This window comes from Aedes albopictus, chromosome 1 (genome assembly GCF_035046485.1).
Source record: "Aedes albopictus strain Foshan chromosome 1, AalbF5, whole genome shotgun sequence".
NCBI classification, from domain to species: Eukaryota; Metazoa; Arthropoda; class Insecta; order Diptera; family Culicidae; genus Aedes; species Aedes albopictus.
The window spans coordinates 30,751,811-31,832,356 of record NC_085136.1 but is presented as its reverse complement, the minus strand read 5'-3'; the positions used below and the strand labels follow the sequence as shown (position 1 = coordinate 31,832,356).

Sequence of the window (1,080,546 nt, the reverse complement as noted above, 5' to 3'; positions counted from 1 at the left end):
TCTCAGAGTTACTTTTGTTTGCACAGTGTCTTGCCCCTAGGTAAAGAGTATTTACTCGTGGAACTCCAGCAAATCGTTCAAATCGGTTGATCCGTGCCTTTCCAGCTTTGCTAGTTGCTGATTTTGCAACTCACCTACACACGTCAAGCTGCTCCAAATCCTTCCTAATTCGAGATCCAGACCTTCAGACGACCTGCAGGCTTTGTCCCAGTGAGGACTTTACGCCAAGAAGAGAGAAAGAGGAGGACCTTCAGACGACGCACGTTTCCAATTCCCCTTCCAGCGAAACCACCTTGTTGTTCAAAACGATATACGTTGGCTCACTACCGCCATCTACTCAACTGATTGCGACATTACATATAACTTGAATGCAAAAATAGTTCAAAGTTCCACTTTCGTTCAAGATCGAATACAATCTTGAATGTAAAATTGCGTAGTGCATGCAATCTTGAAAGCGATCACTGACTATCGATCACTGCGCCATCTCTAAATGATTGCCACATGAGTTTCAGCTGCTCGTTACATACAAAGTGACTGTTGAGCATTTTTACACACATTGCCAATATAAGCATAAACGTCTGTTATCTGTGCCATAACCTATTGAGAATAGGATTTAGAACGACGGATATTGGAGGAAAAGACTTAAAAAAGACAATTACACCGTCTTCGACCTTGCGGCCACTACAGACTGAACATTACAAACATACGACAACGGACAACACCATATAACACCCAGTGGCCCAATGGAGAATTTTCCGTTCGACGAAAAGTTTTCCCCGACTGGAGGCGGGAATCGAACCCACACTCCGAGGCTTACGAGACACCTAAACGACTGCTGCCGCTAACCGCTCGGCCACGAAGCCCACACTTGTTTGCAATAAACGTTTATTGATTACGTCCAAACAGCTTGAGCTCATGAAAAGAACTGGCTAGGAAATTTTCCTAACAAACTATGTAACCAAGGGCGTTGCTAAGGGTTGCAACCGTTACCGATTGCCTACTTCAACAGAATTACATTAGATTTTCCGGTAACATTAAATTCTATTGTTTCTCGTATGTTTTAGCATACGCATTTCCAATTTTTTTGTGTTTTTATCTCCACATTATAGAATTTTTTACCGTGCATGTTTTAACTTGTGTTTTAATGTCAATTGTCTGTGCAAAAAAAAAAACAAAAAGTTTTGCGGTGGTGTTTTCCGAGGTGTTTTCCTCAGTACGTATTCCAGTTGATCCGGCCAGAACTGGTAAAAAAATCCTCCGGAGCGCGCTTGGCTCAGTGCTAGGTGTTTACCAAAGTAAGAAGGTCTGCTCCCAGCCGACAGTACGATACAGTTCGAGGTGGCATTTCGGTGGGCATGTTCACAAATGTCATAACGCTGGAGGGGGTGGGTGGGTGTCCTTCATGGTGTTACAGCTCGAACAAAAAAAAAATTCCATACAAACAGTGTAACGAGGAGGTGGGTGGGTATCAAAAAAGGCCAATTTTGGCGTTATGACATTTGTGAATGAACCCTGTTCGACTGCGTGAGCTCCAAGTGCAGATAAATCGATCCAACTGTCGACGGTATACCGACGGTATACACAGAACTAGCTTAAAGCGTATTCAATTACTTTACTTACGAGAAAATCATTCCAGCGATGGAAGTGGAGAATCTTTTTTTAAAGATGGCACCCGGCAACGCGTTTGACAGATGCGCTTTACCGAAATTCAGCAACATGATTAGATTGCCGATTGCCGTGGCAAAATAGTTTGCCGATAATCAGTAATGAACGTAAATTACCGAATTTCGTTATTTTTGACAAGTTATTTTCGTCGAACTGTCAAATTTTAACGATATTTCAGCTAAAATAACCTTTACCGATTGAGTTCGTTATTCGCTTTTACCGAGATCAAATTTGGAGATTCAGGGTGTATAACACCGTGCATCAAACCGTTTACCGTCTACCCCCGTTGGTTTGAACGACACCTCATGCAAACCAACGGGGTTCATTTTTTAATTTGAACTTCTAGTAACCCTGTGGGCATCGAACAACACACTGATGGTAACCCTTTTCGCTGTTTTGTTTTGATTCTGCGTTCCGTTTCACCCCGTTCCATGAGCAGAATGACGCTTGAACCATTTTTAGTTTGAACGATGTGCAGATTAGAGGGGGTCAAATTAAAAAGTGTTCAGATTAGATGAGGTCAAACCAACGGGGGTAGACGGTATAATTAGATTTTGTTTTAGATTTTGTAGAGGCATTTTAAAATCTTCCTCTGTGTTATACTTATGACACACATGTGATACAAGAATCACTGTACAATTACGCTTGAAATGAGTGCCATACTGAAAATTCTCTCAGTTCAAGTCAGTCTTGTTAGGATTTTCTTGGCACTGCGTACCGTTGTACAGGAATCACACTCGTATCACATGTCTGTCTGGGGTATTATAGGGATAGGGATTTTTGAAAACATTATCACTCTTCTTCTTCTTCACATAAAATAAAAGTTTGCAGTTTTTGCAGTGTAGAAAACGACTACAGATGGAATTCTTTCTATTTCTATTCCTTGATTATATTGTAAAATGTTCATTTACTATACATTTTGTGGTGCATGTATATCCATACGTTCTATTGTTTTTGTATTGTAATGTAACAATACAATATTGACCATCAAACGCAAAGCTAAATTGCGCAGGTGGCGCTTTTCTAAAACAGTAAATTACGAACCCTAGATTGAATTACTAATGCTACAATTGGAAGAAAAGTGAAATTATTGCAGAATCTCCTAACTTTTATGCAATGTATTGGCCAGAAATATATTATTTTTGCTTCCAGAGTTGAAAATTTTGCGTTACTTAACCTCACATTTGATCGCCAATATTATTTGAATTGGACATTTTTACGAAGGGGATTGCGTCATAACAACTTGTATTTTGGGTTTTTGTAGTTTCGTGCCCCTCGGACGCTTGATTCGATAGTGTTTATTTTTCCGTGTGCCCAAAACTTAACGAATAGCTACTGAGTTCAGCTGCGAACTGAGTTCCACGTTCAAAACAAAAGTCACTCACCCGGATCTGTCAGTTAGTTCAGCCGCGTACGCTACACTCCCGCTGCCAAATCACTTGTTTTCTGACAGCTGCCCTGCGTGTTGTGGTGGTCGCGTATCAATGTTCTAAATTTCACCAGGTTAGGCCCATCGGGCAAAGTGGTGTTTGTGATATGATAATTTTGAAGTAGTAGTCGTGTCATGTCAACTTCGGCAAGCCGAAATCGCACGAAGTTGCCGAAGGTGACGTCACGTTCCAGAAGCTGCGAACAAATTTTCTGGCGAACGTGACGTCGCGATCAGCTGATCGGTTTGTTTACATATTTTTATCGACAAATACAGGCAAACATATACGTTCACCCGGACCTGTGAATAATTGACATCGGTCGCGTATACTAATTTCGTTTTCTGGTCCGTGTCGTGCAAGCAAAATCGCAATTTCAACACAATTTTCCCGTGAAAATCATCGGAATTTTCTTGCTGGGTCGTGGTGGAAAACTGAGTCGTGGGCGGAAGAGTTTAGTTTCGTGCCTGGGAAGGGGAAATGTGCGTTTGGAAATCGACTCAGGGCTGCAGTATCGAAAGGATAGTTTGAGCAGGAGGAACGAGAGAGAGAGGGGAACAGGACATCCCGGAGTTGCATTGGATTGAATTATCCCTGGGGGAATCGAAGAGTGAATCAAGTAGTCCATCACAATGGTTTTAGCGGATCTCGGTCGGAAGATTACGAATGCGTTGCATTCGCTCAGCAAGGCCACCATCATCAATGAGGAGGTAAGTCGAGTGGGACTGATTGGGGGAGCAGCGCGGGAAAGGTTGATAACTTCCGGAATATACGTTTCAGGTGCTGGATTCTATGCTGAAGGAGATCTGTACGGCTCTGCTGGAGGCGGATGTGAACATTCGGCTGGTGAAGAAGCTGCGGGAGAATGTCAAGTCGGTGATCGATTTCGACGAGATGGCCGGAGGGTTGAACAAACGGCGGATGATCCAGTCGGCGGTGTTCAAGGAGCTGGTCAAGCTGGTCGATCCAGGAGTGAAGCCCTTCCAGCCGGTCAAGGGACGGCCTAATGTGATTATGTTCGTCGGTTTGCAGGTGGGCGATTGAGAAGATTATCTAATGCGGGAATTGCTAATGAGATTGAATGCTTCTCCTTCTAGGGATCCGGAAAGACCACGACCTGTACCAAGTTGGCCTATCACTATCAGAAGAAGAACTGGAAGTCGTGTCTGGTTTGTGCGGATACGTTCCGTGCCGGTGCGTACGATCAGATCAAGCAGAACGCCACCAAGGCTCGAATTCCGTTCTACGGAAGCTACACGGAGGTGGATCCGGTGGTCATCGCCCAGGATGGCGTGGACATGTTTAAGAAAGAGGGATTCGAGTTTATTATTGTCGATACCAGTGGACGGCACAAGCAGGAGGAATCGCTGTTCGAGGAGATGTTGGCGGTGGCCACGGCTGTGAAGCCGGATAACATTATCTTCGTGATGGATGCCACTATTGGACAGGCTTGCGAGGCGCAAGCCAAAGCTTTCAAGGAAAAGGTCGACATCGGTTCGGTCATTATCACCAAGCTGGATGGTCATGCCAAGGGAGGCGGTGCTCTGTCAGCGTAAGTATTATTTATAATGTTAAGTTTTCATTCAGCTTCAATTATGCTTTCATTATATTTTGCAGCGTGGCGGCAACGAATTCCCCGATCATCTTCATCGGAACGGGCGAACACATTGACGACCTGGAGCCATTCAAGACAAAGCCATTTATCAGCAAGCTGCTCGGAATGGGCGACATCGAAGGTCTGATCGACAAGGTCAACGAGCTGAATCTGGACGACAACGAAGAGTTGATCGACAAGATTAAGCATGGTCAGTTCACCATCCGAGACATGTACGAGCAGTTCCAGAACATCATGAAGATGGGACCGTTTTCGCAGATTATGGTGAGTCTTTCGTAACTCTCCAAAATAATCCAAACATAACAACTAACATTCCTCCATCTCTGCAGGGCATGATCCCCGGTTTTTCCCAAGACTTCATGACCAAGGGCGGCGAGCAGGAATCGATGGCCCGCATCAAACGCCTCATGACCATGATGGATTCGATGTCCGACGGCGAGCTGGACAACAAGGACGGTGCCAAGCTGTTCAGCAAGCAGCCGACGCGGGTGATTCGGGTGGCGCAGGGATCGGGCGTGACGGAACGGGAGGTCCGGGACCTCATTTCGCAGTACACGAAGTTTGCCGCCGTCATCAAGAAGATGGGCGGCATCAAGGGTCTGTTCAAGAGCGGAGATATGACCAAGAACGTCAACCCGACGCAGATGGCCAAGCTGAACCAGCAGATGGCGAAGATGATCGACCCGAGGATGTTCCAGCAGATGGGCGGCATGAGCGGACTGCAGAACATGATGAGGCAGCTGCAGCAGGGCGCCGGCGGGCTGGGGAACCTGATGGGCGGATTCGGTAAGTCCTGAAGCTGCGGTATTTGATAAATAAGATCGTTTTCTTTCCATCAGCTCCTTGATTAGGTTTTGAGTTTATTATTCCGGATCATTGCGATAGTTTATGTTTGTTGTAAGATGATGAATTCTTGAGTTTTTTTTATGTACTTCTTATGTTTTAGAAGAACGGTGAGTACGAAACGGACGTGTGTTTTCGTTGTATTCTAGGGAAATAAAAGTATCTAGGTCTACCCACCACCTACATCTAGAAACGAATGTTTTCAAGTTTGTATCGTAAGTTTTGAAGACGCCTAACGTGCTCAATATTATTCGTGTCAATGAAACGAGTCAGCTTTCAATTATCACTGCAACTGGGTACAAGTTATGGGTCCAGAACGCTGCATCCAAACAAGGATCACTAAGTGATCCTTCGAATCGAAGTCTTCGATTATTTCTCTCTGGAGTCCTCCTTGAGAGCTTTAGAAGATTCGTCCAGGAGTTTATCAGGAAATTCTTACGAGGATTCACTAGCGTGCGCAGGGTTCTTGGTAAGGGGGGGGGGGGACTACAATGATGGTGCTATATATGGTGATGGTGCAAAAGAATCATGGTGTTACACGAAATATAAATTCCTAAGAAGGGGTTTCAACATGCTGTGGTGGTAACATCGCCAAGTACTTCATATTGGGATTCTGGAGAAGGCTTCGGATGGTGATGATTTCAAGACAATGCGAAACTTCAATATGAAGTCATTACCTCGACTCTAATAAAATTTTATAAACGATAGAAGATATCGAGAAAATTATCAGTTAATTCAAAAAAATAATGTCGCTGTAAAAGAATTTCAATCTTGGACAATTTGCTTTTTTAACGGTGTTGAGATAATGCGATAGTCTGAATCTGCATGTCAAACTGAGCCGAAATACAAATTTTCATGAATTTTGGAGTCCGGGAACCTATTTAAAAATCAATTTGAAGTTTGCATGGGAGCGATTTGTCGAATCGCTGTCGGAGCTGTCAAACAGTTGCCCACCTGTCAAAAGGTGATTTCAAAAAATCTCTTTGAAATTGATTTTAGGTACCAAAGCAAAGTTCTAAAAATCTGAAAAAAGTCATAGTGACTCAGAAAAAGGTGCTCTTTTGTTTAAAATAAAAAAATCAATACATTTTTCAAAATTTAAAAACCCCATTAGTGATGCTAGAATTGGAGAAGACTCCATATATGGAGTCAAAATTCCTAGATAGAAAATTTCGAGCGGAATCATTGTTCCAGAGCTTCCTCCAAGGATTCTTGCATGATTTCCTCCAGAAATACCTCAAAAAATTATTCCAGGAATTCCTCCAGAAAATCCTAAAGGAATTTCTCCCGGAACTCTTCCAAGAATTCCTGCAGGAATAAGTCGAGGAATTCCGCGAGGGATTCCTCCAGGAAATTCTCCACGGATTCGTCCAGGAATTTCTCCAGGATTTTTCCAGGAATTTCTGCAGGAACTCCTCCAAGGATTCATTTATGATTTTTTTTTTCAGAAATTCCTAAACCAATTCCACAAAAAATTCCTCCAGAAATCCCTACAGGAATACCTTTAGAAATTCCTCGAGGAGTTCCTTCAGACATTCCTTCCGGAAATTTCTCCGGGAAGCCTCATATATTCCTCCAGAAATTCCTCCAGGAATTCTTTCAGAATTACCTCCACGAATTCATTCTGAAATTTCTTCTGGGAAAAATCCTCTAGGAATGTCTGCCGGAATTCCTAAATATTTCATCCAGGAATTGCTCCACGGATTCCTCCTGAAAATCCTAAAAGAATTTTCACGGATGTCTTCCAGAAATTCCTCCAGAAACTTATCCAAGAAATTCTCAAGGAATTTCTTCAGGAATTCCTCCAGGGATTACATCAGATATTTCTTCAGGAATTTTCCAGAGCTGCCTATAGCGTTTCTGTTAAGGATTTCTTAATGAATACCTCCAGGTATTCTTCCTGGAACTCCTGCTGGGGATTCCTTCAATAATTATCCAGCAATTCCTGTAGTTGTTTCTTCCTGGAAATTCTACATGAATTTCCCTAGACTTCTCCAGCAGTTTTTGAGAACTTATTCCTTCAAGAATTCTTTCAAGCTTACCTACCTTACCGATCAGGCTAAGGCCGGGGTGGCCTCTGCTGTACATAGTAGCCGTCTACAATCCACTCGGTCCATGGCTGTTTGTCTCCAGTTCCGTAGGGGAGACTGAGGAGACTTGATCCCTGGGGAGAACTGTTCCCCACATATTTTCTCGGAATCAAAAACAATTTTCTTCTAACATATTTTTTTCCAGAACTACTCCTGGACAAACGACATGGTTTCGGCTTCAAGTGATTTATATTGTACATTGCATTATTTTTTAACGGCTGAAGGTTTGTTTTCAGTCCTTCAGAAGTCTTTTAGGAGATTCGGAAAAATCTCAATAACTTTGTGAAAATTGAACCAAATCGTGTCAAAATTTGAGATCGCATAGTTTAAATAAAATACTATCAAACGTATTTATCCAAATAAGGCTGTTATAAACATATTTTAATTAATGCAGCTTAGTATACACAACAGTGACACAGGGGAGACTTGATCCCCCGAGGATTACATACACATTATATATGTGAAAAATAAAATTCTATTCGGAAGCCTTGGAATTCTAGTATGTATATACTAGATCGATAAAATGTGTCGGATAATTATTATTTTAGTACAAACCATGAAAAGGGGGATCAAGTCTCCCCATTTTAAAAATACGGCATATCCTAAAAATTTAGGGAAATCTTAGAATTTCAAATACACCATATTCATCGAAAATACAAGAAAACTTGAAAGGAAAACGAAAAGGAAGCCTCTGGAGTTATTTTCCCTTTAAATAAACCGTGTGCTCAAGTATCACCCAATTTTGAAAAAATACATCATGAGACATGCCTCCATAAAAACACAGTTTTGAAAACATAAACAATAATTAAAAGACCTTCTGCTGTGTATAAACTTGCAATAGATGTTTACCTGCCATTCTGTACGGAAATCGGATCTAGTGTTGTGGTTTCCTTAAAGTTACAGGTAAATTAAGAAAAAGGGATCAAGTCTACCCAGTCTCCCCTACTCTGCGCAGGGTCCGCAGATCGTCCTCCAGTTGGTCGACCCACTTAGCTCGCTGCTTTCAAGCACTCCTTTAGTAATTGCTCCAGAGACTCCTCCAGAAGGTCCTTCAAGGATTCCTCCTGAAATTCCACTAGGGATTTCCTCCAAGAATTTCTCGAGGTGGTAGAGTAATTCTCAAAATGATCCATGGAATGCTATTTTGATGCGCGAACTACAAAAATGGTATACAAAATTCAATTGTGGCGTATAATACCCCGGACAGACATGTGATACGAGTGTGATTCCTGTACAACGGTACGCAGTGTCAAGAAAATTCTGACAAGGCTGACTTAAACTGAGAGAATTTTCAGTATGGCACTCATTTCAAGCGCAATTGTACAGTGATTCTTGTATCACATGTGTGTCATAAGTATAAGATGCCTCAATGAACACCAAGAGGGTGCAGAGAATTTTATGTATCAAAGAACGTCAAGATAGTGCATGTGTGGCAAGTACCGTCTACCCCCGTTGGTTTGAACGACACTTCACGCAAACTAACGGGATTCATTTTTAGTTTGAACTTCTAGCAACCCTGCGGGCGACGGAAAAACACACTGCTGGCAGCCTTATTTGATGTTTTGTTTTGATTCTGCGTTCCGTTTCACTTCGTTCCATTAGCAGAATGACGTTTGAACCCATAGTGGTTTCGCAGCACGGTGTCACAAACACTAATGCAAATCTACTGGTTGAAAATATGCCCATTTGATTTTGCTGGGAACAGCTGATCTTTGTTTACTATTTTCAACCAGTAACTCAAGTGGTGTTCGTGTAATGCAGCGTGTACGTACACGCAACACTACTAAAAGCAGAAACCACTATTTGAGCCATTTTTATTTTAAACGATGTGCAGATTATGGGGTCAAATTAAAAAGTGTTCAGATTAGATGCGGTCAAACCAACGGGGGTAGACGGTAATTGCAATTTGATATATACAATACTTACACGGAGAAACTGAAAAACTCAAAATTAGGTACTTTTAAACTCAATTTTGAGTTCTTTTTCATCTCCCTTTTCATGCGCTCTTTCTGTTGTTGTCAGAGAGTGAAGAGAGAAACAGCCCAACTTTTGCAGTTCCGTGCGTCAAGCCAACGCTGAGTTTCTAGCACAGTACTCAAATTTGAGTGAATACAACCTAGTCAAAATTTCGGTTGGGTGGAAAAAACTTAAAATTAGGTATTTTTTTCACATGGAAGCAAGCGGGAACAACCCAACAAAAACATCGATTCCATCAACTCAAAATTGGCTTGACGCACGCAACCCCGAAGTTGGGTGGAAAGAACTCACTTTTGGGTAGTTTCGTCTCTCCGTGTAGATGAAGCATGAGATTTGGAGATGGTGTAAACATTAGTTGCTGAAAAAAATCAAATTGCGTGTAGCAATAAAGGTGCATGATGTCACCATGGTGTATAAGATCCCTAGAAAACACTGGTATCATTGGGATGGTGCATGGAATGCTGTTATGGAGCATGGCATTCAAAGATGGTGCTTGATGTCAATTAAAGTGTCTCGAGTATACCAAAGTGGAGAATCCTTGTCGTTTTGACAGGTCTCCTGCTCGATTGGAACTATGGGGATGACACTAGATCCAGGGTTGTTACGAGAAGCGTGGAAAAAAATCCGCGCCCAATCCGCGCGATTGTGAAATTAAATTCGCGCAAAACCCGCGACAGTGTGGAAGTAAAGTTTTATTTTTCTACATTACGTATACCGTCTACCCCCGTTGGTTTGAACGACACCTCATGCAAACCAACGGGGTTTATTTTTTAATTTGAACTTATAGTAACCCTGTGAGCATCGAAAAACACACTGATGGTAATTCTTTTTGCTGTTTTGTTTTGATTCTGCGTTCCATTTCACCCCGTTCCATGATCAGAATGACGTTTGAACCATTTTTAGTTTGAACGATGTGCAGATTAGAGGGGGTCAAATTAAAAAGTGTTCAGATTAGATGAGGTCAAACCAACGGGGGTAGACGGTATATTAAACATAAAATTTGAACAATCTACAATAGTGTATAAAGAAAAGGCACTTTCACCTGGAATGGACAAATTGCCGGGTGGGAGCTGAATTGTTGATTCGTAAATTAACGCAGTTCATCTTAAATGTTCTAAGCTTTCTGCAATTTGAAGACGTTTTATCACAACTCTATCTCATGTTTTTTTTTTCAACAATATTCCTTCAAGAATTTTTAGTGTTCTTGAAGATGCCAGAGCCCGTCATTCAAGAGAATATACTAAAATAATTATGAAGTAATTTCTAGCAAAGAAAATATTGAAAAAAAAAATCATGGAGCTATCTATTAAAAAAAACTTGAAAAAACCTGAATGAAAAGGAAATAATTTCTGAAGTTTTTATAGGCAGTACCTCATATAAACTTTTTCGAGGAATTCTTAAAATAATGAGCATGAATTTGTATAGGACATTGTGAGGGTAATTCTTAAAAATTTGAAAAAAAAAATATTTGTAAAGTCTGGAGAATCCCAGTGAGACATTATAGAAAGAAACTTAATCTTTAGATAAGTATTACCCAGGGAGAATACATTAGGGCTCGTCTACGAATTATGTAGACTGTTAGGGGGCGGGGATGGCCTGGTCAAAGCCTAAGCTTCATACTTATTTCGAAAATTTTATATGGACAAAGTCTATGAGGGTGGTTCTGAATGGTCAAAAATGAGTCTACGTAGTTTATTGACAGCGTCTTGAGGAAATACTGAAGAAATTCCAAGAGAAACCCATGGGGAGATGAATGTACAAACAGAAAATACCTTCCTCCGCAGTGAAAATACTAAAAAATTCCAACAGCAATCATTGGAATAAACTATGGGAAAATTCCTGAAAGACAATGTTGCATTTTTTTAAAGACTTTCTTGCTGGTTTAACCTTCCTTTTGCATCACGTTGGCAGCAGCTCGCTGACGTAGTGTACGATTTGGGTCAAAAATGACCCTAATGCCAAAGGAGGGTTAAAATTCCTCAGGATTTTTTCTAGAATTTCTCTAGGTAATTGTCCAGTTACTTATCCAAGAGTTTCTTCAAAGATTCCTCAGGGGTTTTCTTCAAAGTTTTCACCATTAATTCTCATAGGGATTTATATCCCTTTTTTTAAATAAATTTCCATTTTTGAAAAACTTGTATTCAAAAGATCAATCGTACTATATCCATGCGCGTAGCGAATTTCTCCCCTCAGTTCTAATGCGCGCATGTTATACACTACAGCCAGCGTACACGACTTTGGAACTAAAATTTATTATAGTTTTGTCAGAAACTCTTTCGAGATTTTTCTTTTTCTTGCGATATTTTTACAAGTTTTTTTTACAGAAAAAAATCAGGTACCTATTACGAAAAAAGTCACTCGAAAATTTTATAGATGAAAGCATTAACCCAAAAAAAGAAAAAAGTTCATTCAAAAAGATATTAAGAACAATATCAGGAAAGATCCTTAGTGGAATTCCGGGAATACACCCTGAAGAAGACCCTTGTTGATTACTTAGATTTTGTTTTAGAATTTCTAAAAAGTATTCGGAGTAGAGCTCGAAGTTTAGTTCATTCCACCACAGATAACAGACGTTTATGCTTATATTGGCAATGTGTGTAAAAATGCTCAACAGCCATTTTGTATGTAACAAGCAGCTGAGACTCATGTGGCAATCATTTAGAGATGGCGCAGTGATCGAAAGGCAGCGATCGCTTTCAAGATTGCATGCACTACGCAGTTGTATACTCAAGATTGCATTCGGTCTCGTATGAAACTGGAACTTTGAACTATTCTTGCATTCAAGTTCGATGAAATGCCGCAATCAGTTGAGTAGATGGCGGTAGTGAGCCAACGTATATCGTTTTGAATATTTACACAGGATTCTGCGAAAAATTTGTACTAGCATAAACATCTGTTATCTGTGATTCCACTAAATCCAATAGATAATATGTTATGTCGGATGATCATTTATAAAGGCGAGAGAGTGCTAGCATGTTTTACTTAAGGTTGAAGAATTGATATCATCGTCATCATTGAAATTTCGAAAGCAGTTTTCTCTTTTGAAACATAAATGTTTATCCTGAAAATGTATTCACTGTATTCCATTCTCAATCTGGAATACTGTGAATACATTTTTTAAACGAGCATTTCCCGGGTAGAGCGAAATGGTTATTATTATTAAAGCGAAATGGCAAATGAAGGGCAAATTTTAACATTAAAATAGAATGTTTGAATGGCAGAATTTGCTATCAGTTTGTTTGAAATAAGAGTTGAAATAACAAAAATAATAATTTCTAATAAATTCTGAATTTCTATGGCATAACAACTAAAGAATAACTGATTTTGCCATTGTAATAACAAAATAATAGCAAAAAGAATGTCAAAATAATAACATAATTTAATATGATGGTAAATTATGTTATTTTTTTTTATATTAAGGCTGTGTAGTATGATAGTCATATTTGTTATTATTATGTTATTAAACTATTCAATAATATCTCGCCAATTATAAGTTTTTCAATGATAGCAGGTTTTGATATTTATGTGTCATCCTGAGCTATTAATTAAAAACTAAAGAATTGCAAATTTAGATATGATGACAAAATATGTTATTCTTTAGTTATTGGTTTGTTATGTACCTCGCAACCCGGGTGCGTTTGGAACGAGAAAACTATTTTAACAGTTTCAATGATGACGATGATATCAATGATGAATTCTTCAACCTTAAATACCTATGTTGTAAAAACTAATTATGTAAAATGAAGTTTAGGGGCTGTCCATAAACCACGTGGCCATTTTTTTTGGGACTTACCACCCCCCCCCCCCCGCGTGGTCATTAGTCCATACTAAATTTTTTATTCGTCCATACAAAATGCTCATTGGCCGAACCCCCCCCCCCCTCATGACCACGTGGTTTATGGACAGCCCCTTATTGCTACGACAATAAATTACATAGATAACTAACCTGGTTTATTTAAAAGCTTTCTAGATCAATTTCGTATTGAGTTATTACTAAAACATATTGCCCAAGATTAACTGTCAGTGTTTTCATATACAAGATTCACAGACAAAGTTGGTCGAAGGGATTCGTCATGTGCTGATTGGTAGATCAAAAGAAGGCAGTCTCACACAAAAAACTATCATGCAAATCAGAGTAAAATCATGTACAAAATTTGCATGACGGAACAGCAAAGCCAATTCCGCGCTGAATCCGCGCGAGGGCCGAATTCCAGGGGCAAATCCGCGCCAAATCCGCGAAAATCGCGAAATCCGCGAAATTCGCGAAATCCGCGCTGTTGTAACAATCCTGTAGATCGACTGTTCCAATTTTGACGTTTCTCCTCTTTGTTTTATCCAGGCTCGTTAATGTCAATATGATGCATTAGAGTTGACATGGTACATGAAATGTTATTGTGATGTACGAAACTTCATATAATAATAATGGTGCAATAGATGCCAAGATGATATAGTGAATGCCACGATTACGCTTCAAGCATGGTGCGTGAGATGGGGCCTAAATGATTCTGTGAACATCATGGTGGTGCATGGAATGCAAAGAAGCTGCAAGATATCAGTATGGTGCATTATCATTGGGGGTACTCACTAAACAGATTAAATTGCTGCGTAAGCCATGATTTTCTGCTTATTTGAAATGTTTCATGATTTTGCGAATGAAATAATCAAAGATTGCCTTGGTGGTTGCGACGTTTAATCAGTTTACGCCGTTAAGTGAATCCCCCTATTATTATATTTAGGGATAATCATTATTTTGTATGGCTAGGTGCACGAATTGCAAAAATGGTGCATAGAATTCAATGTGGTGCCAAAGTCAACCATGGTTCACGTACATGGAATACAGTTTTGGAATACAAAATGTCAAAATGGTGCATGTTATGCAAATGTGGTACTGACATCACTAATTAGTTAAAAGATGGTGCCTGAGATCAGCCTAGATGATTCTGAGAACAGCATGGTTGTGCATGGGATACTATGAAATTGTATGTGTCAGTGGTGCATTAGTTGCCACCATGATTCAGTGATCCTCAACATTGCGTGATTGCAAAATGGTGTATAGAATTTAATGTGGTACGGAAGCCAGCATGGATCAGATACATGGAATACAATTTGGTGTAAGATATACCAAAATGAAGCCTGTAAAATTCAAATGTGAATTAAATGCTTAGATTATATATGAGATGCTAAGATGGTGCATGGAACTTGAAGAAGCTGCATGATGTCAGTATACTTGCATTTGATGGCAATATAATTCAATTAATCTCGATATGGTGCATGAGACGTATTTTTTTTAATGACCACACCCCCCCCCCCTGTGCACGCTAGTGCGAGGATTCCTCCAAGAGTTTATCTAACGCTTTCTCTAAGAATCTCTCTAATCTAAGCATTATTCAAATATGTCCTTCAGGGATCCATTGATTCTTCATTTGTTTTTTTTTTTATTAATTATAAGCGAGATAGATCTTGAGCTCGCTTGTCGGAAGAGGAATGGGATCACAGATTATCGGTGCGAAATTCTCGTGATTTAACCATTACTCTAGGTCCGCAGTACTTCAAGGATTCTTGCAGGAATTTGTCCATCAATTTTCCCAAGAATTCTTTAAAAAAAATACTTAATGGTACACTACAAACATTATTCAAAGATTCAATGTCTCTAGCAACTCATTCATATGCTTAGCGCTTAACGTAATATAAAAAAAAATCCAAAAATGCATTGGGGAATTTTTTTCTTTTCCGAAGTTCTTAAGTAGATTCCTCCAGAAACTGAAAAGATTCCTCCAAGAATTCCTGCCGGAAATTCTTCCCAGGCATGCTCCAGGAATTTTTCCAGAGCTTCCTAAAACAGTGCTCTCATAGTTTTGTTTTGAAAAATCTTTCCTCCATTATTTTTCCCAACATGATTTCGAATTTTTTTCCGAAATGATCTAAAGAATTCTTCAAGAATTCCTCTGAGTGTTCCTCCAGGCTCCAAGCTGTCTTTTAGGGACTTCTTCAAGAATACTTCCAAGTGTTCTTGAACATAAATACCTTCTAGGATTGCCTCAATAATTATTCCAATGGAGGTGTCGGACTTATCGATGAATTATTTCAGCAATCCTTCAAAGTACGTGGAGAAGAAGAATTTCTCCAAGGAACAGAAATTCCTTCATGAAACTAACTAAAAACCTTTTCACGGTCATTTTAAGGAAAGTTCAAGCATATGAGCAGTTAGATGATGCGGGGAGAAGCATCTTGCGGGGACGGTAGAGGTGGTAGCTGGCGAGTTCATTTACATTGGCTCTTCCCTTAGATTGCAGTTTCTATGGGGACATTTAGGTTGTTTGTATCCGAGTGAACATTTTCTTCCACAAATAACTTTTACAAGTTCTCCTACATAAAATTTTCCAAGGATAGTTTTAGAAATTCTTTGTAGAATGTCGCCAGGATTTCAAAAGAACCCCTACAAGGACTATTATTTCTTTTAGAAATTACCAGGGACACCTCTAAGAAATCTACTGAAATTCTTCCAAACTTTCTTCATAAAATCATCCAAGCATATTTCACGAATTTCTCCAGGAATACCTTTAGGAATTTTTAAAGAACTTTTTAAAGACTTACATGCATTTTTTTTACCAAATAAGTATGGAATCCCTTCATGAATTCTTTCAAGTATTTTTCTCTATGTCTTTCAAGATCTAGTCCATAAATTAATAACAATAACATTTTTTATTCATTATTCATAATCACTAATCACAGTTAAAAGCAAATTTAATTATTAATCATATTCATTAATCATCGTTAGAACAAATTAAATATTATTCTCAATCATTTTTTTTTTTTTTGTAAAAGTTGGTTTATTTATCAATTTATTAGGATTAGTTTACAGTATTCAAAAGTTTACAATTCTAAGTGAAAATTCAAAGCATTTACATCAATTACATTGTAACAGTCATTTACAAAGCTTATGCATTTTATAAATATTCTAAGAATCGCCACTCGTTGTGTTCTGTTCATTCCTGCCAGAGCAGGCTGCACGAGATCCTCGAACGTGAGTCGTCTCCACCCATCCATTGTGCCTGTCAATGATTCACAAAAAATAAATTTTTAATCATCAATGATTAATCATGATTTTTTTTGTTAATCATGAACGCTCTGGTAAGAATAGCTGAAAAAATCATTGAAAGGGTTCCAGGATGAATAATGGCAGATTTTTACGGGATTCATGAAGTAATTCCTGGCTGGAATCCTGGAGCATTCCCTGGGAGAATTCCTAGAACTCCGTAACAAGTCCTTGTAAAAATTTCTAGAAGAATCCTTGAAAGTATTGCTGAGGAAATCATTGAAAAGAATTCTGCAAGAAGTCCTGAAGGAATCCTTAGGTTAATCATAGGAGGAATCCTAGGAAGAATTTCTAGAGAAATATTGGAAGGAATTCCTCGAGGAATCCACGTTGGATTCATAGAGGAATCCTTGGAGAAATTCCTGAAAAAAAACCCTGAAAGTATTGTTGAAAAAATCCTTAAAGGAATGTTTAGAGTAATTCCTAGAGGAATCCTTTGGAAGAATTTCTGGACGAATCCTTGCAAGAATTCTTAGAGGAATCTTTGGAAGAATTCCTGGTGGAATTTTTGGAGGAATTCCTGAAGAAATCCTTGCAAAAATACCTGGAGGAATCCTTGAAAGTATTGCTGGTGGAGTCATTGACGGAGTTCTTGGAGGAATTCCTGAGGGAATCCTTGGAGGAATAGCTGGATGAATCCTTAGAACAATTCCTGGCGAAATCCTTGGAGGAGTCTTTGAAAGAATCCCAGGCGGAATCGTTGGGGGAATTTCTGAAATGAGGAATCTCCACAGGAGTCTTTGGCAGAATTCCTGTAGAAGTTTGTGGAACAAATACTGAAGAATCCTTGGAAAAATCTCGAAATGAATTCTTGTAAAAAATCTTGGAGCAATCCTTGTATGGATTACGTGAGGTGATCGAAAGGTGGAAGCAGCACTTCGATCAGCACCTGAATGGCGTGGAGAACGTAGGCACGTGAGACCACGGCAACGGAGGAAACGACGACGCCAGTGCAGCGGAGGACGGGAACGAACCAACTCCCACGCTGAGGGAAGTTAAGGATGCCATTCACCAGCTCAAAACCAACAAAGCAGCTGGTAAGGATGGTATCGCAGCTGAACTCATCAAGATGGGCCCAGAAAAGTTGGCCACCTGCCTGCACCGGTTGATAGTCAGGATCTGGGAAACCATACAGCTACCGGAGGAGTGGAAGGAAGGGGTAATCTGCCCCATACACAAGAAAGGCGACCATTTGGAATGTGAGAACTTCAGGACGATCACTATTTTGAATGCTGCCTACAAAGTGCTATCCCAGATCATCTTCCGTCGTCTGTCACCTAAAACGAATGAGTTCGTGTGAAATTATCAAGCCGGCTTCATCGACGGCCGCTCGACAACGGACCAGATCTTTACCGTACGGCAAATCCTCCAGAAATGCCGTGAATACCAGGTCCCAACGCATCACCTGTTCATCGACTTCAAAGCGGCATACGGCAGTATCGACCGCGCAGAGCTATGGAGAATCATGGACGAAAACGGCTTTCTTGCGAAACTGACTAGACTGATTAAAGCAACGAAGGACGGTGTGCAAAACTGCGTAAGGGTTTCGGGTGAACTATCCAGTTCATTAAGTTACCACGACAAGGAATCCCGTGATCATTCGCTCTGATTAAGGGAGCGAGTACAAGGCGAAGCGCTTGGCCAGTTCTACAGGGAATGGAATCGTCCCACAATACACTGCAAGCTACACACCGCAGCAGAATGGAGTTGCGGAACGCAAAAACCGGACGATGGTGGAAATGGCACGCTGCATGCTACTCGATGCGAAAATGGACTATCGTTTCTGGGCAGCGGCAGTCAACACGGCGGTACATTTGCAGAACATGCTGCCGTCTCGATCGGTAGAGAAGACTCCTCATGAACTCTGGTTCGGCAAGAAACCAGACTACGGAAATCTCCGGAGGTTCTTCTTCTTCTTCTTCTTCTTTCTGGCCAACTAGCACCGTTCGGCGCCAGTTGTGTTTTACGTCGGCTGGGTCTAGGAGCTAAGCCTTAAATAGGAGGCAATCAGTGAAGTACTAGATTGAAAGTAGTGAGCTGGATTTTTGTATGGTGAGATGATCAATTCTCCATTTCTGCAATGAAATGGTGCAAACAGCGTAGGTTATATGATTTATTTGCTAATTTGATGCTATTTGAGCAAAAGTTTGAATAACTGTGTTGTTGTATTATTTTTTCCTGCAACTTCAACAACATAGTTATCCAAACTTTTGCTCAAACAGCATCAAATTAGTCAATAAACCATATAACCCACGCTGTTTGCACCATTTCATTGCAGAAATGGAGAGTTGATCATCTCGCCATACAAAAATCCAGCTCACTACTTTCAATCTAGTACTTCACTGATTGCCTCCTATTCCGACGCCTCAAGGAGACAGCCACCACACCTGAGGACCCTACATATCGAACCCATCAACACATGGGCCGGGACCTACGGCTTTACTTCCTATCCGAGGGAAGGCGTGATCACGGATTTTATGTCTAAGAAAATCCCATCGGCGTCGGAATTGCTTGTAGCAGTTTGGGGAGATCGCAGTAGGCGTGGACGAGGACGGTCGCGTTTTGTTTTGCTCGTCGCAAAATTTTCCGAGTTCCCGTTTTTCGTGATTTGGCTAATGGTTTGACTGGTGCTTCGCCACCCGGACTTCCGTCGCGAGTGAATTGTTGTTGCATCGAATGCAAGCCGCCGGAAAGCGAATTATCCGTGTCATAAGAAAGAATTATGCATCAGCCTGATACAAGTTTACGTGTGGTTTCAATTTTGGTGTGATGAAGTGCGATGCGTGGGGGCCATATGATGACGGGTGCTGAAAATGTGAATTCTTTGTGTAGTTCCTCAGATGCGCAACTAGCCGCAGTTCTGCAGATGTGAAACTAGCCGCGTCATCCGGTGTTCGGTTTGGAAAAAATCACTTCTCCCGCGTTGTCTGTGTCGTACATGCTCTGCCACCGGGGTCGTGCAGAAACTGGCCTCCCTTGTCCGAAGCAATTTCGGTAATTGATGCGAAGCTGCCACCGGATATTCAAGGATAGATCGTGACGTGAATATACATCGATAAACTTGGTGAGAATGTTTCATGCTTCTTATTATATTATAACATACATTATTCAACTATATTTTTCACAAATCTCGGAGCGTTTGGTACGGTATGTCCACGCATCCTTCCTCCCCTGTAGGTTCGTGAAATGAATCGATGTTAAACGAAAGTTTATGGAAGTCGAATCATTTCAAAGAATCATCTCTACGGTAAACGCTACGCAGTAGGCCTGGCCGCTTTGACGCTTGTGTCATATCTTTGATATGCTGCCAGCATCAATATTGACAAGAAAAATGATTGGGCGTAATCTAACCCGATTATTTTACAGGATGCTTTCTTGTACTGGCTGCGTATGTGTTAGATTAGATTAGATTAAATTTGTTGAACAACAACAACCACAACTAGTTTTCCGGCAGAATGCAACAGGGATTTCAGCGTAGCGATAATAGTCAGAAAGAAATACAATACGGATCTGAACAAAAACTATAAAACCTTATTTATTTACTGTTATCATTTAACTAGCATTCTCTTCACTTTCTCACACAACAATAACAATCCACGACAACGGCGCCAACTCATGTCATCTCCAGCTCAAGGGGTGGGACATTTCCTAATGCTATAAGTCAAACTTGTCAGGGGTCGGACACTATTCCTCCAACAAGATTAAGAAATACCCATCGTCGTCGACGGGAATTGAACCCCGATCGACTGGGGTGAGAGGCAACCACGCTTACCACTACACCACCGACGCCGACCTCCGGAGGTTCGGATGTGCAGCGTTTGTTCATGTGCCCAAAGTCAAGCGGACGAAGCTGGAATCGAAAGCAATCAAGCTATCGTTTGTCGGTTACTCGGATCATCACAAAGCCTTCCGATTCATCGATCAAGCTACAAACGACGTCGTCATTAGCCGAGATGCACTTTTCGTCGAAGAAGAAGAAGCAGCTACAAAGGGAGGTCAACCATCTCCGACATCCGTGGAGTACGAGTCTATGATACCGCAAGAGACACTCGATGAAGCCGAAGAACTTGAAGATGAAAGCGATGATGAAGGCACATTTGAGGATGATTCTACGACAGCGATTCCGGAGCCGAGAACCTACAGAGAAGCCATCGAGAGCCCTGAAGCAGGCCTGGTAGCGAGTCACTTTTTAGTGATTTGGTCACTATTTTCGAGTCGGTCACTAAAAAGTCACTATTTGCATGAAAAAGTCACTAAAGTCACTTTTTTCAGTAAATTGGTCACTAAAGTCACTATTTTCGTGAATCTGACTACATTGAAAAACATTTATTGCCAATATTGATGAACAAATTTTGCTCAGAAACCTTATCCTTAAAAAAAATTTCGGCTGCGCCGCTTATTACATTATTATTATCACGGAGAGAAATCACACTAGTTTGATACAACCAAAATTTTGGTTGACATTCAAAGTCTGAATTTGGTTGTTCAGAGGTAAACAATTATTTGTTTCTATGTCGAGGTTTCGATCGGAACAAATTATTTTTTCAAGTACTTTTTACCCACATCATTTGGTTCTTCCAAAGTAATACATACTTAGATACAAACCATGATTACAATTTAAATCAATCGTTGCCTTGTTTATTTTTACCAAATATTAGGTTGATGAAAATAATTCATGACTGAGAAATACAAAGTAGAGCTTAGATTGGATGGATCTAATAAAAGCAATAAAAATAAACTAAAAATTTGGTTGGACGAATTCCAATCTAAAATCAAATTCGAAGCAAACTATAATATTAGTTTGTCCACACCACCATTAGCTGCGTCGCGTCAGCCGCACTCTTTGCCATTTCATTGTTGTCATTGTGTCTACGTAATTTCGATTGGCGGCGAGCTGGTCGAGTGTGGGCGGCTATTTCAGGATTACTAAACGGCCTCAGACTCATCATCAGCGTACAGGTATTTAAGTTTTATTTATTAGTTCACCTGTTTCTCTAATTTACAATGTACTTTCTCCAGATTGGTGTGCGTTGCGACAAGGAAGACGCAAGCAACCCATGACCGAAAAAAAATCATGGCTTCGGGCAGCAGTAGGCCAATGTTCCGACCGGCTTACTTCGTTACTATTAGGGAAATCCGAGGGTTCCATCGGGTGAAGGCTATGATCCTCCCTGACGAATGTTTCCGAAGTGGAAGTGAAAATGCAAGGTGAAATATGAACCAAATGGGATGAATAATACTTTATATTCTCCTGAAAATAAAGAAAAAGTTGGCTCAAATTCATTGTTTTATTTTTACATTATTTCCAAAAACACGGATAAGATGGAGGGGGGGGGGGCTAAGGAAGTGTAAACAAAGTAATGTCAACAATGTTTTTGTTCAATTTGAGGTGCAGTGTTTGCTTGTTTCAATTTGATTCTTGGTAGGTTGAAAGTAAATAATTTGGCTGAAACAACAAATGTTCTAGTTTGTTTCGGGAGCTGTCAAAATATAACTACCAATGTAATGGTAAATTTGAACAAAATTTAGTTGAATTAAGGTATTGAACCCTCAAAACAGTTACCTAATAATATAGTTTGCTTTGACCAACGTCGTTAGTTGAAGGGAGCAAGATTTTGTTTGTGCAAATATCAACCTTGAAATTTGGTTGAATCTTGCTAAATTTTAGTTGCATTTACCAAATATTTTTCTCCGTGAGGCTCCGCGGCGCCGCTCAAGAATGATCAGTCTTCTATACACACTCGAGCTATCCACACGCGGTTACCACAAGTGGCGACGAGGATAAAAAAAAAGCGCGCGGCTAATCAAGCAATGAAATGAATCAAATAAAATGTTTTGTGAATTCATAATACACATAATAAGTGGTTTTGTTCTCGCGGTTGCAATAGGGGAAAATTGAAAAAGTGGAAGACGATGAGTGGGTGACGCCAATCTTGTCGCAACATGTCGGTGAGCAGTGAAAGTGGAATGTGAAAGAAAAGATAAATTTTGTCTATTCTGCAGCGATTGGGGTGTGGGGTACAAGTGATTAAATTAAATGATTGGCATCTCGTGTTGTTTTCTCATGTTTGCCGGTGCCGTTGAGGTATTGTGCCTTGCAAGATAAATCCGCGAAACGCGTTTGTCTTCCCGCATAGAGAAATACAACTTGTCATACATTCCAAACAGTAAGTTTCTTTTAACTGATGATGTGACATTACCGCAGACATTTGTTTTCATGTTGAACAATATGGAATTTAGTGCTATACACAATAAAAAACGTTTTCAACAGTTCATATCAATCAGTAACAGTATGTTAAAGTGTTCACACACTGTCAAACGATATGGATACAAAACTTGAGTTGAATGGTGGCAATATAGGATCACCTCATGCCAAACAGTTCACGCTCCCACAACACACAACACACTAACTCATACGCATTTCACTGTATAAAACTAACGCTTAACAATTCGTCAGATGGTGGCGCACATTAGTATTTGTAACCGATATTTTTGTGCGCTCCTGCTGCGTTGTCTGTCAGAGTATGCAAAATAAAAAAATAAAATAAATCGGTTTCGCAAGTTTGTACTGGTTTTGTTCGTCATACTTGCCTGTTTTTTTTCATTATTATGTGATTGAGCCTGTTTAATTGTTCGGTATCTTCAAAACAATTATTATCCGGAGTGGATACTATCGACTGAGATCAGCGCATACAACGCCCGAGGAGAATGCGGAATTGAATCCGCAGCGGCTAGCTGACTGCATCCACAAGCAACAACATATAGGTAAGCTGCGATATACCTTACAAACAGGAAGAGTTTGATTTAGGCGTTATTTATTTCAGTTCTTTTTGTATTCCATGCATTCGAATGGTCCATCCGGAAGAATCGCAGTTGCAGGATAAGTTAATCTGGAGATCATCATGGAAGCCGCGAAGCCGCCGGATTTAAACCGACCCCTTTCAAGGTTAGACTTCCTTTCGGCGAGAGATTGGCTTCGAAAGTGTAAAGATGAATGGATCATAGATTTGCGACTTTAAATGCGGAAAAGAGTTTTGAATATATTCCATTGCATATAGTGCACAGTGGCATGAAATGAAAAAGGTGTTAAGAATATGTTAGGCGGAAGAAGTAATTACAGAACATTGTAAACCTTGTTGTAAACATTCAATTTTATATTTCAGTGTGATTTCGAAATTATAGTGTAAAAGACAAGAACCAGCGTTGTGGAAACAAAATGACTAAATAAAAGTTATGTTATAGAAAATACAACTCTTTTATTACAATTATATGAGAACTACATTCTATGGAACCTTAATACACTATAAAGCAACTATTACACATACATTGCGTATTTTCATTCCGATTTATAGGTTAACCGTTCTTTAACTGTTTGCTAAATAGTGAACTGAGCAAAAAATGGATAGTATGTTGACCTTTTGTCAAACTGTAAACGAAAAATTTTGTTCGAGAAAATCGGCATTTTTTTATGGTAACATAACTTAACCGCCTATTCCCCATATTGTAATTTGCTCGATAACCGTCTGTCACACTGTTGAATCCATTCCTGGTACTGTTGGTTTATTGTTGCTCCGGATGTTATACCACACTCTTAAGATACTGTAATTTACAGTAGCGAACAGTATGGTGAACAGTAGTGATATGGTTCATGATTATGCGGGTTCTTCTTTTCCATCAAGTTGCAAAAATATGACCGCAGCACTATGAGCGACCTGATGGTCAGAAAATCTGCATGCGGCGCTTATATCAAATCCACATGAGGCTGCGGCGATATAGCCGCGAGGAGATGCACGCGATACAGACGCGATGTGGAAATGGAAAAGATGAAGCCGCATCCCCCTGCAGCATCACTAAATAACATCCCGATTATTAAACACAAAGCCGACGAGGTGATGCGTATGCGTATAGTGAATCAATGTCGCGATAAATATGATTACGATTTCTGGCCACCTGAGTTGCCATTGTGTTAACTTTTGTTTTGATATGAACGGCCTGAAGGCTGCTGCGATGCTGCTGGGTGGGTGACAGTGTCTGTTCGATTTTGACATTGCGTCTGTATCGCGGGAATCTCCTCGCGGGTATATCGCCGCCGCCCGATGTGGATTTATTATGAGCGCCGCAATAGCATACAGAAGATATTTACTATAGAAAAGAGCCGAGTGATAAGTGCGCTTTTGTAAAAGTGATGATCCGGGGGGAACGAATTGTGCCGTAAACGTGTGATGAGGTGGAGGTTTGTATCAGATCCACATCTAAAAGGTATGTTGTTATTGACAATTTGTTTAGCATTCAGGCTGTCACTTCCGTGTACATCGAGTAATTTTCTTCGAATATGTGATGAAAATTACAACAGCGCTCAATTCGAAGCGTCCCCTTGAAATTATTGCCAGTGAGAGAGACGATATGATGCGCTTGGACCTTGGTGTTTTATATTGAATTATGTAGCATCAATCATGTGTTCATTCGGTGAACCATGAAAACACTCAACTTTTAATAGTACAAATTTATTAATGAAATCGGCGATTGAACGAAGAGGTGACAATCAGAAGAAATTGAGCTTTGTTGAAAAATGTTTATGCCTTTGGTACTGGTCAAGGAAATTCGTAGCCGATCGGTGGTTGAACCCGCGGTTCACTATACAATTACAATTTAGGTATTTAAAATTAAATTGTTCCAATAGCAGAGTAAGTGTTAACAATGTCGTTGTAAAAGATTGTAAATGTTTTGGTATTTGCATGACTTCGTAAATGGTTGCAACAAAGTTTAGAGGAAAGCGGAACAGTAAAAAAAAATCGATAATGGTGCCTGCAGGGTGCCAGTCAAAACGGTGAGAAAGAGTTTTATTAAAACAATCAATTTTTTTTTTTTTTTTTTACAAGACCAGCGCGCCCAATAACATTTCGGGCTCTACTATTTGTTTATTTATTTATTTCAATTCATAGTACATATTTAACAGTTGGTAATTAAGTATGATCCCTATTGAACTATTGTTCTTTGAAAGGGTCATCAGATCTTATTGAACTAGCTTAGTAAATTATTCATTACAATTAAAAAAGAAAGATAATGAAATAACAATGATTATAACTAGAAAAAAAGTTGTTCACAGGAACTCAACGAACAATGAAGGTTTCAATATTACTTTTTATATGAGCTATAAAACGACGTTTAAACTGAGCTATGGATTGAGCGTTCTTGATGTCCTCTGGCAGTCGATTAAATATGTCTGGTCCTATATTCTGGAATCGTTTCCTTCCTACCTCAGATCTGAAACCAGGTCTCTGCAAGAGATGAGCGTACCGCGTGCGATAGTGATGGGATGCGGAGTTGAACGACCAATTGTGGTGCATGTTGAGGCTATTCGTGGTTTTGTACATGATCATACAGACTCTGAGAGTGTAGAGTCCTTGAATTGGTAGAATATTATGTTCTGTCGTACTGTACAGATCGTTCGTTGGATGTAGGAAAGGTAGCTTGAATATTACTTTTATACATCGGTTTTGCTGAATTTGGATGTCCTTGAGATAGGTGTTATAAGACGATCCCCAAGCAGAGATACCGTACTGGTACCGGCTATGGATGTACGCGAAATACACTTCACACTTAAATTAAATCGCCGACCTCAGCAAACGGATTGCCGAGAATCCAACAGCCGAGAATCCGGTAATATTTTTTACTGAATCTCGGTATAAGTTTTACCGAGATGTCGTCAAAACTGCCGAGATCTCGGTAATCCAACTTTTTACCGAGATCTCGGCAAAGTTCACCGAGACTCGGTAATGGTTTGCCGAAATCTCGGTAAAATTTTTACCGAGAATCAGTAAATATTTTACCGAGATATCAGCTGTTGGATTCTCGGTAAACCGTTTACCGAGATCAATTTCTGAATTTAAGTGTGTTTGAGCAGTACATGTTGAGGCACATATCTCGCGAGTTTACGCAGAATCCCACACAGAGATGCACAGTTTGCAACAGTTTTCCGTATATGAACGTCCCATCGTAGTTGATCATCTATGTGAACACCTAAGTATTTGTAGTACGACACCCTTTCGAGAATCTCTCCTTTGATAGTCAGAGTAGGAAACAATGAAGTTTCATCCTCTTTGGCACCAAAAACCATCAATTTTGTTTTGCTCAGGTTCAGCGCAAGAAGGTTATTCTCTAGGTAAGCTGTAACAAGATGTAGATCGTTGCACATATGTTGATACAGTTCAGCCACAGAGTTGGTTTCGTACGTAAGCGCTGTATCGTCTGCAAATAATCTAGGTTGTCCTTCCAACGGGAGCTTTGCAATATCGTTTATATAAAGCAAAAACAGCATTTCCACGGTTGTCTTGGAAATAAGTGTTGTTAGTAGAGTAGAATAAGATGTGAATCCCACTTATGGCTGGTAATTGGAGCCTTGTGGAATACTGTGATTAAATTCACTATTGTGAAAGGCTGTGTCGTTGTGAATAGTATATTAAATTGCGATTTCTTATTTATTCTTCATCAAGACTACTGTTTTAATATTAAAAAAAAAAATAACGCCGAATCAACAATTGTGCGTAACAACACTTCGTTCGCGGTTCATCTTTTTTAGCATGAAAAATGCTCGTTTTCACTATGCTTTTTCGGAACAATTTGCCACCTCTTTTGTACCTCTTTTGTAAAGGGCAGTTATTATCATATGTATTTGCCAGTGTAGCCTTCTAGTCAGTTTCGACTCAAAAATGCTTGGAATTTTCGCCAGTGTATGCAATTTAGTTGATGTTCTTCGTTAGAAAAGTGATTGACTGATAATTCAACATCGACTGTTAAACTGGTATGTAAGTCCATAATCATGTAATGAAATTTATTGGTAGAGCATAGATATTGTGATTGAATTAACTGAGATGAATGTAGATAATGTGATTTAATTCACTTACACGAAGCGAAATGAGCAGCCGTAGAAACGCATTTGAGTATATTCATTGATAGCAGAAGAAGCTGTGATTAAATTCACTCAGAGCGTAATGAAGGCTGTGATTAAATTCACTGACATGGAGAAAAAAATGAAAAACTAAGCAGAGGGCAAAACCATCTCGCACATATAACCGAAGTGGTAAACGCATGGATAATAAAGCCATGCTTAGGATGATGGGTTGGACTCCCGGTCGGTTCAGAAAGAATTCCGTGACTTTCATGAACATGGAGATTCTTCGTGCCTACCACATGGTGTACTCATTCGCAGGCCCGGATTTAAGGGGGGGCAAAGGGGGCAAGTGCCCCGGGCCCCTCGATCAGGGGGGGGGCCCCAAGAATCCTGAAGCACTATATATTTTCTTCATCAAAACATAAAATTCCCTTCAAGAGACGATTTATTTTATACTTGTCCTAGTGTAGTTATAATTGAGTTCTTTAAGGGTATCCAGATTATTTCATATCTGAATTTTCACTTAAAAATTCAAAGTTTCATAATTTTTGATATCTTTACATCAAAATCTTTAGTTTCGTATTTTTGGTGCCAAATTATGTTGCTCTTTTGTTTAAGTTAAAAAAAAACAGTATTTTAATTGCTAAGCAATTCAACCGTAGAATTGAAGTGTATTTCCCAGAATGACTTATTTGAGGGATCGGTTTTAATGCTTGGTTGCAGCAAACTCATATCTAGATAGGTATAACAGTATTCAATAATCAGGTAAAATGAAGTTTTTTTTTTTAATTTTGTTTTCATAAAACCCCATGGAGTTCTTGTTGAATTCAATTGAAAAACTGTGGGACTTAACATTACAACAAAAAAGCGTCTCTATCAAATAACTGCTTAAAACCCATCTGCAACAGTTCGTTGAGGACAGATGTTATCATGGGAAAGAGTAGATAACGATTACTGGAGATGTTCGAGAAATTCGGGGCAGTTTTGGAAACTTAGTTTTTTAAATCATCTCGGAACAATGTTTTTACAGTGTTATTGCTACAGTTACCCCCTACAATCCTGACTTTGTTCACTCGTAGAATTTTGCAATTCGAACTGAACGCCAATTTGTAAAATTTTCATAAATCTTTTAAGGACAAACGTCTTGAAATGCCGCTTCAACAGTGCTTCAAAACTTCAGACGCACAAATCTCAAGAAGCAAGCTTCAAACGGCAATGCATTTTATTATTCTGTCCTTGCTCACTTGCAATAAGCTTAAAATGAGAATCTCAGGTGCGCTGGTTCTGTTTACGAAGAGATTTGTGCCTTCGAAATCGTTAGTAGGTATCAAAGTCGGCCATTTTGGGATTCCAACAAGTCTGTCCTTAAATTCGGATGAAAGTTTAAAATATATGTATGATCTGAATAAGATTACATTTACGCTGTAAACCTGTATGCGGAATCTTGACATTTTAGCATAAATACATATTAGAATGCTTGTTCGTAACATTTTTTTTTTCATTTATTTATATTTAGGATATTTTGGAGAATTGCAATTGAAGGTTTTTAATATTTCATCATAAGAAATAAAAAAAAATGAAACATTCATCATTCGAATGAACAAAACAGTTGAGTGACATAGTTTCCTTTTAAACCGCAAAAATCAGCAAAAAAACGAATAATAAACAATATTGAAAAGAAAAAGTTAATGTACAGTTTAGATATTCAAAATCTTGTTTTTGGGGGCCCACTTTATACGGTTTGCCCCGGGCCCCCCGAAGCCTAAATCCGGCACTGCTCATTCGAAGTGGCTATTGGCAGAGGGGACTCCCAGTTGGTGGCTGTAGAGGCGCTCATTGATCACTAACTGAGAAGTGGGATTTGCTCAGTTGGAACGTTATCTTCTAAACGAAACTCGTCCATTTCATTTATTTAGTTCAACATCAAGTTCACAGTAACATTGAGACAACAATTTGTCGCCATAATACTCGATTTGCAGCTGTAGCTCTCCAACGTCGGTCACGCTCCACGCTCACCAGATAACGCTCCATCTGGTCCGCTCATCTTGCTCTCTGCGCTTCATGACTTCTTCTACCAACCAGATGATTAGTAAGCAGCAGCTTTGCATAACCCTCCCCATGTCCGACTTTCTTGCAATATGCCCTGACCACCGTATCCGTCCAGCTTTGGCATCTGCCGGAATGTAGGGTTCACCGTAGAGTACAGTGGGCTCGTAGTTCATTCCTTTACTGCCACACATCGTTCTTCTACACGACACCAAAGACCGTCCTTAGCACACGTCGCTCGAAAAATCTGAGTGTTTGCATGTCCTCCTCCATCACGGTCCATGTCTCGTGCCCGTAGAGAACCACCGGTCTTATAAGGGTCTTGTACATGGTTGTCAGCCGTTGACAAAGGACCAGAGCAGAATTCTTCTATCATCTCGAAAGTATCCCGTCTATCTTAGCATTGCTTCCGAGGGATGTCCTGTCTCGCTCAGTTCCACCTACCAGCATGTGATTTGTTTTAGCCACGCTCACCATCAGACTTTTGATGATGATTAACCTGGGCTTGTTAGGGGAATATCTGTAAATAAAAAGAAAATCGGGTTAAGTACGGTTCCTTTGAATTCCACTAAGAATTTGCATCCTTTGACAGATACGTTTCGACCTCAACTGTAAGGTCGTCTTCAGTGTCTTGTACTTGACTTGAGTCGAGTCAAGTACAATACACTGAAGACGACCTTACAGTTGAGGTCGAAACGTATCTGTCAAAGGATGCAAATTCTTAGTGGAATTCAAAGGAACCGTACTTAACCCGATTTTCTTTTTATCAGACTTTTGCTGCTTTACGTTTCAGGTGGGTGTACAGTTCCAAATGTTTTAACAATAGTATCCATATCATACGCAATACAGCCAAATTGGTCGAATTTCGTAAAGAGCGTACCCCGGCTGTTGAGCATGGCTCGATGCATTACACCTTCCAGGACGATGTCGCAGTTCCCGTCGAGATTCGATGAGCTGGATAGTTTACCCGAAATTGATAACGAAACTCATTGAAAGTGAATAGAGTTGTGATTAAATTCACTAAGAATGGAGGAAAGGTTGTGATTAAATTCACTGACATCAAGAACAAGAATGGAACTCGATGACAAATAAATGGTTAAACTCGCTGGATGATTTGTGATTAAATTCACTGAGGGTTTATAGAAGGTTGAGATTAAAATTCTCTGGCATGGTGAAAACAGGAAGACGAAACATTTTAAGAAAGATAAGAGCTGACGTAATGGTGGCCATTGAGAACTAAAATGTCAAATAGAGCAATAACACAGGAAAGAGGTCACGTTGAGAAGGCGTTCGATGACTCCTTGAACGTCCACTTGCCCATTTGCGACAGTTGTGTGAAAATTGAAAAAAAAACAAGAGAAATAAAAACATCATCTCTTCCAAAAGAAAAAAAAAACTCCAAAGCAGTTCTTCAGTAGAAATCCAACCGAAGTGAATGCAAATATAACGCTTATCACTACGTAGCTTATGGATAACGATAAAACTGTTTTTAATAACGTCTATATGATTTTAAACAGGAAAACTGCGTTTGAATAGTTGATGATTGCTTTTACCATCAGTTAGGGTTTTGAGCTATATAGCGAAAGAGTTATTAGAAAAAAGTTTGAAGAGTTCGAGAATTCTGAAGCAGAAAAAGTTCTGGGAGTTTAAGTAGTGAAAAAAACTACAGAATGCTACCTTTTCGTGAACAAGGTAAACCGAGTTGTTGCATCGATTCCTTGTCCGTTCTGAGTAAATTTCAGAACAAAACCTACCGAATGTAAAATCTTCACCGTATCGGTAGTACCAAGACACGAAAGAGGTTCAGAAAACTACATAGTCCATCCTTATACCACTTCGAACTGTAGGAAGTCGTCATTAATAAGGGATCCAGAGGCGGTGAAAAGTCCCATGTAGTATCCATTACGTATGCCAGCAAGAGAAGGCAATTAAGGACAGTAATGGTGGTGTACGACAAGACGAAAGAATTCCTAACGACAATGTCAGAATAGATTGAAGAGGTGAGAAATAAGTGAGAAATGCTAGCCGTAGAAAGAGCTGTTTTTGTAGTCCGGGAAGTGTTGTGCATTCCTTCTTACATAGCACGAAAACTAAGCGAGTTCAGAATTCAGATTAAGGACATATGGGAAGGAGTCCCTGTCATGGCAGCACGAATGGCTACCCCACACATACCATCCCATTTGCCACTGTTTCACCAAATTTGCTCAAATAATTCCACTTACCTTCAATTAAGCCCCTCTGCAATGATATCAGAAACTCCAGACACTATCAATTTCACACTTCAGTGATTTTTTTTTGGCCGAAAAAGGTCAAAATATCCCAATCCGTGCTAATTTTGTTCACCCTCCCCGAAACCATCAGTGGCTGTTTACGTTTTGCAGCCCGGAAACCACCGACACATTTCACTAAAATGTTTCTATTTCCACTTCACCTAGCCTCTCCAGGGCGATTTACTTTCAAGCTTTCAACAATTATCACTTCGTACTAGTAGGTATTTCACGAAGAATAACTAAAACTTTTGAAAACGGTGCTATTAAAAAACTCCCGAGCGTAAGGTATCACGTTTTTTATTTTTCTAATTTTCTATCAGCTGCGCCGTGTACGGCGCATCTGTGTTGCTTTGTTTATGCTGTGCAGTGATGTCAGCGTCGTCATTGGAAGCGCATCAAACGGTCGAAGTAAAAATGTTTCGTCTATCAAAAAGGTGAAAAGCAGCGATTTCACGCGAATGGGCTAAAAGTTTGGAGCAAAATTTAGTCGGTCCTCCTGCGCGGACTTTTGAGATTCCGTGAAGTGGTGGTTTTTATTCAAAGAAGTGTGCAGATTTGGATGACTCTGAATCTGAATACGGCCCATGTTCGGGATAAGAAGCGAGTGAATTTTCAGGGCAATCACGTCACTTATTTGTTAAGGAAGAAAGATCGATTCCTGTGGATTTTTGCTGATTAGGTAAGCAATATATTGAAATGATTAGGACAAAAATTACCCACAGACAAATGGATCAGTATTTATGGCAGAGATATTGACTTTTGCGTGAAAAAGATATTTAAAATACTGGCAACAATGTCCAATGTTATGTGCATCACCAATACAATTATAAAGGTGAGTTTACCAATACATATAAACACTGATTTGTGGACTCCAAGGAGTTTCACCTTAATTGTGTCAGGTATGTGTATGGGTATGTGTGCCATCAGTAATCTCACGCACTCATATTCATCCTATTTGGAAACAAGCGATTACGCACTGATTGATTTCATTCTTTTTGTTTTCCTGGGTGCTCACTTCTAATAAAAAAAATACAAAAAATAGAAACAAAACATATAGCGCTTTAATCCTTTGTTATTTGTAGGATGAAAATGGGAGCCACTTGCTTAATAAGGGAACCAATACCCTAAATTAGTTGTTGCCAAAACAGTGTTACGTTTGTAAATTGTTGTGAACATTTTGTCAGTTTATTTTGTATGTTATACTAAGGTTTGTACATCTGTCCCTGAATTTTAATGTGCATTTGTAGTGCTCCAAACATTTTAGGAGTGATCCAGTACAAAACACGCAAGCCGTCCCCTAACACGGACATCAAATTGTAGACGGTCTTGTGTTGTTGCTCGAATTGAGAGGCCCCTTTAGGATTAGAAATTCCTAGACCAAAACAAACTATGAATGCCGCAACAGATGCTGCGAACTAAAAGGCGAACTGCCAGAAAAAAATACGATTACAGAATTGACTGATGGACCAAGAACAAAAATGAAACCTCGTCATCCTGGGTTCGGACTAAGTTATCTATTTGGATAACTGGGCACAATTTATGTTTTGTGTTGCATGTTTGTGTTTTGTGCATTTGTAATATTCCATTTTATTTGTCATATCAAGTTCCCAAACGAGGGGCCTGATACGGAAAATAATATGTACATTTATAAGGTTCCAATGTTTTCATTACATTGGCGCCCAACGTGGGGCTATTATTATATTTTTTTTTTGTTACAACAGGACAGGATAGAGCCGTAAATGATGTTGTGGTGATTGAAAAAATCAAGTGATATAAGTTTTGGGTAGAGAATCAATCCTTCGAGTGTTTAAATCTGTTCAGCGTTTTGAGAATTTGAATTAACTTGTAACGTACATAATACGCTGTTCGTGCATTTACAATGAAATGAAAGAAAATGTTGGAATCAGGTTGATCGTAAAAGAACAGCGAACCTTGCGAAAAGAATAACACTCAAGAAGTAAAAAGCGTAAATTGACTTTCTGGGAATCATGCTACAGAAACCAACAATACTGTGCATATCATAAAATTGATATGATATCCGTTGTATATGCAAGTCTTCCTTTGTTGTTCATCAAGTCACCATCTCGCGGTATTAATCAAGTCTATAGACACAGAGCCCACTCAAGCATGGCTTACAAAAAATGCTCATATTAAGTGTGTAAAAGAGAAAAAAATCGAAAATAGCTGATAATTGAACTTGTAATTTTTAGGCTGAATGGTTTTCTGGAGACGGAGTACTAACCCCAAAGAGATAGTTAATCTATGAATTTAGCCATAGTTACGAATTCATCCTGATTGTAGAAAAGGTGAGAGGAAGCTAATTCTTTGACGTTTATCGCAATTCGAAAATAAAAGCAAGACTACACTATTGTTGTGTAAGCGTACCACAACATTAGATTACTAAAAACATTAGGTATACCATCTGACTGCGTCTGATAGGTTGTGTAAGGTCACCACAAAAGTATTACAGTTCGATGTTCAGTTGTAGATTAAAGAAAGGGGGATGTGCTACCTTATCAATAACGATTACACTAGTTTACAGCATTTTTGAACTCGGTAAGCTGATGATCATTTTTGGTGTAGAATCATGCCCTGAGTTTGAAAACGCGAAAGAAAAAAATTACAGTAGAGCGGTTTTTTTTCGACTTTCCATACAAGGTTGATGATTTGAAATCGAATTTTGTTCTATTTTTAAGCAAAGTCGCTCACTTCAAACAACTCATTCTCCGTAATCAATGCTCCGATTGATCTGAAATTTTTACTGTAACTCGCCTACATATGATATGTCAAATAAAAGTCGACAGAGAATTTTTAAGTTGGTTTTTTCTTATTGAAAAAAATACATTTCTTCAAAAATTTTTGGGAATTTTGCTAAAATTTAAGAAGATCGTCCCTAAAACTCGCCAATATCTTGAATTTCATCAATCTGACGCAAAACCTGTATTCAGATGATCGAATGGTATTGTATTCAGCTTTTAATTTATGGAAAAAGATTTAAAATTCGTTGAACAAAACGCAATATATTTGAATTTTAGTAAATTACATATTTTGAAAAGTTGCAAAACTCGATATTGAGCTAAAACTCAAAAGCTGTTCTACTTAAAAATTGTTGAAGGTCGGTTTCGGAATCAGCACTAAATTGTGCTTCAAAAATTTTGGTCGTTGACAGAAGTTCACGACTTTCGTTTTATTTTGTAAACTTGTGTTATACGAAACACACCGATGCATGCGCGGTGGACCGACAACAACAATAGGCTCCGCGGCGCCGCTCAAGAATGATCAGTCTTCTATACACACTCGAGCTATCCACACGCGGTTACCACAGTAATCAAATGTAATCAACAAGGTAACACCAGTTTACAGCATTTTTGAACTCAGTAAGCTGATGATCATTTTTGGTGTAGAATCATGCCCTGAGTTTGAAAACGCGAAAGAAAAAAATTACAGTAGAGCGGTTTTTTTTCGACTTTCCATACAAGGTTGATGATTTGAAATCGAATTTTGTTCTATTTTTAAGCAAAGTCGCTCACTTCAAACATATCATTCTCCGTAATCAATGCTCCGATTGAGCTGAAATTTTTACTGTAACTCGCCTACATATGATATGTCAAATAAACGTCGAGAAAGAATTTTTAAGTTAGTTTTTTCTAAATGAAAAAAATACATTTCTTCAAAAAATTTTGGGAATTTTGCTAAAATTTAAGAAGATCGTCCCTAAAACTAGCCAATATCTTGAATTTCATCAATCTGACGCAAAACCTGTATTCACATGATCGAATGGTATTGTATTCAGCTTTTAATTTATGGAAAAAGATTTAAAATTGGTTGAACAAAACGTTATATATTTGAATTTTAGTAAATTACATATTTTGAAAAGTTGCAAAACTCGATATTGAGCAAAAACTCAAAAACTGTTCTACTTAAAATTTTTTGAAGGTCGGTTCCGAAATCAGCACTAAATTGTGCTTCAAAAATGTTGGTCGTTGACAGAAGTTCACGACTTTCGTTTTATTTTGTAAACTTGTGTAATCAACGGTGTAGGAAGTAATATAAATAAATTAAATTGTTCGATATTTAATAAGAAATTCTGATAAGTCATTTATTTGGAAGTTCCTTGTTTGAATATATAAATGAATTAAGTGAAGAATTTGATCCAGTGTTCACCATTATAACAAATAACGCGAGAGTGGAGTCGGACATATGCCTACAACCCTGACTTTCATTGAAGCCGAAGACAGGAAGACACGAGCTTTATGCGTGGTGCTGTAGACGTGATGGTGTGCGTGATGTTCGAGCGCATGAACGAACGGAACGAAGGGGACAGATAGATAATCAGAGATTTCAATGATTCAGTTTTGTGAGTGATGTTGTTGAGACTAGATGTGTGGTTGACTTCAATAAAAAAAAAATCAGAATGGAACATGAAAAAAAGTGTGTTTTTAATTAAAACGAAGAATTCCTACAAACGGTACAACCAAACAAAGTAATCATGAGTAATCATATGATAATCATGGGTAATCTGTGTAATCAGTAGTAATCTTGAGTAATCAATGATAATCTTGGTAATCAATAAGTAATCATAGTAATCACAGTAATCAATGAGTAATCAGAGTAACTTTTTCAGTAGTGACAGGTAATCAATTTAGTTGGGATCCCCTTGGCCGGGGAGTTAACTTTGCTCCAATCTTATGCAAGAATACCAAAAACACAAATGTCATTATTCCCGGCCACGCTTATCTTTATCGTAACTTAGGGGTAGGAAATGTTGATGTAGCAAGTTGATGAACAAAATAGGGTAGGTTTCCTTCGAAATCTTCAAAGAATGGTAAAAAGTGCTGATTTTTCGGTTGTTTTTTTTGTCAATAACTCGGAAACGAGTAGAGATATCGCAAATCTTAGCACAATTTTGGTCTAAATCAGGGTCCTACAATCATCGGTTTTAGTAGAATAAAAAATCATGTTTTTTTTGGTCCCATACCATTTTTGACAACTTTAGGCCTCTTGTTGAGGGACCACTTAGCCTTGAGATACGGACCTAAAATTTTGACACGATCATTTCTTAGTTAAATCGATCATTTTCCACCAACGAACATATAGAAAGAAACATCTAATCCGATTTTGAACGGACCTTCTAGCAGTTAGTTCATTCGGTGAGCAAAATACTTTAGTGATTATAGATTTTCGGATAATCAAACAACTTGCCATTTCATCTTTTCAAAAGTTTATTGATATATTTCAATCATAGATCATGTTTTATTCATATATATAATATATAAGTAACTATGCTTTCTATAAGTTAAGTTTAGGGTTTCTGAATCGTAGATTTTTCGTATTTATCCGACTTTATATCAAGTAGCTGTTGTTGTTGTTGTGTTGTTCTTGGCTATAATATGTATATTGTTCACCAATTCAATTGTCCATCATCAAAAAAAGTAGATAGATAGATAGCAAATCGTTTAGGCACTAAACCGTGTTGTGTGTGTTTGTCCTGTGTGTGTGTGTGTCGTGTATGTAATGTTGCTTCGTTTAAGAAATAAGTTAAGTAGGTATGCTTTCGCTTGTCTTCTAATGTCGAATCACGTTCCGTTTCCATATTATTTGCTAACGTGTGATTGGTTTCCGGTCGTCCCGCCAATAGCTTTGTCGGGGCAATTTGATTTTTCTTCCAGTACTGTACAATGAACTTTGTCCATCTCGCATCAATATTTTTCGAAGGAAATCTACGCAAAGACTAACGCAGAACTCTGAGATAAGACGACCTGGTTGACGACTTGTGGTTTACGTACTGTACGAACCTAGAAGTGAGCAATCGTGTTCTCAACGTTTCTCTGCTGGCGAGTCTTCACGCGCGCACGCACTATGTCTTCTGATGGCACTTGAAGTTGTATTTGTTTGTTTTAAGGTTAGGGTTTTTTTCGTTTGTGTGTGAACATAAGGAGTTCACACGTTGACTTGCGTTGTTCTGGTATGCTTCGTTTCTTGTTTCTCTAGTTTATTAGATTATGCTCGTAAAATTAAAGTTCTTTTCATCTTTGGATTTTCCATAAATTTGTTTTTATTAAGTTAAAAAAGTGAAAAAGTCGTTCTCTTTGCCCTATGAATTGCACTCAAAAAATGTTCTCCCGTCGTTCGGGTGAGGCGCCAGCGATTTCGGCAATCGGGCGCCAAACGCACCCAGAGCGACGGGCTACCGCGGTTTTCGTCTTTCGCAACTTTGGTTATCTGCTGTATATTGTTTCGGTTAAGTCTTTTCACACGCGAATCAATTATTTAAAAAGAAAACTGAAAACATAAAATTAAATTAAAAAAAAAAACGCTAAAAATGGGATTTAAGTATCTCTGTATGTACAACTACTACTCTCGTTTTTTTTATAGGAGGGGAAGATAGGGACAAACAAACGTTGCTGGAGAATCGCTGCACGAAGGCTCAGAGCCTTTTCATTTTGTGGGGAAATTTGGAAATATCCTTACTCGCTAGGTTTGTCTATATAAAGAGGAATGATTAAAAATCCTGTTTTCTACAAGAGGCACATCCGTTTCGTCCACGTGTCGCTAAATTATAAACTAGTATGCACGCACACACTTTGTGTATTTTGTATAAAATAATTGTAATGGTGGTAAGAGCGATGGGAAACCTATGAAGTTGTTTATTAAAAATTAAGCAGTTTGGTTTGTTTGTAAAAATAATCTATTCGTACTACGAGCTAAAATTTAAGTCATATCAAGCATTTGTTTTGCGTAAAAAAGAGAATGTATAAAAATAATAAAACAGTCTTTTAAAAAAACATTGACTTCTACGATCGGATTGAGGTAAACATAAAACAGCTAAAACAAACTCCTCTAGAGAGAACATCTAACTAAGCTAATGAAACAAGCATGGTGTTTTCGTTCAGTGCAACAAACGTGCTCAACGAAGGCCCAACGTTAAAAAGATGGTCGCTCAGTTTTGAACCGCTGGGAAACTCGAAGAGCACTTCTATACAACAAATTTTGATTCTCTGGCATGTACTGCTCTCGTTTTTACCGTAAAACACCGGTCATGAGCCTGTTTAAGTACACTTTCTGCTCTACTCGCCTACTAACTGTTATAAGCCACTTCGGTTCATGCGTAAAAGGCTGCTTCCTAATTATAAATTACATCGCTTGCAAACGACAATCCGCATTTGATCGGCTCTTTCTCTCTCTCTGTTATCTAATAGTTGTTGAAATAAATACCTACCAAACTACACAACCCTTACTCGCTACAGTTGTTTCTTTTGATTTTCGATGTCGTTTAAGGCATTATATACTTTACGTTTGAATTAGAATTACAGTTTGTGGAATTTGGCGATCCAACTGGCGCGTACCGCTGTAACTAAACCAAATTCGGCACACGCCTACTATTCGAGGACTCAATCGTCAAGGCTATTCGAGCCGCCGATGTCGGCGGCTCGCTATAGAAATCTATTTACACGCGCAAGATCAATCGTTACAGGTGTGTATGTGTGTGTGTATGTGGAATGTGTGGGAAATCATGTCACAAAAAAAAATCCAAAATGACTAGAATCGCTGCTTTCGCCTTTCGCTCGGTAAATTTGCCTACTTTTCGACGCCGAGCAGTTTGGCCGCCTCCGAAGCGGATCCGAGCAGCATCCGGTTCAGGATGCCCTGATCGTTGATGCCGAGCAGGTTGCTGATCAGATCCGACTGGCTGAGGAGCGACTTGGTCCGGGCCGTGACCAGGGCTGCCGCCGGCGAATGATGATGATGATGATGCTCATGCTCGTCATCGCTCAGGTCCGAACTGTTGCCACCGGAGGCGTCGGCGTCGGCGGCGGCGTCGCTGACAATCTTTGACAGTACGCCGCTGAGGCGGCCGCACTTGTGCTTCCGCTGGTGACGCAGCATGCTGTGCTTGAGGGTGAACCGCCGCTGGCATACGTCGCACTTGAAAGGCCGCTCGCCCGAGTGCGTACGCATGTGGCGCCTCAGATCTTCCGTCGACCAGAAGCGACGCAGACAAAAGGCGCAAATTACCTGTAAAGATTGGAGAAAAGAGAAAATCCAGACGTCAGTATGGCCACGTTCATCCGTGAGGGCACTACCGCCGGCGTCGTCGTTTAAAACTGACCTGCGACCTACCTTCCGATTGGCGTAGTCGGGGTACTTTCCACCCCGGCCACCTTCGCCATTGTTACCGCTCTCGTCATCATCCGGCGAGGCAGACGGTGCTTCGCTTTCCGTCTCCAGGGTGACCTTGTTCATCAGGAGGGCAAAGTCGTGGGCGTGGGCCTGCTTGATGTGGTCCAGGCACGAAACCCGGTCGACGAACGAGCTGTCGCACAGGTGGCACTTGAACGGGAGATCTGAGTTGACCGGAGGAATGTTAGGGTCCTCAAGTGACATTTGGGGTTCCGAGAGTTGCTCTTCGGCGTCGGCAGCGGATGGTTCTTCTTTGATTTTCTGCGGACAGGGCTGCGTTGGGATTGGTTCAGGTTCTTCCGGTTCCGGTTCCTTGGCATGCTTCTTGGGTTCTTCTGTGGGTTGAGCAGGTTGCGGCTTGGGGCTGACTGGGCGGGAAGTTGGCGGTGTGGCTTTGGATTTGGCAATGGCTTCGGCGACGGCAACCGGAATGGGTTCCGGTTTCGGATCCAGCAGGTCATCGATCGGCACCGGAATCGACATAGCCGATTCAACGTCACCGTGCTTTCGCAACAGGTGCCGATCGCAGTTGGACTTTGTAGTGAACAGCAGCGTGCACTGAGAACATTTGAACGGTTTTTGGCCAGTGTGCGTCAGGATGTGGCGCCGCAGCGAACTGGACCACGGGAACATCCGCTGACAGTACGGGCAGCTGACCCGATTCGGAGCCAAACTGTAGGCGGATTTCTTCTTCTGCTGGATCGAAGATGGATTGGGATCGTCCGTGCCGGAGTTGTTGCTCTCCGAAGCCGACCCAGACGCCACCAAGCCCTCCTCATCGCTCTGGTCCTGCGACAGCGGAACCTCAGGTCTGCTGTAAGAAAAACCTTTCATTAATAATATTCCAAAGATCTTAGATGCTAACTACTCATGAAAAGTCGAAATTTACCTAAAATAGTTCTCGAACGCGACGTTCGTTGCATTGTCCACCAGTTTGGAAACCGGCACCAGATCGCCTTCCTCTTTGCCACTGTCCGTATCCTTCGCCGCTTCTTTCTCCTTCTCCTTCTCCCGCTCTAGCTCCTTGCGCTGGCGCATCGCTTGCTCCAAAATTCCCTCGGCCACGGCCTTGGCCGCTTGCTGTCTCTGCTCCTTACTCTCCTCCAGCTTCTGCTTCAGAATCTGATGCTGAAACACCGGACTTTCCTTCTTGATCGGCCTCTCGTCTTCCGATTCGTTCCCCTTGCTCAAGTCCTCCGGTTGGAACTCCTCGTCAATAACCAGCTCTCGTTCATCTTCCTCTTCCTCATCGTCGGCTCCGTGTCCGTTGTTGTTGTTGTTGCTAGTGCTGCTGTTATGGTTGGCACTTGGTCTTTCCAGTTGCTGCTGTAGAGCTTGCTGATGCTGCTGCTGTTGCAAGAACTGCTGCCACTTCTGCATGTCCATTGGCATTCGCCGCTGATGCTCCTCTTGCTGCTGTTGCTCCATCATTGACGGCGGCGCGTTTGGACGCTGTCCTTGAGCAATTATGTTCTGAAGCATGCTGCTCATCCCGCTGCCTTCGCCGGTGCGCCCTGCCTTGCCCGACTGTTGCGCCAAGATGGCGTATTTGACCTGCTCGGAGATGCTGCCGAAAGGAGAGGCAGCAGCAGCGGCGGCGGCCGATGCAGTCGGTGCCATAGATGGATGGTGATGGCCACCGGTCATCCCCGCGTGATGGCTTGCTCCGCGACCTCGCATCATGTGGTGGCCGCCGCGCTGCCGCTGCGACCAGTACTGCGGATGCTGCTGCTTGATGTGCCGCTCCATGTTCGAACGCAGTGTGAACCGGGCTGAACAGTGCTCGCAGGCGAAGGGCCGCTCGGTACGGTAGCGGCGTTGCTTCTGCTTTGGCATCAGGACTCCGTTCTTGATGACCATTTTGACGGGTCCGTTTCCGAGGGGAATCGTTGGCATTGATGGGGGCGGTGGTGGTGGCGGTGCTTGCGGCGGTTGAGCCTTGAGAAGGTGATTTGGCAACCCTGGTGGCGATGGTTGAGCATGCTTGGACGGTGGGATCGGAGACGCAGCGTGATTGGAGTGCACAGACAGTGGCGAATGCTGGGACTGCGAAAGATCCTGTTGTTTGGGCGATTCAGATGGCGAAAGGAATGGGTTTCCGATGAGACTCCCGCCGGACATCTGGGGTAGCATGGCGGGGAAGTCTTTGGGGAAGAAGTTTTTCATGTCCCCGAGGGCACCCGGTGCGCACAGGAGCGGATTGTTTAGGAACAGTGGAAGCGGGAAAGGCATCGCTGGGAAACCGCAGCGACTGTACAGTTGACTGAGTTGGAAGTAACGAGTGGGATCGGTGAGTGCTTCGCTGAACAGCTTCTGTTGCATCAGTTGCAGCTGCTGTTGATTCTTCTCCAGCTGAGACAGATCCAGCTTGGGTATTTTGCTGGCCGGCTGTTGCTGTTCTTCCTCATCCTCGTCTTCGGCATCATCGTCCCTGCGAGCATCTTCGTCTTCGTCATCCCCGTCATCTTCTTCATCCTCCGGCTCTGATTGTGGATGATCGGAATCGGCATCGGGTTCCTGTCGGGTGACGACAGGTTTAGGTTCTGGCTTTTTGCTGAGATCCAGTATATCGCAACGTCTCGGCGAATAAGGCGGCCTCGACACTACCTTGTCAAAGTCCTGCTCTTGAGGTGGAGTCAGCTGGTTGAGCTTCTCCAAACTCTTGACCTGAATCTTGGCCGGCGTCGTCGGCATCGGGTTGTTATCGATTTTGGTGACTAGGTTCATCGGACTTGGCATGAGCATATCCTGGAGATGCGAGACCGGAGTGCTCCGATCCGAAGGATGGTCCACATCGAGATCCCGATCGAAGTCGCCCGGCGGAGTGTTGAACATTTGCATCTTCTTGAGCGGATCCTCGCAGGACGAGTCCTCCGAGGGGTGGTAGATGATGGCGCGCTTGACTTCATCTCGGCTGGCCCGTCCGTGGCGGTTCCGCAGGTGGCGCTCGCAGTTGGCCTTGGTTGTGAAGGCGTAGTTGCAGAGGGCGCACTCGTACGGTCGATCGCCGTTGTGGGTGCGCATGTGACGGATCAGGGTGGCTTTGTCGTTGATCATGTACGGGCACATGTTACAGCGGTACGGTCCAGGGCCGGCGGCTGACACGTGAATGCGATTGTGTCCCTTGAGGGCACGAAGGTTCGGGAAAACGGCCGTGCACAGCCGGCACGGGAACTCGCCGCGGAGTTTCATCTTACGGAACTCGGCGGTGAAGGCATCCTGAGCTTCCTCTTCGTCCTTGAGCGGCGGGTATGGGTCTTTGTCCAGCTGGCGGAAGAAACTTCCCGAGGAGGTCACATTGATGATCGACTGAATGTCGGCGAGATCTTTGGTGTCCTGTTGAGCGGGAAAGTTGGCTCCGCTGTGGTGGTAGTAGGTTGTCGGTTCTTGTTTGATCTCCCGGGACATGACGGGGGATGTGAAGGATTTGTCCAACGATGAAGGCGTAGTTGGTGCTTCCGATACGTTCGACGACATGTTAGTGGACATGGACTTGTTCTGGAGGTCCAGATTGGCAAAGAAGTCGTCCCGCTTGACGTCTTCTTCTGATGATCCTTCGCTGATCTTCCATTTGCGTTTCTCGCCACCGGTGTTGTTGTCCGACACGCCACATTCCTTCATGTGCATGTCGAGAGTCTTCGAGCAGGGAAACGCCCGATAGCATTTGTCGCATTCGAACTTCTGACTGGTGACCGGAGTTCGGATGCTCTGCTCGCAGACATTTTTGGCGATGATTGGGAATTTCTCACTCGAGAAGTCCACGAACGTCAAGTCCTTGAAGCCAGGCATGATGTTCTGGTAGTTGTTGTTTCCGCACCGATGGGCATTCAAGGCCTTGTAGCTTTTGAACACCACTTCGCAGTGTCTGCATTTGGCCGGAATCTGCGGATGCTCCCGGTCCATGTGGTTCTCCAAACTGACCATGCTGGAGAAATCGTTCCGGATGCAAACCGGGCAGCAGAACTTCTGGACGCCTTCGGTGACGGCGCCGTCCAGGATGTTGTTGTTGATCGTCCGGATCTTGCGCTTGTAGTGCACGTTCTCATCGGAGTTCTTCCGCTTGCCCTCGCCATCGTAGTTGCTGCTGTAGATGTTGTTATTATTGTTTGCTAGGCCACTGCTTCCTCCGCTACTCCCTCCGCTATCCGTCGACCCGTCGCTTTCGTAACTCTCCCGTTCCGATTGCTTGTGAGTTCGCATATGTCGGTGCATGTTACCGTTGGTGGTGAAGGTCAGGTTGCAGTACTTGCAGTTGAACGGACGCTCTCCGGTGTGGACGAGGACGTGCCGATCCAGCGAGGACGCCGAAGAGAGCACCTTGGAGCAGATCTTGCACACAAACTGACCCTCGCCGTTGTCTCCGGTGACGCCGGCTTTGTTGTTGTTGTGCGACCGGATGTGCTCCGTGAAGTCATGCTTAGTCATGGTGATGGTGTCACAGATGGGGCACACGTACTGCTTGGTCACGTGGTCGCCCTCTGCCGTTGCCGTCGGTTCGTGGTTGTTGTTTTCCACGTTGGCCGCCACTGCAGCAGCCGCCGCCGCTGCCGCCAGGTGCTGCTGTAAGAGCGTGGTGCCGCTGCCATAGTTGTTGTTGTTCAAGCTGTGCACCTTCCGCCGCAGCATGGTTTCCATCAGGGCGTGCAGGTTTTCGCTGCGGGCGCTGTGGCGGGCTTGCTGCAGCATCGCCGAGTGACGCGATTGCTGCTGTCGGGGATCCTCATCCGAGTCGACAGCGTCGGAATTGTCCGCACTGGTTCGGCTCGGATGACTGTTGTTGTTGTTGTGGTGGTGGTGGTGGTGGTGGTGGTGGTGCTGGTTGTTGAGGGCTTTGCTGAGCAGATGATGGTTGTTGTTCAGCGAGGAGTTGTTGGCATCGCTGACACTGCTGCTGCTGTTGACCGTCCGATTGCCGGAGGAGCTGATGTCCATCGGTTCCTGCGAGGAGTCCGAGTGGGATGACAACCGGCGAAGATCCATGGCGGGTTGTGATCTGGAAGGAGGTTGATGAGAAGAAAATGAAGGTCGATTAGAGGATGATTATTTGGAATGCCGGGCGGTAGCTGGTAGAGATAAGAGTTTAATTGGGCTCGTAAAAGTTTAAACGCGACCTGGCTCAATTCGGAATGGGGGTCGATTGCGGTAGATAAGCCGTTTGGGTGCGTTCGATGCTAGGTCCGGCTTTCGCGACTAGGACACACATAGTTTAGAAGAGAAGTTATGAGACAGCCTCAAGAAGCTTTACAAAGTCAAAATAACGGCTTTAAGTTGTTGCAGCTTTTGACTTATTTCAAGTCTAAAACCCAAGCTCAAAGGTTTATCATTTTTTCTAATACACCATGATGAGAAACGCCATTTGTTTGTAGTCAGTTCATACACAATCACACCTCGCCAAGTACAAAAGTAATCCCATCAATCAATAAATGAACGAATCGCAAAAGAGCGCGACATCCGTCAGTTCGCTGTGGCACGGAGAAACCATTATCATTCTCACCCGTTTGTGATTATCATCACCGTCATCATCATCACATCACATCACAGCAGGCACAGCCATCAATCGCAAGAGGACGGCAGTCGAGAGCAAGAAAACGAAGTAGGCCGCACTCTTGGGCACGTCTTCAATCTTCTCCCGTCGTCGCCATCATCGTCGAGGTGTGATCAATCACTTATCAGTCACATAATTTCGCTTTAACCCAGGTGAGCTTAGGACTGGCCTCTCGTTCCAAAAACTCTGATAAGAGAGCAAACCCGTCCCGGCGCTGTCTGTCTGCGCTGGGTCATCTTTGTTCCGCACGTCATCCGGAAGAGTAGTTTTGCAATCTGCGCTCGCGAGCACACGCGTCATCACAGCAAGCGCAGAGATCAAAGGAACCGTAGCGGCCACGTCAGTCAGTCCGGATAGAGGAACAAGCGGTAAAAAAAATCTAGATCACCTTCCAGTTCGGAGGAAAAGAGCGCATCCACGCCTTTATTTGAATGCCCCGAAAGATAAGCAGCCGTCGGCTCGGGCGGACGGGAGATAGATGGCACTGATTCATCATCTGGCTACAATGCGCGGTCGGTAACGCAGCAGGCGGGCGTCGTCAATCAGCGCGGAGTCCGGAGTAAACATTCGATCTGTCACAACGCTCGCTAAAAAATAAAAAATCCCCCATCATTGCAAGGTGGGAATCGAACGGGAAGATAAGGAACAGCCAGGGAGACCGGAGTCCAACCAAACCGGAGAAGTCATCGTTGCTCGTCACCGTGTGATTGATCGGTTCGGGGTGACCAACATCCGGAGCAGTTCGAGGAAGAGGCATCGTAAAAGCCAAATTGCCGCCGACGCATCGCGCATGCTTGATCGAGAAGATCCAGACCAGAAGAAGACTCTCTTCCCAGAAGAGAGATTTACACGCCACTCGAAGGGGCGTCATCACGCGTGTGATTTATGGTTCCTCTAGTCCTCTGTCCCCGCAAGTCCCCTGTCACCAGCAGTGGAAGGCGTTAATTTTAATCGACGCCCCATCGCGGCTTGAATTCTTAATCAGGGGCTCGTCCGCACGGAGACACCGGAAGCTGCGCGGTCTGTCGCTTGCGTTTTTTATTGAAGACCACAAATTGCATAATCGGACATGTGCGAGCGGCGTGACAGGAGCGGAGGCAGAGGCGTTTAGGCGGGCAATTGGCGGCGGTCGCCATTAAGCAAATTACACGTAAAGAGGCGACGCTGCGCTGCGCGTCTCGCGGGCGGCTGGGAAACTCTTTGTTTGCTCTCGTCGTCTTTCTCTGATTTGTGCGGATCGTAGTAGTCGTTGAAGTTGAACGAATCGCATGGAGACCAAAAGTGAAGTTCAAGGTTGAAAACGGTGACACCGCGCCGCCGGCCCCCAAAGGTAAAGAGAAGAAAAATTGCCAACGCGAGGACAATGGCCGAAAACGTCTTCTTCTGACGGCGGCAGCGATTACGTTGAGATTTTCTCGCATTTGGCGCGATGAATTCAGTAACAAATTTTGAAAACGACGTACAATCAATGGTGAAGCATTGATTATACGTCGTTTTCAAAATTTGTTACTGAATTTATGTTATTTTATTTGAATTTCAGGGGGATGAGAGGTAAAACACTCTCTCTGGTGGAAGGAGAGAAGTCGACGGCGTTCATTGGACATGCGAGAGAATATCTGCCAGTGGAATCCTGCGTGTTACAATTAACTCAATTTGTCTGTTTCCATTACTGCGTGTACTTTGATTAGTTTGTGTCTATTCCTTTGTTGATACTCAGAGTAATGTTTTTGTTTTGATTGAGCAACACCACTGACTGCTGTGATGTACAATTCATTTGATACGTTTATTTCGTGATTAATCTTATTTGTTGTTAAATTTTTTCATTTCAGGTTCATTTTCCTCCCGTTGCAAGAAAAGCGGCACAACATAAAAGCATAAAAAAGTCGAGCATCAGCAGTGGAAGAAGATGGCGAGGAGGTGATGTGCGTTTTTGGACAGGGGAAGACATCTTGGAAAAAGATAAAGTAAACAGTGATCAAAGCAACGATAAGACTCCGCCAATCAATGCGAATCGTTTCTATGACGTAGGAGTGTGTCACACCGAAGGTTGTCTCCAGGTCGTGAGAGTGACAAGTGCCAGAAAGTTCTCCGGAAAGTGTAAGTATATAAGTACAGTGAAAAAGGGGTTTTGGATCGCCTCCATTGACTTACTGTGGGGGCTCAGCCAATAGAGTTCCTCGAGCTTGAAGATAACCACCAAAAAGGACGAAGTCAGAAGTGTACAAAGGGGCGTTATTCCCTGCGTAGCATACTGCAGGACCACTGGGATCAGCTACGGTGAGTATTTGGTTCAGTGTTAAACACCAGTGTCGTTAGGGGGGATCCGACAAAGGAATTTACCTTGTACCCTAGCTAATTGCAAAGGACCGCTGCTTCGGCGACGAATTAACTCGCTGAAGAGGAGTAGGACGTGAAAAAGAAGAACGAGAAGTCAGTGGAATAAGCAGAAGAAGGAAAAGAAAACTCCGTATATCCCGTGTGAGTTGATGACAACTCTAAACCGTAGCTTGCGCGCCATCGCCTTGGCATCCAAGTCCGATGTAGCGAGAAGAAGTTTTCCATCAATCAACGGTTCTACATCCAAAAGTTGTCGGAGCGTTCTGGGTAAATCGAAGCGATGTCGTCGAACGTTCCTTTGAACCCTGGTCAAGAAACCGCCGAACGATTACCAATATTCAAGTCAAAGCTCCACAAAGTATCACAATGACAACCTCGACATCTCACTGATGCTTAGCTAGGGGAAGCACACACAAGGGGAATGTCATTAACCCACAAACAGATAGTTATTTGACCTTCGAATGCACTACAACAGACGAGGAGGAGAAATGAAATCATCACTGTAAGCCTCAGCAATGAACAACAAGGATGCAGAACAAGTCATCCTAACCTCCTAACCGAGAACTTTTTAGCGTTCTGCAGCAGCTAGTTTTCGCGCAATCAGCAAACGATCCGTGTTTGTACGATCGAAGACGAGACAATCTGATTTGAGTGATATGGTCATCGCTTGATGACGACTCTAAGTCGCAACTTGCACGCCATCTACTGGGCATCCAAGCCCGATGCAGCGAGAAGCAGTTTTCCATCAATCAACGATTTTACATCCAGAAGTTCCAACAGCGTTCTGGGTTAACCGAAGCGAAGTCTTCGGGCATTCCTTTGGACCCAGGCCACCCGCATCAAAAGGAGAGCAAGAAACCGCCCAACGATTACCAGTATTCAAGTCAAAGCTCCGCAAAGCATCACAATGACAACCTCGACATGTCACTGATGCTAGGCTAGGGGAAGGACACCCAAGGGGAATGTCACTAACCCACGAACAGATAGTTGTTTGACCTTCGAGTGCACTACAACAGACGTGGAGGAGAAATGAAATCGTCTCTCTAAGCCACAGCAATGAAGATTCTGGACAACATCAGCCTTAGTTCCTCGACGATGGAGAAGACACTTCAACTAACAAGGATGTAGAACAAATTATCCTAACCTCCTTACCGAGAACTTTTTAGCGTTCTGCAGCAGCTTGTTTTCGCGCAATCAGCAAACGATCCGTGTTTGTACGATCGAAGACGAGACAATCTGATTTGAATGATACGGTCATCGCTTGATGACGACTCTAAGTCGCAACTTGCACGCCATCTATATCAATCATCGATTCTACATCCAGAAGCTCCGCCAGCGTTATGGGTTAACCGAAGCGAAGTCTTCGGACATTCCTTTGGACCCAGGCCACCAGCATCAAAAGGAGAGCAAGAAACCGCCCAACGATTACCATTATTCAAGTCAAAGCTCCGCAAAGCATCACAATGACAACCTCTACATGTCACTGATGCTTGGCTAGGGGATGGACACCCAAGGGGAATGTCACTAACCCACAAAGAGATAGTTATTTGACCTTCAAGGGCACTACAACAGACGTGGAGGAGAAATGAAATCGTCGCTGTAAGCCTCAGCAATGAACAACGTTCTGGACAACGTCAGCCTGAGTTCCTCGACGATGGAGAAGACACTTCAACTAACAAGGATGTAGAACAAGTCATCCTAACCTCCTAACCGAGAACTTTTTAACGTCCTGCAGCAGCTAGTTTTCACGCAATCAGCAAACGATCCGTGTTTGTACGATCGAAGACGAGACAATCTGATTTGAGTGATATGGTCATTGCTTGAAGACAACTTTAAACCGCAGCTTGCACGCCATCTCCTGGATCCAAATCCGACGCAGCAAGAAGCAGTTTTCCATCAATAATCGGATCTACATCCAGAACCTGTTGGGGCGTTCTGGGTTAACCGAAGCGAAGTCGTCGAACATTCCTCTGTATCCTGACCACCCGCATCAGAAGGAGGAGAGCAAGAAACTGCCGATCGATTACCTGTATTCAAGCCAAAGCCCGACAAATCATCACAATAACAACCTCGACATCTCACTGATGCTTGGCTAGGGGAAGGACATCCAAGGGGAATGTCACTAACCGACAAACAGATAGATATTTGACCTTCGAGTGCACTTAAGTAGACGAGGAGATGAAATGAAATCGTCGCTGTAAGCCTCAGCAATGAACAACGTTTTGGACAACGTCAGCCCAAGTTCCCCGGCGATGCAGAAGACACTTCACTAACAAGGATGTAGGACAAGTCAACCTAACCTCCTAACCGAGAACTTTCTGGCTGTGTCATGCATCAGATAACCTTGAGCGTGAGACTAGGTCTCTGCCTTCCTCTTAGTTACGTAGGACGCTTCCAGCATAACCCGACACCTGGAAGCTCCTGGACATCGTTTAGGAGAAATATATACTTTGAATGGTCATACGCGATGGGACTGGCTTTCAAGAGAACTGAAGGAAGTGAACCGTGCGATCGCTTCATTCAGAAGCTGATTGGTCAACAGATCTGGAGAAGCGGAAATCAGCGGCAGGCTACCTATACGCGTTTTTATAGGTGTCCTGTTTCCTGCTTTGTAGTCGTAAACAAGCCACAGTATCTACACCTTCCAATGAAGTCAAATGTGTTACACTGAGAACGGCGGTATCCGAGGACATATGGTTTGCTGGAAACTTAGGAGACTTGGGATGCAAGAAGTCACAAGAATGTTCCTGCATGAAGACAACACAGGTTTTACAGCACTCACTGAGAATCCCTATTCTAAACGAGTCAAAGAATTGACGTTTACCACCACTTGGTAGCGGCTGGAAGAATCAAGTTCGATCCAATACCAGCAATCCATCAAGTCTTATGAAGGTGAGATCGTTTTATATAACCATCAAACAAGTATTCACTACACAGGCACATTTACGGTCAAAGCTCCAATCGACAGAGAAAGAAGATAAAACATTGATTTTAGAAGATGACCATTTCCGTTCCCTAGGGGTCGTTACGCCCCTCCATCCTCCCAATCTGGGAAAGAACAGCCAACGCAGATTCGTTCTGGGGACGACGCCAGCGAAACAGCGAAGCGAAGGAGCCAGCAACGACGCGAATGGAAAATGATTGAAGTGGCATAGAAAATTAATAGCAGTCACGCAATCGAAAATTTCGTTCTATCGTCCGGTGCCGTCGCCTACTACGGACAGGGGGCGCAACGCCCCATCTTCCTAGCTAGGGCTAGGTGGATGGGGGGACGCACGGCAAAGTAGCAAGCAAATTAAACTAATCAGAAAACCATGCTCGCGGCGCGGCGCGGCACGGCAGATCCGCAGAAGATGCTATCTGACTGTTTGATTCGTCTTCGGCTATTTTCTTCGCAAACTTTTCTCACAGCGCTTACCTCGATGAGCTGGATCGGAGACGGCTTTGTTTGTCTGTCGTTGCTATGGTAGCGCCACCCTTTGGACGGCTACCAGCGGGAGTGCTGCGCCTACTGGATCTTCTCGACATTGGACGACGACGTGCAGATAACGCGCAGAATGTCATCCATAAAAAATGAAACGGAACCGCACAACACTCTTCTCTTCTCTTCGCACACACACACACGAGATACTGAACGAAACCGAGACGTACCGAACCGCACAGGTGAAACACGTTTGATCCTGACGGAGAGATCTCCGCGACTGACCTCATCTCTCGCTGTGAGCTCGTTTCGAACCCTCCGTCCGTCCGATCCGAGCAGAGAGCGCAGCCAGCAGCAGCTTGCCTTCCTCTCGAGCTGCCTCCTACTCTTCCGCTGTGTATGGGTGAGGCTCCAACCGCCTCGCCTGACTCACACACATACAGACCGCGGCGCGGCTCGAGCCAGCAGGAAAGGAAGCAGAAAACTGGGAAAAAGATACACCTGCTACCGTCCGTCTCCGTCTGCCCGTCCGTCCGTTCGCCCGTGTTACCTCATCCCGGCGCTCGGAGCCTAGCTGCCTGCCTGCCTGCCTGAACTGAGACTGCTTCTGCTTCAAAGGGGGAGAGGTACCAACAACGCGCGCTCAACGGCTACATAACGCAAAAACACCTTTCCGCTGCTGGTGCCAGCCTGTGCTCCAACCCTGCACATGACCTCGGATGTATCTCCCGCACGGCGTCCCCTGCGCACTTCCCAGGAAGAAGACAGCGGAAAGAGAAAACGACGTCCCCTCTGCTGGCGTTCTTTCTCTGCGGTGGCGAGGGAGTCGTGTCGGATGGATCGTCGATCCAAGCTGGCTGTGGGAGCCACGCACACTACGTTCTACACGTCGCAAGCGACGATCAACCAACCGTCAGTCGACAGACCAGGACCAGGAACAGCTCCGACTCGGAGGCGCAATAAATCTCTCCCTCCGCATATCGCACGGTTCTGTTGTTCCGTTCCGTTGTCCTCCCGTACGAGGGTGGCACAAAGAAGGGGGCGAATTCTGTTCGTTTTTTTCGCCAGAGCAAGGACACCTCGCAGGGGGAAGAAAATCTATTGATCCGTTGCCATGGCGATCGCTCGGGTCACCACATAAAATCGCCCTCCACAACGGGGCCTACGCCGAGAGAGAGACAGGAACAGAGTAGGCGGCTGTGGCTGCTGGCTTTGTCCCGTGCGGCGGACAGGTAGATTTTTCTCTCAGGCATAGGGGTGAATTGGGCAACCGTCAAAGGCGGGAGGGGGGACAGCGGCAGGTGAGAGGGCGCGGAAGAAGTCCTGAAAATGTACATAGACTGGCATTCCAGAAAGCAGCCATCCGTGAAGAGGATGTGAATAGGGTAGGGAGAGGACAGGACGGGACGGTAACGAGTCGCGAGGGTGCTGTTGGAAAACAGAAAACTACCATCGGTAATCGGATTAGTTGGGAGGTAGGAGGGAGCGAGCGTGGGGTAGATCACGTGAAACGTCGACGGGTATAATAATAGATGCTGGCGGGTTTTGTTTGCGTAGTTTTTTCTGCTTTTGGAAAATGCTTTCGGTGGCGGAAATCTGAATGATTTCTGCGGGAGAATGGGCGTGCCGCTGTAACTAAATGAAATAGTCATTTCTTCCAAAATCAAACATCTGTCACCAATGGAATAATGAACGTGTTCACTCGATAAACTTTTGAAAAACGTTTAACTTGTTGAAAATCGATTGTTTATGCATCTTTTGAACAGAGACTTAAACTTGAAACGTCAAAAAACGCAGTAGGCAAGGCAAAGTTTGCCGGGAACAGCTACACGGAAAAACGAAAGTACCCAAAAGTGAGTTCATTCCACCCAACTTCGAGGTTGCGTGCGGGAAGCCAATTTTGAGTTGCTGGAGTCGATGTTTAGGTAGGTAGTTTGCATTTAGGCGTTTACGGCCAAAGTACCTAAAGTCAAGGTTCTTTTTACTCAACCGTCAGTTAAAATTACTCAACTTTCGGTACTGTGCCACTTACTCAATTTTGGCTTCCCGCATCGAACTCTCAAAGTTGGGTTGTTTTGCTATTCACTCTCTGACAACAATAAAGAGAGCGAATGAAACAGGATGCAAAAAAGAACTCAAAAGTGAGTTTAAAAATACTCAAATTTGGGTTCTCTTGTTTTTCAGTGTAGAACACACTAGATTTGTGGACTCGTCCACTTGTTATTTTGGCGTCTGAGCGGTGCCGCCCGTATGACTTTTGAGCGGAGCCATGTTATGACACCCATAGAAACAAAACATGGATCAAAATGCATGTGTTTACTTCTTCGAGTTTTGAGCGATGCCGTGTCCTTGGCCGTGTCATCTAGGTGGGCATGGAAGCGAATTAATTTTCAGTAAACACACCATCGATGAACACCAAATTAATGAACTTGTTCAAAGATCGAAGGAGCTGTGCTAAGTTTCACGGTGTACAACATTTAGAAGGTGATCCATTCCGGAAATGTGACAGTTTTTTGAAGACGTAATTCAAATCGCTCAAAGGCGTGAGCAAAATGATCTAGTACTCCACACCCATTGGATCACGTGAAAAGACGATAAGAACGACGTCACATGTTTACGTCCAAAATTAATGTTTACATAGGTAACTAGCCTACCTTGTGATATTGAATGCCGTGCTAGATGCTTTGAAGAAGATTTCAGATTTGTATACCCTTAGGAACAGCACCTTTGGAAAAAGATCAATGCTACGTTTCTGCCTGTTGTTTGTTATTGACAAAAGCCATTCAGTACTAGCTTGGCGTTACGCCTACTGAGCGTTCAGTACCTGCCACTCCCGTTCATTCATAAAATATTAAATTTCGATTTAAAAGTTGCTCATAGGCTACTTAGACCTGCCCGCCGCTCTGTTGCGGTAAACAAACAAAAGCAATAAGGGGTTGGCGCACGATCCTTTCACCAAATTCAATGCTCAATCATTAACGAACGACAGGTACGCACATTAGTATGGGACAAATATCAAATCCTCGCTCCAGTCGACTTTTTAGATGCCATTTAGGTCCCATATGAACTGTGCAAAATTTCAGCGCAGTCGGTGAAACTATAATTTAGCGCAAGCGGTTCAAAGTTTTCATAGGATTTACTATGGGAAAAGTTACACTTTCAGATACAAAATCCCAGAGGTCGTCCCTTGTCCCCTTAATTCAAATCGATCAATACTTCTTGTAGAAGAATCAATTATGAAACTTTCCTTCGAAGACCGCAAAACAATTGGATGTTTGTGGAAAAAGTTATTGATTTATTACTGATTAGTGATCCAACGAACGGCTTTTTGTTTTGTTTTATTAGCAGCACTGTAGCTGTTGCCTTGGCTGCTGCTGTTCCTGGGGGTGGTGATGCCTCCCGCCACCCCATGCAACAACGGCAGCAGCAGTGCTGCTGATAAAACAAAACAAAAAGCCGTTCGTTGGATCACTAATCAGTAATAAATCAATAACTTTTTCCACAAACATCCAATTGTTTTGCGGTCTTCGAAGGAAAGTTTCATAATTGATTCTTCTACAAGAAATATTGATCGATTTGAATTAAGGAGACAAGGGACGACCTCTGGGATTTTTTATCTGAAAGTGTAACTTTTCCCATAGTAAATCCTATGAAAACTTTGAACCGTTTGCGCTAAATTATAGTTTTACCGATTCCGCTGAAATTTTGTACAGTTCATATGGGACCTAAATGGGATCTAAAAAGTCAACTGGAGCGAGGATTTATTTTTTCCATACAAGCGTGTACCATACTAACGCACATTCGCTTCATTGCTTGTCAATGAAAACGAGCGCCACCAGAATTCTCAGTGCCAACTGCGATTCTACTTCTGCCGTATTCGACCCGCTGACGTCTGCCTGTCTGTCTTCCGGGTCCAATCTCTCCGGTCGGGTCGCCGCCTACTGCGCCCAGCCCATCATAAACGTATTAGTTTTTACGACTTTATGGCGTTTGTTTTGCTGATGGACCCTTTCTCTGCTGAAGCGCACTGCAATTCAGCTCAGACAGAGCTTGTCACACTACCTCTGATGATGGCTTCGGTCGGTCATTCAGCAAACAGACAAGTCAAAATCAATATTTTCCCATGATTTGTTGTTTGCTTTGCGCTTAGTAGCTGGTGCTACTGCATCTAGTACCTGCGCGCCGAGCCGAGAAGAGATCGCTCGAAGACATCTTCGTTACGAATGCTAATTAGCGGCGCCTAACGGGGCTTTCTTACCGCTTGCTTTGCGCGCAGTTATTCGGGATTAGTCTATTTCGGCGAAGAAAACGTCATTGCTTCGTTCGATCGCAGTAGCCGCCACCGCTTCTTCGTCGACAGTAGTTTCGGTGGCAGGGAAAATTTGATCAATATTATCATTTTCCATTATCTGAAGGTTTTCCCTGACTCTCCTTCGTCCTCCTTCCTCTGTACACCCGTCGCCAGTCAGTTGATTGCTCTAATCGCCTCCATCTGATCAGGGTTGCTGCTTGTTCTTTCCTTCCCTCTGTGGCGTGGCGATGGCGAAGACTACGACGGCAGGGCTGTGTAAGCCACTTCTTCGCCTCCTCCATCCGCGCTTCGGTTTTTAGAGCCATTTCAATTTCGCTGATGGGGTGGACGACTTGCGTTGCGAGCCCCAAAATTTACATAGAAAGACGTCCCGAAAATAAGAATACAAGAAACGAGAACGAAGCCTTCTTTGTTGTATACCTTCGGCACCGGCCGCAGCGTCGATGGCGATGCTTAGATAACTTCTGGGCCGCTGCCGGAAATGAGCAGGGGAAAAATCCTTCAACTGCTGCGCGTTTACCCCTCTTCCCCGCTCATCCTTCCCCACACTCTTCCCTTGGATTCCGATCCACGGTGCAGACTCTACCTACAGTTCACGGCGAAGCTGTCACTCTGCCGGAGCCGAATTTCTTGCGGCTTGCTTTCCACGTCCACGGGAGTGAAAAATGGATCGCTTCCTTCTCCTGCCGCCCGTAGCAGTAGGCGGTGGCGGTGGCGGTGGAGGCGGTAAACAGCCGGTGTAGCTGTCATCATTCTTCACCCTGCTGCGAAAAAGTTCCTTCTTGGTTTCTTTTTGTGACTTTTCGGCTGCGCTGAAAGGTCGCTTCACCTTGTGAAACACATTCTTGGTGGACAGCTTGCAGAATTGTTTGTGCGTATTTGCCAAATTTTGACTTCAAAGATTCCAGCAGCTTCGAAAGCTGGTAGGTGGATAACTCGGTGCTTTCTGGTTGGACTCCGACCTCTCGCCTCCATCTTCCCAGGTGGAAATACACAACCAGGAATGTACGTACATAAGGGAAAGTCATTTATCTCGCCCGGGAGGAACCCGGTACCGCACCAGAAGAAATCTACATTTTGTTTTCGTCCTCTCGTTCTCGCTTGCGACACCGCCCGCAGCAGCTCGAGCCGTCGCCGTCATCGGCCTTGATTGGCTGTCTCTGCTCCGCACGCTGCTGCGGAATACACTCAAAGCCAGTCAGCCGTCAGTGTAGTGCTCTGTGCTGTGTGTGGTGCCTCTTCTCCCATCCCATGTAGTCATAAATAAGAAGCGCTCTCGCTGCTGTGCTGTGCTGCTGCTACTGCTGGCTAGAATCTCGCTCCCTAATCCTCTTACTGCCGCTGCCGCCACCGCCTCCGCCGCACCTTGCTTTTCTCTCGTTCACGTTTTCCCAGTCTCGAAAACCAGACTCACTGCCCCAGCAAAGCAAGCCGTTTACATGGTGTAGCGATGACGACGGCGACGACGACAACGACTACTACGATTTGGTTTTTGTTCTCCCTCCGCATTGCCTTCTGAAACATGTTTTTCTCGTATTTACTCCTCCTCAACTGGGCACCAAACGGCATCGGCAGCAGCAGCAGCAGCAGCCCTACCAACACACGCAACCCAACCCTGCAGCGTGCTCTGAAACCCTGCGACTGCTGCGAGCTCCATCCGCATACACACTCGCTGGTTGGTCGCCGTGCTGCCGCATATACAGATTTCACATGTGTCATGTCGCCAAACGACTGTACGGCGACCGACCAACCAAGGACCAGCACACCCAGCCCTTTCGCCACAGCCTGCTATGTGCTGCAGAAAGCTGTGCTCAACTTTTACGACCTGAATTTTTCATCTTGTTCCCCGCCCTTCCCCGGGACCAAACTCCCCATTTCGCTTGCGGTTCTCGAGGGACGGACAAACGGACGGCAGATTGCTTTCCGGAGAAAAGCACATAACCTCGTAACTTGTTTTTTGCCCGCCTTGCTTCACCTTCTCGGTCACAGCCTACGGTGCACTGCGGTCACCCTCCCTCTGCTGCTGTCCGAACTGACTGCCCGCAATTTATGCTCCACTCGGATTTTCTCTTCTCGGAAAAACCTGTACGGCAGCAGCAGCTGCTGCTGCTGCACTGAGCGACACTGGCACTCCGGTGAAAATTTTGCATCCCTCCCCGTGCGGTGACGTGGGTCCTCCATTGGGACGGAAAAACCCTCGGATCAATCCACCTAGTGGAGGCGATGTAACTTGTCTTGCGGTTCGCCGAAGCGGAAACCGCTGTAACCAGTCCACGAACTAGACAATGTTCTTCGTCAGATCGGTCATAGTTTGTAACTTCTTCATGTTCTTGTAGTTCTACAAGAAACGCTAAACATCCTTCTTTCCCGAAAATAAATCAGACTCCCTCGCCTACTCCTCCTCCTCCTCCTCCTACGTTGTGATGCTCCAGAAAAGGGCGGCATTTCTTTCCGCCTGTCACGTGTGCTGGCTCCAACCAAACACAGCGACGTGTACGGAGTTCCGAACCGGCGCGGTCTGGTGATGAACGAGTAGTGGGAGGGATTCAGGAATTTTCCACCCACGACGTTCATCATCAGAGGAGGAGGAGGAGGAGGAGGCGAAGAAGCCTTACACAACCGCCGCCTACTCTGCTGGCTGTGACTGGCGATGATGGTGGTACGGGAAAATCCTCGAAAAAGAGGAACCCTCATTGCCCAGCTTGCCATGCCACACTGACAGTCTATGTGGAGGTACATACCTAACTGACTGGTCCGCACGGCCTACTGCTGCGCTGTGAAAGTGGTGGAATGGGGGGTGGACGAGAAGCATTCCGAGAAAATGTGTTTTCCCATTCGCCAGAGCGGGGCCTATGGGGAAGGCACACGAGCATCACCAGAGTGGTGAATCATGGAAAAAATCAATAAGCCCCAGGAAAAACGAGACGCGATTCCCGTGGGGCTTCTGCTTTTCTCCGGTTGTATACGGTGCACGGTGGTGAGGGGAGGGGCGGGAAGGTTCAGCACTAGGGCGCTAGTGGGAGGGGCGTTCGTAGTGAGGGTGGTATAGCATTACACAGGATATTGATCAACGCCGGGACGATTGGTATTTCCCAGAACACAAGATATGGGGAAACAGGAGGGCAGAACTTTACTTTGTTTGAGAAGTACAATGTTTAAATACAGCGGTACAGTACTTAGTTTTTGCTTCAGCAGAACATCCTCCATAAAATCTTTTCTAGAAGTTTTTCCACAAACGCTACAGATATTCCTCTCGGAATTTCTCTCTTTTCTAGGACTTATTTAGAGGTTTTCTCGAGAAGTTCTCCGGGATTTTCCATAAGATTTCCAGAAGATTTCTGCATGAGTTATCTCAACGATTTTTCCTGAATTTTTTCCCGGGATCTATGCATACATTTCTTCTACAGTTTCTCGCGGCATTCATTCTGAATCTTTTCTTAGTACTTTTTTCTAAATTTTTCGTACGAAATTTCTTCTGAAGTTCCTCGTGAGATCTCTTCCGGAGTTTTATCCGGACTATCCAGAATTCCTCCCTGAATTTCTACCTGGATTTAAACCAAATATTTCTATCAAAGCTCCTCCCTAGAGGTATTTTTCCCAGAATTTCGCTCAGATTTTTTTTATTCTGGACAATTTGCTAGAAGCTAGAGTATGTTTCCAATAATCTCTCATGGAATTTCTTTCGACGAAGTTCGATCCAGAGGATCTTCGATTGTTTCGATTCAGCGTTCCGTTTCTGTTTTCGATGACCGTTCGAGCCCGTCTGAAGTTGATCATCAATTTTAACTAGAAATCGTCTACATATGTGGGATTACATACTTTCTTGAGGAATCGACTGTTGATATTATGTTTTGAGGTTATGGCTTTCAGTTTTGGAAGAAGTTTTCATGAAAACTTAACAATCCGTTTTTGAGTTTTTCTTCCAAGACTGAAAGCCATAACCTCAAAACATATGTAGGATTACTAATATTAACTTGTTTTCCCGATGAGCTTGAAAAACTGTGTAGCAATTTCTGCGAACAAGCGTTCAATTGGCTAAAATTGTTTCAGTGATGAGAGTCTACTAATCTGGTGACCCGGAATTCATAGCCTTATGCTGGTATATGCTTACCGTGTTTAGAAATGAATGGTTAGGCAAACGGAGCCTGTGGAATAGTAGGGCGCTCTCCATAGTATTTTACTCTTACTGCTCCAATGATGCAGCCCCTGTAGGTCCCTTTCTGTAGTCTCAAACTAAATAAGGGCGAGATTATGAAAATGTCATTTATTGTTCAAATTTTCGCCATTATGCAACTAACATAGTGATAGTGTATGCTGTGTAACATCGCCTTTGGCGTTTTCCAATCATGATCAGGTTTATTGTCACTGATCTTTTGATGCTGAGATGGTAATGAGTTCAGTTTCGCCTAGCTCAGATCCATTTTCAGCAAAAAGATCAATCTTTGCCAATTTATTGTGAGGTTAAAGTACCTTAAGTTCATGAACTTTACTTTTGAAAGGGAAACTTCTATCTTGATAACCTATTGTGAATCTAATTTTTGCTACTTTCTGTAGAAAAAAAAAGCAAGCTCGCGTGTTGTGCCTCGGGAATATATGCTTTTCAATAACGCAATTGACGCCAATGCTCATCAGTATCAGAAAGTGGCAGATTTTCAACGCTGATCGGTGCGCCACCTTGCGGTTGAAATCACGCTTTTTACACGGACAATTTTAAATTTTTATACACTTTTTTAGACCAGCTGGTATACATTAACCCTCTAATACCCAATCCCGCCTCTAGACGGGGCCGGGGTATAGTTTGAGCATTTTTGTAATTTTTGTTTCGTGGAAAATTATTTTTTTTATATTTTTGGCTGATATTGAGGACCGTTCTGTATATCTCAAAATGGTTTTTGGTGTATTTTAAAGCGTTTTTACATTTTTTAAAAATCATTGAAAAAATGATGTTTTAGTCACCTTTTAGAAGTCATTGTTTATTTTGTATTGAATCGCTACAATTAACATATTTTAAATTTTTCCCAAATCATTCTATCCTTGTTTAATAGTTTAAGGGAATCGAATAAACTCTAAAATTATTTTCCTTAAAATTACACGGAAAATAACTTGGAAAATAAAATTTTCTGTGAAAAAATTTAAAATAATAATATTTCAACAATAATCATAAAATCACAAAATGTTTTCATTTCAAAAAATCCGTTCCCCAAATTGGCTCCCAGGAAAAATATAAAAGTGTGGGGATGTTCAAAAATAAAAATTAGAAAAATCAAAAACTGAAATTCACGAAATCGAGAATTGAAAAGAATCATCTTTCAAAACATGTTTAAATTGATTTTAGATGACGAAAAATGATATTTAGATCAAAATCAAAAATTTGGGTATTAGAGGGTTAACAAGGTATCAACATAAAGGTGCGCAGTGATAAATATTTTCGTATTTTGATTTGCGAGATAAAAAAAATACGTAAGTTTTGGCGAAAGGAAACGTCCATAAATTACGTCACGATATGAGGGGGAAGGGGTTCAACAAAGTGTGACGACCCATACAAAAAATCAGAGGTCTCATATAAAAAAGTGTCACATATGGGGGAGGGGGGTTGAAAATGGACATTTTTTGTGTGACGTAATTTATGGATGCTCCTAAAACTAAAAGGATACCGCAAGAAGATGTTACGAAGCCGTGCACTGACAGTTCAGCGAACTTGTTTACATGGACTTAGTCTCTGGCGGAAATCCGGCAAAACTGTTTTTCGATACAATTTTAGTAAAACGGTAATTAGACGATTGGTTTAGTACTAGTAGAGTTAAATATAATCGATATTTCCGTATCATAATGGTTTCGGGACGGAAAACGTACCGCGCGGCCCTTGTAAAGATTCCAAACCGCTTCTAACGAAAGTACACGTGATAAACCCACTTGAAAAGGAATATCCACCTTGAGGAAACTCTGCAATGTTATCTCCCATTAATGCGCTAGTACACAGAGATAGTTGACCCTGACGAAATGTTAAATTACCAAAAAACAAATCAATGCTTTGTTAAAACATATGTTTTGGCACGATCAGATTTTCATTAGTGTCAGACAAATGTTGGCCCTTCAGTTAATTCTTTGTTAAATATTTGACCCCGTGTACTCGGCGGCTAAGAATGAAGTAAAATACTACACTGAGGCAAAAATACTTAGGAATTTAATAAGTCGCAACTTATGAAAGGAAGATTTTTCTGTTTCATTTCTCGCTTATTGATTTCATAGCTTTCGCGAACGCGTTTCATATTTACAACTTAAGATTGACATAAGCGACATGGTTGTGAAAAAGCCATAATTGAAATTTATGAAAATCTTTACAATGAGGGTATGGATTCCAGCTAGCTGCATCGTAGACAAAGAAGCAGTACTCACAGATTAGTTTCCGGAGCTATCGGACACTCAAAATCAAATTGATTTTCTTGAAGTTCCCATAAATTCTCTCAAATCAACAACCACGCAATTATACGTAAATAAAATGATCGACTTCTCTTAATTGATTCCAGAGTTTTTCGTAAAAGTGATAAAAAGCAAGTTTGACTGCATTGTGTTGTGAAAACAAACCGCATGCAAACTTGCATTCTTAAATAAAAGTACAGTCGAATACGCTTCTTTTCACTTTATGCCTTGAGATCGTTGAAGAGAAATCGATCATTTTACTTACACGGTAATTCAATACACATGACATGAGTTAAAGCAGAATTATTTCATAAAAAATCCACAACAAATGAATACAAATATCATTTTGCTTGCGACATGACATTCATAATTGCCAATATTGATTTCTATAAGTTTCAGTAGTTGATTTCAGTAAGAGCAAACATACGATAGTTATAGTTTTGATCCAATGATATTCCTAAGCAAAACTTATGATTTTGATAAGTGACTGGAAATAAAATTTTTCCTCTCTTAATCATAAGTGAAATTTATGGCTTTTAACGATAATCGTAGTGTCACCAAATCTTAAGGGGATCTTATGCTCTTCCTAAGTTTTTTTTGCCTCAGTGTATTTATAAATTACGGCTGAAGACACGACATAGGATTTGAATCGCAATTGGAAAACAAACATGAAACATTCGGTCACAATAAACAAAAAATGATGGTTTAACAGATAATGTTTTCCACCAATACAATCATATTACTCCTATTTGTCTACCTTGCTGATGTTTTCATTGGCGGTCGTAGTTGTTGACGTTTTGAAAGTGGTATAGCTATGAGCAAAGAGCAATAACAGGCCATCCCCAATAATGCGGGCCGAAACTGAGAAAACCGTTTGCAATGCAGACTGATTTTGTAAACATATGTTTGAACATGATCAAATTTAATTTTCACGGATAAGGGTGCATTCAAACATTACGTAACGCAAAGATGGAGAGAGGGGGTCTAGCGCTTCGTTACGCTTCATACAAAATATCAAAATTTCTCATACAAAAGTTGTTACGTTGGGGAGGAAGGGGGTCTAAGATTGTCAAATAATTCTGCAATACGTAATATTTGAATGAACCCTAAACTGTTCGTTTGCTTTGTTCTAGGTTTTCCTGAATATATGGTCGATTTGCATCTGAGCAGAGTCATGAACTTAAATTTTCTTTTTATATGCAGTTAAATGGGATTATAATTTCAGCAGTAGTTTGTGAAAATCAAACGCATTGTTATGCACTTGCCCTTAAATAAGGGTGACTTTGACCTTTCTGTTCGTAAGTTACAGTGCTGATTCACTGGTTGGGAGCTCGTTAGATGAGCTGATGATTGGGTGTTCACTGGTTGGGGCAAAATTAAACTAAAATAAAACTGTCAAAATCAAAATTGATGTCGAAACGAATTCGACATCTGCGCGGCGAGGAATCTGAAATTCTTTCAGGATTTCCTTCTGGGATTTCTCCAGAAGTTCTTTCTGAAGTTACTTCAAGAGTTCTGGGGTTCATTTAGGAGTTCTTTTTGTGATTCCTCCGGAAACCTTCATTTTGTGTGGTGCGAATAATGATTAACTTGAAACAAATTATGATGCACTCCTGGCAGGATCGCCAATGTGAATATTACGCAACTCACTATAACAATCCGTTTCCGACATTCTTAGCAAACTGCAGTAGAATCACTTGGCATGATACGGGACCTCGCAATACAGGCGACTGGCTCCGCCAAAGCTCCACTCCTCAAAGAGGCAGCAACACACTCACTGTCTTGTCATGATGATTGCTGTCACCGATGCTTACTGGGGGAAGGACACGCAAGGGGAATATCACTAATCATTATTCACACCCCACAAATTTGAAATTACAACAAAAACTCCTTGGAATTCTAGGAACCTTCTTGTTTTTTGGCAAAGTGTTCTAACCATCACACAGGTCCACTCCACTTCGTCTGTTTTTCTGTGCTTTTACAGTTGACTATAGATAGAGTTATAGTTGAGATAGAGAAAGATCGAAAGTAGAACCATTTCAAAATGCAATCTAGTGCAATGAAGCCCCTTTCTTGGCAAAAAAAATCCGTCAAGCAGCCTAGCCTTTTATAAAAATGAACTAATCGACATATGGAGAGAAAATTTAGAACAAAATCGAACGAGATCGCATCGAAATAGAAAGATATCGACATACAGAGAGAAAACATATATGCAGATTGAAGGAACCGACCGAACTATCGAGATAGGAGATATCGAGATGAAGAACATCGACATGCGGATAGTCCAGGGGGAATGACACTTCCTTTGCCATCCGGAAAAATCCGCATTTATCCGTTGCTAACCGTCGTTAACCGTGTTTAACTGCTGCTCAGTTAGCGACGGTGAGGAACGGAAAAAATGCGGATTCCCCGGTTAGGAAAGGATATGTCATTCCCCTTGGGATAGTCGACTTTATAGTATAACAATTATAACATTGAATTGAAAAATGGTCCCATAAACTCTTAAATATGTATTCAATGGATGATTTCAAAAATACTACATCGTTTATCACAGAAGGATTTCAACAAAGTTACTGAAAATGTACCATGCATTCATTCAACAAATAAAAAATCACGAATTTCGCATTAAGAATAATTGACTGTGACCAACGGACATTTCAAAACATTTATACCGGTTATCTAGTCGTCTAATTACACGATCAAAATTTAATGCGCAAGAACGAAGAAAATATTAAGGAGACCTCAAGGATGAAATTTGCCACTTTTTGAATGTGCGATTTGCACTAAGTTGCTCTTCCGTTCCGTCAGAGAAGAGAAGGGCATCTCAGAACAAACCGAACACACGAAAAGTGATAAATTTTAGGCGTGAAAAATCGACTCGATTTATTTTGTTTCTACCCATTTCGTTTCCATCGTGTATAAACGTCAAAACAACTGCATGGCTCAAAGTATATTGATTATTTCAGGTATAATCAAAATTAATGAACAGATGACGTCATATCGATGATTAATTATCTTATTCTTCGAAATTTTGTTTCATTGAGAGCATATCAATTGTTGTTTCGACCACTATTGCAATAATATGGTGCACGTACCAAAGATGTTTTTTGCAATTGCAGGCTGTTATAAAGCATAATAATGGTGTTTTAACATTTTTTCTTTATTATCATAACGGTTTTATACATATTCCCATCACTATTGTATCGCGTACCCTATTTACGGTTTTAAGAGATAAGCAACTTTGACTGTGTCCCCGAAATACATTCTAGTTAATCACATTTCTTTGCGAATCAGTTTTTGAGTTGGTGTACCTGCCTCCGAAATACTTTGCTTTTTCGTGTCAACACGGTTGAAATTTTCCGTGTAAAAAGTGTGGCTTCAACCGCTAGGTGTCGCGACCAACAGCATGAAATATTTATCAATTTCTGACTCGGGAGATGGCCTTCTCTTCTCTGGTTCCGTGTTATTACCATTCGATCTGTCAAGCCGGAGAGTACCACATTGACGACGAGAAGAACCCATTTTCTGAACATCCCTGAAGAAGCGGAACTTCGGAGAATCGAGAAGAAGATCATCTTGTAGAAGCAGAAGAATTAAATCAGCGGATATTCAGCTATCTTTTCGGCTACACACCTCGTGATAATCATCAAAACCAAGGATGGAAATTACTTGGGAAACGAGGAGGGAAACGGCTGGTTGAAACTGGGTGAGCCAGTTGAAGCTTAAGGTAATTATTATAAATAGTCTGTTTTCCGACGGATAGCATCTGATCGAATCAGACATGAGGGAACTCGTAAAATCTCGCCTCGAAAGAGGGAGATGTCGAAAAGGCGGATGAAAATCCGACCGTAGACGGCAATAATGTCTCGCCTCCAAGGAGGGAGACGCCACAGCGGCAAATGAAAATCTGGCCGGGGCTGGCAATGATGTCTCGCCTCCAAGGAGGGCGAAACGTCAGTTGACAATTTTACCGGCTAGTCCGGGAGACACTCGAAGAAAGAATGAAAATCCGGGTATAAAATAATGTTAAACTAGAAGGGAGACTATCTAACAAAAAGTCTAATAAGAAATATGTTCACTTGTATGGTAAAGCAATAGAAATGCTTCACAAATAGTAAAGAGAAATGAACTATTTATATCTTGATCATGATCGACAAATGTAGTTTTCTAAAACAAGTTATGATAGGGTATTGTACCATTTGGGCAGGTGTACCTATTTTGGGCACTTGCTGCTATAACTAAGTCAATTTCAAACCGATTGATTTGAATTTTTGTACAGAGTTAGGTACTGTACGTGCCTGACTCTATACAAAATTTCAAATCAATCGGTTTGAAATTGACTTAGTAATAGCGGCAAGTGTCCAAAATAGGTGCACCTGCCCAAATGGTACAAGACCCTAAATATTGCAGATAACATAAAATCCTTAATTGTCAGATGCAGTGCAAAATAGAGGATAGGGAACGTCCATAAATTACGTCACGCTAAAATCGGCCATTTTCAACCCCCCTCCCCCCTATGTAACACATTTTGTATGGGGCCTCAGAAATTTTTGTATGAATGACGTTTATGTCATTTTTGGTTTTGCCAGTTTAGCGGTGGCCAGATGGTTCAGCCAACACCATTATTGTATGCCATCCGCCCATAGTGCGGTTTGCCCGCACGAGTGAACGCCACCTATACGAGCGTTAACATTCTCGAGGGCTGCTGCTGCCGATCCATAAATGAAAAACGAAAAAAATACATATAACAGATACCTACCATCAGAGAACAAAGCAGAAACGTCCCGAAACAACCCCCTTGGAGAGCGTGTTGGTCGCTAGCCCAACAGTCAGTGGAGGGAAGGGGATAGGGCGGCTTAAGAACGACAACACAACAGTCACTGCACTGCGCCCAAAGCCTGCTTAGATAGGTTGTAGTGGGTGACACATCGGTGGAGCCCTCTCGCGCGCGCGAAGCTGTACATGTGCGCCTCGTTCCACCTCCGACCGTTCAACCGGGGAGGAGAGGAAGCAGATACCTACGGAATACCTGGCACACAGCGCTCAGCTCAGCCGAGGGGGACCAATTTTTTTTCCCTATGCCATGCCAACAGGATAACTCCGAATAATAATCACTCGGAAGTGGCCTGAATATGCGAGAATCGAACGAATGTCATGCATGCAATGTATGTGTGTTGTTATCACATCATGTACACTGAAAAACAAGAGAACCCAAATTTGAGTATTTTTAAACTCACTTTTGAGTTCTTTTTTGCATCCTGTTTCATTCGCTCTCTTTGTTGTTGTCAGAGAGTGAATAGCAAAACAACCCAACTTTGAGAGTTCGATGCGGGAAGCCAAAATTGAGTAAGTGGCACAGTACCGAAAGTTGAGTAATTTTAACTGACGGTTGCGTAAAAAGAACCTTGACTTTAGGTACTTTGGCCGTATACGCCTAAATGCAAACTACCTACCTAAACATCGACTCCAGCAACTCAAAATTGGCTTCCCGCACGCAACCTCGAAGTTGGGTGGAATGAACTCACTTTTGGGTACTTTCGTTTTTCCGTGTAGGTTCGACGCTCGCTCGCTAGAGCTGGGAGCTGGGTCGAGTTGGCAGGGGGGTGGGGGTGATATTTTTTCAGCACAAGAAAGAAACGACAGCTCTCTAAAATAGATAACAGATAGCGTTTTTTTTCCCTCTGTGCTCTGCTAGTTATTCTGGTGAACTTTGTCGTGGGGGGCGAACGCGCGGGGTAAAATCTGCTTTCGCGTGATTCTTCACCGCCTGCTTCGAGCAGCGCAAACAATCGTGACGGTGTTTCGAAATCCTATTATCGGAAATGGGGTGGAAAAACGGGCAGGATATTGAAGGGAGGGGGGTGGAACAACGGCAGAGTCGTCGCCATCATTGCCATCACCTGAAACTGAAAGAGCCTCACATACGACCGATGATGGCGGGTGACGACGGCTGCTCGCTGTCCTCGTGCAACCGTCGTCGTCGTGATATCATGGTATGTCAATATATCTTCCGTTGTCAGCTCAGCAGCAGAGTACTCTGGAGGATGAGAGGGCGGAGGGAAGAACGACAGAAGCACACAGGCACCGCCGCAGCCCCGTTCCATTTTGGTCGGATTTTGAGCTCCGGTATGGGGGGAAGCCCCATTTTCTCCTATGCGAACGAGATCGAATCACCCGGCCTTCTCATTTTCCCGCGTGGGACCTTGGACGACGGGCGACGCCTAATCAAATTAAGCGATTACAAACTACCGAGAAGCGGATCTCGCCGCCTACTCTGCTGTTGTTGGTTGGATCCCCATCAGAGTATTGATTTTTCTCTTCCCTGATGCGAGGGAACAGAACACGGGGCAAAAATCACCCGCTTCTTTTGTGTGGCTGCATTGCATCCCCCCGTTCTGTGTGGGCTGTATCCAGTAGTGAGGCCCCACAAGTTTCTCGGAACGGGTCAGTCAGCTCACCTCCTCCACATTATAGGGCACTTCAACACACGTGTGGGAGTAACGTTTTTCACCGGAATCTCCTCAAATAGAAGGAAAAGAGGATTAGAGCACCAGCTCTTGTTTTGGATTCTAGGGGAAGTAGGTGTAAATAGGGCATTTGTATGGGGGAGTCTGGTTAAAGTCTACGCTCCCTACATTTTTTTTGTATGGACCAAAGTCTACGACGGGGGAGGGAGGGTCTGAGATTACCCAAATTTGGTCTACGTGGTTCATGAACGGCCCCTTACGACAATAGGCTCCTAAAGCCCTATTACTAGATGTTTGGTTTAAGCTACAAAATATGGTTCAAGAGTACATATTTACTTATTTTTTGACGCTTTTGTTGACCGTGGTTGAAAATATATAATTTTTATGTTTAAATCTTTGACGGCTTTTCGGGCCCGTATGAAGTTGATCATTAATATTAACTTCTTTTCCCGATCAGCCTAGATAGCTGTGTAGTGTCGGTAGCGGTTAGTTCAACTGGCTAAGAATAGCACTACGGACCGCCTGTTCCAGTGGTAGGAATCCAGTAATCAGGTGACCCCTAATTCAAGGTGTTATGCGGCTTTACGCTTACCGTGCCTAGGAATGAATGGTTAGGGGAGTCTTATAAAAACCTAATCGCAAACGGAGCCTGTGGAGTACCAGGGCACCCTCCACAGTATTTTGCCCTTACTGCACTAACCGGAGCAATAGTGCGGTGGACCTTGTGTTTCTCCGAGACAATCAGCTGCCCTTCTTCAATCTCATACTTGAGGCTGAATAAGGGCGGGATTATGAAGATGTTATTAATTAGTTTAAATTTTCACCTATATGGTTTCGCATTATGCGTTTTACACAGTGTATTCTGTGCATCCTCGCCTTTGGCGCACTCAAATCGATACCGATCTGGCTTTATTGTTGCTGTTCTTTTTTGTGCTGTGATTGTTAAGAGTTTCATCTTGCCTAGTTTGGGTAGTGGCTACGGTTAGGATAGCTAAGATCAATCTTCAGCACAAAAGAACAGCAACGATCAATCTTTGTAGACTTATGCAAAATGGTACAGCCCAAGTGGCGTTAGTCCAAGAACCTTACTTTCGTAAGGGGAATTTCTATCTAGGAAACCTTGTGAATCCGGTGTTTGCTACTTTCAGTAAAATTGAAATGGCAAACTCACGTGTCATGCCTCGAGCATGTGTGCTTGTCAACAACGCAATCGTTGCTACATTCATCTCTGAGCTAACTACTAGAGATGTATGTGCTATCACAATTGATGTATCTGTTGGAAACCTCAACAGGAAATACGTTTATTGTTCGGTTTATTTACCGCATAATGAACCATCCCCTACGGATGCTTTCAAGCAAGTCATTGCATACTGCACTTCAAAAGGCCTTCCGCTAATTGTTGGTAGTGATGCTAATGCTCACCATATAATCTGGGGCAGCTCAGACATCAATTTGAGAGGCTCTAGTTTAATGGAATACTTAAGTAGTACAGATCTTGGATTACTTAACATAGGCAACCGCCCAACCTTCTTGGTATCTGCTAGAGAGGAAGTGTTAGACATAACTCTTTGCTCTAGCAGGATTAGTCACGAGCTGACCAATTGGCATGTGTCAGATGAAGAATCTTTATCTGACCATCGCTACATCTTGTTTGAACATGTGAATGTTACTTCGCAAACTTTGCGTTTCAGGAACCCCCGGTCAACCAACTGGGATCTCTTCACCGATTTGGTTGCAGCCAAATTTCATGGATACTCACCATCAATTGACACTCCAAGTGATTTAGATGAAGCCGTTGATACTACAACGGCCTTCATCATGGAAGCTTTTGAAGAAGCTTGCCCTCTGCGGTCTGTGAAGACCACAAGAGGAACCCCTTGGTGGAACTCTGATCTGGCCAAGCTCAGGAAACAATGTAGAAAGAGTTGGAACAGACGACGTTCGGCTGGATCGGAGGCTTTCAGGTCGGCTCGCAAGGCCTACCAAAAAGCTCTTCGGTCTGCTGAACGATCCGGCTGGAAAAACCTTTGTACAAATGTTTCCAGTCTGAGTGAAGCCAGTCGATTGAACAAAATCCTTGCAAAATCTAAGGATTTTCAAGTGAACGAACTTCGTTTGCCAAATGGTGATTTCACTTCCTCTGATGAGGTAGTTTTGGAATGTTTATTCAGTACACACTTCCCCGGATGTGTGGATATTACATCTTCGGATGAACCTGATGTCTTTTCTTGTAGTTATGATTCTTTAGCTTCGGCTCGGAGTATCATAACTTTAGAATCGATTGAATGGGCACTTAATAGATTTGCTTCAAACATGATTTGAAACAACTACTTGTTTGCAGTTTTGCTACAGTGTATATTCCCAATTCCTGGCGGGATATTACTGTAAAGTTTATTCCGAAAGTGGGTCGTGCGTCGTATGAAGAAGCAAAGAGTTTCAGACCTATCAGTTTGACCTCTTTTCTTCTGAAATGCCTAGAACGCATTGTCGATCATCACATCCGTGATGTTTATCTGGCCAATGTGCCTCTTCATGTGAACCAACATGCTTACCAATCTGGAAAGTCCACTGTGACTCTTTTACACAAAGTTGTTTACGATATCGAGAAGGCATTCGCTCAAAAGCAATCCTGCTTGGGTGTTTTCTTAGATATCGAGGGTGCCTTTGACAACGCGCCTTTCGATGCCATATTGGAAGCCGCACGGGGTCATGGTATATCTCCAATGATTTCCAATTGGATTCATCAAATGCTCAAAAACCGACATCTCTTCGCGACATTGCGTCAAGCGGCGATTAGGAAATTGAGTGTTTGTGGATGCCCCCAAGGGGGAGTCTTATCACCACTTTTGTGGAATCTCGTAGCAGATACGCTATTGAGGCAACTCAATAATAGCGGTTTCCCTACTTATGGTTTTGCCGACGACTACCTAACATTGTTAGTTGGTATGTGCATCAGCACCCTTTTCGACCTGATGCAAAACGCTCTTCAGGTAGTTGAGGGTTGGTGTCGCCAATATGGCCTTTCGGTAAATCCGAGTAAAACATCTATTGTTCTTTTCACGGAAAAGCGAAACCGTAATGGTGTTCGACCTTTACGTCTCTTTGATTCTGATATCAATGTGACTGAACAGGTAAAGTACGTTGGAGTCATTCTTGATTCCAAGCTTTCCTGGACACCTCATGTTGAGTTCAGAATCAAGAAAGCTTGTATGGCCTTCGGGCAATGCCGGCGAACCTTTGGTACAACTTGGGGTCTTAAACCCAAGTATATCAAATGGATTTACACAACTGTTGTTCGTCCAATATTGGCGTATGGATGTCTTGTGTGGTGGCAAAAGGGCGAAGTGAGAAGGGTCCAATCAAAATTAGGCCATCTCCAAAGGATGTGCCTAATGGCGATGTCTGGAGCGTTCTCTTCAACTCCTACGGCAGCGCTCGAAGTTCTCTTTGACGTTGCCCCACTACACATTCATCTCAAACAAGAAGCACTTTCTTGCACTTACCGTCTATGGGTACTCGGTTTACTAGAGGAAACTCCTGTGAACCGCAGTTCAACACACATCTCGTTGTTTCCACTTTTGGTGAATTGGGACAAAGTTGTCCTTGCTCCAAGTGATCTTACAATTGCTTGTAATTTTCCATATAGGACATTTTCCACGAAATTCCCTTCCCGGGAAGAGTGGACATCTGGTTATCTGGAGAGAAGTATTTCAGACGGCATCGTATGTTACACTGATGGCTCCCTTCTCGAAGGTCGAGCAGGTGCTGGTGTTTACTCTCGTGAGCTAAGGCTGTATCAGTCTTATTCACTTGGTAGACACTGCACCGTTTTTTCAGGCCGAAATCTTTGCTCTTATGTGCGGAGTGCAATCAGCACTTCAGCAGCACGTAATGGGCAAAGTAATATACTTCTGTTCAGATAGCCAGGCTGCTATTAAAGCACTTGCTTCGGCCAACTCCAGGTCGAAGATAGTTATCGCTTGTCGAGGAGCTGAATTCAGCAAACGCTGTTCACCTTGTATGGGTACCTGGCCATTCTTCCATCGCTGGAAATGAATTGGCTGATGAGTTAGCTCGCACTGGAGCATCACATGACTTCATTGGCCCTGAGCCAGCTATTCCGATATCGAAGTGTTGGGTAAAGCTTCAGATTCACACCTGGGCTGCTACTCAACACAGACAATACTGGAATAGTTTGGAGTCATGTCGTCAAACCAAATTGTATTGTACTGAGCCATCTCCAAAGGTGGCGAGGTATCTTACAAATCTGTCAAAGCAGAATTTCAGCATGCTGGTCAAAGCATTGACTGGCCACTGCCGACTCAGTTATCACATGGCGAATATTCAGCAAGCTGATTCATTTGCCTGTGATAGCTGTGAATCCGATTATGGAACTTCGTATCATTTAATATGTAACTGTCCAGTTTTTGTGCAATTGCGTTTCCGAGTACTCGGTAAACACTTATTAAGTGAAACTAACTTTAGAAACCTGAATCTGCAGGACATTCTGCTGTTCTTGACCCGCTGTGGTAAAGAGCTATAGGCTTTCTTTACGCTTTATGCGATATCACAGTGCCCTTTTCAGGGCGCTGTTTGAACCCATTGTGGTACGCTTATGCGATATTACACTGTCCTTTTCAGGACGCCATGTGAACCCATTGTGGTACGCTTATGCGTGTATGAAGACCCTATTCCGTTACCTGTCCTTTTCCCTGTCCCATTCTTTTTTCCTTCCCTTCTCCCTCAGGTAAATGATGAATAGGCTCGTGTTTATGGCGATGGCACAAATTTCCCAAATGGAAGAGAACGTGCCTTAAGCGAGAGAGCGAGAGAGCGAGAGAGAACGTGGTTTAAGCTACAAAATATGGTTCAAGAGTACATATTTACTTATTTTTTGACGCTTTTGTTGACCGTGGTTGAAAATATATAATTTTTATGTTTAAATCTTTTGTCCCATCCCTAGCTTATAACACATACTTTGAGCGTTTTTTTCACCGTGTATATCAGACACTTTTAAATCCCCAGTGCGAAAACTGTCGAGCTCCACCACGTCAAGGTCGACCTCAAATGTCAAACTGGAACTATTAGCAATTTCAAGCTTTTGTTACACATTTTACAAAGAAGTCGTGTATGGGAAACTTGTAGGTATGATAAAAATCCACATTTTTTCGCAGACAGTTTGACCACAGACAAATAGACACATTACTCAAATCGCAATCATCGCACGATTTAACAGTCATTTTGAAAATAAAGTGTGGTCGCATGTGTCATGGTGGCGCTGCTGTGCCAACATGACATCTCAATTTTGGAGAGAAATGAACGCGACGCCGATCAATGTTTACATAAAATGACTCAACGATGAACCTTTATTCATTTTTTATGAATGGATGACGTCACGGGGGAGTCGTCACCTGCTAAATTGTTACATCGAGCCGAGGGAAACAACACCTGCAAATGAATGCTTCGGATTGAGTATTACAGAGGGTGCTAGTGAGATGCCAAACGATGTTTTTGAAACCATTTCTTCTGAGTAATATGTCTGTCTGTGGTTTGACTCTGTCTTTAAAATTGTATGATTTTTATGTAGTTTTTCGATTTTTCAAGGGGATATTTGGAGTCGATTTTTTCCAATTTAAAAAATAACGTTCTCGTAACGTTATGTGACCTCCCAAATGCTGCTTAAAAATCTTCGTGGAGCGGACCTGGTGTGGTGGTTATGTTAGAACACAAGACTACCACGTCGAGGACCTGGGATCGAATCCCACTCCCGACATACTCACAAAATGTGACCTAGCAATATGCAATGTTTAGAACAAATATGCGTCATTACTTGCTCCGAAGGTCACATCTCCGATAAAAAATCAAATAAAAAAGTTATTGCGAAAAAAAAACGTTTTTGGGGGGATCACACTAAATCAAAACTTAAAATTGACCTACTATGTTCAAATTAAAAGCTAGATGAAAGGTGTTTTCGGTTTGCTGAAGAATTCGGACCATTGTGCAGTTGTGTGCTGAAGCAAAGTCTTAGGAGAAAGTTCAGGATACAAATTCAGAAAAAAAAATCTGAGATACATCGCAGGACCAGAACCAGAAACTCAGAGAATAATCTCAGGCGAAACTTCAAAAACAAATCCCGGCTGTAATCCTGCAGAAATCCAGGGATAAACTCTAGAAGAAAGCTCACGGAAGTTTCTTGAAAAAAAAAACAGAAAAAAATTCGCAAGAAATCTTGAGAGGAATTCTGGAAAACTTGCAAAAAACGTCTGAGGAAATCCTTGTAGAAATCCTACTGGAAATCCCAGCAATAACTTCTGTTGAAAATCTGAAAGAAATCCCGGAAAGATCTCCTGGAGAAGTCCATAGTAGCATACTAGAAGAAATCGTCGAAAATCTTTAAGAGGAAACCGGAGAGAAACTTTAGGCTAAGAGATTCCACGACATCATCTGAGAGAAGCTCTTGTGGAGATGAACAAAACGCAATAGGACTCCGGAATCCCACGAGGGACTCCCCGAACGATGCCGGATAAACCTCTGGAAGCGAAACAAATATTTTTGCTGTATAAGAGTGGAACAAATCACTCTTAAGCAAACTTCAGCTTAAGAAACCGACATTCAGCTAGTTATGTTACTTGGGAAGAAATTATGTGGGAATCCTCGAGATTCTTAAGGAAGAACCCCAGAAAACTTAAATCCTAGAAAAAAGCCGTTAAACTTAGTTGCTACTTCTTCACAAATCCAGGAAATCCTTTGAAGAGCTCTCTTAGATATTCCCACGGGAGCTTAGTCTGGATGGGATCCCTGTATTCCTGAAGAACTCTCAGAAGGAACTTCTGGAGGGTTTCCAGAAGATGCTCCCGAAGGAGTCCTTCAAGATTTCCAGGAAGAACTCCAGCATTATTCTCTGAAAATTTGGACAGGTTCCAACATTTTCAGAAGGAACTTTCGGAGAACTCCCAGAAACAATTTCTGGGAGATTTTCATAAGTAATGCCAGGAGGGCTCCCAAAAAAACCATCTGGAGGATTTTCAGTAGAAACTGCTAAAGGGCTTGTACAAGGTACTCCTGGAGGATTTCCAGAAGGAGCCCTTGAAGGAAATGCAGTAAGAAATCCTCGAGAAAAAGAGAAAATCCAGCAAAAACCACTTGAAAAAAATAATCAAGATCTGAGTTCTAAAAAGAACTCCTGCATGAATAGCTTCAGTAGGAATCCCAGAAGAAACTAGTTGAAAAATTCCTGTTCGAGGAACAAACTCACCAAACTATACGAATTCCAGTACTCTCGAGATAAATTTGTTGACTTGAGGACATTCATCAGCAGCAATATCACCAAAAGTTACGCGAAAATGAAGACGAATTCTGGCATCCCGATGGAAATAAGCTAAACTCTCACAACAATCGCGAATTATCCTACACCAGTCTACGTGATCCGCAAAATCGCCGGGTAGTTCTATTGAACACCGACGATCAATTCTCAAGCACTTTTTGATGTAAAATTTCCGGTAGGCATAGCACCACCAGTTGGCATTAGTCAAAACAACGCGGAGCAAAGAAAATGCGTGACAGTTTTCAAAGCGCAGCCGCTCGCGCGCACAGCCTGCTACGAATCATGCCTCAACACTCTTTTATCTGGAGAACACTAACGCAGACGCAGTGACTCAAACGGTTTATGGTGGGCGAGTGATTGCATCACCATTTTTGGCCCTTTCCTGTCGTTGATCAGCACTCTTGCCCGTTAGTTCCAAGCAGTGATTTTATTGGTTTCTTGTGTAATTGAAGGATCTGACCATATTAGAATAGCAATTCTGGGCGCGCTAAAGTTGAAGGGAGCCTTCGTTACCTTTCCTGGTTTAAACTTGGCTTCTGTAGACATATAGTATTTTGACCACAAGCTATTCCACAGTGCAGCAGTGCTGCTGCTGCGGCCTACCATATACGAAAAATGAACATTTCTACTCATACGGGGTTGAACGGTTGGTTATATAATGTAGGGGGAACCCTCCCGAATGATATTGATGCTCCAGTCCCTCTGGCTCTGATGATCCGGGAAGAGAATTTGGTGTTTTCACCTGTACACGTATAGGCCCGATACATGTCGCTGTTTTCCTCGCAATAATGTGAGGAGCAGCAACCAACGTCAACGACGCGTTTTTGTGTTTAGTCAGCATAACTCGTCTGCGGTCGTCGTCGTCAGTCGCACAGTTGTGCATAGTCATCGTATGTACGTACATCGTGCCAGCAGTCAGTGGGGTGAATGTATGTAGCTCTCGACGAAACTGTCGTCACCCCCGTTTGCTAGTGCGGGAGCTCTAGATAGAATGACGGGGCGACTTTAGGGCATTGGTTTAATGGTGGGTGATGGGGGACGGTGTCGTAACAGCCACCGTGTAGGCAAATGAGATTTGGAGCTAGAAATTGGAGCAAATTCTGGAAAAAATCTAGTTGAATGCATAGAAAAGACTAAATGAGAACCTATTCCCTTGACAACAGTGGAGCTACAAAGGTTAAGGACCTAAGGAAGCCAAAGCAATGTTTTTTTGTGTTGAAACTGTTAGGACGTGGCCGGTGTTTGATTTCGATTCGATGTTGAATCGATGTCGATTCGATTTCGATTCAATTTCGATTCGATTTCGATTCGGTTTCGATTTCGATTCAATTTTGTTTCGATTCGATTTTGATTCGATTTCGATTCGATTTCGATTCGATTCAATTTCGATTCGATTTCGATTTCGATTCGATTTCGATTCAATTTCGATTCGATTTCGATTCGATTTCGATTAGATTTCGATTCGATTTCGATTCGATTTCGATTTCGATTCGATTTTGATTTCGATTTCAATTTGATTTGGAATCGATTTCGATTCGATTTCGATTCGATTTGATTTGGTTTCGATTCGATTTCGATTCGATTTGATTTCGATTCGATTTCGATTCGATTTCGATTCGATTTCGATTCGATTTCGATTCGATTCCGATTCGATTTCGTTTTCAATTCGATTCGATTTCGATTCGATTTCGATTCAATTTCGATTCGATTTCGATTCGATTTCGATTTGATTTCGATTCGATTTCGATTCGATTTCAATTCGATTTCGATTCGATTTCGATTCGATTTCAATTCGATTTCGATTCGATTTCGATTCGATTTCGATTCGGTTTCGATTCGATTTCAATTCGATTTCAATTCGATTTCGATTCGATTTCGATTCGATTTCGATTCGATTTCGATTCGATTTCGATTCGATTTCGATTCGATTTCGATTCGATTTCGATTCGATTTCGATTCGATTTCGATTCGATTTCGATTCGATTTCGATTCGATTTCGATTTCGATTCGATTTCGATTCGATTTCGATTCGATTTCGATTCGATTTCGATTCGATTTCGATTTCGATTTCGATTCGATTTCGATTCGATTTCGATTCGATTTCGATTCGATTTCGATTTCGATTCGATTTCGATTCGATTTCGATTTGACTTCGATTCGATTTCGATGCGATTTTGATTCGATTTCGATTCGATTCGTTTTCGATTCGATTTCGATTCGATTTCGATTCGATTTCGATTCGATTTCGATTCGATTTCGATTCGATTTCGATTCGATTTCGATTCGATTTCGATTCGATTTCGATTCGATTTCGATTCGATTTCGATTCGATTTCGATTCGATTTCGATTCGATTTCGATTCGATTTCGATTCGATTTCAATTCGATTTCGATTCGATTTCGATTCGATTTCGATTCGATTTCGATCCGATTTCGATTCCAGTTCGATTCTATTTCGATTCGATTTCGATTTGATTTCGATTTGATTTCGATTCGATTTCGATTCAATTTCGATTCAATTTCGATTCGATTTCGATTCGATTTCGATTCGATTTCGATTCGATTTCGATTCGATTTCGATTCGATTTCGATTCGATTTCGATTCGATTTCGATTCGATTTCGATTCGATTTCGATTCGATTTCGATTCGATTTCGATTCGATTTCGATTCGATTTCGATTCGATTTCGATTCGATTTCGATTCGATTTTGATTCGATTTCGATTCGATTTCGATTCGATTTCGATTTCTTGTCGATTTCGATTTGATTTCGATTTTGATTCAATTTCGATTCGATTTCGATTTCGATTCAATTTCGATTCGATTCCGGTTCGATTTCGATTCGATTACGATTTCAAATTGACTTCAATTCAATTTCGATTTGAATTTCAGATCGATTTCGATTCGACTTCGATCCCATTCTTCTCCAGTAAAATCGTCCGGCTCAGCACCCACCGCACAGAGAAGCCGAGTCTCGACTCGGTCGGAAAAAGTTTTCTGTTTTTCCAACCTCCTTCGGAAAATTTATGTGTATGCAGACAAAAGTTTTTCGAATTTTTCATTTAGCCTACTTCGATCACCCTTTCCCCTCCGGGCGTCGTACCCTCAGTCGCCATCGCTTTTGTGCGTCGTCCGTCCGCATTGTTGGACGCGGAATTTTCCAACTCAGGAGGCGGACAAAACTCGGGGAAAGAAAGCACCATCATTTTCATCACCAGACGCCTGGTGGACGTAGCAGCAGCAAGCCTTGACTCGCAGGCAGCCTGACACATCAAAGCAAGCAAGCGGCGACTGGATGGAGGATGGGGACTGGAGTAGTGAAATAAAGCAACTTGGATCGGAGTGGGTTCGTGGGGAAAGAAGAAAGAGGAGTTTTTCCGGGAAAATATTTATAATTCTGCGGAGGTTGTCACTGTGCTGTGGGCACTTGTACCGCACGGCACGGCCAACCAAACGCGGAACGGGGGCGAATTCTTTATTGTTATGGCAACGGGGAAACAGTTTTTCCGTGGTTGTTTGGGGGGTCGATTTTGGGTGGTGACAATGCGTCATCTAGGGCGGAAGGAGGTTACAGATGCGAAAGTTTTGGAACTCGGAACGGTGCCGCTGCAAATAAACGATTTCGAATGTAACTCATTTGACATTTTCGATTTTAACTGTCAAAGTGACCGGGGACAGATTGTTTATCTGTTGTCTCGAGGAGTCTGACGGAGTTACTTGGATCAGAATTCGTCTGTATTGATCCAAACAAAGCCGTTGAAAACAAGTTTTCAGAAACAGTTCGTATCGAGTTTAATAAACTCAGAATCTTCTCACCTGAGAAAATGACGCCCTCCGGGGACGATACTAGATTAGAAGTTCGAAAATCAATGTCAGTCAAAGGCGATAGCGTTTTCGTGAGAATACGCGTCGCGTCATCGTGAGTGTGTGTGTGTAGCCGTTGAGGTGATGAGACCTGTCAGATGGAATCGCGGAGCTGTCGAAAACCAGTCAAACCTGGCTCAATCATTATCATCATCGCAGTAGCCGTCAGTATGATCATTGGGTTCGCATTGATTCGAAATTTGAAAGGGTGGAGCTATTCTTAGACACGAATCGACGAATTTACCAGGAATTTGACCACCACCATCAGTGTGAGCCATCCTATTCAGCTGCGGTTTTAGACGAGCGGCGGCGGGAGCGGCTCGTGAGGTACGCGAGGAATGCTAAACGCTCGCGATAACAGCGAACGAGGGGTACATTTCTCGGAGATTGCGATAGCGTGCGAGGCAAAATTAAGCGGCGACGCGCGGCACGGCACGATAAGAAGATGACGATGATGAGGGAAAAAATGTCGAATCAGATGAACGCACCCGCTCGCCGCCGTTGCTGCCACCGTCGCCATTGCTGCTCATCAATAACGTCGATAAATCACCTTGCCAACCGAAAACGAAAATAATCGAATTTCGAAACATTTATGGTTCCAACTCAACTCATGGCCACCTCTGACTGTCAAAGAGCGCTCGCAGCAGGTAGGCAGGGGTGAGACGAACTTTACGAGATTCAATCGACCAATAAAAATCGAACGAAATCACGACTGCCGAGCCGACGAATCGAATCGAGCGAGATGCGATGCGAAGGAAGGTAAAGCAGCAAAAGGCAAACAAGAAGAATCTCCAATAATGGGCGCGCATGCATGATCACCGTCATCGCCGTCATGATCATGATACGATGATCATCATTACGAAGCGGCGGTGATCGACGAATGGTCATCACGACCCTGCGCTGCGATGGATCACGATGTTGCGGGAAGGGGGGCAAGAGAGCGGGTGCGCGGTCGCTCCATCCGCCATCATCATCGAAGTTGGCGGCGGTGACGACCGGTCGTCGGCTGCTTCAACGAGTCACGACACAGGGACAGGCGCTGCGCGCGCGGGAGAAGAAGATGGTCCGGCTTACTGCGATCGGTCGTGATTTGCTCTCGAGACCCAGCCAGAAGACAGAAAAAGTGGAATAAATTTTGAAATAAAATCACGTTTGATGGCGTTATCGGCGGAGGCAGGCGGGCGTCTGCCGAGCGAAAGGGCGGGATGAAGAGCGGGCAAAACCTGAAAAAGAACATAATTCAATCTGGTTGCTTGGATTGGTCGATCGTTACCTGCTGAAAGGACGACGACTTCGGCGCAGCAAGCGGACGAACGGACGGATGCGAAGATTCCAGAGGTTTGATTTCTTGGCCGAGCGGCCATTACTCCTGGGGGCCATTGCTGGGCGCTTTGTTTTCGACTTTTCGAGGCAGATTTATGATCTGCAGAGTCACGATTTCGCTGTTTTCGCGTTTCGCCATTGAATTCTTTTTTCGGGTGATGACGAGCGCCGTCCCAAAAGTAACAAGACGAAGCAGGATTAGTTGTCGAGCATGCTGCGGTAGAAGGAGACAAAGACCCCAACAAAACAGTGAAGTCACAGCGCACAAAGGAACTCCACCAGCGCGCGCGCGCGAATGCCAGAACTTGATCCTCTCTGAAGCGTGACGCGAAGGAACAACAATAAAAGAAGGAAATTTATTTTCTTCTCGTCTCCGGGCTTCCTCTCCGTTGTGTGATCTTCCTCAGCAGACGCAGACACCGCTGATGGAACTTCTTCACGGGCCTTTTATCTCCAAGCCAAGGGGTCGGTTCCCAATTTTTGACTACATGACGCCTCGTCTTCTCTCGGTGAATGTGGCGCACGGAGAGGGGACAGGCCGAGCGAAGCAGCGGAGAGGATGATGACGATGATGAAGCTTGGTAGACCGGAAAGAACACTCGTCGTAAAGTCGGAAAGCGCCCGTGTCGGGTCATCGCTTGACTGGGTTTGCGCGCGTTCGTCGAGATCCCCCTGTCTTTCGTCTCGGGACAAGGGTTCTGCGCGCTTTCGATAAGACCCAGCTCCGTCCCGGGTCGTCGGACGATCGTCCGTCGCATCACTACATCATCGCGATACGGTTCGCTGACGGCGGGAGATTAAATTCAAAATGGTTACCCTCTACCGTCTTGGTCGCCTTTCCTTGGATGGACCCCTCGGATCCGGACGCGCAGTCGCTAATTGGAGTGGCTTGCTTGGACCTTGGATGTCTCGAAATCTTCTCTTCTTGTACCGCAGTAGTCGGTCGGCATGCGTATTTGCGCCGAGACCTCGAGGTAGAAGATTGCTGCACAGGAAGAGTGCACGAAAGCGGAAAGATATACTTCTTGAGCTGCTGCTGCTGCTGCTCCGGGGGATCCGCTGCAGTCACGGTCGAGCAAAGCAAATGGTTCAGCGAGTTTCCATCTTTCGACGGACGGAAGGTTGTCTGATGATCAGTGATCGTGATGGTGTGCGATCACTTCAGCTGGTAAACGTGGAGAGGAAATGAATCTTCCCGCTTAACTGCCCCGGGCACGTTAAGAGCAGTCACAAGGTGTTCCACGCCTGTTGGCTGTATCATTCGGATCGAGAGCTGTGGAGAGTCTTCGTCGGTTCTCTAGAGTGATTCTGCTTGAAGTTCTGATGGATCATGCTAGAGAGGCTTTTCAATATGCATCAAGGAATGAAAAGGTATGCTTCGAACTTAGTAGGCTGTTTTGATGGAACACAGGCACTTGATCAATCGTTTTTTAATCCTCTGCCTTTGAAAAGTAACAGGGGCATATAGTCATGGTTACCGGGCTCGTATCTGTCAACGGGCAGTTTCATTTGACGTTTTAAATCAGCAGATTCCTCGGGCCTTTGACAGTTTTCCTATGAAAATTACAGTTTAGCGTTTGCGCCTTTGTTCGGCAGCTGTAAACAGTGGCATACACGGACCTGTCAGCTGAAAAGGCCTACTGTGTTGCGATACTTGCGTTTCCGTACTCTAACTAACCCCAAGTCTCCCCTAGACAGAAATACTCCATTGCACGGCGGCGCCATTAAGAAATCGCTCTCTTTTCCTCCTACGGGAAATTAGAAAACAACAGGGCTAACACCTGTCAAATTTAACAGGTACTGGTCCTGTTGTTTACAAATTCTCTGAAAGATCGAAAGAGATAGAATTTCGCCGTGAGGTGGTCTATGTCTTGCCATTTTACTGCCAGAAAGAGAAAACGTAACAGAAGTGATCAACGTTAACGAGCCTGGATAAAACAAAGAGGAGAAACGTCAAAATTGGAATGCATCGACTGTCATCCCCATAGTTCCAATCGAGCAGCAGACCTGTCAAAACGACAAGGATTCTCCACTTTGGTATACTCGAGACACTGTCATCAACACCGCTGCTCTTCATGCAAACGGCGAGAGAACATTGCTGTCATGCATGACACATCCGTCCAGAAAAAAAAGACATGACATTTCTGTCTAGTGGAGACGTCGGGTAAGACAGACGTCATTTGACATCATAAGAGACTGGTGCATGCACTTCATATTTGTTCAGGAATTGTAAACAAATGCATACACTGATCTGCGTGAAGGTGAAAATCAATAGACGTAGGGTCCTAAAATTAAACACGAAATCTCGCTTATATTGAATAATACGATCAAGCATGGTATTCTAATCGGAATTGTACTTTACTCGAACTTGAAAAACAATGAGAAAATTCGAAATAAGTAAAACGGTAAATAGTTCTACTTTGACATTTGAAGTCAACCTTGTGTGACTGAGTCGACATTTTTCGCACTGGGATTTCAAAAATGTTCCTATCTGACATACACGGTGAAAAAAATCACTCAAAGTATGTGTTATAAGCTAGGGACGAGACAAAATGCTAAAAAAAATTAAAATAATATATTTTCAACTACGGTTAATAAAAACGTCAAAAAATGAGTAAATATGTACTCTTGAACCATATATTGTGGTTTAAAACAAGAATCCCGATAGGACTTTAGGAGCCTATTCAAAGTTCATTTGCCTGAGAAATTGGGACGCTACTCATTACAATCCGTACTTAGCGATGGATGACCGCCTCTTGAATGGACAAATGCACGTGTTTACTCGTTTGACTTTTGGGGGCAGTGTCAGGTTATGGGCCTTTTCATTTGACGTCTAAAATCAGCTGATTTTGGGGTCTTTGACAGTTCTCCTATGAAACTGACAATTCAGCGTTTGCGCCTTTGTTCGGTAGTTGTAAACAGTGGCATACACGGACCTGTCACCTAAAAAGGCCTATCTAGGTGGCCATGAAAACGAGTTCATTTTCTGTAAACACGGCGCCGCTAAAACGTCAAACTAGTTAGCGAACACGTGCATTGGACCATTCTGATGTGTCAAAAACACAGCTAAACTTTCATTTTCATTCAAATCCAGCAACCATCAAAAGTCCCAGTAGGAAAATTGAGTCATTTCGAAACGAAGCATCCACCTACATACCTACCACGTAACGTGATCATCGTTGCTGTTGTTGTCGTCGCCTTGGTAGACAGCCGCCGCCAGCGGGTGCTGGCTGGCTGGCCGAACGGCGCCGCGTCTGTGTTGTGATCAATTTGTCTAAACAAAAGCAGATAAAAACGACACCTTTTTGCGCGCGCCGCCCTCCCACTTTTACCGCCGCCCGCGATCAGTGAACCAGTCTACCGCGCCGCGCCGCACCGTCACTGCCGTCAGTGCAGTGATTTATCTGAAACAATAACATAATCGCAATTGCTCTGGTCTAGTCTAGTCTAAAGCGTGCGTGTTAAGTTGCTCGTTTGTTCAGGAGGCGTTCGGCGAGTGCGCGAGAGCGGCTGAGCAAAAACAATCGAATCCAAGTAGGCGGGCGGCGAAAGAGGGACGGCAGCGGCTTGCTGCGATCTACTCGACGTGAAGAAAACGAATCTGCTGATGGCGGTCGTGCAGTTTTCTTCGATGCCTGACGAACTGCTTTTTCACTATGTTTACGGGCTTGCTTCTAATTACAGTTTGTCAGAGAGGCGGCGGCTGATGGCGGCTGCTGCCGCCCGGCAAAGATCGCTTCTAATCGCGGCAATGGTGTAGTGATGGATGGAGTCAACAGCAGGAAGATGATGGCGTATTGTTTCGCGGCGACGCGCGCGCGGCACCAGGCACTAATTTTTAAACGATGAAAAGCAATTGAAGTTACGCCGATTTGGATTTTTGGTGGAGCGGCGGGTTATGGGGCGGGCGGGCGGCTGGCTGCCTGTGATTTAATGGCCGCGCGCTGATGTGCCATCACCAGATGAACTTGTGCGATCACCGACGAGCTCTAATGTGTTATAACAATAGCAATTATCAATTTACGAGGGCGGCGGGTTGCGGGTGGCGGGCGGCGAGCAGCGGCTGGTTCGGCTGAAGGCGGGCGGCTGCTGGAGCTAAACGATGCGCGCATTTGGAAATAGGCACATTGTCACCTCCCGGCTTATTCTGTCGCTCGCCGGCTCAGCAAATGGGATGGATGATTATTATTTTGAATATATTTATGTGATGAACGTGGAAGCAGATGAGGGCGAATCAGCACTTTTGATCTCGTTCGTTGAGGTGAGCGCGACCCTGCAGAGCACCCAAAAAAAAAAAGATGATGGCGGCGACGGCGATGGTTGGCGAGCAACACAACAATGCGTGTACGTGACAGTACATTTCGGCAACGGGGGGCCATTAATCAGACTGAAAATCCATTCATCATCATTAGTAATCATCATCACTAGTGGTGCTGGTGAGCCTTATGTACCTTCTGCCTCGTCTGATATGTGCTGCTGCCATCATCACCTTAACAACGAGCACCTCGAAGTTTACTCCTCTTCTTTGTGCCTTTATGTAGTGGAGGACGAAGTAGGCACAGCGCTTCCGAGAATCTCGCGTCTCCCGCCTTTTCGCTCGCGGAAGACCCCTCGTCGAGCATCGTAGCAGGCCATCACCACCAGAACAGAGCAGAGCAGAGCCCATCCGGAGAGATGGGGACGCGACGCCATCTTTGTTTTGTGCGAAATCCCAGTTTTCCGATGCGCGCGCGCAAGATTCGACGTTTTTATCTCATTATACACGTTGCCGCAGAACCACCACCGCCATCATCATCATCACCAGCATGAACTCGGGCATCCAATGGCATAGCATGTGGAAAATCGTGCGAGAAAGAAAGGAAGAGTGACGCGGAGCAAGCAAGAAAGCAGCGAAGGTAGAGGAAAGCCGAGGGAAAGCGGGGGAATTCTTCTGGGAATAATGGATTTTCCCGTGTTCCACGACTGAGGAGGGGGAGACTTTCGTGTCCGATGATGGTTTGGGGTGAACGTCACGCGATGTTCGCCGGAGGTTGGGGCTGGCTGCCGGCATCAGCCATCAGCCACCACCAACACCACGTTGAGGGAGGTTGGACGAAGGATAATGATGATTCTGCGATGGAGAGTTTTCACCTTGCGATTTTGCTATGGAAGAGAATATTTTGGACGAACTTTCTACGCATTCAATACATCTCAAAACATTTGTTGGAGTCTTCTAGCTATAAACTCATCCAATTTCCTACCAATAGGGTCTTGAAATTTATGACAAAACTCCGTTTTTATTAAACCATACGATCAAGAATCAAGAAAAGCCCTTCAATTAATAACTGTGGAAGTGCTCAAAGAATACTAAGTTGAAGCGAGGCAGGCCAAGTCCCAGTGGGGACGTAAAGCCATAAAAAAGAAGAATAAGATCAAAGATGATATTCTGATCGCAACAATACTTTTCCCGAACTCGATAAACGAAAGAATAATGAAAGACTCGAAATAAGTAAAATGGTAAACAGTTCTAGTTAGACATTTGAGGTGATGGAATTCGACATTTTTCACACTGGGGATTTGAAAATGTTCCTGTCTGACATGCACGATAACAAAAATGTACTCAAATCAAGAGTTTAAGAGTAGGAGTGTGACACAACATCAAAAAAAAATAAAAATATATATTTTCTACCAAATTTAATAAAAACATCGAAAAATGGGTAGAAATGTATTTCTGGACCATCGTTTGTGGTTCAAACTGAGAATCTGGGTAGGGCTTTAGGACCCTATTGACTTGCAAGAGAGTATAACTCTTTGCAAGTGAGTATTCCCAACACTGGTAGCTGCCGTCCTTAAAGATATATTTTATGCTTCCAGAATCTCCAGAGCAGCTACAGTTGCTATCCACTGACCTCCACTGAGCCTCGTGCGATGCTTGGGTTGTTTTTTTTTTACGTGATGACAAACAATCTTAGGATAAGCTAGAGTTGGTACCAGGCCCCTGGCATCAATGAAATTTATCGTAGCCAACATCTAACTGCCTTTTACTCATATTCGTGCAAATTGAAACGAGCGTGTAATCAACAAACGCAGCTTTTGTTTGATGTTGTGAGCCACACACGAAATGCACATTCACAATGCGTGTTTGTTGGGTTGCTTTATTCAACTAATCGCATGGTCCTCTTACCGTACATAAATGTTAAATCGAGTTTGAAGTTTTTTGTGATCATAAGAGGTGGAAAAAATGATTCCAAAAATTGATCAACAAACCAAAATAAACGTTAAACAAAAAAATGTTGATGTTTTCGCATTTGACAGTGGGCGCTATTTATTAGCGCCCAGGACATCCTGTCTACCATGAGTCCAATTCATTGATATCCAGCTTTTTACGTTGGCTTTCCATAAATTTTGAATCACCCCTCCCTGACTTGTCTTGCCGACACTATAATTTTATTATGGGTAGATCAAAGCAAGCTCTTTGGCGTTGAAAGTGTTTGTTGTTGACAATAAAACGACAAAAAAATTTCTTCTCTTCAGAAAATGGAAAATGAAAATGAATATAATATATCGTAACATATATATTTGATATTTTATCATTAATAATACTTTTAGGTTAATAAGGTCGTGATGCCACCAACCATGAGGTGCAAAATGGAAACCAAATAATTTATCCGATAATCAACTTCCTGGAGCTCAAAATTCCACGATGTGCCGACCAGTGATGTGGACTGAAAACTTGAAAATTTCTTCCCTTGGCCGCAGGTCAGATAGTGCCCGAGTTGCGGAATCCTGGTACCGATTTTTATGGTTTATCGCCAGGTTATATAATTGTAATTCACACACAACAGAGTTCTCACCAAGCTCTGGCTCGTCCGGGATATTTAGTACCACATCGAGCCTGGTGTGAACGACATGATAGGTATAGTTGACTGAGAAGGGTAATTGTCACCCGAAAGGGGTTCTTAACGGTATCTCTGTGTATTCCCACGAGTACCTTGTAAGGTACATTACGTTGAAATCAAATCTGGGGTTGACTAAACAATAAAATTATGAAATAAAATGTTCACGAGGTGAAATAATTGATCTCTGTTCTTTAATGAAGTAATAGTAATAGTTTTGGAATTTCATTCTGTTCATACCATCAACTCAAGGACACACGTCGGTGCGTTTTATGCCATTATAATCATCTCTAAAGTTCTGTCCTGGACGATTTCGCGTATTGACAGAGCTCGTACTATGTCGGGTTGGGGTAGACAAGAGGTCCAACAAGTTCACATAGGTACAATTCTTCCGGAGATTTTCAAGCAGGTACTTCCTCGATGGAAATGAAATTTGTACGCAGGTCCGATTGGGTTTTGCAGGATTTTGGTAGTGATCTGTACTTGTAATCGTCCTCAAGTTCATCAATCGATTAAGAATTTGCCAGGAATTTAACAACAGCTTCCGATATAAATAATAATCCTGTAAACTGTGTGCCTTAAATTATAAAAAAAATATAATTACAAATCGAAAATGTTAAAAAATTATTATGCAGATCTGCTGCAAACATTGGTGAAAATTTTTGACAGTTGAATCAACAACCTAGATTTTCAGCCTACTCAGATCTTACTATAAAATCTGTCGGCAAGAAATGTCAAAATCGATTCACCCCTCGTTGTTTTATGGCCAGCGTAAAAAGCTGGATAGGTCGTGTCAGGGGCCTGGTTGGTACACTTGGACTAATGCAGGCCGTTTGAAGTTTCCTCGATCAATGACAGCCGATACTTCAAGAGTTTCATCGACGATGCGACAACAAGATTGGTGATCTACACGTTGGAGACGATAGTCAAACCACAAACAGACGTATCACTTGGAAAAAAGTGCAGTCAAAATCATCGTCACATAAGCATAATCGCCCAATGCTAATTTCACTGTGTTTCGCAAACCAACTGAGTAGATGGCGGTAGTGAGCAAATGTCAAACAGGAGTAAAAACGACGCGAGCGCCATGAACGAGATATTTGCGAGTCAAACATACCCAAGAGGCATATGAAAAGTTCAAAGCTATGACGGAACGTCAAACGAACAAGAAGTTGAGAATTCTTCGCAGCGGACGTTAGCATGTCAATTCCAGGTTCAAGGCGAGCATGGCTTGGGATTGGAGTGAGACATCAGAAGACGTGACGTGTTCATACTGTTCATACACTCCCGACCAAATGGGATTGCGAAAAGGGATAAACGGAAGCATATTACATAGAGTACGAAGCATGCTGAAGGACGCGAATCTCCCAAAGAGATTTTGGATCGAGGCTTTCAACACGGTGGTTTACCGTACTTGCGTCATTTGAAAATATTCGGAGCATCGTCAACAGCAATCGAAGCAGAAGCGACGGAAGTTAGATGTGAAGTCGATCAAGTGCGTTTTCAGTATTATCGATTTAGTGCGTTACGCTGAAAATACACGAAGGGTTTCCGGGTGTACGACACGGAAAGAGACAAGATCATCGTGAGCCGTGACGTCGTCATTGTCTACGAAGAAGGCAGCGATTTCGGACCCCAGGTAGATGTAGTAGAAGTTTTTGAGATTAAATTTCCAAAAGAGGCAAATCAATCCCGTCGAGCCGGAGGAGATGATGACCGAGAAAGCGAATCTGGAAGGAGCGAATACGTTGACAGCTGGATATGTGAACTGCTCAGCCGACTAGTTCGTTAGCGCGGACGAAGATCTCCTGCCGCAATCTGTAGACCCGTAGTGGCCGGGAGCAAACATTCGCCAAAACGTTTCCAAACAGACCAACCTGATCCATAACATGAACGATCTAACTTCGTATGATGAGATATTGAAGCGACCTATGAATGGAAGCGATGCGACTGGAGATCGAAGCTCACGACCCTTGGAGCTTCAAGAACTACCGAAGGGAATGAAGGGCCATCCGGAAAAAGTGGGTGTGTATCATCAAACGAGATGTTTATAGACAGATCGAGCGGTACAATGCTTCTCGTGAAGGGTAGTCAAGGGATGTTCGAAGAAGCCGGGCATGGATTTCGAGGCCGTACGTTTACGTATCAGTGGAGAGGTATAGTCAACAATTCGTTACCTGATGGCGATGACGGCCAAGCATGATCGCCAGGAATGGACGTTGTAGCTGCCTTCCTACAAGGCACACTGGGTGAAGAAGACATATACATGGAGCAACCAAAGGAATTCACTGCATATCGAAGTGTGCCTTGCTCGCGACCGGTTGAATTTTTCAGTTTTACTGTTTCGGATAATTTTCGGCGTGTGATACTGAACCATCGAAACTTTTAAGTGTTATTGTAAATGTTTGATCGATTGTAACCTGAATTGTGAAAACTTCAGTGAAATGGTAATGGTCTGTCAGAACTTCAAGAGATTACTAAAGTGTTGCTGGCACAATTCTGGACATACTTTTCACTAGTTTTCATCTCCAGTGCGTGCAATGGTAGAGATGTACATATTTGGTTTCGGCCGAAGAAAATATGAAGAAATAGCTGAGTCAGACCACCGCACCTCGTTGCTGATGACCTAGTACCGAGAGATTTGGTGAGTATGTTCTTTTTTATCTTCTACTGGCTGTCTCGGCAACCGTCGTACTGCCTGCCTACTATGTTTTTTTTATATACAGCCCAGAGGAAGCACAGCATTAATGGAGTGACATTAGCTTTCTTAGCAACGTCACTCCCAACGTTTTTGCTCATCTCATCTATATCATATATTACACGGAGCGGTTGAAGAGACGTCGCCGTTCTATGATTTTGATTTCAATGACGCGGCACAGTAGGCTTGGCCGCTTAATGCTTGCCAACACTGATTCCTTGCAGAGCTTTTTTGATCCCATTTCAGGATCCAAGTAAATGTGCAAAATTTGAACACGATCGGTTATGTCTACGTTTTGCGTGCGTATCGCGTTTGAAGTTTGTATGGGATTTTACATGGGAAAACACACTTTTTTGCGTTTCTTTCATAACAAGCTCGAATTTTCTAAAACCAGGTAACTGATAAAGTGAAACCATAACCTAGGGTGTCCTGAAAAACTTTGTCGAAGACCACGAAGTGATCTGATGCTTATGAAAAAAAGTTATAGCGTTTACATTGCTTGGCGAAACAGCATGATTTTGTTGCTTTTGTTATTCCTTTACATGTTAAAACATAAACACATGCATGCGGTTCGTTTGTTATAACTATTTTCACAAGCATCGCATCGCTTTGCGGTCTTCAACAAAGTTTTTCAGAACATCCTAGACTATCATTATAAAGTATCGGTTAAAAAGTTTTAGACAAACTTTTTCAATTTATGACAAAAATGCAATAAAGTTTCATATAAAATCCCATAAAAATTTCAATTGCAATGCGCAAAGTGTAGACACAACCGATCGTGCTCAGATTTTTCACAGATACTCAGGACCCGAAACGGAACCAAAAAAGCTTTGATCTGAGAAAACGATTCCGATGGCCCACACTACTGCAGGTATTGATAATGACAAGAAATATGATGAAAGTAGTCGATTTTATTATTTTACAGGATTCTTCCAAGAGATGGCTGTGTATGTGTAGACTAGACTAGACTAGATGGAGCAGCCCAAGGAATTCTCCGTGGACCTTGGGAGGGTCTGCAGACAGAAGTAGGCCATGTACGGGTTAAAACAATCCAGCTGGAAGCGATCGTACGAGAATTTGAACTGCAGCTATCAAAAGTGGATGCGTGGAAGGGTTCAAAATAGGATTCGTTACTGTATACGAGGACGAGTTTTTGCTGTTATGATGATCCACAGCGCAGGTGATATTTAAACTCACGACCCTTGTTCGCGCTAGACAAGTGCTTTACTAACTAAGCTACTGAACCAATCGATGATACGACATATGGGGTCTGTGTCATTTGGCATAAAGCCATTTGGCATAAGGTCACTTGGCATAAAGACATTTGGCATAACGGTCATTTGGCATAATAAAGAAGGGTGCATTTCGATTATGCATGTCCATTATGCCAAATGACCGTTATGCCAAATGTCTTTATGCCAAGTGACCTTATGCCAAACGACCTTATGCCAAATGACTTTATGCCAAATGTCCCGCTTCCCGACATATGATACCATTTAGCTGAAGTACACCAACACCAAGCAACGAGCTGCTGCCTGATGGTTTTACGAAACCTTTAGCGCACCAAAACTTGAAGGCGATGAAGCTACAATTAGGTATTGAGTCTTTTGTCCAACAAGTTCCGTAAACCAAAACCGCGCTGCTTCCGAATGGCGTAGCACGAGGGAGTCCCTGTAGAAACTCCAGAACCATTGTTGGAAGAACCCCTAGAGAAATCTTTGGAGAAATCCCAGCAGGAATCGCTGAAAAACCCCCAAAAGGAATTCTAGGGGAATTACTAGAACAATGCATGAAGAAATTTTTGGAGGGATCCATGCCATGCAGGTATGCTTGGGAAGTGCATTTCTTTGATGCGTCTTAGGAGGAATTTCCGTAGATATCCTAGATAGAGCTGCTTGCGGAATTTTGGCAGACATCCCTGGAGAACATTTCTGGAGTAATTCCATGGAGAAATTTTTGCAGGAATTCTTGGAGGACTCCCAAAAAGAGTTTCCAGGAAGGCCCAGTAAGACTTCTTGGAAGGAATCGCGGGAGGCATCGTTGAAGAAATTTATGTAGTGAATGGTTCCTTGAAGAATTTCAGGAGGAATTCCAGCAGGAATTGCTTGAAAAGTCTCAGCAGGAATGGAAAATGTCAGAAATCTTTGCAGGTATACCTAGAAAAACTCCAGGAATACTAATAAAAAATCCTTGAAGAATAGGCTTCTTAAGCCCCACCAAGATTCTTGGTTCAAACAACAAACAATTGTATATAAGAATACATATTTACTCATTTTTCGATGTTTTTTGATTGTTTTTTGAACTATCATTGTTTTTGAGGGGACAACCCCTAGCTTTAAACTCATAATTTGAGTATTTTTTTTGTTAACGTGTATGTCAAATTAGCCTGTGTATGCTGGCAAAATTCTTTGACTTTTACCGCGAGCTCTGTTTTGGTGCTGTCCTGCTCACTCTCACAGGAACTTTGAACACAGTGCTCGCAGTAAAAATCAAAATCTCACAGCATGCATAGGCTAATAGGAACATTTTTGAAACCCAAGTGCGAAAGTTGTCGAATTCCATCACGTTAAGGATGTCTAAAATGTCAAACTTGAATTGTTTACCTTTTTAATTTTTTTCATTATTCTTCCGTTTGTTGAGATGGGGAAAAGTACAGTTGTGATCACAATGCCATGCTTGATCCTATTATTCAATAAAAACAAGATTTTGTCATTAATTTTAGAACCCTATTGTTAGACGGATCCTTGGTGACATAACTGCAAGAAGAAGAATCTATGAAGAAATCCATGCAGAAATTTCTGGAGGAAACCCTGAAAAAATATGTGATTTAATCTCTGGAGGATTTTATTTTGAGAACTCTACAGAGGAATTCCTCAAGAATCTCGGGAAAATTCCTAGAACGGTTTCTGGAAGAATTTCTAATGGCTTCACAGGAGGAATGTCTAGAGGTATCCCAGCATCAATTCTTAGAGGAATCTCATGAGGAACTGCTGGAGTAACCCTAGCATAAATTGCTTGGAATTCCAGCAGGAATTGATGCAGAAATCTTAGCGGAAATTCTTTGAGTAATACCAGCAAGAATCCGCGGAAGAATCCCAAAGGAAATCCCTAGAAGAATCTTGTGAGGAATTTCTTGACAAGTCCCTGGAGGAACCATGGTAGCAACTTCTCGAAGAATTTCAGCAGCAACTGCTCGAATGATTCCAGCATAAGTTCCTGCAGCAATACCAGCAGTAATGCCCAGAGGAATCTCTGGATGGAAGACGGTATCTGATACACGATATTGATTCAAAAGATTGGGAAGGGTTACTTCATAACACTAAACTCATAGGCAGGCTTTTTTCCAGCAGGGACAACTTGTTGTTTGAATTTTATCGACATTTATTTAATTGATTGAACAGATTTTGCTGCATTTTGTAGCAGTGAAGTCCAACTTTGAGGTGCCACAGAGCTTTTGTGGTGTGTGAATTGAAGGTTGGTTCAACAAGTGAATCTGTTGAAGAGAAAATTGAATGGTGATGATGAACTTCGGCTAGCTGCAGCTTTGGTGCGGTTGCCTTCGTCGTCCAAAAATCGAGAAAAATTGTCCACTCGTAAGTGGAGTGAGATTGAAATGCGAAATTTCGCGTAATTATTAGATTTCAAGTGCTATAGGGGCTGGTTATTGAAAGTCTTTTCATCTGATAAGTCATTGGCAAAGGTAAGCTGGAATATCCAGAATTATCGACTATTTCCCTTTTGATATGACGGGGATTAGCGCATTAGGCGAAGTAGATTTCTCTCCTATGCATTCATGATTCATTCTCCGTCGTTTGCACCGAGAATTGAAACAGGGTTTTAGGACCTTATTGAATGCTGACCCTCGTGAATGTCATGACAGCAGGAAGGCCTAGAGCAGTTTTCAATGGGCATAGCAATCAACGACTTTCAAGGGGATTAAATAGGGTTAAAAAGCAATCAGTTTTGTTATTTGGACAGTGCTCGCCGCGGGCGAAGCTTGCTGCGATTAATTAGACATGTCGGTTGTCAGTACCGATCAACTTTGTGACAGCCAAAACAAGCCAATAGTCAACCGATTTGCATCTTATCAGAAGCGGAACCTGATTATGACAGTAATTGTAATGCTGAATTGTGGACGATTGCGCGTACCGCTGTAAATGAACAAGTGGTGCAATTTTCACTAACGAGAATGAAATCACCTTCCGCATCGAAGTTAACCAGGTCAAACCCTTACTTCGCGATCCATCTCGAACGGAACGTGACAATCATCAGGTCTGTCCAACTTGACTGACAGCATCTAGGTATATCAAAGTAAGCTAAGCAAGCTGATGGCGGTCGAAGGAATCGATACATCACCGTGCGACGTCGTCGTCTCGTCGCATCACCTTCCACAGAAGGGAGAGAGCGAGACTTTATCGCACGGCGCAACCGAACTAAAACCCAACCCAAACTGATAAAGAATCCATCACCCATTATCGTCACCATCACCATCACCATCATCAGGCGGATGGATGGATGGACGACAGATCACCGCAAACGTCGATTTGAGTCAAGTCGGTTTCTCGACTCGCCTCTTTATCTGAAAGCAAACATCCATCGCGATGCGATGCGATGGGAAGGTCTTATCTCGCGGGAACAAAACTTAAAAATCCCCTTCGCTCCCAATAAAGCCGCGTGCGCGCGCGGGTGCGCATGATCGAACCGGAGAAACGATTTCGAAATCTCGATTTATAGGTAGAGGCAGTTCCGAGAACATTACACGTTTTTAGGGTCTTACCTCATCACCTGCGCTCGCTCACTCGCCTACTTCGATGCGCGATGGTGTGTTTACAATATGTTGGTTGGTGCTCTGCTTGTGACTGGTTGTGTATATTTTCGATCAAAGCAAGCCAGCAAACAGAATTATTGCGGTTGGTTGATGATGATAAGACGCGAGATCGAAGTTGGCTTTGTTTGCTCCGGGCGCGAGATAACACCCATCAGGCCAGGTTGGGTCAGGCTGGGCGGGCAGGCAAGCAGGCAGGGCTTACCTACTGCGACGCGAACGACGACTCTGTCAAACAACCATCAGAAAGAAACCCGATCAGCGGGATGTGTCAACACTTCACTGATGAAATATTGTTATGACATCAATCGTTTATTGACATTTGTAGAAAAGAATCAAACGAAATTCAATATTTGTTGAATTATTTATTGCAAAGATTTGGAACACAATTTCTCCAGGAGTTCCTCCACAAATATCTCCTATGAATTCAGGAATTTCTCCAACGATTTCTTGGGTAATTTTTTCTATGGATGCCTTTTATGATTCCTCCAGAAATCCCTGCTGGGATTCTTCCATTTATTCCTTCTAGAATTCCTTCAAAACTGCATGTTGAAATTTCTCCAGAAATTCCTGCGAGGATTCGCCCAGGAATTCTTACTGGGGTTTACCCAGTAATTTCTGTTGGGATTCCTCCAGGAATTTCCCCTGGAAATCATTAAGAAACTTTCTCTGTGACTTCACCAAGAATTCCTTGAAACATTTTTCCGTAATAGGGTCCTAAAATTGAAGACGAAATCTCGCTTATATTGAATAATAAGATCAAGTATGGTATTCTAATCGGAATTGTATTTTACTCGAACTTAAAAAACAAAGGAATAATGAGAAAATTCGAAATAAGTAAAATGGTAAATAGTTATACTTTGACACTTGAGGTCAACCTTGTGTGACGGAGCTCGACATTTTTCGCACTGGGAAAACAAAAATGCTCCTATCTGACATACACGGTGAAAAAAAAATCACTCAAAGTATGTGTTATAAGCTAGGTACGAGACAAAAGACTAAAAAATAAAAATTATACATTTTCAACTACGGTTAATAAAAACGTCAAAAAACGAGTAAATATGTACTCTTGTACCGTATATTGTGGTTTAAAACAAGAATCCAGATAGGACTTTAGGAGCCTATTACTGCTAGTATTCATCCGAAAAACTCCAACCATGCTTATTTACCGGATTTTTTTCCAAGAATTTCTTCTGAAATTCCTCCTGAGACTCTAGACCTAGGATTCTTAGAGGATTTTTCCATGCGATTCCTGCAGGAAGTGCCTCAGATATTCCGTCAGGAATATTCCAGTGATTCCGGCTCAAATTCCTTCCACAATTGCTCTGGGGATTTCTTCGGCAAAAAATCATGGAAGGAAATTCAAGCTCAGTAAATTAGGATGCTTTCAACGTTTTCGGGGATTCATATTTGGAGGGTCAGATTCTAATTTACTTTTAAATCTGTGGTCCGCGGGCCGCAGATTGGTGATCACTGCTCTAAGATGTTCTCGTAGGATTGCACCAGAAATTCCTGCTGAAATTGCTCCAGAAATTCCTTCAAGGATTCCATAGCAACAATAAATGCTGAACAGTGAGAGTATTAGCTGAGCAATAGCTGGTTATTAGTGTCGATAGCTGAACACAATGACAGCTGAATATTGGTCTGAAGTATGGCTTCCCAACTAACAATCGCAAACAGCAAACAAGCATGCATGCTGAATTGTTGCTTTATAATAGTAATGATAGCTGAACTAAAATTATGATGTACACATTATTGTACAAATGCTTTTTCAATTGAAAAAGTAGCCAATGTTCAACCTTTCGTATCGCTATTAACAATGATAATTTAAGCGTTTAATAAGATTTTTATTCAACTTGCAGTAATTACTTTACAATATAGTTTAACAAGACTTTTTTCTGGTTCTGAATGGCTGAATGAATGTGTTGTTCAGTTGTTAACCATATACAGAACATTATTCACCACTGCTGAATAGGGATCGAAGTGTGATCATTATTAAACCACGGGAAGTTTATGTTTAGATTTGAGCGAATCAATTCATCATTTCTAGGATGGCGCAGATAGAAAGGCATGCGGCTGACAATCGACGGGTCTCGAGTTCGAAACTTGATTTAGGTAAATATCTGTGCAGCTATTATTTCACAATAGTTGTTCACAGCATAAGTGCAAATCATAAACTCTCGTGGAAATTGAAAAATTTTGCATTTTATTTATTTTTAATCATTTTTGTTAAAGCTGAATAACAGCTTTACTATATAGTTGATAAGCGATTTAACAACAAACAGTTCAGTTGGTACATAACACTATGCTTTATAGTTTCTCCAAATTTGTGTGAATGAAACCCGAACTAAGGTTGTGCCTGAAAATTATCCAAATGTTATTCAGCATCGTGCTGAATAAGTTCGTCGTAAAGGTGCTTGTAAAATGAGTGATTGTTAGTTGGGTTTTTCAACCTCTTTAATTGACAAAAACATACACCAACATGCAGAATTATTCATCTGTTGTTCAACCTTTAATCAAATATTTTTTGACAGCTGACCCAAGCATGGCTTCCGTGAAGTCCACATCGCTTCTTCAGCCTCAATGCAGACTTAGTTCACCTTATGTTCTGGACTATTCAGACATAACTAGTAATGCTCTTGTTTTCCAGGATATGTATACAATTGTGTGTGGTGTAGGTGCTAAGGTGAGCGAATATAAATCAGGAGGTCCGAGTTCAATTCCCAGTTTTCCCACAGACTATACATTTATACATTCCTAAACATCTCTTCTGGAAATAGACGCAGCTAATGGTAAAAATAGGCTCGCGAAAGTGTTTTCATTGTATTTTTCCACAATTAATAACTTTAATTGATTACTGATTAAGCGCATATTAAGCCTTAAATCAGCTTTCCAATGAAATTCAAATCAGCTAAAGGTTGAATAAAATCAATCACCAAAATTGGATGTTTAGGAGCTGAATAAGGGATTGTACCTCTTGTGCTCAGCTTATGTTCAAATGAAGGCTGATTTAAAATAGTTGGAGAAACGTTTGTACAGCATCAAATTGTTACATGGGTTCCTCAAAAAAAAAAGTATTTCAGGAGTTTTTCGTCGATGAGTTTCTGGAAGAATGTTGGTGGGAGCTCCCGGAAGAACTCTATGATATTTGCGAATTATTTCGTGGAGGAATCCTAGGAGGAATTCCTGAAGCAATTCAAGAAGTGATTCCTGGAGAAATCTTAGTAGGAATTTCTGAGAGAATCTCTCTAGGAGTTTCTGAAGGATTTTTTAAAAGGGATTTCCAAAACACTTCCTGGAGAAATCATAGATGAATCTTCTGCAGGATTTTCTGAAGGAATAGAAGTTACTGGAGGCATCCCTGAAGGGATTTCTGGAGGAATCCCTGGAGAAATTTCTGAAAAAGAAATGCATGCTGGAACTCTCTGAGGAATTCTAGAAGGGTTTTTAATTATTCCCTTAGACATTTTAGTAGGTATTCCTGGATGAATGCCAGCTAGTATTCCTAGAGGAATCTCACTTGGAATATGTTGTGAAATCTGCGCAAGAAATTCTGAAAGAATTATTGGAGAAATACCAGATGAAATTCCCGGAGAAATCTCAGATGGAAGCCATCCCAAGTAACATTTTATAGTCAAATAGACTAGACGAGGTTTTTAGAACCACCATGAAACCTAAATAAAAGGTATTAGGTTTTATGACGGTCCTAAAAACCTCTTCACGACTAATTAGTAATCATAATGTTACTTGGGATGGAGCAATCTTAGAAGATTCAGTAATTCAGTAGAAACTTCTGGAACAATTGCCAATAGATCTTCAGAATGAATTTTTGCAGAAGCTTCTTGAGGAATTCCTGGACGAATCTTCAAGTGATATTCTGGAGGTATACCCGAAGGGGAACTATCGGATGAACCTTGGAAGAGTTTTCTGGAGGAATCTGAAGGAGGCATTCCAAGGAGCTTCTAGAAAGAAAAAAACAATAGTATATTTGCAGGAATAGGCGAAGGAATTCCTAAAAGAGTTCCCGAATGAGTTCCCAAAGAAATTCTCGATAGAGTTAATACCAGATGAAATTCCCGGAGAATGCTCAGAAAGAAGGTCTGGAGCAATTTCAGAAGATTCAGTAATGGGAGCTTCTGGAACAATTCCGGAAACTGCTGGTACAATTGCCGATAGATCTTCGGAATTAGTTTTTACAGAAACTACATGGGGAAATCCTGGACGAATCTTCAAATGATATCCTGGAGATATACCCGAAGGAACTTTTGGATTGGTCCCGGAAGGGTTTTTTTGGAGTGATATGAATGAATTTCAAGAGGAATTTCAGGGAGCATACAGAAGAAATTCCTATCCAGCAATTTCCGAGCGCTGATGGCCGCCACAAGCATGCTCACTTTCTGGTAGGGATAAGACGATCTGACGTTTGGCTTGTTTGTGCTGTCAAACGACACAAGTCAAACGTCAGATCGTATTATCCCTGCCAGAAAGTGAGCATGATTGTGGCGGCCATTAGCGTTCGCAAATTGCTGGATGGGATATTCGCTGGAATAGGTAAAGAAATTTCCAAATGAATTTCCGAAGGAGTTTTCAAGGGTATTTTCGAAAGATGTGTTTCACAAAAAAATCAAAGAAATTTCCGAAGAAATTCCTGAAAACATTGTTAAAAGAATTCTTCAAGGATTTTCCAAAAGAATTCTCTAAAAAAATTGTTGAATCTCCTGAGAATAGCCGAATGAATTCAAGAGGAATAATCAGAGGAATTAAAAAAAAACAAAATATTCCCCACAAAAACAAAACCACTTGTCAAACAAATTTCAAAAAAAAAAACAAGCTGAAAGTTCTTTCAGCATTTTTTTTTTGGGAATTTCTTCAACAACCTATTCAGAATCTCTCCGTGTTTTTTTTTAGAAATTCCTTTGCCATTTCCTGCGAATATCCTGTAGAAATTCCCAAAGGAGTTCATTATTATATCACTCAAGGAATGAATTTCTGCTCGAAGGCACTCGTCCAGGAATACCTCCGGGAGAATTTCTTCAGGAATTCCACGAAGGTTTGATCCAGGTGTTCCTCTAGGGATTCTTCCAGGTATTTTTCATGAGATTTCTTCGGAAAAAACTCTAGTGATTCCTCATGGAATTCCACCAGGGATTTATCAAGAAATTTATTCAGGGATTTCTCCAAGAATTCCTCAAGAGGTTTCTCTGGAGGTTTTTCTTGGTATTCTCCAGTGATTTTGTAATCAATCCCTCCAGAGGCTTTCTTGTTATATCTCTAGGAATGTTTTCAGGGATTGCTTCACGGATGTTTCTCGGAATGCTCCAGGAATTTCTACAAGATTGCAAGGAATTCAGAAGTTTTTCAAGAGATTTTTCCAGAGATTATTCTAGGGATGATTCCATGGATTCATCCAGTTATTTCTCAAAAAGCTCTATCGGAGATTTATCTAGGAGTTCATCTGGGGTTTCTTCCAAGAATGCATATTCTTGGGTTTCAGGGAATTTCTCTGGAGATGGCACAATGGATTCTTCTAGAGATTTTTCTAGGGGTTCTTCAGGAATTCTTACAAAAATGTTTCTAGGGATCCCTCAACGGATTTCTCTAAGCATTATTCCAGGGATTTTTCTAGGAATTATTCAGGTATTTCTCAAGAAACTCTTTCCGGGATTTATCTAGCTCATGTTCAAAAGGAGGAGCAACCTTTAATGAAAAGTCAGCATACTCTAACAACGCCAACGAAAACTACACCTAGGAAACAACGAACATTCGACCAAATGCCGTATAATTCATTACCGCATAAGGGGAACATTGAACCAAGTGTCGTAAAGCTTTAAATTTCGAAAAGTTTTGTGAATGTATTAGTTGACTGTTGTATCGAGCCCCGAAGAAGTTCCCATAACTGGACCGAGATGTCGGCGATGATCTGTGGTCAACCAGCCAACGCAGTCAAACTCAGTTCGATCGCATTTTGGTCGAATGGCGTTCGGTCAAATATCCAAATGCCTTTCAGCCATCACTTTGATGACGCCTAAATTGGTTTTAGGAATGTGATTTCACGATTGATATGGTTTCCAGGTGTTTGTCATTCTGGCGTTTGTGGAATTCGGATGAATGTAACAGTAAAAGTCCATGCTGAGTCATTAGGCCGAATGGACTTTAGGCCGAATGATCATTAGGCGGAATCGATATTAGACGTAGAAGCGGTATCCGAAGATCTGCCCATTATTATTAGAAGGAAAGCATCTCTGAAGAATGAGTAAACAGTTCCCAAGTAACATTTCGATGACCAATTAGTCTTGTAGAGGTTTTGAGATCTGTCATAAAACCTACAACATTTTATTCTGGTTTTATGTTGGTTCAAAGAATCTCTTCTAGTCTAACAGACAAAAAGAGGTTACTTGAGTTGTGTCACCATAACACCCATGTTAGTGGGACGCCTATTTTCGGAAGAAGGAGGAATCTCAGATGAAGTTAGGCGTGTAAATCTCCTATAGAGTTAACAGTTTGATCGCCACAAACTACGGAACAGTTCCACTCTAGAACGAACAGCCTTTGAAGTAGAAGAAGGAAAGCTGTTGATCAGGTCACAGGAACTCAGCAAGTGTCAAGTACGTGATTTAGTACCCGTTTGCTCCAATAGGTGGCACTAGTTAGGTGTTTTCGTTCTAAACTACTGTCATTAGCATATTGCGCTCGCATTGAAAACAAGCGTGGTTTTGCAATGCTAATGTACCTAGTACAAGATAAAACCATTATTGGATTGAGACAGAGTTTTCGGCAACGTTAGTCAGAACATCAAGAGCTATCCCATGATGAACTATGTGATTGATTCTAGCTTTCTCCGCTAGGTCTTCGACAAAGCTGATCCTTGACGACAACAAGGGTTATCCAATGAGGACTCAATAAGGCTATCCATGAGACAGATGCGATCAGCTGATTTCTTTTGTTTACCATGTATTTTTGACATCCGATTATAAGGGGTGACAGTTGAACACAAAGGAATTAGTTAAGCACCGACGATACTTGACGAAACTTTGTTAAGTCGTACTTACACTATGCTTACACTTTTGACTGTCACCTCCATCGCGAAAAGTCGTTATGGATTGCCTTATTGATGCCGATTATATCTGCTAGGTTAGTATTAAGCTTAGTTTTTTTCTTCTTCTTCTGTATGGCTCTACGTTCCCACTGGAACTTGGCTTGCCTCTCTCTAACTTAGTGTGCTTTGAGCACTTCAACAGTTAATGCCAGTCTGCCAGTCAATGCACAAATTAGTATATTGTGAGGCAAGCTCAATAATACACCACAGACAAAAAGACGTCTCACTCTACCAACTTCCCATCGTTTCCCTTTTTAACGGACTTTTCAAATATTCTGTAGTTCGCAAATCTCTCGCTCATGGCGCTCGAATCGTTTTTGCTCCTATTTGACGTTTGCTCACTACCACTATCTACTCAGTGGGTTTGCGAAACACAGCGTTGTTAGCATTGGGCGATTATGCTTTTGTAACGATGATTTTAATCGCACTTTGTTCCAAGTGATACGTCTGTTTGTCTGTGGATACACTATGCCCAGGGAGTCGAGCAAATATTCCCGACCCCGCCTCCCGTTCCGGGTTCGATTCCCGGATTGGCAGTCCATAGCCTTAACTACTTGGCTAACTGAAGACCACCGCATTAAGGACAAACGTCTTGAAATCCCGGTTCAACAGTGCATCAAAACTTCAGAAGCACAAATCTCAAGAAGCAAGCTTCAAACAACAATAAAATGCATTATTCTGCTCTTGCTCACTTGTAATAAGCTTAAAATAAGAAGCTCAGGTGCGCTGGTTTTGTTTACGAAGAGATTTGTGCCCTCAAAATCGTGAGTAGGTGCCAAAGTCGGCCATTGTGGCGGCCATATTGGGATTCTAACAAGTCTGTCCTTAAGCAAGTCGCACAAATTCGTAGGTGGTACAGTCCCAGACTGCTGTTAAGAGAATTGCCTCCTTCCCGTATGTTATCAAAGAACACAGATTTGGGGCTCATCACTGACTGACTCTAAGACAAGATTTATGCAATCCTCCAACGGCTGAAAGTTGTCCTGGCCACGTCCTTGCGACTACAGATGAGGGATGGGAAAGCAAAAACAACGCATGACAGTTTCGAAAACGCAGCCACTCGCGCGCACAACCTGCTATGATCTATAAGTTGATCAGAACACCAAGAGCCATCCGTTGATAAACTAATTGATTCTAGGTTTATTCGTTAGATGGCGGTATTCCATGTACGATCTAGTTGAAGTTGAGTTTGTCTGCTAGGTAAAACTTAGGTGATTCATAGAAATTCTAAGCTTCTGTATTTCGAGAATCAGACCATTAAGTATGCAGCAATGTGTTCATCAAGACATCACGGGTCAACCAGTCACTGATGAACTAGTTGGTTCTCGGTCTCTCCGCTTAGGTGACACTAGTGAGTTTTGGAAATTTAGAAACTTTTGTCCCCCAAGAATCATTCTTCCTACATAGAAGAGTTTCGTGTGAGGCAGATTTTATCAGGACATGAGGAGAGCTATTCGATGATGAACTAGTTTATTTTGGTTTTAGTGGCGCTAGTCAATCTCATATTTTTTAAAATTTTGGTATTTTGAGAATCAGACTACTACATAGAAAATTCATATTCAGTCAGATTTATCAGGGCACCTAAGGCTTTCCGATGATGATCTACTAAATTCTGTGATAGTGCTGGTGCTAGTGAGTCTAAGAAATAGAAAAATTCTGCAATTTTCTAGATTTTCTGTGTATGTTTAGGTTACTTCTTCAGTAATTCATGCTGGAGATTCGCCCTGGAATTCCTAATGGGGATGTCTGCAGGAACTACATCTGTAGATACTACCAGGAATGCCAGAAGGAGCTCCTGAAGGAATCTCAGAAGGAACTATTGGAAGAAATAGAAACTTCTGGATCTGGAAGATTCCCAAGCCACTACTGGTGGATTCGCCGAAGGAGCTCCAAAAGGATTTTTAAAAGGAATTCCTGAAGCACTCCCAGAATGAACTGTTGGTAAAAGCCTAGGGGATAATCATGGAGAATTCTCAAAGATGCAGAGAGGGATTTCAGCAAAAACTCTTGGTGGAATACAAGAGTGACATTTTGGATGAACTCCTTGACAGGATTCCAATAGAAACTCCTGCTGGAAACCCAAAGGAACTCCTGGAGGAATATCTGGACGAGTCCCAAAATGATTTTCTAGAAGAATCCAAAAAGAAGCTACTGGTGGGAATCCCAAATTGCTCTGTCCTATCAAAAATTCTATCAATGTTTTTATCACCTCTCACGTCAACTGTTGCGATAGCCTCGTTGGTAAAGGCGCCAGAACTTTTGTTCAATGGTAGGTGGTTCAAATCCCGTTCGTGTCCGAGTTTTTTTAGAACGTTCATGTTAATAGACAAAGTCTGTATAACATCACAACAAAAGTTGACATATTTTTGTTACTTTCCTCTACTCGGGAACGGGTCGAACAGGGATGTTTACCAATCGACTGTGTGTAGCAGCTTAAGGCGTCGAGGAGGAGACCTCTCGATTGGATCGGGAAGAGTTGTGGGGATGAAGGGCATTGGGAAGGGCAGGAAGGTGATTTCATCAGCCTCTCACCTGAATTTCTGGCGACGACCACGACGACGACGTCGGAATATGCGCAGAAACGGGTGGGATTTTTTCTTGTGTGCTCAAGCATACCAAGGCCCGTTCCTGCTCCGTCGCTCCTCTTGCGAGGAGGAGGCGGGCGCGGAAGCGGATTCGTCTAGAGTTAGATAAGAGATATATCTCGTCCTTCGACGATGGAGACGAAGAAGACGACGACGGGAGGCAAGAAAAAAATCGATAGGAAACTTTTCAGCTTCAGGGTGTGGCGATCCGTCGTAGATATTGGAACGACTAACTGGCGGAACTCGCTTCTTCAAAGAGTAGCGCTAGCTACACACGGTAGCAGCTACAATCACTTTTGATGAAACATCGAGACCGAGAGCGCCTTCTAATGAGGCTGGCTGACCCTGGATGGATTTCTCTTCCTCTGCGCTTCGAGCTCGGAAGCTCTTCATGCGGGTCGTCGTCATCGCGCGAATGTGATGGGTGTCTAGATATTGGAAACACTTACCTTGAGCGCCTCGAGTGCGGTTTCCTCGCTGCTCCACACGGTCCACGGTTGAGCTAATCGTTCAGCTTGATGGTTGGTAGTAGCTCCTTCGAACGTGATTCAGTTCTTTAGTATCTTCACACGTTTTGCTCGATCTTCAATTGCACTTTATTCACTTGTGGATGGAATCTTCCAAAGGCACTCTACCTTTCACCTTTTCTAGATTAGGTCACATAATCCGTCAAATCATCTCTTCACTTTACATCAAGGCACTTCACAATTGATTCGTCTCATATGATTGCTTCGATTGTATCACACTTCTGCATGGCTCGTCTCAATTTTGCTCCACGTTCTTCGCTTTTTTAACAAGTCTTCGTTGTGTTATACTGTTTGCACTAGTTTCCTTGTAATTACTACGTAAATATTCACAAATCTTCGAAATCTCGAACCAAGATTCAATCAGGCGTAAAATCTTCTCAAAAAATCTCGTTCAACACTTAACACAAAATCAACCAAGTCCTCGGATGTTCAAAACCACGATCTCGCGCGCACATTCCCCAGGTTACTTCGTTCCGATTTCAAAGTGTCTGCGCAAAGATCCCTCACAGTCCTGACTTTGACTAAGCAAACTCCTTCAGAAAACCCAGCTTGCTGCGTGATCGTCGGCGCACGGCGGACGAACGACCGAAGAAGAGATGTTTCTTCCACGACAGTCTTGGCAGATATGACTATGAGAAATTGAGAAAGAAGTTTCTCATGCTGTTGCTGCTGCTGCTGCTGCGCGCGCGATATCGTCGCCCCTTGTCCCGCTCGCTCGCTCGCTACAACACCCCTTGCTCGAGCGAACTCTGGCTGCTGCGACTGTGTGGTGTGGACTCCTTCGATATCTTTCCGCCGCGTACCTACGTACGGACACTCACACGTACGCACGCAACCTCCTCTCCGGGGTGGCTCTCGCTCGGTCGACTCTGGCTCTTTTCTCGAGTGAGAAACAGAACCGAGACCGATGAGGGCTTTCGCTTTTCCCGTCTCCTCAACACCTGAACGCTGAACCCGTGCCGTTCCGTGTTCCGTGCAACGGTGGTGCGGTGATGTGATAATGATGAATCCGAAACGAACCCGTCTGGCTCCGCGCTGCGTGCGCTCCTCTGCGCTCGCTCGCAGTTATCCTCTCTCGCGCACTGGCGATATAATTGATTCTCTCTCACCAGGTGCGAAACCTCCCGACTCGACTCGGGTGAGGTGAGTTTCCTGCGACAATGGGGTGGTGTGGTGAATTTGCTGCCTTCGCTCTCTCGCTGTGAAGCACTCTCTTCTTCCGTTTCGCGTTTGTGGGTAGATGAACCACCTTCTTCCTCCCCCTTTCGCAGCGTTGCTGCTGGTGTTGCGTTGCGTTGCGACTGGTTTGGGTGGTTGGCCGGAGCTGTTGAGGATGGAAACTTTTCTACCTACCTACCTACATCCGATCCGAATCGTTGAGGAATCCGCGCGCGAACGTTCGGTTCTTCTTGGGGAAGACGAAGACTTTAAAAAATGACGTTCAGCAACGGCGGGTCGCCTCGTTGGTGTTGTTTACCTTTTTCCGCCTGCTTGGATCCTATCCTGCTACGACGAAGGTAGGCGAAGTCGTTGGTCGCACCGTGCGATGCTCAGCTCATGCTGATCATAGCAGGCGATGAGTTGTTCTCGTCGTCTTTTGCTTATGCTGGCCGTTTTTCTACACACAGGGCCTAGCCAAATGTATGCAATGAAACTGTGTAGATGTGTGGGTTCGCATGGATCGAAGAAAACTAAAATGTGATAATTGCAAAGACATTACGCCAAGACGAAAACGGTGCTGATGATAGTTGTTCTCTTTTGCAATTCTTTTGGGCGCTGGCTTTCCAACAAGGGGTTCGTACCTACCTGCCTATAATGCCTGGTTTACACTGTTCAATTGAAACGAGCATGTGAGTTGCAAACTTCTCAAACATGTTCAATCCGATGGAATGACGTGTTTAGACTGAGCAAAGGGAAGATTCAAATATTACATCCATCGTTTTTTGGGATTTCTAGACCCCCCCTCCCCCCTCTGTCACGCACTTTTCCTATACCCAATACACGTACTGTCATACTTTTCTAGACCCCCCCCCCCTCCCCCAAATGTTGGACGTAATTTTTGAACGTTCCCAAATGACTTGGGTGTCCACTTGCATGCTCTTGAATGCATCTCAATAGAAGCAAGTGTTTACATTGTTCAACTCGTGTGGTGCGTAAGCAAACTGAATTGAATTCAGCTCATTTGACAGATGATTGAATTCAACTCACATGAATCGAGTGTTCAGACGGGGCAAGTGAAATGATTTCGTTGGACTTGAACAAAAAAGTTGAACATGTTCAACTTTCGTTCAAGTCAAGTCAGTTGCTCAACTGAGATGAACGGTGGTGTCTACACGTTCAATTCGCATTCAATTGGGCATTTTCCATTGACTTGAATCAAGTCACTTGCTCCATGTAAACCAGGCATAAGTGTCGAATGGATTCAACTGTATCTCCCCTTTTGGGTGTACTGTAATGTTCGTGGAAGTACTACTTGATCAAACATGGGTACATGAAACAATGATTTGCTAGTTGTTTGTTGATACGGTCATCAGTAAATGTGCAGAATCCTGCATAATTTTTTTGTACGATTGGCGCTACTGTCGATACACAGTATATAAAATCTTGACATTTGATGTATTCTCTTAAAAAATGAGTAAAACTCATCGTATTTCTCTAAAATGTGTTCAAAATCAAGATATGTCCTGCTAAATCAGGACGGATGGCATCCCTATGCACAATTGGCTTCAAATTTTTCAAATTTTTCATTTGTAAATTTTGTTTTTTTTTGTACAGTGGGCACCTTGTTTTGAATCGCATTGTTTTCCAGATTTTTCGAATGCTAGTTTAATACCAAACACCAATTTCCATTATATTTTTTTGATTTCTTTTTGACAGCTGCTTTTAACCAACTGATCAGTTAAGCTCCAGACAGATCGGTCCATGGATCAATGCACGTGTTCCCTCATTTGATTTCGAGCGAGATTTTCACTTATCTCGGTGCCCATGGAAACGAGTTCGTTTTCTGTAAACACGGCACCTTTCAAACGTCAAATTAATGAACTCGTACATCGGTCCATGGACTTATCCATGGTCTTCTTTTTCCTCTGGATTGTTTCTTTTTTTCTTCTCTAACTGCGGGCACTGTTTACAAAAAATGACATATTCATGAACATCAAGCGACTTCAAAGCTCACTGGATGTTCACCGGATCTCGCCGGATGCAAGATGTGAGCAGTGATTTTAGTAAACAAGACCCGCAGTTACCGTTTCACAGCATGCTGTCAGTAGGCGTGTGACGTCATCGTGGATAAGTACATAGGGCACTGCAACCCGCGATTGCTAAGATAAATTCTTAAGACTCTTCGTGGCCTTGGTTAACGGTTTAAACTTAACGAAATTTCACCAGCATTCCGCAGGCAGTTGATTGGATTCAATATGTGGGTACGCGTGCGTTGAGAAGTGCCTGGAGAGATTCCATCCAGGATTCCTCCAGAAGTTTTTCCTGGATGCCTCCAGGTATTCCTTCAAATTTTACCTGGGATTCCTTCTAGGATTCGTCCCGAGTCAGAGATTCTTCCAGAGATTCCTCCAGCATCTCCTTCTAAGATTCCTCCAGAAGTTCCAGGATTCCTACAGAAATTCTTACCGAGTATCCCCCAGGAATCTTCCTGGGATTTTTCCAGAAATGCCTCTCGTGTTATCTCATAATTTTTTTTCAGGTTTCCTTCGGGAGTTCTGGAATTTTTCAAAGAGCTTCTTCTGAGATTCTTTCAGAAGGTTATCCCTTTCAGATTCCATCCAAAGTTACTTTCAGGAATTTTTTTTTCTGGAAATCCTCCAGGAACTCAATATGGGATTCCTTTTGAGATTCCCCGAGGAAATCCATCCGAGACTCCTCCATGAGTTTCTTTTGAGATACCTTTTGAAGTTCCGCCAGGGGTTTCGTAAAGAATCAGAGATTCCTCCAGTTCCTTTTTTAAAGTGTTCAAAAGTTTTTTTTTTTTTTGAAGGAGTTCCTGTACAAATTTAGGGAAACTGTTGGAGGTAACACAAAAGAACTGGATGAATTTTCTAAACAAAAACAGCTGGAGGAATTCCTTAAGAAAATTATGGAGAAATTCCTCAGGGGAGCCCTGAAACTTATGAAACAGTTTCTTTCCCGAATAAATAGCCGGAAGGACCTGTTGGAATTCCAAAAAGAAATCCTGGAGGAATCTCCATCGGCGTAGCTAGATTTTTTTCTTACTCTCATAAACACGAGATTGAGAAGGATCCCGAGTAACACACATGTTATATAAAAGTTACGAAAGCGCAAGTTTAGGTTGTATAGAAGTTTATTTTACGTTATTTCAGCACAATGTTAGAATTACGTAAAATAAACTTCTATACAACCAAAACTTGCGCTGTCGTAACTCCATTATAACATGTGTGTTGCTTGGGATGCAAGAGCGGGTCTGGGCCCCCTCTTTTATCACCCTTTGGATTATCAAGGAAAATTAGTGAGAAGAAAGAAAAAGGTAGCTACGCCAATGGAAATCTCCAAAGAGAATTTCTGTCGGAATTCAGGAAAGAGTTCCTGAAGGATTTTCGGAATATGTCCCTAGAGGAATCCGGGAAGGAATCCCTGCAGATGTTTCTGGAAGATTTCGCAAAGAGAAAATCCGTAGGAAGTTTTTAGAGGAAGAATTTTCAGAATGAATCCCAGAGACAATTTCTGGAAATTCCAGTAGAAACTTCTGGAATCGCTGATGGAACTTTTGAATGCCGGAAAAGGTTTCTGAAGGTGTAAAATCATAAGAAAATCCTGGAGGAATCCCAGAAGAAACTATGTGAGGAACTAATGTTTTTTTTTGGAAAAAATCCAGAAAAACTCCTGATGGAATAATAGAGAAAGAAATACTCAAAGAAAGAAATAACAAAAGGAACTCTCGTCGAGAATTCCTCTAGAACTTTTTCCTACATTTCCAGCAGACCCTTCGGGAAGTTTGTTTTGGAATTTTCTCAGCTGTTTCTAATGGAAACCTTCTAGGAGTTTGTCATGAAATTCCTATATGAGTTTTTAGTAAAATCCCTTACGAAATTATTTCCATTTTTCCGCATGGAATTCTTATATAATCCCTAGAAAAAATTTTGAGGAATTTAACCAGCAAGTCATACATTTGAAAACTTGTCAACGTGCGTGAACACACATTTTGAATGTCTTCTAGAGTGCCTTTAGAAGCGCTTCCAGACATTCTTCCATAAGTTTGAAAAATAATTCCTCCATAAATCCTTCAGGAATTTCCCTTGAAGTTTCTTCATAAACTATTTCCCAAGTTCCTTTAGGAGGCACTTTGGAGTCTTCTCTAGGTGTTCTTTAAAGAAAATTTCTAGATGTTCCTCTCTTAGAGTTACTTGGAGTATTTTTGGATTTATTTGTAAAAGCAGCTCATCTAGGAGTTTCTACAGTAAGTCATTCTTGAAGTACTCCCGATTCTTTTTTTTTGCACGGGTCTGGTTTTTGCTATAGGGGATTTTTTTTATTACCGAACAGGTTTGGGCCGAAGGGTCTCCGATTTCAATGAAAATTTTACCAGAGCTAGAGGTCGTGGATATATGATCATATTTGGAATTCAAAAAAATCATAGTGAACTATTTTGCCGAAAAACGCTAGATGACATTTCACAATTTTCGAAAATTTTCCTAAATACCCCAAACTTCAAAAAATCATATCTCAAAAACTATGCATCGTAGAACAAACTTTTTTTAGTGAAATCGACGCCAAATTACCTCAGCAATCCGATAAAAATACACTGAGAAAAAAGTTTCTCAGAAAATTTTTCACCATAGAGAAAAAACGGCTAAAAATACTGATAAAAGTACCGTCTGTATCATAGATTATTTCCAACAAAATTTTTCCTAGCGCAAAAACTAATGTTCTTCCTTTTGTTCTTTGACGCCAAAATGGAATCTCTTACCGTTTTAGAGATATAGCCAAAAAACCAACGGCCAGTCGCTATATTTTCATAGGAAATCATCTACAACAGCGGCCGTTCACCTGTTACAACATATTTGCTTTGCAACGAGCAAATGACATACGCTAATTGCAACGTAATTTTGACACTAGCGTGATTCGGAGTGCACTGACAGCTCATATATGGAACTTGAGTGCCCTTTAACGTTGAACTTTTCGTCATTGAAATCATCGTCATCATCAAACATTTGAGAGCAGTTTTTTCGTTCAAAACAAAAGTTTTTGCTATGAAAATATATTCACTGTACTCCACATGAGGAATATAATGCAGTGAATATATTTTCATGATCCTTGTTTTGATTTGCAACGAGAAAACTGCTTTTTATTTTGCGAAAAATGATGACGAATGCTTGAGCCTTAAATGCAACAACTTATCAAATTTTGAAATTATTGGATTTGTAACTAGAAAGCGTTGCAAATAACGAGCAAACGCATATTTCAACGTATTTTTTTTTTCAATCAAAGCAATCATATGCAAACCGTTAGAGATGAGTGGATATCAGGTAACTATTTATAAGGTCTCTTTACACATGTAAAGCTTTGTTTTATTTTTACAGTGTTTTGTTGCTTAAATGTTCATTGGTATGTGGATTCTTCTATACACCATAAAGAGACCCTTTTCCACTCAATATTTAATAAATAGCATGGTCTGTGCATAATGTGTTTGTATAATGTGCTTTAGAAAAAACACTTATTTAAAACTTAACGGAACTTCAAAAGATATGGAAACATGTACTCTTTGGAGCTGATCTGGTGTGATGGTTAAAGCTCGTGACTGTCACGCCGAGGACCTGGGATCGAATCCCATTCTCGACATACTCACAATATATTTTAAAATGTGAGTTCTTCCTTCGGAAGGGAAGTAAAGTGTGGGTCCCGAGATGAACTAGCCTAAGACTAAAAATCTCGTAAATACAGATAAAAAAAACATGTACTTAATTAGTATGGGCAACAAACCAAGAGTTTACCATGCCTTCTTAACGCGCTGATAAAACATTGTTGCTGCAAACCAAGCTTTTCCTGTCCTAAGAAGCGACACAATTCCAACAGTGACGATAATAATGTTTAGCAATGGTTTGCAAATATTACCCAAGCAACACACATGTTATAATAGAGTTACGACAGCGCAAGTTTTGGTTGTATAGAAGTTTATTTTACGTTATTCTAACATTGTGTTGAAATGACGTAAAATAAACTTCTATACAACCAAAACTTGCGCTGTCGTAACTTTTATATAACATGTGTGTTGCTTGGGTAATACCGAGCTCGGTATTACCGTTAAAGTAAGTTTTGATATTAATTAATAAAAAAAACACTGAAATGCAAGATCAATTCATCACTTTTTTCTAACTAACGGTTTGTTGTCAAAAAGACTTCATCAGTTTTGAGAACTAGCATGACAAACCCATACTACTACCCATCATATATTCGAATCAACCAATAAATCGGTGCACGGTTCGAATGATTAACATATAGTCTAAAATTATTTAATGCTCTAAGATGTCGAGTAAATGTTTAATTTCAAGACATCCTCTAACGTCCTCATTTTCATTCACATCCTGTGCATTTACGAAGCTTCATGGTCAATATTGAATCCTTAACTATATCTTTTGAAAATTTCTAGAATGCTTTCGTTATTTCTGAACGAAGCAAAAGAATTATAATCAAAAAATACTACACAACTATGCATTTTTGTTACTTACACAGTTAAAAATGTTATATCATTTAACCTGTAACAAAAGGACCTCGTTGTATCGCACACATTTTTCCATCAGTATATAATTTTTACAGCTTGCTCTCAGTATGAAGCTTGTGTTCAACATTCCATACAAGAAATTGTTTGATGTAAAATTAAGTTAAATAAGATAGAAATTCGTATGCATTTTTTTTTCGTCGGGTATAATTTCAAATATTTTGCTGAGTAGTAATCATTCTCCGTTAATAGTTTTCATTGTTTTCTCAAATTGAAATGGAAAACATATAGGGTATGAGTGCCACAAGTAATTTTACGCTCACCGGTGACATTAGCTCGTTGTTAACCCGTAATTTGAAACACAGTTTAGTTAGAAACCCGATCATTGCAAAACATGACTATTTAATGCATTTAAAAGGCACTCAAGTGCTATATATGTGCTGTCAGTGCACTCCGATGCACGTTAGTGTCAAAGTAACGTTACATTTAGCGTATGTCATTTGCTCGTTGCAAAGCAAATATGTTGCAACAAGTGAACGGCCGCTGTTGTAGATGGCTTCCTATGAAAATATAGCGACTGGCCGTTGGTTTTTTGGCTATATCTCTAAAACGGTAAGAGATTCCATTTTGACGTCAAAGAACAAAAGGAAGAACATTAGTTTTTGCGCTAGGAAAAATTTTGTTGGAAATAATCTATGATACAGACGGTACTTTTATCAGCATTTTTAGCCGTTTTTTCTCTATGGTGAAAAATTTTCTGAGAAACTTTTTTCTCAGTGTATTTTTATCGGATTGCTGAGGTAATTTGGCGTCGATTTCACTAAAAAAAGTTTGTTCTACGATGCATAGTTTTTGAGATATGATTTTTTGAAGTTTGAGGTATTTTACAAAATTTTGAAAAATCGTGAAATTTCATCTAGCGTTTTCCGGAAAAATAGTCCACTATGATTTTTTTGAATTCCAAATATGATCATATATCCACGACCTCTAGCTCTGGTAAAATTTTCATTGAAATCGGAGACCCTTCGGCCCAAAGTGTTCGATAATAAAAAAAAATCCCCTATAGCTCAGTCAATTTTATTTTATATTAACAGTTGAAAAGTTTCAGACAATTTTTTTCAACTTATAAAAAAAATGCAAAAAAGATTTTTTTCTCATGCAAAATCCCATACATATTTCAATTGCAATGCGCAAAGTGTGGACACAACCGATCGTGCTCAAATTTTGCACAGATACTCAGAACCCAAAATGGAACCAAAAAAGTTTTGATCTGATAAAACGGTTCCGATGACCCTCGCTACTGTCTATCTGTAATGCATGCATGCAAGTTGTCAAAATTTATAGTGGGGTATTGGCATGATCACCAAAGGTAGGGTAGAATAGCGGGTTAGAGAGTGAAGAATAGGGTAGAGGGTTAGGTAGAGCGTTACGGTAGACGGTAGGGTTGAAAGTAGAGTAGATGGTTAGGATAGATGGTAGGATATACCGTAGGGTAGAGGGAAGAGTAGACGGTAGGCTAGACGGTTAGGAAGATGGACAGGGAGGGTACGTAAGCAGAGGGTAGCGAAAAGATAACTGGTAGGGTAGAGTGTTAGGATAGAGGGTATGGTAGATGGTAGGATGGAGGATATTGTGGAGGGTAGACTAAAGAGTTAGGTTAGAGAGTGCGGAAGAGGATAGGGTAGAGGCATATAACATAAGTGAAACTCTGGTTCAAAAAAAAGGAGCCTTTTCGATTGCGTTTGCTGGTATAGAGGGTACTGAAATGTCGAATGCGTTATACTATTATCATCGTACCGTTTTCAAACATGTCATCTTTCATTTCTGTGAAGTAAACAAAGACTTCAAGATCTAGACTGGCAGTACAGGGACTTAAAAAAAAAATATATCTAGAATACGTTTTTCTAGCCACAATTAAAAACGAAGATCGATATGTGTCATGTCGTGGGGTTTTCCCGTAGATTTCATTCATTTTATGAATAAATAAGTAAGTGGGCTATCAGCAGCACATACTAAGCATGTCTCAGATGCCAATCTTCGTATCTGTGGTCTTTGCTTAAACTGGACTACCGCTTGGATCATGTGTTTTTGTTTACCAATATCAACGACAGTTCGATGCCTTCTGTACTACACAGAAATAAATTGCCTGGTAAATATGCCTACAATGTTATGTTCAAAGTTACTATGCCCCAAAATATTCAAAAGAAGAACAAATATGGTCATACGAGCCGAAATGTAGTTAAATATACCACGTCTTTCTTCAAATTGTAATGGTAACGTTGACAAAATTTCATAGTAAAATGAACTACGCGTTTCTACCATGAAAATATCGAGTTTGCGGTCACATTTACCATGACTTGTAGTAAGAGCTTTTGCATAACCACGTTCATGGTTATTTTAAGCGTGTTGCACCGGCAAATTTCAGCAGACTATGCGTTGCTTTCGAATTTACTACAAGCCTGGTCAATTTTAGTAGTAGTTTTTCGACGTTCGTGCCATCTTGAAAAGTTACAAATAAACGAGCAGCGGTAGTGTAGTCTTGTTTATTTTCAGTGAGTATTCCATTATTTCTCTAAAATTATTATGTGATTAAATTATTGAAATTGCGAAGATCTGCATGAACAATATTACAGGTAAGGCAACAGTGCATATTTAACGTCAGTAATAGCAATACTTAGTACTGTATTATTGCATCTCTTGCAGAGGAAAATGTCAACCCGAACCTGGAGGAGGGAATCACGGTCATTTTCGAAGTGCAGTCCAAGCCCATACGTGCAATTTTTGTTCAAGAAGTAAGAATTCAAAACAACTTACATGAAGCAAATATTCCGAAGATAACTTTAAAGTTAAAAACCAACAGGCCAACAAACCGTAGCTGTTGCAACCAAGCCAACTCCGATGCATGCCGGTTGATTCCTTCGTCATGATGGATAGTGTACGTCGTACGAAATGTTTAGAGCTCTCGAATAATGATTATCAAATTGTTTTGAGGAAACCTACTACTAAGAGGTCAATTACCATGTATTATGCTTCTATTTTAGATAAATAAATTATTAGTTGATACAAATAAGTTTTTGTTGACTCAATATTACTATTCAGCTTACTGAACGTCACTGTTATATAGACAACAAAAGTAGTAAAAATTACTATGAGCAAAGAACATAATGCTTGTTGAATTGACTACGATTGCAGTAAAATGTTTTACTATGAACATGGTAAAATTCACTGAAAGGTATCCAAATTGTGATGTGGTACAAATGGTTAGGACAATAACAACATATAGTCTGCTGAAAATTGTGGGTACATTGTAGTTAATTTAACTCCCTATAATGCTTTACTATTACTTTAGAGCTTTTAGTAGAACTTGTTACTTCAGACTCTAGTTTAATTTAAAAACACTTCACTAATACTTTACTTTTGCAAAAGAAAATAAAAAATGAATAACTCTTTTAAAGAAAAACTAGAAAGGACGAGCAAATTCCTTTTAATTCTACTACTGTGCTTATCTTCGGACAGATAGGCCTATTTCGTCTGTGACTTACAGACTTCTTCAGTGTCAAGTGCTCGACTATAATGGTATTTTCAACTGCAACATTTTTTTGCGTGTAGATATACCAGTGTCACGTGCTGGAAAAAGGGTGCTATATTTTCTTCCACTTTACCTATGGAGTTCTACTTATGTTATGTGGTAGAGGGTAGGTCAGACGGTTAGTTGAAGGTTAGGATAGAATACAGCATATGATAGAGGTTTGGGATAGAGGGCAGAAAAGCCGGTTTTAGGTGCATGGAAAGACGGTAAGGATTGGATAAGATGAAAATTTCTCGAGATACCTTCAGGATTCTTTACGGGATTTCTTTAGACTGCCTCTCGAGGATTTCTTCCGGGATTCCTTCAGATGTTCCTTCCGGAATTGCTGTAAGAATTGCTCCTGAAATCACTTCAGGGATTTCTGCAGAGATTGCTTTAGAAAATCCTGAAAGGGTTCTCTTAGTTATTTTATTGGACATTCCTTCAAAGATTCGTGCCGGAATTTATGATGGAATTCCTTCAAACATTCTTTACGAGTTTTTTTTGGGGATTTCTTCTACAACTCCTAACTGGATTTCTTGTATGGTTCTTTCAGGGATTCCTGCTGAGCTTTTATCCGGGATTCATGCCGTTCTTCCTCTGAGGATTCCATCAAATATTTTCTACGGTATTCCTCAAAGAATAACTATCCCTCCTTAGAACATCTTGAAAGTATTCTTTCAGAAATTCTAGCCGGCTTTCCTGCAGGGTATCCTGTTGGAATTACTTCACAGATTCATCCTGATATGATTTTAAAGGGTATCTATTATATTCAGAGAAAGCAAGCGTAATTCTTTCGGGATTCCTGCTGGTATTCCTTGAAAGATTCTTCTCGGATTTTTGTTTTTCAGAGAAAACTCTCGGGATTTCTCCCGGGCTTTCTACAGTATTTTCTCCCGGGATTTCTTCTGTGATTCTTTCAGGGATTCTTGTCGGACTTCCAGCTGAGATTCCTCTCAGGATTCTACCGAGGATGTGCCTCCCAGAATTCCTTTAAGAAATCCTTCCAGGATTCCCTCTAGGATTCCTGCCGGGATTGGTTTAGAAAATCTTGAAATGACAAGTGCTCTAGTCAGAATTCCTTCAGGGATTACTGCTGGAATTCTATCGAAGATCCCTTCCGGGATTTTGTAAAGGATTCATTTAGGGGTTTCTGCTTCAGGGATTTCTCCTTGTATTCCTTCAAACATTCCTTCAAGAGTCTTTCAGGTATTCATGCCAGGACTCCTGCTTGAATCCCTTCAAAGATTCTTTTCGTTTTTTTGACATTCCTCAAGGGATTACGGCTTTGATTCCTTCAGGGATTTCTTCAACTATTCTTTCAAAGAGTCCTGCCGGGCATCTAGCCGAAATTTCTTCCGTGATGTCTTCGAGGATCCCATCAGGGATTTTGTGCGGGGTTTCTTTTGTGACTTCCTGGGACTTCTCCCGGGATTATACAGGAAAACTTCCTCCAGCGTGAGGTACAACTAATGAAAGTGGGAGAATATGAGAAAAATAAAGCACCAATGAAAATATAACTCTGTGGAAAAAATCCTTGAGAAACTCCTGAAGATTTTCTACTTCCGCTTGGCATAACCTCTCAGCTGGGGTTCAAAACCGGCTTAAGTGTTTTATGAGCACTTCCACAGTAATCAACCGAGAGCTTGCATGTGTACCTCGTATTGCAGGCACAACGATACTGTGTAATCAATGATGTCAAAGAAATTTTTATAACGAAATGATACTGGACCGACTGGAAATCGAACCCGGCATCCTCAGCATGGTCTTGTTGAATACCCGCTCGCCTACCGCTTTGGCTATATGGGCCACTAGTGGTAGTTCTCTCGGGAATCACACTAACTTTGCCAGAATTTCCTCAAGAAAGTACTCCAAAAATTCCTACAGAAACCCGCTGAAAAGCTTAAATGGAATTCCAATAGAACATTTTCTCAAAGATTTGGATGTGAATATTTTTGGAAATAGGGGAACTTACGTATTTTCGGCAAATTTGTTCTCTTTTTTGTTAACCTTTTGAACTCTGAGTTGGCCTCAAATCATTCCCTGCAAGCTGAATTATATGGTTTCTAGTTCAGGCAATTTGGCTGACAAAAAAGTCCTATGACCAAGAGAATATACCTGCCGATGAAACTCAAAATGTCACTATATCAAGAGATTCTTTTAGGAGGAGTTCCTGGAAAACTCTCAGATTGATTCCTGAAGAAGCTCGAGGAGATATATATGCAATAAACCTGTTCACTTTAAATTTTTTTTCTCCGATTCTCTGGATACATAAAATTATCAATCCACATGCAAAAACAAGTCTTTAATCCAAAAACGAGCCAAATTGATGAAGATTCAAAGCTGTATCAAATCGATTTTATGTGTTTTTTTAACCTTTCTCAGAAATTTACTCTGAAATCCTCAAAATTGCACCGAAAAGGTAACGGAAATACCATTAGGATATAGTTAGAACAATACTCTACAATTTGCCGAAGATACTACGGTGTTTATATTGCGTATTTCAAAGTTATTCAACAACTTTCGTTGAAAAATCACGAAAAAACACATTATTTTTACGATTTTACATGTAAAAGTCATGTAATTTTACATTATTTTACGTGGCTAACTTAATAAGCTATTACTCCTATGTGTTACGAACATTTCGTCCATAAAATGTTTTTGTGTAGGAATTCGTTTTCATTGACTAATTATCAAAAGTATGCCACGTTGATACTAAAAATCGAACAGAGTTGCCAGCACGAATAAAAACAAAGTTACCCATGATTAAGACGTCATGCCGTCGTATTCTAATGTCTTTTGATTCATGTATCAGAAATGGTGCAGATGATAAGGTTCGAGCCTGCGGATCAGAAGGTCCCAGGTTCAAGCACAAATATATGATAAACTTTTTTTTTTCTTTCTTTGAATCTGCCATGTTTTACACGAAATCTCTTAAATAATAATGATCGGGACCTGCCAATTAAGCCCATTCCAGAACTAGCTAGATATTTAATTTACTTGTTGATAAGAAGTCGTGTGGACGAGATCAGCTGGGCGACATATTGATCATCTGATTAACCTTCCGTAACTCGTGCGGTTGGGCCCATATAGCCGAGGCGGTAAACGCACGGGTATTCAGCATGACCATGCTGAGGGTGACGGGTTCGATTCCCGGTCGGTCCAGGACCTTTTCGTAAAGGAAATTTCCTTGACTTCCTTGGGCATAGAGTATCTTCGTGCCTGCCACACGATATACGCATGCAAAATGGTCATTGGCAGAGGAAGCTCTCAGTTAAAAACTGTGGAAGTGCTCATAGAACACTAAGCTGAGAAGCAGGCTTTGTCCCAGTGAGGACGTTACGCCAAGAAGAGGAGGAGGAACTCGTGCGGTTGGCCACCAATACTTCCAATTTTACAACTTATAGCTGGATCGAGACGCAAAAAAAATCCTATTCCAGGGCTCGAACCTTCAATGTTCGGATCGACAGTCTCATGCTCAACCATCTGCACCTATCTGCACCCATTTGAAAGTGATGCAAATAAGACAAAGAAGTGTAATGACGTTTTTATCATGGGTAACTTTGTTTTAGTTAGTTGCCAGCACGAACTCTACGCAATTTTTAGTATTAACATGACAAACTTTTGATAATTTTGATAATTAGTCAATGAAAACGAATTCCTACACTAAAATGATGTAGGGTCTTGTACCATTTGGGGAGGTGTACCTATTTTGGGCACTTGCCGCTATAACTAAGTCAATTTCAAACCAATTGATTTGAATTTTTGTATAGAGTTTGTCACGTACAGTATCTAACTCAATACAAAATATCAAATTAATCGGTTTGAAATTGACTTAGTTATTGCGGCACCTGCCCAAATGGTACCAGACCCTATGGATGAAATGTTCGTTACACCCAGGAGCAATAGCCAATTAAATTAGTCATGTAAAATAATGTAAATTTACATGACTTTTACATGAAAAATCGTAAATTCGTTGTATTTTTGTGATTTTTTAACAAAAATTGTTGAATAACTTTGAAATACGGAATTTAAACACCATAGTGCCTTCGGCAAAGTTGTGGAGTTTTGTTCTAACTATATCCTAACGGTATTTTCGGTATCTTTTCTGAATATTGGAGTACATTTTCGTGAAAATGTTCAAAAAACAAAAAAAATCGATTTGATACACCTCTAAACCTTTATCAATTTGGCTCATTTTTGGACTGAAGATTTGTTTTTGCATGTGGATTGATGATTTGAAGTGACACGGCAAAAAAAAAGTGAACAGGTCTAATATGTAAGAATTCTTAGACGCATTTATACCTTAATTAGTTTCTTCAGGAACTTTTGGAAGATTTCGTTCCATGATTTTGTGTGGATTTTCTGATAAAAAAAAAATTGGAAAATAAATGTAGAGGAACTACCTGGGCCCTGTAGCATAATCGGGCTAATAATATTAGCTACAAGTTACAAGTTACAAGTACTAATATTACAAGTGCTAATAATTTGTGTTGCATAAAGGCTCAACTTTCCACTAATATTATTAGCACTTGTAATATTAGTGACCATGAAAATACAAGTTGTTTTGGTTCATTTACCTGTCAAAATTCATCCGACAGTTCACTATTAATTTGAAATGGCAGTTAATGCACACTTAATTTGGAATACCGTGTTCGGTTAATTTTTGACGAAAATAGAACAGCTGAATACAGCTATACTGCATTGTTTACCTTTTGCACCCGGTTTTGACACTTGGTGTACTGAGCCTCAGTGAAATCGATTACCGAAGCTACCGAAATAGTTCTGCTGTTCTATTTTCGTCAAAAAAGTGCTGAACAGGCAATTCAGGATTCAGTTTGTGTTTTTTTTTTTATATTCTGCATTTTCCGCGTAACATCCGGAAATAACTTCATTTATTCCGAAGTTTTGCATTCTTTATACGATAGATGAAAAAAAGCATGTGCTGTTTGGATAATTTTCGGCCGCTCTGACGAAATATTTTTTTACAAAGTATGGCACTGCAAGTACCTAGATTTTTAGTAAAATGTCCCAAAGATTTAATAGTACTGGTTGAAAAAACAATGTATAAAGATTTAGCTTCTTGTTAAAATCCTAAGTGATCTGGGATGCAAAAATTGAGCTTTTACCTACTTTTGTATGTCGCAACTCGATTCGAGTTAGTGTATGTATATTGTAGCTCTTGATTAGCTTAATGATGCGCAATACAAGCAATTGATTCAAATTTATTTCGCATCTGCAACTTTACCTGTGCTTATGCAGTGACCATTATATATAACTTTAGCAAGAACCTCCAATCAAAGATGGGTATTGTAGAAACTTTGGAGAACTTGAGAGACTCAGCAGAAATTATATTTTGGATACAAAGTGTACATCAACGCAATTTTCTCTTCAATGAGTTTCGAATACATACTGCCAAATTTAATCGTCGAAAACTGGAATTAAGGTTGACATGTTAGATAAATAATATCTTTTGAGTTCATCAAAATGGTAAATCGATATATTCAAAACTAAATATGACTTCTGCAATACTTTAAATCTAACTGGTAATAGTAGTTTACGCAACAAGGTGCAGAATGACGATTTTTACAGCACGAGTCGTACATTTATCCAACGAGGCTTGCCGAGTTGGATAATTACGACGAGTGCTGTAAAAATCGAGTTCTGCACCGAGTTGCGTACAACGTTTTTTGCAATTTCATAAATTAGCCTTGAGGATAGTTTTTAACAAAACTTTTTCATCAAACTGCACACTGATGTTCATAGCCATGTTTAAGAAAATGAGAACATAACAGGTTATACTGTGCAGTTGTCCTAATTTTTCAAAACTGCGTCCAGAAAGCATCAAGAAGTTGACCAAAACTGAAAACAGTGCTGTAATGGTTCATTACGCAACGCAAATCAGTGCTGTAATGAACCATTACAGCACTGTTAATTTGGTGTGGGAAAGTAGGCCTTTTCCTGTCAGATTTGCGTGACGTAAAACAGCCTATTACGATGAGAAATTGCAAAAATTATTTTACAAGACCTTTGAGACTTGTAATCAAAAGTACAAGTCATAGCTAATATTTTATACTTGTAGCTTGTTTATGCAACATACACTTGTAAAGTCTACTAATAATATTAGTCCAACCGACTTGTAGTGTTGGACTTGTAACTTGTACTTGTAGTATTTTTATGCAACAGAAAATTATAAGTTACAAGCTACAATACTAATATTATTAGTAAAATTTTCATTATGCTACAGGCCCCTGAATGATTCAAGGGTTCCTTCATGGACCTAACGGATGGTTCATGGAAACACCGAAAAATAACTGAAGGACAGTAGTCCTGTAGCAATTCCCAAAGTAGAATTTCTGAAGAGGGATTACAAGGGTTTCTGCAGAAATTTCCGAAGAATTTTTGGATTATTTTCAAAGGCACTCCTTGGGTAGTTCCTATAGGGTAAATCGCCAATTATTGCACATCTTAAAAACTCGCAAATTTTTGCACATTCCATAGTTTTCTTATGAACTAGTAAGTCTAAATCCTACCTGTACTTTCTGAACGAATTTCTAGAGGAACTCATAGGGACACTCTTCCAGGAATTCCTGGAGGTATTGATCATGTTTGAGAAACCTACAGAATAACCTTCCTAAGGCATCACGTTGGCAGCAGCTGGCACGCTGACTGGTACATAGTTCGGGGCACTAGAAGGGTAAAGGTGCCATACTACATCACTGAACTTTCACCAGGACCCAATTAACATTTTGATGTCCAATTAGTCTTGTAGAGGTTTTTAAAACCCGTCATAAAACCTATCAACTTTTGTTCTGGTTTAATGATAGAGTTAGGAACTTCTTTTGGTATATTTTACTAAAACATGTTATTGAGCTCTCCAAAAAGTTTCCCTGGAATTTCTTGAAGAATTTCTCCATAAGCTTCCCCGGATGTTTCTATTCCTCTAAGGCAAGTCAAATGGTTCCCTATAAATTTATGTGGAGATTATACATATTTTTCGCAGAGCTGTTTGCAACTGAAGATTCTGCAACTGGAAGAGATTCATCTGAAAGCTCCCTGTCGGGTTTCGGGGCGTGAATTAAAGCCAAATCGGTTTTGATAGCAAAAAGTGTATTCAGGTGCTTCAAACTATAAGAAGTTAAGGTTTGGTAAGTATAAATTCTCATCTATATATATAAAAATGCAGTGGCATACGTGGGACCGCGCATAACTTGCGAACGGAAGGTCCGATTTTGGTCGTCTAAGTTTTGTTCTGTTAGTTCTCACTCAAGGAAGGTTTATGAGGCAAAAATCATGGAAAAAATGAGAGTTTTTGAAATTTGATATTCCATAGATTTTACCGGGGGACTTGGTCTTGGTTAAACACTTGAAACGTCAAAAAACGCAGTAGGCAAGACAGAGTTTGCCGGGTACAGCTAGTCTATATATATAAAAATGAGTTTGAAGTTCTTTTGAGGCAACAAAACTCAAGAACGGGTGGACCGATTAGCATGAGTCTTGCATGGTTCGATTCGTATTCGTGGTGGCTGTGTTTATATGTACAAAAAGTAACGAAAATCAACTAGAAAAGTAAAAAAAATTATAAAGTACTGATTTTTCATGAGCTGGGAAGGAAATCAACACGATCGAAATGAAACCAATCTAGAGTGCGGTGACGTTATGAGCTCAACAGTTGTCAAACCACCACAGTTTGGCAAGACAACGTTTGCCGGGACAGCTAGTATTTTATATATTCTACTTACAATTCGGTAAGCTTTTGTTGCTCACACGCCCTTATGGCAATCTAACCTCAATCGATCTTCGAATCGATCAATCGATCTTCAAACGGATCTTCGACCTATGGTAAGTATTTTGTTACATTTTCAGCTTTTGTATACTATTTCCTAATCAACTTACTTTTCTCTTTACAGGATCTTGCCATAACAGGATCAGCGGACTACGGACACGGATTTCATCGACGCGGATACTGACTTTCTTGGAATCTGAAATCGGGCAATCTGCAATCTGAGTTTATCGGATAATTGGGCAAACTGAGCTAACTAACCACAGGCTTTGTACGGAAATTCACTGAACTAATATTCACTGTAGTAATTCTATTAACTAGTTTTTTTATAATCACTGCACAAAATGCCGTCTTAAACTTCTATCTTCTCTCTGAAACGTGTGATAACTGTGAGGAGCGAATAACCGGAAATGATCATTTGACAGGTAGACCCATTCGCGTGATGGGTGTCATTCGCATTGCCGCGGCGCTTTGAAAGCATAACGCGGCGCCTCCGAAACCGTTGGCGGCAGGGTTGCCAGCTGGTCACTTTCTGCGTCGACAGTCTCCCCCGGGTGTAGTCCGGATTCCTCTGGGACTTCACGTACCTTTTGTATATCCAGCAGCGCCAACCGTGACATGGGTCTTAACAGAGTCTTGTTCTCAATTTTCACGACGGCCTGGCGATGCCTGCCATCGGGGTTCGGAATCGTGCGGACGATTCGTCCTCGTTCCCATCCGTTGCGCGTCGTTGGCTCCGCGACCATTACCAGGTCCCCTACTGTAAGTGGTCGGGATTCATCAAACCATTTCGGTTGCCGACGGATTACCGGCAGGTATTCTGTCAACCAGCGCTTCCAAAAAACGTCCAGTTGGCGCTGGATTAGCTCCCAGGATCTTCCCAGGATTTCTCGGCGGATCAGAACACTGGATTGACTGTGCACTGCAGATGCAACTCCTCTGCCGTATTGTTTTACCCCGGACGAGCTCAACAACAAAAAATGGTTGGGCGTAAGTGCCTCTGCCTCTACGGTCTCGAGTGGCAAATACGTCAGAGGCCTTGAGTTCACCATATGTTCCGCCTCCACGACCAGTGTTTGCAGCCCCTCATCGTCCAGCTTTCCTTCAGAGTACGCTTCAGCGATTGCGACTTTCACTGACTGTACCAAGCGTTCCCATGCTCCGCCCATATGCGGTGCTCCCGGTGGAATGAAGTTCCACTTCGTGTTGGTGTTGGTGAACGTTGAGGACAGTCCCTGGCTTATCTGATGCCGCAGTACTCGTTCGGCTCCTTGAAAATTTGTGCCGTTGTCGCTGAAGAATTCGGCGGGTGATCCCCGGCGACCCACAAATCGCCGAACACAAGAAATGCACGACTCCGTAGACAGCGTATATGCGACTTCGAGATGGACGGCACGCACCGTTAGGCACGTGAACAGTGCGATCCATCGTTTAACGTTGGATCTTCCAAGTTTCACCAACAGCGGTCCGAAGTAGTCCACCCCTGTGTAGGTGAAGGCTCGTTCATGATGAGCTAGGCGCGCAGCTGGAAGGGGCGCCATCGGTGGAATCGCTGGTCTTGCTCGACGTATCTTACAGAATGGGCAGTCACGGCTTACTTTCTTCACTACCAAACGCAGTCTTGGGATGTTGTACATCTGGCGGATCTCGTTAACAACGGTTTCCGCATTGCCGTGACGATATTGCTGATGGTATCGGTAAACCAGAAGCTCCGTGACCTGGTGCTTTCTCGGAAGGATAATTGGATGACGCACGCTATAACAGATGTCTCCAGCCGCCCCGATCCGTCCGCGCTCGCGCAACAAGCCGTTCTCGTCCAGAATCGGCATTAGCCGGTAGATGGAGCTCTGCTTCCCAATGGCCTCCTGTCCGGTTTCATTCGACGCCTTGGTGGAGAGTGCAGCGATCTCGTCGGGATAGGATTCGCGTTATACAAGCTTGAAAATCGTAATCTCTGCTGCTCGAAGTTCAGCTTGCTGTAGTTGTCCTGCATATTTCGTCTGCGTTTTGTCTGTGTTGTTTACGAATCGGAGAGCGAAAGCTGTTGCTCGTAGTAGTCGGTTCCAGGAGGAAAACCGGACTAAGTCAATCACCGGCTCGATCGAACAATGGTGCAGGATTGATGCACGTATTTCCTCTGAAGTAGCGGTCACTGGCTCTTTGGGACGAGGCCACTCAGTCTCCGGTAGACGTAAGAGCTCGGGGCCCTGGAACCACTTACTGTTGGGGTTGAAGTACGGGCCGCTTCCCCATTTAGTAGCTTCATCTGCTGGGTTGGATTTTGATGGCGCCCATCTCCAATCGCTTGCCGTGGTGTGCTCCAGAATCTCGGCTACTCTATAGGACACGAACTGTCGGTAGTTCCTAGGGTCGGCCATGATCCAGGCCAAAGCTGTTCTGGAATCTGTCCAAAACACCATCTTGGAAACAGGAACTCCGTGGTTTTCCCGAACGAACTTCGACCAACGTACGCCCAAGACGGTGTCAGGCCATTCGGTCGAAGGTCATTAGGCCGAAGGCCATTCGGCCGAAGGTCATTAGGCCGAATGGTCATTAGGCCGAATGGTCATTAGGCCGAATGGTCATTAGGCCGAATGGTCATCAGGCCGAATGGTCATTGGGTCTTCTTCTTGCCGTTACGGCCCCACTGAGACAAAGCCTGCTTCTCAGCTTATTATCTGAGAGCTTCCTCTGCAAATGACCATTTTGCATGTGTGTATCGTGTGACAGGCACGAAGATACTTTATTGATGCTGAATCTACTGATATTTTACCCATGAATTTTTCCTTCTTTTAAATATAGGCTGTTCTTTCTAGTATCATTGCTGAAATAGTTTTTGGCGCTGAAACTGCTGATATTCAATTCATAAATTTTTCCTTCTTTAAAACATAGGCTATTCTTTCTAGTTCCATTGTTAAACTAGTTTTTGTCAAAAATTGTTGGAAAAGGTAAAAACAACGGCTCTGATGACCATTCGGCCTAATGACCATTCGGCCTAATGACCATTCGGCCTAATGACCTTCGGCCTAATGGCCTTCGGCCTAATGACCCAGCATCGCCCAAGACGCATCCTTGTAGTTCCAGCCTGGGAATCGACCATGGCTTTAGCGGAGCCACTTTCGATTTTGCGGCAATCAAACAACACTGTGGTTTAGCTTCTGTATCGAGCGTGCGCAGATAGATTGCGCAAGAGTACGCCAACTCACTCGCATCGACAAACACGTGGAGTTCGCAGTTAAGGTATGTCTTCTGATTCGCGAGCCGGAAGTAACATCTTGAGATGCGCACCCCGGAAATGTACTCAATCATCTGCACCCACCGCCGCCATTTCGCAAAGACGTCTGCGCTGACTTGCTCGTCCCATTCAGTGCCTTCTCTCCAGATGTCCTGGATCAGGACTTTGCCATGGATGAGGAACGGTGAGAGCAACCCTAATGGATCAAACAGCGTCATCACGCACCGTAGTACCTGCCTCTTTGTCGGTCGCGTGGACGTTTTAATCAGCGCCTGGACTTCCTCACTCATCTGGGTGGAAAAACTCAGCTCATCCGTGGAAGGACACCATAACATTCCGAGCACTCTTTCCGTCGCCACGCCGTCGACGAGTTTCAGCTGCTTTTCCTCTGCCAGTGGAACTTCACCCGGCCGTTCTAGCACTGTGCAGCTATTGGACCGCCAATTGTGCAGCTTAAAACCTCCGTTACCGTGTACGTGTCGTACATCGCGTGCCACCTTTGTTGCTTCTTCTTCCGTGCCGAAACTAGCCAGGTAATCGTCCACGTAGTGGTCGTCGATAATCGCTTTCACCGCTTCTGGATACAGCTCTCGGTGTTGTTCGGCGTTCCGATTTTTAACGAACTGCGCCGACGCCGGCGAGCAAGTGCTACCAAATGTGGCAACGTCCATCAGGTATACCGTCGGCTTTTCAGATGGGTTATTGCGCCACAAGAAACGCTGGGAATTCTTGTCGGCTTCTCGGATTTGTATCTGGTGGAACATTTCCTGTATATCCGAGCTGACCGCCACCTGGTACAATCGGAAACGAAAGAGAATCGCAGGAAGGGAAGAAAGTTGATCCGGGCCTTTGAGGAGTGCACTGTTGAGCGATACGCCGTCCACCTTGGCCGCAGCGTCCCAGATGACGCGGACTTTCCCCGGTTTCTTGGGGTTGATGACCGCTCCGACCGGGAGGTGCCACACTCTCCTTGGATCCGCTGCTTCCATTTCCGCTGCTGTAGCCTTGTGTGCATATCCTTTCGCTTCGTACTCCTGTATTTGCCTGTGTAGATTCTCCTTCAGACCCGGGTCACGCTCCATCCTGCGTTCAAGGCATTCCAACCGACGCACTGCCATGGAATAGCTGTTCGGGAACTCTACATGGTCTTCCTTCCAAATAAGTCCCGTTTCGAAGCGATTCCCAACCCGGTGAGTTGTCGCTTCCATTATGGTTAGCGACCGTTCATCTTCCTTCTTCATCGAGGTTGCTGTCGGACCCGCTCCAGCTCCTTCGATAGCAAAGAAGTCTTTCACCGCCTCGTGAAGTGTTTCGTCACAAGAGCACTCACATATATGGAAGCTGTGAGATTCAAGGCTACTGCTCCCCCGGGGACTGTATACGCACCAGCCAAGTCTGGTTTTTACCGCCACCGGTGCTGGCCCATCCCCTTCTCGCACTTTCAGAGGCAGTGCCAGCCGCAAGTTGTCTACACCAATGAGGATCTTGGGCACTGCATCGCGGTAGCTGGAGAGCGGAATACCTTGCAGATGTTTGTGCTTCTTAACCGCATCTTCAACCTCGAAGGTTTGGCGTGGTAGTCCGAGGCTATTGACGGTTCTCACGTTCAGAAGTTTGTGCCGCTTGCCTTGTCCAATTTCGGCGATTTCGATTGTAATTTGCTGTGACTCCTTTTCCACACGTGATGTATTCCCTGTTAACCGTAGGCAAAGCGGTAGTTGAGTGCCTTTCACCCCAAGCGAAACAACCAAATCACTCTCTATCAGTGTCAGGTCGGACCCTTCGTCAAGAAATGCGAAGGTGTCGATCGAGCCTTTAGTCCCATGCAGGGTTACTGGAATGATTCGGAAGAGGGTCGGAGAAGTTAAGCGGCGTAGGTGTGATTTTCCGCCACCTGCATCGTGTGCTCCAATGATTTTGGAGGGCCTCTAGGGGAGTGAAGGAGCGGATGGTGTCGAAACTGGCAGCCTTCGATATCACACGTTTTTCGACCTCGACACGCACGCCGTCCGTGGCTGAACAAACAGTTCTGACACAAGCCCAACGATCGAACTCGTCTCCAGCGGTCGTCAACGTTTAACTGCTTGAAAGCACTGCAATCGCGAACTCGATGTCCGCATTTGTTGCAGTGAGTGCAATCGAACTGTTTCGGTGTCTCCTTCGGCTCACGCGATGAATCTCCTGATCTGCTGGATGACTCCGTCGCGTGGGAGTTGATGAATCCCTTTTGCCTCGGACGGTCTCGAGCGCCGCTCCGTTTCGTGTCCGGCTCAAAGGTGACTACGCTAGTTGCGTCTCGCACCACTGATGACATATAGTCCCCGAAGGTTTTCAAATCTGCGTGAGGAAATCCTCGCTTATATCCGGCCCACATCATCCGTTGATCAGCGGGAAGCTTCGCCACGAGCTCCTGCAAAAGCGACGGATTCGATAGATGAGCGCGTTCGTTCGCCGCTTCAATATGGTCGCACAAAGCCTGCACCGCCATTCCGAAATCGATAAGGCCTTCGAGCCGATCGGGCCTTGGAGCAGGAATCTCCCGCACCTTACGTAGCAGGGCGTTGATCAGCAATTCCGGTCGCCCAAACCGCATGCGAAGTGTCTCGATCACTTGAGGTACCGCTGCTGGTAACACCAACCGACTGCGCACTGTTTCGAGCGCAGATCCAGTCAAGCACCGTTGTAGACGAAGCATGTTTTCTCCATCCGAAAAGCCACAAGCTTCCGTCGTGTAGTGGTAGTTCGAGATGAAGATCGGCCATTCAGCTGGGTCTCCGCTGAATCGAGGAAGATCCTTAGCCAGGGACTGTCTTGCTGCAAGCTGCTGTTGTGTGCGGCGGAATGGGTCTGGTTGGGAAATCACTTGGTTTGGTTCGGAGCTATCTGACTGACGAGGGGGCGGAGTGGATTCAACCACGCGCGAGGGGCAATTACGCGTTTGCATACCGGTTGAATTGCGTTCGGGTTGTCTGTAGGGCAAAGTCGTATAGCCCGAGTGCGCGAGTGTATCTCGCAGCTGCTCATGGGAATGTGTAGGAGGCAGACAACTTTCTCCCGGGCGCTGGTCAACACGCTGCTGCTCTCGGGTTGTTGGAAACTTGGTCGTGGGGTAATCGCCAGAGGCGAATAGGGTGGTATTTTCAAACATATTACTCAAGGCTTGACGCTTACCTGGGGGTTCCAAGAGATTCGCACGCATTTTCGATGACTCGAATGCTCGACTTACCGATGGTCTGCCAGATTGGCTTACCGGCAGCTTCAGAGGCCAAATATCGCTCGGTCGGTTGGCTCCTCCTACTGCCCCTTCTTGAGAAGGACTGTTAGGCTGCATCCGATCTTCCTGGGGAACCGTAAGCAGTGACCGATTTGTTTTCGGAATTGCACCGATCTGCTTCACCATGCGCGACGTGCTTGCCGCTGGCTTTGGTGGCTGCAACTTCATCGTGCTGCTCGCGTCCGGCCGTTGAACCGATTCGTTGGTCGATGTACTGGTCTGGATCCCTTCCAGAATTTTCCGGCACAGTTCCAGTTGAGCTTGTAGGTCTACCAGGTCGTCGGGCGTAGGATTGGCGCGCTTCTCGCACAGCTCAACCCTAGCTCTGAGTTCCCGCCGGGCAACTTGGGGGTCTTTCATGCCTTGCAGAAGCTTCACTGAGTTCGGCTCCAGCGCCGTAAGTGGAATCGATACCACAACTGGAGCAGCCGACTTGGGAGTGTCGGATAGCGCCTTTGATCGACGATCGGACGATGCTAGCGGTGCACCGGGTGGGGACGGCGTCGCAAGGCGCTTGCTGGGAGCTGGTGGAGTCACTTCGTTGGTGGTACCACCGGATAAACCGTCACCGTGATGGTTTTCTTCTTCCTCATCGCCAAAAGCTTTGTCAATCAGCTTCTGTTGTTCATCTAGAAGGCGCCGTTGCAGCTCGAGTTCCATACGGGCACGCTCCATTTGCTGTCTTTCCACCAGCTGGCTCAGGCAGACGGAAAAAAACCGACGTTGAACTGGCGCGGCTGGATTCGCTTTGCACCGTAATTGCGTCATCGGTGTGCTGAGCGGAAAAGTCGCCACACACAAATGCTCGGCCGGCGACGCTTGCATTTACTCCGGCGCAAGTGAAGTGCTTCCAAACGTCGCAATGGTCGCACTGGACCATATCCTCCGCGCTATCTGGTCGTTGGCAATCGGGACAACTGGATTGCTCGCCATTTCGTCCTTTCAATCCTTCCTTGTCCTGACTTCCATCCATGTTGCCACGAATTTTTGAAGTTTGTCGGGTTTCGGGGCGTGAATTAAAGCCAAATCGGTTTTGATAGCAAAAAGTGTATTCAGGTGCTTCAAACTATAAGAAGTTAAGGTTTGGTAAGTATAAATTCTCATATTTTATATATTCTACTTACAATTCGGTAAGCTTTTGTTGCTCACACGCCCTTATGGCAATCTAACCTCAATCGATCTTCGAATCGATCAATCGATCTTCAAACGGATCTTCGACCTATGGTAAGTATTTTGTTACATTTTCAGCTTTTGTATACTATTTCCTAATCAACTTACTTTTCTCTTTACAGGATCTTGCCATAACAGGATCAGCGGACTACGGACACGGATTTCATCGACGCGGATACTGACTTTCTTGGAATCTGAAATCGGGCAATCTGCAATCTGAGTTTATCGGATAATTGGGCAAACTGAGCTAACTAACCACAGGCTTTGTACGGAAATTCACTGAACTAATATTCACTGTAGTAATTCTATTAACTAGTTTTTTTATAATCACTGCACAAAATGCCGTCTTAAACTTCTATCTTCTCTCTGAAACGTGTGATAACTGTGAGGAGCGAATAACCGGAAATGATCATTTGACAGGTAGACCCATTCGCGTGACGGCTGTCATTCGCATTGCCGCGGCGCTTTGAAAGCATAACGCGGCGCCTCCGAAACGGTTGGCGGCAGAATTGCCAGCTGGTCACTTTCTGCGTCGACACTCCCCAATGAACTGCTTCTCTTTCTCCGAAGTGTTCTACAGGAATTCTTCCAAGTATATCTTTAAAAAAAATCTTCAGGAATTAGCCTATGAGCTCCTGTTATAATTCCTTTAAGAACGCTTTCACAAAGTAGAGAAATTCCTGAAGGTACTTTTAGAAGAATTCTCGAAGAAACTCTTAGAAGAACTCCTGAATGTACTCATACAGAAATTCAAGAAGGAAGTCCAGAAAAACAAAAAAAAATTTTGGAGAAATTCTTATTAGAGTTTCTGAAAGAAATCCTTCAGATAATTTTTGATTTTTTGGAGGAATTCACGATAGCATTTAAAGGGGAATTTGTGGAGGGGAAAAATAAGGAAAACAACCCCTGAATTGCCTGGAAATATTTTTGAAGGAACTTCAAAAGAGGGAGTGCTAAAGGAAATTCTAAAGGAGCAAATTGAAGTTTTATTGTTGAAAGTACTTAGAGGGGCATTGGAAGAGCTCCTAAGTATAAGAAATACATTAAAAGTTTAAGTGTAAAACGTTGAACTATGACTGTTTCTCATGGCTACTATTCAACATCGTTCTAGAAGGTGTAATGCAACGAGCCGTGATCTGGCGTGCATTGAGTGCTGTCAAATGCTAGAAATACAAACGCATAATCGTCGGTTGGTAAAAAAAATACTCAGTTACTAACTGTGAAACTGCTTGTAGAGCACCGAGTAGCAGGCTCTGTCCCTATTACGATGTAGCTGCAACCAGTAGTAGTAGAAAAATAAGATGTCAAATCGAAGCTCACACATCAAATATGATGTGACCCTTATTCTTCACCGTTCCCAACCGACCCCACCCACCCAAAACTAGTTAATCCGGTCGCGCATCTAGTCACGCACATACCGATATCCAAAATTCCAATAGCGAACGCATCGCTTTCACCCTGATCCCCCAAATTGAGCCATCTCCTCCTCGTCGTCGTCATCACATCAATAACCGGTGGTGGTAGCCCAGCCAGGTAAAGCAGGCGTCGACTTCAACGCACGCTCATCATGGTGGCCATCATCATATTCATCATCAACATCACGCGCACGAGTGAAATCCACGCCTTTCTCCAAAAATTGAAAAGTGCCATTCACGGGGTATAGGCATCAGCTCAGCCTGTACCTAGTGGGAGTATGCAAACGGCAACCCATAATTCGATGCTCACGCGCGCCCGTTTAGCCGAATGATCGCGCACTTTATAAAGCCCAAAAATCACAATCAAGGAGGGGGCCACACGCGCTCTCCCCGCACAGCACGGTGGGATGAAGAAGTGGACAAAAGAGCAAACTGCATTCGAAAATTCGGCTTCTACTCTGCTCCTGCTGTGCTGCTGCTCTGCGCCTGCTCTGCTCCTATTCTGCTCCTGCTCTACTCCTGCTCAGAATGTTTCAGAGGTGTTTTAAGGATTGTCATGGAGTTTCAAGTGAGTTTCTGAGGGGTCCCTGAAACACCATGGAAAACCTCTGAAACCCTTTTTAATCCTCTGGAACACCCCGAAACTTTCTAGAACGTACCTGAAACTACTTCAACTCCTGGAATGTCCCTGAAAACTCGTGAAACCCGCTGGAATATCCTGGAACGTCTCTGAAACCGCCTAAAATTTCCTGAAACCCTCTTGAACACCCCTGAATCCCATTTAATCACCATAAACGCACTGGAAACCCCTGAAACTCCCTGGAACACCCGTCATACTCCCTGGAACGCTTCTGAAATCATCTTTTCTCCTAGAACTTTCCTGAAACACCTTGAAGACTTTTGAAATACCCATAAATCCTCCTAAAACTTAGTGAAAAACCCTAAAACGTCCCTGAAACGCCCTGGAACACACCTGGATCGCCCCTGTGACCCCTTGAACACCCCCGAAACTCCCTGAAATCCTTGAAACGCTCCTGAAACCCTATGAAATCCGCTGAAACACCCTGACACCCCTTGGGACGAAACCGCATAAAACCGCCTACAAAATCCTATGGAACGTCCTATGAGGTGTCCCTGGGACACCTCAGAAACCCCCAGAAACCCCCTGAATACCTCTGAAACCATTTGAAACCTTCCGAAACACCCTTGGAAAGTCTCTGCTTACTTCTCACCAGCTCCTCCTCATTCATCACTCTTCACTGCTCACTCTCCATTCCCCACTTCTCACTCTGAGTCCTCACACTTCTCACTACATCACAGTCCTCATATGCTTGATTATTCACTGCTCACCCCTCACGAATCACAGTTCACTCTTCACTTAGCATGTCAAACTATTCACCTATCACTCACCCTGCTCAATTGTCACTCCTCACTGTCCCGTACGCGACACTCTTTACAGATAACTCCTCACAGTTAACTCAAATTTCTCATTGAACTTTGTATATTATGCTCACTTCTCACTTGTCGTCATTTGTGGTACTGATTTCTATGCGTATACACTGAACATAGTATAACGTTTGAGGAAAAAAAATGAAAATGGGACATCCTTATGCCGAAAAAAAACAAATGCGATATTTTCAAAAGTTTTGCTCAGAAATGTTTTCTTTTTTCAAAGATCAAATTATTAAAAATGCTCCAGTACTGTACGTTTTTGTTCTATACTATCAAAAACACAAAAATAATTAGGTTGTCTTATAACATTACCATCTAACCCCGTTGGTTCGAACGACACCTCATGCAAACCAACGGGGTTCATTTTTTAATTTGAACTTCAAGTAACCCTGTGGACATCGAAAAACACACTGATGGTAACCCTTTTTGCAGTTTTGTTTTGATTCTGCGTTCCGTTTCACCCCGTTCCATGAGCAGAATGACATTTGAACCATTTTCAGTACGAACGGTGTGCAGATTAGCGGGGATCAAATTAAAAAGTTTTCAGATTACCGTCTACCCCCGTTGGTTTGACCTCAGCTAATCTGAACACTTTTTAATTTGACCCCCTCTAATCTGCACATCGTTCAAACTAAAAATGGTTCAAACGTCATTCTGCTCATGGGACGGGGTGACGCGGAACGCAGAATCAAAACAAAACAGCAAAAAAGGTTACCATCAGTGTGTTTTTCGATGCTCACAGGGTAACTAGAAGTTCAAATTAAAAAATGAACCCCGTTGGTTTGCATGAGGTATCGTTCAAACCAACGGGGGTAGACGGTAGATGCGATCAAACCAACGAGGGTAGACGGTAAATGACTTCTATAGATACGGCTTAAAAATGTTGAGGCAAAACGGAGCCGAAAGACATCATTAAGGAATGTTTCACTCTTCAACACATTCTTAATAATTGGACAAGCACAAACTAGATCAGTGAATGTGTTGGTGAATTAGAAAGAATATTAGTGAATTGGTAGGAGAGTAAGTGTGTGCTGCCCCAAGAATGATCAAAAAGTTATAGATAGAGCTTAGGGTAGATGGCTGTTCCGTGTATTTGAGTGTGTGAGTTACAAGGGATAGACAAAATGATCGGGACAGGCAAAATTTTCACTTTTCAAAAAATGGTCAAATAGCTGTAACTTTTTGAAAAGTGCATCAACAAATCTAAAAATTTTACTGTAAGTTTATCAAGTAGTTGTGTATTACTGGTCAAAATTTGGGAAAGATCGGGCCATTCTATTGCTGTGTGCATTCGAAATGCAAATATCAAATGCGGGAGCACCAAATGCGGTAAGATTTTCTAACAAGTAACCCGATGTCAGTGGGAGCTTTTGAGTCCTAGGTTGGCGGTGGTTTTGACTATGGTTGCTAAGTTGCCTTTGGTAACACTGTGTTGCCGCGTTTGGAGCGCATTTGGGCACCGTTTGCATCTTGAACGCACACAGCAATACATGAAGCAAGAAATATTCTAGAAAAAGTCATAATTATCCGATAGCCAACTTTGAGTTGTTATATCTCCGGATTCAATGAATCGAATGCAATAAAATTTTGAGCGTTTACGACTCATATAATGATCTTCGAAAAAAGTTTGTCAAAACTTAAAATTATTAATAAGAATAAAAGTTACAGCAATTTCATTTATTTTGTGATGTTTTAGTAAATTGGTCTAATTTTAATATGCCTTCCATTCCTTTGCCGTTTATTTTGTTACTTCCTTTCAAAACATATTCATATTGAAGTCAATTAGAGGGAATCCAAATAAATTATAATTACCATCTCGAATTTTGAAGTAATGTTGAAATTTACGACAATTTGGTGTTATATCAGAAAAATAATCTAATCGCTATAATTTTCTTTCGTGTTAACAATTTTAGGTTATGTCAAAAGTTTTTCAAAGATAATCATATAAGTCTTGAACGCTCAAAATTTCATTGAATTTGGTTCATTGAATCCGGAGATATAACAGCTCAAAGTTGGCTATCGGATAATTATGACTTTTTCTAGAATATTTCTTGCTTCATGTAGAATAGCCCGATTTTTCCCAAATTTTGACCAGTGATACACAACTACTTGATAAACTTACAGTAAAAATTTTAGATTTTTTGATGCACTTTTCAAAAAGTTACAGCTATTTGACCATTTTTTGAAAAGTGAAAGTTTTGCCTGTCCCGATCATTTTGTCTATCCCCTGTATATAATTAGTGAGTAAGTGTGTAAAATGAGATTTTGTGAGTCAGTGAGTGGGGTAGTGAGAGCAAGTGTAGTAGTGAGTTGTTAAAAAAGGAAGTTAATAAGTGAATACGTTGGAAAATGAGTTAGTTACAAGTTAGTTAAGGATTTAGTGAGTGAGTGGGTTGATAAATGAATGATTTAATGACCTAGCGAGTGAGTGAGTGAGCGGAAGAAAATGAGCGAGTTAGCATATTTGAGAGTAAGTAAGTTAATAGGCGAGTTTGTGAGATAGTGAGATTGAGAGTTAGTGAGTAAGATAGTTGATAAGTTAGTAGAACCGATCTTCTGAAGTTAGTGAGTTAATAACCAAGTAAGTGATTTCGTGAGTGAATGAGTGAAGTAGTGAAATGCCTATAACTGCCTAGACTAATTGCCGGAAACCAGACCCGACCTAAGTATGATTGATGACACGCCTAAAAACCAGTATATTTTCACAGTGTGACTCTTATGCGATTACATTTTCAATAAGACAAAATGACTTGGTGTTTGTTTCATAAAACCAAGAACAAACTTAAACATTGTATTCAGTTAATCGAAAATACATGATGATCCTCGATATTAAAAGATGCAGTTATGGGCAGTTAACTAATACGTATATAAGTGATAGAGCGATAGAGCTATTGAGTTAGTGAATAAGTGAATCAATGAGCTTGATAAAGAGTGGATATGTGAGTTAATGCGTGAATTTGTGAGTAATTGAATCAGGGGGTGAGCCTGTTAATGAGTCAGTGAGGGATATAGTGAATTAGTGAGTAATGTAGTGAATTGACAAGTAAATAAGTGAGTGAGGAAGTGAGCTAGTGGATTAATGAGTAAGGGAGTCTGTTAATGAGTGAATGTGTGAGTTTTTAATACAAAGAGTAAATGAGTGAGTTAATGAGTGATTTAGTGAGTTGGTTATTTAATGAATGGGTGAATTGGTAAGTGCGTGAGTTAAAGAATGAACTTGTTAGTGAATTATTAAGTGACTTATCAGATAGCGAGTGAGTGAGTGTATAAGCGAGCAAGTTAGTGAATAAGCGACTTAGTAAGCTTTACTATTACTTTAGAGCTTTTAGTAGAACTTGTTACTTCAGACTCTAGTTTAATTTAAAAACACTTCACTAATACTTTACTTTTGCAAAAGAAAATAAAAAATGAATAACTCTTTTAAAGAAAAACTAGAAAGGACGAGCAAATTCCTTTTAATTCTACTACTGTGCTTATCTTCGGACAGATAGGCCTATTTCGTCTGTGACTTACAGACTTCTTCAGTGTCAAGTGCTCGACTGAAGAAAACCTCGCATTCGTTGTGGTATTTATACTAGGAGTGTATGTGTAGGTACGTGTGTGGGTAAAAGTGTAGGTATAAAAATGTAGGTACAAAATTGTAGGTACATATTTGTAAAAAAGGGGGTGTATCTGCCTGTTAGAAAACAGGGTGTCAATAAGATACCTAAAGCTAGGAAAATTCCTACCGATTTGGTAGGTAGTCAATTGGTGTTTGTTGTGTTATTTTTTCCTGCCGATTTGGTAGGTAGTCAATTTGTGGTTTGTGTATTGTGTAATGTTTTGTGTGTGTTAGGTAAAAATTTAAACAGCCACGTGTACCCATTGCCCTGATCCTTGTTAAGTAGTTTTTTATTGTTTTGTTTGTAAATTTCTAAACTTTCTGCAACATCAAGTTTCCATGGGTTTGTAATGTGTCGTAAGAGTTTAATATTTGAAGTATTCATAAAATGTCCTTCATTGAAAATATGTTCAGCAACTTTAGATTTAAAATGATGAATGAGTCCCTTGTCTGTGTCTTTGTGTGCTTTTGATACTTCCGTTATGTGTTCTTTGAATCGTGTGTTGAGTGTGCGTTTTGTTTGTCCTATGTATATTTTGTCACAGTGATTACATGTTACTTTGTAAACACCAGATTTTGTTAAGTTGTCCAACGGGTCTTTCGTAGATCCTAAGAGAGTTTGAAGTTGGTTAGCTTTGCTTGTGAAAACTAATTCAAAACCAAACTTTCTGAGAATTGGTCGGAGTTTTTTGGTGTCATTGTTGTAGTTCACAGTTATCCGTTTAAGTGTAGGTTCTGTCCGTGTCAGTGTAGTCAAAGAACGTCTGTATTGTTGTTGTGTCTTTTTGTTGATGATCTGTTGTATTGTTTGTTTTGTGTAACCGTTCAACTGTGCTGTTTCGAAAATGTAATTAAGTTCTTTCGTTTTTCCTGTTTCACTGAGTGGAAGTGTCTGCATTCGGTGTATCATGTGATTGAAGGATGCAATTTTGTGTTGATGTGAGTGATTTGATGAATTTGGAATAGTGCGTTGAGTGTGTGTCGGTTTTCTGTAAATTTCGAAGGAAAGTGTTGATTCTTGTTTTACGATGAGTATGTCCAAAAATGGTAGTTGGTTGTTCTGTTCAATTTCACAAGTGAATTCGATGTTTTTGTGTGCATTATTGATATTGTTCAAGATTTCAGGTAAAAGATGTTTCTTAACAATGCTAAACACGTCGTCAACGTATCTCCACCAGACTTCAGGAAGCTGTTTGTTGTTTTCTAAGCGTTTTTCCAAATTTGCCATAAAAATTTCACTTAAAAATGGAGAAAGTGGATTGCCCATGGGGGCACCATTAAGTTGTTTGTAGGTTTCATTTCTGAACGAAAAATAATTTTCTTCCATACAAAGTTTGGTTAATTTGATGTATGTACGAACTTTCTTAATCCAATCTGAATTTGAATCTTCATATTGGTTCAGAAGCCAATCTTCTAGTAGGTTAATGGCCTCTTTAACTGGAATGCTTGGAAATAGTGATTTAACGTCGAATGAAACTAAAATTTCATCGTCGTTAACGGATAAATTCTGTACTAGTTCTGTGAATTGTTCGGAATTCTTGACAGATCTACTGTGAAATTTTTTAGGCATGTTTTGGAATTCTTGTACTAAATATTTGGCAATTTTGTGTGTAGGTGAACCAATGGTTGAAACAATCTCACGCATTTCATTTCCAGGTTTATGAACCAATATGAAGATTCAAATTCAGATTGGATTAAGAAAGTTCGTACATACATCAAATTAACCAAACTTTGTATGGAAGAAAATTATTTTTCGTTCAGAAATGAAACCTACAAACAACTTAATGGTGCCCCCATGGGCAATCCACTTTCTCCATTTTTAAGTGAAATTTTTATGGCAAATTTGGAAAAACGCTTAGAAAACAACAAACAGCTTCCTGAAGTCTGGTGGAGATACGTTGACGACGTGTTTAGCATTGTTAAGAAACATCTTTTACCTGAAATCTTGAACAATATCAATAATGCACACAAAAACATCGAATTCACTTGTGAAATTGAACAGAACAACCAACTACCATTTTTGGACATACTCATCGTAAAACAAGAATCAACACTTTCCTTCGAAATTTACAGAAAACCGACACACACTCAACGCACTATTCCAAATTCATCAAATCACTCACATCAACACAAAATTGCATCCTTCAATCACATGATACACCGAATGCAGACACTTCCACTCAGTGAAACAGGAAAAACGAAAGAACTTAATTACATTTTCGAAACAGCACAGTTGAACGGTTACACAAAACAAACAATACAACAGATCATCAACAAAAAGACACAACAACAATACAGACGTTCTTTGACTACACTGACACGGACAGAACCTACACTTAAACGGATAACTGTGAACTACAACAATGACACCAAAAAACTCCGACCAATTCTCAGAAAGTTTGGTTTTGAATTAGTTTTCACAAGCAAAGCTAACCAACTTCAAACTCTCTTAGGATCTACGAAAGACCCGTTGGACAACTTAACAAAATCTGGTGTTTACAAAGTAACATGTAATCACTGTGACAAAATATACATAGGACAAACAAAACGCACACTCAACACACGATTCAAAGAACACATAACGGAAGTATCAAAAGCACACAAAGACACAGACAAGGGACTCATTCATCATTTTAAATCTAAAGTTGCTGAACATATTTTCAATGAAGGACATTTTATGAATACTTCAAATATTAAACTCTTACGACACATTACAAACCCATGGAAACTTGATGTTGCAGAAAGTTTAGAAATTTACAAACAAAACAATAAAAAACTACTTAACAAGGATCAGGGCAATGGGTACACGTGGCTGTTTAAATTTTTACCTAACACACACAAAACATTACACAATACACAAACCACAAATTGACTACCTACCAAATCGGCAGGAAAAAATAACACAACAAACACCAATTGACTACCTACCAAATCGGTAGGAATTTTCCTAGCTTTAGGTATCTTATTGACACCCTGTTTTCTAACAGGCAGATACACCCCCTTTTTTACAAATATGTACCTACAATTTTGTACCTACATTTTTATACCTACACTTTTACCCACACACGTACCTACACATACACTCCTAGTATAAATACCACAACGAATGCGAGGTTTTCTTCAGTCGAGCACTTGACACTGAAGAAGTCTGTAAGTCACAGACGAAATAGGCCTATCTGTCCGAAGATAAGCACAGTAGTAGAATTAAAAGGAATTTGCTCGTCCTTTCTAGTTTTTCTTTAAAAGAGTTATTCATTTTTTATTTTCTTTTGCAAAAGTAAAGTATTAGTGAAGTGTTTTTAAATTAAACTAGAGTCTGAAGACTTAGTAAGCCTATTTATGAATCAATGTGTGATTAAATAAGTGAGTTAGTGACACGGGAGTGAGTTAGTGAGTAATATAGTAAGTTAATGATTCAATGAATGAATGTGTGAGTTTGTAAGTGAGTGAACTGGAGAGCAAGTGAGCTGGTGTGTGAGTGAATGGGTGAGTAAATGAGTCAGTTAGTGAATGAATTAGTTTGTAAGCGTATGCGTGTAAGCGATAATGATGAGCACGAAATAATGAGGATGGCATTTGTTGTCAAGCACACTTGAGAAAATTCACTCATTTACTCATCAAATCCCATGATGTCTAATTCAGTAATTCTTTAGCTAACTCACGAACTCACTAACACACTCATTCAAAAGCTCAGTCACCAACTCAATTATCAATTAACCTGTTCACAAACCAACTCGATTTTCTTTGAACTCACTACTTACCAATTCTCACTAACATACAACTTTGTAACACGCCAGCCTGCGAGTTTGTCGGGTTTAAAGTAAGGTGGCTTATGCGCCACTCCTTTCGGAGACCACCTACCAGTTTATGGATTGCCCGGCCGTTGAGACCCCCAGGGAATGGGTCTAATTACTCCCGATCAAAGATACAAACGAGTCGGCTGACGTCAGACTTCGGGAGACAATTCAAGGAAAAAGGAAAAGATCTTATTTCTTTGAGACGAGGAAACGAGACGGTAATAATATAGTAAGATCGCTAAGTTTTCATCACTGGCTGACTTAACCAACCCTCGAACTATCCAACAGAAAATTAGAGAGTTATCTCGGTTATTTCGGGGAACCGCCCCAGTAAAATAAATAACAGAAAATAATTAAACAACGACCGATATTAACATGCTAAACCTTCATGGAACTTTATTGACGACTGTCCTCTATCATCAGAATAGTTTTATCCACCCGCAACGCCTAAAAGTATTCCCACACTCAATACATTAGAACGGCATAGACACAAAACATTCATTTAACATTTTTATTCTCTCTCCATGGACTCTCTTCTGTTCTCTAGCCTAGGCCTGCCTTTTGCTTTCCCTTCTACCTACTTTCTTCCTAGCCTGTCGTCGTGTCGAGTACTCTTACGTGCAAGTGTTCATCCGGGACGGTGTGCGTGTGTGTGCGTGCTCAGTGTGTGGCTACCGGCGCGAAAGCGGGTACTACGGTGAGCCACGTGATTCGAAAATTACGCTATCTACTTTAGTAGCTTCGATAGCGGGAAAAACGAGCCATGCGCATGGACTTATTCTATATCATGCATGATTTACTCACGGTTTGACTTTCTTTGCGTACGCTTGGAGGTCTGCTTCCGAGATCTACCCACGGCGGTCACTCATCGAGCATGAACTCGCCGCTGGGGATCGCACGTCGAGGGGTGTTGAGATGGACGCTGCTGCAAAAAACCTCCGGTCTGTGTGTTGAACGACGGGGGCGGCCGTCGCGGCGCCGCCGATGAACGTTTCGACGGTTGGCGCAATTTGACGGTGAACTTGGGTGTCTTCTACCTAAGCCTAGGGCGCGATTGACGGACGCAGGCCCTCTTCCGGTTTCCGCACCTCCGGGAAAAACCTTGTAGCTGACGGTGGGGTCAGAAGCGATCCTAGCTTGGGGTGTGACGTGTTCGGTCTTGAAGACGGCCACAAACCTAGTTGGGGAGCACGTGGTGTCATACGACGACCAAATTAACACACATAAAATACACGCAAATTTCACACACGGTTTACCTGCACAAAACTAATCCAACGCACAATCTCCTTCTTCTCGACAACTTTGCACAAACTAAACTGCACTACTAGCTAAAGGGGAAGACTTAATTAGTTACAATGAAGACAAAGCATGTTCACAAGAAAGACCTTCAAATACACGTCACGCCGCGACACTTAAAAACGATCACTCCTGCCTCTTCCACTAGCCAGAACGAAGTGGTTGATCAAAGTCCTAGATGCCTCAGATAAGTCGCGAAATGCAATTACCACCATCAGGTCTGAAATATTTCCCGAGAGAATACCGCAGATTTTCGTTTCCACGCTCGCGAAATATTCAAGGTCAGGGGGAGGAGGGTGGTCTGCATCGAAAGTCTTTCGTCATACGACTCGTCTATCTCTCCGACCCAAGAGAGAGTCAACTTATTCGGCAAAGTTCAACATCCTTTGAATGCAACTTTAGGGGGGTCAATGCACAGCGCCGAGCGCGCAATTTCGCAAAAAGTGTTAGCACTATGCCTTTTGGACTGCAGGTCACATGTGCGTGTTGGCTGTAGTGGGAACTCATTTAACTTGTCCATCTTAAGAGGTGCTACTCGTGAACTCGGAAGAATGTTCATGCGGAAAGGTTACTAATGTCTTTTAGACTGGTTCAATATTTAGTCTATGGGAATAATTTAATTGAAGATTACGAAAACATTTAAAAAACAAAAACTACATAAGTATACCCGTTACATCATTCCCCACTAAAAGTACGAAAATTTGATTGGCATTGGAATGGAGATTACAATCACCAATCAAATTTTCGTAGGCAAAACAATGAACACAAAATCTAATTACATATTTACAAATTGCAAGAGCTTAAGAAACATTGAATTAAATTTTCGGGGTCATATAGATTCATCATCAACCGAAGTTGACTCCATCTCTGCTTACAGCACAGATTCTATTACGGAACCTGCCTGCTACTGACTATCAACGACAATTTTGTCTCCAGTCTCCAGCGAAAACAAATTCAAATAATCCATCACTACTTACAATAATTTAAACTAACAGAAAACCTCGAAATGGCAAGAAAACGGCAATAAGGAAAAGTTTGAGGAAATTTTGTTTATTGTTGTTGCTGCTGCTGATGACTCCAAGCACGCAAAATCGGAAAAATACATGAAAACTGAAACAACATTTAAAAGGCATCTGCTCAATGTGGTCGACGAACATTGAGAGAGCTCACGCGGAAAACTGACACGAAACGATACATCATCTTCTACACCAGGACAACGCCGATTAACGAAGACAATGTACACGAAAATCTCCACCGAAATGGACGTAAACCGATGGGTCTGAATTGCAATCTCTAGCCCAACCCGAAGCGAGCACGCGAGATTCAACTCTTTCCCACCATAAATGACTGCTTCAACTCACGATTTGCTTCCACGGATAACGATCCGCCATAATCGCTTATCGTAACATTGAAACGCAAAGTATCTTCTTAAAAGAATTTTTAAACGCCGAGCTTTACTCGACAACAAAATTCTTAAAGAAATTAAACATTAAAACATTGACAAGAAAAATTTCCATTCACACACCCCTCGCATTCAAACTCAAAATGAACGAAGTTCATCGTTTCATTCATCACTCACTCATACACACGTAGCAGTTTATCACACATACCAAGTCATCAACAACGGGAGAGAAACGTCAAAACAGACCGACGGCATAGAAGGTAGCTCGCGATCGAAAAAAGTGCGTAAATTTCGTGAAATCGGGAAGAAAAATGAAAAGTTTTGGTGTTTCGGGTGCATTACGGTCGAAAGTGAAGTGTTTTGGAGTTTGCAGAAGGCATCCCATCCCCGCTGGCAGAATTATTAGGAGAGTAAAGCGATAATGATCGTTCCAAACATTGGATGTAAGTTGTTTGTTTATGTTTCTATTTCGCAGTTTGGACCGACCCCAGCAGGACACTGAAGGACGAGAATGGTAAACGGAACGATAGGACAGAGAAAACAGTTAACTGAGGATGGAAGGACGTGAGCTGGACACATTAACGGGATCTGAAAGGACGGAAAATACGGAATGGCAAAATTTGAGAACGATTGAGGTCTACTGCATAGCAACAAGGAACTGACTACAAAACGGTAAGAAATCGTACTAATCTACAGAAATAACAATTTATTGCAACAAATTCATGCTATACTTCACTTTTAGGCACAATATCAAACGACGAATAAATAAATAAATAACGAAAATGGAAACGCGATGGATATAAATAACAATCAACGGAAAAATTGGAAAATCCTAGCTAAATCTACTATTTACAAGGACGACGTATCGCCAAAAAAACAACAACGATATTGTGAGTGATTTTATGATTTACTAATAACAAATAGGCTAATTACTAATATTACATCTAAGGGTTAGGGAACTAGGCATACTAACTACTAACTTTTTACATATTTACAATGCTTACGCCACGTAAGTCGGGTCGTAAGACTTGAAACATTACCCTGTCGGTGTTTTCGTAAACGCGTCGTTTTGTAGTCACTTCAGAAAGTTGTTCATAGCTGATGTTGACAAATTCGGTACCCTCAAGTGTTCGGTTCGTTCGAAAACTCCCCTCCCACGAGTCCGTCGAATGTTGCCTGAAGATGTTGTTAACCCGAAGGTGTTTTTGCTCATCGTAATCTGTGGTTGCTTCTAGGAGGTTCGGTGCTTTGACAGCTCTCACTAGAAGGGACATAGCTTGAAAATCATACCACTTATCGGTTTGGACGAGTTGACATCTTCTTCAGCTTATTTGCGAAGTAGACCCCTAAGCGCTTGCCATTCAAGTCCTCCAGTTCATAGGTGTTGGTTCCCAAAACCTTACGAACAACTGCCGGTTCGTATTTTGGAGCCAACTTCCTGCAAAAGCCCTGCCCCTTATTAGATAGGTCAAAAGTCTGCTTCAGAACGTTTTCGCCCACTGTGTAGGTAGGGCAGTTAGGGTTCGACCTCAGGTTGTACGTCTTGGAGTGCTTGATGTAGGCGGCCGATAAGTTTTGCTTCACTTGATCAAAAAGTTTTCGTCTACGATCGGTTATAGTTTTGTCATTGTCGGTTGCCGTCGTGTGGTTGTCTCTGATTCGCGCATATTCGGACCCATCTGATACTTTGTTCCGGCCGAATACTACGAAGTAGGGACTGTGCTTGGTTGAGTCATGAACCGCGTTTCTGATCGCGTCTGCGATCTCCTGCAGATTATCCGCCCAATGGTTGTGTTCCCCTTTCAGAGTCGCGCGAATGGCTGTTGTTATAACCCGGTTAACCCTCTCGGTATTATTAACCTGCGGGTGGTAAGCCGGCGTTAGCCAGTGGGAAACATTGTAAGTCCTGAGCAGCTCTTTAAATTGTTTTGACACAAATTGCGTGCCGTTGTCCGTCAACACAATTTCTGGGACTCCAAACAGACGAAATACCATGTTCTCCAGGAACTCCACTAACGAATGCGCTTTCGCTTCCCTGAATGGTTGTACGAGAATGAATTTACTAAACACATCGGTTGCAACCAACAGACAGGTGTGTCTGCCTTTCCCGGACGGTGGCAAAGGTCCGACGTAGTCGAGTGTCACGAATTGCCAGGGATACTCACACTTATCAGCTCACTCGCTTATGAACTTACTCACTTACTCATCAACCTACTCACTCAAAAAATTTCACTCATCAAGTCACTCAATCTTTAATTCACTCACTCGAATGCTCAATTTATTGACTCTTTATCTCATTCATTAATTACCAAATTCACTTCTCAAATAACTGATTCATCAATTCACTTACATGCCAATCCAATCACATACTCGTCAGTCAACTCACACATGTTTCAACTAAATAACTTACGAACTCACTAACTCATCAACTTAATAACTCATCCCACTCACAGAAAAAACTCATCCTCCAACTCACTAACTTATTCATCATCTAGCTTTCTCACAAACTAGGCTTTATAGGAAAGCTCATTGTGCTTTGTGCAATTTAAAGAAACATTTGTTTTTTTTTTGTTCCATTCTATCGTGAGACAAGTGAGCTTATCGATAAGTAAGAATCCTTCCACTCACTCACAAACTCACGGCATTCTTGATTTTGTGATTTCTATTCGGCTCCGTCAATGCGACCAGTGACTACAACTATTGTGGCATTACCCGTATCCATAGTGCAGTGCATGTTGCTTTACTCCAATGCAAATGAAGGGTAAATATCGACTTTGCTACAGTTGTTGTTTTCTTAGAACCTTCAGAAGCTATCAAATTTGATAATAAGGTTGCACTGTTTACACTAAGGAATCCCCGAATGATGCCAGGGAGGAATCTCAGAAAGAATTCCAGGAGGAGCCTTAAAAAACTCCTGCAGGAATCCATGAAGAAACTTCTGGACTAATCTCTGCAGGAACTGCTGTATGAAACCCTGAAGAAACTTCTGCAGGAATCTATGGTTGTTCAAGTTTCTCTCTTAGCGATTTCTCTGCAGAAACTTCTGAAGAAATCTCTTGTTGGAATTTTAGAGGAATTTCAGAAGAACATCCAGGAAGAATCGCTCGAAGGAATTCCAGGAGGATTCTTCAAATTAATTCAAGCAGGAATCCCAAGGAAATTACAGCAGGAATCCCTAAAGAAATTCCAGAAGGAATACCCCAAGGAATTCCAGCGGGAAATTCTTAACGAATTTGAGAAGACATCCTGTAAGGATTTCTAGGAGGAATCAACGAAACATATCCAGAAGAAATCTCTTAAGGAAAAATCCCTGAGAGAATTCTAGAAGGGATTGCCAAAAGAATTGCACGAGGACTCCTGGAAGGAATTTTAGCAGGAGTTCCCAGAAGGACTTCTAGGAAGGATCCCCGAAGCAATTCCAGCAGGAACCTCCGAAGAAATTCGAAGAGGAATCACCAAAGGAATTCCATGGCGGAATCCCGAAGGAGTTCTAGAGGAATCCCCGACGGAATATCAGAAGAAATCCCCTAAGGAATTTAAGGTGAAATCTTCGAAGGAAGAACCCCCAGGGGAAACCCGAAAAGGAATCCTAGAAGGAATCCCCGAATGAACTCTAGGAGGAATTTCTGAAGGAATTCCAAGAGGATAGAATCCCAGGACAAATTCTCGAGGGAAGTTTTGGAAGAATCACCGAAGAAATTCCAGGAGGAAACCTCGAAGGAATTCTTGGAGGAGTCGCCGGAGAAATTTCATGAAGGAATCCCCGGAGGAATTCGGTGAGGTATCCCGAAGGAATCACCAAAGGATTTCAAAGGTGAAATCCCGAAGGAATTCCAGAAGTTATCTCCGACGGAATGTCAGGAGGAATCCCCAAGGGAATTTAAGGAGTAATCCTCGGAGGAAGTCCAGAAAGAATCCCAGAAGAGATTCCAGGAGGAATCTCCTAAGAAAGTCTAAGAGGAATCTCCGAACAAAATAACACGTGAAATCCCAGGGGGAAACACCGGAGGAATTCCGGGAGGAACCTCCGAAGAATTTCCAAGTGGAATCCTCAAAAGTTTTTCGAGAGGAAACCCCGAAGGAATCCCCATAGGATGTCCAGAAAGAATCCCCGAAGAAAGTCAAGAAGAAATCCCCGAAGGAACTCTAGGAAGAATCTCCGAATTTCAGGAGAAATTTCCGAAAGAATTCTAGGAAAAATCACCGAAGAAATTCAAGAAAGAAATCCCAAAGGAATTCCAGGAGGAATCCTGGATGAATTCAGCAAGGAATACCAGAAGGAATTCCAGGGGGAATCCACGACGAAATATCAACAGGAATCTCCGAAAGAATTTCAGGAGGAATCCATGAAGGAAGTCCAGCAGGAATCCCAATAGGAAATCCAGAAAGAATTTTCAAAGGAAATCAAGAAGGAATTCCCAAATGATTTCTAGGAGGACCCATCGAAAAATATCCAGGAGGAATCCTCAAAGGAACTTCAGGTGAAACCCTCGTAGGAATGCCATGAGGAACTCATGAGATAACTCTAGGAGGAATCCCTTCAGGAATTCCAAGAAGAAATTTCCGAAAGAATTCCAGCACGAATTCCAAAGGAATATCCAGAGGAATCACCGAAGGAATCCCAAGAGAAAACTCAGAAGGATATCCAGGAGGAATCTCCGAAGAAATTTCAGGAGGAATCCTCGAAAAAAATCCAGAAGGAATCCCTGATAGAATTTTAGGAGGAATCCCCGAAGTAACTATAGGAGAAATCCCCGAAGAAATTTCAAAAAGGAATCCCTAAAAGAATTCAAGGAGGAACAACAGAATTCCAGAAGGAATCCTCGAAGGTATTCCAGGAGGAATCTCCTTAGAAAGTCTATGAGGAATCTCTGAAAAAAAAAAATAACAAGAGAAATCATAGGGGGAAACACCGAAGGAATTCTGGGAGGAATCTCCGAAGAAATTCCAAGCGGAATCCTCAAAAGTTTTGCGAGAGGAAACCCCGAAGGAATGCCAAGAGGAATCCTCATAGGAAGTCCAGAAAGAATCCCCGAAGAAACTCAAGAAGAATTCCTTGAAGGAACTCTAGGAAGAATCTCCGAATTCCAGGAGGAATTTCCGATAGAATTCTAGAAAAAATCACCGAAGAAATTCAAGAAGGAAATCCCGAAGGAATTCCAGGAGGAATCCTGGATGAATTCAGCAAGGGATTTCAGAAGGAATTCCAGAAGGAATCCACGACGAAATATCAACAGGAATCTCCGAAAGAATTTCAGCAGGATTCCCAATAGGAATTCCAGAAAGAATTTTCAAAGGAAATCAAGAAGGAATCCCCAAGGGATTTCTAGGAGGACCCATCGAAAAATATCCAGGAGGAATCCTTGAAGGAACTTCAGGTGAAATCCTCGTAGGAATGCCAAGAGAAATTCCTGAAATAATTCTAGCAGGAATCCCCGCAAGAATTTCAAGAAGAAATCCGAAAGAATTCCAGCACGAATTCCAAAGGAATATCCATGGGAATCACCCAAGGAATTCAAAGAAGAATCCTCGAAAGAATTCAAGAAGAAACTCCCGAAGGAATTCTTGGAGGAGCCTCTTGAGGAATTCCCGGAGAAACTCCATGATAAACCCCCAGAGGAGTTCCAGATGGAATCTCCGAAGAAATTAGAAGAGGAATCATCTAAGGAATTCCAAGAGAAAACTCAGAAGGAAATCCAGGAGAAATCCCCGAAGCAATTCCAGCACAAATCCCCGAAGTAACTGTAGGAGAAATATCCAAAGAAATTTCAAAAGGAATCCCTGAAAGAATTCAAGGAGGAATCACAGAATTCCTGATCGAATCCCCGAAGGAAGTCCGGGAGGAATCCCGAAATGAAGTCCAGAAGGAATCCCCGGAGGAATTTCATGAAGAAGCCTCGAAGTAATTCCAGGAGGACAGGCCCGTGCACAGAAATGGTGCCAAGGGAGGGGTTTTTCCTAATATCTGCAAAAGGTAGAGGGGCGCCTTTAATATGGAAAATCGGTAATGAAGTGAGGGGGGAAGGGGGGTGTGTTTCCAGAAGAAAATCCTGGTGGAATACTTGTAAGAACTCCATGAAAGATCCCTCAAGAATATTCTGAAGATATTTACCAGATTAAAATTCTAAGGAATTTGCTGAATGAGCTTCTGGAGAAATCTCTGATCTCAATCTCAATCTTCAATATGAAGAACCCCAGGAGCGATCACTGGTAAAATTTCTGAAAGAATCCCTAAAGGAACTTCTAATAGAAATACACTAGAACTCCAATGGCGCTGTAGTCACTTTTCGTATTTAATTAAATTTATAACTTTAATTGTAATAATTGATTGTTTTTAACTGTCCAGCTGATAGAGGATCTTTTGTTTTGGTAAATAAAATTTATTTGACACTTCTAGTACCGCTACTGACGCTGTAAGGGCGTGGCAAACTAGATGTTAGTCACACGAATAGTCGCGACATTGGACTTCTGTGGCTAGTTATTCTACTGAACTTCTCGAGGAATCCCCTGAAGATATTCTTAAGGGTTCTTAGAAGGAACTCTTATATCTTAAGGAACTTCTGTAGGGATCCCTGATGAAATTCAGGAGGAATCTCTGAACATCTGCAACAATCGCTGAAACTCTTGCACTAATTTCTGTAAGAACTGCTCTATTAATTTCTAAATAAACTTCAGGAACCCTGCAGGAAATCCTGGACTAATTTCCAAAGATCTCTTGCAGGAATTCCTGAAGAAACTTCTTATGGAATTCTTGGTGGATCTCCTTGAGGTATCTCCACGAATCCTCCTCAAAGAATCTCTGAAGGGACTACTGGAAAGATACCTGAGCGAACTCCTGTTGAAATAGATTGTGGAACTTCTGAAGGAATATCTAATAAACACCTGAAGGCAGCCCTGAATCCTCCTGGAGCTATTAGGGAGATCCCTAAACGAACTCCTGGAGAGATAACCGAAGAAACATCTGGAGAAATCCTTAAAAGAACTCCTAAAAGAATCTCCGAAAAAGTTTCTCAAAAGGATTCTTGAAGAGATTCCAGGAGGGGTGCTAGAAAGAATGCATGTAGGAACCCTCGATCCCACTCACAGGGTATTCCTTGAAGGATCTCCTTGAGCGATCCCTACTGAACGTCAGGAGAATTCTAGACGAATTTCTGAAGGATCTCCTAGAGGAATCTCTGAGGAAACTCCCGGACTAGTTTCTTAAGAAGCTCCTGTAGGAATTCCTGAAGGAACTTCAGAAGGAACCCTGAAGGAACTCTCAGACTAATCTCTGAAGGACTCCTATGGGAATCCCTGAAGGATCTTCTGTATGAATCTCTGATGTATCTGTAGATGGCATCCCTCAATCGTTCTGGAAGATTCTCTGAAGAAGTTTCTGTAAATTATGAATAATAATTTAAATCTAATGAAAACGTTAAAAAAAATTCTGAAACTTCCGTATTTGAATGGACATCCTGAAATTGATTGATACCAAAAACCGATTAATCACACATTTTCCCATAGTGCACAGCAGACTCTTTCCACCGCAACTAAGTAAACACCCATGGCACACACCAATGGTAGTAGGCTGGCAGGCAATGAAGCACAAGAAAGATACCTGCCCACTGAGCTGTTGCTGCTGTATATTTTCGGTCATCTCCAAACCCATCAATAATGAGTGAGTGCGGCCGGTCACCAACTCTCGGATATTTGTTTTTCGTTCCAATCCAATCCAACAACGGGGTTGAGGTATGGAATATGAAATTACCGTGGTGACGGCGACGATAAACGTCTATTGTTGTCATAACTACTATGTGTGTACCTGTGTTCAATCCTACCGGGAGCGCCGCTTCGCACTCGCCTACTTCGTCTCCAAAACTAATCTCGCCCGGTTTCCTTCTTCTCGGACGCCTACTTTGATGACTCCGTCGGCCCACGCCGGAGTAACTCCGGTAGCAGCTAATTAATATTTCGTGGATGGCGAAGAAGCGATTCCAAAAACTGACCACATTTATACGATTAGATGCGCCTCTGCTGCAAGCATGCACGGGGATACGGGGAATGAGGACGGGGCAACTGATTTTGGGTGCATTTTCTAAAGATTTCTCCACGAGCTGGAATTGTGTACATGGTCATTATATTCATATCTCGTCACCTCACCACAGACCGTCCGTCACTTAACAGGGCAGGTTTACTCAAACCAAAGCGATGGAAACACGCGGTGTCTTTCTCATTAGAGCCCGGCGATCGGTCGACAGTAGTGTCGGTATTGCCAATGATGGCGGCGGCGACAAACGGCCAGCATGCGCAAAAGGTTAATGATATTTCAATTTCCAATCCAATAGCCTGTTGACAGTCCGGTTAGGTCGCCACACGTGGTGCTACTTAGGCAACCGATGAAGACGACGATGACGACGAAGGCAATGGCTACTGCGATGACCGAGACAACGACAATGGCGGCGACGACGATGAAGCAAGAAGAATCAATCCGAAGACCTCGGCGGTTGAGCTCGATGAGCTTCTACTAGTAGAGGTGCTAGGAGCTCATTGGCCGATCGTATAAATGTATGCAGATTTCGACCTCATTGAACTTTAATAGCAAAGCAGCTTGCGACGGAGGCTCTCGCTTTTGAAAACTGAGTAAGGGCAGGCAGGCAGACGATGGTGGCGGCGGCGCAAGTCACGACAAATGAAGACGATTAGGAAGAAAGACGAGTCCAAGGTAAGGCGGCAGGGCTGGCGGTAGAGGAGGTCCACTGGAGAAGTACGAAAGGCACAAAAGTCACCTTTTTGTGAAGGAAGTACCTACAGAGAGGAAAGAAGATGACACAGGCAGACGCACACACCCCGCCCGGGCCTGGGCCCAAAATTGTTGACTCGGGAGGGAAGTCTCATATCACTTCCGGATGTCATAACTTTCCTTGGGGTTTGACTTGGGTTTACGGTTGGCGATATCGTTTCGTCGATGCGAGACGAACGTTCAAGAACCTCGAATTGGAACGACACGTACGAGAGACGTACGAGGTGCAATCTGCGTGCAGACAGACTAGACCTGTTTGCGAAACGAAAATTAGAAAACAAAGGTGAGTTTTGGCACATTTTAACCAGTTTTGAAGCAACTATACTGGACTGGATGCAGTTGTGTCGGAAAGCTGATGCAACTGCGTGTCCAATGCATGCTTGAGCGCATGATATGCGAGACAGTTTGAACACAACATTCAGAGTTGAACATTTTTGAGGAGTTTTCTAGTCAGATGCTCATTTCACGATATAAATCAGGCATTAGCAATGACGCAAACGGACATTCCAATCCTCGGACGACGTCAGAGGAAAACCCATCCACTGCTCGGCGAAAATCTTCCCACGATACATCATCGCCTCACAAGATGCTGCTAGAGGAGGTTGATGGCCGTTGGAATGTCGCCGGAGTGACCACACTTGACCAGCCGTTAAACTAGTTCTCCGCAGTGAGGTAATTAAACGCATCACACATCATCATCAGTTGCTCATTTGGCTACTTGGATCAGTGAAACGAAACAAGCCCAACTCAGCTCAGCTTCTCAGCTTTTCCCAGAATATCATGGGCTCATAGTAGGCTCTGATGTTCGTCCGTCTCCATGCCATTACCGTCCGATGATAATAATGTGCAATGTAAACAACTGTCCCCCGAACATGAACGCCGTCGCTAGGAGGCTTGCTTGGATTACAAGATGATAAACGCTCGTAAAAGATGCGCTACTGTCCGTGCTGTGCTAAGCTGTGCCGAGTGCTGATCCACAAGATTCGAGTCGGCAAACGGAAAGCGCAAAGATCAGCCGAAACTCGAGCATGAGAATGGAACCAGTTTTCCGGTAAAAACAGCCCGAAACGCGGAATGCGATGTGGTGATGATGCCTGACCCGGCTGTTGTTGTCCGCACCGCGTCCACATGTCACCGCTGGCTAGCTGGCTGGACGGTTTGGCAAACAAGAGGTGACCGAGACAGAGACTGCTCTCATTCTGTGGTCGTCCCAACGGTGAGAGATATGAGACGATTGATTCACCCAACAGGGTGATGATGATTCCCGTACAAAGTTCGACTACAGATGCGCATTTCTGGAATTCCAGTAGAATTCCGCACAATCATCCGACTTGAAATCCGCTTTGAAATACAAGTCAGATTCTGGAATTTGAGTAGAATCCCTCTTCGGAATTCGTGTGAAATCTCACTTTCAAATTGAAGTAGAATTTTCCTTCGGAATTCGAGCAGAATAACGGCTTCGGAGATTGAGTTTGGAAGTTTCTCTTTGGAATTCGAGTACCATTTCACCTTGACATTCAAGCACTATTTCACATCGAAACTTGAGTAGAATCCATTTTCGGGATTGGAGAACATTTCCACGTCGAAATTCAACTGAAATCCCACTAAGAAATTCAAGTAGAATTTCACTTTGTAATTCGAGCAGAATGCCTTTTCGGAGTTTGAATAGAATTTCGATCTGCAATTAGAATACAAATTTGAGATGATTTTACTTAGCAATCGCCTTTAAAATTGAAGTAGAATTGTCTTAGATGTTAATGAAAATTTTGTTTAAATTATTGTAGCATTTCATTTGAATTTTCAATATAATTTTCCTATAAATTCCTAGAAATTCATTGAATTCAAATTATCTTATTGATTGATATTTCGTTAGAAACTCCAGTGGAATTTCCATTGAGTTTGTGAAAACTTTCCAGGAAATTCAAGTGAAATATACTCAACTCTCGTCTAGCTGCGTCTATCGTGGAAGCAAAAGTGCGAACGTTAGAAGAGTAGCAGAAGCGACAGTACGGGGCGATGCAGCTTGCGTTCGGGCAGCGAAAGATGGAGTTGGAGGAGCTACAGATGTGCGCTAAAGAAGAAGTGAAAAAGCATGGCAAGCGGAGATGCTTCAAAAGAGGAAGGAGCAGACAGCGGCTGAAGGTGATCAGGGAGTTGACCTTCGAGATGCAAATGGCGGCCATGGATGACGAGCTAGCGGATCTTTCAGGTCGAAGGTCGAAGCCGGCACCGAAAGTAGTCACGGACGTTTCGCGAGCGGGTCCTTCTGGCAAAATCAACCCGAGCGTGTTGAAGCTGAGCACGGATAAGGTGAGAAAGCTAATGCGAGGCTACGATAGCACCGACGATGGAGACGAGACCGACGGATGCTCCGACGATTTCGATCTGTCAAGCCAGAGTTCGGATTCATCCATGGAAGCGAGGGCGAGGAAAAGTGTTCCAAGGAAAACGTCCAAGGAAATGGCAAGTATCAGTCAATACGAGCTGGGGCAACAGCAGACCGGAGCAACGTAAGCTCAGTTGGCCGCGAGGAAGGGAGCAATCTATAAACTCCCAAAATTCTTCGGCAAACCAGAACAGTGTCCATTGTTCTACGCGGCCCACAAAGCGTCCAACGATGCCTGTGGCTATATGAGCCACGAGAATTTGATGCAATTTCAGGACGCGCTGGAAGGTGACGCACTCGAGCTGGTGTTCAGGCAGCTACTACCATCCCGTGAGTCATCGAAAAGCTGCGCCGGCACTTCGGCCGCCCGGATCAACCGCTTCAAAGCCTGCTGGACAAGGTGAACCGATTGGAAACCCCGAGGTCGGACAATCTGAGGAGTTTTGTTACATTCGGAAACACGGTGGAGCAAGTCAACGGTCATTTGTAGACAACGGATCTTCGGCAACACATCGTCAAACCGCTGCTGATGAAGTCGTTGATCGCCAAGCTGCCGGATCGGGAAAAGCGTGGTGAGTCTATTACCGGCGAGGTCGAGCCGGATCAACGTTGCGGACGCTGACGGATTTCCTGATGGACATCGTGGCGAACGCCTGCGAAGCCAACGTTGACGTAGATTTCGTGGAGTTCAATCCGCCGCAGTTTCGTCCGAAGCAGTCGAATGAGACTGGATTGTATTGCCACTGCGAAGCCAGCAGTTCGTCCGACAACGCAAGCGAAGAGAAGAAGCTGAAACCGTGCAAGATGGGTCAATCCACGGACCATCGTTTGACGCATTGCGCGGATTTCAAAACCTTGCGACGGTTTCAGTGGTGGCGATCCAACAGTGAAGGATTTCCAAAGAATGAGTCTTTAGGCACCGGGAACAGGCTTACGGTCAGATCTGTCAGATCGGTGTAACACGGTAAATATAATTTACACAAAAGGCAATTTACACGGAAAAAAAATACACGGTAATGAATAGTTATTGGGTACCGGACTGAACACAGAAAATTTAATGGTTTTCTTTGGTACATCGAGGTCTTGAAGTTAGTCTATGGAGTACTACAGGATATAGACACTATCGATTGCATAGACTCGCGGAGGCGAAGACAACTGTAGCCAAACGGACTGTCCGTTCGTGTAGCCAAACGAGCATGACGTCACGAGTTCAATAGCGACAATGGATTGTGTGACGTCATATTCACTCTAAATTCACGACAAAACACACTAAAATTCGTATTGCTCAACCATGTCTCCGCGAGTCTCTATGGTATTGTATGTGTATGTGTATGTATTTTATTATAGACACCCTTTTCCCATACCAGCCGCAATATACAGCCGCTATATTAAACTTTTATCCACCATCTTGGATTTAGGACCGCCATCTTGAATTTTCTGGTCATTATTTTTGGACTTCGAACATCTACCCCACACCAAATATTCACATATTGCATAGTTTTAGATCTCAAAACTCCACAAAACAGCCAGCATCTTGAATTTGTGTCCGCCATTTTAGATTTTGAACCGCCATATTGGTTTCTCTAGTCACAATTTTTGAACTCTGAGCATCTTTCCTATACCAAATATAACCATATTGTATGGTTTTATAGCTGAAAACTCCACAAAACAGCCGCCATCTTGAATTGTTGTCCACTATCTTGAATTTTAGATCGCCATCTTGAGTTTTGTGGTCACCATATTTGGACTGAGAACAAAATTCGTCAACTATGAGCAAAATTAGCCAATTTGGCGTGATTTTATATGTCACATGATAGGGTTTTGTGCAGAGTGTCCGGATCACTCAAATGGCCATAACTCCGAAACGCCTGCACCGATTCGAACCATTTTCAATAGCAGACAATGCGACAAAGTTCCAGTTCGATTCGTTCCAAAATCCAAAAATCGGCCATCGGGAAGTGCCTTAAAACTGAGTGACCTTCATTGTACACATACATCATCACAATTTGTCGAACTGAGTTGATTGGTGTATGTGACTTCCCAACTAACATTTATTGTGAATGTAAACGTCAACAAAGCGTCCTCAATACGACTTGATGCTGAGTAACTGTGTTGTACATATGGACGGAAGCTTCTTCTGCCAGCCCTATACCAATGAATCTGGCGAACTTAATCCACATGTATATGTTGTGTGAGCAGCTTCTATGCCACCAAGTCAAAGCTCTTTTCTCGGCTCCTATGTAACCACTAACTGAATAACATTTGAGACGGCGCTTTTCAGACTTTTCACAGTTGTTGAATAATAGTTATACGGCATCCCCAAATTAATCGATTAAATATAATTAGGTTACGGATACCGTGACGCAATACATGTGGAACTAGAATCATCGCTTTTAAAATTGAATAATTAAAGTACTTGCCGCTACTTGGAATTGAACTCCCGATCTACGTATCCACTGGTCCGGATGATGTCCTCGCTGCCACACTGCTATATATAAATAGCATAGAAAATAGCCCGTTATGATTACTCCAGACAAGGTTTCATAATTGTACCACAAGAAACCAAGCAACAACTTATACCACAAGACTATTGGCGGAGCCAGCATTTTCTTTTTTCTTACTCACTCTCCTAAACATACACGAGAAAGAGCGGGATGAAAGAGGAGGCAAGCTGCCCCCCCCTCTTCTATCTTTCTCTTTCTCGTGCATGTTTAGGAGAGTGAGTAAGAGAAAAGAAAATGCTGGCTCCGCCAATGCACAAGACCCAACTTCATCTTGTTGCAAAAGCTTGTGAAACGTCAAACGCAATATTGTTTACATTGAACAAGCTGTGTGGTTGCGCCAACAGGTTCTTCGTCACAGCTTCTAGCTGAAAGAGTGTTGTTTAAACAGCTACAAAGTGTTTGGCAACATTACAAAACGCACTGTATAAAAGCAGCTGTTTTATTGGCTGGGACTCTTATTCGATTTGCACATCTTCCGGCAAATCTTCCGGAGTTGGATTATAGTGCAATAAAAGCAACAAAAATAATTTCACAGCACAAAGATGAATAGCTGTGAAGTCTTTGTGTAGTAGCTATATATCCCGCTTAAAGTTTGATTTGGCAATAATGTTTACATCCGACAAGCCATGTTGGTGTACCAAAAGTTTCTTTATTACAGCTTCTAGCTGTAACGATATCGCATAACGGCCTTCAAAGCGCTGCTGATTTGTGGATTTGTCCATATTATGAATTGTACTGTATAGTAGCAGCTGTTTTGTTAGTGGGGACTCCTATTCGATTTGTTCAAGTTTTCAAATCTTCCGGGAAATCTCCCGGAGTTGGAATAGAGTGCATTGAAGGCAGCCCAAGTGACAAGTGACTGATTTCTGACAGCCGAGTTTGGTAGCTGCATGGTGCTTGTTTTGCAGCCGTGTACTAGCTTATGGTTTATATTTGACTAGCTTCCTTTTTATTCAGCGTTCACTGCTTCAATTCGATGGTTACTCAACAGAAAGCAAATGACTGAAGCTTATAGCGCTGAAAATACTAGTTGGATTGACCCTCGTGAGCCTTCCATCGAAAATTCGATTTTTAAGTGGACATATAGCCTTTTAGTACACTTTGTTTTGCAACATTTTTGAAATTTATAAAATTTTCTTTTGTTAGAAATTTAAGTACAACTTTCTCAGAAATTTGATCAGAAATTACATAGAACTCCTTCAAAATTTGTTTTGCTTTTTCAGTTGTTTATTCAGAAATTAGAGAAGACTTTCCTTAGAAATTTAATTGGAAGATATTTTCTTTGAATTACGAGTAGTTCTCCTGAAAATTTGAATAGAATTTCTTTAGAAGTTCAAGTAAAATTTGTTTGGAAATTAAAGTAAACATTCCTAGAAATTTCTTTACAAATTCAAGTAAAATTATCCTAGGAATTCAAGTAGATTTTTTGGTAAAAATTTGAAAAGTTTTTTTCCAGAAGCATTACTTTAGAAATTCCTGAAGACTTTCCTTAGACATTTCTGATTTATTTTAATTTCCAGAAAATTTCACTACAACTGTGGAAACAATTGTCATAGACATTTCACATGAGTTTTCTTAGAAATTCTGAATAAAACATTAGAACTTCTAAGAAATTTAAACAGTTTTCCTGGTGATACGAGTAGTTTTTTTAGAATTTATAGAAGAACTTCCCTAGAAATTCGACTGGGAAAAACAAGTAGTATTTCCTTTGAAATTCGAATAGAATTTCCAGGAATTTCCTTAGAAGCTCAAGTACAATTTCTTTAGAAATTCAAGTGAAAATTCTTATACATTTCTTTAGAAATTCGTGTTGAACTTTAATAGAAATTCGAGTAGGTTGTTTCTCAGAAACTTGTGATTACTTTTCTTAGAAGTTCCTGAAAATTCGAAAATAATTACTATAAACATTCCAGAAGAGTTTTCTTAGAAATTCTAGAAAAAAAAATACATTGGAACTCCTTAGAAATTTGTGTAGAATTTTCCTAGAAATTCTAGAAGAAGAAGAAATTGGAGAAGAATTTCCTTAGAAACTCAATTGAAAGATAGTTCCATGGAAATATGAGTACAATTTCAGTAGAAATCAGAATAGAATTTCCTGAGAAGTCTTTAGAACTCAAAGTAAAATTTCCTAGGTATTTCTTTTGAAATTCGTATGAATTCGAGTAGATTTTTCGTGGAAGTTCGAGTAGATTTAGGAATGTTAATAGAATAGAAATTCTACTTTGAAATTTCCTTGGAAATTCGAAAAAAAGTTATTTTTCATACAAATTCGAGTAAAATTTCCGTAGAATAACGAGTAAACTTATCTTAAAAATTCAAATAGATTTGAATAGATTCAGGAATTAAAGTGGAGTTTATTTGAAATATGACAAGAATATTTTTAGTAGTTTGTGGGCCAATATTCGAGTGTATTTTTTATAAATGTCCTAGAAAGTTGAATTTTCTTAGTAGTTCGAGCAGAATCCCATTAGAAATTTGAGAAATATTTTATAAGAATAGTGTTTGTTCTTCAATTTGGATAAAATTAACTTCTAGCAGAAAATCCCTACACAACAAACGAAGCAACCATTGCAATTTTCATACACCGAAACAAATCGTTATACTTTTCTTCACCAGCGTGAAGAACAATCATTTTGGATTCGGTAGCCGAGCATAATCTGTTGTTTTCGACGACATCGTGCAGCTTTCGGCCGGTAATGCGTTACCGTGGTATACCAGCGTCTAGCCTCTGGTCTGGGTATCTGATATAGAAACTGTACCCATTTCATCGTGCTGTTGCTGGTCGGTTGGAGCATTATGAGAGATGTTTCCAGCCGTTTAATGATCCACATCGTGTACACGACGCCACGCGGTAATCCGTGAGCCCCAGACCAGGGCGATGGACCGGTTGGTGTCAAAGTGTCGTGTAACACTTTTCTCGCTACATTTTATTGGAAGTTGGTTTATCTTTGGTGTACGGTTGTTTTCGGTAAAACATTCGGTGGGAAAAAAGTTTGTTTCAGTGCGTTTTTGTTGTTGCCGTGGACACCCGTAGCCTGCTTCGATTGGAATGCTACGAATCGAAACTTATCTAAAGTATCGAGGAAGTCATTGACCTCGAACCGCTTTCCTGCATTCTCCGATGTGAGGATGCACCTACTTCCACGTACGTATGTAGTTGCCTCGGTCTCAAGTCATCCGCCTATCCGTCTCCTGTCTGTTCCCTTGTTCGTCGTTCTTCTACCTGTGTCCGTTCACCCAATCCACCGGCGTCGTCCGACCGTCGTTAAAAGTTTGTTTATTTTCCATATTCAATTACGTAAAACCGACAACCGACTGCGTCTCAACCCAACAACCCCGACCATTGTCCTCCCCGTTCGTGGTTATGCTGTTCCTATAGCCTTGTTTCCAGTAGCAGGTAACAACAACACCGAGACCGAGGAGATGCGTGCATTCTTGCCCGGCGTGTATCCTTTTTCCCAATCCCAATGAACTGAAACCGAACACCGAACTCCACTGCAGCGCAGTCGCCGGGTCCAAGCAAGCGACGATGACGACGACTCGGAAGCAAGAAGCCTTTCCAGTGTGACGAACGGACATAGTAGCCTATGCTAAACCCAGCCAGTACGGTTGTTGGTATTGTGCGTTTAGCACTAAATTGAATTCCGAAAAAACTTCATTGACTTCCGCTGCCTTTCCAATGCGTTAAACATAACGTCGGAAGTAGTGCGCTGTACAGTAAATCTGGTTTTCTATACAGCGCACTACTTCCGACGTAATGTTTAACGCATAGGAAAGGCAGCGGAAGTCAATGAAGTTTTTTCGGAAACCAATTTAGTGCTAACGCCACAATATATCTCAGCAAGCGGCGAGTCTCGCTTGGACCATTTCTTCCACCGGCCTACTGAGACGAAGTCGTAATCGAACCTCGTCACGAAGCGCCGTCGCCAGATCGCCTTCTTCCCTCACAGCAGGTATTAATTACAGACGGAGTGTCTCTCCTCTTTCTTCAAGGGCTAATAATATCTTGCCGGCCGAGACAAAACGGATGATGAGCACACGGGACACGGGACGGGATGGACGCAAGACGGACGTTCGGTTCCGATTTCGGGCGCAAGATAAGGAACACTCTCCTCTGTCTCCTTTGTGAGTCCTTTCTTCGTTGCTTGCGCTTGCTTCGATCCGTTTCTGTCTCTCGGAGAGTTTCCTCCATACAAAAAGGGGTAACAAATAGCTGTGCGCACATTTCATGAATACCTAATGAATGCACATTATGATAGCGGTTGGCTGTCGTCGGAGGAAGAGTAGTGACTGCACTACTGTGAGCAGGATGCTCTCGGAAGGAGACCCAAAGGTGACTTCACTTCCTGCCCAGGGGTCGATAGACGCGAGTAATTTATGAGATAGCTAGGACCCCTGCGTGCCGACATTCTCAAATGCCGGGAAGCTGCAACAATGTCGAATGCAAATGTTTTGGGGGATGGGATTCTGGCATCCGGAGATTGATCTCCAGGAAAGATCAGAAAGGAGTGATGGCTATGATAAGCTACATATTGTACTGCTTACAAAAAAATCTTCTCTACCACCTCGTCATTTATCTTATTTGCTAACATTTGACTTGCCAATTCCATTCACTGCTGTTCATACCTCCAACATTTTTCATTAATGAACGTGTCCTGCTCAATTCTGTTGTTGGAAATTTCTTTCACTTCCTCTAAATAGAGTGGAATATACGATCATACCGCATCACCACTGTTGTATCGGCGGAAAATTCTTCATTACACCAACAAAGTTAGCCATGAACATGTTTGACACTTCGCACACGGAGAGACGAAACTACCCAAAAGTGAGTTCTTTCCACCCAACTTCGGGGTTGCGTGCGTCAAGCCAATTTTGAGTTAATGGAATCGATGTTTATGTTGGGTTGTTCCCGCTTGCTTCCATGTGAAAAAAAATACATAATTTCAAATTTTTTTCACCCAACTGAAATTTCGACTAGGTTGTATTCACTCAAATTTGAGTACTGTGCTAGAAACTCAGTGTTGGGTTGTAAAAGTTGGGTTGTTTCTCCCTTTTAAGAAAAGGAAGATGAAAAAGAACTCAAAATTTAGATTAACTTTGGGGTTTCAGTTTCTCCGTGCAGGTCATTTTGAAAGACACACACCCATGCACGAAAAAGACAGATCATTTATTCTACTTTATCGATCTTGTTGCCGTCCTTTTCATGCTCATGTTATTTCTATCAAATTTACCTGAGAATTGTCAGTCATTTTGAGGTTAGATTCGTTGGTGTAATAAAGAATATGCGTTCGGACTCGGTACAAATACGTTCAATAGGGCACTGCACACGGCGGTTGCTATGATTAGAGTGGCTGGAAGAGAGAGAGAGTGGTGTTATGTTCCGATTTTGACAGATCTCCTGCTCGTTTGGAACGGCAATTTGTATGGAGTTGACAGATCATCGCTGTTCCAATTTTGACATTGACGCCACTCTTTCTTTTAGTCACTTCTAGCTATGATAAATTGTCTCTGACGTGGCCTTGTTGTTTACGATCGGTCAGCTTTCGAACTTAGAAGAATTTTGCCAGCTTTTCATGGGTTTAATCGTGGGTTTAATTCAAAATTTGGGATTTGCGTGGCTGGAAAAGTTTGCTGATTTATGACTTGATGCCGGCTCGGTGCCTCCTCTCCAGCTGGTCCTTCTGAGATTTCACATGAATCCCAGGAATCCTTCTCGGTTCCTGCACAAATTTGTTCCAGCAGTCCTCCATAAGTTTCTTGACGAATCTCTGGGACTTGTTGATGAGATTCTTCCGGGGATTTATAAAGGTTTCCTTCAGATGTTCCCTTTGGGGTTCTTCCAGGAGTTTCTTCTGAGATTCCTAAAAAGGCTCCGTCTGGGATTTCTTCAAGTCCTCTTACCAGGATTCCTCCGGGAAGTATTAACCGGATTCTTCCAGAGATTCTTTCCTGGTTTGCTTGAGGAATACTTTCTGTGATTACTTCAGAAACTCTAGGATTTTTGAAAACTCCTGATTTTTTTTCTAGAAACTACAGATCTAGGATTACTCCTTCCAAGATTACCCCAGCAATTTTTTCCTGAGATTTTTTTCTTCTGTCTTTTTTTGAGTTCCTTCTGAAGTTCACTCTGAGAACCTGGAGTTTTTTCTGGGATTCCTAACAGATTTCATCTTAAGGATTTCTTCTGGGACTTCAAGGTATTTCTTCCGGGATTTGGCATGGAGTTCCGGGAATCCTCAAATTCTCGTAATAGATTCTGAGGAGATTTTTTCGGCTTTCTGTCTTGAGAGCGGTCCAAACTAAAGCATGTTTTCTACGCAAAATTTCCAATGGAAACGTGCAAATGGCAATCCGCAAGCCCCGAGTGGAATAAAAAATAGGTGACTTTCAATTAATAAAAGCGTCAGCTAATTTACTGACTGCATGGCTCCAATCAACACTCGTTCGCTAACAAGAATTCCTTGGCGAATTTCTCCAGGTGTTCCTTGAGGTTCCTTGAGATTCTTCCACCAATTTCTTCAGGGTATCTTTTAGGAGTTCATTCTTGGATTACAATGGGAGTTTCTTCCGAGAATTCTTCAGGAGTTCCCTCTGAAATTTCCTAGTAATTTCACCAGGAAAGCTTTATCCGTCCGTTTATATCCGTCCGTCAGAAGTTCTATCTGGGGTTCCTCCTGAAGATTTTTCAAGGATTTTTCTAGAAATTTCGTCAGGAACACCTTCGGAGCATCTTCTAGTATTTATTTTTCGGAAAATCCTCAAGGAATTCGTTGCAAGAATCCTCCAGGAATTTCCCCGGGGAGTCTTCTAGGAATCTAGCAGAACTCCTGGAATTCCCTCAGGGATTCCTCCGAGAATGTCCTCGGGGATTCATCTAGGAGTTTCTTCCGGGATTCCCCTTAGATTTCCTACCGGGATTTCTCCGGGAATTTCTGCCGAGATTCCCACGGTAATTCTTTCCGGGATTGCTCCGGGATTGCTCCGCTCAATCAGCAATTTCGTTACAATTATCGATCGAGCAAGACGTGAGCTAGCTAAGTAGAATATAAAAGTTGAAATCGTTCTTGGACAAGTTTGAGAAAGTGACTTTGTCACATAAGTCGAAAGAAAGTGCGAAGTGGAAGGAGCGATTGAGAAACAGCATTCAGGTAATCCAGAACCTACCATAATTCCGACCAACCCCATCATTAACCGCCAAAAGCTACTCAATAGGACCCCTGTGCTATAGTTTAAAATAGCCTGTGTTTACCTGTGCTTGTCGGTACTTACCTGTACTACCCTGAAAAGGGCCTGGAGCATTCCTCCAAGTTCATCGAGCTCTGTGAGAGGCAATCAAGGTCCGGAGTTGGCCCCACCGTCAAGTGCGCCGCTCCGTCGACCGGATAGACCACCGTTGACCAGTTACACGGCAGACAATAGAGGCGCGGCCATTTTGGAAACGTGTCCTAGAGTTCACGCGCCACGCCAAAAGTCGCGACTCGGACTGCACTGATCGGCCGCCCAACACAACGAAAGGCGACAGCAAAGGAAGACACCGAAGGAAGGACGAAGGAGAAGGTGTAGTAGCGGAGCCAGAAGAAGGGGCCCCGCCGACTGCATAGAAGAAGAAGGAAAAGTGAGGTAGGAGCTAGACAGTAAGAAAGTGGGTGAAAAGTAGTCAATAAAGGTACCTTGTTTGTGTCAAGAAGTTGAATAAAGTGGGTTTTGTGTCACGTGAAGTGTTTAAGTGTTTTCCTTGGTCGCGATAGTCAAGCGCGTACGCCGACCCTGAGGCAGTTGAAGGAGGGGGGTCTCACCAGTGCTGGGCAGGGATCGCCCACTAGTTACAATTCCTTCCGAGATTCCCCGGGAATTCCTTCCGAGATTCCCCGGGAATTCCTTCCGAGATTCCCCGGGAATTCCTTCCGAGATTCCCCGGGAATTCCTTCCGAGATTCCCCGGGAATTCCTTCCGAGATTCCCCGGGAATTCCTTCCGAGATTCCCCGGGAATTCCTTCCGAGATTCCCCGGGAATTCCTTCCGAGATTCCCCGGGAATTCCTTCCGAGATTCCCCGGGAATTCCTTCCGAGTTTCCCCGGGAATTCCTTCCGAGATTCCCCGGGAATTCCTTCCGAGATTCCCCGGGAATTCCTTCCGAGATTCCCCGGGAATTCCTTCCGAGATTCCCCGGGAATTCCTTCCGAGATTCCCCGGGAATTCCTTCCGAGATTCCCCGGGAATTCCTTCCGAGATTCCCCGGGAATTCCTTCCGAGATTCCCCGGGAATTCCTTCCGAGATTCCCCGGGAATTCCTTCCGAGATTCCCCGGGAATTCCTTCTGAGATTCCCCGGGAATTCCTTCCGAGATTCCTCGGGAATTCCTTCCGAGTTTCTGGGATTTACCCGGGCATTTCTTTTGGGATTTCTCCGGAAATTTCTTTCGGGATTTTCCCGGGAATTCATTGAGGGATTGTCCCGGGAATTTCTTCCCGGATTGCGACGGCAATTTCTTCCAGAATTCCCCCGGCATTCCTCCCGGCAATTCTCCCGGGAATTCCTTCTGGGATTTCCCGGAAATTTCTTCCGGGATTGCCATGGAAATACTTTCTGGGACTTCCCCGGCAGTTTCTTCAGAGATATCTTCTGGAAATGCACTCAGGGATTTCTCCAGATTTTCTTTCAAGGATTCATCAATGACTTCATTCAAGGATTTATCTAGAAGTTCCTTTAAGAAGTTATTTCATGAATTCTTCCTAGCGTTTCTTCAGCAATTCCTTCAAAGATCCCTTCTGGAACCATCACCATCAGAGATTCCTCAAAGAATTTCTTCAGGGATTACTCTTGAAATTTCTCCAAGGGTTTAAAATATTGAACGAAAGACTTGAGGAATTAATTATCCACATTCTAGAACTTTCGTACAATCGAATATGATAATACCTATGAAGAACAAAAAATGATGTTGTCATTTATTTGCTTATCTGTACTTTGTTTACGATATGAAGTTCTACTACCTACCAACGGTGGGGAGATGAGGAAGTATTTTACCAACGATGATGTGAACGCACGGTGCGAAAACGGGTGGGTATCAGAAATAGAACCGATTTGCACACCTCTACTACTCACCGACTTACTACGCACTGGTGGGGATAGTCTTACTGAAGACTTTATTTGTAAACTGTTAAATTGTTTTTGCCTTTCTTGTACACCAAGTGTTCTGGAAAGACTATTTGGTCACTCCAAAAATTAATTTTTGATAGAAGGCCCGAGGGTCGACTCAGCTCGACAAATTGAGGTGATGTCTATGTGTGCATGTGTGTGTACAAAATAAACTCACGTCATTTTTTGGCAATAAACCTCCATTGATTTTAATGGCTGACGTTTCATTCGACGCGGAATCTGGTCCCATTGTTTCCTTTTGGAAAAAAGTTGGGATCCGTCCAGCCGTTCCGGAGTTATTGCCATGAAGGTGTTGGGAACCGGCACCCCAAGAAGGGGTCAAATATGAAAATGCTATAAACCCATGCATGCGACACATAAAACCGAGGCATTTTAGATAACCTGATAAACGGTAAGCTTAAAGGTGGTCTCAGGCCATATCTGAATCCAGAGGTGTCCCGCCGGAAGTGGCCAAATGTGAACATGCGTCACATCAAATCGCGGCTTTTCCGATACCCTGATGAACAGTAAGAAGGAAAATAGTCTCAGACCATATTTGAACCAGCAGTGTTCCGGAACCGGTTCCGGGTGTTCAGAAAATTGTGCTGAAATTCGGCAATTTGTACTGCTGAATGCATTCAGCATGAAAAAAAACAACAAAATGCTGGTTAGCTGTCAAAAATGTTCAGGGTGGGAGCCTTACCACATTGAATGTCTCGCAAATTCGAGTAAAATGATATTCTTCAAACGTTCTTCCTTTTAAATGATGAACATCATTGAACACGAAGAAAGTTTTAGGGTTGGCATCTTATCCTACTTTACTCTACTTACTACTTAAGTGCCCCACACAATGCATACGTTTGCGTGTGCGTGACAGTAGTTTGACACATTTCCTATGGGAAAACTGTCAAAAAAACGCAAACCTCGACGGAACGGACGCTATGTGCTCCAGGCTTTACTCTACAAAGCAATCAACGTGGTGTGCAAAGTGGCGTTACCATGGCTGCAAATTAAAGGTTAGATTCATAGCTTACTTTGTTCGGAGGACACCATGGATATCATCAGTATCAGTGACATTAAATGTCAAAACATGGCTACCGCATTACGGACGCAGGCAGGAAACGCACCCAAGAGTTATCTTAATTTTTGCGATTTGATGTGGTCCTCTCACATCAAGTTTATCTAACACAATGGCATTGTGATTCGTTCTGCTTCTTGAATGGGATCATCCAAACATATCCGAAATGGATATGTTGTTCTGTTCACCACTCGCCGTCGATCTTCCGACTCTATGTTGTCGTCATCCCTATGATTGCTCTTATCGCGCAGGCATAAGTTCTTTTGTGCTTTCGATTTTTATGTTTGTTCTCCATTACGAAAGACCGGACATTCACCATCTCTCCCTGTCCTCTCTCGTGTCTCGTCGGTCGGATCGGATGCGATTGTCGTGTCCCAGATGATGCGTACCTACATCCCGAATGCAATGTCTCACGCAGTGCAACGATCTATGCCTACGGAAAAGGTGATTTATTGTTTGCTCTTTAGATTCTTGGCATAGCATTGGGGTCGTTGGCACAGTTTGAAACAGTTTTGGAGTGGAGGAAGTAGGCTCTTTTTTTCTGTGGTTGGATAGTGACTCATTCTTCAGTATAACTGTTGAGAACCGCGTGGTATCCTGAGATGCTTCTTCTGTATGATTTTGAAATTTTAACTAGTTTTGAAACCAGTAGCCCAGTATTACGCATGCAATTCTGAACTCAATAGTTGGATTTGAACACATAATAAAAGAGTAAGGTCTCAAAGTAAAAACAAAAATCAGGCAAATAGACAAAGATTGCTCCTATCCAGCATTTTACATGCGGAAATGGCAGCCAGAATTTTGCTCACTTTCTGGCAGGGAGCACCCGTTTTGACGTTTGGTTTGTGTCGTCTGACAGCTTGATCGATAAGATCGATCTGCTTTCATTCTGGCCTTCTGGCGGTCATTAACGTTCGTAAAATGCAGGATTGGTCCAGTAATATAGGGTGAACCACATCTACGTCCTGCATACTGCACAGTACACCTTGCAGTTCAACCTCAAAAAGCAATCAGAATGATATGTTTGTACTCATTTGCAACTGCACAGAAGCCATTCTCGTTTGCAATGTACATAAGTACGTACATACCTCTGCAAAAATTCCGATGTCAACTCGTCTCTCCTTCCCTCTGCAGGACAGAAGAGCTGTGTGTTCTTATATTTTTCTGCTGAAATCAGCTCCCATTTCCAAGTGACGAAGACGATGGCGATTGATACCCTTGTTTGTCATACTTTTTTTTTTCAATTCGCGCGCTTCATTCCACACTCGAGTGTTTTACTGGAACAGAGAATAACAGAGCACAAATAAGCATAACATCCACTGCGGATTCGTTCATATGGTGCACTGTGTACCTACAGGTGACAAAGAGACGGTGATTTCAACACCTCCAGAACCCCGCGCATCACCCGATGGCAACCGATCTATAGTTCGTTAGGGTGGGTCATGAAAACGGTTTTGCCAGTACTCTCGAGACGAAATCCATTTCGAGGTAAAATTTGCGCAAATCATAACCCCTGCAGCCGTTTCTCAATTCGACCGGCCACATTTACAACAACGTGGAACAAAGCAAGCATGTGACAGTTTTGAACACGCAGCCGCTCGCGCGCACAGCCTGCCATCTCAGTGATCCGAAATCCTTACGCAGTTTCTTACGCCGTCCATCGTCGCTTTGATCAGTCTAGTGAACTTCCCGGAGAAACCGCTCACGTCCTCCATGATTTATCGTAGTTTTGTGCGGTCGATACTGTTGTACGCCGCCTTGAAGTCGATGAGCAAGTGATGCGTTGAGACCTGGTACTACAAACTCCTGTTCAATTTAGCAACAGCTAACTATCATCATTTTCATTTTGTTTTGTTGTTGTCTTGATAATTTAAAACGGTCTGTTCAGTTGAACGTTTTATGTTCGTCCTAGGGTTGTAGGATCCATTCCTTGCTATGCTGATTGCAGACTTATTATCGCATTAGATGGGCATCGCTTAAACTTTCGTGAACTCCGATCGCAGGTTCCTCCACCACTTCGCCTCTTGAATTGCCCGCGAGAGCGACATGTATTCCACCTCGCACGACAAAAGAGCTGCTTCTTGACGCTCCAGACGTAGATTTCGATCACCAGGGTCTCCTCCCCAATCAGCATCAATGTATCTTTGCAATCTTCCACATTCGTCCTTCGTATATACCAGCTACTTCTTGGACGTCCCTATTTCATATCGGATGATACGCTTGACTGCATACCAGGTGTAGTTTGCGCCACGAAAGACAAACAGCCGACTGCTTCCTTGAAAGGTAGGTACTTTCCGCATCTCCATAGCCTCTGCAACGGTTTTGGAAGCCATTGGATTCTCGAGCTTGATGCATAAATCGGCCGGGCGGTCTAGCGTTCGTCATCCCAAAGCGCTGAATTATCTTCTCAATACATATAGGCTTCTTGATCCAATTTCCTTCTGTCCGATCTCTGGCGATCCGGATTCCCAGGCAGTGCATGGCTTCTCCAATATCCTTCATATCGAACTTCTTCACCAGATATTTCTTCAGATTCATCTTGAAAGCACGATTGTTCATGAAAATTAGTAGGTCGTCTACATAAATCGTCACAAACAGAATCTTGTCTCCATTGATGATCCAATACAGGTAGGTGTCTACCAATGATCGTTGCAGCCGAAATCCTCGTAACACGGCGTACAGATTCTCGTTCAATACACGGCGCTCTAAGAAGCCTGCACACCTTCCCATTTGTCTGGTCGAATTCTTTCGGTTGAACCCACGGTGTACAACATTTAGAAGGTGATATCTTACGAAAAACTGACAGCTTTTTGATGACGTAATTCAAATCGTTCGGAGGCGATCTAGTACTCCACATCAAGCTCCACATCAATTTGATCATGTGAAGAACGATTAGAATGACGCCATATGTTTACATCCAAAAATTTTTTTACATAGGTTACTAGCCTGCCTTGTGATATTTATGCCGTGGGTTGAACCATGTACAATTCTTCATTGCACCAACAAAGCTAGCCATGAAAATGTTTGACAATTCACAGGTCATTTTGACAGACCACACACATGCACGAAAAAGACGGATAACATAATCTACTTTATCGATCGCGTTGCCGACCTTTTCATGCTCATGTTACATCTGTCAAAATGACCTGAGATTTGTCAGTCATTTTGAGGTTAGGTTCGTTGGTGTAATGAAGAATTGCTTATCGCACAGTTCGCTTTGCAAGAAGGCAATTACCACGCCCATCTGGTTCACGTCTAGGTCAATCTTCACGGCCAACGCAATGAGATAACGAATCGTTGCGTATCGTACCATCGGAGAAAACAATAGAGTGAATAAACTATAGAGGACGAATGTCGCTGCAGTTCCCTTGTTCTCGTTCACAAACATGCCGGGTATCTATCTATTTGTCAAACTGCATACTTTTCGCTTTGACACTTATATCCCTCCCTATCTTCGCTAGCAAGATATGTCGCGGCGACGACGCCATCGACATTCTATTAGAATAAGCAATCAAAGTAGTCGGTGATAATCCGTGCCTTTACTGACAGAAATAAAATTTTCATTCTTGTGTAACCTTTAACTAAACCACACGCGTTTCACTCTGCAATAGGTTATGGAGCCCAATTTTATCCGGCAGATTTCAAGATTTTTTTTTAACAGAAGAAAAGGAAGTTGTTCACGAGTAGGAGTTCCGGTCAGCGAGAAGATGGAGTGTCCGCCGGCGGACGAGGCGTGACTGAAGCTGGAAGCGTTCGAAACAGCAGGAGTTCCGTGGCGCTGCCAGCCATTGAGAAGCTACGAGGACGGGAAAAATACACCACGTGGGCGTTTGCGATGCGGATGATCCTGATCCACGAGGGTAGCTGGCTGGTGAGCCGTGGACGGAAACGGTGAAGGCGTTCCTGAGCTGCAGGCTCTGGCAACGATCTGCCTTAGTCTGGAGAGCTACAACTACAGCCTGGTGCTAGATGCGGCCACGGCGGAAGAAGCGTGGGAGAAGTTATAGTCCGCATTCCAGGGCAGCGGATTGACGCGAAAGATCGAACTCGAAAAATCCGTGGGTTTCAAGGTGGACGATTCGTGGCTCGCGGCGATTTTGCTGATGGATCTTCCAGAGCAGTACGAACCCATGATCATGGGACTAGAAGCTTCCGGGACAGCTTTGACAGCGGACGCGGTTAAGGCGAAAACTTTACAGGACGTAAAACTTGGTCGTGGTCCGGTCAGCAGCAGCACGGGCGGTGCGCTGTACAGCCAAACGAGCCGGAAAAAGTTCAACGAGCTTCGAGAGGGTAGCAAACTGCGAGAAGCTGGGACATTTTGCGGCCAAGTGTCCGCCTGTCAAAAAGTTATCGAAGGTAAGCAAGCAGAAGGGACTATGCAGCGTTTTCGGCATTGGCGATGTGAAGACCGACGAATGGTATTTCGATTCCGGTGCCACCTGTCACATGGCACGTGCGGATCAACCATTTGTTAGTCCGGTTGCCATGGACCACGACATCGGTACGGCGAACAACAGCAACATGAAGGCGGTTGCTAAGGGAACGGTTTCGATGGATACCAAACACGGACGAGTGGATGTTTTCAACGTTCTGAAAGTTCCTGACATGGCCACTCACCTGCTATCGGTGAGTACCTTGCAAGCGAGGGCATAAGGTGGTGTAAACGGCGAAGAAATGCGAAGTCTGGAATGAAAGTGGTGAGCTTGTCGTCGCCGGTGTGGAAGAAGGTGGATTATACCGTGTCAACCGACCGGAGAAAGTTTTTCTCGCGAATGACATCGGCTTATGGCACAAAGGTGAAGCGGAAGAAGTTTGACCCCAAATCAAAGAAGGGTTTTTCGTTGGATACTGCGAGGACACCAAAGGATACCGAGTCTTCGAACCGACTAGTGGTGAGTTTCGAGTGAGCAGAGACCAAGCGTCAGGACAGTACAGACCATTTCTTCTGTGAACAGCTCCAGGAATTCAACTTAACCAGTTTCTTGAACGCACGCGACAGTGCTATCGCCAATACCTTCGTTGATCACAACTACGTCTCTGCTTATCAGGAAACACTTCTGGTCCAGATCATACACATGGTAGCCCTCGCTATCTTCACAGTATCCAACAAATATACCTTTGACGACCCTCGAATCGAACTTCCTACGCTTGACCTTCGGGACATGGACCATCGCATTCGATCCAAAAATCCTCAAATGCTTCAAGCTTGGTTTCCTTCCCGTCCACATATTTTCTAGGGTTTTTCCTCCAATAGAGCTGGTTGGAGATCGGTTCACCAGGTACTCTGCCATCGACACCACTTTTGTCCAAAAGTCTTTATTCAAATACGCTTCATTCAATAGACATCGAGTTTTCTCCACCAAGGTGCGATTCATCCTTACCGCGGTTCCATTTTGTTCTGGTGTTCACGGACTTTCCCTTTGATGACGGATTCCATCTTTCTCCAAAACCTTGCGAAACCTTCTTCATTGACATATTCTAGCCCATTGTCGGTTCGAATAATCTTCATTTTCTTACCGGTTTGACGCGCCTTCGCTCGAAAAAATTTGAACGCTTCAAACGCCTGGTTTTTCGTCCGCAGAAAATACACGACGACACGCTTGCTGGCTTTATCCACGAATATGGCAAAGTCACGGCTGCCAACCCAACGACGGCACTTCTATCGGTCCTCACAGGTCGGAGTGCCCCAGATCCAGTACTTCCGATGTCCTGGTTTCACTTGACTGGCATGGTAGACGAGTTTGCTTGCCTTTGGAACACGTCACGCAGTCCGCCAACCACTCGTTTGGAAACTCGACACCTTCAGAAGACTTCCTCAATCCTCAGTTGCTTCAAACTCACCTCGTTCAGGTGACCCAACCGGCGATACCACAGCTTGATTCCGTTGGCCAGAAACGTCCTTTCCAGCTGGACCAGGCGGTATAGTCCACCTTCCTCAACTCCAGAAACTTCCTGATGGCCATCCTCGTCTAGAACTGCGCACTTATCTGCCAAGAAAACAACGGTGCAAATTCGTTTGCACATGGTAGGTCTGGGATCTTCAACACGCCGTGGACATTAATCAAACCATCAACGATTCAACTGCGCAGGTCAACTGTACCTCTTGCCACTGCATTCATGCTACCGTTGTTGGCTGTTCCTACGTTGTGCTCCAGAATCTTCTCTGCGGTGAATCCTTGATTTGCTCGCGCCATGTGGCACGTTTCCCCCGAGTCGAAATACGTAGTTTTTAACGAAGCTTCACAGCCTTTTCGATTTCGACTTGACACGCTCCGGGGATTTGGCAGCGAAATACCCTTGCTTTTCGTAGTCAAAACACGCCCTCGCTGCCTTCGGCTTCTTCTCTGGCCTATTAGATTTACACGGATACGTGCTTCGCTTCGTCCCGCGTGTATAGAGAGCCTCGTCGCCGTCATCGCTACATGTCTTCGGACCTCTTTCCATCTTGACATCTTGTAGGATCTTCGCTTTGACCGCTTCCGACGTTGATTTCGCTCCAGAAGCCTCCAAGACCATGATCATGTGTGTCATACCCAAGTAACCAAAAGTTCAGATAAAAGGGTACTTTATAAGCTAAGCAGCTTGTTCGAGGTTGCTCATTAGCCTTCTAAGCAGCTTCATTTTTAAGTAATTTTGGAACTTGAAGGTTCACATAAGCACGCTGGATAGCCTTCTAAGCAGCTTCTGGCTGAACTTTGACAAAATTCATGCAGAAACAAAAATGTGAAATTGCTTCTGATAATTATATTTTCATACATGTCGCTGCTATGTAGATTTGAACTGGATTCTCCTGCGTAATAGCCTGCCGACTTACCGCTGCGCTGCTAAAGACACTTGACAAAGTCAAGCTAACTTCACTGCTGTACAAATGTGCAAAACTAGCTGCCGACAGAAAATCGATTCAAGTCAGACTTTACCAGCTGTTCACTCAATCGCAGCTGTAGTACTGTGGTAGAGCGTAGGGTTTTCACGCAGTGACATAGGTTCGAATCCGATGGGCGGCATTTTTTTGGCTCAAGCCTAGTACTCATTGATTTGATAAATTCATATTTGTCTTTCATTCGTGTATGCTTAAACAGTTGTTTTCTGTAAAAGAAATAGATTTAATCTTCATTAAAACGCAATGCTACTGAATTGAACATCTATGAACTTGAAAGTTCCGACAAAGTTCCAAGTAGCATCTTAAGCAGCTTTAAAGTTCCACGAAGTTCAGATAAAGTTCCGAATGGAACTTTCTGGCTGCTTAAGAGGGTACCAATGAGCCTTGCCGGAACTTAAAACCGAAGTTCCCGCAAGGCCCATCGATAGCCTCTTAAGCAGCCAGAAAGTTCCAGTTGGAACTTTATCTGAACTTCGCGGAACTTGAAAGTGCATTTTGTCATGGGAAGCGGAACCTTTGGTTACTTGGGTAGTGTCAATAACCAGGAGCCAAGGCCCATCGATAGCCTCTTAAGCAGCCAGAAAGTTCCAGTTGGAACTTTATCTGAACTTCGCGGAACTTGAAAGTGCATTTTGTCATGGGAAGCGGAACCTTTGGTTACTTGGGTAGTGTCAATAACCAGGAGCCATCCACCTTGAATCCAATCGTCGATAGCTTGTGGCTGGTACTCATCGCTTGAACAGTTCACGGGCCGGATCGAAGCGAGTTTCTTCCGGGTCAATCCAGAGTCTTGAAAAACTTCGGCCAACTCCTTCCAAGTTTCAACTGCATCGGCCGCATCTTGAACCAGGCTGTAGTTATAACTTTCCAAGATGAGGCAAATTGTCGTCAGCGCTAGCATCTTGAGATTGGCTGCAACGATTTCTTCTTCAGCAGATTCCACGGCAATCCAGCTGCCTTCACGGATCAGTATCATCCGCATCGCGAATGGATCCCATTCGCAACACGAATGCTTCCTGCTTCGGTTCGACTTCCATTTCTGCCGCCGTTTCTTTCGAATTCATCTTTATTCTTCTACTTCTTCCCGGTTACGGACTGTTACGGACTGGGCCAATAACCTTTTGTCTTGACAGTGAAAAACGGTCTGTTCAGTTCAGCGTATTACAGTATATTTGACAGCTGTAAACAATTGTTGGTTGCTAAGGCTAAGGTGAGTCGCGGACTACTATACATATTCAATGGTGTTGAAATTTAAAATAATGAAAATCATCGGTTGGTCAGTAGCTGCTACTCAACTGCTACTTCAGTATCGTCAAACCAGTTACCTCACCCAAGCAACCAATGGCAAAGCTGCTTGGAACTAATGACATCTTCAGTGTGTGAGTGTTGATGATCTTCTATTTTTAGACGAGAATGGCGCCTGCTACGCCAGGTTTCAGGTGAATGTTGTGTTGGCGAGGGAAGTGATGTTTGCAACAAGGCAATCCACGAGACAGATGCGATCAGCTGATTTTTAAAGTTTACCATGGATTTTTGACATCCGATGATCGGGGTGACAGTTGAACACAAAGGAATTTGTTAAGCACCGACGACACTTGACGAAAGTTTGTTAGACTGTACTCACACTGTGTTTACACTTTTGGTTGTCACCCCGATTGCGAAAAGTCGTCGTGGATTGCCTTATCGCTTGTTGTAAACCGACCGTGGAGTGCGACACAGTTCGCTTGGTTGCATAACTTGTAGGCGTTACATGATTGATTGATTTACACACTATGCTAGAAGTTGCAAGGAAGAACGTTTTCCGCCTATTCAATCCCTTTCTGGTTCTAGCGATGGCTATGAACATGTGACTATAGGTATATGAGTTCTAGGTATATCTAGGGAGGAGGAAGAAGGCAAATAGAAAGATACAAAGTAAGAAGAAAGGATTGGACCAGGAATTGAACCCAGTAACTTCTGCATTTGAATCAGAAGCGGTAGCCATTAGACCATCAAATAGTTAAAAAAAAACATGCTTAATCAATAATTAACATAAATAAAAATGTGAGTAAACAAATTCAAATTTTGACTCATGATCACAACACACCGAAGCAGCAATGAGGAGCGAAGTCTATTTTTGGACTACCCTAGTATCACCCCGCGCATCAGAGCGTCATGACCAATACTGAACAATAATATTGTTCTGCTTATCGTTTCATTTTTCTGCGCGCAAAATGAGCGCACTCTCGCCGTTGTTGCCGATGTTGGGCGGTGTCATCATTTGTGATGCCGGTGACCGGTGAAGAACTTTTGACTCATCAAAATCGTGCTCGAAACGGGCGTCGTCTCTCTTGATTCGCATGGATTGAAGCTGAACTCGGAAACCGATCAGATCGAGGAAAATTTCATTCATTTTTTTTGTTATTGTTCGATTGAATTGGGTAGAATGGTAGAATAATGCGAGATCGTTTAACGTCGATTTCAGCCTAAAGATCGTAGCAGCCGAAGAAAAAGTGATATCGATACGTAGTTCCAGGCGCAGGCTACTGCGATGGACGCTAGAAAGATGAGCTTTTATTCCATCCAGTTCTGTTAAGTATTTACCCTCAGCTTAGCGTTTTTCACCTTCAGCTAGCAGCTCCCTCCGTGATAACTTGCCGATAACGAAACGCTCTTTCTCCCTGGATCCCGCATAACAGAGTCGATGGTGATGATACTGAGCTGAGACGATGCCTAAGTAAACAACCGCTTGTTGATAAACCGTTCGACCCTAGTCCTGCAGACGCAGTCTCACACCCGCAGAATGTGCCTCGCGCTGATCATTGCCCCTCTCGTCCAGGTCTTTTCATCGAATCGAAGGCAGCTGAAAGACACTTTTAAGAACGTAGGCTCGCTTCAGTTTCTTCCCGCGAACACTCTTTTGCCAGTATGCCTGCTTTTATCTTCTTTCTGGTGGCAGAGGACTTCACGACACGCGGGGAAGCGGGGTCGAGAGGAAAATCGAACGCGCTCCGGAAAAGAACACACCTTCACGACTGGCTGCCCCTTGTTGTTGGTCGTTATATTTTTTAGCGTTCCTCGCGCGCGTTTCATCAACTGCCTCTAGAGGTATATCTTCCCCGCTCTCGGGGCCGAGGCGGCAGACGTCGGATGGAGAACAGAGATGATGATAACGGCCTTCGTTCTTCGATGTTTACACTTTCAACGAGAGCGAGAGCTTAAACCTGGCTCTTATCGGGTTCATGAAAAGGGGAACAGTGAAAATAGCTTGATTTTATTACAACGCACGGTGACTGATTGATTTACCGAGAAAAAACTGTGACAACAAAATCAATTTGGCAGCTACACAGTGGTCGAATAGCATTTCTATCACATACACTGTAGTCGTAGTAGGCTCGCATTGAGTAATCATTAATCTAGCAACTCAAAGTCAACTCCGATCCCATAAGTGAAAACGACACATTTTGTGATCAGAGCTAGCCATAACTAACGAGTCTGGAATAACAAAGAGGAGAAACGTCAAAATTGGAATAGCCGATTTGCTGTCATCCCCATAGTTCCAATCGAGCAGGAGACCTGTCAAAACGACCAGGATTCGCCACTTTGGTATACTCGAGACACTTTAGCCACAGACAAACAGACGTAACACTCTGATAATTCACATCGTACACCGATTTAACGGTCTTTTTCAAAATTTGATAGTTGGCCAACTGCCCAACCGTGGCGCACGCATCGCTTTTGTTCGAGTTTGACGTTTGCTCACTACCGCCACCTAGTTGGTGGTCGGCCAAACATAGGCCTTTTAGCATTGGGCGAATATGTTTTCGTGACTATGATTTGAATCGAAAAATGTTCGAAGTGTTACGTCTGTTTGTCTGTGCTTTAGCCATAACCATAACCGGCACCAAAATCAAAATGAAGTTAGCGTAGTAAACGCGTTAGCGTTAGCATTGACGTAGTTACGGGAACTTCGAAGATTGGATATTCATATTGTTGCGGAATGGCGATATGCAATCGAAGCAACATATGCATATAGTAGCATAAGCCTAGTAACATAAGCATAGCAACAGATGATATTAGGTAGTAATAAATTGATCATTAGTTTTTCAACCCCCATTACGTACAGACGTGTATTATTCCAAGAGGTTATTGGTCCAGCAAAGTTAAAGATGGATCGCCTCGGTGTTGAGCAGCATTTTTATGAAATGGAGCGCTTGTTCGAGAAACTTTCCAAGGCTGGCACGAATCTCAGCCGTGAACTGGAGGTGATGATCGTTCTACGAAGCTTACCGAAGTCATTCAGCACGCAGACCACCGCACTCGACTGTCGCAGAGAAGATGAAGTTACGCTGGAGGAGCTTGTGAAGCAAAAAGTTATCGATGAAGTTCTGAAGCGCGGACGCGAAGGTTCATCCGATCAAGCTTTGAAGGTGGAGGACCGGATGCAGAAGAAGGTTAGTTCAATTGTATGCCACTGTTACGACGACTTGCGATTCAAGGGCGCACACCGGGGCTCACCTGCTGCTTTGGCTGCTGCTATTGCTGCTGCTGCCGAGAGAGAACGGACTGTTGCCTTTGCTTAAATTCTTGTAGGAATTTCTTCGGGGGAGGGGGGGGGGGTGGTTGCACTCGGAATTGACTCGGAATGAAAATTCGGCGAAAAACCAGATTTACAAAACGAATTCACAGCTTGTATTTAACACGTGTTTTCTCTACTACTTCGCGTTACAGAATACCGTTTTTTTCTTCAGCGAAATTCAAACCCCTTCTGGTTGCCTAGCAACTGACTAACCTACCCTAACATGTGATTGCTTGGATCGAATTCAAATATAAATCGGTGTTTCCAACAGCCTCAACTGCAAAAGAACTGGACACAAGAAGAAGGATTACAACGTGAAGGCTAAAAGGGAAAACAGGGACGAAGGAAGGCAACACCGATCAGCACAAGCCAAGGTAACAACTCCAGAAGCAGGAGGATTCGCGTTCACTGTTACGAATTCCGTTCGAGAATGGATCGTGGACTCGGGTGCATCATGGCACATTTGCGCAAACCGGAATTTCTTCGTGGAGCTGGGAGAGCGGAAGGCAGGAACACCAAGTGAAGTGGTGGTTGCTGATGGCCGAACATGCCCGGTGGAAGGAGAAGGTACATGCAAGCTGAGTTGTTTCGTGAAGAACGGCATCGTGAAGGAAGTTACCCTGAGTCAAGTGTTGTACATCCCGGAGGTAGAAGCTAATCTGTTGTCCGTCGGATGTTTGATAAAGAAAGGTGCTGACGTCAGTTTCAACGAGTCCGGCTGTGCTGTGTCAAGCGGAGGAGTAGTAGCGATGGAAGCTGTGCTCAAAAACGGTTTGTACGAGTTGAAGCTAGAAAGGAGCCCTGTTGTAGCGGCAGTGGAGAGCCACAACTCGATGTGCATGCATGAATGGCAAAGACGACTGCGGAATCAAAGCGGTTTGCGAGTGCTGCGTTCAGAGAAAGATGACCCGAAATCCTTTTCCCAAGAAGGCCAAACAAAAATCGAAAGCTATCATGGATCTGGTGCATAGCGACTTATGCGGACCGATGAGCACGAAGACCCCAGGCGGTTGCAGGTATTTTCTAACGTTCATTGACGACTACAACCGTTATTCGTGGATTTATTTCCTGCGGAACAAATCGGAAGCTGTCGATTGTTTTGGCCAGTTTGTTCGGATGATGAGGACACAGCATGGAAAACCCCCGAAGATATTGCGATCGGATCAAGGTGGCGAATACTGCAACAAGAGTATCGAGAATACGTGCAAGAGTTTCGGTATACTGTAGCAGTTTACTACAGCCTACACTCCCGAACAAAATGGTGTGGCCGACCGAAGGAACAGATACCTGGTAGAGATGGCACGCTGCATGTTATTGGACGCCAAGCTGGGATATCAGTATTGGGCAGAAGCGGTGTGTACAGCAAATTTCCTACATAACGTTTTACCGACGAGGGCCAAGGAGATCACACCACACGCAACTGTATACGAGCTCAAACCGGACTTGTCGGAGATGCATGTGTTCGGTGTCAAGGCTTACGTGCACATTCTAAAGGAGCAACGAACAAAGTTGAAGACGAAAGCGAAGAAGATGACGTTTGTCGGATACTCACAACAGCACAAAGGATACCGAATGATGGATTTGAAGACCAACAAGATTGTGATAAGCCGAGATGTGAGGTTCCTATCGGAAGATGAGCCGGAAATGTTTGTTGCATCGGAGGAAGCTACAGTCGGGTATGAGTTCCGAAACAGCGATGTGCAGGATGTAACAGAACAACAGTTGTCAAATCCAGTTGACGATAATGAAGAACCAGAGGTCGATGGAAACGTAACACTATTCGAAGACGCTAACGAGTTCGAAGATGACGATGAAAGCGAAGACTCCAATGTTTCCATTCAGGAGGAGCCCGAGGTCAGACGCTCAGGACGGAGCACCAAAGGAGTTGCACTGCAGCGGTTACACGTGGAACGGCTGAATGATTATTCCTTGTTCGAACAATCAGGAGAACCTGGATCGTACCAAGATGCTGTCAGCGGTCGGGAGCGTGAGCAGTGGAAGGCTGTTATCAAGGAGGAACTAGACTTTCACGAGGAAAACGGGACCTGGGAGTTAGTCGATCTGCCACCGGGAGTTAAACCAGTTGGTTGCCGGTGGATTTTCAAGAAGAAACGGGACGCAAAAGGAAAGGTTACGCGATACAAGGCTCGTCTTGTTGCACAAGGTTTCACGCAAGTATACGAACAGGATTTCGATGAAGTTTTTGCGCCGGTGGCTAAGCAGATAACGCTCCGTGTTCTTTTGACGATTGCTGCAAGAAAGAATCTCGTTTTGAAACACATCGACATCAAGACTGCCTATTTGTACGGTACGCTTGACGAGCAGATTTTTATGCGACTTCCGCCGGGAGTCGAAGCTTCTGGGAAGAAAACCGGGTGCCTGCTGAAGAAAATTATTTAAGGCTTGAAACAATCGCCGCGCATGTGGAATCAACGGATAGACAGCACTCTGAAAAAGATGGGCTTCAAGTCGTCAGATGCAGATCTTTGTTTATACAGTTGACTCTCTACATCTCGATATTGAAGGGACCATCGAGATAAGGAGAGATCGAACTCAAGAACCAATTTGTAATGCACACTAGATTGAAAAATCGTCCGTAACTAGGAAAAATCGTCAGCAATCAGATGTCATTTCGCTTTCCCAGAATGTTTTGCACCTAAGAAACGAGATCTAGCAACCTGTAAAAACGGACATATAGACATGTGGAGAGAAAATCTAGAACAAAAACGAACAAGATCGCATCGAGATAGAGAGATATCGAGATAAGGAGATAACGACATGTAAATAGGTAAAATGTGTGCAGATTGAAGGGACCGACTAAACCATCGAGATAGGGAGAGATATCGAGATGTAGAACATCGACATGTGGAGAGTCGACTGTATGTCCGAACAAGACGAGGCAAGATTTCTTTCATTGTTCTTTACGTGTGGATGATATGCTGGTGGCGTGCTCAAACCAGGAGGAGAATGAAGAAATTTCGACGTTGTTAGGAAGAGAATTCAACCTGACGGAACTGGGCGAAGTTCATAGCTACCTCGAAATAGAAATAAAGAAGCGTAGAGACAAGTACATACTACCTGATCCAAACTGCATACATCCGGCAACTGCCTGAACGGTTTAGAATGCAAGAAGCGAAATCTTAAAGAGTTCCAATGGATCCAGGCTATATCCAACAAAAGAAGGAGGGAGACAGGCTGCCGAACAACGAGATGTATCAGAGCCTCATCAGTGGTTTATTGTATTTAGCCGTGACAACTAGACCGGATATTGCGGTAAGCACATCAATACTCGGACGTCGAGTCAGCAAACCTACATATGCGGACTGGACGGAGGCGAAACGTGTTCTTCGATATTTGATCGGAACTAGCGATTTGATGTTGTGCCTTGGAGGAGGAGAGCAAAGTGTAGAAGGATTCTCAGATGCGGATTGGGCTGGTGGATAAAAGGATCCAAAATCTAGGTCTGGCTATTTATTTCGATTGGATGGTGGACTTGTTCTCTGGGGTGCCAAAAGCAGACATGCGTAGCATTATCTTCAACTGAAGCCGAATATGTATCGTTGTCAATTGCTGCCAAGAATTGGAGTGGTTTCTGCGACTGCTTGAGAGCTTTGGAGAAAGACCTTACCGGTGAAAATTTGGGATGACAATCAAAGCAGCATAAAACTGTTACAGCAAGATGACTATACCAAACGTTCAAAGCACGTGGACACCCAATATCATTATACTCGAGATTTGATGAAGAAAGGAAAGATTGATGTCCAGTATTGCCCAACGACAGAGATGCTTGCTGACATGCTGACCAAGCCGCTCAACCGGATCAAGCTGGAGAACTTTCGCTCAAGAATTGGCCTGATTCCATATTGAGGAGGAGTGTTGCGGAATGGCAATACGCAATCGAAGCAACATAAGCATAGTAACATAAGCATAGCAACAGATGTTATTTGGTAGTAATAAATTGATCATTAGTTTTTCAACCCCCATTACGTACAGACGTGTACTATTCCAAGACATATTCCTTTTGCTATCCACCTAATCCCAGCTTACACGTTGCCCTCCAGATCTTCCTGTACCGTCCAGATCGCTTGCGAACACTAGTTTTGCAGGGTTGTTGTCCGGCAATCTCACAACATGCCCTGCACAGCTGCACATCGTGTCCTTCCAGCTTTTATCACCTTCCGGATGCTAGGCTTCGCCGTAGATTGCAGCGAGCTCGTTGTTCATCCTTCGTCGCCACGCACCGTTCTCCTGCACACCGCAAAAGATGGTCCTAAGCACTTGTGGAGCTTGGAAGAGCTTGAAATTATTTTGGACAAGCGAGTGCCCCCAGGAAGTAACTTGTGTTTACACTTTGACGTTCGCGTAGTAGTGACGCGACGACCGTTTTGCGCGCCTACTAGATTGCTTGATGTGCATTAGGCAGACCATGTTCTACCAGCGTTCGTTGGAAGGCTAATCGAATAGCAATACAGATTCTATACCACACAACATCCGACGCTAGAACACTTCGAGTGCTTGGATGTTATCCTTATTGAAATGCATTAGAAATTCCTCGGTACATGTTCTATAATTAAAAAAAAAAGTCAACGGTGAATTTTGGAGAATTTTTCGGAACGAGACTACATTCAAAATAATAAATATCGCCAAGTTGAATTCCATGAAATTTCGTGGTGAAATCATTCGATATATCATATAAATACCTCTGCTTTAGTCATCGCCGTTTACGTTTACTCTCCAGTGATCTGTAGTGATAACAACGCCGCCACGACAGTGGCGTCAGAGTCCAAGGGAGTGGAGAGGATATTGCATTGCACGTCAAACCATTAACCGGATCCATGGATGATACATGTAGGTATGTACGCTACGAAGCTCTCTCAGCTATAGCTGAAGTGTGGCGCATGTGCGAGACTAAACAGAACTCGCCCCATCATCGGATCCGGAGTCACTCGGAAGACGAGACACAGAGATAAAATAACCGCGCGTCGATCCGGACCGGGACAGCCGGCCGTTGCGTACTCTTACTGCTGCTAGACATCATAAAAATTTTGTTTTACATTCGCCAGCAAAAGGAATATTTCTGCACCCTGCGCGCTAAATGTGGTTCTCCGCTTCGGAAAGCTATTCATCATTTTTTGAAATCCCATCAATTTCCCATAAAAGCTAAATGCGCTCTCGTCTCTTCTCTGGAGCAATCCGATTCCAACGTACATATACACACATACACGTATATACACACATAAGTGGAACTTAAACGGGTAAAGTGATGAAATTCCCGGTAGCCGCTCGTCGCTGCTGTAGAACACATTTGCTTATCTAATCAATAAAATTGGATCGCTTCGAGATACTTTTGCTGAGTGTAGATCTTACAGACTGTGAATCGCTCATCCGGCGAATTCGTCTGTGGTAATCTTTCCGTCGTAGTGGATTGATAATCTTTCTCGGTGTGGACGGATGTTTTGACGCATCACAGCAGGCCGTGCTGAAGTGCCATCGGACACTGGGCAGAAGCTGTCGTTGTTTTGTTTACGATTCGCCATGGAGATATTCCATGCAAATGGCCAAATATTGACATAAGAGACCCGAAGCTGAGCTACCACGTGACACTTCTGAGGTCGTTCGGTGTTACGTTCTGAAGTGTACGGGTTACGCAAGACGATGCGCGCGTCGTTAAACATTACGAGTTCGACGTAGGACGTGTGCAACTGGCATGGAAACAACACTGTTTGGGATAAGGTCACGCCCTATCTCGTGTATGCCCTTTTTTCGCCAAATGTGACGCAATGGAAGGGAGAAGAACGGCATAACAGTAGGCTAAGCGATTTTCGTCAATGTGTTGCTATGCTATAGGGGACTGCACTGTTTTGATTTTGTATGGGATTTTGACGTTTCGTGGCCTTGTTGTTTACAAAATTTCTGTAAGAGTGAAAGAGAAGGAAAGATTTTCATGCAGTGCCCTATGTTAGGAATGTTTGCATGACAGTCTTTGATATTTTTCGTGTCGATGGAACGACAAAAAAAAACTATGAGAACCCTTCCCGTCACCTACACTTGACGACGGACACAGTGGTCGTCCGTGTTGATAGGTAATCGAAACCGAAACCGATCCTCGATATCCGTTTTCCTCTGTCTGGGTCATTCTTCCTGTGTCGTCTCGTCAGCGTCAGCGCAGTACCGTGTGTCCGTTTCTCATCTCAGCAGAGCATCAGCTGTGTGACTTTTTTCTCCCTTATTTTCTCAGTTCACAGTGTCTGCCTACTTTGATGCTCTATAATCGACCATGATCGAGAAGCCTCCAAAAGTAGCAGACATCCGAGAAACCACATGTGACCGTCAAAGCGAACAGCCTTCCTACGGTGATAGAGGAAGAAGAACCGATCTCCTCCCCCACCGACCTCTTCCGTCGAGTTGATCAGGCCATTCGGTTTCGTCTCACATCGTTTGCGCGCTATAGAGAGAGAGGCTGTGAAGTCATCCGTTTCCACCTATGGACGGACATTATTCATACAAAACGTACACAGCCCGCTGAGTGGTACTGCTATGCTGGTAAAGGATGAAGGAAGTGAGCCGTTCGCTGCTCTCGAACCAAGCGATGGTCCAATTTGTCGATAACCTCGACTTGTCCTCTCTGAACACTGCTGGCTGGCTGCTTCCTCTTGATTGACCTCTTCTTTAATTAATACGATCAGCACCTTCGTCTGCTCTCGTCCGATATCACACAAACTCAGTAGGCCACCACGATAACGTCCGTTCTCTCTGAAGTGGCCGGGTTAAAAGTACATTGACGAATGTGTGTATTTATATCCGATAATTTGGCAGCGTGCTAAGGTACTGGTCGGCGGATGCAGAGAAGTCATAGAAATATAAAATGCGGATCAACGTGGCTAAGCATCAGCAAGTGGCTCCATTAATAGCATTTATGGTTCGAAATGGTATGTTTTGGTCATGGATAGATTTGGTAGATATATGTATGACATTGATATCTTGCTTACTTGGATGAACTTCCTTAACTAAACGATTATATCGTTGGAGACACAAGGTGGAAATATATGTTTAATTTTAATTGGTTAGAGCAGGATAAGATATCAAAGTGTGCTTTACATTACAATATTTTTATGAGGAACTTCGCACAGTGAATAGGACAATACACGAAGTTTTCTTCTTCTGTTTCATTCTTACAAAACTTCGTAAACAACAAGGCCAAGAAACGTCAAAATCCCATACAAAATCAAAACAGTGCAGTGACCTATAGCCCATTTTTCGAGCCGGTTTATTAATAAACATCTGGCAGGAGCTGGCGTCCCAACATGTAAATATCAATATCATTACCAACTCTGTTTTGTCGTTTCGTAAAACGATATAGCAAATAATTGACCAAACAAGCCTACATTTGTTCAGCACAAAGTGAATCATGGCAATCTTGTGTTGATGTTGATCTGCAATTGCAAACATTCGTCCAATCTTCATAGGATACTGCAAGATGACGTCACGAAGCCGTGCACTGACAGTTCAGCGATCTTGTTTACATGGACTTAGTCTCTGGCGGAGATCCGGCAAAACTGGTTTTTGATACTATTTCAGTAAAGCGGTAATTAGACGATTGCTTTTGTACTAGTAGAGATGAATATAATCGATATTTTCGTATCATAATGGTTTCGGGACGGAAAACGTAAATTTAATTTTCGCCACTCGTTAAAATTTCTAACACCTTGTAAACAAGCTCGCTGAACTGTCAGACAAAGTGAGGTTAGATCAGGTGCTTGCAGTACCCTTTAGGTCACTCAGGTAACTTTGTCAGAAAACTCAGGAGCGACAAAAGGACAAAAACCAAGGCCGTCTTTGTCTTACTCGTGTAGAGCTGTCATTGTCAGCTGCTTGGTCATGGTTACCTGAGAATTGTAAAATCGTTTAATGAAAAATGTGTAAGCCATCATACGAAACGACAACAGCGTTGATATTGTTATTGATGTTCACGAGCTGGGACGCCACCTCCTGTCAAATTTTCGTTCATAAAATCGGCTCGTAAAACGGACTATGGCCAACTTGAGATAACTTTTTGTAGCTTAGTTGATTGCGACATACAAACAAACGCAGTCGGCAGTACGATGTTTACCGAATGAAGTCTGCGTCCGTAATAATTTGAACACGCTAAAACATCAGCAACTTTGCAAAGGATAAAGTAAAATTGCTCAAATTTGGCCTGGGAATTTCCAAGTATGCGTGTTTATTTTACCTAAAAAATTCATGGAAATGAGTGCAGTACTTTTTGTTGTGTGTAGCACTGAAATAGAAGGACATGCGAAAATGATTTTTTTACAACACCTGTCTCAGCTTTATCACGCAGTAACTTTTGAAAGGCGTCAAACCATTCAGCCGCAGGTCGTTAGGCTGAATGGTGTGTATACATCGTATCCGGATGACCGCTCCCTGATCCACAGTGCGTTCGGATGACCACATTTTAGCCCACAGTGTGTCTGGATGACCGCACCCTGATCCACAGCGCGTCCGGATGACCGCATCTTTGTTCACAGCACGTTCCAATGACCGCTTCTAAGGTCCACAGCTTGTCCAAATGACAATATCTTAGAATGCCTGGATGACCGCACCCTGGTCCACTGCGCGTCCGGTTGATCGCATCTTAGCCTACATTGTGTCTGAATGACCACAAAGTAGTCCACAGTGTGTCCGAATAACCACACCTTATTATACAGCGTATCTGGCAGATCGCACCCTAGTCCACATCATGTCTGGATAACCACAGTTTAGCCTACTTAGTCTACAGTAATTCGTCCATCGTGCAACAATAATGACAAAGTCGCAACCTGATTTTTTTTGCGACAATCCACCCAATGCAACACTGGTTTGTCCCAACTTGAACAGGATAGGACAAAGATCGTACACCACGAGTTTAATTTTTGAGCCTTGCATTGCGATTTTCGTGAAGGAACTTCGAGTCGGTAAACATCGCAACGCTGTGGAATACTTACCATCAAACAGTTTCGATTTTGTCTATAATAATCAACTATTCACGAGTTGAAAATTACGCAACAAATTCAGCTTCTGTTTTGTCTCCATCAAAAAAAGTTGGGATTTTGTCATTTATCTGCTACCAGTTGGGATAAAGAGTAATCGCCGCTCCTCCTTTATTGCTTGTTTTATGTCTCTTTTGTCCGACAATTCTCATCACTGAACCCTAGTCCACAGCTTGTCCGATTGACCGTCTCACATTGGAGTAAATCACATCAAAACCTGATCATAAGTGGAAAAACTCAAAATGAAGTAATTGGGTTTTCCGTTGTGTTCTTGCCAAGTGTTGTTATCGTGTAATCGTTTGACAGCTAAGCAGTGTACAAATGTTTTGTTTACGCTTATCAGAAGAGGTTAAGTGAAGCTGAAGTTTAGTCGTTTTCTTTGATATAACTCACAGCACGTGCTAGTTTTGACCGTACAAAGTGAATGAAATTGATAGTCAATCAATTCAACAATGCAGTTTGTTAAAGAAGGTTAATGTTGTTATTCTGTTAATTTGATACCCAAACAAATTGACGTTGAACTTACATACAATAAATGAAAATATTGAAAAAAATATTTGATGGAATCCTTTACCGTACATTCAAAATGAAATAAGTTGATTTTCCGGCTGTTTCCGAAAAATCTGCGTTTAGTGTATGATAAAACTATTGTTCCTCTTTCAAATGCAGAAAGAAAACCTTCCGGATGTTTCCGATTTCAAAAGTTGCAACACTTTGAAAAAATCGTGATAATTATATTATTATATGATATTATTTGCCTCAAAACACTATTTGGCCCTCTGAACGTATTTTTGCTGAAAACTAGAACTTAGCAGCTTTCAAGCAAAAAAAGAAGTTTAAAATCGGTCAACTGGTTCAGAAGTTGTGATTTTTTGAAAAATTTTAGTTTTGAAAAATCTTGACTTTTACAATCATAAAATTGGTCACCCTAATGACGAAATAAAAAAAATACAAAAACTATGAAATACGTTTCATTACTAATTTGGGTTGCATTTGGGTTGTGAAAATGCGTCAAGATAATTTTGATCAGTTTTGATGTACTAGGTGCTCCACTGTGCGTCTCTTAGTTCAATTCGTGTATGGATGATCGCATCTTAGTCTGGATGACCACACCCCCAGTGAATTTGTGAGTAAATGAGTGAAATAATGAGTAAGTGAGTGAGTCTGTTGATGAGTGAACCTGTTTGTGAGAAAATGAGCGAGTTAGTGGGCCTGTTAGTGAGTAAACGAATGAGTTAGTGAGTAAGTGAGAAATACAGTGAGTCAATGCGTAATGTAGTGAGCTGACAAGTAAGTGAGTGAGTGAGGAATATGTAAGTTAGTGGATAAGTGAGTGAGTGAGTCTGTTAGTGATTGAATGTGTGAGTAAAAACGAGTAAATGAGCGAGCTAGTGAGAGATGTAGTAAGTTTATAATTTAAAGAGTGAGTGAGTTGCCAAGTGCGTGAGTTAGTAAGTAAGTTAGCCTGTGCTGAGTAATGTAATTGAGTAAGTGAGTGATGTAGTGAGTTAGTGAGTGGAGTTGTGAAATGAAATACTGATTAGTGACTGCGATGATAAGTGATTGAGCAGATGAGCTAGTGAGTCCGTGTAATAGTGACTGAGTGAGTCTGTTAAGAATGAATGTGTGTAAAAATGAGTGAATGGGTGAGTTGGTTAGTGATGTTGTGTGAGTTAGAACACGCATGTTTCCAATGAATCAATATAACTCTTATATGACCAAATTTAGTCAAATGGAAGACCTCGGGAAGTGAGTGAACGGGTGAGCGAGTGAGTTAGTGAGCCCATTACTGGGTAAGTGAGTTAACACGCTAAGTACCGACAGGCAAAAAAACGTGGAACCTAATAAAGCAGTAGTGAACCGAATTCCAATCTTTTTGCGCTGACGGAATCCTACACTATCCTAGAGAGGTGTAGTGAAAGCCGATTGGAATTTCAGGCAGCTTCCGGTGAGAACCAGGCGAAAACATCAGTTCCACATTTTTAACTTCTTCCGGTTCGGTTTTGTTCCCAGATTGGTCGTGAGTACCATGTCTGCGTAGCGAGTTCTTTCGGAACCTCGACAAGATAGCAATATTCTCTTCTACCGGCAAAGTTGTTCAGAACAACAACCACCGACTCCATAGTTCCGAATTTTCCCACCACGTGGCGCTAGTGTGCATAGTGACTTCCGGTACGACTTTGGTGGGATATAGCACGAGATTGAAGCCAGATAGGGAGGTACGATCTTCGGCAAAGTTGTTCAGGACTACGAGTACTTCCACCCCATGAAGAGCATAGTTCCGAATTTCACCACCACATGACGCTAGTGTACATAGTGACTTCCGGTACGACTTTTGTGAGATATAGCACGAGATTGAAGCCTGATAGGAAGGTACGATCTTCGGCAAAGTTGTTCAGAACTATGAGCACTTCTAGGTGATGAAGAACTTGTTTCGGAATTTCACCACCACGTGGTGCTAGTGTACATGTTCACTTCCGGTACGACTTTGGTGAGATATATCACAGGGTTGAAGCCAGATAGGAAGGTACGATCTTCGGGAAAGTTGTTCAGGACTACGAGTATTTCTAGGTCATGAAGAGCATAGTTTCGAATATCATCACCACGTGGCGCTAGTGTACATAGCTACTTTCGGAACGATTTTGGTGGGATATAGCACGAGACTGAAGCCAGATAGGAAGTTGCGATCTTCAGCAAAGTTGTTCAGAACTATGAGTACTTCTAGGTGATGAAGAACATAGTTCGGAATTTCACCACCACATGGCGCTAGTGTACACAGCTACTTCCGGTACGACTTTGGTGGGATATAGCACGAGATTGAAGCCTGATAGAGGGTACGATCTTCGGCAAAGTTGATCAGGTCTACAAGTACTTCCAGTTCCAAACGTCACCACCACGTGGCGGGAGTGTACATGATTACCGTAGGTACGAATTTGATGAGGTATCGTACGATCTTCAAGTCTGATAGTAAGGCAAAATTGTTCATAAGACACTGATCCTTCCGGTAGCCCGGTCACGAGAAATGCACGTTAAAGGAGGTAGACCGAAAAGCTTTCGGAGTTTTTAATCGCAAAGTGCTGCGTACAATTCTCGGTGCGAAACGAGAAAATGGTGTGTGGCGTAGACGCATGAATCTCGAGTTGTACCAAGCTATGTTTAGTACGGAGATCGCAAGAAATTTTTTAGCCAATCTCACTGCGTGGAAAATTCAGGCAAGGAATCGCTCAAGAAATGAGAAAGCGTTGCTTTATTCCGGATCCTAATACGGAGCTGAAACGAAACGTCAAATGAAATGGGGCTTGCTGTGTTAAATCTCTTGACCATTCTGGTCACGGAAAAATAATGCACTGAACGAAAATTACTTGAGCCATTCCGTTTGAAGTGCATACCTAGCATTAAAAGGTAGCGAATATTGTAATACGTATGAAATACGGCAGACTTCAGTGGGTTAGACACGTAGTTCGAATATCGGAAGAAAGAATAACGAGAAAAAAAACCTGCAACAGCCTACTAGGTGGAGGTCGACGACTTCGTGGGCGATCGCAAACGCGCCTACTGCGGTTGAAGAAGATCTGGGAACCCTAAATACACGTACGTTACTTTGTAGCCAAAACAGAATTAGAGTAAGATAGGTATGGTAAACAGTACAGAATAAGGTTAACAGAGCCTTAAGGTTATCCAGGGTAGGAGAATGCTTTCAGAATTTTTACTGAGAAGTTCCTAGAGTCTACAACATTTTTGATTGAGATTAAAAACTGAAAAGTTCTTACGTTGCCGTGATCAACAAGTAACCGGTCTAAGACAACAACTCGAAATGCACATGTTCCAAATCCCGTTCATTGCATCCCGCATCCATGCAACGGAAACACCATACAGTGAAAAAAAAAAACAACCGAAAGCGATCAACATCAAATTTAAGATCAGACGAAGTCAAGGATCACAATAAAACAGGCAGAGAAATGTGGCACAAAGCTGCGTTCCTTATGTAGTAAAAAATACTACAACTTTGAACGCGTGCCACGACGATCCTCACATCAGCTGATGATCGTCGGACAAAGAAGGCTTGAAAAAATAACAACTGATCGCCCGGAAAGGTGAAGATCGCGACGATCAAACAGGCTGCAGACGTAAGAGAAGAGAACCAAAAAAAAAGTGAAAAGAACCTTAACCGAAGCAGGTGGTTTTCCCTCGCGCAGCAGTCAATAAAAGCCTGATCAGAAGCTGCATCAGACGGCGAGTTGTTGGGCGCGTGCTCGCGCGCGGTCTGGCGGTTTCTGACGGCGACATATGTGATTTCGGGAGTGGTGAACAGGCGGAGGTTGGACGAGATAACTCCGAATGAGTTACTGATCGTGGAAAACGCAGAAATCAGCGGTAACTAGATGCACGATCGGACAGTAACGTAAAGTCGCAAACTCACCACTAGCGTGCACAGGGGGGGGGGGCAAGGGGGGGGGGCACTTGCCCCCCCTTCTATAAAAAAATCTATGCACCATTTTTGCAATTCTTGCACCTTGCATCTTACCACGCAATGTTGAGAATCACTGAGCTATGGTGCACCATTGACACATACAATTTCTTAGTATCTCATGCCCAACCATGATGTTCTCAGAATCATTTAGGTAAATCTCACGCACCATCTTCTTGCTAATCAGTGATGCAGCTCCACATTTGAAAAACATGCACCATTTTGGCATTTCATATTGCAAAACTGAATTCCATGAACGTGAACCATGGTGACTTCGGCACCACATTGAAATCAAAGCACCATTTTTGCAATTCGTGCACCTAGCAATACAAAATAACGAGTATCACTGAATAACAGTGACGACTAATACAGCACACTAACATCATGCACCTTCTTCAAAGCTTTCAATGCACCATCATGATGTCCATTAGGATGATCGCACGACATGTCTTTTTATCAATTAAGTATCTAATACCTCATACTGATATGCACCATCACGAAATTTCATGCACCATCACAGCTCTTCAAGCACCATTTCAGCGTTTATCATATCATCTAGGCATCTAAAGCACCGTAATGCCGTGAGAATCACATAAAATACATTTTTGTATGATATGCACCATTTTTGCAATTCGTGCACCTAACCATGCAACATGTTAATAAGCTTTGAAAAACGCTGACAACTAATGCATCATCTAGTATCATGCACCTTCTTCAAAGCTTTGCAACCACCATTTTGGCATTCATCTAAGCATCTTATGCACCATTATGATGTGGTTCACAAGTGAATTTGATGCACCATTTTGGCATTCCTTGTACCTGGACTATGTTGATTTCTGTGCCGCATTGAGCTTCCTGCACCATTTTTGCAATTCGTGGAATTTGTTGAGTATAACAGAATCATGGTAAAGCTAATGCACCATACAGACATCATGTAGCTTCTTTGCATTCCATGCACCACCATAATGATCACATAAATATCTAAGCACCATCTCACGCGTCATCTAAGCATTTAATTCACATTTGAATTTCATAAGCTCCATTTTTCCATATCGTACACCCAATTGTATTAAATGTACCTGATCCATGTTGACTTCCGCACCACATTAAATTCTATGCGTTATTTTTGCAATTCTTGCATTTTGGATCTAACCCCCCAATGTTGAGAATCACTGAATCATGGTGGCAACAAATGCACCACTGATACATACAATTTCTTAGTATCTCATGCACAACCATGATGTTCTCAGAATCATTTAGGCTAATCTCACGCACCATCTTTTAACTAATCAGTGATATCAGCACCATATTCGAATAACATGCACCATTTTGGCATTTCGTATTCCAAAACTGTAATCCATGTACGTGAACCATGGTGACTTCGGCACCACATTGAATTCCAAGCACCATTTTTGCAATTCATGCACCTAGCCATACACAATTTCGAGTGGCGCTGAATAACGGTGACAACTGATACAGCACACTAACATCATGTACCTTCTTCAAAACGTCCACAGAATGATCTAGGTATCCACGCATTATGCTTATCTCATGCACCATCTTTTAATCAACTAGGAATCTGACGCATCATACTGATACGCACGATCATGAAATTTCATGCACCATCAAAGCTTTCCAAGCATCATTTCAGCGTTTATTATATCATTTAGGCATCTGATGCACCATTATGTTGTGAGCATGACATAAAAACTAATGCAGCACACTAGCATCATGCGCCTTCCATGCACCATTTTGTCATTCACTATATCATCTAGGCATCTTATGCACCATTATGATGTGGTTTACATTTGAATTTGATGTACCATTTTGGCATTTCGCATACAAAATAGTATTCTACGAACCTAGAACATGTTGATTTCTGTGCCACTGACATCATTCATTCCGTGCACCACCATGATGTTCGCAGAATCATCTAGGCACCATCTCACGCACCATCTTTGAATCAAATATGTGTCTAATTGCGAAATCATGCACCATCGTTAAATTTCATGCATTACTAAAGCTTTTAATGTGTAATCGTGGCGTTCACTATATCATCTAGGCATCTATTGCATCATTATTATTGTATGAAGTTTCGTACATCTAAATAGCATTTCTTGTACGATGTCAACTCTAATGCATCATATTGACATCAAGCAACATCTTTGAATGACATGCTCCATATCAGCATTCATTGCACCATATCAATGAACTCAGTGTTATCAGAAGATCCTATACACCACGGTGACATCATGTACCTTTATTGCCGCACGCAATTTGATTTTTACGCAGCACCAACATTGTTATGTTTACACCATCTCCAAATCTCATGTTTTATCTTAGCATTCTATAAATTAAATTGCAATTACTTGCCACGCATGCACTATCTCGACGTTCCCTTGATCATTTAGGTATATAATGTACCATACTCACATCACTCTCTCTCTCTCTTCTTGGCGTAACGTCCTCACTGGGACAAAGCCTGCTTCTCAGCTTAGTGTTCTATGAGCACTTCCACAGTTATTAACTGAGAGCTTCCTCTGCCAATGACCATTTTGCATGTGTATATCGTGTGGCAGGCACGAAGATACTCTATGCCCAAGGAAGTCAAGGAAATTTCCTTTACGAAAAGATCCTGGACCGAGCGGGAATCGAACCCGTCACCCTCAGCATGGTCATGCTGAATACCCGTGCGTTTACCGCCTCGGCTGTATGGGCCCTCACATCACACACCTTTTTAAAATTCTAGGCACCTTCTTGGTGTTCATTGTATCATCCACAATTGAATTTTATATACCATTTTGTCATTCGCGCATCAAAACAGCATTCCGTGGATCATTTTGAGAATCACTTTACCAGCTCGAGAAATATCTGGAGGAATCCATGAAGGCATTCCAGAAGAAATCCCTGGAGGAATTTCAGGAGGAATCCTTGAAGGACTATCTGCAGGAATCCCTGAAGGCATCACTAAAGAAGTGCTTGAAAGAATTCTTGAACGAAGTTCTCAAAAACTGGAAGAGGAGTCTAGAGAAATTCCTGTAGAATTTGCAGGAGAAACTACTAAAGAAATTGCTGGAAATTTTTTTTAAGGAATTCTCTGGAGGCATTCCTAAAGGAATCCTTGAAGAATTTCCTGGGGGAATCCCTAGAGGAATTCGTGAATGAATTCATGGAGGAATTTCTGGAGAAATATTTCAAAAAATTCCTGGACAAATTTCAGGAAGAGTTCCAGCAGGGGCTCATTGACGAACCCCTGGAGGATTTCCTGGAGTAAACTCTGGAGGCATTCCTGGAAGAAACCCTTGAGAAATTCCTGGAAGAATTTCTGGAGGAATCCCTGAAGGCATTCCTGAAGGAATCCTTGTAAGAATTCCTGGAGGAACTTCTGGAAGAATGTCCGGAGGAATTTCTGCAGGAATCCCTGAGGAAATGGACATTTGGAGGAGTTTCTAGAAGAATTTCTGGAGAAAGCTATGAGAAATGCCTGGAGAAATCCCTGATGTAATCCCTGGAGGAATTCCTGAAGGAATCCGTGAAGGAATTACAGAATGAAACACTGGAGGGGTAACAGAAGGAATCCATGAAATAATTCATGGAGGAATTCCAGGATAAATTGCTGGAGGAATTCTAGAAGGATTTTTAGGAAAAATCCTGCATGAATTTGTGGAAGAATTACTCGAGGAATTCAATGACGAATCCTTGCAGAAATTACTGGAGGAATTTGTGGAGCAATATCTGGAGGAATCAGTGGAGGCATTCCTGAAGGAATTTTTGGAAGAATCCGTGAGGAATTTCTGGAGGCATTCTCTCAAGAATCATTGTAAGAATTTCTGGAGGATTTTCAGGAGGAATACTTGGAGGAATCCCTGGAGACATTCATAGAGGAAATCCTAGAGGAAACTTTGGAAAATTCCTGGAGAAATCTCTGCTGTAGTCCTAGCAGGAATACCTGAAGGAATCCGTAAAGGAATTCCAGGATGAATCCCTGGAGAATTACTAGAGAAACTTCTGGAAGAATCCCTAGAGGTTTTTCTGGAGAAATTCCTAAAAAAATGTAGGAATTCCTGGAAGAATTTCTGGAGGATTTCCTGAAGGAATTCTTTGAAAAAATTCTGGAAAAATATTTGCGGCATCCTGGAGGAATGATTAAAGGAACTCCTCGAGCAAAAGAATTCCTAGAGGGATTTTTGAGGAATATCTGAAGAAATTCATTGGTGGAATTCCTGGCGAAATCCATGGAGGAGTCCCTGGAGAAATTTTTCGAGGAATTCTTAGAGGAATTCCTGAAACAGTTCTGGGTGAAGCTTTTTTCTGGAGAAATCCGTGGATGAATTCTTGGAGGAATACCTAGAGGAATTCTTGGGGGTGTCCGTGAAGAATTTTTTAGAGAATTTTCTGGAGCAAAAACTAGAGAAATTTTTAAAGTTGTCCCAGGAGAAATTTCTGGAGCGATTCCTTGAAAAATTCCAGAAAAAAAATCCTGAAAAAAATTCTGCAGAAATCCCTGGGAAAATTTCTCGAGGAATTCCTGTAAGCGTTTCGGGAGAAATTTCTTCAGGATTTTCTGGAGAAATCCGAGCAGGAATTCCTTAAGGTATCCTTGTAGAAATTCCTGGAAGAATCCCTGTAAAAATTCAAGATGGAATTGCTGAAGAAATTTTTGAACGAATAAATGGAGGAATTCCTGGAGGAATTCCAGAAAGAATTCGTTGAGGTATTTTTTGCGAAACATCCCTGGAGGAATTCCTGGACGATTTTCTTGAGGAATCTCTGGAGAAATTTCTGGAAGAATGTTTGCATTCCGGGAGGTATTTCTGGATAAATTCCTCTAGAATTTTTTGAAGAAATTCATTTATGAATTCTTAGAGGAATAACTAGAGAAATTCCTGGATGAATTCTCTAAGGAATTTCTGGACAAATAATTAAAGCTTCCTGGAGGAATGTCTGGAGGAACTCATCGAGAAATTAATTAAGGATTTTTTTGAACAATTTCTGAAGAAACTCAGGGATGAATTACCGAAGAAATTTGGGAGGAATCCATGAAGAAATCTCTGGAGGAATTCCTAGATTAATTCCCGGAAAAGATCCGGGAAAAATTGTTTTAGGATTTTCTGGAGGAATTAGTCGAGGGATTTCTGGAAGAATCCCTGGAGACAATATTGGAGGAATTCTGGCAGAAATTCTTAAAGAATTTTCTGTAGGAATTCCGGCAGCAATCCCTGGAGGTATTTCATGAGGATTCCATGGGAGTATCCCTGGAGGAATTCCTAGAAGAGTTCTGGGAGAAATTGATTTAGGATTATGTGGATGATTCCGTGGAGGATTTCCTGGAAAAATCCCTGGATGAATGCCTTGAGAAATTTCTGGTGGAATCCATAGAGGGAGGAATTTCTAAAGGAATTCCTGAAAAAAATTTTGGAGAAATTCCTGGAGGAATCCATGGATGTATTTCTGAAGGAATTCTTGGAAGGGTTCCGGGAGACATTTCTTTAAGATTCTCTGGATGAATTCTGACAGAAATTCCTAGAGGATTTTCTGGAGTAATTCCTGGAGGTACTTCTGGATGAATTTTTGAAGAAATTCTTGAATAAATTGTTGAAGGAATGAATCCCTGAAGAAGTCCTTAAGAATTTCCTGTAGAATTTCCTGGAGGAATCCATGGAAGAATTGTTCGAGAAATTCCAGGAGGAATTACTGGAAGAGTTCCGGGAGAAATTACTTTATTTGAAGAATCCCTGGAGGAAATATTAAAGAAATTCTGGCAGACATTCTCAGAGGATTTTTTCTAGAAGAAATTTCATGAGGAATATCTGGAGGAATTCCTGGGGGTAATTCTGGAGGAATTCCTGGAGGTAATTCTGAAGAAATTTCAGGAGTATTTACTGGAGGAATTATTTGGGGAAATTCTGGAGAAATATATGAGGCTTCATCGAGGAATTTCTGCAGGATTTTTTTTTAAGAATTTCTGAAGAAATTTTTGACCGAATCCCTGCAGGAACTCCTTGAGAAACTCCTAGAAAAAGTTTTGAGGAATGCAAGGAGAAATCCCTGTAGTTGTGGCGAAAATTCCCAGAGGATTTTTTAGAGGAATCCCTGGAGGAGTTCCTGGTAGAATTTCTGGCGCTCTTCCTTAAGAAATTTCTGAGATAATTCCCGGAGAATTTTTTGCGGAATTTCTGAAAAAAACTCATGAATGAATCCTCGGAGGAATTCCTGGAAGAATCCATTAGGGAATTTTTCAAGGAATTCCAGGAGGAATTCTTGGAAGAGTTCCGTTAAAAATTCATTTAGGATTATCTGGAGGAATCCGAAGATCAATTCTTGGAGGAATCCCTGGAAGAAATATTGTAGGAATTCTGAAAGTCATTTCTAAAAGAAAATTTCAGGAGGAATCTCTGGAGGAATTATTGGAGTATTTACCAGAGGAATTATTTGGGGAATTTCTGGAGAAATATATTATGTTTCCTGGAAAAATAATGGAGGAATGTCTGAAGGAACTTCTCGAGGAATTTCTGAAGAAATATCTGGAGGAATTTCTGAAGATATTCATTAATGCATCCCTGGAGGAATTCCTGAAGAAATTTCAGGAAAAAATCTTGGAGAAATTCCTAGGGGATTCCGTGGAAGATTTCCTGGTGGAATTTCTCGTGGATATATTCGAGGAACTCCTGGAGGAATTCCTGGAAGGAACTACTCGAGCAAATTCTGAAGGAATCCCTGGAGGAATTTTTTGAGGACTTTCTGAAGATATTCCTGCAGGAATTCTTGGATAAATTGCTGTAAAAAATCCTGAAGAAATTCCTGGAGGAATCCTTGGAGGATTTCCTGGACAAAGTCATTGCGGAATTCGTCGAGGAATTCTTGGAAGGGTTCCGGAAGACATTCTTGGGGAACTCAGACAGAAATTCCTAGAGGATTTTCTGGAGGAATGCCTGGAGGGATTTCAGGAGTTCTCCCTCGACAAATTTCTGGAAGAATTCCTGGTGGAATTTCTGGAGGATTTTTTGTGGAATTTCTGAAGAAATCCATGGATGGGTCCCTGGAGAAATTTCTGATGAAATTGTTTGAGATTTTCCTGGAGGAATCCATGGAAGAATCCTTGGAGAAATTTCTCGAGGAATACCTGGAAGAATTCCGTGAGAAATTCCTTTAGCATGTTATGGAGGCATCCGTGGAGGAAGTATTGGGGGAATTCTGACAGACATTCAGGATTTTTCCTAGAAAAATGTCAGGAGGGATCTCTGGAGGAATTTTAGGAGTATTTACTGGAGGAATTCCTGGAGGATTTATTTGAGGAATTTCTGGAGAAATTTTTGAAAGAACTCCTCGAGGAATTTCTGAAGGAATTCCTAGAGGAATTTCTGAAAGAAGTTTCTGAGGAATTACAGAAGAAATTCAGTAATGAACTCCTGGAGAAATTCCTGAAGAAATTTCTGAAAAAAAAAATCCTAAATAAATTCTTGGAGGATTCCCTGGAGGTATTCCTGGAAGAGTTTTGGAAGAAATTCCTTTAGGATTTTCTGCAGGAATCCGTGGAGAAATTCCTGAAGGAAATCACTGGTTGCATATTGGGGGTGATACACAAATTATGTCACGCAAAAATCGACCTTTTTCAACCCCCCCTTCCCCCCAATGTCACACTTTTTGTATGGGACCTCAATATTATTTGTATGGGTCGTCACGCTCAGCAAAACTCCCCCTCCCCCCTAAAAACGTGACGTAATTGGAGGAATTTCTAAAGAAATGTCTGAAGGAACCCCTCGAGGAATTTCTAAAGGAATATCTGGAGGAATTTCTGAAGAAATTCATTACTGAATCCCTGGAGGGATTCAAAAAAAAATCTAGGAAAAAATCCTGGAGAAATTACTGGATGAATCTGTGTAAAATTTCCTGTACAGATTCCTCGCGAAATTTTTGGAAGAGTTCCGGGAGACATTCTTTCAGGATTCTCTGGAGAAATTCTGGCAGAAATTCCTAGAGGATTTTCTGAAGAAATCCCTGGAGAAATTTCATGAGGAATTCTTGGAGGATTTTTTTTTTTTGAGGAATTCCTGTAGGAATCTCTGGTATTATTTTTCGAGCAATTTCTGAAGGAATTTCTGGAGGAATTTGTTGTGGAATTTTAAAAGGATTTTTAGAAATAATTTATGGATGAATCACTGAAGAAATTCGTTGAGAATTTCCTGGATAATTTTCTGAAGGAACTTCTGGAGGAATTTCTCAAGAAATTCCAAGAAGATATTCTTCGGAAATTCCGTTAGGATTTTCTGGGGGATTCCGTGGAGCAATTCCTAGAGGAATCCCTGGAGGAAATATTGAGAGGATTCTGGCAGACATTCCTAGAGAATTTTTCCTAGAAGAAATTTCAGGAGGAATTCCTGAAGGTAATTTTGGAAGAATTCCTGGAGTATTTACTGGAGGAACTCCTGGAGGAATTATTTGAGAAATTTCTGGAGAAATATATAGGAGGAATTTCTGAAAATAATATTGGAAGATTTTTTGGGGGAATTGCTGGAGGAACTCATGCACGAATCTTTGGGGAAATCCTGGAGGAATCTCTGTAGATTGCAACAAGGATTCCGATCAAAATGTTCTATCTAGGAATTCTGACATTCTCCAATACTAGCATCACTAATTGTCCAGGATCAAAATTCTTTCACAACGACAATTTTTTTTTTCTATAATTGATATTTTTTCCGATATTCTCCATTGTATTTGTTACCTTTATAACATTTTATAAGAGTCGAGATAATGACTTCATATTAAAGTTTCGCATTGCCTTGAAATCATCACCATCCGAAGCCTTCTCCAGAATCCCAATATGAAGAACCTGGCGATGTTAGCACCACAACATGTTGAAGCCCCTACTTGGGAATTCATATTGCGTGTAACACCATAATTCTATTTTGCACCATGATCATACATATATTGCACCATTATAATAGTGCCCCCCCTAAGCAAGAACCCTGCGCACGCTAGTGAAACTCACCGTATCCTTCTGGGCAATTTGTCTTCGTCTACGTTGATGATCGCATTTCACGAAGAGAAATAAGCACGTCAATCGAACAGCTGATCGACTTATAGAGTTTGTTTGCTTTGAAATTTCATGGATGTTAGTCCTGTTGATTGAGTTTGGTAACCAACCCTATTCCAACAAATATACAACATTCTCTTCTTCATAACAAAAGGAGAATGACCGCACAGTTCTGCCGTTTGAACGAAAGCATGGCCTACTGCTGCCGTCAGATCGAGTATCCTTGAAGCTACGTGTATACGATCGCTCTCCCTCCTCTTGCATCGCATCCCGTCGAACCGAAACGGCGCGAGGAGAGCTCATTTATAAGCGCAGCCGGCTGCTGTCGCTGATGGATCTGTTCCTGATGATCCCGACCCCCTCGTTGCCCGTCCATCCGAGAGTAAAAAAAAAAACGACGCTCGTCTCTGAATGAGAACACCAAATTAAAGATGAATAAATTTTGTTACAAAATATAATCATTAGCTATTATCGCGGGCAGTCAACCAAACGAAGAAGAACGATCGTCCACCACGAGGAGACTGGACCCTCGAGAAAACGAGAAGATGAATCGTAAACGTTTGCTGCTCGGATGGACTGCGCAGCACCTGACGACGGACGGTCTCGAGAGGGGAACGCGCGATCAATTAGACGGTTTATGTGCGGTTTCTCGATCAACCTGCCGTCGATCGCTTTTGTACTCTCCGTTTGACGCAGTCATTTTCAGTTGGTTCTCGTTCTATCGCGTTGTCATCGTTTTTCTGAGTGTGACAAAATTAATAAAACATGACATTCCACATTGGCGATCACTTTTAAGGTTTTTTTTTTCTGCGAAAGGTTGTTGTTTGATCAACTGTAATTTTATGCAGATTGGAAAATTGACCGTTTTGGCGCGTGCACATTTTCATCACCGAGGATAATTAACGTCTTCAACTTTGTCAGCTGCAAAGTTTTTTTTCCTGCTTCATTGTTGAGACTCATCAAATGTTTGAAATAAAATTTATATTTTCCAAGATTTTCTAATAAAATTTCACGTTAAAGAAAAACTCGTATCTCCTAGGTGCCGGCCAGAGTGGACGCGGAACGCGGCGCGGCGCGGAAATTCGCAGGCAAAGGAATAACAATCTATAATAAGGAGTTGCCAAATTGTATGGGAAATCCACGTCGCGTCGCGTGACGCGTCCACTCTGGCCGTACCCTTAGAGGGTTTCTACGTTCGTTTTTGTTCGTTTCGCCGCTAGGTGACCCTGGTTGTCAAGTAAAGTCTCAAACTTCTCTATCTAGAGATCCAGAGCAGATAAAAGAGGGTCGTCTTCGGCAAAGTTCTTCAGAAAGTCAAGAGCTAGCTGGTGATTCAACATTTAGTTAGTGATTACGCCGCTAGGTGGCGCTAGCTATCAAGTAAGATTTTAAACTTCCATAGCTCGCGATCCAGAGCAGATAGGAAAGAGTCGTCTTCGGCAAAGTTCTTCAAGAAGTCAAAAGCTATCTAATCAATCAGTAATGCGTTTGTGGTTTCGCCGCTAGGTGGCGCTAGTTGTCAAGTAAAGTTTCAAACCTATCTAACTCGCGATCCAGAGCAGATAGAAAAGTGTCGTCTTCGGCAAAGTTCTTCAGGAACTCAAGAGCTATCCAGTGAATTGACAATTAGTTTGTGATTTCACCGCTATGTGGCGCTAGTTGCCAAGTAAAATTTTAAACTTCTCTGTCTCGGGAACCGCAGCAGATAGAAAAGTGTCGTCTTCGGCAAAGTTCTTCAGGAAGTTAAGAGCCATTTGCTGTTTAAAAAAGTAGTTTGTGATTTCGCCGTTAGGTGGCGCTATTTATCATGAAAAGTTTTTAAATTCTCTATCTCGGGATCTACAGCAGATAGAATAGTACTGTCTTCGGCAGAGTTCTTCAGAAAGTCAAAAGTATGCTGGTGCTAGTTGGCAAAGTTTTAAACGTTTCCATCTGAATCCATAGCAGATAGCAAAGTGTTATCTTTGACGAACCTCTTCAGAAAGTACAGACTATAGAACAACCTGGCGCGATTCAACAATTAGTAAGTAGTTTGCCGCTACGTGGCGGCAGTCCTGCAAAATATCAGTCTCAGTGCCTGTTTTTTAGCCGAAAATGAATGACTGCGGCGGTCGTTTTCAGTTCCTCGATGTGAGAACTGACAGAGTCCGAGAGCTCCATTCGTGAGCGACCCAACAAGATCAATTCCCAATCATCCACACACTACTCATGCTGAAAGGCCATTCTTCTCAAGCGGTGGCTTGTGAGAGTGAGTGCCCTATACGCTACCACGGGTGAAAACACTCAACTACAGAGAATTGAATGGAAATTTAGCCCTGTCAGCTCTCGCTTTCAGCACGCTGCGTGCGAGTGTGAGTACCTATTTCATTTCGCTCCCGTGTTGCTGATCGGAAAACAACAATGACAGGAAAACCAAAACGGAGAAAATGAAAAAAGCAAAATATCGCTATCATAAAGGCCTGTCGGAAAATTGCAGCACTGGCTCTGGATCTCTAGATAGAGTAGTTTGAAACTTTGCTTGACAACCAGCGTCACCTAGCGGCGAAATCACAAACTACACACTAAGATGAGCTCGGCAAACGCCGGCACCGCCGTGTCTCAGAAAATATTTATACTGAATCTCGGTAAAGATTGACGTTTGTTAGCGGAATTTCGGCAAAACATTTCCTGATCCTCAGCAAACAAACAACACGATTGCTGAGATCTCGCTGAAAAACGAGTTTGCTGAGTGCTCGGCGGTGCCAATCTCAGTAAAAAGCAACAAAAATTGCCGAGATTCAGTGAAAAAAAATTAAGTTTGTATATATTAATTCATTTGATAGCTCTTGACATGCTGAAGAACTTTGCCGAGGACGACACTTTTCTATCTACTCTGGATCGCAAGCTAGAGAAGTTTGAAACTTTACTTGACAACTAGCGCCCCCTAGCGGCATAATCACCAACTAAACGTCGAATCACCAGATAGGTTTTGACTTCCTGAAGAACTTTGCCGAAGTCGACCCTCTTCTATCTGCTCTGGATCCCGCGATGAAGAAGTTTGAAACTTTACTTGACAACTAGCGCCACCTAACGGCGAATTCACAAACTAATTGCTGATTCACTAGATAGCTCTTGACTTCCTGACGAACTTTGCCGAAGATGACACTTTTTTATCTGCTTTGGATCGCAAGCTAGAGAAGTTTGAAATTTTACTTGACAACTAGTATCATCTAGCGGCGAAATCACAAACTATATGTTAATTCATTAGATAGCTCTTGACTTCCTGAAGAACTTTGGCACTTTTCTGTCTGCTCTGGATCGCGAGCTAGAGAAGTCTTGCCAACTAGCGCCACCTAGTGGCGAAATCACAAACTCATCGTTGAATCACTAGAAAGCTCTTGACTTCGTGAAGAATTTTGTCGAAGACGGACCTTTTCTATCTGCTTTGGATCCCGAGATAGTGGAGTTTGAAGCTTAACTTGACAACTAGTATCGCCTAGCGGCGAAATCACCAGCTGATTGTTGAATCACCAGATAGGTTTTGACTTCCTGAAGAACTTTGCCGACGACGACCCACTTCTATCTGCCCTGGATCCCGAGATGAAGCAGTTTGAAACATAACTTGCACAGATCGAAAAAAGAGTGTAAAATTGTGTGACATATGATGCACATATTTGGAGCGTGTGATATCACAGAAGCTTACATTACATATCATGTAAAAGTTATAAAATATCATGTAAACTTCCATTATATGTCATGTATTTCAGCATGACTCTGTGTGTATACATGACATATAACACAAATTTACATGATATATCATGTAAACCATCATAACACTAAGTTTACATGACTAAACTGAAGTTTACATGACGTGTAAATCTCATTATTTTTATCTGTGTGACTACTAGTGCCACCTAACGGACAAATCGCAAACTAATTGTTAATTCTCTAGATAGCTCTTGACTTCCTGAAGAACTTTGCCGAAGACGACACTTTTCTATCTGCTCTGGATCGCGAGCTAGAGCAGTTTGAAACTTTACTTGACAACTAGCGCATCCTAGCGGCGAAACAACCAATCAAATGTTGAATCATCAGATAGGTCTTGACTTCCTGAAGAACTTTGCCAAAGACAACCCTCTTTTATCTGCTCTGGATCTGTAGATAGAGAAGTTTGATACTTAACTTGACAACTAGTGTCACCCAGTGGCGAATTCACAAACTATATGTTAATCCATTAGATAGCTCTTGACATCCTGAAGAACTTTGCCGAGGACGACACTTTTCTATCTGCTCTGGATCGCGAGCTAAAGAAGTTTGAAACTTTACTTGACAACTAGCGCTGCCTAGCGGCGTAATCACCAACTAAACGTCAAATCACCAGCTAGCTCTTGACTTTCTAAAGAACTTAGCCGAAGACGAACCTCTTCTATCTGCTTAGGATAGCGAGCTAGAGAAATTTCAAATTTCACTTGATAGATAGCGCCACATAGTGGTGAAATCACCAACTTAATGTCGAATCACCAATCGACACTTGAAGTATTTTTCGGATCGTATTAAAGAAATTAAACGGGAATTTTAGCGAAACGCGCACTTCACTGCTTGATAGTTTTTATTGAACTCATTTGTGTTATGCTGTGTTGTTGCTCTTCATGTACGTTGTATGTTTATCGCTTATGTATGTATGTGTGAGAGAGTGTGCTACAATTCAGTGTTTCTCAAATGTGTTTTGGCTGGTGATTGTGGCAGTCCTGAACATTGTTCTTAACCTACTGAGGGGCCGTTCATAAACCACGTAGACTTTTTGGAGAGAGGGGGGGGCTGTCTGGCCAAAGTCTACGCTCCATACAAATTTGAAAATTTTTGTATGGACAGAAGTCTACGAGGAGAGAGAGAGGGGGGGGGGTCTGAGATGGCCAAATTCTGGTCTACGTGGTTTATGAACAGCCCCTGAACAACTTTGCCGAAGACAGCATTGTTCCAAATCAAGTAGTTTTTGAGATATCGCTGTAAATTTCCGCACTACAGTTTCGGCCGATTGCTGCAAAATTGCCTCCAGCCTGTTTTGGATGACACGTGCTTGCCACCCGGTTGCTGCGATGCGAAAGAGGGCGATCGTCGGCCGCGCGGTTTCTCCTGTCCGACCGGCTCGAGTCTTCGTGTCGCTGACGACCGACGACGTGCGCGTCGCGATGTCTGATGGAGCGCGAATACACTATGTTTCATAACTAAAGATCCAAACAATATGATTGAATATTCGGATATGTAGAATGAATTCGATCCATGTTGTTTTCTTGTTTAATTCGTTATTAAGAGTAGACATGAGAAAAATAATAATATCGATATTACATGTGTTCTCTGAATCTGATTTATAATATAATAGAAACTCCCTTGTTTCATAACAATAGATCCAAGCGAGAATTCATTCCAGTTAATTAAAGTTACATAAAATATTCAACATATCAATAATGAGTAGTCTCTCTTTTGTTCTCAATAAGCTCAAACAGCCTATCCAGGGTACTTTTAAACGACTTTTTATGAGTAGATGCTTGGATTTTATTCTACGTTCAAAAAACGTCACAATTTAGATCTGGAATGACTCCGTACGGCTTATTTTATTCATACAATGCTTTTAAAATCAGCCCTACATATTCTCAATTGGGTTCTGCCCAGGATAAGAAGCCGACCATTCCTTAATCCGAATGTGCTTTCAATGGAACCCTCTCCATACCATTAAGCAACCCCCGAGAAATTCCTTGAGAAGTAACGTGGTTCTTTTTGTAAATCTCTCCAGTACAAAAAAGTCATTCGGTCGATTCTACCTGAACATTTTTTCGTCCAGAAAGATCACCTAAAGCCAATTAAATAAATATTTGAACAAATAGCAGTTGATTCTCCGCATCTTGAAGGTCATCCCCTATATCGATGGTTTCTTTAAATATCGAGATGCACAGAATGCACTGTAATTTGTTAAAGCATTTCGAGATCGAAATGATGAACCAATTTTTAATTCTCTGTAACTAGAAAACTTTTATAAAACAGATATGACTTCATCTTTCCTTCCACACTTCAGTTTGCACCTTGGAAACCAGGTACAGTAATTTGTAAAAAAAAAACAGTTTATCGACAAATGTAGAGAAAATCTAGAACAAAAACCATCGAGATCGCATAAAGAAAGGAAGATGTCAGGATAAAGTGATATCAACCTGTAGAACATCAAGATGTAGAGTCAACTGTAGTACCTTGTGTGTGTAGTACCTACTTTACTCTAATCTCGACGGATGTTATCGCAATACTTATGATGACTCAAAAGTTGAGGAGCTCGTTCCGATTTTTCACGTTGTTTGTGTGGACATTCTTTCAGGACTCGATAAATTGTCAAACGCGAGACGTCTAGTGCCAGTTCTTTCTTTATCTGGTTCAAACTTTTTAGCGAGTTGATCCCTAATAATTGTTCTCTTTGTGCGATTAGACAGCTTGTTCGTGTTTTATATGATTTTTTTTTCGTGCTTACACGTCGAGAAATTTTACAAACTGTTGAACTCCTGTCTTGATGCGTCAAAATCTTTCTTATTTCTTATTTCAATGTTGCATGCGGCATATTATAAGTTGAAGCTTACACGTAACAATACGTCAATCGCCGAAATAAAATTGATGTAGTGCATGAAATAATCAGTTGCACTTTGAATAAATAGCAAATAAATTTAGGATGGATCTATAGTTATGGAACTCTGCTAAACTCTGTATACTTCAACTCTGCACCGGGTGCTAAACTGGTATGCCACAATCGCCTGTTATAACTTAAGTCATAATTATGAGTGTTTCTACTGGCGAGAGAGCATAAGCAATCACTTCTACATAGCGCCTCTATCGGCCAAATTGCCGACTAATTGGATGTTAGTTCACGTTGTGTTGTAGATCTATTCTAGTACTACAACTTTGCCAAAGAAAGTATGGTGCTATCTTGTAATACTCCAGATATATTCGCTCACACCCCCAACTAGGCGAAATCCCATAAGCTCTGGGATTCCTACAACACGGATTCCTACTGCACCCCTGAACTAACCGTGTAGTAGGAGTCTAGATTGTATTGCGTTCGTCACTGGATAGCCCGTAGCCCAGCCAACAAACTTGTATACGTTTATACTTTTGCATGCAGTTTGTATGCACACTAGCGCCGCCCAGCGATGGATTTGCCAATGATTTAGTTCATCACTGGACAGCTGTTGACCCTGCCAACAACTTTGCCGACGATGCCAAGTTGTGCTAAAGTTATAATATTTACAATCCCAACTATTGCTAACTTAGAGAAAACTTTCCGTTTTACAGTAGAACAAAAAACTACCGAAGATGTCAGACTACTGATTTTCAATGAGGTATCATCGATCTACCCAAGCAATACCTTGGATATATCCTGTAGCCTTGGATACGACGCTGATGATGATTGTTTGTTGTTGTTATTCAAAGCAGTCCACCTTGCAAGCATACTTTGATTGGGTCTTTTGTTTCAATGATAAGATGATGCGGTAGGACTTTGACAGCTGCGGTAGGACTCGGCGGCTACCGCAAAGTGGAAATTTTTCTAAAAATCCGCAATATCCCATTTTTATAAGGCACTTGCGGCTCCATCCAGCGGCGGGTGGTGACGCAGCAGATGGCTGTTACCACCCTCTTCAACACGCAAAACGTGCAGTGATGCCAATTAAATAAGTTAGAAATCATGCGAATTAAATGTCCATTGTTTCGAAATTTAATAACGCCCTTATCTGAAGTGCAACTAAAAAGTTGTCTTCAAACGAAATGTTCACTAATATATGCACTTCAACTTTAGGGGGGAGCAGATTTTTAGAGTTTCTTTAAAATGCCCTTTTCTTCAAAAGTTTGAAAAGTTGGATTTCCCCATACTGAAAAATTAAAATTCCCATATAAAACTTCAAGTCAATTGCGGACTAGCTTACCGATTTTTTGGATTTTTTTTTATTTTGCAGGGCTTCATGTGGGTCCATTTGCAACCATTTGTGACTCCCGAGCAGAGGAGAATAACAAATTGATAACAACAGAATCACATAGCCTGTTTTTATATCATGATTTGTTATTGTTAACGTATCAAAATATATCTTTTTGATAACATGTTTTGTTGGGCAATCTTATTTTATTATGTTCAAGTTTGGGATATATTCACAAGATAACATTTCAATAATATATTTTGTTGTAGAACAAGTTTAGTTATTATTCTACTATAGAGAATATACAAATATGTGATGAACAATAACACAACAATATCAAGTTCACAAATTTCCTGTTACTAAGTTGTAATTGGTCTAACAAAACATGTTATTGAATTAGTCTTTCAGGAACTTTTTTTTTGTTATGATATTTGTTATTTTGCTGCTTATGACAGACAAGTGTACAACATAATATGTTATCCTAATAACATAAAAATTACTGATTTCATTATACAGTTATTAAGCCAAAATAACATATTTTATTATGCTGTTGTTATTTTCTTCTGCTCGGGTACTCGGGATTGTGTATTCGCTATTTTGCAAAAATCGACACTGGATTACTGTTCCAACCTCCGAAGTAAATAGACCTAAACTACAACTACAGGGGATACTCAAAATAACTGGGACAGGTAAAATTTTCACTTTTAAAAAAATGTTCAAGTAGCTGTAACTTTTCGAAAAGAGCATCAATTATTCTCAAATTTTCACTGTAAGTTGATCAACTAGTTGTATATCAGTGGTCAAAATTTGGAATAGATCGGGCTATTCTACATGAAGTAATAAAGGTTACAGGAAAAGGAATAATTATTCGATAGCCAACTTTGAGCTGATATATCTCCGGATTCAATGAGCCGAATGCAATGAAATTTGGATCATTTATTACTTATATAATAAGCTATTAAAAACTTTTGACTAAACTTAAAATTCTTAACACGAAAGAAATTTAGAACGATTAGATTATTTTTCTAATATAACACCAATTTATCCAAAACTTTATCATGGTTTCAAAATTCGAGAAAGTAATTATAGTTCATTTAAGTTCCCTCTAATTGACTTGAATATATTTATGTTTCAAAGAAAAGCAACCAAATAGCCGGCATTAAATTGAAAAAGTAATGGGATACATATGAAAAATAGATATATTTACTAAAAAAAAACATAGAATAAATGAAATTGAATAACTTTTTTTCTTATTAACAATTTCAAATTAAGTCAACTGTTTTTCAAAGTTCATTATATTAGTCATAAATGATCAAAATTTCATTGCATTCGGATCATTGAATCCCGAGATATAACAGCTCAAAGTTGGCTATCGGATAATTATACCTTTTTCTAGAATCTCCATAACTTCGTGTAGAATGGCCCGATCTTTTCCACATTTGAACCACTGATACAGAACTAGTTGATGGACTTACAGTCAAAATTTGAGAATATTTGATGCCCTTTTCGAAAAGTTACAGCGAGTTGAATATTTCTTGAAAAGTGAAAATTTTACCTGTCCCAGTTATTTTGAGTATCCCCTGTAGTCTCCAATGAATTGAGTTGTGACACATGTAAACAATATTGTTAAAAAATTTTAGACAATTACATTGTAAAATGGTCATTATGAATCATTCAAAATAATCTTGTTTCTGGTTTAAAAAATAAAGTTACATAGGAAATGACTTTAAATTGGGTTCTTTAGAGGTATCCGGATTATTTTATAATCGGATTCTCCACCCAAAAATTAGTCGAAATCCAATATTTAATAATTTTTGGAGTGCGGGAACTATTTTTAAAATGCATTTAAAGTTTGTATGGGAAATATTTTTTGTTCGGGTCGAACCGCCATTCTGTCGATTGAACTGTCATTCTATCCACGAAAATTAAAACTGTTTGGCTATTTTAACCATCAAGACAAAGCTAATGGAATCCAATAAAATCACGTTATACTCAGAAAATTGAGCTCTATCGATTAGCATTAGGCTATAGAAAATATCGGTATTGTTAGCATAGTAAGCCTTGCTTTTTATATGTAAAAATAAATCATTCTTTGTTTGCTCCTCTAACCGACCAGTCGAGTTTACTCTGCTATCAGGTTATGGGCCGTAGTACGAGTAACCATAGAAACGGCCAATCAACAAGCCGAAGAAAATTTTTTTCGCTTCAAGATTTTTTCACGCTCGAGATATAGAAGATGTTTCAAGACGGAAGAAATAAAACCAGGCGTTCCGGAGGCGGCGGTAACCAAAACGGAAGCGGGAACCAAGCCAGAAGCGGACACGATGGTAACGGAAGACGAAGTGAAGAAGCTCGCGGAAGCGGTGGACACCAACCCGGCGGAGGACAAGCGGATGTTGCTCCGAGGCTTCCAGGCGGTGGTATGTCTCTCATACCGGTGGAAAAATTGAAAGGACGCGAAAACTACGTTTCGTGGGCGTTTGCCATGAGGGCGTTTGCCATGGTAATGATCCGCGAAGGAACGTGGCGAACGGTGGACCGAGGTGAATGCGGATCTGTCGGAGCGAGCTCTCGCGACTATTTGCCTCAGCATCGAACCGTATAATTACAGCCTGGTTCAGAAGGCAAAGACGGCGCAGGAAGCATGGACAAGTTTGAAGACGGCATTCCAGGAGTGCGGCAGGACACGGAAGATCAATCTGCTACGCAAACTGACACGATTGGAACTGGAAGATTGTTCGTCGGTGGAAGAGTACGTGGACGAGATAATGTCCACAAGCCACAAGCTCGAAGAAATCGGGTTCAAGTTGGACGACGAGTGGCTTTCGCTGATCCTGCTGATGGGTTTACCGAGGCGGTATGAACCCATGATCATGGGGCTTGACGCGTCTGGAGTCCAATTAACGGCGGATGTAGTCAAGTCGAAGATCCTGCAAGACGTGACGTGTGAAAGAGACGAAAGATCAGGACATTCTGCCGGAGCGTTGCTGGCACGCAACAAGAAAAACAAGAAGGAGAAGTCAAACCTACGCTGCTTCAAGTGCGAGAAGGTAGGTCATTTCGCATCCGATTGTCCACAGAAGTCGAAGGCCGTCGGAGGCTCTGGTCGTCACAAGCAGGCGGCGTTACTGGCACTGCATAAGCCGGTGCAGCAGACGAAGAGCTGGATCCTAGATTCTGGAGCAGGACGTCACATGTGCCGATCACAGTCGGCCCTCACCGAGGTCAAGAAGTCATCCGAATCCATTTACGTGGCCAATGCAGCGGAGATCCCAGTGGCGGCAGTTGGAAGCGTGAAGCTTACCGCCAGTGTAGAAGGTACGTACACCGATCTCGATATCGCTAACGTTTTATGTGTTCCAGATCTCGCACTGAACCTCTTGTCTCTGAGCGAGATTTGCAAGAAAGGGTATCGGGTCACGTTTACCTCCAAAGCGTGTGAAGTTGAACACGAGTCAACAGGCGACGTCATTGCCACAGCGAAACAGATGGATGGTCTGTACAAGCTGGATCTTGTTGAGCGGAATGAATCGTTTGTTGCACAACCGTGTGGCAACCTGGAACTGTGGCATCGGCGGTTGGCGCATCTCAACATCGACAGCGTCAAGCGGTTGACCACGATGGCCAGTGGTATCGAAGTCCACGGATCGACGATGCCGAGCTGTGTGCCATGTGCCGAAGGGAAGCATCGAAAGCAACCATTCAAATCGAGTGGAGCTCGGGCGAAGGATGTGCTGGAGTTAATCCACTCAGACCTGTGTAGACCGATGGAGATGTCGTCGCACGGCGGCAGCAAGTACTGGATCACCTTCATCGACGATGCTACCAAGATGACGTTTGCGTACTATCTGAAATCAAAGGCCGATGCGTTCAGTGCATTTCAAGAATTTATGGCCCACGTCGAAAATCAATCTGGAAAGAAAATCAAATGCTTGAGAACTGATAATGGATTGGAATATCTAGGCCAGCAGTTTCAAGATTTCCTGAAGAAGAGCGGGATACGGCACGAGCGGACAGTACCGTACAACCCGCAGCAAAATGGTTCGTCAGAGCGGATGAATCGTACGATTGAGGAGAAGGCACGATGTTTGCTGGCGGACTCGGGGCTCGATAAACGTTTTTGGGCAGAGGCTGCATCCACGGCAGTGTACCTTGCCAATCGATCTCCGACCAAGGGCAGCCCGGCAACACCATTGGCAATGTTTTTCGGTAAGCGACCGAATCTATCCCATCTTCGAGTTTTTGGGTCTAAAGTGATGGCATACGTACCCAAGGAGAAGAGGAAGAAGTGGGACGCAAAATCCATTCCCTGCGTTCTGGTTGGCTACGCGGAATATACCAAGGGGTACAGAGTGTTTAATCCGGTGACAAAACAAGTTTTCGTTAGCCGGGACATCATTATACTATCGGAGGCCTGCCAAGCCGGCCATGCTGAAGCGGAAGTGGCACCCTATTGTGAAGATACCGGTGCGATCGTCCAGAGTGATGAAGCGAACGATTCGGTTCAGACCGAACCAGCTGAGGTCGTCGAAGACACGGATACGGAACTGGAGCCGGAAGCAGTTGAAGATTTGGAAGCAAGTTGTTTGGGGAAAGAAGCAGTTCAACCGTCTGTGCTCCCTCCGCATCCAACTCGAGACAGTGTTCATCCTACTCCGAGGCGCAGCGAGAGGGAGCGCCATCGACCAGGCAAGAATTCTGATTGTAAGGTCACATACAGTGTCCTGCCTCAGAAACTTGTCTCTTCACAGGATTGTGGCAGCCAAGCGGGACGATGCCAGCGGCTTTCAAGAAGCATCGCGCTCCCGTCACATCCCAAAGAAGAAGATGTTGGTCTGCAACAAATTTCTGAGCACAGTGACTGGGAGCGCTCAGTCACAGGCAAGTATCCTTTCGCATCCGTAACAAACAGCAAACTTTCCGAGGCATGTTGTCCACAGAGTCGAGATGAGCCAGAAACCGTTGAAGAAGCGTTGGACCGACCTGACGGTGATCAATGGGTTAATGCGATGGAGAGCGGGATCCGTGCGTTGAGCGACAACGAAACATGGCGTCTGGTCAATCTATCTCCAGGACGGAAGGCGTTGAAGAACAAGTGGGTCTTCAAAATCAAGACGAACGCAGATGGCCCCATCGAACGATATAAGGCGCGACTGGTGATCAAGGGCTATTCGCAGGTCAAGGGCGTGGACTACCAGGACACATACTGCCCCGTCGTCCGTTATGCAACAGTGCGTTACCTCCTTGCATTGGCGGCGAAGCTGGACCTCGGAGTGCACCAAATGGACGCGGTGACTGCATTCCTGCAGGGCGACTTAGATGACGAGGAGATATTCATGGAGCAGCCAGAAGGGTTCCGTGATGACAGGGCACCAACGAAAGTCTGCAAGCTGCAGAAAGCTCTGTACGGCCTGAAGCAAGCCAGCAGAGTATGGAACCGGAAGTTGGACACGAAACTCAAGCAGATGGGGCTCAAGCGGTCAAAGTTCGGTAGCTGCGTCTACCATCGGATCGTTGCAGGAAAGCTTGTCATTATTGCAATATACGTGGACGATTTCCTCATTCTTTCGAACGATCAGCGGTTAGTGGCCAGTATCAAGCAGCAGCTAAGCGCCGAATTCGAGATGAAGGACTTGGGACCAGTTAAACAGGTGTTAGGGCTGCGGGTGACCAGATCGGACGGCGCCGTGGCAATCGACCAGGAACACTATATCGACCAGCTGTTGAAGAAGTTCAACATGATCGACTGTAATAATGCTCCTACTCCTCTGGATGTGAACCAGCGGCTCACGAAGGAAATGTGTCCTGCAAATGAAGAAGAAAAGGAGAAGATGAAAGATGTACCATTCCGAGAGTTAGTCGGTGGACTTCAATTCGTTGCGCAGTGTTCAAGACCGGACATTAGCCATGCGGTAAGTTTGGTCAGCAGTTATTGCAGTAATCCTGGTTCCGCACACTGGACGGCAGCTAAGCGGATACTGCGCTACCTGAGGGGTACGAAGCACGAAAAGCTTACGTACACACGAGCCGGAGACACGAGACTCTACGGCTACAGCGACGCAGATTGGGGAAACGATCCCGATACACGACGGTCGGTCAGCGGATATGTTTTCCTACAGAACGGTGGAGCTGTTAGCTGGAACTCGAAGCGACAATCTACCGTTGCACTATCGACCACCGAGGCAGAATACATGGCTCTGTCAACTGCAACGCAAGAGGCCATGTGGTGGAAAGGTTTCTTATTCGATCTCCATGGAACGAACGATGCTTTGGTGATTCATTGTGACAACAAGAGCGCTATCAACTTGGCGGAGCGTGAAGTTGGCTACTCAGCACGTAGCAAGCACATCGATATCAGGCACCACTATGTTCGGGAACAGGTCGAAGCTAAAACCATCAAGTTGGAATACGTGGCGTCAGATCTTCAGGCGGCGGACATCCTAACAAAACCATTAGCGGGTCCGAAGCATATTGAAGATAGGACGAAACTTGGGGTTTACAAATTTAGGCTTAAGGGGGGATGTTAGCATAGTAAGCCTTGCTTTTTATATGTAAAAATAAATCATTCTTTGTTTGCTCCTCTAACCGACCAGTCGAGTTTACTCTGCTATCAAATATTGTATTCACTAAACAACCCAATTGTTGGGTTCAGTATATGAAACAGTACTATTGTATGGTTCATGGTCATGCGAAATTTTAAATGTACGCCAAACTACGGTAAAAAGAAACCCAAACAGGGAAAGCGAAAATCTGGAGCTCGATTTGAATAGGTCGTATGTGCTTTTGTCGATTAAAAATTCGATCAGATGGATACACGGAAATTATCGAAAACCGTTGAAATTGAGAAAAGTTGATACATACAGCAGAATCTTCACAAAACAGGCTTTCTGTTCCATCATTAAAAGTTTGCAAAATATCTGCCATATTGCTACAATGACTAAAATAAACTGATCGAATTTTATATCGACAAAAGCACATACGACCTATTCAAATCGAGCTCCAGAAATGTTTACAGTAAGGATGCGTGTATAATCTCACTCCGCCGCTTCCCTCCTCAAATAGCAAAGGGAAGATGAGGCCGCACGTATAGCTCTCCGAGCCGGGGGAAAACACATCTCCGGTAGATTTTCCTATACGTAGGTGTGGCCGGGTGTGGTTTAGCTACGGCTCTACTACTTAGGAGTGGGTGATGATTACGAACGACGACGATGATGATGCGAATAAAATGCGAGTGACTTTTCAAAAGAACATCACCACATCAGAGCAAGCGTCGAACCCCGGGGAGAGGAAAATTTGATCACACGCTTGCTTTGTTTGTACAAGGCGGGAGGAAAATGCCAAGTTGATGATGATAGCAACAATAACAACAACCGGCAACAACAGAGGTGCGGGATGCTTAGCAACGGCCTACTATGTACGTAAACGCCACGTGGATTGTTGAGGTTGAGAGGGGTGAGAGATTAGTCTATTATTAAATGCTAAACGGATGATAAATTTCGGGAAGAGCGCAATTAGGAACCGGCAAATGTCAGTTTATTAATTTGATCAGGCTCCGCGTTTGGCGATCGATTTTCCCGCGCAGCATGCATCTGACTCTCTGCGCGATGCGATGCGATATTCAAACGCGACGTCGGCCACGACGAGATCAATGAACGAGCGCGCGGACCCTCGAAATGTTACATTGAACCGGAAATTAAGATAGACAGGTGTAATTTATGTGTAGTAGGTAGGTATAGGGCCTCTCCTGCCGCGCCACGCCGGTCGGCTTGTATCAAACTTTTATTGTGTCTGTTTCCACCTCGCAACGAATCGATAAAACGAGCATGATCTGCCTGTTCTCGCTGCCTTTGCGTAGCACAGCGTTCGTGTGTTTGTGGCCGGTTTCCAGGAGCAAGCAGATCGATGCCTAAGCCCAGCCGAGTCGAGAAGAAGAGGGTACCTGTCAGGACGAAAACGAGGGCCCTGCGAAGGAAAAAAAACCGACGAAATGCGGAACATATGTGTTCATATTAGATGTTTTATGCTTGGCGCGTTGAACGGTCGTCCCCCTCTTGGTTGAATCATTCTTTTGTTTCAACCTGACGAGCTTGGTCATGGCTGGACCGGACCGGACAGTAGTGCAGTGACTCCCCCGTCCGGGACCGACCTGGGACTGGCTGGAAGTTGCTTTTCCTGTGCATTTCGTCCTGTTCCTCCTGGCTTGCTTCCCTCGTGAGGAAATTGTACGCAAATTCTACACATAACCAAAGGGGAAGTCGAGGGAGAACCGAATGCACCCAGCCAGCCAGGCCGAGCTGCAGCGGAAGAGGTGAACGGTAACATATGCTCTTTTGCGGGATGTCCGGAAACGACCCGAGACGATGACGACGGCGACGACCGCGAGGACAACGTGCCAGGAGTGGAAAGAAGGGGTGAGATTGCTCTCCCCCGCATGCATTTGGTCCTTGGTTTTGGATTGATGTACCTTTCCCTTCCTGATAAATATAACTACTACCTATACCTATACCGTCTACCCCCGTTGGTTTGACCTCATCTAATCTGAACGCTTTTTAGTTTGACCCTCTCTAATCTGGACATCGTTCAAACTAAAAAAGGTTTAAACGTCATTCTGCTAATGGAACGGGGTGAAACGGAACGCAGAATCAAAACAAAACGCCAAAAAGGGTTACCATCGGTGTGTTTTTCGATGCTCACAGGGTTACTAGAAGTTCAAATTAAAAATGAACCCCGTTGGTTTGCATGAGTTGTCGTTCAAACCAACGGGGGTAGACGGTAGTTGAAGCCAGACGCCCGACAAACCAAGGCAGTAAGCACGTGACCAATTTTCCTCATTTCCGCACGTCTACCTATCTTTCCCTCCGCAATTCAAGCGGCAATCAATCCATCCAGGTGAGCGTTTTGACGAACGAGGGAGAGATTGTGAAAGAAGCCCTAAATGAGATTGGGAGTTCTAGTGATTCATCGATTGGAGAAGGATGCAATATCGCCCACATAATGAAATTTACAGTACTACAGTTGTTCTTCAGCGCAAGCAGTAAGCATAAGCTTTTTTTTTACACTGGGTCAAATATTTGTCCAAAATGAAACCAATGGTCAAACATCTTGTTTGACTCGATCGATTTTTCATTAGTGTCAAACAGATGTTGTTTCTTGAGTCATTTCTTTGTCAAATATTTGACTCTGGTGTACTTCAGGCCATATCTAGATACCCTATGAGGGCTTCGTGGTCGCCAAAGTAAACGGGGTCTTCTTCTGAAGCTGTTATGCGCCTCCGCAGTGGCCGATCGAGCGGTTCACGCAAATGCTGGACCGCTTAACGACCGTGCTAACAGGGCGAAAGCCGGTGGTAATAGCGGATGACTTCAATGCCTGGGCCGTGGAATGGGGAAGCCGTTTCACGAACCAGCGAGGTCAGATCCTGCTAGAGACACTGGTCATATTGAATGTCGACTTGGCTAATGTCGGTACCATGAGTACCTTTAGTCGAAACGGTGCGAAGTCGATTATTGACGTGATCTTTTGTAGTCCTGACCTAACAAGTAGTTCGACCTGGAGAGTGCTACAATCACAGCGATCACCTGGCGGTTCGCTGCATTATCGACTGCAACAACAACAGGCAGCAGGTAGAGAAAGAGGCTATTGGCCAAGGCCAAGCCCTCGCAGATAAAAGACGTATCGACTACAGGATCGTGATGGCCAAGACGAGAGGTGTAATGGCTCCTACAGAGCAACCTCCAAAGATGTTGGAGGGGATCATCGAGGGGCTTTTTCCGCGTTATGGTCCTAGTCCTTGACCTTCTTTCGTAGGACAGCTGGGGACTGGGGCTGGCGATGAGGAGAGGGTCACCGATGTGGAACTTGTGGGGATAGCGAAGTCCCTTAGCGAAGGTATGGCCCCGGGTTCGACCCATGCCGAGGAATGAGTGATCGAGGGGGTGAAAAAGATGCTCGATCTTTAACGGAGCCTGCGGAGTACCTGGGCATCCCCCACAGTAAGCTGTCCCTCACCGCGTTAATGCAGGGCTCTGCAGTCATGAATAATGAAACCAACAGAAACCAGAATCAAGGTGAAAGCAGTGGTGCGATCAACCCCTTCACAAGGAGCGGGTTGATGAGGTCTCCGACAAAGAGAAGTGAGGAGTTAGGTGGTGGGTACTGCGTACGCAGCTCAAACGTGGGAGCTCCAGTCCACTTCCCGGCAAGCCAGCCGGTGGAGATTATGGACGGAGCGTGGCTGCTGAGGGCCGTCAGCCAAGAAAACAAAGGACGGTCCGCAATAGAGGTGGCTGAACAGCAGCTTGGAAAGATCATCGACTTTGCATCCACTTAGTCGAATATAAGCAAGGACCTGAAAACGGCCTCGCTTCGACTTAGGGTGTCGATCGACGAGGCCAAGCAGGAGCACGCGGTACTCGCGTTGCTGACTGCTGCAGCAGCGGAGCCTGCAAAGGAGAAAGTGCCGAAGTTTACTCAACCGGAGGCCTTCTCCTTCGCAGGAAGTCCGAAACAGCCGTCAGGCGAGGAGCTGTCTGGCGGTGTCCGCAAAGCCTGGCGAATAATTACCCCGAAAGTCGATAATAATGCCGGAAGGTCGGACCCCAGCCAAGGTTCCCGGAAAGCTGGGAAGGGTGGGCCTGAAAAGGCTGGCCCGTCCCGAAACGATGGGAACAAGGAGTTGCGACCGCTGGTGGGCCCTCAGCAGCCACAGAGCAGGGCAATCCAAAAGGAGGACCACCACCAGAGGTTTGCTTCAGGTGTCTGGAACCAGGACACAAGTCGTGGGACTGCAAAGGCCCCGACAGGCGCAAACTGTGTAGGCGATGCGGCGCTGAAGGTCATAAGGCCCAAAGCTGCACGAGTCCGCCCATCTGCATGATCTGTACTGGGAAATCCTCGAAAAACAGACATCCGATGGGTGGTCCAGGGTGCCCGGCCTCCAAGAAAGCCGCAGTGAACAACAAATCACAGTGCAGGTAACGCAGCTGAACCTGAACCACTGTAATGCGGCTCAGCAACTGCTTTGTCAGGCGGTTTCTGAGTGGCAGACGGATATCGCCATCATAGCGAACCCATACCGGGTACCCGCCGGCAACGGCAACTGGGTCGCGGATGGGTCCAGAAAAATGGCGGCGATATGGACAACGGGTAAATACCCCGTCCAGGAGTTGGTGTCTACTACCTATGAGGGCTTCGTGGTCGCCAAAGTGAAGGGGGTCTTCTTCTGTAGCTATTATGCGGCTTCGCAGTGGCCGATCGACAGTTCACGCAAATGCTGGACCGCATAACGACCGTGCTAACAGGGCAAAGGCCGGTGGTAATAGCGGGCGACTTTAATGCCTGGACCGTGGAATGGGGAAGCCGTTTCACGAACCAGCGGGGTCAGACCTTGCTAGAAACACTGGCCATCTTAGATGTCGACTTGGCCAATGTCGGTACCAAGGGTACCTATAGTCGAAACGGAGCGGAGTCAATTATTGACGTGTGACCTTTTGTAGTCCTGGCCTAACAAGTAGTCCGAACTGGAGAGTAGATGATGGCTACACTCACAGCGACCACTTGGCGGTTCGCTACAGTATCGACTACAACAACAGCAGACAGCGGATAGAAGAAGAGGCGGCTAGGCCAAGGCCAAGCCCTCGCAGGTGGAAGACATCATACTTCGACGAAGGGGTATTTAGGGAGGCGCTCCGCCGTGAGCGAAACTTAATCGGTTTAGATGCGACCATGCCTAGGCGAGTCCACCCTAGAAATGGGAGGCCACCGGCTTACTGGTGGACCGACGCGATTGCGGACCTGCGCCGCGCCTGCCTACGGGCTGGTTGGTAGTCAACTTTACCTCCTCGATCGTTTCACCGTAGACTTGGAGCGTAATGTCGTCGGCAAATCCGACAATCACCACTCCCACTGGATACTCTAACCTCAACACCTCGTCGTACATGACATTCCATAACACCGGACCCAGGATGGAACCTTGCGGGACTCCTGAGGTTATGTGAAAGCACTTCCGACCCACCTCCGTGTCGTAGACTAGTACACGATTCTGAAAGTAACTTCCGAGAATCTTGTACAGGTACTCCGGTATCCCCAGACGCAAGAGCGCATCGGCAATAGCAGACCAGCTGGCGCTATTAAACGCATTCCTTGCATCCAGAGTCACTACCGCGCAAAAGCGAATTCCCCTCCTCTTAGGCTCGAGTGCTTTCTCGGCGGTTTTTGTAACCGACAAGATAGCGTCTACGGTGGACCTCCCCTTCCGGAAGCCGTACTGGTTACTCGAAAGACCATTTTCGCCCTCGGTGAACCGCAACATTCTATTGAGGATGATCTTTTCGAGCACCTTTCCCGCCGTGTCAATCAAGCATATTGGTCTATATGCCGACGGGTCTCCGGGTGGTTTCCCCGCCTTTGGAAATAGTACCAGGCTCTGCCTCTTCCAAGCTTCTGGGAAAACTCCCTCGTCCAGGCATTTCTGCAGAGCAGACCTGAACATCTCGGGAGCCTCTGCAATGGCTACTTTTAAGGCCAGGTTCGGAACTCCGTCCGGACCTGGGGCCTTACCTACGCTAAGGGACTTAGCTATCCCCGCAAGTTCCACATCAGTGACCCTCTCCTCATCGCCAGCCCCAGTCCCCGGCTGTCCTACGAAAGGAGGCCAAGGATTAGGATCATGACGCGGAAAAAGTCCTCCAATGATCCCCTTCAACATCTCTGGAGATTGCTCTGTAGGAGCCATCACACCTCTCGTCTTGGCCATAACGATCCTGTAGGCGTCACCCCACGGGTTCGCATTGGCACTCTGACAGAGACCCTCAAAGCCCGTAGACAGGTCCGCAATCGCGTCGGTCCACCAGTAAGCCGGTGGCCTCCCATTTCTAGGGTGGACTCGCCTAGGCATGGTCGCATCACACGCACGTGAGAGCACCGCTACCAGCTCGTCGCCGTCTAAACCGATTAAGTTTCGCTCACGGCGGAGCGCTTCCCTAAATACCTCTTCGTCGAAGTATGATGTCTTCCACCTACGAGGGCTTGGCCTTGGCCTAGCCGCCTCTTCTTCTATCCGCTGTCTGCTGTTGTTGTAGTCGATACTGTAGCGAACCGCCAGGTGGTCGCTGTGAGTGTAGCCATCATCTACTCTCCAGTTCGGACTACTTGTTAGGCCAGGACTACAAAAGGTCACGTCAATAATTGACTTCGCTCCGTTTCAACTATAGGTACTCTTAGTGCCGACGTTAGCCAAGTCGACATCTAAGATGACCAGTGTTTCTAGCTGGATCTGACCCCGCTGGTTCGTGAAACGGCTTCCCCATTCCACGGCCCAGGCATTAAAGTCGCCCGCTATTACCACCGGCCTTCGCCCTGTTAGCACGGTCGTTAATCGGTCCAGCATTTGCGTGAACTGCTCGATCGGCCACCGCGGAGGCGCATAACAGCTGCAGAAGAAGACCTCGTTTACTTTGGCGACCACGAAGCCCTCATAGGTAGTAGACACCAACTTTTGAACGGGGTATTTACCCGTCGTCCATATCGCCGCCATTTTTCTGGTCCCATCCGCGACCCAGTTGCCATTGCCGGCGGGTACTCGGTATGGGTCCGATATGATGGCGATGTCCGTCTCCCACTCAGAAACCGCCTGACAAAGCAGTTGCTGAGCCGCATCACAGTGGTTCAGGTTCAGCTGCGTTACCTGCACTGTGATTTGTTGTTCACTGCGGCTTTCTTAAAGGCCGGGCACCCTGGACCACCCATCGGATGTCTGTTTTTCGAGGATTTCCCGGTACAGATCATGCAGATGGGGGGAATCGTGCAGATTTGGGCCTTATGACCTTCAGCGTGGCATCGCCTACACAGTTTGCGCCTTTTGAGGCCTTTGCAGTCCCACGACTTGTGTCCTGGTTCCAGACACCTAAAACAAACCTCTGGTGGCTCGTGGAATGTCAGGTGACATACACACCAACCCACCTTTATGCTCCCTACTTTAACGGACTTTTTAACAACCGCCACAGGTAGCTGAACCAAAGCTATCTGTGTCCCTGCTGGCCCTTTCCGTAGCTTAATGGCTGCGGCGGCCACCTACACATCGCACTGTTGCCGCAGTGCCGTGACGAGCTCTTCCACTTCGGTGATCTCATCAATGTCTTTGACCTTCAGAGTCACCTCATGTGTCAAAGCCCTCACCTGCACACCCTCACCAAGGACCTCTTCTGCCAGCCTCTTATAGGCGGCGCCCTTTTGCTCCTTCTGGCGCTTCAGCTCCAGGATCATCTCGCCCGTACGAGTACGTCTAATACTGCGTACATCGGCTCTAAGACCCTCAAGCTTGGCGTGCTTCGCATCGTCTTCGAGACGTCCGAGTACTTGAACTGTTGCGTCTTGATGACGATCGCGTCGCCTTTCTCGCGCCTTGCACCTGCTTTCCTACGCCTTGGCTTGGCGTCCTGCACTACTACTTGCGCCTTCTTCTTCCTCTTCCGCTCTACCTTCGTCCAAGGGGGGTCCTCCCCTTGGATCGCCCTACTCTGTGGCTGTTGAGGGCCCACCAGCGGTCGCAACCCCTTGTTCCCATCGTTCCGGGACGGGCCAGTCTTTTCAGGCCCACCCTTCCCAGCTTTCCGGGAACCCTGGCTGGGGTCCGACCTTCTGGCATTATTACCGACTTTCGGGGTAATGATTCGCCTGGCCTTGCGGGAACCGCCAGACAGCTCTTCGCCTGACGGTTGCCTCGCCCGCTTTTGCGATTGCTTGCCCCGTTTGTCGCGAATAGTCGCTTCCGCCTCATCCGGACTTCCTGCGAAGGAGAAGGCCTCCGTTTGGGTGAACTTCGGCACTTTCTCAATTGCAGACTCCGCTGCTGCCGCAGTCAGCAACGCGAGTGCCGCGTGCTCCTGCTTGGCATCGACACCCTAAGTCGAAGCAAGGCCGTTCAGGTCCTTGCTTATGTTCGACTTAATGGACGCAAAGTCGATGATTTTGCCCAGGACTTCGTCCCTGCTGCCCCAAGCAGTCGAGTTATGTCAAACACAAATGGTTAGGGTGGCGCTATCTGTTGATTTCGTAGCGTCCGTTTTAGTTATTTTAATGATCCATTGGGATTAACTTCTCACACAAATTGGGAAAAAGCACTTTGAGTTCAAGAGGTTCAATGGGGGCTTAGCCGGAATTCAGGTTTAGATCACAGGACTTTAGTGAGATTCCAGGGGGACTACGAAGTGTTCCCAGGTAGTTCTCATGGAAATTTAAAGGAGTGTATTGGTGTTTAAGGGGTGAAATGGGGGGTCCATAGCAAGAAAATGTGTTTCATCGGCAGAAAGGATTCAATAGGCATCAGGAGAGTGCAAAAGAGATTTCAGGGGATGGAAAAGGGGGAGATAACCCAAGTAACATTTTTAAATCAAATATACTAGAAGAGATTTTAAGAACAATCATAAAATCAAAATAAAAGGCGTTAGGTTTTATGATGGTTTTCAAAGCCTTTTCAAGACTTATTGGTCATAAAAATGTTACTTGGGAAGGAATTAGTGCACTTGTTTGGCTCTCAATCCCATAGGAGTTTCAGGTAAGCTTCAAGGTAAGAGGTTTCAAGAGTGTTCTAGGAAGTTTCTTAGGGAATTTTATGTTAAATGGGGGTCAACACAATGGGAGTGTAAGAAGTTTTATATCCCATTACTAGCGTACGCAGCCTTTATGTTTTTTTTTTTCTTAGAGTAAGATGCCATTTCCAGGAATCGAAGTAGGCTTCGCCGCGACCGCACGCGTCTTGCTTTACTTTTCACGTTTTTTACCGCGTTCCCATTTTATGTGATTTGGAAGAAAAAGTTTGACTGGTGCTACGCCATCCGGAAGCAGAACGCGAGTGATTCACGGAGTTCGCTGGATGTAACCTCCGTAATTTATCGTCACTAACTTTACAATTACAATTTGCGATTTCGTGTTCCTCTTTTCCGCGGATTCGATGGTGATTATGCTTGCGCTACGCCACCCAGATTACGTGTTTTTCACGGATGGCAAACGTAAAAAGTGAAAAAGCAAAAACTGAGTGTGTAAACCGACCGAAAAGTATAGAAAAATAAGTGTCACCGCAGCGATACCAAGTGAAATTTACAAGGAAAAAGTTGAATCCGCGCCGGGAAGCGCATTTTTCAACTCAAGAACACGGCGACGATTCACGAGTGAGTGATGAAGCGGCGTATTGTTCCAATGATGACTGACTGCGTGCGCGACAGTGTGAAACCAGGAGAAAACCTGACTACGCTGTAATGACGTCCCCCTTAACACCGAGCAACAGCAGTTTCCAGATAAATCGGTGAGACCGTTTCAAACTACATCTTCTTTTTTCCTTTAATGGGAGGTATGCACTTCAAACGGAATCGCTCAAGTAATTTTCGTTCAGTGCATTATTGTTCGTCGTAGTTTGAAATTCTCTTGTAATTTTTTTTTCGGGTAATCGTGTTGTTCTGGTAATTTTCATTTCTCACAACATTTTTAGCGATTCATTAAATATCTTACGTCAGAAGACATCATGGCTGTAAAGGTATTCTTAGCGTATCTGAAATTTCATCCAAGAAACCTAGCACATCATTCAATCAAAATTCAAATTAATTGCCAGTGACTCACGAACGGGTGAACCGATCAGGATGACTCTTGCGGGTTTAGATCCGTATTCATGGTGGCTGTGATTATATGCAGAAAAAGTTACGGAAATCTTTTAAAAAGGTATGAAAATTGTAAAAATACTGTTTTTTATGAGCCGGGAACAAATTCAGCATGATCAAAATTAAATCAATCTAGAGTGCGGTGACGTTATGAGCTCAACAGTTGTCAATACACCACAGCTTGGCAAGACAAAGTTTGCCGGGACAGCTAGTTGATCGTAAAAAAGTTTGAGTGTTGGCGAAAATCACTGAAATATCACATCAGTTGCAATGATTGGGATCTAGAGTGCGGGTCAATTTCAAGTCGTTGTCTGTCATTGTCGTTTTGATATTGAACGGTGTGGCATTAGCAAAGCTGTACGAGTTGGATGTTTGGTGTGAACGCAGGCTACGTGATGCGGATGCGGCCATAGTGAGCGTGAAGGATGCGGAGAACCCGAAGATGGCGCTGAACGGGAGGAATGTGATGAAGTCGCGAGAATTAGAAGAAAATGAAGTGCAGAGCAAGGCAGGAAAGCGGTTAAGAACGAAAAGAAGAAGTAGAAGTAGTATTAACCCTCGAACGATCGCGCTGTTGTATTTTGTACAACACGTTGAAAAAATCTCGCTTTTTGTACTCAGCATTAGCGTGGTGCTGACGCAGGTAGTCAACCGCGCGAGTTACGGAAGGTTAAGAAAGTATCGTGGACGATATAGAGCGTATAGGTAACGGGGTTGCCTAGTAAGACAAATCTGTTTTTAAGTGTTTGACCTTGTTTTTGACGATTGTTGTTTGAGAAGTTTTGGACTGTTTTGACGTTTATTGTTGTGTAAGAGAGAATTGATGTTGTGTATCAGTGTGATGAATTTCGAAGAGCCGAATGTCGGCGATCTGACCTATAGAAAGTCAAGGAGAAAGTATTGTTTGATTGTTTGTGATGATTTGGACTATTGACATAGGATCTGTGATATTTGTTAGAAAAGTTACTCGGGTTGTCAACCTGAGAGGGGGTGTTGGGAATATGTATTTTGTGCATTCGAGCACCCCTCGTAATCGAGACAACCGACGTGTAAAGATACACCGTGAACATGTTTTATGTTGTCGAACATTGTTATTGTTTATAATTGTAAAATGTAAATAGTCAATAAATCAGTCGTTCGTGATCGTCAAAACCGTACGCAAGTGTTTTACTTTTGCTCCGGTCCGGAAAGCTTCGCTACTCGTCCCGCTGTTGTGTTGTTCCGCTGTGTGATATCTCCAACAAGAACTACTGCTGCCGTAATTTAAGAAATTCTTGTATATGTTTTAAATTTCTTATGGTGTTCTGATATTGTTTTTTTTTTTTTGTAAATTTCTGTAGATTCAAATTTCATCCAAGTAACCTAGCACATCATTCAATCAAAATTCAAATTAATTGCCAGTGACCGGCCGTACGTCCCCTCCCCTCGGTCCGAGCTGCCGCTGACCGTAACGAAGCAACTTCCCTTCTATAATCCCAAGCGTGAAACGAACACCCCTTGAACCTCTCCGGAGATCGTCCGCGGACTCGTGGAAAGGGTTCTTTCTGATTTCTCCGCTGACCTCCGGCGATGACCTCCAGGTAACCAAGTCGTAGTCTTACGACAGCAGGCTGCGACCGGACATCCATCAGGGGTCAGTTTATCCCTCTTTATGGGAAATCGGGATCCAGTTTCATGAGAATGACCGACCACTGCGTCGTTGACCAGCGCGTGTTCCCCCTGTACGTAACAAAGTATAATTGTTTATTACGCTCGCCGGGAGTAGTGGACAACAGTGCGTCAAGGGTCTGATCCTTGTTTGTACCTGCTGCTGCTGATCCGTTCATGTTGGCCGATGTGCGTGCAGTACATAAGACATCGGAGGGCGCAACCAGGGGTAAGTGTAATTTAAATTAGGTCTTTTTGATTAGCATATTTTCGGGGTGAGTGTGAGTTGATGCCCCTATATAAAGCGATGGATTTGGCCCGAGGAGATTTCAGAGCCACTTCCGATGTGCGATGGAACACACAGATCTAGGCAAGCGGTGAACGAACGGCTCGAATGTTTGGTCATCGGTTAGAAATCGAACCGAAGTAGGCGTTTGTAGCGGTCCCAAGTGGCAGTGATTGGATCATCTTTTCCCGTGTCTCCGTCCATTTCTCGCCACCACCACCACAGCTCGCAGCCATCATATTATGAGAGGGTGCGGACAATTCATGCCCCGTCGTATGATTGATGTCCGTCACATCAATCGATCGATGATGCCATGGAGAGTGTGGCCGCGTTCCGTCCGCGCAGAGGGGATACAGCAAATAATTCAACTGTAAAAATTCAGAGACCGCGTCTTTGGCAGATGGGTTGAATGGTTGCGGCGGCGGTGGTACCTACACCCCTAACCTCTATCCACTGCGACCGCATTGATGTATAGGAAGCGAAGAAAACGTGTAATTTTGAATTCCATCACATAGTAGGCCACCAGTAGCAACCAGCACCACTACTAGGCACTAGACAAGCGCGGAGGAGAGACCATCAAAGAGCTCCATGCCAATGCTGCGGGGTACCTCCGATTGGCGGTTGTTGATGATGGCAATCAGGTTTCTATGGCTACTTGTCTGCCTCGGTAAGGAAAGGTGCTGCTGTGGTGACCATATTGGATTGCATGGTGGGATGGGTTAATAGTTTCTGGAGAAAACCATTAAATCTTGAATGGAGCTTGTGGATCTTATAGAAAATTGAAACGTGATTGAGTTTATCAAAGATCGATTTTTGGGTTTCAATGAGCTATGCTTACCCAGGTAACCAATAAACATTTAAATAAGCTGTATTTCAGCTATAAAACTGCATTATATCTGCTTGCTGCTGTATCATAGCAGTTCAACTGCTGAATTGCTCTGAATAAGCAATTCAAATGCTGCTTAAAATCTGACAGCTGTTGTGTAGCATTTCAAATGCACAATATTTTTTGGTTAACAAGCATCCTAACTGCTACTTTATTGCCATAAAACTGCTAAGAGAGATGAGCGATGCTAAAACTGTTACACATTTCAACTTTTCAATTCATGTACCACGACTATAGGATCCATTACATTCAGATGTCCTATCATTTACTGGTAGCAACAAAGTAAATCAATGGGAGAACAAATATTTTCCAAATAAATCGCATGGAATAAGAAACCAATTATGCCATCGTGTATTATGTGGGGTTTAATTATCAGCACTTGTCCGAGCTGTTGTCCGGGCACAGCAAAATAACTGCCGGTGTGGTACTCAAGCCTTTAATAGATCAAAAAATCAACGCACATTATCTGATCGTTTATAGCTCATCCTGTAGCACGGCTCAGCATCATCATCTGCCAGAGGAATGTGGGATCGAATCCCAATTTCAGCGGGAACAGCAAAAAAAAAAAACAACTGCAAAAATAAACAACAACCCCAAAGTCGCACAGGAGAGTGTGAGTAAAAATAGAAAGGGAAGAATATGAAGCGACTGAAATGCGCAGGGGAAAATATTTTTGTTCATGTTCGATTTTTTGGGGATAGGAAAGATAAGCATTTAATCAGCCGTATATTGGGCCAAAACCTGCATTAATTTAGCACTTATGGCGCATATACGACATATGAGCATTTAATAACCAGCAGTAAAGGCGCATATAGTGCTAAATAAATGCAATTTTAACTGCTTATTGGTTACCTGGGTAGCCTTAGCAATATTTCAAGTGCTGACAACTATGAGGAAGCTGACAACTTGTGTTTCAGTTTATACACTAAAACCCCAATTTACGCTCACTTCTTTTGCGCCAAACTCAATTTACGCCCCCCGATTTACGCACTAATTCCCAAATAACGCTCCCCCCATTTACGCACTAATTCCCAAATAGCGCTCCCCCAATTTACGCTCCTTAGGCGTAAATTGGGGTTTTAGGTATTCGGGAACAAGTAACATGTGATACATATGATACATTGAGGGTTAGGGTAGAGGGTAATGTTAGATGGTAGGGTAGAGGGTTAGGGTAGAGGGTTCGGGTAGAGAGTAGGGTAGAAGGTAGGGTTGAAAGTAAGGTAAAGGGTTAGGGTAGAGGGTAATGTTAGATGGTAGGGTAGAGGGTAGGGTAGAGGGTTAGGGTAGATGATTAGCATAGAGGGTAGGGTAGAGGGTTAGGGTAGAGGGTAGGGTAGAGGCTATAATAGAGGGTTAGGGTAGAGGGTAGGGTAGAGACTATGATAGAGGGTTAGGGTAGAGGGTAGGGTAGATGGTTAGGGTAGAGGGTAATGTAAGATGGTAGGGTTGAAGGTAGGGTAGAGGGTAGGGTAAAGGTAGAGTAGAGGGTAGGGTAGAGGGTTAGGGTAGAGGGTTGGCTAGAGGGTTCGGGTAGAGAGTAGGGTAGAAGGTAGGGTTGAAAGTAAGGTAAAGGGTTAGGGTAGAGGGTTAGGTTAGAGGGTAGAGTAGAGGGTTTGGGTATAGTGTAGGGCAGAGACTATGATAGAGGGTTAGGGTAGAGGGTAGGGTAGATGGTTAGGGTAGAGGGTAATGTAAGATGGTAGGGTAGAGGGTAGGGTAAAAGGTAGAGTAGAGGGTAGGGTAGATGGTTAGGGTAGAAGGTAGGGTAAAGGGTTGGCTAGAGGGTTCGGGTAGAGAGTAGGGTAGAAGGTAGGGTTGAAAGTAAGGTAAAGGGTTAGGGTAGAGGGTTAGGTTAGAGGGTAGAGTAGAGGGTTAGGGTATAGAGTAGGGCAGAGACTATGATAGAGGGTTAGGGTAGAGGGTTAGAGTAGAGGGTAGGGTAGAGACTATGATAAAGAGTTAGGGTAGAGGGTAGGGTAGATGATTAGAGTAGAGGGTAATGTTAGATGGTATCGTAAAAGGTAGGGTAGAGAGTAGGGTAAAAGATAGGGAAGAGGATCGGGCATCGGGTTAGGGTTGAAGGTAGGTGTTCCGACAGGATCACACTTCGAACGGATTTCGGATACGGTACTGAACTCGACCCGCGATTAAGGTATTAAAAACACTTTTTATTGCGGTAAAGAAAAACTGATTTGATACAACCGTAATTTATACGCCTTTCTTCAAAACACGGTCGCGGTAGAACCCGACGACGGTCTGCGCGCACGGTCGATTGCGAGATAACTAACTCCTAATGGTTTGTACTCTATAGCGTGTACCTACAGCTGATGAGATTCGGGTTGATCGGGAGTAATGAAAGTAAAGAGAGATTCTCTTGTGGAACATATGCTAGGGTGTTAGGGTGTGACAAATTCAAATGTGTATAAACATACCGCCCACCTTGGAATCTCGGCGATTTCAACTACTCTACATCTACACTAAACCTTACTGCTACACTGACTTCTGCTACTGTGCTACACGATGACGCCGGCGGTGCGAAACCGACGACTGCTATTCTTCTGTTGAAGCTAACTGCCAACGACTGTCGACTCGATGACGATGGATTCGGATGTTCGACGACTGCTCTACTGCTGAATACTGCTGCTGTTCCTTCGACGGTTCTGCCAACACGGATGCACTTGAGGGACGGGATGACTGACTACCACGGTTGTGGTAACTTCACTCGGATGACCGAACACGAATCCGCTGGACGGTTGTCCCACAGACGGATCGCCGGCAATCCCACGGACGGAAATTCGATTGTCCCACGGCCGGATGCCGCGGATCTACGATGGGAAGGCTATCCTGAAAGATGAGAGGGTGCTTTTTCATCTATATAACCCAAACCTAAATAGACTTCCCTGGAAGCGGAGGCCTCCTGGCCTCCGCGGGCGCCGAAGCACCAACGATGTCCCGGATGAACGATCGAACGTCGGTACGCCGATGATGTCCAGGTTGACAGACTAAACGGGTGATGGAGTCCACGGTCCACAGGCAAGCAAACGGAAAAACTATCTGGAAAATGAGAGGGTGCTTTTTCACCTATATAACCCAAGCATAGAATGACTTGCCTGGAGCGGAGGCCTCCTGGCCTCCGCGGGTGCGAAAGCACCGACGATGTCCCGGTCGCACAATGGTGAAGCTTCAGTAGGGCGGACGATGCAGACGCATTCTACGATGACGAGCCGATGATGCGGTCGCCGGCGGATCGAGAGGTGCCATGGATACTCCTTCACCACGAACGCATGGATGCAACGCCTCTTCTACCTTGGCAAATGGAAATGGCGACATAATCGAGAACGCTTCAAAATGACGGATAGGACGGCACCGTGGACTTCACACATGCAGAACGATACGATTGTGGCTGGCCACTGAATGACCAACAGGTGACGTATGGAATACTGATACTGTAGACCTCAAGTGGTTCCGGTAGGCAGGAATTTGGAACGAGTTGGCAGTTCAAAAAAACAGTAGAATTGACGAACAGAATGCAGATTAGATCTGCTCAGACTCCAGGTTGTCGCGGATCGGAAGGATGCAAATTTTCGAAATGGCTCTCTGATACTCGCCGTCCTGGGCCTTCACAGTAACAACGCGTATGTTGCCATCTGATCCGGGGTGGATCTGAATGACGCGGCCCAATTTCCACCTTAGTGGCGGAAGCTTGTCTTCCTTGAGTAGGACTAGCGTCCCAACAGAGATATTGTCCCGTTTCCGGGTCCATTTAGTCCGGTTATGGAGATCGGAAAGGTACTGAGTGGACCACTTGGTCCAGATTTGCTGAACGTAGTCTTGCGCTTGCTGCCACATTGACAGCCGATTCCGCTGCAGATCTTCTAGAGATGGCTCTGGAACTGCTGTCAACGGTCGCTGAACCAGGAAGTGACCTGGCGTCAACGCTTCGAAGTCCAACGGATCGTTACTGACCGGCGTGAGGGGCCGGGAGTTGAGGATCGCTTCAACTTGTGGCAACACGGTGATCATCTCGTCGTACTGCAGCACACGGTCACCGATGGTACGCTTGAAATGACCCTTGAAAGACTTCACGGCGGCCTCCCAAAGACCACCGAAGTTGGGGGATCTTGCTGGAATGAAGCGGAATTCTATGCCGTCCTCGATCGCTCCACGGACGATGGACTCCTGGAACGTTTGGTCGATGAACAGCTGCCGTAATTCATCCAGTTGGCGCTTGGCTCCCACGAAGTTTGTGGCGTTGTCGCACATGACCAGGATCGGTTTTCCTCTGCGAGCCACGAACCTTTTGAAGGCGGCAAGGAAGGCTTCGCTAGTGAGATCGCTGGCCAACTCGAGATGAACTGCCTTCGTAACGAGGCAGATGAAAATGGCGACGTAATGTTTCGTGGGAGTCGCGCGGCGAACAGGGTATTTGATCAGGAACGGTCCGCAATAATCCACGCCTACTCTAAGGAATGGAGGTGCCGGAGAGACTCGTTCCGACGGAAGATCGGCCATAAGCTGGTCTAGCACCTTCGGCCTGGTTCGGAAACAACGAACGCATTCGTGTAACACAGAGTTGGCAAGACTCCTGATGCGCGTGATCCAGAAACGCTCACGAACAGTGGACACGAGAAGCTGCAATCCGGAATGGAAGTGCTTGCAATGGTAGTAGTGCAGAACCAACCTTGCCAGTGGATGATGGTGACTCAAAATCATCGGATGTTTCCGACTCGCTGACACTGGCGCCTTGGCTAGTCGGCCTCCCACACAGAGGATTCCACTGACAAGAACTGGATTCAACCTGCTTATCGAAGACGATGGACTGACTGGATTGTTCTTGTTCAACGCTGCTACCTCAGCTGGAAAGGCTTCTTGTTGCGCCAGCTGAACCAGGAATGTCAAGGCCTGCTCGTGTTCGGGGAACGTCAGAAACCCTGTGCGTCTGTCCTGTCTGTGCTGTGTGTTGTGCACGAACCGGCGGATGCCAGCGACCAACCTGACTAAACTGAACAGCGATGAACGGAGACTGAATATTTCGCTAACGGATTCAGCCGTCGCTGGGAGCGCAAGGACCTTCTTCTCTTCCAGTATGGCAGGATCGATTTCCTCTTCTGGAGCCTTGGACGGCCAGATGCTCGCGTCCTGACGAAGCCACAGCGGTCCCTCGAACCACAGCCTTTCGTATTGCAGCTGAGCTGGTGTCATTCCCCGAGAGATGATGTCGGCGGGATTTTCTTCACCAGCTACGTGGTTCCACGGGCATCCTTTCGTGGCGTGTTGGATCTCCGACACACGATTCGCAACAAACATCTGCCACCGTGACGGTAGCGACGAGAGCCAGTGCATCACGATCGTCGAATCGGTCCAAAAGAAGGCGGTGTGCTGAATTGCTGTGCTGGCGACGAACTTTTCGTATAGGTGACTGAGCAGCAATGCTCCGGAGAGTTCCAGCCGGGGAGTGGTCTGAACCCTTTTCTTCCGCTTCAGATCTTCAAGTGGTGCGACCTTGGACTTGGCTGTGATGAGACGCACTTCTACGGAACCGCCGAAGGTAGTACTGCGGAGGTAGAGGCATGCTCCATACGCCTTGTTAGAAGCATCGCAGAAGCCATGAACCTGAACGGAAGCCAGATCCGTACTGAACGCCACCCACCGAGGAATCGATAACGACGAAAGGGCGGATAGATTTCTCCTATACTCGATCCAAAAATTCTGGAATGCTTCGGGTAACGGTTCGTCCCAGTCGCACTTCTGCTTCCACAGGTCTTGAACGAATATCTTCGCTGCGACGATGACAGGTCCCACCAGGCCGATGGAATCGAATAAACGAGCTGTGTCCGCAAGCACAATTCGCTTGGTGATAGGTGCCTCTGAGTTCCACACAGGTGAACGGAAGAGAAAACTGTCTGAAGTGGTGTCCCAGAGCAGCCCAAGTGTCTTCACTGGAGTGTTCGTAGTATCCAGCTCAAGCTCCGGCCGGCGGTCGACGAGATTCTCTGGTAACTGATCCAGGAGTGCGCTAGAATTGGAGTTCCATTTTCGCAAAGTGAAACCACCGGAGGAAGCAAGCTCGAGCATTTCGCTGGTTAGCTGCGTTGCGGCTTCAAGGTTATCGGCTCCGCTCAGCATATCGTCGACATAGTAATCCTCCTTCATTGTCTTCGCCGCCACAGGATATCTCTCGGCCTCAAGTTCTGCCAGCCGTTGCAGACACTTGGTCGCCAAGTACGGAGCACATGCTGTCCCATACGTTACTGTAGCTAACTGATACGTGCGGATAGGTTCGTTCGGAGTATCCCTCCACAGAATGCACTGGAGCCGTTGATCTGACGGATAGACGAGGATCATCCGATACATTTTCTCCACGTCTGCGACGACGGCTATTCGGTGGAGACGGAAACGCAGTTGAATCGCCAGCAGGTCATCCTGAACGACGGGTCCGACCATCAGGGCATCGTTTAACGAGACTCCTGTGGACGTTTTGCAGGATGCGTCGAATACTACTCGCAGCTTCGTCGTGGTACTGTCTGGCTTTAACACTGCGTGATGCGGAAGGAAGTAGATGGGAAAGTCTGGATCTTCGCTGTCCACCTGCTTCATATGGCCAAGCTGCTCATATTCACGTATGAACTGATGGTACTGAGTCTTCAGCTCGGGGTTGGCTTCTAGTCGTCGTTCCAAGGCTAAGAAACGTTTAGTGGCAATCGTTTCACATTCGCCAAGCTGCTGCATGACGAACTCCTTCTTCGGCAACGACACCATGAATCTGCCACTGCTATCCCGAGTTGTTGTCTCGTCGAAGATGGTCTCGCACGTTGATTCTTCTACCGACTGGATGCTACTGGACTTGCAGGACTCCAACTCCCAGAAGCGTGGTAGCTGGTCCTGGATGTCCGCTAGCGTGCACGAAAACGAAACTGATTGCGTTGGACTCACTGGTTGATCAGGAATGCGTCCTGAAACAATCCAACCGAAGACAGTATTCTGCAGAGTTGGTCCCTCCTCGCTAATCTTGCTTCGTCCTTCGGTGAGAAGATCGTAGAAATACTCGGCACCGATGATGATGTCGATCTGCTCGGGCTCACAGAACTGTGGATCGGCCAACACGATGCTGGATAGCGGCTTCCATTGACCGACGCTGACCCTTTGGACTGGCAGAGTGGTTGTCAACTCCGGTAGAATGTAGAACGACATGTCCTCGTTGTAGGACGAAATATCACCGGACCGGGGAAGGATCCGAGCGTTCACTCGTCTACGGGATACTGAATTGGAACCCCCGATTCCTTGAACTGTCAAGTGATCGGGAAATCCACGGAGTTTCAGTTTTTGACTGAAATTGGTGGTCATGAAACAGAACTGCGAGCACGAATCTAGCAAAGCTCTGGCTAGTCGTGTCGCACCGTACTGGTCCTTGACAGAGACTACCGCAGTGGAGAGAAGGACATCTCCGGTACGGTTGCTCACTGAGAGGGAAACGGAGTTCTGGCTTGTGCATGTCTGATTTGTGGTGTGCAGTGGTTGAGTGTTTGGCGAGTGAGTAACAGGGAGAGCGCTTGTGGAAGGTGTAATGGTCTGGGTTGGTGTGGAATGGCTACTGGTGTGTGGTTGTGTTTGGTGTTGCTGCTGGTTTGACGATGGAGGTTTCTTCTGCGACGGGACGGAGGATTTGACAAGTGGGGGTGACTGCTGGCTTGAATCAGTGTGCAACAGGGAATGATGTTTCTGCTGGCAGTGATGACAGCAGCCCTTCGTGCACGACTTCGCATAATGTCCAGCAGTTAGACAGTTCAGGCAAACTTTACTCCGCCGAGCCACGTCGAGACGTTCTGGAACCTTCATCTTCAGGAACTTGAAGCAACGGAACGCTGAATGGAACGATTCTCCACAGAAGAGACACTTGTTCCACGACTGAACTGCAGCATTGCTCACGCCAACCTTCGATCGCTTTTCTTGGACAGGAATGGAATTACTCGGCGCAATTGACTGGAGTACAGAACAGTGCTCACGAAGGAACTGGATCAAATTCGCGTACGTCGGAACCGCATTTGATTTGTGGTGTGCCTCCCATTGTCTGAGAGTGGCCGGATCTAATCGCGAGCAGATCATGTACACCAGGATGGTGCTCCAATTCGCCGTGTTCTCTCCTATCTTGTCCAGCATCAACAGGTTCTTCTCAAAGTCGCCGATCAGCTTGCTCAGCGACTCGTAGCTCTCCTTCTTCATCACCTCGACCGAGAACAGCGAATCCAAATGGGCTTTCACGATGAGCTTCTTGTTCTCGTACCTGCGCTTCAATGCTACCCAGGCTACGTCGTAGTTCGCTTCGGTCATCTCCACTGAGTTGATTTCCTGGAGAGCCTCTCCGGTTAACGACGATCGCAGATACGTAAACTTGTCCATAGCTGACAACTGTTGGTTGTTGTGTATCAGGCTACGGAACGAGTCACGGAAGGTGACCCACTCTCTCAGCTGTCCACCGAAGCTCGACAGTCGAATTTCTGGTAGCTTCACTCTCGAAACAGCTGGAGCGGCTGCTGGTGGGGGTTGAACACCGGATATAGCAGCAACGGGGGTCGATTTGGGTAGCAATCGGGTGAGGGCAGCCTTGATTTTGTAGTACACATTCTCGATCTTCATCATAATCTTCACGTTCTCTTCTTCCCTCGCTTGGATCACGCCGGCAATACGAGCCTTCCGCTGTTCCTTGGTTTCCTTCTGGTCCACTTCTTCTTCGTCTTCGGAGAACACATCTTCTGTTAACAGCTCTATCTTTCGACGAACCGCATGGAACTCCTGAAAAACTTCCTCCAATCGCTGAAGACGAATCGCCACTTGGTCGACTAGGTCAGGACTGTAATGTTCGACGAAGTACTGCATCCCTTCCAACGTCTTCCGGATGTTGCGATCCTGCTTTTCCAGCTCACGAAGATCGTTCGTCATGGTCACTGATCACTGATTCACCACTGCACTGAATAATAAAGTATCGCACACTGCACTGCCACCGGTAATTAATCACTTCCACTGTGCACTGATTTTACAAAAAAACACCCACAATCGACTCGACGTCCCGCGCGACCTCGCGAAATAACAGACTGACGACGATCGCTTATTGACAGCAAGAGAGGACAAACCAAAGCAGACAACAACCAATGAACGAAAATGCCAACAATTCCAAGACCAACCGACCCACCCGGAGGATAATTGCATCAATTGCAGGGCTCGATCCCAAAGAAATCTATCTCGCATTTACTCTTATCAACTTTATTGCCACTCAATCATCACATGCAAATAGTTGGTAGCGTATCATGCAAGCCACCACAATGAGACAGAACATGCAAATCTACTTCCCCGGTTTTAGCAGTCTCGATGCTATTGTCGCCGTCGTCGTCGTCGTCGTCGTCCTCTCGATCGAACTGCCGCCTGCGTCGTCGCAGCCAAACGGGAATAATTGCTCGGCTGGGTCTTCCAAATTGCCAACAGCTATCACCGTCGCACTTAACTCTGGATCGTTAGGGTTCACTGCTCTTCGCTTGCAGGTCACTGAACCTCGTTCACACGCACTGGACCCTCTTCACCAGGTCAACGTTCAGTCCATATGGGTTTTTATTGTTCACAGTCCATAGGTCACTGGGTTTTCGGCACTTCTTTACGGTACTAAGTCCCCGAAATCCGGTTCGAAGGACCAAAAAATGTTCCGACAGGATCACACTTCGAACGGATTTCGGATACGGTACTGAACTCGACCCGCGATTAAGGTATTAAAAACACTTTTTATTGCGGTAAAGAAAAACTGATTTGATACAACCGTAATTTATACGCCTTTCTTCAAAACACGGTCGCGGTAGAACCCGACGACGGTCTGCGCGCACGGTCGATTGCGAGATAACTAACTCCTAATGGTTTGTACTCTATAGCGTGTACCTACAGCTGATGAGATTCGGGTTGATCGGGAGTAATGAAAGTAAAGAGAGATTCTCTTGTGGAACATATGCTAGGGTGTTAGGGTGTGACAAATTCAAATGTGTATAAACAGTAGGATAGAGGGTTGGGTAGAGGGTTAAGGTAGAGGGTGGGGTAGAGGGTTCGAGTAGAGATTAGGGTAGAAGGTAGGGTAAGTAGAAGGTTGGGTTGAGGGTAGGGTAGAGGGTTAGAGTAGAGGGTAGGGTAGAAGATAGGGTAGAGGCTAGGGTAGAGGGGAGTGTAGAGGATAGGATGGAGGGTTAGGGAAGGATGACATGAGATGATATGAAAGATGAGATGATAGATGAGATGAGAGATGAGATGAGAGATGAGATGAGAGATGAGATGATAGATGAGATGAGAGATGAGATGAGAGATGAGATGAGAGATGAGATGTGAGATGAGATGAGAGATGAGAGATGAGAGATGAGAGATGAGAGCTGAGAGATGAGAGATGAGAGATGAGAGATGAGAGATGAGAGATGCGAGATGAGAGATGAGAGATGAGAGATGAGAGATGAGAGATGAGAGATGAGAGATGAGAGATGAGAGATGAGAGATGAGAGATGAGAGATGAGAGATGAGAGATGAGAGATGAGAGATGAGAGATGAGAGATGAGAGATGAGAGATGAGAGATGAGAGATGAGAGATGAGAGATGAGAGATGAGAGATGAGAGATGAGAGATGAGAGATGAGAGATGAGAGATGAGAGATGAGAGATGAGAGATGAGAGATGAGAGATGAGAGATGAGAGATGAGAGATGAGAGATGAGAGATGAGAGATGAGAGATGAGAGATGAAAGATGAGAGATGAGAGATGAGAGATGAGAGATGAGAGATGAGAGATGAGAGATGAGAGATGAGATGAGAGATGAGATGAGAGATGAGATGAGAGATGAAATGAGAGATGAGATGAGAGATGAGGTGAGAGATAAGACGAGAGATGAGAAACAGTGGTTCTCAAGCTGGGGTTACGGGCCATGCTGTATTCGCAAGAACCTAAAGAGCGAGGAGAAAGAGTGAATACGAATTCCATGCGAATTCCTCAAGAATCCTAAGGGCTTGAACTTGAGCTTGATTGACCGCCCGCAGTTGCTACTCCAGTATCGCCAAATCAGCTACACTCACACAAGGAACCAATGAGATAGCTGCTTGGGACTAACAGGCATCTTCAGTGTGTAGGCGTTGGCGGTCTTGTATTTTTAGGCGACAATGGCACCTGCTGCGTCAGGTTGCAGTCAATGGGGAAGGAGAGGGAAGTGATGATTGCAATCGCTTGCCCACATCAGGCCGTTGAATCCTCTGCGCCTGCACAAGGTCATGCGGATGTTGGTGTGTTGGTGGGTAATGTTTATTTTTGGCACATGGATCATGCATTGGTACAAGGGTGCCAGGCGTAAAGCGATAGATTGTGTGAAGGTTACTGTGAAGCGGCACAGTCCTCTTGGTTGCATAACATGTAGGCGTTTGACACTGTGTTGTGATGAAAATTATAAGGAATGGAAACGGCTTTTTATTAATCCGTTTCTGGTTCTAGCGATCGCTACGAACATACGAATATACATGAGATGTATATGTAGGAGAGAGAGAGAGTGAGAGAGAAAGTAGATAGAAAGATACAAAATAGGAGGAAAGAGACGAGCCAGGGATTGAACCCAGGACCTTCTGCATATGAATCAGAAGCGGTAGCCACTAGACCACCAAGCTCGTTCCTCAAGAATCCCAAAGGCGATGAGAAAGTGAAATCGGCTTTTCAAATTATGCATCTCAAGCAGCATTATACAATAGGGTTCCGGGTCATTTTGCCGAATGCCGTTTGGTCGAACTCCATTTGGCCGAAAAGGTCATTTGGCCGAATGCCGTTTGGCGGAAAAATCAATGATGAAATAAAGTGACCATGGCATTGTTTCCCGTTACAGAATATCTCAAAAGAACAGTCCATGATTCAAAGAAGGAAAAAGCTTTGATAAAATATCGACAGTTTCAACGCCAACTAATCAATGAAAATCAAAACTAGAAAGAATAGCCTATGATTGAAAGAAGGAAATACTTCTGATGGTCATATTGGCAGTTAGAATGTCAAAAACTTCCTCTGAATTCTTTTGATCATGATTCGGCTGAACGGCATTCGAAAAAAAGACCCTATCGGCCAGATGGCATTCGGCCAAACGACATTCGGCCAAACGAACTTAAACTTAAACTTTGCTCTTCTTCCTAGCACTTTCGCTTCTTGAGATATTCACATGGGCCGTGACCATAGATTAGAAATAACTGATGTTTCAACATATCTTTATTAGGGATACTGATCCTTAGAATGATCAATCCGTAAAACATTGGCTTTTCATCCTAGTTCTTTCGAAAGCCCGTGATCATAGATTGGAAACCACTAATTTTTCAACATATCTATATTAGAGATACTGATCCTTACGATGATCAATCCGTAAAACATTTGCTCTTCTTCCTAGCACTTTCGGTTCTTGAAATATTCACGAGGCCCGTGATCATAGATTGGAAACCACTAATTTTCAACATATCAATATTAGAGATACTGATCCTTACGATGACCAATTCGTAAAACATTTGCTCTTCTGCCTAGCACTTTCGGTTCTTGAGATTTTCACGTGGCCCGTGATCATAGATTGGAAACCACTAATTTTCAACATATCAATATTAGAGATACTGATCCTTAAGATGGCCAATCCGTAAAACATTTGCTCTTCTTCCTAGCACTTTTAGTTCTTGAGATATTCACGTGGCCCGTGAGCATAGATTGGAAACCACTGATTTTTCATCATATCTGTATCAGAGATACTGATCCTTGAGATAATCAATCCGAAAAACATTTGCTCTTCTTCCTTGCACTTTCGGTTCTTGAGATATTCACGTGGCCCGTGAACATAGATTGGAAACCACTGATTTTTCAACATATCTATATCAGAGATACTGATTCTTGAGATGATCAATCCGAAATACATTTGCTCTTCTTCCTAGCACTTTCGGTTCTTGAGATATTCACGTGGCCCGTGAGCATAGATTGGAAACCACTGATTTTTTTTTCATATCTGTATCAGAGAAACTGATCCTTGAGATGATCAATCCGAAAAACATTTGCTCTTCTTTCTAGCACTTTCGGTTCTTGAGATATTCACGTGGCCCGTGAGCATAGATTGGTAACCACTGATTTTTCAACATATCTATATCAGAGATACTGATTTTTGAGATGATCAATCCGAAAAACATTTGCTCTTCTTCCTAGCACTTTCGGTTCTTGAGATATTCACGTGGCCCGTGAGCATAGATTGGAAACTACTGATTTTTCTACATATCTGTATCAGAGATACTGATCCTTAAGATGGCCAATCCGTAAAACATTTGCTCTTCTTCCTAGCACTTTTAGTTCTTGAGATATTCACGTGGCCCGTGAGCATAGATTGGAAAACACTGATTTTTCAACATATCTGTATCAGAGATACTGATCCTTGAGATGATCAATCCGAAAAACATTTGGTCTTCTTCCTAGCATTTTCGGTTATTGAGATATTCACGTGGCCCGTGAGCATAGATTGGATACCACTGATCTTTCAACATATCTGTATCAGAGATACTGATCCTTGAGATGATCATTCCGAAAAACATTTGCTCTTCTTCCTAGCACTTTCGGTTCTTGAGATATTCACGTGGCCCGCGACCATAGGTTGGAAACCACTGATTGTTGCAATACAACTACATTGTGGTAAGTTCATACTCCCTGAAGTGCAGAATTTGGAAAACCTTTTCACCTTATCTTCACATCTCTGATTCTTGAGAAATTCGCTTGGCCCATGACCGTAGTTTGGGAACCACTGAACTTAGCAAAAATGCTAAATTATTAATTGTAATTGAATAACTTATAAGCTTTTAATAGGTTAGGAACTTTGTGATTTCTATCTTCACAAACTAATTATAAAACTGAAAAAAAAACACTCCCCCGATTTACGCACTAATTCCCAAATAGCGCTCCCCCCAAGTTACGCTCCCCCAATTTACGCTCCCCCCGTTTTGAGCGTAAATTGGGGTTTTAGTGTACCAGTGAATCAAAATGCAACCATCGCGCAACAATAACGACAATGTCGCAACCTGAATTTGTTGCGACATTCTACCCAATACGACATACACACAAAAATTTTTGAAATGCTTCAGCACGCCAAAAATCAGCAAAAGAAATTGCTGAATTTCAGCAACATTTTTGCTGAATTTCAGCACAACTTTGCTGATCAACTGTCAAAATTGCTGGATGGTTCAGCAAGTTGAAAAATAATTGCTGATAATCAGTAATTTGTATTGCTGAATGCAATCAGCACGCCAAAAATCAGCAAAGTTTGCTGATTACCAGCAAAAATATTTTGCAGTGTACGCTTGTTTCAACTTGAACAGAATAGGACAAAGATCGTGCATCACGAGTTTTGCAACGCTGCTGAAGATGTATCATCAAAAAGTTTCGATTTTGGGTTGGTAATAATTGATTATTCACAAGTTGAAAAGTACGCAACAAATTCAGGCTCCGTTTTGTCTGCAACAAAAATTTTCGAGATCATGTCATTATCTGTTACAAGTTGGGATAAAGAGTAATCGTCGCGTCTTCTTTGTTGCTAGTTTTGTGCCTCTTTTGTCTGACTATTTTCTTCACTGGTTTATACTCTTTAAAATTTCGGAATTTTCACATATGAATAGCTAATTTGGTTATATGCGTCCAAGTTATTTTTTGTTTAAACTTATATTTGTTGCGATTTATAAGAAAAAAAACAGAATAATCCACCTAGTGGTGATAGTGCCTTTCTCGTCGAATATGTACTCATGAGCTTTTCGTCGACGTTAGCCAAAATGTTCCTGAATCCTGAAAACACTTTACATAGATAAGCAACAATTTTAACAAAGCCATAATCGATTTTCGAAACTTATTGATGATACATAGGGGAACTTACGTATTTTCGACAGTTTTGTTCTCTTCGTCATGGAAGGTTTTTTGATACCTGATGAACTCAGAGTAGGTCTCAAATCCTTCTCAACCAAGCTGAGTTATATGCCCAAATTTCAGAGAATTTGGCCCACAAAAACCCCCCATGACGAAGAGAACAAACCTGCCGATAATACCCTTCGTCACCCTATTCCGATGTTATGTTCAACAGCAAAACAGAGCAGAAAAATATCAGACCTCTCAGTTGACTGCTTGACCACCTTAACCCCAGTCGTGTATTGGGGTCATTATGACCCCATTCCATCCACTACGGCAGCGGGGTGAGCGTCAGCTAATGCATGAAGAAGGTTAACTTTATTCACAATCACAGATCACTTTGTGATCTTCCCCAATTTTTTTTCAGCACTTAGTCTATATTTTATTATCATTGGTAACACGATTCATGTAAAATTTGACCTTCCTGCGAAAAAAAATGCAGAAAATGTAAATTTTCCATTCAAATTTCAATCGCAATGAGAAGAGTGAGGGCTCAACCAGCCGCACCCAAATTGTGAGCTTTAATTTTAGAAGCATAAGGAGATTGAAGATGGAAAAACTGTATAAGGTGTTGATGCGATTAAACTATATATTTTTCCATAAAACGTTGATCCATCCTACAGTATAGTAAGTATACAAGCGTGGTTCTAAAAATCGTTTTCGCTCCACACCGCTTATTTGATTTGTAACCAGATTCTAAGCCTTCTCCCAAAAGTTGAGCTGATTTGGTTGAAAATTGAGACTGCACAAGCCCTTCAAAGTTTGTATGGGAATTACTATGGGAAAACGATGTTTTTCATTCAATTGACCGTTGCATTTCCCCAAGTGCCATAGAGTGTTAGTTGACCCTTGGCATTCCTAGGCTACTCTATCAGCTATAACTTTGCCGAAGATCACATTCAAATCGAACGACTCATTAATTAGTTATTCTTTTTTATTCAGAATGAAAATCTTTGATCATGATGGTTACACTATTCGATGGGCATCACTGCAATTTGCCTTGAAACATAGTAGCCATGATTTCTGTGTGCTATCTTGGGCGCCATGTGCAGCAATGTTGCCTGCTGGGAAGCTGAACGATCACTGTTGAAGTTTCTCCAGATGGATAAAAATCGATAACTAATTAATGCGACGTCCGATTTGAATGTGGTCTTCGTCAAAGTTGTAGCTGATAGAGTATCCTAGGAGTACCAAGGGTCAACTAACACTCTATTGCACTTGGGGAAATCCTACGGTCAATTGAATGAAAAACATCGTTTTCCCATAGTAATTCCCATACAAACTTTGAAGGGCTTGTGCAGTCTCAATTTTCAACCAAATCAGCTCAACTTTTGGGAGAAGGCTTAGAATCTGGTTACAAATCAAATAAGCAGTGTGGAGCGAAAACGATTTTTAAAACCACGCGTGTATACTTACTATACTGTAGGGTGCTTACTATACTTATGCTTACTATACTACTATATGCTTACTATACTGCTAGCGGTGTGGAGCAAAACCGATTTTTTGAACCACCTTAGTATACATTTACACCGCAGGAATCTGAAATGGTGTGATTTGAAGAGATCGCTTTGATCACGATTTTGTTCTTTTGCATATATGAAGACTATGACTTATAATCTTCACATGCTATCAAAAAAGCCACAATTTGATTTATCGCCTTGACATTTATTTTGTTCACTTTTATAATTCCGCTATTTGATGTGCAGCTTGCATGGGTTTTGTTAAATTTTACGTTTGACCACTTTCGGTGGGACGCCTGGAACCGATTCCGGTTGTCGCAAATAAGGTCTTAGAGTATGTTCTTGTCAACTGTTCATCGGGTTATCTAAAAAGCTGAAAATTAATGTGATCTGGGGCTATTTTCTTGTTAACCGTTCAGCAAAAAGCCACGATTATATGTACCGCATGCATGGTTTTGGTTTGCTTCTATTAAATCATTTCCGATGGAACACCCGCAACCGATTCCGAAATATTATTACCAGTTCTAGATGTGGCCTGAGACTATATTCTTGTTGACCGTTCATCAGATTATCAAAAACGCCGCTATGGTTCAGTTCCCTGCTGTATTTTACCACTTCCGATGCGTTACTCGTCTTGTCACCAGTTCTGGAACACTACCGGTTCTCCCAAATATGGTCTAAGATTATTTATTGATTCACCGTTTATCTTGTTACTGATTGATATGTCGCATGTATTGGTTCTCTTTTACATTTGACCATTTCTGGCGGGACACCCGTAATCGGTTCCATAACACACTGATATGGCTATTTTCATGCAACTATTCACCATGTTACCTAAAAAGCCGTGATTTGAGGTATCGCATGCATGGGTTTGGTATCACTTCCGGCCCGGAACCGGTTGGGGAACACTACCGATAGTCTCTTAAATAGTCTTAGCCTATTTGCTTGCTAAAGTTTATTGGGTTATCAAAAATGCCATTGGTTTGGTTCAATTTTATATTTAGCCGCTTTCGGAGGAAAACCCGGAACTTGTTTCGGCACGACTGACAGTCCATAATGTGGTCTTAGCCTACTTCCTCAATAACCGGTCATCAAGTAGTCGAAAAAGCCGTGATTTGATGTGCCGCATGCAAAAGTTTTGTCAACTTTTATAAACGGCCACTTCCGGCGGAACACCCGGAACCGGTTCCGATACACTACCGGTTCAGATATGGTCTGATACTGTTTTCTTGCTAACCGCTCATCAGGTTTTCAAAAATGCCGCAGTTTGATGTGTCGCATGCATGGGTTTGGATCACTTTTATTTTTGACCACATCCAGCAGGACATCCGGAACCGGTTCCGATACACTACCGGTTCAGATATGGTCCGAGTCGTTCTTTATGCCAACCTTTCATTGGGTTATCAAAAAAAGTCGCGCTTTGATATATCGCATGCATGGATTTGGTTCACTTTTATATTTGGTCACTTCTGGCGGTACATCCGGAACCGGTTCCGGAACACAACCGGTTCAGATATGGTCTGAGACTGTTTTCTTGCTAACTGTCCATCAGGTTATCGAAATCGCCGCAATTTGATGTGTCGCATGCATGGATTTGGTTCACTTTTATATTTGGCCACTTCCGGCGGGACACCCGGAACCGGTTCCGGAACACTACCGGGTCAGATATGGTCTGAGACTGTTTTCTTGCTAACTGTTCATCAGGTTATCCAAAATGCCGCAGTTTGATGTGTCGCATGTATGTGTTTGTTACATTTTTATGTATGGCCCCTTCCAAGGATACTGGTCCGGAACACGTAAATGGCCATAACTCCGGAACGGCTGGACCGATCCGAACTATTTTCAATAGGATACAATGGGACCACATTCCGCGTCGAATGAACCATTGGTCATTAAAATCGGTTAAGGTTTACCGCCAAAAAGTGATGAGTTTTTTTTGTACACACACACACACACACACACACACTGACATCACCTCAATTCGTCGAGCTGAGTTGACTGGTATATGTGATTTGACCCTCCGGACCTTCTATCAAAAAGTCGTTTTTGGAGTGATCGTATAGCCTTTCATGTACACTTAGTGTACGAGAAAGGCAAAAACGCACAATAAAATGTACATAATTTCTCTGACGCAGAGTTTTTGTGCGGGTGATTAGAGTGCTGCGTAAGAGCAATGCGAGCCCGCAAATCATAATCCCAGTGCGCAATTTCTGCGCACACGCAGAAAAAATAGAACTCAGTGCACACGCAGTGTGTTTGAATGGGTATGTGTTGTTTGAGCATTTGGTGAACCAAAAGCATGCCAGTGAGTCCTAAACCCACTACGGGGTATCAAATCCTGTGCTATCAGAGACAAGCAGACGTCTTAAGCTGGTCAAATACTTACAGTTGATTGATATTTTGGTTCCAAATTCCACCAATAGGCGGTGCTAGTGAGCTAACAAATTTTGTTTTTCATATATATCAGGAAAATTTGCAAAAAAATTGCAACTAGCGCCGCCTAGCTGCAGAAACTCGAACCAAACGATAGTTATTCTGAAATCCCTTGATCTACCAAACAATTTTGCCGAAGACACCATCTTTCTAAAGAATCAGAATGCTGAGATATGAAAAATGTAAAATTTGTGCGCACTCTAGCGCCGCCTAGCTGTGAAATCACGAATCATACGACCCATATTCTGGAAGCCCTTGACCAGCTGAACAACTTTGCCGAAGAAACCAGCTCTCCTAAGTAATCAGGATCCTGAGATATATGGGATGGACATTTTGGCAGTGTTGCATCTGCTTGCCTAAGAAATCACATAAATCACAGATAAATGGATGTGACACTTACGAAATTTCAATCTCATATATCTCATAATCCTGATTACTTACAGAGTTGGTCTCTTCGACAAAGTTGTTTGGATGGTCAAGGACTAACCGATAATAGGACTAAGGCGGCGCTAGAGAGCGAACAAATTTTAAATTTTGCATATCTCAGCATCCTGATTTTGTAGAAAGATGGTGTCTTCGGCAATATTGTTTGGTAGATCAAGGGCTTTCAGAATAATTAGTTTGGTTCAAGTTTCTGCAGCTAGGCGGCGCTAGTTGCATTTTATTTTACCAAATTTTCCTGATATATATGAAAAACAAAATAGGTTAGTCCTTGACCAGCCAAACAACTTTGCCGAAGACACCAAGTCTCTAAGTAATCAGGATCATGAGATATATGAAATTGAAATTTCGTTAGTGTCACATCTATTTGTCTGTGATTTATGTGATATCTTAGACAAGCAGATGCAACACTGACAAAATTTCCATCCCATATATCTCAGGATCCTGATTACTTAGAGAAGTGGTTTCTTAATAATCTTGAAAATTTTCAATTACCTAGTTGTAATTTTTTATAACGTTCACCTAAAATCCTTAAATTTTGAATGCTAGTGAATACTAGTAGTTCTCAGTTAGTTAGCTATAAGTGGTACAAATTTGGGCTTGATTGGTTAACTCTACACAAAGTTAGAGCGTTTCTAGTAAAACATTTCTAATTTTACTGTCATTTATATGCTTTCAATATTCTGTAACTAGCGTCACCCCGTGGCAGAATTTTACAATAAACTTCCCATCACATGTAAGCCCTTGACCTACCAAACAACTTTGCCGAAGAAACCATCTAAGTACTTTCATACTCTTGTGGTACACACAGTATTACACTGGAAGCACACGTCTGAGTGCGCTCTCAACACGAATTTTCGTGTGCACATTTTCTGCGCGTACAAAATGTACACGCAGAAACTGAAAAAACATACTGTTGAAAATGCTTTGACATCCATGTGCACAACAGAACATGTGCTCGATGAACAAATTGAGATTTGAAATTATGAAAAGAAATCCACGTACTCCGGTGAGACTCGAACTCACGACTCCCAATTCGCTAGACGGGCGCTTCTATTCCTTCAAGCTACGGAGTCACTCGACTATCTCCGTCGCCAGTAGGCATAGAACTGAACTCGATTCCACAATTTCACATGGTTATCTTCTTTTCACAAATTAAATCCCCTTCTCTTCTCACGTTTCGCACTGAGGAGCATGCCATCTCTGTCGACACCTACTCTTTCCAATCCAAACTATCGTAACTAACTACACTTTTAATTTACACATCGTCACTTTCTCATTGAGGTAATGAGTATCACCAGCACTTCAGAAGACATAGAGCATCTAAATATCGAACCTATCCGTTGATAATTGTAAAAAATATCAATCCATCGCTTTTTTATCATTTTTCTGCTGAATTTCAGCTACCTTCAACTTTCCTAGGATAGGATGTGACAACAGAAATTCGCCTGCCTTGTTATTTTTCTGCTCGATTTCGTCGACGATGAAAATCCAGTGCTGCCACTTTTCTTTATTTCAAATCTTTTAAACAATTTGAATTTATTGATTGAAATTTTGGTGCATATTTCGTACCTCATAGCATTATTTGCAATTTGCACAGCATAACTGGCAATTGAAATGGTTAACAAAGCCAAGGTTCTTTAATTTATAGTGAAATATATCAAAAAATCAATTGACTTCGGATCAAATCAATGATTTTTATCCATGTTCAGGCATGGGAGTCACTTTAGGTAGATTTACATTTGATTGCTGGCAAAATTGAGGCGTATGAACATGAATAATATAATACACCGATTTTGAATATTGGTATCAAATGCCAAACCTACAAACTAGCAACACGGCCAAGACAACAACAAAGCGATCTGATCGCAGCAAACGGATATCAATTTCGACCAATCAGCGACTGGTCTCCGTTTGACAGCAAATTGATTTCAAATTGGCTGACTACGTGTCGCATCCTATCCTAGCAACTTTCATCAGTTTTTGGTCAGTCAAACGTACCGTAAAAGTCAAAAACATATCACGCGCACGCATCGATTGCTGCGATCTCCTTTAGGATCTTATTGGGATCAGGGACAGAAAAAGACTTTCCACTCCTGTACACTTTTTGAGTTCCATTTTGGCCCCATATCAACTGCGCAGCTCGATCGGAGAAACTATATTTTAGCGCCAGCCGTTTTCAGTTTTCATACGAGGAAAAACTCTTTTTCTAAGAAAAATCGCTGCACATTGCCCCTAAACCATCAAAAATAAATCAATGCATGATTTTTGTTGGAAATTTGAAGAGGAACCAACCCTCTGCGATCTGAGGCATGTGGAAAAAAATATTTACTGAAAACCGAATAGGATGGCAACGCTGTTTAACATGTAAGGAATAACAATGAATAATAAATTCTCGTCATTTTATCGACCGGGTAAGGCTTAATAACTTTTTCCTCGAACGTCGGAGGAGGTGAGGTCCTCAGAGGTCTGATTCCTCGTGAAGTTTCCTATAGAAATCAATCGTCGACTTACTTTTAGGGGTTGAAGTGTGACTCAAAGCGTTTTCCCTTTGAAGAAGTAAACTTTCCCCATAGTAAATCGTATGAAAAACTGAGAATGGTGGGCGCTAAAATATAGTTTTTGTGATCGAGCTGAAATTTTGCACAAATTATGTGGGACTAAAGTAGAACTCAAAAAGTATTCTGGTGCTAAAGTTTTTTTTCCATTTTTTATATTCTCCCATATAAACCGTGTCCCAGGCTTATACTTTTAACGTTGCCGTGCCAATAGCCTATAGATACGGACATAAAATTTTGACTTCGCAATATTGGAGCGAATGTTCAGAAAATTGTCCACTTTGCGGTAGTCGCCAAGTTCTACCGCAGCTGTCAAAGTCCTACAGCAGCAATGAAAATCATCCTATCATTGAAAGAGGTGACCAAATCAAGGTATGCTTGCCAGGTGAATTGCTCAGAAAAGGAACAACAAATAGAGAAATTGCAAGTGTCGGGGCTGGGATCGAACCCATGACCATCCCCTTATGAAGTGAATGTGTGACCACTACGCCACGGGCCCCGGCAATATTGAACTTTTACCGTTTCCATTTTTGCAAAAATATGTAGGAACGGCTTATTGTTCATACTGAATACCGTGACCCTCACTGTTCTAATCTCACTTACGATCAGAGTACGATCGGCAGCCCTTGTCAAGAGAGAATGAACAATAGTCAACCTAGTTCTAGCAGCTCAAAGTAGCTTGCGGTTGAGACAATTGGCACATGGACGGCACAAGAAAACAAAGATCATTTCTTAAGTGAGTTTTTTTGTAAACGTTCATCGAAATATGATGAAAACTTATTGTCTGTCAAACGATAAACTTGCAGCGATCGGCTCGCCACCATCTTTCGAGTAGTGAAGGGTGTAGGTACCTTCTTCGCGGTGTTGCGAGCGTGTTAGAGATTGTCATCTAAGCCGAAAGAGAGATAAAGTTTTTAAAGACGGTCCCAATTAGGGTGGTGCTTCGAATCCAGTTTGACTTTATATTTTGCGAAATCGTTGCTTGTTCTGTGGCTTAGTTGGTTAAAGCACCGGACTAGCAATACAGAGTCGTGGGTTCGATTCCCTAAAAAAAATTTTTTTTTCACAAATTCATCTCTCAATTTGTTAATCAAACACACACTGTCTTCGAATAAAAAAAAATCGTCAAGTTGCAGCAGCCTCGAACTAGTTCGAGTCAAGTCATTGAACACAGCTTGTGCTAAATTGATGTGTAATAAATGGTTTTCCAACGAAACAAATTAGGCAGTATTGTTATGCATGCTTTCATCAAATTTCTTCAGTAAAAACTATTTAATACCGTATCTTTGAAACTGCACGGCAATTTGTTTGAGAAAATACGATCGTTACATTGCTGCTTGACTGAACATTGTGCATTTCCCGTCCCGAATGTGTTTGCAGTTATCTTAAATGTGGGACCGCAAAAAAAAACATAATGCAATTCAAAGTCTTGGGGTGATAAATGCACAATGATTAGTAGATTGTTAACCGACATGAATCCGAAGATTACCTCCTGGTCCCGACTTCAGGTTGCATGTGCGCATAGATAATCCCCAGAGCACTCAAGTCCAAAACGGAAGCGGAAACTAATGCGCGCACAAGACAAGCATAGCAAAAACAACATTCACAAAACACGGCAATTTTCCACACACACCGACCGTTTGGCGCGAGCGCGATCGCGTGGCGTGGGTGGCATTTCGTCCTCTACCTGCGCCACCACCGGTACATTTCCGTCGTCTTCCAACCAACAAACCATCGAACGAACACGGTTTTCCATCCCGCTGGCGACGAAATGAAAAGTGTTAATAAAGTTATGATGGAAGGCACCTACGAAAGGAAAGGAAAAAAAAAACAACAAAACAGCAGCGGATCTAGTAGGCATAGGCAATGAATGGGTTGGGTAGGGTATGCATTCGGGTTCGGATTGCATGCACCAACGAACGAACAATGATGACGACGACGCTCATCGCATCGCATCGTAGTAGGCGATGCTTGTTGGTTGCTCGACAGGCGGCGATGGGTGGTGGGTATTGTTGCTTTTGTTCCAAAGAGGTTCAAGTGCGCCCAAGTGGATTAGGCGCACAGGGCGGTGGGTGGTGGTGCAAAGGAACGATTTGTTGCCAAAGCGAGTGTGTTTAGCACGTGGTGCGAAGCGCTGATTTTAATTGTTTTCACTTTTTTCTGACTTCTCTGTGCGCTCCGGCAGGTGCCTACCTACTAAGTTCGCGTTTAGCTCGAGCCCAATTAATTAATTGAAATGTTTATGTTTCATTCGAGGTGAGAAGTGGTGAGTAGTTAGATGGGGAGAAGAGAGGAAGGTGCGGTGGTTCGAATGGATGAAGAAGTGTAGTCGCGCCAAAAAGGCTGAGCATTCGACAGTTGGTAGCTTGTCTGCTGGACACGATCTGGTTTTAAAAGGACATCGTCAACGGTCACTGCGATTGTGTTTTCTTTACCTTCTTCAAGAATCTAGACTGATCTATATAAATCGAATGCATCCTTTTTCAACGGTCAAAATTTCCACTCGTCTCGTCGCCTACTGCGGTCAGTCCAACGCAACGGCCATTTCGCAAATTAACTCCTTTCCAGGTAGCTGGCTGACAACCGTCACAAAGTAGTCCAGTTCCTTGGACGAAGTATGACCAGTAACCGTTTTCCAACGGTCACTTTGGGCCTTCGACCCAAATTCGGACACAACCGAATCAAATGTAGTCCAATACATGTATGAACATTCGGCGATTTTTCCTATGTACTCCAGAAAATCGTCCTTATGTACAACCGGCGACCGGCGCCGGACCTCAGATTCCCGAATCCGGATGAAATTGCGTCGCAGCCACAGCCGACTGACCAAACCTTCCTGAATCAAACTGACCATCGGACAGCTACGACGCCTCGGAAATCATCTTCTCATTACCGGGGTTGATTTATATCGTCGCGCCAAGGAAGCTTCTTTTTCCCATGGTCCCACGGGGACAGACGGGAAAACGGGCGCAGGTCAGTTTTCCCGCGGTCCATTTTTCAGGTAGCGGGACTCCTATGGGACGCTGGACGTTTTTTTGTTCGGTGTAATGGTCAGTTTGCGCTTCATTTACATAGGACCGACCGAAGCGAACAAAGACCTCGATGAAGGTTCACTTTTTTACACGGTAAAGATACATTTCCCCGAAGAAATTGGTTCCTTGGAGGAACCCATATTTGCATAAAGGCCTACTCGGATGGGTTCAGGTAGAGGAGCAGTAGTACCTTCAAGACATCAAAACCGAGCATCATTTTTAATCTCAATAAAAATTTGTACGCGACCACGCGAGGCGGCTGGTGTTGTGTATGGAAATGGGAAAGGGTTTGGGTTCTACCTGGGTTGACAGGTAGACTTTTATTTCCAGGGAAAATTATTCAGCGGAGTGATGCAAATTGGACAATAGGTTACCTGCAATAAATCAACTGGTAAAGAGACTTTTTCTGTGTGTTTAGGGATGTAAGACTTTTTTGAAGCAGATTCGCCTGACAAACAGAAAATAATATAAGCATTCTCTACAGTAGTGTATACACATGAAATCTGACAAACAGATGAAAAACATGTGCATATATTTCAAAATGCTCAAATTAAAACTATAAACAACCCAAAGTTAATTCTTCACTAATGCTAGATTAGTTATAGTATCACAGGGAATCAAAAGTTTGCTTGGAATTTTGTTAGAAAGGATTATATGATCTGGATTTTTGTTTTCTGTTTCTGAAGATGACAGTTCTTTTCTTCTTTGTTCTGTCATAACTAGCCACAGAAGTCCAATAGGATACTGCAAGATGACGTCACGAAGCCGTTAACTGACAGTTCAGCGAGCTTGTTTACATGGACTTAGTCTCTGACGAAGATCCGGCAAAACTGTTTTTCGATACAAATCCAGTAAAACGGTAGTTAGACGCTGAGGATTGCGGACTGAAATTTGACAGCAGCCAGGCTGCTGCCAAAACTTCAAATTGATCAGAGTGTGCCTGGATACAAGTTGTGTTTGCTTAGTCACGCTAAAATAAGTGAAATGTATAATGACACACAAACTTTGTCATCAAATACAAAAACGTTTTTCCAAAGTTTTCCTGTGTGAAAATTATGCGTGAAACTTGCGCAAAGTTTGTAAATTATTCTTCCAAGCCCCATTTAGGAACAAATCAGCTGAATATATACGATTTATTGCAATGTTTGCTGTAACCAATTTGTTTAAACTTTGTGTGGATAAGTTTGTGCGTGCGCATTGAATTTGATCTCCATAGAGATATGCAACTCAACAACGGCGAGCACTGGAGGAAAAATAACGTGCTCAAATTGAATGATCAAAAAAGTTGAGTCCGCATCCCTCAGGTTAGACGAATGATTTTGTACTAGTAGAGTAGAATATAACCGATATTTCCGTATCACAATGGTTTCGGGACGCAAACCTTGAATTTTATTTTCGCCACTCGCTAAAAATTCTAACACCTTGTAAACAGCTCTCTGAACTGTCAAACAAAGTGAGGTTAGATCAAGTGCTTGCAGTACCCTATGTCGCGACTGTTCGTGTGACTAACATTAGTTTGCCACGCCCTTACAGCGTCAGTAGCGGTACTAGAAGTGTTAAATAAATTTTGTTTACCGAAACAAAATGTCCCAAGAAATGTCCTCTACAAGATGGAGACATGAAAATAATCAATAATTGTAATTAAAGTTATTAACATAATTGTGGCAAGCTCGGGTTCTTCGGGATGGCTGTGCATGGCATTGGATTTTAACACGCGAGTTTACACAAAACGAGCTAAAATATTTTATTTGAAACTCTACATTTTTTACATATTAAAACGCACTGTCTTGCGCACAGACAGGCTGACTATTGACTAGTGTCTGAACAATATTGCTTCTTTTGCACCGTATTCGACCCCCTGCAGAAATTTTTTGTCCCACCACAATATGTTCCCACCAGTTTTGGCATACATTGGTTCGTTTCGCTGCTAGAATTTTTCAGCGTCGGTTACACTTTTTGGGTGGTGCATGGAATAATCGGTTTGTTTATTGCTACTTCCTGTGGCGTTTGACGTGTGAACGAATATTTCAAACGATTGAACATTTGCACGGTAATCTAAGAAGCAAAGCAAGATGCAATATTTACAACAATTAATTACTGATCTTATCGTGACACACAAACACATAAATATGCGCCTTCCACCATCGTCGCAGTGACAGGCGAATTGTTACTCGAGAGCACGGCGTCTGAGCATAAATTATTTGAGGCAGTGCTGCCAGATTTCCAGTCGCAACAATAATTAAATGGGAAAAGTGACGACAGCGCCATTGGAGTTCTAGTGTATTTCTACTGTTCTGTCCAAATAGCTTTTGGCCATATCACCATCATTATCATTAACATCATCATCTATAAAAACGAAAACTATTGGAAAACTATGTGGAAACTATGCTTCCACAAACTTCGTACCCATGGATCATTAAATTAATTAAAACAGCCGCTATACAATAGACAGATAGCGCCACCGTAGCCTTGTGTGACGGCTGTCGATAAACGGTGGCTCCTTTGTTTTGGTGCGCCTACTGCTGAAAAAGTTGACTTAAATGATTCATTACTTCGATTGCATTGATTGTTTGTCTCCAATGCACTACAATGATTGATAATGTCAAGAAAAAATATAAAAGTAGTCGATATTCTCATTTTTCAGGATTCTTCCCAGAGATGGCTGAGCATGTGTAGACTAGACTAGACTAGACTAAAGGTATCACTAATCGGGTGTTTCACTAGTTATCAGCCATCATATTACAGCACGACTTTACAGGATGCTTTGGGTGCTTGGAAGCAGGCAAAACAACGAGCAAGCTAAATTTCCATTTAACGAGACGTGTCATAAACTACTTTTTGTAATTACGTTGCGAAAGTATTCATTTTTCCGTCTGTGTAAAGGTATTGAAATGGCCTACATTTCCAAACTTCCAAACTAACAAGTGTGCAGAAAAGAACTATGCACTCTTAAGAGTAGTTCTTTTCGGCCCTGTTGTTAGACTGGCCAGTTTTACACTAGTGTTGGACGGTTTTCCATCGTCAACAAAGCTAATCTGCCGGAAGTCTATCAATTTCATGTCCAGACACATGCCGCAGGTCACTTTCGGTATTTTTTCTTCTAAAACATCTCCTTTGTGAAGGAAAGGTGCCAGACTGAACAGGACGGAAACTTGTTCAATTTGTGACAGTCAGTTGGCATATTGAACGGCCTACTTGATCGGAAAATAAGCTAATGTACGCAGACGCCCGCTTACTTTTTTATCGGAGTGCACGTGTGTAGCTAGAAAAGATTGTACTCGATGAATGCTTCCTGTAATTACAAAAAATGTTGTATGCAACTCGTTGCAAAACTCGTTTTTTTTTCACCACATGAGGTTGCTGAGTTGTATAATTACGATGAGTGCTATAGAAATCGAGTTCTGTACCGAGTTGCGTACAACGTTTTTTGCAATTTCATAAATTACCACTTGAAGATAGTTTCAAACAAAACTTTTTTATCAAACTGCACACTCATGTTCATAGCCATGTTTAAGAAAGTCTGATCTTAGCAGGTTATACTGTGCAGTTGTCGCAAATTTTCCAACCTGCGTCCAGAAAGCATCAAGAAGTTGATCAAAACTGAAAACAGTGTTGACATGGTTCATTACGCAACGCAAATCAGTGCGTACCAGTAGGCTTTTTCCTGACAGGTTTGCGTGAGGTAAAACAGCCTATTACGATGAGAAATTGCAAAACGTATTTGAAGGAGTGCCTGAAGAAATCACTGACGGAATTTCAGGAGAAACCACATGAGGAACTCCTGGAGGAACCACAAGAGGTAATTTTGCAGTGTTTCTGCACATTTTGCAAAGAATGTGCATCGTTCAAAAGTCGAATGCTACAGGCAAGCTGGGCTAACATAGAGAAATCCCAAAGGATCTGAAGGAATCCTTGAAGAAGTTCGCGGGGGAAATCCTGGAAAAACTCAAGGACGAGTCTCCGAAGGAACTTAAGGAGAACCCACTTTAGGATTCCTGGATGAATTACAGTAGGAACTCCTGGAGGAACCCTGATAGAACTTCTAGAGAAACCACAGAAGAAATTTAGGATGGAATCGCTGGATGCATTTCATGAGGAACTGCTGGAAGAATTCCTGAAGGGGTTCTTGGAATGTGTTCTTTGAGGAATTCCTGAATGAGCTTCTGGAGGAAATACTTTCCTGAAGAAAGATCTAAAGAAACTATTAATGAGTTTCAAGTAGAAATTTATGACCCCTAGACGTGCATTTGGTCAGCTAGGTGAGCGCAAGCGTACGCACGAAGATGATTAAAACGATTTCTCCAGCAGTTTCCGGAGAAATTCCTCAAAGAATACCAGAGAAAATCCCAGAGGATATTCATGGAGAAACTCCTAAAAACAAAATTAGAGGAATCTTTGAATGAAGTCCTGACCTCAGGCGGATTTTCTAGGGGGATTTCAGAAGAACTTCCTGAAAGATTTCAAGAAGAAATTCCTGGTGAAATCCCTGAAGAAATTTCTTGAGAAAGCCATGAAAAACTTCCTGGATGAATCAATGAAAAAACTCCTGGAGAAATCCCTGAAAAAGTTTTTAGAGGAATCCTTCAAGGAATTGCAGGAGAAACTTCTAGAGAAATCCCTCAAAGAGTGCCAGTAGGGATCCCTCAACAAAAGTCTGGAGAAATTCCTGAAGAAATTTCTAGAGGTATTCAAGAAGACATTCCTAGAGAAACCCCTGAAATAATTTCTGGATAAATCACAGAAGGAGCTCCTGGAGGTATCCCTGGAGGAGTTCATGAAGAAATCGCTCAAGAAATTCCAGGAAATCATACAAAGTATTTTAGGATAAATTCCCGAAGGAATTTCTGCAGGAATCTCTGCCGGAATTCCTTGTGAAATCCTTCAAGGAATTCCCGAAGAAATCCATCAATGAAGTCAAGGAAAAATCCATAAATAAATTCCTGGTGGAGTCCTTGAAGGAATCCCTGAAGGAATCCTTGAAGGCATCCCTGGAGAAATGCCTCAAGGAATGCCAGAAGAAATCCCTCAAACAACTTCAAGAGAAATTCATCAAAGAATTCCAGGAAAAGTCCCTTGAGAAATTGCTACAAAAAATCCTGGACGAATCCGTATAATAATTGCTGGAGGAATCAATGATGAAATTCATGGGAGAATCTCATATGAAATTCCTGGATCAAACTATGTAGAATTGTATGAATAAATTCCTCACGGAATTCCTCCAGTAATTAAAGAAGAAATTTCTAGAGGAATCTCTGAAGGGACTTCTAGAAGAGTCCTAGAATTAATGCCAGGAGAAACCTTCAACAGAACTTCAAGGGAAATGTTCGAAGGAACTCCTGAGTGAATCCCTGAAGAACTTCCTGAATTGAACCCTGATGGAGCTCCTGAAGGAATCATTGAAGAACTTTTTGGAGGAATTTCTGAATGAACCCCAGAAGTCCTGGAAGAATCTAGCACCAACCAATGAACTAGTTCGCCTATGAATAAAAAAGCTATGTCCAATCACATTGGTCCAGGAGAGTGTCATTTTGGTAAAAAATCGATAACTTTTTTTCGAGACGAGATATCAATGGGGTGTCTTCGGCAACTTTTTTATGCATTTTAAGCTGCATCTTATGTAGGGGTCGTCCATATTTTAAACTCATTTTTGCGAAATTTACGACATAAAACTTTTTTCTGGTGCATTTTTTAGGTCAAAATAATCTACAAAAATATAGCCCAAAGTATACCAAAAAACTTTGCTGAACAAACTTATATTTAATTTTTTCATTTTCATTGAGTTTGGAAGCGGTTTTCATGGCCGACCCCTAAAAACCAGTTTTTGGCTCATAACTTTTTTGTGTGCGATTTTCTAAGCCTACTATGTTCTAGACAAATGTTCATGGGATGATTTTGCAACTTTTTCTCGAGGACGACCACAAGCTATTTCGTCACTACTAAGAGTTATGCACTTTTTAAGCTTGAAAATATGCTATTTTGTGATGCGTGTTTCTCAAAATGGCGCAAACATTTTTCAAATCCGTAAAGGTGACACAATTCTACTAGTATTCAACTACATTTTAACGGGTTAAAACATTGGGGATAATCTTATTTATCCATAATTTATTTATTTATTTATTCACCGTCTTCGACATACATCGTACAGACTGAACTTATAAGCTAACACAATTCAATTATCTTAAAATCTAAACAATTCTCTTTAGTCGGGTTTTAAAAACAGATTTTGACATATTAAAATCGAACACATCACAAACATTATTAAACAAGCGAATGCAAGAGTCAAGTGGGTTATTATATCCGTAGTTTGTTCGGTGATAAGGGACAGCCAAAAGAGAAGAGTACCGGAACCATCGAGGTGGAATATTTAGCGGTATCTGCTCAAGAAGCGAGGAGCAGTCGATTGCTCCCGTGATAATGTCGAAGACAAATAAACGCTGCATGTTCTCTCGTCTGGTCGATAGTGGCTCCAACCCTATCAGTTTACATCTTGCCGAATAAGGAGGGAGATTGACTGGATCGTTCCACGGTAGTAGCCGCAGTGCAAAACGGAGAAACTTTTTCTGCACACGCTCTACGCTGGCAATATGATGCACATAGTATGGAGACCAAACCTGTGATGCGTACTCGAGTATGTTCCGCACTAACGAACAATAAAGTGTTTTTAGGACATACACGTCGGTGAATTCCGAACCATGCCGACGTATGAATCCTAACACAGAATACGCTTTCGTTGTCACAATTCCCACATGTTCATTGAAGTTCAGCTTTTCGTCCACGATGACTCCAAGGTCGCAGATCGACTTTACGCGTTCCAATTGTTCTCCATTCATATTGTAACGATAGTGATGGGGATTGTAAGAGCGAGTAAAAGATATGATTTTACATTTTTGACTATTTACACGCATGCCGTTATCGCTACACCAAACCAACACGGTGTTGATGTCCTCTTGGAGGTCGGTAGAGTCGAGCGGTGAACGCACCACACGAAAGAATTTAAGGTCGTCAGCAAACGAAAGTTTGAAAGACGAAAGCAGCAAGCACAAATCGTTAACAAAAATGTTAAAAATCAGCGGTCCAAGCACACTACCCTGTGGGACTCCAGATGTAATGGAAAACATGCGAGATACGGCCGAGTTAACCACTACATACGCGGTACGGTCAGATAGGTATGACAAAACCCACTCGGTAATCCAATTTGGAAAGCCGATATGTTTGAGTTTTTCAACTGCTAAGAAGTGAGGTACGGTATCGAATGCTTTAGCAAAATCGATATACACTGCATCGACTTGCCGCCTCATTTCAATTTTCCGGGAGAGCAGGGAAACATAGCACATGAGATTTGTCGCTGTCGAACGGTGTCTCATAAACCCATGCTGACAGTCAGATATTAACGGCGATGCGACAGTGTATAACACGTTATGCATGAGTTTCTCGAAGACTTTGCTCAGGCTACACAGTATGGAGACACCGCGGTAATTTGTTACCCGGTTAACGTTGCCAGATTTATGGATGGGAACAATGGATGCAACTTTCCATGTCAACGGAAACGTTCTATCACGGAGCGAGCGGTTGAACAAATTTGAAACCGGAGCCGCGAGTTCAGCCGCGCATTATTTTAGGAGGAGTGAAGGAATGCCGTCCGATCCTGATGCTTTCTTAATGTCGAGGTCTCTCATTGCTTCCAAAACTTCCTCAGCAGAAAATTGGATGACAGGAAGATTGATATCGTGAGTAGGAATGTGAGAAAAGCAGTCACGACGTGCTACAGGCGAAACCTTGCTGTATACACCCTCGAAGAACCGCGCGAAAAGGTCAGCGGCTTCCTCGTTTGATCCAGCTTGAACATTGTCGTAGCTAATGTTGGAAGGGATACGAGCAGACGATTTCCGCTTCTTTACGAAATCCCAGAAACGTGAGGGATTCTGCTTGATGTCTTCCTGGATCTTCAACAAGTAGTTTTCGTAGGTTGATAGCATGACTGTTTTGTAGGTTGACTCCAACTCACGAAGGCTAGTTCTATCATTTTCAGATTTAGAGAGGAAGTAGCGGCAACGCGCTTTTCTGAGTAGGTTCCGGAGATGACGAAGTTCAGAAGTCCACCACGGCTTGTTGAAGAGTGAACTGGAGGCTCGCCGTCTACGAGGCACGAGATCGTTGCAAACAGCATGTATTCTTTCGTAGAATGCTGAAGCAGTTCCGTCCACTGTTGCGTTGTTCAGCACTGCATCCCACTCAGTTGCGGCAAAAGCTTCCCGCAGTGCGGTGAAATCACACCGGTTGAAGTCGTAGTTGATGTTGTCGAATCCTTCATCTGGCCGGGTGGAGTGGTCGCTACTTACTTCCAAAAGCAAAACTAAGGGAGGGTGATGTTCATCTATCGATAGCAGCGGAATGGGAGGTTCTACCAGATCCAAGTATTCTGGTAGGTTAGCAAACACGAGATCTAGAAGCCTACCGTTACCGTTCAAAATGCCATTCACCTGTCTCAACCCGATGCAGAGCAAATTTTCGATGAGAGTTTTTTCCTGGTCGGAAGAAATGTTCGAGGGAATGTAGCCGTTTATCTCGTCGTCTAAATGCCATTGCAAATTTCCGAGGTTGAAGTCACCCAATGACAGGATAACATCATCTTCGCCGGCCCGATCAATTACGTACTGCACAGCATCTGTGTGAACCGAATACAGATCCACTTGCGTGCTGGGAGGAAGGTAAAGGGCAACGATATATAGCGACCGAAACTGTAGTTTCACTCGAACCGCGATTTGCTCCAGTCGTTCACAGTTCGGTAATGAAATAATCTCACAGCAAAGGTTACGTTTCACAGCGATCAAAACGCCTCCGCCACGAGAATGCTGGCTGGTTGTTGCGTTGCGATCGCAACGGAAGATCGCGAAATCTGATGATATTTCCTCGTTTACGATGTCATCATGCAACCATGTTTCCGTGAGCACCAGCACATCGTAGTCGCAACTGGATAACATCAAACGCAGTGGAACGATCTTGGTACGCAATCCTCTTACGTTTTGGTAGTAAATCGTCAGATTCGATGCCGGTGTGCTGGACCTCGGGCTGCTGGAAGTGGCGGACCTTATTGGCAGTGAGTTGTTCGTATTGGAATCATACTTGCCTGTTAGGACGGCTTGGAAGATGCTAATAAGATGCACTTGGAAACTGTGATTTATTGATATTTGCAAGTGAAATTTCCTTGTCACCATGTAAGGCAACATTACATGGCATGCTTTGAAGACATTTAGGGGGCCGATAATATTAAGCACATTGCAACAACATGAAAATGCTTTATTATGGAGTTCAAAAATCAATTTTTCTTCATTATTCACAAATTACAGGAGTGAGGAACCTTAAAATCATTATGGTGAAGGTCCACTGCGTCCCCCATTTTAAATGTTGGATTTTGCCTCGCATTTTCTCAATAATGAATCTGGAGTTTGGAGTTTAGTCAAACTTACATGCTTGAACTTGTTTCATTGATGCACTGCAAATAGTTGCGTTCAATCTACGTCAAATCGTTCTCCTCTGGGCCCGGGCCAATCGCTCAATTCCTCTGGACGTTTAGTGCTTTTTGGTACTCATCCTCAACTGCAAACATTGCGCGGCCTAGCACGGAGCCGAAGACTTTCGTCTGCTGTTTTTCCGACATCCGTGTAACTTGAACAGCCCAATGCAGTCTGCCGTAGACTAGAGAGTTTATAAATTAACGCATATTCTACTCTACAAATGCGACCGATTTCTCCCAAACGGTTTAAATCGTGATCAAAACAGGGCGGTCCATGGGCCTCACATTATGTGTGGAAGTTTTGTTTCCTATTCGGGTTTGTCACTGCAACCAGTTTTTAGATCTATTGTGGCATTACCCGTATCCTTAGTGTAGTACATGTGACATTACTCAATTGCCATTGAGGGGCAATAAAGTATCGATTGTGATACAGTTTTTGTTTTGTTTGTAGATGTCTAAGCTCCGACCAGTTTCACAAGATAATGTTTGCTAAGCGTGTTCTACTCCATATGGTATCAGAAATGACAGGAAGCATGATTAACAGATTATTGATTCACAATTCAATTCAAAAGACATGGAGTTCTTACGCCTTTTTGAGGAAGCCCAATAGAATATTTCTGGTTCGTTCAAGGAGGCTTTTCTCCATCATAATGCATTAAGACAAGATGTCAGATGATGCAAATAAATAAATAATAATAATGAATAATGATCCATCAAACCTATACCCTTATTACCTACACCTTGTTGTCCGTTGTCTCGTGTTAGTAATGTTAAACCTGTGCAGCCTTTGGCTGAAGAAGGTGTTTTGCTTTTTGTAATCAGATTGCCGAGATCGACTGTGTAATTCATTCGCTGAATTCTTGGTTAAATACACAACGTTTGAAGTTTGCTGCCAGCGGCACCCATATGTGCTGCATTGAATAAATTTGATTGTTTTGCTGATGTTTCGGTTGCAGAGCACTCGGATGTGCAGATCTGGGTGAAAGAATGAAAACAGCCAAGCTCAACTAAGTGTATACGCTACTCTAACATTCCTTAGCCCGTTACCTTTGACGGATACAATACTTGACGGTAAAGAGGAACACGGCATATGAATCAAGTTTTTTATAGGTATGTTCAAACGGTTGGCATTGTTAAATTAATAAAATAAGGCAGACTGTGTTGGGCTGGTCACGTCACATGAGCGTCGGAAGAACGACAAGTGATGCTAATATTCAGTAGAAATGTCCAAGTATGTAAGTTTGACGAAACTCCAAACTCCTGATTCATTATTGAGAAAACGCGAGGCAAAATCCAACAATTAAAATGGGGGACGCAATGAACCTTCACCATGATGATTTTAAGGTTCCTCATTTCTGTAATTTGTGAATATTGAAGTAAAATTGATTTTTGAACTCCATAATGAAGCATTTTCATATTGTTGCAATGTGCTTGTTAGTATCGGCCCCCTAAATGGCATCAAAGCATGCCATGCAATGTTGCCTTACATGGTGACAAGGAAATTTCACTTGCAAATATCAATAAATCACAGTTTCCAAGTGCATCTTATTATGGGTAAATAAGATTATCCCCAATGTTTTAACCCGTTAAAATGTAGTTGAATACTAGTAGAATTGTGTCACCTTTACAGATTTGAAAAATGTTTGCGCCATTTTGAGATACACGCATCACAAAATAGCATATTTTCAAGCTAAAAAAGTGCATAACTCTTAATAGTAACGAAATAGCTTATGGTCGTCTTTGAGAAAAAGTTGCAAAATCATCCCATGAACATTTGTCTAGAACACAGTAGGCTTTGAAAATCGCAAACAAAAAAGTTATGGGCCAAAAACTAGTTTTTAGGGGTCGGCCATGAAAACCGCTTCCAAACTCAATGAAAATGAAAAAATTAAATAAAAGTTTGTTCAGCAAAGTTTTTTGGTATACTTTGGGCTATATTTTTGTAGAATATTTTGACCTCAAAAAATGCACCAGAAAAAAGTTTTATGTCGTAAATTTCGCAAAAATGAATTTAAAATATGGACGACTCCTACATAAGATGCAGCTTAAAATGCATAAAAAAGTTGCCGAAGACACCCCATTGATATCTCGTCTCGAAAAAAAGTTATTGATTTTTTACCAAAATGACACTCTCCTGGACCAATGTGAATGGTTATATTGGCAGCTAGTACGTCAAAACGTTCCGCAGAATTCTTCTGATCATAATGGATCAATGAAGCAAACTTTTCTCGCGTTCATCGTATGCGAACAGTAACATTGTGACAGCAATCGAGTCAAATCCAAACATACAAGGCTACGGTGGCGCTATCTGTTCATTTCATAGCGGCCGTTTTATTTATTTGCGATCCATTCCGCCAAACGACATTCGGCTAAACGACCCATTCCGTCAAATGGCTTGACACTAGTATGGGACCGAAAAAGACATTTCACTCCTGTACACTTTTTGAGTTCCATCTTGGCCCCATATCAACTGTGCAAAATTTCAGCTCGATTGAAGAAACTACAATTACAGCATCATCCACGTCCACTGCCCACACGAAGGGAGGCCTGATGACGAGAGAGAACTGCGCGTTCTACGCGCAGTTAGAGCAAATATACGATGATTGCTCACCGCGTGACGTGAAAATCGTTGTCAGTGACATGAACGCGCAGGTAGGAAGGGAGGAAATGTGCAGACCGGTAAATCGGGCGAAACAGCGAATGATAATTGCATGCGTAAACTTTGCAGCCTCTCGTGGTCCGAAGCATCTTCTTCCCTCGCAAAGATATCCACAAAGCCACCTGGAGATCACCCGACCATCAAACAGAAAACCAAATCGACCACGTTCTATTCAACGGTAAATTCTTCTCAGATATAATCAATGTCCGTACATATCGCAGTGCGAATATAGATTCGGATCACTACTTAGTAGCTGTATGCATATGCTCAAAACTTTCGACGGTTATTACCACGCGTCGAAGTCGAACATCGCGGCTCAACATCGAGCAGTTGCGTAACGTAGAAGTGGCTCAAGACTACGCGCAGCTGTTAGCAGTGGCCCTACCAACAGAAGAGCAGCTTGGCGCAGCTTCACTTGAAGATGGCTGGAGGGACATCCGATCCGCCATGGGTAGTACACCGGCTACAGCATGGGCGAGAATGCTGCAACACCTTACGAGAGCGAAGGAGGCACGTTACAGACAGGCGCGGAACAGGCAGAACTCAGTCTTCCGGATGAAGAAGCGCCAGCAGGAAGAACGAGATCGCGAAGCGATGAAAAAGCTGTACTGCGCTAGGGACACACCAAAGTTCTACAAGAAGCTGAACCGCTCGCGCAGAGGCTTTGTGCAACAAGCCGACATGTGCCGAGATATTCACGGGAATATTCTCACGAACGAGCGTGAGGTGGTAGAGAGGTGGCGGCAGCATTACGATGAGAACCTCAATGGCGACGTTGCAAGTACCGAAGGTGGCGTTGGAGTAACAGATCTAGGAGTATGTGCATATGACGAAAGACTTCCGGCCCCTAAACTCCAAGAGATTGAGGAGGAGGTTGGCCGGTTGAAAAACAACAAAGCCGCTGGATCAGATCAACTACCAAGCGAGCTTCAAAAATACGGTGGAGAAGCACTGGTGAGAGCACTACACTGGGTCATTACTAAGATTTGGGAGGAGGAAGTATTACCGGAGGAATGGATGGAAGGTATCGTGTGTCCCATCTACAAAAAGGGCGACAAGTTGGATTGCGGGAACTACCGCGCGATCACACTACTGAGCGCTGCCTACAAGATACTCTTTCAAATTTTATGCCGCCGTCTATCACCGATTGCAAGAGAGTTCGTGGGGCAATGTCAGGATTTATGGGTGAACGCGCTACAACGGACCAGATGTTCGCCATCCGCCAGGTGTTGCAGAAATGCCGCGAATACAACGTGCCCACACATCACTTGTTCATCGATTTCAAATCGGCGTAATGATTCAATCGATCGAGAACAGCTATGGCAGATAATGCACGAATACGGATTCCCGGATAAACTGATACGATTGATCAAGGCGACGATGGATCGAGTGATGTGCGTCGTTCGAGTATCAGGGACACTCTCGAGTCCCTTCGAATCTCGCAGAGGGTTACGGCAAGGTGATGGTCTTTCGTGCTTGCTCTTCAACATTGCTTTAGAGGTTGTAATTAGGAGAGCGGGGATAAACACGAGTGGGACGATTTTCACGAAGTCCGTTTAGCTGCTTGGTTTTGCTAATGGTATTGATATTATTGCTCGTAAATTTGAGACGATGGCGGAAACGTACATCCGACTAAAGAGTGAAGCCAGGCGAATCGGATTAGTCATTAATGTGTCGAAGACAAAGTACATGATGGCAAAGGGCTCTAGGGAAGAATCACCGCGCCCGCCACCCCGAAGTTATATCGATGGTGATGAAATCGAGGCGGTTGAAGAATTCGTGTACTTCGGCTCACTGGTGACCGCCGACAACGACACCAGCAGTGGAATGCAGAGGCGCATTGTGGCAGGAAATCGTGCTTACTTTGGACTCCGTAGAATTCTACGATCGAATAAAGTTCGCCGTAACACGAAGTTAACCATCTACAAAACGCTGATTAGACCGGTCGTCCTCTATGGGCACGAAACATGGACCCTACGTGCAGAGGACCAACGCGCCCTTGGAGTTTTCGAACGGAAAGTGTTGCGTACCATCTACGGCGGAGTGCAGATGGAAGACGGGACTTGGAGAAGGCGAATGAACCACGAGCTGCATCAGCTGCTGGGAGAACCAACCATCGTCCATACCGCGAAAATCGGGAGGCTACGGTGGGCGGGTCACGTCATCAGGATGTCGGATAGTAACTGACCGGTAAGGTAAGGTATCCAAATATTCAAATCTCAAAGTTATTCCAAAATCAATATTTTGCAATTTTGTTTCCAAATAAGAGATTTGCGATGATTTTAAAAATTCTGTCCAATACAGTATGGACAAATATTTGCAAATCATCAAACCAAGACATTTGCCCATGTCTTCATTAATCCAAGGCTGCCATGATTTTCATTGTGTTGAGTTAATGTGTGGCTTGCTGGGCCAAATATCTGTCATGAGTCACGTATCCCTGCAGCCGATTACCGACACAGTAGTTAACAATTCACGTATCAATCCCACATGTTCCCCTGGAGAAAACCGTAATTCCGCGCCAAAATGCGACCCCTCTTAGAAACTCCCGTAATGTAAAGAAAGGCAAGAAAAAATCGTTATCTGTTACAGTTTTTCCTTCACGGTCCGTTGGTTTCTTCTGCTATAAGGACTGCCATCTCGATCTGTGTGATCCTTTGCTCGAAGGAGAAAGCTCTAAATGCCAGCGTAGGTAGGATATGTACATAACAACATATGCTCCATTCCATTCTGAGGCTCGTGCTCAGCACCGTAAATGCACGGGAACAGAAAAAAAAGACCAAAAGACGTCGTTTTTTAAATGTTCCACATTTCTCGGCGGCACGGCAACGAAGAAGCGACAGATGAATGCTGTCTCTTCCTCGGCTGTTGTTGGTGTTTGGACTGTAATTATTGGGATTCCTTTAAATGTTCTTCAGCACGTATTCCCGCCAATCCTAACGGTTTCCCGATGACGACGTCTTCAAATTTCTTCATATGTTTGAATAAAACGAAAAAAAAACGAGATCAAAATGGAATATTTTCGGAATCTTAATTAGATCAACAACGGTGGCAACCCTACGGGATTTCTTCCCCTTCCAAACAGATACCCAGAAGGTAGAAGTAATATATGCAACCAGAGCAGTTTTTTTTTTCAACTGTTCTTAATCCCATTCAACCTATGTCAAACTGACCATTGGTCAAGCGGCAGAGAGCATACGGTCGTCCACGGACCCTGAGGGCAGTTTGATTTCCCGCCTTTACTTGCGCTTATTTTCTAGGAAAAGGGATCGTTTTCTTCGCTTTATGTACTACGTACATTGCTCTACTTTAAAGGGATATGGAGACACATAAGAACGGCGAAAAGATTCCGTTCATCGACATTTCAACGAAAACTATGACGTCACCACTGAACTTTGTGTTGGAAACAGTAGGCGGTGCATTTGCATTCAAAATTGATAAGCTGCGTTACTGTTCTTCAGTTAATTACACATGCAAGTAGGTTATGGGAAACGTTCTGGCGGAACCAGTTTCCAGTAATTGTTACACTGATTAAAAACGCAAGACCTCCTGCGTTTTTACGTCACACCATTTGTCACTCCCCAGTAAATACCCATCCTAGCAGACAATCGCTATTCCACGGATTCCGATAAAAACGAAAAAAAAAAATCTAGGCCAACTACGACTCCTAATCACAAGTGTAGAGCTCACCACACCTTTGAAGAAGACGTGCGATTGCTGTGCGATCGGCGCAATACAATGTCCCGAAACGGAACCCCAAAAACGAACGACTTTTTGCGCAAACAGCACTTTTTAATTACCCCAAGTCGAGCAACTGTCTACTAGAGCAATGCGCGCACACCTTGTTTTTCGCTGTATGTGGTTAATTATAAACGAGACAATTTGACGAATTTGACGAAGAAAGTGCCATGATTGTGGTGGGGTGGTACCACCCTGTTGGTATGAAATGTCAGACACCAAATACAGATGACGATGTTCAAATACCTTCATAAAAGTTGGCGCGCAAACATTCGATGGTATTTTTTTGGTTTTCGCGCATTTTATTGATACTCGAGTGGCGGCGACGACGCGACACGGTAAAGACGTAATAATTAGCGGGAATGTTGGTTGCGCTAGTTTGACCCCGATTGATTGCAGGCAACCGAGGCCACTAACCCATTACCTACTGCGCACTGCGTTCTCGAAGTGGGGAAATAGAACACTGGAACCGGGTGACTCAGTTTTATGAACCAGAACATGGAGTTTGTTGTTAGACGGAATTTTGGAAGATTTTTGAAGCTCATTTCCACAGGTTACTAGACCTCGTTTCCTAGGTGCAAATCATTCTGGGAAGGCGAAGTGACATCTGTTTGTTGTCGTTTTTTTTCCAATCTAGTGTGCATTACAAATTGGTTCTTCAATTCGATCTCTGTCTATCTGGATGGTCCCTTCAATATCGAGACATGGAGAATCGACTTAATGTATTAATTCGATGGACATGGGGTCTGGGACCAATTGGGTAGGGGGACCTATTTTGGGAACTTGCTGCCATAACTCAGCTACTTTTGAACCGATTGACTTGATTTTTTGGACACGATCAGATACCTACCCCGAGCAGAGGAGAAAAACAAATTGATAACAACAGAATCACATAGCCTTTTTATATCATAATTTTTTATTGTTAACTTATCATAATATATCTTTTTAATTCAAGTTATTGGGATCTGAGACGAGACTCGCGAAGACGGTCTTCTTTTTCTCCACTTTGTTATTTTCTTCTTCTTCCTATCTGTGTTGACATTATGTTTTGGGCTGGTGGTTCAAACACGTACGTGACCGCATCAACTCACATTCAGTGTGACTGAATCCCATTCACGCACAAAATCATTTTGAGGTGAAATTTTGCATCGCCAACAATCGCCAAGCAAAGCAATCATTGGAATATTTTGTTTTCAATTTATTTTTGACAGTTCGGGAGAAGAAAATGCTGCTCGGAGTGAATTTTGGCTTCAGAATTTATCTCGGATAGCAATACTTTCCTCGTTTTAGTTAACGTAATCAAACGGGCTACAACTGACAGCTCAGTTGGGCTGCACTTGACGTTGCTTTTTTTTCCTCTTCGCGAGTCTCGTCTCAGATTGGGATATATCTTGGATATATCCACAAGATAACATTTCAATAATTAATTGTGTTGTAGAACAAGTTTAGTTATTATTCTACAATGTACAAATGTTGAATGTTCAAATATGTGATGAACACAACAATAACAAGTTCACAAATTTCCTGTTATTAAGTTGTAATTTATGTAACAAAACATTTTATTGAATTAGTCTTCCAGGAACATTTTTTTGTTATGATATTTGTTATTTTGCCGCTTATGACAGGCTAGTGTATAACACAATATTGAGATAAATAATATCATGTTATTTCATTTCCAAATATGCAACACATTTTTACCACAAACAAACAGACGTAACACCTTGAACGATTTTCATGGAAATCCATCGCCCAGTTCACACTACCATCACTTGGTGGAAAAGTTGCACGAATCACTGTGTTGTGCAATATCGTCAACAGAAGGCGCTAGTGTGAATCGTCAAACACATAGAAAAACGATGCGCGCGCCTCTGGTTGTGAAAGCCACAACTATGCAAATTTAGAATGATCGTTTCCAAAATAAGCACTAGCAACACACGAGCCACACACCCGAAAATCAGGAGCAAGTTAGGGTAAACCGACCAGAAAGTGGGTACCAAAACGCGGCTTACCAAAAACTATGATGGTTAGAGCGGCGATGTACCGAGTTTGACAGCTGTGTCACCCCACTGGTGAAGACAAGCAGGCTGTTCTGGTACAAGAACGGTAAGTATAAAATAAAATTAATATGTAGTGCCAAATTACAAAAACATTGTTTTGCATATTGCTGAAGTGTTCTACGGTAGCTGCTTACTACCGTCTACCCCCGTTGGTTTGACCGCATCTAATCTGAACAGTGTTCAACAGTGCACACTTTTTAATTTGACCCCCGCTGCTCTGCACATCGTTCAAACTAAAAATGGTTAAGGACAGACTTGTTAGAATCCCAATATGGCCGCCACAATGGCCGACTTTGGCACCTACTCACGATTTTGAGGGTACAAATCTCTTCGTAAACAAAACCAGCGCACCTGAGCTTCTTATTTTAAGCGTATTACAAGTGAGCAAGAACAGAATAATAAAATGCATTGTTGTTTGAAGCTTGCTTCTTGAGATTAGTGCGTCTGAAGTTTTGATGCACTGTTGAACCGGGATTTCAAGACGTTTGTCCTTAAACGTCATTCTGGTCTTGGGACGGGGTGAAACGGAACGCAGAATCAAAACAAAATAGCAAAAACGTTATCATCAGTGTGTTTCTTGATGCCCACAGGGTTACTAGAAGTTTAAATAAAAAAATGAACCCCGTTGGTTTGCACGAGGTGTCGTTCAAACTAACGGGGGTACACTGTTGAAATTGCTTTGACATCCATGTGCACAACAGAACATGTGCTCGATGAACAAATTGAGATTTGAATTATGAAAAGAAATCCACGTACTCCGGTGAGACTCGAACTCACGACTCCCAATTCGCTAGACGGGCGCTTCTATTCCTTCAAGCTCTCTCGAAAAATAAAAATAACTTCCTCTCCCGCTTTGACATACATGTGCACAACAGTGTATGTATTAGATGTTCATCTAATCCCATCCGAAGGAGGTTTGGATTGTGAAAAGAAGATAACCATGTGCGAATGTGGAATCGAGTTCAGTTCTAGGCCTGCTGGCGACGGAGATAGTCGAGTGACTCCGTAGCTTGAAGGAATAGAAGCGCCCGTCTAGCGAATTGGGAGTCGTTAGTTCGAGTCTCACCGGAGTACGTGGATTTCTTTTCATAATTCAAATCTCAATTTGTTCATCGAGCACATGTTCTGTTGTGCACATGGATGTCAAAGCAATTTCAACAGTGTAATTTCCCACATGGCTTGGTTAGCCAAAGCAAAATCAAGAAATTGACAACGGGGGTAGACGTAGATTGCGATGAGGAACAGTAGCAGTGGTAGGATGCAACCTTGCCCTACTCCAGCAACGACCCGGATGGGATCGGACAAAACACCGTTGTGCAGTACCCTGCATGAAAATGCCATGTACTGTGCTTCAATGAGGCCGATGATTTTCTCAGGGAGACCCTTACGCCTGAGGGCTTCCCACATGTTTCCGTGATTGAGACAGTCGAAAGCTTTTTCATAATCAATGAACACCAGGTAGAGAGACTCTTGGAAATCATTCCCAAGTAACCATTAAGCCGTAAAAATGGCATTAAGTCGACTCTATAGTCGAATGTAGAACCTGGCTAACAGAGCTAATTGGTTCTATATCCTCTTATAGAGCTGCTCAAAAGCCACTTTTGGCGAATTATTCGACTGATATACGGCCAACTTTGAAATATCGTACCAAGTCTCTGGAGCGAAAGTTGTCAAAAGTGAGACAAAGAAAAAAGAAAAAAAATATTTTGTTTCTCTCCTGTTCTTTTCTAACTTCCTTCGCTTCCCTTGAAGTTGCTTTTTTGCTACTTCATCCAGATTCTAGTTGTTGTCCTCCGGGTGCCTGATCAAGTCCAAGTCCGTTGCCTTTCTCATCTGCTCCACCAATGCACCATGGGAATGGTGTGATCAAACTATAGTATTTAAACCATGAAAAACAAAATAGTTTGGGCATTTCGAAGGTTGAAAATGATATGGGATGAGGATGATTCAGTGGTAATCTTGGGGCTGATGAACGTAGGAATTGATACAGGAGAAGCAATGTTTATATAAATGGTCGGGAAACGTTTCAGAAGAAGAGGGAAACGAGCTGGAGTTTGTCTTGATTAAAAAAAAAAAAATGGAATAATCAACATAACCAGATTCCATTATCTATTTAACAACACCATTGCGATAAACACTCCAACAACAAAAATAATCCCGTTCCGCCAATCCCGTCCGACATGGATGTTTAAAATGTATTGATCATGACCGACTCGAGTCTGTTTTGGTCGAAATCTATTTTGATTGATATAAACGTCATGTTTTCCAAGCCCTGTGACAGCACTGACAAACTTCTTTACAGCTTGTAGGCTTTATATAGGCTTACAGGGCTTATTTTAGTTCTTACTGGTTATAGTGCCTATAAGCATTAGGTATGCTTATATAGAGCTATTTAGCATTGAAAAGCTGTTTAATGGCCGTTATAATGCTCAGAACAGTGCTTAGTGGTTACCTGGGTTGATTTGCTCCAGAATGATACGGAGCGTGACAATAGGGTCAACACAGGATCGTCCGGCACGGAATCCTACTTGCTGCAGTCGGAGAGTTGCGTCAATCTTCTCCTGTATCCGGCAAAGGATCACTTTACAAAGGACTTTGAGAACGATACACAGTAACATGATGTCCCGCCAATTATCGCATACAGTCAGGTCACCCTTTTTTTGGACACTTTGAATAAGACGCTTTGCATCCAATCGATTGGAAATGTCGCGGTTTTCCATATGTTGCAGAATAATTGATGCAGTAGTTGTCAGCTTTGAGCGTCTCAGCTGATATGCGATCGCAAGGATGGAAATCTAGTGATCATGATAAGATCCTGAATGTGTCGCGTTTGAAGCGTATCGCGCGAACATAGCAACAACGATAGAACCTTGTCGTCAAGCATTATAACAAACCACGCTCCGCGAAAATTGAATCGCGAGGCATGTGCGGCTATGATGCGATCGTTATCATGAAGTCGAAATGATGAATACCGAAAATCATTCACTTTTTGTGCATTCTTGTTACTCTAATATCAAGATATGCCAATGAATGTATTGTTTTCAATCATGAATTCTGTTTATTGGAACGTAAATGGTTTGAATTAAGGTTTAAATCGTGTTGAATAAAATTTATCGCGACTTGTAACATGATCTGATAACGTGTGATCCCATGATAAAGGGCTGTTTGCAGTTCAGAAGGAATTTCTCAGCCTATCATGATGCATGGGGAATTCCTTGCCTGAATCGCTCCAGAAACCACTTTTTCTTCGATCGTAGTACGCAGTTGCGAAGAAATGACAATTCAAATTGCAGTCTCTTAAGAAAGTTTCTGGCAGGAATCGCTCAAGAAGTTTCGTGAGCGATTCCTTTCGAACACGAAACTGGGCTTAAAGCGTGCATCGAAAGCTTTGATTGCTTGTGATCCCATGATACAAGCACGGGGCGAGGGTGTCGGCATCATGCTACTGCAAGAGCAAAGGCAATCTTGGATTGTTCGTATCCTGTATCATTTGTCACTAGAAGTGATTTTCTTCCATCCTTGTGCGATCGACCCCTGGGGCCCTGTTCGATTTTATGCTACGGATGGCTGTTTCTATCTCCTGCACTGATGGAGCTTCGGTGTTGACATGGGTAATACGTCGAACCCTTGGCGGATCATGCTGAGGTGTTGATGGCGTGGCCGACACTTGAAAAAGGTTTCCAAAGTGCTCGAACCAGCGTTTCAGCTGGTCAGCCGGGTCGGTCAGTAACTGTCCAGACGTGTCTTTCACGGGCATCGTAGCATTCATCTTGGTCCCACTGTTATACTTCTTTATTGAAGGAAACTTAAGAACTAGAGAAAATTCTGACAATGCTAGATATTTATAACCCGAGTTTGTTTACCCGTTGTTAAGGGTTACTATAGGTTGCTACCCAACATCAAATGTAATTAAAATTAATTCAATGATTGCTTTGATACTCTCCAATATTTCTCCCTTCTTATTTCCAGAACAGGTACGGCTCGAATCTTGAAGGCATACGGATCGTCCTCTGAGGCTGACCCGAAGGAGGCTCTGGAACGGAACCGGATGGTTGCTGGTCATCTTCATCCTGCGGCGAGTTGGATTGACTTGCTTCTACATCGGAATCAGCTTGCTCGGAATGAGCCGAAACTACTTCATCTTCTTCAGATTCCTCATCGGGTGCCGGGTTGGCAGCTGCTGGCAATTCTTCAAGTACTACTTCGGATTGAACTCGGTCGAACTTGACGAATTGGTGGTCCAGTCATTGGTGGTCTTGTGGATTGCAGACCAAACATGTCCACAAGAATTCCTAGCGGTGCCGAATCTTCTTCAATGGAAGCCTCTTCACTGGAACGGAATTGGAGTTGGTTGGAGTGACTTTTGGATGAGCTTCTTCCGTCCGTGCTAGTCGTCCAAGAGCACATTATGATTGACACGTCCGATGACTTAGATGATTACGCCGGAAGCCCACTACCACTTCGTGTTGCTCGTGTAAACCTTGGCGTAGACCTCGTCACCTATCTTGAGTTCACGTGGAACCGCACCATGTTTGCGATTGAGCTGCTCGTCCTGGCGATGATTGGGGACCACGGGCTTCGGTTGATCGTAGTGCAGGAGAACCAGAATTGTCTTGATGTTCCGACCAAGCATCTGCTGCGAAGATGTCCTTCCGTTTAGGACACGACTGGGGGTAATCCTGTATGCCTGGAGGAAAGTCTGGAGCGTTTTGGAGATGCTCTCCTCCTGGTTGATTTTGCGTAACGACCTCTTGAAGGTGTCCACAAACCTTTCCGCCTGGCCATTGGACTGCGGGTGGTACGGCGAGATACGGAAATGCTGAACGCCGTTCTTCCTGCAGAAAGTAGCAACTGGCTCCGACGTGAATTGGGAGCCGTTGTCGGAAACGATAACGTTTGGAATACCAAAACGTGCGAACAGTTCATTCAGGAACTCGGTGACTGCTGATGTCGTCGGATTCCTCACGATGCAGATTTCTGGCCACTTGGAGAAAGCGTTCACAACTACCAGGAAGTGTAGACCGTTGAGCGGTCCAGCGAAGTCAATGTGGATTCGCTCCCAGGGAGATTGTGCGAGTGGTCACGATTGTAGTGGAACCTTGGGCGGCGTCTTGGAGTGGATGAAGCAGCTTTCACACCTCTTGACATAGTCAGCAATATCGTCGTCTATCCTTGGCCAGTACACATGGCTACGTGCAACAGCCTTAATACGCTCCATTCCCGGATGTCCTCTGTGGAGTTACTTCAGAATTCGTTGGTAGAAGCTTTGCCGGAATCACCAGACGGTTGGACTTCATGATGCAGCCCTTCACCACCGAAAGGGCGTCTCAGTGGACGAAGAATGGCCGAACTGCTGTGCTGGTGATACTGTCCACGTTAGAGCGCCATCCACGCTGAATGTACAGGATCACTTGCTTAAGAAACGGGCACCGGGACGTAGCTTCTTGCACCGACTTGAATGTTACCGGTAGCAAGCTGATGGCTTCTTGAAGCTGTACCTCGACGTCATCTTCGAGTTGAATATGGAAGCGATGATGAAATCCTCGTCGGGTTTGACGTGGCTGTCGATCAGACGAGAGAGTACGCCGGCGTATCCAAATTTCGTTGTGCAGGCACACTCGATTTCAAAGTTGTAGCACAGAAGCGTCAGTGCCCATCGTTGGAGGCGGTTTGCCGTATGGTCCGGAATTTCCTTTTTGTCATCGAAAATCCGCATAAGTGGCTGGGTGGTCTGTCTGGAGGGTGAACTTTCGTCCGAGCAGCATGCGATGGAATTTTGTCACGGCGAACACCAACGCAAGACCTTCCTTTTCGATCTGTCCATAATTTGCCTCTGCGGGGGTGAGAGAGCGGGATGCGTGGGCGACAGCTTTGAGCGAGCCGTCGGGACATCTGTAGAAGGCACGCACCTATTCCATATTGCGACGCGTCGGCCGCAACGATGATTTCCAATGCCGGATCGTAGTGCGTGAGTAGCAGATCCGACTGTAGCACTTCCTTGAATCGCTCGAATGACTTGGCACTCGGGGGACCACGTGAACTTGGCATCCTTCTTTAGAAGCGCTTCGAGTGGCCACCCACTAAGGCGACGTGAAACATCGTAGAGGAGCCGGATGTCGCCTGTGTTAGCAGCTTTCTCGCCTTCGTCTGCTAGGGAGTCCGTCCACGCTCTTTTGTCCCGTCTACATGAGCGTTACACTTTCTTCTCGAGAGCCGAATAGCGCTGACGGGCTACGGCGTTGGCTCCTCGTGTTTGCGCTCGCTCAATCGCGGCTTTGGCATTCCTTCGCTCCTTTATCTTCCTCCAGGTATCATCTGTGATCCACTGTATTCTCCGGGTGCGTAGCTCATCCGAATTATCCTCGCCGGTGGTGATGAAAGCGTTCTTGATGACGCTCCATTGATCTTCTACACTTCCACCTGCTGGAATATCCTCAGCACGGTTCTCTAGCTCCTCGACGAAGGACCTTTTCAACGCAGCGTCTTCCAGTAGGCGTGTGTTGAACCGGCTCCCGATGGTTCAAAACAATCGTTTCCGTTCCACAGCGGTGTAGTATCTAGAGTAAGCAAATAGACCATTCCCGTCTGACCTAACCCCCCTTTTTCGTATTTTTTTTCGAAAGACAATTGTTTTTGATGATTATTGCCGCTTTCAGATTTTTTTTATATGCAAACCTGATTCCCATACAAATTTTCAAAAACAGAGAAACTCACCACATTTTGAAATAAGAATCATCATGCGAAGTAGTTTTTGGTAGCCCTAGACATGGTGAACTTTTTATTCACCTCAACCCTATTTCAAACTGCTTGTAAACATTATGAACTGTCAAAGTACAGCCAAAAAAGGAAAAAAAAACTCCCAGGATCTGGTGATTTGCGATTTCTGTTTGAATTTAAAAAGAAACCGGAGAATTTTCGTCAGAGCGGGTGAATAATATGAAAAAAACAACTGCAGATCATTCCGGAGTGCCAGCACGCTGCGTCAGGAAACAGCCTCAGTGCGAATTACGGAGCAAAAGTGATTTTATGCGGCAAGCTAGGCGGCAAGTACGACGTCCGGATGTTTCAATGAAATTCCATAGAGCGGGTTGCTACTTCAAGTTCGTGCTGTTGCTGTTTGCGATGGAAAATCCAGCTTCATTTCATTCGGCAGGGCTTGCTGAACGTACCGAAACTTTTTTTAGTCGGATACAGCGGATCTGGTGCAGATTTATACGGTGGGAACCAGAGGTATCCAATGGGGAGGTGGAATCGTCCTGTGAGCAGTGCGATTTACAAGAGCGGGCAAAGTATGAAGGGAATCCCCTACAGGCGTGGCTTTGCGGACAGTGTGGTATTCTTGGTAGAATGAAATCGGTTCGTGAAAGTGTTCTCGTGCAAGGGAATGCTCTGAATTGCACGATCGCCTCCCAGCAGATGCCGAAGAAGATTACCAGTGCCTGTTTAGACGCTGCAGAAGACAAAGATGAAGATGGGAGTGCAGGTAAGGAGAAAGATTTATTTTTATTGAATATGTCTCCGTTCCACTTCATATTTAAAACGAAAATGTCAATGTAAAACACAAAAACTCAATATAGGTATTTGTTTATTTTTTTTTTTTCAGGTGTTGATCACCAATCCCGAGAAGCTGGAGGGTATCCTCTAGCGTAAACTTAACATCACCAAGGAAAAGAATATCCTGACTACTGGTGTGAATGTCGTCCTGTGCAGTGGAGAGATTGACGATCTCTGCCCTCAATGTTTCGTCGAGGCAGGAGCCATGGCCGTCTGACGGGGGAAAAAGTTGGACTTGAAGCGTATTACTAAGGCCACCGGTGCAGAGTTTCTGACCTCGAATACTAACATGGATGGGGAAGAGAGCATCGAAGCAAGCTATGTCGTGTCGGCAAAGCACCCGAAGTTGTGCTGGAGTTCATCTGTAACGATGAGCTGATCATGATTCGTGGCCCTACAATCGTTTTGCGAGATCCCAACGTTTTCTACTGCGACTAAATGGAACGTTCGATTCACGATGCACTGTGTGTGACGAATCGAGTCGAAGGAAAGAAAGTCGTAGCCAGCGGTTGCGTCGAGGCAGCACTATCCACCTATTTGGAGCACTTTGTCACCTCACTGAGTTCTCGGAAGCAGCTGGTGATCGCCGAATTTGTGGAGTCCCTTTTTGGTTATTTCAAAAATGTTGACCGTGAATGCCGCCAAGGATGCCATTGATGCTGGTAACCTAGCTCCGAGCCTATCACAATTCATGTTAGACCAAGGTCGATCACGCGCACGCCCACCTGAGATGGTGCGGTCTGGATACTCTCGAGGGAGTGGTCAAGGACAACAAGAAGGCTGGAGGGCTAAAACTGGCCATGTCGAAAGTCATATCCCTCAAATTTGCAACGGAAGCCGCATCCTGCGTATCGATGACATGTTCAAGCTGAACAAAGAGGAAGAGCAAGAGCTACGCTGCCGTGTGCAGCATAGTTGTCCCATGTTAATAGGGATTCCCAAAGAACATGGGACAACTATGCCACACACGGCAGTACGGAGGTGCGTGTGTCGCTAGAGGGTTGAACGGCTAGGAACATCGTCTTTTTAGTGTACTCAACCCAATTTTTATAATTAGATTGGCGCTGAATACCCACGCCTTTACAGCTGTTTCTATAGGGGCCTTAAATCAAAATATTTGACGTGAAGCTATGACAATGACAGAGGCAATTTTTATAATACATATTTAAAATGCATTTCTGATGGCTGAGTGTAGAATTAGTATCTAAGTTAAAATACACAAAAATAAAAACTAAAAAAAAAGTTTCTGATGGCTGAGAGTTTCTTTGAGACCGAGTTTGAGACTTTCAGAGCTTACAAAAATTATTAAAATATTCGGGAGCGGGACATTTGGCATAAAATCATTTGGTATACGGTCGTTTGGCATAAGGTCACTTGGCATAAAGACATTTGGCATAATGGACATTTGGCATAACCGAAATGCACCCTTCTTTATTATGCCAAGTGTCCATTATGCCAAATGACCGTTATGCCAAGTGACCTTATGCCAAACGGTCTTATGCCAAATGACACAGACCCAAAATATTCCATGTTAAGCTGACTGAAAAAAAAAATGTTATAATAGACGAATTGAACGCCAAACTCGTCTTCGGGGTTGGATTGGAAGCACTCTCTCAGAATTCAATGAAAGTTAGTGAGTATGAAGACTTCGTATTTTCAAGCAACTTTGCATGCTTGGTTTCTTTTTCAAAATTTGCGTAGACTAACATTATAAAAGGGTTTACCTCTTTGAAGCCGGATTTTTTCCAAGCGTTATTATGGAGTTTTTCTACGTTTTTCTGTAGTTTTGGTAGTCAATAGTATAAAAACGGTAGAATATTATGCAGAATATTTTTTTCTGGATATTCTAGGTCATCCAAACTGTTCTTGAGTTTTGATTCTAAAGTCTGCGGGTGTAACGGTAACTTTTTTTTTATTATACAAAGCTACGATTTGTAACCTATCATATCCAGAAATTCTTCTGAAAGGTTAATACACAATATCAGATCAGTCGAATATTCTATAGGTCATCCAAAATGTTCTTGCGATTAGATCCTAAAGTCTACGGGTGCAACGGTAACCTCTTTCATTATGCAAAGCTACGATTTGCAATCTATCATGTCCAGTAAGTCTTCTGAAAGTTCAATAGACAGTATCAGATCAGTCGGGATGTCCTAGGTCATCCAAACTGTTCTTGAGTTTAGGTCTTAAAGTCTGCGGGTGTAACGGCAACTTCTTTCATTAAACAAACTCAAGTAACATTTTGATGATCAATTAGTCTTGTAAAGGTTTTGACAACCGTCATAAAATCCTATACCGTCTACCCTCGTTGGTTTGACCGCATCTAATCTGAACACTTTTTAATTTGACCCCCGCTAATCTGCATATCGTTCAAACTAAAAATGGTTCAGACGTCATTCTGCCCATGGAACGGGGTGAAACGGAACGCAGTATCAAAACAAAACAGCAAAAAGGGTTACCATCAGTGTGTTTTTAGATGCCCACAGGGTTACTAGAAGTTCAAATTAAAAATTAACCCCGTTGGTTTGCATGAGGTGTCGTTCAAACCAACGGGGGTAGACGGTATCTTTTATTTTGAGTTTATGATAGTTTTAAGAATCTCTTCTTGTCTATTTAACTAAAAAATGTTACTAGGGAAAGCTACGATTTGTAATCTATCATGTCCAATAAGTCTTCTGAAAGGTTAATAGACAATATCAGAACAATCGGGATATCCTAGGTCATCCAAAATGGTCTTGAGTAGGATGCAACGGTAACCTCTTTAAAAGCTACGATTTGTAATCTGGTATGTCCAGTAAGTATTCTGAAAGTGAAATAGACAATATCAGATCATTCGGGATATCCTAGGTCATCCAAAATTTCTTGAGTTTAGATCCTAAAGTCTACGTGTGTAACGGTAACTTCTTTCATTAAAAGCTACGATTTGTAATCTCTCATGTCCAGTTACGCTTCTGAAAATAACGGTGGTTGTTTTCATCAATTAAGCTTCATAACGTAAGGAAGCCCATATTATCCCAAAAATATAAAAACAACGCTCATTGTTCCTTTAACTACTTTGGTAAGTACAGTGGATTATGTAACACTTCCTAACATAGTGGCAAAAGCTATTCACCCTCATTCTTGTTTTCGATCGAATCCACTTTCGAACGAAAATCGTTCGCATTCCCGTTTGCGCCAGCAAAATCAAATGGCCTACTGATTCAATCGAACCAAAAACGTTCGAAAGTGGATACGTCCGTAAACAAGAATGAGGGTGATAATCAAGTGTGGCCCTGAAGCGATGATCTCCGGAGTAGTTTTGTTGATCTGGAATAGCTCAACACTATCTTGAAATGACTCATGATATGCCAGGGGAATAACAGATTACAGTTTAAAGTTCATTGTGAGAATAACAACTCTTATTATCAAGAGCTAAACTTCAGGATAGTTTGGACGATCCTCAATGTTCCAAAGGTTCATAATAATACATAGTGGTCTAGCACCGCGATTGATTATGAAACGTTACTCAGTATATCAGATACATAGCTAATGTTACGAGTGTAGACCTGAAGTCCTGAACTCAAAGATAGTTTGGCTGACCTGGAACATTCGCATAATGTCTCTAAATATGCAACGTTACTCAGTACAGCAGATATGGCTATTGTTACGAGTGTAGACCTGAAGTCCTGAAGCCCAGGGTAGTTTGACTGACCTGGAATATCCCTGTAGTATTTCTAAATGATATTGTAGATGTCAAGAGCTTCAAATGTTCTTGTAGATTTGAAGGACTTCACTATAGGACAGTTTGGAACACCTAGAACATCCCAGAATATAAAACACCTTTTGATACTCTTGACGAAGGCTAAATGAAAACATATAACCCACATCCAAGTTCGGCTTTTAGAACAACTGCCCGAATAAAATGGTATGATACATAAATTCAGATCTTAAATCGGTTAACAAATATATGAGAAATACATTCAGATACCCTAACTGATTTATCTCTTAGTCATATAATATTGCTCCGAAATACCTACTATTTGAATGATATTTCGACAATGAAACGTCCAATCAGAATAGAATTCAATAGCGTTCTACTACGATATTGTAGCTTCCATTTGATGCTAAGGGACTACGTCCATTAATTACGTAAGGGTTTATATGGAGAGCAAGGGTTTGAAAAATCTTTCGAGCCAGACAACAATTTGTTGGGCTCTCATACAAAAAAAAAAAAATAACAGTCAAAAATTGTTAAATTTTCCTTGCGAAATAAATAGACAGCCTCTGAGTGCCCTGTGCGTCACATGATGCAATCACCTAACAAAAAGCGTTTTTGATTTGAAGTTTCTTCATCATCGTTTTTAAAGAACAGCATTTGTTCAAAATAAAAAAAAAAAAAACTCATTAATTTATCAATTATAGTATTTGAGCCATCATTTAATTTTAACAGATACAGTAGACTAGCACCTAAAACAGGTTTCACTTACAAATAGCTATAGCTTTTTTAAGTTTTAGTATAAAATTGGAATCAAATTGTATGACTCGCGTTTTAAATCTCTCAAACATAATATATTATACCGTTATATCACGTAATTACAATGCTTTTCTTGATTCCCAAATTCATTCATGCCATTTGTTTTGCATGGTGTGAACGGAATTAGGAACCGAAAAAAAAAGTGATAGGAATTAGGTGATGACTAGATACATGTTTGGAAATTTTCAAAGTGAGATTCCGGATAATCAAGTCCGACCCGAGTTCCGACATGTATATTTGTGAAATGATGTGGTTTAATAGGCTGTTGTAGGGTTAGTAGCCATTCGGGGCAATGACAATTTGTGGTGTCAGAAGCTTTTCAGAATATAGATACTGCTGCTAGAGTGAGGTCGCTGGAATGATCCTGGGTCATCATATCCACCAAAAGTTACAGTCAAATATGAATTTGATGACAAATCACCCGGTCCTTGAATTATGTAGTACCTAATCGACAAAAAAAAACGAGGTGCGGAGTGTTGGGGATAATGGCCATCTTCCGGATACCGGTTGTTGTTTGCACGACCAATACCATTCGGCCCCAAATGGAATGTCTGTCGATGCGCGTCCCAGTTATTGTCAATGGAATTGTTGAACGAATGTCCAACGCGGCGAATCCTTTTGTTAAAAAATGATCCGGATGTCATACTGGTCGCAAGAGTAATATCAGACCAGAGGAATGGAACAAATAATTCAAATTACTGTTGCTTCTCTAGCTATCACTCGTCATCTGATTGTGGAAATTGGTGGCCTATGCTGTGTCATTTTCGGAATCCTGTCACTATATCTGTCCTTCTTGTTGTGAAGACCAACTTTCACCCGCATGGGTTCCTTCTCAATGACGGTGCTACGCCGGTGATGCTGGTCACTATCCGAATGGTAACTTTGCCCTGGTAGATGCTAACTACGTAGTCTGAACTGTTGCCCGGAGAATCTATTTTCATGATTTCATGTCTGTGGCTCCTGAACCACGTTTGGAACCTATCGTCCGCTGCCAGCAGGCGTCGGGATGAAAACGATGATTTTATATATAGAATAGAAAAAATTGTAATACCCACCTAGTACAACAGTGTTTTCGATAAAAAATGTTTGCAGTCAGCAGTTTGATATATTTACAACAAATCCCCCAACCTCTTTTCTGATTTTTTTTTCTCGAACCAAAAACAGAAACAAAGTTGACAGCCATCAGCTGATGCGAATTCACCTCATATGTGAAACGTCAGAGGGGGGAGGATGGGATCAAACGCATTTTCACCAAAGCAAAATAAAAGGGGGCCAGGGGTGTAAAATAGAGCTTCGCACATTTTTTGCTGTTTTTCAATAGTTAGAGGGTTCTAAACATATGGGTTCTTTGGGAAAGTTTGTTCTATAAATTAGCGGAAAGCCGTAGAGCACATAAAAAATTTTCACGGGAATGGTCTATTAAAATAAATGTAATGTTGTAACGTATACACTGAGTGCTTTGATTTGATCGTGGATGCTGACTGCTGTGGTTCGAGCCAGTGATGTCAGATTTTTTCGCAAGTGATTCCGTAGATGAAAAGTGATGAGCGGGGGGGAGGATTTCAGAATTTTTGTTCCGTAGATTCAGATGAAAAATCCGTAGATTTTCCGTAATATTCCGTAGGTTTCCGTAGAAAAACCGGGTTTTCCGTGGATTTTATCTACGGATCCGTAAATCCGTAGAGAAGGCTCAATTCCGTAATTTCCGTAGATCTGGTAACGCTGGTTCGAGCGTGCTTGACAGTTAGGAGCAAGATGTTTATAAGGAAGGTGTTAGCGTATAAGTAGTAAGTGGATGCGGGGAGTGCGGCACACTGCGGGGGGATGGAGAAGACAGCCGGCCAGTTTGTTTATGCTGCAGAACGCTACAGAAGCGTTGCTGCGCCGCATCGGCAACTTGATCGGCAACAACATTCTCAACACGGATAACTAATGTTGACATATATCCATGGCACTCATAAAATGAGTAATATTCCCCCAGGTTTAAAATTTGCTTGTGCCCCCGCATTTTTGTTAATTATGAATATAATGGTGATTTCTTAACCAAAAAAGATTTCTATGCCGAAAATATGGCAACATATTTGCTTAAGTGGGTTTACGAGCTAATTTGCAATCCGTGTAAGTAGGAAACACTCGATGAGTGTCATGGAGTTTGTCCGATTTTAGTGCTGAGAAAGTTAAGCGTGAATGGTTTCTGTGGGGTTGCTACGTTGCTAGGGCTGAAAGTTTTTGTTTGTCATCTCACTAGTGAAAAAAATTGAACACAATCTTGCCAGCTGTCGTTAGGTTTTCCAATATGGCGGATGGTGCAATCTGACATATTGGATTACCTTCCTTTTACTTACCTTGGTTAGGAGCAAGATAATCAGTTTTGTGACTGTGTTGTGACGGACGGTTACGTGTTAAAATCCATCCAAAGTGCTTTGGCTATTCCAGATCAGCCGATCTGAAAAAGTTTCCGCAGATGGCGGAATAAGTGACAATAATGGTTTCGGTGATTGCTTGGACACAACTGCTTATTCGATTCGTAACCAGATTATATGTCTTTTCCCAAAATTTGAGCTCATTTGGTGGAAAATTGAGACTTCAAAGTTTGATTTTTCTATTTGTATTGTTTGTGTTGTGTTTTTTTTTTGTCTGTATTAACGAGATTTTTAACCCTAGGCTAGTTCATCTCGGGACCCACGCTTTACTTCCCTTCCGTAGGAAGAACCCACATTTTGTGAGTATATCGGGAGTGGGATTCGATCCCAGGTCCTCGGCGTGATAGTCTTGTGTTCTAACCACCACACCAGGTCCACTCCACTATTGTGTTGTGTTGTGTTAATACAAAAAACAACAAACATTTCATAATTTTAACTAACAATTATTAAAAGCACTTTCTGTTATAACAGATCCTGAAAATAGCAAACCAAAAACTCCTCAAACTACGGTAGGTGACCGCCCTGCCGCTCCCACCACTTTCACTAATGACACTTCGACTTTTTAATCCCGAGATGCTCGGTTTCACGCAAACAAAAAGTCAGCCGGTTGGCTTCCCCGTTGTTGTTGGTTAAAAACTATAGCCTACTGCTACTACTGTGTGGCATCCCTCGGTCCTCGTCAATGCTGCAATGATGAATATGCGCGTGCAAGAGGAGGGTGTGTAAAGCACCGAATCCAATCTGAACAAAATGTGAAGCCATAACGCATCACGTGGTAATGAACTCGATTTAGAACATCATCGACGCCTGCTACGCCCGCCCGTTTCCTGGCTGTTCGTCACTTTTAAAAGGTTAATTGAGAGGAACCCACAGGGGATTGTACGCGGCTGATGAATGGAACCACGTAATTTGGTCTGCTTCATCTCGCCCCCGCTCCATCCCGACCACAAGATGATGAACCTTAAACACGGGCACGTGACCTGAGTGCAGCATGGACGGACATTCTGTGCGACGGTGACCTCGCACGTCCACTACGAAATCGCATCAACCAACGGGCTTCTGCTGACTAATCGTCGCAAATTATGCAAAACAGTAGCAGTGAACAGCGCGATGACCATCTCTCGAAATTGTCTCAATGCGAGGTTGTCGTTTTGCCGCAGTCTGTCAATCGGATTATTTCATCGAAATCCCCTCGTCGTCGTCGTGTCGCTGCCGCCTGGTGACCGCGATCCGGCAAGATCGCAGCAGCATTGGGGAACATTATTTGCATGGTCGCCATTAGCGATTCCCGGCACGATCCGAGTGTGTGCGATTTAAAGCATCCAAGCAACGGTTGCCCCGCGAGACCGTTTGTTGTGTTATGAGGAGCATCTTTTGTCTTTCCTGTGTGTGACAGTTCCCTGGTCACCTGCCTGCATGACACGTCGAATCGAATCAAAAGCAGTAGGCTACGAGTTCGCCGGAGATGTTCTTCGTGTTGACAGACGGTGTCAGACGACGCGCGGTGATCGATTTTGCTCAGGACAGGAGAAGTTGCATCACAACAACCGCCGCGCCGCACAGACAGCAGAGGAGTCAGCCGCCGCCGGACGAACAGGCTATTAATCTGCTTCGGCCGTCATGCGTCGTGTCGTTGCAACATAACCTCAAACGAGCGCAAACTGTGATGATCGCATGTGTCCGTCCGTAGACATTCGCCACCGCCGACGAGGATGATTAGCATGCGTTGGGCGTTCGCGTCTACGGCGAACTTACGTCAAAAGCGTAACTCTAAAAACAAAACTCGTGCAAACGGTTACACTAGTATATAGGCAAAACATTACCCCAAAATAATCGCGCAGTAGTAAACACAGTTTGCGCGGCACGAGGAGTTTCATCTTTCTCCTTCCTCCCGAAATCAGAAGACGCAGAAGGCCATGCTGGAGCTTACGTGAGCTTATCACCATGCCGCCGACGAGACAACAAGCGCACTCAAGGCATCCATCCAAGCAGTCTCGTTGCTTTTTTGACAGTTTCAAGCATACCCATGTAGAAGTTACGCAACGCATCTTGCCATGATCTGGAACTTGCGCGGAGTTGACGATTGCGTTGCACCAGTTTATCATCCAGCCACGCCAATTTCCATATGAGTCGCCGGCAGACTCATGAGTCGCACGTTCAATCCAAGCAGGCGGTCGACACATTTCCGAGAAGAGACGCAGATTTTCGTAAATATTTACCCGGGGAGTTTGAGGTTGGAGACACGCGCGCGCCTACTTCGCTGGTCCGCGAGTTGTAAGGGTTTTCGAGGAGAAATTTGTTCCCAGTTGCCCCATGGCCCTACCGCGACGCCCCCTTTCCAGAGATGTAGGTATACATATGAGCACACGGTGGTGGCGCGGCTACCGAATTGAGGATCACGTCTGCGCGTTTTATGAATGCGATTAGCGCGCAAATGTTTTCATTTCGGGGGCTGTGCGCGTTATTGTTTGGACTTTTGATGGAATCTGGACGGATGGAGGTTGGTAGCAGCGTTTTTTTTTTTCGGGGGGTCTCGTCGTTGTTGGTGGATTAAATGCATGGATGAGTTGCGGTTTGTGACACATTTAGCTCGCTTTGAATGTGCTCATGAATTGGTCGATATTTTTGACAGTTTGACACTTGAATGAGGTGATAATTGAAGCGGTTTTAGTGGATGTCGGTGGCATATGAATGCATCTTCGAAAGTACGAAACTGTGGGAAATACAGTTTCTTACCGATTTTGGCAACACCCGTTTTTGGCAACATTTCCCTCCCGATTTTGGCAACACCCGTTTTTGGCAACAATTTCTTACCGATTTTGGCAATACCCGATTTTGGCAACAATTTTTTACCGATTTTGGCAACAAAAAATTTTGTCCAACAATTTTTACAGAAAAATCGTTTGTGTTTGTAAATGTATTGTTATTTTAGCCTTAATTTTCTTTAAAAAATCAAAATTCATTAAATTTTCATAAATCGACAATTTTACAAATCTTGACGTAATTTATGAACGTCACCTACAGGAATCGTTTTATAGCTTGTGAATAGTCCATATTTATAATATAAGCCAAATTGACGCATAAAAGTTAAAAATAATCCACAAAAAAGTTTTACCGATTTTGGCAACACCCCATTTTGGCAACATAAGATTCAGCTCGTGTTGCCAAAATCGGTAATAAACTGTAATATCAAACTTTACTGGCGAAGCGTACGTTTAACCAAAGCATAAACTTTCAATTTCTTGTACAAAAAGGACTCGCAACAATATGAAGTTCAACTTTTTATCGTACTCATGAAGAAGTCCGCAAAGAACTTGGTTGGTATTTGACGTTGAATGGGGTGAACTGATGTGACGATTGAGAAGAATCGCAATTCCCTACAAAACCTAATAGGGTAAGAAATCAAACTTTGAACTAGTCAAATTGTAATCTTAATTTGAGCCATTTCAAAATTCATTAAAACGACGTAAATAAAAAGAAAATCGCGTTATACCCCAGACAGACATGTGATACGAGTGTGATTCCTGTACAACGGTACGCAGTGTCATGAAAATTCTAACAAGACTGACTTGAACTGAGAGAATTTTCACTATGGCACTCATTTCAAGCGCAATTGTACAGTGATTCTTGTATCACATGTGTGTCATAAGTATTAAGTACTGTTCCTTTGAATTCAAAAGATGCAAATTTTTAGTGGAATTCAAAGGAACAGTACTTAACGCAATTTTCTTTTTATTTACAGATATTCCCCTAACAAGCCCAGGTTAATCATCATAAAACGACGTACTTTTCAGGCAAATATTGTCCCGAAAAAGATGTTAAACAGCTTTCCGTAATAACACCTGATAACATGGACTTTAAAAGCATTGAAAAAAGCGTTTTTGTCATGGAAAACAGGCAATTGGGTTTTTAAATTTTGAAAAATGTATTGATTTTTTGATTTCATACGAAAGAGTACCTTTTTCTGAGCCACTATGATTTTTTTCAGATTTTTAGAACTTTGTTTTGGTACCTTAAATCAATTTCAAAGATATTTTTTGAAATCACCTTTTGACAGCTGGGCAACTGCTTGGCAGCTCCGTCCAATACAAACTGCGACGAGGGGTGATGCGAGAAATCGCTCCCATACAAACTTCAAACTGATTTTTGAATAGGTTCCCGGGCTCCAAAATTCATGAAAATTTGGATTTCGACTCATTTTGACATGCAGATTTAGAATATTAAAGTATCTCAACACCGTTAAAGAAGCGAATTGAAAAATCACTGTGATTTCACCCATTTCCCCCAGAGAAAGCACATTTTCGGTGCACTCGTACAGCTCATGCAATGTATCACACGCAATATGTGAACACGTCAAATGAAAGCTTATCTATCGTAGAATCGACCAACCGAATAATATTCCGCATTGTTTGTCATAAAATTATCAAATTTAGGTGATTCTTACTTGGAGAATGTTATCTTAAGTTGAACCATTAGTAATCTAAATTTAAACTAGTAAACGGGGGTGAGCTTCTAGTGTTGGCATGTAGATTGCGCTAGTGGTTGCTTTGTTTACTCTTGGGGGATGAAAAAATCCAAATTTAGTTTCCAAGTTCCTAAAGAATTTCGTACATTCTGAGTTGAGATTCCACTGCCTAATGAAAAATAGGTATGAGAATTAGCAGATACATGTGATTTTTCATTGTTTAGTATGTAATTGGCTGTTTTGTGAGTTGCTCGAGCTGCTGCCGCCAGTAGTTCAAATTAAGATTAAAATTGGTTCAAATTATGATTACGATGGTTCAAATTAAGATTAAAATCATTGTTGATGAAAAATCAAATATTTCAATGAAATTCGGTGCAAATACAAATTTTTTACCATTTAACAGAAAGCTTATACTCGTGGCTTTCATGTGCATACGATTTTGCCGTAGCAAATTATTTCCATGTGGGAGAAAAAATCACTTAAAATTTGCACTGCTTCAGAAAGCCGCAATTTGGTTCAAATTTTGATTACCTACCCTACCACGGGGATAAATCTTCGTTACGAAAAGCACTGCTCGTTTGATAGCTGAACGCTAGCGAACCTGGTGGTGGAAGTCAAGTTTTAGTCTACAGCGAGCATGGGGAGGCGGCGTAGCTCGCTATGATAGTTTTTTATTTGCCCATGGAAATGCAATTCTCTAGTTCTCCAAGTGACAATATCGTGATTTCCACCTCGAAACTTTAAATTTGTTCGAAGATACCAAGGAAGATACACATCTGTTCTGTGCTAATACCTAAATGTGCTATTAGACATTCATCCAAGGTTGCCATGATTCACGATGTGTTGGCCTTTTGTCGGGCTTGTTTGGCTAAATATTTGTCATGTGTAATGGGACTTTAATAATAGTGTGAAAGTACAAGGTAGCAGGCTATGTTTTCTCTTGCATCCGTAAAAAGTGTCGCAGAAACTAAGCTTTTATTATTATAAGAATCAAAATAAAATCTACTATAGCGACTACTTTTACCCGCAGTAAAAGATACGCGCGAGATAGTCGCCACAAACCTGTTTTTGAATTTTCAATCATAGCGCTCTTTGATAATTCTTGAAAAAAGGTCGCCACATGGCCGGGTGATGTGAATTTAGTCCATCATTGAAGGCCTTGAAAAGTAGTCGCCATAATTGTGCTTTTCATGCAACGCACAATACTTGCTAGATTCCAGGAATCACTGAGCAAACAACTGAGTAGGATTGAGTCACATGGCCCAAACTTGAGCAGTCGAATGAGATGAACACTTGACCAACACAGGAGGCTAAGTTCTGCTGGTATCTACAAATGTCTAGGCTGAACGTGGATGTCGCGGACGTAGGCAACAAATAATACATTTAGTACATGTACAGTAGGAACGGTAAAGATTCCATCATCGATGTAGTCTTTTGGAGTCCAGGTCCAAACCAGACTGGACAGTCGACGATGGGCACACTCAGAGTGATCATCTGGCGCATGATCTGGCGATTCGGCAGAGGGTTGATCACGGAGTAAGATAGCCACAGCCGAGTGTCATCGATAGCCGTCGCGGATAAGAGCCATTGCTCATAGAAAGAAACACAGAGGACCAGCCTAGCACCGATCTAGTCGAAATCCTAAGTCGCGTGTACGACGCCACAATGTCAAGACGATCTCTATTCAGGAATGCTCGCAGACCAGTATACTGGTGGCGCTCAGAAGTTGCAGGTCTTCGCTGATTCTGCCTTAAAGCAAGGAGAAGGATACCTGTGAGGGTAAAATGGATTGAAGTGAGGCCTACATGGCTGCTAAACTAGCACTAAACAAGGAGATTAAGGCACGTAAGCGAACGTGCTTCGGTAATCTCTGCCAGGCAGTTAACACAAACCTTTGGGATGATACCAAGAAGGGCCATGCGAAGAGAATGTCAGCATCCCCAGAACGCTCCCCCGAGATGTTGCAGAAGATCGCGAAAACGTTGTTCTCGCGCTAAGACACAAGATCATGTTGGTGGCAAACGGCAAGTGCATCGAAACAACGAAGCCACTCAAGTTGAGCAAGGCTCCGGAACCGGTTGGTATCCCGACAGTAGCCATTAGAACGGCCATCGAAGATAGCCCTGACATGATCAGAATGGCTGTGCAGCCCTACAGCGACAGAAACAATGTTTGTTTACAAAACGAATTAGACCCTTTAGACATATTAATGCAGAATTCTTTGTTACACCAACGAACTTAACCTCAAAATGACTGACAACTCTCCTGGTAATTTTGACAGATGTAACTTGAGCATGAAAAGGACGGCAACAAGATCGATAAGGTAGAATATATGATCCATCTTATTCGTGATCAAAATGACCTGAGAAGTGTCCAACATTTTCATGGCTAGCTTTGTTGGTGTAATGGTTACAAACACGGGAAGCCACCCAGTGACCCGTCGGTATAAAGACCTAGCTGTCTACCAAACTGGGGTCTCCAGTTAGCCTGGTGGTTAAGGCTATGAATTGCCAATCCGGAAACGGCGGGTTCGATTCCCGTTCCGGTCGGGAGCTTTTCTCGACTTCCCTGGGCATAGTGTATAATTGTACTTGCCTCACAATATACAAATTTATGCAATGGCAGGCAAAGAAGCCCTTCAATTAATAATTGTGGAAGTGCTCAGGCAGAACTCAGTCTTCCGGATGAAGAAGCGCCAGCAGGAAGAACGAGATCGCAAAGCGATGGAATAGCTGTATCGCGCTAAGGACACACGAAAGTTCTACGAGAAGCTGAACCGCTCGCGCAGAGGCTTTGTGCCACAAGCCGACATATGCCGAGATAATCACGGGAATATTCTCACGAGCAAACGTGAGGTGGTCGAGAGGTGGCGGCAGCATTACGATGAGCACCTCAATGGCGACGTTGCAAGTACCGATGGTGGCGTGGTAACAGATCTAGGAGTATGTGCACAGGACGAAAGACTTCCGGCCCCTGACCTTCAAGAGATTGAGGAGGAGGTTGGCCGGTTGAAAAACAACAAAGCCGCTGGAGCAGATCAACTACCAAGCGAGCTTCTAAAATACGGTGGAGAAGCACTGGTGAGAGCACTATACTGGGTCATTGCCAAGATTTGGGAGGAGGAAGAATTACCGGAGGAATGGATGGAAGGTATCGTGTGTCCCATCTACAAAAAGGGCGACAAGTTGGATTGCGGGAACTATCGCGCGATCACACTACTGAGCGCTGCCTACAAGATACTCTCTCAAATTTTATGCCGCCGTCTATCACCGATTGCAAGAGAGTTCGTGGGGCAATATCAGGCTGGATTTATGGGTGAACGCGCTACAACGGACCAGATGTTCGCCATCCGCCAGGTGTTGCAGAAATGCCGCGAATACAGCGTGCCCACACATCACTTGTTCATCGATTTCAAATCGGCGTATGATACAATCGATCGAGAACAGCTATGGCAGGTTTTGCACGAATACGGATTCCCGGATAAACTGCTACGATTGATCAAGGCGACGATGGCGCGAAAGATGTGCGTAGTTCGAGTATCAGGGACACTCTCGAGTCCCTTCGAATCTTGCAGAGGGTTACGGCAAGGTAATAGGGAACTGCATGAAATTCTCTCCTTCTCTTTCACTCTAACAGAAATCTTGTAAACAACAAGGCCACGAAACTTCAAAATCCCATACAAAATCAAAACAGTGCGGTGCCCTATGGTCTTTCCTGCTTGCTGTTCAACATTGCTTTCTCTCTCTCTCTTCTTGGCGTAACGTCCTCACTGGGACAAAGCCTGCTTCTCAGCTTAGTGTTCTATGAGCACTTCCACAGTTATTAACTGAGAGCTTCCTCTGCCAATGACCATTTTGCATGTGTATATCGTGTGGCAGGCACGAAGATACTCTATGCCCAAGGAAGTCAAGGAAATTTCCTTTACGAAAAGATCCTGGACCGACCGGGAATCGAACCCGTCACCCTCAGCATGGTCATGCTGAATACCCGTGCGTTTACCGCCTCGGCTATATGGGCCCCAACATTGCTTTAGAGGGTGTAATTAGGAGAGCGGGGATAAACACGAGTGGGACGATTTTCACAAAGTCCGTTCAGCTGCTTGGTTTCGCTGATGATATTGATATTACAGCTCGTAAATTTGAGACGATGGCGGAAACGTACATCCGACTAAAGAGTGAAGCCAGACGAATCGGATTAGTCGTTAATGTGTCGAAGACAAAGTACATGATGGCAAAGAGCTCCAGGGAGGAATCAACGCGCCCGCCACCCCGAATTTATAGCGACGTTGATGAAATCGTGTACTTGGGCTCACTGGTGACCGCTGACAACGACACCAGCAGAGAAATTCAGAGGCGCATTGTGGCAGGAAATCGTTCTTACTTTGGACTCCGCAGAACTCTACGATCGAATAAAGTTCGCCGAAAACACGAAGTTAACTATCTACAAAACGCTGATTAGACCGGTCGTCCAACGCGCCCTTGGAGTTTTCGAACGGAAGGCGTTGCGTACCATCTACGGCGGAGTGCACATGGAAGACGGGACTTGGAGAAGGCGAATGAACCACGAGCTGCATCAGCTGCTAAGAGAACCAACCGTCGTCCATACCGCGAAAATCGGGAGGCTACGGTGGGCGGGTCACGTCATCAGGATGTCGGATAGCAACCCGACTAAAATGATTCTCGAGATTCATCCGACCGGTACAAGAAGACGTGGAGTGCAGCGAGCTAGGTGGGTCGACCAACTGGAGGACGATCTGCGGACGCTACGCAGAGTGCGGAACTGGAGACAAACAGCCATGGACCGAGTGGAATGGAGGCGGCTACTATGTACAGCAGAGGCCACCCCGGCCTTAGCCTGACCGGTAAGGTAAGGTATCCATCAACAAAACAATGTTCATTAAGCTAAAGGCTTGCTGGGAATAGTTTCTCAAAATTTCAAAGTTCGGTGCGTGGGGTATAAGCATTGACAACATTTTAAGGACAAACGTCTTGACAACCCGCTTCAACAGTGCGTGAAAACTTCAAACGCACAAATCTCAAGATTTACACAACAGTGTGCTCTACTATTCTGTTCTTGCTCACTTGTAATAAGCTAAAAATAAGAAGATTAGGTGCACTGGTTTTGTGCCCTCAAAATCGTGAGTTGGTGCTAAAGTGGGCCATTGTGGCGGCCATTTTGGGATTCTAACAAATCTGTCCTTAAGAGCATCCACCATTATGGCAAGCGTGGGAAGCTGTATCGAAGATCCTAAAAGGGTGTTCGTGGTTCTTATGAGGATTCCGCAGTTGGGGGCTATGTCTAGCAGTTTCATCTGATATTCCTCCAGGATATTCATCAAGGTAAACTTTTCAGGACTCCTCCAGGACCGAGAGTTTGTTTTAGAATTCCTACTGAAATTACTTCCTGCATTCCTCTCAGCGTTGCTTCTGCGGTTATTCCAGGAGTTTCTCTTGGAAATCCAAAAGCATTTCCATCTGGGCCGGAAATTTTCCAAGCGTTGTTAAGGAGTTTTTCTGTAGTTTTGGTAGTCAATAGCGTAAAAACGGTAGAATATTGTGCAGAATTTTTTTCTGGATATTTTAGGTCCTCCAAACTGTTCTAGAGTTTAGATCCTATAGTCTACGGGTGTAACGGTAAATTCTTTCGCTTTACAAAGCTACGATTTGTAATTTATCATATCCAGCAAGTCTTCTGAAAGGTAAATGGACAATATAAGAACAGTTGGAATATCCTAGGTCATCCAAACTGTTTTTGAGTTCAGAACCTCAAGTCTACGAATGTAATGGTAACTTCTTTCATTAAACAAAGCTACGATTTGTAATATATCATGTCCAATTAGTCTTCTGAAAGGTTATTAGACACTATCAGTTCAGTCGGGATATCCTAGGACATCCAAACTGTTCTTGAGTTTTGATCTTAAAGTCTACCGTTACTTCTTTCATTAAAAGCTACGTTTTGTAATCTATCGTGTCTTGTAAGTCTTCTGAAAGTTACAGTGGTTGTTTTTATCAACTAAGCTTCATAACAGTAAGGAAGCCCATAATATCCTAAAAATATATAACAACGCTTATTGTTTCTCTAACTACTTTGGTAAGTATAGTGGATTATGTAACACTACTTAACGTAGTGGCAAAAGCTATTATCACAAGTGTAGACCTGAAGCTATGGTCTCCGGAGTAGTGTTGTAGATCAGGAATATCTCAAAACTATCTTCCTAAAACTCATGAAAAGCCTGGGGGATTACAGATTACAGTTTAAAGATCATTGTAAGAATAACAACTGTTACTATCAAGAGAATACAGTCAGGTCTTTTTTTACGTGGTCGCGTAAATGAAAACTCCATAAAAAAAAATCATCGTCTTATTTTTGCATGATTCGTCGAGAAATGGTGAGACTTTTTTTTTCGCGGGATTTGAATTTTGAACTGAGTTTTTTTACGCGGTACGTATCCCCCGCGTAAGAAAACCTAACTGTCGTTTGGACGACCCGCAATATCCCAAAGGTTCATAATAATATATGGTAGACTTCAGGTTGGTTCAATCACCGTGACTGATTATGAATCGTTACTCAGTATGTCAGATATAGCTGATGTTACGAGAGTAGACCCGAAGTTCTGAACTCAAAGATAGTTTGGTTGACCTGGAACATTCCCATAGTGTCTCTAAATGACATTTGAGATTCGCAGATCCCAGCAGATTATGCCATGTTATTATTTATGGTGACAACACGAAAAGTTTTTCTTATAGATTTGTAGGACTTCATTATAGAACAATTTGGACGAACCTAAATATCCAAAAGTTTTATAATAAAAAAGAAGACTTCAGATTCGGCCAGTAACCACGGATAAATAATGAACGTTGCTCAGTATAGCAGATATGCCTATTGTTACGAGTGTAGACCTGAAGTCCTGAACTCCAAGGTAGTTTGACTGACCTGGAATATCCATGTGGTGTCACTAAATGACATCTGAGATTTCAAGAGCCTCGCGGATCCCAGCAGATTATGAAATATTATTATTTAAGGCGAAAACACAGTTTTTCTTTTAGATTTGAAGGACTTCATTATAGAACAGTTTGAACGACCCTGAATGTCCCAAATGTTTACATATAATTAGCTAGTAGACTTCAGGTTGCTCCTGTAACTGCGGTTGATTATGCAACGTTACTCAGTATAACAGATATGGCTACTGTTACGAGTGTAGACCTGAAGTTCTGAACTCCAAGGTAGTTTGGCTGACCTGGAATATCCCTGTAGTGTCTAGAAATAATATTGTAGATGGCAAGAGCTTCACGGATTCCAGTAGGTTATGCAATGCTATTATTTGTGACGAAAATACATAAAATTATTCTTGTAGATTTGAATGGTTCACTATAGGACAGTTTCGAACACCTAGAACATCCCAGAATATAAAACACCTTTTGATATTCTTGAAGGAGGCTGAATAAATACATATAAACGTAACCCACATCCACGTTCAGGTTTTAGAACAAATGGTATGTCAATTATTTCGTTTTTCCAAATTTCATGATGTGTTCAGGATGTTCTAGGTTATCAATGAATTCCCAAATACAAATAATCCCATTATTCCCTAATAGAGGACTCAATTTGCAGCAACTTTGCCAAAGACGGTATTCTGTCCTATCGGATGGTTAATTTATACAGATGTTTCTATGTTGGAGTCATATATGACCTCTCCGGTTCCAAAGGGTTAAACATTCCTTCTTCTGAGCTTTTGAGGCTTCCTCGAAGTGTGCCTTCACGAATTCCTCGCAGAGTGGCTTCTATGATTTATCAAAGAGGTCCTTAAGCAATTGCTCCAGGAGTTTCTTCTGAGATGCCTCCTTTTGAGGATTTCTTCTTCTTAGACCCTCTTTGGAGCTCTTTTTGGGATTTCTAAAGAAGCTCTCTGAAGCCATCCATACAGAACGTCACGCTTAGAGAGGGAAGTGCGGTACGTGAAAGTGTAATAAGTTTTGTAAGTATATGAGAAAGATATACAAAAGGGGTAAGGGAAGAGGGACCCAACTAACAATCGCCAGCCGCAAACAAGCATGCATGCTGGGTTGTTGCTTTATAATAGTAATGGTAACTGAACTAAAATTATGCTGTACACATTACTGTACAAATGCTATTTCAATTGAAAAGGTAGCCAATGTTCAACTTTTCGTATTAGTAATAACAATGATAATTTAAAACACTTTTTAAACGTTTAATAAGATTTTTATTCGACTTGCAGCAATTCCTTTACAACTTAGTTTAATAAGACTTTTTTATGCTTCTTGTTAAGTTCATGTAAAAATTAGCACATGTATCTGTATAATGTGTTTTTCACAAGTCAAATAAGCGCTTTCGTATCATCATACTTCGACTCAGAACACATTATGAAGAACAGGTGTTTTTTTACTAAACAACAGCTGAATTAATTTGTTGTTCAGTCGTTAACCATAATGTATGTGCTAATTCACCACTGCTGAATAGGAGTCGAAGTCTGATCATTATTGAACCAATGGAAATTTATGTTTTGATTTGAGCGCTGCAATTCATCATCTGTAGGATGGCGCAGATAGGAAGGCATGCGGCTGGCAATCGACGGGTCTCGAGTTCGAATCTGGATTTAGGTAAATTTATGTGTAGTTAATATTTCACAATATTTGTTCACAGCATTAAGTTCCAATCATACACTCTCGTGGAATTTGAAAAAAATTGCATTTTTATTCTTAATTTTTGTTAAAGCTGAATAACAGCTTTACTATATAGTTGTAAGACGATTTAACAACAAACAGTTCAATTGGTACACAACACTATGCTTTATAGTTTCTCCAAATTTGTGTGAACAAAACCCGAACAAAGGTTGTGCCTGAAAATTATTCAAATGTTATTCAGCATCATTCTGAATCAATTCGTCGTAAAGGTGCTTGTAAAATGAGTGATTGTTAGTTGGGGAGTGCATTAAATGTTTCCTCCAGTAGTTCCTTCTGTTGGCAAAAGTGCAACGGGAGCCCTAAATTCGACCTTTTGGTCGAACCCTCTTTAGTCGACCTAATCGCCGATCGATACCATAAGGCTATCTGACGTTTGATCACCTTTCTCTGTTTCGCACCCGAGGAGGATAGGTTTGTTTTCATACGGAAACGTTTCCGTATGAAAATATTAAACGAAAAATTGCTATCTTCTGTGAATGCTTGAGAGAGAAGGGTGATGAGCGCTAGATTGCCTTATTGGGCGCATGTATTTGACGTTTCCTTTTCCGCACGTCTTAAGCCCGGACGGGACGGTGGTTGAATCGTCCGCCATTGCTCTGTTGCTAGTAAGATGCAAATCTCAACTTCTACTTCATATTATTGACTAGAAATTTGATCGTTCATTTGCTCACTTGTGGTGCACAATCGACTAAAGTTTCAGCTACGTCAGTGCAGTGGAAATTGATATTTGCTTCTTCAAAATCGCGAGGCAAATTGTAAGAAAGAGAGGGAAGATAGGAAAAATTACACGTCGTCCCGTGCGGCCTTAACAACAATATTTTTACCATTCAATAGTGTAGTAATATGACCAAAGTTTATTTACATTCATTATACGTTTTACTCTTGTGTACGGCACATTCGAGTTGTTTTCTCCGGTGATATAGTTCCTAAATTCCCGTAAGTTCTTACGTGTTTTCATACGCGATGACGCTGTGGCTCTGGCTAACACCTCTTACGATTCATCCAGAAGGTAGCTTCCTGGATTTCTATACAGGTATTCCTTCTTCAATTACTCCAGGAGTTACTTCTGAGATTTGTCAAAAAAAAAAATCCTTCTGGAATTTCTCCAGGAAACATTTTCAAGACTCCTCCGTTAACTCTTTCCGGTATTTCTTCAGGATCTTCGTCTGGGATTCCTCTAGGAGATTCACAGGTTCCTACCATAGTTCCTTCTGGGATTCCATCCCATCATAATTCATTTCTGAGATGAGATTACACTAGGAGCTTATTCTCGGGTCCCCTCAGGAATTTCATTAGGGATTCAGGAGTTCGTCTCCAGATAGCTTCAGGAGTTCAATCTGAGTTGCCTTCAGGACTTGCCAGGATTCCTTCAGGACTCCTTCACGTATTCCACCCGAGATTCCTCAGGAAGTTTCTTCTGGGGTCCTTCCATTAACTTCACCCGGGATTTCTATCTGTGGTCGAGTCGAGTCTAGTACGAGACACTAAATGACGACCTTACGGTTAAGGTCGAAATACATATCTGTCAAAGGATGCAAATTCATAGTGGAATTAAAAGGAACAGTACTTAACTCGATTTTCTATTTACTCAAGCTAAAACTGTTTTTCAATCCTGTTGATACAAGTTGAAGCAAATTGTGAATGATTCAATCCACGATGCATCTGCTTCTACTCAAGAAACCTTATCCAAGACGCTCGTAACAGCAGCTACTTTCTTCCAAGATCCATCTTTGGCCAGTAAAAAGCACACCGCGACAGAGAGGAGAGCCCTTTTTCGGCGACTGCAATGCAATGTCTGCACTGTTCCGATGAGGACCATCATGGAATATTAAATCATTCGCCATATCCATGCCATTATTGCAAGGGATGGGCAACTCGGAAGACGCGATCGTCAATGCATTCATTGATCATTTGGTGGTCGATCGAATCTGCCCTGCCCGCCCAGTGCCCAGGCAATACAATCCGTCCGTCTGCGTCTGTTCGATCGATAAGGAAGTGAATGCAAATTTCTCCATTCAATCCATTCATCGCATCGTAGCAAGCGAGCGGATTTTGGATCGACGCACGATCACATCACGGCGTGGTCGTGGTCAGCGTTGATTCCGTGCCGAGATTCCGCTACACCTGCTTCTCGAATGAGTAATCATCGTGATCGACCACCGACCGAACATCTGCCTTTCAGTAGGATTCATACGTGAATGGAGTGGTGCCTTCTCTAACACCACCTTTGAGTTTCGACTTTCTCACGCATTGGTCGTCACCAGGACGACGAACGTGACCTTCACCAGAGATAAAAAAAAATCTACCCTTTCGTACCTTCTTCTAGTGGCAATCAAAGTAATCCGATGATCTGCAATGAGAGGAACACCAACGGTTTCACTTCCTCAACATCATCGTCATCACCATCCAAGCAGGCCTTTCGACGCGTCGTCGCGTCGGCAAACTGCGGAAAGTTCGGACGCCTCATTACCCATGGACTACTGCGATGCCGCATTCGGACCCAGTCCCTTTACGGGTAGGTAATTGATGATGTTGGTGTGTGACCCCTTCTATCACAACCGAACAATACAGCATCCTATTTCAGGAACCAAGTGTCCGGACGTCGCGTCGCACCCTTTCGAGCAACGTCATTAGCTAAGAGCTTCCTCTTCTGCTGGCTAGATTTATGGGTCGCGTTTTTTGTTTGTTTTGTTTCGTTAGGTATTTATCATGGCACACCTGGACCTGGTCCTCGCGCGCCACACTCTCCCTCGATAGTCGAGGCAATGGACCATCCCGGTTTACTGCGATCACGCTCAACGATTCGACTTCAACTGGTCGACCGCGAGCGAGGGCAATCATCAGTCATATGTTGCTACGTTTTTTGAATGTTTCCGTCTTGACGGAGAATGAAGCATCTTTACACTGCGCCGACAAAACAGCAGACGCTTATCTCAAACAACTGATCGGGTAGACATTAATTAAAACACCCTCTTTCGGTGAACGTCTTGAATTAAAGAAAGAAAAAAAAACAGTGAGGTGAAACAGTTAGCACCGAGTCGTGGGCCATCCAGCCCTCTCCTTCCGATTCATACGGAGGAGACGGAGGATGATGCCAAACAAAACAATATAAAAGGGGGAACGATTCCTTGCAAAGGTGAAACATCTGGTCGCCTTGAGGTACCACCACCACCACCACACCACGTTCAGTTGGCAGAAGTCAATTATCGATTGGATGAGGGTGATCCGTTGACTTGCTACCACGTCATCAGTTAGTTACTACGTCTATATCGCAGGACTCTACATACGAAATTGCCCCCTTCGAAGTGGTTTCATCACTGACAAACAGACGTAACACTCTTCAAAACAGCTTGGCACATGCATTTAACGATCAATTCAAATTTCATTTGATTTGCGCGATCGTTCCACCAGATGCGCTAGTGTGCGATCGCTTTAACGTTTGCCAGTGTACACGTTGCTGAATGATGCAAATGAAAATGACAGGCAATTTGTGTAGTAGTATGCGTGTCAGCAAAACGTCAAATCGAAATCCATCATGGCCGACAGTGTCGCGCGGTTCTACCAACAGGTAGCAGTGTGCTCATGAAAATGACACCGGGCAAAAGTTTTTGAAGAATTTCCTCTAAGAGTTACGTCTGTTTGTCTGTGGTATTATGATTCTACAAAGGCATCTCAACGGAAACTCTGATGCTAGAGAAAATGTTCGGAAGTTTTTGAAAAGTTTTCATAATGTCTCGAACAGAGACAGTTTTGAGTAGATTCTACCACATATTGAAGACAACCTTCCGCTGACAAAAACCTTGCGCCGATTTCTTGGTGGGCTTGGCATGCTTAGATTTCGGACTTCCTAGTTCTATTTACACTATGATTGCCGTCTGTGCGACCGTATCTATATCTGTTTCCAATGTTTGAATTGGCACTTTTCTCCATCCCTGTCGCATCGCGTTGAGACGCTATGAGACGAATGTAGGCATACCTATGTATATGCTGATGAAGCTGATATTTGGTCTGGTCCAGTTCGACGAACCGGATCATCTTTCGCGTCTCGGGTCGTCGTGTGGCATACAGCAAATAAAAAAAAACGATCCCTAAAGTGATGATGTTTACACACAAGAAAAGAGAATCGTTCGCTGATAGCAGAGCCAGCAGCCAGCAAGCCAGCCAGCCAAACCCATCTGCTGTCTCTGAACTTAGGGGGAAGGGGCTCAAAATGCCTTTCGGGGTTATTTCCCGTTCATTCCCACAACTTCAAACATTTTATCCTACACAGCAAATGGCCAGTTTAATATTTAACTAACCATAGCTGAGAGATAAAGGTATATCTCTCAATCATCGTGGATACCTATTGTAAGCTTATCATTCATAGGGTCCTCAAATTAACAACAAAATCCCGTTTTAATTTGATAATACGATCAAACATGGTATCCTGATCGCGACAGTACTTTTCCCAAATTCGAAGAACGAAAGAAAATTGAAAAAATAGGGAAGAAATTTACTTCGTCATATGCGCTAATTCCCGTCATATTAGACGGTAATAATTACAGATATTCCTGTTGGAGTAATGTACCAAAGATGGTTAGAAGGTTCCTTTTAACCATCTTTGAATGTAGTGTCAGCTCCCTGTAATGATGATCACAACTGAATGAGGGTTTGTATGTCTTTGTATTGTAGAAAGCTGACGAAGCATAATTGCTAATGTGTTGAATATTTACTTGTCCTTGTATGTTTGAAATTTAGTCCGTATTAGTCTGTTGACCCGAATAGATAAAAAAAGCGCCAGAACATGTTAATATTTATCACCATATCACGAAAATCCCGGGACGTGTAATTCTCAGGCGGTAATTCAGTTTGTTCACCGTGTCCACAGGGCCTCTAAATCCCATCAATTCCAACATAACTTTGACAATGGCTCATCAGCACTGGAAATCAAAAAACTACCCAAAATTTCACGATGAATTGGTTATTTCGAAATTTCCCCACTAGATGGCGCTATTTGGTATGAACAATTTAATAACATAATGTCTTCAAACGAAATTATCGGAAGATCTAGAGCTTGTAGAAGCAAGCGTCACGTCTTCGAGAAAGTTGCTCCGTAAGTCCAGCGCTTACAGATAATGGACCGATTGATTTGAAATTCCACCACTAGGTGGTGCTAGTGAGCATGCAAATTTTGTATCTCATATATCAGTGGATCCCAGTGGCGTAACTAGAAATTGTCTTTGGGAGGGGTTTTCAACGGTCAATGATACCTTGTTTTGATTTGACACTCATATTTTGTAAACAGTAATGAGCAATTGTATTCGTAGTTTGAAATTAGCGGCGCAGCCGAAAAAATTTTTGGTGCAAAGCGCTTTATACTACGCTAGTGGTGCATCCTTATCACTTAGAGAGATGACGAGAGAGAATGTTGTTGTGTTTGTCAATTACTCCCAGATGATGGGCCGTTTGATTTGAAACTCCACACTTAGGTGGCGCTAGTGAGCATGCAAATTTTATGCTTCACATATCCCAGGGTCCTGATAACTTTCTTGCCGTCTCTAAACTATCTTCTGCAAAGATGTTTGGTAAGTCAAGAATTAACAGATAATGAACCGTTGGATTCGAACCTCTGTCACTAGATCACGCTAGTGAGCATACAAATTTTCAATCATTTATACATCAGGATTCAGATTATGTAGCAAAATTGAAGATTCTGCAAATAAGTTGCAAGAACTTATAAATTATTATTATTATTATTATTTATTAGAGACACTTTACACCAAAAGGTGCATTCGTGTCTGATTATTTAAAATACAAATACAGCTATGTTATAGTTTTTTTCTTCGATCTCGTGATCACTTTCCAAGTAGAATCAGAATTCTGAGCATTCTCGTTGCACGATCGCTTGGCTAAATTTTCGTCTCGCGTTATACTGTGAATTTTGCTCATAGGTGGCGTCTGTGGGCCTGCAAGTCATAATCCCAGTGCACAATTTCTGCGCGCACTCAGTTAAAAAAAAACACCACTCAGTGAACACGCAGAGTGTCCACAGGGGGCTGTTCAAATATTTTGACGAACCAAACGCATACCAGTGGATCCCAAAAAAAAGCTTAGTGACATCACATCTTGTGATATCAGAGACAAACAGACACTAAAATGACACCATTTATCTCCATATATCTCAGGGTTTTATTTAATAGGAGTATTGGTGTGCTCGGTAATACTGTTAAGCTTGTCGAGGACTTACAGTTGATGGGCCGTTTGAGTCGAAATTTCACCAGTAGGTGGCGCTAAATAGCCTATATTTTTTCTTTAATATCAGTACGCTGGTTACTTAGAAAGATGGTTTCCATGGCAAAACTGTTTAGTAAGTTAAGGGCTTACAGTTCGATGATGCAAAATTTCATCTCTAGGCGGTGCTAGTTACAAATTTAGTTACAAATAGGTTACAAATTGGTTGCAAATGATTAGAATTTCTAAAAATGTATTCAACAAGCTGTAACTTTTTTCTCTTCAGACCAATTTGAGTCAAGTCAGATGGTCATCAAAGAACAATTTATTAGTCATACATTTTCAAAATTTCATTAAACTTTGGTTAAATTGACTGATACCTGAAGTGAAATTAGGAGAATTTTACTAGAAACTTTTCAACTTCACATAGAGTTAACCAATCAAGCCCAAATTTGTACCAATTATTGCTAACTAGCTGGGGATCTTGCAGTCAAAATTTAAAGATAAGAAGGTTAATAAGAAGTTATAGCTTGTTTAAAATGTTCTGGCTAATAATTAAAATCTCTATGTTTTTGTAAGTTTGCTAGTAGCGCCACCTGATGACAGAGATTCGAACCAAATAATAATTCAACTGAAAGTGCTTGATCTTCTTAACAGCTTTGCCGAAGATACCATATTTGAAAATAATCAGGATCCAGAGATTTGTGAAATTTAAAATTTGTTTCACTCTAGCTACGCCTAGTGGTAGAATTTCCAATAATACGGCTCATCATCGAAAAGTTCTTGAGCAGCTGAATAACTTTGCCGTAACACTATTTTTTTAATATTTGGGATAGAAATTTTGTTTGTGTTACGTCTACTTGTCATTGACATCACAGAAATCACATACAAGCAGATGTAATAGTAACGAAATTTTAATCTCTTATGTCTCAGGTCCCTGACTACATGGAGCTTTGGTGTCTTCGGCAAAGTTGTTTGGTTGGTAAAGGATTTACAAATGATGCTACGCATGATTCGGAATTCCACCGCTAGACGGCACTAGAGTACAAACAAATTTCAAACTGTATATATCTCAGGATCCTAATGATTTGGAAATATGGTGTGTTCGGCAATATTGTGTGGTAGATCAAGGGCATTCATTTAAATTATTGTTTGATTCGAGTATCTGCCACTAGGCGGAGCTAGTTGTAAATTTACATGAGCATGAGCATTTTTCAAATTTTTATTATGGGCTAGAAAAAATTCAACAAGCTGTAACTTATTGAATGCACCAAAAACTCTCAAATTTTGACTACTGGTTTCCCAACTGGTTAGCTATAATTGGTACATTTTTTAGGCTTGATTGGTCGACTCAACCCAAAGTCCACACACACATGCCACCCTACATTTCAAACCCATCAAAACATGGGCCGGGACCAACGGCTGTACATCCAAAGGAAGGCGTGAACAGATATTTTTGACTCACAAATTACGGAAGAACCTAGACCATGTGGGGTGCGAGATAATCACGCTTACCACTACGACTGTAGCGCTGCTCTCTCTGTTGCTCAATCAGTATTGCTAGTAGTACACAGGGTCAAATATTTGTCATGGAAAGAACTGAAGAAACAACACCAGTTTGACACTAATAAAAATTCGATCGAGTCTAACAAGTTGTTTGAGCATTGGTTTCTTTTTGGACAAATATTTGACCCTGTGTACTTACAGCTTATGTCGAATATGTTTGACGAAGCTATCCGCATGGTCACAAGTTTGCCATGTAAGTAGAACAAACATATACCCCACACATAATTTGTACTCATTGTCACTATGTTGTACAGCGTAAGCCACGACGCAAAAAGTAACTTGTTCAACAAATTGGGTAAACCTGAAATGTATGAATAGGAATCCTGAGATATATGATTACTCCATCTTTCTAAGCGATCAGAATCCCGCGATATCTGAGATATATGAAATATGCTTGCCCAGTAACGCCACCTATACTTGGAGTTCCAAATCAAACGGTACACCACCTGTAATTCCTTGACGAACCCAACAACTTTGCTAGAGATATCATCTTTCCAGGTGCTCAAGATCCTGATATATGAAATATAAAATTTGCACGATTAGTTGCGCCGTCTATGTGTGAAATTTTCAAACAAACGGGCCATCATTACTAAACACTTGACCCTATAAACTACTTTGCCAAAGTCACCAAATTTCTGTTTGGTCAGGATCTTGATATAAATGTGATCATATACTTAATACTTACATGATCACTAACGCCACCTACATGTGAAGTTCCGAATCAAACGAACCAGCATCTGTCAGTTCTTGAGCAACTCAACAACTTTGCCGAAGATACCATCTTTCTAAATCATCAGGATCCTGAGATATATTAATATTAAATTTGCACGCTCAGTAGTGCCATCTACGTGTGAAATTTTCAAACAAATGGTCCATCATTAGTAAACACTTTAGCTAATAAACAACCTTGCTGAAGACACCAACATTCTATGTGGTCAGGATCATGATATATATCTGCTCAAATACCGAATATTTACATGCTCACTAGCGCCACCTATTTATAAAATTCCGAATTAAACGGTCCAGCATCTGTAAGTCCTTGACCAACCCAACAACTTTACTCAAGACACCGATATTGTAATAAGTCAGGATCATGCGATACAGAAGAACGAATTTGGGGTCCAAATGGACCATCATTTAAGATTTCCTGTAGAGGGTCAATCAAACCAATCGCTTTTTCCCTTTGGTAAATTGTTTGTTTACAGTTGGCTTCGTCTAGGGAGGATGCAAGCAAATATGTGCGTGGATTTCCTGTATACAAAATATCATATTTCACAACCACAGAGAAAGATTTCTTCGTTGCACTGACTGTGAAGACGTATTCTGATCTGGTGAGATGATAAATATTAATTGAAATTGTATTGCGGCGCTTATAATAAATCCACATTAGGCGGCGGCGTTATGGCCGCTAGGAGATTCGCGCGATACAGACGCAATGTCAAAATCGAACAGATACTGTCACCCACGCAGCAGCATTGCAGCAGCCTTCAGGCCGTTCATATCAAAACAAAAGTTAGCACAATGGCATCTCAAATGGCCAGAAATCGTAATAATATTTATCACGACATTGCTTCACTATACGCATACGCATCACCTCGTCGGCTTTGTATTTAATAATCGGGATGTTGTTAAGTGATGCTGCAGGAGGATGCGGCTTCAATTTTTCCATTTCCACATTGCGTCTGTCTCGCGTGCATCTCCTCGCGGCCATATCGCCACAGCCTCATGTGGATTTGATATGAGCGCCGCATGCAGAATTTCTGACCATCAGGTCGCTCATAGTGGTGCGGGCATATTTTGGCAACTTGATGGAAAAGAAGAAGACAAACGCGTTTCGCGGATTTATCTTGCAAGGCACAATATGGTCGTTATTTGAGAGCTACATCCATCTCATCCAGCTCGTACTTTAAACACATGATTTGGATTGCGAAGATTTTGATCGAACTTTCGAATAAACAGTAACAGCCAACTGGTAATTTTTGACCATACTATATACTAGGCTGCGGCTTATTTTTCAAAAGTTGTTGAAATCAAATGACACAAAAAGGGAAACCTCTGAGTTTAAGCCAAAAATATTGAGATTTAGAGGTCGCGCAATCGCTTCAAAGTCGAATTTTCGAGTAATAAAAAGGTGTTTTCACTTCAAGTGCCAGAAGTTTCTCAATTTTCAATCGATTTTCTATCTTTTTTTTATGAATTTCTCACAAATTAAATTTCGAATAAACTCGTAGAACATCATTTTTTTCAAAGTCACGCAAAATATGAGCTTTTGAAGATTTAATTCATTTTTTTCTTCTTTTTACAAAAAAAAAAAATAACTTTAGAGTCCTATAACTTTTCAACCGTTTGACCAATTTTAAATTTTTTAGCTTGCTTTTGTAGATATTTTTGTTACCTAAGAATGCTGTGAATAAACTATACCTTTAAAACAACGTTTCAAAATAGATAAATACCAAAAACCGTTCAGAAACACGTATTTTATTGGAAAAAATCAGAATTTTGACAAAATTTTAATAGTTTTCATGCTTAGTTTCGAGCTCAAAGTGAAAAATGTATACTAAATAATCATTAGGAAGCCTTAAAATCCAGTTTTTGGAGTGTTTTGAATCAAAAAATATTTTCATTTTCGAAATGCGAGAAAAAAAATTGAAAAAAAAAATCCTCCAATGTGTTCCATATCCCTAAATATGATGCTAAGTATCTGGTTTGGAGTAAAAAATTGCAAATAATCGTCCAAAACTCCAATTATGCATGAAAAAGTCAAGTTAAGGCATGTTTTGGTAGTTTTTGGTGAAAAGTATCATAAAAATGACTACTTTGATGAAAAGTTTGTTTAGGACAAAGATAGGCAACAAAAATATCCACAAAAGCAAGCTAAAAAATTTAAAATTGGTCAAACGGTTACAAAGTTATAGGACTCTAAAGTTAAAAAAATTTGTAAAAAGAAGAAAAAAATGAATTAAATCTTCAAAAACTCATATTTTGCGTGACTTTGGAAAAAATGATGTTCTACGAGTTTATTCGAAATTTAGTTTGGGAAAAATTCATAAAAAAAGATTGAAAATCGGTTGAAAATTGAGAAAGTTATGGCACTTGAAGTGAAAATACCTTTTTATTACTCGAAAATTCGACTTTGAAGCGATTGCGCGACCTCTAAATCTCAATATTTTTGGGTTAAACTCAGAGGTTTCTCTTTTTGTGTCATTTGAATCCAAAAGAGCTTACGAATTCCAGGTTTCAACAACTTTTGACAAATAAGCCGCAGCCTACTATATACCATAGTGTCACGTAGCAGGTGTGCCGGGAATTGAATTCAGATTGTGCCCGAAATTGACGTAGACTAGACGGAAACAGAATTCGAGGGATAATTATTCAATATTATTATTTTTGGAAATTGTAGTTCTTTTACAATATTGTTTACATGTCATGGAAGCTCATTTATAAATTAGTGATGAATACCAAATTGGCCATGAGGCGTTAGGCAAGGCGCAAGAATAAATTCGATCATTATTGATCGGTGCTTGGATAGACGGGAATAGGGTAAAAAACCCTAAGTAAAATGGTAAACGATTCTAGTTTGACATATGAGGTCGACCTTAACGTAATGGAATTCGACATTTTTCATACGGCGGACTCAAAAATGTTCCTACCTGATGTACACGGTAGCTAAAGTAGTTCATTCAAATCATGAGTTTAAAGCTAGGGGCGGGACACAAGATCAAAAAAATGAAAAACCCAGATTAATCCACAAAGAAGACAATTACAAGCTAGGACTTACCTTTTTTCACAGATACACCTCAAGGTCTTCAACAAAGTTTTTTCTGCACAATTTGTGCTATATTTTATTATCATTGATTACAAGATTCATGTAAAATTTGCCAATTCTAAATCTCATTCCATGCATGAGTTTGGTATACTTTACATTTGGCCACTTTCGACGGGACACCTGGAACCGATTCCGGAACACTACCAGTAGTTTCTAATGTGGGCTTAGCCTATTTTCTTGCTAACCGTACAATTAGGTATCGAAAAGGCCACGATTTGATGTGTCACATGTATGAGTTTGGTTTACTTTTATATTTGGCCGCTTTCGGCGGGACACCCGGAACCGATTCCGGTATGCTATTGGTTCAGATATGGTCTGAAACTATTTTCCTGTTTACAGTTTATCAGGTAAAAGAAAAAGCTGCGATTTGATGTGTCGTATGCATGGGTTTGGTTCGCTTTCATATTTGGTCACTTCCGGCGGAACACCCAAAACCGGTTCCGGTATGCCACCGGTTCAGTTATGGTTTGATACTATTTTCCTGTTTGCCGTTCATCAGGCTAAAGAAAAAGCTGCGATTTGATGTGTCGCATACATGGCTTTTGTTCACTTTTATATTTGGTCACTTCCGGTGGGGCATCCGGAACTGGTTCCGGAATACTACCGGGTCAGATATGGTCTGAGTCTATTTTCCTGTTTACCGTTCAACAGGTTATATAAAAAAGCTGCGATTAGATATGTCGCATGCATGGCTTTGATCCACTTCCGGCGGGACACCCGGAACAGGTTCCGGAACATTACCGGTTCAGTTAAAGTCTGCGAATATTTTCCAGCTTACCGTTCATCAGACAATCTAAAATGCCGTGGTTTGATGGGTCGCATGCATTGGTTTGTTGCATTTTCATATCTGGCCCCTTCCTGGGGTGCCGGCCCGGAACACATAAATGATCATAGCACCGGAACGGCTGGACCGATCTGAACCATTTTCAAATGGAAACAATGGGACAATATACCCCCTCGAATGAACCATCAGTCGTTGATCGACGTCAACTCGTCGAGCTGAGTCGATGGGTATATAAGACTTGACCCCTCCGGGGGCTCTAACCAATTTTCGTTTTTGGCGTGAATATATAGCCTTTCGGTACACCTTGGTGCACGAGAAAGACAAAAACATATATTTTCAACCAAAATCAAAAAATGAATCGAAAAATTAGTAAATATGTGTTCTTGGACCATTTTTTGCGATTTAAACCAAGAATCTAGGTAGGGCTTTTGTACCCTATGGGAACATCCATAAATTACTTCACGCTTTGAGGGGGGAGGGGGGTTCTGCAAAGTGTGACGACCCAAGCAAAAATTTCAGAGGTCACTTACAAAAAGAGTGACATAGAGGAGGGGGGGGGGGTGATGAAAGTGGTCGATTTTTGCGTTACGTAAATTATGGACGTCCCCTATTATTACCTCCAAGTATTTGACGGAATTCCTCTGAGGGGATATTGCCACCGCCTCCAACTGAAAATCTGTGTCAGTTGTTCACAACAGCTACCTGTGAAGCAGGAGAGTTTGACGGAGGTTTCATGAGGGGTTCCGTTTCAAAGCGTTTCAGAGCGTTTCAAGAGGTTTCAGAGGGGTTTTAGGGGGCTTCATAGGCTCTCAGGTCAATTTCACGGAGGGTTCATGGGGGTTTAAGAGGCGTCTCAAAGCGTTTCAGGACGTTTCAAGAGGTTTCAGAGGCTCTTAGGTGAATTTCACGGAGGCTTAGGAAGCGTTTCATTTTTCACTTGATTCAACCATATATGCTTGAGGCTGTGTGAATATGAACCTCATTCATAATGCTTTTGAATTCAACTAGTAGCTCTTGGAGGTTTGATGACTCTTACTCAAGAAAGATCTTAGAGACCCTAAAAGAATCATTGAACTCACCACCTGATAGACCATAGTTCCCTTCGACGGTGTGAGTATGAACCTCAGACATAAAACTCTTGGAGACAACCAAATACCTTAGTAGATCAGATGACCTATACTGAAAGGAGTTTTCGGAGATCCTCAAACAGACCAAGACCTCAACACTTAACAGCACATAGTTGCAAGAAGCTGTGAAACCATAAATTTCATTCATAATGCTTCAATAGATCACTGATTACGCTTGTATATCCGTTGACCTACACCGAAGGGAGTTCTCGTATACTTATATACAATCATAGAACCCACCACTCAATACTCAAGGAAGTTCTTGGAGTTCTTCAAACTGACAATGAACTCACCTCTTGACAACACATAGTTACGTGAGGCTGTGTAAGCCCGAGATCCCGAGATGACCTATACTCAAGGGAGTTCTTGGAGATCCTCAAACAGAAATAAACTGGCCACTTGACAACACAAGGTTGCATGGGACTGTGCAAGCATGAATTGTCCCTCGATGATATTGTTCAGCATCTCTCTCACTCTCTCTGGGGGCTGCTCAAGTGGGTGCCATTACACTTTGGTAGCCGCGAACGCCATCCGTTCTTTATCCCGCTTCTCATTAGTATGGTTTCACGATAGTTTGAGTCCACCAGTACGCCGGTGATCCCATACACAGGGTGGACTTTCCTACTTCACCAATTTATGGATTCGACTGCGATAGAATTTAGCTTGAAAATCGCTTTTCCAGCCTTGACAAATTTCAAATACAGCTATTTAATCTTGTCCGACGTTTCGGTCACATTTTGGACCTTCCTCAGGGACTCTTAAGTTGGTTATTTATCTAATAAACAGTAAAAACGTTTATTAAATAAATAACAAATTTTAGAGTCCCTGAGGAAGGTCCAAAATGAGACCGAAACGTCGGACAAGATGAAATAGCTGTATTTGAATATTGTCAAAACTGGAAAAGCCATTTTCAAGCTAATTTCCTACTTGACTTCCAACTGGTCACTGCTTATACCGAGTGAGATTCGTTCACGGCGGAGCGTCTCCCTAAGTACACTGGAACCTCCATTAAGGTCATGAGTCTGCCTAAATTGCGTTTTTAGCAGTATATTAATGGATGCAGTTTATTACCTAGGTGGATTTAAAGGTTGCAAATAAGTTTCATGCGGGGTTTCAGAGGGCTTTTAAGGGAGTTTTCAGGAGAGGCTGGGAGTGTTTAGAGGCGCTTCAAGACGCTACAATGCGTTTCAATGTGTTTGTTTTGGGAGGTTTCATGGAAGTTTTATGGGGCTGCACAAGCTCTCAGGTAAGCGTCACGGGGGTTTCAGAGAGGTTTCAAGGTCTGTTAATGCGTTTCTGGGCATTTCAGGGGATCACAGAGAAATTTAGGGGGCTTCACAGGCTCTCAGGTGAACTCCACGGTGTTTCAAAGGGCTTTTAAGGTGCCTCAGGAGGGTTCAGAGGGGTTTTATGGAGCTTCACAGGGTCTAAGGTGAGCAACACGGGGCTTCCGAGGGCATTCAGAATATATTATTGAGATTTCAGAGGGGTTCTAGGTGGCCTCAAGGCTCTCAGGTTAGCTTTACAGGGATTCAGAAACATTGCAAACCGTTTGAGGACATTTCTGGGGGTTTTAAGGGATTTAAGGGGTTTTAAGATGTGTCGTGAATGTCCGTTCCGCCTGGAAGCCAAATGTCTGCGAATGAAGGCAGTATTTCCAGCACAAAGCGCGACACGGACACGTCCGTTCGTCTCCAAATCCGCTAAAAGAAGGACGACCAAGCCAAAGCCGAGCATGTCTGAAGCTACGCCTGCTTTGTCGAGTTATCATTCAACACATCTGTCAATCCAGTAAAATTGTTATGTCGGCTGTCAGTGCTAGTAAATGCACTGGAATAAAACAGCAAATCTAATCCATGTCTTTGTCATATGTTTTCTACGCATATTTTTATAATTACTCTACTATAATATTCTACGTACTGCAGGATGCTTCATAGGATCTCAGCTGAGCCCCTGTGATTTCATGAGCATTTCAAAACGTTTAGACACAGCATTTCAAGTTGTTTTAAAAGGCTTTCTAAATTGATGTTGCTCTTGTAATTCTGATGACCTGCAAGAATGAATTTCATGCAAACACACATGTAGCGCATGTAGAACCGATGACTTATGCTGGAGAAAGTGTTTAAGAAATCCTAATTTGTGCCAACTTCCCTTCATCTCTTACCCCTGAACACGCTCTAAGTTCCCTTTAACTCCTCTGTCACTGCTTCTCCACCTAATTTGGACACAACCTTATTTCATTTTGGCAACGTTAACGGCAAATAATTTAACTAAATGGGATTCATTACATAAATGGTTTCAGTTTGTTACCTAAATAGATTACAAGGTTTAAGGGGGAAGGGGTCATGCAGAGTTTCTGAGGGCTTTCAAGGGAGTTTCAGGAAGGATCTAGGGTTCACAGGTGTTAAAGGGGCGTTTTTTACGGTTTTCAGATGGTCTCAGGGTATGCGATACGAGGGTCCGAGAGGGCTTCATGAGATTTTTGGAGGCATTTCAGGAAGTTTCAGTGGATTTTAAGGGGGTTCCGGAGACGTTACTGGGGTGTTTTCAGGGGTTTTGGAGGGAGAGCTTCAGGCGGTCTCGGAAAGAATTCAAGGCATTCCAGGCTGATACCGCTTGAAGGTCCGATGATCTATAGTTATGGGAGCTCTTGAAGATATTTGAATAAACATTCAACTTACCACTTGTAGTTGTTGGTTTTTAGGGAACCACTAATAGTCCCAAATGTTGAACTTGATGACCACGAAGCCCTCGTAAGAACTAGACACCAACTCATGAACTGTGCATTTACCCGTTGTCCATACCGCCGCCACTTTGAAACCATAGTGGCTTCACAGTGGTTCAGGTTCAGCTACGTTACCGTTACATTGTCAGCTGAGACTCTCTTGAAGACCAGACAACTTAAGCCTCCCGTAGTGTGCTTACTGTTTGCGGAGAGCCCTCTCGTCACCACCTCTAACAAGGACCTGTTGCACAAGACCATTGTGGGAAACGCCTTTGTGGGCTTTGCCCTGCTTGAGCTCGAAGACCATTTCGCCGGTACGTCGAATACAGCGTACGTCGGATCCAAGATCCGTCAGCTTGATGTCGCTCCTCATCGCCTTCAATGCCTCTGAGTACATAGACTCATCCGTCATAATGACGAGGGCGTCTCCTTTTTCGTGCTCGGCTTTTTGATCCACTTTTTTGTTCCTCATATTTTTGTTTGCCCAACCACTGGGGTCCAGGGGGCGTCCTCCCCATAATCCGCCATAACCTGTGGTGAATGAGGACCTCCGTGTGGTCGCAACCCCCTACTCGGGGCAGGCGGGCCTTATCAGGCCCAGCTGTCCGGGACGCCTGGCCGAGGTCAGACGGGCAATAATGCCAGCCCATGACTTTCGGGGTAAGTAATAACCTGGTCTGCAAACGTCGCTTGGTATCTCCCTCCTTGATGACTGCCTCGGACGACTCTGCGATTGCTTTCGGGCTATCCGCGTCCGCGAAGGTTTTCATCTGGGTAGACTTCGGCATCTTCAGCTTCACGGGCTACTGCTACTGCCGCAGTTGCCATGAGTTTACCATGGTACTGCTTGGCCCCTTACGAAGTATCAACCTTGGTCTCAATAAGTCGCGCTTGAGGTCTTTGTTGATATTCGACTTCGAGGACGCAATGCCAGTGATGGAGTCAAGCTGCTGTGCAGCAGGGTGCATGTTTAGGGTCAAGGGTTCGATTCCCGGTCGATCCAGAAACTTTTCTTAATGGCAATTTCCAGCATAGGGTATGTTCGTGCGTAGCACACGATATACACATGCAAAATGGCCATTGTCAGAGGAAGCTCTCAGCTAGTAACTGTGGAAATTCTCATAGAACATTGCCGAGAAGCAGGTCATGTGCCAATTGGGATGATTCACCAATTGGAAGAAATCTTTAGCATGCTTAACCTTCATCCAGCCAACGTACATTTTCCACCTTCGGAAAAGCACAAAAAATGGTCATAACTTTTTTTGTTTTTCGATGGATTTTGATGAAATTTTCACAACTTCCCGAAAAACTCTTCTAGTTTATAATGCCGGGGACATGCGTGCCTAGTCCACATGGTTCCGGAGTTATTCCGGATTGTCTTGGGGTACCAAAATCGGCCACATACTTTGCGCAACGTATATCTCAAGATCCCGTTGAGGTAGAAGTATAGTGTCTTCGGCGAATTTGTTCAGCAGGCCAAGAACTAACTGGCAACGGCGACTTTGGTTCGCGATTCGGCCGCTAGGCGGCGCCAGTGTCAAAAATGTTCAAACCCTCATATTTTACAAACCTGATAAGATAGAATGATGCTATCTTCGGCAAAATTCTTCAGCAAGCACAGATCTATCTGATAGTAAAGTCTTTGGTTTGGGATTTATCCGCTAGGTGGCGCATTGTGTCTGAAAAATTCAAACACGTTTATCTCGATACCCTAATGAGGTACAAACATGCCGTTTTCAGCAAAGTTGTTCAGCAGGCTAAGAGCTATCTGGCAATGGCATCTTTGGTTCGAGAATCGTCCGCTAGGTGGCGCCAGGGTAAAAAATCTTCAAATTTCTATATCTCAGAATCCTGATAAGATAGAATGATGCCGTCTTCAACAAAGTTGTTCAGCAAGCTAAAAACTGTCTGATAGTTGAGTCTTTGATTCGTGATTTATTCGCTAGGTTATGCGCTACACCGTCTTTGACCCCCTGCAGACAAATTCTGTCACCCCACAATATTGCTCCGTTTTTTCTTCCGGGAATTTCTACACGAACTCTTCCGGAAATTTCTCCAGGAATTTCTCCGGGAATTTCTCTAGGAACTCCTCTGGAAATGTCTCCGGGAATTCTTCCGGAAAATTTTCCAGGATTTCCTCTAGGACCCACTTCGGTAATTTCCCCAGGAATTCTTGTGGGAATTTCTTTTTCAGGTATTCCTCCGGATTTCCTCAGAGAATTTTCCCAGGAATTTTTCCGGGAATTATTCCATGAATTGCTCCGGGATTTTCCTCAGGAATTCTTTCAAGAATTTCTCCAGGCTGGATTTCTCCGAGAAAGTTCCTCCAGGAATATCTCCGAGAATGTCTCCGGGAATTCCTTTGGGAATTTCTTCAGGAAATCCACCAGGAATTGCTTCGGAAATTTCTTCAAGAATTTGTCCGGGGAATCCTCCACAAATTTTTCCAGGAATTTCTCCGGGAATTTCTTCAGGAAAACTACCGGGTTTTTTTTTTTTCAAAAAAAAATCCACTCGAAGTCTTCCTTCAGGAAGTCTTCCGTGACTTTTTTTTTAAAACCCTCTGGGAATTTCTCCAGGAATTCCTCTGGGAATTTCTCTAGGAATTCCTCCTTTGTTTTCTCCAGGAATTCCACCGAGAATTTCTTCGGGAATTCCTCCGGGAATGTCTCTGGTAATTCTCCTTGGAGTTTCTCCAGAAATTCCACTCGGAAGTTCTTCAGGAAATCCTTCCAAAACTTTTCCTAGAATTCCACTAGTAATTTCTTTACGATTCCCTCCAGGAATTTATTCGGGAATTCTTCTAAGACTCCCATCAGCAGTTCCTCCGGTGATTCCTTCAGTAATTTCTCCAGGACTTTTTCCGGGATTATTTACAGGAATTCTTTCGGGTATTTCTCCAGGAATTCTCCTGGGGATTCCTCTAGGAATTCCTTCAGGGGATTCCTCCAGAGATTCTTCCAGGAATTTCCTTTGGGGGATCCCCCCGTAAGGAGGATACCCTGAAGAATTTTCCAGAGGAATTGCTGGAGAAATTACCGAAAGAATTCCTAGAAAAATTTCCTGAGGAATTCCTAGAGGAAATCCTAGAGGAATACTTGGTGAAATTCCCAGAGGATTTCCTAAGAAAATCCCGAAGATTTCCTTTAAAAATTCCCAGAGGAATTTCAGAAGAGTTCTTGGAGGATTTTCTGGACGATTTCCAGAAAAAATTCCCAAAACTATTCCTGGAGGATTTCTTGGAGAAATTCCCGGAGACATTCTCGGAGGAATTCCTAGAGAAATTCCAGGAGAAATTACAGGATAAATTCCCGGAGGTATTCGTAAAGGGAGCCCTAGAGAAATTCCGGGAAAAATTTGAGAAAAAAAAATCACGGAAGACTTCCTGGAGGAGTTCCCAGAGGATTTTCTTAAAAAAAACGACAGTTTTCCTGGAGAAATTCCTGGAAAAATTCCCGGAGAAATTTCTAGAGAAGTTCTTGGAGGAATTCCTACAGAACATCCCGGAGGAATTCCTGAAGAAATTCCCGGAGGAGTTCATGGAGGAATTCAAGGAGGCACTTATGGAAGAATTCTTGGGAAAATTCTCAGAAAGATTTCCGAAGAAAATCTTGGAAAAAAAGTCTGGAGGAATTTTTGGAAAAAATCCTAGAAGAATTCCTCCAGAAATTGCCGAAGGAATTCCTGAAGGAGTTCCTGATGGGAGTCCTAGATGAAATTCTGGGGCAATTTCTGGAGGAATCCCATTGGCGTAGCTAGCTATTCTTTTTTCTCACTCACTCTCCTAAATAAACTGTGCCCCCTCTTTCATCCCACTCTTTTTCGTGTTTGTTTATGAGAGTGAGTGAGAAAAAAGAAAAAGCTAGCTACGCCTACGAGGAATCCCCGGAGGATTTCCTAGAGGATTTCCCGTAGAAACTTCTGGAGGATGTCCTAGTAGAATTCCCGGAAGATTTTCTGAAGAAATTCCTGGAGAAAGTATGTGGCCAATTTTGGCACCCCAAGACAATCCGGAATAATTCCAGAACCATGTGGACCAGGCACGCATGTCCCCGGCATCATAAACTAGAAGCGTTTTTCGGGAAGTTGTGAAAATTTCATCAAAATCCATCGAAAAACAAAAAAGTTATGACCATTTATGTGCTTTTCCGAAGGTGGAAAATGTACGTTGGCTGGATGAAGGTTAACTACAAGAGAGCATCTTTTTCGTTCTGGGTGCACTTCAGTCCACTCTCTCCTGATATCGTAAATTCGGAGATATACGGTGAGACACCGCGTGCCTGCTGTGAGGAGCGACGTAAACCGACGAAGGACGCGCCGCCGCGTTGTTGTTTGCACTCTGCGACCATAAAGTCATAAAAAAAACGCGGCGACCGTAAAAGTGATACCCGAGCAGAGCGTGCAAAGACGAGACGACCGAAGCCTGCGCGAGAGACGCGGCAGAGACAGGAAGAAGGAAGTTGTCAGCAGAAAACCGGAGCATCCGATTTCGTCGGATGCGCTTGGTCCGTCCCGGCCCCGGGAAATGGATGTTATTCCGTCTGATGAGCGCAGTGTGATCATCGAATTTTCGAAGGTCCGCGAGCGAGCACTCAGTAGGCTTTTTTTGGCACCAAGGTGCGCGTTCAATTCAAGGCCCACTGCACTGACTGTGCTGAAGGATACGTTGTTGGCCAGCATCTGAAGAGAAATCGGAGAAGGCCGCGACGACGCGGTCGTGGTGAACGCGGACTCGCCTTTGTTTACCCTCATCTAGGAGGACGCGTTGTCATGACACTTGGGTGGAAGAGGTGAGGGTTCTCGTCGCGAGATGTAAGCATGACGATGCGATGATGGTTTACCTGGAAAAGGGTCAACGAATGTATGAATGAATTGGATGTGCGGGCATTCTAGGATGGTAGTTTAGTCTGGCTGCATGGAGATCCGTTGGATAGGACACGAGAACTGCATACCTCATGAGAGAGCATGAGAGGATGGTAAAATTATGCAAATTGAGGTAATATATTTTACTTAGGTGGATACTGTTTCAGCAGCCGGGCATCGAAGCTACGGGCCTGCGCTAGGAAAAAAGACCCCGCGCTGGAATGGCTGACAAGGTGCAACAGAAGATTATGATGATGATGATGATGGCTCGGCTATTGTGGGAAAAAGGTGGTGAATATTTTATTTCAACTTCAGCACACTGCGGTGGCTATCATCAGCATTCTGGAATTGGAACGTTTGGTGTTCTGCTTGTCACTGATGTCTACTTTAGATCACTACCAGCGATGCACTTCATTATCTGTGCGATTTGTTTTTTTATAATTCGTGAATTTAACTAATGCTAATTCTTTAGAAATGAGCTTTGGCCGATAATGTCAGAACATGGTTTTCCGGCGAAACTAATTAGGCTGATACGCGCAACGCTGGATGGATCTCAATCAAGTACTCGGATCGCGGACGAAGTGTTTTCGTCGTTTGTGACCTTGGCAGGCGGATGCTCTTTCAAATTTATTGTTCAACATTGCACTCGAAGGAGCGATTAGGAGGTCAGACGTGCAGAGGAATGTCACTATCATCACACGGTCGCACATGCTCCTCGGTTTTGCGGACGATATTGATATCATCGGTATCGATCGTAGGGCAGTGGAGGAAGCTTATGCTCCTCTGAAGAGAGAGACAGCGAGGATAGTGAACGAAGATGCGAATATTGTGAAGCGTATAAAATACGGCAGACTTCAGTGGGCTGGGCACGTAGTGTGAATGTCGGAAGAAAGAATAGCGAAAACAATATTCAGCAGAGAACCCGGTAGAGGTAGACGACTTCATGGGCGGCCGCGAACTCGCTGGCTGCATGCGCTTGGAGGAGATCTACGATCCCTACACGTTCTGGGAAACTGGAGGAACATCGCCCAAGACCGACGAAGATGGTGTTCTACTATATGCTCGGCGTTGGAGTAAAGTTACTTTGTAGCCAACAAGGTATCAAGGTAGGTAATTTTTCACAACATGGTATCAAGGTAGGTAATTTTTGAACCTAACACAATTCAAACATTTTCAAAATATTACGTCATCACTAAACAATGAAATGTAACACATGACTAAATTTAAGGATATTTCTCAATCATGTGCAATGGACGCATTATTATTCTTTTGGCGTAACGTCCCAAAAATAAAAACAACTTTCAGATGAGACTTGTCACTTTGTTAACAATGTCAAACATTACAAAATTCAATCAATATTTAGAAAATTCTGCCAATACACTAAGGTCTTTTTTGCAATTTCTCATCGTAATAGGCTGTTTTACCTCACGCAAATCTGACAGGAAAAGGCCTACTTTCCCACATCAAATAAACAGTGCTGTAATGGTTCATTACAACACTGATTTGCGTTGCGTAATGAACCATTACAGCACTGTTTTCAGTTTTGACCAACTTCTTGATGCTTTCTGGACGCCGTTTTGAAAAATTTTGACAACTGCACAGTATAACCTGCTACGATCAGATTTTCTTAAACATGGCTATGAGCATCAGTGTGCAGTTTGTTGAAAAATTTGGTTGAAAACTATCCTCAAGCGGTAGTTTCTGAACTTGCAAAAAATGATGTACGCAACTCAGTGCAGAACTCGATTTTTACAGCACTCGTCGTAATTATCCAACTCGGTAAGCCTCGTTGGATAAATGTACGACTCGTGCTGTAAAAATCGTCATTCTACACCTTGTTGCGTAAACTACTATTTCTACACGGGGGATACGTCCCGTGTAAAAAAAACGTGTTAATTTGAGAAACCGTGTAAAAAAACTGGGGGAAATCTGAAATGTCCTTACCTTCAGATATCCGAGGTTTGTTTTAGAGAGTTTATAAGGAAAGGGGGGGGGGGTAGGGGTAAGGGTTGAATCTAGGGATTAGTGGAGAAGGGGACAAGGGATGGGTTATGGGGAGCAGAGTGCATACTGTTTCCAAGGTAGATCATAGAGGATATTTTGGGGTGTTAAGGACTGTATAGACGGGCGAAACGAAGGATCAAGGGGACGGTCAACACCCTACAGGTCAACGGAGCAAGGTAGTGTAGAGAAAGATGTTCCAGGACACCGAGGAACTTTCGCGAGTAAAGGCATTACTATCTACGAGCGTAATCGATTGATTATTGTTACATCACTGATACTGTTCAACATTCTACAGGTCTACGGAGCATTGTTCTGTAAATAAATAATTTTCAAACATGACCTCCAATTTTGATCTCCAAGAACTTAAAGGCCAGAAGTTCTACAAACATAGCCAATGGTTTTTTGCTACATTACCGATACGTTGTAACATCCCAGAGGTCCATTGAGCATTGTACTGAAGAGTATTCATTCCTAAAGATATGCTAGGTCTTCCATGAACTTCCGCAAGTTAAGGCCTTAAGATCTACAAACGTTATCAATGGTGTGTTGTCACATTACTGATATAGTGTAGCGTGTTACAGGTCCAGGGAGCATAGTTCTGTAGAGAAATAATTCCCAAAGATGATCTAGGAGCTCCAAGAGCTTCCGCGAGTAAAAGCCTTAAGATCTACAAGCGGGTCTCCAGCTAGTCTAGTGGTTAAGGCAACGGATCGCCAATCCGGAGACGGCGGGTTCGATTCCCGTTCCGGTCGGGAAAATTTCCTCTACTCCCTGGGCATAGTGTATCATTGTACTTGCCTCACAATGTACAAATACATGCAATGGCAGCAGAGAAAGCCCTTCAAATAATAACTGTGGAAGTGCTCAAAGAACACTAAGTTGACGCGAGGCAGGCCAAGTCTCAGTGGGGACGTAGAGCCATAAAGAGGAAGAAGAAGAAGTGTTCCAACAAGTTTCACGTGGTTTCAGGCGCGTTTTAGTAGTTTTCAAGGGGTTTCAGAGGTGTTTTAGCGATTTCAGGGGTGTACCAGGGATTTTTAGGCGCTTTCAATGGGATTTCAGGGATATTCCAGGGTATTTAAGTGGGAGTCAGGAACTTTCAGGAGCGCTTCAATGGCATTCTGTGGGTTTCAGGGGCATTCCCGGGAGCTTCAGGGGTGTTCCAGAGGTTTTCAATGGGGTTTCAGGGACGTTCCATTAGACTGGGTCAACAAAGTCGAATTTTCGGAACAAAGCTTTTTCGATTCATTTCAGCGTTAAGTATGGCAAACGTACTTTTTTTCCTTTTTCACATAAATTGGAATTTTTCATCTACAACGATCTAACTAATGACGTTAAAATATAGCCTAGGATATGACGAAAAACTTTGCCGAATACCGCAAAGTGATCCGACACTTGTGAAAAAAGTTATAACGTATAGATTGCCCGGTGGTGCTTAACATTTAACATGTAAAGGAATAACATCAATAATAAAATCTCAACTTTTGGCCTAAGTTACCAGGCGAATATTTTTTTTTCACAAGCGTCGGATCACTTTGCGGTCTTCGGCAAAATTTTTCGGTATAACCTAGGCTAAACTTGAACGTCATTAGTTCCATGGAATTAGGAAAAAAGAATTTAACTTGTGAGTAAAATGCAAAAAAGTACGTTTTCCCATACTAACTTCCATACAAATTTCAATCGCAATGCGGAATACGGGGACGTAACCAATCACTCCCAAATTTTGCACAGTTGTTTTGGACGCTATTATAGATCGAAAAAGCTTTGTTCCGGGTTGATACAATCAAATTCAAAGTTTCTCCATACAACGTTTACCCACTCTAACGTTTCATGGTTCATTAGTGGGTTTAAGTATGTTCCAAGAGTTTTCAAGGGGTTCCAGGAGTACCCAAGAGTGTTTCAGGGGTGCTCCATGGGATTTCAGGGACGTCCCAGGCTATATCAGTGGGTTTCAGGGGGTATTAGTGATGGGATCTAGAGGTAAAGTGGACACGGTGGACAAACCGAATAACCTATTGAGCATTACATGTCGTAGGATTTGTGTGATATGGCGAAAAGATAAGCACTGATTGCGCTGCTCTCAACATCTATTCGAGTCAAGGGTGGCCCACACTTGTATGAAAAACAAAAATTTCGAAAAATGCCACCTCCTAAATCAGATATTTTGGACCCCCAGAAGCTACGTTCAAAATTTGAGCAAAATCGGTTAAGCCTAAGGGGGCACTCAAAACGCTTGAAGTTTGTATGGGAAAACTTGGGCAAATGTACGCAGAAAATTTAAGTTTTCGAATTTAGCCGCTAGGTGGCGCTGTAAGCGTTCAATAATCAAACCCATTGGTATTATTGTAGGGTGACTATATGCTAAACAACTTTGCCGAAGACCGCAAAGAGATCCAACGTCTGTGAAAAAAGTTATACCCTACACACTACGAAAAAATCAAAATTACTCGTAACGTAAATTTACTGCACAAAACGTAAACAGTTTAATGACGTAAATTTACAGGTCTTTTGACTTAATTATACGTCATTCTTGTAAAATTGAGTTCAAGGTGACGTAAACAATTTGGGAATCGTGAGTCATTACTTTTCATATGACGAAAAATCCAGTTTAATGTGACTGAAAATTACGTCACTTGGGCGTTTAAATTTACGTCATATGTGTCGCTTTCATATGTGCATCCAAAGTGACGCAAATTTACATGAAATCAAATAGACGATAACTGGGTATTTTTCTTCTACCGTGGAATTACCCTGGAACCGTTCAACAATCAGCGCATTACCCTTGATTTTCAATTCGAGGCTGGTTCATCTCTGTACGGTAGGGAAGAAATCTACTTCGTCATATGCGCTAATTTCCGTCACATCAAATGGAAAATAGCCAATTAATACAGCTATTCTAGCTTATCTATTCCAATGCCTCATTAGATGGAAGCAAAAAGTTGAAGACTAACAATAACCAGCACAAATTGCTCTAAATTTCCCGTTTCAATTTCACTCCACTAACGAGTTGACAACTTTTTTTATTTTGCGTATGACGCAGGAAAACACACCAAAGTCGAGATATTTTTTATTATCGTTCCATTTTTATTTCGCAAGATTGACTTATCACACTGATCTGATAGTCAAGTCGCTCTCCCCAAAAGCTCTGTGACACTCCAGAGATAGATTTAACTGCTGCAGAATGCAACAAAAGCTGGTCAAACAATCAAATCAATCGCGTTTTTCCGTCGATAAAATGTAAACAAACTAGATTTCTTCCTCCAATGGGGGCCCAAGAGTGTGCGTGGATTTTATACATACGAAACATCGTATTTCACAACTACAGAGAGAGATTACTTCGTTGCACTGTCTTGGCGTATTATGATCCGGTGGGCTACATCTATCTTAATTGAAAAGCTTTTGCTCAATAGTCAGGGCCGGATGTAGGGGGGGGGGGGGCGGTGGGGCCGGGCCCCCACATTTTAGGGGCCCCCACAAAGACCTTTCTTGATTATTACACACCAACTTTTTGTTTCATATTGCTCAAGTACTGTTTGAAAACAATGAAATTTGTTTTATGTCCATCCCCTCGGGCCCCGGGCCCCCACAATCCTTAATCCGGGCCTGTCAATAGTGATACGAAAACATAATTTGATTTAGATTGCAAAGAATTTGACCGATTTCTCAAATTCACAACTTTGGTAGAATTATGTTTTTTCTCACATACCTTATATATCTTGCATATCTTACGCACCATAGTGTCGTAGAAGGCGTGACGGGAGTTGAATTGATATTGTGACTAAAATAGACATGGAGTAGATGGAAATAGAATTCGAGGGACAATTTTTGACTCACGATTTTGAGGAAATGCTACAACATTTTTACGTGATATGAAAGGTAATTTATGAATTGGTAATTTGGCATCAAATTTGTCATGAGGCGGTGGGTCATCATGTGAGGCACAAGAATAAAATAAACTAGATTATTATTGATCGATGCTTAGTATCATGGGAATTAAAATAAAAACCCCTATTTAAATCTGATTAGCACACGCATTTTACACATTTTTTTACTAAAGTTCAAAGCCCTTCGGTATATCATGATTAAACGCAACTATTACTGACGGTTCCAGTACATACACGAATTAGAGTTATCTGCATGGTGTGGTAATCCTAGGCATTTTATGAGTTTGAATATTTCTCTGGTAACGGATGGCTCATCAGTCGGTTAATCACCAACAGTGAAAGTGATTTGACTGGACTGACTATCCCACAGTGCAGTGGAGAGCTTTACTCGCAGCAAGCCATTGCAAGCTGCAATTCGATTTCATACGTTACCATATCAACGGACCGCCACCGACCCAGTCGAATACACCACCACCCACACAACTGCACAACTCAGAAACGTGAAATTTGTATTGCATGCTTGGAAGCATCTTGAATCACGTAGACCCCCTCCACGACCAAATTGTTATGTTCCTTGCGAATATATGCATGCATATGAGATTAACAACAACATAAAGGTATAGCCACTTGCGTGCGCGTTAGGGTGACTCGAAAAATTAGACTTGTTTCGCATTTGCACGTATTCGATTCTCAAAGATTATGGCCTTAAATTAGCACCGGTAGAGTTTTAATGCGAAAATTCGGGAGAACTTAACTGACGTTTGTCTCATTAGTAGAATTTTGGCACTTTTACACGATACATATTTCGCCTTTTCAGCCATTAAAGAATTCCATTAAATTCGTATATATTGATTCGAACCGAAAATTACTGACTTGAAATTTTTGTACTACCCACAAAGGTTAACGTTTATCGCATTGTTTTGATCAAGTTGTTTGAAATTATATTTGTCATGTAAAAGTGTTGGCAACACTGTGTTACTTATTGTGGTTAATGACTGAAGCATCGGTGTGGAGAATCTTCGATTTTTGGGCCACCCAAGTGCACTAGGATAGTAATGAATCGGATGCATCAGCTGAAATGTGTTGCATAGTTAGTTGCATTGAATTTACTCTCCCTTTCAGGCTCAAACGATCGGGAGAAGAGCTCATACGAGGGGTAGGTAATTGTACAGAAATTGAAAACTACATTACATATATGTATACCAAAAACAAAAACCGACAGACGGATAGCCGGGCGTTGAACCACCGCCGTCGGATTGTTTACTAAAAACACCGCACATACAAATAAAAATTGAAAATACTTTTTCCGAGGCACGCGTTTCGGTTCGCGCGAATGTTTGAACACGCATGCCGATGGCAATGTAAACAAATGCCCAAGGTGCGTTCACTTTTATCTTCATCGACAGCAAACGCGGGTATGTATAACAAACGATCCGAGATCGATAGCTATGTGTTGTTTTGTGGGGGCTCAGAAACAGGAAGTACATTGCGCGGAAGATTGAAGTTGTCGGAAGAAGGATTTGATATCTTGAACACGAGAAAACCGTTGCTGGTGAAAGGATTCCCCGTCGATCATCAACCTTTGAGGTGTTTCTGAATCATAGCAGGCATATTGATTGCAACGTCCGCTGCGATTAAGATTTGCTCAAGTTTTATGACAATGGTAAATGTCAACGAATTCCTTTGATTCTAATCGTAGCAACCCGCATAGTTCAAGCTAGCCTCGGTGCCACGCCGTCTGCGATAGAAAATTCCCACAATCACTGAACTCACTTTCCCGACCCCGAGTGTTTGCCACCGGTAAACATTTATCCAAAGAGACCTTTATAACAACACCAGAACGCTGCTTTTTATCATCCAGCTCGATTCATTACGGGACGTGCGGCACCCACTATAAAACGCGAAAAGACACACACGGCAAGACAAATGTTATCGCGCCGTGTAGAACCGGTCGTCCTCTTGGATTGTAGTAGGTGGAACCTAACAAGGCTAATTAAGTCATAAGTCACCTTCTTTCGCTCCACAAGGCACAATAAAAACCGGGTGGAGGCGCTTATCAAACATGAAACTGGGTTCTTTGCAACCGCGGGAGGACCATGGGGCTCCCATCAACCAGCACCGTGGGATTCTACTCTGCTGAACGGTTCGGTTCGATGGCCTCTTTGGGAACAGCAACTCTTCTGCAAGGCACACATCACCGACCCGATAAGACCCAATTGTGTTTGAATTTCTTTTGACATTTGACTACGCACGGTGCGTGCAACCATGCAACTATCACCGGACCGAGCTCGTCACTCGAAGAGTGATAGTTCTGGAGAGGTGAACACTTCTCGCGATGTCAAAGTAGGCATCGGGAAATGTTCCCGTGAGAAATTTACTGATATGAAGAGCTGTAGAAGTGTGACTGCCTGATGAATCAGAGTGTATCTATGGTTCCTTGAATTTGCGAGGCACATTTACCATATATGTACCAAGTCATGCATAAAGGTTTGAGTTCTTGGTAAATTTCCATGCTGGCTTTCACATGTTCAATTTTTAACCTATCGCAGAGCACTAGATCGCACTCGTCCGACTTTGCTCAACAACGACCGGCCGTCTTCGATCGAACTCATCGCCTCGTTTGCATTTTGGATCCAAGCAATCGCGCCACTTGAACTCAATTTAAATTTAAAACCAATCCCCAGCAAGCGTCTTATTCCACTCGGGGAATTGTCACCGCAGCTCATCGATCCTCCCCGATTGCTGCTCGAGCTCGATTGATATATTAATGCAGTGCGAGCCGAGTCTGAGGAGCGCTGTGCGATCACCCATGATCGGTGAGGATCGCAGAGGTGATTCGAAATCGTCGACACTGACTCGACTGGACTGGACTGGACTGGAGCAAATTGAATATGCATTAAGGATGTGTTTGCTTGCGCCAATGAATGCCCATCCATCGCCGCCGCCTGACTGATGGCCTCCGCTCCGCTCTAGTCAATGATGGCGACAGAGACGAGCTACTCACCATAAACCCCCTATGCCTATATAATGCTCTGACTTTTGACATCCAAGTAAGCCGGTCGCATGGCGAGAAAAACAAAGTCGAATTAATTTTCCTTTCCTCCGACGTGGAAGAATCGACATCGAAGCAGGCCTCTGCCAAGAGGATGAACGAAGAAATGAAAAGGAAAAAAATGAGGAAAAGTCGTTAGCAAGCGCCAATTCGGGCGGGGGTCGTAAAATGTACGGACGATGTTTAAGCCAGCACAGAGTATGTTGGGACCGCAGACGGTGACAGTAAGGCACCGGGTTCCTAATTTACAACCGCCATCGTCGGCTTGGCGGCGCGCAAACTGACCGAAATAATCATCTGCCCAAGGCTAGCTCTACGTGGGCCAGAGGTTTCCAAACTGTTTTTTATTTCACTCAAAGCAAGCAATTAAACTGGAAGCATCTTCTTGGCGTAACGTCCCAATTGGGACAAAACCTGCTTTTCAGCTTCATCCTATGAGCACTTCCACAGTTATTAGCTGAGAGCTTCCACTGCCAATGACCATTTCGCATGTGTGTATACAGTGTGGCAGGCACGAAGATACTCTATGTCCAATGATATCAAGGAAATTTCCATTACAAAAAGTTCCTGAACCGACCGGGGAACGAACTCGTTACCCTCGAGGGTAATGCTGATCATCTTGGCCATGCTGAATTAATCCCAGGAGACCTTGATCTCAGGAAACTTAAAAGGGCGTTTACTACGAGTTTCAGGGGAGTTTCAAGGCATTTCAGGAACGTGTCGAGGGCGTTCCGAGAGGTTTTAGAGACGTTTGATAGCATTTCATGGGCAGTTCAAGGGGCTTTCTGGAGCCTTTCAATGCATTCCAAGGGGCTTCAAGGGTATTTTAAATTGAATACGAGGATCTCAAGGCCGTTTCATGGAATTATGGAGATGTCAGGGACGTTTCGAAGTAATTCAGGAGCGCTTCAAAGGTTTTTCTAGAGTCGTTCCATAGGGTTTCAGGAACCTTTTGGGGGTGTTCCAAGGGAGCCCGGATAAAAACTAACCATAGGGTGTATGGTGAAAACCATTCCCGCACCATACAGTGTACCAGCTACAATAAAGTGTATTGTAATGAAATGGTTCGCTATACTATACATTTACATTGGATTTTTATGTAACAATATATTATACTGTTTTTCTTACGTTTGAACCATTCACTTTTCCAAAACATTATTTTTCCGTGAATTTTTAATTATTTCTGGTGTTCGATTTGAATAGGTCGTATGTTTGCTGTGATTCCTATGCAGATTCGACCTATTCAAATCGAACACCAGATTTATTCAGTTTAAGATTTTTTCCGTGGTTTGTTTTGTTGATGTTTGTGACTTTTTTGATGCAAAGGAAAGGAAAGAGAAAAAAGTGAATAAGTTGAAACATCAATTTAACCTTTAGGAATCGATTTTTTCGCCGCTGTCGACGCAACCTCACTGGTGTCGAACACGTTTGTTATGCTCGGTTTCATCGCCGGGGTCATATATGACCCCTCCGGCTCCAAAGGGTTAATGCCAATAACATGTTTAAATCAGTGGTAAACCAGATGTCCTAAGAACTGCAGGTCCAAGCAGGGGTCCAAGAGATATGGCGGGCTCGAGGGCGGGCTAGGTGTGTAGAGTGCGATGAGAGAAATACGAATGCAATGTATGCCAACCCGGAAAGATGCAGGTCAGATTACCGTGAATCAGTAGATGAGTTCAACACAGCCTCCTGTCACCGCAATACTGCCCCACAGGAAAATAACGAGCCAACATCTCTGGTTCCCACTTCCAGCCGTCTCGTTGAACACAATAGCGGCGGCTCGGCGGCTTGGTTCCTCATGATAGCGCAGCAACATAATTCCAGGAGCAAAAATCAAAAGCGGTGAAACTTTTTTTCACAACCATTTTTTTTTACCTTTTAAAATCGTTAGTTTAAGCGAAACATGATTTTTAATTTCGCAATTATTTATTTAAAAATGAAGTCGTAATAGTATCAGCTCATCTTCGTCACGGGAATAAAGTTTCCATAAAATTTAGAATTGTTTTTGACATGATGCAGCCACAGTCAATAACCGATCCTGGATTTTGATGCTGACCTCATAAACATGGCCGCGTGACAGGAGGCTGGTTCAACACTATTCTTTCTGTATTTGCATTTAGGGGAGTTTTCTCCTCTTCTCTCATGTGAACTTGCCTTCGACCACAATCGAATCAAATGCGGTTGACAAACTTTATCTTTGACGTAGAGCCATCTTTAACATATGGACTGGACTGAACACTGAAATGACTTTTAATATAGGTTCGTCTGCGGGTTCGCTTTTTAACCTAACTTATATTTGAATCGAACTTGACAGTTATCTCATGAGTTGTTATGTATTTCAAACTTTTGTCAAACTGGTGCCTCAATATTGCAATAACGGTTAAGCACGCTGTAATGATACTTATGTACCTCGTCACCCACTTCATGCAACTACATTAGTGGTCTAATAACACTTAGCGCGCTCGGCATAGTTCCATCATGCCGCTCAAAGTGTTGCCACAAATAATGCTAAGTTTGCAAAACCCGGTTATCTGGCTGGTGGGGCCTCGGGTGGGGCATGGGAGCCTAAGCTTCAACTGTTAATGCAATCAGAGACTACTCCGACTTAGACGTGGGCGATCCTATATATGTAGGGTTTTATCCAAAACGCTCTGGAGAATTCCCAAAGCGCATTCTAATAAATCTAATAAGCCTAATAAGATGCCATTAACAGGAGGAAAATGGCAAGATAATATAACAATATATGGTTTATGTAATGTAAAACAATTCAACATAACAAAAGAGAACCATTCCAAAACCATTTGATTAAATGTATAACCAGTAGTGAAATTACAATTAAAAACAATTTATTTACAGTACATTTTATTGTTTGAAACCATTCATGAACCATACAATGTACGGTATATTTAAACCCACGTATCAGTATTTAGAACAATTCATTAACAATAGAATGTATGGTTTTGCAAAAAATATATATGGAGAAAAATAATTTTTTATATTGTTACGATACTTAACAACCTGTATAATATATTGTAAAAATCTTATTTACAATTCACGGTATGGTGTCCTACATTACATCTTATTGTTTTTGTATTTTTATTTTTACAGTGGTGTCTATTGTAAAAAGATGGTTCTAAATAGTACTGTTACAATATAACGTTCGGTTTTTATACTGTATTTTTTATTCGGGAGCTTAGGGGCAAATGCATTACGGTGATCTCAAGTGTGTTTCAATGGGATTATGGAGGTTACGGTGGCATTTCAAGGGCATTCCAAGGGGTTGCAAGAAGTTGAATTATTTAATTTATCTTTGTCTACAGGTGAAAACCCCATCTCAATGACAACTAAAATAAATTAACACAAAACTCGTTTAAAATTGCACTTATTTTAGCTCGAGACCCGAGGTTTTTTTCCGAAGAGATCTCAGGATCTTAAGGGCGTTCAGAGGCAAAGGTATTACGGGGATGTCAAGACCGTTTTATTGGTATGAACCGCCCCAGAGACCTCCAGGTACACCTCTGGAATCTCCTGGAACCCACTGGAATACCCCTGTACTCTGAAACTGTTAGTAGAACTTTTTCACTTAAAATCCTAGTTAAAATAAAAGCACTTCACTATTACGTCACTTTTGCAAAAGAAAAATAGTAATGAAACTAAAAAAAAACTAGAAAGGACGAGCAAATTCTTTTTAATTACACTATTGTGCTTTTCTTCGAACAGATATTTCGTCTGAGACATACAGAATTTTTCAGTGTCGAATGCTCGACTCCCTAAAATACTTATGAGGTTCCCTGAAACATCCCTGACACCATCGGAAACGCCTCTTACTCCCATGAAGCCCTCTGGGACTCCCTGAAACGATCCGGAAACCCCGTGAAACCCTATGGGACCCTCTGAAGCGCCCTTGAGACCTCCTGGTATCCTCTTAATCCGCCCCTTTCACCCTTTGGAACGCTTCTGAGACCGCTTGATCCCCAACGAAACCACATAAAACGCGTTGAAACCCCCTGAGACCCACTGGAACGCCTCTGAGACCTCTAGAACCCCCTTGAAGAACCCGTTAGACCCCTTGAAGTGCCCTGAAATCTTTTGGTATCGCCGTGAAGCCCCACTTGGACCCCTAAAATGCCCCTCACACCCTCCAAAGTAACCCAGAGACACATGGAACCCTTGAAACCCCCTGTGACCTCCTGAGATCTAATGAGATCTACAAGAACCTCCTTGAAGAACCCTTGAAACACTCCCGAGACCTGCAGGCTTGCCTCCGAAACTTCCCTGGAACGCTTCTGAAACCTGCTTGATGTGCCCCCGAAGTCCCTGATACCCTCTAGATCACTCCTGGAGCGCTCCTGAGACGCCCCGGAGCAGTCAACCATCACGCTCGCGCCCAACTGTTTTGCAATCACCAAGAACTGGTGCTTGCGTACAACGCGATTTGACCTGCTGCAGGCTCAGGACCTATCAGCCAGCACCAGAAGGAGGGGCCTCCACCTGTTCCGGCCTTATCGGGACCCCTTTCCAACCGCGTGCTCGGATTCAACCCAGTAGACCAACGCTACGACAGCAACGCTTCTAGGACGTTCTCCCAGCGGCAATTTAATCGCTGTAAGGGACCGCGGGCACCGGTATAACCTACGTAGCCGACTCCAAACCCTTGGATCACCTCTTGTATCGCGTTTGCACTGAGAACTGTTTAATCGACCACCGCGGGGACGCATAACAACTACAGAGGAAGCCCCGTTTACTTTTGCCACCACGAAGTCCTCGTAGGTAATAGACACCAACTCCTAAGCCGGGTATTTTTCCGTCGTCCATATCGCCGCCATTTTTCCAGACCCATCCGCGATCCAATTGCCATTGCCGGCGGGTACACGGTATGGGTCCCACTCTCAGAAACTGCCTGACAAAGCAGTTGCTTAGCTGCGTCACAGTTGTTCAGGTTCAGCTGCGTTATTTGTACTGTGATCTGTCGGCTAGGCCGACCACCTTGGATCTTTCGTTGGGTGCTTGCTGTTCGCGGATATCCCGGAACAAATCAAACACGTGGGAGGACTCGTGCAGCCTTGTGCCTTATGGCCATCGCCACCACATCAGTGATACAGCTTTTTTTTGTCAGGGCCTTTGAAGTCCAATGACTTGTGTCCTGGTTCCAGACACCCGAAGCAAGCTTCCGGTGGTTCGTGTAAGATCCGTTGGAATACTGACCAGCCCCTAGTTTAGCGGACTTATTTGCGTCCGCCACAGGTAGCTGTACCAAGGCTACCTGTGTTCATACCGGACCCTTTCGTAGCCGATCGGCTGCGGTGGCCACCTGCAGCTCGCAACTGTTGCCCTCATCTCGACTTTTGTAGGCGGCGCTCTTGCGCTCCTTGTCGCCCTGAGTTGTAGAATCATTTCACGCGTACGAGTACGTCTAATACTGCGCACGTCGGCTCCCAGATCCACGAGGTTGGCGTCGCTTCGCATCGCCTTCAAGACATCCGAGTACTTAGACTGTTCGGTCTTGACGACGAGCGCTTGGCACCTGCCCTCTTACACCGTCTTGATTTGACTAACTTCCTCAACTAGCGGATTTTCTTCTTCCTCTTCCGCTCAACTTTCGTCCAAGGGGGGTCCTTGCCTTGGTTCACTCTACTCTGTGGTTGATGAGGGCCTAACAACGGTTGAAACTCCCTGTACCCTTCCAACCGGAATGGGCCAGCCTTTTCAGGCCCACCCTTCCCAGCTTTCCGGAACGCTTTGCTGAGGTCCGACATTACTGCCGACCTTCGGGGTTGGTATCCGCCTAGCCTTGCGGGCACCGCCCAACAGCTCCTCACCTGAGGGTTGCCTCACACGCTTCTGCGATTGCTTGGCTTATGCTATGGCATCCGCTACACTTTTGGGACTACCGACGAAAGCGAAGGCCTTCGTTTGGGTAGACTTCGAAACCTTTAGCTTAACGAATTCTGGCGCTGCCGCAGTTGCAACGAGTTTCTTGAGGTCCTTGCTAATATTAGACTCCGCAGACGCAAAGTCAATGATGGAGTTAAGCTGCTGCTCAGCCACCTCCTTTGCTGAGAGCCTATCGCTATTCTTATTGATGGCCCCCATTAACCACTCTCCGTTCAATACCTCACCCGACAAACTAGCCGTGAAGGAAATGGGATTACCGACGCTGAAACAGCGTGTGTAGCTCCCTGCTCCTCCTTCTGCGCTCCTCACCCGAGCAGGAGAAAATAGCTGAAGAATACCTAATTCAGGTATGGAAAACCGAATACCTACAACCTGAATGAGGTATTAAGTAGCCCTGCATAAGAGGTAAAATACCTAAAATAATAACTGGTATGCATTCTGTGAATAACGCGTGAATAATGACTTCAGGTATGGCAATACCTTAATAACAATCGGCGATTTTTCCATATAAATAGCTATTTTTCCATAATTGAATAACACCTCAAGCAGTCCTCAACACTAAGCCAATACCTCGTTGAGGTATTTTATCAATACCTACAAAATACCAAAATAAGATATTTTCAATACCTGGATAACCGATCAATACCTTGTCTTAATATGATACCTGACTTTGGTATGCTCCAGTTATGTGTCAGTTATTCATTCCTGCTCGGGCAACGGAGACCTATGAACCCGCTTTCTGAAACCCTAAAAAACGCCTCTTTGGCGCCCCTGAGACGTTCCGAAGTTCCCTGTAACCCCTCGAGACCCCCTGAGATGCCTCTGAGACTTTCTTAAACGCCCCAGAGATCTCCCGACAAACTCCTTGGACTCCCTTGAAATGACCCTGAGATCCCCTGTACTTCCTGAAACGCCACTGAAACGCCCCTGAAACCCTCGGAAACTCTCCAAAAAACCCATGATACCACTTGAAAGGCCTCTCAACCGACCGGATATCGAATCCGTCACCTCCAGCATGCTTGATATTCACGCCTTTACATCTGTGGTTGTATGTTTCCTCCAGTAGGACATTTTTGATGTTTTTTTTATCTTTATAAACTCTTCGCTCTATATGTTTTGCTAAAAAATACACACAGCTCTTCACACTTTCTCTCGTTTAATGTGTAACTGTAATTGTACATGGCATTATTTTAAAATCGAAAAGTTCAACGAAGTCAAATTAAAAATTAAAAAAAGTGAAAGAAGGATGTCCATCGGTCGAGGTTGCCCTAGCCATGTCCTTACTGTTTTGCTATGATTCAAATCACGTGCAACGAAGTAACCTACAAATAATTTGAAATTAATCAAAGCAATCATGTTATCATGTCAAATAAATTTTCTTTAGTCTCTGTTCATTTTCCAATCAAACCAGACGGTTTTTAATCCCACTGCAACCTACAACTGGTTATGGGCCTGCGATTAGATTTGTTTTTCAATTGTAGAAGCAAAATGGAAGGAAGCCGATTCAGCCTGAAAAAGCTAAACAACGCCAATTATTCAAGCTGGTGCTTCAAGGTGGAACTTTTACTGGTACGTGAGGAGCTGTGGCGTTACGTAACACCGGGTGAAAAACCAGCAACGGGATCGGGTGCAGTTTGGTCCGCTGGAGACGCCAAGGCCAGGGCAACCATCGGGTTACTGATCGACGACAATCAACACCCGTTGATCCGGTCATCGACAACCGCAAAGGAAGCATGGACGACCCTCCAGACCACCACCAATCAAAGGTCTCGCTGTTGAAGCGAATCTGCGACAAACGTTTTTCGGAAGGCGAGGATATGGTGGAGCACATCTTTGGCATGGAGCTGTTAAGTAGCCTGACGAATGCCGGACAGCAGCTGGAGGAAAATCTCATGGTTGCGATGATCCTGAGAAGCCTGCCAAGTTCGTACGACACGCTGACTACTGCCCTCGAAAGCCGTTCGGACGACGGACTAACCCTGGAGCTTGTCAAGCGGAAACTTCTGGACGAAGCAAGGTTGCTGTTCGGATTCCGCAATGAAAGTTCGACCAGGGAAGAAGAAGAAGCCGCTGGCCTGTCACTACTGCAAGAAGGTGGGCCACATTCAGAAGGAATGCCGCCAATACCAACGGAACAACGAGCAGGAAGCGAAGTCAGGTAAGCCGGGGAATCCTACACCGAGACTGGACAGCACCGTGTCGATTGCGTTTCTGGCCTGCGGAAACGAAACTGAAGACGGAACCAAGCCTTGGATCTTGGACTCGGGCGCGACAAGCCACACCGTCGTCAAGCCTAGTTTGCTGTTTGAAAGGAATCGCTCAAGGAACTTCTTGACCGGTTCCTGGCAGAAACTTTCCACGGTGACTGCCATTTGAACTGTCATTTCTTCGCAACTGCGTACTGTGATCGAAGAAAAACGGTTTCTTGGGCGATTCAGGCAAGGAATTTCCCATGCATCAAGATAGGCCGAAAAATTCCTTCTGAACTGCAAACAGCGCTTGAAGCGAGATTTCTTCCTGGAGTTGCACGAGAGCGAAGTCAAGCACGTGACGTTGGCCGACGAAAAGAAAGTGAGTGTGGAAGCTTCCAGAAGGACCAGCTCCTAGGAGAAGGTCCCGGCGTGATCCAGTGCTACGATGACACGGGTAAGCAAACCGAGATGAGGCTGTCCAAAGCGTTGTACACACCCACGTTGGCGATGAACCTTTTCTCTGTTCCGTCACTGGCGCAGAAAAATGCAACTATTATTTTTGACATCAACGGTTGCCGGGTGATGCATGGTAACCAAACCGCAGCCATGGCAACGCTCAAACAAGGTCTGTACTACCTGAAGCAACCAAGCAAAGTCATCCTCCTGACTGACGGAAAACATCCGAAGGACTGCAAACGTGAGTGGCATCGGAAGCTTGGGCACCGTGATGCTGCTGCAAGGCGAAAAGCACCCGCACGCCTTTCCCGAAGGAATCGAAATCTCGTTCGAAGGCGCCCCTGGATCTCGTGCACACGGACGTGCGCGGTCCGGTGGAAGTCCCGTCGGTAAGTGGAAAACGATATTTTCTAACCATTATCGATGATTTTTCGAGGTTCTGCGTGCTGTACCTGCTAAGGGCCTGTCCATAAACTACGTAGACTCTGAAGGGTGGAGGGGGCTTCAGGCCAAAGTCTAAGGTCCATACAAATTTCCAAATTTTTGTATGGACAAAAGTCTACGGAGGGGGAGGGAGGGTCTAAAATGGCCAAAAAAGAGCCTATGTAGTTTATGGACAGCGCCTAAAGGAGAAGTCGGAAGTACCGGAAGTACGGAAGTCGATGATCTTGTCGAGTTCGTGGAGGCGGCCAAAACCCAATTCGGTCGTAAACCGAAAGTGGTGCGCTCCGATCAAGGAGGAGAGTACACCAGCGAGCGACACCGTTCATTCTACTGACAAGAAGGCATCAAGGCACAATTCACGGCGGTCTACAGTCCGCAACAAAACGGTGTAGCAGAGCGACGGAACCGTTACCTCGTCGAGATAAGCAGGTGTCTGCTATTCGATGCCGGACTGGAACAATGCTACTGGGCGGAAGCGGTGAGCACTGCGGTATACCTGCAGAACATTTCCGTTACTGCCACGCCGCGCCGTACCAGAAGCCGGATGTAAGCCATCTCCAAGTATTCGGATCCCGTGCATGGGTGCACATTCCGAAGCAGAAGAGGAAGAAGTTCCACCCGACGGCTCAGAAGCTGATATTCTTCGGATATTCCCAAGAGCACAAGGGCTACCGGATCCTGGACAAGACAACGCGGATGGTGTACATCAGCCAGGATGCAAGGTTTGTCGGGAGCGAACAAGAAGAGCCCGCCGAAAACGTTCAGGAGGAGAATACGGTTGAGTTCCAATCAACATTGGAACCCAACGCCAACGTAGTGAATACACCAGCGAAGGAGATCACTGGTCCCGATCAAAGTGAAGACGACGACGGCGACGGCTACGATACTGCTGCTGGCGGTAGATCCACTAGAACCACGAAGGGAATACTGCCGGAGCGTTACCGAGAAGTCACCAGCGTGACGAGTAAATCCGTAGCTGAACCCCGAAGCTACACCGAAGCGATCCAATGTCCGGAGAAGCAAGCATGGCAGGAAGCGATAAAGGAAGAAATCCAATCGTTAGAGGAGCACCAAACGTGGGAGCTGGTTCCACTGCCACCCGGAAAGAAGACCGTTGGATGCAAGTTGACGTTCAAAAAGAAACAGGACGAAAGCGCAAACACGGTGCGGTACAAGGCCAGGTTAGTCGCACAAGGTTTCTCCCAACAGTACGGCACGGACTACGATGAGGTGTTTGCGCCAGTCGCGCGGCAAACCACCCTTCGCACGCTGCTGACCGTCGCCAGGCGAGACGACATGTTGGTACAGCACTTGAACATCAAAACCGCCTATCTGTACGCCGATCTGAAGGAAGAATTGTATATGCGACCACCACCAGGACTCAAAACGGGCGAGAAGGTATGCCGGTTGAAACGCAGCATTTACGGGCTGAAGCAGTCGGCTCGTATCTGGAACCGGAAAATAGACGACACGTTCAAGAGAATGGGGTTCCATCCTTCGTCGTCCGACCCCTGCCTGTAAGTGAAGGAGAACAACGGCAAGCGAAGCTTCATTTCAATGTACGTCGACGACATGTTGGTATGCTGCCATTCGGAGCGAGAATTTGAAGCGATTAAATACCAAGGCACTGGCGAAGCAGTTCAAGTTTTAGAGTCTGGGAGAACTACGGCTGTTTCTTGCAAAATCAAGCCGGGTACATTGACAGAATCGTGACAGAACGGTTTGGACACGAAAACGCAAAACCGTCAAATATTCCACTCGATCCGGCTTACGTAAAGCAAAAGGAGGAGGAAGAGCTGCCTACCAACGAATCGTGTACCGCAGCTTGGTGGGCAGTTTGCTCTACGTTGCGGTCAACTCCCGACCGGACATCTGCCTCAGCACATCGCTACTCGGCAGAAAGGTATCCAAGCCAACCAATCGGGACTGGACCGAGGCGAAGCGGGTATTGAGGTACCTCAAATCGACGAAAGACTTGTGTCTTCACTTGGGATCCGGAAACGAAGATCTGGAGTGTTTCGTCGATGCTGATTGGGCCGGCGATGAAGCGGACCGAAAATCCAACTCCAGATTCCTAATCAAGTTCGGTGGCGGGCACTCGTAAGCAAACCTGCGTTTCGCTTTCTTCCATAGAAGCCGAGTTCGTGGCTCTCGCCGAGGGATGCCAGGAATTGCTGTGGATGCGGAAGCTTCTGGACAAACTCAACGAGAAACCAGCTTCTTCGACCGTTGTATGGGAGGACAACCAATCCTGCATCAAGTTGGTCGAATCGGATCGGTTGCAGAAAAGGTCCATGCACATCGACACCAAACATGCCTTCACCCGGGATCTCCAGCAGCAAGGTATCATCGGCCTTCAGTATCTATCGACCGACAAGATGTGTTGCCAACAGTAGCTGCAACTAGATGTTTTGCTCGGGTATCTTGGCCGGGCGACGTCGTCCACGGTTACCATGCCAACGTGCGACTCGCGATCAAAGCATGCGAGCAGAAATTCAAATAGAAGAAAATTTTCAACCGAACCAGACGCGTGCTTTCAGCTAGTGCTTATTGTAAAAACTAAATTATAGAGTTAAATTGTTAGATTAAATAAATTAATATTAGAAATTATTATAGAAAAAGTGTTTAATTGGTAGTTTTACTACTGGAAATTTCGTGGTATCATCTTGAGCAGTTCAGGTGAGTGCTGACCGAGGCCCTCGTATAGTGGCCTTTCGGGATTGCCAGCTGAATTTTATAAGATGGAAGCTGATCTGATGACCAAGCCGTTGGAACGCGTGAAGTTGGAGCGACACCGTGACGCAATTGGAATCCGTGGCAACCTGGGCGCCGAGCGTTAACCGTTCGCTTCGTTGAGGAGGAGTGTTGTGCTATGATTCAAATCACGTGCAACGTGCAACCTACAGATAATTTGAAATTAATCAAAGCAATCATTTTATCTTAGTCAAATAAATTTTCTTCATTCTCTGTTCATTTTCCAATCCAACCAGACGGTTTTTAATCCCACTGCAACCTACAACACTTACGACAGCTAAGCGATAGGAAAGGAACGGGTTGGTACTAACGTTGCCATTCGACTGTTGACCGTAAAAAATCGAAAAATCCGTTGAGAAGGTTGAGAACCTCTGACCCACGCCAATCGGACGGAATCGCATGGTCTGTCGCATCACCTCTATACCCAAAGACGTCGTCCGGCGGAACAGAACCGAGCCCCTTCCATGCCATATGCGCAGATGCCTCCTCAACCGTGAAACGATGATCTTGAGCGACCGAGAAGAGAAAAGGTGCTCGCTTCCATGGCCTGCTGCTGTATGCGTCGTCGTCACAGTCGCCGTCGCCGTCATGAGAGTAACAAATTAAATGGGCATAAGAGGCATTCGCTGCTGCTGCTGTCCGGAGTGAACGATGATGGTTTTTTCTCGTTCTTTCCCGGATGACTGCCCCCAGTTGGTCTTTATCTCAACGGACACACAAAATGACGGTCGGTCGGGAAGAATTTTATACGAATGGGGGACGTGGTTGACTGCCCTCCGGATGAATTCCTGCGCTGAGCTGACGGTTGCGCTCTCAAGCTTATGAACGAGGCGAACCCGGAGCAGGCCGGGAGATGTTGCAAGAAGATGACGGCGACGACGAGGGACGGTGGACCGAGACCGCATCATCACGATTCCAGGCAAGCAGAGAGGTCCAATGTGGGTTTCTTTCTTCGCGCGCTGCTGATGTGGCACAGCTCCAGTTCTTACCGGTTCTGTCACGGTTCTGTGACTATGCACATGAGCGATTTCTGGAGAAGACCGCATCCAACGCACCCGCTGGAGGAGATCAGGAGGATCTGAATTTGTGATGGAAACAAAGACCTCCATCCAAGACGGGCTTTCTCGGATGGGTGATGGTCTCCCAGGGTCACCGCCACACGATCAACGCCTTCTAGATGGGTCGGATCGCGTGAGCGAGTGAGAAAAAGCCGGCGCAACTGCCTTCAACCACCACGGTGGCGGTGGCGGGCAGAAGATGCCGTCGACATCGTTGCGCGCTTCGAAATCAATGAAGCGTGATTGGTCGAACCGCGCGCGGTGAGCGTCCATCTCATAAGCAAAAAAAATGCGCAAAGTCGGCATCTACCTATGCCGGCTGACCACCAACCAACATTATGAAATAAATCTTCGCTCTAGATACAAATCAGTGCTCCCGCTCGCTGCTCTGCGCCTGCTTTGTCCGATTACGAGCGAGCGCTTCTCTAAGCAAAAAAAAACTCCGGGCGTCTCTCGTCCGCCGCGCACCCGTTCGGTGCGAATGTAGCAATATTTTTGCCCAAGCATACCAAATGCGGGGATTGACCACACCGCACCGATTCAAACAGTTCGGCGGAAGGAGGAGAGCTTGGATGGGGGCCACACCAAGCAATTATCGACCAAGACGGAAAAGCTCCGGCGAACGAGCAACAATTGATACAAAAAAACAGCGTATGATGGTAGAAACTCGCACCTGAGCTCAAGAAGCGCGCTATATTGATTTATTAATTTATTCATGAATGGCGAAAAGCGCGCGCAAATTGCTATCTACGCTTAGGTGCGGGTTGAGAAAACTCTTTTTGGAAGGGTCGGCTTAAGGAAACTTTTTGGAATAGGATTTGGAAACTAGTTGTTACTTCATGGTTTTATTTTTCTTTCTAGAAAATACTAATCAACTGCCTTATGATGGTCACAGATTAAGATACCGGGTTGATAGCAAAATGACGATCGTTTTGGTTGGTTTATTGGAGCTCAGTATGTATACACTGAAACCTGTATTAAGGTATAATCCATTAAGGATCCTCCATTCAGGTAACGTTACCTAAATGGAATTTAATTGTATTCATAACAGTTGGTGTACTTACGATAAGGCCGTATCCATTTATTACATAACGCTAAAATCGTCGTTTTTTTCAGTTTCGATTTTTCATCAAAGTCGCCCTCTAATTTTTTGATATGTTTTATAACAACATTTCTTCTTTTGAATGCGGACAAAACATATTTCTTATGTTTACCCCAACCCGTCATAACACCTTTTTAAAAACCCAGATTAATCCACCTAGTGGTGATAGTGCCTTTCTCGAATATGTACTCATAAACTTTTCTTCGACGTTAGCCAAAATGTTCCTGAATCCTGAAAACACTTTACACTAGCAACAATTTTAACAAAGCCATCATCGATTTTCGAAACTTATTGATGATACATATTCCGATGTTATGTTCAACAACAAGACAGAGCAGAAAAAGATCAGACCTCTCAGTTGACTGCTTGACCACCTTAACCCTAGTCGTGTATTGGGGTCATTGTGACCCCATTCCATCCACTACGGCAGCGGGGTGAGCGTCAGCTAATGCTTGAAGAAGGTTAACTTTATTCACAATCACAGATCACTTTGTGATCTTCGCCAATGTTTATTTCAGCACACTTTAGGCTATATTTTATTATCATTGGTAACACGATTCATGTAAAATTTGACCTTCCTACGAGGAAAATGCAGAAAATGTAAATTTTCCATTCAAATTTCAATCGCAATGAGAAGAGTGAGGGCTCAACCAGCCGCACCCAAATTGTGAGCAGTAATTTTAGAAGCATAAGGAGATTGGAGATTGAAAAACTGTATAAGGTTGACGCGATTAAATTATATTTTTATATAAAACGTTGATCCATCCTACTATACATTTACACCGCAGGAATCTGAAATGGTGTGATTTGAAGAGATCGCTTTGGTCACGATTTTGTTCTCTCGCATATATGAAGACTTTGATCATTTCTTCATTTATAATCTTACCCAACGTTTACATGCTATCAAAAAAGCCACAATTTGATTTATCGCTTTGACATTTATTTTGTTAACCTTTATAATTCCGCTATTTGATTTGATGTGCAGCTTGCATGGGTTTGGTTAAATTTTACGTTTGACTACTTCCGGCGGGACACCTGGAACTGATTCCGGTTGTCTCAAATATGGTCTTAGACTATGTTTTTGCCAACTGTTCATCACGTGACCTGAAAAGCCGGAAATTGATGTGATTTGAGGCTATTTTCTTGCTAACCGTTCGGCAAATTTTTGAAAATGCCTTGATTTTATGTATCGCATGCATGGTTTTGGTTCACTTCTATCAAATCACACCCGCAACCGATTCCGAACTACTGTGGCCTGTGACTATTTTCTTGTTGACTGTTCCTCAGATTATCAAAAACGCCGCTATGGTTTAGTTCCTTTCAATATTTTACCACTTTCGACGTGTTACTCGTCTTGTCACCAGTTCTGGAACACTACCGGTTCTCCCAAATATGGTCTGAGATTATTTGTTGGTTAACCGTTTATCTTGTTACTGAATAAGTCATCGATATGTCGCATGTATTGGTTCTCTTTTACATTTGATTATTTCTGGCGGGACACCCGTAATCAGTTCCGTAACACACTGATAGGGCTTGCGTCTATTTTCTTGCAACTGTTCATCATGTTACCTAAAAAGCCATGATTTGATTTGCCGCATGCAAGAGTTTTGTCAACTTTTATATACGGCCACTTCCGGCGGAACACCCGGAACCGGTTCTGAAACACTACTGGTTCATATAAGGTCTGAGACTGTTTTCTTGCTAACTGGTCATCAGGTTATCGAAAATGCCGTAGTTTGATGTGCCGCATGCATGGGTTTGGATCACTTTTATATATGAACTTCCAACCGGAACCGGTTTCGATACACTGCCGGTTCAGATATGGTCTGAGTCTTTTTTTTATGCCAACCTTTCATTGGGTTATCGAAAAAGTCGCGCTTTGATATATCGCATGCATGGATTTGGTTCACTTTCGTATTTGGCCACTTCCGGTGGGACTCCCGGAACCGGTTCCGGAACACTACCGGTTCAGATATGGTCTGAGACTGTTTTCTTGCTGACTGTTCATCAGGTTATCAAAAATGCCGCAGTTTGATGTGTCGCATGTATGTGTTTGTTACATTTTTATGTATGGCCCCTTCCAAGGGTACTGGTCCAGAACACGTAAATGGCCATAACTCCGGAACGGCTGCACCGATCCGAACCATTTTCAATAGGAAACAATGGGACCAGATTCCGCGTCGAATGAACCGTCGGTCATTAAAATCGGTTGAGGTTTACTGCCAAAAAGTGATGTGAGTTTATTTGTACACACACACACACACACACACACACACACACACACACACACACACACACACACACACACACACACACACACACACACACACACACACACACACACACACACAGACATCACCTCAATTCGTCGAGCTGAGTTGATTGGTATATGTGACTTGACCCTCCGAGCCTTCTATCAAAAAGTCGTTTTTGGAGTGAACATATAGCCTTTCCAGTACACTTAGTGTACGAGAAAGGCAAAAAAAACTATGATTTTTTAAGAAAAATGCCTGTAACTTTTGATCCAATAGAGATAACGACCATCTCAGCGCACGAAACGACGCGTCTTCAAATACTCTGTTTCTTCGGCAACTTTGATGAAAAATCGAAACTGAAAAAGTTAACGCCAGAAAACCGGTTTTTCTTGAACCACCCTAAGCTTATTCAGAAAAATACCTCTAGATCGGTCAATTTTAAAGCTACATAAAAAGTGTCTTCAGCGAACTTGCTCAAAATTGATAGATCTACAACTTTTCCGAAGAATGTGAACAGTTATTCTTGCAAATAAAAAAGTTTGGTTAGCAATTTCTTCGAAAATATGGACCACTTTAATTTTCATGCACATTTTAAAGAGGGCCTTATTATTAGGGACAACTTTATAGAAGACCATTTTTCCCTTAAACTCATTTGAAGGCGTTGAATGCATCTTTCATCGTGAATCTGGTTCGTTGACCACTGTGCAATGTGCAATGGCAACGACTACAGCGACGAAAAGGGACTTGCAATTGACAGCTCGGCACGTGGAACTGCAGATCTCTCAACTTCATCGGAAGCACCCGCATACTCGCCGATATAATGAAGGACCGCGGGTTCGGAATCGTAGTGCTGCAGGAGTTGTGTGGGACAGGATTTATGGTGCGAACGTTTAGACACTCTAATCATATTGTAGATTTAGCACGAAATTGGTGTCGGAAGTAACTTCATTGACTTTCGCTGCCTTTTCTATGCGTTAAACATTACGTCGGAAGTAGTGCGCTGTATAGTAAATCTGATGCTCTATTCAGTGCACTGCTTTCGACGTAATGTTCAACAGCCCTCACACTGGAAGTACTGGAAATGATAAAGATGCATTTCAAACGCAGTGCAAACGCGAGTACTATCGCTGCCCAAGTCAGGAGGTCAAGATCATCATAGGAGTCCTCTGATCAACTATGTACCTACGATACCGGCGACCGCTTGGTACGATCTATCTAGAGCGACTGAAGCAACCAGATGTCGCCACCGCATACGCGCAGAATTTAGAGGAAGCGTTGCCGGACAAAGGTGTGACAGTCAAAGCAGCCATCGACAACGCAGCCGAGAGCACTATCGGGTACGAAGAACGAAATCGATGGAACGATTGGTTCGACGAGAAGTACAGAGCGGTTTTGGAGGAGAACAACGCAGCGTGGGCGGCAATGCTGCAGCAAGGAACCCGGTAGAACGTAGAACGTTACAAACAGAAGCGGAAACAGAAGACCAGCCTCTTCCGGGAGAAGAAGCGCCGCCTGGAAGAAGTGGAGTGCGAGGAATTGGAATTGCTGTGCCGTTTTCAAGTTCTACCAGAAGCTCAACCGCATCCCGCAAATGCTACGTGCCGCAAACCAAAATCTGCTGGAATAAGAACGGCGCTAAGAATGTTAGCACAATCCCAAGCAGTGGCAACGGAAAAGGTTCTTAGCATAGTGTGAGACCCCTCCCCCCACTGTTAAGGGAGGGTCCCATACAAATGAAGTTACGGGGCACTTCTCTATAGAGCTGCAAGGCAAAAAACACAGTAGGCAGGCAGTACGACGTTTGGCGAGACAGCTAGTGACTGATATAAATCAGCTGTATAAATGTTACTTCAGGGTTAATGTACTGTCAACTAGGTATTTCTTCCAGAGGTGTTAATGAAAAGTTGGTCACTGGGAGCTTTTGGTTCAGATATTGTTATAAGTATCTAGCAAACAAATTGTTATGATTGTATACCATTTTGCCGAAAATCATTTCACGGAATATACTGTTTAGCGAAATTTAATATTTTTCAAATAGTTAATAATGGAATAAAAAATAATTTTCTCTGCTAAACTTTACTGGCTCAATCACAAATTCATGTGTAATCATAATCACCTTATCTCTGCGATTGTACTAATTGATGTTAAATCTGATACTTTTCTGAACAAAAATTTGTCTTCTTCGATTTGTGGGCTGTTCTTAAGAATTCTGAACTTCAGGCCGCACAGTGTTCGAATCTATCTATGTATACACTCATTGCACAATTATGGGTCACACACAATTATTAGTCACTTTCCACTTTAATAGATAAATACTAATTAATTACAAGCTTTTGTTAGCCATTATCATTTTTCGTTGATGAGTTGATTTCTTTTGTGTCACTATACGTATCGCACACGGGCTTACACGTCGAAACATACATATTTTCAATAATTTTTTGTTCGACATAAAACCATCTGTCAAAGTAACGCTTCGATTGTGAACATCAGAAAGTGCGTGCGCTGATTTCGTAAGCTCTGTAAAGGCGTGCTCTAGTGATTTTCAAGTGCGAAATGGTATCGTCACCAGAACAAAAGTATAATTTACGTTCTAAATGTAAAAATTCATGTGACTGCAGCTAATTAAAGCTTATTTCAGGCAAAATTTAAATGACTCATTATTGTGACAAGGAACACCGAAAATCACACAATTATGGGTCACTTTTTGTGCAGCATAATATTGACAGTTCAGCGTACATGGGTATTGCATACTTTTAGGCGTTTATCAGTGGTTGTGTTGGAGATTTTGTCTCAATTTTGAAAAATTGATTCCAAATCGTGAAAACACGCTTCGTTAAGAGGTTTGAGACCAGTTTTAGATTCTACTATAGTTGATCCATCTAGAATAAGTGACCATTCACTGAAAAAATAGACAAAACATTAATGTTCAGCCGATTCCTCTTTAGTGACCCATAATAGGCAACAAATTGACCCATAATTGTTACACAGCCAATTTTGACCCATAATTGTGGTTTTCATTATTCACCAACATTTCAGTAATTTTCACCGCCTAAAGTGAATTTTACAAGCAGATTTTTATATAAAACAATAAAAAGGAGTTTCAATGAAGAGAGTATAAAATAAAAATAATGAAAGTGTTATTTTTGTATGAAAAACGATTCATATTATGAAATGATTGTTCCTTGAGTGACCCATAATTGTGCAATGAGTGTACATATATTGTGGGGTTAGGGTGCACCAACTCTTGATATCAAACTCAGGTTTACGTGTGATGTTAGCTTCAAGCTAAATAGGTGAATTTTATTTATGTTGTGAGTGTTAGACACGTGAAATGTGGTAAGAAACTTACAAATTTGGCCACCGCTACTCGTAGACTAACAAGAATGGGTCGAGTTTCCCTTGCCTGGTATATACAGTATCGATAACTCTATCCTAAATTGAACAAATCTGGCTTATAATAAATCATCGGAATGTTCAAACACGTTAACTCATAGTTGTTATGCTCTGGTAACGCTCGACTTTAAGAAAAGGTACTAATAATCGATTTAGAGTTAAACTATATATATATATAAATTCTAAATCTAGAAATATCTTCATACGGAATTATGTATTTTGCACAAACTACCGATGACAAAGCAGTTTTTCTTTTTACGTACTAAGACCAAGCCCACTCGTGGGCTTAATACTACACACGCAACAGCACGTCGTTAACGATTTTTAATTTCGTTATCCACCCATTTTCGCACCGGTCGTTCGTTTCCATGTGAGTAAAATAATGATCAGTCGTCTTTGCGCACCGGTGGTCTCTATTCTATCCGTACCATCGGGTTTTTGCACTTCTGTAAATCATTGCAATATTTTGTGGATTTCTATGGTGTTAGTGCAAACCTCATTCAGTATAATAATCTGTGCTCGTATTTTGAAAGAAGGGGTTTTGAATAAGACTGAAAACTGTTAGGAAAAATTGAACTCAAATAAATAATTCCCTTGGTGATTTGTACCAGTTTTGGTGCGTTTAAAGATATTATTTTCTCAATAATGTATGATTGTATTTAATCTCGGAATTCAAGCAATCTTTTTTTAAATTATGTGTTTGTTGCTTACTGTATGACTTGTAGGTTGAATTTTTATCTAAAATAATATCCATCTCTTCGATATCCATGTTGCCTTTCTCGCAAGAAATTTATCTGAATTTGAGATTTTGAGCATCTTTTTAATAATTAGGTTTATTGAATAATTACATCCCTTGCATTTCCAACACATTTATAACGTAGTTGTCGCCTTTTACAACTTCGCGTAGGTCAAGATTTTTGAATCCTGGTCATAGTAGAAGCTGTCTTCTAACAGTCTGCGATAAGTTTGCGCAACCTTTTTTCATTAACGTGTATTTTAACTTCAGCTTATTCTATACTCAGTCACAACCTTTTAGCTACAAAGCATCAATCGGAAATCTTAATATATATATTGCGATCCTTTGGATGCTGGTATATGAATATTTTGTTGGAAGCAGATTCTATGCGCTTGAAGTAGACTGCGTATTTGTCAAAGTACATAATGAGCCCACTCTCCTTGTTGGCACTTCATACAACAATTGATGTATTTTAACATCCAACACCTTGCTTTTTCTATAACGAGGAACCTACAATATGGCAGTCCTGCACACCGCCTATTTTAATTGATGAAACTTGGCAGCTCGACTACATTTTTTTTAGATTATTATCGGTATTATTAAAGTGTGTTTTTACAAAAAAAATACTGAAGTGTTTCTATGATATCTGAATTGAGTTAGGTACAGTTAAAGCATCTTTGAAAAATCGTAACTACTCTTATCTAATCTTATACATACGCAGCCAGTACGGAATCACCCTGGAAAGCAATCGTGTTAGTCAATATTGATGCTTGCAGCATATCATAGATATGACACATGCATCAAAGCGGCCAGGTCTACTGCGTTGTATTTACGCGCAAAGATGATTCTTCGAAATAGGGTAAAAGCCCCCTTCTTCGGCCTAGTACCTATATTCATCTCATTTTGTCTCAAAAACTAGAGATGTGCGCCGTCGAGATTTATTACTTCACGCCGCCGGATGTTTTGATTTTCTAGCACGCCGCCAGCTTAAAACTCATCACGCCGCCGAACTTAGAATTTCCCCAATAATCTTCAGAAAATAATCGATTTAAGTTTAAATGCTCCCAAAATGAATGCATGTCATTCATTGCCGAATAAACAAAATATTTCGTTCAATGATCCTGTTGAAATTTTAGTTAAATGGGGTAACTTGCAATACTTTTCGACTTTGAAGCAATATCATTGAAAATCTAAACATTTGAAACATCCTGTAAAGCATCCTGTACGCTAAATACCCCGAGTAGAATACTATGCAGCACTTGACTTACCAAAATTCGTTGCCACCTAATCACGAGGTGCGAAATACATGCGTGTTGCAAGTTTCCCCATCTGTGGGGTAACTTGCAACACAGAACATTAAGCTAAGTCTCCCTATTATTATACAGCACTAACATTCTAGTGCTTAGTCGTATTGTAAATTTTTTATGTAATGCATGAAAAATGCATTGAAAAGATGTACACTAACCAATTGACATATAATTTTTCATGAAAGAGTTGGCCGTAACGCTTGGCCATACCCCCCTCCCCCAAGAGCGCTACGTAATTTGTGGACTGCGCCTTATGGATTTTTTTATTTATTATGGAACGTTTAATTGTCTGCCGCACTATATACGAGTGCGCAATTACAAGTTACTACACTAAAACCTCAATTTATGCACATGGCTGGGGGTGCATGAATTAAAAAAGGCTTAAAATGAGGGAAATTTGTGAATAAAAAAAACTCCTCCATAACGCCTCTGAATCCCGCCGAAAATGCTCTGAAACTTCCTGAAATTCCTCTAAAATCCCCCTAAAACCCCCTCGGACCCCATGTAACGCACCTGCGACGCTCCAAAACCCCCGAAATCTCCTCCGTAACGCTTCCGTAACGCCTCTGAATCCCAAACCCCAAAATTCCTCTTAATAAGACGCTCCGAAACCTCCGAAAACGCCTCCGTAAGGCCTCTGAATCCCGCCAAAAATGCTCTGAAACTTCCTGAAATGCCTCCAAAATCCCTATAAAATCCCCTCGGACCCAATGTAACGCATCTGAACCCCCAAAAAGCCTGCCTAACGCCTCCGAATCCATCTAAGACCCACTTGCACCCGTTTAACGCACGTGAGATCCTCGGAAACCCCCGAAAACGTACCTGTAACGCCTCCAAACCCCGTCGAAAATCCTCTGAAAATCTCTGCAATGCTTTCGAAAACCCCCCGGAGATCTCCTGGTACCTCGCGGAAACCCCTGGGAACCCCCTGAAACTCCCCTGTGACTTCCATTTGCTCATCCTTATAACACCCTTTAGCCGCCGTTGCAATAGTTACCGTCATTATTAAATATTCTTATGCACAATATTGGTTCTGAGTAGCTTTTCCTTAATTTATGCAGGTCATAAAAAAGGTGCATAAATTAAAAAGTGCATAAAAATAACGTGCATAAATTGAGGTTTTAGTGTAGTGCGAAATATTGAAATCTCATTTTTAACGCCGCCGCCGCCGACGACCAAAAATGATGTTTTAACCGCGGCGCACACCTCTGCCGAAGCACCAAAGCAAGCATCACAGCGGTGCCAGACATCAAGAAACAAGTAGTTAATTGAATGAGATTTGGTCACTACAAATACGATGTTTTTTCAATCAGAATATGGTCGTTTCTTGGTTTAACATCTTGGTAATCGAACTTCTACGCAAACCGATCAATAATTTCATTTTCCAACGCCATTTCTTTTAAAATATTTGGTTTGGTTTTCATTTAAACATGCTGCTACCGCTCAAGCTTTACGAACTATCATCCAGTTCGGCAGCACTGATTTGCCAATCAGCTGTGAATGTATGCGAGTGCAAAACGTGGGGAGCGAGCATAGACGATTCGTCGCGCCGCACATTGTTGTGACTTCTCCTTTGCGAGAGAGAAAAACAATCACAATGAAACTGTCGCCTGCTAGGGAAAGGGAGTGCGTTAGTGGGTGAGTGCAGAATGCTCTACGATGAGAAAATGTGAGAGTGGTTGTGGAGTTGCTGTAAATACTGTTGAGATGAAAAAGGGGCCACCCGGTGGACCGCGATGAGATGAAAATTTTACGGTGTGCTGAAGATAGGTGCGAGTGGCTCGCGATTTGTGATCGCAATTAAATCAAATATTGAAGATAAATCCCACTCTAGTGCATCGTAGGATCAACAGTGGAAGTGAGCACGTGTGTTAAAGGTTTGTATCATTAAGTTTGAAGCGTATACATTGCGCTGTGAGTGATTTTTCATGTTGCACATCCTTAATGAGACTAAGATAGGCACAAATACCCTACTTGGGGTACAGAATATTTTCTTTCGGCAAGGTACTTCTCTAATTTACAGGGGAGGAAGGATGCGTGGACATATTGTACCAAACGATCCAGATAACATGTTGATGAATATATTTTAAATATATGAAAATGTGGATAAAAGAGCTGTGAATAAATGTGTAATATTGGAAAGATCTCCCCAATTGTTGGGTTGTTTTTATAGATCTAATGTCGAACCTCCTATTCTGGGGGGTCCGTGGCGTAGTTGGCTACACGTTCGCTTGATAAGCGGATGGTCATGGGAGATTCCCAGCCCCCTCAACAAAAAACTCGTCAGCCGCTTGAAGAGACACATGAGCCCACCCGTCCAACACTATGGCCGTATGGAAGCGGACTGACAACTGACCCTCATCTGAGCAAACTCGCTCTAATGCTCCACACCCGGATTACGGCAACCGAACAACGGCGATGAACAATGGACCCCACTTTGGACTGATGAAGCAGTATCACGTGCTCTTCGATCTACTGTCAAAGTAGAGAGTGCAAAAGAGGCAACGTCGCAGCAGATCCAAAAATAGAATTAAGTAGATAAAGTAGTTACACCGCCACTGTTCAAATGGACAGTTGGCAATTGATGTCGCTCTCGTGATGCCCAAGTTGGCGAATAGAGCTTGTAGTGTAAGGAAGGAGATATCACAGAGAACAGACATCCAGGTTAGAACAAATTTCATTCGGAAAGTTGTGTAAGGATTTGAATCTTTACTTGAGTAAGGTTGCAAACCAATACACGATGACAACACTAACGCCACCAAACACCATATTGCCACAGTCAGTGGTGAATTGAAACATTTCAAGTGGTGAATTAAATTAGTATGGGAAATTAACCGATTGCAGCGCCACGCTATTGCCACTTTTGTTGCCGATTTCAAATGGCCGTTAAATTCCTTACACAGTTTCGGAACTGAACTTGGATGTCTGTTCTCTGTGGAGATATGTAGAATAAAAAAAAACCTCCTATTCTGTATGATCAGTGTTATTCGCATGGGGTCTTCGCAGATTTTTTTTTCTGCTTTGCCTTATTGTTTCTACAAGGGTGAAGTTACCCATTTCGTACACTTTCTTCCTAATGTCTCGTTTATTTAATTTATATTTTTAAATTTATATTTAATAAACCACCCACTGACGACCACCATTTTCAAAAACAGCAATCAAACCAAAACTCCTTTGCCTTTTTCGAAATATTCACGACAAAACGAAAGGCGAGGCACAGCTCTTTCAAAGCGGGGGATCTCAGCCCGGAAAGTGAAGAAAGAAAACCTTGTGGTCACTTATTACCGTCAAATGGTATCTTTCCGGGTTAGAAAATACGCACATCTTCTCACCGAAATCTGCGACGGATGACGATAATGTTGGAACTTGTCGGAACGAACTTCGCGAGTTATTTATTTGGACATTTTTTTCTAAATGTGCGAAACCAAACTTTACTTGCTGCGTAGCAACCCCGGCTCAAACATGTACGTGTTAAAATAGCAAAACTCACTGAATCACTATACATTTCTTCAAATATTAGTTTCAAAACGATCGGCCGAATCAAAAACTAAATGTGTGATTATGAACAATCGTAACTATTTTAATAAGAAAATCAATACATTTTCGTTATGCAGGATCCTAAAATTGGCGAAGAAAGGAAAACTTTATTCATAACATACTTAAGCAAAGCTTGTCAATTTAAACCAATTATTTTTCTGCGTTTGTATTGTCACTCTATCACAATTGTACGTCAGACAATTTGTTGTATTATTCGTGTAACGATCTATGATCTATGATATTGTTTGGTTGAAAATTTCAAAGCAAGTAAAAGTAAAATTTTTAAATATTTGATGCAAACTAAAATAAATTCCTACCTATACAAAACAAGAAAATCATTCTCTAGAAACTATATACCTGGCAACAAATCCATACTCATGTTCTTTCGTCTCCTCTTTACACTACCCAGAGAGCTAAACGCGAGAGAGCGCACGAGCCTACGGATAGAGACCGTACTTTGCGTGTCTCTATATTCTAAGCCCTGCTACGAACCGTACGTAAACTTTTCGCTTTCGAGCCCTACTTAGCAGCGACCGGTGCGGTTCGCTTCTTTGTTCGGGGCTCTACTTAACGTTAAAACGCTTGATTGAGCCCATGAGTGGGCTTGGTCTAATAACCTGACGTTTTTCAAAAGATCGCAGCAAGCCGTGCGTGCGAACGGTTGATTCAAAGTTTTTGTCACGCGTTTTCTCGTTTCCGCGTATTTTTCGGCTGGAGTAAAATGGCTTGGTACTATGCCATTCGGTTAGTTTTACAAAAGTGTTGAGGAAATGAAAATTAGGGTTTTCCTGTCGTGTATTCGCGGATCTTTTATTTCGGCGGTCGTAATTTGAATTTAGTTGCGGTGCGGTTGGGGCTACACCTTCCAAGGCAATAAATCGCAAATGATGTTTTTTCAACACTAAAACTAAGTAATATTGTTGGTTTTGCAATCAAAACAACCCAAACTTGAGACTAGGGATCATATTTCGGAACGACTCGACATTCCTTATGCAGAACTGAGAAGTTGTTTTTTTTTTCTTTTTGTCTTATAATCCTGTGCGAGAAATGTAATTTAAATTTCTTGGTACCGTCGATGGGGGTGACAATGGGTCTGGGGGGTGAGATTGGGTCAAAACGGAGAAACATAAAATTTGAAATAGCTCATCAACTATCGCTAATTTATGTTTTTCTTATAAGTGGTTAGCTGTAGGTATAACCTGGTTGATGCAATGAAAAACACGGGCTGTCATTGCTCTTTTTATTTAAAAATTCAATATTTTTGACCCAATGTCTAAATAACACTGTTCGACAAAAAAAAACTTTTGCCGTGATCAGAGACCCCATTGGTAGGGCATGAAAGCGCATGGAAAATGTAGAAAAATGCCATTTTCAAATCTGTTGGAGCACCCCTAGAAACTTTTTGAGATAAGTTTGAATTTTATTCATTTTTGAAGGTTCGACAAGAGCTTTAGAAATCACCATAAACACATTTGAAATACAATATCTTTGAAATGCAGTTTTGTGCACCGCTGAAATTTTCACAGATCTGAGAAGCAACTTTGATAAATAACTAGTCTAAATGTCTACCTATTACGACATTCCGTTTCATTGATACATATTCGCGAAGGCTTAACTGTGACTTATATAGTGAAAATCTTTTAGGTTTTTTAAAATCTAATCCCATAAAGCACGCCCATATTCATATCCATTTAAAAAACTTCTATGCGTTAATGCCGTGCAGCGTCAGTCTTTCGAATACTTCGGACGCCTCGGAATATTGGAAGGATTTCCGCTCCAGTAGGAGAAAACGTTTCTTTACAAGTTCTCCACTAGGTCACTAGATGTGACGTCCGTTTTCTAGTGTTAATGTATTTTTCAGTCTCTGACTGAAGAAGATGAAAATTGTGTTTCAAACATCTGGTTTAACTAAGTATGATTCTGGAAAGCTATACGAGAAATTTTAGGATATGATTACAAAGGATCCACAGGAAGAAAGTTAGAATAATTCATTGAGGTCAGCATGAGTGTTTTAGGGAAAAACTTTTCCAAATAAATTTAATGTTCTAATGGCAGTTTTCAAAAACTTTTTTGCCGCTCATGAAAATGAACAAAGTTTATTGTAACATTTGACATCAAATGTTACTTTCATAATCATGTTTAAATACCAATAAACTGCGATTTTGAATGCGATAGATTAGGATCACAATTCAGGCAAAATACACTTCGTCCACCTAATTCAAGGAAGTATTTTGTTTTGATCGAATTTCGAGTCGTGCCCAAATTTAAATATCCATATATCGCATATGGATGAGAATACTTTTCAATGATTTGGCGTGTACCTAAGTAACCGTTTCAGATTGCTTGACCTGGTAGATATCAAGCAGTTCCATGCTCTTAAAAAAATAAATGCGATGCGGAAAATATATTCAAATTCTAACGACCTCTGCATTGAAACAAATTTGGACTTGTCCTGAAGGTATTTGAACTAAATAAATTATATTAACTCGCCTTAGTGCTTCTGGTTAGATGGCATTTAACACTATATTAACAAATAGGGTCTAGGATCATTTAGGCAGGAGCACCTATTTTGAGCATTTGCTGCTATAACTCAGTCAATTCCAAACCGATTGACTTGAATTGTTGCTATGTGTATACTATGCGTATCTGATCGTGTCTCAAAAATCAAGTCAATCGGTTCTAAATTGACTGAGTCATAGACACAAGTGCCCAAAATAGGTGATCCTGCCCAAACGGTTCCAGACCCTATGCCGCTGGAACTTATAAAGCAATTTTACAATCGTGGAGGACATTATTTAGCTTGAAATTAAGATTGGAAATATTTTACTACATGACAAATTCAATTAATTTCATAAAAGTGTCTTCAATGGTAATGTCCAACATACACATTCTGTATTGTGAAACTAACTAAAATGTGATGAAAACAACGATTACTAACAGTAAATGGAGAATGTTCTCATTTTTAGCTTGCATTTTTTAGGGTTGTATTGTGTTGAACAGTCGTGAACTTAAACCATGTTTTCTGCGCAATGCCAGCTTCAATTCATTGTATTGAAATAGGTTTGTTCAATTCAATAAAGTTATCAATATTACCACCTTGGTATGGCTAGGAGGTTCTTCGAAACATTAAGTGAATACAGACAACCCACGAAAACATTGTACTTACACTTGTACTGATCGCAAAACATAAATGTATTAGATTTTATTTTTATTTTTACACAGGCTTACCACGTTAGTAATTTGAAAAATCGACCGGATTTTCTTCTGGAAAATTTGAATTCAAATATTTAGATCATAAGTGTAGCATTTCGTAGTCAAATCAAAGTAAAATAGTTATTTTGTTATGATTAGATAACGATAGGGGCTTGCTTTTTGTGATTGAATTAAGAGAAAACATAAAGGATTTGTATTATACAAGTCATGTTTGATTCTTCCCGGATATGTTTCAATGAAATGGAATGTCGTAATAGGCTGAAATTTTGTCTAGTTATTTATCAAAGTTGCTTCTCAGATCTATGGAAATTTCAGCAATGCACAAAACTGCATTTCAAAGATATTGTATTTCAAATGTGTTTATGATGATTTCTAAAGCTCTTGTCGAACCTTCAAAAATGAATAAAATTCAAACTCATCTCCAAAAGTTTCTAGGGGTGCTCCAACAGATTTGAAAATGGCATTTTTCTACATTTTCCATGCGCTTTCATGCCCTACTAATGGGGTCTCTGATCACGGCAAAAGTTTTTTTTTGTCGAACAGTGTAATAAGAATGGGGGTGAGATTGAGTCAAGCAAGTTATCGAGTACACATAACCTTAACTAAAAATTCAACTTGTTATCCAGTCCCCATTTGACGTTAGAGTGGTGCCATGATTACCGTATCTTCATAAAAGCACGCTTTTCTTCGAAAATATGTCGAAGAAGTGCCAAGTGGGAGTGTTCATACGTTTAGTGCCTGAAATCATTTATAACAATAAACACATGCGTTTGGACAGAAAAATTAGTCTACAAGAACTCATAAAAAAATTATTAAAAAATCCGTTTAAATGTTATTGCGGGAAAGGGTCTAATAATGTGAAATGTTGTGTAACATAATATTTAAACGACCCTCTATCTTGAGATGGAGTGATTTGCTTTGGCAGTATAGAGGCCAATGATCATAAGAGTTTATAGCGGAGGGTTTGGTTAAACATTTCTTATGCAGTACACTAAAAATATCATGTTTTTTATCAATCAATCTTTCAATGCGCCCCCCCTCATTGTAATCCCCCCCCTCGGTTGAAACATCGGATAAGGATAGTGGCTAAAAATGGCGATACAACATACAATCGTTATTTTATCAAATTTCAACAATTTTTTCGGTTTTATTGGCCCTTTTAGGTGGATTAATCATCTTTTAAAATTACCTAAGTTTTTATACGTCATGGTTACATTGTATTTTAAGAATGTTTGCTAGATATGATCAATAAAATTAACTTATATTCTTAGATAGGCGATTTCGAATACTTTGACCCATTCTCACCCCCTCTAAGGGGGTCAAGTTTCAATCATTTGTAGTTTAGTAAGCAATTCATATAATGTGATAATTTCTTGCTAAACTGTCATTGCCACATAGAAGAGTATGTATAATTAATAAAAAGTTATTCCGACTTCAATTGATTTTATTATTTAACAAACATTCTTTGAGTATCATTTTTTGACCCATTCTCACCCCCAACGACGGTAATACTTTTTAGTTTCACACATATTGATTTATTTTTATGTTATCAGTAACGCGCAATTTCAAAGGGTCTAGGAAGCTGCATTTGGTCTATTTCGTTTCAGAGAGCGAGTAATGGCGCTTAAGCCTAGGCTTTAAGGCCAGGACACATGGACAAATGCCTGTGCCCCATCCCAGGATAACAGACGCCATCTATAACGGAGTGTGCATTAGCCTTCTTAGCAGCGCCACTCCCAACGATTTTATGTTCAAACCCCATTCCCCTAAAACGAAACGGTTGGTACGGTTGTCCCCGTTTCTTCCTTCAATAAATTCAAAAATGATTGTCAATCATGTTATTCATAAAAGTGGATAACCTGACTGCCTCATTCATCTTTTTTGAATTATCTCCCCCAACCCATTAGTCTGCACAGTGGGCCTGGCCATTTTAGTGTTTGTCCCAAGCAACACACATGTTATAATAGAGTTACGACAGCGCAAGTTTTGGTTGTATAGCAGTTTATTTTCCGTAATTCCAACATTGTGTTGAAATAACGTGAAATAAACTTCTATACAACCAAAACTTGCGCTGTCGTAACTTTTATGTAACATGTGTGTTGCTTGGGGTATCACATCACATCTCTGATATGCTGCAAATACTAATAATGACAAGAAAATATCAGAAGAAATTTTGATATTTCCAGGATGCTTTTCAATACTGGCTGTGCAAGCACTAGAATAGAATAGAAAAGTACGTACTAATAACCTGACGTTTCTTCCGTAATGTCATTAATCATCCACTCCGTCAACGAGCAGCATAGATCTGTGTCGTGTAGTGTTGCCAGAGTCAGGAGTCTTGTCGGAACATATATAAAAAAATGAGTTTGAAGTTCCATTGAGGCAACAAAACTCACGAACGAATGAACTGATCAGGATGACTCTTGCACGATTCGGTTCGTATTTATGGTGACTGTGTTTATATGTAAAAAAGTTAGGAAAATGAACTAAGAATGTAAGAAAATAGACAAAATGCTGCATTTTTATGACCTGGGAAGAAAATCAACACTATCGAAATGAAACCAATCTAGAATGCCATGTTGCAATAGATTGATTGATTTATCTTTATTATAGAGACTTTCAGCCCTTGGCTGGTTCGTCTCTCCATGCTGCAATGACCTTAACAATTGCCAAACCACTTCAACTTGGTAAGACAAAGTTTGCCGGGACAGCTAGTAATAAATAAAATTGATAAAATTACATAACTTTTTTGTAGGTTTTAAAGGTTTGATGTGTTTTACAAAAATTTTCAGCATGTTAAAAGTCGTCTTTTGATAAAATATAATTGACGATTAATCCCCCAATCCAAGTAAGATAAAACTTTTTTTTTAATTTTTTCAGAGGTCAGACGTCTTTGGCAAAGTTGTAGCCGATAATAAGTGAAAATTTCTCACGGTTTCCGAAGTACCCCTAAAACTAGTTTTTTTAGTGCAGATTCATAAGATAAATTCCTTCAGCTTCGTGACCTTCTACAAACTTGTCAATTTCTTGATTTTGTTTTGGCTGACCAAGCCATGTAGAAATTACACTTTTGCGCTCTTCGTATTTATTCAACTCGGCAAGCCTCGTTGGATAAATGTACGACTCGTGCTAAAAAATCAACTTTTTGCAACTCGTTACATAAATAACTATTATTCAATCAAACTGAAATTTGCACAGTTATGGGGGTCAAACGAAACTCAAAAACTATAAAGAAACAAGAATTTTCTCTTTTTTTTTTCTCCCATATAAGGGGCCGTCCATATACCACGTGGACAGCTTGGAGGGGGGAGGGGGTTAGCGAAAAGTCCACGCTTGTCCACGGAGAGGGGGGGGGGGGGTTCGTCAAATGTCCACGTGGACAACATTGACATATAAATTAAGAAACAAGAATCTACAAACGAAAAAAAATATGTCGCATAATTGTTGATATGCTCTTCAACAGTTCTTTCATACATTTTATTTAATTATACATTATCTTTTAGTTGTAAGTTACTTCTTCAAGGAAAAAGAATCATGGTATTGATTCACAGACTAATTTGTTTTAAATTATCAGAATTTCTAATTACTTAGTTTTCTTCATCGAGGAATATTCTGGAGATTTAAAATGGAGTGTAGACCATGAAAATGTTGGTGTTTCAGTCAAAAAATTTTCATCGGAGTCATGTATGGGTTTTTCGAAGTTTCATATCAAATTTTTAAACTACTTAAAAGTTTCAATATACATGTAGGGGTTTGCAGGCTTATCTTAAAAACTTTTTGTTGTAGTTTCCTTTAAAATTTAAGATGTTTCTAATGAATATTGAAGTCTAAACCTCAGCAATACAATTTAGTTGCTGTAAATCTTGTTTTTTGTAAGAATCTAAGCAACATAATCTAATCTCAACAAAAATCTAAGATTTAAAATTACTTTATCTCAACAAAACAATCAGACAATTATATATTGAACAAACATTCTAAAAAACACCGTCTTCAACCAGAAGCTTTACAGACTAAACATTGAACAATCACTAAGGGGCTGTCCATAAACTACGTAGACTCATTTTTGGCTTTCTCTGACCCCCCTCCCCCCTCGGAGACTTTTGTCCATACACAAATTTGTAAATTTGTATGGAGCGTAGACTTTGGTCAGACCCCCCCCCCCCCCGTTTCCCCCTCAGAGTCTACGTAGTTTATGGAGAGCCCTAAAATTAGGCGATAGACATCACACGAAAATCACCAATGAAGAATTTTCCGTTTGACGAAAACTTTTCACCCGCTGGAGCAAGAATCGAACCCACACTTTCACAAACAATGAGCTGAATTAAAAACAATGTTGAAATCTTGTGGGTAAGCTGGCTACTAGGTTTGTGCTACTTGTTTGTTTTATATGTAAAGCTATAGAACATTTGTATTTTATAAAGTTTTCAATAATAATATTATCTAAGACATTTTTACGAAGAAAAAAAAAACAATAAAAAAAATACTTTTTCAAAATCCATTTATTTCAGAAATATGAAAAAAAACTTTTTTTCGGATGTCCACGTGGACATTGGGGGAGGGGGGTAGGGGTCAATGAAAAGTCCACGCTTGTCCACGGGGAGGGGGGAGGGGGTCAAAAACCATGAATTTTCTGTCCACGTGGTATATGGACGGCCCCTAACCATGTCTCAGGCTACTGTATGTGTTGTGTAGTTTGTGACTATTGAATTGATAACCCTATAGACGATTTGACCTTCACACTTAATTCAGATTGCCGGGATATCAGCATTTATCCATTCTTTTGCCGAGATTTGCACAGCCGAGTAATCAGCAAACAACAATTTTGCTGAGATCTCAGCAATTTTGACAGTCCATTGCTGAGCTTCAGCAATCGTTTTGCTGAGAGTCAGCTAACAAATGTCACTTTTTGCTGGGATATCAGCTGATAGTTTTACTGAGCAGACGGCTGTGCGCGTTTTTGCCGAGCCCGCAAATCTGTTTTGAGTGTGTTCTTTTGATAGCAGACTGTTCATCCAAGTTACACTGTTACACAAAAGTGTTTTGGTGGTCATGCTGCTGACCCAACCGTTAGAGATTTAGCCTTCTCTAAATCAAGGACTATTTTTTGACTTGAACTGTTATGTTGTTTATTGTTGGTCTTACTGCTAACTCCGTAAGAGATTTGTCCTTTTTTTTTCAAATGGGCTATCCTCTCAAATAACACTTGCTGGAGACCAAACTGACATCTACTTATGATATTTTACCTTCTTTTTAAGAAAAGATTCTTCGTTTATAAGTTGCTGTGCTACAGTGTTATTTGGCGATCCAGCAATTAACTCATTCTTATGAGATTTTTTCTTCTCATAATAATAGGCAATTGATCTAATATCTATTCAGCTCAATGATTATTCGGTCTCGTATCATGTCAGAACAGTAGACGTTCGCTCGGTGCAAACGGTTTAACTGCAATGCTTTTTAACTGCAAGTCCGCTAAGTGCAACAATTTTGCAGTTATCGCACCGCTATCTGTCAAAAACGAAACGTCAACAGAGTTGCGATGTTTTTCAGATGCACTACAGCTGCATTGCGATGTTTTTGAGTGCATTCTGGCTGCATCCAACAGCAATTGACAACTGTTTGACGGCTGTCAGTCGTTGCAGTTAGCGAATTTCATTCGGTAACTGAAACGTAAACATGTTGCACTTATCGAACGTCTACTGTATCATAATTTTGGAATTGAAAACATTATATGATAAAATTTTGCTATTTGTAAAACTTGTAACCGCATAACCCTTTAACCAAGTAACACTCCTTGGTGATAACTTTATCAGTTTTCTCTATGTTTAACGAGCTTATACTGTTCAAACAAATATAAACACAATTCTTATTTTTGTATCACAGGTTTTTTCATTTATCAAACATATACTGCTTTTACAGATACGCTGATATTTAATCAGACATTTTTCCTTCTTCTCATCAATAGATGTTCTTTCATAAATATTATGCAATATACTTATTCTAGAATAACAACTGCTAAATTTAAATTATCATAGAATTTTCATTCTTTCTTACATTAGTTGTTCTTTCAAAGTATACCCTTACAAAAATTGAATTGTTGATATGAAAAATTCCATATTTTATTCGCTGTTTTTAATCTTGAATCTAATTATGCTGTAGTCTATCGATCAGTTTATTTTTTCTCTCTTATTGACGATTTTTGCGAAACGATTCATTTCGCCAAATGTCATACAACGAAATGTTACATGTTATACAATCTATTTTTATCATTTAGTTTGAGGTCAAACATTGTTTCACTATATATATTTTATTCATTACAGTGAACTTTGCTGGAACACGTTTCTTGTTAAACTTTTGTTTTTGTTGTGCTCTGAAAACAGAAAGAACTGAAATTTCAATTCAGCATCTCTGTGGGCTTCGTAGCCGTGCGGTTAGCGGCGGCAGTCGTCTAGGCGTATCGTAAGCCTCGGAGTGTGGGTTCGATTCCCGCTGCATTCGGTGGAAACTTTTCGTCAAACGAAAAATTTATCACTGGGCCACTGGGTGTTCTGTGTGTTGTCCGTTGTCTAGTGTAAGTAATGTGTTCAGTCTGTGCAGCCTCTGGCTGAAGACGGTGTGAATTGTCTTAAAAAAACCCAAATTAATCCACCTAGCGGTGATGGCGCCTTTCTCGTGCCTTTGAAAACACATTTCAACACAACTCAAGTGACATGTTGATGAATATCGCACTTTCATACGTTTAACAGAAATCCATTTCATGGCATCAGAGATCATATCGTTTATCTGGTTTTTGAGCCGCCATTTTGAATTTTGAGCCACCGCTTAGAATTAAAGTCCGGCTGCTTGGAAATTCTGGTCGCTATTTTTGGACTCAAGACTTCTTCTCCATACCAGATACACCCATATTGAATGGTTTTAGAGTTCAAAACTCCATTAAACAACCGCCCTTTTGAATGTTAAGACGCCTTCTTCTGGTAGTATTTTTGAACTCCGGTTGTCTTTCCCATACCAAACATGCCCATATTGAACGGTTTTAGAGCCTAAAACTCCATTAAATAGTTTTGAGTTTTGTGCTGCCATCTTGGATTTTAGACCACCATCTTGGATACTATGTTTGCCATTTTTGGAGTCCAGATTTCTTCCCCATTTTAAATATACCCATATTGCATGGTTTCAAGTACTAAAACTCCAATAAACAGTCGCTATCTTGAATTTTGAGACGCGATCTCGGATATTTTAGTCCCCATCTTGGATATTTTAATCAACTTTGGACTCCAAACATCTTTCCAATACCAAAAATTGCATGGTTTTAGAGCCCGAAACTCCATTAAACAGCCGCCATCTTGAAAATTAGGCTACCCATCTTGAATTGAATTTACCCATGCATGACCTAACACCCTGTATAAGGAGTGTATCGGAAATTAACTATAAACATTCAGGATGCTCTATCTCGAAGCATGTTTGGTCTTATCATTTCGGTTCTTCTATCAAATCTTCACAATATAGTCAAGTTTAGAACAGCCTGAAAAAATTTGAAAAATGTTTAGCATTATTGAAAATATTGTAGAATGAATACATCTCACAAATTAAAGTTTTGGACAAATTGTTGTTTTTTAAAGATTTTTCAGCGTTTCATTAACCTGTAGCGAATAAAACTTGTACGGCGAAAAATCCAAAAAATATTATTTATTGTTAGCAGTTATGTACACATAACATATCATTGAACACCAACTTAAAAACAAATATTTATGATCGAAAAACCCTCAACATTTAAAAAATGGCCTATCCTAAAAAAACACTAATTTTTTGTCGAACTTTGACAGTCTGTTTTAAATATCTTCAAAGGTTATACAATTCCGTTCTCTACTAAAGCTACCTCGTCGTTAAGTTTAAAAACATTTCCAATTAAAAAAAATTGAATTATCAATTTGATCTATTTTTTATTTGCATAATCGTGCTTTGAGTGAGCATCAAAAAATGGGGTCCCTGAAAAATGACCTTTTTTCATTTTTAAGAATTGCGCTAAAATGGACTCGAATTTTTTCTTGAAAATAATTTTTTACCGATATTATGAGCAATCTGGGAAAGAATATATTTGCGCTAAAATATTTTAAAAAATAAAAAAAAAATCCATTTTTTCCGCAATTTCAAATTTTTAAGAGGTGTCCAAAATTTCATGATCATGCGTTTAAACTTTGAGATTGATGTCCATGTAAAATAATTATTTTTACAAAAGCAAAAGTGCCATTCCTTTTTCTGAGGATTTATATAGTACCTCCAAAAATAAAATTCTTTATAACTCGAATAAATTATTTTTTAGGATGTTTTGAACATATATAGTTAATTTACGATACACTCCTTAGTCTGAACCTATTTACTTGCTAACGTTCAAAAGGATATCAAAAAAGCCGCGCTTTGGTGTGTCGCATGCATGGGTTTGGTTCACTTTTATATTTGGCCACTTCCGTTGGGACTCCCCGGAACCGGTTCCGGAACACTACCAGTTCAGATATGGTCTGATATTGTTTTCCTGCTAACCGTTCATCAGGTTATCGGAAATGCCGCTGTTTGATGTGTCGCATGCATGGGTTTGGTTCTCTTTTATATTTGGCCACTTCCGGCGGGACATCCGGAACCTGTTCCGGAACACTACCGGTTAAGATATGGTCTGCTACTATTTCCCGGCTAACCGTTCATCAGGTTACCGAAAACCGTATGAATGAGTTATGTTCCATTTTATATTTGGCCGCTTCTGGCGGGACACCCAGAACCGGTTCCGGAACACTACCACTTCAGATATGGTCCGATGCTGTTTTCCTGCTAACCGTTGATCAGGTTATCGAAAATGCCGCTGTTTGATGTGTCGCATGCATGGGTTTGGTTCTCTTTTATATTTGACCACTTCCGGCGGGACATCCGGAACCGGTTCCGGAACACTACTAGTTCAGATATGGTCTGATACTGTTTTCCTGCTAACCGTTCATCAGGTTACCGGAAATGCTGTGGTTTGATGTGTCGCATGCATGGGTTTGGTTCACTATTATATTTGGCCACATCCGGCGGGACATCCAGAACCGGTTCCGGAATACTATCGGTTCAGATGTGGTCTGAGGCTATTTTCTTGTTAATCATTCATTAGGTTATCAAAAATGCCGCGCTTTGATGTGTCGCATGCATGGGTTTGGCTCATAATTATATTTGGCCACATCCGGCGGGACACCCGGAACCGGTTCCGGAACACTACCGGTTTAGATATGGTCTGAGACTATTTTCTTGCTAACCATTCATCAAGTTATCGAAAATGCCACAGTTTGATGTGCAGCATGTATGGGTTTGTTGCAATTTCATGTCTGGCCACTTCTAGGGGTACCGGTCCTGAACACCTAAATGGCCATAACTCAGGAACGGTTGGACCGATCCGAACCATTTTCAATAGGAAACAATGGGACCAGATTCCGCGTCGAATGAACCGTCGGTCATTAAAATCGGTTGATGTTTACTATCTAAAAGTTAGGTGACCTTTTTTGTACACACACACACACACATACGCACACACATACATACACACACACACACATACACACACACAAACATCATCACAACTCGTCGAGCTGAGTCGATTGGTAATTAACACTTGCCCCCTCCGGGGGCTCTATCAAAATTTCGTTTTTGGAGTGAACATATAGCCTTTCGGTACACCTTGGTGTACGAGAAAGGCAAAAAAAACTCAGCACTGTGCATTACAACGCAGTGTTATAAGCCTTACCTCTTCTTCTTCTTCTTCATCTTCTTTATGGCTCTACGTTCCCACTGGAACTTGGCCTGCCTCACTTCAACTTAGTGTTCTTTTGAGCACTTCCACAGTTATTAATTGAAGGGCTTCCTTTGCCTGCCATTGCTAGAATTTGTATATTGTGAGGCAAGTACAATGATACACTATACCCAGGGAGTCGAGAAAACTTTCCCGACCGGAACGGGAATCGAACCCGCCGTCTCCGGATTGGCGATCCATAGCCTTAACCACTAGGCTAACTGGAGACCCCTTAAGCCTTACCTCAAGAACCTCCAAAAAGGAAACAGTTCTTCTCAAACTACGGAAGAGCTGCATAGCACATGTTCCTATACAGGTACTTAACCTCGAATTTCTTCCTTCCCATCATCTTCCCGGGCCAATTGTCATTCAAGTACCGTCCGGAACTTCCTCTCTCTCACCAGCCCATAAACAGCGGCCAATTTCTCCCCGACAAATCTCGCGCGTCCGATCATCCAACTCCAAAACCGTTCGATTCATAAAACCATAGACACTAGCCGGCCGCACCTACTTGTTCCAAGCTCCAAATGCTCAACGCAACACCGGATATGTGCCATGTCTCTCTGTGTCCCGTGCGTCCGTGCTGGCTCCCACTCCCGTCATCTCGACACGAAGATGTCAATGGCCACATCACCGTCGCCGTCGCTGTCGGTCGGTTGACGGTTTGTCATCATCGCGCAATACCTACTAGTTGGCTTCCCGCATCCCGCCTGCTTGGATCCCGCGAGTTGATCGTCATGCTCGACGGGATCACCATACACCACCGCTTGAACACGGCGGCCAACTGCGATGCGACGGGATGGGTGCTTTCTTATGCTCTTTCTCCTCGCGTGATCGATCCGAAACGCGGCGGCCTGGCGACCCACGACGATCCAAACGGTTCGACGACGACGGCGACGTGAGAGAAAGAGGAAGAGAAAAGTCGTCGTAAAAGTCGATGTTGCTGCTGCTGCTGCGGTTGCTCCCGGTGGTGGTGCGGTGGCTTCTCTGTCCCCGCGGGCAAATGGTGGAACGTGATCGGATTGGCTAATCGGATCAGTCCGGGTGGGGACTCGGGAGATGTTCGGGGAACTATTCTCCACTGCGCGCGCAGTGGCCATAAAATCGACAGGAGAAAGATTGTTTCAAGCAATGGTTAACGACACCCACCACTGCTGCTGCCGCTACCTTTGCCATGGGTGATCACCTCTGGTCGCCGTCAGTATCCCACATTGGATTGCTTCGCGGTAGCTCGAAAGAGGTTCGTCGCTTGGTCTCGTACCCAAAGACCCACAGGCAGCGATCTCCCATCGCAGCTGGCTGATGACCCTTAATAGAAAAAAGCGCGGCCTGCTGCTCTCGAACAGAAAAGCCACAATAAAACCACGACTACGATAAAGCGAAAGACTTAGTAAGCGAGAAGCAGCGAGATTTGCCGCCTCACCTCATGCGTAATCCTCATATTCTCTAATGTCGTTACCAAGACGATCACAGTAGTCGGGGAGGAAGATGATGCGAGCGGTCCCGGTCATAGCCTCCTCCTCCGATGATGAGGCATGGGGATGACCGTTTAAATTGGCGGGGCGGCTGTCGAGCGCGGCTTATGAACAATCACGACGAGAGAACGACCAAACCGGACGCCGAATTTGATGAGACTCATTTGTTTCGTTAAACTTCTTTATTTATGCTCGTACGTGGCTACCGGGCATTCTCATCCGCGGCTTTCCTTCCCCGCGGGACAATGACGACGACGACGGTGGACATTGATGATGGTGGTGATGCCGTTCCGATAATCTGTTGCGCTTCACTTCTTCGGTGGATTGTGTTCTGCGGTGATCGCGCGCGGTGACATACAAAGACCCGTCGTCGTCAGGCGGCGAAATAGCGGTACTTTCGACGGAAGCCATCTCTTGATCGGGCTGTGAATAAGTGCCTTATGCGGAATTAAGCTACACTGCTTCCTATTGGTTGCAATCCAGTGTTTGAACAGCTGATTATTCAAAAGCCACATGCCGTCTATCAACATGTTCAAAGGTTTTCGTTGAGGCTGAACGTCCAAAGTTATGGCTGCTTCTAAAAATTCCGAATGCTCACGAATTGAACAAAATATCAGTAGCATTACGGGGGTTTCAGGGACGTTTCAAGGGGCGTTAAGAACGATTCAGAGGGGGGATATCAGGAGCCGTTAAAAGGTGGAACAAGGGGTTTCAGAGGCGTTTCAAAGCATTTCAGATAGTTTCAGGGATACCAGGAATGTTTTAAGGGCGATCCGAGAGGTTTTTTGGGCATTTGGTTGCATTTCAGGGGCGTTGAATGGGTTTTCAGTTGCGTTTCAGAGGGTTTCTGAAGCATTTTAAAGGCGTTTCAAGGGGTTTCAGAGGCATTTCAAATTGAAGGGCGTTTCAATGAGATTATGGAGCTTTGAGGGGCATTTCAAGAGGTACCAATGGTTTTTCTAGAGGAGTCTCAGGAGCGTTTTGATATCGTTTCACGGAGTTTCTGGGGCGTTCCAAGGCATTTCAGTCGGTCTCAGAAGTCTTTTAATGCCGTTCGGGGGTATTTCAAAATGATTTTAGGGCTTCAGGAGCGTTTCAGGAGTGTGAAACGCCTCATAGACCTATTGGAACCCCCTGGAACTCCCTTGAAACCCCGTCAGACCCTCTAAATTCCCCTGGAACGTCCCTTAGACCTCCAGGTACCTCTTGAGGTCCCCTGAAACGCTTTTGAGACCTTCGGGTACCCCGTAAAACCCGTTAGGATCCCTTGGAACACCCCTAAGACCTTCTGAAGCGCCTGAAACCGCCTGGATCCTCCTAATGTTCTTCTGACATATTCCCGAACTCCACTCAAACGCCCTAGAGATCCCATAAAACCCTCGTGAAACCCCCGGAAATCAGTGATACCCCCTGAAGCATCCATGCGATCTCCTGAAGCGCTCCTGAGCCTCCCTGAAGCACCCCAATGCCTACTGGGATCCTCTTGCAATCCCTCGAAGCACCCCTGGGAACCCCTGGAAACCCTCTGAAATCTCCTGGGACTTCCTGAAACGCCCCTGAGACCCCAGGCCTTATGATCAAACCACTTCCCCAAATGATCATTCGGTGACAGCGATGCCTTGGTTGGAATGACGACCTTGAACAGCCAGAGGAAAAGGGAATACAACTTCGAATGTCCCACCTGCCCACCGACCTCATGGTAATTCATGTACTTCCATCGCAGATACTCGGCCCGGTTGATGATCTGGCCGCTGCCACTGCCCAAGCAACACACATGTTATAATAGAGTTACGACAGCGCAGGTTTTGGTTGTATAGAAGTTTATTTTACGTAATTCTAACATTTTGTTGAAATAACGTAAAATAAACTTCTATACAACCAAAATTTGCGCTGTTGTAACTTTTATATAACATGTGTGTTACTTGGGTGTTGTACATAGATACCCCGAACTGTTCGCGAATCTACCGTTCGACAGCTTTCATTGAAAGACATCGATTAGATCCATTCCACGTGTAACAAAAAACAACTTTTGGTCTGTCTCAAGAGCAAACTTATGTGTCTCTAACAGATTTTGGGCCGCTGAATCCGAATCCGGGCTCAGATTTGCTCCAGCACGTCACAATTTTGTGCTATACCTCAATTTATAGGGCAAAATATGCGATTTTGGGCTTTTTTGACTGCAAGCCATTAAGCATGGAAACATTTTTTCTAAGCAATCAGTAAATTGGTACATTACCATCTATATTAACGACTCATGCAAAATATTTCGTTTTATCAAATCAAATTTTATAGATTTAAGCATTTTATGTGAGTAAGTAAACTTGCATGCAACTTTTGGAAGGTGATCTGTATGGGAAATATCGTACCTAACATTAATCGCTTTAAACTATCAAATTCGATTTGGTAAAACGAAATATTTTGCATGAGTCGTAAATTTAGATGGTAATTGACCAATTTATCTTTTGAATGCCTAAAAAAATATTTCCATCCTTAATGGCTGGCAGTCAAAAAAAAAAGCCCAAAATCACATATTTTACCCTATAAATTGAGGTATAGCACAAAATTGTGACGTGCTGGAACAAATCTGAGCCCAGATTCGGCTTCAGCGGCCCAAAATCTGTCGGAGACTCACCAATTGGCTCTTGAGACAAAAAAATGTTGCGCTGTGAATTGGCCATATTGTACAGCCTGACACTGGTTGGAGGCACTGGCCTACTACGAAATAACTTAGTTCAGTGTACCACCACCTTGAGGGACCTTCCGCCCTTTGCGGCACATCTGTTGCCAATCGAACTGGACCATCTTGTCGAGCTTGGAAAGATACTAGCTCCGGGTCTACGATAAAAGAGTGAACTCCGGCAAGTTGTAGCTCTTCGTAGCGGGAGAACTACACTTACTGCCCATATTTGCATAGTCGATGTAAGCGCCAGTGTACTTTTCAACATACTTTTGGAATCTAAACAATAAATAAATATAAAGTTCAAGATTTTTTTCGCATTGACATCTAACTAACGGTTAGATCTTGTGATCTTTTTAATAAAACTGGTCACAAATATGCACACGCGTTAGATATTAGCTTTTGTACGGTGGCATTGCCAATGGTGGTTACATCGACTATGCAAATATAGGCAGACTAGACGAACTACTAAACGAACCACACTGAAAAATCGAATTCGGATCAACAACGCTAGAGTGCTCCTGAGATCCCTTGAAACTCACGTGAAACCCCCAGCGAACACCTGACACGTTCCTGAGATTTCCTGTTAGTCCCCTGAGACCTTATGAAATACCCTGAAACCCCATGGGACCTCCTGAAACGCCCCTAACACTCCCTAAAACGCCCCTGACACCCCTAGAGCATCCTGAAAGTCTCTGAAACCCCTGAGACCCCTCCGAATCGTCCCTGAGATCCCTTAAAGCAACCCTTAGACTCCACGAAACCCCCTTCAGACTCTTTAAAGCACTCCTGAGACTCTCTGGAACCCTCGAAGACTCCCTTAAATAACCCTGACGCCCCCGAAGACTCCCTTGAAATGCTCATGAGATCTCCTGGTACCACCCTGAACTCCTTGGAACCCTCCTTTCGCTCTCCAATATAAGCGTCCCCAGGCCGCCATTATCATAGCTACCGCCATTATTACACTTTCTCAATCACAACATTGGTTCTCAATAGCTCTATCTCTTTTAATGCAGCGCATAAAAAAGGTACATAAATTAAAAGCACAGACGAATAGACATGTTACTTAGAAAAAATATGTTGCAAAAACATCGTTTTAGGCGTCACACTAGCACCCTCTAAAACGCTCAACCTAAGGCTAAGCGTCAGCATGCTACCTTGGTGGACTCCCCAAAACGAGTCATTGATGTTCGTTGCTGCAGGCTACGCAGCTTACCTCGAGGGTGCGATGTGCACTAGCCCCTCTCTGAAGCAACGCCTTCTTAGTGATTCCGGAGAAACGAAGGGTATGGCGACCAGGGGAATGTTGTTTAGTGGGTCGTGGAAACAGTCGTCCTGGCCTTCATTTTTTTTTTACTTTTTTGGTAAAAGATGGTCCTTAACCCCAAACTATTTGGAACTTCTGTCTGGATATCTGTTGAGCAAATTATCCCCCATGGTTTAGAAGGAAAAAAGAGTCCCCGCTTTGCCCAACCTGTCCACGGCTAAGGACTGTTCAATTTATAAAACGGACAACTGGCTTGTGCGATATCTTTTTTATTTTTCAGTATAATCATTATCAGTTTTTTTGCATAACTTTCTATTGCTATTCTCGAATGTAGAAAAAATATAACATTAAGCAAAAAGTTCTTTATTGTGTAACTGAAGCGGTTTTCGTAAAGCGTAAATAAAAACCTATTTCTCAAAATTCGACATAACTTTCCACATACTTAACATGCACATTTTCAAGAAGTTTTCAATGTATTGGAATCTTATACTATTCTACCAAAGGTAAAGCTCAATAGTTGGTCAGTAATAATACACCAATAATTCTCCAGCTTGATATAGTAAGTTGCCTTGTTTTCATAGAAATTATTAAAAAATGTTCATTTAAGTCTTGTGTTGCAATAGCATCACGGATTCGGCTGAAAATTTGTCCAGAGTAGTAGAATATTGCTCTCTGAATGATACGGAAGAAAAATTTACTTTGAATTGCATTTTTCATCAAAAATTTAACTCATAAAGATGGTCATATTAAAAAATTTCATATATTTTGCTCCATTGATGCAGATTTTCGACTCTAGCGAATCTTGTTTTTATTTATTTTCAACAAAGTTGGTCCTATGTTATTGTACACCTTATTTAATAATAATCGGATCCATTTTTTTTTTATTTCCAACATCATTGTTATGCAATATTTGCATTAGGTTGCATTGTTATTTGGAAGAACCTTCCAAAAACGAAACTGTTTTGATTACTGTGTCTGTAATGACTTACAGTAACCAAACCAGCAATGCTATTAAGAAGCAGTTTTCTGCATTTAAAACCACATTATTCCTACTTTCGACTGAATGCATGAAAAAAATGTTTATTCAATATTTTCATACCCTTTTTGCTTTACCATTGAATTTTATTCAAAAAATTGAAAATCACTTGAGACTTTAATATCTCAACAACTAATTTTCCAATTCAGTTTAAATTTCGTCAGAATGTTTATTACTCATGCTGCTGCAGCATGGCACATACTTTTCTGATATTAAAAACGATATACTGTATGTGAACAGTAATGTTATATATATTTTCAATTTTCAGCAATCGAAAAATTGACCTCATTTAACACCTGACCGATTTTCTATAAAATAAACTATTTTTATTCGATACAAAAATTATTACCATAATGAGAGATGATGTACTACACAACGAAGCAAGGGTGGTTAAATTTGAACTACGCGTCTTCTTTTTATAGCCTTGTAAAGTTGTCCGTTTTATAAATTGAACAGTCCTTAAGGGAAATACCGTGTACCCCCGTTGGTTTGACCTCATCTTATCTGAACACTTTTTAATTTGACCCCCTCTAATCTGCACATCGCTCAAACTAAAAATGGTTCAAACGTCATTCTGCTCATGGAACAGGATGAAACGGAACGCAGAATCAAAACAAAACAGCAAAAAGGGTTACCATCAGTGTGTTTATCGATGCCCATAGGGTTACTAGAAGTTCAAATTAAAAAATGAACCCCGTTGGTTTGCATGAGGTGTCGTTCAAACCAACGGGGGTAGACGGTAGGTAGTGAGATGCTAGTGGGCGATGCTGGTAATTTCGGACCGGATAACATCGTAGGCCCATATAGCCGAGGCGGTAAACGCACGGGTATTCAGCATGACCATGCTAAGGGTGACGGGTTCTATTCCCGGTTGGTCCAGGATCTTTTCGTAAAGGAAATTTCCTTGACATCCGTGGGCATAGAGTATCTTCGTGCCTGCCACACGATATACGCATGCAAAATGGTCATTGGCAGAGGAAGCTCTCAGTTAAAAACTGTGGAAGTGCTCATAGAACACTAAGCTGAGAAGCAGGCTTTGTCCCAGTGAGGACGTTACGCCAAGAAGAGGAACATCGTAGATCAGTGAAGAGAATTGTCAGACAAAAGAGGCACAAAACAAGCAACAAAGAGGGCGCGACGATTACTCTTTATCCCTACTGATAACAGACAATGATATGATCTCGAAAATTTTTGTTGCAGACGAAACGGAAGCTGAATTTGTTGCGTCCTTTTGAACTCGTGAATATTCAATTATTTCCAACCCAAAATCAAAACTGTTTGATGATAGATCTTCAGCAGAGTTGCAGTGTTTACCAACTCGAAGGTACCGTCGAAAATCGCAATGCAAGGCTTAAAAATCTCTAAACTCGTGGTGTACGATGTTTATCCCATTATTTCCAAGTTGGGACAAACTTATGTCACATTGTGTGGATTGTCGCAACAAATACAGGTTGCGACATTGTCATTATTGTTGCGCGATGGTTGGATTTTGATTCACTGTCATAGATAGAATGATCCAGAATGAGAATGTATGGAATGCGGTGAACAGAGCCATTACCCAGATCTGCAGCGGATGTGGTGTGATGATTAGAGGGTAAGAGTGTAGGCCTATAACATCGTCGGGGACAAAGTTGCAAAGAGCATGACTGCGAACATGGTAGCAGTGTGTTCCAGAGTCAGCAGCTGCACGGTGTCAAAATTTCGATTATTATTGATTATCGTGATTATTATCATCGGATTTTTCTTCGAAAATGATTAGTATTTGGGCTATATATATTCATAATCGGAAAACTAGAAAATATTTCATCGGCGAAAATTTTCCCATACATTTTGTATGGGACGTTTTTTGGGCTAAAATGATAATTATTGATTTTTAGTATGGAAAATAGCTAAAAACTCATCTAACTCAAATTTTCCCCGATAGAATATTTTCAAATTTTGCATTTATAAATTAAAGTCGAAATTCTAACATTCTATGAAGAAAAATCCGAGGTACATGAAAGTTCGATAATAATCAAAATTTTGACACCGTGAGCTGATGCATTAGCCCTGTCGAGCCACCCCGAAGTACATAGGTAGTCGCACCTTTGCTCTCGGGGATGACCAACAAAAGTTCACGAGGAAGCGTAGCAGGCTGCCTAATTGTAGCAATTTGCTTTAAGCATGTAGCGGGGTTAACGAGTCGGACAGGAGTACATCCCCGAACAAAGTCTATCGCGCAAATTTGCTTTACAACTCTCTATTGTACAAATGGGAGTTTCAAGGCAGTTCCTGTAGGTCTCAGAGAGTATCAGGGGGTCTCAAGCGTTCCAAGAGTCCTCAGGAGCGCTACAAGTGGTTTCAGGGGGTATCAGGAGATCTCAGGAGGTTTTCAGGAGTTTCAGGAGGTCCCAGGAAGCTCCAAAGGATACCTGGATATCTCAGAGACGTTAAAGGGGGTCTTAGGGAGCTCCAGGTAGTCACAGTGAAAGCCTTGACAGAAACTCCCTCGCGAGGAAACTCCTCTACACCCTTAAATGAAACAACACAGCGAACGAGTAACTTTCACGCAGGAACAAAAAGGAAAAGGATTTTTCACTCACATTTGTGTACGACTGGATCAACACAAAAAAATGTGCTGATCCGGTGTTACACAAATTTGCGTGAAATTTGTTTTGTCTTTTCGGTTGCTGCGTGAAAGTTACTCGTTGCGCTGTGTATATAGAATTTTGCGTGTACACGAAATCATCATCGTTTGTGTTTTAGTTCCCCTCCCCCTCGCTGGGTTTTTATTTCTTCTCTGTTCGGGATTCGTTCGCTCTATCGCAACGAGACAGAAGCAACACACCACTCTAGAGAATGTTGCAAAATTCTTTTGCTTTTGAAGAGCATTATCGAGCCTGTCCCGGGGTTTCAAAGGGCTTCAGAGAGTTCCAGAGTGTCTCAGGGAGTTCCTGGGGGTTACAGGGGTCAAAGGGGCTTTTAAGCGGATATCAGGTGCATTCCAGGTCTCTCAGGGATTATCAGAGCGCTTCAGGGGGTTCAAAAGGGTGTCAGGGACGCTTTAGAGGGTCTCGTTGGCTTTTCAGGGGTCTCAATGGCGACTTAGAAGAGTGCCTGGAGGTCACAAGAGCTTATTTAGTTGCTGGGGGTGATACCAGGAGGTCTCAAGGGTTCCAGGGGACTGCAGGGAGTCTCCGGGGTATTTCAGAAGTCCCAAAGGGTTCCATGGGTTTCAAGGGATTTCGCGGAGGGGTTGCAGAAGGTCTCAAGGGTTTTTTTTTAGTTTCAGGGGGCTTCAGGAGAAGGCATGGGAGATCCAGAGGTCCCAGGAGCGTTTTAAGGGGGTCTCAAAGGCGTCATTAGGGCGAAGATATGACGAAGTCTCACATCGAATTTTCAGGAGCACAAATCTGAAGAATCAAATGACATATTACTCTGAAAAGTTGATCGATAGGTTACCGGCTGAACGCCATTTGGCCGAATGTCGTTTGGCCGAACACCATTTGGCCGAAATCAAGCCGAAATAATCATTTGGTCGAATGCCATTTGGCCAAATGCCGTTTGGCCGAAAAAGGATGATGTACTCAAGTGACCATATCACTGTTCCCAGCCTCAGTATAACTTGAAAGAACAGCCTATGAGTCAAAGAAGGAAAAATCTGTGATAAAATATAGGCAGTTTCAACGCCAACTAATCTCTGAATGTCAAAACTAGAAAGAATAGCCTATGATTGAAAGAAGGCAATATTTCTGATGATCATATTGACAGTAAAAATGTCAAACACATCTTCTGAATTCTTTTAATCACGATTCGGCCAAACGACATTCGGCCAAATGACCCTTTCGGCCAGATGGCATTCGGCCAAATGGCGTTCGGCCAAATGACCGGACACCCCTGGAGGGTTGGGGGGCGTCTAAGAAGGTATTAGCAGGTTTTAGATGGGCTCCAGGGGGTCTCCAGGTTTTACAGGGGTGCTGCAGTGGGTCTCAAGGACTTTCGGAGGAGCTCCAGGGGCGTTTTACGAGTCTCAGAGCGCTTCACGGAGACTCAGGGCATTCCAGTAAAGTTCCAGAATTTCTCTTAAAATCACAGGCGGTTTCAGGAGATCACAAAGGGTCACTGAGGGTTCCAGGGAGGTTTCAGGAGTTCTCATGGGTGCTTCAAGAGGTCCTGGAGCTACATGAGTCCCTTAAACCTCTTAAAATGCCCCTGAAAGGGCATTAATCCCTCTAAAATAAATCTCCACTGGCGGGGTTCCTACTCCAAAAATCCGACGTGTTTGCCTGTAGTACATAAAAATAGGTTGCGAAACAAACTAATTTCAGAACCCTTTTTTAGTAAATCGTTATTAGCTTTGAAATTTTAAGTTCTACCTTAATTTCGTCATAAAGCCCTTAAATTTTTCGATTTTTGGGACACCCCAATTCACATCCTAGGGGCATTGAATGTCATCATCAGTTCCAGTTCGTCAATAACAGTGTGCCATGAACAGCAGCCTTCCGTAATCGATCAAACTTGTCAAACGAGTTCAATCATCATTAGATGTACTGTGATGAGAAGCACCTACCGCAGATGTGGACAGCGCCTGCTTTGTGAGTGTTGTGTGCTTCTTATCAATATCTCCAGATAGCAATGCAGCTTCGCCTTGTAAGAAGTCATCTCGTCTCGTATCAGAATGCGATGAAACAGCGCGCAAGTGGATCCATCAAAACGAACGATAACTAATGGAACAAAGATCCCCCTTCACAGCCTGCTTCTCCAGGCTAGGCTGCGAGAAGAAATAATCGAATCGACTAACGAAGAACCGAAAAGATACAGGTGTTTATTGAATTATACAAAACCACCGGAGGGGGACTCGGGGGAAAGAACGCATCTCCTCCGCTGATGTCCGCACCAGCTTGGCGCGGAACGGAAGAAAATCTGCCGCGCACGCGGCTATTGACCAGCAGCACGCGCTCGTTCGCTCGTTCCTGTGTTCGCTCGTTCCTGTTCCGATCACAATGTAGTAGATGTATTTATAATGCCGAGCAGCCGAACCGATCTCTAACGTCTTTTTTTTCGTCCACGTCTCTGCATGCAAGGACTTAGCAGGCGGACCAGGATGGAAACGGTGTAACAACCTGTTGCTCGAACGCAGTAGCCTTAAAATGTGCACCGTTCTTCGCGGGGAAGATGATTTTGGAAGCCGGAGAAAAGCAAGCTGCGCTGCTGCTGTTGCTGCGGCAATGAGAGAAGACTGGCCGTTGTTGCATCGCATCGTGTCGAGATCGAGGAGGCAGGCAGAAAGTCCCTCAGAGCAGAGAGGTGAGGTAAGTCGCGATGCAACGGCAGCAGGTGTTTCTCCTTCGACGGACGATCCGATCTCATCGGTGTCTTCGCCCCGTCCGTCGCCGTGTGCCAGAACTGTCAAGAATTATGTATGATCTGCTTGTTTTGCCAAAGGGGAATCTTCCTTCGGACGGACGAGTCGATTGGGATGGTTTCTTTTTTGTTCGAGAGTACAATTTGGCTCGTGCCATGTGATGCGCAGTAGTTTTTGAGGTCAGTTACATTTCATTGAAGTTTATTTGCCATAATGGAGCACATGCAGTGTAACCGCACTACAAAGTAGGCATTGAGAGAGTGAAGGGATAACGATAAGGCTTTGCACGAATTTTCCTCTATCTTTTTCTCTTTTACATCCAAACCATGCGACTGCCTAAATAGAATTTGCACCTAAATGGATTTTTTTCCTAATTACTGAATTGGATACAAAGAACTTTGAGTAGATGCGTCAAGGCTTACAGATGTAAAGGGGGAGGGTCAGAAGGATTTCAAGGGAGTTTTAAGGGAGTGGAGTCAGCGGCGTTTTCATGCGTTTCAGGGTGTTTTAGTCAGTTCCAGAGGGCTTTTAGTGGGCTTCATTAGCTCTTAGGTGAACTTCACGGGGTTTTCAGAGGCCTGTTCAGACGCTTCAATGCGTTTCAAGATATTTCAAGAGGATTCAAAGGCGATTTAGGGGGGTATATATCTGAGGTGAGCTTCACGATGATTTCAGTGGGATTTCAGAGACGTTCTAAAGAATTTCATTACTTTTCAGGGCGATTCAGGACGTATAGGAGGTGTATTATGGGGCTTTGGAGGTTCTCAGAGTTCCAAAGGCGTTCCAAAACGTTTTAGAACGTTTCAAACCGTTTCAGGAGGTTTCAGTTGGATATTAGAGAGCTTCAGAGGCTCTCAAGTGAGCTTTACAAAGGATTTTTGGGAGATTTCTGAGGCGTTTCAAGGCATTTCGAGACGTTTCGATACATTTTAGGGCGTTTCTGATGCATTCTAGGGGACTACTGACCCTCTCAAGTTAGTTTCACGGAGGTTTCGAGGCGTTTCATAGCGTTTCAAAGCGTTTTAATACATTTCAGGATGATTGAGGAGGTTCCAGAGCGATTTTAGGGGGCTTCAGAGACTTTCAGGTGGGGGTTTCCGAAACGTTTCAAAGCACGTAAAGGCGTTTCAAAACGTTTCAATGCGTTTCAGGGTGTTTCCGGAGGTTCAAGGCGTTTAATTGCGTTTCAGGACTTTCCAGAGCTTTCTGGGGGTGTTAAGGGGGACTTCAGTGGCACGCAAGTGAATTTCAGGGAGGTTTCATGGGGTTTCAGAGGCGTTCCAAAGCGTTTCAAGACGTTTAAATGCATTTCAATGCATTTCAGGGCGTTTCTGGGCATTTCAGGATGTCTCAGGAGGTTTCAGGGAGGTTTAGGGGACTTCAGAGGCTCGTAGGTGACTTCCATGGAGGTTACTTGGGGTTTTCAAAGTCGTTCAACAAGAAAGTCTCGGAAAAACTGCTCTTTCTGGAATATTTAACGTAAATGTCACAGACTATCTTCGAAAAGTGACCATATCCTCAGGTTCAGCTTCTAAAATGATCTGTAAGTACAGTCGAACCGCCATGAGTCGATGTTCCTTGACTCGATATCGACTCATGGAGGTAATTTTTTCCATACTGAAAAATAATTTCTGGGTTACTATGATGGTCCCACTAAAAAGCTTCCCAAACGATTTTTGTTCCACTACTCGATATTTCCTTATGTCGATGGTCCCTTCAATATCGACTCATGGAGGTTTTACTGTAGTTGTATTAAGATATGTTGAAATGACATTTTCAGCACTGTCAGGATGCTTCAAATGGGTATTAAGGAGAGTCAGAGGCTCTCAGATCTGTCTGCTCTGTCTGCTCTGTCTACTCTCTGTACTCTCTCTGTTCTGTTCTGTCTGCTCTGTCTATTCTCTCTGTTCTATCTGTTCTCTCTGTTCTCTCTGTTTTCTCTGTTTTCTCTGTTCTCTCAGTTCTCTCTGTTCCCTCTGTTCTCTCTGCTCTCTCTGTTCTCTCTGTTCTCTCTGTTCTCTCTGTTCTCTCTGTTCTCTCTGTTCTCTCTGTTCGCTCTGTTCTCTCTGTTCTCTCTGTTCTCTCTGTTCTCTCTGTTCTCTCTGTTCTCTCTGTTCTCTCTGTTCTCTCTGTTCTCTCTGTTCTCTCTGTTCTCTCTGTTCTCTCTGTTCTCTCTATTCTCTCTGTTCTCTCTATTCTCTCTGTTCTCTCTGTTCTCTCTGTGCTCTCTGTGTTCTCTGTTCTCTCTGTTCTCTCTGTTCTTTCTGTTGTCTCTGTTGTCTCTGTTCCCTCTGTTCTCTCTGTTCTCTCTGTTCTCTCTGTTCTCTCTGTTCTCGCTGTTCTCTCTGTTCTCTCTGTTCTCTCTGTTTTGTCTGTTCTCTCTGTTTTATCTGTTCTCTCTGTTCTCTCTGTTCTCTCTGTTTTTTCTGTTCTCTCTGTTTTGTCTGTTCTCCCTGTTCTCTCTGTTCTGTTTGTTCTCTCTGTTCTGTCTGTTCTGTCTGTTCTGTCTGTTCTGTCTGTTCTGTCTGTTCTGTCTGTTCTGTCTGTTCTGTCTGTTCTGTCTGTTCTGTCTGTTCTGTCTGTTCTGTCTGTTCTGTCTGTTCTGTCTGTTCTGTCTGTTCTGTCTGTTCTGTCTGTTCTGTCTGTTCTGTCTGTTCTGTCTGTTCTGTCTGTTCTGTCTGTTCTGTCTGTTCTGTCTGTTCTGTCTGTTCTGTCTGTTCTGTCTGTTCTGTCTGTTCTGTCTGTTCTGTCTGTTCTGTCTGTTCTGTCTGTTCTGTCTGTTCTGTCTGTTCTGTCTGTTCTGTCTGTTCTGTCTGTTCTGTCTGTTCTGTCTGTTCTGTCTGTTGTCTGTTCTGTCTGTTCTGTCTGTTCTGTCTGTTCTGTCTGTTCTGTCTGTTCTGTCTGTTCTGTCTGTTCTGTCTGTTCTGTCTGTTCTGTCTGTTCTGTCTGTTCTGTCTGTTCTGTCTGTTCTGTCTGTTCTGTCTGTTCTGTCTGTTCTGTCTGTTCTGTCTGTTCTGTCTGTTCTGTCTGTTCTGTCTGTTCTGTCTGTTCTGTCTGTTCTGTCTGTTCTGTCTGTTCTGTCTGTTCTGTCTGTTCTGTCTGTTCTGTCTGTTCTGTCTGTTCTGTCTGTTCTGTCTGTTCTGTCTGTTCTGTCTGTTCTGTCTGTTCTGTCTGTTCTGTCTGTTCTGTCTGTTCTGTCTGTTCTGTCTGTTCTGTCTGTTCTGTCTGTTCTGTCTGTTCTGTCTGTTCTGTCTGTTCTGTCTGTTCTGTCTGTTCTGTCTGTTCTGTCTGTTCTGTCTGTTCTGTCTGTTCTGTCTGTTCTGTCTGTTCTGTCTGTTCTGTCTGTTCTGTCTGTTCTGTCTGTTCTGTCTGTTCTGTCTGTTCTGTCTGTTCTGTCTGTTCTGTCTGTTGTCTGTTCTGTCTGTTCTGTCTGTTCTGTCTGTTCTGTCTGTTCTGTCTGTTCTGTCTGTTCTGTCTGTTCTGTCTGTTCTGTCTGTTCTGTCTGTTCTGTCTGTTCTGTCTGTTCTGTCTGTTCTGTCTGTTCTGTCTGTTCTGTCTGTTCTGTCTGTTGTCTGTTCTGTCTGTTCTGTCTGTTCTGTCTGTTCTGTCTGTTCTGTCTGTTCTGTCTGTTCTGTCTGTTCTGTCTGTTCTGTCTGTTCTGTCTGTTCTGTCTGTTCTGTCTGTTCTGTCTGTTCTGTCTGTTCTGTCTGTTCTGTCTGTTCTGTCTGTTCTGTCTGTTCTGTCTGTTCTGTCTGTTCTGTCTGTTCTGTCTGTTCTGTCTGTTCTGTCTGTTCTGTCTGTTCTGTCTGTTCTGTCTGTTCTGTCTGTTCTGTCTGTTCTGTCTGTTCTGTCTGTTCTGTCTGTTCTGTCTGTTCTGTCTGTTCTGTCTGTTCTGTCTGTTCTGTCTGTTCTGTCTGTTCTGTCTGTTCTGTCTGTTCTGTCTGTTCTGTCTGTTCTGTCTGTTCTGTCTGTTCTGTCTGTTCTGTCTGTTCTGTCTGTTCTGTCTGTTCTGTCTGTTCTGTCTGTTCTGTCTGTTCTGTCTGTTCTGTCTGTTCTGTCTGTTCTGTCTGTTCTGTCTGTTCTGTCTGTTCTGTCTGTTCTGTCTGTTCTGTCTGTTCTGTCTGTTCTGTCTGTTCTGTCTGTTCTGTCTGTTCTGTCTGTTCTGTCTGTTCTGTCTGTTCTGTCTGTTCTGTCTGTTCTGTCTGTTCTGTCTGTTCTGTCTGTTCTGTCTGTTCTGTCTGTTCTGTCTGTTCTGTCTGTTCTGTCTGTTCTGTCTGTTCTGTCTGTTCTGTCTGTTCTGTCTGTTCTGTCTGTTCTGTCTGTTCTGTCTGTTCTGTCTGTTCTGTCTGTTCTGTCTGTTCTGTCTGTTCTGTCTGTTCTGTCTGTTCTGTCTGTTCTGTCTGTTCTGTCTGTTCTGTCTGTTCTGTCTGTTCTGTCTGTTCTGTCTGTTCTGTCTGTTCTGTCTGTTCTGTCTGTTCTGTCTGTTCTGTCTGTTCTGTCTGTTCTGTCTGTTCTGTCTGTTCTGTCTGTTCTGTCTGTTCTGTCTGTTCTGTCTGTTCTGTCTGTTCTGTCTGTTCTGTCTGTTCTGTCTGTTCTGTCTGTTCTGTCTGTTCTGTCTGTTCTGTCTGTTCTGTCTGTTCTGTCTGTTCTGTCTGTTCTGTCTGTTCTGTCTGTTCTGTCTGTTCTGTCTGTTCTGTCTGTTCTGTCTGTTCTGTCTGTTCTGTCTGTTCTGTCTGTTCTGTCTGTTCTGTCTGTTCTGTCTGTTCTGTCTGTTCTGTCTGTTCTGTCTGTTCTGTCTGTTCTGTCTGTTCTGTCTGTTCTGTCTGTTCTGTCTGTTCTGTCTGTTCTGTCTGTTCTGTCTGTTCTGTCTGTTCTGTCTGTTCTGTCTGTTCTGTCTGTTCTGTCTGTTCTGTCTGTTCTGTCTGTTCTGTCTGTTCTGTCTGTTCTGTCTGTTCTGTCTGTTCTGTCTGTTCTGTCTGTTCTGTCTGTTCTGTCTGTTCTGTCTGTTCTGTCTGTTCTGTCTGTTCTGTCTGTTCTGTCTGTTCTGTCTGTTCTGTCTGTTCTGTCTGTTCTGTCTGTTCTGTCTGTTCTGTCTGTTCTGTCTGTTCTGTCTGTTCTGTCTGTTCTGTCTGTTCTGTCTGTTCTGTCTGTTCTGTCTGTTCTGTCTGTTCTGTCTGTTCTGTCTGTTCTGTCTGTTCTGTCTGTTCTGTCTGTTCTGTCTGTTCTGTCTGTTCTGTCTGTTCTGTCTGTTCTGTCTGTTCTGTCTGTTCTGTCTGTTCTGTCTGTTCTGTCTGTTCTGTCTGTTCTGTCTGTTCTGTCTGTTCTGTCTGTTCTGTCTGTTCTGTCTGTTCTGTCTGTTCTGTCTGTTCTGTCTGTTCTGTCTGTTCTGTCTGTTCTGTCTGTTCTGTCTGTTCTGTCTGTTCTGTCTGTTCTGTCTGTTCTGTCTGTTCTGTCTGTTCTGTCTGTTCTGTCTGTTCTGTCTGTTCTGTCTGTTCTGTCTGTTCTGTCTGTTCTGTCTGTTCTGTCTGTTCTGTCTGTTCTGTCTGTTCTGTCTGTTCTGTCTGTTCTGTCTGTTCTGTCTGTTCTGTCTGTTCTGTCTGTTCTGTCTGTTCTGTCTGTTCTGTCTGTTCTGTCTGTTCTGTCTGTTCTGTCTGTTCTGTCTGTTCTGTCTGTTCTGTCTGTTCTGTCTGTTCTGTCTGTTCTGTCTGTTCTGTCTGTTCTGTCTGTTCTGTCTGTTGTCTGTTCTGTCTGTTCTGTCTGTTCTGTCTGTTCTGTCTGTTCTGTCTGTTCTGTCTGTTCTGTCTGTTCTGTCTGTTCTGTCTGTTCTGTCTGTTCTGTCTGTTCTGTCTGTTCTGTCTGTTCTGTCTGTTCTGTCTGTTCTGTCTGTTCTGTCTGTTCTGTCTGTTCTGTCTGTTCTGTCTGTTCTGTCTGTTCTGTCTGTTCTGTCTGTTCTGTCTGTTCTGTCTGTTCTGTCTGTTCTGTCTGTTCTGTCTGTTCTGTCTGTTCTGTCTGTTCTGTCTGTTCTGTCTGTTCTGTCTGTTCTGTCTGTTCTGTCTGTTCTGTCTGTTCTGTCTGTTCTGTCTGTTCTGTCTGTTCTGTCTGTTCTGTCTGTTCTGTCTGTTCTGTCTGTTCTGTCTGTTCTGTCTGTTCTGTCTGTTCTGTCTGTTCTGTCTGTTCTGTCTGTTCTGTCTGTTCTGTCTGTTCTGTCTGTTCTGTCTGTTCTGTCTGTTCTGTCTGTTCTGTCTGTTCCGTCTGTTTTGTCTGTTTTGTCTGTTCTCTCTGTTCTCTCTGTTCTCTCTGTTCTCTCTGTTCTCTCTATTCTCTCTGTTATCTCTGTTGTCTCTGTTCTGTCTATTCTGTCTGTTCTGTCTGTTCTGTCTGTTTTGTCTATTCTGTCTGTTCTCTCTGTTCTGTCTATTCTGTCTGTTCTGTCTATTCTGTCTGTTCTGTCCTTTCTGCCTTTTCTGTCTTTTCTGTCTGTTCTGTCTGTTCTGTCTGTTCTCTCTGTTCTGTCTATTCTGTCTGATCTGTCTGTTCTGTCTGTTCTGTCTGTTCTGTCTGTTCTGTCTGTTCTGTCTGTTCTGTCTGTTCTGTCTGTTCTGTCTGTTCTGTCTGTTCTGTCTGTTCTCTTTGTTCTGTCTGTTCTCTCTGTTCTGTATATTCTGTCTGTTCTGTCTATTCTGTCTGTTCTGTCCTTTCTACCTTTTCTGTCTTTTCTGTCTGTTCTGTCTGTTCTGTCTGTTCTCTTTGTTCTGTCTTTTCTGTCTGTTCTGTCTGTTCTCTCTGTTCTCTCTGTTCTCTCTGTTCTCACTATTCCAACTGTTCTCTCTGAACTCCATGTTCTCTCTATTCTCTCTGTTCTCTTTATTCTCTCTGTTCTTTCTGTTATGTCTGTCCTGTCTGTTCTGTATGATCTGTTTTTCAGTCTTTGCTGTATGTGTTGTCTGCTCTATCTGTCCGGTCTGTTCTCTCTGTTTTGTTTGTTCTGACTGTTCTGTCTTTTTTGTCTTATTTGTCTATTCTATTTACTGTTCTCTCTACTCTGTCTGTTCTCTCTGTTTCCTATTCTTTCTGTTCTCACTGTTCTCTCTTTTCTCTGTGTTCTCTTTGTTCTCTTTGTTATCTCTGTTCTTTCTGTTCTCTCTGTTATGCCTGCTCTGTCTGCTTTGTCTGCTATACTCTGTTGGTTCTATCTGCTCGGTCTGTTCTGTCTATTCTGAACGTTATGTCTATTCAGTCTGTTCAGTCGGTTCTGTCTGCTCTTTCTGCCTGTCTGCTCTGTTCTGCTTGTTCTGTCTGTTTTGTTTGTTCTGTCTGTTCTGTATGTTCTGTTTGCTCTGTCTGCGCTGTCTGTTCTCTCTATTGCCTCTGTTGTCTCTGTTCTCTCTGTTTTCTCCGTCCTTTCTGTTCTCTTTGTTTTCTCTATTCTGTCTGTTCTGTCTGTTCTGTCTGTTCTGTCTGTTCTGTCTGTTCTGTCTGTTCTGTCTGTTCTGTCTGTTCTGTCTGTTCTGTCTGTTCTGTCTGTTCTGTCTGTTCTGTCTGTTCTGTCTGTTATGTCTGTTCTGTCTGTTAGGTCTGTTCTGTCTGTTCTGTCTGTTCTGTCTGTTCCGTCTGCTCTGTCTGCTCTGTCTGCTCTGTCTGTTCTGTCTGTTCTGTCTGTTCTGTCTGTTCTGTCTGTTCTGTCTGTTCTGTCTGTTCTGTCTGTTCTGTCTGTTCTGTCTGTTCTGTCTGTTCTGTCTGTTCTGTCTGTTCTGTCTGTTCTGTCTGTTCTGTCTGTTCTGTCTGTTCTGTCTGTTCTGTCTGTTCTGTCTGTTCTGTCTGTTCTGTCTGTTCTGTCTGTTCTGTCTGTTCTGTCTGTTCTGTCTGTTCTGTCTGTTCTGTCTGTTCTGTCTGTTCTGTCTGTTCTGTCTGTTCTGTCTGTTCTGTCTGTTCTGTCTGTTCTGTCTGTTCTGTCTGTTTTGTCTGTTCTGTCTGTTCTGTCTGTTCTGTCTGTTCTGTCTGTTCTGTCTGTTCTGTCTGTTCTGTCTGTTCTGTCTGTTCTGTCTGTTCTGTCTGTTCTGTCTGTTCTGTCTGTTCTGTCTGTTCTGTCTGTTCTGTCTGTTCTGTCTGTTCTGTCTGTTCTGTCTGTTCTGTCTGTTCTGTCTGTTCTGTCTGTTCTGTCTGTTCTGTCTGTTCTGTCTGTTCTGTCTGTTCTGTCTGTTCTGTCTGTTCTGTCTGTTCTGTCTGTTCTGTTTGTTCTGTCTGTTCTCTTTGTTCTGTCTGTTCTCTCTGTTCAGTCTGTTCTCTCTGTTCTCTCTGTTCTCACTATTCCCTCTGTTCTCTCTGAACTCCATGTTCTCTCTATTCTCTCTGTTCTCTTTATTCTCTCTGTTATGTCTGTTCTGTCTGTTCTGTATGATCTGTTTTTTGTTCAGTCTTTGCTGTCTGTGTTGTCTGCTCTGTCTGCTCTATCTGTTTGGTCTGTTCTCTCTGTTTTGTTTGTTCTGACTGTTCTGTCTTTTTTATCTTACTTGTCTGTTCTCTCTGTTCTCTCTACTCTGTCTGTTCTCTCTGTTTCCTATTCTTTCTGTTCTCACTGTTCTCTCTTTTCTCTGTGTTCTCTTTGTTCTCTTTGTTATCTCTGTTCTTTCTGTTCTCTCTGTTATGCCTGCTCTGTCTGCTTTGTCTGCTATACTCTGTTGGTTCTATCTGCTCGGTCTGTTCTGTCTATTCTGAACGTTATGTCTATTCAGTCTGTTCAGTCGGTTCTGTCTGCTCTTTCTGCCTGTCTGCTCTGTTCTGCTTGTTCTGTCTGTTTTGTTTGTTCTGTCTGTTCTGTATGTTCTGTTTGCTCTGTCTGCGCTGTCTGTTCTCTCTATTGCCTCTGTTGTCTCTGTTCTCTCTGTTTTCTCCGTCCTTTCTGTTCTCTTTGTTTTCTCTATTCTGTCTGTTCTGTCTGTTCTGTCTGTTCTGTCTGTTCTGTCTGTTCTGTCTGTTCTGTCTGTTCTGTCTGTTCTGTCTGTTCTGTCTGTTCTGTCTGTTCTGTCTGTTCTGTCTGTTCTGTCTGTTCTGTCTGTTATGTCTGTTCTGTCTGTTAGGTCTGTTCTGTCTGTTCTGTCTGTTCTGTCTGTTCCGTCTGCTCTGTCTGCTCTGTCTGCTCTGTCTGTTCTGTCTGTTCTGTCTGTTCTGTCTGTTCTGTCTGTTCTGTCTGTTCTGTCTGTTCTGTCTGTTCTGTCTGTTCTGTCTGTTCTGTCTGTTCTGTCTGTTCTGTCTGTTCTGTCTGTTCTGTCTGTTCTGTCTGTTCTGTCTGTTCTGTCTGTTCTGTCTGTTCTGTCTGTTCTGTCTGTTCTGTCTGTTCTGTCTGTTCTGTCTGTTCTGTCTGTTCTGTCTGTTCTGTCTGTTCTGTCTGTTCTGTCTGTTTTGTCTGTTCTGTCTGTTCTGTCTGTTCTGTCTGTTCTGTCTGTTCTGTCTGTTCTGTCTGTTCTGTCTGTTCTGTCTGTTCTGTCTGTTCTGTCTGTTCTGTCTGTTCTGTCTGTTCTGTCTGTTCTGTCTGTTCTGTCTGTTCTGTCTGTTCTGTCTGTTCTGTCTGTTCTGTCTGTTCTGTCTGTTCTGTCTGTTCTGTCTGTTCTGTCTGTTCTGTCTGTTCTGTCTGTTCTGTCTGTTCTGTCTGTTCTGTCTGTTCTGTCTGTTCTGTCTGTTCTGTTTGTTCTGTCTGTTCTCTTTGTTCTGTCTGTTCTCTCTGTTCAGTCTGTTCTCTCTGTTCTCTCTGTTCTCACTATTCCCTCTGTTCTCTCTGAACTCCATGTTCTCTCTATTCTCTCTGTTCTCTTTATTCTCTCTGTTATGTCTGTTCTGTCTGTTCTGTATGATCTGTTTTTTGTTCAGTCTTTGCTGTCTGTGTTGTCTGCTCTGTCTGCTCTATCTGTTTGGTCTGTTCTCTCTGTTTTGTTTGTTCTGACTGTTCTGTCTTTTTTATCTTACTTGTCTGTTCTCTCTGTTCTCTCTACTCTGTCTGTTCTCTCTGTTTCCTATTCTTTCTGTACTCACTGTTCGCTCTTTTCTCTGTGTTCTCTTTGTTCTCTTTGTTATCTCTGTTCTTTCTGTTCTCTCTGTTATGCCTGCTCTGTCTGCTTTGTCTGCTATGCTCTGTTGGTTCTATCTGCTCTGTCTGTTCTGTCTATTCTGAACGTTATGTCTATTCAGTCTGTTCAGTCGGTTCTGTCTGCTCTTTCTGCCTGTCTGCTCTGTTCTGTTTGTTCTATCTGTTTTGTTTGTTCTGTCTGTTCTGTATGTTCTGTTTGCTCTGTCTGCTCTGTCTGCGCTGTCTGTTCTCTCTATTGCCTCTGTTGTCTCTGTTCTCTCTGTTTTCTCCGTTCTTTCTGTTCTCTTTGTTTTCTCTGTTCCCTCTGTTTTCTCCATTCTCTCTGTTTTCTCTATTCTGTCTGTTCTCTCTGATTTCTTTGTTCTCTCTGTTCTGTCTGTTCTCTCTGTTGTATCTGTTATGCTGTTCTGTCTATTCTATCTGTTCTATCTATTCTGTCTGTGCAGTCTTCTCTGTTTGCTCTGTCTAATCCTTGGTCTAATATGCGTGTTCCGCCTGATGTGTCACAGTCTATTCTCTCTTCTGATCATTTGAAAAAGCATTTTGTCTGCGTTAGAAATATAAATTAATATGTGAAAATCATCATCAACCAACCAGCATCACGTTCCACTCTCCCTAAATCTCACTAAGCGTAAATAGAGTCAACCTATAAAAACCAGAAGCTCCCATGCACCTTCCAAACGGCGATGAACGCACGGACGTGACTTAGATCGTGATCGAAATTAATTCTAAAAGAGACGTTTATCTGTTCGAGTTTGATCTCCGCTCGAAACCAAGCCGGTTTTGACCCATAGAGCATGCCAACCGATCGGATCCATGGAAGTTGGGTGAGCTTCCACCGCTACGATGCCGGGAGTCTCAATTCGGACAAGATCAAAAGCTCTCGGTTGTGTGTCTCCAAACGGTCATAAACATAAAAACAATCATCTCCTTCTCTTCTCTCCGCTGGTTTCGAAAAACTGTGATCGCCTACCGTGATGTGGTGATTGCTTCTCGGAGTTTTGTGGTTATGTTATTTTGAAACCCGAATAATCAAAGCAGTCGACGACACCTCTCGATCGCAGTGCGGACAACAACAGGTACCTCGCATCTTAATCGCAGCAACCCATCCGCCGCAGCAATGGATTCCCAAGAAGAGTCTTGGCTGCTCGTTCTTCTCCGCCAGAGTCAATTGTTTCTGGCGGAGTGGTTTTTGAATTTTAAATCGAGGAAACCGACCGATTCGAATCAATTAACGATTCAGCTCAGGGTCCGAAAAAAATCCGACGAGCGTGATGTACTCCCGCGTCTTATTGAGGGACCAACTCCAACATCACCACCAGTTACCGAGAAGAGAAGCTCGGTTCTCACAGATCTCCTGCACTGCACCACCGGTCTTCTCCTCACTCGAATGGACATGATCGTCGTTCTCGTAACGGATTGCGGTCTCCGATGACCAACCAGACAGCCATCGCGGGAGATGGTCGACGATTTTGTGGCAGGTTTTTGCGATTTATGCTCCTCCGCTGTTCCCAGTTTCGCAGATCCAGAAGAATGTCATCGGACGCAAATGAACGAGGCATGCATAATTCCCTCGCGCGATCACATACAAAATGGGATGATCAGTCGTCCGTGTCAGCGTCTGTTTCGCCAATCAATGAGTCCATCGCGCGATCCGTCGTGGGATTCGATCTGATGCGGTTATATTTTTTTTCTGTTTTCGATTGGACAGTGGGTGCTCTCGATGATTTACGATTGTTTCGCCTCTCATGCAGATATGTCAGGAAATGCATCGAAATCGCTGCCGTTGTTTTAGTTCGCGATGCGATATGGTGCAACGAACTCTTGGTTTGCAAGAACTGCACGCAATCCTCTGCGCTCGGTGCCTCCGCATGCTCCGCTCACTGCAAGCCAATCGATCACTCATCGAAGCAACCCACCGTCCCCGCCATAGTCTACTATGATGGACGAGTGCTCCGCCGCAGCACAACAGGTGGACGGACGACTAGGAGTTTTCACTTTCCATTTTTCATCTCTACACCAAGCAACCATGAAGCGGTTCAAAGCCCTTGATGGAGTCTCTGCTGGAGTCGAGTTTGTGTAGGACAGCGCTTCCTTGCCGTCGTTCAGTGGTCGCGGTGCTTCATTTCGCGTTATTTTCGAAAAAAAAAACTTCGATAAAGTTTGGCGATTTGACGAGTTGCTGGCTACTACAGTCACTACTGCATTCTGGAACTGTTCCACTCGGGACAGACGATGCAATTTTCTAATTTCTTGACGTGCTCCTACGAAATTCGTTGCGTTATCGCAAAAGATCACTTCTGGCTTCCCTGTCCGCGACACTAATCGTCTCAGCGCCGTCATGAACGCTTCCGTAGTGAGATCGACTACCATCTCTATGTGAATCGCCTTCACTACTAGACAGACGAACACACACAAGTAGCGTTTAACTGGTATTGCCTTGACGAACATTGACCGAACCACAGTAGTCAACTCCGACGCAAAGAAAACCAGGAAGAAGCAGGAGTCACTCATTCCAATGGCAGGTCTCCCATCAACTCTTCGAGCGCTCTGAAGCTTCCATGCTAGGTTCCTTCCGGATAGCGGCCAGAACCTCCCCTTCATACAGGACAGCATCAGCTGTGCTCCTCCATGGAACAATCTGTGATGGTAGCTAACCATGATCAGCTTCGTCAACGGATGATTACTGTCCAGTACAATCGGATGCTTTCGGCTGAACGACACTGGAGCATGGCGAAGTCTTCCGCCAACACGTATTAGTCCATGTCGCAGACACGAATCCTTCGTGTGCAATCTCGAACTACAGGGAAGTACTCCGATTGCGCCAGCTAGTGCGTTCAGAGCTTCTTCATGTGCTTTCGCGTACAGGACTCCACTTCTTCAGCAGGCTCAATTTATAGTTCTGCAGTTGTTGGTAACACGAAGCATCCAGGCAGTTGATCGAACCAGCTTCAGCAATGACGAACAGCGGAACCTTCTACGTTACTGAATCATGCTGTTGATCTGAACTGCTACTCATCTTCGGCCAAGCACTCGGGTCTTCTTGGAACCAGGTCGGCCCAGACTGAACATTCGACAAGCTGCAGCGGTCCAACACCTCGAGATATTACGTCTGCTGCGTTGCTCTCAACACCAGGCGCATGATTCCAACCGCCTTCTCGAGTGATGTTCTGGATCTCGGACACTCTGTTGGAGACGAACGCTTCAATACTTCATGATAGTCGAGTCGGTCCAGCAGAACGTCTTCCCTGGGATCTGATTACTCTCTGCTAATGTCTTGTACAAGTATGCAAATATCAGTGCTGAAGACAACTCCAGTCGGGGTGTCGACTGCCTTTTCCCCTTTATGCTCAAGTCTTCCAATGGAGCTACCTTGAACTTGGCCATCACCAGTCGAACTGTAACCTTTCCGTCTTGTGCTACGCAACGTAGGTACATATATCGCTGCTCCGGACGCCTTTTCCGAGACGTCTCAGAATCCGTGTTGTTCGATATCACATGTTCGCTGAATGTGATCCAGTGAGAAACGGAAACTGCATCGATTTGATCAAAGTTCGTTGTGAACTCGAGCCACTACGATTGCAGAGCTGTGCTCAATGGTTCGTCCCAAGAATACTTCCCTTTGCAAACATCTCCGCCTGCACGATCACTGGCCCTACTAAACCCTACGGATCGAATAAACGTGCGGAAGTCAACATCCAGCAGCTTTCGCTTGTCACGCGCAGGTGACGTAGAATACTCTTCAGAATTCCCGGTTGGTTGGAACGCCACTTTTGGAGGTTGAAACCAGAAGCACCAAGCAGTGACAGGATTTCCTTGCACTTCCTTGCACAGCCGTGCTCCATCTTTCACAGTCTTCGCTCCAGTTAGCATGTCTTCAGCGTAGAAATCCTTCTTGATGACGTTGGTTGCAGGTACATTCGTCTTCTCTTCCTCTTCTGTGCACATCTTCGAGCTCCGTGTTGCCACAGATAGAGTACCGCAAAAGTCCGTAGGTGCCGGTCATCAACTGTAACGTTCGGAATGGCGCATCTACGAACTCTCGCCAAAGATCCGGTTCTACTACGTTGATGGTGGGGTACATCTTTTCCACATAAGTGTGACGATTGCGTACTGTTGTAGTCAGACCACCATCCCTACCATCAGGGTGTCGTTCAGCGAAACTCCGGTGTCTGTTGCACACGACGCATCGATCACTACTCAGAACTACGTCGTGGTGCTGTCAGGTTCCAGGACTGCATGTTCCGGCGAATAGTTGCTGGAATAGTAGGAACAGTAGCTGTGTTTCGGATCTTCCTCGTAGTCACAGGTAGTCACGACTTACCTTACTGTACCGGTCAGCCTAATGCCTGAATGTCCTCTGCTGTACGTAGGAGTCGTCTCCATTCTACACGGTTCATGGCTGTGTGTCTCCAGTTCCGCACTCTGCGAAGGGTCTGCAAATCGTCCTCCATTTGATCGACCCACCTAGCTCGCTGCGTACCATGTCTTTCTGTATCGGTCGGATGACTCTCGAGAACCATTTTAGTCGGGATGCTATCCGACATCCTGATGGCGTGACCAGCCCACTGTAGCCTCCCGATTTTCGCGGTGTGGACGATGGTTGGTTCTCTCAGCAGCTGATGCAGTTCGTGGTTCATTCGCCTTCTCCAAGTCCCGTCTTCCATCTGCACTCCGCCGTAGATGGTACGCAACACCTTCCGTTCGAAAACTTAAAGGGAACGTGGGTCCTCTGCACGTGATTCGTGCCTATAGAGGACTCCTCGATGGAAAGACAGCTCCTCGTTCTGCAGGTTTCCAGCTCCCAAAAGCATGTTAGCTGCTCGTGGATCACTTCCGTATTGTGTTACACAATAACGGAACAGACTCCGGAAGCCTCCTCTGCTCTCGCATCAGTAATTCGTAGAAGACGGAAACTCCAATGATTGCATCTGGGTAACTCTCGCTGAGACCGTCCCACTATTTACACCATGTCTTCAAAAATGTTTAAGGTGGCGATTTTCTGAAAGTCCTCCCCAAAAAAGTAAGGAAAATGCATTTGGTTAATCAAATTGGTGGACCCCCCGTTAGTTAGAGCCACAAGCATTTTGGCGGACCCCTCGATTTTTGTCAATTGTTGGTTCATTTAAACCGTTATAACTTGAAAGTTTCGCCAGAAACCACCTAAAAACTATAGGTTGTTGAAAAGAGAGAAGATAGGGCTAATATTAACAGTTATAAAAAGTTGGTTCGGCCATATTGATTTTGGCCACCATCTTGGATTTTTATACCCAAACTGTTTTTTCACCATGTTGGCAACCACCGATTTTCAAATTTTTTGCGTCAATCGAAAGAGGGGACATTTTTACACAACATATCAAAAATTTAGAGATGTATCTTTTTCCTATCAAAAGTTATCTGCACTTTTGTGAATCATGCCACTTTTGCGCACTGGGCCAGGTGCCGATTGTTTACATAAATGCAGCGTTATTTCACATTGTTTACGAACATTTATTTTAAATCTGAATCCACTAATGAAAAGTTGAAAGTTTCAGCTTTTCAAAACACCAAAAAAGTTTAAAAATCAATGTCCGCATCGTTGAGAAACAGTTAAAAATGAGAACGAACCTCCGATTTGCCCTAATTTTGCTGCAGGTGCGTTTGTGTATATAAGCAGGCGCCAACTTTGATGCCGTTGCGTGTCATTGCCGGTGCGCATGGAAATGTATGGAGAAAACGTGTTATGATTTACAAAAGTGCAGATAACTTTTGATAGGAAAAAGATACATTTCTAAATTTTCGATATGTTGTGTAAAAATGTCCCAGCTTTCGATTGACGCAAGAAATTTTAAAATCGGTGGTTGCCAACATGGTGAAAAAAATGTTTTTGTAGATAAATTCAAGATGGCGGCCGAAACCAATATGGCCGACCAAACTTTTTATAACTGCAAAGAGTACCTCTATCTTTTCTCTTTCCAACAACCTATAGTTTTTAAGTGGTTTCTGGCGAAACTTTCGAGTTATAACGGTTTAAATGAGCCAACAATTGACAACAATCGAGGGGTCCGCCAAAATGCTTGTGGCTCTAACTAACGGGGGGTCCACCAATGTGATTAACCAAATGCATTTTCCTTACTTTTTTGGGGAGGACTTTCAGAAAATCGCCACCTCAAACATTTTTGAAGACATGGTGTAAATAGTGGGACGGTCTCAGCGAGAGTTACCCATCTACGGAACTGGACTGATGGAATCCATGATCAGCGTAACAGATGTCGGGAGCCAGCACCCAAGGAAGCTCTGCTAAGGCAGGTTCAAAGTTGTCCGAAGCAGCACGTAGAGTTTCTCTTTGAATTTTCGGAGTTTCGAATGACGAGCAACGTGACAGGATCTTCGTCAACACTGACTGTTTGGACACCGTTGTAGCACCACTAACACCATTCAGCGCCCGGTTAGTTTTCATGGAATTGCTTAAAGTTCAACCACTGAGACAGATTCTTAGTGATCATACATATCTGCGAACCGTTATCCAGCAGCACACGACAATTGTGGGGAATACGGATACAACAGGTGATGATGACGTTGACGTCATTTAAAATACATTCGTCTGGAACAATCTACCCCGAAGTGTCCGGACGACAGGCAATTCAAACAGAGTCCAAGCCTTCGAGTCGACAGTTTTCTGTCTATCACTTGCATCTTGCTGAACTAACGACACTGTTCAACGCTATGCTGTCCACTTTTGCAGATCTGACAACTGTTGGTAGCTGATGGAACTAGAGTGTGAACAGCTGAGCTCTTGCACTGACGTTTTTTCTCGAATCCACTCCGTGTTGAAGTAGACTTCAGATACGCGCAATGCTTATTCAGGAAGTCTAGCAGGGCATCAAATAGAGGGATATCTTTGAACCCATGATGAGCCTCCCATTGTCGATTTTCGAGAAGCTGCGGGAATTTCCCGGCGGCTGGATCACAGTACCGGACGGCAAGAAGGTAGAAATCCAAGGTGAAGGAAGCTGAGTGCTGATGGGCGTCGATGCCGACAACAAGACGGTGCGGATCACCATGTGGGACGTCAAGTACGTGCCAGGGCTCCAGTCCACTTCCCGGCAAGCCAGCCGGTGGAGGTTATGGATGGAGCGTGGTTGTTGAGGGCCGTCAACCGAGACTCCAAAGGACGGTCCGCAATAGAGGTGGCTGAGCAGCAGCTTGGCAAAATCACCGACTTTGCGTCCACCAAGTCGAACATAAGCAAGGACCTGAAAATGGCCTTGCTTCGACTTAGGGTGTCGATCGACGAGGCCAAACAGGAGCACGCGGTACTCTCGTTGCTAACTGCTGCAGCTGCGGAGCCTGCAAATGAGAAAGTGCCGAAGTTTACCCAAATGGAGGCCCTCTCCTTCGCAGGAAGTCCGAAACAGGCGGAAGCGACTGCTCGCGACAAACGTGACAAGCATTCGCAGAAGCGGGCGAGGCAGCCGTCAGGTGAGGAGCTGTCTGGCGGCGCCCGCAAGGCCAGGCGTATAATAACCCCGAAAGTCGGTAATAATGCCGGAAAGTCGGATCCCAGCCAGGGTTCCCGGAAACCTGGGAAGGGTGGGCCTGAAAAGGCTGGCCCATCCCGGAACGATGGGAACAAGGGGTTGCAACCATTGGTGGGCCCTCAGCAGCCACAGAGCAGGGCGATCCAAGGAGAGGACCCTCCTTGGACAAAGGTAGAGCGGAAGAAGAAGAAGAGGAAGAATCCGTCGGTAGAAGAGCAGGACGCCAAGCCAAGGCGCAGGAAGGTACGTGCCAAGCGCGAGAAAGGTGACGCGCTCGTCATCAAGACTGAACAGTCGAAATACTCGGACGTCTTGAAGGCGATGAGGTGCGACGCCAAGCTTGAGGGTCTTGGAGCTGACGTACGCAGTATCAGACGTACTCGTACGGGCGAAATGATCTTGGAGCTTAAGCGCGAGAAGGTTTCCCAGAACCGGAAGCTATTGAAGACCTGGATAGTCGATTCCGGTGCCACCTCGCATATGTGTTGCGACCGAACATTCTTCGATGAAATGAAGCAAACGATGGGCGTGACAATTACTCTGGCTGACGGCAACGAGACAGATGTCAAGGGTGTCGGTTCCGGTCACTTGTTCTGTTACGATGAGAACGGAGATCAACAAGAGATCATCCTCAGCGATGTCTACTACGTACAAGATTACGTACCGAATTTGGAATCCAATTTGATATCCGTTGGGAGCCTCGTCAACAAGGGAACCGAAGTTACGTTTGAGAAAACCCGAGGTTCCGTGATTCGATGCGGAGGCGTGATAGCAGCAGTTGCGAAGAAAAAGGTGGACTGTATCAACTGGAGACTAGCACAGAGCGAAGCATGAAGGCTGTGCACCACACGAAAGACTGCATCCATTCTTGGCATCGCAAGCTAGGACACCGTGATCCGGATACTATTCTGCGGATTGCTCGTGAAGGATTGGCAAAAAGTGTGGCTATCAAGAAATGTGACGTTTTCTGTTCTTCTACATCAGCCGGTACCGTTGCAGCGATTGGAATGTGTACTTCATCGGGCAAGACTTCCCACAGTGCTGCGTCGTTGGTTCTGGAACGACGGTATCGTAGCGAGAGCGCATTTGATTGACATGCGCTCTAACCAGCTTCGGTGTTCCGTTGTTTTCCAGTGACACAATGCAATGAACAGAACCTTTCCGTTCGATGACTCGACCTGGCATCCATGACTTGGTATTCCGGAAATGTTGTTCAACGCACACCAGGTCATCTTCTTCAAAGTCGCGCTTGTTTGCTCCATGCCGGCGATTGAACTGCTCATTCTGCTTGAGGTTCTTGGCACCTGGGGCTTCAGGAGCAGGCTTCTTCAAGAGGTCCAAAGTGGTGCGTACTGGTCTTCCGAGGAACGCTTCTGCAGGAGACGTCGATTGCGGTGTGTTTCGATTTGCAGCAGAGCGATACACCGAAAGGAATGTCTGCAGGTGCTCCAATGTGGGTGAGCCTTCTGCCTTGCTCAGCTTCTTGAGACCGCGCATGAGGGAGTCAACGAATCGTTCCGCTTTGATCGTTGGACTGCGGATGGTAGGGAGCAGTCCGGAGATGTGTGATATCATTTTCACGGCAATACTGCTGAAACTGCACGCTGGTGAATTGCGTGCCGTTGTCCGAGACCAGAGTGTCCGGGTTGCCGAAACGGGAAAACGTCTCACGAAGCAGATCCAGGGTTGCAGTTGTGGTGATGGAACGGGTGTGAAAAATTTCGGGCCACTTCGAGTAGGCATCCACGATGACGAAATAGTAATATCCATCAATTGGGCCAGAGAAATCAATGTGAACACGTTGCCATGGCTTGACTGCAAGAGGCCACGACTTCAGGCTTGCTTTGGCTTTGTAGACTTTGCTGCTTGAGCGCACACTGTGCACTCTCGAACGAACTGCGTCACGTCGTCATCCACATTCGGCCAGTAGATGTAGCTTCGGACCAGAGACTTCATCCGGTCCATTCGTGGGTGTCCACGATGCAATTGTCGAACAATCCACTTGCGAAACTTGAGGGGAACGACGGTTCGATCGCCGAACATGATGCAGTCGTCGACAACTTGAAGTCCATCTCGTCTTGAGAAGTACTTCTTGACATCTGGATCTGGATCTGCGATTTGCTTCGGTTGAGCCGGCCAGCTCTCCTTGAGGAAGTTCACCACTTGCTGGAGAACTGGGTCCTTTCGTGTTTCAGCCACAATCATCTGGCGCGTGACTGGGAGGTTGCTGATGGTGTCTTCGAGTATCGCTTTCGCTTCGGATTCGACGTATACGGCGGCTATCACGTAATCTTCATCCAGCCTTCGATGCGTTGACATCAGTCGCGAGAGGAAATCAGCATAGCCGAAGTTTGTCATTGAAACGTGCTTGATGTCGAAAGAAATCATAAAGCAGGAGTGTCAAGGCCCAACGCTGCAATCGGTTCGCGGTGTAAACAGGAATCCCTTTTTGGAACCGAAAACCTTGAGGAGCGGTTGGATATCGGTCTGCAGGAGAAAGTTGCGTCCGTACAGCATCTTATGGAAGCCAGTGACAGAGAAAATCAGGGCCAATGCTTCCTTCTCCACTTGTTCGTAGTTCATCTCTGCCGGGGTCAGTGAGCGAGAGGCATGAGCGATTGCCTTCACTTCACCGGTCGGGAACCGATGCATGATGACTGCGCCAAGGCCGTACTTCGATGCATCTGCTGCGACGATGATCTCCTTGGATTGGTCATAGTGGGTGAGCAGCAGATCGGAGAGTAGAATGACCATGAACTGCTCGAAGGATTGTTGGCATTCGTCGGTCCATTTCCAGCGGGCATCTTTCTTGAGCAAGTTGTCCAGGGTGGCCCGAAGTTTCTTCATCTACTTCACGAATCGACCATAGTAGGTACGAACGGAGCTGCTGAACGTCCTTCGGAGGTTGCATCTTCGAAATCGCATCGGTTTTGGAAGGGTCCGGACGGATGCTACCTTTGTCCACGATAAGTCCGAGGAACTCGATCTGGGAGAGTGCGAAACGACACTTTTCGAGACGTAAGTGGAAACCATACTCACGTATACGGTTGAGAACGGTGTAGAGATTGCGGTCGTGTTCCTGCTTGGTACGACCAGCGATAAGGATGTCGTTCAGATACGGCTTGACTCCAGGGATGCCGGCCACCATGCTGTCGATGATGTGCTGGAAAGCGCCGGGTACCGACTTGACTCCAGGGGGTAATCAGTTGTACTGGAATAGGCCACGGTGGGTGTTGACCGTGAGTAGCTTCCGCGATTCCTCCTCGACCTCAACCTGCAGGTAAGCGTCAGACAAGTCGAGGTGTGTGAAGCAACGTGCTCCAGCCAGTTCCGCAAAGAGGTCGGCAGGATGCGGCAGTGGGTGGCGGTCACATTCCATCGCGTCGTTCAAGTCCGTCGAATAATCACCACACACACGGACCGAAACGTTGTCCGCTTTGCGTACGACGACTGTTGGAGCTACCCAGTCCGAGAATCGAACCGGAGAAATGATACCGTTGTTCTGGAGCCTGTTCAAGATCTTCATCAACCTTGGGTCACTTCGGGCAATAGGAAGGACGTGCATCAGGCTTCAGGTACAGCTTCACTTGCGCTTTAGTGCACCTACCCAGCGTGATTCAGAAAACCTCCAGGAAGTGTTGCTTGAGTTGATTCACGTATTCATGGGGTTGTTGGTCAGGTCGTTGGTGTACGACGTTGACCAAGCTGCTGATCGGCAGAGACCACAGATTGAATAGATCCGTAGTCTCGATTCCAAGAACGTTGAGTTCAGCGTTATCCGAGATGAAGATGCGACCGGTTTTGGTCACGTTCCAGATGGTGATCTCGGTTTGGAACTCGGCGGAAGGTTGAGGTTTCCACCAGAAGCTGCTACTGCAGATTCCTTCGTCGGTTGAGTGGGTGGCTGTCCGATGGTGTTCCAAGTATCTTCGGAGATAATGGTGATAAGGGACGCCGAGTCATGCTGGAGCTTGACTGTTGTACCGTTGAGCTCGACCGAGATGAATTTCCGCTTGCTTCCGACGTTCCGAACGGTGTGGATACTCCTCGTCTTCACGTTCTCTCTGGATTTCGTCTGTTTGAATGGCTTCGAGGGTGTAGGCTTGTTGCTTGAACAGTACCCCTCCTTGTGTCCTTGTCTTGCTGCTTGCATCTGGAACAGGTGTGCGAAGCGAATGGACACTCGCATACGTAGTGCTGGTTACCACACTTCCAGCAAGGCGTTTTTGGTTTTTTCGAATTTTTCACAGGATTCTTCGGCTTGCGGGAGACAATGTTGACGTTGCGTGCTTCTTTGTTCTCCACCATCAGTGTGTCCTGGCTTGAGGTTGGCCAAGCGATGGCATTCTTCCACGAGGTTCTCCAGGGTAACCTTGTTGGCCGCTTCTCCTTATTCGTTGGCTTCCAGCTTCGAGATCAATCTTGTGCGGATGTCCGCATCCCGTGGCGATTGGAGTCCACAGACGAAACGGAGCGCCTTGAATTGATCTGGGGTGAGCTTGGAGAGATGAAACGCTTCACAGTGTTTGTTCACCATGGCAGCCTACGAGGTGAAGTCATCCGCGTCACATTTTGCGTACTGCAGGCATTGGTAACGGGAATGAAAGATCGATTTCTACCGACCGAACAGTTTCTTCAGCTTCGTGACGGTCTCGTCCAGGGCGAAGTCCTGGAGGTGGTTGGGAAGAATGGTATTCACGTACTTTTCGCGCAAAGGTGTGCTTAGCTTGCGTAGAAGCAACCTCACACGGGCAGCGTCGTCCAGGGATTGGCCGCCCTTCGTGATGACTGTAGTATCCGAGCTTTTCGGCTGGTCTGCCATCAGCCGATTTGTTTTCCCGCACTCAACTGACGATACGTCCATCTGCCACAAAATTGTTCACTAAATTGAAGTCCATCTAAATTTCCGTCCAGCACATGCTTACGCATTAGGGTGGCCCACACTTATATGAAAAACAAAAATTTCGAAAAATACCAAGTCTTACCTCCTAAATCAGTTGTTTTGGACTCCCAGAAGCTACGTTCAAAATTTGAGCAAAATCGGTTGAGCCTAAAGGGGCGCTCAAAACGCTTGAAGTTTGTATGGGAAAACTTGGCCAAATGTATGCAGAAATTTTAAGTTTTCGAATTTTGCCGCTAGGTGGCGCTGTAAGCGTTCAATAATCAAACCCTTTGGTATTACTGTAGGTGACTATATGCCAGAGAACTTTGTCGAAGACCGCAAAGTGATCCGACGGCTGTGAAAAAAGTTATACCCTAGGCAAAGTGAGGAACAGTATTGAGATTTCATTATTGATATTATTCCTTTACATGTATTGGAAAAATAACAATAAAGTTTATCCTCACTTTTCCTAGGGTATAACTTTTTTCACAGACGTTGGATCACTTTGCGGTCTTGGACAAAGTTGTTTGGCATATAGTCACCTACAATAATACCAATGGGTTTGATTATTGAACGCTTACAGCGCCACCTAGCGGCAAAATTCGAAAACTTAAAATTTCTGCATACATTTGGCCAAGTTTTCCCATACAAACTTCAAGCGTTTTGAGCGCCCCTTTAGGCTCAACCGATTTTGCTCAAATTTTGAACGTAACTTCTGGGAGTCCAAAACAACTGATTTAGGAGGTAAGACTTGGTATTTTTCGAAATTTTTGTTTTTCATATAAGTGTGGGCCACCTTATTACGCATGATTGACGTTTCTGGTACATCTCGCACGCAAGGTGTCAAGTTAGCGTTAGCGTCTTGAGAGCACGTTCACAAGCATTCATTCGTGCACGCTAAAATAAAGATAATCGCACACGGTATGATATGACTTTCAAATTGTCCAAACTTTCAAAAAAAAAACAATTCATAAGCTGACACCTCTGGCTACTACAATGACGTCCTCGTACCTCGCGTACCAGCCATCAAAGAAAACTCCGCCGTCCGGATCGTACTGGAAATCTTGAATTCCGCTTGCCAAAGACTCGGTGACCTTCTCGTTGCCGGAGCCACGGATTCCCAGATTTTCGATTTGCTGCTGCTGCGCTTCAATCTGGTGCTGCTGTCACGCGATGAGATTGGTGAGCTGCAGGATGACGTTCTTCAGACCCGCGTCGGGCATTTTCTTGATGTTTTCGAGTTGCTTCAAACTTTTCCTTTTCGTCGCCAGCTGTTATAGCCGTAACCAAGGACGTAACCAAGGGAATACAACAGGTCGCTAGGAGCTAGAGTTTATTACTTCTGACTTTGTTGATGGTTGGCAAACTAATGACAATTTGTTTCTATTCTAGAATCAAGGCCTACTACTATTATTAATATCAGGCGAGGCCTGCTGCAAAAGAAAATAAATTAGATCATACCTTTGTCAACTACCAATCAGTTAAGTTGTCTCAAGTTTTTACTCTGTTAAAAGGTTGTGGGCCCAGTAATTACAAACCAAGAAGATTCTGGAAGCCAATTGAAAAAAAATCGGCACGATAGGAGTCGACGAGAAGTTCCTCAAGATCAAGAAAAGGAAGCGGAAGAGGAAATGTTGTGAGAAATCCTGGAAACGTATTCGGTGGCTGTCAAGAAAGAAAAAGAGGAGAAGGAAGCGTGCCGGGAGATCCCAAGTATTACAGTTTAGGTTTTAAATACAATTTAAAATGCAAAGCGACTACAGCGCCACAGGAGATCTATTGACAAACTCTCTAGATAAATGGTGTATGGTTTTTAGTATTTTACGATCACATCGAAATTTGAAGCACCGCGCCTGTAATAAGAAGCTGCCAGAGGTACATATGCATTTTTTTTTCTAGTAGTAGGTACTTTTAGTGCAGTCATGTATCGATTGAGGAAAACTGCATGCGCGCGGGTCTCTCATCCGTGGCCATCAAACACGCGTCATAATCACAAACATCGCAGCTCAGCTGGGCGCGTCTCAGCTCTGAAACTTATTAGATGCACTTTGGAAGACGACTTCCATACCCCGCACCAGAGAGACGACCAAGACCATACCGATCGGTCGGTGGTGCGGTGCTGCAGTTTTGAAAGTGAAGTGAGCTGCATGCAGCCAGCCGCGCACGGATTGCACTGATTAGCCCGGCTCAGCGATTACAAAACATCTCCTCCGGCCGTTGTTCGTCCGTGTGGTGGGTATGCTTTGCGAGTACGTTCCCTTTCAACCAACCTCTACAAGGCGATGATTAAATCTAGCAGGTATGCCCATCATGATCATATATTGGCGTTCGCCATCTTGGTCCCCGTCCGTTCGTTGATGTTGGTCGGTTTTATGACTTGGGTTTTGCGGTCGCGAACGCGCTACAATCTTGGATGCACCATCGCGAAAAGATTCCGACCAACCAACCTACCAACAACAACGGTTGCTTTGATGATCGAAGTGGGCTGCAATTTCTGCGAAACAACTGATCAGCATGCGATTGGGATGCGATTGCTGCGATCATTGCGCTGGGCGCGGTGGCACATTGTTTTGGACGGTAGAATATTACCAATATTTTGAGCTTGATTGAGCATAGGGCTCGATGCTTGTCCGATTCAGGCGAGAAAATTCACTTGGCTTCCGGTAAGAGTTCCATGGTCCTCATCCATTTCCTCCATTTAGGTAATGTTACCTAAATGGAATTTGATTGCGTTGAGAGCAGTTGGAGTACTCAAGATTACAGATAAAGTTAGTTTACAGGAAAAAAGCAGTATTAAGAGTTAAGGGACGTTTACGGAGTGTTTAAGGGTTAAAAGTTAAAGGGTATCCGAGATCTCCTTGGAGTTAAGGCCCTCTGATCTACAAGCGTAACAGTGATCTATTGGAGCACTATGAATCAAATGTATGCTTATACAGCCTCATGTAGCTATATGCTATCAAGTGATAAGTTCATTGACAGTTAGAGGATGTCCAAAACCTTCCTTGCATTGCATATAGGTCATCGAATCTACCAATGATTCTTTAAGGTTCTCCAAGAACTCCCTTGAGTATAGGTCATCGAATCTACGTGGGCTACTAGTTGTATCTAAGAGTATTAAGAATGAGGTTTATACTCACACAACCCCAGGCATGTATGTTCTATCCAGTGGTGGGTTCTTTAATTGTATAGGAGTATCCGAGAACTCCCTGAAGTTAAGGCCATCTGATCTACAAGTGTAAACAGTGATGTATTGGAGCATTATGAATCAAATTTATGCTCACACAGCCTCATGTAGCTATGGGCTATCAGGTGGTGAGTTTATTCTCCAAGAACTTTCTTGAGTATAGGTCATCGGGTCTACTAACGTATTTGGAGGTCTCTAAGAGATTTACGCAATAGAGGAAAAGTTAGATGGGCTTCTGCATTCCCCTGAAACCGCTCTGAAGACCATTGAGATGCCTTGAAACGCTTTAAAACGCCTCTAGAATCCCCATGAAATTTACCTGAGAGCCTCTGAAACCTCCTGAAACGCCTTGAAGCGCTTTGAAACGCCTCAATAACCCCCATGAAACCTCATGATCCTATGAGGCTCCCTTAACCCTCTTGAAACGCTTTGAAATGCTTTGAACGCCTGTGAAACCCCAATGAAACCCGCGAGCCTCTGAAGCCCCCTAAAACCCTCTGTCGGGGAACGCTGTCTCTAGTTCGACGAAACACATATCGATAACAGTGTGTACTTCACATCAGTTTCAATGCTGTAGTATGTTTGAACAATAATATAATATGCACTTAAGGTGAATATATGACGAAGCCACAGCTCAAATTTTCAAGAGCACAAATCTGAAGAACCAAATGTCGTATTGCTCTGAAAAGTTGATCGATTGGTCTCCACCAGCGGGTAACCAATCGGTCAACTTTTCAGCGCAATCCGACGTTCGGTTCTTTAGATTTGTGCTCTTGAAAATTTGAGCTGTGGCTTCGTCATATCTTCACCTTAAACATAACAATAAATACCTTACTTGACAGTTTCACAACGATTCTACTAGAGACACAACCTATCCAACACTACTGCTAGATCTTTGTAGGTTATTCGATTGTTCAGATAACACTTATCTCTAAGGCAGTGTTGCCAGTTTCACTCAAACACTTGCCAACTCGCGGCAACACCCTCCTTAAATCTCCAGGGACGCCCTGCAATGCATTGAAAACTCTTAAAACGTCTTGAAACGTCTTGAAACACTTTGAAACGCCTCTAAAACTCATACAAATTCACCTCCATGAAATTCACCTGAGAGCCTCTGCTGAAGCCCCCTAAAACCCCTGTGAAGTCTCCTGAAACGCATTAAAACGCCTTGAAACGCTCTGAAACGCTCTTAAACGCCTCTAAAATCCCTATAGAACCTCCGTAATATTCACCTGCGAGCCTCTGAAGCTTCCTTAAAGCCCCCTAAACCTCCTGAAACGCCCTGAAACGCATCGGAACGCCCTGAAACACTAGAAATACTTTGAAACGCCTCTAAACCCCCTTGAAACCTGCGTAAAACTCACCTGAGAGCCTCTGAAGCCCCCTAAAACCCCTGTAAAATCTTCTGAAACGCCTTGAAACTCTTTGAAACGCATTGAAACGCTTTGAAACGCCTCTTGAACCCCTATAAAACCTCTGTAAATTCACCTGAGAGCCTCTGAAGCCCCCTAAACCATCTGAAACGCCCTGAACCGCCTTGAAACGCTTTGAAATACCTCTAGGGGTTTTAAAACTTCCGTGAAATTCACCTGAAAGCCTCCGAAGCCTCCTAAAACCTCTGTGAAATGCTTGAAATGCCCCTTGAAATGCTTTAATCGCCTCTGAAATCCCTATAAAACCTCCGTGAAATTAACCTGAGTTCCTCTGAAACCTAAAACCCCTGTGAAACCTCCTGAAACGCATTGAAACGCCTCTGAAACGCATCTGAAACGCCTCTGAAACCCTCATGAAACCTCCGTGAAATTCTCCTGCGAGCTTCTTATGCGCCTCAAATTCATCGGAAACCTTCAGAAATGCCCTTAAACGCACTGAAATGCTTTAAAACGCCCCTGAAACTCCTATGAAACCTCCTTGAAAGTCACCAGCGAGCATCTTAATCCCCCTTAAGCCCCCTCAAACCTCCTGAAACGCCCTGAAACGCATTAAAACGCCATGAAACGCCTTGAAACGCTTTGAAGGCCCCCGAAACCCCTATTAAACCTCCGGCAACTTTGAGATCCATTTAGATAATGAATCCATTTAGATAACAATTATATTTAGGCAGTCCTGACTCGTTACCTGAATGGAGGATTGGGTGTAAACGCATTAATCCTCAAGATAAAAGCTAGGGGCAAGAGGATTACACTCCGTGAGATCTTCCCCTAAAACCTCTGTGAATCTTCCTAAAATGCCTTTAAACGCCCTGAAACGCCTTGAAACGCTTTGAAACGCATCGTAAACCCCTATAAAACCTCTGTGAAATTCACCTGAGAGCCTCTGAAGCCTCCTAAGCCCCCAGAAACGCACTAAAACGCCCTGATACGCCTTGAAACGCTTTGAAATGCTTCTAAAACCCCTTTGAAACCTCCGTGAAATTCACCTGAGAGAAACTGAAGCCTCCTAAAACCTCTGTGAAACCTTCTGAAACGCCTAAAACTTATTGAAATGCCTTGAAACGCTTTGAAACGCCTCTGAAATCCTTGTTAAACCTCCGTGAAATTCACCTGAGAGCCTCTGCGGCCCAGTAAACTTCCTGAAACGCCCTGAAACGCATTAAAACGCCCTAAAATGTCTTGAAACGCTTTGAAACGCCTCAAAACCCCCATTAAAACCTCCGTGAAACCTCCCTCAAACGCTCTGAAACGTCTTGAAACGCTTTGAAACGCATCCTAAACCCCTAGAAAACCTCTGTGAAATTCACTTAAGTTCCTCTGAAGCCCCCTAAAAGCCCTGTGAAACTTTCTTAAACACCCTGAAACGCTCTGAAACGCCTCTGAAACTCCTATAAAACCTCCGTGAAATTTACCTGAGATCTTTGAAGCACCCAAGACCCCTGTGAAACCTCCTGAAACGCCTTGAAATGCTTTGAAACGCCTCTGAAACCATTGTAAAATTCACCTGCGGGTCTCTTAAGACCCCTGAAATTCATCGGAAACCTTCTGAAATGCCCTGAAATTCATTGAAACGCCTCTGAAATCCCCATGAAACCTCCGTGAAATTCACCTTCGAGCCTCTGAGTCCCCTTAAGCCCCCCTCAAATCTCCTGAAATGTCCTGAAACGCATTAAAACGCATTGAAATGCCTTGAAACGCTTTGAAACGCCTCTAAAACCCCTATTAAACCTCCGTCAAGTTCATTTGCGACCCTCTGAAGACATCCTTAAACCTCCTAAACCTCCTGAAACGCCTTGAAACGCCTTGAAACACATTGGAACGATTTGGAACGCATCTGAAACCCCCATGAAACCTCCGTGAAACTCACTTGAGTGTTTCTCAAACCCCACAAAACCTCTCTGAAACCTTCTGAAACGCCTTGAAACACCTCTGAAACACAAATGAAATCCATATGAAACACACCAGAAAGCCTCTGAAGCCCCCTAATATTCCTGTGAAACCTCCTGAAACACCTTTCAGGGCGCCTTGAAACGCTTTGGAACGCCTCTGAAACTCCCGTGAAGTTCACCTGAAAGCACATGAAGTCCTCCAAACAGTCCTGATAACAACCCCCCCCCCCCTTTAAAAACTCCCTTACAATCCCTCTGACCATCCCTCCTTTTACATCTGACAGCCTTGACCTCCTCCCCTTTGCATCAGCAAGCCACTTACCCTTCTCAAACTTCTTTGCAATCTTGAGATCCATTTAGGTAGTGAACTGAATCCATTTAGGTAAAAGTTCTATTTAGGCAGTCCTGACTCGTTAGCTAAATGGAGGATTGGGTGTAAACGCATAAATCCTCAAAATAAAAGCTAGGGGCAAGAGGATTGCACTCAAAAATCCTCTGAGATCTTCCCCTAAAACCTCTGTGAAACCTTCTAAAATGTTCTCAAACGCCCTGCAACGCCTTGAAACTCTTTGAAACGCATCTTAAACCCCTATAAAACCTCTGTAAAATTCACATGAGAGCCTATGAAGCCTCCTAAACCCCTGAAACGCCCTGAAACGCATTAAAACGCCCTGAACGCCTTGAAACGCTTTGAAATGCTTCTAAACCCCTTTAGAACCTCCGTGAAATTCACTTGAGAGCCTCTGAAGCCTCCTAAAACCTCTGTGAAACCTCCTGAAACGCATTGAAATGCCTTAAAACGCTTTGAAACGCCTCTGAAATCCCTATAAAAACTCCGTGAAATTCGTCTGAGAGCCTCTGCGGCCCAGTAAACTTCCTGAAACGCCCTGAAACGCATTAAAACGCTTTGAAATGCCTTGTAACGCGTTGAAATGCTTTGAAACGCCTCAGAAACCCCTTTAAAACCTCCGTAAAACCTCCCTCTAACGCCCTGAAACGCCTGAAACGCTTTGAAACGCAACCCCTATAACCCCTATTACCCCGCTTTGAAACCTAAACCCCTATAAAACCTCTGTGAAATTCACCTGAGAGCCTCTGAAGCCCCCTAAAAGCCCTGTGAAACTTCCTTAAACGCTTTGAAACGCATTAAAACGCCCTGAAATTCCTATAAAACCACCGTGTAATTTACCTGAGATTCTCTGAAGCCCCCAAGACCCCTGTGAAACCACCTGAAACGTCTTGAAACGCCTTGAAACGCTTTGAAACGCCTCTGAAACCCTCATGAAATCTCCGTAAAATTTACCTACGTGCCTCTGAGTCCCCTTAAGCCCCCCTCAAATCTCCTGAAATGTCCTGAAACGCATTAAAACGCCATGAAACGCATTGAAATACTTCTGAAACCCCTATTAAACCTCCGTCAAATTCATGTGTGACCCTATGAAGGCACTCTTAAACCTTCTAAACCTTCTGGAAGGCCATGAAACGGCCTAAAACGCCTTGAAACACCTTGAAACGATTTGAAACGCCGCCCCAGGAAACCTCCGAGAAACTCACTTGAGAGTTTCTGAAACCTCCTGAAACGCCTTGAAACACCTCTGAAACACAAATGAAATTCGTGTGAAACGAACCAGAAAGCCTCTGAAGTCTCCTAAACTACCTCTGAAACCTTCTAAAACGCTTTGAAACGCTTTGGAACGCCTCTGAAACTGCCGTGAAGTTCACCTGAGAGCATATGAAGCCCACTAAAAGCCATCTGAAACGCCCTGTAACGCCTGGAAACGCCTCTGATCCCCCCCCTAGAAACTCCCTTGAAATCCCTTTGACCATCTCCGCTTTACTTACATCCGATAGCCTTGACCTCCTCCTCTTTGCATGTGCAAGCCACTTGTCCTTCTCAAACTTCTTTGCAACCTTACGAAGAATGACGCCTCAGGGGGGTTTGAGAGAAGGTTTCAGGGGGAATTCGTGGGGGGATTTCAGGAGGCTTCAGCAAGGATTAAGAGTGGTTTCAGAAGAGTTTTAGACAGCATTCAGAGGGGTTTCAGGGGGCACGGGTTCAGGATGTTTAAGGGAAGTTTCAGGACCGGTACCAAAGAGTGTTAGGCTGGCGTTGAAAGGGTTTCCGATAGTTTTAGATTTGAGAGGAGTCTTGCGGAGGTTTCAGCAGATTTAAGGGTGTTGGCTTTTCAGAGGCGTTTCACTGAACATCAGTAGGGCTTCAAGATGGTTCCAGGAGGGTTACAGGTGTAATTTTGGGGGGTTTCAAGGAGTCGTAGAAGAGTTACATGGCGACTTCAGGGGGTATTAGGAGGGTTTGATGGGGGTCTCAGGAGAGCTTTAGAAGAGTCCCGACATGCACGTAACTATAGCGTATTCGATCCCTCTGTTCCAATGTCGTGCTCGCTTGTTATGCACTACAGCCAGCGTGCATGACATCGGAGCCGAGGGGCCAAATGCGCTGTAGTTACGTGCATGAGGATTTCAGCGGGGTCTCAGAGATTTTCAAGAGGTTTTCAAGGAAATTTTAAAGGGTTTCAGTGGATTTTAAGGAACATCAGGAAGGTTTCAGACGATTTCAGAGTTAATGGTAGTTTTAAGACGTCTTCCGCAAATGTTTCAGGTGGTTTTTATGAGGAATTCATTAAGTTTTGATTTTAAAAGGATTTCCAAGAATCGAGGAGTTTCAGGGGCTTTTATGTGTGGTTTCAGAAGGATCACATGGGCGTTTCAGAAAGTCCCAACAAATTTCAAAGAGGCTTCAAAAGGGTTTCAAAAGGGTTTGGGTGGTGCGATCACTTTTTATCGGGTTTTAAGAAGGTTTAAGATGGTTTTCGAATGATACGAAGGGAATTTCAAAGATTTTTCCGAGTGGTCTCTGCAGGGTATCAAAGATGGTTTAGGTGGGTTTCATTGAATTTCCTAGTATTTGCGGTATTTTTGGAGAATTGGGTTGTTTAGTGAATAAAATGTTACTATTTTCTATAGTCTAATCGATAGAGCTCATTTTTCTGAGTATAACGTGATTTTATTGGATTCCAATAGCTCTGTTTTGATGGTTAAAATAACAAAACAGTAGGCAGCGCCCTTGCACTCCTTGTCGTCCTTGAGTTCGAGGATCATTTCACCCATACGAGTACTAATACAGCGCTCGTCGGCTCCCAGATCCACGATCTCCACATCGCCATTCAGAACTTCCGAGTACTTGAGCTGTTCAATTTCGATGACGAGTTGGTCGGCCTCCTCACGCTTGGTACCTGCCCTTCAACGTTTCTAAGGCCTGGTGCCCCAACGCTCCTGCTCACCCTTTACTCCCTTCTTTCTCTTCTTCCACTAAACAATGGTCCCGGGGCATCCTGCCACCACCCACCCTAACTTTTGGTTGCTGAGGGCCTATCAATGGTCGAAACCCCCTGTTCCCTTCGTTCCGGTACGCCTGACTGGGGCCCAACTCACCGGTATTACTGCAGACCGCCAAGCCTTGCGGGCGCCACCTGATAGCTCCACACCTGACAACGGCCTCAGACGCTTCTGCGAATGCTTTTCAAAAGCAGTAGCTTCCACTGCACTTTTGGAGCTTTCCACGAAAGCGAAAGCCTAGGTCTGGGTAGACTTCGGAACCTTCAACTTCACGGATTCTGCCGCTGGCTCTGTTGCCAAGATTTTCCCGTGGTCTTGCCTGGCCGCCATCATTGACTTACTAAGTCTAATCAGGGCATCCTTGAGGTCATCGCTAATATTGGACTTCGAGGACGGAAAGTCAATGATGTCAACTCCGGGTCCTGCAGTTTCCTAAGAATAGCAGCGTAAGTCGTCTTGTCCTTCGCCTCGACGATCAATGCATCGCCCTAGGAGGCAGGAGGCCGGTGGGTTTCTTTCTTCTTCTGTTCCTTCTTCTTTTCTTCTTTCTCCTTTCGCTTCTTCTTCGCCTGCTGGTTCTCCACAGTGAGCCATCCATCATCACTCCAATTGCTGGCATGCTCCTGTTCGCTTCTCAGTTTCTTCGGAACTTCCTCTTCTCCTGGCGGGTCCCTGCCTCGTTTCTCTGAGCGAGTACTCCGTTGGCTCCTCGGCGTCTCCATGTTTTCAGCCGTAGCTCGATCCGTGGCTTCCGCCAGAGACTTCTCGGCTGTTTCCGCTCTCAGTTTGAGCGCCTTCTGATCGCGTTTCGCTACTGTAACGGCAGACTTGATGCTCGTCACTAGTTGCTTGATCTTCAGATGAACGTTGTGCTGGTCTTTGAAAAAGTCGTACAATTCGTTCACCTTACTCCTCACTTCAAACAAGCTCGACTCTTGAGCTGTGCTGCTGTTCGAGTTCGATGTGAGCACTCGCTGATTAAGAAATGCCAGCTTCCGTTGGCTTCCTTGGGGCTCGCTCCGTATCGCGCTACTACTCGTTCTCGAAGCTGTTTCCATCATTCCACTTCTTCTGAACGCGTCCGCGTTCTCTCCAACTACTTCGGTATAATTTTATGTCTCCATTCTATTGGGTCCCCCCTCCGCACCGCTATCACCATCCGTTGTATCCAGTCGCTTTCGTGATCACTTGGTTGTCTATGAAACAGGGAGGGCAAGCGAGGATTGAACACATTCCTTCATGGGGTCCGTGTCCAGAGCCAGATCAGCATAAGAGTTTGGGTGTTTGGTCTAAGGCACATTGGATGCGGTACCAGATCGCTTGTACGGAGTTGCTTGCAGATGTGTGGCTTTTTATAGGGAACCAACAGAGCCCACTGTTGGAACCCCGCCATATCCTAGGCATGCTCTGCTTGAGCTGTCTGGAAACCAGAAGGCCGGGTCACTTCCCAAAGGATGAGCCAAATGTGGTAATCCACACGGATGTGTGAACGGTTTTCGCTTAGGAAAGATTTCCAAGCTTCCACCCGACTCGCAGAAGGGGGGTTCGTCAAGCCCCTGGACTCCTGTCCCTGCTGCCCTTATGTATGTATGTGTTTGTGTATGTGTGTCTGTGAGCTAAACAAGTTCACTCACTTTTAAAGCACTTCCCATTGGCCGATTTTCCGGATTATTGCTTGAATTGAACCGGATTTTTACCGCATTGTTTGCTATATGAAATGATCCGGATCGGTCAAGGCGTTCCGGAGTTATGGCCATTTAAGGGATATGGACCAGCACCGGTAGAACTGGTAGTATATAAAACTGAACGAAGCCTCATCTTGGGACACATCAAACTGCGGCGATTTTTTGTAGTCTTTTGGCCCTTGCTTATCCTGAAGGATGTAAAGAGTGCTTCGAAATATACCAACTTAAGTCTATGATAAGACTGCCACACTGGCGTAGTTCAAGAAGAAATAGTCTATTTTATCCTTCTTTACCCTATATTTATAATTAAAATGAAAATATTCCCCTAATTCCGATTCTGATGGTTTTTTCGCGAAGTGAAGTACAAAATTGATGTTTTTATCTTTACAGAATTGGAAGGTGGTGATGGAATGCGGTGCTGAGTTTAAAAAGAGCCCCATTTTACCCTATTCCACCCTCAATTTACAATTTTAGTGAAAATGTCGCTCTAAATCAGATTCTGATACTTTTTATATAGTGTTGACGTAATGCTCTGCAGAATAGCTGCCAGGGTTTTGTAAAGAATCCTGATATTATTATGTTTACAGAATAGACTGATGAAGAGTTCAGGCAGTGCTGAGCCTTATATGTGACCCATGTTGCCCTATTTCACCCTATATTTTTTTGTTTTGATGAACATATGTCTGTAACTACAGTTCATTCAGTTGTTCTTGTACATGAATGAAGAAATTTAATGTTACTATATCTTTAAAATTGAATGGCAATGACATCATGCTATGCCTTAATGGAGTATATTACCCCATTTCACCCTATATTAGTAATACTAGTGTATATAACGTATATAGCTTCCATTACTGCAATAATTTAAGTTTATTATTGGACAAGTAATATGTAATCAGCTCTACAGCATTGAATAATGATGGAGCCATGCTGTCACATGTCTTAGTAATGGCCCATTTCACCCCATTCCACCTTATCTTATTTATTTCGCAAACAGACCTCTATAAATTAGTTCTATAGAATTTTTACAAAGTAATCGACAAAGCAATCGACAATTTGATGATATCTGAATTGGATGGCAGTGATGTGATGGGGAGCTAATAGGGCAAGAAATAGTACATTTTACCCTACTTTACTCTATATTTAAAATTTTAATGAAAATATCCCCCTAAATCCCATGCAGATGTTTTTTTATTGAATGGTAATGTCACAGACAAACAGACGTAACACTTTTCAAAACGGCTTGGCACATGCATTTAACGGTCAATTCAAATTTCATTTGATTTCCGCGTTTCTTCCACCAGAGGCGCTAGTGTTGAATCGCTTTGACGTTTGCCAGTGTACACGTTGCTGAATGATGCAAACGAAAATTACAGGCGATTAGTGTAGTAGTGTGCGTGTTAGCAAACGTCAAATCGAAATCCATCATGGCCGACAGTGTCTCGCGCGGTTCTACCAACAGGTGTTAGTGTACTCATGAAAAAGACAGCGGGCAAAAGTCCTTGATGAATTCCCTCTAAGAGTTACGTCTGTTTGTCTGTGGTAATGTACAAACTGGATGCTTTTATCTTTTTATCCGTGGGAATGCTAACAGGAATTCCGAAGGAAACCTGACAATAATCCTGACAACACTATATAAAAAGTATCAGAATCTGAGCGATGTTTTCACCTTCCAATTCTGTAAAGATAATACATCAATTTTGTACTTCTCTTTACAAAAAAAAACATCAGAATCGGATTAAGGGGAATGTTTTCATTTTAATTATAAATATAGGGTGAAGAAGGGTAAAATAGACTATTACTTGAACTCAGCACCGCATGCCATCACTATAGTTAAATTCAGAATAGATGATAAAAAAATATCGATTAGTTAGTAAAATATTCTGCAGCAAACCTAATTATAAAGATCTGTTTGCGATATAACTTATATAGGGTGAAATGAGGTAAAGTGGACCATTACTCAGACTTGTCACAGCAAGACCCCATCATCATTCAATACTGTAGAGCTGATTGCATCTTAAGTGTCCAATTATAGGCTTAAATTGTTGCAGCAATTAAAGATATAGACGTTATATTCATCAATATTACTGATATAGGGTGAAATGGGGAAATACGCCATTTCTTGGACTGAGCATACCATGATGCCATCGTCATTCAGTATTGTAGATAAAATAGCATGAAATTTCTTCATTCATGTACATAAAATCCGATTGAATTGAAGTTACAGGCATATATTTATTAAAACAATAAATATAGGGTGAAATAGGGCAAAATGGGTCACTTATAAGGCTCAGCACTGCAGAAACTCTTCATAAGTCTATTCTGTAAACATAATAATACCATATTCGTCAATTTATATACAAAAAAATCTGCGGCGTGTAGAGTTATGGAAGTATACCCGTTGAAAACGGCTGATTTAGGGTAAAATGGGGAAAAAAGTTCCTCTTCCCGAGGTCTGCACAGGATGAAACCATCAGCATTCGATTTATCGCCCCATTTTCCATTGAAAATGCATCAGTTCAGCTTCAAAACCAGCGGCTTCTGAATAAGTCCGATTACGGGCCCGTTTCTGCCCATTGTGTGTTGGCTTATCCCTTTTACTCTGTTCACTGAGACAGATTGAACTTCCCAACTAACAACCACTCCTTTTATCAGCACCTTTACGATGAATTGATTCAGCATGATGCTGAATAACATGTGGATAATTTTCAGGCACAACCTTTGTTCGGGTTCTGTTCACACAAATTTGGAGAAACTATAAAGCATAGTGTTGTGTACTAGCTGAACTGTTTGTTGTTAAATCGTTTTACAACTATGTAGTAAAGCTGTTACTATCTGCGCCATCCTAGAGATGATGAATTGCAGCGCTTAAATCAAAACATAAACTTCCCGTGGTTTAATAATGATCAGACTTCGACTCCTATTCAGCAGTGGTGAATTAGCACAGACATTATGGTTAACGACTGAACAACAGATTATTTCAGCTGTTGTTCAGTAAAAAGCACGTGTGTTTTGCATCATGTACTCTGAGTCGAAGTATGATTAAACGAAAGCGCTTATTTGACATGTGAAAAGCACATTATACAGATACATGTGCTAATTTTTACATGAACTTAACAAGAAGCAGAGAAAAGTCTTGTTAAACAATGTTACTGCGAGTCGAATAAAAATCTTATTAAACGCTTGAAAAGTGTTTTAAATTAGCATTGTTAATACCAATACGAAAAGTTGAGCATTGCCTACTTTTTCAATTGTAATAGCATTTGTACAGTAAAGTGTACAGCATAATTTTAGTTCATCTATAATTACTATTATAAAGCAACAATTCAGCATGCATGCTTGTTTGCGGCTGGCGATTGTTAGTTGGGTTGTTCGAAGCTGCTACATCCTGCTTTTACGGGTAGGATGCACCAACTTCAAGTGACCTTAACCTGTCTCACTGAACAGGACCATAGAGGGATGAATGACCTTCGGGTTGAAGTCCCTCGACAACAATAGAAGAAGAAGAAAAAGAAGAACAGGACCATTGAATAAGCAAAAGTTGAGAACAAGAAAAATCAGTTGAGTTAACGGTTGAGACGACCAACCACCACCGTACCGCTAGCAATTCGCGAGAGAGAAAAGTAGGGGAATGCCAAATGGCCATACGATGCCAAATCGCTCACAGCATCCAATGAGAGGAATCCGCTAGAAATTCACCACACTTTGAATGCCCAACCAATGCAGCCACTGCAGTGGCTGGAGGAGAGAGCGCGTGCTCGCTGTGGAGCAAAAGATCTCGTTCAACAAGTGGAAGGAGTAGAAAAAGGCGGTTCCTCGCCTACTTCGACTCGACTCGAAAGGGCATCACCCCACTTGAGTTTGTTATGCGGGAGAGGTGAATGACGAACGAAGACGAAGACTGATCATGTGTGACTTCGTCTTCTTTTGGCATGGTATGCGGGGAAGCTGACGCAAATCGCGCTGGCAAAGCAAGCGACGAACGAAGAGAGAGAAGGAAACCAAATTATAATGATAGTTTTTATTGATTTATGCATTGGTGTCATCATCGTCGTTTCTGTGTTTCAACATGCGTGTGGTGAATTTCTCGTCTTGGTAAGCATGGCTTTTGGCTCATCAAAACAGAAAGGAAACGTATTTTTGAATAATAACTATCGAACAGGTGAGGACGGGGTGGCAGAGTGTTCGGAAAATTGAAACACGACACTCATTAATCAACTGAAACACGTTGCCCGGGGTGATAAACGGTTCGTTTAGGCATTTAGCCGTGCGATGCGCGCCATGTTTACCGCCGTCGTCATAGTGACAATGTAAAGCAGCTGTAATGATAGAGGTGAGAAGATAAATCTTTTCAGCACTAAATGAGCATTTCAACCAATCTGGGTTGTTTGAGCACATTGTACAACAATAACTCTCTTTTAAACTAAATTAGTCTTCCTTGAGATTGCTCACGCTTGTGGGATAGGAGCAAAATCCGTATTTACATACTATCCAAACAAAATCACATATTGTGGGGCCAATAATCGATCCTGAATGGATTGCTAAAAGTCGAGCGAAAGCTCGTCGCGATCGCGATCCGTGATGATCGTGTCGTGTGTGCGTGTAGGCCACGGTGATCAAATATGATGAATGGATAATGAACCCGAAAAATATTGATTCGAACGGCAGCTGCGTGCGCTGCCCAAAAGCCAATCCGACTTCTACTTAATATAATTCACGGTAATGTTTCCACCTCCCTCAAAGTAGGCGGATGGAGAAATTTTAATATCTCATTTCGCGGGAGGGAGCAAGGGTGGCATAACGGTGTTCGGCACGTTGCCTGCCGCGGGACCGAAAATGGTCTTGTGCGCGATGGGTGGATGGATTGGTTTGGGTAGGTACGTGGCGTGGATGGTTATTTATCGATTGTCTGGGACTCTGCTTTGCGTGCAGACAGAGTGACAGATGTCCAACGAGATGCGATTTATTTGCGGTGATTGGTATTCCGATGAGAAGCGGGTGTCTCTGAAGGATCACAGAACACGAATCTTTGGGGAGGAGTGCGTTGCATGAGACCTTGACACCGAGATGATGCAAATACATGGTCGCATATGTAAAGACCATGTTTTTATCTATTATTTTATCTATTATATATCGATGGCCACTCTCAATAGCAAAACAAAAATGTATGTTAGCAAAAACTTAGTTGAATACTCGTTTTCAGAGTGGAAAATAACTCAGTTACTAAGTAGAAGGAATGCTGGGAATAACCGATTTTGAAAACCCAAACATTTAGCACTTAGGGTCTGTGTCAATTTACGAATTAAAATTAATTTTTACTTAAATTTGACAGTTCAACACTTAAACTTGACAGTTTTCTTAAGGCAATAATTATCGAACTGTCAAGTTTAAGTGAAAATTAAATTTAATTCGCCAATTGACACAGACCCTTAGAGACTTAAGGATTCAACCATTCCTGGAAAGTCGTTACCTCGTGTATAGTTTTAGCTTGCATTCAGTTTGTTCACAAATTGTGTGCAACATATTCAGTGCTTATTAAGCAGCTTTTCGCCCTAGTGCGTGCTTTTCCATAAGGAAAGCTTAAAGGCAGCGGCACCTAAACTTTCACTGCCGCTTTTTCAAGCTCTAATGGCTGCGTGCTTGTACACACTAAAAACAAACTACTGCAGCATCCATAATACCTCAGCAGGCCTGTTAGCGAGTCCACTATTTAGTATTTAAACAGTGACTTGGATACTAGTTTTGGGTCAGTCACTATAATGTTCATTACTTTATTGTCCGAAACTTCTAGGGTTTTTATACTTATTTATTTATTTAATTTTTTTGTTTATTTATTTCGTCAAACATTGTAGCACAGACAACTTCCCATCGCCATCGTTTCCTTTTTTAACGGACTATTCAAACTTTCCATAGTTCGCAAATAGCTCGCTCATGGCGCTCGCATCGCTTTTGCTCCTGTTTGACGTTTGCTCACTACCGCCATCTACTCAATGGGTTTGCGTACCACAGCAAAATTAGCATTGGGCGACTATGTCTGCATGACGATGATTTTTATCACATTTTGTTCCAAGTGATACGTCTGTTTGTCTGTGATTGTAGACTACATACCTAATATACACTAAAATAAATTTTGTTGTCGTTTCCACCGAATCCATGGTAGAATTAAGAACTGTACCAACAATTTTCAACCGAATGCAAAATTCTGTTAATTGTACTGAAACATTGTCAATATTACCATGCGTGTATTACTGTTGACTAAAAACATTCTTGGTTCTACTATTTGGGCATTGTAATTTCGACCATGTAGACTTGAATGTTGCGCGTCTTAGATAAACATGGTCAAAAATACAATGTCAAAATAGTAACATCAAGAATGTTTTTAGTCAATGGTACTTCACGCATGGTAATATTGACAATGTTTCAGTACAATTAACAGAATTTTGCATTCGGTTGAAAATTGTTGGTACAGTTCTTAATTTTACCATGGATTCGGTGGAAACAACAACAAAATTTATTTCAGTGTATAGATACTTATATATGAGTGTTATTCTAGGTGTCGTTAGGTCTACCATTTAGAATCTTTCTTAATAATGGTCTTGCCGTAGTTAAATCAATTATTTCGCAGTATTTGTTATAAACATTCATTAATGAGATCATTGGACCGTTTATAATATATGAAATTCGTAGCGGTTTGAGCTGAAATATGTTTCGTGATCTTAAAGAGCGAATAGGAGCATAAAATTTAAGCTTGCTAATATATTTTCCAATTGAGGGCGCTGTGAGGTAAGATCGTTAATAAAAGCTATAGGGTATGGGACCAATGGGACACGTTCAGTGTAGTACTAGATTTGTAGTAATGAGCTGAATTTAAGTATGGTGAGAAGGCCATTCTCCGTTTCTCTAATAAAATGGTGCAAAAAGCGTATGATTCCTTGCCTAATTTGATGCTGTTTGAGCAAAACTTTGAGCAACAGTGTTGTTGTTTTCTTCATTTCTTGCAATATAAACAACATAGTTATCCAAAGTTTTGCTCAAACAGCATCAAATTAGGCAAGAAATCATAATACACACGCTTTTTGCACCATTTTATTGCAGAAACGGAGAATGGCCTTCTCACCATACTAAAATTCAGCTCATTACTACAAATCTAGTACTACACCGAACGTGCCCCATTAGACTAAATAATAGCAGCAAGTGCCCAAAATAGGTGCTCCTGCCCAAATGGTCCCAGACTCTACATGCAATCACAGAGAACAGACATCCAGGCTAGAACAAATTTCATTCGGAAAGTTGTGTAAGGATTTGAATCTTTACTTGAGTGAGGTTGCAAACCAATACACGATGACAACACTAACGCCACCAAACACCATATTGCCACAGTCAGTGGTGAATTGAAACATTTCAAGTGGTGAATTAAATTAGTATGGGAAATTAACCGATTGCAGCGCCACGCTATTGCCACTTGTGTTGCCGATTTCAAATGGCCGTTAAATTCCTTACACAGTTTCGGAACTGGACTTGGATGTCTGTTCTCTGTGATATAAGTTGACAAATAACTTGTTAGAAAGATAATATCCAAACGAGTTAATTAGTGACCGAATAATGCACAGGTAGAACACATATAGCCGAAGCGCTAAACGCGCGAGTATGTAGCAAAACCATACTAAGAGTGTTGGGTTCGATTTTTTGTCGGTCCGGGGTTTGGCATTTTTGAAATTCCCTTGACATAATGTCAAATGAACGACAGCATTTCCTCAGAATTGATATGTGTATCAACATATTGACTTGATTTTTCGTATACGGATAGTACTGACCGTCAATTTTAATGTGGATTGATTAAAAATTGATTGAGTTGTGTCGAAAATCAACCCGTGCAAAGAAAGAATTGAGTGTATGTAATGTAGGGTACACGATTTTTTGGACAGGGTGTCCGATTTTGCACAGTACGTACAGCAAAGTATCTAGCCGAATACAAAAAATCAAGTCAATACCAACATCTTGAGGAATTTATATCTAACCTGAAGAGTTTTGTTTTTTGTGCAATTGAACTTGATTAATTACTAAACTTTTCTTTTGCATTGACCATATCCACCACTGATCTTCGTTGGCGAACAAGCAGGCGAAAGACTGCATATACGACATAAGTTTGTTCGAGAACATCTGGCGAAGAAATCATCCCAAGAGCAAAATTCGTCAAATATAATGGCAGTATGTATTTATAAAAACGATGAAATTGTACTACCGCCTCAAACGGGAAGATTCTGCTTCAATGAACGCAACGCCAGATGAAGGCGACTTCAAGTATGATCAGATGTGCAAAGAAATGTGCTTAGGAAGTCTAGTATCTATTACTAAAAGACATACACTATCCGTCATAAGTAGAGACTCACAAAAAGTATTGCAATAATACTGAATCACCCTAACTCACCTCGATATCTCTAAAACCAGAACACCTACAAAAATGCCACTTTCAGAAAAGTTGTTGCTTTTGGGCTTCTGAATAACATTGATGAAGACAGCATCTTTGTAAGGTATTGGAGATATCAATATTGTTGCAATACATTTTTTGAGTATATACTTATGACGGGTAATAAGACTGTCATATTATTAGTGTATAACAAAACAAAATAAATACCTATTGGATGTTTAAGTTGCTATTTCGTTAACAAAAATATAACGAATGAATTTTGGAGACTTTTTACTACAATGTGTTACTACAACCCCCATTAAGTCTATCGGCAAGCAGCAGTTTGGATATTCTCATATTCACGCTACAGCTCTTCATCATGAAATGCTTGAAATGGTGAATAATGGAAGTGTGCGACATGGATTTTAAATATTATTTCACGTATTGATTATAAATTTCTTCATCTTCAATACCAACATTCCGAGAAATAAGCAGCAGCATAACATCTTTCATGTATACTGATTAGAATCAGAATGTTATAATATGAATGATCACGCAGAAAAATAGCGCTTGTTTAAAACAATAAAACGCATGGTTGATTTTCAAACTGAGAATTTACCTATTCCAAAGTTATATTTGATTGTTTTCATTTAGAGTTTTTCGATAAAAACAACCGATTACCATCATTTCATATAATATCAAAAATTTCATTTGTTTCAACAAAATAAAAACCATAAACATGTTCCGAAAGCACTCACACATCTATTAAATGCTTACCCCAACATCGTCGCAACGAAAACGCCAACTTCCAAGTGCAGCTTTGGCCGTAATGGATAACGCGCAAGTACCATGAATTATACGTGTCTGACCAACCAGATGTTGGTAGCAAATACCGATGGGGTCATGTTTTAAGATTTTAATAGAACTCACCAGCAGCTGATTTGGTTTGCCTTAACAAATTTCGGTCCTGCTTCGGGTAAACTTCTTTCGTTGCTAACAAAAAAATTCTCTCGCAGACCGAAGCATTATCGTACATCCCCCCCTGGTCTATGCTGCCAGCTGATGAAGCAGCATAGTGGAGGGGTGCTCCGATGCATATGAGGAAAAGTTCGGCGAGATAAGTTGTTTTCGTTGTAAGAATTTTGGGAAATTGTGATTTAATAATCCAGCATTGAGCTTTCCGATGCTTCATATGAATTTTTACAGAAAATATTTTTTAAATCTTGTTTAAAGTAATAAACGCATTAGCTTAGATGATTTTACTAGAACTTCTTGGAACAAGGGGTTGGCCAACCAGCACACTTCGTTTGTGCCATTATTTTTGAGCGTGTGCCAATGTGTGCCAAAACTGTGCCGGATAATTTTCAGTGTGTGCCAAAGTGTGGCGCACGTGCCCAGTGGGGTTTTTTCTTTGAATGTTTTTGCGCAAATAGAGAACCCTGCCAATTTTTGGCGAATGTTGTTGATCTGATTGGTGTTTACAAACAAAATCCGACCCAGCATACTTGATAAAAATGTAAATAAACGGATTTTTTCAATCGTGAGTATTTTGACAGGTTGATTCTATAGAGCAGCGTTGGATTTTATTGTTGTGTCCATGTGTGCCGAGATGTGTCGGCATGTGTGCCGGGCACAATGTGCCGAGCACAATGTGCCGAGTGACCAACCCCTTGCCTTGGAATTAATTTTCGAAGTAAACCCACAATATAAAGCAGTGCTTCCCAAACTGTGCGCCGCGGCGCCCTGGTGCGCCACGAACCTTTCCCAGGTGCGCCGCAGGATTTTGGCTTTTGTGACGAAACAAAAAAAACTAACTCTTTATTTATATTGCGGAACACCTTTATTTTTTGTTAGTAAAACTAGGTCGCTCACATTTTTTTTTAATCTTTCCTGATTCTTCGATTGTTCCATAGGATTTCTGGTATTCTTTTTAAACGTATCAATTGAAACCACATTTTCACATTTCAAGTTTTTGAAATTGTTTTTGGAATTCTTAAGCTTCAGCTTAGCTTTTGATTTTACTATAACTTGTCCAAAGTTTTTAATTTCTAGAACATTATTTACGTTCTTTTCAGAATAATTACAAGGTCTTCGGAGCAGCTTAGCGGCATGCAGGTTTGCCGATCTGATAGCGTGAAGAGCTAGCTTTGACCTTTTTGAACCGGACTGTTTCATCAGTACTGCCGCAACCTCGCTGAACTCGAATAAATTTGTTATGCTTGGTTTCATCAATGGGATTATATATGGCCAATCCAGGCCCAAAGGGTTAAGTTAAAATTTATGAAAATAAGTTCAATTAAAGCCCACCTGGCAGATCTTTACAATCTCTTCATGTGTCCCAGTTTGCCGAAATTTTCCAAAATAAATAAAAGTGTTGCTTCGCAAATTCCGCAAATTGTTGAAGCTTTGGTCAAGTTCTGTGTAGTCATTTTCATTCAATAAAAAATCTTCAATTATTGTAAACGCTTTAGAATTTGTGGCGGAATTGTTGAAATTCAGCAGCTTGTTTTACCTTTACATCTGAGTTTCTTCTTTTTTGAAAACTTCTATGATGCAGTCAACATGATTTATGAAATCTTACAAATATTTAAACTATCTTTGAGAAATTAATATAAAAAATAGTTAGTTTTCCAAATATGTATTGAATTCTGAAAACATGATATTAGAGAAGTGGTTCACAATTTTGTCTTGCACACTTTAAATTGAAAGTGAAATTAAAAAAAAACTTTGGTGTGCCGCGACATTTTTGGAAATGTCAAAGGGCGCCGCGATAGGAAAAAGTTTGGGAACCTCTGATATAAAGTATACTATAGCGACAAACTGTTTTCTATTTTAAACTGAACTGTTCCATTGTTTGATAACCCAAATTTTTGACAGTCAGTTAAAAGAAACAGAGATTTGGTAGTTTCAATATAAAATAATGAATTGTTGTAAACGACTGCACTTTTGCCACTAACAAAACCGAAATGAGCTTGTGTTGATGAAGGCAGCTTCTGCGGCAGCTCGAGAATCTATTTTTGGACACTCGGCAAGTGGATAGGAACGAGAACAAAAAGACAAAACTCTAATAAATACATCTAGCGGTGATGGCGCCTTTCTCGTGCCTTCGAAAACTGATTTCGACAAAACTCAAGTAGCATGTTGATGAATATCGCACTTTCATACGTTTAACAAAAATCTATTTCATGACACCAGAAATCATATCGTTTATCTTTAATTTTCAGCCGCCATATTGGATATAAGTCCGTCATCATGGATATTCTGGTTGTTATTTTGGACTCCAGGCTTCTTCCCCATACCAGATATACCCATATTGAAAGGTTCTAGAGCCTAAAGCTCCATTAAATATCCACCATTTTGGATATTCCGGTCGTCATTTTTGAACTCATGACATTTTCTACAAATCAAATATATCCAGATTTCATGATTTTAGGTCCTAAACCTCCATTAAACAGCCGCCATCTTGAACTGGGTTCTTTAGAGGTATCCGGATTATTTCATAATCGGATTCTCCGCCCAAAAACTAGTCGAAATCCAAAATTTCATATTTTTTGGAGTCCGGGAACTATTTTTAAAATGCATTTAAAGTTTGTATGGGGATTTTTTTTGTTCGGGTCGAACTGTCACTTTATCGATTGAACTGTCATTCTATCCACGAAAATTAAAACGGTTTTGTTGATTTAACAATCAAAACAAAGGTGTTGGAATCCAATAAAATCACGTTATACTCAGAAAAATGAGCTCTTTCCATTAGGCTATAGAAAATTGCAATATTTTATTCACTAAATAACCCAATTATGAGACTCCACCTTGGGCATTCTGATCGACAGTACTCCGGGCATACCAAATATAGCCATATTGTATGGTTTTAGAGACTAAAACACCGTTAAACAGCCGCCATTTTAAATTTGTTGCAGCCACCTTGGATTTAGACCGCCATCTTGGATATTCTGGTCACAATTTTTTGGACTACAGACATCTTTCTCATACCACATATACTAATATTGCATGGTTTTGGAGCCTAGAACACCATTAAACAGCCGCAATCTTAAATTTGGAGCCGCCATCTTAAATATTCGGCTGCCATCTAAAATTTTGGGCCGACATCGTGGAATTTGTGGTCTACAGTGTTGATTTTCACACAAAATTCGTCAACCATGCTAAAGCCTTAAAAAATCTCCACAGTTTGATGTGTCCCAAGATGTGTCCCATGCTGGCGCTTGGCTCAGTTTAATATACGGCCAGTTCTACCGGTGCTGGTCCAGATCACTGAAATGGCCATAACTCCGGAACGACTTGACCGATCCGGACCATTTTTAATGACAAACAATGCGGTAAAATTCCGGTTCGATTCGAGCTATAATCCAAAAAATCGGCCAATGGGAACTGCCTCAAAAGTGAGTGACCTTTTTTTGCGCACAGGCATACATACATACATACATACATACATACATACATACATACATACATACATACATACATACATACATACATACATACATACATACATACATACATACATACATACATACATACATACATACATACATACATACATACATACATACATACATACATACTCCCACTAGTGCATGTCTACATTGGTGACAGTGAATCATAAATCTTATTGCACCTAATAGTTAGCTGCTAAATCGTGATCTGACATAAGAAATAACACTTTATGCGCTCTTTTCCTGGGCTACGACGAGTACTGTGTGAGTTAGTAAGAAAATAGAAGTAGATGGTAAGTTTTCATGTAACGTACTTCATCAATGTTCCAGAATACACCACAAACCTTTCTATACATTCACACACACTAAAAACAATAAAAATGCAAGCTGACATGAACTGTCAAAAGAATATAAAGAATCTATCTATATATATAAAAATGAGTTCGAAGTTTCTTTGAGGCAACAAAACTCACGAGCTGGTGAACCGATTAGCATGACTCTTGCACGGTTCGATTCGTATTCATGGTGGCTGTGTTTATATGTATAAAAAGTTACAAAAATCAAATGAGAAAGTAAAATAAATCGAAACAGTGTTGATTTTTCATGAGCTGGGAAGAAAATCAACACGATCGAAATGAAACCAATCTAGAGTGCGGTGAAAGAATGACTTCAACAGTTGTCAAACAATCGGCAAGACAAAGTTTGCCGGGACAGCTAGTTGATGATATAAATAAATCCCATATATGAGTAACACAAACGGTTGTATGATTCTATACAAAAACCATCTTACCGTCTCTAACAGTTTGATGATTTAGGCTTTCTAAAAGAAACCATTGCTTGTTCTTTAACATGTGTAAAAGAAAATTTGCATATAATTGCCAATAGTGGTTTCGCAGTGCGGTGTCACGAATGCTCTAGAAAACGTGAGTAGGGGTTCAAGTCGGCCATTGTGGCAGCCATATTTGTATCCTCTGATGTTTCTCCTTAAACGTGGGCTCGATTTTGCTGTTGTCCGTAACTCGGTCTGTAAAAACTTTCTTCTGGAAGGAGATTTTCTTTCCCTCGCTTTTTCCTAGCCACGGTTTTCGTTCAAGTGGCTCTACTTGCGGGTTCGTAAATTCTCTTTGGCCCTTCATGTAGGAGAATATCTCTTCATTGTCATTTGTTTGACGTTTGATTACACATTTTCCACCAATCCAGATCCAACCCAGGTTCAAAAACAAAAACGGCATAAACCAAAATAAACACGAAACGATAACAGCGTTTTAATTGATATTAACACCCATGCAAGAACTCTAGTCAAATTTTCATTTTTGAAATGAGCGATAAGCGGATCCTAATCAGCTCGTAAAATAGTTTTATGCAGTATAATACAGTAAAAAGTTTTATAAAATGGTTTTAAAATTGTGCTCATAATTTTCATTTAATCACGACTACACCGATCCGAACTAACCATGCTCCCGCGAGCACTTCCTCAACAAAACATTTCTCACTCTCACTCGGCAAAGTTTCTCACCGCGTGCGATGCGAGTAAGTGAGCTCTGGGTGAGAAACTCTCGGATTGGTCACTCCAAAGCTGCTGTCAAACACGCCAGAGCCAATCGAATTGTGGCTGCTTTGTTACTATTGGTAAAAAATTCCGGTCAATCAGCGTCCAGAGAAATTCAGCCTCCTCCGATTGGAGCGTGCTCCACGCGTATTGTGCGTGTAATCGAAAGTGATTGAAGTGCGGACGTGCAGCTAATTGTGCGGAAGTGATTTGATTGTTTTTTGTTCGGTGACGCGTCAAAAGATAATCGGTGCTCCAGAATCGTTCGCTGGTTGTGATTGTAAATTTACGCGTAGTTCTCGACATTCCACAAAAGGTAAGTGAGCATTTGCACCTGTGGCTTTTCGTCGCTTCGATTTGCATTCATTAATCCCAGCAAGCCTATTTGCTGCGGGTGGAGGGCGCTTGATTGGCCAATCGGGTGCCTGGTTAGGGGGATTTTGTGCTTTTTTCTCGAAAATCACTCATCAAGCAGGCACAGGACCGCACTCGGGTGAGCAGTGATCGTATCGCGCGGTGTTCGATTCGCCTCCGGCTGACCCTGCGCTCGGCGTTCGCTTAGTTCAGCTGCCGGAGCCAATGCGACGCAAGCAGGCGGTGGCGGTCGGTGACTGGTGATGAGCTTTTTCTCCGTCGTCGTCGTCCGTCGCTCGCACTTCACTTCGTTCGCTGCCTGCTTCGATTCGACCAAATTTGAAACGAGGGAGCCAATGGCAACGCCGGTGCTACTACGATTGGTGCAAATATTCGCCGCTGCTCTACTAATGATTGGTGGAGGTCTGTTTGTTATTGTCGCGTTCAGTGCGCGATGGTCCCGATGATAGGCGATTGGTTTGATGTGATAGGCCGTTGCAACGAGTGACCGATTGAAATCATTGGTTCGAATCGCAGATAGGTACATGCGGAGTGTGAATGATTGGTTGATTGATACCGGTGATCCGATTCGCGAAAACTACACATAAAATTTATGTGTAAGCGACAAATGCAGTCCGTTTGATAACCCATTTGCGTAAAATGAACAGATGTCCCGGATTGTTGAGAATATACCCGGATTCATGCAACCTGTCCCGAATCACAAAGCATCCCGAAAAACCTCCCGTATTCCCGCTGCTTGTACTACCGCTGTCATCTCTTTTTCCCACTCTCCTTTTTAAAAAAATGAATTTTAGTATGGTGAGAAGGTCAATTCTCCATTTCTGCAATGAAGGGATGCCAGGTGAAATTTCCGAACGTCTTCACAAGGCACGCCAAAATGTCTTCACATGTCTTCACACACCATATTGTGAGTTTGGTACAAAATTTATGTTAAAAATCCAAATTTATGCTATGTTCTCACTACGCTTTAGGTATGTCAAGTAATATAGCGTGATGTTGATATCCTATATCAAGAGAGGCGTTCACACTACACCGACATGATGTACCTTAATGTTTATGTTGTCGAACTTTAAAAAATAATAACGTTGCGCGTAAACTTACAGAAAATGTTTATTTATGTCGATCTGTATTTTTTTATCAAATTCCTGAATAAACTGTAAACAGATTTCGGAGATATTGTAGATACAAAACTCAAGTGAATGTTGGAGGTAATCTCGAAGAAACTCTGACGACTTGCGAGAATTTTCGGTGAACATTCCGTATTAGGAATATCCAGGAATGTAACAGGTTTTATTCCTGGAAATTCCTGCAATGATTCCCAGAAAAAGTTTAATGGATCCTTTGCAAGAACAATAATTTTTGTTTTCAGAAATGATTTATGCATTGTTTAATTCGAATGTTAGTGGGATTTTAGGTAAATTTCGGTAGAAATGCCTTAACATTTTAATATTATCGTCATTCCTGTTTGGATTCAAAGAGGCTTCTTTTGTAAATCCTCCAGGAGTTTCATCTAGGACTTTCTTTTACAATTCCTGCAGGAGTCTGGAATCCCTTCAATAGTTTCTTCTGGACTTTCTCCAGTTTTTTTTTTCTGATTTCTCATGAAGTGCCTTCTGGAAATCCTCCAGAAGCGTCCCGAGAATTTACTCAGTCCACCGGGAAGTCCTCCTAGAGCTTCCCAAGAATTAGTCTAAGTGATCTTCAGGCATTTTTCTAGAAGTATCCCGGAGTTTTCTTTATGAGATTCCAGGCAATATCTACAGAAGCCCCCGAGAGTTTATCTTGGAGTTCTCAGAGATTTTCTCCAGAATTTCCCTGGAATTTCTTTTGGCGTTTCACGAAAATTTCTCCAGACCCCTCCGAAAATTTCTCCAGGAATTTCCCGGGAATCCCTCCATGTCTTCCCCACAAATACCACGGGAATTCCTTTAGAAGCTTCCGATTAATTCCTGCAACATTTGTGGTACAACTACTCCAGAATTTCTCTGGAAATTTCTTCATGATTTGACTGGGAATAATTAAAAAAAATTATCCAAACTCCCTCCAGAACTTCTATGAAATTTACTTCAGGAGTTTTCCAAGAAGTCCTCCTAAAGTAATGCATGGTTCTTTCAGGATTTCCCTGAAGTTTTTCCCGGTATTTCCCTAAATTTCTAAAGAAGCTCCTCCGATTTATTTCCAAGAATTCCCCAAAACATTTCGGATTTTTTTTAGAAGTTAGTCGGGAACTCCTATTGGATGGTTTCGGAAATTTCTCCAGCAGTACCTCAGCAATTCCTCTAGGAGTTCCTCTGGAATCCTTCCAGGAAATCCTCTGCAGAGATATCCAGGCAATTTCGACAGAAGTACCCGAGAGTTTATCAACTCTCAAGGAATTCTTTTAGCACTTTCATAGAAATTTCTCCACCAGTACCCAAGATTTTTCTCAGCAATTGCTCGGAAATCCCTCCACGGGAATTCCTATGGAAGTTTCCAAAAATTCTTGCAGCATTTGTGGTAGAATTCCTCCAGTTTTTCCCAGGGAATTTTTCAATGGTTTTCCGGGAAATAACTACATAAATTATACGAAAGTTCTCTCCAGAATTTCCACGAAACTTACTATAGAAGATCACCAAGTAGTCCTCCAGTAATAATGCATGCTTCTCTCCAAGATTTTCTCAACATTTTCATCCTCAGGAATTCTTCCAAGAGATCCTCGGGCATTCCTTCAGAAGATCCTTGGGAATCCCTCCTGGAGATCGTCGGGAAAATTTCTCAAGGAGTTTCTTATGATTTCCACCAGAAGTCCTTCGGGTACTCCACCAGAAATTCTACGGGAATTCCTCCATAAGTTTCCTGAGAATTCTTCCAGGAGTTCCTCAGACATTCCTCCATGAGTTCCTCGAAAATTCCTTCAGGAGTGCATCCAGGAATTCCTCGACAATTTCTCCGCGAGTTCTTCGGGAACTCGTTAAGAAGATCTTTGGGAACCCTTGCAGAACATCCTCGAAAAATCTTCCAGGAGATTCTTGTTGATCCTCCAAGAATTCCACGAGGATTCCCCCAGGAGATCCTTGGCAATTTCTCCAGGAGTGCTTCAGAATTTCTCCAGCAGATCTTCGAGAGTTCCTCAAGGAGTTCATCGGAAATTCCTCCAGGAGTTTATCGGGAATTCCTCTAGGAATTTCTTTAAGAGTTTTTCGTGAATACCTCCAGGAGTTTTCGACAATTCTCCCAGCAGTTCTTCGGCAATTCTCTCTGAGATTTATCGGGAACTCCTCCAGAAGTTCAGTGTTTCTCGGAAATCCCTCCAAGAGAATTGTCTCGGAGTTTCTGAAGTTTTCTTTGCAGTCCCTCGAGAATTTCTCTAGATTCCCCGGATACCTACTGCAGGATCTTCTCGTGATTTCCTGAGAATTTCCTGGAGTTATTCATAGGAACATCCAGTTGATGTTCTGATAAACTCCTAAAATAATTCTTGATAATCTCCTGGAAGTATTCCAGAGAAAATTCTAGAGGGCTTCACGAGAGACTCCTGGAGGAACTCCCATGGATTTCCTAAAGAAATTTCCCACGAACTTCTTTAAGAATTCTAGAGAAACTCCTGGAGGTATACCCGATAATCTCCAGAAGAAATTCCAGAGGAATTTCCCTAGAACTCATGTATGAGTTCCTTTTGCTGGAGGTATTCCCGAGAAACCCCTTTAGAAATTGCCGATGAATTCCCTAAGAACTCCTGAAGAAACTCTTGGCAAACTCCTGGAGGGATTTCCAAGGAACTCTTGGAGAATTTCCCGAAAAACCCTGAAAGAGCTCCTAAGGAACTCCTGAAGGAATTCCGAGGAACCACTGAAGGAATTCCCGGGGAACTGCAGGAGGAATTCTCGCAGAATTCCCGAGGAACTCTTAGAGGTATACCCGAGAATCTCTTGAAGAGATTTCCGAATGACTCCTGGAAGAATCTTAGAAGAACTCGTAGAAAAAATCCCGAGGAACTCCTGGAAAAATATCCGAGGAAGTTCTGAAGGAATTCACAAATAATTTCGGGAGAAATTCCCGAGGAATTCCAGGAGGAATTTCTGAGGAACTCCTGGAGGCATTCTCGAGGAAATTCTAGAGGAATTCCGAGGAATACATGGAGAAATTTTCTAGGAACTTCTGGAGGAATTCCAGAGGATCTCCTAGAGGAATTCCCTAGCAAATCTTGAAGGAATTCCCGAGGAACTCCTGAATAAATTCTCAGCAAACTCCTGAAGTAATTCCCGAAAAACTCCTGGGTGAATTCCCTAAGAACCCTCAAAGAAATTCTGGAGGAATTCCTAAAAGAAATTCCATGGAACGCATGGAAGAATTTCCGAGGAGCTTCTGAAGAAACTCAAGAGGAACTCCTGAAGAAACTCCCGGAAAACTTCTGGAGGAAATCCCGAGGAACACCTGGAAGCATTCCCGAGAAACTTTTGATGAAGTTTCTGGAGGAATTCGTGAAATCGTGAAGAAGTTCCGGTAAAACTCCCGAAGGGATTCCGGAAAAATTACTGAAGGAATATTAACAAATCTTCAAACAAATCTGCGGGAAATTCTGGAAGTAGCTTTGTTTAAAATTCAAACAAAGTTCTGGTGAGAATCTACGAATAAAAAAAATCATCGGTAATACTTTTAGAAAGAGCCTCTGTTTTAAGAGATTTTTGAAAAACTAGAAAAAAATTTTAGATAAATTCCTAGATGAAACCCAAAAAATAAAAAAAAGAATCTTTGATGGCGTGAATGAAATAAAAAATTATATTGTAAGGAATCTTGAAGAATTTATTAAATTAAATGTTTTGTTTTCGATAAATAATCGTTTATCTCAAATTAATTCAATACTTCAGCAAATATCCTAAAATTCAGTAGTTATGGTGGTTATCATATCTGAATAGAATAAAAACTGCTCCAAAATTTCCACCAATAGAAAAAAAGGAATTAGTAAGTTCTTATCAACAAAAAATGAAACGCATTTCATCTGAAATTGCTCCAAGATTTGGATTTTTGGTTTGGATCGACAACATAAATATTATTTTTAGCTTTCAAATGTCTTCAAAAATCTTCACATAATTTGAAAAGTCTTCACTTTGTCTTCACAAAAATAAATGTCTTCACAGAAGTTCAAATGTCTTCAATTTGAAGACATGTCTTCACATCTGGCATCAATGAATGAAATGGTGCAAAAAGCGTGGGTATTATGATTCCTTGCCTAATTTGATGCTGTTTGAGCAAAACTTTGAGCAACAGTGTTGTTGCTTTCTTAATAGTCCATTTTACGAGCCGATTTTATGAATGAATTTTGACAGAAGGTAGCGTCCAATAACCCGTGAAAATCAATATCATCATCAACATTGTTGTCACTTCGTAAAATGGCTCATTTCTTGCAACATAAACAACATAGTTATCCAAAGTTTAGGATGACTTTGGGTGTTATCGGCAGCTTTTTTGTCTTCGTCTTGAAGGTTTTGTAGGCCAAATTATGCCTGAAACTTGCTCACGCTCAAAAATAACTTGACTTTAAAATAATAAAATGCATGGCTGATTTTCGAACTGAGAATTCACTTATTCCGTCAATGGTCCATTTCGTGATGTTCTAGGAGCCGCTAAATCAGCGCACTTCTTTTTAGCCGCCCGAGACAAAATTAGTAGTTTTGGTCCTATCTCCGTAATACCGATCTTTGTTAGTTCAGCATCCGTTAGGTATTGTAGCGAATCATTGGTAAATTTGTTTACTACGAATAAATATGATTTGAAAAATGAATATTCTGTCAACTCGAGACTGTAAATTGTTTATATTGACGTTTTCGAAAATGACCGACAGTGATACACCACAGACTAACATATATACAACGGAAGCATAATGTATAACATCCGTCCCATTTCGTTCCAGTTCCAATGTAATATAAATGATATAAATTGTGCTCACAGATAAGGGGTGATACTTAAACTATGTCACGCAGAAATAAACTTTTTTCAAACCCCCCTCTCCTCTATGTCGCACTTTCTTCAAAACTGTTTGTATGGATCGTCACGTTCTGCAAAGCCCCTTCCCCCCTTAAAAGTGTGACGTAATTTGTGCGAGGTCCCTAAGCAGACATAACCATCTCACTTTTGATTAACTAGCTGCCACCTATTATCTAATAATATACCTTAGATAACGTAAAATAATTGAGGGGCCCAGAATCAAAAGGGTGTAAGTGACCATTTTGTCGATTTTGAGCTGAGGATATCATAAAATTCTTCATATTTCAAGCGTTCAGGAACTTTTTTAAAATTGTTTCTACGATGATTGGAAAAATTACAATAAATAAGAGAAAATTGGGTTGATTTTGAAACTCCATACATTTTGCATGGGATGAAAAATTGGTCAAAAACTTTAAACCTCATTTACTCGAAAGTGGGTTTTTGTCACTTACACCCCTTTGCTTCTAACCCCCTCAATTATTTTTTCACTACTGAAATCATATATTGCAGGAAGCATTAATTTGAGGCTATAAAACACAGACAATGGGACTTAGTTTAATCAAAGTACCTTTTCAAATTATGTTAAATAATAATGTTGAATAATAAGGACTATATATATATATGTGAGAAGTGAAAATAAGGAACGATGAAGTAGAAGAAAATATCAATTTCGAGATGGATAACAGTTTAATTTTTGTGTTTTGAAACGAATCCTGATTGTTCTCTTCTAATCTTTATATTTTAAACTTATATACAAATAATTCGCATCTTGCTCTGGTTGTTGTAGATTCCACAGTCTATAAACTTTCTTACTATGCACACTTTCAATAGATACTCGAGTAGTCTTCTGCGTGAATGAAACTACGTAGCTATTTAAATGTTTAACAAATTTGATTATATGTAACACCTGAACGATGCACAAATAGGATTTACCAATTTGCAAGTCAATTTTGATTATAGCATCTAAAACACCGTAATTTTCTCCTGCATAGGTATCAATTTTGACGACTACACCTGGTTTAACCCTCTAATACCCAAATTTTTGATTTTGATCTAAACATCATTTTTCGTCATCTAAAATCGATTTAAACATGTTTTGGAAGATGATTCTTTTTAATTCTCGATTTCGTGAATTTCAGTTTTTGATTTTTCTAATTTTTATTTTTGAACAGCCCCAAACTTTAATATTTTTCCTGGAAGCCAATTTGGGGAACGGATTTTTTGAGATGAAAACATTTTGAGATTTTATGATTATTGTTGAAATACAGGGTGTTAGGTTCATGAGTGCAAACTTTTTAAAGGGTGATAGAGGACCATAAATGGTGAAAAAAATTGTTCTACGCATATGGTCAAATCTCAACCGTTACGTAGTTATTGAACTTCCCATGTTTTTGACTCTTATTGCCTTAACTGGCTATAACTTTAAAATGGTCAAACTTATCGCTGTTTTTTTACCCTTATTCGAAAGATTATTGAATTTTCTATCAAATGACATCTTTCAACCGATTGGTTAAGTTAAACAACTAAGTTTTCTAGAGCAAAATAGCTAAAAATAGCGTGTTTTAATTTGTTTTTGTCAATTATCTTTGAAACATGCGTAATAAATTAAAATTCTTTCTTAGGCAAAGTTGTGGCCTCTGTTACACTCTACAATTTGTTCTTTGACACCAACCTTCTAGCTCTTATCGTTTTCTTGCAATTTTGATTGAAATGTGCGGCACAGTGCGCAAAAAAGTGCTTTCCATGACAGTTGCAAATTTATGATCTGAAATGCGATGTTAAAATCGAAATTGCAAGAAAACGATAAGAGATAGAAGTTTGATGTCAAAGAACGAATTGTAGAGTGGAATAGGGGCCACAACTTTGCCAAAGAAAGAATTTTAGTTTATTACGCATTTTACAAAGATAATTATTTAAAACAAATTAAAACACACAACTTTAAGGCTATTTGCTCTAGAAAACTTAGTTATTTAACTTAACCAATCGGTTGAAAGATGACATTTGATAGAAAATTCAATAATCTTTCGAATAAGGGTAAAAAAACAGCGATAAGTTTGACCATTTTAAAGTTATAGCCAGTTAAGGCAATAAGAGTCAAAAACATGGGGAGTTCAAAAACTACGTAACGGTTGAGATTTGACCATATGCGTAGAACATTTTTTTTTTCACCATTTATGGTCCTCTATCGCCCTTTAAAAAGTTTGCACTCAGGAACCTAACACCCTGTATAATTATTTTAAATTTTTTCCACAGAAAATTTTATTTTCCGTGTAATTTTAAAGAAAATAATTTTAGAGTGTATTCGATTTCCTTAAACTATTAAACAAGGATAGAATGATTTGGGAAAAAATTAAAATATGTTAATTGTAGCGATTCAATACAAAATAAACAATGACTTCTAAAAGGTGACTAATACATAAATTTTTCAATGATTTTTTAAAAATGTAAATACGCTTTAAAATACACCAAAAACAATTTTGAGATATACAGAACAGTCCTAAATATCAGACAAAAATATAAAAAAAAAGATTTTCCACGAAACAAAAATTACAAAAATGATCAAACTATACCCCGTCTAAAGGCGGGATTGGGTATTAGAGGGTTAAAGCTGGTTCCGTTAATAGTTAAATGTTCGACAAATGTTAAATGCTCAGGGAGGTCAAATAATAACATTGCGTAACCCAAATGCTTCTTTTCGATTTTTGTAGTTGATTTCACTAATACTTGATCGATTACATATTCTTGATTGATAATGGAATTGATTTGGTTGAGGTTCATCCGTTTTGCCATGCTGAATGTAAGGTTTCGAAAATTTCTACATGTTTTCGACTGAGACTTAGAGACCTTGAACTTAGTTTCAAACTGCAAACAGCTCATTTTTGCAATTGGACCACTTTGTTTCATTATTTCTATATAATGTGAGATGTGGTGAACTTTGTTTATAGGATTTTTGTTTGGAAATGAGAGCAGAAAGTTTCGAATAGAGTTATTGAAATCACTCAGCATTTCATTTGTAAGGCAAGTAGAAAATGAATAGAAAGTAATTAATGGTAAATCTGTGAGCAAATTGGTAAAATTCAAAAAAATGGAAGAATGTCAGAAGCAGGGTTGGTAACCATCTGTTTGGTCACCGACCAACGACGAAAAATTAAAAAAAATCGTCAGCAAATAAAACTCCGTCACTTGCATCATCATTGACGACCGGCAAAGAAACCACGACGAGGATGAACCGACAATAAAACAGGGAGCTATAGTTTTCGTCATTCTCTTTTGTCTCCTTTTGCAGACGAAAGGCGAACCAATAAAGCTTTTATTGACGATTTAGCCTCGGTAATCCGGAGCTGTTGAATTAGCTCTGATGGTATGCTTGTTGTGCTGCCAATCCGAAGGTTTTTGGGTCGATTCCGAATGAAGGCGTGTTTCATTATTGCATTTTTTTTTCTGATCAGCCATTCCCGTGAGGCTGATTATTCGTTCGCCTGCCCTGTTCAGTGCAAGCCACTCAACGAAAATGCCAATAAAGAGAAACGGCAAAACTTTTTCGTCGCGACCAGCACACTGACTGACGGTGTTTGAAGGAAAATATTCAAGAGCTGCTGTCTCAGTGACGCAAACTTTTTATTACCCGTTGTCGTCAGTGATTATGCTTCAGCTACGATGACTATTAACAACCCTGGTCAGAAGTAATAAATGGAAGAATTCTTAACAGTAACCAGCTTTGTGATGTCGACTGATTTATCAAATTGCCTTTAACTTTCAAAGTTTTTGAACAAAAATTGTCCGATGGTTTATCATTCGATTCTGCAATTCCGTAAACAAAATTAGTAATTCTTCTGTTAATCTCTGTATCTGTTACGACCTTGGCAACATTGATCAAATGATTTAGTATGCTTTTTATAACCACTCCTACCAGACCTTCTAATATGTCATGCATCGGATCAAAAGACAGATTTTCAGTGAAGTGAAAATACTCCAAACAATCTAAGGCCGACCTACGTAGAATACCACACTTGGACGATGTTGTAGTATTGTTTTCAATCGCATCGATGGCCGAGTTCACAGTCGCTCGAGTTTTCGAAGAGTAGTGTGCTCCGAAACGACCGCTGTGTAGACATCCCCTTGTAATATCGCAAGCTAGATTGTGGAGGCATGAGTTCAAAAAGCTCGTGCACGGCAGCTGTGTCTCCTAGAACATGAACCACTGTAGCACGCAGAATGAAGTCACTAGTTTCATTGACTGGTTTCAACGGAATACCCACTTCCGATTGGAGCTTTAGTAAATCTGTTATCAATGGCTGTAGTATTGTAACGAATCCGTACTTTTTCACCAGGTGAGATCGAACCATGAGTAACGTGTATACGCGGTCTAAGCCACAATTGATCTTGTCGTCAAAATTTTGAATTTTAAACGATATAACGGTGAGTTTTTGTTTGCCTCGGCGAGATCCGAGAGGATTACAATCAAATATACTATATTAACAATATAGATACTATATTAACAATATAGGTCACTTCGCGTTTTCACATACAACGACATGGGGACACAGTTGGTGGATGATAACAGCACCATCTGTTGTCAGAAAATGTCAATAATTGTATTTTGATCAATTTCAGTTTACCGTGCAATGCGACATTTCTCGAAAATGATGTTAGGGGTGTCCAAGTTTTTTTGTTCCCAAATAATCGATTAATAAATAATCGATTTGCAATATACGCAAACAAAATAACATTTCAGTAGATGTCATCTACGAATACATCTATAGAAGATTTTGAATGCTTCCTCATTGTGACGTCACCGAAATCGTTTAACATCAAGATTTTACTTTTTCACCCTCAAAACTAACTATTTTCCTTCGACAATGGCTTTTAATATCATCATTCTTGATGCCCATAGCAAAAGCTCCTCAATTTAATCGTATAATTTGTTCTAGACGCATCTGGAAGAGAATTAACTTTTCTGTACAGAAATAGCTCGTTTGTATTTCTATGGAGCAGAACTCGATAAAAAGTGAGACAAGTTCACTTTACCTATGCTGCGCCTTGACGGAGTCGTACTTTTGTTAGGGTTTCTATACCCTATTGTTGTTGTTGTTCTTACTGCTGTACTATTCTCAGTCATACTACAAAAATAAGAATAAAAAATCGACCAGAGAAGTATACAAGAAAACCCTGACAACATTGAGTTTTTAAATTATGTTTTAAAGAAGTGCATATAAAAACGTGGGTACGATGTTAGCCAGTGTGGTAGCCGCGTCCGGCAAGCACGAGAGTGTATATAAGACTAACTGTTCTTTTGTTACGCTGCGTGGAGTGAGTCGGCTGTCGCGCCTGCACGCAAGTGCCTGTATGCGAGCGAGTGTACTGTTCAAAGGTGAACGGGTAAGACACTCGTCACCACATCCCCTTTTCTATAATCTAAGTTCGTGCATTGGCTTCAACTTTTCTTAAGTTCGACTAACGCTTGTATTAATCTAGTGTCTAAACATCATATCCGATAGTCACCACTTCAATGCCATGATTTGATGTTGCATTCCACGAATTAACAATACATATTTACTGCTACTCCATGAACATCTAATGATGTTCCTGATTGCTGCTTTATACCATCCTTTATACATGATGTTGTTATGAGAACTACACTTACTCCTGTATCTCAGCTGACATCTCCTATCACTCCTTCCTTGAAATACCGTATCTGTTTATTAGGGATTCAGTTGATGTGCCTTTTTTTTTGTACTACTTGTCAGACAAAACGTGATTTTCTTATGATTAAACACTAATCACCATTTGACCAAAGGTTACAACAAACAACTATAACCGTAAAGAGATCTCAGTGCAAACATTCTGAAGGTATTCTTGTATACCTATTTCAACACGATTTCCTAACTTGTCGTTCATCTTGGTTTTCCTAATGAATCAGCCTTTTCAAAGTAAAGACATCTGCATTCATAGAACAGATAGTTTTGCTGGTGTGACTGTACCTGACTGTTGATTGGAGTGGACGTTACACTACTAACAAAAGTAGCTGCATAACGCCTTTGGAAGAAAGTCCACTTTTAAACTCTCATACAGCAAAAATATTAGTTGGGTAGTATCTGATCATCACATTTTTTCTACACTTGTTGCTCCCTTTACTTCCCATTGGCTTACTGTACATTATTACACTATTTATCCTAAAGTCACGAACTCACTAGTTCCTTGTGGACTTGACACTCAATGACCTATACTTCGTTATCGCTCTTTATAGATTTTGATTTTCCTTTGTCCTAGTCAAATGCGAGGTCAAATGCTTTCTGTTGCACTGATTGTTAAATACACTTACATAAACAAAATATCAACATGTTCCATGCTTCCTGTATGTTTTTTTTTTTCTTTCGTGTGAGCACAATTCCAGACGACGGACTAGATGGAATGCTCAGTTGGAAAACTAACCAGATGGTTACACATACAGTCAAATCATTAACCATTTTAACAACACGGGTCCACGAGTCCACAAAGCCACGTATCCTTTAAAACTGCATAAGCATGTCATGTGAGCGGCCTGTCATGACGCAAATGACATATTGGGTTCTGGATATTTCTTCCGCTTGAGATATGTTTTATGTAAACAGAACATCCAGTGCAACCTGCGTGGTGCTTTCTAAAGTATGCAACTTGAGATTTTAGAACCATTCATATTTTAGCTTAATTTCGTAGCTGCATCGACATATGTAATCTGTGGCCAATACAATACAATTACTCTCAGCAGTTCCAGTTTAATTACGGACTTCACCTCAGGCGAATTTGATCACCACGCTTACCTACAATGGATCAATCAGCGCTTCCTGACAGTACAGTCTCAGTGAATTCAATCACATGATTTTCTCTATGATTCCAGTGAATTTAATCACAACTCCTCATTAAAATCCACTGACATACACTTGGTGGTCAGATTCTCTCTTCTTCTGCTAAGTAAGCACCTTCATAAATAATAACTATGAGCTTACTCTGCCAATATCCTTTTTCCATTATTATATCGCCGTGTATATGTAAATTTTTAATATGAAAAGTATCTGGACTGACCATGAATCGAACCTGTCATTCTGAGCTTGGTCTAGCTGAATACCCGCGCATTCATCGTTTTGGCTGTATGAGCGAATATAACTACTTTGAATCATTGCAGAACTCTGCTTTAACACACTTTTGTACAATCGTTCCGATCAACTTTTTCTTTTTTTTTCTGTATCAATGCGATTTTAATCCCATGCTAGTTCTTCACGGAAAACAACAATATGTATGTTGAAATTCTGTTCTTTTCAATTGAATTACTCTTTGTATTCAAATTTTCAATATGTACGCAATTAACTAGATGGACATTCATTCCATGCCTAAACGGGCATCTCCTAGTGGCAAACTTCACTAAACGTACTGTACTAGATGTAACTGTTGCAGTTCATTTTGGAATCACTGAATTTTTATTGTTTTTACGCATAAACCGTTGAATTCTATATGACGGATTTTACAGTTGGCGTCATAAAGGTCTGCTGACCCAGAGCTGCCATTCACTCTGTGTTCCATTCAGTCGATCCATTGCAATTCACCGATTCTCAAATAAATTTATGTAGTTGTAAAACAGAAGCCCTAACTCAAATAACGAAGTTTTGTATTTTTGATATCACGTTTTAACATATGGTAGTTCTAACATACATATATATAGATAACGATATAGATGATGATATAGATAATGTGTTCATACTGGATCAATAATAAAATATCGACTGTGTTACATTTCTGGATCAATCATATTTATAGTTGCCTCTATGGATCCATTAACTGAAACAACAAAGTAGGTAATGGTTCGAAACATTGTATACAAAATACAAATGTATGCCTGATAAAAATGATTCTAACGTAGCAAGGGAACAAAAACAAGTCTTGTATGCGTTTGTTTTATTGTAAGAGGTTGACCATCCTAATAACATTTTCTAGCACAAACGCATTACAATAAACCCAATATAAGATATTATAGGTAAGTCAATTTTGTCTGTTCCTTCACGCAAGTTAGTTCAACCAGAATCCTTATTGCTTATTTTTTTCTACTTCTTCTCTATGATCTTTGGTTACCTAATGGGACGGAGCATGCTTATAAACCATTTTTTTTTCTATGAGCTCTTCTGGATTTTAGCAACTGAGATCTTATGTACCGATAGATCTGGTTTTCTCTTAGAGTCGTGTAGCAGATGTAATGAAACACTGTATAACTTAAGGGAGCGAACATAAATTAAAATTTAAAAATTTTCTTTACCGGACCGGGAATCTATCCATGTCACTCTCACCATAACTCTGCAGAAAAGTTGTTCATTGGTTTCATCGCATCCGCTATATATACTTCTTTTATGCACTCTTGATGAATGCAAGCTCCTCTTATTTCTTTTATGCAATATACTTCTTTTTCTGTATATAAGTGAATTCAATCACAACTTTCTATGTTTTCAGACGGTCACTAAGTGAATTCAATCACAGTTTATCATATGAACTTTCTAGTGAATTGAATCACATGCCTTTTCGTGGTTTTCAAGTGAATTTAATCACAATATCCTGTTTTTTTTTCTCACAGTGAATTCAATCACAGACTCTGTATTCTCAGTGACTTATTCATTTCTTTCTCATTAGCTCATTAGTGAATTTAATCACGTACCATCCTATGATTTCCAAGTGAATTTAATCACAATACCATCGCAATAGTGTTCAATGAACTTAATCACAACCCTTCATACACTTCCAGTGAATTTAATCACAAACCAATCACAGCCTGTGCGACATCAGTTTTATTGAAACGCTTAGCTTAAAAAAATGCGTGGATTTGGTCTGACTCTGAAATGCACGACAACTTCATCAGAAATTCTGCAATTGTTTGACGTGTGATGGTTGATGCAACTATCTACCCCATGAGATATCACAAGATTGCTTTAAGCAACTGTGAACAAATTGCATGAGAACTGATCGATACTTCTTCGAGAAGAATGACTTGTTGAGACTTTTGCTGAATTTAATTAAAACCCAAAAGTACCTGTATCGTTTCAAGTTCATGAGACTGGGTACGATTGCCACAAAGTCTTGACATTTTCTTTTTTATTTTTTTTTACGAAATACTAAATGACAATTGTCAACCTAAAGGTCCCATTAGACGTGATAAATATTTGGCCAAACAAGTCCAACAAATGACCAACACAGCCTGAATCATAGCAACCTTGGATAAATGTCGGACTTCAATGGCAAATATTTGTCATGATGTCAAACAGTCTAATGGCCCCTTAGTGATCGATGACTTGACTGCACTTTCTGAAACAAGATGAAAGCGTTAAACCCAAATGCAAACATCCGAATAAGTTTCCTTTTTTTGACTATCATCAGCTCATGCATATTCACAAAAAAATCGCTTACATCATATGTGCCACGTATAAGAAAGCTTCTCAAATCGCTGTTTGCCACAACCACATGACTAACACCAAGAGCCTCCACAGAAAAAACGAGAAAGTTTCGTTGCCACTGACTTGTACGATGAGCACACGATTCAATAGGTGATAGAAGCTTGTAGAAGCTGATAGACATGTTGTAATAACACAGCAACAATCCTAATGAATGCATTCATTCAATCAAAGATTTTATAATATCAAGAGTGAATTTAATCACAATTTTTCACAGTATTTTTTTTTCATTATTAGTGAATTCAATCACAATGACACCTTAGTTTTTTTTCTGGCAATTATTTGTGTTCACTCAACTAGACCTCGTGCAGTTCCGTTTTTTTTTACTTTAAAAACAAGGTCACTGTGTTGCTAGATGCATCATATCACATTCTATTTGGCATAAAATACAACAAATCCTAGATAAAGATTAATCAATCAACCAACGTCTCAACGGCACTCAATATGTTTATCCTTTAAAACATTTGAATCCTCCTTCCATTTCCATACGCAATAATAATAAAGTACATACCCGTCAGTACAAATCCTTCATCACGCCAACGCATCTGATGCAGCCGAGGCCACAATCATATACAATGTTCTCGTTCACCGCGTCCCCCAATAATATAATGATACACACCTTCAAACTACAGCAGCATAGACAAACAGCAGCACGATCTACGTTCCCTTGCTCACCTGCTATCGATCAAAAGCACATTCATTGAAAACCACACTTCTTGCATGTTGCGCGCAGGGAACAATGGTACAAGGTCACCATTTATTTTCCTGCACAAAGAACCCACGCTTCAACCGGCGTCACATCGTTGCTTTCTTCTTTCTTTTGTTCACTGCTAATTTCACATTCTTGCTGACGACCGAATCGAAGCACAAATTACATTATTTGGTTTTATTTCAATTAGTCAATCACATTCACGATCAAATTGTCAATTTACTTTCTTTCACGCTATATTCCCATTTTCTACCATGAAAATGTATTACTTTTTCCCCGCATGAACGAAAATCACATGTTTTTTTTTTTCTTTTTCACTGCACCGCACGGCAACTTAAACTCTTCAAAGAATTCACGATATGAAAACACAGAATACAAACGAAATTTAATTCAATTGAAAATATTTCACTTCACAACGCAAAACTAGCTTTTTTTATCCTCGTCGCCACTTGTGGTAGCCGCGTCCGGCAAGCACGAGAGTGTATATAAGACTAACTGTTCTTCTGTTACGCTGCGTGGAGTGAGTCGGCTGTCGCGCCTGCACGCAAGTGCCTGTATGCGAGCGAGTGTACTGTTCAAAGGTGAACGGGTAAGACACTCGTCACCACAGCCAGGACATCTACCTATAATTTAATAATCCTTTTTCGGTTGGAGTTAAAAAAAAGTGAACATATTTTGTTCTTTGACAAAGTGTTTTTTCGTCGTTCACGAGCGTATCTTTGAATAGAAACGTTTTATATAATTTGGAAGTAACTCGTAGACTTCGTAGCCTTGGAGAATTTCGGGTTTTTATATCAAAACATTTCATGAGATCAAACACACAAAATCTATGTTGAAGTCAAACTTGATTTAATTAGACTTTATACACGATTACAAAAACGGCAACTACGTCAAAAAGCCCTTACTTAAAATCTGCCAAAATTCTTGTTCAACAGTAATCTGAAGACACCCCGTGTAGGTGCTATGCACTATACTAATATTTTGAAGAAGGGAAAAATAATTGGAACATGGATAATTATCCATTATAATTAATTAGCCTGTGCACCATTTTGCGCTGTTTACCTCACTCCTGCGGGAAATTTGAAAACGGAGGACACAATGAACGTCAAAATTTTGAAAACATAGGGGATGATAATATTGATAGTCACGTGTTAGGACGTCTGCTCCTGTCAAAATTTTATTCAAAAATTCGATTTCATGTTCCATTTCTTATAACATCCGATATTCTTCTAGCAGGGGCGATTTGCACTCCAGTCGGAAAAATTTTCTTGGAGTTGTCCGGAATAATACGATCAGTATTCGAATAAACTCACAGTTCACTTCGGAAGAACAACGAAATTAATCAAAATTAAATTTCCAGTTGAATTACAGTGACGATTCGTTCGTTGAGAGCTCGTTAGATGGGCTGTCTCGATGGTTGAATGTTCACTGGTTGGGGCAAAACCCAACTAAAAAGCACTGTCAATGTCAAAATAGATGTCAAAACAAGTTTGACGTCTGACCGCCGTCTCATCACAGCTCCTGTATACAGAACGTTTACGCAAGTATGTGAGTGTTCCGTGACGTATTTTTCGTCACTTGCGTGTGTCTAGAGCATTTTGATCAGTTGTCAGTTGCCCCAACGAACGAACACTATTCGCTAATCGGGGCGCAGTCGTGACCCAACGAGCGAATCCGGACTGTATTGTATTTTTCACGAATAATCAGACTTTGGCGACGAAATTTAACTCGCCCTAATATGGTACTAACGTAACATTTATGTCACCTTTTCGCTTTTTTTACCCGATTCAGGCAGAAGCAGCTGATTTTGTCATGATAACATAATCAGCTGGTAGCTGAGAATAATGAGGATGAACGTTAACATCGTTGAACCAGCTGGTTTTGTTGTGTAAACATGACCATCACGCCAGAAAATGTTGAAGAAGAAAGAATAAAATATGTTCTAATTTGAGTAGTTGAAAAAAAAATCGATGATTGATTAATCGATTATTTAAAAAGAAGTGGACATCCCCACCATGCAATCACTGCTCGACGAATAAACGTCATTCGGATAGCGCATGCGTTTAGTGTGTAGTAGTACCTCTTCTGACGCTTGGTGGCGACACATTCACTAAAAAGGAGTCGCCAAAAATTCGTAAGAGTGACCTATATTGTTAATATAGTATATTTGGCTACAGTCAGCCCGACCGTGAAGGTTTGGCCATCGTCTTCGCCGTTACGAAGTTCCATAAGATGATCTTCGGCCGGCATTTCCGGCTGCAAACCGACCATCAGCCTCTGCTCCGGATCTTCGGGTCCAAGAAAGGTATACCAGTCTACACTGCCAACCGCCTTCAACGCTTCGCCCTCCATCTGCTGCTGTACGACTTCGATATCGAATACGTGCCCACCCACAAGTTCGGCAACGCGGACCTGCTCTCCCGGTTGATCAACCAGCACGTGAAGCCCGACGAGGATTACGTTATCGCTAGCGTCAACCTAGAAGAGGATCTAAGGTCAGTTATTTCTAGTTCTTGTAAAATGTTGCCTCTCCATTTCAGAGCCGTCGCGCAAAGCACCCAAGCAGACCCACTGCTCCGCCAAGTCTACCACTACGTCCAAAACGGTTGGCCCCAGTCAAAACTAGCCGGGCCCGATCTCCAACGGTTCCAATCCAGGCAGGAATCGCTCTCCGTGGTAGATGGGTGTCTCTTGTTTGCGAAACGGCTCGTCATCCCGTCGCTGCATCGTAAGCGCTGCTTGGAACAGTTCCATCGCGGCCATCCCGGAATGCAGCGAATGAAGGCCCTCGCTCGAAGCTACGCCTACTGGCCCAGCATGGACACCGACATCACTGACTTCGTCCGAGCATGCCAGCAGTGTGCGTCCGTAGCTAGATCGCCTCCTCACTCTCCACCGATGCCGTGGCCCAAACCGACCGCTCCGTGGCAACGCGTCCACGTCGACTATGCCGGTCCGATCGAAGGCGAGTACTACCTCCTTGCAGTCGACTCGTTCTCCAAATGGCCGGAAATCGTCCAGACAAACCGTATCACCTCAGCGGTGACAGTTTCTATTCTCCGTGGGTTGTTCGCTCGGCTGGGTATGCCCGCTACGTTGGTCAGCGACAACGGTACCCAATTCACCAGCGCTGAATTCGACGAGTTCTGCACCTCCAACGGCATCGAACATCTCACGACGGCCCCGTTCCATCCGCAATCGAACGGCCAGGCGGAACGTTTCGTGGACACTTTTAAGTGGGCCGTGAAGAAAATTCGAGAGGGGAGAGGATCGATGCAAGAGGCCCTGGATATTTTCCTCCTGACGTACCGAAGCACGCCCAACCGGGCTCTTCTAGACCAGAAGTCGCCATCCGAGGTCATGTTCGGGCGCAAAATCCGCACGTGCCTCGAACTTTTGCGTCCTCCGCCGGTACGGACACCGGTGCCCACATCGAACTACAGCAAGCAACCGAGATCCTTCCACCGAGACGACCCCGTTTACGCCAAACTCCACATTCGTAACGGTTGGAAGTGGGTTCCCGGTAAAATCATCGAGAAGATTGGAGACGTGATGTACAACGTGTGGGTCGAGAACCGCCGAATGTTGCGCTCGCACATCAACCAGCTCCGGAGTCGTATGGCCACTGACACGACGCTGAGGCAATCCGCTGGTCAGGTCACCTCTCGCCAGCATTCGCTACCACTCGACATCCTGTTGGGTGCCTGGAACTTGCCAAGCCATTCGTCAAGCACGCCGACGTCAGCCACACCGCCGATCGCGCCAAGATCTGTGTCAGTCTCCAGTCCCGAGCCTACCCTGATAGGTTCCGAGCCGGCTTGTGCCTCGTCAACTCCACGGCACGAGCTCCCGGCACTCCCGTCAACGTCTTTGTCATCGTCAACGTCAACATCGACCGATTTCGAATCCGCTATTGAAGTGGAACCGATGGTAGACCTACCTAGGCGTTCTTCGCGTACCAGAAGGCCGCCAGTCAGGTTCGACCCCTACCAGCTCTATTAAGAGGGGAGATGTTGTGGACAACCCGATTGCGGTGTACCGCGCCGCTGAGCTCGCCAAGACAGAGCACTACTGTCGTGCGCGATGCAATGGAAGCGCATCAATGTATTTTAATTTGGTTGTCGTTTGTGCTCTGTGTCTGTGTATTGTTGTCCATAGTAGTTTAGTTTTGTTTACGTCTCGCGAATAAATATGTTGTACCCCTTTTAACGTGTCGCGAATAAAGTTGTTTTAATTAGTTAAATCGTGCACGTTATCATTCCCTGATGTAGGGACACCGGTTCGAACACTGTCCGGTTACCGCGGTACAAAACTTACACTCCTCCGGTAGCTGTTCGGTTTCCCAGATCTTGACTACTAACTGGTGCAGACAGGTGGCCAACTTTTCCGGGCCCATCTTGATGCGATACCATCCTTACCAACTGGCTTGTTGGTTTTGAGCTAACGAATGGCATCCTTAACTTCCATCAGCGTGGGAGTTGGTTCATTTCCGTCCTCCACTACACTGGCGTTGTCGTATCATCCGTTGCCGTGGGTGCTGTTCGAAGTGCTGCTTCCACCTTTCGATCACCTCACGTCCGCCTGTCAAGAGGCCTCCATCCTTATCCCTGCATATTTCGGCTCTCGGCTCAAAGCCGTTGCGGAATGCATGGTAGAACTTCCATGTTTCTTGGGAACGGCGCAGCAGTTCCATTTCCTCGCACTCCGCTTCTTCCAGGTGGCGCTTTTTCTCCCGAAAGAGGCGGGTCTGCTGTTTCCGTTTCTGTTTGTAACGTTCCACGTTCTGTCGGGTCCCTTGATGCAGCATTACCGCCTGCGCTGCGTTCTTCTCCTCCAAAACCGTTCCGAACTCTTCGTCGAACTATTCGTTCCGTCGATTCCGTTCCACGTACCCGATGGTGCTCCTGGCTGCGTCGTTGATGGCTGCTTTCACTGTACTTCAGCAGTCCTCTAGAGGGGCCTCATCAAGCTCGACCTCATCTGGCAACGCGGCTCCGAGATTCTGCGCGTATGCAAACAGTGCTTCAATCTTTTGTTTTTCGTAGGATGAAAATGGGATCCACATGTTAAATAAAGGAACCAATACGCTATTTAGTAGTTTTCCCTCATCTCATTTCAGATGACCGACCAAAGTGCGGGAAGCCACTCCGGCGAGAAAATGACCGATGCCCAGCGTGTCCTCGAAGACTTTTGGCCAGAGGTGATGGACGATATGCAGCGGATAAAGCATGTCGAACCTGGCAACCAAGTGCTTCCCCTAGCTCGCATCAAAAAGATCATGAAACTGGACGAGGATGTTAAGATGATTTCCGCCGAGGCGCCACTGCTGTTCGCCAAGGCAGCCGAAATCTTCATCCAAGAGCTGACCTTGCGGGCTTGGTTACACACGGAGGATAACAAGAGACGTACCCTGCAGCGGAGTGACATCGCCATGGCCATTGCTAAATACGATCAGTTCGATTTCCTGATCGACATCGTTCCGAGGGATGAGATCAAACCGGTTCGCAGAGATTACGAAACCAAGCCGGCGACCGACGATGTGCAGTACTATCTACAGCTGGCCCAGCAACACCAGCAGGCACTGCAGAGCAGTAGTGGAACGACGCCGGCTACGGCTACAACGACGAGTGCGGCCGGGCCAAGTACCAGTGCTGCTGCCAATATCGTACAGGTGCAGACGGCTCCCGCCGTGGTGACACAGCAAATTGCTCAGCCCGTCGTCCAGCAGACTCAACCGGTGCAAGCGCCAGCTCCTCAGGTATCCAGTGGAAGGTAATGCTTTAGAATTGCATAGTTTAACCGATCATTTTCTTATTTCAGATCGCCACCATAACGACTCCTACGCCGAACATAATCCTCACGAATCCGGTAGCGGCAACGACCACCATGCAAACGCCGACGGTCAGCTCAATCGCACCCACTCAGATAGCTACGACAGGGCAACCGTTCCAACTGGTTCAGCAGGTCCTTACCCCAAGCGGAGAAGTGACGCACATTCCCGTGAGTTGTGAAGCAAATGGAATCTCGCCACGTCGTCGTCTTGATATTCAACGGCCTTATCTTTTCGCAGATCCCCCTCACCCAAAGCCAGCTGAACTTCATACGGTCGCAGATGCAGATCCAGGGCGCAACGAATGTCGCGACTACATCAACGGCAGCAACGCCACAACCTATCATCATACAGACACCCCAAATCCAAACCGCTCCAACCATCATTCCGGCCGGAGTTTTTCTCAACGCAGCGCATCTACATCAGATGCAACAGCAGCAGCAGCCGCAACAACAGCAACAACTTCATCATCCGCAGCAAACCCACATCATTCAGCAGTCACCGCAGGTGGTGCAGCAGCAGCAACATCATCATCAGGTGCATATGCAGCAACAACACCAGCAAATCCAGCACCATCAACCGTCTCATCAACAGCACCAACCGCCTCCGCACGAGTGACATAGAGTTTAAGAATATTTAAGAATTATAGATACTAAGTCATATGTGTTTGTAAATAGTTTGTGCATTCTGTAAGGATCTATATATCTACTCTTGTCACAGGCCATGCGAAGTTACGAGTGATTAAATGAACGTACCTACATAAACTATAGTTGATGAAATACAGAATCAATTATTCCGAGTGAGCATCACAGCATTGAGTCCCTGTGAAGGCTGAACGCGTAATCAGACTCCATTGAGGTCATTAACTTCTTCCTAGCAACTTCCTGAACGTCTGTTTTCCAGGTTATGTAACTGACAGGTTTACAAATTACAAAATTATCGCAACCAATCATAGCTGAACTCTTTTTAGGACTAACCCAGAATTTTCTTCATGATTTCCTTCAGAATTTTCTCCAGTGGAACACAAATGGAAACCCGTCCGAAGATTTTTTGAAAATGTGTACATAATTAACTGGAGTTTCCAGTAAATAATCATCCAATTTATTTTACCTTATTAGTAGGAACAATGAAAATTCGCGGCAAAGTTTCTTAAATTTCGCGGGCCAACATTGTGAATTTCGCGGCAATTTCTCGGCTTCATTTGTTTGACCGTATCATTGAAGAAACCACCAAATTTGCATGCGAAACGAATAATTTATTTGCATTTTGTAAGGCGTGATCATAAATTCTTAGAAAAAGTAACAAGTTTAATGAAATATCAGAAAAAAGCAGATATTGAAAAGCACTAAAGTCTAATTTTTCCGGATTCAGAATCGTAAATTACTTTACACTGTTCAAAATTATCATCTAATTTACGTTTTAAAATTGGTTGTATTTTGAGGATATTTCCTCAATTTTGTCAAATTTCGCGGGATTTCTTAAATTTCGCGACCATGTTCCAATTTCGGGGATTTCGCGAATTTGCGTTGTCCCTACTTATTAGCAATCTTGAAATAGCCTGGATCACTATTCCTCTAAGAATAAACCTTCAGTTGTATTGTTCCGAGTACATCCTTGCCGGAGTTTCTTTAAAAACTGTTTACCTATCTCACAGAACATATTCTTACACATGTCAATTGACGTATTCCCGGAAGGATCCTTGGAAAATTTTTTGAAGGTATTCTCGTAAAAGCATAGACACTATCACTGGAGGAAACCCTCGAGGTGTCCTTGTAAGAATTTCCGCAGGAAATCCATGCAGAATTATTTTCTTTAAGAATTATTTTCGTAGTATTTTCGAAAAATTCTCAAATGATGGAATTCTTGGAAAAATCCTGGAATTCACCTGAAGGATATCTGGAATCTATTAAAATATCTGGAATCTATTAAAAAAAAATGTCTGTGGGAATTTAAAAAGCAATTCCTAGAGGACCCTGGGAGAATTCCGAAAGAGTCTTCTCTATGTGAATTCCTGGAAAAATGTCTGAAAGTGCTTCTAGCATGTAAGTACTGATATGTTTGAAGTAAGTCACAATGACTGCAGGAATTGCAGGACGAATTTGTGTAGCAACTTTTTGGATTCCAGAATAAATCTGTGGATGAACTTCTTAAACATTTCTCAGAGATAATTGAGAATGAATTCGTGGAGGACTTCTCCAAATTTAACTTAAGGTATTCCAATACAAATCGCTGGAGGAATTCCTACATAAATCCTTTGAGTAATTCAAAAAATCTTCAGATACTTCTGGAAAAATGGTGAATCCATGGAAAAAATGATGAACGGATTTCCGAAATTTCTGACCGAGCCCCAGCATCATTTTTTGAAAATATCAAGGATTTCTGAGAATATAACTACAGCTATTTCTGGAGCAATTCCTGGAAAAACTTCTGAAGCTATCGTTGAAAGAGTTCCTGGAGAAATTCATGGAAGAATTGCTGCAGGAATGCAGGGAGTAAACCATGTAAGAATCCCTGGAAGAATGTCTGAAAGTATACCTGAAGGAATCCATGAATGAATTCCTGGAGGAATCCTTAGAGCAAACAAAAGGAATCCTCAGAAAAAATTCTGAAGAAATCGCTTGATGAATCCTGGGAGGAATTCCTAGACAAACTTCTGGAGGAATCCTTGGAGGAATTTTTGGACGAATTCCTGGAGGAATTTCTAGAGGATTTTTTGGAGGAATTCTTGAAAAAATCCCTGAAATCTCTGAAATCCTGGAAGAACTTCTGGACAAATTCTTGGTGGAATCCTTGGAGGAATACCTGGAGGAATTCTGGGAGCAATACCTGGACGAAACCCTGGAGGAATTCCAGGAGAAATTCCTGGATGACTTACTGCAGAATTTTCTGGATGCGTTCCTGAAGCAAACCCTGGGAGACATCCTGAAGGAATCCCTGGATGAATTCCTGGAGGATTCTTTAGAAGAATTTCGGGAGGAATCCCTGAAGAAAGTTATGAAGAAACCTATTGGGAAATTCCGAGAGGAATCCTTAAAGAAATTTCCGAAGAAATTCTTGGAAGAATCCCAAGGGATTTCTGGGAAAAATCCCTGAAGGAATTTATGAAGGAATCCCTGAAGCAACTTCTGGAGGAGCTTCAGGAGGAATGTCTAGAGAAACTTTTGGACAAATCCCTGGCGGAATTCCAAGAGGAATTCCTGGAGAAATATCTAGAGGAATTCTTGGAATACTTCCGAGGAATTATCCCTAGTAGAATTCCTGGAGGATTCCCTAAATGAAATTCTGGAGGAATCTCTAGATGAGTTCTGGGAGAGTCCCTGAAGAGTTATTTGAAGAAATTCCTAGAGAAATTTCTAGAAGAAGTCCTGCAAGTATGCCTGAGTAAACCCTGTAGGAATCTCTGGAGGAATTTCTGAAACTATACCTGGTGGAATCCCTGGATGAACTCCTGGAGAAATCCTAAGAACAAATATGGGAGGAATCTTTGGAGAAATTGCTGAAGAAATCACATGAAGAATCCCGTTAGGAATTCCTAGACAAATTTCTGGAGGCATCTTTGGATGAATTTTTGGACGAATTCCTGGATAAATTTCTAGAGGAATTCTTGGAGAAATCCTTGCAAGAATTCCTGTGAAAATCCCTGAAGCAATTTCCAGAGCAATTTCTGGCGGAAATCCTAGAAGAATTTCTGGAAAAAAATCCTGGCGGAATCCCTGGAGGAATTATTGGAGAATCGCTAGAGGAATTCTTGGAGAAATCTCTGAAGGAATTGGTGAGGGAATTATTGTAGGATTTCCTGGAGGCATCCCTGGAGAAATTCCTGTACGAATGCCTGGGGTATTCCCTTGATAAATTTCTGAAGAAATCCCTGGATAAATCCGCGGGGGAAACCCGAGAAGAATTCTTGGAGGAATTCCCGGAGGACTTACTGCAGAAATCCCTGGATGAATTCCTGTAGTAAACCCTGGGAGAAATTTTGATGAATACCTGGAGGATTTCCCAGAGGAATTCTGGGAGGAATCCCTGGAGAAGTTTGTGAAGAAGCCTTTTGAGAAATTTCGGGAAGAGTCTTTAGAGACATTTCTGGAGAAATTCTTTGGAAAATCTCTGGGGAATTCTTAGAAAAATCGCTGGAGGAATTTCTGGAGGAATGCCTGAATCAATTTTTAGAGGAACCTCAGGAGGAATGTCTAGAGGAACTTCAGGACAAACTCCTGGCGGAATTCCAAGAGGAATTCCTGGAGAAATCACTAGAGGAATTCTTGTGGTACTTCCGAATCCTTTGAAGAACTCCTAGAGGATCCCTGAATGAAATTCTGGAACAATCTCTGGTAGAATTTTGAAAAGAACCCCTGTAGAAATTCAGAAGAATTGCCTAGAAAAATTCCTAGAAGAATTCCCAGAGAAATTACTGGTAGAATTATCGGAGGAATTCCTGGAGGAATTTCTGGAATAATGTTTATGGGAATCCCTGAAGAAATTCCTGTTCAATTCTTGGAGAAATTCCTGGTGGAATTTCTGGAGGAATTCATGAAATAATTCCTGCAGGAATCTGTGGAGTAATATTTGGAGGAATCCATAGAGGAGTAATTCCTCGATAAATAACTGGAGAAAGCCCTTAAAAAATTTCCGGCGGAACCCCTGTAAAAATTCCTCCAGGAATTACGGAGGAAAATCTTGACAGAATTTCTGGAGGAATCCCTGGAGGATTTCTTGGAAAAATTCTGAACAAATTCATGGGATAATTCCTGAAGGTATTGCCCTGGAATTCTTGGTAATATTCCTTGAGGAGTCCCTGGAGGAATGGCTCGATGAAATCCTGGGGGAATACCTGAAAAAAAAATCTGGATAAATACCGGGAGCAATCCCTGGAGGATTTCCTGGGAGATGCATGACGAAATTCTTGAATGTATATTCCTAGAGGAATCTCAGGAGGAATTCATGCAGGAGTATCTGGAGAAGTTCTTGAAATAATGCCTGTATAAACTCCGGGAGCAGGATTTCCTGGTGGAATTCATAAAGGTATTCCTGGAGAAGTCCCTGAATAAATGACTGGATGAATCCCTGGAACAATCTCTGTAGGAACTCCTAGAGAAATAACTGGAGACATGACTGTAAGAAATCCTGGAGGATTCTCTAGAGCAATTCCTTGAGAAATCTCCAGAGGAACTCCTGGAGTTATCCATGGAGGAATCCGTAGAGAAATCCTTGGTGGAATTTCTGGAGGATTATCTTGAAGAATTATTGGAAAACTCTCAGGTAGAATCCCTGGTGGAATCTCAAGAGAAATCCTTGAGAAATCTCCACTCCTGGTGGAATCCCTGCATAAATTTCATGAGGAATGAATTCCTGGACGAATTCCTGTAGGAATTTTTAGACGAATCAAACAATTCCAGAAGGAATTTCTAGAGACATCATTTGAGGTATTCTTTGAGGAATCCCAGGGAGAATTTCCCTGGGCTTTCCTGAAGAAAGCCCAGGAGGATTTTCGCAAGGAATGCCAAAAGGAATTGCTAAGAAAATCTGTAAACAGGAGAGTTTTCCTAGCGAATTTCTGGAAGAATTTCTCTAGGAATCCATGGATAAAAAATCTGAAGAAATCCATGTCTGTAGTAATTTCAAAACGTATTATTGAAGAAACCATTGTTGTGTATAAAATTCTTAAGGAATTCCTGGATTAATTTTTGGATAATCTCTAATAACATTTTCTGAAAGGATTCCGGGAAGACATTCCTGCAGAAATACTTCGAACGATTCCAGATGAAATTATGGAGCAATCTCTAGTGGAATTCTGGCAAGAATTCCTGAAGAAATCTCTGAAGGTATACCTGTAGAAATACCTTAAAGGATCTCTGGAGAAATTCCCGAAGAAAACCATGAAAACAGCACTGGAACAATCACTAGAGGAACCTCTCAAGATATCCCAGGACATATCCCCAAAGAAATGTCTGGTGGAATCCCTCAATGCATTCTTGAATTAATCTCTGAAGAAATCCATGATGGAAGCACTGCGGCAAGCTTTGGAAAAAATCTGGAGGAATTGGTCATACTTAGGCGCTGTCCATAAACTACGGAGACTCAATTTTGGCAAGCTCTAACCCTCTGACGTTAATCGCCCACTGTAGTCTCTCGATTTTTACGGTGTGTACGATGGTTGGTTCTCTCAGTAGCTGATGTAGCTCGTGGTTCATGCGCCTACTTCAAGTCCCGTCTTCCATCCAGAGATGGAATTGTTCTCATCGTGAAGCAATTTACGAGTGAAAAGCCTACACAAGGCTTAAGCTGCTAGTACACAGGGTCAAATATTTGTCCGAAAAGAAATCAATGCTCAAACATCTTGTTTGACTCGATCAAATTTTCATTAGTGTCAAACTGATGTTGTTTCTTGAGTTCTTTCCTTGTCAAATATTTGACCCTGTGTACTACTGGCCTTACTCATGTTTCCGAGAGTAAACAGTGTGTGAGTTTTTTTCGCACCCGCCTTCTTCGTGAGTAAGAAGCAAAACGAAAACCAAAACACTCATGAGTTTTAATTCGTGAAGAACTAGTGAAGGTGCGGGAAGTGCATTTTAGTGTGGTTATAATAACAAATCCAGTGATTATTCGATAAACGATCAACGATCAATTCTGACTATACATGTCAATGTTAGCCCCTCCGTGATTGAATAGCATCTCTCCCGTTGATGCTTTACTACGGACTTGTCATCAAAATTTAGTCCGCACTCCACTGTGTCTAGATTAGGAATCCATGATTTATTTTCTCTTCAGCTTACATTTTATTTCCTACAACTAGAGTTACCTAGAATTATGCTACCTCGCACAGACAGTTTATTGACAATATTTGGAATAACCCGGCTGAGACAACATAAACATAGCTCGGGTGACGCCCTTGCAAAGGTTGCAATTCGGCCTAACCATGAGACATGCTTAACGGTCTCGCTATGTGTAATAAACAATAATAATTCAGCGTCTGCAGGTAAAGGTCGCAAGCGCATCAAATTCAAAACAATATAGCGCATTTAGTTCACCACTGGACTATCGCACTAGTTTTCATGAGTGCGAAAACGCTAATAAAAGTGCGCAATTGCATCAAATCAACTCGGTGTCTTCAGAGCACTTGTTCTCCATAGATTGAAGAAATAGTGCGCCGAAGACATCAACCTGATTTGATGCAATCGCGCACTTTTATTTACATTTTCGCACTTATAATGTCGCAGTTCGCAGTCCAGTAGTGAACTAAATGCGGTATAACCAACGTTACTGTTTTATGACCGTGATAATGAGCGTACACATCTTGTAAGCAGATTGTGCGAAATTGCTAATTCAGGAGGCGGGGGGGGGGGGGGGTAATCACGCCTAAAAATCGATTTGGAAAAATCCTATGACTGATGCGTAGCAGGAATGCTACAATTGATCTGAACTGGTACCAATTGCACTGAGATCCAACTGAATAACAGGCTGGGACATTCCACTTATCAAGTGCAATTTCAAGCAGCTCATACATTTTTGATCAATTACGGCGTCGCCCAAATCCTTATAGTCAGCTGGGAAGGGAAAGGAATGTTAGAGTGTACTGGTTGTTGCTACTAGAGACCGAGAGCACTCTGTGTCCCCACAACCCGCACGGACTAGGGTATGTGTTAGGCGGAAAGGATGGGAGATCTGGGAGTCACCGTTGGGTCGGTGATGCGATCCATGGATAGAGGCTATTTATCGTGTTCGGAAGGTGATAAGATTGTGTGGTGAATACTATGAAGGTCAAGCGGCACAGTTCGCTTTGGTTGCATAGCTTGTAGGCGTTATATACACTGTGCTGTGAAGTTGGAAGGAAGGGAAACGACGTTATTTCAATTCGTTTCTGGTTCTAGCGATGGCTATGAACATATGAATATACATGAGTTGTATATGAAGAGAAGAGAGAGAGCCACAACAATGGTAGTGTCGTTAATAAATAGTAATAATAATAACGAAGCCCATCTCCATATAATAACAAATCCAGTGATTATCAATCATAAACTAATGCTTTATGCTTCATTGTTCCTGAAAAGCAGCACTGCCAGTGGCGAAAATGCGTTTTTTTAAAGCAAAAAGCTCAGAGAAGCTTCGCGTATCACACGCGAGTGCTTGTCAGCTTCGTTTACTCACGAATAAAGAAGCACGAGTATTCTCGGGCCCCTGTTGTTCCCGAGTAGGTTTGTTTTGGTTTGTGTCTGCTCAGCTGCAATCTTCATCATTTTCCATCCCTGCTTCTAGCTTCAGATTCGCCAATCCTTTCGTGAAACCATCCGCAGATTGCTGTTTGGTGCTCACGTATCCCAGCTCGATTATACCTAGATGTGGCACATTCCGGATGAAGAGATACCGGATGTCTAGGTGCTTCGTCCGTGGATTGCATCCTTGATTCCTAGCGATACAGATAGCCGATTGATTATCCGGATGGGGATCTTCTACACGCCAAACATCTGCGACTGAAAGTGATGCTACCAAAGTGCTTCCTGGATTGTGCGGGAAAGCGCAATGTATTCCGCTTAGCACGAGGACAACGCAACTGTTGGTTGCCGCTTCACATTCCACGACACAGCTCCTCCCATGAAGGTGTTATACCCAGCAGTGGATTTCCTGGAGTCCGGTTCTCCTCCCCAATCGGCATCTGTATAGCCAACCAGATTCGATGCCCAATCCTTCGAGTACATCAGTCGGTTTGATTTCGTACCTCGCAGGTACCGCATAATCCGCTTCACTGCATTCCAGCGACTACGTCCAGGATTCGCATTGAATTGGCTGATTTGGTTGACCGCAAAACTGATATCCGGCTGCGTCGCTCGCGCCAGATAGGTGAGACAGCCCACTGCCTCCTGGTATGGAACCTATGTATTTCATATCGCGGGTCTCGTCCGGCGTCGCCGGTGACATCGATTTATCTAGCTTGATGCTTGTTCCCGCCGGTGTGGAGACTGGGTTGCAGTTCGCTAAGTTGGACCGTCGCCACCCGTTCTCGATGTAGTGTTCCTGATCTACCCACAGCACGCCATTCTTCCGGTCCCGCGTGATCCTCAATTTCAGAGCAAAGGTCGCTTTACCGAGGTCCTTCATTTTAAAGCGATTGTGGAGGAACGATTTCAATCTCCGCTTCAAATTCGCTTCGTTGGTGAAGATCAAGAAATCATCCACGTAAATAATTGCGAATATCATTTTTTCATCGTCGACTCGGAAGTACATACATGGATCCACTTTCGGCTGTTCCAGACCGAACTCCTTCAGTGCTTTGTCTAGCTTGCTGTTCTACACACGGCTCGCCTGTTTGAACCCTTGTTTGAGCCCGTACATTACCTTCCGCAAACGACAGACAGGTGCCAGAAAATCCTCGTGGAAACTCCATGTAGATGACCAGATGACCTCCTTCGCTCGCCTTGAAGAAAAGCAGTGACAGCGTTCATCTGCTCTATATCGAGATCGTGCTTTACCGGCAGCGCTAGGAGCAAGCCGATAGTGGAATACCATACCACCGGGGAGTACACTTCGTCATAGTCGATTCCTGGGCACTGCGAGCTCTCTTTCACGACCAAGCGGGCCTTGTAACGCTCGATATCACCAGTTGGTCCTTGTTTCGTCCTGAAGATCCATTTGTTTCGGATTGCCTTCCGGTCGCTTGGAAGACTGGTTAGTTCCCACGTTTGATTCTCCTCCAGAGCCTTGATTTCGTCACGCATGGCCACGATCCACTGTTCGCGATCCGGCTCGTTGAGCGCCTCCTCGTAGCTTTGAGGGTCATCGATCGTCGTGTTGGGAGACATCGATGTGGAATGAGGGGAAACAACTTTGCCAGAAAAGGAGCTATAGGTAACGAAATCAGAATACTTGGCTGGAATTCAGCGCTTCCGGCGATCCAAAAATCCTCAAATGCCGCAAATCCGGCTTCCTACCGGTCTACGCCTACCGGTTAAACCGCCTCAGCCCAAAATTGCTCCTGCAGGCGCGAATCATTCACCATGCTTCGAGCCTTCTCGATGTGTGTCCGGTTCATTCTCTCTGCCACACCATTTTGATCGGGGGTGTACGGACAAGGTTTCTCGTGGTGTACTCCATCCTTAGCCATGCTGCGTCTAAACGATGCATTCACATACTCGGTTCCGTTATCCGTCCTCAGAACCTTCAGCTTCCGACGCTCGGCCATCGACTTGAATGGTTCATACGCCGCTTCACTTTTTCGTTCTAGGAAATAGAGGAACACCTTCCGGCTCGCATCATCCATGAACGTCATCACGTAACGGCTGCCACCGAGAGATGGAACTTCGATAGGTCCAACCAGGTCCGAGTATACCAAATCCAATAGCCCTTCGGCTCGCGAAACACTGGAAGGAAAAGGATTACGTACATGCTTAGCCTAAATACAAGCGATGCACTCCGGAAAAGAGTCGTCCCGCAATTCGAAGCCGTCCGCCATCGTCATCAACTACCGCAGCTTTGGCGATTCAGATGACCTAGTCGCGCTCGGTGCAATTAGCGCCTGCTCGTTGTTCCGGTTGAACTTGTACAGGCCATCCACGTGTGTGCCGGATGCGATCACGTTCCCATCGATCTCGCGGACTACGCCGTCAGTCCCTTCTGGCAAATTTTGTTATTCGAAAGGAGATTGGTGGCCAGTTCCGGAATTTGCAGCACTTCCTGCACTTCGATGGGGCCTTCTTCGAGATCCAGCTTGACCAGACCAAGGACCAGACCAAGGACCAGACCCTTCGCGACAGACATCATATTGCCGTTGTTTAACCTAGGAAAGTCATGTAGAGACCTCTGCGTCTTCTCAGGCTTAGGTGTCACGGGAATGTGGGTGTTATTAGTGGAAGGGTTAAGTCCAAAGGATACGTTTGGTCGACGTTTAGGCACCAAAACAATATAACATAAAACTCACCAAATTATACGAGTTCCTCTCGAGACGAAATTGTTGATTTCCATTTGCGTCTGTCGGGCATCCAGCCTCAAAATCACCAAAAAATACACCGAAATCAAACGAATATGAAAACGAATTCCGGCACCCCGATGGGACTAAGACAAACTCTCACAACCATCGCGAAATACCCTACTGAACACTACGCAATCCGCTAAATAGACGGGTAACAGAAATATGTTGAAAACCGAATATTAATTAGCAAGCACTTTCCGAGTTGAAATTTGCATCACGTTTCTCAATTCGGCCGTTTATTCAGTATTCAAAACAACGCGGAGCAAAGAAAACACGTGACAGTAACTGTCAGGCTGTACGCGTGAGCAGCAGCGGTTTCAAAACTGTTTTGAAAACGCAGTCGCTCGCGCGTACAGCCTGCTACAATTCTCTGGATGACAAAACCAACAACAGAGGCGTGCAGCAAAAACCTAACCTTATCAAATTCTCATACGATTTGTAAACATTGCCCTCAATTTTTCTTAGGGCAAGGACGGCCTTATGGACCGACGCCGAAGGAAAGAAAGAGAAGGAGACAATGCTGACGTCACTGTGCAAGCGCTCATGTTCAGAAAAAATATGCATCATTAAAGGGGAGGAAAAACACCTAAAATTAACGTAAACAAAAATAAGATGTTTTCCTGCTAAATCGATGTTTCGGAACATTGTACATTTGTACAATGATTCCAGCCATGCGCACTAGAACCCATGCCGTCACTTACCATGCCAACGAATTTCCCCCCAGTCCGTCGAATGCCGTTGTTGATCCGGATTCGATTTTTCAGTCTGGTTACGTTCGTCTAGTCAAATGGTAGTCCCGCTACGATTCGCTACAACTTGCCGGAGTTCAGTGCTTTGTCGTAGATCCGATAGCCCGGCAGCATGGTTCAGTTCGACTGGCGGCGGATGTGCCGCAAAAAGCGGAAGGTTCCTCAGGGCGGTGCTATCCTGGATCAAGTGATTTCCCAGTCGGCCAACGCGTCCAACCAGTGCCTGCTGTACAAGATGGCCAACTACAAGCGCGGAGGGGATCTGATCGATGCCTTCCAGGTCGGCGGGCAGAAGGCTGTGGAGCAGCTGATTCGCGAACAGTTCGGGGTGTTCATGTACAACAGTGGCCGCGGACAGATCATCAACCGGGCCGAGTATCTGCGGTGGAAGTACATGGATAACCACGAGGTCGGTGGGCTGTTACGTAAGGCGGGAAATTCTGGAACTGTATTGATTTTCCGTTCTGTCTGTTCAAGGTCGTCATTCCGATCGAGGCATCGCTGTCTCCGCATGATCCTTTGGGGAAATGGGTCGATCATAAGGCCTGCTGGCAGATGCAATACCGTGGATTGCTGGGAGAGAGTCTGCTGCACGTGTTGATCATCTGCGATACGAAGATTCACACCAAGTAAGAGACATCGATCGCTAATCGGATCATTTGAAGACTTCTTCTATCCTCTAGGTTAGCCCGTATTCTGCTGCGCGTGTTCCCCGAGCTGTCGATCGACGTGATGGAAGGCGAGGAGTACCTGGGCGCTAGCGCACTCCACCTGGCGATCGCGTACAGCAACAACGAGTTGGTGGGCGATCTGATCGATGCCGGAGCGGACGTGTCCCAGCGCGCCATCGGACGGTTCTTCCTTCCACGGGATCAGCAGGGTCTGAAACCGGCCAAGAACACCGACTACGAAGGGCTAGCCTACTTGGGCGAGTACCCGCTAGCTTGGGCCGCCTGCTGCGCCAATGAATCCGTGTACAATCTCCTGCTGGAGTGCGGAGCGGATCCAAACGCTCAGGACAGCTTCGGGAACATGATTCTGCACATGGTGGTCGTGTGCGATAAGCTGGATATGTTCGGGTATGCCCTACGGCATCCAAAACTTCCCTGTAAGAACGGAATCGTCAACGAGTCTGGTCTGACGCCGTTAACCCTAGCCTGTCGACTGGGTCGTGACGAAGTGTTTCGTGAGATGTTGGAACTGTCGGCGAGAGAGTTCTGGCGATACAGTAACATCACCTGCTCCGGGTATCCTTTGAACGCTCTGGATACCTTGATGCCGGATGGAACTACCAATTGGAATTCGGCACTGTTCATCATTCTCAACGGAACCAAGGAAGAGCATCTGAACATGCTGGACGGTGGCATCGTGGAACGTCTGCTGGACGAGAAGTGGAAAACGTTCGCTCGGAACCAGTTCATCAAGCGACTGCTGATCCTCGCTCTGCATCTGTTCTGCTTGTCCTGTTCGGTTTATTTGCGACCGGCGCGAGTTTACAAGGAAGAGAGCGGAGACGGTAGCGATGGAGGAGATGGAACAGCTGCTCCGGATGGGGCCGATGGAGAAGACGAAGAAATAGACCTAACGACTTGGTTCCGGTATGGATTTGAGATCGCTACCGTGATGGGAGTACTGAGCTACGTAGTTCTTCAGCAGGGCGACGAGATCAAGAATCAGGGATTGATCTCGTTCATAAAGTCACTTGTAAAGTCCTAGAAGTCGTAAGTAGAGTCCTCGAATTGTTAAGTTTTGTTTTTGTAGGGAAATGCACCGGCGAAAGCGATCTTCCTGATCTCCAACCTGATGATCTTGGCTTGCATCCCGTTCCGTATGATGGGCGATGTCGAACACGAGGAAGCTATTCTGCTGTTCGCAGTGCCTGGTTCCTGGTTCTTGTTGATGTTCTTTGCTGGGTAAGGAACTCCTCATCTTCTTTAACGATCCCCACTAATTCTTCCAATCTACCGCAGTGCCATCGGATTGACAGGTCCCTTCGTAACCATGATCTTCTCCATGATCACCGGTGACATGTTCACCTTCGGGATCATCTACATGATCGTGCTGTTTGGATTTTCCCAGGCGTTCTACTTCCTGTACAAAGGTCATCCGGAGGCGGAAGAGTCCCCATTTGGAAGCTACTTCGGCACCTGGATGGGCCTGTTTCAAACGACCCTCGGTGATTACGACGTAAGTGCTAAGATCCACTTGTTGAACCCCGTGAGTAACCCCTCTCAATCCCGCAGTACGCCGACCTAAATCTGACGACCTACCCAAATCTGGCGAAAACCGTGTTCATCATCTTCATGATCTTCGTGCCGATCCTGTTGCTCAACATGTTGATCGCTATGATGGGCAACACCTACGCGTACGTTATCGAGCAAGCCGAAAAGGAAGGCATGAAGCAGTGGGCCAAGATCGTAGTCAACCTGGAACGGGCGGTCAAACAGGAGGACGCCAAGAAGTATCTGGAGGAGTACTCGATCGGATTGGGACCTTCGGACGATCCGCGTTATGAGATCCGTGGCGTCATGGTCATCAAGAGCAAGAGTAAGACCCGTGCCAGACAGCGCAAGGGAGCGGTAAGTAACTGGAAGAGCGTTCTGCGTGTCACGCTGAACGAGCTGAAGAAGCGAAGCATGACCGGTGAGGAGCTGCGACGGATCATGTGGGGACGATCGTCGATCACTTCCCCGGCAAAGATCTCCAAGAAGTAGGTGAATGGCGATCGTATGATCGAGTAGCTCTACAGTGTTTCTTCTCTTTCAGGAAGAAGATCTACGAGGACGAGGATCCATTCGCAATTACCAACGCCATCGATGTGATGTCCTTCACGCAAGACATCGTCATGGTGAGTAGCGAACCGACAACCGGGCCCCCAACGATCGACCCAACCAAACCGACCACCATCGCCGTCAAGCCCCAAACCGCGCCCGCTGCGCAGCCGCCGATCCCGGAGATTCCTCCTCAGCCGCCGCTGGTCAAACGGCAATCCGTGGTCAGTGCTCCGCCGGCCTACGACGATTTCCCGCCGATGAAGGACTACAAGGATCCCCTGCGGGAGCTGGTCATCATCTCGGAGTCGCCCTCGGTGGACGATCAGTACGCGCAGAACTGCAAGGCCCTGGCGAACGATGCGTCCACCCTGGATCACGTGCACGAGATCAACCTGGCCAAGCAGACCCAGCTCCGGCAGGAGGAACAGAAGCAACAGCAACAGCAGACCTTGGGTCAGTTGAATCCCTTCCTGGAAGCGAAGGACGTTGTCGATCCGGTGAAGGAACGCGAGTTTCTGAAAACACTGGAAGCTCTGGAGGACACCGACAGCGAAGCGGCCGAGAAGCCAGTCCTGGGCAAGATCTCCTTGATCCGACGCGCCAAGTCGGCCGTCTCGAGGACAACTTCCAGGAAGAAGAAAACCGACCAGCATCCGCTGTTTACGATCGCTTGGGACGACAAGAACCTGGCCCGGACCCATCCGGAGGATTTTGGAGCGCTGAACACGGCCTACGAGTACTGTGCCGAAGATTTGAAGCACGACGTGGACGAGGAAGCGAAGGAGGAGGAAGACGAGGGCGTGACGGTGGAGGAGGTGCATCGCCGGATGGAACAATTGCACCATCGGGGCCGAGCTTCTTTGGAGCGGGACAGCAACTCGACCGAGAGCAGCAAGAAGCATCCGCACCGGAAGCGACAGGGCATGGGTCGCGGACGGAACAACAAGGTCTCACCGGACACGTCCAACGAGAGCGTTTCCGGCAAGAAGGACAAACGGATGAAGTCGGCACCGACGGGAAGCGGAGTTCGGCATCGGCAGCTGATGGGACAGGAAGAGGGCGGCGCATCGCCGCCGGATCCGCTGGAACCGTGGAGTACACGGGACATTTGCAATATCAATAAGCTGTTGGACACCGATACGCAGGATGAGTAAATCCGGAAGTTGGTGGATGAATTTTGTAGTAACGTTTTGTAGATTCAAGTTCTTTAAACTTTGTACATGCACCGTTTGCAAATAATTCTAAAATGTTACTTAGCACATTGAAAAGTGTAAGACTTTCACTTACTGAAACTACCGAAACTCCCTAAGAATTCAGAAAATACTGCTCAGGTGATCAATTTTATTGTAGATTGTATTACTACAGGTTATGGGCCCAAAACTGTTTTATTATAAGGGGACGGATTACTCACACGAGCTCTAAGTGCACAATCTTGGCCAGATTTTGGCAGAATCTTGGCCAGATTTTTGCAGAATCTTGGCCAGATTCTTGCAGAATCTTGGCCAGATTCTTGCAGAATCTTGGCCAGATTCTTGCAGAATCTTGGCCAGATTCTTGCAGAATCTTGGCCAGATTCTTGCAGAATCTTGGCCAGATTCTTGCAGAATCTTGGCCAGATTCTTGCAGAATCTTGGCCAGATTCTTGCAGAATCTTGGCTAGATTCTTGCAGAATCTTGGCCAGATTCTTGCAGAATCTTGGCCAGATTCTTGCAGAATCTTGGCCAGATTCTTGCAGAATCTTGGCCAGATTCTTGGCCAGATTCTTGCAGAATCTTGGCCAGATTCTTGCAGAATCTTGGCCAGATTCTTGCAGAATCTTGGCCAGATTCTTGCAGAATCTTGGCCAGATTCTTGCAGAATCTTGGCCAGATTCTTGCAGAATCTTGGCCAGATTCTTGCAGAATCTTGTTTTAGCTTCTAAAAGCATGCAATATGAGTATATTTGGTATTGTGAAGATGTCTGGAGTCCAAAAATGGCAACCAGAATATCCAAGATGGCTGTCTAAAATCCAAGATGGCGACTCTAAATTCAAGATGGTGACTGTTTAATAGTGTTCCAGGCCCTAATAATGTAATATTGATATGTTTGGAATGGAGAAGATGTTTGGAGCCCAAAAATGGTAACCAGAATATCTAAGAGGGCGGCCTAAAATCCAATATGGCGACTACCATTGTGCAATGCTTTCTTTTCCGTTCTAAACCGACGCAATTGTCTAGTTGCTTTTGTTTTTTTTTTATGAAATTATTCCTTCATATCGTTCGTTTTTATTTCCTGTTTCCGGTTTCTATCTTCTCCTCCTAATGCTGTCCATTAGCCGCGCTCATCAAACTTTTTTCGCTCATCGAAATATTCCTACAACTTGCAATTGATTACTTCTCCTTAATTTTATGAATTACGTTTTAACACAGTGTATGTGTTGTTGTTGTTGTTCTTGTAGTTATTGTAGCAGCTTCCGATTTTTTTTTTCTTGCAGTTGCCGTGCAACGTATTCGCTAACTTATAACCTTTTCGACACAATAAACCACTTAAACCTCGCTAAATTGTTTGCTTATGGATGCGCTGCGCAGACGCGCGTGCGCGATGAAATGAATATATACACTGAAACAAATAGATAGGCTGCAGTAATTCACAAACAGAATGACGAACGATTGTTGTTCAAGCTTAATTTACGCGCACGCGGGGAGCACATGGAAAAGGGGGGTTTTTGTTTTTAGCTTCTAGCTTTCATCTCGAGGACACCAATCACAAACACACCTTATTAAACTAAGCGGTCAAACACGGGTTCTGCGGGATTGGGGTTTTGAGAGAATAGGGAATTCGCACACACACACGCACACGCTTAACGTAACGCACACACACAAAAATAAACAGTTGAAATCGATGATTTTTGTATGTCCGAGTCGTCGTACGACAAACTCGCTTTTAAATGTAGTAGATATATTAACAGCTTGTTCGCACGCACGCACACACTTCAATGCTCGCGTAAAGCCGTAACGGCGTAACGGCCTCCATTTTATGAAGTTGTCTACCGTTGAAACGCCGCCACGCTGGAAAGATGCTCGACGTAGAAATAATAAAAGAGCTAAGCCTTCACACACTACCTATATGTAAAAAAAACTGGTTTTCGTCGAGTTAGGTGCGAGAAACAGAGATTGGGAAACAAAATAAAGAGTAACGCAGAACAACTAACTTACACCGAGACGATCTAGTACAATTTTTGTAACAAAATAACGTACATACGTAACAACTTAAACGCGGAAGGGGAGGGGGAAACATATAGATTAAGGTAGCTTTCCAACCAAAGGGTGGAAATCAAGCGGGGGCGATACAATAAAATCACATTTGTCTTTTTCTTTTTTAGCGTGTGTTTGTTTGTTTGTAGTTGTTCTTATTGGGTGAGAGCTGCGCTAATTTTCGTTTCGAATATTCGATAAAGCAATCGCCGATTGGGATGAACTGATTATGTTCAGTGTATTTTTCGATTTGTTTTGTTTACGTTTTCTTGTTATAAGAGAGAAAATGGTTTCCGACGGCCTTGACAGATGCTGCGCCGCGCACTATAGGCCTACTTGATCCGTCGTCGAAACGTGTCAAAACACGGAAAATAACGTGTCCATGTTTTCACAGTCATAAAAGTTTAGAATGGTATTTTAGGCTACTTTGATTTCGTATGCATTCGTATTGGTTGGGTTGTGGTTATGTTTATAATATTTTCGTGTTTTTAAGGTTATGTTCGTATGACAGATGTGGAAATAGCAGGCATGATAAATGTAAGTCAGAATTTTTCCGTGCTCCGTGTTTGGAACGTGGTTCGGTTCAATACGATTATGTATAGCTTACACACAGTAAAAAAGGACGCGGTATAAATACTGTATAAATGTGTGATATTGTTTGTTTGTTTGTTGTTGTGTTTCAGTTTCGGCCATTATTTTCTTGGACTGCGTATACAAATGTTTGACGCTTTTTGCCGCCAAAATATAGATCTCACTCGTAGATGGGAATGAACTAGGGGAACTCATTTCCGCCATTTCCCGTTTATGTTTTTGGTACGATTCGGTTATTCTAAAGTGTGTACTCCGTTAGGTTGTTTATTGATTATGAATTTCAGTTCTTTTCGTCTTGCATGTTTTGATTCGACTTTTGATTTGTTTGGTCTTGCCTAGCAGGACAGGCGCGCTTTGTTGGTTGGATTCGCTTGAGAAGGGGAAATTTGTTCGTGCACTGAATATGTTTTACAGATATGACGATTAAAGGATAAGATTTCACCGTTAGATGGCATGATGAATGATAATCTTATAGGAATTGTACTGTTCAAAAACTTTGTTGAACACAGGATGTAGATGGGAGTTCATCTGAAAGGGAAATAATTGTTTTATTGCAGTTTTCTTGCAGTTCAAGAAACTGTTTCATTCTTTCCTGCATCAACTTGAAATGCTTTTCACTACTCAGCAAAGTTGTTGAGTGACAAAATTCCAATAAGAATCTACTATTTCCCCATCGATGAGTCACTTCATTCGATTCGAGAAACAGCTCGATGCGAGCGAAGTGAGAAATCTCAACAAGAATGAAGAGACTTGCTTTAAAATGAAAATACCTTACTCCAATCAATATATCACGTCTCTTCACTGATTAAAGAAGCCTCCGGTTACGTACTGACAATGGTTTTCTACTAATTGCGTCAAGAGGTATGAGCTGGTTAAGATGAGCAAGGTTAACTCACTCTCAGTTGTTGTACATTTAGATTTATTATGCAAGTGGAGTAAGGCAAGTCTTCTTGATGTCTCAGAAGAAGTGGTAAAATCTCGATTAATGAGTTTCTCTTTGCATGCAAATGGCGATTAACTCAATGTGAGTCGAGATATCTCACGAGTGAAGCAAGATGAGACAGCAGAAGTGAAGTGGCTTACTTCAGTTCACTCTCCACTTGTTTCACACGAGAGTGAGATGAGCTGTCTCGATCACACCAGAAGTGACTTGCTCATTTGGTTCAAGGAATTACGTGTTTCCTCATTTTGTGCTCCCTTCACGAATGAGAAGTGAGAAGCGTCAACTGAGATGATTCTCTTATTTGCTTCTCATTTAACGTTGTTCTGCCGTGCGTGAGAGGTGAGACGTCTCTGTTTCTGATGAGAAGTACATGGCAGTGCCGTCAAACGACGATTCATTCTTTTTGATTAGTTTTTTTATATCGCCAAATGAGATCGAGCTATCTCATCCTACTCCACTCCTATTAACAATGAACCCAATTAGAGCAATTCATGTGTAGGATTCTTTTATGACTCGACTGCGAAAAGAGTAGTGAAGTGAGCAATTCCTAATCGAATTGAATGACGTGTACAGTCGAAAGAACAAGTGAAGTAAGTCGAAGTGAGACACCTCGAATCGAATCCAATGAAGTTTTACTACGAGTAGAATGAGGTGGTACGGCTCGACTCTCACGTCTAGAGGAAAAACCTCAGCTTGAATGAGATTACTCTCCCTTTGGTTTACATGGCAAGTCACCTCATTCAAGTCGAGGTTTCTCACTTCAATGTGCGAGTCTTGCTGTGTATCGCCTCACTTTACTCGTAGAATAAGTACGTTTTAACTGTAGAAGTTACCGAATTCAGTTCGAAATTTCTCATTACACACCTCATTTCGACATGGAGCTGTGTTGCCTCACTTCAGTAGATAAATAAGTATACATATACACGCATGAATCGCTCTAATTGAGCTCATACGAGTGGAGTGAGATGAGATATCTCGAATTAAACGAAATGAGTTGTCGCCTGACTCGACTCTCTATCGTATTTCTCATGTGTGACAGGGACATCTCACCTCTCACTCACTGTAGAACAACATCAAATGTGAAACAAAACAAAATCATCTTCACAAGCAATAGAGCGACTAGTACCTAGATTTGGTGTTCATTCTAGGAGTGGAGGGATGTGACGCCTTTTGACTCAGTTTTCGGGTTGAGGAATCTCGACTTGAATGAGGAGACTCTCCACTTGATTTACAGCTCATTCGAGGTGAGATTTCTCAACTCGATATACGAGTTGAAATGCGTCACGTCACTCAGCTGGTACAATGAGCGATGAAGCGTGGTGACACAGCTCGACTTTTAAGTGAGAAGCCTCGAATCAAATGACTTATCGCACGGATCAAATGGAGTTTTTCCACGAGCAAAATGAGAAAACGACACCTCAATTTACCTCATTCGAGTAGAAGTTTCTCACTTCGGTGTGCGAATCTGGCTGTGTCGCCTTACTCCACGCGCAGAATAAGTCCGTTTTAACTATACAAGTCACCGATTTCGATTCACTCTTTTCACTACTCATTTCGACTCGGTCGACTTATGTTTCCTCACTTCAGTCATAAGATATACATACGAATGAGACGCTTCAATTAGCTTTTCATCGTAAATACGAGTGGAGTGAGGTGAGATATTTCGAATCAAACGGAATGAGTTGTCGTCTGACTCAACTGCATCTTAGTGATAGGGACATTTCATCTCTCACTCGCAGTAGAAAAACGTCAAATGTAAAAGAAATAAGAATCATCTCAGTTGGCTCTTCTCACTCCCCTCTCGTAGTATGAGCTCAAAATGAGAAATCACTTCAAGTTCAATTGTGTCACAGCCTGCACTACACTGCCCTCGTAGAATGAGCACAAAAAGCAAGCTAATTGTGTTCAGCGTACAAGTGGAGTGACATGACTCAGCTCAAATCGTAAATCGAGGTGAGAAACCTGGACATGAATGAGGTGACTCGCCGCGAGTGTAAATCAAATGTAGAGTCATTTCATTCGAATAGAGATTTCAGCGCCAAGTGTGTTGTTTATTCTACGAGTGTACATAAACCTGCTGCAATTCCTAGGAAACATTATGATAACCTCTAAGAAACAACAGGGAGCCCCAAAAAGCATCGATGGTGGTCCCTATGGTTCTCTAGCGTGGCCTCCAAAATGCCTTACGTTGGCCACATTAGAACAGTAGGGTGTACCTACAAAGGATTATGCCTACGAGCATTAGGATGACTCCCAAAGGGTCAATAACGAGGTTCTTAACGAACCATGTAAGGGATACCTCTAAGGGACACTAGAGTGACTTCCAATGGACGCTAGAATTTCTCCTGAGAGGCATTGAAATGGCTTCTATGTAACGCCTAAGATGACTCCAGAGAGATATTAGGGACTAGGGTGGTACCTACAAGTAGCAACATGGAGGAAGCCCCTAAGGGTCAAAACATGTCTTCTGAGAAACAATAAATCAGACCTTAGAGCAGCATTAAGAAGACCTCTCTGAACCATTGGGATGGTCCTCAAAACACACAAGAGTGGCTTCCAAGGGTGGACTATGGTGGACCTTAAGAAATGATATGGTGACGCGAGAGTGACACTAAGATGGCCCCTGGATACTCCGTAAGCGACGGCCTTCAAAGCCATATTCAGGAGGCTTCTAAGGAGAAACAACAAAGCATGTTAGAGTACCTTCCTAGTGGCATTCGAGTATTTAGGACCCCAAAGAAAAATTGAGATGTTGTACGGATCCTACGATACATTAGGACGGTCCAAAAGTCGATTTTGAAGAGGCCTACAAGTGACATATGCTTGGTCTTTGAGGTACAATAGAGTGTGAATTTCGACGGACATTCATGGATGCCCTGAAAGACATTATGATGACTCCTAAGAGGAATGATGCATCTTAGAGAAATTACGACGTCCTTAGGAAAGCTTCTTTGAGGACATTTGTATGGCTTTTCAATCACATCGGAATGACATTTAATCGATAAGGTAGCTTCTCTTAGGAGCCACCTTAGATATGAAGATGGCTCCAGAGAGACAGAGTATACTTCGAGATGTACAAATGTCCCTTCTGGAGCCATCCTAATATCTAAGGTGGCTCCGAAGAGGATAGCCTCAGAAAGTCATATTGAAGAAGCCTTAAGATACATTAGAAGACCCTTGACGCCCATAAGAATGATCCAAGAAATTTCAGAGCACATTACAGTCCTTAAAGCCATATCTTAGGGACATTAGGATGACCCTTACAGCATATTTCAGTAGCTGCTTCCAAGAGGCATTGGAGTAATTAGGGGTTCAACGAGTTATTATGGGGATCCCTAAGGGACAATGGTTGTGTGAAGAACTAACATTTTAAAAGGGACAATGGTGTGGATCCTAAGATACATTAGGACGGCCCAAAAACTTATATTGATGAGGCCTCCTAGGGACATTACTTGGCCTATGAGGTACAATAGAATGACTTTCTTCGAACCGTGAAAGATGGAGACTTCTAAGATGAAGGGTGCTTCTTAGATGAATTACGGCGGCCCATAATACTACGATGGCCTCACCGGGGACATCGCCATGGCCTTTAAATCACATCGGAATGGCATCCAATCAGTCGACATTTGGATGGTTCCTGTGGGACATCTGGAAACCTCTAAATAATATCTAAGGACGCTCCATGAAGTCTCAGAGGCCTCTAAGGGACCACAGGATGGCCCTTGACACACATTAGAATGACTTCCAAGCTACATCAGAGCGACTTTCACACACACATTGCATCTCTGAATGTCTAATTGAGGAAGTCTCTGAGGAAAGTTAAGATGACCCTCCAAAAGGCATTAGAGTAGTTAGGACTCCAAAGAAACATGGGAGTGGCTGTTAAGGAACAAAAATATTATTCCAAAGATACATTGGGACAGCCTGAACAGCCCAAAATCCATATTGCGTAATGAGGAAGGCTAAGATACATTAAGACGGCCCTTATAGCCAAAGTGAGAAGACCTCTAAGAAACATTGGGATGGCCCTCATTGGAATGATTTCATAAGGTTCTAAAGGGCTGTCCAATCTGCATGAAGACGGCTCCTGAGAGACATTTGGAAACCTCTAAGTAATGTGTAATGTAACTCTTTTATGGGCATCAGCATGGGCTTTAAATCGTATAAGAATTACATCCAAGCTACATTAAGGTGGCGCCTGACAGACATTTGGAAACCCTTTAAGTAATATCTAAGGTGACTCCTAAGAGGACGCCCCATGAAGTCAATATGACCCTTTATTACCTTAGTAGCGCCCACATTAGAATGATTGCCAAGATACTTTAGAGCGGCTTTCACATATATTGCGGGGCCCTAAAAACCTCTAAGGGACATTAAGATGATCCTCAAAGCAAATCGGAGTGGCTTCCCAAGGACATTAAAGTAATTAGGACCCTGGTCTATGAGGAACAAAATATCGATCCAAAGATGCATTAGGATTGCCCACAAATACAGCTTGCAAAGGACATTTCCTTGGCCTTCGAGAAACAATAGTGACTTTCAATGGACAATAGAGTGCCCTGGGAACAATTACGGTGACGACCTAACAGAAAGGATGCCGCAGTCTTTAAAGTAATATTGTGTAGGCCACTTTAAGAACATTTGTCTGGCCTTCAAATCGCATTGGAATGACATCCAATTGACGTACTACTATAGTAATATCTAGGGTGGCTCCTCAGAGGTGGCATCATAAAGTCATATTGAAGAGCTCTCTAAGAGACAAAATGATGATTTCCAAAGGTTCTAGAGTGTCATCCATTCGACATTAAGATGGCTCCTGAGGAACATTTGGAAACCTGATAAGTAATATCTATGGTGGCTCCTAAGAGGACTCCCCATGAAATCATATTGAAAAGGTCTATAAAACACCTTTAGGAGCATTCTAAGGGACATGATGTGTTTTAGAGAGGCTTCCACACACATTACGGCGCTGAAAGCCAATTTGAGGAGACCTTTAACCTTTTGGAGCCGATTTGTTTGCCGCTGTTGACGCAACCTCGCTGGTATCGAACACGTTTGTTATGCTCGGTTTCATCGCCGGGGTCATATATGACCCCTCCGGCTCCAAAGGGTTAAGGGACATTAAGATGACCCTCAAAGCATTTTGGAATGGTTTCCAAAGGCCACTCAAAATGATATTGGGGAGGCATCTTTAGGGACATTTGCATGGCCTGTAAATTGGCATTGGAATGACATCCAATCGACGTTGAGGTGGCTACTGAGGGGCATTTGATAAGCCCTTAGTAATATCTAGAGTGGCTCCAAAGAGGAAGTCCCATAATGTCATATTGAAGAGCCCTCTAAGAGACATTTCCAAGACACTTTAGAGCACCGTCGAGACGCATTACGGTGACCTCAACGAGATAGGTAGTTCCTGTAAGAGACATTAAGACGTACCTCATGGAGGTCTCTAAGAGACAATACGGTGGCCTTTGCGAGACAACCAGGTGACCCCTTGGAGATTTTAGTGTAGTCCTCAAGAATTCTTGAGGGTGGCTCCAAAGCGTTATGTGGTTTGTCCCTAAGGAGCAAAAGAATGAATTCTAAGATTAATTAGGACGGCCCTTGAACCCGAATTGAAGAGACCTTTTCAAAAAGATATAATGGTGGCTCCAAAAAGGAAATAATAGGTGACTCCCAAGAAACACTTAAAAACGAAGTCATTGAAATGCTCAAGAATGACATTCAAAAGAAATCGAACTAACGTTTATTGAAAGAACTATAAATCGTGTGACAAGGTTCCAAATCGACGTTCTGTAATGTAACTACTACTAATAAATATGAATGATATAATATGTTGTACCACGAAAGAATTGAATAAACAACGCCAACCCACAGTTTTCTCGATACAACTGACAAAAATTACAAACAATTTAAGGTACTAACAGTAGACCTTCGAATAAACTTTGAAATCGACAAACCTTGTAGGAATATCATATCTTCTTCCTACCCAAAAAAAACGTTCATCTAAGTGCACAAAAAATACAAATCCTTTTCAAAGAAAACCAATCGAACGTCGCCGGTTCCGTCGGTAGAGATGTCACGCAGTTAATCGACTTATCCAACCACCGTGACATCCCTAGCTCCGTCCCGCTCAGTCACATCGAGTCTCCTTCTCGTCACCTCCACAAACCCCCTGCTGCGGCACAACCGGCCCCACCCCACAAGCCCCTATCACTCTGGCCGCCATCCCTTGATGCTGATGCTGGTGCTGCTGCGGACACCCATTATGCCCAACCGCGCCATGTTTGCTGACCACCGTCGTCGCCCCATAATCGTGCGTTCCCCCGACGGTGTGTCTCCTCCGGATCGACCGGTTCCCCATCTGCCTCCGGGTTCGACCACCCGTCGGAGGATTCACCGCCGCCGACGGAGTCAGGATAATCTGCGGTCCGGTAGTCGCCGCCCCACAGCACGTTCCGGCGGCGGCCTCACCGCCCATCGGCACCGTTTGACTCACGTCGTGAATCTGCCTCCGCCGGTTGATGTTCTTGTCCGTCTTCTCGTCCTTGGTCAGCATGAGGCGCGACCGCAGGTTCAGACCGCCGTTCATGCTCATCACGCTGCCGCCACCACTGCTGATGCTGTTGTTGTTCTGGTTCTGGTGGCCGTGCAGGTTGTTGTTGTTGTGACAGCACGGGATCACGGCTCCGGGCGCCGCCGGAACCGCGTGCCCACAACAGCACTCCAGATTCTTGTGGTTCTTGTAGTTGAGGGATAGCGACCGGTTCAGGTTGAACTTCCGCTCCAGATTGTTGGCCTTCCGTTCCAGGTTGGTCAGAATGCGGTTCATCTTTTTCAGCACCTCGGTATCGATCCGGTAGGTGGACGTTAGTTTTTCTCGGGGGTTGCTTGTTGTGGACGTGTCCGTATCATCGGAACTGATCGAGATGTTGTTCACCTTGTCATCTTCGTCATCGTCCTCGTTGACCAACGTGACGCAGCTGTCGTTCGAATTTGTGGTCGTCCCGCCACTGTCGATGGACTTTTGAGATTGGGCCGACTTGACGGAATCGTCCGCGTTGCCAGCACTGCCGTAGCTGGTGTTGTTGTTGTTGTTGACCAGATTGCTGTTGCTCGAACTGTCCACCGCCGCCTTCGGGAAGTTTCCTGTAATGAGAGATGATTTTTAAGAATAAAATTGACTGCGGCTCCGTTATGCTTGATGACGCTTGAGCCTTACATCAGATTTAGACCTGAATGAATCTAATCGTTATTACATATAAATTTTGAAGTATTCCGATTGTTTTAGGGCACGGTGACATGAAAATGGCTAATCTTTGCTGATTGAAAATCAGCATCTTCCGTAGGTCATATATGACCCCAAGAACCTAAAAGCGATGAACTAAAAAGTAAAACCTCTCACCATTATTATTGTTGTTGTTATGCTGCTGCCGCAGCGGCTTGGCCCGCGTCTGAATCAACGGCCGTTCCGGTGATTCGTCCGCATATGGAATGTTTTCACCGAGCGTGAGAGGGCGCGAATGGTGCACCGAACGGCGCGTAGGTGTCGAATTGGTTCCTCCTCCGAGAGGGCCTGCACCGCCGGTACCACCACTGGCACTGTAGCAGCTGCTACTGTTGTCACTTTCCAGCATCGTATCCACCACGTCCCGATCGGAGTCGTCGATGGAGGAATTGCGCAACGAACGGAGCTTGTTGTCCAGCGTGATCGTGATCGTCTTCAGGGACATCGAACCTGCAAGTGGGGAGTTGGGAGGAATCATCGGTTAGCAACGTTCCGGTAGCTGTAGATTGATCTAACTCAAATGCTGGGGTCGCTGTTATCTGGCAGATTGTTAGACAAGCTGCGACAATTCAACGAAAACCGTTAGTAGTTTTATTCAAACTGATTGCAGTATCATTACAAAAATCTTCGGTAAAATAGGATGTGTAGACTTCTTCAAACAACATGAACCTGTACGGTTATCTGGTCATTTCTTTCGAGAGGGGATCAATCAATGACAAACAGGAAAATGTGCAGATGATTCTGGGAAAATCCGAAAGAAAATAGACCGATGTAAACGCTAATCCAAATTCCCAGTTAAGAGAAACGACTGAGGCGAATATTTAGCATGAACATGCTTTTCTGGCGAAACTGATTAGGTTGATAGGGGTGATGTGTATAATTGACAGAGTGTACTCAAATACAATAACTAAAAATCATATGCGGTAACTTGTACTGTAGTTAGGGCAAAACGCAAACTTTTATTCAGTTGAATACACCGTCTACCCCCCTTGGTTTCATGTAAAACAAAAGGGTTTGTTTTTATTTTGAACTTCTAGCAACCCTATGGGCATCGAGAACCTTATATGTTGTTTTGTCTTGATTCTGCGATTCGTTTCATCCCGTTCCAAGAAGCAGATTGACGTTGGAACCATTTCTAATTCAAACGATGTGCAGATTAGAAGCGGTCAGACCAACGGAGGTACCTTTTTTTTTTAGTTTTTTTTTGTGTATTTTAACTTAGATGCTAATTCTACCACTCTACCAACGGAGGTACCGTAGTACCCCGCTAATACGACACCGACTGTTGTCGAATAACCGGGGTAAACTTTTAATTCGACAAACTGGTCACCCTACACGACCATTCTCAGTGAAATTTGGCAACTCTGTTTTTGTTTTTGTTTTGATTTACTTATTTGTTATGGAACATAATTTCAACAGTTATTGTGGTGGTGCGAATGAAAAGCTCGTTCTTTTTACGATTGTTACCATCCTCAGTTCATTCCGGTTGGTCTACAGGCGGTTTGGGTGTCGAATAGCAACAACTCAGAACTTCCGGAATTAGCTTCTGCTAGAGGAGTTGCTACGGGTGCGAGTATAAGCGCAATATTAAACTGTTTTGCATTTACAGTGTACATCGCTGTGACATTTGAACACTTCTTAATTCGACATGTGTCGAATAAGCGGGGTACGAATTAAAAAGTGTCGTATTAAAACGTGTCGAACCAGCGGGGTAAGACGGTATACGGTACTTTTCTTGTGAATATGCGTAGCTTGTGTGAAATGCGTTGATTTTATCAGATTTTCAGTGAATTGGAGAGGCCTCGCCCTTCTACCCCTTTTCCACGAGATTCTTTTAATTCGGGGTTTCTTCACGAAAATCCTTCAAAAATTCCATCGAAAATTTATCTTTGGTTTCCTCCAGAAATTCCATCAAACGTTCATATAGGTTAGCTAACAATGATTCAATCGAATTTATCAGCGTTTGCTCCAGGTATTGTTTCAGAAATTATTCTAGAGCCAGAAATTTCTCGACAGGATTCCTTTTGAAAACCTTTCTTTAGAAAACATTCATGAATTCCATTGGGAAATTCTTCACTTCTATTTCTACAGAGAAGTTTTTGGAAAGTTTTCCAAGGATTCTTTCAGAAATTAGTATAATGACTTCTACAGATGAGTTACCTACTTCAGAGATTCCTACAAAGTAAGTCTCTAGGAATTCTTATGAAAAATTCCCAAGCATTCCTTCGGATTTTTTTTTTTTTTTCAAGGTGTCCTTCAGGAATTCCCAACGACATTCCTTCAAAAATCCTACAAAGGTTACACAGAAATATCTCATGCAATTCCTCCAGAGATTCCAGGAATTTTCAAGCTATTTTTCTACGGATTTTTTTGAAGTTCTTCCGGTGCATTATTTTTATTAGAAACTGTTTCTCTTTTGGTGAAGAACAGAGAAATCTGTCACAAAATGTTTGGATTGTGATGAGTGCGTTTGTTTTGATGACAAATTGTCACAATATCTCAGAGTTATGATACGCCTAAGTTTTTCATGAGAGGTGGTTAAGGCTAGTTCAGAGGAAATTCTTTAATGTACTGCTATAACAATTTCTATTAAAATTGCTGAAGATACTGCTGAAAAAAAAAACACTTTTTCTAACTTCGAAAGAGTCACTAAATCTAGCATAACATGAAAAAAGGGCCTAATGAGATAAGACAATATCCTTCATCGTTTTTCATCGTTTCGCGATTAATTATTAAAGTTTGCATTGGCGTAGCTGCAAGGGGAATTTGGAATAATCCATGTAAGTTTTTTTATGAGATTTCACATAGCCTTGAAGATTCTTCACTAATTTAGGAGGTTAACTAGAAATTTCCCCAGAAACCACTTCAAAACGAAATGTTGATGAATATAGAAAAGATAGAGGTACTTTTTTGCAGTTATAAAAAGTTTGGTCGGCCATATTGATTTCGGCCGCCATCTTGAATTGAATTTTGTATCAAAACTTTTTTTTCACCATGTTGGCAACCACCGATTTTCAAAATTTTTGCGTCAATCGGAAGCTGGGACATTTATACACAACTCATCAAAAAATTAGAAATGTTTTTTTTTTTCTATCAAAATTTATCTGCTTTTTTGTAAAACATGACTTACGCGTGATTTTAAAAAAACGTGGATTTTTACGACGTTTTTTTGAAATAACGCGGTTTTTTTAGGACGGACTGCGTAAAAAAACTTCATTGTAATCTTCGAATGAGTGTAATCAGTTTCGTACCTTTTAATTCCGCCGTATGTTGCTTATCCTTTGACAGATACGCGTATTTCGACTACCACTTGTAATCTTCCTCAGTGTCAGTTATCCACTTAGGAAGATTACAAGTGGTAGTCGAAATACGTGTATCTGTCAAAGGATAAGCAACATAGGGCGGAATTAAAAGGTACGAAACTGATTACACTTATTCGAAGAGGGTATTCTGCTTAGAGGGTTCGAAAAGTCGGTACAAGTTCAGTGTAATATTAAAATTTTGTTACATATGGTATGGTAAAGTAATGCTTGATTTAGAGTTAGGCAACTCATATATTGAGGAGAAGCTATCAAAGTGAATTCTTCAAGTTAAGTTTCAAATAATACAAACATTCTTCATTTTTAACCAGGTTAGAATTTTGCCAAAAAGAGATGAATCCATTTGATATGATTTTTTTCGAAATTCTGTCTGAAGTGGACAAAGCAAATCTCTAACAATGTTTACAGACATCAAAAACAAGTGTTTGTGGAAAATCCTTCTAAAAATCGCATAAAAGATTTAACCAGAAATTCTCTTGAAAAATTAGAATATTTATTTTTCTTTCTTATCCTTAGTCGTGCATTAGGGTCATTTTATGACAAAAACTGGCATGCTGAGCGTGCATAACGTCAGCGCGGTGAGCGTCAGCTAATGCACGAAGAAGCTTAAAAAAGCAAATAAACTACAACCATAAGCGCAAATGTGTTGAAAATTTAACAAACTGAAATGGAAAATTGCTGAAAAAAATTCACATATGTTCTGGTGGGATTTGAACCCACATCTCCCCTATTCTCGGAACAGGGTGCTTTTCCAACTTCGCCACAGAACAGGGACTAACGGCCGAAGGAGATGAAGAATTGCAAAAAAGAGCGTGGGATGAGATGGATATTTGATTCAGGTTGGCTTTCGACTTGTCGCAGAATCGTTACCTGTGCTGTAGCGAAATTGGTTAACGCATCCTGTCTAGCGAATTGGGGAGACATGGATTTAAATCCCACCAGGCACGTACTCCACATCTGCATCGCATGTTGCAGAGGTTCCCAAACTTGTTGCTATCGCGGCGCCCTTTGAAAATTCCAAAAATATCGCGGCGCACCAAGTTTTTTTTTTAAATTTTAAACAACTTTCACTTTAAAATGTCAAAGAGAAAATCGTGCAACACTTCTTTGCATGTTTCCATGTTTTCTTAGAATTCAGAGAAAATTTGTAAAACTATTTTTAATAAATTTCTTAAAGATCAATAAAATATTTGTAAGATTTCAAAATTTATGTTGATTTCATCATAGAAGCTTTATAAATAAGAAAAGAAAACTCAGTCGTACAGGTAAAAAAGCTGCTGATTTTAAATAATTTAACCAAAAATTCTAAAGCGCTTGCAATATTTAAGGAATTCTAAATGACTTAAAATAACTTCACAGAACTAGACCAAAATTTCGTTTTTTTTTTTTTTTGCAGAAACACACTTTCAAACACTTTTATTTATTTTGGAAAATTTTGGCAAATTAAGACACATGAAGATATTGTAAAGGACTTGCCAGGTGGGCTTTGATTGAACTTTTTATTTTCAGAAATTTCAACTTAACCCTTTGGGGCTGGAGTGGCCATATAAAACCCCGGATTATGAAACCAAGCATACAAACTTGTTCGAGTTCAGCGAGGTTGCGGCAGTACTAATGAAACAGTCCGGTTCAAAAAGGTTAAAGCAAGGTCTGCACACTACAGTCCCGATTCGTTCGTTGGCGGCTCGTTAGATGGGCTGTCTCGATGGTTGAATGTTCGCTGGTTGGGGCAAAACCCAACTAAAAAGCACTGTCAATGTCAAAATCGATGTCAAAACGAGTTTGACATCTGACCGCCGTCGCATCGCAGCTCCTATATACAGAAGGTTTGTGCAAGTATGTGAGTGTTTCGTGACGTATTTCTCGTCACTTGCGTGTGTCTAGAGTATTTTGATCAGTTGTCAGTTGTCCCAACGAACGAACACAATTCGCTAATCGTGGCGCAGTCGTGACCCTACGAGCGAATCCTCACTGTATCAGAACGGCAAATCTGCATGCCGCTAAGCTGTTCCAAAGACCTTGTAATTTTTCTGAAAAGAACGTAAACGAGATTCTTGAAATAAAAACTTTAGCCAAGTCATAGTAAAATCAAAAGCTAAGCCGAAGCTTAAGAGGTCCAAAAAACAATTTCAAAAACCTAAAATTTAAAAATTTGGTTTCAATTGATATATATAAAGGATATCAGAAATCCTATGGAACAATCGAAGACTGAGGGAAAAATTAAAAACAAAATGTGATGCGACACTAGTTTAACTAAACAAAAAAAAATAAAAGTGTTTCGAAATACAAATAAAGAGTTTGTTCTTTTTGTTTCGACACAACACATAAGCCTGCGGCGCACCTGGGAAAGGTTCGTGGCGTACAATTTGGGAAGCACTGGCATGTTGCATTAGCCTGATGGTGTTAACGTCTACCATGTACAACTACAGTATCTCGAGAAGGTACGAGTGATTGCATCTATGATGATCTGATCCTTGCAGCCTAGTGTGTTTTTGCGACATAGGGTATTGGTTCCCTTATTAAGCATGCGGCTCCCATTTTCATTGCAAAAAAATAACAAAAGGATTGAAGCGCTGTTTGTTTTGTTTCTTATTTTTGTATTTTTTGTTAGAAGTGAACACCCAGGAAAGTAAAAAGAACGGAGTCAATCGGTGCCGTAATCGCTTGTTTTCAAATAGGATGAAAATGTAAGCATGAGATTACTGATGGCACACATACCCTATTTTTTTCAACGGTCATCGCTCGTTGTTGACATCGCAATAGTCTTGTAAGCTTGAGCTTGGTTGCCTGCCCGTGGATGCTACTCCAGTACCGCCAGACCAGCTACACTCACACAAGAAACCAATGAGATATCTGCCGGAGATTAGCAGGCATCTACAGTGTTCAAGTAGGTTCACTGGCAATCGAAAACCGTCAGAGGGCTCACCTGCGGGACCGTTGTTGGGGGAGAAGCACCAGTTCCAGCTTCTCTCGGGTACCTCACCGCGTAACACCACAGTCGCGCACTGAAGACAAACCCACGTTCCGACAAACGACCGTACCGAAACTTACTCTTCCGTCACCAAAGCCACTTTAGAGTTTTACAAACCACGCGTTTGGATTTAAACTAATTTAATTTATTAAAAGCCTAATCACAGAAAATGTCTTTACAATTTAATTTCGTTATTCTAATCATCGACAATGTGCGTCGTGCGTCCTGTCCGCACGAGAAAATGTTCACTTCTACTCCAACATTCAAATTTGAACCCGCTTGCTGCGATTGCGGCTCGCGCGGTTCGTTAGTCGCCACGGTAACCCGTTGACGTGGTCGCGAAGGTAGGTCGACGTCGGGCGTCGGCAGTGCCCGAGCAAAAATGTTCCCGCTGCTTATTATGAATTCGGTAGGAAATCAAAAAACTTTTTTTGAGAAAAATATTTTTGTTTTTGTTGGTTCGTTCACAACAAACATCGGAAGTGACGTATATGATAGTGCATCATTGAACGCACACAGCGCACTACACCCGGTACTGAAAAAAAGTGTCGCTAGTCGAAAAGTGTCGCTTGTCAAAACGTCGCTAATCGGTTTGGTGCTGGCACCATAATATATTGCTTATGGCTAGTTTCCAAATTTAAACCACAGTGCAACAATAATGACAATGTCGTAACCTGTATTTGTTGCGACATACGTTTGTCCCAACTTGAACAGAATAGGATTGCATTAGAGTTGGTAAACATTGGATCCCTAGGAAAAGCTATCGTCGAATAGTTTTAATTTTGGGTAAATAGTAATTGATTATAAACGAGATTATCTGTTACAAGTTAGGATACAGACTACCGTGTAGCAGGCCCGGATTAAGGATTGTGGGGGCCCGGGGCCCGAGGGGATGTGGAGGCCCCTCGGAGGGATGACCAACAATGGTTTTCTTTATTTTCAGTACAGTACTTGAGTAATATGAAAAAAAAGCTAATGTTAGCAACCAAAAAAGGTTTTTGTGGGGGCCCCTAGAATGTGGGGGCCCGGGGACCGCCCCCCCCCGGCCCCCCCTTAGATCCGGCCCTGCGTGTAGGCACCAAACTTTGCGCAGTGCTAAACATTGCGTATTTGGGTGATAACCACTCATTTGAAGCTATTTTTTTCTATATTTACAGTATATCAAACAATTGTCCGTACAGCAATCTTTTGGTCAAAATAATTTTTCATTCGAATGTTTATAACTTTTTTATACGTCAATCAAAAACGCTGAAATTTTGACCAATCATAAACCATATATTGCAGCTCCATTGGTAAAATTTTGAGCGAGATCGAATAAGTTTTCTGAAAGTTATAGAACCTTCAGTAAAATTTTTAGTATTTTTGAACACATTTCCAAAACATTATATCTCAATATGTAGTCGATGAAACTTTTTCAATCTTTTTTGTGTTACAGCTTATACCTAAGGCTTTCATATGCAGCTTCGTTTGAGGTTTTATATTCACTACAAAAAATATGAAAAAACTGTATATATTCAGAGTATTATTTGGAAATTTATCATATTTTGATCAATAAAAGTGCCAAGTGTTTTCAACTTTTTTAAACTCTCTTAATGTAATATTTTTATACAGGACCTACTAAACAACAAATGAAGAGTAGGTCCTATGCATTTTTCTTTCAGTTAATGCACTTTTATTGGTAGAAAACGTTTGGCAGATTATATGTTCAAAATATGGTAATTTTTTAAATACCGTCAACTACATAGGCAAATTTTTCATATTTTTTGTAGTGAATATGAAACCTCAAACGAAGCTGCATATGAAAGCCTTAGGTATCAACTGTAACACAAAAAAGATTGAAAAAGTTTCATCGACTACATATTGAGATATAATGTTTTAAAAATGTGTTCAAAAATCTTATAAGTTTTACTAAAAGTTCTATAACTTTCAGAAAACTTATTCGATCTCGCTCAAAATTTTACCAATAGAGCAGTAATATATGATTAATGATTGGTCAAAACTTCAGCGGTTTTGATTGACGTATAAAAAAAATATAAACATTTGATGGGAAAATTATTTCGACAAAAAATTTGCTGTACGGACAATTGTTTGATACACTGTATATGTTTTCCACATGCCCACAATCACTAGCTAGTATTTCGTGAAAAAAAGTTTGCATTATGAATCAGCAATACACATTGTTTAAGGACAAACATCTTGAAATCCCGCTTCAACAGTGCATCAGAACTTCAGACGCACAAATCTCAAGAAGCAAGCTTTAAACAACAGTGCATTTTATTATTCTGTTCTTGCTCACTTGTAATAAACATAAAATAAGAAGATCAGGTGCGCTGGTTATGTTTACTAAGAGATTTGTGCCCTCGAAATCGTGAGTAGGTACCAAAGTCGGCCATTGTGGCGGCCATTTTGGGATTCTAACAAGTCTGTCCTTAACGAAGTTAAGCCCTCAGTGCGCAAAGTATGGTGCGATTATGGTAATTGCCACGCCTTCTTTGTTACTTGTTTTGTGTCTCTTTTGTCAAACAATTCTCTTCTCTGACCTTAATGCTTAGCCCTTATGTGGCCGACAGGGTACCCGGGTATCCAGCGCCCATTTGAAAAGCACGGTGTAGAAAAAAGCATAAAATTTGTCGGACACACAACGGTTAAGGAAGGTTAAAAAAAAACGCTTGTGTTTACATTCTAGCAGACACGAAGATACTCTATGCCCAAGAAGGTCAAGGAAATTTCCTTTACGAAAAGTCGAACCCGTCAACCTCAGTATGATCATGATGAACACCACCGCCTAGCAGAGGTCCTATAATCAACGACCTGGCCTTGTTGGTCGATTCGCCTGCATTTACTGTCCTATTCGACCAAATTTGGTCTACAATGTGGCGATCCGGTTCTCAAAACGTTGCATTGACGACGGTTTTCTTGTGCTGGGGCTTGTATGCTCCTCACCATCTCTTTGCGTCCGCAAATACTCCATTGCACGGTGACGTCATCAAGAAATCGCTCTCTTTCTCTCCTACGGGAAATTAGAAAACATCAGGACCAACACCTGTCAAATTTGACAGGAACTGGTCCTGTTGTTTTCAAACTCTCTGAAAGAGCGAAAGAGATATAATTTCGCCGTGAGGTGGTCTATACTGTGTTGCTGTGTGTTGTTACTGTAGATCTGTGTACCGCCTCCAAGTACTGTGGTAAAATATCATGTTTTAGAATGTTTACTGCACTCGGTGCTGGGACATACGGAACTGAGTGACTGATGTGGTCATGTCGAGCACTTGCTCGTCTCGTAGTTGTCGTCGTTGCATTTTGTTTTAACAACACCTATCACAGTTCCTTTCTGTTCTCAGCGTTTTTGGAGTTAAGAAGTTAAAGTCTCAAGTAATAACTGAATGGTACAAAACAATAAAATGGAAAGGTCTCACCCTTGACACTTTTCTTGGCATTGAGAAACATACGCTTGTCAGTTCACGTTCCAGCGCAAAACACTAAGCTATTAGTAACCAAGTCAGAGTAATTCAGGAAACACACTATTAGAGAACAGCAGTTGATTGATTAGCGCCGGAAACAGGATTTTTTTTTCTAAACAATACACTCTGGGTACCTTTAGGGTAGAGGTCGTCAGACGGGAACCACTGTTGTGGCATCCCATTCCGCACGATCACACGCGCATCATCACTGAGAGAGTTTGCGAGAGAGCGAGAGAGTTGAGTTCAAACGGGAAAAACGGGTTCAAATTCCATCAAACCATCTTCCCATCGATTGGGAGAAGACAGCTGAGAAATGTCTAGGGAGATTTGGATTAATGTTCTAGAAGAGCTAGGAAATACTGACAAGGTCGACTCTCTGTGTCTCATTCTCTCTCACGAGTAATACCATGGGTAGTATTTTCGATACACTGTAACGAATGTTCAGGTAGATCTTAGATGATAGATATGTTGATAAGTCCAACTCACCATTATCGGCAAATGCGCTGTCGTTCGAGTCGTCCTCGGACGATCGGTTTAATACTGATGAGTTGTCGTCGTTGCTCTGGCTGGTGGTGCTGTGGTGCCGATTCCCGCCTCCTACGACTCCACCGGGTTCTCCGCGAAGATTGTGATAGAAATGGTGCTGTTGCTGCTGCTGTTGTTGTTGATGACGATGATGATAGTAGTGCTGCTGCTGCTGATGAACCAGCAGTTGATTCTCCTTTTGACTGTCGTCGGAGTGTACGCCCGGGCTGGCCGCCGGATCCGGCGGCGAAGACAAACGGTTGTCGCCCGCGGCACCGGAAACGAGACCAGCTGCGCTGCTCGGATGGAGATACCGATGGTGGTGGTGCTGCTGGGATGATGATCGAGAGGATTGTTCCTTCGATTCCGCTGACTGTGGAATGGAAAGGTGAAAGGGTAAAAAGCGCGACTCATCAAACATTGTGAAATTAGATTTGCTCTTGGTGGAAGCTATGATAAAACCTATTAAAATTTGAAAAGAAGAATTGGCCACAAAACATTCACAACGCCAGATACAATCCAAAGTAACATTTTTTAGTCAAATAGACTATAAGAGCCGGAGTAGGAGTCGTGAGTTCGAGTCTCACCGAGAGGACGAGTAACTTTTTCGCAAATTTCACCTCAATTTGTCCATTTCTCACTCACGCCAGTATATGTAAAGTCTAGCTTTTGGAATAGACTATAAGAGGTTCTTACAACCATTATAAAACTAAATCAAAAGATATTAGGTTTTATGGCGGTTATCAAACCCTCTTCAAGACTAATTGGTCATCAAAATACGTGACATCAAATTAGTTGTTCGAGTCAATGAGTTCCTATTATGAAATTCAGATTCTTCATAGTTTTGTTTTGTTATTATTCTTATGACTTTTATGGTAGTCCTCGCCGAGTGTAAGTACTCTCTTACGCTGTATGATTTTAAATCCCTTTCCAGGAATTCTTTGGGAAACAAAATGGGCGAGCATAATCAGGATAACATTCAGTGCAGATGATTTTATAGATAACCGAGTGCTCAAAATAATCTAGAGTCAATCGGTTGTATCCTGATCTTAACGAAAATGACGATGACCAATTCTTCAAAACCATTGTAAAGCTAGAGTAGGGTTGTTACTTGTAGAAACAGAAGAAGCAAAAAAGCAGGAAACTTACCGTTGTACTGTCTAGTGAGAGGGTGTCCGGTGTCGTCGAGGACATGGTGCTCTTGCGCTGTGCCGTTCTTCGAATCTTTCTATTGGCCGCCTGTACGATCTGAGCCACAAAGTGGGAGCTACTCTCCTTGGATGATTCTTTGAAGGCTGTGAAGGTGAGGGGAGAAGAAGAAACAAAGATGATAGGTGGTTAGAGATAGATTCAGACTGTGGATTTTGACCTGTAAGTAACTAACGTAGTCTAAACTAGTGCTTCAAGATATTCCACGGATTCATTATTCCAGGATAATTTGGAAAGCCTATTATATTTGTTAAGTGTTAATCAGTTCATGGGTCTCTGGATGCTTTGTAGATCGCTAAAGATCAATGAGCCTCTATAACATTTGAAGTAAGACTTAAGGAGAATTTGGAGAGCTTTCGCCAACTTGTTCATATTACAAATCTGCATTTTAGATTAGGTAGTGGTTCGTAGGGATCTCGGAGATCCATAGATTGAACAAAACCAACTTCTGGATTTTCAGTAATCATAATTCGAAGAAAAGCTGAGGTTCTATTGTGATTAGTGTTCCAGAACTTCCTCAGTAACTCGTAACATAGACCTTATAATCAAAGTCAGCCTGTGCAAGACTTGGCTCATGAAATGTTCAGCAGATTAATAAAGGCCCGTAGATATGTCAGCATCGTTTGTAATACTTCAATATCTGATCTGGTTAGAGCCATACATATACAACAAAACTACAAGTATTTCTGAGATTCGTCCAGCAGTTTCTCCAGAAGCTTCTTTTGGGATTTCTCCAAAAGTTTCCACTAGATTGCATCCAACAATTTGTTCATGGATTCCTTCAAGAACTTCTGCAGGTTTCCCTCTCAAATCGCCTTGTATAAAGTCCACAAAATTTCCTACTTTCAAGAGTTCTATCAAATAATCCTCCAGGAGTTCACTCTGGGAATGTTTGAATAATTCCTTATGCGAATTTGTTTTGGAAACGTTCCAGTAGTTTGTACTATGAATCGTTTAGGACTTTCTTCAGAGTATTCTCCAGGGCTTCCTTCAGTGGATCCTTGAAAGATCTCTCCAGAGAATCCTCCAATGTTTTCTGAAATTCCTCCAGAAACTCCTTTTGAGATTTCCTCAGAAACTCCTCCTGGAGTTCTCCTGGAAGTTATTCGTGATTTTTCTCCAAAAGTTTCTCTGGGATTCCATCAGAACTTCCTTGAAAGAGTTCTCTTTGGCATTTCTTTATATGGAATCTACGGAAACCCTCTACGACTTTCTTCTGAAATTTCCTCCAGAAGTTCCAGGAATTCGACTTGGGGGTTTCTCAAGGAACTTTTGAAAAACTCCCAGAATGAACACATGGGAGAACTACCTGGAGGATTCAAAGAAGAAACTCCTGGAAGATTCACGGAAAGAATTCCTGGGAAATTCTTTCTGGGAACTCTACTGTAGTTAATTCTTTGTTCTTTGTGCGAAACCTCCTGAAGTTCCTTTCAGAAATTTCCCAGAAGTTCTTCCTATGAATCTTCCAGGAGTTCCTTTTTTAATCCTCCAGGAGTTCTTTTGAAAAGAATTAATTGTCGAAGGAGTATCAGACTGTTATAGGCAACTCTAGACGAACTTCTGGAAGAATTCCTGGAATAATCCCCAGAACCAATCTATAAAAGTACATGAAAGAATCCATAGCAGGCATTCTGAGAGAATCTTCAGTAGAATTTCCTGGAGTAACCGACAGATGGAGATACTGGAGTTGTCCCCAGGAGAAGCTCCGGAGTTGGAGTTGGAATCCCTGAAGGAATTCCCAAATGGCAATCCTGAAGTGGTTAACAGAGGGAGTTCCTGGAAGAATCCTCAGATGAAATTTCTGGAAGCCTTGGAAGAAATTTCTGAAGGAATCGTCAGCTGCAATTTCTTGAAAAGTCCCTACAAGAAGTTTCTGCGGGAATCTTTAAAACGAATTCCGAGAATTCTTCCCATGTAAGCCGAAGGATTCTGAAGCAGAATCCCGAGAATTCCGGTGAGTTTTGACCGAGAATTCCGGTGAGTTTTGAAGCAGAATCCCGAAGGATTCTGAAGCACAATCACGAAGGTATCTGAAGCACAATCACGAAGGTATCTAAAGCAGAATCCCGAAGGATTCTGAAGCAGAATCCCGGAGGATTCTGAAGCAGAATCCCGGAGGATTCTGAAGCAGAATCCCAGAGGATTCTGAAGCAGAATTCCAGAGGATTCTGAAGCAGAATCCCAGAGGATTCTGAAGCTGAATCCCAGAGGATTCTGAAGCTGAATCCCAGAGGATTCTGAAGCAGAATCCCAGAGGATTCTGAAGCAGAATCCCAGAGGATTCTGAAGCAGAATCCCAGAGGATTCTGAAGCAGAATCCCAGAGGATTCTGAAGCAGAATCCCGAGAATTCCGGTGAGTTTTGACCGAGAATTCCGGTGAGTTTTGAAGCAGAATCCCGGAGGATTCTGAAGCAGAATCCCAGAGGATTCTGAAGCAGAATCCCAGAGGATTCTGAAGCAGAATCCCAGAGGATTCTGAAGCAGAATCCCAGAGGATTCTGAAGCAGAATCCCAGAGGATTCTGAAGCTGAATCCCAGAGGATTCTGAAGCTGAATCCCAGAGGATTCTGAAGCAGAATCCCAGAGGATTCTGAAGCAGAATCCCAGAGGATTCTGAAGCAGAATCCCAGAGGATTCTGAAGCAGAATCCCAGAGGATTCTGAAGCAGAATCCCAGAGGATTCTGAAGCAGAATCCCAGAGGATTCTGAAGCAGAATCCCAGAGGATTCTGAAGCAGAATCCCAGAGGATTCTGAAGCAGAATCCCAGAGGATTCTGAAGCAGAATCCCAGAGGATTCTGAAGCAGAATCCCAGAGGATTCTGAAGCAGAATCCCAGAGGATTCTGAAGCAGAATCCCAGAGGATTCTGAAGCAGAATCCCGAAGGATTCTGAAGCAGAATCCCGGAGGATTCTGAAGCAGAATCCCAGAGGATTCTGAAGCAGAATCCCAGAGGATTCTGAAGCAGAATCCCAGAGGATTCTGAAGCAGAATCCCAGAGGATTCTGAAGCAGAATCCCAGAGGATTCTGAAGCAGAATCCCAGAGGATTCTGAAGCAGAATCCCAGAGAATTCTGAAGCAGAATCCCAGAGGATTCTGAAGCAGAATCCCAGAGGATTCTGAAGCAGAATCCCAAAGGATTCTGAAGCAGAATCCCAAAGGATTCTGAAGCAGAATTCCAGAGGATTCTGAAGCAGAATCCCGAAGGATTCTCAAGCAGAATCCCGAAGGATTCTCAAGCAGAATCCCGAAGGATTCTCAAGCAGAATCCCGAAGGATTCTGAAGCAGAATCCCGAAGGATTCTGAAGCAGAATCCCGAAGGATTCTGAAGCAGAATCCCGAAGGATTCTGAAGCAGAATCCCGAAGGATTCTGAAGCAGAATCCCGAAGGATTCTGAAGCAGAATCCCGAAGGATTCTGAAGCAGAATCTCGAAGGATTCTGAAGCAGAATCCCGAAGGATTCTGAAGCAGAATCCCGAAGGATTCTGAAGCAGAATCCCGAAGGATTCTGAAGCAGAATCCCGAAGGATTCTGAAGCAGAATCCCGAAGGATTCTGAAGCAGAATCTCGAAGGATTCTGAAGCAGAATCCCGAAGGATTCTGAAGCAGAATCCTGAAAGATTCTGAAGCAGAATCCCGAAAGATTCTGAAGCAGAATCCCGAAAGATTCTGAAGCAGAATTCCGGTGGATCCTGAAGCAGAATTCCGGTGGATCCTGAAGCAGAATTCCGGTGGATCCTGAAGCATAATTCCGGTGGATTCTAAAGCAGAGTTCCGGTGGATTCTGAAGCAGAATTCCGGTGGATTATGAAGCAGAATTCCGGTGGAATCTGAAGCAGAATTCCGGTGGAATCTGAAGCATAATCCCGAAGGATTCTGAAGCAGAATCCCGAAGGATTCTGAAGCAGAATCCCGAAGGATTCTGAAGTAGAATCCTGATGGATTCTGAAGCAGAATCCCGAAGGATTTTGAAGCAGAATCCCGAAGGATTCCGTAGCAGAATCCCGAAGGATTCTGAAGCAGAATCCCGAAGGATTCTGAAGCAGAATCCCGAAGGATTCTGAAGCAGAATCCCGAAGGATTCTGAAGCAGAATCCTGATGGATTCTGAAGCAGAATCCTGATGGATTCTGAAGCAGAATCCCGAAGGATTTTGAAGCAGAATGCCGAAGGATTCCGAAGCAGAATCCCGAAGGATTCTGAAGCAGAATCCCGAAGGATTCTGAAGCAGAATCCCGAAGCGTTCTGAAGCAGAATCCAGAAGGGTTCTGAAGCAGAATCCAAAAGGATTCTGAAGAAGAACCCCGACGGATTCTGAAACAGTAACCCGAAGGATTCTGAAGCAGAATCCCGAAGGATTCTGAAGCAGAATCCCGAAGGGTTCTGAAGCCGAATCCCGAAGGGTTCTGAAGCCGAATCCCGAAGGGTTCTGAAGCAGAATCCTGATGGATTCTGAAGCAGAATCCCGAAGGATTTTGAAGCAGAATCCCGAAGGATTCCGAAGCAGAATCCCGAAGGATTCTGAAGCAGAATCCCGAAGGATTCTGAAGCAGAATCCCGAAGCGTTCTGAAGCAGAATCCAGAAGGGTTCTGAAGCAGAATCCAAAAGGATTCTGAAGAAGAACCCCGACGGATTCTGAAACAGTAACCCGAAGGATTCTGAAGCAGAATCCCGAAGGATTCTGAAGCAGAATCCCGAAGGGTTCTGAAGCCGAATCCCGAAGGGTTCTGAAGCCGAATCCCGAAGGGTTCTGAAGCAGAATCCCGAAGGGTTTCAGAAGCAGAATCCCTGTTAAGGTCGATACTAACTCTAGAAATTTACTTACGTTCAATTTTAGAAACATTATCCAACAACAGCGACGCTGACGGCACGTCCAAGCCGCAATCGACGGTGGTCGTCGACGGTTTCTCCACCACACTCGGCAATAGATCGTCTTCGAAGAAGTAGGAATACTGTAACCGATGAAAGAAATGAAAAATTAGTCTTGAGCGTTCCCGCTTAAAACCCCCGAGAAAACTCACATGATTGATGAGCACCTCGACGATCTGGCACTGGTGTTTCATGTCCTTGACGGCCGTCTCGAGCGACTCGTTCGCCGAGCGGACCACCGATGGCCCGAACACGATCGCCAGGTTCCGGGGGTCCATCAGGTTGACCTGGGCGTTCGTCGACACGACGTTCAGGTGGCGCATCAGGTGCTTCAGCGTTTCGTAGTTGTACGCCGGGATCCGATGGAGGAGCTGCCTCAGCTCGATCAGTCTTTGCTGGCCGGTCAGTTTGTCGGCGTTGATAAAGCTATGGTACATTTCGTTCGGGAGCAACGGTTCCGGGAGATTTCGGATAAAGGATTTGAGCAGCGAGGACACCACGTTGACGTCGTCCCACTTGGGATCACGGAGGGTCACTTCGTCCATACCCCGGTTAACCTGTTCGGTGAGTTGGGTTATGGCCGCCGTGTTGCCCGGTATCCGGTAGATTCCGATCACCCCGAGACCCTTGGATTCGACAATGTTGGTGCACTTGGCTAGCAGTAGTGGGACGTACGGGTTCTCGTCCGACGGAGGACACAACTGTAGGGGAACGTTGATGGATGCTCCATCCGGTAGGAGCATCTCCGCGTTTTGAGCACCCGGAGATCCAGGTTGTCCCTGCATCTTCCGGAACTGGCGAGCCACGATGCCCTTCCAGGTTTTGGACTTGGGCGAACCGGTTTCCTTGTCGGAACTCTCCTTTCCGCTGTGAGATTGATTGCTGCTGGACACGGCCGCCGGAGTTAGGACGGCCACCGAACTCTGCTGCGGCGTCTTCCGGCTCTTGGTGACCGGCGACTGACCCGACGGTGACCTCGACCCCAAAGCATACTTACGGTGCGATTTCGCCGAAAGAACCGGAGAAAATTCGTCGTTACTCGTCGATTGCACACTGGTTAGGGCGGCCACCCGTTGCGGTTCCGCCTGCTGACCTCCCAGGTTGTTGATGTAGTCCTGCAAGAAAAAAACGAGAACAAATCGATCAGCTATTAGGACAACACCCACAACTTCCACACAAACAATGGTCTTCTGCACTGGTCCCACCACAATCCGTCCCATTTCCCGTTGGATCCGCCGCTGCTGCTGACCAGCATCGACGAAATCCCTCGGACTACCGAAGGCGCCATCCCACTGGTAGTAGTCCTCGATGATCGGTGCCGTGAGGATCAAATCCATCCAAGTAGCCTGTGCGCATTGCACTTGCACAATTTTTCGCGTTTCGCGATTTTCGCGTAGCCAACTTTGATTACGATGAGCGCCGAGGCGCGAGGTGCTATTGACGTCGTGGTCGTCGTCGGCTTGGTAATCTGCGGGGTGGGATTTAGGGGAAGCCTACTAGAGCGATGATAACGAGCGCCTCACACTCACATCCAACCATCCAAAGAAGCGCTCCGCGGACGGACAACTTGTGTGGAGATTCAGATTGTTTTATTTTGATTGCTATTTTCGGCACTTGATGTTCGTTATCAGATACGAGAAGCGTGTGTGTCTCCAAGAATTCAGCTAGCAGTGATAAACCACTGGACTGGATACACTGAAAACTGTCCGATATCACCTACTTAGTTGTTAATCTTCGCTTACAATACTGGTCGCTTCTTCGGAATTCTTTCAACAAAGCAAGCGTGGAAAAGTTGTTTATTTCACCTTCTAAGTGGCGGATGTGCGATGCTTAGCTTACTACCGCTAGTACCGAATCGGGTGCGGTGAGTGAATGGGACCTTTCTACGCGACAGGTATTTCTTGAAACAGGTAGGTAAACAGTCATCGTCATCGTCAGCGCCAGCGCCTAGTCGCGGCGACGGTGGCGTAGGTGTGAATTTTGAATGGAAACAAATCGGGCCGAGAAACGTGATTGATAGATTCGGAAGTTTCGCGGGCGTATCTAGGGTTGATAGCGCAGAAGGATCTTTATTTCCTTAGCATTTGGAGTACTAGATTTGTAAAGGGTGTCCCGCATCAAATTGTATATAACTTTTGATTACATGCATCAAAATGGCTGATTTTTCAACAAGCAACAGTTAATTATGTAAAGATGATGTCATCAAAATTTCATCATTTCTCCTCTGCAGATCGGAGAGCTCCTCTGGAGATCGGAGAGCTACTCTGGAGATCAGAAAGCTCCTCTGGAGATCGGAGAGCTTCTCTGGAGATCGGAGAGCTCCTCTGGAGATCGGAGAGCTCCTCTGGAGATCGGAGAGCTCCTCTGGAGATCGGAGAGCTCCTCTGGAGATCGGAGAGCTCCTCTGGAGATCGGGGAGCTCCTCTGGAGACCGGAGAGCTCCTCTGGAGATCGGGGAGCTCCTCTGGAGACCGGAGATCTCCTCTGGAGATCGGAGAGCTCTTCTGGAGATCGGAGAGCTCCTCTGGAGATCGGAGAGCTCCTCTGGAGATCGGAGAGCTCCTCTGGAGATCGGAGAGCTCCTCTGGAGATCGGAGAGCTCCTCTGGAGATCGGAGAGCTCCTCTGGAGATCGGAGAGCTCCTCTGAAGATCGGAGAGCTCCTCTGAAGATCGGAGAGCTCCTCTGAAGATCGGAGAGCTCCTCTGGAGATCGGAGAGCTCCTCTGGAGATCGGAGAGCTCCTCTGGAGATTAGAAAGCTCCTGGAGGGTCCAATATTAAAGTACTTGCCTGAAGATCAGAGAGCTTTTCTGGAGACCGTAGAGCTTCTCTAGAGACCAGAGTGCTTCTTTGGGGACCAGAGAGATTCTTTGGAGACCAGAGAGCTTCTCTTGAGACCAGTGAGTTTCTCTGGATACTCCTCACGATAGCTCCTCTGGAGATCGGAGAGCTCCTCTGGATATTAGAAAGCTTCTCTGGAGACCCTCACAATATCAAAGTACTAGCTTGGTGCCCAGAGAGCTTCTCTGGAGATCAAAGAGCTTCTTTGGAGCCCAGAGAGTTTCTCCGCAGAGCATCTACCACAGCGGCAACGATAAGGCAGAACATGAGGTAGGATTCATAGTGAGTTGAAGTGAGTTATGAAGAGGAGTACCGGAGTATCGGACGAGAAGAATGTTACAAAAAGCCGGAAGAGCGAAAACAGAGAGTGATATAGGGAAGCAAGAGAAGACGAAACCTCACCGAAAATCCAGAGCAAAAAGAATAGAAAGCATGAGGAAAATGTGATTGCTCAGGTGTAAGAGAATATGGAACAGAATGATATACGGAGGTTTTACGAATCTGTGAATGGCGTGCGGAGAAAAACCGCACCTTCTCCCATTTCATTTATTTAGTATTACATCAAATTCAAGATAAAACTGAATCGGTTCGTGGCTGTCGTTCTCCATCCTTGGTCACGCCTGATGCTCGCCAAGTCACGCTCTACCTGATCCGTCCATCGTGCTCTCTGCGCTCCACGCCTTTTCTTGTGCCTACCGGATCTGTCGCGAACACCAACTTTGCAGAGTTGTTAACCGGCATTCTTGCAACATGCCCTGCCCACCGTATCCTTCCGGATTTGGCCACCTTCTGGATGCTGGGTTCTCCGTAAAGTGCAGCGAGCTCGTGGTTCATCCTTCTCCGCCACAATCCGTTCTCCTGCACACCACCAAAGATAGTCCTTAGCACGCGTCGCTCGAAAAACTCCGAGTGCTTGCAGGTCCTCCTCAAGGAATGTCTCAACCAATTTAAACCAAATACGGCATACACATTCCTTTGGCTAAGGAGAGATGGTCAGGCCCGGATTAAGGATTGTCGGGGCCCGGGGCGGTAGCCATGGATTTGTTGAGTTTGATGCTTGAATCGGCCGGAGTTACTTCGGGTCTAGCGTCCGTCGTCCCATCGCCATGAAGTATCCAGTTGTGACGTATCGTACCACCGGAGAATATACCTCTTCATAATCAACGCCGGTTTTCTGCAAGCAGCCTTTAATCACAAGTCTTGCTTTGTATCGTTGTATGCTTCCGTCAGCACCTCGTTTAATCGTGTAGACCCACTTGTTTCGAATAGCTTTCCATCCTTCGAGAAGGCAGGTCAACGTCCATGTTCGATTCTACAAGAAGCACACAACGACACGCTTACTAGCTTCGTCCACGAATGTAGCGAAATAACGACTGCCACCCAACGACAACACTTCTATCGGTCCGCACATCGGTCGGAGTGCATGAGCTCAAGTACTTCTTTTCACTTGAAGGGCTTGTTTGCTTTCCAAACACATCACGCAATCCACCATGCTTTCGTTCGAGAATTCGACACTTTCGGAAGACTGCCAAAGTTGCTTCAAACTTGCCTCGTTCAGATGACCAAATCGGCGAAGCCACAGCTCGATTCCATAGGCCAGAAATGTCTTTTCCAGCTGGCTCAGACGATATAGTCCTCTTTCTGAAAATTCAGACTCAACCAGCTGGTCATCCTCGTCGAGAGCTTTGCACTTATCTGCTGAGAAAACAACTGTAAGTCCCCGTTTACACATTGTACTCATCGATAACTACACTCAGGCAAATAAACCTAAGATTATCATAAGGCCTAACTTATGAAATGGCCTTTAAACAATTCATAACGGCTAGAACGATTTTCATAAGGTCGGTCTATGACGCAGAATCGACTCAGAGTTTGGCTTTTATACACATTTAGCAACACGATTTTCTCAAGCGTCGATAGCCGTGTGGGTTGAGCACGGGCTCAGTGATCTCGACGGTCATGGATCGATTACAGTCTGCATCATTTTGTGATTTTTCTGCTCTTTTCATAAGTTTATCTTATGTAATTGAGTCATAATAATAATGTTCAATTTTCATAAGGTATTCTTATGGCATCCATACTTTACTGTTATGGCTAAATTTCATAAGGTATTTTGATGAATTTCGGTAGTTTACTTCGCTGAGTGTATGGTCTTCAATACGCCCGTGAGCATTGATTAACACATCCGCGTCCGCGTTACGCAGGTCGATGGTACCTCTGGTTACAGCTTTCATGTTACCGTTACCGTAAGTTTGCTGAACCTACATTGTGCTTCCAAGTCGTCTCGTTGGTGAATTTTTGATTTGTTTGAGTCATGTGGTACGTCGCTCTCGTGTCGAAGTACCACGCCTTGTCTTTAATGTTGAAGGATTCGTCATTTACATAATCGTCATTATTGAAAATTCGAAAGCAGTTTTCTCGTTCAGGGCTGAAATTTCCGAAATGAAAATGTATTCACTGTATTACGGACGTAGAAAGGATTACAATGAATACATTTTCAAGACAAATATTCAAGTTTTGAGCGAGAAAACTGCTCTAGAATTTCCGATGATGACGGTTAAGTCGATGGTGAATCCATCAACCTTAAGCTCTTCAACCGCAAAGATGCTACACAACCCTTTTGGTTTCGACTTGATGCGGTCTGGGCGCTTAGCAGCAAAATGCCCTTGCTTTCCGAAGTTGAAACACACCTTCTCTGTCTTGGGTTTCTTGTTTGGTTTTTCCGACTAACCCGTCCCGCGAATGTACAACGCCTTGTCATCGCTGTCTTTGGTCCTGTAGGATCTTCGCCTTGACCGAATCCGTCGTTAACCTGGTACCAGAAGCCTCTGAACCATGAACGTAGACTCGTAATAATCTCAGCAAAAACACCACCAACCAGAAATCATCCCCTTAGGATCCCATCGTCGAGAGCTTATGACTGGTGTTCATGAGGTCGTTCACGCAATCTCCAACGCCTGAACAATTCACTAGCCGGATTAAAGTAAGTTTGGGAATTTTCCGGGACAAACCAGAATGTTAAAAAACTTCAGCCAGCTTCTTCCAAGCTTCAGCTGTATTCTCCGCATCCTGAACCAGGCTACAGTTATACCACTCCAAAGTGAGGCACATTCACGCCCTTCAACTTTTCAATGACCGGCTTCCTGCTTCAACTCAATTTCCATTTCCGCCGCCGTGATGAACTCCGGAGCTTCCTCCATTTGATGGCATCTTGATTCTGCTTCTTTCCTCCGAATACAAACTAAGTTCTGGGCCAATAACCTTTTGAAATGCACCAGTGAAAAACGTATTTAGTAATTTCTATAGAAACTTCCAAAAGAATTCCCGCATAAATCCTTGAGTTATTTGTGAAAGAATCTCTATTACAATCTCCGAAGAAATCCCCAGAGTAGGGTCTTGTACCATTTGGGCAGGTGTACCTATTTTGGGCACTTGTCGCTATAACTAAGTCAATTTCAAACCGATTGATTCGAATTTTTGTTTAATATTGGGCACGTACAGAATCTAACTCTATACAAAAATTCAAATCAATTGGTTTGGAATTGAGTTATAGCGGCAAGTGCCCAAAATAGGTACACCTGCGCAAATGGTACAAGACCCTAATTCCTAGTATAATCATTGGTAGATTGTCTATTGAAACCGAAGAAATCTCTGTTAGGGCTCCAGATGAAATTCGTGAAATACTGAAGGAATATTTGGAGCTATTCCTGGAGGAATCCCAACGGAAATTGCTTGAGAAATTCTAGTATAAATTCTAGGTGTAGGTATTTCCAAACAAACCAAACAAAATTTAGGAGAATGTAAAGTAAATTATGAATGTGCAGGAATTCTAGAAGAAATCACGTAATCAATTTCTCAAACATTAACAAGAGATTTCCCCGTAGGAAATCCTAGAGAAATACTCTGAGGAATTCCTGGACAAATCGTTTGAGTGATTTTTTGGAGAAATTACTAAAAGCATCCATAGATTTTTTTAAAGAAATCCCTAGAGGAAGATCCGCAAAAACTCCTGGATGAATTTCTGGAAAAATCCCAAGAGGAATTCCTGAAGAAACCCTTAAAGGTGTCAAAGGGTCCCAAAAGAGTTCCATCAGAGGTACTTCAGGGGGTTTCAGGAGCGGTCCAGGGGATTATGTGGTGTTCTAGGGAGTTTCATTAGCGTTCCATAGAGCGTTCCATGGGCTTTTGGAAGCGTACCAGAGGCGTTTCAGAGGCGTTTCAGAGGGTTTTAGAGAGTTCCATTGATGCTCCAGGAGGTTGCAGGGAGTCCCAGATGTGCTCCAGAAGTATTCAAGGTATTTCAAGGGAGCTACAGGGGGTATCAGGTGTGTTCCATTGATTCTCGTTCCAGAAGTGTTCCATGGGATTTTAGGAGGGTTTCATGGGTGTTCCAGGGAGTTCCAGAGGCTCCCGAGAGTTGTTCCAGTGGTTTTCATGGGGCTTTAGAAACTTTCTATGCGGTTTTAGGGATGTCCCAGAGTGTTCCAACGGGTTTTGGAAAGTTTTAGGGGTTAACCTGGGGGTTTCAAGGGATCCCAAGGAAGTTCCAGGGAGCTTCAGGAGCATTCCATAAGGTTTCAGGGTCGTTCTATCGGGTTTCAGGAGGCGTTCCAGGAGATTTCCAGAGTTTCAGGGGTTTACCATCAGGGTGTTCAAGGGGCTTCAGTGGCGTTCCAGAGGTTGTCAGAGATATTTGGGGGTCCCAGGGCCGACTCAGGTGTTTTCCAGGGGTTTCCGTGGGTTTTAGAAGCGTTCCAGGGGTTTTTAGAGGGTTTCCGTGGGTTTTTAAGAACACAGTATTTGGAGTGCATATACTGTTGAGCATAATTCATCGGACAAAAGCCGATTTCCATAAAAAATGGCCTAGTTTGAAATGCTGTAACTATGGTTTGTTTGGATCTATTGAGCATTATTTGTGAAACGGATCTACCAATATGCTGAATTTGACGTATACAAACTACGTTTTCGTGCACAGGTCTAGGCACGTGACAAGACGTTCAAAATGTGCATAAGTGATCGGACAGCGGCACACGTGTTAATCAAAGAGGTATTGATGTCCGATCCGGATTTTGCACATTTTGAACGCCTTGTCACGCCCATACCTGGGAACGAAGACATTTTGTACTTGGTATAGGGAAAATTGTGTATTTTCGGCAGTTTTGATCTCTTCGTCTGGGGTTTTTTTTTTAAAGCTGTTGAACTCAGACTTGGCCTCCAATCCTTCCCAATCAAGCTGAATTACGAGCAAGGAAAATTTGTCAACAAAAACCCCTCATGACGAAGAAAGCAAACCTGCCGATAATATCCAACGTCACCCTTAGGGTGGCCCAAATTTATATTAAAAACCAATATTTTGAAAAATGGCAAGTCTTACATGCTGAATCGGTTGTTTTGAACTCCCAGAAGCTATGATCAAAATTTAAGCAAAATCGATTAAGCCTAAGGGGGCGCTCAAACTGCTTGAAGTTTGTATGGCCAAATGTATGCAGAAATATTGAGTTTTCGATTTTTTGCCGCTAAGTGGCGCTGTAAGCCTTCAACAATAAAACCCTTTGGCATTATTGTAGGTGACTATATGCCAAACAACTTTGTTGAAGACTACAAAGTGATCGGACGCCTGTGAGAAAAGTTATACCCTAGGCAAAGTAAATTATAAGTGACTGGATCTAGATTTTCACTTGGGTAGCGTGAAAATTGACTGCATTGACTGAACTCACCGCATTGACCAATGCACAGTGGTTCGCTGTGGAACAAAAGTCAGTCAAAACCTATTACTCAAAACTTTCAAAAACATATGAAAATCACGAAATCTATCGCAAGCTTCCACAAAATTAATCATACACCACTAAAGGTGTTATGTTGTCTTAGACATCAAAAAACATAAGACACAAGCATAGCCTTAAAAAACACGACAGTTTTTATATGGAAACCATTAACCTCGCTATGTTTAACCCTCTAATACACAAATTTTGGATTTTGGTCTAAATATCATTTTTTGTCATTTAAAATCGATTTAACCCTAGTATGATGTTGGAGCCAATATGACCCAGATAGGCTCGCTGAACGTGCACCACGTCATCGTGGTGCGCCTAGCTTAACATCTTAGAAGGGTTAAGTTAAACATGTTTTGGAAGATGATTCTTTTTAATTCTCGATTTTGGGAATTTAGGTTTTTGATTTTTCTATTTTTTATTTATGAACATCCGTACATTTTTATATTTTTCCTGAAACCCTATTTGTTATACCGATTTTTTAAGACGAAAACATTTTGAGATTTTATAATTATTGTTAAATTATGTTTTTTTATATTTTTTTCATGGAAAATTTTACTTTCCGTGTATCTTTTTTAGAAAAATAATTTCAGTGTGTTTTCAACTCCCTTAAACCTTTTTACTATAATATAATGATTGAGGTTCCCTGAGACCCCCTAGGGGTGGCCATTTTACAAATTTGGTGAATTCATGCCATGCGACATATCAAAAGTTGCAGATTTTTTTAGAGAATACATCAGTGACCATTTCAGACGCCAAAGGCAAGATTAGCCACTTGAAGGTCCCGGAATCGATTCCCGAGGCCCCGGAAATGTGGCCAATTCTCGCATTTCGCATGACCTTGCCATCCGGCACATCAAATTTCTCAGAATTTTATAGAGAATTCATCAGTTCTCAAGCCTGGTTCTTGAAACAACTGGTGGTCGCGGAACTGGCTTCCGCAACTGGTTCCCGGGACCGGTTCCTAGGACCCTGGAAATGAGATCAATTCTCACATTGTCGTTGATCATGCCGTGCGACATATCGAAATTTGCAGAATCTTGCGACAAATACATCAGTGGTCATGTCAAATGCCAAAAACAGGATTGACTACTAGACGGTTCCAGAACTGGTTCCCTGGACCCCTGAAATTTGGCCAATTCTCACATTTTGTAGAACCATGCCAAAACTGGTTCCTGAGACTGGTTCGGAATGTGGTCAATTCACCCATTTTCTATGATCGTGCCGTCCAATAAATCGAGATTGACCTGGAAATGTGGCTAATGCTCGCATTTTGCATGACTGTATGGCACATCCAAATTTGCAGTATTCCATAGAGAATTCATCTGTTTTACAAGCCTGGTACTGGATACAGTATTGTCCACATGGTGGTCCCCGAACCGGTTCCCAGGATCCTGGAAATACCAACAAAATTTCCTGGGAAATTTCCACATAATTTCCCTGGAAGTTCCCACATAATTTACCTGGAAATACCGACAGAATTTCCTGGGGAATTTCCACAGAATTTCCCTGGGAATTCACACATAATTGTCCTGGAAATTCCCTAAAAATTTCCCTGGAACGCCCCAAAGAATTTCCCTGGAAATTTCCAAAGAATTACCTGGAACTTCCCAACGAAATTCCATACCAATTCCCACATAATTTCCTTAGAAATTCCCACAGAATTTCCCTCAAAATTCCCACAAACTTTCCCTGGAAATTCCCACACAATTTCACTGGAAATTCCAACAAAACTTCATGGGAAATTTCCACAGAATTTCCCTGGAATTTGCCACATAATTTCTCTGGAAATTCCGACAGAATTTCCCTGCGAATTCCGACAGAGTTTCCCTGCAATTTCTCACAGAATTTTCCTGGGAATTTTTATAAAATTTGCCTGGAAATTCCAACACAATTTCCCTGCATTTTTGACAGATTTCCCTGAAAATTCTCACCGAATATTTCTGAAATTTTTTAAAGAATTTCTATCGAGATTCTCACAGAATTTCCCTAGAAATTCCGACTTAATTTCCCTTTGAATTCCGATACAATTTCCCTTCAAATTGCGACGGTATCCACAGAACTTTCCTGGAAATTCTCACACAATTTCCCTTAAAACCTTACATAATTTCCCTCAAAATTTGTCAGAATTTCCCCGGAATTTCTCGCAGAATTTCCCTGGATATTCTCACCGAATTTCCTTGCAAATTCTCACAGAATTTCCCTGGAAATTCCCAAAAAAATTCCTTGGAAATTCTCACAGCATTTCCCTGGAAATGATCACAGATTTTCCCTGGAAATTCCCGCAGAATTTCCTGAAAATTCTTGCAGAATTTCGATGGAAATTCTCGCAGAATCTCCCAGGAAATTCTCACAGAATTTCCCTAGATATTCTCGAAGAATTTCCCTGGAAATTCTCACACAATTTCCCTGGAAATTCTCACACAATTTCCCTGGATATTCTCACCGAATTTCCTTGCAAATTCTCACAGAATTTCCCTGGAAATTCCCAAAAAAAATTTCTTGTAAATTCTCACAGCATTTCCCTGGAAATGCTCACAGATTTTCCCTGGAGATTCTCGAAGAATTTCCCTGGTAATTCACGCAGAATTTCCCTGGAAATCCCCAAAAAAATCCTTGGAAATTCTCACAGCATTTCCCTGGAAATGTTCACAGAGTTTCCCTGGAAATTCTCGCAGAATTTCAAAATTCTTGCAGAATCTCCCAGGAATTTCTCACAGAATTTCCCTAGATATTCTCAGAGAATTTCCCTGGAAATTCTCACAGAATTTCCCAGGAAATTCCCAAAAAAATTCCTTGTAAATTCTCACAGCATTTCCCTGGAAATACACACAGAATTTCCCTGGAGATTCTCGCAGAATTTCCCTCAAAATTCTCGCAGAATTTCCCTGGAAATTCCCAAAAAAAATCCTTGGAAATTCTCACAGCATTTCCCTGGATATGTTCACAGAGTTTCCCTGGAAATTCTCGCAGAATTCCCTGGATATTCTCGCAGAATTTCCCTGGAAATTCTCGCAGAATTTCCCTGGAAATTCTCGCAGAATTTCCCTGGAAATTCTCCCAGAATTTCAAAATTCTTGCAGAATCTCCCAGGAATTTCTCACAGAATTTCCCTAGATATTCACAGAGAATTTCCCTGGAAATTCTCACAGAATTTCCCAGGAAATTCCCAAAAAAATTCCTTGTAAATTCTCACAGCATTTCCCTGGAAATACACACAGAATTTCCCTCAAAATTCTCGCAGAATTTCCCTGGAAATTCCCAAAAAAAATCCTTGGAAATTCTCACAGCATTTCCCTGGATATGTTCACAGAGTTTCCCTGGAAATTCTCGCAGAATTCCCTGGATATTCTCGCAGAATTTCCCTGGAAATTCTCACAGAATTCCCTGGAAATTCTCACAGAATTTCCTAGCAAATTCTCACAGAATTTCCTTGCAAATTCTCACAGAATTTCCCTGGAAATTCCCAAAAAAAATCCTTAGAAATTCTCACAGCATTTCCCTGAAAATGCTCACAGAATTTCCCTGGAAATTCCCAAAAAAAAATCCTTGGAAATTCTCACAGCAGTGCCCTGGAAATGCTCGCAGAATTTCCCTGAAAATTCCCAAAAATTTCCTTGAAAATGCTCACAGAATTTCCCTGGAAATTCTGGCAGTTTCCCTGGAGATTCTCGCAGAATTTTCCTGGAAATTTTTGCAGAATTTCCTGAAAATTCTTGCAGAATTTCGATGGAAATTCTCGCAGAATATCCCAGGAAATTCTCACAGATTTTCCCTAGATATTCTCAAAGAATTTCCCTGAAAATTCTCACAGAATTTCCCTGGATATTCTCACAGAATTTCCATGCAAATTCTCACAGAATTTCCCTGCAAACTCCCAAAAAAATTCCTTGGAAATTCTCACAGAATTTCCCTGGAAATGCTCACAGAATTTCCCTGGAGATTCTCGCAGAATTTCCGTGGTAATTCTCGCAGAATTTCCCTAGAAATTATCGCAGAATTTCCCTGGAAATTCCCAAAAATTTCCTTGAAAATGCTCACAGAATTTCCCTGGAAATTCTCGCAGTTTCCCTGGAGATTCTCTCAGAATTTCCCTGGTAATTCTCGCAGAATCTCCCAGGAAATTCTCACAGCATTTCCCTAGATATTCTCAAAGAATTTCACTGGAAATTCTCACACAATTTCCCTCGAAATTCTCACAGAATTTTCCTGGATATTCTCACAGAATTTCCTTGCGAATTCTCACAGAATTTCCTTGGAAATTCTCACAGAATTTCCAGAAAATATCAGTCGGAATTTTTAAGGAAATTCTGTGAGTATTTCCAGGGAAATTCTATTAGAATTTCTAAGGCAATCTTTTGGGAATTTCTAGGGCAATTATGTGAGAAGTTTTAGAGAAATTTTGTTGCAATTCCCAGGGAAATTTGGTGAGAATTTCCAGGTAAATTCTGTTAGAATAGTCAGAAAAAAAACCGAAATTTTCAAGGAAATTCTGTGAAAATTTCTGGTGAATTTCTGTGAGAATTTCTGGTGAATTTCTGTGAGAATTTCCAGGGAAATTCTGCGAGACTTTACAGGGAAATACTGTGAGACTTTCCATGGAAATTCTATGAGAATTTCTAGGGAAATTCTATAAGAATTTCTAGGAAAATTCTATACGAATTTCTAGGCAAATTCTATAAGAATTTCTAGGGAAGTTCAATGAGAATTTCCAGGGAAATTCTGTGGCAGTTCAATAAGAATTTCCAGGGCTGTTTTATGAGAATTTCCAAGGAAGTTCTGCCGGAATTCCCAGTGAAATACCGTCGGAATTTCCAGGTAAATTCTGTCGGAATTTTGAGAGAAATTCTATGAGAATTTCCAGGGAAATTCTATGAGAATTTCTAAGGAAATCTTTTGGGATTTTCTAGGGCAATTCTGTAAGAAGTTTTTGAGACATTTTTTGCAATTTCCAGTGAAATTTGGTGAGAATTATCAGAAAAAATAACCGAAATTTTCAAGGAAATTCTGTGAGAATTTCCGGTGAATTTCAGTGAGAATTTCCATGCAAATTCTACGAGGCTTTCCATGGAAATTTCATGAGAATTTCTAGGGAAATTCTATGAGAATTTCTAGGGAAATTCTATGAGAATTTACAAAATAAAATTGCGTAATAAAGAACTTAGTGTAATGTGTAATTATCATTTCCCTAGACACGCCTATGCCGCATCAACCTTCCCTTATCTTTCAATCAAACGTCTCTACAAACACATCACCTGTCCGTGCAATTGACGGAAGAAATCATATCGCCACCGCGCTGTTCAGCGAAGCTACATCTGCCCGTCGCCCTCCAGTAGATTACATCATCAACGTGTGGACCCTCGCACGTCACCGAAATTCCCCTCACACAGCACAGCTGATAACAGAGATATAAAAGCCCAGCAAATCATACATATACTCACACTACTATTCAGGTACTGACTGCTCCGGCAGACGGTCCGCAGCGAGTCCATCCACAGGCGCATATCGTTGTGCGAGTCCGCTTGCAGCAGCAGTTCCCGCTCGTAGCCCTTGTACAACGAGGAGGACCCCGAAGATGGTCCCATCGAACCCAGCCCTCCTCCGGCCGACTGCGTATGGTGCAGCGCCAGATGCTGGTGCGATTGGGCCGATGTTGGTCCGGTGCCCATCAGGCCGAACGGATAGTGCTGCTGATGCTGGCCGTGCTGCTGTTGTTGGTGCGGATTCGGGTAGTTGACTGTGGTCAGCTTGAAAACGTTCTTCCGCTTGGTGTAGTTGCCCTCGGCCACGTGAAAGTTGGTGAGATCGATTATCCCGGACGGTTCGGGGCTCTATTGGACGGGAAAAAAGTTTGATTCGTTAGTGAAGCAAATAGAACATTAGGAGTGTGGCCGCTGAGATATGATAATAACCCAAGATCCGGTGGAGTTCCATCGTCGGAGGCGAAACTTTTTGAACCCATGTGACACCTTGACCCAGTTGAAGAGGCGGCCGCTCTGGGCGTGCCGTACAGCGGCGTACTCCGGGTCGTTGTAGTAGGAGAGCTTGCGCTCCAGACTTTGGTGGGCCATTTGGTTGATCGTAATTTGAAATCACTTGGAGTTCATAGGGTTTGCGGTAACTTATACCACACACTTAACTATACAGATTAGCGAGCACTTATTTCGAATATTTGGTTTTGGAGAGAGATCTCTGTTGCTTCGCAGAGATTACCTCTGGATTCTGTCCATTGTTGTTGGGACGGTGTAAACGGAATTTGCCTTGGATGTAGATTTTCTCGGCGGTAGCTTGACGTTGGGCATTTTCGATGAGTCTAAGGGTTCTAACAGAGGTTTTGTGTCATTTGGCCGAAAAATGTATGATGAATTTAAGTGATCATGCCCCTGTTCTCCTCGTCCTATGATTTAAAGAATTAAACTTTCGACCAAACAGCATTCGACCAAAAGGCCGGGCACCCTAACAGAAGGCTTAAAACGCTAGGACCACCAAATCTAAGGGATACAGTGGTGACTCAATTTTACCAAACCCTGGTTGCACAAATATGTTGAATGTACGAATTGAAAAAGAAAAAAAATACAAAGAAAAATCCAAGTAGCCTAGGCGGGATTTGAACTCACTACTTCCCAATTCACTAGACAGGGCACGTTAACCAACTACAGTAGACGTTCGCTCAGTGCAAACGGTTTGACTGCAATGCTTTTTAACTGCAAGTCCACTAAGTGCAACAGTTTTGGAGTTATCGCACCGCTATCTGTCAAAAACAAAATGTCAACAGAGTTGCGATGTTTTTCGGATGCACTACAGCTGCATTGCGATGTTTTTTAGTGCATTCAGGCTGCGTCCAACAGCAATTGACAACTGTTTGACGGCTGTCAGTCGTTACAGTTGGCGAATTTCATTCGGTAACTGAAACGTAAACATGTTGCACTTATCGAACGTTTACTGTACACCACAGAACAGGTAACGATTTTGCGGAATTCAATATTCACCAAACCCTGCGCTCTTCTTCGCAACTGTCCGTCTCCATTGGATGTCCATCCACTTTCAACACTCTTTGAGCGTGCTTACGAAAAACAGTGAGAGCGAAATGGTAGGGCACTCTTACCCCACGTCTCCACTAGACAGAAATGTCTTGCCATTTTGCTGGACAGATGTGTCATGACAGAAATGTTCTCTCGCTGTTTGCATGGAAAGCAGCGGTGTTGATCATTTCTGTTACGTTTTCTCTTTCTGGCAGCAAGACATTTCTGTCTAGTGGAGACGTGGGGTTACCGCTTCATGATATTATGACTACAAGCAGAGATGGCATGCTCCTCAGTGCGAAACGTGAGAAGAGAAAACATAAACTCTACACACGACTTCCAACGAGAGCATGAGCCGCTCACTCTCTGGCATCCATCAGCGGCACACTCAAAATGAGTGCTCAAACAAATGTTAGAACAAACATGTTTTTCTCAGTTTTTGCGTGCACATTTTGTGTGCGCAGAAAATGTGCACACAAAAATTCGTGTTGAGCGCGCACTCAGTCGTGCTTCCAGTGCAATACTGTGTTTATTCGTAGGCAAGAATGGGAACACTCACTTAGCAAGAGTTACTCTCACTTGCAGTTTTCTCACTTCAGAAGCGTGCACTCAAGAAACAATGTATGGACAACTTTTGCCTTGTGATTTCGTCTAAAACTTTGCCGAATAGAGTAGGGGTCGCACACGCATACCAAAGTCGTGAGGGAGCTGCGAAGGCAACTCTCCACGAGGTGAATGTAAATTACACTCACCTCGTGGAGAGTCGCTTTCACAGCTCTGTCACGACCTTGAGAATCCTGTGCGACCCCTACTTTATTCGGCAAAGTTTTAGACGGAATCACAAGGCATAAGTCGCCCATGCATCGCTTCTTGATTTCACCCTTCTAAGCTGAGAAAATAGCAAGTGAATGTAACTCGTTGCAAGTGAGTGTTCCCATCCCAACTTTGTGTAGAGTTAACCAATGAAGCCCAAATGTGTACCACATATAGATAACTAATTGAGAACAACTAGTATTCACTAGCATTCACAATTTGAGGATTTTTGGTGCACTTTATAAAAAATTCTAACTTATTGAGAATGTTTAAGCTAATTACTGAAGTTTACATTCTTTCGAAAATTTTCAACTAGCGCCGCCTAGCTGCAGAAACTCGAACTAAACGATAATTATTCTGACAGTCCTTGATCTACCAAACAATATTACCAAAGACACCATCTTTCTAAAAGATCAAAATCAAGATGTTGAGATATGTGATATTTAAAATTTGTTTGCTCTCTAGCGCCGCCTAGCAGTGAAATCACGAATCATATGGCCATAATCATAATCTGAAAGCCCTTGACCAGCTGAACAACTTTGCCGAAGAAACCAACTCTCTAGGTAATCAGAATCCTGAGATATATGAGATTGAAATTTCAATAGTGTCACATCTATTTGTCTGTGATTTGTGTGATATACGTATGATTCGTGATTTCACTGCTAGGCGGCGCTAGAGAGCAAACAAATGTGAAATTTCACATATCTCAGCATTCGGGTTCGTTAGAAAGATGGTGTCTTCGGAAAAATTGTTTGGTAGATCAAGGGCTTTTAAAATAATTACCGTCTGGTTCGAGTTTCTGCAGCTAGGCGGCGCTAGTTGCACATTTTTGAAAGCATACACATTTTAACAATTAGCTGAAAAAAAATCACAAGCAGTAACTTTTCATAAAGTGCACCGCAATTCTCAAATTTCGACTGCTATTTCCTCTACTAGTTGATTACAAGAGGTAGAAATTTGGTCTTGATATGTTAACTCTAGTGAAATACTTTAAACTTCACAGCCGTTCATTAAACTACTATATCTTAGGGTTAAGTGAACCAAATTAAATAAAATTTTGTACACGTGTGACGCATATATTGGTCTTTGATTACTATTTGACTTGATCAAAATAAGTCCAAAGGAAAAAAATGTTAGCTCACTAGCGCCGTCTGTTGGTGGAATTTCGAATAAAACTATCCATAAACTGTAATTCCTTGACCGGCTTAAGAATATTACCAAGCACACCAACTCTGTAAGTAATAAGGACCCTGAGATATATGGGATGGATATTTTATCAGTGTTACGTCTGCTTGTCTCTGACATCACAGGATTTGATGCCCCTTAGCGGGGTTCGGACCCACTGACATGCGTTTGGTTCACCAAATGCTCAAACAACACTGACCCCTTTGAACACTCTGCGTGTGCACTGAGTTCTGTTTTTTTTTCTGCGTGCGCACATAAATTGCGCACTGGGGTTATGACTTGCGGGCTCTCACTGCTCTCACGCAGCACTTTTGTCACCCGCACAAAAACTCTGCGTGAGAGCAATTATGTACATTTTAGTGTGCGTTTTTTTCTCTTTCTCTTTTGTAAGGTACATGAAACTGAGAAGTTCAGTGAAAGATGAACCTAAATGGGCGCAGTTTCTGCGTGGCATGCTATCCCTGACTACACGTAATGATATCATGACTAACGGATGGTTATCATGAAAAATTACAACCTTTTCCATGACCACAAGTTATGATTACGACAAGCGTTATGCGAAGATTTTCGCTTTCAGAAATAATAATATATCATGACGCTAAGTCATGAAATCATGACTCTGATTGCTTTAAACATGACCTCGAATCATAAAACAATGACTCAAAACAACGGATTTTATACACCGCTAAACGTTAGGCAATGCGTCAGTCATCTTTTTAATCAGTCAAAGCGTCTACCGTGCAAACGACGTTCGGTGAGAGATAAAAATGTTGTTTGTTTTTGCATTTTCTGAGTTGAAAGAGCGGATAGTTACTTGACAAGTGAGAAGTCATTTGTTTTTTTTTATGCCCAAGATTGATGTCTAACCGAAGCCCTACTCATCCACAACCACTAAATTCCCAGCGTTCAATTTATAGGACACTTTTGTGGACTTTTGATATGAATATCTTGAAATTGCACAATATTTTAGCAAACTGTCTTCGGAGAAGTTGTTCATACAGATGTCATCCTTTAATTCAAATGATCTTCAGTTAGAAATTTTCTTTCTTAGTTTTTCCCCGGGATTCCTTCATCTATTTTTCACGAGTGTTACGGTTTTTAATTTGTTTATTTAAGTTTATGTAATAAAGAAGATAAAGGTACGAAAACATCTTGTTTTATATGTTCTAGTAAATGTAGCTCCAATTTAATCGCCTATTTTCTTGCCGTTTTAGGCAATGATCAACTAAAAGTCAAGCAAACTGTTCCCTAACAGGAACTTTAAAATGCAGACGGCTCATATGAGATCTCGAGTCAGGGCCCAAGCAATTAGGATTAGTATTCCTAGACAAAATCGAGTTATGAATGCAGCAACAGATGCTGCGAACTAATAGGCTCACTGCCAAACAAAACACAATTCCAGGATGACTGATGAACCGAAAACATGATTTCCCGGGATCATTTCAGGGATTCCATTAGGATATTCATAAGGACGCCTTATGAGATTCTTTCATGGATTGTTCCAAGACTTTTGAGGATTCTTCTCGAGATTTTTTTTAGGAATTCTTTCCAGGATTCCTTCAATGAGACCTCCCGGGATTCTTTCACTGATTCTTCTCAGGTTTTCTTAAAAAATGTCTCCCGAGATCCCTTCAGAAATTCTTTCAAGAATTCTTTAGGTTTCTCTTGGATTCCAGGGTTCTTTTAGGCATTCCTCCAGGATTTTTTCATAAACTGCTCCCGGGATTCCTCTCTGGATTCCTTCCTCCTAGAATTTCTTCCTGAATTCCTGAGAAAATTTTTCTCGGGGTCATTCTGCCGAAAAATGAATGATGAACTTAAATTATCAGGCTAAAGTTCTGACTACAACACGGGTAACCAATGATTTGAAGAAGGAAAAATCTGATAAAATAAACAGTTTTAACGCCAACTAATCCCTGAATAACAAAACTAGATAGAAGAGCCTATGATTTAAACAAGAAAATACTGTACTTCTGATGATCACATTGGCAGCCGGAACGTCAAATACTTCTTTTGAATTCTTTTGATCATGATTCGTTCAAACGACATTCAGCCAAATGACCGGGCACTTTTACCGCTTCATGATATCATGATTACAAGTAATGATATCATAACCTAACGAATGGTTATCATGAACAATTAGATCCTTTTTCATGACCAGAAGTCAGGATTGCGAGAAGCGTTATGCGTTTTCAGAAACAATATATCGTGACGCATAGTCATGCAATCATGACTTAGATTGCTCTAAACATGGCTCCGAATCATTACTTGAACCAACGGATTTTGTCGCCGCAAAACGTTACACAATGCAGACCTGTCACTCATCTTTTCACTCAATCAAGGCGACCCATGCGATCGACGGTGTTTTTCGATGAGAGAGATAAAAATGTTGTTCATTCTGAGTTGAAAAAAGCGGTCAATTAGTGAGAAATCACTTGTTCTAAACTTCAGAAAAGCAAGTTAAAAAAGTGCTAAAGCATTTTTTTCTTGTGCAGGAGCGAGCGAAGGAGGTAAGTTAGCATTTTATAATTTTCTAAGCCGTAAAAACAAAATGATCCAGCTGCATTGAAAGTTTTCAATTCTAAAAACAATGTAAAGATGCAGGATACCGAAGCCGGAGACCGTCCAGTACACTACATCATCGCCAGTGGCGATTCCCTAACCTTAAATTTACCTTTTCAACGAATGTAAATTTTTTAATTTTCTCAAAAACCTGGTTAGTAATTTGTAGAAAATGACTTCCGTCTATTTTTTAATTTGATCCGGATCCTGTGTTCTCCGCAATTGCAAGGGTCGTAGAACAGGTAAAACGTGAGGTTACCAGACGCCACTGGTCATCGCCATACCGATTTCCGACTAACCGCGGGTCTATAAGCCACTTGAAAACCGTGAAGGTCTCGAACTGGCGTTGAATGTGATACTGCTGAAGGCTGGCCGAAATACTCGACTCAAATAATGATTTTATATTATTTTATTAATTTACTTTAATGATATATGAATCTCCAGAATCTCCAGAATAATGAATCATTCTTGTTTTCGTGAGTTTTGTTCGTGGTTACAGAGTGTACGCATCATGATTTTATGACTCTGCTCACTGTTTTGGGTCAACAAAATATGAATCATTTATAACAAATACCACGCTCATGTTCCTATGAACGAAGTTCATAGTTCCAGAGTACATGTTTCATGATTCCATGATCTAATTTGTCATGTTTCCTCAAACAATATTTATGACGTAACGCTACAACAAAATGAGTCATGAAATCATGACATTTTTAATGGTGTATTTCCATAACATAATAAAACATTTTTCTCGAAATTCTGGCTCATTTTGCCAGGTTTTCCCGTGCATTAGAACTTTGAACGAATTTTGTAGAAATAATATTCATTCAGGTTCAGTAAATTTGTTTACATCGGCAGAGGTGAACCTATTTTTTTTTTCTGATAAATAATTTTGTCAGAGTTTTCAACAAACATTTTTCGATTCGACAGGAGTTGCACTCAAAACATGAATGACATCGAGGAAATCTTCAGGAAGATGTATCTGTAGTTTTTTTTGGCTATTTTCAAAAGTTTGGGAGATGATCCTAGGATTTTGGCCGCAATTTCACCCACTGTGCGCCGTCGCCACCTTGGGGATCGGCATCGTTTTTACGCTCCATCAATAATGCTGTGTCCTCGCTTACCTAGTAGTAGGCATGTACACTGGTTCTTGTGCATGTTTTTATCAATAACGGATAATTATTTCGAAGCGATCGATGTGCTGGTGGTTCGCAATACCGCCCACCAATCAATTGCTTTTTTGTTATGTTAAATCGACAAGTCGTTTAATAACTCGATCGGCTCATCGCATATGGTGCTCAGAAGGCTCCGATATTGCCGAAGTTCGCTGCCTTCGATCGGCCTCGTTGAAGTCACGCGCATTTGCGCTCGATCGATGGCGATGCGACTCAATTTTTATGCTCACACAATACAATTGGCAGACGAAAATAAAAAAAATCCACCATTCGATTGCGTGATTGCTTATTTTTTTCCTCTCTTAGATCTGAGTACGCATTCGTTGGTTCGGCTGGTCGGTTTGTTCGGTTGTTATCTAAGGACGATTCATATAATAATCACCGTCGAGCAGCAAAGTTGGCCGACCGAAACAGACGAAGACGTATTCCTCGCGGTTGATCTCATTTGCAGCGCCTACTTTGCGCCGCATTTTCGTTAGTTTTGTTTTCGAGTCGCAGCACTCCGAAAGATTCGTCACTGCCATCCTAGTCCCAAAGTCAACGGCTACTAAGATCACCATTCCCAGCGCTGCGCGCTGTAATGGTAATGATAATGTCGGCTCACCAGTCGACCATCATAAAGATGATGATGATGATGATGATGATGATCATGATGACGGGGAAGATGATGAGCGAGGCCATACTGCTAGCTACCACAACATGTTGTGCTTCTGCTTGCCATCCCTCCGTGCCATTATTATTAAATTGAACGGTTTGATTCGATAATAGGTGAAAATCGTAACAAGTTAGTCGGGGCCTTTTTACTTCCGAAACAGTGCGCAAAATTGCATGCCGCATGCCGGTGAAGATGTGCAGCAATAACACAGCCACAGCAGTGTGGCAACCAGCCAGCGGATGTGGAACAAGTGGCCACCTAGTGTGCCGAATGGATGGTGGTGAACTTTTATTAGGGGGTTTCAATAGATGTGTAATTTGCGCACTGTATTTTGCAGCGTTTCTACAAATGAAAGTTTTGATTACAAGTTAACTAATATATCGACAATACGTAAAAACTCCAATCAAAACGTGTGAACAACAGCGTAGTTTACACTCTACCTTTCAACAACAATAATGTCTGAAGACCGTAAAAAGATCAGCTTGTTGCATTGCGAAGCACTATGGATAACAAGAAAGCTAAGCAGCAAGCGTAGATTCAATGGTGATTGAGATAGATTCTGTAGAAATTGAAAGTCCTAAACTCCAGGAGTTTTTGCATACCTTACAATGTCGACCTGATAACCTCAAAAAGATTTTGTCGCAGCATTGCGGAGTACCATGGATAACAATGACCGTAAACTGCACGGATAGATTGAACGGGGATTGTGGTAGACATTGTAGAACTTGAAAGTCCCGAACTTCAGGACATTTTGTAACCCTTGTTATGTCGGGAAAACCGTAAAAACGTATTCTCGTTCAGTTGTGGATCATCATGGATATCAGAGGACAATAACTACCAACGTAGATTGAATGACAGTTGAGGTAGATTCTTTAGAACTTCAAAGTCCTGAACTCCAGAACATGTGGCATACCTTACAATGTCGTACAACCTCAAAAAGATTTCCTCGCAGCATGGATAACAAAGACTGAAAACGCAAGCGTAGATTGAACGGTGATTGCAGTAGATTATGTAGAAATTGAAAGTTCTGAATCTCACGACATCTTGTAAACCTTGTAATGTCCGACAGCCATAGAAAGGCCTTCTCGTTGGGTTTTGGAGCATGGATATCAAATGGCTATTACTACCAACGTAGATTGAATGGCGACTGTGGTAGTTTCTGTAGACTTTGAAAGTTCTGAACTCCAGAACATTATCCATATCTTCCTTATAATGTCGTACAATCTCAAAAAGGTTTTCTCGTAGCACTGCGGAATACCATGGATAACAATGACCCTAAACCGCAAAAGTTGATTGTGGCAGATTTAATCGAACTTGAAAGTCCTGGACTTCAGGACATTTTGTAAACCTTGTAATGTTCAACAATCGCGGAAAGGCCTGCTCGTTGGGTTGTGGAGCATCATGGATATCAAAGGACAATAAGTGCAAACGTAGATTGAATGGCGAATGTGGTAGATTCTGTAGAGCTAGAAAGTTCTGAACATCAGAACATTTTGCATACCGTACAATATCCTACAATCTCAAAGCAGATTTTCTCATAAAGTTGCGGAGATAATGCATAACAATAACCGTAAGCTGCAAGCGTAGATTGAACGGTGATTGTGGTAGTTCCGTAGAACATGAAAGTTCTGAACCTCAGGACATTTTGTAAACCTTGTGATGTCCAACAACCGTAAAAAGGTCTTCCCGTGGGGTAGTGGAGAATCATGGATATTCCAGCCTTCTAATCATGGATATCAGAGGACAATAACTACAAATGTGAAATGAATGGCGATTGAGATAGAATCTGTGGACATTGAAAGTCCTGAACTCCAGAATATTTAGCATACCATACAATATCGTACAACCTCAAAGGAAATTTTTTTGAAGCATTGCGGAGTACCATGGATAACAATGACCGTGAACCGCAAGCGTAGATTGAACGGTGATAGTGGTAGATTTAGTGTAGAACTTGATAGTCCTGAACTTCAAGAAATTTTGTAAACCTTATATTGTCTGACAACCGTAGAAAGGACAATAACTACCAGCGTAGATTCAATGGCGATTATTGTAGATTCTGTGCAGCTAGAAAGTCCTGAACATCAGAATATTTTGTATACCTTACAATGTCGTACAATCTTTAAGAAGATTTTCTCGAAGTATTGTGGAGTACCATGGATAACTATGACCGTAAACCACAAGCGTAGATTGAGTGGCGATTGAGGTAGATTCTGTAGACCACGAAAGTCCACAACTCCAGAGTATTTTGCATACCTTACAATTTCGTACCATACAATCCCTAAAAGATTTTCTCGTAGCATTGCGGAGTACCCTGGATAACTATGTCCGTAAACCGCAAGCGTAGATTGAGTGGTGATTCAGGTAGATTCTGTAGACCTTAATAGTCCTGATCTTCAGGACATTTTGTAAACCTCACAATGTCCGACAACCGTAAAAAGACCTTCTCGTTGAGTTGTGGAGCATCATGGATATCAGAGGACAATACCTGCAAATGTGGATTGAATGGCGATTGAGGTAGATTCTTTAGAACTTGAAAGTCCTGAACTTCAGGACATTTTGTAATTCTTACAACGTCGTATTACCCCAAAAAAATTTTCTAGTAGCATTGCGGAGTACCATGGATAACTATGACCGTAAACCACCGTATCCAATCATGGATATCAGAGGACAACAATTGCAAACGTAGATTGAATGGCGATTGTGGTAGATTCTGTAGAACTTGAAAGTCCTGAAATTCAGAACATTATACCAATGTCGTACAACCCCAAAAAGATTTTCTCGCAACATTGCGGAGTAACATGGATAACAATGTCCGTAAACCGCAAGGGTAGATTGGGTGGTGATTGAGGTAGATTCTGTAGAACTTGAAAGTTCTGAACTTCAAGGCATTTTGTAAACAGTAGAAAGAATTTCTCGTTCAATTACAAAGCAACTCGGATAATAACGGTCAAAAGCCACAAAGTGACATTGAATTGCTACTGCGATATATCCATGTAAGTCTTAACTGCAAGATTGTTTGGATATCCCAGAACATCAAAACAAAATGAAAACTACCTAACCGCGTACGAAGCCAAAAGGTCGAGTGGTCAATTGGTTTGAAATTGACTGAATTACAGCGAAAAAGTACCCAAAAAGAAGCCCTGCCGAGATGGTTTTACTTCCTTATAATAAATTCAAGGAAATTTCAGAGGAGCCCATAAAGAGGAGGGATTCAGAAACATTTAGAGTCATTCAAGGGAGTTGCAGAGATTTTAGAGAGTTTCAGGTTTCAGTTTGCGGGGCGTTTTTGGTGCATTCCAAAGAGGGCTACAGAGTAGTTTCAGGGGGTTTATAGTGGTTTCAGAGGCGTTTCAAGTGGAATCGAAATTTCAGAGCTTATAGGAATCATAACCCCTTGAACAATGGGCTTCCTAGGGAGATCCAGAAGAGTTTCAGACTAGTTTCAGGAGATGTTCAGGCCTGTAGTATGTGTTTTAGAGCAATTTAGAGGGCAGCGGATGATTCCAGAGTGTTCCATGAGGTCTCATGAGCATTTGAAAGGATTGAGGGAGGTTCCTGAAGAGTGAAAATGGCTTTAAGATGCCGTTTAAGGATTTTCAAGACCGTTTCATGAGTTTCAGGACAGTCCTCGTTATCCCTGGCCTTGGATCCCCTTGCAATCCTTCTGAAACACACTGGAACCCCCTGAAAACCCCAGCATACCCACGGAATTTTCTTAAAACTCTCTGAAACCTTTTGAAACGCTTTCAAAGGTCCCCACAACCGTCCATAAGCTTCCTGAACCCCCCTGGAACTTCCTTGAAATCCCATGACACCCCTGCAGATCTTCCTGAAATAATTTTTGACCTGTGGAACCTCGTAGCCGTGCGGTTAGGGTCCCAAACTTCTAATCGCACCATGCTGTGGGGTGGGGGTTCCATTCCCGCTCCGGACGATGAAACTTTTCGTGAGAATGGTTTGCTTTCCGTATCTACTGGTGCATGCTTCGTGTGTCCCTTGTCTAGTGTTAAGTTTTATTTAGTCTGTACGGGCTTTGGCTGAAGACGGTTTCCGAGTCTTTTTTTATAATTGTCCATTCCAAGGAGTTTCAGGGGCGTTCCAGGAACGCTCCAAGGATTTTCAAGGGCATGTTCAAGGGGTTCCAGAGACGTTCCAGAGAGATTCAGAGGGTAAAGGGGTCCCAGGGGTGTTTCAAGGCATTCCAGACGGATTCAGGAGCAACCCAGGGATTTGAAGGGGTTCCAGAGGCGATCCAGGGGTGTTGCAGGGGTTTCCAGGAATGTTCCAAGAATATTCCAAGTGCTCTCACAAGCGTTCCAGCGTTCTAGGGGTTTTCAATGAGCTTCAGGGGCTTTTAGGGGGTCCTAGGAGCATTCCAGGGCTCTTTCAGGGCGTCCACAAAGCTTCAGGGGGTCCTAGGCAAGGATGGCATGCTCCTCAGTGTGTGTGCAAGTGTGCGCGGTTGTAATATGAAAATGAGCTGCACTGTGCACATTTTCAGTGCGGAATGCAAATCCTAGGGACATCTCAGGTTGTTTAACCCTTTGGAGCCGGAGGGGTCATATATGACCCCAACATAGAAACGGCTGTATACATTCAACCATTCGATAAAACAGAATACTGTCTTCGGCAAAGTTGTTGCAAATTGAGTCTTCTATTAGAGAAAATGGGAAAATTTGTATTTGGAACTTCATTGATAACCTAGAACATCCTGAACACCATGAAATTTGGAAAAACGAAATAACTGACATACCAGTTATTCTAACAGCTGAACTTGGATGTGGGTTACGTTTATATGTATTCTTTTAGCCTTCGTCAAGAATATCAAAAGGTGTTTGATATTCTGGGATGTTCTAGGTGTTCCAAACTGTCCTATAGAGAAGTCTTTCAAATCTACAAGAAAAAATATGTGTGTTTCGCCCCAAATAATAGCATTGCATAACCAACTGGGATCTGTGATTCTCTTGAAATATACAATATCAATCATAGACACTATAGAGGAATTCCAGATCAGCCAAACTACCTTGAAGTTCAGAACTTCAGGTCTACACTCGTAACTGTAGTCGTATCTGTTATACTGTGTAACGTTACATAATCAACCGCGGTTACTGGACCAATCTGAAGTCTACTTGATGTTATTATAAACCTTTGAGACATTCAGAGTCGTCCAAACTGTCCTATAATGAAGTCCTTCAAACCTACAAGAATATTTTTATGTGTTTTCACCATATATAATAGCATTGCATAATTCTGTGTGGAGCGGACCTGGTGTGATGGTTAGAATACATGACTATCACGCCGAGGACCTGGGATCGAATCCCACTCCCGACAAACTCACAAAATGTGAGTACTTCCTTCGGAAGGGAAGTAAAGCGTGGGTCCCGAGATGAACTAGCCTAGGGCTAAAAATCTCGTTAATACAGATAGAAAAAAAGCATTGCATAATATGCTGAGATCCGTGAAGCTCCTGAGATCTCAAATGTCTTTGAATCTTTGAGCCGAACTATCTTTGAGTTCAGAACATCAGGTAACAGCAGCCATATCTGATATACTGAATAACTTTGCATACTCAATCGCGGTTACTGGACCAACCTGAAGACTACTATATATTATTATGAACCTTTGAGATATGATGGGTCGTCTATAACTGTCCTGCAGTTTAGCTCTTGACAGTAACACTGTAATATGTAATCCCCCAGGCATTTCATGAGTCATTCCAAGATAATTTCGAGATATTCCACATCAACCAAACTACCTCGGATACCAAAATGGCTTCAGGTCTACACTTGTAATAATAGCTTTTGCCAGTACGCTAAATAGTGTTACATCCACTGTGTTTACCAAAGTAATTCGAGGAACAATAAGCGTTGTTATATATTTTTGGGATGTTATGGGCCATCCTTACTGTTATAGATCTTAGTTGATAAAAACAACTACTGTAACATGAGGTGATTTCGTTTTATATACATAGTAACGTTACACAACCAAATAGGATTCATGAACCTCTAAACTCTCAAGGGACACTGATAGATTTGTGATCATGATAGATTTGTGATAATTGAAAGACTTCAAGGAGGTTTCAGAGGACTGACAATGGGTTTCGAAGGCGCTTCAAGGGATTTCAGGACCGTTTCATGAGTTTCAGGACAGTTTTGGTGACGCCTGGTCTTTAAGCCCTTTGAAATCCTTCTGATCCCCTCTGGAGCCCCTGAAAACCCTAGTATGCCTACGGAATGCTATTGAAACTCTCTGAAACCTCATGAAACGTTCCGAAAGGTTTTGGAAAAACCCTCTGGATCTTCCTTGAAATCCCGTGACACCCTGAAGATCTTCCAGAAATCATTTTTGTTCACCTAATCGTGCATTTTAAGGAGTTTCAGGGGCGTTCCAGGGATTTTCAACGGCGTTCCAGGGATTTTCAAAGGGTTTGAAAGGCGTTCCAGAGATGTTCCAGAGAGATTCAGAGGGTAAAGTGATCCCAGGGGTGTGTGAGCTGTAGTTAAAATTCACGGAAAATAAATTTGTTTCAGAGCATACCAGGGGGTTTCAGGAGCGATCCAGGAGTGTTCCAGGAATGTTCCAAGGGCTCTCAAAAGCGGTCCATGGTGTTTCAAGGTGTGTAATGAGCGTTCTAGAGGATTCCAATTAGCTTAAGGAGGTCCCAGGGGCATTCCAGGGCTATTTCAGGGGTATTCCACGGAGCCTCAGGGGGTTTCAGAGGCTCTTAGGCAAGGGTGGTATGCTCCTCAGTGTGTCTGTGCAATTGTGCGCGGTTATAATATAGGGACGTCTCAGGTTGTTTCAGGGGCAACTCATGGGGTTTCATGGGATCTTAGAAGCATTGCTCAGGTATTTTGTGGGTTTCAGGGGCGTTCAGGGGGTTTCAGGAACGTTCCAAGGAGTCACATGGGGTTGCATAGTGGTTCTATGTGACTTAAGGGTGTTTCAAAAGTGTTCCAGCAGTCCGTGGGGTGTTTTAGGTTACAGGAGTGTTGCAGAGGTTTCCAGAAATGTTTCAAGGGCAATCAAAAGCGTTCCTAAGCAGGGATGGCATGCTCCTCAGTGTGTGTGCCAGTGTGCGCGGTTGTGATATGAAAGAAGCATTCCAAAGGTGTTCTGTGTGATTCCAGGGGCGTTCCATAGGGCATCATGAGTTTTCATGGGGTCGCAGGGGTGTTCTAGGGAATGTCAGGGGGTTTCATGGGCTTCTATGGGACTTAAGGGCGTTTCAGCGTTCGAGGGGTGTTCCGAGGAGTTTCAGGAGCGTTCCAGGGTTTTCAATGGGTTTCAGGGGGCGTTAAATGGTGTTTCGAGTGATTTCAGAATGTTCCAGGGAGTCTCGAGACAAACTGATTGGGTGTTCCATGGGGTTTCAGGGGTTTTAAGAGGCATTTGAGCGATCTTCCAAGGTATACAAGGGGTTTCAGGAAAGTTCCATGTGTTTTCAAGCGGTTTCAGGGGCGTTAAATGGCTGTTATAAAGGCCTTAGGGAGATTGAAGGTCGTTTCAGGGAGTCTCGAGGACGTTCCAGGGGCGATCCAGTGGATGTATCCCTGATACCACCTGAAACCCTCCAACAGGTTCAAACCCTAAAAGTGTGGATTTAACTTTAAGTTAAAATATCTTCTTTGCTTCTAGTCATGATAAAACAATTTCAATCAACCAGAGCTCACTTCAAATGAGATGCGATTCCTTGTCATTTGAATGGATTGTCATTCAAATGACTAGCTGAGCACAAAACACGGAAAACTCACCAAACTGGTGACCAAAATAAAAAACAGATCAATGATAGCTTGATATCGGGTTATACGTCAACTATCTCGAACAAAGTTGTCCAGGAATTCTATCACAGATTTTTTGAGGAATTTCTTTAGGGATTTTCTGAGGATTTCTCCAGTGGTTCCTCAAGAAATTCTTCCAGGGATTTATCCAGTAATTCATCTAGGAACTTCTCCAGGGATGCCACTAGAGTAGGGGTTTTCACATCTATTACCTCGCGGTGCAATATTTCCCAAAAGACCTATTCAAAAAACTTCCAAGAGACTCGCCTTGTTTACTTTTTTCGAAGACTTTTTAATACAATAACACATTAGGTATAATTTCAACACTAGTATACATTACAGTCACTTATCATGTTACGGGTATAAATTTTTGTTACAATTATAAGACAGAATCATTAATTCTTGTGGTATTAGTTTATTATTCGAGCGTTCTTTGTGTTGTATGTTTTTTTTTTCAACTTGCATATATTCCCATAAATTTAATGCACATTTATAGGGTTCTGCAGAATAGAGGTCCATGAAATGCAATCCCACTTTAATTGCCAACTTTCAGGCCATTTCGGACAGCGGTCAAGTACTAGAGATGTAAACCTTTCCCTGTCACGGACTTCAAGTTATTGATCTTAACTATTTACATTTGTAAGGTTCCATGTTTGGGATGTGTTGATACTTTGTAATAATTTATTTTATTTTATTTCGTAACAAGCAGTTGTTAATTTTGAGACTTTAATTTTGTTTAATATCTTCATCAAATGTAGTAACATCCATAACTTTATCCCTTCACCCCTTTCTTATTTCAAAGTAGAGGTAGAATTTTGGAAATAGCCTAGTGGTGCAAGGCCTGGTGTACCAAGTGCACCGTAGTGCACGATCTGAACACCCCAGCACTAGAAATTTCGTTAGGGATACTCCAGGGATTCCCCAGAGAATTCATCCAGAAATTTATACTAAGTCATCTATGCATGGTACAATTTCTTTACCGATAACTGGAACTTCTTGGTAGTTCTAAAAGGTGTTTTGTATAATTTAGCAACAAATTTTGTAGAATTCATTGCCAGAAGCTTTGGAAAAGCTGGATAGATGATTAATCATGAAAGGTTTCCAGCAGTTACTTAAAAAAACCTGCCGGATTTTCTTGTTTCATTATGCAAAAAAAAAAACTTCAGAATGACGGAATTGATGTTTCGTTCCATGACCTTACTCTTGACATTTACGGCTCTGGAAATTTTCCCCAGGATTACGAAAATGTTGCTATGTTGCTCGGTCGTGGACAATAAGTTTTACCTTATCCAAACATTTTCAATTATTTATATTTCTTTATCATTGCCAATAAGGATCGAAATAGAAACAATAAGTAGAAACTTGTTTGGAGCAGTACTGCATAGCGCAACTGATTTTCATGCGATATCATAGCATGCTAAAATTGGCTCCTTTTGCCCACTGTGCGGCGCGTAGTAGCCGATGCCGCCAGCCGCCGGCAGACAAGTGCATCGAAATCGATTTTTTCCACTGTCTCGGAAATTGGTCAAAGACGGCGGCGCGCTTCGCCTCTAAACGTTCATAGGTACATTCGTGCGTGTATGCACGTGGCGTGCATAAACTGTGGCACTGGGTCGCGCTGTACTTAAACCACTTAGCCTCTTTGGGTTCGAGAATCACTTTCTACTGTCAGTCCGCGCGGTACAACAGTCGATCATCCAAAGGGAAAAAGTAAAATTCTTGTCCAATTAAAGGGCCAGCCGTCAATCATTTTCCTCCTTTCCGATGGTCACCGTCAATCAATCACACATCACCTCATCAGCGACAATCGCACGCGTTACATTTTTGATTGGAATTCCTAACAACAGTCCTAACAAAAGCGGTCGCGATTGCGATCGCGATCACGTTCTACCTCACGGTGATGATGACGACGATACGCGAGCGAGGGTAATTAATATTCCTCCGACAATCGAAATGAAAATTAAAATTACGATCTCGCACCCCTTCCGATCCGATGATCGGGCTGGCGGCGGAATGTTCTTCCAAAACAAGAGTGTTGGTTGGGGTGGGATCCATGTTTGGACGATGACGATCGTCCAAAAGCAGTAGTAGCAGGCGTTGTGGACGCGGCTTTTAGGGCGCGCAACCAGCCAAATCCAAGGAGGCTTCCGACCGACGACAGTTTATCGCCGCAACCGAAGTGTGTGACATACCACCCGTGTCAAATCGAAGACGGCGACGATTACGACGCTTATTTACTCGGGTAAACCGATCGCACCCTTCTGAGCCAGCGGGTAAATAGTTTGTATTGCTGTGTGCGTTCAAGATGCAAACGGTGCCCAAATGCGCTTCAAACGCGGTAACACATGTTACCAAAGGCAACGTAGCAACCATAGCCAATATCACCGCCAACCTAGGATTCGAAAGCTCCCACTGACATCGGGTTACTTGTTAGAAAATCTTACCGCATTTGGTGCTCCCGCATTTGATATTTGCATTTTGAATGCACACAGCAATATTTTTTATCGCCCGCGATGATTATGGCGATTGGAATTTCGATATTTCACAAACAAATAGTACGACATGTTTGTCAAGTACCTCGAGTAGATTAGCTACCATCAAGGCAATGACAATGAAGGGTTTTATAGCGAGCTTTGATTTAAATGAGGATAATACTGATTTGCATTTTGAATCAGTGTGATTGAAGTTTAGTTTGGAATGACGGTGGAAATAATGGAAGTCAGAGATGATCAAAAATGAATCTAAGTATAGCAACATTATTTTCTAATACAGTTGACTCTCTACATCTCGATCGAGATAGGGAGAGATCGAACTCAAGAGCCAATTTGTAATGCACACTAGATTGAAAAATTGTCCGTAACTAGGAAAAACTGTCAACAAACAGATGTCACTTCACCTTCCCAGAAAGTTTTGCACCTATGAAACGAGATCTAGCAACCTGTAAAAACAAGCATATCGATGAATGGAGAGAAAATCTAGAACAAAAACGAACGAGATCGCATCGAGATAGAGAGATATCGACATGTAGGAAGGTAAAATGTATGCAGATTGAAGGGACCGACCAAACCATCGAGATAGGGAGAGATATCGAGATGTAGAACATCGACATGTGGAGAGTCGACAGTATTAATGAAAAGTTCTTCAACCGTTGACTTTTAAAACAATATAGGGTAATTCTCCATTTGTTCAACGGTTAATTCTGATTTTTTTTGTTTTTTGTTTATTTTCCATTGAGTTTCAATGGGAGACAATCGGTGAAGTACTAGATTTGTAAAAAATAGTTGAATTTTTATATGGTGAGAAGGTTAGTTCTCCGTTTCTGCAATGAAATGATGCAAAAAAACGTGAGTAGTATGATTACATGTTTAATTTGATGCTGTTTAAGCAAAACTTCGGGTAACTTTGTTCTTTAAGTTGCAAGAAATGGAGCTCCAGACAATTTTTATGTAGCTTTAAAATTGACCGATCTAGAGATATTTTTCTGAATTAGCTTAGGGTGGTTCAAGAAAAACCGGTTTTCTAGCATTAACTTTTCAGTTTCGATTTTTCATCAAAGCCGCCCAAGAAACACTTGTAGAGCATTTGAAGACGCGTCGTTTCGTGCACTGAGAGTTATCTCTTTTGGTTCAATAGTTACAGGTGTTTTTGTTATAAAATCATAGTTTTTTTTTAATGTGATATTACGGCTTGGGAAAAGCATTAAAAATATCTTTTGTCCGCATTCAAAAAAAGAACTGTTATTATAAAACATATCAAAAAATTAGAAGGGTGTTATTTTTGTAACTCAAGTAAAAAATACTTGAAAAGTGCCCATCTTTCCTAAAAAAAATCATCAATATCTTTTGAACGGAATGTCGTAGCAACATTCTCTAACATTTTGGATAAGTGGTTCTTAGACTACTTTGACGAGTAACTGTTAAGAAAAACGCCTGTGACTATTGCACCAAAAGAGATAACGACTGTCTGGGCGACTTTGACGAAAAATCGAAACTGAAAAAAATAATGCCAGAAAACCGGTTTTTCTTCAACCACCCTAAGCTAATTCAGAAAAATATCTGTAGATCTGTCAAATTTGAACCTACATAAAAATCACATTTGTTTGACTGGGTTTGATCACCGCCAAAATTTATATGCTTAGTTAGATTAGCTTTTTTTTGGTGAAACGATTATCAATCAGCATTATTTGTGTGTCACATTTCGGTCTACTTTTCTTCGGCCACATTTGTCTAAAAAATCATTTGAAAGCACTGAATATATCTCGTATTCTCGTAAATCTGGCTCGTGGACCATTGTGCATGGTTTATGTAAAAAAAATCATCTTATGAGAAAAATGCAAAAAAGTACGTTTTTCATGCTAAATCCCATACAAATTTCAATCGCAATGCGGAATACGGTGAGGCAATCAATCTCTCCCAAATTTTGTACAGTTATTTTGGACGCTAAAAGGAGTCGGAAAAGCTTTAAAAAACGAACTTGTTGACCCAGTCTTATACGTATCTACATCACCCCCGTACTCGTGACTCGTAGGCTTTTTTCAATACAAAAATTTTGAAATGTGTATGGAGCGTAGACATGAAGAAGCTCCAATGAAAATGGAATGAGGTCATCTCTTATGACGACATTTGTTGGTTTTCCCGTTAACAACCATTGACTGGTCAATTGCAAAGGATGAAAACTTTCCATACTTGTGCTTTTTGGACACAGCTTTACTCCTAAATACAACTCGTATTGGTGCATGCCTACCAACGATAGAACTAACAAGAGACACTCGAGAGACAGATACGAGGGCTTCAGTAGGAATTTCGGCACCGATACAGTCAGCCACTTTAGCAATAATGTATGTGACTTCTTCATTAGACTGAATCGGCACTCGGTGTATCATAGCATTATTCAAGAGAGACTGTTCATTGGTATTATCAACACTATGCTCCAAATTATGAGTATTCCGATTCGATCTTGCTCGGGCTTCTGACCGAATGCTGTTTAGGGGTCTGAGCAAATACTGAACTAATCCTATTCAATGTTTCTAGCCAGGATCCCGCTCAGTATTCTGAATCGATCCAGCTAAGGGATCCCACTCAGAACCTTGAGCAATCACTGCTCAACCTACTTTATCTTTTGTAGGATTATAATCCGTTCAGGAACTTCAGTCAAGTTTTGGCAATAGTAGTTTACGCAACAAGGTGCAGAATGAAGATTTTTACAGCACGAGTCGTACATTTATTCAACGAGGCTTGCCGAGTTGGATAATTACGACGAGTGCTGTAAAAATCGAGTTCTGCACCGAGTTGCGTACAACGTTTTTTGCAATTTCATAAATTACCGCTTAAGGGTTGTTTTTAACAAAACTTATTCATCAAACTGCACACTGATGTTCATAGTCATGTTTAAGAAAGTCTGATCATAGCAGGTTATACTGTGCAGTTGTCACAATTTTTCAAAAAAGCGTCCAGAAAAGTTCACGAAATTGATCCAAACATAAAACAGTGCTGTAATGGTTCATTACGCAACGCAAATCAATAATTTGGTGTGGGAAAGTAGGCCTTTTCCTGACGGATTTGCGTAAGGTAAAACAGCCTATTACGATGAGAAATTGCAAAAAATTCTTTTCAGAACTCCCAACAAATTTGGCTTAGGATTCCGAATCTTATCTTGTCGGAATTCTAAACCAATCGTGTTCATGACTGTGAGCACATTATGCTCAGGATGCTGTGAATTCCAACCGACCTTGGAAAGGATTTTGAGTCAGACCCTGCTGAGAACTTTTAAGAATTGAGGAAAAGCACATGCAAGATTAGCGAGAGCAAATTTCCATCATAACTGTGCGGAGGATTCTGAGCCGATCTTGTTCAAGATTTCTGAGCAAGCCATACTCAAAACTCTGAGCTTATCCTGTTCAAGATCCTGAACGGATCGTGATCAGTATTAGTAAGCCGATCAAGGGAAACCTCACTCAAGATTCTGAACAAATCCGGCCCTCAGTATGAGCCACTCACTTATACTGTCTGCAAACAGTGTATGGAAGATTTTACTTTGTAGTTTTATCTAAAAGTTCAACGAAAAGAGTAAGGGTCGCGAACGCACATTGAAGCCGTAAGAGAGCAATTGTAAAATAACCACAGGGCAGCGCTTTCAGTAACGTCATGGTGAGTTCCGTATCACCCATGGACGACTGATTGACGGAGTACAGAGCGTAAATGCAAAAAGGTTTTACATTGAAAAGAGGAGAAAGCAAAAATGCTATGTAATGGTAAACATACTTGGAATCTAAAAAGAATTTTCTTTAGTGGATATACTGATTGATATCAATTGTTTAAATATCAGTTTTTTTGCGATCGGGTAAATTTGTTATTTTATACATTAAGTTAAAATTACCTAATCTTATACTTTACACCTTAACAGTATCATATTTCTAATAGTACGGCATCATTAAGAGTGGATTATCGCAGTTGATTGTAATCTTAAACATCTATCGTAAGTCATGCAATCACATTGAATTTATTAATTTTAACTATTGAATTAAATCTTGACGATAGGTAGTGTTCATGCATTACGAGTCTATGTAGCTGAAGAGTTTCGGTTGAGGAAAGAAGTACACGAAAATTTGAGTACATTGATTTATAACTTGTATAGCACTGAACTGAAACAACAATATAATTACTGCTTTGAAGCTGCAGTAGCTGCTAATAAGACGTGTAGCGATTCTCTTCACCCTATCCGAAACAGTTATGAAGGTAACTGCGACTCTCCACACGATGAATACAAATTATGCTCACTCCGTAGAGAGTCGCATTCATGGCTTTGCCACGATTTTGGTATACGTATGCGACCCTTACTTTGTTCGACAAACTTTTTGATAAAACTACAAAGTAAAGCTAATGAAGCAGGCTTCTGAGCTGAGAGAATAGCAAATGAGTGTATCTGAGCACAACCCAGTCAACCAGTGATCGTATAAGATGTTGAATAAGATGTTAAAGTGGAGGCGATATACGTACATTTTACATGCGCCTAAATGGAGGCCTCCACTTTATCATCTTATGCAACATCTTATACGATTACTGGTTGTCTGGGAAGTGAGTGTTTCTATCCCTGGTATGGGCAAATCCTATTCTGCTCAGGAATTTGAGTAAATCCTGCTAAGGGTTGTGGGTAAATCTTGATTAGGATTCTGATCGTATTCTGCTCAAAATTTTGAGCGGCTCCTGCTCAGGACTTTGAGCAAATTATGAGCAAAATCTGCAACGCATTCTGAGCCAATCGATCTTCGAAATTCTGGGCAAACCATTGTCAGGATTCTAATTAAATTTAATTATTTAAATGCTTAAAACTTGTTCCGGGTATAGTTACATTAATAACGCAGTTTTATTGTTGAACGTTTTAAAAGTTTAATATTCATGCGTTCTTTGTGTTATATGTTTTATTTTAACTTGTAAATTTTCCCCTATTATTAGTGTACAGGGGATAGACAAAATGATCGGGACAGGCAAATTTTTCACTTTTCAAGAAATGTCCAATTAGCTGTAACTTTTCGTAAAGTGCATCAAATATTATCAAATTTTCACTGTAAGTTGATCAACTAGTTGTGTATCAGTGGACAAAATTTGAAAAAGATCGGGCTATTCTGCACGAAGTTATAAGCATTTTAGAAAAAGGTAGAATTTTCCGATAGCCAACTTTGAGCTGTTATCTCTCTGGATTCAATGAACCGAATGCAATGAAATTTTGTCCATTTATGACTTATATAATGAGCTCTGAAAAACGTTTGACTAAACTTGAAATTAATAACAAGAGAAAAAGTTATAGCGATTTCATAAATTCTATGGTTTTTTAGTAAATTGGTATATTTTTAATATGCATCCCATTACTTTTTCAATGAACTGCCGCCTATGTTGTTACTTTCTTTCAAAACATATCTGTATTCAAGACAATCGGAGGGAATTTAAATGAACTATAATTAGCATCTTGAATTTTGAAACGTTGTTGAATTTTAAGAAAATTTTATGTTTTATTAGAAAATTATTCTAATCGTTATAACTTTCTTTCGTGTAAAAATTTTTTAGTTATGTCAAAAGTTTTTCAAAGATCATTATATAAGTCATAAATGGTCAAAATTTCATTGCATTCGGTTCATTGAATCCGGAGATATAACAGCTTAAAGTTGGCTATCGGAAAATTCTACCTTTTTTTAGAATCTTTATAACATTGTGCAGAATAGTTCGATCTTTTTCAAATTTTGTCCACTGATACACAAATAGTTGATGAACTTACAGTGAAAATTTGAGAATATTTGATACACTTTTCGAAAAGTTACAACTCTTTGAAAGTATTTTGAGAAGCGAAATTTTTGCCTGTCCCGATCATTTTGTCTATCCCCTGTACATTTATAAGGTTCTGGCAGAATGGAGGGTTATGAAACGCAATCCTACTCGATTGCCAACTTTCAGGCCATTTCGGGCAGCGGTCAAGAACTAGAGATATAAATCTTTCCCTGGCACGGACTTCAAGTTATAGAGCTCTGTTAATAAAACTCGAATCGGGGTGCCCGATTAGGATAAGTTTTTCTAGACAAAAAGTAGCTATGAAAGCAGCAGCAATGACTGTCAACTAAAAGGCGAATTGCCAAATAAAATACAATTCCAAGATTTGCTGAACCCAAACCAATAAATGAAACCTCGTCATCCTGTGATCGGAAGAAGTTATCCATCTGGATAACAGGGCACATATATGTTTTATGTCGTGTTGCGTCAATTTGTGATGTCTGTATATTGTGGATTTGTGAGGTTCTATGTGTATCGTGATACATATCCTGATGATCCTTTGTAATAATTAATTTTCTTTTATTTTTGTAACAAAATCCTTCGAAGATTCAGAGCCTAAATGCTCAGGACTGTCAGGACTACTTTTCGGAATTCTAGGTAAAATATCGCTTAGGATCCGGGACCGACCATGTTTATCAATCTCAGGCGATTACACTCATAGCTCTGACTCGATCCCTCTCAACATTTCTAGCCAGGATCCTGCACTGCACAGTATACTGAGTAAGTGCTGCTCAGAGTTTCCACTCAGAAGAATAAGCGAACATTTTTCCGCATTGTAAACTATTTCGTAGGATTATGAGCCGTCCCTGGTTAGAAATTTCAGCCAAACATCCTCATGATTCTGAGCCGGCTTTATTCAATATTTTAAACATATTCCACTTAAAATTTTGAGCCGATGCGGCTCAGGGATCTGAGCCGACCCTGCTAAATCAATCATGCTCTGTATTTTGAACCGATATCTACTAGTGTGGATTGTGTGTCAGAACCTGATTGAAACTTTAATAAATTGAGGAAAAGCACATGCGAAATTATAAGCGAATTCCCATTCTGAGCCAATCCTGTTCAAGCAATTCATGTTCAGAGTTTTGAGTTTATCCTGTTAAAGATCCTGAAGAAATCTTGGTCAGAATTCTGATTTAATCAATGCAAATCTCATTAAGAAAACTGACCAAGCTCTGCTCACAGCTAGGGAAAGGTCAATCCAATATTTTAAGGGAATTCTGCATTCTTATGTGGACTTAGTTTTTAAGTATTATTATTTTATTATTTTTTTAGTGTTTTAGTATTATTTAGTATTAAGCAAATCCTGGTTTGAATTCTAAGCGAGTCATGCTCGCGATTCGAAGCGGATTCTGCTCAATATTCCCAAAATTTGCACGAAACTTGCTCAGGAATCTAATAACATCCTGCTTAGAGTAGTTAGAATTCTGATCGTGTCCTGCTCACAATTTTGAGCGGCTCCTGCTCAGGATTCTCAGCAAATTATAAGTGAAATCTACAACGGATTCTGAGCCAATCCTTCTCTAAAATTCTGCGCGAACCATTGTCAGGATTGTAATAGAATTCTTTCCAAAAATATTAATTCAATTGTGTTCAAGGTTCATCACAAGATTCCAAAAACTTTGCTCGTGATTTTAAACGAATCCTGTAGATGTTTTTGAGAAAATCCTGTTTATCATTCGGGGCCGTATCGGGTTCAAAATTGTGAGCGAAGCGTGCTCTGAATTCTGTTCGAATGCTGCTCACAATCCTAAGTGAGTTCTGCTTAGAGTTGTTAGCAAATCATGCTAAGGTTTGTGAGCAAATCAGCTCAGCAATTTGAGAGAATTCTGCTCAGGATTCTGGATGAATCCTGCTACGGAATCTAAGCGAACCCTGTTAAGATTTCTAATAGTATCCTGCTCTGATCGAATGCTCTGATCGAATGCTGATCAGGATTCTGAAGGAGTTCTTCTTAGTATTCTGAGCAAATCGTGCTCATAATACCGAGTAAGTGTTGCTCAGAACTCTATATGATTCTGCAGGAATAGCAGGAATCTAAGTGAATCCTGAAAAGGGTTATAAGCAAATCCTGTTTATGATTTGGATCGTATCCTATTCCAAATTGTGAGGAAATACTGGTAAGGAGTGTGAGCAAAATCAGCTCAGAATTTTGCTCTGTATTATGAGCGCGAATCTCGAATGAAATATTTTCAAGTTTTTTTTAACGTATTCAGCTCAAAATTCTGAGCAAATTGTGCTCAGGGTTTTGATTCGATTATGCGCAGGATTCTGAACAAATAGTGCTCAGAATTCTAAAGGAATTCCACTCAGAAAATTCAGCGAATCCTATTCCGGATTCTGGGCCAATCTTGCTCTAGATTCTGAGTTATTTGTGCCGAGCATCGTGAGCAAGTCGTGCTCTTGGTCGTTCTCAACATCAAGGTCAAATACCGCTTAGGATTTTAAGCATCATATCCGTCTCAAAGTATGTGCTGATCCTGTTCAGGATTATGAGCAATCGTGATCAGGAACCTGAGCAACTTCTGCTCAAGATTCTGAGGAAACTTTGCTCAGGATTTTGAGTAACCTATGCTCAGGATTCTAAGCGAATCTCAGCATAGATGCTCAGAAATCTAATTGAATCCTGCTGAAGGGTCTTAGCAAAGGTTTTTGACTGTATTCTGCTCAAAATTGCTCAGGATTCCGATCGAAATATAGTCAGTACTCTGAGCAAATTCAGCTCAGAATTCTTTGCAAATTCTGCTCAGAAAATTGTTCAGAATCCAGTTAATGATTCTTGATGAATCCTGCATAGAAGTCTAAGCGAGTACTGTTAAGGATTCTGGTCGTATCCAGCTCATATATCTAGGCGAATCATGATCAGGATTTCTAGCAGATTCCGAGCTATTCCTGTTCCAAATGAAGAGCCTATCAATCATTGTCAAAAATACTTGTCCAATCATGCTTAGGATTTTAATCGAATTATTCTAATTATTCTCAGCGGATTATGGTGAAGATTCTGAGTTCATGTTGCTCCGGAAATTGAGCAGATCATGCTCAAAATTCTGAGTAGATTAAGATTGAGAATATACCCTGAATAGGAATCTGAGTGAATCCTGTTGATGATTTGGATCCGGATTGAGGTTCAAAATTCCAATCGAGTCCAACTCGAGACTTATGACCAAATCCCGCTCCGTATACTGAGGCAATCCTTCTAAACCATTCTGGGATTATCATGCTAATCAATAGTGTATTCATGCTAAAACTATCATCATCAGGATTCTGGGCGATATGCTCAATTGCTCAGGGCTCAGAGCTAATTACGCTTCGAATTCTTAGCCAATTCTACTCGAAATACTTTGCACTTTGCTCTGGATTCTATGCCAATCCTGTTGTTAATTTTGAACGAATTTTGCTCAAGAATACTAATGAATCCAGCTAAGAATTATGAACCAATTGAGCTAAGGAATCTGGACGAAACTTGCAAAGGGTTCTGAGCAAATCCGATTCACATGTATAATCATACAGGGGATAGACAACATGATCGGGACAGGCAAAATTTTCCCTTCTCAAAAAATATTCAAATAGTTGTAACTTTTCGAAAAGTGCATCAAATATTCTCAAATTTTCATTGTAAGTGGATCAACTAGTTATGTATCAGTGGACAAAATTTGGAAAAGATCGGGCTATTCTGCACGAAGTTATAAAGATTTTAGAAAAAGGTATATTTATTCGATAGCCAACTTTGAGCTGTTATATCTCCGGATTCAATGAACCGAATGCAATGAAATTTTGGATACTGAACTAATTCTGCTCAGGATTTGGAGCGAATTATGTTCTCGGCTCTGAGCGAAGTCTGCTCAGCGGTGAATTTTGCATGGAATTCTTAGGTGGCTCTGCACGGAATTCTGAGCTATGTTGCTAAAACTGAACAAACCTTGCCCGGGGTTCTGAGCGAATCTTGCTGATGACTCTGAACGAATTTGATTTAGGATACTGAGCAATTGCTGCTCAAGATTTGGAGCAAATCTGGCTAAGGATTCTGAGCCAATCTAGCTCAGAATTTTGAGAGAATCTTTCTCGGGATGCTAAACGAATATCAGTCAGGAATCGGATCGAATCTAGCTCATCATGTTGTGCGAATCCTTCCTACTCAAGTTTTTCCATATGTTCTAAGTGAATCCAGCTCACAATACAGAGCACATTTTGCTCAGAGTAATGTACTAATAATGAGCAGATTTGGAGCGAATTATGCTCTCGACTCTGAGCAAATATTGTTCAGGTTTCTTGTCTGAGAAGTTGGCTTTTACGATTCTGAACAAACCCTCTGAGAAGTGAATTTTGCGTAGAATTCTTGGAAAATCCTGCACTGTATTTTGAGCTAATACTACTCAGGATTACGAAAGAATCCCAAGTAGGATTTTCAGAAAAACCTGCTCAGGTGTCTGAACGAAAACTGTTCAGGATTGGGATTCTGAACAGTGACGATGTTCAGGGCTCTGAGCCGACCATACTCATAATTTTGAGCCGAACTTACTCATGATTCAGAACAGATCTATTCCAGAATTCTGAACAAATCCAAAACAAATCATACTCATAAGTTAGAGCCAGTAGTTTTTTTATTAAGGCCGCACGGGACGACGTGTAATTTTTCCTATCTTCCTTCTCTTTCTAACAATTTGTCTCACGATTTTGAAGATGCAAATATCAATTTCCACTGCACTGACGTAGCTGAAACTTTAGTCGATTGTGCACCGCAATTGCTCACTGAACGATCAAATTTCTAGTCAATAATATGAAGCAGAAGTTGAGATTTGCATCTTACTAATAACAGAGCAATGGCGGACGATTCAACCACCGTCCCGTCCGACGTTAAGTGATGCTTATGATAGTATTATGCTAAGGGCTCTGATCGAATAATGTTCGGGAGTCAATTTTTGAGGAGCTGGCCGTTCTTTAGTCTGGGATTATTAGTTGACTCTGTTCAAGATCCTGATCAAGCTCAGAATTCTTGACCGATAGGGTAAGAAATCAAACTTTGAACTTGTCAAATTGTAATCTTAATTTGAACCATTTCAAAATTCATTAATACGACGTACTTTTTAGGCAAATATTGTCCCGAAAAAGATGTTAAACAGCTTTCCGTAATATAACCTGATAACATAGGCTTTAAAAGCATTGAAAAAAGCGTTTTTGTCATGAAAAAAGGGAAATGAAAAATCACTGTGATTTCACCCATTTCCCCTCAGAGAAAGCACATTTTCGATGCACTCGTACAGCTCATGCATCGTATCACACGCAATATGTAAACACGTCAAATGAAAGCTTATTTATCGTAGAATCGATCAACCGAATAATATTCTGCATTATTTGTTACAAAATTAACAAATTTAAGCAATTCTTACTTGGAGAATGTTATCTTAAGTTGAACCATTTGTAATCTAAATTTGAACTAGCAAACGGGGGCGAGTTTCCAGTGTTGGCCTGCAGATTGCGCTAGTGGTTGTTTTGTTTATTCTTGGGGGATGAAAAATTCCAAATTTAGTTTCCAAGTTCCTGAAGAGTTTAGAACATTCTTAGTTAAAATTCCACTGCCTAATGAAAAATAGTTATGGGAATTAGCAGATCCATGTGTTTTTTATTGTTCAGCACGAAATTGGCTGTTATGGGAGATGCTCGAGCTGCTGCCGCAAGTAGTTCAAATTAAGATTAAAATTGGTTCAAATTATGATTACGATGGTTCAAATTAAGATTAAAATCATTGTTGACGAATAATCGAATTGAAATGAAATTCGGTGCAAATACAAACTTTTTACCACTTAACAGAAAGCTTATACCCGTAGCTTTCATGTACATAAGATTTTGCAGTTGTAAATTATTTCCATGTGGGAGAAAAAATCACTCAAAATTTGCGCTACTTTGGAAAGCAGCAATTTGGTTCAACTTTTGATTACCTACCCTACTTCTGAGATGTCTGAGTCAATTTTGTTCAGAATGATCAGAAAGTACTTTTTTGAAATGTTTTTGTAACGAATTTTGATGAAATTGTATTCAGAGTTGCGCTCTTTCACTTTCGTTGATAATCAAAACAACATTCCAGTGATGAGTGCGTGACTGTCATCTTGATATGATATCATGATACAATATCGGTAGTCAGCTGACAGAACTGATATTCTACAACTCTGATTGTATTCTAATTACAAAACGATTCATTCTTGGAATAACAGAATCTCTTCAAAATCCCACCGAAATGCAAACCACTCTTAAGATTTGGTATTAATCCTTCCCAAAATTTTGAGCAAATTTCATCATTCGAATAAGAACGAAGCTTTTCTTAAAACATGTCTAGTCTACACATACATATACAGCCAATCATTGAAAGAATCCTGGAAAATGATAGAAACGACTACATCCATAATTTTTCTTGTCATTTTTTATGATTGCAGTACATCGGAGATGCATTTCAAGCATTAAAGTGGCCAGGCCTACTGTGAGAAGCTTTTCCTAAGACATGTTGCGCAAACCCCCCTTTCGAAAACATCCACCAACGTCAAGAACCGCCAAGAACGTGCTAAAATGGGTGCAAATGTATGCCCGGCACTTCGGGCGGTAGCTCCTCGTCTCGTCGTCATCACTTCTAATCAGTATTCCTTCCTTGACGACGACTAATAGCTCGTCGTCGTCGTCGGTACGTTGTATATTGCGGGCGATTTCGAATTCACCGCAGCATATCGCACCGCGCCGCGCTGGTTGTTTTTCCGTGTTTCGTCCGCAGAAGCACCACATTCCATCACTTTTTTTTCTGCTTGCTTGTTATCTATATCGCTCAAGAACTTTTATTTTCGTTTTCTCGCCAGCCGCGCACATCAATTATTCAGGAAATACCGAAATCAAAACAGACACGAAACGAGCGCAACAGTTGTTACGCGTTGCGACACTCATCAACGCGGATAAAACTGAAACCACCCCCTTCGGTTGGTTCGCGGCGACGCAGCAATAATGCGGCGCCCATGGCACACTTGGATTTTCCACGCATCACGTACGCCCTGAACCTTCTACAAACGGTTGCTGGTGCTGCCGCTCGGAGTTACTTTGCGCCGCTTGCTTAGATCGACGACGGTGTGCGACCTCGCCGCACCGCGCGCTGATCGATGATGGACGACGACGATGGCCACGGAACGGAACGGAGCCCCAACCCGAAGGCGCACGAGCAAGCAAGCACGGCGCGGGTGAAGAAACGTTACGTTCACTTGCCACTTGCCACCGCGAGCACCGGCAGCACCGTTTTCAAGGTTTTTCTTCAAGCCAAACTGTCAGGCAGGAAAAGGCTTCCATGTGCACATACATACACACATACACACACGCGCGCACACATACTGACCGATGGATGGAAGCTTTTCACTTTCGAAACCACGATAATTGTCGAAATCGATCACTCACAAATTGCACCTTCTTGATTGATCGAACCCCGGACGAATCAATCCCACAATCACTCCGCGCTCGCGCATCCGCCGCGATCGCAATCGATCTTTTTTTCGCTTTGCTTCGCTTCTGGTTTGGTAATTTTTCCTCAGCTGTGTGTGCACTGTGCAACATATTTAAAATTCACAATTATGCAATTTCGTTTCCTCCTCACTCTCGCGCTGTCGCGGATTTTCCGACCCCCTCGGGGGAACCCCTTTGGATCACCTTTTAAGGCATTTCGCCCGTTTTCTTCTCTCTTCGGACCCCCCCTTCCCGTAAGTGTTACGTCGTTTATCTCCCTCACGTGTGAGTATGTTTACTTGCACTTGGTTCGATCGATCAATCAAATCGATCGCATTTCGAAACGATTCTGATTTTCACAAAAACCCACGCACAGAATACGGGGGTTCGTCGCCTACTCAATTTCACGCGAAAGTGTCACAGCATCCTTTGATCACTCTTCCGCGACGCAACGTGGCGCGACTATTCCGCGACAACGGACACACAAACAATGGGATCTCGACCGATCGATCGAGCAGCGATCGATCGAACTCTCTGCCGCGTGTGGATCGTCGATCTTACCGCGTGGAACTACGATTTGCCACTGGCAGACGGACGACTTCGGCGACCAAGGTGAGGCCCCCTCGGGCCAACAAAGCCACTACTGGCTGGCTGTCTGTCAGTATGTCTGTGTGTCTGTGTGTGTGTATGTGCGTGCGTGCTCACGGTAGCAGAACCAATAGTTCACCAGCGGTAGCAGCGTCGTGGTCGACCAAAACAACAACAAAACCTCTCTTGATCTTGGGGCCCGTGAAAATCGTAGCAGGCTTTGCGACGGGCGGCGTGCCACCTATAAGCAGCAACCAGCAAGAGAGCGAGAGCGTGAGTCTCCCAAATCGGTGCAAGGGGTTGGTACGCACGAACGTAGCCCACGGTAAAGGGTCAATTACGACGATGATGATTGACTGACGACGAGACGTTTTGTTGCTACCATTATTATACACGACAGTGGTAGCGGCGGTATTAGGCCTAGAGCGCACGATAGATTAGTTTGTTTTACCGGTGCTTTGAGAAAGATGTTCAATGTCACCCGGATAAAAATGCTCTGAGAATTTCCATGGAATTTCCAGGGAAGTTCTTTTGGAATTTCCAGAGAAAGTTTGTTGAAATTTCCAGGGAAATTCTGTCGGAATTTCCAGGAAAATTCTGTCGGAATTTCCAGGGAAATTCTGTCGGAATTTCCGGGGAAATTCTGTCAGAATTACCGAGGAAGGAATTTCCGGGGAAATTCTGTCGGAATTTCCAGAGAAATTCTGTCGGAATTTCCAGAGATAGATTTCCGATAGAATCTCACTGGATATTCCGACAATCCAGGGAGATTCTATCGGAGTTTCCAGGGAAATTCTGTTGGAATTTCAAGGGAAATTCTGTTTGAATTTCCTGGGAAATTCTATGAGAATTTCCTGAGAAATTCTTTGAAAATGTCCAGAGAAATTTCGTGAGAATTTCCAGGGAAATTCTGTGGGAATTTCCAAGGAAATTCCGTCAAAATTTCCAGGGAAACTCGGTGGGAATTTCCAGGGAAATCCGGTGAAGATTTTTAGGGCAATTATGTGAAAATTTCCAGGGAAATTCTGTAAGAATTCCCAGGGAAATTCTGTGAGAATTCCCAGGGAAATCCTTTGAGAATTTCTAGGGGAATTCGGTGAGAATTTCCAGGGAAATTCGGTGAGAATTTCCAGGAAAATTTAGTGGGAATTTCCAGGTAAACTCGGCGAGAATTTCCTGGGAAATTTAGTGGGAATTACCAAGGAAACACTATAGGAATTTCCAGGGAAATTCTGTGGGAATTTCCAGGGAAATTCTGTGGGAATTTCCAGGGAAATTCTGTGGGAATTTCCAGGAAAATTCGGTGGGAATTTCCAGGAACATTCGGTGGGAAATTTCAGGAAAATTCGGTGATAATTTCCAGGAAAATTCGGTGGGAATTTCCAGGATATTCGGTGGGAATTTCCAGGAAAATTCGGTGGAAATTTTCAGGAAAATTCGGAGGGAATTTCCAGAAAAATTCGGTGGGAATTCCTAGGAAAATTCGGTGGGAATTTCCAGAAAAATTCGGTGGGAATTTCCAGGGAAATTGTGTGGAAATTCCCAGGGAAATTCGGTGGAAATTTCCAGGGAAATTCGGTGGAAATTTTCAGGGAAACTCGGTGGAAATTTCCAGGGAAATTCGATGAGAATTTCCAGGAAAGTTCGATGAGAATTTCCAGGGAAATTCGATGAGAATTTCCTGGTAAATTCGATGAGAATTCCCAGGGAAATTCGATGAGAATTCCCAGGGAAATTCGGTGGGATTTTCCAGCGGCATTCGGTGAGGATTTTAGGGGCAATTCTGTTAGAATTTCCAGGGCAATTCTGTGAGAACTCGGTGAGAATTTCCAGGGAAAATCTGTCGGAATTTCCAGGGAAATTCTGTCGGAATTTCCAGGGAAATTCTATCGGAATTTCCAGGGAAATTCTGTCGGAATTTCCAGGGAAATTCTGTCGGAATTTCCAGGGAAATTCTGTCGGAATTTCCAGGGAAATTCTGTCGGAATTTCCAGGGAAATTCTGTCGGAATTTCCAGGGAAATTCTGTCGGAATTTCCAAGGAAATTCTGTCGGAATTTCCAGGGAAACTCTGTCGGAATTTCCAGGGAAATTCTGTCGGAATTTCCAGGGAAATTCTATCGGAATTTCCAGGGAAATTCTATCGGAATTTCCAGGGAAATTCTGTCGGAATTTCCAGGGAAATTCTGTCGGAATTTCCAGGGAAATTCTGTCGGAATTTCCAGGGAAATTCTGTCGGAATTTCCAGGGAAATTCTGTCGGAATTTCCAGGGAAATTCTGTCGGAATTTCCAGGGAAATTCTGTCGGAATTTCCAGGGAAATTCTGTCGGAATTTCCAGGGAAATTCTGTCGTTTGATGGAAAACTCCACGCATAAGTGGCGCTAGTGAGCATGCAAATGTTTCATCTCCTATATCTCAGGATCCTGATCACATAGAAATATTGTGTGTTCGGAAAAGTTGTTTGATAGGCCAAGGATATATCGATGATGTATGATTTAATTCGGGACTCCACACATAGGTGGCGCTACTGAGTACTGAGGCGCTACAGTGGCGCTACTGAGCACATCATATGCTTCACACACATTTCAGAATTCTGGTAACTTTGGGACGGTGTCTTCAACAAAATTGTTTGATAAGTCAAGAATATACAAATGATGGACCGTTTGATTCGTACCTATGCCACTAAGTGGCGCACGCGTAAAAATTTGAAACCATTTTTACGTCGAGATTCTGATTAATTGAAAAAAAAAGATTCAGTAAAAATGCTCGGTAGGTGTCTCTTTTGTAAGGTGAATGATACTGAGAAGTTCAGTGAGAAATGGGCATAAATGGTCGAAGTTTTTGTGCGACATACCATCCCTGACATTTGATTCACAAATCCACAATTACAAATGCTTATGCTCACTAGTACCACCTATGTGCGGAGTTCAGGACTGAACAACACATCATCTGTAAGTCCTCGAACAACCTAATAATGTTTCCCAAGACTCAATATATCTTAAATAGAATCCTGATATATGACATATAAAATTTGAATGATCACTAGCGTTTATGTGTGGAGTTCCGAAACGAACGACACACCATCTGAAAGTCCTTGACCTACCCAACAACTTTGTTGAAAGATACCATCTTTCTAGGTAAATATAAAATTTGCACGCTCAGTAGGCCATCTGTGTTTAGAATTTTCAATCAAACGGTCCATCAGTAGTAAACACTTAACCCAATAAACAACTTTGCCGAAAACACCATATTTCTATGTATTCTGAATCTTGATGTATATGTGATCGAATGCTTAACACTTACTTGCTCACTAGCACCACCTATGTGTGAAGTTCGCAATTAAACGGTCCATCATCAGGAAGTCTTTGAACTTCCCAACAACTTTGCTGAAGACCTCGATCTCCAAACAAGTCAGGAGCATGAGGTTTGCAGTTTATTTTATAAGTCTTGATCATGAGATACAGAAAAGTCAAATTAGGGGTCCACATGGACCCCAGTTGTCCGAAATGGATCATCATTTAAGGTTGCCTGTATTAATGGGTTTACGTTACAATGTTTCTTTTTTACAGCAACAATAACAGCAATGTAGTGATCAATTAATCCAACGACCATTCGTCCTTATGACCATTTGGCCTAAGCCAGAAGGACCCTTAGCTTGCGGTCTCTGTCATCTGTCGACCCGTGGAAACATGAGATAGGAACTTGTTTGTTAGGTCCCGAGTTATTTTGCAGCCCGATATACTAAACAACTAAACTAATGTTTTCGATATCGACAGTACCAGTTATGCCCTATTGAATAATCATGTCATGAATGTTTCAGCTACATTAACAAACTCAAGACATTTGCAATCAACGAGTCTCTGACATCTTTTCTTAAAACTGTGGAGCGGACCTGGTGTGATGGTTAGAACACTTGACTATCACGCCGAGGACCTGGGATCGAATCCCACTCCCGACAAACTCGCAAAATGTGGGTTCTTCCTTCGGAAGGAAAGTAAAGCGTGGGTCCCGAGATGAACTAGCCTAGGGCTAAAAATCTCGTTAATACAGATATAAAAAAAAAATTCTTAAAACTGGACCTCAGTGTGGAGATAGATTGAGATGTACTTTCACCTTCAAACTAGTTTGCATCAATCTAGCTTTACGCCACCGGTGTACTGCCTCATCTCTAACGATAGAAAATGCACCCCGAAGGTCACCCTCTAATGCAAAGGACCCCCCGCATAGATTCAATCCATCAGCCAGCGCCACTCATTAGATTCTCATTTGGACACTACCGTGCGGCGGCGGCAGCGACAGCGCCGGCTGCGATAGGTCACCTCACTCTTGAGACCCTTTTAGAACCGTGAAGGTCCGTCCATCAGCTGCTGAATCCATCGTCATCATCATCATCATCATCATGATCACCGAACCAGCCTGCATCCATTTGTCAGTTTCGTCACCTGTGTGCGCATTGAGGTCTTTTTGTGCCGCTCGGCTCCGATTTCAATGCTTACTTCGATTGGGTGAAAAGTTTTCTTGCTGAAAACAACAGCTTTGAACTTCCATTTCGGAGCGACAGATTCAGCCATGGCGGTGCGATGCCATGGCTGGCGGTCAATCCAAGTTACCTTGATTCGGATCGCAGGAGGTTACTCTCTGATGGTTTGATCACAGTTCACTGCGATTCATGTCGTGGATTGAAGGAGGCATCGCCAATTGGAAAAACGTAGTCGAATTTGTCGATTCGCTTCAGTTCGCCTCTAAGTAGGTTTAATTGAGCCAAAACCGTGCACTCACCGCAAGAGCAATTGGTCGGGTCTGCTGCCGCCGCCGCCGTATGTACAACTGTACAATGTGTAGCAATCCGAGTAGGCGTAGGGGGTGATTGGTGGATGAGCGGCATGCGTGCCATTTCATTTGTTCACGTTGAACTTTTCGTCATTGAAATCATCGTCATCATCAAACATTTGAAAGCAGTTTTTTCGTTCAAAACAAAAGCTTTTGCTATGAAAATATATTCACTGTACTCCACATGAGGAATATAATGCAGTGAATATATTTTCATGATCCTTGTTTTGGTTTACAGCGAGAAAACTGCTTTTTATTTTTCGAAAAATGATGACGGATGCTTGAGCCTTCAGCTTCGAAGACGATGATGACCACGGTGGCGCTCTGGTTGCTCCGTGGCGCAGCGCATAGTGGACCAAAAACAGTTTATCTCATGGATAAATGACAAAATAGTAGTAAAGGATGTCGAGTATTCGGCAGACTATAGTATTGTCATTTATCCCATTTTCCAGTGGGCGAGCGATTGCATCAACATTCCCCTCATTGATACGTTATTCTCCAGGCGTAGACGCGATCCTTTTCACTTTAAAAGAAATCTTGCTTATCCGAAAATGCTTCTCATTTGTTTTGCAATGTTCTTCACCGAACTTTTGAAAAGGGCATATTAAAAAAACTTAATTTCAACTTCTAAAAATTGTAACTCAAAAACAGTTTGTTAGATTGAAATGATGTTTTTGAAGATATTTCAGGATATTTGAAAGTTTTTAAGAAAAAAAAACAAAAGATGTCATATAAATTCAATTCTTCAATAACCTTACCCTTCAGTGTTTTTTAATTACTTTCTGTAGAAAGCTGACTTCCAGCCTCAAAATTTATCAAAAAGCATGAGATTATCAAATGCACTTAACTATTTTTTTTCTATTTTTTTATGTTTTATAAGATTTCAAAATTTATTTGATTTTGCTTTGATTTGCTATAATTTTTAGAAATGTCAATTCTAGAAATCAATGAAAAACAATAATTCATGATAAAAGTTCAAATGCATTTGACCATCATAAGCTACTAGGAACACTTTGAGACTAAAAGTCAGATGTCTACAAAAAAAAACTCAAACTCTTAAGGCACTATCTTGTATTTTGAGCCGCCATTTTGATTTATGGTCGCCATCTTGAATATTCTGGTCGCCATTTTTGGACTCTTGACTTATTCTCCGTACAAATATACTCATATTGCTTGGTTTTAGAGCCTAAAACTCCATTAAACAACCGCCATCTTGAATTTGGAGCCGCCATCTTGGATTTCAGACCGCCATCTTGGATTTCAGACCGCCCTCTTGGATATTCTGGTCGCCATTTTTGGACTTCAGAAATCAGACGCCTTCCGCATACTAAATATACCCATATTGCATGGTTTTAGAACCTAAAATACCATTAAACAGCCGCCATCTTAAATTTGGAGCCGCCATGTTAGATATTAGGGTGCCATCTTGAATTTTGGGCCGACATCTTGGAATTTCTGATCTCCAGTGAACGAGAAAGGCAAAGATATTCAATAAACAAAATCGAAAGGGTTATGCTTTTCGGATAATTTTGATTTTAGGACATTTAGGGTAATTTGCCAATTGCTAAACACTATCTAAATGTTCAATTCTCAAAAATAAATTTAAGAAATTCCTTTGACGAAATTAGGTTTGCTGGCACATCAATAATAAATATCAACGTCGCACCATAGTTTCAAGAACTGGGAGAATACCCTAGAGGGTTATTGCGATGTTTAAAATTATCTTCTGATCGGGATTTCACTTTTTTTTCATCACACTTTCATTATGCCTCCATGATCCAATTGTTGAACATTGGCAAGTGGCAATGCTTAAGGCGAAACTGGAAGCATTTTCCCATTTTTTCGGTTTTTGATTTTTTGTTAAATAACGAAGCAATATTTTCAAAACCGGTTTTCGTGCACATGTAGAGTGTGGATCAAGGTATCTCCTGATTTTTTTTTTGAGGTGGAAAATGTTTTCCATTTTTGCAAAAACCATTTTTTCGTGAAATTTTGTTCAAAAATGGTTTCTGCAAAAACGAAAAACATTTTCAACTACATAAAAATTCAGAAGATACCTTGATCCATACTCTACATGTGCACGAAAACCGATTTTGAAAATATTGCTTCGTTATTTAATAAAAAATCAAAAACCAAAAAGTGAGGAAATGCTTCCAGTTTCGCCTTAAACTGCTACCTGGAGTATTTTAGATGGTCTCAGGGAGTTTCAAGAGGTGTCGAAAGCGTTCCAGGGGTTTTTACGGTATCTATTAGGCGTTTTAGGGCTATTTCAAGGGGTTGTACTATGTGGTTTTCAAGGAGTTTTAGGAGTACTCAAGGGGATTTTAGAAGCGTTCCAGGGGATTTCAAGGGGCTGCAGGAGGAGTCAGAAGCGTTACAGGGGTGTTCCGGAAGTTTCAGGTGCATCCCAGGTGGTTTCAGGGGCGTTACAGGGGTGTTCCAGGGAGTTCTAGGGGCGCTCCAGCGGTTTCAAGGGATTCCAAGGGCGTTTTACAGAATTTCTGGAGCGTAGCATGGTTGATCGCTTAACCCGAGGCGCGAGCAGCTGACGAAAGTGCCGGGGCTGGGAATCAAACCCATGACCATCCGCTTATGAAGCAAACCTGTGCCCAATTCCGCCACGGGCCCCGGGCACGTTAAAAAAAGCGGCATTCCAGATACTTTGAAGGGTGATTCAGGGGTTTTCAAGGGGTTTCAGGAATATTCCATGGCAGTTTAGGGAAATTACAACGAGTTTCATAGGCATTTCAGAGGGTTCCATTGGCCTTCAGGGGTGTTCCAGGGCTTTTCAAGACTTTTCATGGGGATTCAAGATCGTTCCAGGTGATTTCAGTAACGTTCCAGGGGTTACAGGGGTGTTCCAGGAGGTTTCAAGAATGTCCCAGGAGGTTTCAGGGCTTTTCAGGACTGTTCCAGGAGATCTCAGAAAGTTTCAGACAAGTCCAGGACGTTCCAAAGGGGTTTCAAGCGCTGTCAGAAGAGTTCCAGGGACGTTTCAGGGTGTTTAGGGTGAGAGGTTTCAGGGGCATTCCAAGGGTTTTCAAAAAGTTTCAATGGCAATTCAGGGGGTTTAGGGGTGTTCCAGAGAGTTTCAATGGTGCTTCAAGGAGTTTCAAGGGCGTTCCAGAGGCTTCCAGGGAATTTCCATTGGTTAGAAGAGGTTTTAAGAGTGCTCCAGGGGATTTCGTGAGCGTTTTAGAGCTGTTCATGTTGATTTCAGTATGTTTCAGGAGCTTTCAAGGGCGTTTCAGTAATGTTCCGGGGGTTCTAGGGCATTCCATGACTGTTTCAGGAGATCTCAGAAAGTTACAGACGAATCAAGGACGTTCCAAAGGGTTTCAAGCGCTTTCAGAAGAGTTTCAGGGTGTTACGGAGGTTTCAGGGGCGTTCCAGGGATGTTCTTGGAGTCTCAGGGGATTGCAGAGGATTTCAGGGGCGTTCACTCACCAACTCCCTACTGTAAGCTCTCTGAAACCCCTTTGAAACTTTTCTGAAACTCTCATAAAACCTTAAAATGAAAATCTGACATATTTGTAAAAAATAAAAATAAATTTCAACTACCAGTGCAGTGTGAACCGTTCAATAATTACCGAGAATCGGTCAACATTAGGATGAGCCAACATGCGTCCAACAACATTTGAGATACCAACTTCCGAGACAAATGTTCTATTTTTTCTTAAAAAATTGAATTTAGGGGTATTTGAATTCCATAGAATGTGTAAGAAATGACTGAATCTAGACAATCACTGGATACTTTTCTACAACTATGCACAGTGAAACAAATAGTTTCTTCGGAGAATCCTGTAGAGATTTGTCCCAGGATTTCTCTTTGCATTACTTTGAACTACTTTGTATGTTTCACTCAGGATCCTTCAGCAAGGATCTCTTCAAATAATCTTCTAAGATTCCTCCCGGTATTTTCGAAAAGATTCTTCCCGGGATTTTTTTTTTCAGAAATTCCTTCAGAGTTTTGTCTTACAATATCTTCCGACCGAGATTCTCCATTGATTTTTCATAGAATACCTATAGAGATTTCTTCCGGGATTCTACAAAGAAAAATCCGTCCTCCCGGGATTTCTTCATTGATTTCTCCCGGGATTATACCAGCAATTTCTCCGGCATTTTTCCTGAAATTTCTTTCATTTAGGAATTCCCCAGGGATTTCTTTACAAATATTTCATCAGAAATTTCGTCCTGGAACCTTTCAAAGATTCCTTCCAGGATCCGTTGATTTCTTCTGAATGTATTTTATGGAATTCTTCCGGCATTTTTTTTTTTCAAAATTTCTTCTGTGATTTTCCCCGGGAATTCTTTTAAGATTCTTTCCGAGATTCCTTTATTGATCTTTTCCTGTTCAGTTTTTCGGAATTTCGCCTGGGATTCCTTCAAGGATTTTTCCAGGGTTCTGACAAGGATTCCTTCCTGGATTCCAAAATTGAGTCGTCCCGGGATTTCTTCAGGAATTTTTCCCGGGGTTTTTTCACGAATTATTTTCAAGGTTCTTTTAGGGATTTCCCCCGGGCTGCCTTTAATGATTTCTTCAGGAATTCCTCCCAAGATTCCTTCATTGATTCCAGGTTTTCATAACTGATTTTCAAAGTTTTACCTCAGAGATACTCCTGTGATGTATTCTAGGACTCTTTCATTGTGTTTTTTTGAATACCTTTAGGTATTTCTCCCAAGATTCTTTCATTGATTTCTCCCAAAATCTCCCGGAATTCTTTCTGGTATTCCTCCTAAGTTTCATTTAGGGATTTCTCCATCAGGATTCCATCAGGAAATCTTCCCGAGATCCTTTTAATCATTCCACCAGGAATCCTTTCGGGTATTGTTGTGGGGCTCCTTTGGAGATTTTTTCACTAGATTCACGAGATTGTCAAGGATTCTACCAGGATTATGTCAGGGATTCCTTCAGGATCTTTTTTCTGAAATTCCGTTAAGAATTTTTATCGGAATTCCTTCACTAATCATTTCCAGAGTTCTTTTAAGAGTTTGGGGACTTCTCATGGGATTCCTTCCGAGATGTTTTCACGAATTATAACATTTAAACGCAAAGTGCGTTTAATGGACAAATTGAGAGATAAATTTGGGAACAAACTACAACTTGTTTTGGTGGGATTCGAACCTACGGCTCCGCACCGCTAGTAATTCAGTTTTTTTTTCTGTAGCTTAGTTGGTTAAAACGCCGGACTTGCTATACGGAGTTGTGGGTTCGAATCCCACCAAAACGAGTGTTTTTTTTTTTGCTAATTTATCTCTCAAACTGTGAATTAAACGTCATTTGTGCTTATTCTGTGAATGGAGTGACGTGAGAAAAGTCGGAGTCGTATATCGAGGTGAGAAATCTCGACTCGAATGAGGTGGCTCTCCATTTGATTTACACGGCGAGTCACTTCATTCGAGATGGAATTCCTTATTTCGATATACGACTTCGGCTTTTCTCATGTCACTCCATTCACAGAATGAAAACAATTGTCATTCTTCCGCGATTCCTTCAGAAATTCCTCCGAGGATTCCTTCATTGATTCTGAGTTTTCGTAATTGGGTTTCCCCAGGTTTCCTTTAGGTTCCTCCAGAAACTTATTCAGATATTATTTCAAAGATTCTTCACGGAATTTCTCTAGAGATTACTGCCGGGATTTCTTCTAGAATATTTTCAGGTATTTCTCCCGAGATTCATTTAGGGATTTCATTAGGAAACTTCCCAGGGATTCTTTCAAAAATTCCTTCAGAGATTTCTCCCGATATTCTATTAGGGTATAGTAAATTTTGATCTCCTTTGGAACCATTTTGGTCAACTGTGCCACAATTGTTGGCAACCAATTAGAAGAGACATTGCTGCTGCTGCTGCCGAGGGTTCATCTTTCGCTAGATATGTACAGCGTGCTGCTGCTGCAGTAGAGTGGCTAATGTAGAGTGCGCTGCGGCGCGGTGCCAGTTGTTGATGCGGTCATCATTTACCATCAATAATGCACTTTCGTCGACCACCAGCCAGTCAGTCAGTCTGCAGTCAGTGGCAGCGACCATTTTTCCTCATTTTATTGGCCCCGCTCTTCAAGATTGCCGCACACATGCGCGAGAGTTACGCGCGTTACGTAGCAGTCCGGTGTCGTCGTTGGTTTTTTGTTTCTGAGCTTTTTAATAATTACATATATTTCGGATTGACTGGGTGGTGCCCGGCCCCCCCAATGGGAGCCTCGGCACAATATGGCTAGAAAGCGTGAACGGAGTTTAGTTTTTTTGTTGATGTTTCGTTGATTTGACGAGGAATAATTATTCTGGGTTCGCGCAAAAAAGGTGCGAATAAATCTGAATTTGATGGCGCAGTTGCAGCTGGAGCAAAAAGAAAGGGGAAAGGCTTTCAATCACAAAAAAACGTCCTTTCACTTTTCTTATTTGGACAATTATGGCTCAAATTAGCACATTATTTTGTTGCAATTTTATGCCGATATTAGATTGATAAGCTTGAGGTGTTTTCCTCGTCATCCGGAGTAACTTGGTTTCTTTTTACGGTGACCACCGTCCAAGCAAATGTAGCTGACCAATTAGTCTTATAGAGGTTTTGAAAACCGTAATAAAACCTGATACCTTTTATTTTGTTTTATGATGGTTGTAACAATATTTTCTAGTATGTAACCTGGGCGATTATTTCACTAGCAGTTTTAGAAGTTACACCGGAAATTCCTCTGGTAATTCTACCACGGATTCCTGCAGGAATTCTACAAGGTGTTCTTCTAGTATTTCCACTACGAATTTCTCACAGAGTTACATCGGGAATCCTTGCAGAAGTACTACCACACGAGTCCCACGGGAATTGCTGTAGGAGTTCCTCTGCAAATTCTCGTAGGAGTTTCACTAGGAATTCCACTAGTAGCTCCAACAAGATTTTCTCTAGCAGATCCACCTATAGTTCTTGTAGAAATTCCAGTTCTTTAGGAGTTCCGACCAGGAATCCCACAGGAGTTCCAACAAAAATTTCCATAAGAGTCCCACCGAGAACTTCTCTAGGAGTTGTGCCGGAAATTCCTCTAGAAACTTCACTACGAATCGCAGCTAAAGTTCCACTGGAAATTCTTTTAGGGTTTCCACTGGGAATTCCGTTAAGAGTTCCATCGCGAATTTTATTAGGAAATCCATCGGGAAAACTTTACCTAGACAACCAGGAGTCACATAAGGATGCACACGGTACATCGTATAAAGTGCTATTTTAAGGACAGACTTGTTAGCACCTACTCACGATTTCGAAAGCACAAATCTTTTCGTAAACAAAACCAGCGCACCTGAGCTTCTTATTTTAGCTTATTACCAGTGAGCAAGAACAGAATAATGAAATGCACTATTGTTTGAAGCTTACTTCTTGAGATTTGTGCGTCTGAAGTTCTGATGCACTATTGAAGCGGGATTTTAAGACGTTTGTCCTTAATGAGTGTAATCAGTTTTGTACCTTTTAATTTCGCCCTATGTTGCTTATCCTACCACGTGTGATCTTCCACAGTGACAATTGCCCGCTCGAAAGGACGATTTTCACCACCTATGATGTTATTTTTTGAACTTATTGCGATGTAATCTGTATGTTCATAAGGTATGACTACATCGTAGTAAACAATATTCTAATGTTTTTATTGCGATGAATTTAACTTATTCGCGGAAGCGCGTGAGTAAACTCACAGTGTCAAATTAATTCGCATAATTGCGTACTGCGATGATTATACGACTTCGCTTGGTACTTTTGTTATTATGCCAGTTTAACTCGCGTTGGTGTATGAATAAAATCGCATAAATGTAAGAACCAACTCGTTAAAGTATACATACAAACTCACATAAGCTAGAAGCGTTCATGTTGACATAATGCGAATTCATATGTAGTATGGGGAGAAAGATCTGCTGTTTGACTGCGAATGCAGTACCAAAAAGCTACAAGAAAGTGAACAGCTATCCTTACGGTTGCATAGTCTTCATTTTTGTTCTGTGGCCCTGACAATCAACAATGGGTGGAAAACACGCTTCGTCGCTTTTATCTCAAGGTAGTCTGCCAAACACGAACAGCGTAGGTAAACCAAGTGCATGTCAACAAACTCTGAAATTAGTTAGAATGTCAGCTCTTTTCATAAGTAGTGTGTGATCACGGTGCTTCATTTACCGTTATTATCAAAAAAAATATACCATCAAAACCTGAAACGCCATTCTCTTTCTTCATCATTCCTACAGCTCTGGACAAATTTTTAAAAAAATCGTTAGACGAAATTTTGAGTTACGCCCTTTTAAAGGGCCTAACCCCTAAAAAATCAGGGTTTCTATAGAAAAACATCATATTTCATAACAGAAGCATGTTTCTGCCATCAAAATTTGAAACGCCATTCTCTTTCTTTATCATTTCTACACCTCTGGACAAATTTTGAAAATAAACGTTAGACGAATTTTTGAGTTACGCCCTTTTAAAGTGCCTAACCCCTAAAAAATGGGGATTTCTATAGAAAAACATCCTATTTCATAACAGAAGCATGCTTCTGCCAACAATATTTGAAACGCCATTCTCTTTCTTTATCATTCCTACACTTCTGGATAAATTTTTAAAATAATCGTTAGACGAAATTTTGAGTTACGCCCTTTTAAAGGGCCTTACCCCTAAAAAATAGGGGTTTTTATAGAATACCATCATATTTCATAACAGAAGCATGCTTCTGCCATCAAAACCTGAAACGCCATGCTCCTTCTTTATCTTTCCTACACTTTTGAACAAATTTTTAAAATATTCGTTAGACGAAATTCTGAGTTACGCCCTTTTAAAGGGCCAAACCTCTAAAAAATCAGGGTTTCTATAGAAAATCATCATATTTCATAACAAAAGCATGCCTTGAAGTCCCAAATAATAAAACGTATTATTAATAATGCTACAATTTGATACTATGCGCTAATATTGGCTATTTGTATTGATGTTTGTATACAAATTGGCCATTACGCTAATATAAGGGAAGTATTTTCAAACATGTAGGAAGTAATCATGTTAGTATCAATTGCCATTCATAGCGTGGGACGTAAGTTTTTTGTATTGCTTTTTTAAAGACAAAACAAGCGATGGCATGTGCCTATCTCATTCGTTAGATTTATTGGTGAATGCTGTTTTCAATTAATAAACATACAAAACTAAGGATTGAGATGATCAATTGTAATGATAGTTCTATATTTAACTGCTAAACTACGTTACCGAAGAATAAACGTGATTAAATGAAACTAAGTTTTATAATAATTCTACTATAAGTACTTATGACCTTCAAATGGGCGTAACTGGAGAATTTGACCAACATTATTTTTGAAATTCAGTTTATGGGTGTGCATTAACATTAACTGTCGTTTATGTTTTTCATTGTATATTGTTCTGGCTATAGAAGTAAATGAAGCCAACAACGTCCGTATCCGACAGGTTAAAGAATACTTCCCTTGTACTGGCGTTATGGCTAATTTTTTTACACAATGCATTCAATATTAGTGCATAGTATCAAATTGTAGCATTATTAATGATACTGTTCATTATTTTGGCTCTACCCCATTTGGCATAATGCCATTTGGCATAACGCCGTTTGGCATAATGCCATTTGGCATAATGGTCATTTGGTATAATGCCGTTTGGTATAACACAAATAACAGCCTTCTTGATAAGAATGTGCATAATATTTGTTATGCCAAATGGCCATTATGCCAAATGGCCGTTATGCCAAATGGCTTTTATGCCAAATGGCATTATGCCAAACGGCGTTATGCCAAATGGGGTAGAGCCCATTATTTTGGACTTTCAAGCATACTTTTGTTATAAAATATGATGGTATTCTATAGAAACCCCTATTTTTTTAGGGGTTAGGCCATTTAAAAGGGCGTAATTCAAAATTTCGTCCAACGAATATTTTCAAAATTTATCCAGAGGTGTAGGAATGATAAAGAAAGAGAATGGCGTTTCAAATTTTGTTGGCAGAAGCATGCTTCTGTTATGAAATATGATGTTTTTCTATAGAAATCCCCATTTTTTAGGGGTTAGGCCCTTTAAAAGGGCGTAACTCAAAAATTCGCCTAACGATTATTTTCAAAATTTGTCCAGAGGTGTAGAAATGATAAAGAAAGAGAATGGCGTTTCAAATTTTGATGGCAGAAACATGCTTCTGTTATGAAATATGATGTTTTTCTATAGAAAACCTGATTTTTTAGGGGTTAGGCCCTTTAACCCTCTCTTTCCCATGGTAGCACAGGTAATCCACTACTTTGCACTGTTCATACAAATACAGGATAAGTTAGATCATTCCCATTTTTTCGTCAGATGTTTGTATATGTTTGATGAACTATTATGCCAGATTTGGTCAAAAATTCTCTGCTCGTTTTTGTTTTAGAGTTAAATGAACAGTGCAAAGTAGTGGATCACCTGTGCTACCATGGGTAAGAGAGGGTTAAAAGGGCGTAACTCAAAATTTCGTCTAACGATTTTTTTAAAAATTTGTCCAGAGGTGTAGGAATGATGAAGAAAGAGAATGGCGTTTCAGGTTTTGATGGTATATTTTTTTTGATAATAACGGTAAATGAAGCACCGTGCGTGATGTTAAGGGGTCTCCAGTTAGCCTAGTGGTTAAGGCTATGGATCGCCAATCCGGAGACGGCGAGTTCGATTGCCGTTCCAGTCGGGAAAATTTTCTCGACTCCCTGGGGCATAGTGTATCATTGTTCTTGCCTCACAATATACGAATTCATGCAATGAAAGGCAAAGAAAGCCCTTCAATTAATAACTGTGGAAGTGCTCAAAGCACACTAAGTTGAAGCGAGGCAGGCCAATTCCCAGTTGGGACGTCGAGCCATAAAGAAGAACAAGAAGAAGTGTGATGTTAAGTCTAAGGTGTGGTTCGATAATTGAAGGTCATTAGTTCAACACTGAGGTAACAAGGATTGTTTCTTTTCGAATATTATCAAGTCGCATAAGATGCCATATTTTATCGCAATAGTGCAAACCGTAACTCGCATAAGATATCACTTCAAATCCTATAGCGTTATTACCGTCCCACCAATGCACGTATATCGCCTCCACGTTTGTACGCATACGGAACTTTCACGGCATCTTATGCGATGTAAATTAACCGCATAAGAGAACGTATAATGAGGTCAAAAACATCATAATACGTACAACTTGGTTGTGGAGACTTCCTTGAAAGTTCCACCGGAAATTCATCTAGTCGTATCGCTGGGAGCTTTGCTTGAAGTTCCTCCACGACTTTCTATAGGATTTTACCAGGATGTGGTGTTCCTATAGTCAATCGGGGAATCCTATAATAGTTCCACCGTAAATTCTTCTTGGAGTTACACCGGGAATTCTCCTAGGAGTACCAACGGAAATCCTTGTAGAAATTCTACCGAGAGCTGCCACTGAAGTTCCATCAGGAACAGGAGATCCACCGGGTATACCTTTCGCAAAACTCCCTGGAAGTTTCGGTCGGAATTCCTGCAGGAATTTTACCAGGAATTCCTCCAGCGTGAACTCCCGCCGAAGTTACATCTGATTTCCTAAGAATAGAACTAGACATTCCTCCAGGGTTTTTAACTTCGGTGTTTTTTTTTTCTAGAAGTTCTACCGTGAATCCGTGTAGGAGTTTGACCTAAGTTTCTCTAGCAGTTGCACTGGAAATTCCTCTTGTGTTGCACCAAGAATTTTTCCACAGAGAATGACTTTAGAAGTTTCAACGGGAATTCCTCTAGAAGTTGCAGATGAAATTTCTTTGTGTTTCACTGGGAATTTATGGAGAAGTTCTGTTGGGAATTCCTCCTAGAGTAACATCGAAAATGACACTAGAAGTTCCACCAGGGATTCTCGGAAAATCTTCTAAGAATACCATAGAGAGTACCTCTTGCCACAGGAAATCTTCCAATAACTCATGTAAGGGTTCAATCGCGTATTCTTACAGAAGTATCACCAAAAATTCCTGTAAGAGTTCCACCGAGAATTTCTGTACACCCAAACCTCCATTTAGGTAATGATTTGGGACTGCCTTAATGCTGTTTACCTAAATGGATTTGAAGATGGCAAAGAAGTGTAATAAAGGTGAGTGGCCTGGAGGTTTGAAATGGGTCATGCGGGGTTTCAGAGGGCTTTCAAGGGAGTTTCAGGAGGGGGGGGGGGGTCAGAGGCGTTACATGGGGATTGAGGGGAATTACGAAGGCATTTCAGAAAGCTTCTGAGGATTTTTGGCAGATTTCAGAGGCGTAACGTTGGAGTTTTCGGGGGTTTCGAAGGGTCTCAGATGCATTACATGGGGACCGAGGGGGATTTAGGGGGATTTTGAAGGCATTTCGGGAAGTTTCAGAGGTTTTTTGGCAGATTTTAGAGGCGTTATGTAGACGTTTTCAAGGGTTTTTGAGGATCTCAGGTGCGTCACATGGGATCCGAGGGGGTTTTAGAGTGATTTCGAAGGCGTTTCAAGAATCTTGGGAAGGTTGTATGATGTATCCAACCTTTTGGACGATACTTTGCATGAAGAACGGGACATTATGGTCCCACAAAGTTATGACCTAGCCCTCTTCTATGGTTTCTACCGGGTACCTTTCTCAGTAGTTTTTCGTCCGTTAATTCGTCTAGGAGCTCCACCATATTTTTAGGAGTTCCTACGGGAATCTCTTGAAGATCCTTATGAAGTTCCACCGGAAATTTCTAGCTTATTTTCTACGAGAAACCCAAGAGTAATTCCTGGTTTAACTTTTTCGGGACGACTTTTTTCGCCAACCTCGCCGCCGTAGAACGCGTCAGCGAGGTGCCAATGACCCAACTGTACTGAAAGGGTTAAGGCATGTGGGAATTCACACTGGAACTCCTCCGGAACTCCTAAGAGAACTTCTCGGTAAAATTTATACAGATGTTCCTGATAGAATACCTAGCAGATTTTCTGGTGCAACGCCTAGATAAAGGAAGAAATTCTTTGCGTTGTTGAGAATTATTGGTGATGATGCAATCGCTCGACAACGGCAATTCTATCATACGATTACGTCTGCGTGAAGTTGGTGCGTAGAATTGCCGTTCGGTAGGCGCCAGGATAGAGTGTGTGTTAAGAGTGCTGCGAAGATGATGTGGCACAGTTCGCAGGTTGACAATTTGTAAGCGTAATAGACTGATTGATGGGTCGCTGACATTTCAGGACTTTCTGTATAAGAATCAGTTGCGATAGCCATTAGACATCCAAGTGCGTCTTTCACGTTCAATTCTCAGTACACCAATCCACAAACCGATCCACGAAAATGCAAGAACTGATCATCTCGGTCTATCGGACATAAGTACAGGGTGCCTAAAAGGTATGCAATTATCGAATAATTTGTACGAGAGCACGAGCTTTCCACTCGCCGCTGCTGCTGCAGTAGCACGCTGTGCATAGTAGTGGCAGTAGGCTGCTAGGCAGGCACGCGTGTTGCTCGTGCATTCGCTTGCTACCGCCACCACCGACCGCCTACTGATGTTACCCACTGGAGACCTCCAGACCCAGAGGCCTTAGGAAAATTCGAACACGCCAAACTGCAACAGCCAGCAAACCCCAGTAGGCAGGCATGTAGCACCGCGGTTTGGAGAATTTGTGATCACGAGGTCGTAAATTTCGTCGCTGATTTGGGGTGTGTTTTTTGCGAAAAATTTCTTTCTTCCGACTGTCCTAGGAACAGTAGGTTGTGTGTGCGCGCTTCTGAGTGTGCACGGTAATATTGCAGACAATTAACTCGGTGAGTTATGGGTCTAAAATCATGAGTTTGAGACGCACCACCGACCGTATAGTTGCACCACGACCAACGACGGTTGGACGCCGGATATTGGTTATTATTACAATTACAAATTACTATACAATGAAGCAATGAAAATGCAGTGGTCGGTTGCGGCTCGGGGCGTTTTGTGGCCGCGCCGCCGCGCCGCGCAGTCAGTGGTCGTGACTTATGAATGATGATGGTACCTGAACTTAGTTCAACTAAAAGCGAATAAAGCGAGAAAACGAGTACGATGAAGTTGTGTATACTTTCGCTTTCGATTTAGTGCGGTGGCGATTACCAAAAATGAAGCCTAGGTGCACACGTAATGTATTTGCAAAAGATTCGATTCAGTCAAGTCGCGGGTATTCCGCAAATCCACGCGGGGGTGCCCGGGTTCGAATCCCGGTCGGTCCATAGTCTTTTCAGAATGAATATTTCCCTTACTTCTTTAGACACGGAGTGTCCGTGAAAGAATTACACAGATAGAGTAAACAGAAACAAGAGTAGAGCTTGTAGACCTTGAAGGTCTCAATTCCAGAATAGTTTGGATGACCTAGATCACCAAGTAAAGTTGCAACGTTATCAGAATTGCACTGTGAGGCTCTAAGAGTAGCGTAAATTACATTTGCTACAATTAAAATATCTTAAGATTTTCAGACATTGCGACCCATACTTCAAAATACATTTGGGCACCATCTGTATGCCAGTAGACAACCGAAGAGCAGTACATAAAGAAACTCATACTGCTATGAGGTACAACAGACATAATCGTGGGATAATTGTGCCGGTGGAGTGAAGAGAAACAAGAGTGAAGCCTGTAGACCTCGAAGGACCTAATTCCAGAATAATTTGGATAGCCTGCTATGCACTGAGGTTCATCAGAAGCCTGGACTACATTCCACGTACATTCATTACAATTGAAGCATGAAACAATACGCAGATATTGTGTACCAAACTTCAAAGTGTATTGGAGGCCATTTGTGCTTCACGAAATGTCCAACTACCACAGTAGTGAATTGCTCGTAATTATTGCGAAGTCTAATCGGTCATCAACGTGACTACATTTCTTGAACAGAGTGAACAATAATGATAGTAGATCCTTTAGATCTTGAGACAAATCAATTCCAGAGTAGTTTGGATGACCATGATTACCCAATTCATGTACCTTGTACTTTCTAGAAATGCCTCAAGGCTTTTTGAGTACCGTAGCCTATGTTATGCGATCATTCAACGGGTATAAAATAAAAAAGGTTCTTTTTGAGGTTCCAACAGAAGTTATCTTTGGGATTCTTCCAGGATTCCTGTTGAGATTTCTTACGGGACTTCAAAGGATTCCTTCCGAGAATTCACCAGAAGTTTCGGGAATCCTCTAGGAATTGTTTCCGATATTCCTTCCAAGATTCTGCTAATAGTTTGTTGTGGAATGTATGCAGTTTTTCAAAGATTTGTAGAAGGAATTGCTGGACGAATGGGATCCCAGAAGGAGCTTTTCGAGGAAACCCTGAATGAAATCCAGGAATTCCTTTCCATACGAAGCTGATGGAGGAATTCCATAAAAAATGTTAGAGAAATTCCTCAAGGAACTTCATTAGGCATTCCTTGAGTAAGTTCATAATGAATGCCACGAAAAAATACTGGAGGAATTCCGTAATGAACTCCTAGAGGATTCCCAAGTAGCACACAAATCACAAAGGAGTGTCGACAGCGCAGAATTTTTGGTTGTACAGAAGTTACATTTAGGTAATTCTAACTCGAAGGCAGAATAACTTGAAAATGACTCGTGTCCAACCAAAAACCTGCGCTGTGTACACTTCTTTGTGACATTTGTGCTGCTTGGGTTTCCCTCCCAGCAACATTTGGGAGAACTTCAAAATGAACTTCCGGGGATCTGCAGGAATTCCAGAAGAAACTCCTGGAGAAATCTAGAAAATAATTCATAGAGGAATCCTGGATGGGGCTCCTGAAAAAAAAAATCAGGAAAGTTTCCGAAAGAAACCCGGAAGCAGTTTCCGAAGCAATCTCAAAAGAATTTCCCGAAAGAATTCCGTAAGAAGTTCCTGGAGAATTTCCGGAAAAAGTTCTTGATTGAATCCAAGAAGGAATTCCGGAGGAGTTATCGTAAGAATCCTGGAAGAAGTTCCTACAGAAATCCAGGAAGAGATTCTTGGAGGAATCTCGGAAGGAGATCCCAGATAACCAGAGGAGTCCCACACTCTTGCAGCAATCCCGGAATGAGTTTTTGAAACAATCCCGGAAAAAGTTCCTGGGGGATTCCCAGAAGAAGTTCTAGGAAAAATACCGGGAGATGTTTCTGGAGGGTTCCGAGCGGAGTTCCTAAAGAAATCCCGGAAGGAGGTTTCCAAGGAATCTCGGAAGGAGTTCCTAGTGGAACACTGGAAGGTGTTCATGAATAAGTAGAAATCCAGGAAGCAGGACAGAATTCCGGAAGAAGTTCCCCGAAGAATTTTGAAAGCAGTTCCCTGAGGAATCCCGGAAAGAGTTCCTGGAGGATTTTCGGAAGGAGTTTCTTCAGAAGTTCCCTCTGGAATTCTTCCAGGATTCCTTTTGAGATTCCAAGGGATTTCTTCCGATGATTCACCAGAAGTTTCGGGAATCTTCCAGGAATTGTTTCCGAGATTCCTTCCAAGATTTTGCTAATAGTTTCTTTTGAAATGTCTCCAGTTTTTCAAAGATTTTTTAGAGGGATTTCCTGAAGAATGGGATCCCGGAAGGAACTTTTCGAGAAAACCCAGATGAAAGTCCAGGGGGAATTCCATACAGAAGAATTTCCCTAAAAAAATGACAACGAAATTCCCCAAGCAACTTTATAAGGCACTCCTTTAGAAATTTCATCAGGAATGCCACGAAAAACTGCTGGAGGAATTCCATAATACACTCCTATAGGGTTTCCATTTTAGTGGAATCTTGGAGGGACCTCCTGAAAAAAAAATCCGGAAACAGTTTCCGAAGAATCCCGGAAGTTGTTTCCGAAATAATCTTAGAGGGATTTTCCGAAAGAATCCTATAAGAAGTTCCTGGAGGATTTCCGAAAAAAGCTCTTGGTGGAATCTAGGAAGAAATCCCGGAGAAATACCGGAGAAATCCCGGAAGAAGTTCCCGGAAGAATCCTGGAAGAGATTCTTGGAGGAATCTCGAAACTTTTTCCGGAGGAATACCTGCAGGAATTCCTGCAGGAATTCCCAGAGGAGTCCCGGACTCTTGCAGCAATCCCGGAAATTGTTCTTAAAAGAATAAGTTCTTGGAAAAAAAACACCGGGAGAATTTTTTGTAGGATTCCGAATGGAGTTCCAAGAGAAATCCCGGAAAGAGTTTCCAAAGGAATTCCGGAAGGAATTCCTAGAGAAATATTGGAAGGGTTTCATGAACAAATAGGAATCCAGGAAGTAGAAAAGAATTCCGGAAGAAGTTTCCCGAGGAATTTCGAAAGAAGTTCCCTGAGGAATTCCGAAAAGAGTTCCCGAATAAATCCTGGAAGAACTTCCAGGAGGAATTCCGAAAGTAGTTGCTAAAAGAATCCCGACAGAAGTCCTTGGAAGAATACCGGAAGAAGTTTAAAAGTTTTAAAAATACCGGAAGGAATTTCTGCTGGAATATTATGAGGAGTTTCTGAAGGAATCCTGGATTAAACTCCTGAAACATTCCAGGAAAAAACTTGTGTAGGAATTCCGAAAATATTCTCGGATGAAACTCCAATAATCTCTGGAGGAATCCCGGTAGGACTTCCTGGAAGAATCCCAGGCGGAACTTATTAAAAAATCGAAGAAGAAATTCCTGAAGGAGTTTGTGGAGAAACCACGAAGGAATTCCGGATGAAATTCCCATGGATTTCCAGAACTATCTCTTGAAGTGGTACCACCAGCAAGCCATAAACCAATACAGTAAGATATTCCGGAAAAATTCCGGGAAATTATTATCGAAATAATCTCGGGAATAATTGCTAGACCAATCCAGAAAAGAACTTCTGAAAGAATCGTGAAAGAAATCTCAGGTAATCTCAAGAGAAAATACCAGAAGGAAGTATGAGAGGAATACATGAAGGAACTCCCTGAATCCTAGGAAATCCTAGAAAGAGATCCTGGAAAATTCCCAGCAGTAAATGGAGAAATCCCGAAAGAAGTACCAGGAGAAGTTTCGAAAAGATTTTCTGAAGAAATCCTAGAGAAGCCAGGGGAAATAAGGATAAATCACAAAAAAGATTACAGAAAGAAATCCCAAAAAAGAACTGATGCAGGAATCCCAGAGGCAGCTCCTGGATGAGTCTCAAGGGGAACTTCTCGAGGGATCATTGAATGAACTTTAGGGTGAATCTTAGACAGAGTTCATGAAGAAATCTTTTGGCTAACCTTCGAAGAATCCCAGAAGCAATTCCGGATGAAACAGATGAAGGAACTTGTGGAGGAACCTTAGCAAGAGTTTCTAGAGGAATCCCGGAGTCCTCTGAATAAAAAAAACAAAGAATTCCTTGAGGAATTCCAGAAGGAGCTCCTGGACAAATACCAAAAGGAAATCTTGATTAATCTCAGAAGAAAATCATCCTGAGGAATCCCAAGCAGAATTCCGAAATAACCTGTAAAGGAATTCCAGGAGGAATTCTAAGAATCCTGAAAGAATAATGAAGAAAAGAAAAAGAAGAACTCTATCAGGAATCCCAGAAAGGACTTCTGAAATAGTATTACAGTAAGGACCCGATTTTGTCAGCTCCATTTTGCGACCAACTTTGTGCCCTCGTTATGTAACGGTTAAACACTAACCAATTCCTTTAAGATCATCATTAAACTACTGCTGAAAGGCAAAAAATAGAGGGAAAAATAGTGTGAATATCTGTTTAGATTTTTGAGGGGAGAAAAATGTCTTCCGGAAAGGGGCTGATAAAATCGGGTCACTTATGTAGAAGGAACTCCAGGAAGAAATTCTCCGGGGAATTTTAAAAAAGTCTTCTGGAGTAATTACTGGAAGAATATCTGAAAGAATCCCCTAGGGATTTCCTGGATGAATCATACAAAGAATTACTGGAGAAATCCCTGAAGAAACTCCTGGAGAAATGGTTGATCATTCCGCGGAAGAAATCACTAACGGAATCGCGGAAGAAAATCTTGTAGGAAACCAGGGATTCCTCAAAAACAGAATGCGTTCTGGGGTTAATCTTAGAGTTTTTTACGAATTCCCTAATTTAAAAATTCCGCCGAGAGATCCTTCTGTGATTCCTCTTGGAGTTTCTTCTGAAATTCCACGAGCAGTTTCATCGAAGATTTCTCAAGGATCTTTTCCTAATCTGGGACTCCTTTTGTTTTTTTTTTAACCCTCGAGCGATCGCACTGTTGTATTTTGTACAACACGTTGAAAAAATCTCGCTTTTTGTACTCAGCATTAGCGTGGTGCGGACGCAGATAGTCAACCGCGCGAGTTACGGAAAGTTAAGATTCTTGCTTTTACGATTACTAATGGAGTTCCTAGAATCCAACCAGGAGTTCCATCTTGGATTCCTAAAAGAGTTGTTAAGAAGTTCTTTTTCCTTCTTCTGAGATTCCTTTAAGAGCTCTTTCTGTGATTTCTTCAGAAGTTCGGAAATTCTTGGAAGTATCCCGGAAATACTAGAGAAATCTCGAAAGAACTTCTAAAGGAATCTCAAAAGGAATTCCGGAAGGAAGTTCGGGACAAATTGCTGGAGAAATTCCGGAATGAAATCTTGGAGGAATTCCGGAAAGAATTCTTGGTAAAAGCTCAGAATGAACTCTAAGAGGAATCCTGGAATTTCCAGAAGAATCTCAGGAAGAATTATTGGAGAGATTTCGGAAGGAATTTGCGGAGAAATATCTAAAGGAGTGCCTGCAGGAATGATTGATGGGACCTCTTAAGGAGTATTAGAAGAATCCCAGAAATATGTCCATGGGGAATGCCAGAAAGAGAAGAGAAGAATACCAGGAAGAATTTTCTGAAAGAATCTTGAAATAAATTGCTGTAAGGTTCTCGGAAGGAATTTGTGAAGGAATCTCAGAAGAAACCTCAACAGCAGTCCCGGAAGAAGCTCCAAGAAGAATTCCGAAGATAACTCCTGAAGAAAATCACAGATGAAACCTTTTAAGAAATCTCAGTGGAAATTCTTGGAAGAATCCCAAAGTGAACTTCTAAAGGAATCGTAAATAAACCTCTCGAAGAATCCCATAAAGAGCTTCCTGAGGAATCCTGGAAGAAATTGCTGAAGAAACCGAGGAAGAAATTCCTGGAAAAATCCATGATGCAATGCTGATTAGTTATGGAAACATTTCTTAGTAGTTTGAGGTAGTCAAATTAGCTACTAATAATACGTGTTCAATGCTCACAACTTGTTTCCCATGCATGCCTCCAAGAACTCCTGAATTTTCCGCAACCTTTCAACGCGACACTCTTCTTCACCGTCTTCCCAAACTGGAAAGTGAGTGGGATGACCCTTTCGAATGAAAAGGAAAATCACAAACTCGCCGAACGCGTCAAGAGAAATTGTCCAAAACGGCGTGAAAAAAATATTCAACCACGCGACGGTAATTACCTACCCTGCTGGCTTCCGATTCATTGACCAGATTTTCCCTCCCGCCGCAGTAGCTCATCGATCACCAGCGAGAATCTGTACCTAGTAGGCGTTGCTGACGTAGCAATCTGTCACCATGGTGACAATTACGCACAGAGTGCCGCACGCAGATAGAAGTAAGTTCGCAAATAAGGGGTGCGCGATCGCGTCGATCGCTTAAAGCGATATACCTAGACAGACCTGTCATCATCATTCATGATTGATTACCATAATGAATTGGAACGATTGGCTCTTCTTTTGGACAATGATAGGAAAAAAAATGGAATCCATATTTGACCGACGGCTATTAATGTGTAATTGAACTGCGGCGAGTGGATTGCAGTAGGTACTAATTCGGAATCTAAGTAACTCACCAAGCAGTATCGATTACTGATCACTTGACTTTTTCAAGTGAGTTGGGCGATGCAAGAAGTGACGAACCTCTTCATGTGCTACTCATTAAGGGGAGTCCAATTTTTTTCAAATTCTTTATTACACCAATCAACTTAGCCTTGCAAATGTATAACAGTTCTTAGGTCACTTGACAGATCACACACAAGCAAGATAAAGACAAGCATATATTCTACTTTACCGACCTTTGCCGACTTTGCCGTCCTCTTTTAGCTCATGTTGCAACTGTCAAGTGACCTGTCAACTGTCAAACATTTTGGAGGTTATGTATCGAGGTGAAATAAAAAAATAGGACGTGTTTTCGCCTTCTGAAATATTTATTTAGAATCTAGATTGAAACCGACAAAATAATTCCAAATCGATTCACCTGAACTAGAAAAACTGAACACCCCCAAATCGTTGATCATCGCCAGCCAATATGGCGACGCGGTTGGTCATGATTGTGAGGTTATTAGTGGTTCGTATTACACCGACGATCAGCTCTAAGGATTTCCAAAAGAATGCCTCCTTCGTTGGTCACATGCCGCATGTATTCAGTTGCAAAATTATTTAAAAAAAAAAAAGAACTGACAAGAACGCGTGGCACAGGTGGCCGCCATGCCATGTCAGTCTCGATGGCAACGCGATGACGCTCGGTGTCGCCGGTCTGCACCAAGCATGGCATGCTTGGATCTCTAGGTGCAAATAAGTGTGTTTCTCATTCAGGAATGATTTTATGTGTTGGGCCATTTTACTACACCAGTGCATTTTGTATCATGTTCCCCTACTGATTCGGAATAAGAAACTCACCAGGCAGTATCGATTACGGTTTTCGACTGCTACAAGTGACTTGGACGATGCAAGAAGCGAGCAACCTCATTATGTGCTGGTCATTAATCCTTTGGATACGGATGGGTCACATTAGCCTAGTCGAGAAAACTGACCATTACAAACTTGAACACGACCAGCAAGATTGCATGAAAGACGAAAATACCGTATCCAAAGGGTTAAGGAGTGTTCGATTCTTTTCTGATGACGAATTTTAGTCGTTTGATTAGTTTATCTAGACCAAGATCTAGACTAAATCATCAGACTGATACTTGTTTCCTCTAACATTTCATAAAGGATATGAACTAAACAGCGTAAATTGCTGCGTTGGCCATGGTTTTCTGCATTTTGAACACCTGGCATAAATATCCCAAATGGAGGTAAACGTGCCTCTGGAGCCGACCCAATGATGGTTCGTATTACACAGACGATCAGCTTCACATGTTACTAAATATTGCCTTATTAGTTGGCCATATGCCGCTAGCTGGTAATCTAGTCTAAACATACATACCTATTCAGTTGCATGCAAATTTATCGGACCGAACCACTGACACCAGAACGCGTGGCGCAGGTGGCCATGGCAACCCGATGATACTTGGTCGGTACAAAGCATGGCACGCTTTGATCTCTAGGGGCCTTTTTCTCAGTACAAAGATAAATATTTTAATGTTGAACAGTGTGTAAGATGACCCGCAACCTTGACTGTTATAAGGGGAGGAGTGACATGAAGGGAAATACCACCCCAAAAAGACCCGTGAATGTTTGTGCGGTAAATTATGCCGGAACATTAAACGAGTATCAAGGGAGATAAGTTGACCCTGAAGTTGGAAGAAGCTGAGAGAATACTAAATCACTTCTACGTGTGACAAATATGTTACTTCATAATTTATGCAACAAGAAGCCCATGTGATTTGACACCAACATAAGGAGTGAATGCCGAAAAACGTGATCCTATAATCTTCGGCGACTGCATCTTCATTCAGGGGACATTAGTGTTGAAATTACTACTGTTACAATAACAAACAGGGAGTTTTTTTCTGCTTTCCGTAAACCACCAGCTCTGTGCCTCCCCGACTAGAAAATTATATCAAGTTTGTATCATATTGTGTTATGATGTTATAATATTTTACTCTAACTTATGTTATAAACTAGCTGCAGGATGATGTTAAAATAACTAAAATTGTAACAAAAAGTAGACTGGTCTAATCAAGATTATATCTTATTTTGTTATAATCATATCAAAATTATAACAAAATGTGATACGAATTTTAGCCTCTGGATTACTGGTTTCTATCATAATTTGATATAATTATGTTACATTTTTTCCCAAATATCGAAAATTTAAAACGTAATTATAATACAATGAGTTATGAAACAACATTTATAACATGATGTGATATAATTTAGTTATAGTATTTTGAAAACACCAAGGATGTTGAACATGATTATATCAAAATTAGTTATAAATATCATGATTTGTTAGGATTATGATATTTTTTTGTTACAATTATCTAGTCGGGATGTTTCAATAACAAACAGAGAGGCTTGCTGTTCATATCGCAGGCAGTGACTGATGTCGCTACCGGCGCAGTGTCCCCTCCTTTAGTTAGTCTAGGTACAAATTTCATTCGTCTACCGACATTTGTACTCACCGACGCTCCTCGTACCTGGATGTAACCCGAGCGTTCAACGTTTTGTAGGACATTTTATAGGAGGGTTTCATAGGAGTCCCAGGAGGATTTCCGGGGATGGGGTTCTCACGAAGGTTTCAGGAAGATCTCAGAGGATTTTAAAGGAATTTCAGTGAGGTTTCAGAGGGTCTCAGCTCCGTGGGCTTCAAAGGGGCTTCAGAGATGTTTCAGAGGATATTCAGGGGTTATTTCAGAGAGCTTCAGCCAGGATTCAGAGGGGTGGTTTCAGGAGGGTAACAGGGGATTTCAAAGCGGTTTCAATGGAGTTTTAGGAAGGTTAGAGGGATGTGTCAGAAGGCTTTTAGGGCCATGGGTTTATGAGGATTCTCAGGGTTTCAAAAAAGTTTCAGAGGGATTGCACGATAGTTTTAGGGTGGTTTCAGGACCATTCAAGATGGGCTTCAGAGGAGTTTCAGTACGGCTTCCCTCATAACCTGAGAGATTTCGGGGTTTGGCAGTTTCAGAAGAGGATCAGTGAGGTTACAGTAGAGGTTCACGGTAGTTTTAGAAAAGAAATTCAGGGCAGTTTTAAATGGGTTTAGGTGTCAAGGAAATTTCAGAGGATGTTTAAAGAGGTACATCAGGAAGGTCTCAGACACATTTAGGAAGGTTTTTGGGTGTTTTTAGAGACATCTCAGCAGGGTTTAGGGAGTTTCAGAAAGTTTCAAGAAGGGTTTACGGAACTTTACAGTGGCTTTCGTTGAAGTTTCAGGGGATTTTGGGAAGGCTTCAAGAGATTTCCAGAAACATTTCAAGGGGATTTCAGGGAGATTTCAGAGATACTTCTGTGGAAATTTAGGGTAGTTTCAGGACGGTTTAGGGAGGATTTCAGAGGAATTTCCGAGAGTTTCAGGAAGTTTGACGGGAGATCTTAAATGAATTCCAGGAGGATCTCAGAAGGTTTCAAAGGGGCTTCAATGATATTTAGGAGTGTTTTTTAAAGGGTTTCAGAATGTTTTTAAAGAGATCTCAGCAGGATTTTGGAAGGCCGCAGATGGTTTTGACGGGTTTAAAGCTTTCATTGCAGCGCAGGATGGTCTCAGAAGATTTCGAGGGCTTGGTTCAGAGGGTCTAAGTGGAGTTTCTGGAGGTTTTAGTACAGTTTCAAATGATTTCAGGAATGTTACCGGAGAATTCCAACATGATTTTGGTGATTTCAGGGGTTTCGAGGTTGGTTTAGATGGGTTTCAGGGGGTTTTAGGAATATGAAAGGGGTATCTCAGGGATTCAAAGGGCCTTTAAGAACAAATCAGGGGGTTTACAGTGTTTTCAGGAGTATCTCAAATGGTTTTAACAGATTTTAGAGAGATTTTATGGAACTTTTTATGGGGTTTCAGTTGAGTTTCAGGGGATTTCGGGAAGGTTTCAAGAACATTGTAGTGATGTTTCACGAAATTTTGAAAGGGGGGAGGGCTTCAGGAAAGTTTTATAGTGTTCTCAGGAGGGTTTCAAGAGGCGGGGTCTCAGGTTTTTTTCGAACCTATACTTAAGGGAGTTTTGAGACCCTTACAAAGTCATTGAAACATCGAGGTTTGGTTTATGAGAGCAGTAGGGCGGGGCTTATTTTGCGAAAATTCGTGAAAGTTGGAACTTATATGCTTGTGCCTTTCTCGTACATCAAAGTATACTGAAAGGCTATATATTCACTAAAAAAAGAATTTTCGATAGAAAGCTCGGAAAGTTGAGTCACATATACCAATCAACTCAGTTCGACAAATAGAGATGATGTCTGTATGTGTGTATATATGTTTGTCCGTACGCAAAAAAAAAGTTCACTCACTTTTAAGGCACTTCCCATTGGCCGATTTTTCAGATTTTGTCTGTATGTGTGTATATATGTTTGTCCGTACGCAAAAAAAAAGTTCACTCACTTTTAAGGCACTTCCCATTGGCCGATTTTTCAGATTTTAGCATGAATCGACCCGGAATTTTACCATATTGTTTGCTATTAAAAACAGTTCGGATCGATCAAGGCGTTCCGGAGCTATGGCCATTTCAGTAATCCGGGCCAGCACCGATAAAACACGTCGTATATAAAACTGAACCAAGCTCCATCATGATGCGACACACAAACTGCGCCGATTTTTTTTTTTAACCTTTAGCATGGTTGACAAGTTTTGTGCGGAAATCAACACTGCAGACCAGAAATTCCATGATTTGGGCCAAAATTTCAAAATGGCGACCTAATTCAAGGTGCCAGCCCAAGTAACATTTTGATAGCCAATTAGTCTTGTAGAGGTTTTGACAACCGTCATAAAATCTTATACCTTTTATTTTGATTTTATGATGGTTCTAAGTACCTCTAGAGACTAGACTTTGACTAAAAAGTGTTACTTGGGAGCTGTTTAATAGAGTTTTAGGCTTTAAAACCATGGAATATAAGTATATTTGATATATAGAAGACGTCCGGAGCAGGGATGCCATATATACAGATTTTTGAGCTTCCATAAAGATTTCGTTTTATATGAAATCAGGCCAAACATGTCTAAAGGTCCTATCTGCAGAAGAGAGGCTCTCTTTGGTTTCCCTCTCTTTCGTTAATATCTCAGCTGTTTATTTGTATTATAATTGCCTCGTTTCATTGAACGAAAGTCAAAACAATCGTCTTTTGATTTGTACTGCAAAAATAGTTGAAAAGTGTACCATTACATTGCAATAATTGAAAGAGAAAGTGAACAAAGAGAGCCTCTCAAATGCAGATAAGACATGGCCTGAAATACAGATTTTTCAAAAAATCATCCGGAGTCCAAAGGGGCCGTTCATAAACCACGTAGACTTTTAGGCGAAGGGGGGGGGGGGGGGGGGGGTGTCTGACCAAAATCTACGCTCCATACAAATTTTCAAATTTTTGTATGGACAAAAGTCCACGAGGGGGGGGGGGGTCCGAGATGGCCAAAATTTGGTCTACGTGGTTTATGAACAGAACAGCCCCAAAAGTGGTGACCAGAATATCCAAGATGGCGGCTCAAAATTCAAGAAGGCGGCTGATTATTGGAGTTAGAGGCTCTGAAACCATTCAATATAGGTGAATTTGTTATGATGAAGATGTCCGGAGTCCGAAAATGGCGACCAAAATAACCAAGATGGCTTTGTATCTAATATCCAAGATGGCGGCTTCAAATTCAAGATGGCAGCTGTTTGATGGAGTTTTAGGCTCTAAAATAGTTCAATATGGGTATCTATGATATGGACAAGATGTCCGGAGTCCAAAAATGGCGACCAGAATATCGATATAAAATCTAAGATGGCATCCCAAAATGCAAGATGGCGGCTGTTTAACGGAGTTTGAGGCTTTGGAACCATTCGATATGGGTATATCTGGAATGGGGACGAAGCCTGGAGACAATCGTGCAACTATGAAAAATATTGAGAACTATAAGCAATACAGTCATACCTCGATATAACGTAACCTCGATATAACGTAACCTCGATATAACGTAACTTTTTTTTGGGTTCCAACTTTTCATTATTTAAATAATTAGAGTGATTTACAAAATTTTCTATATGATATTACACCCCTCCTGGAACTAAGCCTGCTATCCAGTTATAGGTTATACGACCAATTTCAAAGTTTTATAATAGTTTTCGGTGTCACAGTTGATGAGAAATGCTATATAGCTCTTCACAGAACAAACATTACATCTTCTACTCATTATTGACATTACATCCCTACTGGAACATAGCCTTTAAACTCCAAACGAGATGACAGTAGACAGCATTGGAAGTGAACTCGATTTCGTGTGATACCGGGTGTAAGAACACCAGTAACGGTCCGCTTTGTCTTAGAGTAAATTTTGCAAAAAAAAAATCACTGGAGAAATTCTCTGATAAATCCCTGGAGGAACTTCTTGAGAAATCACTGGAGAAATTTGCGAAGAAATTCTCAGAAGAACTCTTGAAGGAATTCCTAAAGACATTCCTGAATAAATAGCGGTACTCCTGGAGGAATGCCTGGAAAAAAATCGTGCTTTATCCTCGGAGGAATTTCTACCGCGATAAAAACAGTTATTCCTGGCAACATTCAGGGGCAGTCTTTAACCCTAAACGGGATACCTGGGGTCCATTGGACCCCAGGCGCCTTTCAGAGCTCGTCTTTGATGGAACACACTCAGCGAAGTGACGAAACTGAGGCCATGAAGGTATCCCTTTTAGGGTTAATTACATAGGGAACTTCTGTATAAATCTCAGCAGGAACTTCTGGAGAAATTCGTGCACTGGTGGAATCCTAGTTGGATTGTCAAGAAGGTTCACAGTGAGAATCCATGGAATAAAACTCAGGCTGAATTCCTGAAGTAATTTAAAAAAATCTTGGATGCATTCCAGGAAGAATTCCTGGAAAAATCGAATAAGGAATATCTGGAGGAATCTTTGATGAAATTTCTAGTGGAATTCTATCTGTTATTCTTGGAGAAATCCTTACAATGCCAGGGCCTGTGGCGTAGTGGCTACACGTTTGCTTCATAAGCAAATGGTCATAGGTTCGATCCCAGCCCCGGAACTTTCGTCAGCTGCTTTTTCCCCCTGAGAGCGGCTGACACTGACCCTCTTCTGAGCCCATGGCTCAAATAAACCCGGATACCTGGACATCGGCGAACGGCAACTCATAATGGACCCCCAATCGAACTGGAAACAGGAATAACCAACAGCCACACATCAACTTCCTCGTGTTCATCATTCTACCATGATAGGGTAGAAAGTGAAAGCAGCGCAACGGCAACCAGTTGGATATAGTAGAATTAGAATAGAATACATTTAGGCGCTGTACAAATTGTAAATACAGCTTCCAATTGGAATCGCTCACGCAGTGCCCTAGTGAACGAAAGAGCTGTAAAATAGGTTAAAAAATAAAAAAAAAATTCTTACAATATTTTTTTAAAGAATTACTTCTGTATCTCAGAAGGATATTTCCAAGGAATCTCTGGAGAAATCACAGAAGTTTTTCTAGCGGAATCTGAAGAGGAAATCTTTTGGAAACTCCGTTAAATTGTGCTGGATGAGTTGCAGCAAGAATACCTGGGTGAATCTTGGCAAATATCTCAAGTAGCACACTTGTCATAGAAGAGTCGCAGCGGCGCAGGTTTTCATGACGCAGAAGTCACTGCGATTTACTTCTAGCAAGTAAGAATTCATTTGTTAGAAGTAAGTCACAGTGACTCCTGCGCAACAAAACCTACGCCGACGTGAGTCTTCTGCAAAGAATTTGTTACAGTAAGGACCCGATATTGTCAGCCCCCTTTTTCGACAAACTTTTTGCTCTCGTTATCTCACGGTCAAACTTTAACCAATTAATTCTTGTTTATCGACAAACTACAGCTTAGATGCAGAACATAGAGGGATAAAAAGTATGAAAAACTGAACAGGTTTTTCAGGGAAAGCAAAAAGTGTGCTCTGAAAAGCGGCTGACAAAATCGGGTCACTAATGTACTTGGGACTCATCGAACAGGAATAGTTGAAATATTGGAACTTTTTGGATGATCCTTGCAGGAGTGACTGGAGAAATCCTAGTAGAAATTTTAGGAGGAACGACAGAATTAATCCTTGGAAATATCTTGGACAGAATAAATCTTGAAAAGCAATTCTCTTTGGGGAATCCTACAGAAATCCCTTGAGAAACCACAGGGAAAGTTCGTGGAGGAATCATATCAAGAACATCTGGAGCAATTAAGACAGGCGTTCCTAAAGGTATCATAGCAGATATAAAACTCAGTAAGAATTTATGGAGGAATCATAGAAGATTGAAGGATCCTTGGATAAATATCCTTAGAGAACTTAAAGATGAATCACGTGAGGTATTTCATGAGGCACTCAACCAGGAACTCCTGGATGAATTCCCAAATTATTTCTATAGGAATTCCTGGAGGCATCATCGGATTATAATTTTGCCTGCATCACATAGATTTCTTACTTATAATCACGCCAATAGATAACGCTTGACGTTTGACCAGTTCTAGATGCAAAAAAGGAGAAGAATCTTGATTTATGTGACATTGGCTTAAATTGTAAAGCAGAGATGAACCAGCCTAGGGCTGAAAATCTCTTTAATCTAATCTAATCTAATCTAATCTAATCTAACACAAACGTAGCCAGTACTAGAAAGCATCCTGGAAAATAATCGGGTTAGATTACGCCCAATTATTTTTCTTGTCAATATTGATGATTGTGGCATATCATAGATATGACACAAGCATCAAAGCGGCCAGGCCTACTACGTTGCGTTAACCGCAAAGATGATTCTTCGAAATGCTTCGATGTCATGTGATATCCGGATTGTAAAACATCGAAACACTTCTCGAATCTACAAGGGAGGAAGGAAGCGTGGACATACCGTACCAAACGCTCCGAGTTACATGAGGTAAATGGTTATTTTGGTGTGTTAAAATAATACAGTTAAAATGTAATCAAATAAAGAACAATCTCACCAAATGTGGCCGACCAGGTCCAGGTCCAAACTTTGCCGTCTTCTCTGGCCCAGGGGTTTTTGTCTCGTAATGTAATCCTCGTTCATAAATATAGGTAATTTAACGTATATGCAGCTACTTCCAAGTTGAATCCTCTTTCTTCGGCACAGGGAGAGAGTTTCAGAAGCCCAACACTTTTTATAATATAAAAAAATCAATTCAGCACCAGTGGAATCTCTTAAATGGTCGTACGAACATTTGCTTCAGTAGTCGACGTGAAAATGCCACTCATCCCACCGTTAACTGTCCACCATTTGATAAAAACTTCTTTCACATTTTAGAATATTTTTTCCACTTCAACAAACCAATAGTATCAACACTAGAAAATAAGCACCATGGGTGAACACAATCACATAAAACATCTTCGTTTTTTTGATGGAATTAGTTTTTTTTTCTATCGGCGGAACTGAAGGTAACGCGGTGTGGATAAAAACGTGACAGCAAACGTGGAAAACAACCACTCGCGCGCACGGATTGCTGTGATCTCCTAGGGCTGAAAATCTCTTTAATAAAGAAAAATAAATAAATAAATAAATAGTAAAATATAAAGAGACATGCTGCCGGGGCCCGTAGCGTAGTGGCTACACGTTCACTTCATAAGTGGATGGTCATGGGTTCGATCCCATCCCCGGCACTTGCAATTTTTCGTCAGTTGCAGTCCCCCCGAGAGCGGCTGACACCTGACCCTCTTCTGAGCAAATGCTCTAACGGACCCGGAAACTTCGATATCGGCTAACGGCAACTCATAATGGACCCCCAATCGGACTAGAAATGCAACAAGAGCCACACAGCAATATCGTGCTCATCATTCTACCATTGACAGGGTAGAAAAGTGACAGCAGCGCAAAGGCTACCAGTTCGAATTAGAATTAGAATAGAATACATTTAGCCCGAACAGAAGAAAATATCAACAGCATAATAATATGTTTTTTTGGCTTAATATCTTTATAATGAAATCATTAATTTTTATGTTATTAGCATAGCATATTATGTTATAAACTTGTCTGTCATAAGCGGCAAAATAACAAATATCATAACAAAAAAATGTTCCTGGAAGACTAATTAAATAACATGTTTTGTTACATCTTATCATCTGATCTTACAAACTTTTAAAAATATATAAAATTCAATGATGAAAAATATATATAAGAAAGGCTAGAAATCACTGTTGGGTGATTAACATAATCTTTTTGGTAATTTTCTTTTCAAAATATGTATTTAAAACGAAATTAGTGAAAACAAATTTTTGCTTCGATATAACGTAACTTCGATATAACGTAACGAAAAAAAAATTGCAGTTACGTTATATCGAGGTATGACTGTATAACGGTTTTGCAAAATTCAGTGGTTTCCAATCCGCACAAATGGGCCATCTTAATTTCTTAAAAGCCAAAAATACTCGGAAGCAGTTCAAGAGTTGATCGGATTGGTCATTTTTAAGAGTTAACACCAATGTAGCAGTTTTCATAGCTCAGGGGTTCCCAATCCCAAAAAGAGGGCCCATATAGCCGAGGCGGTAAACGCACGGGTATTCAGCATGACCATGCTGAGGGTGACGGGTTCGATTCCCGGTCGGTCCAGGATCTTTTCGTAAAGGAAATTTCCTTGACTTCCTTGGGCATAGAGTATCTTCGTGCCTGCCACACGATATACATATGCAAAATGGTCATTGGCAGAGGAAGCTCTCAGTTAAAAATAAAAACTGTGGAAGTGCTCATAGAACACTAAGCTGAGAAGCAGGCTTTGTCCCAGTGAGGACGTTACGCCAAGAAGAGGAGAGGAGGGTTCCCAATCACTGGTCACGTTAATTTCTGAAGAACAAGTGTGAGTCAAACAATGCGAATGTCATCAAATGGGACTATTCCATCCGGCTGTAAATATTACGTTTCTACCGAATTTCAAAACTCTCTGAACTCGCAAACGCTAAAAAAAAAAGCTTGATTTAGGTAAGACTAACCATTTATTTACCGTAAACAGAAAGAGAAGTATAGGAACCGGTTGCCTACCTGTCATCCTACTTCTCAGAGTAATTGTTACTGATTTTCCAGAAGTTTGTCATGTTATTTGCACTTTTTAACGCTAGACAATTGGGAAAATACCGGCACGCTACTTAACTAAGCCATTTCGCAGCCTCAACCCAAGAGGAGCTGTGCCAATTATCGACGAAGTTACAAAGGAACTATTGGTCTCAGTAATCTTAATAGCATAGCATAGCATAGCATGAATACTTGCACAAATCTTGGATGGAGTTGCAAAGTTGAATATATCCATTGACATTGCTGATGTCGCTACTATCTACAATGTCATAGATTCACTCAGTTCCACACACCTGGTCAAGTCCTTGCAAGCATTTATAAATCCCTTCATCAACTTAGAAAGAGCCCAGAACTGAAGCAGCTTCCAATAGATGAAAGGATGTTGAAAATAGCGAATTTTCAACTTATATGCAGTTATATAGCAAATATATACTGAAGTAGAATTATTTATAAATAATATTGGAAAGATCTCACCAATTGTTGTGTGGTTTTGGTGGTTCAATGCCGATCATCTAATTGTCTTGATTAATGTTCTTCTCTGCAGCGAACAACACAGTACTCAGCAAAGAACAACACAATATCGGTCTCAGTAATCTTAATGGGCTGAAAACATAACTCAAAGCTGGAAGGCTTCCGATAAACGACCGTTTTTTCTAAATCGCAAACGAATCGAATCCGAATCTTGCACCCAAAACCCGCATCACCATGGTTATTAACTCAGTTGGCCGATCACGCGGTTTGCTCTCTAAACCGTTCCTAACGAGAAGGCTTTCAGAAGCAGTACGAATACCTTCCAATTACGCTCTCGATTGTCCGACAGACTGACTGAAGACCTTCATTAGCTCGTGAATTTGAATGTGCCCACTACCGCCATCGCGCACCTTCCTAGCATCGGTGATGATGACGGTCAAGGTTGCCATGCCATACAAAACACGATTGGATTCGTTTTTACGACGCGATCGACGTCGAACTCCACCGAGGATCTCTTGGGCATAGTAGTACATAGAAGTGGAAATCATAGTAATCGGGAGAAACTCACCTGACTGGACGCCTTGCCGGTGTCCCGTAGCAACGTCAACCGCAACCGGTTGCCGCGCAACTCGGCGTGCACCGTCCGCCAGCTGCGATCCTGTGAGCGCTTCCCGTCGATCAGCGTCACCTTGATGTTGAGTTCGCCCTCGCGCAGCACCGGCACCGAGGGGTCCGCCGGCGAGTCCCGGAAGTGTGCCAGCGCTTTCGATTTGGCACTGTGGCTGTGGGGCGGGGGAAGAAGGGGGAGATCTATTAGTTTGTGGATCGGATTTTTTTTTTGGCTAAAAGCTGCTAGTGTTTGTAACGCTGCGTTACATAAGTTAAATTGGTGCGAACATCAACAACACACAGCAACAACAACAACAACAATGAGTTGTTAAGTGCTTCGGCGAGCAGTTGGGTGAGCGAGCGATGATAGTGATTGCAAATGATGATTGTACGACTGACTCGACTCTCAAGATGCGATACGGATCAGTTCAGAAACAATAACAGCCTGTATTGGTAACGCTGCGTTACGCATCATGATTTTATGACTGAAGGGTAGTGTCACGTCACGCACGGTTGCCAGCATGACAAGGGAAGGTGAAGCGTCGCCGCCGTCGTCATGGTGATGGACGACGAAGCTTCGCTTCGTGTCAGTGATTTTCTTTCCAACAAACAGCTGGCGAAATGCGCGATGCTACATAATACTTATGACACACATGTGATACAAGAATCACTGTACAATTGCGCTTGAAATGAGTGCCATACTGAAAATTCTCTCAGTTCAAGTCAGTCTTGTTAGAATTTTCTTGACACTGCGTACCGTTGTACAGGAATCACACTCGTATCACATGTCTGTCCGGGGTATAACACACCGAAAAAAAAATGTTTATGGAACGAGATGCGAAAAATCGGTGGCACTGCTGCTGCAAATAAACAAAACATTCAAAACAAACGTGTGGCGATGAGGTGGTGAGCTAATTCCGACACATGTTCGGTTCATGTTTTTCGGTTTTTATGATGGATGGATGATGATGATGATGATGATGGTCCACGAGGAGACGAGGCGACGGGCGAGTGCAAGTGAAAGCCGATTGCGTCACACTCTCGAGTCTCGGACTCGGAGTCGCGCGGAGTGATTCGGTTTCGGGAGGATGATTTAATTTTCAGTTTTCTTCTGACTAGAGGTCGCGGTCGGTCGAAAATTTGTCGATGATGGCGGCGGTGCGATGATTATCATTAGCGCGTGAAGAAGAGAGATGTGTATCATCTTCATCGAAGGAGTGCCGTAGGCGGGTGCACAGTAGGCTGATGAGCGTGGTGGAAGCGAAATATGGTTCAGGTGAATGAATGAGCTTGAGCTGTGGACCGTGCCTACTGCGATGCGATGTGATGTGAAGAAATGTCGAGAGAAGCGATTGAATAGGTGAAAACGATCGAAAATTGCACTTAAATTATTGTGATGATTGTTGACGAAAAAAGCAGTGCATCTTTTTTATTGTTTCAACACCAAGCCGATGATGATAGTTAGATTTATTGGAGGACAATTTCTAGCAGAAAGTTTGGAGCTGTACTAAAAAACAATTAAAGAGAATTAGTTGCACGGCTTATTGCAAGAAACGTAGCGAAAAATCAAACAAAACAGAGCGGAACAACACTGTCGAGAAAAAACAAAGGCGGCGCTTCGCTAGAGGAGAAAAACTAGATGCGATTGATGCTGACCAATACAATTTTTCAGCAATTGGGAATATCTTCGGCAATTCCTCGGGAATTTCTTCGGAAATTCCTCGGGAATTTCTTCGGAAATTCCTCGGGAATTTCTTCGGAAATTCCTCGGGAATTTCTTCGGAAATTCCTCGGGAATTTCTTCGGAAATTCCTGGGGATTTTTTTTCGAAAATTCCTTGGGAAATTCTTCGGAAATTCCTCGGGAATTTCTTCGGAAATTCCTCGGGAATTTCTTCGGAAATTCCTCGGGAATTTCTTCGGAAATTCCTCGGGAATTTCTTCGGAAATTCCTCGGGAATTTCTTCGGAAATTCCTCGGGAATTTCTTCGGAAATTCCTCGGGAATTTCTTCGGAAATTCCTCGGGAATTTCTTCGGAAATTCCTCGGGAATTTCTTCGGAAATTCCTCGAGAATTTCTTCGGAAATTCCTCGGGAATTTCTTAGGAAATTCCTCGGGAATTTCTTAGGAAATTCCTCGGGAATTTCTTCGGAAATTCCTCGGGAATTTCTTCGGAAATTCCTCGAGAATTTCTTCGGAAATTCCTCGGGAATTTCTTCGGAAATTCCTCGGGAATTTCTTCGGAAATTCCTCGGGAATTTCTTAGGAAATTCCTCGGGAATTTCTCGGAAATTTCTTCGGAAATTCCTCGGGAATTTCTTCGGAAATTCCTCGGGAATTTCTTCGGAAATTCCTCGGGAATTTCTTCGGAAATTCCTCGGGAATTTCTTCGGAAATTCCTCGGGAATTTCTTCGGAAATTCCTCGGGAATTTCTTCGGAAATTCCTCGGGAATTTCTTCGGAAATTCCTCGGGAATTTCTTCGGAAATTCCTCGGGAATTTCTTCGGAAATTCCTCGGGAATTTCTTCGGAAATTCCTCGGGAATTTCTTCGGAAATTCCTCGGGAATTTCTTCGGAAATTCCTCGGGAATTTCTTCGGAAATTCCTCGGGAATTTCTTCGGAAATTCCTCGGGAATTTCTTCGGAAATTCCTCTGGAATTTCTTCGGAAATTCCTCGGGAATTTCTTCGGAAATTCCTCGGGAATTTCTTCGGAAATTCCTCGGGAATTTCTTCGGAAATTCCTCGGGAATTTCTTCGGAAATTCCTCGGGAATTTCTTCGGAAATTCCTCGGGAATTTCTTCGGAAATTCCTCGGGAATTTCTTCGGAAATTCCTCGGGAATTTCTACGGAAATTCCTCGGGAATTTCTTCGGAAATTCCTCGGGTATTTCTTCGGCAATTCCTCGGGAATTTCTTCGGAAATTCCTCGGGAATATCTTCGGAAATTCCTCGGGAATTTCTTCGGAAATTCCTCGGGAATTTCTTCGGAAATTCCTCGGGAATTTCTTCGGAAATTCCTCGGGAATTTCTTCGGAAATTCCTCGGGAATTTCTTCGGAAATTCCTCGGGAATTTCTTCGGAAATTCCTCGGGAATTTCTTCGGAAATTCCTCGGGAATTTCTTCGGAAATTCCTCGGGAATTTCTTCGGAAATTCCTCGGGAATTTCTTCGGAAATTCCTCGGGAATTTCTTCGGAAATTCCTCGGGAATTTCTTCGGAAATTCGTCGGGTATTTCTTCGGAAATTCCTGGGGAATTTCTTCGGAAATTCCTCGGGAATTTCTTCGGAACTTCCTCGGGAATTTCTTCGGAACTTCCTCGGGAATTTCTTCGGAACTTCCTCGGGAATTTCTTCGGACATTCCTCGGGAATTTCTTCGGAAATTCCTCGGGAATTTCTTCGGAAATTCCTCGGGAATTTCTTTGGAAATTCCTCGGAAATTTCTTCGGAAATTCCTCGGGATCGTCTTCGGAAATTTATCGGGAATTTCTTCGGAAATTCCTCGGGAGTTTCTTCGGAAATTCCTCGGGAATTTCTTCGGAAATTCCTCGGGAATTTCTTCGGAAATTCCTCGGGAATTTCTTCGGAAATTCCCCGGGAATTTCTTCGGAAATTCCTCGGGAATTTCTTCGGAAATTCCTCGGGAATTTCTTCGGAAATTCCTCGGGAATTTCTTCGGAAATTCCTCGGGAATTTCTTCGGAAATTCCTCGGGAATTTCTTCGGAAATTGCTCGGGAATTTCTTCGGAAATTCCTCGGGAATTTCTTCGGAAATTCCTCGGGAATTTCTTCGGAAATTCCTCGGGAATTTCTTCGGAAATTCCTCGGGAATTTCTTCGGAAATTCCTCGGGAATTTCTTCGGAAATTCCTCGGGAATTTCTTCGGAAATTCCTCGGGAATTTCTTCGGAAATTCCTCGGGAATTTCTTCGGAAATTCCTCGGGAATTTCTTCGGAAATTCCTCGGGAATTTCTTCGGAAATTCCTCGGGAATTTCTTCGGAAATTCCTCGGGAATTTCTTCGGAAATTCCTCGGGAATTTCTTCGGAAATTCCTCGGGAATTTCTTCGGAAATTCCTCGGGAATTTCTTCGGAAATTCCTCGGAAATTTCTTCGGAAATTCTTCGAAAATTTCTTAGGAAATTCCCCGGGAATTTCTTCGGAAATTCCTGGGGAATTTCTTCGAAAATTCCCCGGGAATTTCTTCGCAAATTCCCCGGGAATTTCTTCGGAAATTCCTGGGGAATTTCTTCGGAAATTCCCCGGAAATTTCTTCGGAAATTCCTGGGGAATTTCTTCGGAAATTCCCCGGGAATTTCCTGGGAAATACCTTGGGAATTTGTTCGGGAATTCCTCGGGAATTTGTTCGGGAATTCCTCGGGAATTTCTTCGGAAATTCGTCGGGAATTTCTTCGGAAATTCGTCGGGAATTTCTTCGGAAATTCCTGGGGAATTTCTTCGGAAATTCGTCGGGAATTTCTTCGGAAATTCCTGGGGAATTTCTTCGGAAATTCGTCGGGAATTTCTTCGGAAATTCCTGGGGAATTTCTTCGGAAATTCCTGGGGAATTTCTTCGGAAATTCCTGGGGAATTTCTTCGGAAATTCCTGGGGAATTTCTTCGGAAATTCCTGGGGAATTTCTTCGGAAATTCCTGGGGAATTTCTTCGGAAATTCCTGGGGAATTTCTTCGGAAATTCCTGGGGAATTTCTTCGGAAATTCCTGGGGAATTTCTTCGGAAATTCCTGGGGAATTTCTTCGGAAATTCCTGGGGAATTTCTTCGGAAATTCCTGGGGAATTTCTTCGGAAATTCCTGGGGAATTTCTTCGGAAATTCCTGGGGAATTTCTTCGGAAATTCCTGGGAAATTTCTTCGGGAATTCCTGGGGAATTTCTTCGGAAATTCCTGGGGAATTTCTTCGGAAATTCCTGGGGAATTTCTTCGGAAATTCCTGGGGAATTTCTTCGGAAATTCCTGGGGAATTTCTTCGGAAATTCCTGGGGAATTTCTTCGGAAATTCCTGGGGAATTTCTTCGGAAATTCCTGGGGAATTTCTTCGGAAATTCCTGGGGAATTTCTTCGGAAATTCCTGGGGAATTTCTTCGGAAATTCCTGGGGAATTTCTTCGGAAATTCCTGGGAAATTTCTTCGGAAATTCCTGGGGAATTTCTTCGGAAATTCCTAGGGAATTTCTTCGGAAATTCCTGGGGAATTTCTTCGGAAATTCCTGGGGAATTTCTTCGGAAATTCCTGGGGAATTTCTTCGGAAATTCCTGGGGAATTTCTTCGGAAATTCCTGGGGAATTTCTTCGGAAATTCCTGGGGAATTTCTTCGGAAATTCCTGGGGAATTTCTTCGGAAATTCCTGGGGAATTTCTTCGGAAATTCCTGGGGAATTTCTTCGGAAATTCCTGGGGAATTTCTTCGGAAATTCCTGGGGAATTTCTTCGGAAATTCCTGGGGAATTTCTTCGGAAATTCCTGGGGAATTTCTTCGGAAATTCCTGGGGAATTTCTTCGGAAATTCCTGGGGAATTTCTTCGGAAATTCCTGGGGAATTTCTTCGGAAATTCCTGGGGAATTTCTTCGGAAATTCCTGGGGAATTTCTTCGGAAATTCCTGGGGAATTTCTTCGGAAATTCCTGGGGAATTTCTTCGGAAATTCCTGGGGAATTTCTTCGGAAATTCCTGGGGAATTTCTTCGGAAATTCCTGGGGAATTTCTTCGGAAATTCCTGGGGAATTTCTTCGGAAATTCCTGGGGAATTTCTTCGGAAATTCCTGGGGAATTTCTTCGGAAATTCCTGGGGAATTTCTTCGGAAATTCCAGGGGAATTTCTTCGGAAATTCCTGGGGAATTTCTTCGGAAATTCCTGGGGAATTTCTTCGGGAATTCCTGGGGAATTTCTTCGGAAATTCCTGGGGAATTTCTTCGGAAATTCCTGGGGAATTTCTTCGGAAATTCCTGGGGAATTTCTTCGGAAATTCCTGGGGAATTTCTTCGGGAATTCCTGGGGAATTTCTTCGGAAATTCCTGGGGAATTTCTTCGGAAATTCCTGGGGAATTTCTTCGGAAATTCCTGGGGAATTTCTTCGGAAATTCCTGGGGAATTTCTTCGGAAATTCCTGGGGAATTTCTTCGGAAATTCCTGGGGAATTTCTTCGGAAATTCCAGGGGAATTTCTTCGGAAATTCCTGGGGAATTTCTTCGGAAATTCCTGGGGAATTTCTTCGGAAATTCCTGGGGAATTTCTTCGGAAATTCCTGGGGAATTTCTTCGGGAATTCCTGGGGAATTTCTTCGGAAATTCCTGGGGAATTTCTTCGGAAATTCCTGGGGAATTTCTTCGGAAATTCCTGGGGAATTTCTTCGGAAATTACTCGGGAATTTCTTCGGAAATTTCTGGGGAATTTCTTCGGAAATTTCTGGGGAATTTCTTCGGAAATTTCTGGGGAATTTCTTCGGAAACTTCTGGGGAATTGCTTCGGAAATTTCTGGGGAATTTCTTCGGAAATTCCTGGGGAATTTCTTCGGAAAATCCTGAGGAATTTCTTCGGAAATTCCTGGGGAATTTCTTCGGAAATTCCTGGGGAATTTCTTCGGAAATTCCTCGGGAATTTCTTCGGAAATTCCTCGGGAATTTCTTCGGAAATTCCTTGGGAATTTCTCCAGAAACTCCAGAAATTCCTTGGGAATTTCTCCAGAAATTCCTTGGGAATTGCTCCAGAAATTCCTTGGGAATTTCTCCAGAAATTCCTTGGGAATTTCTCCAGAAATTCCTTGGGAATTTCTCCAGAAATTCCTTGGGAATTTCTCCAGAAATTCCTTGGGAATTTCTCCAGAAATTCCTTGGGAATTTCTCCAGAAATTCCTTGGGAATTTCTCCAGAAATTCCTTGGGAATTTCTCCAGAAATTCCTTGGGAATTTCTCCAGAAATTCCTTGGGAATTTCTCCAGAAATTCCTTGGGAATTTCTCCAGAAATTCCTTGGGAATTTCTCCAGAAATTCCTTAGGAATTTCTCCATAAATTCCTTGGGAATTGCTCCAGAAATTACTTGGGAATTTCTCCAGAAATTCCTTGGAAATTTCTCCAGAAATTCCTTGGAAATTTCTCCAGAAATTCCTTGGAAATTTCTCCAGAAACTCCATGGGGATTTTCCCGGAAATTTCTTGGAGGTTTCTCCAGAAATTGCTTGGGAACTGCTCCAAAAATTCCTTGGGAATTTCTCCAGAAATTTCTTGCGAATTTCTCCAGAAATTTCTTGGGATTTTCTACAGAAATTTCTTGCGAATTTCTCTGAATTTTCAATAATCAGCATCAATCTCATCCATTCTCTGTCCTAGCAAAGCATCAACTGAAGTCACGAAAACAGCAACGAAACACACTGTGAAATCTGGGTCTCAGGCCCCATTCGAACCTCTGAGCAAAGAAGTAACTTCTGGTGACGACCCCTGAAGCCGACGTCGTTGTAATCACGTGCAAATTGCCCATGCTGCTCCCGCCCAGCTGACTGCTAAGCATCGCCGTCGTCAGCGAAGAAGATCGCTTCTGCTTCTGAAGTCCGAGGAGCCGCGGTGGAGGTGACATCCCTCCATCCTCCCCATCGCTACTTCCGGCCCCAAGCTTGGACAAATCCAGCACCGATCCCGCTTCAGTGTTGGTCGGCGTTGTGGGGGTCGTCGGTTCCGATGACGGCTGGGGTTGTTGCTGCTGTTCGAGAATCGGTGGTAAATTTATCACCGGGGCTGACTCATCGAACAATCTCCGCAGCGGTTGGATGTCGGTGGTCAGTCGCGGACGTCGCCAGGGACGATACGCGCTGGTGGGTTTAACGAGCAACGAGAACAGAAACGCGGAAGGGACATCAAACATACAATCATCAATCATTAGAATGGGATCGACCGTTGGGAAAAACTGAAGCTTTTGTAATCAAGGGCGTCACGTTTGAAAATTTACGACTCTACGTATAGTTAATCGTCGAACAAGGAAACGTTCCAAGTGGTAAGCACGGTGAGCAAAAACCGAATTCAAAACCTTTTAGAAGCCGCTGTAACTCAAGAATATTACTTCGATACCTACCAATAATGCCCATATTTTGTCAATGATATCTAGCTTTATTCGGCTCCACCATCGTAGTCATGACCTGGTGATGTTCCAGGCAACTTAAAATAGCTCTGGAGTTCTGATTGTAAGGCCTTTACCTGTAATAGTATATGCATGTACATAAGTGACCCGATTTTGTCAGCCCCTTTTCGGAACACATTTTTTGCTCTCTTCAAAAACTTGAACAGTTTTTCAAACTTTTTATCCCTCTATGTCCTGCATCTCAGCTGTAGTTTGATCATCAATATTAAGAAGTTACTTAAAATGTGACCGTAAGATAATGAGAGCAAAAAGTTTTTCGCAAAATGGGGCTGACAAAATCGGGTCCTTACTGTATGTATGCATGTCAGAACTAATTTCATTAGATCCATACGTGTAAATCAGAGTGACCAACTGCACACATCAACGGCGATACCTTATGCCATCCAAATCGTTCTGGAGTCAAGGCCTTTATACCTACACTCGTAATAACACATCGGGTGCGTTTCAAACTTGGTATAGTGCGTTTTAGAAGTCATAGAAGATCAGTTGAATATACGGTTTTCATTTGTTCGGGGAACTCTCGGAGAAATGGCCGTGGAATTCCTGGAGGAATTCTCGAGGAACTCCTGTAGGGTTTTTGGAAAGGTCCGTGAAGCAATTTCCGAGGAACTCCTGTAGGTATTCCAGAATAGCTCCTGAAGGAAAGCATAGTGCAGATAGATCATTACAAATGAAAACCATATATTTTAGCTTCAGAATGGCTTGGGTAGGGGCCGGATCACAACGTCCGAGGCCATACTGTCCCGGACGTTAAGTCGCGTTTTTTTGCGACATTATGGCCTCGGACATTATGATACTGCGCCGCTTGGTAGATCACCCAAACAGCTTTAAGTTATATGATATTTGGTTGAACATATCACATATGCCTACTAAAACACACTACACCAAGTTTTGAACGTGCAGGATACTTTGTTACGAGTGTAGATCTGAAGGCCTTAACCACATAATACTGAAAGGTGACCTCAGATATCTCTGATGCTCTGGAAACTTCTCTCCCATGGCTTGTACTACATATGTGTATGAATCAAATGGGCAAATTATGATGTTTGTGCACTTCTGTTGATATACCATTTAAAATTCAAACCACATTTCTTAACTTCAGAATAGTTCGTATAATCCAGGATGCCTCTATGATGTGTATGCAAGTATCATATGATTCAACTGATCTTCTATGACTTCCAAAACGCTCTATACCAAGTAAGAAATGCACCCGATGCGTTATTACGAGTGTAGATATGAAGGCCTTGACTCCAGAACGATTTGGATGGTCTAAGGTATCGCCATTGATGTGCAGTTGGTCTTTCATACTCGGATTTACATGTATGAATCTAATGATATCAGTTCTGACATGCATACATTAGTTTGATATACTATTACAGGTTAAGGCCTTACAATAAGAACTCCAGAGGTATTTCAAGTTGCCTAGAACATCACCAGGTCATGACTACGATCATTTCATGTTTCAAAATATATATTTAAATGTAATTCATCAAGTTCAAGTGGTTTAACAAGTAAACACAACTATTTGTATTCAGTAGACAAAGTTCAAAACTTCTGGACGTTTTGGATAACCTGGAGATCTATGTTACAGCTGTAAAAGGCCATAAGACATTTCTATCTAGCTGTTCTAACCCAAACAAAGAATATTGTGTCATTTTCATTGAAATATATCATGTGTACATAGAAATAAAACGCGGTATCGAGTGAAGAACAAGTGGTGTACACTACATTTGCAGCTATATCTCCGAAATGTTGTAGCATAACATAATCTCCATATATGCATATGATAGCACAACTAATCCTTGATAGAAACATTTTGGTTTTGAAAGTCCACCCACTGGGTCAAAAGCTATTTGTAAAACTATGCAAAAAAGTTGTTCACATCCTTTAACCTTCATCCAGCCAACGTACATTTTCCACCTTCGAAAAAGCACAAAAATGGCCATAACTTTTTTGTTTTTCGATGGATTTTGATGAAATTTTCACAACTTTCCGAAAAACTCTTCTAATTTATGATGCCGGGACATGGGACATGCTGGTCGACATGGTTCCGGAGTTATTCCGGATTGTCTTGAGGTACCAAAATTGGCCACATACTTTGCGCAACGTATATCTCAAGATCCCGATGAGGTAGAAGTATAGTGCCTTCGGCGAATTTGTTCAGCAGGTTAAGAACTAACTGGCAACGGCGACTTTGGTTCGCGATTCGGCCGCTAGGCGGCGCCAGTGTCAAACATGTTCAAACCCTCATATCTCAGAAACCTGATAAGATAGAATGATGCTGTCTTCGGCAAAATTCTTCAGCAAGCTCAGAACTATCTGATAGTAAAGTTTTTGGTTTGAGATTCATCCGCTAGGTGACGCATTGTGTCTGAAAAAATCAAAAACTTTTGTCTCGATACCCTAAGGAGGTACAAGCATGCCGTTTTCAGCAAAGTTGTTCAGCAGGCTAAGAACTATCTGGCAATGGCATCTTTGGTTCGAGAATCGTCCGCTAGGTGGCGCCAGGATCAAAAATCGTCAAACTTCTATATCTCAGAATCCTGATAAGATAGAATGATGCCGTCTTCAACAAAGTTCTTCAGCAAGCTAAAAACTGTCTGATAGTTGAGTCTTTGATTCGTGATTTACTCGCTAAGTGGCACCTTGTGTATAATATTAAAACACGTGTATCTCGTTACTGCAACAAGCTAAAAGCATGGCGTTTTCTGTAAAATTGCTCGGCAGAATGAGATCTATCCGGCAATGGCGACGCAAGGTGACACCAGCAATCAAAACATTCAAACAATTTTATCTCAAAAATCGGAAAACGTCCAGGAAATTGTTTCCGAAAGCTAAGAGGAAATAAGACGTAATCTGGTATCCTTGGTTCTGATATTATTCGATAGGTTCCGTCTAGTATTAAGACAATATTTGTATGAACACCTCAATGAACAAGAAGTATTCCATTTGTTCAGCAAGCTAAGAGCCATTTTGCAGGATAGTAGACGGTCGAGTACGGTGGTACAAGAGGCAATACTTATGGCTGATGTGTCTTGAATTTGCACAGTATTTTATGAAAGTTTAGTGAAATTTGAACCAACTGTCCATTTTACCCCCAAGGTCCGATATATTGACCCATATTTGCCCAGCGTCCTAATTATAGGACAGATGCCCCGAACGCCCAGCATTCTATAAATACCCAGCCAACACACGATCGCATATGATGTTGAATAGGATGTAAAAGTGGAGGATCGCCTTTTACTTTACACGCGGTTAAATGGAAGCATGTATGTATATGGACTCCACTTTAGCATTCTATTCTACATCATATGCGACTTACTTCGTGTTGGCTGGGTAGTTCTTCTGACGTGAATATCTTCAGAATTAGGCAAAATTTTAGAATACTTTCTTTAGAGAAGATGTTTTTCCCCTACAATCAATTTGCACATATAATGAAGTTTATGTTCATGTTATACGTACTTTTATGCGGAAAAGTTACATCGTATAAGATGCAGTAAAAGTGCCTTATGCGTACAAAAGTGGAGGCGCTATACGTGCATTGCCGGAAAAACAATGACGCTATAAGACTTGAAGCGAGATCTTATGCGATGCACGGTATGCACTATTGCGACGTAATATAGCATCCTATGCGACTTAAAAATATTCGAAATAAAAAACATCTCGTCACCTAAGTATCGAACGAACCTATGGATTTTCGAGCCGTACTTCACACTTAACATCAAACACTACTTATGAAACACACTGATTAATTGCCATGGCATTCTAACTCACCTCAGTGCTTGTTGGAATGCACTTGGTTTCCGTGCGCTGAACGTGTTCGGCAGGCTATCTGGGGATCAAACTGATGTAACACTACTCCTCTCTTGCTAGCACCACCCATTGTTAATTACCAGGTCAACAAAACAAAAATGATGACCTTGTAACTTGTTTTGTAACCACAATGATGATTTTTCACTTTCACTGTAGCTTTTTGGCACTCCAACAGCACCTCTTCCATTGTTATCACATATCACATCGCAATATGCCAACGTTAACGATTCTAGCTTATGCGAGTTTGTATGTACATTTGAACGAGTTGATTTTCACTGTTATGCGATTTAATTTGTACACTAATGCGGGTTGAACTGACATAATTAGAAAACTACCAAGCGAGTTCACTCGAACACTTTTGCGAATAAGCAAAGTTCGTCGCAACAAAACATCGGAATATTGTCTTTACGACTACATCGTACATTATACAAGTTAATTTTCAATCTTATATGATTTTACTAGATACATCGCAGTAAGTTCAAAAAATAACATCAAAATTGTCCCTCAGCCGTACATATATGCGATAGTGACTTAAAATAGTACTTTATACGATGTACAGCGTGTATCCTTATGCGATTCCTGGTTTTCGAGGTCCACATTCATACCTTGTTCATGGTGGACAATATAATTTGTGACTGGTTCACTAGGTGGCGTAAACGATGCTGCATAGATTACATATTGCCACGAGCTATGAGCTTCATTTCCAAAAGCGAAAGAAATATATTTCCCAGGAATCTTGACAATAGATAATAATTTATAGCTCATGTCTTCGGCAGAGTTGTTGATCAATACATACAAAGGAAATTGATGTATAATTGTAAGTTGCTTGTATGTAATGCTATGTTCCGGCATAGCTCTGGAATGCGTCAAGCAATTTCAATCAAATTTACCGTACACATTTCTTAGGATGTGGAAGTGGTTGTAGGGGAACTGGAATTCAAGATAGCGGCTTAGGTTCCAAAATGGCTGCCAAAACTCTTGATTGTATGTTATTTAAAGGCAATGCTGCTTCGAATACTATGCAATATGGGTATCAATCGGTCGGGCTTCACGAGTAGAACTCAAAAAAGAATATTCGACGCCATTTTGAAATCCAAGATGGCGAAAGGTAGTTTGAGCTATAATACCATGCAATATGAGTATCTATCGATCGGGCTTAACGAGTAAAAGGGCAGAGGGTTAGGTAGTGGGCTAGGGTAGATGGTGGTAGGGTAAACGGTAGGGTAAACGGTGGTATAGACGGTCGGGTAGAGGGTTTGGGTAAAGGTTAGGGTAGAGAAGGTGGGGTAGAAGGATAGGGTAAATGGTAGGGAAGAAGGTAGGATGGTGAGTAGGGTAGAAGGTACGATACTATATACGAAGGCACAGTATAGAGAGTATGGTGAAGGGACGGAGTAGAGGATACGGTAGAAGGTAGGGTAAAGGATTTTTTTTGCGTTTATTATAGAGGTTTTTAACCAGAAGGGTTCATTCGCCTCTTATAGGGTAAAGCATAAAGCAGTGGTTATGGTAGAGGATATGGTAGAGGGTAGGGCAGATGGTAGGGTTGAGGGTTATGATATAGTGTAGGATAGAGGCTTGGAATAAAGGGCAGAGAAGACAGTAAGGTAGAGGATAGAGAGTAGGGTGAAGAAGTGAGATGGGATTAGATGAGATGGGATTTTCTCGAGATACCTTCAGGAATTCTTTCCGGGATTTCTTCAGGCATTAATCTCGAGAATCTTCCCAGGATTCCTTCCGGGATTCCTACAGATATTGTTAATATCTGCAGGGATTGCTCCTGGATTCTCTCCCGGGATTTTCGCAAGGATTGATTTGGAAGTCCTGAAAGGATTCTTTTACTTATTTTTTCTGCATTCATTCAGAGATTCGAGCTGGAATTCCTTAAGGGATTCTTTCCGAAAACAAAATATGAAAAGAATATAAATATCTGCCGAGATTTTCTTCAGGCTAACCTAGATTTTTTAGGTACTCGTGCCGGAACTTCAGGGTTTTCTGCCGGGATTGCTTTGGAAAGCCTGAAATGATTGTCTCAGAAAATTCTAGCCAGCATCCCGAGCAAAGTCCAACAACAAAATAACAGCAAATCGAAAACATGATTTGTATTCAGCAACAAATTGATATCACTTTTTGATATCAGTTTATCTTTACCTAATTCGATTTCAAATTATGTTTTTGGTTTGCTGTCATTTTAAATTAATGTAAATATTTAGTGTTAGAATAGTTTTAAATCTTTTAGTAAACTATGTAAAGTAAGTCTAGGGATATATTATTAGTGCAATTGTATTATTGCATTTATGATTTTATATCAGCCGAAAAACTCTATATTTAACGATTTTTCATTTTTCTTGCGCTGATAACAAAAACAGTTATCAATTTGCTATCATCGATAGCAGAAATTGTTTTCAATTTGCTGTCACAGGAACATTTTTCGTTCGTTAGAACGACCAAAAACGACAACAACCTGAGTTATCAAAATTTGCAATATCACAACATCAAAATTAGTTTTCAATTTGCTATCAGACTTTGCTCGGGATTCCTTCACGGATTTCTGCTGGAATTACTTCACAGATTTATCCTAGTATACTTTTAAACAGTTCTGTCGAAATATATCCAGAGAATCGTCGTGGAATTCGTTCAGGTATAAGTACCGGAGTCGCTGCAGGCTTTTCGGGAGTTCTTCTGACATTCGTCTCGGGATTTCTTCTATGTTTCTTTCAGGGATTTCTACCAAGACTCCTACCGCTTTCAGCGAAGATTCCTCTCAGGATTCTACAAGATATGCCTCCCGGGATTCCATCAGGAATTTCTACAGAAACTCTTTGCTCCGGGGATTCCAACTTATATGCTTTCAAAGATTCCTGTGAATCTTGAGAACCTTGCGGGATTCTTTTAGGTATTCGCGCCAGGATTCCTGCCGGGGCCGCCCCTTAACAGATTCTTCCCGATTTTTTTACACTCCTCCCGGGATTTCTTCAATTATTCTTTCAGCGAGTCATGCCGAGCTTCCAGCCAGGATTCCTTCCATGATTTCTTCGAGGATCCTATCAGGAACTTGTCGAAAGGTTGCTGGAATTCAGAGTCCCAGTTCCTCCAGTTGTCTCATTGTTTTAAAAGCTTGTCCATTGGAAGCCGTAGGTTGTACATGTTTCGAACGAATCTTCCGTAGAAATTCAGCGCTCCAAGAAAAGGTCGAAGCTCGGAAATGTTCGACGATGGTGGAATTGATGCGATGCACTTGTCAACTTCTCAATGCAAGATATCCGATTTCCGCTTGGAAGAATCTGATTTTTTGTAAATTTCACGTGAAAACGATATTCTTGCAAACGGCTGAGCAGCATCCTGACAGATGCTGCATGTGATTTCAGTCCTTTCCGAAAACAATAAGGTCATCTATGAACGAACGTATTTATGTATTCTTCATTACACCACAAAACCTAACCTCAAAAATGTTTGACAGTTCTCACGTCACTGGACAGATGTAACATGAGCTAAAAAAGAAAGGCAACGAGGTTGATAAAGTAGTAGTTAAATTTTGTCTCTACCTTGCTTGTGTGTGACCTATCAAGTGACCTAAGAAATGTCAAACATTTTGAAGGTTATGTTTCGTGGTGTAATAAAGAATACCAGGGATACCTATGACCACAGACAAACATACGTAACACTTGCAAAATTTCCATCTACCACTCTTTTAACGATAATTTTGAATCTTAATAGCTGTATGTTTCACAACCAGAGGCGCGTGCATCGCTTTTCTTTGCGTTTGACATTTCACACTAGCGCCTTCTGTTGACGATATGTATTGCACAACTCAGGTGATGGTAGTGTGAGCTGGGCGATGGATATTCACGAAAATTAATCTAGGCGTTACGTCTGTTTGTCTGTGCCATGACCATGCTGTCCATCAATCGTTGAAAATTTCCTGGAGCTGACTTCTGTTCCGATGTATGTCTGTTGAAACGGAAAAATCCTCCATGGGTGTTGATAGTAAACAGCTTCTTGGATTCATCATCTCAAATGCTTCGGATGAATCTGTGATGCTAAATACCGTGCATCCCTAGAGTTGCGCAAAAATCTCTTCTGGTGTTGGTAGTAAATAGTGTTTTCCACCCAGTGAATCGTTCAGGCACATTGATTAGTCCGTACAAATCCGTAATTCTTCAATACACTGCGAAACCTAACATTCAGTCATTTGACAGTTCTAACATGAGCAAAAATAGGAAGGCGAAAGGTCGATAAAGTAGAATATATTTTTTGTCTTTATCTTGCATGTGTGAGATCTGTCAAATGATCTGAGAATTGTCAAACATTTTGAATGTTAGGTTAGCTTTCGACGTTTTTTCATTCGACCATTTGGCATTCTACGTTTTGTCTTTCGACTTTTTGTCCCTAAGCCTTCTATTTGGGAAGAAGGCGCTTACCATGGGTTCAATTACTCTGGTGCAAATATGAAAAAAATCAAAGACGCTGAATTTACCCTTCCTACAATGCCAATCCAAACATTGAAGTAATTCCAGTTGAAAAAAATAATAATTAAACTCCAGGATATTTTTTTTTTTTTCTGAAACTTGGGATCCCTTCAGGAGATCCTTCTAGAATTCCTCCCAGAGTTCCTCCTGGGATATCTCCGAGATATTCATCTGAGATTTTCCCAGAAGTTTCACGGCTTTTTTCTAGGAGTTCATTCATGGTATACTCCAGCGGGGTTTCTTCTGAAATTACACCAGAAGTGCCTTCTGATTCTCGCTAGGAATTTGAACCGGAGTTTCTACCGGATTTCTCCAAAACTTCGGTTCTGCATTCCGAGATTCATTCAGGAATTCCTTCCAAGAACTCCATACAAAAATTCTCCAGGAGTTCCTTGTGAGACTTCTCCTGGAATTCCTTCTAAGATTCGTCCAGGAGTTCCTTCTGAGATTCATTCAGTAGTTCCTTCTGTGATAGTTCAGGTAAAGTTTCAGGGGTTTCTCCAGGAACTCCTTCTAGGATTGTTCCAAAAATACTCTCAATAGTTTCTCCCGTAGTTCACTCTAGGATTCATTCAGTATTATCTTTTGACAGTACATCAGGAGTTTCCTGTGGGTTTGCTCCAAGAATATCGCCCTGGATTCCTCCAGAAGTTCCTTCCGGAATTCATCCAGAGAAGTTCTTTCCGAGTTTTCTACAGCAGTTCCTTCTGGTCGTCCTACAGGAATTTCTTCTAGGCTTTTCCCAGGAATTTCTTTCGGCATTCATCCGGGAATTCCTTCTGAAATTACTTCGAGAAAATTTTTTAGGAATTTGCTCATTCCCAAAGGAAATCCACCAGGATATTTTTATGGACTTCCCTGTGAATTTAGTACAGGAGTGTTGTGCGGAATTATCAAGCACAAACGCGAGTGTGTTGTGGATTGGCATCTAAGCCGAAAGAGAGATGGATTCGTGAAAAAAGAAATGTTCATGGTGTGGCTTCGGAGTCAGTTTGGCTTAGTGGCTTAGTTGGTTAAAGCGCCGGTCTAGCGCATACGGAGTCGTGGGTTTGAATCCCACCAGAACGCGATTTTTGTTTTCACAAAGCTCATCTATCACTTTGTCAATGAGCAACATTTCGTGCCTTATAATTGCAGCTTGTTAAGCAATTTCTTCTGGAGTTTCTTATGGGATGACGTTTCTCTAGGTCTAGGAATTCTTTTTGGAAATTCCAGAATCAAAATTCTGATAACGTTCCTAAGGGAACTGAAGGAACCTCAGAAGAAACTCCGTAAGGAACTTGCGAAGGAAAATCTAGCGCAATCTCAAAATCAACTGCAAGAATCTCAGAAGGAATTTCCGTAGGAATCGGGGATAGATTTATTTGATAAAACTCAGAAGAAATCTCTGAAGGAATCGCAGATGGGACCTGTTTAAAATAAACTGCTGTAAAAATCCCAGGAGGAACTTTTGAAGGAATGCTGAATAAACCACTATTGGAAGATTCTCAGAAGAAGCTCCCCAAGCTAGAGGAAGCCTAGAATCTCAAGCAAGCCGTGCTATAACCGTCACAATTTTGCCAGTTCTTACCGGGGAAACTTTGGTTGTTGATCAAACAATCGAATTATAATTCATAATGCAACTGAAATGAGTTGCATTATGAACCATAATGCAATTGTTTGGTATAGTACGGTAAAGTATGCCGTTTCGTTCCTGTAACGACTAGTATAAATACAGAATTTATAGTGTTGAGTTGCAAAAAATGAAATAACAACTTAAATAACTGTTACAATAGGTTTTGAATTCGGTTTTCCACATTCCAATATTGTTCATAACAAACATCCTAGTAGGCTTCGACAAATACGTACCTTTTCAGCTGCTGCGGTTGCGAAGCAACGGAACTCAACGCCGGTTGCTGCGTCTGCAGATTCGATAACTGGAGTTGCTGATGCTGTTGTGGCTGCTGGGCGAGCACTCCGCCAACATCCCCGACATTCGCCTCCGGTTCCGTATCGGGCGTATCCGGCGGCAGCGACATCGGACTACTATCCGACGGATCGCTTCCGTCCATCATCATCTGGAACAGGTTTTCGTGGGCCGTCGCCCGCAGGTACGATATCCGGCGGGTTTTCCGCTCGTCCTCCTCGATGGTCAGGGCCGACGAATTGAGCGGTTGATGGTGGTGGTGATGATGGTTCTTCTGGCGCAGAACGACCTGGCCGGAGTCTGCACGTGGGAAATTTTGAGTATCGAAGGGGGAAAACGGTAGATTCATCATTAGTAAAAGAGGAGACTTTCATCGGGGGTTTCGCATTAAGAAAGAAAAGCATCGAGAGTGAGTCAAGTGGGTGAGTCTTGCGGAGTAATTAAAAGGCGAGCTGTTTGGTTGGTTGGTTGGTTAGTGCGGGCCTTAATTTCTTATCGCGATCGTAGCAGGCGCGTGGAAGCGAGAAAAATTAAGCGATCCGCCACCGCGCCGCATCTCAAGGCTGAGTGGTTGGTTGCCGTGGTTACGTCGACGGCGATTGTTATGGTAAGGTGCGGTGGTTGCTTCGATCAAGAGTTAGTGGTCAAATGCGAGGGGATGAGTTTAAGTGCTTTTATCGCGGGTGTAAGATAGATTGGGAGAAATTGGACAGAAAAGTGATCACAAAAGAGCATTAAAATTATAGCAAACGTAAGAAAACGATAAAATCACAACCAAACAGATAACGAAATTGATGGAAAATAGAAAATTATATAATTACTAAGAGATAAGTATGGAGTAATAGAGCGTGTCGATAAGAAGCAATTAAAAAGTAAATCATGTAAAAAAAAAACAAATTAAAAACACACTTAACAGACAAACATGCGTCGTTGTGTGTGTGATTGGAATTAATTTTAAACACAACGAAATTCTCCACAGGATCGAACGGGATTATCCACAGAATTCTTCAAACAATTCTGATATCGAAATTCATCGAATCCAAACAGGATTCCCTTCAGAATTCTGACAGGATTCTCCACAAAATCCAGAATGGTTTCCCTACAAAATCTAGTAAGGATTCTCCAACAGAATTCAAAGAAAATTCTCCACAAAATCCGGACAGTATTCTTCACATAAAACAGACAGGACTCTCCACATATATAAGACAGAATACTTCACAGAATCTAGACAGGATTCATAACAAAATCGAGTCAGGATTCTCCACAAAATCCAGACAGGATTCTCCACAGAATCTAGACAAGATTTTCTAAAGAATCTAGATAAGTTTCCCCACAGAGTCCTGACAGGAATCCAGAAATGGATTCTCGAGAAGTGCTGCAAACAGCACCCTCCACGGAATCCGGACAGAAAGCTCCACAGAATCATGACAAGATTCTCCAGAAAATCCAGATTGGAATTCTTACAAAATCCAGAGATTCTCTACAAAATTCTGAGCACATATTCCACAGCATCCAGACAGGATTCTTCACAAATTTCAGACAGGATTCTTCCAAGGATTCTTCACATAATCCAGACAGGATACTCCACAGAATCCAGACAGGATTATCTGCAGAGTCCAGACAGGATTCTCCACAGAATCCAGAATGGAATGAAATGGAAAAACCAAAATGAATTCTCCTCAAAACCAAGAATGGATTCTCCACAGAATCCAGAATGGATTCTCCACAGAATCCAGAATGGATTCTCCACAGAATCCAGAATGGATTCTCCACAGAATCCAGAATGGATTCTCCACAGAATCCAGAATGGATTCTCCACAGAATCCAGAATGGATTCTCCACAGAATCCAGAATGGATTCTCCACAAATCCAGAATGGATTCTCCACAGAATCCAGAATGGATTCTCCACAGAATCCAGAATGGATTCTCCACAGAATCCAGAATGGATTCTCCACAGAATCCAGAAAGGATTCTCCACAGAATCCAGAATGGATTCTCCACAGAATCCAGAATGGATTCTCCACAGAATCCAGAATGGATTCTCCACAGAATCCAGAATGGATTCTCCACAGAATCCAGAATGGATTCTCCACAGAATCCAGAATGGATTCTCCACAGAATCCAGAATGGATTCTCCACAGAATCCAGAATGGATTCTCCACAGAATCCAGAATGGATTCTCCACAGAATCCAGAATGGATTCTCCACAGAATCCAGAATGGATTCTCCACAGAATCCAAAATGGATTCTCCACAGAATCCAAAATGGATTCTCCACAGAATCCAGAATGGATTCTCCACAGAATCCAGAATGGATTCTCCACAGAATCCAGAATGGATTCTCCACAGAATCCAGAATGGATTCTCCACAGAATCCAGAATGGATTCTCCACAGAATCCAGAATGGATTCTCCACAGAATCCAGAATGGATTCTCCACAGAATCCAGAATGGATTCTCCACAGAATCCAGAATGGATTCTCCACAGAATCCAGAATGGATTCTCCACAGAATCCAGAATGGATTCTCCACAGAATCCAGAATGGATTCTCCACAGAATCCAGAATGGATTCTCCACAGAATCCAGAATGGATTCTCCACAGAATCCAGAATGGATTCTCCACAGAATCCAGAATGGATTCTCCACAGAATCCAGAATAGATTTTCCACAGAATCCAGAATGGATTCTCCACAGATTTCAGAATGGATTCTCCACAGAATCCAGAATGGATTCTCCACAGAATCCAGAATGGATTCTCCACAGAATCCAGAATGGATTCTCCACAGAATTTAGAATGGATTCTCCACAGAATCCAGAATGGATTCTCCACAAAATCCAGAATGGATTCTCCACAGAGCCCAGAATGGATTCTCCACAGAATCTTATCAGGATTCTTCACAGAAGCTAGAACGGATTCTCCAGATAATCCGAATAGGATTCTGCACAGAATTCAGACGGAATTCTCCACAGAAATCCTGTTTTGATTCTACAAAATCCAGCAAGATTATTCACAGAATTAAAACGAGATTCGTTACAGCATCCAGACGGGACTCTCCACAGAGTCCGGTCAGAATTCTCCACTGGGATTTTGCTCCACAATCCACTCAGATTCCGCGTGAGAATCCACTGGAATTCTCCTTCAGAATCCAACAGAATTCAGCTACAGAATCCACTGAGATCCTGCTTCAGAATCCACAGGGATTCTTCATAAGAATCTACAGGGATTCTGTCTCAGAATCCACAGGGATTCTGTCTCAGAATCCACAGGGATTCTGCCTCAGAATCCACAGGGATTCTGTCTCAGAATCCACAGGGATTCTGTCTCAGAATCCACAAGGATTCTGCCTCAGAATCCACAAGGATTCTGCCTCAGAATCCACAGGGATTCTGGTTCAGATTCCACAGGGTTTCTGGCTCCGAATCCACAGGGATTCTGTCTCCGAATCCACAGGGATTCTGTCTCAGAATCCTCAGGGATTCTGTCTCAGAATCCTCAGGGATTGTGTCTCAGAACCCTCAGGGATGCTGTCTCAGAACCCTCAGGGATGCTGTCTCAGAATCCTCAGGGATTCTGTCTCAGAATCCTCAGGGATTCTGTCTCAGAATCCTCAGGGATTCTGTCTCAGAATCCTCAGTGATTCTGTCTCAGAATCCTCAGGGATTCTGTCTCAGAATCCTCAGGGATTCTGTCTCAGAATCCTTAGGGATTCTGTCTCAGAATCCTCAGGGATTCTGTCTCAGAATCCTCAGGGATTCTGTCTCAGAATCCTCAGGGATTCTGTCTCAGAATCCTCAGGGATTCTGTCTCAGAATCCTCAGGGATTGTGTCTCAGAACCCTCAGGGATGCTGTCTCAGAACCCTCAGGGATGCTGTCTCAGAATCCTCAGGGATTCTGTCTCAGAATCCTCAGGGATTCTGTCTCAGAATTCTCAGGGATTCTGTCTCAGAATCCTCAGTGATTCTGTCTCAGAATCCTCAGGGATTCTGTCTCAGAATCCTCAGGGATTCAGTCTCAGAATCCATAGGGATTCTGTCTCAGAATCCACAGGGATTCAGTCCCATAATCCACATGAATTCAGTCCCAGAATCCACAGGGATTCTGTCTCAGAATCCACAGGGATTCTGTCTCAGAATCCACAGGGATTCAGTCTCAGAATCCATAGGGATTCTGTTTCAGAATCCTCAGAGATTCTGTCTCGGAATCCACAGGGATTCTGTCTCAGAATCCACAGGGATTCAGTCTCAGAATCCACAGGGATTCTGTCTCAGAATCCACAGGGATTCTGTCTCAGAATCCACAGGGATTCTGTCTCAGAATCCACAGGGATTCTGTCTCAGAATCCACAGGGATTCTGTCTCAGAATCCACAGGGATTCTGTCTCAGAATCAACAGGGATTCTGTCTCAGAATCCACAGGGATTCTGTCTCAGAATCCACAGGGATTCTGTCTCAGAATCCACAGGGATTCTGTCTCAGAATCCACAGGGATTCTCCAGAATCCAGAATGGATTCTCCACGGAATCCAGAATGGATTCTCCACGGAATCCAGAAAGAATTCTTCATACAATCCAGAAGGGATTTTCCACAAAATAAAGAATAAATTCTCAACAAAATCCAGAATATATTTTCCACTCAATCCATACAATCCACAGAATCTAGAACAGATCCTTCACAGAATCCAGAATGGCTTCTCCACAGAATCCAGAATGGATGTTCCACAGAATCCAGAATGGATGTTCCACAGAATCCAGAATGGATTCTCCACAGAATCGAGAATGGATTCTCCACAGAATCCAGAATGGATTCTCCACAGAATCCAGAATGGATTCTCCACAGAATCCAGAATGGACTCTCCACAGAATCCAGAATGGATTCTCCACAGAATCCAGAATGGATTCTCCACAGAATCCAGAATGGATTCTCCACAGAATCCAAAATGGATTCCCCACAGAATCCAGAATGGATTCTCCACAGAATCCAGAATGGATTCTCCACAGAATCCAGAATGGATTTTCCACAGAATCTAGAATGGATTCTCCACAGAATCCAGAATGAATTCTCCACAGAATCCAGAATGGATTCTCCACAGAATCCAGAATGGATTCTCCACAGAATCCAGAATGGATTCTCCACAGAATCCAGAATGGATTCTCCACAGAATCCAGAATGGATTCTCCACAGAATCCAGAATGGATTCTCCACAGAATCCAGAATGGATTCTCCACAGAATCCAGAATGGATTCTCCACAGAATCCAGAATGGATTCTCCACAGAATCCAGAATGGATTCTCCACAGAATCCAGAATGGATTCTCCACAGAATCCAGAATGGATGCTCCACAGAATCCAGAATGGATTCTCCACAGAATCCAGAATGGATTCTCCACAGAATCCAGAATGGATTCTCCACAGAATCCAGAATGGATTCTCCACAGAATCCAGATGGATTCTCCACAGAATCCAGATGGATTCTCCACAGAATCCAGATGGATTCTCCACAGAATCCAGATGGATTCTCCACAGAATCCAGATGTATTCTCCACAGAATCCAGATGGATTCTCCACAGAATCCAGATGGATTCTCCACAGAATCCAGATGGATTCTCCACAGAATCCAGATGGATTCTCCACAGAATCCAGATGGATTCTCCACAGAATCCAGAATGGATTCTCCACAGAATCCAGAATGGATTCTCCACAGAATCCAGAATGGATTCTCCACAGAATCCAGAATGGATTCTCCACAGAATCCAAAATGGATTCTCCACAGAATTCGAATGAACTCTCCACAGAATCCAGAATGGATTCTCCACAGAATCCAGAATGGATTCTCCACAGAATCCAGAAAGGGTTCTCCACAGAATCCAGAATGGATTTTCCACAGAATCTAGAATGGATTCTCCACAGAATCCAGAATGGATTCTCTACAGAATTCAGAATGGATTCTCCACAGAATCCAGAATGGGTTCTCCACAGAATCCAGAATGGATTCTCCACAGAATCCAGAAAGGATTCTTCACATATTCCAGAATGGATTCTACACAGAAGCCAGAATGGATTCTCCACGGAAGCCAGAATGGATTGTCCACAGAATCCAGAATTAATTCTTCACAGAATCCAGAAAGAATTCTTCATACAATCCAGAAGGGATTTTCCACAAAATAAAGAATAAATTCTCAACAAAATCCAGAATATATTTTCCACTCAATCCATACAATCCACAGAATCTAGAACAGATCCTTCACAGAATCCAGAATGGCTTCTCCACAGAATCCAGAATGGATGTTCCACAGAATCCAGAATGGATGTTCCACAGAATCCAGAATGGATTCTCCACAGAATCGAGAATGGATTCTCCACAGAATCCAGAATGGATTCTCCTCAGAATCCAGAATGGATTCTCCACAGAATCCAGAATGGATTCTCCACAGAATCCAGAATGGATTCTCCACAGAATCCAGAATGGATTCTCCACAGAATCCAGAATGGATTCTCCACAGAATCCAGAATGGATTCTCCACAGAATCCAAAATGGATTCCCCACAGAATCCAGAATGGATTCTCCACAGAATCCAGAATGGATTCTCCACAGAATCCAGAATGGATTCTCCACAGAATCCAGAATGGATTCTCCACAGAATCCAGAATGGATTTTCCACAGAATCTAGAATGGATTCTCCACAGAATCCAGAATGAATTCTCCACAGAATCCAGAATGGATTCTCCACAGAATCCAGAATGGATTCTCCACAGAATCCAGAATGGATTCTCCACAGAATCCAGAATGGATTCTCCACAGAATCCAGAATGGATTCTCCACAGAATCCAGAATGGATTCTCCACAGAATCCAGAATGGATTCTCCACAGAATCCAGAATGGATTCTCCACAGAATCCAGAATGGATTCTCCACAGAATCCAGAATGGATTCTCCACAGAATCCAGAATGGATTCTCCACAGAATCCAGAATGGATTCTCCACAGAATCCAGAATGGATTCTCCACAGAATCCAGAATGGATTCTCCACAGAATCCAGAATGGATTCTCCACAGAATCCAGAATGGACTCTCCACAGAATCCAGAATGGATTCTCCACAGAATCCAGAATGGATTCTCCACAGAATCCAGAATGGATTCTCCACAGAATCCAGAATGGATTCTCCACAGAATCCAGAATGGATGCTCCACAGAATCCAGAATGGATTCTCCACAGAATCCAGAATGGATTCTCCACAGAATCCAGAATGGATTCTCCACAGAATCCAGAATGGATTCTCCACAGAATCCAGAATGGATTCTCCACAGAATCCAGAATGGATTCTCCACAGAATCCAGAATGGATTCTCCACAGAATCCAGATGGATTCTCCACAGAATCCAGATGGATTCTCCACAGAATCCAGATGGATTCTCCACAGAATCCAGATGGATTCTCCACAGAATCCAGATGGATTCTCCACAGAATCCAGATGGATTCTCCACAGAATCCAGATGGATTCTCCACAGAATCCAGATGGATTCTCCACAGAATCCAGATGGATTCTCCACAGAATCCAGATGGATTCTCCACAGAATCCAGAATGGATTCTCCACAGAATCCAGAATGGATTCTCCACAGAATCCAGAATGGATTCTCCACAGAATCCAGAATGGATTCTCCACAGAATCCAAAATGGATTCTCCACAGAATTCGAATGAACTCTCCACAGAATCCAGAATGGATTCTCCACAGAATCCAGAATGGATTCTCCACAGAATCCAGAAAGGGTTCTCCACAGAATCCAGAATGGATTTTCCACAGAATCTAGAATGGATTCTCCACAGAATCCAGAATGGATTCTCCACAGAATTCAGAATGGATTCTCCACAGAATCCAGAATGGGTTCTCCACAGAATCCAGAATGGATTCTCCACAGAATCCAGATAGGATTCTTCACATATTCCAGAATGGATTCTACACAGAAGCCAGAATGGATTCTCCACGGAAGCCAGAATGGATTGTCCACAGAATCCAGAATTAATTCTTCACAGAATTTCGTCAGAATTTTCCACGGAATCCAGACAGGATCCTCCACAAAATCGATTCAGGATTCTCCGCTGAATCTAGACAAGATTATCCACAGAATTTATACATGATTTTTAACAAAATCCAGTCAGGACTCTCCACAGAATTCAGACAGGATTCTTCACAGAATCCAGACTAGATTCTCTAGAAAAGAGATTCTTCAGGATTTTGCTTCAGAATCCGCAGGGATTCTTCTTCAGAATCTGCAGGGATTCTGCTTCAGAATCCGCTGGGATTATGCTTCAGAATCCGCTGGGATTCTGCTTCAGAATCTGCTGGGATTCTGCTTCAGAATCCGCTGGGTTTCTGCTTCAGAATCCGCTGGGATTTTGCATCAGAATCCACTGGAATTTTGCACCAGAATTCATCGGGACTCTGTTTCAGACTCCACTGGGATTCTGCTTTAGAATCCGCTGGGATTCTGCTTTAGAATCCGCTGGGATTCTGCTTTAGAATCCGCTGGGATTCTACTTCAGAATCTGCTGGGATTCAGCTTCACAATCCGCTGGGGTTCTACACCAGAATCCACTGGGATTTTGCACCAGAATCCGCTGGGATTCTGCACCAGGGTCTGCTGGGATTCAGCTTCACATTCCGCTGGGATTCTGCACCAGAATCCGCTGGGATTCTGCACCAGGATCCACTAGGTTTCGTCACCAGAATACACTGCGATTCTGCACTAGAATCCACTGGGATTCCTCACCAGAATCCGCTGGGATTCTGCATCAGAATCCGCTGGGATTCCGCACCAGAATCCACAGGGATTCTGCACCAGAATCCGCTGGGATTCTGCATCAGAATCGGCTGGGATTCTGCATCAGAATCCGCTGGGATAGTGCATCAGAATCCGCTGGGATTCTGCATCAGACTCCGCTGGGATTCTGCACCAGAATCCGCTGGGATTCTGCACCAGAATCCACAGGGATTCTGCACCAGAATCCACAGGGATTCTGCACCAGAATCCACTGCGATTCTGCATCAGAACCTACTGGGATCTTTCACCAGAATCCGCTGGGATTCTGCACCAGAATCCGCTGGGATTCTGCACCAGAATCCGCTGGGATTCTGCACCAGACTCCGCTATGATTCTGCACCAGAATCCACTGAGATTCTGCACCATAATCCACTGGGATTCTGCCTCAATATCCACTGGGATTCTGCCTCAGAATTCACTGAGATTCTGTCTCAGAATCCACTGGGAATCTGCCTCAGAATCCACTGGGATTCTGCCTCAGAATCCACTGGGATTCTGCCTCAGAATCCACTGGGATTCTGCCTCAGAATCCACTGGGATTCTGCCCCAGAATCCACTGGGATTCTGCCCCAGAATCCACTGGGATTCTGTCTCAGAATCTACAGGGATTCTGTCTTAGAATCCACAGGGATTCTGTCTCAGAATCCACAGGGATTCTGTCTCAGAATCCACAGGGATTCTGTCTCAGAATCCACAGGGATTCTGTCTCAGAATCCACAGGGATTCTGTCTCAGAATGCACAGGGATTCTGTCTCAGAATCCACAGGGATTCTGTCTCAGAATCCACAGGGATTCTGTCTCAGAATCCACAGGGATTCTGTCTCAGAATCCACAGGGATTCTGTCTCAGAATCCACAGGGATTCTGTCTCAGAATCCACAGGGATTCTGTCTCAGAATCCACAGGGATTCTGTCTCAGAATCCACAGAGATTCTGTCTCAGAATCCACAGGGATTCTGTCTCAGAATCCACAGGGATTCTGTCTCAGAATCCACAGGGATTCTGTCTCAGAATCCACAGGGATTCTGTCTCAGAATCCACTGGGATTCTGCCCCAGAATCCACTGGGATTCTGCCCCAGAATCCACTGGGATTCTGCCCCAGAATCCACTGGGATTCTGTCTCAGAATCTAAAGGGATTCTGTCTTAGAATCCACAGGGATTCTGTCTCAGAATCCACAGGGATTCTGTCTCAGAATCCACAGGGATTCTGTCTCAGAATCCACAGGGATTCTGTCTCAGAATCCACAGGGATTCTGTCTCAGAATCCACAGGGATTCTGTCTCAGAATCCACAGGGATTCTGTCTCAGAATCCACAGGGATTCTGTCTCAGAATCCACAGGGATTCTGTCTCAGAATCCACAGGGATTCTGTCTCAGAATCCACAGGGATTCTGTCTCAGAATCCACAGGGATTCTGTCTCAGAATCCACAGGGATTCTGTCTCAGAATCCACAGGGATTCTGTCTCAGAATCCACAGGGATTCTGTCTCAGAATCCACAGGGATTCTGTCTCAGAATCCACAGGGATTCTGTCTCAGAATCCACAGGGATTCTGTCTCAGAATCCACAGGGATTCTGTCTCAGAATCCACAGGGATTCTGTCTCAGAATCCACAGGGATTCTGTCTCAGAATCCACAGGGATTCTGTCTCAGAATCCACAGGGATTCTGTCTCAGAATCCACAGGGATTCTGTCTCAGAATCCACAGGGATTCTGTCTCAGAATCCACAGAGATTCTGTCTCAGAATCCACAGAGATTCTGTCTCAGAATCCACAGAGATTCTGTCTCAGAATCCACAGGGATTCTGTCTCAGAATCCACAGGGATTCTGTCTCAGAATCCACAGGGATTCTGTCTCAGAATCCACAGGGATTCTGTCTCAAAATCCACAGGGATTCTGTCTCAGAATCCACAGGGATTCTGTCTCAGAATCCACAGGGATTCTGTCTCAGAATCCACAGGGATTCTGTCTCAGAATCCACAGGGATTCTGTCTCAGAATCCACAGGGATTCTGTCTCAGAATCCACAGGGATTCTGTCTCAGAATCCACAGGGATTCTGTCTCAAAATCCACAGGGATTCTGTCTCAGAATCCATTAAGATTCTGTCTTAAAATTCAAAGGAATTCTGCCTCAGAATCCAGAGGAATTCTGTCTCAGAATTCACGGGGATTCTGCTTCAGAATTCACTGGGATTCTGCTTTAGAATCCACTGAGATTCTGCTTCAGAATCCACAGCGATTCTGCTTCAGAATCCACAGCGATTCTGCTTCAGAATCCACTGGGATTTTGCTTCAGAATCCACTGGGATTCTGCTTCAGAATCCACTGGGATTTTGCCTCAGAATCCACTGGGATTTCGCTTCAGAATCCACTGGTATTTTGCTTCAGAATCCACTGGGAGTCCGCCTCAGAATGCACGGGTATTTTGCCTCAGAATCCACTGGTATTCTGCTTCAGAATCCACAAAGATTCTGCCTCAGAATTCACAGGGATTCTGCCTCAGAATCCACTGGAATTCTGCTTCAGAATCCACTGGGATTCTGCTTCAGAATCCACTGGGATTCTACCTGAGAATCCACTGGGATTCTGATAATTTACTGGGAATCTGTTTCAGAGTTCACCAGGACTCTGTTACAGAACCCATCAGGCTTCTGTTTTAAAATCCACCCAGATTTTTTTTAGAATTCGTCAGCATGCCGTTTTAGCATCCAACAGGATTCTGTTTCAGTAATGCCTCATAGGAATCAAACAGGTTCCGATAGAGCATATTTGGCTTTGGCATCTAACGCTTAAGTCTTTTTGCACTTGACTGAAGACACTATTAAAGCTGATCGGTCAGATAAAGCTTATACTTCTATTATTCCTACTTTTATTTTAGTATATGGAAAAACGAAGACACATTAATTAGGAGCCAACAGGCTCCGGCAAAAAAATGACTCGTTACTTAAAAACAATGTATTAAACGCCATGTCGAGAGGCGTTTTATACTTAACACAAGCTGTAATAAAACCTAATACAGTTTAAATGCTCTCGAGAAGCCGAACTGTTCAAGTGAAGAGCCTCACTGGTTAAGAAACGAAACAACTCTAACAGAGCTAATTCGGCGCAAGCATGGAAAACAATCATATTTCATATGAGTATATTCAATGCTTCAGTCATCTAAAGCTTCTTCCACTAAAGAAAAGCTAAAATACATCATATTAAACTTACTCATGACGCCGACTGCTTTTCGAAGAATAAGGTACCAAAATCTATCAACCCAAATCACATTTCAATGACGTAATAGTTTGGAGAAGTTTTGAGAAGGTTTCAAGAACTATTCTAAAGCCTAAACGATTTTTGACTGTGCTGATCTGGAGCATCTGGCTCTTCGAATAGAGAATAAAACTGTCGACTGTTCATATAACTGTCGGTAGAAATATTAAGTGCCAGGGTAATATGGTAAGGATGGTAAGCAACAATTTGATAATCCGTTTGCTTTCAAGAAGTCTTAAGAACCGTTATAAAACCACGATGGTTTTATTTTGGACTTTGAATAGTGATTATAACCTCCTCGAATATACTTGAATGAATAATGTTACTAGGGATTATCTTAAAACCAAACTCCCTTCCACACAGCCTCAAAGACTTAAGGTAATTGCAAAACATTAGTTCATGGTTTAAAATTTCGAAGGTTTCTTGCGCTTGACAAAAGGGTGTGATATATCCTTTTTTTGCTAAATCGGCTGTGAAAGGATAAAGTGCCATTACTTAGGAGCCAAACTGGCTTCAAAAAAACAAGCCATCAGCATTTTTATGTAACAAAAGCTACAATAAAACCTGTAGGAAATTACCATGCTATCAAAAAACCCTCATACATCTCGATAAAACCTGATTGGCTTGAAAGACATCGTTGAATTCCTAGATCTGTACAAATTTTATCCTAAATCATTTTGTAAGTTTTAACCGAGTTGCATTATTTTTGGTTTTAATATGGTTTTATGCAAGAAAACATCTTAAAAAACGTAAATACTTGTTAGTTGAACATCACACAGGTTAGACCCGGAAAACTGTTGTAAGTAAGGTAAAGAAAAGAAACAAAACTCAACCAAAATGCAGAAAAAACAAGAAACAAGAAACAAAAACAGAACAGAACATAACCTGAACACAAATTCAACGTAGTTGGTCGAACAGCCGCTGTCGTCGTCGGTGTTGCCACCGCCGCGGAAGGAGCACCGGAGGAAGTGGGCGGAGGTGACTTCACTGCGGTCTGGATCTTCGCGAAGGAAATCGGCTTCATGTCCACGTCGCTGTCGGCACCGGCACCACCGGCGGCCGCTACTCGTCCAACCACCACCATTCCTCCGCCACCCTCGTCGGAACTGCTGGTGCTGATGGCACCGGAGTCATCCGTCTGCAGCTGTGCCGCCGCTGGTGGTTGGCTGTGAACCTCGACGATGGTCTGGTTGCGGTGGAGCATGCGCAGCTTGAACTGCTCCTCGGAGAGCGGATGCAGCCGGTGGTGCGCGGCCGCGTAGGTACGAGCGGGAGGAATCGGCGTCAGGGACGGGGGTTGCAGGGAGGATGGGGAGAAGGGGAACGAGGCGTGGGATTGGATGGGAGGTGCCGAGGACGGGGGACTGACCAGTAGTGCTGATGGTGGCGGTACGAATGCTCCGGATGTGGCCGGTCCTTGTAACCAAAATGCTGTTTTAGACCCGTGTGATGAGGTGTGCCGAGGACAGAACGGGGAGATAAAGAGATCAGAACACAATACGATGGGTGAGGGTGAGAGGGGGTGCACGGTGCGGGATGAACGGAAACCGGAAAGAGAAGGAGTGGTGCCGTGTGTTTGTGTGTGGAAGGGTGACGGAAGATACCATGTGTATAGGCAAGGAGGAACTGGGAGGGGTACATACCTGTCGAGTTACGGACTGCATTGCGGTAGGAGTTCTCGCGAACCGGTCGCTGTCGGAGTAGGGTACAAACTCCCGGACTTGGTCCAGATGCCGGATCCTTGGTGATGGTGAGCTGCTGATCGTCACTGCTGCCACTTGTGGTCGCTGCCGCTGCCGCAGCAGCCGCCGTGGAGAGATCCTTGGTGTGGGTTGATTCGACAGAGAGGGATCGCACCCGGATCGGTGTCCGACGGGAGTCGGAATCCGAGCTAACCGAGCGAGGTTTTTCTTCTGGAATTCAGAGGAAATCGTTCAGAATTGAGATCGAAGTCAGAGACAGAGTACGCGTCGATGTCAGAGACAGATTCAGAATCTGAGTCCAAGTACGAGTCCGAAATAAAGTCGAAGTCAGTCAGAATGAGTTAGAGAACGAGTCATAATCAAATATAGAGCTATAGAATCCAAAATCCCAATTCAGAGACAGATACGGAATCCAAACAGAATCAGAGTTAAAGATGTGATAATATTCAGAGACGGGGTTAGAGTTTGAGCCTGAATCAATTCACAATAAAAGCCCATGCTGTAGTCTAATTCAGTATCAAAATCAGAGAACAAGCGGTAGTATCGAAGTCAGAGACAGAACCCGCGTTTTAATGCACAGACAATTTCAAAATCAGAGTCCAAGCCCGAATCGAAGAATCAAATAATCAGTATGAATTAAAGAGCAGCTAAAAAATTGGGGAAATACTTGTTGATTCAGAGCAGAGCAAGAGGAAGAGCAGAGCAAGAGTAGAGCAGGAGCAGAGCAAAGGATTCTCAACAGAATCCAGTCGCGATCCTCCACAGAATCCAGAATTCTTCACAGAATTTTGTCAGAGCAAGAGCAGAGCAAGAGCAGAGCAAGAGCAGAGCAAGAGCAGAGCAAGAGCAGAGCAAGAGCAGAGCAAGAGCAGAGCAAGAGCAGAGCAAGAGCAGAGCAAGAGCAGAGCAAGAGCAGAGCAAGAGCAGAGCAAGAGCAGAGCAAGAGCAGAGCAAGAGCAGAGCAAGAGCAGAGCAAGAGCAGAGCAAGAGCAGAGCAAGAGCAGAGCAAGAGCAGAGCAAGAGCAGAGCAAGAGCAGAGCAAGAGCAGAGCAAGAGCAGAGCAAGAGCAGAGCAAGAGCAGAGCAAGAGCAGAGCAAGAGCAGAGCAAGAGCAGAGCAAGAGCAGAGCAAGAGCACAGCAAGAGCAGAGCAAGAGCAGAGCAAGAGCAGAGCAAGAGCAGAGCAAGAGCAGAGCAAGAGCAGAGTAAGAGCAGAGCAAGAGCAGAGATAGAGCAGAGATAGAGCAGAGCTAGAGCAGAGCTAGAGCAGAGCTAGAGCAGAGCTAGAGCAGAGCTAGAGCAGAGCTAGACCAGAGCTAGAGCAGAGATAGAGCAGAGCTAGAGCAGAGCTAGAGCAGATACATAGATTCTCTACAGAATCCGGACAGGATTCTCTACAGAATCCGGACAAGATTCTCCTCAGAATCCGGCCAGGATTCGCCACAGATTCAAGTCAAGATTCTCAACAAAATCTTGTAATGATTCTCCACACAATCCGGACAGGATTTTCCAATAATTCCAAATAGGATTTTTTGCAGGACAGAACTCTCCACAGAATCCAGTCACGATAATGCGGAAAAGGTTTCCACAGAATCCGAACAGAATTCTCCACAGATTTCGAACAGGATTCTCCACAGAATCCGGACAGGATTCTCCACAGAATCCGGACAGGATTCTCCACAGAATCCGGACAGGATTCTCCACAGAATCCGGACAGGATTCTCCACAGAATTCGGACACGATTCTCCACAGAATCCGGACAGGAATATCCACAGAATCCGGACAGGAATCTCTACAGAATCCGGACAGGATTCTCCACAGAATTTAGGCAAGATTATCCACAGAATCCGAACAAGACTCTCCACAGAATCCGGACGGGATTCTCCACAGAATCCGGACAGGATTCTCCACAGAATCCGGACAGGATTCTCCACAGAATCCGGAATGGATTCTCCACAGAATCCGGACAGGATTTTCCACAGAATCCGGACAGGATTCTCCACAGAATCCGGACAGGATTCTCCACAGAATCCGGACAGGATTCTCCACAGAATCCGGACAGGATTCTCCACAGAATCCGGACAGGATTCTCCACAGAATCCGGACAAGATTCTCCACAGAATCCGGACAGGATTCTCCACAGAATCCGGACAGGATTCTCCACAGAATCCGGACAGGATTCTCCACAGAATCCGGACAGGATTCTCCACAGAATCCGGACAGGATTCTCCACAGAATCCGGAGAGGATTCTCCACAGAATCCGGACAGGATTCTCCACAGAATCCGGACAGGATTCTCCCAGAATCCGGACAGGATTCTCCACAGAATCCGGACAGGATTCTCCACAGAATCCGGACAGGATTCTCCACAGAATCCGGACAGGATTCTCCACAGAATCCGGACAGGATTCTCCACAGAATCCGGACAGGATTCTCCTCAGAATCCGGACAGGATTCTCCACAGAATCCGGACAGGATTCTCCACAGAATCCGGACAGGATTCTCCACAGAATCCGGACAGGATTCTCCACAGAATCCGGACAGGATTCTCCACAGAATCCGGACAGGATTCTCCACAGAATCCGGACAGGATTCTCCACAGAATCCGGACAGGATTCTCCACAGAATCCGGACAGGATTCTCCACAGAATCCGGACAGGATTCTCCACAGAATCCGGACAGGATTCTCCTCAGAATCCGGACAGGATTCTCCACAGAATCCGGACAGGATTCTCCACAGAATCCGGACAGGATTCTCCACAGAATCCGGACAGGATTCTCCACAGAATCCGGACAGGATTCTCCACAGAATCCGGACAGGATTCTCCACAGAATCCGGACAGGATTCTCCACAGAATCCGGACAGGATTCTCCACAGAATCCGGACAGGATTCTCCACAGAATCCGGACAGGATTCTCCACAGAATCCGGACAGGATTTTCCACAGAATCCGGAGAGGATTCTCCACAGAATCCGGACAGGATTCTCCACAGAATCCGGACAGGATTCTCCACAGAATCCGGACAGGATTCTCCACAGAATCCGGATAGGACTCTACAGAATCCGGACAGGATTCTCTACAGAATCCAGACAGGATTCTCTACAGAATCCGGACAGGATTCTCCACAGAATTTGGACAAGATTATCCACAGAATTCGAACAAGATTCTCCACAGAATCCGGACAGGATTCTCCACAGAATCCGGACAGAAGTCTTCACAGAATCCGGACAGGATTCTCCACAGAATCCGGACAGGATTCTCCACAGAATCTGGACAGGATGCTCCACAGAATTCAGACAGGTTTCTCCACAGATTCCGGACAGGATTCTCCACAGAATCCAGACAGGATTCTCCACAGAATTCGGACAGGATTTTCCACAGAATCCGGACAGGATTCTCCACAGAATCCGAACAGGATTCTCCACAGCATCCGGACAGGATTCTCCACAGAATCCGAACAGGATTCTCCACAGAATCCGAACAGGATTCTCCACAGAATCCGAACAGGATTCTCCACAGAATCCGAACAGGATTCTCCACAGCATCCGGACAGGATTCTCCACAGCATCCGGACAGGATTCTCCACAGAATCCGAACAGGATTCTCCACAGAATCCGAACAGGATTCTCCACAGAATCCGAACAGGATTCTCCACAGAATCCGAACAGGATTCTCCACAGAATCCGAACAGGATTCTCCACAGAATCCGAACAGGATTCTCCACAGAATCCGAACAGGATTCTCCACAGAATCCGAACAGGATTCTCCACAGAATCCGAACAGGATTCTCCACAGAATCCGAACAGGATTCTCCACAGAATCCGAACAGGATTCTCCACAGAATCCGAACAGGATTCTCCACAGAATCCGAACAGGATTCTCCACAGAATCCGAACAGGATTCTCCACAGAATCCGAACAGGATTCTCCACAGAATCCGAACAGGATTCTCCACAGAATCCGAACAGGATTCTCCACAGAATCCGAACAGGATTCTCCACAGAATCCGAACAGGATTCTCCACAGAATCCGAACAGGATTCTCCACAGCATCCGGACAGGATTCTCCACAGCATCCGGACAGGATTCTCCACAGCATCCGGACAGGATTCTCCACAGCATCCGGACAGGATTCTCCACAGAATCCGAACAGGATTCTCCACAGAATCCGAACAGGATTCTCCACAGAATCCGAACAGGATTCTCCACAGAATCCGAACAGGATTCTCCACAGAATCCGAACAGGATTCTCCACAGCATCCGAACAGGATTCTCCACAGAATCCGAACAGGATTCTCCACAGAATCCGAACAGGATTCTCCACAGAATCCGAACAGGATTCTCCACAGAATCCGAACAGGATTCTCCACAGAATCCGAACAGGATTCTCCACAGAATCCGAACAGGATTCTCCACAGAATCCGAACAGGATTCTCCACAGAATCCGAACAGGATTCTCCACAGAATCCGAACAGGATTCTCCACAGCATCCGGACAGGATTCTCCACAGCATCCGGACAGGATTCTCCACAGCATCCGAACAGGATTCTCCACAGAATCCGAACAGGATTTTCCACAGAATCCGAACAGGATTCTCCACAGAATCCGAACAGGATTCTCCACAGAATCCGAACGGGATTCTCCACAGAATCCGAACAGGATTCTCCACAGAATCCGAACAGGATTCTCCACAGAATCCGAACAGGATTCTCCACAGAATCCGAACAGGATTCTCCACAGAATCCGAACAGGATTCTCCACAGAATCCGAACAGGATTCTCCACAACATCCGAATAGGATTCTCCACAGAATCAGGACAGGATTCTTTACAGAATCCGTACAGGATTCTCTACAGAATGCAGTCAGGATTCTCCACAAAATCCAGTCAGGATTCTCACAGAATCCAGAGTGGATTCTCCACAGAATCCGGAATGGATTCTCCACAAAATCCGGAATGGATTCTCCACAAAATCCGGAATGGATTCTCCACAAAATCCGGAATGGATTCTCCACAGAATCCGGACAGAATTCTCCACAGAACCCGGACAGGATTCTCCACAGAATCCGGACAGGATTCTCCACAGAATCCGGACAGGATTCTTCACAGTATCCGGACAGGATTCTTCACAGAATCCTAACAGGATTCTCCACAGAATCCGAACAGGATTCTTCACAGAATCCGAACAGGATTCTTCACAGAATCCGAACAGGATTCTCCACAGCATCCGGACAGGATTCTCCACAGCATCCGGACAGGATTCTCTACAGAATCCGAACAGGATTCTCCACAGAATCCGGACAGGATTCTCCACAGAATCCGGACAGGATTCTCCATAGAATCCGGACAGGATTCTCCACAGAATCCGGACAGGATTCTCCACAGAATCCGGACAGGATTCTCCACAGAATCCGGACAGGATTCTCCACAGAATCCGGACAGGATTCTCCACAGAACCCGGACAGGATTCTCCACAGAACCCGGACAGGATTCTCCACAGAATCCGGACAGGATTCTCCACAGAATCCGGACAGGATTCTCCACAGAATCCGGACAGGATTCTCTACAGAATGCAGTCAGGATTCTCCACAGAATGCAGTCAGGATTCTCCACAGAATCCAGTCAAGATTCTCCACAGAATCCAGTCAGGATTCTCCACAGAATCCAGTCAGGATTCGCCACAAAATCCATTTAAGTTTCTCTACAGAATCTTGTCAGAATTCTCCACAGAACCCAGACAAGATTTTCCATAGAACCCAGTCAGAATTCTCTACAGAATCCAGACAGAATTCTCCACAGAATCCAGTCCGGATTTTTCACAGAATCCAGTCCGGATTTTCACAGAATTCAGTCAGGATTCTCCACAGAATCCAGTCAGAATTTTCCACAGAATGCAGTCAGGATTCTCCACAGAATCGAGTCGGGATTCTCCACAGAATCCAGTCAGGATTCTCCACAGAATCTAGTCAGGATTCTCCACATAATTCAGTCAGGATTCTCCGCCGAATCCAATTAGGATTCGCCACAAAATCCATTTAAGATTCTCTACAGGATCTAGTCAGAATTCTCCACAGAACCCAGTCAAGATCTTCCGCAGAATCGAGTCAGGATTCTCCACAGAATCGAGTCAGGATTCTTCACAAAATCCAGTCAGAATTCTCCACAGAAGTTAAAAAACAAGTCATATTCCTAATACAGAGTTTTAGAATCCGTAACAAAGTCAGAGACCGAGTCCAAATAAAATCAGAGCCAAAGACGGAACTACAAACAGTGACAGGCTACGATTTTGAGAAAAAATCAAAACATGATCAGAGTCCAGAGTCAGAGTCGGAATCAGTGTCTGAGTCAGTGACCAAGTCGTAGTCCAGAGTCAAGTCAGAGACCGTGTTCGAATATGTATATACAAAACTCACCTGTCGACCGTCGCCAGCCGGTGCTCTCCGCCTTCAGTTCGAACTCTTTCCGCCGGACGGCCACGTTGGCCACCACCTGTTTGGTGTTGATCCGGCTCAGTTCGCTCTTATACAGCTCGGCGCGATCGACGCCATCCGGAGAGAGGGGCCGTCCCAGCTCGAACAGTTTGGCTTTTTCCGATACGACGTGCATACTGTGCGGCGACAGCGGAAGGGCCGATTGCGATCCGCTCAGCTGCTGCTGTTGTTCCCGCTGAAGGGCCAGCGAAGGAGGAGCGGACTTGGGAGGTCCGTCCGCGAAGGCTAGGCCGTTGATTCCGCTGAAGAACTGCTCCCGGATGGCCGATAGGTGGGACGAATGTTGCTCGCGGACCGTCGCCAAATTGGTGCCGGTGGCCGTCGGAACCGGCTTCGAGGGCACCGCCGTTTGCGTCCCGGAGGACATTTTCGATGGTTTGGTGGCTAAGGAATCTTGAAGGTGGTGGTGGTCGTTATTGGAGGTTATCACAGGCATGGTAGTTATGGAGGGGGGAGGTTGCTGCTGCTGTACAGGAGGCGGTGGCCACACGGATTTCTGTAACCGATTGGGCCGACCGTAGAACTCCCGCTGCTGGACGTCGAACGGAGCAGCCACGACGCCGGATTGAGAAGGCACGGGCACTGAACTTGGGGCCGGTGCCGGTCGCCTCAGGAATTCCTCCTTCTGTTCGAAGCTCTTCCGCAGCCGGGACATTATTGCACTGTCGCCGCCACCCATCAGTTGGACATCGTTGGCCGAAAGGGTGGCGGCGGATTTTACCGAATCGTACGAACTTATGGAATCGCTGTCCTTACTGTGTTGCAGGAACTTCTGCTGCTGCTGCTGCTGCGCCAGGAAGTGCTGCTGCTTGACGGGATCGAAGTCGAACACCAGCGGCTTGGCGGCGGCAGAACGCGCAGGTTGCTGCGGAACTTGCTGGGGCGCTTCGGCCGCCATCGGAGGCGACCGGATCTTCGGGACCTCGGCGTAGATCGCTTTGTTGGCGGCGGCATTCTCGACAATCTCCTGCAGCGTGCTGTAGAGTGATTCCTGCTTCTCCTGGTCCGTTAGTGCTCGCTTCACGCCGACGTTGGGGACACCGGGGCCACCGCTGCCTCCTCCGCTTGCGATGCTGGACCGCGAGTTGGGCGTCGAGGACGCCTTTGGAATGAACAGCTGCTGCGGTTGGGGTCGTTGGTTCGTTTCCGGGTTGTAGGCCGTTTCGCTGAAGTACTGTAATTGGAAGATAGCAAAGAGAGATTGAGAAGGGTGAATGGTTCAATTCAGAGAGAATGCGGAGAGGATTCTTCACATAACCCAGATAAGATTCTCCACAGAATCCGGAGAGGATTCTCCACAGAATCCGGAGAGGATTCTCCACAGAATCCGGAGAGGATTCTCCACAGAATCCGGAGAGGATTCTCCACAGAATCCGGAGAAAATTCTCCACAGATTCCGGAGAAGACTCTCCACAGAATCCGGAGAGGATTCTCCACAGAATCCGGAGAGGATTCTCCACAGAATCCGGAGAGGATTCTCCACAGAATCCGGAGAGGATTCTCCACAGAATCCGGAGAGGATTCTCCACAGAATCCGGAGAGGATTCTCCACAGAATCCGGAGAGGATTCTCCACAGAACCCGGAGAGGATTCTCCACAGAACCCGGAGAGGATTCTCCACAGAATCCGGAGAGGATTCTCCACAGAATCCAAAGAGGATTCTCCACAGAATCCGGAGAGGATTCTCCACAGAATCCGGAGAGGATTCTCCACAGAACCCGGAGAGGATTCTCCACAGAATCCGGAGAGGATTCTCCACAGAATCCGGAGAGGATTCTCCACAGAATCCGGAGAGGATTCTCCACAGAATCCGGAGAGGATTCTCCACAGAATCCGGACAGGATTGAAAACAGTATCGGGACGGTAGTCTCCACAGATCCTGGACAAGATTCTTCACAGAATCAAGACATAAAATTTAGACAAGATAAGAATCCGGACAGGATTCTCTACAAGATCCAGACAGGATTCTCCACCGAATCCTGACAAGATTCTCCAAAGAATCCGGACAGGATTTTTCACAGAATCCGGACCGGATTCTCCACAGAATCCGGACCGAATTTTCCACAGAATCCGGACAGAATTCTCCATAGAATCCGGAGAGGATTTTCCACAGAATGCGGACAGGATTCTCCACAGAATCCGGGCAGGATTTTCCACAGAATCCGGACCGGATTCTCCACAGAATCCGGACCGGATTCTCCACAGAATCCGGATAGCATTCTCCACAGAATCCGGAGATTTCTACACAGAATCCGGACAGGATTCTCCACAGGATCCGGACAGGATTCTCCACAGAATCCGGACAGGATTCTCCACAGAATCCGGAAAGGATTCTCTACAGATTCCGGACAGGATTCTCCACAGAATCCGGACAGGATTCTCCGCAGAATCCGGACAGGATTCTCCACAGAATCCGGACAGGATTTACCACAGAATCTGGAAAAGATTCTCCACAGAATCAGGGGAGGATTCTCCACAGAATCCGGAGAGGATTCCCCACAGAATCCGGAGAGGATTCTCCACAGAATACGGAGGGGATTCTCCACAGAATCCGGAAAGGATTCCCCACAGAATCCGGAGAGAATTCTCCACAGAATCCGGAGAGGATTCTCCACAGAATCCGGAGAGGATTCTCCACAGAATCCGGAGAGGATTCTCCACAGAATCCGGAGAGGATTCTCCACAGAATCCGGAGAGGATTCTCCACAGAATCCGGAGAGGATTCTCCACAGAAACCGGAGAGGATTCTCCACAGAATCCAGTAAGGATTCTCCACAGAATCCGGAGAGGATTCTCTACAGAATCCGGACAAGATTCTTCTCAGAATCCGAACAGGACTCTTTATGGATTCTGGACAGGAATGTTTACAAATTCCTGGCAGGATGTTTCTCAGAACCAGTACAGGATTCTCCACATAATCCGGACCAGATTCTCCACAGAATCCAGACAGAATTCTTCACAGAATCCAAACTGGAATCCGGACAAGATTCTCCACAGATTCCAGACAGAATTTCCTGGGGACTATTGGAAAAAAGTCCTTGGGACTTTCAGAACAAAGTTTTGAGGTCTTTAAGGACATAGTCCTGGGGACTTCCAGGACAAAATCCAGGGGGACCTTCAATACAAAGTCCTGGGGACTTTCAAGACATGGGGACTTTGAGGATATAGTCCTGGGGACTTTTAGGACAAAATCCTGGAGACTTTCAGGACAAAATCCTGAGGACTTTTACGACAAACCCATGAAGACTGTCAGGACAAAGTCCTTGGGAATTTTCAGAAAAAAAACAGAAAAAAAAATTCGGAGGACTTTCAAGACAAAATCCTGGGACCTTCCAGAACAAAGTCCTGAGGACTTTGTAAACATAGTCCTGGAGACTAAGTCCTGAAGACTTTCAGGAAAAAATCCTGAGTCTTTCAGAACAATATCCTGGACTTTGTGCACATAGTTCTGGGAACTTTCAGGACAAAATCCTGGGAACTTTCAGGAGAAAACCCTGGGGACTTTCAGGAGAAACTCTTGGGGACTTTCGGCACAAAATCCTGGGGACTTTCAAGGCAAAGGGGACTTTGAGGATATAGTCATAGGAACTTTCAAGACAAAATCTTGTGGACTTTCAGTAGAAAGTCCTGGTGACGTTCAGGACAAAATCCTGGAGACTTTTAGGTCAAAATCCTAGGGACTTTCACAACTAAGTCCTGAGGACTTTCCGGACAAAGCCATGGAGACTTTCAGGACAATGTCAGGAGGGTTTCCAGGACAAAGTTCGGTGGACACAGGACTTTCAAGGCAAAACTTTGGGAAGTTTCAGAAAAAAAAATTGGGAGGACTTTCAGGACAAAATCCTGGGAACTTTTAGGACAAAGTCCTGAGGACTTTGTGAACATAGTCCTGGAGATTTTCAGGACAAAGTCCGGAAGACTTTCAGGAAAACATCCTGAGACTTTAAATAAAATCCTGTGGGCTTTGTGCACATAGTTCTGGGACTTTCAGGAGAAACTCTTGGGGACTTTCAGCACAAAATCCTGGGGACTTTTCAGACAAATTCCTGGGGATTTTCAGAACAAAGTCCTGAGGACTTTCAAGACAAGAGGACTGTGAGGATATAGTTCTGGGAACTTTCAGGACAAAATCCTGGAGACTTTCAGAGCAAAAACCATTGGGACTTTCACGACAAAGTCCTGGGGACTTTCAGGGCAAAACCATGGAGACTGTGAGGACAAAGTCTGGAGGGTTTCCAGGACAAAGTTCGAAGGACTTTCAGGGCAAACACTTGGGATTTTTCAGAAAAAAAAAAACCTGGAAGACTTGGAGCAAAACATCCGGAGGACTTTCAGGACCAAATCCTGGGAACTTTCAGGACAATGTCCTGAGGACTTTGTAAACATAGTCCTGGAGACTTTCGGACAAAGTCCGAAAGACTTTCAGGAAAAAATCCTGACACTTCCAGAACAAAATCCTGGGGACTTTGTGCACATAGTTCTGGGAACTTTCAGGACAAATTCCTGGGGACTTTCAGGACAAAGTCCTGGGGACTTTGTGCACATAGTTCTGGGAACTTTCAGGACAAAGTCCTGGGGACTTTCAGGACAAAGTCCTGGGGACTTTCAGGACAAAGTCCTGGGGACTTTCAGGACAAAGTCCTGGGGTCTTTCAGGGCAAAATTCTGGGGTATTTTAAGACAAAGTCCGGGAGACTTTCAGGCAAAGTCCTGGGGATTTTCAGTACAAAGTCTGGAGGATGTTCAGGACAAAGTCCGGAGGACTTTCAGGATAAAGTCCGAAGGACTTTCAGGATAAAGTCCGAAGGACTTTCAGGACATAGTCCAAAGGACTTTCAGGACAAAGTCCGGAGGACTTTCAGGACAAAGTCCGGAGGACTTCCTGGACAAAGTCCGGAGGACTTTCTGGACAAAGTCCGGAGGGCTTTCTGGACAAAGTCCGGAGGGCTTTCTGGACAAAGTCCGGAGGACTTTCTGGACAAAATCCGAGGGACTTCCAGGACGAAGTTCCGGGGACTTTGAGGACAAAGTCCGAGGGATTTTCAAGACGAAGTTCGGGGGAATTTTAGGACAAAGTCCGGGGGATTTTGAGGAGTCCGGGACACTTGGAATTTTCAAAACAAAGTCTGTAGGACTTTTATGATAAAGTTCTGAGAACTTTCGGGGCAATTTAATAGATTTCGGGACCACAACCTCCCACGCACACTCACCGTCTGCAGCAGATCGTAATTTTTCGGCACCACCTGCAGCGTCAACGTCTTCGGCGTCTGCTGAATGGTGGCGACCACCTGGGCATAGGGTAGCCGAGCCACCGACAGCCCATTAACCTCCAGCAGCCGGTCCCCTTCCTGCAGACCGGCCAGGAAAGCCGGCGAGTTCGGGTGCACCTTTTTCACGAACACCGTATCCATCGGTTGGGCAAAGTTGGGCATCCCGGCTGCGGCCGCTAGGCGATCGGTATTGGGGTCCTAAAAACGAAGAAGAGGTTCCGTTAATCTAGGTTTTTGAACGATTAAGGTAGATACAAACCGAAGTTGCTTCCGGCGGTGGATAGACGATAAAGTGCCGCAGCGTGAAACCAAAGTCGCCATTGTGCCGATGAAGAACGACAATCCGCGGTCCGCTCAGTAGGCCAGTCGGAACGGCTGCGTTGCCTGGGAGATTCACGCCTGTCGCTGTCGGGTTGGAGGGATTGAAGATCTGAAAGAAAGGAAGAAGGAGAGAAAGCACGGATTAGTGTACCTGCTGGACGAAGTAGGCGAGATCGATGAAACGGCTTTTATTGCGATCTCGTAACATTTTTCAGGAGCGGAAATTTCGATGATGGTCTATCCAATTAAAGTTGGATTGGTTTACATTGTAAAGCGTAGCGATCGATGCGATGCGATGGAAGGAGAGGTTATGTGTGCTCCGCACGGATGGATGCACCCGGGGTCGAAAAGTTATGATTTATAGGCGCTGATTAACATTTTAATTTGATCTGATCGTTTGGGGTGATCGGATGGAGATCGTTCGACCACTCGCTCGCAGCAAAACCCCATATAGGGTTGATGTAATTTATCACGCCAGTCAAAGCGAACAAGAAAGCTCGATCGCGTCGAGAGATGGATACGCCCCAACTTCGTGAAGTTGTTGGCCGGACGTGATTTAATCGGTATCATCGGACGAGATCGTTCAGGTCGTTCAAGCGGCTAGTGGCGATCGTTGTTGCATAATTGAGTGGTGCATATTTATGATGTTTAAATAGGATCCGGACTAAAGCTAATAAGGGATGAAAAGTGGTCGGCTAAAGCTGGGTTTGTTGGTTATGAGATGATGGACAAAACCTAAATTGCGAGGCGGAGGAGTGGTCGAAACGTAATTTGATTTGGATGTGTAGTAAGCCGGGATTCATGGCAGTTATAGCTGAAGAAAACTGAGCTGGTTTGATGTGAGAAATTACGAAACTCAGATTCAGTGTTCCAGTTACCCCGAGAGGTACATATGTACATACCTGAATGCAGTCAGGATTCTCCACAGAATCCAGTCAGGATTCTCCACAGAATCTAGTCAGGATTCTCCACAGAAACCCGTCAGGAATCTCCACAGAATCCCGTCAGGATTCTCCACAGAATCCCGTCAGGATTCTCCACAGAATCCCGTTAGGATTCTCCACAGAATCCCGTCAGGATTCTCCACAGAATCCCGTCAGGATTCTCCACAGAATCCCGTCAGGATTCTCCACAGAATCCCGTCAGGATTCTCCACAGAATCCCGTCAGGATTCTCCACAGAATCCCGTCAGGATTCTCCACAGAATCCCGTCAGGATTCTCCACAGAATCCCGTCAGGATTCTCCACAGAATCCCGTCAGGATTCTCCACAGAATCCCGTCAGGATTCTCCACAGAATCCCGTCAGGATTCTCCACAGAATCCCGTCAGGATTCTCAACAGAATCTCGTCAGGAATCTCCACAGAATCCCGTCAGGAATCTCCACATAATCCCGTCAGGATTCTCCACAGAATCCCGTCAGGATTCTCCACAGAATCCCGTCAGGATTCTCCACAGAATCCCGTCAGGATTCTCCACAGAATCCCGTCAGGATTCTCCACAGAATCCCGTCAGGATTCTCCACAGAATCCCGTCAGGATTCTCCACAGAATCCCGTCAGGATTCTCCACAGAATCCCGTCAGGATTCTCCACAGAATCCCGTCAGGATTCTCCACAGAATCCCGTCAGGATTCTCCACAGAATCCCGTCAGGATTCTCCACAGAATCCCGTCAGGATTCTCCACAGAATCCCGTCAGGATTCTCTACAGAATCCCGTCAGGATTCTCCACAGAATCCCGTCAGGATTCTCCACAGAATCCCGTCAGGATTCTCCACAGAATCCCGTCAGGATTCTCCACAGAATCCCGTCAGGATTCTCCACAGAATCCCGTCAGGATTCTCCACAGAATCCCGTCAGGATTCTCCACAGAATCCCGTCAGGATTCTCCACAGAATCCCGTCAGGATTCTCCACAGAATCCCGTCAGGATTCTCAACAGAATCTCGTCAGGAATCTCCACATAATCCCGTCAGGATTCTCCACAGAATCCCGTCAGGATTCTCCACAGAATCCCGTCAGGATTCTCCACAGAATCCCGTCAGGATTCTCCACAGAATCCCGTCAGGATTCTCAACAGAATCTCGTCAGGAATCTCCACAGAATCCCGTCAGGAATCTCCACATAATCCCGTCAGGATTCTCCACAGAATCCCGTCAGGATTCTCCACAGAATCCCGTCAGGATTCTCCACAGAATCCCGTCAGGATTCTCCACAGAATCCCGTCAGGATTCTCCACAGAATCCAGTCAGGATTCTCCACAGAATCCAGTGAAGATTCTCCACAGAATCCATTCAGGATTCTCCACAGAATCCAGTCAGGATTCTCCACAGAATCCAGTCAGGATTCTCCACAGAATCCAGTCAGGATTTCTACAGAATCCAGTCAGGATTCTCCACAGAATCCAGTCAAGATTCTCCACAGAATCCATTAAGGATTCTCCACAGAATCTATTCAGGATTCTCCACAGAATCCTTTCAGGATTCTCCACAGAAGCCAGTCAGGATTCTCCACAGAATACAGTCAGGATTCTTCACAGAATCCTGTCAATATTCTTCAAAGAATCCAGTCCAAATTCTCCATAGAATCCAGTCCGGATTCTCCACAGAATCCAGTCAGGATTCTCCACAGAATCTAGTCAGGATTCTCCACAGAATCCAGTCAGGATTCTCCACAGAATCCAGTCAGGATTCTCCACAGAATCCAGTCAGGATTCTCCACAGAATCCAGTCAGGATTCTCCACAGAATCCAGTCAGGATTCTCCACACAATCCAGTCAGGATTCTCCACACAATCCAGTCAGGATTCTCCACAGAATCCAGTCAGGATTCTCCACATAATCCAGTCAGGATTCTCCACATAATCCAGTCAGGATTCTCCACAGAATCCGGAGAGGATTCTCCACAGAATCCAGACGGGATTCTCCACAGAATCCATACGGGATTCTCCGCAGAATCCAGACGGAATTCTCCACAGAATGCAGACGGAATTCTCCACAGAATCCAGAGAGGATTCTCCACAGAATCCAGTCAGGATTCTCCACATAATCTTGTCAGGATTCTCCACAGAATCCAGTCAGGATTCTCCACAGAATCCAGTCAGGATTCTCCACACAATCCAGTCAGGATTCTCCACAGAATCCAGTCAGGATTCTCCACAGAATCCAGTCAGGATTCTCCACATAATCCAGTCAGGATTCTCCACATAATCCAGTCAGGATTCTCCACAGAATCCGGAGAGGATTCTCCACAGAATCCAGACGGGATTCTCCACAGAATCCATACGGGATTCTCCGCAGAATCCAGACGGAATTCTCCACAGAATGCAGACGGAATTCTCCACAGAATCCAGAGAGGATTCTCCACAGAATCCAGTCAGGATTCTCCACATAATCTTGTCAGGATTCTCCACAGAATCCAGTCAGAATTCTCCACAGAATCCAGTCAGGATTCTCCACAGAATCCAGTCAGGATTCTCCACAGAATCCAGTCAGGATTCTCCACAGAATCCAGTCAGGATTCTCCACAGAATCCAGTCAGGGTTCTCCACAGAATCCAGTCAGGATTCTCCACAGAATCCAGTCAGGATTCTCCACAGAATCCAGTCAGGATTCTCCACAGAATCCAGTCAAGATTCTCCACAGAATCCAGTCAAGATTCTACACAGAATCCAGTCAGGATTCTCCACAGAATCCAGTCAGGATTCTCCACAGAATCCAGTCAGGATTCTCCACAGAATCCAGTCAGGATTCTCCACAGAATCCAGTCAAGATTCTCCACAGAATCTAGTCAGGACTGTCCACATAATCCAGTCAGGATTCTCCACAGAATCCAGTCAGGATTTTCCACAGAATCCAGTCAGGATTGTCCACAGAATCCAGGCAGGATTCTCCACAGAATCCCGTCAGGATTCTCCACAGATTCCAGTCAGGATTCATCGCAGAATCCAGTCAGGATTCTCCACGAAATTCAGTCAGGATTCTCCACAGAATCCAGTCAGGATTCTCCACAGAATCCAGTCAGGATTCTCCTCAGAATCCAGTCAGGATTCTCCACAGAATCCAGTCAGGATTTTCCACCGAATTCAGTCAGGATTCTCCACAGAATCCAGTCAGGATTCTCCACAGAATCCAGTCAAGATTCTCCACAGAATCCAGTCAGGATTCTCCACAGAATCCAGTCAGGATTCTCCACAGAATCCAGTCAGGATTCTCCACAGAATCTTGTCAGGATTCTCCACAGAATCCAATCAGGATTCTTCACAGAATCCAATCAGGATTCTTCACAGAATCCAGCCAGGATTCTCCACAGAATCCAGTCAGGATTCTCCACAGAATCCGGTCAGGATTCTCCACAGAATCCAGTCAGGATTCTCCACAGAATCCGGTCAGGATTCTTCACAGAATCCTGTCAGGATTCTTCATGGAAACCGGTCAGGATTCTCCACAGAATCTGGTCAGAATTCTCTACAGAATCCGGTCAGGATTCTTCACAGAATCCGGTCAGGATTCTTCACAGAATCCGGTCAGGATTCTTCACAGAATCCGGTCAGGATTCTTCACAGAATCCGGTCAGGATTCTTCACAGAATCTGGTCAGGATTCTCCACAGAATCCAGCCAGGATTCTCCACAGAATCCGGTCAGGATTCTCCACAGAATCCAGTCAGGATTCTCCACAGTATCCAGTCAGGATTCTCCACAGCATCCATTCTGGATTCTCCACAGAATCCAGTCAGGATTCTTCACAGAATCCAGTCAGGATTCTCCACAGATTCCCGTCAGGATTCTCCAAAAAATTGGTAAATTCAGTCCAGTTCAAACTCATACCCCATAGAAACAAACAGGATTTCCTAGAACAGCGTTAAAAGCGCCATTCGCATCGCATCATCCCGTGAAATACGCACGCAATGAGTTGACCTCATAAAATCCATCCTCTTTTTACATAACCACACTCTACTGTGCTAGCCCGCTTCTTGACCCACGACGAGATTCATCCACCAGAGAAGGCTGGTGCACCAACGGAAAAGAACAATGAAAATGATAATAAAGAAATTACCATATCTATACGAACGAATGAAGCTGGCTGAAAACAGACAAAACAAAGACTTCAGCTCATCAATGGTCGGTGAATTTCGCTTTTTTTTGCTAAATTGCAATTACCTCCAATCACACGGCGTATACGACGAACTTAGCCGCAGGGCTACGACAGTTTAGAGAATAACTTTTTATAACGGCGTATCCGATAACAGTAATTTAATGAGAAAAATGAACATTGTCAAAAAATAAATAAAATAAAAAAATAATGGTAATTATTTAAAATTTTCAAAAAAAAGGTTTAAATATGCCTTTTTTAATTTTGTAAAAAAAAACAAATGTTTTTGTTTGTAAATTTGATTTTACACCAATATGTAAAGTACTGAAGTCTTACAAAAACAAATCAGAATAAAAATTAAAAATAAAAAAAAAACTTATCAGATCAGCGAAAACACAACATATGCCATTCTGTAAAATTACACTCGACTTGATTCAACATTTTCGGCGAATCGTGACTTTTCTTATTTTCTTCTCAATTCGCACATAAATTATGCATAGACTGTGAGTATGAACACCGCTTTCTCGGACCGCAATGCGGTGTCCCAAGGATTTTGATTTATCGAATCGAGGTGTGATTTATAGACAGTGAACTGGCTAGCTGTCTCTTCGACTCCCACTACCAAATGCTGCTGGTGGTTCGCTGATCTATCACCAGCATCAGCATCCAGTTGTATGGTATTTATGCTAGTCTAAGCAGCTACTGGCAGAGTCAGAGTCACTGGTGTGTGTAAGAGAGAATAACAGAAAGGTGCTAATTGCCCACACATTTCTAGGTGGAATTTTCTTTTTCATATTTTATGATTAATGGTTATTTATAAAAAAAAAAAGTGCCAATCGTTGTCTAATGGTGGCGGAGAGTTGAACAGTGCTTTGGATTGACCTTATTGAGCGACATAACTTTTGACGTTTTCGCATTTCATCAGAAATTCTCTAGCTTCAGTTCTTTGAAATTTTAGAAACAGCTTCATATTCAAATTCCTACACTCTTTAATACAGTTCTTCGATTTTTCAGTACTATTTTCAGTTCCTTCTCAATTCTAACTTCAATTTTCAATTATTTCTGTTAACTAGTGTATTTTTATTTTATTTTTATTTTTTCATTTGTTAGGCATATTGAAGAAATCTCTTAAGATATTTCCGAAAGTATCGTTGAAAAAATATAAAAAAATATTTGAAATAAAATCTGAAGAAAATTCTAAATGAATTCCCGAAAAATTTTTTGAAAAAACAGGCATATTTTAAGAATCCATAGATGGATTTTCCTAAGAAGTTCCAGAAGGAATACTGAAAGAAACACCCGGAATCTGCTGATGAAATACCCAACAAAACGTCTTGAGATATGTTTGCAAAAAAATCCCGGAGATAAACCCTAATAAAAATCCTAAACATTTTTTTCATGAATTCCTGAAATCCATAAATAAATTTAAAGAGGTATGCTAGGAGGAAATCCTGGAGGAATTTCGGAGAAAATACATCAAGATGCTCCACAGAAGCCAGTCTGGTTTCTCCACTAAATTCCTATCACGATTCTTCACAGAACCAATTCAAGATTCTTCACAGGATTCACCAGGATTCCACAGCATCGAGTCAGGTTTCTCCATAGAATTAAGTCAGAATTCCTCAACGAATATAGTAAGAATTCTCCACAATATCAAGTCAGGATTCTCCACAGAATCCAGTCAGCATTGTTCACAGAATCCAGTCAGGATTCTCTACAGAATTCAGTCTAGATTCTCCACAGAATTCAGTCTGGATTCTCCACAAATTCCAGACGGGATTCTCCACAGATTTCAGTCAGGATTCTTCACAGAAACCCGTCAGGATTCTACACATAATCCATTCAGGATTCTTCACAGAATTTAGTCCAGATTCTCTACAGATTCCGGTCAGGATTCTCTACAGAATCCAGTCAGCATTGATCACAGAATCCAGGTAGGATTCTCCACAGAATTCAGTCTGGAATTTCCACAGATTTCAGTCGGGATTCTCCACAGATTTCAGTAAGGATTCTATACAGAATTCATTCAGGTTTCTCCACAGATTGCAATTAGGATTCTCCACAGAATTCAGTCTAGATTCTCCACAGATTCCAGACAGGTTTCTCCACAGAATGCAGTTAGGATTATCCACAGTATCCAGTCAGGATTCTCCAGAGAAACCCGCTAGGATTCTACACATAATCCATGCAGGATTCTCCACAGAATTCAGTCTAGATTCTCCACAGAATCCAGCCAGGATTCTCCACAGAATCCAGTCAGCATTGTTCACAGTAGCCAGTCAGAATTCTCCACAGAATTCAGTCTGGATTCTCCACAGATTCCAGTCGGGATTCTCCACAGAAACCCGTCAGGATTCTACACAGAATTCAGTCGGGATTCTCCACAGAATGCAGTTGGGATTCTTCACAGAATTCAGTCTAGATTCTCCACATAATCCAGTCAGGATTCTACACAGAATTCAGTCAGGTTTCTCTACAGAATGCAGTGAGGATTCTCCATAGAATCCCGTCAGGATACTCCACAGTATCCAGTCAGGATTCTCCACAGAAACTCGTCAGGATTCTCCACAGAAACTCGTCAGGATTCTACACTAATCCATACAGGATTTTCCACGGAATCCAGTCTAGATTCTCCACAGATTCCAGTCAGGATTCTCCGCAGAATTCAGTCAGCATTTTTCACAGTATCCAGTCAGGATTCTACACAGAATTCAGTCAGGTTTCTCCACAGAATAGAGTTAGGATTCTCCACAGAATTCAGTATGGGTTCTCCACAGATTGCAGTCGGGATTCTCCACAGATTTCAGTCAGAATTCTACACAGAATTCAGTCAGAATTCTCTACAAAATTCAGTCTGGATTCTCCACAGAATTCAGTCTGGATTCTCCACAGTCAGGTTTCTCTACAGAATGCAGTTAGGATTCTCCATAGAATCCAGTCAGGACACTCCACAGTATCCAGTCAGGATTCTCCACAGAAACCCGTCAGGAATCTACACATAATCCATTCAGGATTCTCCACAGAATTCAGTCTAAATTCTCCACAGATTCCAGTCGGGATTCTCCACAGATTTCAGTAAGGATTCTACACAGAATTCAGTCAGGATTCTCTACAGAATGCAGTTAGGGTTCTCCACAGAATTCAGTCTAGATTCTCCACAGATTCCATTCAGGATTCTACACAGAATTCAGTCAGGTTTTTCCACAAAATGCAGTTAAGATTCTCCACAGTATCCAGTCAGGATTCTCCACAAAAACCAGTCAAGATTCTACACATAATCCATACAGGATTCTCCACAGAATTCAGTCAGGTTTCTCCACAGTATCCAGTCAGGATTCTGTACAGGATCCAGTCAGGATTCTCCACAATATTTAGTTAGAATTCTCCAGAGAATCCAGTCAGGATTCGCCAAAAACAAATAAAAAACAGGAACATTTCAAGAATTCATAGATGGATTTTCTGAAGAAATTCCAGAAGGAATATCTGAAGAAACACCTGGAAACTCCTGGTGGAATACCTTGCAAAACGTCTTAAGATATGTTTGGAAGGAAATCCTGAAGGAATCTACCAATTGAAAACCAAAACATTGAATTCCTGGAATCCATAGAGAAATTTCTAGAGGTATGCTTGGAGGAAATCCTGGAGGAATATCAGAGAAAATACATCAAAGAATACCTGGTGGAAATTCTGATGAAATCTCTATGTGAATTTCTGCAAGACTATCTTCCAACCTTCCCATAAGAAAACTTATAAAAATCTCTGAAAGAATCAGTAAAAAAACTTCTTAAGGAATGCTTGGAAAATTTTCTAAGACTTTCTCAAGAAATCCTTGGATCGATTTCTGGAAAAGAAATGTCTATCCAAATAAATGTGAAGAAATCTTAGGAATTTCCTTAATAATATCTTGTAGAATTTCTAGAGCAATCCTTGGAGAAAATTCTTTAGAAAGTTTCTGAGAAAATTTTGAAGAAGTTCTAATTCTCAATGTATCCGTGAATCGTTTTCTAAAAAAAAATCCATGGAGTATTTTTGAGAAAGTTGATGCAAAAAAAAAACAGAAAGAATTGACAGTAATTCTGATTTTCAAAACAAAAAAAATCATGGAGCAATTTTTAAACAAGCAATTTGCTTGAAGGAATTTTCAAATGATCTTTCGGAAAGAAAATCTAGAGAAGTCACGAAAATAATAGGGTAAATCTCAGGATTTTCTATATAAAATCCCTGGAGGAATTTCTGCAGAAACTCATACACAACTTTCTTACACAACTCTGTTTGAAACTTTTGGAGGAATCCCTAGTGTAATTTCTGGAGAAATTGGAAGTTGCTGTGGGAATTTCTGGTGAAATTCTTGCAAGAATTTCCAAAGTAACCGCAGTACAAATACTTGAAGGAATTTTTGAAACATTTTCTGGAAAACTATGGAATAGTTTCCGAAGGCATCAACATCAATCATTATTGAAGGAATTTCTGGAGAAATTTCTAAAGAAATTTCTGAAAGAATTTTTGAACGATTTTGTTAAAGAATCCTTGGAAGAATTTCTGCTCAAATTCTTGGATATTTTTTTTTGGAAAAAAGGGAGGAGTTTTAGAAGTAAATCGTGCAAGATGCTTTTGAGGGAATTTTTGGCCGATTACTCGGACAAATTTCCAAATAAAAAAAATTAAATAGATTTTTCATAGAATTTCTGAAGAAATTGTTGGTAGATTTTCTAAAGAAATCTTCAATACGGATCCCATTGTTACTATCTTTCAATATTTTCAAAATATCTCTTCGAAATGACCTTTCCACGCTCATTACGTAAAAGTGAACGAAATAGATCAAAATCTCTAATGTTTCAATCACACAGAACCTCTTCCATTATAAACTGCCTAGGATTATGTTTACCTTTTATCAACAACAGTTTGGGCTTATCCTCTCAGGGGATTTACTTTGATACAGCTACCCCCTCGGTAGTCTTTTAGTTTAGCTATCCTCTCAGCACTTTGTACCGTTCGTTTCTTAGTGTACAAAGTTCACAAAGCTTCTGTCCACAGTTATGACCACTCTGCTGGTGCCATTTCATTGCTACTTTATTGCCAATGCAGCCAAAAGTAATATTATTTGCTTTTCAGCTTTCAAGAGCAAACAATTGGCGAAGTTTCTGTTCAAAATTTTAGTTGCCATCACTATGCCATTTCTTGGCCACTTAATTGCCAATCCAGCCCTAAGCTCATTTCTAAGTGGCCTGTTTGTTATAATTCACAAAAAACGAGACACCCGGAGACACCCGGAACCAGTTTCGGATCACTACCGGTAGTTTCTGATGTGATCTGAGGCTATTTTCTTGCTAATCATTCGGCAAGTTATTGAAAAGCCGCGATTTCATGTGCGACATGCATGATTTTGGTTCACATCCATATTTAACCACTTCCAGTGTAACACCGCAAAACTATGAACAGTCTCAGATGTGGGCTTAGACAATCACATTAGAATATAAAAACGCTGCTATGGTTTGGTTCTTTTCTATATTTGACCACTTACGATGGAACATTCGAAATCGGTTTCCGGACACGACCTGTTGTCCCGAATATGGTCTGAGACTATTTTCTTGCTAGCCGTTCATCAGATTACCAAGTAAATCATATGATATGTTACATGTATTGGTTCTCTTTTACATTTGACCATTTCGGCGGGATGCCCGAAATCGGTTCCGTAACACACTGGTATGATCTGAGACTATTTTCTTGCCAACTGTTCATCATATTGTCTAAAAAGCCTGGATTTGAGGTGTCGCTTGTATGGGATTGGTTCACTTTCATATTTGGCCACTTCCGGCGGGACACCCGGAACCGGTTCCGGAACACTACCGGTTCAGATATAATCTGAGACTATTTTCTTGTTAGCCATTCATCAGGTTATCAAAAAAGCCGCGCTTTGATGTGTCGCATGTATGGGATTGGTTAACTTTTATATTTGGCCACTTCCGGCGGGACACCCGGAACGGGTTCCAAAGCACTACGGGTTCAGATATAGTCTGCGGCTATTTTCTTGCTAACCCTTCATTAGGTTATCAAAAAACCGCGCTTTGATGTGTCGCATGCATGGGATTGGTTCACTTTTATGTTTGGCCACTTCCGGCGGGACACCCGAAAACGGATTCCGGAACACTACCAGTTCAGATATGAACTGAGACTATTTTCTTGATAACCGTTCATCAAGTTATCGAAAATGCCGCTGTTTGATGTGCCGCATGTATGGGTTGTCAGACATGAAACTGACCCCTTCCAGCCAGGGGTACCGGTCCGGAACATCTATATGACCATAACTCCGGAACGGCTTGACCGATCCGAACCATTTTCAATAGGAAACAATGGGACCACATTCCGCGTCGAATGAACCACCGGTCATTAAAATCGGTTGATATTTACTATCTATAAGTTAGCTGACCTTTTTTTATACACATACACACATACATACATACACAGACATCATCTCAACTCGTCGAGCTGAGTCGATTGGTACGGGGGCTCTATCAAAATTTAGTTTTTGGAGTGAACATATAGACTTTCGGTACACCTTGGTGTTCGAGAAAGGCAAAAAAGAAAAAAAGTGAACAATCCAGCCAATAACATTGGTCTCCATTGCCAATCAGTTTATAAGTGTAGAAAAGTTGGCACAAATTCAGTTCAGTGGCCATTGTGGCCATTTCGATGCCACTTTATTGCCACTAATTGTCAATGCAGCTGAAAGAATCTTTTTCTTTGTCATTCATCTTTCAAGCTTAGAAAATTACGCTTCTCTTCAAAATTGGTCGCCAATACTGTGGCAATTCTTTGCCACTTTATTGCTAACTCAACCAAAAGCATTCATTTCTTTTGCCGTTCAGTTAATTCTGTTCTAGAGCTATCACATTTCGTTTGCCATTCAGTATTCATGGGGAGAAAATTTGTCATAGCTTCAGTTCAGAACTAATGGCAATTACTGTACTGTACATTTCATTGCCACTTAATTTCCAATCCAGCCTTCTCATTCCGATCCGTTTTCAAGCGTAGAGAATTGACTTGGCTGTAGTTCAAAATAAGTGACTGTCATTTTATTATCGTTACTTTTTTCATTTAAGCCAAAACATTGCTCACTTCGCCATTTTATTAACAATTGCAGAAAATTGACTCAACTTCCAAATCAATTCTAGTGGCCATACCAATTGCCTCTTTTTTCTATTGAGGGAAGTCCAACCAAAAGCGTTTCTTACCTTTCCTGTTCAGCGTGGGGAAAGCGTTTGCCAAAGTATCAGCTTGAAAGTAGTGGCCATAAATGTGGCATTTCTAGAAATAAGTGGCCATTCTTGTGTCATTTTATTGTCAATTAATTTATCAATCGATCCAAACACAATGCTTCATTTTAAAATTTTAGTTTAAGTTGCATAAAATTGGAACAGCCTTCAGTTCAAAAATAAAGAATCATGATATGCCAATTTGTTGCCACTCATTGCCAATCTGGCAAAAACCATTCCTTACCTTTGCCAGTCGGTTTCCATGCATCCGACCGCCACTGTGCTGTCCTTCCAGAGACAGTGGGTCACACTTCATCAGACCTCTCGCAGAGCAATGCTCACTCACAACCCTCCGCTTCTACTGGGTACAGAAGGCGTTGCATATCGTCCCTGCTCAGTATTCCGATCCAAACCCCAAACGGCTGCCGCCGTTCACGTTACTCCGACCGCACAACGATCGCGGAGGTCCAAAATAAATGGGTCATGTTGTAACGTACGCCTGAGCCGAAGCGCGATCGCGTACACCGCGATGATCGTTCGTCCCTTGTGATCGATGATGGACAGACAGGCCGCAGACAAGTTTTCGATTTCGTTTTGGCGTAAAAAATCTCAAGTCTTGCATGATGCAGCACAAGAGGCGGTGCCCGGTCCATTACATGCCGTTTAATTATCATTTCAGGGCAGGATTACTGTTTTCCTTTTTTGGGGGAAAGGTCGTTGGATCGTGCGAGATCTCTGGGGAATGAGGCATTGCAAGTGGATCGCTCCGGTTGGCTTCTATAGTGATCCCTTTTTTGGGGTCCGATCGCAGACGGCGTTGACTTCGAACAGCGCGATCCGAATTGTGGCAAAGCCTACTTGATTTGCGGTTTTTGTTTTAAACGACGACACGAAGAGGTTGACAGTTGTAGATCACCTGGGAAAATGCGGGAAAGTTGATCGTACGAGAACGCGATCGCGAGATTGACCTTTCCCACAAACCGACACCGATCAACGCAACGCCGCTGGTTGAATGACACCGAGTGGAATTGTGGAAGAAAAAAACATGTAAATTATTATGATTGCTGCAACGCGAGAAATAAGTACAAATCACGCCGGTGGACGACGGTTTCTCCGACTGAGATTGATCCTTATTTGTTTTAATTGAGCGTCAAGTCGTGGCTTGCTAGAGATCGTTGTTCAATAGCGTATAATTAAAGAGCCGTTGCGTTGATCTGCAGCGATCCATCCTAGTTGGCCAAGCGTTGCGTTGTTGTTATAGCAACAAGTGAAAATGATATCTCTGCCCAAGAAAGGAATGCACCGCCTGCTTCGGGCTACGATCATCTTCCAGAGAATGGGATCTGTTGTTCTTGTTGTCGTCGTTGTTCCCGGTCGGTGATGGACATTGGACATTCTCAAGGTGATCACGAAATTTGAAACCTTACACACTTTGCTTGGTTTGGTGGTTGGACTCTTGTTGGCTGACGTCTACAAACAAGTCGTCAAGAATCACTCCGGCTGAACGACAGGTTTCCGTAAGGCAATCGCGATTTGCTTCGATAATTTGCTTCTCTAGATACTGGATACCGTCACGGCAAATGAGAGCTGGATAACAACAGTTATTTCAAGCTTCAATTACGATGCGTTTCATTGGAATCATGCAGGAACGTAATAAGATTTTTTATTTAAACTAATGATTTGCTTTTACAGATTTTTCCGAACAAAGTATAACAAAAACCTCTTTTTTTGGAAAATCGGTAAAAAATCTTGTTTTTTTTTTCGTGTGGAATTTCCATAAAATATTCCTTGGAAACTATCCTTGAAATTTGCACACATGATAATTGTATGGGAATGAGGCCGATGCAAATATCAAATTTGCTTTATGTTTTAATTTACGCTGGATTGGCAAATAAGCAACAAAGTGGCACATAAAATGACATGACTAATTTTAAATTTGAGAATTTGAGATTTTAAAGTTTAAATTTGAAGTGAAACAGTAATTGCCACTAGCTTTGAACTAAAGCTGTGCCAATTTTGTATACCAGAAAGCTTAACGGCAAGTGACAGAAATGTTTTTGGCCGAATTGGCAACTAAGTGTAAATTAAATGATCCAGTAATGGCCACTAAATGGCATACAAAAAGAATGATATTGACTAGATTGGCAATACATGTAGTGGCAATGTCATGGCACAAGAATGGCCGGTCAGTTTTGAACAAAAGTTGTTTTAAATTTCCTCAACTTGAAAACCAAAGTGGCAAATAACAATAATGCTTTTGGCTGAATTGGCAAAAAGTGGCAACGAAAAAAACACAACACTGACGACTAATGTTGAACTGGTAGATATGCTAACTTTCTAAACTTGGAAACCGAGAGGCAAAAGATAGCAATATGTTTAGATTGAATTGGCAATAGAGTGGCAATGTAATGACTTAGGAATAGCCACTAATTGTCAGCTAAGGCTGTGCCAACTTCCTAACCTTGAAAACCAAATGGCAAAAGAAAAAAATGAATACAGCGGTGATGATGGCTTTGAAAACGGCACTGTAATAGAGGGATTTAGACAATGGAATGTGGCATTGAAATCACTTTGAAATAGTAATTTAGCATGTACAGAGATGGAGTGGCCATGAAATGTCAATAAAGGTCAGGAATGATCACAACATAATAGCTACATAAAAAGTAATGAAAGGAAATAACTTGCGAGAATTACCAAGTTTTTAAAACCTTTACAGAAGTGTCATTGAAAGTGGCATTAAATAGCCACTTAAGATCAACTAATTTAACAACCTTTTACAGCTCCGGAATTACTTAAAAAAATGGCACTGATGTGGCCAAATCGAAATCAGAACATTAATGAAATAAAGTATTCGAATTGCTTTGAAATGGAAGTGTAATGATGCTTAGAGTGCAGAGATAGAGTGATCATGAAGTGGCAATAAGTGACAATAGTATTTAAAAGAAAAGCATTGCATAAAGATAATTTACAAAAAGGCGTGAAGTAACATTCAAAGTCTTTATTACAATGGAGGACCAAAAAGGTTGAAATCGATTGTCATTATTGGAATGTAACTTGAAAATGGCTTTTTCAGTCTCGACAAAATTCAAATACTGCTATTAAATTTCGTCCAACGTTTCGGTCGCATATAGGACCTTCACCGAAACGTTGGACGAAATTTAATAGCAGTATTTGAATTTTGTCGAGACTGAAAAAGCCATTTTCAAGTTACATTCCATCACAGTCGCAACCAAAACTGATTATTGGAATGGTCACTATGTGTTTCAAATTAAATGGCCATAATATGGCAATCAAGTTCAGGACTTTTAGCAGAGTTTCAAGAAAAAATAGAATGTACAACATTGAACTAAAAAGAATGTGGCTGAAGTGGCAATTGATAACCACTAAAACATTAGCTTTGACTTGACAATGCACTGGGTTCTAACTGCAATGGCCAATGCTGTAAAATGACCAGAACTGAAAGTTTAAAACACTGAAATGATGTTTGAACGGTACTAGAATGATTATGAAATGGCCCTGTTATTGGAATGGCCACTTAGTTTTGAACTGAAATGGCACTTGGTATAACAAAAGATTTTGAAAAGTTACTATGCTACTGGACGGAAACTGGTATGAGGATAAAGAGGCATGGTCACTACTATTGAAAGCACTGCAAATGTACTAGATTTGAACTGCAACTGCAATGAGGTGGCAATAAAGGGACAATAAGTGGCAATAGTGTATAAAAGAAAGCTTTGCAATGAGAACAAGCTTAGAAAAGACATCAAATTACAAAAAAAATTGGAAATAGTACTGCTTTGGCAGCTAGCTTAAAATTGAGAACTCTATAATGAAAGAAGTGACAAACGGAATGGCAATAACTAAACTTCACCTTTAGATCGTCATATGCACTAGACCTGAACTGCAACCAAAGCAATTGTAATAAACTTTTCCGAATCAACAGTTTAGACTCGGGCATTGTATTAGAATGGATATGAAATGGCTCTGGCATTCGGATGGCTACAGGAGTGAGTAGTGGAATCGCTGTGGGCCGGTAATGCAATGGCTCGAACTCGAACTGGTATGACAATAAGAAGTGGCAATAAAGTGGCGACAAAAAGCATGTTCATGCCACACTTTCAGAAGTACTACAACAACAGATTGGCCATAAAAAGGCACTGAAATTTAGAAATTAGTTATAGAATGAAACGCGAATCTTATAGCAGAAAAGGTCAAGCAAAATAGATTGGCATTGGAATGGCCACTAGATTGACCAGACAGAATATTAATGGAACGAAGAATTGGAGTCGCTTATGTATGGAGTAGCAATGAAGGGACAAGAAGTGGCAATAGTGTAGAAAAGGGAAATCATTGCGAAGAAAATAAACTACAAAAGACATGAAACAACACTGAAAAACTTGGAAACTACACTTTTATGGCGGCTCACTCAAAATTGAGAACTCTAAGGTGAGAATGGATTGACATTAGAATGGCCACTTTGAAGTGGCAATCAATAGCCACTAAATTTCAGCTTTAGCTTGTTAAATGCACTAGCAACTGCAATAAACTATTCAGAGTCAACCGTTTAGACTCTGTAATGATACAGGAAGTGTACTAGAATGGTAATGAAATGGATCTGGCATTCGAACGGCCACTATGTTTTCACAGAAACGTCACTTGATGTATTTAGATATTATGAAAAGTTAACCACTAGAATAAGTCGTCGAATCACTCTGGAATTGCAATAGAGTGGCACTCAAATTTATATGCGAAGAAGAAGTGGCAATAAAGTGACAGCAATAAGCATTGCCATGGCCACTACTTTCCATAGTGATATAACAATAGGTTCGCCACAAAAACAGGCACGAAAATTTACTAGATTTTAACTGCAATTGTTTTTTTTTTGTTATCGCAGCATTGAAATTTACGCTTTTGTATGAAACTGAAATGGCAACAAAATTGAAGTAGAAAAACAATGAAAACCATAGAAATTGTCTATACGAAGAAACGAGAATTTCCCTTTACAGCTATAGTAGGAAAAGGCAAAGAAAATAGATTGACATTGGAATGGCCACTAGGTTAATCAGACCGAATATTAACCCTAAAAGGGATACCTAGGGTCCATTGGACCCCAGGCGCCTTTCAGAGCTCGTCTTTGATGGAACACACTCAGCGAGGTGACGAAACTGAGGCCATGAAGGTATCCCTTTTAGGGTTAATGGAACGAGAAATTGGAATCGCTTTGGTTTAGAAGTGAAATGGCACTTGAACAAATATAGGGATGGAGTGGCAATGAAGGGATAAAAAGTGGCAATAGTGTAGAAAACGCAAGACCTTTGGGAAGGAAAATAAGCAATGAACGGAATGAACCAACATTGGAAAACTCAGAAACTACACTGCTATAGTGGCTAACTTAAAATTGAGAACTCCAAGGGGAAAATGGATTGACATTGGAATAGTCACTTTGAAGTGGCAATGGAATGGCAATCACTAAATTTCAACTTTTGCTTGTCAAATGCAAAAGATTTGAACTACAATCAACGCAACTGCAATAAACTTTTCAGAATGGGCAGTTTAGACTCTGAAATAATACGGGAATTTTAGTAGAATGGCAATGAAATGGCATTGGCATTCGAAAAGCCACTAAGTTTACACACAGAAACGTTACTTGATGTACCAAAATATTATGAAACGTAATGTCCTGGAGTAAGTAGTGGAATCGCTCTGAGACGGTAATGGAATGGCATTACGAACCGGTATGAGATAGTAGCAAAAGAATTTTCAAGTTACAGATAACTTCCATGTGACGATTTTGACTGAAGTGGCAATGAATGGCCACTAGATTTGAACTGCAATGGTGGCCACTAGATTGGAATGATAATGGGAATGAAATTACACTGGATTGGTCATACCTGTCGAATGTCAAGTTATCTCTAGAGATTGCTATAATTTTAGAAGTAGTGGAAAAAAACTACTTTTCTATTATTTCCGACGTTTCGGTCAATTTGGGAAGAACCTTCTTCAAGGGTTTTATCTCGATTTAAAAGAAAAACAATGTTTTCCGTTTTTGCAGTACAACAGAGGCGATCTTTTCGACCGCCACTGCATTCGAAAAGTTTCACAGCCGAAAATCGCAACCTACGCGCGCAAGCGTAATCAACACATGCTTTTTTTCGGAGACAACCTTCCGCCCTCCGATCTGTCGTGGACGGCCACATATCCACGCCACGTCGCGTCGCGTCACATCGTGGTATCATGCGTGGAAAAAGACCGCTGTCTGGTCTACACGGGACGGATCGGCTACGAAGGGCAAACTTTCGATTACGGCGACGTTCGTCGCCGCCACCGTGGACGACTTAATTGCATACGTCCCTTAAACGTTACATACTGGGAGATATGCTCGCCTGCTTGGACCGCGAAATGCGCGATGAAAGCGAAAGTAGTGATCTGACCTGACCCGCTGACGGAGCGCGACGGGAAAAAGGGCGTAACGAACTGGCTCGGTGTTTTGCATACTTGATTTGGATACTGGAAGGAGTTGTCCGCGCGTAATCGTCGCAAATTTTCGGGTGGGTCGGATGGATGATGGTTGAAAGCTCTGTAAGCGGGAATGGATCATTCAAGGAAGAACTTGGATGTATGTCAAGGAGATGTGGCACAGGGCAGAATGTAAAAGGCGTAAGAAGCAAGGGCGGATTCGTAGTGAAAGTTTATGGAAATCGGAACGGAGACTGCAAAGCAGGAATCTGCTAAAAAGAAGATTTTGACAGTGCTAAACTAAAACGAAAATCACTAAAAAATAATCAATTTGCTATATTCTCTCTCTCTCTCTCTTCTTGGCGTAACGTCCTCACTGGGACAAAGCCTGCTTCTCAGCTTAGTGTTCTATGAGCACTTCCACAGTTATTAACTGAGAGCTTCCTCTGCCAATGACCATTTTGCATGTGTATATCGTGTGGCAGGCACGAAGATACTCTATGCCCAAGGAAGTCAAGGAAATTTCCTTTACGAAAAGATCCTGGACCGACCGGGAATCGAACCCGTCACCCTCAGCATGGTCATGCTGAATACCCGTGCGTTTACCGCCTCGGCTATATGGGCCCTGCTATATTATACACTATTATTTTTCTCAAAAATATGGAACGAGCTCACCAGATATCACTACGAGTGACCAATGACTATGTTCTTCTTTTCGATGCGATTTCGAATGCGATGCGACGATGCGACGGCATATTGCCACCGATTCAGTAGCAATTTTGGACGATCTAATAATCAAAAACAAATAACGAATGCCAGCCCGAATAAAACAATATTATACGATAACTATTCAGGTTATCATTTTCCAATTGTTCATGATATATCAAAAGGATTCTTAAATCGATGATATAACGAAGCATTTTTGCAGTTTCTGGAGTCGTTAGGCCGAAGGGGTTGTTGAGTATCGTTACCATTCACAAATGCCATGGAACAATACGTGCTATAGTTGCTGGATCATCTACTTCACGACACAGGAAATAATAAAAACAAAACGTATATATTTTACCAAATCTGCTACATCGACTTGGAAACAGTAGGTTCACCCTGGCAGGTATTTTCCACATGGATGATAATGTGAATCGTTGTTTATCATCACCTTTCCTTATATATTACGAAAACTCTAGCCTGATTTAGCCGCCACTCAGAGAATAAATTCTAGTAGGTTTGTTTTAAAGTTCTCTGGCATTTTGTGAGCTTCTGTATCTTGAAAGTTTTCGACAATAAGATAGCATAAAAGACTAACGCTAAAACGTTTATATCGTTGAACTCAAGTTGGTACAATTAATAGCTCTCCTCTCCAGAAAATTTAAAAATGCAGTCTGAACTTCTACAATAAAAGATTTTTCCAACAGGAACTTCTAGTACAGGAATTCCTATTACACGGCAGTTCGTGTTTTATGAATCTCAGTGCTTATAGGATTTCACCAAGTTGGAGGTTAAGGTGAATCTCTCAGGTGTATTCCAAGATCGCCCCGCACAAAAGATATACCATACAATACCAACTGACAAGTAATTAGTTTAAAATTCTGTCGATAGAGGCGCCACGCAGAAGTAGTTGCTGATTATACTCTCCAGTAGCATTACTTAACTGTTATCGCATGCAATATCTCAAGATCCAGTTTATTTGGAACAATGGTGTCTTCGAAAAAGTTATTCAGGAGATCAACAACAATATGACGATTTAGCATTCAACAGGTTATTTTGCTGCTAGGCGGCGCTAGTTGCCAACTGAAGTTTAAAACTGCTTTATCTCGGGATCCAAACCAGATAAAAAAGTGTCATCTTCGCCAAAGTTGTTCAGAAGGACAAGAGCAATCGGGTGTTTCGGCAATTAGTCGGTGATTCCACAGCTAGGTGGTGCTAGATGTCAAGTAAAATTGTAAACTTCTCTACCTCTGAATCCAAAGCAGATAGAACAGTCTTGTCTTCGGCAAAGTTTTTCAGGAGGCCACGAACAATGTAATGAGTCAGCGACTAGTTGATTATTTCACCACTAGGTGGCGCTAGTTGTCGAGTAAAAATCAAAACTCCTCTATCCCAAAATTCAAAGCAGATAGAAATGTGTGTTTATCAGAAAAAAAATCAGGAAGTAAACAACAATGTAATAATGCACCAATTTGTTGAAAATTTTGCCGTCACTTGACGCCAATGATCAAGTTAAGTTTTGAATTGCTTCATTTCGGAATTCAGATGCAGACAAAATGCAGATAGGAAAGTGTCATCTCAGCAAAGGTTTTCAGGAAGTCAAAAGCAACCTGGCGAAACACCAAATTGTTGGAAATCAGCTACTGCTTTATATCGGTCATTTTTGAATGGTAACGATACTCAATCATCCATTCAAATTATCGGTTTAATATAACTGTTATCATCAATATGATACGATGTATCATATATGTCCAGTACATGATACAATCATTGATTGGAAAACCTAAACGATCGTTGTATGATATCGTTTTATCGGACTGGCAGTTGGTAAATATCTACTCTCAAAGCTATGGTGTGTTGCCGATGGGAGATGCCACGAATTTCACGGTCACTACATACATGTAGAGGTATGTTTATTGATGAGCTCGCTCCATACTATTAAAAAAATAACAGTTACTGATTTATAATGCAAACAATACGCCCAATTGCAAGCTGAGTCGGTGATAATATGCCACTAATTTCGCGTCGATTAGAAGAACATGGATCAATATTGGATTGACTATTATCGGTGAGCTCATTCCATGTTATTAAATAAAATCTATTTTGTTTTGATAGGAACAACTGGGACATATTCAGGGGAACACTATTGGACATCGTCTGATTGATTCGTGGATTATTTCTAGCGATGGCTATATCAGTGAGTGGCTGGATGCCGCTTTTGTAGTTCGCAGCATACAATCACTGGACACTGTGATGTATATCTATCGGTGAGCTCGTTCCATATTATTAAAATGATGACCAGTGTACAGGTCAGATTCGATTATCCGGGGATTGAATAATCCGAATAAATGGCTCGAATTAACTTTAAAATTAAAACCAAAAAGTATGGCACGATTTTCCGGAAGTTTCGATTACCCAGGTTTAAATTTTTTGGAGCTTTACAATGTTTTCCGTGTATTTCTCCAACAAATATTGAATGGTTCGTCACACCTAGTGTCGGCCGAAGTTCCCGAGTCAGTTCTGGTTGTAAAAATTCTTTTCTTTAATTAATTTACGAAATAATTTGAACAGTTCGTCATCTTCGGTGTCTTACTAGAGTTAAGTTAAATGTAAATGTGTCCTGCCCTTCTTTAATAACTGTTAGGACGTAGCCGGCGCCGTTATTAACTAGATTTAGTGTGAAATTGTAGAAGGCGCACATTACAAACATTGAGCTACTCCCAGGCTCCGTTTGTTTGTGTGCAGTTTCGATTGTTCTGGTCAATCACGGAGCAGCAACTAGGAATTTTACGGTGACCTATGCTGCAAGTGTTCAAAATCGAACGAGCTCACCAATAAAAAAAAATAGCTATCCAAGCGTTCAGTGAGTATGTTCTTCTAATCGACGCGAAATCAGCATCATCATTCCACCGACTTAGTTGCATTTTCGACGCCCTCCGAAAAAAAAAATATTATTTGTAAATTATTCAAAAGCTAAGGCCAATCCTAAGAATTAAAACTGTTCAATGTATCATTATCATAAGTTGCATGATACTTGAATAGTTATGCATAATAGATTTCTTTCAAATATGATTGTTTTACCATGAAATGAGAGCGCGAACTGCTATTATCAATATGAATCATTGTATCATTGATTTATGATTCAGTTTGATACCATAAAAAAAATAGAAAACCATAACCTGAAAAGTTGTCGTCCAATATTCTTTTATTCGGGCTGTCAGTTGGTGAAAATTAACTTTTGGCTTATTTTTGGTTATAAGGTCGTCGGAATACCAAGATATCGTTTTTTTCGCGACGATTAGGAGAACAACATCACTGGACACTTGGATGGATATTTATCGGTGAGCTCGTTCCATTTTATTTAAGAAAATAATAGTTGATGGTACAAAAATAGCCACCCAAATGTTCAGTGAGCATGTCCTTCTAATCGGCACGAAATCAGCGTCATCTTTCTACCGACTTAGTTGCATTTTAGACGCCCATCTGAAAAAAAACAATATTTTATGTCAATTATTTAAAACCTAAGGTAAATCCTAATAATCAAAAATATTAAATGTATCATTATCATAAGTTGTATGATACTTGAATAGTTATGCATAATGGATTTCTTTCAAACATGACTGTTTTACCATAAAACGAAAGTGCCAACTGTTATCATCAATATGATTCACTGTATCATTGATTTATGATTCAGTTTATGATATATACCATAAAAAACTGGAAAACCATAACATGAAAAGTTGTCATCTGATATCGTTTTATTCAGGCTGTCAGATGGTAACAATTAACTTTTGGCTTATTTTTGGTTATAAGGTCGTCGGAATTGCAACTGAGTCGGTGGAAAGATATCGCTTCTTTCGCGACGATTAGGAGAACACAATCACTGGACACTTGGATGGATATTTATTGGTGAGCTCGTTCCTCATTATTAAAAAAAAATAGTTGTTGATACTTAAATACCTAGTTAATTGGAGAGCTTAGTTTATTCAAATTCTGAAAATCTGTAGTGTTTTCTGACTATTAGATGTATCTATGGTATCCCAAAGGGTTACGAGCAAGTGAACTACGATCAATGACCGCTTGGACCCTTGCTGTCATCCATCAATTTCTCCTGGAGTAAACAAGACAATTATCCACCACGAGCAGAACCCAGCCCTAGCAGTTGGTTCCTGAAGACCTCCGCCGTGAAAGAAGATCAAAAAACCTGAAAAAATGCACTGTTACATAATCCGTGGCGTGGCGTGGTATGGTGATCACAGTTACCACGATCGACGACGACACTCACCGTGTGATCCTCCATAGGGTTCGATGATTACGTCGTTCGCGGTCGTAGTAGGCGCGCGATCGGTCGCCATAAGCTTGGGAAGCACGTCCAGTGACAGGCCTCATCTTCACGGATCGCATTAATCATCATCAAGACAGAAGGAAGCCCTCTCTTCGGCTAGGCCAGGTCTTACTCGTAAAAGATGGATCAACCGGTAGCGTAAATTGCCCAGCTCACTCGTACCTACCCTCGGAAATGACTGATGATCGTCCGCAAGTGGGGATATCATGACTGCTGAGACCACAGAGCACGTGAATCGAAGCTGCGAAGATCAAGCAAATTGATCGCATTTATTCGAGTTTTGTGACCGTTAATGGCGGGGCGATCGTGCGTGACTGCGTTGAGGAAGACTACGACGCCGACTTGGATCATTAGAATTGATGATCCTCGATTTATGACGATTTCTTATGGGAGGAAGTTGTCAAGGAAACCGCAGCGATCCTATTGATCTTAGTAACGCAAGAATCGCGATCACGATCACACAAACCATACGCTTGAAACAATGTAACTGCTCAACTGATCACATCTGGCAGTCAATTACCTCTATAGGTATCGAACAACGCAGCATCTCAGCCGTTGCTAAGTCGCTCATTACATCCTATACACCGTAGAGCGGCGCTCGATCGCGGAGGAGTATAAGTAGAGCTGCTGCAAGTCATCATCATCATCCCGGTTCGTCGGGTTTCGCCATAAAGCCGGGTTTTATTAGCGGACTCAATTGTGCGCGTTGGATACGTATGTACGTGGTTTTATGTCACAGCCGTTTCAGATCGGAGAAGTAGTGATCTGGATTACGTAAGCTGTCGTAACATGTCGCTTAAGAAAAGAATCAAATGATCAGAATGATGTTGTTAGATAATCAGAACTTGTACATATTAGAAAGAATGAGTTTCTGATTAATAAATCTCTAAATAACCTCACAATTGCATGAATTTTAATTTAAACCACGACCAAAGTATGGATTTCGTCGTAATTAGCTGTATTTTAATGCGAAGTCGTATAAATGTACAAACGAAATCGTAAATTATCATTGAATCGTATTATTGACAAATGAGATGAAAATGCGTACACTGTATTATGGTGTAATTTTATTATGTCAGTTTTACTCGCATTAGTGAATGAATAAACTCGTATAAATGCATAGTAGACGTCATTGAGGTGACTTGGAAAGTCACGATCTTGCCTCATAAGCAATGTATGGTGGTCAGTGTAGAGTACCGTTCGTCAATTCAAAAAGGCAACAAGAATGGTTTTTATCACAAATTTTATATTTCAAAGTCGCATTAGACGATTGATAACATCGCAATAGTGCGCACCGTAAGTCGCAGAAGCTAACGCATCGAGTTGTATAGCATTATCATAGTTGGTTTGATCGCAATCGCACGCTTAAGGCTTTTTTCAGCGTCCCATGCAATGCTACCAATTCTGCAGCAGAGTCTTCTTCAGGAATAAGGAACAGTCGTTCATATCCTGCGATGTTCTAGGTGTTTCAAACTGTCCTGAAAATCAGTCCTTCGAATCTACAGAGGTAATTTTGTTTGTTTTAGCAACAAATAATGCCATTGTACAATCTGCTGGAATGCATGAATCTTTTGCAAACTCGAATATCTTCCAGAGGCATTGTTAGGACACTCCACATCATCCAAACCAACTTGGAGTTCAGAACTTCAGGTCTATAATCGGAACAGCAGTCACATCCGCTATCCATAGTATCGTTGCATAATCTACTACAGTTGCTGGACCTACTTGAGGATAACCGATGCATCATAAAGTTAGGGCCCTTAAAGTCGTCCAAACTCTCCTCGAGTTTAGCACTTGACATCTGCAGCCGTTATAGCAGTTACTTTCCCTTTGAACTGTTTTCCACCTATGATTGATGACCTCTTTAGGATTGTACGAGCCCTGCTCGTAGGTCATTCAAACAAATTCGGTATTCAGAACTTCAGATCTACACTTCAAACAGTAGTCATATCCGGTATATAGAGTATCTTTACCTAAAAAACTATCGTTACTGGACCAACTTAGAGACTGGTTGAAATCATTGTATGGTTTTGGGACATTCTGGGTCATCCAAACTGTCCTGAAGTTTAGTCCTTGACATATACAGCTATTCCAATAGTTGTTTTCGCTCTGAACTACACTTCTAATAGAATCTATTACCCTCTTGGAATTACATGAGCGATCACAAAATTATTTTGGGATATTTCAGGTCATCCAAACTAATTTGAAGTTCAGAACTTCAAATCTACACTCGTAACAGTAGTCATATAAGTAGTCATAGAATAATCAACTACAGTTACTGAATCTACTTGAAGATTATTAGACTATTTGAAATTTTTTAGACATTCAGAGTCGTCCAAACTATCCTGAAGTTTAGTCTGTGATATCTAAAACCATTGCAATAGCTATTTTCGCTATGAACTATGAATATGAACAACTATAATCTATGACCTACTGGGTATTGTAAGAACCATTTCGAATTCAGAGCTTCTGATTTAAGCTCACAGCAGTAGTCGTATCTGCTATGCAAAGTAGCGCACTACTAGAAGACAGATATACTTTGATATGCTTTTGGGTCGTTTAGGGTCGTCCAAACTGTCCTGGAGTTTAGTTTTTAACATCTACAGCAGTAACAGTCGTTAATTTCGCTTTGAGCTGTTGATTTCAAAATCAATTTGAGATCTTCCAGGTCACCCAAACTGGAATTCAGAACATTCAGATCTACACTGCTAACAATGGTCAAATCCGGTATAGCTTTACTTAATCAATTATCGTTATTGGACCAAGTCTTCAAGGTGGATATTCTGGACATTCTGGATCATTCAAACTGCCCTGGAGTTCATTCCTTGACATCTACAGCCATTCCAGTAGTTGTTTTCTCTCTGAACTGCACTTCTACTAGAATCTATGATCCCCTGTACGAACCATTCAAATATTCTCTTGGGATATTCCAGATCATCGAAACTAAATTGAACATCAGAACTTCAAGTCTACACTAGTAACAGTAGTCATATCCCCTATACAGAGTAACGTTGCATAATTAACTATAGTTACTGGACCTACTAGATTAATAGAAATTATTCGAAACTTTTGGGATATTCAGAGTCGTCCAAACTGTTCTGAAGTTTAGTCTATGACATCTACAGCCATTGGAATAGCTATTCTCGCTATGAACTATGAACATGAACAACTATAATCTATGACCCCCTGGGTGTCATTTCGTACTTAGAGCTTTAGATTTACGCTCATTGCAGTAGATGCAGTGATGGATATTATTGAACAGTTTTGGGACATTATAGGTCATCCAAACTGTCTTGGAGTTTAGTCCTTGACGCCTGCAGCTATTCCAGTAGTTATTTTCGCTCTGATTGCACTCCATGACCCCCTGGGAATTGCACGAACCATTCAAAAATTCTTCTAGGATATCCCAGGTCACCCAAACTAATTTGAAGTTCAGAACTTCAAATCAACACTCGTAACAGTAGTCGAATCCACTATAACAGAGTAACGTTGCATAATCAACTATGGTTACTGGACCTACTTGAAGACTTAGAAAGATCTTACTGTTATTTTTTGGGTTATGCAGGGTCACCCAAACTATCCTGGAATTTATTCCTTGACATCTACAGCCGTTACAATAAGTTATTTTCGCTATGAACTGTTATCTAGCTATGATCTATAACTCTTTTGAAACCGTACGAACCATTCCAACATTATTTTCGGATAGTTCCAGACAAACTAAACTAGTTCGAAGAGCAGGACGTCAATATCTTGGATTATCAAGAAATGTTCCAGGTGTTACCCGGTCGCCATGTTATAACTAGATCCACCACCAGGTAGCATCCAAATATCCTCGAACAGCAATTTTCAAGTCTGTGCATCACGCTAACCTGAATAATGATACTCACATTTTATTTTAAGATGTTATTTTCATCGTAAGATCGTGAAAGAAACTTGTATTTCAATAGTACTTAACGGTCGCCATGTCTACAGTCGAATTTCTCGAGTTTAAATTGTACGGCAACAGAGAAAGACTGCCCCTTATTTTGACGAAAAAATCACAAAGTGACTGATTCCGTTCCGTGTCTCAGAAAAAAATCCGATGCGATCCAGGAGGAATTTGATTCAGAGAATCTTCAGACCAAATTTCGTTCAGAATCCCAGGAAGAATTTTTTTGTGAATCCCATGAGACATTCCGCGCTCAATCTCAGAAAGAATTTCGTTCTGGGTCTCAGAAGTTTTTGTTTCTAGAAACCCTGGAAAAGTTCTGTAACGAATCCCAAGAAACATTTTATTCAGGAATCTCCGTTCTGAACCTCAGATAGGATTCCGATCCGCGTCTCACCATCTTCCAGAGGCAATATTGCGATCCTGGAAGAGATTTCATTATAAAGGAGATACACTGCATCAGGATGCATTTTGTTCCCCCTCCCTACACAGGTTTTGTTATATGTCTCAGTATGGATCCCGTTTCGAATACCAGGAGCAATTTCGTTTCGAATCCCTGAAGAAGTTTCGTTTTGAATCCAAGGGTATACTGTTACGAATCTCAGAAGAAATTTCGTTCTCTGGATAAGAGAAAAACCGTTCTTTAGTCCCAAGAGGGTTGCCTTTCAAATTTCAGTGAAGATTTCGTTCCAAATATCTGAATAAATTCTATGCTGAATCTCTGTTAAATTTCGTTCCGAACTTAAGAAGGAATTTAACAAACGCGGATGAAGAATAATCACCATGGTTTTTGTTTCGTTATTCCAAAAAGGAATTATTTTTCAAACAAAACGAAAGCTATAACCCGACCCCGTTCCGAGTCTCAGAACCAATTTCAATGGAAATATAATTCAACATTTCATACAAGATTTCGCTCTGAATCCCAGAAATAATTCTGTTGCTGATCAAACTAGACATTCCGTTCCAAAAGAATTTTGTTCTGAGTCTCAACACCGATTTTGTTTTAAATCCCATGAGGGATTCTGTTTTGAATCCAATAAAGGTTTCATTCAGGATCTATACATGCGATTGTGTTCCGAATTCTAGATAGGATTCTGATGTTCCGCGTTTCAGCAAAAACTCCTTTTCTTCCAAGTGATACTCCATTTCGAGTATCAGCAGGATGCAGTCCGTTTCGCATCACAGGACACATTTTGTTCATTGCCTCAGGACGAATCCCAGAGGAAGTTCTGCATTGAATCACAGAAGTGATACCGAATCTCAGGAAGAAATTTCGTTCTCAGGATAAATTCCATTCCACATCCCTGAAAAAAAAATCGTTCATAGCTCCTGAAGGAACGTTGTCTTGAACTCCAGGATTAAGTAACTCTAATTGGAATCTCTGAAGTATTTTGGTTCTGAATCTCTGAACGGTCTCTGGCTGAAATCTCCTCGGAAAGATTCCGTTCCAAACCTCTTGAGGAATTCCTTTCTGAAGCTCAGAAGAGATTTCACTCGGAATTACGGAAAAGGTTTTGTTTTGAGTGCCAACAATGATTGCATTCTATACTGAGATTTTTTCCATATCTAAAATTGAATATGGCTCAAGATGAGAATTTTAAGATCCATTCCGAATCTCTGAAGAAATTCTGTTCCGAGTTTAGGAAAAATTCTATTCACATTCTGAAGAAAGATTTCATTCATCGGTTTTGATCCCAGGATTGGAAACTCTCATTGAAATCTGTGAAGTGATGTCGTTCCGAATCTCTGACTTTTCTTCCAAGTCTCAAAATGAAAAACGATACAAATCGCAGGAGGAACTTGTCCGAATTTTGGGAAAAAATATCTGGTCCGTATCACAAGCGGGAAACTGTTCTGCGTTCCAGACAGGTTGCCTTCCAAATCACAGAAAGGATTCCGTTCCGAGTCTCCGGATGAATCTCCGAAGGAATTCTGTTCCAAGTCTCAGAAGAGATTTTGTGCAGTTTCGAATCTTAAGTAAGGGGTTCGCGTTCCGAGTCTCTTATGGGATACCGTTCCACGTCAAAGGATTGATTGTATTCCAAATTCCAGAGAAAATTCCGCTCCACATCTCAGCATGTTTGATTTTTCATTAGGTTCCGAATTCCAAGAGAGATTCCGTTCAAAATTTTAGTTCTGAATATCAGTTGAGATTTCGTTCCGGTTCCCAGGATAAATTCCATTCTTAATCCCAAGAAATAACTCTTTATGAACTTCGTTTTAGCTATTTATCAGTATCCGTGTTCCGAATCTCAGGAGAAATTCCATTCCGAATCCCAAGAAGGAATTAGTTCAGAATACTAGAAGTAATATTTTTCTGAATTCCAGAATGAACTCTGCATAAACAGGACTCAGAAGTGATTTCATTCCAAATCTCTGAAGAAATTCAGATCCGAGTTTCGCGACAAATTTCATTCCGATTCTGAAGAAGAAGTCATTCAGCGGATTGGACCCCAGGATTGGAAACTCTAATTGAAATCTCTGAAGTGATGTCGTCCCGAATCTCTGACTTTCGTTTCGAAATGAAAAACCGATACGAATCGCAGGATAAATTCGTCCGAATTGTGGGAAAACATATAGTCCGTATCACAAGCAGTTGTCAGGCTGATTGCTTTGCAAATCTCAGAAAGAATCCTGTTCCCAGTCGCAGGACGAATCACCGAATGAATTTTGTTTCAAGGCTGAGGAGAGATTTTATTCAGTTTCGAATCTTAAGACAGCTTTCTTTCCATAAACATGGTCTCCGTTCCGAGTCTCTGATGAGAGTCCGTTCCAAATCATAGGATTAACTCCGTTCCGAATTCCAGGAAAGATTCCGTTCCACATCCCAGGATGTTTAGTTTTTCAAGTCAATTTCCGACTTGCAAGAGAGATTCCGTGAAAAAATTCAAGGAAAATATCGTTTTGAATCTAAGTTAAGATTTGGTTCCGAGTCCCAGGTTAAATTCCATTCTGTGTACCAAGAAATAACTCGTTTATGAACTTCGTTATAGCTTTCAGGAGGAATTGTGATCGGTTCTCAAATTGAAATCTATGTAGTGATGTCGTTCCGAATCTCTGACTTTCGTTCCAAGTCTCAAAATGAAAAACCGATACGAAACGCAGAACGAATTCGTCCGAATTGCGGGAAAAAATATAGTTCGTATCACAAGCAGTTTCTAGGCAGGTTGCTTTCGAAATCTCAAAAAGAATTCCGTTCCCAGTCGCAGGATGAACTCCGAATGAGTTTCAAGACTAAGAAGATTTCATTCAATTTCCATAACCGGGATCTCCGTTCCGAGTCTCTGATGGGATTCCGTCCGAACTTATGCGAGTTTCTGACAAAATTCTGTTCCGAATCAGAAGAGGACAACGGTTCCGAGTCTCAGGGTGCTTTCCAAATGTCAAAGGCATTTCGTTCCTAGTCTCTGGAAGAATTCTGTTCTTCAGGGAGTTCTTTGAGTATTTTCAACCAAAATTTGTTATTCACCGTTTGTCTAGGAACTTCCGTTGAAACAAACTAAAAACATTCAACTTCTTTACGCTTGAAGTTCTCGAATTCTTGACAAGTATCTGTACCAAAATTCGTTTTCACTGCGCCTTCAGAATCGAGGATTTTTTTCGTGTCATCGATCAATCAGCGTTTCTGCGTGAAAGTTTGTTTTCTTACAGTTACTCTCAATCAGCAATCGATCGCCATGTAACTGTCAATCATCATCGCTGCTGATCCGTTGGAAAACCGGCAGCCGTCTCAACCGTCATCAACGTCCAATGTTTGCACTACTAGCCCTCGTCTGGGGCAAACAACTTATTATGCCGAGCTGCACACCCCGTCTGTTCCTTGTCTGTCTGTCGGTATTATGCGGCACGCGGCACCGAGAAAGGTCTCTCCGAACCCCGAAACAATTAATCAGATAAAGATCTTCGTTGTTAGGGCTCTGAGCTCTGAGGGTTATGGGCCCAGACAGACAGAACCATACGAAGGGCCTGTCATATCTTTCCCAAAATTTCATGCGTGCCTCTCCCAGCGATGACGAAACAAATCAATGATTGCTCAACCAGCAGACAGACCCTGGTTGCTTATGCTAACAACGGCCCTCTAACTGCAGCGAAGGATCACGATCACGCGCGATCGTCAGTTCCTACTAATCAATCAATCATCGACTGGACTGACTGGACCGGGCTGCCGATCGTTGGTGGAATGAATGATGACGAAATTTCGCGCTCAAATCATGAATGAACCGAGCGAACCCTCTGAGCGAAGGCGAAGGGATTTCGTGAAGGATTGAAAGGTGTAAACAAGCGATTAGGCTTCTGATCGTCGTGTGATAAGCCCTTTCGCCGTCCGTCAATTGGTGGGCTTTCGGCGCTCATTCGAACAGGTCAAAAAACCGATCGGCATGACTGATGGACGACTAGTTCGGTTGACAGACGTCGTAGTGGAGGGTTTTGATGATGTCAAATTAGTTGCTTTGTTGGGTAATCGTTCCGGACTAGGGTGACACAGCGTAACGAGCTGTAGCTAAGCTTCATGGGACAGTTGGCACTGGTTTGATTGCTTCCTGGTTGGGATCACAGTCACAAAAATTTAATAGAAATGCCAGAAAAGATCTGAAAAAATCGAGAGAAAAATCCTTGCAAGATTTCGTTCCGAGTCTCTGGACAAAATCAGCTCTAAATTTCAGGATTGATTTTGTTACATATTCAGAATTTCATTCCAAATCCCTGAAAAAAATTCCGTTCCGAAGCTCGGAACGAATGCTTCTCCGATTGTAAGCATGGGCTCCGTTCCGTATCTCTGAATAAATTTCGTACTGAATCGAAGAACGCATTCCAAACAGAAGGTTTCTTTTCAAAGAAATAATACCCAAGGGGATTCTGTTAAGAATCCCTCCAGTTGTCTCGTTTTAAATCCCAGATGGGATACCGTTCCGAGTCTCAGAATGGATCTCAGAATAGTTTTTTTTTTCATAGCTAAGTTTTATGGGACAGTTAAAAATAGTTTGGTAACCTCCAGCTTCCACTCGTTGTCTTAGGAGAATTGCATTCACACTACAGTCACAGAACTTTGATTGAAATGCCAGAATAACTTCGAAAAGATCCATCAGATACATTTAAGCTACAATCCCTAAAACGTTCTGTTCCGAGTCTCTGGACAAATTTGGCTTCAAATATCAAGAGTGTTCCGCATCTTGAATCCCTGGAAAAATACCGTTCCAAAACTCGGAACGAATTCATTTCCAATTCTCAACAGGGACTTCGTTCCGTATCTCTGGATTAATTTCGTCCTGAACCGTAGAAGAAATTCCGTACCGAGTTCCTGGAAGGATTCCCTTCAAAGGGGTAGTACCCGAATGAATTATTTGAAAAATCCCTCTAGATATCTTGTTTCAAATCCGAGGTGTGATTCTGTTCCGAGTCTCAGAATAAACTCCGATACGGATCACAGAGGAGTTTTCTTTCGCATCCTCAGGATCTTTTCGGATAGTATGAAGCTCTGATGCAAACCTTGTACAAATTCGGTTTCAAATGCCTGATTTTGAACAGAGTTGTGCTCTGTCACTATCAATAGGGGTGATACACTCAGGTACTCAGGTGAGATTCTGTTCCAGGTCTCATAATTTATTCTGTTTCGAATTCCAGAAAATACTTCTTCCGGGTCATTAGGAGGAATTCCAGTACGAACCACACAAGGAATTCTGGTTCGAACTTCGTTCAAAACATCTGATTTTGACTCCACCCTCAGAAATAATTACGTTTTTTCGTGTTTTGTAGGCAATTCCTGACTGTATCTCAAGAACAAATTTTGCTCGGATTGATGGTTTCGTTCCGAATCCTCGAACTCTGTATCTAGTTTCAGGAAACACTCCGTTTGAAATACCAGAAGAAATTCAGTGACTCCGTTAGATATCCCAAGAGACTACGTTCCAAATCTCCGGCGATATATTGTTCTGAGTGTTCTGAATTCGGTTCTCGGAAGCAAATATTTTCCAAACCTATGGAGGTATAACATTCCCTGTCTCTGGAGAAATTCAGTTCCGAATCACACAAGAAATTCCGTTCAAAATTCCTGGATTAATTCATTTCATAACCGCAGAATGGATTCAGTTTGATCCTTCGACTGATATCCTTTCAAAACTCCTAGTGAGATTCTGTCCCAAGTCTCTCAATGGATTCCAATCCGCATCCCAGTAAAAACATATTTCACATCCTCCACAGGGATTGCCTTATGAATTTCACAAGGAATTCCAATCCTGAACCCAGCAGGAATTTCTTTCCTGTTATGCATAGAAGTTCCGTTCCGAATCTCTGAATCTGAGTCTAGGTTTCAGGGTGAGTTCTGTTCCAAATCGTTCCCCGTATTGCAGAGATAATTCCGCCGTTCTGTATTTTAAGTGGAATACCGATCTGATCCCAGCAGAAATGTCTCTGGTATCAAGATAAATTCCGTTCTAAATCTCTGAATTTTGAACGGAAGGATTCAGTTTGATCCTTCGACTGATATCGTTTCAAAACTCCGAGTGAGATTCCGTTCCAACTTTCTGAATGGAATCCAATCCGCATCCCAGGAGAATTTTATTTCGCATCATCCAGAGGGATTCCCTTATGAATTTCACAAGGAATTCCAATCCTGAACCCAGCAGGAATTCCTTTCCTGGTATGAATAGAAGTTCCGTTCCGAATCTCTGACTCTGAGTCAAAGTTTCAGGGTGGGTTCCATTCCAAATCGTTCCGTATTGCAAAGATAATGCCGCCGTTCTGTATTTCAGCTGGAATTCCGATCCGATCCCAGCAGAAATGTCACTGGTATGAAGAGAAATTCCGTTTCGAATCTCTGAATTTTGAACTAAAGGATTCAGTCTAATCCTTCGACTGATATCGTTTCAAAACTCGGAGTGAGATTCCGTCCCAAGTCTCTGAATGGATTCCAATTCGCATCCCAGAAAAAAATATTTCACATCCTCCACAGGGATTGCCTTATGAATTTCACAAGGAATCCCAATCAAGAACCCAGCAGGAATTTCTTTCCTGGTATGAATAGAAGTTCCGTTCCGAATCTCTGAATCTGAGTGCAGGTTTCAGGGTTCGTTTCCTATTGCAGAGACAATTCCACCGTTCTAAATTTCAAGTGGAATTCCGATCCGATCCCAGCAGAAATGTCTCTGGTATCAAGAGAAATTCCGTTTCGAATCTCTGAATTTTGAACTGAAGGATTCAGTCTAATCCTTCGACTGATATCGTTTCAAAACTCCGAGTGAGATTCCGTCCCATGTCTCTGAATGGATTCCAATCCGCATCCCAGAAGAATTTTCTATCGCACCCTCCAGAGGGATAACCTTATGAATTTCACAAAGAATTTCCAATCCTGAACCCAACCGGAATTTCTTTCCTGGTATGAATAGAAGTTCCGTTCCGAATCTCTGACCTTGAGTCAAGGTTTCAGGGTGGGTTCCGTTCCAAATCGTTCCATATTGAAGAGATAATTCCGCCATTCTGTATTTCAAGTAGAATTCCGATCCGATATCAGAAGAAATGTCTCTGGTATCAAGAGAAATTCCGTTTCGAATCTCTGAATTTCGAACTGAAGGATTCAGTCTAATCCTTCGACGGATATCGTTTTAAAACTCCGGGTGAGATTCCGTCCCAAGTCTCTGAATGGATTCCAATCCGCATCTCAGAAGAATTTTCTTTCGCATCCTCCAGAGGGATACCCTCCTGAATTTCACAAGGAATTTCCAATCCTGAACCCAACAGGAATTTCTTTCCTGGTATGAATAGAAGTTCCGTTTCGAATCTCTGACCTTGAGTCAAGGTTTCAGGGTGGGTTCCGTTCCAAATCGTCCCGTATTGCAGAGATAATTCCGCTGTTCTGTATTTCAAGTGGAATTCCAATCAGATCCCAGCAGAAATGTTTCTGGTATCAAGACATATTCCGTTCCGAATCTCTGAATTTTGAACGGAAGGATTCAGTTTGATCCTTCGACTGATATCGTTTTAAAACTCCTAGTTAGATTCCGTCCCAAGTCTCTGAATGGATTTCAATACGCACCCCACAAAAATTTTCTTTCATATTGCCGTATGAATTTCACAAGGAATTCCAATCCTGAACCCAGAGCAGGAATTTCTTTCCTGGTATGAATAGAAGTTCCGTTCCGAATCACTGACCCTGAGTCAAGGTTTCAGGGTGGGTTCCGTTCCAAATCCTTTCCTATTGCAGAGATAATTCAACCGTTCTATATTTAAGGCGAAACTGGATCCATTTCCTCACTTTTTGGTTTTTGATTTTTTATAAAATAACGAAGCAATCTTTTCAAAATCGGGTTTCGTACACATGTAGACTATGGATCAAGGTATCTCCTGATTTTTTTTCGTGGTGGAAAATGTTTTTCGTTTTCGCAGAAACCATTTTTGAATAAAATTTTACAAAAAATGGTTTCTGCAAAAATGGAAAACTTTTTCCACCACAAAAAAATTCAGAAGATACCTTGATCCATACTCTACATGTGTACGAAAGCCGATTTTGAAAATATTTCTTCGTTATTTTATAAAATATCAAAAACCAAAAAAATTAGGAAATGCTTCCAGTGTTACCTTAAACGGTGAGTTTTGATTCAAATGTCAGAAGTAATCGCGTATCTCAGGCACGATTTCGTTCCGAATCTCTGGACGAAGTTTCAGGAAGAATTCCATTTTAAACGCCAATAGGAATTCAGCTCCAAATTTTGATAGGAAATATTTTCTGAATCTTTGCCATTGCTCCATTACGTGCTTCTGAGGAAATATTTTGAATCCCTGAGGATTCTCCGTTCCGTGTCTCTGGATAGATTCAGTTCATCGTTTGAAAGATTTTCGTTCCAAACATTGGAATCGTTCCATTGCAAACCCCATATGAGGGGTTCCGTTACGAATCTTAGGGAATTTCAGGAGGATTTCTCCAATCCGAAAGGGCATTTCATGATTTTTCCACTTTCGAATGTGAAGGAACTATATCCGAGACCCAGAAGGAATTGCGGTAGAATTCGGTCTCCAGAATGAAATCTGTTCAAAATCTCTGGAAAGACTTGATTCCAAATCTCAGAAATGTTATCGTTCCGAATCTTAAGATGAACTCCGTTCCGATTTTTTTGGAAGATTACCCTCCAGGAGGACTTTTGTTTAAAAATTCCTTTGGAATTTCGCTTTCAATACCGAATCATAGGAGAGATTTCGTTCAGAATCCCAAGGAGAAGTATCCACTATGAATCAGGGTTTCTTTTCGAATTACAGAATTTCATCTCCGAATTCCGAATAGGTTTTGTACCGAATTCCAGGAGTGATTCAACTCCGAATCCCGAAAAATATTTTACTTAGACTCTCAGGAGAAGCTGCGTTCTGAGTCTCAGAATGTAGCCTGTCCAGAATCCAAGGAGCAATTCTATTCTAAATTTCTGAAGAATATTTCAGGAGAGATTTAACTCCATGAACCCCGCTCCAGGTATCCGAAAAACAATATTTTTACTCCCCGAATCTCGTTTAGAATTGAAAGTTTAACTTCGTTCCGAATCTCTGGAGTGATTTCGTTGCTCAGAATGGATTTTTATTTTCAGAATCCTAGGAGAGAACTTCGCTCAGATGATTTTGTTTCGTCTTTCATTTTCGTTCCTTAAAGCTGAGAATGGACTCCGCTCAAACACTTAGCGGTTGGGAATTCCGTTCCAAGTCTCTGAGTTTCGGAAAGGCTTCCGTTGTAAATCATGGTAAATTTAGTGTTAAAATACCTGAAAGTCTGAAAAGCATGGACAAGTATCAACGAAAACCGTCCATGGATATGAATAAAAGTATTTTTGTTAATTATTTTGCGAAAACAGTGAAGTTTCAATCAAAAGAAAACCTTTCAGCAGTTTGTAGTCATCACTAACTCATTCCGGTCAACAACCTTTAATTCGATTATCGTCAGCGACGACGCTGTCCCGTCGACTTCAATTCCAGTCGGAGTAGGCGCATAGCGGCACCACAACCACTTGATATCTGCGTGCTTTTGCATACACTTCAGACGGTTGGTTGCCAAGTAACGGACTGCTGCCTTCTCTCGACTCGACTTTGCACTCGTCAACAACGCCTACCATGACCTACCGGAAGATTTTACTCGCGTGGAAGTTTGTTCCCTTCGCCCTACTAGGATGACTGAAAACCAACCTTCCATGCAGTTATGGAAGAACATCCAAGGCCACCGACAGACACAACCCGGAACTTATGATCGAGCGAAAAAAATTGAAAGAACTCGCTATTAGTCATAGGCACAGTCTTGGAGTGCTCCCGCGCTGGTGGTAATCATGCCAGCAGATCCATCCAGACTAGACGGTTCCGCGTCGATTCCCCAATCATCGTTGCTCGTCGGCGGAAAGACGTCCACAACAGAACAGAGAGGGAAATCAGCTGCATGTACTCCCCACATTCTGTGGCTTGAGGTTTCCAACTGATGCATTAGAGAAGAATGTTGCTCTAACGCGAGGCACTGACTAGAACCGCGCCGGAGTGGTGCCCAGATTGAAATGTTCACTTGAAATATTGTACATCGGATTGTGATGTTAAAATGAAAGAAAATTTGACTAGAAAGCTGAAAACGATACAATAACTATACATGGTATCGTTGTAACGATACTGCATATAATACGAAAATCATCAATCAAATTTTAACCGAGAATTCACAGTTTTCATGGTTGAGAATTTATATGGCGGTTGTGGCAGCTTCGGCACAAGGAAGATCCAAGTACTATACAAACTATGGTTAAGCACCATAAAATTTATGGTAGCCAGACATTTTTCAGGATATTTCTGGCACCGTATCCAGATAGTTATCATTTTTTCTCGGGAATGCAACCAATTGCCTGCACATCTTGTTGAGTCGCGAGGAAGGGGTTACTTCGATGGATGGAACGCGACGCATGCCGCGCCGCGCCGGTTTGTTTATTTATAGAATCGTTATAAATATTTAAAGTCGATTGTATTCTTCTTGAGTCGGTCGATGGTTGATCGTGTGCTGCGCCGGTGGCGCGGTTGACTGTTCTGGAGAGTTCATTTATTTTCATTTTCCGAGCTGCTCTATTTGAAGGCATAAATCATCGCAAATGTCGCTCGAGGGAACCGGGTTTGTGTCTGTGTGTGGACGGGTGCACGTCGCGTTCATTTGAATACCTACTGCATCCCTCTAGGAGTGGATAATCGACGACGACAGCTAGAGTGCAATGAAACCTCTTCGCACATAGTATGCCTTGGACGGGATGAACGCCACCGCGGAACGGCGAGACGGTCACAGGAGCCGGGTGATTCAGTGCAGTCTCCCGTAGCAACCGTTGTTGTTTTGTGTTGTCTTGCTTGGGAAGCCGAGCAAGTGTGTGCGATTGCAATTGAAAAGGGATTGGAAGGTATTTTCGGGATAAATTTATGTCATTTTCATCCAGATGAGCTTTGCGCCGATCTACAAGTTTTTTTTCAATTGATGCCTGTATAGACGTGGCCGAAACAATTCGTTCAAAAGTTTTAATGCTTACAACCAAGGTAACAATTAATTTTGAACGGTAAAACGCAGCCAGAAGTAATGTCCATCATGGGACTCAGAACGTCTCCTGAGATTAAGAACAGAGTCTTCCAGAGATGCGGAACGAAATATCTCTTGGAATGCGGAACATGATTCATACAGAGACTCGGAACGAAATCCCTCCTGTGGATTGGCTTGCTATTACAATTGGAAAGCATAACAGAATTCTTTTACAATTTGAATCGGAATTTGTTCTGGGATTCGAAACGGAATTCTTCCTGGAAATCAGGGCAGAACCAAATTTCCAGAGATTCAGAACGACATCAGGTCTGTGACTTGGAACGGAATCCCACCTGAAATTCGGAGCGAAACCCCCAGTATGAAATTAAAACTTGTTTGCGATCCAGAATCTCCTGAGACACAGAACGACATTCCTTCGGAGAGTTGGAACGAAATCTCTCCAAAGATTCAGAATAGATTTCATCCGGAGACTTGGAACGGAATCCTTCTTGAGATTTGTAGAATGTGTCCCCTGAGATTCCACATAGTAGCACTCGTGTGATACAAAATTTAGATTTTCCTGGTACTCTGAACGTTTATTTACTTGAGATGCAGGCCGATGTTCCTCTAAAACGCAGAGACTTTCTCCTGAGACTCGGAACACAATCCAACCTGAGATATGTAACGGAAACATTCTGTATGAGTTCTGAAAGGACTTCTTCTTGGGATTCAAACAGAATCGCTCCTCAAACAGAATCGCTCCTATGTTTAACAAAAAAATCCAGACTCAGAACGGAATTCCTTCTGAGATTCAGAACCGAATGCTACGAGGCAGCCGTAACAGAACTGCATTTAAAATTCTTAACAAAATCATGTCTGAGATTCTGAACCAAAAGCTAGTTAATGAACAAATCATGGATATGACCGCCTATTATGGTGCTATCTAAGCACAAGTTTCTCTCAAAACGACGTGCAAAATTGTCATTGGCAGAGGAAGCTCTGTGGAAGTGCTCATGAAGCTCAAAAGCAGTTTTTTTTTTATTTGTCGGCATGGGCACCGTCCCGTGGCTCTGGATGAATTCCGTGATGCATCGTAGAAGAAATTCAAAACAGAGTTCCTAGAAGCCATTCATTCTAAGTGATAATGAACCGAATATCCGAGGGGATTACCTTAAGTAAATTCCTGCAGTTATCTCAATTCAAATCCCAAGTGTAATACCGTTCCGAGTCTCAGAATGGATTCCAGTTCGAATCTTGAAAGAAATTTCCGTTGGATCCTCAGGAAGGATTGCGTTGCTTTCCACAAGAAGCTCTGACGCAAACCCGTAGGAATTTTGCTTCTAATAACTTCCTCTGAATCGAGCCTCGGAAAGAATTGCATCCCTCTGGGTTTTATGAGGAACTCTTCTTTGTATTTTAGAGAGAAATTCTGTTCCGAATCTCACAAATGATTCTAACAAAATAATATCAGAATCGAATTATTTCTGAATGCCCGAACTCTGCACCGAGTTTGAAGAAGATTTCCATTTGAAATACCCAAAAATATCCAGTGCCGAGTTTTTGAAAGGTTCCGCTACACATATTCTGAAGTTTATTTTGTAAATCACAGGTGAATTTTGTTCCGTGTCTCAGTTTGTGCCCGAAACCCAGAACTCTGTCACGTATTTGAGAAAGAATTCCGTTTAAATAGCAGAAAAAATAGGTAAGAGTCTTTAAGGCTCAAGCATCCGTCATCATTTTTCGGAAATAGAAAAGCAGTTTTTTCTCTGTAAATCAAAACAATGACCACGAAAATGTATTCACTATATTCTATTCCTCATGTGGAACACAGTGAATCCATTTTCGTTGCAAAAATGTTTGATTTGAACGAAAAAACTGCTTTTAAATGTTTGATGATGACGATGATTTCAATGACGAATGGTTCAACGTTAAATGATTCTGTTCCGAATCCTTTGAAGGTATATTTTTAAATCGCAGAAGTAACTTCATTATATTTCTCAGAAGAGCCAGCGTTCCGAATCCCTGAATAAATTTCGATCGTATTTTGAGCCCGGTTCTCGGCAAATCTATTCCGAACCCATGGATGTATAGCATTTCGTGTATCTGCAGGAATTTAGTTACGAATTTCACAGGAAATTTCGTTCAGAATTCCTGGAAAAAATCATTTCAGAATTCATCTCCATCCTGAGTCTCTGAATGGATTCCGAATAGATTCTCAAGAGAGGTTTCATTCGAATCCTTAGGAGCGATGAATTCAGATCCTTAGATTGTGAATTTCATAGGGAATTCCGATCCGAGTGTGCATCCTGTATCCGAGTAGCAGAAATGTCATTCCTGGTATCGATTTGGAATTCCGTTCCGAGTCTCTGATTCCGACTCGAGGTTTCAGGGGGAATTCCGTTCCAATTGGGTCCGTGTTTCAGGAAGAATGTCGATCAATGTGTCAAGGAGCTGTTTTTTAACCTACCGTTAGTTTTTTCAACGTGTTGTAAAAAAACAACAGCGCGACTATTGAATAGTTAAATACTAGTCGTTCCCTGTCTCTGGAGAGAATCGATTCCGTATGTGAAAATATCGTTCTGAATTCTTGGAAAAATACGTTTCCGGAATCGTTCCATTGAAAATCCCATATGAGGGATTTCGTTACGAATCTCAGCCAGTTTCGGGAGGAATTCCTTTCCTAAATAATCCGCAAATACATCCCAGGGCAGATTCCGGCTACGAATGTGAAGATATTTGGAACTACATCCGAGACGCAGAAGGAAATGCGGTGGGATTCAGAATAGCAGCATATTTGTTCCGTATAGATTTCGTTCGGAATCTCAGAACGTCCCTCTATTTCAGAATCCTTATTTGAATTTAAACCACTGAAGATTACACCAGTAACTATACCAAAGATTCCCTCAGGATGTGTACTGAAAATTCCATCGATATAATTGAGTATGCCACAATGGATTCCACTGGACGTTTCATTGGCACACCGACGGATGCATAACAGTAAGTTATATTGTTATTGTATCGTTTCATATGATACAGTATATTTTAGTAAACTTTTTATTGATGTATCATTAAAATAGTTGTTGCTACTCCACATAAATCACAGATATCCGCCTTCAGCAAATTGCAGACAACCAGACATATATCCTCACACCACCAAATATTTGGGCTCATGCGCTCTGAGCACTTTAACCTCGAGTTCCTACCTGCAATCCGTCACCGGCGCTGACGGATGCAAATGTCGTCAGGTGATGATGGCAGGCAGTGCAATGAATGCATAATTGTCGGGTCGATGAACCTACGGTTTCACCCTCCTCGTTGCGGTTGCCATGGAGATTCTCGGTTTCAGACAGGTTGATAAAACCGAGGTCAGGGTTGGGAAATATCACGACTGTGAAACAGAAATGCCTGGATTTTTTTTTTTTATCTGTATTAACGAGATTTTTAGCCCTAGGCTAGTTCATCTCGGGACCCACGCTTTACTTCCCTTCCGAAGGAAGAACTCACATTTTTGCGAGTTTGTCGGGAGTTAAGTTTCAGGAGGTTTTTCTAATGAAATATCCGAATAAATACAAGTAGAATTACGTTGGAATTTCAGTACAATTTTCCAGCGAAATTCCAGGAATTTAGTGAAGAAGTATTGTGAAAAAAATGAATGAGTTGTTATGAGTTTTTGTATGGAAATTGTTACTACATATCTATATTTAGAAGTCACTCATCAGAAAAAAAAATCTCTTTGGTGAAACGTCTTTCAAAGAACTTTAATCAATAATGACATTTACCAGCACTGCCAAAACCCCTTTTCGTTGCAGTCGTTTCAAATTTGCGTCTCTGGGCCAGCCAAATCTACCTCATCAAAACAAATGATACCTAATGACAACAACCACGGAGATTCGAGTCCACCCGCGACTGACTAGTAGTGTTGCACGGCGGCCCTAATGAAGTAATTTAATGCACCACCATCACCAACGACCGTTATGAAAGCGTCAATTTCGCGTCCCTTAAATGTCAGCTGATTTGCAAAAGCTTGCTAAATTACAGCCGTCGTGCGCCTGCTTTAATGCTTCGCTCCCCAATCACCATCGAAGTAGGGCATGGACTCCGTTGGCTCTGATCGATTCTGACTGAGACTTCGTTCGGTCGAGGACGGTATGGATCATAGTAGGCTCGAGCGTCGTAAATCTTGGCCAATTGAGTGCAAATCAGCCAGAAAACGCGAACAAGCTAAGCAGCCCGGATAAAATTTCTCATGAAAACAAAATGCATAACAATAACGCTACAATACATTCTATCGTCCAAAATCAATGTTATTGTTATTGAACAGTTCACACAATATTAAAATAATAAAATGTATGCTTCGTGTTTGTGGAAAATCGATTTTTGTACTGTTACTATACAATTTATCGTAAAATGTTCATTTATGATACATTTTATGGTGTATAACCATAAGTAATAATGTGTTTTTATTGTTTTCTGTATGGTAGCGACAATAAGATGTATTGTAATGTTACAATACCATGTGTTATATTTAACTGAGCTTTTCTTTATCAGGGAAGCCATGAAGCTGTGAATTGAGTTGCATCGGCGAGCGTGCGGACGTTGTTCGTGCGGTACAACGCACAACCGTGGCCAAAGTGCCAAAGGTTGTTAAAAACTAAAGTACACACAATAAAATTAATGGCGCCCGGAACAATATAATATAATATGCCACAGAGCAGAGGGAAAATCGCCTCGCCACGATCTGCTGCGCGGTCCCCTCAACGAACGAAATGAGGGTGAAAGTGAGTTGCCGTCGTCGTTTGACAAAGGTGCGAAAAGGCCATCCATCCAACGAGCGCCGTGTCGACAAGGTGGATCGCCGCAAACAATAGGGGGTGTTTCTCTCGCCAATTATGCGCAATTAGCAGATGTCGAGCGGGATGGGGGAGAGTGGGGTGGAACGAATTATAGACGAATTTTCAGACGAAATGCATGAGAAATTCCAGAATTTGTGTGGTTTTCCTCAAGAGAGACCTTGTGAAATTTGGATAATTCAAACAATAACAAAAAAATTACATGTAAAGTTTGTGTTTCTAATTTGTTCGGAAAAAAAATCACTTTTTCTACTGCTACGATACCTATATAAGATATTGTAAAATGTTCATTTACGTTACATCTTATAGTAAGCATAGCTCTTATTGATATTTTATTGTGTCTTGTCGAGGCCAAAAGCTTACTACCGGGGTGAAGTGCACCGAATTAGTAGCTACCATGCCTTATGCTGCCAGGCTACACTACAGCTCCGTCCCGTTTAAACTTACTTTCCTCTATTATCGCTATAGATCAATATTGCTATTGTTTATTCTCAGTATTGTTTTTCTTTGTTTGAAGATCCCATATTCAGATGTTGTATAACAGTTTATAAACAATCTTCTATTCAACATTTCTATACAACAATACGGATCCAGAGCATTGTAAACCATGTCAATAGGGTAGAGCCGCATATAAATAGGACACCATGAAATGTATGAGAACAGTCTTAAATAAACTGATGAAGTACAAGTTACTCCTTTGAATTTATAATCCCTCAGTTACAGTATCCGCGGGAACATGTCTGTTATATTTTATTTTATTGTATTGCCGGATAAAAACTCCCATACAAATACAATACATAAGAATAATACAACAATTACATTCTACTGCCAACAATAAATGCTATTGTTATTGTATGGTTACACAACACTCAAAAAACAATTTTCCGATAAAAAAGATCATAGAAATACAACAGCATGTATTGTTACAACACTTTGAAATGAATGGTAGCTACCAATAATTTAATTGTATAAAATGATAGAATAGTAACAGACCATATGTTTTTCCACCATAGCATGTATCGCAAATGCCACTTTTACAATAGAAATGGGGATTGTTATGCATCTTAACAATATAAAAACCAAATTTTCTGGAGCAAATTTCAATCATTTTAAGGTGTTTTCATTATAAAAATTTCTGGTGCCAATGATTTTATTATGTACGTATTGTAGTTCCAATACAGCATTTTTAGCAGGAAAATACGTCCAGACTTTCCTTATATCATTATATTGTGAATTATATCATCAGGGTTAGCACTATATAATGTTTTTAGGCTTTTAGTGCTATTTCTCGGCCAATATGGAGCACGTCAGTTCTAAGACAGCACTATATTAGCACGGAAGGCGAATAATAATGCCTAGTAGTTACTTGAGCAATCATTCTACTGCATAAAAAGTTGAACCAATATCAAAGCAATGAAATGCATGGTTTGTGACTCAGATTTGTTCAAAAGAAAATTATAATTGTATTGTTACAATACTTAATAACCTATTGATTATATTTTAAAATGTCCATTACCATACAATGTATGGTACATAACCATAAATTATGCTGTTTTTAGTTTTCCCTTATAGAAAAATATGATGCAAGCTGCATAACAATCCGTTCGGCTATCATCTTGATCATACACTGAATAATACAATCATTCACCAAATCGTCAGTGTAGAATGCATTTTTATTAGGGTTGTCTTCTGTATGGTAGCCACAATGAACTGTATCGTAATGTTACAAAACAGTGTATTGTATTTTTATTGGACTTTTTTTTATCATGGCGTAGAACAACAACAAAAAATATATTGTAACGATACAATATAATGTATCGTTTTTTATTGGATATATTCGGGAGGCAACACTGGTTTCCCCATGCCGAAATAAACCTAAAAAAGCCGAAAAAACACGAAAAACCTCGTCTTTTCAGTAGATATGCCGACTGTTTTATGCGATATTCTGACTTTTTTTGGGTTGTGACAACTTGTGTCGCCCCCTGGATATACTAGAGTTGGGACACTGAATAGTGAAGTTTTCTATTAGAGGCGGCTGCCGCCCACTTTAGACCCACCGTACTTTCTAGATCACCTTTTAATCAATCTAGTTAATTTTCGGTATGTACCAAGCATACAGTACTACGCAACTGCAATAGCACATGAGCTGGATCAGATGCAATGAAACTAAGAAATTCTAGTGTAAGTAAAGTGAGTGGCAGCGTCTGCTAGGATACCTACTGAACTGTAATAACGATAGAAGTTACACTCAAAATAATGGTTTAAATTTAATACTCCTCTCGTCGACATTAAAGATTCAATAGAAATCAGGTTTCATATTTTTCAAATAGCTTTAACATACTTATGAGATTTCAGTATCTTAACAGTAGATCCAGGCACAATGTACCGAGGATTTCACCTGAAAGATTCCACCATTGACAAGAATATTTGTGAAAATCCAGGAGACAAAAATAAAAATATATTAACATGAATGTTTGGGGAAATTACATAAAAATTTAAGATTCAAGCTATCGTTCACGAGATACTTCATATTATAGGACGTCCATTCGTCGAATGGTTATTACAGAAGGAATAGTAGTTTTATGATTCACTGAATGAAATTTAAAAATTAACACTGTTCAAAATGTTTTAAGTATCATAACCCTTACGATAACGATACATTTAATGATACATGAATATTTTTAATAGCATCGTTCTGTCAAGTTTGCAATTGATATTAAATTTGGTTGATTTTTCCAATACATTTACAACGCAATGGCAAATAACTAGGATAGCATGTGTTATTGTTTCGCACTTCTAACCCGCATAATCGCAAACCATCCGTGGAATCATTCGCATATCGTTCTTGACGATAAATAACTTCATCTGCACGAACTCGCATTATCAAGTCCTCGCGTAGTGATAAAACCATTTTGTAGATCAAAAGGTATATTGTTTTTATAATAAGGTTTACCGTTATTGCCCAAATGAAATGAGCGGTTATTACAATGCCCTAATAGAAAAATATGATACAACGTGCTTAACAACCCTTTCGGGCTATCATTTTGATCATACATGGAAAGGTACAATCATTCACCTAATCACCAGTGTATAATACATTTTTATTAGGGTGTGAAAATGTTCATTTTCTCGAACACAAATTTCGCTGGATTATTAAATTATTCATCGATTTATCCTTGTTTTTTTATGATTTGGTGTATCATTGACGCAAAACTGGTTTTTTTTTTCAATATTTCTGCATTATCGATCTCGACCTGCTAAAAGCTCGTTACTTTTGACGATCGTCAAAAAGTTTGAAATTTATAACCCACCATAACCTGTATCGTTGTTTTATGTTTGAGCTGCGAGTGTACTTTTTAAGTTTTTCCTTGGTGGGAATCAAGCTTTGGTGGTGTCCGAGGGTATCTCGTTGCCTCGCACGGTCCTTACTGAGTGGGCCACTTCTGTATTTCTTTTCGCGTTCTCTGTAAGTTACGTTCTCTGTGAGGCTTTGACTTACATAGAGCTTCAATGTCCCAGACTTCATTATATGTGTGGCTGAAGGATACCGTGGGCTGCTTGGGCAGCGGAATATGTAATTTTTTGGAAAAGAAGCAGAACCAAATCAGGAAGGGAGGAAAAGTGACTTTTTTTTCTAAATCGTCTTGAACATCAGAAGTGGACGGGGAAACATATTTTAACCAGAATAATAATCGTATTTCGCTTGCTGGTGCTACAATTTTTGAATTTTAAGTGCAGTGATAGATTCTGATCAGCAAATAGTATTTTGCTGTTTCTAGGGCTATTCGGAGAAGTGGCTCGCTCCAAAGTTTTAATAGTGTAGAGGTGCCTCCACTGTTCGGAAATGTAATGATTTATGTACTATATGTCATAATGTTGAAGTTTTCTGAATCATACGGTAACTATAAATTATGATTAAATTACATTACGGTCTGTGTCAACCGTTCATCAAATCACATACATGAAGTTTTGTATATTGTTCTTACGGTAAACATTCATGTTCAAACTACACTAGAAATATTTCTCAAATAATTACTACTTGATCAAAAGTCGAACCGAATAAAAAAATATTTTCAATTATGAGGGAAGTACTTCTGGGTACCGAAATAACATCCCGTCTATAAAAATTCAATTCATGGAATAGTTTTCATAATACAGTGCTCGAATAAAACGGTAGTATATGACTATTATACAGAATATCATTTTCAAATAATTCATGCTACCATAAACTGGATTATAAATCGATGATACCAGAAATCATATCAATGATTGCATTAATCATTTTCGAAGCTTTAATGATAGACCGAATGGGTTGTTAAGTATCGTTACCATTCAAAACTGCCCTTTTTCTCGAACAAAAATTCCTAGAAATCATACATGAAATAATCAGTTTAAGATAAAATTTACGATACAGTCAATCATAAAAATAAAGGGGAAATATTTCATGAAATCTGTTTTACAGACCTTAAAAAAATTCGTACACCCCTGCGATATCTCGGCGAATTATGTCAAATTGGTCTACCATTCATTGAATAGTTGTTTACTTTCACAGTTTTTTTTAATTCCTTGAGTAATTAGGAATTTAACGGTGGTTGTCGATGTTCCTACGTAGTTCGTGGATTTTATAGTACGTAGTATTAAACCTCGCATTAAACGCGTTCCAGCATTTAGTATGTGTCTGTGCCTTTTTTCGTCAAAAGTGCCGGAATAGAGGTTTAAATAGGATAGCAACATAAGCAAAAATGATGACGTTCTATTTCTACTATTAACTCTTGTATACAGTGGAAAAATCTAGAACATAGTGTTGGTCTTTGATTTTATGGAGAATATTATTTTTCAAAATTATTAATATATTATTCAATGTATCATTATCTTTTCAAGATTAATGATTCGTAAAGTCGTTATAATTTTAATTTTTTCGTGAGTCGTTATAATTTAAATTTTTTCAACCGCGATAATTTTATCATAGCTCGATGATAACTTACACAGTTATCATTTCACCATACGTTTTGTTTAATCAAACATCGTATGATATGCTCGTTACCAAGAATAGTATAATAGCAATAATAATATTGCGGTTGAATGATTTAGATCGAAAAAAATACATTATTTAATACCGTTCAAGTATAATACGACTAATGATACTAATAATAATGATCATCACGCATCATTTCCAACTTTCGATCAAAAACCATGTTTTGACGATTTTTTAACGAAATTTAGAGAGTAAATAACGAACAGACAGAAATCAAACTGGTTCCTTAATCTTCGTTGGATTCGTCGAGTATATGTAAACTAACAACTGAATCGTAAGCAACGACATCCCTTATCATTCAAGGAGTTGACTAAATCTGTCAAACATCCATAGAGGTGTTTTTTTTTCCAAGTCAATAAAGCGAATTTGGCGAAATATTCTGGCTCTGTTTTCATTATAATAAGTCGATGATACAACAATAACAGAGTGGATCATTCCGCAAAAAATGTGTTCAAGAAAAAAACATTTTCCACGCTAACGATTTTTAATAACCCATTCGGTGTATCATTCAAGTTTTGAAAATGATAACTGCTATCATTTATATGATTCATAATATCATGGATTTGAGTTTAGGATACGACGAATAGTAAAAAATATGATAACCTGTATAATTGTTCCATTAAAAGGTTTTATTCGGGATTACAGTGATAACTTCATTCTGCTCTAGCAAGAATCACTTTGTCATCAAAACTGCCTCTCTTAACGGTTATTGTTTTCATACCAGCAGCTGTCGTTATCATTTAGTTTGCAAACACACTTTTAAGTCTTGTAGAAAGCTTACCTTTACTGGCTGCCACAGCAAACTGAAATCGATAACTCCAAATAGGGAATCGCGCCACTTGGGCAGTGGCTTCTATATTCACCTGTTTCCCACTATAACTCAGTCAAATTTGAACCAATTGACACAATTTTTGGAATGCGATGAGATAGGTATAGTATCTACCCGTGTACAACATTTCAAGTCAATTGGCTCAAAATTGACTGAGTTATAGTGGGAAACAGACGAATATAGAAGCCACCGCCCAAGTGGCGCGATACCCTATTCCATTTTACTTTAGAACTTTTCAATTACAGCTTGCGGAAACCGCGCGAAGAGTTACCAACAAATAAAAAACGCCGCGGATGCAAACAACGATTTATACTATCGTAGCAAACTTGACAGTGTCCGGAAAGTTCTCTAAGAGATTTACCTTTAACCTATAGGTTGAACAAATTTAGAAAAATATCCCTCCTTTTGTATTTATTATTTTTCGGAGCCATCAAGTTAATAATACAGTGATTATTACACGTATCATTCTGCAAAATTTTAGTTTGAGAAATATGCAATTTTTGAATATTAACGATACTTAACATTCCAGTTGGTCTAACATCAACACTCCCAAAATGATAACTGCTTCATCAATATGATTTGTCAAATCATCGATTTGTAATCCAATTTACGGTGATACTAGTAATAAGAAAAACCATACACTTTGATGGATGTATGATTCTTCGTAGAGATTTCGGCAGTTTATAACGACCTGTGTGGTGCATTTCGAGCAGAAGTTGAAAGTTTTTCGATAGCAGATCTTACGAATCCAGTTATCAACAAATAAAAACGCCAAATATGTAAAAATCGTAGCAAACTTGACAGCGTCCGACCCGCAGGTACATATGCACTTTTTTTGGATTTAAAGCATACTAGAAAAAATATTTCCGTTTTGTTTTCATTATTCGCCGAATCACAAAGCGGACGATAAAGTGAATATAACACGTATGATACCGCAAAATTGTTGCTTGAGAAATATGGCATTTTTAAATGATACAACCGATGAACCGATAACTACCATCAACAATATGATTTGTCGTATCATCGATGTAAAATCCATTTTATGATAAGAAAATCGTACCCAGTATGCTTGATGTATATTACCATTTTATTCGGGCAGCCCTTCTAAATTCAATGTAAATATGAGATGTGGTGTGCGTGCAGCAGAATAAGGACGAAATTCTAGGATACATGTCTATCGTATCTCTAGAGCATATAATTTTGGCAGAACACATGTAGCGTTTATTTTTTTGGCGAAGTTATTTGTAGTTACGTTTTTTTTTCAAATTTGTGGTGAATTATTGGCAAAAACTGAAGGTCTTTCGATAGCAGATCTTACAAATCCAGTTAAATGCTCGATCTGAGAATTCTGATTAGACCAGAATTTGGAAAAGCCCGTCTCACTTGTTTTTTGAAGGTTCCAGTTTTCAGGAAACGCGGCAAAAATTTTAGGTCAACATATCCAAACTTAACCAAACCACAAAACGTTGCACGCGGAAGCAACACATCGTAAATCTGGGCTGTGGTCGTCACTCCACAAACAACAGCTCGCCCCAAAATGCGGCAAAAACTTTGCGTGAGGTCGAAAACTGACTCCTACCCGGTAATTATTCACGCACTGACCACTTCAAACAACACGAGCCAGTTTGCAAGCCGGCTAGAAAAAAACAAGCGAAAAAAAGCCTTCACCTATAATGTTCTCTCCTCATGAACACATGATCTTCAGACTGCTGCTGTTAGAATTTCTCGAGTAGCAGAAAGGTAGTAAGATCGTGCGAAAAACGAACAGTCTGCCCGGTGAGATTCTCATACAGTTGAGATACATACAATTTTGCAACAATAAGTTCTATTGCCAACAATTGATTATATTGTTACTGTATGGTAGTATTATAATACATGCATTAAAAGATCGTTCAAACAATAACATGAATGTATCGATGACGATACATCAAATGGTGAATCGTCATATGTCTTATAGTTGTTTTGATGTTTTTGATATGGTAGCAATAATCTGTATTGTAATAATACAATACACTGTATTGTAATAATACAATACACTGTATTGTATTATTACAATGCACTGTATTGTAATAATACAGTACACTGTATTGTAATAATACAATACACTGTATCCTTTTTTATTCGACTTTGTTTTTAATTGAAAGTAGTTCTACATCGTTCCGTAATTTTACGCCCTTTAGGTAGATTGATCTCTTTACCCCGCAGATGCCACATGACTCAAAACCGCCACGTTCTGCCTGCTGCACGCATGCATTCTGCATACACATTCCTCCGCGCATGGAAGTGAGTTAGAGACCAAGAGAGGAACAGAGAGAGACAGGCCTCACAGTTCCAACCCAGCCCAACATTCCATTCTCGGCCGTTTGCGAGTTTTTCTGTTCTGTTTTTTTTTTTGCAACACCGACCATATCGCAAAAATAGATCTTCCTGCTGCGCTTCTCCTCTTGTTCCTCTTCCACAACTTCCAAGGCCGGTATCTCGGTCGAACCCCTTCGTCATATGGGGAGGGAGTCGTCATCAGAATCGCTAGAAGAGATGAATGGGCAGCTGCATGACTTGTTACTTTGAGGTACTGGAATGTATTCCCGACTGCGAAGACGTTTCAGAATGCTGCAAGGTTATCCAAAAACTTCTAGAAGTATACCCAAGTTACGCTTTCAAGTCTAATTGATCCGAGGAAGTCCCTAACAATTTAATAAAGCAAAAATGTAATCATTTTGGCTTTAAGGTGGTTCTCAGAACCTCCTCAAAACTAAATGGACTTTAAATTGTTGCTCGGGAAGAGATCTAACTATGAGCAAAACTAGTGACCATTCGGAGGAACACCTTATCCAAGTAACAGCTTAGATCTATCCAACAGTTTTGTAGATCCATGATAAAGCTAAAACAGTTTTGCTTCGGTTTTATGATAGTCCTAGAGGCTTTCTTAAGTCTATTAGCCATCTAAAACGAGAATCCTAGACGGGATGCTCTTAGAATCCAAGGAAGAATGTTTACTGAATGTCGGACGAGAATTACTTAGAATATAGGCGGGATTTTTAAAGCACAATCACAGGCAAGATTCTTCGACATTCTAGGCGGGATTCTATCAGAATCAGAAAGTGATTCGCTCAGAATACCAGGCAGGATTCTCTAAGCATTCAATTTCTCTCAGAATAAGGGCGGGTTTCTTCATAATTTCAAAGCACAATCAAAGGCGAGATTCTTCGAGATTATAGGCGAAATTCTTTCAGAATCAGAAAGTGGTTCTCTCAACATCCCAGGCAGCATTTTCAAAGCATTCCATTTTTTCAGAGTTCAGGTGAGTTGCTTCCAAATTTCAAATCACGATTATGGGTAAGATTCTTCGACGCGAGATCAAGGCGGGATTCATTCAGAATCAGTAAGTGATTCTATGAGAATCCCAGACAGGACTCTCTGAACATTCGATTTCTCTCATAGTTCAGACAGATTCCTATCAAATTTCAAAGCACAATCACAGGCGAGATTCTTCAACATTGTAGGCGGGATTCATTCAGAATCAGAAAGTGATTTTCTCAGAATCCCAGGCAGGATTCCCTGAACGATCTATTTCTTAAAGAATGCAGAAGGATTTCTCCCAAATTTCAAAGCACAATCTCAGGCGAGATTCTTAGACATTCTAGGCGGGATTTTTAACAGAATCGGAACGTGAATTTCACAGAATCCCAGGTAGGACTCTCTAAACATTCGATTTCGATTAGAACTTAGGCGGATTTCTCACAAATTTCAAAGCACAATCACAGGCGAGATTTCTTCGACATTCCAGGCGGGATTCTTTCAGAATCAGAAAGTGATTCGCTCAGAATACCTGGCAGGATTCTCTAACCATTCGATTTCTCTCATAATAAGGGCGGGTTTCTCCATAATTTCAAAGCACAATCAAAGGCGAGATTCTTCGAGATTATTGGCGGGATTCTTACAGAACTAGAAAGTTATTCTCTCAGAATCCCAGGCAGGATTCTCTAAACATTCGTATTTTCTCAGAGTTCAGGCGATTTATTTTTTCAAAATTTTACAGCACAATGACAGGCGAGATTTTTCGACATTCTAGGCGGGATTCTTTCAGAATCAGAAAGTAATTCTCTTAGAATCTTAGACAGGACTACTCTCTGAACATTCGCTTTCTGCCAGAGTTCAGGCGGATTTCTGTCAAATTTCAAAGCACATTTATTATTCTTCAAAATTGTAGGCGGGATTCATTCAGAATCAGAAAATGATTCACTCAGAATCCAAGAAAGGATTCCCTGAACAATCTATTTCTCTAAGAATGCAGGCGCAATCACAGGCGAGATTCTTCGACATTCTAGACGGGATTTTTTCTAATCCAGGCAATAATTCGCCCAGAATCCTAGGCAGGATTCTCTAAACATATCTTTTTTTCGTTCGAGCGGATTTGGCCCAAATTTCAAAGCACAATCACAGGCGAGATTCTTCGACATTCTAGGCGGGATTCTTTCAGAATCAGAAATTGATTCTCTCAGAATCCCAGGCAGGATTCTCTAAACATTCGAATTTTCTCAGAGTGCAGGCGATTTTTTTTATAGAGTACAATGACAGGCGAGATTCTTCGACATTCTAGGCGGGATTCTTTCAGATTCTTTTAGAATCTCAGACAGGACTCTCTAAACATTCAATTTTCTCAGAGTTCAGGCGATTTTTTTTTCCAAAATTTTAGAGCATTGCTTCCAAATTTCAAATCACGATTATAGGCAAGATTCTTCGACGCGGGATCTTCAAGGCGGGATTTATTCAGAACTAGTAAGTGATTCTTTCAGAATCCTAGACAGGACTCTCTGAACATTCGATTTCTCTCGGAGTTCAGGCGGATTTCTCCCAAATTTTGAAGCACAATCACAGGCGAGATTTTTCGACATTCTAGGCGGGATTCGTTCCGAACCAGAAATTGATTCTTTCAAAACCCCAGGCAGAATTCTCTGGACATTAGATTTCTTCAAAAACACAGATGGATTTCTCCCAAAGCAAAATCACAGGCGAGATTCTTCGACATTCTAGGCGGGATTCTTTCGCAATCATAAAGTGATTCTCTCAGACTTCCAGGCAGGATTCTCTGAAAATTTGAATTCTCTCAGAATTCACGCAGATTTCTCCCAAATTTCAAAGCATAATCACAGGCGAGATTCTTCCAAATTCTAGGCGGGATTCTTCCAGAACCAGAAAGTGAATCTCTCAGAATCCCAGGCTTGATTCTGTTAGTATCGAAAAATGATTCTCTCAAAATCTAGGCGGGAAAACGTCAAATTCTCAGATAGAATTCAAGGCGAGATTCTTTAGTTTTCCAGGCGGGATTTTCTCACCATGCCTTCAAAATTCTTCAAGTTAATGTCTTGGCATATCTTCTCAATCGGGAGCCGATTCCGATGATGGATATACAAATATGTTTCCTTCCCCAATGCCGCCTCTCATTGGGAACGATCGAGTTGTGCACTGCTACTGTAAACATCTGCCACAACTAACCATCTAACCAACCGACCGCCACGGAGAAGTAACTGATCTCTGTACGTGGTGAACTGTGGCTACGACGACCGGTGACGCCAAAACAATTCAAATGTTTGTTTGCACTCTCCGGTACGTGTTTAATGACCGTACAGCTGGAGTGCGATCGACTACAAGCTGGAAGCTGTGGAGGATCGTTTTCCCTTCCATTGATGAGGATCACCCGCGTAGATCATTGAAATGCAGGGTGGAAACATGGAAAGATGCTTGTTAAGGTACCATGTGACTATGATTAGGAACATTAGTAGAGAGAATTCGATTAAAAAACAGATTAAAAAAAAAGTCTGCCACCTGGAGTTGAACCGACGTCTTCTGGGAATCACAGCCGGCGTCGCAACGCACACATCCAAAGTTACTCTATGAGAAATTCGAGTAATTTACCTTATAAATGGGCGTTTTTTGTAGTCTGTAGTGTGAACAATTACCTGAAAAGAGAAAAAGAAGGAAACAAGTTAGTAGCTGCATCAAAATTACGAATTAAAACAATTGAACAACATAAATTAGCAGAGGAAAAGAGTGCGTCCTCCAAAATATGCTAAACACCGTCTCCGTGTCACCCCACATGTTTCACGATTCGAGTACGCACGCGTGGGAACGGTACAAGTTGTCAGCGATCATTCCCGCGAACACACCGCAGCATCATAGTACCATCTGAAATTAAATCATCGAGATATCGCTTAATTAACTGCGTAGTTTCCAAGTGGGGACGATTCTCTCTCGGGTCCAGAGCCACGGTAGCGACCAGGAGTTGTAAAACAATGAGGTCAAACCAACAACCTCCTCTCGTCTGAGTCCATGCTCCATATCAACGAATCTCAAATTGACGATTCAGTAGTGTTGTCGCAGCTACCGGGCGCGCACGCGATTCCCGAGAAATGGCGAAGGTCATCACCGACCAGGCGACAGCCGACAGACAGACAGACAGGCCTACGCTTGCGTTTTCGATTTCCGATACATATTTTATGAGCTGGATTGGCGTGCAGACAGACGGTGGAACCTTCAATTTTTGCAACAGAAGCATAAATTTCTAGAGCAAGGTGAAAAGGTGGGACACAGATTTAGCACTGGCTGTGGAAATTCTAGAAGTGGCAAGATCAATCATCAATCAAGATGAATTCTTTAAAAAAGCTAAGCTACTCCAAGTAGCATTACTAACTCAAATAAGGTTTTGTTACAGTTGTTTCGAAACTAAATTTCAGACTTGAACACCATATTAAAACCTAGAGTTCATATTCTGCATTTTCAACCCTGAAAATGGTATAATAAAAATTATAATACTAGTGTGGAACGAGCTCACCAATTCCTAATGGATCATTGCGGCGACTTACCAATATCAAACTGTTAATTCAAGCAAAAAACTGTCTGGAATTTCTTTTTGATTACTTTGAACAAGAATAATCAGAAGAAACACACATAAACAATAGTATGGAACGAGCTCACCAAATCAATTCACGTTTCTGGAATTTTCGGCAATCTGTTATGTCCTTTCCAGCTCAAATGAACTCAATACAATTTCTCAATAAATTACGTCCAGTAGAAATGAAATTATTCTCAAATGTTTGATTGCTTGGTCGAATAGCTCAGAACTCATTGACTATCGACTCACTCTCGATAACTTTTGTCTCATACTCTGCTCACTTTTATATTCCTTGGTTAACGCATCAACTTTTTTCAGTTATTTCTATATTCTACTCTCTTTTGATTGATAATTTTAGGGTATTAATCACGCTCGATTCATTTTTGGATTTACTTTGGACTCTCACGATAAATAATTTGATTATTTTCACCTCAAACGCGAACATTTTTAGTTCACCTTTGATCAACTTCTTTTATCACTCCAGACTCATCCATTCAATCCATTCAGACTCAATACATTCTCGATTCACTGTGAACGAAATGTATGACTACTGTCGGTTCAGTCCTATTGTTGACTTTCTCGCGTTTTCATTAACAGTTCTCAGCGCATTCACCATCTCGCATAATTTTCAAATTCACACGACTCACTTCCGTTTCCTTTTTGACTCATATCCACTTGCTTCTTGATACGCCTTCTGCTCACTACCGACTCAGTCACGTGAGAAGATGAATCCAACAATTCTAAACGGCCTCACTCACTTTTAACTCACTCGCTCTCGACAGAAACAATCACTAATGATTCCTCATAAATTAATCCTCGATTCACTTGCGTTTGACTCACCTTCGACTCACTTTCATTATCCCAATCGTTGTGAGTAACAATTTCCCGGTATTCATGACTTATTTTCGATTCTATCAGGTCACTTTCGATTCAGATCACTTGATCACTTCCGATTCACTCTTGACTCATTATCGGTTCTATGTATACACACTTACTATTTAGCTTTGTTGATTTATAATTATAATTTATAATTCACTTTTACATTGCTTATTATTGACGTATTTTTGACTGAGTTTCAATTAAGTAAGAGTTTTATCTTACTTTTAACATTGGTATTCGATTTATGTTCAGTCTGCTTTTGGCTTACTGTTGAGATAATCTTAATTCTCACTTGGTTCACTCACTTACTTTCACGATTCACGATTCATTTCCGAACTCCAACACTATCTAATTTCTTCCAATTTATTCTCGTCTCACCTTTTCCACCTTTTCTGCCGCTCAGTTTCCGACACATTCTCGCTTACTTCCATCTTGACTTGAACTTTTTTCCGCTACTCGCATTTTTCACTCTCACTTTTCACAATTTTTTACTCGCTTCATTATTTCTCTACTAACTCACATCTCATTTGTTTCAATATCACTTCCAGTATAATCTCAACTCATTCATGTATTCGTCCACGACTCTTGGCTGACTCATTTTCAGTTCAATTGAAACTTTGAAATTCACTTAAAAATGTAATAGATTCACTTTTGTCAGTCTTGGGAGTACTCACTTGCTTCTATCTCAATCCATGCTATCAAAAAACGATGTTTGGAAGGCTTTTGTATTGCAGTTTAATCTAAAAGTCGTGAGAGACCTGTGAGCACGAGGTGAGTAGAATTAGTGTAATTTATACTCACCTTGTGCTCACAGCTTTCTCACGTCTTTGGTATGCGTGTGCGACCTTTACTTTATTCGGCAAACTTTTAGATAGAACTACAATCTAAAAGCTCTTAAGACACCGTGTTTTAATAGCATGCTTCTGAACTGAGATAGAAGTAAGTGAGTATAAATCTGTGCAAGTAGGTATCCTACGCTCATTCATTTCGCTCACTTTTCCACTATTCTCGTATTATTCTATTCATGATCTGACCATTCTGAAACTCCCTACTCACTTGAATGATTCTTGGCCAGCTCACGTCTCACTCGTTTCCACATTACTCCCGGAATAATCTCAACTCATTCATATCAATGGGTTCTTAAACGACTCTCGTCTGACTCACTCTTAAGTCACTTTAAACTTTGGGATTAATTTTCGAATGGTATAGATTCAGTTTTGGTTCCTGATTGAATTACCTTCGATTAGGCTGTGATCAATTGTCGACATACTATTGATCCACTTTCTGCTCGCTTACTTGCGACTGAATTTTCACAAAATTTAGCTCAATTTCAATAAATGTTTCAAACTGTTCTCGACTTTCTCCCGCCAAATACTCGACTCTATTCCCACTCGACTTGACCTCTTTCTCCTACTCTCTTTAATTTCGCTCACTTTTGCATTATTCTCTGGTCATTCTGAAACCCTACTCACTCTAATATATTTCTCGGCTAACTCACACCTCACTTGTTCCCAAATCACTGACGATTCATTCACATGTATCTTCCACGACTCATCGTACAATTTTGATTCTCTTTCGGCTCACTCATTCTCGGCTCACACAAGACTCTCAAATACTCTCAGTTCATCTGAGGTTCATGCTTGATTCACTTTCGATTCATTATCGATGCACTCTCGATTTACCTACGACTAATTTTAGTCCGCTCTCCTCATTTTTCACCATCGACCTTAATAAATGTCTCAGCTCACTTTCACTTCACTCTCAGCTTGACATATACTCGATTGGGCTGTTATCAATATTGGCGACACACTGCTTCACTTTCTACTCGCTCACTTAAGTTGCGACTCACTTATACAGCTCAATTTTATTAAATCCTTCAAACAATTCTCGTCCTACTACCACCAAGTGCTTGACTCACTTCAAACTCAACTTGCTCCTTATCTGCTACTCTCATTCATTTCGCTCGCTTTAACACTATTCTCGTATTATTCTATGCATGACCTGACCATGCTGAAACTCTCAACTCACTTGAACAATTTTCGGCTAACTCACATTTCACTTATTCCCAAATCACTCACGACTCATTCATATGAATCGCATGCATGGGGTCTTCTACGACTCATCCACCGTTCTAGATTCTCTCACGGCTCACTCACTGTCGACTCACTCTCAGCTCATGCAGAACTCTCGAATAGTCTCAGTTAATTTAAGGTACACGTTTGATTCACTTCCGTTTCATTTTCATCTCACTATCGATTCTCCAGAATTCCTCTGAGGAATTCTACAGAATTCCTCTCAGTAATTCTCCAGAATTCCTCCCAGGAATTCTCCGGAATTCCTCTCTGGAATTCGCCGGAATTCCTCTCAGGAATTCTCCGGAATTCCTCTCAGGGATTCTCCAGAACTCCTCTCAGGGATTCTCCGGAATTCTCCGGAGTTCCTCTCAAGAATTCTCCGGAATACCTCTCAGGAATTCTCCGAAATTCCTCTCAGGAATTCTATAAAATTTTTCTCAGGAATTCTCCGAAATTTCTGTCAGAAATTCTCCGGTATTCTTCTCAGGAATTCTCCGGAATTCCTCTGAGGAATTCTCCGGAACACCTCTCAGGAATTCTTACACGGTTACAGAAGTTACACAGATTTGTGTACTACTAGATCAGCCTCACCGCTGTGTCAAATGTACACAGATACTTTTCCGGCTCCAGCGCTGGCATGAAAACAAAATTAGCAATTATTTTTGCATTGATCGATTCCTGATAATGCATGTCATCGTTCAGAGAAAATTAGTTATGAACTTTGCTCCCATACCCGCGCTAGAGCCAGAAAAGTGACTGTGTACATTTGACACAGGGGTGGAGGCTGATCTAGTAGTACACAAATCTGTGTACATTGTACACAAGCCTGTGTACATTGTACACAAGCCTGTGTTGTTTTGTTTTAGGGTGTATCTTGAAATATTCTCAGAAATTCTTATCTTGAAATCCTCAAACGAATGCTCCGGAATTCCTCTCAGGAATTCTTCGGAATTCCTCTCAGGAATTCTTCGGAATTCCTCTCAGGAATTCTTCGGAATTCCTCTCAGGAATTCTTCGGCATTCCTATCAGGAATTCTTCGGAATTACTCTCAGGAATTCTTCGGAATTCCTCTCAGGAATTCTATAAAATTTTTCTCAGAAATTCTCCGAAATTTCTGTCAGAAATTCTCCGGTATTCTTCTCAGGAATTCTCCGGAATTCCTCTGAGGAATTCTCCGGAACACCTCTCAGGAATTCTTATCTTGAAATTTTCTCAGGAATTCTTATCTTGAAATCCTCAAACGAATTCTCCGGAATTCCTCTCAGGAATTCTTCGGAATTCCTCTCAGGAATTCTTCGGAATTCCTCTCAGGAATTCTCCGGAATTCCTCCCAGGAATTCTCCGGAATTCCTCCCAGGAATTCTCCGGAATTCCTCCCAGGAATTCTCCGGAATTCCTCCCAGGAATTCTCCGGAATTCCTCCCAGGAATTCTCCGGAATTCCTCCCAGGAATTCTCCGGAATTCCTCCCAGGAATTCTCCGGAATTCCTCCCAGGAATTCTCCGGAATTCCTCCCAGGAATTCTCCGGAATTCCTCCCAGGAATTCTCCGGAATTCCTCCCAGGAATTCTCCGGAATTCCTCCCAGGAATTCTCCGGAATTCCTCCCAGGAATTCTCCGGAATTCCTCCCAGGAATTCTCCGGAATTCCTCCCAGGAATTCTCCGGAATTCCTCCCAGGAATTCTCCGGATTTCCTCCCAGGAATTCTCCGGAATTCCTCCCAGGAATTCTCCGGAATTCCTTGCAGGAATTCTCCGGAATTCCTTGCAGGAATTCTCCGGAATTCCTTGCAGGAATTCTCCGGAATTCCTTGCAGGAATTCTCCGGAATTCCTTGCAGGAATTCTCCGGAATTCCTTGCAGGAATTCTCCGGAATTCCTTGCAGGAATTCTCCGGAATTCCTTGCAGGAATTCTCCGGAATTCCTTGCAGGAATTCTCCGGAATTCCTTGCAGGAATTCTCCGGAATTCCTTGCAGGAATTCTCCGGCATTCCTTGCAGGAATTCTCCGGAATTCCTTGCAGGAATTCTCCGGAATTCCTTGCAGGAATTCTCCGGAATTCCTTCCAGGAATTCTCCGGAATTCCTTGCAGGAATTCTCCGGAATTCCTTCCAGGAATTCTCCGGAATTCCTCTCAGGAATTCTCCGAAATTCCTCTCAGGAATTCTCCGAAATTCCTCTCAGGAATTCTCCGGAATTCCTCTCAGGAATTCTCCGGAATTTCTCTCAGGAATTCTCCGGAATTCTTCACAGGAATTCTCCGGAATTCCTCTCAAGAATTCTCCGGAATTCCTCCTAGGAACTCTCCGGAATTCGTCCCAGGAATTCTCCGGAATTCCTCTCAGGAATTCTTCGGAATTCTCTCAGGAATTCTCCGGAATTCCTCCCAGGAATTCTCTGGAATTCCTCCCAGGAACTCTCCGGAATTCCTCCCAGGAATTCTCCGGAATTCCTCCCAGGAATTCTCCGGAATTCCTCCCAGGAATTCTCCGGAATTCCTCCCAGGAATTCTCCGGAATTCCTCCCAGGAATTCTCCGGAATTCCTCCCAGGAATTCTCTGGAATTCCTCCCAGGAATTCTCCGGAATTCCTCCCAGGAATTCTCCGGAATTCCTCCCAGGAATTCTCCGGAATTCCTCCCAGGAATTCTCCGGAATTCCTCCCAGGAATTCTCCGGAATTCCTCCCAGGAATTCTCCGGAATTCCTCCCAGGAATTCTCCGGAATTCCTCCCAGGAATTCTCCGGAATTCCTCCCAGGAATTCTCCGGAATTCCTCCCAGGAATTCTCCGGAATTCCTCCCAGGAATTCTCCGGAATTCCTCTTTATGAAATCACCTTCTCAAAAATATTTTTTTTTGAAAATTTTCCACGAATTCGGGCATATTTTTTTTAACTTTTCCTTATGAATTTTCTGAACGGTGGAAAATTTTATGGAAAACTTTTTCCACTTCATTTTTTTTTTTGATTCCTGAGAAAATTTGCTTTCATTTTAACTAAAAAACTTTGTCATGATTTTTCAAAGAATAGGCTTATATGACACATTTGGACATTTTTCAACAAAATTGGCCATAACTTAAAAACGAAAAGAAAAGTGCATTCCAAAACTTTCAGCGATCAAAGCTTATGAAACAACCTTCTCAAAAATATTTTTTCGAAAATTTTCCACGAGTTCGGGCATTGTTTTTCCGACTTTTCTTTACGAGTTTTCTCAACTGTGGAAAATTTGGTGGAAAACTTTTTCCAGTGCATATTTTTTTTTTTGATTTCTGAGAAAATTTGCTTTCATTTTCTAAAAAAAAAACTTGTTTCTATGATGCTTTGTTCTTGAGTTATGATTTTTCAAAGTGAGTGGTGTCAGAGGAAAACAAAAAAATCCATCAGAGTTTTCCGGGAAAATAGGTAACCCTGAATGTTTCTCATTTTTTTTTGTTCATATATCCTGCCAGTGGAAAAAGTTCCATGAAATTCTGAGACCCTTCGGCTTGATTTGTACGATAATAAAAAAAAATCCTCTATACTAAATAAACTAAAACCAAGATGAACTACTGTCGGATGAATTGGTGAGCTCGTTCCATGCTATTTTTACTATTTTTCGTAAATTCTGCACAGCCAAATTCTGTTCACATCGTTCGTCTACTCTGAAATAATTCGGGATACTATTTTGGACTACCATCAACTCAGTTAAGGGATGACATACTAAAGCAGGCGAATATTTTTGACAAACATATTTCGTTACACTTTTATGGAAAATATCATAAAAAATGTATCCGGAAGAAAGTTTATTTCTGAATACTGTGTCTATTTAGACTGAAATCAAAAACAAATAAATGAAAGAAGAATACGGAACAGACAAAAAGAGAAAATTAACTATAGTTAACTATAGTAGCTACCGACGGATGAATTGGTGAGCTCGTTTCTTACTATTATTGCTATTGCTCGTGAATTCACTCAAGTGAAAAAAAAATAACAGATATTTTGTGTTTTTTGCGCACGTGTTTTTCGAACCCACTCTGTTCAATTCGTTTGTTTACTCCGACGTAAATCTGGAAACTATTCAGAACCCCCATGGTCTACACATTTCGAGAATCTTTTCCAAGCTTCTGCGAACCGGTTTCGTTTCAAACCAGACCAGGTTTCACAGCTTGCACTTGCAAATATCTCGGCGCAGAAACATGACAGAGTTATTTGGTAACGCATTTCCTTCATAGATAATTGATAAAAAGCTGGAGGCGTGAAACTACATGGCCTGTAAGCTAGCTCGCCGGTTCCATTTGGTCATTGAACTAGAATTCTTCACTCGAGATACGAGTGGGCCCGGCAATCATCTTCCTACTTAAGGCAGCTCAATCGAGAACGCCACAAATTGCACTTCCTTCTTCCAAAGCAGAGAATAGTTGTTTCTCCACAAGAAATTACGGAGCTTGAAGCTTGACGGGGACTTTCCCTTCGCAAAGGGCCCCAATCACGGGTCACGGCAATGCGGCGGAATGATGACAAACCATCATTCAATTAAATTGCGAGTGCGTTCGCGCTTTGGTGGCACTCGCAATGGAAAGTTCATTGTTCCGCATTCCGCATTGTTTCGAATCCAAGGGGTGGGGAGACACATATTGTGGCGGTGGCGGTGACTACTGACGGTGGTCAGTACTTATGGCACACATTAGCGCAGCGCAGTAGTACGGTTCCAGTCGATGGACAGATTCCTATCCGGAAAATCTGGGTCAGATCGGTTGGCATGCGCCATTGTCATCGAGCGACTGAGCAACAGCAAATACTCACCGACATACGGGACACAATGGGCACATAAATAAGCGTACGAATGAGTTTTGATTAATCGAAAGAAATGGATGACGATGGATCGTTTAACCTGGTTGCGATTCTGAACGCGACACGATCGATGAATGACAAATGGCCAGCCTTTGTGAACACTTTGGACCTACGTCAGTGTTGGTTAAATGGTCGTATAAAAACGCGAGTGAAATTCTTAAAAAAAAAAAAAAAAGAAAAATATTATTTTATTTATTATATTTGCATTTATTACTAGTTTGTTGCCTAACCCTGTTCAACGTTTGAGCACTTTGTACTTACGTCAATGCTACAGCAAGAAATACGAGCGAATTTTTTCAAAATAATAAAAAGATAAAAGAGCATTTCTATTTAAAAATGTGGTTTTTCTTATTTTTTTTTAAGATTATTTGTCTTACAATTGGCCGATTGGTGAGCACTCTGGACGTACGTCAGAACTATGGTTCGTTGTATGAAAACAGGAGTTAATAAATAAGTCCATGAGTTAAAAAGTTTAAAAGCCAAAAGAATATTTTTTTTATATTTTTTCCTTTTTTTCATTTTTTTTAAATTTGTTCTAACAAACGATAGACATTTAAAAACTTAAGCCCAACGTCAGTACAACAACGAATGTATGAAAACGAGTAAGAAATACTTCAAAACATTGAAAAGCTTGGAAGATCCTTTTTTTTCATTTTTTTTATATTTTTGTCATTTCCATTTTTTTTAAATATTATTCTTTTTTTATTTTTTTTTTCCTGACAAACGGTAGGTTTTTGAACATACTGTACTTACGTCAGTACAACGGTCATATGAATATGCGACTGGAATTCTACGAAAAATTTAAATGATAAAAGGAACCTTCTTCTTTTTTTTTATTCTTTTTTATTTTATTTTCTATTTTTTATTAGATTTTTTTTGCCCTGCGCTAGTTTTTATCAAAACCCATCTCCATTTCATAAGAACAAGAATTCCCTTTTTCACAGATTTTGAGTTTGGTAGAGAGTGGAATTCGATCCCAGGTCCCAGTTTCAGGACGAGGAATCTAGCCGGTGAAATGGCAATCCTCAAGTTTATAAATTTCCACCACATAACAAACGAAAAAAAAGCGATCATGAACGCGATCAAACCCCTCATCGTAGTGGTGTCTGATCCATCAATCACGGCCTGTCCCAACTGTCAATAAGCTTACATAAATGCTCGTCGCGCGCATTTATGATGACCATCAACCGTCTCAACTTCAGCATCAACATAGTATATGTACATATAGGCTTATGCTACCCCTCGATGAGGAGGAAAGTTTGCTCTTATATGATGCACCGCTCGCGCGGTGCAAGACAGAGAGCATGACATATTGCAGCGATTAATTATGATGCAACGCAGCCGCCGCCGCCGCCACGCACCGCCACAACATTGTGGAGTGAGATTTATTGGATCAATCCTGGCGGCACGGCGGTGATGCCCGCAGGAAGAAATGCATTCAGCTGAGCGAGATGCGTGTTTGTGTTAATATGGTCGGACAGATGGATTTGACTTACGAAAAAAGAGATTGAAATCGGACTGGTTTGTATATTTTCTGGAAAGTTTCATCAATATTGCACTGGTGGGACATCCAGAGACACTGATGAGACAACTATTGGCAGACAAATGTAGCAGAAGTTCCTGTAAATAAAACCATAGCATTGAAGCAATGATACAAATTCACAAGTTTGGTGAACATTACTGATCGAATTCAAAACTATGTATGCGGTGGGACGCCCACATGCTTACGTAGATGTGACCATGGATATCTTATCGCGTACTAATCTTCAAATGATCGCAGCGTGTAAGAATGCAACTGAATTTGAGTGTACCTCCCAGCGCTTTGTGATTTCTGTGGGTGTCCCATTTGAAGCAGTTACGCATGTTCCATAAAACTAACATTCACGAGTGTCTCACTATACAGATGTCTTCTCAAAAAGAAAAAAAAACACATGTAGCTTACTATTATGCAAGAACTCCATCCATTATATGAGCAGCGGTTCCCTAATGGTAAACAATCTGAAGTGAGTGTGACAGGCGTAGATTACAAACACTTCAAACTATGGATGGGACACCCGTAGAGACACTCGTCCGTTCTCTTTTAGTAGTCCTCTAATACAGCCTGATATTAACACTGTCCCACCGTTAACTTGAGACCCAAAATGCTTTATTTGAGTAGCTTTTAAATGTTTTAAAACAAACATCCATGGGTGTCCCAATCTTATATAAAATTGGTAAAACCAAATACGAAACACTGATCAATGATAGTATAGTTCCTCCGAGGAAATTAAAACAAATGTTCAGAGTTTTCAAGAAAACTACTCACAATATTCAAGGTAAATTCCTATAATTTTCAAGTGATACTTACAGATTTTCCAAGGGTAGTCCATAACTTCAAAAAATATAGAGTTTCTAACAAAATAGTCCTAAATATGAAAAAAAAAATCCTCGACGTTCCAAGGAACATTTTTCAGAAATTCTTTGGAAAATTTTCCAAAATTTCTAATGGAAATTCAGAATTGAAATACTGCACAATTTCCATGGCAATTTTTACAAAATTTTATTTTCACAATTGTCGAGGAAAATCTAAAAATTTTCATCAAAAGTGAGAAAATTTCCAAAGCGTATCCACAAAATGATTCGTTCCTTTCAAATAACTCATAATGCCTAATAATTTGAGATGAATGTTCCATCGCAAGGTTTAGATCCCAAATCACATCAATCTACGGGTGTCCCACCTCGTCGGAGTGTTCGTTGTCTTTCAGTAATCCTTCAATATGGTCTGTCTCATCGCAGAGTTGAGATCCAAAACATCTAAATTCACGACTTTATCAAATCATCTGAGAGTTCAAAAGCCGTATTTATGATCTAAAACGAGCGTCCACGGGTGTCCCATCATGTCTATTGCTTATCTTTTCGAAATTTTCGAGAAGTGTTAAGCTACTACTACTACTACTTTATGGCTCGATGTCCCCACTGGGACTTGGCCTTCCTCGCTTCAACTTTGTGTTCTTTGAGCACTTCCACAGTTATTAATTGAAGGGCTTTCTTTGTCTGCCATTGCATGAATTTGTACATTGTTTGGCAAGTACAATGATACATTATGCCCAGGGAGTCGAGAAAATTTTCCCAACTGGAACGGGAATTGAACCCACCCTCTCCGGATTGGCGATCCATAGCCTTAACCACTAGGCTAACTGGAGACCTTAGTGTCTAGCAAGGCATTCAATAACATTTCCAGTTAGTTTTCATTTTACCAAGCCATTGTATATCACAAAACTTCCATGCAATATTTAGTAAATATTCTAATGGCGCGTCAAAAAAAAATGTTTTAATGGAGCATTCACAGAAATTTAATGAGATTTTTTGAATAGCTTGTGGAATTTTAGAAAAAAAGTTTAACATTTTTTTTCTGGGAATCTTTATATTTTCTCAAAAAAAGCTAAACTTTGTGTATTTCTACGAAAAATTCTAAGATGCTTAGAAAGAATTGTGTTTTTTTGTACAAATTGCAAGGAAAAAAGTACTTGAAATGCCCAAGACAATTATTAGTATTTTTAGGGATTATTCCTGAAAATTTTCGGAATTTTCGAGAAGTGCTCAACGATGCTTTCATTAATATTTTCAGTAAGTTTACATTTTACCAAGTCACTGTATTGTCACTAAATTGTCATGTAAATTTAAAGGAATATTCAAATGGAACATTGAAAGAAGGAATTATTCTAACGGAGCATTTCTAGAATTTTGTTATTTTTTTTTAAGAAAAGTTTTAAAATTTGTGGAAAAATTAAAAAAAAATCCAAAATTTTTCAAAAGATTTTTTTTTATATTTTCTAAATTTTCTTCAAGTTTTGTGAAAAAAAGTTTTATCAACTTTAACCTAAAGCTCCAGAAATTGTATAAAAAAATCTTTTTTTAGGAAAAACATTGTTAGAAAAATGCACAAGGACAATTCGCAGTAGCTCCAAGGAAAGTTTTCGGAATTAAGAAAAACTGTCCTAAAATGTTAACGAAAACTTGAGTTAAACTAAATGTATCATAGTTTATCACTTACGACAATTTCCAAGGCCTTTGTACCAAAAATATTAAAAAAAAAATTACAAAATGCATATCTTTTACATAAACTTCATCTAGAAGAGCAACTAAAATTTGAACTTCTGCAACCTCAGAGATTCCGGTCCGATCATGCAACTTACGTGAACAATTACCGCTCCGTAGTCACGCAACTGTAATTTATTTTACTGTTTGCTGTCAATAAATAATACACCGCATCGTTGGGAGTGACTATGCTAAGAATGTTAATGTCACTCCATGTCCTCTGGAATCCTGGGATGGGACAACGGTATTTACCCCGTATGCCCTGGCTCCCAAGCCTAGGCTTAGGCGCCTTTTCCCGCTCTCAGGATTTGTTTTACATTTTCAAAGAAAAATTATCCAAGTTTTCGTGAAAAATGTCAAGAATCACCAGAGCGAAGTTGGAAAAAAAGTAGAGCAAATAATCGGAATATTAAAGAAAAGAAGTTCAATGGACAATTTTTCGAGTCCCCGAAAGGGTAGTTATGAAAACCCTAGGCACAAGTTTTAGTAATCCTAAATTTTTATTAATTTCAAGTTTTTCAGTAATTAGGAAAATCTTAGGATTTTTGAAAAAAATATCTAAGAGTTGAACTGAAAATTCTCGGAATTTTCAAGGGTAAATCCACAGATAATTCAAGAGATAACATTCATTGAAATTTTCGAATCTTTCAAGGCACAATTCTAAAAATTTTCCAGTGACAATTTCCAGGAATTTACAAGGCAAAATTCTTAGGATTGTTCGACGAAAATATCATAGAATATGCTTTATTTTTTTTTTAATTTTTACGGATTATTTTTTTAAAGATTCAAAAGAAGAAAAAACTTCAGATTTTTTTTTATTTTCTTGTTATTGTTCAGAATATTCATGATCTTTTTCAATTTTCAGGGGCTTATTTTTCGAATTGTCGTGGAAAATCTCAGGGGTCATCATGGCGAAATTTCAAAATGTTGTCTAGCAAATAATTCGAATAATCAAGAAAAGAAGTTGAAAAAAGTGAACAATTTCTAGAGTTTCCAAGTGATAGTTAAGGAAATCTCATGAGCAAATTTTAGGAATCCCAAAAATCTTATTCAAGCCAATGTACTTTTTTTTCAATAATTTCCAAGGAAAAAATCCTAGGATTAAAAAAAAATATCTTGGAGTTGAACTGAAAATTCTCAGAAATTTCAGGGGTAGATTCACAGATGATCTAAGAGACAATTTTCAATACTTCCTGGGTAGAGTGTGCAATTAGTTTTAAGAAAAATTCCAAACTTTCAAGTGAAAATAATGCGATTTTTTTTATCTAAATGACATTTAGAGAATTCTTCAGAAAGAAACGACCGGATATAATAAATCTTTTAATTTATTTTTGGACATTCTTATGGAAAGTTTTTGGAACATCCAGAACATAAAATTCATTAAGCTTTTAGAGGAAATTCTCGGAACTTTCAGGAATAATATTTGGAACTTGCAATGAGAAGTACGAATTTTTGAAGAAAATGCTCGAAGTTTTCAAGGAATATGGTAGAACTTCCATATGATTTTAATCACAGTTTAGTAGTAATTTGTGAAAGATTTAAAAAAAAATCTGGAAAAGTTTTTAGTAACATTCAGGCAAGCTATTGGAACATCTCTGAGAAAAAAAATCAGTATTTCCAGGATAAATTTCGAGAGAAGCTCTTACAAATTCCCAGCCAAATGTGTCGGAATTCATAACGCAAATTTTGCAGAAAAATTCCCAAAAATGCCATATGTTGAAACGCTCTGTGAAAAATTCTCATAATCGACTTTTCTAGCAAATATTCTCGAAATTAGTAAAGCAAATCTATCAAAATTTACGAGGTAACCTTCTCGGAATAAAAAGCGCAAATGTCTAAGAACTTTTAGAAAAACAAACTATTGCAATATTCAAGTGAACTAAAAAAAAACAAAAGCATTGGCAGCTCTCAGCATTTTATAGTTTTTAGAGAGTTCACCAAGATAACATACCTGTGTTTAGAAAAATGACCAGGATTTTTTTTAACTTCAAGGAAAACTTTTAGAAGATACCAGAGAAAAAAATAAAAAAATTAAAATTTAAAAATCGAATTGAAAAAAAATAAAAATCCATAGAATATGTAAGGGAAAGAAAAGAGAGTTTTTTATATTTTACCATGCAAAAATAAAAGATTTAAAAAAAACTAACAGGTTGAAAACACAATGATTTACAGCAAAGATTGTTGAAAAATTATCAGAAAAGATTTTTTCTCCATATTTTAAATGTTTTTCCTGGAATTTGCCGGCAAAATTCTTCAACAACCTCAACGATAATTGTCAAGGCTAAGTACTCAGAATTCAAAGCACAGTTCTCGAAGCACACTAAGGTTTTTTCAGACAAACTTTTTAAACTTCCCAAAAATATTGTCGATTTTTTTCTCTAATTGTCATAGGTTCCATTAAAAATCTCAAAATCTTCCATGCATATGTTGTTAGCAATTTTGCAAGAACCATGAAAGGTGTGTGGTGGGGCAACCTCTTCCGAATTGAATGAATACTGTTCGACAGCTGATCATTGAGCGATTAGCTTCAAAAGTATAATTTTATTATTAGTTTGACCAGTACATATTGGAATACAGTTCCACACTAACATTCTGTATATTCTAGTGCCTTTATCCTGAACGACAAATATACACTGGCCTTCTACACCGAAATTTAGCTAAAATTGTGCTAATGATTCCAGTGTTTCCGGTTTCACCAGAAAAACCGTTAAACTACCATAACAGTGTATTTTTCTAAAATTTTAAGTAGCATGAATTTCAGATACATTTTACTAGAAGCATTTTAGCAGTTCTCCGAGAAACTGAACGAAAACATCATAAAGATTTTGGCGAGAATTTATAAATATTCCATATTTCTAGTAGGGTTTTTATCTAATTCCCGTCATACTAAGCACGAACCAATAACGATGGTTTATTCTTACATCTCGCCCATAGCCTCATGGTCAGTTTGGTTTTAATGACTAATTCATAATTAGCTCTCATATCATGTAAAACATATTGTAGAATAAATACCATCGTCCTAAAATAATAAGTTTGAAAAATTGTCCCTCGAAGTCAATTTCCAATGTAGTCCACGTCTATTTCGGGCACAACATGAAGTTAATTCTCGTCACATCTTCTGCATGATACTATGGTCAAAACCATGATTTACCCGCGGTTGTTTATCCATAAGTCTATCAAATTCTTCGCAATCCAAGGCAAATCATTGAACGGTGATGAAGAACAATTCGGCTAGCTGCTGCTTTGGCGCGGTTGCCTTCGGCATACGCAAAACATACGCAAAAATGTGAATGGGAGTTGGTTATTGATAGCCTACATCTTTTTGTCTTGGAAGTTGGATTATCTTAAATCAATGGCTATTTTCCGTCTGATATGACGGGAATTAGCGCATATGACGAAGTAAATATCTACCCTAGTTTTTATAACAGAATTCTGCTGTAAGTTTCATTGTAATGTTACTTGAATTTTAACAAAATGTTTAGTAGACCATCAAAGTTTACTACAATTGGGTATTGCAAATTGAGTTTTTTTTTATAATTTTAGCAATGAAACTGATAAAATATATACAGTAACAATTTATACAAACGTATGTACGTAGATTTGAGATCCTGGAGCATTACAAACGAAGGCAATCTACTCCGCTAACAAATATACGAACATCTGCGGAAAGATCAAAGTTACTTCGACTCCGTGATTGATTCCTATTTACCGCAGATTGAAAAAATACCAATGAAACAATGTTGATCGCCATTGCTGATTTATTACAAGATTATCGCTGTGTTAAAGGTTAAGTTTGGCCCTGAGCATCTCTTTCGAGAAAAGTGCGTATGACGTTCAGGAAACGCTTCTCTACTTTAGAAGATCTCACCGTCCTTTGAACTGCACTGCATAGCTCAGAGCCCGGATTGATTCGTCGAACGTGAGTGAGATTATTATTGTTGTTGAAACGATCCATTATATGATAATTATCGGCGGCAATCGTTTCTTTCCGTGGTGGTGTCAAGTCCTGTCCCGACTAAGGCGTTGAACGACGACGATTAGAACAACAGGCACTAAGTGTCCTCTAGGAGGAGCGATCATCTCCCGGCACGCACATCCTCCGCTTCGAAACGACCTTGCCCGCGGATCCTTTGTTGTTGTAACCTCTCCTAGGTGCACGTGATCTTGTGAGCGCTAGACTCGTAAATTTGCCCTCGCCATCGCCGCATCGGAGGGAGGATCGATCCCAACCAAGTTCAATGCTATCGCTCAGGGTCGGAGGGGATTCGCAAACCCTGAGTTTCGCTGGATGGAGGAGGATGATCTTCGGTCGCAGCAAGCGCCGATCGACCGAGAGAGCGGTAAATCAACGCAGACCACATGGACGGACTACTTTGATGTGGCGAGGTGCCATAGTAGTGCGAACGGTTTTACAAACAAAAGGCTTTGTTTTCGGGCGTTCGATCCGGGACGGGCTGCGGGTGTTGACCGCCGCCGTCCCGTCGTATAAATAGTCGTGTCCAAGAGTCAGGAAATGTCAGCCGCATTTAATGTATGTCAAAAAAAAACAACAACCACAACGGATTGCAACTCAACAGGATAGGGACGACCGATCGACCATCGCATCGGTCCAAGAGAGGCAGGAATCAGCTCAGGTTATTGACAGCAAACAGTCAAATAAATTACCGTTGCGTGACTTCGGGGCGGTAATTGTTCACATACAAACGTTGCATGATCGGACCGGTATCTTGGAGGTCGCAAAGGTTCAACATTTGATCAACCTTTCGCGAAGGTGTTTATCTGAGAAATGTTTTTAAGGATAGGTCCTTGAAAATTATTTACGGAAAAAGATCGTCTAGTTCTCTTAAATGTAATACAAATTCTAAACATTGATTGTCTTTATTCATCCTTCCAATAATAGTGTAAATAATTGTATTATCAATAATTAGGTGAGGTCGTTCCATTTTGCTTTTTTGTGTAAGACAGCTTTTACTTATGTGAAAAAAAAAACAAGAAAAGGTCTCACCAATTTGTTGTTTTTTTTTCTGAATTTTATCACTCCAATGAAAATATAAAAGAAAATCGCCCAACTGATTTGTTTTTGGAGTGGTCTCACCGAAGAACTGTAATCAAGTCAGATTGCAGGCCAAATCGGCACCCATTCATCATTTTCACACATTGCACAGTGGGAAAAATCGACCCAAAAAACGGATCTTTTAACGCCGCTGGTTTCGGTACGTGAAGTTGATCATTTCTGATGTAAAAAATTACGAGAAATCGATTGGTGCTAAATTCATTCACGGCACGGGAAGTGGTCCATTTTGCCCCATTTTGCCCTTTTTTCATACAAAAAGAGAATCAAAATGTACTTTCAAACAACTAACACGGCTGTAGATCATTGAAAATAACTGCAGGTGTAATTGGAAGGTAAGAGGAATCATAAGGGTTCGTTCAAATATTACGTAACGCTAAGGGGGGAGAGAGGGGGTCTAGCTCTGTGTTACGCTTCATACAAAATTTCAAAATTCTTTATACAAAACTTGTTACGTGGGGGAGGGAGGGGGTCTAAAAATGTCAAATTTTGCGTTACGTAATATTTGAATGAACCCTAAGAATAAATGGAAGAGTCTTTTAAATGCTTATTTTACTCCATATGCCCCAACAAATGTCGGATATTCACATTTTTTCCTAATTATGAATGGATTTTTAATGTTACTGACATGAAGTTGATTTGTTTGGCATAAACAAAAAGCACTTGGTTTTTTTTCATCAGAATCATCTTCAGTAGTTGTCCAATTTGCCCCATTTTGCCCTATTTTCATGAAAAAATGAGATTCAAAATGTATTTATGAAAAACAAATACTGCTATAGAACGTTGAAATTAGTTTTAGGTGCAATTGCAAGCTAACAATTATCATGCGCATATATGAAAGATATTTTCCCTATTTTGCCCTACATGCCCCTAAAATTGCTGAATAATAACATATTTTGTATGGTTTTGTAATGTTGCTGGATGTAAAACATGAAGCCCTGGATCATCTTTGATACATACAAATGCGGTTTATCGAATAATACTACAATCATTCTCGGATTGGTATAAATAGCTGTCTATTTCACCCCAATTTGCCCCGATTTTTGTCATGTAATGAATAAATCAATTTGCCCTGATTTTTTTTCAAGTAATGAATAAATTAATTTCCCTTATTAGCATTGGTACTGAAACCAATGTTATCAAAATGACATATATATGATTTTTTCTATAATTTCAGCTTTTGATGGGGAACTAAAGGAATAATAAGCATTTTATAAAATATGTCAAATGTGCGCTAAGCTGATTAAATAGGGCGTCTCAAAGCACCAAATATATATATTTAAGATGCCTCATTTAATCAGTTGTGTGCATATTTTCCACAAATTAAGATTAGGGTTAGTGCTTATTATACCCTGTATTCCCCACCAAAGGCATATGTTTAACTGTCCTTTCGATAACATTGGCTTCAGTAACAAAAGTCCATCAATTCGGACATAAGCAAATGGGGGAAATCAATTCATTCATGAGGCCACCAAATCAGGGAAAATTGGGGTAAAATGGACAGCTATTTGTACACTCCCGTGAATGATTCTAAACCTTATCGATAAACTGTATTTGTATGTACATAAAAAATGATCAAGGACTTCATGTACTGAAACCAGTGACATTACAAAACAATAGAAAAAATGTTATCATTCAGCAGTTTTAGGGGCATGTAGGGCAAAATAGGGAAAATATCTTTCATTTATGCGCACGGAGTGTAGAATTAGCATAAGTTAAAATACACAAAAATAAAAACAAAAAAAAATATGCGTACGATAGCTGTTAGCTTCCAATTGTAACTAAAACTAATTTCAACGTTCCTTTACAGTATCTGTTTCTTATAAATACATTTTAAATCTCATTTTCTATGATAATAGGGCAAAATAGGGCAAATTGGACAACAACTGAAGATGATTCTGGTGATAACAGATCTAGCGCTTTTTGTTTATGCAAACAAAAAAGAAATTTAAATCAGTAACATTAAAAATCCATTCATAATCATGTAAAATTCGCAATTTTAGCAGTAGTTGGGGCATATGGGGCAAAATAAACATTTAAATGGATCTTTCATATATGTTTATGATTACTAATAACCTCTAATTACACCTGCAGCAATTTCCAATGATCCAAAGTCGTGTTAGTTGTTTGAAAGTACATTTTGATTCTCTTTTTGTATGATAAAAGGGCAAAATGGGGCAAAATGGACCACTTCCTGTGCCGTGCGGTGAATGAAATTAGTAGCAATCGATTACTCGTAATTTTTTACGTCAGAAATGATCAACTTCACGTACCGAAACCAGCGGCGTTAAAAGATCCGTTTTTTGGGTCGATTTTTCCCACTGTGCATTGTGGGACCACTGCACTGTATGGATGATTTAGTAAATCATTTAGGAAAACGAGTTGGAAACATCACGGTGATTTTGATTCAACTTATTAATATATTTTTCTGACTTGTGACTTACTGATGGTGAGGTCGTTTCATTTTATCTATTTTTTTTTCGTTTATGTGAATGATTTTACTTCTGTTAAATGGAAAATTAGACAAAATTTCCACTAGAATAAAAATAAATAAAATGGAACGGTCTCACCAAAGCGCTACAGCAGCACTCTCAAGTAAGATTGCCAGTTAAATTATCATCCAATTACCATTATTCTCACATTGTGGGATCACTCCATGAGTGTTGATTTAGTAACAACAGTTAATTATGATTGAGCCTGCCACAATTTGGTGAGACCGTTCCAATTATTTGTTTTTTTTTCCTTTTTGTTTTCTATGATCTTTGGAGATATCACGGTGGTTTTTATCCCATCAATTAACAGGTACTAATCAGATTACCCTGCATTCCAGACGATTGCCACCGATTCTTCCTTTTTACCGCCCAAGCTTCATTCGCAAAGTTACAAATCATGTAATCGGCTTTCTCATTCCTTTCAATCAATCTGGAGCACCCACTAGGGGTAGAATCCCATCCAGAACCATGCCATCCAAGAGGATTGACAGACGGCGCAATCTCGGACGAGAATCCGATCACGACGATGCAGAGCTGACTGACGGCCCTTTCACATTGCAGTCAGTCAGTGTTTCAACGAATGAGGCCCTCCAAAAAAATCAATCCGACCGATGACCATTGAGTTCGAAATTAATAAAATGCCGGTTGGTGGTCTCGTCCGCCACCAGGCGATCATTTGTCTTGAGAGATGAGAGGAGGGAGTGCATCCCGAGTGTGCGCGATGCATCAGCACCGCAGAGGAATGATAAATGACCGGCTTGCAGTGATCATGTAAGATCAGCGAGACGGAGGAGGCATGCGTGCGTGCGTTCCCTGTCAATGTCCGAGATGGACCGATGGACGGAAGATTTCGATCACCCTCGCCAGCAAGTACCGTTGGGATCGGTTTCGGTTCCATTGCCCGGCCGGAACGGGCCCCATGGCGTGACGATCGGCTATTGTTCACACATAAGCAGAGTCGCTCCGACTGTTAACGTGTCAATTTCGATTTTGGGATTGACGAGTGTCCGGCGGAGAGGGATCACGTCAGGAGTGATTGGACTTACGACGATTGAATTTGGATTTGTTGATGTTTTTCGGAATCGATTACTGTGAAAGCAGCGATGAGCGGTCGAAAGCCATTGAACTCTCTTGTTTAAGGAGATTTGCATCAGAAGGCTGTTATAAAACCTTAACAAAACCGATAAAACACCTTTTTAAAACATTTGTTAACTGTAGTAGCTTGACTTAGAATGAAATAACAATGCCAACAAAACCGTAATAAAACCACTTTTGGATCGGTGATCAATCTATCAAAAGATGGTAATAAGTCGTCTAACTCATGTTTTCTTCCGATGATTATTACAAGTTTTATTTTTGTGTTAAATGTGCTATTTTAACTTGTTAATATTCCTCTAGAATTAATGCACATTTATAGGGCTCTGGCAGAATAGAGGCCAACAATCTTATTTCGATTGCCAACATTCAGGCCATTTCGGACCGTGATTAAGTACTAGAGATGTAAACCTTTCCCTGGCACAGACTTCAAGTTATAGAACTCTAGTGATGAAACCCGAACCTGGATGCCCCCTTAGGATTAGAAATCCTAGACAAAACTCAAGCTATGAAAGCAACTAATGCTGCGAACGAAAGGCAACCTGCCAGACAAAATACGATTACAGGATTGACTGATGGACCAACAACATTGATGAAACCACGTCATCCTGTGATTGGAAATTGTTATCCAATAGGATAACAGGGCAAAATATATGTTCTGTGTTGTATTCGTCCAAGTGTGATGTCCTCATTTATTACGCATTTGTAAGGATCCACTACAATATGTTATATTTTAATATGCATATGCAGTGCTTCATTATTTTTTCGTAATATGATTTATAAGAGATACGTAGGTGTTGAGAAAGTTTTAACATTTGGTGCTTTCATAAAACTTAAAATTTCTGTTTTTTGGAGGTGCAAACAGAACTCTAATAAAACCACTTTTAGATTGGTAATTAACCTATGCTAAAAGATGTTAATTCTATGTCTTTCTTATATTTTTCTTCCGTCAATTTATTAGAGATAAGTAGACGTTGGACGAAATTTTCTATTTGGGGCTTTTATAAAATTCAAAATTTCTGTTTTTGAAGTTTTATTTATGCCTAATAAAACCACTTTAAGATCATATTGAAACTGTTAATTCATTGGCTAACTAGTGTTTCCCTCAGTTAATTCATAAGAAATAAGTAGGTGTTCGGAGAGGTTAAATATTCAAGGGGTTTCACAAAATTTAAAATAATGTTTTTGTAGTTTTAGAGATGTAAACAGAACCCCAATAAAACCACTTTTAGATTGGTAATCCTTCTATGCTATAAATGATATTTGGTTGTCTAACTAGTCTTTCGTTTGAATAATTTATTAGAGATAAGTAGGCAGGACGAACTTAAAGGGCTTCATAAAACCTAAAGTTTTTATATTTTTTTTTTAAGTTTTGGTGATGCAAACAGAGCCCTAATAAAACCACTTCTAGATCGGTAATCAATCTATGCTAAAAGATGTTAGATCGATGTCTAACTTATGTTTTCTCTCCTCATTTTTTTAGATATAAGTAGGCGTTGGGAGCCCTACTTATCTCTAAAAAAAAAATGAGGAGGGAAAACATAAGTTAGACATCGATTGCACATCTTTTAGCATAGATTGATTACCGATCTAGAAGTGGTTATATTAGGGCTCTGTTTACATCACCAAAATAAAAAAAAAAGGTAAGGTAGGCGTTGGGAGAGATTTAATATTTGGGGCTTTCTTTAAGTTTTTTTTTTGAGTTTCTCGGCTGTCAATAGACCCGTAATAAAACTACTATTACATCGGCAATCATTCCATGTTAATGAAAAAGTTAATTCGTTGCCTAACTAGTGTCTTACTCTGATAATTCATAAGCGATAAATGAGCGTTGGGAAAAATTTTGTATTTGGGGGTTTTAGAAACCCTGAAATTTCGGTTTTAAAGTTCTGGTGATGTAAACAGAACCCCAATAAAACCACTTTTAGATTGGTGATCAATCTATACTAAAAGATGTTGATTCAAGTTCTCACTAGTTTCTCATCCGTTAAATGATATGAGATACGCAGGCATAAAGAGCGATTAGCCATTTGAGACTTTCATAACGCTTAAAGTATCTGAAGCACTCTTGCTCATTGTGGAGCGGACCTGATGTGATGGTTAAGGTTCGAATTATAGATTCTAGATGGAAATGGGAATGGCTGTCTCAGTCTTCGAATCAAGAACGATTTTTAACAACATGTATACATGAAAATCCACCCAGAAGAGCATTTCTTTTGTAAAAACTCCAAAAACGGATAGACGATAGACACTACGATCCTTGAAGAAGGCCAAATGTCCAGGCCGAAACGTCGAGAATATAGATAAAAATCGTTCTTGATTCGAAGACTGAGAAAGCAATTCCTCTTTCCATCAAGTTTCCAGTCGCAAGACCCCATACTAAGTTTTGTGGGGGATTCTCCCAGATTCCTGCCCAGAATCCTGTGAGATTCGTTAAAAGTCCTGAAAGGGATTCCCCCTAAATTCCGAGAAAAAATCCCACGAATCCAGAGATGGATGTCCCAAGAGTCATAAGATGAATTAGAATACATAGAGGGATTCTGAGAGGGATTCCTTTGAATCCTGAGAGGAGTTTCTCCAGGTTCAGCATCCTGCTTTATTCTCCAAGAATCCTGAGAAGATTTCCCTCCAAATACAGATAGAGAGAGATGTCTCTATGACCCAAGTAACATTTTGATGGCCAATTAGTCTTGTAGAGGTTTTCAGAACCGTCATAAAACCTAATACCTTTTAGTTTGTTTTTATAGTGGTCATAAGAACCTCTTCTAGTCTATTTGACTAAAAAATGTTACTTGAGATGGTTGCTCCCAAATTCCCAGAATCTTGAGAGAGATACCTCCAGATTTCTGAAACGAATTCTCCCAGAATCCTGAGAGGAAATCTCCTGGAATATTGAGACGGATACCTCCAGAATTAAGAGCGTAATTTATACATCTTGAGGCTAGTTCTCCAGGAATCTTTGAATGGATTTCCAACAATTCGGACAGGGATTCCTACAGAATATCACCCAGTATCTTAAGAGAGTTACCCACAATTTTTGTCACACAAGATTCTCACCTAATTACGAGATGGATTCCAGAATCCAGAAAGACATTCTCGCTGAATTCAGATACGGATTTTTCTAGCATCCTGAACGGGTTCCTCCCTAAATGCTTGGATGAATTCCACCAGAATCTTGTTAGGAATCCTCTCAGAATGCTAATAGAGATGACCCCATAATTATGAGAGAGATTACCCCAGAATCCTGACAGGGATTGTTCCCAAAAGGGAATTCTACAGAGACTCTCCCAGAATCCTATGAGAATTTTTCGAATAATTCTGAGATGAATTCCTGAGAGAAATTATCTCAGAATTATGAGACGCACAATCCTGGGAAGGGTCTCCCCCTTCGAAACCTCGACTCCGGAATCATTTCCTGGGGAACCAGAATGGCCATAAGTGTTTAAATCAACGCGATACTAATCTGGGATGACAAAGCTTTGAAGAATTGTTAACTATTTCCAAAAGTTCTCTCGGAATCGGGTTTAATAACCCGAAAGTTTCGGAAAGCAGCACGAAGATTGGATTTTGAGAAAAATTCCTTGAAAACATGAATGGTAAATAAATCTAAGCTCCCAGTTACTATCCAACGCAAACATCAATTTGAAGAACAATTCGTTTTAATCAGTTTTGTAGAAGTTTTTAGAACCGCCATAGAACCTAATACTTTCTATTTTGGTTCGATGATGGCTTCAAGAACCGCTTCTAGTCTGTTTGACTAAACATGTTACTTAGGCTGTGATTTCTCCGTTGATTTAGATTTACAATGTAAGTCGACAATAGGACAATTGGGCTTAAGCGATTTTTTCATAAAACCTCTACAAAACCATTTTTTTTAAAGTTAAGTCTGTGTGAATCATAACCGAAACAAAAAAAAACAATAAATTCACCTTTACATATAAAGCTAACTGAAATTAAAATATGACAACCAAAGCAACATTTTGATGGCCAATTGGCTCTCAGGAGGTTTTGGAAACTAAAACGCTTTTATGTTGGCTTTATGATGGTTACTATATATATATGTACTGTTTTAAGAAGGATTCATTTTCCAGTAAAAGTCAATAGCATCATGTTTTTCCATGAACTCTTTTTTAACCCAGACATATTACCAGCTTTCCCAATTGCTGAACAATACTAGAGATTTTTCGAAGATAGGCAATAGATCTAGACTAAAGATACCTTTTGATGATAAATCTGATGTGCACGGGGGCTAAGAGGGGTTAAACGAGGGTCTGGAGTATGGTTCTGTAACCAGGGCAACCAAAATGTTGTGAGAGTAAAAGCTTGAAGATCTACAAACAGGGTGCTGTAGAGAATTAAGTTTCAAAGATGTTTCAGGTTATCCAAGAACTTGAGTTATCCAATAACTCTCGCGATTAAGCACCTTAAGTTCCACAAGCATAATCAATTATTTCCTCCTACGCATTCATGCAGCATAGTTCTGTAGAGAAGTAATTTTCAACGATGTTCTAGGTCATCCAAGAACTTCTGTGAGTTAAGGCCTTAATATCTATAAGCGTAATCAATGATTTGTTATTACATTACTGATGTGGTGTAACCTCATACAGGTCCAACGAGCAAATTTATGTAGAGAATTAATTTTCAAAAATGTTATAGGGGCTCCAAGAGCTTCCACGAGTAAAGACCTAAAAATCTATAAGCGTAAACAATGGACTATTATTATTATTATTATTTCACACACAAGCAGAGCCGGAGCGACTGTTAACGTGTCAATTTCGATTTTGGGATTGACGAGTGTCAGAAGAGGAATCACTAAGAGTGATCGGATTTATTTTGGATTTCCCGAGATTTTTGAGATCAATTACTGTGAATGCAGTGATCTGGGGTCAAAAGTCGTTGAACTCTATGGTTACTCTTATATTTAAAGACATTTGTAAGAAAAGACTATTATAAAACCTCATCTAAATCGTTTTAAAATATGATAGGCTGTAAAAAAAACCTTAATAAAACCAACGAAACATATTTTTATACAGTAGCGTAGTAGAATGAAATATTAATGCCATTAGAACCCTCAAAAAACCCCTTTACATCAATAGCCAATCTATGCAAAACGCTGTTAATTCGGTTTATAAAAAAATATATATTAACAAAGCTACGATACCAATTCTAGATTGTTTTTTAAACTATACTCGCTCAAAGTTTACAATGCAGATCCTTGCTGTGCTCCCAGGTAGAAAATTTTCAAAGCTATATAAAACCAACATTATTCGAGGGAAGTTATTCAAGTAAAAATTTTGAGGTAAATAGTTTATTACTATCATAAAACCAAAATAAGATCACTTGAATTTTATTATAGTTTTCAAAATCTCTGTAAAACTATTTGGACTTCAAAACGTTTCTCCGAAACGTTTGCTTTTAATGCTTTCCAAATTCAAAAGCTTTTCAGAGATGAAACAAAACACTAAGGCATCGATAAAACCTTAAGTAAAAGCATCATCTCCGTGTTTTTTTTTCATGGAAACAGCTCGATGGCGTTAACAAATCCGTGATAGAACCAGTTCTGTGCAATAATCTAGAATATTTTTCGCTTGCAGCAGACACTGCGCCAGAACAATGTCAAATGGACTCCCAAAGTTCCTTAGAACCATCATAAAACCAAAATGAAATAGTTTTGGTTTCATAACGGCATTTAGAAGCTCTTCAAGACTAATTGGTCTTCAAAATTTTACCTGGGCAGCCAATGTCTACCCTATCAAACAAAAGTCTCTCTGTCAAACAGATTGCCTAGCATTATTAAACCGACTGCCGATGGCTTAAGTAAGTTCACCTACTCCCAAGAATACGAGATAATTAGCCAAGCAGAGGAGGGTATCTCCCACTTCCACATATCGTTCCTTCCTTTCACACATCCGAGTCGACCCCCACCGAGTTAAGCCTATTATTGACACAACCAGTGAACTAGTGGGTCCAAGAGCACAAGAGTGTCTGCGAGAAACTCGTTTTCGTTGGTGAAAAAAAAAGTATCGCATTAAAGTCACTCCAGAGAAGAGGCGAGGTGCTATGTTGGGCGCACAGCTGGAGCTCCCATGTTTTTCTTCAACGACGCGAACGACGACGGAACATTAGTATTGCATTAGCACGCATTTTAATGTGGATCGTCCTGTCCGTCGCGTCGTGCGTTGCTGCATCAGACAGCAGAAGCTAGGAGGAAGCTTTGGAGCAAAGCTTAGCAGCAGCACAGCGGATGATGCTCCATCCCAGCTTGGTCGAGAGTTATAAATTAAATTAACAACCGTATGCTGCTTCTGCTGCTGCGGCGAGAGATGATTCGAAATGGGTGCCCGAGTGGAATGAAAAAAAATTTGAAATTGAGAAAAAAATATAATAAAATTTAAAAAAGAAATACGAGAAGTTATCCGACAACATCTAGCAAATGAAGCAAAATAATAATCAAAACAATCTGTATCAAACAATCAGAAAACCTCATCGGAAATCATTAAAAGAAATTTTCAAAAATCTTTATGTTAGATAAGAAAAGATTTGTAATTGAAAATAAAAAAAAAATATAAAAAATACAAAATAAAACAAAAACCCCAAAAAAAACATGTCATTTGACCAAAAACTGCAACAAAATTTTAAAAGGAAACTTTACCAAAAAAATGATGAAGTTGCTGTAAAACATTTGGAAAAATCTGTAAATAAAAAAATCTCTCAATAGAAAACAAAATCTCTTAAAAAAATAAATCACTAAATGATAAATAAAATAAAACATAACGAAAATTAGACAAAATTTAGAAATATGTACAAAACATTACAAGATTTGAAGAAAATCCGTATCAAAAAATATCTAATGGTAATGCTGTAAATTGTTCGGAAAAATCCTAATGTAAAAAGGATAAATGAAAAAAATATAAAAATATAAAAAAATATAAAAATATAAAAAAAAATCTAAATATAAAATTGTAAGAATTTTCAAAACTTCGAATCAAATGGCACAAAAAACCTAATGTGAATGATTGAATAAAATGTTATAAAAATTATCTGATGGAGTTAATGTACAACGTTTGGAAAAATATTCAGGTAGAATAATAAAAAAAATATGACCAACCTTAGGAAAATTAAAAAAAAGAGTATTGCAAACAAAATTCGGTTACTGTCAAATGTTTGATCTATTCAGATAGGAAAAAAAACAAAAATTAAACATGCAAAACATTACACGAATTTAAAAACAATCCGTATTAGGTCACTTGAAACCTCAAAAAAATATATTCCATGGAAATGCTGTAAAGTTACTTAAAGAAATGCTCTTCTAAAAATAAATAAAAAATTACAAAAAAAATAACAAGAATTTTTAGTATCAATTGATTTAGAAACTCGAAGAAAAAATGCAAAAAAATAACGACGGAGTTGTTGTAAAAGGTTTGAAAATATCTATTCTATGCAAAAAATCAACAAAAGTGCTATCAAGTGGCCCAAAACCTCCATAAAATTTTTTGAAGAAAATTTTACTAAAATTTACGATAAAACGTTTGGGAAAAGTAAGATTTTTTCTCAGTATTTCTATCATTTACATTAGGTGAAATAAAGAGTAAAAAATAAAAAAATAAAAAATAATGAATCAAATGACCCAAACTCCGATGGAGCTGCTATAAATGTTTGAAAAAAATCCTCAAAACGCCCCTAGAAAATTTATGGTACATGAATTGGACGATCTAGGTCATCCAAACTACTCTGGAATTTATTTTCTTAAGATCTACTGAATCTACCATCATTTGTGTTCACTCTGTTCAAGAAATTTAGTCACGTTGATGTGCATTAGACCTCGCAATGCTACGAGCAACTCAATATTTTGGTAGTTGGTCATTCTGTGAAATACAAATGACCTCCACTACATTTCGAAGTTTGGGTTACAATATCTACATACTGTATCTTGCTTTAATTGTTAAAAAAATATTCGTGGAATGTAGTCTATACTGCTGATGAAGCCTCAGTGCACAACTATATTGCTTTTGGTACGTTCATGGGATATTCCTGGTTATCCAAACTATTCTGGAAATATGACCCTTAAGGTCTACAGGCTCTACTCTTGTGTCTGTTCACTCTATCGGCATAATTCTTTCACGATTGTGTCTGTTTCACCTCATAATATTACGAGTATCTCTATGTGTTGCCAGTTAAGATTTTTTCCAGGAGTTCCTCGGAAATTCATTGTGATGTTATCCGGGAATACCTCTAAGAGTTCCTAGGCAATTCCTCCAGGACTTCCCATGAAATCCTTCACGAGCTTCCTGGGAGTGTCTCGGAAATTTCTTCAAAAACTATTCTGGAATTCCTCCAGGAGTTCTTCAGGAAATACTCCAGGAGTTCCCCGAGGATTCCTCGGAAGTACCCCAAGGATTCCTCAGGAGTACCCCAAGGATTTCTCCAGGAGTTCCCTGAAAATTCCTTCAGGTAATTTCCCAATAGTGCCTCCAGAAATTTCTCCTGGGATTCCTACAATACTCCAATAGAAATGCCTCCAGGTCTTGCTCCAGGAATAACTGCTGATTCAAAGAGGTTCTTCAGAAATTCCTTCACGGTATGTACCTGAAACAGAGGTTCTTCCAGGAATTCCACATAGGGAATTCTCCTGAAATATCTCAGGGATTCATTTTGAAATTCTTACAGGAATTGTCCAAGGAATTCCATCATGAATTCTTCCAGGGATGTCTCCAGGTATTCCTCCAGGAATCAACCAAGAACTCATCCAGGGATTCCTCCTGGAATTTGACCAGGGATTTTCTCATGAAATCCTGTAGAGATTCATCCCGGAATTCCGCTAGGAAATCCTACAGGGGTTCCACCAGGAATTGCACAGGGGATTTCTCCATGAATTCCTTCAAAGTTTCCTTATAGAATTCCTCCAGGGATTCCTATAGGGATTCCTCCAGCAATCCCGCAACGGATACAATCAGGAAATTTCTTAAGGAATTCCATCACAAATTTATTCAGAAACTCCTTCAGAGACTCCTCATGAAATTCATCAAGGGATTCTTCCAGGGCTTCCGCTTGTAATTCTTCATGGAACACCTTTAGGAATTCCTAACTAATTCCCTCAACGATTCCTCCATAAATTCTTCCCGTAACAGCTCCAAGAAATTCTCTAGAGATTCCTCCAAAACTCCTTAATGAATTGCCTCCAGAAATTCCACCATGAAATCCTCCAGAACGTTTTCCAGGAATTCCATTATCCATTCCTCAAGGAATTTCTACAGGAATTACTCAACGAAATCCTTCAGGAATTATTTCAGGAATTCCTCTAGAAATCGTTCCGGGAAATACTCCAGGAATTCCTCCAAGAATTATTCCAGCAAATTTACCAGCAATTATTTACTCTAGGGAATCCTACACGAATTCCTCCAAGAATTGTTCCATAAATAACTTCATGAATTCCCTGAAGGAATTCTTGGAGGAATCCCTGCGGAGATTCCTGTAGGAATTTCTGGAGCAACTTCTGGAGAATCTCCTGGGGAATTTTCTTGGAAAAAATTCAAAAATACCCCCGGAGGAATTCTGGGAGCAATCCCGAGATAAATTCTTGGAGTAATTACTAGAGTAAGATTTGAGGATTTTCTAGATAAATTTATATAATATAGAACTTCCTGGAGGAACTTCTAAAGAATTCCCGGAGAAATTTGTGGAGTATCGCCAGGAATAATTTCTGTAGGATTTCCCGGTGGATCCTGGAGGATTTATTAGAGGTATTCCTGAAGAAATTCCTGGAGAGGATCTTGGAGAAAATTCTAGGCAGAAGTCTGGGAGGAGTTCCTGGAGAAATTCCTGGAGCAATTCCTGTAGGTATGCTTGGAGGGATTCTTGGAAGAATTTCCAGCAAAGATTTTGAGAAATTCCTGCAGATTTTTTTGTTGGGATATCCGGAAGGAATGCTTGGAAGTATTTCTGGATAAATTCCAATAATAATTTCTGGAGGAATAGCTACAGAATTTTTCGGAGTAATTTCTGCCACGTATTTTTGGCCACTAGCAAAAGGGGAGGGGGTGCAAAGGGGGGTGGTACCATTCATTTCTTAACACAACTATTCCCCTTGACTATAAAAAAGACTTTAAAGAAAAATGTTTTAAAACAAAGAAGATATTGCATTTCTACCAAAAGTAGATCGTCTCAGGTGTTTACGGGTTAATTTACTTAATAACTTTTTTCCTAGATTGTTCAGCCAAGTTCGGCAAAAAAGCAGTTGAAAGCTAATAGAAAATAGGTTTTATTACCGCTCTCATCATAAAATTTGGTCGACCCAGTTTCCAGCGACACTGCCGTAAGTTTATATTCATTTTATAGACAATTTAGCAACTTTGGGTTAAGTTTACATACAAATATTTTTGTAGAAGTTTCACATAAATCATGTTCAAAGTTACTTTGACTTATTATCATTTGAATAAGACCTAGGGTTTTGAAATCAGACGCAAATTGGCGGAGATATGGGCCCGAAAAAAAGACATGTTTTTGAGGGGGTGACCCCGACTAGAAAAATATATCAAGTATATAACTCATTGTGTTATGATGATATGATTTTTTTCTCTAACTTATTTTGTTATAACCTAGATGCAGGACGATAACTAAATACTAAACTAAATAACTAAAACTGTAACAAAATAATAAGCTATTTTGTTATAATCAGAACAAAATTATAACTCAATATGATATAAATTTTATCTTCAAGAAAACTAATTTCTATCATATTTTGATACAATTGTGTAAAATGATGTTCTAAATGTCAAAGAATCAGAACTAAATTATTTCACAATGAGTTATTGAACAACATTTATAACATAATATGATACAATTGAGTTATAATATTATTAAACGCCAATGATGGTTAACATGATTATATCACAATGAGTTATACGTATCATGGTTTGTTATAATTATGTTATATTTTTGTTAAAAACTTCTAGTCGGGACACCCAACTTTTGATCGGGAGTGTACTTTATTATAGGATTGAAAAAAAAAAACGTTTCGATACAGAAAAAAATAAAAAGAAAAATTACTATAAAAGAAGGGAATGTAGGTATATGAAAATTCTTAAAAACTTTGAGAATTTTTATCAAGAAAACTCTCTTGGTAGATCAAGACACATCCTCAATGGATGTTCAAGAAAAAATGCTCAACAATTGTCAATCAACATTTGTTAAAAATTTAGTTGAAAAAGATAAAAATAAAAAAAAAACTATCAATTTCGAAAAGGGAGCTTTCAGTACACATGTACAGGACAAACAAAATTTCAAAATAAAAGAAAAAAATGTAAATTTGCCTGCTGAAAACCCCTTAAAAAGAAAATACAGATGACATTCTCTGGGAATTTTTACGGATTTTTTCATGGGTAATCTCTTTGTAGTTCAAGACACATAAATATTCAAGAAAAAGTGCTCAACAATTGTCAAATAACAATTAGGGTTTGGGTACTAGTAGTGGACCCCCTAAGCCATCGAAATTTACTTCTGCGGCTTTTTAGCTATGTTAAGGCAGTGGATTGTTCCAAAGTAGATTTGTTTAACAAGTTCCACGTCCCCTCTTTATGTTAAGACCGTCAAACATACAACAATAATATATTATTCCAGAAAAAAACGCATTTGAAAATACGCATCGATGTTGCCTATAATGGACACCACCGGGGTCCATTATAGGATTATTTACAAATATCTTGGCGCCTATAGTGGACCCCCCATTTGATTTCCATGTAAGCTGTCACGCCGCCGACGGTGCCTATAGTGGACCCTCCCTGAGTGTGCGTATAGTGGACCCTTTTGAGTGTTTACATTCATTAAATAGTTAAAATAACCGATTGTTGCGGCCACTGGGTCATTTGTTTGCCAGGAACTGCTGTGTAGCAATGTAATTGATGTTCCCCCGGTGGAAGTTGCCTGGAAACAGTTGATTTGGGCATTTATATTTGAGTTTTTCTGAAGGGGGTCCACTATAGGCGCAGGGTCCACTACTAGCACACAACCCCTAATGGAGTTTTGTAAAAAAAATATGGTTAAATTTCAAAAAAAAACTTGAGAAACATTTTTGGGAACGCGCCGAGTGATATACATGTTCAAATATAACTGTATACTAGTATAACTGTGCTAGATGTTAGAAATCGATCTTCAAATCTGGTGGAACGTCCTGGCAAGACTTAACAATTTGTAAGAAAAAAAAACGGTAAAATCTTTTACAAATTTACAGATTAACAATTTCCAGTAAACGATTAAAAAAATTTTGTAAGGAAATTACGCTGAAAAAGAAAGAAACGAGAGAAAATTGCGGGAACAATGAAAATGACTACTACAATTTGAAACCGCTTTGTGCTCAAGCAGATTGTTATACTTATTTGAAAATCGGTATCAAATTGGGACACGAAAATTGGTGAGATCGTTCCATTTTTGCTTATTTTTTTCTCAAAATCTAACTGGTGCAAAATATAAAAATCAAAATCTCTGTTATTTCATGTGAATTTTCAAATACAAATCCAAAACAAAATACATTCCATGAATAATACATATGCCTTTTCTAAATCTTTCATTAAATAACCAATAACTTGTTTACCAAATATTAGTACAAATCGTTTTTATTTTTTTATTTTATGTTTCTTGTTCTGATAAATTTTTAATTGTTACAGTTTTGACATATTTATTATTTATTTTTTAACTTTCCGTTTTGTTTCTGTCGTTTTTTCTGTTTTAAATTTGTTTCAATAAAAATATGCAGCATATTTAATATTTAATGGATAGGAGCAAAGGGGTGCAAGTGACAAAAACTCGCTTTCGAGTAAATAGCTTAAAGTTTCCTTTTCCATTTTTTATAAACAAAAAAAAAGGAAAAAAAAATGGGTCTCCAGTTAGCCTAGTGGTTAAGGCTATGCATCTCCAATCCGGAGACGGCGGGTTCGATTCCCGTATCCGGTCGGAAAAATTTTCTCTACTCCCTGGGCATAGGGTATCATTGTACTTGCCACACAATGTACAAATTCATACAATGGCTGGTAAAGAAACCCCTTCAATTAATAACTGTGGAAATGCTCTAAGAACACTAAGCTGAAGATAGGCAGGACAAGTTCCAATGCGAACCTCGAGCCATAAAGAAGAAAAAAGAAGAAGAAGCGGATGTTTTTCATTATTTTCCCTATTTTTATGGATGAGGTGGGTCAGGAATTTCTTCAAAACTTTTTTTAAATAAATTTTTGAAATAAGATACGCGGTAAAATAAAAAAAAATAGAGAAATATGAAGACCAGAAATAACTAACAACATGGAACGGACTCACCGGTTAATAGTATTTAGAAGAGATAATCTCTAAAACAGTTGAAAAAAAGTTCTACAACAATTAATTTAACTTTTTAACGACCCTTTCCACCCCAGACTCAGGTGACAGGTGGCAAATTTATCGCATCCATTTGTAGCTGCACGTCTAGGCATCGTAAGAAGGCAATTTTCGCGTCCAGCCACAGATCCAGAAAAGCCGTCCGCCCAAACTGGCCGGTCGGGCCGAAGAACCAAAAACGTTAACAGAAAACCTGAGCGTGGCTCGACGTCGCTTGTCTGTGTCGAGCCTGTGTTGTGAAATAAAAATAATTGCGAATTCTTGCAAGGTCGATCCGAGTCAACCCTTTCAACGAACTTACTAGGGAATCGCCGGATTGGTGCGTTGGTGTAGAGATCCCGCGGATTCCCACCGTCTCAAAGGGACGATGTCTCTTCGTGGCCGATCAAATTGACACTCGAGGTAGTTGAAGTTGAAAAAATAAAAATAAATGACCAGCCAGACGAGGGCGCGTCCCTGAGAGGGCACCCTACGCGATTTTTTCACGAGATTTTCATGAGAGGTTAGAGAGCCACTAGTTGGCAAACGGGAAGAAGACAGCAAACTCATAAAAACACCAACTGGACACTTGTTTTTTACGTGTCTATCGTCGTCGCCGGTTAAGTTAAGCAGTGGTATCTTGTTTCGTTAATCACCAAGAACCATCGGATCGACACCTCAAGGTTATTCGGCGAGTTGCGGCGAGTGCGTATTTGAGTACGTCAGGGGTTCCCAATCTTTTCTCGTACGATGCAACATTTATCTAATCGATGACCGAACACGGTTTAGTTTTTTCAGCGAACATCATTCAGGACTCTCAGGGAATGCCAATAATGAGGGAGTGCCGATCAGAATTCTAGGCAAACCCCAGTGAGGACTCCGATGCGAATGCCACTCAGAATTTTGAGTGAATGCCACTCATACTTCTGAGTGAATGCCACTCATACTTCTGAGTGAATGCCACTCAGAATTCTGAGTGAATGCCACTCAGAGTTCTGAGTGAATGCCACTCAGAATTCTAAGTGAATTTCACTCAGAATTCCGAGTGAATGCCATTAAGAATTCTGAATGAATGCCACTCAGAAGTCTGAGCGAATACCACTCACAATTTAAAGTAAATGCCACTCAGAATTCTGAATGAATGCCATCATTGATCCTAAGCGACTGCCACTTATGATTCTGAGCGATTACCACTCGGAATTCGAAGAAATTAACACTGAGGACTCTGAGCGAATACTAGTCGGAATTCTGAGCAAATGTCACTGCCATTTCGGATCGAATATCACACAGAATTTCGAGTGAATACCACTCAGAATTCTAGGCGAAATTCACTGAAGTTTCTGACTTAAAAGACCTGAATGCCACTCAGATTTCTGTGCGAATGCCACTCACAGTTTAAAGTCAATGCCACTCAGTATTCTAAGCAAATGCCATTAATGATTTTAAGCGATTGCCACTCAGGATTCTGAGCGATAACTTCTCGGAATTCCAAGAAATTGACACTCAGAATTCTGACCGTTTACTAGTCAGAATCCAGAGCAAATGTCAATGAGAATTCTGATCAAATACTACACAGAATTCTGAGCAGATACCACTCAGAATTGTGGGCGAAATCCACTGAGGATTCCGACTTCATGCCTTTTATATTTGCAAGCGAATGCTACTCAGGATTCTGAGCGAAAGCCACTGAGGAATCCGAGCGGATGCCAGAATTTTACGCGAATCTACTCAGGGTTTTTAGCGAATGTCACTCAGGATTCTGAGCAAATGTCACACAGTTTTCCGAGCGAAATTATATCAGAATTCTAAGCAGATGCCACTCAGGATTCTAAGCAAATGCACTCGCATAACTGAGCGTCATCCACTGAAAATTACGAGCGAACCCTACTCAAACTTCTGAGCAAATGTCATTCAAAATTCTGATAACGAATGCCACACTGAATTTTAAGCAATTGCTAGTCAGGATTCTGAGCAAGAGTAACTTACAGTTCTGATCGATTGTTATACATAATTCTTAGCGAATGCGACTGTCACTCACTCAGAATCCTGAGCAAATGTTACTCAGAATTCTAAACGAAAACCACATACAATTCTGAGCGAATGCCACCTAAGATTCGGGCCGAATGCCTGTCAGAATTCTGAGCAATTGCAACACATGATTCTAAGCAAATCCACTCATCATTCTAGGCGAAGGCCACTGGCGATTCTGGACGAACGTCACTCTAGCTTCTTAGCGAATCAACTTACAATAGTGAGCGATAGCCATTGAGAATTCTGAGCAAATACCACTCAAAATGCTGACCAAATGACACTCAGAATTCTGAACGCATGCCACATAGAATTCTGAGCGATTGTCCGTCATGATTCCTGACCAGAGTTCATTGAAGATTCAGATCGATTACCATTTAGGGTTTTGAGCAAATGCCGTACAGAATTTTAAGCGAAATCTACTGAGGATTCTGAACGATTGCTCGATAGAATTCTGAGTGAATGCCACTCAAAATGCTGACCAAATGACACTCGGAATTCTGAACAAATGCCAATCAGAATTCTGAGTGACAGCCACTCAGAATTCTGAGCGAGTACCGCCCACAATTTAAAGTGAATGGCACTCAGGATTCTCAACAAATGACATTAATGATCCTAAGCGAATGTCACTCAGGCTTCTAATCAAACCAACTCACAATACTGAGCGGTAGCCACTGTGGATTCTGAGCGAATGCCACTCAAAATTCTAAGCAAACGTCACTCAGATGCGAATGCCACAAAGGTCTCGAAGCGAATCCACTCAGAGTATTGAGCGAAAGCCACTAAGGATTCTGAGAGATTTTTGCTAAGACATCTGAACGAATGCCACTCAGGATTCTGAGCAAAAGCCATTTGATATTCTGAGCGAATAAGATTTAGGAATTTGAGCTATTCTAACTAAGAATTCAGAGCGATACTCACGCAGGTTTTTGAGCGAATGACATTCAAAATTCTGAGCGATTTCCACTCAAAATTCTGAGCGATTGCCACTCAGAATTCTCTGCGATTGCCAGTCAGGATTCGGACCAACATTCATTGAGGAATCTAATCGATTTCCACTCAAAATTCAGAGCAAAATCCACTCTAGATTATGAGCGATTGGCAATCAGAATTCAGGAGAAATCTCCAAGATTTCGAACCCAGGATTCCGAGCCAATTGCACTGGGTTTCCCAGGATTCTGAGCCAACTCCACTTGGTATTATGAGCAGGAGTCCCTCAGAACCCTCAACAAATGGCACTCAGAATTCTAAACGAGTGCCACAAAGCGAATGTCACTTAGAATTTTATACGAAATCCACCGAGTATTCTGACCGAATGCTCGTTAGAGCTCAGAGCGTATGCCACTCAGGATCTCAGCGAATTCACTCAGAATTCTGAGCGAATGCCACTCATGATTCTGAGCGATTGCCACTCAGATTATTGAGCGAAATTTGCGCGTTTCTCAGGATTCCGAGCAAAACTTCCAGAATTCTGGACGAATGCCACTTACAATTCTTAGCGAAAGCCACTGAGGATTATAAGCAAGTGCCACTTAGAGTTCTGAGCGAATGCCACTCAGGATTCTGCACGATCGCCACTAATTCTAGGAGAAAGCCACTGTGGATTATGAGCAAATACCTTTCAGGATTTTTGAGCGAATGCCACCTATGATTCTGAACGAGTATCACTAAGAATTCTTAGCGAAAGTCGCTCAGGAGTCCAAGTGAAAGTCGCTCAGGAATATGAGCGAAAGTCACTCAAGATTCTGAGCGAATGCCACTCAAATTTATGAAAGAATGCCAAACAGAATTATAAACAAAAACCACTGAATATTATGAGCTAATTCCACTCGAAACTTTAAACAAATGCCACTTAAGATTCAGATTGAATGCCACTCAGAATTCTGACCAAATCCTGCTCCGGAAAGGCGAATACCGAGTTCAACCACGTTTGGCAACCACTGAGCAGTGCTTAAAAAGCGTGAACATCCACAAAGGAGATGGTCATCAACGCTTGGACCACAACAGCGCCGGGACATGGAAGTTAGCTTTAGTTCCGATTCGAACACACTCGATTGGCACAGTCTAGCAGTACACACCTGTGCCATGTCCCTATCTGTAGATATGTCTTCGTGAAAGAGACAAGTTGTCCGATGGGTTTCGCATCAGCAACGCGTACGCCAGTCGGTGCCAGTTGATTAGATCATTCTCACGTTATGTTGATTTATTGGTGGGATGTCCTGGGGTCACTCGTAGTCATTGGTCGAGACACCGTTGGCAATTTCGTTGTCGCTGGAAGATCCTAACTGCGAGATTTACAAATCTAAACAGCCAAAACCCATAGTTTTTCATCTCATATTACAATTTATAAGCTTTGATCCAGCGCGTTTATCGAATCGATTTCGGTAACCGGATCAGCCATGCATAACGAAACAGTTTGTCGAATTCACGCCTCCCATTTGCTGTTCACCATCATGTCCTCTCTCTGTAAAACCATAAACTAAAACAAACTGTGACCAACAATTCGGCTGGAAGCAATGCCAACTCCGGAATCCGGATTTGTGATCCCTCGGCTCCCTTATCGGGGTGTGCTGCTGGGTCTAATCAACGATCGATAATTTTTTTTTTCCGGAGCTTCCCTCTTTACGATCATGATGATCATCTTCATCAGCAGCTTGGCGGAGGGCGAAACTTGATCCGGCTTCCCTGGTGCGAGTCATCGCCCAGCAAAAGCAGTCTATCATAACCGGGCCCCCGCGGTGCATCATCGCCCATAAGCAGGCAGTTTATGGATGTGTGTTCGGGTGATCGGAGAGACCCGAGTAAAAATGATTCACGATTTGGTAGCAATTGGAAGTCACGAATTCGCTTTGGAGCCAAGTCTATTAGGTTTTATAACGAACCACGACCAAGTCTATTAGGTTTTTAACAAATATCAACCAAGTCTAACAGACCGGTTTGATACTTTTGTTAGCTTTAAACGGCTTACAATAATAGACGTTTGAGAAACGCTTACTCAATGTGATAGAACAATTTCGACAAGAGCAATTTATCTTGGTTTAGTTTTAAAAAAGCTCTTAAAGTCACCATAAAACCATTTCACTAAGAAAGTTCAAAACATGTTTAATTTTAATGTTCAATAGTTGATGCCACTCCGTGGTTTATCAAAGTCCATATAATATGATCACGCTTCGAAATGTGATTGGTTTTATTGTAGCATGCGTCAAGGCCAATATCTCTGAAGGAAGAAATTAATTGAAATTAGCTGGATTGTTTCTGAACCCAGAGCGCAAATTGCTCAGAAATTTCCAGAAACGCTACCCTAAGTATTTTTTTTTTCAACGGATGCCACTCAGAATTCTAAGCAAATGCCACTCGCAATTCATGGCGCATCTCGCTCGAATCACAAGCGCAATCAGCTAATAATTTCGAGTAAGTAAATCCCATCTAAATTCTGAGCGAAAACCCCTCGGGACTGAAATCGCCTCCTTCTCAGGAATTTGATCGAGTCCCACTTGAAATTCTAAACAAATCCTGTTCGCGACTCTGAGCGAATGTCACTCAGAATTGTAATCGAGTTTAGCTCAGAATTTCAAGATTCACTCACGATTCTAAGCGAATATCATTCAGGATTTTGAACGTACCCCGAACAGGATTCTAATAGAATTCTGAGCAGAATGCCACTTTAGCTTGTGAGCTAACGATGCTCAGGATTTTGAGCAACTGTCGTTCTTGTTTCTGAGCCAATGCCACTCAGGATTTTGGACGAATGCCGCTCGAGACTTTGAGCGAATGTCATTCAGGAAATCGAATAAATATCACTGCCAAGCTAATCCCGCTAAATTTTGAGTGAATTTCATTAACGATGAGTGATTTTCGCTCACGATTCTGAACGAACTCTGCAGTGCTCGATTATGTGAACAACAATCGTAATTTTGAGCACATGATTACCTGGAGGTTTTCGAGCGAACGACGCCGCCCAGGATTCTAAACATATCTTGCACTGAATTTTTAAGTATTTCCGCTCGGGATTGCGAGTGAATACGACTATGAGAAGCCACTAATCTAAAAGTATCCCGCGTGTTATTCTGAGCGAATGCCACTCATTATTATGAATGAATGCCAGTCAGGATTATGAGCGAGTTTCGCTTGGGATTCTAAACAAATTCAGCTCAAGAATCTGAGTAATTTCTTCTCAGGATTGTTTGTGAATTGAGCAAATTTGGCTTTGAAATCTACATAAACTACGTTTAGTTTTTTGAGCGAATGCCACTCTTAATTATGAACGAATGCAACTAAGGATTATGAGCGAATACCCCTTGGGAATCCTTTAGAAAGCCGTTAGAAAGAAAACTTTAATCGTGACTCTCAGCGAGTGCCACACGGGATTCTGAGAGAACTTTGCTTCGAACTCCGTGCCATATTTGCTTAGGATTTTGAGTAAATCTATCCCGGAATCCTGAACGAGCTTCACTTAGCTTTTTTATCGTACTCCACGAAAGATTCCGAAAAAAAATCCAACCGAGAATTCAAAGTGATTGTCATTCACAATTCTGAGCGAATGCCACTGAGAATTCTGACCGAATACCTTTCAGAATTCTGAGCAAATGCAGCTCCAGATTCTAGGAGAATCCAATTAAAGTGAAAGCTACTGAAGATTCTGTGCGATTGCCACTCACAATTCGAAACAATTCCATCCAGATTTCTGAACGAAAGTCTATCAGAGTTCCGAACAAAAGCCTCTTGCAATTCTGGGCGAATGCCACTCTAGCGTCTAAGCGAATCAACTCACAGTACTGAGCGACAGCCACTGAGAATTCTGAGCAAATATCACTCAGAATTCAGAACAAATGCCACACAAAGTTCTGAGCGATTGTCAGTCAGAATTCTGAGCAGAAGTCATTGAAGATTCTGATTGATTGCCACTCAGGGTTTTGAGCAAATGCCACACGGGATTTTGATACAATTTCGCTTAGAACTCAGTACAATATATGCTCAGGATTCTGGAATCCAGAACGAGCTTCACTCTGCATTTTTATCGTATTCCACAAAAGATTCTGAAAAAAATCCCACGAATTATTCTGAGTGAATGCCACTCATATTCTGAGCAAGAGCCACTGAAAATTCTGAGCAAGAGCCACTGAAATGTCAGAATTATGAGCGAATGCAGCTATAGATTCTAAGAAAATCCACTCAAAGCTTAAAGCGAAAGCCACTGAAAAGTCTTTGCGATTGCCACTCCAAATTCTGAACAAATGCCACTCAGATTTCTGAACGAAAGTCGCTCAGAATTCCTAGCAAAAGCCTTTTGCAATTCTGGGCGAACGCCACTCTGGCACCTAAGCGAATCAACTCACAATACTGAGCGACAGCCACTACGGATTCTGAACAAATGTCACTCAGAATTGTAAGTAAACATCACTCAGAATGTTGAACGAATGCCACACAGAGTTCTGAGCGATTGCCACTCAGGATTTTGAGCAAATACCACACGGGATTCTAAGAGAACTTTGCTTTGAATTTTGTGCAATATTCGCTCAGGATATTCTGAGCGAATGCAGCTCTAGTTTCTAAGAGAATCCACTCAGAATTTGAAGCGAAAGCTATTGAGAATTCTGCGCGGTTGCCACTATGAATTCTGAACAAATGCCACTAAGATTTCTGAACGAAAGTTTCTCAGAGTTCCAAGCTAAAGCCTCTTGCAACTCTGGGCGAATACCACTCTGTCATCAAAGCGAATCAACTCTCAATACTGATGCGACAGCCACTGAGGATTTTGAACAAATGTCACTCAGAATTGTTAGTAAACATCACTCAGAATGTTGAACGAATGCCACACAGAGTTCTGATCGATTGCCACTCAGGGTTTTGAGCAAATGCCACACGGGATTCTGATAGAACTTCGCTTAGAATTCCGTACAAGATTTACTCAAGATTCTAAGCAAATCAAGCAAATCCTAAACGAGCTTCACTCAGAATTTCAGTGAATGTCACTCAGGCTTGTGAGCTTACAATGCTCAGGGTTTTGAGCAAATTCCACCGGAGATTTTGAGCGAATGCCACTCAGAATTACAAGCGAATGGCACCCAGAATGCTAAGCTAATCTCGTTCAGGAGTATAAGCGAATGTCATTAGCGATTATGAGCGGCCAGGGTTTTGAGCAAACCATGCAGTGAATTTTGTAAGAATATCAGTCGAAATTTATTTAAAAATTTGAGCGAATGACACTCAGGATTCTAAGCAAATTTCGGTAAGGATTTTAGGCAAATCTTGCTCTGGATTTGATAGCATTTCCACTAAAGACTCAGAGTGATTTTGAGCGAATGCCACTTAGGATTTCAAGTGAATTCTTGGCAAATCTCGTTCAGAATTTCGAACCGGAATCCTGCTTGGCATTCTGAGCGAATTTCACTCTTAATTATGAGTAAATGCCACTAAGGATTCTGAGCGAAGGCCACAGAGAAATTCGAACGTACTCAGCGGGATTTTCGGCGAATCTGATTCAGGTTTGTCAACGAATCTCGATGCCTTTTTTGAGCCAATTACCGCTTAGGATTCTAAGCTAATCGCACCAGGAATTCTGGGCGAATGCCACTCAGGAATATAAACAATCTCACTCAGGATTATGAACTTTCTGCCCCTGCGAACTTTATGGCACTCATTTCAGTGTCGTGTGAGGATCGATTTAGAGTCGTTTCTGCAGATACGAACCCAAACTTTTGATTTTCAAATCCCAAGCTAACCCGAATCCTAGAAAATAAGTTTTCATAGTTTGGAATCTGTATGGAAGTCTGTTACGGTCATTTTTGAGTTGTTTGAGAGTCGTTTCGGAGAAAGTCGTATGAGAAGCAAGAGAGACTTTGGAGAGACCATTGAGAGTCCTTCAGGAGTAATTTTAAAGTCGTTTGAAAATCGTTCGAGATGAGAGTCGTTTTCAATTCGGTTGACCGTCGTTTGAAAGTCATTCGAAGGCATATGAGAGTTGTCTGAGAGTCATTTAGAAAACGTTTGAATGTCATTTTAATGTTGTTAGAAACACGAGAAATACATGAAAGAGGCGTTCAACATTCGTAGACGTTTGAGATTCTTATGAGTGCCACTCGAAATTGTTCAATGAGAGTCATTAAAGCGTCATTTGAGAGTCGTTCAAGATTGTATGAGAGTATTTTGGCAGTCGTTTCATTTGAAAGGCGTTTGAATTTGTACATATAGGAGTCGTTTGAGAAACATTAGAGAGACATTGGAAGCAGAGATGTGAAATGTCACGAAATGACATTTTTTAGTATGCTCAACTTTTTGTGCGAAAATTCGTGCGTGTGAAATACCTATCTATGAAGTAGGTTGGTTATCGAAGATTAACGATGTCGTCGATGTACATTTCTAGTTAAAGGCAGATAAATTATCAAATAATATAAAAACATTTTCGTGACATTTCCCATCACTGATTGAGAGTCTCCTCTCCTCTCCTCTTCTTGGCGTAACGTCCTCACTGGGACAAAGCCTGCTTCTCAGCTTAGTGTTCTATGAGCACTTCCACAGTTTTTAACTGAGAGCTTCCTCTGCCAATGACCATTTTGCATGTGTATATCGTGTGGCAGGCACGAAGATACTCTATGCCCAAGGAAGTCAAGGAAATTTCCTTTACGAAAAGATCCTGGACCGACCGGGAATCGAACCCGTCACCCTCAGCATGGTCATGCTGAATACCCGTGCGTTTACCGCCTCGGCTATATGGGATTGAGAGTCTATCGAAGACATTTTAGAGCATTCACATAATCATTAGAGAGTCATTATTTCGAAGAATTCAAACTCACCCGAATCCCAGAAACATTTTTTTTTTTCTTTAGGGAGTTGTTTGAGCCTCATTTAAAAGTAAATTGAGGTCGTTTGAAAGTAGTTTTGAGAGAAAGCAGTAAGAGAGAGCAAGAGATATATTATAGCGATCATTGAGCGTCGTCGTTTGAGAGTTGCTTCAAAGTTGTTCGAAAATCATCTGAGAGTCATTTGTAATATATGTGAAATTCATTTTATGGTCGTTTCAGAATCATTTGAGTCTTTCGACAAACAATTGGTTTACTTTATAGAGACGTTCGAGGTTCGGAGTCATTTAAGTATCGTGTGAAGGTCGTTTAAGATTGCTCGATATTCATTTGGGATTCATTAGAGAGTCATTCGAGATTGTTCGTGAGTCATTTTTCAAGTTGCTTGAGTTTTTTTTTTTTTTCTTAGAAATTCGTCTCACGATTGCGATTTTATTCCCTAGTTCATTCATAATATCGTTACTCTCTCCTACTTTGAGCAGTAATAGATTCATTGAAAAAAGCCACTGAAACCTATATAAAGCCATTTGAGAGTTGATTGATTGAAAGAGAGAAAGTTAGTTTAGAAATACTAAACATGTTTGACAGACGTTTGGAAAATCATTTGAAAATCATCTGACAGTGTTTGAGTGTGATGTGGGAGTGGTTGTTTGAACGTTGTTTGAGGATCTTTGAGAGTCGTGCAAGATTTGTTCGAGAGTCGTCGAATGTGTCAAATGATCGTCGAAAGTCGTCGAATGCTCGTCAAAAGTCGTCGAATGATCGCCGAAAGTTGTCAAATGATCATCAAAAGTCGATAGATGCTCGTCGAAAGTAGTCGATTGATCGTCGAAAGCTCGTCGAAAGTCGTCGAATGATCGTGGAAAGTCGTCGAAAGTCGTCGAATACTCGTCAAAAGACATCGAATGCTCATCGAAAGTCGCTGAATGTCTCGGAAGTCGTCGAATGATCATCAGTCGTCGAATAATCATCGAAAGTCGTCGAATAATCATCGAAAGTCGTCTCGAAAATCGTCGAATGATCATCAAAAGTCGCCACGAAAGTCATCGAATGATCATCGAAAGTCATCGAATGATCATCGAAAGTCGTCGAATTATCATAGAAAGTCGTCGAGTGATCACGATCACAAGTCGCCTTGAAAGTCGTCGAATGAGCATCAGAAGTCGCCTCGAAAGTCGTCGAATGATCATCAAAAGTCGCCTCGAAAGTCGTCGAATGATAATCAAAAGCCGTCGAATGATCATATAAAGCCGTCTCCAAAGTCGACGAATGGTCATCGAAACTCGTCGAATGCTCGTCTGGCATCAGTAGGTCAGCTCCAGAGGCACATTCTCCTCCATTTGGGCAAATTTCGTTCAGGATTCTAAGCGATCCCATTCGGAGTTCTGAGCGTGTCCCGTTCGGAGCTCTGAGTACGTTTATCTGTGTTGAAAACACTTTCAAATGACGAGCGAATGTCACTTGGGATTCTGAGTTAAGATTTCACTAAGAGTTTTGAACGTATTCCATCTAGGTTTCTGAAAGAATCTCTCAGAAGTTTCTGAGTGAATCCTATTCAAGCATTTGAGCAAACGCTACACATACCATTCATGATTCTGAGAAGCTGCCTGAAAGTTACCTGAACAAATCCCGGTCAGGATTCTAAGTAAATGCGCTCGAGACTTTTAACAAAAGCCACTATTGAGTAAATCTCACTAAGTCTAGCCAAGAATGTTGAACGAGCGATACTCAGAACTGTGAGCGTTCCCAGCTTCAAAAACTTAACGAATCCCGGTGAAAATTTTGAGCAAATTCGTGAGCTCAGCACTCTAGGGTTGGAAAATGTCACGAAAATGTCATGGAAAAAAAATGTCATGACGTTTTTCAGTTCCAGTGAATACCGCTTCAGTAATGCTGATTGGTTATAATATCGTCGTAAAACATTTCTTCTTAGGGACAGTGACATCGACAAATAGCCCAATGACATTTCTATGACATTTTTCAACGCTGCAATGATTGACATTCTGCGTTCTGAGCGAACACTGTTCAGCCTCTCAGTTAAACCCGACATCAATGATGCTCTAATCATGTTGTGATTCTAATCCTTCCTAAAATTGCGCTTTTTTCGACTGTCAAGTTGAATAGCCAATCAAAGGTCAAACTAATCTGCGCGACATTAGAATTCCGAACGCAAAATAATCAAAGCAAACAAGTCAATCAACAAATCAAGCGATTAACTTCTTTGCTATGAGTTTCCACTTAGTGGTAGAAGAGCATCGACGAGTTCCCAGACAGGTCCCAGCCTACTATGCAAACAAACCCCCTAATCGAATTTCGATACTCGAGAAGGCGGCGGTTGCTGCGATTAGCGCGAAAAAAAAACTAAAAACAAACTCCCTAAACCATATCTGCCGGAACTACTTACGGCGACGGCCCCCGATGTCCGTCGTCAAATTCACGACCCTAGTCGCACAAATCATCGATTAGCAAAGCAAAGGAGGTTCGTCGTCCCCTGTTGTATTTCGTCCATATGCGTTGTACCATCGCGGTACCAAAAACGTGCGCAACTCACCTGTCAATGTTTAGAACGGTCGTCAAACTTCTCTCCACACCCGCCGGACAACGGTACCCCCGGCTGCCTCTCAGCCTACTGCCTGCGTCCGCTAGCTGTGCAGCACACCACTAGAGCTACAACTACGTGCTGGAAACTGGTGTCACCGGCTTGCTTCGATGTTTCCGTCCTTCACACGCACACCGGACCCCCTCGTCCGCTACTTCTCTGGTAACAAAATCCACTAAAACAGCGGCCAACTACGATGGATGGCGACACTACACACGGCAAATCTAATTGACCTCCAGAGCGAATTATCGCCGCTGCTGACCAGCAACACGCAACGGAGAACTTCCCCGCACCAGTGTTGCCACATTTAAATCTGTATTTTGCCTTCCAAAAATTTTTATAATCTGTATCACTTTGTTTTGCCAAAAATCTGTATGAAATCTGTAAGATTTCGCGGATAATCTGTTTGAAATTCCGTAAGTTTTAGAAAAATCTGTATAATCTGTATAATTTCCAAAAATCTGTAATTATTGGTATACAGAATTCTGTATGAAAAGCTGCGAGAAAATCTGCATGGTTACAGAAAAATCTGTATATGTGGCATCCCTGCCCCGCACTGCTCCGATTCTATGCTTCGGTTCCGCTGAATGCGCCCGGCACACTACGATTGATTCTGGTCGTCGTCGTCGTGGAAACACACTTACACACCATGCGCGCGCTGCCCTAATCCAATTTGTTCCCATCCACAGCCGCAGCGCTTGCTGCGATTTGGTCAGTCAGTGCGTGCACCCCGGAATGTACAACACCTCAGGAACGGGACAACGGGAACAACGTATTTTCAGCTGTTTGGCGACATAAATCTCCACTCACGGCTCAGTTTTGTCCCGGTTTTCCGAGACTTTTCTAATGACTCCAAAACTACTAGATGGGGGACCGCGGCTTGATCACAAACAGAGTTGATAAAGGGGTCGCTTAATCCGATTAGCGCGTCACTCTAATTTATTCACTTGTGAAAGACGGTCGACACGATGATGCACTCGGATCGTTTCAGAACTCTTCCCAAATTCCGAGCCACCGTTCGTCCCTCTGTCGGAAATCACACGCACTCGATACCGAAGTCGACGATCAATCAAATCGGCACTTTAGAATCTCGTTTCATCGGTTTCACTGGCTTCTTTTTGTTTCACCTCTTCGCACTGCTATCCTTTCCCAATTGAAACACTTTCAATTTTCAAGTTGCGCCGCCTGCTTCGTTTCGTACGAATCAGAACTCGTCGTCATCGCCGCACGCACTTGACACTTTCGATTCGTTCTGGAAGAACTGCTGTACCCAAAAATAAACTTATTTCGCATCAATTGCAAACATCGACAAATCACATTCATCGCTTCTGGACCGTCACAGCTGCGAGTGTCATTCTCATTGCCGATCGTCAGTCGGTGACACGCAAAAGTCACTTCGCTTCTGAATAAAAAACGTTGATTCGACACAGAGCGCCACAGAAGAGCAAAAACCGCGTGCGCACAAACCGTTGCAACTCTGGTGAGCAACTGAGCAGGCGTTGAGTAGGGACCGGCCGCAGAAGGCCCCCAAAACAACAAATATTACATCTATACGCGTCACGATCCACGGCCGACGCACCGCACGACGCGACGGCGATGTTGGTTTTGCTTCGCCTACTAAGCATTAAAAGCTAAGCACCACATGCATGAATCGTCGTCGTTGTCAACACCAGCAGACAAAACAGAACGCGCTCTCGTACGCACGGCAATGCATAATGCGCGAGAGAACGCGGAATCTGAGAGAGTCGGCTAGAATGGGTGGGAACTGGGTGGTGATCTTATGTTGAGTGGGCGCGAGGCAGGCCACTCAATACGCGAATAAAAGGTAAACAAAGCACTCACTCTCGCGCGTCGCGACCGACACAAGTGGTGCATGCTGGAAGCGAACGAGCAGTGATGCCAGTTTTACGAGTCTGTTGTTCAATGGGTAAAAATATCTTTGGAGTATTTACGGAATTTTTACGAAAATGTTTGATGCAGACTTCAGGCGAATGTAAAATGAAAAGGTATCAAGGGAAGTTTGATGGCCTTCTCCGTGTGGTTCAGGGGGTTTCAGCCGCGTTTTAGGAGGTGTCAAGGCTTTCTAGAGGAGTTTCAGAGCGTTTCAGGTGTTTCAGGAATGAGACGATTCAATGGGTTTCAGGGGAGATTCCTGGAGCTTCATAGTAGTTTGCAGTGTATCTTTGAAGCGTTTTAAGCGCTTCAAGTTGCTTTAATGGGATTCCAGCGGCATTTCAGGGCATTTTTAAGGGGTTTTGGAGGATCTTACGGAATATTTCAGAGCGTTTCATTAGGCTTCAAGGGCGTTTCCGGATCCGGGGCCTCAGCTGGTTTCAGGAAAGTTTGAATAGAACTTTCAGAAGGTTTCAGGGACGTTCACAATGTTTCGGAGGATATCGAGGGCGTTCGATGGGTATTTCAAGACGTTTCTTTAGACGGAAGTCTAAAGGAATTTCAGAAGGGTTTAGGAGGAGAGTTTCCGTACGTTTCAGGTGTTTTTAGGGAAAAGAGGGTATTTCAGATAAGAGGATAAAATGGGAGTTTCAATGACATTTCAGAGGCGTTCCTAGCAGTTTCAGAGACGTCTCAGGAAGTTTGATATGGTTTTCAGAAGCGTTCCTAGGAGATTTAGACAATTTCAGGATGATTTTCAGGGACGCTTGAGTGCGTCTCAGTAAATTTCAGAAGGTGACTGATCGATTCCAGAGGTTTCGTAGAAGTTTCAAGAGACAAAAAGGCATGAAACCATCAAAATCCCATCAGGGCGAAATTGGAAGGTGATTAAGGATTTCAGGAGGCATCAAAGAGGTTTATATAGGACGTTAGAGGATAACAGTGACGTTCCTATTTAGGAGTTTCAGAGATATTTTAGGGTGCTTCAAGGGATCTTTAGGGACGTTTCAACGCCTTACATGGGGTTCAGACAGTTTTCAGAAGAAGGGTTTGAGGAGGGCTTCAGTGGATTTCAGAGAGTTTCAAGAATTTCAGGGGCGTTTAAGGTGATTTTGGATTTTGTTTTTTTTTATCAAATAATGGAGAAATGTTTTCGATATCGGCTACACATGTAGAAGAAGGGTCAAGGAATCTTCTGATTTTTTTTCCTAGAGCATAACATTTTTAATTTTTGCGAAAGCAACTTTACGAAATTTTGTTTTGAAATAGTTGAAAAACAAAAAAAAACATTTTCTACTAGGAAAAAAAATCAGGAGATGCCTTCCTCTACATGTGTATGAAACCCCATGGTGAAAATACTGCTCCGTTCTTTAATAAAAAAAATTAAAACCCAGAAAAAATGAGGAAGTGCATCCAGTTTCGACTCAAACGCCTCTTAAATTCTTGAAACCCTCTGAAATCCGCTGAAGCCCTCCTCAAAATATTCTGTTGAAAATTCCTTTGAAGATCCTTTGAAATATCCTGAAATATCTCTGAAACTCCTAAATAGGAACGTCACTACAATCTCCTAACGTCCCCTAAAAACCTCTTCGAAACCTCTTGAAATCCTCACTAATAACCCTGAAAACCCCCTGAAGCGTCTGGGTCGATAATGATGTTATCGGCTGACACCTTCTTCTGAGCAATATGCTCTAACGGACCCCAAAACTTGGATATCGGCTAATGGCAACTCATAATGAACCCCCAATCGGACTGGAAAAGGAACAAGAGCCGCATATCAACATCCTCGTGCTCATAATTCAACCATGAACAGGGTAGAAAAGTGACAGCAGCACAAAGGCAACCAGTATATAGTAGAATAAGAATGCAATACATTTAGGCGCTATACAAAGTGCCAATTGAAATTGCTCACGCAGTGCCCTAGTGGAGAGAAGAGCTGTAAATTAGGTTAAATGTTTGAGAAATCAAAAAATGTAAAAAAATCCCTTTGCTTCTTCTAGAGGAATCCCTAGAAGAATCTGAAACAATCCTAGAGCAATCCCTAAACAATCAAAAAAAAAAATCCCTGAAGGAATTACAAAAGCAATACCAACTAGAATTAGTGTGGGAACCCCGGGACAAACCTCTAGAGGATCCAACGAAGGAATTTTAGAAAGAATCCCTGAAGAAACCTCAGGAGGAATCTCTAAAAGAATCGGGTAAGGAGTCTCTGAAGAAAAGCCTGGCGAAGTAGCAAAAACAAAACCCTTGAATTGATTGATTTAGCTATAGGGTGTCCCAGAAAGTATGGGCACAACTTTATGTAGCGAAACTGCAATCATTAACAAACAACAATTTTTATATTTTTGTATTTTTATTCAAGGTATTTTGATTGATACCTGTAAAGAACTTATACACTAAAAAGGGTTTTTGTATGCAGAATGTTTAAAATGAAAAAACATCTTTCAAAATTTCTGCACAAACTACTATTTTACAGTTTTGCCAAATGTCCAAATTCGAAACATTTTTTTCGATTTTTTTTTCACATGATATATTTGAAAACATGTTTCCTCAGATGGTTGATTGAAATTTTTTATAAAAAAATGTTTTGCCTGTGCGTACGGGTATTTCAGAATTTTGAGAAAACTTGGAAATTCGCCTTTTCTATTTCTGGATAAGACATGCCCACATACATTCGAGTTTTTAAACATTTTTTAACGAGAATAAAAATAATTAAATCTACACTTTATAAAGCTGGAGCATTTATTTTACCTATAGTGAAATAAAAATGTAATTTGCTGCATGTTGTGATATATATTCAGAAGCTTGTTTTCAACTATTAGAAAAACGGGTTTTCAAAAATATCGATTTTGATGTTTAAATTAATTTTGCAGGTTCAAAATTATATGTTTTCAATTCAAACTAAAGGTTGTATAATAGATACGCATATAGAAATACACGAATATATATTTTTTTAAATTTTTATCAAGCCCAATTTCGTGCGTAAAAAACAATTTGTTAAGCGATGTTATTGAAAAATATAGCAAATTGTGCAGAAGCTTTAAAAGGTCTTTTAGGGAATGTTCTACCGCATTCAAACGAAGTGTTAAACTCAAATTTTAATGATTGGCATTTGATGTTAATACATTAAGGCAGGATATGTGTGAAAATAAAGTTTGTTTATGCATCCTTTTCCAAATGGCAGAACTGCAAAGTTGTGCCCATACTTTCTGGGACACCCTATATATTATAGAGACTTTCAGCCCTTGGCTGGTTCTTCTCTCGCACCCTTGAAAGAATCTTTGGAAGTAATGCCAGAAGGGATCCTGAAGAAATACCGGATGAAATACCGGAAGAATCAATAAAGGAAGCACGAGTGAAATTTTTAAGGGAATCCCTGAAAGCATCTAGGAGGAATCCCCAACAAACGCCCTGAAGGAATCTTAGGAAGAATTCCAAGGAAAACCCCTAAAGAACCGGGAAGAATCTCAGAAGAAATCACTAGGGGTACTAACTAAACAGATGAAATTGCTGCGTAAGCCAAGATTTTCTGCTTATTTGAAATATTTCATGATTTTGCTAATGAAATAATCGAAGCTTGCCTTGGTGATCACGAAGTTTAATCAGTTTAATCAGTGTACGCTGTTAAATGAATCCCCCTACTATAAAAACCTGGGCAAAATTAACGAAAAAATCCCTGAAAGCAGTCCAAAAGAATTATCTAAAGCAATCCCTGAAACCCAGAAAGAATCCTGGAGGAATCCCAGATGTAATCTCGGGAATAAGCAGTGAAAGAATACCCGGAAGTAAACTCGGGATGTATCGTTGAAGAAATCACGGGAGCAGGCCTTGATGGAATCCAGAGAATATCCATGAACGATTCCCGGAAGAACTCCCTACAGGAATCCCTAAAACAAACCCGGGAGAAATTATGAAAGAACCCCAGGAGAAATTTCAAACGGAATTCCAGTAAACATTCCTGGAGAAATACTGGAGGAATCCCGGAAGAAATTTCTAAAGAAACCCCAGGAAATATCCATCAAGGAATCGCGAAAAGAATCTCCTTAGAATTCCCGGGGGAAATAACTAAAAAAATCCGAAACAAATCCATTGAAGAATTTCAGAAGCAATCAATAAATACATCCCGGAAGAGTCTCTGAAGGAATCCAGGAAAGATTCCCTGAAGGAATCAATAAAGCAATCTTTGAGGGAAACTCAGGAGAAATTTTTAAAGGAATTCCGAAAAGAAACCATGAAATGGATCTCTGGGAGGATCCTCTCAAAAGGAATCCCGGGGGAACCAATGGAAGAATCCCAGGAACAATTCCTTACGGATTTACAGGCTAAATTCTGGAGGAATCCTTACCAGAATCCCTGAGAAATCTCGGGAAAAAATTCTAAAGGAAATCCAATATGAACCAATGAAGGAATCCTGGAAAGAATCTTACTACCATGCTTACTACCGTCGACAATGGGTCAGAGGGACGAGATTGGGCCAAAACATTATCTGGAATATTTCATCAAATATTACAAATACCGAATCAAAAACTTAATGGCATCGTAATTGCCAGCAGTTACTTTCGGAAAATTAGGTTTCTAGAGCTATAATTTTTGATAAACCATCAAAGAAAAGCTCGAAAATAAGGCTTGAAAATTTTGCTCAGAGGAGGAGAGTTTCAGATGAGTTGAAGATTTCAGGAGAGTTTCAGATGAGTTGAAGATTTCAGGAGAGTTTCAGATGAGTAAAATAAGATTTCAGAAGACTTTAGGAGACCCAAAACAGGGGTTTCAAAGGGTCTTTGTTGAACTTCTCCGAATGTTTAAGGGATTTTTGAAAGCGTTAAAAGGGAATTTTAGAGCGTTTTAGGTGTTTCAAGTACGCTCGAGGGAATATGTGGGACGATTCAATGGGTTTCAGGGGATATTCAGAGGGCTTCATAGCAGTTTTCAGGGGTTTTCATGAACGGGATTTGAGAGACGTTTCAGTGCTTTTTTATGGGATTGTAGGAGCATTTCGGGGTGTTTTTATGGGGTTCAGGAGGATCTTACAGAATATGTCAGTGCGTTTCTTGAGATTTCAGGGGCGTTTCCGGATCCTGGGGCACCAGCTGATGTTTAAGTAAATAGTTTAAGTAGCTCCTCAGAGCATTTACGGAGGTATCAGCGACGTTCACAAGATTTCGGGGGATATCAAGGGCACTCTATGGACATTTCTGGACGATATGAGTGGGTTTGAGTGACTTTTGAAAACATCCGGAGGACTTCGGGAGTTTCAGACAGGTTTAGGAGTGTTTCCGGACGTTTAGGCGGTTTCAGGGAATTTCAAGTGAAGTGACAGAGATATTTAAAAGGAGTTTCAGGGGCTTTTCAGAGGCTTTTCTAGCAGTTTCAGAAACATCTCAGGAAGTTTCATATGGTTTACAGAAGAGTTCCTAGGAGTTTTTGTAGATTTTCATCGACATTTGAGTCTGAGGAGGTTTCAGAGGATAACAGGCCGATTCCGGAGGTTTCAGAGGAGTTTGGCCTGAAACCCTCAAAATTCCATCAAACGCCCCAGAAACCCTTGAAGCCTCTGGGATTCGTTGAAGCCCTTATCATCACAATCTTCTTCTGAATTTTCTCTAAACCCTATGCAAACCGTTGAAACGTCCCTAAAGATCTTCTGGAACATCCCCAAATATGTCTTAAGACCCCAAGAACGCCACTGCAATCCCCCAATCAATAGAAGTTTTGAAAATACTGGAATGTTTAAATGGCTTATTTATTTCACGGTAGAACTTATTTTCGACCAGTTAATAGTGGACGTAGCGCATAAGATTGTAGTAGTAGTACGCTGTCAGATGTTTCTGGTCTCCTTCTGACATCATTGAAGTGATTATTCTTCAAAGATCTGTTCTTCGAACAGAATTGTGGCAGAAATTTGCACGCATCATTTTTTTTTTGCGGCTTCTAGTTCAGGAAAGTTGGTGACTAATTCTATAACAAAATTCTGCAGTATTGCATCCTGTAATCTATGGAATATTTTTCGACGATGTCATGAACCTATTTCCGATGAAATTATTCATGAGACATTGTCATCTTAACTTCAGAACAATTGGCTTCTTTAGTGGTGTTGAGATAATTCCATATTCTGAATCTGCATGCAAAACTGAGCCGAAATCCAAATTTTCATCAATTTTGGTGCCCGGGAACCTATTTAAAAATCAATTTGAAATTTGTATGGGAGCGATTTGTCGAATCACCCCTCGTCGCATTTTGTACTGAGCGGAGCTGTCAAGCAGTTGCCCAGCTGTCAAAAGGTGATTTCAAAAAAATCTGTTGGAAATTAATTTTAGGTACCAAAACAAAGTTCTAAAAATCTGAAAAAAATCATAGCGGGTCAGAAAAAGGTGCTCTTTTGTTTAAAAATAAAAAATAATTGATTTTTTTCTTAATTTAAAAACCCAATTGTCTTGCAGAACTCATGAAAATATTCTGAGCAAGAATCAATGGCGAATGTCTTGTTTTTTTTTGTGAGGAGTTTGACTGCACATATACACTCCCGATCAAAAGTTTGGAGTCAACCCCTCAAAAACATGTCATTTTTTTAGGCCCATATCTTCGCCAATTTGCGTCCGATTTCAAAACCCTACACACTCAAAATAAAGTACCGTATTCAGCTGTTCTATTTTCGGTAAAAGTTCAGATTACCGAATGTTCTGCAATATATTACCGTTGTTCGTCAAAAAATTACCGAACGTTCGGTAAACTCTACTGCATCATCGGTAATGTTTACCGAACGTTCGGTAAAAAATAGCCGAACTTCGGTAAAACTGTGCTGAACTTCGGTAATCCGAACTTTTACCGAAAATAGAACAGCTGAACAAGTGACTCTAAAATAAGTGTGTAGGTCTCATTTAAAAGATAATAAGTCAAAGAAACGTTAAACATGGTTTAAAAGAAACTTTTTCAAAAAAAAAATTGTATGTAAACTTAACCCAAAGTTGCCAAATTTTCTGAAAAATCAATATAAACTTACGGCAGTGTCGCTGGAAATTGGGTCGATCAAATTTTAAGATGAGAGCGGTAATATTAGCTTTCAACTGCTTTTACAGAACTTAGCTAAAAAATCTCGAAAAAGTAAATTAATCCTTCATGTCATTGACCAAAAGTTTGGGGTCCCCCCTCAAAATGATGTATCGGCCAAAAGCTTGGGGTCACTATCGTAAAACATGGAAAAGTGATTTGTTGATATTAGCCTAAGTTAAAATTCACGAATAAAACGAAATAACAAAAAATCAAAGAGTTTCAAAAAGGCTTTGGAAGCGTTTTCAAGCATTCCATGAGATTCCAAGGGAGATTTCAGAGAGTTTCTGGGGTTTGAGGAGGTTTCCAGAAGTCTTTCTATGAGTTTCATAGATGTCACTGGAGGTTATCGAAGGCGAATGATATCCTTTCATACGCGCCAACTTGTGACGTAGTTGGGGGTGTGGGGGTGCAAGGCCTCTCAAATCAATGAAATTCGGATGATATCGACGCAGTTCATCTAGTTTAGGCATATTCACGTGAAAACTAGTGCATTGAGCTGAAAAAAGTTGAATATTGTCCAATTGGAGAGATTCGGATCTTTTCGTAAAGGAAATTTCCTTGACTTCCTTGGGCATAGAGTATCTTCGTGCCTGCCACACGATATACACTAGCGTGGTTCAAAAAATCGTTTTTGCTCCACACCGCTTTTTCGATTCCTAACCAGATTATATCCCTTCTCACAAAATTTGAGCTCATTTGGTTGAAAATTGAGACTGCACAAGCCCGTCAAAGTTTGTATGGGAATTACTATGGGAAAACGATGTTTTTCATTCAATCAACCGTAGCATTTCCCCAAGTGCCCTAGTGGGTTAGTCGACCCTTGGTAATCCTAGGCTACTCTATCAGCTACAACTTTGCCGAAGACCGCATTCAAATCAGACGCCTCATTAATTAGTTATCGATTTGTATCCAACTGGGCAAACTTTAGCTATGATCCTCCAGCTTCCCAGCAGGCAACATTGCTGCATGTGGCGCCAAAGATAGCACACTGAAATCATGGCTACTATGTTCCACTGCAGAATGCAGTGATGCCCACCGAATAGTTTAACCATCATGAGTAAAGATTTCGATTCTGGATAAAAATCGGTAACTAATCTATGAGGCGTCCGATTTGAATGCGGTCTTCGGCAAAGTTGTAGCTGATAGAGTAGCCTAGGATTACCAAGGGTCGACTAACCCACTAGGGCACTTGGGGAAATGCTACGGTTGATTGAATGAAAAACATCGTTTTCCCATAGTAATTCCCATACAAACTTTGACGTGCTTGTGCAGTCTCAATTTTCAACCAAATGAGCTCAAATTTTGTGAGAAGGGATATAATCTGGTTAGGAATCGAAAAAGCGGTGTGGAGCAAAAACGATTTTTTGAACCACGCTAATATACACATGCAAAATGGTCATTGGCAGAGGAAGCTCTCAGTTAAAAACTGTGGAAGTGCTCATTGAACACTTTGCTGAGAAGCAGGCTTTGTCCCAGTGAGGACGTTACGCCAAGAGGAGAGGAGAGGAACTTTGGTAGAAAATTACATGTTTCATCAATAAGGGTCTAAAAATGTCATCATTTTATTTTGTAGTAGAACATTTCTTCATAGTTTGTATCAAAACTAGTCCAAAAAAGCTACGTCATTTATAGATGCTCCCTCATGTTTAATTTTGGAAATACAGTCGACTCTTTACGCCTACCGCGATTTCCAGGCTGTCTTCTTACCAATTTAGTTCATTTTTTGTATGTGATTAGTCTGAACTGCGCTGAAAAAATCATCTGGATTGGATGCAAGACAGCTGAGATAGGCGGTTGGCGTAAAGTGGGTGGCAGCGTCTGATAGACTAAACGTGATATCCAACGTTTCGTGGAAAAACGCTCTTCTGCAATGTCGCTAACGATCGCTTCAAATTTTCTTTCACTCAGTGGGTACTATCAGTTAATTCGAATTGTATCTCTGAAAGAACTTGGTTGTAAGTGCCGAACATTGTAAGTCACATAACTTAACAACAATCAATAAAATTTCAGTCGAGTCGCGCTTGGCTCGCACTCCACACTCCAGGAGAAACTTCTAGAGGAATCCCGGAAGGAACTACCAGAGGAACCCTGAAAGGAATTCCCAGTAGAGGAATTTCGGAAGGAATTACCAGAGCAATCCCGGAAGGAACTTCTGGAGAAATTGAGGGAGGGAAGAACTCTCGGAGGAGTCCCGAAAGGAAGGAATCGCGGAAGGAACTACGAGAGGAATTCCAGAAGGAACTCCTGCAGAAATCCTAGAAGTAGCTTCTGGAAAAATCCGGGAAGAAACTCCCAGAGAAATCCCGAAAAGAACTCCTGGAGGAGTCCCGGAAAAAACTACTGGAGTAATCCCAGAAGGAATTCCCAAAGGAATCATGAAAGGAATTTCCAGAGGAATCATGGTAAGAATCCAGAAAGGAACTCCTTATAGAATCCTGGGAAAAACACCTGGAGAAATCCCAGAAGGTACTCCTGGAGTCTTCTTTTTCTTCTTTATGGCTTGACGTTCTCACTGGAACTTGACCTGCCTCACTTCAACCTAGTGTTCTTTGAGCATTTCCACAGTTATTAATTGAAGGGCTTTCTTTGCCTGCCATTGGAAAATTTTCCCGACCGGAACGGGAATCGAACCCGCCGTCTCCGGATTGGTGATCCATAGCCTTAACCACTAGGCTAACTTGAGACTCCTGGAGTACTGGAGTATTTAATCCCAAAAGGACATTCTAAAGAAATCCCGTAAGGAATTTCTGAAGAAACTTCCAGAGGAATCTCCACCACACCCCCCCCCCCTCCCTCCTTTAGAAATTTTGGAAAGAAATCATGGATGAATCCCACAAGGATCTTCTGGAGGAATCTGGGAAGGAAATCCTTAACCCGGGAGCGGTCGCGTCGTGCACTGAGTACACATACCATGAAAAATGCAGCGTGAGCACGGTGTTGCTGCAAGTAGTCAAAGTCGCGATAGCTCGAGGGTTAAGGAATCCCCGAAGGTTTTATTCATTTATTTATTCACTTAGGCGCTTGGAGAAATCCCGGAAGAAATTCCTGTAGGGAAATTCTGAAAAAATCGTGGATGAAACTCCTGGAGATTCTCGGAAGCGATTCTTGGTGGTATTCTGGAAGCATCTCCATGTGGAACTACGGAAAGCATTGCTATAGGTATCTCGAAAAAAAACTTCTCCCAAAATTCTGGAGAAAATTTATGATGAAATGCCTTGAGGAATTTTAATAGTTATTTACATACAAAATTTTATGCAATGATTTTTTCATAATGCAACCCATTTGAGTTGCATAATGTTCATAATGCAACTCAAATGAGTTGCATAATGAACATTATACAACTATTTTTCATTATGCAACTCATTTCAGTTGCATAATGAGCCAGTTCGGAAAAAACGGCCATTATGATACCAAAATGAGTTATATAAAATGTAAATTATGATACTGAATTGCATAAAAGAAATTACCTAAGGAGTCATAGACGAATATCGTAACATACTCCTGGATGAATACCGAAAGGAATTCCTGAAGGAATTTAAGGAGCTATCTTATAAAGGAATTTCAGAAGGAACTCTGGAAGAATGCCGGAAATAACTTATTAGCGAAATCCTAGAGGGGTCTGCTGGAAAAATCGCTAAATAAACTTCTAGATGAATTCTGGAGGCAATTCTTTTGGAGGACTATTGGAAGAAATTTCAAGAGAATCCCCAGGAGAGACTCCTAGAGGAATCCTGAATGAAAAAATCTTTCGTACAATGAAGAATTACGCTCATCACGGCTTGTGAAACCTGGCAACGCTGCCGCTGTGCTCGCCTACTCGTGAGAGCGTGAGCTAAGCACTCACTCCGCATTCTGTCTGAAGTCTCTCGCCCACTGAAATCGACTATACCTACTGCGATCGTTGGTGCGAGGAGTGGACGCCGCGACGGCTGACTGTCTCAACAAAACAACCGGATCACTGCGATGCGATCAAGGAGAATACATTTTACTCAGGTGGCGCAGATAAACATTGCAAACCACTGGTTGTCTCTTCCATTCTTCTGGTGTTCTTATGGAACTGAAATAGTGACGTCACTATTTTAGTTGCATAAGAACACCAGAAGAGTGGAAGAGACAACCAGTGGTTTGCAATGTTTATCTGCGCCACCTTAGTAAAATGTATTCTCCTTGCGATGCGATCTCCTCCACTTCACCGCGCAGTGCTATCCGACTGACAGTGCAGCACGACGCGGCTGTTACACAGTTGTGGTGACAGGTATTCATCAAGAGCAAAGTTATGTGTATAAAAGATGCCATGCTATGACACCGCTCTCAAAACTACTGGGTAATTGTCCGACGGAACGTAACGTGTTGCGTAGCTACTTCCTCCGGGGCAGGGCGTTTACTCCGACTCGTCGTGAGGAAGATGTCAGTCAGTCCGACGAGCGTTCGCTACCCTGAGATTATAAAAGCTAGGAATAGTACGCCAAAGACTTGATCAACAAAGATCGCGGTCGCGTAGAGGAAAACGAAAGAGGATGATGACGGCGAAGGTCGCGAAGCGGACACCCAATTGTATGCTAAATATGCAACGCAACACTCTACGGTGGTGATCCGCGGCGACTCTTGAGGGGACGGTCAGTTCACGACTCACCCTTGTTTGACCCGCCTGCTGCGATCGCTGGGATCGCCGCCGCCACAACGCAGCATTCCAAGGATGTTTGTTTACCTGAAACGAGAGGGAGAGAAAACGACGCATAAGATTTTCGGTTTTTCAATAGACCGCACAATACAATAGAGGCAGCGTAGCAGCATTTGTAAATGCGTTGCCAAGAGACGCCAGGCAGGGAGTTCTTCGATATGCAAAACAACAATAATCGTGTAGGAAGAAACGTAGCAATTACAACCAATAAAACATCTCGTCTGCATGCGACTGCGCGATCGTTTGGCCGGTGATCTGCTGCTTCCAGTCTTGCTTTACAATACGGAGGAAGTTGTTAAACTCGACCGCGCACAGCGCGGCAGTCCGCCGCGCAGCGCCGCAGTTCGAGGTTATGTCTTTTGTCTTAATGAGTCCATAGAGACTGTGACGTGGACGTCGTTCAACAATTAACAATGCGCGTGCAACAGTTTCGATTCTCATTAGCATACAATGTCCCATCGCTGCTGCACAGCGAAAAATGAGATCGTCTTCGACTAAAGCGGCTTGAGAAACACACAAAACACGTATAAAAGATAATCATAGACGTGGAAGACGTCCAAGTCCACGGTAAATAGTACACTCCTACTTCCTGAACCATAACAAAACGAACCCACAACAGCAATAACAACAACAACAACAACAACTATAAAGGAAAAGAAACATAACCTCTTCTCGCAACAAAAGGAACTAGAAACAAAGCCCAGACAAACAAGCACAAAATTATGTTTTTCTTTTGTGCACTTCTGCATCGTAGATCAACCGCTTCGAAATCGAAAGTGGAAGCAATTTCATTGTGGTGGTCGCGTCTCCGCCCTTTCGAAAAGTTCACACGATTAACATTTTCCGAATTTTGAAACGTCGTTGCGTTGTTGCGTCATATCCACACCTTCGGATCCAATGTGTGAGATTAGGAAGCTTCCATCGTCGCGAAAACGAGGTCAGTTACGCATGCATGACAATGGCGCCCCCGTTAGTGCTCTTGTTCTGTGCTGTACGCCCTTTGCAATATTAAGTAGAATACAGTAGTAGTAGGTCATGCAACAGGCGTCAGACCTTTCGGTCGCGCGACGTTGACGAACAACGCCAGCCAACGCAATGGTTACTGCGATTTTTCATTATCATTATTGCGCACGTGCGCCTCAAGTGACGGACAGCGCGAAATGGAGACTAATTGTCGCCTGCTCTTTGAGCGAGAGAGCTTTGTACACAATGACACATCTTCGCAGCGTATCGCGTGGTTGGACCGATCGTCCAATCGTCGAACAGGGCGTGAAAGCATCCATCAACACTCTCCGGAGCGGCGGCCTTAACAGAAATTGATGGATTTGAAGAGTCGCCGCGTACGCATCGCGGTACCGAACAGTATTACGTCACATTCGCAAATCTCCTCGCCTCCTCCTAAGCGGAGGGCGAGAATCGATGATTAATGACGGAGCATTATTCTGTTCCTCCATGTCGGGCGGCGTGGCGAGGCGATCACAGTAGGCCGAGAAGGAACGAACGAACAATACCGTTGCGTCGACCTAGCCAAAGTGGCGCGCGACGCGCGACGTTGTCATGACAAAACCGGCAAATTGCAAACTGGTGCGAAATTGGCGTTTGTCGATTCGAACGAAATGTCACCGTCGTCACCATTGCCATCGAAAGACGCTGGTACATTGTTTCTACATGAGCTCCGGCTGTTACGAAAGTCACTCGTCGTCTCGTCTCTTCTTCCCAAAAGGTGGAGGAATGTCAATTTTCTCTCTCGCGCGGAAAACTGTTTCGCAAGGGATGTAATGAGATGAAATTAACGAAGTAGGCGAAGAGTGATTACCGTCGTGTGGCGGTTTCGATCGTCCGTCGAGTGACATTTTGCCGACATCTGCAATCTGCATGGGAAAATGGGATGGATACGCTCGTAAACATGGAGTTACGAAGATCTTCAAGAACTGAAACCCGTCTGAAACCACGACAGGTTTCAACACTAGACACAGGAACAAACATTCGAATGACTACAGTCGGGAATCCTAACATGATTAAACATTGTTTGTTAGTAATACTAATCGGGTCCGTCATGCTAGCTGACGCTTGAGCCTAAAACCGAGACGGGTTTCAGCACAATACAGGAGCACACAATTTCATGACTACAGTCGGGAATCCTATAAGAATTCAAATTTATTTGCTAGTAATACCAATCGGCTCTGTCATGCTAACGTTGCGAATTCCGAGTCCCATCCAAAACCAATTCAAATCCAATTCTAATTCAAATCCAATCAAAATCCAATCAAATTCCAATCCAAATCCAATCCAAATCCAATTCAAATCCAAAACTATTTCAAATACAATCTAAATCCAATCCAGTTCCAATCCAATTCTAATCTAATCCAAATCCAATCCAAATCCAATCCAATTCTAATCCAAATCCAAATCCAATCCAAATCCAATCCAAATCCAATCCAAATCCAATCCAAATCCAATCCAAATCCAATCCAAATCCAATCCAAATCCAATCCAAATCCAATCCAAATCCAATCCAAATCCAATCCAAATCCAATCCAAATCCAATCCAAATCCAATCCAAATCCAATCCAAATCCAATCCAAATCCAATCCAAATCCAATCCAAATCCAATCCAAATCCAACTCAAATCCAATCAAAATTTAATCCAAATACAATCCAAACCCAATCTAAATCCAATCCAAATCCAAATCCAATTCAAATCCAAATCTAGTTCAAATCCAATCCAAATCCAATCCAAATGCAATCCAAATCCAATCCAAATCCAATCAAAATCCAATCCAAATCCAATCCAAATCCAATCCAAATCCAATCCAAATTCAATCCAAATCCAATTCAGAATTCAATTCAATTCTAATCCATATCCAAATCCAATCCAAATCCAATCCAAATCCAATCCAAATCCAATCCAAATCCAATCCAAATCCAATCCAAATCCAATTCAAATCCAATCCAAATCCAATCCAAATCCAATCCAAATCCAATCCAAATCCAATCCAAATCCAATCCAAATCCAATCCAAATCCAATCCAAATCCAATCCAAATCCAATCCAAATCCAATCCAAATCCAATCCAAATCCAATCCAAATCCAATCCAAATCCAATCCAAATCCAAATCTAAATCCAATCCAAATCCAATCCAAATCCAATCCAAATCCAATCCAAATCCAATCCAAATCCAATCCAAATCCAATCCAAATCCAATCCAAATCCAATCCAAATCCAATCCAAATCCAATCCAAATCCAATCCAAATCCAATCCAAATCCAATCCAAATCCAATCAAAATCCAATCTAAATCCAATCCGAATCCAATTCGAATCCAATCCAAATTCAATTCAAATCCAATCCAAATCCAATCCAAATCCAATCCAAATCCAATCCAAATCCAATCCAAATCCAATCCAAATCCAATCCAAATCCAATCCAAATCCAATCCAAATCCAATCCAAATCCAATCCAAATCCAATCCAAATCCAATCCAAATCCAATCAAAATCCAATCTAAATCCAATCCGAATCCAATTCGAATCCAATCCAAATTCAATTCAAATCCAATTCAAATCAAGTCCAAATCCAATCCAAATCCAATACAAATCCAATCCAATCCAAATCCAATCCAAGTCCAATCCAAATCCGAATCCAATCCAAATCCGAATCCAATCCAAATCCAATCCAAATCCAAATCTAAATCCAATCCAAATCCAATCCAAATCCAATCCAAATCCAATCCAAATCCAATCCAAATCCAATCCAAATCCAATCCAAATCCAATCCAAATCCGATCCAAATCCAATCCAAATCCAATCCAAGTTCAATCCAGATCCAATCCAAATCCAATCCAAATCCAATCCAAATCCAATCCAAATCCAATCCAAATCCAATCCAAATCCAATCCAAATCCAATCCAAATCCAATCCAAATATAATCCAAATCCAATCCAATTCCAATCCAAATCCAATCCAAATCCAATCCAAATCCAATCCAAATCCAATCCAAATCCAATCCAAATCCAATCCAAATCCAATCCAAATCCAATCCAAATCCAACTCAAATCCAATAAAAATTTAATCCAAATCCAATCCAAACCCAATCTAAATCCAATCCAAATCCAAATCCAATTCAAATCCAAATCTAATTCAAATCCAATCCAAATCCAATCCAAATCCAATCCAAATCCAATCAAAATCCAATCTAAAGCCAATCCAATTCCAATCTAATCCAAATTCAATCCAAATCCAATCCAAATCACACCCAAATCCAATCTAAATCCAATCCAAATTCAATCCAAATCCAATTCAGAATTCAATTCAATTCTAATCCATATCCAAATCCAATCCAAATCCAATCCAAACCCAATCCAAATCCAAATCCAATCCAATTCAAATCCAAATCCAATCCAAATCCAATCCAATCCAAATCCACTCCAAATCCAATCCAAATTCAATCCAAATCCAATCCAAATCCAATCCAAATACAAATCCAATCCAATCCAAATCCAATCCAAGTCCAATCCAAATCCGAATCCAATCCAAATCCAATCCAAATCTAAATCCAATCCAAATCCAATCCAAATCCAATCCAAATCCAATCCAAATCCAATCCAAATCCAATCCAAATCCAATCCAAATCCAATCCAAATCCAATCCAAATCCAATCCAAATCCAATCCAAATCCAATCCAAATCCAATCCAAATCCAATCCAAATCCAATCCAAATCCAATCCAAATCCAATCCAAATCCAATCCAAATCCAATCCAAATCCAATCCAAATCCAATCCAAATCCAATCCAAATCCAATCCAAATCCAATCCAAATCCAATCCAAATCCAATCCAAATCCAATCCAAATCCAATCCAAATCCAATCCAAATCCAATCCAAATCCAATCCAAATCCAATCCAAATCCAATCCAAATCCAAATCCAAATCCAAATCCAAATCCAAATCCAAATCCAAATCCAAATCCAAATCCAATCCAAATCCAATCCAAATCCAATCCAAATCTAATCCAAATCCAATCCAAATCCAATCAAAATCCAATCAAAATCCAATCAAAATCCAATCCGAATCCAATCCGAATCCAATCCAAATTCAATTCAAATCCAATTCAAATCAAGTCCAAATCCAATCCAAATCCAATACAAATCCAATCCAATCTAAATCCTAATCTAATCCAAATCCAATCCAAATCCAATCTAAATCCAATCTAAATCCAACTCAATCCAAATCCAATCCAAATCCAATCCAAATCCAATCTAATCCAAATCCAATTCAAATCCAATTCAAAATTCAATTCAATTCTAATCCATATCCAAATCAAATCCAAATCCAATCCAAATCCAATCCAAATCCAATCCAAATCCAATCCAAATCCAATCCAAATCCAATCCAAATCCAATCCAAATCCAATCCAAATCCAATCCAAATCCAATCCAAATCCAATCCAAATCCAATCCAAATCCAATCCAAATCCAATCCAAATCCAATCCAAATCCAATCCAAATCCAATCCAAATCCAATCCAAATCCAATCCAAATCCAATCCAAATCCAATCCAAATCCAATCCAAATCCAATCCAAATCCAATCTAATCCAATCCAAATCCAATCCAAATCCAATCCAAATCCAATCCAAATCCAATCTAAATCCAATCTAAATCCAACTCAATCCAAATCCAATCCAAATCCAATCCAAATCCACTCCAAATCCAATCCAAATCCAATCCAAATTCAAAAACCAAAAACCAATCCATATCCAATCCAAATCCAATCCAAATCCAATCCAAATCCATTCCAAATCCAATCCAAATCCAATCCAAATTCAAAAACCAAAAACCAATCCATATCCAATCCAAATCCAATCCAAATGCAATCCAAATCCAATCCAAATCCAATCCAAATCCAATCCAAATCCAGTTCAAATATAAATGGATAGAAAACCAATGGAAACCCAATCCAAATCAGTATATCAGTTTGTTGAGGACTGTCGTGAAGATTATGGTTTTAAATGAAGGTACTGATGGTGATAGTGATGATATTAGTGAGCAGTTATTGCCACAATACTAGAGGGATAATCTTACTTCCGAATTCTTTAGATTGAACTTGAACTAGCCGCGTTGATTGATACCTTTCTCATGCCTGTGAAAGTGAATTATATTGAATCGTATGAATAGGACCGAATTATAGAGCGCCCCTCCCAATTGCGGGGATCAGTTTCAAGATCCGACACAGACGCAAAGTGTCGGAAGAACTTGAAATGGAGCCATAACTTCCGAGCTGTGCGTCGAAAGACATGACATTGACCACGAATCTCATGACGTAGCGCCTCAATCCTGCCGTTTGTTCGTGCCAACAATAATGATTTCGACAAAGCCTGCTAGGAAATCACCTCGTGGGACAAATTATACGCTTCTGGTCCTGTGTGGCGGCGTGCGGCAGCAACCATATAATAACAATTGCGTGCGAGAAAAGACAAACGACCAACACAGTCAATCTCCGGCAAATCCAGCCGGAACGGATCGGAGTTCTCAAACTCAAATGTTTACATTTAGCGGCTGCTTGAATCGGCAATCAAGCGCTCTCAATTGCGTCGTCCGTCGTGTTTTGGGGACGAAGCGTAAAACGACACGCAACGCAACCTCCCTCTCTCTGACTCTGGGTCAATGACAAATTAACCGAAACGACTAGGGCGGGACGAGGCGAAGGTCCAAAGTGGCACTTAAGTGACTTTGAACGAGTCAACAATGGCAAATATGTGCGCATGTGGCGATTGAGACCTCTTGACCAGCTGCCCTCTGTTCGAAAACTGGACGAGGCGTCGACGGTTCTTGAAGTATTTGATGAAATCTCTTCATACTTTGCAGAATGTCCTAAAGTGTAAACTATGATTCGCTTCTTTAAGTTCTCTTAATGTCCCCTTTTCAAAAGTTGAGCGAGAATTTCTGAGTGTATGTACCTCTTCGCGCAAATCTAGGCTAATGTATAAATTTGATTTATGTCCAGTTCGGCTCGGACATGGCGTTAGCTTGTTTGGTTCTAAACTCCACTGACTGAGAAGACTTCGACTGTTAACCAGCCCTAACCTACTCATTTGTCGTGCTTCGGCGATGATGATTGATACGTTCGAATCAGTCTCCTCCGGAGCTCCGTAGTGAGCACTGACTAACTGATTGACTGACTGCTTGCACTTGTTACCGTACGTAGTAGGTACGTAACCCCAAACATCGATCGCAGGTGGCGTTGAGTCGTGATTGCCTCTCAGGTGTCTATGACGAATTGATTAGAGCACGATCGAAGGCGGCCATGCCGTGCCAAGCCATGTGCATGGATGGAATACCGGCCAAAGTGATTCAAGGTCACTTTTGTTGGATCAGAGCGCCCCAAGGGGGATAAATACGGCAAGTCACCTGGAGATAATTTCGGTGTCACGGTGGAGCACGATTACGGGAATTGAAACTTCATTGTTCGTTAGCAGCGGTGGTGATGTTGAAATAACAGCTCAGAAAAACAATTAACTTTGATCCGTTGGAGACGGGGCTGACCCTTAACGTTGCTTGCGGTACCCCCTCTCTCGATTGTGACACAGAGTTACTATTTTATGTATGCCATTAGACCATTAGACAAACAACAGCCGAAGCCCAAAAAACCCGAAGAATTTTTCGCACTTGGCGTTGGCATGCAAAAATAAGAGCCATTCAAATTGTGGCTTTTCGGTGATGCCACAATGACGGTTATTGTCCGAGGCCTTAAAAATAAACAGAGGCAGTCATAAAACCAGCAACCTCTCTATACTTGGCTCTGACGACAGCAAGTAGAAACATAGTAGCCAAAATAGAGAAAGATGGCCTCGTCTATTGTTTTGATTCATGGAAGCGAACAACGACATCAGTGCCTCCTAGATCGCAGTCGAATTTTATGGCAGTTTTATTTCGCGCACATTTCGTGGCCTACTGTTTGCGTTGCTTGCGCACGAGCATACACTATAGGTACTGGAGGCAGTCAATTAAAGTTGTCAATTTCTTGATTTTGCTTTGGCTGACCAAGCCATGTGGGAAATTACACTGTTGAAAATGCTTTGACATCCATGTGCACAACAGAACACGTGCTCGATGAACAAATTGAGATTTGAAATTATGAAAAGAAATCCACGTACTCCGGTGAGACTCGAACTCACGACTCCCAATTCGCTAGACGGGCGCTTCTATTCCTTCAAGCTACGGAGTCACTTGACTATCTCCGTCGCCAGCAGGCCTAGAACTGAACTCGATTCCACAATCGCACATGGTTATCTTCTTTTCACAATCCAAACCCCCTTCGGATGGGATTAGATGAACATCTAACACATTGTCTGTTGTGCACATGTATGTCAAAGCGAGAGAGGAAGTTATTTTTAATTGTCGAGAGCTTCGGGCACTGCCTCCCAATCACTTATTGGTATGGCAATTAGTGTGCAGTCGGACTCTCGACGGGTCGGTCCTCGGCCGACCGAATACGGTAAGGGTGACCGTAGCACCTTACAAATGTCAATTTGGAGGCAGTGCCCGAAGCTCTCGACAATTAAAAATAACTTCCTCTCTCGCTTTGACATACATGTGCACAACAGACAATGTGTTAGATGTTCATCTAATCCCATCCGAAGGGGGTTTGGATTGTGAAAAGAAGATAACCATGTGCGATTGTGGAATCGAGTTCAGTTCTAGGCCTGCTGGCGACGGAGATAGTCAAGTGACTCCGTAGCTTGAAGGAATAGAAGCGCCCGTCTAGCGAATTGGGAGTCGTGAGTTCGAGTCTCACCGGAGTACGTGGATTTCTTTTCATAATTTCAAATCTCAATTTGTTCATCGAGCACGTGTTCTGTTGTGCACATGGATGTCAAAGCATTTTCAACAGTGTAATTTCCCACATGGCTTGGTCAGCCAAAGCAAAATCAAGAAATTGACATTTGTAAGGTGCTACGGTCACCCTTACCGTATTCGGTCGGCCGAGGACCGACCCGTCGAGAGTCCGACTGCACACTAATTGCCATACCAATAAGTGATTGGGAGGCAGTGCCCGAAGCTCTCGACAATTAAAAATAACTTCCTCTCTCGCTTTGACATACATGTGCACAACAGACAATGTGTTAGATGTTCATCTAATCCCATCCGAAGGGGGTTTGGATTGTGAAAAGAAGATAACCATGTGCGATTGTGGAATCGAGTTCAGTTCTAGGCCTGCTGGCGACGGAGATAGTCAAGTGACTCCGTAGCTTGAAGGAATAGAAGCGCCCGTCTAGCGAATTGGGAGTCGTGAGTTCGAGTCTCACCGGAGTACGTGGATTTCTTTTCATAATTTCAAATCTCAATTTGTTCATCGAGCACGTGTTCTGTTGTGCACATGGATGTCAAAGCATTTTCAACAGTGTAATTTCCCACATGGCTTGGTCAGCCAAAGCAAAATCAAGAAATTGACATTTGTAAGGTGCTACGGTCACCCTTACCGTATTCGGTCGGCCGAGGACCGACCCGTCGAGAGTCCGACTGCACACTAATTGCCATACCAATAAGTGATTGGGAGGCAGTGCCCGAAGCTCTCGACAATTAAAAATAACTTCCTCTCTCGCTTTGACATACATGTGCACAACAGACAATGTGTTAGATGTTCATCTAATCCCATCCGAAGGGGGTTTGGATTGTGAAAAGAAGATAACCATGTGCGATTGTGGAATCGAGTTCAGTTCTAGGCCTGCTGGCGACGGAGATAGTCAAGTGACTCCGTAGCTTGAAGGAATAGAAGCGCCCGTCTAGCGAATTGGGAGTCGTGAGTTCGAGTCTCACCGGAGTACGTGGATTTCTTTTCATAATTTCAAATCTCAATTTGTTCATCGAGCACGTGTTCTGTTGTGCACATGGATGTCAAAGCATTTTCAACAGTGCAATTAAAGTTGCCTAAACTTACCCAGGAATAACCATGGTGGCTACCATACAGTAATGTGATCAAGTATGTTGGGGTATTGCCTAGTAACTTCCAAAGTGAGTTTTTGGATTGGATTTGGATTGGATATTGATTAGATTTAGATTTGGATTGGATTTGGATTTGAATTGGATTTGGAATGGATTTGGATTGGATTTGGATTGTATTTGGATTGGATATGATTTGAATTGGATTGGATTTGGATTGGATTTGGATTTGGATTGGATTTGGATTGGATTTGGATTGGATTAGGATTGGATTTGGATTGGATTTGGATTTGATTTGGATTGTATTTGGATTGGATATGATTTAAATTGGATTTGGAATGGATTTGGATTGGATTTGGATTGGAATTGGAGTGTATTTGGATTGGATTTGGATTGGATTGGATTTGGATTGAATTTGGATAGGATTTGGATTGGATTTGGATTGGACTTGGATTGGATTTGGATTGGATTTGGGTTGGATTTGGATTGGATTTGGAAAGGATTTGGATTGGATTTGGATTGGATTTGGATAGGATTTAGATTGGATTTGGATAGGATTTGGATTGGATTTGGATTGGACTTGGATAGGATTTAGATTGGATTTGGGTTGGATTTGGGTTGGATTTCGACTGGATTGGATTTGGATTGGATTTGGATTGGATTGGATTTGGATTGGATTTGGATTGGATTTGGATTGGATTTGGATTGGATTTGGATTGGATTTGGATTGGATTTGGATTTGAGATGAGTAGGATTTGGATTGGATTTGATTTAGATTGGATTTGGATTGGATTTGGATTGGATTTGGATTGGATTTGCATTGGATTTGGATTGGATTTGGATTGGATTTGGATTGGATTTGGATTGGATTTGGATTGGATTTGGATTGGATTTGGATTGGATTTGGATTGGATTTGGATTGGATTTGGATTGAATTTGGATTGGATTTGGATTGGATTTGGATTGGATTCGGATTGGATTTGGCTTGGGTTTGGATTGTATTTGGATAGGATTAAGATTGGATTTGAATTGGATGTGGATTTGATTTCGATTGGATATGAGTTGAATTGGATTTTGATTGGATTTGGATTTGAATTGAATAGGATTTAGATTGGATTTAGATTGGAATTGGTTTGGATTTGGATTGGATTTGGAAAGGATTTAGATTGAATTTGGATTGGATATGGATTGGATTTTGATTGCATTTGGATAAGATCTGGATTGGATTTGGATTGGATATAGATTGGATTTGTATTGTATTGGATTTGGATTGGAATCGATGTGAATTGGATTTGGATAGAATTTGAATTGGATTTGGATTGGATTTGGATTGGATTTGGATCGGACTTGGATTGGATTTGGATTTAGATTGAATTTTGTTTAAATTGAGATTGGATTTGGATAGGATTTGAACTGGACTTGATTTGGATTTGGATTAAATTTGGATTGGATTTGAATTGGATTTTGATTTGGATTGGATTTGGGTTGAACTTGAATTGCATTAGATTTGTATTGGATTCGGATTGGATTCGAATTGGATTTGGGTTGGATTTGGATTGGCTTTGGATTGGATTTGGATTTAGATTGAATTTTGATTAAATTGAGATTGGATTTGGATTGGATTTGAACTGGACTTGGTTTGGATTTGGATTAAATTTGGATTGGATTTGAATTGGATTTGGATTGGATTTGGATTAGATTTGGGTAGAATTTTGATTGGATTTGGATTTGAATTGAATAGGATTTAGATTGGATTTAGATTGGAATTGGTTTGGATTTGGATTGGATTTGGAAAGGATTTAGATTGAATTTGGATTGGATATGGATTGGATTTTGATTGCATTTGGATAAGATCTGGATTGGATTTGGGTTGGATTTGGATTGGATTTGGAAAGGATTTGGATTGGATTTGGATTGGATTTGGATAGGATTTAGATTGGATTTGGATAGGATTTGGATTGGATTTGGATTGGACTTGGATAGGATTTAGATTGGATTTGGGTTGGATTTGGGTTGGATTTCGACTGGATTGGATTTGGATTGGATTTGGATTGGATTGGATTTGGATTGGATTTGGATTGGATTTGGATTGGATTTGGATTGGATTTGGATTGGATTTGGATTGGATTTGGATTGGATTTGGATTTGAGATGAGTAGGATTTGGATTGGATTTGATTTAGATTGGATTTGGATTGGATTTGGATTGGATTTGGATTGGATTTGCATTGGATTTGGATTGGATTTGGATTGGATTTGGATTGGATTTGGATTGGATTTGGATTGGATTTGGATTGGATTTGGATTGGATTTGGATTGGATTTGGATTGGATTTGGATTGGATTTGGATTGGATTTGGATTGAATTTGGATTGGATTTGGATTGGATTTGGATTGGATTCGGATTGGATTTGGCTTGGGTTTGGATTGTATTTGGATAGGATTAAGATTGGATTTGAATTGGATGTGGATTTGATTTCGATTGGATATGAGTTGAATTGGATTTTGATTGGATTTGGATTTGAATTGAATAGGATTTAGATTGGATTTAGATTGGAATTGGTTTGGATTTGGATTGGATTTGGAAAGGATTTAGATTGAATTTGGATTGGATATGGATTGGATTTTGATTGCATTTGGATAAGATCTGGATTGGATTTGGATTGGATATAGATTGGATTTGTATTGTATTGGATTTGGATTGGAATCGATGTGAATTGGATTTGGATAGAATTTGAATTGGATTTGGATTGGATTTGGATTGGATTTGGATCGGACTTGGATTGGATTTGGATTTAGATTGAATTTTGTTTAAATTGAGATTGGATTTGGATAGGATTTGAACTGGACTTGATTTGGATTTGGATTAAATTTGGATTGGATTTGAATTGGATTTTGATTTGGATTGGATTTGGGTTGAACTTGAATTGCATTAGATTTGTATTGGATTCGGATTGGATTCGAATTGGATTTGGGTTGGATTTGGATTGGCTTTGGATTGGATTTGGATTTAGATTGAATTTTGATTAAATTGAGATTGGATTTGGATTGGATTTGAACTGGACTTGGTTTGGATTTGGATTAAATTTGGATTGGATTTGAATTGGATTTGGATTGGATTTGGATTAGATTTGGGTAGAATTTTGATTGGGTTTGGATTGGATTTTGGTTGGATTTGGATTGGATTTGGATTAGATATGGATTAGATTTGGATTTGGAGTTGATTGGATTTGTATTGGATTTGGATTGGATTTGAATTGGCTTTGGATTGGATTTAGAATGGATTTGGATTAGGATTGTATTTGGATTGGATTGGATTTGAATTGGTTTTGAATTGGGCTTGGATTGAATTTGGATTGGATTTGGAAACCGAGAAAGCTTCTCACAGAAACTGGAAAAGTTTCCTACGGAAGCTGGATTGTCTCTCACAGAAATTTGGAAAGCTTCTCACAGAAGCTAAGAACGTCATTATTCAGAAGCTGATAAAGCTTTTCACATAAGCTGAGAAAGCTTCTCAAAGAAACTAAGAAGGTTTTTCAAAGAAGCTAAGAAATCTTCTCACAGAAGCTACGAAAACTTCTTACAGAGGCTAAGAAAGCATCTCACTGGAAACTGATAAATCTTCTCGCAGATGCTGAGAAAACTTCTCACAGAAGCTTGAAAAGAATTTCGCAAAAGCTTGGGATGCTTCTCACAGAAGCTTAAGAAGCTTCACACAGAAGCATGAAAAACTACTCATAGAAGCTTGGGAAGCTTCTCACAGAAGCTTGAGAAGTTTCTCACAGAAGCTTGGGAAGCTTCTCACAGATATTTGAGAAGCTTCTCACAGAAGCTTGGGAAGCTTCTCACAGTAAGTTTGGGAAACAACTCACATAAGCTTAAAAAGCTTCTCACAGAAACTTGAGAAGCTTCTCACAGCAGTTTGCAAAACTTCTCACAGAAGCTAGTAAAGCTTCTCATAGAAGTTTGGAAAGCTTCACACAGAAGCTTGGGAAGTTTCTCACAGAAGCTTGGGAAGCTTAACAAAGAAGCTTGGGAAGCTTCTCAAAGAAAGCATTGAGAAGTTGAGAAAGCTTCTCATAGAACCAAAACAAGCATATCACTGAAAGCTGAGAAAACTTCTTACAGAAGCTGAGAAAGCTTCTCTCTCACCTTAGCTGAAAAAGCTTCTCACAGAAGCTTGGAAAGCTTCTCACAGAAGCTTGGAAAGCTTCTCACAGATGCTGTGAAAGTTTCTCAAAGAAGCTGATAAAGTTTCTCACAGAAGCAGAGAAAGTTTCTTACAGAGGCTTGGAAAACTTCTCAAAGAAGGTCGGAATGCTCCTCAAAGAAGGTTGAAAAGCTTCTCACAGAAGCTTGGATAGCTTCTCACAAATGCCGAGAAAACAACACAGATGGTGCCAATTCTTCTCACAGACGCTAGTTTACTGTTATGTTCTTCTCCACTTTTTTTGATTTCCTCATCAGTCACCGGAGTAGGTCATTTATGAACAATATCCATTCTTTTCAACAAGTTTCAAATTGAATTCCTCCAACCAACCCGTTACGAGTTAAAAGCATCCAATTCACACATTCGCACTCATCTATCGTCGGGGCATCTCCACCTTCACCGTTGTTGTCGTTGTCCCCGAAATCTCTAGATGAAACCCAGTCGAAAAAAAAACTCGCTGAACAAAGCCGTTGACTCACCATACTGCCAGCAGTTAAACAGCAGTCCCACATCTCAACCTCTTTCTTTCGCTCGTCATTGGGTCAGGGACGACGCATAAGCCAGATTTTTTTCGAAATCCCATCCAAACGCGCTCCCGAAAGTCGTAAACCATATTTTCTCCCTCATCAGCATCATAACAAGCATAACGCATAAACGCACAAGGCAACATAAACGTGTATGCACTTATGTGTACGCTTCGCAGTTTGTCATAAATTTCCGCTGCGCGCTTCCCGCGCGCGGCCCAGATCAACGTTTGCGTTCGTTGAACAAACGGATCCGTTGTGGAAAAGGGGTCTCTGGTCTGGTGGGATCCCGACAATTTGATGGTCCAATAAAGCTCAACGTCGTCTCCCGTCATCCGGTGAAACGATGCATTTGACCTAGAATGGGCGAATGGGGAGATAGGACAAGGGCTTGGACACAGGAAAAAATAATTTAACTGAAACATTTACACCCTGTTTTCGGATTTGTCATCCATTCTCTTCAAGTTCATAACCTTTTTTCCGAAAACTTCTCTATATAACTCACCAACTACACTAAGCTTCAAGTACTGGAGAAGATAGCCTATACAGCTAACGCGCAGGTCTTACTCAAAAGACCAGTCAGTGTTCGAACCCCGCCGGAACCATTATTGTATGTTTTTTTTTTTATCGCCCATTTTTCGGGAAGTGCGCTGCTGCCCAGTGGATTGCATTCCCAATGACCCCGAATCGAATCGACGCGCCACCGGTACCATTTAATACACATTTATTCACACACTGGCCGGTAGGCCGTTAATTCGAGGTTCCCTTGGGAGGTATCGTTTTGACCGTCACCCGTTTGCCGGTGTGAATTGCCCTCTTCAAAATCAAATTTCGATGCTCGATGTTTCCCGGAGCAGAGCCGCCAAAGTGTTGGACCGTAACATTCCATTGTCATTTAGATAAAACCATTTCTATTCCGCGCTCCGATGGGCTGAAAACGCAACTAATCTAAAAACCATAAAATCCGGTCCTGAATCAACCACAGCGGCAGCTGGACGACCGGAAAACAAATAAAACGACCAAATGTTCAACGGGGTAAAATGTGCTTGGTAAAACCGATAGTCAAAGACGGCGGAGAAATTAATCACTTAATCGCGACTAGAATGGGTCAGTCGTCGCCGTCATCGCAGTAGGCGAGACGCGAGTCCGGCCAGAGAGAACGGATTCAACGCCTCCTACGCAACTCGATTCGCGTGCCCTGCGCATTAGAATGCGCTCAGCGAGTTGTGAAAAGTTCTGCAAAATGAATCTGCCAAATTAATGGGATGTCATGTGGAAGCGGATGATTTCCATGATCGAGCCTCTTCTGTAGAAAGACGCGATCAACCAGGGCAGATGGTAGTTTTTAAGCCCTGCTTTGCCAGTGTTACTTTCGTACATACTTATAATGTTGTAGAATTGAATGGCGGTCAACTTTTCAATACTATCTCAGATTTTTCTTTTAACCTAGAGATCTGAGAAGCTTGCCAAATTACTGTTAGAAGCTTTCCAAGCTTCAGTGAAGCTTTCCAAGCTTCAGTGAAGCTTTCCAAGCTTTGATGAGAAGCTTTCCAAGCTCCGGTGAGAAGCTTTCGAAGCAACGGTGAGAAGCTTTCAAAGCTTCGGTGAGAAGCTTTCGAAGCTTCGGTGATAAGCTTTCCAAGCTTCTGTGAAAAGCTTCCCATGCTTTTGTAAGAAGCTTCCGAAGTTCTGTGAGAAGCTTTCCAAGCTTCCGAGAGAAGCTTTCCAAGCATCCGTGAGTAGCTTTCCAAGCTTCCGTGAGAAGCTTTCCAAGCATCCGTGAGAAGCTTTCCAAGCATCCGTGAGAAGCTTTCCAAGCATCCGTGAGAAGCTCTCCAAGCATCCGTGAGAAGCTTCCCAAGCATCCGTGAGAAGCTTTCCAAGCTTCCGAGGGAAGCTTCCCAAGCTTCCGAAAGAAGCTTTCCAAGCTTCCGTGAGAAGCTTTCCAAGCTTCCGAGAGAAGCTTTCCAAGCTTCCGAGAGAAGCTTTCCCAGCTTCTGTGAGAAGCTTTCCCAGCTTCTGTAAGAAGCTTTTCAAGCTTCTGTGAGAAGCTTTCCCAGCTTCTGTGAGAAGGCTTCCCAGCTTCTGCGAGAAGCATTCCCAGCTTCTGTGAGAAGCTTTCCCAGCTTCTGTTAGAAGCTTTCCCAGCTTCTGTGAGAAGCTTTCCCAGCTTCTGTGACAAGCTCTCCCAGCTTCTGTGAGAAGCGTTCCCAGGTTCTGTAAGAAGCATTCCCAGCTTCTGTGAGAAGCATTTCAAGCTTCTGTGAAAAGCTTTCCAAGCTTCATTGAGAAACTTTTAAAGCTTCTGTGAGAAGCTTTCCTAACTTCTGTGAAAAGCTTTCCAAACTTCTGTGCGAAGCTTCTCAAGCTTCTATGAGAATCTTCCCAAACTTCGGTGAGAAGCTTATAAAGCTTCTTAAACTTCTGTGAGAAGCTTTCCAAGCTTCTGTGAGAAACTTTCCAAGCTTCTATGAGAAAATTTCCCGGCTTCTGTGAAAAAAATTCCCAGATCCTGTGGGAAGCTTTTCCAGTTTCTATAAGAAGCTTCTTAAGCTTCTATGAGAAGCTTCCCAAACTTTTGTGAGAAGCTTCTCAAGCTTCTCCAACTTCTGCGCGAAGCTTCACAAGCTTCTGCGAGAAGCTTCTCTAACTTCTGCGAGAAACTTCTCAAACTTCTGCGAGAAGCTTCTCAAACTTCTGCGAGAAGCTTTCCAGCTTCTGTGAGAAGCTTTCCAAGGTTCTGTGAGAAGCTTTCCAAGCTTCTGTGAGAAGCTTTCCAAGCTTCTGTGAGAAGCTTTCCAAGCTTCTGTGAGAAGCTTTCCAAGCTTCTGTGAGAAGCTTTCCAAGCTTCTGTGGGAAGCTTTCGAAGCTTCTGTGAGAAGCTTTCCAAGCTTCTGTGAAAAGCTTTCCAAGCTTCTGTGAAAAGCTTTCCAAGCTTCTGTGAGAAGCTTTCCAAGCTTCTGTGAAAAGCTTTCCAAGCTTCTGTGAAAAGCTTTCCAAGCTTCTGTGAGAAGCTTTCCAAGCTTCTGTGAGAAGCTTTCCAAGCTTCTGTGAGAAGCTTTCCAAGCTTCTGTGAGAAGCTTTCCAAGCTTCTGTGAGAAGCTTTCCAAGCTTCTGTGAGAAGCTTTCCAAGCTTCTGTGAGAAGCTTTCCAAGCTTCTGTGAGAAGCTTTCCAAGCTTCTGTGAGAAGCTTTCCAAGCTTCTGTGAGAAGCTTTCCAAGCTTCTGTGAGAAGCTTTCCAAGCTTCTGTGAGAAACTTTCCAAGCTTCTGTGAGAAGCTTTCCAAGCTTCTGTGAGAAGCTTTCCAAGCTTCTGTGAGAAGCTTTCCAAGCTTCTGTGAGAAGCTTTCCAAGCTTCTGTGAGAAGCTTTCCAAGCTTCTGTGAGAAGCTTTCCAAGCTTCTGTGAGAAGCTTTCCAAGCTTCTGTGAGAAGCTTTCCAAGCTTCTGTGAGAAGCTTTCCAAGCTTCTGTGAGAAGCTTTCCAAGCTTCTGTGAGAAGCTTTCCAAGCTTCTGTGAGAAGCTTTCCAAGCTTCTGTGAGAAGCTTCCCAAGCTTCTGAGTGAAGCTTCCCAAGGTTCTGTGGTAAGCTTTCCAAAGTTCTGTGGTAAGCTTCCTAAGCTTCTGCGAGAAACTTTCTCAGCTTCTGTGAGAAGCCTTCTTAGCTTCTGCAAGAAGTTTTTCCAGCTTCTGTGAGAAGCTTTCTCTGTTTCAAAATCCAGTCACAACTTAATACAATTACAATACAAACATAAAACCAATTCAAATCCAATCCGAATCCAATCCAAATCCAATCCAAACCCAATCCAAATCCAATTCAAATCCAAATCCAATTCAAATCCAATCCAAATCCAATTCAAATCCAATCCAAATCCAATCCAAATCCAATCCAAATCCAATCCAAACCCAATCCAAATCCAATTCAAATCCAAATCCAATTCAAATCCAATCCAAATCCAATTCAAATCCAATCCAAATCCAATCCAAATCCAATCCAAATCCAATCCAAATCTAATCCAAATCCAATCCAAATCCAATCCAAATCCAATTCAAATCCAATCCAAATCCAATCCAAATCCAGTCCAAATCCAATCCAAATCCAATCTAAATCCAATCCAAATCTAATACAAATCCAATCCAAATCCAATCCAAATCCAATCCAAATCTAATCCAAATTCAATCCAAATCCAATCCAAATCCATTCCAAATCCAATCCAAACCCAATCCAAATCCAATCCAAATCTAATACAAATCCAATCCAAATCCAGTCCAAATCCAATCCAAATCCAATCCAAATCCAGTCCAAATCTAATACAAATCCAATCCAAATCCAATCCAAATCCAATCCAAATCCAATCCAAATCTAATCCAAATTCAATCCAAATCCAATCCAAATCCATTCCAAATCCAATCCAAATCCAATCCAAATCCAATCCAAATCCAATCCAAATCCAATCCAAATCCAATCCAAATCCAATCCAAATCCAATCCAAATCCAATCCAAATCTAATCCAAATTCAATCCAAATCCAATCCAAATCCAGTCCAAATCCAATACAAATCCAATCCAAATCCAATCCAAATCCAATCCAAATCCAATCCAAATCCAATCTAAATCCAATCCAAACCAAATCCAATTCAAATCCAAGCCAAATCCAATCTAAATCCAATCCAAATCCAATCCAAATCCAATCCAAATCCAATCCAAATCCAATCCAAATCCAATCCAAATCCAATCCAAATCCAATCCAAATCCAATCCAAATCCAATCCAAATCCAATCCAAATCCAATCCAAATCCAATCCAAATCCAATCCAAATCCAATCCAAATCCAATTCAAATCCAATCCAAATCCAATCCAAATCCAAGCCAAATCCAATCGGAATCGAAATCAAACTAAAATCCAATCGGAATCGAAATCCAACATCTAATCCAAATCAAATTCAAATACAATCCAAATTCAATCCAAATCCAATCCAAATTCAATCCAAATCCTTTCGGAATCGAAATGCAACTAAAATCCAATCGGAATCGAAATCCAACTAAAATCTTATCCAAATCAAATTCACATACAATCCAAATCCAATCCAAATCCAATCCAAATTCAATCCAAATCCAATCCAAATCCAATCCAAATCCAATCCAAATCCAATCCAAATCCAATCCAAATCCAATCCAAATCCAATCCAAATCCAATCCAAATCCAACGCAAATCCAATCCAAATCCAATCCAAATTTAATCCAAATCCAAATTCAATCCAAATCCAATCCAAAACCAATCAAAATCCAATCCAAATCCAATTCAAATCCAATCGGAATCGAAATCCAGCTAAAATTTAATCCAATTCCAATCTAAGTCAAATTCAAATCCAATCCAAATCCACAAATAAAAAACAAATAAAAAAGAAAAATCACAAAATATTTTTGAAATAAATTTCGAATTAATTGTTTGAGTAATTCTCGAAGAAATATCCGAAGCAAGTGATCAAGATGTTGCTAAAGACAGTCCCAAATTATTTCCTGTAGGAAGTTCAACAAGAGTTAACGGATAAATGTCCCAAAAAATTGCCTAAAGATTTTTCAAAGAAGTTCATTGAGGCATTTCCAAAAGAATGTCCAAAGAAATTGCTAAATACATTGCTGAAGAAATTCTAAAATGATTTCCAGTTTTTGAGTTGACTTTTTTGGATGTAGAAATTGTAGTATTGCTTAACTGTAACAACATAACATAATCTACAACGCCCTTGTAATCTACCCAGGGTAGCCTGGTGTTTTGAACTTCAGATCTACACTTGTGTCTGTAGTCCTTTCCGCTACACTGAGTAACACTGCATGATCAACCATGTTTAAATATTTACGTAACCTCATTGAAGGCTACTAGATATTGTTATACATGATTGGGATATTCTGAGACGTCCAAATAGTCCTGGAGTTAGGTCCTTGCCATTTACAGCCCACACAGTTCCTGTTTTCGCTATGCACTGTAAGTAACAATACATAACCAAATGGTATGCATGCTTGTTCCTTCCATGAAACTTTTGAACCACTATATGGTACATACATCTAGGGTACTCCAGATCAGCCTGGAGTTTCAGAGCTTCGGCTCTACGCTTGTACTATGCCATTTCTGCTACGCCAAGTATCGTTCCATAATAACCATGTTTACTGAAACTTTTTGAAGACCAATAGATATTGTTTAACAATTTTGGGATATTCTGTTTGGACTGGCCTGAAGTTTGATTCAGACTTCCACAGTCGTTACGGTTGCTGTACTCGCTATAAACAGTAATATTGCCTAACCAATCAATCCAATCTACGACCCCCTAAAATTCCTATAAACTGTGAAAAGATATATCTAAGATATTCCAGATCAGCCAAACTACCTTAGAGTTTGAAGCTGCGGGTCGACACTTGTGACTGTAGTCATTTTCACTACATTTAGTAACACTGCATGATCAACCATGCTTACGTAACCTCTTTGAAGGCTACTAGATATTGTTCTAGATGATTGGAATATTCTCAGACGTCCAAATTGTCCTGGATTTTAGTCCTTGCCATTTATACAACCGTTGCAATACCTGTTTTTGCTTTAAACTGTAACAATACATAACCAAATGGTATGCATGCTCACTAGGGTATTCCAGATCAACCAAACTACCCTGGAATTCAGAACTTCGACTCTACACTTATTAACTAAACCTTGCCGAAGACCAACAGCTGTTGCAATACTCTCTTGGGACATTCTGGGACGTTCAATCTGACCGGGTCCTCAGTCGTTCCACAGCCGTTCTAGTAGCTGTTTTCGCTATGATCTGTTCAATTCTTATGAGTTATTCCAACATACTTTTGGGATGTTCTAGAAAAGCCAAACTACCCTGGAGTTCAGGTCTCCCCAGGTCTACACTTGTGACATTAGTAATTTTCGCTACAGTGAGTAAAGCTGGACTATTCAGCTGTTTTCTAAATCTCCCTGAAGTTCAATAAATACTGTTCTACATTCTTGGGATTCATTCATGGATCTAGGTCGTCCAAACAGTCCTGGAGTTAATTACTTGCCTTGCACAGCTGGTACAGTGGCTGTTTATGCTAGAAAGTGTATCAATACAAAATGAATCTCAGTCGACTCTTCACATGCCGATGTTCTACATCTTGAAATCTCTCCCTAGATCGATGGTTTGATCGATCCCATTTACCGGAAATCGATGTTTCCCTATCTTGATGGTTCCTTCAATATTGAGACGTGGAGAGTCAACGCAGTTATGTTTATGTATGTCGCCTTAAAACTTTTTCGATAGTGTAGAGCCGAAGTTCTAAATTCCAGGGTAGTTTGGCTGATCCAGAATGCCCTAGATTCTAGATCAGCCAAACTACCCTGGAATTCAGAACTTCGGCTCTACACTTGCAACTGTAACCAATCCTGCTACTTTGAATAACGTTGCATAAGCAATCATATTTACTGAACTTCGTTGAAGACCAAAAGACATTCTCCTACAATTTGCCTGAGAAATTTTAGGTTATTCAGACTTTCTTGAAGTCCTTGACGTCTGCCTCAATTGCAATTTTTCTGTAACATCGTATGATCGACGACTCCCATGGAATTTTCTCGACTATTCACTATACACTTCGGGGGTATTCTAGATCAGCCAAATTACCCTGGAGTTCAGAACTTCAGGTCTACACCTACGACAGTAGTCATTTTCACTACAGTGAATAATGTTGCATAATCAACCATGTTTTCTGAATCTCCTTGGAGACCAATAGGTACATGTTGTTGTGAAATCCGATTGGAAGATGTCTAATGAAATTCGGACGGATTCCTTCAGGGATCTTTGGCAAGTTCCAGACGATAATGATCTGTATGAGAAGATCGTCGTTGTTTATTGACGAAGTTTTCAATAAATTCATCCTGAGGCCTTCTACAGTGCAAATGTGAATAAAATAATAGAGAAAGTAGTATGAAACGAGCTCACCAATTGTGCAATTGAGTCTTAGAATTTATTTGGAGTTTTTTTTTCTTAAATCCTGAATGATCGTGAGAAACTTTGCAAACCTATGTTTTGCTCAATATTTTCACCGCCTTCTGGTCCCATAGTGCAGTCAGCGATGCCTTTCGGGCAAGTCTACCTTAAGGCGATTACCATTCGTCTTCCACCGAAATCGCAGGCATACCGACAGCATTAAACCCCAAATCTCTCGAGGGCCCTCTCCCTCTCTCACTCTCCCTGGCATCGTTTCTGAACTCGCTCATCGCGCATCAGCCAAACCGAAGAGCGCGAACACAACAAAAGCGCAAAAACAAAACTCTGTGTGCGAGTGCAAGAGCTGTGTCGATGTCGAACTGAGAAACACGGAGAGCGAGAGCACTTAATAATTTATGCACATCTTCTCCACCGTCTTTCCGGTAGTCTCAGCCTTCGTCTCGTCGTCTTCGCTCGTAATTCGCTCAATCAAGCTGTATAGTGTTTGTTTTGTTTGGGATTTTCTTTGGGTTGCATCGAAGAAGGCGACGACGACGAATGAAAGACTGTGCTCTGATCGCGCGCACGTCTTGGTCTACTTGGATTGTGTGCTGTTTGGCCATTTTTATGACTTTTATCATCGCCTCACACTATGCGACTCTACCTTCATCAAGGTTGCGATGGGACGTTGTTGATTACGATCAGAGTTTGAGCTCGGTGCTCAGAAGGGGTAATAAATGTGTTCATTATTGAAGTTTGATGAGCGAGATATCAAACGAAACGATTGTTGTTTGAGAAATGTCCGACCACATCCGTTCAACGATACTAAGAAGTAGGCCATGCATTCGCATGCGAATTGACGTTCGGTTACTACACTGAGAAATAACTACATTAAAAATATTCATACAGAACATCGTTTTTTTACAGGAATTCTGTAAAAAAGCGGACCATTGACTGTTGGCGAAGGAAATTCACCAGAAAAGGTATAAAAACCGGCACACTGAAGTCTTCATGAAAATCCAGCGAAAACTAGTTTCAGTGTATGTTTTGATTTGCAAACTCGGAGAGGTTGCACAACCCTCCATCCGATCATCAACGGCTTAGGAAGTACTCTCATAATAAGTTTGATCATTTACGTACGACATTAGCTAATCCTCCCTGGTGATGATCCGAGTGTCAATTTCGTGAAACCGGAGCTGAACGGAACCTGCTCTGAAGTGTGTTGTTTGTAACCAGACGGCGTCAGTTATTTGGAATGATTTGAAGGGCGACGATCGGTCCATCGTCCATAGGCGACGCCACCTAATCCGACACTGTAATAAATTAGAACACCGCTTCTTTCTTATCTAAATCGTCTAACGGTGTCTAATTCGTCCGACCGAATTTGAGTCTTTTCGTTTCGTAATACGAATACGTTGTTAGGACGCCAAATTTTTGAAACGTGAAACCACCGTCTGTTTTTTGGACATTCTCCATAACGATTGTGATATCAGACGGTCAAACACCCCGTCAAATGTCCCTACGTGGTTAGATACACAACTCAGAAGGCAATGAATGCGCATTCTAATTAGTTTTGTTGTAAATTTTGGATTCCACAAAACTCCGCACGAGAAAATGATCGTCGCGCGGCATCGCAGCAGGCCTGGGTCACCATGGTGATACTAATGGACCTTGCTAGCTGCAGTCATTCTCGCCTCGCGTCCATTCTAATCCGAACTCACTTGTTCGGCCGGCGACTTCTCCGGTTTGGAACGTTTATTTATGGGCATCTTAAATAACACGCAAACGCAAGACGCAACAAAATACGCAAGGCGGGCGAAGATGCGCCCCGGGAGGGGCGATTTAGAATACCGAAGATAAAACGGCAGGAAACGACGAAGATGACAACGGGAGATTATCCGGGAATCCGGAATTGAATGGAAACGGGCAGCTGCACCCGACTAAAAATCCAAAAACCATTGAAGTGGAAGTCGAATAAATTCTCGTTAAACTAACATCAATTGTTCGAGTGTACAATCGGCTCCGTAATGCCACATGACGCATGAGCCTTCAAATAAACAATAAGGCACTGTTCGACAAACAGCCTGGCATTGATGCTTTCCTGGAAACGATACAAATGAAAACGATTCGTTAAAAACTTTTAATTTTAATCCGTTTTTGACTGTGATTAGCTATTCGATTCAATTTAGTTCTGGTGAGACCTTTCCACATTATTGTTTTTTTTTCTGTGAGATTTACGATGAAAGCTGCAATCCAAATCTAAACGTTTATGAAATATTTGTTTTAAGTTCTTCAGGGGATTCGGAATAAAGCTCCTCTAAACATCAGACACGAGATCCATTTTGGAATTTGGAACGGAACTTCACCAGCGATCCAGAACGGAATTTCTTCAGAGATGTGGAACGCAATCATTCCGGGAATTAAAAACAGAACTCTTTTATTCCTCCAGTGGCTCGAACGTAATTTCTCAACAAAATTCCTCCACAGATTCCGAATGCAATCCCTCAGAGATTAGGAAATAGATTTAGGTATTAGAGATATATCAGGGATCCAGAACGGGAATACAACAAGAATTCGAAAAGGACCCTGGTCTTTCTGGTTGATTTCTTTCTATAAATCAGTACCAAATCTCTTTATTCTCCTCATGATTTGAAACAGAATCCTACCGGGGATCAGAATAAAAGAACCGCGATAATGATTCAAAAATAATAAGTTAAGGAATGGAACCATTTTAGGAATTAGAAATGGAAAATCTCTCCAGAGACTCGGAACGAAACTCTTCAAAATTTTTAATATAATCCAACCAGAGATCAGGAACGACATCTCTTCTAGGGTCGTCTCGTAACCTCATTTTTCACCTATGCCACGCTCTACAAGTGTCTCTTCAGAGACCAGGAACGGAATATATCCATGTATTCAAAACCGGAAACACTCTACGAAGAAATGAATGTAATCTATACAGGGATTCTGCGCTCATATGCTTACAGAATTGCTCCCCAAAAAACGGATTTTCTTTAGGAATTCTTAACGAAAACTACCTGAAAATTCAGCCTGAGATGTGGAATAGAATACTTCCTGGGATTATGAAGGGAATACCTGCTGAAGTTTATAACCAAGTCTTTTCAGAGATGTGGAACGGAATCTCTCCAGGAGAAAAAAACTACAGACCAGGAACGAATATCTCTATAGATTCGAAACGAAACTGTTCGGCGAATCAATAAGTATGTTATAGAATTAAGAATAGAACTCTTGTATCCAGGCGAAAAAAAAAACTACAGACCAGGAACGAATATCTCTATCGATTCGAAACGAAACTGTTAGGCGAATCAATAAGTATGTTATGGAATCTATTTAGATTCAAAATCGACATTCTTGCAAAAATACCAAAGTTTAGGATTGAACTCTTACAAGAAATTCTAAACGGAATTTCTCTATAAAGTTCAACTTGAGATAAGGAATACATTCCCTCCTTAGATTCTGAATTAAATGATTCCAGGAATTTGTAACGGAATCTATTTAGAGATTTGCATGTATTAGGAATGAAATTCTTCTAGAGATTAAGAACAAAAATCTAAACAATTCGAATTTTCTAAAAATTTTCGGGAAATTCTGTTTGGTTAGCGTACATGTGCCAAATTACACCACTTTTCACGTGATCAGGGACGTAATCTCTGCAGGGATTCAGAACGAAATCCTTCTGGAAATCAAGAAAAAAATATCCAGGTATTCATAAACGAATCCCATTAGTGATTTGGAACAAGATTTTTCCAAGGATTTTAAACGGATTCCCTCTAAAGATTATATATAGAAACTCTTCAGAAATTACGTCATTGGGACCTGGTGATGTAATCATTCTTAAGCTTAAGAATGAAATCCTTCTAGAAATTAAAAATGAAGTCTCTTCAAAATTTTATTACGAAATTTGTTTTTGGATTCTGAAATCTAAATATAATCACACAGAGACTAGGAACGATATTTCGTCAGAGATCTAGAATGGAACATCTCTATGTATTAGAATCGAAGCTATTCTACAAATGAAGAGCTAGAATTTAGCCAGGGATTCAAAACATAAGATCTCCACAGAGTTCCGGATGGGATGGGTCCTGGAATTTGAAACGGAATACCTTCAGGATATTCTCAAATAATTCTCCTAACAATTAAATGGAATCCTGTAACTTATGCGAAGATTTTTTTCGGCAATTTTGTTATATATTATTCAACACATTATATTTCAATTTTTGTAAGAAAGTGTGGGCGAATTTATGAAAATAAAATCAATGCATTACCAACAAATTCAAGGATGTTAATCTTAGTTATCATCGAAGGGCTTCGTAAGAAAGATTAATAATTATTTGTAAAATTAAATTAATTAGAGGATACTTTTCATGAGGTTTGTAAAAACTTAAAGAGAACTTTGTAAGGAAAAGCAAAATTTCTCCAAGGATTCCAAATGGAATGATTCCAGGAATTTGAAGTGGGCTCTCTCCAGAGATTTAGAACGAATTTTCTATCAGAGATTCGGAACGGGTTCTTCAGAGACGAAATGGAAGGCCTCTATAAAAACGAAACAAAAGTACCCTGCGCATAAGGGATGGAAGAGAATTTTGACCACAGATATGTTTATCTGTAAACATAATCGATCCAGAGGTAAGGAACTGTATCTCTCCACAAACCAGATACTCCATGGACACGAAAAAGAAATACCCTGCAATGGAATCTGTTCAAGGATACGAACCAATTTTTTCTACAGATTCATTTCTGTTTAGACATAATTCATCTAGAGGCTATGAACGGTATCTTGTCAGAGACAAGGAACGGAAAACTTCCATGAACCCGAAATGGAATCACTCTATGAATCTAACGATCTAAATACTCGCAGCGGACTTTTTACTGCAAATCTGTGTAGAATAATCCATTTACACATTAGAAAAGATATCTGAATTTTTCCACAGGTATTTTACTGTATAGGCATAATTCATCCAAAGGTTATGAACTATATCTCGTCAGAGACTAGGAACGGAATAGCTACATGGTCAAGAAACGGAATTACCCCACGAAAGGGACGGATTGTATCCAAGGATTCAACACAGATTTCATTCTCAGGTTTTTTTTTCTGTTTTCATTGATGCGAACCGTTACTCCCGAATATATTAAGAATGAAATACTTGCAGGAATTCAGAACAGAATCTTGCTAGAGACTCCTTGCATACATTCTGAAGCTTACGAAAATTCAGCAATACACCGTAAAACATTCTGAACGGAATTCGATCTGGAACAGTATCGTTCAAGGGATTCTGAATGAAATTCCTCCAGGAATCAGGACGGTTTTACTTCAGGAATTTGGATTTGGAACGCGACCCCTCAGAGATTCGGAACGGAAATTCTCCGGAGATTCGTTCTAAAGATGCGGAAGGGAGTTAGTAATGGATCACCTTCCAAAGGACTCAGAACGGAACCTTTTCCGGGAATCTAGACCAGATCACTTCCAGAGATTCGGAAAGGAATCTATTATCTATTATTAAAGTGAAATCTTTTCAGAGATCGGGAACGGAATCGCTTCGGGATATTGCAAAAGAATTACTCCAAGGATTCGGGATAGTACTTATTTAGGATTTGGAACGACATACCGTGGTCTACGTGGGTGGAGTACTGAGAGTTAGTAAGAAAATAGAAGTAGATGGTAAGTTTTTATGTAACGCACTTCACGAATGACCCAGAATACACCTCAAACCTTTCTTTATGTTAACACACACTTACAATAACAATAAAAATGCAAAATGACATGAACTGTCTCCCATATAAGAGTAACATAAATGGTTGTAAGTTTCTATACAAAAACCATCTTACATTCTCTTACAGTTTGATGATTTTGGCTTTCTAAGAGAGACAATTACTTGTACTTTTATATGCATAAAAGGAAATTTGCATATAATTGCCTATAGCTAAGTTATAAATGCTTGAAATATGGCCCAAAAAACTGTAAAAACCGTTATAACTATTTTAATTTTGGAATTAGGGGCATGTCATGTTCAGCAAAGTTGTGTGTTTTACCATTATCTAGAGCTTTGCAGAACATGAGAAAAATGTAGAATCAATTCTTAGAAAGTTATTGAGCAAAAACCTTTTTCAAGGGGCTGATTATAGAAAACGTTACGTATCTTAAAAAATAACGGAGTTACAAACTTGGTGTTTTCGGCAAACTATATTTTCTACAACTTTTGTAAAGACACCAACCTCGTATCTTGAATAATTCAAAAAATAAATTTTCTATCTCACTTTTAGGAGGATTGATCATTTTTCACAGAAGTTCAAAAGAAGCTCCTTATCATCGTGAAAAACTTTCTCGTCGAAGACACCATGACGCTAAACTTAATAGCAAAAAAGTTATTAATTAAGCGCGCTAAAATGACGAAATCAGCCACTGTGCAGTGGTAAGAATTGATATTTTTAGAGAGATTCAAAGTGGAGTTGTTCAGAGGTTTAGAACAAAATCCCTCCATTGACTCAAAACGTTATCCTTCCAGGGATTTACTATTGAACTACTCCAGAGATTCGGAAGAGAATCCCTGCAGATATTCTGAAAAGAATTCTTTCAATGCGTTGAAACGTTTAAGACCACTATTCTTCAAGGGGTTCTGAGTGGAATTCCTCCAGAAATCAGAGATTTAAACCGGAGGCTTTCCTATGACTAATATCTCTAGTGCACTGGAAAAAGTTTCAAATTGGGATTCACAATGGAGTCCCTTCTGAGACTCGGAACGGAATTTCGCCGAAGATTCGTTCCTGGGAGGCGGAACGGAATTGCAAAATGGAAGCTTCCGATAAATCGGGAACGGGATCTTTCCAGGGACTCGGAACGAAATCTTTGATATTATAATGGAATCCTTTCTGAGATTGGGAACGGAATCTCTTCGGAAATTAAAAAAAAACATTCCAGAGGCTTGCACTGCTGTTTATCTAGAGAAACTTGAAGTTCTAGTGATAGTAATTAAATACAGTGGTTCAGAACATAATATTTCCAGAGAAGTCGAATGAAAGTAGTCAGTAACTTAGATTGAAGTCCCTCCTGGGGTTCACACCGTGATTCCTCTAAAAATTCGAAATGGAACCCTTCCAGGACTTCAAAACGAAATTTTTCTAGAGATTTAGAACAGAATCACTCCAGATATTCGGAAGAAAATTCTTGCAGGTAACGGAATTGCTTTCGAAATACAGAACGAAAATCGTCAAGAAATTAGAAAAAGGGCCATTTTTCATGACAAAAATTCATGATTTTTTTTACAATGCGACTTTGGTAATTCAAAAGAAATCGCTGCTGTTATTAGTCATGCACTGAGTCTCTTTGGGATTTTGAACAACATCGTTCAGAGACACGGAACGGAGTTTCACAGGAGATTAAAAATTTAGCACCTACCAGGGACTCAGAATGGAGTCTTTCCAGGAATCTGATTTTTTTTCATGAACGGAATCTATGGTAATATTGAGAGATTAGGAATGAAATTAAAAATAACCACTCCAGCGATTTGGAAACGTACTTATCTAAGAATTCAAAACATAATTCCTTTGACAATTTCTACGGAATTCAAACCCGTATTCCCCAGTGATCAAAATTGAATCCAATGATTTAGAACGGAATCACTTTGGAATGGATTTCTTCGGTGATTTGGAACGAAATCCCTTCTGGTGTCAGAAATGAAACATCTTCCAGCGCCTCAGAATGAAATCTTTCCAGGGCTCGGAAACGAAATGCTCCCAGGGATTCGGAATGGAACCTATGGTATTAGAATGGATTTTTTCAAAAATTGGGAACGGAATCTCTTGGAGAATTTGAACAACGTGGAATGGTACTAGATTTGAAACGGAATCCCTCAAACAATTCATAGCGGTATCCCAACAGAGATTCAAAAGCATATCGCTCCAGAGATCCAGAACGGAATTCCTCAAAGGATAGAAATGGAACATCTTCTAGAAACTCCGGAAGAAATCTTTCCAGGGATCGGAACGGGATACTTACAGGCATTTGAAATCTATGGTATTAAAATGGAATCCTTTCAGAGATTTGGAACGAAATCTTTTCGGAAATTTGTAAAAGAATCACCTGAGGGATTTGCTACGGTACTTATCTGGAAATTCCTTCAACAGAGATAAATTCAGAGATTTAGAACGGAATCTTTCCGGAGATTGGAAAAGGATTTTTTCAGTGATTTAGATCGATCCCCTTCTTTTAGTTTGGAGCTCATTTCCTCCTTAAGGATTTGGTATCCCTCAAAGAATTAGAAATGGGTCCCCTTTTCTCAATTAAATCTTCATACGACATTTCTTATAGTTTTTTCCTCGTGAATTTGCTATTTCAAACGGAACCCCTTCTGGGATCCTGCCCTAAATCTCTCTGGGAATTTGAATGAATTCGTTCCAGAGATACGAAGTTTCGCAGGAGATTAGAAATGAAGCACCTACCAGGGACTCAGAATAGAATCTTTCCAAGAAACGGAAGCGGGATGCTAGAAGCATCATGCTACCAGGGATTCGAAACGGAATTTATGGAATTACAATAGAATCCTTTCACAGACCAAGAAAGAAATCTCTTCGAGAATTTAAAGATAACTCTTTCCAAGAATATTCAGGGTTCCATCACGGATTCAAGAGCATAACCCTCCAGTGAAAAGAATGCAAATCAGAGACTCAGAACGAAATCAATCCTTGGATTCCAAATGGAATCTTTAAGATATTTATGACGCAATCACTCCAGAGATTCGGAAGGGATCCTGGATGAAATTGTTCTGACGATTTCAAGATGGAATTTCTAAATGGCATACCTGCAGGAATTATGATGAAATTACGTCAGAGATTTGGAACGCAGACTTTCCTATTAGTATAACTCCTGGTATTTGGAACTGGACATCTAAATAGGTATGTGATAAAATAACTGTGACACTCGAGACTGGGACTCTCTGCAGAATCTGCCAAGCTTGCCAAAACAAATTCTTCGGGAATTTGGAACGGATTTCATGTAACAAATATTATTCGGAATCCAATTTAGAATCACCTTAATTGACTGGAAGTTCTGAAGGAATTTTTCTCTTTCTGAGGAAGTTCCCGGAGAGCTCATAACAAGGGGGGTTCCAAGGGGCTTCAGAGGCGTTTCAGGGAGTTGTTTTAGGGTTTTTTTCAGGAGCCTTTAAAGAACGTTGCAATTGGTTTCAATGGTGTTTCTAACGGATTACGGAAGTTTTAGGGCGTTTTAAGTTTTAAGGTATTTCAAGCAGGGCTTTTCAAGGTTTTTATTGGTGTTTCAAAAATATCATGAGTGTTTCAGGGCGGTTTTAAGAGGGTCCAAATGGATTTCAGGAGCTTCTAAGAGATTCAAAGGCGTTCTAAAGAGATTACCAGAAACGACCCTTAAACCCTAAGAAACGCCTCTGAAATACCTTGAATCATCTCTGAAACTCTCTGAAACGGCCCTAAGACCTTTTAAAACGCCCCTTGAAATCTCCTGAAAAGCGACTGACAACCCCCTGATACGTCCCTGAAACCCCTGAATTCACATGAGATCCTGTACAACGCTTCTGAAAACCCTGTCAAAATCCATTGAGACTCCTGCGACTCTCCGAAAGCTCGCTGATTTCATGGAGTTTTAGGTACGTTTCAGGGGTATTTTAATGGCATGTCAATGGGTTTCAGGAGAGTTCGAGATCTGTTTTGGAAATTTTGAAGCCGTTATTAGAGGGCGTAAAACGTTCACAGGTCGTTTAAAAACTCAGGGAGCTCCATAGATGTACCTGAAACCCCCTGAAACACTTCTGAAAACCACCTTAAACCCTATGAAAGTCTCTGAAACACCCCAGAATATCGCGATAACCCCCTAAAACTAACCGGAATTATTATGAAACTCCCCAGAAACGCCTTTCAGTCCTCCCAAAACGTCCCTTTGATACCATAAATCCTTCTGAGGCCCCCTAAAAAGCGCCTAAGACCCTCTAAAACTCTTTGAAATGTCCATGAGACTCTCTAAACTTCCCCGAAATCTTCGTGAGCCCCCTAGAACTGCTTGAAACCCACCTGAATCATCCAGATACCCCCGTGAAACACCCCTGAAACCCCTCAAATCTTTTGAAGGAACAATAAAACGCCCCCGAAATCTCCGGAACCCCCTTGAGATTGCTTGAGATGCCTCTGAGACCTTCCAAAAGAAACTTGACATGCCCCTGAGATATCCTGAAACTTCCTCAGATATTCTGAAACGCTTTTGAATCCTCTAAAATGTCTCTGGGACCCTCTGAATTTTCCTGGGACCCCGAAAAAGCCTCTGAAACCTCCCTTGATTCTCTTGAGACCCCCCAACAGAGGTTTAAATAACGAACCCCCCGAAAAACACTTCTGAAAACCACCATAAATTCTATGAAAATCTCAGAATACCACGGTAATTCCTTAAAACTCATTGGAAATCTTATAAAACTTCCCTGAAACACATTACAAACGCCCTTGAATCCTCCTGAAGTACCGCTTTAATCTTCTAAAACCTACTCCTGAGACCCCCTAAAATGCGCGTAAGATTCCCTGAAGTCCTTCAAAACGCCCTTTAGACCCTATGCAATTCCCCTGAGACTCCCTTAAATCCCCCAAATCCTCCTGAGCTGAAACTCCTTGAAACTCAGCTGAATCCTCCAGAGACCCCCTGAAACTTCCCAAATATTCATGAGGCCCAAATAAAACGACCTTGAAATACCCATAACCCCCTTGCGACTGCCTGAAACGCCTCTGAATCTTTCTGAGAACCCTAAAAATATCACTGGGGCCCGCTGAATCCTCCTGGGACCCAAAAAAGCCTCTGTAACTCCCCTTGATTCTCTTGAGACTCCCTAAAGGAAGTTCAAAGGACATAACCCCCTGAAACACTATGAAAATTCCAGAATACCACGGTAGTTCCCTAAAACTCATTGGAATTCTTCTAAAACTTCCCTGTAAGACCTTGCAAACGCCTTTGAATCCTCCTGAAACAACTCTTTAATCCCCGGAATCCTACTGAGATCCCCTAAAATGCGCGTAAGACTCCCTGAAGTCCTTCAAAATGCCCCTATGAAATTCCCTTGAGGCTCCTTGAAATAACCTAAATCCTTCTGAGTCTCTGAAACTCCTTAAAACCCATGTGAATCCTCCAGAGACCCCCCAAAACCCGCCAAATCTTCCTGAGGCTCAATAAAACGCTTCTGAAATCCCCGGAATCCCCTTAAGATTACCTGAGACGCCACTAACACCTCCCGTGAAGAACTTGACTTCCCTCTGAGATCTCCTGAAACGCCTCTGAATCCTTCTGATAACCTTTAAAATGTCTCTGGGACCCTCTGAATCCCACTGGGACCCCAAAAAAGCCTCTGAAACCCCCCTTGATTCTCTTGAGAGTCTCTAAAGGAGGTTCAAAGGACATATCCACCTGAAACACTATGAAAAGCCCAGAATACCACGGTAATTCCCTAAAACTCATTGGAATTCTCTAGAACTCTCTAAAACTTTCCTGAAACAACTTAAAACGCCTTTCAATGGTTCTGAAACATCCCTTTAATCCTCTGAACCCTAGTGAGACCCCCTAAAATGCGCGTAAGACTCCCCTTCAAAATGCCCTTGAGACCCTATGAAATTCTCCCGAGACTCCCTGAAATCTCCTAAATCCTTATGGGCCCCTGAAACTCCTTGAAACTGACCTGAATCCTCCAGAGACCTCCGGAAAATCCCCAAATCTACCTGAGGCATAAATAAACGCCCTTTCAATCCCCGTAACCTCCTTGAGACTACCTGAAACGCCTCTGAGACCTCGCGAAAGAAACATGAAATGCCCCTGACATCTTCTGAACTTTCCGCAGATCTCTTTATATGCCTCTGAATCCTTCTGAGACGCCCTGGTCTAAGACTTCTTTAAGACCCTTTGAATCCTCCTGAGAACCCCGTGAAACGCCTCTGAAATCCCCTTGATTTTCTTGAGACCCCCTAAAACACCCTAAAGCGCCCTATGACCCCCAGAAATCCCCTTACACTCGCTCACATCCCCTGAAACGCCCCAGAATTCTCCTGAGACCCCATAAAACTTCCCTGGGAGCTCCTGGAACCACTTGAATAATCCTAATTAATTTTAAGACCCCAAATCAGTTATTCTGCTTTTAGTTGATAATTTTTACTGCGAAAATTCCTCTAAATTATAACGATTAGTCTTCTGTAGAGCAATACAATTTTCTTCGGGTTTGCACCGCCTGCTGAGTTGAGTTTAACCAATCGTCAGCTTCATCAGACCAGCAAAACTAACGAGAGCAAATTGTTCCCAACCAGAGACAGAGGACAGCAGTGTTCTGGGGAGCAAGCAAATCGGCCAACTACGACGATGACAAACAGTAGCAAAGAGCGCGTCCAGGTCAATCGTAGCAGGCGGAGGTGTGGCGATGGACGGCAACGTGCCGAGCGCGCGGATCAAATTTTATGAATTCAAAGTGCGACACATTTGCGTCGGAATTTATGGGTCGCAATTTGGCTACAGCCGCGGCAATCGTCACAACCAACCCAAAAGTGGTTAGTGCTAATAATTTTTATTTTATTGTTATTCACTCGATTATGGCGCATGAATAATGGCAGCGCGGATGGGACGTCCGCTTAACTCTCGCAGAAAGCGGGAAAGGTGACAATCGAGCACGAGAGTGACGCGTCAGAATTCGGGAATTCGGAGTGAAGTCATCGCGCAGGTTCAAAATTTGATTTATGGCTCGGATCCACCCTATCGATTGGATCAGCGCCCGTCGCCTGCTGCGCCATTACATCGTCGAGTCGAAAATTAGCGACTCGATTTCACCGGGTCTCTTCAATTCGAACAGGCGGAGACAGGCCGGCTGAAGTGTTTAGGACCTCTCAAAAAATTAGCCAAGAGCCGGGCCATAAATGGCGAATCGCAAATGCCAACTTGTTCGGGGCGGAAAGTAAACAAACACTCACTTACCTGATTGCTAGATGGTGGTTGCTGGGGAACGATGCCGCTGCCGCCGGTTGCTATGATCACTTGAGGTTGAAGATGCTGCTGTTGCTGCTGCGGTGGAAGCTGAGGTTGCTGCGATGGGGCTTGTTGATGCACTACTGCCTGGGCCGTGATGCTCCTCGGTTGTGGAACCGGAGGAGGTGCCGGCAGCGAGGAGGTCCTTACCGACGGCATTGGAGGCCCACCGGGCGGGTCCATCTCGGCCATGGTTCAGAACGACGGGCGGGCTACTTCCGGTATAACAAAGGCGATTGCACAGAGATCACAGAGTCACGGGCAATTACGTAATAAAAACGTAACGAGCGCACGCGCGCTGGGGATTAATCCCGAAACCGGCGGCTACATTGTATAACGCGCGCAGGCGAAGGGTCCAGTTTGGGGCCGTGATTCATCACCGAGAGGCCGTTCCCGAAGGCAAGGGCACCCGAAGCCGTCGAACCGTCGTCGTCGTCATATTTTGCTCTGCGTGTACGCGTCGAACGAGATTTCGCCTGAAGTGAGGGTGTTCTCTGCTGCCGCCTCCTTCGATCTGTCTTATCTCTGTCGCGTTGTCGTTGGCAAGGTTACCACCTCATGGATTGCTGCGACAACCACCGTTTCCAACGATTCTTTTTCTACCAAATAAGGAAAACGGGCTTCCTCCTCCTGGCCTGTCGTTCAACGTTGTAACAAGACGTCTCAGTCCACGGACGAAAACACGCCGCCTAAAAAGGGATTCACAGAAAGGGAGAAAAACAAAATGTTTAATTAGTGTCAGTGGTAAAAGGGCAAACTCGTAAACTTGTATGAAGTCGCGCGCGCGCACGATGATCGCGACACGCAGGAATTCAATAATTACAAATCGCGCAAGACCGATCATAAAGCAATTAAAAGCTCGTAAAATGGAGTTCCGCCCCACGATGGGTCCCACCACGATCCGGATGTGTTTTCCGAGCTTCCAACACGGCCGCGCCGCACCGTCGTAAAAATGCGCACCACTTCGTTGCTCGTGTGACGACTATAAACATTAAACATTCTCTCAATGCATTGCATTGTGATCGTTGATTTATGTGCCGCGGCCTCCCTCGTCTCTCCGCGTATCTTCTCGTCACATCCATCGAGTTCTAGAACTCAGTCAATGGCATAATGATCGTAGTAGTCGTTGTCGCCGTCAAAGTCGACGCAGTCGTCGTAATAAAAATGTGACGGTTTGTAGCATTTTTCAAGATCACTCTCACAGAGAACATTAAACGAGCTGAATGCAGTTGATTGTCTCTACCGAAGTACAAGTAGTAACGTCGCATCCAAGTATGCCGGGTCAACTGCAAGCGAGTGGGCTTCTGGCGCATTGCGTGACGATGGCTTGCTTCGATGGAAACGAGCTGATAAGCGATTTGCTGAAAGTCCAAGCATGCGGTGGCAAAGCGAAATAAGAGCTTGAAACTTTTCAGTGAAAAGAACCTGGAATATGAACGATATCTGATCAGTTACAATCCATGGACTCAGGTTTACTACCCAATAGTTATTTGCACAACGAGTTGCAAAAAGTAGATTTTAACAGCACGAGTCGAACATTCATCCAACGAGGCTTGTTAAAGGAATTCCAAGAGGAATTTCCAAAGTAATTTAAAGAGGAATTCCAAGAGGAAGTACTAAGGAATTTCGTAAAGGAATTCCAAGGAAAGGAATGCCAACAGAAAATATACGAGAATTCCAAGAAGAATTCCAAGAGGAATTCCAAGAGGAATTCCAAGAAAAATTCCAAGAGGTATTCCAAGAAGAATTCCAAGAGGAATTCCAAGCAGAATTCCAAGAGGAATTCCAAGAAGAATTCCAAGAGGAATTCCAAGAGGAATTTCAAGAGGAATTCCAAGAAGAATTCCAAGAGGAATTCCAAGAAGAGTTCCAAGAAGAATTTCAAGAGGAGTTCCAAGAAGAATTTCAAGAGGAATTCCAAGAAGAATTCCAAGAGGAAGTACTAAGGAATTTCGTAAAGGAATTCCAAGGAAAGGAATGCCAACAGAAAATATACGAGAATTCCAAGAAGAATTCCAAGAGGAATTCCAAGAAAAATTCCAAGAGGTATTCCAAGAAGAATTCCAAGAGGAATTCCAAGCAGAATTCCAAGAGGAATTCCAAGAAGAATTCCAAGAGGAATTCCAAGAGGAATTCCAGAGGAATTCCAAGAGGAATTCCAGAGGAATTCCAAGAGGAATTCTAGAGGAATTCCAAGAGGAATTCCAAAGGAATTCCAAGAGGAATTCCAGAGGAATTATAAGAGGAATTCCAGAGGAATTCCAAGAGGAATTCCAGAGGAATTCCAAGAGGAATTCCAGAGGAATTCCAAGAGGAATTCCAGAGGAATTCCAAGAGGAATTCCAGAGGAATTCCAAGAGAAATTCCAGAGGAATTCCAAGAGGAATTCCAGAGGAATTCCAAGAGGAATTCCAAGAGGAATTCCAGAGGAATTACAAGAGGAATTCCAAGCGGAATTCCAGAGGAATTCCAAGAGGAATTCCATAGGAATTCGAAGAGGAATTCCAGAGGAATTCCAAGAGGAATTCCAGAGGAATTCCAAGAGGAATTCCAGAGGAATTCCAAGAGGAATTCCAGAGGAATTCCAAGAGGAATTCCAGAGGAATTCCAAGAGGAAGTACTAAGGAATTTCGTAAAGGAATTCCAAGGAAAGGAATGCCAACAGAAAATATACGAGAATTCCAAGAAGAATTCCAAGAGGAATTCCAAGAAAAATTCCAAGAGGTATTCCAAGAAGAATTCCAAGAGGAATTCCAAGCAGAATTCCAAGAGGAATTCCAAGCAGAATTCCAAGAGGAATTCCAAGCAGAATTCCAAGAGGAATTCCAAGAAGAATTCCAAGAGGAATTCCAAGAGGAATTCCAGAGGAATTCCAAGAGGAATTCCAGAGGAATTCCAAGAGGAATTCTAGAGGAATTCCAAGAGGAATTCCAAAGGAATTCCAAGAGGAATTCCAGAGGAATTATAAGAGGAATTCCAGAGGAATTATAAGAGGAATTCCAGAGGAATTCCAAGAGGAATTCCAGAGGAATTCCAAGAGGAATTCCAGAGGAATTCCAAGAGGAATTCCAGAGGAATTCCAAGAGGAATTCCAGAGGAATTCCAAGAGGAATTCCAGAGGAATTCCAAGAGGAATTCCAAGAGGAATTCCAGAGGAATTACAAGAGGAATTCCAGAGGAATTACAAGAGGAATTCCAAGAGGAATTCCAGAGGAATTCCAAGAGGAATTCCATAGGAATTCCAAGAGGAATTCCAGAGGAATTCCAAGAGGAATTCCAGAGGAATTCCAAGAGGAATTCCAGAGGAATTCCAAGAGGAATTCCAGAGGAATTCCAAGAGGAATTTCAGAGGAATTCCAAGAGGAATTCCAGAGGAATTCCAAGAGGAATTCCAGAGGAATTCCAAGAGGAATTCCAGAGGAATTCCAAGAGGAATTCCAGAGGAATTCCAAGAGGAATTCCAGAGGAATTCCAAGAGGAATTCCAGAGGAATTCCAAGAGGAATTCCAGAGGAATTCCAAGAGGAATTCCAGAGGAATTCCAAGAGGAATTCCAGAGGAATTCCAAGAGGAATTCCAGAGGAATTCCAAGAGGAATTCCAGAGGAATTCCAAGAGGAATTCCAGAGGAATTCCAAGAGGAATTCCAGAGGAATTCCAAGAGGAATTCCAGAGGAATTCCAAGAGGAATTCCAGAGGAATTCCAAGAGGAATTCCAGAGGAATTCCAAGAGGAATTCCAGAGGAATTCCAAGAGGAATTCCAGAGGAATTCCAAGAGGAATTCCAGAGGAATTCCAAGAGGAATTCCAGAGGAATTCCAAGAGGAATTCCAGAGGAATTCCAAGAGGAATTCCAGAGGAATTCCAAGAGGAATTCCAGAGGAATTCCAAGAGGAATTCCAGAGGAATTCCAAGAGGAATTCCAGAGGAATTCCAAGAGGAATTCCAGAGGAATTCCAAGAGGAATTCCAGAGGAATTCCAAGAGGAATTCCAGAGGAATTCCAAGAGGAATTCCAGAGGAATTCCAAGAGGAATTCCAGAGGAATTCCAAGAGGAATTCCAGAGGAATTCCAAGAGGAATTCCAGAGGAATTCCAAGAGGAATTCCAGAGGAATTCCAAGAGGAATTCCAGAGGAATTCCAAGAGGAATTCCAGAGGAATTCCAAGAGGAATTCCAGAAGAATTCCAAGAGGAATTCCAAGAGGAATTCCAGAGGAATTCCAAGAGGAATTCCAGAGGAATTCCAAGAGGAATTCCAGAGGAATTCCAAGAGGAATTCCAGAGGAATTCCAAGAGGAATTCCAGAGGAATTCCAAGAGGAATTCCAGAGGAATTCCAAGAGGAATTCCAGAGGAATTCTAGAGGAATTCCAAGAGGAATTCCAAGAGGAATTCCAGAGGAATTCTAGAGGAATTCCAAGAGGAATTCCAAGAGGAATTCCAAGAGGAATTCCAGAGGAATTCCAAGAGGAATTCCAGAGGAATTCCAAGAGGAATTCCAAGAGGAATTCCAGAGGAATTCCAAGAGGAATTCCAGAGGAATTCTAGAGGAATTCCAAGAGGAATTCCAAGAGGAATTCCAGAGGAATTCTAGAGGAATTCCAAGAGGAATTCCAAGAGGAATTCCAAGAGGAATTCCAAGAGGAATTCCAGAGGAATTCCAAGAGGAATTCCAGAGGAATTCCAAGAGGAATTCCAGAGGAATTCCAAGAGGAATTCCAGAGGAATTCCAAGAGGAATTCCAGAGGAATTCTAGAGGAATTCCAAGAGGAATTCCAAGAGGAATTCCAGAGGAATTCCAGAGGAATTCCAAGAGGAATTCCAGAGGAATTCCAAGAGGAATTCCAGAGGAATTCCAAGAGGAATTTTTGAAGGAATTTAGGAGGAATCTCTTATTAAGCATCTGCATGAATCCCTGAAACTCCTGGAGGAATCTCAAGCAACTCGTGCACTAATCTTTGAAGGAACTAGAGTAAGAATTCCTGAAGGAACTTCAGAAGGATTTCCTGGAGAAACTCCTAGACTAATCCCTAATGGACTAATCCCTCGAATGGACCTTCTGTAGGAATTTCTGAATTGCCCTGGAAAAATCTCCGAAAGAACTCCAGAAGCTATCCGTGCAAGAACTCCTGGAAAAATCCTTAAAGGAACTTCTCGAGAAATCCCTGAAGTAACTCCTAGAGGAATCTTAGGAGGAATTCCTGGACTAGCCCCTGAATAAACTTCTGTAGGAATCCTTGAAGGAAACTTCTGGGAGAATCCTTGCATGCTATAGGAAGTTTCATTTGGTCCTCTAGTAAGAATCTCTGAAGGTAATCCTGGAGAGATCCCTGGAGGAACTGAAGCGATTTCTGCAAGAATTTCAGGAGGAGTTCTTGAAGGAATTTAAGAGGAATCTCTCAAAGAGCATCTGCACGAGTCCCTGATACTTGTGGAGGAATCTCTGAAGGAACTCATGGACTAATCTCTGTAAAAACTCTCGTGGGAATTCATGAGGGAACTTCAGAAGGAGTTTCTGGAGGAATTCCTAGTTAGACTAATCTCTAATGGACTTCAGCTTTTTCAATTGTCCATTCAGCTTGATCCGTGCCCGTAATGACCAGAGCAAATCGTTCAGAGCAATTACCTATCACAATCACGACGATTCTCAGTTGAACATTTCGCCAGCAGCTATCGAAACTCGACGGTCGCTTCATAATCATTCATGATTGCCGATTTGGTTTATGATGTGTTAAGTCCGTACCTAAAAGTCCGGAGTAAAAGTAGATCAACCCATATCAACCGAACCGTGTCTGGCTGCCAGTCATCGTTGTTGATTTAAGGGCGTCAGCGGCGGGCGAGATAGTTTCGTCATTTCTCCGCGTCACCTTCCGTCTTCCACCTTCCCGAGTGTTGGGTTGGATGCAATCGCCTCCGAAGCCCCATTAGCGACCAAATAATGTGTGTGACTATCCACCAAATCCAGAGCAGCTGTTATGTAAACCTTGGAGCTTGCCGACGCAACGCGTCCGCCAAAGGGGTCAATCAGTCGTCCGACGGGGTTCCACGCCCGAATAAGGCCACCGTCACAGCAGCGGGACCGGAGCGATCGACGAAACGGGAGATGCACGACCGACAGATGACGGATGGTATGGACATGTTCATTTAGTAGTCGGCGGGGTGCGCCAAACCCTTAATTTGGCTGGTGGATTGATTGTGGAGAATGGACGAGAGCGAAGTAGGCCGGGCTGAGTCCGTGCCTACTAAGATTCCCTGACAGATGGCTTCCGAATCCGGTCGACTGACTGACTGGTTGTCTGGCCGGCGATGATGTGTCTCATGAAAGGTGAAATGGTCGGGTTTGTTGACTGAAAACACGGTGACCGGAAGGTTTTTTGGGAGATTTTAGAGGGATGGGCGGAATTTAGGTGGTTATGTCAAGGAGGTTTCCAGTTGAGGCGTCGCCGTTTGAAAGGTGGAATACGATTTATGAACGAACGCGATGTTGATCAGAAGGTCGAAGGACAAATGGTCGACGGGCAAAAGGTCGAATGAACAAAAGGTCGAATATCCAAGATTATGATTGGAGTTTCAAATGACAATATTTCTATCTATGATTCATCCTTCTTCTACACAAAGGCTGTTCTTTCAATGAATATTGTTTTCCACCACTTTAATTAATCACAATCATTTTCTATCATGTATGGGCTTCTATTCCGAACTGCAATGCAATGCGATAATAAAATGGAGCATTTGAGCTACTTATACACACTTTTCTATCTTTCAATAATGTTTTTTAAGTTGTTAAATTATTTTGTCGTTTTTCTACCAAATTCTGATCACTTTTTCTTGTCTTCCAATTTGTCTTTTGTCTATTTAACCTTTTGTCCTTTTCGACCTTTTGTCCCATTCGACCTTTTGTCCATTCGACCTTTTGTCCATTCGACCTTTTGTCCTTCGACCTTTTATCCTTCGACCTTTTGTCCTTCGAACTTTGTCTTTCGACCTTTTGTCATAGATTCGGTCAGATCCTTGGTCAGATCATTGCTCCAACAAAGCTAACCTCAAAATGCTTGACAGTTCTCAGTTCGTTTTTTTACATTTTGAGGTTAGGTTTCATGGTACACTGAGGAATTGTACCAAGCAATAGGGAACGCAGAATCCCGAAAGGGTTTGGGCGCCGGAGGATGGTGGTAAGAGGGGACTGACATTGCTCCTTTCTGGATATTTACAAATATACGGGATAGACTAAATGATCGGGACAGGCATATTTTTCTAGGGAGAAAGTAAGATATCAATAGACCACTATCACTATCAATAATAGGGTCATAAAATTAAAGACGAAATCTCGTTTTCATTCAATAATACGATCAAGCACGGTATTCTAATCAGAATTATACTTTACTCGAACTCGAAAAACGAAGAAATAATGAGAAAATACGAAATAAGTAAAATGGTAAATAGTTCTTGACCTTGACGTGATGGATTTCGACATTTTCCGTACTGGGGTTTCAAAAATGTTCCTTTCTGACATACACAGTGAAAAAAAAATAACTCAAAGTATGTGTTATAAGCTAGGGGCAGGACAAAAGATTTAAGAAATAAAAATTATGTATTTTCAACCACGGCCAATAAAAACGTCAAAAATGAGTAAATAAGCACTTTTGGATTAAATTTTGTGGTTAAAACCAAGAATCTAGATGGAGCTTTAGGAGCCTATTGATTCATGATCTAAATTTGTTATTACCGTCTGTCAGATCTTCACACCAATATTTTTATCAACATTTCGCCACAGTTCATTTAGTCCTGTCATTTTTTTTAATCGGTGCTGCAAAATATCACGACCATCACCCGCGAAAATCATTAGTTTCGGGTTTTTAATTTCATATCCTTCTCCTCTTTGTAGCGGCGATGGCAATTGCTGAGTAAGCTTCGGGCGGATTATGAGAGAGTCAGTGTCTCTGAGCAGTGCAGTGATGCATGACGGGCAAAGTGAGAGAGAGAGAGAGAGAGAGAGTTGACCGTTGAGAAACGAATGGGATTCGTGACGTCGCGTCATGCAGTAAGCTGTGCGTGTCTTTGCTTCTCTCTTCCTGTGGGTCAAGAAGAGAATCATGACAATCATATCCATATCAGTGATGATGGTCGCAAAACGAGGATGATGGGTGATGTGGGTGGAATTCAGTATTTTCTGGTGTTAGTTAGCCACTGTAGAGAGATCGAGTCAGAAAGTGTAATGGCAGAGTGATATACGTTTGGTTTTTATCAGCGTCGATGTGACTAGAACGGTGGTGATAGTTCGCGCTACTGACATCTCTAGTAACACATTGTTGTTTATTTGTTTATTGAGCGCCTGTATGATCAAATTAGGCCCTTTTAAGAGTCGCACGAGCTCCCCCAGTAATTGCTCATAGATTTTTTTTTTGTTTTTATTTTTGTGTATTTTAACTTATGCTAATTCTACACTAATTGCTCATAGAAATGACATCACGGATGTCTCAATGAATCATCTGATTTCTTCAGATTTAGACTGATTTATATATTTATCCAGTGATACCTGAAGAATTACTCAAAGAGTATCTCGAGGATTTCCTCTAGAGTATATGTAAAGGTTTCTCTAGAACTTTCTCTAAAGAAGCGTCGAAAATGGTTTCACGGCTTGGTCAAGGAATACCTGTAGGGATTCTTTAAATTTTACAGAACACATTCTATGCATTTAATAAATTTCGCCGGAAATTACGAAATTCATCCGTAGTTTTCTCTGGCAATACTTCCGTGAATCTTCCTGGGAATACCTATGTAGGTTTGATCGAGATTTACTTCGCAGAATTCTCAGGGAATTTTTCAGCGGATTCCTCCCCACCCCCGGAATTCCGTTATAAATGTTCCCGAAAATTCATCCGTGGTGTTCTACAACATTCCAAGAATTTCCGGAAATTTTTGCACATATTCCTGGGAAACCATTCGTGGAATTCCGTAATTGTTTCAAAAAATATTCTAGGAGTTCCACCGGGGATTTTCCCGGGAGTTGTGTCTGCAGGAATTCAGACTTTTTTTTCAGGATTCGCAGATCTTCCGAGAATTTCTCCGTGCAATTGCCCGGTGAGTTCTCCGTGTATTTGTTCAGGATTCCTTCAGGATTTTTTTCATGGATTTCTCTGGAATCCGTGGATTCTTTCGGGTGTCTCACGAAAGTTTCTCCGAAGATTTTCCCGGGAATTCATACGGCGAATTTCCCGGAATTTTTCAGTGACTCACCCGGAAAATTCCTCCGTGGATTCTCTGTGAATCTTACTGTGAATTCACCCGTTGAGTTCCTCAAAAATTCCTCGGAAAATTTTCTTTTGAATTCCGGAGGGTAACAGGGCGTTTCATGGAGGTTTCAGAGGTGTTTTCGGGGGGTTTCAAAGTGTCTCAGGTATGTAACAAGGGGTCCGACGTGATTTCAGGGAGCTCTGGACGATTTTCAGCGGGTTTAAGAAGCATTACAGAGGGCTTCAGTGGCATTATCGGGGGTTCTGGAAGGTCTTTCAGGTTCGTTACCATTTGAAAGCCACAATAACGATTCGAAACTCCTGGAAACGCCTATGTCACGCCTCTGTAACTTCTCTGAAACTCGCTGAAAAACCTCCGAAGTTTCTTGAAATGCCCCCAAAACTCCCTAAAACCCCCTCGAACCGCATGAACCGCAATTGAAACCCTCTGAAACCACCGAAAACGCCTCTGTAACGTCTATGAAACCCACCGAAAATTCTTTGAAACTTCCTGAAGTGCCTCCAAAATCCCCCTTAAACCCTCTCAAGCTCAAACTACATGTTACGCCCCTGAAACTCCTTCAACCTGTTCAAATCTACCGTCACTTGAGTTCTATACGACATTTTCTCTAAATAACGCGATTTTTTTACACAGACAGCGTAAAAAACCACGTAAAAAATCGCGTAAAAATTTCAGTGTATTGATTGATTTTATTTTCGTTATTTTTGAAAAATTTGGCTAATTAGCAAAAACTTTTGTTAAATCAGTTTTTTTTTTTCGGAAACGCTTACTTGGCACAGAATTAGTCGCTCAAAGAAGGAAAGGCTTAAGGGATTTCCAGGAAGATCCGTAATGTGGTTTCATGTGCGTTCCAGGCGTATTTCAGAAGGTTTCAAAGGGTCCCAGGAGCGTTCCAGAGGTATTTCAGGAACGTTCCAGGGGTCTTCAAGATGTTTCAGGGCGTTTCAGGGGGTTTCAGGAGCGTTCCATGGATCTTCAAGGGGCTAAGGGGCGTTCCATCTAGAGAGTTTAGGGGTGTTTCAGGGGCTTTAGGGGCGTTTCAGGGTTGTTCCAGCGGTTTTTCAAAGAGTTCCAGGGGCGTTTCAGAGAGTTTCAGGAGTTTTAAGGTGTTGTTCTCGATAGGGTTTCAAGGACATTCCAGGGTGTTAGCGTTCCACGAAAGTTGCAACGCAGGTTTTACCAAGAATTCGTCTGTGAATTTCCCTAGGAATTCATTCATGGAAATTCGCGGGTATTCTTCCGTAGAGTTGCACGGAAGTTTCTCCGCAGATTTCCTCGGAAAGTTCTTCGTGTTAACACAAGGAATGATTCCTCAGGTTTGCCCAAGAATTCCTCAGTGGATTTCAACGGGAATTCTGCCGTAGAGTTCCACGGAAGTTATTCCGTAGATTTCTCTGGAGATTGTAATGGATGCCCCAAGGAATTGCTCCGTGAAGTTCTCCGGTAATTCGTCCATAAAACTTCCCAGAAGAAATTGGTAAGTGTGCAATAACTTTTATTTATTCGAAAACACTTTCTCGGCATAGAAATAGTTGTTCAGATTCGTGGGAAGAAAAGGCTTAAGGGATGTCCAGAAATACTCGTGATGCGCTTTCATGAGCGTTTCAGGGGGATTTCAGAAGGTTTAAAAAGATCCCAGGGGCGTTCTAGAGATATTTCAGTGGGTTTCATAAGCGTTCAATGTGTCTTCAAGGCAACTCGGAGGCGTTTCAGAGATGTTCCATCCTGAAAGTTTTAGGGGTGTTTTGTGGGGTTTCAGGGATGTTCCAGCGGGTTTTCAATGAGTATGATACGGCCCCAGAGAGTTTCAGGGGGAATCCAGGGGTTTTCGAGGGACGTTCCACGAAAGATCATACGCAGATTTTCTCAGGAATACATTTGTGAATTTCCCTGGGAATTCATTCATCGAAATCCATGGAAAAGCCTCCGTAGAGTTGCACACAAGTTCTTCCGCAGATTTCTACGGAAACTCTTTTGTGGATTCTCCAGGGAATTGTTCCTTGGATTTAGCCTCGGATTAATACGTGGATTTTCGCGGAAATTCCTCCGTAGAGTTCCACGGAAGTTAATCCTTTAGATTTCTCCGGGGATTTTCGTGGATGCCCCAGGGAATTGCTCCGGTAATTCGTCTGTAGAATTTCTCAGTCATTCTTCCGTGGAGTCACACGGAAGCTTCTCCGCAGATTTTCCCGGGAATTCAACCGTAAACTTTCCCGGGAGTTTATCCGTGAATTCCTCCCTTGACTGGTCTTGGAATTCCCACAGAATTCAGCTGTGAAAAACAACACAATTTTCTTCACAGATTTTTCCGGGATTGTTCCGTAAATCTTCTCGGAAATTCATCCGTGGTGTTCCACACAAATTTTTTAGTAGATTTCCCGAGGAATTCATCATTGATTTTCCTCTGATATTCATCCATCGCGGACATTTCCCGACATTCGATGGAGTTTCACAAAAAAATCTACACAGATTTCTCTGGAAATCCATCCGTCGATTTTCCCGGAGATTCATTCGTGGACTCCTCCGTGGGTTTGCGTAGGAGTTCTTCCGTAGATCTTCCCGCGGATTCATCCATGAAATGCGAAAATTCTTCCGCAGATTTCATCGGGCAATTCCTCTAGGATTGTCCAGGTTGTTCCTACGTGAATTATCCGTGGATTTCCCCGGGAATTCTTTCGTGGAGTTCCTCGAGAAGTCTTTCCTGGATTTTCACAGGAAATCCTCCAGGGATGTTCCCGGAAACTTTTTTTAGAGATCGCTTCACGAAACCATCCGGATGTTTCTCCAAAAATTCAAAAAAAAAACAGAAGTTATTTCTCCAGATTCAGATTTTTTTTCGAGAATTCCTTTAAGGAAGGATTCCTCCACGAAATTTTAACGGATAATCCAGAGTGAAGGCCTTAAGATCTACAAGCGTAATCAATGGGTTATTGTTACATTACTGATGCGGTGTAACATCCTGTAGGTCTATGGAGCATAGTTCTGAAGAGAACTAGTTTTCCGAAGATTTTCTAGGTCATCCAAGAACTTCCGCAAGTAATGATCTTAAGGTCTACAGGCATAATCAATGGAATGTTGTTATGTTACTGATACGGTGCAACCTTCTACGGGTCCATGAAGTATTGTTCTGCAGAGAACTAATTATCAAAGATGATGTAGGTTATCTAAGAACTTCCGTGAGTTAAGGCCTTAAGGTCTACAAGCGTATTCAATGGATTATCTTTACATTACTGATGTGGTGTAACATCCTACAGATCCATAACGCATGGTACTGTAAAGAACTACTTTCCTAAGGTGTTCTAGGTCACTCAAGAACTTCCGCGGGTAGAGGCCTTAAGATCTATAAGCGTAATCAATGGGTTACTGTTATACTACTGATGCAGTGTAACATCCGAAAGGTCAATTGAGAACGGTTCTGAAGAGTACTAGTTTCCAAAGATTTTCTAGTCGATCCAAGAACTTCCACGAGTAGTGACCTGAAGGTCTACAAGCATAATCAAAGCATAATCAAAGTTGTTACATTACTTATACGGTGCAACATCCTACAGGTCCATGGAGTATTGTTCTGCAGATAACCAATTATCTAAGATGATCTAGTTTACCTGAAAGCTTCCGTGAGTAATGGCATGAAGATCTATAAGCGTAATCAATGGGTTTTTGTTACATTACTGATGCGGTGTAACATCCAATAGGTTCATGAAGCATGGTTCTGAAGAGAACTAGTTTTCGAAGGTTGTCTAGGTCATCAAAGAACTTCCGTGAGTGAAGACCTGAAGATCTACAAGCGTAACCAATGGATTGTTTCTACATTACTGATGCGGTGAAACATCCTGCAGATCCATGACGCATGGTCTCTACAGTACAACTACTCTACTCTACTACTACAGTACAACTACTCTACAACTACTTTCCAAAGGTGTTCTAGGTCATCCAAGAACTTCCGCGAGTAAAGGCCCAAAGGTCTACAGGCGTAACCAATCAATTGTTGTTACATTGCAGATATGGTGCAACATAATACAGGTCCGTGGAGCAATTACACTGCTATTAGCTATAAGAAGTGTTTTAAATTCATGGAGATATTTCAAGAAATCCCTAGTACAAGTTAATATACCAGTTTTCAAAACAAGTTTTTCATTACCGTTACGGTTAAAATAGTAACACAAAACAAGCTCACCAGTTCAAGGAGTATTGGAACAAAATATTACAAAAGAGTAGCCAACCAACAAAGCGTGAGACTTGAGAAAACTTTGATCTTTCAAAGACTTCGGGATCGGAATTTTGCAACTGGGAGTAAAGACTGATTACGAAAACGACTGTCTAATAATAACTTTAGTAAATTTGTGAATGAAATCTTCAGAAAAAATATGAAATTAAAATTATATTCCTTAGGTTTTGAGGAGGTTTCCAGAACCTATCTAAAACTGATTGGACTCCAAATTGCTGGGTCATCTAATATGAGCCCTGATGGCTCAAATTTTAGCTCTGTGATTGTTATGAGCAATATTCATAAACTCAGAGTGTTCAATGCGTTTCACAGGTGAGTTTTCATGAGCTTCATGGCTCATGCTTACTAAACTTCAAAAAAGACATTTGAAATCTATCCCCGTACACTCTAAGTTGTATACATTATTTCGACGCATCGAATGGGTTTAAAAAAAACAGTGCAGTATTATTAGTTTATTGAAACTATTGATGAGCTCAAGTGCTCGATCGGCTAAGACTATTTTCGATGAGCTACATGGCTCTTTCAGCAGTAGAATTGTGTGAATTGTCAGATGTGCTTGCGATGTTGTTTATGTGATTTCTATACGTGGAATGATTCAAATTTTTGGAATAAATTTGTGTCAATTCGCGTAAAGACTATTGCTGAGCTCAATAACCCAAACCATTTCAAGTTTTCAAGAGCTTTGATGGCTCTTTAACGTACGTTTTGAGTTCTTTATAACTTATGTAGCATAGAATCCGATTAATGGAAAAGAAAATGATCGATTTAGCAATTAACCTTCTTCGTGCATTAGCTTGCGCTCACCTCGCTGACCTAGTGCACGTTTAGGGGTCATAATGACCCTAATGCACAAAGAGGGTTAATAAGATTGCTGCTCAGCCAGGAAATATTAACGAATTCTTCCATCAGAGGAACATAAATCACCTTCAAGTGGGACGACCCTCGATGAAAACGACGATTACCGCAGTGTGAGAAACAAATCATCCAAATCGTGCGCACGTCCCTTGCAAGCCCGAAAAAAAAATCAACTGACAGCCCCCGGAAAAAGCCAATATCCCGTCATCAATTGGCGATTTTTCTCTTCGGCCGCACCTGAGGGCCATTACCAGCCAGCAGCGTTCACACACGCCAACGAGACGGGGCCTCAGCGTCTGAATCACCTGTTGCTTCCCACCCACCCCTCTCTGCTCTGAGTCCTTCCCAACCATGTCCGGAAAATAGAATTTTCACGACATAAAAATTCCACGAAGTCGGCCGGCGGGAAGGAATGTGTATTTTCGGTTCACCCTTTCCACGCTGTTCAAGGCACGGTCGGCACAGCGGCGAGATTAATTTTAGCGATCCCGGTAATTGGGGAACGATTTTACCTCAGGGAGAGTAATATTTAAGACGGCGACGAAGGTGGAGGAGGCGATCAGATGCCAAAGATGATTCAGATTACGTAGGGGCTACTCACGTCTTCCAAAGGAAGAAAGGTTTTTCTGGAATAAAATGAACACAGTACCATGGAACGAGCTCACCAATAAATGACTAGCTGTATCATTTAAAAAAAAACAACTCACCGTTGATACTTATAAACATTTCGCAAGCAAATAGGTTAAATGTAAGTAATATTTCTAATGAACAAAAACAATTGTAAAAATAGTATGGAACGAGCTCTTTCTGAATTGGTGAGCTCGTTCCATACTATTTTTACAATTGTTTTTGTTCATTAGAAATATTACTTACATTTAACCTATTTTTCGATATTTTTATTGGTATATTTTCACGTTACAATTTCTAGACATAAAATCGATCATTGAGTTTCAGTTTACTTATTTCTAGGTGAGCTCATTCCATACTAAATACATGAAACGAGCTCACCGAATATATAACTAAACTACCTAAACTTTCAGATTTACAGCAAAAATCGGTGTACTCTACGGGCGCATTCGACCTACAACCTATCTTCGGTGGAGGCGGTGGGAAATTTTTTGAAAATGTCATAATTCACTGCTCCGTTCGCCCGATCCTGCCTGATGCCGCCACGGCTCGTTTCGCATGGTGCTACTACTATACACACGGCTCAACCGCTCAACGAAGAAGGGGTGAATAGTTTTATGATTTAGTGGAGTCGAAAAAAATGCGTAGGAGAATCGGATCGGTGGTTGGTTGGTTGTTTGCGAGCACGCGATTTTCCTCCTGAGTGCAGCTGATTCACGTACGTTCGTTCGGACGGTTCGGCACGTTGAACCAAAGATCAAAAGAAATTCTTCGACCAAGAAGGAAGGGGGAAGATAGAGAAAGAGTGAATGATTGAAATGCTGTTCTGATCAATGTGACTGCCACCGACCGTCTTTGGCAGTGGAATTCCAATTAGATTGAAGGTGAGAAATGGAACAGTTGGATTTATTGTACCACAGTAATTGACGTCAATATTCTAAATTTAAAACAAATTCATTCTGAGAGGATTCGAAGTCGAATCCTGAGAGGATTCGAAGTCGAATCCTGCGAGGATTCGAAGACGAATCCTGCGAGGATTCAAAGACGAATCCTGCGAGGATTCAAAGTCGAATCCTGTGAGGATTCGAAGTCGAATCCTGCGAGGATTCGAAGTCGAATCCTGCGAGGATTCGAAGTCGAATCCTGCGAGGATTCGAAGTCGAATCCTGCGAGGATTCGAAGTCGAATCCTGCGAGGATTCGAAGTCGAATCCTGCGAGGATTCGAAGTCGAATCCTGCGAGGATTCGAAGTCGAATCCTGCGAGGATTCGAAGTCGAATCCTGCGAGGATTCGAAGTCGAATCCTGCGAGGATTCGAAGTCGAATCCTGCGAGGATTCGAAGTCGAATCCTGAGAGGATTCGAAGTCGAATCCTGAGAGGATTCGAAGACGAATCCTGCGAGGATTCGAAGTCGAATCCTGCGAGGATTCGAAGTCGAATCCTGAGAGGATTCGAAGACGAATCCTGAGAGGATTCGAAGACGAATCCTGAGAGGATTCGAAGACGAATCCTGAGAGGATTCGAAGACGAATCCTGAGAGGATTCGAAGACGAATCCCGAGAGGATTCGAAGACGAATCCTGAGAGGATTCGAAGACGAATCCTGAGAGGATTCGAAGACGAATCCCGAGAGGATTCGAAGACGAATCCCGAGAGGATTCGAAGACGAATCCCGAGAGGATTCGAAGACGAATCCCGAGAGGATTCGAAGACGAATCCCGAGAGGATTCGAAGACGAATCCCGAGAGGATTCGAAGTCGAATCCTGCGAGGATTCGAAGTCGAATCCTGCGAGGATTCGAAGACGAATCCTGCGAGGATTCAAAGTCGAATCCTGCGAGGATTCGAAGTCGAATCCTGCGAGGATTCGAAGTCGAATCCTGCGAGGATTCGAAGTCGAATCCTGCGAGGATTCGAAGTCGAATCCTGCGAGGATTCGAAGTCGAATCCTGCGAGGATTCGAAGTCGAATCCTGCGAGGATTCGAAGTCGAATCCTGCGAGGATTCGAAGTCGAATCCTGCGAGGATTCGAAGTCGAATCCTGCGAGGATTCGAAGTCGAATCCTGCGAGGATTCGAAGTCGAATCCTGCGAGGATTCGAAGTCGAATCCTGCGAGGATTCAATGTCGAATCCTGAGAGGATTCGCAGACGAATCCTGCGAGGATTCGAAGTCGAATCCTGAGAGGATTCGAAGTCGAATCCTGAGAGGATTCGAAGACGAATCCTGAGAGGATTCGAAGACGAATCCTGAGAGGATTCGAAGACGAATCCTGAGAGGATTCGAAGACGAATCCTGAGAGGATTCGAAGACGAATCCTGAGAGGATTCGAAGACGAATCCTGAGAGGATTCGAAGACGAATCCTGAGAGGATTCGAAGACGAATCCTGAGAGGATTCGAAGACGAATCCTGAGAGGATTCGAAGACGAATCCTGAGAGGATTCGAAGACGAATCCTGAGAGGATTCGAAGACGAATCCTGAGAGGATTCGAAGACGAATCCTGAGAGGATTCGAAGACGAATCCTGAGAGGATTCGAAGACGAATCCTGGTAGGATTCGAAGACGAATCCTGATAGGATTCGAAGACGAATCCTGGTAGGATTCGAAGACGAATCCTGGTAGGATTCGAAGACGAATCCTGGTAGGATTCGAAGACGAATCCTGGTAGGATTCGAAGACGAATCCTGGTAGGATTCGAAGACGAATCCTGGTAGGATTCGAAGACGAATCCTGGTAGGATTCGAAGACGAATCCTGGTAGGATTCGAAGACGAATCCTGGTAGGATTCGAAGACGAATCCTGGTAGGATTCGAAGACGAATCCTGGTAGGATTCGAAGAGGAATCCTGGTAGGATTCGAAGACGAATCCTGGTAGGATTCGAAGACGAATCCTGGTAGGATTCGAAGACGAATCCTGGTAGGATTCGAAGACGAATCCTGGTAGGATTCGAAGACGAATCCTGGTAGGATTCGAAGACGAATCCTGGTAGGATTCGAAGACGAATCCTGGTAGGATTCGAAGACGAATCCTGGTGGGATTCGAAGACGAATCCTGGGAGGATTCGAAGACGAATCCTGGGAGGATTTGAAGACGAATTCTGGTAGGATTCGAAGACGAATTCTGGTAGGATTCGAAGACGAATTCTGGTAGGATTCGAAGACGAATTCTGGTAGGATTCGAAGACGAATTTTGGTAGGATTCGAAGACTAATTTTGGTAGCATTCGAAGACGAATTCTGGTAGGATTCGAAGACGAATTCTGAGAGGATTCGGAGACAAATCCTGAGAGGATTCGGAGACGAATCCTGTTAGAATTAGAAGAAAAATCCTTGTAGGATTGGAAGCTGAATCCTTCTGTGCAAGCCTCTTTTGAATTAAATTGTTATGAACAAAGCCTTCGACTATTCAAGCTCACTTTTATTTCACCGTTTATTTTCACTTTCCACCGAAAAATTTCTCTTCAATTAAACCCCGGCTGCAATTCCGCAACCTAGATAGCCTGCTTCCACAATAGAGGCGACACACAGTACCCGGAGTGATAATGCAGAAATATTGAATGCCCTGCCCGTATACATTTGTGTCGGGTTGAGCGGTTGGATGGTTGGTTGGTTGGTTATGCAAGCCGAGCGGCAGAGGGGCTAGAAATTAATAGCCACGTGACCGACGACGACGACGACGACTACAACTACGACTAGTTGGAACGACATCAACGGGCATGGATGGACGTTTTAGTACGTGTCGTAAAAATGCACTATCTGCAACAGCTGGTGTTTGCCACTGCCATCGCTCTGGCGGCTCTGGCGGAGTGTTTCCTAGGCTTTCGGGTTTGCCGCTTTTCTAAAGGCAGGAGTTCTCAAACTTGTAGGGCTAGTATTTTTGTTGTTGTGAGACACCCAATCAATTAATTGATGGTAAAGTGAGACACTCAATGGGACACTGAGTGTTCGATATCGAGACACCCAAAAATGACATTGCAGGGATAAATTTAGATTCTCACGTAAATAAAGATCAACACAACATACTAATTGACAATATCTGTTTCAGTTTCCTACTGGAAAAAAATATGAATTTAGAGACACACAAGAGCAAGACTTGTGTTATTCTTATGTTAAATGGGACATCCGAAGAAATTGTTTGGTTTTCTGGATGAAAAGACCGATAGCACAACTCTTGTAGCGGCGTAGAAGTGGCACAAAAGGCCAATTGTGAGACAAACATGAAACAAATCTAAAACCACAGTTCTTTTCCGTGGGACACACGACACATGGATCACTGATAGCACCTAAGTGTCTCAGTAGCAAAAATATACATTTTGCGACACACACAAAACTATCTGGTAAATTCTGTAATGACATGGGACACCCGAAAGAAATATCAAACAATCATTCTACTCAGTGGGACACCCGTTTCCTATGTAAATACAGTTCGGCAACACACCTCGTTACAGTTGGGAACGGCTGTCCCACTGTTTCAGCGCCATGCATCTCGCTTCGCATCGCGCAAAATTGTCATTAGTATTAATGGCTTTTAATTTGACTACACGATGCGACGACATCAATGACGACGGCGGCGGCGGCATTCACAAGCGAGCTGGCGGCCTCAACTGGTGCACAACTTCTGCCAAAGTCACAACAAAACGAACTGCCTGCAACGTCCGCCGACGACAAATGGATATGTAGTACTAGTACACTGGTACTGGTTGGCCAGCGATGGATGACGACGTAAGTTAGGTGATAGCAGCGCCTACAATAACGATAGGACGATGATGGTACAGAGACAGCCTAGTAGTTGGTACTTTCGGTGTCAATCAAAGTGTAATAACAACACACTCAGTGCCTGCTGCAGTCTCTGCCTGCTCGGGTTGGACCGGGTGTTCATCAGCGTGTGGTGGTGTCGTAACAGCGACAGCGACAACAGTAGCTTTGAAGACTATGGCAAATTTCTATGCGCGCGCGACTGGAAAAGGGTGAGAAATGTGTCACCGCCGATTTGGTGCAGCAGTGGCTGATGGCGCCTAGTATGCTATTTTTACCTTGACGAAGGGGGTACCCGAGTAAAAATCGAAATGAGTTCATGACACCTCCTAAGTGTTTTCGATTAATGAGGATCGTGGGACACCTGTTTCGTCCATTCCCTGCTAAGACTTTGGACGAAAATTTCTAAAATTTTTATGGAAACTTCCTTGACTAACAGTTTCAGTTATTGTCTTTTCAGTAAATCTTCACCTAAATTATGTTGGACACCCAAGAATCACGTTTTTCGGTTAGCTAATTGATTGTTCGATGATTTCATTTAACATTTTCCGATCGATATTTAAAATAAAACGCGTTTATTATATCCAATTTTTTTGATACGCGAGTTTGTTCGAAGTTCACTACAAATATATATTTCAAAATATTGTGGGACACCCGTTAATAGCCTTTTACACAAGTTTGAATCCCTAAATATTTACATTCTGCCAATCCTTTATCAACGTTATTGGTGGATAACTGGTTTACACTGCTGAAAGCTAGAAGTTTCTTTCTGATTTCTGAAAATTTTGAGCTGAGTTGATCTGTGGGACACCCGTTGATTACTGTGTAGGAAAAAATCAACAAGCTTCTTTGATTTTTTTAATCACTGTTTTTGAATATCCATCCTAACAACTTATCCTATCGTCAATATTTATTAAAATGGTATATATGTAACTAAACATCTGAACTAAGCTAAATTTTTGCTTTCTATGATTCGTGAGACACCCGTCTCAACAGCTGAAACAATTTTTACTCGGCCCACTCGGCCGTACCACTGCATCGTTACAAGTTAATTTCACGCTCTTTTTCAGCTGACATGAACACATTCGGCGCAAACTTTGTGTGCATAGAGATAATTATTTTCCACTCGTCCTCGCCAGTATTCCCAGTGTCCATAGATGTGTGTCCCATGGCCCAGAGAGTGGACCCAGCCACGACGCTTAACGAATCGGTATTGTTTGTCGTCGCGCTCTCCGTTCCACCGAGGCTGGGGATCAGATTTGTCTTCGGATATGTAACGATGTCGTGTTTGGTGGTCACCAAGTTTTGTGTACCAATTATTTGTTTGGATACCAAACTCTCAAGCTGGATTGAACCAAAACCTGTCGAGGTTCGAAGCAAATCATGCCGAAATGCACATCAAATTCTTTTGCGTTTCGATCCTAATTCAGTCGAGAATTTAACCAAAGCCCACCAGAATACGAACCACACAAATTCGAACATGAATTCGAACCAAATTTGTCGAAATTCGAATGAAATTCTTAAATTCGAAATTGAATTCAGAATTCAACCAATACCTAAAAATTCTGAAAAGATTCGAACCACATCATGCCGAAATGCAAAACGTTCTTTTGCGATTCGAACCAAATTGGCTTCTTTAGCGGTGTTGAGATAATTTCATATTCTGAATCTGCATGCGAAACTGAGCCGAAATCCAAATTTTCATGAATTTTGGTGCCCGGGAACCTATTTAAAAATCAATTTAAAGTTTATATGGGAGCGATTTGTCGAATCACCCCTCGTCGCATTTTGTACTGGGTGGAGCTGTCAAACAGTTCCCCAGCTGTTCTAAAAATCTGAAAAAAACCATAGTAGCTCAGAAAAAGGTGCTCTTCCGTATAAAATCATAAAATCGATACATTTTTCTTAATTTAAAAACCCAATTGAGTCGAAAATTGTACCAAATCCCTCCTGAATACTAGAAAAAGCCTAAGAGGAATTCGAACCAAATCTTGTTAGAATTCAACCAAATCTTGAAAAAAGGTTCGAACCAAATTCCTAACTAGATTCGTACTGTCAGGATTAGCATCCGATTCCTCCCAGGATTCGTCTTCAAATTCTTCGGGGATTCGTCTTCAAATTCTTCGGGGATTCGTGTTCGAATCTTTCCCGGATTCGTATTCGATTTTTTTCAGGATTCGTGTTCAAATCCTTCCAGGATTCATGTTCGAATCCACCCAGCATTCGTCTTCGAATCCTCTCAGGATTCGTCTTCGAATCCTCTCAGGATTCGTCTTCGAATCCTCTCAGGATTTGTCTTCGAATCCTCTCAGGATTTGTCTTCGAATCCCCTCAGGATTCGTCTTCGAATCCTCTCAGGATTCGTCTTTGAGTCCTCTCAGGATTCGTCTCCGAATCCTCTCAGAATTCGTCTTCGAATCCTCTCAGGATACGTCTTCGAATTCTCTCAGGATTCGTCTTCGAATCCTCTCAGGATACGTCTTCAAATCCTCTCAGGATTCGTCTTCGAATCCTCTTAGGATACGTATTCGAATCCTCTCAAGATTCGTCTTCGAATCCTCTCAGGATTCGTCTTCGAATCCTCTCAGGATTCGTCTTCGAATCCTCTCAGGATTCGTCTTCGAATCCTCTCAGGATTCGTCTTCGAATCCTCTCAGGATTCGTCTTCGAATCCTCTCAGGATTCGTCTTCGAATCCTCTCAGGATTCGTCTTCGAATCCTCTCAGGATTCGTCTTCGAATCCTCTCAGGATTCGTCTTCGAATCCTCTCAGGATTCGTCTTCGAATCCTCTCAGGATTCGTCTTCGAATCCTCTCAGGATTCGTCTTCGAATCCTCTCAGGATTCGTCTTCGAATCCTCTCAGGATTCGTCTTCGAATCCTCTCAGGATTCGTTTTCGAATCCTCTCAGGATTCGTTTTCGAATCCTCTCAGGATTCGTCTTCGAATCCTCTCAGGATTCGTCTTCGAATCCTCCCAGGATTCGTCTTCGAATCCTCCCAGGATTCGTCTTCGAATCCTCCCAGGATTCGTCTTCGAATCCTCCCAGGATTCGTCTTCGAATCCTCCCAGGATTCGTCTTCGAATCCTCCCTGGATTCGTCTTCGAATCCTCCCAGGATTCGTCTTCGAATCCTCCCAGGATTCGTCTTCGAATCCTCCCAGGATTCGTCTTCGAATCCTCCCAGGATTCGTCTTCGAATCCTCCCAGGATTCGTCTTCGAATCCTCCCAGGATTCGTCTTCGAATCCTCCCAGGATTCGTCTTCGAATCCTCCCAGGATTCGTCTTCGAATCCTCCCAGGATTCGTCTTCGAATCCTCCCAGGATTCGTCTTCGAATCCTCCCAGGATTCGTCTTCGAATCCACCCAGGATTCGTCTTCGAATCCTCCCAGGATTCGTCTTCGAATCCTCCCAGGATTCGTCTTCGAATCCTCCCAGGATTCGTCTTCGAATCCTCCCAGGATTCGTCTTCGAATCCTCCCAGGATTCGTCTTCGAATCCTCCCAGGATTCGTCTTCGAATCCTCCCAGGATTCGTCTTCGAATCCTCCCAGGATTCGTCTTCGAATCCTCCCAGGATTCGTCTTCGAATCCTCCCAGGATTCGTCTTCGAATCCTCCCAGGATTCATCTTCGAATCCTCCCAGGATTCGTCTTCGAATCCTCCCAGGATTCGTCTTCGAATCCTCCTAGGATTCGTCTTCGAATCCTCCCAGGATTCGTCTGCGAATCCTCTCAGGATTCGTCTTCGAATCCTCCCAGGATTCGTCTTCGAATCCTCCCAGGATTGGTCTTCGAATCCTCCCAGGATTCGTCTTCGAATCCTCCCAGGATTCATCTTCGAATCCTCCCAGGATTCGTCTTCGAATCCTCCCAGGATTCGTCTTCGAATCCTCCCAGGATTCGTCTTCGAATCCTCCCAGGATTCGTCTTCGAATCCTCCCAGGATTCGTCTTGGAATCCTCCCAGGATTCGTCTTCGAATCCTCCCAGGATTCGTCTTCGAATCCTCCCAGGATTCGTATTCGAATCCTCCCAGGATTCATCTTCGAATCCTCTCAGGATTCGTCTTCGAACCTTCTCAGGATTCGTCTTCGAATCCTCTCAGGATTCGTCTTCGAATCCTCTCAGGATTCGTCTTCGAATCCTCTCAGGATTCGTCTTCGAATCCTCTCAGGATTCGTCTTCGAATCCTCTCAGGATTCGTCCTCGAATCCTCCCAGGATTCGTCCTCGAATCCTCCCAGGATTCGTCCTCGAATCCTCCCAGGATTCGTCCTCGAATCCTCCCAGGATTCGTCCTCGAATCCTCCCAGGATTCGTCCTCGATTCCTCCCAGGATTCGTCTTCGAATCCTCCCAGGATTCGTCTTCGAATCCTCCCAGAATTCGTCTTCGAATCCTCCCAGAATTCGTCTTCGAATCCTTGCAGGATTCGTCTTCGAATCCTTGCAGGATTCGTCTTCGAATCCTTGCAGGATTCGTCTTCGAATCCTTGCAGGATTCGTTTTCGAATCCTTGCAGGATTCGTCTTCGAATCCTCTCAGGATTCGTCTTCGAATCCTTGCAGGATTGGTCTTCGAATCCTTCCAGGGTTCGTCTTCGAATCCTTTCAGGATTCTTCGAATCCTTCCAGGATTCCTCGAATCTTACCAGGATTCGTCTTCGAATCCTCCCAGAATTCGTCTTCGAATCCTCGCAGAATTCGTCTTCGAATCCTCTCAGAATTCGTCTTCGAATCCTTGCAGGATTAATCTTCGAATCCTTGCAGGATTCGTCTCCGAATCCTTGCAGGATTCGTCTTCGGACCAATCTTGATTCGGAATTCGGAAAACTCAACTCGAATGGTAAATGTTGTAGCATTCGTGATCCGTTTTGTAGCAGTGTGAACAAATCGCCCACCTCTCTATGTCTATTAAATCGATCGAAATCAATCAAACAATAAAACTCAAACTCACCCAAATCGTTTTCCTTCAATTAATTGCATTTTATTTAATGACCCTACTATAACCCACTGAAGTAACATGAACTACAATGTAAATCTCAACGTTCCCATTTCTTCCACCCCTTCCCATAATCGATCCTCTGGCCATCCGTGGGAAACCATCCTCCGTTGATCCTCGAACACACGCGACACACCGCCATCCATCACACGTCTCCCAGTCCAGTCCGAGAGGCATCGCTTCATTAATTTTACGGATCATTAAACAAGAGCGCGCCGCTCTTTTACTGCGATCCATCCGAATCCGACCGGTCGATCGCTGACCAACGGCGACGACGACGACGTTTGTTTGTAAATACATTTCACTGCCGTGACGACGGCGACGTCGGAGCAGCTGACGGCGGCGAACTAATGGCCAGCTTCATGACCAGTTCGGCCAGCACCGGCAGGTCCGGTTGGAAGTCCAGTTTCCCATCGTCGGCCAGGGTTCTGCCGAGGGAGTTGAGCAGAGTCTGTCGGCGGATGGCCGGTTCCAGACGGGGCGTCCCAGACTCGACGCAGAACATCTCGCCGCTGTACTGCAGATTGTACCACTCGAAGTACTCCAGAATCAGCTGGTTGATCAGCTGGACCGCCCGGGGAGGCCCGGCTGGGTCACCGCCTGCGCTTGCTCCATTGGACGACAGTGGAGCGCCGCCGTGAACCATCTCCAGAACCTTTCGGCGCATTTCGCAGCGAACTTGGCGCAGATATTGACTGCGCTCCAAACTGTTCCGGACGGTGCGCAGCAGTTTGGCTTCCGGATCGAGACTCGAGTGGTGTTGTAGTTGGTCCGGCTCGTCGTTGTCATGGTCCTCGTAATCGCTGGATGCCGTGGAACGTCCGCCACTACCAGAGATGTCAACGTCTTCGCCGTGGTTCATTGTTTTCTTCTTGGAGGGTGACAGGGTGATAGTACGGCGGTTAGCCTACTTGGAACAGACCGAGAGTTGGCACCGCCGCTATCCCGTCCCGTAGTAATTCATTATGCACGTTTGCTGCGATTATCGCTCCGGAGAAAGGGTTCGCCTCGTTGTTGGTGGACCCCCGGTATCCCACCTCCAATACAAAGTAATTAGATCAGATGGGTTTATTTGCGGAGCTGGACGCGCAGCTTGTCGTCGGCTTCGATGCTCGGAAGTAAAGTACACAAAGTTACAATTCCACGCCGAACGAACGCATGAAATGTGCAAGCTGTGCGCCATGCCAGTCACCGTCTATAAAACTGACGACGACGACGACGGGGGGTCCTTGCCGGGGTCCGACTCGGCAACATAATCGTAATAGTAGAAACAAATCAAACCGAGTCTTATGGCTACGAAGGTGACGCGGGGTCGCCAATCGAACGCAGGCGGACACTCCCGTTAGGACTGTGTCGATGCGGAAAATGGGGATTTATGGACTGGCGGAAAATCGGTTCACTTTTCATAAATTGCGCCGGTTTGATTGGCGGCGACGACGCGGCTGCGGTGCGACAAAGCGTTGCGTGGGTCGTTCGATACAATGTTAAGGAAAGAGAGAATCGGTTAAGAGGTCAGTTTAATCCAAGAAATTGTGAAATTGTAAAACAATGAATTCCTCTCTGGATTCGGTTTAAAATTCAATGAAAAGCGGTTCGAATCCTTACAAAATTTGTTTCGAATCACACTCCGAATTAACCCTCTACAGGAAACCTTAAATGATGGTCCATTTCGGAAACCTGGGGTCCATTTGGACCCCAAATTCGTTCTTCTGTATCGCATGATCCTGATTTATTAGAATATCGATGTCTTCAGTAAAGTTGTTGAGTTGGTAAAGGACTTACAGTTGCTGGACCGATTGATTCGGAATTTCATATATAGGTGGCGCTAGTGAGCATGTAAGTATTCAGTATTTGAGCACATATATATCAAAATCCTGACCACATAGAATTTTGGTGTCTTCAGCAAAGTTGTTTATTAAATAAAGTGTTTACTCATGATGGGCCGTTTGTTTGAAAATTTCACACATAGATGGCGTTACTGAGCATGCAAATATGTCAATATATCTCAGGATCCTGAACACCTCTTGGAACACACCTAGAATGATGGTATCTTCGGCAAAGTTGTTGAGTTGCTCAAGGACTGACAGATGCTGGTCCTTTTGATTCTGAACTTCACACATAGGTGGAACTAGTGAGCATGTAAGTATCAAGTATATGATCACATTTATATTAAGATCCAGACCACAAAGAAATTTGGTGTATTTGGCAAAGTTTGGGTCAAATGTTTACTAATGATGGACCGTTTGTTTGAAAATTTCACACATAGATGGCGTGCAATAATCGTGCAAATTTTATATTTCATACAACAGGATCTTGAGCACCTAGAGAGATGATATCTCCGGCATAGTTGTTGGGTACGTCAAGGACTTACAGGTGATGTAGCGTTTGATTTGGAAGTCCACGTAAAGGTGGCGTTACTGAGCACGCATATTTCATATATCTCATATATCGCGGAATACTGATCACTTAAAAAGATGGAGTCTTCGGAAAAGTTGTTGCGTAGGCCAAGTACTTACTAACCATGGGCCGTTAAATTTGGAAATTCGCCATACGTAGATGGCATTGGTCAGCATGCAAATTGCATATGTCATATATTTTAGGATTTTGAGCTGAAAGAAACATGGAGTCCTCGGCAAAGTTGTTGGGTTGATCAACGACTTACAGTTACATGTAGGTGGCGGTACCAAGCATGCAAATAAAATATCTCATTTATCTCAGGATTCATTGTCATAACTTCCAGGTTTACCCATTTTGTTGAACAAGTTACTTTTTGCGTCGTGGCTCACGCAGTACAACATAGTGACAATAAGTACCGTAAACCGGGGTCAAATTGATCTCCGGGTTGAAATTGATCAGTCGGTTTTCAAGTAGGTAAAGCATTTCTTGAATAGTTTCTCTACAAATAGCATCAAGTATCAGATTCCAACAGCACGATACTTAAAATAAAACTATTTAAAATATGTTTTTTCTAACCGAAAAACGGCTGATCAATTTCGACCCGAAGATCAAATTGACCCCGGTTTACGGTACAATTGATGTGTGGGTTAAGTTTGCCATATAAAACTTGTGGCCGTGCGGATAGCATCGTCAAACATACTCGATGGTGTGACATACTGTTTGAGTAAGAGAGAGAGCAGCGCTAGAGTCGTAGTGGATTGGAAATTCTACAAACTTAATTTAGAATGCCGAATCTCGGCTTAAGAAAAAAGTTACAGTTTGTTGACTACATTTTTAGAAATTTTAATCATTTGCATTGCAACCTATTTGTAACTAGCACCGCCTAGAGGTGAAATTTTGCATCATCAAACTGTAAGCTCTTAACTTACCAAACAGTTTTGCCGTGGAAACCATCTTTATAAGTAACCAGCGTCCTGAGATTAAAAAAGGCTCTTTAGCGCCACCTATTTGTGAAATTTCGAATCAAACGGCCCATCAACTGATAGTCCTTGACCAGCTTAACAGTATCGCCGAGCACACCATCACTCCAAGTAATTAAAACCTTGAGATACATGGGTGAGAAATTGTGTTATTGTTGTGTCTGTTTGTCTCTGATATCATAAGATGTGAAATGTCTCTTAGCTTTTTTTGGGATCCACTGGTATGCGTTTGGTTCATCAAAATATTTGCACTGGGATTATGACTTGCAGGCTTTATTTTTGATTAAATAATAGAACTAGGTCAAGTTTGAAGGTATTGAAAAAATAAGGTCAATATTTTATACGCAACTTGTTTGTCATTACTCCAAAGTTGCCTGGGGTCCAAATGGACCCCAGGTATCCATTAGAGGGTTAAGTTTGAATTCTTCTCTAGCTTTGGTTCGAACCCCCTTCTAAAATCGGTTCTAATCTCTCTCTCTCTCTAGGTTCAGTTCCAATTCCTTACTGGATTCGGCTAGGCGCTCTTTATAGATTTGGTACGAATCCCTCGCTAAATTCGGCCAAATCCCACTCAGCCCACTCGGCCAAATCCCTCTCCCGATTCAGTTCAAATCCTTCTCAGTATTCAGCTTGAATCTCTCTCTGGATTCATTCCGAATACCCATCAAATCTTTCTTTGGATTTGGTTAGAATCCCTTTCTAGATTCAGTTCTCTAAGATTGGTTCGAATTCCTCTCTGGATTCGATTAGAACCACTTTATTTGGAATCTCTCTCTGAATTCGCTCAGATTCTCTTTCTGGATTTGGTTTGAATCCCTCTCCAGATTCAGTTCAAACCCCTCTGGATTCAGTTCGAATTCCTTTCTAGATTCAGTTCGAATCCTTATGTGGATTGGGTTAGAATCTTTTTATAAATTCAGTACGAATTCTTTTTTGAGTTCAATCCGAACCCCTCTCTGGATTTGATTAGAATCTCTTTCTAGATCCGGTTCTCTGAAATTAGTACGAATTCTTCTCTGAATTCAGCATGAATCCCTTTAGGGAATTCATGAATTCATGAAGGCATGAATCCCTTTTCAACCCCTCCCGGGATTTGGTTCGAATCCCTCTCTACATTCGGTTCTCTAGATCTGGTTCAAATCTCTCTCTAGAAACGATTTGATCCTTTTTATTAGGTACGAATTTCTCTTTGGATCCACTGTAAATCTTTTTATACATACAGTTTGAATCCCTCCATGAATCCCTCTATGGATTTGTTTTGATTACCTCTCTGGCATTGGTTAGAATTCCTCTCTAAATTCAGTTCTCTGGATCTGGCTCGAATATCTCTGTGGTTTCAGTTCCAGACCTTCTGTTTGGTTTTCTTGTTTTATTTTTTTTTTCATTCAGAATTAGAATTGGTCTTTAATCCGAATCAGGATTCGTCTCTGTTAAACTTAAAAATACAGTTTTTGGTTTGGTTTGTAGATAGTGATTTTGTATTGCATTTGTCAGGTCGTTACAAGTGGTTAATGTTCTATATCGATATGTCTAATTCATCTTTGTAGTTCAATATGATTAACTCCTAAACTACCAAGGGTCCAAAAAAAGTCGGAAGTCCAACTTTGACAAGGCATTTCTCGGCCGTTTTTCAACCGATTTCAAAACTTTTTTTTGCAAAGGAACCGGACAGGTTTCAAGATCATCGTCCATTCAAAAAAATATAAAATAGATGCGTCTACCCAAAGTTATTAAGCAAAAGGCACTTCCTAGTTTTTTTTGAGAGCGCATTTTTTGCGCACATTGATCAATAAAACAAAATTTAAAGCGATGACATATGGTTTTTTCGACTCTAAATCATGCGTACAGCTGGAGTGAACATGTTTGTGCAAAATAATTGATTTTTCAGTACACTGATAATTTCCACATAAAATAAGCAATAAATCAAAATTCAAAGCGATGACATATAGTTTTTTTGGTCTTAAATTGTTCGTAGGATTGTACTCGACATTTTTGATAAATAATGAAAATGTTCTAATTACACTCTTATTTTGTTTTACCCGAAAAACTACGAAAATTCCATACTTTTTACACAAAGTAGTCAACAAAACTAAATTTAAAACGAAAACATGTAGTTTTTTAGCCTTGAAATATTCGTAGCAGTTTGGGGGACATACTTGAAGAATAATAGTGATGTTTTTATTACACTCAAATTTTGATTCACTCAAAAATCAACGAAAATAACACATTTTTCACGCAAAGTGCTTAACAAAAATAATGGCTTACAATGCAAAGTAGTTTTTTACCTTTATATTATTCGTGAAAGCGTACTGGACGTTCTTGGTGAGTAATAATGATGTTTTCATGACACACTTAATTTATTTTACTCGAAAAGCTACAAAAATACTATAATTTTCATACAAAACAGTCAATAAAACAAAATTTAAAGCCATAATATGTAGTTGTATGGCCTTAAATTTTTCATTACAATGTACTGGACCTGTTTTTGATAAAATGTTGATGTTTACATTACACTTATATTTTGTTTTATAAAAAAATGTACGAAAATACAATAAAAAGCGAATATGCCAAAATTTAAAGTAATGAATTTATCGTAGTAGTTTAGTGGATTTATTTGAGCAATCCTTATTTTTTTTTATTACACTCATACCTTATTTCACTCAGAATACTAGAAAAATACCACATTTTTTACACAAAGTAGTCATCAAATAAAAATATAAGGCAATGCATTCTGGTTTTTTGGATTGAATTTTTTCGTGAAATGATGAACGTTGAACAACAATACCGCCTTCATGACACTCTTATTTCATTTTACCATACAAGTTTTTTAAAATACCATAATTTTCTTACAAAATAGTCAATAAAACAAAATTTAAAGCAATGACATGTAGTTGTTAGTTTTCCGTTGGAATGTACTAGACATATATTTGATAAAATTTTGAAGTTCACATCACATCCACGTTTTGTTTTACACAAAAATCACGAATGTGCCATATTTTTCACACAAAATAGCCAATAACAAAAAAAAATCAAAACAAACACATGCAGATTTCTATTACTTACTTTTTTGTACCAGTTTCAGGTTATCTACTACCTGAAAAAAAAATACAAGGCAAACCAAAAATTCATCAGGGATTATTTTTATTTGTTTTTATTTGAGTCCATTTGCGTCTCCTGAACATGCAGTAGCAATCACCAAAACATAAACGGAAATCCCGTAAAAACGAAAAAAAAGTTACGAACTTAACTGGTTTCCAAAGTTAAGGTTAAGTTATGTGTCTTTATTAGAGAGATTTACAGTTTCCTTCATTCCTGTTTCTTGGGATTCCTTTTCAAATTCCTCTCGGAGATTCTTTCGTATTCCTATCGACGTTTTTACCCTAGATTCAAATAGTTCTTTCCGGAAAAATTCCTGGAGAATATTGCAGGATTTCTGAAATCCAAATATTGTCTCCTGAAGGTTTTTATGAGAATCCTATAGATTTTCTTTCAGAGGTTTCCCCATATTTTCTCTCAGAGTCTCTCGTTGGATTTTTCCTCCAGCAACAAATTTTCGTGGAATTTATTCTCTTTTCTCCGGGAATATACATCAGATGTTGTCGTAGAATTTCTCTTAGAGTTTCTCTCGGAATTTCTCTTGAGGTTTTCCGCGATTTCTTCCGGTATTCCTCTTGGTACTTCTCCATGACATTTTTCCGGGATTTCTAAGGTTTTTACAGAAACTATTGCTGGGATTTCAACTGAGGCTCCTCCCGGATTTCATAGAAGTTTTTCACGAGTTTTCTGAAGGAATTGCTTCTGGGATTTCTCCCGAAGTTTTAAGAAATTTCAATGTTTTTTTTTTTGGAGTTTCTCCCCGGATTTCTACAGAAGTTACATCCGGGATATTTTATAAAGGGTTCTTGCGAGAGTTCTTTTTAAGTTTCACCTGGGATTACTCTCGGAGTTTGTGCTCTAGAAGCTAAAATACAGAGCTCCAAACTTAAGCATTTTGTATGAAAATCGGTCAATGCGTCCAGTACTGTACTTTTCTAGAAGTGTTTCTCGGAAAACCTCCTGTCTGAGATAACCTACAAAATTCAACGTTGTAAATAACCGGAGACATGTCGGAATGAATCCACGTGATTTTTGCGAGAAATTTTGCAATGAGGAACGCGAGAGAAACTTCGGAAGAAATCCTGAGAAGAACTGGGAAATCTCGGAAAGCTCTGGTAGGAAATATTTAGAAAACTCATGAAAGAACTTTGAAAATCGCTAAGAGAAATCCCGGGAGAAACTCCGGATGAAAACCAGTGAAAAAATTCAGGAGAAATATCGGAAAACTCTTAAGCAGAAATTCCAGGAGTAATTGGGTTTAAAAATTTAGAAAAATTCTATGTTTTTATATCTTTAAACGAAAGAGCACATTTTTCTAAGCCTCTATGATTCAGATTTTCAGAACTTCGTTTTGATACCTAAAATCAATTTCAAAAAGATTTATTCAAATCACCTTTTGACAGCCGGGCAACTGCTTGACAGCTTCGCTCAGTACAAAATCCGACGCGGGGTGATTCGACAAATTGCTCTCAAACAAACTTAAACTTGATTTTTAAATAGGTTCCCGGTCACCAAAATTCGTGAAAATTTGAATTTTGGCTCAGTTTGGCATCCAGATTCAGAATATGGAATTATCTCAACACCGTTAAAGAAGCCAATTATCGGAAATCTCTAAAAATATCGAAAAAAACACGGAATGAACTATTAATGGGAGCAAATAAAAGAAAAACACTTTGCATGGAAACTAGGATGAAAACTTGAGAGAACTGGAGAAAGCCAGAAAAAAAAAACTTCGAAAATGCTCCAGGAAAAAAAATAAGAAAAAATGATAATATTCTAAATGAGTCCTTGGAGAAATTTATCAAGCAATCGCTAGAGGAATTTCTGATGAAAACCCAAAGGAATAATATACGGAATAATTTCAAAAGTTTTCTAAAAGTATTCCTCGAGAAATAAAACCCCTAAATAAATTCCGCATTTATCCTTGATGTTTTTGAACATATCCCTGAAGGAATCTCTGGAATATTTTTGAAATATTTTCAAAAAGAACCCACGACAAAATATTTTGGAAAAATCTTTGGAAGATATCATAAAATATAAATGCACCTTTTGGGAAATTTCTGAAAAACAAATGTATATAGAAGAGTTTTTGATGCAATACCGTAAAACGGGGTAGCTTTCAGCAAATTTCCTTAATATATTATTCCATGTATTTTTCCTGATTTAATAATTTTAAAACAAGTACTGATGTCTCAGTTATAATAGCAATGTAAGGATTGGACAGTTTTAATTGTTTTGGGTGATCAATATTATTTTTTCATATGAGCGAGAATCACATTTTCATTCTGGGAAAACTTAGATAGTGCCCTGACAAACATATTAAACCCCAAAAAATATTACAGATTGCAACGCAAAGAGTATCAGCATGATGGGAAAAGCTTCATACGGCTTTTCCCATCATGCTGATACTCTTTGCGTTAGGTTAATTTATTGTATCAAGACATGAAGAATTTTATAAAATTGTAAATAACAAATTGAGTCAGTACTCCACCTGAGAGAAAACCTCAGTGCTTTTAGCTATCAAAAATAATTATCTGTGTAAAAATATATTTTTTACGGTACATCAACATGTGACTATATGCTGCGCATAGTAAGTTCTCTTAATTTGAGTTGTTTTTGATTTTTTTGTAAACAAATTTAGAAAACAACGAGTGTAATTGAAAGATCACTATTGTTTATCGAACAAGTCTAGTACTTTCCTACAAATAGTTCCATGGCAAAAAAAAACTATAATGCATTGGCTCCAATTTTTATTTGATGACTACTTTGTGTGCAAAATGTGGTATTTTCCTAGTATTTTGAGTTACATAAAATATGAGTGTAATAAAAACATCGCTAAGGTTGTTCAAATGAATCCACTAAACTACTACGATATATTCAAAGTTGAAAAACTACATATCATTGCTTTAAATTTTGGCTTATTCGCTTTTTTGTGGTATTTTCGTACATTTTTTATAAAACAAAATATAAGTGTAATGGATTGTACGACATTTCCCCGAAAACCAGTTCCCCGAATGAAGTTTCCCCGAAAGTTATTTCCCCGAAAAACGATTACCCGAACGAACCGTTTCCCCGAATGTACCGTTTCCCCGAATGTACCGTTTCCCCGAATGTACCGTTTCCCCGAATGTACCGTTTTCCCGAAATATTTATAATACTATCTTTAGCACTGGTTTATAATCATTTTCTTTATTAATTCCATTGTCTGAAGTAGTCATTGAAACGTAGTAGCGGAAAGTTAGCTTGAGTACAAAGTGTGCCAATATGTACTTTTTAGAAAGATTTCAAGATCATGGAAATTTTCACATCTCATTGATATTGTGCATTCCCTCTTACCATGAATTCTTCGAGATATAATGTTCTTCATGATGCTTCAATGAGGTTTGCTTTTTTTTAAATATGGGTCGTTCGTTTCTGTTGTACTGATTGAAAATGATATGGCACTCAATTAAGAACACGCTCATCATAATTTTCCCTTCTTTCATTCATAGGCTGTTCTTTCTATTTATTTTTTGAATTTTCAATCGATGAAAACGCCTTTTAAACGCAAAATACCTTTAAAACGAGTCATCGTGATTATGGTAGTAATCTGCTCAAGTTCATTGTCATTGTAAAACACATGATCCAGTCTTAAAGTATTCTTGCTAGCGAAGGAAGTCTATGAGCACAATTTTAATGTGTATTACCAGGCTTTAAAACAAAAGTCAATGTAATTCAATTTGTTTGTTTGAACAGATTTGAAGCCAAGCACTCTTCAGTTTTATTTTTGTATGGATCAATCATGACCGAAGTAGCATTTGGAATTGACATTTCTACAGAACATACTAGTAGTTAGACCGCCGGCAATATTTTGAAAGAACAGTATGTGATGAAAGAAGGGAGAATCTTTGATGAAGATTTCTACTAGACCGCCTATAGATGCCTACTAGAACAGTCGGTCACAAAAAAAAATAAATATAAATATAACAGCAGTCAAATTACTGATGATTGATGGAGCAGTTTTTCTTGAATGAACAGCCTATGTTTGAAAGAAGGAAAATTTTATTAAATGAAAGGTTATCAATCTAGCCAAAAAGACGCTGCTGGATCTTTAGGCAGAAGAATGTCAGGCCGCAGTACGTTAGGCTGCAACCATTAGGCCGGAAGTATCATTACGCCGGACGAGCATCATTACGATTGAGTTGAAAGCCAAGAAAAAACCTATAGTTTGATCAAATATGTATAACCCAATACTCAAAAGAATAGCCGATTTCTCAAAGAAGGGTAATCTGTCATGGGACAGTCAGTGGTTTGATAAATTACTACCGTCAATAAGCTATGCAATATTACAACTAAAAACAACTACGTGTTATAAAAAGAGGCGAAATTTTCAGATGGAATGTTGGCAGGGTTCACTTCCCAAGTAACATTGTTTAGTCAAATACACTAGAAGAAGTTCTTAGAACCATAATAAAACCAAAATAATAGATAGAAAGATTTATTGTGGTTTTCAAAACCTCTACAAGACTAATTGCCTATCAACATGTTACTTGGGTTGATCATCAGTTCTTCAGTAACAGTATATCATCAACATCAAGAAATCATCTATGTGAGAAAAGGGAAAAGGATAAAAGAATATTGTTAAATCATGGAAGTATATCCCAGTATCCATAGAATTAACTAGATTCGAAGAATGTAAAGCACTCAAGGGACTCATACATCTTCTAGACCTTCGAAAACAAATATTAACATCGTTTATGAAGAAAATTAAGAAGACGGCCTACTGACCCATTCTACCCTATGAACTTCAGCTTCGCAAACCATTCGGCTTAACGTACTTCGGTCTGACGTACTTTGGCTATTAAGCGTACTTCGTCCTAAAGACCCGATGCCCCTAGTTGTGCATTGGGTCAATGTTAAATAGCATATGCAATAATCTTTTCGGGGAAACGGTACATTCGGGGAAACAGTACATTCGGGGAAACATTTTTCGGAGAAATGGTACATTCGGGGGAAAAACTTTCGGGGAAACTTCATTCGGGGAACTGGTTTTCGGGGAAATGTCGTACAATCGTGTAATGTAAACACTAACATTTTATCAAAAACAGGTTCATACATTGTAATGGAAAATCTAAGGCCATACAACTACATGTTATAGGGTATTGGTTCCCTTATTATCCGTAACCGCTTGTTTTCGTATAGGATGAATATGGGAGCGTGAGATTACTGATGGAACACATACCCTAGCTTTAAATTTTGTTTTATTGACTGTTTTGTATAAAAATTATAATATTTTTGTAGCTTTTCGAGTCCAATAAATTAAGTGTGTCATGAAAAAGTCACTATTACTCATCAAAAACGTCCAGTACGCTTTCACGAATAATTTAAAGGTAAAAAACTACTTTGCATTGTAAGCCATTATTTTTGTTAAGCACTTTGCGTGAAAAATGTGTTATTTTCGTTGATTTTTGAGTGAATCAAAATTTGAGTGTAATGAAAACATCACTATTATTCTTCAAGTATGTCCCCCAAACTGCTACGAACATTTCAAGGCTAAAAAACTACATGTTATCGTTTTAAATTTAGTTTTGTTGACTACTTTGTGTAAAAAGTATGGAATTTTCGTAGTTTTCCGGGTAAAACAAAATAAGAGTGTAATTAGAACATTTTAATTGTTCATCAAAAATGTCGAGTACAATCCTACGAACAATTTAAGACCAAAAAAACTATATGTCATCGCTTTGAATTTTGATTTATTGCTTATTTTATGTGAAAAATAGGGTTTTTTAACAGTTTTTTGAGTAAGTTTAATTATCAGTGTACTGAAAAATCAATTATTTTGCACAAACATGTTCACTCCAACTGTACGCATGATTTAAAGTTGAAAAAACCATATGTCATCGCTTTAAATTTTGTTTTATTGATCAATGTGCGCAAAAAATGCGCTTTCAAAAAAACTAGGAAGTGCCTTTTGCTTAATAACTTTGGGTAGACGCATCTATTTTATATTTTTTTGAATGGACGATGATCTTGAAACCTGTCCGGTTCCATTGCAAAAAAAAGTTTTGAAATCGGTTGAAAAACAGCCGAGAAATGCCTTGTCAAAGTTGGACTTCCGACTTTTTTTGGACCCTTGGTAGTTCGCGGGAGTTTTTACCCCCTCGGTAGTTTAAGTGTTAATATACTAATCTAATAGAATAACTTGCAACACTGAATTCATATAGAAGTAACTAATATGTCACCAGAACATTTGTAGGGTTTCACGTACAACTTTGCATGCAAGCTCCCATTGGATCACTAGTCGGGCACTATTGGAAACGTCATGCTGTACGTCATTGATCCGTCAATACCGGATTGTTATTGCTTTGATCTAATCTGATCGTCGCGATCGCCTCACAATTAGTACATACGTGATATTTGAACAATCTCAAATCCGAGTATTGATTCGTCTGGAAACAAATTCCGAACTCGTTGTGCATAAGAGTCAGGTTTAATCGTTATTCCGAATTAGGAGTGGTACCGAATTCAAGTTAGATCTGATTTAAGATTCGGCATGAATCCGAATCAAGATTCGCTTGAATTTGGTTTAGGATTCGCCGCGAATTTGTGGTTAGGAAATTTCTTTAATCCGAGTCAAGGATTCGTCTGGAATTTGGGTTAGGATTCCTTTTCAATCCATGTTAGGATTTGTCTCATATCCGAACTCATGATGTTATCTCGAATTTGAGCTAGCATTCTTCAATAATAAGAGTTAGCATTCTTTGAAGACGTGTTGAGAGTCTGATCCAGGGTTTGTCTCGAATTCGACTCGATACTTGTCTTAAAACCGAGTTAATATTCATCTCGAATCCAAGTCAGGATGCGTCTCAAACCTGGGTTCTGATTCGTATTAAATCCGAGGTAAGATTCGTATGTAATTTGAGTCCTAGAATAGTAACTGTCTGGAATCCGAGTTGGGATTGTTTCAATATCCAAAGCAGATATGTTTTTCGAATCTGAGTCAAATCCGTCTCGAATTCAACATAGTTAGAATTCGTTTGAAATCCGAGTGAGGAATCGTCTTGAATCCACGTCTAGATTTAAATTCAGAATGCGATTTGAGATTCGTCTTGAATCCAAGTTTGGATTCGTCACGAATTCAAGTTACGCTCTTTTTATCTTTCTAGATATTGTTAGAACTCCTCTCTTGAATACTTCTCTGGATACATTGCTGGATATGCTACTCGTTGCCAATTGCTTGAAAAGGCGTAAAATTCCACAAGCGATGTTTGTAAGGAATGATTGGCCTAAGCTTCTCTCGATGCTGAACATCTGCGCTACTCAGCGACCTCTCCGGCAACGGTCACTACCTTGCACATTACTGTCGGCCAGGTTTCACCGAACATTGTTTGTTTTAACGATCCGATGGCGAAGATGTTAAGAACATTCACGAGGATCTTGAAGAGTTGAGGATCTTTTGGGATTGGACGGATCGTCGAAAAGCCGACAATATGACGATCCGCGACAAGATGACGTTCAGTGACATGATGGCATTCAGTGACAAGATGGCGTTTACTAACAAAATGGCGTTCAGTGACAAGATTACGGTCAGTGGCAAGATGACATTCAGTGACAAGATAGCGTTCAAAGACAAGACAACGTTCAGTAACAAGATGGCGTTTACTGACAAGATGGCTTTTAGTGACAAAATTCAGTGACAAGTTTAGTGACAAGATAACGGTCAGTGGCAAGATGACGTTCAGTGACAAGATGGCGTTTACTGACAAAATGGCTTTCAGTGACAAGATGACGATCAGTGACAAGATGGCATTCAGCGACATACTGACGATAAGTGGCAAGACAACGGTCAGTGGCAAGATGACATTCAGTGACAAGATGGTGTTCAAAGACAAGATGGCGTTTACTGACAAAATGACTTTCAGTGAGAAGAAGGCGTTCAGTGACAAGACAACGTTCAGTAACAAAATGGCGTTTACTGACAAGATGGCTTTCAGTGACAAAAGGGCGTTCAGTGACAAGATGGCGTTTAGTAACAAGATACCGGTCAGTGGCAAGATGACGTTCAGTGACAAAATGTTGTTCAGTGACAAGATAGCGTTCAAAGATAAGATGACGTTCATTGATAATATGACGTTCAGTGACAAGATGGCGTTCAGTGATAACATGGCTTTCAGTGACAAGATGGCGTTCAGTGACAAAATGACGTCCAGTTACAAGATTACGGTCAGTGGCAAGATGAAATTCAGTGACAATATGGCGTTCAAAGACAAGATGGCGTTTACTGACAAAATTACTTTCAGTGACAGGCTTTCAGTGACAAGATGGCGTTCAGTGACAATATGACGTTCAGTGACAAGACAACGTTCAGTAACAAGATGGCGTTTACTGACAAGATGGCTTCTAGTGACCAAATGAAGTTCAGCGACAAGATGGCGTTCAGTGACAAGTTGGCGTTTAGTGACAAGATGACGTTCAGTGACAAGAAGGCGATTGGTGACAAAATGACGTCCAGTGACTTTATGACATTCAGTGACAAGATGGCGTTGAGTAACAAGATGACGTTGAAAGACAAGATGGCGTTGAAAGACAATATGGCGCTTACTGATAAAATGATTTTCAGTGACAAGATGGCGTTCAGTGACAATATGAGGTTCAGTGACAAGACAACGTTCAGTAACAAGATGGCGTTTACTGACAAGATGGCTTTCAGTAACAAGATGGCGTTTACTGACAAGATTACGGTCAGTGGCAAGATGACGTTCACTGACAAGACGGCGTTCAAAGACAAGATGACGTTCAGTGATAATATGGCGTTCAGTAACAACATGGCTTTCAGTGACAAGATGGCGTTCAATGACAAGATGGGGTTCAGTGACAAGATGGCGTCTTAAATTCGAATTAAAATTCATCTTAAACTATGACAGGGTTTGCCTGGAATACGAGTTACAATTTGTCTCACATCCAAGTTACTATTTTTCTTGAATCCCCATAGTATCGAATTCCAGTCGAGATTCGCCTCGAATGTGGGTTCGGAATTCGGATTTGTCTTCAATACCAGTTAGTTTTCGCCTCGAATCACAGTCAGCATGTATCTCGTTGGAACAAAATTCTGCAGAGAATTCGCACCGAATATGAGGTGAGAACATTTCCTAAAGAAGATTTAAGTTGATCTAGGGCAGCACAGATCGAAAAAAAACCTGTGAATTTCTGCAACAAATGATGGTGAGATTCTACACAAGTTACATATGACACAAATGTACATGATATATCTGACTGAAAGTTTACATGACTAAAATGAAGTTCACATGACATAGATGTAAGATACGCCGGGGCAAGTTGGAACTGGTCTTGCCGATGAGAAGTAAAGTTTTTAAATAGATTTCAATGCAATTCAGAAATTTATTCTTTACCAAACCACGAGAAATGGAATCAATATTAGAAGCACAGTTAAGTTGTATGCAAATGGCCAGTAAAGCCCAGGTGTTCCAAACTACAGACTGCTTGTAGTTGTACTGTTTCTGCTACCAAAACAATGCAAAGTGACGGAAGAAACGTGCAGTGAAGTTCGAGCTCGTTTTGGTGAGATCATTCCAATTATTCAATAACTTGAAAATCCATTGTACTTTTATGATTTGTGTTCTCTCATACAATAAATTATTCAATACAATCCGGGACGAGATAACTTCATTTTTGTCATTTCAGAGAACAAATAATGACGTTAAAGCTTGGGCTTTCTAGCGTGGACATTAGAGTGGGTCAACGTTGTATTGGGAAAATTAAACTTTGATCGCATCAAGCCGGAAAAAAGCTTTTTCAATATATATTAGCGTCCAAAACAAATGTGAAATATTTGGAAACGATTGGTTGCGTCCCCGTATTCCGCATTGCGATTGAAATTTGTATGGATGTTAGTATGGGAAAACGTTTTTTTTTTGTATTTTAGTCATAAGTTGAAATTATTTATAACTAATTACGTTGAAGAGAAGTCTAGGATATGCTGAAAAACTTTGCCGAAGACCGTTAAGTGATCTGACGCTCATGGAAAAAGTTATATGCTTGCTAACTTAGGCCAAAAATAGAGATTTTATTATTGATGTCATTCCTTTACGTGTTAAATGATTGGAATTTCGTTGGAAATTCCTTTGGAATTCCGTTGGAATTTTCTCTGGAATTTCGTTGAAAATTTCACTGGAATTTCGTTACAAATGTTTTGGAAATCTCGTTGTAAATTTCACTGGAATTTAGTTGGATATTCCTCTGAAATTTCGATGGAAATTCCTCTGGAATTTCGTTGAAAATTCCTCTGGAATTTCGTCGGTAATTCCCCTGGAATTTCATTGGAAATTCCTCTGGAATTTCGTTGGTAATTCCTATGGAATTTCGTTGAAACTTCCTCTGGAATAACGTTGGAAATTCCTCTGGAATTTCATTGGAAAATCCTCTGGAATTTCGTTGGTAATTCCTATGGAATTTCGTTGAAAATTCCTCAAGAATTTCGTTGAAAATTCATCTGGAATTTCGTTGAAAATTCCTCTGGAATTTCGTCGGTAATTCCCCTGGAATTTCATTGGAAATTCCTCTGGAATTTCGTTGGTAATTCCTATGGAATTTCGTTGAAACTTCCTCTGGAATAACGTTGGAAATTCCTCTGGAATTTCATTGGAAAATCCTCTGGAATTTCGTTGGAAATTCCTCTGGAATTTCGTTGGAAATTCCTCTGGAATTTCGTTGGAAATTCTTCTGGAATTTCGTTGGAAATTCCTCTGGAATTTCGTTGGAAATTCCTTTGGGATTTCGTTGGAAATTCCTCTGGAATTTCGTTGGATTCCTCTGGAATTTCGTTGGAAATTCTTCTGGAATTTCGTTGGAAGTTCTTCTGGAATTTTGTTGGAATTTCTTCTGGAATTTTGTTGGAAATTCTCCTGGAATTTCGATGGAAATTCCTCTAGAATTTTGTTGGAAATGCCAGAGGAATTTCGTTGGAAATTCCTCTGGTATTTCACTGGAAATTCCTCTGGAATTTCATTGGAAATTCCTCTGGAATTTCGTTGGAAATTCCTCTGGAATTTCGTTGGAAATTCCTCTGGAATTTCGTTGGAAATTCCTCTGGAATTTCGTTGGATTCCTATGGAACTTCGTTGGAATTCCTCTGGAATTTCGTTGGAAATTCTTCTAGAATTTCGTTGGAAGTTCTTCTGGAATTTTGTTGTAAATTCCTCTGGAATTTCGTAGGAAATTCCAGAGGAATTTCGTTGGAAGTTCCTCTGGTATTTCGTTGGAAATTCCTCTGGAATTTCGTTGGAAATTCCTCTGGAATTTCGTTGGAAATTCCTCTGGAATTTCGTTGGAAATTCCTCTGGAATTTCGTTGGTAATTCCTATGGGATTTCATTGAAAATTCCTCTGGAATTTCGTTGAAAATTCATCCGGAATTTCGTTGAAAATTCCGCTGGAATTTCGTTGGAAATTCCTCTGGAATTTCACTGGAAATTCCTCTGGAATTTCGCTGGAAATTCCTCTGGAAATTCGCTGGAAATTCCTCTGGAAATTCGCTGGAAATTCCTCTGGAAATTCGCTGGAAATTCCTCTGGAATTTCGCTGGAAATTCCTCTGGAATTTCGCTGGAAATTCCTCTGGAATTTCGCTGCAAATTTCTCTGGAATTTCACTGGAAATTCTTCTGGAAATTCCTGTGGAATTTCGCTGGAAATTCCTCTGGAATTTCGCTGGAAATTCCTCTGGAATTTCGCTGGAAATTCCTCTGGAATTTCGCTGGAAATTCCTCTGGTATATCGCTGGAAATTCCTCTGAAATTTCTTTGGAAATTCCTCTGGAATTTCGTTGGAAATTCCTCTGGAATTTCGTTGGAAATTCCTCTGGAATTTCGTTGGAAATTCCTCTGGAATTTCGTTGGAAATTCCTCTGGAATTTCGTTGGAAATTCCTCTGGAATTTCGTTGGAAATTCCTCTGGAATTTCTTTGGAAATTCCTCTGGAATTTCGTTGGAAATTCCTCTGGAATTTCGTTGGAAATTCCTCAGGAATTTCGTTGGAAATTCCTCAGGAATTTCGTTGGAAATTCCTCAGGAATTTCGTTGGATTCCTATGGAACTTCGTTGGAATTCCTCTGGAATTTCGTTGGAAATTCTTCTAGAATTTCGTTGGAAGTTCTTCTGGAATTTTGTTGTAAATTCCTCTGGAATTTCGTAGGAAATTCCAGAGGAATTTCGTTGGAAGTTCCTCTGGTATTTCGTTGGAAATTCCTCTGGAATTTCGTTGGAAATTCCTCTGGAATTTCGTTGGAAATTCCTCTGGAATTTCGTTGGAAATTCCTCTGGAATTTCGTTGGAAATTCCTCTGGAATTTCGTTGGAAATTCCTCTGGAATTTTGTTGGAAATTCCTCTGGAATTTCGTTGGAAATTCCTCTGGAATTTCGTTGGTAATTCCTATGGGATTTCATTGAAAATTCCTCTGGAATTTCGTTGAAAATTCATCCGGAATTTCGTTGAAAATTCCGCTGGAATTTCGTTGGAAATTCCTCTGGAATTTCACTGGAAATTCCTCTGGAATTTCGCTGGAAATTCCTCTGGAAATTCGCTGGAAATTCCTCTGGAAATTCGCTGGAAATTCCTCTGGAAATTCGCAGGAAATTCCTCTGGAATTTCGCTGGAAATTCCTCTGGAATTTCGCTGCAAATTGCTCTGGAATTTCACTGGAAATTCTTCTGGAAATTCCTGTGGAATTTCGCTGGAAATTCCTCTGGAATTTCGCTGGAAATTCCTCTGGAATTTCGCTGGAAATTCCTCTGGAATTTCGCTGGAAATTCCTCTGGTATATCGCTGGAAATTCCTCTGGTATATCGCTGGAAATTCCTCTGAAATTTCTTTGGAAATTCCTCTGGAATTTCGTTGGAAATTCCTCTGGAATTTCGTTGGAAATTCCTCTGGAATTTCGTTGGAAATTCCTCTGGAATTTCGTTGGAAATTCCTCTGGAATTTCGTTGGAAATTCCTCTGGAATTTCGTTGGAAATTCCTCTGGAATTTCGTTGGAAATTCCTCTGGAATTTCGTTGGAAATTCCTCTGGAATTTCGTTGGAAATTCCTCTGGAATTTCGTTGGAAATTCCTCAGGAATTTCGTTGGAAATTCCTCAGGAATTTCGTTGGAAATTCCTCAGGAATTTCGTTGGAAATTCCTCAGGAATTTCGTTGGAAATTCCTCAGGAATTTCGTTGGAAATTCCTCAGGAATTTCGTTGGAAATTCCTCTGGAATTTCGTTGGAAATTCCTCTGGAATTTCGTTAGAAATTCCTCTGGAATTTCGTTAGAAATTCCTCTGGAATTTCGTTGGAAATTCCTCTGGTATTTCGCTGGAAATTCCTCTGGAATTTCGTTGGAAATTCCTCTGGAATTTCGTTGGAAATTCCTCTGGAATTTCGTTGGAAATTCCTCTGGAATTTCGTTGGAAATTCCTCTGGAATTTCGTTGGAAATTCCTCTGGAATTTCGTTGGAAATTTCTCTGGAATTTCGTTGGAAATTCCTCTGGAATTTCGTTGGAAATTCCTCTGGAATTTCGTTGGAAATTCCTCTGGAATTTCGTTGGAAATTCCTCTGGAATTTCGTTGGAAATTCCTCTGGAATTTCGTTGGAAATTCCTCTGGAATTTCGTTGGAAATTCCTCTGGAATTTCGTTGGAAATTCCTCTGGAAGCCAGAGGAAGCCTCTGGAATTTCGTTGGAAATTCCTCTGGAATTTCGTTGTATATTTCACTGGAATTTCGTTGTAAATTTCACTGGAATTTCGTTGGATATTCCTCTGGAATTTCGTTGCAAATTCCTCTGGAATTTCGCCGGAAATTCCTCTGGAATTTCGCTGGAAATTCCTCTGGAATTTCGCTGGAAATTCCTCTGGAATTTCGCTGGAAATTCCTCTGGAATTTCGTTGGAAATTCCTCTGGAATTTCGCCGGAAATTCCTCTGGAATTTCGCTGGAAATTCCCCTGGAATTTCGCTGGAAATTCCTCTGGAATTTCGCTGGAAATTCCTCTGGAATTTCGCTGGAAATTCCTCTGGAATTTCGCTGGAAATTCCTCTGGAATTTCGCTGGAAATTCCTCTGGAATTTCGTTGGAAATTACTCTGGAATTTCGCTGGAAATTACTCTGGAATTTCGCTGGAAATTACTCTGGAATTTCGCTGGAAATTCCTCTGGAATTTCGTTGGAAATTCCTCTGGAATTTCGTTGGAAATTTTTCTGGAATTTCGTTGGAAATTCCTCTGGAATTTCGTTGGAAATTCCTCCGGAATTTCGTTGGAAATTCCTCTGGAATTTCGTTGGAAATTCCTCTGGAATTTCGTTGGAAATTCCTCTGGAATTTCGTTGGATTCCTATGGAACTTCGTTGGAATTCCTCTGGAATTTCGTTGGAAATTCTTCTAGAATTTCGTTGGAAGTTCTTCTGGAATTTTGTTGTAAATTCCTCTGGAATTTCGTAGGAAATTCCAGATGAATTTCGTTGGAAATTCCTCTGGAATTTCGTTGGAAATTCCTCTGGAATTTCGTTGGAAATTCCTCTGGAATTTCGTTGGAAATTCCTCTGGAATTTCGTTGGAAATTCCTCTGGAATTTCGTTGGTAATTCCTATGGGATTTCATTGAAAATTCCTCTGGAATTTCGTTGAAAATTCATCCGGAATTTCGTTGAAAATTCCGCTGGAATTTCGTTGGAAATTCCTCTGGAATTTCGTTGGAAATTCCTCTGGATTGGATTTGGATTTCTCTGGAATTTCGTTGGAATTCCTCTGGAATTTTGTTGGAAATTCTTCTGGAATTTCGTTGGAAATTCTTCTGGAATTTCGTTGGGAATTCTTCTGGAATTTTGTTGGAAATTCTTCTGGAATTTCGTTGGAAATTCCTCTGGAATTTTGTTGGAAATTCCTCTGGAATTTCGTTGGAAATTCCTCTGGAATTTCGTTGGTAATTCCTCTGGAATTTCGTTGGTAATTCCTCTGGAATTTCGTTGGTAATTCCTATGGAATTCCGCTGAAAATTACTCAGGAAACCAAGCAAGTCGAATGCTTCCCAAAAATAATTTTACTGAACAAACCATATGTTCAGTCAAATTGAAAAACGAACAAAGAAATTTCACAATTGACGTAACCAAAAACCCAACCGCGTCACCGGTTAGCTTGTACGAATCAACCAGTTTACTAATTGGACCACTTCAAAGACATTCGGCCATGGGTCGTCGTCGTCGGTCGGTTCGAAGATGGTCCTCTGTTGTTTGTTGGTCCTCTGCTCCTCCGATATCCCAAGGCTTTCTCGTTCACCACCTACAACCGAGCTGTTTCCTCAACTCTAGCTCCCCTCGCCCCGTGCCCAAGGAAAAGTCCATAAAATTCGGCGTCCAATTTTACGACTTGATGCAGCTCACCGGACTAAGACTAAACTGTGGCAGTTGCTGCTACCGCTGCTGCTGCAGGCGGATGCAACTTTTGTGTGTTCTTCGGTCGGGATCGTGACCAGAGCGCGGTGTGTGTATGTTTTGGTCCTCCTGAAAATCTCTCTCGTAACTTGTTTTATTACTGTTTACAAACCGAACAAATTGAGTTTCGTGTTTTTTTTTGTTGCGCCTCGCTCCCGAATTCTCCTCGCCCCGCCCCGTGCCATCTACCTATTCCCATTTTGGGCGTTGCTTGTGTTTTTTCGGGCTGTTCGGTATAATCAAACAGTGACGATCTTACGCACGTTTCGTCGGAGCACACGTGTTCGTAATTTCGGTCGTTGCTGGTTGGGTTGCAACTGCAACAGGGGAAGACAGTACATTCAGGCATTCCGAACCGCGCCGGGAATGTTTTGGGTGCAATTAAAGTTTCCACAGTTTTCAAAAGGTAATCCGATTAGAGCGAGATTACCGGCAAACGAAAGTGTTGCCTTCGGAAGCGGCGTAACCTACTTTCGCAGTCTGGGCCGAAGACCCAGAGTGCAGCCGTTATCAGTCAGTCAGTCAGCCATTCGGTCCAGTTGCAGTCGAGTGGACTGGACAGCTTATCACTGTATCACGTTCGTTTACAATCCGGCTCCGTCGTGGTCGTCGTTCACAGCCAATCGAATCGATAAAAAGTGAAACACATCTTCGAGTAACGACCAATGCGGGGACAAGAAATGGCACTTCCTCATTTCTGAGCCCGGCGCGAGATTACCTTTTTTGCTCTTGGTCGTCCTCGTCAGCGTCATCATCGCTAATGAGGAGTGAATTTCTTTGCTCCGAGTCAGCCGGTGTGATTACCTGCGCCGCGCGATGCCTGTTTGTTGGTCGCGACGCGATACATAACTAACTACCCAAGATGTGAAAACACATGGACCGGAGTAATTTAATTTAATAGATTTGTGATTCCGCGTGGTTAGGTGACTCCGTCTGCAGCCAGCAAGCAATGACTGACTAATTAACTAACTGGTAACAGGCGCACTATTTGTGCGCCATCTCTCCCTAGCACAAGCTAGGCAGGGTATCTTTAATACTAGATAAGACCCGGCACTGCTCGGGCATAAAACACTAGAAAGCGACATTAATTAGATTGACAGACTGGACCTGGAGGAAACCAGTGCGGACTCTGCCAGTCAGTGCGTGTAGCGATTTGCTGTTGTGACTTTTTACGCAAGAAAACGAGCGTTTTTCTCTAGTGAAGAAACTTTCACTTGAATGGTCATAAAATTACGATGTTACATTAAGAAAGATAAGCTTATTTTAGCTCAGCTTAGACTAACTGTACTACATGTCTATGGTATGCTTGCTCCTCCGTGATTGATTCAAACTGGTAAAAATTGCAAAGCAAATCCAAATGAATAATGGTCCAAACACAATATGTACGGCAAAACGGCAAGAACGACATGCACGGAATGTACTAAAACTGTGCTTTGCAGTTTACAGCTCACATTGTGAACAGAAAGCACTAGTAAATTAATGCTTGTTTGTTTTTATTTTGACAAATCCGGGCGTTTTTCGTCAAAAAAAAAACCTAGATTAATCCAACTAGTGGTGGATTGTACCTTTCTCGTCAAATACATACTCATGATCTTTCCATCGAAGTAAGCCAGACGGAGTGTTCTATCTTTAACCGAAATTCTGTACCGGAATACTATAGGGCACTGCACGAAATTCTCTCCTTCTCTTTCACTCTTACAGAAATTTTGTAAACAGCAAGGCCAAGAAACGTCAAAATCCCATACAAAAACAAAACAGTGCAGTGCCCTATACCCGGTGGATAACAAAGTGATATCACTTTGATAATAAACTATCCCAGGTAACCAATAAGCACTTTATTCAGCATTATTTCTGCACTATATGCGCCTTTACAGCTGATCATTTAATGCAACTCAGCCGTATATGCGCCATAAATGCTACTTAAATGCTGGTTTTGGCCCAATATACGGCTGTTTAAATGCTAGACTTTCAGGAACTTCACGAACTACTGTCAAAATAGTAACGCCTTCAATGTAACGCATCATACGAAACAAACCAAAATAGAAAATTTGCCCCTCTCACTTCCCTTCTCCACTCACTCTGTCATTTTACCATCTCATTATTTGCTGCATATGTTTTGGTTGGTGTGTCTAATTTGTTTTATGCAATTCAGTGTCATAATTTCTATTTTATACTACTCATTTCAGTATCATAATGACCAACTTTTCCGTACCGGATCATAATGCAACTGAAATGAGTTGCATAATGCAAAATAGTTGCATAATTTTCATAATGCAACTCATTTGAGTTGCATTATGAACATTATGCAACTCAAATGAGTTGCATTATGAAAAAATCATTGCATAAAATTTTGTATGGAACTCGTTGCAAAACTCGATTTTTTCAGCACTCTTCGTATTTATCCAACTCGGCAAGCCTCGTTGGATAAATATACGACTCGTGCTGAAAAAATCAACTTTTTGCAACTCGTCACATAAATAACTATTTTCTACTCTGACTGCGATTCGATCTCAAGACCCGCCGATTGAATATGCGTTAACGTTCAACAATTCGTCATTGAAATCACCGTCATCATCAAACATTTGAAAGCAGTTTTTTCGTTCAAAATAAAAGTCTATGCTATGAAAATATATTCACTGTACTATACACGAGGAGTAGAATGCAGTGAATATATTTGCATGGTCGATGTTATGATTTACAGCGAGAAAACTGCTTTTTATTTTCCGAAAAATGATGACGGATGCTTGAGCCTTAAGGAGCTGCTGCGCGCTACAGGATAAGCTGAAAATGGAACTGTAAATAAAGTGCGCTGATTTTTTGTTCTATTTCAAGTTTGTTGTGTTTGAGTTACAATCCCTACAAGGTTGCATTATCTTGCTTTGGGCGAGGTTGAACTAGGGAGAGGGCGTGCATAGATGCAGTAAACTAATGAAATCTTATGTTTGCCGATGTCAGGATTGATTGGCATGAGTATAGTATTGCTAAAGTAACCCCATCAGACATCGATTATGTTGATTACGTCTGGCAGACCGTGACTATAAGATAGAAATTGTAAATAAACGAAGTAGTTCTTCAAACTTAGCAGCAACACAATATTATTTCAGCAGTTTTGTGGCGATAAAATGGCATTCGAGATGCTCAAAAGGTGAAACAGATTCTGCATTTGAAATGCGACATAACAGCTAATGGTGTTTGAATAGCATGTTGTATGCTCCTTTAAGGCGGATAAGCTGTCGAACTGCTATGCTAGGGCAGCAAGCATAATAAATGCAAATATAAAACTGATGTACCGCTTATTTGAATGCTTATTGGTTACCTGGGATCCGATAACATCCCATCATAACCAGATGATAACAAATTTAGTTATCGACAATTTTGATCTACCGCGATAACACTAAAATACTAAATCATAACAAAACATGTTATCAGTTTTCAGCCGCATATTTCAAAGCTTTCCCAAAACTGGGAGTCTGATAAACCGCATTCCACCTTCAATGCGACTGTAGTATGAAAGCGTAGCTTTCAATTACTCTCACTCTCAATGAGTCCCGTTGGTACAGGGGCTATCGGCTTCGACTGGCAATCACTCGATCAGGGTTCGAGACCCGCTGGACGCAATAGTTTAATACAAGGGTTGTGAATTATAAGAAACTTTATTCAATTGATGATGATGTCGGTAAAGTAGATTTTCACTATTTTCGTCGATACAATAGCTCTGAATGATAACTAATTTATAACAAAACCAGTTAATCGGCTGTATTTTTTCATGTTGCTAACTAAATGCAATGTTGAACAAAATATTGTATAAAACAATGAGTTATCAACTTGATCTCAATGATAACATAATTTCTTATCATTTTTGTTATGTTGGCTCTTAATTCAACCTAAATGATAACACAGCGCAACATTTTTTTTTGTCTCAAAAGCAAACTTATGTGTCTCTGACAGATTTTGGGCCGCTGAATCCGAATCCGGCTCAGATTTGCTCCAGCACGTCACAATTTTGAGCTACACCTCAATTTATAGGGCAAAATATGCGATTTTGGGCTTTTACGACTGCAAGCCATTAGGCATGGAAATATTTTTTTAAGCAATCAAAAGGTAAATTGGTCAATTAACATCTAAATTAACGACTCATGCAAAATATTCCGTTTTACCAAATCAAATTTCATAGATTTAAGCATTTTCTCCAATAATTTCTCAAAGAATTCTGGAATTATTGAGAGTACACTTTTTACGATTTCAGCAAAAAATCCTTGGAAATTTCCGGATTTCTCGGATACAATTCATCTGAATATTTATCCAGAGACTGTTGCCGATATTCCTTCTTTTTCTCCAGCTTTCACCCAGCCATTCCTTAAAAAAGTTATTCCAGTTACTTTACCAGTAATTCCTCGAGAGATGCTTGTAGGAAATCCTCTAGAGATTTCTCCGAGTATTCATCCCGAAATTTAGGTTTTTTTGTTCGCAGGAAAACAATATTCTGAAATTTTTGTTAGAGCTCTTCGAGAGGTTCCATTCTGGAGTTCCTCCGGAAATTCTCTCAGATATTCCTCAGGGATTCCTCTAGAAAGTTCTCACGGTATTCGTCTCAGAAGTTCTTCAAACATCCAATCCGGAATTGCACCATAAACTTCTCTTGAATTCATTGAAATATTTCTTAGGCATTCTTTCAGAACATTTTCCTGGGATTTTTCAGGAACCGCTCCAGGATTCCGTCAGAGATCACTTCTGGATTGATTTCTTGTCATTTCTTCAAGAATAAAAATTCTTCATGGAATAACTGCAGAGCATTCTTAACATTTCCAGGTATTCCTTTGGAGATTCCCTCGAAAAATTCAATTTCTTTAGATACATAATTTAGTGATTCCTTCAAGAATTCTTCCGGATTTGCTTCAAATTTCTGCTGGGTTACCTCCGATCATTTCTCTAGCGTTTTTTTTTAAGAAAATAGCTCAGAGATTTTTGTCAACTTATACCTTAACCCTTTATAAGGCAGTGGCAACTATATTGCCACCTTATACGCATATTTTTTTCTGTTCGTTTAGAAAATTTTTACAACTTCTGTTTTAACTGATGGACACATTAGGCCTTTGTGAACACTCATGATTTTTTTGAGTCATAACAAATATGAATGGGCTTTTTAGAACAAAATGTCTCTCTAAAAACTGCCATTTTTGAGTGCATGAAGGTTTATAAGCTCGAAATTCTGTCATGGTGAGCGAATTGAACATCGAATGATGGGGAATGAAAGGCCTATGTTCCTTTTACTTGTGGACAAAATTTCAACTTGATTGCTTCATTATCTTTAGAAACTCAGCCTTTTGAAAAAATGTACCATAATAAATGGGCATGTACTAAAATTACCATATCGTCCAAAATAATTGACCAATCGCGTTCAAATCCACACAAGTAACTGATGAATATTGGGGCAATAATCTGTCAAAAAATCAGCATGATTGATAAACGCATCACAAAATAACAGCATTTTAAACTTTGTTGACAAAAAGTTGAAATTTAGACCTTTTTTTTTCAGACAAAATCGACCATTGAATTTTTTGAAAATAAAAACGTTTTTGTTCATTACACCACTTGTACTTTATATTCCAATGTAGAACGAGTGGGTTCCGTGCCAGGTTCTCTCGGTCTTATAATGGGTTAAGACATTTTGCAAGACATTCTTTTAAAGAACACCTCCAAAAGTATCTCAAACAGTTCTTCCAGGATATGTTTCAGAACATCTTCTAAAAATCCCTTCAGAAATTTATAAATGGGTTCATTTTAGAACTCCACCCACACCTTTATCTGAAGTTTCTACTCGGATTCTTGCAGATGTTATTTCAAGAATTCCTCCACATTTTTTTCGGACGCTTACTTCAGAAATACCACAAGTGTCCTTTAAAAATCTCTTCAGGGACAATTTAAGAAATTCCTCTAGAATTTTTTCCTTGATTTCCTCCAAAATCTTTTCATAAAAGTCTTATAGGAAATCCTCCAGAGTCATCTCGAGGGGTTCCTGCTGGTGTTCCCCAGAGATTCCTGCGGATACTCCTGCGAAGATTTTCAGAAATTGCTTCGAAGAATTTTTTTATGAATCTCTTCAAGAAATTATAAAATAATTTTCTTGGAATCTCCAAAGATACATACATATCTCTAGGAATTCCTTTAGAGGAGGAATTTCTGTAGTAGTTTCTAGGGAACATTTTTAGAGAAATTCCTAAAGGCATCTTTGGAAGATATTCTGGAAAAGTTGTCGACAAAATACATGGCGGAACTCCTAAAGGAATCCATGTTTGCATTCCTGCAAGAATCTATAGAGAAATTACTGCTAGAAGCCGTGCAGACATTTATTGAAGCACCACTGAATGAATTTTGGCAGGAACCGATGGAGAAGCACCTGAAAAAAAACCTTGGAATACTTTATGAAGGAATTTTTGGACACGCTTTGAGAAGAGAGAACGTCTTTCTTATCAATGGAGCAATTTTATAAGGAATCCATATGAGGTATATAGAAATTCTTTGGAAAATTTTTGGAGCAATCTCTGGAGAAATTTTTATTATTGGAAGGAGCTATTGCTTCGTTATTTAGTAAAAAATCAAAAACCAAAAAATGAGGAAATGCTTCCAGATTCGCCTTGAGCATGAAAGGTTTTCAAGACACAATCTTGGTAAATACCTGGAAGTTGATCCTTGAGAGGAAAGAATTTCTAAAGAATTTTATAAAAAAGTTATTGAAGAATTTGTGAAAAATTAACAAAAAGGAATTTATGGTGGAAACTTAAAAAAAACTGTAAAAATCACGGTATTATATTGAATATTTAGTAGGATCGGGAATCTTATTACCCGTCGTGCCTATTGCAAGTCTCAACCATTAAAGTAACGGGAGTTTCATTGCAAAACTTCCAAGGGGATTGTATAAAATAAAATAATACGAACAACAATCCTTCAATATGCGTGAATTGCAATACAAAACTTCCAAAGCGAGAAGTCGGAGTCGTAGGTTCGAATCCCACCCAAACAAGCGGTAATTTTTTCACAAGTTTATACATACCTATCTCAATTTGTCAATAGCCACACACTGTGTCTTCGTAAAAATTTGTGTTTTTTTTTTTTGTCAATTTCAAACATACTAGCCGACTGGTATAGCCGGTGAAAGGCAATAAAATTATATGCCTATTGCAGTTGCATTCTCAAAGCATAAAGCCTGTATCCGCAATAATAGGGACACATAAATACAGCTGTAACTCTGCAATAGATACATTAAAGTTGCTCAAATTTGGCCTAATAACATCTTAAGATGTGTCCATTTTACCTACACAATTTCATGTGAATCGGTGCAGTATTTTTTGTTGTAGCAATGAAGTAGTAGACTGTGCGCCATTGAATTGTGTACAGCCCCTAGTTTTGCTTGTCAGAGCTGTAACTTTTGAATTTGGCAAAGGAAATGGCTGGAATTTTGAACACAAACCTCTCAATCTACCTTTGTTGTATAGGCAAAATTTCAAAAAAATCGATACACTATTAACAATTTTATAGTGGAAACATGCATTGGGACTGAACATGCATTCGCCCTTCAGACAGCAGTTAGTCAGCACACTTTATTGTTTCAATTGTAGTACTGAAAGTACTATACCAATAATCATGAAATTTTGCAGGCATAATATACACATAATCGACTACTTTCTGTGAAAATTTCATGAAAATTGGCAGAGAAATTCAAAAGTTATGAATAGGCAAACATCGCACATGAAAAACACGAAAAATTTTCACTGACACTCACCCCTGTCAACAACAGTAGCTTTTGATCAAAGCCAATTGATCAAAGTTGATGAAATTTTGCAAGAAAGTGTCTCTATAAGTATCATAACTGCTAATGAAATTTCATAATTATCATCACAGAACTTTGAACTGTAGCGCAAAAGAACAATCTATTATGCGAATGAAAATTGGTCATGATTGTACAAAATGTTTAAAACCACATCAGTTTGTTTTTCATTCATAGTTAAAAGTAATGCATCGATTTTTATGAAATTTGGCACAAATAATAAACATATACCAAAGAGTTCTCAGTCAATTTTTTGACCAAATTTACCAATTTATTACAGAGCTACAGCCGTACTTCTGTGTCCCGATTATTGCGGATACAGGCTTTACGTGAAAGACGGGCCCGGTAAAGGTGGTGATTCGAACCCAGTTTGAATTTCTATTCTGCAAAATCGTAACTTGTTCTGTGGCTTAGATGGTTCAAGTTCCGGACTATCACTACGGAGTCGTGGGTTCGAATCCTATTAAAACAATTGGATTTTTTTTCACTCAATTTGTCAATTAGTGGGTCAACAATTAATTAGTCAACAAAAGTGGGCTTCGTGGCCGAGCGGTTAGCGGCGTCAGTCGTTTAGGTGTCTCGTAAGCCTCGGAGTGTGGGTTCGATTCCCGCTCCAGTCGGAGAAAACTTTTCGTCAAACGGAAAATTCTCCACTGGGCCACTGGGTGTTATGTGTTGTCCGTTGTCGAATGTTCGTATTGTTCAGTCTGTAGAGGCCGTAAGGTCGAAGACGGTGTAATTGTCTTTAATTAAACACACACTGTCTTCGAAGAAAAATTGAGTTTTTTCGCGAAGTTTTAACTTTTTTTGTCTTTAGGTTTGAATGACCTCTTAGGAGCTGTTTACCTTGAAAATGTTACAAGGAAATACAAAATGGCAAAATAGTTTTCAGGAATTTACAAAGGAAATCCTGTAGGAGTCCCGGTGGGAACTCCTGAAAAAAATCCCGTAGATAACACCGGTAGAAATCGCAGATAGAACTGCTGGAGGAATCCCAAACGGAACCCTTATAGGAATCTCGGAAGGCACTCCTGGAGTAATCCTAGAGAGATCTGCTGGAGGAATCCCAGAAGAAACTCTAAGAGGAATCATAGAAAAATCTCCTGTGAAAATTCTAGAAGAGTCCAGGTAACAAGAAACATATAAAGGAATTCCAGAAGGAACTCCAGGAGAAGTTTTGGGAAAAAACTTTTGAAAGAATCCAGCAAAAAACTTGGAAAAATTCGGAAGGAACTCTTTAATGATTTACCAAAGGAATACCTTGAGGAATCCCGGAAGGAACTAGTAGATGAATCCCGGATTCTTTTTATTCCTTTGCAGGATACTTTCTGAGTCCCGAAGGGAGCCTCAGTAAAAAGTTAATAAAATAATAAATAAAAAGTTGGGTCGGCCATATTGATTTTGGCCGCCATTTTGGATTTTTATACCAAAACTTTTTTTTCACCATGATGGCAACCACCAATTTTCAAAATTCTTGCATCAATTGAAAGTCTCAGCTTATACATAACCTATCAAAAAATAAGAGATGTCTTTTTCTTATTTCAAAAGTTATCTGCAGTTTTGTAAACTATGCCACTTTTGCGCACTGTGCCAGGTACTGGTTGTTTACATGAATGCAGCGATATTTCGCATTGTTTACGAACACGAATTTAAAATCTGAATCAACTAATGGAAAGCTGAAGGTTTAAGCTTTTCAAATCACTAAAAAAGTTATAAAAACATGCCCGCATCATTAAGAAACAGTCAAAAATCGAAACGAACCTCCGATTTACCGAAATTTTGCTGCAGGTGCCTTTGTGTATACATGCAGGCGTAAACTCTGATGTTGTTGCATATCGTTGCTGGTGCGCATGGAAATGTATGGAGAAAACGTGGCTTGATTTACAAAATTGTAGATAACTTTTGAAAGGAGAAAAATACATCTCTATTTTTTTATATGTTATGTACAAATGTCTCTGCTTTCAATTGATGCAAAAATTTTGAAAATCGGTGATTGGCATCATGGTGAAAAAAAAGTTTTGGTATAAAAACCCAAGATGGCCGCCAAAATCAATATGGCCGGCCCAACTTTTTATAATTGTAAATAGTAGCTCTATCTTTCCTCTTTTCATCCACATATCGTTTTGAATTGGGTTTAGGCGAAACTTTCGAGTTATAACGGTTTAAATGAGCCACCATTTGACCAAAATCGAGGAGTCGGCAAAAATGGTTGTGGCTTTAACTAGCGGGGGATCCATCAATTTGAGTAATCAAATGCATTTCCTTACTTTTTTAGCGAGGACTTTCAGAAAATCGCCACCTCAAACATTTTTGAAGATAAGCTGTAAATAGCGGGCCGGTCTCAGCGAGAATAACTCAAACGTAAAAGGGCTGAAAGTCTCTTTAAAAAAAACAAATCAATCAATCAATCAATCAAACGTAAAACCAGTGAAGTAAAAATGAATTTGATGAATTTACGACCAATCATCACAGTAAGTTCCTCTTAAATCCAATTGGATAAAATTAAACCTAAATTACTATCACGAAAGAGTTACATGACTATTTAAGGGCGGACATGCTTACAACCAAAAAAATGAAAGTACGACAATGTTTCAGTCTGGCGGAATTTTTACAGGGTTTTTCGTGGTCCATATCCAGCTGGTCGTTTAAGTGACAATCCATTCAAATGTCAAGGAATCGCTTTTCATTTGATAGGTACTGCGGTTGACTGAAATGCATTCCAGAATTAAAATTTGATGGGTTTTTGTAATGTTTGTGTTTTTCTATGTTTTGATTTTCTAGTATGCATCCAAATAATGACTGCCTCAGTGTGAGATTAGATTGGATTACATTTTGACATTTTACAAGGCTATTACTCACTGTTGAACATAGTATCTCATCTACACATGATGCTCTGATATCGTCTTATCCATTACCTGTAAATAAAAAAAGAAATCTGGAATTACTATAAATATTTTACATTTTGTAGTAATTTGTGTATATAGACTGTTTCAGAAATTATAAATACACTTTGTTTATTATATTAAATAAACTGTTCTAATGATTTTTACCAACTTCTTTCAGAGTATAGCATATTGTACTCCATATTTTTATATTTCCTTTCAATTGTCTTGATATTTTAAAGAACAGTCGACTTCTCTAACAAATAACTTAATTTTTCAAATTTGCATTTGCACAAAGGTGTTTTTTAATGATTTCAACATTATTTATCACTAAATACCAAAAATTATCTAAATTTTTATCACATTCGCTTTCTCAACAAGTTATCTAAGGAATGCCTTGATAAAAGTTTGGGAAAAATCGATAAAGTCATTTCCACAACATTTTTTCGGAGATCCAGTTTGTCATTTTTTAAGGTTTTCTACGGAACATAAGAATTAGCACACAGTTTCTTAGCTTTCCTGAACGCATTTAATCTAAACAAACTCATTTTTTCAGCTCATTCGATCCTTCAGATGGCAAAGCTTGCCATACCATAAAAACGAATGCAGTAAGCAGTAATTAAGACATTCGTTTGCTTAACGTTTGTTGCTACTGGTGTTGTTGAGAAATTTAAAACAAAAATTTTTGTTTTGAGAAGGTCCGTAATGGAGGTTCTTGATCAAATATTCCAGTAAAAATTACTCTAAGCAATCGAGAAATATCTTTTATTATCGATACAGTAATTTTTATTGTGTTTGGAAATTAAATATTTTATCTGTGAGATTTTTTTCTATTCTACTATGCTACATTTTTTGACTACTTTGTGCAACTTGAAATTTTGATCATCTTGTTTACAGAGCCCTATTTTTTAACTTTTACCAGAAACATCAACAAAATTGGTATTATTTGCTTCGTTGGCATGTTTACTATTAGAGCTATAAGAAACTTTTTTGGATAATGTGCTCAAATTGAAATGGCAGGTTATCGTTAGTGTATTTATAATTTCTGAAACAGTCTATACTACTGTTCTACGCATAATTGTTCCATGTTATATGGGAATTATTACGGCAGTATAGTTCTGGGGGTTTTGAACCAAAGATAATACATAATTTCAATTGAATTTGTGACCATTTTTAATAAATTTCTAACAAACGTAAACAAGACATTCTTCAAAGACTCTCGATGTTATAGTACATATTATCTGTCTACTCAACCTTCCGCAAACAAATTCTACCCTTATCGCTCCATATTTGGCAATCAAGCTACCGATTTCGCTTCGCCCTATTAGGCATCATTGTACCTATCTTGAAGCGTCACTTTCAATGGCAACGATTAAGCACCTCTGAGATAACAATTACCTCTGCTGACTGAACAACCATCAGGACTATCAGACTCTTGCGTACATCTGACATTGTTTCAACCCGTTTTGGAGCCCGTGAGGACGCGCTCTTGAGCCCCTTCCCCGCGAATGCACGCACGCAGCCGAAGGACTTATCCAATAATAATGCATCATTGCGACGAATGCGAATACGTGCATCAAGATAAACCCGCTCTGCTGGCTGCATCATTGGTTTCATATCGATTTTCTCTTAGTCATGTGTCGGACGATTCGGATTCGGAAGTTGTATCTTTTCCACTTCACGGCTTCGACCATTACCACACCACCGTTGGTTGTCGGAGCTTTGAGCTTGACCACGAGCCACATTTATTGGTTTATTGCTCCCCCGTTCCAGTTGCTCAACATCCCTGTGACAAACGTTCTTCTTCTTCTTCTTCTTTATTGTGGCTTTACACTCCCATTGGAACTTGGTCTGTCTCTCTTAATCTTAGTGTTCGTCAACACTTCTACAGAATGTAGGGCTTTCTTGGGCTGCCATTGCACAGTGGGAAAAATCGACCCAAAAAACGAATCTTTTAACGCCGCTGGTTTTGGTACGTGAAGTTGACCATTTCTGACGTAAAAAAAATACGAGAAATCGATTGGTGCTAATTTCATTCTCGGAACAGCACGGGAAGTGGTCCATTTTGCCCCATTTTGCCCGTTTTTCATACAAAAAGAGAATCAAAATGTACTTTCAAACAACTAACACGACTGTAGATCTTTTAAAATAGCTGCAGGTGTAATTGGAAGTTTATAGGAATCAAAGGAATACATGGGAGATCCTTTTATTTTGCTTATTTTGCCCCATATGCCACAACAACTGTCAGATATTCACCATTTTTCCTAATTATGAATGGATTTTTAATGTTTTTATGTTAAAAAGCGCTAGATCTTTTTTCATCAGAATCATCTTCGAGAGTTGTCCAATTTGCACCACTTTGCCCTATTTTCTTGAAAAAATGATATTTAAAACGTATTTATGAATAATAAATACTGCTATGGAACGTTGAAATTAGTTTCAGGGCCAGGTGGAAGCTAAAAGTTATCATGCGCATATATGAAATATATTCTCCCTATTTTACCCTACATGCCCCTAAAACTGCTGGGATAATAACATATTTTGTATGGTTTTGTAATGTCGCTAGATGTAAAACATGAAGCCCTGAATCATTTTTGATATACAGGGTGTTAGGTTCCTGAGTGCAAACTTTTTAAAGGGTGATAGAGGACCCTAAATGGAGAAAAAAATTGTTCTACGCATATGGTCAAATCTCAACCGTTACGTAGTTATTGAACTTCCCATGTTTATGACTCTTATTGCCTTAACTGGCAATAACTTGAAAATGGTCAAACTTATCGAAGTTTTTTTACCCTTATTCGAAAGATTATTGAATTTTCTAACAAATGGCATCTTTGAATCGATTGGTTTAGTTGAATAACTAAGTTTTCTAGAGCACAATAGCTAAAAATAGTGTATTTTTATTGGTTTTTGTCAATTATCTTTGAAACATGCGTAATAAATTAAAATTCTTTCTTTGGCAAAGTTGTGGCCCCTGTTACACTCTACAATTCGTTCTTTGGCACCAAACTTCTATCTCTTATCGTTTTGTTGCAATTTCGATTTTAACATCGAATTTCAGATCATAAATTTGCAACTGTCATGGAAAGCACTTTTTTGCGCATTGTGTCGCACATTTAAATCAAAATTGCAAGAAAACGATAAGAGCTAGAAGTTTGGTGTCAAAGAACGAATTGTAGAGTGTGACAGGGGCCACAACTTTCCCAATAAGGAATTCTAATTTATTACGCATGTTTCAAAGATAATTGACAAAAACCAATAAAAATACACTATTTTCAGCTATTTTGCTCTAGAAAACTTAGTTATTTAACTAAACCAATCGATTCAAAGATGCCATTTGTTAGAAAATTCAATAATCTTTCGTATAAGGGTAAAAAAACTTCGATAAGTTTGAGCATTTTCAAGTTATTTCCAGTTAAGGCAATAAGAGTCAAAAACATGGGAAGTTCAATAACTACGTAACGGTTGAGATTTGACCATATGCGTAGAACAATTTTTTTCTCCATTTATGGTCCTCTATCACCCTTTAAAAAGTTTGCACTCAGGAACCTAACACCCTGTATACAAATGCGGTTTATCGAATAATACTACCCTGCCCTGATTTTTGTCAAGTAATTGATAAATAAATTTCTTTTATTGGCATTGGTACTGAAACCAATGTTATCAAAAAGACATATATATGACTTTTTCTGTAATTTCAGCTTTTGATGGGGAATTAAGGGCATAATAAGCATTTTATAAAATATGTCAAATGTGCGCTAAACTGATAAAATAGGGCGTTTCAAAGCACCAAATTATGTATATTTGAGATTCCTCATTTAAAAAGTTGTGTGCATATTTGCCACAAATTAAGATTGGAGTTAATGTTTATTATACCCTGTATTCACCACCAAAGTCATATGTTTTAACTGTCCTTTCGTTTACATTGATTTCAGTAACAAAAGTCCATCAATTCGGACATAAGCAAATGGGGGAAATCAATTCATTCATGAGGCGACAACAAATCAGGGCAAATTTGGGTATTTGTACCCTCCTGTAAATGATTCTAAACCTTATCGATAAACCGTATTGGTATGTATTGCAACCAGTGACATTACAAAACAATAGAAAAAATGTTATCATTCAGCAGTTTTAGGGGCATGTAGGGCAAAATAGGGAAAATATCTTTCATTTATGCGCATGATAGCTGTTAGCTTCGAATTGCAACTAAAACTAATTTCAACGTTCCATTACAGTATCTGTTTCTTATAAATACACTTTAAATCTCATTTTTCTTTGATAATAGGGCAAAATGGGGCAAATTGGACAACTACTGAAGATAATTCTGGTGATAACAGATCTAGCGCTTTTTGTTTGTGCAAAAAAGAAATTCAAATCAGTAACACTAAAAATCCATTCATAATCATGCAAAATTCAAAATTTCAGCAGTTGTTGGGGCATATGGGGCAATATAAGCATTTAAAAGTATCTTTCATATATGTTTATGATTTCTAATAGTATCTAATTACACCTGCAGCTATTTTCAATGATCTACAATCGTGTTAGTTGTTTGAAAGTACATGTTGATTCTCTTTTTGTATGAAAAAAGGGCAAAATGGGGCAAAATGGACCACTTCCCGTACCGTGCGGTAAATGAAATTAGCACCAATCGATTTATCGTAATTTTTTACATCAGAAATGGCCAACATGGTACATCAACCGAAACCAGCGGCGTTAAAAGATCCGTTTTTTGGGTCGATTTTTCCCACTGTGCATTGTATGGATTTGTCTAATTCAGGCCAAACATGTCTAAAGGTCCAATCTGCAAAAGAGAGGCTCTCTTTGGTTTCCCTCTCTTTCGTTAATAGCTCAACTGTTTATTTGTATTATTATTGTCTCCTTGCATTGAACGATGGTTAAACCAATCGTCTTTTGATTTGTACTGCAAAAATAGTTGAAAAGTGTACCATTACATTGCAATAATTGAAAGAGAAAGAGAACAAAGAGAGTCTCTCAAATGCAGATAGGACCTATTGAAATGTTTTGCCTGAATTTCTAAGCCCAGGAAGTCGAGAAAAATTTTCGAACGGATCGAGAGTCGAACAATGCTTCTCCTGCTTGGCGACTGAATACCTCATCTACTAGTACTCATCTACAGTTAGAGAGACCATGGTCTGGAATTGATCTCTCTGGATTCTTGCAAGGGTTACCTGGGAATTTACCCAGGAGTTTCTTCGGCTGAATGAGTTTTTTTTTTCTAGTGCTATTAATTCACGAGCTATGGTCAAAATTGTCAAAGCGGTTTGCATATAAGGCCAAGGTATGGTTCATATAACTTATTTTAGAATTTGAAGCTCTTTTTGGAATGATTTCGACTCTGGTGGCATTTCCACTTAGTTCCGGGTCTCAAAGGAAGCTCTACAAATCGAATGCCACATATATGGGAGAATACCTCAATCAACCCAGCAGCAGTAGCCGTATTTAATTGTCTCAGATGATCATCGCGCATTAATCCACATCGTGTAGCAGTAGCCAAAAGCCCCGAAGCCCCAAAAAGCTCAAGCAGTAACTGTTAATTACCCGGTCGGTGGTGGTGGCGAGAAATATACAGGCGAAGCATCGCGATCGATCCCACCGGTGTCGCTATCACCATCCGTGAAACGCCCAAAGGCCCTTATAAACATTCATTGAGATTGCGCGCTTGCTTTTCGACACGCGGATGCAAAATCCACTTCCAGGGAGGTTCGAATCGAATCCGGAGCGGGACACTTAATTACAAATCTGTCATCTTCCTCTCGGGCACATGAGGCCATCGGAAACCTTTCGGAAAGAAGGGTGCGCCTGTCTGCCTCGCGTTCCGTCGCGTAGCTCACGCTCGATTATTATAGGCCTCTTCTACCATCACCACTAGCACCGGCACACACCGAGCTGATTTCGATTGATAAGCGAAGGGCGGGCAAAAGCAAACAACCAGCAGCGGAATGTGGCTCGTGCTCCAGCTGTGAATTGTTATGATGCCCTAGTAAAAAGTTTAATACAATATTCTGTGAAATGTATTGTAAGATAACCATTCGAAAACAATAAGATAACATTATGGTTATGCACCATACAATGTATCATACGCGAACATTTTACAACATGATTTTTCGTTTGTTTAGTATGGTAGCAATACAAACATTGTTTTTTTCTTGTATAGATCTCAAATACAAACGATATATTATATCGTTATTGTACCATATCATTACAATACAGTTTGTTATGGTTACCATACAAATGCAATAAAATAACAATGTAAATAATGGTAAAATACACATTTTACAGGGACCGTCCATTGAATAAGGGTTTTGGTCGGGTAGAAAATACAGGCTCGCTGAACGTGCACTACGCCGTCACGGTGCACCTAGCTTAATATCTTAGGAGGTATAACACTTACTTTTTACGTATGGTAACAATAGAATCGATTTTTTTTTTCGAACGAATCTGAAACTTAACCCAAATGAAAAAAGAAGTTAGAAAGAAAAACAATACGTTGTAATTGAACATAACAATGTAGTTAAGGGTGGTTACTATACAACATACAATAAAATATCAATATAACTTATGGTAACGCACCATACGCTGTATCGTAAATGAGTACTTTACAATACAATATGTTTTAACTGTTATGTATAGTAATAGACTAATCTATTTTTCCTCGAGCCAATAGATATCACATACCATACATTAAATTGTTTTGATATTGTATGAACTTCTTATATGCTAAATAATACAATAACAATAGATGGTATTGTAGTAATGTAATTGTAAAAAAATGTATTATTGTGTCACACTATAATTACAATATAATGTATGGTAGTGTTATGGTTATGCATTATATTTACATGGAAATTTCTATAGGTATGTACAATAAAATGTATTGTTGAAACATTGCTATTTATTGTATTTCTAGGGGATTTTTGTTCCAGGCCACCGGCGACAATCTTCCGTGAAACCACAGCTGCTCTCCGCGAAGAGAAAATCGATAAAAACAACCCTGACGACGATACAGCAGAAGGGGTTTATCTTGGTGCACACATTCGTCGCAAAATTGCATTGGATAACCCCGGTTGCGTTTCGTGCGTGCGCTGCACACTCGAGCCAGAGTGGCTCAAGAGCGTCCTTACGTGTCCCAAGAAGGGGTTGAAACAAAGTCGGATGTAAAAGCTTGATGGGTCGCTGCAGCAGCAGCAGAGATAATCATTATCTTTGGGGTACTTAAATGTTGTCATTGAAAGTGATGGAAGTACAAGAACATCTACGAGGGAGAGAGGGTAGCGCAGTCGGAAGCGTGATTGCCAAATATGGAACGATAAGGTTCGGATTCGTACGCTGGAGGATGAGTTTGTTGCAGAAGGTTGGCTAGAAGGAACTCAAGAGGTATACTATTATGAGATTCACAAAACAAAATCTGATACGACTCCCAGTAGAAATCTTTTCATGCGCATCCCGCTCTGAGTCTCGATTTCTAACTGGAGGTTTCAAGAAGGAATTCGTTCCGAATCGTTCCTTGTGCCAGGAAGGACTCCATTCTGTATTCCAATGAGTAATTTTGATCCGAATTTCAGAAAGAATTCCGTACCACACGAACGTTTTCGTTCTGTATCCCTAAGAAATTCCAGGAAGATTTCCGCTTGAAATAGGTAGCAGAAGAAATTCAGTTCTGAGTCCTTGAATGGTTTGGTTCCAAATCTGTGGAAGGGTATTTTAAATCTCAGGAGCTATTTCGTTAATTATCTCGAGAGATTCCTTTCTGAATCTCTAGAGAAACTCCGTTCTGATTCGCTGGAGGAATTTCGTTCTGAGTGTCAAGAGAAAATCCGTTCCGGTTCTCGGAAGAAGATTTTTTTCCCGAATCCAAGGAGGAATACCGTTCCGTGTCTCTGGAGGAATTTCATTCCTAATTTCACAAGAAATTCTGTACAAAATTTCTCGAAGAATACTATTCTGAAACCCAGCATGGATTTAGTTCAGAATTCATCAATTCAGAATGGATCCCGTTTGTTGAATCGCTTAAGTCATAAGAGATTATTGCTCAAGAGGAGGATCTCGTTATGAACTCCACAAGGGATTCTGATCCAAATTCAGCAGAAACACCATTCCGAGTATCAGTAGGAATTTCGTTCCGAATCACTGATTCTGACTTGAGGTTCAGAAAAGATTTCGTTCAAAATTGTTCCGTGTTTCAGGAGGGACTCCGTTCGCTTTAAGGAGAAACCTTGCTTCGAAAAGACTTCCGTATCTCAGGAACGATTTCGTTCTAAATCCTTGGAAGAATTACGTTCATGGAGAATGTTGCTTCCAATTCCAGAAGAAATGCAGTTTTGAGTCGCAGTAGCTATTCCGCTCCGATCTTTGCAATACTTCTGTTCCAAGCCAAAGGAGATTTTGCCGTTCCATGTCACAGTTCCATTTTGACTCCATCTGAGTCTAAGGAAGAATTCCGAATATCAGGAACGAGTTCGTTCCGGATTCCTGGGAAAGTTCGGGAGTTTCAGGAAGATCACCGTTTCTAGTACCAGAACAAAATGCGAAGTCGCAGTAGGTATTCCGTTTCAAATTCCTGATTTTTTTTTCCAAAGCACAAAGTGAATTTATTCCATATCTCATGGGGAATTCAAATCCCTAGGTAAATTCCATTCGGAGTCTCAAGAGTAATTTCGTTGCGAATCTGGGAAAAAAGTCTTTCCAGAGTGATTACGTTCCGCGTCTCTGGAGGAAGTCAATAACGAATCTCATTCGATTTTGCTCTCATAATTTTGTATTTCAAGGAGAAACACGTTAGGAAAATTTCGTTACAAAATCAAAGGAAGAATTCCATATCTCAGGAGTTCGTTCCGAATCCCTGGATGAATTCCGTTTCTAGTTTTAAGAAGAATTCAATTACAGTCACATGGGCTCCGTTACATGTCTCGTTTAGGAGAAATTTCGATCTGTATCATGGTAAAAATTGTTCGAAATTTCAGAATGAATGTTCCGAATATCAGAAACTACTTCGTCCCATGTCTCTGGAATGATTTTGTTCCGTATCTCTGGGAATTTCAGGGAAGAAATCCATCTAGAACTCTAGAAAGGATTTCGTTCAGTGAATTTCGATCTAGATGTGTTCCGTTGTGAATTTAATAAGGAATCGCTTGCATTGGCTTCGAATCTAAAGATATCTCAGTAGAGTTTCCGTTCTGAGTCTCAAAGAATTCGAGCGGCATCCAAATCTCAGCAGGAGATTCGTTCCGAATCTTAGAAAATATTATAATAAATTCTTTTCAAAATTTCAGGTAGAATTATTTGCCGAATCGCAGAACTTTCGTTCCAAACTCTAGGAGAGATTTCATGGAAAATCTCTGGAAGGAACTCAGGATATTTTTTTTTAAATGTTAGGTGTGATTCCGTCAAGGATTACGTTTAGAGTATCAAGAGGTATTACGTTCGGTGTCTCAGAATGTATTTCATTCCAAATTCCAATAGAGATGCCGTTCCGTGTCTCAGGAAATATTCTCTTCCGAAATTATGAAAAGATTTCAATCTAAATCCAAGAAGAGATTCGTTTCGAATATCAAAGAAATTCCATTTCGAATCTTTAGGGAGATTGCGTTTCGAATCCCAAGAGGAATTTTATTTCGAATCAAGGGGGATTTCGTTCCGAGACTCAGAATAGATTCTTCCTAAATCTTTGGACAGATTTCGTTCGCAATCCACTCGTATCTGATCAGGGATTTCTCTAGTAAGCCATGGACACTCAGCATATATGTCTATGATGTAAGAGGTATTCCGCTTTAAATCTCTGGAGGAATTCCAAACCTAATCTCAGGAACAATCAAGATTCCGTTCCGTGTCTCAGAACGCAAACGAGTCTGAGCAGAATCTGTTATAGTTTTTCATAACGCGCTGTCCATAAACTACGTAGACTTTTTTTCGGCCATCTCAGGCCCACCCCCCACCCCCCTCGTAGACTTTTGTTCATACAAAATTTTCGAAATTTGTATGGAGCGTAGACTATGGCCTAAGAGTCTACGTAGTTTATGGACAGGCCCTAAGCAGTTCCATTCCTTGTCTCTGAGAATTGCAAAAGCGACTCCGATCTGCATTTCAGTTTAATTTTGTCTCAGAAAGACCTAAAATTACAAAAATGGGATGGTAACATAAGGCTGAATTTCAAAAGGCTGAATGCACATAAGGCTGAATACAAAAGGCTGAAACTATGGATATGTAACAAAAGGCTGAAATTACAAAAGGCTGAAATAACAAAAGGCTGAAAACATGGCAAATTCCAAAACTTGAAATATGCATAATAATGAACTCTATAGAATCTGAGCTGAGGGTTTAATGATTTAAAAGATGGTATTACACAAGGTATTATATTTTCCAGAATGCTATTCCCCGGAGTGGCATTTGCCGAAATGTCGTTCCCGTTGGTGCTGTGTCATTATGCCGAAGGATATCAGGCCTCAAATGCCACTAAGGCGAATGGGTTATAATGATTTTAATGCAAAGGAGGTTTACTAGGCAGCCTAGTAGAATGATTAAATTATGATCTATGCATTTAAAGCATTGTCCAGTTAGAATCCGGACGCAGATAATCACTTATATCTCAGAGGTGGAATAACAAACAGAAAAGGTGAAGCCCTCAAAACATAGATAATTTACTGTAGTTTCATGGAAAAATATCATTAAAATTATTTTATTTAATTTTTAATACATTTTCTCATTTTTTCCGTGATTACTTCCTTAAAAATCTGCACAATGGTAGTAAATTTTAACATCAACCTCTTCGGCGGATTTGTTTAACAATCAGGTCATCTCTGTAGTGTCCTGAGACCCTCTACCAATCTGATTAGGATTCCAAAGAAACTTTGCCAAATATTTCTCTTCTTGCGAAATTAAGGGTTATTCAGTGAATTCCAAAGAAGCGAAATTTGAGTGTTTTTTCGTTAATAAACACTATCCAACAGTGATGACACCACTACACATCTCAGGCTGTCGTGATAGCACACCAAATTAGCTCAAACCTCTACAGATCCCTTGTGTGCATTTTTGAAAAGCAGCACGCGATTCTTGAAGTTATCATCTTTGTACACATTTGGTGTCAAAACCGTGATGTGAGAAAACGATGTTCAGAGCTCGAACTTCCTGGCAAATCTTGGAATTCCATGCAGATTTATCCATGAACATGAACTTCAATCTTTCTTGGGCACTTCCTCATGGCATGGTTAACAACATCTGTGCACATCACACATAATGGTTATGGAGACATTAACATTTTTCGCAACTGTCGTACCTGACCACGCTAAATTTTCAACGTGTTTGTGCAAGATTTTTTTCCTTCACTTGTCTTCAACCTGAAATAACTTTTCATTCGTAGCAAGAAAATCGATGAAATTTTCACCATCAATAGAGGACTTGTTTATGATCAGACTGCTGTAAAAAAAATATGATTATGATCATTGAGAGCGTCATAATAAATTATCTTTTGCGTCCGGATTCTAACTGGACAATGCTTTACCTCGAAAGAACAGCCTTTCTAAAAAAAGCGGGAAAAATCTCTAATGGAAGAGTAAGTATTGTGGCCGCAAATAGTACAGTATAACGACCAAGCGGAAAGGTTTGATGATAATATCTGCATACCCACCCGTGAGTGATGTTTCCTTCTTTTAAAAATAGGCTGTTCTTTTGAGGTATTTGCATATATTCAGTGTTGGCATTCTTACCAATGTGTAAAATGCAGCGAGCTTCTGCGCGCGCATATTCCTTAAAAACGATTCATCGGAGATTTCCCCTTCTTTTGAACATAGGCTGTTCTTACTGTGTTTGAATGTTATAGCTGCATCTACTTTATCAAAGGTTTTCCTTCTTTTAAAATGTTGGAAGAACCATAATTTAAGTTCAGGTGTTGAAGCTGCTTACTTTTTACCAGATGTTTCTCCTTCTTATAAAATAGGCTATTCTTTCAAGCAGTATTGTATTCGAACAGAACGTGAGCCAAAAATGAACTGTACACTTTAAATTTTTTGGTCGACAAAGCATTGAACTTGCCTGTCAGAGCTTTTGCTGCTTAAGAGCGCCCGGTTCCCATTCGACTCTGAGTTCACATGCGCTTATCTTCATCATTAAATCCTATGTGTCTTCTTTCCTAGGACTAGAACCTTGTGCCGCATCTACATGTTTGGACGTTAGTATGTTATGTCACAGGGAAATGCATCATAGATCCTTTGGTACGACATTGTGGTCTCGGATATTGAAATACAGCTCCAGGAATTTAGATTTTTCGAATCACACGATGCGATGGTCGGACTGGTTCACTCTTCAATAAAAGGAGATTGAATTAGCCCAAAAGATTGCCAAAATTGAAGGGTGAAATGGCGCAAATATGACCATTTTAGTATCACAGATACCAGGGTAACATGTTAGTCAGCATGCTACGGGTTCAGTCCTTTCCAGTTCATGACGCGCTCAATTTGCATGTTCAAATATATTTGATCGCAGTGTGCCGAGTATGAACTTCAATGCAAATTGAACGCGTTCACACTGCAGTGCTCCAATTCGGTTCTGAATTCTTATGCGCACAACATTGGGGGAAATAGTTTCTGTCGATATGTGATGCTAATAAACCTGTTTAGTCACCCGGAGTTCCTTGAGAAACTTAATCAAAAAAAGGCCAACTGATGGACCGACGATCAGACTCTATTGGTTTAGGCAATTTTATGATTTTCGATAATTCATGCCAATAACTCCGTTACTGTATTGTATTAAATCATATGATTGGAAATCCGGATTTTCCAAAACCCATGTTGACCGGACTGGTACGCTCAGATATGGTTCCAATAGCAGAAGAATTTCTGAATCTAATGAGCTCAAAATGTTTGAAATCTGTGGAAACAGGTAGGGAGGTATGGCCATTTCAGTTTCGCGGATTTCGCTAGTGTTCAATTTAGAGCTCGCACGCGTTATAAATTTAGAACTTAACAAAGTTCAAACATTTTTGAGCAACAGTTAGGGTAGAAGCTTCAGTTTTGGCCAGTCCGGAGTTTTGGCCATAGTGCGGTATTGAGCCTGTTGCCATCTAAACCGGCGTATATTTCTTTTTTACTAGTAGATCCTAATACAATATGATGATTACAGCCGTGAAAACCACACATTTCGATTAAAAACTGGAAGAAAAAATATATTTCCTTAAAAAATCAGCTCCCATATATCTATTTTGGCCAGGGTGCTTCTAATTTGGCCACTCCCATAAGAAATACACGTGATTGGCCAAAATAGAAACCAAACTTAAGAATATGGCCAAAACTGCGGCAGTGCTTCTATTTTGGCCAGTGCCACTTTTAATACAAAAATCAAGTATTGGCTTGAATTCTGCATTTTTCCTTCAAAATATAGATTGAAAACTTTCATTTGACACATTGGTTGTTTTCATAGGATTATTGGTTATTTTTATATAAATGATTTCACTTAGACTGGCCAAAACCGGTGCTTGCACCCTAGGTACAATAGTTTTTGCCTCAACTACCGCTTATTACCCGAATCACCCGAACAATTGTTTACATCTAAGACTCATTCAACCTAGTTTCCGAGTTGACACACATAATACTTCAAACGAGTGGAAATAAGTTGTTGGCGAAATCCTTTGTCAATTTGAGCTAAAATAGTTTAGTATTAGCGGGGTATTGGCCGATATGATACTGAAGAAAGTAAAATAACATAGACATTAGTCCTGTTCAACGACGTAGGTTGAACTTGCTCGAAGTTGCTGCATCCCGCTCTTACCCGTTTGATGACAAATGGGTAAGAGCAAGATGCAGCAACTTCGAGCAAGTTCAACCTGCGTCGTTGAACAGGACTATTATGATACCGAAATCCATAACATCATGTTCTTTTCATCAGTTAGAGTTAGCTCACGCAACCAGATGTCCATTCGATGAATAGTCAAATCGATTGAATGTCATATACTTCCTCTTCCGTAAAATGGGTTTTGACCAAATGACCGTTTGACCAAATGTACTTTCGAGCAAAGATTCTTTTGTTTCCTATGATCATTTTCAAGTCGAGTCAAATGTTTATCAAAGACCAATAGATTAGCCATAAATGTCCAAAATGTCATTTCATTCGATTCTCTACAACTTTCAAAACTTTTCAACATGTTGATATCTTTCAGCCTTTTGATATATTTCAGCCTTTTGATGCTTTCAGCCTTTTGATCATTCAGCCTTATGTGTTTCAGCCTTTTGATCATTCAGCCTTATGTGATTCAGCCTTTTGTACGTAACCCACAAAAATATATATGAGCTAAGTGGAAAGACTCCATTACATCAGAATAATATTATTTCGGCTTATTTTTTATCGAAACCAGAAGAAGTGGATAACTGGATTTGAATCTGTGCCTCTAGAGATATTTTGTTCCGAATTACATAACAATTTTATCGGTTAAGAATAATCATAAGATTTCTCTTGAAGAATTCTTGGAAATACTGTCAGGTCTTTTTTACGCGGTTTTTATTTACGCGGCCTCCATATAAAAAAAAACAATCATCGCCTTATTTTTGCATGATTCGTCGAGAAATGGTTTTTACGCGGTTTTTCGAATTTTGAACTGAGTTTTTTTTCGCAGTTCGTATGGTAGAAACCTAATTGTACTCCGTTCAGAATCCCATGAGATTTTTTTTTCAAATAGTCGTGAATTTCACAATCATTCCGTGTGTCAGTAGTAACTTCGTACCGAATCTCTGATTTTGACTCGCGAATCAGGAAGGATTTCATTCTGCGTTAGGCAGGGACCCTGTTTTGTATTTTAATAAAGGTTGTTTTGGCTCGAATCTCATGAATGATTCAGTATCTCAGTAACGATTTCGTTCTGAACTCTTAGAGTACCGTAATCTGGGGGGTAGTTGATCAGCGGGGAGAAGTTGATCACAATGGGATCCACGTTCTTCAACCGCTGAGGACGCCACAATTCTGTTTCAATGGAAGAACTTTTGATGTAAATCGATTGTGTGAATATATTTGAAGAATTTCTGAAGGTTTTTATGGCAATCGTGACAGATTTTACATAAAAATATCGACATTTTTGGATGTGTATTGAAACTCGGTGAAAAGACTGCCTTTCAAAAAATCGCCTCCCAGAACCGCCTTGTATATCAGATGACCCCCAAAACACTTTTATTTATTCATGGTAGGCTTATTGAACATAGCTTTGAGTAAAAATTGATGTTAACGTATAAGTTTTATAAAAAAAGGCATATTTTGGCGAAAGTAAGACGATTTTTTTAGGCAATTGCATACCTTTAGGCGTTTAATGTGGGTCATTCCGTAACATACTAAACTTTATTTTATTTTTCACATACAAATTACACCAGTTGTAAGAGTTTTAAAAACTTATTCAGATTCAGCACCATCAAATTTAGTTTGTTCAATAATTTTCCATACTTAGAATGTTATGTCATTGGTTGATCAACTTCACCCCGGATTGAAAATTTTCAAATTTGGTCATTTGAGCAATTTTTATAAAACTTAGCAATTTCTTGTAAGAATTTCGTTTACGGAACTTCAAACAGGTCCACTCAGTACATGTTTTAAAAATATTTGTTTGGAGTCATGTACATTGTACTTGATTTTATTCAAAAGAATAGAGGAAAAGTGATCAACTTCCCCCCAGATTACGGTAATTCTTTACAGAGTTTCAGGAAAATTGATGCTTCCAATACCATAAGAATTTCAGTGCTAAGTCGCCCTACGTATTACGTTCCGTATCTCTTCTAAAGCGCATGAGTATTTTCCGTCTCAAATCTCAGAAGGATTTTACTCCGAGTTCTTAGGGAAATTCCATTCTAAGTCTGAAGACATTCCGAATCTCGGAAGAAATTTTTATTCTAATACCAAGTGCGATTTCGATCCTTGTCTCTGGAAACATTTCGTTGTGGATCTCACAAGTAATTCCGTTCCAAGTATCAGTACAGAATCCAAAAATAGATTCAGTTCAGAATGCTTCGAGTGATCTTTTTCCAAAGCCCCGTATTACGTCCTGAGTGATCACAATTCCAGAAAAAATGTCGTTCTGTGCGTGCATCAGTAAGCATTCCGTTCCGAATCTCTGAATCTGGCCCAAAGTTTAAGGAAGGTTTCCATGCAGAAAAAAAATCCGTATTTCTGTAACAATTTTGTTCTGAATACCTGAAAGAATTTCGTTACAAGTTTAAGGAAGAATAAATAAATAAATCGCAGTAGGTATTTAGGGTTGTAGCCCTGGAGGAATTATTTCCTAAATCGCAGGAGTGTTTTCGTTCATTATATTCTGAGGAGGAATTCTGTCCAGAATTTTAAGGTAAATTCAATTCTGAGTCTAAGAAAAAAATACATCCCGAATCTCGGAAAAAAAGTCTATCAAATCGTTTCGATTTCAACTCGTGTTTCGGAAAATATCTCATTCCGATACTTCTAAGAATTTCTTTTCAAAATTCCTGGAAGAAGTTATTATAGATGAATGTTGCGCCAATAGAAAACTTGTTCGAACTCACACTTCCTGCCTGATTTTCTAAAAAAAAACCAGAAACTACTTAAAGTCCAACTTATCATTTGTTTTTAGCTTTGAAATATATAATCCTCATTACAAAGAATGATGGAACGAGCTCACCAAATACGGTGCTGCGCTCATTCATCGCATATTTTCTTACCAACAACTAGCATCACATCGATAGGTAATACGGTTAATGACAAACAACTAATGCCACACAAACAACGCGTTGCAACGCTAAATTTCAATATTCCAGCGCAAATACCCGGAACAAACATTGACACAGATCGGGAATCGGGTTGCCATTAAATTCATGTGCCTCTTCCAGTGAAATCCGATCAAGCGAGCCAATAAACCTGACAGCCATCAATCCTAATCGGCTGCCTCTACTAAACGCTGAGCATCGATTTCCTACCACCGAACCATAAATTCCATTCCAATGCAGATAGGCGGATAGGCAGCTGAAAAATTTGCATAAAATTCGCTTCCGGCTTCAACGACTGACTAAACTCCAGTCGAACCCAGGCAGAAGCAAATATTAGTTTCATGACTAAATGCCCGCGTGGCGACTACCGATCGCAGCGAACCTTCGCTTACTTAGCAGGCACCTTGACTTTCAATTCCTGAGAAGTGTCCGTCCGCCACCCGCCTGGCCCAGCACCGCACCCAACAGTCGCCCTTTCTCCCTCTATCTATCCAAGCTCAAGCATGAATTATGAATACATTAGCTAGATGCTGCCGCTGCAGCCAATCGGAAAACCGCGAGACAAGTTGCTAAAAGCTCACGACGCGGCGGCTGACTGCCGTGAGTGACCTTTCGGCCATTTTTGGTCAAAATAATTCATCATCTTTAGGCGGCGTGACGGACGGATGGGCGACAGCAAAGAAACTAAAAAAAACTACGAGACAAGACGTGGTATCGCACAGTGGGATAAAACTTGGTGAAACATGGTTAAACATGCTTATCACTGAATATGTTTTTTTTTTTAATTTTTATTTGTATTAACGTGATTTTTAGCCCTAGGCTAGTTCATCTCGGGACCGTTTCACCGGAGTCCCGAATCCGATTATATGTGCATCATTGATACAAATTTGGGGTCGATTGATTAATCTTTCGCAAAGTTAGAACAGTTCGGATAAAACACTATTCTTCAGACAACTCATTTTTGAGCTGTCATATCTCGGAAACCTGTGAACCATATTGAATGAAATTTTGAACGTACACTAACAATATACAAATGCTTCGCAAACTATTAAAACATAGATATTTTTAGAACGTTGAAAAAAGTTATCATGGATTGACACTTTTTGGATTTTTCACGAAAACATGTATTTTTTTACGTCAATGTCAATAAATTTTAGTGTTGATGTCCAAAGATTCTCATGTTATCTTTAAACAGATATATTAGAGCCTATTTAGATTAAAGGAAGAACACATTTAGTAATTTTTGTGTGGAATTGTAAATTTGACTTACTTCCCTCTATATGGGTAAAATTTTCAACCTGATATAGCTTAATTCACCGTGAGAAAATATTACATTTTATAACGTTGTATTAAGTATCAATATATTGTTGATAAACGTTAAAAAATTCATTCAATTCTGTTCACTGGTTTCCGAGATATGACAGCTCAAAAATGAGTTGTCTAAAAAATAGTGTTTTACCCAAGTTACAGCATCCTGATTTTTTTTGTGGGAGAAAAAAAGTTGCCTATTCCAAACATTTTGGCCACTTCCTGTATGTATGATCTGTCTCTTTCGTGCATGTGTGTGATCTGTCAAAATGACCTGAGAGGTGTCAAAAATTTTCATGGCTAGCTTTGTTGGTGTAATATTATATATCTTCATATGAAGAATTGATTGAACTAATGAAATCCACTGGTTCCGAAAACTACGAACGGGACATGCGTATAACTTAGGAATCGGAAGTGTGGAGAACCGGAAATAAATATTTTCGGATTGTGCGCTCCGAGAGCAGTGGAACAAAAGTAGGTGGCTCCCAACTGAATAGCTACGACTCACTTCTAATAAATTAAAAAGACTCAAGCCATATGGATATTTTCGGACCGGTTCATTGAGATGATGTTGGAACCCGATTCCCTAGGCCATTTTGGAATTAATGATGGTGCTTGGGGTTTCGGGGACACTATTGGTGGTTTCCGAAATCCTCAAAAACGCCTCTGTAACGACTATGAAACCCGCCGAAAATCCTCCGAAGCTTCTAGAAATCCCCCTAAAACCCCCTCGGACCCATGTAACGCAACTTAGGCTCTCCGTAGCCCCCGAGAACGCCTATGCAACACCTCCGAAACGTTTCTGGAGTCCGCTGAAAATGCTCATAAAGCTTCTTGAAGTCCCTCTGAAATCCCCCTATAAACCCCTTAGACCCCATGTAACGCACCTTGGACGCTCTGAAACTCCCAAAAACGCCACGTAACACCTTCGTAATATCCATGAAATCTGCCGAAAATCCCCTGAAACTTCATGAAACACCTCCGAAATCTTCCTAAACCAACCTACAGCACCCCCCCCCCCTCAGACCCCGTGTAATGCCTTGTTTATTTCGCAGGTTTTGGAACCACTGAAATTCCAGCTCTACATTGCAAAACTGTCATTTCGTACTCCCATCATTTTAATTTGTGTTACAATCATGATGCCATATGCCACATTCATGACAAACGGCAGTCATGCATCGAAAGAAGCATAAATGTAGTATGTGACGGTAGTATGCAACATTAATGATGATGGTAAAGGGATTGCGACGATAGTGAAAAAATGTACTATACCAATATTAACTTTTTTTCCCGATCAGCCTAGATAGCTGTGTAGTGTCGGTAGCGGTTAGTTCAACTGGCTAAGAATAGCACTACGGACCGCCTGTTCCAGTGGTAGGAGTCCACTAATCAGGTGACCCCTAATTCATGGTGTTATGCGGCTTTACGCTTACGGTGCCTAGGAATGAATGGTTAGGGGGGTCTTATAAAAACCTAATCGCTAACGGAGCCTGTGGAGTACCAGGGCACCCTCCACAGTATTTGCCCTTACTGTGCTAACCGGAGCAATAGTGCGGTGGACCTTGTGTTTCTCCGAGACAATCAGCTGTCCTTCTTCAATCTCATACTTGAGGCTGAATAAGGGCGGGATTATGAAGATGTTATTAATTAGTTTAAATTTTCACCTATATGGTTTCGCATTATGCGTTTTACACAGTGTATTCTGTGCATCCTCGCCTTTGGCGCACTCAAATCGATACCGATCTGGCTTTATTGTTGCTGTTCTTTTTTGTGCTGTGATTGTTAAGAGTTTAATCTGGCCTAGTTTGGGTAGTGGCTACGGTTAGGATAGCTCAGATCAATCTTCAGCACAAAAGAACAGCAACGATCAACCTTTGTAGACTTATGCAAAATGGTACAGCCCAAGTGGCGTTAGTCCAAGAACCTTACTTTCGTAAGGGGAATTTCTATCTAGGAAACCTTGTGAATCCGGTGTTTGCTACTTTCAGTAAAATTAAAATGGCAAACTCACGTGTCATGCCTCGAGCATGTGTGCTTGTCAACAACGCAATCGTTGCTACATTCATCTCTGAGCTAACTACTAGAGATGTATGTGCTATCACAATAGATGTATCTGTTGGAAATCTCAACAGGAAATACGTTTATTGTTCGGTTTATTTTCCGCATGATGAACCATCCCCTACGGATGCTTTCAAGCAAGTCATTGCATACTGCACTTCAAAAGGCCTTCCGCTAATTGTTGGTAGTGATGCTAATGCTCACCATATAATCTGGGGCAGCTCAGACATCAATTTGAGAGGCTCCAGTTTGATGGAATACTTAAGTAGTACAGATCTTGGATTACTTAACATAGGCAACCGCCCAACCTTCATGGTATCTGGTAGAGAGGAAGTGTTAGATATAACGCTTTGCTCTAGCAGAATTAGTCATGAGCTGACCAATTGGCATGTGTCAGATGAAGAATCTTTATCTGACCATCGTTACATCTTGTTTGAACATGTGAATGTTACTTCGCAAACTTTGCGTTTCAGGAATCCCCGGTCAACCAACTGGGATCTCTTTACCGATTTGGTTGCAGCCAAATTTCATGGATACTCACCATCAATTGACACTCCAAGTGATTTAGATGATGCCGTTGATACTACAACGGCCTTCATCATGGAAGCTTTTGAAGAAGCCTGCCCTCTGCGGTCTGTGAAGACCACAAGAGGAACCCCTTGGTGGAACTCCGATCTGGCGAAGCTCAGGAAACAATGTAGAAAGAGTTGGAACAGACGACGTTCGGCTGGATCGGAGGCTTTCAGGTCGGCTCGCAAGACCTACCAGAAAGCTCTTCGGTCTGCTGAACGATCCGGCTGGAAAAACCTTTGTACAAATGTTTCCAGTCTGAGTGAAGCCAGTCGATTGAACAAAATCCTTGCAAAATCTAAGGATTTTCAAGTGAACGAACTTCGTTTGCCAAATGGTGATTTCACTTCCTCTGATGAGGAAGTTTTAGAATGTTTATTCAGTACACACTTCCCCGGATGTGTGGATATTACATCTTCGGATGAACCTGATATCTTTTCTTGTAGTTATGATTCTTTAGCTTCGGCTCGGAGTATCATAACTTTAGAATCGATTGAATGGGCACTTAATAGCTTTGCTCCTTTCAAATCTCCTGGGGCAGATGGGATTTATCCTATTTTTCTTCAGAAGGGATTTGATCATTTCAAACATGTTTTGAAACAACTACTTGTTTGCAGTTTTGCTACAGGGTATATTCCCAAATCCTGGCGGGATATTACTGTGAAGTTTATTCCGAAAGTGGGTCGCGCGTCGTATGAAGAAGCAAAGAGCTTCAGACCTATCAGTTTGACCTCTTTTCTTCTGAAATGCTTAGAACGCATAGTCGATCATCACATCCGTGATGTTCATCTGGCCAATGTGCCTCTTCATGTGAACCAACATGCTTACCAATCTGGAAAGTCCACTGTGACTCTTTTACACAAAGTTGTTTACGATATCGAGAAGGCATTCGCTCAAAAGCAATCCTGCTTGGGTGTTTTCTTAGATATCGAGGGTGCCTTTGACAACGTGCCTTTCGATGCCATATTGGAAGCCGCACGGGGTCATGGTATATCTCCAATGATTTCCAATTGGATTCACCAAATGCTCAAAAACCGACATCTCTTCTCGACATTGCGTCAAGCGGCGATTAGGAAATTGAGTGTTTGTGGATGCCCCCAAGGGGGAGTCTTATCACCACTTTTATGGAATCTCGTAGCAGATACGCTATTGAGGCAACTCAATAATAGCGGTTTTCCTACTTATGGTTTTGCCGACGACTACCTAACATTGTTAGTCGGTATGTGCATCAGCACCCTTTTCGACCTGATGCAAAACGCTCTTCAGGTAGTTGAGGGTTGGTGTCGCCAATATGGCCTTTCGGTAAATCCGAGTAAAACATCTATTGTTCTTTTCACGGAAAAGCGAAACCGTAATGGTGTTCGAACTTTACGTCTCTTTGATTCTGAAATCAATGTGACTGAACAGGTAAAGTACGTTGGAGTCATTCTTGATTCCAAGCTTTCCTGGACACCTCATGTTGAGTTCAGAATCAAGAAAGCTTGTATGGCCTTCGGGCAATGCCGGCGAACCTTCGGTACAACTTGGGGTCTAAAACCCAAGTATATCAAATGGATCTACACAACTGTTGTTCGGCCAATATTGGCCTATGGATGTCTTGTGTGGTGGCAAAAGGGCGAAGTGAGAACGGTCCAATCAAAGTTAGGCCATCTCCAAAGGATGTGCTTAATGGCGATGTCTGGAGCGTTCTCTTCAACTCCCACGGCAGCGCTCGAAGTTCTCTTTGACGTTGCCCCACTACACATTCATCTCAAACAAGAAGCACTTTCTTGCACTTACCGCCTATGGGTACTCGGTTTACTAGAGGAAACTCCTGTGAACCGCACATCAACACACACCTCGTTGTTTCCACTTTTGGTGAATTGGGACAAAGTTGTCCTTGCTCCAAGTGATCTTACGATTGCTTGTAATTTTCCATATAGGACATTTTCCACGAAATTCCCTACCCGGGAAGAGTGGACATCTGGTTATCTGGAGAGAAGTATTTCAGACGGCATCGTATGTTACACTGATGGCTCCCTTCTCGAAGGTCGAGCAGGTGCTGGTGTTTATTCTCGTGAGCTAAGGCTGTAGTCTTACTTACTTGGTAGACACTGCACCGTTTTTCAGGCCGAAATCTTTGCTCTTATGTGCGGAGTGCAATCAGCACTACAGCAGCACGTGATGGGCAAAGTAATATACTTCTGTTCAGATAGCCAGGCTGCTATTAAAGCACTTGCTTCGGCCAACTCCAGGTCGAAGATAGTTATCGCTTGTCGAACTCAAATTGAGGAGCTGAATTCAGCAAACGCTGTTCACCTTGTATGGGTACCTGGCCATTCTTCCATCGCTGGAAATGAATTGGCTGATGAGTTAGCTCGCACTGGAGCATCACATGACTTCATTGGCCCTGAGCCAGCTATTCCGATATCGAAGTGTTGGGTAAAGCTTCAGATTCACACCTGGGCTGCTACTCAACACAGACAATACTGGAATAGTTTGGAGTCATGTCGTCAAACAAAATTGTATTGTACTGAGCCATCTCTAGGGGTGGTAAAGTATCTAACAAATCTGTCAAAGCAGAATTGCAGCATGCTGGTCAAAGCATTGACTGGCCACTGCCGACTCAGTTATCACATGGCGAATATTCAGCAAGCTGATTCATTTGCCTGTGATAGCTGTGAATCCGATTATGGAACTTCGTATCATTTAATATGTAACTGTCCAGTTTTTGTGCAATTGCGTTTCCGAGTACGGTAAACACTTATTAAGTGAAACTAACTTTAGAAACCTGAATCTGCAGGACATTCTGCTGTTCTTGACCCGCTGTGGTAAAGAGCTATAGGCTTTCTTTACGCTTTATGCGATATCACAGTGCCCTTTTCAGGGCGCTGTTTGAACCCATTGTGGTACGCTTATGCGATATTACACTGTCCTTTTCAGGACGCCATGTGAACCCATTGTGGTACGCTTATGCGTGTATGAAGACCCTATTCCGTTACCTGTCGTTTTCCCTGTCCCATCCTTTTTTCCTTCCCTTCTCCCTCAGGTAAATGATGAATAGGCTCGTGTTTATGGCGATGGCACAAATTTCCCAAATGGAGGAGAAAGTGCCTCTGGAGCCGACCTACTGATACCTGATACCTGATGGTGAGATTTATTCATACTGTTACAATCAGTTTTATTTTTTCGTAAAATATTCTTCCATGTATTAATGAATAGAGCATTACAAATGCACAATAAAACAACACATCTAATTCATTATGTTCATGAAAAAAATCTTTGCTTGTGAAAGATTTGCGGTACGATCAGTTTTATTTCATTCTTTGTTATGCTTTGGCTTTTAAAAATTCCTTTAAAAACATTTGTAGCGCTCAGGCGTACGACGGCTAACTTCAATTCAATTGCATACTTTTTAGTCATTTCGGGCAACACACAACCACTAAATATTCAAACAGAACCCAAACACAGACATCGAAATATAGACGTCTCACAGAAAAACACGAATCGAGGTGCTCGATTCGGATTCGAAGACATAGGTTAATAAACTCAGCTATGTAAGCAACAAATGCCGCTAACAGAAAAGTCACTTGTTAGAGAAAACACAATCACACAAAAATCGGAAGATCATAAACATACCATACCTACCTTAAACCTCGTCAGCTTGGATCAGACTTCGTTATCCATTAGGGTAACACACACGATTTATGCGCAGTGTCATACGTTGTTAGTTTGTGCTACTTTATTTTATCGTGCATTTGTAGTGTTCTATTTCTATTTTTAACATATTGCCCAATGAGGGCCCCCGATATGGACGCCATGTTGAAAATATAAATATGAAGAACTCTACAAAGGCCTATCACGAAAATTTGGAATCGAAATTTAAAAAATAAAAACATTTAAAGTTTTAAGTACAGTCATCGACGAATACGTGTTTTGGTGATCAGTTTTGGATTACGTTGGTGAAACTGAATGCTGAAATATATCGCTTGGAAAAAAGAGATAAGCCCCTAAAAGCCCACTTGAAACATTCTGGAACAACCTCAAACTTCTTAGAACGCCTGTGAAACGTGCTGATACCCCTTGAAACGCCCTGAAATGCATTGAAACGTACCTAGAAGCCCAACTGAAACATCCTGGAACCCCTAAATTTCATCAAAAGCATCCCTAAGATATGTTGTAACCCCTTGAAACGCCCTGAAACGCATTAAAACGCCACTAAAAACCCACTTGAAACTCCTGGAATCCCCTGAAACCACTTGAAACTCCTCTGAAACATCTCTGAAACGTCATGTAACCTCTTGAAACGCCCCTAAAAGCTAACAGGAAACATGAAACATCATGGAACTCTCTAAATTATCTTCATACGCTTCTGAAACATCCCTGAAACGTCATGTTACCCCCTGAAACGCATAGAAACGCCCCAAAAAGTTCCCATGAAACATCCTGAAACCTCCCTGAAACAGCATGTAACCCCTTGAAAAGCCCCCTGAAACTTCATGGAGCCCTCTGAAACCCCGTAGAACCACCTAAAATGCCTCTGAAACTTCCTTGAAACGTCCTGTAACCCCTTGAAACGCCCACAAGGGCCCCCTGAAATCTACCGTGGCTTAACTTTTTTACGCGGTTTCAAGAATATTTGGGCGAATTTGTGACTTTTTTCTGTAGGATTTCGACCAAAAATTTGTTGATTTTTTTAGTTGAAGTGCACATTATTTAGGTAAAATGAAACCATTGATGTGTTTCGCGCGAAATTTGTTAAATAATGCTTACCAAAATTTCAGAAATGATTCTAGAAACCCCCTGAAACTTTTCAGCTTCTGTAATCCCATGAAACGTCCCGAGAAGCTCACCTGAAACATCCTGGAACCCTCTCTATGGAACATCTTCCAACTCCCTAAAACGCCCTGAAACGCCCTGAAACGCCCCTGATACATCCTGTACCCCTCGAAACGCATTGAAACGATCCTGAAAGCACCCCTGAAACATTCTGCAACCTTCCGAAACCCTTAAAACGCCTCTTAAGCATCCCCGAAACGTCCTGTAACTTCTTCAAACGCCCTGAAACGCATATAAATGCCTCTAAAACCCACCTGAAACGTCCTTTAACCCCTTGAAACTAATTGAAACGCCCCTAAAAGCCCCTCTGAAACATCCTGGAGCACCAAGAAACACCCAAAACTTCCCTAATCGCCTCTAAAACCTCCCTGAAACGCCCTGAAACCCCCTGAAATCTTCTCAAACGTCCCTGAAACCTCCCTGAAACGTTCTGCAACCCCTTCCAAGCAGTTCCACGATATCTTCAGCAAATCAAAGGCTCCTTCAAAAGTCCGCCAGGAGTTCCTGTCGATGTTCCTCCGGAGTTCCACTGGGCATTTATTTAGGAATTCCTCCCTGGATTCCTGCAGGAGTTTTTCCTGGCATCCTAAGATGGGAGATCCACCTTAGATATCTCTAGGAAATCCACCTTACATATAGCAGTTCCAAGCTGGAATTGCTCCAGAAACTTCACCTAGGATTTTTTTTAGGAGTTTCACCTAAAATTCCCCGAAGAGTTTCAACTGGCATTTATTCGGGAGAATCCTCCATGAGTTCGTAGTTCTCTCAGACTTCTATTTGTTGAAGTTCCTCCAGGAGTTCCAGTTCAAGATTTGTTTTCATCTAGGATTTCTCCAAAAGTTTCAGCTAGAGTTTATTCAAGAGTTCCACTAGGTATATTTCCAAGAATTCCACATGAAATATCTCTAGGAGCTGCAACAGGGACTGCTTCAGCAATACTGCCAAAGCTTCCTCTAAGGGTTCCAACAGGAATTCCTCCACGAGTTCCTCCGTGAACTACTTCGAAGGGAAATTTCTTTCGGAAATGTTTCTTCAAAGCATGCCAAATAAACAGACACGAGTTCCTCCGGCAGCTTTCTCCAAGAGTTTCTCCTGAAGTACTCTTTCGAAAGTACTCTAAGAAGTATTCATCTAGAAATGATCCTTTTAAGGGTTCTTTCGGAAGTGTTCCTCTAGGTGTTCCTCGTGAACTATTCAGTTCTCCGGAAAAGTCAATCTAGTTACTGGGAGTTCTTCCAGGAGTATTCCTACAGGTGTTTTTGCCGGAGTGACCACCAAAGACCAAACACATTTCCGGAAGATTTTAAAGAAAAACAAAAGATTTTTTAGAAAAATTCTTGAAAAAATAAAAAAAAAATTGTCGAAGGAATCACCAAAGCAATATCCCAAGAAATAGCGAAGGAAACTGCTGAAGTAAATTGATTGTGGTAAAAATTTCAAAACATTGCCGGAAATACAGACAAAAATCTAAAATAAATTCCCGAATGAATTGACAAAGGAATTATCAAACAAATTGTTCAAGAACTACTTATACAAACAAAAAATCGGAAAAAATCCAAAAAAATAGCGAATATATTGCCGAAATAATTGCCGAAATAGCTGCCATAAGTATTACACAGGAAACTTCCGATATATATTGCACAGATATTGCTTAAAAAATCCCTGAGGAATTACCGAAAGGATTTTCACATGAATTGGGAAAAAAAATTACCGAAAAAATAAAATTCTAAAAATCTGATAAAATCATATTTAGTGAATCAGGGAAAAGCTCGGTTTTGGTATAAATTTTTAAAATCAACAAATTAAAAAAAAACATTTGAAACACATTACTCCACGAATTCTTCTAAAATACTGAAATACTTAATAGAAGGTTAAAACTATTCATCAAACATGTCCATGATGTAAAACTAGTATAGACGAATTTCGCCCCAAATCGTATTAGGAGTTGGCAGCACGCTCTCAGATTACAATGAAACTTCCTGGGTGTATAGACCTTGATTGATTGATTGATTTGTCTTTATTTAAGAGACGTGTATAGACCTTGACTAGATAAGCCACTTTGCATACTTAGTTTCTTCAAAAATTATCTAGACTATCTTTTGAAAAGGGCTAAACTTTTTTTTACCGATTTTTTTCGAATGTGTTAAATAAAAAAATGACTACTACAAGAAAGTGTTCTATGGGTGATAGTCACTAAATACGTCTAGTTTCAAGAAAAATATATTGAAAAAATCCAAATTGAGTCCTACACTGAAAAAAAAATCGTTTTTGAAAATTCAAAATCGATTTACAAAAAAAAAACATCATCTTCGATTTCGATGAAATTTTGTCTCAAGATTTTGTCTCAAGTAATTATGTTCCCTACCAACCGTCCATACCCACCAGATGGGCACTTTTAAGGAAAAAAAGTTTTTCTAACAAAAACTTGTTCATGTCCAAACGATATTTTTTTCAGTGTCTTTTGTTATCAAAAACTAAACCAGTGAAGGTCATAATCATCTCAGAATCCAATGAAACACAATTTGTCAAGAGATTTGGTCACATTTATTCAAGGAGATTTTGTCTTATTCATTAAATCAATTCAATTTTTATATTTAAAACGATTTTTTCAGTGTAGGACTCAATTTGGATTTTTTTTTCAATATTTTTTTCTTGAAACTTGACCTATTTAGTGACTATCACCCATACAACACTTTCTTGTAGGAGTAGTTATTTTTTTATTAAACACATTTGAAAAAAAAATCGGTAAAAAAATTAGCCCTTTTCAAAAGATATTCTAGATAATTTTTGAAGAAACTAAGTATGCAAAGTGGCTTATTTAGTCAAGGTCTATACACCCAGAATGTAATCTGAGAGGGTGCTGCCAACTACGACTACGATTTGGGGTGAAATTCGTCAGTGTACTCGATATCAAAAGACTGTTCTGTTTAACCTGAACCGGTAACGTCAATAGCGACGAGGATGACTCACATCAAGTTGTAATAAATAAGAAAAAAACCCTGATTAATCCACCTAGTGGTGATAGTGCCTTTCTCGTCAAATGTATACGCACACATGATCTTGGATCTTCCCGTAGGCGTAAGTCGAAGTGTCCCTGAATCCTGATAATTCTTGATTTAGTAAAGCAACAAGTTTCTTCATTGTCAGTCTTACTCCGTTCTTTAAAACTCGTTCTGGAATATTTTTTTTAAATTTCTTTTTATTCGTGAATTTTAACTTAGGCTAATTTTTCACACGTTCTGGAATATTCCCGATAGTAACAAATGTGGCCTGAGCAATGTAATCACATCAGACGGGACACCTGGAATTGGTTACTATTTTCTTGCTGACTGTTTATTGGCACTGTAAAACTCGCTGAAACTGCAACAAAATTAAGCTTCATCATAATATGAACTTAACTAATACGAACCAAATCGAGCGTGACAACCACCGATGGAGTGGAGTTCCCCCATGCAACTTTTCGTCATTTTTGCATTTGGGTTAGTCTAATGACCATTCCCACCGGGAAAAATCAGCTTTGAAACACTACCGGTAGGCAAAAATGTGATATGAGCCTATTTTCTCGCTAACCGATCATCAGAGTATCGAAAAAGCCGCGACTTGATAATTCGCTAGCAGTTTTACCCCTTTCGGCGGGACACCCGGAACCGGTTCCGGAACACTATCAGTAGTTTCAAATATGGTCAAAACCTAATTTCTTGCTAACCGATCATCAGGCTAAATATCGAAAAAGCCGCGATTTGATTTGTCACAAGCATGGGTGCCAATGAAATGAGCCAATTTCATGCTTGACCACTTACGGTGGGACACCCGGAACCGGTTCCGGACAACAACCGGTAGTTTAAAATATGATTTAAGTCTCTTTTCTTACGAACCGATCATCAGCAATTGAAAAAGCCACGATTTGATGTGTCACAAGCATGGATTGGGCTCACTTTCATGCTTGGCAGCATCCGGCGGGACACCCGTCGGAAGATGAACTGAAATCGGCAGAATCAGGCAAGGTGAGGTGTATTGCATTGAGCTTGGTGCAGAACCCAAAAGAAACCGAGCGAGCAAGATCCGTCTTGTTTGGGATACGGCAGCTAAGGTGAACGGTATCTCGGTGAACAGTATGTTAGTGAAGCCACCGGATCTTATCGTGCCGATACCAACTGTATTGCGTGGATTTCAGGAAATGTTTCACCAAGTCAAGATTCTGTATCAAGAGAATCCAACGAAAACCCCTCGATTTCCATAGATTTCATGGATTCTTTCAGCTCTCTGTGCTCAGCGCAAAATATCAAGAATCCTAACGCTAGAGATCATGTGCAAGAGTTTCCGAGACGATGATGAATAAGCATATTTATCATGAGGCACAAGAAGTGAGGACAGTGCTTAAAAGAGGCCTTTTCACTATTAGAAACTGGCTGTCCAATTCTTCAGTTCTTCGACAGGTTGGGGCAGAGGCTGCAGCAACAGACAAATGCTCTCAGCTGCAGGTCAGCGCGGATAAAACGAGTCCAATGGTGAGAGTTCACAATACCTAGATTGGAACTTTACGTGGCGAGAATCGGCTGTAAACTGTTAGTAAAATGAAAATCGTAACTCCTTCGTAATCCTGGTGGATTCAGAAGCAGAATCCTGGTGGATTCTGAAGCAGAATCCTGGTGGATTCTGAAGCAGAATCCTAGTGAATTCTGAAGCAGAATCCTGGTGGATCCTGAAGCAAACTCAGCTCTGTTAGATTTGTCGCGTTTGATGATCAGTTCCCTGTCACTCTTCCGAAGGATTATCCGCTGATATGCTTTTTGCTGGATTTGTACCACAGGACCTGCATTCACGGAAATAATGAGACAAATTTATACCATTGAAGAATGATTTCCAGGAAGCATTGACTGCTAATCATTTTGTTCCATTCAGTTCTCAAGGAGTGATTTAGTGACCTGAACCTCGAATAGAGCGAATTCGGGCAACGCTGGATTAATTATTTGTAGCCGGAAGGGTCAATAATACCCCGGCGATGAAACCGAGTATAGCAAACGGATTCGAGGTCAATAGATTTGCTGCAGCAGTGGCGAAATTATCCGTTGGAGATTCAATGCGCTAAGTTGCCAATAGGACTTGGGTAACATTAGACAGCCGAAGTCCTCTGACCAGCATTCATTACGTATCGTGGGATGTTGGAAGCCACTACGCCACTGCTCACCGAAGCAGGTTAACTTTGAAAAGGTCTGATGACTTGACAGCCGGGTTGTTCAGAGAGCAGTAAAAGCTTGCTTGATTGACACGTTTGACAATTTTGCAAATCTTCCTAATTCAAACCATCGAAGTCCTTTCATTTAGGTAACGTTACTTGAATGGAAATTGACTGTATTCAAAGCAAAACATATATTCATACGCAACGATCTTGAAGGCATATATTCTTTAGAAGATTGTGAGAGAAGACGACTACTCGAGGAGTAGCTCATTAGGTCGAAGAGGTCATTATGCCGAATCGATCATAAGGCCGAATAGGTAATTAGGCCCTAATAGCTTAAGTAACATTTGAATGGCCAATTAGTCTTGTAGAGGTTTTGAGAGCCGTCATAAAACCTTCTATCTTTTATTTTGGTTTTATTATGATTCTAAGAACCTCTTCTAGTCTATTTCGCTTAAAAATGTTTCTTGGGAGGTTGTTTGGCTAAATAGGTCAGTCATTAAACCGAATAGGTTAGTAGGCCGAATAGATTATTCAACCGAACAGGTCATTAGGCCACAATGGTATCCAGACCGCAAATATCATTAGGCTGAATATGTGATTATGCCGCAAACATCATTAGGTTGAATAGGTCATCAGGCCGAATAGGTCGAATGGGTCGTTAAACCGAATAGGCCGAATGGGTCGAAAAGGTTATTAGGCCGGATAGGTCATTTAGCCGAATAGGACATTCAGCCGCAAAGGTCATTAGGCTGCAATCGTCATTAGGCCGCAAAGGTGATTAGGTTGAATAGGTTATTAGGCCGAATAGGTCGTTAAGCCGAATAGGCCGAATGAGTCGAATAGGTCATTAGGCTGGATAGGCCATTAGGTCAAATAGGTAATTATTAAAAGAACTTTATTAAAATGGGTAAAAGGTCTTTTTTTAATGCAAACGTTAGTAGACTTTTCCACAACTTAATATCCGAAACAAGTAAATTTTAATCCTGATCTTTTGGAAGATCTAAAACACCTGTAACTTACATGTGACTCATTCTACAATTTCATACTAAAGAGTCATTTTTTCTAATTTTTTTACAAAATCATAAATTTTGTTACCAGTCTTATTACCCAAGTCTGGCCTCCAGATGATCAGAAATATCCACTCTAAAAAAATAAATGTTGACCCCGTCTCATTGGAACAAGTCCCACTGTGCGCCGCGATTGGCGACGAAATCAATGAACCGAATGAACGCGTCGATGCATTAAGATATGATGTGTGTATGACTGGGCCGAGGGCCATGATCTTCAACGCGGTGGTGGCGGCAGCCATAACCACCGTCGCGTCGCTAGCAATCGTTCGGAAACATTTTATAATAATGCACACACGCGCATTCCAAAGTCACCGCGCCGCCACCACACCACGCCACGACGGTCGCCGATCGTTTCGTTGATTGGTTGATGTGGGGTGCCCCGAAATCGAGTGCAACAAAATGAAATATGTGTGCGCGAACAGGGGGCCGAAAACATAAATGAGGATAATTCGTAACGAGAGAGAGATATTATTGGAGGTGGAAATGATCCATAACCGACGCGACCGGTTGGTTGGATGTTGATCATTCATTGCTGCTCGGGGGAGAAATTGCACATTTGCTGGCGTGAAGCCATTTCACCCCGAAACGAATCATTCGGGTGGGTAATTCATTAGCTGAATTGGTTGAAATGCTAGGCAAACATAATTATTCAAATGAGAATATGATGAAGTGGTGCATTTGTTCATTGCTCTTAATTGTTCGTTTTCTCAAGTAACGCTGCGTTACTTTGGTTTCTATCTGTTTTGATTGTCTATATTTTTTACTTTTTTGTATTTTTTATTTACTTTTTATTATTTTTGTAATTTTACGCTGCAATACTTGAATTTTTCCTGTTTTTATTTATTTTTTTTTTCTTTTTTTTTGCATTCGTTTGTTTTTTTTTCTTTTATTTCTTATTTTGTTGTATGTTGAAATGAACTGTTTATGTTTTCTTTTTTTCTAAATGACGTTGTTATGGTTTAGTTTCCATCTAGTTTTGAAAATAAGTTTAATTTTGTTCTGCGCAATGTTTTTATGTTATTTTTTCTCATATTTTGTTTTTTTTTTGTTTTTATAAGGTTGTAGACATAAGCTTATTTGAGGTCAGCATTGCAAATCCAAACTGCCAAGGTGTTATATTTTCATCAGCAACAATTTCAAATGTTTCCATTTCCATCTATATAGAACTTCCTACGCTCTACATACAAGCATATTGAACAACGCTTGCGTTGTTTGAGGAAAGCACTCATACAAATTCAACCCTTCGACTCACTTTAAAACACCCGGGGTGCACCCCTTTAAAAATGTCGTGTCTCGCCTGTTCAAAACCCAAATCCCAAATGCAAACATGACGCTTCGACACAATCGATTCAAGCCCTGCGAAAGCAGGAACTAGCTAGCGTCCCGTCATTACTGTGCACCCGGATTTCACGGCTCGGTGCAACAATATTTAATTAAACAAATCCCGTGGCCCTTATCGCGCGTGCAAAAACATTCATATCAAATAAAAAAGAAATAAAAACGGTAGCGGCGCCACTTCACGTCGTGTATTGCACTGATGAGTCCCCCGACTATAAAACTATAACAAGTTTGTATCATATTGTGTTATAGACATGATACCGGATAATGTTAAAATAATAAAAGCCGTTACAAAAGTGTCAAAATCATCATAAGGCTGAAATAAAATACTTTAGTTTTATCATTACTTTCAGAACATCTTTAAAACTAAATGGCATTCAATATTTTGTTTGAGACACTGTTTTGAAATAATCGGATAAAAATTATAACAAAACGTGTTATGAATAACAATTTCAAAATAACTAGTTTAATATAAATCTGTATAGTAACTCATTGTTTAAAATAAATTTATAAGAATATTTTCTCAATGTTGATTCTTTCACTGAATTAGATCAAAATGATCTACAAAACAACATTTATATAACAATGTGATATAATTGTGTTATGATGTCTGATAAACACAAAATTTCAAACCGAATTATATCACAATCAGTTATGCTTATCAAGATTTGTTATAGTTTTATTACCATCTTCGGGATACGAGCGGTAAGGGGAAGGGATTTTCGTCGGATCTGGATTCGAGCTGTATAATCTTCAAAATAGCGTGAAAATTATTCGCTATTGGCTTCGCTCGCGCCGTCGGTCGGGTCAGAGGTTATCTCGGCCGGTAATGTGCAGAGGGGTGCACTCGCTGGCTGGGTTGAAGAAGTGAGGAAGAGCTGCTTTGAATGCTGATGTGTGTGAGGTGATGCAAGTGACGGGCGGTGGAGTCTTGAAGCGAAGTTTGATTGTAACTTGGTGAGATTAACTGGAATACCCAAATTTCAATACAGATCCACAGACATTCTGCTTGAGAATCCGACAGGGATTCTGCTCCAGAATCCGCAGGTATTCTTCATCAGAATCTGCAGGTATTCTGCTTCAGAATCCGCAGGGATTCTGCTACAGAATCCAAAGGAATTCTGCTTGAAAAATTCTAAAGTATTCTATTTCAGAATTTGCAGGAATTCTGAATCAGTTCGCAGAAATTCTGTTTCAGTTCGCAGAATTTCTGTCTGCAGAAATCATAATCCAGAATCCACAGGGATTATATTTCAGAACATGAAGAAATTCTGTTTAAGAATCCGCAGAGATTTGACTTCAGAATCTGCAGGGATTCTGCATCAGAATTAACTCGAATTCTGCTTCAAAATCCATTAGGATTCTGCTTCAGAATCCACTATGGATCTGCTTAAGAATCTACTGGGACTCTGCTTCAGAATCCACTGGGACTCTGCTTCAGAATTTACTGTGATTCTACTTCAGAAACCACTGGGATTCTACTTCAGAATCCACTACGATTCAGCCTCAGATTCCACTGGCATTTTGTCTTTTGGATCTTAAACAGAATCCTTGCGAATTCTGAAGCAGAATCCTTGTGGATTCTGAAGCAGAATCCCAGTAGATTCTGAAGCAGAATCCCAGTGGATTCTGAAGCAGAATCCCAGTGGATTCTGAAGCAATATCCCTGTGGATTCTGAAGCAGAATGCCTGTGGATTCTAGGCAGAGTCCCAGTGGATTCTGAAGCAGAGTCCCAGTGGATTCTGAAGCAGAATCCTGGTGGATTCTGAAGCAGAATCCTGAAGGATTCTGAAGCAGAATCCTGGTGGATTCTGAAGCAGAATCCTGGTGGATTTTGAAGCAGTATCCTGGTGGATTCTGAAGCAGTATCCTGGTGGATTCTGAAGCAGAATCCTGGTGGATTCTGAAGCAGAATCCTGGTGGATTCTGAAGCAGAATCCTGGTGGATTCTGAAGCAGAATCCTGGTGGATTCTGAAGCAGAATCCTGGTGGATTCTGAAGCAGAATCCTGAAGGATTCTGAAGCAGAATCCTGGTGGATTCTGAAGCAGAATCCTGGTGGATTTTGAAGCAGTATCCTGGTGGATTCTGAAGCAGTATCCTGGTGGATTCTGAAGCAGAATCCTGGTGGATTCTGAAGCAGAATCCTGGTGGATTCTGAAGCAGAATCCTGGTGGATTCTGAAGCAGAATCCTGGTGGATTCTGAAGCAGAATCCTGGTGGATTCTGAAGCAGAATCCTGGTGGATTCTGAAGCAGAATCCTGGTGGATTCTGAAGCAGAATCCTGGTGGATTCTGAAGCAGGATAAGGAGGGTTCTGAAGCAGAATCTTGATGGATTCTGAAGCAGAATCTCGATGGATTCTGAAGCAGAATCCTGGTGGGTTCTTAGGCAGAATCCTGGTGTATGTTGAAGCAGAATCCTAGTGGATTCTGAAGCAGAATGCTGGTGGATTCTGAAGCAGAATCCTGGTGGATTTTGAAGCAGTATCCTGGTGGATTCTGAAGCAGTATCCTGGTGGATTTTGAAGCAGTATCCTGGTGGATTCTGAAGCAGAGTCCCAGTGGATTCTGAAGCAGAATCCTGGTGGATTTTGAAGCAGTATCCTGGTGGATTCTGAAGCAGTATCCTGGTGGATTCTGAAGCAGTATCCTGGTGGATTCTGAAGCAGAATCCTGGTGGATTCTGAAGCAGAATCCTGGTGGATTTTGAAGCAGTATCCTGGTGGATTCTGAAGCAGTATCCTGGTGGATTCTGAAGCAGTATCCTGGTGGATTCTGAAGCAGAATCCTGGTGGATTCTGAAGCAGAATCCTGGTGGATTTTGAAGCAGTATCCTGGTGGATTCTGAAGCAGAATCCTGGTGGATTCTGAAGCAGAATCCTGGTGGATTCTGAAGCAGAATCCTGGTGGATTCTGAAGCAGAATCCTGGTGGATTCTGAAGCAGAATCCTGGTGGATTCTGAAGCAGAATCCTGGTGGATTCTGAAGCAGAATCCTGGTGGATTCTGAAGCAGAATCCTGGTGGATTCTGAAGCAGAATCCTGGTGGATTCTGAAGCAGAATCCTGGTGCATTCTGAAGCAGAATCCTGGTGGATTTTGAAGCAGAATCCTGGTGGATTCTGAAGCAGAATCCTGGTGGATTCTGAAGCAGGATAAGGAGGGTTCTGAAGCAGAATCTTGATGGATTCTGAAGCAGAATCTCGATGGATTCTGAAGCAGAATCCTGGTGGACTCTTAGGCAGAATCCTGGTGTATGTTGAAGCAGAATCCTAGTGGATTCTGAAGCAGAATGCTGGTTGATTCTGAAGCAGAATCCTAGTGGATTTTGAAGCAGTATCCTGGTGGATTCTGAAGCAGTATCCTGGTGGATTTTGAAGCAGTATCCTGGTGGATTCTGAAGCAGAGTCCCAGTGGATTCTGAAGCAGAATCCTGGTGGATTTTGAAGCAGTATCCTGGTGGATTCTGAAGCAGTATCCTGGTGGATTCTGAAGCAGAATCCTGGTGGATTCTGAAGCAGAATCCTGGTGGATTCTGAAGCAGAATCCTGGTGGATTCTGAAGCAGAATCCTGGTGGATTCTGAAGCAGAATCCTGGTGGATTCTGAAGCAGAATCCTGGTGGATTCTGAAGCAGAATCCTGGTGGATTCTGAAGCAGAATCCTGGTGGATTCTGAAACAGAATCCTAGTGGATTCAGAAGCAGAATCCTGGTGGATTCTGAAGCAGAATCCTGGTGGATTCTGAAGCAGAATCCTGGTGGATTCTGAAGCAGAGTCCTGGTGGATTCTGAAGCAGAATCCTGGTGGATTCTGAAGCAGAATCCTGGTGGATTCTGAAGCAGAATCCTTGTGGATTCTGAAGCAGAATCCTTGTGGATTCTGAAGCAGAATCCTGGTGAATTCTGAAGCAGAATCCTGTGGATTCTGAAGCAGGATCCTGGTGGATACTGAAGCAGGATCCTGGTGGATTCTGAAGCAGGATCCTGGTGGATTCTGAAGCAGGATCCTGGTGGATTCTGAAGCAGAATCCCAGTGGATTCTGAAGCAGAATCCCAGTGGATTCTGAAGCAGAATCCCAGTGGATTCTGAAGCAGAATCCCAGTGGATTCTGAAGCAGAATCCCAGTGGATTCTGAAGCAGAATCCCAGTGGATTCTGAAGCAGAATCCCAGTGGATTCTGAAGCAGAATCCCAGTGGATTCTGAAGCAGAATCTCAGTGGATTCTGAAGCAGAATCCCAGTGGATTTTGAAGCAGAATTCCAGTGGATTCTGAAGCAGAATCCTTGTGGATTCCAAAGCAGAATCCCAAGGGATTCTGAAGCAGAATCCCAGGGGATTCTGAAGCAGAATCCCAGTTGATTCTGAAGCAGAATCCCAGTGGATTCTGAAGCAGAATCCTCGTGGATTCTAAAGTAGAATCCTTGTGGATTTTGAAGCAGAATCCTTGTGGATTCTGAAGTAGAATCCTTGTGGATTCTGAAGCAGAATCCTTGTGGATTCTGTGGCAGAATCCTTGTGGATTCTGTGGCAGAATCCTTGTGGATTCCGTGGCAGAATCCTTGTGGATTCTGTGGCAGAATCCTTGTGGATTCTGTGGCAGAATCCTTGTGGATTCTGTGGCAGAATCCTTGTGAATTCTGTGGCAGAATCCTTGTGGATTCTGTGGCAGAATCCTTGTGGATTCTGTGGCAGAATCCTTGTGGATTCTGTGGCAGAATCCTTGTGGATTCTGTGGCAGAATCCTTGTGAATTCTGTGGCAGAATCCTTGTGGATTCTGTGGCAGAATCCTTGTGGATTCTGTGGCAGAATCCTTGTGGATTCTGTGGCAAAATCCTTGTGGATTCTGTGGCAGAATCCTTGTGGATTCTGTGGTAGAATTCTTGTGGATTCTGTGGCAGAATCCTTGTGGATTCTGTGGAAGAATCCTTGTGGATTCTGTGGCAGATTGTGGATGCTGTGGCAGAATCCTTGTGGATGCTGTGGCAGAATCCTTGTGGATTCTGAGGCAGAATCCTTGTGGATTCTGTGGCAGAATCCTTGTGGATTCTGTGGCAGAATCCTTGTGGATTCTGTGGCAGAATCCTTGTGGATTCTGTGGCACAATCCTTGTGGATTCTGCCCAAGAAACAGAACTAGCTGTATAACAGTTTTTTAAGCTAAAGTTTGCTTAAGAGTGGTTTGTTCCACTCTTGTACAGCAAAACTGTTTGTTGGGTGTGGCACAATCCTTGTGGATTCTTTGACAGAATCCCAGTGAATTCTGTGGCAGAATCCTTGTGGATTCTGTGGCAGAATCCTGGTGGATTTTGTGGCAGAATCCTTGTGGATTCTGTGGCAGGATCCTGGTGGATTCTGTGGCACAATCCTTGGGGATTCTGAAGCAGAATCCCAGTGGATTGTGAAGCAGAATCCCAGTGGATTCTGAAGCAGAATCCTTGTGGATTCTGAAGCAGAATCCTTGTGGATTCTGAAGCAGAATCCTTGTGGATTCTGAAGCAGAATCCTGGTGGATTCTGAAGCAGAATCCTGGTGGATTCTGAAGCAGAATCCTAGTGGATTCTGAAGCAGAATCCTGGTGGATTCTGAAGCAGAATCCTGGTGGATTCTGAAGCAGAATCCTGGTGGATTCTGAAGCAGAATCCTGGTGGATTCTGAAGCAGAATCCTGGTGGATTCTGAAGCAGAATCCTGGTGGATTCTGAAGCAGAATCCTGGTGGATTCTGAAGCAGAATCCTGGTGGATTCTGAAGCAGAATCCTGGTGGATTCTGAAGCAGAATCCTGGTGGATTCTGAAACAGAATCCTGGTGGATTCCGAAACAGAATCCTGATGGATTATGAAGCAGAATCCTGACGGATTATGAAGCAGAATCCTGATGGATTCTGAAGCAGAATCCTGATGGATTCTGAAGCAGAATCCTGATGGATTCTGAAGCAGAATCCTGATGGATTCTGAAGCAGAATCCTGATGGATTCTGAAGCAGAATCCTGATGGATTCTGAAGCAGAATCCTGATGGATTCTGAAGCAGAATCCTGATGGATTCTGAAGCAGAATCCTGGCGGATTGTAAATCAGAATCCTGGTGTATTCTTAAGCAGAATCCTGGAGGATTCTGAAAGAGAATCCTGGTGGATTCTGAAGCAGGAATCTAGTGGATTCTGAAGCAGAATTTCCGCTTACAAAATCAATGTTTCCATGGCAATGATTCATACTTGGATCGGAATTCTTCAACAAAATAGCGTTTTTTACGGAATCCTTTCATCGAGATTAAATGAAGCCAATTCAATGCTCTTCACTTATTTCCTGTTTGCGATCATCCTCTTGTACATTTTCCTGGGGAACAATAAACAGGTAATGATTGACACGTACTTGCACACGGTTCACTGGCCAAACGCCAGCTCAAAGGTCCCATTTTTTCAATCGGGTTTCCCCTAGGAAGGGTTCGCTTTCTTCCGTTTTACCGAAAAGTGAACCCCTTTTTAGTTTTAGTTCGATTGCCAGGTTGTGTTGTAACGGGGATGGATTATCCAGGATCGTGCTCGTCCTCTGAAAAAAAAAATGCGGATATCGCTTTGAAGGGTGACTTTCTCCTGCGGTCGAAATGGGTTCACTTTTGTTGGAACGGAGTGTAGCGTCCATATGGGGTGATTGTCTCCGGAGGGTCATTAATCAATTACGGTGGTTTGCTGGCAGGTCCCTGCAATTGCTGATTCAATATTTATAATCGTCGATTATGGTGTGCTTTTGTCTCGTGTGAGTTATTTTTTTTGCTGCTGCTCTTGGTAGCCGTTTGGGAAACGAATTAAAATTGACAGGACACGTGTACCTTTGCTGGCGGGTGATGAATTGGTGGTATCGAAGTTGCTGAGTTTCGAAGGGGAAATGGACAATTAGGATGTTCGGGATGACTTTGTTTGAATGAAATTTGGATAGATTGAGCATCTGGTATCATTCTGCCGAACATTATAATCGTATTAGAATGAAAATATAGAGAAAGCATTTCAAAACAGTGTGCGAACCAGAATGATATGCAGAGATTTTCGATGACTGAAAAGCAAACTTGTAATAGCACCAAAGCTCACGACATCTTTACTTCTTAATGAATCTAACACAAGAAAGGTTGTTTTAAAAGGTTAAATTGGTGAGCGCGTTCCATACCGTTCTTATTTTGAACGAAGTTTTTGTCGCTTCGTCCGGTATTCTTTGGTTGCTTATCGATAAAATTTCTACAGAATTTTTTGGAGACAGAGCAAAGGTTATTTTAGCCAGATAGGTGAGCTCATTCCACTTTGAGGACATATTTGGGTACAGTCTTTGTCATTTGGTCCTCGTCGTTTAACTGATTGAGTATAATATATGGAAATACCGTTCTATTTTAATAAAAGAGATCTTAATTTCAAGCAAATGCTGTCAAGTTGGAGAGTTCGTTCCATAGTATTTTACAACATTCTTTGGATCTTCAATATTTGTTGATTTTGGCTATTCAACAGTTTTATTTCTCTTGTTCTTTGATAATCTGCGTCGCACAAGTTTGTTGCAAAATCGTTCAAAGCTCCAAAACACTTTTCCTCACACTCTGCGAATGCCCGTGACTTTCGACACCGTCGTCGCCCTTACTTACATAATGCACCTACGTTGCCACACCGCCGCAGACCCTGTCAATACAAATGCCACTTAATTAATGGCTTCGAGATCTCGATTGACATTATAGCGCGAGCGATCCCTTCCTCGTTCCTCGAACCTGAACCCGACCCGGCAGGGTCGATCATAAATTCCTAATAGTCCAATCAGTGCACGTATAATTGTGGAAATTAGCATGGGCTTGCTCTACAGTTGCTTGCTCAACCTTTCCAACAACCATCCTTTTTTCCTGTCAACAGCGACGACGACGACGCCGACGACAACGACCATTGGAATTGCTCGAAGCCAATAAAATTTTATGCTTATGAATATGAGACCGAGGAAAACGGGCTGCCGTTTTGTTTGTCGAGCAGCAGCAGCAGTCGTTGTCGTTGCGCAAACCTCCGATCGACAAACGAGCGAGGGTCTGTCTGTCTGACTGAACCTGCCCTATCAAAGTGTCGTAAATTTTAATGCTGCGAAAAAGCCCTTTCGTTTTCTTCAAATGACGAGATCTCCGGGAGAAAGAAATAGTGTCCGTTAGAAAATGAGGCACTTTCACGGATCTGTTGCTGTGGGATCGGTGAAAGGTTGAACCCTAGTAGAATCGTTCAACAGAAATCCAATTCAAAGATTGAAACATGTTACAAAAACTCTGTTGCGGAGCAAAAAAACTAATTAACTTAATGCTATATAGTTGTCACCATAACATATGTATAAATCTGAAGTTTTACAATAAACCATACAGTTTGTAAAAAGTTATCTTATATTACAATAATACCACCAAAAAAATCAATGCTCATGGTGATATGTACCGCAATGTTATTGTATTGTATTGTTATTACATGTAAGATAAAAGCATTATACAGGGTATAGTAGCAATTCGAAAATTAGTATTGTGGCTAGAAGAAGAAAAACAATAACATTACAATATGATATAATGTCGTATTAAAAATTGAGATTATTCCGAACCAGTTTTGCTTCAGTAGTTGAGATCTACAATATACTGTATAGCTGTATCACAGTTCAACTAATGTACTGAAAAGATAGCTTTGTTGCGGGTCCTAGAATCCACCAGGATTCTGCTTCAGAATTCACCATATTTCTGCTTCAGAATCCACCAGGATTCTGTTTAAGCATTCATCAGAATTCAATTTCAGCATCCACCAGGATTCTGCTTCAGAATCCACCAGGATTCTGCTTCAGAATCCACCAGGATTATGCTTCAGAATCCACCAGGATTCTGCTTCAGAATCCACCAGGATTCTGCTTCAGAATCCACTAGGATTCTGCTTCAGAATCCACTAGGATTCTGCTTCAACATACACCAGGATTCTGCCTCAGAATCCACCAGAACTCTGCTTCAGAATCTATCTAGATTCTGCTTCAGAATCCATTGAGATTCTGCTTCAGAATCCTCCTTATCCTCCTTCAGAATCCACTAGGATTCTGCTTCAGAATCCACCAGGATACCGCTTCAGAATCCACCAGGATTCTGCTTCAGAATCGACCAGGATTCTGCTTTAGAATTCACCAGAATTCTGCTTCAGAATCCAAAAAGATTCTGCTTAAGAATGCATCAGGATTCTGCATCAGAATCCACCAGAGTTCTGCTTCAGAATCCACCAGGGTTCTGCTTCAGAATCCACCAGGGTTCTGCTTCAGAATCCACCAGGGTTCTGCTTCAGAATTCACCAGGGTTCTGCTTCAGAATCCACCAGGGTTCTGCTTCAGAATCCAAAAAGATTCTGCTTCAGAATCCAAAAAAAAAACTGCTTAAAAATGCACCAGGATTCTGCATCAGAATCCACCAGAGTTCTGCTTCAGAATCCACCAGGGTTCTGCTTCAGAATCCACCAGGGTTCTGCTTCAGAATCCACCAGGGTTCTGCTTCAGAATCCACCAGGGTTCTGCTACAGAATCCACCAGGGTTCTGCTTCAGAATCCACCAGGGTTCTGCTTCAGAATCCACAAGGGTTCTGCTTCAGAATCCAACAGGGTTCTGCTTCAGAATCCACCAGGGTTCTGCTTCAGAATTCACCAGGGTTCTGCTTCAGAATCCACTGGGATTCTGCTCCAGAATCCACTGGGATTCTGCTTCAAAATCCACTGGGATTCTGCTTCAGAAACCACTGGGATTCTGCTCCAGAATCCACTGGGATGCTGCTTCAGAATCCACCAGGATTCTGCTTCAGAATCCACCAGGATTCTGCTTTAGAATCCACCAGGATTCTGCTTCAGAATCCACCAGGATTCTGCTTCAGAATCCACCAGGATTCTGCTTCAGAATCCACCAGGATTCTGCTTCAGAATCCACCAGGATTCTGCTTCAGAATCCACCAGGATTCTGCTTCAGAATCCACCAGGATTCTGCTTCAGAATCCACCAGGATTCTGCTCCAGAATCCACCAGGATTCTGCTCCAGAATCCACCAGGATTCTGCTCCAGAATCCACCAGGATTCTGCTCCAGAATCCACCAGGATTCTGCTCCAGAATCCACCAGGATTCTGCTCCAGAATCCACCAGGATTCTGCTCCAGAATCCACCAGGATTCTGCTCCAGAATCCACCAGGATTCTGCTCCAGAATCCACTGGGATTCTGCTCCAGAATCCACTGGGATTCTGCTTTAGAATCCACCAGGATTCTGCTCCAGAATCCACTGGGATTCTGCTCCAGAATCCACTGGGATTCTGCTCCAGAATCCACTGGGATTCTGCTCCAGAATCCACTGGGATTCTGCTTCAGAATCCACCAGGATTCTGCTTCAGAATCCACCAGGATTCTGCTCCAGAATCCACTGGGATTCTGCTTCAGAATCCACCAGGATTCTGCTTCAGAATCCACCAGGATTCTGCTTCAGAATCCACCAGGATTCTGCTCCAGAATCCACTGGGTTCTGCTTCAGAATCCTCTGGGTTCTGCTTCAGAATCCACTGGGTTCTGCTTCAGAATCCACTGGGTTCTGCTTCAGAATCCTCTGGGATTCTGCTTCAGAATCCACTGGGTTCTGCTTCAGAATCCTCTGGGATTCTGCTTCAGAATCCACTGGGATTCTGCTTCAGAATTCACTGGGATTCTGCTTCAGAATCCACTGGGATTCTGCTTCAGAATCCACCAGGATTCTGCTTCAGAATCCACCAGGATTCTGCTTCAGAATCCACCAGGATTCTGCTTCAGAATCCACCAGGATTCTGCTTCAGAATCCACCAGGATTCTGCTTCAGAATCCACCAGGATTCTGCTTCAGAATTCACTGGGATTCTGCTTCAGAATCCACTGGGATGCTGCTTCAGAATCCTCTGGGATTCTGCTTCAGACTCCACTGGGTTCTGCTTCAGAATCCTCTGGGATTCTGCTTCAGAATCCACTGGGATTCTGCTTCAGAATTCACTGGGATTCTGCTCCAGAATCCACTGGGATTTTGCTTCCTGCTCCAGAATCCACTGGGATTTTGCTTCCTGCTTCAGAATCCTCTGGGATTCTGCTTCAGAATCCACTGGGATTCTGCTTCAGACTCCACTGGGATTCTGCTTCAGAATCCACTGGGATTCTGCTTCAGAATCCAAAAAGATTCTGCTTCAGAATCCAAAAAAAAACTGCTTAAAAATGCACCAGGATTCTGCATCAGAATCCACCAGAGTTCTGTTTCAGAATCCACCAGGGTTCTGCTTCAGAATCCACCAGGGTTCTGCTTCAGAATCCACCAGGGTTCTGCTTCAGAATCCACCAGGGTTCTGCTTCAGAATCCAAAAAGATTCTGCTTCAGAATCCAAAAAAAAAACTGCTTAAAAATGCACCAGGATTCTGCATCAGAATCCACCAGAGTTCTGCTTCAGAATCCACCAGGGTTCTGCTTCAGAATCCACCAGGGTTCTGCTTCAGAATCCACCAGGGTTCTGCTTCAGAATCCACCAGGGTTCTGCTTCAGAATCCACCAGGGTTCTGCTTCAGAATCCACTGGGATTCTGCTTCAGAATCCACTGGGATTCTGCTTCAGAATCCACTGGGATTCTGCTTCAGAATCCACCAGGATTCTGCTTCAGAATCCACTGGGATTCTGCTTCAGAATCCACTGGGATTCTGCTTCAGAATCCACTGGGATTCTGCCTCAGAAACCACTGGGATTCTGCTCCAGAAACCACTGGGATTCTGCTCCAGAATCCACTGGGATTCTGCTCCAGAATCCACTGGGATTCTGCTTCAGAATCCACCAGGATTCTGCTTCAGAATCCACCAGGATTCTGCTTCAGAATCCACCAGGATTCTGCTTCAGAATCCACCAGGATTCTGCTTCAGAATCCACCAGGATTCTGCTTCAGAATCCACCAGGATTCTGCTTCAGAATCCACCAGGATTCTGCTTCAGAATCCACCAGAATTCTGCATCAGAATCCACTAGGATTCTGCTCCACAATCCACTGGGATTCTGCTTCAGAATCCACTGGGATTCTGCTTCAGAATCCACTGGGATTCTGCTTCAGAATCCACTGGGATTCTGCTTCAGAATCCACTGGGATTCTGCTTCAGAATCCACTGGGATTCTGCCTCAGAAACCACTGGGATTCTGCTCCAGAAACCACTGGGATTCTGCTCCAGAATCCACTGGGATTCTGCTCCAGAATCCACTGGGATTCTGCTTCAGAATCCACCAGGATTCTGCTTCAGAATCCACCAGGATTCTGCTTCAGAATCCACCAGGATTCTGCTTCAGAATCCACCAGGATTCTGCTTCAGAATCCACCAGGATTCTGCTCCAGAATCCACCAGGATTCTGCTCCAGAATCCACCAGGATTCTGCTCCAGAATCCACCAGGATTCTGCTCCAGAATCCACCAGGATTCTGCTCCAGAATCCACCAGGATTCTGCTCCAGAATCCACCAGGATTCTGCTCCAGAATCCACTGGGATTCTGCTCCAGAATCCACTGGGATTCTGCTTTAGAATCCACCAAAATTCTGCTCCAGAATCCACTGGGATTCTGCTCCAGAATCCACTGGGATTCTGCTCCAGAATCCACTGGGATTCTGCTCCAGAATCCACTGGGATTCTGCTTCAGAATCCACCAGGATTCTGCTTCAGAATCCACCAGGATTCTGCTCCAGAATCCACTGGGATTCTGCTTCAGAATCCACCAGGATTCTGCTTCAGAATCCACCAGGATTCTGCTTCAGAATCCACCAGGATTCTGCTCCAGAATCCACCAGGATTCTGCTCCAGAATCCACTGGGATTCTGCTCCAGAATCCACTGGGATTCTGCTCCAGAATCCACTGGGATTCTGCTCCAGAATCCACTGGGATTCTGCTTCAGAATCCACTGGGATTCATCTTCAGAAATCACTGGGATTCTGTTTCAGAATCCACTGGTAAAGACAGCCCCAGAAAGTATGGACGCACCTAGTCTTCAGTTGACTGGACCTGATCGATGGTTCTTGTTTCGGGCTTCGTTTTGGCTGTTTTTGCTTACTATTGGATCTTAAATTCAAATGTTCTTTGTCACGATGAACATTGGAATTCGAAATGGTAACTTTTTTGGTCATACCCCACTCTGTGTATGTTAGAAGGTTTTTTCTTGTGCTCAAACACCTTCATTATTTGTTTTCCCAAACGAGGGTTAGCAGGATCTCTATTTTTTACCCAATTTTTGCCTATGCTTAAACGTGTTATCCCCACCGTGTTTGCTGATTGCTGTTTGCACGGTTTTCTCACTTACTCCCACCATATTTTGCTCATTTCCTTAGTGATCTATCACGCTCTGTTCATCGTTTGTGCACATTTTTTTGATGATGTTCCGCTGAAAGTTCATGTATTTTGAAACAAACTGCTGGAATCGCAAAAACCGCTATACAAATACTGAGAAAATAGGTTGACCAACAGGATGTAGCTTTCTAAATGAACTATTCATGAATAGTTTTGAAAGGCCAGTATTTTCTAAGTGCGTCCATACTTTCTGGACCGGTCTTTATTCTACCTTAGAATCCCTTGAGATTAGGGGAGACTGGGGAGACTTGATCCCTTTTTCTTAATTTACCTGAAACTTTAAGAAAAAACACAAAACTAGATCCGATTTCCGTACAAAATGGCAGGTAAACATCAATAGTTAGTTAATACACAACAGAAGGCCTTTAAATTATTGTTAAAGTTTTCAAAACTGTGTTTTTATGGAGACATGTCTTATGATGTATTTTTCAAAAATGGGTGAAACTTGATCCCTCTTTGAGCACATGGTTTATTTCAAGGGAAAATAATCTCAGAGTCTTCCTATTTATTTTCTTTTCGAGTTTTCTTGTATTTTTGATGAACATTGTAAGATGAACAAATTGTAAGATTTCCTTAAATTTTTAAGGATATGCCGTATTTTCAAAATGGGGAGACTTGATCCCCCTTTGCATGGTTTGCACTAAAGTTATAATTATCTGACACATTTTATCGTTGAATAGACTAAAATTCCAAGTAAATAGAGGTTTCCGAATAGAATTTTATTTTTCACATGTATAATGTGTGTGTAATCCTCGAGGGATCAAGTCTCCCCATGTAACTGTTGTGTATACTAAGCTGAATTAATTGAAATATGTTAACAACAGCCTTATTTGGATAAATAAGTTTGAAAGTATTCTATTTAAACTATGTGCAGTGAAATTTTGACACGATTCGGTTTAATATTCACAAAGTTATTGAGATTTTTCGGAATCGCCTAAAAGATTTCTGAAGGACTGAAAACAAACCATCAGCCGTTAAAAAATAATGCAACGTACAATCGAAATCACTTGTAGCCAAAACATAGTCATTTGTCCAGGAGTAGTTTTGGAAAAATTATGCTAGAAGAAAAATGTTTTTGATTCCGAGCAAATATGGGGGGAACAAGTCTCCCCAGGGATCAAGTCTCCTCAACCTCCCCTATGCTTCAGAATCCACTAAGGTTCTGCTTCAGAATCCACTGGGATTCTACTTCAGAATCCACTGGGATTCTACTTCAGAATCCACTGGGATTCTACTTCAGAATCCACTGGGATTCTGCTTTATAATCCAGTGGGATTCTGCTTCAGAAACCACTGGGATTCTGCTTCAGTATTCACTAGGATTCTGCTTCAGAATGCACCATCATTTTGCTTCAGAACCGATCGGAATTCTGTTTCAGAATGCTTCGGCATTCTGCTTCAGAATTCACTGGAGTCTCCGGAAGTTCATCCGGGAGCCTGGTTTAGAATCCATCGGAATTCTGGTTCAGAATCAATCGGGATTTTGTTTCAGAACCTACCAGGACTCTGCTTCACAATTCACTAGGATTCTGGTTCGGAATCCATCAAGATTCTCGTTCAGAATTCACAGGGATTCTGCTCCAGAATCCTGCGCCATTCTGCTTCAGAATTCACTGGAGTCTCCGGAAGTTCATCCGGGAGCCTGGTTTAGAATCCATCGGAATTCTGGTTCAGAATCCATCGGGTTTCTGGTTCGGAATCCACCGGGACTCTGCTTCAGATTCTGCTTCAGAATCCACTGGGTTTCTGCTCCAGAATCCACTGAGGATCTGCTTCAGAATCCACTGGGATTCTGCTTCAGAATCCACTGGGATTCTGCTTCAGAATCCAATGGGATTCTGCTTCAGAATCCAATGGGATTCTGCTTCAGAATCCAATGGGATTCTGCTTCAGAATCCGCTGGGATTCTGGTTCAGAATCCGCTGGGATTCTGGTTCAGAATCCGCTGGGATTCTGCTTCAGAATCCGCTGGGATCTGCGGATTCTGAACGCTGGGATTCTGGTTCGAAATCCGCTGGGATTTTGGTTCAGTATCCTCCGGGATTCTGGTTCAGAAACGTCCGGGATTCTGGTTCAGAATCCTCCGGGATTCTGGTTCAGAATCCTCCGGAATTCTGGTTCAAAATCCTCCGGAATTCTGGTTCAGAATTCTCCGGGATTCTTCTTCAGAATTCTCTGGAATTCTGCTTCAGAATCTAACGGGATTCTAGTTCAGAACGCTCCGGGACTCTGGTCCAGAATTTTCGAGGAGGCAGAGATTCCGCTTCAGGATCTTGCTTCAGAACCTTCCTGAATTCTGGTTCAGAATCCTTTGGGAGTCTGCTCAAGAATCCTCCGGAATTCTGCTCCAGAATCTTTCGGGATTCTGTTTCAGAAGTTTCGGTGAGGTAGAGATTCCGCTTCAGGATCCTCCGTGATTCTGCTTTAGAATTTTCGGGAATTCTATGTTCGAATCCTCCGGTATTCTGCTTAAAAATCCTCCGAGATTCTGCTTCAGAATTTACTGGGACACAGAGAATTCGCTTCAGGATCCGTCGGGATTCTGATTCAGAATCCTTTGGAATTCTGCTTCAGAATCCTCTGAAATTCTGCATTTGAATTCTGCGGGATTCTGCGTCAGTATCATCTGTTATTCTGCTTCAAAATCCTCCGAGATTCTGCTTCAGAATCCTTTTAGATTCTGCTCCAGAATCGTCAGGGATTGTGCTCTAGAAATATCCGGGATTCTGATTCACAATTCGCCGGGATTCTGCTCCAGAAATTATTTGGCTCTGTCCCAGAGTCCTTCGGGATTCTGCTTCAGAGTCCTTCTGAATTCTACTCCAGAGACCTCCGGGATTTTTGGGATTCTGCTCCAGAATCTTCCGGGATTCTACTTCAGAATCCTCCGAAACTCTGGCCTATAATGCTGCAGGATCCATGTCCAGAATTCTCTGTGATTCTGAGCCAAAATTCACTGAATTACGAGCGATACTTTACCTACCAACTGCCTTCTAGATAGCGTGTTTTGATCGTACCTGCAAGAAAACAGAAAAGAAAATATTGTTAGTATTTAAATTTTTCGTAGTGGGTATTAGTTAAGAAAACGTAATTATTTCTACAAAACTAACAATGCAGCTAACAAGACAACGAGAGGACTGACAATGCGAAAACATGGTGAAAACATTTATAATTATAATCCCCATGTTTCAACATTACCCTCAATCACAAAGCAAATTCCTAACAACCCCAGGGAAGATGCTAATCGTACACTGCATGCAGCGTGCGGCTCAGAACGTGAGAAATCACCGAAGAAAAACACTCAACGCAACCAAGCCTAACCAGCAACGTTCTCCCCCAGCAGCCCATCAACAACAACAACGGCGCGGCAGCGCCGATCTTGATTGCGTAACAGCAAAACACACGGGGATTGCTGCTACAACCCTGGAGGCTACACAAAGCGATCGAACCAGGGTGTGAGTCTCACGTTCACCATGAGCGACGACGCTGCGCTCGATGATGTTTCACACACGTGCACCACACGCTGGGCGCGAGGTCCGGACGGGATATCTCGCTCGACCTGGCACACCTGTAGGTACCTACTCGCTCCAAATCGTGACTTCCATCGATCGCCTTCTTGCTTCGAAATCATTTGGTCGCGTTGATTCCGTCGTAAATTGAAGGCGAAAATTGGGCTGCTGGCTGGTTGCCTGGGATGCTGGGTGGATGGGAATTGACCCCGATTCGGCGGCGGCGCGGCGGCAGCAGCAGCAGTCGATAGATGACTGTGCCAAAAATTAATCGAAGAAAGATGGTATTAGCGCGAAGAGTATCGTCGTCCGTCGGCTACTTTCGTTTGAAAGCCCCGGGGAGAAGATACCTCTGACTCTAGGTATGGGGGCAAAGATGGTCCAGACTCACAGAGACCACAGACACCTGAGGTGATCAATCAAGGCCGAATGGACGTCATCGTAGACTTTCACTTCTCTACGAATTTAGGTTGCGGAATTTTCGCTATCACTTATTGCTGGCTTGTGCAACGCGCCCATTGGCAGATCAGAGCTCCAAACATTTAAATGAATAGTTTTACTCTAAAAGATTATTCTTTTTCTTGGCGTGCGTTCTCATAGGGACAAAACTTGCTACTCAGCTTTGTGTTCTAAGGGAGCGTCCATAAATTACGTCACGGAAAAGTTGCCCATCCCGGAACTATGGGATTGCGTCAAAAGAACTCAATTTTGGGTAGTTTGGTGGTTCCGTGTACGTCGTTTTCAAAATTTGTTACTGAAATAATATTCTTACTCATGGTGGTTACAGCGTAGACACGTCGTATGCGATCCGAACACATATTGTTTAGGTCAATCCAGCGTTTCAATAACCAGCCTTATTATTCTAGCCGGAAGACCATGTTATGTATCAAGGGCTATCCTGAAAGTACGTTACGCTTATAATGGGTCCTGGAAGTGTGACAAACAATGTGCAGTTCCAAGTGACATCCAACATCGAACTAGACCATTTCCGAATGGTAAAGGCCTGGGGAATCGATTGAGACTGGTTTCGGTCATCGCACACTGTTCCCAAAGGGGTCCAATTTCGTGATCGAAATTATTTTGGGCATGAAAATTTGATTATTGAAGTTTTATCTCTTCTGAGAAGTTGTTTGGTATATCAGAGTCCTTCTTTTGGAAATAACAGTAATGTGAATAATCCACCTAGAAATGGGATAGATAGTTTTAAAAGAGACATTTTCTAAACAACATTTTCTAAAACATTGCTGAAAACATAAACACGCTATCTTCACTTATGAAAAAAAAAAATTCACTCTCGCTTCTAGGTAGTTTAATCACATTAGTGATACTTTCAAAAGAAGGGCTTCAACATACCAAACAACTTCTTCGAAGACATCAAACCTCTAAAATCAACTTTTAAGGTCGGAAAAGATTATGATCACGAAATTAGGCCAGAAACAGTGTGCAGTGGTATTTGGGGTATCTATGCATGACAAAATGTTTTGATAGCACACATAAAGAGATTTCAGCATAAAAGACTGTTGTAATTTTGTCTGGGTAACCGATTTTGCTCCAATTTCCCTATATTAGTTCAATATTAGAAGTTTTCTAATTGTCTGCCTAGCTTCTAGGCATAACTTATAATATTCTCATAGAACAACAAGGTTTCCAAAGAAATATTCGACTTGCTTCGAATAATATAAGATACCAAACTTTATTGTTCGTTTTGTGTACATATGTCTATCGATTCGCGCTTTACGGTAGCATGACATCAAGCCATATGACTCATTTGACCCCAATTCCCTTATATTTCAAATAAAACTAAACCATATTTAGAACACCAATAAACAAACTTTTTACAATTGTTCGAGGTGTTTATCATGTCAAATTGTTTTGAAAGCAGTAAAGCACAAACATTTACATAAGCAGCAATGAGTGTTGTTAATTTGGAGAAGTAAACCATTTTGCCTCAATTCCCTAATATTGTAACATTAGTAGTTTACTGATTATTTGCATAGATTCCCAATATACAATGAATTAATTTTAATATAAAATTGTATGGGAATAGTATCAACATCCAGCAATTTGTCGAATTACCGTCCCTATTTAGCCCCAATTCCCTTGTATCGCTTACATTTCGATGTAAACTTATAGTTTGCACATATTTGGTCTAACATTCTGAAATTATTTGCGGTGTATATTAGCATACGCTCAGCACAAATCCGTTATATGCTGTACGTTTATTTGTTTATTATTGAAACTTTAACTGACCATTTTTGGTCTTATTGAATTACTTAATCTGATTCACAACATTACAATCATCATTCAATGAATCAGTTCCAGGTAAATAACAAGTATATACATAATCAACAACTAGACACATAAATACATATATTATCAGAGTATAACAACGCATGAATCATATGCAAAAAAAGAAGCAAATAGGGTAATTTTGCAATTGTTGCACGGCTAAAAATTCGCCATAAGAATAGCATAAAGTGTGCAACAATAGGCGAGTTTTAACCTTCCGTTAATCGCGCTGTTGTACTTTGTACAACACATGAGAATAATCGACTATTACTTTGAAACAATCTGTCCTATCCTTGTCAACCCCAAATGTATTCTACAGGAATCTTATTTGGAATATTATAAGACCTTTTTTGAAAACAGTATAACTCCTTATAATGCGGAAAATTGAAATTCGCAATATGAAGAATGTACTATATTTAAGATAAGATAGACAGTTGAATGTGAATTAGTGCATTTCAAAACCTAAATGATCTAGAAATATGGTGTCTTCGGCAAAGTTACTTGGGATATCAAGAGCCTTCGCGAGGTGATCTGAGAAATTCATATTTCAGCCGATAGGCGGCGCTAGTGAGCATGTAATTTTTATTCCCATATAACTCAGGATCCAGAGTACTTAGAAAGATGGTGTCTTCGGCAAAGTTGTTTGGTTGGTTAAACACTAACTGATGGAGAGCCGTTTGGTTTGAAACTCCACATCTAGGTGGCGCTAGTGGGCATTGAAATTTTATAACTCATACATCTCAGGACCCTGATTACTTAGAAAGATGGTGTCTTCTGCAAAGTTGTTTAGTAGATCAAACACTAACTGATGAAGACAAGTATGATGTGGAATTCCACATCCAGGTGGCGCAAGTGAGTACTCAAATATTATAACTCATATATCTCGAGATCCTGATTACTTACAAAGATGATGTCTTCAGCAATGTTGTATAGTAGATCAAACACTAACTAATGAAGAGCCGTATGATTTGAAACTCCACATCTAGGTGGCGTTAGTGGGCATTCAAATTTTATAACTCATGTGTCTCAGGACCCTGATTACTTAGAAAGATTGTGTCTTCTGAAAAGTTGTTTAGTAGATCAAACACTAACTGATGAAGACAAATATGACGTGCAATTTCACATCCAGGTGGCACTAGTGAGCATTCCCATTTTATACCTCATATATCTCAAGATCCTGATTACTTAGAAAGATGATGTCTTCGACATTGTTGTTTGATGGATAAAGGATGGATGTACTTATCCCGTGACATTGACAACCTTAAGATAGAGTATATTGAAATACGACGGTCAGATATTGAATATTTTACTAAGTGCTTTAACTTCATGTAAAATTAATCAATCAAGTGCAAATTTAAATAAATTATAATCAACTAGTTGTGTAATTTTCAAATTTTGAAAACTTTCGGTAATATAAAAATTTACAGCTCGTTGATTTTTTTCTAGATGAATAATAACACGTTAATGCTTTTGCAAATTTACAACTAGCGTCTTCTGGTGGCAGAAGCACGAATCAAATGGTCAATCAACTGAAAGCCCTTGATCTACCAACCAACCTTGCCAAAGATATCAACTTTCCAGGTGATCAGACTCGGAGATATATAAGATATAAAATTAACATACTCATTAGCACCACTTACTGGCGAAATATTGATTTCAACGACCCATCAAACAAATGCACTTAACCTATTTGACAACTTTGCCGATACCACCATCTCTCTTCTAGTAACCAGGATCCTGAGAACTATTGCATATACATTTTTTATGTTCACTAGCGTAATCTAGTGGTGAAATTACGATTCAAACGGACAACTATCTGTAAGTTTTCTATCTTTTAGAAGGTCGGCACGAGAGGTAACTTTTCCTCCATCTGGTCTTTGATCTACCAAACAACTTTGCCGAAGACACCATCTCTCTGAGTAAAGTGGAGCTTCGTGGCCGTTCGGTTAGCGTTGCCAAGCGTATAACCGCACCATGCTATCCACTGGTGCATGTAATGTATGTATGTCGTGTCCATGGTCTAGTGTTAAGTTCTGTTCAGTCTGTACAGCCTCTGGCTGACGACGGTGTCCCGTGCCTTTTTAATCGGGATCCTGAGCTACATGAGATTAAAAATTTACATGCTCACTAGCGCAACTGTCACTCATCTAAAAGCCCTTGATATACTAAACATCTTTGCCGAAGACACTATCTTTCTAAGTAATAAGGGTCCAGAGATACATAATATATAATATTTACGTGCTCACCAGCGCCGCCAAGTGATGAAATTTCAAATTAAACTGCGAATCATCCGTAAGTACTTGATCTACCAAACAACTTTGTCGAAAACACCATCTTTCTAAGTTATCAGGTTCCCGAGATACATAGGATATAAAGTTTATTTGCTCACTAGCGCCGCCTAGTGGAGGAATTTCCAATTAAACGGCCAATAATCTGTAAGCCGTTTACCAACCAAACAACTTTGTCGAAGACACCATCTTTCTAAGACTTCAGGATCCTGAGATATAAGATATAACATGAAAATGCTCACTAGCGCCGCCAAGTGATGAAATTTCAAACTAAACTGCGAATCATCCGTAAGTCCTTGACCTACCAAACAACTTTGTCAAAGACACCATCTTTCTAAGTAATCAGGATCCTGAGATACATAGAATATAAAGTTTATTTGCTCACTAGCGCCGCCTAGTGGTGGAATTTCCAATTAATCGGCCAATAATCTGTAAGCCGTTTACCAACCAAACAACTTTGTCGAAGACACCATCTTTCTAAGACTTCAGGATCCTGAGATATAAGATATAACATGAAAATGCTCACTAGCGCCGCCAAGTGATGAAATTTCAAACTAAACTGCGAATCATCCGTAAGTCCTTGACCTACCAAACAACTTTGTCAAAGACACCATCTTTCTAAGTAATCAGGATCCTGAGATACATAGAATATAAAGTTTATTTGCTCACTAGCGCCGCCTAGTGGTGGAATTTCCAATTAATCGGCCAATAATCTGTAAGCCGTTGACTTACCAAACAACTTTGCCGAAGACACCATCTTTCTAAGACATCAGGATCCTGAGATATAAGATATAACATGATATTGCTCACTAGCGCCGCCTAGTGGACGTATTACGAATCAACTTTGTCAGCATCAAGTAGCCCATGAAATTTACAACAACTTTGCCAAAGACAGTCCTCCTCTAAACAATCAGGATCCTTAGATATTTCAGAATGTATGGGTGTTGTACAAAGTACAACGCGCGACTGCTCGCGTTACAAAAATTGGCGCGAGTACTGAAAGGTTAAGCCGTGCAACTTTTGAAAAATTACCCTAATTACATTATTTAATTAGAATTCTGTGTAAAACGGTTTCCAGGTATAATTGAATCTGTTAACAAATTCACGAATTTTAACATTAGTCGGCCAAATCGTCTTATTCATTGCTATCTATTTCCATCGTATATTCAAAACAACTTCAAAAGATATAATCTAATGTTTCACATCGTTTCCATCACGGCACAAACTTTGTGAAATCAATGCACTCGGGTCCAGGAGCACTCAGACTATTAGACATCAAACGAACGATATCATTTTCAGTTACGTAGCTATCAATGTTCGACAATACACGCGAAAAGGATTCGTCGCAGCTGTGATTTGAACGTTTGTATTGTTTGACGATTTTGGCGTAGAAGATACAGGCGGATTGTCCGTGTGAAGAGTGTCAATAATAGAAACTGGAGTAGAATGTCGATATTAGTATGTATAACATCAGTAGTTTTCTGATTATTTACCTAGCGCATAGTTTAATTTGAATTTTGGAACAATCTATCACCAATTCTCCTATATCACTGAAACAAGGACAGTTTTATCCAAAAATGTTCTAATGTTTTTTTAGTTATGCTACCTAATAATTATTTGACTCATTTAGCCCAGATTTCTTTATATTTCACATAAAACAAAAGTTGCCTCTCATTTTCTTCAAGAAGTTCCTTCTGAGATATTTCAAGACGACCATTCTCGAGGAAATCCTTCTGGAATTTCCCCAGTAGTTTCTTTTGGAATTTTTTTTCCGAAATTTTTCCTCAGATGTCTCTACGAGTTTTTTTGGAAACCTTGGAATTAGTTTTATGGTATTACTCCCGGATTTTATTTAGGTATTTTATTTAGAGTTGTTTCTAGAATCTCAACAGCACCTTCTAGTTGACCATTAGAAGAATGTCAATTAAATTCCTGAAAAGATTGCAGAAGTCCTAGAAAGAGATTTCGTGGAACCCCGGATTCCGGAAATTAAAAAAGAGATAACATTTGCATTTCTGAGTTTCGAAAAAAAAACACTTGTTGAGAAATCTCAAAATGACGTGCAGGAATGGGAAATGTCATAAAAAAAGTCGTTTTGTTATTTGCTAATTCTTCTTTCCCTAGTAAGAAATATTTATCGACGACATAATTAATTTTCCATAACTAGTCACCATTACGGTTTGGTGATGTAAACGGACGGATATTTCAACCGGAAGTGATGGAAATTAAAAAAATGTCATGCCATTTTTTTCGTGAAATTCCGTGACATTTCCCATCCTTGATCCAGAGGCAGTTCCTTGAAGAACCATAAACAATCTTGGGATCGCTAGCATAGATCCCTGAAAAAAATCTTGAGAAATCTCAGAAAGAAATCTCAGAATGACTTTCAGGAGGAACTTCTAAAACAAAATTCCAAGAGTTAGTTAGGGTAAAAGCTCCCATAGTGGAGGTAGTACCAATAGTGGTGGTAGTAGTAATTTAGCACTATTTCGACCAAAAATCTTGCAAATCACATTTTTAATAGATGCATCATACCTAATTAATAACATTAATTCAGTTTTGTGTTCAGGGTTTGCCGAAAAACCTATTTTAAACAATTATTTTCCTCAAATTTTTTGCTCCTTTGCACCTATAGTGGTGGTAGTGTTCCTATAGTGGTGGGTCCCATAAGAATTCAATGGGATGCGCCACTATAGGAACCAATGTTAAATTTTACCTTCATAATAGGAACCGTGTACCTATAGTTGGTGCAAGTGATTTATTGATAAAAAACTGAAATAAACAATGGTTTTTACATTTTTCCTAGCAAATTCAAGTGAAAAACTAATGATTAACGTTTTCAGATTTTTTATTTAGTGGTATTATCAATTTTATTCAATTATTTTACTACAAGGAGCTACTAATAGCACCACTATTGGTACATTTACCCTATAGCAGAAAAAGCTGCATTGTAATTTCCCGAGAAAACTCTTCGCAGAATTAGTTTCAGAATAAGCCAGTTAAAATTCTATTGTTAAAAAGAAATCTTTAAAATGATGTCCACACCAACGCTTCAAAAAAAAAAAACGGATACACTAGGAATTAAGATAGGGTGACATTGGGTATTATCGGCAGGTTTGTTCTCTTCGTCATGGGGGGTTTTTGTTAGCCAGATAGTCTGAAACTTGGCCATATAATTCACATTGGTTGGGATGGATATGAGGCCAACTCTGAGTTCAATAGGTTTCAAAAACCCCCCCAAAACGAAGAGAACAAACGGCCGAGAATAGGTAATTTCCCCTAATTCAATATAGTTTTTGTAGCGAGTAATGAAAATAACTTGAAAAAGTAGTACCTTACTTCTTCACTCAAACATTAGAATAAAACGAGCTCACGACCAAGCATTGGAAACACCAACTCACACTCACTCATCAAGCATACTCAGTAACGAAATTTCTCCATTCTTTCCTCTTCCGTTGCCTTATCGTCAACCACTTACGTATTTGATTGTTGATGGCAAACAAAGCTATGCATGACGAACAATTGATTACATTATGATTTGATTAAGAATACATTCGGGTTGAAACATCTATTTTAGCACACTGTTGAAAATGCTTTGACCACAACATCAAATCCTATCCGAAGAAAGGTTTGGATTGTGAAAAGAAGATAATCATGTGCGACTGTGAAATCGAGTTCAGTTCTACATCTACTGGCGACGGAGGTTGTCGAGTGACTCCGTAGCTTGAAAGAACAGAAGCGCCCGTCTAGCGAATTGGGAGTCGTGAGTTCGAGTCTCAACGGAGTACGTGGATTTTTTCATAATTCAAATCTCAATTTGCGGAGTGGACCTGGTGTGATGGTTAGAACACTTGACTATCACGCCGAGGACCTGGGATCGATTCCCACTCCCGACAAACTCGCAAAATGTGAGTTCTTCCTTCGGAAGGGAAGTAAAGTGTGGGTCCCGAGATGAACTAGCCTAGGGCTAAAAATCTCGTTAATAAAGATATAAAAAAAATCTCAATTTGCTCATTGGGCACATGTTTTGTTGTGCACATGGATGTCAAAGAATTTTCAACACTTCAAGAATTTGACATACGTATTAGTGTTTATTAGTCCTGTAAATTTGATCAAGGCTTGGCAGTCAAAGCTATACATAGCTTATGTATGAGAACGTTACTCATGACTTCATTTCATGGTTTTAGGAAACGGTGTCATGATCGAGCTCGTGAAGTGTCAAAACTTCCGGAAAACCAAAACGTTGACTGCCCTCTCTCGAGTAAAATATGCTATCATTTAGCATCCTATCATATTCCAAAAATAGTCTATAACAGTTGACAGAAACATATGCAAATCCATCAGATTTAGGGAAGTCCTAAGATCATCATAAACCCAAAATAAAACTATTAAGGTTTTATGACGGTTCTCGAAACCTCTTTATATCCAATCGGTCATCAAACGTAACGCTCAGAATTCAGTACGACAAAACGGGTCATGATATCATGACCATTATTAATGAATAATTAACATGAAAACACGTTTTAATCATGGAATAATGACAAATTATCAGGATTTTGGGAACAACACAATCTGTGCAATCTTAGTGCATGCAACGTAAAATCCATTACTGGCAAAATCTGCAAGTGAGAAATTTTTGATAGATACATCATATAGAAATTTTGAGTAAATTCATTGCAAATTCCCAAGAGCTGTAATGCATATTTTTGGAGATATCATAGATTGACTACAGTATCGGTCAATAAAAATTTACCAAAGCCATTTTCCCATACAAAATAGTCAACTTTAGATTGCCATATCTCAATTATCTCTCAACCGATTGTTTTTATTTTTCTGTGACGAACTACAAAACATTTCAATTCTCAAAGTTCGGTTATAACTATTGATACAAAAGTTACAGGTAGGTTGAATTTTGACAATAAAAGTGCACCAAGTCAAAAAGTTTTAAGTACAGCAAAAAATGCTTACGCCATATCATTATGGTGTCTTTGGCAAAAATGATTCTTGTGTAATGACGAATACATTTGCTGAATAGGCGAACATGATATGACTTCAATATTTTTTGCTATGCAACTAATAGTTATCACCAAACTTTTTCAATAGTTTTAGAGAATTGAAATGTTTTGTAGTTCGTCACAGAAAAATGAAAACAATCAGTTAAGAGATAACTGAGATATGGCAATCTAAAGTTGGCTATTTTGTATGGCAAAACGGCCTTGGTGCATTTTATTTGTCTGATACTGTACATGAAATCGATGGAAAAGAATATTTTTCTCTGAAAGAATTGGCGAATTTCCAATACCTTTGATGAATATCTGTGGAGATCTATTTAAATTGAAATTATCTCAACAGCCTTTCGAAAGTTTTTGTTTTCTTCTAGGGATACTGTCAGCGATTTCTCAAAGTATTCTGTCAGAAATTACTCTAGGTATTTCTTCGGATTTTTTTTTCAGATTTCTTTGTTATTTTTTCAGAGATTCCTCTGGTAATTTCTCCACGGGAACTTTATCGATCATTTATTTAGGGATTCTTCATTTTATTTGTTTATTTCGGTATGCCCAACTGACCTGTAATGGTGTTATTGAACCTCTTAAAACTAAAATACAACGAAACATATTTATAACTACTTCACTACAGTAAACATCTTTAAACATTACATAACAATTCCATACATTGTATTACAATCTATACAATCAACGCGGATATAAAAACATTCATGTCAAGGTCATTTAAACATAAAAACACTTTTGAAAAACATCATTTGACAAATTCCAGTTCGTATTTAGGGCTTCCAAGTTTCATTCATCCGATTTACAAATTCTTCCAGGAATTCATGCAGTAATTCATCCAGGAATTCATTCAGGAATTCTTCTAGGAGTTCCTCCAGGAATTCTTTCAGGGATTCCTCCAGGAACTCCTTCAGGAATTCCTCTAGGAATTCCTTCAGGGATTCTTCCAGGGATTCCACCAGGAATAATTTCAGGGATTCCTCAAGGAATTCCTCCAGAAACTCATCCAGGAACTGCTCCAGGAATTCCTTCAGGGATTCCACCAGAAATTCCTCCAAAAACTCATCCAGGAATTCCTCCAGAAATTCATCCAAGAATTCATACAGGAATTTCTCCAAGGATTTCCTCTAGAGATTACTCCAGGGAATCCTTCAGGGATTCCTCCCGGAATTCCACTATGGATTCCTCCACGAATTCTTTAAGGGATTTTTCCAGGGATTCCTCCAAAAAAAATCTGCAGGGAGTCCTTAAGGAATTTATCCTGGAATTCTTCGAGGGATTGTTTTAGGAACACTTTCGGAGATTCCTCCAGAAATTTTCTAGGCATTCCTCCAACAATTTTTCAAGGGATTCGTAAAGGGATTTCTTCGGGAATTCCTCCAGGAATAACTGCAGGGATTCCACCAGGGATGATTGCCGAAATTCCTTCAAAATTTATCCAGGAAGCCTACAGAAATTCATCCAGGAATTCCTGCAGGGAATATTTTTTGGATCCCAGTATCCAGGAGTATCTCCACGAATTCCTGCAGGAAAACATGTAGAAATTCCTCCAGGGATTTTTTAAGGAATTCCTCCAATAATGTATTCAGATTCTTCCAGGAGTTCCTCAAGGAGTTTCTCTAAGTTTTCTTCCCGAGATTCTTCCAGGAATTCCTTCGTGAAATACTCCTTCTTCTTAGGACTTCCCCAGGAATTGCTCAAGGTATTTCTCAGAGAATTGCTCCAGGGTTTCTTCCAGGAATTCCTCTATGAATTGATCAAGCATTTTTCACAAACACTGGAGCAAATATTTTAGTAAAATCGGTCAAATATTATAATCTAGTGTTAAACTTATTTGAAAAATAAAAAAATAGAAAGTACAACAAGAGTAGTAAGGTAAGAAACCGACTGCAGTGACTTCATCGTTCAAATACACAACTCTACTTAACAACCATACCTGTTGAACCTAAAACAACTAGCCGAGTGAAGTGCTCCGAAAATAGCACCTAATAATAGTAATTGATATCAGTGCATTGGTCTGGCATAAAACCATGAGCGGCAAAGGACCAACCACGAATGCCAAGCAAGCAAACACCGAGTGAAGCCCTGAGAGTTATTACGAAATTGGAAACTGTAACACGACCGCGACTTCAACTGCGACTGCGACTGGGACAACGACGATTGTGCAAAACATTCTACGTGCACTGCAAATGGTGTTAATGATAAATAAGTTGTCGTTTCGTGGAAATTCGTGAGCACAGTCCCAAACGAGTGCAAGGGGACGTTACATAACTATACACATTGTGGGGCGCGAAATTATGGAGGGTTGCAATTTCCACCTTCACTTCTGAGAATTTATCTGGACCGTTTGGTCCAGAGTTACCCAACGCGGATTTTGAAATCATCCGAACAAATCTACCTCGAAAATGTAGAGAAAAATTTGCTCGAGCTCGAGCCAACTGATCTCACCTTTCCCCCGGCGCGGCGATTTGCTGGCGAGTGTGATCGTGAATCCGACCTCGAACCAAGCAAGCAAACATTCTACGATCCAAGCCACGGAGCACGGAGGAGTCCCCCCATGAGACAGGGGGGACCGTGAAGAGAAACAAATCTTTATTTATAGAGTCCCGACTGGTCAAAAGTTTTCCAACCGCCATGGTCGCGGCGAGTCGAGAAAACCTCGTTTATGCCGAAAATTCATTGTTGCCAATATGTGAACATGTGAAACGTTTCTCTCTCTATTAGTCATCGGCCGATGGGAAGGCAGCCGTAGAACCTTGCACACGGCGGCCGTTTGTGACGTAAATCCTTCGTTCCCTGCGTCCGCCGGCCTTTCGTCTGTCGTCGAATGCGACGAGGCAGGTTGTCTCGAATGTCCACGCTCGTTCAGTGTGAGCACGAGCGAAAAATGCGATTTAGTATGTTTGTTGTTCAGGGTAGCATTGGAATTTTTATAATCGTCAATTCCTTATAATTTGTTTGAGATTTTATCTTTAACTTTTTTTTTCTTATTCTTGGTGTAACGTTTCAGAACTTGCTTGTCAGTTTAGCGGTCTGATTGCACTTTCACTGTTTTCAATTGAAAGTTTTCATATTCTTCCTTAACCGTTGTTGTTTATTTTTGTCATCTTTGAAAAATAAAACAACCAAATGGAACGAGCTCACCACCCGAAAAGTTTCCATCGACTGGAGCGGAAATCGAACCCACACTCCGAGGCTTACGATATGCCTAGACGACTGCCGGCGCTAACCGCACGGCCACGAAGCCCACGGGGAACGTTATTTAAAAAATAAGTGGAACAGGCTCACCACTCTAGTTCACGCTTTAAGATGCGTTTTCATTCTTTTCACCAACCTCTATAGAATCAATATTTGATTTTTAAGAATTTGTTATTGCTGTTTTTTTTAGAAAAGCATTATAAAACAAAATTGAACGAGCTCACCACTGTTTCCAACTGATCACAGAAAATCAAAACAATTGACGCGTACCCAAGCAACACACATGTTACATATTAGTTACGACAGCGCAAGTTTTGGTTGTATAGAAGTTTATTTGACGTTTCTTCAACACAATGTTAGAATTACGTAAAGTTAACTTCTATACAACCAAAACTTGCGCTGTCGTAACTCTAATATAACATGTGTGTTGCTTGGGGTAGTTTCCTACAAGTGAGCTCCGCTCACCATACCAAGTGGATAGATCATTCATTTTTCATCCATTTCCTCGCGACGGTGTCCGCGAAAAGTCGCGATACTATGTTAGTAGAAGAAGGTAGCGACTCATCACCACACCAACCAACTGTTTTTTTTTTCTGATTTTTTTGTCAAACGACTTACGATATGACAGCAACAGTAGGTAGCAAACTAGCAGTAGATATGGAGAACACACATTGGTTGGTGAGCCAGCGCCACCCCCGCACTACTGAACGTAGGTATGTTAATGTTGCTGCACGAGTTGCAGCCGAGTCAGTCCCAAAAAATTCACTCGTTTTTAAGTGAAAATGACAAAAATGTTCGAAGTGATTCAAACGACGAGACATATATACCGAGTGGGTGACTGCAGTGGTTGGGAGCCGATGGGAAGTTTTGTGATTCACTTCAAATACATTTTCCTTCGATTTTGTTTTCTATCTTATGCATGGTTATACTAGACTCTTGGAGGTATTTTAGAAAGAATTGTTTTGTACCTACTGTTGGAGGAATTCTTGATGGAATATCTGAAGGAATCCACGGTGGAATTTCTAAAGAAATTACAGACAGAATTTCTGATGGAACTCCTGGAAGACTCCATAGAGGAATCTCCGGAGGAATCCTCGGAGAAATTCCTTGAGGAATCCTCGGAGAAATTCCTTGAGGAATCCTCGGAGGGATTCGGAGGAATCCCCGGAGGAGATCCTGGAGATATCCCCAGACGAGTTCCTGGAGGAATCCCCGGAGAAGTTCCTGGAGGAATCCCCGGAGGAGTTCCTGGAGGAATCCCCGGAGGAGTTCCTGGAGGAATCCCAAAAGGAATTCCTGACGGAATCCCCGAAGGAATTCCTGACGGAATCCACGAAGAAATTCCTGACGGAATCCCCGAAGGAATTCCTGTCGTAATTCCCGGAGGAATTCCTGGCGGAATCCCCGAAGGAATTCATGAAGGAATCCCCGGAGGAATTCCTGAAGGAATCCCCAGAGGAATTCCTGACGAAATCCCCGAAGGAATTCCTGACGGAATCCTCGAAGGAATTCCTGACGGAATCACCGAAGGAATTCCTGACGGAATCCCCGAAGGAATTCCTGTCGTAATTCCCGGAGGAATTCCTGGAGGAATCCCCGAAGGAATTCTTGGAGGAAACCCCGGAGGAATTCTTGAAGGTATCCCCGGAGGAATTCCTGGAGGAATCCCCGGAGGAATTCCTGGCGGAATCCCCGGGGGAACTCCTGGAGGAATCCCCGGGGGAACTCCTGGAGGAATCCCCGGGGGAACTCCTGGAGGAATCCCCGGGGGAACTCCTGGAGGAATCCCCGGGGGAACTCCTGGAGGAATCCCCGGGGGAACTCCTGGAGGAATCCCCGGGGGAACTCCTGGAGGAATCCCCGGGGGAACTCCTGGAGGAATCCCCGGGGGAACTCCTGGAGGAATCCCCGGGGGAACTCCTGGAGGAATCCCCGGGGGAACTCCTGGAGGAATCCCCGGGGGAACTCCTGGAGGAATCCCCGGGGGAACTCCTGGAGGAATCCCCGGGGGAACTCCTGGAGGAATCCCCGGGGGAACTCCTGGAGGAATCCCCGGGGGAACTCCTGGAGGAATCCCCGGGGGAACTCCTGGAGGAATCCCCGGGGGAACTCCTGGAGGAATCCCCGGGGGAACTCCTGGAGGAATCCCCGGGGGAACTCCTGGAGGAATCCCCGGGGGAACTCCTGGAGGAATCCCCGGGGGAACTCCTGGAGGAATCCCCGGGGGAACTCCTGGAGGAATCCCCGGGGGAACTCCTGGAGGAATCCCCGGGGGAACTCCTGGAGGAATCCCCGGGGGAACTCCTGGAGGAATCCCCGGGGGAACTCCTGGAGGAATCCCCGGGGGAACTCCTGGAGGAATCCCCGGGGGAACTCCTGGAGGAATCCCCGGGGGAACTCCTGGAGGAATCCCCGGGGGAACTCCTGGAGGAATCCCCGGGGGAACTCCTGGAGGAATCCCCGGGGGAACTCCTGGAGGAATCCCCGGGGGAACTCCTGGAGGAATCCCCGGGGGAACTCCTGGAGGAATCCCCGGGGGAACTCCTGGAGGAATCCCCGGGGGAACTCCTGGAGGAATCCCCGGGGGAACTCCTGGAGGAATCCCCGGGGGAACTCCTGGAGGAATCCCCGGGGGAACTCCTGGAGGAATCCCCGGGGGAACTCCTGGAGGAATCCCCGGGGGAACTCCTGGAGGAATCCCCGGGGGAACTCCTGGAGGAATCCCCGGGGGAACTCCTGGAGGAATCCCCGGGGGAACTCCTGGAGGAATCCCCGGGGGAACTCCTGGAGGAATCCCCGGGGGAACTCCCTGAGGAATCCCCGGGGGAACTCCCTGAGGAATCCCCGGGGGAACTCCCTGAGGAATCCCCGGGGGAACTCCTGGAGGAATCCCCGGGGGAACTCCTGGAGGAATCCCCGGGGGAACTCCTGGAGGAATCCCCGGGGGAACTCCTGGAGGAATCCCCGGGGGAACTCCTGGAGGAATCCCCGGGGGAACTCCTGGAGGAATCCCCGGGGGAACTCCTGGAGGAATCCCCGGGGGAACTCCTGGAGGAATCCCCGGGGGAACTCCTGGAGGAATCCCCGGGGGAACTCCTGGAGGAATCCCCGGGGGAACTCCTGGAGGAATCCCCGGGGGAACTCCTGGAGGAATCCCCGGGGGAACTCCTGGAGGAATCCCCGGGGGAACTCCTGGAGGAATCCCCGGGGGAACTCCTGGAGGAATCCCCGGGGGAACTCCTGGAGGAATCCCCGGGGGAACTCCTGGAGGAATCCCCGGGGGAACTCCTGGAGGAATCCCCGGGGGAACTCCTGGAGGAATCCCCGGGGGAACTCCTGGAGGAATCCCCGGGGGAACTCCTGGAGGAATCCCCGGGGGAACTCCTGGAGGAATCCCCGGGGGAACTCCTGGAGGAATCCCCGGGGGAACTCCTGGAGGAATCCCCGGGGGAACTCCTGGAGGAATCCCCGGGGGAACTCCTGGAGGAATCCCCGGGGGAACTCCTGGAGGAATCCCCGGGGGAACTCCTGGAGGAATCCCCGGGGGAACTCCTGGAGGAATCCCCGGGGGAACTCCTGGAGGAATCCCCGGGGGAACTCCTGGAGGAATCCCCGGGGGAACTCCTGGAGGAATCCCCGGGGGAACTCCTGGAGGAATCCCCGGGGGAACTCCTGGAGGAATCCCCGGGGGAACTCCTGGAGGAATCCCCGGGGGAACTCCTGGAGGAATCCCCGGGGGAATTCCTGGAGGAATCCCCGGGGGAATTCCTGGAGGAATCCCCGGGGTAATTCCTGGAGGAATCCCCGGGGTAATTCCTGGAGGAATCCCCGGGGGAATTCCTGGAGGAATCCCCGGGGGAATTCCTGGAGGAATCCCCGGGGGAATTCCTGGAGGAATCCCCGGGGGAATTCCTGGAGGAATCCCCGGGGGAATTCCTGGAGGAATCCCCGGGGGAATTCCTGGAGGAATCCCCGGGGGAATTCCTGGAGGAATCCCCGGGGGAATTCCTGGAGGATTCCCCGGGGGAATTCCTGGAGGAATCCCCGGGGGAATTCCTGGAGGAATCCCCGGGGGAATTCCTCTGGAGGAATCCCCGGGGGAATTCCTGGAGGAATCCCCGGGGGAATTCCTGGAGGAATCCCCGGGGGAATTCCTGGAGGAATCCCCGGGGGAATTCCTGGAGGAATCCCCGGGGGAATTCCTGGAGGAATCCCCGGGGGAATTCCTGGAGGAATCCCCGGGGGAATTCCTGGAGGAATCCCCGGGGGAATTCCTGGAGGAATCCCCGGGGGAATTCCTGGAGGAATCCCCGGGGGAATTCCTGGAGGAATCCCCGGGGGAATTCCTGGAGGAATCCCCGGGGGAATTCCTGGAGGAATCCCCGGGGGAATTCCTGGAGGAATCCCCGGGGGAATTCCTGGAGGAATCCCCGGGGGAATTCCTGGAGGAATCCCCGGGGGAATTCCTGGAGGAATCCCCGGGGGAATTGCTGGAGGAATTCCCGGAGGATTCCCCGGAGGAATTCCTGACGAAATCCCCGAAAGAATTCCTGACGGAATCCCCGAAGGAATTTCTGACGGAATCCCCGAAGGAATTTCTGACGGAATCCCCGAAGGAATTTCTGACGGAATCCCCGAAGGAATTTCTGACGGAATCCCCGAAGGAATTTTTGACGGAATCCCCGAAGGAGTTCCTGACGGAATCCCCGAGGGAATTCCTGACGGAATCCCCGAGGGGATTCCTGACGGAATCCCCGAGGGAATTCCTGACGGAATCCCCGAGGGAATTCCTGACGGAATCCCCCAAGGAATTCCTGACGGAATCTCCGAAGGAATTCCTGACGGAATCCGCGAAAGAATTCCTGATGGAATCCCCGAGGGGATTCCTGACGGAATCCCCGAGGGAATTCCTGGCGGAATCCCCAAGGGAATTCCTGACGGAATCCCCGAGGGAATTCCTGACGCAATCCCCCAAGGAATTTCTGACGGAATCTCCGAAGGAATTCCTGACGGAATCCGCGACAGAATTCCTGATGGAATCCCCGCTGGAATTCCTAAAGGAATCCCAGCTGGAATTCCATAAGGAATCCCAGCAGGAATTCCTAAAGGAATCCCAGCAGGAATTCGTGGAGGAATCTCAGCAGGAATCCCTGGAGGTATCCCTATAAAAATTCCTGGAGGAATCCCTAGAGGAAATCTTGAAGGAATCCTTGGAAGACTTCCAGCAGGAAAGAATTCCTAGAGAAACTCTTAGAAAAATTTCTCGAGTATTACCCCGATACCCAGAGAAGTTTGTAGAGCCACTACCGGAGGAATTCCTGGATTAATACCCAAAGCAATTCTTGGATGATTTCCTAGAGAAATACCAGTAAGAATTCCTAGAGTGATTTCCGAAGAAATTTCAAGAGGTATTGACCGAGAAATTGCAGCAGAAATTCTAGAGGAATTCCTGGAGAAATTTTTAGAGCTGCTCAGGAATTTCTGGGAAAATTCCTAGAGGTTTTGCTAGAGGAGTTCTCGAATGAATCCCTCGTAGGATTATCGGAAAAATCTTTGGAGAAGCTACCGAACGAAACACTGAAAGAATCTGAAGAAATTTCCAGCAAAATCTCTTGTGGTATTTTCAACGGAATTCCTTAACAAACTCCCAACAAATTCCCTGATGGAAAAAGTTCCTTCAAGGAGGTCCGGAGACAATTTCCGATTGGTTTTGACAGGGATTTATACCAAAGATGACGGGATGAGATCGTTAACCACCTTCAGAGAAATCTTCTGAATCCCCCTTTAGCAAATAGCAAGCGATGACATTCTCGAAAATACGCAAAACAACTCTATGGATTTTGCAATGAATCTACTCGAAATTTCGATATGCTAAACCTATCAAGAATCTTTTACAGATCAGAACATTTAGTAAGAAAAGCATTTAACGTTTATTCATGAAAATATATCACGAGTCCACAGTAAGTCATGAGTCTACGATAATTGCATGTTTTCTTGTTAGTCATGAAAAACGGTCAGGATATCATGACCTGTCTTGCAGTAATGCACCCTGTGTGTTACGTTTCGACAGCCGAAGCAGCGATTCAAAGCGCAATTAGATATGATGAGGTTTTGGAAACCGTCTCCAAGCCCAAATGACTTTATTTTGGGGATTATGACGGTTCCAAAGCGAGGTATCTGAGTCTAAAGGACTCGAAATTTCCCAAGGGGCAATCATGACACCGTTTTCCAAACCCATGAACTGAAGATGTGAAGCACGTTCTTGTTAAAGATTTGTCGATAGCTTTGAAGAACATTCGCAGCACCAATAAACGCTTAATGAACGTTCGAAACCGAATGCAATCTCAATCGACTTGGAACAGGAACAATCATTCATTTTTGCTTCTTCGCCTTCGTCAATCATGCTAGAGGATGGAGAAAAATCAAGGGAAGGGGAGAGAATTGATTTGAATGGAAAGATGAACTCGCTTCTGATTATGCTTGAAAGTGAGTGACAGAAACGCCATAAATGAATGAGTATTTCCCATGCTTAGTGGTTAGCTCGTTTCATTTTATTATTTGAGTAAAGAATTCATACTTTCAACATAACAATAATGTTTTTGAATGCATAAGCGAATTTGCTTCTGATTATGCTTGGGAGTGAGTGAATGAAACTCAATCATTGAGTGGGTGTTTCCCATGCTTAGTGGTGAGTTCAATTCATGTTATTGTTGGAATAAAGAATTCATATTGAAAATGCCAACATGACAAGTTGTAAGAGATTTGCTCAACTCTCAACAAGTGTGAAGAAGTAAGGTTAATGCTTCATTTCTGTCTTGATTCGCAGTTTCTATCACATCATTTTTTTAAACTTCGAGTAGTTTTTTAAACTACTTCGACATCATGCCCAAGCATTATAGCAGTAAAAGTCTAGCTGGTTTACATTGAAATGCCTTCAATGATTACGATTCTAAAGCATTACCATAGATCTTAAGAAAAAAAGCCAAAGCAATATTTCTTCACGGACCGCTTCAATCGAACGGGATTAAGTTGTTTGAACTTGATCACAGCCGAGTACGAATCGATCATAGAGACTACACAGATTAATTATGCATTCAAAACGACGACAACCCCACAAAAACAACAACGTATAAAGAGGAAATAGCCGGAACTATACGTCTAGGCTAGCCAACTAAGCTGGGACAGACAGTATTCGAAATCAACCGCCGAATACATACTGTTGACTAAGGTTGAAACCCGTACACGCAAGGTAGTTGAGCATATTGCAGGGCGGGCAGTAGGACGACCCGACAAGCAGCTAAGGAGGCGTAACATTAATCGAAAGCCTCAACATTTATCTTCGATATTGTCTAGTCTACCGACGAGTGGTGCGAAGACACATTTTTCGGTGAGCAAAACGTTTGACCTCATGATGAAACGGTGATTCAGTGGGAGGTCTCTGTCAAGAATTCGAAATTTGTTAGACAGAAAGTCGACAACGATGAATTGAACGCATCAAAAACATTATTTTTTATTAACTTTTTATTAATTTTTGTACAGTTCACTACAATTTGTAACAACAAAAACAACAAAAACAAATAGTTTGTTTGAAATAAACTATAAAAATGGTTGAACCAAACAATGTTTGTAGTACAATACTAGCTTATTGAGGATACATATGTGATCAAGCAACCAGAATTCAAATGTGTCATTTCGACGACAACGACGGCGTTGTCGTCATTTTGCTTTCTTCGTCTTCACCATTTGTTATTTTTCCCTCATCGTTTGAATAAATTCACCCGCAAATGAAAACCGGTAAATTTGCGAAGGTGGCTACATACATCGCCCATTTTTGAGTCTTTATGATCGTAGAAGAAAGATAGGATCACAGATCATCGTGTATACAACATCTCGCCCGTCTTATGTGATTCATTCGAAACCTGTGCGGTTCAATCGTCGTCTAGTCGAGATTTTTTTTATTGTGCGATCCGACAACAGATGACGATCATGTGGCCGCCACCACCCCACCTTCCGTCGTCGGTACACACTATCCCACTACCCGGTGCTGGCTGATGCTCGAAACGAAACGAAAGTGCATGTAGCTGAGCAGAGAACTGACTCACAGCGGAGAAATTGCGCAAATGTTGATGTTTGTCGTCGGATGTTATGACTTGTTATGAATCGGAAAGAAAGACAAACACTCGTCAACCCCGGTGGGTAAACATCGGCATGTGACGATCGAGCTGGACTGGACTCATCATCGTTGATTGAATACATATGAATACCAATTTGATACAAGCATGTATTATGAGTTTGAAAATAACAAGAATCCTACTAACCACGCAACCAACAATAATCCAGTTATACTCAGTATTCAGCAACAACAGTGGTCAAACTATCATCTTGATTAAGCTTCGTAAGGACGTGGCCGGCGCCATGTTTGAACATTTGAAACTGCAACATCCCTAGCAAAATAGTGAATAAATCCCGAACTCCATTCAACGTAAGTAGCAGTTTGAAGCCAAAAAGTTTTAGAAACTTCCGGAAACCAACCTAAAACCTTTATAAAATAATTTTGGTTTTATTATGGCTTTTGAAACAGTTTCGAGAATAACAAATGATATTCTTTGATTTTTCTTAACGTTTCAACCACTTTTTTGTTCTTCTGCAGGGGGTTTAGACCTGTTTCAGAATCCTTCGGGATGTTAGTGCAGAATCCATCGGAATTTTGGTGCAGAATCCATCGGGATTTTAGTGCAGAATCCATCGGGATTTTGGTGCAGAACCCTTCGGATTTCTGGTGCAGAAACCTTCGGGATTCTGGATCAGAATTCTTTGGAATTCTGGTGCAGAACCATTCGGGATTCTGGATCAGAATCCTTCGGGATTCTGGATCAGAATCCTTCGGGATTCTGGATCAGAATCCTTCGGGATTCTGGATCAGAATCCTTCGGGATTCTGGATCAGAATTCTTCAGGATTCTGGCTCACAATCCTTCGGGATTCTGGCTCACAATCCTGCGGGATTCTGGCTCAGAATCCTTCGGGATTCTGGTTCAGAATCCTTCCGGATTCTGGTTCAGAATCCTTCCGGATTCTGGTTCAGAATCCTTCCGGATTCTGGTTCAGAATCCTTCCGGATTCTGGTTCAGAATCCTTCCGGATTCTGGTTCAGAATCCTTCCGGATTCTGGTTCAGAATCCTTCCGGATTCTGGTTCAGAATCCTTCCGGATTCTGGTTCAGAACCTTCGGGATTCTGGTTCAGAATCCTTCGGGATTCTGGTTCAGAATCCTTCGGGATTCTGGTTCAGAATCCTTCGGGATTCTGGTTCAGAATCTTTCGGGATTCTGGTTCAGAATCCTTCGGGATTCTGGTTCAGAATCCTTCGGGATTCTGGTTCAGAATCCTTCGGGATTGTGGTTCAGAATCCTTCGGGATTGTGGTTCAGAATCCTCCGGGATTCTGGTTCAGAATCCTTCGGGATTCTGGTTCAGAATCCTTCGGGATTCTGGTTCAGAATCTGTCGGGATTCTGGTTCAGAATCTGTCGGGATTCTGGTTCAGAATCCTTCGGAATTCTGGTTCAGAATCCTTCGGAATTCTGGTTCAGAATCCTTCGGAATTCTGGTTCAGAATCCTTCGGAATTCTGGTTCAGAATCCTTCGGAATTCTGGTTCAGAATCCTTCGGAATTCTGGTTCAGAATCCTTCGGAATTCTGGTTCAGAATCCTTCGGAATTCTGGTTCAGAATCCTTCGGGATTGTGGTTCAGAATCCTTCGGGATTGTGGTTCAGAATCCTTCGGGATTGTGGTTCAGAATCCTTCGGGATTGTGGTTCAGAATCCTTCGGGATTGTGGTTCAGAATCCTTCGGGATTGTGGTTCAGAATCCTTCGGGATTGTGGTTCAGAATCCTTCGGGATTCTGTCTCAGAATCCTTCGGGATTCTGTCTCAGAATCCTTCGGGATTCTGTTTTAGAATCCATCGGGATTCTGTCTCAGAATCCTTCGGGATTCTGTCTCAGAATCCTTCGGGATTCTGCCTCAGATTCGTTCGGGATTCTGTCTCAGAATCGTTCGGGATTCTGTCTCAGAATCTATCGGGATTCTGTCTCAGAATCCTTCGGGATTCTGTCTCAGAATCCTTCGGGATTCTGTCTCAGAATCCTTCGGGATTCTGTCTCAGAATCCTTCGGGATTCTGTCTCAGAATCCATCGGGATTCTGTCTCAGAATCCATCGGGATTCTGTCTCAGAATCCATCGGGATTCTGTCTCAGAATCCATCGGGATTCTGTCTCAGAATCCATCGGGATTCTGTCTCAGAATCCATCGGGATTCTGTCTCAGAATCCATCGGGATTCTGTCTCAGAATCCATCGGGATTCTGTCTCAGAATCCATCGGGATTCTGTCTCAGAATCCATCGGGATTCTGTCTCAGAATCCATCGGGATTCTGTCTCAGAATCCATCGGGATTCTGTCTCAGAATCCATCGGGATTCTGTCTCAGAATCCATCGGGATTCTGTCTCAGAATCCATCGGGATTCTGTCTCAGAATCCATCGGGATTCTGTCTCAGAATCCATCGGGATTCTGTCTCAGAATCCTTCGGGATTCTGTCTTAGAATCCTTCGGGATTCTGTCTCAGAATCCTTCGGGATTCTGTCTCAGAATCCTTCGGGATTCTGTCTCAGAATCCTTCGGGATTCTGTCTCAGAATCCTTCGGGATTCTGTCTCAGAATCCTTCGGGATTCTGTCTCAGAATCCTTCGGGATTCTGTCTCAGAATCCTTCGGGATTCTGTCTCAGAATCCTTCGGGATTCTGTCTCAGAATCCTTCGGGATTCTGTCTCAGAATCCTTCGGGATTCTGTCTCAGAATCCTTCGGGATTCTTTCTCAGAATCCTTCGGGATTCTGTCTCAGAATTCTTCGGGATTCTGTCTCAGAATCCTTCGGGATTCTGTCTCAGAATCCTTCGGGATTCTGTCTCAGAATCCTTCGGGATTCTGCCTCAGAATCCTTCGGGATTCTGCCTCAGAATCCTTCGGGATTCTGCCTCAGAATCCTTCGGGATTCTGCCTCAGAATCCTTCGGGATTCTGCCTCAGAATCCTTCGGAATTCTGCCTCAGAATCCTTCGGGGTTCTGCCTCAGAATCCTTCGGGGTTCTGCCTCAGAATCCTTCGGGGTTCTGCCTCAGAATCCTTCCGGATTCTGCCTCAGAATCCTTCGGGATTCTGCCTCAGAATCCTTCGGGATTCTGCCTCAGAATCCTTCGGGATTCTGCCTCAGAATCCTTCGGGATTCTGCCTCAGAATCCTTCGGGGTTCTGCCTCAGAATCCTTCGGGGTTCTGCCTCAGAATCCTTCCGGATTCTGCCTCAGAATCCTTCGGGATTCTGCCTCAGAATCCTTCGGGATTCTGCCTCAGAATCCTTCGGGATTCTGCCTCAGAATCCTTCGGGATTCTGCCTCAGAATCCTTCGGGATTCTGCCTCAGAATCCTTCGGGATTCTGCCTCAGAATCCTTCGGGATTCTGCCTCAGAATCCTTCGGGATTCTGCCTCAGAATCCTTCGGGGTTCTGCCTCAGAATCCTTCGGGGTTCTGCCTCAGAATCCTTCCGGATTCTGCCTCAGAATCCTTCGGGATTCTGCCTCAGAATCCTTCGGGATTCTGCCTCAGAATCCTTCGGGATTCTGCCTCAGAATCCTTCGGGATTCTGCCTCAGAATCCTTCGGGATTCTGCCTCAGAATCCTTCGGGGTTCTGCCTCAGAATCCTTCGGGGTTCTGCCTCAGAATCCTTCCGGATTCTGCCTCAGAATCCTTCGGGATTCTGCCTCAGAATCCTTCGGGATTCTGCCTCAGAATCCTTCGGGATTCTGCCTCAGAATCCTTCGGGATTCTGCCTCAGAATCCTTCGGGATTCTGCCTCAGAATCCTTCGGGATTCTGCCTCAGAATCCTTCGGGATTCTGCCTCAGAATCCTTCGGGATTCTGCCTCAGAATCCTTCGGGATTCTGCCTCAGAATCCTTCGGGATTCTGCCTCAGAATCCTTCGGGATTCTGCCTCAGAATCCTTCGGGATTCTGCCTCAGAATCCTTCGGGATTCTGCCTCAGAATCCTTCGGAATTCTGCCTCAGAATCCTTCGGGGTTCTGCCTCAGAATCCTTCGGGGTTCTGCCTCAGAATCCTTCGGGGTTCTGCCTCAGAATCCTTCGGGATTCTGCCTCAAAATCCTTCGGGATTCTGCCTCAGAATCCTTCGGGATTCTGCCTCAGAATCCTTCGGGATTCTGCCTCAGAATCCTTCGGGATTCTGCCTCAGAATCCTTCGGGATTCTGCCTCAGAATCCTTCGGGATTCTGCTTCAGAATCCTTCGGGAATCTGCTTCGGAATCTTTCGGGATCGTGCTTCAGAATCCTTCGGGATTCTGCTTCAGAATCCATCGGGATTCTGCTTCAGAATCCATCAGGATTCTGTTTCTGAATCCTTCGGGATTCTGCTTCAGAATCGTTCGAAACTCTGCTTTAGAATGCTTCGAAACTCTGCTCCAGATCCTTCGGAATTGTGCTTTATACTCATTCTGGATTTTGCTTCAGAATCTCTCTGGATTCTGCCTCAGAATCTCTCTGGATTCTGCCTCAGAATCCTTCGAAATTGTGCCTCAGAATCCATCGGGATTCTGCCTCAGAACCTTCGGTATTCTTAAGGGTGCTGAAAGGATATTGCTCAAGATGCAACAAGAATTATGAGTGACACTTTACCTAATATATCTCCAACCAGCTTGAGTTGATCGTACCTGCAATAAAAAAGAAAGGAAAAATATAATATCTACTTCGATTTTTTATAATATTACTATACATATAACTACATTTTGAATGTTTAAAACATCAAAACAAGCTTAATTATTTCAAAAATGTATTGTAAGGTCTAGTTGTGAGCTTAGCTTAATTGGCAAGATCGTTCGTTTTTTGTTTTTTTTTTTGTTGTATATCCATTTTAGATTTTATCGTTACGAAATTTCGATGTCTTGGAGAGTTTCAAAGTCGAGCTGGGAATCACTTTAATCGCCATCAGCTCTTCTAAAAGCACAACCAATCAAATCCGCCAATTTGACCAAACGCGGATCATTAAAGACAAACATTTAAACGACTCCTCCTAAAAAGGAAAGTGTTGCTCCAAATAGCCGGCATCTCTTCACTGTCATCATCGCCCCGAACGGGTTCCCAGTTGACGAGTCGCAATCTTACCGCGCCGGTGGTACCTAGCGTTGTTGTAAAACAAAAACCCAATCCCACAGGAAAATGGGTCAAACACACCAACGACGAGACAGACGCGAAAAGGAACAGCAAAGCGCAAGGCCCGCAAATCAATCACCTCGTCTTGCTGTTGGGAGTCAGTCAGTGTCGATGGAGCCTCCGCCGAACCAACTGGGAGTATTAGAACTGGTCACAAGAAACAGTCAGTCGGTTAGTCAGTCGCAATCTTCGCAGACACGACTCGATGCGGTAGTAAATTGCAAAAGAGCCTAAAAGTAAGTCGATTGCTGCGCTCTTAGGGAGAGAAAGCTTCCTTAGCTTAAGCTGGGTGCAGTTTTTGCTGCTTTGATATTGTGTTGTCTCGAAAAAAAGAAAAAAAAAGTTCATTTCCTCATTGATGTTGTGCAGACCTGACTGAGAATTGGAACCATCGCATCGATGTACCCAAGTCACGTCGATCGGTTTATTGGTGGACGGACGTGGGAGATTGTCGATTGTGGCCAGGCAGGGGTGCCAGATGCGAAGATTGTGTATCATTTAAGACTTCTTGAAGATTTGAATTCGAAGTATACTTCAAAACTAACTTCCATCACTCCTCTTAGAGAGCTTTTAGATAAAAAATGTACATAATTCTACGAAAAATTTGAAATATGTCGTTTGGCCGAATACTGTTCAGTATCTACATAACTTTCGGACAAACGATATTCGGAATAATGGCATTCGGCCAAACGGCCCTTCTTCAGGAAGTGTGGGATTAGCATAAATTAAAATACACAAAAAAAACCTTCTTCAGGAGATTGCCAGATACATTTACACGGCCAATCAATAACACCCAAGTTGCCGTGATACCTATAAGAAACTGTAGAGGTCTCTACAATTCTCCTGAGTGACTGTCCGACGATGATTCCGGGCTATTTACCATTTGCCGAACGTCAATTGGACGAATGGATTCGGAGAGACTTTAAGCGAATTTCACGATGGGAGTTTAAGAGGATCTTTGGGACGTTTCAAAACGTTTCAGGGGATTCCAGAGGGGTTACAAGAGGTCTTAGGGGGCTTCCAAAGCAATGTCAAGGGGATTTCAAAAGAAATTCAAGGCACTTCAAGAAGTTTTAAATGGGTTTGGAAATAGTTGCCGAAGGTCTTAGCAAGCTTTCCAAAAGTGAGTTTGAGTGATATTTTAGGGGTTTCAGCGCGTTTCAAAGTGTTTCAAAACGCTTCCGGGCATTGAGGGAGCTGTTTAAGTGGTTTAAAGGATTTTTGCATTGCAAGACGGTTCATGGGAATTCAAGTAAATTCAAGTTGTTTCAAGAAGATTAGGAAGTAGTTTTCGAAGGTCTCAGAATGCTTTCAAAAAGGTTTCAGAGGATTTCCAATGCGTTCCAGCTTCAATTTGTTCAATGACATTTCAGATGGTACAACGGGGTATCAGAGGGCCCCTGAAATCCCCTGCGATTCCCTGAAATGCCCATGAAACTTCTAAAACCCTCTGGAACGCTAGTAAAAACCCTGGAAACTTTTGAAACGATCCTGAAATTACCTGGAATGTTCCTGAAACCTCCTGAACCATCCAGTAACGCCTCTGGAATCTTGAGGTGGTTTCTGGGACTCCAGGTTACCCCTGGAACCCCCCGGAATGCCTAAATGAAATTCCATGAAACCGACTTAAAACCATCTCAGGCCTTCTTGATACCCTGCTGAGATCTATTTGAGATCTGCCTCCCCCCAAAGGCTCTCAAAATCCGCCAAAAATTTCGCAAAACCCCCTGAAATCTCCCATTTTTCTAAGTCACACGAAAACTATCTAACCTCCCTAAAACCCTTATAAAACTGTATGAAACCCTGCCACATCTGAATGTTCTTGAAACTCTTCCGGAACCTTTATGTCGCAAAAGCCAAAAAAAATTAATACCCCCTGGAATACTACAAACCATCCAATAACCTCCCTAACACCTCTGTACAACCTGATGGAAACTGCATCTTAAAATCCCTGTCACCGCCATCAAACTCCTTTAAAAAGCACTTGGAAGCTTCCTGCAAGCTTCTTGAAACCTCCCTGAAACCTTCCTGAAAGTTCTGGAAATTCCTCTGAAACCCTTTCAAAATACCCATAAGTCAGAAAAACATCCGAAACCTTCATGAAACTCTATGGAACCCCCTAAATCATCTTAATCCTTACTGAAAACATGCTGAACCCCTAAAAATCCTCTAAAACGTCGGTAAATCCCCCTTTGAAGGCCATTGAGAACCCCTGAATCTTAAAATCCCTCCCGAAATGCATCGGAAATTCCCTAGCCGCCTATCTAATATCTACCTGCATCTCTCATGAAACCGCTTTAAAAGCGTCCTTCAAATTCCCCCGAAACCGGAGAAACTCGACTGAAACACCTCTGAAACCTCCCGGCAATCCCCTTGAAACTTCCCTCAAACCTTTCGAAAGTTCCTTGAAAGTCTACTTAAACCTTATGAAAAATCTTTTAGGGAGTTATAAAAATAGCTTCCTGAGATGCTCTCGAAACTCTTCGAAACCTCCTGAAAGTCCCTAGAACTCTGCTGTGATTTCTCAGAAAACTCTCTGGAACCTTCCAAAAACCTCTCTAAAATATCCTTGAAGCCCCTTTTGCAACTCTTCTGATACACTTCTAAGACCATTCAAAAACTCTTTTGAAACCTACAAACTCCCTTTTGAAGACCTCAAAAAACGCCCCTAACGCCACTGAAAACTCCCATTGATCACTGAAATCCCCTTAAAGCCTCATGAAGACTACTTGAGACCATCTGCTCCACCCCCTCTCTGAAACTCCATTTAAACCTCTCTGGAATCCCCCTGAAACGTCGTAGAAATCAAAACCTTTTGAAACAGCCCCTGGATTTCTGAGACCTCCTGAAACACCTCAACTCGGAAAGTCTTTGAAAATCACTCTAAAATATCACTGATACCCGTTTGAAACCTACCTAAAACCGTCTAAAAACCATCCAAATATTGACGGAAATCCTCTGAAAAGTACTATAAGCTCTATAATCGTCTGATACTTTCCGAAAGCCCACTTGGAACCCATCATTAGATTTTCTTTAAATCTCTGAATCACCTCTCAATCCTTCGGGATTCTGATTCCTCCGGGATTCTGGTTCAGAATCCTCCGGGATTCTGTTTCCAAAACCATCGGGATTCTGCTTCAGAATCCTTCGGGATTCTGGTTCAAATCCTTCGATATTCTGCTTCATATTGAGAATCCTCCGGGATTCTGGATCAGAATCCTCCGAGATTCCTGATCAGAATCCTCCGAGATTCTGGATCAGAATCCTCCAAAATTCTGGATCAGAATCTCCCGAGATTCTGGATCAGAATCCTCCGGGATTCTGGTTCAGAATCCTCCGGGATTCTGGTTCAGAATCCTCCGGGATTCTTTTTCAGAATCCTCCGGGATTCTGGTTCAGAATCCTCCGGGATTCTGGTTCAGCATCCTCCGGGATTCTGTTTCCAAATCCTTCGGGATTCTGTTTCCGAATCCTACGGGATTCTGGTTCAGAATCCTACGGGATTCTGGTTCAGAATCCTCCAGGATTCTGGTTCAGAATCCTCCGGGATTCTGGTTCAGAATCCTCCGGGATTCTGGTTCAGAATCCTCCGGGATTCTGGTTCAGAATCCTCCGGGATTCTGGTTCAGAATCCTCCAGGATTCTGGTTCAGAATCCTCCGGGATTCTGGTTCAGAATCCTCCGGGATTCTGGTTCAGAATCCTCCGGGATTCTGGTTCAGAATCCTCCGGGATTCTGGTTCAGAATCCTTCGGGATTCTGGTTCAGAATCCTCCGGGATTCTGGTTCAGAATCCTCCGGGATTCTGGTTCAGAATCCTCCGGGATTCTGGTTCAGAATCCTCCGGGATTCTGGTTCAGAATCCTCCGGGATTCTGGTTCAGCATCCTCCGGGATTCTGTTTCCAAATCCTTCGGGATTCTGTTTCCGAATCCTACGGGATTCTGGTTCAGAATCCTACGGGATTCTGGTTCAGAATCCTACGGGATTCTGGTTCAGAATCCTACGGGATTCTGGTTCAGAATCCTCCAGGATTCTGGTTCAGAATCCTCCGGGATTCTGGTTCAGAATCCTCCAGGATTCTGGTTCAGAATCCTCCGGGATTCTGGTTCAGAATCCTCCGGGATTCTGGTTCAGAATCCTCCGGGATTCTGGTTCAGAATCCTCCGGGATTCTGGTTCAGAATCCTCCGGGATTCTGGTTCAGAATCCTCCGGGATTCTGGTTCAGAATCCTCCGGGATTCTGGTTCAGAATCCTCCGGGATTCTGGTTCAGAATCCTCCGGGATTCTTGTTCAGAATCCTCCGGGATTCTGGTTCAGAATCCTCCGGGATTCTGGTTCAGAATCCTCCGGGATTCTGGTTCAGAATCCTCCGGGATTCTGGTTCAGAATCCTCCGGGATTCTGGTTCAGACTCCTCCGGGATTCTGGTTCAGAATCCTCCGGGATTCTGGTTCAGAATCCTCCAGGATTTTGGTTCAGAATCCTCCAGGATTTTGGTTCAGAATCCTCCAGGATTCTGGTTCAGAATCCTCCAGGATTCTGGTTCAGAATCCTCCAGGATTCTGGTTCAGAATCCTCCAGGATTCTGGTTCAGAATCCTCCAGGATTCTGGTTCAGAATCCTCCAGGATTCTGGTTCAGAATCCTCCAGGATTCTGGTTCAGAATCCTCCAGGATTCTGGTTCAGAATCCTTAAAGATTCTGGTTCAGAATCCTCCGGGATTCTGGTTCAGAATCCTCCGGGATTCTGGTTCAGAATCCTTCAGAATTCTGGTTCAGAATACTCCAGGATTCTGGTTCAGAATACTCCAGGATTCTGGTTCAGAATACTCTAGGATTCTGGTTCAGAATCCTCCAGGATTCTGGTTCAGAATCCTCCAGGATTCTGGTTCAGAATCCTCCAGGATTCTGGTTCAGAATCCTCCAGGATTCTGGTTCAGAATCCTCCAGGATTCTGGTTTAGAATTCTCCGGGATTCTGGTTTAGAATCCTCCGGGATTCTGGTTTAGAATCCTCCGGGATTCTGGGTTAGAATCCTTAGGGATTCTGTTTCAGCATCCTCCGGGATTCTGGTCATGATTTCTCCGGGATTCTAGTTCAATCCTCCGGGACTCTGGTTCGGAATCCTTCAGTATTCTGCTTCAGAATCCTCGGGGATTCTGGTTCATAATCCTCCGGGATTCTGGTTCATAATCCTCCGGGATTCTGGTTCATAATCCTTCAGGATTCTGATTCATAATCCTCCGGGAGTCTGCCTTGGAATCCTTCTGAAAACTTTCTGAAACTTCTCTGAAAAGACCCCCTCCCCCAAAACACCTCTGAAATCTCTCTGAATTTCTCCTGGAATCCCTCTGAAGCTGTCTAAAAAAAAATCCCATATATTCTTGAAATTCTCCTCAATCCATTCGAGAGCTCCCTGAAACTCTGCAGCTAACCGTCTGAAATTCCCGTAAAACCTTCCTAAAACTCCCCTTTAACGTTATTAAAACCCCTTTTTAAACTCTTCTGGAGCTTTCCCGTAACAATTTTTAAACCACCCGCAAATCCTCCCAAAATCCCCCTGAAACCTTGCTGAAGCTCTCTGGATGTCCCCTAAAACCCCTGAAAAGTCACATACCCCCCTCAAAATCCACTGAAACATCGCTGAAGGTCTCTTGAACCCCCCGGAAACGCTCTGAGACTTTCCCTGAAGAAGGGTTCCATGGTGAAATTCTCCTGACCTAACCTTGACCCCTAAGGATTGAGGGGATTTCATGAGGCTATGAGAATTTTCAGACGGGTGCTTAAGGTGGGCTTCAGAGGGTTCCAGGGTGGTTTCAGATGGGTTTCACGGTGGCTTTTTGGGCCAATTTAGATGGGTTTCAATGAAGTTTCTGGATGGTTTTGAAGAAGAGCATCAAGTGAGTTTCATTCAACGGAGCTTCAAGGACGTTTGAGAGTGGTCGTTTCAGGAACTTGTCGGAAAGATTTCAGCAGACTGTCTGGCTCTCTCTGATTATCCCCTGAAACTCCCTGAAAGGTCACATAAACCCTCAAAAATCCCCTGAAGGACTCTTGCACCGCCCTGAAACCCTCGAAAACCTTCCTGAAGAAGGGTTTTCTGGTTAAATTCTCTTGACCTAACCCGGACCTTGAGGATTGAGGGGATTTCATGACTTTATGGGAATTTTCAGGGGCGTTTCAGTGACGTTTTAGGGGGATTCAGAAGGGATTTATAGGGGTTTCAGGAAAATTCAGGGAGGTTTTTCAGATGGGCGAATTAAGATGAGTTTCAAGGAAGTTGCTAGATGGTTTCAAAGAGAGGCATCAGGAGAGCTTCGAAGGAGCTTCAAGGACGTTTGAGAGGGGTTGTGGAAGGTTTCGCGGACTTGTCTGAAAGATCTCAGCAGAGTTTCTGGGGCTTCAGGGAAGCTTCAGATCATTTCAGAGAGTTTGATTGAACTTTTCATAGGGTTTCATGGAATTTTAGGAATGTTACAGGAGGGTTCCACTTTCACGGAAGTTCAAATAGGGTTTGTAAGGATGTTTCAGATTCGGAAACTACCCTGGAACCCCCTGAAGCATCCTGAAACGCTTGGAACCAGAAAACTTCAGAAGGTTTCTCGGACTCCAGGTTACTTTCTGGAACGCCCATGGAACCCCCTGGAATGCCCTGAAACTCCTTAGAACATCACCGAAAAACCCAAGAAATCCCTCAGACCCACATGAACACTCTTGGAACAACCCACAACCTATGAATCCTCCTGAACTGCCCATGGAACCTCTGGAACGGCCATGAAAACCCTCAAAACCCTCTGGGACACAACTGGAGCTCGCTGAAGGCCTTTGTAATACCATCGAAACTTCCCAAAATCTTCTGGAGTGTCCCTGAAATCCCGAGCTTACCAGGCCCGTGAAATAAATCCTCTAAAAACCTTTAAAACGTCCCTGAAAACCCTGGAACTGCCCTGAAGTCGCCTGGGACGCCACTGTAACTCCCCGTGTGACTATTTGAAACGACCCTGAAACGCACTGAAACCCTCTGGGTAATCACTGATCTTTCTGGAGCATTCCTGGAATGCCCCTGAAATCCCTGAAGCCTCCGATACGCCTTTGATACTCCCAATCCCCTGGAAACAATATGAAACCCCCTGATGCCTCCTACAACGCTTTTGAAACCCACGGTTCGGCTCTAAGATCCCCTGAAACCGCCAAAACCGCTTTGAAAAGCTCTGAGATGCCCCTGGAAACCCTTTGAGACGTTCTGAAACATCCTGGAAGTACCCTAAAGCCCCATCAGACATTCCATAACCCCTATGAAACGCCCCTAACAATAACCCTTAAAGTGAAATGGAATCGCGTCCAGATGCGCTTTTTCAAGAGCTTAAATCTAGTTATCAACACCAATCCTCCATAAAACCTTCAAAAACGATCAATATGTACAATGAAATTGCCTCTAGAGCCGGCCTTCTGTTACAGCCGATACGGTAAACGCACGGCTACTAAGCAAGATCATGTTGAGAGTTCGATTCCCGGCCGATCCAGAAACTTTTTGTTATGGCAATTTTCTTCATTTCTCTGAACATAGAGTATCTTCGTATCTGTTATTCTAAATGGTCAATGGCTGGCAGAGAAAGCTCTCAGTTGATAACTGTGGAAGTGTTTCAAGAACACTAAGCATAGCAGCAGATTTTGTCCCAGTTTCGACGTAATACGAAGAAGAACGTCTTCTATTTCTCAAATATCGTCAGAGGCTTCTTATCTTTCCCTGTGTCGATTAGATTGTATTTTGCGTTGACTTTCTGGACATGTATCGTATGTAACCGTACGATGCCTGTCAGGTTATCTCGGGTTTGTTCTTAAGTCTTCCCATGGATGGGTATATCATTGGTGAGCTCGTTCCATTTTTTTTTTGCTCAATTGTTCTGTATCGTTATGATCAATCACAGAGTAGCATCTACGATTTGCACGATTTTACTGAGCATCTGGCAGCCCTGATGTGTCCACTTTTCTTTTCAATCAACAACGGGCGGCAGCTTCGGTCGATACCACCTTGGTTGATCGAGACCCATTGATCCAGATATTCGTGGCACAAAACGAAACCAAAAAAAATCGAACCACGCTTCGATCGGAAAGTGACGTGCACGAAATTTGTCACGCACGTTAACCAGCAGAAGTAGTCAGTAGAGGCAATTTAGGTCATCTCACCTCAGCCCTCTGGACCACTACTGCCCAAAGGCAACCCAGCTGTTTGCTATTCTCTGATTGTTTCTCCGGCGATGCGTTGCGTTGCGAATTGAATTGGACGACGACGGACAACCACACAACGTCGTTCGTCGCATCCGACGAACCTTTTAACTGGCGATGAATTTTAATTGCTTTCATAATGGCGAAGAATATCGGATGGCATCATCCACAAGTGGCCGTCGCGGACGACATGCATGCATGTGCAAGTCGGTTGGACGACCTACATTTTGCGGGTGGAGGCGCGGCTTAGGAAGACCTGGAAGTCAGGGTTTCCGAGTCTCGCTCTGTGGAGAGGTTCAGTTTACATACTACCATACGATATTGTGTAGTTTTTATGGATCTCTTCTAATGCCACACACGTGCCGTTTGGTTGTCGTGTACGGGGATTGTAAAGAGACCACCGCTGTCACACATATATCGCCCGGGCTGGACGAGCCAGTAGAGTAATAGCACTGAGCGACTACGGTAGAAGTACTTTAGACTTCCGGTGCGGGTGGTGGATGCGTTCAGAGTGTTCGAGTGCGGAGAAAGCTTGGGGAGCTGACGTAATATGATTTGTCGTACGTAGGCCGATGTAGTGCAGGGCGGTTTGGAGTTAATTGGATAGAAGGATACATTAGTTGGAGTAACGGATTGTCTCCAAAAAAAAAAATTGGAATGTGGAATGATTAAGAGAAGCAATTGTAAATTGAGGAAGAGCTTATCTATGTTATACTTTTTTTCAAACTATTTGGCAACAATTGCACACGTCGGAGGGTTTAGCAGCCGTGTAATCGACAGCTGATGATAATATCACATCCCAAATGCTTTATCAGTACTTAGACGAACCGACAACTAGATCAATCTAATGCTTAAAAGAACTGTCCCTTACGTATTGTAATAGTAGCATGGAACGAGCTCACCAATGTTGTTGCCATGGCTTAAACATCCATTTTAATGATGTTCAACTATCTGCTTTCTCAGTTATAACATAATAATTGCGATTGCATTCATCATTAAACATATTCATTAGATCAATCAGTTAAATTATGTACCATATAAAGAATAGTTGGTGAGCTCGTTCCATGTTACTATTGCGATATGTAATAATTTTATTTAAATTGAGTTTTTTTTGTTCAATGATACCCAAAGTTCCCAATCAAAACTCATCCAACGATCGTGTTAAACAGTATCGAGGTAGACCCCCAACAACCCCCAATACTAATAACGAAATGGCGCACCTTTTGGGCACGAAAACCACCGCCGTTCGTGCTCATCAAATTTGCGCCCTAAGTAAGTAGGCTTCCGGAGGATGATTTCGCTCAGCAAATCACGAAAATCGTGTTGTCGTCTTCTGACGGTGCGGTGCAGCAGTTCGAGAGCATCAAATTGCCATGGCACAAAAGTAGTTTTAATTCACGACAGTCAACGAGTCCTCTTCGGAAGTCACCTTCACCGCCGTCTCTTCTGCCCCGGACGACGCCGCCGCTCCTGTTAATAAAATAACCGGCGATGGGACGGACGCGACGGATGGATGGGGGAAGAAAGTAAAAGCTCTCTCTAATGAGATTTGCCGAGATGGATGGGAAAATGGAAAATTCATTCGTTCCTCATCATCAGATGATGACGATCGTGATGGGGTATTCTTTGCAGAAAGAGAAAACGAACGGATATAATTAGCCGGTGTCGCCGGTGCCGACGAAAGGAAAAGGAAATCACCGCACCAGCCGGAGGAAACTGCGAATGGAACCCCTTTTGCAAGGGACACTTTTTCCACCACTCAGTTCGAAAGTTAAAATCTGATTTCTATAGTTCAGTAGCAGCGATGGATCCGGCGGCACACGGCGAGGAAGGAAATGTCAATAAAAGTCAAGTGCTCGACGATAGAACTTTGCTGCTAAATGCTTTTACGCGCCAAATGGAGGCCAGATGGGAGGAAATTGATTTAGTGGTTGACGGTCAGATCGACCCGATGGATAGCGGTTGTGGGGCTTCAGGTGTTTGCTAACACGACAGAAACACAGTTGAAGCAACATAATCTAATCATCCTGTCTATGGTTATACGCACTCTCAGCCACTCAGGATTCGTGCCATGAATTCCTCCAGAAATAATCAAAAATTTCTACTGGAAATTCGAGACGAATTCCCGACAGGATTTGAGACGAATCCTCGACAGGATTCGAGACGAATCTTGTCAGGGTTCGGGACGAATCTCGTCAGGATTCGGGACAAATTTCGTTAGGATTCGGGACGAATTTCGTCAGGATTCGGGACAAATTTCGTCAGGATTAGGGTCGAATTTCGTCAGGATTCGGGACGAATCTCGTCAGGATTCGAGGCAAATCTCGTCAGGATACGGGACGAGTACCCAACGGAATCTTGTCGGGATTGGCCTCGAATTCTGTCGGGATTAGTCTCGAATCCTGTCCGGGATTCGCCTGGAATCCTGTCAGGGATTCGCCTGAAATCGTGTCGGGGATTCGCCAGGAATCCTGTCAGGGATCCTCCTTGAATACTGTCGAGGATTCGCCATGAATCCTGTCAGGGATCCGCCTTGAATACTGTCAAGGATTCGTCTCGAATCCAGTCAAGGATTCGTCTCGAACCCAGTCAAGGATTCGTCTCGAATCTTGTCAAGGATTCGTCTCGAATCTTGTCAAGGATTCGTCTCGAATCTTGTCAAGGATTCGTCTCGAATCTTGTCAAGGATTCGTCTCGAATCTTGTCAAGGATTCGTCTCGAATCTTGTCAAGGATTCGTCTCGAATCTTGTCAAGGATTCGTCTCGAATCTTGTCAAGGATTCGTCTCGAATCTTGTCAAGGATTCGTCTCGAATCTTGTCAAGGATTCGTCTCGAATCTTGTCAAGGATTCGTCTCGAATCTTGTCAAGGATTCGTCTCGAATCTTGTCAAGGATTCGTCTCGAATCTTGTCAAGGATTCGTCTCGAATCTTGTCAAGGATTCGTCTCGAATCTTGTCAAGGATTCGTCTCGAATCTTGTCAAGGATTCGTCTCGAATCTTGTCAAGGATTCGTCTCGAATCTTGTCAAGGATTCGTCTCGAATCTTGTCAAGGATTCGTCTCGAATCTTGTCAAGGATTCGTCTCGAATCTTGTCAAGGATTCGTCTCGAATCTTGTCAAGGATTCGTCTCGAATCTTGTCAAGGATTCGTCTCGAACCTTATCCAGGATTCGTCTCGAATCTTATCCAGGATTCGTCTCGAATCTTATCCAGGATTCGTCTCGAATCTTATTCAGGATTCGTCTCGAATCTTATCCAGGATTCGTCTCGAATCTTATCCAGGATTCGTCTCGAATCTTATCCAGGATTCGTCTGGAATCCTATCCAGGATTCGTCTCGAATCCTGTCGGGGTTTCGTCCCGAATCCTGTCGGGGTTTCGTCCCGAATCCTGTCGAGGTTTCATCCCGAATCCTGTCGGGGTTTCGTCTCGAATCCTGTCGGGGTTTCGTCTCGAATCCTGTCGGGGTTTCGTCCCGAATCCTGTTGGGGATTCGTCCCGAATCCTGTCGGGGATTCGTCCCGAATCTTGTCGGGGATTCGTCTCGAATCCTGTCGGGGATTCGTCTCGAATCCTGTCGGGGATTCGTCTCGAATCCTGTCGGGGATTCGTCTCGAATCCTGTCGGGGATTCGTCTCGAATCCTGTCGGGGATTCGTCTCGAATCCTGTCGGGGATTCGTCTCGAATCCTGTCGGGGATTCGTCTCGAATCCTGTCGGGGATTCGTCTCGAATCTTGTCGGGGATTCGTCTCGAATCCTGTCGGGGATTCGTCTCGAATCCTGTCGGGGATTCGTCTCGAATCCTGTCGGGGATTCGTCTCGAATCCTGTCGGGGATTCGTCTCGAATCCTGTCGGGGATTCGTCTCGAATCCTGTCGGGGATTCGTCTCGAATCCTGTCGGGGATTCGTCTCGAATCCTGTCGGGGATTCGTCTCGAATCCTGTCGGGGATTCGTCCCGAATCCTGTCGGGGATTCGTCCCGAATCCTGTCGGGGATTCGTCCCGAATCCTGTCGGGGATTCGTCCCGAATCCTGTCGGGGATTCGTCCCGAATCCTGTCGGGGATTCGTCCCGAATCCTGTCGGGGATTCGTCCCGAATCCTGTCGGGGATTCGTCCCGAATCCTGTCGGGGATTCGTCCCGAATCCTGTCGGGGATTCGTCCCGAATCCTGTCGGGGATTCGTCCCGAATCCTGTCGGGGATTCGTCCCGAATCCTGTCGGGGATTCGTCCCGAATCCTGTCGGGGATTCGTCCCGAATCCTGTCGGGGATTCGTCCCGAATCCTGTCGGGGATTCGTCCCGAATCCTGTCGGGGATTCGTCCCGAATCCTGTCGGGGATTCGTCCCGAATCCTGTCGGGGATTCGTCCCGAATCCTGTCGGGGATTCGTCCCGAATCCTGTCGGGGATTCGTCCCGAATCCTGTCGGGGATTCGTCCCGAATCCTGTCGGGGATTCGTCCCGAATCCTGTCGGGGATTCGTCCCGAATCCTGTCGGGGATTCGTCCCGAATCCTGTCGGGGATTCGTCCCGAATCCTGTCGGGGATTCGTCCCGAATCCTGTCGGGGATTCGTCCCGAATCCTGTCGGGGATTCGTCCCGAATCCTGTCAGGGATTCGCCTGGAATCCTGTCAGGGATTCGCCTGGAATCCTGTCAGGGATTCGCCTGGAATCCTGTCAGGGATTCGCCTGGAATACTGTCAGGGATTCGCCTGGAATCCTGTCAGGGATTCGCCTGGAATCCTGTCAGGGATTCGCCTGGAATCCTGTCAGGGATTCGCCTGGAATCCTGTCTGGGATTCGCCTGGAATCCTGTCTGGGATTCGCCTGGAATCCTGTCTGGGATTCGCCTGGAATCCTGTCTGGGATTCGCCTGGAATCCTGTCTGGGATTCACCTGGAATCCTGTCTGGGATTCGCCTGGAATCCTGTCTGGGATTCGCCTGGAATCCTGTCTGGGATTCGCCTGGAATCCTGTCTGGGATTCGCCTGGAGTCGTTACAGGGATTCGCCTGGAATCCTGTCAGGGATCCAGTCGGACTTCGTCGACGTGATAGGTTATCTAGGTGAGACCGGATCCTCACTGGTAGGTGAATTGATACTTTTTCGTGTTTATTTTCAACCACGATGCACGGTGGTATACCTCTAGTTCGGCCGTGGAGCTGGCATAATTGACGTCGGTTATTAGTCACGCAGACCGACACGCCACGAGCAGCAACTCAGGTGTTGATTTTTCCTCGAACCACAGGTGGTGTTTTTCTTTTTGTCAGACCAAAAGTGGATTACAATCAGAAGCAATAAGTTATCTATCGCTGCACTGTGGGGTATGGTTCGACGAATCAAGTAAGATTCAATCGACATTGACAGAATCCGAAGGTTTATCTTAACCCACTGCCTAGACCTTTCAATGAAGAGCCAACAACTAATGAATTGCCTTAGATAAACGTGAAGGCAAACCGCCACAATTAACCAAAAGGAATCACCACTATGTACCACCACCACCGAGCATAACCTGCACTTATTGCACCACTGACGCCTCGCATACGCTTGTGGTCTGACGACGACTACGACGACAACGGCGGCGATAAACCATTTTCATTTGCATTTTTTACGAATTACGGAGATTGCAGCAATTATAACTGCCAGCCATTACGTGTTTCTGCTGCTGCTTCAGCGGGGAGCCACTGCACTGTTGTCATGGGGTTGAACAGAAGAAAAAAAAAACTCTTCGCAAATCGGCAAACCCACTTGGGCACGATTTCGATTTGTTAATGCCGCCGCGTCGCGACTGTTTGAACAAAACCATAATTAAGCCCTGAAATATGCACGACTTTGCCAGTAGAGGGCTGTAATTATTGTTTACAGTGGGTGGTGGGAGAGTTTGGACGAGTATTGATTTTCATAAAGTTTATCCATATTTTAGTGGAATTTTTGAGCTGAGAACAGTATACGGGTAAAGGTTAGAAAAAATAATTGCGAGAGACAAACATAAGTTGTGAATCGAATGGCTGATTAGATGACATAACATTCCCTAGCTTCAAAACAAATAAAGTAGTATGGAACGAGCTCACCAATCAATTTGATGTTGTTCCATCATTCTTTGACAACCCACTCACAAATTAATCATTCCTCCAAAAGTTCACCCTAAATTACCGTGAGCTAAGCGGTAATTGAAAACGTCTTATAGTTGTAGCACAACGAACATCCCATCATCGCATCGGGCCTAACCTTCCACTTAGCGAATGGAGCCCCTTCAGGCAATCAATTTTGCATCGAAAACCTTGAAACCGAACGCCGAGCATGATAAACTGCTCTCAGCCTTCCTCCAAAAAGTAGCAGCAGCGGCAGCGAAAAACAATTATCCAAACCAAATCACCGTGCAATAAGTCAGCGGCGCAAGTCCGGTACAGCAGCAGCAGCAGAGTTCCGCACTCAGTCCTAGGTACCTATTGTCTTAAATGCCCAAATCACGATCATTCAAGTGTTGCTGCTGTTGCTGGAACGCCGCAGCAGCCAATTTGGCAGGGTCTGCCACAAGGTTTTGCATACATACGTCGCGTCGTCGTCGTCGTCGTCGAGAGAGCGGCATTTTATAATAATTGCCATATGAGTGACTGACTGAGCGAGCACACACGGGACGGCAATGGTAATAACAGACCTCTGCTGCAGCCCCAACCCCGTCCAGTCATCGTCGTCGGTCGAGTCAAGATTTGACCTAGATCTTGAGTGAACCTTCACAGAACTCGGTGAGTTGTCTTCTCGGTGCGTATTGGAGGACCTCATATGGGGGTGATTCTAAACTCTGTCAAAACATTCACTTGGAAGGGTGGTTGGTAGGTCTTTTCTTCGAGGCGTCTGTGGTGTCATATAATCAGTTGTAAATCTTGAACTACCGACCTTGGTGGAGAACCGACTTATTGTACAGTGGACCAGACATTCAAGATTCAAGACCATGGTTATGGAGTGGATGGGTTCACACTACACCACATAGGAGCTTTTCGTCTTCAGCAAAAGGAAATCTACACGAGAAAAATTTGTTGTCGAATTCTTGACCAAAAAATCAAGATGACTGACCAAAAAAGCCGAAGAATCCAACCCTCTGGGAAGCATATCGAAAACACTTGAGCGTCGTATGGAAAGATAAAAGTTATCGAGATCAGTTTCAGCAGATCTAGATCAATACCAAAAACGTTAAAATGTAGTAACAATCAATTCCAAACACTTGGTCGAAGACTTCAACCCTCTGAGAAGCATATCGAGAACACTAGAGCGTCGTTTCGAAAGACAAAACTTATCTAGATCAGTTTCAGAAGATCTAGATCAAAACCGAAGACGTAAGAATGTAGTATCAACCAATCCAAAGCACTTTGCCGAAGACTGCGACCCTCTAGGATGCATACCAAAAACACTCGAGCGTCATATTGAAAGACAAAACTTATCTAGATCAGTTTCAGCAGATCTAGATCAAAACCGAAGACGTAAGAATGTAGTACCAACCAATCCAAAGCACTTTGCCGAAGACTCCGACCATCTAGGATGCACACCAAAAACACTCGAGCGTTATATTGAAAGATAAAACTGATCTAGATCAGTTTCAGCAGATCTAGATCAAAACCAAAGACGTTAAAACGTAATACCAACCAATTCAAAACACTTTGTTAAAAACTCCAACCCTCTGAGAAGCATACCGATATCCCTAGAGCGTCGTATTGAAAGATAAAACTTATCTAGATCAGTTTCAGCAGATCTAGATCAAAACTAAAGACATAAGAATGTAGCACCAATCAATCTAGACAACTTTGCTGTAGACCCTAACCCTCTGAGATGCTTGGCAAGAGCACTGGAACGGTTGTTCGTCGAGAGCCGCAATTGATCCTTGCTAGGGATGTTCAAGATATATGCGAACATTTTGTATTACCTCTACAACATGCCAAATTAACAGAAACTATGTTTTGCAGTCTTTTTAGGTTGTCACGACCTTGATTAGACTTAAATTTTTCATGCAAACAAAAATATATCGTTTGTGTTTAAACGTTCCTTAGTCACGCTATTTTGGATGAAAAATCAGCATTCCTAAAAACATGAATTTTGCATAGAATAGAAGTAGAAAAATTGGGTAAAAGATCCCTGAAAGAAAATTGAAAATCGGTTTACAGGCGGCTGAGAACGAGCTGCTCAAACTTTTAGTTCCCACTTTTTTCCTATCACGGTATTCTGAGTGTTAATGAAATCATGACCACAAGTCATGATATCACGATCATGAACGATGATTATCATGAACAATTATAACCTTTTTCATGACCACAACTCATGCTTGCGGAAAACGTTATGCGAAGCTAGTTCTAGTTTTCAGCAATAAAATATCATAACGCTCCGTCATGGAATAATAACTCTGATTTCTGTAATCATTTCTACGAGTTATAAAATCATTACTCTGATTCCTCTATATATATATATGAAAGCGGTGCCGTAGTTTCATTTCGTGATTTTATGACAGGGAATAAAATCACGAAATGAAACTACGGCACCGCTAAACGTTACGCAATGTAAACTCGTCAGGCATTCTTTCATCTCAGTAAAGCCGTCCCGTGAGATCGGCGGGGTGTTTTTTTTTTGTTTTTGGTGAGAGAAGAAAATGTGTTTTTTATATATTTTCTGAATTTAACTGAGTGACAAGTTGAAAATACTCAACTGCATGCTCTACATTTCAAAATCGCGTAGGAAAAAAAATAGTGCCGGAGGGTTTTATCCGCTAGGTGAATCTTACGGCGGTGACATACTGGAGCGTCGCGTAAAGCGAAGCGCAGCGCGACGCGTTTGCGGTCGAAAAATTATTGCAAGCGTCAGTGCAGAACGCATGATGAGACGCGTTCACCAGTCAGAGTAAACGCGAAGCGTCAGCCTGTATAGCTGAGTTAAACCATTACGTCGAGTGCTGCAACCAACACATTTTAGTTTTTATTTCTTTTCAGATCTTCTGGACAACTTTCAAAACAATCAAACTGTATATTTGTGATTGTTATTTACTATTTCATTCAAAGAGTTTTTTTTAATGCCATCGAAGATTCTAAAAGACATTACATTAAGAATTTGTTAGAGTTTCAACTAGGAATTCATCTGAGTATCCCCATTATGTTTTTTCGAGAATCTCTAAAAACAGCTGTTTTTTTCTAAAAGTTTAAAAAAGTTTATTTTTCGGAAATTCTCACCTGGACTTCATTCGAATTTTAGAGACAGGAGCTTCATCCAGAATTTCCTGCAAATTTGTTTGAAGATTCATCCAACAGTGTATGTTACAATTTCTCCAGAATTTTCTCGGGAATTCCTTCAGAAATTCCTTCAAAAATTACTCGGGGATTCCACTAGGAGTAGCTCTAAAATTCTTCCTGGAGTTCCTCGGGAAGTCCTTCAGGTCCTTCAGGAATTTTTCAAAAATTACTACAGAAGATCCTCGGGAATTTCTCCAGTGGAAATTCTTCAAGAATTTGTTCAGCATTTTCTCGGGAAATCTTCCGAGAGGTAATCAAAAATTAATCTGGATGTTCCCTTAAAAAACCCCCAGGAAATCATCGTGAATTCCCGGGGACCTCCTGAAGGAATTTCCGTGGAACTTCTAGAGGGATTCAAGAGGAACTACTGGGTGAATTTTCGAGGAACTCTCGGATGAATTTTTGGGGAACATCTGGATGATTTTTTTTTTTGGAAACCCCTAGTGCAATTCCAAGACAATCATGTAGAAATTGCCGATAAACCCCAGGAGGAATTCTCGAGAAACTGCTGCAGGAATTTCCGAGGGATTCCGAAAGGATTTCATAAGAAGCATCTGGATGAATATCTTAATATCTTCTAGTGGAATTCCCGAGGAACTCCTGGAAGCATACCCAAGAATCTTATAGAGGAACTTCTGGAGGAATTCGCGAGAAACTGCTGCAGGAATTCCCGAGGTCCTAGATGAATTTCCAAAGATCTACAAGGGAAGAAACACCCGGAAAACAATTCCAAGGAACAACTAGTTGCATTTACGAAGAACTTCTGGAGAAACCGCTAAGAAATTTTGTTGAAATTTCTCGAGGAAATCCTAGAGAAATTCCCAAGAAGGAATTTTTGGGAAACTCCAGGGGAAATTCTCAGGAAAAACTCAGGAAAACTCTCGAAAAATGCCTGGAGGAATTCCCGAGTAACACCTAGACAATTCAAAAGGATCTCTCTCTCTCTTCTTGGCGTAACGTCCTCATTGGGACAAAGCCTGATTCTCAGCTTAGTGTTCTATGAGCACTTCCACTGTTATTAACTGAGAGCTTCCTCTGCCAATGACCATTTTGCATGCGTATATCGTGTGGCAGGCACGAAGATACTCTATGTCCAAGGAAGTCAAGGAAATTTCCTTTACGAAAAGATCCTGGACCGACCGGGGATCGAACCCGTCACCCTCAGCATGGTCATGCTGAATACCCGTGCGTTTACCGCCTCGGTTATATGGGCCCTTCTGAAGGAATTCCCGAGGAACTCCTGGAGGAATTGCTGGCGGAATTCCGAAGGAACTCCTGGAGGAATTCCGGAGGAACTCCTGGAGGAATTCCGGAGGAACTCCTGGAGGAATTCTGGAGGAACTCCTGGAGGAATTCCGGAGGAACTCCTGGAGGATTTCCGGAGGAACTCCTGGAGGAATTCCGGAGGAACTCCTGGAGGAATTCCGGAGGAACTCCTGGAGGAATTCCGGAGGAACTCCTGGAGGAATTCCGGAGGAACTCCTGGAGGAATTCCGGAGGAACTCCTGGAGGAATTCCGGAGGAACTCCTGGAGGAATTCCGGAGCAACTCCTGGAGGAATTCCGGAGGAACTCCTGGAGGAATTCCGGAGGAACTCCTGGAGGAATTCCGGAGGAACTCCTGGAGGAATTCCGGAGGAACTCCTGGAGGAATTCCGGGGGAACTCCTGGAGGAATTCCGGAGGAACTCCTGGAGGAATTCCGGAGGAACTCCTGGAGGAATTCCGGAGGAACTCCTGGAGGAATTCCGGAGGAACTCCTGGAGGAATTCCGGAGGTACTCCTGGAGGAATTCCGGAGGAACTCCTGGAGGAATTCCGGAGGAACTCCTGGAGGAATTCCGGAGGAACTCCTGGAGGAATTCCGGAGGAACTCCTGGAGGAATTCCGGAGGAACTCCTGGAGGAATTCCGGAGGAACTCCTGGAGGAATTCCGGAGGAACTCCTGGAGGAATTCCGGAGGAACTCCTGGAGGAATTCCGGAGGAACTCCTGGAGGAATTCCGGAGGAACTCCTGGAGGAATTCCGGAGGAACTCTTGGAGGAATTCCGGAGGAACTCCTGCAAGAATTCCGCAGGAACTCCTGCAGGAATTCCGGAGGAACTCCTGTAGGAATTCCGGAGGAACTCCTGCAGAAATTCCGGAGGAACTCCTGCAGAAATTCCGGAGGAACTTCTGCAGAAATTCCGGAGGAACTTCTGCAGAAATTCCGGAGGAACTCCTGCAGAAATTCCGGAGGAACTCCTGCAGAAATTCCGGAGGAACTCCTGCAGAAATTCCGGAGGAACTCCTGCAGAAATTCCGGAGGAACTCCTGCAGAAATTCCGGAGGAACTCCTGCAGAAATTCCGGAGGAACTCCTGCAGAAATTCCGGAGGAACTCCTGCAGAAATTCCGGAGGAACTCCTGCAGAAATTCCGGAGGAACTCCTGCAGAAATTCCGGAGGAACTCCTGCAGAAATTCCGGAGGAACTCCTGCAGAAATTCCGGAGGAACTCCTGGAGGAATTCCGGAGGAACTCCTGGAGGAATTCCGGAGGAACTCCTGGAGGAATTCCGGAGGAACTCCTGGAGGAATTCCGGAGGAACTCCTGGAGGAATTCCCAAGTAACACCTAGAGAAATTCCGGAGAAACTCCTGGAGGAATTCCGGAGGAAGTCCTGGAGCAATTCCGGAGGAAGTCCTGGAGCAATTGCGGAGGAACTCCTGGAGCAATTCCGGAGGAATTCCGGAGGAACTCCTGGAGCAATTCCGGAGGAATTCCGGGGGAACATTCGGAGGAATTCAGGAGGAACTCCTGGAGGAATTCCGGAGGAACTCCCAAAGGAATTCCGGAGGAACTCCTAAAGGAATTCCGGAGGAATTCCTAAAGGAATTCCGGAGGAACTCCTGGAGGAATTCCGGGGGAACTCCTGGAGGAATTCCGGGGGAACTCCTGGAGGAATTCCGGGGAACTCGTGGAGGAATTCCGGGGGAACTCCTGGAGGAATTCCGGGGGAACTCCTGGAGGAATTCCGGGGGAACTCCTGGAGGAATTCCGGGGGAACTCCTGGAGGAATTCCGGGGGAACTCCTGGAGGAATTCCGGGGGAACTCCTGGAGGAATTCCGGGGGAACTCCTGGAGGAATTCCGGGGGAACTCCTGGAGGAATTCCGGGGGAACTCCTGGAGGAATTCCGGGGCAACTCCTGGAGGAATTCCGGGGGAACTCCTGGAGGAATTCCGGGGGAACTCCTGGAGGAATTCCGGGGGAACTCCTGGAGGAATTCCGGGGGAACTCCTGGAGGAATTCCGGGGGAACTCCTGGAGGAATTCCGGGGGAACTCCTGGAGGAATTCCGGGGGAACTCCTGGAGGAATTCCGGGGGAACTCCTGGAGGAATTCCGGGGGAACTCCTGGAGGAATTCCGGGGGAACTCCTGGAGGAATTCCGGGGGAACTCCTGGAGGAATTCCGGGGGAACTCCTGGAGGAATTCCGGGGGAACTCCTGGAGGAATTCCGGGGGAACTCCTGGAGGAATTCCGGGGGAACTCCTGGAGGAATTCCGGGGGAACTCCTGGAGGAATTCCGGGGGAACTCCTGGAGGAATTCCGGGGGAACTCCTGGAGAAATTCCGGGGGAACTCCTGGAGGAATTCCGGGGGAACTCCTGGAGGAATTCCGGGGGAACTCCTGGAGGAATTCCGGGGGAACTCCTGGAGGAATTCCGGGGGAACTCCTGGAGGAATTCCGGGGGAACTCCTGGAGGAATTCCGGGGGAACTCCTGGAGGAATTCCGGGGGAACTCCTGGAGGAATTCCGGAGGAACTCCTGGAGGAATTCCGGAGGAACTCCTGGAGGAATTCCGGAAGAACTCCTGGAGGAATTTCGGAGGAACTCCCGGAGAAATTCCGGAGGAACTCCTGGAGGAATTCCGGGGGAACTCCTGGAGGAATTCCGGGGGTACTCCTGGAGGAATTCCGGGGAACTCCTGGAGGAATTCCGGGGAACTCCTGGAGGAATTCCGGGGAACTCCTGGAGGAATTCCGGGGAACTCCTGGAGGAATTCCGGGGGAACTCATGGAGGAATTCCGGGGGAACTCATGGAGGAATTCCGGGGGAACTCCTGGAGGAATTCCGAGGGAACTCCTGGAGGAATTCCGGGGAACTCCTTGGAGGAATTCCGGGGGAACTCCTGGAGGAATTCCGGAGGAACTCCTGGAGGAATTCCGGAGGAACTCCTGGAGGAATTCCGGAGGAACTCCTGGAGGAATTCCGGAGGAACTCCTGGAGGAATTCCGGAGGAACTCCTGGAGGAATTCCGGAGGAACTCCTGGAGGAATTCCGGAGGAACTCCTGGAGGAATTCCGGAGGAACTCCTGGAGGAATTCCGGAGGAACTCCTGGAGGAATTCCGGAGGAACTCCTGGAGGAATTCCGGAGGAACTCCTGGAGGAATTCCGGAGGAACTCCTGGAGGAATTCCGGAGGAACTCCTGGAGGAATTCCGGAGGAACTCCTGGAGGAATTCCGGAGGAACTCCTGGAGGAATTCCGGAGGAACTCCTGGAGGAATTCCGGAGGAACTCCTGGATGAACTCCGGAGGAACTCCTGGAGGAACTCCTGGAGTAATTCCGGAGGAACTCCTGGAGGAATTCCGGAAGAACTCCTGGAGGAATTTCGTAGGAACTCCTGGATGAACTCCGGAGGAACTCCTGGAGGAACTCCTGGAGGAATTCCGTAGGAACTCCTGGATGAACTCCGGAGGAACTCCTGGAGGAATTCCGGAGGACCTCCTGGATGAACTCCGGAGGAACTCCTGGAGGAACTCATGGAGGAATTCCGGAGGAACTCTTGGAGGAATTCCGGAAGAACTCCTGGAGGAATTCCGGAGGGGGAGAAAAATCCCAAAAAATGGGAGATTTCTACTAGAGTTTCTCACAAATTCTCTACAATAGTCCAACCCGGGAACCTGCTAGGAGTTTCAGTTGAAAATTTCACCCAGGATGTTATTTGTTATATCTCGGAAGGAATGCCACAAAGAACGGCTCTACTTCATTTGATATAATGCTATTTGGCATAACGCCGTTTGACATAATGCCAGTTAGCATAACGCCGGTTGGCATAATGCCATTTAGCATAACGCCGGTTGGCATGATGGCCATTTGGCATAATGACCATTTGGTATAATGCCGTTTGGCATAATACGAAGAGCAGCCTTCTTGGTAAGAATGTGCATAATCCTTGTTATGCCAAATGGCCATTATGCCAAACGGCGAGAAACTTCAAAAGATATAGCGTGAAATTACATGGAAGTAATTCGTCCAGTATGTAAATTCCGGGGAAATCGAAGTACACAAATCGGCAGAAACTCTTGCAAAAATTCCGGGACAAATTCTATCAGAATCCTGCAAACATGCTTGAAGGAACTATTGGAAAGCAATCTTGAAAAAGCAGTAACTGAAATCCTGGAAAATTTTATGTACACCAAAGAACAAATTCAAGAAGAAATCTCGCAAAAATATCTGGAAAGAATCCAGGAAGGTAGCCTTGCAGAAATTCTCAGATACACTGAATAGGATAGGATACTGGAAAACCTCCAAGAATAAACACAGGACAGATACCGCAAATAACTCTGAGAGCAAATCCAAGAAAACCTCGGGATGAAATCACGGGAAGAACTCCAGAACAAGTCTTAAAAACTGGATTCAATTTTTCCTCTGACTTCTCTCAAAATTTCTTTCAAAATTTCACGCAGAGCTCCTGCCGAGAGTTCTCCCGTATTTTATTTCGAGTTCTTTCTTAGATGTTCACTGAAATTTATTCACTTGGATGCTTTCAACTGCTGTGAGTTTGTACCGGGAGACTTTTTCGGCTTTCAGTCTTTAGAGCGGTCAGAAATAAAACACTTTTTCTGTGCCCGACGTTTCGATTGCATATTCAATCTTCTTCAAGGGCGCTATAATAAATTGCTTCCGGAATACCAATACCTACTCGAGAATCGTTCAATATGATGAACCATGGGACTCCTTTGGTAAATTAATTTGAGGAGTTTTGAAAGAAATACCGATAACTGAACCCAGAGAAAGAACAAATCTCGTAAAGAATGTCACGAGGAACTCCAACAGGAAGCCCGAGAGAAACTATTGTATGAATTTTTAGAATAACTCCGGTGTAAACCCAAGGAGAAACTCTGTGGCGAATCCCGGGAAGCTTTTTTACAAATCCCGGGAGAACCATAGGTTCTATAGAGGAAGTAAATGCAAAAATGCGTGGAGGAATCATCAGAAGGCAGTCCACTTCGATTATTTCTAAAAAACTGCGACGAAATGTCGGAAAATATTGGTTCTCTTCCAGCCAGCGACCCGAGCAGGAATGAATAACTGTCACATAACTGGAGCATACCAAAATCAGGTATCATACCAAGACAAAGTATTGGTCGGTTAGCCAGGTATTGAAAATAACTTATTTTGGTATTTGGTAGGTATTGATAAAATACCTCAATGAGTAATTGGTTTGATTTTGAGGACTGCTTAAGGTATCATTCAGTTATGGAAAAATCGCTATTTGTATGGAAAAATCGCCGATTATCATTTTGGTATTGCCATACCTGATGTTATTATTCACGCGTAATGCACGTTATTTTAGGTATTTTACCTCTTATGCAGGGCTACTTAATACCTCATTCAGGATGTAGGTATTTGGTTTTCCATACCTAAGTTCGCTATTCTTCAGCTATTTTCTCCTGCTCGGGGATGGAGCAATGGATGGATGTACATGAATTGGTGAGCTCGTTTCATGCTACTTCGTTGCGTTAAAATTGTAATGTAACATATGTCCGCTGCGATATTCATAGATATCCCAGACAGGATGAAACTGCATGCAGAATTTTGTCGCAAAGTTTCATCATTTGATCCACAGTACACTGCACAATTCGCAGTCTGTCCATCGAAGACAACGACGCGATTTGCATTATAATGCAATTAAAAGTAGCAAATTGGAGAGACCAGCTTTCGCAGATTGCTGTCGGTGCTGGCTGGCACACGCGGTAAATGGCGTTCGACCCGGAATCAAGTCTCCTTGATAGGCTCTCCCTTATGTTTTTTTTTCTCTCTCTCGTCCCATAAATTGCCACTGATTTCAATTACTTAAATACCATGTTTGTGTCGTCGCGGAGGTCAACCACATGACCCAACCCAACCCAGCCCAATCCGAGCTGATTTGAGCTCCACCCCTTTCCAGGTCGTTCTAGCTCTAGGCGACGCGGATGACGACGACAACGCCAGCCAAGAACAATTTCGCACGCTATGATTTACTATGTGGTCACACGGACAAACCAGAGTGCCTAATAATTATCAATCGCCAATTTTACGCTGGAGCTTTAACAAGCGCGATAATGTCGCGCGAAAGACACATTCCAACATCCAAATCAATTATCCGCGAGATGCTTTTGCGAACGTGGCAAACCACGTTGTGACATTCGCGTCTGTAGATTTTTCATAAGTTATGCACTAACGAGCCGTTTTGCTCAACCAGCTAAGTGAGGAGGTGATGGTGTTTTATGGTGCAAGAGTGGTGTGAGCTGTGAGGCTACGAGTCTGTACAATGTAACGTGCCACCACAAGCACTGATTGCTTGCAGATACATAATGTGATCATGAAACAGCAGTTTTGAGGTTGTTAGGACAGGCGACGAAATTAACTTGTTCAGGGTGTTCTAGGTCACTGGTGGTAATTGCTCTGTGTACCATTCGGACAAGAAGGTGAGCTAAGTCAGTGCAACATAAAGAAAGTCAGAAGAAGGTCGGAAATGTATCAGTACAGCCCATGGTTGTAACGAAGCTGTAATATCCCTAAATTCGTACACAGTAATTTATTGAAAGAATTCTAAAAAAAAGTATTAATGCTTGCAGTACACCGAAGATGCATTACAAACATTTAGGCATCCAGGGCTGCTGTCAAAATCTCTCTCTATTACGAAAATTAGAAAACAACAGGACCAGTTGTGCAAAAAACCGTATTAATCATACACACATTCCATCTCATAAATGGTCCATGCATATCATCTGGTTCAAGAATAACAATATTAATGCTTGCAGTGCATCGGAGATGCATTACAAACACTCAAGTTACTAGGGCTACTGTGCAGTGTTATTGGTTCAATAATAAATCTCTCTCCAAAATCTCTTTTCCTCAATTTGTGAAATTAGGAAAACTGCAGGACTAACAGTAATGTGAAATGCGACCCAAAACCATATTAATCATACACATTCCATCTCAAACATGGACCATGCATATCATCTGGTTCAAGAATAACACACATGGATGGAATCAAAAATAGAAGGTCAATGACTGCCCGGCTCCGTTCTCGCCCCCCAAAAACCTAACTGAATATTTTTAGAACAAAACCCCGAAAAATTCCAAATTATCAAACATTTCACTTGCCACGTGGGGGTACTCAACCTCGAACTGGGATCCGGCACATCCCCGAGAAGAAATAACAAATCCACCACCAAACGCGAACGCGCTAATCATCGTCCGGACGAACTCCGTCGAAGTCGTCGTCCGGACCCGGTCCAGTCCAATTGCACCGCTGGCTGGTTCGTTCGCTCGCTCGCTTGCCTCACTTACCTGCAAATAGAAATAAACAAAACACGGACATAAATACACAGCAAATCCCAAAGACGGACCGGACGATTTTTTCGTCCGCCCGCCCGTCCGTCCGTCTGTCTTTCGTGGTGCAATAAATCTAAACATGTGTTCCGTTCCACTACAACTGCTGGCCATTCGCGGCGGGAGTCAATTTTAGAATAGCTCCCCGTGATATGCTCCTCTCGATGGAAAGACCGAAAAAAGAGTCTAATTTGTCCAGAGGACAATCATGTTTGGGTAAATTGTAATGGGTGACATGTGAAAGGTAGGAATCTAAGGTCTCTTTTTTCTTAAAAACCTTTATTTAGTCTGTTTTATTCCGGTAAGAGATGGATATGATTTGGTGAGCTCGTTTCATACTATTTCTTCTGCGGGAATCTCCATGAATTCCATCGAGGGATTTCTCCAGGAGTTCCTTCTTGGAATTCCTGAAGGAATCCCATTCAGTGACTCCTCCTGGAGCTTCCTTCTGGAGATTACTGTAGACAAAATTCAACAGGTTTAGAAGGTTGCTCCACAGTCCTTTATGGATTTCTCCTGGAGATTGGTTCAGGAGATCCTTCAAAAGCTTCTTTACAGATTCCTACAAGAGATTAGTTTGGAATCCAGGAGCTCGATCTAGGGAGATTTCTCCAGGAACTCCTGAAGAACTTCCAGAAGGAATTTCTGAAGGATTCTCAAAAGATATGCCATAGGGAATCCTAACAAGAAGTGCTGAACGATTTCCACAAGAAACTCCTGGATTTCTAGAAAGTACTCCTGCACGATTGCCGGAAGGAACTTCTGAAGGATTCCCACAAAGAACTCTTGGAGTATTTTCAGAACTTCCCAGAAATAACTGCTGGAAGATTACTGTAGAGGTTTACAAGATTTAACAGGTTTGGAAGCTTCCTCCACAGTCCTTTATGGGTCTCTTCTTGGGAATTTTCCAGAAAATCTTTCAGAAACTTCTCAGGGAATTCCTACAAGAGTAAAATGTGGAATCCAGAAATTCGATCTAGGGATTTCTCCAAGAGTTCTTGAAGGAAGCCCAGTAGGAATTTCTGGAGGATTCTCCTGCAGGATTGCCAGAAAGAACTCCTGGAGTATTTTCCCAAGAAACTTATGGAGAATTCCCAGAAATAACTCCTAGAAGGCTTCCATAAGGAACACCAAGAATTATCCCAGAGGGAACTTCTGGACAATTTTCAGAAGAAACTGCTAAAGCTACCCCTTTCCAGAAGGAAATCCAGGAGTATTCCCAGAAAATACTTTTGGAGCATTATTTCCAGAAACAACTCCTGAAGGATTCCTAGAGTAGACTCCTGGAAGATTCACGGAGGGAGCTCTTGGAGGAGACGCAGTAGGAAATCTTGGAAAATATCCAACAAACTCAATTCAATTCAATTCAAAGAATTCCTGTGCCAATCTCAAAAGGAACTCCTGGAGAAATTTTTTGACGAATTCCGGAGTGATTGCCTGGGGGAATGCCAGAGGAAACTCTTTGAATAGAGTTCCAAAAGGAGGTCCTGGTGAAATCCAGGTGGAACTTTTAGAGAAGTCCTAGGAGAAATTTTTGGATAAACTTCAGAAGAACACCAGAATTTCTAGTGGAATTAAAAAAAAAAACAATTATAAAAATGTTCCCGAAAAAAAATGTGAAGGAAACTTCGGAGGATCAGGTATCAGGTATCAGTAGGTCGGCTCCAGAGGCACGTTCTCCTCCATTTGGGAAATTCGTTCAAAATCGCATAAGCGTACCACAATGGGTTCAAACATCGCCCTGAAAAGAGCGAGCCATTTCATTTCCAGTGATGGAAGAATGGCCAGGTACAGCATTTTCTGAATTCAGCTGCTCGATTTGAGTTCGACAAGCGATAACTAACTTCGACCTAGAGTTGGCCAAAGCAAGTGCTTTAATAGTAGCCTGGCTATCTGAACAGAAGTGTATTACTTTGTCCATTACGTGGTGCTGAAGTGTCGATTGAACTCCGCCCATAAGAGCAAAGATTTCGGCCTGAAAGCCTGAAACATTGCCCGAAGGCCATTCAAGCTTTCTTGATTCTGAACTCAATATGGGGCGTCCAGGAAAGCTTGCAATCAAGAATTACTCCAACGTACTTTACTGCCATGTGCAGCATAGTTGTCCCATGTTAATAAGGATTCCAATAGAACATGGGACAACTATGCTACACATGGCAGTTTACCTGTTCAGTCATATTGATTTCAGAATCAAAGCGACGCAAAGGTCCAATGCCATTATGGTTTCACCTTTTCGTGAAAAGAACAATAGATGTTTTACTCGGATCTACCAAAAGGCCATATTGGCGCCACCAACCCTCAACTACCTGAAGGCGCTTTGCATCCAGGCGAAAAACAGAGCTAATGTACATACCAACTAACAATGTTAGGTAGTCGTCGGCAACACCATACGAAGGAAAACCGCTATTACTGAGTTGCCTCAATAGCGTTTTTGCTACGAGACTCTACAAAATATTCTACGAGGCTCCCCCTTGGGAGCATCGGTAAACACGCAATTTCTTCTGCTTTACGTAATACCGAGAAGTCTCTCTCTCTCTCTTCTTGGCGTTACGTCCTCATTGGGACAAAGCCTGCTTCTCAGCTTAGTGTTCTATGAGCACTTCCACAGTTATTAACTGAGAGCTTCCTCTGCCAATGACCATTTTGCATGCGTATATCGTGTGGCAGGCACGAAGATACTCTATGCCCAAGGAAGTCAAGGAAATTTCCTTTACGAAAAGATCCTGGACCGACCGGGAATCGAACCCGTCACCCTCAGCATGGTCATACTGAATACCCGTGCGTTTACCGCCTCGGCTATATGGGCCGAGAAGCAGTTGTCGGTTTTTGAGCATTGGAAATATATCATAACTCAGTGTGGCCAAGCCAGATTGCTTTAGAGCGGATGCCTTCTCAATATCCTAAACTAAACGACCTAAAAGAGGCACAGTGAACTTTCCAGACTGGTAAGCATGTTGGTTCACATGAAGAGGTATGTTGGCCAGAAAAACATCGCAGATTTGATTGTTAATGCGTTCGGAGAATATCGTAAAAAAAGAGTCCCCTGTGGCCACAGCTGTAAAGGCGTTTCTACTCAGCATTACCAAGCTGAGAGTGACGGGTTCGATTCCCGGTCGGTGAAGTAACTTTTCGTGAAGGAAAATTCCTTGACTTCCTTGGACATAGAGTATCTTCAAGATGGCGTCATTATTGATCAATCAATGTGTGTTTTCATGTTATGGAAATACATAATAAACATCGGCATGATCATGATTCGTTTGACCGTAACATAGCTTCGACGTTACGTTTTCAATATTAAATGCTAAACATTATAAATTGCAGCATGAAATCATGCCGCATTTACTCTAGATCATGACGAAAATGCATGAAACCAGAAGCCTTTTTCATGGAACTCGAGCTTATCGTTTATGGTTTTGGTTTCAACGGTTAAAAGTTGTCAACAAAGACATAATATTATACCGCATGTACTATAATGATGACTATGATGAAAACTTTTATGTACCGATTAAGCGGTTCCGGTAATCATACTTGAACTACAGAGAAAACGGCGTGCCGACCAACAGAAACAGTCTATAGTACTAACCAGGACCCAAACTTCCAGGGGATAGAGGACAAGTTAAGGCGGTAGCTGGTTGAACGCTAACCAATACAAAGTACTCGTGTACAGTCCCCCCTTCTTATACACAGATCGAAAAACGAGTGTAAAATTCTGTGACATATGATGCACATGATTGGAGTCATAAAATATTATGTAAACTTCCATTATATGTCATGAAATTTAGCATGGCTCTGTGTGTTTACATGACATATAACACAATTTTACATGATATATCATGTAAACCATCATAACACTAAGTTTACTAAACTGACTGAAGTTTACACGTCATGTAAATCTCATTATTTTTATCTGTGCAGTCATCCCTAACGGACGTACTGCGAAGGTAAAGGAGAGGGAATGAGTTTTAAGTGAGTCGATCTCTACCTCTTGGGTGACCTTTTCTAATGAAAAGAGTAAAAATATGTAGGATGATCGTCATTATCGTCATAATATCATGACTCGTAGTCATGCACCATACAGTGGCACATTTTATGAATTTATTACTTTTCTGTCATGTTTTTGGAAACGGATTTTTCCCGTACGATATATACACACAAAAAGGTCATTGGTAGCACTCAGATAATAAGTGCGGAAGTGCTTAAAGAACACATAACATAAGTTGATAAGCAGGTTTTGCCCCAATGGGGACGTTACGCCAAGAAGAAGAAAAGAGATCAAGCTGATAGGTCAGAGAATCATGCCTCTTTTTCGGGATAAGCTTTACATTTAAATCGGAATGTAGCCATTTCTTCTGGAGCGAAATAGCATAAATCGCATCTGCTTCCGGAATCCGGACATTTATATGGATCAATGCGATCCCGAGCAGGAATGAATAACTGACACATAACTGGAGCATACCAAAGTCAGGTATCATACCAAGACAAGGTATTGGTCGATTATCCTGGTATTGAAAATAACTTATTTTGGTATTTTGTTGGTATTGATAAAATACCTCAACGAGGTATTGGTTTGGTGTTGAGGACTGTTTGAGGTATTATTCAATTATGGAAAAATCACTACAGTGACCCCACACCGATGAATCACTTTAATTTTGTACACTATTTATGAATCACCGTGTTGATCAAATGAGTGATTCATAAACTGTGGTCATTTTTGCCGATTCATAAATTGTGGGGTCACTGTATTTATATGGAAAATTCTCCGATTATTATTTAGGTATTGCAATACCTGAAGTCATTATTCACGCGTTATGCACAGAATACACCCCAGTTATTATTTTAGGTATTTTACCTCTTATGCAGGGCTACTTAATACCTCATTCAGGTTGTAGGTATTCGGTTTTCCATACCTGAGTTAGGTATTCTTCAGCTATTTTCTCCTGCTCGGGATGTGCCATGATTCAGTAGTTACGATGATCCGTGTTAAAGCCAGAGACTCGTGACTACATGAAAAGACTTTCGGTGAAGTGTGTAATAATTATTATAAAACTTCTTCATTGGAAGAACTATAGTTACCATCTCGAAAAAAATCGTTCACTTCTGTAAATGTTTGGATTTTGCAAGTACTTTATTTAACCAACTAGCGTCACTCAAATTGGAAACATATGCAGCCATTCCATAGAAAAACGATATAGTGCATCTTCGATTGTCGTGAAACTTGGTGGGCTTAAATAAAAGAAAATCGGGTTAAGTACGGTTCCTTTGAATTCCACTAAGAATTTGCATCCTTTGACAGATACGTATTTCGACCTCAACTGTAAGGTCGTCTTCAGTGTCTTGTACTTGACTTGAGTCGAGTCAAGTACAAGACACTGAAGACGACCTTACAGTTGAGGTCGAAATACGTATCTGTCAAAGGATGCAAATTCTTAGTGGAATTCAAAGGAACCGTACTTAACCCGATTTTCTTTTATTTACAGATATTCCCCTAACAAGCCCAGGTTAATCATCATCATCTTGGTGGGCTTGTAGTTCTTCGGAAATAATTAGACCCGTATTTTTTTTATTTCGTCATTAGGGTGTCCAATTTTCATATAGGGTGGTCCAAAAAATTAAGGTTTTTCAAAACTAAAAATTTTCAAAAAATCGTAACTTTTGAACCAGATGACCGATTTTTTTTTGTTTGAAAGCTATTGAATTGTAGTTTTCAGGAAAAATACGTTAAAAGGGCTAAAATGTAAAGAGTACTATAAAATATGCAAATATATTAGTTTTTTTACGTTTTCATGGTCTTGGGACCAAAGAGGTACCCTGGTTTTATATTTTTTATCAGAAAATTCAGGAAATTTGGCGTAACATATCAAAAAATCAGAGATGTATGTTTTTGAGATATGATTTTTTTTTTGAAAATAAAAGGGCAAATTTTCCCATACAAGACACTTTTTTAAATTTGATTATATTTTGATTCCTTATGATATTATGGATACCAAAACCACCAGGAATCACTTTAAAAAGCAATACTATGCATAGTTTTATGAGAATTTGCAATTTGAAGTAATTTTAGAGTAGCTAGTACTAAAATATATGACTCTCTATATTCAAAAAATCATATTTCAAAAACAAAACAACATACATTTCTGATTTTTTGATATGTTAGCTTTCAAACAAAAAAAAAGAAGTTTTAAATCGGTCAATTGGTTCAAAAGTTACGATTTTTTGAAAATTTTTAGTTATGAAAAACCTTGATTTTTTGGACCACCCTATATGAAAATTGGTCACTCTAATGACGAAATAAAAAATACGGGTCTAATTATTTCCGAAGAACTACAAGCCCACCAAGTTTCACGACAATCGGAGATGCACTATATCGTTTTTCTATGGAATGGCTGTATGTATGTAGGTTTTCCAATCAAATCGTTTAGCAGATCGGAGAGCTTTCTTATGGGCCTTTCGGATCGACTTGAAAGTTTTTGATCCAGCAAAACGTCGTCTGTTCCAACTCTTTCTACACTGTTTCCCCCGAAGGTTGTTCTTGCGGTCATCGTCGCTATTTTTTCTTGCTGAAGATTGATCAGAGCCATCCTAACCGTACCCACGACTCAAACTAGGTAAGATTTAACGGGATTGTAACATAAGGCTAAATTTCAAAAGGCTGAATGCACAAAAGGCTGAAATCAAGAAAGTGTGACATAAGGCTGAAAATACGATAATGCATAGATAAGTTAGAGCTCTTCTTCCTTTTGTTGGAGTAAGCCCGAACTAAGATAGAGCTTGCTTCTCAGCTTTGGCATATCGGCACGAAGATACTCAATGCCAAAGGGAGTCAAGAAAATTTTCATAAGTTCTTGGTCCGAACGCGAATCGTACGCGTCTGAGGGTTACGCGGGCCCTAGTTTCGGAACTGAATCTATAGTGAAAAGGCTTATGGTGCATACCAACGAACGCAAAAAGGATCGGATAATATCCATATCGTTAATTTATCCTTCTTTAAACATGAGCTATTCTTTCGAGTCATGTTATTTCGGAGATCGTTGTCATTACGGCTGCTAAAACAATAACATCAGAGATTTTCTCGTCTTTGAAATAATGCTAATCTTTTGAAAAATACTGCCTTAGTAATGTATGCATCCAATAATCCATAGCATTATGGCCAGTCGTAAATCTTTCCGATTCAGAACATAGTAACTGAAGTATGTTCCTTTAAAATAGCTCAGTTTGGCCAACCATGAACTAGGGATGGTAGGACCATAGACTAACTTGAAGATCTGAAAGTACCGAAGAAAACCATTGAGTTTTGTGTGTCCAATTGCGTACAATATTATTCATTACCTTGTATTTCTTTCTTTGCAATTGTGTAAATTATTTTTAGTGTGTTACATTATGACGCCGCTGGTAGGACGAACAATCGTCAAGCTCAAGCAAAACCTATGCGAGTGCCACGGCTGGGTAATCGACTTACAAGCAAATATTCAAATAGATCGTAAAATCAATGAATGTATGTAATTATTCCAAATTAGAATGATCTCTTTGTCTGAGCTGTTAGTGTTGAGAATAGCCGTCAGGCTGGTGCGTTGAAAAACTAGTCGAATCATCATTTCAGCCTTATGTTATTTCAGCCTTTTGTTATTTCAGCCTTTCGTAATTCAGCCTTTTGTACGTAACCCGATTTAACTCTTTTGATTCACAGCACATAAACGAACAGCAGTAATAAAACTAGTTCGGTATGGATTGAAAAAACGCTAAAGACGAGGATACACAGAATACACTGTGTAACTCGTATGATGCGAAACAATACAGATGAAAATTTAAAGATATCATTGACAATATCTTATAAATCCCGCCCTTATTCAGCCTCATGTTTAAGAATGGAGAAGGGCAGTTGATGGTCTTGGAGAAACTCGTGGTTCACTGCACAATTGACTCTGGTTAGCGCAGTAATGCTATGGATGGAGGGCGCCCTGGTACTCCACATGCTCGATTTGAAATTAGGTTTTTTTATTAGACCCCTGCAGCACAGCCATAAGAAGTCATTGCAGCTGAATTATATCATAAATGTACGAAAAGGAATGACAATTCTAGAGAGCTGTCAAAGCAAGTCTGTTTAGTAATGAGAAAACACATGAAATTGTAATTGCACTAAGTATGAATAACTGAAAAAATGAAACAGTTTTGCTAAAATATTCATCTTTTAAGTTGAACTAATTAGTTATCACAGTAAGTTATCAGAACTTTAATAATTTGTTATTTGAACCTTAACTTATTAATACAAATGATCGTACATAAAAGCTACGGGGGAATTCGATAATAATTCCATATTGTTATATAATTATCATATACTGTCGATTAAGTAAATTTATAAGTAAAGTTTATTGGTGAGCTCGTTCCATTTAGCTCACCAATAAACTTTAGTTCTCGTTATCAACGTAAAACATATTTAGGGAACTAAATTGCATATTCAGTTGCTTGGCTCTGTATAAACAAATTCCACAGTACTGCATTTTAAAATAATCGAGAACCGTTTGAAATCTCAATCTAAATCCTTGGAAGCACTACATTTTTATAAACCAAAAAATAAGTCCACGACAACCAATGTTCGTTTACTCCTTACATCATTTGAAGCGTTATTGAGCAGCTGCAACCGCATCGATCGCCATGGAAAAGCGCCAAAGGTCCAATCAAATTACGCTTCGATTGCATAATGATAACCAGCAGCAGCGTTGGCCACCGAAACGGAAGGAAGCTCCAAGTGTTCACGCTATGGGGTACTTCGCTCTGTGAGCTGTCTTCCTCGTTTCCCGCTCCGCACCACTCTACTGGTGCACTTTCTTCAGCTCAATTCAATGTGTAAATTCCACATTGCCACCGCAGTGTATTAATACACTGACTGACTGACTGCCTGACTGCTTGCATTATAGGAAACCTGGGGATCGAGGAGCGGTGCAGCCCCAAAATCAAATATTTACACAAACTTTTATCAAGTTCAGTGCACGCGTTTATGGACCATCACTCACACCGCACGTACCGCACCGCACCGCCAGAGTTGATTGACTCCCTGAGAACCAACCTCGAGGGTGACGCGGGGCCGGCCGATCGATCGATGGATCGATCAGGAAGTGCATTAGCTAATGAATGATGCACCGAGTTACGCCATCAAGGTGACGACGACGACGTGTTTGATGGACGACGATGGCGTGATGGATGAGGATGATTTGGGTTTGTTGAATGGAACGTAATATGCTTGGATGCAAGCAAAAATAAACAGTAAAGCTGATGGCTTTACCTTGGAAAAGATTAACATCGCCCTAAACACAGGTAATCAAATTTAGAAATATTGACTACAACCTGATGTTTCAGTAAACAATATTTGAATAGTAATGAACTTTTAGAAAATAAGAAGCAAATATGATGATACAATCGCTCGCCCACTGCAGATCGTATATGATAAAACAAAGAAAATTTATAAGAAACAGCAATGGTTCGTTTGACAAGTCTAGTTTTCTAAAACTACACCACCGGTTGCATATGACTTCAACCAATTTATTCCTCCATCCAACCGTATCCGATCGACGATATTTTTACGGGCGCATGACATCGCGAAAGCAACTGCGCCGCGTTGCCTTCGGAGATCGTAATCGGCGATGCAAATTTCACATATTCCACCTGTTTTCGGGGCTGGTTTTGCTCGTCGCGTCTCGAATGACACTCGAAAGCCGTCTGTCGTCATCGCCGTGTGCGGTGAAAGTTTCCTCCTGGAACACCATCTTTTTCAGAGCATAAACGAGTGTGTGTCGAGTCGATGGATTGAAATTACCGTCATCATCATCATCGCCGTCGTCGTTTTGATCACCGTTCAAGGAGTAGTGTAGGCAAAAAAAAAATCGTCCACGCGCGTAACACGCTTTCGTCGTTGTCATCTGTCGCGTCCAGAGCTAGGAAAGTAAATATAAAACTAATGCGGTAGCAAAAATTTAATTAATACGGTCCGGCGACAAACTGGGGAGGACTATCAGACGTTTGTTGTGGCGTGGACTAATACTCGTGAATTTGTTTCTTGAGAGGAGAAACTAAATTTACGGTTATATGCTTCAATGTCTTCCTAAAAGTTAGTCAATTAGCTGAGTGTGTTGCTACAAGTTTAAACATTTTGGATTGAAGATTAAAAAAAAATCCAGCTCATTTCAGATTGGTAGAATGGCAATGTTTAAATTTCGCAGAATTTGTTTAAATTCACAAACAAATCCGATTCTCTTATTTGATAGAAGCTAAATCAGTTGACTCGTTGACGGTCGCCTGTCGGTTGGATACTTTGCACCTGTCTCTAGTTGCCGCAAACGGCACGACGAAACCACCGGTGATAATGATGATGAACGGGATAATATGGCATTGAAACTGACCAATGCTGCCGTCATAAACTACTAACGAAGAACGAATCACGAAACCGATTTGGACTACCGGTGGTACTAATTTTAAATATTCCTTCATCAGTGACGGGAAGGGCATCAGCAATGATGACACAGTGTGCTGCTGCGGTGATTTGTAGTAACCTATTATCTACGGCTATTGAGCAACTATGGTCACAAAGATTCTAAAGTTTCCTAGAAATGGGAAACAAATGTTCATCCTTAATCATAACCTCCTGAATCATCATCCAGAAATTGCCTGAGCTTAGTATTTCGTAATACAGCCACCATTTCTTTCTACATTGAATTGAGATGCCATATTTGATCGATCGTTTGGTCGTATTCCAATGAATTTCTTGGGTGACTTTAAAAAAAAATGTTTAAAAAATTGGCAACGTACATTGGGAGACTCGCTTTGAGTATCGTTTCATATGAGCAGGCATGGGAAACACTCACTCTATTATTATATTTCTCTCACTCAGTTCCGCGCACATTCTGAAATGAATCAGCTAACAGAGTATGTGGACTGTGGAGTATCATCCTCCACAGTACTTGTTTATTCATCGGACTTGGGTATCTTCGAAATAATCCGCAAATAATTAGAAATTTAGATAATCTTGTGTACCCGGTATTTCCTACTTTGAAAAGAAATGAAATGGCAAACTCGTGTGTCATGCCTCGAGCATGTGTGCTTGTCAACAACAAAATTGCTGCCACACTCGTATTTGAACTAACTACGTAAGATATATGTGCTGTCATAACTTATGTTCTGTTGCAAACCTGCTCCAGGAAGGATATATTGAAGTACTCATTCAAATATGTTATAAAAATACTATTTGTTTGCAGTTTTGTTACTGGATATATTCCCAAATCCAGTATTATTGTAAATCGCAGTACACTCAGTAGCAAAAAAAAAACCGAGCTGATTTTTTCTTCTAAAATGCGTCATGTTCAATCCGCTGCAACTTTGACAATTATCAATATTTTTGACTGAAAGTTTTACCACTTTATATTGATATATTGATAATAGCCAAAATTTTTAAATTATTCGAACTACCTGTATATTCACTAATATACGTATATTTGTAACGCAATACGTGTAACGCGTAACGCACTATATGTTACGTGTAGAATGTCATAAACAACTAGCAGACCACACGAAAATTTATAAAAATATGTCGTATAATACAGATTGTATATTAAAACTTAGATCTAAGCATTAATGGAACGAATTGACCCGGCTTTTTTTCTGCACCGGTGTTTCAGCGTGGTCAAATGGAGTGAAAACTGTAGGCACCCACAGTGGTACTTCAACTTTGACGATTTCTGTGGCCCAAACCGCTGGATGAAAACATTTCAAATTTCGACCACAACATTTCCTATATTTACTGACGCTGCAGTGAATTTTTTATGAAGGTACCTAAATTTTTCACTGAAATACGGATTATTGATAAAGGTATGTTCAAAAATGGATTTTTTCATATAAGTTGTTGTAACTCAAAATATATAATTTCTATCAATATGAAATTTTGTCCACACATTATCGATATATTGTTGATAAAGTGGTAAAATTTTCAGCCGAAAATATTGACAATTGTCAAAGTTGCAGCGGATTGAACATGACGCATTTTAGGAGGAAAAATCAGCTCTGCTTTTTTTTGCTGCTGAGTGTATTAACGTAAAGTTTATACCGAAAAAAGGTCGTGCGTCGTACGAAGTAGCAAAAAGTTTCAGAACCATTAGTTTGACTTCTTTTCTTCTGATATTCTTAGAACGCATTGCACAATGGTCCACGAAACAGATTTACGAGGAAAGATGCATTCAGCGCCTTCAAATGATTTTCTAGATTAATATGGTCTTCTACAAAGTTGTTCCTAAAAATAAGACCCTCTTTTAAGTATACATGAAAATTAGGGTGGTCCATATTTTCAAAGAAATTGGTAAGCAAACTTTTTTATTTGCAAGAATAACTGTATACATTTTTGGAAAAGTTGGAGATCTATCAATTTTGAGCAACTTTGCCGAAGACAGTTTTTATGTAGCTTTAAAATTGACCGGTCTAGAGGTATTTTTCTGAATAAGCTTAGGGTGGTTCAAGAAAACCCGGTTTCTGGCGTTAACTTTTTCAGTTTCGATTTGTCATCAAAGTCACCCAAGAAACACTTGTAGAGCATTTGAAGACGCGTCGTTTCGTGTGCTGAGATGATCGTTATCTCTTTTGGTTCAAAAGTTATAGGCATTTTTTTTTTAAATCATAGTTTTTTAAAAAGGTGTTATGACGGGTTGGGGCAAACTTAAAACATATCTTTTGCCCGCATTAAAAAGAAGAAATGTTGTTATAAAACATATCAAAAAATTAGAGGGGTGTTATTTTTGTAACTCAAGTGAAAATACTTGAAAAGTGCCTATTTTTTCTAGAAAATCATCAATCTCTTTTGAACGGAATGACGTAGCAACATTCTCAGCGCACGAAAATGCGCGTTTTTGGAAGCTCTAAAAGTGGTTCTTAGGCGACTTTGACGAGAAATTTGAAACAAAAAAGATAGAGCAATGAAACGATTTGTTCTAGCGTCACCCTATAAAAACTATGGGAAAATGCTCCAAATTTGGTCAAAACAGTTTAAACCTTTTTAAAAAACTATGATTTTATTAGAAAAATGCCTATAACTTTTGAACCAAAGAGATAACGATCATCTCAGCGCACGAAACGACGCGTCTTCAAATGCTCTACAAGTGTTTCTTGGGCGACTTTGATGAAAAATGGAAACTGAAAAAGTTAACGCCAGAAAACCGATTTTTCTTGAACCACCCTAAGCTTATTCAGAAAAATACCTCTAGACCGGTCAATTTTAAAGCTACATAAAAAGTGTCTTCGGTAAAGTTACTTAAAATTGATAGATCTACAACTTTCCGAAGAATGTATACAATTATTCTTGTAAATAAAAAAGTTTGCTTACCAATTTCTTTGAACATATGGACCACCCTAATTTGTATGTAAATTTAAAAGAGGGCCTTATTTTTAGGAACATCTTTGTAGAAGACCAAATTTGTCTAAAAAATCATTTGAAGGCGCTGAATGCATCTTTCCTCGTAAATCTGGTTCGTGGACCAATGTGCATTGTGAATGTTCACCTAGCTAGCATACCTTTTCATGTGAACTAATCTTCAATGTCCACTGCGACTATTTTACACACAAATTTGCCTACGATATCGAGAAAGCTTTCGCTCAAATTCAATCTTGTTTGGGTGTTTTCTTGTTTTTGCTTTTGACAACGTGCCTTTCGATGCCGTAATGGAGCAGATACACTATTGAGGTAACTCAAAAACATCGGTTTTCCAACTTCTGGTTATGTTAGGAACGACCACCTTACAGATATGTTCCATTTTTTGTCGACACGGTCCACGTGTTTGAGTTGACAAAAACGGAAAAGTGACATATATGACAGTTCCATAACCTGGAGCTACGTTTTTCTGAATGATACACTTCCCGTAATGATCCATTTCCTGGATCGCGATTTCGATATCTTACCAACGAAGCATATGTTTCCTTTCTTCCAGAAGGAACTCCTCCATGAATACCTTCTGAGATTCTTTTTTTAAGTATTCCTTCACGGATTCCTTTAGAAGTTTCTTCTACCTACTCCTTTATGAAATCTCAAGGAATTTCTTTAAACTCTTCCAAAACTACGTTTAGGTTTCACCAATTTTCTGGGATTTCACTAGGTTATTTCTTCTTATTCCGCTTGGAATTCGATGCAAAGTTTTTATATAAAGAGTTTCCAATTCCTGGCATTTCGCCAGGTTCATTCTGAATGTTGATTATTCTTTCTGAAATTAATCTAGTTACTCGTTTAATTTTTTTTCTGGAATTTGTACGGAGAATCAGGATTTGGAGTTCTTTGAGGAACTCAATCTAGGATTCAACCAAGTGATCATCACGCCGAGGACCTGGGATCCCACTCCCGACAAACTCACAAAATGGGAAGGGAAAGTAAAGCTTGAGTCCCGAGATGAACTAGCCTAGGGCTAAAAATCTCGTTAATACAAATAAAAAAATAGAGTTGTTTTTGAGACATATCGAGTTATTCCTTCTGAAATACCTCCGTCAGTTCCTGTTATATTCCTCGGGGTATTCTCTAAAAATTTCTCCTATGACTCCTCCAAAAGTTCCACATGGATCTCATCAGGACCTCCTCCTGCTGCTCTTCAAAGAGCTGCCTCTGGCTTTTCTCCAGGAAATCGCTCTGGGATAAGCCAAAACTGTTCTCCAGTGGTTTCTTTCGAGATAAGTGCAGATTTAAATTTCAATTGTATTTGTTGATTTTTTTATTCCAAAATTTCTCACTGTGTCTCCTTTAAGAGCTCCCAGTGGGATTTCTCCAGTTCACCTGAAATTCCTTCGGGCAATCCTTCAAGAGCTCGTGGAGAAATCTCTGGTTTGAATTCCTGGAAACTATACTGAACTCCTGCAGGAATTCATAAAAAAGCTTCTAAAAGATTTCAGAGCAATCCCCAGTTTAAGTGTCTGGAGGATGGCACTTTTCAAATAATCGACAAATTGAATTCTAAGCTAAACTTCTGTAGGAATCTTTATCGGCCGTATTTATTCATTACTTAATCATCTTGTACCGACTTTTCGAAACCTCTAAGCAGAATACCCTCTTTGAATGAGTGTAATCAGTTTCGTACGTCAGTTTAAGTGGATAACTGACACTGAGGAAGATTACAAGTAGTTGTCAAAATCCATGATGCAAATTATCACCTCACTAGTGCTCATCACAGCTCATCAACTGTATATTATTCGCGTGCGATTGAACTGTGCACTGATCAGCGATGACCAGCAGCAAAGAGGTGGCAAAACGAACATGATGTAAATCACAAACGATTTTGCACACATCTGACTGCGCCGCCACACGCTCACCCGAACAGCCGAACCATACCGAATAGGTTGGTTTGCGAAGCTACGGCACGAACGCTCGACACGCACACAGAAGCAACATTCGCATGTACCGATACCATACTAATAAAGCTTCCAGCCAACGATGCTTCGCGATAAGCTGTCGAAAAGCATCGAAAGCGATGAAAAGAGATGCTTGGCTAGAACGCAACGGCTCAACGGCGAAAAGGAAGAGTCAACTATGCTGATTAGTGTTGAGTCCGTTCGTGTGCTACTCGTATGGGAGGTTGATTGAATAAAGCGAGGATAGGTGAAAACGTATTCGTTGTCGAAAGCAAATCGCATCATTTCGCGAATGTTTTCATCAAATAGCAAGCTTGGTCAAAATACGCGTATCTGTCAAAGGATAAGCAATTAGGGCGGAATTAAAAGGTTCAAAACTGATTACTTAATCATGTTAAGGCTTTACTGACGATTTTCTACTCAGAGTGTAAAGGATTGCCCCGATCTCCTTCGGGGTTGTTAGGCAAAGTTTTCACGCATTCGATGTATTTATTCAATTCACGACCTTCATGCCTAACTTCACTCGGAATCCGGAGAGGATTCCACTCGGAATCCGGAGAGGATTCCACTCGGAATCCGGAGAGGATTCCACTCGGAATCCGGAGAGGATTCCACTCGGAATCCGGAGAGGATTCCACTCGGAATCCGGAGAGGATTCCACTCGGAATCCGGAAAGGATTCCACTCGGAATCCGGAGAGGATTCCACTCGGAATCCTGAGAGGATTCCACTCGGAATCCTGAGAGGATTCCACTCGGAATCCTGAGAGGATTCCACTCGGAATCCGGAGAGGATTCCACTCGGAATCCGGAGAGGATTCCACTCGGAATCCGGAGAGGATTCCACTCGGAATCCTGAGAGGATTCCACTCGGAATCCTGAGAGGATTCCACTCGGAATCCTGAGAGGATTCCACTCGGAATCCTGAAAGGATTCCACTCGGAATCCTGAAAGGATTCTACTCGGAATCCTGAGAGGATTCCACTCGGAATCCTGAGAGGATTCCACTCGGAATCCGGAGAGGATTCAACTCGGAATCCGGAGAGGATTCCACTCGGAATCCGGAGAGGATTCCACTCGGAATCCGGAGAGGATTCCACTCGGAATCCGGAGAGGATTCCACTCGGAATCCGGAGAGGATTCCACTCGGTATCCTGAGAGGATTCCACTCGGTATCCTGAGAGGATTCGCTTCGAAATTCTGAGAGGATTTGCTTCGAAATCCTGAGAGGATTCCCTTCGGAATCATGAGAGGAATCCTCTCAGGATTCCGAGGGGAATCTTCCAGGATTCCGAAGGGAATCCTCCAGGATTTCGAACGGAATCCTCTCAGGATTCCGAAGGGAATCCTCTCAGGATTCCGAAGGGAATCCTCTCAGGATTCCGAAGGGAATCCTCTCAGGATTCCGAAGGGAATCCTCTCAAGATTCCGAAGGGAATCCTCTCAGGATTCCGAGGGGAATCCTCCAGGATTCCGAAGGGAATCCTCCAGGATTTCGAACGGAATCCTCTCAGGATTCCGAAGGGAATCCTCTCAGGATTCCGAAGGGAATCCTCTCAGGATTCCGAAGGGAATCCTCTCAGGATTCCGAAGGGAATCCTCTCAGGATTCCGAGGGGAATCCTCCAGGATTCCGAAGAAAATCCTCCAGGATTCCGAGGGGAATCCTTCCAGGATTCCAAGGGGAATCCTTCTAGCATTCCAAGGGGAATCCTCTCAGCATTCCAAGGGGAATCCTCTCAGGATTCCAAGGGGAATCCTTCCAGGATTCCAAGGGGAATCCTTCCAGGATTCCAAGGGGAATCCTTCCAGGATTCCAAGGGGAATCCTTCCAGGATTCCAAGGGGAATCCTTCCAGGATTCCAAGGGGAATCCTTCCAGGATTCCAAGGGGAATCCTTCCAGGATTCCAAGGGGAATCCTTCCAGGATTCCAAGGGGAATCCTTCCAGGATTCCAAGGGGAATCCTTCCAGGATTCCAAGGGGAATCCTTCCAGGATTCCAAGGGGAATCCTTCCAGGATTCCAAGGGGAATCCTTCCAGGATTCCAAGGGGAATCCTTCCAGGATTCCAAGGGGAATCCTTCCAGGATTCCAAGGGGAATCCTTCCAGGATTCCAAGGGGAATCCTTCCAGGATTCCAAGGGGAATCCTTCCAGGATTCCAAGGGGAATCCTTCCAGGATTCCAAGGGGAATCCTTCCAGGATTCCAAGGGGAATCCTTCCAGGATTCCTAGGGGAATCCTTCCAGGATTCCAAGGGGAATCCTTCCAGGATTCCAAGGGGAATCCTTCCAGGATTCCAAGGGGAATCCTTCCAGGATTCCAAGGGGAATCCTTCCAGGATTCCAAGGGGAATCCTTCCAGGATTCCAAGGGGAACCCTTCCAGGATTCCAAGGGGAATCCTTCCAGAATTCCAAGGGGAATCCTTCCAGGATTCCAAGGGGAATCCTTCCAGGATTCCAAGGGGAATCCTTCCAGGATTCCAAGGGGAATCCTTCCAGGATTCCAAGGGGAATCCTTCCAGGATTCCAAGGGGAATCCTTCCAGGATTCCAAGGGGAATCCTTCCAGGATTCCAAGGGGAATCCTTCCAGGATTCCAAGGGGAATCCTTCCAGGATTCCAAGGGGAATCCTTCCAGGATTCCAAGGGGAATCCTTCCAGGATTCCAAGGGGAATCCTTCCAGGATTCCAAGGGGAATCCTTCCAGGATTCCAAGGGGAATCCTTCCAGGATTCCAAGGGGAATCCTTCCAGGATTCCAAGGGGAATCCTTCCAGGATTCCAAGGGGAATCCTTCCAGGATTCCAAGGGGAATCCTTCCAGGATTCCAAGGGGAATCCTTCCAGGATTCCAAGGGGAATCCTTCCAGGATTCCAAGGGGAATCCTTCCAGGATTCCAAGGGGAATCCTTCCAGGATTCCAAGGGGAATCCTTCCAGGATTCCAAGGGGAATCCTTCCAGGATTCCAAGGGGAATCCTTCCAGGATTCCAAGGGGAATCCTTCCAGGATTCCAAGGGGAATCCTTCCAGGATTCCAAGGGGAATCCTTCCAGGATTCCAAGGGGAATCCTTCCAGGATTCCAAGGGGAATCCTTCCAGGATTCCAAGGGGAATCCTTCCAGGATTCCAAGGGGAATCCTTCCAGGATTCCAAGGAGAATCCTTCCAGGATTCCAAGGGGAATCCTCTCCGGATTCCGAGGGGAATCCTTCCAGGATTCCAAGGGGAATCCTTCCAGGATTCCAAGGGGAATCCTTCCAGGATTCCAAGGGGAATCCTTCCAGGATTCCAAGGGGAATCCTCTCCGGATTCCGAGGGGAATCCTCTCCGGATTCCGAGGGGAATCCTCTCCGGATTCCGAGGGGAATCCTCTCCGGATTCCGAGGGGAATCCTCTCCGGATTCCGAGGGGAATCCTCTCCGGATTCCGAGGGGAATCCTCTCCGGATTCCGAGGGGAATCCTCTCCGGATTCCGAGGGGAATCCTCTCCGGATTCCGAGGGGAATCCTCTCCGGATTCCGAGGGGAATCCTCTCCGGATTCCGAGGGGAATCCTCTCCGGATTCCGAGGGGAATCCTCTCCGGATTCCGAGGGGAATCCTCTCCGGATTCCGAGGGGAATCCTCTCCGGATTCCGAGGGGAATCCTCTCCGGATTCCGAGGGGAATCCTCTCCGGATTCCGAGGGGAATCCTCTCCGGATTCCGAGGGGAATCCTCTCCGGATTCCGAGGGGAATCCTCTCCGGATTCCGAGGGGAATCCTCTCCGGATTCCGAGAGGAATCCTCTCCGGATTCCGAGAGGAATCCTCTCCGGATTCCGAGGGGAATCCTCTCCGGATTCCGAGGGGAATCCTCTCCGGATTCCGAGGGGAATCCTCTCCGGATTCCGAGGGGAATCCTCTCCGGATTCCGTGGGGAATCCTCTCCGGGTTCCGTGGGGAATCCTCTCCGGATTCCGTGGGGAATCCTCTCCGGATTCCGTGAGGAATCCTCTCCGGATTCCGTGGGGAATCCTCCCCGGATTCCGTGGGGAATCCTCCCCGGATTCCGTGGGGAATCCTCTCCGGATTCCGTGGGAAATCCTCTCCGGATTCCGTGGGGAATCCTCTCCGGATTCCGTGGGGAATCCTCTCCGGATTCCGAGGGGAATCCTCTCCGGATTCCGAGGGGAATCCTCTCCAGATTCCGAGGGGAATCCTCTCCGGATTTCGAGGGGAATCCACTCAGGATTCCGAGGGGAATCCACTCAGGATTCCGAGGGGAATCCTCTCAGGATTCCGAGGGGAATCCTCTCAGGATTCCGAGGGGAATCCTTCCAGGATTCCAAGGGGAATCCTTCCAGGATTCCGAGGGGAATCCTCTCCGGATTCCGTGGGGAACCCTCTCCGGATTCCGTGGGGAATCCTCTCCGGATTCCGTGGGAAATCCTCTCCGGATTCCGTGGGGAATCCTCTCCGGATTCCAAGGGGAATCCTCCCAGGATTCCGAGGGGAATCCTCCCAGGATTCCGAGGGGAATCCTCCCAGGATTCCGAGGGGAATCCTCCCAGGATTCCGAGGGGAATCCCTTCCGGATTCCGAGGGGAATCCTTTCCGGATTCCGAGGGGAATCCTCTCCGGATTCCGTGGGGAATCCTCTCCGGATTCCGTGGGAAATCCTCTCCGGATTCCGTGGGGAATCCTCTCCGGATTCCGTGGGGAATCCTCTCCGGATTCCGAGGGGAATCCTCTCCGGATTCCGTGGGGAATCCTCTCCGGATTCCGTGAGGAATCCTCTCCGGATTTCGAGGGGAATCCACTCAGGATTCCGAGTGGAATCCACTCAGGATTCCGAGGGGAATCCACTCAGGATTCCGAGGGGAATCCTCTCAGGATTCCGAGGGGAATCCTCTCAGGATTCCGAGGGGAATCCTCTCAGGATTCCGAGGGGAATCCTCTCAGGATTCCGAGGGGAATCCTCTTAGGATTCCAAGGGGAATCCTCTTAGGATTCCAAGGGGAATCCTCTTAGGATTCCAAGGGGAATCCTCTGAGGATTCCAAGGGGAATCCTCTGAGGATTCCAAGGGGAATCCTCTTAGGATTCCAAGGGGAATCCTCTTAGGATTCCAAGGTGAATCCTCTTAGGATTCCAAGGGGAATCCTCTTATGATTCCAAGGGGAATCCTTCCAGGATTCCAAGGGGAATCCTTCCAGGATTCCAAGGGGAATCCTTCCAGGATTCCAAGGGGAATCCTTCCAGGATTCCAAGGGGAATCCTTCCAGGATTCCAAGGGGAATCCTTCCAGGATTCCAAGGGGAATCCTTCCAGGATTCCAAGGGGAATCCTTCCAGGATTCCAAGGGGAATCCTTCCAGGATTCCAAGGAGAATCCTTCCAGGATTCCAAGGGGAATCCTTCCAGGATTCCAAGGGGAATCCTCTCCGGATTCCGAGGGGAATCCTCTCCGGATTCCGAGGGGAATCCTCTCCGGATTCCGAGGGGAATCCTCTCCGGATTCCGAGGGGAATCCTCTCCGGATTCCGAGGGGAATCCTCTCCGGATTCCGAGGGGAATCCTCTCCGGATTCCGAGGGGAATCCTCTCCGGATTCCGAGGGGAATCCTCTCCGGATTCCGAGGGGAATCCTCTCCGGATTCCGAGGGGAATCCTCTCCGGATTCCGAGGGGAATCCTCTCCGGATTCCGAGGGGAATCCTCTCCGGATTCCGAGGGGAATCCTCTCCGGATTCCGAGGGGAATCCTCTCCGGATTCCGAGGGGAATCCTCTCCGGATTCCGAGGGGAATCCTCTCCGGATTCCGAGGGGAATCCTCTCCGGATTCCGAGGGGAATCCTCTCCGGATTCCGAGGGGAATCCTCTCCGGATTCCGAGGGGAATCCTCTCCGGATTCCGAGGGGAATCCTCTCCGGATTCCGAGGGGAATCCTCTCCGGATTCCGAGGGGAATCCTCTCCGGATTCCGAGGGGAATCCTCTCCGGATTCCGAGGGGAATCCTCTCCGGATTCCGAGGGGAATCCTCTCCGGATTCCGAGGGGAATCCTCTCCGGATTCCGAGGGGAATCCTCTCCGGATTCCGAGGGGAATCCTCTCCGGATTCCGAGGGGAATCCTCTCCGGATTCCGAGAGGAATCCTCTCCGGATTCCGAGAGGAATCCTCTCCGGATTCCGAGAGGAATCCTCTCCGGATTCCGAGAGGAATCCTCTCCGGATTCCGAGAGGAATCCTCTCCGGATTCCGAGGGGAATCCTCTCCGGATTCCGAGGGGAATCCTCTCCGGATTCCGAGGGGAATCCTCTCCGGATTCCGAGGGGAATCCTCTCCGGATTCCGAGAGGAATCCTCTCCGGATTCCGAGAGGAATCCTCTCCGGATTCCGAGAGGAATCCTCTCCGGATTCCGAGGGGAATCCTCTCCGGATTCCGAGGGGAATCCTCTCCGGATTCCGAGGGGAATCCTCTCCGGATTCCGAGGGGAATCCTCTCCGGATTCCGAGAGGAATCCTCTCCGGATTCCGAGAGGAATCCTCTCCGGATTCCTCTCGGAATCCTCTCCGGATTCCGAGGGGAATCCTCTCCGGATTCCGAGGGGAATCCTCTCCGGATTCCGTGGGGAATCCTCTCCGGGTTCCGTGGGGAATCCTCTCCGGATTCCGTGGGGAATCCTCTCCGGATTCCGTGGGGAATCCTCTCCGGATTCCGTGGGGAATCCTCCCCGGATTCCGTGGGGAATCCTCCCCGGATTCCGTGGGGAATCCTCTCCGGATTCCGTGGGAAATCCTCTCCGGATTCCGTGGGGAATCCTCTCCGGATTCCGTGGGGAATCCTCTCCGGATTCCGAGGGGAATCCTCTCCGGATTCCGAGGGGAATCCTCTCCGGATTCCGAGGGGAATCCTCTCCGGATTCCGAGAGGAATCCTCTCCGGATTCCGAGAGGAATCCTCTCCGGATTCCGAGAGGAATCCTCTCCGGATTCCGAGAGGAATCCTCTCCGGATTCCTCTCGGAATCCTCTCCGGATTCCGAGGGGAATCCTCTCCGGATTCCGAGGGGAATCCTCTCCGGATTCCGTGGGGAATCCTCTCCGGGTTCCGTGGGGAATCCTCTCCGGATTCCGTGGGGAATCCTCTCCGGATTCCGTGGGGAATCCTCTCCGGATTCCGTGGGGAATCCTCCCCGGATTCCGTGGGGAATCCTCCCCGGATTCCGTGGGGAATCCTCTCCGGATTCCGTGGGAAATCCTCTCCGGATTCCGTGGGGAATCCTCTCCGGATTCCGTGGGGAATCCTCTCCGGATTCCGAGGGGAATCCTCTCCGGATTCCGAGGGGAATCCTCTCCAGATTCCGAGGGGAATCCTCTCCGGATTTCGAGGGGAATCCACTCAGGATTCCGAGGGGAATCCACTCAGGATTCCGAGGGGAATCCTCCCAGGATTCCGAGGGGAATCCTCCCAGGATTCCGAGGGGAATCCTCCCAGGATTCCGAGGGGAATTCTCCCAGGATTCCGAGGGGAATCCTCCCAGGATTCCGAGGGGAATCCCTTCCGGATTCCGAGGGGAATCCTTTCCGGATTCCGAGGGGAATCCCTTCCGGATTCCGAGGGGAATCCTTTCCGGATTCCGAGGGGAATCCTCTCCGGATTCCGTGGGGAATCCTCTCCGGATTCCGTGGGAAATCCTCTCCGGATTCCGTGGGGAATCCTCTCCGGATTCCGTGGGAAATCCTCTCCGGATTCCGAGGGGAATCCTCTCCGGATTCCGTGGGGAATCCTCTCCGGATTCCGTGAGGAATCCTCTCCGGATTTCGAGGGGAATCCACTCAGGATTCCGAGTGGAATCCACTCAGGATTCCGAGGGGAATCCACTCAGGATTCCGAGGGGAATCCTCTCAGGATTCCGAGGGGAATCCTCTCAGGATTCCGAGGGGAATCCTCTCAGGATTCCGAGGGGAATCCTCTCAGGATTCCGAGGGGAATCCTCTTAGGATTCCAAGGGGAATCCTCTTAGGATTCCAAGGGGAATCCTCTTAGGATTCCAAGGGGAATCCTCTGAGGATTCCAAGGGGAATCCTCTTAGGATTCCAAGGGGAATCCTCTTAGGATTCCAAGGGGAATCCTCTTAGGATTCCAAGGTGAATCCTCTTAGGATTCCAAGGGGAATCCTCTTATGATTCCAAGGGGAATCCTCTTAGGATTCCAAGGGGAATCCTCTTAGGATTCCAAGGGGAATCCCCTCAGGATTCCAAGGGGAATCCTCTCAGGATTCCGAGGGGAATCCTCTCAGGATTCCGAGGGGAATCCTCTCAGGATTCCGAGGGGAATCCTCCCAGGATTCCGAGGGGAATGCTCCCAGTATTCCGAGGGGAATCCTCCCAGGATTCCGAGGGGAATCCTCCCAGGATTCCGAGGGGAATCCTCTCCGGCAGTGCTGAAAATTTCATTTCGTCATATCTAAATTCAATCACCTACAGCTCATTTTAGAAGCTGAACCTGAGAATATGATATAGGAAAAACTTGTGCGGCTAGCCCAGTTCTGCAAGAAAGTCACGGAAAAAACAAAATTTTTCGATTATTTAACGTAAATGTCACGGACTACCTTCGAAAAATGCAAATGATATTCACGGTGAATATCATTTGGCATTTTTCAAAGGTAGGCCGTGACATTTACCTTAAATATTCAAAAAAATAGCGGTTTTTCCGTGACTTTCTTGCAGAACTGGTCTAGCCGCACAAGTTTTTCATATACCATATTCTCAGGTTCAGCTTCTAAAATGAGCTGTAGGTGATTGAATTTAGATATGACGAAATGAAATTTTCAGCACTGCTCTCCGGATTCCGAGGGAAATCCTCTCAGGATTCTGAGGAGAATCCGATAAAGAATCCCGGAAGGAATCCCGGGAGACATCCTTGACAAAAACCAAGGAGACATTTATGAAGAAATCTCATGAAAAATCAATCATTAAATCGCGAGTGAAATCCTGGAAATAATCCTGGGAGAAATCCCTGGGAGAATTCTGGAGGAATTTCTGAGAAATTCTCGGTAGGGTTCCTTTTGGGAATTTCCAAAGAATACCTTTGGGAACTCCTGGAAAATTATAAGAAGTGTGAATCTTCTGAACAATGTGTTCAAATATGTTGAAGCAGTGTGTAGTTCTGTGTTCTTCGAAAGTACTGTCATAAGAGTTTGTGCCATGATCATTGCGAGCCTAGGTAGCAACCACCTAGTACTTAGGAAGCCGTTTCGCGTGGTATTGCAAATTTCGCGCATCGAATCGAGTTTGGTGCGCACTTTCTCCAATGTCCCATAGAGCCCCAGTTGCGCTCGGATCGCACTTCCTTGAGTGGGCGCTCAATACGGACGGCAGGGATGATGAATCACTTGAAGGAACCGTCTTCGTTTTCGTCGTACCGTGGCGATCGTAACCCGTTGCTCGTTGCGATGATGATGACGATGACAGTTGTGTTGTCTTACACCTACCTCCTCGTGGACTGCTTTTGCTTCGTTGCACTTTCTTCGAAACAAAAGTAGAAAAACGAAAAACTGCCAAGAAGCAAAATTTGTGTATCCACACAGCTTACGTAACGCACCGTTTCCTCTTTCTTCGCGCCATGCGCGGAGCTCTCTATCTCTCTACACACACAAACACTCGGAAATGTTTTCGTTTTAGTATAAAAATGTTTTTGCTTTGGGTTGTCGTCATCGCCGGTCCGCCGGTGTGTGATGATGGTGGGCAATAATTCGCTAATGAAGCGCTTTTTGCCACTTTGGCATTTGATGCGGTATTGCTAAAACACTCCCCATGATGACTCCTCAAACTCAAACTCGTTAGCGCCCGACCACAGACAGTGCGAAACCGGAGATTCTCCAAAGCTGGCAAAACTTGATTGAATGGTGGTGGAGGTGCGACGAGCCGACGATGGCTTCAAACGAGATATGTAGACGATCCTACCGCGAAAGATTCCCTCATCCCATCCTCACCCTGGTGACGAGTTAGTTTGCGGTGGGTGTGCGGGACCTCGTTGGGGACTCATCATCGTTTGTGGTTCGGTTCTGTTCTCAAATGAAGAATCATTCCAGTTGCATGCTCAGCTGCTATGTATAGGTATTGCCGTCATCTAGAGGTGGAAGAAACCGCAACACTCTTCTTCTTGTTACAAAGAGAGCTGTCACGCTCTAGTTGCGCAACAAGCTATGGCTTCTCGCAATCAACAGAAGGTTCTTGGCTACTGCTCCCGGTCCGACTCGGGAGACGCAGCTTTTGTGGTGATGGACTTCTTCTTCCTAGATTAGATCAACGGAGAAGGGTTGATCGTTGATCGGATTATGTTTCCATTTGAATGATGCAGTGAATTATTTTATAATCAGTTGATTTGTTATGAGTGTATGGGCTCCTCTAATTAACATCTTATTAACTTGTCTTTGTATAGTAAAACGAAAGATAGAAGTTTTTCCCCTTTTTTAAATCTTAGCACATTTAGCATAGCATAGCATGAACACTTAAGTTACCAGTTAGCCCACTGGATAAGGATTTGAATTTTTCGACTTCCCTGGGCATAGCGTATTATTGTGCTTGCCTCACTTTAACGGTTTAATTTTGATCAGATAATTTGGATGACTTCACGGGAGTAAATAAGTTGCTCGATACATAACCAAAAAGTCATGAAATTGGTAACTTTAGCGCTTCACGAATCATGTCCTGAACGATGATCATCATAAACAATTATAACCTTTCTCATTGCCAGATGTCATGATTGCATAAATCGTTTATTGCAGTTATTATCGTTTTTAAAAAACAAAAATCATGACGCTTTGTTATGAAATCATGACTCCTCTAAACACGACTTCAAATCATAAAATGATGACTATGATTCCTGTAAACATGACCCCGACACATAAAATCATAACTCTGATTCCTCTAACAAAATATATCCACGAAACAAAAATTACAAAAATGCTCAAACCACAGACAAACAGACGTAACACTCTGATAATTCCCATCGTACACCGATTTAACGGTCTTTTTCAAAATTTGATAGTTGGCCAGCTGCCCAACCGTGGCGCTCGGATCGTTTTTGTTCGAGTTTGACGTTTGCTTACTACCGCCACCTAGTTGGTGGTCGGCCAAATATAGTTCTTTTAGCATTGGGCGAATATGTTTCCGTGACTATGATTTGAATCGAAAAATGTTCGAAGTGTTACGTCTGTTTGTCTGTGCTCAAACTATACCCCGTCTAAAGGCGGGGTTGGGTATTAGAGGGTTAATAACTGTGGAAGCGCTCATAGAACAGCAGACTTTGTCCCAATTGGGACGTTGCGACAAGAAAAAGAACAGGCAACCCACGATTTGGTTTACGATCATTCGCAGCTACCTGAATCTTAAACGATTACGATAAGAAACAGTAAAGTCGATACGTTACTAAGAAACAGTAATACGATTCGTACACTTATTCAACCTTGCGAAAAATAAATAGAACATTACAAATGCCCGAAAAATTAGAACTTTAAAAAAACATATGAGTTTCAATATAAGACGTCTCAGGTATCAGGTATAAGAAGGCCGGCTCCAGAGGCACGTTATCCTCCATTTGGGACATTTGTGCCATCGCCAAAATAACAGCCTATTTCATCATCTACCTGAGGGAAAAGGAAGGAAAAAGGATTTGGATGGGGATAGGGACAGGTAGGGAAATAGGAAAAATACCCTGGAAGAGGTTACTAACGCACAAGCGTACCACAATGGGTTCAAACAGCGCCCTGAAAAGGGCACTGTAATAACGCATAAAGCGAAAGAAAGCCTATAGCTCTTTACCACAGCGGGTTAAGAACAACAGAATATCCTGAAGATTCAGGTTTCTAAAGTCAGTTTCACTTAATAAGTGTTAACCGAATACTCGGAAACGCAGTTGCGCGAAAACTGAACAGTTACATATCAAATGATACGAAGTTCCATAATCGGATTCACAGCTATCACAGGCAAATGAATCAGCTTGCTGAATATTCGCCATGTGATAGCTGAGTCGGCAGTGGCCAGTCAACGCTTTGACCAGTATGCTGCAATTCTGCTTAGACAGATTAGTTAGATACTTCGCCACCCGTAGAGATGGCTCAGCACTATACAATTTGGTTTGACGACATGACTCCAAACTATTCCAATATTGTCTGTGTTGAGTGACAGCCCAGGTGTGAATCTGAAGCTTAATCCAACACTTCGATATCGGAATAGCTGGCTCAGGGCCAATGAAGTCATGTGATGCTCCAGAGCGAGCTAACTCATCAGCCAATTCATTTCCAGCGATGGAAGAATGACCAGGTACCCATAGAAGGTGAACAGCGTTTGCTGAATTCAGCTCCTCGATTTGAGCTCGACAAGCGATAACTATCTTCGACCTGGAGTTGACGGAAGCAAATGCCTGGCTATCTGAACAGAAGTATATTACTTTGCCCATTACGTGCTGCTGAAGTGCTGATTGCACTCCGCACATAAGAGCAAAGATTTCGGCCTGAAAAACGGTGCAGTGTCTACCAAGTGAGTAAGACTGATACAGCCTTAGCTCACGAGAATAAACACCAGCACCTGCTCGAACTTCGAGAAGGGAGCCATCAGTGTAACATACGATGCCGTCTGAAATACTTCTCTCCAGATAACCAGATGTCCGGGAAGGGAATTTCGTGGAAAATGTCCTATATGGAAAATTACAAGCAATTGTAAGATCCCTTGGAGCAAGGACAATTTTGTCCCAATTCACTAAAAGTGGAAACAACGAGGTGTGTGTTGATGTGCGGTTCACAGGAGTTTCCTCTAGTTGACCGAGTACCCGTAACCGGTAAGTGCAAGAAAGGGCTTCTTGTTTGAGATGAATGTGTAGTGGGGCAACGTCAAAGAGAACTTCTAGCGCTGCCGTAGGAGTTGAAGAGAACGCTCCAGACATCGCCATTAAGCACATCCTTTGGAGATGGCCTAATTTTGATTGGACCGTTCTCACTTCACCCTTTTGCCACCACACAAGACATCCATAAGCCAATATTGGCCGAACCACAGTTGTGTAAATCCATTTGATATACTTGGGTTTTAGACCCCAAGTTGTACCAAAAGTGCGCCGGCATTGCCCGAAGGCCATAAGGTACCCCGGGGCAAGTGGGACCTAAAAAAATGCTAGTTTGATTTTGTCAAGCCAAAAAATTGTAAACATAAAATAATTTATAATTCCAATGGTTCTAAAAGACATTGTTGGTATACATCTTCTCATTAACGGGCAGTAAAACTGTTTCAAAATTTTTATATTATGTATATTATGCATATAATGAAAAGTGGAGCAGATCTTCATTTACACCGTATTACGGGGCAAGTGGGACCTATCCGGATGTTTTGTACTACTGGTTTAATATAGTTGCTCCATACATGTGAGGTAGCATAAATTATAAATATCTTATGCGAATAACTATGTTTAGCGAGTTATGTTGGAAAAGTTTTGTGGTATCGTGCAAAAATTACGTAACACATATAATAACGAATCACTGAGAAAAAATTGATTTAACTCTAGCAGCTCGTGCAAAACAAATAATTTTATTTATACAAAAAGCGCCCTAGGGTTAAATGCCGAATGATTTCCAAACTTACTTTTCATATTACGTAGTTGATGAGTCTCGCCAAAAGATTTTTCAACATTTACAGATGTTATGTTTTCCATTAAATGAATTTACGATCATTAAATAAAGATTTTTAAATCGTGAACTTCGAATAAATCGTTTTCCAACTTTTTCATGCTGTATGACCGGTTCCTTAACATTCAGGAAAACTCATTATGCAGCGAAAAACGAAAAAATAATAGAATTTGCTTGAACGATAATATGAAAAATATATGTTTTCAAAAAAAAATGTGTTCTATCAAAGACTTTACCATTCTGAACAATAAATTTATCATCAGAATAGAAGTAATTAATTATAATTGAACGATTGATTACTTAAGGCGCCGAATTTTACTTCACTTTTGTGTGAATTTCGCTTAGGCTGAAGAAAGCGAGATCAAACTATGTAATTGTGTTTGCTTACTCTCTTAGGTCTCACTTGTCCCAGATGCTGAAATGCACTGGGGCGAGTGAGAGCAGTTAACAAAAGGTAATAAATGAAAATAAACTACAGCTTTTTTGCTTAAAATAATTTGCAACAACTCCAAAGATTATCCTGAAACCGAAAAAGTTTTACTTTATTTGTTCTTCTGTTTTTAAACGACGAATGTAGAGGAGTACGTTAATTTCACTTAGTGAATTGAAAATTACATATGAACAACAATAACATATATGGTCTCTTTATGGTGAGAACAATAACAATTTTTGAATTCAAAGTATCCGTTGGAGTGACACCTATGTTTTCTATGAAGAATGTTTGCCTTAAAACTAACAAATAAACAAAATTATAGCTGTAGGTCTCACTTGCCCCGGATTCTCACTTGCCCCGGGGTACCTTACAAGCTTTCTTGGTTCTGAACTCAATGTGAGGTGTCCAGGAAAGCTTGGAATCAAGAATGACTCCAACGTACTTTACCTGTTCAGTCACATCGATTTCAGAATCAAAGAGATGCAAAGGTCGAACGCCATTACGGTTTCGCCTTTCCGTGAAAAGAACAATAGATGTTTTACTCGGATTAACCGAAAGGCCATATTGGCGACACCAAGCCTCAACTACCTGAAGGGCGTTTTGCATCAGGTCGAAAAGGGTGCTGATGCACATACCAACTAACAATGTTAGGTAGTCGTCGGCAAAACCATAAGTAGGAAAACCGCTATTATTGAGTTGCCTCAATAGCGTATCTGCTACGAGATTCCACAAAAGCGGTAACAGGACTCCCCTTTGAGGGCATCCACAAACACGCAATTTCCTAATCCCTGCTAGACGCAATGTCGAGAAGAGATATCGGTTTTTGAGCAATTGGTGAATCCAATTGGAAATCATTGGAGATATACCATGACTCCGCGCGGCTTCCAATATGGCATCGAAAGGCACGTTGTCAAAGGCACCCTCGATATCTAAGAAAACACCCAAACAAGATTTCTTTTGAGCGAATGCTTTCTCGATATCGTAAACAACCTTGTGTAAAAGAGTCACAGTGGACTTACCAGATTGGTAGGCATGTTGGTTCACATGAAGAGGCACGTTGGCCAGATGAACATCACGGATATGATGATCCACAATGCGTTATAAGCATTTCAGAAAAAAAGAGGTCAAACTGATAGGTCTGAAACTCTTTGCTTCTTCATACGACGCACGGCCCATTTTCGGAATAAACTTTACAGTAATATCCCTCCAGGGTTTGGGAATATACCCTGTAGCAAAACTGCAAACACTTATTCAACCTTGCGAAAAATAAATAGAACATTACAAATGCCCGAAAAATTAGAACTTTAAAAAACATATGAGTTTTAATATAAGACGTCTACATTTTGAAGTCAGTATTCAGGAACGGTTTGCCTGTTTTGAAATCTATTGTTGGCCGAAACGGCCTGAAAGTAAGCTGTTAGATTGAGGATACATTTCATATGCTTGACTTACGCCTGAGCGCTACAAATGTTCATGTAACATTCAGAGATGTATTTGAAGTAGAAGTATATCACATAAGGAATATGTAGCATCATATGACCTCGCAATGATCAGGAGACATGACGGAAACAGCAACACCGCGCTGCTGTAAGAATTTCGTAACTGTTTATGCTGATATTGATGAATTTCCGTATTACATCTTCTATTTTTTTTTCTTTTTCGCTCTGCAAGACCATGCTAAGAGTGGCAAGCGGGCGCTGAATCCGCGCGATTCTGGAAATGAATTCGTGTGAGTGTCAAGAAAAATTTGCGTATTTTCCTCCCTTCTTCTTCTTCTTCTTCTTTATGGCACTACGTATCCACTAAGGCTTGGCTTGCCTCGCTTCAACTTAGTGTTCTTAGAGCACAGCCACAGTTATTAATTGAAGGGATTTCTTTGCCTAACATTGTATGAATTTGTATATTGTGAGGCAAGCACAATGATACACTATGCCCAGGGAGCCGAGGAAATTTTCCCGACTGGACTAGGAATCGAACCCGCCGTCTCCGGATTGGCGATCCATAGCCTTAACCACTAGGTTAGCTGGAGACCTGTAACACATAACATAAAATAAGAACACATCAGTTCTGTTACTGGTCTTGAACCTACTTTTTCACCGTCACAAGATGAATTTATCAATCGGTAGCATCATCTCGCAATGATCAAGTGGCATGACACAAACTATCACGCTGTTTTGAAATTGAATCTGATTTCAGTGAATTCCTGCAGAGAGTAGATATGTATATCTTCGGAATTAAATTCACATCCGACTGGGCTGCATCGAGCCCGAAACCGGTCGGCATTAAGGTAATTTTTTAATTATTTTGACGATTGTAAGAACCATAAGTGTCGTGTCTTATCTCGCGTCGCGTTTCGTGAATATCGTGTTTGTTCTTACGTTAGCACTAAGTACACAAATTGAAAGTTTAAAAAGTACCTATGTTTGTGAAGCATTTACATATTGTTAGTGTACGTTCAAAATTTCATTCAATTCGGTTCACTGGTTTCCGAGATATGACAGCTCAAAAATACGTTGTCTGAAAAACAGTGTTTTACCCGAACGGTTCTAACTTTGCGAAATATTAATCAATCGAGCTGAAATTTGTACCAATGATGCACACATAATAGGTTGACAAACAGTCAAAATTTGAGATTTTTTGATGCGCTCTATGAAAAGTTATAGCATGTTGAAGTTTGTTGTGAGAGAAAAAAGAGTTGCCTATCCCAAACATTTTGGCCATCCCCTGTATATCTTCAGAGCTTCCTTCCAGGATACCTTCATTGATACCTCTTAAATTTTCAATAGAGATTCTTACCGCAATTCCGTTAGGGAATTATTCCGGGATTCCTTCTGACATTCTTCTTGAGATTTCTCCTGGAATTATATCCGATATTCCGATATTTATTCCGGTATTCTTTCCGAGAATCATTTAGGGATGCCTTGGGGATTTCTCATGGATGTTGTCAGGAATTGCTTTATTGATGCCTCGCGAATCTTTCCGGGATTCCCCAGGATTCTGTCAAGGATTGCTCCAGGGATTCTTCCCGGGACTCCTTCGGGGAATTTTCCGGGATTTCTTCAAGAAACTTTCCGGGTTTTCTTCAGGGATTTCTTTCGGAATTCTTTTACGGATTATTCCCAAGATCGCATCAGGGATTCATCCAGGGTTTTACGTGAATTTTCTCCCAGGATTACATTAGGGATTTATCTCGGGATTCATACAGGAACTCATTCAGGGATTCTTTCGGGGATACCTTTTGGGATTTATGCTGGGATTGCATCAGAGATTTCTCTCGGGATTTCTTTAGGATTTTTTTTTAGAAATATCTATCGGAATTCCTCCAGGGATTGTTACATCAATTCTTTTTGGGTTTCCTCCAGGGTTCTTTCAGATGTCTCTATGGGTTCTTCCAGAATTTCTCTAGGATAGTCTGAAAGCCATTTTTTAGATTGCTGTAGAGATTAATCCAATATTCTTCAGAGATATCAGCTGGGATTCCTTCAAAGTTCTTCCTGAGTTTTCTTGATTCTTCCCGGGTTTCTTCTCCTAAGATTCTTTCAAAAATTCACTTTTTGATTCTTTTAGGTTGTTCCCATTAATTCTTTCATTCCTGTAATGATTTCTCCTGGGATCCTACCCGGCATCTTCCTGAAATTCATTCAGTAATTCCTTAAGGGATTTCTCAGGAATTATTTTAGGAATTCCTTCACATGTTTACCTCGCGATTCCTTCATTAATACTTCTTGTTTTTCCTTTAAGGATGTCTCCCAGTATATGTGCAGGGATTTTCCCAAAATTCTTTCAGGGAATCCTGCGCCAAAACGTCGAAAAATAGATAACCTCTGTTTCCTTTGATTTGAGAGACTGTATGCTAAACCATATTTGATAGTTTTAAAATGCTTTTAATGATTTCTCTAGGGATCCTTCGGGATTTCCTCATAGATTACTCTATGAGGGGCGGGATTCCGTCCTAAATATTGTCCTTGGATAGCTTAGGGGATTCTTTCAAAGATTCTTTCAGTATATCTCAGCGATTCCTCTTGAGATTGTTTTAGATATTACTCCAAGCTTCTTATATGAATAACACTCGGGATTCATCCGAGAATCGTTCCAAAATTCCTCTCGGGAATCCGTTCGGGATTTCTCCCTAAATTCTTTACGGTATTTCTCCTGAAATTCTTTAAGTTATTCCACCCGTGATTCCGTTTAGGATTTCTCACAAGATTTTCTCCAGATAATTCTTCCGAGTTGAAAAGCAACACCATTTATAGATGCTCCCTCACGAAAAGATATTGGACCGACAGCGAATCGAACTCAAACGCTCAGACAGCTTGGTCTTACTCAATAAAAAAGTTTAAATTAGATCGAATGGGAGTTGGAACGTGAGAGAAGGAAATAATGAGACATTTGTTACAACATGTTACAATGTTGAGACACTTTGAACAGAATAAATCGATGTTTTAGAAATTGTTGTGTTCACTACCCTGCACAGGCGCCGTCTTGTGCTGCGCACTATTGACAATTGCGCAAAACCTCCCCATATCGTTCCGATCCACACTCTCTTCGTGCTATCGTTTGTTGCACTACTCTCGTCGAACCAGTCATTATGTTAGCGTCGCTTAACGGTGTCTATCGCCTTTTTCAATGTTGGACACTCTTTTAAGTTTAGCGACATACCACTTTGCCAGTTTTTTTTTATTCTGATATACTATATACTACATAATCGTTTCTATTGAAGACTCTCTTTTTTCCTTTTAATTGATTTGCGTTCTAACTAGCCTATCAAGAATTCGATTTCGATTGTTTTAACGTAATTAACCCGATCGATTCTGCCTGGTTTAACGTACATTTCCAAATGAGTCTTCCAGTAGCCGACCGCTGGCTGGCTGGCTGAGCCTACGTGTAACGATTGATTGGAAAATCACCTTTCTACATCCTAGGCCAGACGAGCTCGCCACGCCACGCCAAGCCAAATCTCCGTAGCTCGTGCCAAATCGAATTCCGATAGGTTTTTTTCTCGACCCCGGCTAATTTCCGCTGACAGCAGGGGAGTCCAATTTTCCAGATTGCTCTCAACAACCCAACCGAGGTTGGGTTGCTGACGCTGCTGCTGCTACTGCTACTGCTGCTGTTCGCTCGCTCGATATGTAATTAACATGAACGTATACAGCTTGCTCAGGCTGGCCAGGCTGTTGTTTCCAACCAAATCGGTTACCTACCACCGCGCCAACATCAGCAGCAGCAGCCGCAGCCAACTGACCGAGATGATTAGCTCAAGATATGGGGATTGGTGGAGATTCGATTTTTTTTCGCGTTCCGCGTTTCCTACGTGCCTGGCAGCCACCGGTAATTTGAAATGTCATACATATCGCCAGGTAACCGGGCGCTACTGTGGCAGGCAGGCAGGCAGGGGACTGGCAGCTGAAAGCACACGATTGGACAGGGCCACTCGAAAAAAAAAAAAGTTTAACAAATAATCACCATCCTGGCCACACGGCGTGGCACGGTGGCAGTGGTACCGGCTACTACCGGTGTGCGGTTTGATTTCAGCGAGTTTCTCGGATTGATCGTGATCGCCCCGATTAAGTTGTGAACTATTGAGTCAGCACGGCGGGATTAGGTTGCTGCCGCAACGACCCCGCGCAACGCTTTTCGAACTCTCGAGCAGGGATGCCAGATGACTTGTTCTTGTATCAAAGTCGAATCGGAATCGAATCGAAATCGGATCTAAAACGAATCGAAATCGAATCAAAATCGAATCGAAATCGAATCGAAATGGAATCGAAATCGAATTGAAATCGAATCGAAATCGAATCGAAATCGAAATCGAATCGAAATCGAATCGAAGTCGAATCGAAATCAAATCGAAATCGAATCGAAACCGAATCGAAATCGAAATCGAAGAGAAATCGAATCGAAATCGAATAGAAATCGAATCGAAGTCGAATCGAAATCGAATCGAAATCGAATCGAAATCGAATCGAAATCGAATGAATCGACATCGAATCGAAATCGAATCGAAATCGAATCGAAATCGAATCGAAATCGAATCGAAATCGAATCGAAATCGAATCGAAATCGAATCGAAATCGAATCGAAATCGAATCGAAATCGAATCGAAATCGAATCGAAATCGAATCGAAATCGAATCGAAATCGAATCGAAATCGAATCGAAATCGAATCGAAATCGAATCGAAATCGAATCGAAATCGAATCGAAATCGAATCGAAATCGAATCGAAATCGAATCGAAATCGAATCGAAATCGAATCGAAATCGAATCGAAATCGAATCAAAATCGAATCGAATCGAAATCGAATCGAAATCGAATCAAAATCGAATCGAAATCGAATCGAAATCGAATCGAAATCGAATCGAAATCGAATCGAAATCGAATCGAAATCGAATCGAAATCGAATCGAAATCGAATCGAAATCGAATCGAAATCGGATTGAAACCAAATCGAATCGAAATCGAATCGAAATCGAATCGAAATCGAATCAAAATCGAATCAAAATCGAAATAGAAACCGAATCGAAATCGAATAGAAATCGAATCGAAATCGAATCGAAATCGAATCGAAATCGAATCGAAATCGAATCGAAATCGAATCGAAATCGAATCGAAATCGAATCGAAATCGAATCGAAATCGAATCGAAATCGAATCGAAATCGAATCGAAATCGAATCGAAATCGAATCGAAATCGAATCGAAATCGAATCGAAATAGAATCGAAATCAAATCGAAATTGAATCGAAATCGAATTGAAATCAGATCAAAATCGAAATTGAATCAAAATCGAATCGAAATCGGATTGAAACCAAATCGAATCGAAATCGAATCGAAATCGAATCGAAATCGAATCGAAATCGAATCGAAATCGAATCAAAATCGAATCAAAATCGAAATAGAAACCGAATCGAAATCGAATAGAAATCGAATCGAAATCGAATCGAAATCGAATCGAAATCGAATCAAAATCGAATCGAATCGAAATCGAATCGAAATCGAATCGAAATCGAATCGAAATCGAATCAAAATCGGATCGAAATTGAATCAAAATCGAATCGAAATCGAATCGAAATCGAATCAAAATCGGATCGAAATTGAATCAAAATCGAATCGAAATCGAATCGAAATCGAATCGAAATCGAATCAAAATCGGATCGAAATTGAATCAAAATCGAATCGAAATCGAATCGAAATCGAATCGAAATCGAATCAAAATCGAATCAAAATCGAAATAGAAATCGAATCGAAATCGAATCAAAATCGAATCGAATCGAAATCGAATCGAAATCGAATCGAAATCGAATCGAAATCGAATCAAAATCGGATCGAAATTGAATCAAAATCGAATCGAAATCGAATCGAAATCGAATCAAAATCGGATCTAAATTGAATCCAAATCGAATCAAAATCAAATCGAAATCGAATCGAAATCGAATCAAAATCGAATCGAAATCGAATCAAAATCAAATCGAAATCGAATCGAAATCGAATCGAAATCGAATCGAAATCGAATCGAAATCGAATCGAAATCGAATCGAATCGAATCGAAATCGAATTTAAAAATCGAATCGAAATCGAATCGAAATCAAATCGAAATCGAATCGAAATCGAATCGAAATCGAATCAAAATCGAATCGAAATCGAATCGAAATCGAATCGAATTCGAATCGAAATCGAAGAGAAATCGAAGAGAAATCGAATCGAAATCGAATCGAAATCGAATCGAAATCGAATCGAAATCGAATCGAAATCGAATCGAAATCGAAATCGAATCGAAATCGAATCGAAATCGAATCAAAATCGAATCGAAATCGAATCGAAATCGAATCGAAATCGAATCGAAATCGAATCGAAATCGAATCGAAATCGAATCGAAATCGAATCGAAATCAAATCGAAATCAAATCGAAATCGACTCGAAATCGAATCGAAATCGAATCGAAATCGAATCGAAATCGAATCGAAAGCGAATCGAAATCGAATCGAAATCGAATCGAAATCGAATCAAAATCGAATCGAAATCGAATCGAAATGGAATCGAAATCGAATTGAAATCGAATCGAAATCGAATCGAAATCGAATCGAAATCGAAATCGAATCGCAATCGAATCGAAGTCGAATCGAAATCAAATCGAAATCGAATCGAAACCGAATCGAAATCGAAGAGAAATCGAATCGAAATCGAATCGAAGTCGAATCGAAATCGAATCGAAATCGAATCGAATCGAAATCGAATAGAAATCGAATCGAAATCGAATCAAAATAGAATCGAAATCAAATCGAAATTGAATCGAAATCGAATTGAAATCAGATCAAAATCGAAATTGAATCAAAATCGAATCGAAATCGAATCGAAATCGAATCGAAATCGAATCAAAATCGGATCGAAATTGAATCAAAATCGAATCGAAATCGAATCGAAATCGAATCAAAATCGGATCGAAATTGAATCCAAATCGAATCAAAATCAAATCGAAATCGAATCGAAATCGAATCAAAATCGAATCGAAATCGAATCAAAATCAAATCGAAATCGAATCGAAATCGAATCGAAATCGAATCGAAATCGAATCGAAATCGAATCGAAATCGAATTTAAAAATCTAAATCGAATCGAAATCGAATCGAAATCGAATCGAAATCAAATCGAAATCGAATCGAAATCGAATCGAAATCGAATCAAAATCGAATCGAAATCGAATCGAAATCGAATCGAAATCGAATCGAAATCGAATCGAAATCGAATCGAAATCGAATCGAAATCGAATCGAAATCGAATCGAAATCGAATCGAAATCGAATCGAAATCGAATCGAAATCGAATCGAAATCGAATCGAAATCGAATCGAAATCGAATCGAAATCGAATCGAAATCGAATCGAAATCGAATCGAAATCGAATCGAAATCGAATCGAAATCGAATCGAAATCGAATCGAAATCGAATCGAAATCGAATCGAAATCGAATCGAAATCGAATCGAAATCGAATCGAAATCGAATCGAAATCGAATCAAAATCAAATCGAAATCGAATCGAAATCGAATCGAAATCGAATCGAAATCGAATCGAAATCGAATCGAAATCGAATCGAAATCGAATCGAAATCAAATCGAAATCGAATCGAAATCGAATCGAAATCGAATCGAAATCGAATCGAAATCGAATCGAAATCGAATCGAAATCGAATCGAAATCGAATCGAAATCGAATCGAAATTGAATCAAAATCAAATCGAAATCGAATCGGAATCGAATCAAAATCGAATCGAAATCGAATCGAAATCAAATCGAATCGAAATCGAATCGAAATCGAATCGAATCGAAATCGAATCGAAATCGAATCGAAATCGAATCGAAATCGAATCGAAATCGAATCGAAATCGAATCGAAATCGAATCGAAATCGAATCGAAATCGAATCGAAATCAAATCGAAATCGAATCGAAATCGAACCGAAATCGAATCAAAATCGAATCGAAATCGAATCGAAATCGAATCGAAATCGAATCGAAATCGAATCGAAATCGAATCGAAATCGAATCGAAATCGAATCGAAATCGAATCGAAATCGAATCGAAATCGAATCGAAATCGAATCGAAATCGAATCAAAATCAAATCGAAATCGAATCGAAATCGAATCGAAATCGAATCGAAATCGAATCGAAATCAAATCGAAATCGAATCGAAATTGAATCGAAATCGAATCGAAATCGAATCGAAATCGAATCGAAATCGAATCGAAATCGAATAAAAAATCGAATAAAAAATCGAATCGAAATCGAATCGAAATCGAATCGAAATCGAATCGAAATCGATTCGAAATCGAATCGAAATCGAATCGAAATAGAATCGAAATCGAATCGAAATCGAATCGAAATCGAATCGAAATCGAATCGAAATCGAATCGAAATCGAATCGAAATCGAATCGAAATCGAATCGAAATCGAATCGAAATCGAATCGAAATCGAATCGAAATCGAATCGAAATTGAATCGAAATCGAATCGAAATCGAATCGAAATCGAATCGAAATCGAATCGAAATCGAATCGAAATCGAATCGAAATCGAATCGAAATCGAATCGAAATCGAATCGAAATCGAAATCGAATCAAAATCGAATCGAAATCGAATCGAAATCAAATCGAATCGAAATCGAATCGAAATCGAATCGAATCGAAATCGAATCGAAATCGAATCGAAATCGAATCGAAATCGAATCGAAATCGAATCGAAATCGAATCGAAATCGAATCGAAATCGAATCGAAATCGAATCGAAATCGGATCGAAATCGAATCGAAATCGAATCGGATTAAAACCAAATCAAATCGAAATCGAATCGAAATCGAATCAAAAGCAAATCAAAATAGAATCGAAATCGAATCGAGATCGAAATCGAATCGAAATCAAATCGAAATCGAATTAAAATCGAATCGCAATCGAATTAAAATCGAATAAAAATCGATTCGACATTGAATCGAAATTGAAACGGGATCAAATCGAAATCGAATCAAAATCGCATAGAAATTTAATCGAAATCGAATTGAAATCGAATCAAAACCGAGTCGAAATCGAATCGAATGGAAATCAAATAGAAATCAAATCAAAATAGAATCAAAATCGAATGAAAATGAAATCGCAATCGATTCAAAATCGAATCAAAATTGAATCAAAATCGTATCAAAATCGAAATCGAAGCTTGAACCAAAGCTAATCTAAATCTAACCGAAAACGAATTGAAATCGAAACAAAATCGAATCGAGATTGAATCGAGATCGAATCGAAATCGAATTGAATAGAAATCAAAATCGAATCGAAATCAATTCGAAATCGAATCGATATCGAATCTAAATCGAATCGAAATTGAATCCGAATCGACATCAAATCGAAATCGAATCGAAATCAAATCGAATCAAAATCGAGTCGAATCGAAATCGAATCAAAGTCGAATCGAAATCGAGTTCGAATCAAAATCGAATCGAAATCGAGTCGGAATAGTCAAATAATGGGTAGGATTAGTAGAAAAAAAAGTTTTACCAGAATCCTGAGGGACGAATATGGTAGAAATTTCGAAAAGAAGGCGTGTCTTCGTATCTGGCAACCCTGCCCTCTAGTGTCCCTCTATTAGGTTTCTAATTCGGCTCTAATCTGGCACTTGAATCTCCGTCCGCTTTGGACGGAAAGCCGGGTTGGTCTCTCCACTAAGTGGTCGGGCCTTGTTGACGACGTCAGCGACGACATGGTGCTCCAGTTCCAATCTTATGGCTTATAAAAGAAAACTGATCCGGTTAAGCCGGCCGTTTCGAGTGTTTCGACGACGAAGAACCCTGACCTGGGTTCACAATCGAATTGGTTCGGTGTTGTTGGAGGGCCATTCTACACAGCATATCCGATCGATCTGATCTGCGATCGCAAGGGTAAACATTCTTCCAATCGATTTACATAAATTTATCGCGATACAACCGTTTTCAATCAACTACATGTAATGCCGCTGCTGCTGCAAAGTGTTTTGCTGTCTTCATTAGTAGTGGTTGACCTTTGAGGCTGTGGCAGCAACCAACCAATCGCTAGTTCAAAACCGTTGCTGCCGCTCGGTTGCCTCCGAGCGATATAGAGATGTAAAGTGGTCGTAAAATTAACACCGTTCGATTAGATTCCACTGTGTGTTCCCTTCACCTCACCCAACAGAACAACTTTGTGCGAATCGATGTTGTCACAAATAGCGAAGAAAAAAACAACGCTCTGACTCGATGCCAGCATAGAACATTTCATAATTTGCGCAAATTACAACGGTAATTACAACAGACACCGGGAGGAGGGACGTGCTTCCATCTCGAGATTAGAGCGATCGATCACAACAGCTCGTCGAGCGAATCCAATGGTACTGGGCTGCCAGCCAAGCTGTCTAGCAGAGCTATTGTTTGTGTTGTACTCGGTACCTGCTTGCTACCCTCGACGACCGCGATAGACAGATTCTCGATTCGCGGATTTCGTTCGACTTGGACGCGTAAAGTGCAACTCTCGATGCGATACGGGGATAGTCGCGGAAGGTGGGATGAGGTAATTGAGTGATCTCACTGGGGCGATTAGCTGCTGCTGCAGGCTTGGCTTTCGAGTGATTGTGCGATTTGTTGTGGCTGGTGACTTCATAGGGCGACTAGGTGATGCCATTTTAAAAATAAAACTTATTGCGTACTGCTTTGAATGATTTGATGGTGGTTTTGGATGATTATAGGAGCTGAAGTAGGTTTTAATCGGCAATTGAAGCCTACGATGTATTGCAATGTTTATTACTACAATACTTCGTCTATACATCTGTCTTCAATACTTCCCAGAATGTAGCGATCTTCCTGCAAACCGCCAAAGATGGTCAAATTTTGGAAACTCCGAGTGCTTGCATGTCCATCTCGACTGTAGGTCAGGTCTCGAGACCGTAGCAAACCACCAATCTTAACAGCGATTTATACAAATCTTCAACCGCAAGTTCTTGCTGCGTAGACCCCCGGTAGGCCCGAATTCCACCGATGATGCTCCTTCGAGTTTCACGGCTAACATTGCTGTCTGCCGATAATACGGATCCGAGGTAGATACTCTACCACCTCGAAAAGGTCCCAGTCCATCGTAACACTGCTGCGTAGGCTTGTCCTGTTGTTCGCAGTTCCGCCTGCCAGCAAGTACTTCTTTTTTGACGCGTTCACCTTACTGCTTCGGGCTACTGTTTCGGGCGGGTATACAGTTTTGCCACCGTTCCAAAGGTCCATGTCATCCGCAAAACAGACAAATTGACCGGATTTCATGAAAGTTGTACCCAACTCGTCGCATATCTTCATGACAGGCTTTGTGCGATCGATACTTACACCGCTTTGATGTCGATAAACAGGTGGCGCGTTGGGACCTGGTATTTGCGGCATTTTTGAAGGATTTGCTGTACGGTGAAGATATGGTCCGTTATCGAGCGGTCGTCAACGAAGCCGGGTTGATAACATCCCTGAACTCATTCACTTAAGGTAAAAGACGACGCATGATGATGTGGAATAGTACTTTATTAGCGGCATCCAGAATTAGCCGGTGCAGCCAGGTGACCAACTATTCCGGGCCCATCTTGGCGAGTTCAGCTTCGAATCTATGCTTACCAGTTGACTTATTGAATGCTAGATACCATCCTTAACTTCCCTTAATGTGGGAGTTGTCTCGTTGATGCCCTATGCTGTACTGACATACTTTTTTCACCCACTGCCTTAGTCCTCCATGTCTACGTTTCCCGCACCATTCAGGTGTTCGTAGCAGTTCTGCTCCTACCTATTGATGACCTCACGTTTGTCCGTCTAAATGCTCTCGTTCTTGTGCCAGCATATTTTGTCTCCCAGCACGAAGCCTTTGCGGGATGCGTTGAGCTTCTAATAGAACTTGTGTACTTCTTGTGAACGACACAGCAGTTCCATTTGTTCGTACTCCGCTTCTTCCAGGCGGCCTTTTTTTTTTGTTTCTCCCGGAAGAAACGGGTTTGCCGTTTCCGCTTCTGTTTGCATCGTTCCACGTTCTGCCGAGTACCATGAATGCTGCAGCACGCTGTCCACGCTGCTTTCTGCTCCTATAAAACCGCTGCAGTCCTCGTCGGAATAATCGTTCCGTCGACTCCGTTCCACGTACGTACGTAGTGTTCTCAGCTGCGTTGTTGATGGCTGCTTTGACTGTAGTTCAGCAGTCCTCCAGATTGGCCACATCGAGCATACCCTCGTCCGGAAATACTGCCTCGAGATACTGCGTGTATGCGGTGGCGACATCCGGTTGCTTCAGTCACTCTGGCCTAGATCGTACCGGGGCGACCGTCGGTACTGTACATTGTTAATAGCAAAAAGTTTCAGGCGCAGTTTGATCCTGACGTCGGAAAAATGCCGTCCATCAATCAGAACGTGGTCGATTTGCGATTCCGTTTTGAGACTAACTGAGGCTTACAGACTGCTCAGTCGACTCAGCGGCTAAACCAAGACTCCCGGATAACTAGCTCAGCAGTGCGAGACCCATAGAGTTGGGTCTACAAGGTCGGCATGCTACTGGGTAATTCGGAGGGACTAAGCGGAATAACGGGTGCAAAAACTGTGGAATTCTGATGATTAACCTGGGCTTATTAGGGGAATATCTGTAAGTAAAAAGAAAATCGCGTTAAGTACTGTTCCTTTGGATTCCACTAAGAATTTGCATCCTTTGACAGATACCTATTTCGACCTCAACTGTAAGGTCGTATTCAGTGTCTCGACTCCAGTCAAGTACAAGACACTGAAGACGACCTTACAGTTGAGGTCGAAATACGTATCTTTCAAAGGATGCAAATTCTTAGTGGAATTCAGAGGAACAGTACTTAACGCGATTCTCTTTTTACTTGTGGAATTCTTAATGATTGGTGGATTGAAAGAGTGTTTCACAAATTCTATGTGGGATTTATTGAATCTAATATTGAGATTGGGTGTCTAAACTTTATTGGGCTGTTGCTGGCTAGTTTGTGATAAGGATCGTTGTTCTTGTACGTTCTGGGGCGTTGCTGGACGTTGGCGAGCGCTCGCTGGTGCAGGTAAGGTCTGGTTTGGTCTGGGATCTACTGCGTTCGCTTCGTTGACGCAATCGACGAGCCACGAACGAAACCGTATTGGCCACACCGAGAACGGTTCTCCTGGACACTTGGGATTTCACGGTCCAAAAAAATCTCTCACTACGGTGGTTACGAAGCCTGGGAAGAATGGTCGCTGTCGGTTAGACCAATACCAACGAAATCGTTGCTTTGGCCGAACGTGCACAGTTGGCTGGGGTAATCTGAGGATTATATAATCCAAACAAAGGTCCTGGAGACCAAGGCATGTTCAACCAGCGGCCTTCTGATGGGGTAATAATCAAAATCAACTACCTGGCTGAACAATTGGCCTCGAAGTGTGGTTCTCTTCAGGATTACACACGCCACTATGGACATTATTATAATTTGGCTCAAATGTCTTGCACGAACGCCGATTTACTTCTGATCAATGGCCTGGATTTCTGCTCCTGGCTCTCCTGAGCATCCAATTCTTCTATGATGATCTTGACGTCATGGCGTGGGCTGCTATCGTATTTGCATTTGTTCATCATCAGTGCTCCCGACGGCTGTGCACGTCTATTACGCTGAAGTTGAAATACCTACCCTCGACCCTCAACTTGCACATTCCTTTGTTGATTGGGCACCAACCATTAACGCGCCTTTGCATATCTCTAACCACTGACAAAGTTATTCCCAAGAGGATCACAACACCAGGAACCACCACAACTCCAACCGCGTTGCAATGACGAACTCGCGGTCGTTCAGTATATTGGCAAGTATGCGGGTGCTCCCAATGAAATTAAAAGATCTGCAGTGGAGAGCTTCCAATCGTAAGTCCCTCTTTGACGCTGAAGTCGTCGCCAATTGTAATATCTTGTTGATTTTTTTTCGGCCAGTTCTCAGGGCCTAACACCAATCCTTTGTTCCTGTCTGGAAACGATCGAAGTTGGTCGTTGGTCAGGGTTGAATACCCGATCTTCCTTAGGGTTACTTTTGGGTTGCTGATATTCAGACCGGTTCTAACTAGGACGTAGGGATCGGAGTTGCCATTACAACTTTAACCCTTTCCTTCCCACGACTTTGAACGACTATTTCTATGCCAAGAAAGGGTTTCCGAAAAAAGTGCTTGAACAAAAGTTATTGCAAATTGGCCAAATTTTTCGAAATCAACATAAAAAAATTTAGTTGTAAATCAATAGCATTTTGATTGTTTATCAATAGTTTCACTATTGAAACAAGTAGTTGGGAGCTGGGTTTACCTAATGAGATTCCAATCATATTTTAAAAACTATTGTATTATATTCATCTAATTTCGTTTGTCTCGAGTTCGTCGAAAATTGATGGTGCTCTAGAGCAACCATGGGAAGTAGAGGGTTAACTTTTGTGTCTAATGTCTCGTTTTAACAAAGGGTGATTACCAACTGGATGGTAACCAAAAGATGTAATCAATCAAAAAGATTTATAACACCAAATGCAGGAATTACTAGGAAGCTCTTGGAGCTTAATAAGAGAACTTTGTGCACGTTCACTGGCCTAATAACTGGACACTGCCCGAGCAGATATCATTTGAAGAACATAGGTCGGGTTCAGAATGATATCTGTAGATTCTGTAACATTGAATTGGAAACCTCGGAACATCTGCTTTGCAGCTGTGGTGCTTTGTACAAACGTAGATCCAAATTTCTAAATTATGGTTGCTTGCAACCGAGTGAAATTTGGTCTCTCAACCCCGGGAAGGTAGTAGGTTTCATAAACTCTATTTTGCCTAACTGGGAAATGACGCGTCAGGCTACTTAAGCGGATAACTTAATAAAGGGTGATCAGCTTTGTAAGATGCGAATAGTAAACAGGGGTATACCACAAAAGTTCAACTCACTGGACGCAGTGGTTCAACTCCCCCCAACAAAAAAAAAAAAAAAACCTGTAAGCATCTCTACAAGTAAAATTCACATTTATAGCGCACTGGCGTCTTAGAGCATTATGAGACTTCAGCAGTCTTACTTCTACGACCTACTTCCAGGTAATTTCGGGCAGAAACAAATTATCAGATATGAGAATCGTTCCCTAACAGGGACATCAAAATGTATACATCTCGTATTGAAACCTGAAATAGGGTACACCCGAAGGATTAGATATTCCTAGACAAAATTTGAACCATAAAAGCAACTAACTTACCCAAACAGTACACAGGACACAAAGAAGTGACCACAGCGCAGGTTTTGGGTTGGACACGAGTCATTTTCAAGTTATTCTGCCTTTGAGTTAGAATTACATAAATGTAGCTCCTGTATAACCAAAAACCTAAACTGTCGGCACTCCTCTGTGACTTGTATGTTGCTTGGGTACTTACTTTCAGTCTTGAGCACCCATGGTGGTACAGAAGGCCGAATTGAAATGTCTCCATCCTGGGCGATTACCCGCCATATCGCCTTGACCTGTGTGGTAAGGTCAAATTTCTGTCAACTTCCTTTATTTCTTTGTGGAGGCTGCCCGCCATGAGCCTCTGGGGTTGCCTCTGAGTTTGCCTCTGTTGCGATGTCCTGTTGAGTTCCAATCTAACATATTCATGAAGACCTACAGCCGGTGAGTGTTCTCCACTGATACACACCAAGTTTCACTTGAAAATTCGGATATTGGTGCGTCGACTAATCTGGCTATTTCTCGATACATTTCTTAAATACACAAAGCCAGCCCTCGCCTTCTTCATCCGTGCACCTAAATATGTTGACCTTGGTTCTACGATCGGCCGCCATTTGAATACCAAGATTTTGGAAACTTTCAAAATTCTCCACTGCTTGCCCAGCTACCGTAAAGCTGGAAAGGTTGACCGTGTTTACATCCAAGGATTTGGTTTTGTTGACGATGATGGTAAGGCCTGCCGCTAAGGAGCGATTGGCAAGCCAATTCGAAGTCATTTAGGTGCCCCATGGTAATGGGCTGCCACACAGCAACCCACGATTCGGTTCACGATCAATCGCACCTACCGGGATCTCGTCAATTACTATGAAGAATAATATCGGTGATAGTATACATCCTTACCTCACTCCACCAACGACCCGGATGGGATCATACAAGACACCGATGTGCAGTACTCTGCACGAAAATGCCTCGTACTGTGCTTCATGAGGGCTCCCCATATGATTTGCTCCAAGATGATACGGGGCGTGACAATATGGTCCACACAGGATCGTCTGGCACGGAATCCTACTTGCTGCTGTCGGGAAGTTGCGTCAATTGTCGCCTGTGTTCGATTAAGGATTACTTTTCAGAGGACTTTGAGAACGATATCCAGGGACATGATGCTCCGCCAATTATCGCATAAAATCGGGTCACCCTTTTTGGGTACCTTTACTAAGACGCCTTGCATCAAGTCGGCCGGAAATGTCGCAGTTGAGCATGAGCATGAGCATAGATGACCGTACTATTCGTAGTTGCTACTCCGTGATTGACCAGAACAATCGAAGTTGCACAAGGAACCAACAGACGGAGCATTTTTTTTTCCCCTTCTAAACCATAGGGGGATAATCTGCTCAACAGACACCCTAACAGAAGGTTAGGGTAGTGTAGGTCTGACAGGCCGTCTTCTACAACAAAAGTAAAATCCAGGACTACTCTCTCCTCGTACCCACTAAACCATTCCTATGGTCGCCAAACCCTACGTCTCTCCGGAACCACCAAGAAGGTATTGCTTCAGAGAGGGGCTAGTGCACATCGCACCCACAAGGTTAGCTGCGTAGCCTGCAGCAACGAACATCGATGACTCGCTTTGGAGAGTCCATCACGGTAGCATGCTGGTGCTTAGCCAGTTTCCCGAGTGGTCCTCGCCACTCCCTTTGTCCTCGGAAGGCGGGCAGAGTCAACCCCGCCCGCGCCCTACTGCTGAGCGGACATCAAGAACTGATGCCCACGTGCAACCCGATCTGACCTGCCCGCAAGGAAGGGTATCACTACCCTTCAGGCCCTATCAGATGCACCCGTAGGTTGCAGACAGCAGGATCTCACCTACCCCGACCCTTGCCGGGGACCCCTTTCCAACCGCGGGCTCGGATCCAACCCAGTAGACCGACGCCACGACAGCACCGCTACCGGGACTTCCTCTCCGCGGCCACTTAATCGTTGTAAGGGTCGATCTCGACCGCAGGGCACCGGTATGACCTACGAAGCCGACTCCGAACCCCTGGACCACCTCTTGTACTGCATCTGGACTAGCCATTCTCCGAGTCCACGCGCCACCTCCTCTGTAGTTCCCAGACGATACGGATGATAGCCGTTGAAACGGCCGGCGTTCCAGCCAAACTCATCCCTACACATCCTCTGGACCAAGTTGTCCGGGTTTGTGTCCTCCCCGCATGTGGCAAGCATGCGGTCACGCATTGTGCGAAAACGCGGGCACACGAACAAAACGTGTTCCGCCGTTTCCTCTAAACCATTGCACGCTGGGCATTCGCCAGAATCCGCATGCCCGAAACGGTGTAGATACTGTCGGAAGCAACCATGACCTGTAAGGACCTGTGTCAGGTGGAAAGTAACTTCCCCATGGCGCCTATTAATCCAACTATCTACCCTCGGTATCAACCTATGGGTCCACCTTCCTTTGGTGGAACTGTCCCACGCGCGCTGCCATTTGACCATAGAGGCCATCCTGGCAGTCCTGCGTATGCCTCTTGTGCCGCGCATTTCGAAGCACTCCATGTCCTCACTGATACGAATGCTGATAGGCACCATACCAGTAATGACGCAGAGAGCGTCGTGTGACACGGTACGGTATGTGGGAGTTGTCTCGTTGATGCCCTCTGCTGTACTGACATACTTATTTCACCCACTGCCTTGCCTTAGTCCTCCATGTCTGTGTTCCCCGCGCCATTCAGGTGTTCGTCGCAGTTCTGCTTCTACCTATTGGTTACCTCACGTCTGTCCGTCTAAATGCTCTCGTCCTTGTGCCAGCACATTTTGTCTCCCTGCTCGAAGTCTTTGCGGGATGCGTTGAGCTTCTGATAGAACTTGCGTACTTCTTATGAACGACACAGCAGTTCCATTTGTTCGCACTCCGCTTCTTCCAGGCGGCCTTTTTTTTTTGTTTCTTCCGGAAGAAACGGGTTTGCCGTTTCCGCTTCTGTTTGCATCGTTCTACGTTCTGTCGAGTACCATGCTGCAGCATTACCGTTCACGCTGCATTCTTTTCTTACAAATCCGCTCTGCACTCCTCGTCGAAAGCATCGTTCCCGTCGACTCCGTTCCACGTACGTACGTAGTGTTCTCAGCTGCGTTGTTGATGGCTGCTTTGACTGTAGTTCAGCAGTCCTCCAGATTGGCCTGATCGAGCATACCCATGTCCGGAAACACTGCCTCGAGATACTGCGCGTATGCGGTTGCTTCAGTCGCTCTGGTCTAGATCGTACCGAAGCGGCCGCCGGTACTGTACATTGTTAAAAGCAAAGAGTTTCAGACACAGTTTGATGCTGACATCGATAATATCGGAAAAATGCCGTCCATCAATCAGAACGTGACCGATTTGTGATTCCGTTTTGATACTAACTGAGGCTTACAGACTGCTCAGTCGATTCAGCGGCTAAACCACGACTCCCGGAGAACTAGCTCAGCAGTGCGAGACCACTAGAGTTGGGTCTACACAGGGTCGGCATACTATTGGGTAATTCGCAGGGGCTACGCGGAACAACGGGTGCAGAAACAGTGGAATTCTAAATGAAAGAGTGTTTTACAAGTCCATGTGGGTGTGGGATTTATTAAATCTAATATTGAGGTTGGGTGGCTAAACTTTATTGGGCTAGATTGTGGTAAGGATCGTTGTTCTTGTACGTACCGGGGCGTTGCTGGACGTTAGCGAGCGCTCGCTGGTGCAGCTGAGGTTTGGTTTGGCGATGGTGAGTTGGAAGATGGCGACTTGATGGCTTGCCGCCGCCATCGCTTGATTGGGCCAAAAGCAATGGCGAATTGCTACGGAGGTAGCCAGGAGGTCTACGGCGTTCCCTTCGTTTGGATTATATAATCCAAACAAAGGTCCTGAAGACCAAGGCATGTTCAACTAGCGGCTTTCTGGGGTAACAATCAAAATCAACTACCTGGCTGAACAATTGGCCTCGAAGTGTGGTTCTCTTCAGGATTACACACGCCACTATGGACATTATTATAATTTGGCTCAAATGTCTTGCACGAACGCCGATTTACTTCTGATCAATGGCCTGGATTTCTGCTCCTGGCTCTCCTGAGCATCCAATTCTTCTATGATGATCTTGACGTCATGGCGTGGGCTGCTATCGTATTTGCATTTGTTCATCATCAGTGCTCCCGACGGCTGTGCACGTCTATTACGCTGAAGTTGAAATACCTACCCTCGACCCTCAACTTGCACATTCCTTTGTTGATTGGGCACCAACCATTAACGCGCCTTTGCATATCTCTAACCACTGACAAAGTTATTCCCAAGAGGATCACAACACCAGGAACCACCACAACTCCAGCCGCGTTGCAATGACGAACTCGCGTTGGCAAGTATCCAATCCTAAGTCCCTCTTTGACGCTGAAGTCGTCGCCAATTGTAATATCTCGTTGTTTTTTTTCGGCCAGCTCTCAGGACCTAACACCAATCCTTAGTCCCTGTCTGGAAACGATCAAAGTTGGTCGTTGGTCAGGGTTGAATACCCGATCTTCCTTAGGGTTACTTTTGAGTTGCTGATATTTAGGCCGGTTCTAACTAGGAAGTAGGAATCGGAGTTGCCATTACAAGTTTTACTTTAGTGTCTAATGTCTCATTTTAGCCTCTGAAAGCATCTCTGCAAGTAAAATTCACATTTAGAGCGCTCTGGCGTCTTAGAGCATTATGAGATATAAGCAGTCTCACTTCTATGGCCTACTTCCAGGTAATTTCGGGCAAAAATAAACTATCAGATATGGGAATCGTTCCCTAACAGGGACATCAAAATGTATACATCTCGTATTGAAACCTGAAATAGGGTACACCCGAAGGATTAGATATTCCTAGACAAAATTTAAACCATAAAAGCAACTAACTTACCCAAACAGCACACAGGACACAAAGAAGTGTCCACAGCGCAGGTTTTGGGTTGGACACGAGTCATTTTCAAGTTATTCTGCTTTTGAGTTAGAATTACATAAATGTGGCTCCTGTACAACTAAAAACCTAAACTGTCGACACTTCTCTGTGACTTGTATGTTGCTTGGGATAGTTACTTTCAGTCCTGAGCACCCATGGTGGTGCAGAAGGCCGAATTGAAAGGTCTCCATCCTGGGCGATTACCCGCCATTTGGCTTGACCTGTGTCTAGGTCAAATTTCTGTCGACTTCCTTTATTTCTTTGTGGAGGCTGCTCCACCATGAACCTATGGTTCTGCCTCTGTTGCGATGTCCTGTTGAGTTCCAATCTAACTAACATATTCATGAAGACCTGCAGTCGTTGAGTGTTCTCCACTGATACACACCAGGTGTATAGCAGCACAGATTTCACGTTCGAATTGTAAATTCGAATTTTGGTGCGTCGACTGATCTCCTGATCTGGTTGTTTTTCCATACATTTCTTAAGCTCGCAAAACCAGCCCTTGCCTTCTTGATCCGTGCACCTATGTTGATCTTGGTTCCGCCATCGATCGCCATTTGAATAAGGTACCCCGGGGCAAGTGGGACCTAAAAAAATGCTAGTTTGATTTTGTCAAGCCAAAAAATTGTAAACATAAAATAATTTATAATTCCAATGGTTCTAAAAGACATTGTTGGTATACATCTTCTCATTAACGGGCAGTAAAACTGTTTCAAAATTTTTATATTATGTATATTATGCATATAATGAAAAGTGGAGCAGATCTTCATTTACACCGTATTACGGGGCAAGTGGGACCTATCCGGATGTTTTGTACTACTGGTTTAATATAGTTGCTCCATACATGTGAGGTAGCATAAATTATAAATATCTTATGCGAATAACTATGTTTAGCGAGTTATGTTGGAAAAGTTTTGTGGTATCGTGCAAAAATTACGTAACACATATAATAACGAATCACTGAGAAAAAATTGATTTAACTCTAGCAGCTCGTGCAAAACAAATAATTTTATTTATACAAAAAGCGCCCTAGGGTTAAATGCCGAATGATTTCCAAACTTACTTTTCATATTACGTAGTTGATGAGTCTCGCCAAAAGATTTTTCAACATTTACAGATGTTATGTTTTCCATTAAATGAATTTACGATCATTAAATAAAGATTTTTAAATCGTGAACTTCGAATAAATCGTTTTCCAACTTTTTCATGCTGTATGACCGGTTCCTTAACATTCAGGAAAACTCATTATGCAGCGAAAAACGAAAAAATAATAGAATTTGCTTGAACGATAATATGAAAAATATATGTTTTCAAAAAAAAATGTGTTCTATCAAAGACTTTACCATTCTGAACAATAAATTTATCATCAGAATAGAAGTAATTAATTATAATTGAACGATTGATTACTTAAGGCGCCGAATTTTACTTCACTTTTGTGTGAATTTCGCTTAGGCTGAAGAAAGCGAGATCAAACTATGTAATTGTGTTTGCTTACTCTCTTAGGTCTCACTTGTCCCAGATGCTGAAATGCACTGGGGCGAGTGAGAGCAGTTAACAAAAGGTAATAAATGAAAATAAACTACAGCTTTTTTGCTTAAAATAATTTGCAACAACTCCAAAGATTATCCTGAAACCGAAAAAGTTTTACTTTATTTGTTCTTCTGTTTTTAAACGACGAATGTAGAGGAGTACGTTAATTTCACTTAGTGAATTGAAAATTACATATGAACAACAATAACATATATGGTCTCTTTATGGTGAGAACAATAACAATTTTTGAATTCAAAGTATCCGTTGGAGTGACACCTATGTTTTCTATGAAGAATGTTTGCCTTAAAACTAACAAATAAACAAAATTATAGCTGTAGGTCTCACTTGCCCCGGATTCTCACTTGCCCCGGGGTACCTTACCAAGATTTTGGAGACTTTCAACATTCTCCACTGCTTGTCCAGCTACCGTAAAGCTGGAAAGGTTGACCGTGTTTACATCCAACGAGCTTGCCAAGGAGCGATAAGCAAGATCATCGAGCTTGCTCTACATATCAGAGCGCCGTTGAGCTACCCGAGTAGAGGTGAAGTACTGACGATCATAACGTGATATTGGTTTGATTGATATAAGAGATAAAAGATCTGAAAATAATATCTGAAAAATGTTCCTGGAACATCTGAACAATATCAAAATGTGATATTTCAAGATCAAACGAATAGCTTGCTGCTATTGGTTAGATCTTACAAAATCTAAATATGATCTGATGATGATGTTCTAGGAGTAAATTTTAGATATTATTTTGAGATCTTTATCTCTTATATCAATCAAACCAACATCTCATTTTGATCTCAATATCATAATATGCTATTATCGAGCTCTTTTCCTCTACCCGGGTAGGGGAGCAATGTCATCAGTGAGTTCGCCACAACAACCCACGATTTGGTTCACGATCAATTGCACCTATCAGGACATCGTCGATTACGATGAAGAACAGTACCGGTGATAGTATACATCCTTGCCTCATTCCAGCACCGACCCGGATGGGATCGGACAAGACACCGCACCATTGTGCAGCACTCTGCACGAAAATGCCTCGCACTGTGCTTCAATGAGGCCGATGGATTCCTCAGGGACACCCTTGCGTCTGAGGGCTCCCACATGTTTTCATGATTGAGACGATCGATAGCTTTTTCGTAATCAATGCTGGTGTTCATAGAGAGAGATTCTTAGAATTCATTGATTTGCTCCAAGATGATACGGACCGTGAAAATATGGTCCACACAGGATCGTCTGGCACGGAATCCTGCTTGCTGCCGTTGGAAAGTTGCGTCAATTGTCTCCTGTGTCCGGTTAAGGATCACTTTGCAGAGGACTTTGAGAACGGTACACAGTAACATGATGCCTTGCCAATTATTGCATACAATCGGGTCACCCTTTTTGGGTACCTTTACTAAGACGACTTACATCAATTCGGCCGGAAATGCCGCAGTTGTCCAGATACTACGGGTTCAGCTTTGAGCATCTAAGCTGATATGCGATCGACCCCCGGGTCCCTGTTCGATTTCATGCTACGGATGGCTGTTTGTAACTACTGCATTGATGGAGCTTTGGTGTTGACACAGGTAATGCGTCGAACCCTTCGGGGGTCATGCTGAGGTGGTGATGGCGTGGTTGAAAAAGGTTTCCAAAGTGCTCGAACCAGGGTTTCAACTGGTCAACCGGGTCGGTCAATAACTGTCCAGACATGTCTTTCACGAGCATCGTGAAATCCATCTTATTTCATCATCTTTCTCACCTTGCCAGCTAGAAAGTTCGCCTACGCTCTTTTGTCCTGTCTTCATGAGCGTTTCACTTCCTCCTCGAGGGCCGAATAGCGTTGACGGGCTACGGCTTTGGCTCCTCGTATTTTCGCTCGCTCTATCGCGGCTTTGTCGTTTCTTCGTTCCTCTCTCTTCCTCCTGTGATTTTCCGTGATGTCGTTGTGCACAGGTCGATGGCGAAAGTGCGATTACCATGTCATTGGTTGCCACAAAACTCTGCAAATAGCTCTCCGTTCTAGCTCATTTCTCCGAGATCATGAAGGCGCAGACAGTGTCTCGAAACGGTTTTCTGGCGAAACTAATTAGTGATTGACGTTCAAATCAGAATCAAAGCCTTGAGCCTTTACACAGTGCTACAATCTTCCATGCCCTTGCGATAGCCGAGTCGTTTGCGAGCACGTCTTACAGCAGAGATTACGTAGCTATTCTCCGACGTCGAGTCCGGCTATATTACGCGGAACGAAAAGGGGCCCTAAGGGTGCAAAACGAAATCAATATCATAAACGTCGCCGCACTCTCGCATGGCCTTTCTCTCCTCTTTCTCTCCCAGGGTCTCAATTTCTATGATAATGACCATCATTAGCATAGTACAAGTTTATTTAACCGGATGATTTATGCGCTACCGTCGCCGTGTGGTGTGCGCAAAGCGCAAAACGCCACGAAGTATCTACTTCACTGGGTTCGGTTCGTAGTCATGGTCCTCATCGAGACTTAGTTGCACTGGGATGTCCGAATTGGCCCCTGCGGGATGTAACCCATGCCATGACGACGACTTCCACGATCCAAGCCAGTAAGTAGTTATGATAAACTGATTACCCGCTCTCGCTCTGATGGCGGGTGCATGGCTTTCCCGCCTGTGCCTGCAGTGGATCCGCCCGCAGTCGCGATCATGGGCGAGTATAGGCGCAGGTCGCGTCGCTTCGGTGCTGAAGCTACTTTACTTCAGCCGCGGTGGCCGCCGATTGGTCCGGATATTGCGGCGATAGGTTGTGCGCGGTCGCGGTAGGACGGCAGTGTTGTAGGTGTTTACAATGGCAAATTAATGGTTTTTGTGACTGTAATGGATTAGATGGCCTATGGCTAATCGAGATTGCGATGCTTATCGTCGCCGTGTTGTTCAGCGTGCTGTCTGTGTGTTTATGGGAGGACGATTGGCAGATATGTATGTGAACGTGGGAGTTTGAATCGATTCAAGACCAGCGGCGCTCGTCGGTGACGTGTGGGATGCGATAGGTTATTTTCTGAAGTCTCAGCAAAACGTGACTTGAATATATTGATCATAGTTGATCTGGAGAGGGTTCACTGTAACTTAACACTGTATGTGGCATATGTGAGAATTTGAAAGTAATTATTCGTTCGAAACTAAAACTTCAGAATTGGAAATGTTTATATTGATGAGAAATTCTACAGCACTACATGCAAATGTTCAAATTTCAAATCGATACCAAATTAGCAAACTACTTAACAGTGTGGGTGACATTCATGAAAACATGACGCTTGCCAAAGGGTGTCCCTGAGAAAATCACTGGCCTTATTGAAGCACAGTACGAGGCATTTTCATACAGTATAGGTGTAACATAATATTTGAACGACCTCCAAACGAGTCTACCGGATCAATAATGCACAACAACGCATGGATCGGAACGATATGCGGAGGTCTTATGCAACTTTCAATAGTAGGTAGCACAAGACTGCGCCAGTGGTGGCAGCTGAGTGGAAGGAGCATTTTGAATGATAACAATAAAGGTGTGCTCAAGCAGAAGCATGATCAATACAGTGATAGATATTCGTTTAGCCGAGACCAAAAAATTTTCAAAAAAGTGTCATGAAACTCATACAAAAGATTTTGTGATAAAACTTTTTTATCGTAGTGATAGTATATCTAGTACTGTTTTATAAAAATGTGATACATAACACTTACATATACACTGAAACAAAAACGAGGGTAAAAACCCTTCAAATGTCATTTTTTGCCTAGACATTCGTTTAGCCGAGGTAAATAAAAAATTGGGTTTCAATAGATTTTTTTGCATTTTCGTGAGTATATTTCGAGGATATACCCCAAGGCATTTAGTTTATGACGTGTTAGCAAGATAATTGACCTTAAAAGTTTATTTATTTGTGAAATTCAGAGAAATATTTTAAAATTCATTTAAGAAAAATGATTTCTGTAAACACTCGAAATGTGAGCCGTCCAATGTATGTTATTTCAGCCAGAATACAGTCTAGAAGATATTGGGAGCTATTAGAAGACGTAATAGTAGTAAACGCAGTGATTTATGCAAGTGAAATCATCATATTTCATCAAAACAATACCTATATACGTGATTTTTTTTAATGGTTTGCGTTATTTTTTTTCTGTTAAAAAACATTGTTTTCGTAAATTTTCAACCTGCACTCGTCATGAAACTTTCATTAGATTCTTTTGAAACACTTCCGATAAGAATAACTACATCAAATTTCAATTTGAAAACATTTACAATTTTATGGCATATTCATATATGATGCATGTAAAGTTAATATGGCAACACTTCCGAAAACGATAAAATTCTTGATTTACAAGTCGATCTATCATACAGGTCACCATACAAAATGATTTTGTTGGATATTTTTCGAAATTTGTTAGTGTTTTATTATGGAAATCTAAAAATTGTACAAATCGACTAAACGAATGTCTAGGCAAAAAATGACATTTGAAGGGCTTTTACCCTCGTTTTTGTTTCAGTGTATATGTAAGTGTTATGTATCACATTTTTCTAAAACAGTACTAGATATACTATCACTACGATAAAAAAGTTTTATCATAAAATCTTTTGTGTGAGTATCCTGACACTTTTTTGAAAATTGTTTGGCCTTAGCTAAACGAATGTCTATCACTGTATACGCAATTCAGACCCCTTTCCCTTCTCCACCTTGAAGACAATCAATCGTACTTACTTTTAAATAATGACGATGCTATTTATACAAAAGTTAATTTAAATGGACTTTAGTTAGACATTTTCTCACTGTCTCACTTTTGTGCTGTAGTATAATTGAGTTGAATCAACCCAACAAAAACATACAATTTCGATACAATTTTGATAGTTTCTACAAATATATGTGTATCTGGCCAAACTTAGCCCTGAAATGTTATTATAAGTAAGAAATCCTTCGATTTCTGGGTTACTGGGGTGAAAAAAGCTATTGAGATTTGGACAAGCAAAGCGTTAAGTGTAGGAAAAGAATCACCCATACGTTTGAATTTCCAATTTTGGCGTGAGTGACGTACTAAATAGATGATCGCATGTCCATGAATGTATTCTGCAAGTATTTCTTCCGTTAATTCTCTATGGATTTTTTTTTTTGGATTCCTAACAGGTTTATCTTGTAATTTCTCCTGTAGGGATTCGTTCTATGATAACTTCTGGAATTCCTCTTATCACCTCCAATCGGGATTCGTCATGGAATCTTTTAAGGTATTATTTTAAGAATTCTGACAGAAATTCTTACCTGTATTCCTTCAGGGCCTCCTCCAGATTTTCTTCAGAGTTTTCCCACGGGAATTCTATTTTTTTCATTCATTTCTGACGATATTCATGCAGGGATTTCTTCAAAAATGTCTACTGGACTTCAATCAGGGATTCCTCGCGAAATTAGTTCAGTGATTTCACTCAGGGACTTCTAGGGATATTCAGCATTTCTCACGGGATTGCTTTACCGGTTTCATCTAAGATTCCTTTCCGGATTCTTTCTGGGATTTCGTTACGGATTTTATTTTGTTTACTTGAGTTTATGTAATAAAGAAAATGTACTAAAATATGGACGGGCTTGGTGGTCTAGTGGCTACCGCTTCTGATTCATATGCAGAAGGTCCTGGGTTCGATCCCTGGCCCGTCCCTTTCGTTCTACTTTGTATCTTTCTATCAACTTTCTCTGTACTCTCCGCTCTATATCTATCTAACTCATGTATATCCATATGTTCATAGCAATCGCTAGAACCAAAAACGTTTGAAAAGCCGTTTCCGTTTATTCCAACTTTCACAGCACAGTGTCGATCTATCAGATAACGCCTACAAGTTATGCAATCAAGCGAACTGTGCCGCTTTAGCTTCATAGTAATAATCGCACTAATCTATCACCTTACGCCTGGTACCCACACACCAATATGTGAACCCTTTGTCAACCATATCCCACCAACACTCTGACATCCGCATGGGTTTGTGCAGACGCAGAGGTATATTCGGTCTGATGTGGATACAAACGATTGCAATCATCACTTCCTTCCCCTTCCCCACATTGACCTGCAACCTGACGTGGCAGGCGCCATTGTCGCCTAAAAATAGAAGATCATCAACACTCACACACTGAAGATGCCGGCTAGTCCCCGGCAGACAATCTCATTGGTTCCTTGTGTGAGTGTAGCTGGTCTGGCGATACTGGAGTAGCATCTACGGGCGGTCAATCAAGCTCAAGCTCAAGCTAAAGAAAATGTAGTAAAATATCTTGTTTTATATGTGTCAGTAAACGTGTGTCAATTCAGCATTTGTAGTGCTCCGGAATAAAGGCCTATTTTAAGGCCATTTTGGGCAATGATCAACGAGAAGTCAAGTAAATCGTTCCCTGACAGGGACATCAAAATGTAAACGGCTTATATGAGATCTCGAATCAGTGACTGAATTAGGATTAGAATTCCTAGACTTCGTGGACTTCGTGGCCGTACGGATAGCGGCGTCAGTCGTCTAGGCGTTTCGTAAGCCTCGGAGTGCGGGTTCGATTCCCGCTCCAGTCGGGGAAAACTTTTCGTCAAACGGAAAATTCTCCATTGGGCCACTGGGTGTTAAGTGTGTTGTCCGTTGTCTCTGGTATGTAATGTTCAGTCTGTGCAGCCTTTGGCTGAAGACGGTGTACTGTATTTTTTTTAGAAGAAAAACTAGCTACGAAAGCAGCAATAACTGCCAAATAAAACACCATTCCAGGATGACTGATGGACCTAAAACAACAATAAATATAAGCTTGTCTTCCTGCAATCTGTATTCGGAATAACAATGAAAGTTAACTATATAACAGTTTGTATAGTGTGTGCTGTATGCTAATTTGTGTCGTTGTCGTATTGTACATTTGTAGTGTTCTGTTCAGTTTATCGCGGATGAGTTCCAAGCGAAAACTAAAACAGTGTAGGGTTTCATATCATTCACGTAATATAGCTCCCAACGTGGGGCATAATTTTATTTTTTTATTCATTACAATGGCGCTCAACTGAAAAACTCACTGTGTTGTCCTAATTGTAACACAGACATTGAAGACGCGGTTGCTTTTTGTAGGTTAATTAATTAATTATTTTAAATTCTATTTTGAGGCAAGTTTGGCATTAATAGGGGGATTAGGGGCATAATGGACACCCGGAGCGAAATGGACACCCCTGTTTTTGCCGAAATCGTTGACTTTTATGTAAAACTTTTAATGCATAAGTGTAAAGGAACAAGTCATGGTCCTATTTTTCAACAGTACCATTAATATTGCTCCAAAATAACCAAAATATCATTGGAATTGAAATATGTTTTTCATATGGTGAAATTCTTATAATTTCGAAGCAGCAGCAAATAAGGTATAACGAGTGTTGGAGTGTGTCCACCATATGAACAAGAAAATTGTTATCATATCAACATGTATACGGAGATTTAGCAATGGGTGAAGTATTTTATTTTTGATCAGAATTTACTAAAAATAGCAATTTTAATGTTGTAGTCGATCCGGGGTGAAATGAACACCGGCCATTACGAATGGATGTACGCGCATTGCATACTGTTAGGCGTTTTAGAGAGTTTGGAAAAATCAATCCGATTATTTTTGCCTAAAATTTATTTTATTAACTTTGATGTTATGTAAACTTGTCTAAGATGGAGTATTATATCTGTGGCAAATCTCCGTAGGCATATTACTTAACTGATCGATGTAATCAAAGAATTGGCATAAAATATGTAGGGGTGTCTATTATGCCCCGATGGGTGTCCATTTCGCCCCGTACCTTTCCTGCCAGCCCTAAAAAACACACAATTTAAAATTCGACATTTCTTCACAATAAAGACATTTTACCTACTGTAAAGGATTGAAATACGTAGGAAACAAGCTAAAGTTGTAAGCCAACTGATAATATGTTTTTCATCGTTATACAGGTCTACCGTACTCATTTGCTTAGGGTGTCCATTATGCCCCTAATCCCCCTATCTCTTGTTTTTCTGGCACTCATGGTGAAGCAAAAAAGACCGTTACCGTTTTGTTTTTACCGTTACAGCTATAGTTATAACAAATCTTATCGTTTAAGCAACATTGTCATCAACAATTCATGGCCCATGTTGGGTGCCATATTACTAACAAACAATAATGGAACCCTATAAATGCTCTTTTATTTTTCAATCCACCAAAAAATATCAGGAATTCGCACTTCGAACACAAACATAAAATTGCCCTGTTACTAAAATGAATAACAATTTACGATTGACAGGATGACGAGGTTTCATAATTGTTCTACGTCCATCAGTCATCCTAAAATTTTATTTGGATTGGCAGTTGGCCTTTTAGTTCACAGTCTTCAAGGAAAACTAATCCTAACAGGGCCATCTCGAATCGGGTTTTAATGCAGGCCGGCTGCATTTTTATGTCCGTACTAGGGACGGTTTGCCTGTCGTTCAGTTATTTGCTGCCAGAAATGCTCTGAAAGTTTGCAATCATTCCAGTTGCTGGAGCCATTTTCCACCTGGCAACGAGAAGAACCCTCTAAATGCATATTAAAATTAGGAAACTATTCACAAGTTAAAATAAAACATACAACACGAAAACAAAACTGGCACCAGTTTCTTTATTCGTCGATCCCGGGTTACCTTTGAAATTTTATCCTGCGATTCCTGTAAAGATTCCTCCATGATTTTGTCACGGATTTGTCCAGGATTTTTTTTCTGTTATTCCAGTGCAAATTCCTCCCGAGCTTATTTCCTTTATTTCTCTCAGGATTCCTTAAAAAATCTTCCACTAGACTGCGTTCTCTAAGGTTTGCTCCCGCGATTCATTAGCGATTATTCCAAGGATTCTCCGGAACTCCTTCATTGGTTTCTCCCGGGTTTCCTTCATTGATTCGTCCTGAGGATTTCTCCTTTTGGTATTTCTCCAGCAATTCCTTCCGGGGTCTTTTGCGGATTATTCCCGAGATTCCATCAGAGATTCTTTCACGAATCTTCTTAGGTTTTCTCCCAGGATTCTTCCGGGAACTCCACCCGCGATTCCTTTATTGATTTTTCCCAGGTACCCCCTAAACATTCCTCTCAAGATTCATTCAAGAATTCTTGCCGGGATTCCTTCGGGGATTTCCTCTGGGATTCTTTCTGAGATTTCTTCATTGATTTGCCCAGCGATTTTTTATGGAAATTTTTCTGGTATTCCTTCCATTCTTATTTAGGATTTCCTATATGGATTGCTCGTGGATCCTTTCAGAGTTTCCTTCAAAAATGTCACTTGTGATTTCTCTGTTAATTCTTCCACAGTCTCCTGTAGCAATTTATCCCAATATTTATTAGGAATTCCTTCCTAGATTCTTTTGATTATTACAGGAATGATCTTATCAAGACATCCTCCCAGGATTCTTTCAAAAAAATCTTCTGGGATTTCTTCAGAGGCTACTAACGGGATCCTTCCGGGACTTCCTTTGACTTCCAGATCTTTTTTAGAATTCCTTCCGGAGTTCTATCAGGGACTTCTCCCGAGAGTCCTTCATGGAATCCTTACGGAATTCCTTCGGGAATTCTTCCAAGGATTCCTTCAATGAGCCCTCCTAGGATTCATTCATGAATTCTTTTCAGATTTTCTTTAGGCATTCCTCCCGAACTTTCTTCTGGAATTCTTTCAAGGATTGTTTCCGATAGTCTTTTGGGGCTTTCTGCTGGGATTTCTTTGTTTAGATATTTCTCACGAGATTCCTTCCGACATTCTTTCAGGTATACCTCCCGTTATTTACTTAGGTATTCAGAAAATTTTCCGACGATTTTTTCATTGATTCAACACGGATTTCCTTGTCTCCAGGTTCACAAATTACTTCGGGGAATCCTTCTGAGATTCTTAGAATGATTTCTTCGGGAATCCTTCCGGGATTTCTTCCGAGGTCTCCTAAAATTGTTTCCGGAATCCTTTCAGGGATTCCTCCAGTATTCCCTCAGATACTTCTTTTGAGATTCTTTTATTATGGGAAAATATACTATAAGTACCAGTCATGTCAAAAAATCGTAAAAAAAATATAAAGATTCAAATTTGGAAACACCTTGGGCTTTATCAACGGGTTAAAAGATATGAGCTTTGGTGAATAACTTCTGATCATGGTTTTCCGGCGAAACTAATTCGGTTGATGCATGAAAGCTGAACTAATCTAAATACATAAAACAATCGGATTGCAAACGAAGTGCCTGTCTAGGGGTGTGTCCTTAGATGCATTAAATCTGAGTGATGTGCTTTCAAATTTAGTTTCCTAACTGCATTCGAAAGAACTATGAAAAGAAGTTTGCCTTGGGACGACAGGGGTCGATCCTCTGTGAAGAAGGAGACATACATGATTGCAGGTAGAGACAGAGGCAGGCCTAGTGGTGATAGGGGAAGGTTGATGAGGATGTACTTGTAAATTGTTCTAGCATGTGTGTACATCTTGAAACACTTCTGATATGCGACAATGACGTTTCTCAAGATTCGTAAGTCAATGCTGAACTTTGTAATGTATATTACACTGTATTTTGCAACTTTGTTACCAAGGCTTGTGTCAATAAATTTTAATATGGATATCAAAATGTTTCAAATTCGAGTACATAAATTAACTATTGGATTGCCCTTTTTTGCCAGATATACTTTGCCGAAGGCGTAATTCCGCTATAAAACACTAAATTCTTCTAAGATTTATGAGGTGACCAGCTATTTGGCCGAATGCCATCGGACTGAGAGGATCGTTTTGGCCGAATTATGATCTAAAGAATTTAGAGGCGTGGACAATCCCTGGATAAAATTCTAGCTTGTTTCCTTTAAGCTCCAAATATTTCCTTCTTCTAATCATAGGCTATTCTCTCTAGTTTTACCATTGAGGGATTATTCGACGTTGAAACTGCGAATATATTTATCAAAGATCGTTCCTTCTTTGAATCATGGGCTGCCGGTTACACTAAAGTTCATCATTCCTATTTCGACCACACGACATTCGACCAAATAACCCAGAACCGAGTTATGAATCTTGAAATGTAACAGGTAAGAATTTGCAAGTACTCCTCCCCGATAACTCGTCGTAAATATAGCTCCTGACTTCCTGACCAACTTTATCGAAGACGGAGATCTCCTGAGCAGTCTGAATCGTGAGATACATAAGTTAAGAACTAACAAGACTCATTAGCGCCACCTAGAATGCAAATCACTAGATTTGCTACACTTACACAAGATAAGATACCAATGAGATCCAAGTTATGAAACTAGCAGCCATCTTCATTGTGTGAGTGTTGATGTCCTTCTATGTTTATGCAAGAATGACGCCTGTTACGTCAGACTACAGTTTGAAGAAGGAAACAAGAGGACATTGCGTCTGCGCAAGTTCATGCGGACGTCGGGGTGTTTGGGAAATGGCTGTTTGGCAGCGGTTCACATTGGTGTGTGGATACCAATTGGTAGATGTTTAGTAGATTCGAGGAGGTTGTAAACACCATCATAAAGCTAATTTTAAATCATTTTGGTTTTATGATGGTTTTCAATTCTTTTAAAGTAGATTGACATCAAAATGTCGTGAGAATATGTAAAGAAGAGGAAGAAAATAGATAGAGAGATGCAAATAATGGGGAAAAGGACGGGCCATGGATTGAGCTCAGTATCTTCTGCATACGAACTGTATTTGACACTGAATTGGCACTAGAGAAGTAAGTAGTAATCGACTCGTACTACAATTTAAATATGATCGAAAAGGCAAACCACACCTCACGGTCACACTAACTAATATGACATGCTCAACTCGTTGCGAAGCTTCGAGCTTCACGGACATGAATTGGAACACAAATCTTGGCAAAATGCTGATCGCGGATATCAACGTCAGGTAGTTGTCTTTCATAAGAAAAAAAAAAGACAAGTGACCGCGCAACATTCGTTACTCTGGACTCGAGCTGCCAATTTCAGCTTTCCATCCTGGTTTTACAACATTCCTTTCAAGAAATGGTAAACTGATGGGTACGAGAAATTTGCCACAAGCGCACCATGTTGCGGTTACGCAAATTTTGACAAGCTGGTTCACATCAAAACTGACTTTTATAACCGTAAATTATCAGACACACGCGGCTGTTGTGAACTGGGAAACTTAAACTGTCTTCGCTTAATTGCATCGCACCTCGCGTGGTGCATAAGCGTCGACTTCGGGATTAACTTTGACAGCTTAAAATACTTATAGCGGCGTAATATTGATCCTGCTGGCTGGTGGTGATGGTTGACGTTATGACAACGGACGGTTACCTACTTTGCAAACCCTGGCAACAAAGTCAAACTGTTAGAATATTCAATTTCACCCTTCTGGAACAGAGGAGAATAGTTCTTGCGTAGCATTTGAAAAGGGTCTAACTCAAGAAAGTAAACATTTCGATCAATTGTTTCAAAAGTCAAGTTTATTCTAAGAAGTTTAATGATTGATTAGGTAGATGACTGCACATTTCGATAACCCTTGAATTGACAATTTGAGAATAGGCCCTTTTCAATGTATCACAAGTTTTTTTTTTTTCTATATTGAAACCCAACTGTCGAATGGGGTTGTGACGAGCGGTGTGGATGGAAGGTCTAGTTATTCGATTACACTTTTTTTTTTGTTCTGGCAAATTGTGCACTTCCCTTCTCCTTCTTCTACTTAAACCAACAACAATGAGGAAGGCAGAGGAACCTGAACGAAACGAAACGATATCAAATTTCGAGCGATCGCAGACGTCATTTGTCCGTCTCGTTTGCTTTGGACTAGTGGTTAATGAAGAATAGAGGCAAACATGTTAAAAAATCCAGGCTAAGTTATAAGAATATTTTTCATTACGATCGTGTACATACGTGCTAAATATGATTATATATATTGATAGCGGCCAAATTGACTGTAAAAGAAATGCGTTTGATAATAGTTGTTCCTTTGTTAAAGTGAGACATTGAAAAGTCTAATGTTTTGAAATCAGTGCTGCTAAATGTCATGAATATCACTTGCATAGAATATCATCGATCACCATCTGTTTCGGTGAGGTGAAGCTAAACGATAATAGATTCCTCTATTATCTATTAGCAAATTAACGTTTAAAAAATTTTGATATTTTACAATACTGGTTTTGATTTCTTCCAATCTTTAACTGCAGCTCCTTAATATTCTACAAAATTGTGGAAACGTTGAAACATTGAACACCGGATTTCTAATAAAATGAAAAAGCATTTTTCGCACTCAGTAATGTGGACCATTCTCAGAACACATCCTCTCCAATCGAAGCAAGGTCATTGCAGATCACGGGGCTCTGATCAAGTACGAGCGAACCAAACTGCCAAAGAAGAATTGAAATAACAACAAAAACAACTCGTTTCAGCTGGTGATTACCATTAGCGCAATAGTTGTTGTTGTTACTACTATTGAATGGTTGGTTTTCTTAGTTTTGCAAACAAGGCACGCAAACAGACACCGCTCGTTCGCTCGCTCGCTCTTCTCTAATGATCAGTGGAATGCGAAAAACGTAATTACCCTTGCTCTTTGCACAAAATTCGCAATTGTAGCCTCCGGTCTGACCCGGACTGCAATTTCAAATTGGTTGAATACCCCGCACTTCATGTGAGCAACTGTCGAATATGTTCGTTCTAGTATGAACCGTTAGTTCAGTTGGCTTATACATCATTGGGTTTGAAGATGTAGATTTGATGATATGTGCTTTTGCAAATTCAAGGGAATAATCGGATTGAGAAACTATGTTATTAAATAGTTTTCCCATAATTAATTTATGGTAAATAATAAACACGACAATGAAACTTCTTTGTTGTCAAACGCAAAAAGAACAGAATTAAGAAACAGAAGCAGTTCATGCAATGGCAGGCAAAGAAAGCACATCAATCAATAACTGTGGAAGTGCTCAAAGAGCACTAAGTTGAAGAGAGGCAGGCCATGTTCCACTAGGAACGTAGGCTACACAGACTAAGCAGAAGAAGGAAACAAGCGAGAGAAGCCGAGAATACAAATGACCGCAAAAAGAAAAAGCAGTATGAAGCAAACGTCATTCATTACTAAAGTACAAACTAGTATGGAACAGAATGATATGCGAAAGTTTTACGAAGCTGTCAATGGCATGGAAAACAGCACTGTCTCCCATAATGTGCTGACAAATACAACTCAAGGAGAGACAATTTTCAACAAATGACCTAATAGAAAAATAAACCAACATGCATGCTTTGTTTCAAATAAGACAAGAATTAAAACATAGATCCCTAGATGAAGGCAACCTTTTGTTTCAATTTTACCGACGGGAAAAAAGGTTCTGCAGCAGTGAAATCCAACTTTGAAGTGCCACAGAGCTTTTGTGGGATGTGAAATGAAGATTGGTTCAACAAGTTAACTTGGCCATGAAGTAAAAATCGAACGGTGAAGAAGAACGATTCGACTAACTGTCGCTTTGGTGCGGTTGCCTTCGGCGTACGCAAAACGGGCAAAAATGTCAACTCTAAAGTGGAGTCGGATTGAAACGTGAAATTTCGCGTAATTATTCGATTTCCAGTGCTAAAGGGGCTGATTATGGATAGTCTACATCTTTTTGTTTCCATCTGATGAGTGATTGGCAAAGGTAAGTTGGGATATTTGTAATTAATGGTCATTACCCGTCTGATATGACGGGAATTAGCGCATATGACGAAGTTGATTTCTACCCTATATCTAAAGTTCCAAAGATTATTCGGGCATAAATTTTACCTGAAAATATTTGAGAAAACCCACAAACATTTAGGGTGACCCACCAATTGTTGAACACTATTTAAATGTCGAACTACCCTGATAAAAAATATCATAAGAATACGATAAATTTTATTGTTACAACACCATTTTTTCGAAAAATATTCACCATTAAACGTATTGTAATTTACACGGCACACTCACCATCACCCCTATTGTTCTATACCATTTGGCGAATGGTAAATGGGCACTTTTACAATAAAAAATGGTGGTCATTATTTATCTTAACCATAAAATTTAGAGAAAATTTTCATACACTTTTTCGCGAAAAACAATAGAATGTATTGTTTTTATGAGACATTTTTAGGGCAATTTTCAAAAGAAAACAATATATCTTAATGTTTTTTCATTGTTCTTACACTACAAATACAATTAATTGAATGGCGTCAAATGAATCGTTGCTACAATAAAAATACAATAATATTTGTTGTTATTTGTAAGCAGTTTTCGCTTTTGAAAATCCATAGAATTTATATTTCCCGCTAACATTTATATCCAGCATTTACGAGCACTAACGGCCGCCAGAATGATATGCACATTTTACGATAAGAATCAAACACTCTGATGTCTGTCTGGTATGTATTGCTTGGCAGCTGTTGATAAGATCTATCTTCAATCTTTTCAAATAACTGCCAAATATCACAAGTCAGACCTCAGGTCGTATGATCCATACCATAAATCGTTCACAATTCATGTGGCTATTAGTATCTGTAAATGCTGGAGAAACATGTTACCGAGAAATATGAATTCTTTGGGTTTTCAAAGGCGAAATCTGTTTACATAACAACAAATATTATTGCATGTTTATTTTAACATCGGATCAATTGACCCCATTAAACTAATTGTATTTGTATTGTTATCAATGGTAGTTTACTATTTACTAGATTCCTTTAATTTATTGAAAAACATTAGAAAAAATCATTGTTCATCTTTTTCTTGTCGTAACATTCTCACTTGGCTAAACCTGCTTTTCAGCTAGTTTTCTATAAGTACTTCCTCAGTTATTCATTGAGAGCTTCCTCTGCCAACACGGCTTGACGTCTGTCAGTCGTTGAAGTTTTAGCGAATAACATTCGATAACCGAAACTTCTACTGTACTCAAATTTAAAACGAAAACTATAAAAAATATGTCAAGTGATTTTGTATTTGATTATACAAACATGATCCAATATTTATTGTTATTTATTTGTTACGAATTGTTTTTAAGTGTAATTGAGAAATAAACTCTTTTTTAATAAAAAGTCCATGAGAACTTTGCAGACACTTTTGCAACTATTTAAAAACAACTTAAATTAATTTTTACTGATAGTAACTTTAAATTATTATAGAACTATTGAAAAACAATCGAATCAATTAGTCACTAATACAGCCAATGTTCGCTTATTGTACGAACTAAGGGCTTGATTTCTATTGTAAAAAGTAACAATTTATCTACTATGTGTTTTATTGTGAACTATAAAACCAGTCATATGTTAATAATATTTACCATGTAATGAATGGTAATTTTTTATCCGGGTATCTTTGAAAACGTTATGAATCGAGCTTAAGTAATTTTCGCTCAATGAAAAACGGCTGATGTAGATGCATATGCATGAATTCCACGTTATTCCAAAATATTGCACAATTTTTAAAATAATATTAAGAAATTGCTGTTACGAAATAAGCTTCGCTTCTCGACCACACATATCAAAATCACACCATATTTACAAGAGTAGCGAAGATGTCTGTTACACTTATGCATTGTTTTGCAAGGGTTTTCAGTGAATGCTATTTGGCGCCATTTGCAACCAATATATTCATCAGAGATTTTAATTCTTTGAAATATTCGCTATTTCTTTAGTGTTACGTGGCTAGTAGCTAGTGCTAGTAGCATTTGGCCTAGTGTTGTTCGCACTAGTGTGATTCGGGACAGTAACATTCGGGCTAGTGTTAAAAAAGCATGTCAGAGGTTTTCAGGGGCGTTTCTAGGGTTTCAAGGACGTTCCAGGAGATGCCATTCGATTTCAGGTGGTTTCAAGAGTTTTCAGGGAGTTTCAGTGGAAACCCTCTGAAACCACCTAAAACGTTTTGAACCCTCTGGAATCCTCTCTGAAACCTCCTTGAAAGCCCCCTAAACTTCCTGGAAAGTCTTGAAACGTCTTAAAACTTTCATTAAAACCCCTTTGAACTCCCTTGGAGGCTCGCTAAAACCCTCGACAAGCCCTCTAAAACATCCCGGAAACATCTCCGATAGCATTGTGAACCTTCCAGAAACCAAGTTCCTCTTGTAACCCTCCGAAACCATCCGGAATGCCTTGTAGCAATAATCCTTGAACTCCTCTGAAACCCAGTTGAAAGTCCTTTGAAAGCCCCTGAAAATCCGCTTACCGCGTTGGAACGCTATAAACTCCCTGTGAAACCTCCTTGAAAGCATCATTTACCATTCGGAAACCACTTCCAAACCCCTCCTGAAACTCTCTGATACCACCTGTAAACCCTGAAACCCCCTGAAAACCCTTGATACACCTCGAAACTACTCTGAACGACTGTGTGAACAACACAAATAAAAACGAAAATAAAAAGATTGAAGAAATATCTTCTAAAAAATCACAGGAACCCTCTTGGAAAGCCCCTTGGGAGTCCCCGGAAACCCTTCCGAACACGTTCTAAAACTCCCATAAAACATGAAAACGAAAATCTGACAAATTATAACAGATAATTTAAAATTTCGACTATTGGAGATCCCGAACAAAACGGTATCACGTATCAATCAATGTATCATTTTCTGATCAAACGTGTTATCATATACTGGATGATAAATATATGATACGATAAATCGTATTGATGATAGCAGATAGCAGTCATTATGTTCGATGTTGGGAACTGCTCGCTAGTGCGTAGTGCACGATTTGAGTCCAAAAATGACCCCAATGCATAAGGAGGGTTAATGATAGACCGAGTGGATTGTGAAGAATCGTTACCATTCAAAAATGCCATTTTTCTCGAACAAGATCTTTTTGGAATCATACATGTTATAATCAAATTTGAGGCAGGGTCATTAGGCCGAATGGTCACCAGGATGAATTGTAATTCAGCAGTTCTGAAACTGGAAACGGATCTGTGTTAACCTTTTTCAACAATTATTGCCAAAAACTGTCTTGTCTCAGTCGAGTCAAGTACAAGACACTGAAGATGACCTTATAGTTGAGGTCGAAATACGTATCTGTCAAAGGATGCAAATTCTTAGTAGAACCCAAAGGCACGGTACTTAACACGATTATTAAAAGAAGGAAAAGTTTATAATTTTCAATATCAGCAGTTTCAGCGCCAACAATTATTTAGGCAATGATATTAGAAAGAACGACCTATGTTCAAAAGAAGGAAAAATTCATGCTGAGGGTGACGGGTTCAATACTCGATCGGTCCAGGAACTTTTCGTAAAAAAAAATTCCTTGACTTTCTTGCTTACAGTGTATCTTTGTGCCTGCCACACATGCAACATGCTCATTGGCAGTGGAAGTTCTCAGTTAATAACTGTGGAAGTGCTCATAGAACACTCACTGAGCTGAGAAGCAGGTTTCGTCCCAGTGGGGACGTAACGATACAAATAAGACCCAATGACCATTCGGCCTAGTGACCATTTGGCCTAATGACCATTCGATCTAATGACCTTCAGTCGAATGGTCTGACACCGTCAAATTTATCTACGATTAAGTTTGTATATGTATCATTTTTTTTTACTTTTGCGATGTTTTTTTTTTATTTTGTTGAACCGGGTATCGAACCGTGTGATAAAACCCGAATAAAACGGTATCATACATCAATTCCACAGTGGAACATATGTGTTATGGTAAACTGGGTGATGAATAGATGATACGACAAATTGTATTGATGATAGCAGTTCTTGTTTTCGGTGTTTTAATGATAACCCGATTGAGTTGTTAAGTATCACTACCATTCAAAAAACACGCCACTTTTCTCGAGAAAAAATTTGATGGAATCATACATGTTATGATCACTTTATCATCAGCATTATTATATTGCGAATAATATAAACAATATGGAAATATTTCATCAAATCACCGACTGAGAAAAAAGCACACCCCAGCGGGCATTTGTTGAACACTGTCAAATTTGTCTACGATTATGCAAATCATTATTTACTTTTGCGGTCCCTAATAAAAAAGTACTGGAGATTGCGTGAATGATTGTATCATTCCGTGTATGATCAAGATGATAGCCAGAAAGGGATTTTGAGCACGTTGTATCATATTTTTCTATTACTTTTGGGATGTTTTATCAAAGATTTTTTTCAGATTTTCCCTCAGAAATTTTCCCATATTTTAACTATACTATGAAAGTTTGTTTTACCAGCAAACTGGCTGGGAATTCCTTGAAAAAAATACCACGGAAATTGACAAAGAGATCATTTATGGATATAGTCAGTACAGACTCTAAGCATCCCTAATATAGACTCGTATCAAAGAGCCTATGTACGATCTGATCATGCCACTAACTTTTTGGACAACCATAGTTTTAATTTTGACAATTGGGACATTCCGGAAATTAGAGTTCCTGAAGTACTCTAAGAAAAAACCCGATGAAACGAAATTGATCGTTGCAGTTACACTTATACTCAATTCTGGACAATGGTTACTCCACAATGTACAGCTTCTTGATGCAAATCTGTTCATAAGACACTTTACTTCGCTGTACTGTACTGGGACACAATCTTTGACGCTACTTGCTACTGAACCCGTTGACATACCTGTGAAAGAAAAGGAGAAAAAGAAAATATTTAGTGTTTGATTAAAGATGACTTAACCACTATACCACTATAAAAAGACAGGATATCGAATAATCGACTATCATATTTGAGCATTACTTTTTAGTGGACTAATGGTAAACATATGTCAAATGTTTTAATTTGCTTAAAATTTCAGGATATCATTGTGAAATAGTCTGAAATTCTTATAAGAGTTAAGAACAGTATATTTTGAAGTTTTAGAACATCAGCATCTTCGACGAAATGTATGAGTTTTACATGAATAAAGAAACACAACCTTAAGCTGTAACGTTATTTTATTGTTATCATCTCAACTAAATACAAAACACAGAAAATTTGTTACATAGAGTATATTTCATAAAAGATAATATCGATTGTGAAAATACTTAAATACTTGAAAAAATGCAAGACACTTAAATATATAATAACCATAACAGAACAATACAATATATGGTTTTTGCTTCAATGTATTCGGAAAAGGATCGCTTACGAAACTTTTTAACCCAGTTAAATTGTCGTTTTCAATCTATTGTGTGACCATATATTACATCATTACATTGTTGATTATTGTATAGCAGTAAAATATGAAGTATTGTAATGTAACAATACTATGTATTGTCATTCTTTTTAGGAGTTATACTAAGAGAATATATGATAATAACACAATGCTGTATTTTAACAAGTAGCGTTTTTTACAATTCGATCCCAGACCATAAAACCATTCAGTCAAGAAAGCAAACCCTGTAAATGAGTCTCAATCCGACACCTAAGCATAAACTCCCATAAACTCAATCCGAATTCAATCGTGACCGAACGGTAGCCACTTAAGTATTTCCTCATTTGCTACTCTCACATTTCACTACCGAAATGTCAGGCGATACGAACAACAACCACTGCCCGATCACCGATCGACCTAGTAAATCCGACACCCTCGCCCGATCAACAACGCCTCGCCACTCGATCGTGCACGATTAGAGTGATTATGGTGGCGCAGCAGACCATCGAAATCCGCGATTGACCACTTTCGTAACCGGCCACGCCGGATTCACACCAGTTCCTCTTTCTCGTCGCTACTGGTGTGAAGCAGAGAAGCGACAGTTTTCGATCGATGCGTGATCGATCACTGCTTATTGGAAGCGAAATTTTTCGGAGTCAAAACAATCATTATCCAAGCAGTCCAGTCAGATTATGAAACCGAGTCATATCGAAACAACCACCCTCGCCTCGCCTGGTGATTGATTTCAGTGGTGGACGTGGAAAAAGCGATCGATCGTGGATGGAGAAGAGATGATTTTGGCGTGTAATTGTTCCGCATGATTTCCATCCATATTTGGAACGTTTCTCATATCATTTTTCAATGATAAACAACTTATTTCGACTCGCATGGTCAAGTGTTATAACTATAAGCCCAAAGAAATAGAGTTTAGATTACTTTCCCATATTTGATAAATGGTGATTATTACATTTATCATCGATATATGGTTATGTTAATGAAAATGTGTATCATTAAAGTACATTTTTAAAAATTTGTGTATTATCAACCTGCAACAAGCTAGAAACAATATACAGAGCCAAGCATCCACAAACGATTAATCTTATGGTTCGTTATCATAACATCAAATGAACCGTTATAACTTTTGGTCATATGACCACAATACATCATATTGTTATGTTACAATACGATGTATTGTAGATTAGTTCATAACATAAAAGACAAATGCCTTAGATATGCCTTATTTATGTTCTACAAAACTATAAACTGTATGGTAACCTTATGGTTTTCCGCGCTAGAACGCCCCTTCGACACAAACATTACATTGACGGATCGGATTTCCGTTTTCCAAGAACAACCGCCACACGACTTTCGCGTTTTCCGTGCTCCTTTCCTTAGTGCTTGATCTTTTGAACTCGCGGCGTGCGCTCTCATGCATGCGGCGGCGTATCTCGGTAGCCGCAGCACGGTCGTGATTCTATCATTCCGACCATAATCCAAAACTGAAATTAAACTCGGTAAGCAGGACCTCAATCTGTTGGCGGTATTGGGCGATGGCTGAAATTGTGAGGTTGGTGGCGAACGGCGAAATTACTAAGAAATCAATTGGCCGCGAATGACATTTGCGCAGCGGTCAGTATATAGTAGTGGTTGCGGCCGGTATGCACATTTGCATTTGCAATTTTGCCGCAGCGGCCTCGTGCTGAAATAGAGGGAGATTGCAATCTCGGCACCGCTGCTGGCTGGTATCCGCTAAAAGAGCCCAATGATGGAATTGCTGGTTGATGGCATCAGGGTTGAATAGATTTGCGCGAAATTGATTATACAGTGGGGTGCGGGATGGCGACCAAGGGGATAGCAATCAAATCCGATTGATCTGCTTGCGAGCATAGTTATGCGACTGGTTGCAAACGCAGATAGACAGATGTCACTGCTGCTGTCGGATTGATTTCGGTCGAACGATTGGTGAATTGATTGAGCTTTTGAGAACGCCGTTCGAGCGGTGAATGACTAAGAATTTCCTGATTGAAAATGAGCCAGTAGAAACATTTTTAGTTAAATTTGGAACAAAATAAAGTACCATAACATGTATAGTTGTTGTATTGTTTGAGCTATGCAGACGTTTTTGTTTAAATTTGTTGCCAATTTAAATGGAAAACAAAACTCCACAATAACGGTGTCCGTTACCGTGTTGCAGAATCAACACATTTATAGTATAGAACCATAAGCTGTAATGTTAATTTATGTTTTACAAGCTGTTTATATGTATTATAGTAGCAATACCTTGTATGTCGTACTTCTAAATCCCACTTCAATTGTACAGTATCACTAACGTTGATAGATGTTACGTAATCATAACCTGTATTGTTATTATATCGTTTTTGGTATTATAGCTACAATAGACTGAACTGGAGACATACAGTAAAACGTATTTGTAGTCAACAGTTTACATAACGTTAAATGAACGATACAGAGTAACGTCCAAGAGACAATTAGAGTGACCTTATGAAACTTTCATCGTGAGGAGTAACATGTTCACTATAAATAGTTACCATGACCTCGTGCCTCCTCTCACTATAATCACAGTTCAAAATGTTTAACAACGCCCAATATCAATCAACTGCACGTTTCATAGCCATAACTGAGCCTCTCACATTCCACCGCCAACATTTCGCACGAATCTCCGGCTTCGGGTCGTAAATATTTACCTTTGAACCTTCACCGCACCTTCGAAGATCTACAGAAGGCCACAAAGTTATCACGAAGAAGATACCACGAGACCCTCGACTTGTACTATCCAGCCACCCTTCCCTAGAGTTTACGGTAATGCACACGACTTGGCATTAAGCAAGTACCAACAATAACAACAACGGTCACACGGTCGATTGACCGGCATCGTGGCGTGAGGTTATTATTACCACTTTTTTCTCCTACGACACCCTCGGCACATCGTGTCAGTAAACATCGATGCGACGCGGGGCTGCGCTCGCGGCTGAAGGTCATCGTGGCCGAACCGCGCGCAAGAAAGAAAGTGAAAACTCCCATATATTATTAATATTTCCTCTCCTTCCTCCGGTCTCTCTTTGTTGTGTGGCTGTGCACACATAATTTTGTCGGTTTTTGCACACCGCATCATCATCATCATCATCCGTGCCACCAGAACTTCTCTTTCCTCTTTGGCGAGGTTTATCGCGCGGGCTTTTATCAACCTTCCTCGCCGAGTGTTGAACAATTACAGCGGCAGCTGAGAGATGGGAACAACAGCGACGGATGGCCGTGCGCATAGGTGATTATATGAATGCTGACTGGGATCGTCACGAAGCTCCGGTGGAGGAAGATGCGCTGCGAAATTGGCAAGGGGAGAGTGGAGATGGATAGAGGTGCTTAACAATGATGATTCATTTCTGAAGGAAGGTTCAATGAACTGTGTTGAGGAAGATTTGTGACATTGGTTTGGAGCATAAATGATACGGCTCCGTAAGGCGAGAATACCCATGAGCATCACATCTGTACGCGAATTTAACCTTCATTGCAGGAAAAATAACATACGTGATGGTTCATAAAATGTAGCGTACGAAAACAGAAAAGAAAATCCAATAACCATTCCCTGTATTATCCTTGTATGGTTCTGCAATCATCATCCAATGGTATGACCTCATTTTCTAGGAGAATCCGGCCCAAATTCAAATATAGCTCATAAAATCAAAATTGGAAACTCAATAACCATTTCCTGTATTATCTGTGTATGGTTCTGCAAACATCCTCTAATAGTAAGGTCTCATTTTAGAAGAAAATCCAGTTCAAATCCACATATAACTAATTGAAATATAAAGGAAAATCCAATAACCATTCCCTGTACTCTCCGTGTATGGTTTTGCAATCATCCACCAATGGTATGGCCCCATTTTCGAGGAGAATTCAATCGGCGTTCATTGCCCGAATCATTGTCGAACCAATTGAATTTATTAACACGTTTCAGTCCGACTCAAGACTCAACTGGATTGACAGCTTGTTGGCGCCCTCGTTCGTTGAAGCCTTTGGTTGTTTTTGTTGCTATTTCCAGTTGATAAACACGGCGGCATTCGATGCGCGAAGAAGGATGATTGGCTGGAACCGCCTTTTGACTGTTTCTTTTGTTGGTGGAACGCCGTGTTTTCTTTTTTTTATCGCCGTTTGTCTGTTTTTATAATTTAAAACACAAACAAAAAAGGTGGAACGCCAAGTTGATTATCCTTCAGGCGAATCAAAGTTGTAGCATGACGACCACTCACTACCTACAATGATGAATCTATTTTGCCTGAAAATGGAACCGTTTCGCTCTAATACAGGTTTTGGATTCGATACCTACAGTCACGGGTGCTGGTGCTTTTCGGATGACATTCATCAATGCATTCTGGGTCACTTCTTTGTTGGGTCGTCTCGCTTTCATTTTTGCGCCTGCCTTTCGTTCGCTCCGGAAAAGGAATTGCACCGGCCGAGTCTGGCGAAATTCCTCCGCTCCGGTCAGACCATCGCATCGCATTGGTGGACACAGCCTCGTTCGTATCGGATTCGATCGATGGTTGCCATGTGTGACACTTTTCCATTCTTGTGGTGCGATTTCTTCCCTTTCGGTAGTGCACTGGTTCGTTTAATGGCTATCGCCGGTTTGAAGTAGATTAAAAAGTGAAGGAATCCAAAGAAATGGTACATTCAACGTAAATTACCATAAGTGTTATGGTAATAATATTGAATCAGCATAAGATTTATAGTTAAAATGCAAATCGTGTTTTTTTGTCTATTAAGCTAGTTTATCACTTAAAACCATAAGTTGGTCAGAATGATACAATTATGTAAGTTACAATAAAGGTTATGGTGATAACTATGAATACAATACCCAAAATTCTACTATATTGGTTATGGTATCCATAGATAACATATTTTCATAATGATGAAATCAATAGATATTAATGGCTTTTAAATCACAGAAATTATTAGGTAGTAATGGCTACTAAACCATAACAAAACTATAACATAGATGATATTTTAACTGAATTTCAGCATAACACTTAAAACCCAGCTATTTCTTGCGATTTTCACAGCCGCAAGCACAATATTCAGGTCAATTTCCATTCGGTCATCCCTCGGGCGTCATCTGCGCGCGTTATGTAGGCTACCGAGCACTCGAGGCTCTGACAAACTGGCGCGGGAAATGTCACCAACCGCATCGCATCGTCGCCGTTCGCCCGTCTGATTGGGTCGCACCACTTTTTTTTGTCTTTGGTGTTTTTTTTTTTCGCTCGTCTCGTTTGCTGTTTATTTTCTCGACATCGCGACTTCGTTGTCCAGTCAGTGGATGTGGTGAGAGCACACCACACCGGTTGTTTGGTGGTTTTACAAACTGGGGTTTGGGTATTTTTCGTATTTTTGCATGATCGAGGGACGCAGTTCTTTTTTCGGAAGTGTGACAGCTTCTGATTTGTGGTCTTGACTGGGAGCTGCTTTTGTTTGTATAAAATTTATTCACCAAAAGGGGGAATGTGACAGGTTAGTTGACATCGGCATGCTGTTGGCAGCATAATGCCGGTACAAATTGGCCCATTCATAGTGGATACAATGAAAATGAACTGAATTTTTGTATGAACTTGCTGATAGAAAAACAATACTATAGAATGAATCGCAATTACCATATGTCTTATGGTTGATGATCAAATCAATTTGTATATTTCCATCGTAACATTTTTTATGTTTTTAAGTATATTACTCTTAAAATGAACAATCTACCATAGATGACATTCTACAAACTCTTGATGTAAGTTTTCAAAACATCCTGAAGAAAGCGTTTACAATCATTTGGAGGGACTTTCTACAAGCTTTTCACATCGATTTGGAGGAAAAATGTTTCTACAACTACGTTGTGGGAAAAGGTCTCACAACCTGCCGAAGGATGTCTCCATAACTTGCAGAAGACGATTCACACCTATCTCCGGGAAGAACTCTTCACAACCTTTCAAAAAGGTTGTTAAACCAGCACAATGTTTTGGAAGAATGCACTTCAACCTACTTTACAATCTCCTAGGAAAAGTACCAACAATGTTGTAGTTCCACAAACTGTCGAATGAAGTCTCCACAACCTGACGAGGAAAGCTTCCACAACGATTTGAAGGCTGGTTTAACAACCTCTTTAGGAAGTCTCCACACCTATACATCTTTTATGTGAAACATTCCAAAACGGGTTGAAAGAAGGTTTTGCAACCTAAGTCTCCAAAATTTTCTGGAGAAAAACTTCTGGCAACATTCTGGGATAAGGTTCCACAACTTCCTGGAAGAAACCCTCATAACCCGCTATATAATTTATCAACAACTTTCTGAAACGATTCCACAAGCCATGCTAAAACGTTTCACAACATTTTGGAAGAAAGTGTTCACAACTATCTGGAGGCTTTCCACTATCTCCTGCAGGAACGTTTAACAACCTTTCTAACTTCACAACGTTCAGAAAGACGATTGCATAACCACACTATCTGAAGGAACTCTCCACAACCGTCTAAAGAAAATTTCGACAATGATCTGAAAGAAGAAGACCACATGAGGAAGTCTCCACAAACATCTTAAGAAAATTTTAACAACGGCCTAAAATGAGGTTTCGCACAACCATTTGATAAATGGTTTTACAACCTATTGTAGAAGTCTCCAAAATCTTCTGGAGAAAAAAAATCACAGCATACTGAAATAAGGTTTCACAACTTCCTGGAATAACCCCTTAACCTCTTGGATATTGTATCTTCAATGATCGGGAAAAAGGTTTCACAACCATACAGAAACTTTTCGCAACATTTTGGAAAAAGCAAGTGTTGACAACTTTTTGAAGACTTTTCACAATCTCCTTTTCACAAACAAGTCTCCAGAAACTTACATGACGTTCTGGCATAAGGTTCCTCAACTTTCTGGACGAAGAACTCGTAACCTTCACGTATAACCATGTATCCAAAACATTCAGGGAGACGGTTCCATATCCTTATAAAGGAAATCTCCACAACCTCCTGTCCTCCTGTAGTAAGTGCCTTTAAATTTAATAAGAAACTTTCTGAAATTTCTAGACGAAAGTCTCCACAACTTTCAAGGAGAAACTTTCACAATTTCCAAGAGGAAGTTTCCAAAACTTCCAGGGGAAGTTTCCATAACTTCCAGAAGAAAGTTTCCACAATTTCCAGGAGAAAGTTTCCAAAACTTCAAGGATAAAGTTTTCCACAACTTCCAGGGGAAGTTCCCACGACTTCCAGGGGAAGTTCCCCACAACTTCCAGGGGAAGTTTCCCACAACTTCCAGGGGAAGTCTCCACAACTTCCAGCGGGAAGTTTTCGCAACTTCCAGGAGGAACTTTCCACGACTTCAGCGGGAAGTTCCCCACAACTTCCAGGGGAAGTTTCCCACAACTTCCAGGGGAAGTTTCCCACAACTTCCAGGGGAAGTTTCTCACAACTCCAAAACTTCCAGGGGAAGTTTCCCACAACTTCCAGGGGAAGTTTCCCACAACTTCCAGGGGAAGTTTCCCACAACTTCCAGGGGAAGTTTCCCACAACTTCCAGGGGAAGTTTCCCACAACTTCCAGGGGAAGTTTCCCACAACTTCCAGGGGAAGTTTCCCACAACTTCCAGGGGAAGTTTCCCACAACTTCCAGTGGGAAGTTTCCCACAACTTCCAGCGAGAAGTTTCCCACAACTTCCAGCGGGAAGTTTCCCACAACTTCCAGCGGGAAGTTTCCCACAACTTCCAGCGGGAAGTTTCCCACAACTTCCAGCGGGAAGTATCCCACAACTTCCAGGGGAAGATTCCCACAACTTCCAGGGAAAGTTTCCCACAACTTCCAGGGGAAGTTTCCCACAACTTCCAGGGGAAGTTTCCCACAACTTCCAGGGGAAGTTTCCCACAACTTCCAGGGGAAGTTTCCCACAACTTCCAGGGGAAGTTTCCCACAACTTCCAGGGGAAGTTTCCCACAACTTCCAGTGGGAAGTTTCCCACAACTTCCAGCGAGAAGTTTCCCACAACTTCCAGCGGGAAGTTTCCCACAACTTCCAGCGGGAAGTTTCCCACAACTTCCAGCGGGAAGTTTCCCACAACTTCCAGCGGGAAGTATCCCACAACTTCCAGGGGAAGATTCCCACAACTTCCAGGGAAAGTTTCCCACAACTTCCAGGGGAAGTTTCCCACAACTTCCAGGGGAAGTTTCCCACAACTTCCAGCGAGAAGTTTCCCACAACTTCCAGCGGGAAGTTTCCCACAACTTCCAGGGGAAGTTTCCCACAACTTCCAGGGGAAGTTTCCCACAACTTCCAGCGGGAAGCTTCCCACAACTTCCAGGTGAAGTTTCCCACAACTTCCAAGGGAAGTTCCCCACAACTTCCAGGGGAAGTTCCCCACAACTTCCAGGGGAAGTTTCCCACAACTCCCAGCGAGAAGTTTCCCACAACTTCCAGCGGGAAGTTTCCCACAACTTCCAGCGGGAAGTTTCCCACAACTTCCAGCGGGAAGTATCCCACAACTTCCAGGGGAAGATTCCCACAACTTCCAGGGAAAGTTTCCCACAACTTCCAGGGGAAGTTTCCCACAACTTCCAGGGGAAGTTTCCCACAACTTCCAGTGGGAAGTTTCCCACAACTTCCAGTGGGAAGTTTCCCACAACTTCCAGCGAGAAGTTTCCCACAACTTCCAGCGGGAAGTTTCCCACAACTTCCAGCGGGAAGCTTCCCACAACTTCCAGGTGAAGTTTCCCACAACTTCCAAGGGAAGTTTTCCACAACTTCCAGGGGAAGTTTCCCACAACTTCCAGGGGAAGTTTCCCACAACTTCCAGGGGAAGTTTCCCACAACTTCCAGTGGGAAGTTTCCCACAACTTCCAGCGAGAAGTTTCCCACAACTTCCAGGGGAAGTTTCCCACAACTTCCAGGGGAAGTTTCCCACAACTTCCAGGGGAAGTTTCCCACAACTTCCAGGGGAAGTTTCCCACAACTTCCAGGGGAAGTTTCCCACAACTTCCAGCTGGAAGTTTCCCACAACTTCCAGGGGAAGTTTCCCACAACTTCCAGGGGAAGTTTCCCACAACTTCCAGGGGAAGTTTCCCACAACTTCCAGGGGAAGTTTCCCACAACTTCCAGGGGAAGTTTCCCACAACTTCCAGGGAAAGTTTCCCACAACTTCCAGGGGAAGTTTCCCACAACTTCCAGGGGAAGTTTCCCATAACTTAAAGGGGAAGCTTCCCCAACTTCCAGCGGGAAGTTTCCACAACTTCCAGCGGGATGTTTCCCCAACTTCCAGCGGGATGTTTCCCACAACTTCCAACGAGAAGTTTCTACTACTTCCAGCAGGAAGTTTCCGCAAGTTCCAAGGGGAAGTTTCCACAACTTCCAGCGGGAAGTTTCCACAACTTCCAGCGGGAACTTTCCACAACTTCCAGCGGGAACTTTCCACAACTTCCAGCGGGAACTTTCCACAACTTCCAGCGGGAACTTTCCACAACTTCCAGCGGGAACTTTCCACAACTTCCAGCGGGAACTTTCCACAACTTCCAGCGGGAAGTTTCCACAACTTCCAGCGGGAAGTTTCCACAACTTCCAGCGGGAAGTTTCCACAACATCCAGAGGGAAGTTTCCACAACTTCCAGCGGGAAGTTTCCACAACTTCTAGTGGGAAGTTTTCACAACTTCCGGCGGGAAGTTTCCACAACTTCCAGCGGGAAGTTTCCCCAAGTTCCAGCGGGAAGTTCCCCCAACTTCCAGGAGGAAGTTTCCACAACTTCCAGGGGAAGTTTCCACAACTTCCAGGGGAAGTTTCCACAACTTCCAGCGGGAAGTTTCCCCAAGTTCCAGCGGGAAGTTTCCCCAACTTCCAGGAGGAAGTTTCCACAACTTCCAGCGGAAAGTTTCCACAGCTTCCAGCGGGAAGTTTCCACAACTTCCAGCGGGAAGTTTCCTCAAGTTCCAGCGGGAAGTTTCCCCAACTTCCAGCGGGAAGTTTCTCCAAGTTCCAGTAAGAAGTTTCCCAACTTCCAGGAGGAAGTTTCCACAACTTACAGGAGGAAGTTTCCACAACTTACAGGAGGAAGTTTCCACAACTTCCAGAAGGAAGTTTCCACAACTTCCAGGAAGAAGATTCCACAACTTCCAGCAGGAAGTTTCCACAGCTTCCAGGAGAAGTTTCCACAACTTCCAGCGGGAAGTTTCCACAACTTCCAGCGGAAAAATTACACAACTTCCAGCGGGAAGTTTCCACAACTTCCAGCGGAAAGTTATCACAACTTCCAGCGGGAAGTTTCCCCAGCTTCCAGCGGAAAATTTCCCCAACTTCCAGCGGGAAGTTTCCACAACTTCTAGCGGGAAGTTTCCACAACTTCTAGCGGGAAGTTTCCACAACATCCAGCGGGAAGTTTCCACAACTTCCAGCGGGAAGTTTCCACAACTTCCAGCGGGAAGTTTCCACAACTTCCACCGGGAAGTTTCCACAACTTCCAGCGCGAGGTTTTCACAACTTCCAGCTGGAAGTTTCCACAACTTCCAGCGGTAAGTTTCCGCAACTTCCAGGAGGAAGTTTCCACAACTTCCAGGAGGAAGTTTCCACAACTTCCAGCGGGAAGTTTCCACAATTTCATGCGCGAATTTTCCCACAACTTCCAGGGTAAGTTTCCCACAACTTCCAGGGGAAGTTTCCACAACTTCCAGCGGGAAGTTTCCACAACTTCCAGCGGGAAGTTTCCACAACTTCCAGCGGGAAGTTTCCACAACTTTCAGCGGGAAGTTTCCACAACTTCCAGCGGGAAGTTTCCACAACTTCCAGGGGGAAGTTTCCACAACTTCCAGCGGAAGTTTCCACAACTTCCAGCGGGAAGTTTCCACAACTTCCAGCAGGAAGTTTCCAAAACTTCCAGCGGGAAGTTTCCACATCTTCCAGCGGGAAGCTTCCACAACTTCCAGCGGGAAGTTTCCACAACTTCCAGCGGGAAGTTTCCACAACTTCCAGCGGGAAGTTTCCACAACTTCCAGCGGGAAGTTTCCACAACTTCCAGCGGGAAGTTTCCACAACTTCCAGCGGGAAGTTTCCACAACTTCCAGCGGGAAAGTTCCACAACTTCCAACGGAAAGTTTCCACAACTTCTAGCGGGAAGTTTCCACAACTTCTAGCGGGAAGTTTCCACAACTTCCAGCGGGAAGTTGCCACAACTTCCAGGGGAAGTTTCCCTCAACTTCCAGGGAAAGTTTCCCTCAACTTCCAGGGAAAGTTTCCCTCAACTTCCAGGGGTAGTTTCGCACAACTTCCAGGGGAAGTTTCGCACAACTTCCAGGGGAAGTTTCCCTCAACTTCCAGGGAAAGTTTCCCTCAACTTCCAGGGAAAGTTTCGCACAACTTCCAGGGGAAGTTTCGCACAACTTCCAGGGAAAGTTTCGCGCAACTTCCAGGGGAAGTTTCACACAACTTCCTGGGGAAGTTTCACACAACTTCCAGGGGAAGTTTCACACAACTCTCAGGGGAAGTTCCGCACAACTTCCAGGGGAAGTTTCCCACAACTTCTAGGGGAAGTTTCACACAACTTCCAGAGGAAGTTTCCCACAACTTCCAGCTGGAAGTTTTCACAACTTCCAAATGTAAGTTTCCACAACTTTCCAGGGGGAAGTTTCCTTAACTTCCAGATAGAGTTTCCACAACTTCCAGGGGAAGTTTTCACATTTAGGAGGAAGTTTCGACATCTTCCAGGAGGAAGTTTCCTTCTAGAAGGATGTTTCCACAATTTCCAGAAAGAAGTTTCAACATTTTAGAGTAGATTGAAAGAGTTCATCCCGGTAATGACAAAATTACCCCTAGGGGTAATTTACGCTTGCCCCGAAACCCTGCTCAACACCACACCAAAAAGTATCCAAATGACCTAGTTATCAATCATCAACCGGAAATCACAGCGAGTCGCTTTTTTCGTTCCCGTCCCCAAAATCATCAACTCAGAAGAGGTTCATGGAACTCGAGCGATGCAATGCGTGTGCCATCCCCACTCCAGATCTCGGTCATTTTCTTCTATCATTTCTACGACCCCAATTTCCTGACTCGCATTGTGATGGTCATCATTATCGTCGCCGCAGCTCTGCCGCCTCTCTAGTAGACCGCAAGATAATTGCAACCTTTAGGGATAGAAGTGGGGGATAGAAGAAACCACACGAAAAAGCCGACAGAATTATGATTCCACACACGAACGACCATCAGTCGATCGGTGGAAGAAAAGGGGGGCCACGACTTGACGAACTTTCAAAGTGACCCACTAAATGGCACAAGAAGAGTGTTGTTCGTTTTGTGGAACGAACTCACACAGAGTGAGAGAGAAAGACAGCCACACGGCTCTCATTGATTAGGTTTATAGTTCATACTAATTTCGGTAATTGGACGATTTTTTCCTGCTTCACAGCGTTCCCGAAACGACGGTTTCTGCCCTCGGAGTGGGACCCTTCCCATGTTTCCCAAAGGGAATTAGAGCGAATCTAGGTTAGACGCGACTTTCGTCTCTCGTGAGAAGGTGATCTGTTCTCCACGAGATTTTGGATGGATGCTGTGTCGCGTTCCTTCGTTTAACAAAGATAGATGGAACGGACGGACTGCTGAAGGCCAAAGGTTTTTTTGCTCGTCCTCCTCTGGGGTCCCTTCGTTTGAACTTTGCTGCTGATGGGAACGGCGAGGTGTTCGGCTTGGAGTAGTTCAGTGCTAATTGCCACTTAGTCTCTGTTGAGCGATGATTTGACCGAAAGACACGAGACGCTGCTCGTGGATGGCGGACGGAAGAGGTGGTAGTTCGGTCGGTTGACATAAGATGGATGAGGCCGAGAGTTTCGCTTTTGTCACTGGACGCATAGGTGATAATGTCCACCAATCATTGATGGCAGGTGCTAAATCGATGTCGCCGCGATGTGACGTTTCGCGATTGGAAGCTAATTGGCGCTTTGTGTTAGAGGACTAAGGGGCTTGCATTGAATTAGAAGGAGATAAGCTAATTGGATTTTTGCTGGTAGCGTGCTAAAAGTCAACATAAACAGTCTTCCAGAATGAGTTTCCACAACTTCCAGGAGTCTCCGCAAATTTCAGGAGAATGATTCCACAACTTCCAGGAGGAAGTTTCTACAACTTACACGAGGAAGTCTCCACAACATCCAGGAAGGAGTTTCCACAACTGCCAGGAGAAAATCTCCGCAACTTCCAGGAGGAAGTTTTCACAACTTCCAGGAAGAAATTTCCACAACTTCTAGGAGGAAGTTTCTATAACTTCCAGAAAGAAGTCTCCGCAGCTTCCACAAATACCAGGAGGAAAGTTTTAACAACTTCCACGAGGATGTTTCCACAACTTCCAGGAGGAAGTCTCCGCAACATCTAAGAGAAAGATTCCACAACTTGTAGGCTGAAGTTTCCTCAACTTCAAGGAGGAAGTTTCCACAACTTCCAGAAGGAAGACAACTTCCAGAAGGAAGTTTTCACAACTTCCAGAAGGAAGTTTTTACAACTTCCAGGAGGAAGTTTTCGCAATGTCAATGAAGAAGTTTCCACAACTTACAGGAAGGAGTTTCCACAACTTCTAGGAGAGTCTCCGCAACTTGCAGGAGAATGATTCCACAACTTCCAGGACGAAACATCCACCACTTCCAGAAGTAAGTTTCCACAACTTCCAGGAAGAAGTTTCCGCAACTTCTAGGTGAACGTTTCTACAACTTTCAGGAGGAAGTTTCCACAACTTCCACGAGAAAGTCTCCGCAACTTTCCGAAGAATGATTCCACATCTTCCAGAAGTAAGTTTCCCCAACTTCCAGAAGGAAGTTTCCACAACTTCTAGGAAGAAGTTTCCACAACTTCCAGGAAGAAGTTTCTACAACTTCCAGGAGGAATTTCCACAACTTCCAGGAGAAAGTTTCCACAACTTCAACGAGGAAGTTTCCGCAACTTCCAGAAGGAAGTTTCCACAACTTCCAGAAGGAAGTTTCCACAACTTCCAGGAGGAAGTTTCCACAACTTCCAGCGGGAAGTTTCCACAACTTCCAGCGGGAAGTTTCCACAACTTCCAGCGGGAAGTTTCCACAACTTCCAGCGGGAAGTTTCCACAACTTCCAGCGGGAAGTTTCCAACACTTCCAGCGGGAAGTTTCCACAACTTCCAGCGGGAAGTTTCCACAACTTCCAGCGGGAAGTTTCCACAACTTCCAGGAGGAAGTTTCCACAACTTCCAGGAGGAAGTTTCCACAACTTCCAGCGGGAAGTTTCCACAACTTCCAGCGGGAAGTTTCTACAACTTCCAGCGGGAAGTTTCCACAACTTCCAGCGGGAAGTTTCCACAACTTCCAGCGGAAAGTTTCCACAACTTCCAGCGGAAAGTTTCCACAACTTCCAGCGGGAAGTTTCCACAACTTCCAGCGGGAAGTTTCCACAACTTCCAGGGGGAAGTTTCCACAACTTCCAGCGGGAAGTTTCCACAACTTCCAGGAGGAAGTTTCCACAACTTCCAGGAGGAAGTTTCCACAACTTCCAGGAGGAAGTTTCCACAACTTCCAGGAGGAAATTTCCACAACATCCAGGAGGACTTTTCCACAACTTCCTGGAGGAAGTTTTCACAACTTCCACGATGAAGTTTCCACAACTTCCAGGAGGAAGCTTCCCCTACTTCCAGGAGGAAGCTTCCCTAACTTCCAGGAGGAAGTTTCCACAACTTCCAGGAGATAATTTGCACAACTTCCAGGAGGAAGTTTTCCCAACTTCCAGGAGAAAGTTTCCACAACTTTCAGGAGGAAGTTTCCACAACTTCCAGGAGGAAGTTTTCACAACTTCAAGGAGGAAGTTTCCACAACTTCCAGGAGGAAGTTTCCCCATTTTTCAGCGGGAAGTTTCCCCTACTTTCAGCGGGAAGTTTCCCCTTCTTTCAGCGGGAAGTTTCCCCAACTTCCAGAAAGAAGTTTCCACAACTTCTAGGAAGAAGTTTCCACAGCTTCCAGGAGAAATTTTCCACAACATCCAGGAGGAAGTTTCCACAGCTTCCAGGAGGAAGTTTCCACAACTTCCAGGAGGAAGTTTGCCCAACTTCCACAACTTCCAGGAGGAAGTTTTCACAACTTCCAGGAGGAAGTTTCCACAACTTCCAGGAGGAAGTTTCCCCTACTTTCAGCGGGAAGTTTCCCCTTCTTTCAGCGGGAAGTTTCCCCTTCTTTCAGCGGGAAGTTTCCCCAACTTCCAGAAAGAAGTTTCCACAACTTCTAAGAAGAAGTTTCCACAACTTTCAGGAGGAAGTTTCCACAACTTCCAGGAGGAAGTTTTCACAACTTCCAGGAGGAAGTTTCCACAACTTCCAGGAGGAAGTTTCCCCTACTTTCAGCGGGAAGTTTCCCCTTCTTTCAGCGGGAAGTTTCCCCTTCTTACAGCGGGAAGTTTCCCCAACTTCCAGAAGGAAGTTTCCACAACTTCTAAGAAGAAGTTTCCACAGCTTCCAGGAGGAATTTTCCACAACTTCCAGGAGGAAGTTTCCACAGCTTCCAGGAGGAAGTTTCCACAACTTCCAGGAGGAAGTTTCCACAACTTCCAGGAGGAAGTTTGCCCAACTTCCACAACTTCCAGGAAGAAGTTTCCACAACTTCCAGGAGGAAGTTTCCACAACTTCCAGGAGGTATTTTCCACAACTTCCAGGAGGAAGTTTCCACAACTTCCAGGAGGAAGTTTCCACAACTTCCAGGAGGAAGTTTCCACAACTTCCAGAAGGAAGTTTCCACAACTTCCAGGAGGAAGTTTGTACAACTTCTAGGGGAAGTTTCCACAGCTTCCAGGACGAAACGTCCACAACTTCCAGGAGCAAGTCTCCACAACTTCCAGGGGTAGTTTCCACAACTTTGATGAAGAAATTTCACAACTCCCAGAAGGAAATTTCCACAACTTCCAGAAGAAAATTTGCACAACTTCCAGGACGTAGTTTCCTTAACTTCCAGAAGGAAGTTTCCACAACTCCCAGGATGAAGCTTCAAGAGAAAATTCCCACAACTTCCAGGAGGGAGTTTCCACAACTTCCAGGAAGATGTTTCCACAACTTCCAGCGGAAAGTTTCCACAACTTCCACGAGGAAAGTTTTCACAACTTCCAGGAGGAAGTTTCCACAACCTCCAGAAGGAAATTTCCACAACATCCAGGAGGACTTTTCCACAACTTCCTGGAGGAAGTTTTCACAACTTCCACAATGAAGTTTCCACAACTTCCAGGAGGAAGCTTCCCCTACTTCCAGGAGGAAGCTTCCCTAACTTCCAGGAGGAAGTTTCCACAACTTCCAGGAGATAATTTGCACAACTTCCAGGAGGAAGTTTTCCCAACTTCCAGGAGAAAGTTTCCACAACTTTCAGGAGGAAGTTTCCACAACTTCCAGGAGGAAGTTTTCACAACTTCAAGGAGGAAGTTTCCACAACTTCCAGGAGGAAGTTTCCCCATTTTTCAGCGGGAAGTTTCCCCTACTTTCAGCGGGAAGTTTCCCCTTCTTTCAGCGGGAAGTTTCCCCAACTTCCAGAAAGAAGTTTCCACAACTTCTAGGAAGAAGTTTCCACAGCTTCCAGGAGAAATTTTCCACAACATCCAGGAGGAAGTTTCCACAGCTTCCAGGAGGAAGTTTCCACAACTTCCAGGAGGAAGTTTGCCCAACTTCCACAACTTCCAGGAGGAAGTTTCCACAACTTCCAGGAGGAAGTTTCCACAACTTCCAGAAGGAAGTTTCCACAACTTCCAGGAGGAAGTTTGTACAACTTCTAGGGGAAGTTTCCACAGCTTCCAGGACGAAACGTCCACAACTTCCAGGAGCAAGTCTCCACAACTTCCAGGGGTAGTTTCCACAACTTTGATGAAGAAATTTCACAACTCCCAGAAGGAAATTTCCACAACTTCCAGAAGAAAATTTGCACAACTTCCAGGACGTAGTTTCCTTAACTTCCAGAAGGAAGTTTCCACAAATCCCAGGATGAAGTTTCAAGAGAAAATTCCCACAACTTCCATGAGGGAGTTTCCACAACTTCCAGGAGGATGTTTCCACAACTTCCAGCGGAAAGTTTCCACAACTTCCACGAGGAAAGTTTTCACAACTTCCAGGAGGAAGTTTCCACAACCTCCAGAAGGAAATTTCCACAACTTTCAGGACAAAACGTCCACTACTTCCAGTAGTAAGTTTCCAAAACTTCCAGAAAGAAGTTTCCACAACTGCGAAGAGAGGTTTCCACAACTTCCAGGAGGAAGTTTCCACAATTTCCAGAAGGAAGTTTCCACAACCTCAAGAAGGAAGTTTCTACAACTTTTAGGCTGAAGTTTCCACGACTTCCAGAAGGAAGTTTCTACATTTCTAGGAGCAAGTCTCCACAATTTCCAGGAGTTTCCTTAGCTTCCAGAAGCACGTCTCCACAATTTTTAGAAGGATTTTTCACAATTTCCAGGAGGAAGTTTCTACAACTTCCACACGTATGTTTCCGCAGTTTCCAAGTGTAAATTTGCAAAACTTCCACGAGGAAGTTTCCACAACCTCCAGAAGGCGGTTTCCAGGTACAAACGAATTCGACTTTAGTAACAGCTCCGTTGGGTTTGATATGAACATTGATTCCCAGGCGTTTAAATGCGAAACTTTTTTTACGAATCAGATCCTCATTTTTATCGTACTTACCTTGAATAGTTCTCGTTCCCTCGGTACCGCGTCAATCTGCACCGCACTACAGCCAAAATCGATTCGAGCCGGACAGTCAGTCCACAGTCAGCCAAATTCCAATCGACGAGGCTCTCCTCCGGTGGTTCGTTTTCCACCTCGCTTTTTCCCCTACTATAACAGATCACAGCTGTAGCTCCGGCAGTGCTCGAGGAGACCCATCAACCCGATCTCCCAGAACAATTAAATTGTTATTTCCTGACTGTGGGCTCTTCTTTCTTCCAACCGGCCTTCCCTCACTACACTATTCCCCTGGTTCCCCTCGGTGTATGTCGCTTCCAACAAAACTATTCTATGCACCAGTTGTAGTGATGGGGCCTCTTCTTGGGGAAGACCCGAACTCTTGAACGAACGCGTTTCGCTTTTTATTTCTTCGGAGGCTTTCTTAGCTCTCGCCACTTCGCCACTGCGATCCAGCCCAAAGCAAGCGTTGAGCACACCTTTCCTCCACGACGACTACTTGGATGATTTCCTTCGCTGGTAGTAGTGTACTGTGTCTGCTCTGGAACCAACCTGGATCGTAGTCGTCGTCGTCGTCGTTTTCTTCTTTGTTTTTGTTATGATCACAACGGGGATGGGGTTGCTTGGATGTAATGAAACAACACAATAAAAAAAATCTAGCGTATTCTTCTCCACCGAACACAAGACACAGCCTCCTCTATACCTACGGCGGCCGAAGAGTTTGCACAGCAGCAGCAGTAAGCAACAGCGCTGCTGCTTCCTTCCTTCCTTCCTTCTTTCACCTTGAACTGATGATCATCACACACGGTTGTAGGTATTAATATGGTGTGGCGGTGGAAAACAGCCGCAAAATTCGCACACGGAACACAAATTATTTTCCTTGGAACCAAAAATAGCCTACTACTCGCGCGCGAGCCAACCAGCAGCAAACTATAGTGTGGAAAACGAGTCGCGATTTTTGGGGAAAAATGAAAATTTCCTTACTGCTGGTGCTGACTGCTACTGCTGATGATGAAGCAGTGGCCTTTTACTCTTGGATTCTTGCTTCTTGCTTGCCGCCGCAGACACAAACACTCACACTTGTACACTTCTTGCGCCCCGTTGTCTCTGATCTCAAGTAGCATAACACACTGGTTCTTTGACTCCGCGATCACTTCACTTCGGTTTTCTTATGTTTTGAATCATTCTTCAACTTCACAACTTTTCTCCAATCGAGCTGAAACGGAAATATAAGGAAATGGTTAGAATTTGGCTAAGTTTTTTACTCGGGTCACTGGTTGCTTCGAGCGAGACATCAGGTATGTCAACGATTTTTGGTCGGGACAAATGGCACAGTCCGAAGCTGAGGAAAACAATTTCCCGCAGATCGACATCACACAGTGGGAAAAGAAGTGAGTTCAAAGTGGTCAAAATATTTTTTTTTTCAACCTAGTTCTAGCGTAAAACTCCAAAAAAGATTAGAAGTAAATTACCTGCGAGCATTTTTGGGAATATTGAGGAGTTCTTTACAAAACTATTGCGACAATCCTAGAAAAAAAAAACTCAAAACAAGTATTTTTTTATCATTCTCCCAAGAAGATATAAGAAATCTTTCGATTTGCCTGAGGGGATTTGGAATATTCACGAAGGAGCTCCATCAGAAACTCCTAGAATGCTCTAAGAAGTTCTTGAAGGGTTGAGAAAAGCTCATGGAGAAACGCCTATACGAATACCTCGAAGATCTCCTAGAAGAACTTTAGAACTTTCTAGAGAATCGCATGAAGAAGCTTCTGTAGAAACTCCTGGAAGAAAATGTTGGATTCTCCAGTGGAAAAAACAGGTTTTATTGAGTAAGTTACGAAGTGATTTTTTTATTTGTACAAATCGCTGTGATAGATCGATGGTAAACACTAAAATAATTACACTGTCCGACAAAAAAAAACTTTTGCCGTGATCAGAGACCCCATTAGTAGGGCATAAAAGCGCATGGAAAATGTAGAAAAATGCCATTTTCAAATTTGTTGGAGCACCCCTAGAAACTTTTTGAGATGAGTTTGAATTTTATTCATTTTTGAAGGTTTGACACGAGCTTTAGAAATCATCATAAACACTGTTGAAATAAAATATCTTTGAAATGCAATTTTGTGCACCGCTAAAATTTTCACAGATCTGAGAAGTAACTTTGATAAATAACTAGTCAAAATTTCAGCCTATTACGACATTCCATTTCATTGATATATATCCGGGAAGAATAAATTATGACTTATATAATACAAATCCTTGAAGTTTTCTCTTAATTCAATCACAAAAAGCAAGCCCCTATCCTTATCTAATCATGACAACATAACTATTTTACTTTGATTTGACTTCGAAATGCTACACTTATGATCTAAATAATTGAATTCAAATTTTCGAGAAGAAAATCCGGTCGATCTTTCAAATTACTAACGTGGTAAGCCTGTGTAAAAATAAAAATAAAATCTAATACATTTATATTTTGCGATCAGTACAAAAAAAAACGTTTCCAGTGTTTTCGTGGGTTGTCTATATTCACTTGATGTTTCGAAGAACCTCCTAGCCATACCAAGGTGGTAAAATTGATAACTTTATTGAATAAAACAAACTTATTTCAATACAATGAATTGAAGCTGGCATTGCGCAGAAAACATGGTTTGAGTTCACGACTGTTCAAAACAATAAAACCATAAAAAAATGCAAACCAAAAATGAGAACACTCTCCATTTACTATTAGTAATCGTACAAGCACTGTTGCTTTCATCACATTTTAGTTAGTTTCACAATACAGAATGTGTATGTTGGGGTATTACCATTGAAGACACTTTTATGAAACTAATTGAATGAGTGTAATCAGTTTTGTACCTTTTAATTCCGCCCTATGTTGCTTATCCTTTGACAGATACACGTATTTCAACTACAAAACTGATTACACTCATTCGAAGAGGGTATTCTGCTTAGAGGGTTCGAAAAGTCGGTACCGTAATCCGGGGTATCATTGATCAGCGGGGTAACATTGATCGGCTTGACCCACCTCATGAAATGCTCAAACAAGCATTTTACATTGAATCAGTTTCTGCTATGGAATGGTATATCGTAATCTGATATCATTCAGCTATTAAATGACATGCAATTTTTGAAAATTGATTTTCATAAACATTGAATTAAATCGATTTTTCCATAACTGTGTTTCGTAACGCAATGAGATACATTGTCAAACATTCATGCTTGGCGTAAATACTAGATGATATCCTAGAAATGGATTTAAGAACCGAAACTTCTATGAAAATGCTATTTTTCAGTTAAATATACGATTTATTAAAAGTCGGCTATCAATTCCTTAAGCCATTGCCTACCTTTAGGCGTTATTCGTGGTTTAGAGGATTTTAATCCTAAAATAACTTAAAAAGTACATAATTTGTAAGAATTTGGACAACATATTCGAGATCAGCGACCCCGAATTTAGTTAGTAATGGTATTTTCAACACAAATGAACATTGATCACTGACATGATCATTGTTACCCCAAATCAACACAATCAAAAATTAGATTAAAAAACCTATTTAAACATGTTTTAAAGTTTTGCAATACTTTTTCGAGTAGCTTAACACATACTCAGAGGGCCAGTACTTGTTTAAAAAATATAAAACATGAAACGTTTGCTTTAACAAGAGAATTATTTAAGAAAGATAGAAAATTCTGATCAATGTTACCCCGGATTACGGTACAAGAAATTAATTGAATTTGTCATGTAGTATAATCTTAATTTCAAGCTCAATAATGTCCTCCACGATTGTAAAATAGCTTTATAAGTTCCAGCAGCATAGGGTCTGGAACCATTTGGGCAGGATCACCTATTTTGGGCACTTGTGTCTATGACTCAGTCAATTTAGAACCGATTGACTTGTTTTTGAGACACGATCAGATACGCATATTATCTAGATGTGCAACAATTCAAGTCAATCGTTTTGGAATTGACTGAGTTATAGCAGCAAGTGCCTAAAATAGGTGCTCCTGCCTAAATGATCCTAGATCCTATTTGTTAATATAGTGTTAAATATTATCTATCCAGAAGCACTAAGGCGAGTTAATATAGTTTATTTAGTCCAAATATATATAGTCCAAATTAGTTGCAATGCAGAGGTCGTTGGAATTTGAATATATTTTCCACATCGTATTTAATTTTTCGCTGTAGCTGGTACCTTGGCTGCTGCTGTTTCTGGGGGTGGTGATGCCTCCCGCCACCACAAGCAACAACGGCAGTGCTGCTGATAAAACGAAACGAAAAGCCGGTCGTTTGATCACTAATCGGTAATAAATCAATAACTTTTTAAACAAGCAACCAATCGTTTTGCGGTCTTCGAAGGAAAGTTTCATAAATGATTTTTGTACAAGAAGCGTTGATCGATTTGAATTAAGGAGACAAGGGGCGACCTCTGGGATTTTTTTGTTTGAAAGTGTAACTTTTCCCATAGTAAATCCTATAGAAACTTTGAACCGCTTGCGCTAAATTATAGTTTCACCGATTGCACTGCAATTTTGTACAGTTCATATGGGACCTAAATGGCATCTAAAAAGTCGACTGGAGCGAGGATTTATTTTTTCCATACAAGCGTGTCCCATTGGGCGTGCTTTATGGGATTAGATTAATAAAAAAAACCTAAAAGATTTCCACCATATAAGTCAGAGTTAGGCCTTCGCGGATATGTATCAATGAAACGGAATGTCGTAATAGGTAGAAATTTTGACTAGTTATTTATCAAAGTTGCTTCTCAGATCTGTGAAAATTTCAGCGGTGCACAAAACTGCATTTCAAAGATATTGTATTTCAAATGTGTTTATGATGATTTCTAAAGCTCTTGTCGAACCTTCAAAAATGAATAAAATTCAAACTCATCTAAAAAAGTTTCTAGGGGTGCTCCAACAAATTTAAAAATGGCATTTTTCTACATTTTCCATGCGCTTTTATGCCCTACTAATGGGATCTCTGATCACGGCAAAAGTTTTTTTTTGTCGGACAGTGTTATATTCTAGGCCTACTGTGATTGAAATTCTACTGAAGTTCTTGCCAATCTCCCAACACTCCTCCTGAAGAACGGAAGTCTTCTTCTATGTTATTCTAAGTACACTGATAAACTACATATTCAATCGGTAAAGTTCGCCTACTTTTTTTCAACTATAACATTTTCATTATGTTACATTCATTCGCTTTGAAGACAACTTTTAAACCTCGTTTAGTGATTGCCGGCACTGAAACTAGATTTGCAGACAACCATTACAGCCGTTCTGGAACAACCATTACATCCGTTAATGACACTGAAACTGAACATCCGTTTCCATCATCAGCAGATAAAGTAGTTTTTCCTTTGGTATCGTACAGAATCATTTCACCATTTGCCAGTAGAACGTCTCGTTTTTCTATTTTCTCGATGTTGTTGAGCAAATCTGCTCGGTTTGTTATGTGGCTCGAAGCTTCTGAATCTAGAAACCAGCCATCGTGAATCTCCTGCTCCTACTGCAGAATCTTTGGACCCGTCTGGAACTTTCTTCATCAACTCGCAATCACGCATTACATGTTCTGCACTTCCTGATGTATAACACAAACGCTTGGCATCCGGTTCTCTGGTTAGTTTTGAGTTTTTTTTTTGCAGTTAGATTTTCGACTGAATCCATTACATCTTTCGGGCCGTCGGTCGATCTCTTCCAGAAGTTTTGTCTTCACAAACGTCCATCCGGCCTTGAATCGATGCCACACCACGATGTTTTCGCATGATTCAGGCAAACTTGCTAAGACGAAAACCGGTTTCATGTCTTTGTCCATCTTACATCCAACATTTTCAATTCTCTCGAGTAGCTCTTCAAACTCACTCAGACGTTGCCGCATGTCACCACGTTCTGCAAGCTTCAATTTGGACCGCTTTTTAATTAGCGCAACCTTCCCAACCGAAGAATCTTTCACATAATAGTCCTTCAGTAGTGTCCAAGCTTCTCTTGCTGTACCGGCATCCTTGATGATCCTTAACTGAGCGTCTTCGATCAAGAATCCGATAGTTTGGAGCGCCAACTCGTCGTTCGACGATTCCACTCAATCATCTTTCCCTCAACTGTAGCTTCAGCAGATACGTAGCTCCACAAACCTTCTCGGGTCGGAGCTCCAATCTTCCAACACCGGTAGTATCTCGATAATCTCGGTAAGTATCATGATCTCCAGCTCGTACAAGCCAATCTGGAGGTAGGCTTACCCGTATGAGGTTTTCCCGTTAGACCTTCAACAACCTTCACATCTTGTGCTTGCAGGGCCACTTCTAGGTCTCTCATCCCGCCGACGACTCCACCTTGATAGGCGAGCAATGGTTGATTGACCTTCCTTGGCAACGTGGATTACAACAGGCTTCGTCAAGCTTGTTAATGCCGTCAAATATCTCTTCGAGTTCCCCGGATTCTCGCTTTTCCTTGGCAACACCACTGTGTTAGCCATGAAAACGATCGCTTTGGAACTGGAATCTTTTAACACATTCGCATTTTTATCTTGCTACCAACAATCCATTAGAAGATTACCGTTCTTTTCGCATATGTAGCAGTGTAGCACTTACCCCTGAACTTCATGTCATCCTGGTTTCTAATTGAGTTCTATTGGAGTTAGAGTTGGTAAGAGATTAACGAGGAGTCTCAGTTCAGTTATCACCCCGGTCGGTGGTCGTCATTGACCACTGCCGTATGTTGTTCACAATTCTTGGAATGCTTTATTTGATCTGTAGGCCGAATATGACTGAGTTTTCCTTGTTCATTTAACTGTTTTGCCTCCAAAACCCTTGCAAGGTTTTCGAGCAGTGGGACTTGAAGTTTACGGGGTATCGTTTTGTGGCACATATGTTGTTATTTGTTTAGTCTTCTTTTGTCGTCCTATAGGGAAAAAAGTCGCATTAGCCATATTGGACTTGGGTGCAGTCGCGGTTTGTCCTCTAGACAAAGCCCCTGCCTTTGGTTGTGTATTTGCGTTTGATCTTTTATTGTTTGGTTTATATTTTGTTTAGTAGTCCCATTCCCTTGAGTAACTCAAGGAGGTTTCTTTCGCTCGTCTTTGTGTTGTTGTGTATGTCTAGTCCTGTTATATTGTGTTTTGTTCTTGTTGCATCACATCCTCGGCAGTTCCTTATTATATGGTCTGTTCTGTGATTACAGTATTGGCATCTTGGTTGATCTTCCTTGTGCAGAAGGTATCCATGTGGTAGCCAAGTGTGGCCTATTCTTACTCTTGTCTTTTGGTAATGTGGTCTTGGGTTTCTTCTGTTAGTTATTTGATTGTGTATTCTCCATTTTGAGTGATGTTCACGATCAGTATACTTTGGAATGTCTTTTAATTATTTCATTTTGTTCTGGTTGTTTCTCTTCTGAGATTATTATTGGGGGTGATCACTACCCCTGCAGTCCTTTTGTTTGTTTTTGGTGCTTTTTCCATTGTTCATGAGGAAGCGGTCCATCTCGTTGATTACATCTTGGACTGCTGTTCTCCATTTATCAGTTTTGCAGCTTCCCAATTTTGTACTGTGTGCGTTGATGTCGCCCATTATAGTATGAATGATTTCGGTAGTTGTTTTACTACTTTGGATAGCTTTATTTGAAGTTCCTTGGGAGAATGCAGACCGATGCATATGTTGTTGCCTACTTTCCCAGTGTGCTGTATGCTACTATCTGCATGCCAGACTCTTTGTGGATTTGTTTATGGCGTATGGATTTATCTACTGCCAGATCTATTCCATTTTTGGAAGGATTTTTGCCTGTCATTATGTACTATCTACATATTTTTATTATTAAACTTTGTTTCTTATGGTGCTATTACTTTAGGATTGTATTCGTTGATTATCAGGTGGAGTTCCGGTATCTTTCCTTGGAGTCCACATTTGTCCCATTGGTATATTGTGTCATGCTTTACATGGTGTTTCTTTTTTGGGGTATATCTATTGTTGGTGTTGTTGGTATTGGTAGTTGGTATATGATCTGCTCTGTGGGCTGTGTTTGTTGCGCTATGGCTTCTGTATCGTTTCATTTCTATTCTACCGCTCCGTTGGTGTCAGGCCATTCGGCCGAAGGTCATTAGGTCGAAGGCCATTCGGCCGAAGGTCATTAGGCCGAATGGTCATTAGGCCGAATGGTCATCAGGCCGAATGGTCATTGGGTCTTCTTCTTGCCGTTACGTCCCCACTGAGACAAAGCCTGCTTCTCAGCTTATTAACTGAGAGCTTCCTCTGCAAGTGACCATTTTGCATGTGTGTATCGTGTGACAGGCACGAAGATACTTTATTGATGCTGAATCTACTGATATTTTACCCATGAATTTTTCCTTCTTTTAAATATAGGCTGTTCTTTCTAGTATCATTGCTGAAATAGTTTTTGGCGCTGAAACTGCTGATATTCAATTCATAAATTTTTCCTTCTTTAAAACATAGGCTATTCTTTCTAGTTCCATTGTTAAACTAGTTTTTGTCAAAAATTGTTGGAAAAGGTAAAAACAACGGCTAACTTTCAATTCGTCCTGATGACCATTCGGCCTAATGACCATTCGGCCTAATGACCATTCGGCCTAATGACCTTCGGCCTAATGGCCTTCGGCCTAATGACCTTCGGCCTAATGACCCAGCATCCGCTCCGTTTGCATGTTTTGATACAAACACCCCACCGGGAACCGCGTGCATGTAGAGGTAGGAGTTGTCGGGATGGTTGACCTTATGCCCGACTTTCCCAGCGGAGTTCTAATGGACATTTCTTTAGGATTTTCACTAGGAATTCCTCTAGATGTTCCACTGGGAGTTGCTCTAGAAATTTCACTGCACATACCTCTAGATATTCCACTGGAAATTTATTCCGGAGTTCCACTGGAAGTTCAATTAGGAATTCCATTGTTCCATTTCCATTGATTCTGATGTTTCAAGAATTCAAAGATGTCCAAAGGATTTTTTTTTTCTTTTTTTTTTTTTTTTTATGGGTTTTCAGTTGGAGCTGCGTGACAGCTTATTTGTCAAGGCTGAACCCGTTATTCACATTTCATCTCTACAAAGACCAATGCTTAGACGGAATAGGCTATGTTGCCCAATTTAACACTAGTTTTTTACATTGTGTCTATGTAGTTTTAATCAAATTTTTGCATTTTCTCTCCTATCATGTCAGCCCTCAGTCATGTCAAGTCTTTGAAGTAATTTTGAAAAAAAAAAAATGTTTACCTACGGAATCTGAAGCACCATGAACGGTCATATCCAAAAGCAAATTAATTCTTGGAAATAACATAAAGTACAACATGCTGTCTATGTCGACAACTATACTAATGTTACCACCAAGAAACATTTTGTTAAATGTTTAATCGAATCTATGACGGTCAAATACCAAATGAAGACAACAACCCTTGCTGCGATAACACCTATGTTGGTAGCCACCTACAGCACTGGCGCTATCCCCAATGATAGACTATAGACAATGATTTTTAATATGTCATGGGCTATCTATTCTAATATACAGTCAAATCATTCAGCTGTCCTATCGGTTCTACATCACCATGTCATTCTCTTCCACGTGCCCTAGAAATGTCTACCTAGTTATTATACAAGGAAACGTTGTTTAGCTGGTGACAAATAATAAATATTTGTCCAAAATGTCATATACAAGGCATTAACGCCAATAATGCAATTTAAGTATTGAGTATTGATCACACGTTGGCTTTGTAAAGATGTCTTCTACTTTGTAATCATAAATTACGTTGTCCAGCTAGTAAAATTAATCAGTTTTCGTCATGTCAAGCTGCGTTGGTAAAATGCGTCCAAGTATCGATCACACGTCAGCTTTGCAACCCAGCACCATTGTATGCTACACCCTCCTTCCCAATCTCAGTTGACCCCGACAATTCAGATAAATGTAAACATTATGAAATTTGCAACCAAGTATCACTGTAGGCACTCAAACATACTAGGAGCCACCCACAAAACGATCTCCTACAAATACTAAGAATGGAAATGTTACCAAGTTTCAAGAACTGTGTGTGTGTGTGTGTGTGTGTGTTTTTGTGTGTGTGAAAAACTAACGGTATCAATTATTGCATATTTTTCAAATGAAACTAATAGTGTTTGTCTATATCAACCGAATAGTTTAGAAAAATAAATAATCCCAAGTCTAAAAACATCTATATAGCTTTCATAACCCTTCCATATATGATGAAAAAGGAAATCAAATGTACTTAGCTTTGATTAATTCGATGTCCTGGTGTCCGACTCAATACTCGGACGTGGGATTTGATGTACATGAAAAGATAGAAAAAATATTATTAGTGGTTTGGTGATACTTTCACTACGGCCATTCAGAATGGTTCAACGGATGCAGATGAGAAGATCATTCCTGCTGTCTTAACAGCGATCATCAAACTCAGTGGTAGATAAACTTGAAATACACGAACGCGAAAGAAAAACAACAAATGAACGAACGCGAATATTCTAAAAAAGAGAATGATCTTCCATCCGATCTTCAAGTGATCCTAACAAGCGACATATTCCGTTCAGGCACTTTTGAATGTCCGTATGGAACTTGTTCACACAAGAAATCTGCCTCGACCAAGTTGGCAGAACGCGCCCATACCCCTTTCTGAATCGAAGGGCAGGGAAGAATTCAGAGATGTCCAAAAGAATTTCTAATGAAATTGCCGAAACATTTTTCAAATAATTTACAGATAAATGTTCCAGAGGAATTGCCGATAAAATTTCTGAAGCAATCACAGAAAAAATTTCCAAATTTCGCGCTTTGTATCATACAGGCGTATCTGTAATGAACGATTTCTCTTCATCGATGATTGATAACCTGGCCGTCAAATCATTTTCGGTTGTTTTTGTTATTCTAGATGCTCGCTCTAGTCATTCTTCACCGAAACGCACCGAGAGATCATCCGAACATTGGACGTATTTTCCGTAATAATCTGAAAAAAAAAATCGATCCTTGCAGATACGTCCGTACGATATTAAACGCGAGAAATTATTGATAAATATGAACACAAATCAAGAAGGAATTGTCGAATAAGTTCTGAAAGGAATTTTACTTGGAATTACCAAAGGATTTTTCAAAGTAAATTCTAAAAGTACTCTTGGAAAAACTTTTGGCGCAATTTCTAGATCCGTGGTCATCAAAAAGCGTCTCGCGAGCCACACTCAAGTCGATGTCTGGCTTTCTATGTTATAGTAGATACTATGGCAAAGATATTATAAAAATTGTTCTACTCCCGTTATAATCAAAAATAGCGGGTTCAATGTTTAAAAAATCGATATAGATGTTGCGGTACAAACAGTTGAAGAAATAGGCTTGAGATCCATTGTTCTAGAGGAATTACCAGTGGAATATCAAAAGAGGTTCTCTTGACTTAGGGTAATTCATGTATTTTGGAAGGGCTGAGGACAACGTTAGAAAAATCGTCCTCTGGCTTCCTTAGAAAGCAATTAATTATTTTGCAAAGTTACTAATACGCTTATAATATGATTGTACTTTGCGTTCCTGGTGACAAAAACCTTAACGAAAGTGTTTTAAGCTGAGAAAATCGCAATTTCCGATCGCCTGTAAGAATTGCATTTTGGACACCGAATATGTTTTGGACACCCTCATGTATATATAATTTGGACAGGGCAATTATCTCAATGTTAAGTCATGAATACTGTTAAATGATGGAAGTACCATAAATTAACAAATATTTTCTTACATATAATCAAATTTCTCCGCTTAACAGGCATCTATTTTGATAACTATTGCATTTTTTTGTTAAAATCGAGAAAATATCGCCAGACCCACAGAATACGCCTCCAAGTAAGCAAACGCACTGCATCCCCATGTAGTTCGTCAGATGACCAACATATATTTACAGTAGAAAACTTGTAATGTATTTTGAACACCACCTATTTTAAACGTTCTAGATGAATGTTAAGAAATTGACTGTCTAATGCTTCTTTATTGAACATTTTTCATTACAAAAAGGCTTTTAAATTTCTTACGGTTATGATTATTAATTCAACCATTTTGAGGTGAATATTTTATTTGACTGTGAAGTGTATGTCGCCTTACATACCTGTGCATTTAAGGGGTTTTAGTGAAATAATTAACATTTTCGATAATTTTGAAGTAAAGTCTTAATTCTGGAGCAACATTTGAAAAGGGCCCAAGAGATCTTGTGTCTTTTTTCTAAAACGCTCCGTAGGGCATAACAGCAGCCCGCCCACGCAAATGAACACCGTTATCCGAAATATCGATGTTTGCTCTATCTGATAACGGTCTTAGTTTTTGTGAATAACCTGAGGGGGGCTCAGGAGCGACGTGTGAAGTCATTGTTTACCAATGCTTGTATGCCCTTTTCAAATGTTGCTCCAGAATTGTTAAGCGCATTTTCAACGTAAGTCATCAGAATAGGGTCTATTTGATCCAATAATCGATATTGAGAAGTATCTACTTTTTTTTAGCTCTCCGGAACAAGGCATACATCGCCGTGCATGTCCAAATTATATACATGTCCAAATTATATTTTTACCCTACTTTTGTGAGAACTCGTGGATAAATTTGCAAAGGAGCTTCTAGAGGAATTTACTTGGAAACTTTTGGAGAAATTCCTTTGCATCTATTGAAAGAATTCTCAAAGGTACTTTTGCAGTTTTTCAGGGGGGCAATCTGCCAAACGTGACGTACGACAACAAACAGCAAATGTCAACAACACAAATTAAGCGGATCTAGGGTAACGGTCGAACCCTAGAGGACATAAGTTTGAATTTAAGCTAAAAACAATCAGATTCGGAGTGCGTTACACATAATGATGATGTTGGTATGTCCGTAAAAGCCTCCACTGTCCGTTAAAAATACCAACAAGGTCATTTCTGGCTAAAAAATTAGCGATTGATTCTAAAAATTTTCATCATCTCTTCATTAAATCTGTGAAAGTTGTTATAATACGATCCAGGGGGTCCAAAATGTATAGGGGTCCAAATTATATTGGTTACCCTATTTCCGTTCCAAATGCTGCAACAGTTTTATTTTGTTTAGATCGAGACTGTTCGAAAATAAAATTTAGAACAAACTGGTGGAAATGCAAAACTGTAGTCTTATTCATCTATCAAAATTTAGGACACAATGCGGCCGCTGAAAACGGCTTGATGAATATTTGGTAATTCAAGATAACAACCAGTTCTTTTGAGAAAGCGATAATAAATAATTCACTGAAATCGTGATAACTGTCGTACCTGTCATGTTGTTGTTTTTGTTGTTTTACGCAAGGTGCCTAGCTATTCCGATGAGAAAATTGTAAACGATAATGTTATACAATAATTGTATAAAATTATCGTTTATGTATAATTATATCAGTTAATCCTCAGCTCGAAATCGACAAAAAATTTCAATGACAAAGGAAGCTCTCAGTTAATAACTTGCGGAAATATTTATGAGAAGCAAGATTTGTCTCCAGTTGATATGATATGCCAAGAAGATAAACCTCACTACGTATTTCGACACAAACCATATTTTGACCACCAGTTACCCAACATCTGTCGCACTGTGCGCCGCCTTCTTCGCTTCGTTGAACGCACTCACGCACGCACACACTCTCACACCTGCCGCCGTCGTCTCGCTCGAGTACTCGAACACTCGCTACTTACTTCTTGTTCAGGGACGAGGCACATGCACACCAAAATAATGTCGTTTCGTGCCAAAAATTCGTAGAAAAATCGCTACTTCACCCACGCCGGAACACTATCCTGATTATCCAAATTCTTCCCAGGGAAAATCTTATTCAGTAATCCAAAAATCGACAACACTTTTCATCTGGTTTACTACACGGGACGGGACGACGCATTCGTCTTCGGTCGGACACTCACACTAGCGCACAGTCCCGTCTTCTTTCTTTCTCTTCGGTTTGGCCAAAGAACGCGACACCAGAAACTTGGAATCGAAAAACTACACGCACTATTGTTTCCCCCAGATCAATCCAAACCCCGCACTCACTAGAATTTCCGTTCCGATGTTCACAAACGCAATCAAAATCACACCAATCTTCTCGTGAAAAAAAAATCCCTTCTCGAAATAAGCTGTCCGTTTCCAGCGGTGCACACACAACAGTCTTCTTTTTGTCCGTTTTGTTTCGGGGGTCGTTGTCGTCGTCGTCGCAGTTCTCGAGTGCCGCGGCGGTTTCACCGAGTACGCGCTGCTGCTGCCTGGTCGGTTGGTCGGAAACTGACTGCATGCATGACAGCGAGCAAGTTGCACAGCAGCGCGGTTGTCGTCGCGAAGCGAAAAAGCATCAGCAAGCAAAAGTTTCACCAACACAATCACAGCTTTCCGAGTGCGGCCCTGGTCGTGGGAAAACGTCAAAATCCGCACGAAATCGAACAGTGGTGTGCTCGAAAAGCTGTGGGAATAGGGTTACCATGGAAGGAGTAATTTTTCAAAACGACCAATAATTCAAATCAGTTATTCATGCACTCAGTTGGCTTCTTTAGCGGTGTTGAGCTAATCCGATATTCTGAATCTGCATGCCAAACTGAGCCGAAATCCAAATTTTCATGAATTTTGGTGCCCGGGAACCTATTTAAAAATCAATTTGAAGTTTGTATGGGAGCGATTTGTCGTATCACCCCTCGTCGCATTTTGTACTGGGTGGAGCTGTCAAGCAGTTGCCTAGCTGCCAAAAGGTGATTTCAAAAAATCTCTTTTAAATTCATTTTGGGTACCAAAATAAAGTTCTAAAAATCTGAAAAAAATCATAGTGGCTCAGAAAAAGGTGCTCTTTCGTATAAAAATGAAAAATCGATACATTTTTTAAAATTTAAAACCGCAGTTGCAAAATGATGATTTTTTCAGCACGAGTCATTATTTATTTATCGATTTCAAGCATAATTTTTCAAATCGACGTATCTAACTTTTTCACTGATCTGAGTAAATTCATGGTCAATGTTGACGACCATTTCACTAAAATAGTTTTTTTATAAAAAGACTTTTCATAAGTTTTTTCGTGCTTAACATCACCAGGGATATAGCACGCACTAGGTAAGAAACAAAACCTACTCATTTCATATCATTTTCACAATGAATTTTGACAAAAACACACATACACCGGGTTGGTTAGAGATACGTCATGCCAGATACGTTGCTTTTGTATGGTGCCAGTTTGGTGTATCTGTTACTTTTGATTTTGGCTAGATACGTCGTTTGGTTTTCTCATATATCAAAACGGTGTATCTATCAGTAAAGTTGTAAACATCAAAATAGTTAGATACGTCGTTTCGAAAAATATGCTTAGTTAAACAAATTAAGCAATAAATCATCAAAAAGTGATGTGGATTCTTCAATTTGCTTTATGAATCATGCATGCAGCAGTAAACCCGGATTTGTTTACATTCTCGAGTTACGTCGGATTGAAAAATTATGCTTGATTTATCCGAGGATTTATCCAACGACGCTTATACTTATGACACACATGTGATACAAGAATCACTGTACAATTGCGCTTGAAATGAGTGCCATACTGAAAATTCTCTCAGTTCAAGTCAGTCTTGTTAAAATTTTCTTGACACTGCGTACCGTTGTACAGGAATCACACTTGTATCACATGTCTGTCCGGAGACTCACGGTGCTTCAGCGAACCCAGGGGTTTCATCATGATATCGGCAGCCATACGATCGGTGGAGTAGTACTGCAGAACAATCTTCTTCTCGGCGCATAGCTCCTGCACGAAGCGCTCACGGGTGTCTATGTGCTTGGAGCGCCTATTCGTCCTCTTCGATCGTACGAATGCTACACAGCTCTGGTTGTCCTCCATCACTACCGTCGGTTGATCCTGGTGTTTGCCGAAGTCTCGAAGCAACTGTCGCAGCCATAGTGCTTCTTGGCACGCTTCGCTAAGCGCGACGTATTCGGCCTCCATGGACGAAAGGGTCACGGATGATTGGCGACGACTTGCCCACGAAATGGTACCGCAGCGCCGCCGAATTGAAAAACCATTCCGGAAGTAGAACGGCGACTTTCAGCATCGCCAGCCCAGTGATTCCTCTTAACTGCAGGTAGCAGCTTCTTGTCTTCTTCAGGAACCGCAGCACACGCTTCGCAGCCGTCCAGTCTGCTTCACTTGGTGCGCTAAGCCTCCTTCCCAAAATCGCAGCAGAAGCTGCAATATCCGGTCTCGCTATGACGGCCAGGTAGAGTAACGCACCGACAAGACTGCGGTAATAGGCTCCTAAAGCCCTATCTGGATTCTTGTTTTAAACCACAATATATGGTACAAGCACAGACAAACAGACGTAACACTCTTCAAAATGGCTTGGCACATGCATTTAACGATCAATATAAATTTCTTTTGATTTACGCGATCGTTCCACCAGAGACGCTGGTGTTCGATCACTTTGACGTTTGCCAGTGTAGACGTTGCTGAATGATGAAAACGAAAATTACAGGCAGTTTGTGTAGTAAATAGTGTGTGTGTCAGCAAAACGTCAAATCAAAATCCATCATGGCCGACAGTGTCGCGCGCGGTTGTACCAACAGGTGGCAGTGTGCTCATGAAAATGACACCGGGAAAAAAAATTTGATGAATTTCCTCTAAGAGTTACGTCTGTGGTACAAGATTACATATTTACTCATTTTTTGACGTTTTTATTAACCGTAGTTGAAAATATATATTTTTTATTTTTTTAGTCTTTTGTCTCGTCCCTAGCTTATAACACATAGTTTGAGTGATTTTTTTTCACCGTGTACGTCAGATAGGAACATTTTTGAATTCCCAGTGCGAAAAATGTCGAGCTCCGTCACACAAGGTTGACCTCAAGTGTCAAAGAAGAACTATTTACTATTTAATGTCGTTTTCGTTTTTGCGCCGGTGCTACACCGCTTCGTGCTACACTTTTTGCTGAATAAACGAACATTTTCGGTGCAGTTGCATTGGTGTGCGTGTATAAACACCAAAATATTAACAACTTCGCAAACGCTGATTGGTGGACACGGTGTGCACCTGCTACACTCCCGATTTTTTGAGTGCTACACTATCATGCGCGGTGCAGAAAAAGTGCTGCACCGGTGTAGCACGAAAATCAAAAACGAACACTTTCGGTGCAAAAGTGCTACACCGGTGTAGCACCACCGCAAAAACGAAAACGACATAAGTCTATGTATTTACCATTTTACTTATTTCGAATTTTCTCATTATTCCTTTGTTTTTCAAGTTCGAGTAAAGTACAATTCCGATTAGAATACCATGCTTGATCGTATTATTCAATATAAGCGAGATTTCGTCTTTAATTTTAGGACCCTATTTGTCGAATCGTCAAACGGTTTCCCAGATTCGGCCTGGTTATAGTATCCGAGGTTCATGGGCGACTTTGCAGGCTTTGCCTCTACCATACCGTGGGAATTCAGCAGTCTGTCGATGTAGTTGCCCAAACTGATCTTAAACACGCCGACGTGACGCCGTACAGAAAGTGACGCACTTACCCGAGGTTGGAAAGTTCAAACTCTGCATTGAGACGCTGCTCGATCATCTTGATTTCGATCATATCGGTTGATGCAGGCAGAAGATCGTCAACATACACCAGGAGAAGAACTTTTGTCTTGCAATTGTCCCGAATGTAGAGGTAAGAGTCTGCTGCAGCGGCAGACTGGCGGTTCCAGCAGCGAGCAGACTGGCGCAATCGGTAGATGCTACGCTGGAGCCTGCACACCCTGTGTTCCTTCCCGATCTTCACGAATCCCAGCGATTGTCGCATGTAAACTTCTTTCTCCAGAGTTCCATGCAGATATGCCGTCTTGATATCCAGATGCTGAACAATTCCGCCACTGTCAAGAACGTTCGGAATGTTGCTTGACTAGTAACGAGGGCGAACACCTCACCAACGTCGACTCCGAATCGCTGTGCATCCTTGGGCTACCAGTCTGACCTTGAATTTCACTACACGGGTTTCTTCATTTTTCTTCACCTTGTACACCCATCTCGATCCGATGGCCTTCCGCCCCTTCGACAACTTTACCAGTCTCCACGTTTGGTTGGCACGATGCGCTTCCAGTTCTTCTTCCATAGCTTTGCGCCATACAGGTTCTTGAAGAGCTTCCTTCACAATCACAGGTTCTTCCACTGCGCACACTGCAACGTAGTCCAAGTCGTAATCGTCGAGATGCTTTGGCCGTGTTCCTCGATTGGACCGCTCCGATCTACGGACAGTCGAGCATGCTTCGGGCTCTCCATCGTCGGCTTCATAGAAATCTCCCGGATCTGACTGGTTTTCTTCATCCATTTCGTTATTGGGAACCTTCTTCAACGGCATCGCTTCGCCCCAGTAGCGCTTCTCCAAACCAGCGTCCACTAGCATACAAGTCGCCATCTCGGTCAGGGATCGGTTTTTTTGTTCAGCAACGCCGTTTTGTTGCGGGGAGTAGGGCGTTGTAAACTGTGGCTGAATTCCTTCTTCTTCTTCTTTTTTCTGGCCAACTAGCCCGTTCGGCGCCAGTTGTGTTTTACGTCGGCGGGTCTAGGAGCTAAGCCTGAAATTCCGATGCCCAGGGAGACAGCTACCACACCTGGGACCATACACATCGAACCCATCAACACATGGGCCGGGACCTGAATTCCTTCGGATTTGTAGAACGACCGAAGCTCTTTCTTGTCAAACTCTCCCTCGCCATCAACACGAGGTTTTCGCCCGAAAATGTTGCTCACCCACCGCACGTAATCCCTGATGTTGCCAGCCGCCTCGTTCTTGTTCTTCAACAGGTACGTAACCATAAACCGGCTATAGTCATCGGTAATCGTCATGGGACCACATAAATCAGAGTGGACAATGTCCAACACTCGGGACGACTTACGGTCAACAACGGGGGGAATGGAAGCCTAGCTGACTTACCTTCCATGCAGCATTCGCAAACCAAACGCAGTCCACAGTCGCTCACTTTGATCCCGGAAGCCAGTTGTTCGTTGATGATCCGCTCAGCAGCAGCCCAGTCGCGATGCCCGAGCCGTCTGTTCTTGAAATATCATCGTCGGAACGGCTATCGAGGGCCGTTACCAAACCATCGAAGGAGGCAGGAAGACTCCGTCTCTACGGACACGAGACATGGACGATGCTCGAGGAGGACCTGCAAGCACTCGGAGTTTTCGAGCGACGGGTGCTAAGAACGATCTTCGGCGGTGTGCAGGAGAACGGTGTGTGGCGGAGAAGGATGAACCACGAGCTCGCTGCACTTTACGGCGAACACAGTATCCAGAAAGTGGCCAAAGCTGGAAGGATACGGTGGGCAGGGCATGTTGCAAGAATGCCGGACAACAACCCTGCAAAGTTGGTGTTTGCTAACCATCCGGTTGGTACAAGAAGGCGTGGAGCGCAGAGAGCACGATGGGCGGACCAGGTGGAGCGTGATCTGGCGAGTGTTGGGCGTGACCGAGGATGGAGAGCTGCAGCTGCAAATCGAGTATTATGGCGGCAAATTGTTGATTCAGTATTATCATGAATTTGATGTGAACTAAATAAATGAAATGAGGAAGACTCCGTAATAACATACAGATCTTCGTATCTTTGTCCAACTTCATCCTGGCAGCGGCAGCATCCAGGCGATCGAAGATATCGTCGAACTCGTGTAGATGTTTTCCGACATCACCGTTATCTGACAGATTGGTGGAGCCTCGGGTGGAGCAAATCTTCTTCAGTAGTGATACACGAATCGAAAGTGCAGTCTTCTGGTGGTAACTTCTGAGCGCATCGTATGCATCTTTCGCGTGCACACAGTTCCGCACTAGTGGGAGTTGGCTGTCCTCCAGCAGTAGAATCATCGTTGCTTTAGCCTTTCGATCCTCACTTTTCCACATCGCAGATATGGCTTCTTCTTGTGGAATGTCATTTTCGATGACGTGCCACAAATCTTCGCACCTTCCAAGTCTGCCAGTTAACACCGTTCAGCTTGGAAATAGCGAATTTCGCATCGGTCATGGTTAACTTTCAGTCACTAACCGCACTTTTCTTCACTCGATCGACAACCGGGGCGGTGAGTCAGCACTTTACACAATTCGATTCTTCCTAATCGAATCCTTTCCAAACTGGGACCATAACCTGACGGCGAGCAGAGTCCGGCGGCCAACGCAGTGGAATACAACCAACTCGGAAATTCGGAGACGATAATATACGGGGAAAACAACGGAAGTCTAAATAGAAAAGATGTACATGTGTATCTTTATCGACGGCAGTAGCAGAATTCATAGCACTCTGCCAGAAATAGTACAAGACGTGTTGATGTCGCATTAGACGTGACAAATATTTGGCCCAACAAATGACCAACACAACGTGAATCATACCAACCTTGGAAAATTTCGGGCTTCAATGGCAAATATTTGACATAATGACAAACAGTCTACTGGCATCTTAATGGCTGAAACAGTTGCTGAGACAATCAAACGGAAAACCCGAAAATCTTGTTATCCATGAAGACAATCAAAACTGCTTGCAGATGGTCGAGACAGAAAATAACAGTTCAAGAACGAAACACATTCTGTAATTCTGAAATCTCAACGCATCCTCTGGCCCCGAAGAACGAAACACATTGCCACTAAAACTCATTTTGTGAGAGATCAAATCCAGAAGGGAAACATCAAATGCATCTACTGTTAATCGGAAACCAGGACAGCCAACATCCTTACAAAGCCATTATCCAGAATCAGGACAGCAAAACTTGCAAACCCAACTAGCAATGATAGCAGAATAACAGCTTATTCAGCCAATTTTTTTCTAATCAAGCTTAAGAACGATTAGTTTATCCACAGACAAACAGACGTAACACTCTGATAATTTCCATCGTACACCGATTTAACGGTCTTTTTCAAAATATGATAGTTGGCCAACTACCTAACCATGTCTGTGGTTCATCTATTGTTCAGCAATAATGTTTGCTGGGAAGCTGATTGGTCTTATGTACAAGTTTCGTCTGGGAGGAGTGTTGGAGTTCAGATGACCATAGTAGTCCTGATAGTCAATTTGTTAGCGAACGGGTAAGAGCAGCCCGTATAAAAACGAACAATTAAGGCTATGGGCAAAACAATCGAAAAACAATAGATTTTTATGTTAACATTGCTTTCTATTGTGAATGTATTATACAGTATATTTTAAAATTTGATTCTTTATAGTGATTACAATTGGTTCACATTAGATTTCATTGTTACATAGACAAATAATAGATTAACATTTGAATTCATTGTTACTTTTGGATTCAGCGTTCAAACCATTGGTTTACAATAGAATGTATCAGCTACATTGAAATGTACCGTTTTTCAATGGTCTGAACGTTTAAAAAAACCCTGCTTTTAAGTAATTTCGAAACAGTGTGTATCAATGACAGCCAAGTTTTTTTGTTATCAGTTTGGTCGTCGGCGGTAAAATTGTTCGAAGTGCAGGTTCGTCTGCGGAAAATGTGGAAAATTCACGCTCAACTGCGTGAATTTTCCGCACGGGAGTTGATATAGGTGAATCCAAATGGTCCCCCATTGTAGAGGCGCTGAGTGAGATAAGGAGAAAATCGTTTGTTTACATAAAAAGGTCAATTTTTGTCGTCAAATTTTACTCATTTTTTGCTCTAGAAGTTGCTGTTTTCCATTTGCAATGGCTTCCATTATCATCATTCTTGATGCCCACTAGAGATGGTCGGGTTTCGGGTTTTCAAACCCGAAACCCGACCCGAACCCGAACCCGACGGGTACGGGTCGGGTTCGGGCTTGGAAATTTGAAAAAAGCTCGGGTACGGGTCGGGTCCGGGTTTAAACAATTTCAAAATTCTCGGGTACGGGTCGGGTCGGGTTTGAATAATGTCGGGTTCAAGTCGGGTTTGGTACCAATGTAGATAAATCAGTATTCAGAAAAATGTTTTATTTGTTGTATCCGATACATTTAATGATTATTATTTAACTCGGGTTTCGGTCGGGTTTATTGGCAATTTTTTTTCGGGTTCGGGTCGGGTTCGGGTTTGATCGACGAAAATTTTTCGGGTTCGGGTCGGGTCCGGTTTGACGGAACAAAAAATTCTCGGGTACGGGTCGGGTCCGGGTTTTGAAATTGAAAATTGTTCGGGTACGGGTCGGGTTCGGGTCTGAAACCCGACCATCTCTAATGCCCACGCCGACAGACACCGGATTGGCCAGCTAACAAAAAATCCGGAAGATCGCCCGCCGGAGGCATAGCAAGAGCTCCTCAAATTAATCACACAAATTGTTTGTAAGTACCTACCGGATCTAAGCGCAACTGAAAAAGAATTTAATTTTCTTTCCAAAAAGTGCTCGTTTGTTTCTCTACGATGCGGAATTCAATATGAAAAAGTGAAAAAAGTGCACTTTGCCTATGCTGCGCCATGTGAAATTTTGGTGGAGCCCCGTTTTTCATAGGGTTCTCATTCCTGCCACCAGATGCGGAGGGATCGTTAGCTTCCGTTGGATTTACCTATAGTGTGCGGTGCAGTGTTAAAGCATACAACAGTAGCAGCATTTCAACAGGTTTGTATATAGCGCATTTAGTTCACCACTGGACTATCGCACTAGTTTTCACGAGTGCGAAAACGCTAATAAAAGTGCGCGATTGCATCAAATCAACTCGGTGTCTTCAGAGCACTTGTTCACCATAGATTGAAGAAATAGTGCGCCGAAGACATCAACCTGATTTGATGCAATCGCGCAGTTTTATTTATGTTTTCGCACTTATGAAGTCGCAGTTCGCAGTCCAGTTGTGAACTAAATGCGGTATATTATTTTGTTTGCACTTTTGCGGGTAGTTGAGTTGGCAGGGCAGGGCTGGTAGTAAATCACACTTTCACATACAAGTTCACAGGGTTGGTTTGACCTTTTTTTGTTATATAATAAAAACATCTAAAAAAGTTTTTGACCCAGTTTTTAGATATTTCTTTTGTTTTCTACACTAACATTTGAAAAGGGCTTATTTTATTGTACCAATATTAAAAAAAAATATACCGCATTTAGTTCACCACTGGACTGCGAACTGCGACTTCATAAGTGCGAAAACGTAAATAAAAGTGCGCGATCGCATCAAATCAAGTTGATGTCTTCGGCGCACTATTTCTTCAATCTATGGTGAACAAGTGCTCTGAAGACACCGAGTTGATTTGATGCAATCGCGCACTTTTATTAGCGTTTTCGCACTCGTGAAAACTAGTGCGATAGTCCAGTGGTGAACTAAATGCGCTATATAATGGAGGAACAAGAAAGTGTTGTCTAAATCCCCTTTTCTTTAATAAAATTGCAATTGGCTTCTTTAGCGGTGTTGAGATAATTCCATATTCAGAATCTGCATGCAAAACTGAGCCGAAATCCAAATTTTCATGAATTTTGGTGCCCGGGAACCTATTTAAAAATCAGTTTGAAGCAAGGGGTTGGTCATTCAGCACACTTCATTTGTGCCGTGATTTTTGAGCGTGTGCCAATATGTGCCTAAACTGTGCCGGTTATTTTTCAGTGTGTGCCGAACGTGCCGGAGGTGTGCCGAATGTGCCCAGTGGAATATTTTCTTAGAATGTTTTTGCGCTAATTATAATCCTGTCAATTTTTGGCGAATGTTATTGGTCTAATCGGTGTTTACCGACAAAATTCCACCCAGAACACTTGTCTAGAATCTGTATGAAGGGATTTTTTTGCAATCGTAAGTATAATGACAGTTTGATTCCATACCGCAAAGTTGGATTTCTATGTTGTGCCCATGTGTGCCGGATTGTGCCGGCATGTGTGCCGAGATGTGCCGGCATGTGTGCCGGGCACAAAGTGCCGAATGACCAACCCCTTGGTTTGAAGTTTGTATGGGAGCGATTTGTCGAATCACCCCTCGTCGCATTTTGTACTGGGCGGAGCTGTCAAGCAGTTGGCCAGCCGTCAAAAGGTGATTTTGAAAAATCTCTTCGAAATCGATTTTAGGTACCAAAATGAAGTTCTAAAAATCTTAAAAAAATCATGGTGGTTCAGAAAAAGGTACTCTTTCGTATAAAATCAAAAAATCAATACATTTTTCTTAATTTAAAAACCCAATTGTTTCATTAACATCTTTCCTATGTTCCTATCCTATGTTTTTCTATTGTATTTTTTATCCGGGCTGTTCATAAACAACGTAGACCGAAATTTGGCCATCACAGACAACCCCACCCCCCTCTCCACCCTCGTAGACTTGTCCATACAAAAATTTTGAAATTTGTATGGAGCGTAGACTTTGGCCAAAGCCCCTCCCAAAAAGTCTACGTGGTTAATGAACGGCTCCCATGCAGAATAACTAATACCCAATGGTATGCAAATGACTATTCTTTCCTATCGCTTTAGCAGTCGCAAGGACATGAAGCCTGTGCAGGAGCAGTTAGCTCACAGCTTGTTCGATCGCCTTGCGGTCGAGGGAATGCGCACGATTAGGACTGATCGCTGCATGGACGAGAACTAGGAGCGCTGAGAAGAGAACGGGGATGCGGAATGCTGGATCAAGCAACTTTGTGGTTTTATTTTGAAAGCACCGATCGATTCAGTAGTTTCCGAGTCTATTAGGGTCAGACAGACAGTCATACAGTAGTAACTTATTTGTATATATTAAGATAGATAGATGGATACCAGGATAGATAGATAATTCAATTTTACCATTCTAATTTGACTGCATTTTTTTCCTTTACATCAAACTCGTTCAGTGAAACATGTTATTTTTGTGTTAGATTTTTTCTAATATTGATTCGCTCTTCAAACCTGGAACCTCGCCTGGAACGCATGCATGTCTTCAAGTCAAAATTAATAGTTTATTATCAAATGTGAAGAAATTGCATGCAATCATTCGTAAATAACAAACGACTCACAAATGTACCATTTGAACGCTTCGAACGATCTTCTAATATAGGTTCAAGCTGTAGTATATCGAGTATTTTTAAGTGCTACAAAAAAAAGGTTAAGCACGCTGTAATGTTACTTTTGTATTGACCGTCCAGTTCCAAACTGTTCACGACCGTTCGAAACAGTCGGCGTTTCAAACGGTCGGTGAAACAGTCGGTGACGGGTTTGACAGCAGAAATGAGCGAGAAAGATTTCGCGCCCAAACGCGTTTTCAAAAACATTCAATTGGGGGAACAAGGACAGCTAACCGGTCGCCCTGATTAGAGTCAGTCTAGTTAGAGTCTGGCGGACTGTCACTTTCTATCGGAGCCAATCGAGCATGACGTCACGGTGTAGCATTTATCGGTGAGGACACTATGACGTCATGCTCGATTGGCTCCGGTCGAAAGTGACAGTCCGCCAGACTCTAATTATAGGGACTCTAGCCCTGATCAGCTGTTGCCGGCAGCGAAGCCGCCAGATTTTTGGCGCGGAAGTTGGGGGGTGTTCAGATGCAATGTTTATCACTCAACAAATTTATGAACATATTTTGTTTTCGCTATAAATGCTTGAATAAATGTTTTAAAGTGAGGTTTAATAAATGCAATTTATATTATCTCCAGGATAATTGCTAATATTTGTTATTCTGAAGACCTGAAATAATGATGTGCTTGAACAAACTTGCTGATTAATTGATTTCTGTAGAATACATCGAGAATCCCCTCGATATTCGACGACTGTTCTGAACAGTTTCACAAACAGTCGGGATAATCCAACTTTGAACTGAATACACAATACCTCATCACCCAATAAATGCAACTACATTAGTGGTCTAATAACACTTAGCGCGCTTAGGCACGGTTCCATCATGCCGCTTATAGTGTTGCCACATATAATGCTTAGTCTGCTAAACCCAGTTATCTGGCTGTGGGGCATGGGAGCCAAAGCTTCAACCATCAATGCAATTAAACATTACTCGATTTACTACATGAGTGATCCAAATATTTGATAATTGTTCTAGTCCACATGCATAATAATAGTTCAGTTTCACTTCATTCAGGATTTGCTCAAGGAGTTTATATTTTTTGTAAAGTTAAACTTAGAGGTTGAAGTTAGAATTTTCTGGTTTATAATAGAAAACAATTTCTAAACCGTTCGATTTAATGTGAAAATAGTGCAAAACAATATTTTCTGCATCACAATAGACAACAATTCCAAAACAATTGAATCTAACGTGGAGCCAGTAATAAAATCACTGCTCAAAGCAACACGTTTACCGTACATTTCACTGTTTAGAACAATTTAAAAACATAAGAATCTTCTGTATCACAAATCACAATAGGAAACAATTCCCACACCATTGAATCAATTGTGGAACCAGTAGTAAAATCACTATTCAGAACAATACGTTTACCGTTCGATTCACTGTTTGAAACAATTCGAAAACATAAGAATCTTCTGTATCACAATAGAAAACAATACCCAAATAATTGAACTCAATGTAAAAACAGTACAAACTGTATGTTCTGCTTCACAATAGAAAACAATTTCAAAACAATTGAATCAAATGTGGAACCAGAAATAAAATCACTACCAAAAACAATACGTTTACTGAGCATTTCACTGTTTGAAACAAATCGAAAACATAAGAATCTTCTGTTTCACAATAGAAAACCATCCCCAAACCATTGAATCTAATGTAAAATAACAGTTCAAAACAGACAGTTCTCGGCATATTTAACAGTTCAAAACAATACAATTACATAAAAATCTACGGTATATTTGATTCCACGTATATATATTAACAACATTTCATTTACATTAGAATTTTCTGTTTTGCGAAAAAACTTGTATGAAAAAAAGTAATTTTTTGTATTGTTACGATACTTAACAACCTATACAATTCATTGTGAAATGCTCATTCACATTTGATTCTATTGTTAGAAACATTTGATTCTATTGTTTTTCTATTGTTATTTTAACTTTGAATTCTATTGTGAGAGAATGGTTTTCAATGGTACTGCTACATTAGAATCCTATGTTTTTCTATTGTATTTTTTATCCGGGAGGAGACAGCAACTTCGAGCAAGTTCAACCTACGTCATTCAACAGGACTAATGAATCATCTAAAGTGTTCACTCGTAATAAAGCTATCGTCAAATACAGAACTTCTTTAGTTCACTGTGCGTTACTCATCGCCAAGACGTGAGCCGTATGTAAAGCAATATTGTCTACATTCTGCCTTCTTTACACTTTCACGCAATAATGGTACACTTCAATCTCATTTTACATCCACCCTTTCCTGATCGAAAACAATTTCTACCGTAAAAGCAATGATAAAACAAAACACTTTTATATTTTTAACACTTCGCTTTACTAAGGTTAAAAATATAAAATTGTCTAGTTTGACCATTAGGGAAATGGAACCATCTCGGCAGGGCTCCTATTCTGGGCACTTTTCTGCTATAACTTAACAAATTTTGAACCACTGAACAAAATTTTTTGAACGCGTTGAGATACGTATAGTATCTAGCCGTGTACAAAATTTCAAGTCAATTGGTTTGAAATTGACTGAGTTATAGCGAAAAGTGCTAAAAATACCGGCCACTGCCCAAGTGGCTCGCTACCCTACTTGCACGAGAAAAAATATTTTTGATTGGCCATGGATGGACGTTGAAAAAAAGGCTGAAGTGTAAGTGATACATTACCTAAAAGTACAATTAGAAAAAAGTAACATATTTTATCAGCTCTTTCGACTAAGAAATTCGACCCGAATCCGAAGTTTATAGAACTGATGCGCATACAAACATTTTTACGACATTGTAACTCCAACAAACGACGTTCGTCTCACATTTTTTCACGAACACGTTACACTACGCGCAAAGCAACCCAAAAGCCTGTTTTACGGATTCACTTATTCTCTGTAAAAGGCTACTCGTATGTATAGCCATTCTTCCGTAGAGCCACCACATTCGTTCATTGTCAAAAGAGGGAAGCTCGTAAAATTATGTTATCCAAATGAGTATCGGATTACACCTTGCTGCGTGGAATCGCCATGCAACGGATCTGTGTATGCATATTACTTTCATTCTCTTTCGACTTCCAAACTTGTATGGAGGTCTAAAGTGTTAATCAAGAGAAGTACACATGTGAGGACTTTATCATCGCGTAGAACTTGGATGATCGTTGGTTTATTATAAATTTATATGAAAATTCAGAGAGTTCATGAAGTGGAGCAATTCTTATCCGTTTTTGCGAAACCGCATTTTTGCGGTACACCTACGACGCCCGTTGGAATTGTTGGAATGAATGACTCAGTGGTTCTCAAACTGCACCAAGTGTGTGAGCTTTCGATAATCAATCATCTATGCTGTGATCGATTGTCATGCTTTCATTTCCCATAACAAAAGTTAAAAACCAACGATTTTGTGTTCAAGCAACTCCATAAGATTCTGAAAAAGTTTTGTATATTTCGAAGTTTAGTTCGATGTTTTTATTGCCAAAATCGCGAAATTTCTGCAAAAATCCATTTATTGCAAGGGCATTTGGAGTTGTTTTGTAATTTTTGAATTTGTATCAATAGAATATTCAAAGTTATGGGCCCAAATGGTCCCAACCGTAAACTAAGAATTCATCTGGTTAGCAACCACTGCTCCACCGCAATTGAGGTACCCTGAGTGGATGATATCGATTTCAGAGGCGGCCCATATGCGAAAAGAGAGGCATGGAATGCCTACCGAACGGGCTCGAATCGGTTTCTCATTTCAGTCTGGTTCGGATCGGCAATCGGTGCACACAAAACCACTTCAAATTCTTGACAATGTCCGTGGCCTGTATTAGCCTGGCCACCAGTATGGTGAAAGGTGCCAGTGGTAAGCGAAGATCCGGCGGATCCTTGAACAGTACCGTCGAGAGTTTCGAGTGCCAACCGATTACGGTCGCACTGCCGCCTCCGGTTTCGTGTCTATCCGGATCCGGAACGACGTCTCATCATCCGATAGGCGGTTCCCGGTGCTACCAATCCACGTTGCGGAGCTACAACAAATGGTCCCCGACGGAGCAAGGGGCCACGTTGGTTTGGCGTGATTTGTGTGTCTACGCGACCGGGAAACAGGCAGGAGGTTCCGGAGATGGAGGTCCGATCAAACGGATCATCAATAACGTGAGTGGAGCAGTTACGCCGGGAACGCTGATTGCCCTCATGGGATCCAGTGGTGCGGGCAAGAGTACGCTCATGTCGGCGCTGGCGTACCGAATGCAGCGTAAGAAACCTTACAAATGACTAATGAATAGAAAAGTGATTGTAGCGTTTGTATTTTAGCTGGAACCATCGTTCAGGGGGATGTTCTCGTCAATGGTCAACCGATCGGACCGTACATGTACCGGTTGAGTGGATTCGTCCATCAGGATGATCTCTTCGTGGGTTCGTTGACGGTTACGGAGCATATGTACTTCATGGCAAAGCTCAAGTTGGATCGTACGGTGAACAGAAGCACAATCAACCGGTTAATCGAAGAGCTTCTGGAGAGAACCGGTTTGTCTAAGTGCGCAAGTACGAGAATCGGTGAGGTCGGAGAAGGGAAAATGCTGTCCGGTGGTGAGAAGAAGCGTTTGGCCTTCGCTACCGAGCTGTTGACCAAGCCTACGATACTGTTCTGCGATGAACCGACCACCGGGCTGGATTCATTCAGTGCTCAAAATCTGGTGTCTACGCTACAACTGCTAGCCAAAAGAGGCACTGCCATCATTTGTACCATCCATCAACCGTCCAGCCAGTTGTTCTCCATGTTCGATCAAGTCATGCTGATGGCCGATGGACGCGTAGCCTTCGCCGGCAAACCCAACGATGCGCTAATATTCTTCGAACAGCACGGATACAGCTGTCCGTCGAACTACAATCCGGCGGAGTTCTTAATCGGAGTCTTAGCCACCGCTCCCGGTTACGAGAAGGCTTCGCAACGCTCCGCTCAACGACTGTGCGATCTGTTCGCAGTTAGCGAAGCTGCCGGTCAACGAGATGTCCTGATCAACTTGGAAATGCACATGGCCGAAACGGGTGATTTCAAGATAACGGAAGAGTCCTACCTCTCGCGGAAATCCAACTGGCTGTGTACGACGTACTGGTTGACCTATCGAGCTTTTCTGACCGTGGTCCGCGATCCGACCGTTCAATATCTGAGACTTTTGCAGAAGATTGTAAGTATTCGTCACGGTAGGAACCTTACAGAAAGTAATCACCTTATTCCCTTGCAGGCCATCGCTCTCATGGCCGGACTGTGCTTCTCCGGTGCTATCTCGCTCGATCAGCTGGGAGTGCAAGCCATCCAGGGCATCCTGTTCATCTTCGTTTCGGAGAACACCTTCTCGCCGATGTACTCCGTGCTGTCGGTGTTCCCGGACACGTTCCCGCTGTTCATGCGCGAAACCAAGTCCGGACTGTACCGGACCTCGCAGTACTACGTGGCCAACGCGTTGGCCATGCTTCCGGGGCTGATCTTCGAACCGTTGGTTTTCGTGATCATCGCCTACTGGCTGGCGGCACTTCGTCCCACGTTCGGAGCCTTCATGGTCACCGTAATTGCTTCGACGCTGGTCATGAATGTGTCCACTGCTTGTGGGTGCTTCTTCTCGGCGGCCTTTAATTCACTGCCGCTGGCCATGGCCTACCTGGTGCCGTTCGACTACATCCTGATGATCACCTCCGGGGTGTTCATCCAGCTGAGCTCGATGCCCAAGGCCATCTCCTGGACGCCGTACATCTCGTGGATGATGTACGCCAACGAGGCCATGTCCATTGCCCAATGGGAAGGCGTCAGCAATATAAGTAAGATTGAGGTGAATTTAGACCAATTTGTGGATCTTTAGCGAGCATTTCCTTTTATTCGTAGCGTGTTCCGTGGAGGATCCAAACTTGCCGTGCATGAGAACGGGAGAGGAAGTGTTGGCACACTACAGCTTCGACGAGTCACATTTGTGGAGGAACATCTGGGCCATGGTGGTGATCTATTTCGGGTTTCACATCCTCGGATGTGTGTTTCTGTGGCGTAAGACGAAGCATGGATAAAGGAGAGGTTCACAATTCAAGCGGCAGATTCAATCCAATTGGACTCAGTGAATAAATATGAAACCCAAAGAGGGTGTACTTTAGACATTTTTGAAACAACTCCTTTCCTTTGTGGTACATACGTTCCGATCGCCGAACTACTGATACCGGCCTCCTCCAGCACGTCCTCCACGTCGATCACTTCATTAGCATCATTGTAGCAGGTCTCGAACTCACGCAAATCGGATTTATCCAATTCGTCCTTGTTGTCATCCACGTTTGCTGGAATAACGGATACATCAGGCTTCTGTTGTTCCAGGAGTTTGAAAGGGTGAATCAACGGTACTTCCCTGTTGAGGTTCGGTGGTTCGAACCTCATCCTTTGACCGGAACCGTTACGGTTGACGGTCGGCTTGTCGTTACTTGAGCCCACGAGTCGATAACGCCTTATGGTACAAAAAGAATCCAACGAATACCGAGATATAGCTTCCAATTTCTTCTTGGAGATCTTAACGCACTTCGGCGACCCAAAAATCGGGAGATGACTCAGATCAGGCTATGTTTCATGTTCATGTAAGAGTTCAAACGGAGTTTCCTCAGTAGCTTCGCCGGCAATCTGTTTTGGAGATAACGTATGATATTCGGCGGCTTGCCGAATTCGGTCTTTATCATCTAGACGTTGAGGCACCTTCTTTTTCAGACGTTGAGGCAGACTTATTTTTCAATAAATATACAACGGTGTATCAGGTGAAGTCGTCAATCATGGTGAGGAAATAACGACATCCACCTGGCGTCACAGTCCGCATGGGTCTACGCACATCGGTGTGCACGATATCCAATGGTTGTTCGGTTTTTTGTCAGACTTTTTGGGGGAAAGAAAGACGTGTCAAGAGAGCACTTGACAATCCAGCAGGACATTGTAGCTCACACTCCCGATTGCTTCAAGAATGGTTCCAGGCATCCACTTCCAGTTCTCGTTTGAAGAGTAGACCTTGGCGAATACTTTAGAACCGTTCAACACCGTTGACAGAGTGGATCGGTATACATACAGGAACGTTTACAGTGCGCTAGCGGTTGATGTTTCACCTCCCCGACAATTTTCTTGAGCGATCTCTTCAACGTTTCCGAGCGCTTTTCGTTAATGAATGATTCCAAAATTTACGGAAATCAGCGCTTGTGAACTGACTTCCGTTATCGGAAACGATGACCAAAGGAATTCCGAATCGAGAGATACATTCTTGCAGGAAAGCGATGGTAGTAGAGGTTGTACGAGAACGGGTTTGAAGAATCTCCGGCCACGTGGAGAAATAATCCACCATTACTAAATAGTACATTCCATCCACAGGTCCAGCAAAATCGATGTGGATTCGTTGCCACCGTTGCCAGGCCATGGTTGTGGCTGAGCTTGTTGCAGAGATTTGGCAGCACTTGCACAGCTCGAGCACCTGCGGACGTGGCTTCCACGAGCAACTGCTTTTGGCCGCTCGAAGCCAGTGTGTCCTTCGTGTACCTGCTTGAGCTTGGGGATTCGTTTTCGAAAGCACGTTCGAACTACGATTCGGTCGACCATTGTGAGAGGCAACCGTCGATTACAGAGTAGCAATCACGACGGCTGAAGAACGACCGAAGCTCGATGTCTTGGATGCCTTCACAGCGCGCCGACCAGGTACCTTGATCGAAAGAAATTACCTTCTGCAGCACGCTGTCCTTCTTGGTGGCGGCCTTGAGCATCTCTCAGGTGCCTGGCAAATGTTGGAACGAATCGTGGAAGTAAGAACTGACATCTTCTTCAATTGGAACTGGCGATGACTGCTTGTTCTTCGGGCTTCTAGTGATTGCTTATCAGTCGAGACAACACGTCAGCGTAGCCGAAGTCCTGCGTTGCCACGTAAGCAACGGCTGATGGTCCGTTTGCAATGTGAAACGGCGACCCCACAGCATGCGGTGAAATTTCGTACAAGTGAAAACCAAGTCCAGTGCTTCCTTTTCGATCTGCCTGTAGTTCTGTTCTGCTGCGGACAGTGATCTTGATGCGTGTGACATCGCCTTGATAGTGCCCTTCGAGAAACGATGCAGAATGACCGCACCGATGCCTATTTTGGAAGCATCCTCCGCTACGATGACCTCTTGCTCACGATTGTAGTGAACGAGCAAAAGATCGGACTGCAACACGCGCTTGATCTTTTGGAAACCGTGCTAACACTCTTGATTTCAGACGAACTTCGTGTCTTTCTTGAGCAGGTTGTCCAACAGATGACGTAATTGATGCATCTCACGAACGAACTTCACGAAGAAATTGGCAGCCTGAGACTGATGTTCCCGAGATATATAAGCTCTTAAACTTCTAAGCTACGTAAACCGGCTACCAAATCCGCCATCAGCTTCTGGACCAAACCGGGTGCTGATTTGATATCCGTAGTCAAACAGTTTGGTTGGAGTGGTTGTCGACTTCGACCTGCAGGTATTTATCGGATAAGTCGATGATGCAGAAGATTCGACTGCCAGACACTTTGCTGAAGATTTCCCCCGGCGTTAAAAGAGTCACCTTGTTGCCGGGATAGCTGCCGGGGTTCTTGGCTATGGTGGTAGGTGCCAGTAAAAATAGCCACAGGCCAGATGATGCCCGATCGTTGGAGTCGATCCAGCTCACGGGCACATTTTGGATGGCGTGAAATGGAGCAGGCCGCTTCGATTGAAAAACTGGCTGAGTGTGTTCCGTCAACGTCAACTAAATCTTGAGATTCGTGCAATTTGGAAAACTTTCGTGTATTACCCATCAGAGGAGCGAGAAATTTGAACTATTCACCTTTTTTGCAATAGGCAGCAAGTGACTTAAGCCGCATCAATCCAGTTCCACGCTGTTGAAGGTGCTCCAATAATTTTCCATGGTCGCTGAAGTCGGTGACGTTAAAACTGCAATCTAGTTATAGCTTGGCCGATATTTTAGTTAAGGATGATGATGACGAATCTTCGGGGACTACTACTGCATGATCTTCGTGTTTAAAGGTTTCTCCTTTGTTTGCACCAGTATCTATCTGCTTTCAAGGATGTTTGGAAAAACTGATAGTCCTAAATGTCGGTTTCTTTTCAACCAGCGCCTTGTCGTGCTTGAGGTTCAACAGACATTGGCAACCGGTGACCATAGCAGGCCTTCGAGGTTGATGGTGTCAGCTTGATCGGATTCGAGTTTCGACATAAGTCGAGTTCTGGCGTCGGCATCTTTCAGCGATTTGAGACCGCAGATGAAACCTAGACTCTTGAATTGGTCGATAGTGAGCTTCTGCACTTCAAAATCTTCAACGAACAAGGATGGAAATCTAGTGATCATGATAAGATCTCGAATGTGTCGCGGTTGAAGCGCATCGCGCGATCATAGCAACAACGATAGAACCTTGTCGTCAAGCATTATAACAAATCACGCTCCGCGAAAATTGAATCGCGAGGCATGTGCGGCCATGATGCGATCTTTATCATGCAGATGAAATGATAAATACCAAAAATCATTCACATTTTGTGCATTCTTGTTGCTCTAATATCAAGATATGCCAATGAATGTATTGTTTTTAATCATGAATTCTGTTTATTGGCTCATAAGTGGTTTAAATCCAAATTTAAATCGTGATGAATAAAATTTATCGCGACTTGTAACATGATCCGATAACGTGTGATCCCATGATAAAGAGTGCATCAGATGCTTTGATTGCCTGTGATCCCATGATACAAGCACGGGGCGAAGGTGTCGGCATCATGCTACTGCAAGAGCAAAGCAATCTTGGATTGTTCGTATCCTGTATCATTTGTCACTAGAAGTGATTTTCTTCCATCCTTGTCAACGAAACAAAGTCGTTGGCTTGTGGGCACTCTTCTCGAGCTTGTGAATATTGCGTGACTCACAGGAACAATCTGCTCCCAGCCATCTTAGCAAACTACAGTAGAATCACTTGGCATTATACGGGACGTCATGATCAAGGCCACTTACCCCGTCAATGCTCCACTCCTCAATGAGGCAGCATCACACTGACAATCGCGTCATGATGCTTACTAGGGGAAGGACAGCAAGGGGAATGACACTATCTTTTGTTTACACTCCACAGAGCTCAAGGAAGTCGTAGCGCTTGCTGAACAAGGGTTTCTGTTGGCCGAAAATCTGCTTCAGTTTGGCCAACATAATATAGTTTAATATAGCTCGCTGCGTCGTCAAAACTTCTGTCATCTGTTAGGTCATTTTCCGGATCAAAGTGGCACTGATTGATGTTGGATACAAGGGAGTCGAGAATCTTCTCTTAAGCGCTTCGCTGAGTCGTTGCCTGTTGCGGTGATTTGCTCCAAAAGCATCAGCAAACGGTTGTTCTGCTGAGCCACTCGACGCATCATCTCCTCCCCATGCTCATGTTTCGAATTCGGATAGATTGTCATTTATCCGGGATATTCTTGCGGATCTTCAGGCTTGAATCTCTTTGCCAAAGTAGAGCTTCTAGTTTCTCTTCCCCAATCGGCATCTGTGTAGCCAACCAGGTTCGATGCCCGATCCTTCGAGTACGTCAGTCGGCTCGATTTCGTACCTCTCAGGTATCGCATGATCCGCTTCACAGCATTCCAATGACTACGCCCAGGATTTGCATTGAATTGGCTGACTTGGTTGACCGCAAAACTGATATCCGGCCGCGTCGCTTGCGCCAGATAGGTGAGACAGCCCACTGCCTCCTGGTATGGAACATCCTTCATTTCGCGGGTCTCGTCCGGCGTCGCCGGTGACATCGATTTGTCCAGCTTGATGCTTGCCTCTGCCGGTGTGGAGACTGGGTTGCAGTTCGCCAAGTTGAACCGCCGTAACACGCTGTCGATGTAGTGCTCCTGATCTACCCACAGCTCTCCGTTCTTCCGGTCCCGCGTGATCCTCAATCCCAGGCAGAAGGTCGCTTCGCCGAGGTCCTTCATTTTGAAGCGATTGTGGAGGAACGACTTCAATCTCCGCTTCAGCTTCGCTTCGTTGGTGAAGATCAAGAAATCGTCCACGTAAATGGTGACGAAAATCATTTTCTCACCGTCGACCCGGAAGTACAGGCATGGGTCCACTTTCGACTGCTCCAGGCCGAAATCCTTCAGCGCTTTGTCTAGCTGGCTGTTCCACACACGGCTCGCCTGTTTGAGTCCGTACATTGCCTTCCGCAAGCGACAGACTTGTTTAGAGGTGCCAGCAAATCCTCGAGGAAACTCCATGTATATGACCTCGTCCGCCAGCTCGCCTTGAAGGAAAGCAGTAACAGCGTCCATCTGCTCTATATCGAGGTCGTGCTTTACCGCCAGCGCCAGGAGGTAGCGGATGGTGGAATACCGCACCACCGGGGAGTATACTTCGTCGTAGTCGATTCCTGGCCGCTGCGAACACCCTTTCACGACCAAGCGGGCCTTGTACCGCTCGATCTCACCAGTCGGTCCTCGTTTCGTCCTGAAGACCCATTTGTTCCGGATTGCCTTCCGGTCGCTTGGAAGACTGGTTAGCTCCCACGTTTGATTCTCCTCCAGAGCCTTGATTTCCTCACGCATGGCCGCGATCCACTGTTCGCGATCCGGCCCGTTGAGCGCCTCCTCGTAGCTTTGAGGGTCATCGACCGTCGTGTTGGAAGACATCGGTGTGGGCTGGGGGGAAACAACTTCGCCAGAAAAGGAACTATAGGTAACGAAATCAGAATACTTGCCTGGAATTCGGCGCTCCCGGTCGCTGCGCCTAAGCCCTTGCTGCTCAACAGCTGGCCTACCAAGTTGCGACGGGAGCGCAGGCTCGTTGCTCGCATCCAGAAATTCCGGATCACTTGACTCGCCGACTCGAACCGATTCTCGGTTCCGCAACCGGGTCCATCTCGCCAGTCGCAATCGGCTCATCGATCGAGTACAGCTCCATGAACTGTATTTGCTGCTGGTTCTCTTCACGTTCGACCAAATATTGCGGTTCGCCTTCCTGAACCACAACCACGTCGCGGCTGATCCGGATGTCACGCTTGACCGGATCGTATAAACGATACCCCTTGGTACCGTCGGCGTATCTCATGAAAATCGCTTTCTGGGATTTGGCGTCGAACTTTCTTCTTCGTTGCTTCGGGACGTGGACCAACGCTAGCGATCCAAAAATCCTCAAATGTCGCAAATCCGGCTTCTTACCGGTCCACGCTTCTTCCGGTGTCGTCTCGATTGACCTCGTCGGGCTCCGATTGACGAGGTACGCTGCCGTTGAAACGCCTCGGCCCAAAATTGCTTCGGTAGGCGCGAATCGTTTAGCATGCTTCGGGCTTTCTCGATGAGCGTCCGGTTCATTCTCTCCGCCACACCATTTTGCTCGGGGGTGTACGGACAAGTTTTCTCATGACGTACTCCATCCTTGGCCATGCTGCGTCTGAACGATGCATTCACATACTCGGTTCCGTTATCCGTCCTCAGAACCTTCAGCTTCCGTCCTGTTTGACGCTCGGCCATTGCCTTGAACGTTTCATACGCCCCAAACGCTTCGCTTTTTCGTTCCAGGAAATAGAGGTATTAGAAACTAAGTAATCGTTGAATTGTATAGATCGCAGTAAGTCATGACAATTTTGAAATACACTCTGTCATTAGTTGCCCGAACCTCGCCTGAGTAAGACCTACTTTATCAGGTTATGGGCCCAGAAAAGTTTCCATAGAAACGGGCTTTTGTTTGGAGCTTCAAGATTTTTTTTCACCCTCAAGAAATTCAAGAAGTTCTGGAAGATGATGTCCAATCAAGCTGCTGGAGGCGTAGGAGCTCAAGATGCTGGAGATGGTCGTCGTGCCGGTGCGCAAGCTGGCGGAACGAGACTGCCCGGAGGCATGGTTTCGTTGCAGGCGAGAGAAGTGCTGCGTGGATCGGAAAATTACAATTCCTGGGCGTTTTCCACCAAGATGGTCCTCACCAAGGAGCGGACGGTGCCGTGAAGGAAGGTAATGCGGGAGAATTGTCAGAACAAGCTCTGGCAACCATCTGCCTCAACATTGACAGGAGCATCTACGGCCTGGTGCAGAATGCGAAGTCCGCGAAGGAAGCGTGGAACACCTTGCGGAACACGTTCGAGGACAGCGGTTCTACCCGTAGGATCGGCCTTCTACGTAAGTTGACGGGCATTCGGCTGGTGGGCGCCGAGAGAGACGACGACGTCATTTGCCAGTCCCCGCAGGAGTATGTGAATGAAATCATGCTCACGTGCAACCAGCTGGCGGAGGTCGGCTTCAAGGTGGACGACACGTGGATGTGCAGTTTGCTGCTGAAGGGCCTGCCGAAGAAGTACGATCCGATGATTTTGGGTCTGGATTCATCCGGTGTGGCGCTGACGGCGGATTTGGTCAAGGCCAAGATTATGCAAGAAGTCAAGGTCTCAAGCGGCTCGAAATCGACCGACGATGGTGCGTTTTTCAGCAAGCAAAACGCATCGAAGAAGCAAGTCGACAAATCTGGCGTGAAGTGTTTCCGGTGCAAGAAGGTAGGACACTTTGCGTCGGAATGCCAGAAGGAAGCAAGCGAGAAGAAGAAGGAGAAGCGTGGCACCCAGAAAGGTCATGCAGCTTTCTTCGCTGCCCATGCTGTGCAGTCATCGGAGCGGAGCGACAGCGATTGGTTCTTCGATTCTGGTGCGACCACCCACTTGTGCCGGAACAAGACCATGCTGGAAAATCCGCAGGACGTGTCGACGAAGATCAACGTGGCCAACAATGCGGAAGTGGCCGTTGTGGCGAAAGGATCGGTCAAGCTGGAGGCGGATTGCGGCGAAGCGACTTGGGACCTCACGATGAGCGACGTGCTTTGCGTCCCGGATCTGGCGATTAATTTACTTTCCGTAAGCAAGGTATGCCAGAAAGGATTCAAGTGGTGTTCACGAAGGAGGAGTGCAAGGTCGTCAATCCCTGCAACGAGGTCGTTGCGATTGGCCGTGAAGTGAATGGTCTCTACAAGCTATCCGAGACGAAGAAGCCAATTGCAAATTTGGTCCAGGACGATAGGTACGAGCTGTGGCATCGGCGAATGGGACACCTCTCCGCCGGTGGGATGAAGCAACTGAAGGAGATGGTCACCGGACTGGACTTCAAGGTCCGGGATCCGGCGAGGTGCATACCGTGCATCGAAGGTAAGCATTGTCGTCAACCATTCAAAGCAAAAGGGCACCGGGAGGATTGCGTACTGGAACTGGTCCACTCGGACTTGTGCGGCCCTATGGAGACCGAGTCGATTGGAGGCAGTCGATACTTTCTGACCTTCATTGACGATGCCAGTCGGAAGACCGTGGTCTACTTTCTGAAGTCGAAGACGGAAGTGCTCGATGCTTTCGAAGATTACAAGGCCTTTGCGGAGAAGCAAACGGGGCACCGGATCAAGCGAATACGGACGGACAACGGCAAAGAGTACGTAAACCGCATTTTTCGAAACTTTTTGCGGAAAGAAGGCATTCAACACGAGACGTCGGCCCCCTACAATCCGGAGCAAAACGGGTTAGCCGAGAGAATGAACCGGACGTTGGTCGAAAGAGCGAGGAGCATGCTATCAGATGCGGATCTGGACAACAAATTTTGGGCAGAAGCAGTAGCGGTTGCATCGCACGTGGTCAACCGATCACCGACAAAGGGACTGTCGGTAACCCCCGAGGAGAAGTTTTCTGGCAAGCAGCCGGACGTGTCCCATCTTCGTATATTCGGAGCCAAGGTAATGGTGCATGTGCCGAAAGAGAAGAGAAAGAAATGGGACAAGAAGTCGGAAGCGTGTATCTTCGTTGGCTATAGCAAAGGCTCCAAGGCGTACAGGGTATACAACGAGAGAACCAAGAAAGTCTACGTCAGCCGAGATGTGATTTTCCTAGACGAAGGTCAATCACAGCACACGACAACGAGGGGTGAGCGAGTACCGAATGCGGAAGGAAGCGAGCTGGTGATTCAGACCGAGCCAGCCGAAGACGACGATGAAGCCGAAGGCGCCGTTGGCGGCGAGAATCCCCTTGACGAGTCGGTCTACAGCGATGCAGATTCGATCATCGATGAAGAACCCCAACCTTCCGTGCTCCCTCCACAATCAGAGGACCCACAATTGTTGGTAAGGCGCAGTGCGAGGGAGCACACTATCCCAGGCAAGTATCGTGATTATATTATGAGCTGTAGCACTTTTCCTGAGATAGTTTCCCAACCCGAACAGATTTTCGATGGAGCGGCGCATGAACCCGACACGTTCCGAGAAGCGGTCACCCGGCATGACAGCGACAAGTGGAAGGAAGCGATGATATCGGAGTACGAGGCTCTGGTGGACAACCAAACGTGGGAGTTGATGGAACTGCCGGACGGAAGGAAGCCTCTACGTTGCAAATGGGTCTACAAAGTGAAGACGAACCTGGACGGAACCGTGGAGCGCTACAAAGCCCGCCTGGTCATCAAGGGTTTTTCCCAGGTCAAAGGCATCGACTACAACGAAACGTTTTCGCCCGTAGTGCGGTACGCTACAGTACGGTACTTGATGTCGATGGCAGCCAAGATGAATCTCAAGATCCATCAGCTGGACGCGGTCACGGCGTTTCTACAAGGCGATCTAGGTGCGGAGGACATATATATGGTTCAGCCGGAAGGATTCGTCGATCCGGAATCACCCAGGAAAGTTTGTCGGTTGCGGAAAGCACTCTATGGCCTCAAGCAAGCCAGCAGGGTGTGGAACCAGAAGCTGGACGCCGAGCTGCGACGCATTGGTCTGAAGCGGTCGGCCTACGACACGTGCGTCTACTTCAAGATTGAAGGCGGAATAGTCCTGATTGTGGCCGTATATGTGGACGACATGTTGGTGTTTTCAAACAACCAGCGTTGGGTGGACAGGCTAAAGAAGGAACTGATGACCAAGTTCCAAATGAAGGACCTCGGTTTGGCCAACAAAATCCTTGGGATGCGAGTGACCAGAGACGGCAGCCGTGTAATGCTCGATCAAGAGAGTTACATCAACGATCTGTTGCAACGATTCAATGTGGCCGATTGTAATGTGGTTGCGACGCCTGCTGATCCGAACCAGAAGCTGACCAAGGAGATGTGTCCGAACACCAACGAGGAACGGAAGCAGATGGAAAGCGTGCCATACCGAGAGCTGGTGGGAAGTCTGCAGTACCTGGCGCAGTCGACAAGACCGGACATTTGTTTCGCGGTCAACATGGTCAGCCAGTTTTGCCAGAATCCAGGCAAGGCGCATTGGACGGCGGCCAAACGGATACTGCGGTATCTCAAAGCTACAAAGGCGATGAAGTTGACCTACTCCGAGGACTCCGAGGAAGCATTTGTCGGCTATAGCGACGCCGATTGGGGAAACGACCCCGATACTCGTCGATCGATCACCGGCTACGTGTTCAAGCAAGCTGGTGGTGCGATATCCTGGAGCTGTCGGAAGCAGGCCACTGTCGCTCTGTCCACAATGGAGGCGGAGTATATGGCTGTTTCGGCGGCGACCCAAGAAGCCATGGGGTGGCGTGGACTACGGGAGGAGCTGCATGGTGTGTCCGAAGCTGTGCAAATCCGTTGCGACAACTTGAGTGCTGTGCATCTAGCGAAGAAGGAGGTCGGATATTCATCGCGCAGCAAGCATATTGATATCCGGCATCACTTTGTGCGTGAGAAGCTGGCGCAGAACATCATTGGACTCGAACACGTCAGGACGGACGAGCAGATAGCGGATGCTCTCACCGAGGCGGTTCCAGTAGCGAAGCTCGAAGATGCGATGACGACCCTTGGAATTCTATAATTCAAGATTAAGGGGGAATATTAGAAACTAAGTAATCGTTGAATTGTATAGATCGCAGTAAGTCATGATAATTTTGAAATACACTCTGTCATTAGTTGCCCGAACCTCGCCTGAGTAAGACCTACTTTATCAAGAGGAACACTTTCCGGCTCGCATCGTCGATGAAAGTCATCACATAACGGCTGCCACCGAGAGATGGAACTTCGATGGGTCCTACCAGGTCCGAGTGTACCAAGTCTAATAGCCCTTCGGCTCGCGAAGCACTGGAAGGAAAAGGATTACGTGCATGCTTACCCTCGATACAAGCGATGCACTCCGGAATAGCGTCATCGCGCAATTCGAAGCCGTCCGCCATCGTCACCAACTTCCGCAAGCTTTGGCGATTCAGATGACCTAGCCGCCTGTGCCAGATGGATGCGCTCGGTGCCATTAGCGCCTGCTCGTTGTTTCGGTTGAGCTTGTATAGGCCACCCACGTGTGTGCCGGATGCGATCACGTTCCCATCGTTCTCGCGGACTTCGCATCGCTCCGCGTCGAAAAACACCGTCAGTCCCTTCTGACAGATTTTGCTGATCGAAAGTAGATTGGTGGCCAGTTCCGGAATTTGCAGCACTTCCTGCACTTCGATGGGGCCTTCTTCGAGATCCAGCTTGACCAGACCCTTCGCGACAGACATCATGTTGCCGTTGTTCGCCGTGCCAACCGGGTGCGCCATGTGCTGTTGCTTCACAAAGCCGTCGCCACTCCGAGACATGTGGCACGTGGCGCCAGAGTCGAAGTACCACTCCTCACCACTTACCTCACCCATCGCGAAAACGCTGCACAAAGCTTTGCCAGACGTCCTCTGTGGGGTTTGCTTCTGTGGGCACTTTGCTGCAAAATGCCCCCGCTTCTTGCAGTTGTGGCACGTGTCGTACTTCTTCGGTGTGCCACCGTTGCCACCACGTCGTCGTCGTGCCGGGTTGGAGTACAACGCACCGTCGGCGCCGTCGTTTTTCGGTCCACTCGGTAGCTTCACATCTTGCAAAATTTTTGCCTTCACCGCGTCCGACGTTAACGCAGTGCCCGATGCCTCGAGTCCCATTATCATGGGTTCATAGTGCTCCGGAAGTCCCATGAGCAACAACGCAGCCAGCCATGAGTCGTCCACTTTGAAGCCAATTCCCGCAAGTTTGTGCGCCGTGGACATCAGCTCGTCGACGTACGATTCCACGCTGCCGCATTCGTCCAATCTAATCGAGGTTAACTTTCGCAGCAAGCCGATTTTCCTCGTCAGGCCGTTGTCCTGGAAAGCATTCCGCAGCTGCTCCCACGCTTCCTGAGCGTCCTTCGCGTCCTGCACCAGGCTGTAGTTCGTCGTCTCCAGGCTCAAGCAAATCGTGGCCAACGCTCGCAAATTAACCTCCTCGTCAACTTGCTGCCCCGCCGGGGGCGATACCGCGTACCTTGTGCCCTCGCGAATGAGCGTCATTTTCATCGCGAACGCCCACGTGGAATAATTTTCGCGTCCCTTCAGCTTCTCGATGATGGGCATGGCGACCGCGCTGATCCGTCCGTTCCCAGCGGCCGGCACTCCGGCTCCACCCACGGCACCCGGTAATCCAGCTCCGATTGCGCTTGCTCCATTCTGCTGCTGACGGTTCATCGCAAAAATTTGTACTTTTTCACTTTTCTTCTGGCTATGGCCAGCCTCGGGCCCATAACCTTTTGCAGAGTAAAAGAAAACGTCTGGTTTGGTTCGTTGACTAGATACTAATGAGACAAATTTTATTTGAATTCAACCGCCTACTGCGATACGCGCTGCTAGGCGTTGCTATGGTAACATTATGTACTCTAAAGCTAGTATGTAAGTTCATTGGTTGACGTTGCTTATACCTATGACTACTTTGATAACAACACTTGCAGAGCCTTGCACAGCTCTTAGGTGAATGATGATATAATCTTGTTCATCCAGTTATCATCAGTCCTCTCAACAGCTTTTCGAATTTTAATAAATGATTCTTCATGCTTGGAGATCTATTTTACTAAAGCAAACCAAATCTGATTCAGTAATACAAATGATTAGCAAGACATCGGGGAGATGGGAAACACCTTGTAGACAATTCCATCATTTTTTGTAGCTTTCTATTTTATCACAAACTCTCCGGCTTTTGACCAAGCTTCGGATGTAAATTTCGTAAATTTCCAGATGCAACTTCTCTTCCAATGGTTTCTCCACCATTTGATTGAAGTTCGATTTCATCCTTTCCGGCAGTTATTGTGAGTCGATTCCAAAATGCGGCAAACATTCTCTTTGGCATCCGTTTCGAATTGCTTGCAGGATTTGGTACGAATTTTCGGTTTAACATCTCTCAAGGATTTAGTTCAAATGTTTTACAAGATTCGGAGAAAATCTTCTCCAGGATTACATAAGTACGAATTTTCTCCAGGACTTTGTTTAAATCAATAATTCTATAATGCGGATCTAATTCTTTGCAGGATTCTCGGTGGATATCTTTACTACGATTTGATACGGATCATCACCAGGGAAGTTTTCACCTTTAAGATTTCACTCTGTATTAGGTTCGTTGATAGTAGTTGATTTGAAAAATCCCACAATTTCAGGACACTTCAGCTTCATGATCAGCTTATTTGAGTTCCAAAAGGATTTCCTTGACTATTAGCTACACGGACGAGACAAGTCTCACATTCTTCTTCACATCTCAATACTTACCTACTTCCAGGGCTCCAATTCTTACGGATGGTGATATCTTCTTCGACAAAACAAAACTCCCTTCTGTTGCACAAGATCAGAACATTGTTACACCTAGCTCGCCTACCCTACATCTTACTTACCTTACTGCTTCACTTATTTTTCCATAAACTGCAGCATCGGATCCTCGTCCCGCCGACGCTTCATCTGGTACGCCTCCATCTGCTCCTCGGTAGGTGCCTTCGCCTCGTACATACTGTTGTACGGTCGTTTCCTTTCGTCCATCTTGAGCAGCTCGACGGCACGCTTCTGGTGTTCCTCCTCAGCCATCAGCGCCAGCTGCAACTTATCCTTCACCTTGGCCTTCTCCACTTGCTTCTGTCGCTTCTTCTCCTCTCGCTTCTGTCGGCGTTTCTCCTTCTTGCGCTTCTTCTTGGACTTCTTGGACTTTTTACGTTCTTCTTCCGATTCCGACTCCGAATCGGAGGAAGATTCGCTGCTGCTGCTGCTACTTTCGCCAGATTTTCCCTCCTTCCCGCTATCCTTCTGAGTCTGCTTCTGATTGGCCGCAGACAACTCCTGCTTTTGATACTCGGAAGTGGTGATCCTCGAAGGACCCGCAATCGGTTCCGTTTCCGACGGCGGAGGCCTGGCCAACCCGGACGACTTGCCATTGTCTCCGACGCAGTACGAGTTCTTAATGAACGACTCGCAACACTTGTATCCCCAGACGCCGTCCTTCCAGAACGATCCCCAGACGCTGGTGTGATTGTTGGTGAACACATCCTCCTCGTACTGAGACCGAATGATCGGTTTATCTTCTCCCTTGACAACTTTTCCGAATCGGTTGTACTCCACGTAGTGTTCCGTCTGGGCTAGGAGTAGAGCTTTCGGGGGCGCTTTCAGATGCTCCTCTCCGCCATACCTCTCCAGGACCGTATTTTTGACGTCGTCCTTGAACTGATCCTTCTTCTTCTCGTACTCCTTCTGGAGCAGTTCCAGCTTGGTCGGTTCCGCCAGAACGTGCACATCCACGCCCTTGCCGTGCGCTTCCCAAGCAAACAGCTGCGCCTGGGCGTGCTTCTGGATGTCGCCCGAGTAGCGGACAAAGTTCTCCCCGGCAAAGTCCGTCTCCTCCGGATTGAGGTTCGGGTTCGGATTGTCACGCATGGAACGGGTCTTCGGATCGTAGTAAGCCGAGTTCGGGTCCAAGTTACGCAAGTACTTCGCCGTATCCTCACGAATGCGGAGATTCCGTACCGTAATCCGTTGCTTCGAGTCAACCTGCAGAGAAAAGGAATGTCAAAATTCAAATTTTCCTCGTAACGCCACCAGAACCACCTACCTTCGTTCCCGGCATGTCCACCTCGTCCACGTACTTGTCCTCGTCGCCATCCTCCCCGTCCTCCTCATCCGTTCCGTCCGGATTCTCCTTCAACTTCTGAGCCCTCAGCTCCCGCTTGGCCTGCTCAATCTTCTGGTACTCCTCAACAATCTCCCGGTGGTTGGCCGGATCGTACCCAGCCCATCGATCGCGCTTCCCGTCGTAATCCGAAGTGATCTTCGGCTGCACAAACTCATCGTGCGCTATCTTTGCCCCATTATACTTGGCCCCCACTTTCCTAGGCCGCTCCATACAATCCCGCTTCTTGTGAGTCACCGCGCCGCAATTCTCGCACGCTCCCTTCCGGAACTTGGTCACCACCTTGCTCGTGTCCACCCCCCTCCTGTACCACTCATCTATCCCGGAAAACTCCTTCTTCCGGTCGTCCTGCGGGCGCTGATGTTTCAACGTTGGCCCTGCCGTATTGTAGTACCACGGTGCCGAGCTGATGTACTGCGGAATGTGCGGGTTGATGTCCTTGCCCTCTTCGTCGACGGCGGCCGGAGCCGTACCAGCCTTACGGGCCTCCTCTAGCTCCTTCGCCTTGCGCCAGTCCTCGCGCGATTGCTTTTTCGGCTCTTCGTCATCCTCCGGCAGGCTGGACTTGTCCTGCAGCAGCATCGAGATGGGAATCCGTGAGGAACCACCCGCCATGGTGGACACGATTTGGCTGGCACCGGATTTACACTAAATTTTAGCGAAAATTGTTTGCAGAGTTTTCACGAAATTTCATCAAACGGTGGCAAAACGTAAATAAAGCTGCACTGCGCTGCGAAGATATTTGACGTTTCTCTTTTTGTTGCTGCTTCGTGACTGCTCGAATAGGGCACCGCACTGTTTTGATTTTGTATGGGATTTTGAAGTTTCGTGGCCTTGTTGTTTACAAGATTTCTGTTAGAGTGAAAGAGAAGGAGAGAATTTCATGCAGTTCCCTATTATGTGCAATGTGGGTTCAGCACCGTTGGTATAAAAGTAATCTGGAATAATAGTTATTTATGTAACGAGTTACAAAAAGTTGATTAAATCATTAAATAACACTAGTTTACAAAATAAAACGAAAGTCGTGAACTTCTGTCAACGACCAAAATTTTTGAAGCACAATTTAGTGCTGATTTCGAAACCGACCTTCAAAAAATTTAAAGTAGAACAGTTTTTCAGTTATAGGGTATTTTAACCAATAGTGGACCCCTTAGTAACTGAAATTTGCTCTGATCGTAAAAACATTATGATATCCTAATTGAATTATCTTTACCAATGGTTGCACAACAAGTTCTATATCTTTCCTACACATTACACACAAAAACCGAGCGAAAACACCTTATATTTCTCAAAAAATAATCATTTCAAATCTCGATCAAATTATCCTATAGTGGACCCCACGGGGTCCACTATAGGATTGTTGGGGTCCACTATTGGGTAGATCGTATTATCTTACCATGTTAAATCGGTGACAATAGTGGACCTCTTAAATTTAACCAATAGTGGACCCCCTCGAGTTGTTTACATTTCCAAATTTGCTAAAATAATCAAATTATCGCATTCTAGCCTAGTTTTATCACATGAAACTGCTGTCTAGGAACATGAGCCATGGTCTCCCGGTGGAAGTTTACCGGTAGAAGCAGATTCGAGCGGGAAATTTGAGAATAATTGCTAGGGGTCCACTATAGGTTAAGGGTCCACTATTGGATAAAATACCCTAGCTCAATTTCGAGCTTTACATCTTTTCAAAATATGTAATTTACTGAAATTCAAATATATTGCGTTTTGTTCAACCAATTTTAAATCTTTTTCCATAAATTGAAAGCTGAATACAATACCATTCGATCATCTGAATACAGGTTTTGTGTCAGATTGATGAATTTCAAGATATTGGCGAGTTTTAGGGACGATCTCCTTAAATTTTAGCAAAATTCCCAAAATTTTTCAAAGAAAAGTATTTTTTTCAATAAGAAAATAACAATTTAAAAATTCTTTCTCGACGTGTATTTGACACATCATATGTAGGCGAGTTACAGTAAAAATTTCAGCTCAATCGGAGCATTGATTACGGAGAATGAGATGTTTGAAGTAAGCGACTTTGCTTAAAAATAGAACAAAAATCGATTTCAAATCATCAACCCTGTATGGAAACTCGAAAAAATTTCCGCTCTACTGTAATTTTTTTCCTTCTCGTTTTAGAACTCAGGGCATGATTCTACACCAAAAATGATCATCAGCTTACCGAGTTCAAAAATGCTGTAAACTAGTGTAATTAAAATTTTTTTGAGCACGAGCCGTACACTGAAATAAATTTTGTTGTTGTTTCCACCGAATCCATGGTAAAATTAAGAACTGTACCAACAATTTTCAACCGAATGCAAAATTCTGTTAATTGTTAAACATTGTCAATATTACCATGCGTAAAGTACCATTGACTAAAAACATTCTTGATGTTACTATTTTGACATTGTATTTTTGACCATGTTTATCTAAGACGCGCAACATTCAAGTCTACATGGTCGAAATTACAATACCCAGATAGTAGAACCAAGAATGTTTTAACCCAACTAGCAATCACTCATTTAACAGGCACCATTATGACGAATTTATTCAGCATAATGTTTAATAACATTTGAATTATTTTCACGTACAACCTTTGTTCGGGTTTTGTTCACACAAATTTGGAGAAGTTATAAAGCATCATGTTGTGCACCAACTTAATTTTTTGTTGTTCAAAGCGTTTTACAAATGTACAGGAAAGTTGTTATTCAGCTTTGGCAAAAATGATAGAAAATAAAAAAAATGCAAAAATGTTGAACTCTCACGAGAGTAATTATTTGCTCTCATGTTGAGAACACCTATTATGAAATGAGAAGTACATATAAAATTACCTAAATCCGGATTAGAACTCGAGACCTGTCGAATGCCAGCCGCATGCCTTCCTATCTGCGCCATCCTAGAGATGGTGAGATGCAGCACCCAAAGCAAAACATAATCTTCCCATGACTCAATAATGATCACTCCTGAACTTGTGTTCAGCAGTGGTGAATTAGCACAGCACGTGGTAATCAACTGAACAACGCCTTATACTCAACAGCTGTTCAGCCCAAAACACGTGTTTTCCATTCTGATTCCGCTGTCAGTATTTTTAACGCACGGTGAGAAAACTTCTATCGAATGCGGCCAAAAAGTGTTGGTCCTTATTGAAGATATTGTTTCCAGACGTACTAATTGCGATATGAATATGTTTTTATTTTTATTATTAAATATCGATCTTTAAAAATGTATGACAATTTGTGGTACGGTCTTGGACATGGACATGGTGCATTCACAGCATCTGTTCAGGCAATCTACTCATGCTCAGTTGAAGATCCGTTAAGCAATTGTTTTATTTATGCTTTTGTCATGGAACCTTGATACTATGTTCAATAAATTGTGCATAAGGATGTTTAGGGATACTTGAAATGTGTCGATTTCTGCTGTTTGGTTATCTAGGTGACTGTGGGAACAATATTTAGTAAACAGACAGCACTGAAATGTCAAATGCATCGATCCAAGCGTCTCGTATAATCGAACTGCCGCGGAAGATGAACAATATAATAATCAAAGCATTTCTTATTACAGACCAAGGGGAATGACATATCCTTTTCTAACCGGAATATCCGCATTTGTCCGTTTCTAACCGTTGCCAACCGCGTCTAACTTCTGCTCACTTAGCAGCTCGCTTAGCAACGGTTAGCGACGGTTAGAAACGGATAAATGCGGATATTACGGTTAGAAAAGGATATGTCATTCCCCTTGTTACAGACTAATAATAATAAATAATAGCCTCATTTTTACGTTGATTACGTGTCTTGGCACTCAATGTTAAACTACATATATAATTCTATTCTGTTTTATTTTATATGAATCGTTTAAAATAATGTTTTTTTAATAACTTGGTTGTCTAAACAGTTTTAGCCATGATTTATCCCATAATCCGAACAAAGTTCCGAGTCAAACTATGACGGGCTGAAGGCGTTTATTTGACAAGTGAAAGGCACATTGTTCAGGATCATATGCTTATCGATACATCAGCTTAATAAGATGCAGACAAATGTTTTGTTAAACTCTTTTGTTAAGGAATCAATGCTTGTCGAATAAATTTCTTGTTAAACGTTTGAAAAGTGTTTTAATTTATCATTGTTGATACCGATGAGGAAAGTCGAACATTGACTACTTTCTCAATTGAAAAATCATTTAAACAGTAATGTGTAGAGCATAATTTTAGTTCAGCTATCATTACCATTATTAAGTAACAATTCAGCAAGCTTGCTTGTTTGTGACTTGCAATTGTTAGTTGGGAAGTCAACAGTAATACACGCATGGTAATATTGACAATGTTTCAGTACAATTAACAGAATTTTGCATTCGGTTGAAAATTGTTGGTACAGTTCTTAATTCTACCATGGATTCGGTCAAACGACAACAAAATTTATTTAAGTGTACAAAGAGGCCTGAAAAATCGGGTTTTGCATCATGTTATATACAAAATTTTATACAATGATTTTTTTTAATTGCGCTACCCATTTGAGTTGTAAAATGTATTGGAATGGAGTGGCCGGAGATCGGATAATGAAATAAAACACGTGTGTGTTCTATGAGCTACAACAGTAAAGTGAAGATTTATTTCTCTATCTTAATGCTATGCGCACCATGCGCGTTACCATGGTTACCGTTATAAATTCAAATTATGTCATGGCATGCTGCGCCTCACGTCGTCATCTCCTACACTTCTCATCGACGGAAGGACTCCAGCAGCTTCACGGAAACATTTCAGTTTGACGGACTGCAACGGCTTCGTCATCATAACTATACAGTGACGATTCGTTCGTTGAGAGCTCGTTAGATGGGCTGTCTCGATGGTTGAATGTTCACTGGTTGGGGCAAAACCCAACTAAAAAGCACTGTCAATGTCAAAATAGATGTCAAAACGAGTTTGACGTCTGACCGCCGTCGCATCACAGCTCCTGTATACAGAACGTTTGCGCAAGTATGTGAGTGTTCCGTGACGTATTTCTCGTCACTTGCGTGTGTCTAGAGCATATTGATCAGTTGTCAGTTGCCCCAACGAACGAACACGATTCGCTAATCGGGGCGCAGTCGTGACCCAACCAGCGAATCCGGACTGTATAATATACTTTCCGACTGATGCGATGGTTGCGGATATGCTGACGAAGCCGTTGCAGTCCGTCAAACTGAAAGGTTTGAACTCGGGTTTGAAAGGCTATAGCGGATGTCGATTTCCCCATTCTGCAGCAGATCTCAAACAAAGTGGAATTTCGTCTCGATGTGCTTCGAACGGCGGCCAATGGTGGGTGAATTCGACTGCTTGATCAGCCTCGTTATTGTTCGTGTAGTTGAAAATCGGAATTTTTGACACGCGAAAATCGATTTTTCTAAACCGTGTGTCGGACGTACGTCGGGCACAGTGTGCTGGATAGAGGGCCAGGTCCGCTGTCCAGCGCACTACGTCCGACGTTAGGTTTCTCGTATGGATTTTGAGATAACTCGATTGTCGGGTGTGGGGAAACTTCGGGTTTCAACCGCGACGACAACATCCTCGAACACGACCACCGGCGAGGACATCTTGATGTCAAAATCATCCAGGATTCGACGGACCCAGCGGAACTCTTGGAGGCACTCCACAAGCGCCACGTATTCCGCATCTGTACTGCTCAATGTGACGCAAGTTTGTTTCTTCGAGCTCCAGCTGATCGAACCACTAGCGAAACGGAACAGGTAACCGGATGTTGACTTCCGATCACTTGAGTCAAGACTTGAGTCAGCTGCCCAATCAGCGTCGACGAAGATTTTCAGTGATGCTCTATCTACGCCGAGAACCAACTCGTCGTGCAGCGCGTTCGATATACTAAATTTTGAGTAAAATCGACCCAAATATTAGATAGTTTGGATTGTCCGTTATGGTAATTAACCCTCTAATACCCAACCCCGCCTTTAGACGGGGTATAGTTTGAGCATTTTTGATTTTTTTCTTGCCCGGGCAATCAATACTTTTATATTTTCAGCTGATATTTAGGACTGTTTTGTATATCTCATAATGATTTTTGGTGTATTTAAAAGCGTATTAACATTTTATAAAAATCATTGAAAAAATTATGTTTTGGTCACCTTTTGAATGTCATTGTTTCTTTTGTATTTAATCGCAACAATTTACGTATTTTAAATGTTTCCTCAATCATTCTATTATAGTATTGTACGTGCAGTTGAAGCCCGGAATTTTCGACTAGCGAAGTTGGATTTTTCTCCAAATCCATGCGTCGGACCTAACTTCGGAAGTGGTGCGCTGTATAGCAGACCAGGTTTGCTATACAGCGCACCACTTCCGAAGTTAGGTCCGACGCACGGATTTGGAGAAAAACCCAACTTCGCTAGTCGAAAACTCCGATTTTCAACTAAATTGAGAATAGAAGAGTTTAAGGGAGTTTAATAGACATTAATTTTTTTTTTCCTAAAAGTTGCACGGAAAATTAAATTTTCTATGAAAAAAAGTTAAAAAATAATAATTTAACAATAACCTCAAAATCTCAAAATATTTTCGTCTTGAAAAATCGGTAGGCCAAATAGGCTTTCAGGAAAAATATGAAAGTGTAAATGGTGCGAAGATAATAGCATGTGTGTGCACCATACGCGCCACACCCTTTATAAGGCAGTGGCAACTATATTGCCACCTCCTGTTTGTATTTTTTTTCTGTTTCATAACATTTTATAACGAACTATTTTTTTGGTTTACTCAAAATTGGGATTACTAACAACGCCTAGTATATTTTGGTGCTAAATAAAGCTTTAACAACAATTTGGGAGCCATTTGTAGTCTCAATAATGGCTAAATTTGACCGCGTGAAGAAAATTAGCTCAAACTTATTGTAAAATTATCGATTTGGTAAATATAAGAAATAATCAAATTATGGGTTGACATGAACTGAACTACACTCAGAAATAAAAGTATACACGGAATTACTATTATTTATGCATTTTGTATCCGCATCTCTCTCACTCCCGAATAGAAAAATACAATTCACGGTATCGTTCATATCATACAATGTTTATTCATGGAATGATTATTATGCACTTGATAATAAGTGAATAATTCAATGATTTAGAGTGAAAAATTGGGATTATTAATTATTCTACGAGTATCATTACATCAATAATAATTATACTTGTAATGATACAGTAAAAGTTTCAATGATACATTTTTCAATGTTATCAGCGTTGAAGCATGGCCAGAATAGTCAGCATAGACAATCCGAACACGGAGCAATTGTGATTTTGACTTACCAAGTACAGATACGTTCCATAATTCAAAAAAAAAAAATCAAATTGATTTATTTACCTTGAAAATCACTTACCGCTCCACTTACTTTGTATACTACTTCTGTTATTTTACTTCCCCACGTCACGAAAACTAAATGCCATTCCAGCATCTTCTGTCGACTTCGCCTCCTTCATTGTGGATAATAATTTCCATTTCACGTTTTAATTATTCACTGTCGCACTTGATAAATTTCGCGATGATTAATTAAACTTTCCGGCTGAAGTCGCGAACAGCATTTGGAAACTTCCCCCACATCACTATTGCACTTTTAGTTATCCATAAGCACCTTGTTAACTTTTACACCTTTCAGCCGACCGCGAGCACTGGTTCAAAGTAGTCCCGCGCGTAAACACCACTTGAGAAAAACTACTGCAGTAATCCCAGCAATCACACAGTTCGATTCCCTTCCCGTTCCATCGAAGTAAAAAAAAAAACTCAACGCAAAGGTAAACAACGACTGCGATGGTACAAGCAGAGTTGACAGAATCAGACAAGTGTCCGCAGGGGTGTGCTTTTTTTGTGTCGGTAAAGCAGAATTGGTGAAATATTTCAATTTTGTTTTTATTATTCCCTGTATCATAAAGCCGATGATAAAACGATTATAATATGAATGATTCACCGAAATTTTTGTTCGAGAAAAAATGCATTTTTGAATGGTAACGATACTTAACAACCCATTCGGTCTATCATTGAAACTCCGAGTATGATAACCAATATCATTAATATGATTCGTCGTATGGTTGATTTATAATCCAGTTTATTATACTATGAATAATCTAAAAATGATAACCTGTATGATTTTTGTATGATACCGTTTTATTCGGGCTCTCTTTCTGTTTTCATGCCATCTGCCGTTTAGCCTGGGTTGAAGCGAAGTGATTTGTCAACCCAGACGAAGCAGCGGATAGCATGAAAACAGAAAGAGAGTGAGAGAGATGCGGATACAAAATGCATAAATAATAGTAATTCCGTGTATACTTTTATTTCTGAGTGTACACAGTTTATTTTATGGGTTAAGCCCTAATCCACTGTAAAATCTCTTTTCTGGCCTTTTGTCGAAGTCAAAAGAAGAAAGTACCCTAAAAGCCTAAAAGGGCAGTGTCAAGAGTATTGCCACCAGGGCTGGTAGCCTAAACGGGCAGTGGCAACTATATTGCCATATCAAAAGCTCGTTTTTGGGGTAAACGGGCAGTGGCAACTATATAGGGTAATCCAGATGATCCCCAATGGTAAAGGCGCTTGGTGAGACAAGGAGAAAATCGTTTGTTTACATAAAAAGTTATTTTTTTGTCGTCAAATTTTACTAATTTTTTGCTCTAGAAGTTGCTATTTTTCATTTGCAATTGCTTCTTATATCATCATTCTCGATGCCCATACCTACGGACATCGGATTGGCCTTCAAACAAAAAATCCGGAAGATCGCCCTCCCAGAGGCATAGCAAAAGCTCCTCAAATTAATCACTGTTCGTAAGTACCTACCGGATCTAAGCGCAACTGAAAGAGAATTAAATTTTCTTTCCAAAAAGTGCTCGTTTGTTTCTCTACGATGCGGAATTCGATACGAAAAAGTGAAAAAAGTGCACTTTGCCATGGCAAATTTTGGCGGAGTCACGTTTTTCATAGGGTTCTCATTCCTGCCACCAGATGCGGAGGGATCGTTAGCTTCCGTTGGATTTACCTATTGCCACCTAGATTTTTAAGAATTTATTTGAGTTTGTACATGTAATCATGAGTGTGGTATTTATTGAAATATTGTAGCCACGATAGGTAATAATTTTTTATTCTATTATTATAGTATCAGCGGCGTCATGGTCGCAATTTTTTCCGCAATCAAGTTCGCAGATTGTGAACAATCCTCGGTACTCACTTTACGTAATTTATGTTTAGTCCCTTATTGTCAGAGCTGTCAGATCAGTGTAACACGCTAAATAAAATTTACACAAAAGGCAATTTACACGGAAAAAAATACACGGTTATGAATATTTATTGGGTACCGGACTGGTCACCGAAAATTTGATCGTTTTCTTTGGTACATCGAGGTCTTGAAATTAGTCCATGGTATCACTGCTGTAAGTATATTCTGTCTTCCAATGACTGTGTTTTCCCTCTGCTGTCAGTCTCCTCAACTTCATGGTTGCTGTGATCATCTGCCAATGAACCCGACTACCACAATGAGTATAATCATTTCCATAATAGTATGCGTTGTAAAGGGTTAACTCTTGGGCAAAAACTCCGGCAAAAAAAACGCTAATAAAAATAGTATTCGGCAAAATAAGCCATTTTACGAGACGTTTCAGAACAGCTGATCACAGCAGCGGCGTCAACTGACAGAAGTCCACGCACGTTTGTTTTGCTGGAATGTCGCGTAATTTTTGGAAAGGCACTAGTTCGACAAGTTGGAGATATCAGAAATTTTGGCAAAAAAGGTTCAAAAGCAGTCGAAGAAGCAA

The 1,080,546-nt window shown here is 42.1% G+C and overlaps 14 protein-coding genes, 4 long non-coding RNA genes and 1 pseudogene across 25 annotated transcripts; 10 read left to right on the top strand and 9 right to left on the bottom strand.

The window, feature by feature from the left end:
* The first annotated feature begins 3,135 nt into the window (after positions 1–3,135).
* LOC109428472 (signal recognition particle subunit SRP54) lies at positions 3,136–5,743 on the top strand. Its single transcript, XM_019704240.3, has 5 exons — positions 3,136–3,802; positions 3,873–4,124; positions 4,190–4,644; positions 4,710–4,971; positions 5,037–5,743. Exons 1-5 carry the CDS (start codon positions 3,725–3,727, stop codon positions 5,502–5,504), a joined length of 1,515 nt encoding a protein of 504 aa, XP_019559785.1. The 5' UTR covers positions 3,136–3,724; the 3' UTR covers positions 5,505–5,743.
* Positions 5,744–20,873: 15,130 nt separating this feature from the next.
* On the top strand, positions 20,874–23,964 carry LOC109400145 (uncharacterized). The gene is made up of 3 exons (XR_009995586.1): positions 20,874–21,672; positions 21,733–23,478; positions 23,538–23,964. It is a non-coding gene; the product is annotated as an uncharacterized LOC109400145 (long non-coding RNA).
* A 13,160-nt stretch (positions 23,965–37,124) lies between these two features.
* On the bottom strand, positions 37,125–52,711 carry LOC109428470 (uncharacterized). 4 transcript variants are annotated; one of them, XM_062844312.1, is made up of 4 exons: positions 51,402–52,711; positions 40,991–45,094; positions 40,042–40,915; positions 37,125–39,936 (listed from the first exon to the last, which is right to left on the bottom strand). In XM_062844312.1, exons 1-4 carry the CDS (start codon positions 51,692–51,694, stop codon positions 39,499–39,501), a joined length of 5,709 nt encoding a protein of 1,902 aa, XP_062700296.1. In that variant the 5' UTR covers positions 51,695–52,711; the 3' UTR covers positions 37,125–39,498. The 4 variants fall into 4 exon arrangements, with proteins under 4 accessions (XP_062700296.1, XP_062700297.1, XP_062700298.1 ...); XM_062844313.1 differs by having other exon boundaries at positions 40,042–40,912; XM_062844314.1 differs by having other exon boundaries at positions 39,799–39,936; positions 40,031–40,915.
* LOC134284865 (uncharacterized) lies at positions 45,101–51,394 on the top strand. The gene is made up of 3 exons (XR_009995982.1): positions 45,101–46,976; positions 47,187–47,409; positions 47,476–51,394. It is a non-coding gene; the product is annotated as an uncharacterized LOC134284865 (long non-coding RNA).
* Positions 52,712–125,205: 72,494 nt separating the features above from the next.
* Positions 125,206–132,238, bottom strand: LOC134288235 (uncharacterized). Its single transcript, XM_062852384.1, has 5 exons — positions 132,020–132,238; positions 129,996–131,958; positions 127,963–129,825; positions 126,850–127,160; positions 125,206–126,663 (listed from the first exon to the last, which is right to left on the bottom strand). The coding sequence occupies exons 1-5, from the start codon at positions 132,236–132,238 to the stop codon at positions 125,206–125,208; spliced, it is 5,814 nt and encodes a 1,937-aa protein (XP_062708368.1).
* A 101,939-nt stretch (positions 132,239–234,177) lies between these two features.
* Positions 234,178–239,580, bottom strand: LOC134288231 (uncharacterized). The gene has a single exon (XM_062852358.1). The coding sequence runs from the start codon at positions 239,578–239,580 to the stop codon at positions 234,178–234,180; it is 5,403 nt and encodes a 1,800-aa protein (XP_062708342.1).
* Positions 239,581–280,058: 40,478 nt separating this feature from the next.
* LOC134292265 (T-complex protein 1 subunit alpha-like) lies at positions 280,059–283,311 on the top strand (annotated as a pseudogene).
* A 116,395-nt stretch (positions 283,312–399,706) lies between these two features.
* Positions 399,707–400,306, bottom strand: LOC134288227 (uncharacterized protein K02A2.6-like). Its single transcript, XM_062852344.1, has one exon. The coding sequence runs from the start codon at positions 400,304–400,306 to the stop codon at positions 399,707–399,709; it is 600 nt and encodes a 199-aa protein (XP_062708328.1).
* A 258-nt stretch (positions 400,307–400,564) lies between these two features.
* LOC134288222 (uncharacterized protein K02A2.6-like) lies at positions 400,565–401,089 on the bottom strand. Its single transcript, XM_062852341.1, has one exon. The coding sequence runs from the start codon at positions 401,087–401,089 to the stop codon at positions 400,565–400,567; it is 525 nt and encodes a 174-aa protein (XP_062708325.1).
* An 844-nt stretch (positions 401,090–401,933) lies between these two features.
* LOC134288218 (uncharacterized protein K02A2.6-like) lies at positions 401,934–402,296 on the bottom strand. Its single transcript, XM_062852326.1, has one exon. It carries the CDS (start codon positions 402,294–402,296, stop codon positions 401,934–401,936), a length of 363 nt encoding a protein of 120 aa, XP_062708310.1.
* Positions 402,297–429,580: 27,284 nt separating this feature from the next.
* LOC109428527 (nuclear transcription factor Y subunit gamma) lies at positions 429,581–452,682 on the top strand. The gene is made up of 4 exons (XM_029855447.2): positions 429,581–429,884; positions 451,203–451,841; positions 451,904–452,083; positions 452,154–452,682. The coding sequence occupies exons 2-4, from the start codon at positions 451,203–451,205 to the stop codon at positions 452,529–452,531; spliced, it is 1,197 nt and encodes a 398-aa protein (XP_029711307.2). The 5' UTR covers positions 429,581–429,884; the 3' UTR covers positions 452,532–452,682.
* LOC134284864 (uncharacterized protein K02A2.6-like) lies at positions 438,135–451,191 on the top strand. Its single transcript, XM_062844311.1, has one exon. It carries the CDS (start codon positions 448,316–448,318, stop codon positions 450,083–450,085), a length of 1,770 nt encoding a protein of 589 aa, XP_062700295.1. The 5' UTR covers positions 438,135–448,315; the 3' UTR covers positions 450,086–451,191.
* Positions 452,683–463,627: 10,945 nt separating the features above from the next.
* LOC109428468 (uncharacterized) lies at positions 463,628–467,664 on the top strand. The gene is made up of 7 exons (XM_019704235.3): positions 463,628–464,031; positions 464,100–464,251; positions 464,306–465,326; positions 465,384–465,535; positions 465,593–465,809; positions 465,866–466,332; positions 466,389–467,664. Exons 1-7 carry the CDS (start codon positions 463,735–463,737, stop codon positions 467,548–467,550), a joined length of 3,468 nt encoding a protein of 1,155 aa, XP_019559780.3. The 5' UTR covers positions 463,628–463,734; the 3' UTR covers positions 467,551–467,664.
* A 2,216-nt stretch (positions 467,665–469,880) lies between these two features.
* LOC109428467 (uncharacterized) lies at positions 469,881–1,039,263 on the bottom strand. 5 transcript variants are annotated; one of them, XM_062844305.1, is made up of 18 exons: positions 1,038,667–1,039,263; positions 1,025,018–1,026,233; positions 775,185–775,924; positions 622,744–622,914; positions 622,425–622,682; positions 617,138–618,389; positions 610,670–610,939; positions 609,912–610,457; positions 596,894–597,251; positions 586,036–586,437; positions 578,577–578,790; positions 508,865–509,254; positions 494,964–495,926; positions 494,768–494,894; positions 489,880–490,025; positions 488,692–489,103; positions 478,571–478,903; positions 469,881–478,314 (listed from the first exon to the last, which is right to left on the bottom strand). In XM_062844305.1, exons 3-18 carry the CDS (start codon positions 775,425–775,427, stop codon positions 477,299–477,301), a joined length of 7,101 nt encoding a protein of 2,366 aa, XP_062700289.1. In that variant the 5' UTR covers positions 775,428–775,924; positions 1,025,018–1,026,233; positions 1,038,667–1,039,263; the 3' UTR covers positions 469,881–477,298. The 5 variants fall into 5 exon arrangements, with proteins under 5 accessions (XP_062700289.1, XP_062700291.1, XP_062700293.1 ...); XM_062844307.1 differs by lacking the exon at positions 586,036–586,437 and having other exon boundaries at positions 1,038,667–1,039,262; XM_062844309.1 differs by lacking the exon at positions 609,912–610,457 and having other exon boundaries at positions 1,038,667–1,039,262.
* On the bottom strand, positions 498,157–506,050 carry LOC134284863 (uncharacterized). The gene is made up of 2 exons (XR_009995981.1): positions 498,886–506,050; positions 498,157–498,826 (listed from the first exon to the last, which is right to left on the bottom strand). It is a non-coding gene; the product is annotated as an uncharacterized LOC134284863 (long non-coding RNA).
* Positions 814,132–815,291, top strand: LOC134288214 (uncharacterized). The gene is made up of 2 exons (XM_062852312.1): positions 814,132–814,623; positions 814,707–815,291. The coding sequence occupies exons 1-2, from the start codon at positions 814,132–814,134 to the stop codon at positions 815,289–815,291; spliced, it is 1,077 nt and encodes a 358-aa protein (XP_062708296.1).
* A 6,839-nt stretch (positions 1,039,264–1,046,102) lies between the features above and the next one.
* Positions 1,046,103–1,049,650, top strand: LOC115256706 (uncharacterized). The gene is made up of 2 exons (XR_009999547.1): positions 1,046,103–1,047,515; positions 1,049,337–1,049,650. It is a non-coding gene; the product is annotated as an uncharacterized LOC115256706 (long non-coding RNA).
* A 3,997-nt stretch (positions 1,049,651–1,053,647) lies between these two features.
* Positions 1,053,648–1,055,998, top strand: LOC109428466 (protein scarlet). Its single transcript, XM_019704230.3, has 4 exons — positions 1,053,648–1,054,126; positions 1,054,186–1,055,060; positions 1,055,118–1,055,688; positions 1,055,753–1,055,998. Exons 1-4 carry the CDS (start codon positions 1,053,685–1,053,687, stop codon positions 1,055,926–1,055,928), a joined length of 2,064 nt encoding a protein of 687 aa, XP_019559775.3. The 5' UTR covers positions 1,053,648–1,053,684; the 3' UTR covers positions 1,055,929–1,055,998.
* Positions 1,055,999–1,069,437: 13,439 nt separating this feature from the next.
* LOC109428465 (pre-mRNA-splicing factor Slu7) lies at positions 1,069,438–1,071,538 on the bottom strand. The gene is made up of 2 exons (XM_019704229.3): positions 1,070,701–1,071,538; positions 1,069,438–1,070,639 (listed from the first exon to the last, which is right to left on the bottom strand). The coding sequence occupies exons 1-2, from the start codon at positions 1,071,391–1,071,393 to the stop codon at positions 1,069,512–1,069,514; spliced, it is 1,821 nt and encodes a 606-aa protein (XP_019559774.3). The 5' UTR covers positions 1,071,394–1,071,538; the 3' UTR covers positions 1,069,438–1,069,511.
* Positions 1,071,539–1,080,546: the final 9,008 nt, after the last annotated feature.

Coding starts and splice junctions, on each gene's coding strand:
- LOC109428472 (XM_019704240.3), top strand. CDS start 3,725: ATGGTTTTAGCGGATCTCGGTCGGAAGATTACGAATGCGTTGCATTCG. Junction 3,803..3,872: donor CCACCATCATCAATGAGGAG/GTAAGTCGAGTG, acceptor TATACGTTTCAG/GTGCTGGATTCTATGCTGAA. Junction 4,645..4,709: donor GGAGGCGGTGCTCTGTCAGC/GTAAGTATTATT, acceptor TATATTTTGCAG/CGTGGCGGCAACGAATTCCC.
- LOC109428470 (XM_062844312.1), bottom strand. CDS start 51,694: ATGAGGTCAGTCGCGGAGATCTCTCCGTCAGGATCAAACGTGTTTCAC. Junction 45,095..51,401: donor CTCCGATCCAGCTCATCGAG/GTAAGCGCTGTG, acceptor ACCTCCTTCCAG/ATCACAACCCGCCATGGATC. Junction 39,937..40,041: donor CCGACTACGCCAATCGGAAG/GTAGGTCGCAGG, acceptor CAATCTTTACAG/GTAATTTGCGCCTTTTGTCT.
- LOC134288235 (XM_062852384.1), bottom strand. CDS start 132,238: ATGGATGGAAGTCAGGACAAGGAAGGATTGAAAGGACGAAATGGCGAG. Junction 131,959..132,019: donor ACACCGATGACGCAATTACG/GTGCAAAGCGAA, acceptor TGCCTGAGCCAG/CTGGTGGAAAGACAGCAAAT. Junction 127,161..127,962: donor CCACGTGTTTGTCGATGCGA/GTGAGTTGGCGT, acceptor TGTTTTGGACAG/ATTCCAGAACAGCTTTGGCC.
- LOC134288231 (XM_062852358.1), bottom strand. CDS start 239,580: ATGACGAACGATCTTCGTGAGCTGGAAAAGCAGGATCGCAACATCCGG.
- LOC134288227 (XM_062852344.1), bottom strand. CDS start 400,306: ATGATATCACACATCTCCGGACTGCTCCCTACCATCCGCAGTCCAACG.
- LOC134288222 (XM_062852341.1), bottom strand. CDS start 401,089: ATGACAAACTTCGGCTATGCTGATTTCCTCTCGCGACTGATGTCAACG.
- LOC134288218 (XM_062852326.1), bottom strand. CDS start 402,296: ATGCACGTCCTTCCTATTGCCCGAAGTGACCCAAGGTTGATGAAGATC.
- LOC134284864 (XM_062844311.1), top strand. CDS start 448,316: ATGATCTTCGGCCGGCATTTCCGGCTGCAAACCGACCATCAGCCTCTG.
- LOC109428527 (XM_029855447.2), top strand. CDS start 451,203: ATGACCGACCAAAGTGCGGGAAGCCACTCCGGCGAGAAAATGACCGAT. Junction 451,842..451,903: donor TGCAAGCGCCAGCTCCTCAG/GTATCCAGTGGA, acceptor TTCTTATTTCAG/ATCGCCACCATAACGACTCC. Junction 452,084..452,153: donor GAGAAGTGACGCACATTCCC/GTGAGTTGTGAA, acceptor ATCTTTTCGCAG/ATCCCCCTCACCCAAAGCCA.
- LOC109428468 (XM_019704235.3), top strand. CDS start 463,735: ATGGTTCAGTTCGACTGGCGGCGGATGTGCCGCAAAAAGCGGAAGGTT. Junction 464,252..464,305: donor GATACGAAGATTCACACCAA/GTAAGAGACATC, acceptor TCTATCCTCTAG/GTTAGCCCGTATTCTGCTGC. Junction 465,810..465,865: donor CGACCCTCGGTGATTACGAC/GTAAGTGCTAAG, acceptor TCAATCCCGCAG/TACGCCGACCTAAATCTGAC.
- LOC109428467 (XM_062844305.1), bottom strand. CDS start 775,427: ATGGCCGAGATGGACCCGCCCGGTGGGCCTCCAATGCCGTCGGTAAGG. Junction 622,683..622,743: donor CACCGCCGGAAGCAACTTCG/GTTTGTATCTAC, acceptor CTTCGTTTTTAG/GACCCCAATACCGATCGCCT. Junction 618,390..622,424: donor ATTACGATCTGCTGCAGACG/GTGAGTGTGCGT, acceptor TTCCAATTACAG/TACTTCAGCGAAACGGCCTA.
- LOC134288214 (XM_062852312.1), top strand. CDS start 814,132: ATGACGTTCAGTGACAAGATGGCGTTTACTGACAAAATGGCTTTCAGT. Junction 814,624..814,706: donor CGTCCAGTTACAAGATTACG/GTCAGTGGCAAG, acceptor TTTCAGTGACAG/GCTTTCAGTGACAAGATGGC.
- LOC109428466 (XM_019704230.3), top strand. CDS start 1,053,685: ATGTCCGTGGCCTGTATTAGCCTGGCCACCAGTATGGTGAAAGGTGCC. Junction 1,054,127..1,054,185: donor GCTGGCGTACCGAATGCAGC/GTAAGAAACCTT, acceptor TTTGTATTTTAG/CTGGAACCATCGTTCAGGGG. Junction 1,055,689..1,055,752: donor GGAAGGCGTCAGCAATATAA/GTAAGATTGAGG, acceptor TTTTATTCGTAG/CGTGTTCCGTGGAGGATCCA.
- LOC109428465 (XM_019704229.3), bottom strand. CDS start 1,071,393: ATGGCGGGTGGTTCCTCACGGATTCCCATCTCGATGCTGCTGCAGGAC. Junction 1,070,640..1,070,700: donor TGGACATGCCGGGAACGAAG/GTAGGTGGTTCT, acceptor TTTTCTCTGCAG/GTTGACTCGAAGCAACGGAT.